The sequence below is a fragment of the Bubalus kerabau genome, chromosome 1 (assembly GCF_029407905.1).
Source record: "Bubalus kerabau isolate K-KA32 ecotype Philippines breed swamp buffalo chromosome 1, PCC_UOA_SB_1v2, whole genome shotgun sequence".
Classification (NCBI taxonomy): Eukaryota; Metazoa; Chordata; class Mammalia; order Artiodactyla; family Bovidae; genus Bubalus; species Bubalus kerabau.
The window spans coordinates 152,791,681-153,805,840 of record NC_073624.1 but is presented as its reverse complement, the minus strand read 5'-3'; the positions used below and the strand labels follow the sequence as shown (position 1 = coordinate 153,805,840).

At 39.7% G+C, this 1,014,160-nt stretch overlaps 11 protein-coding genes, 5 long non-coding RNA genes and 2 pseudogenes across 73 annotated transcripts; 7 read left to right on the top strand and 11 right to left on the bottom strand.

Annotated features, from left to right (window-relative positions):
* Positions 1-38,847: 38,847 nt before the first annotated feature.
* Positions 38,848-39,322, bottom strand: LOC129641834 (60S ribosomal protein L24-like; annotated as a pseudogene).
* Positions 39,323-51,344: 12,022 nt separating this feature from the next.
* Positions 51,345-64,311, bottom strand: LOC129641833 (uncharacterized). The gene is made up of 3 exons (XR_008709474.1): positions 64,178-64,311; positions 61,990-62,090; positions 51,345-51,859 (listed from the first exon to the last, which is right to left on the bottom strand). It is a non-coding gene; the product is annotated as an uncharacterized LOC129641833 (long non-coding RNA).
* Positions 64,312-71,382: 7,071 nt separating this feature from the next.
* ADK (adenosine kinase) lies at positions 71,383-641,009 on the bottom strand. 9 transcript variants are annotated; one of them, XM_055536393.1, is made up of 13 exons: positions 640,851-641,009; positions 596,691-596,765; positions 560,887-560,940; positions 453,921-453,999; positions 421,584-421,616; positions 363,080-363,252; positions 358,926-359,034; positions 246,683-246,853; positions 183,033-183,068; positions 170,629-170,743; positions 168,303-168,359; positions 107,883-107,969; positions 71,383-74,289 (listed from the first exon to the last, which is right to left on the bottom strand). In XM_055536393.1, the coding sequence occupies exons 1-13, from the start codon at positions 640,913-640,915 to the stop codon at positions 74,165-74,167; spliced, it is 1,179 nt and encodes a 392-aa protein (XP_055392368.1). In that variant the 5' UTR covers positions 640,916-641,009; the 3' UTR covers positions 71,383-74,164. The 9 variants fall into 9 exon arrangements, 3 of the variants coding, with proteins under 3 accessions (XP_055392368.1, XP_055392373.1, XP_055392369.1); XM_055536394.1 differs by lacking the exons at positions 168,303-168,359; positions 421,584-421,616 and having other exon boundaries at positions 71,387-74,289; positions 640,851-641,007; XM_055536398.1 differs by lacking the exons at positions 168,303-168,359; positions 421,584-421,616; positions 560,887-560,940 and having other exon boundaries at positions 71,386-74,289; positions 640,851-641,007.
* LOC129641233 (axin interactor, dorsalization-associated protein-like) lies at positions 406,370-407,319 on the top strand (annotated as a pseudogene).
* Positions 437,909-439,979, top strand: LOC129620632 (uncharacterized). 2 transcript variants are annotated; one of them, XR_008698624.1, is made up of 3 exons: positions 437,909-437,980; positions 438,067-438,192; positions 439,790-439,979. It is a non-coding gene; the product is annotated as an uncharacterized LOC129620632 (long non-coding RNA). The 2 variants fall into 2 exon arrangements; XR_008698620.1 differs by lacking the exon at positions 437,909-437,980 and having other exon boundaries at positions 438,055-438,192.
* Positions 590,197-591,469, top strand: LOC129620625 (UBX domain-containing protein 2A). Its single transcript, XM_055536412.1, has one exon. It carries the CDS (start codon positions 590,611-590,613, stop codon positions 591,385-591,387), a length of 777 nt encoding a protein of 258 aa, XP_055392387.1. The 5' UTR covers positions 590,197-590,610; the 3' UTR covers positions 591,388-591,469.
* LOC129620640 (uncharacterized) lies at positions 638,507-640,841 on the bottom strand. Its single transcript, XR_008698632.1, has 2 exons — positions 640,399-640,841; positions 638,507-639,080 (listed from the first exon to the last, which is right to left on the bottom strand). It is a non-coding gene; the product is annotated as an uncharacterized LOC129620640 (long non-coding RNA).
* Positions 641,010-641,059: 50 nt separating the features above from the next.
* AP3M1 (adaptor related protein complex 3 subunit mu 1) lies at positions 641,060-662,501 on the top strand. Of its 8 annotated transcripts, none has more exons than XR_008698569.1 (11): positions 641,060-641,419; positions 649,791-650,066; positions 650,768-650,939; positions 654,962-655,099; positions 656,551-656,636; positions 657,315-657,448; positions 658,290-658,497; positions 659,816-659,960; positions 660,431-660,570; positions 661,578-661,692; positions 662,225-662,501. XR_008698569.1 is itself a non-coding variant. In XM_055536379.1 (10 exons), exons 2-9 carry the CDS (start codon positions 649,794-649,796, stop codon positions 660,529-660,531), a joined length of 1,257 nt encoding a protein of 418 aa, XP_055392354.1. In that variant the 5' UTR covers positions 641,060-641,419; positions 649,791-649,793; the 3' UTR covers positions 660,532-660,570; positions 661,578-662,501. The 8 variants fall into 8 exon arrangements, 3 of the variants coding, with proteins under 3 accessions (XP_055392354.1, XP_055392338.1, XP_055392346.1); XR_008698564.1 differs by having other exon boundaries at positions 660,431-660,596; XR_008698568.1 differs by lacking the exon at positions 661,578-661,692 and having other exon boundaries at positions 660,431-660,596.
* A 1,916-nt stretch (positions 662,502-664,417) lies between these two features.
* On the bottom strand, positions 664,418-773,505 carry VCL (vinculin). 6 transcript variants are annotated; one of them, XM_055536325.1, is made up of 22 exons: positions 773,111-773,503; positions 734,084-734,154; positions 707,764-707,914; positions 707,475-707,583; positions 705,197-705,319; positions 703,623-703,783; positions 695,594-695,684; positions 694,487-694,634; positions 691,070-691,223; positions 690,201-690,376; positions 687,935-688,125; positions 686,505-686,704; positions 685,100-685,228; positions 681,344-681,493; positions 679,659-679,767; positions 678,242-678,544; positions 676,644-676,768; positions 674,753-674,938; positions 671,438-671,641; positions 669,214-669,417; positions 668,718-668,822; positions 664,418-666,489 (listed from the first exon to the last, which is right to left on the bottom strand). In XM_055536325.1, exons 1-22 carry the CDS (start codon positions 773,276-773,278, stop codon positions 666,343-666,345), a joined length of 3,405 nt encoding a protein of 1,134 aa, XP_055392300.1. In that variant the 5' UTR covers positions 773,279-773,503; the 3' UTR covers positions 664,418-666,342. The 6 variants fall into 6 exon arrangements, with proteins under 6 accessions (XP_055392300.1, XP_055392292.1, XP_055392313.1 ...); XM_055536317.1 differs by having other exon boundaries at positions 695,594-695,687; positions 773,111-773,502; XM_055536331.1 differs by lacking the exon at positions 664,418-666,489 and adding an exon at positions 667,590-668,437 and having other exon boundaries at positions 695,594-695,687; positions 773,111-773,505.
* Positions 773,506-853,459: 79,954 nt separating this feature from the next.
* On the bottom strand, positions 853,460-862,074 carry PLAU (plasminogen activator, urokinase). 3 transcript variants are annotated; one of them, XM_055536300.1, is made up of 12 exons: positions 861,846-862,074; positions 860,618-860,800; positions 858,993-859,080; positions 858,510-858,543; positions 858,264-858,371; positions 857,486-857,660; positions 857,205-857,296; positions 856,798-857,017; positions 856,439-856,599; positions 855,714-855,854; positions 855,220-855,368; positions 853,460-854,577 (listed from the first exon to the last, which is right to left on the bottom strand). In XM_055536300.1, the coding sequence occupies exons 3-12, from the start codon at positions 859,047-859,049 to the stop codon at positions 854,401-854,403; spliced, it is 1,314 nt and encodes a 437-aa protein (XP_055392275.1). In that variant the 5' UTR covers positions 859,050-859,080; positions 860,618-860,800; positions 861,846-862,074; the 3' UTR covers positions 853,460-854,400. The 3 variants fall into 3 exon arrangements, with proteins under 3 accessions (XP_055392275.1, XP_055392268.1, XP_055392284.1); XM_055536293.1 differs by lacking the exons at positions 860,618-860,800; positions 861,846-862,074 and adding an exon at positions 859,413-859,564; XM_055536309.1 differs by lacking the exons at positions 860,618-860,800; positions 861,846-862,074 and adding an exon at positions 859,413-859,564 and having other exon boundaries at positions 856,439-856,587.
* Positions 862,075-892,552: 30,478 nt separating this feature from the next.
* On the top strand, positions 892,553-947,950 carry CAMK2G (calcium/calmodulin dependent protein kinase II gamma). 23 transcript variants are annotated; one of them, XM_055536235.1, is made up of 23 exons: positions 892,556-892,738; positions 894,119-894,189; positions 905,219-905,278; positions 912,470-912,524; positions 913,383-913,448; positions 915,628-915,700; positions 915,870-915,972; positions 916,401-916,484; positions 916,919-917,013; positions 917,581-917,703; positions 921,451-921,534; positions 921,808-921,850; positions 924,356-924,418; positions 926,353-926,396; positions 934,655-934,687; positions 936,903-936,971; positions 938,100-938,144; positions 939,582-939,630; positions 940,830-940,943; positions 942,969-943,044; positions 943,395-943,489; positions 945,184-945,428; positions 945,918-947,950. In XM_055536235.1, the coding sequence occupies exons 1-22, from the start codon at positions 892,674-892,676 to the stop codon at positions 945,414-945,416; spliced, it is 1,743 nt and encodes a 580-aa protein (XP_055392210.1). In that variant the 5' UTR covers positions 892,556-892,673; the 3' UTR covers positions 945,417-945,428; positions 945,918-947,950. The 23 variants fall into 23 exon arrangements, with proteins under 23 accessions (XP_055392242.1, XP_055392266.1, XP_055392214.1 ...); XM_055536233.1 differs by having other exon boundaries at positions 894,095-894,189; XM_055536267.1 differs by lacking the exon at positions 945,918-947,950 and having other exon boundaries at positions 892,553-892,738; positions 894,095-894,189; positions 943,395-943,497; positions 945,184-945,361.
* Positions 934,157-936,351, bottom strand: LOC129620470 (uncharacterized). The gene is made up of 4 exons (XR_008698547.1): positions 936,230-936,351; positions 935,685-935,833; positions 935,466-935,565; positions 934,157-934,286 (listed from the first exon to the last, which is right to left on the bottom strand). It is a non-coding gene; the product is annotated as an uncharacterized LOC129620470 (long non-coding RNA).
* Positions 947,951-948,361: 411 nt separating the features above from the next.
* Positions 948,362-956,932, top strand: NDST2 (N-deacetylase and N-sulfotransferase 2). Of its 6 annotated transcripts, none has more exons than XM_055536210.1 (15): positions 948,362-948,689; positions 950,825-950,864; positions 950,945-952,277; positions 952,478-952,565; positions 952,876-953,030; positions 953,217-953,402; positions 953,663-953,791; positions 953,921-954,103; positions 954,190-954,286; positions 954,923-955,046; positions 955,177-955,351; positions 955,532-955,702; positions 955,803-955,912; positions 956,113-956,215; positions 956,323-956,932. In XM_055536210.1, the coding sequence occupies exons 3-15, from the start codon at positions 951,273-951,275 to the stop codon at positions 956,446-956,448; spliced, it is 2,652 nt and encodes an 883-aa protein (XP_055392185.1). In that variant the 5' UTR covers positions 948,362-948,689; positions 950,825-950,864; positions 950,945-951,272; the 3' UTR covers positions 956,449-956,932. The 6 variants fall into 6 exon arrangements, with proteins under 6 accessions (XP_055392185.1, XP_055392194.1, XP_055392203.1 ...); XM_055536219.1 differs by having other exon boundaries at positions 950,702-950,864; XM_055536228.1 differs by having other exon boundaries at positions 949,339-950,864; positions 953,292-953,402.
* Positions 956,933-957,046: 114 nt separating this feature from the next.
* Positions 957,047-971,070, bottom strand: ZSWIM8 (zinc finger SWIM-type containing 8). 6 transcript variants are annotated; one of them, XM_055536144.1, is made up of 26 exons: positions 970,560-971,069; positions 968,230-968,383; positions 967,890-967,984; positions 967,547-967,719; positions 967,264-967,371; positions 967,070-967,151; positions 966,831-966,951; positions 966,230-966,431; positions 965,905-966,080; positions 964,545-965,538; positions 963,678-963,809; positions 963,368-963,547; positions 963,083-963,266; positions 962,778-962,876; positions 962,140-962,264; positions 961,480-961,720; positions 961,223-961,381; positions 960,893-961,121; positions 960,425-960,714; positions 960,045-960,268; positions 959,042-959,527; positions 958,616-958,799; positions 958,341-958,517; positions 958,059-958,178; positions 957,626-957,736; positions 957,047-957,525 (listed from the first exon to the last, which is right to left on the bottom strand). In XM_055536144.1, the coding sequence occupies exons 1-26, from the start codon at positions 970,765-970,767 to the stop codon at positions 957,065-957,067; spliced, it is 5,715 nt and encodes a 1,904-aa protein (XP_055392119.1). In that variant the 5' UTR covers positions 970,768-971,069; the 3' UTR covers positions 957,047-957,064. The 6 variants fall into 6 exon arrangements, with proteins under 6 accessions (XP_055392119.1, XP_055392129.1, XP_055392138.1 ...); XM_055536154.1 differs by having other exon boundaries at positions 963,699-963,809; XM_055536163.1 differs by having other exon boundaries at positions 958,640-958,799; positions 970,560-971,068.
* Positions 971,071-972,988: 1,918 nt separating this feature from the next.
* Positions 972,989-974,334, bottom strand: CHCHD1 (coiled-coil-helix-coiled-coil-helix domain containing 1). The gene is made up of 3 exons (XM_055536127.1): positions 974,139-974,334; positions 973,895-974,013; positions 972,989-973,296 (listed from the first exon to the last, which is right to left on the bottom strand). Exons 1-3 carry the CDS (start codon positions 974,260-974,262, stop codon positions 973,183-973,185), a joined length of 357 nt encoding a protein of 118 aa, XP_055392102.1. The 5' UTR covers positions 974,263-974,334; the 3' UTR covers positions 972,989-973,182.
* Positions 974,308-983,348, top strand: LOC129620226 (uncharacterized). Its single transcript, XR_008698450.1, has 3 exons — positions 974,308-974,443; positions 974,708-975,363; positions 980,384-983,348. It is a non-coding gene; the product is annotated as an uncharacterized LOC129620226 (long non-coding RNA).
* Positions 983,349-984,740: 1,392 nt separating this feature from the next.
* Positions 984,741-991,520, bottom strand: FUT11 (fucosyltransferase 11). Its single transcript, XM_055536116.1, has 3 exons — positions 990,697-991,520; positions 989,990-990,615; positions 984,741-988,522 (listed from the first exon to the last, which is right to left on the bottom strand). Exons 1-3 carry the CDS (start codon positions 991,402-991,404, stop codon positions 988,375-988,377), a joined length of 1,482 nt encoding a protein of 493 aa, XP_055392091.1. The 5' UTR covers positions 991,405-991,520; the 3' UTR covers positions 984,741-988,374.
* Positions 991,521-991,608: 88 nt separating this feature from the next.
* Positions 991,609-1,013,789, bottom strand: SEC24C (SEC24 homolog C, COPII coat complex component). 3 transcript variants are annotated; one of them, XM_055536081.1, is made up of 24 exons: positions 1,013,474-1,013,789; positions 1,011,542-1,011,741; positions 1,008,416-1,008,551; positions 1,002,924-1,003,099; positions 1,002,347-1,002,712; positions 1,001,892-1,002,028; positions 1,000,582-1,000,650; positions 999,187-999,298; positions 998,829-998,956; positions 997,562-997,700; positions 997,246-997,361; positions 996,948-997,072; positions 996,599-996,790; positions 996,319-996,412; positions 995,990-996,106; positions 995,479-995,649; positions 994,893-994,989; positions 994,654-994,799; positions 994,291-994,429; positions 994,031-994,149; positions 993,748-993,927; positions 993,309-993,500; positions 992,985-993,074; positions 991,609-992,836 (listed from the first exon to the last, which is right to left on the bottom strand). In XM_055536081.1, the coding sequence occupies exons 2-24, from the start codon at positions 1,011,711-1,011,713 to the stop codon at positions 992,696-992,698; spliced, it is 3,354 nt and encodes a 1,117-aa protein (XP_055392056.1). In that variant the 5' UTR covers positions 1,011,714-1,011,741; positions 1,013,474-1,013,789; the 3' UTR covers positions 991,609-992,695. The 3 variants fall into 3 exon arrangements, with proteins under 3 accessions (XP_055392056.1, XP_055392066.1, XP_055392077.1); XM_055536091.1 differs by lacking the exon at positions 1,013,474-1,013,789 and adding an exon at positions 1,012,530-1,012,975; XM_055536102.1 differs by lacking the exon at positions 1,000,582-1,000,650 and having other exon boundaries at positions 1,013,474-1,013,787.
* Positions 1,013,790-1,014,160: the final 371 nt, after the last annotated feature.

Sequence of the window (1,014,160 nt, the reverse complement as noted above, 5' to 3'; positions counted from 1 at the left end):
AGGGAGAGGAATCCCCAGGCTTCCTGCCCTGGTTGACTCGAGCATCCTCATGGCAGTGACACTGCAGCAGCAGCATCTTCAACTTCGCATTAGCAACCACTGTGTAAGCTAGGTGGGTACTTTGTTAGAGCAACTTCTCGCAAACAAACAAAAGCAGCAGCACAGCGCAGTCATCGATTGCAGAGCTAAAACACACTTCACTTTTTAAGATGGTTTGCTTCTCTAGGGTGTGAGCGGCCCCTACTTACATGCTTCTTGGCAGCAAGGTGAGAAAAGAACTAAGACAAAGGGTGCAGAGTTGGATGAAAGGACAGAAGAGGGGAGAGGGGGAGCAGAAGAGTTGTAATACTACACTCAAAACTGTCACCCGTTCCATTATAAATCCCTTTTATAGGTGTTTTATTACTTGGTTGTTAGTTTTTAAAACACAAACCTCTTTAGATTAAATCTTGGCATTCACCGGCTCAGCTTGGGGAAACAAAACACAGGGAAAGCTCTGGGCTTGGCTACTTTTGAGTTACATTACTGATAAAACAAACAAACAGCAGGTTGGGTTTCCTTGTAGCCTCTCCTACCTCTTTTATTTAATATCTTCAGTAGCTGGCTCAAGGTGAATTTTTACAAGCCATTAGTTTATAATTCAGTCTAGTTCATTTAGATATTTCAAAGAGAAGGACATTTATAAGGTATGCTTTTTTTTTTTTTTAATAATGCAGGTGTTGGGATTTTTATTCTCCAAGAAATTACTAAGTAAATCTAAGAATCCTGGCACACACTTCGGCCTTTATGTTGTGTTTTGTTGGGTTTTTTTTTTTTCCCCGTGGTCTGCCCAGATGCACTTTATTTTGTAACTTAGATTTGAGCCTCCCAGCCTGCATTTTATCTCAAGCAATAAAAATAAACCATGTCTTAATTAAAAACAAGTTTTAAAACTCCATATCTGTACAAACTAAAGTATGCTAAAGAAGCAACCAAAGACAATTAAAGCCAAAAGTCCGCATTTAAGATGTCTTCAGCCAATGAATCGTGGGAGATTTATGAGCATCTAACACTTGTTATCACTAATGAGTTAGCCAGATGGATTTCCAGTGCATCAAGACCTGAACAGACACCTTAGATAGAAAAGGGTCTCATTTGCCTAAACTTGTGCTCCTGTAACCCCAGGACCTGGCAAACGCAGAAGATGGAACTATCTTTATCCAACAATTGATGTGTTTTTTTTGAGGTTCTTTTCTTAATACAGTTCTCTAACAGGGCATGGCAAGGAAAGGGACTGTGTTGCTTTCCCAATGATACTCCCCTCTAAGCTTACTGGTCCTTTTTGAGAAATCCTGGCTCTTCAGGTAAGTGGGACTGGAAAGGATAACAGAGTCACAGCCAGAGATACATACTTAATGCTTCCTCTAAACCTCTCTTTATCTATAGTATCTCAAAGCCTCAGCTGAGCTAAACAGCTCAATTAATAACTTAATCTAGAAATAACTTGAAAACCAAGCCCAGCGCAAAATTTGCAAACTGGCTGGACTGAAGGATTATGAATCCAGGGCTCCATCTGATGAGTCCTCCCCCTTCCCCAAAAGAGTTGCCAGTGGGCACCACTGACCAGAACTGCTCAATGTGGTCCACAGATCAGCAGCATCAGAATGATCTGGGAATGAGTGCTTAAAACACAGATTGTTTGGCCTAACCCCAGATTCTGATTCAGTAGGTCTACAGTGCGTCTCCCAAATCTACATTTTTAGCCCATGACTTGGCTTGAAGCTTATGATCCCTGATTTGACAACCACTGGCCTAGGCTGAATCCTTGTCTTTCCCAACTGCAAAGTAATGTATCTTTTGTGAGCTTCTTAGCCAGAAGGTTATAGTCCCTAGCATACTGAGATGATTCCATGGTCTGACCTATCTGTCCTCCAGTCCTGAGTAAGAGTGAAAAAGAATGCAGAATAGCTTCAGGAGCTGAAGGGAACTGAAGGGCTTGCTCTTTGGGGTTTGTTTACTTGCTCTGAAGCAAGTCAAACAAACACTCTGATAAGGGATCATATCCACAGATGCACCAACAAAGCCTTATGAAAGAAACCGAGGAAGGGAGGCAGCAGGCAGAGACCCTGAGCTGATCTGTCCGGGCCAAAGCTCAGGATGAAGTCTATTTACACTCAATTAGTCACTTAAAAAAACAACAGTCTCCACTGCCCTTCCACCTGCCACTGGGACTGGAAACTGTATCCCCACAAGGTCACAGTGTCTGGTTATGTCAGTCAAGGCCAAAGAGGGTGAGGGACAATCAGTTAAACCATTAGTTTTAAATAGGCTAGCAAATTCAAGCTATAGGTGTGTATGGAAAGTCTGCATTTAAATACCAATATTTTGTACTCTTACCCCATTAGTTCCAGCTTAAAAACTTTTAGTGTCATTTAAAAGCATTCTGAACCAAGTCTACACTCCTTAGTCTACCTCTAAGGCTATGCACATCTGCACCCAACCATTATCTCATCTCCAGCTTCTCCCAGCCCCACACACTCCTCCGTGCCCAGCACACACTGTTCCCTCTACAGTCATGCCTGCCCTCTCTACCTTATCTGATGAAGACCTTGAAAAAAGATACCTCCAAATCCCCGCTTGGCTGCTGCCTCTTCTGTGAAGTTTCCCTGGTCTTTGTAGGTAGCCCACAGGACTTGAAGCTAACCGGGAGCAATCCAGCTGTGGCTCTTGTTGAGTGCTTTGTTATTGTTTGTCAAATTACGGAATAAAAGCACTTACACTCTGTTGTCACATTTTGCCAGTTTGTTGTCCTAATGAGCTTTTCTACTACACGGTCCAGATTTTTCATCTGTATAACTGCCCTAGAGCCTGACCCATAGAAGCTACTTAACAACCACCACACACACCTGTGGTTCCCACCCCTGGCTGCACATTAGAATCAGCCGAAGGGACTTTTGAATCAGCCTAACACCAAGTCCCACCTGAGGACACCTAAGACTGCTTGGGGTGGGCCTGTTTATTAGTATTAGTATTTAGCACCCTGTCCAGTCAACAGTTCAGAACCATTGTTTTATATTTATCAGGAGGATGCCTCAGCATGAAGTGAGAAATTCTGAAGACAAGAGGATGGTGAAAGATTATAAAATTAGCTAAATGTTGATGAGAGAACAGAGGACTCAGGATCTTTTTGGTTTTGTTTTGAGACTTAAGAGAGTATTAATAAAGACTCAGTTTTTAGGCACCAGGCTATAAAAAAGAAAAATGAAACAATACCAAGATTTAATTTAATGGTTCCCAGTCCTTTGAATTTTAAAATTGGGGAAAATGACAAAGCTGCAAACTTACAATTTTGATAATAAGGACATTTTTTAAAAGACCTAATGGCCATACACTGTCTGCATTATTGGGGCTTCCCAGACAGAACTAGTGGTAACGAACCCGTGTGTCACTGCAGGAGACATAAGGAGACTAGGCTTTGATCCCTGGGCCGGGAAGATCCCCTGGAGAAGAAAATGGCAACCCACTCCAGTATTCTTGCCTGGACAATCCCTTGGACAGAGGAGCCTGCTGGGCTACAGACCATAAAGTCACAAAGAGTCGGACACGACTGAATTGACTTAGCACGCATGCACGCATCTGCATCACAACGAACTGTGGAAAATTCTTCAAGAGATGGGCATACCAGACCACCTGACCTGCCTCCTGAGAAATCTGTATGCAGGTCAAAACGCAACAGTTAGAACTGGACATGTAACAACAGACTGGTTCCAAATCGGGAAAGGAGTACATCAAGGTTGTATATTGTCACCCTGCTTATTTAACTTATATGCAGAGTCCATCATGAGAAATGCTGGACTGGATGAAGCACAAGCTGGAATCAAGATTGCCAGGAGAAATATCAATAACCTCAGATATGTAGGTGACACCACCCTTATGGCAGAAAGTGAAGAAGAACTAAAGAGCCTCTTGATGAAAGTTAAAGAGGAGAGTGAAAAAGTTGGCTTAAAACTCAACATTCAGAAAAATAAGATCATGGCATCTGGTCCCATCACTTCATGGCAAATAGATGGGGAAACAGTGGAAACAGTGACAGACTTTATTTTGGGGGCTCCAAAATTACTGCAGATAGTGACTGCAGCCGTGAAATTAAAAGACACTTGCTCCTTGGAAGCAAAGCTATGACCAATCTAGACAGCATATTCAAAAGCAGAGACATTACCTTGTCAACAAAGGTCCATCTAGTCAAAGCTATGGTTTTTCCAGTAGTCATGTATGGATATGAGAGTTGGACTATAAAGAAAGCTGAGTGCTGAAGAATTGATGCTTTTGAACTGTGGTGTTGGAGAAGACTCTTGAGAGTCCCTTGGACAGCAAGGATATCCAACCAGTCCATCCTAAAGGAAATCAGTCCTGAATATTCATTGGAAGGACTGATGCTGAAGCTGAAACTCCAATACTTTGGCCACCTGATGCGAAGAACTGACTCATTGGAAAAGACCCTGATGCTGGGAGAGATTGAAGGCAAGAGAAAGGGATGACAGAGGATGAGATGGTTGGATGGCATCACCAACTCAGTGGACATGAGTTTGAGTAAACTCCAGGAGTTGGTGATGGACAGGGAGGCCTGGCATGCTGCAGTCCATGGGGTCACAAAGAGTTGGACACAACTGAGCAACTGAACTGATGCATCTGCATTATTACAAAAAAGAAAGAACTTTCTGAATAAAGGATAGTCCCACCCATGAAATGAAAGTGGATGACTATATCAACATGTACATTTTCTTTCTTCCTCTTTTTTTTCCATTTCAATGCAGACTTTGAAACTTTACTTCTGAGTCTGGCTACCTGACCAGAGTGCATTCAGGAATCACTGGACTATTTTACACTTTACCAGGGGCAAAAAGTATAGATCATATTTGATCTAATCATTAACAATTTTCTTCAACATGCCCAACTCAATGTGCTCAACTAACTGAAGATAGTTTTCTCTTATTCTATATTTAATACAGAAAGAAAATATACAGCTCAGAGAGATAGTGGCAAAGGAATATGGAAGAGAGCACCAAAATAAAAGTAGGTTCCAGATTTGTATCCATCTCTGTCAGCAACTAATGTGTGTCCTTGGACAAATCCAGAGTGGCAACATCTTGAAATTCATCTCTGCTCTTACTAATTTATTATTGGCTTACCTGTGATTCCCAAAAGGTCATTGTTTTTGTAAATAAAGTTTCTAAAGAACTGATGAAAGAGTGAAACTTCTAAATATGTTTTTTCTTACAGCATCTTTTAATTATAACATATTTATACGTATTGTCATAGAAAGTGTGGATAATAAAGAAAAAGGGGAGAAAAGTAAACAGAAATTAGTTGTAAGTCCTGACACCGAAAGATAATATGTTGGCAAGTATTCTAACTTTTTACTTCAATCAATATTTCTATTGTGGCTGAAGTTTGGGATAAATTTTTCAGCTAAGGAAACTGAAGTAGTAAAAAAAGTAACTTACTAGGACTAACCAGAATATTGCAACTTCTCAGACAGTTTGTGTGTATGATAATTATTGCATATCTGTGTGATAATCACTCCAATTTTTTGATAGAATTGCAGACAGAGGGCCTGAATGAGCCTTTCCAACTATAAGGTTCTCAATGCAGTCCACATCCCATCATTCAAGTTAGCAAGTCAAAAACATCTTAAAGGCAGTAGAGAAGGTCAGCCTGGTGAGCAGTTTAATCTGCTTTATACCTTTCCCAGGATTAGTAACAAAACTGCTTGTGGGAGACCATGGTTGAGAGCTTGCTTGGTCATAACAATCTTGGCCAGAAACTTCAGGGTTGGGATTGGGTTCATTTGTATAGTTCCCAAATTGCCCTGTACATGGTATTAATAAATGATGTTGAGTAAAATAAAAAGTTAAGGATCTGTTATCTATTTGCTTATCTTATAAAATTCATTTGCTTATCTTATAAAATTCATTTAGCAGACTGTAAACTTCCTAAGCTTAAATACTTCCTGTATACGGTCATAGACATCACGTGTACACGCTCCGTTGTTTCAGTCGTGTCTGGCTCTTTGCGACCCTATGGACTGTAGCCTGCCAGGCTCCTCAGTCTATGGGATTCTCCAGGCAAGGATACTGGAGTAGGTTGCCATGCCCTCCTCCAGAGGATCTTCCCAACCCAGGACTTAAACATGCATCTCCTGCAATGCAGGCAGACTCTTTACCCACTGAGCCACCTGGGAAGTCCCATATACTTCACAGGCATTCATTCAATATATGAAGGTTGGATGAATACATTCCCTAACCACTGTAAAACTGAGCTTTCTAAAACCATTTTTTCTAAGTTATGTATGTTTGTTGGAGAGTTTTTAAACATTAACATTAATGTTTTTAAACATTTAACATTTCAGCGTTTGATCAATGGGTATGTTTTATTTATTATATACTACATTTGGTTATATATATATATATGTGTGTGTATATATATATATACACACACACACACGGGCTTCCCAGGTGGCTCAGTGGTCAAGAATCTGCCTGCCAATGCAGGAGGCTCAAGAGACGTGGGTTCAACCCCTGTGTCGGGAAGATCCCCTTGAGTAGGAAATGGCAACCCACTCCAGTATTCTTACCTAGAAAAATCCATAGACAGAGAAGCCTGGTGGGTTACATACAGTCCATAAGGTTGCAAAGAGTCAGACATGATTTACGACATATATATATATATATCAGATCAGTCACTCAGTCGTGTCTGACTCTCTGCGACCCCATGAATCACAGCACGCCAGGCCTCCCTGTCCATCACCAATTCCCGGAGTTCACTGAGACTCACGTCCATCGAGTCAGTGATGCCATCCAGCCATCTCATCCTCTGTCGTCCCCTTCTCCTCTTGCCCCCAATCTCTCCCAGCATCAGAGTCTTTTCATATGAGTCAACTCTTCGCATGAGGTGGCCAAAGTACTGGAGTTTCAGCTTTAGCATCAGTCCTTCCAAAGAAATCCCAGGGCTGATCTCCTTCAGAATGGACTGGTTGGATCTCCTTGCAGTCCAAGGGACTCTCAAGAGTCTTCTCCAACCCCACAGTTCAAAAGCATCAATTCTTCGGCGGTCAGCCTTCTTCACAGTCCAACTCTCACATCCATACATGACCACAGGAAAAACCATAGCCTTGACTAGATGAACCTTTGTTGGCAAAGTAATGTCTCTGCTTTTGAATATGCTATCTAGGTTGGTCATAACTTTCCTTCCAAGGAGTAAGCGTCTTTTAATTTCATGGCTGCAGTATATACATATATACGTACACACACACAGACATACACATACATACACACAGGTATATATATACTTATATATATATATACATACATATACACACAGACTTGAAACCACACCCATCTCAGTTTCTAAGACCAAGAACACCATACTTTGAGGAAATCCTCCTATTCCCACAACTATTTTAGCTACCCACTTCTGCAGTTTGTGACCTATTATAGTGCTCCATGTGGCTCACTTCAGTAGCCAATGTGACTTGGCCTAACTACTAGCTGGGACTGATATCTTCCTTTTTTTCCATTGCAGTGCCACACATCTAATGATAATCTTTAGTAAAGAGTCTATAATGGCTCCTGACTCTGCTTCCTAAATCTTAATTGATGATCTAAAATAACAACTCCAAGTTCAGTTTATTTGTAGTTTGTAGTATCTAATCTATGGCAAGGCGGAGAGATTACTGTTCACCAAGTATTCCCTATGTTCCCCTATATTTCATAGCCTTCCTTTCAATTTGGTTAGATCATGTGGCTAGTTTCAGCCAATGGACTCTGAGCAGAAGTGGTATGTATTACTTCTGGGTCAAGGAAGTTAAGAACCAGGGTAGTGGTTCTCCATTGCCTCTCTTTCCTTGCTGAAGCATCTCAGAAGCCATGTGTTACAGACAAGAAGCTACAAGTTGGCAGAGCCACTATCAGCCTGGACCCTTGAGTAACTAAATGGAGAAGACTCCCCAGATCCCACAATTGGGTTTAGTGTGTAACAGGAGAAATAAATTTTGTTGTGTTAAGCCAAAGAGATATGTGTTGAAGTGTGTCTATTACAGCAAGCAGTAGAGTTGCAGAACCTAAATTAATGTATTTCCTAAGTGCAGTACTTTACAAATACCTTTTTAAAAATCTTAGTGTCATTGAGGTAAAAACACTTCCCTCCTCACTAATTATCCTTTTTCTCCAAGCACCCCAGCTGACTGCCCATTGACCACGGTTGTGATGGATATATCAGATATATTATGTTGGATTTCCCCCAGAATGCTTTAGTAAAACTGTTGATGAGATGAAGGGACTTAAACAGTGGATCCAGGACTTCCCTGGTGGTCCAGCGGCTAAGACTTTGGGCTCTCAAAGTACCTCCCCTGATCAGGGAACTAGATGCCGCATGCTGCAACGAAGACCCAGTGCAGCCAAATCAATAAATGGATATATTTATTTAAATCTTAAAGATACAATGCTTTTTTTTTTTTTTTTAAGGATCTGTTTCTCCATGTAAATAAAAACTGTGAAAAGTCTGGGGCAGTCGTGTCGTTCTCAGGCTAGAATCTACCGTATTTCTGAACACAGTAGAAACACTAAGTTGGAATCCCTTTACTACTTTAGCCTGACGTTGTTGGCTTCCAAATAACTAATTTTGTCACCATTGTAAGTTGAATTTTTTGAAATATGGATGTTTCTTGGAAAAACTGCTGCTTCTTAAGAGAAAGACATTCTGCCCCAGTCCACTCCATGTCCTTTTTTGCAGTCTCTCAGCCTAGCCTTGAGCTCTAAGAAATGACAAATGATACAGGAGCTGATTTGCAAGGTGGCTAGGAGAAGTGCATTTTGTTCCTGTCATTTAAAGAAGGGGGACTCATGTTGGGCATGGTATTGTGTAATTCTGTGGCTCCACTCAAAACCTCTTAGGATAAACAGCGTGGGAACACGGGATGCTGAAGTGGACTGCGGGAACATGTTGGCTGAGCATGGCTTTTAAGTGCTTGGCCTAACAATATTATTAATAACAGCTACCACTTACAGAGTACTTACAGGGCTAAGTGATTTCCCTGAATTGGCTCATTTGATCCTCACAAAAATCCTCTTTAAATACTGCTATTATCCCCCATTTTACAGACTAGGAAACTGTGGCCTTGACGTGGTGACTGTGTGAAGGTCAGAATTCCCTTTACCTGTCCCTTGATGAAGTATGAACTCAAAGCCGGGCCTCCAGCCACTGCTCCATATGAGTGGCCCTGTGGGGCTGTGTAGGAGTCCAGGCAGCCACTGAGCAACCTGCCCTCCTAGCACTGCCAGCTCAGCGCCTGTGCAACAGAGGCAACCCCTGAGGTGCACACGACCTCACCCAGGCGCTCAGGCCCAAGGCTCTTGGCCAGAGAGGAAGCTGGCTCCACCAAGAAAGGGAAGGCACGGGAAGGCTGCAGGCCAGGAAGGCGAAGCAGCCTCTGGGGCAGAAAGAAGGATTCCTGGCACTCGATGGAGAGGAGAAAGTGACAGAGAAGAACCACCAGGTTAGGTCTCCAGGAGTCCAGAGGCCGAACCACTTCCAGGCTGTGAGAACATAGGAATAACCACTTTCTGGTATGCCAAAGCCTCTCACTTAATTTCAATAAGAATACTTTTTAGAGAGAGGAGAAATGAGTGAGGATACTAAGCTCCTAACAGGTGGGTGCTGCGGCAGGGACTCTGGGGCGCAAACCCGTGTCCGTGGCGCTGTCCCCCACCAGCTACCGGGAGACACTCTGCACCTTCATTCCACATCCCACGGTGCCATCTACGTCACTCCACTGTCACCGCCAAGCCTGGGGCGGCTGGATACAAAGTAACTCCGGAGAGACCTCCCTGAGCAGGGGCTGGGCTCAAAGGGGTGGAGCATCAGCTGCTAAACTAACTAAAGTTGCTAAACTAGCCCGGTTGTTGTTTTGTCTTTTAGTGTGAATTCACGAACAGGTTGCGGATGCCTCTGCAGCATGTGAGTGAGTCTCTTTCTGAAAGAATTCACCTTGCTGAAGGGCTGATGTCTGTCAGAGAAAACTCACAGGGCTCAGCTGGCTTTAACAGGAGCCTTCCCTTCCCTGCTAGGTTGCCTCCCAGAACCCCACACCACATGCCCCCACCTACCCCAGAAGGGCAAGCCAGGCAGGGCCTGGGGCTGGCATGGCCTCTGCAGTCCGGGATCCTGAGCCCAGACTTCCCTCCTGACCCTCCCTGGTGGACATGACCCCAGTGGTCTGTACAGATGGAAGCAGAGAAATCAGCCAGAAGGTTCTGGAAACTGGCAGGCTCCCTCCCAGACAACCTCTGCTCCATTCTGAAAATGTGCCTGCCCCTGGTGGGGTCCAGCCTGAGCTTCATCACCAGCCTGGCATCAGCCATCATGCAGAAAGGGTCATTTCAGGGAGGATAATCCCAGGTAACTGTTACTCTAGCAGAAAGCAATTAACATGTGGATGGGACATTATCCTACATCCTATGGGTTTGTTTAAGCATCACATCCAACTCCTTGCTGCCACCTTTCTCAATATGAATGTACTCCGTTTCTGCCATGGTCATCCCATCTACCTCCTGGACTTGGATCTCCAGTGTAAAGCCAAAGACAGGGGAGCAGGCATAACCCATCTGGTTGCCTGGGCGGCTGCTTTAGCCAAAATGAGCCAGTGTTCTTACTGAGACTAGATAGGAATTGATGTGATACATTTTTAAAGAAAGTTTGATATATTTTAAAGAATATATAGTCCAACATGAACACTTTAACAAATGACAAAGGGCTTCCCTGGTGGCTCAGTGGTAAAAAATTCACCTGCCAATGCAGGGGGACATAGGTTCAATCCCAGGTCCAGGAAGATCCCACATGCCAGGAGCAACTAAGCCCATGTGCTGCAACCACTGAGCCTGTGCCCTAGAGCCCATGCTGTACAACAAGAGAAACCACTGCAATGAGTAGCCCATGCACCGCAACTGGAGAGTAGCTCCTGCTCAGCACAGATAGAGAAAAGCCCGCACAACAAGGTAAACCCGGCAGAGCCAAAAATAAATAAACAAACCTGTTTTAATGAGGAAAAGTATAAGTAGCTAATAAGCATATGGAAAATGTCCAAACCTCCTAGTTATTGAGGATGTGTGAGACCCTATTTTTCCTTTTCCAAATAAGCAAAATGAAAGCATGGAGTCCCCCCACACTGGCCTGGGTGTGGTTAAGTGTGACACTCTCTCTGGGAGCATAAACTGAGGTGAAGTTTCTGGAAAATGTCTGACAGCGTTTATCAAGAGCCTTAACAATGCTCCATGCAGATGAGCGGACTCTAAAGCTGGGCCGTGGGAGCCAAGCAAGTGTGAGTTCTGATCCCACCATTCCAGCTGTGTGCCCATGGACAAGCCACTTTGCCTCCTTTACGCTTGTTTTTTCCAGTATGAGAACAACGGGCGCTTCTCCCTGCCTCACAGGGCTGTTGTGAGGCCGAAGGGAAAAAACAGAGGGCTTAATACACAGGGATGCCGCAGTGGCTGTTATTCTAAATTCTCTTTGAGCCAGTAATCCGGACTGTCCCAAAGAAATAATCTGACATGTAGGCAAAGATTCATGTACAAAACATGTCTATCCAGTATTGCTTTTTTTTTGCCCTTCCTTGCAACCCCAGCATGTGGGGTTCCCCGACCAGGATCAAATCCATGCCCCCATGCAGAGGAAGTGCACAGTCTTAACCACTGGATTGTCAGGGAAGTCCCTCCAGGATTGCTTATGATCATAAAAACAGGGACACAATGCATCCAGCGTTAGGGGAAACATTAAGAAAGTTATGGTCCAGACATGTGGCTTCAGACAGAAACTCAGCTGATAGCGTATGATATGCACTGATCTGTAGCTTGCTTTTTTCACTCAACAGTGTAACATTCCGCAAATTCTGTGTCTGTAGGGTAAGTGCCTAGCATTGGGATTATTGAATCAAAAGATGTGTATTTAAAAATTTACACTTATGGCCAACTTGCCGCACAGAGGTTCCAACGCACTCTTGGACAAAGATACCAGAAGGGCTGTTTCTGAAGCTTTCACAGTGTTGTCAACCTGTGTTCTTGGCCAAGGTGAAAGTGGCATTCTATAGAAATTTCAATTTGCATTTCTTTTATTGTGAGTGAGGTTGAGCACCTTTTCATATGTTTAACAGCCATTTGTGTTTCCTTTTCACTGAATTGTCTGCTTTTGGCCTCACTTTCTATTGAGTAGTAGGTCTCTTTTTTTCCCTTCATTTAGCTCTTCAGTTGAAACATATGCAAATTTTCTCCTCCGGTTTATCACTTATCTTTTAATTTTTTGTGTGGTTTTTGCCATTCAGCTTTAAAATAAAAAACATATTGTCAAGGTTCTAGGAAATTGCTCTTTCTGTGCTGTGACACGCTGTATTGTCCTAATCCATTGACTCTTCTTGCTCTTTTTGAGCTCCTTGAGGGCTGGGACTGCGACTATCTGCTTCATCACTTGAACCCCTGATAAGCACCCAAAAGAACCTGTTCAGTGATTGTGGTTCCACTTAGTGAGTAAGTGCCAAACAGCTGTGCCTCCTAGGTAAATCTGCATAGTACACAAGGGAAAAATATTCTCCTGCCCTATCCACTTCTGCCACAAAACAGTCATGGTCAACTTGTAACAAAACGTGTGAATTTTCAAGGTATTACCCCAGCCTCTCTGGTGGCTCAGACGGTCAAGAGCCTGCCTGCAATGCAGGAGACCAGGGTTCATCCCTGCGTCGGGAAGATCCCCCGGAGAAGGAAATTGCAAGCCACTCCAGCATTCTTATCTAGAAAATCCCATGGACAGAAGAGCCTGGAGAGCCCCAGTCCAAGGAGTCCCAAAGAGTGGGACCCAATGAGCAGTTAACACTTTACTTCACCCCAGCCTCAGATGTCGGCAGCCTCAATATTCAAGGCCACACTCTCAGTCCACCCAGCCTCCCACCTGGCCCAGCCCTAGCCCACCATCCAAGTGGGACACAGCCCCTCAGGGACTCAGTGTGCTGTGGCTCCCAGATGAGTGGGCTGCGGGTGGGGGTGGAGGCAAGTCCTCCCCTACAGGGCCTGAGGCAGCTTCAGAAGACTCTCTACTTCTCTTCTCAGGAACCTAGGAGGAAAAGCAGAGCTCCTTTCCAACAGCAAAGAACAGGACGGCCCAGATTGTGCTATGCAAATGATTGACTCCAATCCATAGAAAATTCAGAGCATTCCTGGACTGACAAGGAAGAATCAAGAAAATTCAACATAAAAAAAAAAAAAAAAAAAAAGGAAAAAGAAGAGTGTACAGAACAACTGTCCACCTTTGGCAGAGGTGGGTCAGGTTGCTGTCAGGGTCTCATTTACTGCTTGCTGTTCAGGGGCAATATTGGGCAGAGGCAGAAAGTTGCACCTTGGCCCCACTGATTTTATTTTGCAGCTCAGCCATTGGTATTGTTTTTTTCTAACAGCTGTAATCCAAGAGCAAGGGGCATTGAAGGGCTGTGTTCAGGCATCCAATTCTGCTTTACTCAAATGGTTAGCCTCTTCTTCCCAGAAAGCATGATGGAGCCACTCTAAATAATGATCTCTACCATACCAGAAATACTGGAAATATCTTTCTATCTTTACATACCCTAAAGGATTTTTTGGGCAGGTGCCGTGTTGGGTGCAAAGGTGGCAAGAAGAAGCCCCTGAAGCAGCCCAAGAAGCAAGCCAAGGAGATGGACGAGATGAGGCATGCAAGCAGCAACAGGAGGAGCAGCTATTGCTACTGCTGCTGCTGCTGCTAAGTCGCTTCAGTCGTGTCCAACTCTGTGCAACCTCACAGACGGCAGCCCACCAGGCTCCCCCGTCCCTGGGATTCTCCAGGCAAGAACGCTGGAGTGGGTTGCCATTTCCTTCTCCAATGCATGAAAGTGAAAAGTGAAAGGGAAGTCGCTCAGTCGTGTCTGACTCTTAGCGACCCCATGGACTGCAGCCTACCAGGCTCCTCCGTCCATGGAATTTTCCAGGCAAGAGTACTGGAGTGGGCTGCCATTGCCTTCTCCAAACTAAAGGAGCTGAAAGCCAAAGTCTCAGAGAAAGGGCCCCTGGCCACAGGTGGAATCAAGAAATCTGGCAAAAAGTAAGCTGTTCCTTATGCCTGAGGCAATGATGATTCTTAGTTCCATTCCTGTTTAAACATCTGGATCGCCTGCCATAACATCTGTTGCCATCTATAGCTAGAATGAAGTGTTGTCTTGGAATCTATTGTATACTTAAGAGTAAACTTGTGTTAAAAAAAAAAAAAGAAGAAGCCTTTTTTAGTTTTATTTTTTTGGCCATATGGCACAGCTTACGGGATCTTAGTTCCCCAATTGGGGATTGAACCTAGACCCTGAACAGTGAGAGCAAAGAGCACTAACTACTGGACAGCCAGGGAATTTCCAAGACTTTTTAATTTTTAACTTTTTATTTTGAAAAAAAAAAAAAAAGTAAACTTTACAGAAATGTTGCAAAAACAATTCAGTGAGCTCCCAAACCCTCCTTATCTATTTTCACCAATTGTTCTTATTTTTGCTACATTTGCTTTATCATTCTCAATGCAATATATTAGGGGGTTTTTCCCTTGTGGTTCATCTGGTAAAGAACCTGCCTGCAATGTGGGAGACCTGGGCTCAATCCCTGGGTTAGGAAGATTCCCTGGAGATGGGAAAAGCTACCCACTCTAGTATTCTGGCCTGGAAAATTCAGTCCATGGGGCTGCAAAGAGTCAGACACGACTGAGCGACTTTCACTATTCACTATACACTATATACCATTATTATCTTTTTTTTATTATCTTTTAAATGAACTATTTGAAAGCAAATTGTAGACTTTTACCCTTAAACATTTTCATCTTTGCTGTTAACAGTGAAGATGTCCTCTTATAATCACAATACAGTTATTAAATTCAGAAAACTTAACATTGTTAAATTACTGATATCTAATCTGCAGTGAAACTCCAATACTTTGGCCACTTGATGCAAAGAACTGACTCATTGGAAAAGACCCTGATGCTGGAAAAGATTGAAGGAAGGAGGAGAAGGGGATGACAGAGGATGAGATGGTTGGATGGCATCACCGACTCAATGGTCAAGAGTTTGAGTAAGCTCCGGGAGTTGGTGATGGACAGGGAGGCCTGGCATGCTGCAGTCCATGGGGTTGCAAGGAGTCGGACACGACTGAACGACTGAACTGAACTGACCGGAATCTGTAGTTCACACTCAGATTTCACTGTGTGTGTACTCAGCAATGTCTGACTCTTTGTGATCTCATGGACTGTAGCCCACCAGGCTCCTCTGTCCATGGAATTTTCCAGGCAAAAGTACTGGAGTGGGTTGCTACTGCCTCCTCCAGGGGATGTTCCCAACCCAGGGATTGAACCCATGTCTCCTGAGTCTCCTGCATTGCAGGCAAATTCTTTACCACTGAACCACCAAAGAAATCCCTCAAATTTTGCTAATTGTCCACATAAAGCCTCCAACAGCTCCTTCTTTACCAGACCAGGATCCAATCTTGGTTGCATTTAGTTTTTCTCTCTTAATTTCTTTTAATATAGATGAGTTCCTCCACCTAGATTTTATGATCTTAATGTTTTCAAAGATTTCTGGCCAGCTGCTTTGTAGAATTTCCTTTAGTTTGGGTTTTCTGATGTTTCTCTATGGTTAATTTCAGTTTAGACATTTTTTATAAAAATATTTTTAATTGCTCATGATTCTTGTATATTATAACCAAATTATCAAATGAGTCATATTTTGAAACAAGTTTTTTCATTATAGTTCATATTCACTTGTGGCTGACTTCTTAAAACATTATTTCTTATATTTTTGAACTATCTCTTTTTGGTAATTTTAAACATGGTAATTTTTTTTTTGTTTGCATTTAGTATTTGTTCTTTTGAACACAGATCAGGGAGTCTCTCTTGCTGGTTCATTCTCTATCAGTTTTGTTTTTTATATCTGTTTATAGTAGGGATATTGACATTTTATTTTGAAATAGAAGTCATTCCTCCCATACCATACCATGCACGCATGCATACGTGTGTGCTAAGTCGCTTCAGTTGTGTCTGACTCATTGTGAGCCTATGGACCATAGCCCACCAGGTTCCCTGTCCTGGGATTCTCCAGACAGGAATACTGGAGTAGGTTACCATGCCTTCCTCCAGGGTATCTCCCCAACCCAGGGATCAAACCAGCATCTCTTCTGTCTCCTGCATTGGGAGGTGAGTTCTTTACCACTAGCGCCATCTGGGAAGTCCATACCACACCATAAGTCTCTCTTATTCTCCTTTGTATCCCTTTATCTAGCAATAATACCTGGTACCACTCAGGAAACCTCTGGGAAACACTGGTTGGATGAATTTAGTGGCTACATACTGAATTTTCTGAATCCAAGTCCTATACAAAAAATAATTTTGGTTTCTATTAATTACTGTACACATTGAGAAGTACAGGAATTCAAGTATTACAGTTTAACAAAAATGTCTTCTACTAATGATTTAAGTGTCTCAATCTTAGCATGAGCCCAAAGTCCCCCATCTTTGGCTGAAGATTCTGCTAGAGTCCTGGTACATTTGAGGAGGAAGGGTGGGACGAGAGTACTCGTGGTCTGAAGGCAGGCTCTGGGGAAAAGCCTCCTTATAGAAATGAACGCAGAGGCAGGCTGGAGGCTTTCAGGCTCTCCTCAAGGGCACCAAATCTTGAATGTAGAGAATTCGACTTAGTTACTCCTTGGTCTGAACCTTATAACTTGTAGTATGGTCCAGCTACCTTAACCTGAAGTTCAACACACCTGCCATTGAGAATCTGCCCACTTCTCCAGGCTCAGGCTCTCCCTCTGCCATGTTCCTCTGTCAGTAACATGCTGTCTCCACCTCCTCCCTGGAGTTTTGATACTTGGTTAATAGAAGGAAAGAGGCTCAACTTAGAATCCTATAAATTTATATCATAATGAAATAGTTTAAATTTATCAGTTTGGCAAAGACAAGACAGATTAATTATATGTAAGAAAATGACAAAATAAGTACTTGTATATACTTTTCATATTTTACAGCATCTGTTTAAACTTAAGCAACTCAACTTCTGGGATTCTTTCCTATAAACATACTTGCACAAGTGCAGAAATAAATATGTAAAAGCATGCTCACTGTAACCTTTTCGTAACAATGAAAAGATGGAAACTGCTCTCTCAACTGTCCACCCATAGGGGCTGGTTAAATAGATTACAGCAAAGCATATAGTATAATATAATCTGATTGTTAGAAAGAATAAGGTGGATCTACATGATCTAATATGGAACCTGTCAAAAATATATTGTTGAATGGAAAAACAATTTGCAAAGCAGATTAAATATGGTTATTTATATTGTATAATATATTCACAGCAAAAAAAAAAAAATCTGAAAACATTCACCAAACTGTGAACAATGAGTATTATCTGAGGAATGTGGGATTATGAAAGGCTGTCACATTCTTTGTACATTTGTGATGTTTGAAATTTTTATAAGAAATATTATTTGAAAATCAGGAAAGAAAATAAAGAATTGAAAACCTCACAAACCAAAAAAAAAAGGTAGTGTGTGGGGAGCTGGAGGAGGTCCAGATGCAACAAAACTGATCATTTGCTGACAACTGAGGCAGGTCTATAGGGGTTCCTTGTACTCTCTACTTCTGCATGTGTTAGAATATTCCATAATAAAAAGGAAAAAAGGAAAATAAACACCCCAAATCCTAGGACAGGCAGGTGAAGAGGAAGCACAGCCTGTGTCAGTTGGAAAAGGATCGAGTTCCACAGAGTTCATTAAACACCTAAGTTTACATTTCAGTAGGTAGAGAACGAGATATTGTTAACTTTTTTAAAGTATGAAAACTGATTTTAGATAGATTACTTGGTATAATTTGGGTTGGAGGAGAGAAGAATTACATGTAAGGAGACAGACCAGTCATAGAAATCACTTTGCTACAGCAATAAGGTAGAAAGGAAGGGTCTGTTAGAGGTGCAATGGAGGCTGCATGGAAAAGTCATGGTGACTGCTGAGGAGTGGGGAGGTGAGAGAGGAGTGCCACGTAACATCTCAGTCCTTCTTCAGAGCCCCTGGGCTGCTGCTGGGGTCAACAGACCCAGACACAGATCAATTTCCTAAGCGCCAGCTTTCATCCACTTCCCCATCAGGGAAACCGCCCGACCTCTGCAGGGGCCTTTTAGCCAGCTCTTGCCTGGCTCAAGTGTGACTGGAACAACTGGCCTCAAACTTGATTCCACTATTTCCTCTCCATTTCTCCCAACGCCACCTTCCACTTCTTATAGGGCTCCCTAATGGAGAAGGCAACGGCACCCCACTCCAGTACTCTTGCCTGGAAAATCCCATGGACGGAGGAGCCTGGTGGGCTGCAGACCATGGGGTCGCTGAGGGTCGGACACGACTGAGCGACTTCACTTTCACTTTTCACTTTCATGCATTGGAGAAGGAAATGGCAACCCACTCCAGTGTTCTTGCCTGGAGAATCCCAGGGACGGGGGAGCCTGGTGGGCTGCCATCTATGGGGTCACACAGAGTCGGACACGACTGAAGCGAGCAGCAGCAGCAGCAATGGGCTACACATGCATGTGCGGGCTAAGTCGCTTCAGGTTCTTTATCACCAGTGCCATCTGAGAAGCCCCTAATGGGCTATAGGAGTTAGCTGAAGGATTTGTTTTCTAATGTTCATTTATTCATCTAATGTTCATTTATCCACTATCTTTAAGTAGGGGGCTTCCCAGGTGGCGCTAATGGTAAAGAAACTGCCTGCCAATGTAGGAGACTTAGAGATGCAGGTTCGATCCCTGGGTCAGGAAGATCCCCTGGAGGAGGAAATGGCAACCCACTCCAGTATTCTTGCCTGGAGAATTCCATGGAGAGAGGAGTCTGGCGGGCTACAGTCAATAGGGTCACACACAGTCAGACATGACTGAAGTGACTTAGCACACACACACATCTTTAAGCAGCAACGAGACCAAGCACGGAGTACACACAGTAATGAACAGAGAAGACAAGTCACTGGTCTCCTGGTGCCTACAGTTCATTCTTCCACCATCACGTAAGTAGCTTGTTTGCTCTCTCCCTTAACTACTTATTATTATTATTGTGGTAAAATATACATAACATAAATTTTACTATTCTAACCACTTTGAGCATACAGGTTCGTGGCATTAATTACATTCATATCTTTCAAGACTAATATTCTATACCTATTAAGTAGTAACTTTTTATTCTACCCCCTCCCCCAGGCCCCCAGCAATCACTATTCTACTTTCTGATTCAAAAAATTTGATTATGGGAGGTACCTCGTATAAGTGGAATTAAACAACATTTGTCTCTTTATGTCTGGCTTATTTCACTTAGCATACTGTCCTTAAGTTTCAACCACACTACAGCATGTATCAGAAACTCCCTCCTTCTAAAGGCTGAATTAACATTCCATTGTACGTATATACCACAATTTCTTGAACTGCTTCTACCTTTTGACTATAGTGAAAATGCTGCTATGAACATGGGTATACAAACATTTCTTTAAATCCCTGCTTTCAAGTTTTTGGATATATACCTAGAAGAGGAATTGCTGGATCAAATGGTAATTCTATTTTTTAATTTTTTGAGGGACTGCCATATTGTTTTCCATAGCAACTACACCATTCTCACCAACAGGGCAGCACAAGAGTTCCAGTTTCTCACATTTTTACCCACACTTGTCATGTCGTTTGCTTGTTTGTTTTTAGTAGCCATCCTAATAGGTATGAAGTGGTAGAAAGGGTTTTAAAATACAAAAATTTTTTTAAACTAATATTGCTCGAGCATATTATTTTCAATTCAAAGGTTATTTTCCTCTCCTATTAAGCCACGTTAATCAGAGATAGAAAACTCTGAGAAGGACCAGCAGTTGTAGAACCTTTTTTCCAGGGGTCTAATTCTGCTATTCCGAAAGCAAGACAGCTGGAAGGTTCAATTCACTCAGTACAGGGCTGTCCTTCAGCTTAGATCCTTCATCTATATAACAGGAACAATAAAAGTATCCACCTCATGGAATTATTATGAAGAGGCAATGAGTTAATTAATATAAAGCATTTAAAACAGGACTTGACATATTGTAAGCTCTGTACAAACACCTATTAAATAAAATAATAAAAAGTTTTCCAGTTTTGTGGTTCCTTTGGAGGTGCTGTCTATTACACTGGAAAGAAACATGAACTGACCAAGCCTTTACTGAAAGCCTGTATCTAGGATTGTTCTGGCCACTGGGAAGGGACATGGGAGATGCCCCAGGACTCCCTAGGCCTGTGGCTACTCAGTAAGAACAGTTTCTGAACTTCAAGTTTCAGCTTCTCCAGAATTAAACAAACAACAGCTCAGTTTGCCCCCCACATTCTGGGTACTGTCCTGGGCATTTTCTATGCCATTTCTAATTTTTCCAACAACTTCATAAAGTAGGGATTATTAGTACCAGTTTACATATAATGAAATTAAGGCTCTGAGAGGTTAAGTGACTTGCCACCATGATGGGGAGCATGGTGGGAGCTGAGTCTAGGAGGGAGGCAGGGCCAGTTCATCCCAGAGCTTGAGACCTTCAGGGCTAATGAAGATTCATCTTTTACTTAGCCCTTCCACATGCCAGGTCCAGGTCAAGTCTTCATACATGAGACTCACCATTCATGGAAGAATTCTTCCAGGGAGATATTTTTATAAAGAGGAATCTGAGGCAGAGAGAGGCTAAGTCATTGGTTAGCAAAAACTGGGTTCACTGCAAAGTTTTCAGATACCTGAAAGGGTGGCTAAGCACTGCCAGAGGTGTTCAAAAGGAGACTTTCTGCATCAAAATCACCTGGACTGCATATCAAAAATGCATATCCCTGGGCCCCACTCCAGGCCAATCAAATAAAACTCTGCCTAGGATTTGGAAGTTTCAGTAAAGCTTTCCCTGGAGCCTGGAAATAAGAATACAATTGCCCACAGAGAGTTAAACCATGAAATCAGCATTAAAGAATCCAGGCAAGATATGCCAAGTCACCTCTGAGGGGACATATCAATCTTCCCTTTCCCTTTTAACACCAACCAGACTGACTGTATTAACAAATATAAAGGAATAATGAACAGGAGAAAATATCATGACCTCGGCATAGAGAAGCACTTCTTAAACAAGATGCAAAAAGCATGAGCCCTGAAAGAAAAGAACTCAGATATTCAACTGTCTAAAAATTAAAAACTTCTGTACAACAAAAGATGTGATAAAAAAAAGTAAAGACAAGTCAGAGAAGGGGAGAAGATATTTGCATTACATATAATCAACAACAGATTGTGTATAATCAACAAAAGATTAGTATCTAGAACATATAAAAAAACTTTAAAAAATCAATTTAAAAAGAGGGAGAAATATCTCTGTAGAATAGTGATCAAAGGACATGAACAGGCAATTAGAAGAAAAGCCTAAACCACAAATAAACATGTGAAAAGGTGTTCAATTTTACCAGGGATAGGGAAATGCAAATTAAAACCACAAAGAGATATTTCATGGACTGGTTAGGCTGTGCAGCAACTGAAATTTCTACATACACTGGGAGCCAGTGTAAAATGGGATGTGCTCTTTGCAGAGCAGACTGGCAATAGCTAATAATTTTTAAGAAGAAAATACCCCCGCAATCCAGTAATTCCCTTCCTAGAAAAATTCTCCCACATGTGCTCTAAGGGACAGATGTTTAAATTTCCACTGTGGCATTTTGTATAAGAAAAAAGGAGGCAGAGAATTCCCTGGTGGTACAGTAGTTAGGACTCCATGCTCTCACTGCTGAGGCCCTGAGTTCAATCCCTGGTTGGGAAGCTAAAATCCCCACAAGCCATGCAGTGCAGTCCAAAAAAAAAAAAAAAGGGCAGTGGGGGCGGGCGTGGGGGTGGGGGAGAGAGAAAAACAGAGACAGTTTAAATGTTCGTTGTTAACCTAAAACAAAAAAATAGCCAATTATTTTTTACCAGCAAAATGGGTTTATTCAGGAGCAGCTAAGAACTGCGATTCAGGACATGCAACTATGGGGAACTACATGCAAGTCCAGTAAGGCAAAGGAGAGGAAACTTACAGAGGAGAAGGAAAAGTTGGGCAAGTTAATTGGAAGAAACAAGAAGTTTGAGGGAGTGTGGCTTTTAATTGGCTGAGTTATGACAGTCTCTCATTGGCTGAGCTGTTGCCAGGCAAGGAGAAAATCTTTATTCCTCCTCCTCCTGCTGCTGCTGCTAAGTCGCTTCAGTCGTGTCCGACTCTGTGCGACCCCATGGACTGCAGCCTACCAGGCTTCTCCGTCCATGGGATTCTCCTCCAGGCAAGAACATTGGAGTGGGTTGCCATTTCCTTCTCCAATGCATGAAAGTGGAAAGTGAAAGTGAAGCCGCTCAATCGTGTCCGACTCTTAGCAACCCCATGGACTGCAGCCTACCAGGCTCCTCCATCCATGGGATTTTCCAGCTGGCACTAGCAAAGTCATGCTACTTTCTGCTGGAGACACAAGGTGCATTTCTCCCTGATGGGATTTGTGTTGACTTGAGTGATACGTGTGTGAGAGGTCCTCTTCCTGACCTCCTGACCCGATAAATACCCAGGTGGGTAATATGGTAGTTCTATTTTTTTTTTTTTTTGAGGAAATTCCATACTGTTTTCTATTGTAACTGCATCAATTTACATTCACATCAACAGTGCACAAGAATTCCCTCTTCTCTACATCCTTGCCAACACTTATTCTTATCTTTTTCACAAAAGCCATTCTATGATATTGTATTGTGGCTTTGATTTGCATTTCCCTGATGATGAGGGATATTGAACACTTTTTCCTGTATCTTTTGGCCATCTGTTTATCTTCTTTGTAAAAATGCCTGTTTAGAGCCTCTGCCCACTTAAAAAATTAGATTGTTTTTCTTGCTATTGAGTTGTATGAATTCTCTATATATTTTGGATATTAGTTGCTTATGAGAGACATGATTTGCAAATATTTTCTTCCACTCAATAGGTGACCTTTTCATTTTGCTGGTGGTTTCCTTTGCTGCTCAGCAGCTTTTTATTTTGATGTGGTCTCACTTTTTGATTTCTGCATTTGTTGGTTTTTGCTTTTAGTATCAAATCAAAAAATAAATCACTAAGACAATAGCAACGAGCCTGTTTTCTTCTAGTTTTATGCTTTCAGGTTTATATTCAAGCCTTTAATCCATTTTGAGTTAATTCTTGTGGATGGTGTAAGGTAGTGGTCTAGTTTCATTCTTTTCATGTGGCTGTCTGGTTTTCAGTTCTTAAAAGAGATCATCCTTTTCCCATTGTATATTCTTGTCTCCTTTCTTGTAAATTAACCGACTATAATATGTATGGGCTTATTTCTAGGTATTATGTTACACTGATCTATGTGTTGTTGTTTTTAATGCCAATCCTATACTGTTTTGATTGTTATAGCTTTGTAAATGCAGTTTGAAATCAGGGAATATGATACCTTCAGCTTCATTCTTCTTTCTCAAGGTTGTTTTGGCTATTTGGGGTCTTATGTGTTTCCTACAATTTTAGAATTGTTCTGGCTCCATGAAAAAATGCCATTGAAATTTTGATAGGGATTGTACTGAATCTGTAGATTGCTTTGGTAATAAGGATCAGATCAGATCAATTGCTCAGTCGTGTCCGACTTTTTGCGACTCCATGAATCGCAGCATGCCAGGCCTCCCTGTCCATCACCAACTCCCAGAGTTCACTCAGACTCACGTCCATCAAGTCAGTGATGCCATCCAGCCATCTCATCCTCTGTCGTCCCCTTCTCCTCTTGCCCCCGATCCCTCCCAGCATCAGAGTCTTTTCCAATGAGTCAATTCTTCGCATGAGGTGGCCAAAGTACTGGAGTTTCAGCTTTAGCATCATTCCTTCCAAAGAAATCCCAGGGCTGATCTCCTTCAGAATGGACTGGTTGGATCTACTTGCAGTCCAAGGGACACTCAAGAGTCTTCTCCAACACCACAGTTCAAAAGCATCAATTCTTCGGCGGTCAGCCTTCTTCACAGTCCAACTCTCACTTCCATACATGACCACAGGAAAAACCATAACCTTGACTACATGGACCTTTGTTGGCAAAGTAATGTCTCTGCTTTTGAATATGCTATCTAGGTTGGTCATAACTTTCCTTCCAAGGAGTAAGCGTCTTTTAATTTCATGGCTGCATGATAATTTAACAATATTGTTTCAATCCATGACCATGGAATGTCTTTACATTTATTTGTGTCTTCAATTTCTTTTCTCAGTATCTCATAGTTTATAGTTTACAAGATGTTTACCTCCTTATATTTATTGCTAGGTATTTTATTCTTTTTTGAAGCAATTGTAAGTGGGATTATTTTCTTAATTTCTCTAATTGCTTATTATTATTGTTGTTTTTGACTGCCCCCATGCAGCATGTGGGATCTTAGTTCCCTTGCCAGGGATTGAACCTACACCCCCTGCATTGGAAGCATGGAGTCTCAACCACTGGGGCTGAGGGAAGTCCCCTGATTATTTGTTATCAGTGCACAGAAATGCAACCTGTTTCTATTTTTTGGGTTTCTTTGACCACACCACACAGCTTTTGGGATGTTAGTTCCCTAACCAGGCCCTTGACAGTGAAAGTGCAGAGTCTCAACCCCTGGACCACTAGGGAACTCCTGATTTCTGTATATTGATTTTGTATCTTACAACTTTACTGAATTCATTTTTTAGTTTTAACTTTTTTTGGTGGAGTCCTTGGGGTTTTCTATTTATAGCATTATGTCATCTGCAAATAGTGACAGTTTTACTTCTTCCTTTCCAATTTTGAAGACTTCTATTTCTTTTTCTTGCCTAATTTCTGTGGCTAGGACTTCCAATGCCATGTTGAATAAAAGTAGTGAGAATGGGCATCCTTGGCTTGTTCTTGATATTAGAGAAAAAGCATTCAGCTTTTTACCACTGAGTATAATGTAAGATATGGGTTTGTCATATATGGCTTTGCCTATGTTGAGGTATGCTCCCTCTATACCCAATGTGTTGAGAGTTTTTATCATGAATGGATGTTGAATTTTGTTAAATGCTTTCTGTTCATCTATTGATATGATCATATGATTTTTATCCTTCATTTTGTTAATGTGGTGTGCCATATTGATTGATTTATGGATGTCAAACCATCCTTGAACCCTTGGAATAAATGGCACTTATCATGGTATATGGAGAAGGCAAAGGCACACCACTCTAGTACTCTTGCTTGGAAAATCCCATGGATGGAGGAGCCTGGTGGGCTGCAGACCATGGGGTCGCTAAGAGTCGGACACGACTGAGCGACTTCACTTTCACTTTTCCCTTTCATGCATTGGAGAAGGAAATGGCAACCCACTCCAGTGTTCTTGCCTGGAGAATGCCAGGGACGGGGGAGCCTGGTGGGCTGCCGTCTATGGGGCTGCACAGAGTCAGACACGACTGAAGCGACTTAGCATCATGGTATATGATCTTCTTTAAAAGTTTTTTTTTCATTATTAAAAAAAATTTCTTTGACTGTGCTGGGTGGCATGTGGGATCTTAGTTCTTAGACAAAGGAACAAACTTGTGCCCCCTGAAGTGGAAGTATGGAGTCCTAACCACTGGACCACCAGGGAATTCTCTTTTTAAAAGGTCTTCATTTTATTTATTTTCAAATTAATTTGATCCTTTTAATTATTGTTGAATTTGGCTTGTTGATATTCTGTTGAGAATTTTTCCATTCTATATTCACCAGAGATAGTGATCTGTAGTTTTCCTTTCTTGTGTCTTTGGTTTTGGTATTTTTCTCATTTCTTAAGGTGAAAGGTTAGGTTATTAATTTGAGATCTTTCTTCTTTTTAATATAGGAACTTAAAGCCATACATTTCCTCCAAAGCACTGCTTTCATTGCATTCCATAAGTTTTGGTATATTGGGCTTTCATTTTTATTCATCTCAAAGTATTTTGTAATTTCCCCTGTGACTTCCTTGACCTACTTGTTCAAGAGAATATTTATATTTTCCACATATTTGTGAATTTCCTAAATTTCCTTCCGCTATGGATTTGTACTTTGATTTTATTGTGAAATGAAAATATGATCAGAAGCATATTTGTATGATTTCGAGCCTTTCAAATTTATTGAAAAAGATTTTATGGCCTAACATATGATCTAATACTGGAAAATATTCCATGAGCACTTGAGAAGAAAGTGTATTCTGCTATTGTTAGAGTATTTTATAGATGTGTGCAAGTTGATTTATAGTGTTGTTCAGGTCTTCATTTTACTTGATCTTCTACCTACTCTTTTCATTATAGAAAATAGGATATTAAATTCATCAACTGTAATGACTGAATTGTCAATTTTTCAATTATGACTATTTTGCTTCATGAGTTTTGGGGCTCTGATAGGTGTATGTTTATAATTATTATGTCTCCTTTATATATGGGTCATTTTTTAATTATGTAATCTGCTTTGACTTTAGTAACAATTTTTATTATAAAGTCCACTTTGTCTGACAATTATATGGACATTTCAGCTCTCTTTTGGTTACTGTTTGCATGGTATGTCTTTTTCCATCCTTTTTCTTTTAACTTATCTGCACCTTTGAATCTAAAGTGTATCTCTGGTAGACAGTATATAGTTAGTTCTTTACTCTTTTTGAAAATCTTGGCCTATTGAGTGGAGTATCTAGTCCATCTACATTCAACTACCTTATAAGGTAAGGTTTGGGCTTCCCAGGTGGCTCAGTGGTAAAGAATCCACCTGCCAATGTAGGAGACTCAGGAGATGCAGGTTCCATCCCTGGGTTGGGAAGATCCCCTGGAGGAGGAACTGGCAATCCACTCCAGTATTCTTACCTGGAAAATTCCATGGACAGAGGATCCTGGCAGTCCATGGATTTGCAAAGAGTTTGACATGACTGAACAACTGAGCACAATCCCACACAGGTAAGATTTACACCAGTCATTGCTATTTGTTGACTATATGTCTTATTATTATTATTATTTTTATTTCTCTATTTCTCCATTACGGTCTTCTTTTCTGTTCAGTAGATATTTTCTAATGTTCCATTTTAATTTCATTTCTTCTACTATTTTTTTTGAATTATTTTCTTAGTGGTTTCCTGAAGACTGTAATTCACATCTTGAAACAATCCAGTTTGGAACTGTTCCAAGTTAATTTCAAAATTATACAAAACTTTGTTTCTATATAGCTCCAATTCCTCCCCTTCCTTTGTGCTATCATTGTCAAGCAAATACATCTTTATATAATATATGACCGTCAACATATATTTTGAATCTTTCACAATTAGTTTATAATTAGTGCTTTATGTAGTTGTCTTTTAAATCAGATTGGAGAGAAAATGGTTACAAACAAACTATACATGTATACTGTCTTTCATACATACTTATTTAGTTACCTCTTCCAATGCTCTTTATTTCTTCATGTGGATTCAAATTATCCTCTGGTGTTCTTTCATTTCAGCCTGAACTCCTATTAGTATTTTCCATTACATAGGTATGCTACTGACAGATTCTCTCAGTTTTTGTTTATCTGAGAATGTCATGCTACTGCTAAGTCACGTCAGTCGTGTCCGACTCTGTGCAACCCCAGAGATGGCAGCCCACCAGCCTCCCCCGTCCCTGGGATTCTCCAGGCAAGGAGATTGGAGTGGGTTGCCATTTCCTTCTCCAATGCATGAAAGTGAAAAGTGAAAGTGAAGCCCGTCAGTTGTGTCCGACCCTCAGAGACCCCATGGACTGTGCCTTCCAGGCTCCTCTGTCCATGGGATTTCCCAGGCAAGAGCACTGGAGTGGGGTGCCATTGCCTTCTCCGAGAATGTCATAATTTCACATTAATTTTTTTTGCTATTTTAATCTAACATTGTATTTTTTCTTACTGTGGCAAAATATACAGAACATAAAATTTATTATTTTAACCATTTTAAAGTGTACATTCTGTGGCATTAAGTATCTTTACATTATTGTGGAACTATAACCACCATCCATCTCCAGAACGTTTTTATCTTCCCCAGTTGAAACTCTGTGTCCTTTAAACACTAACTCCTCAATCCCTCTTACCCAGCCCCTAGAGAGCACCACCATTCAACTCTGTCTATGAATTTGCCTGCTGTATGTACCTCATATAAGTAAAATCATACAGTGTTCTTCTGTGTCCAGTTTATCTCAGCATAATGCCTTCAAGGTTCTTCCATAGTGTGTGTCAGAATTTAATTTGTCTGTATACTACATTTTGTTGTCCATTTATCTGTTGATAGGGGCTTTCCTTGTGGTTCAGATGGTAAAGAATCCGCCTGCAATGCAGGAGACCTGGATTCGATCCCTAGGTTGGGAAGATCCCCTGGAGAAGGGATAGGCTATCCACTCCAGTATTCTGGCCTAGAGAAGTTCATGGGGTCGCAAAGAGTCGGACACAACTGAGCGACTTTCACATCTGTTGACAGACATCTGGTTTGTTTCCACCTTTTGGCTCTTATGATTAATACTGCTTGAACATTGGTATACAAATATCTTTTGAATTCTCTCTAATGTTTGAAGGATAATTTTGCTGGATATGCAATTCTTGACTGACAGTTTTTTCTTTTAGAACATTGACTGTGTGTTCCCACTACCCTTTGGCCTCCATGGTTTCTGAAGAGACGTTAACTGTTGATTTTGTTGAGGGCCTTTTGTATGTGACTGTGTTTTTTCTATCATGCTATTTTCCAGGTTTGCTCTTTATTTTTTGTTTTCAACTGTTTATTATGAGTCTAGATTTGAACCTCCTTGAATTTATCCTATTTTGATTTTGTAGAGCTCTTGGTTATGTAGATTATTGAATTTTTTCTCAAATTTTGGGACTTTTGAGCCACTATTTCTTCAAATATTCTTTCTGCCCATTTCTCTCTCTCTTCTCCTTCTTGGAATATCCTTATGCATATGTTGATATAATTGAAGGTTTCCTACAGGTCTCTGAGATTCTGTTCTTTTTCTCCATCATTTTTCTTTCTGTTCCTTAGGTTGGATTATTTCAATTGACCTATCTTCAAGTTCTCTGATTCTTTTTTTTTTTTAAATAACAACTTTATTGAGGTATAATTTACATATCACACAGTTAACCCAAAGTATACAATTCAATGGTTTTTAGTATATTCACAGAGTTCTACAACAATTACCATAATTAATTTTAGAATCTTTTTTATCACTGAAAAATAAATCCTGTATACATTAGCAGTCACCTGTCATTTACTCCAAAGCCTCCAGCCATGGGCAACCACAAATCTATTGTCTTTCTCTGTATATTTTCGTACTGTGAACATTCCATGGCTTCAATTTAAAGGATTTTGAACAATGGATTTGGCATTGTCACCATACCCAGCCCACCCCCTGCCTGAGTTGATTCAAGTTTTCCTTAATTCCCCCATCACAGAGATACAGGTTTCCTGCCCCTTCCTTTTCCTCTTCCTTTATCTGCTTTCCTATTCTTCTCATCCATTCCTTGACTTCTTTTTCCTCTTTGCTTCTCCTCCCTTATTCCTCCTCTTTGCTCCACACTTTAATTCCACTTCCCTACTCTCTCCCTTGCTCCTCCCACATCTGCTCTAGTGAGGCAACATGACTTAGTGAATATGCTCAGGTTCTGGCAGCAAGAAGATCTGAGTTTGAATCCCAGCACTGCTGTGTGAGTTTGAGGATGACTATTTGCTCACCTGTAAGATAAATTTCGGAGAAGGCAATGGCACCCCACTCCAGTACTCTTGCCTGGAAAATGCCATGGACGGAGGAGCCTGGTAGGCTGCAGTCCATGGGGTCGCTAAGACTCAGACACGACTGAGCGACTTCACTTTCACTTTTCACTTTCACGCATTAGAGAAGGAAATGGCAACTCACTCCAGTGTTCTTGTCTAGAGAATCCCAGGGACGGGGGAGCCTGATGGGCTGCCATCTATGGGGTCACACAGAGTTGGACACGACTGAAGCGACTTAGCAGCAGTAGCAGCAGCAGCAAGATAAATTTAATAACAAGGAACTAGCAGTGTTGTGGTAAGGAATAAATGAAATAATATATGCAAAGAGTATTACATGCTAAAGGCTCTACATTGAAACATTATCTTTGTTCATTAATATAGTATTATACACCATTATTTTTGCTATGAATATATTATCGTTCTTTTTTCTCACTGTTAAATATTTGTATAATTTACTATCCATTGTTTTAAAGCATCTAATTCTTCTGTTACTTAGCCTTGATCCTTTTTTCTCACTTAATGGCATATGGTCCCTGTCTCTTTATTTTTAATTTATTTTTTAAAATATTTATTTGGCTGCACAGGGTATCATTTAGGCATATGGGAATCTTTTAGTTGTGGCATGTGGGCTCTAGTTCCCTGACCAGGCATTGAACCAGAGCCCCTTATGTTGGGAGCACGGAGTCTTAGCCTTTGGACCACCAGGGAAGCTCCCCCACTGTCTCTGTTTGTATCCCCTCTAATGTGGAGCTCCTCAAGGGCAAACCATTTGTTGTTCACCATCAGATGCCAGTGAACAGTGTCCAGACATGAAAAGCACCTAAAAAACACTTGCTAAAAGCCAAATGAATGAATGAAAGAAACTCTTCCCACTCTGGGACAAAAGGACATATCCAGAAGGTCCAGGATTTCTGTTTTTGTTCTTGTTTCCCAGACCTCACAATGGGGCATCAGTGTCTCTGTTTTACCATTAGCTAAGGGCTGACCATGCTATTATTTACTAGAAGTTTAATTTAAATGAACTTGCTGCTTTACTGAAATGTAGCCAAAAGGAAAATTTTATGCCAATATCATAAGCTGAAAAGCCAGTATCACTTGTCTTTGTTCATTAACATACACATTTGAATTGTTCCAAATTAAAAAAAAAAAAAAGAAAAATTCTTAAAGAACTATTTCAAACAAATAAAACAAACCCCCTAAAAACAGATTCCTTTCTGTATCCCCTAAAGTGATCTTGGGTACCATATTTTGGGAAATATTACTTTTCATGAAGCATTTTTCCACATCCAACACACTGACAATTTACATGACATATGAGAATTTCTGATTTTTTCCTGTCCTCCTTCCCCAGGGTTGAAATGCTATATCCTATGAAAAATGACATTTTTTTCATTTCACCTAATTTGAATTGATTGGGGTAAACTCAGGATGGTACAGTGGAGCCACCAGGCTTTGCTGCCAGATATGCTTCTGCTGCCCTTGGGGGCTTGGCCCTTGATTGTTCTTATTTCACTGCACTCCTCTGTTGCCCACCCCTGGGTGAAGTTGCCATGACCTGCCTCTGAGCACATGAGATTTTTAAGATTTCTAAATCTGATTACCCAGAAAGATCAAGATAAGGACACAGATGAATACTTGGGCTCACTGGGGGGAACATTCATTATTATGTACCATGCCATTGTTTCCAATTAGCCCTGGATTTGTGTTTTATGTTATGGAACATAAAGTATCTCTAAACATGCTAAGAGAATTTTTTCTTGTAAAATATCCTTCATAATTATATCATTGCTGCTGATTTATAATTTCCATTATGCACAAGAGTGCTGAGAGGTTCATAACTCTGCTTTAGTTTCCATAAAGTGCCTTTTTGGCAGGTGGATTGTTGAATTGGATGCAAATCCTATCTCTATATTAAGTGAAAACTTGTTAAGTCACTTTATTTAGATCAAGGAGAGATTTTGATCTGTTTTTGGAGAGGGTACAGACACTTTTTGATCTCTCCACTTCTGACAGTTATAGAAGGCTGTTTTACAAAGAGAAACTCTGGAGGTTTGCGTTCATCCACAGGGATAAGTAATGCTGAACACTGGAAGGCCCTCCTCCTTCTGGGATGCAGAGGAGCAGAACTGCTGGGCCACAGGGAGCTTAGCACCTGTTCTCCTGTGCTCTGCCAGGGAAGAGACGAAGCCTGCCTGTAACTGTGTCCTCTACCTGGGGTCCTGCCCTTCATTCTGCCCCCAGTCCCTGGCCCCGGTCACCATAGTTCAGTTCTGGCACGGAATGGCCACAGCATCATTAGTTCTTGCATCTTGCATAATTTGTTTGGAAAATCTCTGAGGTCTTTGTGAGAGGGACAGGGCCTCTGGCCAATCGAAGTGTCTGGTTACTCTGCCAGTGTCCCAAACTGGCAAGTGACTATAGCAAATAAAACAGTCACTAATCGTGAAATATAAAATCTAAAAATTCCATCCAGGGAATCCCCCAGAAGTCCAGTGGTTAGGAATCCATGCTCTCACTGCCGAGGGCCCAGGTTCAATCCCTGGTTAGGGAACTAAGATCCCATAAGCCATGAGACATGATTTAAAAAAAAACAAAAACAAAAAACAAATAAATAAAAAAATAAAAATTCCTTCCAGACTTTGAAAGACTATGAGCCAGAAAGTTTTTTTTTTTTTAGGGGGCCAGTGATGTCAATGATAAAAGTGGTTTTCTGCTTTCCTCATGTAGGTCTTAAGTGGGTGAGAAGGGGAGGGTGGCTCTTGACACCTTCTATTTGCATCTGTCCTTTTGAGCACTTTTGTTCCTGGGTGACAGCAGCTCAGTGACCACACAAAAGAGCAGAGATACTGCCTGTGATCCGAGTCGTACATCTGTGCTCACATTTTGGTGTTTACACAGAGTAATTTCTATGAAGAAGAATTCGCACATTCCTCATTAACACACTAATGATTCCTTCTCCCAACTCTAGACGCCAATGACCCATGTTTCAGGAGGCCATGTTCACCTGGGCTGGTGCCTTTCGTCATTCTGTTTCATCTTCCTGGAAAATCCATTCCCTGTTTCAACTGCACATCTCAGACATCGTCTTTTTCAGGTTGGTTTTCCATCTCTCCCTACTTTAAACACCCATAGCACTCTGTGAGTCTCTTCTAGCGCTTCCCTGACTCTGATACTGGGGTTCTGTGTGGCCTGCGGTCTCTCCCCACTGGGCTGCTGTGTGCACCCTGCAAACAGGACCCGTGTCCTCTCACATCCTGTATCACAACCCCCATCTCCTCCCCCCGAGTGCTGAGTACATTATTTGTTGAATTAAGCCAAATTGCATCTATCTTTGTTTTCCTGTTTTCTATTTTTTTCCTCCATTTGAAACCTTAGCTTCAGTCGTCACTAGTTCCTGGATATACCTTCTCTTTCTCCTCTTCTACCTCTTCATTTGTTGAGCATTTATCTTGTGCCTTCTAAGTGTCAGGCACTGGGCTAGGCACTGGGGGGTGCGGAGGAGACAGTGTCACCGTGAACAAAACACTGTTTCAGGCGCCAAGGAGCCCTGGTCCAAGGAGAGGGATGGGGGCGTGCAGAGGCAGACTTCAAGAGGGCTGAAGGTGCAATGGAGGGAAGCCAAGGAGGGTTTCTCGGGGTGCCATGTCTAAGCTGAGACCCCCTGGCATGCTCATGTATTCCCTCTGCCTGGACATACCCTTTAACCCCTGGGACCAAATCCATATGGCTGCCCTCCTCTCCATGCCCTTGTCCTGGACGTGCCCTCCTGGTCCTCTGACATCTTGATCTCTCTTTTCAGTGTCTGAGGCTGTTGGCATTTGTCCTTGACATTTTCCCCTCATGACTTCTGAACCTATGTCTCTCAGCCCATCTTTCTTTCCCAAACTACATCGCTACTTGCCTGCTGGATCCAGCCCTCTGGAAATTCTGCTTTCTCAAACTTTGGCACATTTAGAACATGGTATTTTTCTTTTGAATCCCAGTTTCTGAGACATTCAGAGGTTTTGGGCTGGAGCTGGGGAGAATGCAGGCTTTTTTTTTTGTCTTTTTACATAACCTGATACAAAGTTTGCCCTCGTCATGTTCTCTCTCGAGACGTTCTTAGTGGTAGCAGAAGTACAATGGCTGGGCTCAAGCACTGAATTATGAGTATGAGACCCTTCCAAGATCTTTTTCCCTTTGTTATGTGACTGGTAATGTTTCTGACAACAGCTGTTTTCCCAGCCTGGGCCCTAGAATGAGGACATGTGGGGCAGTAGCCCCAGCCAGCTCATGATAGACATGTAGATGGAGTGGAAATAACCTTGTTGTTATAAACTACTGAGATTTGGGTTGTTGGCAACATACCTTATCCTGACTAGCACCCTGCTATGTGGAGTGAAGTCATATTTAGCACCTTTTCTATTTCAAGCATGCATTTGGGTTTTATAATAGCTCCCATATCCATGTCCACGAACTTTGTAGATGAAATTCCCTAAAGCAATAGATTTCTCTTTAAACAATGGTTGAAAATATATACACATTGATGTCATTTATTTTACACAATCCCTAGCTCAGTTGGTAAAGAATCCACCTGCATTGCAGGAGATCCCGGTTCAATTCCTGGGTCGGGAAGATCCCCTGGAGAAGGGATAGGCTACCCATTCCAATATTCTTGGGCTTCCCTTGTGGCTCAGCTGGTGAAGAATCTGCCTGCAATACAGGAGACCTGGGTTTGATCCCTGGGTTGGGAAGATCCCCTGGAGAAGGGAAAGGCTACCCACTCCAGTATTCTGACCTGGAGAATTCCACGGACAGTCCATGGAGTGGCAAAGACTCTGACATGACTGAGCAACTTGCACTAACCTGTGTGAAGGGCTCCCAGGTGGCACTAGTGGTAAAGAACCCGCCTGCCAACGCAGGAGACATAAGAGACATGGGTCCGATCCCTGGGTTGGGAAGATCCTCTGCAGGAGGGCATGGCAACCCACTCCAGTATTCTTGCCTGGAGAATCCCATGGACAGAGGAGCCTGGAGAGCTACAGTCCATAGGGTCAGAAAGAGTCAGACATGACTGAAGCAATTTAGCACAAAAGCACGCAACCTGTGTGAAATCAGAGCAGGTTCCACACTTAATGAGTAAATGCATTAGGCAGGAGCCACACTTACTGTCGAGTTTGCCTTAAACTGCAGCTGTCTCTGCTGTCACACCACACACTGCATTCCATGCGCTGTTCTGAGTCTGCATCCATAGCACACGGAACCGGGTGGCAGCCTCGGGCTTTTTCGTGTCTGCTGTCACTCACTTTGACAAGTCAGAAGTGGCGTTTCCACCGGTGTCAGCCCTCCAATCTCTCTCACTCCTGTTCCAACCTGCCACCAGGTCCAACCTGCCACCAGAGTTCCAAGTCAGAAGAGCTCCTAATGGTCACACCTCTCAAACTCCAAGACAGAGAAAGGAAAACCAGGTGGGCCCACTTCTAAGTGGCAGAGGACAGACACCTGGATTCCAGCCGAGGTCCGTCCTTGCAGATCCTACTCCCTCAGCCCTGGAGACTGCTTCCTTTGCCTGAGGCTGGGTGGCTGACCTCCCATCTTCAGGGCTAGTCTCCCTACTGCGTAACCCAGCCCCTGAGATTTAAAACTGCAACCAGCTCCTCTCACCTCTCTTAACACTGCATCTTCCTCGCCTAACATCTTGCTCCATAGCACTTAGTTCCTTACAACATCCATCAGTCAGTCCAGTCGCTCAGTCATGTCTGATTCAGTCACCATTTACTAATTATTGTGTTTATTCTTTTTGTTCCTCCACAAAAGCACTGACATTTTTGTCTTTTGCGGGGAGGGTCAGTCTTTATTCGAAGTAAACAGAACAGTGGCTGGCACACACAAAAAAGATGCTTACTGAATATTTGCTGACTGAATGAACAGGGTAGAGCCGGGTACCTGTGATTTTGACAGGATCCCTGAGTGAGTCCAAGCAGAGCAGGGTAGAGAACTACTGTCCCATAGACCCTAGTTCACTGCTGATGTGTAGTAGTTCTTGCTCTTTTCTTGACAAGGACCTAAGTGGCCAAGCACGTTCTGGCTTATTCCTGCTTGTCAAGGACAGCATTGCTCCCACGCTTTGGCAGAGCAAGGAAAGAGAGTTGGTTCTATGGGAGCCCGTGATGACTGCTTTTCCCAGTGCTTGTATTCTAAATGGACACAGATCATGGTGACACAGAATAACTCTTAGTGACTAGTAAGTTTGGAATCAAAGTAGAGAATGCATTTTTTTCTCCTAGTTAAATTTCTGGAGCAGAGGTCTCCCTGGCTTCCTGAGGCTGGCAGGAGAGCTTCTGATGCCTGTTGTAGTTTTGCTCTTGTCCCAAGCATCTGAGCAGCGACAAGGAGACACAGTGCCATGACATCATCTGTCCTTTGCAAGAGAAGACACATCATAGTTGGCAAGCACATAGACTCTATTTATAAAAACACTTAACTTAGATATGATTGACATGTAAAAAAAGCTGTACCTACTGATGTATACAACTCGGTGAGTTTGGGGATAAATATACACCCCTAAAACCATCACAACAATCTAAGCCATAGGCATATTCATCACTTCCCAAAGTTTCCTCTCACCCCCCTTATTTTTTTATTATTATTATTTTTGTGGTAAGAACACTTAATATAAGACCTATCCTCTCAGCAATTTTTGAGTAAAATAAGGTCAGCAGCAGGCACTATGTTGTGTGGATTTCCAGAACTTATCTTCATAACTGAAACTTTGTACCCTTTGACCATCGCTTCCCTATTTACCCCTCTTTCCAGCCCCTGGCAAACACCATTTGACTCTGTGCTGGCTTAGACGGTACAGAACCCACCTGCAATGCAGGAGACCGAGGTTCAATCCCTAGGTCAGGAAGATCCCCTGGAGAAGGGAATGGCTACACACTCCAGTATTCTTGCCTGGAGAAGTCCATGGACAGAGGAGCCTCGTGGGCTACAGCACAGGGGTCACAAAGAGTTGGACACGACTGAGTGACTAACACTTTCACTTCTACGAGTTTGGCCTTCTTAGATTTCACATATAAGTGATACTATATGGTATTTGTCTTCCTCTGTTGGGCTTATTGGAGAAGGCAATGGCAACCCACTCCAGTACTCTTGCCTGGAAAATCCCATAGGTGGAGGAGTCTGATGGGCTGCAGTCCCTGGGGTCGCGAAGAGTCAGACACGACTGAGCAACTTCACTTTCACGCATTGGAGAAGGAAATGGCAACCCACTCCAGTGTTCTTGCCTGGAGAATCCCAGGGACGGGGGGGCCTGGTGGGCTGCCGTCTATGGGGTTGCACAGAGTTGGACACGACTGAAGCGATTCAGCAGCAGCAGCAGTTGGGCTTATTTCACTTACCATAATGTTGTCATAAATGGCTCCCTTTCTTTTTTAAAGGGTGAATAATATTCCTTTAGATGTATATACCACATTTAATAATCTATTCATCCATTGATGGACATTTAGATTGGTTTCATATCTTGGCTCTCATGAATAATGTAATGAACGTGAAAGTGCAGGTATCTCTTTGAGATGCACATAAACTCTGAAGAAAACTTTAAATTCTTTTTAATGTTTTTAAAGAGTACCATTTGTTCATATTTTTGGGTCTGATTTGTACCAGTCTTGTGTATTTTTAATCTGTTTTCTGTTTTCCATTTTCATTCCTTGTGTGTGTGTGTCCTTAGTCACTAATTTCTGCCCGACTCTTTACAATCCTGTGGACTGTAACCCACCAGGCTCCTCTGTCCATGGGGATTCTCCAGGAAAGAACACTGGAATGGGTTTCCATGCCCTCCTCCAAGGGATCTTCCCAACCTAGGGATTGAACCCAGATATAGGCGGAATCGTCTCTACCATCTGAACCACCAGGAAAGCCCAAGAATACTGGAATGGGTAGCCTATCCCTTCTCCAGAGGATCTTCCTGACCCAGGATTCGAACTGGTGTCTCTGGCATTGCAGGTGGATTCTTTACCAGCTGAGCTACCAGGGAAGCCCATATTCATTCCTTATTTTTTATTTAATCAATAGACAATTTTTTAGAGCAGTTTTAGATTTATACTAAATTCAGCAAATAGTAGGGAAAGTTCCCATATATGCTCTTCCAGCACACACAGTTTCCCTTATAATTAGCCTCTTGCATTAATGTGGTATACTTGCTAAAACTAATAAATCAGTATTGATACATTATTATAAACTGAAGTGCATAAATTACATTAAGGTTCACGCTTTATGTTGTATATTTTCTATGGGTTTTGACAAATGCATAATATCATGCATCTACTATTATGCTATCATAGAGAATAATTTTACTGCCTTAAGAATCTCCTGTGCCCCACTCATTTCCTCTCTCCCTTCCATCCCCAAACTCCCGGCCACCACTGATCTTTTTACTGTCTCTATGTGTGGCAGTGAAGCTACTCAGTTGTGTTCGACTCTTTTGTGACCCCAGAACTGTAGCCTGCCAGGCTCCTCCGTCCATGGGCTTTTCCAGGCAAGAATACTGGAGGGGTTTGCCATTTCCTTCTCCAGGGAATCTTCCTGACCTAGAGATCGAACCTGTGTCTCCCACACTGAGGGCAGACTCTATCATCTGAGCCACCAGGGAAGTCCCTACTGTCTCTACAGTTTTGCCTTTTTCATAATGTCAAATAATTGGAATCATATAGTATGGTGCCTTCTCCAATTGGCTTCCCTTACTTAGCACTCTGTATCTCAGGTTGTTTCATGCTTTTTTTTTTGAGGCTTGATCAGTCATTTCTTTTTATCACTGAATACTATTCCATTTTACAGATTACTGTAATTTATCTGCTCACCTTTTGAAGGATACCTTGGTTGCTTTCAGCTTTTAGCAATTATGAATAGAGTTGCTATACACATTCATGTGCATAGTCTTACCATATTATCCAGCAGTCACACTCTAAGGTATTTAACCTCATGAGTTAAAAACTAATGTCTGCAGATTTCTGTGCAGACATTAGTTTTTTGGTTTTTGTTTTTTTTTTTATAGTCAGATCTTTATTTAAAAATCCAATCTGCCAACTTAGCGTTTTCCACCAACTCAAGGAACAGAAACCATCCCAGGCTTCACAATCTTTTGCTTAGGTGCTGCCTTTGTGGGGGCCTTTGCAGCAGCCATCGCTGTCTTTTTAGGCTTGCTTAGCCTTTTTTGCTTCCTTGGCAGCCCTGATAACGTGTTTTTGTTGAGGCTTCCTAACTTCAGGTTTCTGATTCCTCTTGGCCATTATATCAGCAAGAGAAGCACCAGTTATGGCCCTTTGGAATTTGACTGCACGGTGAGTTCTTTTTTTTTTTTTAATTTCTTCCGACTGTCCCTTTCTGTGTTTTCTTCTGTAGAGGACAGTCCAGTTGATCTGACGAGGATTCCTCTTAGAAAGGAATGCCGACTCACATCTTGCATTAAGAAACTGGAAAACCTTCCCATGGGTCTGGGCGAAGCGCCTCCCATGTCCTGGGTAGGTCTTGTACTCGCTGAAACTGCACAGCTCGACCTTCATGGCTGCTAGTGGCGGGCCAGACATTAGTTTTTAACTCATGAGGTTAAATACCTTGGAGTGTGACTGCTGGATAGTATGGTAAGACTATGTTTAGCTTTGTAAGAAAATGTCAAACTGTATTCCCAAGTGGCTATACCATTTTGCATTCTCACCAGCAATGAATCACAGTTCTTTTTTCCCCACCTCCTTGCTAGCATAGCATTTAACACTGTCTGTTCTTTGGATTTTGGTCATTTTTAAAGGTGTGGAGTTAATTTGCACTCTTTAGTGACATGATATTAAGCATCTTTTCACATGCTTATTTACCATTTGCATAACTTATCTGGTGAGGATCTGTTCAGATCCTTTGATCATTTTTAAACTCAGTTGTTTGTTTTCTTATTGTTGAGTTTTAAGAGCTCTTTGCATATTCTGGATATAATTCCATTCTAGGTATGTGTTTTAAAGCTGTTAAAATATAACAACTTTATTGAGATATAATTTGCAGACTTTACAATTCAACCTTTTAAAGTGTGTAATGTAATTGTTTAGTATATTTAGAATTGTGCAAACATAACCACAACCAATTTTAGAACATCATCACCTCAAGAAAAAACCCATGACTATTAGCAGTCACTCCCCATTTCCCCCCAACACCTCTACCCTTAGGCAACCACTGCTTTACTTTCTGTTTCTGTAGAGTTGCCTATTCTGCACATTGCATGTAAATAAAATCATATAATAGGTGATGTTCTGTGAATGGCCTCTCTCATTTAGCATAATTTTTAAGGTTCATCTGTGTTATAGCTTTTATCAATACTTTACTTCTTTATATGGCTGAATAATATTCAATTGTATGTGTGTATCATATTTTATTTATCATTCATCAGTTGATGGATATTTAGGTTTTTCCCACTTTTTGACTATTATGAATAAAATTGCTGTGGACATTTGTATACAACTTTTTGTGTGGACATATGTTTTCATCTCTCTTGAATATATACCTAAGAGTGTAACTTCTGGATCATATATGGTAACACTATGTTTAACTTTCTGAGGAAATGCCAAACTGTTTTCCAAAATGGCAGCACAATTTAATGTACCACTATCAACATGTGAAGATTTCCATTTTTCCATATTCTTGTCAACACTTATTACTGCCCATCTTTTTATTAAGGTCATCTTAGCGAGTGTGAAGTGGTATCTCACTGTGATTTTGATTTGCATTTCCTAATGACTAATGATGTTGAGTTATCTTTTCATGTATTTATTCACCATTTGTATGTCTTTTCTGGAGAATTATTCTCTGTCCATTTTTAAGCTGAGTTGTTTTTCTTTTTGTTATTTAGCTATAAGAGTTATTTATATATTCTGGAAACTAGACCATTATCAGATCTACAACTTGGAAACATTTTTTCTCATTTGCTGCATTGTCTTCTTACTTTCTCTTTGAAGCACAAAAGTTTTTAATTTTGAAGAAGTCTAATTTGTCAATTTTCCTTTTGTTGCTTGTGCCTAACCCAAAGTCTTTAACACCTATGTTTTATTATCAGAGATTTATAGTTTTAAACTTTACATTTAGGTCAGTGATCGATTTTGAGTTAATTTTTACATGTGGTACATGAGAAGAAGGGGTTCAGTTTCATTCTTTTAGATGTGAATATCCAGTAACCCTAGGATCATCTGTTGAAATGACAGCATGTAGACTCTTAATGAAAAAGCGAATGTTACATTTGAAAGAGGCAGAAGAAAACGTAGCCAGTTCTTCTGACTTCATGTTTTCCTTTGGGGCCACCTGATGAATAGTCACTCTGAAGTCAAGTGCTATGGTGGCCATGACCAACTGACCCCATCTTTCAAGGCTCATCTCCTCTATTTCACACCAATTTCCTTCATCTTCTAGTGCACTTAGAACAGAACAGAATCTCCATGAAAGGTCCTGATAGGTCTAGCCTGACCCAGTCTTTGAGTATTTCTCATGGAATCCTGGATCAACTGCTGCTCTCTCTCTGTTTAGATACCTCCTAGTAACAGGAAACTCACTAGTTTCTAAGTTATAAAGTGCAACTGGTGGATGGCTTGAAAATGATAATAATAGCAACACCAACACCAACAACTATTTTTTAAACCCTTTAATTTTGATGATACATCATAGTTTAATTCTTCTAACAACCACTCTCTTGTTTTCCTGTTGCAGCAACCCTGGAAGCAATGGTTGGAAATGGTGGAGCGATAAGGTGAGAGGTATCTGGATGCCTAAATTCACTGCAGGGCAAATAGCTTTGGCCTGCATTTAACCTTGCGTGAGCAAGATACAAACTTCATGTTAGGCCTCTGAGACTTCAAGGTTGGTTTGTTCTTGTAGTGTAGACTAATCCCATCCTGAGCGTTAAAGCTGAGTACTGTGACTGCTTCCATTTATTTTCCTCTTGATAAGAGTTCTGCCTTCTAGGGTTATATAGGTGTACACAAGCATATGCCACATAATCTCAGTTTCTGATACTTGCCATATTGTTTTATTTGTTATTGTCTCCTGTGTGCTGATCTCATGGCACTGATTAGTTATAATCTCCTTAGCAGGTCAGAGATTATGTTTTATATTTCTTCTTTATCCTGGCTGCTCTAGGCACAAAATTAGTGCTAAAGCAGTGCTATTTAACTGTTGAATCTATATTACCCATGAAAAACTATTTATATGTACTCTGGCTTTAAAAGGTTAATATTAACTAGACTTTTAAATTCAGTTGAAGGCTTTATTCTATTTATAAGTCTAGCACATTTTAGTGATTACTTTAAAAATAATAATTTGGCCCCATTTATAGATTCCATTAAATACTTTGAACTATTTAAAACAGCATTTATAAATGTAATATACTCTATTTCCTTTTAAAAGTACTTCAATTATTTAACTGATAAACCCTTCCAAGTACCTAAGTAATTTTTATAAATCTAATAAATTAAACAAATAGATATGGTGAACTTAATTCTTCTGAAATGTTTCACTACTATATATAAACTTGGTAATATTTCTACTTAAAAATTATAAATCTAATCAATTACCTGATTACACATTTTTAATACAAACACAAACTTATAGAAAGTTTGAAAGTACAATTTAAAGAACTTTTTTCCAAACCATTTGAGAGTAAGTTGCCAATCTGATGCCCCATCACTTCTGAATATTTAGTGTGTGTTTTTCTACAAACAAGGACATTCTCCTGTGTAACCACAACAGAGCCATTAAAATCAGGAAATGAACACTAATATATTCACCATTAACTCCTCAGACTTCAAAAGAATTTTGTCCATAGTCCTAATGATGTCCTTTATAGCACACAAATCAAACTCAGAATCATGTGTTCACTCCTAGCCCTAGAATCATTTCTTCCTCCAAGAAGCCATGGAAAAAGTAGTGTTTAGAAGCCAAGATCTGGGCCTTAGGTGAGCTCTGTGCCACTAGGGTGATGCTGCTCTGGGTCCTTGCAGTAGATACAGGGAATTCTAGCTTCCATTACGTTTAATATGTTTCTGTATTTGACTCATACTTAAGTACACAATTAATCTTTCCCACCTGGGCTACCTCTTCTGTTCTCTGCTGAGATTCTGACGCTCTACCCTGAGCTTCCCCGGCAGGGCTCCCCGCTCATCCTGCTGGGGCTCTGATGCTCTGCCTTGGGCTGCTGCAGCCCCTCACTCTTTCTAAAAGCATGACCAATTCTCATTTGAGGTAGCTGTGCCCTATAACATTGGCACAAACACTGAATTAGTGAACCACTCTTCAGGGAAATACAGAGTTAGGTTCCCGAGAGCCTCTGGTCATAATGGGTTGTCACCTGATCCATACATACCTAGTTTTATGTGTATTTCTGTTTAAAGTACTTTATTTAATAGATACTGTTGATTCACTAACATTGAACTCACAACCAATGGCACTATAATCCATTTCTGCATGAAGTTTATCTTCATGTTCTCTCTGTGAGGCACATCAGAGCCTTCTCGCTCTCAGGAAGAGTGGACAGCACTTCAGCACTACACTTGAGGAACCGACCATTTTAAAAAGAGAAAACAGCAACCAAAGGGGTAAAAATGTAAAACGTTGGCACTTAATACAGCCAGAAAGGACACTTATTTAGAGTTGAAAGCTGAAACGAGGAGGCATCACACCAGCTTGTTCAGCCTCAGCTGAGAAGGTGAGCTTGTGGTGACTCAGACTTTTCACCTTTGTAACCACTCGCCCAGGCTCACAAGAGCCAGCTGCACAAGCCCTTCCCAACCCCACATTCTGAGCCTCCACCAAGTAGTTTGAAATTGACCATGGTGAGTGTATTTACACCACAGAAATCTGCAAATGTTACAAGCCAGGGCTTTTTTTTTGAGAACTGGTTGTTAAGCTTTAACCATCACACCATGGCTGGAACCCCATTTATAGCTGCTATACCGATAACTTCAAAACCCCAAAAGGGACAACTCACGTAGCCAGAGACCCTTCCAGCCCCTACTCACAAAAGTCTCCAACCCTTCTATCACTTGTGCGGATACTGCCTTTCTTTGTCTCTAAAGAGTGGTCTCCAACCTTTTTGGCACCAGGGACCGACTTTGTGGAAGGCAATCTTTCTAGGGATTGGGGAATGGGGGGAGATGGTTTCAGGATACTTCAAGTGCATTATGCTTATAGTGCACTTTATTCTAATCTAATGCTGTTGCTGATCTGACCAGAGGTACTGGTCCACGGTCCAGAGGTTGGGGACCCTGTCTTAAAATATGTAACTTTTGGAATTCCCTGGTGGTCTAGTGGTTAGGGGCCTTCCCTGGTGGCTCAGATGGTAAAGAATCCGCCTTGTAATGTAGGAGACCCTGGTTCGATTCCTGGGTCAGGAAGATCCCTGGAGAAGGGATGGGCTACCCACTCCCGTATTCTTGGGCTTTCCTGGTGGCTCAGCTGGTAAAGAATCCCCCTGCAATGCGGGAGACCTGGGTTCAATTCCTGGGTTGGAAAGATCCCCAGTATTCTTGCTTGGAGAATTTCCATGGATTCTCCTCCCCTAGAGGGGCCTGGTGGGCTACACTCCATGGGGTTGCAAAGAGTCAGACATGATTGAGTGACTAAGCACAGCACAGCACAGCCAGTGCTTAGGACTCCACGCTTCCCGCTTCAGGGGGCACGGGTTTGATCCCTGTCCAGGAACTAAGATCCTATATACTGCATGGTTTGGGGAAAAAAAAAAAAGTAACCTCAACTCTAAAGATTTAATTTGACGGATTCCTGTCTTCTTTCACCTTCCTAGGATTGTGCAACTCTTACAACAACGGAAATAAAATCTGATTGAGTCTAGGCCATTTTTCTCAGCTTTGTCCCATTCAGTCATGACTTTCAGGTCATTCTACTTCCCCACCCCCCTTTCCCCAGCATCCAGCCTGAAATCCTCATGTTATAAACTTTCCTCATTTCTTTTTTCCTGTTTAGGATCCAGATGAAGGCTCCTTTTGCAGACAAGCCCCCTGGCTTGACAGCTTGGAGCACAGGCAGCCCCTCCCCCACCTGCAGGTCTCCTTAAGCAGAGTGAGCCAGTTCCCTTAACACCTGGCACCAGCATGTGGACAAAGAACTCATGCTGTTGTGCTGAGCCTGGTGACTTAGGCTGTAAAACTGTAGTCCAAGTTGTTAAACCCAGATTCAGGTAGACAGCCAAACAGGGCCAAGGCTGCCCTGAATCTGGGTTTTGGCAGACAGAGCAGTTTCCCCATCTGTGGAGCCTTAGTGTGGCCTTTCTCTCTAGGAGGCAATGCCAGTATAATTTATTGGGCCATAATTGTTGAAAGGAACAGTCCTTCAGGCCATTCATTCAGGCCAAAAATGTTTCTTTATTGAGCATTCTCAGTGTTCTCAGCCTTGTGCTATGTGGGGCGTGCATGTGTGCGTGTGTGTGTGTTGAGGGGAGACTCACAAAAAAAGGCCAAGATCTAGTCCCTCTTCTGTAGCTTACCAGTCAAGCAACAACAGAAAGCAGAACATGCTAAGGCCAGGTAAGTGGTAGAAACAATAAATGCTAAAGAATTTAAAAGAAGAACTTCTCACAGTAGACTTGAATTTCACAGGGTTTTAAGGATGAATGGGATTTAGTCAGTGAATGGCAAGGTGAGGGCTTCTTACCTGGGAGATGAGCTCATAGAATGAGTACAAAAGGTCCTGGGACATTTCCAGGGAGTGTCAAGTTGTAGGCAGAGAGTTCCTAAGGTGAAGGCCCCTGGGGAAGTACTCCCGATGGAAGAGCTGAAGCTGTGGGCAGATAGGAGGTGGGAGAGAACCTTAAATCAGAGGCAAAGGACTGTGAACTCCATTCTGCAAGAAAGAGGAAACGTTGACCGTTTTCAAGGAGAGGAACAGCATGATCTGGTGTGTGTCATATGGAGGCAAAATTGAGATTTCAACTCTCACCATTGGAGCTATTTTCTCTAAGAGGAGCTTTAGCAATATGCCAAGGTTTCCAGGCTGAGGGGGTCACGAGTGAAGGACAAAGGCTGGAGATATTTCCAACTTCCAACTGTGCTCACTGGGTTGTTCTTACTGTCCAGTCACGACCTATAGAATGTGTCAGATATAATACTGTGATTCATATTAATAACAAAGTACTAAGTATATAACTGTAAAAGTAATAAATGTAGGTAAAATTTATTGAAGAATTCCTATGTGCTAGACCCTGAGCTAAGCATCCTATAGGTATGCTTTTGTAAAATACTCATGTTAACTTGCTTTAGTAGACACTATCATCCTCATTTTACTTAGAGAAAACTAAAGCACAGAGAAGTGAAGGAATTTGCCCAAAGTCACACAGCCAGGAAGTAGAAGGGGAAAGATGAGGTCCCAGCAGGGCCTGGACTCTGCCTACACTGTATGTATTCGCTTCTGAAATGAAACACTTCCTCTGTGGAGCAGTCCCCAGGGTATCTGGGCAAGATGGCAAGTGAGGGCTGGATATCAATCCAGGTAGATGACTTAATAAGTGGTTGAAGGACCACGTTCAGAGGGGGCTGGGGAATGAATTCAGAATGCCTCAGAGGGTAGTTTCTAGTGATGTCACAGCCTCTAACTGTTCAATTACTTTAGTGTGGAATTAATTAATTGATTGCAAACTGATGGCCCACAGGACACCTGTTCTATAGATACTTTTATCCCATATGCTGGTAAAAAATTGGGTCTGTGTTTTGAAATCAGTAGACTTAAAAAAAAAAACAATCCAGAATTCCAGATTTTACAAGAAGCTGGTGATCAGGTCATAGTGTATTTGCATTCCTGAAGAGCAATAGTCAGCTGAAGTAAGTAGCAGCTGCTCCTCTGCCAAGGGACTCTTGTTCCCCTGTTCACAGAGCCCACATCACTCACAGAGTGTGCACTTAAAACCAGCCCCATCGATTCACTCCTGGGCCTCTACAGGTATTTGACTTTTGAAGTCCTGATGACAGATGCTTTCCCAAATTATCACAGATGAAATGAAGGTGAGAGGGATAGCAAGAAAATGGACAAAAACATCAAGATCCAGAAAGATCTAGTTAACAGATGAGCATCTTTAATAGAGATAAACGTCTTGTCATTTTCTATTACAAGATAAACCTTTAATAGAGATACATGTCTTGGAATTTTCTATTAAAGTGACTGTATTAGTGAGGACACAGAGATATGGCTTAACAGTCGTAAGCTTAAAAAAAGCCCCGCAAGTTTTAGCTGATGAAAGCCTCAATGTGAATCAATAGTATAATGTGAGTACCAAAAAAGGCTGTGATTTTAGGCTATGTTAATAAAAGTATAGGACAAATATTTGGCTTCCCTGTAACAGGGATTAGATGTACTGCATCGCCTCCCAGGAAGAGTATGAATTAATTTCACAGAGTAGAGCCTAAGTGAGGAGAGACATTGGTGCAGTGTTAGGAAGCTTCTCAAAGCCACTCAGAAACAGAAGAGCTGTTCAGCGGGTAGTGTGTTCCCTGGAAACTGGAGCGTTCAAGCATGAACAGAATGACCACCGGGTAAAAAATGGGGCAGCAAGAGAACCATCAGAGGATGGTGGGTCTTAAAAAAAATCTCAGGTCCATTTTGATGCTCAACATTCCATGGTTCCAGGTACTAGATGTCTCTTTAAAGAAAGGAAAACTAGTATTAACCTATTTGTGCCATTTCATATGTGGGTGGGTGCTGGTTTAGAAGAAAGCACTGGTTAGCTGTGAAAGCATATGGCAATATCTCTGAGAGCCAAGCAGGCCCTGCCCTAATCTCATCGCCTGAGGTCTTCAGATTAAGTTGGGCTGAAGGTGGCATTTTGTTCCATCACCTAGGTTTGTGGGATGGCTGAACTTGCAAAGGAGACATGACATACACTGAGGAGAAACAGAGGTTTTGAAGAATTGACAGCTGCCACGAACAAACAGTTTGCCAGTCATTGTGGGGCGGAGGTGGGGGAGCTGCTTAGTCTCAAACCAAATCTGGAAGTCTGCTCTCTGACAACACTTTGTAACCACTGGGCTAGCAATGAGTCTGTAGTATCCAATGCACATAATCAGCACACAGGGGGTGATGCTCTACAGTGGAAAAGAACACAGGCCCTGGAGTCAGACAGCCTGGGTTCAAAGCAGGATCCAGGTTACTCATGTGTAAAAGGATAATAACACCTATGTACCGAATGATTTATATATACATGTGTGTGTATATATATATATTATATGTGTCTGTATTTAGTAGATGATCAGCAGAAAATAACCAAAGACTTATTTTTCTTTACAGATATTTTTAAGACCAGACTTATTTTTCTTTTTTCATTCTATTGTGGGTTTTTGCCTGTGAAACAGCTTAGACTGTAGCAACTTTGGCACTCTGAAAAAACCCATGTTGAGGAGACTGGATGGAGGGATTAGAAGATGTGAGTACACATTATGGGTAGGATCAACCCACCACCCACATGCAGAGAGCACTGGCAATCTTAGTAAGAAACCCCTTATTCGCCGCCTAACTCAGTTATCTCCTGTAAGAGGCACCCCAGGAGGAATTTCTGTCACCGGCTCCTCAGAGTGTCACCTTTGGGTCCTCAAACATGCCAAGCACATCTCTAGCCAGGACTTTTTTCTTGCCGTTTCTTGTGCCTGAAACTCTTGCCTCAGATATGTGTGTGACTCAACCTTCATTCAAATATTGCCTTGTCAGAGGAAACTTGTCTAAGCAGTCTATCTAGGATAGCATCTTTCCCCTTGTCCTGATTTATCTTTCTTACCCTGAAACCCACATGATACATGATGTAATTATTTATTATTGTTCCTGTCTCACTAAGTGTGTGCTCCACGAGAGCAGGGAGCCCATCCCCAGGACCTGGAACTTGCTGGTATATATTAGGTCTCAAGGAACATTTTTTGGGTCGTGTGGTTTACAATGGCTTCCTGGATAGCTTTATTGCTTCCCAGAAAAATTCTACCCTAAACCACCCTGAGATCACTCTGAGTAATGGGTCTGTAGCCAAACAGCAATTCCTAGACAGAGAACACTACCCACTTGGCTCTGGGACCGGCCTGTTTTGTGCTTGGCTCTTCTACCTTTTGCTTCTCTGCTGCTGCTAAGGCTAAACAGTAACGGGCAGAGACTGAGAACAGGAGCAGGGGCCCCTAAAAGAGTGAGACACTGACCCACATAATGGGGGACAGGACTAAGTGCCCTGCTTTTATAGAGCCACACAGAATAATCCTTGCTAATAGGCAGAACTTACCATCCTCTCTTTCAATTGTCCAACTGTCTAGCACCACAGAGCTGGCAAAGCTGTTTATAGATAGGCTTTCATACCCGAGCGAGGAAAGAGTCTACTTTTGACTGCACCACTGAAGGCAGGACTTGAATGTGTCTCATCAATATGCAGCCACTGCAGTTCATTCACATGGAAGATCATGTTTACTCCTCTGGCCCTTTACAGGGCTGAGTCCACAGAAGCAATTCTTCATCAGCAGTTCCCATTCTATCTAAACTTGTACTTCAAGGCTGTGTTTGGCATAGAGATAAACTTAACTGGTTTGAAGGGTGGCTTTGTGTGTTGGCATTTGGCCTTGCTGGGCAGTGGGAGCTTTTGAGCTGACAATTCAAACAGCTATCTTCTGATGGAAAGTGGTCACATGGATAGGGCTGTGGGTCAAATGAAGAAACATTTTTGGATTAATATGAATGGAATTTTTTTTTTTTGCATGATGTTGATTTAAAAAATCTGATAAAAGAAAGCAGCTCACAGGGTGGGGGAGTGAGGGCTGAAAAATAACATTTGGACTTTAAGATAATTAACTCAGCACTCAGCTATCTTATGTATCCTCCATTTGTCCTTCACAACTTACAGCCTGTGCCACACATGCAAGCATTTCTCCTTGTCACTAGGACTTGCCGGCTCGGGCACAGAGAACGGAGTGAGTCCCCCCTGGAAACTCCTTTCCTTCAGGATGCGGGGTGGTGGAAATGTGGTGAAAATATGTTTGGTGATTCAGTGCATTTACTGCCCATTTACTGAACCAGAAAAATGGCTGAGGCCCAGATAGGAGACAGGCGGAGATCATAACCTTTTATTAAGGACCTTCCGGCAGGTTATAAACCAACTCTGGAGAAAGCATACACACCTGTTTCCATCTTTGTGACTCACTCAGTAAGACGGTGGGTCCAAGAGTCATTCTTCTGGCCCTAGAAAGTGCCTGGCACAGGATACTCAATAATGGTTGCTTAAAAGAATTAAATGATCACAAAACAGAATTTCAGAAATGGAGGGACTTCAGAGATCGAGTCCAAGAACCTGATTTCATAGAGAAGTGTGTAAAGAGCTGAAATAATCTGCCTAAGATCCCATAAGGCTGACAGCCACCAACAATCAGGGCTTTTGGTTCCTTGCCAGACCTTTTTCCACTAGAAAAACAAACATTTCAGAGCTGGAAGTGGTCTTGGCACTCGTGAAATTGCTTTATGTTTTGTGTGTCTGTGTGTAAATGTGAGTATGTTCTGGGTCACAACTGATTTCTTTCAGCTTGTGGTATAAAAAAAGAAAAAAAGGAAGTTGTCTTTCTAATGCTCTCATTTTACAGATGAGAAGACTGAGGTCCAGAGTCAGGACTCATTCTCTAGGAATTAAACCTGGGGTTTTCCTGAGTCACAGTGCCAGGCTCTCCAGACCTTAGCCAAAGTGCCTGTTGGGAGGTGAGACTTTGTCACCCGATCACAGTAAAACACTCCACGAGGACCTTGAGCTTGTGGCCCTGCTTAGCACAGTCAGTGCTCAGAAAGTGTTGAATGAGCATAGTACTAAGGGTATTTTGAAGTGGGCCATGTAAAGAACAGCTACAACATTACAATGTCAAAATACACTTTTAGCAGAACACTTACATCTAAATGTGTTTCCAACTATCCAGGCTGTGTACATTTATTTCAATATGCTGCTGCTGTTCAAAATCCTTCTGAAAGCTTTCCTTTGGCATTTCCTCCTGAGTTCTTGAAGTCCTATAAAACCAAGGTCTCATTACTTTAGAGCCACATCTTCTTTTTGACCTAAACACAACTTTTTTAGTAAAATTTCCTGTCATGTTCATCATATTTATTCAAAGATGTTTATTACATGTCTTTTGCAGTCCAGTATTACTGACTTCAACTCTGTATGAGCAGAGCATATTCACTGAATGCCAGGCATTGTGTTTATAAGTACATTTTATAAATGATTCATTTGATCTCCCTCAACAACTTTAAAGGGTCAGTAGAGAAACTGAGGCTTAGAGAGAGAAAACTGATTGTCCCATAACACAAAGCTGGGAAGAGATGGATTTACATCCAGGTCTGACTTTAGAGTGCAATGGCTTCAACATTCTGGTATTTACCAAGTTAGAACATACTCTTCAACATAATTTTTAAGGGCTCTGTGGTATTCCATTGTACACATGGACTGATGTACCAAAACAGCCTTCTTCTGTAGAACATTTCTATTATTTCCATTAATAACTTTTAAAAAATTCTTTGATGAATATCCCTGGATATAGATCTTTACACGTGTCCCTTGATCTTTTCTTCAGAAGAAAATCCTAGATACATGTTTTTAAGGCTTTTTAACTGCCTTCTGCAGTATATGAGGTCATTGCTTCCCAGTAGCTATATTATTTTCATTACTGTCAATTTGGGATATATAAAAAGATAACTTCATATGTTTATTAGTGAGGAAAACATTTCTTTTTTTCATTTGTATTCTACTTTTATGAATTGCCTTTTGTTGCATTTTTTAAAAATTGAGATACGTCTTTTCCCTTCTGTTTTGCAAGTTTTTTTCTTTTTTTAATGATTTTATTTATTTGTTTTTGGTTGCACCAAGTCTTTGTTGCTACACGCAGCCTTTCTGCAGCTGTGGAGTGCAGGCTTATCGTTGTGGTGACTTCTCTTGTAGAGCACAGGCGTCAGTAGCTATGGCACATGGCGTGGTGGCCTCACGGCCTGTGGGATCTTCCTGGACCAGGGATCAAACCTGTGTCTCCGGCTTTGGTAGGTGGATTCTTTACCACTGAGCCACCAGAGAAGCCCTGCAAGAGTTTTTAAAATTAAGGACATTTAGCCTTTGTCTACATTTCATAGTGCCAACATTTTATCCTTGTTTGTGGTTTAGCTTTTCATTCTTTTAAATTAAATGTTTCAAACTTTTATGCAGGCACATCTATGTACCTTTTATGATTTTTGCTTTGAAAAACATTTATGACTCAAAATTATATAAGCACTTTCTATATTTTCTGGTTATTTTCTTTAAGGTATTCTAAAAAATAACTCATATTTGAAAATTTATATTGATGATTGGTATGCAGTGGAAACTCTAGCTTAATTTTTCCAAAGAGAAACCAACTATCCCAGAACTCTTTGCTTGAATAATATTTTCCCCCTCTGATTTTTAAATTGATATATCTCATTGTATTAAAGTATACAGCATAATGATTCAGATTTGTAAATACTGCAAAATGATCACCACAGTGAGTCTAGTTAACATCCATCACCATAGGTACAGATTTTTTTTCTTCTGAAGAGAACTTTTAAGTTTTACTTTCTTAGCAACTTTCAAGTATGTAATACAGAATTATCAACTATAGTCAACATGCTGTACGTTACATCCCCATGACTTATTATTTTATAACTTGAAGTTTATAAAGGTCCATCTAGTCAAAGCTATGGTTTTTCCAGTAGTCATGTATGGATGTGAGAACTGGACAGAGTGAAGTAAGCCAGAAAGAAAAACACCAATACAGTATACTAATGCATATATATGGAATTTAGAAAGATGATAACGATAACCCTGTATACGAGACAGCAAAAGAGACACTGATGTATAGAACAGTCTTTTGGACTCTGTGGGAGAGGGAGAGGGTGGGATGATTTGGGAGAATGACACTGAAATATGTATAATATCATACATGAAACGAGTCGCCAGTCCAGATTCGAAGCACGATATTGGATGCTTGGGGCTGGTGCACTGGGACGACCCAGAGGGATGGTATGGGGAGGGAGGAGGGAGGAGGGTTCAGGATGGGGAACACGTGTATGCCTGTGGCGGATTCATTTTGATATATGGCAGAACCAATACAATATTGTAAAGTTTAAAAATAAAATAAAATTACAAAGATTAAAAAAAAAAAAAAGAACTGGACTATAAAGAAAGCTGAGTGTCAAAGAACTGATGCTTTTGAACTGTGGTGTTGGAAAAGACTCTTGAGAATCCCTTGGACTGCAAGGAGATCCAACCAGTCAATCCTAAGGGAAATCAGTCCTGAGTGTTCATTGGGAGGACTGATGCTGAAGCTGAAACGCCAATACTTTGGCTACCTGATGCAAAGAACTGACTCATTGGAAAAGACCCTGATGCTGGGAAAGATTGAAGGCAGGAGGAGAAGGGGACAATAGAGGATGAGATGGTTGGATGGCATTACCGACTCAATGGACATGAGCTTGAGTAAGCTCTGGGAGTTGGTGATGGACAGGGAAGCCTGGCATGTTGCAGTCCATGGGGCTGCAAAGAGTTGGACACGACCGAGCAACTGAACTGATGACTGATGATACCCTTTAACCTTCTTAACCAATTTTACCCACTGCCACTCTACCTCTGATTTAAATGCTATTTTTATCATATACTAAACACATGTATATACTAATACTTACGTCTGTTTCATGGCTTTAATTTTACTGATCTGTCTAGTCTATGCCAAATCTTGCTTCATAACGAATTTAAGAATTAAAAAAGTAAAATATCAGTTTAAGGTGTACAACTTGTTGATATGATATTCATATGTGGTAGAAAATTATAACAATCAAGGTAACTGACATAGTCGTCACTTCACATAGTTACTTTTTTCTTTCCTCTCTCATTTTTGTGGTAAGAAAACCTAAGATCTACCCTCTTAGCAATTTCAAGTGTAAAATACAGTACAGTTAGCTACAGCCACATTGTTATTCATGTATTTATCTTTTTTAAGGTACCTTGGTAAAGTTTTGTTCTTTCCTTCAGGTAGATTGTCATACATTAAAAATTTTTTTTTTAAGTTTATTCCCAGTGATATATATATATATACATGTACATACATGCAAATATACATGCACACATATATACAGGGATACCTTGGAGATACTATGCATCCAGTTCCAGACCACTGTCATAAAGTGGAAGTCACAGTAAGGGAGCGACATGAATTTTTTTGGTTTTCTGGTACATATAAAATTACATTTACATACTATAGCGTATTAAATATACAATAGTATCATGTATAAAAAGTACGTATCTTTATTAAAAATACTTTACTGTTAAAAAGTGCTATCATCTGATCCTTGCGTGAGTAGTAATCTTTTTGCTGGTGGAGGGTCTTGCCTTGATGCTGATGGCTGCTGACTGATCAGGGTGGTGGTTACTAAAGGCTGGTGTGGCTGTGGAAATTTCTTAAAATAAGGCAACAACAAATTTTGTCACCTCACTGGACTCTTCCCTTCACAAATAATTTTCTATAGCATATGTGCTATTTGGTAGCATTTTACCCACAGCAGAACTTCTTTCAAAACTGAAGTCAATCTTCTCAAGCCCTGCTGTTGTTTTATCAAGTTTATGTAATAGTCTAAATCCTTTGTTATCATTTCAAGTTTTACCCATTAAGGTTTTATCATGAGGTTGCAGCAATTCAGTCTCATCTTTAGGCTCTACTTCTGATTCTAGTTCTCTTGCTATTTTCATCTGCAGTTACTTCCTTTATTGAAGTCTTGACCCCCTCAAAGTCATCCATGAGCAAACCAAATTCTTTGAAACTCCTGTTAACGTTGATATTTTGACTTCTTCCCATGAATCACAATGCTTTTAATGGTGAATCCTTTCCAGAAGGCTTTCAGTTGACTGTGTCCACATCTATCAGAGGAATCATTATCCATTGCAGCTATAGCCTTACCAAATGTATTTCTTAAATAATGAGACTTGGAAGTCAATTACTCCTTGATCCAAGGACTGTAGCAAGGATGTTGTGGTAGCAGTCATGAAAGCAACACTCATCTCTGTACATCTCCATCGGAGCTCTTGGGTGACCAGGTGCATTGTCAGTGAGCAACAGTATTTTGAAAGGAATCATTTTTTCTGAGTAGTAGGTCTCAGGAGTAGACTTAAAATATTCAGTAAACCATGTTGTAAACAGATGTGCTATCATCCAGGCTTTGTCTTCCACTTATAGAGCACAGGTAGAGTAGACTTAGCATCATTCCTCAAGGGCCCTGGGACTTGGAGAATGCCAGGGGAGCACTGGCTTCAACTGAATTGGACACCAGCTTCAGTAGATGCTAACAAGAGCCTGTCCTTTGCAGATCTGAAGCCAAGCATTGACTTCCCCTCCCCAGCTATCAAAGTCCTAGGTAGCATCTTCTTCCAATAGAAGGCTGTTTCATCTATATTGAAAATCTGTGCTTTAGTTTAGCCACCTTCATGAATTATCTTAGCTACAGCTGCTGGCTAACTTGCTGCAGCTTCTATATCAGGACTTTCTGCTTCACTTTGAATTAATGCTTTTATGTTACAGAGATGGCCTCTTTTCCTCAAACCTCAAGAACCAGCCTCTCCTAGTTTCAAACTTCTCTTCTGCAGCTTCCTCATCTCTCCCAGCCTGCACAGAATTGAAGAGAGTTAGAGTCTTGCTCTGGATTAGGCTTCGGTTTAAGAGAATGTTGTGGCTGGTTTGATTTTCTATCCAGACCACTAAAACATTCTCTGTATCAGCAATAGGCTGTTTTTCTTTCTTATCATTTGTTTTCTCCGGAGTAGCACTTTTAATTTCCTTCAGGAATTTTTCCTTTGCATTCACAACTTGGCTAACGTTTGGCTAAAGAGGCTGAGCTTTCAAGCTGCCTCAGCTCGTGACATGCCATCCTTACTAAGCTTAATCCTTTGATTTAAACTGAGAGAGGTGACTCTTCCCTTCATTTGAACAGTTAAGAGGCAATTTTAGGGTTAGTAATTGGCCAAATTTCAATACTGCTGTGTCTCAGAAAAGTCCAAGAGGAGGGAGAGAGACGGGAGAATGGCCAATTGGTGGAACAGTCAGAACACACAAAACATTTATCAATGAAGTTCAGCATCTTACATGGGTGTGTTTGTAGCATCCCCCAAACAATTACAACAGTAACATTCAAGATCACTGATCACAGATCACCATAACAAACATAATAATAAGGAAAAAGTTTGAGATATTCTAAGAATTACCAAAATGTGATGGAATAAAGTAAATTGCAATAAAACAAGGAATACATTTTTATGTATTTATGTAAATTATATTTATGTATTTATGTAAGTTTTAATATTTATATGTATACATTTTATGTATTTATATAAAATTTCTGTAATTGCTACTTGAATGGGATATTTATCTTCTCATTTTATTTTCAAATGGATTATTGACAGTGAATACTAGTTTAGTCTTTCAACAAATACTGTGTGCTAGGCACTGCTAAATACCAAGATTATACTGGCACAAGACAGACATGGTCTATGTACAGTATTTATAAATTGTAAAGTATTGATCATCATCCTTGCATTTCTGGGTGATGATGGTATGTTGGAATGGAATGTTATGGAATGCTTGGTGATGGAATGTTATTTTAATATATTGTACTAACGGATTAGATTTGGCAGTATTCCATTTGGAATATATGTTTATAAATTCCATATAAGTAGCTTAAGTCAGACTAGTCTGATCTGGCATGTGTGTGAGTGTGTGTATTTTAGCTTCGTAAAATAAATTGAGAATCTTGCTTTATTTCTATAGCTTATATAGCACTGGAATTAAGTGTTTCATTCTTACTCCTTGACAATCACATTAAATCATAAAGTTCAAAGTAGAAGATTAGAACTGAGATAAGGCACTGGTTTCTTGAATCTCAGACATTTGAAAGAATTTATAAAATTGGGGGAGAACAGAGATTTATACAACAATAATCCAGATGACAAGAAATGTATTTCTTGTTTTCGTTTGGTCCCCAAATGGGATAACAGTGGTCTTGTATGTTTACTTCCTGAAAGAGCTAATTTTTTTCATCCAGGGAAGACACCAAATATGCTCTCATCCTAGAGCTGTTCATACTCTCTGCCAGTAAACACTTGACTGATGCTTTGGGACACGAGTGATCGATTTGCTATGTATGAGGTGAATAGAAAATTCCAGTGATGAACCTAGGGTCAAAAAGCAGCATGATCGTTGTTTCTTTCTCAAAGAATCTCTCAACATCATACACAAATTAGAGTCACACTTCTTGTCTTCATTCTCTGAGTCCTTCTGAATTTGTACAACTATAGTTAAATCTATCAGGCCAGTTCCATCCCTGCTGCAGAGTCCAATACACAACCAGGCACTGAGCCCCAAACCCTGATTCTGAGATACAGTATCAGTTCAGTTCAGTCGCTCAGTCATGTCCGACTCTTTGTGACCCCACGGACTGCAGCACACCAGGCTTCCCTGTCCAGCACCAACACCCAGAGTTTAGTCAAATTCATGCCCATCGAGTCAGTGATGCCATCCAACCATCTCATCCTCTGTCATCCCCTTCTCCTCCCACCTTCAATCTTTTCCAGCATCAGGGTCTTTTAAAATGAGTCAGTTCAGATCAGGTGGCCAAAGTATTGGAGTTTCAGCTTCAATATCAGTCCTTCTAATGAATATTTAGGACTGATTTCCTTTGGATGGACTGGTTGAATCTCCTTGTGGTCCAAGGGACTCTCAAGAGTCTTCTCCAACATCACACTTCAAAAGCATCAATGCTTCGGCACTCAGCTTTCTTTATAGTTCAACTCTTACATCCATACATGACTACTGGAAAAACCATACCGTTGACTAGACCTAGGACCTTTGTCGGCAATGTTTCTGCTTTTTAATATGCTGTCTATGCTGGTCATAACTTTTCTTCCAAAAAGTAAAGTGTCTTTTATTTTCACAGCTGCAGCCACCATCTGCAGTGATTTTGGAGCCAAAAAAATAAAGTCAGCCACTGTTTCCCCATCAATTTGCCATGAAGTGATGGGACCGGATGCTATGATCTTAGTTTTCTGAATGTTGAGTTTTATGCCAACTTTTTCACTCTCCTCTTTTACTTTCATCAAGAAGCTCTTTAGTTCTTCTTCACTTTCTGCCATAAGGGTGGTGTCATCTGCATATCTGAGGTTATTGGTATTTCTCCCAGCAATCTTGATTCCAGCTTGTGGTTCATCCAGCCCAGCATTTCACATGATGTACTCTGCATATAAGCTAAATAAGCAGGGTGACAATATACAGCCTTGACATACTCCTTTCCCGATTTGGAACCAGTCTGTTGTTCCATGTCCAGTGTTAACTGTTGCTTCTTGACCTACATACAGATTTCTCAGGAGGCAGGTCAGGTGGTCTGGTATTTCCATCTCTTGAAGAATTTTCCAGTTTGTTGTGATCCACACAGTCAAAGGCTTTGGCATAGTCAATAAAGCAGATGTTTTTCTGGAAGTCTCATGCTTTTTCAATGATCCAGCCGATGTTGGCAATTTGATCTCTGGTTCCTCCGCCTTTTCTAAATCCAGCTTTATACTATAATCCTGCTCATAATGTTTTTCTTTATATCCCTGAATGTGTTTTCCAGGTTTTAAATTTATGCGCCTTCTTACCTTACCCAAGAACCTTTGCAGCACGTGGGGTTCTGAAATCCCTTTCTAATAGCTATTGTATTCATTTTCTATGGTCATGTAACAAACTGCCACAAACGTAAAACGAGCTTCGTTTATTATCTTACTGTTCTGTAGTCAGAAGTCTGGTGGGCTTGGCAACGTACTTGCCTCCAGATCTCAAAATGTCAAAAATCAAGGTGTTCATAGGGCTTTGTTCCTTTCTGGAGACTCTGGGTAAGATGCCACTAACATGTTCACTTTGGTTGCTAGGGAAATACGGTTCCATGTTTGTAGGGTTGAGGTCTAGTTTACTGTCTGGCTGATAGCCTGGAGCCCCTCTCAGCCCCTTAAGTTTTCTGATATTTCTTGTCACATTGCTTCTACATCTTCAAAGCCAGCAATGATGCACTGAGTCTCCACGCTTCAAGTCTGTCTGACTACTCTTTCTGTTCTCTGCTTGTAAAGGCTCATGTGATTAGACTGGGTTCACCCAGATCAAAGAGAATAATCTCTTTATTTTAAAGTCTGTAACCTTAGTCACATCTGCAATGCCCTTTTACCATTTTATATAATATACTCATATGTTCTAGGGATTAGGGCATAGGCATCTTTGTGGGATTATTATGTTTATCAAAGTTTTTTTTTTTCATCTATTTTCTACACAGGATATTTTGGAATCATCATGTCCCTTGAAGAAGAAGTAGAAGACAATTCCACCCTTTTGGAAAAAATAAAACTACTGCCCACATCATGCCCCAAACTCACATAGACATCACACTTTCAGCTTATTATCATAAGGCTGTTTGATTCTGGCATCAGGCTCATTTGGTGGATTTAATATTTGAGATCACCAAATATTGACACACCATTAGGTGGCACTTGATTAGAAAGCTCGCTGCTGTCTACATTTTTCCAAGGCCGTGATCTGCAAGATGCAGAGGACACTCTGATGTAGATGGTGGGCAGACTTGGGGATGGCATTCTTAGTGACTACAGGAAAATCCTTAAAGGCACAAACTATCCAAGACATGAATGTAATTTGTATATGCAAGCTGATTTTAGATAATTTAATTATTATTGCTTAGCAAATGTAAATGCAGTATTTAAAATCTTTCACACATGATATTTAAAAAAAAATCCTGCAGTCAAAAAATTCCCTCTAATATATTTTTATTACCTATAGCATTTGTTCTATGTTAACAATTGAGTAAATATTCATGGAAAACTTAATATGTAGGGTAGTCATATAATGAGCACCACTATGCTCTCCTATCTACCTTTGGCCCATATTTTGCACCAAGCTGTGTTTCTCTGAAATAGCACTGTCCAACAGAAATAGAATGCTAGCATATATGTAATTTTTCACAGCTTTTTTTGAGAGGTAATTTACATACCATAAAGTTCACATGTTAAAGCAGATGATTCAATGTTTTTCAGTATATTTATAGAGTTGTGCAATCATCACATAATCTAATTTTAGAACTTTTTCATCATGCCCAACAGAAAAGTTGTACCCATAAGCAGTCACTTCCCATTCTCCCCTACACAGAGGCCTAGTCCACTGTTAATCTACTGTCAGTCTCCAGAGAATTTCCTATTCTTGACTTTCCATACAGATGGGATCATATAGTATGTGGTGTTCTGTGATGGCTCTTGCACTTAGTATAATATTTTTAAGGTTCATTAATATTGTAGCATCCATCAGTACTTGATCCCTTTTTATGGCTGAATAATATTCCAGTGTGTGGTTATAGCATAGTTGTTTATCCATTGATCAGCAGATGGACATCTGAGTTGCTTCTGATTTGGGGCTATTTTGAATATGCTTCTATGGAGCATTCTTTATGTAGAATGTGGATATGTAGAAGTGAAATTGCTGACTAGAGATAACTCCATGCTGTGTCAAAAATGGCTGTATCATTTTATATTATCAACACATATGCAATTTAGAAAAGTTTTATTGAGGTATAATTGATATACAATGAAATGTACTAATATGAAGTATATAATTTGTTAAGTTTTGACATGTATATATATGTAACGTCATAACCATAATCAAGATAATGGTCATAAGCATCACTCCAAAATTTGCCTCATGCCTCTTTGAAATTCATTTCCCCCATCCTTCCACACTCCATAACCCTGTTATTCCCAAGCAAACACTGATCTGCTTTCTGTCACTATGGTTTAGCTTGCACTTTCTAGAATTTTACATAAATGGAATCACCTTTCAACAGGCTTTTTGCAGCATAAGTATTTCAAGCTTCATGTGTTGAACAGATCAATGATTCATTCTTTTTTATTGATGAATAGCATATATATATTTATATATATTAATTTGTCCACTCACTCATTACTGATGGATATTTGGGTTCTTTCCAGTTTTTGTTGTTCAGGTGTTAAATCATGTCCAACTCTTTGTGACCCATGGACTACAGCATGCTAGGCTTCATTGTTCTTTGCTATTTCCCAGAATTTGCTCAAACTTATGTCCATGGAGTTGATGATACTATCTAACCATCTCATCCTTTGTCGCGCACTTCTCCTTAGGGCTATTACACGTAAAGCTGCTATCAACATTTGTATGGACATATGTTGTATTTTAGGGGGGAAAATACCTAAATGTAATATTTGGATTATGTGGTAGTTACATATCTAACATTTTAAGAAACTTCCAAACTTCTTTCCAAAATGGCTTGATTTTATATGATTCAATGTGACTTTCTTTGAGCTTACCTTACTTAAGATGGCTGATTTAAAATCCTTGTCGAGTTTAATGTCTGGGCTTCTTCAGGGACAGTTTTATATTGACTGCTTTTTCTTCCATGTATGGGCCATACTTCTTGTTTCTTGCATCCCTTGGGGTACAAGAAATGGGACTCAGGCAAGTTAAAATGCCACAAAGCTCACTGGTCTTATCAGGATGCTACTGTTTTTCTTAAAAAAAAAAAAAAAAAAAAAAAATGCTTCCCAAGCTGCTTCAAGCTTCTGATTACCGTCCAGAGTTCTGAAAAAGTTGATTCTGACAGTTTTTGCCAGTTTATAGTTGCACTTTAAGAGGGGAAAGCTTTAGATGTTTCTTACTCTGTTATTTTCACTGATGTCACTCCTCTAAATTTTAAAGATCTGGTTTACTTTATACTTGCAACCCTACTCTTCCAATCAGCCACATTTCAAGTACTCAGTAGCTACATATGGCTAATAGCCACCATATTGGACAGTGTAGGTTTATAAGAAAATTTCTAAGCAGAGTTACTTAAAGGAATATAAATGAAAAGTAAGCTCTTCAATTGCTTTTTTATACTTTGCCATGAAATGGTTTTCATGGCAAGGTAGGGACCCTATGAACCACAGGTTTCAAATAATAATAGCTACCACTACTTAAGCACTTTACTTAGTGCATGCAACACTTTAAGATGTACCTGTATCAACACTTTCATTCTTTATAATAACCTAACGGAGTAGATATTATTGTGCTTTAAGAATGCAGAAAGCAAAACATTAAGAAGTTAAACAACTTACCCAAAGTCTCAAGTTAAAAGGTGGTAGAGCCCAGGTGCAAACCTTGAAAGTCTGGTTTAAAGTTCATGCTGTTAGCTACCACTCCATGCTATTTAGCAGACCTTAAAGGAGAAATTCAGAGAAAAATTATTTTGGCCAAAAGAGGATAGGATGGGGAGGAAATAGTACAATATAGAATATTTAAAAATTAAGAAATTCTAATAGACACTTATAAAAAAACATATTCATTGAGGGCTATAATATACCTGTACCTAACCTATTACTTGATATTTAGTAGGCCCCACTCCAGTACTCTTGCCTGGAAAATTCCATGGACGGAGGAGCCTGGTAGGCTGCAGTCCATGGGGTCGCTAAGAGTCGGACACGACTGAGTGACTTCACTTTGACTTTTCACTTTCATGCATTGGAGAAGGAAATGGCAACCCACTCCAGTGTTCTTGCCTGGAGAATCCCAGGGACAGAGGAGCCTGGTAGGCTGCTGTCTATGGGGTTGCACAGAGTCCAACACAACTGAAGCAACTTAGCAGCAGCAGCAGCAGATACTAGATACTTTTTACATCAATTTAAAAAAGTATGAATACTTAGTGAATATCTGTTGAATAAATGAGTCATTGTTGCATATACATACATTATACTAGGTTTTCACAAATGGCTCACTCCAAGTCATTTTTAAAGGAGAGACACTGAAGCTCAGAGTTGTGGAATCATTCCCCCTCTCCCACTAGCTAGTTAGTGCAGGGATTAGACTAGAGATCAGTCCTCAAATTCCAGATCTTCTACCCTCTACCTTTTTCTGAGTTCAAAAAGGATCAGAGTTACAAAGGATAAAAGCTTATTCCATACCACATGATCAGGTTTCATTTATGTGCATGCAGATTTTGTGACTGGGAAGGGGGAGAGAAGGTATTTCAACTGTGGCAATCTGGATACTCTTTTCACTTGCCTACTTAGTAGTCTTCGAAGAATGGAGCTAAAAAGAAAGGCAGGGAGAGTTCAGTTATGGAAAATGTGAGCAGAAGTATAACTGAAGGAGGAAACAGACAGAACAGGCTCCATCTTGAAAGCTGGACTCCGTCTTGGGCTGGACTGTGGACTTTGAGCTATATGCCCAGTAACTGTGGAAATGACATACCAACTGGAAAACCAGGCCCCCTGGATGGAAGAGCCCCAGGGCTTGTACCTAGACTCTCTGTTGCCTAAAAAAATACCCTAATTATCTGTGTAACCAAATAGAATCATACATTCTATTATGTTTATTGGGGTATGACCACAGGCCTGTTGATAATTGTCTACTGTTAACTACCTAGGCTTAAGGCATATGAATCACGGGTTAACTTTGATTGTATCTTTCTTTTCCTTTGTTCACACTAGTTTCAGGGAATTTGGTTGGGGAGGTGGGTTTGGGCACGTACACTTAGGGTATATAAGGTTTTCAGAAAAACTGGTCAGGGTCCTTGGCTAAGAGGAGACTTTCCTTGGGCCCGCAGGTGTAATAAACTGCACTCCACTATCTGCGTTGTCCTTCTGAGTGAGTTCGTTTCCCAGAATGTGTGGCTATAACATAACCAGATAGTAACAATAATAGTTGTTGTAGTAGCTGATATCCTTGGTGATCCTGCCATCTCTAAGCTCTAACTCACTGCAGAAATTTGGAGAACTGAGAAAGACCTTCCTTGAGCAAACATTTATTAAGCATGTACTATGTGGCAGTGGATAGTTCTGCCTTGCTGCTAAGTCGCTTCAGTCGTGTCCGGCTCTGTGCGGCCCCATAGACGGCAGCCCACCAGGCTCTCCCGTCCCTGGGATTCTCCAGGTAAGAACACTGGAGTGGGTTCCCATTTCCTTCTCCAATGCATGAAAGTGAAAAGTGAAAGTGGAGTCACTCAGCCGTGTCTGACTCCTAGCGACCCCATGGACTGCAGCCTACCAGGCTCCTCCGTCCATGGGATTTTCCAGGCAAGAGTACTGGAGTGGGTTGCCATTGCCTTAGAAGAAGACGTATACACCAATAAAAATTGTATGATACATTGTGATTGTATAAACTACAATAAGGAAATATGCAATGTACTTTGAGAGGAAAAAAAGGATGGAGCAGGAACTAATTGCCTGGGAGGTTTACAGAGAACTTTTTAAAGGACACACCTATTCCAGGAGTGGAAAGGCTGAATCGAAGAATAGGTGTGTTTACCTTTATATGAAACTTCCATGCCTTTTGCCAAAGTGGTTGCTCCATTCTGCACTCTCACTGGCAGTCGGGCTTCACATCATCTCCAACATTTGGTGGTGTCATTTAAACTTTTGACTTCTGAGGTTGGATTCTTACACATGAGTAGTTGTAATGGGAAAACAACAATCTGCATAGAGGCAAGAGTGTAGTTATAAGGTATATTTGGGCTCAGGTGAAGGGTTATAAAGAGGGATGGCAGTGGGAAGGCTGTTAAAGTGATTAAGGGGTGGATGGTCACCACGGAGTGTGACTGTTTCTTCTTAGGAAGGCAACCCCCGTGGTGAGAGAGGACTGACTAATGGCCAATAAAGGGGAAGAACTAGAGTTGGGCAAATTTGTTAGATATGATGAACGTCTAAACCACACCTGAGAGCAGGAGGAGGTGAGGAAGAGCTTTGGGAGAGGTAGAACCGACAGAACTTGGTGATCAGTTAGATCAATGGGCAAGGAAGGGAAAAGTTGGGAATTACTTCTATTAATGGAGATAGAAAAAATAGAAATAGACTGGGCTGGGGAGTTCAAGAGAAGGGGAGTTCTGTTTTGATAATCACTTGCCTGCAGAATATCCCAAGGGGCTGACCTATATAGGTTTTGAGCCTAAAGCTCAGAAGGCGATCAGGGTTAGAAACAGAGATTTGAGAGTAATTAGATGATAGGTGAATTCGTGGCAGTCAAACTGAACACCTAGGAGGAGCTTCTAGTGACAAAAGGCTTGTGGGGGTGGAGGCACCTTGACACAAGAAAAGGACAGAGGTGTTCTGAAAGCACGCTAAGAAGAGGAGGTAAAGGAGGCAAGATAATGAGGAAAAAGTGGCTGGGTGAAAGCTGAGGGGATAAGAAGTCAAGAGAGCATGGTCCTCCAAGTCAGATGCTAAGATGAGGTAGGATGAGGACTGAAAACTGGCTGTTAGGTCTGACTATTAGGAATTTTCTGGTTATCAGGAGAAGGGATGCTACAGAGAAGGTAGGAGCAGATTGCAGTGGGTTTAGGAGTCTGGGTGGGAAGAGGTCTGGTTGGTGTTTACAGAGGTACTTTGTGAATATTCCAATTGCTAGGTGGGTTAGGGAATGAGGAGAGGGTGTTCCATACTCAGAAGAGGGGCTTGGAGGTTGTAAAAAGCCCCAAGAAACCTTGCAGCAGCCCAAGGATTGGCTAATTTTGTCAGAGACTTCATGTGAAACTTACATTTTGAAGTAAATAATATGTGGTTTTGCATCATGTGCTGTTTTACCTTCTTCATGAAATGTTGCTATCAATCATATTTAATAAGCAAGGCAGAAACAATCCAAGTGCCCATCAACAGATGATTGTCATCTGTGTATTCCATATATAATGGGATATTATTACTTGTCCATAAAAGAATGAACTATTGCCATTATATCAACATGGATGGACCTAAAGAATATTATACTTAGTGAAATAAGTGACACAGAAAAAAATGAATATTACATGATACCACTTACATGTGAATCCAAAAAGTAATGATAATACAAATGATATTCCAAACAGAAACAGACTCACAGTTATAGGAAGCTAATTTATGGTTACCAAAGATTAAAGGTAAGGGGAGAGAAAATGAAGAATATGGGATTAACAGATACAAACTACATAAAATAGATAGGCAGCAAAGATTTACTGTATAACACTGGGAATTATATTTGATGTCTTATAATAATCTATAATGGAAAATAATCTGAAAAAACATATAACTGACTCACTTTGTTGTATACATGAAACTAATATTGTAAATCAGCTATGCTTATTTAATTGATTTTCCTATTTAAGTACTTTATATTTTTTTGAACATTAGGACAAATTTTAACCATAAGGAAACATTGAAAAGTATTATACAGCAAACATCCATTTCCTTCTATATTCTACAACTAATATTTTGCTATATTTGACTTATCACTTATTTACCCATTTAACCATCCCTCTTTCCATTCATCTTATTACTTGATGCACTTCACTGTAAGTCAGATATTAATACACTTCATATCTATCAGTATGCACATCATTAACTAGAGTTCAAAATTAGCTTAGTTTGTATGTGAGAGTTTCAAAAACCACACAGCTTAAGTGGGACATTCCCTGAGTTTCGACAAATGAATATACCTGTGTAACCCCTATTATCGGAGAAGGCAATGGCACCCCACTCCAGTACTCTTGCTTGGAAAATCCCATGGATGGAGGAGCCTGTTAGGCTGCAATCCATGGGGTCGCTAAGAGTCGGACGCGACTGAGCGACTTCACTTTCACTTTTCACTTTCATGCATTGGAGAAGGAAATGGCAACCCACTTGTGTTCTTGCCTGGAGAATCCCAGGGACGGGGGAGCCTAGAGGCCTGCCGTCTATGGGGTTGCACAGAGTCGGACACGACTGAAGTGACTTAGCATAGCAACCCCTATTATGACATCACTGTCAGCTTAGAAAGTCCCCTCATTTCCCTTCCCAGTGAGTTTCCACTTCTCCCCTCTCCCACAAAGCAGCTCTTGTTCTGAACTTTCTCACTGCAGGTTGGTTTTACCTGTTGTAGAATTTCATACACAGGGAATCTTACAGTAAGCACTCTTCTTCGTATCTGATTTCTTTCACCCAGTAAAATTTTTTGAGATTGATTCATATTGTTTTATCAGCAAGTTCCTTCTTTTGCTGAGTATTATTCCACTGTTTGACTACACCACCATTTTTATCTCTTCTCTTGCTGTTGGACAACTAACCCAGTTTCCAGCTTTTGGCAACAATGAATAAAAATTATATAAATATTCTAATACAAGTCTTTATGCAGACATATGCTTTCACTTCCCTCATATAAATACCAGGAGTAGAATGGCTGCAGCAAAGAATAGGTGCATTTAACTTTTAAGTTTCTTAAAACTTACCCGTGTTTTCCCAAAGTGGTTGTTTCATTTTACACTCTCACTGGCAATGTTGCTTCACATCCTCTCCAACATTTGGTGCTGTCATTTAAATTTTAGTCATTTTAATGCAGTAGTTATCTTACTGAGGTTTTAATGTTTATTTGTCTCATGACTAATGATGTTGAATACTCTTATCATATACTTAATGACTATTCACGTATTTTCTTTCATGTTTGTCTTTTCATTATTGAATTAGTTTTTTAGTATATTCTGGATATGTTCTTTGTTAGATATATGTTGTATTTTATCCTAGCCTATAGCTTGTTTATTCATATTCTTAATGGTATCTTGATGAACGATAGGATTAAATTTTTTTGAATGTATCAGTATCTTTTCTTTCATGGTTAGTGCTTTCAAAGTCCTCAACAAGAAACTTTTGCCTATCCCCAAGCTGTGAAAATATTATTTCCTTATAGAAGTGTAATAGTTTTAGCTTTTATTATGGCTGTGATTCATTTTTAATTTTTATGTATGGTGTAAGGTAAAGGGTCAAAGGTTCATTTTTTACCCCATAAAGGTATCAAGTTGTAATAGCATTGTATATTGAAAAGATTTTTGTTTTCTCATTCAGCTGCTTTGGTGCTTTTGTAAAATATCAAACCACATATTCAAATTTATTTTACTATTGATAAAATGGTCTTATTCTCCTATTAACACTCTCTCACTCACTATTCTCCTCATTTTGAATTGAGAAAACCAAGGCTTAGGGCAGTTCAAGAACTTGATCAAGGGGACACAAAGTGAAGGACTTCTGGAACTACTCAGTTCAGTTCAGTCGCTCAGTCGTGTCCGACTCTTTGCAACCCCATGAATTGCAGCACACCAGGGCTCCCTGTCCATCATCAACTCCCGGAGTTCACTCAAACTCACGTCCATCACGTTGGTGATGCCATCCAGCCATCTCATCCTCTGTTGTCCCCTTCTCCTCCTGCCCCCAATCCCTCCCAGCATCAGTTTTTTCCAATGAGTCAACTCTTCGTATGAGGTGGCCAAAGTACTGGAGTTTCAGCTTTAGCATCAGTCCTTCCAAAGAACACCCAGGACTGATCTCCTTTACAATGGACTGGTTGGATCTCAGTCCAAGGGACTCTCAAGAGTCTTCTCCAACACCACAGTTCAAAAGCATCAATTTTTCGGCGTTCAGCGTTCTTCACAGTCCAACTCTCACATCCATACATGACTACTGGAAAAACCAAAGCCTTGACTAGAAGAACCTTTTGAATCATAAAGAAAACTGTTCACATTTTAAACCTACTATAGCCAGTGAAAATATTATTAAATGGACACTTTTTCTGAGGGTAATGGAGTAACAAAAATGAGTAAGTGCATGTTTTTATATTTCAATACAGGTGGTATTTTCAGACTGCTAGCCAAACACATGCTTCTTTTGTAGGCTTGTGTATATCTAAAACAATCTAGGACTACCCTGGTGGTCCAGTGGTTAAGACTCTGTGCTTCCACTGCAGGGGGCTCAGATGTGATACCCGGTTGTAGAAGTGCCTCGTGCTGCGTGGTGTGGGGAAAAAAAAACAAAAAATGCTGCCCCCAAGCCCCCAAATAATTATCCCCCTAAAAACCCAGACAAAATAAAACAAAATCCCCCCCAAACTCATAAAAACCCAATCTATAATATGCATCCTTTTTTTTTTTAAGAAAAGATATAGAATTATAACAGTTGCTTTACATAATTGAGTAAGAACAATAGCTTTTAGCAAACGTTGCTTGGACTTTAAGACAAAGAATGTATTTCTTTCACCCTGATCTAAAATGAAAGTTACTCTTCCGTGATTCACAGAAAGAAAACAATACTTAGAGGTATACGCCATGAGGATAAATATGAAAATGAGTTGTTGTTGAGTTGCTAAGTCTTGTTCGACTCTGAGACCCCATGGACTGCAGCACACCAGGCTCCTCTGTCCTCCACTGTCTCCTGGAGTTTGTTCAAATTCATATCCATTGAGTCAGTGATGTTATCTAACCATCTCATCCTCTGCCACCCCCTTTTGCCTTCAATAAAAACTAGAAGAAAACTCAATAGCCACTCTTGCTGCTTTTTCTTTCTCTCCTCTTCTGCTATAGTAATACTTGGGCACCCAGCCTGTTTCCAAATGTTTGGTATCGTTTTCTTTTCCACATCATGGCAGCAGTTTTCAGGCAAACTTGATCACCTGCTGAGACTAGGCCAGCCTCAATAATCTAATTCTCTTACTCAAACCAATGCATTTGAGTCAGTTCTAATGAGGTGGATGAACGTACAGCCTATTATATAGCGTGAAGTAAGTCAGAAAGAGAAAGAAAAATACCATAGATGGTACTGACGATCCTACATACATGACAGCAAAGGAGACACAGACGTAAAGAACAGACTTTAGGATTCAGTGGGAGAAGAGGATGGGATGATTTGCGAGAATAGCATTGAAACATATACATTAGCCTATGTAAAATACATAACCAGTGTGAGTTTGATGTATGAAGCAGGGCACCCAAAGCTGGTGGGTGGTCTGCAACAACCTGGAGGGATAAGGTGAGGAAGGAGGTGGGAGGGGGATTTAGAATGGAGGGGACACATGTATACCTATGGCCCATTCTTATTGATGTATAGCAAAAATCATCACACTATTGTAAAGTAATTATCCCCAATTAAAGTAAGTATATATATATTTTAATCTAATTTTCCAGATCACCTAGGTTCACCCCTGAGGCATGGGTTTCCTATGCCCACCCAATTCACCCAACTGTAACAAGCAAATGAATGGCTTGTAAAGAACATCTTTTCCCAGATTCAGGAAGGCAGCCTTGTTAAAACCATTCATACATAATATCCTTTAGGAATGTCACAACCAAAGCATTTATATTTTCAGAATTATTGGTTTGACCAAAAAGTTTGTTTGGGATTTTTCTGTAACATCGTACAAAAGTCCCAAATGAACATTCTAGCCAACCCAATACATAAAATGAGAGTCACTCAACTATTTGAAGCCAACCTGAGACCAGAACCCATGTTTTCTTGACAACTTCACTATCCCTTCCCCCATTCCCAGTCCTGTATGTCCTCCCTCAGCTATCTGTTAAATCAAGATGTTATAAAGTGGAACCAGGTTAGCTATTCATCATTCCAAGATAGAAAAATTTAGCCCAGAGAAGAGGATGCCTGACAACCAGTTAAGAGGCAGTTTTCTTGAGACCTGGTCAGCAAGGCTAGCCATTATTTTTCCCTTGTCCTTTAATAAAGCAGAGAACTAAAAAAAGTATGCCATAAATCCAAGAAAAAAATACACACATCCCAATGACTATTTTGCTAATACAAGAAAGTTATGTGATCTGTGTGCATGTTAATTACTACCAGAAAGCATGCTTCTGGAACCTCTTAAAAATAATGACTGTCATAAAAGTCTAGCCAGTGAGTGGTACTTATCAATAACCTTGGGGTAAAGGACTTTCTTATCAAAAAAAGAATAGGAAAGGTTTATCAGTGTCAGAACTACTGATCTAAGAGGAAGACATTCTGTAGTAGTTTTATGTATTTATTTTTTGTAGTAGTTTTAATATGATAAAGATACTCTAACACTCAAAAACTAATTGTCCTTGAGAGACAAAGTTAGAGGACTTTGATTTCAAAACTTACTCAAAGCTCCAGTAATCAAGACAGTCCCGATTGGCATAAGGATAATATACAGACATACAGACTAATGGAACTCAGAGTCCAGAAATAAAACCTTATATTTACGGCCAATAATTTTTGACAAGGGTGCCAAGACCATACAATTGAAGTGAAAGTAAAAGTGTTAGTTGCTCTGTTGTGTCTGACTCTTTGTGACCCCATGGACTGTAGCCCATCAGGCTCCTCTTTCCATGGAATTCTCCAGGCAAGAACGCTGGAGTGTTCCTTTCTCCGGGGGATCTTCCCGACCCAGGCATCAAACCTGGGTCCCCTGCATTGCAGGCGGATTCTTTATCATCAGGGAAACCACAAGACAATACAATAGTGGAGAAACTAGTCTCTTCTAACAAGGTATACAGACAACTGCATATCCAGAAGCAAGATAATTAGACCTCCCAACTCAAATATATGCAAAAACTATAAAACTCTTAGAGGAGAATATAGATGTTAATTGTTCATGACCTTGGATCAGGCAATGGTTTCTCAGACATGAAACCAAAAGCACAATTGACCAAAAAAAAAAAAAGAGAAATTGGCTTTCATACAAATTAAAAACATCTGGGGAATTCCCTAGTGGTCCAGTTATTAGGACTCCATGCTTTCACTGCCAAAGGTTCAATCCCTAGGCAGGGAATTAAGGTCCCTCAAGCCACACGCGTGTGCACGGTCGTGTCTGACTCTTTGCGACCCCATGGACTGTAGCCAACTAGGATCCTCTGTCCAAGGGATTTGCCAGGGAAGAATAGTGGAGTGGGTTACCATTTCCTCCTCAAGGGAATCTTCCTGACCCAGGGATCAAACCCACGTTTCTTGTGTCTCCTGCATTGGCAAGAGGATTTTTTACCACTAGTACCACCTGAGAAGCCCAATCACAAGCTACAGAGCACAGCCAAAAGGAAAAAAAAAACAACTATGCTTCACAACCCATGCGGTGGAAGACAATATTTGTAAATCACATGACTGATAATATATAGAACATACAAAGAATGCTTACAACTCAACAATAAAAGGACAAACCACTCAATTTAAAAATGGACAATACAGTCCAGGTTTGATGTACGATACTGGATGCTTGGGGCTGGTGCACTGGGACGACCCAGAGGGATGGTACGGGGAGGGAGAAGGGAGGAGGGTTCAGGATGGGGAACACGTGTATACCTGTGGCGGATTCATTTTGATATTTGGCAAAACCAATACAATACTGTAAAGTTAAAAAATAAAATAAAGAAAAAGAAAAGAAAAATGGGTAATAATTTTGAATAGACATTTCTCCAAAGAAAGAAATCCAAATGGTCAATAAATACAATATCATTAATAAATAGGAAAATACAAATTAAAAACACAATGAGATATCCCTTTATACCCTCCAAGATGGCTATAATCAAACGAGAGTATCAAGTGTTGGCAAGGGTGTGAAAAAATTGAAACTCACAAACCTTTTCAGTGAGAATGCAAGATGACGCAGTCCTTTTGGAAAGGTCTGGCAATTTCCCAAAAAGTTAACCATAGGGTTACCATGTGATCCAGCAATTCCACTTCTGGTATATACCCCCAAAGAATTGAAAACATACATCCATATAAAAAACTTGGACATGAATGTTAATGACAGCATGATTCATAATAGCCCAAAAGGGTTAATTGGGTCATTGACAACTGAAATGTCCATCAACATGAATGGATAAACAAAATATGGCATATGTATTCAAAGAAATATTATTTGGCAATAAAAAGAAGTACTGAAAATATCATAGGATAAGTAAACTTTGAAAACATGCTAAGTGAAAGAAGCCCGACACAAAAGAAAACATTATTATATGACTCCATTTTTATGAACATCAAGAATAGGCACATCTATAGAGACAGGAAATAGATTAGTGTTTATCAAGAGGATGGGGAGTGAATTGGGAAGAAAAGGGTTTCCTTCTGGGGTGGTGAAAATGTTCTTGATTTAGATATTGGTAATAGCTACACAGCTTTGTGGATATACTAAAACCTACTGAATTGTATACTTTAAAATAAAAAATTTTATGGCCTATGAATTTTATCTCAACAATAAAAAAGATTAGCGCAGGAGACCTAAAAGTCTTCTTAAACATAAAACAAAAACCTGAACACTTTTCTATGAATTCAGTTTTATAACTATGATTTTCTTCTTCTTCAGTAACAATAATCATAACAATAGTAGGTTCTTATTAGACTTGTAACAAGCATTTTGTACCTAGTATCTCCTCTTGAATCATCTCAATGACCTCATACATAGGGGTTATGATTCCATTTTATAGAAAGGAAATTGACATTCATGAGGCTAAGTAATTTGCACAAGCTCTTATCAAGGTAAGTAAGTCTGACTCCAGAGGTTCCATTTTTTTAAGATTTTTTGGGGAGTGGGGGGTGTGCTACACAGCATGTAGGATCTTAATTCCCTGACCAGGGACTGAACCTGTGCCTCCTGGAGCAGAAATATGAAGTCCTTACCACTGGTCTGCCAGGGCATTCCCCAGAAGTTATATCATACCATTCTGTCTTCCTGAAAACAGTGGCTTACTGGTCTCCAATACTAAGTTATTTTTTGATGTGTTATGTTTTTTCTATCTCCATAAACAGATCAGTTATTTCAGGACCCAGGATTAGACAGTTATCTTTATTCCTTAGTTTGCTGAGTACAGGACAAAGACAGAAAAAAAGGCCTTTATGACAAGTTTTTATTTGTATCAAATACAGAGTACCATAAGTAAATATAAGATTATGACTTGAATATTGTAATATAGCTTATAATTTGGCAAATTAATTATCCAAAATTTATTACATGTTTGAGTACACACTGATGAAATTACTTGGCATAACTTGGAAAGATATTTCTCTACCTTATTTAACCATTTGTCATGTATATATGTGGTACATGTATGAACACATGTGTGTGTATATGTGTATAAACACACTTCTGAATTAAATATATTTGTATAAAAGCTAAAGATTTATGTATTATCTTTAATTCCTTTTAAAAAATCTATTGTATTAAATTGCATCTGCATTCAAAGCAGAAATGTAAAAAAATGATCACTTTGCTTAGTACACATGAATTTACAATGTAATGGAAAATGAAACAAAAATTTCAATTGAAATACTATATTCCTGTTTAATTGACATTTACCTGGCACTATCAGACTATGGAAATAAACCTCCTACTTTAGGTTGTTGAGAGAACAAAGATTCTATTGTGCATTACTGTACCCCCTAAATTAAGAATCAACATTACTATAGTAGGAAAGGTGGCATTTAATTTTCTTCTTCATGAATGTGGGAATTCTCGGGAAGCAATCAGGGCAGTGTCTGTACTCCTGGGATGCAGCCTCATGCTTTTCCATCAGTGGAAGTTGGGCTTCTCGGGAAAGGTGCAGCCAGTCCTCCTAATTATGACACTGGCAGCATAGTGGCCGGCACGGATGCATTCAGTGAGGGGCTTGTCAGAGACCAGCTGGGACAGAAAACCTGGAACACAGACAGGAGGGAGGCATGAGTACTGTGTAATAGCATCGGAAATGTCATATACTCAGAACAAAATACGGTCTACATACCTATGCCTTTCTTTAGTCTTGATAGTGAAGTGTCAAACCTCCAGGGTTAGAGGGTTCTTCCCTAATAATTCTTTTAAAGAGCTCAAGTTGGGATGTAACAACTCATCATCAAGTCAATCTAGTCTTTCTAGGCATAAATGATCATGCTTTCCTTTAACTTTGACAATAAAAGGTTGTAAGAAAGAATTACTGGCCAATTAGTATTATCTTTGGTCTTTATAGCTGAGAAATTATGAGCTCTAAATAGGTTTAGAGCAGAGCTCTAAAACCTCTGCCTATCTCTCTAAATTCCTTCTGTATTGCTGTTATTCCTAGAGAACTGTTATTTGGGAAAAACTCTCTCATCTGGATATCTCTCCAAGAACAAATCTGAGAGTTGAAAAGTTATGAAGGACCTTTTATATACCTTTTTCACTCCCAGAAGTATCAGGGACATAATATCTAGAGTCAAGCACCATGGATCAGTTTGACATTAAAATAAATATGATTAGATAACAATGCTGAGGCCTTTTGCTTCCGATCAAGATGAAATAAAAGAATCAGATTTACCCTTTCTTTAGAAACAACTTTAAAATAAAAACAAAGTATATGAAACTAAGTTTTTCAAATATTGTACATCAGTCACAAAAGATACATGAAAGAAGGGAAACAAATGAGGAAAACTACCAGGCCATGATTCATGGAAGGAAAACCCAGGCAGAGCCTGACAGTTACCAAGTTAAGAAGATGGAAATAGGAATCAAAGTACGATAAACATTTACACAGACTGAGAAGGAAAAAAAAAGAGGAGAGACATAAATGGTCACTACTGATAATAAGAGACATCATATCACTATAGCATCTACACACGCTAAAAGGATAAGGAAACGTTATTAACAACTTAATGCCAACAAAGTGTTATAGAACTATAAGGTGTTCAGATTTGACAAGTAAGACAAACTTTTGGAGATACACAATCTATCAAAGCTCACTCAGGAAGAAATAGATAACCTGAATAGCCTTGTGTTTATTAAACATTTAATTTTAAAATTAAAAACCTTCCCATAAAGAAAATTCCAGTTCAGATGGTGTCACTGCTGAATTCTGCCAAACATTTAAAGAAGAAAAATAATGCCAATGTTATACAAACTCTAGAAAACTTGAAAAAGGATATTTTCTGACTCACTCCTTGAGGCTAGCTTTACTCTGATAGTATAATCAGAAAAGATGCAAATATTTTAGCAAATCCAATCCAACAGTATATTTAAAAAGATAATAATAATTCATGATAAGGTGAAATGCAAGGTTGGTTTAACTTTCAAAAATCAATCAATGTAATCTACCATATTAATCAGGAAAATCATAAGATCATCTTCATAGATGCTGAAAAATCATTTGATGAAACCCAAGATGGATTTCTAAAAAAAACTTTCAACAAACTAGTAACAGAAGGGAACTTCTATGAAAACCTTGCAATTAATATCATTCTTAATGGAGGATGATGAAGTGTTTTTCCCCTTGGAATTAAGAACAAGGAAAGAATGTTTGTTCTTAAATGTTGTAATGAAGACTCTAGCCCGTGCATTAAGGCAAACAAAAGAAAGAAAAGGCATCAAAATTGAAAATGAGGTAGAACTGTCTTCATTTGCAGATGGCATGACTACCTGTATCTATGGTTCTCAACAGTGGCAATTCTGCCTCCTGGAGAACATGTGGCAATGTCATATTTGTGCCATAGGGTGCTAATGGCAACTAGAGGCTAGAGCCCAGGGATGCTGATATTCTATGATGTCAAAAATACCCAAACTGAGAAATCCTGGTCTATCTAAAAATTCCTATGGAATCTAGAAAAAAGTTAACTTGAACTACTAAGTTAGTTTAGTGAAGGTGCAGGATGTAAGTAAGATTCCTATACAAAAATCAATTGAATTTTTGTTCTAGTAATGTGTGTATATATAGCAATTGTATATGCCAGCAATGAACAGTTAGAAATTGATATTAAAAATACTCTTTACCATACTACCAAACATGTGAAATACCTAAATCTGACAAAAGCTGTGTAAGACCTCAACACTGAAAATGACAAAATAATGCTGAGAAAACAACCCAAGACAAACAAAAAACAATGCTGAGAGAGAAAAAACAAGCTAAGTAAGATGAAGAGCTATAAACTATTCAGAGAGCAGAAGACTCAATATTGCTATCACTTCTACTGATTCAATGTAATATCAACCAAAATTCCAGCAAGCTTTTCTAATAGAAACTGACAAGCTGATTCTAAAATTTATGTGGAAATGCAAAGAATTTAGACTAATTAAAACAGAACTCTGAAAACAAGAGTACTTGATTTAAAAATTTACTATAGAACTAAAATAATTTAGACACTGTGGTACAGGCATTAAAATGGACAAATAAATCAGTGAAACTGAACAGACAATCCAGAAATAAACTTACTTCTATATGGTCAACTGATTTTTATAAAGGTATTAAGCAATTCAATGGAGAAAGGATAATCTTTCTTTTTTTCCATGTTACTATATTAGACTTCTTTTTAAACATTCTTAGAAGAGCTGGATGGGCCATATGTGAAAACGTAAAAAACACACACTTCTACCCTTCTTCACACCAACCACAAAATTAACTTGAAATGGATCATAGGTCTAAATGCAAGAGCTAAAACTATAAAACTGAGAAGAAAACTTATGAGAAAATCTTTGTGATTTTGAACTTGGCAAAGATCTTAGGACATAAAAAGTATAAACTTTTATGAAAGAAAAAATAATTTTGACTTTGCTAAATTAAACACTTTTACACAAACACTTTAGTGAAGAAGATAAACATGTCAAACAAGCACAGGAAAAGATGTTCAACATTATTATCTGTTAGAAAAATGCTAATTAAAGCCACCATGAAATACCACTGCCCATCCCTAGAAAGGCTAAAATGAAAGAAGACTGACAAAGCAAGTGTTGGCAAGAGCACAGATTAACTGAAACACTCCAATACTGATCGCCTGTGCGTGTGCTCAGTCCTTCAGTTGTGTCCAACTATTTGCGACCCCATGGATTGCAGCCCGCCAGGCTCCTCTGTCCATGGGATTCTCCAGGCAAGAATACTGGAGTGGGTAGCCATTTCCTCCTCCAGGGGATCTTCCCAACCCAGGGACTGAACCTGAGTTTCCTGTGTCTCCTGCACTGGCCGGCGAATTCTTTACCTCAGAGACACCGGAAAGCCCAAAATACTGATTATGAGACTATAAAATAAGACTCTTTTTGAAAACAGTTATCAGTGTCTTAAAAAGTTAAACATACACCTATCAAAAGACTCAGTCTTTCTATTTCTGGGTATTTAACCATGGTTTGTATATGAATGTTCAGACCAGCTTCATTTGGCATAGCCCCAAATTGGAAACAATCCAAATAGTACGGACGCAGTAAATGTGTCCATAGTGATGGTCCATGGGTGTATACATATGTCAACATTTGTAAAACTGTACACTTTAAACATGTGCAGTTTATTGTGTGTCAATTATACTGCAATAAAACTACATAAAAAAATTGTTGTAGTTACAAGTAAGATAGTCAAGAACAGAAAAACCTGGGGCTACTTCCCCTCTAAGGAAAACCCAAGATGCTATAGCAGCACTCTACGCAGAAGAACAGATGATAATGAGGAACTGTTCTGTAGCCAGACTTTTAGGCCTCATCAGCCCTGGGCAGCTGAGGGGTTAAGGTTAATTTAAAAGCTGTGGTATAGTGACCTGCAGAGAGCATTATAAGAGATTTATGTTCTTTCTCTTCTACCATTCTGACCACACAGGCTTCTCCCTTGTCAGATTTGGGGAATGCTGTATCCAATAAAATAAATAAGTACGCCCAACCAAAGAATAATTAATTTGGTTAATGGAGTGATGTATTTTGAAGACATTTGCTTAGAATGTGAAATCACTCTCTCAAGAGGTTTAGTAAGAGTATTTTATCATTGAGTTTTCAGGTAACAGTCAAAGGTCAATATTAACTTTCAGCCAAACTGTGAGACTAAACGGTTCAGCCCACACAGTGAATGGAGCAGATGCCAAATTCAGTCAGATCGGCTTACAATGGAAACACGTCTATTAGAAGACTTATAAGGAACATCTGTTTTCCTCATTCCTCCTGGTATGTTCTTTCTGAGAAAAAGAAAGCTTATGTTTATGAAATATTTTTGAGAAGCGTAAGTACCAGCATCCTCTTTATAATAGAAGAGCTAGTTGATGATTGAAGTAAAGTCCCCTGAAGAGACATTTGCTTTGACAAGTGGAAAACCTGGATGGAGAAAAAAAGCTTAGACCTTTGTCCTGAGTGAATATCAGTTCTTTAACAACCTATTTTTAAATTCTAACTGAGATGAACTACAGATGTTATATAATCAGTTATAAGTTGAACCTTCATAAAGTAGCTGATATGAGTCTTCACAAGTTGTACAAAATAGTTTAAAAAAATAAAGGAGCTTATATTTAAAGAATCATAGGAAATTATTTCATAGTAAGAATTAAACATTCCCAAGATACCTTTTTTAATTGCATAAAATATACATAACCTCAAAGTTCCCATTTCACCCATTTTAAAGTGTACAATTCAAGGCATTAAGTCTATTTGCAGTGTAGTGTAACCATCACCTCTATCAATTTCCAGAATATTTTCATTACTCCAACAGAAACTATACTTATTAAACTCTCCATTCCCTCCCACCCCTGGCCTTTTGTGTCTGCCTTACTTCACTTAGCATAATGTTTTTCAGTACAATTTTTTTAAGTTTAGATTTTTATTGTTAGCTGGCCTAAAATGTATTTTTTTAAAACTACATTTGGAAATAATTTTGAATTCAGAAAACTTGCCAAAAGAAAGAAAACTTGCAAACAATGCAAATAGTATCCATACATCCTTTACCTGGATGTACTTATTGTCAACATTTTGCTCCTTTTGGGCCCATCTTCTCTTTTTTATACAATTTTCTCCACTGAACTAATTGAGAAGAAGTGGTATTTGTCATGCCCTTTACCTTTAAATCTATCTATGCATCTTTCCTGAGAATAAGGCTAGTCTCATGGATAACCATAGTCATTGACTTCAGTAATACTGTTAGAATACTGTTATCTAATTGCCTATTCATATTCCAGTTTTGTCAATGACCTATTAATACCCTTCATAGCATTTTTCTTCCATCTAGGATAGAATTTAGTTTAGGATTTGTCATCTTTTTAGTTTCCTTTATCTTGAACATTTCCTTCGACTTTTGTGACAAGGACATTTTTGAAAGAATACAGTCTTCCCCTACTCCGTATTTAATAGAGTGATGCTCATTTTGGTTTGTCTGATATTTCTTCATGATTAAATTCAGATTATGCATTCCTGGCCAGAATACTAGAAAAATTATGTTGTGTCCTTCTCAAGGGTATCACATTTAGGAACACATTGTGTCTGGCTGCTATTCACTGGTGATAATTTTGATCACCTGATCAAGATGTCCTACTTCTCCACTGTATAGTTATATTTTCCCTTGCCTCTAACAAGGAGTCTGCTGGTAGACACTTTAATACCATGCAAATATTCTGCTCCCTATAGAAAATCCCAATTCCTTCTCCCAAATTTAGGATTCACTCATAATTCCTAACTGAAGCAACTTAAACCATGATGATTTTCTAACTCCAGCACTCCCTTCACATTTACCAGTCAGCTTTCAACATTCTACATGCAAGAGCTTATCTCTTATCTCATTTACTATTTTTCATCTATTTATGTATCAATAAGGAGGCACAGACTTTTATTTTTTAATCAATAGTTTATAATTCAATACAGCTCTATATGGTGCTCAAAATGTCCTAGTTTTTACCAGTGGGAGCACCTACAAGCTGGCCCAGGTGCCCTTGGATATGCCCTCATAATATCTTTGAGTACTTCCTTACTTTTTGGAATTATATTCTTGGCTCATCTTAAACCCACCCTAGCTCAGCCTTAGAACCTGCCATTTTTCCAAGGGTACCTATTTCCTATTAGGGTAAAATGGTATTAGAGACCACAGTGTGGGAGGTGGGTGCATTCTTTGCTTCTAGACCCTGACAGCAAATGAAGCTAGGAAGTATGTACTTATACACACGTACAGATACAGATACACATACATACGTACACATTTATGCACGTATTATGTGTACACACATAAATGTGTACGTATGTATATACATGTGTACACAGACCTATTTTAGAAATTGAATTGACACCAATACTTCCAGTTCCAATCCATCCTTATAGCGCTCTCTCTTTCTTACCTTTCTCCAGTCCATTATTATGATTCTGTACTTTTTTCCATAGTGAAAACCTTAGCTTTCAACAATATCAAAATATTTATTGGCTCAGTTTTATACTATCTCCAAAACAGCTTCAAAACTGCTTCACTACTAATTTTACAAAACCCCGAATCTATTAAAAACAGTTTAGAATTGGTTTGCTATTCTCCAATGTGCTCAAATACTGTGTTCAGTACGCTCTTTACATTGGTTCTCCTTTTTACTCCCCTTCAGAATCGACAGGTTGTTGCTGAACCACGAAAGACGCCGGGACTCTTGGCCTCCGGAGAAGAATTCAATCCGGGGCCAGAGACGAGGCTTGATTGCTCAGAGCTTTTGTGTAATAAAGTTTTATTAAAGTATAAAAGAGATAGAGAAAGCTTCTGACATAGGCATCAGAAGGGGGCAGAAAGAGTACCCCCTCACTAGTGTTAGCAATGGAGTTGTATACTTTTAGTTAGCTATTACAGTGAATCAAAAGAATGTCTGGAGGTTGTAAAGACCTTACTAGACCCACTCCCATAATTTACATTTTAAGATAACAGGATTAGCCCGAAGGTTTTTTCCAGAAACTGTCCTCAAGCAGGATACATTATTGTTATATAATCCTAAGGAATGTAGAGGGAAAAAATGTTTGTCCTTTCCTCCTCCTTGAGAATTCCAGACCCCTCTCTCCTTGGGAACCCCCAAACTTATCAGCCTGCCTAGGAATTGACTCTCTCAGAATGGTTCACTTACTTAAGACCGAAAAAAATGTTGGGGTCACGATTTCAATTTTCATCCCTCACTTTCATCCTTATTAACTTAATATTTCTTTAAACATATGTAGAATATTAAAAATTCTAAAAAAGGTATGCTCAGAGAAGTGTCACCTTCTTTTACCCTATGTTCTCCCCATTGGAGGTACCCAATTTCACTGTTTTTTGGTTTGTCTTCATGAGAAATGCTGGACTGGATGAAGCACAAGCTGGAATCAAGATTTCCAGGAGAAATATCAATAACCTCAGATATGCAGATGACACCACACTTACGGCAGAAAGTGAAGAAGAGCTAAAGAGCCTCTTGATGAAAGTGAAAAAGGAGAGTGAAAAAGTTGGCTTAAAGCTTAGCATTCATTAAACTAAGATCATGGCATCCAGTCCCATCACTTCATGGCAAATAGATGGGGAAACAGTGGAAACAGTGGCTGACTTTATTTTTTTGGCTCCAAAATCACTGCAGATGGTGGCTGCACCTATGAAATTAAAAGACACTTACTCTTTGGAAGAAAAGTTATGACTAACCTAGACAGCATGTTAAAAAGCAGAGACATTACTTTGCTGACAAAGGTCCGTCTAGTCAAAGCTATGGTTTTTCCAGTAGTAATGTATGGATGCAAGAGCTGGACTATAAAGAAAGCTGAGTCTCAAAGAACTGATGCTTTTGAATTGTGGTGTTGGAGAAGACTCTTAAGTCCCTTGGACAGCAAGGAGATCCAACCAGTCCATCCTAAAGGAAATCAATCCTGAATATTCATTGTGGAAGGACTGATGATGAGGCTGAAACTCCAATACTTTGGCCACCTAATGCGAAGAACTGACTCATTTGAAAAGACCCTGATGCTGGGAGAGATTGAAGGCGGGAGAAGGGGACGACAGAGGATGAGATGGTTGGATGGCATCACCAACTTAATGGACATGAGTTTGAGTAAACTCTAGGAGTTGGTGATGGACAGGGAGGCCTGTTGCGCTGCAATCCATGGGGTCGCAAAGAGTTGGACATGAATGAGCAACTGAACTGAACTCCTGTGTTTATTTTTGTAAAAGCAAGCAGATAATCTGTGCATTTTCTTATTTCCTCTTTTTTTATACAAAAGGAGTGGCACAGAATATATGCCCTTTTGCACTTTGCTTTTTTTTCACTTAAAATATCTCCTGGCATCACTGCATACTAATACATAAGAGATTTTCCTCATTCTTTTTTACAGCTGCATAGCAGCTTATTGTATGGATACACCACAGTTCATTCACTCCATCTCCTATGTGTGAATGTTCACCAGTTTTTAATGCTTCGAAATTACAAATAATTCTGTAATGAATAACATTTTGCATGTGTGCTTTTGTGCTGTTGGGTGTGTGTATGTATCTTTCGGGTAAATTTCTAGAAGTGGCATTTTTGGGGTTGAAGGATAAATACGTAAGTAGTTTTGTTAGATACTGCCAAATTCCCCTTCCTTGGGGTTAAACCTTTTGCATTTCCACTAGTAATGTTTATGAGCACATGTTTCCCCACAACCTCAATAACAGAGTACACTGTCAAGCTTTTGATTTTTTGCCAATCTGATGGGTTAGAAACATATCTCAATGTAACTTTAATTTGCATCTCTTTTACTATGGGTGAGATTGAAGACCTTGTTCTATGTTTAAAAAACTAATCCCTTTCTGTGAATTGTTTTTTCTGATCTTTTGCTTATTTTTCTGTAGAATTTTTGGCTCTCCCACCCCAGTTTTTTAAAGTTCTCTGTATTTTTAGGATATTATTCCAATAAAGTATTTTTAGGTAGGAAAAATACAATATGCTGTTAGTATATACAAATACTGTGCCAGCAAGTAAACAAAGTGCTTATTCATATTTCATTCACTGAATGTGATGAATTACAAAGACTGCGGCTAGCAGACACTATAGCAGATAAATATGGTTTGCAGATAAAAAAGAATTTTGTACTGTTTCAGTAAAGACTCTGGGCCAAAGAAGAAGAAGTAAAATTTTAAATAACTGACTTGGCATGGGTGTTCAATATGAAAAAGTACTTTAGAAGCTCTTTGTGGGGAGGCCATTAGCTTATGGTCCTTGTCAGTACATCATGTTAAAAACGAATGGTAAGGCTCTGTGTTTATGCCTCTCAAGACAGCCATGAGAACAGGACCAGGAGGCATACACTGGTGAATGAGAAACAGCAGTACAAGTTTCCAAATCAAGAACTCACATGCTGAGGCAGTGGTTGTCCCTTTTAACTTGAGTGCCTTCTCTCTGTGACTCCTAACCTCTCTTTGATCCTTTCATGGATAGGCTTACTCCAGGGCCTCTCCCACTTTTGGTCACGTCATGGACCTTAGGTCTTGGGCTGCTGAGGCACAGTGTACCTGAAGGCTTCTCACTGACACTGAATTTGGTTTCTAGGGCTCTGAATCTTGGAGCAATCACAGACCCAGAGTTCTCAGAATAAACCTCTGTCCATTAACAACCAGTATGGTTTATTATCTTCTGGTTAATTTCATTTGGACTTTTACTGCTGTTAAAGACAGTGGTCAATTTTAGCATTCAATTAGCATGAATTCAGTGTCTGAGATGAGACCTGACACATAATTTAAACTGTTGTGAAAGGAGTACTAAGTTTTTTTCTCAAAGCACAGAGAGGTGTGATGGCTAGTGTGGGCAAAAGGCAATGAGATTTCCGAGCTCAAGTTGTCCATTCCATGTAGTTACTGTAGAAAACATACAACATGTAGAATTTTCTTAGTGTCATCCATAGAAAACAGAAATACTGTCAGTAATTATGAAAGTCTTAATAAAGACATGTAGGAGCCAGGAAAATTTTAGAAGGAAATGAATGAAATCTACAAGTCAGTATTTTCCTTTTCATATATAGTTCCTTCACTAATATTTTTCATGGTGGCTGGAACTAAAAACCCAGTAGACTCCATTACTGTTCATTCAACATTCACAGTAAAAACACAAGTTAGGTTTTCTGATTATCATCACATATGACTACATGGTTTATGTAAAAAAAAAAAAAAAATCCAACAATTTGAAGAGGTGACCAGTTAAATCCATGCAACGGAATTATAGAAAGCAGTTAACTAAAATGAGTTAGATCTTCATTAAGCTGCTATGAGACAATTTCCAAGATAAAAGTAAATGAAAACTCAAGTAAGCCCTGTATACTCTCATTTGATGAAAACTAGGATATGTATACATATACAAACTTGCACAAACACAGAATATTTATGGATGGATTCAATAAATACCAGCAACCAAAGTTACCTCACAGAGGGGAATTAGAGGCCTGGGGTGGAAGCAATGCTTACCTTTCATTACATATAAATATAGTACTTCTATGATACATATATATTTCCTTTTTGTCCTGTTGTATTTTCTACTGCTTACAGGTATTATTTCTGTAATAAAAACTTTATTAGAAACATTTTCCCATATCTTTAAATATTCTTAGAGACCATGCATTTTAAATGTAGATGCAGTATAATTTACTTAATCCTATTATTGGATATTGCTGGGAGGGATTGGGGGCAGGAGGAGAAGGGGACGACAGAGGATGAGATGGCTGGATGGCATCACTGACTCGATAGACGTGAGTCTGAGTGAACTCCGGGAGTTGGTGATGGACAGGGAGGCCTGGCGTGCTGCAATTCATGGGGTCGCAGAGAGTCAGACACGACTGAATGACTGAACTGAACTGGACTGATTACTGGATATTTAGGTGTATTTCTAATTTTTTTTTTATTACTATAAGTAACATTGTAGTAAGTATCTTTATAACATTTTAGTAACACTTATTGTGCACAATTTAAAATTTTAATTTTCTTAGGATATATTTCTTGAAAGGTAATTAATTTTTAAAATTTATTTATTTATTTAGATGCATCAGATCTTGGTATATGTGGGATCCAGTTCCTTGACCAGGGATAGAACCCAGGCCCTCTGCATTGGGAGCTCAGAGTCTTAGTCACTAGACCACCAGGGGAGCCCCACAGGTAATTAATTTTACGGCTTTTTATTCATATTGCCAAACTCCTTTTCAAAATGATGTTATTAATGTATATACCCAACAGCATTCTTGCTATAAAAAACCTGTTTGATAATTTAAAAAGTGAAAGGCAGAATTTTGTTTTAACTTACAGTTATTTATTAGGGAGGTTGAAAACTTTTTTTGCTCATATGCTTACTAGCCATTTGTAGTGCTTCTTTTTATGAGCTGTCTGATGACAGCTTTTACTTGTTCTCCTACCAGAGTATTCCTCCTCTATTATTGATTTCTAAAAGACATTCTTCCAGTTTGTCTCCTACTTATGTTGAGAGTACTTCCTGTTATTTTGTCACTCACCTTTTATTTCTATTGCTACATCGATAAATTTATCTTTTAATAGTTTTTTTCACTGAATTTGGGTTGAGACAGGTCTTCCATACCATGAGTTCAGATAAATATCAGCTCATATTTTCTTTTAGTTCACTTATGGTCATTCAATTATTTACTCCATTTAGAAATTGAGTGTCATGATTGGTAGTAATCAACTTTCATTTTTCCCCGAGTTACATTTTTGTTCCACCACCATATTTTAAGTAATCCATCTTGTTCCAAACATTTTATTTTGAAATAATTTTAGATTTACATAAGAGTTTGCAAAGATAGTAGAGTACATCTGTACTCATTCTGATTTTATTAAATTCCTACATGTGTTTCCCTCCATTTTTACTCTTTGGTCAGATCTTTGCAATGTATTTTAGAAACATGTTTATTCAAAACAGTAAAAAAGCAAAATTCTTATATGTCTGAAGAATTATGATCATTTCCAGATTTCAGAGATGATTTTTACTTCCTGTTTCCTTTTATTTCCTAAATATTCTATAGTAAGTAATATTACTTTTATAATCAGAAAAAAATCAATAAACATTTTAAAGGATAACATGGAACATTTAATTATTCAGAAAATGTTTATGAACAACTCATTCAAGAATTTCAGCTAAGTGATGTTTTATTCTGATAGTTTTCCATTCATGCTTTTAGAATTTATTAATAACTGTAGCCACTTGGGAACAGCTTTCTGTAAAGTAAATCAGTATGAGTGTTAAGTACAATGAAATTGGTCATTATTCTCAGAAGGATTTCTCAAGAATTAAAGATCTTCACTACCTTCTATATTCTCAGGTTTAGGGAAGCACAGGCAGTGTTAGAGGAGGCACCTTAGAGAGTTTTTGAGGCAACCTTACTACAGTATTTCTTCCCCACATGAAGACTTCATTTGTAGATGGCATATGCCAAATACATCAGTCTGCATCTTTTGAAATGGAAATTCAGGGACCAATGCTTCCTTAGCAGGGATTCTGGGAGAATTCCTGCCAGAATTAAGCAGAAAGGTTCACTGTACTTGGATAGAGTGGTCATTATGTGATATCAATCAGTTCAGTCCAGTTCAGTCACTCAGTCTGGTCCGACTCTTTGCGACCCCATGAATCGCAGCATGCCAGGCCTCCCTGTCCAGCATCAACACCCGGAGTTCACTCAGACTCACGTCCATCGAGTCGGTGATGCCATCCAGCCATCTCATCCTCTGTCGTCCCCTTCTCCTCCTGCCCCCAACCCCTCCCAGCATCAGAGTCATTTCCAATGAGTCAACTCCTCGCATGAGGTGGCCAAAGTACTGGAGTTTCAGCTGCAGCATCAATAGAACAAGCTTTTTTAGTAAAAATGGTGAGATCACTGGCCATAGGATACTGGCCTTAGAATCTCAGAACACTGTAACTGATGAAGTTGGGAGACTTAAGGCACACACACAAACTGAAGATACTAGTAAAATGAGGTGGGTGGAGAAAGGTCTTTCCATTTTGGCCTTTTTTGTTTTTTTTTTTTAATTTAAAACTCAACAGTAAGTACAGGGCTCCTACATACACTCTCATTGCTACATCCCTTATTTCCCCTATCATTAACGTCTTGCATTAGTGTGGTATGCTGTTAACAATTAATGAACTGATAATGACTCACTGAAGTACATGGTTTATATTAGGGTTCACTTTATGTTGTTCATTCTATAGGATTCAAAGACATATAAAAAAGAAAATGTCTAATGATTTGTTACACATCATTACAATACTACATAGAATAGTTTCACTGCTCAAAAAACCCCTGTACTCTATCTGTTCGTACCTCTCACTCCCTCCTCACCCCTTGACAATCACTGATGTCTTTACTCTCTTCATAGTCTTACCCTTTCGGTAAAGGATTCATACAATCTGTAGCCCTTTCAAATTGGCTTCTTTCATTTAGCGTGGTATGTCTGAGTTTCTTTTGTGTCCTTCTCATGGCTTGACAGCTTGCTTCTTTTTATGACTGAATAATATTCCATGGAATGGATATACTACAGTTTATTTATCCAGTCATCTATTGAAGGACATCCTGACTGTTTATAAGTTTTGTCAATTATGAATAAAGTGCTATAAACATTTGTGTGCAGGTTTTTATGTAGGTATAAGTTTTCCATTCGTTTGGGCAACCAAGGATCACAATTGCTAGATCTTACAGTAAGAGTGTGTTTTTTAAGAAACTGCCAAACCGTTTTCCAAAGTGGCTGTACCATTTTGCAATCCTATCAGCAACGAATGAATGAAGAGTTTCTGGTGCTGTACATCCTCACCACATAGTCTGCACATACAAACTCAAGATGCTGCTTAATGATATGGGTGAAAGAATGTCTTTTTTCATTAAAAAATAAATCTTAATACTTACTTAAAACTAAAAACCTCTCAAAACATGAAAGTATATGCCTTATGTCCTATAATCACTTATCTATTTCACTGCTCACAGTAAACTTACTATATTTTATGTACGTTGTCTTCAAAGCCACATGATTCATTTTAGACACTGATGGTATTCTCCACAGCTTTGGTTCAGATCCTTGAGGACTAGGTCAATGATCTAATGAATCATTTGCATTCTAGATATTTATAATACTATGCTTTCTCTACTATCTTCATCCCTCATCCCACCCCAACTCATCACCAATGTTCTTTATACATGAGTAATATTGAACTACACACTGTATAGTAGTGATGAGTTAATCACATAGTTATTAAGAGATAATATGGGAATAGTAACATAAGTTATCATGTAATTACCTTTGTTCTCAGAGGCATTACCATGTAATTAAAGCAAACCTGATATAATATTTTACAGCAACTAAGAGTGCTGAATTCTATATTCTCCCTATCCTTTTCTTTGTGAAAATTTTGCTGTCATTTCTAGGTCAATTTGATTTTCAATATTTGGTTATTTTCCATTTTTCTTAGGTATCTACACTTCAGTCATGATTTTATGTGCTCTCTTAGACTGGTCTGCTATACCTTCTAAACCAATGGTTATGAGATATATGCTTCCACACGGCAAATGAGACAGTCAACTTAAAAGCTGTACTTTTATTTTTATTACCCATGCCTGCTCTGAGAGAGAGAATAAGCTATAAATTAAAACACTGACTAATCTGAATCCTCAATTTATTAGACTCATGCCACTATCACACTAACACTCATATACTTATACAAACTTGTATAAGAAGCAAATGAAAATAAAAACCTAGAATGCTATCAAAAGTATTTTGATTGATTCAATCAACCAACAGCTACTGAATACCTGCCATTACTAGGTAAGGTGCTAGACATCAAAGGATTCAAAGATGGATAAAACAGTGTTAATCCTTGAGGATTTTACAGTTTTTAGGAAAGCCATATAACTACTTTAAAAATAATCCTGGCAGAAGTGAGTAACATGAATTCACTAGGAAAGAGAGTGCTGGCAGAGAGATCACAAAGGTATCTACTTCAATATTCTGGGAGTGTTTCTCTCAGTGCAGTTCCTATACCAGCAGCTTTAGTGTAACCTAACCCCCATCCCAGACGTTATCAAATCAGAAACACTGAGGACAGGACCCAGCAACTTATCTTTTAACAAGTCTTCCAGGTGATTCTGAATTCTAATGCACGCTCAAGTTTGAGAACCACAGGTCTAATGTGACAGATAATAAGGGTAGGAAGGAGAATAAACAGTGATTTGATGTGGGTGCTGATGAAAGTTAAAAAGTTAAGAACAATTCTGTGGCTTAAAGCTTAGGTAACTGTGTAGAAAATGAAACAAGGGTTATGCCCCAGGCATACGTATGTATGCTCAGTGTACATCGAACGCTCTTTATCGGAGTCTCATTACTACTCCTGTGGAGAAGCTACATTTCACAACACTTTCAGTAAGAAATGGCAGTAAAGATCCTAGGTAGGACATGACAAAGGCACTGTTATTGGAGGCACTGGACATCCCACTAGGCATTTTAGCAAATCAAATTTAGACATCTACTGGGTAACTTCAGTACACTCTGTGAAATCTTCCTGGGAGCCTCTGACTTGTATGCTATTGCCTATTAACTTCAGGAACTGATGTTCAGGATTATGATCCTGAGAATCAGTTTTCATATTCTGGCACTAGAGGTAAAGAACCTGCCTGCCAATGCAGGAGATGTAAGAGACGGAGGGTTCAACCCCTGGGTTGGGAAGGAAGATCCCCTGGAGGAGAAATGGCAACCCACTCCAGTATTCTTGCCTGGATATTCCCATGGACAGAGGAGCCTGGCAGGCTATAGTCCCTGGGGTTGCAAAGAGTAGTATACAACTGAGCATCCACACACTTATAACAGCAAAGTTCAATCTTTTTTTTTTTTTTTTGCTTTTTCACTTTTATTTTTTAAAACCTTTTAAATTTTGTATTGTGGTATGGCCAATTAACAACATTGTGATAGTTTCCCGTGTACAGTGAAAGGACTCAGCCCCACATATACACGTATCCATCCTCTCTCAAACTTCCCTCCCATCCAGGCTGCCAACAAACACTGAGCACAGTTCCATGTGCTACACAGTAGGTCCCTGAAGGTTACCCATTTTAAATACAGCAGTGTGTACATGTCCATTCCAAATTCCCTAACTATCCCTTCCCCCTGGCAACTGTAAGTTCATTCTCTAAGTCTGTGAGTCTGTTTCTGTCTTGTAAGTTAAGTTCATTTCTATCATTTCTTTTTAGATTCCACATATTAGGGATGCCATATAATATTTCTCCTTCTCTGCTGGACTTATTTCACTCAGTACGACAATCTCTAGGTCTATCCATGTTGCTGCACATGGCTTTATTTTACTCTTTTTACTGGCTGAGTAATATTCCATTGTACATCTTCTTTATCCAACCTTCTATCAGTGGTCATTTAAGTAGCACAGTTTAATCTTAGGTGAAGGTGCCCTAATACTAAAGTATGGTCTAACCTGCTATTTCCTGACTCATTCCTTTTCTGACAAAATCCCTCAATAGCCAAGTTCTTAGATATACTAAGTTTATTTGATGTAGGAGGTAAGTTGGTTCTAACTATGTGTGTGATTAACTGACTTTATATCATACAGTGAATATTTACTGTCTATTCTCTGCCAGGTACTGTGGTGGATCCTGAGGATACACTGGAGAATAAGACACATAGAGACCCTATTCTCTTAAAGCTTGTATTTTAATGGGGGAGATTTTTTAAGAAGCAATAAGTCAGTGAGTAAGTTAATAAGTAAGATAATTCCAGAGAATGTTAAGTGCTATTAGGAAAATGACTATGTGCAGCAGTACAGAAGAGTGAATGGAGCCATGTCAGACAGAATGATTAGAGAAAACTGTTAAGCTGAGACTGAGGATGGCAAAGACACTGCCATGCAAAGTAGGGAAGAGCATTCCAGGCCAAGGGAATTCCATGTACAAAGTGTCTAAGGCCTGAAAGAAGGCTTGCATAGCTAGAGCATGCAAGCAAAGGTGAAATTTATGCAGATTTTCTTCAGAATGTTTTTTAAAAGTGCAAAACCCTTTAAAATGTTTACTAGTTGTATTAGTTTCCTTACAAACTAGGTGACCTAACATATCAGACATTTATTCTCTCATGGTTGTTGTGGCCAGATGTCCAAAATCAAGGGCCCATGATCCCTCCAAAGGCTCTAGAGGAAAATCTCCCCTTGCTTCTTCCAGCTTTGGGTGGCTATTGGCATTCCTTGGGTTATGGCCACATCTCCCTGTCTGCTCTGTCCTCACAGTAACTTCTGCTCTGTGTATTTAATCCCCCTATGCCTCTCTCTTATAAGGACATTTTTGTTGTAATTTCAAGCCCACTGAGATAATCCAGGATAATTTCATATGAAGAGCCTAAACTTAATTACATCTGTAAGACCCTTTTGCCAAATAAGGTAACATTCAAAGGTTCTGGGGATTAAGATATGGACATATCTTTATGGAGGTGACCTTTAGCCCACTACAGTCTGCCTTCTGGACCCCAAAATTTATGTCTGTCCCCTGTGCAAAATATATTCACCCTACCCTAATATTCCCCAAAGCCTCAAACCTAAAGTTTAAACTCTCGTCCAAACATCATCAGTTTAAAAGTCCCAAATCTCATCTAGATCATCTAAATCAGCAACAGGTCAAAACCCTGGGGTAAAATTCCTTTGCATCTGTGAATCAGAGAGACAAGACATCAACAGGGCTCCTGCTTTCCAAATGCAGTGGTGGGATAGGCATATGATAATAATCATAGACATTCCTATTCCAGAACGAAGAAAATGGAACAGATATAGAAAGGAGTTCCTTGTCTTGACGATTTTCAGAATTTGGCCAGGCAGAATTCCCTTCCCTGGTGGCTCAGATGGTAAATGCCAAAGACCTAGGTTTGATCCCTGGGTTGGGAAGATCTTCTAGAGGAGGGCATGGCAACCCACTCTAGTATTCTTGCCTGGAGAATCCCATAGACAGAGGAGCCTGGAGAGCTACAGTGCATGGGGTCACAAAGAGTTGGACATGACTGAGAGACTAAGCACATGGGAAGCTACTGTAGTAAGTAAAAAACAGGCCTGAGTTAAAGTGGTAGATCTGATAAAGCAGAAAAACAGATGGATTTGAGATGAGTTGATATGAGATATATCCTTAAAATTGAGTCAAAAGAACTCACTGAAGGTTTGAACAGAGGGAAAAGAAAATATTGAGTATGATCCCTAGATTTCTAGCTAAAGATATAAGGTGTTTGATGTTCCATGTGTTGTGTGATAGATGGATCATGCTGTAGGGAACATTTTCAGAACTCTAAGTACGAGAAAAAGGGTAAAGACAAGGCATATATGTACATGTAGCCCTTTAAAGGCTCCATCCATCACCCTTTTAAGAAAAACTGCTTCACCTTCAGCATTGTTGAGGGAGTCAGTTGATGTATTTTGAGCACACAAATCAACCCCTGGATCAAGGCCAGGAGGCCAGGACATCTGACCCAAGATATTCTTCCAGTGTCCTATTTATGAATGGCACAAGAACTAAATTGAGCTAACCTGGTGTTCTCTTTTAGGAGCCAGAATGGAAAAAAAAGAAAGACCAAGAAGGAAGAAGCAGAGATACAGTGAAGCTGAGTAACATTAGTGCGTAAGCACTGGAGTAAAGATCCATGAATTTCTGCTGTTGAGGTCTCTAGAACTGTTGGGTTCTAGAATCATCATCTGGCTCCATTCTCAGCAAAAACCTGTCCAGTCATGGTTCTTGCCTGAGATTCCTTTTATGACAGGTAACACTTAATGAGTCCTTACTAAGTATTATGTATTGTGCTTTGTAAACATTGTTACATTCAACCTTTACAATAACCCAAATGAGAGTTACTTTGTCCTCTGTTCATAGATGCGAAAACTGAGGCTCAGAGACGTCAAGTAACTAGTTCCACAACTAGTTAATGGCAGAACCAGGACTCAAATCCACATCTTTTGACCCACTGTCTTAACCACTATGTTATAATGTCTCCTTTAATGCTAATGTGCTTCCTTAAAAAACAATCCTTATTCTGAGCTAGATGAAATGGGTTTCTGTTCCTTTGACCAAAGGAGTCAGATGAAGCCAAAGTATGGCTGCCCTACTAGATCCTGCACCACTCCTTGCTTCCATGACAACAAGCTTTCTCACATAGCTATCATTCTCTAGAAATGAAGAGAACAAAATTAATTACTGTATTGTAGGGATTTTGAAATATAAAAAACAGAATGATATATTATAATCATAAATCTATATCCTTTCCTTTTCCTCTGCCTTTGACTACTTCAACATAGAATAAAGATGGAAATACAGCTGTGAAAAATCAATTTCTTCCTCTACCCTCTGAAAAATTAAAAGAAGAAGCTCTAGTGGTGCCCAGTTACATAACAAAATTTTACAATCTGCTACTTCAAGGTTTAAAAGTTTAACTCAGGGTAGAATTTGGCTTATAACTATATAGCATTTCAAAGGCAAAGAAAATGCTTCAATATCTTTCACTGTTTTTTTTGACAGAGTCTGTTACTCCTAGGCTTTAGAAATGGTCATTCCTCAGATATCATCATTTTAATGAGTCATTTAGGTAAGCTGGGCAGTAGTGCAAGAAAGCATGAGTTTCTTATAAGGCAGCAAATAAATGACTGTAGAAGATGAGGAAAAGACTAATTAAAAGAATCTATAATGGTAAAACTTATTTTTGATAAATTTTCAGTTTATGTTCATCATCCTAGGTTTATTTCATTTCAACTGTGACTTTTTCTAGTCATTTGCAAGGAGGCAAGTAAAGTGTTTATATGAGCACCTTTTATCAAATTCAATAGCTCATATAGTTTTTATAGAAGGTAAGTAACTTCTTAATCTGACTCTTGTCTTTTTCACAGTTGTGCAATCAACTTTTATCTTCAAGATAACGACTTATAGCAAGCTAGAATATTTTAGATTCGTCTTTAATGAAGGAAGGTATTAAGAAACAAGGGTGGCATTTACAGTTTTATGCGTCCAGGTCATGCTGCACTACAAAACCATTTAGGATTACTAAAGATGCTAACTGGGTAATTTTTTTCCTTAATAGGATGTGTTTTAATTACTTTCTAATTGCTTTACTGTTTCTTTAAAATTGATTTTTCAGAAAGACCATGTATGTCTGTTGATATAAGTACAGATCACTGTCTCCTTACATTGTGTTCTAATGTTAGCTTAAATTACAAGAATGAAAAAAAGTCTGAAAAAACCTTAGCCATTAAATTTATATATTTAACAAGTCACAACCTTGAAATCTTGCTCTATCTGAAAGCACCATTAAAAATGCTTGATTATTATTACTAGAGGAAATTTTAAATAAAAGTTAATTAAGCTACAAAACTCCCAGGCGGTTAACTGATTTTAGGGGCTAAATTTCTGGTACTTCTAATTATCCTCTGATGGCTTTACTTAGTGTCTCACAACCATGACAGATGACAATGAAAAACTGCAGTGAAATTCATCCACCCTGACCCTGTGCTAAGCACCAGCTTCTCCCTCTCCAAGTAAAATCAATACTCTGTTTGAGTAAACACATTTACAGCTTTATTAGGATGTCTTGCTTGTTCTGTAACAGCTACTTGAAGCTGTGGTAACAAATCGACTCAACTCAGTTAAACCTAGAGAGCTGGGTAAGAGGCCCATCGATAAGGTTGTTATAAAAATAAACTGCAGGAGATCAGAAAGCTGGAGCAAACAGTCTGGCAAATGTCAATATTTTCCCTTACAGAGGATGACAAAAACAGTGAGATCATGTGGAAAGCCTTTTTTTTCCCCCTTAAAAATGTCTCTTGTTTCAAATGGATAAAGCATTTCTACCTTTTGTGTGCAACTCTTTTGAATGAAATTTTTACTTCCTAATTCCCATGTGCATCTGAATAGAAAGCTGATGTAAATACTTGATATTTCTTCTGCCTTTTCAGAATCTTTATTTTCCTTTATATTAAGTGGCTTATTTTGGTCTTCACTGACTTTATAAAATAACCTTATTCAAGTTATCTGGAATACCCATGGTGATTCAGTCTTACCTTCTTTTTATTAATGAAACAAAACTATCACCAAAATTTGGGAATTCACAGTGTTCACTCTTGCCATAGTATCTGAGACCTGATGTTCTACCTTCCAAATTAGGTCTTCCAAATTAACGTATTTAACAAGAGCAAACACTGTTAGCTATAGACAGACTACACAACCTCCTGATGAGTGGCAGTACATAAAAATGTCTGCTACCTATTAGGAGCAAGCCTCCACAGTGGCTACAGCTCTACCAAACAAGAACTCATATACCCTCTTTTAGATGTTCACAGGTTGCTCAAAGAACTAACATATGGCAGGAAATTCCCACTTCAATTTGGCTGGCTTAGACTACCCAGATGTGACAAAGTAATGGTTTCCCCCTGCTGAAAAAGCCTGAGACAGAAGCTTTTTTTTTTCCTTTCATTTTCTATGTAGTTTAGTTAGTAAAATTTTGTTTTGACTTCATATTGACTACCAGCTAGTCATGAACTTAAACAACTTGTGACTCATACGTTAAAAAACACAGATTTTTCTGGAAAAAGGAAACCAACAAACATTAAGTTTTGAAATAACTTAAAAAGCTACTGTGCCTGTCAGGGTAAGGTCTGACCTAGCAGATATTTGCATAATGAAAACCAAAGCCTAAGTGGTGTCAGATGGTGTAGTGACTGACATGGACAGGAAGTCAATTCAGAGCGAAGGTTCCTTTATGATAGCTCAGCACAATATGCTCTCCCACACAAAGACAGCGACTGAGCAGTATGGTATAATACACAGGCAGCGATCAGTGCTGTAACAATGAGGATAACTTATTTCCTCTTTCTGGTATCTGAAACTGGAAACTTGTCAAACTCTATTAACATGGTGTGGGATATTACATTTGAATTATGAAAAAAAAAAAAATCCCAAACCAAGAAAACCTTTCAATGCTCCTAATTCAGAAAAGAAGCTCCTAAAGAGTACCAGAAAGCAGTATGTTTTACTTGTATGGATAAGGTGCCCTTACACCCCAACCCCTTTCAAAATACTGCTGTAATGATCATTACTCCTTATGTAACAAAAATGTACACGATGAGATTAGAATCTGAATTCTAAACCTAACCTGTGAGCTCTTGATGTGGTTCCCAAAATAAAAGTTTAGCACATGCTTCTCTTTACTGTGAAAGCTTTAACATCTTGGATACCCACACACCAAAAACAAAAAAAACTACATCAAAGGCTTCTATCCATTTGGGGTATTGACTCTTGACCTATGTATTTCCAAAAGGCGTACTTAACTGACAACTTTCATTTGGCTTATGAACATATGTAACTACTGGATCATGAATTAATGAATTAGGAGATCTAGCTTCTAGTATTGCATATTTGCAATTAACTCCCTTTCTTTGGTCTCACTTTCCTCATCCATCAAATGGGGGCTTTTTAACAGATCATGTTAGGTTTTCATAACTAACATCAACCCATTCAAGGGAACTCTTTTATGAACTGCTAAATAAAATGTGGATAAGGTCATATGGGGGATTTGTTTAACCTAATTTCATTTTGATTCAGATAAGACCTCATTTGAACATGGTTTCACTATTGAAAACAGTTTGAAAACCTGAAAACCAGGAAACATGATTTAAAAAAATACTCCCTTTCAGCACTAATATCTTAAGCAATAATAATTAAAAACAAAAAGGCACATCAGGACAAAGTCATAGCTGTGAGAATAAGGAGATGATAGTAAGATTATTTATGCTTCAATTCATATGCAAGATAAGTAATTTTGTTACTATTTAACTCAATTCAAAAACCTGTATTTGATCAACTGACAGTTCTTCACAGCAGGGTGGTTTTAAAATTCTAAGAGCACTTAATGACAGAGACTGGTTTTATTTATTTATTATTTTTATTTATTTATTTTTTTTTTATTTTTTAAATTTTATTTTATTTTTAAACTTTACATAATTGTATTAGATTTGCCAAATATCAAAATGAATCCGCCACAGGTTTACATGTGTTCCCCATCCTGAACCCTCCTCCCTCCTCCCTCCCCATTCCATCCCTCTGGGTCGTCCCAGTGCACCAGCCCCAAGCATCCAGTATCGTGCATCGAACCTGGACTGGCAACTCATTTCATACATGATATTTTACATGTTTCAATGCCATTCTCCCAAATCTTCCCACCCTCTCCCTCTCCCACAGAGTCCATAAGACTGTTCTATACATCAGTGTCTCTTTTGCTGTCTCGTACACAGGGTTATTGTTACCATCTTTCTAAATTCCATATATATGCGTTAGTATACTGTATTGGTGTTTTTCTTTCTGGCTTACTTCACTCTGTATAATAGGCTCCAGTTTCATCCACCTCATTAGAACTGATTCAAATGTATTCTTTTTAATGGCTGAATAATACTCCATTGTGTATATGTACCACAGCTTTCTTATCCATTCATCTGCTGATGGACATCTAGGTTGCTTCCATGTCCTGGCTATTATAAACAGTGCTGCGATGAACATTGGGGTACTCGTGTCTCTTTCCCTTCTAGTTTTCTCAGTGTGTATGCCCAGCAGTGGGATTGCTGGATCATAAGGCATGTCTATTTCCAGTTTTTTAAGGAATCTCCACACTGTTCTCCATAGTGGCTGTACTAGTTTGCATTCCCACCAACAGTGTAAGAGGGTTCCCTTTTCTCCACACCCTCTCCAGCATTTATTACTTGTAGACTTTTGGATTGCAGCCATTCTGACTGGTGTGAAATGGTACCTCATTCTAGCAATCAGAATCCAACAACACATTAAAAAGATCATACACCATGACCAAGTGGGCTTTATCCCAGGGATGCAAGGATTCTTCAATATCCGCAAATCAATCAATGTAATACACCACATTAACAAATTGAAAAATAAAAACCATATGATTATCTCAATAGATGCAGAGAAAGCCTTTGACAAAATTCAACATCCATTTATGATAAAAACTCTCCAGAAAGCAGGAATAGAAGGAACCTACCTCAACATAATAAAAGCTATATATGACAAACCCACAGCAAACATTATCCTCAATGGTGAAAAATTGAAAGCATTTCCTCTAAAGTCAGGAACAAGACAAGGGTGCCCACTTTCACCATTACTATTCAACATAGTTTTGGAAGTTTTGGCCACAGCAATCAGAGCAGAAAAAGAAATAAAAGGAATCCAAATTGGAAAAGAAGAAGTAAAGCTCTCACTGTTTGCAGATGACATGATCCTCTACATAGAAAACCCTAAAGACTCCACCAGAAAATTACTAGAACTAATCAATGACTATAGTAAAGTTGCAGGATATAAAATCAACACCCAGAAATCCCTTGCATTCCTATACACTAATAATGAGAAAACAGAAAGAGAAATTAAGGAAACAATTCCATTCACCATTGCAACGGAAAGAATAAAATACTTAGGAATACATCTACCTAAAGAATCTAAAGACCTATATATAGAAAACTATAAAACACTGGTGAAAGAAATCAAAGAGGACACTAACAGATGGAGAAATATACCATGTTCATGGATTGGAAGAATCAATGTAGTGAAAATGAGTATACTACCCAAAGCAATCTATAGATTCAATGCAATCCCTATCAAGCTACCAACAGCATTCTTCACAGAGCTAGAACAAATAATTTCACAATTTGTATGGAAAAACAAAAAACCTCGAATAGCCAAAGCGATCTTGAGAAAGAAGAATGGAACTGGAGGAATCAACCTACCTGACTTCAGGCTCTACTACAAAGCCACAGTTATCAAGACAGTATGGTACTGGCACAAAGACAGAAATATAGATCAATGGAACAAAATAGAAAGCCCAGAGATAAATCCACGCACATATGGACACCTTATCTTCGACAAAGGAGGCAAGAATATACAATGGATTAAAGACAATCTCTTTAACAAGTGGTGCTGGGAACTCTGGTCAACCACTTGTAAAAGAATGAAACTAGAACACTTTCTAACACCATACACAAAAATAAACTCAAAATGGATTAAAGATCTAAACATAAGACCAGAAACTATAAAACTCCTAGAGGAGAACATAGGCAAAACACTCTCTGACATACATCACAGCAGGATCCTCTATGACCCACCTCCCAGAATATTGGAAATAAAAGCAAAAATAAACAAATGGGACCTGATTAACCTTAAAAGCTTCTGCACATCAAAGGAAACTATTAGCAAGATGAAAAGACAGCCTTCAGAATGGGAGAAGATAATAGCAAATGAAGCAACTGACAAACAACTAATCTCGAGAATATACAAGCAACTTCTACAGCTCAACTCCAGAAAAATAAATGACCCAATCAAAAAATGGGCCAAAGAACTAAATAGACATTTCTCCAAAGAAGACATACAGATGGCTAACAAACACATGAAAAGATGCTCAACATCACTCATTATCAGAGACTAGTTTTAATTTGCCATTTATTTCATGGGCTAGATATAAAAGGTACATATCTTAACTTCATAAAATGTCAATGGAAACTAGATAATTAAATGAAAAATAAATTAAGATCCTGTGTTCATACCCCAGGTTTGGGAACTCATATCTGATGGGATAATAGCTGTGAATTTAGAGATCATGTCGATAAATTTTTGTTTTATTCAGACCTCTGTTGACAGTAAACAGCCATCTGACAACAGAGGTTAGACTTCATACAAGTTTTCATATAGTTTGGATGTTGTTTCTAATAATTTATTTGATTATACTAATAACAAAGCCAATAAAGGCACATGGTAACAAATTCAAACATTGCTGAGACAAGATTTCCAATTGAATTATTTAGCTTTGTGAAAACTTACTATACTGCTCCTACCTTTTTTTTCATTTTGCTATTGACTGATGAAATTTCTGTCGACTGGTCCCAGTCTACAGACTAGTGGTTAGAAAGGCACTTTGGATATTTCTCCTCATTTGGAGGGGAAGGCAAGAGGATATACTAATGGAATTGAGTATAACAAAATGATCAGAGTTAAGAACTTTGCAGTCAAACTTTAAGTTCGAATCCTGGCTTTCACTGTGACCTTGGGCAAATTACTTAATCTCTCGAACCTCTGAGACTAGAGGAACTCCCAGTTGAGCCTGGGCCCAGCTGTCAATTCACAGATTTGTGGAGCTAAATAAATGGTTGTTTTTCAGGTCACTAAGTTTTGAGGGTGGTGTGTTACACAGCAAAACCTAAATGATACTGGCTGTATGAATCAGACAGATAAGGTAGGTAACATTGACCAAATCCATATAATAGCAGCATAAACTGCTGCTGGATTCAAATTTAGTTCTATTTGACACACAAACGTTAAAAGTTGGAAAACTTACACACATAAATTTTGTCATGTCACTTCTAAGAAAATCAACTTCAGAAAGTTTTGCTGATGATATTTCTTCTGCCCTCTTCTACCAAATGAAATCTTGTAAATACCAATGTTGTTTCCTTAGAATAAGCATTTCTCAATAGCCTTCAAATACAGGAAATGTAAGGTTGATCTTTGGGCTTCCCAGGTGACTCAGTGTAAAGAATCCACCTGCAATGCAGGAGACGTGGGTTTGATTCCTGGGTCGTAAAAGATACCCTGGAAAAGGAAATGGCAATCCACTCCAGTATTCCTGCCTAGGAAATCCCACAGAGAGAGGAGCCTGCCAGACTCTTTTTGGAGTCACAAAAGAGTTGGACATGACTTAGCAACTAAACAATAACAAGGTTCATATGTAAGTTTCAGGATCTGATAGCCTACACGGCTCAGCCTGTCTCTAAATTATCCAAATCTCCAGAAGACAAAGTGCTTTGAATTCCATTATCTATTAACAATTGCTTCTAGATGGAGGCCATCCAAGATACTATATCTTTGAGGGAACATTTCTAATGGTGAGAAATTTCAGACTTTATCCTAAAATCATCCTGTATCCCATGTGAATGAAAGTTATTTCTCTTTTTTGTTAAGGCTTGAGGATCATCTTTACCTCTTTAGACAAACAAAGGCTTAAATAATCTTTTGCAAGGTTCATGAAATTTGGTCCTGGTCCAATGTCAGCTTATTGAAATCTCTAGATGTGAAACATCAGCATAGCATGTCATGAAGAATCCTAGGACTGTGCAAGGTGTGAATCTCTTTTCCCTTCCCTCTTGCATGAACTTGAGTTGATGTCTGTGTTGTATGTCAAATTCCTAATGACCAAGTCTGGTGTGCTGCCATTCATGGCATCACAAAGAGTCAGAGATGACTGAGCAACTGTACAACAAATGGCCGAGTGTATTCTATACCTCATTTAATGGTTTTAAGGGAAACTGCTTAAGAAATTGAACACTAAAGACATCCTGCTAGAGATAAAAGACAGAGAAGGGATTGTTGTTGCTGTGGGATATGGTAGGAATATGCAGCAACCTTCTCGGTTACCATGCACAAGTAAATCTTCTGCATACAGTGTGTCATAAAGAAGTGTGAGAAATGATATAGTCAACATGTACCAAGCTATTTTCTAGTCCTCTGAGTTGATAGCAAAGGAAGGGGGTTGTGCAGGAAAAAAAAAAAAATCATAAGAATTCTGCATCACTTCTTTGCGTAGCATAATAAAGCAGCAGTTTAGAAAAATGGGAGAGTAAGCTATTAATACAAATGTTTTGGAACAAAAGGCAAGGTGAGAATAGAAAATACAAACATAATTTAGATTCCCTATGATTTTTAGAAATATAGACAGGTGCTATTTGAAAAGGAAGTAGTATCTCTGCTCTAGAAACTTAAATCATTTAAAAAAAAAAAACATCTTTTCTGAACATAAGTTAGAAAGTGAAGTTAATGCTCCTGTTTATTAGATGAGAAATAGGATAATTATTTACATTGTGATTGCTAAGTAGCTTTAAAAGTTATTTGCATATTATAGGTAATATCTTTTAGGAAAATTCATTTTCCCTGCAAAAGCTATCATGAGAAATTTGAAAATAAAAATATTAAAGGCAGCACAGTTACTCTACTATCATTCAAAATAAACTGTTCTAAGCTATATATGGCTTTTAACCATTATTTAATGAAGCTTTTTAAATCCTAAGAATGCTGGCCCTTGAGTGAGGTCTCTAATCTTTTATCTGAGAGTTATATTAATATATATGTGCCTGGGAATAATCTGTCAAAGGTGTACTCAGTCTAAAAATGATTAGCAAATCTAGTCCATATTCCTACAGCTGCCATGAAACATATGACTAAATCATCTTAGATTAACACAAGCTGGTATTGACAGCCCACTGGGAACATATTGATTAGGCCCCTTTCATGGTATTTGTTATGATTTTTCTTCTCAGTTTCATTTACTGGGAAGACACAGGGGAAGGGATTTCACTGGGAACAATGACAGTGCCTGTCACAAAATGTTCTCAGTGTTTCCATTTGTTACTATGGCAGTGACAAAGAGGGTTCCAAATGAAAAGGCAGACCTGCTGTGACAAAGCACAGCAGGACAACAGGAAGAAATTTCCTACTGACCTGGGAAATTAGGAAATCATACTTAGAGATTATAGAATTGTCTCCATTTCCAAGGGTACAATCGTAGTGCTCGGGCTTTTGAGGGAGAATGTGAAAAGGGCAGTTCCATCAGGGCTGGCTAGTGACACATAAGAAAAGTGCTTAAGATCTACAAACAGAACAAGGAGGTATGCTTGTAGAGGTCAGAGGTATTCGTCACTGTCACTAAACCCTTAAGATGGAACTATGAATTTAATTTATGTACACTTGGGGTAGTCATTTTAAAATTATACATCAATGACGTAGTCATGTCCCTTTTATGTGGCTAATAAGAATACATGGCACTCTGGTATTGTGATATGCAATATCACCACATGGTAGGTGAAGTCATCATTTATCTAAGAACTTAAATTTGGGACTGGAATACAGTTATGCAAATTCACAAAAGAAAGAAATGCTTTTAAGCCAGCAAAACTTGAATGTAATAGGAGGAATATTTTAACCATCTAAAGATAAAATGTGTCAATCAGAAAGGAGGTGTATTAATCAGGCAATAAAGCACAAAAAAGAAACTACATAATACATACAAACGTTGCCACTGCCTCTCCATTCATGTTCAAGCCAAAGGAGTATGCTTTCCCAGGTATAGAGATGGAAGTAGGGGATTTTAACCAATGGATTTTTTACTTTTCAAACTAACAAGACCATCTCTATTGTAAGATAGATGCATCAGCCTGGTGCTGTTAAATAGTTGATTCATATAACTCCCTCCATTCAGATTCCATGCTGGCCAAGCAACTTTATGATCTGTTTTTCAGTATCTCTGTAGCGCCATCAATTCCACTGCTTAGCAAGAAGTTCCCAGTTCAAACTCACCGGGGATTCCAGTTCTTCGATTCTCTTCCCCTTTCCCTTCTCTTTCTTTTCTGCAACAATTTTACCCTAGAGTTCTCAGAATCCTATCAGATAACAAAAGCTCCTGTTCAATAAATGAAGTCATCTATGCAGATGACAGGAAAATTCTCTTCGAATAACCAATTATTATTAGAAAGGCTGGTGTGGTTCTGAGTCCTAATGATGAGATTTCCCTAAACATTTAGAGAAGCAGAACAGTTCATACTGCCTATCTCTGTTACTTTCTAGCTATGAGACTTTGGGCAAGTTACCCAACCCTTCTGTGTCTCAGCTTTATTATCAGTAAAATGGGGTTAAATATAACTTATCCAGGAGCTTTTATGAACATTAAATGAGTTAATATACGTAAAGTGCCTAGGATATCAACTGGCTTGGGGCACTACGTGTTACTTATTGCTATTACTGTATAGCTTGACTTAAGTAAACAGAATGTGCTGAATTAGCCAACATTAGTATTCTTTGTTAAGTGAAGTGAACCCACTTAGTCGCGTCTGACTCTTTGCAACCCCGTGGTCTGTATCCCGCCAGGCTACTCTATCCATGGGATTCTCCAGGCAAGAATACTGGAGTGGGTTGCCATTTCCTTCTCCAGGGGATCTTCCCAACCCAGGGATCAAACCTGAGTCTCCTGCATGGCAGGCCGATGCTTTATCCTCTGAGCCACCACGGAACACTTATTAAAATTCTTATTAAAGAATTCAGGGAATTTAATAACACTTATTAAAATTCAGGGAATTCTTTGTTAAAATAGTATTATTTATCTCATAGCATGACTCAGTCTTTCAGGATCTGATTATCTTGTGAAGCAATGAGAGTAGGGTTAAATGAAAAAAATGGATATCTAATTGAGATATGCAGATGACATGACCCTTATGGCAGAAAGTGAAGAACTAAAGAACCTCTTGATGAAAGTGAAAGAGGAGAGTGAAAAAGTTGGCTTAAAGCTCAACATTCAGAAAACGAAGATTATGGCATCTGTTCCCATAACTTCATGGGAAATAGATAGAAACAGTGGAAATAGTGGCTGACTTTATTTTTGGGGATCCAAAATCACTGCAGATGGTGACTGCAGCCATGAAATTAAAAGACGCTTACTCCTTGGAAGGAAAGTCATGACCAACCTAGATAGCATATTCAAAAGCACAGACATTACTTTGCCGACAAAGGTCTGTTTAGTCAAGGCTATGGTTTTTCCAGTAGTCATGTATGGATGTGAGAGTTGGACTATAAAGAAAGCTGAGTGCAGAAAAATTGATGCTTTTGAACTGTGCTATTGGAGAAGACTCTTGAGAGTCCCTTGAACTGCAAGGAGATCCAACCAGTCCATTCTAAAGGAGATCAGTCCTGGGTGTTCATTGGAAGGATTGATGTTGAAGCTGAAACTCCAATACTTTGGCCACCTGATGCGAAGAGCTGACTCATTGGAAAAGACCCTGGTGCCGGGAAAGATTGAAGGCAGGAGGAGAAGGGGACGACAGAAGATGAGATGGTTGGATGGCATCACCGACTCAATGGACATGAGTTTGGGTAAACTCCGGGAGTTGGTGATGGATAGGGAGGCCTGGCATGCTGCAGTCCATGGGGGCGCAGAGTTGGACATGACTGAGCGACTGAACTGAACTGAATTGAGGTTTTACCAGTAAACTTCTGCCTAGTTTCAGCCTGTCTTCCACTTTCTCAATACTGATTTCAACACTGTAGTGAAATCCAGGGTATGATGAAAGTGAATCAAGCAAGGAAGCTGCCAACATATTACAAAAGGGGTTGGCAAACCATAGCCTAAGGGTCTGACCCAGCCTGTGGTCTGCTTTTTTACAGTTGGAGAGCGAAGAAAGGTTTTCACATTTTTAGAGTACTGTAAAAAATGAAAAAACAAAACAAGAAACAAGCCAGAAAACAAATGAGGAGAATATGCGATATAGCCTATATATGGTTTGCAAAGCCTAACATATTTACTACCTGGCCCTTTAGGATAAAAAAGTTTGCAGGTCCCTCTTCCACACTCTTTCCTTTTTATTTACCTCACTGTACCCCAACCATAAGTATATAATGAGGTTGAGTAAGAAAAACAAGATAAACAGGCTGAAAATCCTCGAGGAGCCCAACTGCTTTGATGATATAGTTTATTTATCGCTCTAACCATAATACAAATGGGTACTGGCTGTTCCTTCTTTCGTATCCTAAGAATGACTTTTCTCTTCCTCAGAAAGTCTACATATTCCTACCTTGTACTGGAAACATTATAGGAGGTTAGGGGTCTATGGAGAAGGCAATGGCAACCCACTCCAGTACCTTGCCTGGGAAGTCCCATGGATGGAGGAGCCTGGTGGGCTGCAGTCCATGGGGTGGCCAAGAGTCGGATGCGACTGAGCAACTTCACTTTCACTTTAACTTTTCACTTTCATGCATTGGGGAAGGAAATGGCAACCCACTCCAGTGTTCTTGCCTGGAGAATCCCAGGGATGGGGGAGCCTGATGGGCTGCCGTCTATAGGGTCACACAGAGTTGGACACGATTGAAGCAACTTAGCAGCAGCAAGGGTCTATAATGGAATTGCTGTTGCAAGGCTAGGAAACCCAGGCCTGAGGATCAGAAGTAGTGGCTAATTAGGCCACCATCATCATATCATCATCATTATATTTATGGTGGCCTCAGGAGGTACCAAACTAAATAGTAAAGAAAGAGAATTCTAACTGTGGTAAGTATTTTTAAATGCTTAAATAATACACACAAAAGTTATAAGTTTATAAGTTTCTGTACTAAGATTACTGGTTTAACCAATTTTTAACCAGGAAATCAATAGTGTCTCCTTAACGTATTACAGAACTTGACCCAATTCTGGATAAGGTGTTTTTAGGTTACACGGTATTAGATTTTACATGGTATTAGACCTCTGAAGCAGCATGGAATAGAAAAAACAGCTGCAAAATACTATAATCAATGGTGAAAACTTTCAGAGCCAAGAAATAAAAGATACATGAATGACAGCAAAGTAGCACATCATTTGTTGTATGCACATGTACTCTTTCCAAAGAACAGGGCATGGTGCATGCTACCAGTCTTATGGTTAACAGTTTAAGACTAGTAATGAAAAGTTTCAAAGAAGGAAACTTGAAAAATTTATGCTAGTGAAATAGAATATTAAAATAAAAAGAATAAATATTTTAAACAATACTAAGTTAAAACCATTACATAATCTCAAATAAGTTTCCCATAATTCAAATTATACTCCAAGGAAAGAAGGACAAGGGTCAGTTCCATTTGCCTTTCTTTCTTTGATGTTATGAGAACTAAAGATCAGGAGGGACTCTTTTGGGCTATCACTCAGAATCTAAAGCTTTCTAGAGATCTTAACCTAGCTTAACTACACTTAGCTAGAAAGAGTTCAGAACTTACGAATCAGATTTTACATCAACCTAAGTCAGGAAGCCAAGTGAAAATGAAGTTACTCAGCTGTGTCTGACCCTTTGCAACCCCATGGACTGTAGTGTGCCAGGCTTTCTGTCCATGGGATTTTTCATGCAAGAATACTGGAGTGGGTTGCCATTTTCTTCTCCAGGGGAATCTTCCTGACCCAGGGATCAAACTGGAGTCTCCCGCATTGCAGGCAGACCCTTTACTGTCTGAGCCACCAGGGAATCCCTAAGTCAGGAAGCTAAGACTCTGCCAATTTTCTTGATTTTATTTTTGACTACTCACTCCAAAAAAGACTTAGTTCTTATAAACATCCAACCATTGTTTTAGAAACAGATGATACAATCAAAGGATATAATCCAAAGACATCATCCTTAGTTATTAGCATACTATTAATATTCACAACTTGTTTTAAAGAACAGCAATGTGTTAACATTTCAGCTTGAAGGGCTATGAATATACTATGTACTATACTTGATGCAGCTTGTTTATGCAATATTCTGACAGACACAATTAATCTTGTGAAAATGACTGGGCTATAGCATAACAGTAAATTACCTTTAAGCCTAAAATATGTATTTTTCTATAGTAATATACCCTTCATAAAAATGATAGAAACATATGGAAAAAATATCAGGAGTTAATTCTTTAAAAGAAGAAATTAAAAGTTATTAAATTAAAAAATCTTGCCCATGTGGCAAAGAGAGGGTTAAAGGAAATGTTTAACTTATAAGTAAGAATCATATAAATGAGTCTGTACCTCCAACAAATGCATCTCCAGCTCCATTGGTATCAACAATTTCTTTCTGGTCTTGATCCAAGACAGCAAAAGCGGTGACTTCACTTTCTGCAATTAGAGCCAAAGCAAGGCAGAATGACTTCTCTTTGTAATACTCAATATACAAACTAACCCAGGAAAGCTTAAAGCTCCTACATCATTCAAAGAGAGAGATGGAACATGAGGTCCATATTCTGTACACGAGCACTTGGAACCAAGGTGAAAAGCCAGCTGTAAGCAATGTGCTTTTGGTAATTTTCAGCACACAGATGCCATATGTTTTGTTAAGAGTTATACTGAGAGTGGTTCACATTTTTGAGGAACGATTGCAAATGGTAGCAGTACCTTTTTGGACAGTAAAAATTCTTGAACAGAAGCTATGAACTAAAGGAAGTGCTTTTAAGTACTATATCATGGATCTCTAATAAAACATCAAGCCTGGCCTACAATCCTGCCAGTGAAATCTTATTGTTCAGTCACTTGGTCATGTCCGACTCTTTGGAACACCATGGACTACAGCCTGCTAGACTTCTCTGTCCATGGGGTTTTCCAGGCAAGAACATTGGAGTGGGTTGCCATTTTCTTCTCCAGGAGATCTTCCTGGACCAGGGCTTGAACCCTCGAACCCTTATCTCTTGCACTGGTAGGCAGATTTTCTAGCACTGAGCCACCAGCAGAGCCCCAGCAGTGAAATCTTGGATATAGTTAAAGAGCTATAAATTTAAAAAATAGATATAATGAATCTTGGGTGTTTCTGTATAGAAAATCACAATGGCACAGTAAAAATATAACTACTGTTCTGAATAATACTTCATTTCAATGGCAAGGATTACTGATATTAGTTGGCTTATTACAAATAACCTAATCTGGTTACTTTTTACAAAAGAGCCACTATTTCCTCCAAACTATCAGTCAAACAACAAAAGGAAAAGCTACCTCTGCCTGGGCAGAACAAAAGGGGCAGTGCAATGAGCTCTTGTCTTACAGCAGTCTGGACTAGGGCTTGGTTGTTTTGACTACAGAGTAACCGAATACACTACTTTAATCCTGGCAGATGACAGTGGAATGACATTACAGTAGTCTCCCTTATCCACAGTTTTGCTTTTTGTGGTTTTAGTTACCAGTGGTCAGCTGAAGTCTAATGGAAAATTCCAGAAATAAACATTTCATAAATTTTAAGTTCCATATCATTTTGAGAACTGTCCCAATTTATGCTGCCCTGGATGTGAATCATCCCTTTGTATGATGTATGCCTCCCGTATGTCATTCAGTAGCCCCCTCGGTTACCAGATTGACTGTCACTGTACTGCAGAGCTTATGTTTAAGTAACTCTTATTTTACTTATTAATGGCCAAGAGTAGCGATGCTGGAGATTTGAATACGCCAAAAAGAAGCCATGAAGTGCTTTGTTTAAGTGAAAAGGTTTCTAAGATCTACAGTAAGAATGAATCTTTTATCTGTGAAATTGTGAAGAAGGAAAAAGAAAATCTGTGCTAGATTTGATGTTGCACCTCAAACTACAAAAGTTACGGACATGACTGAGTGACTGATCACACCCACACCCAAAGGAAGGTTACACAGATTCAGGAACAGATCTAGACTGAAAAATATAAAAATTACTGGAGAGGCTGAGTCTGCTGATGAAGAAGTTACTGCCACATTCCTGACAGTGTTAGAACTGATTAAGGAGAAAGGATATCATAAACTGACGTCTTCAGCGGCAATGAAACTGGGCTCTTCTGGAAGAAGATGCCCAATAGAAGCTACATTCGTAACAGTGCAAAGAAGGTACCAGGGTATAAAACATGGAAGGACAGATGAACTCTGACTATGTGGCAACACTGCAGGGCATGTGATAAAGCCCAGAGTAATATGTGTAGTGTGCAGGGCAAAGAACTCACTTGCTCTCAAAAACTGTCAGAAAGCAGGGGTGGCAGTCACCTCATTTATTGGATGGTTTTTTTAACTCATGTTTCATCCCACAAGTGAAAAAATATTTGCAAGACGAAAGGTTGGAACTTAAAGTCCTATTAATAATGGATAATGCACCTAGTCAACCTGAACTGTTATAAACATGAAAATGTTGAAGCTAGAAGTTTACAACTTCAAATACAACTTCACTGCTTCAACCCCTTGACCAGGGCATCATTCAGTTTGTCAAGGCCACATACACCTTCCTGGTATTTGATAACATTCGATCAGCAATTGATGCAGACTCCAATCTAGACACAATGCCATACTGGAAATCATTCACTATTACAGATACAATAATATTCATCAAAGCTGCAGTGGATTAATTAAATTAGAAATTGTAAAGGCCTGCAGTCATGAGTGATTTTAAAGGCTTCCTGGGAATCAACAGAAAAGTTAGGAAAATCATTTACACAGTAAGAAGGATTTGCCAACATGCTTGATGAAGCAGCAGAACACATAGAAAACTATGGAGAAAGAAGTGTTACTAGATGAGAAACTGTAAGAAGTTGTTGAGTCATCAACAGAGAAAGAGAAAGATTACAAAGAAGAGAGTGAAACAGAACCAGCAATTCAGATGATACCAAAATTTGCTGACGTCTTTGAGATTACACAGACTTTAAAGGATAAAATTAGGGAACAAGATTCTTGGATGGAATGCAGTATTAAAGTTACCCTTATTATTACTGAAGGATTCAAGCACGGCAGCAAAACTTTGATGTGCTAAAAAGAGACAACTTCCAATTACCATGTTCTTCTAAAAGATTTCAGTGAAACAAACACAAACAAAAACAAATACCCTTCAACTATCAAGGATCCCCAATGATGGACATCATCTGCTGCTGACACCCAACCATTGACATCATGGCTTGATATCTTCCTTCTGACGTTATCATCAGAAGGTCAATGTTAGCTTAATAATACATCACAGTATGTGTCATTCATCTCACTTCATTTCATCACACAGGCACTGAATCATTTCCTGTCATCATAAGAAGGGTGAAGACCGTACAATAAGATAACTTTGAGAAAGAGACCACATTCATATAATTTTTTTTTTTTGGTTGTGCTGTGAGGCTTATGGGATCTTATTTCTCCAACCAGGGATCTAATGTGGGTTTCCTGCAGTGGAAGCATGGAGTCCTAATCACTAGACCACCAGGCAATTCCCATACCATAATTTTTATTACAGATTATAACTATTATATTTTATTATTAGTCATCGTTATAAATCTCTTACTATGTCTAATTTATAAATTAAACTTTATCATAGTTACGTATGCATAGGGACAAAAAACATAGCATATACAGGGTCTGCTACTATGGAATCCAATTTGTTGGAACATACCCCCTGGGGGTACGGGAAGCTACTGTATTTGTGATGAAATCTGGCCTTGAAGACATTTGTAAAAGACTGAATAGTGCTTTTTATTGGTGTCTGGAACTTCTCAAACCACAAATTTGCATCCTTTCTGGTGACAGATGTGGCCAAAAATCTGTAACCTTCAATCTCACCTAAGATGAAGAAGGAGAGAAAAGGAGATCTTGGAAACTTTAAGGTCTTAATGAAGAACTTAAGACTTTCAAAAAGCATGTTCTGCCTGCTTTTTGCTACCTGCTACTAATGGATACTTTCAGCAAGAGATAAACAATGTTAAGATAATGAGAAAAAGATCCTCCTGGAAAGACTGATACTCCAGAAGAGGACTCATTCACTTAATGATCCCTATGACTATAGATGCTAAGAAGACTTCATGTTAAACGTATCTATCTAAAAACTCTTAAGTACTACCTTTCCACACTTTATAACACGAGACATACATGAAGTTGACAAGGTTCTGATTAATTGGAAGTAAGGCATAAATATCCAGGATTAAATTTCCTAGGGAGTATGTAGTATAGACTGCTATACAGGCCAAAAAAAGAGATATAAGTAGAGTTTATTGGAAATAATTAGGAAAGGAAAGGGCTACAGTCTGGTTTATGGAAAGGTCTGTACCATAAATATTTATAAAGAAATCTGATTTTATTACTTCCAAGTACAAGTCCTACTATAAAGGGAATTAACAATTATAAACTAGAACGAATAGGCACTAAACAAGTAAAACGAGCTAAGTTAATGACACCATTACAATTTATAATAGGGTTACATTATGTAATAATATAACATGTCTATAAAACATTTTAGGTAATATAAGAATTAATATAAGAATTAATTACTGGATTAGAGATTTGAAAATAATTATCAATAAATGGTAAGTAAGCCACAATTAGATATAATTTCTTGATTTCCTATTTAAGTAAGTTATTGATTTTTAATTGGATAAATCTTTATGAATAAAACCTAATTCACAATGGAAGAGTTTATCTGAATTATGTTCTTAAGAATCACGACTTTTGGTCTACATTAGCAAAAATTCTAAGTGAATGAAATTTTACTATACTTTTTCTGGATGTATCTGTAGATTCTTAAAATCTTTTATCCTTAGGTGTCATGTGAAGTTCAATTTCCTAAAACAAAGTAGAAATATTTTCTACCTTTTGTACTTATTAATATAAATAAATATGTAAGAATATTAAGAATGTATAGAGCGCTGTTATAAATTGGTATAGACATAGTCCAGGCTCTATTATCTGCTGCACTGTGTGTGCTCAGTTGCTCAGCTATGTCCGACTCTTTGCGACCCCACAGAGTATACAGCCCACCAGGCTCCTCTGTCCATGGGATTTTCTTGGCAAGAAAAATGGAGTGGGTTCCATTTCCTCCTCTAGGAGATCATCTCGACCCAAGCATTGAACCTGCATCTCCTGCACTGGTAGGTAGATTCTTCACCACTGAGCCACCTGGGAATCTTTTATCTGCTGCATACGGAGAGCTATATTATGAGAATTCTTTTCAAAATAATAACCCCCCAAATTCCAAGACCTTGAATGGTGTTTCAAATTATTGAAAAGGGATTAAGCAATGTTCAATAATATTCAATTATATTTTCAGTAAATTCTTATTTTGAAATACAATGACCTAAGCTGTTTTACAGAGCTATTTTTTTAAAAAAATCCACAAACTAAGTAAATGGTTTTTTGCCAGCATGATCTATTTCATAGCCATCTAGTCAATTTATTGCGTGAAAATACAAAGTACTTAACTAAATCCAAAGACCCATTTATATGCATGGGCATTATTCAGCTAATGAGGCCCAAGAAACTCACATTACTCTACCTGGGACCTAGTTTTCAAAGGTGTGAAATGGGTCTGGAGTAGCTGTGGGAAAAGTAGTAAAAACAGCTGTTTGCCTTAGTTCTAGAAAAATGACACTGTTAGTTCTGATCAAGGACGAGCTTAAGTGCTACTGTCTCTCAATTCCTCCCAATTTTTTTTTATAAAGTGAGAAGAGAAGGGGCTGGGAATTATTATTATTTTTAATTGATTTATTTTTAATTGAAGGATAATTGCTTTACAGAATTATGTTGTTTTCTGTCAAACCTCAACATGAATGAGCCATAAGTATACATAAATCCACTCTCTTTTGAACCAACCTTCCATCTCCCTCCCCATCCCATGGGAATTATTATTATTCCTATTTTTCAGACTTCTACAGTACCACAAAATCATGTGCTTCCCTAAACAGACAGGAAACAAACACTAACAATTCAGTTGATACCAGATTTGTTTAGCGTCCGTGTCATTTATTAGATAAGACCTTAGGGTATTTTCATTCAGAACAATCAAATTTAACATACTTAAAATACAAAGCAATAAAAACCAAACATTCTCTGGACAGTTTATACAAGCAGATAATTTACTCCTCACTTTACTGTGACATACGCCTTACTTCTCAAGCACTTAAGAGGCCAGTCTGGCTAGAATCAACTATAACGTTAAGTCATTTATACTAGAGATGGTAGTTCATACAAATGCCAGAATAGCTAACTCAAAAATAATAATACAAATTCAGTCACTCAATGCCATGCAACCAGACTAAATGTTCCTGTAGCTTTACCACTACAAAATAAACTATATATTTTAGCCCTATACACAAAGTCCCAAAACAGTTAATATCCTTAGGAAATTTTGTTAAAGGAATATTACAATGCCATGTGTTGTCACTGTATCACAAATGTCACCTCTAAGTTGTAGTGAAGATACAACTGAAAAAGACAGAAAGCAGGATAAGAAGTAGACAGGCAGATGGTTTTCAGCCATAAAGTAGACGGTAGTCAGTCACCACTTCTGCCACTGCCTTCTGACGAGCATTACCAGTCATGGAAAAAAAAGAAAACTGATGGCAAAAATTTCACCAGAAAGTGATAAGCACTACTGTTTAAAAATCTGAACTTCTAAGATTCTTTGCTTGCTTTTTATTAACCTTTTTTTTTTTGGTGGGTGGGGGGCTGTGGAGATAATTTGAACTGGGCTTCCCTGGTGGCTCAGTGGTAAAGAATCCATGATGTGGATTTGAATCCTGGGTTGTGAAGACTCCGTGGAGAAGGAAATGGCAACCCACTCTACTATTCTTGTTTGGAAAATTCCATGGAAAAAAGAGCCTGTCGGGTTAGTGTCCATGAGGTTGTAAAGAATCAGACATGACTTAGCAACTAAAAGACAATTTTAAACTAGCAGAAAAGTTTGAAGAGAAATACAGAGAATGTTTATTCAGATCTATCAGTTTTTCATTTTGTCAAAATTTATCAATCCTCTGATAGGTATGTATATATATTTTTATTTATTCTTTCAGGTCATTTGAGCATAACTTGCATATGTCATGCCCTTTATTCATTAGTAATTCAGTGTGTATGTCCTAAGAACAAATATATATATATCCTTTAAGGTAACCATGGTATGGTTGATAAATTTAAAAATTTAATATTGCTATTTCCTCTAATCTATATTCCACAATTGAATTTTATTAACTGTTCTAATAGGCTTTTTTTTTTTTTGGCTGCTCCAGGTCTTAGTTGCAGCACTCAGGATCTTTAGTTGTGGCATGCAGACTCTTAGCTGTGGCATGTGGGATCTAGTTCCCTGAGCAGGGATCAAATCTGGGCCCCTGGCCTTGGGAGCACAGAGTCTTAGTCACTGGACCACCAGGGAAGTCTCTTAATGTTTTTTATAGCACTTTTTTTTAAATTTTATAAGATGCAGTCCAGAACCACACATTGCTTTTAGTTATGGTTGTTTTTTTTTTTTTTTTTTAAATTAACCTTTCAATTTTTACTACAGATAATACACAACCTATAGACCCCAAATATTAATCTGTGAAAAGAAAGACATGGTATACATTCCACTCCCTAGTCTCTCCCATTTTCTGTTTCTAGTCCTACTATTTTCCAATCTGTTTATCACTGTTATTACTTCCCTGTTTATCTTTCCATAATTTCTCTACGCACACACAAGCAAAATACATAGTTATTTTTCTTCTTTTTATTTTAAACAACAACAAAAGAATAACACTATGCAGCCTGCCCTGGACTGTGTTTTTTCACTAGGCGATCTTTCTATGTTGGTAAGCAGACAATGTCCCCATTATTTTTTATGGCTGCATAATAGTCCATTAAATGGACATGCTATACTTTACTTAAAAGTCCTTTACTGATGGACTGTTAGGCTGTTTTCAATCTTCAGTTATCACAATGTTTCAAAGCACTAATGCTTTTAAGTAGACTCTAAATCTAATTATTTGACTTAATAGCCAAGTCAATAATATCATTCCTACTTTATACTGGGAACTGACACAAGGAAATTAAGTTGTTAAACAAACAGCATGAAATATGCCTGTGTCACAGAATAGGAAAAAAAGAGAGAATCTAGGAAATAATTTTTCTTTTCACTGTGATACACAAACCAGGATATGAGCAAAGACACCCTGCTCAGACTGCTCTAATAAACAGGATAATGAAACAGATGACAAATTCTGCTAATAATACAGATTTATAGAACACTCCTAATTAACAGGGACTTTTGGGGGAATGAAGAACTCTGGGCTAATTTAATTTTCTGATTAAAGAAAAAGCAGAAAGTCTCTTTAGTTGGAAATCTTTCTAAATGTACTAATATAATAACATACCATGACACCCCTGCTTTAATTAGTTTAGTTTATTGAACTCAAATGAAAATTTTCTTTGATAATAGAGAATCTTATAGCACATGTTAATGTTATTATTCTGAACATCAATCCTTATTGTAGTTCCAAACGTATAAGTGCTTTCATGAAAGGCAGAATAAATGGAATGATGGCAAGTACACTGCATTAGGACTCGAAGGGTCCACTGTTTGAGTCTGGTTTTGGCTCAGCTACTTTACTCAACAAATACTTATTAAGAGCTTATCATCTGTCAGGACCTTTGTTAGAGAGGGTGTGAATAGGACAAACAAAATCCATGCTCTCACAGGATCTACATTCTAGTCAGGATAGATAATATACAAATAACACAAAAATGAAGAAGATAATTTGAAATAACAATAAATGACATTAAGGAAACAAACAGGATGAAAAAGTATGACTGAGGAGGAGAGTTAATTTAGATGGGTGCTACTTTCTCACTGAGGAGGTGATGTTTGAATTGAGACTACAGTAGCAAGAAGTAGCCACATCAGGGGTAGAATACTCAATATAGAGGACCTGGGCTATAAAAAGCTTGGTTACCCTCCATGTGTGGTATTTTGTTATATCAGCTCAAATGGACTGAAATAAATATACACATTAAATATGATAAATATTATATTAAATATCACATACACATTGAAATATGATACATGTAGAAGTTGTCATTTTACACTGGGAGAAGAAAGTTTGTTCAACAAATTGTGATGCAACTATTTAGTAACATTCTGGAAAAAATACAAACTTGTAGAATTATTTTTCTATATCCCATAGTTCATATGTAAGTTCCCTACCTGAAGTGTGCTTTATCTACCTTTGATTGGAGAAGCCCACTTATCCTTAAAAATTTAATTCAAGACCCCCCCCCCCCACCCCTTCCCCTTCTCTCTCTTGCTGAGCAACTCATCCTTATAATTAGCTGAGATTGATCAAGACAGGCATCCACGACAAGGGGGCTTGGAGCCATAGTGGGCCAAAGTGATATTAGAGGTGAAGTAGAAATGAAGAGGCGGTGATCAAGACCATTCCCAAGAGAAAGAAATGTAAAAACAAAAACTGGTTGTTTGAGGAGGCCTTACAAATAGCTGAGAAAAGAAGAGAAGCAAAAGGAAGGCAAAGGAGAAAAGGAAAGATATCCATTTGAATGCAGAGTTGCAAAGAAGAGAAAGGAGAGATAAGAAAGACTTCCTTAGTAATCAATGCAAAGGAATAGAGGAAAACAATAGAATGGGAAAGACTAGAGATCTCTTCAAGAAAATTAGAGATACCAAGGGAATATTTCATGCAAAGATGGGCATTATAAAGGACAGAAACGGTATGGACCTAGCAGAAGCAGAAGATATTAAGAAGAGGTGGCAAGAATACACAGAAGAACTATAAAAAGATCTCAGTGACCCGGATAACCACGATGGTGTGATCACTCATCTAGAGCCAGATCCGGGAGTCTGAAGTTAAGTGAGCCTTAGGAAGCATCACTATGAACAGAGCTAGTGGAGGAGATGCAATTCCAGTTGAGGTATTTCAAATCCTAAAAGATGATGCTGTGAAAGTGCTGCATTCAATATGCCAGCACATTTGGAAAACTCAGCAGTGGCCACAAGACTGGAAAAGGTCAGTTATCATTCCAATCCCAAAGAAGGGCAATGCCAGAGAATGTTCAAACTACTGCACAATTGCACTCATCTCACACACTATCAAGTAATGCTCAAAATTCTCCAAGAGGCTTCAACAGTACATAAACTGTGAACTTCCAGATGTTCAAGCTGGATTTAGAAAAGGCAGAGGAACCAGAGATCAAATTGCCAACATCCATTAGATCACAGAAAAAGCAAGGGAGTTCCAGAAAAACATCTACTTTATTGACTATCCCAAAGCCTTTGACTGTGTGGATCACAACAAATGGTGGAAAATTCTTAAGGAGATGGAATTACCAGACCACCTGACCTGCCTCCTGAGAAACCTGTATGCAGGTCAAGAAGCAACAGTTAGAACTGGACATGGAACAACAGACTGGTTCCAAATCAGGAAAGGAGTTCGTCAAGGCTGTATATTGTCACCCTGCTTATTTAACTTACATGCAGAGTAAGCCAGGGTGGATGAAGCACATGATGGAATCAAGATTGCTGGGAGAAAATCAGTAACCTCAGAAACACAAATGACACCTCCCTTATGGCAGAAAGCTAAGAGAAACTAAAGAGCCTCTTGATGAAAGTGAAAGAGGAGGGTGAAAGAGCTGGCTTAAAACTCAACATTCTAAAAATGAAAATCATGGCATTTGGTCCCATCACTTCATAGCAAATAGATGGGGAAACAGTGGAAACTGGACTTTATTTTTTTGGGCTCCTGCAGATGGTGACTGCAGCCATGAAGTCAAATGAGCTTGCTCCTTGGAAGAAAAGCTATGACCAACCTAGACAGCATATTAAAAAGCAGAGACATTACTTTGCCAACAAAAGTCTGGATAGTCAAAGCTATGGTTTTTCCAGGAGTCATCTATCGATGTCAGAGTTGGACTATAAAGAAAGCTGAGCGCTGAAGAATTGATGCTTTTGAACTGTGGTGTTGGAGAAGACCCTTGAGAGTCCCTTGGAATGCAGGGAGATCAAACCAGTCAATCCTAAAGGAAATCAGTCCTGAATATTTATTGGAAGGACTGATGCTGAAGCTGAAGCTCCAATACTCTGGCCACCTGATGTGAAGAACTGATTCACTGGAAAAGACTTCGATGCTGGGAAAGACTGAGGCAGGAGGAGAAGGGGATGACAGAGGATGAGATGGTCGGATGGCATCACCTACTTGATGGACATGAGTTTGAGCAAGCTCCGGGAGTTGGTGATGGACACGGAAGCCTAGTGTGTTGCAGTCCGTGGGATCGCAAAGAGTCAGACATGACTGAGTAACTGAACTGAACTGAGTACTGTTATGGAAAAAATTGAGCAATCAAACATCGATGGCTTTCTCCCTCCCTCCATCCTTCCTGTCCTTCTTTTCTTGTGGTTTAGTCCTAATCACTGCAGTAGGGGGATACAGGATACTACTGGTATTCTAAATGGACCCCTTTCCAAAACCATGTATTTCTTCCTGAGTACAACAGTAAAGATTTTCAAATGGATGAGGATGTACAAAGCTATTCTCCATTATCAATGAAGATGCTACTGATACCACTACTTCTAATCATGGGCTTTCTATTGGTAAGATTTCCTTTTGAATTGCTGTTGGTGGCAAATGTAATGTTGTTAAGTTTGCAAAGGAAAAGCTGTATCAGATATTAGGGAACCAATGGCTCCCTTTTTATCCTATGGATTAAGAAATCTTAGAGCAAGAAAGCATTAATGAAATATCACTAATATTTAGTGCAATCTGGTTTACAGGGATGATAATGCTTTAAGGTAATGTCATGGGTTTAAAAGGAAACAAAAAAAATTAAAGTCTATACTATACAATAAAATTAAACTTCCTCAAAGTATGGAGTGAATTTCAGAGGGCTCCCTGACAAACACTGATAAAAGTTATGAGTTCTGTTTACTGTCCAATAAACTAAATTGGATTCACAGATCACTTGACTACTTGGAGTACAGCGATAAACACTAGTAAACAACGATTTTATCCAATTTAAACAGAACACTTTTCTTTATTGAGGCATTTACCAATCTCTCTTGCACTTAAAAGTAGATTAAAATGTATAAACGTATGGTTAATTACCTGTTTGAAGAAAACCTCTCAATTACAATATTTTATATTGCTTTTTAAGCTTGGTTGTACTCCTCACTATTCTTTATGAACAGAATTTGTAGCATCAGATTTTTGAAAAGTTGAAGGAATAGTTTAAGGATCATACTCATACCTATAAGTAGATTAAAAAGAATGGCACAACCCTATTAAAAAATGATAAAGACCCTCTTTCCAAACAGGCTTGTGTCTGTCATCTAATACTGAGCCGATTACTGCTAATGCCTCTTAGAACTGGTTCTACTAATAATCCTTAGTTGCTGCTTCCATTTTCCTGTCCAAAGTGTCATTCTAAATGTCTATTACTCTTCTGAAGTCACCAAATAATTTTCACCATGAGAGGATAGAATAGAAGCCATTGTCAAGTCTTTAGACTTTGCTAGTTATGTTGAACCACTAGACAGTTCTTCAAATGATACAAAAAACACCCCCAAACCCAGCATCTTTGTTTCTGAGACTGGAAGAAGATGAGAGATAATTCAATTTAAGAAAACCATCTTGTACAGCTGCAGTGGATACTATTGACACTCTAGTTTATGTAAATGGCACCTGCTAGACTTGGTCTGTTTACAGCCCACAATACCACTTATACTTCCTCAGATGACCCAGACACAAGATACAAATTGGTCAGGCTGTAGATGTCAGTGCTGCAAGGCTGGTGTCCTTAATTGTGTGGGGTGTGACTTCTTGACATTGGTTACATCTGGACAGAAGAAATTTAGGCCTTGCTATTAACAACAACAAAAAAAGTCTCTGTTTTAATACTGACAAATTGCACCAGTATTCCCAAAGAAATAAAGAAGCGTCAATAGGCCAGGTATGAATTTATTCACCTATTTTAATAGCACATTTTAGTTAATGTTAAGTAAATGTTCTCTTTGAGCAACATTTGCATCAGCAGTTTAGTTTTTATTTTACCATAGTGGTAGCTGATAAGGAAAGGGAAAAGTCTTCATGTTTTGCATGAAGCACATTCTGAAAGCTTAGAATTTGAGTGTCTGTGGCTACGGTTCACATTTTCTGGTAGTGATGGCAATACCCTTAATACGCTGAGAGTGAAGGGAACACATACTGGATCATACAGGTGCCTTCTACCTACATCCAGGTACCCTGGTTTGAAAGGTATGCAGACAGAAACATCTTTAACACCTTCAGGGAAAGTCATGGGCACACGTTTTCACATTCTTTACAGAATAAATGCCATTAAGAAATATGAAAATGTGAAGAGCTTCCCTACAGGTCCAGTGGTTAGGAATCTACCTGCTAATGTATGGCACACACAGGTTCAACCCCTCGTTGGAAAGATCCTGTGTGCCATGAGGCATCTAAGCCCAAGAGCTGCAACCACTGAAGCCCACGCAGCCTAGAGCCTGTGCTCCACAACAGAAGAAGCCACCGCAGTGAGAAGCCCACACACTGCAGCTAGAGAGTAGCCCCCACCTGCTACAACCTGGGAAAGCTTGTGCAAAGCAATGAAGACTCCAGCAGAGACAACAGTAATTTCTTTAAAAAGAAAGAAAATGTGAACATTTTATCTAACATATTCCAAGTCTATGAAGTCACTCTAGACATCATATAACAAGTCTTTCTTGATTATATGTTTATACATTTAGTGGGAAGAAATGGAGATAATTATTGAAATGTAGCAGAAACCCATTATTAGGTACATAATAAATATTTGGTGATTGACTAATGGTAGAATTAAAAGACTTCTAAGGTAGCAAACAAATACATTTTCTCATAAAATAATTTTTAGATACTATTTTAATAAAATAGAGGAAACTTCTGTATTTCTCAAATATTTTCTTAGTGGGTACAACAGGGATTACAATTAACATTCTAAATATATAACAATCTAATTTGAATTGAAACCAAATTAGTTTCAACAACACACAAAACCTATGCTTCCATATTGTTCCTTTTCCGTATTATGATGGTGCTACAAATTGCATCTTTATGCAGATGTGTCCATTAACATATATTTATAATTACTCTTAAATGTATTGTCTTTTAAATCATGTATGAAACAAAAGAGGAGTTAGAAACTCAAAATACAAGAACACTGGCTATTCACCTATGTAATTACCTTTACTGGAATTATTTCTTTACATGGCTTTGAGTACTGTCCAGCATCCTTTCATTTCAGCCTGAAGGATTTCTTATAGGGCAGGTCTACCATTAATGACATCCATTGGATCATCAAAAAAGCAAGACAGTTCCAGAAAAACATCTACTTACACTTTACTGACTACACTAAAGCCTTTGACTATGTGGATCACAACAAATGATAGAAAATTCTTAAGGAGATGGAATTACCAGACCACCTGACCTGCCTCTTGAGAAATCTGTATGCAGGTCAAGAAGCAACAGTTAACACTGGACATGGAACAACAGACTGGTTCCAAATCAGGAAAGGAGTACGTCAAGGCTGTATATTGTCACCCTGCTTATTTAACTTACATGCAGAGTACATCATGAGAAATGCCGGGCTGGAGGAAGCACAAGCTGGAATTAAGATTGCTGGGAGAAATATCAATAACCTCAGATATGAAGATGACACCACCCTTATGGCAGAAAGTGAAGAGGAACTAAAAAGTCTCTTGATGAAAGTGAAAGAGGAGAGTGAAAAAGTTGGCTTTAAATGCCACATTTAGAAAACTAAGATCATGCCATCTGGTCCCATCACTTCATGGCAAATAGATGGGCCACAATGGAAACAGTGACAGTCTTTATTTTTTTGGTCTCCAAAATCACTGCAGATGGTGACTGCGGCCATGAAATCAAAAGACACTTGCTCCTTGGAAGAAAGGCTATAACCAATCTAGACAGCATATTAAAAAGCAGAGACATTACTTTGCCAACAAAGGTCTGTCTAGTCAAAGCTTTGGTTTTTCCAGTAGTCATGTATGTATGTAAGAGTTGGATAATAAAGAAAGCTGAGCGCCGAAGAATTGATGCTTTTGAACTGTGATGTTGGAGAAGACTCTTGAAGAGTCCCTTGGACTGCAAAGGAGGTCCAACCAGTTAATCTTAAAGGAAATCAGTCCTGAATATTCATTGGAAGGATGGATGCTGAAATTGAAACTCCAACACTTTGGCCACCTGATGCAAAGACTCACTGGAAAAGACCCTAATGCTGGGAAAGATTGAAGGCGGGAGGAGAAGGGGATGACAAAGGTTGAGATGGTTGGCTGGCATCACCGACTTGATGGACATGAGTTTGAGTAAGCTCCAGGAGTTGGTGATGGACAGGGAAGCCTGGTGTGCTGCAGTTCGTGGGTTCACAAAGAGTCAGACACAACTGAGCAACTGAACTGACTCACTGACCAGTAATGAACTCCTCTAGCTTTTGTTAACTGGAAATATCTTAATTTCTCCCTTATTTTTGATGTACTATTTTAACAGATATAAAACTCCAGTATATGTAAGCCCTTGTTTTCAGACGGTGAATTACAAATTACCAAAAAAGCTAACCCACCAAGTAGATTTTCCATGATTCACATTGCCTTTTAATTTACTGAAGGTCCAGGAAGATAAAATTGTAGTGTGGGCAAAGATCAATGTTGAGCTCAAGCTAGGAAAAGCTTTTCAGAAATTGGTTGCTGATTGTACTTTGATAATTAAATACACAAACCTATGATCCTTTTAGGCTCACCTAATTAGTATCAAATGAGTTTACTTAATTATAGTTGTAAATTAAATGCATAGGGTTTGCCTCATCTCAAATAATTACATGTGCATTGTAATGTGAATTATGGAACATTAATTTTTAGTTTATCGATTACTCCCTACACAGAGACCAGGACTCATTATGACAGAGTTATTATCATAGCAGTTTTGATAAATAGCTCCTAGAAAAGGTTCCTGAATAATGTTTGCATATAAGTTCTTTAAAGGAAAGGTGTGCAAGTGTCAGAATTGGTACTACATATTTACGCAAAGCCCCAGCATAGACAAATGTTTTCCCTGAAGTATTTTAAGTGAGAGACATATATATATAGATATGCATGTATATCTATATATATATGCATGCATATAAAATCTCCACTCTCATTCTTCAGAGCTAGAACTTTTTCAAAGTTTATAGCAGAGGCTGTAACTACTTAAAACTTAAAAAAAAAAAAAGTTTCTAGCCATAATGTTATGTAATTACAGGTCGAAGCATTACCTCCAGCACATCCGTTCTTGGAATCCCTCAGGTGGAGGAAATGATAGGTCAACTGTCATGTTAAGAAAGCTTCAGTTATGTTCACTATACCCAGACCAACCAAAAAATGGGACAAAAACTCTAGATATTCTTCTACTCTGTGGATACTTTACTATAGCAATTTTTTTTTCTTCCTTTTGCAATCTTTAAAAAGAAGTGCTAGAAGATGAATTAAGAATATTAAAGGTATAAATACAGACTAATCAGGGGGAGAAAATATTCTAAATATTGAAATGTTTCAGACCTAATTTCATGAATAGGCTTCTGGTTTTCCTCATATACAAAATAAATCTAAGTAAAAATATGAGATTTTCTTGTTTAAAAGATATAAACTTTTCAGACCAGTCCCTTGCCTGACTTACTTCAAATGTACCTCTTATTTTTCACATTTTCCTGCTCGTGTTTTATTATGAGACAACTCCCACTGACCACACCAATAACTGTTACCGGACTTATATTATTTCCTCTCATTTTTCTTGGCTATTTTGCAGTGTGTGCCAAAAGAAACTCCCTGCTTCCGCAGAGCCTGAAGAATGCACTTGGTTGCTTGCTACAAACACTCAAATTTTGCTCATTAGGGATAGTGATGTTATATGGCTTCAAAAAGCAACAAAGGTGAAGACTGAACAGATATGTCAAGTCTTCCTCTGCATTTACAATTTCTAACTTTGGCCACCATAGTTTTTTTCTCAGTATACTTGTAGTTTTCTGCCATTTCTCCCTTTAAGTATAGAGACTGAGAGGAAGACCTCAGCATAATAATTCTGTTTTAATTCAGCCCAATTTTGGCCTAAAGCAAACATCTAATTACTCGTGATTAATTCTAAAGAACATAACCTACTTTCATGTTCAATGGATCTATGTTAGAATCTAACTAGTGGCTTCCCCTCATTTTTCACTGCCTTTCAGTCTTTTCTGTGTTAACTTAATCCCCAAAGTGACTGAAAAATCATAAACTGCCATTCTCCTACTGAACAAATTATCTATATTATACAACTCACATTTCAAAGGACTTACATTATTAGTCTTGAATTGTGTGTTCAAATTCAGATTGAATTCAGACCTCTCTGTGATAAATGACAAGATGCATGAGGGTTGCCTATGTAATCTAGGCAACCATAATTATACAATTATTGATGAAGTTCCTGTTGATAAACAATGCAAACATTAGGAAATACTATTTTGCAATTAAATGGTGAAGAAAGCTGTTTATTGCCTTCCATTCTCTCCACTGTTAATAAGATTGAAGTTGCAGATGTTCTTGTATGCTGCATTGATGTTAAATGGTGCATGATGCTCTAGGTGGTTCCCATAACCTTGCTTTGTCTACTATGAACTGACTCAATTGATATGATAATAGAGAAAAGAGCTGGGCTGAACTGGCACAATTTGCATAGCCTTGAAATTTGCGATCTTTGGACAGCCAACTGCTCCTAAAAGTTCTTATTCAGTTGTCATTGACAACAATGTGTTAGACAACTAATATTTTGGAATTAATCACTCAGGTGGGGACATCAGTTTACTGAAGCTTTTATCCCATCAAGCAAGTTACTCATCAAGGCATTTCTAGAGCTAATGACAGGGGATTTTATGATATTCCTTGGGATCATTTACTATTAGATTTAACACAAAGAAAGCAGACATCATTCAGGAGGTCACAAAACAGTGGTAGCACTTACAGCTTTTTGACACAGGAATTATATCTCATAAAGCCTGTATTTTCATCTCATTATTAAATAAATGTTATATTTTAGAGTAAGGAATAATAAAATCCTGATGCTGCTCAATACTTTCCTCATTAAAAAAAATTATATGAGAACCCATATATAGTAGCAATCGGTCTGATGCATGAAAATAAAAGGACACGTTCAGTTCAGTTCAGTGTTAGAGAACCTCAAACACTGAAGAAAATCCCAATACATCACAAAAACATTTGGAATAGTAATAGGAGAACAACTAGAGAAACACTGTAACTATAAAAGAGGACTGAGAATCTCTGAGTTTAGAATTTAAGAGCATACATGATGAATGAAAAGATAAGAGACAGTACATATATCTTTGGTGGGTGGACAACGAAACAATCAAGAGAGAAGATGTGCAAATAAATGGGGAAAATGTTATTTAAAGATTAAAAAAAAACCATAAAAATAAAAATCCTAGGAAAGCTAGGATGAAAAATTTAGTGCTAATGAAGGTATAATACAAAACAAGAGAACAACTGGGCTATGCTGTAATACCGAGAGGTCAATATGAAAGATTTAACTCCCTGAAAAACAAATTCCATTATCACTACTGGGAAAAGAGGTGGGGTGAAGGAAGTTAGAGTACACCAGATGAAAGAAACTGTGTGCACACAGAATTACGTTTTAAAGAAGGGCAATGCGAGTGGCTTTTAAAACAAACCCCATTCTCTACTTTAATTTAGGGTTTAAAGAATAGCATGTTCTGACTTTTTTGTTGTTAGTGTAATTTATGATAAATTTAGGATATAACCCCAAATTACAACAAGACCATTAGTTTTATCTCAAGAAGACTAGACTATATTTCAAGAAGACTAGAATATAAACCCGGGACGGAAAACGGGTCCACGGATACATCGTATTCACTGCTCCTCCTTACTGGGCTCATTCCGGTGGGGGGAACTATTATACATTCTGTCATAAGGACTGTACTTCCTACCTGATTATTATCAGGCCATATGACTTGCTTCCGCTAATGAAATGTGAGGGGAGACGATGCAAGAGATGTAACAACTACTGTGTAGCTCTTTCATCATGCCTTTACCCTCTAATGCAAATAACATGCCCCTGATTGGGACTGCCCTTCGGTGTTGATCCCAGACAGGAGAAAACGTGGAGTAGGGCCTCAGCTACCAAGTGAAGAAAAAGAATGCAAGAGAAAAAGAAATATCTATTATTGAATGTCATTAAGATTCTGAGGGTTATTTGTTAGTAGGCTGCTGCCTCAGCCTAACCTGGATAATAAATATATATATATAAAAAGGGTAGCACTGCATTATTAATCTTAACATTTCAAAATTATGAGATGAAGACTACAGAATAACTGCTTATTTGAATTTGATAATACCTTCACTGTGTCTGAAATGAAATGCAATATCAGATTAAACATTCAACATGTGTTCTAAAGAACATCTGGATAAATGTGGTACAGATGGTAAAATGTGTCTATGAGGATGCCCTTTCACGGTTATCTCTGCTCCCTAACAGTTTCTCTAGCAACCTAGAAGAATAGAGAAATATTAGTATGAGTTTAAGCAGGTTTTAGGGGCTTCTGATAGTAAGAGATTAAGCAATTTGGACCAACCATCCCATGAAGAAGAATTAGAATGGGCAAAAAATTTCCTTAAAATGTGCTTGAAGGTACTGATGCCCTAACAAAAGAGTGAAAAATTACCAGGGTAGGACATAAGGGATAATAGAGCCCAGAGAGGTGAGTCTGATGTTTGATATTGCTGGAGGACAAAACTTGGAATCTAGACCCTATAAAGTGAGATGGCCCTCCAAAGGACTGCAGGTTTAGGGTATATAGGAGGTAGACAGGCCTAAGCAATGGACTGTGGTTTATACTCCAATCATCTAAATACCTAAACTTAGATCAAGATGCTTCTAGTATGCCAGTGGACTCATGCTTGCCAAAAGAAAACACGAATTAGCCTATACCTCGAATTATTTCTACAAAGAATTTTCCAAATACCAAGTTTCAAACACAATAAAAAATAGTCATATAAGAAGAGCAAGAAATTAAAACCACCAGAAAGTATACAACAGAAAGTAGCCCAAAATGGTCCAGATAATGAACCCATCAAACAGAAACTCTGAAATGACTGTACTTGCTGATTACAAGTTAAAAACTGAAGATTTTAGCAGAGGACTATAAAGTATGAAAAACAGATAAGAATTTCATAGGTTTAAACAAAAACTGAAAATAAGAATTCAATTCAATTGAATTTAAAAGAAACTCAGATGCAGCTTAGAAAAGAATCAGTGAACTGGAAGATAGGTCAGAAGAAAATATCCAGGATGAGACACAGTGAAGATAGATAAGATGGATTCTACATAGCTACTGAAAGTGAAATTAGAACCAATGCAGAGATTTATAAGAAAGTAAATTTCTGTTTAACAGAAAGAAGAATTTTCTAACAATTTAGGGTTTATAAAACCAAAATGAACAATCTGCTAGGCAGTGCATGTTTTAGAAAGGATTCTTGAATTGAGTTGGGAATGAAATAAGGTGATTCCTATGCCCTTCTAAAGACCTTAGGATTTTATAAGAATTCAGAGAAAAAGTACAATATAATCCTATATATATAAAATTATGTACTGTAGGCATGCAAGCACTCAGTAGAAAGATGTCTGAAAGGATAAGCACTAAATTCTTAACATCTGTTTGCTGAATGGGGAAATTTCAGTTGACATTTTATGTATAAAAATATGCTGAGATTGTTATCAGTAACTGGGAGATATACTTTTGGGTTCTAGGACATATACAATACTTTTAAAGATTGAGGACCCCAAATGCCATTTGTTTATGTGAGTTATATTTATCAATACTTACTGTATTAGAAATTTTAAAAGAGGGTGGAAAAGTTTATTAATATACCTATTAAATTTTAACATATTTTTATAAAAATAATATATTCCAAATAAAAATATTATTGAAAACTTGCATTTGCATTTTTGCTAATCGCTTTAATGTCTGATTTAATAAAAGACAGCAGGGTTTTTATATCTACTTCAGTATTAAATCTGTTGCTGTATTACACATTATGCACTCTCTGGAAAACTCTACTGAAATTGAGTCATAAAGACAATGTCTTAGTATTATTGTGAAACAGTTCTGCCTTCATGGAAGACACTCAGAGTGTCCTGGATACCTCCAACGGGTTCACACCTTGAAAACTGCTGTATCAAAGTAATGGCTATAGATGTCCCTATGCTGGGATGGTACAACTGCTCACTCTGGACAAGCTGCAACTCAAAGAATATGTCAGTTCTGCTGTGCTCACAGCTGTGTTTAGTGGGATAGGCCAGTAAAGAGTTCATGCTCTGCAGCTTAGAAAGTAAAAGATCCCAAGTGTTTAGATGAAAGCAAGCTGGCTGAGAAGAATGTTTTAGACTTCCCTAGGAGAAGGCATGGAGAAGGCATGGAGAAGGCAATGGCACCCCACTCCAGTACTTTTGCCTGGAAAATCCCGTGGACGGAGGAGTCTGGTGGGCTGCAGTCCATGGGGTCTCTAGAGTCGGACACGACTGAGCGACTTCACTTTCACTTTTCACTTTCATGCATTGGAGAAGGAAATGGCAACTCACTCCAGTGTTCTTGCCTGGAGAATCCCAGGGAGAGGAAGCCTGGTGGGCTGCCATCTCTGGGGTTGCACAGAGTTGGACACAACTGAAGCGACTTGGCAGGAGAAGGCAATGGCAACCCACTCCAGTACTCTTGCCTGGAAAATCCCATGGACGGAGGAACCTAGTAGGCTGCAGTCCGTGGGATCGCACAGAGTCAGACACGACTGAAGCGACTTGGCAGCAGCAGCAGGCAGATAAAGTATCACTGTACTGATCCCTTTATATAATAATAGGCCTGAGTTAATTAACCCAACCTATGATTTCTTTGTTGTTATAGCAAACAAAAGTAAAGTTTGCTATAAATGCTAGACAAAGTATACTGGATGAGGTCTAACGTGGGAGAACTAACAAAGGTCTCCAAAGTGATCATACTCTGATTTCCATGTTGGAATCCTGGTAACCTAAGACCGAGATATATAAGCCCAACACAAGATAGATGGAAATCTGAAGCCTGCCTAGCATGGCAGTTGGCCTTTTCTAGAAAAGTGCACACACACACACGGTCTGAAGTGTACACTACCATGAAAGGACTGATTTAGCCTACTGTATAAGAAATGATATTAACAGGCTGTTGAACTTCTCTCCTACTAGGTTGACAGTTTTGAGGATTGTAAAGAATCTAGTCACAAGTATTATAGATACCATTTCTTCCTTAATTGGGAATCACAGGGCTCCTCTACTCCAGATAATTTACTATAATAGTTTGATGACAAGGTATTTTATCCTTTTCTTCTAAGCTGTTAAACACTGACTTTGAAATATCATTTTATTTACTTATTTTTATCTTAGTTTCCCAACCAGGGAATGAAACCAGGACATGGCAGTGAAAGCCTGGAATTCTAACCACCAGGCCACCAGGGAACTCTCTGAAATACCATTTATGTTTCACTAACCTTAAAAGTAAAAAATCTGAGAGAATGGTCCTTCTGATATAAGGTTTATGTTGTAGTCCCCTAAGAATTCTTTTAATACTTACATTACATTAATAAATAGAGCAGGGCTTCCCTGGTGGTCTAGTGTTAAGAATCTGCCTGGCAATGCAGGGGACATAGGTTGGATCCCCCGTTAGGGAAGATCCCACATGCTATGGAGTAACTAAACCCACCCACCACAACTACTGAGTCAGCGCACTAGAGCCGGACAGCTGCAACTGCTGAGCTCCTGTGCCTAGAGCCCGTGCTCTGCAACAAGAAGCCATCTCAGTGAGAAGCCTGCACACCGCAATTAGAGAATAGTTCCCACTCAGCACAAACTGGGAAAACCCGCATGTAGCAATGAGGACCCGGAGCAGCCAAAAATATATAAATCTTAAGAAAAAATCTAGACCAGAGGTTGTCCAACTATGGCTTATGGGCCAGATCTAGCTCTTTCCATATGATTATGTATTGTTATATAGGGATACTTTCAAACTAGAGGCAGAGTTAAACAGCCTCAACTGAGATCATATATCTTGACCCTGTACAGAAAGGTTGCTGACTCCTGATCTAGACATATAGACCATTAGAGCAATCTGGACACACAGACCATTAGAACTGAAAGATACAGTAGAGATTTTCTAGTCAGTCCTTTCATTTCATAGTTGAATAAAATAAAACCCAGAAAATAAAAAAAGCAGCGCACTGAGCACACAGAAGACGAGTGGAAGCTTCTTGGCACATGGAATTCCCACTTTGCTATTTTCTAGCCTACTCATTCCACACTAGGAATGCTCTGCCTAAATCAAGAGTCCTGCCGAGTCTCTTAAAAGCCACATATGGTCTTGGCACAGAAATTGTTTTTTTAACACCTGGGTAACCAGGCTGTGTAGGTCCCAGGAGTACAGCAGTGCCCTTAGCATCAGCTCTAGCTAACCCCTGAGGAGTCAGATCTGAGAGAGAGCTACTTTCAAGGCCCTGCCTCATTAGTCCCTGCTGCCACCAATCCAGCTCAGAGAAAATTGATCCTTCCCTCATGTCTGCTGAACCAAGGCCAGTCTTGGGGAAAGAGGTTTTGTTCATCGAGGATTTGTTAATTAAGTCATCACTGTACTAATGAAACCCCAGAGCTTCAGACACTAGTAGTATATATTACTTTAGGGTAACTAAATTTGTATACTTAATTAAAAGGCTTGTGTTCTTTTAAAAACAACATAATTTTAAAAATATATAGAACTAAGATATGGAAAACACACAGTACTTATCATCTTACCCCCACCTCCAACATAATCACTTTTGCTGTTTTGACTGTAGTGGCAAGTAATTTAATATTCTGATTTTTGTATACTATTGAAAAGTCCTCAAATTTTAAGTAATGATGTTTCACAAAATGAACAAACACTTTGCATTGTTCATCTAACACAATACGTAAGGATAGTCTAAAATTGCAGTATCATTTTTAATGGTAGCCTTAAGTAAATAACATACTTTATCCATTCCATCAAGGTTTTGTTTAATTTTTACTATTATGCATAAAAATGATATAAATGTTTTCACATATAGTCTTATTTTGATTAAATTTTAAGAACTGAAAATACTGTATTAAAGGATATGAATATTTTCACTTATTTGTATTTTAGTAACATTATATAGGCATCTGATTGACTACACCCCCAAGCATCAAATACCAATTCTTTTAAAAGATCTTCTTATATCACATATCCTCAGTTGATCTTTTATCAAAGTCCTTATGTACTCTAACACATCTATGTTCTACCAATAGAATTAACCTTTAAAAACTAGAGTTCAAAGAAAGAAAAAAAGAAAAACCAACCAACCAACCTAGAGTTCACATTAGTCTCAACCACAATTAGGATGATGGACTTTCCTGGTGGCTCAGATGGTAAAGAATCTTCTTGCAATCCCTGGGTTGGGAAGATCCCCTAGAGAAGAAAATAGCTACCCATTCCAGTATTCTTGCCTGGAGAATTCCAGGGACAGACGAGCCTGGTGGGTTACAGTCCATAGAGTGGCAAAGAATCAGACATGACTGAATGACTAACACTTTCACTTTTCACAGCTAGTATGACACTGGGAGAAAGCCATCAATAGTTCAGTTTTTTTTTTAAAAGCTCATTAATAAAAGCAAAAGTATATAAAGGTAAGAAAAGTATTTAAAATATTTATTATGATCTGGGGCACTTGAGACATTGATCTTTCTGCATCTCTCATAAGAAAAAACTACTCAAACTAAGGTGGTACTGATATATTATAAAACCTGCTTGAAGGCCAATTTAAATATCCAGTCCACAGAAATACATTCTCAAAAAAAAGAAATTATCCAGAATCAGCCGCTAGGCTTCTCTGTCCATGGAATTCTCCAGGCAAGAATACTGGAGTGGGTTGCCATTCCCTTCTCCAGGGGATCTTCCCGACCCAGGGATTGAATCTGGGTCTCCTGCATTGCAGGCAGATTCTTTACCACCTGAGCCACCCGGGAAGCCTCAGCACAGATTCACAAACACACAAATCTATACTTAATAAAGCATATTATTTTAAGACTCTAGTTAAAAAATCACACACTCAATTCATTAAAATTCAGGTAACCTAGATTAGTTCAAATTGTGTATATCCACTTAAAAATGACTAGATCTTTTTAAATATGAATAATGGTGCTGCTGCTGCTGCTGTGTCGCTTCAGTCGTGTCTGACTCTGTGCGACCCCATAGACGGCAGCCCACCAGGCTCCCCCATCCCTGGGACTCTCCAGGCAAGAACACTGGAGTGGGTTGCCATTTCCTTCTCCAATGCAGGAAAGTGAAAAGTGAAAGTGAAGTCGCTCAGTCGTGTCTGACTCCTAGCGACCCCATGAACTGCAGCCTACCAGGCTCCTCCGTCCATGGGATTTTCCAGGCAAGAGTACTGGAGTGGGGTGCCATTGCCTTCTCCGGAATAATGGATCCCAAATATTATATCTGACCATTCTTAGATTAATTTCTTTTAATAACAGCTGCACTAAGCTATGATTTGAGACATACTGAAACCTATGGCTCGGGACCCTCTACTGGAGTTTTTGTACAAGGACAAATGTTTCCTAGTGCAAAAAAATTCAAAGAAACACTAAGAAACTAAAAATAACTGCATGCATGCATAGCTGGGGAAAATTATGAACAATATACAAAAAAGCCCAAGTCCCAGTTGCTACTTCTGAGGTACCAGAGCAAAAGCAGGGTAGTGCGCATGATCCCTGCCCACAGCACCACCAAGGGGCTGGGTAGACCACTTAAGCCACCCCTTGAGCCCCAGCCACTGCCCTTACCCTCACTCCATTAACGGGACCAGCTCATCCCCACATTGGGCATTGGGGAGTGATAAAGAGAACTTGTTTTCATTCCCTGTGCTGCGGTATGAGTCCTAGTAAATCTTGGCCTGAATTTCTCCTCTGACCTCTTATCAATTTCTATTGATTAAAGAGTCCAAGAACCTAGGTAGGTAACAGATTGACATCCAGTAAACTGCACATATTAAAGTGTATAATTTGTTAAGCATGTAGTATGTATATATCCATGAAACTATCACCACAATCAAGACAATCAACATATCTATTACTTTCACAATTACCCCTTGTGTTTTTTAATAAGCTTCTATCTCTTTCTGCCCCCTAGTTCTCAGACAAACACTCATAATGGATCCATAGTATCAAAGTTTGATTTGGATTTTTAATCAATTATTGTGTAATTTTTCAGGTAATACTGACTGTAGTCAGTGGATTGTGTCTCCAAAAATGGATGTGTAACCTGAACAACAGAGGTTCTTTGTAGGAAAATTTCTGAGCTACAGATTCATTGGACCAACAGCAGATTCGAGCATCTGCTAAATGCCAGTCTTCTGTGGAGACTGCCAGCCTTGTCATATATTAACACATAATTATAGATCTAGCATTAGCTGATAATTGGTGGTTCTTGAAACAACAGTATTTTAAAACAAATGAAAGAGGAATTAATTTGATAATTTAGATCCAAACCTTTGGAACATTCGTAACAGTTCTGTTTCTCATTTAGTTACCCTATTTCTTTTCTTCTGAGTTAAGAAAAATTCAGGTAAATTTTCTTTTATTTTACATATTGTAATTTTGGAAAAAAAAAAAAAAAAAACTATGTCAATGGTCAATAATCAATTCTAGGTTGTTTGTTGGCTTTAAAAACCTATGATGAGTGTATGATATTCAGAATTTCACCGATGAAACACATTTAGTGTTCAAACATACATAAAAAAATACTCTCTGGGTATTCAGGTACACTCAGATGAAAAATATCTATAGGCTGCATAATTCTTAACACGGAGTTCCCATTTGTCTGTATTATCATTCTTCTAGTTACTCATACTCAGAATCTTAGGGTAATTTTTGCCTACTTACGTTGTCATGGTACCTTTTGCCTTTGGCCATGGAATCCTTCTTTTGTTTTTCTAGCTCCTTGTGCCTGTGGCTTCGCTTGGACACACAGACATACTCTGCCACGTCCTCAGTGCAAGATGCTCTACTCTTCTTTACTTAGGCTTTTGCTCGCCAAACTGCAAATACTCACCTAATGTTTACTCTTGTACAAAACATTTATTAGACTCTTCCATACAATTAGTTGATTCCTCATCCTGTGTCCTTAACCCCTTAAGCATTCATCTGTTAAAACTCTGATTACAACAAACTGTGATTATTTCTCTATACTTCTATCTCATATATTGTGAGTTCCCTACCCAGTGCCTGGAACATAGTAGGTCCTCAATCCCTGTATATGGAATAAATAAATTTTATTACCTTCTTTCTCATTAAATTTCCACCATTCTAGTTCAAATCCTTATAGGTACACATCTGAATCGCTGCTTCCAAACAAGCCTGATTATAACCTCTCTCTCCTCCATTGGATCTTACACACTAGCATGAAATTATATCCCCTAAACTACTGTTCTTATCACACGAGTCCTCTGCTCAAAACTCTTTTAACAGCTTCTTACATCCTTTGAAGTTGGAGCCATCTAACTGCAACCTAAAGTTAAATAATTTTTTTCTCTGTCATCTATTAATTTTCCTTACAAAAACTTTACACTAGACAGATAGGAAGTACTTGTTTTCTCTGAAACATTCTGTAATAACTGTGTTTGCTACATTATTCTTTAACAACTAGGTTTTCCACTGATTGTACCCCATTTGAAAGTAAACTTTTTATTGAAGTATAACACATATTTAAAAGGGGTATAAACTGTAAGCCTGAGGCCGGAAGTATTGACTCTTAAGACTAAATGGAGACAGAGAGGCTTCCAGGCAACCCTAACAAATCCAGCTTGCAGGCAACACACTAATTGAATGCAGTCATACAAGTGACTACTGTCAAGACCAGTAGAAGAATTGCTCATTTGAGCCTATTCTTGATTACAGAATCATTAATAAAACTTTTTTTTAAGCTACTAATTTGTGGGGTGGTATGTTATGTGGAAACATTCCCTTCTTGAAATTACTAATCCCCTCCAAAGATAACCTGACTTCTATCTCCAATGACTTGAAGATTTTGCATTCTCTTTTGACCCTCAACACTTCTGATGAGAAACCTGCAATTATTCATTTAATGTTTCCTCTGTATGTAATGTGCTATTTTGCTTTAGCAACTTTCTCCTCTTTATCGTTTGTTTTCAGTAGTTTTATAATACGTTTAGTTTTGATTTTCTGTGTATTTATTCTGTTTGTGGTATACATTGAGCTTTCCAAATCCTTTTTTTTAATCAGAATTATGAAACATTCAACTATTATTCAATCAAACATTTCTCCTGCCCCATTTTCTCTCTCCCTTCCTTCTGGGATTTTAAATACACATACACTAGGCCCTGTGATATTGTCCCACAGGTTATAGAAGCTCTGTTCATTCTGTTTCAGTCTTTTTTTCTCTCTGTTCCTCAGACTTGATAATTTCAATAGATCTGTATTCAAGTTTGCTAGCTCTTTTATCATCTCTAAATTGCTCAGAGCAGGTAGTGAATTTTTAATTTCAGAAGCTGTACTTTCAGTTCCAGAATTTCTATTTTTAAAAGTTTCTATATCTCTGCTGAGATTTTCTAATTGTTCATTCATATGAGCATATTTTACATCTTGGAGTATACAGTTAAAACAATTGCTTTAAAACTCCTATCTGCTAATTCCACATTCGTGTCATTTCAGAGCTTGTCTCCATTGATTGCTTTTGCTCTTCAGCGTGAATGTTTCTTTGTAATCTGAGATTATAACCTGAATACTGTGCACGGGATGTGAAACAGAGATTGGGCAATCTATAACCAGAGGGCCAGTCATTTACTTTTCTAAATAAAGTTTTAGTGGAATGCAGCCAAGTCCACTTGTTTACAGATTTTCTATGGACAGTTTTGCATTACAATGGCATAGTTGAGTAGTTTCAACTAAGACCACAAGGCAAGGCCTACAACTCTATAAAATATTTACTCCTGCGCCCTTTAAAAATAGTTGGTTGACCTCTATTGTAAAGAACGGTCATTTATGTATCTCTGAAAAGGATTAATTTTTTTTTTTTTAAAGTAAGCAGTTGGTGGTGGTGGTTTAGTCGCTAAGTCCTGTACAACTCTTGCAACCCCATAGACAAGAGCCTATCAGGCTCCTCTGTCCATGGGATTCTCTAGGCAAGAATACTGGGGTGGATTGTCATTTCCTTCTCCAGGGGATCTTCCTGACCCAGGAATGGAACCTGGGTCTCCTGCATTACAGGCAGATTCTTTACCGAGCTACGAGGGAGGCCCATAATTATTATTACCCTATTTTTTAAATGAATGTACGGAAAGGACAAGACTTTAGTCCCCAACTTGTGGCACTAAAGCAGCAGCAGAAAGCAGAAAATGGGTGTGGCTGTGTGTCCACTAAGTAAGCAGTTAAACTTAGCTAAACTCAAATTCTAAACTCCTGGTTCCAGCAACAGACAATAAGAGAAACTGTCATTCAGTTCTTTTAGCTTTGGTTGAGCTCCTGGAACTTGTCTGTATATGTGTAATTCAGGGGTCATACAAATCTCTTCCTTCTCCACGACTGCAGGACCTTTATGCAGAGTTTCAGGCTACTTCTACGGTTCTTTCCTTTCAGAAATTTCTTTGTTCACTTTCTACCTGATGTAGTCACCCCAAACTCTTTCTCTGCTCCTGAAGTCTGTACGACTGCATGTATTCTCTTTCAGTTTCCACCTGATTTTCATTGTTTTCCAGTATCCCCCAGTAATTTTTTTTAAAAGAATATTTATTTATTTATTGGTTGTATTAGTCTTTGTGGTTGAATGAAGTGTTTTCTTAGTTGTGGTGGTGAGGGGATACTCTCTAGTTTTGGTGTATGGGCTTCTCACTGTGGTGACTTCTCTTGCTGCTGAGCACTCTAGGGCACATGGGCTTCATTAGTTGTGGCTCAAGCGTTCAGTAATTGTGGCTCCCAGGCTGTACAGCACAGGCTCATAGTTATGATGAACGAGCTTAGATGCTCTGCAGCATGTGGGAATCTTCCCAGACCGGAGGTCAAACCCACATCTCCTGAAATGGAAGGTGGATTCTTCACCACTAAGCCACCAGAGAACACCCTAGTATTTTCTTTTCTAACATTTTTCCAGAGTTATATTTGCTGCCTGAGAAAGGACTGGTTTGATAGGAGCTATTCCTATCTACTCTTTTGAGTCTGACGATAATTGGTAGGACCTCTGTGAAGTAGTATGGAGCAATATTCAAGTTATATAATTCAGTGAAAAAAGCAAAGTGCAAACGAGTATCAATAGTATGCCACCTTTCACATGAAAAGAAAAGGAAATAATAACATTCATGTATCTGTTCCTTTGGGCATAAAGAAGTATAAAAATGAAATGTCCATCAACCAATGAATGAATAAATAAAATGTGGTATCTTCCCGACCCAGGGATCGAACCCAGATCTCCCGCATTGCAGGCAGACGCTTCTAACCTCTGAGCCACCAGGGAAGCCCATATTTATACATAGGTAGGTTGAATAGCACCTCCCTAAAATTCACATTAATTTGGAATCTCAGGCTATAACCTTATTTGGAAATAACATGTTTGCTGATTATTTAAAATAAGATCATACTAGACTAGAGTCGGAGAAGGCAATGGCACCCCACTTCAGTACTCTTGCCTGGAAAATCCCATGGATGGAGGAGCCTGGTGGGCTGCAGTCCACGGGGTCGCTAAGAGTCGGACACGACTGAGCGACTTCACTTTCACTTTTCACTTGCATGCATTGGAGAAGGAAATGGCAACCCACTCCAGTGTTCTTGCCTGGAGAATCCCAGGGATGGGGGAGCCTGGTGGGCTGCCGTCTATGGGGTCGCGCAGAGTCGGACACGACTGAAGTGACTTAGCAGCAGCAGTAGCAGGCTAAAGTAGGTCCAAAATTCAGTGACTGAAGTCCTTATAATAAGAGGTGAAGTGAAGTGAAGTGAAAGTTGCTCAGTCATGTCCAAATCTTTGCGCCATGGACTACACAATCCACGGAATTCTCCAAGCCAGAATACTGGAGTGGGTAGCCTTTTCCTTCTCCAGGGGATCTTCCCAACCCAGGGATCGAACGTAGGTCTCCTGCATTGCGGGTGGATTCTTTTTTTAAAATTAATTTTTTAAAACTGAAGGATAATTGCCTTATAGAATTTTGTTGTTTTCTGTCAAACCTCAACATGAATCAGCCATAGGTATACATATATCCCCTCCTTTCTGAACCTTCCTCCCATCTGCAGGCGGATTCTTTACCAGCTGAGCCACAAGGGAAGCCCAATAAGAAATGAGGATGCAGAGAAATACATACAAGAAGTACACGTGAAGACAGAGGCAAAGACTGGAGTGATTCAGCTACAAGTCAAGGAATGTTAGCAATGTTGAAGATTAATTGCCAAGAGCTACCTGAAGCTAGAAAGAGGCAAGAAAAGATTTTTCCCTATAGTCTTTGAATGTGGCCCAACTAATATCTCTACGGCTCTATATACTGATATCTGGAGACTTCTAAGTTTCAGAACTATAAGAAAATAAATTTCTGTTGTTTAAGCCATCCAGTTTATGGTAAATTGTTACGGCAGTCCTAGGAAACTAACATGTCATACAATGCAATATTATATGGCAATAAAAAGGAATGAAGTTCCTTTAGAAAATTAAGGAAATGAAGCTCTACTTTTAGAAGTTTAGAGATACCAAGGGAACATTTCATGCAAAGATGGGCACAATAAAGGACAGAAATGGTATAGACCTAGCAGAAGCTGAAGATATTAAGAAGAGGTGGAAAGAATACATGGAAGAACTCTACAAAAAAGATCTTAGCGACCCAGATAATTGCAATGGTGTGATCACTCACCTAGAGCCAGACATTCTGGAATGTGAAGTCAAGTGGGCCTTGGGACACATCATTATGAACAAAGCTAGTGGAGCTGATGGAATTCCAGCTGAGTTGTTTCAAATCCTAAAAGATGACGCTCTGGAAGCACTGCACTCAATATGCCAACAAATTTGGAAAACTCAGCAGTGGCCACAGGACTGGAAAAGGTCAGTTTTCATTCCAGTTCCAAAGAAAGGCAATGCCAAAGAATGCTCAAACTACCGCATAGTTGTACTCATCCCACACGCTAGGAAAGTAATGCTCAAAATTCTCCAAGATAGGCTTCAACAGTACATCAACTGAGAACTTCCAGATGCTCAAGCTGGTTTTAGAAAAGGCAGAGGAACCAGAGATCAAATTGTCAACATCTGCTGGATCACAGAAAAAACAAGAGAATTCCAGGAAAGTATCTATTCTGCTTCATTGACTATGCTAAAGCCTTTGACTGTGTGGATCACAATTGTGAAAAATCCTTCAAGAAATGGGAATACGAGACCACCTGACCTGCGTCCTGAGAAATCTGTATGCAGGTCAAGAAGCAACAGTTAGAACTGGACATGGAACAATGAACTGGTTCCAAACTGGGAAAGGAGGATGACAAGGCTGTATACTGTCACCCTGCTTATTTAACTTATACACATGGTACATCATGCGAAATGCTGGACTGGACAAAGCACAAGCTGGAATCAAGATTGCCAGGAGAAATATCAATAATCTCAGATATGCAGATGACACCACACTTAAGGAAGAAAGCAAAGAAGAACTAAAGAGCCTCTTGATGAAAGTGAAACAGGATTGACAAAGTTGGCCGAACACTCAACATTCAAAAAACAAAGATCATGACATCCAGTTCCATCACTTCATAGTAAACAGATGGGGAAACAATGGAAACAGTGACAGACGTTATTTTCTTAGACTCCAAAATCACTGCAGATGGTGATTGCAGCCATGAAATTAAAAGATGCTTGCTCCTTGGAAGAAAAACTATGACCAACCTAGACAGCATATTAAAAAGCAGAGACATTACTTTGCCAACAGAGGTCTGTCTAGTCAAAGCTACAATTTTTCTAGTAGTCCTGTGTGGATGTGAGAGTTGGACCATAAAGAAAGCCGAGCGCCAAAAAATTGATGCTTTTGAACTTTGGTGTCAGAGAAGAGTCTTGAGAGTCCCTTTGACTGCAAGGAGATCCAATCAGTCAATCCTAAAGGAAATCAGTCCGTAACATTAGGACTGATGCTGAAGCTAAAGCTCCAATACTTTGGCCACCTGATGTGAAGAACTGACTCATTGGAAAAGACCCTGATGCTGGGAAAGATTGAAGGCAAGAGGAGAAGGGGACGACGGAGGATGAGATGGTCAGATGGGATCACGGACTTGATAGACATGAGTTTGAGGAAGCTCCGGGAGTTGGTGATGGACACAGATGACTGGTGTGCTGCATTCCATGAGGTCACAAAGAGTTGGACCATGACTGAGTGACTGGACTGAAAAAGGAATACTGATAGACGATATTACATGGATAAACCTCTAAAATACCATACTAAATGAAAGAGGACTGATATAAAAGGGAATGTATTGTTTGAAAGTATTATATATTGAGAATATAAATTTAAAAATTTACCGAAAAATATATTGTGTATATCTTTCCATGTTAATAAAAACACCTTCATTACTAAATCAATTTCTGCCATATGGATATATTAATAAATTAAAAAATTCATAAGACAAAAGGCATAGATAGAGAGACAGGTTAGTGGTTGCCTAGGGCTGAAAGAGAGAGGAACTTAGGAAAAATGGTATGTTTTGGGGTGAAGCAAACTGATTGTAAATAATATTAAAAGTTGACTGTAGTGATGATTGCACAACTTCATGAATCTATCCGCAAGACAAAATTACACATTTTAAATGAGTAAATGGTATGGTATGTGAATTCTATCTCAATAAACTATTAGGAAAAAAAGATGAAATACAGGAAGAATAGTCAGAAACTAAAGACCTCTGCTGCCTACTGGTGGGTAGAAAAAGTATGAAAGAGAGTGAAAACTGGAATGTGGAAAAAAGGATGAGTGGGGAGAGATACTTCACTGAGTATCTATGTAGTCATGGTAACTTTCAATATATCAAAAAAAAAAAAAAAAAGTTAACATGAACCAGGATGTGCAGGGAAGTCTCAAGTGTTGGAGTGAAGTAAACAATACCAATATGAACCCATATGTTAAAAATACATATACACAGATATAGAAGTAGATCAGATCAGATCAGATCAGTCGCTCAGTCGTGTCCGACTCTTTGCGACCCCATGAATCGCAGCATGCCAGGCCTCCCTATCCATCACCAACTCCTGGAGTTCACTCAGACTCACGTCCATCGAGTCAGTGATGCCATCCAGCCATCTCATCCTCTGTCGTCCCCTTCTCCTCCTGCCCCCAATCCCTCCCGGCATCAGAGGCTTTTCCACTGAGTCAACTCTTTGCATGAGGTGGCCAAAGTACTGGAGTTTCAGCTTCAGCATCATTCCTTCCAAAGAAATCCCAGGGCTGATCTCCTTCAGAATGGACTGGTTGGATCTTCTTGCAGTCCAAGGGACTCTCAAGAGTCTTCCCCAACACCACAGTTCAAAAGCATCAATTCTTCGGCGCTCAGCCTTCTTCACAGTCCAACTCTCACATCCATACAGGACCACTGGAAAAACCATAGCCTTTACTAGATGGACCTTTGTTGGCAAAGTAATGTCTCTGCTTTTGAATATGCTATCTAGGTTGGTCATAACTTTCCTTCCAAGGAGTAAGCGTCTTTTAATTTCATGGCTGCAGTCACCATCTGTAGTGATTTTGGAGCCCAGAAAAATAAAGTCTGACACTGTTTCCACTGTTTCCCCATCTATTTCCCATGAAGTGATGGGACCGGATGCCATGATCTTCCTTTTCTGAATGTTGAGCTTTAAGCCAACTTTTTCACTCTCCACTTTCACTTTCATCAAGAGGCTTTTGAGTTCCTCTTCACTTTCTGCCATAAGGGTGGTGTCATCTGCATATCTGAGGTTATTGATATTTCTCCCGGCAATCTTGATTCCAGCTTGTGTTTCTTCCAGCCCAGCGTTTCTCATGATGTACTCTGCGTATAAGTTAAATAAACAGGGTGACAATATACAGCCTTGACGTACTCCTTTTCCTATTTGGAACCAGTCTGTTGTTCCATGTCCAGTTCTAACTGTTGCTTCCTGACCTGCATACAAATTTCTCAAGAGTCAGATCAGGTGGTCTGGTATTCCCATCTCTTTCAGAATTTTCCACAGTTTATTGTGATCCACACAGTCAAAGGCTTTGGCATAGTCAATAAAGCAGAAATAGATGTTTTTCTGGAACTCTCTTGCTTTTTCCATGATCCAGCGGATGTTGGCAATTTGATCTCTGGTTCCTCTGCCTTTTCTAAAACCAGCTTGAACATCAGGAAGTTCATGGTTCACATATTGCTGAAGCGTGTTTATATATTCACACAGTTTCTAATCTTACCACAGAAGTTTAAAAATAGAGACAATCCAGTAGAAATGAGAATGGCCAGTGCCAATAAAAAGATCAAAGGCTTCTTAGAGAAATGGCTGATCCCATGGCTAGGCTAAGTACAAGATGATGTTGGAATATCTTGTGTCAGAACATAAGGAAATAAAGAAATGATAGGAGCATGTTGAAAGGGCACAAGAGACAACCTGGAGGTGCTTCCAATGGCCAAATCTAGAACTATCTGAGCAACAAATAATGATACTAATGAATGTGCATCCATAGAATAAAATAAGTATCTGTAAGCTCATGCTGATATAAATAAGTAAATGAATAAACAAATGGGGAGAAGAGAAAGCTCCTTCTGATGACAGAATTCCAATTAATAAATATATGACGAATAATAAAAATTAAAAAATCATTATTTGGCTGACACTATAGTAATCATTATTACTAATCAATCAATGAATGTTAAAATTTGAGGGCAAAAGTATAATGGGGGGAGGGGAGATGAAAGACACAATCTCAAAGTATCATCCCACAAAATACTTTGTTGATTAAGAAGAGAAAAACATTAATTTACAATGGAGAAATGTGAGAGGCACCATCTTACGTAAGTAACCAACGTTAATGTCACCACCAGTGAGGCAAACTGGTATCATATGCCTCCTAATATGATGTACTGAGGAGAGCAAAATATTATCTGTGTGGTATTCTTGCCTAAAAATGCGTAATGTGAATTTTATCTTGAAGAAACAGTCAAACTCAAATTGGGACATTCTACAAAATAGCCGGGCAGTACTTTTAAGAGTGTCAAAGTCACAAAAGACAAAAGAAAGACTGTAAAACTATGCCAGACTGTAAGAGAATAAGAGGAACTGACTAATGACTAATGCAATGTGGGATCCTGGATTGTATCCTATGCCAGAAAAGAACATTACTGATAATTGGCAACATATGAATAAGGCCTGTAGCTTTATTAATACTATTAAATCAGTATTAGTTTCCTGGTTTTGATCATTTTACTATAATTACGTGAAATATTAAAGTTTAGGAAAGCTGGGTAATTAATATATGGAAGATATCTATTATTTTTAACAACTTTGCTGCAGAAATTGAGAAGTTAAAAACTTAAGACCAATGCTGTTACAATCATCCTTGTGTATAAATCTTTGTGCACAGGCTAAATTATTCCACAGAATTACTTCTTATAAGTAAAGATACTGAGTCAAAGGTATACATTTTTTAAAGATTTTTGATATGTATTTCCAAGCTATCTTCCAGGAAAGTTGTACAAAATTTCTCCCACCAGCTGCTGCTGCTGCTAAGTCACTTCAGTCGTGTCCGACTCTGTGGGACCCCATAGACCGCAGCCCACCAGGCTCCTCTGTCCCTGAGATTCTCCAGGCAAGAACGCTGGAGTGGGTTGCCATTTCCTTCTCCAATGCATGAAAGTGAAAAGTCAAAGTGAAGTCGCTCAGTCGTGTCTCTTAGCGATCTCATGGACTGCAACCTACCAGGTTCCTCCGTCCATGGGATTTTCCAGGCAAGAGTACTGCAGTGGGTCTCAATTACTTTTCAAATTTCTAAGATGTACCAGATGATCTCTAAGATCATCTCTAGTTCTTATTTGTATCAAAATCTTATTTACATTCCACAAGTTAGTTTACATGTTCCCTTTAGAATATATTGTTTCCATGATCACTAGTATAAAATGAATTCATGCTTGCATTATTTCTACAGTGTGTTTTTGGGTAAAATTCATATAATCCTTTCTTATTCTGTTTTCTAGTATATATCTCACCTGCCTTACTCAAGAATAAGGTCTGCCATAAAGGCCGTTCATCTTTGTGTCCAACATCACCTCAGCACAGTAGTTACACATAGCAGAGGCTCAGTTTAGCACTGTAGTGGTTCAACAGGTTCCAAGTTGCTTTCTGCCATGACATGTTCAGACAGCTATCTGCTGACATTTTAAGTCCTGATTTTGCTTGCATGAGGTCCTTCTTCATTTTGCTCTACTCATATCTTTGCTAGTTTTTTGTAGTTTAGGTTGCATTTGCAGAGCTGGGTACCAAGTTTCAGCTAATTCTAATAAGGGTAGGATACTTGTCAAGAGTGGAACATGGACTAACAGACATTCAGATGTAAGCTGTGCTTGCCCAACTGTGACCACAAATCTTTTGTTCTATCTTATTAAGTTGTCTTCTGCATCAGTCAATCCTAAGAACTAAGCTGAGATTTGGTCTAGATTCCCTATCTTTAGCCCTGAGTGTTAGCCTTCCTAACACTCTAGTCTCTATCTTCTAAATCTAGATGGCTTTCACTCCAAGGTGTTTGCTAGGAATTTTAGTATGTGCCAGCTCCTGGGAACCTTCCATTTTAGAAGACCAATGCAGCTTTTATTGGAGAAGGAACTGGCAATCCACTCCAGCATTCTTGCCTGGAGAATCCCATGGTTAGAGAAGCCTGGTGAGCTTCAGTCCATGGGGTCTGAACTGGAGTCTCCATCTCCAAAGAGTCGGAGATGACTTAGCAATTAAACTAGCAGCTTCTAGAACATAGGCAAAACACTCTCTGACATACATCACAGCAGGATCCTCTATGACCCACCTCCCAGAATATTGGAAATAAAAGCAAAAATAAACAAATGGGACCTAATTAACCTTAAAAGCTTCTGCACATCAAAGGAAACTATTAGCAAGGTGAAAAGACAGCCTTCAGAATGGGAGAAGATAATAGCAAATGAAGCAACTGACAAACAACTAATATCAAAAATATACAAGCAACTCCTACAGCTCAACTCCAGAAAAATAAATGACCCAATCAAAAAATGGGCCAAAGAACTAAATAGACATTTCTCCAAAGAAGACATACAGATGGCTAACAAACACATGAAAAGATGCTCAACATCACTCATTATCAGAGAAATGCAAATCAAAACCACTATGAGGTACCATTTCACACCAGTCAGAATGGCTGCGATCCAAAAGTCTACAAGTAATAAATGCTGGAGAGGGTGTGGAGAAAAGGGAACCCTCTTACACTGTTGGTGGGAATGCAAACTAGTACAGCCACTATGGAGAGCAGTGTGGAGATTCCTTAAAAAACTGGAAATAGAACTGCCATACGACCCAGCAATCCCACTGCTGGGCATACACACTGAGGAAACCAGAAGGGAAAGAGACACGTGTACCCCAATGTTCATCGCAGCACTGCTTATAATAGCCAGGACATGGAAGCAACCTAGATGTCCATCAGCAGATGAATGGATAAGAAAGCTGTGGTACATATACACAATGGAGTATTACTCAGCCGTTAAAAAGAATACATTTGAATCAGTGATAATGAGGTGGATGAAACTGGAGCCTATTATACAGAGTGAAGTAAGCCAGAAAGAAAAACACCAATACAGTATACTAATGCATATATATGGAATTTAGAAAGATGGTAACAATAACCCTGTGTACGAGACAGCAGAAGAGACAGTGATGTATAGAACAGTCTTATGGACTCTGTGAGAGAGGGAGAGGGTGGGAAGATTTGGGAGAATGGCATTGAAACATGTAAAATATCATGTATGAAACGAGTTGCCAGTCCAGGTTCGATGCACGATACTGGATGCTTGGGGCTGGTGCACTGGGACGACCCAGAGGGATGGTATGGGGAGGGAGGAGGGAGGAGGGTTCACATGTATACCTGTGGCGGATTCATTTTGATATTTGGCAAAACCAATACAATATTGTAAAGTTTAAAAATAAAATAATATTAAAAAAAAAAAGGAAAAAAGAAAAAAACAGAAAAGAAACCAAAAAAAAAACAAAAACAAAAAACCTCTCTGAATGACACTGATTGACTCCTGAGAAACAGTTCTTCCATTTTCCTGCTACCATTCCCAGCTCATATAATATCTGAGTGGATTCATACTAGAATTCCTCAGGCTGTTGTACTCCTGTGGAGACTATACCCAAACTGACTTGACACCAGATTTGCTATCAACTTGTGTAACCAGGACATCTTTTTTAAACAACTGCCTCATCTGGGTTAAGTATTTTTTAGTTCTTATTGACGTGGCTTTCCTGAGTTTTCTATGTAACTGATCTACTGTGCCTCCTTCTTGGATCATTAATCAACTTCCTATAATTTAACTTACCACAGTTTTGGCTTGTGAATTACAAAAACAGCACAAGGGGTCAATGCCCAGAACCGTCTGGTTGGCATAACTCATCTGGAGAAAAATAATGATCCAAACAGTCTCTACTTAATATTTCTGCTTTCCTCTGTTACATAAAATTCAGAATAACTTGACAGAAAAAGCTATGCTTTGAAGCTGAACTGAGACCACCATATACACGGGAACACATGGAAAGCTGAGTTGCAAACAGATCCCAGATTAAATGTCAGTACTGTCAGTGGTGACAAATGCCTCCATGCTTTACAGATAAGCTTACAAGTGGCATGCTGGATTGGGTTCTTGCTATCATGTGTCAAAGAAACCTATTGACTTTCCTTATGATCCACTTCTTAAGTTGATATACCAATGAATATCAAGAAGTTTACTACAGCCAACTGTTCCATTAAGGTTGAAAACACACACACACACACACCCCTCCTTCTCTCCCTCTCCTCTTTCTCTCCTTCCTCCCCCTGCCCCGCCCACCCAATAGTTTTCTGTACTTACAAAACATCCAACCAAACTTGAATATAGAGATTCTTTATAGAGTAGTATAATATAAGAATAGAGATTGATGAACCTGAGGTCATTTCAAAAGAAATCTTTTAAAATTACTCCCTGTGTCAAATTTTCAAAGTAGCTAGAATCCAGGTTCTAAAAAGTTTAAATCTCTATGGGTTTGCTATGAGGGCCTAAGTCAAAATGCGTCAACAGATTTCAGAATAGTTGACTGGAAAACTGTTTATTTGATCCTAACAAATTACACTTTTGATCTTTCAAATAATCACACTACAATTTCTAATTTATGGTAAAATCTAGTGCAAGATATGGAAAGTGAAGGCCATGGTTTACTTTCTAGAGCTCATGAGCACATTCAGTACAAACAGCAGTTTAGATTGAAATAGGAACCTTGCTAAGGGAACTATATAGTTGTCCCAGGGAACTACACTTTTTGCCTAGGCCTCCATCCACTGTTCCTCACCTAACTTCTTAAGACCTACACATCCTCCTCTAGGTATCTAAACACCATCAAGAGGGAGTAAGAATTTTAAAATAATTCCTTAATTAAAATGTGAGTCTCAGAAAGAAATGTTCTATAGAAAATTCAGTGACAAAGATTTATCTGAAAAGTTTCACAAAAAATCTTCTTTGAATCATAGAATATACATTATACATCATATAAAGGTAGATTCTTCAGTGAAGACATATTCCTACAGGTCTACATTTTAGGTGTCTCTACCATTCAGTTCTTTTCCTAAAAAAAAAATTTTAAGTGGTTATTTATGGCTGTGCTGGGTCTTTGCTGCTGTGCATGGGCTTTTTTCTAGTTGTGGCAAGTGGGGGCTACTCTGTAATGGAGGTGAATGGGATCCTCATTGCTGCGGCTTCTCTTGTTGTAGAACATGGGCTCTAGGCACGCAGGCTTCATTAGTTGTGGCACATGGGCTTACCTGCTCTGCAGCATGTGGAATCTTCCCAGGCTAAGGATCAAACCTATGTCCTCTATATATCAAGGTGGATTCTCAACTACTGGACCACCAGGGAGGTCCTACCATTCAGTTCTGAAAACCCTTAAACCAAGAATATCTCCTGGAAATGGAGACATTTCTCAAATGCTACCTGCTGCTTCTGTGTGGGTTTAAAAATGGGAAACATATAGCTTATCTTATTTTAAACACTATTTTGACCTTCTATATCCAACTTACAGTAATTATTAATATTATCAGAATTTCCATCATTTTATTAACAGAGACAGTATCGCCTAATTTAGTATAAATTGCAAATTTTATTAATGGGTTACTTATATTTTCCCTCTAATTTAAGGGAAAAATGCTTAATAAAAACCAGGCCAGCAGCAATTCTTTTTGAGAGCACTTTAGTATAAACTTTCTTCATGACTGAATTCATTAGCCTCTTGCATTAGTCTTTGTTTATCATCTTTAAACCAAGCCAATCTTTATTAATTTTCTAAGGCGTTTTCCCTAGTGCGTTCATCACAGTTTATATATAGCTCCTTTTCTCTACGATTTTTCTAACCCTATCAAATTTGTCTCACTCTAACCCCATGGGATTGTTCATCACTAATACGTTTTAGAGGGATTATTGCAGCTTTTATTCTTTGGCATTTAATTTAAAAAAAAAAAAAAAAGGATCTTCATCTTTAGTATTTGTTGATCCCTCTGAAACAGAGCTTTATAAACAAGTGTAAGTATAGTTCCTTTCTTTTACTGAATTATGATAAACTGACCACAAAATGTTTCTCAGCCCAAATCTCTTTCTTCTCAGTATGTACTTTAAGCACTTAATCATGTCCTGTGCAGTACAGCATTCAAAGGCCTATTACAACTTACCATTTCATGCTTACCCACACCCATCTCCATGATATGTAACTTTCTTTGTGATACATCATACCCTTTAAGGCCTCTTTGCCGTTTGATCTTAGTGCTCCATTAACTTAAATTCTTTTGTAATATCAACTTGCCAAAACTGTAAGTATTCTTCAAAGCCTAATTCAAACACCACTTCCTCTGTGAAACTTATAAATTTCTTCATTCTTTATCCTATAAAAATCTGCTCATAAAAGTTGTATACAACTTCTCATGTTGTATTAGTGGGCTGTGACTCTTCTAGATTCCAAGAAAAGGAGATTTTGTCTTATTTTATCTCTATAACTACAAGTTTTCACATATAGAAGGCATTCAATAAAATAACCTTGACTTGAATTCGTTTGTACTGCTACTTTACTGTTTTAATCTATCGGCATCTTGCCCCTCCAACTTATTCTTCTTGGAGTTAGATTCTCAGACTTAAATTCTATATTATCTGGCATATTCTTAGCAAATGATCAAGAATTTGTGAGTTGGAAGAAATGTCAGAAATAACATAAATCCAAAACATCAACCAATGTAGTAATTCATTTAACTAAATACTTTCGTTTAAATATCTATAATGACTTCCATGACCACATTCACTGGTTTACCCAGGATAGTCCTATTGCAATTAATAGTACTCCCTTCCATTTCCAAAAGTATGTAAGTTTTGAAGACAAGTTTTATGTTTATTCAAATAATGAAAAACTATTTCCTCACAAGTACTGGACAGCTGAACAAGCCCTAATTATTATACGTTTTGAATTCTGAACGATGTGAATGTACTGCTTCCTCACAAGGCATTTAAAACATTTTTCCCTTTGTTATAGGTGAGTATGGATGAAATTCTAGGAAATCATTAAGAGTATAGCCAAAATGCATTACAATGAGTAAATCATATAAACTAGGAGTCCCCACCTCTGGAATCTAATGCCTGATGATCTGAGGTAGAGCTGAAGTGATAACCATAAAGTATACAATGAATTTATAGTGCTTGAAACTAACACAACATTGTAAAGCAACTGTCCTCCAATTAAAAATAAATTTTAAAAAAGGGTTCATCTAAATTTTAATATATGGAAATTAAAATTAATGTAAAAAGAATACTAATAATTAAGGTTGTAGAAAATTAAAAAAAAAAAGTACTGCGCTTCAATCATCCCTAAACCACCCCCCCCGCCCCTGGCCATGGAAAAACTGTCTTCCATGAAACTAGTTCCTGGTGCCAAAAAGGTTGGGGATTGCTGATATTAAGTGCAAAATAATAAGACAAAAAAATAGGCCACTTTCTTGGGACAAAAAAAGCTCTAAATATAGGAACTTAAAAATAGTTTAATAGAAACAGGGAAAAACTAAATAAACTTTATGGACCAAGATTAAACAAAGGGGAAAGTCCTCAGGAGTACTGGCTACTATAGGGCTACTTTAAAAATCAATGATGCAAAAATGATGTGAGCTTCTTAAGACATTTAACTGGGATAAACTGTCTGATCCTAATAATAGGAACAAGGCAACAGTTAACTCTGCATTTAAATAGTTATTCATATTAAATGTAAAAACACTTTATTCCTTTTAACTGAGGAAAAATTTAGCTGTTCAATTATCTGAATTATACTTATCTGCTACCCTTCCAAAGATTTTTATCTGAGCCAAAAACTTGCATGCGGTGTTTAAGCCAAAATAAAATTTTGCCGCCAAGTTGTAATGTTCTGAAAACTGAATTTTGGTGTCTAACTGAACTGCAGAAAAATAACTTACTGGGTATAATCAATAATTACTCTGAAAAATATTTGGTAATATACTTCTTAGGTAAATATCCATTTGTATACTTTCAAGAGCTTTAAATTATAGAAATTGATTATATATAGTTTTAAAACACAACGGATACATTCTCTAAGAACTATTTAAGCTAACGTCTATCTATCTAGGGCTTCCCAAGTGACTCTAAGGTAAAGAATCCGCCTGCCAATGCAGGAGACACAAAAGACATGGGTTCAATCTCTGGGTCAGGAAATGACAACCCAATCCAGTATTACTGTCTGAAACATTCCAAGGACAGAGGAGCCTGGTAGGCTACAGTTCACAGGGTTGTAAAGAGTCATGCATGATAGAGTGACTGAGCTCACTATCTATCTATCAGTGTGCAGCTAAACATACCCATTCACATACATGCATTTATATGTACACACTCTTTTTCATCAGAATGTTTTCTAGCTCTAAGAGATTCTTTTTTTTTTTTTTTTTAAGAGATTCTAACTAAAGAGTATTGGAGGGTATTTGGGAGAAACTCTAAAAAACACAGTTAACCCAGTATGGACTAGTTCATACATAGATGCTTTCTTAGATTAAGGGGCCCCTAGGTGTATTCCTACATGAAGATTTATTGTTATTGATCTTACAGTTAAGTGTGTAATGGGGAAGGAGACAGTGATCATTTAAATAAACATTCTGAGGTACATTGTGAGCCAGGGTTTTTCCAAACCGGGTGCTATCCATATTTGGGGTCAGATAATTCTTTGTTGTAAGTTGCTATCCTGTGAATTAAAGAATGTCTAGTGGAGAAGGCAACGGCACCCCACTCCAGTACTTTTGCCTGGAAAATCCCATGGACGGAGGAGCCTGGTAGGCTGCAGTCCATGGGGCCGATACAGTCAGACACGACTGAGCGACTTCACTTTCACTTTTCACTTTCATGCACTGGAGAAGGAAATGGCAACCTACTCCAGTGTTGCTGCCTGGAGAATCCCAGGGATGGGGAAGCCTGGTGGGCTGCCGTCTATGGGGTCGCACAGAGTTGGACACGACTGAAGTGACTTAGCAGCAGCAGCAGCAGCAGTGGCATCTCTGGCCTCTATCCATTAGATACTAGTAGAATTCCCTAACCCTCCTCTACCTATTCCACTGTGACAACCAAAATGGAGAGAACAACTGCTCCAAGTTGAGAACCACTGCTGGAATAAATACATGAGGCACCACAGTACAGAATAGATTATACAAGATTAAGAATCAAAAGGTTAGGTTCTAATCCAGCTGTTTTTGCCTCTAACTTTAGGGTCATGGGGAAATTACCTAATCTAGCAGTTTTCAAAGTGGATTATGGAGTGCAGTATTACCAAATCAGCTAACAACCTTACATAACAAATAGATCAGCCCACTTAACTTTCCAGGACCATATACTTTTCGAATTTATAATAAAAGATATTTACTAAGGACATTAGGTTCTATTGCTATTGCTTGTAACAAACCAACTCATACATCATAAACAACTAGAACAGTTGAAAAAAATGTTTTTTAATTTTTAAATAAATGAAGGTATGAGAGCTGCCAAAGTAGCCAAGACTTGATGGGACAGGACTTCTGAGAAAAGAGAACCTTAAAGAGCTATCTTGATGTGCTAAAAGTTGACTTTCTCCTTCAGGGCCTGGTAATTCTTGGTTCTGGTGAATGGCTGAGATTCTGGGGAACTGGCTTATGCTAAAAGGGATTCCCCTTAGCTCAGCTTGTAAAGAATCTGCCTGCAATGCAGGAGACCCCTGTTTGATTCGTGGGTTGGGAAGATCCCCTGAAGAAGGAGTTCAGTTCAGTTCTCAGACATGTCTGATTCTTTGCAATGGACTGTAGCACACCAGGCTTCCCTGTTCATCACCAACTCCTGGAGCTTGCTCAAACTCATGTCCTTCGAGTCAGTGATGCCATATGATCATCTAATCCTCTGTCATCCCCTTCTCCTCTCGCCTTCAATCTTTCCCAGCATCAGGGTCTTTTCCCAAGGGTCAGTCCTTTGCATCAGGTGGCGAAAGTGTTGGGGCTTTGGCTTCAGCATCAGTCCTTCCAATGAATATTTAGGACTGATTTCCTCTAGGATTGACTGGCTGGATCTCCTTGCAGTCCAAGGGTCTCTCAAGAATCTTCTCCAACACCACAGTTCGAAAACATCAATTCTTCAGTGCTCAGGTTTTTTATGGTCCAACTCTCACATCCATACATGACTACTAGAAAAACCAAAGCTTTCACTAGACGGACCTTTATTGGCAAAGTAATGTCTCTGCTTTTTAATATGCTGTCTAGGTTTGTCATAGCTTTTCTTCCAAGGAGCAAGTGTCTTTTGATTTCATGGCTGCCGTCACCATCTGTGGTGATTTTGGAGCCCTAGAAAATAAAGTCCATCACTGTTTCCATTTTTTCCTCATCTATTTGCTATGAAGTGATGGAACCAGATGCCATGATCTTAGTTTCCTGAATGCTGAGCTTTAAGCCAGCTTTTTCACTCTCCTCTTTTACTTTCATCAAAATGCTCTTTAGTTCCTCTTCACTTTCTGCCATAAGGTGGTGTCATCTGCATATCTGAGGTTATTGATATTTCTCCTGGCAATCTTGATTCCAGCTTGTGCTTCATCCAGCCCAGCATTTCACAAGATGTATTCTGCATATAAGTTAAATAAACACGGTGACAATATACAGCCTTGACGTACTCCTTTCCCAATTTGGAACCAGTCCATTGTTTCATGTCTAGTTCTAACTGTTGTTTCTTGACCTGTATACAGGTTTCTCAGGAGGCAGGTCAGGCGGTGTGGTAGTCTCAGCTCTTGAAGAATTTTCCACAGTTTATGGAAATGGCTATCTAATCCAGTATTCTTGCCTAGAGAATCCCCATGGACAGAGAAGCCTGGCAGACTACAGTCCACAGGGTCGCAAAGAGTCAGACACAACTGAGCGACTAAGTGCACAAGAGGCAACAGAGCCAATGGAGTTTCTGGCCATCTGCAGGCCTGATGAGACATACCTGGAGTGAAGGCAATCTGAATTGAAGTGTCATGATCATGAAGGGGAATACAGTGGAGTAAGACTGGTACTCAGGGGTTTTCTCCTTTGAGGTATCTGCCAAATTTTTAAGGCAGCAGGACAAGAGGTCAACAGATTCAGTAGAAGATCTCTAAAAGGCAGAGTAATGTTTTTGGTAGTTATATGGTGCCAAAGAGAACCTACCAGAGAGTAGGGATCCTAGCAAATACCCCAGGATTTTGGGAGACCTGAAGAATTTCAGGAGGGGGGGGGGCGGGGACAGAAATAGATTGAGCCTTATAAAAACTGCAACAAACCCTTGTATTGGTTCACTTTCTGATCTAGCTTTACTCTAGCTGCCTTCTACAAAAAGACAGTATCACCAACAGAAATGCTATAATTTATTAAGGATAAAAGAAACAGATCTACAGATAACTGAGATAAAGCTTTTGGACATGCAGTTTACTATTACTATAATTAACATGTTTGAAAAATTAACGACAAGGTAGAGGATAACATTATAAAACTGAGATAAATAAAAAAGAAACAAATAATTTAGAAAAAGAAGAATGTGATTACTGAAATAAGGAAATCAACAGACGTGTTGAAATGCAGATAGGAGAAAGCAAAAGAGATAGGATTCGTGAACTAAATGCTAGGTCACTGCAAAACACACAAGCTGAAGCCTGAGGGAAGAAAAAGGATAAAAGATACAAAAAAGGTAAAAAAGACATATGGGACACAATGAAAAAGGTCCAAGATATATGTGATTGGTCTCTAATTGGAAAGACAAGAATGCAGTATCTAAGAGATAATTACTGAGAATTACCCCAAATTGTTAAGCAACATTAAGAAGATGATCCAGAGTCAAAGATGAAAGAAGCACTAAAAATCCCAACAGGATAAATACAAAACCATATACAAAATTAAAGTAAAAGAACTGGTGGTTCAGACGGTAAAGCGTTTGCCTGCAATGTGGGAGACCCGGGTTCGATTCCTGGGTTGGGAAGATCCCCTGGAGAAGGAAATGGCAATCCACTCCAGCACTCTTGTCTGGAAAATCCCATGGACGGAGGAGCCTGATAGGCTACAGTCCATGGGGTCACAAAGAGTCGGACACGACTGAGCGACTTCACTTTCACTATAGAGAACAAACTTATGCTTGCCAAGGGGGAAGGATCAAAGTCAGAGATAGTCAGGGAGTTTAGAACTGACATGTAAACAATGCTAGATTTAAAATGGATAACCAACAAGGTCCTACTGTATAGCACAGAGAACTCAGCTCAGTGCTGTGTGGCTACCTGGGTGGGAGTATAGTTTGGAGGAGAATGCTGCTGCTGCTGCTAAGTCACTTCAGTCGTGTCCGACTCTGTGTGACCCCAAAGACAGCAGCCACCAGGCTCCCCCATCCCTGGGATTCTCCAGGCAAGAACACTGGAGTGGGTTGCCATTTCCTCCTCCAATGCAGGAAAGTGAAAAGTGAAAGTGAAGTGGCTCAGTCACGTCCGACTCTTTGCAACCCCATGGACTGCAGCCTACCAGGCTCCTCCATCCATGGGATTTTCCAGGCAAGAGTACTGGAGTGGGGTGCCATTGCCTTCTCCTGGAGGAGAATGGATACATGTAATATGTATCACTGAGTCCCTTTGCTGTACACTTAAAACTATCACAGTATTGCTAATTACCTATACTCAATACAAGATAAAAAGTCAAAAAACAAACAAACCTAAGTTAAGGTCAAAGAGAAATCCCAAAAAGCATTAAGAGAAAATGGAAATATGTTCCAAGGACCAAGAATAAGACTAATGTGTGGCTTCTCAACAAAGACAAAAGAATCCAAAAGATAATGGAAGGTGATCATTAAAGAGCTCAAGTAATATAACCCAGTATATCGAGTTCCATAAAATAGAAACATTTCAAGCAAAAACCAAAAGAATTCACACACTAAGTGAAACACTAAAAGGGGAGCTGTTTAGGCAGAAGAAAAATTATGTAATAATTTGTAAATACTTAGATGAAAACATAGAAATGCAAAAGGGAAAGAAAAAAATGGAAGGAGTATATTCAACTGCAGAAGATAACAGTATTTTGTCACTACAAGGCATTAAGATATATGCAGAATTAAAATGAATGACAACAATAATACAAAAGATTAAAAGGTTTAGATGGATTTAAAACGTTCTAAGATCCTACTATTTTTTTTTTTTGTATGAGAAGTGGCAAAAGTTATGGTTTATATTTGACTTTAATAGGTCAAGGATAGATTCTGTAATCTTTAGGGTACACATTAAAGATATACCACTGGCAAACATATAGAGATAGAAATGAGAATTAAAAACACCTGATTAATCCAAAAGAAGCAGGAAAGGACAGAAAAAAGAAAACAAATATGAGAAAATAGAACATGAATCCAATTATATGAGTTATTTATATTTAATATAAAGATTCCAAAAGATAAAGATTGTCAGAATTGCAAAACAACAAAAACTATATGCCAACTGCAAAAAAACCTTAAATTAAGACCAAAGAAAGGTAGAAAGTAAAGGAATAGACATACACCAATGCAAATAATAATGCACAGAAAGTTGGCATATTTACACTATTAACAGATACCACAGACATTGAGGCAAGAGGCATTGTTAGAAGTAAAGAGGGACATCTCAAGATGATAAAACGTTCAACTGATCATGAAGATAAAAGAATTCTAAACTTATATACAGGACTTCCCTGGTGGTCTACTAGTTCAGAATTTACCTCCCAATGCAGGGGACATGGGTTTGATCCCCGCTCTGGGAGACCCCACAAGCCTCAGAGCAACTGAGCCCACATGCAGCAACTAGAGAAGCCTGCATGCCTAGAGCCCATGCTCTGCAAGAGAAGCCACCACAATGAGAAGTCTGTGTTCCACAGTGAAGACCAGCTCTTGTTCACCACAACTAGAGAAAGTTCATGTATAGCAAAGAAGACCCAGTGAGGTAAAAAATAAATAAATATATAGTAAACAAAATAACTTATGTGCATGTAATAGGATACCTTCAAAATACATAAATCAAAATTTGATAGCACCAAAAGGAGAAATACACAAATTCAACTCAGAGTAGGACTGTTTAATAAACCTCTCTTCATAACTGATAAAACAAGCAGACAAAAATAAACAAGAATATAAATGGTCTGATCTACAAACTTGACAAACTTGACCTAACTGTATATAGAAAGACAATATATAAGAATATCAGCATTTACATTTTTTAATGCCCAAAGAATATGTATAAAATTAACCATATGGCATGCAGTAAAAACAAAATTACAACAAATTTTGAAGAACTAAAATCATCCAACATATCTGATCACAATAAAATTAAACAAAGTCATAAACAAAAAGATAATTAGGAAATCTCCAGATATTCAGAAATTAAGCAAAACTTTCTAAATAACTTAAGGATTTAAATTTCAAAGATGAAAATTAAACTAGATAATTGAGAAAAATCAATGAAGACAGACTTGATTCTTTATAAGAATAATAATAATTGATCAACCCTGTGGAGGCCATCAAAATGTGCCTCTCAGATCTGCCATGGGCCATAACTGACTGATGGAACTAGCTATGTTCTGAATCCATCACTGCTTTCATGCTGGGTCCATGCTTCCCAACAGCATGGGACTGAGCACAGCAGGAAGGCAGTGGAGTTTTTTTTTTTTGCTGTTGCTTCATTTATTTATTTTTTGGCTGTGCTGGGTCTTTGTTGTTGTATGGGCTTTTCTCTAGTTGCAGTGAAAAGAGTCTACCCTCTAGTTGAGGCCTGCAGGCTTCTCACTGCTGTAGCTTCTCCTGTTATAGAGCACAGGATCTTAAGCACGCAGGCTTTGGGTTGTGGCATGCGGGCTCAGTAGCTGTGGCTCCCAGGCTCAGCAGTTGTGCCGCATGGGCTTAGCTGCTCCACGGCACGTGGGATCTTCCTGGACCAGGGATTGAACCCAAGTCTCCTGCACTGGCAGGCAGATTCTTTACCAATGAGTCACCAGGGAATCTCTGGAATCCTATTCTTGAGAGGTGGGACTCCGTTCGACAGCCTGGCTTGATGAGCAACTATGGACTGAGGAATCCTCACTGATGCTGTCAAAACTTTACTGTATTACAACCTAAGCCTCTTCCTACTTTCCTCCTTTCCTACCTACTTTCCTTCTCTCTAACACAGGGAACAGACCTGCATCACAATTTGATAGGTCTCTTTGCCCCCTCTGACTGCCATCTTATTATCCTTCACAGTTATCCTTATATTCCTTCAATAGATCTTTTGATGTTTAACTTCATCTTTTCAAAAATGTAAACAATTAATTATCTGTGGCTGGCTGGGTCTTTGTTGCTGCCCACCAGCTTCCTTTGGTTGAGGTGAATGGGGGCTACTCTCTAGTTGCGGTGTGCAGGCTTCTGTTTACAGCGTCTTCTCTTGTTGATGAGCACAGGCTCCAGGGCACGCAGGCATCAGCAGTTGTAGCATGCCGGCTCAGGAGCTACTGTTCGTGGTCTCTAGACCACAGGCTCAGTAGTTGTGGCACATGGGCTTAGCTGCTCTGAGGCATGTGAGATCTTCCTGGACCAGGAATCTAATCTGTGTCTTCTGCATTGGAAGGTGGACTCTTAACCACTGGATAACCAGGCAAGTCCCTCTAACTTCATCTTGGCATCTACTTCTTGGAAAATCCTAACTAAAGTAAACTTCTAGGAAGTGATCAAGGAAAAGAGCAGAAATTTAATTCCAAGGTCAGGAATTTTAAAAACAACATTATAAATCCTATAGTAAGCAGGAAGGTGAGAGAATAGTATGAATGATTTTATGCTAATAGATTTTAATATTTACATGAAGAAAATTCCTAGAAAAAGCACAATTTATCAAAACTAGCATAGAAAGAAATGGAAGCTACACATTCTGATTCAATGAAAGCTGAATCTGCAATGAAAAGTCATCCAACAAAGTATTTCCTAGGCCAGGACATTTTGAAGGGTGAATTCTTTACAATATTTACATAAAACTAACATCAGTGTAATAAAACTCCTCTAGAACAGAAAAAGGCGCTTATCTAATTCATTTTATAAGATCATCATAATGTTCCTACCCAAAGTAACAAAATGTTACAAGAAAGGAAAATGATAAGGCAAACTCTCTCTAAGCAACACTGCAAAAATCAGAAACAAAACATAATTAGATCAAATCCAATGATCTAATAGAAGAATATCACAATTATATTGGGATTATTTCAAGAATGCGAAGGTGGTTTTACCAGTCCAAAACCAAGCTATAATTCACACATTAAAAGGAAAAAAAAAGAAAGAAATCATATAGCAATCTTAATAGATCAGGACAGTTATTGGATAAAACACAACATTCCTTCATGAGTAAAAAATAGTCTTAACAACAATAACATTCTTAGTAAACTATTACTGGAAGGAAACTTCCTTAATCTGATAAAGAATATTGACAAAGAGACTATAGCAAATATCATTTTTGATGAAGTGCTGAAGGTTTTTCACCTGTTAGAAATGAGACAAAAATGCTCAAAATAACTATTTCAACTGTATTTATATTTGATATGCTGTACTGTGCTAGATAATACAGTTGATAAAAAGTCTGAAAGAAAGCAAACATCTGTGGGACTTCCCCGGTAGCTCAGTGATAAAGAATTCACTTGCCAATGCAGGAGACACTGGCTCATTCACTGACTGGGGAAGATCCCCCATGCTGCGGAACAACTAAGCCTGCATGCCACAACTACTGAACCTGTGTCCTAGAGTCTGTGCTCCGTAACAAGAGAAGCCACCGCACTGAGGAGCCCGCACACCATAACTAGAGAGTAGCTCCCGCTTGATACAACTAGAGAAAGCCCATACAGCCAAAAAAAAAAAAAGTAAATATTTGGGAAAGAAGCAAAACTGTAAATCTGTAAATATTCACAGATGATATCATTATATATATAGAAAATCCTATAGAACCAACAGATACATTACTAAAATGAAAACAAGGTCACTATAAAAAAAATCTATACATCAATAAAAAACAAATAGAAGCTGAAATCTAAAAGGATGTCATTTAAAGAGGGGAAGAGACTTAGCAGCAGCACCAGCAGCACTAAAAGACAAAAAACCTGGAATCTTACAACGATAGATATTACAAGACGATTACAATGAAAATAACAAACATTTTGAGAAAAATTAAAGACCACTTAAAATATCAGAGGGAAATACTCTATGGATTAGAAAACACAATATTATAAAGGTATCAATTCTCTCTAGCTGAAATGCAGATTCAATAAAATCTCAAAAAAAATTCTATTAAGAATTTGATACAAAAAATAAAACTTGAGAGGAGGTGATAATAAACAGATTCTGGAATTTATGTGGAAATGCAAAGGACCAAGAAGAACCAAGAGAGTCCTGAAGAACAAAGTTAGAAAGCTGATAATATTCAGATAACAAAGGTGATTATATAAACTAAGTAAATGACAATTTAAACCAGTATAAGAATAAAGAGACAATGGAATAGAATAGTCAAGAAAAAGAATCACAGATATAAGATCATCTGAAATATGACAAAGGTATCAATTTAGTGCAGTTAGGAAGAGGATGATGGGTCAACTGGTTATTCATATGGGTAAAATGAATGAATCATGCCTTCCAGATCACATCATATATAAAAACTAGCTCTAATTCTAGATGGACTGTGGATCTACATGAAAACTTTTTTTAAAATAAAACATTAGGAAAAAAGAACAGGAAAATATGAAGACATGAGCTTGGCATATGTAAAGATTTTCCTCAAAAAAACATCAAAGTTTATTTACCACAGAAGAAAACACTATAAATTGGACTATATTAAAATTAAAGGCTTTTCTAAGATACCTGCATCCTAAGGTTCACTGCAGCACTATTTACAACAGCCAGGATGTGGAAGCAAACTAAATGTTCATCCAAAGAAGAATGGATAAAGAAGATCTGGTATACCTACATATATATATATATATAATGGAATATTACTCAGAGTAGTCATAAAAAAAGTATGAAATAATGCCATTTGCAGCAACACAGATGGACCTAGAGAGTGTCATACTGAATGGAGTAAGTCAGAGAAAGAAGGACAAATATCATATGATATTGCTTACATGTAGCATCTAAAAAAAAAGCATACAAACGAACTTATCTACAAAACAGAAATACAGTTACACATGTAGGAAACAAAACTTGGTTACCGGGGGAAAGGGCAGGGAAGATAAATTAGGAAATTGTGATTGATACAACATACTACTATATATAAAATAGATAACTAATCAAGACCTAACTGTAATTGAACTCAATTCAATGCTCTTTAATGGCCTTTATGGTAAAAGAATCTTAAAAAGAGTGATATATGTATATGTATAACTGAGTCACTTTGCTGTACAGCAGAAACTAACACGACAGTGTTAATCAGCTATACTCCATTAAAAATTACATTAGTTTCAGGTGTACAACAAAATGATTTGATATTTACATACATTGTGCTACAGGAAATAAGAATACAAAATAGAATTTTACAGTAAATAAATAAAATTAAAGGCTTTTCTAACCAAACACTTGCATGTTGACTGTAAGAATTATAATCAATAAGACAATCAAATAAGCACAAAAACTCAACAAGAACTTCACAAAACTAGATATTCAAATGTTAATAAGCAGATGAAAATGTGCCCCACCTCATTACAACAGGAAAATTGCAATTAAAAGCACAATGACATACTAGTATATACTCACCAGAATGACAAAACTAAAAAGATGCATAGTATCAAATGCTGGTGAAAATGTGAGGGGGAAAAGTCATTCTATATAAATGAGTATCATCAGTTTGGAAAATTCTGATTTGTTAACTATGGTAGTGGTTACATAAACATATGCATTTGTCAAAACACAGAAAGTGACACTATAAAGAGTAAATTTTTTACTTATTTAAAAAACAATTATCCTTCAATTAAAAAAAAATTAAAAAAAACCCAGATATGAAAGGAAATCAAAGTAGAATACAAACTCTAATAAATATAACTATTACAAATGAATAATGTAACCATATTGAAGTGGATGGAATAATAAGAACTAACTTAGAGTTACTTTTGGATAACACCATCTTGACTGCAGGGAGATCAAACCAGTCAATCCTGAAGGAAATCAGTCCTGAATATTCAATGGAAGGACTGATGCTGAAACTCCTATATTTTGGTCGCCTGAAGCAAAGAGCTGACTCATTGGAAAAGACCATGATGCTGGGAAAGATTGAGGGCAGGAGAAGGGGATGACAGAGGATGAGATGGTTGGATGGTATCACTGACTCAATGGACATGGTTTGAACAAACTCCGGGAGTTGGGGATGGACAGGAAAGCCTGGCGTGCTACAGTCCATGGGGTCACAAAGAGTCGGACACGACTGAATGACTGAACTGAATTGAACTGACTAGATACCACAGGGTCAAAGACAAAAATAACTGTAAACTAACACTGTATGTCAAGGAAATATGTTTCACACAAGGGTATGGGAAAGCAATTGAAAACTACTTTGTTGTTTAGTTGCTAAGTTGTGTCCAATTGTTTTGCGACCCCATGGACTGTAGACTGCTAGGCTCCTCTCTCTATGGGATTCCCCAGGCAAGAATACTACTAGAGTGGGTGGTCATTTCCTTCCCCAGAGGCTCTTCCTGACCCAAGGACTGAATATGCATCTCCTATACTGGCAGGCAGACTCCTTACCACTGCGCCACCAGGAAAGCTCAAAAACTACTTTAGGATGAAAAAAATACTAAAGTATAGCTTATATAACAAAACCAGAAATTTCATTATCAGAGCGAGAAGTTATAAATAAGGAAAGGAAGAAGGTCAGAAAGAACTTTATTGTTCCAACAATAAACTGGAATCAAAGGTATCAGTCTGAACTCATGGAATTTAAATATATACATGGATAGAGAAATAAATATAAACAGGTATAGAGTCATGGGTCAGAGAAGGCAATGGCACCCCACTCCACTACTCTTGCCTGGAAAATCCCATGGACGGAGGAGCCTGGTAGGCTGCAGTCCATGAGGTTGCCAAGAGTCAGACACGACTGAGCGACTTCACTTTGACACGACTGAAGCGACTTAGCAGCAGCAGCAGCAGCCAATCTATTTGTAAGAGGGCCTAGAAGCAATGATTCTTAAGTAGCAATGAGCATATCTAGTACCCAGATTTGGGTTTCTAAAAACATGTGCTAGTAAAAGGAGCTGGGGTTATTGAAGAAGTAGTTGAACATCTTATGTGAAAAAGGAAGGTAGTGCTTAAAAAAGTATGGGGACAGAGCAGGATAAAAAGCCTATATATTGGGTGATTCTATTTTAAAAAGAAGCAAAACAAATTGTTAGCAGTAGAAGTGAAAATAATGGGTAAATTTGGTGGGGGTAATGATTTAGGAGGGGAGTACAAGGTGTGGGTTCTAAGGCGCTAGAAGGGTTCTTCTACTTGATTTGATGGTCACTGGCATAGGTATGAAAATCGTAGGTATGATGTGCCAACATAATGAAAATCTGAACCAGTTGTGTATCCATACTATATTTCAAAACAAACCATACAATCTATTTTATATTTTGATTACAGTGACTTTTCCATGTTAATTGGTAAAATATATGTGCATTCTACCATATGTAATCTATACCTTAATAAATCTGAATAAAGGTCCTTTAAAAATAAATTCTATGATAAGGAGAACATTTGCCTAGTGTAGGCTGTCTTCCATTTTGCTTTCTAGCTTTGATACAAAGGTGGGTGTTCAAAGAAGTCTCATTTCTTGACAAGCCTGAGATCACTAAACCATACAAACCATGCCCCAAAGATAATACTTTGTCAGGAACAAGACAGTTTCACATATGTCATTTTAAATTATTTTGAACCTCTGGATTAAAGGACTTTGTCTTTTGTGGTTACAAAAAATTTCAAATGGAACATGAATTAATAAGTTACCTTTTTACGTTAATAGTTAAGAAAAATACATATTGTGTAAAACCTTATCTGGTAAGAACTTTTTCCTAAGAATGCCATGCATAGATGTTCTGAAAGAATGCTACTTAATTTGTTCCATCTACATCATTACCAGTACCTATGCCAATAAGAACAAGATTTAAAATTGGTTTGGCTGTAGTGGAGAACATTTTCAAAGTGATTTATAATAATATTTTATAGCAGTAGCAGTTGTGATGATGTGCTGACATTATTCTTTCAGCTGCTGAGATTGTTTTTCCTTTAGAGTTCGCATTTTCTTTTGCACACCTTCTGTGCTTTATGCCTACCAGAATTGCAAATCACACTGAGCTTTTCTTAGAGAGTAATAGACAGCCCTAAGTGTTTTCAAAGAACATGAAAACTTAACTAGCAAATGGGGTGACAAGTTTAAGGACTCAAGAACATGAAAACAAAAAACTTCAATAACCCCATTTACTCATAAGAAAATGACAAAAGACACTATGATGTGTCTATCTTAAATTACAAACTTCCCAGAGGCAGGAGACTATTTAAAGTAGTATGTATATAGATTGCTTTTTATTGTGGATGAGTCCTTGTTACTTTGTGATTTATTGAGAAGGAGAAGGATTCAACAAGGCCTGACTTATTGAGGCATCAGATGCTTAGCTGCTAAAAGATTTTGTTTCCATTATCCCACAGGATCATAGAACTTGAAGCAACGTTATCAAATCACCTAATCCAGTGGCTCTCAAAGTGAGAGAAGAGGATAGTAGCATTGCTATATCACCTAAGGGGCTTCCCTGGTGGCTAAAACAGTAAAGAATCCGCCTGCAATGCTGGAGATCTGTTTAAGATTCCCTGGGTCGGGAAAATCCCCTGGAGAAGGGAATGGCTATTCTAGTATTCTTGTCTGGAGAATTTCATGATCAGAGGAGCCTGGCAGGCTACAGCCCATGGGGTTGCAGAGTCGGACTTGACTGAGTGACTAAGTGCACACACATTATCACCTAAGGGAGTTTTTTCAACAAATTCACAACCTTGCACTTCTCTTCCCCCAGACTCTATCACCTCCATTCTTATACATCTTCTTGAGGATATATATTCTAACTCCTCACAGGGATGTATCAGGTTGAGGGGAAGGTGTTTTTATGAAGGGAGGGCAATATTTACCAAAAGCCCATTAGGTGATTCTAATATAACAGCACCAGTTTTCCTATTGAGAACCTCTGACCTAGTCTGTTTTTTTCTTTTAGGGCACAATTACAATTCAAACAGATCAGAAAGCACTCCGGAAGTATTCAGAAAAGCCTACAGCTTATTCTTCAGTGTACCTATTTTATTGTCTCATAACAGCTACTGTGTAAAATGTGTTATTTTCAATTCAGAACAAAAGTCCTATTGCTTCTTCCAATTTTCTGTGATATATTTAGTACAGAAACTTGGAAAAACTTAAACTTGCTACAAAGATATAAATATGTATATATGTGCATATATGTACATATTTATACATGTGTATGTAGAAAATCTTTTTTTCCACTACAATCCTTATTTTAGTATGATTATATTTATGTTAATATTTGAAGACCTTATTAGCAGCTGCTTTGCGGTAGGTAATCTTCAGTCTTAGTTTTTCTAAAGTTTATAGACACAGAAATGATTTCCCTAACCTGACTCCCATGTTACCAACAGGTTCATTCAACATTTATTAAAAGGATCAAAATGGATAGAATCAACTTTTCTTTCCTGCCTTCATCCCTAGTCTCTTGCTCATTATTTTCCAGTCCCTCTCCAATCCCCTCACTCCCCAAAAAGCTCAGAACTCAATTAGCCTGCAAGCAATGAACCAATGATTAGTATGTGGCAAAACCTCTGGGCTGGAAGGATAGAGGATGGATTCCCAAATGAAACAGAAGTGACCAAAAAAAAAAGGAGTAAGTGGAAAAGTCTTTAGATTCACAAGCAATTTATGAAAGAGGAATTAAAAGAATTACATTTATAATATAAGAGAAAACAGTTTATTGATTCTATCTCAAAAGGTGAAAGGTCTCCAGAATTAAATACCAAGAAACTAATTTTGTTACATTATTGCTAAATGCCACAAACTTAGCAATGATCATTTAAAAGTACTCTACAGCACAAGGTTTAAGGAACAATGATTCCTAATTAGTGTTTTAATAAGTGTGTTAGCACTGCCTTGTGCCATTCTGGAATGTCACTTATAGTAAATTAAGGGATACTTTCTTTCCCCATCTTCCATTAGTATTTTAATGCTAGGAGGTGGGAAAAAGCTGATCCATATTCAAGAGGGAAGGAGGAAAAACAATAACAAATTGGCATCTCTTCTGTGAATTGCCCCACAGGCCAAGCATTTTTATGTTCTTAATCATTATTAAATGACTTAACATGACACCCAGAGCCTGGCGAATGATTGCATCCTGACATGAGAACGAATTACAAATGAAATGAAAGATCAAGCCGTATTAGAGGATTGCCTCTGGGAAATGAAAATCTTTAATTCTCTTTTATTATTGACATTTATTTGGCTGCCATGAATAACAACATAGCAAAGAGATTCAGCTATGCTTCTGCATTGAATAGCTTATCCCAGGGCTCAAAACTGCATTAACATTTATCATGTTTGCTTTTGTAGCTGACACCACTGAACAGATTCTCTATCCATCTTGTATTTATCATGCATTGCAGATATAGTGCATCCTCTAATTTAAGTTCATTTTCATAGAGTAGGAACAGCAAAGATTAGCCAGTGTCTTTCCTCAAATAAATTCCTGCTGGTAAGCATCCCTAAGCATGGTTTAATAGATTTAATAAAGAACAAAATGAGTTGACAAGGAAATTCAGTCATAGGAAGGGGAGGCTAATTTTAAAGGTTTCAATTTTGGGAAAATTGTGCAAATTCACAATGAGGAAGACACTTGTACAATATGTAGATGTGGAATATATAAAGCCTTAAAATAAATGTCTCCATAAAGAGCAACAAATTGCATGTTTTGAATCTGAAGGCAGTATACCAGTTCCTGTAAGATAAAAAAAAATCTGCATGTTTTTCACTTTTCCCAAAAGAGTTCATTGCTAAGACAGGAAGAGGCCACATGGTATAGGAAGACAGCAATCCAGGTAGTTATTATCAATGCCGGGCTATCTTTTCATGACCCTTTTCTCCCTTGTACACATTTACAACATGGCTTTTCCTGTCACAACAATTAAAGATTATATACTACCTGGTGCCTTTGCTTACATGATCCTCTATGACTGGACTGCCCTCCTTTCTTTAAGTTCCTCCTAAAATTCAAGACTTAGCAAGGATATCAATGTGTCTTAGGAAAGGTCCTTAATAACTCTGAATTTTGTCTGAAAAAAAATTTTTTTTTTACTTTTATTTCTGTTTCATTCACTTTTAATTATGGAGATTTAAAAACATATGTAGAAGTGGAAGTAATAACATAATAACCATCCCCCATATATCCATCACCCAGTTTCCACAATTATTAACTCATGACAAATCTCATCCCACTTCACTATTTACCACTCACTGAATTACTTTTGAAACATAATTTTAAGTAAACTTCTCAATCTTGATTTTGACAATTCTAAAATAAGAAAGTTGAAGTAAATTAACTATAGGGTTCCTTCTTCCCACACTTTGGACAATAGTTTCTTCTTTTACCTATTTCAGGCTTATATATTTAATTCAGTAAAAAAACCTACAATATATTCTCTATAGCATCTTTCTTCAAGGTTTACTGATCTCCTTCTTTGAGTCAATACAGCCCATATAGTCTGTACCAATAAATAAGAAACATAATTATACTCTGTTGTATTCATTGAGTTTTCCATGTGGCGCTAGTGGAAAAGAACCCACCTGCCAATGCAAGAGACATAAGAGACATGGGTTTCATCCCTGGGTCGGGAAGATCACCTGGAGAAGGAAATGGCAACCCATTCCAGTATTCTTGCCTGAAGAATGCCACGGACAGAGGAGCCTGGTGGGCTATAGTCCATGGAGTCACAAAGAGTCAGACAGGACTGAAGTGACTTTGCATGTGTGTATTCATATTTTGATGTGTACCAATTTTATTTCTCAGCTAGATCTTTAAGTCTATCTTAAACTTCAGTGTTCTGCAGAGTACTGAACAAACACAAAACTAATAACTGCTATTGTTTATAACAGTTATTAATGAGCTGATTGGTTTTAATCCTAATGATTCAGAGAATATTTAAAGGTTTTTTATTTTGGCTTTAACAGTAGGCAGCATCATACTGACAATATTACTCATTTCAATGAATAAATGTTTGTTTATTAGATAAAATTCCTATTCTATTTCTATGACAGTTATAATATAGATGGCTGAGTAAAAACAGAAATGAGGTTTTCTTCTTGAAGTTTAAAAGTAAGAAAGTAACTTACTTCTGAATTCTACTTGCCCATAATCAGATAAATTTATTTTATTCAAGCATGATACTTGGTAAGTAAAATTTATTTATTTATTTATTTTCAGGAAAGACATTTCTAGACTGACAATATCTCCAAAATTTCAAAACAAATGAACAAAATCAAAGTGGATTTACTTAACTGACTTTTAATAAATATAAACATGAAAAATGTTTATAAACATGAAAAAAATGAAACATTTTTTTACTCGAGAAGATAGCTGTATTTATTAAAATAAACAATAAAAGGTACATTTTTATAGACATAGAACAAACAGTTCTAAAATTTGCAGGGGACCACAAACTACCCTGAATAGCCAAAGCAATCTTGAGAGAAAAATGAGGCTAGAGGCATCACACTTCCTGATTTCAAATGATATTACAAAGGTAGAATAGTCAAAACAGTACAGTACTGCAGAATAAGACACACACACAGGTCAACGGAACAGAACGCGTATAAGGAGTCAAGAGGACACAAGAGGGAAAAGATAGTTTCTTCACAACAAGTGGTATTGGGAAAACCAGACAGCCATAGGCAAAAGAATGAGACTGGACCACCATCTTACAACATACATAAGCATCACCTTAAGGTGAATGAAAGACTGGAAGCCAAGACTTGAAATCAAACAACTGTTAGAGGGAAACAAAGGGAGTAAGTCCTTGACATTGGTCTTGATGATGAATTTTTGGATTTGACACCAAAAGCAAAGGCTAAAATAACAATAATAAGTGGGAGTTAAAACTAAAAAAACTCCTATATAGCAAAGGCAACTATTAACAAAGTAAAACACAACCTACAGAATGGGAGAAAATATTTGCAAGTCATATACCTCATAAGGGGTTAACATCCAAAATATATACAGAACTCATATAACTCAACAGCAAAAAAGCAAATAATCCAATTTAAAAAGGGACAGAAGATCTGAATATACATTTTTTCAAAAGAAGACAACAGATGGCCAATAAGTACATGAAAAAGGTACTAAAAATAACTACTCATCAGGAAAATACACATCAAAATTATAATGAGGTATCACCTCAGACCTGTTAGAATGGCTAAACTATCATAAAGATAGGAAATACTTGTTGGCAAGAATGTGGATAAAAAGGTACCTTTTTGTACTGTTAGTGGAAATGTAAATTGGTGCCACTGCTTTGAAAAACAGTATGGAGGCCCTTCAAAAATAAGTAGAATTACCATAAGACTCAGCAGTTCTACTTCTGAGTCATGAACAAAACAAAAACACTAACCCAAAGAGATATCTGCACCCCCATGTTCGCTGCAGTATTATTTATAATAGCCAAGACATGGAAAACACCTATGTGTCCATTGATAGACATTTAGGATGGACAGACTTCAGAATGGACAAAAATTATGTGGTACATATACATCAGCTCACGCATGTGTGCACACACATGGTGAAATATTATTTAGCCACAAAAAAGGAAATGCTAGTATTTGAAACAATATGGATGAAACTTCAAAATACTGCATGATCTCACTTATATGTAGAATTAAAAAAAATAATAATAAAAAACTCCAAGTCACAGATACAGAGAACAGATTGGTGGATGCCAGCGGCAGGAGTTGGAGGAGGCGGGGGGGGGGGGGGTGACAGTGAGTAAAGTACATGAAGGAGATTTTAAAAAGAAAAATGTACACTGCTTTGAGTAATTTATAATATAAAGTATATAACATTTTAAAATAATGATTAATCTCTATAATACTGGGTTTTCCCCACAGCTTCCCCACATACCTGTAGCCACTATGGTGTCCTCTCTCCCTTGGGTGAAAATCACAATGCGCTGCCTCTTTGAGTTGACTTTTGGCAGAGCCTGTGCCTTTCTCGCTATTTCTTTAATGTCTTCAGTCTATTAATAGAAAGGAGGAAAAACATGTTCATAACCAATACAATAAACTAAAATTTTATAGTAGATTAAGGATTTAGTTTCTCATGCTCAAAATAAGAGAGACTTGATCATAGAATTATTACATAAAAATTTTAACTACATACAGAAGTAAACAGAATAGTACAACAATCTTCAAGGAACCTATCATCAAGCTGCAATGATTTGAAATTTATGATGAATTTTATTTCTATTTATCTACCTACCTTTCATATTATTCTTAAGGAAATCTCAAATACTATATAATGCCACATGTAAAATGCTTTATTATGTATTTCTCAAAGGTAATGATTCAAATATAACCATCTATTATATTTTTAGTTAATGATAATTCTTTAATATCAACAAAAGTCAGTTTTCAAATTTCCAATTAATGAGAGATTTGTAAAAAAGAGTATTACTGAATTATTTTAGAGGTTTACAGAGAGCAAAATTATGCTGATTCTGGAAATAATGCAGTTAATATAATAAATTTTTCAAAGAACTAAAATGAGACGCTAACCATTTTCTAGAGACTTAGCTTTTTTAAAGATAAAGTTTAAAAAGTACAAATTAGTTCTAGAAACCCTCACGCTGTTTTTCATGATCACACAGGCTGCAAAGTTTTACATCATAAATGTTCTGTCTTGAAATCTAATTCTTGAGCTATGGGGTTAGATTTTTAGAATCATGTTTTCAACTTTTTTGAATTAAAAAATGTATTTCATTAGCTTTTAAAAAAGCTAATTTATTTTATTTTTTTGGTTACGCTGGGTCTTCATTGCTGCGTGCACGCTTTCTCTAGCTGCAGTAAGTAGGGGCCGTCCTCTAGCTGTGGTGTGCAGACTTCTCACCGCGGTGGCTTCTCTTGCTGTGGAGCACAGATCTAGGCACACGGCTTCAGGAGTTGTGGCTCCTGGGCCTAGAGCTTGCAGGCTCCAGTACTCGTGGCAGGTAGGCTCAGCAGTTGTGGCACATGGGCTCAGTAGTTGCAGTGAACAGGCTTAGCTGTTCCTTGGCTTGTGGCATCTTCCAGGACCAGGGACTGAACCTGTGTCTCATGCATTGGCAGGCAGATTCTTATCCACTGTACCACCAGGGAAGTCCTCAACAATTTTAGATAATTTAAAAACCCATGTTTGAATTCAGAGGGCTGCTAAAATTGTTCAAGGTCTGGAGTTTGTTGGTAGCTTCTTCTATCACTGTGCAAAGTTTAAAAATGTTATGGGGAGAGAAATATATACCAGAGTGGAAATATATCTAATAAAAGAAATTAATTAAGATATATAGGACATAAAATGGAGAAGGCAATGGCACCCCACTCCAGTACTCTTGCCTGGAAAATCCCATGGACGGAGGAGCCTGGTAGGCTGCGGTCCATGGGGTCGCAAAGAGTCGGGCACAACTGAGCGACTTCACTTTCACTTTTCACTTTCATGCATTGGAGAAGGAAATGGCAACCCACTCCAGTATTCTTGCCTAGAGAATCCCAGGGACAGAGGAGCCTGGTGGGCTGCCATCTATGGGGTCGCACAGAGTCGGACATGACTGAAGCGACTTAGCAGCAGCAGGACATATAAATTTAGGTAAGCAAAGCAGACAAGTCACAGTGGCTACAGACAACATCAGAAACCATTATGTTTTTAAAGGTATGACAATCTTTAATGAAATATTTGTATGTTGTTTAGTCACAAAACACTTAAGATTCTGGATGATATATGAATCTAAGCTTCTCCAAAACCTAACATCATGATTCCTGAGGACTGCTATTTCTGAAAAAAAAAAAAAAAAAAATAGCCATTTGTGGTTGGACAATGCTGCTGACCTTTCAAACATGCTGACTATATCACTTTTGTTTGCTTATTTTAGAAAAGAACTATGCCTGAAACTCTGATAAGATGAGAAAAGAAATTCCCTCAGTTTGAGGGGAAAGACTATTAAAAATGACCAGTAACATTTGAAAGTGAAGTCACTCAGTCATGTCTGACTCTTTGCGACCCCATGGACTGTAGTCTACCAGGCTCCTCTGTCCATGGGATTTTCCGGGCAAGAATACTGGAGTGGGTTGCCATTTCCTTCTCCAGAAGATTTTCCCAACCCAGGGATTGAATCTGGGTCTCCCTCATTGTAGGCAGACGCTTTACCGTCTGAGCCGCCAGGGAAGTCTATCCCCCCAAATGAGAATGTCTTATAATAATGATGCTTCTAATAAATATATATATATATTAAAATTACATATAGTATCCAAATCTCTTTACTACAGACATATTTTACTAATATAGGATTTTTGCTTATGATTGAGTACAGTTCATTTTTAGTAAAGATACAGGCAAACTCCAGAAAGATTCACTTTACCACCTTAGGAGTAGAATTTTATGCATCTCTTTTAAGTAGAGATCCTTCTTAAAAATGGTATAAGGAATAAATTAAGAGTGAGATTTGGTTGTCTTATACCAATCCTGTGAAAAAAAGAGAATGTTTTGTGGGAGTTTTGGTAACCTAATCAAAGCAACATTTTTTTCATGCCTCAAGTTAAACCTTATAAAAACAGCAATTCAAGATTGAAACAAACTTTTCAAATATAAAAGATAAATTTTCACAGAAAGATTAAGCTTATTCTATTTGTATCCATATCTATAGCTCCACTGTGCACCAAATCAAAGTATCCCACACTAAGCTTTGAGGAGTCATTGCTTTGCCCTCAACAGATGATTCCCATCTAGTATAAAAGCTTATCTTAAAACTTCAATTTTGTCTTCCCAACAATATATATTTTGAGTTCCGTAAAACTTGAAAACATGAACCTCTTCCTTATCTCCTGGTAGTTCTTCCTCCCATATATCTGCTCTAACGTATCTTAACAGAATGATGAAATTACAAGGAATTTTAGAGTATGACACAACTGGATTTACTAATTTTGATGTTGTTGTTCAGTTGCTCCGTTGTGTCTGACTCTTTGCAACCCCACGAGCTGCAGCACGCCAGGCCTCACTGTCCAACACTCCAGGAGCCTACCCAAACTCATGTCCAATGAGTCAGTGATGCCATCCAACCATCTTATCCTCTGTTGTCCCCTTCTCCTCCTGCCCTCAATCTTTCCCAGGATCAGAGTCTTTTCAAATGAATCAGCCCTTCGCATCCGGTAGCCAAAGTATTGGAGTTTCAGCATCAACATCAGACCTTCCAATGAACACTGACTATAGGAAAAACCATAGCTTTGATTATATGGACCTTTGTCAGCAAAGTAATGTCTCTGCTTTTTAATATGGTGTCTAGGTTGGTCATAGCTTTTCTTCCTATTTGTGTGACCTCAAATAGTAAATTTTTATACACAGAAGATCTGTATAAAAAAGATCTTAATGAACTGGATTACTACAATGGTGTGGTTAGTCACCCAGAGCCAGACATTCTGGAGTGTGAAGTCAAGTGGGCCTTAAGAAGCACTGCTGTTAATAGAGCTAGTGGATGCGATGAAATTCCAGCAGAACTATTCAAATCCCTAAAGGATGATGCCATCAAGGTTCTGCATTCATTATGTCAGCAAATCTGGAAGACCCAGCAGTGGCCCTAGGACTGGAAAAGGTCAATTCTTATCCCAATCCCCAAGAAGGGCAGTACCAAAGAAGATGCTAAACACTGGACAGTTGCACTCATCTCCCATGCTAGTAAGGTCATGCTTAAAATCTTGCATGCTAGGCTTCAGCATTATGTGAACCAAGACCTTCCAGTTGTCCAAGCTGGGTTTAGAAAAGGAAGAGAAACTAGAGATCAAATTGCTAACATTTGCTGGATTATAGAGAAAGCACGGAAATTTCAGAAAAACATCTATCTCTGTTTCACTGACTATGCTAAAGCCTTTGACTGTGTGGATCATGATAAACTGTGGAAGGCTCCTAGAGAGAGAGGAATACCAGATCATCTTACCTGTCTCCTGAGAAAATTGTATGTGGGCCAAGACGCAACAGTTAGAACCCGTTACGGAACAAGTGATTGGTTCACGATTCAGAAAGGAGTACGACAGGGCTGTCTGCTGTCACCCTGTCTGTTTAACCTATGCACTGAGCACATCACGAGATATGCCAGGCTGCATGAGTTACAAGCTGGAATCAAGATAGGCGGGGGGAAACATCAGCAACCTTAGATATGCAGATGATACCACTCTAATGGCAGAAAATGAAGAGAAACTAAAGAGTCTCTTGATGAGGGTGAAGGAGGAGAGTGAAAGAGCGAGCTTAAGACTAAATATTAAAAAACTAAGATCATGCATGGCATCCAGCCCCCTTACTATATGGCAAATAGAAGGGGAAAATGTGGAAGTAGTGACAGATTTCCTCTTCTGGGGCTCCAAAATCACTGCGGATGGTGACTGCAGCCATGAAATCAGAAGAAGACTGCTGCTTGGCAGGAAAGTGATGACAAACCTAGACAGTGTGTTGAAAAGCAGAGACATTATACCGCCGACAAAGGTTCGTATAGTCAAGGCTATGGTCTTCCCAGTGGTCATGTACAGTTGTGAGGGCTGGACCATAAAGAAAGTAGAATGCCAAAGAATTGATGCTTTTGAACAGTGCTGCTGGAGAAGACTCCTGAAAGTCCGTTGGACAGCAAGGAGATCAAACCAGTCAATCTTAAGGGAGCTCAACCCTGAATACTCACTTGAAGGACTGAAGCTGAAGCTGCAGTATTTTGGTCATCTGACGCAAGCAGATAACTTGGTGGAAAAGTCCCTGAATGCTAGGGAAGATTGAGGACAGAAGGAGGAGAGGCTATCAGAGGATGAGACAGGCTGGATGGCATCACTGACTCAATGGACATGAGTTTGAGTGAACTCTGGGAGTTGGTGATGGAGAGGGAGGCCTGGCGTGCTGCAGTCCACACAGTTGCAAAGAGTTGGACACGACAGGGCAACTGAACAGCAAAGCAGGTAAACATACCTCTTTGAAACTCCATTTTCTCATCTACAAAACTAAGACAATAGTAATTGTGTTAAAAGATGTTGAGAGTGAAGTATGCTAAAATTAGTGGGCAACAGTCTGAAGAGAAACAGGGTATTTGCTTAGTCTTATAGTATCTCCCTCTAAACTTATTCATTACAGAAGGAAAAATAGAAATGCTAATAGTGGAGAAGGTCGACAGACATCCCTTTACCCCAGTGATCAACTTTAGTGATGCTTAAATTAGTGGGTAAAATGGGATATCTGCACAGGTATCACCCCTAAGATATTTTATCAACAATGGGAAAATACTTAACTTCATAGAGGATAAATACCACCTTAACCTAGTGATGACAGTTAACATCACCAACAGTAAGACATTGGGATATCATGTATATCCCTGTTATGATGCACTGACAAGGGCACAATGCTGCTGCTGCTGCTACTAAGTCGCTTCAGTCGTGTCCGACTCTGTGTGACCCCATAGATGGCAGCACACCAGGCTCTGCCCTCCCTGGGATTCTCCAAGCAAGAACACTGGAGTGGGTTGCCATTTCCTTCTCCAACACATGAAAGTGAAATCGCTCAGTCGTGTCTGACTCTTTGCAACCCCATGAACCGCAGCACACCAGGCCTCCCTGTCCATCACCAACTCCCGGAGTCCACCCAAACCCATGTCCATCGAGTCGGTGATGCCTTCCTACCATCTCATCCTCTGTCATCCCCTTCTCCTCCTGCCCTCAATCTCTCCCAGCATCAGGGTCTTTTAAAATGTGTCAGCTCTTTGCATCAGGTGGCCAGAGTATTGGAGTTTTAGCCTCAATATCAGTCCTTCCAATGAACACCCAGGACTGATCTCCTTTAGGATGGACTGGTTGGATCTCCTTGCAGGCCAAGGGACTCTCAAGAGTCTTCTCCAACACCACAGTTCAAAAGCATCAATTCTTCTGCGCTCAGCTTTCTTTACAGTCCAACTCTCACATCCATACATGACTACTGGAAAAACCATAGCTTTGACTAGGTGGACCTTTGTTGGCAAAGTAATGTCTCTGCTTTTTAATATGCTATCTAGGTTGGTCACGAATTTCTTCCAAGGAGCAAGTGTCTTTTAATTTCATGGCTACAGTCACCATCTGCAGTGATTTTGGAGCCCCATAATAAAGTCTTCCACTGTTTCCCCATATATTTTTGCCATGAAGTGACGGGACCAGATGCCATGATCTTAGTTTTCTGAATGTTGGACAAACCTAAATTGAGGGACATTCTACAAAATGACTGACAGGCAGTCTTCAAAAGCATGAAGATCATGAACAACAAGGAATGCATGAGAAATTGTCTGATAAGAAGAGACTAAGAAGACAAATATATGCAATGTGTGACCCTGGACTAGCTTGTGGGAGAAAAAAAAATTAGAGGAAAAACTGGTGAAATGAGAATAAATTCTATAGTTCAGTTACTAACACTGTACTAATGTTGACTTCCAGGTTTTGATCATTATACCTTGGTTCGGTAAGATGTTTACATTAGGGGAAGATAAGTGAAGGTATCCAGAAATTCTCTACTATTTTTGCAAATTTTCTGAACCTAAACTTGTCTCAAAATAGAAAGTTTAGTTTTTTGTGTGTGTATGAGGAGGAAAAATAAGGTAAGTGAAAGAGCTGAATGTAGTATTTAGCACATGCCAAGTACTTAATAAATATTAATGTATTTCCTATATTTACTGTCATTTAAATATGCTCCAAAACTGTCAAATCCTAAGTTGCCTGAAAATCCCTAGAAAGGACCTCAAGAATTTTTTTTTTTGGCTGTGGTGGGTCTTCAGTGCTGCCCATAGGCTTTCTCTAGTTGTAGGGAGTGGGCTCATACTTGTAACACATTTAGTTGCTTCGTTGCTCAGCGATAGGTGGGAACTTCCTGGACCAGGGATTGAACCAGTGTTGTTGCATTCCAAGAGGTGGACTCTTAACCACTGGCCCACCAGGGAAGCCCTCTGAAGAGTTCTGAGTATTGAGAATTCAATTATGTTATCCAATAAGGGAGGAGAAAGAGAAAAAAGGAAGAAAAAGTAGAAGGACGCTCACAATTTAAATATGAGCCATGTATAAACAGCTATGAGCACTCTAAAATACTCATTACCTCTTAACCAGTCTAGACAGTATGTATTATTACTATGTCCCTATTTTATAGATGCAGAAAGCAAGAGCCATGTATATAGCTCTAAAATATTCATTAAATTTTAACTACTCTAGGAAATAGGTGCTATTACTATATCCCCATTTTATAGATGAGGAAACTGAGTCACAGAGAGGTTAAGTAATTTCCCAAGGTCATACTAAGAAGTGGAGCCAGGACTAGCATCCACAAAGTCTTGATTCCAACACTCTTCCCTGTTATCCACAGATAATACTGCGTCTATGAATTCTGCTTATGTGATTTCTGTTGTGATCACAAAACTAAAGCATTTTCACATTAAATAATTATATGCCACAGTCACAAGTCATTGCTGATCTTGCATTTAAACATGATATTTTTCTTAATTATTCTGGTTTGTATTTTACCCTAGTGAATTTCAACTTCTGAATTTCCAGATATTTCTCATTTTCCAAGGTCATTTGAAAATCTGATTTCCTCCTCCAATATGTTAGACTGTAAGAAAGAAGTGTAGTTTATAAAGATTACCAGATTCAAGACAGCTGAGCTCAGATTCTGACTCCATTATCTGTTAGCTATGTGACTCTAAACATGTTATGTAGTTTATTTTTTTTCTGTTCAACTGATACGGCAATACATGCCCTACCTACCCCTCCAAGGTTTGTATGAATATTAAATGTATTAATGATATGTTAGAAAATGTTTTATAAACTTTGAATCATTTCATAAATGTCAAATTATGCTTTTATTGTCACTGGTGGTCACACACTTTAAATTTAGCATTGTTTTCCAAATTAATATATTGTCTTCATTCCATTTTTAACAAGCTGATGTAAAAGAATACTGTCACCACCTATCTACTCCTATAGAAAAGCAAATATGGTGTTCATACATATTGCCCCATTTAATCACACATATTCTGCTTTGTTTCCCAACAGGAACTCATGTAATAATCAGGGTGGTCATACGATGTGTCAGTCTCCATCCTGTCTCATACCACTTCCTCGCCACTCATTCCATTCCAGTTGCACTGGCCTCCTGTCACTACCTGGAGTACACAGTACATTATGCTCTCTTGTGCCTAGAGTCCTGCGAACTCTTGTTCCCTCTGGTTTGTGTCCCTGTTGCTTGTTTTGCTTTTTTCTGTCACAGCTAGATATTTGTGTTTTTTAGTTTTACTTCCTCAGAGAGTCACTCCAATGATCAGAGTATCTAAAATAGGAGACTCCCACCTTTTCCTTTACCGTACACTTTCATTATTTCTATCTTGTTTTCAGGGTCTATCGAAGTGTTAGGCACAAAGTGCTCAGCAAGTATTTATTGAATGAGTAAGTGATTAAATCAAGAGAATCACAACTATTATATCTCTTTCTGTTAACTGAGTGTTTTTAAACTGTTATCACTTGGGACTCAGTCACTTAGGGAAGCAGCACTGTACTCTATCAACAAACATGATCTAATTTAGTGTCTCATTTCCAGAAACTCTTGGCGATCATTCACTGTGCATTCTTTATATTTGTGAGGAACACAGGAACATTAGAAAAATCTTGGAGAACTTTTGGTAATCAATACCTTCTGAAACTCTCTGTGGACTTACTATCCAGTGCTAATCAATGGAAGTTTCTGTGAGGATGTCATGATCTACATCTGTCCAATATGGTAGTTACTATCTACATAGGCATGCACTTGAGATGTGCCTACAGACTAAGGAACTGAACTTGTAATTTTTATTAAATTTAAATAGCCACACATGCCTTGTGGATGTCTATTGGATAGCACTTTCAATACCTTCTTCTCTCAGCAGTATAAGATGATAGAGCTGTCATTGGTCAGAGAAAGACTACAAGCCTGGAAGTCTCTGGTCAGAGTCATGGGCTGCAGGGAAGTGGGAAAATGGAAAAGGATTGCTTTATTTCCTCTATGGTTAGAAGTATTGTATTTTAGAGCTCTAAAATAAGAAAATTAAAATTTGCTGCTTGGAGTAAAACCAAGTAACTGATACAGTAGAAAAGGTATGAATTCTCTTCATCGTTTGGCATATACTCTATTGCATTGAGAATCAGAACACAAAGAATAGTTTTATTTAGGTTTTGGAGGTATGTTCTTCACTTTAATTTAAATCAATTTTCAATAGTGCTTTTAAAAGGTTTCATAATGAAACATATTGCTAAGTGCCTCATTTCTATTTAGGTTCTAAAAATACAAACCTTTAATTGGTTGAACTTAAGATAAGGTTGGTTTAAAAACACACTGCAATCTGAACCGATTTTCCAAAATAATAAAAGGCCCCGTGAAACTTTTTACACCAAGAATTGTCATTTTAAATTCTTAGCAGGTCTGTCATTTAAATCAGGCACTATGCAATTTTCCCTCAACCTACATATATATATATATATTCGTCTCTCTTTTGCTTTGTGCTCTGGCCAGTTCCAGTTTTTATCTCGTTCTCCAGTGTACTCCTAAGCTGCTGCTTCTTACTGAAAATTGCCCAATTCACTTTAAAGATTAAAGATTTTTTTCTTAAAGAAAGATTATCTGAAATTTGCAGAGAAGCTAACCAGAATACCATAAACAATGTCACTGAGGATATTTCCTGATGATAAACACTGGTTATTTTTAGAGGCATTTGGATTGGTCTCTTAGCAGGCAGATCACTAGTGGCAACACGCAGTGGCTTTGGGAACTGATTGGGATTTATAACAGAAAATGAAGGTAGGACTTGTGGGAAGAAAAAGTACCCACCTTTCCTTGCTCTTTAATTTTTTCACTTCTCTCCTCTCAGTCATGTCCCATATTAAGAGGTAAAATTAAAGTTGGGAGGAAATAGATACAGATTTTGTCTAGTTTGTCATAAGACTTGAAAGCACTGACACATTCCCACAGACATTAAACTGTTAAATGATTTATTCTTGTTTGAGTCTTTAAAAATACTGAGATTCAAATCTATGCTTTCATATTACTATCTAACCAACTAAGGAAACTTTAATGACATTTTAAAATCATTAAGTTTCTCTAGATAGCATTCAGTACAAGGATTATATTTTATTAAAAATACCGACTTCAGGGTATTCTAATCAAGGCTCTTACAGATTCTGAAATACTTATAGTATTTTAGGGAACCCATAAAGGGATACATCAAGACACTGTATGCTTTATACAATCTACCACATCATCGTCCAATTACCAACTGAGTTTTGCTATGTCAGGAGGTAATAAGGTATACTATTATAATCATCACTTTGTTCATATGTTGTAATCAGTTATGGCAGATTTATGGTAAAAAGAAACAACTTTAGAGTCAATAAGTAAGAACTAATGGAAAGGTTAATATGGTGCTGGTTAGTAGAAAATAGAAAAAGTAGCTTGTTGCTAAGACTGAATTTAAACCAGGCATATTCAAAGCATGTAGCTCAAAGGGACAATAAAACTATGAATTAGTAAGGTTTAATAAATTATTAAAATTATTATCAGGTACTACAGAATCATTTGTTATACAACATGTTACATTTCTAAAAGTGGTTATTTTTTAGAACTGAAATACATTTCTAAATGTTAGCACATAAAATAGGACACAAATTTATACTCTATATATGTTTTATTTGAAGAATTTTTATGTAACAACAGAGAATATTAATTGTTAATACTGAAATTTAGAATCAGTGAAACTTTTAAAACATGACTTAAAAATATTTACTTATAGTTTCATGATCAAAACATTTGTCTTTCTAAATTGAACGTTCCCCTCATTACATTTAGCCCTGTACAGCAATTGCCAGTTTGGGAAATTACAAAGGGAAACTTAAATTAGATTAAAATTATTTGGAAATCTTTATTCCTTCTTCATGTGACTCAACCTTATATTCATGAGAATATGTTGAAATAAAAAAAGGAAACTCCCAAGAAATGATGATAGTTTCCATTAATTGAGCACTATGAGGCAGCTTCCTGCCCTGATAGTTTTTATATAGGACCTTGAGAGCAGAATACTTATACCACATGCTCACTATCTTCCCCCAAGAAAAAGAAGCACCTTGGTTGTCAAGTCCTATGACATGGATAACATACACATGTATCACTTTGTTGCTTAATAACGAATCTGCCTTTAGTACATTTAAATAACATTTCCTTCACAATTTTATAAAACACCTTTCTCTAAAGAGTTCAAAGTGAGCTTACTAATATATCCAGTCAATGCTCACAGTTTCTGTACATGGTAGACAATACTGAGTATGCAAATAAGGAAAGAGTTTCTATATATTCCAGATCTAGTCAGGTTAAATTTAAAAAAACTTACATCCATCAAACATTCCAAGTTGCTATATAGAACACAATATTCTACAGAGTTCTGGCTAAATAAATATGATAGTCATAAAAATCACACACTCCGTTAATCTCTGTCAATTAACCTTGGTTTAGATTAGTCAGTGTTTCCCAACAATCCATCGGAAGGTAGATACTACATATGTCAAAACATGGTCTTGGCTATTAATTTTGCCAACAACAACTATATGGAGTTTGGAATCTCAACAGGATAATATTTCTATAAGGAAAACAGAATTGATTATCTGAAAATTAAAGCAATTATCAATTTTGTGTTTCAGAAAATGTATATGTTTTATGCTATCAAAGAAATGAGGAAAAAGAAAGAAAAGAAAAAAAGATTCAAACAGGAAGTTCATATGAGAAGGATTTAAACTAGTCAGTTCCTAACAACAGTTAAGTATAACCTTTGGAAATTAATTTACATAATGATAATCTACATGTGGTAAGGCTGAAATTATTTAAATGACATTATATTTCACTATTTAGTGTTGCTCCACCACTGCTTTAGCAGTGAATTCTTATGAAATGTAATGCAGCTAATGAGGTAGCTTTTTAACTGAACAAACTGACAGGCCCCATATCTGCAGAGGCAGCTTGAAACCGTGCCCAACCTCTTGGCTTCCCAAGAGGCTTTTCAAAATTCAATAAATAACATCTGTAGGCGATGTTGGGTGCAGACCTAGCAGAGTGCGTCATAACACTGTGCTGGCAGAACAAAGAAACCATGACGACTGCCAAGTTTCCATGGCAACTGCTGCGAGGCTCTGAGAGTATAATAGCACATCAATCACTGTCCAAAAGAACTTCATTATCAGCTAGAAAAAACCTTTAGGATCTGTTCAGTGTGCAATTGTGGGTTAACTCACCTCAAAGCCTTGCTCTCTGGCAAAAGTGGCAGCTTCCTGAAATAGAAAAAAGAACAGTTAATTATAAAGTGCTAGGTAATGAAGAAATAATCCATTTTGAAACTCATTCAAACAGTCTTCTTTTTACACAATTATCTCAATATACTCACATAGTTCAATTTTTATTCTTACACGGAAAAAAAAGATTTCTTTTTTCCGTGGCATAAAAAAAGGCAGCAAATGTCAACACACTTCACAAGGTGAAATAAAGAAGATGTTACATGTTTTTACTGCAGCTGTCACCATGGGTTCAGGTGTTCTGACCCCGACAAAGAAAATCATTTGAAGCCTAAGGAAGATGCTGATGGTTATGTTTTTAATTAAAACAATACCTTTCAGAAGACTCTTCTGTAAGAAGAATGTTTGCTAATAAATGTATAGATTAGATTCAGAAAACCCCCCTTTTTGTAATCTCTGATGAAATTTATTCAGGCAAAGGTTATCAATGGATGCTCAATTCATTAGGTTAAAGAATGATGGGGAACTGCTTATTTCATGGAATCAAAGTATCAAAGATCATATGCTGGTCACGAGCAGCAAAGTATAACTTTACAGCGGAAGAATCAAGCAGTCATCACTTTAACCCAGTGATCAATCTTATTACCTAATATTCTGATCACCAAATATTCTGTGGCTTCTGTCATAATGTAGTATAAGGTACAGAGCACCATCTATAAAGTTTTTAACATGAATGAATCAAAACTTTATTCAGTAACTTGTAGTCTACAGGAAATATATAGAGGATAGAAGAACAAGTTAAATGATACACTGAGAAGGCTAATAAACAAATCCATAAGGTAGGACATTAGCCAGGACAAGCACCTTGGTCTTTGTAGTAAGTCAACATCATGATAAAATGTACAGGAGTAGTGTACAGATTTTAATTGGAAACTGTTTTGAACACACCAGTTATAAAATACATTTTGGGTAAGTTTGATTATGAAATGGAAATCAAATAATATTAGGAATTATCAACTTGATATGAAAAAATCCTAGATTTTCAGGTGTATCCTGAAGTATCCTGGGATAAAATGGCATGGTATATGTAATTTATTTTAGAAAACTTAAAAAAAGAAAGTGAAGCAAAAATGGCAAAATATTAATGTATCTAGATGTATTCAGTATTACTATCTTTTGCCTGTTTGAAAATTTGTGTAATAAAATGCCTACCCCCTCATTTCTCTCTGATTTAAGATGACAGGGTAACAAATGCTGAATATTTTTTAAAATTTAGTTAAAAATTTTTAAACAATGTTTTTCTAGTTATTAAATATATCTTAAGGGCACAATCTGATGAACATTATTATATAATCTAATGCCCTTATAATAGGCTATCAAATGACAAAAACACATCTGTGTAACCAAATCCTTTCCCTTTCTTCACTCTCTGCTTTGTGCATATATTTTCATTTTAGTACTGATACAGAAAATGGAGGCAATATTACTTTTCAATTCCACTTCCCTCTTGAAGATGAAAAAAAAAAAAAAAAAAAAACTGCAGACAACTGTCAAGAGTCTCTACATCTTAACTTACATTCCTCCAAAATTATCTTTGCCAAGAGATATTAATAGAAGGATGGGATGTGAGCCTGAGTAGTGAGCAGATCCAACTTAACTAAAATGACTGCTGCACCAAACCATGTAAGGCAGAAACTACAGTTAATGTCTCCAGCACAAATCTGGGTACTATCTACATGTTAAGGAAAACACAGAGAAAAGAAGTACGTATGCACTTATAGCCCAATATACTAATACCACATAAGTTTAAAGAACCACTCTGAGGGTCTGAGAAGATCGAAAAACACTATCACAATCAAACACTGAAGTTAATAGAAAGTGATAAGCTGAAAGTACAACTCCTTAGGCTGTTCACTGTGAGAGAAGCATAAAACTGAGTTAACCTTAGTTGATACAGATAAAAAAATTAAATCATGATCTTGACAATTGGTGTAAGGATGGTTAGCCTTCTTGACAATTTACTTACACCAGAATCTTGTATACCAGACAGTCAATAATATTTACTAGCTTGGATGTCAAGGAAAAGGATAGGGTTCAAAAGATGGCAATGTAGAATTTTTCCAAGTTGTCCAACTCAAGAATTAACCAAGCTAATTCTTATATGAAAAAAACAATAAAATAGCTTTGTGAGAACTACTTATTTATACGGAGCTTTATCAGAGGCATGAAAGAAACCTAAAGGACTGTAAGACAAAGTTAATATGACAAGTCTGTACAACTAAAATTGTACTAAGACATAAAAACTCAAAAGTCACATACAGTAGATAAGTTGCCTTTTTAATGTCCAGTTTTGCTCCCCAAAGCAAGAAGCAATAGACTGTGATCTGTTATGGTACAATAGAACTGACTAATTGCAAGAAGGCACATTTACCAATGTCAGATCATTATTCTTCAACGAAACTGAGCCCTAGGACTCTTCCACATCTGTAAACTATTCCAAGCACTAACTTATTTCTGACTGAAGAAGGACATGCTGAAGAAAAGTCAATTCAATTTTCTATCTTAGCGCCCCCTCACACAGGTTTGCAGAGCTGTGCCCTATCACTGAAAAGCTAAGCACTTGTTCTATAGCTTAAAAAGATCTTATCTCCTGACTTCCTCCCACCTTCCTTTGATCTTGGGTTGGTGCCCCCAGTCTCTCCATTAGTAAAGGCAGCTGGCTCACATCACTGCAGACTTTCCACAGCTAACCTCTGATCTGAAGGTGTTTGTAGATACAACGATGGAACAACATTTATTTTTCCCTCACAGCAAAACAAATAAAACAACACAGAGGAACAGTTTGACCCAGTAAGAATTTGAAGGAGAATTTTAGTCCTAAGATTCACTGCATGGAGGGACAAAAAGAAAAGGCATTAGGTCAGAAATCAGGGAAGAAAAAAGGCATAAATGGTGGGCAGAACAGTAAGGCAGGTTCCAAATATCAGGGGTAATTCCAAGTGAACTGATCACACTAAATTGAAAAGGACTTTTTAGCGTGCCTTCGCAGTAAAAGTGAGAAAAGAAAACAAGCAAGTCCCCATCTGTGCTGCCCCAGGGCGCCACGTACTGAGTTTCACAAATCTAATGAAGCAGTCAGGTTAAAATCCAACCGCAGAGTGGATGTGACATGTGGAGAACAGCTAGGGTTAGAATAGAGAAGCATGGCGGTTCCTAATGCAGGTGATTATCCATGTGATAATCATTATATTTACAGGCTTTCCATTTTAGATCTGACATCAAAAATCACAAAGGAGGAGGGATTAAGGAAATAAACAACCGACACAGAGGCTTTCCTGCTCCCCTGAGAGTGTAGCACTTTCATTCATGCATGACAAGCAACAAAAGCAAAACGAAGCAGGCCAGGAAAGAGTATTTCTGAGAAGGCTGGATTTCACATTAACACTACTTTCCATTTTGATAACTTTCACTATTATTCAGTTTCTCATACAGGTCACATTTTCAAAATCAGTTCCCATTGTTGTCTAAGCTATAATACAGTATCATTTTTGGTTTACAATGAATGATACTCACATATGTCTTTTTACAACAACAAAGTCATTTTTTTCCTTCCTGGAATTGAGTGTTGTGAATAAAATGACATATAATTAAAGTCTTAGGCTCTCATCTACACCACGCTATTTAGGATTTGCAGTAGGCTCGCTGCTTCACCGACCAGGCTAAAAGGATGAAACAACCACCAAGTACAGGTTTTGAGCAGAGGTTTTAAAAATAAAGCTGAAATTCATGGTTAATGAAAACTATGGAATACTTACATGAAGAACTATTTAAAGGGATTAGCAAACCACTACTAAAAAGCACCGTTCTCAGGTTATATAGGAAAGGAAGGAACAACTCCAGTGTGTGTCTGTGTGTATGAAAATACAACAATTTCCTTTATATCTAAGAAGAAAACTATTTTCTTTGCATTTTGCCTGATAACACCTTGATTTTAATTTATGTAGAATTATCTGTAGTCACTATAAAACTAAAACCATAAGTAGGCCATATTGTTATTCTAATTATTTGTTACTAGTTACATTGAAATACAAATGATTTCTGTATTATTGGCCTTATATCCTGAGACTTTGCCAAATTAACTTATTGCTTGTAGGAACCATCCTTTTCCTTCAGGGAAACAAGATGTTCCTACTAACCAAACCACAAAGTTATTTTAAGAATTTAGCAACATTCCTTAAAAAATCCTCTCTCTTTCCTCCAGGGCAATCTGAAGGGTGTAACTACTAACTACCCACCACTATCTTAGCCCATAACCCTTGCTCTCCTACTTCTGGCTCTACATTTCAAGGCACTGAACACATCTCGAGCTATTATCTGCTTATGTTACCACTCTGTTTTTTGATATTGGACACGAGGGATCTTGGGTGTTGACTGAAACTAACTTAGGACCAAAGAAAGATAACTTCTGACTATCCACAGAAGGCAGCTCATCCATTCAAAACCAACTGTTTTGCTGCTCCAATGCAAACAGGAAGCAGAAAACTCACTGGAGTTTGCATGGTCTTCACTCAAGTCATAGGAGTCCAGCCAGAGCTCTGGGAAAAGCCAAGGGAGAATGGAACCACCAAACAGTTCTGCTATTTTGTTTGTTCATCTCTCCATCCAACTAGTATTTACCCTGCAAGGATAGTTTTAGGCTAACAGATACTATAATGCTAGAGATACATCAGTGTTACAGCTGTTATATACCTTATTAGACTTTGACTTGCAATATTTGAAACAATACTATAAATCCTAAATGGTATGGTGTACATGAGAGTCTAAGATGGAATGATATCTATGTCTGTCTCTCTCTCTATAAATCTATGTATAAAAATCTCTGCATATAAAGAATATTCATATATTTTTATACAATTATATGTATGAAGCCTTTTTTGAAGGCTTTAAATGCAAGATAGTACTGGTCAGGAAGCAGTTACAGCCAAATGAAAAGAGTAGTTGGCTTAGAAGACCTACACTAAGGTTGTCATTTTATAGCTCATTTGATATGTAATCTTGGGCAAGTCATTCAGTACATATTAGTAAAACTGAGGCCAACAAAACTGACTGGATTATTACCAGGAATAAAGAAAATATTTAATGTGAACTATAAAATCATATCACCTATGAAATTCAAGCTTTTGGTAAAATCTTAGGAAAATTTAAGCAAATGAATTTCAGAGCATCCAGAGTACATTCCATGATTTGTCCTATCTGTGGATCATATGTGTATGTAGCAGGAAGCCTCTAAATTGGTTGCCTACTGTGTAGGTCCCTAACTGGTGATATTCAAGTCCTTGTAAAATTTCCTCCCCTTTGTGTGTTGTCTGGACCAAGAGACTCACTTTTAACAAATACCTGACCAAAAGTGATGGGATGTCTTGTTCGTTCGTTCTCTTGCTCACACGCTCTCTCTCAGCTCTCGCTCTAGGGGAAATAAGCCACCATGATGTGAGTTCCCCAATGGAGCGGCCCATAACTAACCGTCAAAGACGACCTAGGGCTTGCTAACAGCCACGTGAATGAGCTTGGAAGTGAATTCTCCCCAAGCAGTGATAGGACTACAGCCCTGGCTGACATCCTGACTTCAGCCTTGTAAGAGACTGAATTGAGACGCACCAAACTAAGCTGTGCCCAGTTTCTCTATCCACATCTTATACATGAGGAACCTAAGCCTTTAAGAGGTTAACTAACATGGTCCAATTCAGAAAATCTCTCTATTCAGATTATGCTAATCCTTAAAAAAATCCTGGCAAAAGTCAAACCAAACAAGCGTGGCTAACAGATCAATCACAGGTGAGAAAATAAAGGAAAGATAATTTAGAAACATATTATCTAAATGGTTTTCTATACTTAATTGTGATTAACCATTTCTTAGCTGTAGCAGTGATACACCTTTGAGTCATGCTGACATTTAATGATAAAGAACTATCTGCTGTTTATTTTTTTTCCCCTATAGTCAGCTCAGTTAAGTTGCTCAGTCATGTCTGACTCTTTGTGACCCCATGGACTGTAGCACTATGAAGACTTATATTGCTTAAATCCTAAAAGATGATGCTGTTAAAGTGCTGCACTCAATATGTCAGCAAGTTTGAAAAACTCAGCAGTGACCACGGGATTGGAAAAGGTCAGTTTCCATTCCAATCCCAAAGAAGGGCAAAGCCAAAGAATGTTCAAACTACTGCACAGTTGCACTCATCTCACATGCTAGCAAAGTAATGCTCAAAATTCTCCAAGCCAGGCTTCAAAAATACATTAACTGTGAACTTCCAGATGTTCAAGCTGGATTTAGAAAAAGCAGAGGAACCACAGATCAAATTGCCAACATCTGCTGGATCATGGAAAAGCAAGAGAGTTGCAGAAAAAAAAATCTACTTCTGCTTTATTTATTACTCCCAAGCCTTTGACTGTGTGGATCACAAGAAACTGTGGAAAATTCTTCAAGAGATGGGAATACCAAACCACCTTACCTGCCTCCTGAGAAATCTGTATGCAGGTCAAGAAGCAACAGTTAAAACCGGACATGGAACGACAGACTTGTTTCAAGTTGGGAAAGGAGTACGTCAAGGCCGTATATTGTCACCCTGCTTATTTAACTTGTATGCAGAGTACATCATGTGAAATGCTGGGCTGGATGAAAAACATGATTGAGTCAAGATTGCCGGGAGAAAAGTCAATAACCTCAGATATGCAGATGATACCACATTTATGGCAGAAAGCGAAGAACTAAAGAGCCTCTTGATGAAAGTGAAAGAGGAGAGTGAAAAAGCTGGCTTAAAACTTAACATTCAAAAAATAATAGGATTATGGCATCTGGTCCCATCACTTCATGGCAAATAGATGGGGAAACAACGGAAACAGTGATAGACTTAATTTTCTTGGTCTCCAAAATCACTGCAGATGGTGATTGCAGCCATGAAATTAAAAGACACTTGCTCCTTGGAAGAAAAGCTATGACCAACCTAGACTGCATATTAAAAGGCAGAGACATTTCTTAGGCAATGAAGACCCCAGAATAGTTCTTCCAGTAGTCATGTATGGATGTGAGAGTTGGACTATAAAGAAAGTTGAGCATCGAAGAATTGATGCTTTTGAACTGTGGTGTTGGAGAAGATTCTTGAGAGTCCCTTGGACTGCAAGGAGATCAAACCAGTCAATCCTAAGGGAAATCAATCCTGAATGTTCATTGGAAGGACTGATGCTAAAGCTGAAATTCTAATACTTTGGCCACCTGATGTAAAGAACTGACTCATTTGAAAAGACCCTGATGCTGGGAAAGACTGAAGGTGAGAGGAGAAGGGGACAACAAAGGTTGAGATGGTTCGATGGCATCACCGACTCAATGGACATGAGTTTGAGCAAGCTCTGGGAGTTGGTGATGGACAGGGAAGCCTGGTGTGCTGCAGTCCATGGGGTCCCAAAGAGTCGGACACAACTGAGCGACTGAACCGAACTAACTGATACTCAAGCCTCTAATATTTCTTCATGCTATCCTTCACACTATGAGTTACTTTTACCTTGTACTATTTACAAAATGTACTTTGTACTTATTTATAAAAATATTTACATATTTTCCTATGAGACTGCATTAATGTTATACCACTTTAATATTAAATTATTTGTGAAGAGTAAAAGTTTTAACTTGTAAATAAACAAAGGCTGGAGAATATTTTTAAGTAAATATAAATCTGAGAAACCCCTTTTAAAATGTTTCATTCATGAAAATATCTGTACTGGTTTTTCAAAGAACATACAACTTCTGGGAGATTTTCAACCTGTGCTCTGGCATTTATTACCATATGCTTCCTGCCTGCAGAATGCTGAATAGAAATATTATTTAACATTTATTGAGTGTCAAAAACTCTGTGGGGCAATGTATAAGCTATAAAGACAAGCATGGCCCCTATCCAATGATAAAAATTAAACAGTGTATAAAGTATACCTTCATAAACATGACTGAAAAAAAATTACTTAGCCGAATTATAAGCCAAATAAATTAGGTTCAGTTTAGAACATACTTAATCCTTTCACAAAATGATTTACTAGGTGATGTGTCTGTTTTACCAAGGAAAGCTGTTCATCACTCCCACTGTTATGCATATTTAATGATGGTAGGTAAAGGAAAGCAAGTTTAGGAAATGTATTTCATCAAAATTTGATTGACTAGCTATTTGGGCTAACTTGTAGAATAATCCAAGTCTTTCAGCTGCTAAAAAAAAGAGGAGAGGTGATAGGATAAGAAAATGATTACGGGAGTAGGCCTCTTATTGAGTGTTTTATTTCCGTTTCTAGTGAGATACCATGTGCATGGCATAATGAAGACACTCTACAGGTGTCAATTATTTTCCTTATTTCATTTGATCCTCATAAAAATCCCATAAAATAGGTATTCTTCTCCTTTCATAAATAAAATCTGAAGGTTCAGAGACATTAAAGTATATATCCAATACCAAATAAAATGTATTCATAATAGCTGGCATCTGGATCTGATAATTTCTGAATGGTATGTGCTGGTCCGCTATTGATGAACTCTTTTAGCTGTTTTGTCTTTACCTCAATTTCATTTCTGAAAGATATTTTTGCAGGGTATAGAATTTGAGATTGACAATTTTTCTCTGAGTTTCAGCTTGCACTGTTTCAGATGCATTCTTTTTTTGGCTTCTGGGCTCTAGAACACAGGGTCAATAGTTAGTTAGTTAGGCACGTGGTTAGTTGCTCTGCAGCATGCGGGATCTTCATGAATCAGGGATCAGACCCATGTCTCCTGCATCAGCAGACAGATCATCCCTGAGCGACCAGGGAAGCCCTCAGATGCATTCTTATCTTTGTTTCTCTGTATAGAATGTATCTTTAAATATCTGTTTTAAGATTTTTTATCACTGATTTTATGCAATGTGATTATGATGTTCCTTGGTGTAGTTTTTTTCCTTGTTTCTTTTGTGGTTTGTTGAGCTTCTTTGATTTCTGGGTTTATAGTATTCTTCAAATTTGGAACATTTTCACTCTTTTTTACTTCAAATATCTTTTTGTTTCTCCTCTCCAGGACTCCAAATATGTATGTTAGGTCACTTGAACTTGAGCAATCCCTGTATTATGCTATTAGTAGAATACTTATAAGTTTTAAAACAGACATTTTTCTTTTTTACTGCATTACCAGTGAAGAACTGAAGGCCGATGGAGACCAGGCTACAGCTTGTTAACCTTAAGATAAGTAAAGTGTATCTTTAGACAGATCTTACTTCCCTCATTTATTGGAAAAAGAAAAAAATCTAAAACTTAAATCACTTATATTAATAAAAAACATTAAAAGACAAGATTAATAATTGATTCTTACAAGTTTAGATACATGTTTATGTGGGGCAATGAGAAAGGTATTACTGATCAGTGTTAAAAATTAGATCAAAAAAGGAAAGGAAGACCTTAGGATGAGGAGAGATTGGCATTTTTATTAAGTATCTTTTTAATAAATCTTTTCTCTCATATGTGCACCAATATCCTTTATTTTTTCTATATTTCATGCATTAAGCTTCTTAAAGTTCCTAAGCTTCCTATCACACCTTCCTAAGGTCAAGGTGTGATAATCACTGCTACATAGATTCCACCCTCTATGGCCACCCTAATGACCCTAACAGCAGAACCTATCGTAAAAGCTCCTCTATTCTTTGAGTCTCTTGGTCTTTTGAGGGAGAAGAGGAAACAATTAGAAATCATAATAACATTCACAGTCCAAAATATTACTGATTAACTTAAAAAGAAACTTATAGAACCACATTGTGACTTAATAACATAACAAAAAATAGTTAAAAAACAAACAGACAAAAAAAAAAACAAACTGAGAAGCATCTAATCTCCTACCTCTGGTTGGGGATGGCAGTCAGGGGTGGAAAAGGTAGTTCTTCCTCAGGTCATAATTATTTAAACTACGGATATGTATATAACACATTCCATCCAAGTATCACCAAAACCCAGTATTATTTTCATTCTTGCCAGGTGACTCACAATAATTATGCAGAAAGTATACAGAAGCACTATGCCTTTATCAACAAGTCTGATATAGACAAAATTAGAATTTTCATAACGGCCACTGGGAAGAAACAAGGTTAGGCATGGTGGTAACAATCAATACAGGTCTCTCAAGGAAAAGAAAAAAGAAAGTGAAGAACACACCACCAACAACAAAAAAAACCCACAACAAAAATGAAACTACATAGAAGTCAAAGGGAAAAAAAGTCAGGCTATTAAAAAAATAATTACAGAAAGATGATAGGAAACACCCAACATAATATGTATCTCCATAAATATTTAACTGAAAGCATAACTCGCCTACCCTTCCTCTAGGATAAATAGGTTTAAAAAGATACTTTTGAAAAGCCAGTATTGCATTTGATAATGAAATGGGAGACAATCATCTTAAGTCTACAAATTAGAATCAAGAGATATTTATCTACCTTGAAAACCTTTCTTTTTTTTCCTTTTGGGCCACCCATGTGTGATGGAACCTGTTGTCCCCTGCAGTGGAAGTGAGGAGTCCTAACCACTGAACTGCCAGGGAATTGCCTTCCCCACCTCCTCCTCTCAAACCTTTTGTCAGAATCTGAGATAACACATTTAATCCAAGTGCTTGCCTATGTGCTTAGGAGTCTCTGTAACAAAGTATGAGTTTTCATTAGATACCAACAACACACTGGGAAATGAAGGTAATTCAGCACAGAGGTAGTAACAATGTACTGGCATGTTTATTGTACTGAACATTATAAAGTGACTGGCTAACAAAGGGGATTTTTGTTAAAAGTATTTTTGACTTACTGTACATAGTATTATAAATCGGCTTCTACCTATATCCATTTCAGAAACTTTCCCCATTGGTCACCAATTCTGGCTTTCTCCTTCACCTTTCTGAATAGGACTTGATCGTTTTTCTAGAGCGATGAAGGATTTCTCCATAGTGTAAAAGTTAGGAATCATTATTATAAGAAATATTTATTTTCTCCTATTTTAAGAACAGCCATTTCCTTCTATTTCTTCAGAAGCATAATTTTAATCCCTGTCCAAATTTCTTTGCATCACCAATTAGTCTTCATTTCCTGAATAAATATTTTCCCTCTTTCTAGTCTTTGGTCAGTCTTCCCACTTACTCCTACATATTTAAGCCCTCTTGCTTGCATTTTTCCAATTTTATTGGATAATTTAACAGATGAAAAACTGAAATTCTTTTTTTTTTTTTTGATGCTTTAGAGTGTGAATTTTTCCACCCTCTCCGAGAAACATTTCTCCCTATTTTTCTGTTACATATATATCATCTTTCCCTTTCTCTCTCACCTTCCCTGTTGCTTATCTTCAAATTCATTAACTTCCCTAAACGTAGTCTTACCTAGAAATTCAGCTATCAACTTTTCAATCTTTCCTCTCTTTACATTTTTTAGGGGTAATTTCCTTTATTCCTTTCTTTTGGTATCATCCTCAGATATACTTCCTCACTTCCAGAGTCCCTTTGACATTTTCTTTCTCTTCACATTTGACAGCTTCCAAGTTCTGCCAAGTACATTTTATAAGCACAATGCCTACACAGTCTTGTCATTCTTACCCAGAGAAACCTAGGTCAGGCCTGTGTTATCTCTTGCCTAGATTACTGCTATAGTCTCTTAAATGCATATTTGAATGCATCCTTAAACCCAATCATTAGATCTACCTTCCTAAATATCAACTCTAATTAGCCTTTGTTCAAAAAGCTACCTACTGCTTCCTGATAAAGTACTGATAAAAGTTCCAAAGCCTGACTTTCAAAGGTCCTCCATAAAGTGCCCCTACTTTTTCTTTCTAGCCTGATCTTTTACTATTCCCTTGTACATGTACCAGATGCCACTCAAACTAAAATACTTGTTATTCTCTGAACATGCCTCAGGCTTTTTTGCCTTCATGCTACTTTGCACATGTAGGCACTAAATGAATTAGAATACCCTTCAACCACCCTTGTCAAAATCCTACCAATCCCTCCAGGGTTAGTTCAACCATCTTCTCCTTAATGGAAGCTTTCTTGAATTGTTCATGGTCTTTCCTTCCCATCTCCAGAAGTGGCTTTCTGCACTGCAGAAGAGTTTTGCTAAAATTGTAAAGGTTTCTTTTCTTGGCGGTTATGTACAGACTGGAAATAGTTATTTGTATAGACAGCTTATCTATCTTACTAGATTATAAATTCTTAGCACAGAAACTTTTTTATTTTATATCCTCAAAACATCTAATATGTTGCTCTGCCCAGAACAGATAATAAATCTTTGTTGGTTTACCAAATGATAAGGACAAAGCACTCACCTACATTAAGCAAAGAAGAACTACCTCTACATTAGATCAATGACTTGATTTGTTGTGCTTCATACTTGTTTTAGAGAGTGCTCTGTATATTTCTCTGTTATTTCTTACACTGCTTTACAATTTATTTACCTGGTGTATTTTCTCCCCTAGCTTATGAGTTTCTTAAGAACTAATTTTTATATCATATCTTAGAATTATGCCTCATACAGAGTATGAATTAAATAAATGAGAGCTGGAATGAGTTAAGCTGTTTTAAAAGAAACATATTTTAAAAGGTAAAAGATCTTTCTACTCATGTATATTGAGCTTATCTGGAATGAAATCTAAGATTTGGCCAGCAAATTGCTGGCCTTATGTGTTCCGTGACAGTATTCATTTAATCGGTATATCGTGCTATTTCTGCAGTTGTCCTGCTCTGGGAAGTTACCATTAAGGATTTTGGCACTTGTCTCTTTCCAAGTATCACACAAATAATCACGGAAATAGTTTTTCCTGGAAGAATGGTTAACTCTGAAATATTAAACTATGTTTTCAAAGATAGGCACAGTCCAGACGTCACTGCCAGATAGTGGATATCAAAGGGTCTAATACAGCTCAACAAAGATAAGCACCAATATTTATAATGGAAGTAGCAAGAACAGCTACAAAGAAAATCAACAAAAATAACTAAACAAAACCCATAAAACAACCTCTTCCATACAGATTAAATAACAGGGGTAAATAGCAAGTCTCAACTCAGGTCTGAGGACTTGATAAGTTATCTACTAGGTGGTTTTATGATAAGCTACTATTTTACTTTGCTGACATATGTGATAATTAGAGAATTTATAGCACGTGGGATAGAAATAGAAGTCTAAATGAGCTTACAACCAGCAAAAACCCATTATGGTAGATTCACAACTTTAAAATGACATTTTTTTCCTTTAGTAAATGAATGCTAATACATCCAATGTAATACATATCATTTTTTCACTGTCAGTGCACATATCATTATAGATACCACCCCATACACGTGCAGCTCAAGACCTAATGTTAAATTTTCTGATTTCAAAAGAAGAGAAACTGATCTTCATAAATTGATCTTATGTGTTAAGTTTTCCAAGTGTTAGCTGCTTAATCATGTCCAGTTCTTTGCGACCCTATGGACTGTATATAGCCCACCAGGCTCCTCTGTCCCTGGAATTCTCCAGAGAAGAATACTGGAGTGGGGAGCTCTTCTTTTCTCCAGAGGATCTTCCCTTCCCAGGGATCAAGCCAGATCTCCCACATTGCAGGTGGATTCTTATCCATCTGAGCCACCAGGGATGTCCAAGATTTCCAAGAACAAGATCTAATTTAGATAGTGAACCTTTGGAAACAGAAGCTAGAAGCAATGATAACATACCTAAAAACTTCATTGTGAAAGGAATAATCTGAATTACATTTCTAATTAACAGGCACTATACCTCACAAAAAAGGAAAGTCAATTCTTCACTAGACAGAGCAGATTAGACATGGTTTGCACACAACAGGGGCCTGCCTGAGATGTGCTCACCAACTCAGAAGAGTCTGGTAATTAGGCAATATTGGATTAGCCACTGCAAGATGAAGGCAAGGAGTTGGATTTAGGAGCACATTGCTATCTCTCTCACTTCCACTTCAAACAGAGTAATTCACTATATCACTGCCATGGTTAACATTCACTTGGACAACCAACACTAAACAGTGGATTTGTTATTATAGAGATTTTCAGTTATCAATAACTTCTCTTCCTACTCTGATACCTTTACATTCAATTCAGTTCAGTCGCTCAGTCGTGTCCAACTCTTTGCGACCCCATGAATCGCAGCACGCCAGGCCTCTCAGTTCATCACCAACTCCCGGAGTTCACTCAAACTCACGTCCATCAAGTTGGTGATGTCATCCAGCCATCTCATCCTCTGTCGTCTCCTTCTCCTCCTGCCCCCAATCCCTCCCAGAATCAGGGTCTTTTCAAATGAGGCAACTCTTCACATGAGGTGGCCAAAGTATTGGAGTTTCAGCTTTAGCATCAGTCCTTCCAATGAACACCCAGGACTGATCTCCTTTAGAATGGACTGGTCGGATCTCCTTGCAGTCCAAGGGACTCTCAAGAGTCTTCTCCAACACCACAGTTCAAAAGCATCAATTCTTCGGCGCTCAGCTTTCTTCACAGTCCAACTCTCACATCCATACATGACCACTGGAAAAACCACAGCCTTGACTAGACGGACCTTTGTTGGCAAAGTAATGTCTCTGCTTTTGAATATGCTATCTAGGTTGGTCATAACTTTCCTTCCAAGGAGTAAGTGTCGTTTAATTTCATGGCTGCAATCACCATCTGCAGTGATTCTGGAGCCCCCAAAAATAAAGTCTGACACTGTTTCCACTGTTTCCCCATCTATTTCCCATGAAGTGATGGGACCAGATGCCATGATCTTCGTTTTCTGAATGTTGAGTTTTAAGCCAACTTTTTCACTCTCCTCTTTTACCTTCATCAAGAGGCTTTTTAGCTCCTCTTCACTTTCTGCCATAAGGGTGGTGTCATCTGCATATCTGAGGTTATTGATATTTCTCCCGGCAGTCTTGATTCCAGCTTGTGCTTCTTCCAGCCAAGTATTTCTCATGATGTACTCTGCATAGAAGTTAAATAAGCAGGGTGACAATATTCAGCCTTGACGTACTCCTTTTCCTATTTGGAACCAGTCTGTTGTTCATGTCCAGTTCTAACTGTTGCTTCCTGGCCTGCATACAGATTTCTCAAGAGGCAGGTCAGGTGGTCTGGTATTTCCATCTCTTTCAGAATTTTCCACAGTTTATTGTGATCCACACAGTCAAAGGCTTTGGCAGAGTCAATAAAGCAGAAATAGATGTTTTTCTGGAACTCTCTTGCTTTTTCCATGATCCAGTGGATGTTGGCAATTTGATCTCTGGTTCCTCTGCCTTTTCTAAAACCAGCTTGAACATCTGGAAGTTCACAGTTCATGTATTGCTGAAGCCTGGCTTGGAGAATTCTGAGCATTACTTTACCAGTGTGTGAGATGAGTGCAATTGTGCGGTAGTTTGAGCATTCTTTGGCATTGCCTTTCTTTAGGATTGGAATGAAAATTGACATTTTCCAGTCCTGTGGCCACTGCTGAGTTTTCCAAATGTGCTGGCATATTGAGTGCAGCACTTTCACAGCATCATCTTTCAGGATTTGGAATAGCTCAACTGGAATTCCATCACCTCCACTAGCTTTGTTCGTAGTGATGTTTTCTAAGGCCCACTTGACTTCACATTCCAAGATGTCTGGCTCTAGTTGAGTGATCACACCATCGTGATTATCTTGGTCGTGAAGATCTTTTTTGTACAGTTCTTCTGTGTATTCTTGCCACCTCTTCTTAATATCTTCTGCTTCTGTTAGGTCCATACCATTTCTGTCCTTTATCGAGCCCATGTTTGCATGAAATGTTCCCTTGGTATCTCTAACTTTCTTGAAGAGATCTCTAGTCTTTCCCATTCTGTTGTTTTCCTCTATTTATTTGTATGATTGCTGAAGAAGGCTTTCTTATCTCTCCTTGCTATCTTTGGAACTCTGCATTCAGATGCTTATATCTTTCCTTTTCTCCTTTGCTTTTCACTTCTCTTCTTTTCACAGCTATTTGTAAGGCCTCCTCAGACAGCCATTTTGTTTTTTTGCATTTCTTTCCCATGGGGATGGTCTTGATCCCTGTCTCCTGTACAATGTCAGGAACCTCCATCCATAGTTCATCAGGCACTCTATCTATCAGATCTAGTCCCTTAAATCTATTTTTCACTTCCACTGTATAATCATAAGGGATCTGATTTAGATCATAGCTGAACGGTCTAGTGGTTTTCCCTACTTTCTTCAATTACCCTCTGCTAATTAATAGGTAGACAGTAATTTATTTTTCTTCTTTGAAAGGATGGCAAGAAAAGTCAAGATTCACAAAAAAGCAACAGTACATTCTTAAGAAGCAAACTACGTAAACTGCATATATGAAAAAATACTAAAGTCAAGTTCTATTTAAGGTTTTTCAGGAGCATCCTAAATTCCTCAGTGTATTATCACGCACAGCATCTGAAAACACAGCTGCCACAGAACACGGCATAATTTTATGTGTAACTGAATAAGAAAAAAAGCCCTCTTATTAGTTTCCCCAAAGCAAAATATAAACATTGTATATTTTACAGATATTGCACAAAATGTGAAATTTGGTGACTATAATAGGCTCAGAACAGGCATTTCATAACAGGCATTTTGTATCTCCAGCCTCCATGTAATCACCATGACAATGTTAGTCAGATACTATTGACTGCTGGATAGGCATGGGAGTTGTTGGACTTTTGGTTCTAACGACCTGGACAGATTTTTTGATTATCTATTGTAGGAATATAGGGAGGGTAGTAATCCCTATCTTTCATAAGAATTTTAGCAACCAATGAGCATGTTAGATACTTTTTAGGTACTTTTTATTTCCAAAGTTATAAGGCACTGTGCAAGACTCATCTGATTAATCAAAAATAAGGAAAGAATGAAGATGAAAGCAAAAATTAAACTCGGACTACAGTATGTTACAATGGAAGTGAAAAGGAAAGAAAACAAAAGAAAAGGCTTTATGGAAGAAGTAGAATTTGCTATAAATCTAAAAGACAGGCAAAATTTCAGGAAGGATAGGAGGGTACGGAAAACGACAGGTGTGCCTGTCAGCAGCAAGTGGTCCAATGTGGGTGGATCAGAAGGTATGAATACAGGACTCAAAAGCACTAAGATTTGAAAGGTAGATTTACACTGCAATGAGTTAGAAGACTGGATTTAATTCATTTAACTATGTGGTAGACAGATGGAGGAGGTGAGAGATATTATGGTTTCTGAGTGGACAGGCACCCTAATTAGGGACTACACTTTAGAAAGAGTCATTTACCTACTGGCAATATACAGACTAGATATAAAAGGGAAGACAGGAGAAGATTTTTAGATGGCAGATCAGAGAACAGGTGATGAACACAAAATAATTTAACTCAAAGAATAAAGTATAGAAATGACAAGTTATAAAATATACACAATATAATAAATTTTGGGCAAACTTTTTATTTAGGCTTTCCTTCCAAGTTACATAAAATAATGAAATAAAATCAAAGAATCCTGGACTTGGAATCAAGAAACGTGGATTCCAGTTCTTTCTTTGTCTCTTACTTTACCTCTAGTGTGACTGTGGGCAAGGCAAACTCTGTTTCCTCATCTTGAGAACGAGAGGCTTAATACTTTCTAAAGTCCGTCTAAGTCTAAAATTCAATGACTATACAAATGAGTTTTTGGAAGGTCCCTAAGAACTACAGAAAGCGTATTAGAGAAAGCTCCTTAAGCAGAAAGTCCAGAGACTCTACCAAGAAATGACTGGACTAAATCAGTCAGATTTAAATATCTGTCAGTTTTTACTGCTTATATCATTTTGCTAAAGGTAAAGCAACATTTTAGAAGACAGTGTGGGGCTTCTCTGATAGCTCAGTTGCTAAAGAATCCACCTGAAATGCAGGAGAACCTGGTTTGATTCCTGGATTGGGAAGATCCGCTGGAGAAGGGAAAAAGCTACCCACTCCAGTATTCTGGCCTGGAGAACTCCATGGACTGTATGGGGTCGCAGAGTTGGACAGGACTGAGCGACTTTCACTTCTGGAGAAGGTAATGGCAACGCACTCCAGTATTCTTGCCTGGAGAATTCCATGGTCAGAGGAACCAGGCATGCTACAGTCCATGGACTCGCAAGAGTCGGACACGACTTAGTGACCAAACCACCAGAAGACAGTAAAAGATTCATTCCTTCTTTCTGAAAGCCAAAATTCAAGAAACCTTTTGCCTTATTCATGTATATGAAAACAAACTCTTGCCAAGAGAAACAAATTGCAAAATACAGAGGTTGGAAAATGTGAATCATCACTGGTATTAAAATCAACATTTAATAATTATGTTGCAGTTTCAAATGACTGCTGAATCCCACTAGGTTTAAACATAAATTTAGTAAGAATTTATGACTGCATAAATGGCATTTAAATGTATTCAGAAGTAGAAACAAGAACCATCTGATAGAGAAATGATGGTGGTTAAAATGAAAAGAAGGTGAAAGTAAAGACATAAGGAGGCCAGGTGAAGGAGAGGAAGGATGTAGAAATAGGCCACAAGTGAATGTACACTGTAGTACACTGAGGCAAATGCTTACACATTTATCTTTCGTACTATGCATTTCCATACTGTATGGATGCTGAGTTAACACTACAATAAAAGATGGGACACCTGTCATTTAAGAAGCAGAAATTATTTTAGCAGAACTTTATGCCAAGTTCTTAAGGATTTTTAGAACATATGGAAATATGCACCACATGACTGAAAATAACAATCTGGCCTTTATTTCACATCCAATTTGGATTTTAGTTAATCATTTTCTAAAGTTTTTATTCTATCTTATTTTTAATCATATTCATTAATCTGAAAAATAGAATTACAAGTGGTGTCTTATTAAGACAAGATTTATGCTTTATTGTTGATATGATCACTTGTTTAAAAATCGCCAGTCTCATAATCAGCAATCTTGAATTGTTAAAATATTTAACTCTCTCCTTCAGTTAGCTGGAATAGTATGGAACTCAACAAGCCCATAGAAAGGATACAGTAATGTTCCTGGAGTTAGGCTATATTCTAAGACCCATCATTTGACTTTCCAGGCTCTAACCTGCCCCCTCTTCTTTTTGAACTCCTCTACTTTCACCTGACCTTGGGGCTCCCAGGGATTTAAAACCATATTTTAAAAAATTCAGGGCCTCACAAGGACCTTTTCTCTCCATGCTACCAATACTCAGCAATTTTCTAAGGATCCTCGGGCACAAAATAGGGAAGGGAAAGAGTAAAAAGTCAATCTTGAAGGGTCAACAGAAAATATCCAACAGAGAAAATTAAATATAAGCTACTAAAGCTACCAACCTTAGCTAAAACTTTCATGCAGAGGAAGCAGCAGAGCCGCTGAACTTCCAAAACTAATGGCTAGGGATCTCAGCAGAGCCAATATAGACAGAAGATAGAGGGTAGAGATTGGTGGTAATTCCCTGAGTACTATACTTTGTGTAAGAACTCTGGGGAGGTGAAGGAAAGCACCCCAATAATGATGTGCACTTAATTTCGCAGGAAAGCAATTTAAAATTGCACTAAATTTAAGGAAAATAAGATTCAAGCGACAACTTTTTGGGTGGAGACAAATGTGAAATTAAGGAGTAAGAATAAAACAAACACAGAAAAGCCTACATCCAGTACAAAATAATGTTTATATAACCAAGTACATGAAAGTATAGTACATAAAAATTGAGAAATATATATACCAAAATGGTGAGAAAATTCAAAGAGCTTTAAAAAAATTAGAAAGGTTTGTTGGAGAAAAAGGATTTCTCTGCTAGACCCTGAAAGATCATCCTGAGAAGAAAAACAAAGTAAAAGCATAAAAATATGAAGTATTATAGAATTCTAAGAAAATCACAGGATGGGGCACATGGTCCAATAAAGAGAACAGATGAAATACCATTAGCTTTCCTAGGCTTGAGAAGGTTTTCAGGTTTTGAAAATTAAAGGTAGAATGTTATCCAGTGTTTCCTTTTTTCAAGAGGCTTTCCTCCAAATTTTGATGGGCTCATTGAACTTAAATATTATTGGCATTTTCTGGGAGATTTCTGATTTTGGCTTTTGACTCTAAGCAAACAAATGTGAGAAGCTAAAGCTGTAGAAACAGAGAGATGCCTGGGGAAGTTGATAAGTGAAATAGATTGCTTTTCTGGAAATACTTTGTTAGGAAATTATTACACAACAGCATCCACTAAAGTGGTAGCTTTCAAGGTTTCTTGACAGCAACCACAGTAAAATATTCACTTTACTTTGTAACATGCCACACACAGACATAGGTATACCTGCATTTACATAAATGTACATTCTTATATCTTTATACTTACTCCATTCAGAACTGGTAATTTTGTCCCATAAAGTGAAACTAAGAATATCATTTACAAAGTAACATGGGCCTTTGGAACTCAGACTTAAAAGTTCCTTGAGGGCATTTTATATTGATTAGAACATAATAAGTGCTCAGTGTATTAATCCATCCTTTCACTTACCACTATGTACCAGGAACTAATAGCAACTCAAAATACAGAAGAAACTATTAAGCAGGATCTAACTAAGATTTGGTGGTGTGAATGAAGAAGGAATCTTTAAAGAATGAATAATTTAGTGGGTGAATAAAAGTTAATACTACAGGTCAAGGCAGAGGGAAAAGAACATGAAAGGAGTCCGAGACAAGAAGAGAAACAGATCAACAGTTTTTAAAACTGCAAATAGGCCACCATGACAGGAGATTGGTTAGTGGAAAGATGGTATGATGGATTCTGAATTTTGTTCACAAAAAAAAAAAACAAAAAAAACAAATCCTCACACAACACAACAGACCCAAACAAAGAAAAAATGGTATCTGTTGAATATAAAACCAAATACAGAAATCAAATTTAATTTTGCCTTTGACCTGGTTTGCAAGAACAGCTTTAAAGTTATAGAGCATAAAATATAATGCAAGTGTACTTGACACAAAGAAGGCTGATTTAATTTCTTGCCAAAGCAGGCATTTATTGAAAACACATGTACCACACTAAAAAGGATCCTAAAATTTTATGTGCCACATTTGATAAGAGATTTAATTTATATTCTGGAATTTAGCTAGAAGCCTGGATTAGTGATGCAGCAACATAATAAGGACTTCAATTTTTTTTAGTTATGTCGTATTCACTTGGTCACTGGCAGTTTCAATTAGTTCAAACCAATATACTGATCTCAAAACAAAGGTTAAAGGTCAGGAACAATGAGACTAAGAGCATGAAATGAAAGAATCAGCCTGCCAATGCAGGAGGCTCAGGAGATGTGGGTTCCATCCCTGGGTTGGGAAGATTCACCTGGAAAAGGAAATGGCTACCCATTACAGTATTCTTGCATGGGAAATCCCATGGACAGAGGAGCCTGGTGGGCTACAGTCCATGGAGTCCCAAAGAATCGGACATGTATGAGTGACTAGCACATACACACACACACACACGTATGAGTGACTAACACATACACACACACACACACACACACACACACACACACCAGGAAGTGGCCAAATTAAAAAACCAAAATCATGAATCACGTCTCTATACTTTCCCAGTACAGATACTTTCCATAATTAATGCTGGTGTTTCCTGTATCATTTTCCTACTAGACTATCCATCTTGCTCACCACTGCATCAAGAGAAGTGTTAGGCACATAGCAGTCATTTACATATTTTTGAATTAATATATGGTCTTTACGGACCTTTAATGGGAGGTTATGCAAGTACTCAAGAACATCATATATACACAATTAAGCACAAAAAAAACTCAAAACCAAATTTCAGTTAAACTTTAATTATACACCATAATATCAAAGGGCAAACTAGGGATCCAGTATAAAAAATTACAAGGAAAAGGTAGCAGGCAAGGCAATGGAGAAATATTAAAACTGTGTCACTAATCCTTATGAGAGCACTTAAAACATGTTTTTAATCCTCCAAAGAGGACAAATTCATTCTCATAAAAGCCATTTCTACAAAGTTCATTAAATATCCAGATTTTAAGTTGTATACTCAAAGAAACATATATATAAGTACCAAGATCTCTCATATATAATAATATTACAAACTGACAATTGAACTAAAAATGGAGTATTTTCAGTGCTCTATCTATATTCTTAGATGAATCTTGCAAGACTAACTCAACTAAAATATATCCCTAAATGAGATATTTCAAGTATTAAAACAAAATTAAATTTCACAGTCTCTCTGGGCCTTAGATTTTACACCTGCAAAATGAAGGGATAGATTGATTGCTTCTTAAGGAGATCTTTCTATTTTAAGACTAGCAACAAAGGTTAGTTTCTGAGTGTGAATGGTGCTAATGTAAATGATTTTTGAGGTTACCACTTGTAGGGAACTATTATTTTTGTGAATTACAGCCAAGATAACAATTATTGCTTAATTATGTCTAAATGATTCTGATGGCTGACACGACTGAAGCGACTTAGCAGCAGCAGCAGCAGGGGCACATCATCTTGCTTAGGCTGAACTATCTTTCCCAGTTATTCAACCAAGCACTAATCTATCTGCTGCTGGGATGGAATTTTGCAGATGAAATTAGAGTCCCTAATCAGTTAAAGTAAATCCCAAGTGGGACATAATCAGTGAGCCCTACAAAAGAGAGCTTGTTGTTTAGTCACTAACTTGTGTCTGACTCTTTTGAGACTGCATGGACTGTAGGCTATCAAGCTCCTCTGTCCATGGGACTTCCCAGGCAAAAATATTGGAGGGGTTGCTAATTCCTTCTCCAGGGGATCTTCCCGACCCAGAGATGAAACCCACATGTCTGGTATTGGTAGGCAGACTCTTTATCACTGAGCCCCCAGGAAACCCAAAAGAGAACCTAGGCTTTCCCTAAACAGAGACTCTATCCCACATACACCCGTAGGATTTTAACCTGCTCATCATCTTCTGTTCTTGAGTAGACTTTAAACTTTAGTCAGCCTTCAGAACTGTATAAGCCAATTCTTTGTAAGAAATCCATATTATCTATATGGTTCTACTGGTTCTGCTCCTCTGCTTCAACTTTGACTCATATAATGACATCACATAATGATGCTGTATAAGCTATAAAGAGTGAACACTTTAAAATATTTTAACTGTTCCCATCAATTTCAATGAAATGTGTAGATATGAGGAGTAGACACACACAATGTGCAGATAAAGGGTGTATTCAGATGTCACTCCAAGGTGTACAAAGGTAAACAAACCTAGACTCTTATGGTTCATCTTCTCCCCAGACTTTTAATTTTCTCATTGTCTCTCTCCTTCCCTATCCAAAACTAAGATGAGAAGAGGATTAAAATTTATTCACACTGAAGTATTAATATTTGACAACACTTGGTATTTAAAAGTTCCACAAGGTACTTCTACTTCAATAAAAGTGAAAGCTTCAACACAAAGGAGTATCTGGCAAATGGTGAAATAAGCAAGCAAATAAGGATATTCTCCAACACATAAATTCACAAACTCTCAAACGACCACGTATTCTGTCTATCTATAAACTGGCTACCTCCAGGTATCTTTTTTTTGATGATTTATTCATTTTGTGATTCTAGAAATGATTACAGCCAAACCTTTCACACCAGTAACATTTTCTTACCCTATATTACTTCTACAGAAGAAACTTATACTTTTTTATCATTCTGTATTATTTTGGTTTGGGTAGGGAGTCTTTGTATATTATTGGGCAATTATCATTTATTTTATTATTTAACTTTTGATGTACTTATGCCATATATTCCAAACTAGATCATGAGCTTCCTGAAGAGAGGGTTACAACCCAGACTTAAGAAAAAAAAAAAAACAAAACACAAAACACAAACCAACTAGTGTTTTTTAAGAGTGTAGCAATAAATCAATAAGTATTTATTAATTTGATAATTTGCAGAGTACTATGCAAAATAAGGATAATTGTGGTTTGTCTCTTATCTAAAGGAATTTTTTTCCTGTTTATGAGAAATGCTAGTACTCATGTTTTCATAATAAGACCATAACTTGGAAAGACATATATCTTCTAGCCACAAAACTAAGAGTAAATATAAAGACACATAAGAGACAAAATCAAATTTCAGAAAAGGACAAATCATTTGTTCCATATAGGTTTTTACTTTGGCTTCTACATGTTACATGTTACCTTAACTTTAAGGCAATATTCAGAAATGATTAGTAATAATTCTTGAGAATTTGATTATGTTACAACGTACTCTGCTTTACCACAATATTTAGAAGAAGCTGCTAGTCATTCTAGAGACTGTGGTCTATTGCTAGCCTAAAACCTCACTGCTGGAAGTATGAGGATCATACTTCCTTGATATTCCTTGATTGTACATGCAGTACTGACCAACTGCTTCCAGACACTTGGTATACGATAGGACTCGAATGATTAGATTCTGAAAATAAGTGAATAAAATGAATGCTTTAGACCCAGATGAATACGATACTAAAATTTAAAGGTTATAAGCTAAAAAGGAAAACCAACAAATGTGACTACATACAAATGAAAAATTTCCACATATAAGAAAGCACCAAAAATAAAGTGAAAAGACAAGCTGGGAGAAATATTTACAAGTCAGGAATGCATTAGATATTATTTCCCTATAAAACAAAGCAGGGGGTGGGGGCGGTGCGTGGATAAACACTGTAGTAAAAAATGCATCATTCAAAAGCAAGATGAGCAAAGAATTTGAGATGACAGATTAAAATAGAAATGGCTCTCAAACTTATGAACTTCAACAATAACTCCAGAAATGCAAATTAAAACAATGAGATGTCACTTTAAGTTGATCATTTTGGCCAATCTTAAAAACACACTTAAATTCAGAATATGATTTGGCAGAAACTCTCAGGAGGGCAACTGGAAAAATTTAATAAAACTAAAAATCATTGGCAATTCTACTTCTAGAGATTGGTCCTACAGAAAAATGCACACTTAAGTACACAGACATATATTCACTACAACACTATAACAACAAAAAAATAGAAAACACCCCACCAGCCTTCAATAGGAAAACAAACTATAGTGTATGCATACAATAACATGAGTACTATAAAAAAAATACCAAAGAGAAATCAGTACTAACAGGAAAAGAGGTCTATGTATTTTGTTAGGCAAAAAGCTTTAAAGCAGAATTACAGTGCAACCTCATTAAAATGAATATTAAAAATACTTTTCAAGCTAAAATAGTTTGGACTGGATACCTAAAAGTAACAGCAGAGATTATCTCACTATGAGATGTGGTGGGATTATGAAAGAGTTTCCTTTTGGCATTATCTAGTTTTGTAAAACCCAATTTCTAAATAATGACTAAGAAAAAAGAAAGTTCAATATAACCATGACATCCTCAGTCATTTGTTCTACCTTGTTGTATACTATTTGGGTAGGGAAGTATCTGATACTGTAAAGTTTATGTAATACTAAATCACATTTTTTAAATTACAAGGGGGATGAAAGGGCAAACGCAAATATACCCTCAACATATATCCCATCAGTAATAGGTAGTCAAATATTGATATATATATGCCTATTTAGCTTTTTTTTTTGGGGGGAGGGAGAAGGCAATGGCACCCCACTCCAGTACTCTTGCCTAGAAAATCCCATGGACGGAGGAGCCTGGTAGGCTGCAGTCCATGGGGTTGCCTAGAAAATCCCACGGACGGAGGAGCCTGGTAGGCTGCAGACCATGGGGTCGCTAAGAGTCGGACACGACCAAGCAACTTCACTTTCACTTTTCACTTTCATGCATTGGAGGAGGAAATGGCAACCCACTCCAGTGTTCTTGCCTGGAGAATGCCAGGGATGGCGGGGCCTGGTGGGCTGCCGTCTATGGGGTCGCACAGAGTCAGACACGACTGAAGCGACTTAGCAGCAGCAGCAGCAGCATTTAGCTTTTTTAATTGACTAATTTGTGTCTGAAGATCAATGATTCACCTCCTACAAACTTCAGTCAAGAATATAAGGTTAAAAAAAAGAAAAAGAATGTAAGGTAAAATAGGTGGAAAATTAAGCACTACATTCCTCTATTATTTACGTGCTGTGTTCAGTTGCTTTAGTCATGTCCTACCCTTTGTGGTCCCATCAACCGTAGCCTGCCAGGCTCCTCTGTCCATAGGATTCTCCAGGCAAAAATAATGGACTAAGGTTGCCATGCCTTCCTGTAGGGGATCGTCCCAACACAGGGATCAAACCTGCATCTCCTGTGTCTCCTGATTCTTTACCTGCTGAGCCATCAGGGGAGCCTCTACTATCTTACAGTATAGCTATTTCTAGTAGTTTCAATTAAGAACTTTAAAAATTTTTAATTCATACTTCCAGTGAAATAGGTGTAATGCAGCTGGCAGCTCATGTATAAATTCATTCTCTTATTTTGTACGTGTTGTAGGTTGTTACAGAGCAGCACCATTCTCTAATGTGTCATAGTTCTTGGGACTGTTGAAAATAAATATCTGGTAAGATCCATAGTAACAGGCATGTGCTCCTATTTTATTTCTGAGGTCTGACAGCCTTCTACATACTCTAAAGAATGCAAGAGTAGGGGAGAAGTGGGGACCTGACAGCATCAATCACAAAATCTGAAGTCCTTTTTTTACAGATACACTGCTGTGTAACCTACACTTAAATCTCACAGAGCAATTAATGGTCCTAAAAGAGAACTAACTGCATGCCTCCAGCTGTGCCTGGCATCCTTCTCTTCTCAAATTCTAAAACAGGCTCCATTTTTTTTAACTTAGTACATAAAAGAAGACAGTAGGAGAAAAGCTAAGATTGGATAAGGACTGGTCAATAAGACTGAAAAATGTTTCCATGAATGCTATATATATGCCCCTCCGGTCAAATCTTCTGAGTAGTAGTGATGCTCCATAGTAGACACTTGGTTAAATATACAATAGCGGAGTCCCTGCTGGTCAAATCTAGTGAAGCTGTTCTTTTAGCTCAGTGGCAAAGAATACAAACTATATAGTACAAGAGAGGTTGGAGACTTGAAATACTCTCCTGCCAACTGCTTTTTACTTTGAAAGATTTCTAAATCAGTGATAAGCTATCTGCACTGAGAAGGGAATGGAATATCCTCTAGTTGTATATGCAGCCCTTATGTACAAAATAAGCATGGTTCATATGGCATATTGCTGTTCTCTATTTTAGAACTAGCACAGGAACCATGTGATGTGTTCATTGCTATGGTAACTACATTTCAGTGGCGAACAGAGCAAACAGGCATGTAAAACATGTATAAGTTGTCAATATATAAGTAATTGCTGCCCTGGAGCTGCAATAACTTAAATTCCCTTGTTGCATGACTTATCAGAATAAAACACTACACCTTCTATTTTTTTTTTAAATCACATTTAATAAGTGTTCACTCTCTATAATGCCTGCTCCAGTCAAGAAAACAAATGAATATTGTCTTTCATCCTAGGGTTTTAGTTGCTTCATAAAGAACTACTGATATAACTATTACTACCACTATTACAGATATAGGCTTCTAAAAAACAAGTGCAATGTCCTATGTGATTTAAGGCTGGATGAAGTCTCAGTCTTGGTCAACAGGAAAAATGCTCTGACTATCTTCTCTAGGGTTTTGAGTCTACTGTTAGGACCAACTAGGTCAAGTTTATAGTTGATTATAGGGGAAGAAATCTCTGATTTGGCACCAGTGTTATTTAAATCTTCCAAGTGCTTTCTTACCAGAGCAATCTAGAAAAAAAGATCATCCAAAGACTTTGTTACTACTTTTAGAACAGTCTTATTGTCCTGTATTTTAATGAGATATTTATAATATTGTATACTTAATTTTAAACTTTCTGTATGTCACTTAGGAATGTAAACCTTAAGAAGTTTCTCTGACAATTCTCTCTCCCTCACCCCTTCCCTTCCTCCCTTCCTCTCTTTCAATCCATCATTCTGACTTTGTGGTATTTTCGCTCAGTCCCTAAGTCATGTCTGATTCTTTGTGACCCCATGAACTGCAGCACGCCAGGCTTTCCTGTCCTTCACTACCTCTTGGAGTTTGCGCAAATTCATGTCCATTGAGTCAGTGACGCTATCTAAGCATCTTATCCTCTGCTGCCCTCTTCTTTTGCCTTCCATCTTTCCCAGCATCAGGATCTTTTCCAATGAGCCGGCTCTTCACATCTAGTGGCCCAAGTACTGGAGTTTCAGCTTCAGTCCTATCAATAAATATTCAGGGTTGATTTCCTTTAGGATTGACTGATTTGATCTCCTTACACTCCAAGGGACTCTCAAGAGTCTTCCTCAGCACCACAGTTCAAAAGCATCAATTCTTCAGCACTCAGCCTTCTTTATGGTCCAACTCTCACATCCATACATGACTACAGGAAAAACCACAGCTTTAACTATACGGACCTTTGTCAGCAAAATGAGGTCTTTGCTTTTTAACATTTTGTCTATATTTGTCATAGCTTTTCTTTCAGGGAGCAAGTGTCCTTTACTTTCATGGCTGCAGTCACCATCCACAGTGATTCTGGAACTCAAGAAAATAAAATCTGTCACTGCTTCTACTTTTTCCCTTTCTATTTGCCATGAAGTGATGGGACCAGATGCCACAATCTTAGTTTGTTGAATGTTGAGTTTTAAGCCACCTTTTTCTTTCTTCTCTTTCACCTTAATCAAGAGTCTCTATAGTTTCTCTTCACTTTCTGTCATTGAAGTGGTATACTGTGCATATCTGAGGTTGTTGATATTTCTCCCAGCAATCTTGATTCCAACTTGTGATTCATCCAGCCCAGCATTTTGCATGATATACTTTGCATAAAAAATAAACAAGGTGACAATTATACAGCCTTGTCGTACTCCTTTTCCCATTGTGAAGCAGTTCCATTCAAGGTTCTAACTGTTGCTTCTTGACCTGCATACAGGTTTCTCAGGAGATAGGTAAGGTGGTCTGGTATTTCCAATTTATCGGCTTGCTGTGATCCACACAAAGGCTTTCACATAGTCAATGAAGCAGAAGTAGGTGTTTTTCTGGAAATCCCTTGCTTTCTCTATGATTCAATGAATGCTGGCGATTTGGTCTCTAGTTCCTCTGCCTTTACTAAACCCAGCTTGTACATCTAGAAGTTCTCAGTTAACATACTGCTGAAGCCTCGCCTGAGGGATTTTGAGCATAACCTTACTAGCACAAGAAATGAATGCAATTGTCCAGTAGTTTGAACATTCTTTGGCATTGCCCTTTTGAGGACTGGAATGAAAACTGATCTTTTCCAGTTCTATGACCATTGTTGAGTTTTCTAAATTTGCTGGCACATTAAGTGCAGCAGTTTAATAGCATCACCTTTTAAGATTTTAAGTGCTCAGCTGGAATTCCATCACCTCCCCGAGCTTTCTTTGTAGTAAGGCTTCCTAAGTCCCACTTGACTTCACACTCCAGGATGTCTGACTCCAGGTGAGTGACCATACCATCATGGTTATCTGGGTCATTAAGACCTTTTTTTGTATGGTTCTTCTGTGTATTCTTGCCTCCTCTTCTTAATCTCTTCTGCCTCTGTTAGGTCCTTACAGTTTCTGTCCTTTATCATGTCTATTCTTGCATGATATATTCCCTTAGTCTCTCAATTTTCCTGAAGAGATCTTTAGTCTTTCCCACTCTATTATTTTCCTCTACTTCTTTGCATTATTCATTGAAGAAGACCTTATCCCTCCTTCCTATTCTCGAACTCTGCATTCAGTTAAGTATATATTTCCCTTTCTCCATTGTTTTTTGCTTCTCTTCTTTCCCCAGCTATTTGTAAAGCCTCCTCAGATAACCACTTTGACTTCTTGCCTTTTTCTTTGGAATGGTTTTGGTCACTGCCTCCTGTACAATGTTATGAAGTTCCATCCAAAGTTCTTCAGATACTCTGTCTACCAGATTTAATCCCTTGAATCTATTCGTCACCTCCACTGTACAATCATAAAGGCTTTGATTTAGATCATATCTGGAGAGCCTAGCGGTTTTCCCTACTTTCTTCAACTTAAGCCGAAATTTTGCAATAAGTAGCTCATGATCTGAGCCATAGTCAGCTCCAGGTCTTATTTTTTCCTGACTGTATACAGCTTCTCCATTTTTAGCTACAAAAAATATAATCAATCTGATTTTGGTATTGGCCATTTTGTGATGTCCATGTGTACAGTCATCTGTTATGTTGTTGGAAAGGATGTTTGCTATGACCAATGTGTTCTCTTGGCAAAACCCTGTTAGCCTTTGCTCTGCTTCATTTTAGACTCAAAGGCCAAACTGGTCTATTGTTTCAGGTATCTTCCTACTTTTGCAGTCCTATCTCCTGTGATGGAAAGGGTGTCTTTCTTTGGTTTATGAGACAGCTAAAGGGATCTCACACCAATGACTTAAATTATGCTTTTATATAATACACACTTTGGGGTTCTTTTATAAAGAATCATATTCTATGGGAAATAAAACACTGCTAAATACAAGAAATACTAATACCAAGATTGACTCCTGAAAAAACCCATCAGAACTGTTTACTATTCACAGTAAATGACAATGTTATAAGCTTAACCACATCTTATAACTTGCCATTAACTTAGACCAGGAGGTTGTAATTTTTTTTAATTGTAATAAACTTAGAAACTATAGTATAATTTTATTGGAACTTGGAGAAAAAATACAGGTTAAATAAAGCAGGTTATATTTATAATCAATATACTTTATACATACAACTATCATACATAAATTAAGTTGGAAAGACAATAAACTTGTGCATAAAAGAGTAATCCACTTTCTGCTATTTCAGCAATAGGAACGTTTTCTTCAAACTCATTGGTTCAGTTGCACCATACGGAGCATACTGATCTTCAGACACCAAGAAATGTCTCGAAGATCCACTTCATTCTACTGTCTTAAAACTTTCTACTCTGCAGCTATTGGTATAAGTATATAATTCATACTCTACTATAAAAATGCAAATCATATAGCTTACTATACTTACAGAAATAGAAAGTATTTCTAATGGTATCTGTATTTCCAAGTCATAATTTCAACTTTGTTAGAAGTTTTACATATATGTGAAGTCACTCATGATTTTGCTGATTTAACTACTACTACAGATTGTAGATAAAGGATGAGAAAGAGGGTTAAGAAAAAGGGACCAATTTTTTTTTTCAACAATATTATATAGCAACATAAATTAATAAATTGTAGCTACATATAGCAACATGGATGAATATCAGAACCATTTTACTGAATGAAAAGAAAATTCAGGAGACTACATTTATATCATTTCTATGAAAATAAAACAGAACAATATATTGTATAAATATGTACATATGTATACATACACATATATATTCCAGATAATGTAGAAGTCAAAATATAGGCAGTAGCTTTGGAGGAGACTGAAGAGTTTTAAATGTATCAGATGAGGAAAGAAGCAGAGGCATTTACTTGTAAGATATATGTTCTATACATTCTTTGATAGATATTAATTATTTATAATGAGAAAAAAGGAAAAGAATAAGAGAAAAGAAAAAGAGTAAACTGACGTATAATTACTCTTTTATGGGCAGCACATCACAGTTCACGTTTTACCACAAGAAAGCATTAGAGAACAGAGTGTAGGAGGCTACCACAGGAAAGCACCCTGTTTCACTAAATAGAAGACCATACTCAATAAGACAAGTAATTCATGCTTTTTCAGAGAATATTTATCCCATTTGCTTATATAACCTGTCATATGTAAGCATATGTAAAATAGCATTAAAAAGAACTGTTTCTTTTTTCAGAAACAGTTGGGGATTTACTTTTCCTGTTAAAAAATGATAAGACGTATTATGAGAGATGCTTGCTTGGCTTGCAATTGGCTGTCATTTATAGCACTTTGTATTTTCTTGTAATTGAGTTATAGTTTGCAAACAACATGATGTACCCGTCTTAAATGTTCACTCAAAACAAGGTATAGAATATTTCCATAATCCCAAAAAGGTCTCTGTTGCCCTATACCAGTCAATATATACTTACTGATTTATATCAGATAGCTTTTGCTTATTTGGATGGATTAATACAGAGCACAAATATTATATTATGGATCTTACTTCTTTGAGATTTATCCCTGTGGTGGTGGTGGGGGGGGGGGAGTAACAGTAGTTTATTCCTTTTTATTGTTGAGTAATATATTACTGTATGATTATATCATATTTTGTTGAAAAATTATCCTTCTGATGGTCACCTATTTTCTGTTATAATATTTTTCTGCAAGTCATTTTGTGGACATATATTTTTGCTCTCCTTAGGTAAGTAACTTGCTGGGTAACAGGGTAGATGTATGGTTAAGATTATATATATATATATATAAACCTTCCAAGTAGTTTCTTAAATTTGCGATACTACATCCTTTCCAACACTTGGTAGTCCTTTTAATTTTAATCACTAAAGTTGGTGGGGAATGGTATCTCATTGTGGTGTTGATTTATATTTCCCTAACGATTAATGATGTTGAGCCTCTTTTCAGATCCTTATTGGCCATTACATTATTTCCCTTTGTGAAGTGTCCATGTCTTTTGCCCACTTTTTTTCTCTATTGTGTTTTTCTTATTTGTAGAAGTTCTTTATATATACTATATACAAACCTTGTCAGATACATGAATTGTAAATGCTTCTGGGAACTTGCAGTTGGCCTATTCATTATATTTATGGTGTCATTTAAAAAAGAAAAAGTAGCTTTATTAGGATATCAACTTACATATTGTAAAAGTCACACATTTTCAGAGAACAGTTCAATGGTTTTTGCAAACATTTGCAAACATCACAATTCAGATTTAGAACACTTTCATTAGCCCCAAGACATATTTCCACCTCCATTTACAGTCAATCTCTTTTCCACCCCTAGTTTACTATTTGAACTGCTTTAGGCATAGAAGACATTTTCAGTTAATGAGCCATTTAAAAAATGTAAGTAAAAATAAAGAAGAACAAAATGTCTTTATTTCAAATAAATTTAAAATAATAGCTCCTAGCAGTGACTTATGAAAACAATTTATATTAGGTTTGTCTAACATTACCACCTAACTAAATCTTTTCAATCAATGTAAAAAATTAGTGGAAAGGGCTAAGGTATCTCACTATTTAACGAGGATAAATGTGGCATATTTCATAGTTGGCTAGGAATTAAAGAGTAGGGGAGGAAACCAAGTTTTTTCTAACCATTAAAAAGACCCTAAAATATGTATGCAACATATACCTGAATCTGTAAGCCTAAGGTATGGATACTTACTAAGTAATAGGCAGAAGATCAGAACAAATAAGGATTCAAAATGTCTTCTAGCTTTAGTTAAATGTAGGTTTCTCTACTTTTCATATTCTTTACAGTGTGGAAAAAAATTACACATAACCATATTTCCTTCCACTAGCCTTCCCTGCCAAACTTCTCATAATTCTTAAGTCCACTTTGTACTTTATCTTTTCCCTTTCATTAATGATGTCTTTTGATAAAAAGACCTTAATTTTAATGATTCCAATTTATCTTTCTTCCTTGTTAGCACTTTAGCACTTGGTGTCTTTCATCAGACATGGCCTATTAAGACCATATTTTCCTGAGTTCTTCTGGAAGCTTTACTGTTCTATATTTATTTATAATCCATATACAACTGATTTTTGGTGTAAGGTAGGAATCAAAGTTAACTTTGTTTTACCTGAACATTCAGGAGATCGCCAGCACCATCCTTTCCTCTCAAGTTGCCAGTGGTGCCTTTTTGTAAATTAGGTGACTGTACGTGTGTGGGTCTATTTCTGAACCCTATCCTTTGTCTATTAGCTTATCCTTAAGTCAACTCCACACTGCCTTAAACATTTTATATAGGACTGTGTAGGCAAAATAAAAACTTTACCTAAAATCACTATGTAACAGGAACTAACACAGTCTTGTATGTCAATTATACTTCAAAAACAAACATACAGAGAAATACATAGAAAAAGAGACTAGATTTGCATTTACAGAGGCAGGTGGCATGATGGGTGGGGACAGAGGGAAAATGGGATGAAGGAAGTCAAAAGGTACTATAAACTTCTACTTATAATATAAATAAGAACTAGGGATGTAATGTACAGATAAATACAATGAACATTGTGGTATGTTATACACAAAAGTTGTTAAGAAAGTAATTCCTAAGAGTTCTCATCAGGAAATTTTTTTTCTATTTATTTAATTTCATATCTATATGATGATGAAAGTTCACTAAACTTACTATGATAATCATTTCATGATGTATATAGGTCAAATCATTATGCTGTACACCCTCAGTTCAGTTCCATTCAGTCTCTCAGTCATGTCTGACTCTGTGTGACCCTGTGGACTGCAGTACGCCAGGCTCCCCTGTCCATCACCAACTCCTGGAGCTTGCTCAAACTCATGGCCATAGAGTCGGTGATGCCATCCAACCATCTCATCCTCTGTCGTCCCCTTCTCCTCCTGCCCTCAATCGTTCCCAGCATCAGGGTCTTTTCAAATGAGTCAGCTCTTCGCATCAGGTGGCCAAAGTATTGGAGCTTCAACTTCAGCATCAGTCCTTCCAATGAATATTCAGGATGGATTTCCTTTAGGATGAACTGGTTTGATCTCCTTGCAGTCCAGGGGACTCTCAAGAGTCTTCTCCAACACCACAGTTCAAAAACATCAATTCTTCGGCGCTCAGCTTTCTTTATAGTCCAACTCTCACATCCATACACGACCACTGGAAAAACCATAGCTTTGACTAGATGGGTCTTTGACGGCAAAGTAATGTCTCTGCTTTTTAAAATGCTGTCTAGGTTGGTCACAGCTTTTCTTCCAAGGAGCAAGCTAATTTCTCCTTCTTCTCTTTCTTATAATTTCATGGCTGCAATCACTCTGCAGTGATTCTGGAGCCCCAAAAGATAAAGTCTGTCACTGTTTCCATTGTTTACCCATCCATCTGCCATGAAGTGATGGAACCAGATGCTAGGATCTTAGTTTTCTGAATGTTGAGTTTTAAGCCAGCTTTTTCACTCTCCTCTTTCACTTTCATCAAGAGGCTCTTTAGTTCTTCTTTACTTTCTGCCATGAGGGTGGTGTCATCTGCATATCTGAGGTTATTGATATTTCTCCCGGCAATCTTGATTTCAGCTTGTGCTTCATCCAGCCCGGCATTCCTCATGATGTACCCTGCATACAAGTTAAATAAGCAGGGTGACAATATACAGCCTTGACGTACTCCTTTCCAGATTTGGAACCAGTCTGTTGTTCCATGTCCAGTTCTAACTGTTGCTTCTTGACCTGAATACAAATTTCTCCAGAGGCAGGTCAGGTGGTCTGGAATTCCCATCTCTTTAAGAATTTTCCATAGTTTGTTGTGATCCACACAGTCTAAGACTTTGGCATAGTCAATAAGGCAGAAGTAGATGTTTTTCTGGAATGCTCTTGCATGAACCAGAGGATGCTGGCAATTTGATCTCTGGTTCCTCCGCCTTTTCTAAATTCAGTTTGAACATCTGGAAGTTCACGGTCCACGTACTGTTGAAGCTTGGCTTGGAGAATTTTGTACACCCTAAACTTATATAATAAGTTGTACACCCTAAACTTATATAATTCTGCATGTCAGTTCTATCTCAATAAAAATAGATAAGTTTACTTAAAAAGCAATTCAATTACATTTGAGTATAACTCATTATAAACTAAGGTTCAAATGAATATTAATAAGCAACAAGATGCAAATTAAAAAGACTAATATTGCTATTGAAAGTGAAAAGTGAAAGTCGCTCTGTTGTGTCTGACTCTTTGTGACCCCATGGACTGTAGCGCACCAAGGTCCTTGTTCCATGGGATTCTCCAGGCAAGCATACTGGAGTGGTAACTTTTCTCTTCCCCAGGGGATCTTCCCGACCCAAGGACTGAACTCGTGCCTCCTGCATTGCATGCAGAATCTTTACCATCTGAGCCACGAGGGAAGCCCAACATTGCTGTTAGTATTTTACAAATCAATCCACATTTACTCTATCCCTATACCAATCTATTAAACACAACATACTTCTGTCAAAGCATGATCTAATAATGTTACTATCACTGCCTTAAAAACTCTAATATTTTTCTGTTGTTGATGCAAGGTGGTAAGACCTGGGGAGTGGGGAGCAGTTACTAAGTCTATTGCAATAATCCAAGAAGTGATAAGAGCATCATGAACTAGGAAGAAGTTAGAAGAGGTGGTATCAGGTAATTAGATTTTCAATATAGACTGACTGTAGATTCAAACACAACTATTTTGATTAATGCGACAATGGATACCAAAGCTCCTTGACTGCAAACCACTGGATAGATATCTCTGACCTAAAATTGCCACTTCAGATTTATAAACTAAGAATGACAACTAGACATAAATGTCCTCAAAGAATCCAGAAATAGTCTCAATTTTAATGTACATGGCATATCTATGGCTATTAAAAGCTCCATTATAACTTCAATGAGTCAACATATAAATATACCTATTATAGGTATAAATTATACCTCCTTGTGACAGCCCAAAGAGAGTTCTATAAACTCAGGGGGAAAATTAATGAATGAAGGAAAACTTCATAGAATAAATTACATCAATCCCTCAAGATACAACATGTCCCTCGAGACACAACGTAGACACAACTCTACATTCATCATGGTCAGGTATTTAAGAATACACCCTTATTTTATATGAATTCAGAACAAAGTACTTTCTCTCCATAATATTTAAGTCTATACTTATAAATTAAGAAGTACCTTAATAATGCCTGTCACTACCACTAGACTATAAAATCCTTAAGGGTAGGGACCATGTCTGTTCTTATTCAACTAAGTATCCCTAATATTGGATATGTAGTAGACACTTAATAAATCACTATGAAATAAATGAATAAAAAAGGGAGGAAGTTAAAAATTTTTTGTGAGGTTTTCCAGGATCATGGAAATTTGATCCTCATCTACTTAGTTATAACAGGTAACTCTTGTTTAAAAAAGAAAAAAAGAGTCCCAGTTGTATTCATAGTGCAAATTCATTTATTCATTCAGAAAATACTGAGAGTCTACAGTGTGCAGATACTGTTTAACGGGTTGGAAATACAGCAATGAATGAGACACAAAGCTTTCATCCTTGTGGAGTATACTCCATTCTTGCATTCATTCAGTGGCTTTCTGAAGCCATTTTTTCTGTGTAAAACATCTTTACTCTATACCATGAAGGTTTCCTGAACATTCAATCTTCTGGTATGCTTGCCAGGTAAAATACTAGATTACCAGTTAAATTTGAATTTCATATATGCAATTAATTATTTTTTAGTTTAATTATATCTCTAACATTGTGAATTCCATCTGAAATTCAAATTTAAACGGACATCTTGCATTTTCTAAGCTGTTTCTGGCAATCTTGTTAATTGGTAATTTTCCCCCTTTCCAAATTTCCATTCTAACTATATTCAGGATCACAGAGTTGAACACTCAATCATTGTCTTCTGTAGGAATTTTGTTTTGTTGCTACATGTTTTAAGCACTTAAAAAATACTTGCTAGATGAAGAAGACAGAAACGAAAATTACACTGAAAATTCATTTACAGAGATGTTCTTCCGAATGGTACTTGCAATACTGAAACAATCAGAAACAGTAAAAACATTCAACAATACAAGACTAATGAAAATAAATGATGTTATACAGCAACCTAAAATGATAACTGAAAGAACAATTAATGACACTGGAAAATAATGAAAGTTTAATGCTAAGCGGAAAAGGAGAAATAAAGTTACAATAATGGAAGTAATTTCAATCGTTAAAACTTTGCATATGCCCAACAGTTTGCTACATTCTTTACAAATGCCAATGTCATGACAGAGAAACACCAAGGAACTGTTTCAGATGAAAGGAAACCAAAGACATAGGACAAATAAAGGTAACGCACAATCCTGAACTGGGTCTTGGAGAAGGGAAAGAAAATTACTAGAAAGAACATTCCTGGAAGACAAGAAAAATCTGAATATACGCAGAGTACGCTCAAAGCTTATGGGAAAAATTTATTTGTATTCTTCTTACAACTTTTCTTAAATTTGAAAATCATTTCAAAATAAAAACTTTAGGGACTTCCATGTGGTCCAGTAGTTAAGATTTCGTGTTCACAATGCAGTGGGTCTGGGCTAGATCCCTGGTCAGGACCCTAGATGGCACATACCTCAACTAAGAGTTGGCATACCATAACTAAAGATCCTGAATGCTGCAACTAAAAGATGCCACATGCCACAATGAAGACTGAAGATCGTGAGTGCCACAACTAAGATCCAGTGCAGGCAATAAAAAGTAAAAAAATTTTTAAGCTAAAAAATATGTATGAAAAAAACACTGTGAGGAAACACACAAAAATTTTTTAGAATAAGTAATGCTGAAATGAAAGTTAATTTATCTTTGACTGTTTCTACATTTTATTCTCTATATGAGCATGCATTATTATTATAGTTGGAAAAGAGTTAAAAATCACTTAAAAGGTGGTTTGATAAAATATATAGTCCATGACTTGTTAATTTGTCTTACTTATCGACTTTCAGGATAAAAATTTATTTTTAACATTATATTAAAAAAAGATCATTACAAAATAAATTAGAAGACTGAACACATTCTCAATTACATTTCTAAGAATGAAGGTTCCCAAAAAGTATCCGATCATCTGGAAGTTTGTCCATATTCTCTCCCACTTCTATTTCTACTCTTCTCTCTACTATCCAAGATGTTCTATTTTCTTACAACACAGCTTTTCTTAATTTTTAAAAGCTCTACTGTAAAACTAATCTAGGCATGAGTAATCTTTTTAGAAATGTCCCCTGGACTTGTTACCTATTATACAAAGAGATAAAGGGACTATGATAACTAAATCAATGACATCGTGGGAGTAATGTCCTGGTTGTTTGTAACAAAAGAAAAAGAAAATACAGAACTCAGTATAAATCTGAGAATAGCTAGACAAATAGAGATAAAAATATTTAAAAATTTTTTATTTGGAGTAATAAAGTTTGGTTAAGTTCTACAGTACAGCAAAATGGATCAGCTATGCTGCTGCTGCTGCTGCTAAGTTGCTTCAGTCGTGTCTGACCCTGTGCGACCCCATAGACGGCAGCCCACCAGGCTCCCCTGTCCCTGGGATTCTCCAGGTAAGAACACTGGAGTGGGTTGCCATTTCCTTCTTCAATGCATGAGAGTGAAAAGTAAAAGTGAAGTTGCTCAGTCGTGTCCGACTCTTCGAGACCCCATGGATTGCAGCCTATCAGGCTCCTCCGTCCATGGGATTTTCCAGGCAACTGTACTGGAGTGGGTTGCCATTGCCTATACTTATACATATATTCCCTCTTTTTTGGATTTCCTTCCCATTTGGGTCACCAAAGAGCAGCTATACAGTAGGTTCTCATTAGTTATCTACTTAATACATAGTATCAACAGTGTGTATACGTCAACCCTAATCTCCCAATTCACCCACACCCACTTTCCTCCTTGGTGTGGGGTGAATCGGGATCCTCTACAGTTCCCTAGGGCTTCCCTTGTGGCTCAGCTGGGAAAGAATCTGTCTGCAATGAGGGAGACCTGGGTTCTATTCCTGGGTTGGGAAGATCCCCTGGAGAAGGGAAAGGCTACCCACTCCAGTATTCTGGCCTGGAGAATTCTACGGACTGTACAGGCCATGGGGTTGCAAAGAGTCAGACTCGACTGAGCAATCTTCACTTTCACAGTTCCCTACTTCTGTGTCGCTATCTCTTCCTATGCTCTTGCCATATGGAAATTAATATACTAAAATCACAATTTAAAAGGCCCCTTCTAAATCTTCCCCTCTCCTAAAGTTTCCACTTCTTTCATTTGTTATTTGAAAACTAGTGCTAAGTACCATTCAGTTGTGACAACATTGCTTCGTAGGTTTGTATCTTTTCACCTATTTTATAGCTGGTCTAAACTGTCCTGAGCAACAAACAAAAGTTCTACTGATTTATTTTGTGGTATTCCTTGTAGTGCATTTTGGGGTTCAATATATCAAGAAATGTAGACTCTGACTTTACATAACAAATGTGAAATTTGATTAGGAAGGAGTAAACTGAATTTACCTCCAAGCCAGAATTGCCCCCTTGAAAGAGGTAGATACTGAAGAGGTCATTTTTAAACTAATACCATGCTGAGAGAAAGAAAACTTATGTTTCCCTGTGCTATAAAAAATTAATTTTGTACAAATTATCAACCCTCTTTGGCTTGATGTTGTAATAAAAGAACTTTACTTGTCAAATTAAATATTCTACCTTAATATGACTAATTAGTACTAATATGAATGAATTAGTACTAATATCCACTCTATTAACAAATGTCTCCTCACTTAATATTTAGTTTCATTCAGGTCAATTACTGAAAATACACACTGCTTCTTAAAAGGCATTTTTCATTATAGTTCAAAAGGAATAGTAACATTTATAACAATAGTCATGGGGGATACCATATCTATTTGGCTTAAAAATATCTAACATCAATCCTATGAGCATCATATTTTTGAAAAAACATTAGGACACTCTTCCAAAGAAAAAGAATTAAAAGTTGGAGGAGCCAATCATTTCCTGAGTGTAGAAAAAGATGATAGGTTTAAATCTTGTTTCTTAGGGAGCAAAATCTGACAAGAGGGAGCTGAAGTTTCAGTTCCCTTGTCTCCCTTCTCTACACTATGAACTGAAACCAGAGAGTAACAAGAGGGCTGACAAAATACTTCTGGTGGAAACTATGGTCCCCTGGGCTTGTGAAGTTAGTACAGGGTTACCACAAAACTGAGGCTCTTAAAACTATTCATATGAACTGGGACCCCTAAGCCAGACCTGAATTTCCTATTTTGAAAACATACTGCAGATTCTTATTTTCTTTTTCTTTTTTTTTTCAGATTCTTATTTTCAAAAAGTTGAGAGAAAAAGGATGGTGATAAGCAAGGGACTGTGTAATAGCACTGTTGACATTCTAAAAGGATTTTAGAATACAGATGTAGAACACGGTGCCTGATACAGAATATTCTCTTAATAAATAGTGGTCAAATTGAAGGACAATATTTAATTACCTAAAAATATTTCAAATGTGTCAAATATAGCCTAAAATAGCTAAAAGTTTAGTTTGGGGGATTCATATTTATGACCAATTCTTAAATTCTAAATCTTCCTAAGATCAAAAGTAATGATTAAAACAAAACAAACAAACAAAAGAAAAAACAGCGGTTACTAAGCAGGAAAATCGTATTTTAAAAGACAACCATTCTATACAATTTGCAAAGATTTAAACTCCCAGCAACGGGAGAAAAAAAACCTCACCCATTCATTTATTAAATGTTTAGTAAACACATATTATTTCTTAGGCAGTAGTACTATAATAATGAACAGAAGTCTACTGTGAATGAATATATTAGTGTAAAAGAAAATAAACATGTAATTACTAAACTATGCAAGTGTTAAGAAAAATGTGTTATAATTACACACAAAATATCACTAAATCAAATTTTTAAAATGACTAAGTGAATTGGGATGGAGAAGGAGAGGAGAAGGTAAGGGAAGTAATGCAAGTTTTAATGGATAATTAGAAGTTTGCCAGAAAGAATTAGAGACATTAAAGATAAAGACAGAAGGACTGAAAGATGAAAAAACATGAAGGCAAAAATTAAATGGTGCAATCTGGAAAATCTGAGCAGTTAGGAAGTTCAGGAGAAAGAGGGATTTGCGGGAGAAAAGAAAATAAAGATAAAACTATTTATATATAATGAGGATTCATTCATATTCATTGAATGATTTTACACAAGGAAAAATAAGATGTAAGTCTTTAAAGTTCATATCTTAATAAATGATCATTTTTTAATTTACTGGATTATTTTTATTGTGCTAAAATGATAGGCTGATAGGTGTTGAGTCAATTATAGTCTTAATTCAGTTTAATTCTTGCAGCAACCAACTTTTTGAAATAAGGCTAAACTCTGACCCTTCTAATGAATTCTATTTGATGGCAGTGCCTTAAAAATAGTCAATAACCAAACATTAAAATAACTCCATTAGAAACAACATTCATGTATACAGCTGTTGTGAGTGAAAAGTATTCCAAATGTGGACATTAAACATAACCATTTTAGAAACATCAAAGCTAGGAAATTACTGTTGATAACATACTATAGAACCTATTAAAAATTCCCCAATTATCCTCCTAATGTCAAACAAGAAAGCTACAGAAAAAATTCAAGCTGAGTCAAAAAACAGACATTTTAAAAATTCTAAAAATAGCCATAGGCTCCTTTATATGTCATATAAATTTAGCTTTTATTTAGAAGTAAGTCAGTTTCATTATAATTTTAGTAATAAGAAAATATTAAAATTCATTAAGCAAAAGCTTAAATATTAAGTCATTGCCTTCATATCATGGCATACCAGACAAATAATACTATAATATTGCCACATTTATAGAACAGTAACTAAAACATTCTTTGGCATTGCCTTACTTCCAAGCCAGGCTTCAGCAATACGTGAACCGTGAACTTCCAGATGTTCAAGCTGGTTTTAGAAAAGGCAGAGGAACCAGAGATCAAATTGCCAACATCTGCTGGATCATCAAAAAAGCAAGAGAGTTCCAGAAAAACATCTATTTCTGCTTTATTGACTATGCCAAAGCCTTTGACTTGTGTGGATCACAATAAACTGTGGAAAATTCTGAGAGAGATGGGAATACCAGACCACCTGACCTGCCTCTTGAGAAATCTGTATGCAGGCCAGGAAGCAACAGTTAGAACTGGACATGGAACAAGACTGGTTCCAAATCTGGAAAGGAGTATGTCAAGGCTGTATATTGTCACCCTGTTTATTTAACTTATATGCAGAGTACATCATGAGAAACGCTGGGCTGGAAGAAGCACAAGCTGGAATCAAGATTTCCGGGAGAAATATCAATAACTTCAGATATGCAGATGACACCACCCTTATGGCAGAAAGTGAAGAGGAACTAAAGAGCCTCTTGATGAAAGTGAAAGAGGAGAGTGAAAAAGTTGGCTTAAAGCTCAACATTCAGAAAACGAAGATCATGGCATCTGGTCCCATCACTTCATGGGAAATAGATGGGGAAACAGTGGAAACAGTGGCTGAATTTATTTATTTTTTTTGGCTCCAAAATCACTGCAGATGGTGATTGCAGCCATGAAATTAAAAGACGCTTACTCCTTGGAAGGAAAGTTATGACCAACCTAGATAGCATACTGAAAAGCAGAGATATTACTTTGCCAACAAGTCTGTCTAGTCAAGGCTATGGTTTTTCCAGTGGTCATGTATGGATGTGAAAGTTGAACTGTGAAGAAAGCTGAGCGCCTAAGAATTGATGCTTTTGAACTGTGGTGCTGGAGAAGACTCTTGAGAGTCCCTTGGACTGCAAGGAGATCCAATCAGTCCATCCTAAAGGAGACCAGTCCTGGGTGTTCATTGGAAGGACCGATGCTGAGGCTGAAATTCCAATACTTTGGCCACCTCATGCGAAGACTTGACTCATTGGAAAAGACCCTGATGCTGGGAGGGATTGGGGGCAGGAGGAGAAGGGTATGACAGAGGATGAGATGGCCAGATGGCATCACGGACTCGATGCACATGAGTTTGGGTGAACTCCGGGAGTTGGTGATGGACAGGGAGGCCTGGTGTGCTGCGATTCATGGGGTCGCAAAGAGTCAGACACGACTGAATGACTGAACGGGACTGAACTAAAAAATTCAAATAAAAAGTAACTGAAATACTGAGTAACACAGAGAAGCATTACTGCATAAAATATGATCATCTCCACAGCAATTCAAACCATTTCAAATCACAGGATTTTTTTTTTTTTTTTTTAACAAATGATGAGTTTAGGAATGATTAAAAGACCTTTCATCCTTACAGAGGCAATGTAGTTTGGTGATGAGAAGGAAATGAAGGGAGCAAGTATGTTGGTGGGAATCAGAAGAGAAAAAGAGGAAAGGAAGGAAAAGATGCACAGAGCTTACAGTTAAATAGCTTTTGGCTCTTTCCAAATCCTTCCCACAGCCCATCTTTACAACATGTCACTGACATTAGAAGACTCCCTTGTGCTATAGTAAATCTCGTTCTTTTTTCCAGGTGAGTAAAATACATCAGAAAGACCCTGAGTAGAAAGTTAAATCTAGAAACTAAGCAGCATTGCAATGCCACAGCATCATCTTAATTGAAATTTCATTATCCTTAACAGAAAATAAATCAGAATCTTATAAGAGCACCATACGTTTTAATTTTTATGAAGGGGTTATGTATCTTCTCTGAAACATCATTTCCTACTTTCCTGGACTGACCTTATAATAACCTTAGATTTTGTCTGTATTGTAGGCTCCTCTCACTTTCTTTGCTTATACTGATAGAAAAGAGACAGGAATGGAAAAACCTATACAAACAGTCAGGGGACAGTGACTTCCATCTTTCCTTGGAAGAAACTAGACACTTTTGTATACTTAAAAGGGTAGGATTCCCATTTTAGATACAGCCTTATTTCCCACATTCATGTTGGAAATACCTTAATATGAGGAAAGAAAAGACCATCTCTTACATTGTCAGAATATGGATCTGGTAACAACCTGGCTCTCTGAAAGTGTTTGGAAATCATGTTATCTTAAAGAATTAGATTTGATAAAAAGATACAAGAACTCAAAAAGGAATTCTTTGAGGATAAAATGTGCACAGACTTGAGAGAGAGAGGAAATTTTCCCCCAAATTAAAAATAATACCTTTATAAAGATAGTCTTCTAACCAAACAGAGACTACATGGATGAAGATGTATGCATGTATAGCACTTATTATATTTGGTGCACATAATTTAAAGATTTACACAGATTTTCATATTGAAATAGCAAATGACATCTTTGCATAGACACTGACAGAATACTTCAGATAAGATAGAGTTTACCAAAAATTATTTACAATTAAAACTATTCCTGTTTTCCAATTCTTAATTTTTATAATGTAATTTTAAAAAGAATAATAATAATAAAAAAAAGAACCAATGGCTATTAGAAAGATTGTTGTTGATTAGTTGCTAAGTCATGTCTGACCGTTTGTGACCTCATGGACTATGCCTGCAAAGCTCCTCTTGTCCAAAGGATTTCCCAGGCAAGATTACTGGAGTGGGTAGCCATTTCCTTCTCCAGGGGATCTTCCTGACCCAGGGATCAAATCTGTGTCTCCTACATTGGCAGGTGGATTTTTTTTTTAAACCAGTGAGCCACCAGGGAAGCCCATTACAAAAATTAAGAAGAATTTAACAGTGTAAACAATAAATGTCAATAAAGGTCCCCATCCTTTCCAGGCAAAAAGAAGAAAAAGTTAGCCTATTCCACCTAGTTTAGTAAAAAAATGATCAGGATTTACTTATACGGTGCTACAGCCATTATTCAAGCTTAGAAAACATGGATTGAAATAACGAAAGCCAATTTTACATTTCTTTCAGTGTCCTGATGCATCAAGTAGCATTCCTGTTTTTGGCTGCACATCACTGACGTAGTATGATTTAAGAGCTAGTAAGCCACAACAAAAACTACAACAAAAAAGTGCAGAGCTGTATTTATTATTTTATAATTCATTGATTGATAAAATATTTTTTTAAGTTAAATCATCACTTACAAAAGAGAGTTATTTCAATTTTCCTGGTCAGCACTAGAGATTTTTAATATACTGAATCCTCTGTAGGATCCATAGGTTTAAAATGGATTTCCCTGCAAGAAAATGTACAGTGTGGGAATATTGCCAGCAAAAGGATGGATGAAACCGAGTAACACATAATCTTTATAAATAGAAATCATCTGTAAGATTCAAAACACTAGGTCTATGAGGAGGAGATTTATTTAAAATGTAGCATTCTTAATATCTATGAAATAATTAAGCTGAATTCTTCTGCCCAATTTTCTACCTGTTTCATTATTTAAACTCTATCTTAAAGCACACTATACCAGTAATGTGACGTTTCACTGTGGAATTAAGTGGTAACTCTTGACAAAGCAGTTATTATCATGAGATAATTGACCTTATTTGAGAGTTAAGTATCCTGAAGCAGAGTTGAGGGTACTTAATCCTGGCAGGTTAATTATCCAGTGATTACAGAGACTTGAAAGGTATTATTCTTAAGAACCATTTGCAAGATGACACTATTCAAAAAAAAAAAAAAAAAAAAACCCTTAATTTAATAAAAATGAAAACAAGAAGAAAAATCAAATTCTTTAGTCATGTACTGCTAGATAATGACTACAAAGCAGACTGCAGTAGCAGGCATCAATGAATATAATTACCTGCATGCAGAATGTCCTTCATTAAGCTGATTACATGTGACTCTAGGTAACAAATGGTTCTGGCTGAAGGGAAATGCTTTAAACTTTGAAGACGTCAGAAACAAATTAAAATACAAACATTTAAATAATTTATATATTAAAACTATCTTAACAAGAACAACCAATAAATTCAGGTTTAGAAGTACAAAATGCAATTTAACAGATTATCAATATTTTTAATTGAGGTACCATAGAAATTTATCACTATGAATTTCTAAAAGTAAATCACACAAATCAAAATTACAATGAGATAATGAGATGCTACATTACACCAATAGGATGCTACTGCAAAAAAAAAAAAAGGAAAATAACAAGTGCTAGCAAGGTTGTAGAGAAACAATAACCCTTGTGCATTGCTGGTGGGTATGTAAAACAGTGTACCTGCTGGCGAAAACAATTTGGTGGTTCCTCAAAAAGTTAAAAGGAGAATTATTAGCATATGACCTAGAAATTCCACTTCCACATATCCAAAAAACCTGAAAGCAAGGACTTGAACAGATTCTTGTATACCAGTGTTCACAGCAGTATTATTAACAAAAGTCAAAAGGTAAAAACAAACTGACTATCCATCAACAGATGAATAAACAGACAAAGGGGAAACTCTGATACAACACTGATGAACTTTGAAAATATTATGTTAAATGAAATAAGCTGGAGAGACAACTATGGTATGATCCCTCTTTTTGAGGTAACTAGAGTAGTCAAATTCATAGAGAAAGACAGTAGAAATGTGATAACCCAGCACTGGCAGAAAAGAGGAATTAGCAGTTATTGTTTAATGAGTACAAAGCTACTGTACTGGAAAGATGAAAAAGTTCTGTGACTGCACAACACTGTCAGTGTACTTAAAATCAATGAATTATACACTCAAAAATAGAAAATTTGTTATGCACTTTTTACCATGATAGAAGAAAGGAAAAAAGTCACATCAGTTAATACTTTATGCTTTCTTTTTATCATATTAATGCAGCACTGGTATTCCTGTGAACACTTGTACTTTGTTTCAGATGGACCTCAACCAAATATTTTCAGATATCCCTTAGAGAAGAATATTCTTTTCCCATGACATAACAAACAGAGAAAAGAAATAGTAGAGGTAAAAGAAGGGGGAAAATCTAGCTTATAAAGCATTATAGTCAAGCCTATTAACAATGAAAAAGACTATCGAAAGTTAATGTTTGGGACTGTAATATTCTAGATTTCAGACCAAGGACCTGCTGATTTATAACAAAACTGGTCAGTGTTACTGAATATCAGAATGTTAGATTCATTAGAAAATGAATCCATGGTTTTTGAAAAAAACATTCTTAGGTTATAAGGAAAAATTTTAAAGATCATCTAGTATTTCTATATAAATCCCTCACTTTACCTATCAGGAGAGGAAAGGAACAGTGGTTGGCTAATAAATCAGCAAATTGACTAAATTTAAAATTTTTAATTGAAAAAATCTATAAACATTTTCTTACTATATAAAGATACATCATTTGTTAATATTTAAAGTAGGGTCAAGGATTTCAGTGTATATATGCTGACTGATACTCCAGAGTCTATCTTACAGAATCAGATCCACAATTCTTAGTTCATGAATTCCACTTTCAGTTTCTTTCAAGCAGAATCAAAACTTGAAGACTTCTATGAAACACCCCTGAGTGCAGATATTTATGGATTCTTCATCCTTTACTCTTTCAAACTTTGCGTGCTCACACCTAGATTCAAGAAGCTTTTTAAAATTACTAATTTAGTTTTGGCGCCACAGGCTCTGTTTTGTGTGCAGGGTTTCTCTAGATCTGGTATGGGCTTCTCTTGTTTCAGAGCAAAGGTCAGAGGTATATGAGCTTCAGTAGTTGCAGCAAGGGAGCTCAGTAGCTGTGGCACATGGGCTTAGCTGCCCCGTGGCTTAGGGAATCTTCCTGGACCAGCAATCAAACGTTGGCAGGTGGATTAACTATTGGACCACCAGGGAAGTCCTCAGAACAATTTTTTAAAGCAATTTGTCTTTATTGAGTTTTGTACCTGAACTTAATTCATTAAACTAATTCGCATTCAAAACATGAACTCCTTATTGCCAAATTCAGACTAAAATTGAAGAAAGTGGAGAAAACCACTAGGCCATTCAGGTATGACCTAAATCAAATCCCTTATGACTATACAGTGGAAGTGAGAAATAGATTTAAGGGACTAGATCTGATAGATAGAATGCCTGATGAACTATGGACGGAGGTTCGTGACACTGTATAGGAGACAGGAATCAAGACCATCCCCAAGGAAAAGAAATGCATAAAAGCAACATGGCTTTCTGAGGATGCCTTACAAATAGCTGTGAGAAGAAGAGAAGTGAAAAGCAAAGGAGAAAAGGAAAGATATACCCATTTGAATGTAGAGTTCCAAAGAATAGCAAGGAGAGATAAGAAAGCCCTCCTCAGCGATCAATGCAAAGAAATAGAGGAAAACAATAAAATAGGAAAGACTAGAGATCTCTTTAAGAAAATGAGAGATACCAAAGGAACATTCCATTCAAAGACGGGCTCAATATTTAATATTTAACTTATATGGAGAGTACATCACAAGAAATGTGGGGCTAGAGGAAGCACAGTGGCTGACTTTATTTTTTGGGCTCCAAAATCACTGCAGATGGTGATTGCAGCCAGGAAATTAAAAGACATTTATTCCTTGGAAGGAAAGTTATGACCAACCTAGATAGCATATTCAAAAGCAGAGACATTACTTTGCAAACAAAGGTCCGTCTAGTCAAGGCTATGGTTTTTCCAGTAGTCACATGTTCATGTGAGAGTTGGACTATAAAGAAAGCTGAGCACCGAAGAATTGATGCTTTTGAACTGTGGTGTTAGAGAAGACTCTTGAGAGTCCCTTGGACTGCAAGGATATCCAACCAGTCCATCCTGAGAGAGATCAGTCCTGGGTGTTCATTGGAAGGACTGATGCTGAGGCTGAAACTCCAATACTTTGGCCAGCTCATGGGAAGAGTTGACTCATTGGAAAAGACCCTGATGCTGGGAGGGATTGGGGCAGGAGGGGAAGGGGACGACAGAGGATGAGATGGCTGGATGGCATCACCGAATCAATGGACATGAGTTTGAGTAGACTCTGGGAGTTGGTAATGGACAGGGAGGCCTGGCGTGCTGCAATTCATGAGGTCGCAAAGAGTCAGACATGACTGAGTGACTGAACTGAACTGTATTTTATAACTGCATAAAAATAAAATTATTCAAATGAGTCAATTGAATAATTGCAGTAAAAAGGCTTAGGAACAAATAAATTGACTCTTGATCAGAAAAAAAAAAATTTGTAGGAAAAAAAAGCTGGTCGATCAGAAAATAGTCTAATAGCTTAACATTTTTTCCTTATTCACTTGGCACTACTTATGATGTTTTAACAATGGAACGGAGGGTGCATGTTTTTCAAGAAAGTTAAGTGAAACTTGAGAGGCAGAATAGTAGTACTCCAAAGGACACCTTCAACAGTACATAACAAAACCTCAGTACAGGTGACCCTTGAACAAGACTGTCTGAACTGTGGAGGGTTCCATACAGGGGCGGATTCTTTTCAGTAGTAAATACTGGACCACTACTCGATCTGCCTTTGCTTGGAACCTTGGGTACAGTAGAACCATTAGGGTGGGGAGCGAACCATAAATTATAAGCGGAATTTTTATTGCCTTTGCAGTTGGCACCCCTAACCTTTGTTTTTCAGAGGTCAATGGTACTTACTATGAATCAAGCCAAAACTTTATGTGCATTAGAAAACCAGCCACAGTACTGATGCGCAAATTAAATGATGATTATTGTGGATGCCCAATGTAATTTTAAAGTATTATTTAATGATAAAGTATGATAATTTAAAATAATCTGTCAAAATTAAAAGTCAGGACTATCAAAATACTCCTCCTCTGACTTGATAACTGCCCTTGAAATACAAGGGATCTTTCATAGAAATAAAAGAAATTTGGTACGTGGTGAACCAAACAAAAAATTGGCAATTCATTTTTTAGGGGAGATACCTCAATTTCCTTCACCTATTTCATGTCTTCATTTTAACACTGATTCTTTAGAGCTTTTTATTTGAATAACTCAAGGTTAATTTTCTCCATTTTTAAACTTATGTAAACAGAATCACACAGTACATATATTTTCAAAACAGCTTTTAAGATATAATTCAAATATAATTATCTGCACAAATTAAAGTATCTAATGTTTTGACACAAGCGTGAAGTCCTGAAACCACAACCACAATCAAGATAAGGAATAAATTCATCATGTCCATTTGTGATCACTGCCTCACAGCATAACTCCTTCCCAAGCAACCATGAATCTACAAATTTTGAATTTTCTAGAATTTAAATGGAATCATACAGAATGTAGTTTTTGTCTGGCAGCTCATCTTTCACTCAGCATAAATATTCAGATTGTGTTGGTGTATGTATATTCATCTGTTTTGGTGTATGTATAAATACATTTCTTTTATAGAGTAGTATTCTACTGCATAGATATATCACAATTTATCTAGTCACCAGTTAATGAACACTAAGTTGCTTCCAGACTGAATATAATAAAAATTCCTATAAGCATTTGTGTATGTGTCTGTATGCACATATATTTTCACTTCTCCTGGGTGAATACCAAGGAATAATACAGCTAGGTCAAATGGTGGGTATATATCTAACTTTGTAAGAAACCATTTTTTCAAAGGAGTTGTACCGCTTTACATTTTCATCAGCAGTATCTGACAGTTCAACTAGCTCGAGCAAATATTTGGCATGGTCAAACTTTTTAATGTTGAACACTTGAATAGCTACTGTATGCTGTATTCAGTTGTATTTTGTATGGCTTGAAGTTTACTTTTTTGGGTATGGATATTCAAGTGGTATAGTATAATTTGTTAAAAAGACTATTCTCTACAGAATGGCTTCTGAAATTTTGAAAAAAAATCAATTGCTGGTCTAATGGATATATTTGCCTATCTTTATTCTATTTTAGCATTTTTATCAAGGAGTATTTATTTTGATACAGTTTCTTTTTAAATTATTTTTAATTGAAGGATAATTACTTTACAATATTGCTTTGCTTTCTGTCATACATCAATATGAATCAGCTATAGATATACATATGTTCCCTCCCTCTTGATGAAAGTGAAAGAGGAGAGTGAAAAAGCTAAAACTCAACATTCAAAAAACTAAGATCATGGCATCCAGTTCTATCACTTCATGGCAATAGATGGGGAAACAATAGAAACAGTGATAGACTTTATTCACTTGGGTTCCAAAATCACTGCAGATGATGACTGAAATTAAAAGATGCTTGCTCCTTGGAAGAAAAGCTATGACCAACCTAGACAGCATATTAAAAAGCAGAGATATTACTTTGCCGATAAAGGTCCATCTAGTCAGAGCTATGGTTTTTCCAGTAGTCACGTATGGATGAGAGTTGGATGAAAAAGAAAGTTGAGTGCTGAGGGACTGATGCTTCTGAACTGTGGTGTTGGAGAAGATGCTTGAGAGTCCCTTGGACTGCAAGGAGATCAAACCAGTCCATCCTAAAGGAAATCAGTCCTGAATATTCATTGGAAGGACTAATGCTGAAGCTCAAACTCCAATACTTGGGCTACCTGATGGGAAGAACTGACTTACAGGAAAAGACCCTGATGCTGGGAAGACTGAAGGCAGGAGGAGAAGCGGATAACAGAGGATGAGGTGGTTGGATGGCACCACCGACTCAATGGACATGAGTTTGAGCAAGCTCCAGGAGCTGGTGATGGACAGGGAAGCCTGGTGTGCTGCAGTCCATGGGGTCACAGAGACTCGGACATGACTGAACAACTGAATTGAACTGAACCTCCCTCTAGAATCTATCTCCCACCTCCCACCCAGCCCACCTTTCTAGATTGTCACAGAGCACCAGTTTGAGCTCCCAGAGTCATACAGCAAATTCCAACTGGCTAACTATATTACTGTGATTCATGGGGTTGGAAAGAGTCGGACACAACTGAGCGACTGAACTGAACTATATTACACATGGTAGTGTGTATGTTTTCATGCTACTCTCTCCGTTTGTCATACCCTCTCCTTTCCCTTCTAGCGTCCAGAAGTCTGTTTTCTATGTCTGCAGCTCCACTGCTGCCCTGCAAATAGGTTTGTCAGTACCATCTTATGCATTCCAGATATATGCATTAATAAATGATATTTGTTTTTCTCCTCCTGACTTACTTTACTCTATATGATAGGCTCTAGGTTCATCTACCTCATTAGAACTGACTCAAATGTATATGATTACCATCTTATGCATTCCAGATATATGCATTAATAAATGATATTTGTTTTTCTCTTTCTGACTTACTTTATATGATAGGCTCTAGGTTCATCCACCTCATTAGAACTGACTCAAATGCATATCAGTCCCATCTTATGCATTCCAGATATATGCATTAATAAACGATATTTGTTTTTCTCTTTCTGACTTACTTTACTCTATATGATAGGCTCTAGGTTCATCCACCTCATTAGAAGTGACTCAAATGCATTCCTTTCTACGGCTGGGTAATATTCCTATATATATATATACACACACACATACACATATATATATATATATATAATATTCCTATATATATATATACCACAGTTTCCTTATCCATTCATTTGTTGATGGATATCTAGGTTGCTTCCATGACCTAGCTATTGTAAACAGTACTGCAATGAACAACTGAAATACATGTGCGTTTTTCCATTTATGATTTTCTCAGGGTATATGCCTATAGTGGGATTGTTAAATCATATGGTAGTTTTATTCCCAGTTTTTTAAAGAATCTCCATATTGTCCTCCATAGAGGCTGTGTCAATATACATTCCCACCAACAGTTTAAGAAGGTTCCCTTTTCTCCACATCCTCTCTAGCATTTACTGTCTGTAGATTTTTTAATAATGGAAATTCTGACTGATGTGAGGTGGTATCTAATTGTAGTTTTGATTTGCATTTCTCTTATCATAAGAAATGTTGAGCATCTTTTCATGTGTTTATTAGCCTTCTCTATGTCTCTGGAGAAATGTCTGTTTAAGTCTTCTGCCTACTTTTTGATTGAGTTGTCTGTTTTCTGGTATTGAGTTGTATGAGCTGCTTGTATATTTTGGGGATCTTTTCTCAGTTGTTTCATTTGCTATTATTTACTCCCATTCTGAGGGTTGTCTTTTCACCTTGTTTATAGCTTTCTTTGTTGTGCAAAACCTTTTAAATTTAATTAGGTCCCACTTGTTTGTTTTTATTTCCATAATTCTAGGAGGTGGGTCACAGAGGATCCTGCTGCGATTTATGTCATAGTGTTCTGCCTATGTTTTCCTCTAAGAGTTTTATAGTTTCTGGTCTAAAACTTAAGTCTTTAATCCATTTTGAGTTTATTTTCGTGTACACTGTTAGGAAGTGTTCTAATTTCATTGTTGCACATATAGCTATCCAGATAAAAACCATGTGATAATCTTAACAGATGCAGAAAAAACTTTCAGCAAAATTCAGCACCTATTTATGATTAAAAACTCTTCAAAAATGGGCAGAGGGGGACCTACTTCAACATAATAAAGGCAATGTATGATAAACCCACAGCAAACATTATTCTCAATGGTGAAACACTAAAAGCATTTCCTCTAAGATCAGGAACAAGACACTGATCCTGAACAGTGTCCACTCTTGCCACTATTATTCAACATAGTTTTGGAAGTTCTAGCCAAGGCAGTCAGAGAAGAAAAATAAATAAAAGGAACCCAGATTGGGAAAGAAGAAGTAAAACTCTGTTTGTAGATGACACAATATGACTATACATAGAAAAACCTAAAGATAATGTCAGAAAAGTCATGGGATACAAAATCAATACACAGAAATGACTTGCATTCCTATAGACTAATAATAAAAAATCAGAAGGAGAAATTAAGGAATCAATTCCATTTACCACTGCAACAAAAAAGAATAAAATACCTAGGAATAAACCTGCCTAAAGAGACAAAAGAGCTGTATGCAGATAACTGTAAGACACTGATGAAAGAAACCAAAGATGATATAAACAAATGGAGAGATATCCATGTATCCACATTCTTCCAATATTGATTGGAAGAATCAATATTATGAAAATGATAATACTACCAAAAGGAATCTACAGATTAAATGCAATCCCTATTAAATTACCAATGGCATTTTTCACAGAATTAGAACAAAAAATTTCACAATTCATAAGGAAACACAAAGACCCCAAATAGCCAAAGCAAGCTTGAGAAAGAACAGAGCTAGAGGAATCAACCTTCCTAACTTCAGACTATACTACAAAGCTACAGTCAAGACAGTATGGTACTGGAACAAAAACAGAAAAATCGACCAAAAGAACAAGACTGAGAGCCCAGAGATAAACCCACACACCTATGGGCACCTTGTCTTTGACAAAGGAGGCAAGAATATACAATGGAGAGAAGATAATCTCTTCAATAAGGGGTGCTAGGAATCTGCCTATATTTAGGCAAGTGACACATTGTATTGACAGCTCTCTAAGTCCTGACACCATGTAGCGCAGGTCCTCTGACTTTTTTTCAATCCTGTGTGACTATTCAGTCCAATGTTTTTCCACATTAATTTTAGAATAAGCTTGTTGACATCTACAAAACAAACAAAAAAACCTGTTGGGATTTTAAATTAAATTATGTTGAATCCATAGACCAATTTGAGAACTGACATCTTCACAATTGACTCTTAAAATCCACAAACAGGCCTTCTCTCTCCACTTACTTAGCTCTTTAATTTTTCTGAACAATATTTTGTAGTAACTGGTACACAAGTGTTGTACATCTTTTAATTTATCGCAGAGTATGTTATACATCTTTTTGGTAATGAAAATAGTGATTAAAAATTTCTGAGTGTTTGCTGTTACTATATAAAAATACAAGTGCTATTTGTGTGTTTATCTTATATCCCACAACCTTGCTGAACTCATTTTTATTTCTAATATCTCTTTGTAGATTTAATAGGATTTCTATAAAGACAACCCTTATGTTTAATAATAGAGATAATTTTTCTTCATTCTTTCTAATCTGGATATTTTTCATATGTTATTAACATTGGCTAAAGCATATATGACAATGCTGAATAGAACTGGAGAGAGCAAACATCCTTGCTTTGTCCCTGATATTAGAGAAAAGTACTCAGTTTTTAATAATTTAAGTATGATGTTAGCTGTATATTTTTTGTGAATGTTTCATATTGGGTTGAAGAAGGTCCCTTCTAAGTACTATGAGGGCTTTTTATCAGGGATGGATGTTGGATTTTGACATCTTCTTTCATGTATCTACTAAGATGGTAATGCTTTTTATTTTTACTAAGTTGAACTATATTGATCAGTAAATCAACTGAATATTCCTGGTCACAATGAAGTATCCTTTTTATGTATTATTAGACTGGGTTTTCTAAAATTGGGGTGGGGTGGCAATGTCAAAATCCAACATCCATTCTAGAAAAAAGCCCTCAGTATTCTGAATATGAATAGAAGGAAACTTCATACCAATACAGGGACCATATGCATTTTGGGATAATATTGTTATAAGGGACAAAAGAAGACACATTCTAGACTAATTTTGCCCCAGAGATGTTCTGAGTACTCTATCTGAAGCCCATGAATTATGATAAGGGTCTCAATTCTAGCTAGTACAATAAGGATGGTTACAGGCTCTCTGTGTGCTCTGAAGATTATGCCCGAGGATCTTCTCAAGTGTTGGTTTTTTCCCTCAGCCTTCATTAGTTTCCTCATAGCTGATCAGTACTCAGCTCAAAGACTTGGGTGGGACTCTGCAAGTCTCCTGTGTTCTTTGTCTATGTAGCTCTTTCCTTTCTGGTACTATGAATAGCAAACTAGCTGGCTAGCTGTTAGATTTCCCAAACTTGCAGCTCCATTTCCTCAACTGAAAGAGACTGTTGAATTCTACGTGGGTTCTCCTCTGCAATGAACTGGGAACCCTCTCCAAGTGGTAAGCTGGGTTAATCAAAGGGCACACATTCTATGAAAGAAAAAAATGGCACTAGGTAGAAAATAAGGGCCAAGTGTATTTAGTTTTGGCTAGGTATTGGCATTTTGAGAATTTATATTAAACACAGTAGATTTGGGGGAGAGGTTTGAGGGATAAAGAGGTGGGGGGAAGGACAGAGCAATCCTGAATGTATACACTGAGAAATATATTTCACACTTCATTGCAATTTATAAGTTAAATGTCCCCTTTTTTCCCTAGAGAACTGAAAATAGTTTATTATTACTAGAATATTTGAGGAAAACAAAGAAAGATGAGATCATAAATCTTACAATACCATATTTTTTATAATCAAATATGATATCATTTTTATTTATCCTTATTAAATTTCATCACTTAACTGGTATTTCTAATCTATTAAAATTGTCAGAAGTCTCATTTTGACATTTAATTTATTTGATAATTTATTAACATGTTCCATTATTTGCATTCTCTATATCTACATTATCCACAAACACAAGTTTATCTGAATCATTTATAGCAGGTAAACACTGAAGCATATCAGTATTAATTTGTCAGAAGAATTTTTTGAGACTGGTTCAATAATTATCAAATATATCAAATTGCCCTATATCCAATATTCATTATTCTATAATCCATATTATGACAAATCATCTCAAATATACTATATATATATCACTGCTTATTGGACTGTCATAACAAGTATTACATATCTACTGAAATGAATTCATATGAATAACAATCATATCAGAAAAGTTAAAGTCATCCTGACATGATTTGGAGTTCTGTTGTTGTGTTGTTTGGTTGTTGTGTTTGGCCCTTTGCAACCCCACGGACTATAGCCTGCCAGGCTCGGGATTTTCCAGGCAAGAATACTGGAGTGGGTTGCCATTTCCTTTTCCAGGGAATCTTCCCAACCCAGGAATCAAACCTGCATCTCCTGCATTGCAGGCAGATTCTTTACTACTGAGCAACCAGGGAAGCCCTTTTTGAGCCATGTAGTAGCTTGTAATTTGACTACTTCCTCTTCCAGGTAAGGAAAAATAATTTCCCTAATAAGCTATACTAAGTTCTAGTCAAACTTTAAAGTTTACTGATTTGTAGAATCAATTTTTAAAACTGTGATAAAATGTACATAAGGTAGTAAAATTTTACCATTTTAACAATTTTAAGTGTTAAATTAACTGACATTATATTCACAATGTTCTGCAATCATTTCCACTATCCATTTCCAGAAGTTTTTTTTTGTTTGTTTGTTTGTTTGTTTGTTTTGTTTTGTTTTGTTTTAATTTTATTTTATTTTTAAACTTTACATAACTGTATTAGTTTTGCCAAATATCAAAATGAATCCGCCACAGGTATACATGTATTCCCCATCCTGAACCCTCCTCCCTCCTCCCTCCCCATTCCATCCCTCTGGGTCGTCCCAGTGCACCAGCCCCAAGCATCCAGTATCGTGCATCGAACCTGGACTGGCAACTCGTTTCATACATGATATTTTACATGTTTCAATGCCATTCTCCCAAATCTTCCCACCCTCTCCCTCTCTCACAGAGTCCATAAGACTGTTCTATACATCAGTGTCTCTTTTGCTGTCTCGTACACAGGGTTATTGTTACCATCTTTCTAAATTCCATATATATGTGTTAGTATACTGTATTGGTGTTTTTCTTTCTGGCTTACTTCACTCTGTATAATAGGCTCCAGTTTCATCCACCTCATTAGAACTGATTCAAATGTGTTCTTTTTAATGACTGAGTAATACCCCATTGTGTATATGTACCACAGCTTTCTTATCCATTCATCTGCTGATGGACATCTAGGTTGCTTCCATGTCCTGGCTATTATAAACAGTGCTGCGATGAACATTGGGGTACTCGTGTCTCTTTCCCTTCTGGTTTCCTCAGTGTGTATGCCCAGCAGTGGGATTGCTGGATCATAAGGCAGGTCTATTTACAGTTTTTTAAGGAATCTCCACACTATTCTCCATAGTGGCTGTACTAGTTTGCATTCCCACCAACAGTGTAAGAGGGTTCCCTTTTCTCCACACCCTCTCCAGCATTTATTACTTGTAGACTTTTGGATCACAGCCATTCTGACTGGTGTGAAATGGTACCTCATAGTGGTTTTGATTTGCATTTCTCTGATAATGAGTGATGTTGAGCATCTTTTCATGTGTTTGTTAGCCATCTGTATGTCTTCTTTGGAGAACTGTCTATTTAGTTCTTTGGCCCATTTTTTGATTGGGTCATTTATTTTTCTGGAGTTGAGCTGTAGGAGTTACTTGTATATTCTCGAGATTAGTTGTTTGTTGGTTGCTTCATTTGCTATTATCTTCTCCCATTCTGAAGGCTGTCTTTTCACCTTGCTAATAGTTTCCTTTGATGTGCAGAAGCTTTTAAGGTTAATTAGGTCCCATTTGTTTATTTTTGCTTTTATTTCCAATATTCTGGGAGGTGGGTCATAGAGGATCCTGCTGTGATGTATGTCAGAGAGTGTTTTGCCTATGTTCTCCTCTAGGAGTTTTATAGTTTCTGGTCTTACGTTTAGATCTTTAATCCATTTTGAGTTTATTTTTGTGTATGGTGTTAGAAAGTGTTCTAGTTTCATTCTTTTACAACTGGTTGACCAGATTTCCCAGCACCACTTGTTAAAGAGATTGTCTTTAATCCATTGTATATTCTTGCCTCCTTTGTCAAAGATAAGAAGTTTTCTGTCATCCCAAACAGAAGCTTTGTACTCGTTAAATAATAACTCCTAATTCCCCTTTCCCCTCAGTGCCTGGTAACCACTGTTTTGCTGTCTCTCTCTGAGTTTTTCTATTTTAAATACTTAATTTCAGAGGAATTCTTATAGGAAAATCCAATACGTGTCTGCTTGTATAGGTAGGGCTAATTTCACTTAACCTAAGTGTCTTCAAGGTTCATTCAGATTTTATCATGTATCAGGTAAAAGATTTTATTTAATTTATTCTGTATTTTACCAGAATCCATTCCTTTTAAAGACTGAATAATATTCCACTATATTTAATATATCACATTTATCCATTCATCCATTGAAAAACATTTGCTTTGCTTCCAACTTGTGGCTACTGTGAACAATGCTGATAAACACTGGTGTAAAAGCATTTGAATCCCTGCTTTGAAGTTGTTGTTTTTTTTTTTTAATACCTATAAGTGGAATTGTTGGATCATATGGTAATAGTAAAAACAAAGAATATGGCATCTGGTCCCATCACTTCATGGCAAATAGATAGGGAAACAATGCAAACAGTGACAGCCTACTTTTTTGGGCTCCAAAATCACTGTGGATGGTGACTGCAGTCATGTAATGAAAAGACATTTGCTCGCCAGAAGAAAAGCAATGACAAACCTAGACAGCATATTAAAAAGCAGAGACAGTGCTTTGCCTACTTTGCCTACAAAGGTCAATCTAGTCAAAGATATGGTTTTTTCAGTAGTCATGTATGGATGTGATAGCTGGACAATAAAAAAGGCTGAGTGCCGAAGAACTGATGCCTTTGAACTATGATGCTGGAGAAGATTTTTGAGAGTCCCCTGGACAGCAAGGAGATCAAACCAGTCAATCCTAAAGGAAATCAACCCTGAATATTCATTAGAAGGACTGATGCTGAAGCTGAAGCTCCAATACTTTGGCCACTTGATGCAAAGAGCCAAGTCATTGGAAAAGACCCTGATGCCGGAAAGATTGAAGGCAGGAGGAGGGGATGACAGAGGTTGAGATGGTTGGATGGCATCACCGACTCAATGGACATGAGTCTGAGCGAACTCCAGGAGCTGGTGAAGGACAGGGAAGCCTGGCATACTGTAGTCCATGAGGTCACAAAGAGTTGGACACGACTGAGTGACTGAACAACAACAACGGTAATAATTCCCTGTTTAACTTTTTGAGGAGCATCAAATTGCTTTTCACAGCAGCTGCATCATTTACATTCCCAGCAACCATGCACAAGGGTTTCCATTTCTCAACATTCTTGGCAATACTTGTTATTTTCCATTTTTTTTTTTTACAAAAGATATATTTTATTCAAGTTAAGATGTTTTAAAATTTTAAGATACACCATTATTTTATGAACCACTAGAAAAGGAAAATTTCTGTCAAACCAAAACACAATGCTTTATATATTTTCTCTTTTTATTTTGTCAGTCTTGGTAGAAGTTTATCAATTTTCAATTTTCCAAAGAATCAGCTTTTGTTTTATCGATTTTCTCTGTTGTTTTCTGTTTCCCTGATACAGGCTCTTACCTTTGTTATTTTTCTTCCTTCTGGTTTCTTCTGGTTTATTTTGTTCTTTTTTTCTCATGTTTCTTAACTTAGGAATTTAACTTATTGACTTGAGAGCTTTCCTCATTTCTTTTTTTTCTTTTTTTTTTAATTTTATTTTTAAACTTTACATAATTGTATTAGTTTTGCCAAATATCAAAATGAATCCACAACAGGTATACATGTGTTCCCCATCCTGAACCCTCCTCCCTCCTCCCTCCCCATTCCATCCCTCTGGGTCGTCCCAGTGCACCAGCCCCGAGCATCCAGTATCGTGCATCGAACCTGGACTGGCAACTCGTTTCATACATGATATTTTACATGTTTCAATGCCATTCTCCCAAATCTTCCCACCCTCTCCCTCTCTCACAGAGTCCATAAGACTGTTCTATACATCAGTGTCTCTTTTGCTGTCTCGTACACAGGGTTATTGTTACCATCTTTCTAAATTCCATATATATGCGTTAATATACTGTATTCGTGTTTTTCTTTCTGGCTTACTTCACTCTGTATAATAGGCTCCAGTTTCATCCATCTCATTAGAACTGATTCAAATGTATTCTTTTTAATGGCTGAGTAATACTCCATTGTGTATATGTACCACAGCTTTCTTATCCATTCATCTGCTGATGGACATCTAGGTTGCTTCCATGTCCTGGCTATTATAAACAGTGCTGCGATGAACACAGGGGTACACGTGTCTCTTTCCCTTCTGGTTTCCTCAGTGTGTATGCCCAGCAGTGGGATTGCTGTATCATAAGGCAGTTCTATTTCTAGTTTTTTAAGGAATCTCCACACTGTTCTCCATAGTGGCTGTACTAGTTTGCATTCCCACCAACAGTGTAAGAGGGTTCCCTTTTCTCCACACCCTCTCCAGCATTTATTACTTGTAGACATTTGGATCGCAGCCATTCTGACTGGTGTGAAATGGTACCTCATAGTGGTTTTGATTTGCATTTCTCTGATAATGAGTGATGTTGAGCATCTTTTCATGTGTTTGTTAGCCATCTGTATGTCAATAGCCATCCAAAAGGGTGCCAAGTAGTATCTCATTTTGGTTTCATATGCATTTCTCTAATGATTAGTGATGGTGAGCATCTTTTCATGTGTGCTTATAGCCAGTCTGTATGTCTTCTATGAAGAAATGTTTAAGTCCTTTGATCATTTTTAAACTGGATTGTTTCCTGTGTCGAGATATATTTGAGTTGTTGAGATATACATGAATCCCTTATCAGATGTATTTATTTTCTTCCATCCATGGGTTGTCTTTCACTTTCTTGATAGTGTCCTTTGATGCAAAAAAGTTTTTAATTTTAATGAAGTCCAATTACTTTTTTTGTTGATTGCACTTTTGAAGTTTTTTTTAAACAATAAAGAACATTTTGATATTATCAGCATTTTCTGCAAAACTAATCATTCTTAGGCCTCTATTCTTTTCTATTCTCCTATGTCTCAGCCAAACTTTCAGCACTGCTCCTTCGTTCTATAAATGCTTTCCATCATTTTTACATATGTTTTACAAATGTGAGCTCTTATTAAACAGTTTTCTGTATGTTCTCCAAGCTTTTTATTTTTGTTAAGGCTCTTCTTCATTTTCCTTTTAATTAAGGTCATTTGAGATTTTAAAGTCATAACTGAATTTTTGCTGGTATTCAACCCTCTCAAGTTTTCTTTACTTTCCAAATCTCATTCTTTAGAATGACATTTATCTTTTTTAAAAGTTTTAAAGTTTGTCTTCTTAAAGTCTAAGTATTGCCATTCTACTGTTTCTGACTATAAAGGACTCTGGATTCAAGTATCAACTTCTCCCAAGCACTCTCAGACTACTATACTAATGACCAACTCGTTAACCTTATTTAAAGGGTCTAGAATAGCACTTTTCTTAAGAGCTTCCTGTACCTAGAAAATAACATTGACAATACGGAAAATCTGAAACACAGATTTCAGTCAAATGAGACCTCCAGCAGATACCTAGGAGATCAAGGTTTTTACCACTATTTCTTCCCATTAAGTCAGTTTGTTAGTCGTTAAGAATGTAGCATGTCCTTCAATTGGTTAAGGGCCCTTAGAAGATATTCACACCATATGATTTCCACACCAATAACCCACAAGTTACTTCCAGGTCAAATTTTATGTTATTCTAGGCAGACAATATAGTTATTTTATTCAGATATAAAATTGGTGAATATAATCAAACTAAGTTAGAATCATAGAATCTGAATCAGAATGGACTTCTGAGGTAATTCATACAACTTCACACATTCATAAAAGGAAGATATAGCAAAAGTCTCCTTTTTTTCTATTTCAAGGATTTTTATAGTCCACAAGTATTTATGGATGTTTATAGTCTACAGGTAAGACAGAAGGTATGAATATTAAATAAGAAAAAAATTTTGTTTTTCACTAAAGTTTGAATGAAAGAAATTATAATCTTGATATAAACACATTTAACTACAAATTACAATATACAACCATATAGTCATAATTTATTAAACTGACTCAAGACCTTGAAAATGTACTTAACTTCATAAAACATTTAAACTAGATATCACTTATCTTGAAATGAAAATTTCAAACAAAAACATTATTTGACAGGTCAGAAAACAGTTTATGTTAAGGGCTAAGGATTAGGGGAAGGCTTGACCGACAAAGATGATGAAAATGTTTTTTATCTTGCTTATGCTACAAGTCACATAACAGGTATACATTTGCAAAAACTCACAGAAATGTTATAGGAGCTCATAGGAGTGAATGTTACCAAGCGTAAATTATCAACCTGAATAACCAAATTTTTTAAAAGACTAATTGTTTATTATGTAAGGAATTAGTATATTCTAAAGGAAATATTGAAAATAATGAACTATAGTGGACCGAACTGAGGCCATTTTACTGTGTAATTCTCAAGTGTACTTATGCAGTTATTTAAGTTTTTATTTATGTATTTCTAAACACATACAAAAACAGAAACCAAAAGCAAGGCACTTTTATTTAAAAAAATTACTCACCATCTCGTTTCCAAAAAGTATGTCAACAAAAGGCATAACTTTCATCAATGATTCCTTGTAGAACTGACTAATAAATGGTGCAGACAGATTCAAAGTGAAAATTCTGTTGTTTTCAGAAGCATGGTGAGCCACTTTTAAAATCGACTCTGGAGAAACTGTGAGGAAAAAACCCTGGGTAAAGAAAAAAAGGAGAAATTAGAAATGCTATCTCCACAGAATCATTCTCAGTGAGAATACAAGAAGAAATCTATACAAAATACAGATGAATCACAAGCTGGAATCAAGTCTGCCAGGAGAAATACCAACAACCTCACATATGCAGATGATACCACTCTGATGGCAGAAAGTGAAGAGGAACTAAAGAGCCTCTTGATGAGGGTGAAAGAGGAGAGTGAAAAAGTTGGCTTAAAAGTCAACATTCAAAAAACTTAGATCATGGCATCCGGCCCCATCACTTCATAGCAAGTAACAGATTTTTTGTCCTGGGCTCCAAAATCACTGCGGACGGTGATTGCAGCCTTGAAATTAAAAGACGCTCCTTGGAAGGAAAGTTATGACAAACCTGGATAGCATATTAAAGACAAGAGACATCACTTTGTCAACAAAAGTCTGTATAGTTCAAGCTATGGTTTTTTCAGTAGTCATGAATAGATCTGAGAGTTGGACCATAGACAAGGCTGAGCGCCAAAGAATTGATGCTTTCAAATTGTGGTGCTGGAGAAGACTCGTGAGAGTGCCATAAAATGCAAGGAGATCAAATCAGTCAATCCTAAAGGTAATTAATCTTGAATATTCATTGGAAGGACTAATGTTGAAGCTGAAGCTTGAATACTTTGGCCACCTTACGTGAAGAGCTGATTCACTGGAAAAGACCCTGATGCTGGGAAAGATTGAAGGCAAAAGGAGAAAGGATTGGCAGAGGATGAAATAGTTACGCAGCATTATCAACTCAATGGACATTAATCTAAGCAAACTCCACAAGACAGTGAAGGACAAGGGAGCCTGGCATGCTGCAGTCCACGGGGGTCACAAAGAATTGGACATGACTGAGCAACTTAACAACACCAACAACATACATAATACAAAAGCCTCTACAAGTGAAAGTGAAAGTGAGAGTCACTCAGTCATGTCTGACTATTTGCAACCCCATGGACTATACAGTCCTGGAATTCTCCAGGCCAGACTACTGGAATGGGTAGATGTTCCCTTCAATAGCAGATCTTCGCAACCCAGGGATTGATCCCAGGTCTCCCTTACTGCAGGCGGATTTTTTTTACCAGCTGAGCCACAAGGGAAGCACAGCCTCTACAATGTAAACCTTAAAAATGCAATTATAAAATGCAAAGCAGGAAACTATAGCATTTGATCAGGAGAAAAGTTTATCACATGAGTAGTGTATGCTTAATATGTGCCATTTCATTAGAGAAGAGTTACCTTAAGTTACAAAACAGCTATTGAAATGCTCACTTATAATTGAGAGACTAACTACATCCCTCTTGCAAACTCAAAAAGTTTAAAGAGAAAATAAGATTTTGAACATTAAAAAATCAACTTTCTGGCAGAAGTCATGTGTACTGGGGTATATTTTTGAAGGGTATCTTTCCCTTAAAAATCTTGAAGTATTTAGAAAGAACTTTATAATTATCTCTTACTAAAGTATTGCTAATAAAATTATAAGAAATATGTTCTCCAATCAAAATAACATAAAATTTTCTCATCATTTAAAATTCTAATCCATTAATTCTTTACCAATATTTAACTGTTTAGAAAGGTAACATCATTTATTATTAGGTAATATCATTTAATCTTTTCATCTTCATTTTTTAACCAAATACCATGTCACTTGCGAACTATGAGCATTCAAGCTGCTTTGCTATTTTTGTCACTTGGAGAATTAAGATGAACAGTGTATATAGCATCTTGTCTCCATAGTAATATGGATGTATTTGCTCTTTAGTCTTTCATTTAATGAGGAGAGTTTAAAACTCTCCCCTCCTCTTAATTCTCCCCGAACTGTTTCAGCATGAAATAAAAACCTCCCAGAGTTAGCACTCTGCCAGCTGTGGATTAACCACAGACAGCCATAGAATGGTCTACACAAATAGTCACCTGGTCAAATAATTAGGCTTCTCACCAACTTCAGACTGAAAATTTGATCTGTGCTAAAATACATCTGATTGTAATTTAAGGTACAGAACAGTATGCCCCTGGAGTTTAAATTTGGCCTCATTCCAAATGTGTGTATGTTGTATGTGTGTTAACTTTAAAATGCAACATAAGAGCAAGTGATGTGGACAGCAGAATTTCCATTTTGTCAACTTTACAAAGAATATACAAAAAAAGGTCAGTTTTTAATTGAGGCAAATTCACGATTTAAATTAATTCCATTTTTTGAATTGTTTCTTGTTTCTCTTTAAGTAAATATTTAGTATTTGAGCAATTATGGATTTGTGCTCTGTTAGAGTGCAAAGACCTAAAACTGATGCCAACCATAACTTTTCTTTCTTGATTTATATCCATTGCTAAGCCACATGTTTCAGAGTATAGTATCACCAAAAATAAAAACAGTGCCAGTATAAATTTTTTTTCAAGTAACAGGTTTGTAATAAAAACAGACCAATAGCTTAGAGAGCTATAGTTTAGAAAAACACTCTATAGAATCAACAAAACTCTTGTAATATTCTAATTAGGAATTTCAGTCAGCACAACAGTTAGCCCTGCTACTCTTTGGCCATAAGAACAATGAAAAGCAAAGCAGATCCTAACTCTTAGAGACTGGCTAATATTAATCAGAACTGAGGGTGAAGTGAGACAATTTTATCCATTTTAATGAAAACTGAAGCAGAACAAAAAGGCAGGAGGAAAAGGAATGGGGAAAGCCCAAGGCAGAGCCAAAGAACCATTTTTTTATCAGAGGCAGACATAAAATTTGGAAATCCCAAGTATGCAGATTTGTCAGTCAGCCACTCTGAGGATTTCTCAGGGTAGCTTAAATATGGGGGAGTGTAAGGAACTAAAGTGTTTAAAATACTAAAAGAAAAGAAAAGAAACTGCTCATTTAAAATCCCATCAAAAATAATATACCTACAAATAAACTTAACCAAGGAGGTGAAAGAGCTATACTCTGAAAACTATAAATCACTGATGAAGGAAAAGGAAAGATAATACACACACAATAAAGGAAAGATATTCCATGTTCATGGAATAGAAGATAAAAAAGATTAAAATGTCCATATCACTAAAACCAATCTATAGATTCACTGTAATCTCCATCAGACAACTCAAAGCATCTTCTACAGAGCAAGAACAAATAATCATAAAATTTATATGGAATTATAAAGGACCCCAAATTGGCAAAGCAATCTTGAGAAAGAAGAGAGCTGGAAGAATCTTGTTCCCTGACTTCAGACTATACGACAAAGCTACAGTCATCAAAACTGTATAGTACTGGCATAGAAAGAGAAACATAGATCAACAGAAAGGAACAGAGGGCCCAAAAGAAACTCATGCATTACGTTTAATTAATCTATGAGAAAGGAGGCAAGGATAAGCAATGGAGAAAAGACAGTCATTTCAATGACTGGTGCTGACAAAACTGGACAGCTACGTGTAGAAGAAAGAAATTAGTACATACTCAAACATCATATACAAAAATAAACTCAGAATGTATTAAAGACCTAAAACCTAAATGTAAGACTGGATGCCATAAAACTCCTAGAGAAAAACAGAGGTGAAATACTCTTTGACAGATATTACTGCAATTTGGGGGGAATATGTCTCCTAAAGCAAAGGAAATAAAAGCAAAACTAAACAAATGGAATTTAATTAAACTTAAAAGCTTTTGTACTGTGAAGGAAATCATCAACAAAATAAAAACACAATCTACTGAATGAGAGAAGTTTGTAAATAATTGACCAATAAGGGGTTAATATCCAAAATGCTATATAAACAGCCTATATACCTCAATATCAAAAATATAAGCAATCCAATTTAAAAAATGGGCAGAAGATCTGAGTAGACATTTCTAAAGAAGATATACAGATGACCAATAGGCACATGAAAAGATTCTTAATCATTAGAGAAATGCAAATCAAAGCCACAATGAGATATCATGTCACATCTGTCAAAAGGGCAGTCATCAAAAAGTCTATAAATAATAGATATTTGCAAAAATATGGAGTAAAAGAACAATTGCACATTGTTGGTGGGAATGGAAATTAGTACTGGCACTACATAAAACAGTATAGAGGTTCCTCAAAAAATTAAAAATAGAACTACCATATGATCCTGCCATTCCAGTGCTAAATATATATTCAAAGAAACCAAAAACACTAATTCAGAACAATAAAAACACTCCAAAGTTCAAAGCAGCTGAAAGCAACTAAATGCCCATCAAAAGATGAATGGATAAAGATTACTCAGCCATAAACAGGAATGAAATTCTGCCGCTTGCAACCATGTGGACAGACCTAGAGTCTATTATACTTCATGAAATAAGTCAGACAGAGAAAGACAGATACTTTTTATTATCACATATGAATGTAATAATCATAGATATAAAAAGACAACTGTGATTACCAGAAGTGGGGCAGGGCAAGATGGCAGTATGGGATTAAGAGATATAACCTACTACATATAAAATAAATAGGCTGTAAATATATGCACTGTACATGACGGGAAAATGAGCCATCATTTTCTAATAATTTAAATGAAATATAAATCTATTAAAAAATAGAATCAGTATGTTGTACACCTGAAACTAATGTAATATTGCAAATCAACTATAGTTCAATTAACAAAATAAAATACATAGAATATAAAATCATTGTAGTAACTTAATGATGAAGAAAGGTTGCTAAAATCACTATATTAATACTGCTGATGGGAATGCAACTGACACTTTTCCAAGAAAATAAATTGAAAATATGATGAAATATAAAATTCATATTCTTTGATGCAATAATTCTAAGAGTCTACCTCAAGAAAATAATTCAAAATATGGAAAATATTCATTTAGGAACATATCAGTATACTATACATGTGACTTAAACATAAATATTCAATAATAGAGGAATAAGTAGTCAAGTAAGAATTGGCATATCCACCCATTCTAAATTTGGTTATGGATCATTTAAAATGTGGCTAGTGCAATTGAAGAATTGAATTTCAAATTTTATTTAATTTTAATTTAAATGTAAGAAGCCACATGTCGATAATGAGCATATGAAATGTGGTTAGTGTGACTGTGGAACTGAATTTTTGATTTAATTTTTTTGAAATTTCAAAATGGAAGGAATGAAAAATATTCTTCTATTAAACACATTTTTATTGTTTTGGTACGGTTACATTTCATTTTGATCATTAACAATTTAGTGACTGTGCTGTGTTACAAATGTAAAACAGATATCAATTTCAAAGAAAAAAAGGTTAAAAATATAATTAATAATTTTATATGAATGTGTTGAAATGATAATTATTATAGATATTTGAAGTTAAATATATTGTTAACATTAATTTACTTGTTCCTTTTTACATTTTCAATGTCTCTACTAGAAAATTTTAAATTATGTGGGTTTTATTGTATTTCCCCTAGATAATGCTATTCTAGAGAATACTTTGAAGATATTAAAAAGGAAAATTATGAAACAAAGCGGCAAAGTGGAAAATGTTTATGCCACACAACTGTTAAATGAAACATAAGCTATACAAGCAGTATATGCAAAATATGGTTAAAACTATATTATAGCAATAGGAAAAGAATCTACTAGGGAATACTCCAAAAGCAAATATGGTCAAATTTCAGTAGAAAAATTATGGGTGATTTTCATGTTTTTATTTTTCAAGTTTTGGTGAAGTGGTTTGATTATTCTCTTTAAAAGAGGGACCTCCCTGGTGGTCCAGTGGTTAACAATCTGCCTGCCAATGCAGGGGACAAAGGTTTGATTTCTGGTCCAGCAAGATCCACAAGCCATGGAAGAGCTAAGCCCCGGAGCCACAATGACTGAACCTGCGCAGTCAGAAGCCACAGCTACTGAAAGTACACCTGCCCAGGCCTGGCCCCGCCCCAGGCCTGTGCTCCACAGCAAGAGCAGCCACTGCACTAACAAGCCTGCGCACAGCAACTAGAATAGCCCCACTCGCCGCAATGAACGTCTTTACATACCAATGAAGACCCAGCACAGCCAAAAATAAATAAATAAATATTTAAAAAAATAAGAATATACCATAACATAAAAATATTTGGACAACTAGAAGCCCTACCAAATGCAGACTAGCAATGATGAGGGATGGCTGAGAGTACCAGATGCTGTATCTCAAGATGCACGACTGTTGTCTGTTTTAAAGAACATAATTACTCTGTTTTCCACACCATAACGAAAGTGCCATAGTAACACTAGTCAAGACTAGTTGAGAGAATGAATAAATAAGAAGCCAAAAAAAAAAAAATACAAAAATCATACAGCGTGTTTTCTTCCTTTTAATGGGTCCTATGTGTTCTGCAAATCTCTTGGAGTATAAAATGTATTTCCTTGTAGGAGTGTGAGGATCAAGTATGAATTATTACAAAGCATAGTTCCTATATGATTGTAAGAAAAATACTGACTTCGACCAACATTAGGATAATGTATAAATTGTTTACAGTTACAATGTTATGATATGCACTACTTTATAGCAACGACAGGAAAAGAATCACTAATCATTCCAATCCCAAAGAAAGGCAATGCCAAAGAATGCTCAAACTACACACAATTGCACTCATCTCACACGCTAGCAAAGTAATGCTCAAAATTCTACAAGCCAGGCTTCTACAGTATGTGAACCGTGAACTTCCAGATGTTCAAGCTGGTTTTAGAAAGGGCAGAGGAATGAGAGATCAAACTGCCAACATCCGCTGGATCATCAAAAAAGCAAGAGAGTTCCAGAAAAACATCTATTTCTGCTTTATTGACTATGCCAAAGCCTTTGACTGTGTGGATCACAATAAACTGTGGAAAATTCTGAAAGAGATGGGCATACCAGATCACCTGACCTGCTTCTTGAGAAACCTGTATGTGGGTCTGGAAGCAACAGTTAGAACTGGACATGGAACAACAGACTGGTTCCAAATAGGAGAAGGACTACGTCAAGGCTGTATATTGTCACCCTGATTATTTAACTTATATGCAAAGTACATCATGAGAAATGCTGGACTGGAAGAAGCACAAGCTAGAATCAAGATTGCCGGGAGAAATATCAATAACTTCAGATATGCAGATGACACCACCCTTATGGCAGAAAGTGAAGAAGAACTGAAGAGCCTCTTGATGAAAGTGAAAGAGGAGAGTGAAAAAGTTGGCTTAAAGCTCAACATTCAGAAAACGAAGATCATGGCATCTGGTCCCATCACTTCATGGGAAATAGATGGGGAAACAGTGGAAACAGTGTCAGACTTTATTTTTCTGGGCTCCAAAATCACTGCAGATGGTGACTGCAGCCATGAAATTAAAAGATGCTTACAACTTGGAAGGAAAGTCATGACCAATCTAGACAGCATATTCAAAAGCAGAGACATTACTTTGCCAACAAAGGTCCATCTAGTCAAGGCTATGGTTTTTCAGTGGCCATGTATGGATGTGAGAGTTGGACTGTGCAGAAAGCTGAGTGCCAAAGAATTGATGCTTTCAAACTGTGGTGTTGGAGAAGACTCGAGTGTCCCTTGGACTGCAAGGAGATCCTACCACTCCATCCTAAAGGAGATCAGTCCTGTGTGTTCATGGGAAGGACTGAGGCTGAAGCTGAAACTCCAATACTCTGGCCACCTCATGCGAAGAGTTGACTCATTGGAAAAGACTCTGATGCTGGGAGGGATTGGGGGCAGGAGGAGAAGGGTATGACAGAGGATGAGATGGCCGGATGGCATCACTGACTCGATGGACGTGAGTCTGAGTGAACTCTGGGAGTTGGTGATGGACAGGGAGGCCTGGCATGCTGTGATTCATGGGGTCACAGAGTCGGACACGACTGAGCAACTGAACTGAACTGATACTTAATTTAAACAGTTTGCCAGTCTTAGTACTTCTTATGTAACCTGAGCTATGTAACTTCCCTAGGTTTTTATCTAAAAAATGGGAATACTAATGCCTATTAAGGTTGTTGTGAAAATTAAATGAATGCTTCATATAATGCCTGGCATAAAGCATGCACTCCACACATATTAGCATTTTATTAATATTATTTATGCAGTAATATCAAGAGCGTTACAAAGTTTTGTTTTTCCTTTTTTTTTCTTAATTTTATTTTATTTTTAAACTTTACAATGTTATATTGGTTTTGCCAAATATCGAAATGAATCCGCCACAGGTATACATGTGTTCCCCATCCTGAACCCTCCTCCCTCCTCCCTCCCCATTCCATCCCTCTGGGTCGTCCCAGTGCACCAGCCCCGAGCATCCAGTATCGTGCATCGAACCTGGACTGGCGACTCGTTCCATATATGATATTATACGTATTTCAATGCCATTCACCCAAATCATCCCACCCTCTCCCTCTCCCACAGAGTCCATAAGACTGTTCTATACATCAGTGTCTCTTTTGCTGTCTCATATACAGGGTTATTGTTACCATCTTTCTAAATTCCATATATATGCGTTACTATACTGTATTGGTGTTTTTCTTTCTGGCTTACTTCACTCTGTATAATAGGCTCCAGTTTCATCCATCTCATTAGAACTGATTCAAATGTATTCTTTTTAATGGCTGAGTAATACTCCATTGTGTATATGTACCACAGCTTTCTCATCCATTCATCTGTTGATGGACAACTAGGTTGCTTCCACGTCCTGGCTATTATAAACAGTGCTGCGATGAACACTGGGGTACACGTGTCTCTTTCAATTCTGGTTTCCTCAGTATGTATGTCCAGCAGTGGGATTGCTGGATCATAAGGCAGTTCTATTTCCAGTTTTTTAAGGAATTTCCACACACTGTTTTTCTATTAATGTTGAGTTCTATTTTATAGCTCTTAGTTATAATGCTGCTCAAAAATATGCTTTTAAACTTGAATATAGAGCTCGGTATTTCCTTTGAAATACAAATACATAAAACAAAATCCATCATTCCCTTTCCAAAAGCTCCTTACCTCCTATCTCTCCTTGATTTAATCATCCTATATCCTGCTGACAGATTAATCACCCCAATCAGTCTTCTTTTACTAGTAAATTAAATCCAAATGTCTCACACCCCAGCATTCAAAGCTCTCCACAATAATATTCCAACTTGCAGAGTGTATCAGCTGTAACCTCTACTACTCTACAAGGTAAGTCCTTCCTTCACTCATATAGAATGAATTGATTCCCCCAAAATAAATCTATTCAGTCATTATGGTTTTGTTTTGTTTGTTTAAAATATCCACCCTCTCTACCTGTTGGAATTTTACCCCTCCATCAAGGTCCATTTTAAATTGAACATTCATCCCACAAAGTCATACTGCATTCCTACCAACAGATACACTCTTTCTTCTTTGAACCTCCATAATATATACTATAAAATAAATAACCAAGACTATTTATTTTACTTAACAATTTAAGCAATTTGTATTTGTCTTACCTCCCTAACTTGATTGTAAAGTTAAGGCTAAGAGTACTTTTTATTTTTATGTTTGCTATAGCACAAAGCACAGTGTACAGATAATTTAAAAATACCTGATTAAATTGTTATTGAGATTCTACATACAATCCCATGTAACTGAAATGCTATTTTTTCCTATATATTATTGTTTTAAATTTTTATCAGAGTATAGCTGATTTATACTGTTAGTTTCAGGTGTACAATAAAGCGAACCAGTTATATACATACCCACATTCTTTCATATTCTTTCCCCATATACATCATTATAGAGGATTAAGTAGAGTTTCCTGTGGTATACAGTGCATGAAAATGCATAGTCGCTCAGAGTCCAGCTCTTTGTGATCCTAGGGACTGTAGCCCGCCAAGCTACACAGTCCATAGGATTCTTCAGGCAAGAATACTGGAGTGGGTTGCCATTCTCTCCTTCAGGGGATGGTACACAGTAGGTGTTTATTAATTATTTTATAGACAGTAGTGTGTATATGCCAATCTCAATCTCCAAATTTATCCTTTCCCCCTTTCCCACCTGGTATCACAAAGTTTGTTTTCTACATCTGTGACTCAATGAAATTCAGTTTTAGAAAGAGAAATAAACGGATTGATGCATTTTCACATGCTAATGGAAGAGTATATTTATTTTAGAGTTGGACAACTGTTTAGTTCAAAGAATCTGAACTTTCTCAGTTCACAACACCCTTAGTGGAAAAACAACTTTTTCATGGTGCCCTAAGAAACACTTAACAGTTCTACTTTTGATAATAATCAGATCTACAGATCTAAACAACTTCATAACTACTGATCTTAACAGTTTATTACATGGTTTGAAAAAAGAATACATATAAACTGAAAAGTTTTTACTTCATTAAAAAACCAGCAGAACACTTATTAATGGGATACGGTGCTTACGGGTATTGCACAACTCTTCAAACCTTGGATTCTAACTGAATAGTGCAACTCTCATTTCCTATTCTGCACTAATTTTCAGGAATTTAAAAAAAAATCACAGCAACCATTCCCATAAGACATCATCCCCAAGGAATGCATCACAATCTGATGTTAGGACTATGCATTACCCTGATACAAAACACCCTACAGAACTCTTGAATATGCTGCAGCAGGACCATGGAGTGTCTCAGTACAGAGTCTGCAAACCATGGCTTTAGTTGAAGAAAATACTGTGATAAGAATTTTTATTTGAGAGAGCTAAAGCCCTTCTTGGGCATGATTCAGAGTATTTAGAAAATGTCAGTAATTTACTCTGCGTGAGACAACAGAAGTAAATCTGAGTGTAAGAGTAGAATTCTGGAGACCAAAGGAAAGAGGATTTTATAAACAGATGGACCCTAATTAGATGATGGAAATGGGATAGGCTACAATTTCATTGGTAAAATAAGGCCAATTAAAAAACTACCTTTGGCTGAGATTCCCTAATAACTTTGCTATCAATGATACCTAGTAAACAATTTTGTTTCTTACGCTATATAATGTTATAATCCTTCTCCATTAACTTAAACCTTCCATAAAAATCAGTTCATCTCCAAAATATGTATAAATAATATTCCAATTTCCTGCTCAATGAAGTTTGAGAATTATTAACTCTTTGTCCTCAGATCAAATGGCCTATCATTTTTATCTCTAGAAATTCTTACAACTATGCTCTTCCTCATTAATACATTAGTATTAATTTTCCACTAATACAATCCTCATTTGGCTTATAAACATTACTGCAACAGTATCCTGTTTTGGCAAAGTTCCTTTGCTCAAAAACCTTACATGGCTCATTTCCTAAACAATACACCTCATTTCTGACATGCCATCAAAACCAGTAAGTATGACAGGAATCTGTCTTTTCTATATTTTCTCTGATGATTCACCTTCAAGAAACTTTTTTACTGACCACACAGAGCTTCTAACTAGCTTAAGTACAAATTCTATTACACTTTCCCGTATCCTCTCATTTGCTGGTTTTATTTATTCATTCTGTAGAATCTATTCTTCACCTTCTACTTGGACAACAAAACCAAAGACTGGCAAATGTTTTAAACCTAATAGTAAATATTTTAGATTTGTGATCTCTGTTGCAACCACCCAACTCTGGTGTTTTAATACTAATGCAGGTATATACAATAACACAAAAAAGGAGAATGATTATGTTCCAATAAAACTTTATTCACAAGAACAGTCAGTGAGCCAAATCTGGCCCAGATGACGTATTTTGCTGACTCCTGGACTGAAGGAAAAGTAGGAAATACAACCTACCAAGTAAAAAATGCCACTGAGATAAAATGAACATTGGAGAGAAAAATTAATAGGAAATCCAATATAGGATGATATGAGAGGTAGCTTCCTCGTAAGAATGAACAGCATGAAGAAACTGAATGATAAAGTAAGCTTAGAGAGAAAAAAACTATATACAGTTGATCCTGAACAACAATAGTTTTAACGCTCAGATACACTTCTCTATGGATTTTTTTCCCCAAGTAATACATGTGAAAGTAGTGCACGATCCCCAGTTGGTTGAATCTGTGGATGCTTATGGACGGATGTGGAGGGTGACTTAAAAGCGACACACAGGGCTTTTCTCTTTTTAAAATTTTAATTGCGATATAGTTGATTATATGTGGTTTTAGAAAAGGCAGAGGAACCAGAGATCAAATTGCCAACATCTGCTGGATCGTGGAAAAAGCAAGAGAGTTCCAGAAAAACATCTATTTCTGCTTTATTGACTATGCCAAAGCCTTTGACTGTGTGGATCACAATAAACTGAGGAAAATTCTGAAAGAGATGGGCATACCAGACCACCTGACCTGCCTCTTGAGAAACCTGTATGCAGGTCAGGAAGCAACAGTTAGAACTGGACATGGAACAACAGACTGGTTCCAAATAGGAAAAGGAGTACGTCAAGGCTGTATATTGTCACCCTGCTTATTTAACTTATATGCAGAGTACATCATGAGAAACGCTGGGCTGGAGGAAGCACCAGCTGGAATCAAGATTGCCAGGAGAAATATCAATAACCTCAAATATGCAGATGACACCACTCTTATGGCAGAAAGTGAAGAGGAACTAAAAAGCCTCTTGATGAAAGTGAAAGAGGAGAGTGAAAAAGTTGGCTTAAAGCTCAACATTCAGAAAATGAGATCATGGCATCTGGTTCCATCACTTCATGGGATATAGATGGGGAAACAGTGGAAACAGTGTCAGACTTTATTCTTTTGGGCTCCAAAATCATTGCAGATGGTGACTGCAGCCATGAAATTAAAAGACGCTTACTCCTTGGAAGGAAAGTTATGACCGACCTAGAAAGCATATTAAAAAGCAGAGACATTACTTTGCCAACAAAGGTCCATCTAGTAAAGGCTATGGTTTTTCCAGTGGTCATGTATGGACGTGAGAGTTAGACTATAAAGAAAGCTGAGCACAGAAGAATTGATGCTTTTGAACTGTGGTGTTGGAGAAGACTCTTGCGAGTCCCTTGGACTACAAGGAGATCCAACCAGTCCATCCTAAAAGAGATCAGTCCTGGGTGTTCATTGGAAGGACTGATGTTGAAGCTGAAACTCCAATACTCTGGCCACCTGATGCAAACAGCTGACTCTTTTGAAAAGACCCTGATGCTGGGAAAGACTGAGGGCAGGAGGAGAAAGGGATGACAGAGGATGAGATGGTTGGATGGCATCACCGACTCGATGGACGTGGGTTTGGGTCCACAGCTAACTCCGGGAGTTGGTGATGGACAAGGAGGCCTGGCGTGCTGTGAATCATGGGGTTGCAAAGAGTCAGACACGACTGAGCAACTGAACTGAACTGAACTGATGTGGGTTTTTGATTACATGGGATGATGGCACCATTACATTCCCACACTGATCAAGGGTAAACTCTGTATTTTCTGGTGTCTTCCCCTGAAATGAGAACATATAACTATTTTCTGAGGCAAGCACTAAATCAAGGCTAGTTGCCTACCTACATGTGAGTATAAAACTCAGTTTCAAAGGACATAAGTTATGTTGCGTTAGCAATTGCTGCTCTGTCTATACTTTAGTCCCACTCAGTAATTCTCCCTAGGTGCCTCTGAGGATAATGGCTGAAAACAGAGCTTTTAGCCACCATAAGGTAGGCAGGAACATTTAGTTTTTATACCGTGAATATTTTTCTATGTTGGAAAAATAAAAATTGTCAGTGGTAAAAAGCTAACAAAAATTTAATAGTTTTGAATTTTTAAAAATGAATCATAATAATGGTAGAACCATAGTGTTCACAAACCAGGCAACTGTGGACTAGCATTAAAATACAGGGTGCCTTCTTTTATGTACTGCAGAAAATAACCCTCTTTTAATTCAAGCTCTGGCCTGCTTTTTGGCAAATTACTAAAACAAACACCTGCTATGAAGCTATGTTTCTTTGTTGTTATTTTAATGCATAAGTAACAAGTGGAGTAGTATTCCACCTAAAATATCTAACCTGATAAAAGATAATAAAGCAGCAAGTCACACTTTTAAAAAAGTGGCTAGACTAGAAATTCAGACATTTCAAATTCTGGTCTATGTTTTGGACAAGCTACATGTAAATATTTGAGTGAGAGTCCTAATGAATTTCAGTTTCTTCATGACAGGAGAATGGGTAGATGATCTTGAGAAGCCCGTCCACGTCAAAAATTCTGGAATTCAGTTAGGTTTCAAGTTACCCCATTTTTTTCCTAGTTGAGGTGAAATTTACATAAAATAAAACTAACCATTTTAAGGTGACCAATTTAATGTCATCTGGTATATTCATAGTGTTGTACAACCATCACCTCTATATAGTTTCAAAACATTTTCATCATTTCCAAAAAGAAATCCCATACCCGTTAAGAAGTAACCCTACATTGCCCCTCAGTTCAGTTCAGCTCAGTCGTGTCCGACTCTATGCGACCCCGTGGCCTGTAGCACACCAGGCTTCCCTGTCCATCACCAACTCCTAGAGCTTGCTGAAACTCATGTCCACTGAGCTGGTAATGCCATCCAATCATCTCATCCTCTGTCATCCCCTTCTCTTCTTGTCTTCAATCTTTCCCAGTGTTAGGATCTTTTCCAGTGAGTCAGTTCTTCACAGCCCCTAGCTCCAGGCAACTACCAATCTATTTTCTGTTTTTGTGAATTTACCTATTCTGGATATTTCAAAAAATGGAATCATACATTATGTGATCTTTTATGCCTGGCTTCTTTTACTTAGCATAACATATATGAAGTTTACTCATAGTAGAGAATGAATTTAGTACACCGATTCCTTTTATTGCCAAATAATACCATATTGCATGGATATAATACATTGTGTTTAACTATATGTTTATAGACATTTTTCTTGTTTTCATACCTGATTTTAAAATACCTTTGGAAGCATTAAATAACATAAAAAACATGTACATATGAAAAGTGTGTTTTAAAAAACATTTGAAGGGATATTCTGAAGAAGAAGTCCCTTTCATCCAGAAACTGACAGGTCTCAGTGAGCTAGAAATGTAACTTATTATAACTGCTGATTCATGTAACTAATTAATTGAGGGTTTAATGAAAAATTAAAAATTCTATCTAAGATTAAATTTTACGAAACACATAGATCAGGCTCTGAAACACAAAGACTAGAGAACACAAGTGATCTGTAAGAACCTATGGTGAGACGATCGTTCCTTTTGGTTATATTTTGTCTTGAAGTGATCCTCTGTTGTTACTTTAATGCAATGCAAACTAGTGATTTCTCCCTATTACTTCTGGACACAGTTGTTGTAAATCTGAGTTTAGAAATGATGAAGATGAAAATAAACAACTGCTTGCTTATTTCTATAAAAGTGCTTTATAAATGGAAAATGACTAAGCTGAAAGCTATTGCTTTATCATTCTAAGTGGTCGGTGTTTCTATTTTTGATAAAAGCCAAATTTCAACTCATCTTCTGTGACACAGCAAAGAGCTAAACTGTCAGTAAATGCACTTATATTGACCCTGACATTTTCTTCTTAGGTGTCTCCAGCACATCAATAGGAGAAGACTGCTTTTAGACTTGAATAATTGCTTTATAGCTGAAGCCAACCCAGATTGCCGCTGGATTGGTATCTATCCACTCATAACAGTAGTATAAGTCATCAGAAAGGTGTGGAAAGCCCATGTTGCTAGATATGACAGCTTCATGACATCAGAAGCTTTGCATATTTTTTAAAATATTATTTTACATATTATATTATACATTACTTGTCTTGGCTGTTATCAAGTTACACGATCTGACATAATTTTTAAAATAAGGAAACTGACTAAAATGCATTTTTAACAGACATAGGACAGTAATTCTCAAAGTGTAATTCCTGAATCAGCAGCTTCATTATCAGCTGGAACTTCCTAAAAAATGCAAATTCTGAGTCCTAACCTAGACCTATTGAAAGAGAAACTGTGGGATGGATACAGCAAACTGTGTTTTCACAAGGCCCCGTGGTGACTTTGGTGCATGTTAAAATACAAAAACCACTCTCTGGAATAATGAAATACCTACTCATTATTCTTAAGACTTCTACTCTATCACAGAGAAACTCAAAATCTTTATGAAGACTGGAAAAAGGGAGATTGCAGCAAAATATAAAAGTTGGCTGTAGTGAAATAAAGTTATGCTTTTTTGTTCCAAGAGGTAACTGATATTATCTAGATTAAGAAGATATCATAATTAGCTTCCCTGCAGCTATGGCACTGGGCTGAACTCAAATTACATCTGAATAATTTCCCATGGAAATACGGTTCTATAGTTAGAAAGATTTGATCTATAAACCCATTCTGCAGATGTGGAAACTACAGTCCAGAGAGGTTGCTCTACTTCCCTAAGGTCATACAAATAATCAAGTGAGGAGGTACTTGCACTCCAGTCTACTGACTCATACATCTGCTTACTTGTTTATATGCTCCACAGTCACACTCCATAATTAATGAAGCAACTTTGAGAAAAAGGATGAGGGAAAATATAACTCAAAACAGGTTAAGATTGAGGAAAAAAGAAATACATGGCACAGGAGTCTTGAATTGGCTTGAATTGGCTCTGAACTGGGTTCTAAGTTTCTTGAGAGCCAAAGCTAAAAGTAAGACACTCGCTTACCTGGCTTTCATTCTTGAAGAGATGAAAAATGCTACTTTCGTATAAGAACTGAGAGAGTCAATTCCTAGGCAGGTTGATAAGAAGTCTGGTGATCCCTGAGGAGAAAGTGGTCTGGGGCTCTTGAAGCGGAGATAGGGGTCTGGGGTTCTCAAGGAGGAGGAAAGAACAAACTAGTTTCCCCAACCCCCCCCCCCCACATTCCTTGGTCTTAAGTCACATAAAACACTTTTTTCTTTAAGCCTGGAACTGATGATTAGACAACAAACAACTCAGTTTAAATTCTGTACTAAGGATTATATAACAACAATGTATCCTGCTTGAGGACAGTTTCGCCTTTCTAAAAACCTTCTGGCTAATCCTGTTATTTTAAAATGTAAATTATGGGAGTGGGTCTAGTAAGATCTTTACAAACTTTAGACATTTTTTTGATTTAACATCTGCTGGATCATAGAAAAAGCAAGAGAGTTCCAGAAAAACATCTACTTCTGCTTCATTGACTACGCTAAAGCCTTTGACTGTGTGGATGACAACAAACTGTGGCAAACTCTTTAAAGAGATGGGAATACCAGATCACCTTACCTGCTTCCTGAGAAACCGGTATGCAGGTCAAGAAGCAACAGAACCAGACGTGGAACAACGGGCTGGTCCCAAATTGGGAAAGGTGTACGTCAAGGCTGTATATTGTCACCCTGCTTATTTAATTTATATGCAGAGTACATCATGAAAAATGCTGGGCTGGATGAAGCACAAGCTGGAATCAAGATTGCCAGGAGAAATATCAGTAACCTCAGCTATGTAGATGATACAACCCTTACGGCAGAAAGCAAAGAGGAACTAAAGAGCCTTTTGATGAAGTGAAAGAGGAGAGTGAAAAAGCTGGTTTAAAACTCAACATTCAAAAAATGAAGATCATGGCATCGGGTCCCATACTTTCATGGCAAATAGATGGGGAATCAATGGAAACAGTGACAAATTTTATTTTCTTGGGCTCCAACATCACTGCAGATGGTGACTGCAGCCATGAAATTAAAGATGCTTCCTCTTCAAAAGAAAAACTATGACAAACCTAGAAAGCATATTAAAAAGCAGAGCCATTACTTTGCCAACAAAGGTCTGTTCAGTCAAAGCTATGGTTTTTCCATTAGTCATGTATGGATGTAAGAGTTGGACCACAAAGAAAGCTGAGCGCTGAAGAACTGATTCTTTTGAACTGTGTTAGACAAGCTTCTTTAGCCCCTGGGACTACAAGGAGATCAAACCAGTCAATCGTAAAGGAGATCAACCCTGAATATTCATTGGAAAGCCTGATGCTGAAGTTGAAGCTCCAATACTTTGGCCACCTGATGCAAAGTGTCAACTCATTAGAAAAGACCCTGATGCTGGGTAAGACTGAATATAGGAGGAGAAGGGGATGACAGAGGATGAGATTGTTGGATGGCATCACTGACTCAGTGGACATGAGTTTGAGCTCCGGGACAGGGAAGCCTGGCGTGCTGCAGTCCATGGGGTCACAGAGTCAGACACGACTGAGCAACTGAACAATAGCAATCTTTAGGATTTATATGAAGTAAATGCTAATATAAGGAGATGTACATTACTGTTCTATAACATAATTTGCTCAAATAACATTTCTTCAGAGGTCTTCATCAACTATTGTACAAAGTATTACAAACTCCTCAGCCTTGTCATTTCTGCCTGGCCTAATGCATTTATTTTTAAACATACTATCCATCACTATGTAACATTATATTATATACTTCTTTACTTTCTTTCTTTCTTCTACTGGAATGATATATATATGAGAGCAATAACATCTGCTCTGTTCATTACTGCATCCCTAGAAGACTTCACATACAGAGATAAAAATATTTTAAATACTTTTTGAATGAATGAGTTTAGAACTTCAAGTGAAGACAAGCAGGGAAGAAGAGATGGTATATAAAATTAAAACAAATTAATTTGAGAAATGCCAGGTATTTGAAGCAGTAGTTTCCATGTAAGTCTTGTCTCCCTCTGAAATATTACAGTGCCAGCATAGAAAAATAAATCTACCCAAACAACATGTCCTTATAGCATAAGCTGAGAAAAACAATGCCTAAAGTAGAAAATAACTGCAAGTAAAAGAAGGATCACCATATACCACTGCAAGATTTTCTTATATTCATGCCCACTTCCATTCTACCATGAGGCCTTGTGGAGAGCAAAGGTAGTTTGACAAAAAATACTGGCTAAGAAGAAAGCTGGTAACTGGGACTAAGGTCAACATAAAACCACTGTCAGAAAGATGACCTCCATCCTAAATATGAAAATATTTAATAGGTGTCCAGGTAGATCAGAGGAGGAATTTAAAAGCACAGAAACGTGAAGGGCCATTCTATGAAATGCATAATTTCTAAGTGAGGGAAAAAGGCAAAAAAAAAAAAAAAAAAAAAGTCCCTTTGCCAACTGAGTCATTTGAAAAGAATAAGAATCAAAAGGGGTAAATTTTTAGAGTTTTGAAAGACAGCACAAAGTAGGAGAACTCATAATCCCTAATCCCATCTGAAACAAATCCACTGATAACAACTCTTGTCTCTCCCAGTGCCTCCACAAATTTACTAACAAATTTGCACTTTGACATACTGATGGAAGAGGGCACTATTATACCAAGAGTTATTTAAAGGACGATAATAACATACTCACTCACTCTCTCTCTTTCTCTGAATAAGAGACAGAGGGACAAATAGCAAACTGTTAGTAACAGATAGTAACAAACTCCAGGAGATGGTGAGGGACAGGGAGGCCTGGAGCGCTGCAGTCCATAGGGCCTCAAAGAGTCAGACACTACTAGTGACTGAACATCAACAACAACTGCTGCTGCTGCTGCTGCTAAGTCACTTCAGTCGTGTCCGACTCTGTGAGGCCCCATAGACGGCAGGCCACCAGGCTCCCCCGTCCCTGGGATTCTCCAGGCAAGAACACTGGAGTGGGTTGCCCTTTCCTTCTCCAATGCATGAAAGAGAAAAGTCAAAGTGAAGTCACTCAGTCGTGTCCGACTCCTAGTGACTCCATGGACTGCAGCCTATCAGGCTCCTCCGTCCATGGGATTTTCCAGGCAAGAGTACTGGAGTGGGGTGCCACTGCCTTCTCGGCAACAGATAGCTAGGAAACATCAAAAGTGAAAATCAACGTGTACCAACCAAGGGAAGTGAAAGTAGTAGTCACTCTGTCATGTTCAACTCTTTGCAACCCCAAGGACTGGAGACCACCAGGCTCCTCTGTCCATGGAATACTCCAGGAAAGAATACTGGAGTGGGCTGCCATGCCCTTCTCCAAGGGATCTTCCCAACCCAGGGCCAGGTCTCCTGCATTGCAGGCAGATTCTTTTGTTTGAGCTACCTGGGAAGCCCCTATCAACCAAGAAAAGCTCCACAAAGGAAAACCAACCATGAATCAAAAGAAAATAATTTAGTACCACAAAAGGAATTAATTATACTCAAGAAGGCATTTGAAGATATGAAAACCTACCATGTAACTGAAATATAAAAATTAAGAAAACAAGAAAAGAGAGTGGACTGAACTCAAGAATGAAGACAAAAGACAAAGACAGGTTGCTTAAGAAAGAATAAACTCAAATGAAAATGTAATAAGGGACACTAAAAAAGGAAAAAAGACGGAATATTAAGAGAATGATAATGAAATAAGTAGAAAAAGAAAAATAATGGAAAAGGAAGACAGAAAAAGGAGTAATAACATTCACACTGTTTGAATCCCTAAAAAAAGTACTAGTAAATGGAATTAATTTTTAAAACTATAATCCCAGGAAACTTCTGAAAAATAAGACAGACCTAAATCTAAACACGGAAAGAGTCCATCAGATATCTGGGCAAGTTAGTAACACAAGAACAACCTAGAGATATATCAGAGCAAAACCACTAAATTTCAAGAATAAAGACAAACTCCTCCAAACATCCAGTCAAATAATGTGTAAAAGGCAAAATAATTAGAGTGGTATCATACTTTTCAAAACCAACACATAAAGCAAGGCAACACTAGAACAGTAAACTTCAGAAATCTCAATGAGTCAATCAAAGATTTTTATGTCCAATTAAGGTATCCCTTAAATATATTAAGACTACAGAAAAACTGTTTCAACACAGAATTTAGGGTATTGTGTACTCATGAGTATTTCTGAAGAATTTTTTACAGTTTTAAAATGGGGCTAAACATTAAAAAAATATATACAGGTACATCTATGACTAAAATAAAAATAAAGATGAAAGACTAATGTAGAAATTTTACATTGGGAGAAAGTAGAAATAATGTAACTAACAAAGGAAAGAAAAGACAAACACAGAAGGAAATATATAAGCTCAAAATAGGTGACAGATGAGAGTTAAAGGGTATCAATAAAACCAGATAAACCAGATACTAAAAGGTTAAATAAGAAGACTTATAAAAGAACATAAGAAATTGTGGAAGTATAAAGGTAATCACTAAAATGAAAGTATAAATAAACTCAGTAAACACACACAAAGTATTTAATTTTTAATTTAAAAACCCATAATTTTGTTTTTTTCATAGGCAAAACTTACTAACTAAACTGAGTGATAACATTCAAAAGTCATTTCTTCTCTCAAAGCAGGACTACACATACTCAAGGAACAATAAACGTCACCATTTCTGATGATTAATAGTAGGTGATCAATAAATGCATATGGAAATAAGATAGATCATTATTTTTGGCAAATGTTAATAGTATGTTATTCTTTTAATCTGGAAATGCTGCCAAAAGTAATGCCATACTTTTGCCCTGATCAAATAGAATATTATCTATCTTCAACCATAAAATATTATTGATTCTTTTTTCTCCTTCACTTTCAGGATGCTGTACTAAGAAGGAGTGAATTAGGCTAAGGGATCTCATGCTATTACGGTTAAAAATCATACACAGAGGTTGTTCGATTCAGCTTGAGTTATGCATATGGATACTTTGATATTTAAATATGACCTTCTGTCTCATTTCTCTATCCTCCTAAAAAATCTGAAATCTGCTTCATTCTTTGGAGAATCACTTTCAATAAAATAACAAACAATTTACAAGTAAGATACACAAGGGAGAAAGAATGCATTTGCTTGAGTCTATGGAGATGTAGCATCTAGCAATCCAGAGGCTCTCATGACTTAAACAGAATTGGTTTGCTTGATCCCAGTGGTCAGTGGAGGCTTCTGTATTTCAACACAGAAAGCTTGATTAATATTACTGATTCTTAAATACTTATTTAAATGAAGTAGATCATTTAAAAGTCAGACACTAAGGAAATTTTCATTTATTATAACCATTTCCAATTATTCACAGACTTTAATGAGAGAAAATGGAAAGATATGGAGTTGGTTTTAAGATAGCAATTCTGATGCCAGAGTGTAGACATTTCTAATGTACATTCTTTGCCAAAAACTACCTCAAAATAATATAGAGGAGAAACTAAAACAAAACACCTTTGTAAAGAAAGGTAGAAGAACCTATCACAGGTTACAATATCTGAAGGCAGAAAGCATAAAGAAGAGTAGTACCTAGGTGAGCAGAGTACAGAAAGCTACAGTATAAATGCTGGCAGATATATTAGCAAGAAACAAGCTACGTCATCCAAAGAACCCTGTGAAGTTCAAAAAGTGGTAGAACCATGTATCTAGTGGGGCTGAAATATTGGGGAAATGACTTAAGAGTTGTACTTTCAGATTCCCATTCACATCCCACAGAACCACACATTCCCTTGCCTCTGAAGGATAATGGAGAAAGAACTATGAAAGAACTAGAAGGGCTCAGATTCAGGAACTCCAAGTAGAAAGGAAGACAGGATTCAGAACGAAGTGCTGGGCTGAAAATGGGCCAAGGTGAAGGTGATTATGTGAAAATTTACATACTACAAATGGTCAGTCCTTAAGACACTTTCCCTGACTAGCATTCAGGTTCAAGTGCACTTGAACAGAAAACTGGAAGATCCACGTCACACTGGAGAATAAACAGCCCTGTTGTTATTGTTGTTTAGTCTCTAAATCATGTCCAGCTCTTTTGTGACTCCATGCACTGTAGCCCACTAGGCTCCTCTGTCCATGGGATTTCCCAGGCAAGAACACTGGAGTGGGTTGCCGTTTCTGTCTCCAGGGGATCTTCCGGACCCAGGGATGGAACTCCTACCTCCTGCATTGGCAGGCAGGTTCTTTATCACTGAGAAACTGTGGTGGCACAAGTTACCTTTCCCATGAAAAAGCTGTCTTTTACTCAAATACTCTAAGATCAAAATGTCTCACTTGCGTAAAGTCTAATGAGATATTTAGCACATCATTCCTAAATATAAATGGACAACCAGCATTACCAGATATTTGAGAAGAGTCTCCAACAAGAAGTGAAGCTATAAAAAAGGAATTCAAACGAACAGAGAAAATGCTGGGGGTGGGGTGGGTGGAGGGGATTGAGAGAAAAAAAATGAGAATAGTAGACGGACATTCCAGGAAGCCAAATTTCTATCACATATTCCAAAAAAAAGAATAGAAAAATTGAAGGAAGGAAATTACATAAAATAGCATTTACATTTGCATTTTAAAGTGCACCAAAACTTTCTTATTGTCTAGATTTCCAGGAATCACTAAGTTAATACAAGGAACTAAAAGTGACCTCTGCCATTATAACTTGTTAGGGAATTTTTAAAAATCAAAGATAAAGATAGATTATAAATGCTTTTTGGAGAAGGAAATGGCAACCCACTCCAGTGTTCTTGCCTGGAGAATCCCAGGGACGGGGGAGCCTGGTGGGCTGCCGTTTATGGGGTCGCACAGAGTCGGACACGACTGAAGCGACTTAGCAGCTTAGCAGCAGCATAAATGCTTTTAGAGAAAAACCAGATCACAAACAATGGCTTACAAAATAAATGAACTTAAACTTCTCAAAAGCAACATCTGAGTGTAGAATATAATAGAGCAAATATTTCAACATTAGAAATGAAATAGTCTTTCTAGAATTCCATATGCAGCCAAACTATTAATCTAGCATGAGAGTAAATGGTAAAGACTGAAGTATTTAGGTTCCAAATATTTATCTCCCTTGTATTTTTCTCAGAAGGTTAACAGAGGATGTGTACCTTTCAAATAAGGATTTAACTAAAGAAGAACTCATGAGATTCTAGAAACTAAGGATTCAACATAGATCAGAGATGAAAGGAATTTCAGGATAATAGTGAAGAAAATGTAAAAAGCTTGAAGCAAACAAATGAAGGGCCTCAGAAGTGAGGTCTTCAGGAAAAGAAAAAAAGAAAAAAAAGACTACTTTCTTTAAAATACAAAGAATATAGCATAAAAAGGAGGGGGGTCATATATTTTAAGGGAAATCTTTGAATGTAAAAATGTTTTTAAAGGCAAGAAGGCAAAATCTTAGTAACTGCTGAATCTTAGTAATGGGTAGATGTGGCTACATTACATTATTTTTGCAATTTTGTGTCTTTGAAGACTTCTGTAATAAAATAAAAATTTAAGGAAATGGAATATAGCAAATTAAATCACATTTTATTTACTTAAAAAAAACTCATTATGTATCTTCTGTCTACAAGGCATTGTGGACAAAAGGCTGATCTTTGTCTCAAGTTAGAACTATGAAGACTTTCATAAATAGCTTTGTAAACAGACATCTTTTCCTCATGTTCATTTTAAGCAATTTAATATTTAATTAAAAAAAAAACTTACTACTAGAATTCTATAGGGTTATTTTGAGTGACTAAATGTGTCATATTTTTGAAATAGACATTACATTCCATAGAATTACATAATTCATATAAATAAGAAGTAAAATTTAATCACAGATCTATGGGTGCAAATATGATTGAATAGCTGATATCTCAGTGTGTACAACACTACTTCCATCCTGGGAAGCTATCTGTGAGTTAATAAAAGAAAAATCAACAGAATTTTCAACCTGGAGGGAGCACTAAAAATTACTGAGTTCAACCCTAACAGTTGAAAATTAAGACAATTAAGACAAAGATGAACTGATGCCCAAGGATAAAACAAAAACAAAAAACGTCGCTATTAGGCAGAAATGAATGTATTGACTGAAATCTTTGAACTTTTGGATCATTTCAATTAGGAGATTGACAGTAAGACACTAGATCAAAGTTTTTTCCTTGTTATTTAGTATTAATATAGCACTATGAAAATAATTTTAATTATTAGGCACTGAAGCTTTGTCCTAATTCAGCAACATATGCTGGAGATCATTTACTGCATAGGGATATAATATCTCTGCTGCTCCTGCTGCTACTAAGTCACTTTAGTTGTGTCCGACTCTTCGCGACCCCATAGGCTGCAGCCCACCAGGCTCCCCTGTCCCTGGGATTCTCCAAGAACACTGGAGTGGGTTGCCATTTCCTTCTCCAATGCATGAAAGTGAAAAGTGAAAGTCAAGTTGCTCAGTCATGTCCGACTCCTAGCGACCCCATGGACTGCAGCCTACCAGGCTTCTCCGTCCATGGGATTTTCCAAGCAAGAGTACTGGAGTGGGGTGCCATTGCCTTCTCCTATAATATCTCTGGTACCATCTAAATATAAAGAGAGAATGTAAAAAGACAAAGGACTGCATTTTCAATTGCAATTTTTTTCAGTATAATTAAGTTTGTGGCTTTTTGTAAATCTCTGAAGATATTTTATGGGTTAACATAGTTTTATACTATCATTAATTATGTAATATATATCATATGTTGAACTTTTTCAAAATTACTATAAAAGTATCTTTTCAGAAACACATTGATAAAATCAATATTGAAATGAATTCATAAAGATTTTACTTTGTCAAACATTTTTGTCTAATTTGGAAAATCTTTTCAAACACAATTAAAAACACTTATTTTCCTCCTTATTGATATATTTTCCAAGTATAGATGCTATGAATTTTAAAAGAAACAGGATGAATTTTTTTTAAAGTAGTAAGGATTATTGTCCAAAAATACAAACATAACAGAAGACACAAATAAATTAATTATTATGATCATTGTAGACTCCAGGGCATCCCTGTAGGAAGGTCAGCTCAGCTCCTTGTGTAGATACAGTACTCTCCAAAGCAAATGACAGAAGGAATGGGAGACGGTATTCAAGACAATGGTTGTAAATGTACCCAGTGAAGAGAAATGGTGGTTTCCCTAATTAATGGAAGGAATTTTTAAGTACAGAGATTATGACTGGAAAAACAATTCATTTTCAGAATAATTGGTTAAATGCTCCATCATGTTGAAAAATATGGGTTAAAATATTATTATAACAAGGCAACATTAATGTGGGCCATTGTAATCCAACAAACTTATAGAAACTCAAATCATTTTACATGATTCTTAAAGAATTTCTAAGAGCAATTCAAACCCCAGTGTATTATTCCAATTTACACAAGACTTTTTCTCCCTGACTTTTGGTGGTTTCAGTATGTTATATATATTAGCTGTGTGCTAGGCCTAAAAAAAAAAAAACAACTATGAATTCCATTTTGACAAGTAAACTGGAAATAGTTTTAATTCTGAGTCTGTATTTAGTAGCTATGCACAGAACTTAGGTTGATCCAACCAGAGGATAATCAGAAAATTATTCTCTCTTGTTCTAACTGTGGTGGGATAATAGCAGCATTTTCAGGATTATATATATATCCCTGTTTCAAAGTATGACTTAGGAAACAGAATGCTATCAAAAACAAGATGGATATAGAAAATGAAGTCTTAAAATCAGAATTTAATTCAAATCTAAACATTCTGAAGATTATCTTCCTATATAAATACACACATACACATTCAAATCCACTGGAGGTACTACATGTATCTGTGCCCTTCCCCAAGTCATTACCCCAGCTCGCAGTGTCTCCTTTCCCCATTTCTCTAATCTCTATCCAAAAATCATGAGCTTTCTTTACTGATGCCAATTTGTTGAATTTCTCTGAGTAGTATTACTGTGACGCTTAAAAACACTCTGCAAAGTATATTCTTACCTGTCTCTTGAGCTGGAAGCTATGCTTTATATCGTAGAACTCAGTACCTGATTGAAAACATGACTAAACAAATAAGCAATGCTCTATATGAACTTCTAATATAAAATGTAAAATCATCTTCTCTTTGAGTCAAACTACTGCACTGTGAACTCCTCAATGGCAGTCCAGTCTTAACAGTCTTACTCACATTTTCTTAGAAAAGGGCCGGGTTATAACAAATACAACAGCAGCAGGAGCAGCAGCAGCAGGTGCACTTTTTAAAACACTTGTATGTGCTCCAAATAGATTAACTCATTTAATCATTACTAAAACCCTAGGATATAGGTATTCTTAGTACCCTATTTGATACCTGAGAAGACTAAGGCATAGATATGTTAAATGACTCATCAAGATCGTGTAGTTGGTAAGTTGTAAAATCAGTATAAATCTGGATAATCATAGAGATTAGCTACTTTACTACAACACCTAAATGTTGAATACAATCTGATGGTCAAAGCTAAACAATGAATCCCAGTTAGATAACTTAAATGACTTTAATGTTTTAAAAGGTCAGTTTTCATTAGCATTCAGATGTGAAATAAAAGGGCTTCCCTGGTGGCTAAGAGGTTAAAGCGTCTGCCTGGAATGTGGGAGAGCCGGGTTTGATCCCTGGGTCAGGAAGATCCCCTGGAGAAGGAAATGGCAACCCACTCCAGTACTCTTGTCTGGAGAATCCCATGGAGGGAGGAGCAACATTTTTTGGATTCCTCCATTCCCAGTATATAAAATTTGGAAAATTATTTTTTAAAAGTTATCAAAATGGAAAAAACTCTGCCACAGAAACTTGATTTCTGAAAAAGTAACTCATAAAAGTTAAAAAAGCATATTTAGTGTATTAATTTATTATTATAATTGCTACCATTTTTTAAAATGTGTTTTTTTCCTCTGCAGATTATTCTTCAATTTTCCTGTCTGAAAAAATAACAAACAGGGATTTCTTCAGTAGTCCAGTCATTAGGAATCTGCACTTCCAATGTAAGGGGTGCAGGTACCATACCTGGTTGGGGAACTAAGACTCCACAAGCTGCATGTTGCAGCCTCACGCAAAAAGCTCAACAAACTTACAGAAAAAGTTGAAAGAAAAGTGCAATGAACACTCCTAGAGCATCTGTATTTACAAACGGGAACATACTCCACAAACGACTTTTTCCCCCCCTTGAACTGCTGGAAAATAATTCCAAACATCACGATCCTTAAGTCCTTCAGTATTTCTCTCCATAAAGATCAAAAACATTTTACTATATAAATATAAGATATAAGTGATATAATAATATTATCTAACACACAGTTCATATCTAATATGTTTTAATCATTTCAAAAATGTTCTTTGCAGCAAGTTCCTTTCCTCTACTGAAAAATTTTGGATTCAGGTTCAATCAAGCGCTGTATTTGCTTGTCAAGTCTCTTCACTGTCCCTAATTCTGAAAGTATTCTCCCACCCTCTCCCCTTTGTCTTTAATGACAGTGGCATTTCTGAGATGCCAGGTCACTGTCTTATAGAATGTTCCACAGTCAAGACTGGTCTGATACTTCAGTGTCTTCAGTTCAGTTCAGTTGCTCAGTCGTCTCCAACTTTTTGCGAACCCAGGGACTGCAGCACGCCAGGCTTCCCAGTCCATCTCCAACCACTGGAGCTTGCTCAAGCTCACGTCCACGGAGTCGGTGATGTCATCCAACCATCTCATCCTCTGTCCTCTTTTCCTCCCACCTTCAATCTTTCCTGGCATCAGGGTCTTTTCCAATGAGTCAGTTCTTAGCATCAGGAGGCCTAAGAATTGGAGTTTCAGCATAAGTCCCTCTAATGAAAATTCAGGATTGATTTCCTATAGGATGGACTGGTTGGATCTCCTTGCAGTCCACGGACTCTCAAGAGTCTTCTCCAACACCACAGTTCAAAAGCATCAATTCTTTGGTGCTCAGCTTTCTTTATAGTCCAACTCTCACGTCCATACATGACTACTGGAAAAAACAGCATTGACAAGATGGACCTTTGTCACCAAAGTAATGTCTCTGCCTTTTAATATGCCTTCTAGGTTGGTCATAACTTTTCTTCCAAGGAGCAAGCGTCTTTTAATTTCATGGCTGCAGTAACCATCTGCAGTGATTTTGGAGCCCAAGAAAATAAAAGTCTGTTATGGTTTTTATTGTTTCCCCATCTATTTGCCATGAAGTGATGGGACTGGATGCCATGATCTTAGTTTTTTTAATGCTGAGTTTTATGACAGCTTTTTCACTATCCTCTTTCACTTTATCATGAGGCTCTTCAGTTTTTCACTTTCTGACATAAGAGTGGTATCATTTCTGTATGTGACATTATTTGATATTTCTCCTGTCAATTTTGATTCCAGCTTATGCTTCATCCAGCCCTGCATTTCACATGATGTACTCTGCAAAAATTTAAATAAGCTGGGTGACATTGTAGAGCCTTGACATACATCGTTCCCAGTTTGGAACCAGTCTGTTGTTTCATGTCCAGTTTTAACTGCTGCTTCTTGACCTGCATACAGATTCTCAGGAGGCAGGTAAGGTGGTCTGATATTCCCATCTCTTGGAGAATTTTCCACAGTTTGTTGTGATCCACACAGTCAAAGGCTTTGGAGTAATCAGTAAACCCGAAGTACATGTTTTTCTGGAATTCCTGCAATTTTTCTATAATCCAACAGATGCTGGCAATTTAATCTCTGGTTCCTCTGCCTTTTCTAAATCCAACTTGAATACCTGGAAGTTCACAGTTCATGTACTGTTGAAGCCTGGCTTGGAGAATCTCGAGTATTACTTCGCTAGCGAGTGAGATGAATGTAATCGTGTGGTAGTTTGAACATTCTTTGGCATTGCCTTTCTTTAGTACTGGAATGAAAATTGATCTTTTCCAGTCCTGTGGCCACTGCTGAGTTTTCCAGATTTGCTGGCATATTGAGTGCAGCACTTTGACAGCATAATCTTTGAAGATTTGAAATAGCTCAACTGGAATTCCATCACCTCCACTAGCTTTGTTGTTAGTGATGCTTCAGTGTTTTAAAGGTGATGTAAATAGGTGATGCTTTGTACTTCTCACTGTATGCCTTGGGAAACACACTAAGTTATTATTAAAGATGTTATATTGAATCACTTGGTTGGGGTAACTTCCTAAGTTTAATATGAGGTTATCTTATTAAATGATTACAGTGTGAAGTCACTTCATCGTCTCTGACTCTTTGCAACCCCATGGACTGCACTCCATCAGGCTCCTCTGTCCATGGCCTCTATCACTGGAATTCTCCAGGCAACAATACTGGAGTGGACAGCTATTGCCATCTCCAGGGGATCTTTCTGACGGAGTATCCTGAATTGCATGCAGATTCTTTACCATCTGAGCCACCAGAGAAGCCCTGGCATATATATTCAGGAAGCACTGATTATATATAATGACTAAAAATTCTGCTTGGTTAAAAATATATGATTGTTAGATAAGCAAAGTAATATGTTGACTGTGAAAGACAATTTTCTGTTAGAGCTTCAATGTACTCTTTAAACTATTCTATTTCATCCAAATTTATCTTTGGAACTTCCCTTACTTTCATTATTGAAGACCCGATAAACCTGTTCACCTTGGGACACTGCTCAATACAGTGAAGTCTTTCCCAAAAGATCTGACAGGATGCTAAACACAATACTGATAAATATGTAATTTATTTATCTTATATTAGATAAAATTTCTCAAGAGCAAATACTTTCTTTAGCATGTACAAAAACTAGGTTCTACTCATTTAATTACTACAACAGGACTTATGATAAAATACAGCTATCCCTGTTAAAATATTTTTTAAAACATTAATCATTTTGAGGGTTTTTAATTTTCATGATGCTACGATAATCAGTGTTTATATATTGTTACCCTGCTCATTCAACTTATATGCAGAGTATATCGTGAGAAATGCTGGGCTGGATGAAAAAAAAAGCTGAAAGCAAGATTGCAGGAAGAAATATCAATAACCTCATACATGCAAGGTGACACCACCCTTATGGCAGAAAAAGAAGAACTAAAGAGCCTCTTGATGAAAGTAAAAGATCAGAGTGAAAAAAGTTCGCTTTTAAAACTCAACATACAGAAAACTAAGATTATAGCATCTGGTCCCATCACTTCATGGCAAACAGATGGAGAAACAATGGAAACAGTGGCAGAGTTTACTCTCTTTGGCACCAAAATCACAGCAGATGGTGACTGCAGCCATGAAATTAGAAAACACTTGCTCCTTGGAAGAAAAGCTATGACCAACCTAGACAGCATATTAAAAAGCAGAGACATTACTTTGCCAACAAAGACCCATCTAGTCAAAGCTATGGTTTTTCCAATAGTCACGTATGGATGTGAGAGTTGGACTATAAAGAAAGCTGAGTGCCGAAGAATTGATGCTTTTGAACTGTGGTGTTGGAGAACACTCTTGACAGTCCCTTGGACAGCAAGGAGATTCAACCAGTCCATCCTAAAGGAAATCAGTCCTGAATATTCATTGGAAGTACTGATGCTGAAGCTGAAACTCCAATACTTTGGCCACTTGCTGCGAAGAACTGACTCACTAGAAAAGACCTTGATTCTGGGAAAGATTGAAGGTGGGAAGAGAAGTGGATGACGACAGTTGAGATGGTTGGATGGCATCACCGACTAAATGGACATGAGTTTGAAAAAGCTCCGGGAGTTGGTGATAGACAGGGAAGCCTGGCGTGCTGCAGTCCATGGGTTCGCAGAGAGTCCCATACGACTGAGAAACTGAACTGAACTGAATCAGTGTTTACAAAACTACTTTATGAATACAAGGCAATAATAAGCTTTTCTTAAACCATGAAAACTAATCATGAATAAAAATCCAAATGGATTAGGAGTATCATATAACAACAACAACAACAACAAAAATACCCAATGGCAACCATAACAAAAGAGGCTATTTGGTAAGCTTAAATATAATAAATAGGATATCCAAATTTGTGAAACACGAATTACATGAATTCTTACCCAAAAAGAAAAATTTTCATGGTTTCTGAGAAACGTAATAAAAAGTACCCATTATCAATACCGAAATGTGCTGGGAGGATTATATTTATTACTTCTGTCACCAAAATCCTGAGAGGGAAATTTTAGTATTTTATATTACAGATAAAGGAAATCAGACTAGCAATGATTAAATAACTGCCTTCACACAAATAGCTAAGTTAATACATGACTGATCTGCGACCTAAACTCAGATCATATTTCAAAGGCCATAATTCATATCACTCAATTTCTCAAGGAAAGAGATTTTGATTAAAAGAATATGTACATATGTATGATAAAATCTTAAACATTTATTGAAAGTTTTTACCACATTTATTTAAACATTTGCCACATTAATAAAAATGAGACTCTTATCTGTTGGTGTGTTTCCAGATTTTGTACTCTCTTCCATTATCATCATGGCAATATCAAAAATACTATAACTTTATATCCAAAATTAACTTCTGCCATTTTATTAATTTTTAAGAGAGTCCGGGATACTATAAATCCTTTGAATTTCCAAAAGCATTTAAGAATCAGTTTGTCAATTTACACACAGATATATTCCGTGTGTTAGGGTTTCTACTAGAATTGCATTGAATCTACAAATGAGTTTGAGAACTGACAATACTGAATCTTTATAATACAGATTTTTAACGCATAAACAATGTTAAAAATGTACCTTAGTTTATTTAACTTTTCTTTTAGTTCAGATTAGATCGTTTGCTCAGTCGTGTCCAACTCTTTGCAACCCCATGGACTGCAGCACGCCAGGCCTCCCTGTCCATCACCAACTCCTGGAGTTTACTCAAACTCATGTTCATTGAGTGAGTAATGCCATCCAACCATCTCATCCTCTGTCGTCCCCTTCTCCTCCCACCTTCAATCTTTCCAGGGTCTTTTCAAATGAGTCAGTTCTTCCTAGCAAGTGGCCAAAGTATTGGAGTTTCAGCTTCTGCATTAGTCCTTTCAATGAAACACCCACACTGATCCAACACTGACTGGTTGGATCTCCTTGCAGTCCAAGGGACTCTCAAGAGTCTTCTCCAACACCACAGATCAAAAGCATCAATTCTTCCGTGCTCAGCTTTCTTTATAGTCCAACTCTCACAACCATACATGACTACTGGAAAAAACATAGCCTTGACTACATGGACCTTTTTTGGCAAAGTAATGACTCTGCTTTTTAATATGCTGATTAGGTTGGTCATAACTTCTCTCCCAAGAAGTAAGCATCTTTAATTTCATGGCTGCAATCACAATCTGCAGTGATTTTGGAGCCCCAAAAAATAAAGTCTGACATTGTTTTCACTGTTTCTCCATCTATTTCCCATGAAGTGATGGGACTGGATGCCATATTCTTTGTTTCCTGCATGTTGAGCTTTAAGTCAACTTTTTCACTCTCCTCTTTCACTTTCATCAAGAGGCTCTTTAGTTCTTCTTTTTCTGCCATAAAGGTGGTGTCATCTGCATATCTGAGGTTACTGATATTTCTCCCAGCAATGTTGATTTCAGCTTGTGCTTCTTAAAGCTCAGCATTTCTCATGATGTACTCTGCATATAAGTTAAATAAGCAGAGTGACAATACACAGTCTTGATGTACTCCTTTTCCTATTTGGAACCAGTCTGTTGTTCCATGTCCAGTCCTAACTGTTGCTTCCTGACCTGCATACAGATTTCTCAAGAGGCAGGTCAGGTGGTCTGGTATTCCCATGTCTCTTTCAGAATTTTCAAGTTTATTGTGATCCTCACATCAAAGGTTTTGGCATAGTCAATAAAGCAGAAATAGATGTTTTTCTGGAACTCTCTTGCTTTTTCCATGATCCAGCAGATGTTGGCAATTTGATCTCTGGTTCCTCTGCCTTTTCTAAAACCAGCTTGAACATCTGGAAGTTCACGGTTCACGTATTGCTGAAGCCTGGCTTGGAGAATTTTGAACATTACTTTACTAGCGTGTGAGATGAGTGTAATAGTTTGAGCATTCTTTGGCAATGCCTTTCTTTGGGACTGGAATGAAAACTTACCTTCATCTTATTAATTCAAACTAGTGGAGGTGATGGAATTCCAGTTGAGCTATTTCAAATCCTGAAAGATGATGCTGTGAAAGTGCTGCACTCAATATGCCAACGAATTTGGAAAACTCAGCAGTGGCCACAGGACTGGAAAAGGTCAGTTTTCATTCCAATCCCAAAGAAAGGCAGTGCCAAAGAATGCTCAAACTACTGCATAATTGCACTCATCTCACACGCTAATAAAGTAATGCTCAAAATTCTCCAAGCCAGGCTTCAGCAATACATGAACCGTGAACTTCCAGATGTTCAAGCTGGTTTTAGAAAAGGCAGAGAAACCAGAGATCAAACTGCCAACATCCGCTGGATCATGGAAAAAGCAAGAGAGCTCCAGAAAAACATCTATTTCTGCTTCATTGACTATGCCAAAGCCTTTGACTGTGTGGATCACAATAAACTGTGGAAAATTCTTCAAGAGATGGGAATACCAGATCACCTGACCTGCCTCTTGAGAAATCTGTATGCAGGTCAGGAAGCAACAGTTAGGACTGGACATGGAACCAGTCAGACTGGTTCCAAATAGGAAAAGGAGTACGTCAAGGCTGTATATTGTCACCCTGCTTATTTAACTTCTATGCAGAGTACATCATGAGAAACGCTGGACTGGAAGAAACAGGCTAGAATCAAGATTGCCAGGAGAAATATCAATAACCTCAGATATGCAGATGACACCACCATTACGCAGAAAGTAAAGAAGAACTAAAAAGCCTGTTGATGAAAGTGAAAGAGGAGAGTGAAAAAGTTGGCTTAAAACTCAACATTCAGAAAATGAAGATCATGGCATCTGGTCCCATCACTTCATGGGACATAGATGGGGAAACAGTGGAAACAGTGTCAGACTTTAGTTTTTTGAGCTCCAAAATCACTGCAGATGGTGACTGCAGCCATGAAATTAAAAGACGCTTACTTTTGGAAGAAAAGTTATGACCAACCTAGATAGCATATTCAAAAGCTGAGACATTACTTTGCCAACAAAGGTCCGTCTAGTCAAGGCTATGGTTTTTCCAGTGGTCATGTATGGATGGGAGAGCTGGACTGTGAAGAAAGCTGAGTGCCGAAGAATTGATGCTTTTGAACTGTGGTGTTGGAGAAGACTCTTGAGAGTCCCTTGGACTGCAAGGAGATCCAACCAGTCCATTCTAAAGGAGATCAGTCCTGGGATTTCTTTGGAAGGAATGATGTTAAAGCTGAAACTCCAGTACTTTGGCCACCTCATGTGAAGAACTGACTCATTGGAAAAGACTCTGATGCTGGGAGGCATTGCGGGCAGGAGGAGAAGGGGATGACGGAGGATGAGATGGTTGGATGGCATCACTGACTTAATGGACATGGGTCTGGGTGGGCTCCGGCAGTTGGTGATGGACAGTGAGTCCTGGCATGCTGCGACTCATGGGGTCGCAAAGAGTTGGACATGACTGAGTGACTGAACTGAACTGATACTGTGTAGGATCGCCCAAGACAGATGGGTCACAGTGGAGAGCTCTGACAAAACATGGTCTACTGCAAAGGGAATGGCAAACCACTTCAACATTCTTTTTTTTTTTTTTTTTTTCCTGATGTTCAAGCTGGTTTTATTTTTTTTTTTTTAATTTTATTTTATTTTTAAACTTTACATAACTGTATTAGATTTGCCAAATATCAAAATGAATCCGCCACAGGTTTACATGTGTTCCCCATCCTGAACCCTCCTCCCTCCTCCCTCCCCTCACTTCAACATTCTTGCCTTGAGAACCCCATGAACAGTATGAAAAGGCAAAAAGATATGACACTGAAAGATGAACTCCCCAGGTCAGGGGGTGCCCAATATGCTACCGGAGCAGAATGGAGAAATAGCTCCAGAAGGAATGAAGGGGCTGAGCCAAAGAGTAAATAGTACCCAGTTGTGGATGTGTCTGGTGGTGAAACTAAAGTCCAGTGGTTCAAAGAACAATACTGCATAGGAACCCGGAACGTTAGCTCCATGAATTAAGGTAAATTGGAAGTGGTCAAATAAGAGATGGCAAGAGTGAACATTGGCATTTTAGGAATCAGTGAACTAAAAGGATAGGAATGAGCAAATCTAATTCAGATGACCATTTTATCTACTACCGTGGGCAAGAATCCCTTGGAAGAAATGGAGTAGCCCTCACAGTCAACAAAAGAGTCTGAAATGCAGTACTTGGGTACAATCTCAAAAACAACGGAATGATCTCAGTTCACTTCCAAGGCAAATCATGCAAATTCACAGTAATCCAAGTCTATGCCCCAACCACTAATGCTGAAGAAGCTGAATGCTTCTATGAAGACCTACATGACCTTCTAGAACAAACACCAAAAAAAGATGTCTTTATCATCATAGAGGACTGGAATGCAAAAGCAGGAAGGCAAGAGATACCTGGAGTAAAAGGCAAGTTTGACTTTGCAGTACAAAATGAAGCAGGGCAAAGGCTAACAGAGTTTTGCCAAGAGAATGCACTGGTCACAGATAACACCCTCTTTCAATAACTCTACACATGGACAACACCAGACAGTCAATACTAAATTCAACTGGTTATATTCTTTGCAGTCAAAGATGGAGACGCTTTATACAGTCAGCAAAAGCAAGAGCAGGAGCTAACTGTGGCTCAGATCACAAACTCCTTATTGCAAAATTCAGAGTGAAACTAAAGAAAATAGGGAAAACCATTAGGCCATTCACCTATGACCTAACTCAAATCCCTTATGATTATACTCAAAATTCTCCAATCAAGGCTTCAACAGTAATGCTCAAAATTCTCCAAGTGAGGCTTCAACAGTACGTGAACCAAGAACTTCTAAATGTTCAAACTGGATTAAAAAAAGGTACAGGAAATAGAGATCAAAAGGCAACATCTGGTGGATCAAGAAAAACCAAGAGAGTTCCAGAAAAACATCTACTTCTGCTTTATTGACTCTGCCAAAGGCTTTGACTGTGTGGATCACAACAAATAGTGGATAATTCTTCAAGAGATGGGAATACCAGACCACCTGACCTACCTCCTGAGAAATCTGTATGCAGGTTAAGAAGCAACAGTTAGAACCGGACAGAGAACAACAGACTGGTTCCAAATTGGGAAAGGAGGACATCAAGGCAGTGTATTGTCACCCTGCTTATTTAACTTATACTCAGAGTATATCATGAAAAATGCCATGCTGGATGAAGCCCAAGCTGGAATCAAGATTGCTGGGAGAAATATCAACAATCTCAGATATTCAAATGACACCACCTTTACGGCAGAAAGTGAAGAGGAACTGAAGGGCCTCTTGATGAAAGTGAAAGAGGAGAGTGAAAAAGTTGCCTTAAAATTCAACATTCAGAAAACAAAGATCATGGCATCTGGTCCCATCACCTCATAGTAAATAGATGGGGAAACAATGGAAACAGTGACAGACTTTATTTTCTTTGGCTCCAAAATCACTGCAGATAGGGACTACAGCCACCTTGCTCCATGGAAGAAAAGCTATGACAAACCTAGACAGCATATTAAAAAGTAGAGACATTACCTTGCTGACAAAGGTTAGTTGTATCAAAGCTATGGTTTTTCCAATAGTTACGTATGGATGTGAGAGTTGGACTATAAAAAAGCTGAGCACCAAAGAATTGATGCTTTTGAACTGTGGTGTTGGAGAAGACTCTTGAGAGTCCCTTGGACTGCAAGGAGCTCCAACCAGTCAATCCTAAAGGAAATCAGTCCTGAATATTCATTGGAAGTACTGCTATCGAAGCTCCAATACTTTGGCCATCTGATGCAAAGAACTGAGTCATAGAAAAGACCCTGATGCTGGGAAGATTAAAGGCAGGAGCAGAAGAGGACGACAGAGGATGAGATGGTTGGATGGCATCACCGACTCGATGGCCATGAGTTTGAGCAAGCTCCAGGTGTTGGTGGTGGACAGGGAACCCTGGTGTGCTACAGTCCACAGGGTCGCAAAGAGTCAGACATGACTGAGTGACTGAAGTCAACTATGATTATACAGTGGAAGTGACAGAAAGATTCAAGGGATTAGATCTGTAGACAGAGTGCCTAAAGAACTATGAACAGAGGTTCATAACATTGTACAGGAGGCAATGATCAAAATCATCCCCAACAAAAACAAATGTAAGAAAGAAAATGGGTGTCTGGGGAGGCCTTATAAACAGCTGAGAAAAGAAAAATGAAAGGGAAAGGAGAAAAGGAAAGATATACCCATCTGAATGCAGAGTTCCAAAGAATAGCAAGGAGAGATAAGAAAGCCTTCTAAATGAAAAATGCAAAAAAAAAAGAGGAAAGCAATAAAATTGGAAAGACTACAGATCTCTTCAAGAAAATTAGAGATACCAAGGGAACATTTCATGCAAAGATGGGCAAAATAAAGGACAGAAACTATACGGACCTAACAGAAGCAGACAATATTAACAAGAGGTGGCAAGAGTACACAGAAGAAGTATACAAAAAAGATCTTAATGACCCAGATAACTACGATGGTGTGATCACTCACCTAGAGCCAGACATCCTGGAGTGTGAAGTCAAGTGGGTCTCTGGAAGCATCACTACAAAGCTAATGAAGGTGACAGAATTTCTGCTATTTCAGAATTTGAACGATTTCAAATCCTGAAAGATGATGCTGTGAAAGTGCTGCTCTCAGTATGTCAGCAAATTTGGAAATCTCAGCAGTGGGCACAGGACTGGAAAAGGTCAATGTTCATTCCAATGCCAAAAAAGGCAATGTGATAGAATGTTCAAACCACCACAAAATATTACTCATATTACATGCTAGCAAGGTAATGCTCAAAATCCTTCAAACTAGGCATTAACAGTATGTGAACTGAGAAATTCCAGATGGACAAGTTAGATTTAGAAAAGTCAGATGAACCAGAGATCAGATTGCCAACATATGCTGGATCATAGGAAAAGCAAGAAAATTCCAGAAAAACATCTACTATTACTTCAATGACTATGCTAATGCCTTTGACTGTGTGGATCACAACAAATTGTGGACAATTCTTAGAGAAAATTCCTCATTTTACCTGCCTCCTGAGAAACCTGTATGCAGGTCAAGAAGCAATAGCAGAACCAGACATGGAACAATGAACTGGTTCAAAATTGGGAAAGGACTACTCCAAGGCTGTATACTGTCACCCTGCTTATTTAATTTATATGCAGAGTACATCACACAAAATGTGAGGCTGGATGAAACACAAGCTGGAATCAAGACTGCCAGGAGGAATATCAACAGCCTCAGATACACATATAACACCACTCTAATAGCAGAAAGCAAAGAGGAATTAAAGAGCCTCTTTATGAAGGTAAAAGAGGAGAGTGAAAAACCTGGCTTAAAACTCAACATTTAAAGAACTAAGATCACGCCACCCGGTCCTATCACATCATGGCAAACAGATGGGGGAACAAGGCAAATAGTGACAGCCTTTATTTTCTTGGGCTCCAAAATCACTGCAGATGGTGACTGCAGTCATGAAATCAAAAGATGCTTGCTCCTTGGAGGAAAAGTTATGACGAATCTGGACAGCATATTAAAAAGCCGGGACAATACTTTGCCGACAAAGGTCCACATAGTCAAAGCTATGGTTTTTCTAGTAGTCATATATGGATGTGAGATTTGGACCATAAAGAAGGCTGAGAATGAAAGAATTGATGGTTTTGAATTGTAGTGCTGGAGATGACTCTTGAGAGTCCCCTGGACAGCAAGGAGATCAAACCAGTCAATTATAAAGGAAATCAACCCTGACTGATGCTGAAGCTGAAGCTCCAATACTTTCACCACATATGAGAAGAGCTGGGTCATTAGAAAAGACCCTTATATTGGGAAAGATTGAAGGCAGGAGGAGGAAGAGGGGACAACAGAGGACAAGATGGTTGGATGGCGTCACCAACTCAATGGACATGACTTTGCGCAAACTCTGGGAAATGGTGAAGGATAGGGAAGCCTGGCATACTATAGTCCCTGGGGTCGCTAAGAGTCGAACACGACTGAGCAACTGAACAAGTAATGAACACTGACAGAGACTCTTGGAATTCAGTAGCAAACAAGTCAGACCAAATCTCTTTATTATTGTTATTTTCATTCTATGGGATGGAGATAAACAACAAATGAATAAGAAATACATACACCAGACCATAGAGTAAAGAAACTGCATAATGTAAAAGAGAGTTAACCAATGAAGAAGGAAGAAATCTATGTGAGTGTGCAGACACTTCAAAGCATCATCGAAAGATATAAGATAATGAAGCAATGACCATACTCTCCTCAAGGAAAGAAAGTCTAGCTAAGAATTTTATTTGTGACTCAATTAACATGTAAGTAAAACTGAAATGACAACTTTTTTGAACATAAAAGAATTAGAGGAATATAATGTCTATGTGATTTTCTGAAGAAGTCGCTGAGAATAAACTTTTGCAAACCAGAGATGACTACTATTAATAAAAGTCTGGCAATGAATGTTGACTCTTTTTAACTATTAAGAAAAAAACAAAAATTTTGGGTGGATGAGTGGTTTTGGTTATAGAACAGAATGTAAATGTTATAAAACCTCTTTATGGATGCTTTCTCTCTCAGTAATTGAGAGTGAATGGTGAGAGAGTGTATTAACTAAGATTTCCTCTTCTTTCATAGTCAGGGGTCAAGGAGCTTCTGAAAAGCTGATAAACCATGCAACTGTAGTCTACATTTGCTTAAAAATACAAAGGGGGGGGGGACACTGTAAGAAAAAAAAATGAGGAATTTCTAAGAATCAACAGTTAGTATCTTTAAAAAATTAGTTTATGTGATGTTACAGATTACAAGGGAATCAACAGAAGAAAAATATAAGCCTAAAAATTTATGGAAAACAAACACATACAAAATAAACCAGAGTGCAGGCACGGGGTACAGGGGGAAGAAGAGACCACAGGAAAGATTTAAAACAAAAACAAAACAAATAACTTCAGAAACAGAAAGAATATAAAATGACAGAACTCATTTATAAAATAACTATTTTACATAATAAATATGACTGATTTCACACTACAAGAGTAAATCTTAAATGCATTTTGCCAATGTTGTTGTTTAGTCGTCAAGGTTGTGTCTGACTCATTGGGACACCTGCTAGGCTCCTCTGTCCATGCGATTTCCCAGGCAAGAATATTGGAGTGGGTTGCATTTCCTCCACCAGGGGATCATCCCAACCCAAAGATCGAACCTGCATCTCCAGATTGGCAGAAGGATTTTTAACCACTGTGCCACCTGGGAAGCCCAAAATGTAGTATAAAAATGTGATAAATATGTACAGTGGAATACTGTGTGTTAAGTTGCTTCAGTTGTGTCCAACTCTTTGTGACCCTATGGACTGTACCCTGTCAGGCTTCTCTATCCATGGGATTCTCCAGGCAAGAATACTGGAGTGGGTTGCCATGCTCCCTCCAGGGGACCTTCCCAACCCAGGGATCAAATCAGTGTCTCTTCTGTCCCCTGCACTGGCAGGTAGGTTTTTTACCACTAGCACCACCAGTGGAATACTATTCAGCCTTAAAAAAGAATGGAGTCTTATCATATGGTGCAGCATGGGAAACTTTGAGGATATTATTCTAAGAGAAATAAGCTAATAACAGCAACATAAAAATACAGCATGATTCCACTCATACCTGGTATCTAAAATAGTCAAACTCTTAGAAATAGGAAGTAGCATGATAGTTGCCAGGAGCTGGGAGAAGAGAAGCTGTTGCTTAATGGATAGAGTTTCAGTCTTGCAAGATGAAAAAGTTCTAGAAATCTGTTTCACAACAATGTGCTTATAGTTAATACTACAGCACCATACACATAAAAATGGTTAAGAATATAAATTTTGTTAGGTGTTTTTGAACACACACATACAAGACAAAAAAGCTAGATGATAAACACACACACCTTATTGGATTATGATTTGAATAAAACAATTATACAATGAAAATTATTTTTACTGAGATGATATAAAAATTTTAGCATAGACTAGATATTAGAATACACTAAGGATTACTGTTAATGTTAAGATATGAGTGTAGGTAATGGGAATAGAGGAGTTCATTGTGCCATTTCATATTTGTGTATGATTTTAATTTTTCCATAATAAAATATTTAAATAATTATAGTTTTTAGAGCTGAAAACAACTTTATAGATAATCCTATTCACCTTCCAATTTTATTAGTAGTACAGGTCTAGAAAGTTCATTAAATTTGCACATTATATAAACTAGTGACAAAACTATGATTAATATTTGAAACACAATTTGCCATCTAATGCTCTCTCTAGTACACAGTACTGACTCCTTCATAAAAGCTTTATCAATGAACACAGAATATATATTATACGTTTTAATGACAGCCTCTACAGCTAGCTAAAATACTGAAAATTGTCCCATTAATAATTATCACCAAAAACTCACATGACAGTATGTCATATTTGAGAGTATTGTTAAACATTCCTTTTGAAGATTTGGAGAACACAAGTTTATTAAAACTCTGAAATTAAAGGAACTTTGGTTCATTTTTTTTGAGTTCCTTACCTCAACAACATCAAAAACAGCTCAAAGCTGAACCTAATAATGGGTGGCTTCAAAAATAAGAATGGCAGTAAGTCAGTTAAGGTACAGCCTTTGACTTGAGAAGAAGGTGAGAGGAGGCTCTTTTTAATGAGGTATAACAACTATACAGCTACCCACTTTCCTAATGGTCTTTTAATCCCACTAGCTATACCAACACCCACTCCCTCTCCCCAATCAGAATAACTGACCACTTGGGACCCCTGAATAGAAACAGTACTGAATGGAAAAGGGCAGTTGGAAAGAGAAGTATAGTTCTACTTTAACAGAGTAATAAAATACAAAAAGTTAAGAGGAGGAAATTGCCCATAGAGTACAGTGCAAACTAATGAGGAAATGTGGTATAATACAGGACCTGGGTTTAAGAACCAGCTGTCATTGTCAAGAGATCTAATCTCTGTCTAGTGCCATAAAGAACAATAGTGATCAATTAAGACTTCAGACTCATATGAAAGTAACTTTTTATGTAAATTGTGATGCCAGGTTATTAATAAGATTAGTTTAATATACAGTTTTAAACAAAAATAAAATTAATACTGTCCTTACTAAGGTGTTTTGTCATGAAAACTGCTTAAAATAGAGAAAAACAAAATAGATTTCTTTTTCCTTATCTATCTTCTGATTTTTGCTTTATGTATCTTTGTTTCTTTCTTTGGTATCTAATGGTTTATGATGTCTATCTTCTCTGTGAATTGTACCTTATTAAAAATATTAATCTCTGTGTCATTAAAATGAATTTTTAAAAAAACCCATAAAATAGAAAGTGAAAAATTGTCCATAATCCCACTTCTTAGAGATAACAATAAATGGCTTTACTAGTAATTCTGAACTACTACAAAAGGAAAAAAGATTTAATATATTATTACTCTATAACTTTTATTGTAATGTAGTACTCAATGTAATATGCCCAAATTTTTTATTTTATTCTTTTGGATTCTGAGTTATCAATGACTGACAATCTGGACTGTGGAATCAAAGACAGAAGGAAAGTCCTGGAGATACAGATAATTCATAATTTTAAGTTAATATTTGTTGTGGCTTTATGTACTATCAACTCAAAAAAGAAGTGTCCAGAATGGAAGTTTATAGTTTTTCACTGTACAAAGTCTATAGTATGCTCGTAGCTCACACTTTGATTCATTAAAATAGTGATATAGGGACAGAAGGTTATTCAAAAGGTAAAGAAAGAAAAAAGAAAAGAAAGTGTTAGTCATTTAGTCTTGTCCCACTCTTTTTGACCTCATGGACTGTAGGTCTCCAGCCCTCCTCCTCCTCTGGAATTTTCCAGGCAGGAGTACTGGAGTGGGTAGCCATTCCCTTCCCCAGGGGATCTTCCTGACCCAGGGATGGAACCCAGGTCTCCTGAATTGCAGGCAGATTTTTTACTGTCTGAGCCACCAGGGAAGCCCGTTCAAAAGGTAAAGGGACCAGTAAAAACATCTATGAATTTTAATTTAATGCTAAAAGATTAATGTCCTTTCTTCAGTGAAGTTTACCTTCACTGAAATAGTATTTATAATAGATAAAATACGTTTTTAAAAGAGATGGGTAATACTATGCTGGATCAATAACTTATTCTAACAAAAAGGAAAACTTATCTTTTCCTTCTACATTTTCCAAAAATCTCTAAAATTTAAAAAATACAAACAAAATCATATACATTCACTTATCTTACCTTGGTAAGATCTCCAATTTTAAAAGTTAATTTCTTTTCTTTATCTACATTTGTTAAATTGGATTGAGGATTTCATTTGTTGCATGTAAATACTACTAAATCACTAAATGTCTCATGTAACAGATATTAAATGAAGACATGACATTTCAACTAATGAAGCAAAGCCATTTATCTTGAAATGTTCTTGCTACAGAAAGAAGAACCTTTAAACATGGCCTTAAGTTTGCAAAAATCAGCAAGTTTAATCTATCCACTTTCTTTTGACCTTTACACTCAACCTCAAAAAAATGTTCAGCAACATAAATTCGATCTCAAAAGGCTGCTGCAGATCTCATTTTCTGCTGTTTTTCCATTAGGTATTTATGGGACTTGCTAGTGTTACAAGGGACTAGTAAAACGCCAAAGTAATCCTGCAGTTCCTGTGTATGAATTCAGCTTTTCCCTTTGAGATGGTAACTTTTTTGCCTCTTGCCAAGACCTTTTCAGAATCGAATATAAAACTAAGCCTATAGGTATAATGTGCTTTTTTAAGAGGTAGGATGGATGAGTTGGGACAAGGCATGGGGAAAGAACATTAACTAGGTTTAGCAGTTCAACTATTGAAACAAAATAATTTTTAAGCTATTAAGGTAGCTTGTTACACATCTGTACTAATTGAACTTACAACATGATCACACAAGATAGAAACTGAATCCAATGAATTCTGAAGTTTGAAGATCTCAGCTGTGTGCATGCCTTCTCTTAACTGCACAGGAAGCCAGCTGCTTCCATTTATGAACTGTATTGAACACATGTGCTCTAGTATACCCATGACATAACGTGTAACACTATACTTTCAAACAAGTTTGCCAAGAAGGGGGAGGGTGTACAAATACGTTAGTAAGACAAAAGACATTATATATACTTATTTTTTAAATGTTAGTAAGAAAAGAACTTCAAGTTGTATTTCCATTAGTGTGCCTCATATTACATCATAAAATAGAAACAATAAAATCAATAAACTAAAAAAGACCAATTTCTTCATCGTAAATATACAAATTTATCAAGGTCTAAGTCTAAACTAAGTTTGAGACAAAGTGAAATATTAAATGACCTATCACTCATTTACTGTGGACAAGGGACTATATTAATCACAGGCCACTGGGCTATGAGACTAAAACTTCCCATAGTTTGTATAAAATGGAACCAAATTCTTCCCAATTCCCTATCTCAGTTAATCGAATTTACATCTTTTATCATGTAAATAATATATATAATACTTCCTTCTTTCTCTCATATCTTACTTCCAACACAATAGCATATTCTATTACATCTACCTGCAAACTATACTCAGAACCTGGCCACGTCTCACCACTTCCATTGCCAGCATCCAAGTTCATGCCACCTTATCTCTTCCCTGTATAACTGCAAAGCCCTCCAAATTGATCTCCCAACGTCTATCTTTGTCCCACTCAGTCTCTTGTCCACAAAGCAGCCAGAATAATGCTACACTAAAATAAAGTCAGGTTATGTTGCTCTTCCACACAAAAGCCTCTAAAGACATTTTATTCGTTGAAAGTAAAACAAAAATAAAGTCTTTACTATGGTGTGTAAAGTCGTTCTCAATACGCCCCTCAAATCTTTGCCTCTGTAACTACATCTTCTACTTCTTTTCCCATTGCTTACTCCACTCCAGCTATATTAGTCTCCTTGCTTCTGAAATACGCTATGCTCCTCACTCCTCACAAGTATACTATAGATATACTTGGTATCCATTTCTTGTGTCTAGATTGTTTTTATCCCTAAGATGTATGTGACTGGCTCATTGAACTTCTTCAAACTTTATTTAAATTATACCTTCTTGGGTGAGGCTTTCTCTAATGGGGCCATTAGAAAGTACAACCACTCTCTGCAGACCCAACACTCCTTTTCCATTTTATTTTCCTCTATACTTCTTATTACCATCTAATACACTATATATTTTGTTTGAAGTCTTTATACACCAAAACGTAAGCTCCTTGGGGACAACAATCTTTATTTGTTTTGGTCACAGCTGTATTTTCAGCACCAAGAAAAAGTGGCAGATACATAGTAACTCAGTATTAGGAATGAAGTAAACATATAAAACAATATTTAAATTTAACTACATTTGTCATGGTAAGGTGTCTTTTGAAATTATTTCATGTACCTCTTAAAGACAAATGATTCAAAGTTCACGAAATATTCTCTCAAGGTATGACAGAAACAATTTAAAACAAAACTATAATATAATATTATTCCATAAATTGTTTACAGATTCTTACTTACATAGAGCTAAGAAAATATTTATGTACTGCTGTTAAAAAAGTGAAACTTTCTAAAACTAGAACACAAAGGACTCAGGAGAAGGTGTCACATATAAAATATATCCTAGGTATATTCCTGGAAATTTTCTTGCTAGTCATTTTTAGTACAAACTCTCTATAACTTTGGAAGCATGCAAATAACTCTTATATACAAGAATCTTTGGGTATCTATAAGAATACATCAATTCAGAGTAATCATAACAGTAACAGTACTTTCTAATTATGTAAAGACCATGAAGTGTTGCTCATGATTTTTCCCTTATATTTAGGATCTATATGTTGGCAAGTAAGAATCTAAGAACATTCTCTTGAGTTTTTTAAGTATTTCACTTACACTTTACTGAATTCTTTGAGGATTAAGGTGGTTGAGAAGGATGTAAAAAAGATAAGACCACGATTAAAAGGTACTGGTAAAGAAAAAAACAGAATAAACACAATGTCATAAGCTGCAAAACAGAGATTTACTTTTAGTTTTCTAATAACCATAGGAAAAGGAAAAACACACTGAAAAACTGAAAATACTGAAAAGACTAGGAAATCTGTATATAGTATAGAGGTTCCTTGTTTCAAAAATAAGACAACAACATCACTTAAGGTAGAAATTTCTCAAGGATTTCTTAGAAATATACTTTTCCATGTTCATGATATTTCCAGGAGAAATATCAATAACCTCAGGTATGCAGATGACACCACCTGTATGGCAGAAGGTGAAGAACTAAAGAGCCTCTTGATGAAAGTGAAAGAGGACAGTGAAAAAGTTGGCTTAAAACTCAACATTCAGAAAACTAAGATCATGGCATTCAGTGCCATTACTTCATGGCAAATAGATGGGGTAACAATGGAAACCATGACAGACTATTTTCTTGGGCTCCAAAATCACTGGAGATGGTGACTGCAGCCATGAAATTAAAAGACACTTGCTCCTTGGAAGAAAAGCTATGACCAACCTAGACAGCATATTAAGAAGCAGAGACATTACTTTACCAACAAAGGTCCATCTAGTCAAAGCTATGGTTTTCCAGTAGTCATGTATGGATGTGAGCTGGACTATAAAGAAAGCTGAGTGCCGAAGAATTGATGCTTTTGCACTGTGGTGTTGGAGAAGACTCTTGAGAGTCCCTTGGACTGCAAGGAGATTCCAATCAGTCACTTCTAAAGGAAATCAGTCCTGAATATTCATTGGAAGGACTGATGCTGAAGCTGAAACTCCAATACTTTGGCCACCTGATGTGAAGAACTGACTCACTGGAAAAGGCCCTGATTCTGGGAAAGATTGAAGGCAGGAGAAGGGGATGACAGAGGATGAGATGGTTGGATGACATCACCAACTCGATAGACATGAGTTTGAGAAAGCTCCAGGAGATGGTGAAGGACAGGGAAACCTGGCCTGCTGCAGTCCATGGGGTCACAAAGAGTGGGACATGACTGAGTGACTGAACTAAACCGAACTCATGTTTATTTATGAAATTTGAGTCATCACTTTCTTGGAATCCAGAAGACACTTTGAGACTATCACAAATTCCTAAATCTGTGAATTATGAGGAGGTTAATTAAAAATCCTGAATTTTGTGTTTCAGTCATCCTTCTTTACTGTGTATCTCTAAACTTAATCAGTTTTTATCTTTATAGTAATCTACTCTTCTCACTTAAAGGTAAGTTTTCAGAAAGAATCCAAATTCTCATTATTTCAGAGGGGCAACTGACATTTGATAAGCTCTAGGGAAGAAAATATGTCACACGGATGCTAGATAGTTTACTAGATTCATTCACTACCTAAAATCATGGCAAATATGAGTCAAATTATGAAAGCCAAATTTGTGATGAAAGGGCAAGAACTATCTTGTTCTTTCATTTTAAAGTAGATGACGCACTCAAATATGACTGAACTGTAAGGCTCTACTTGGTAGCCAAAACACAAAACTTACTTGGATTTTTGAAACTAGATATGAACTATACATTATTTAATAAATTACTTTCCAAAACTTCAGAAGTTAGTTTTAGAAGAAATTGTGGTCTCTGCATATTTTTTAAAAATTATTTTTCTTATACTTTTTTCTCTATAGATCAATCTACAGAATTATAGAAAAGTTCTTCAAATGTACTCTTAAAGAGATTTTATTTTTCTTGGGAGTACCATGATAAAAGAGTTTTTTTTATCTTAATATGCTATATAATGTCATTTTTCAAAACTTAAAATTTTTGTCATGTCCCCATGTCAGTAATATAGGTAGATTTTATCCAATATCAATAATACCATATAATATAAAGCCATGTTTTAAATTTGGGAGTGCTTAGGACATCAAGTTCTGATATAAAAACAAAACAAATAAACCAAAAAGACATACAACAAAGAAATTAGACTCTTCTCAAAACCTGTAGAACATTTGTATAAGATTTAAAACAGACATACGCTTTTAAAGTCAAGAACTTTCAAACACAACAGTTAATCCACATAATAATTCAACAAGCAAGATAGGTTCAAAGTTCTAACAGATACCATATGCAACCTGTAATAAAACCCAAGTTAAGATATTTTCAAGCAACAGGATAATTTTATTTTCCATTTGGGCTATTTTTAGTTAATGGGCTATGATACAGCACTATAAAATGCTGTAATTATTGTATAATAAAACTCTAGTACAGATAAGATATTTTACTATTAGTTAGGAAGCCATGATTTGGGGAACAATATTGCAAAAATATTTTTCTATATTTACTATAGAAGATAGTGCATAATGAATTTACCATTAATTGTAAAATGTCATGAAGTCTAGTTAAAAATAAATCTAGCTAAGAAAGTAGATGAAACAGCAGGAGGTTATATTTAGCCAAGAAAATGTGTGAGTTCCAAACCATCTTCTATTATATTGCATACCTGCTATATGTAAAGCTTTGTGTCAGTCATAAAGGGGATATGTGTTTGGAAGATGTTATACTATTGCAATATGAATTACTGAAAAAACTAGTACTCAGGGAAAGATCAGAGATGTATCTAAAATAGTTAATATTTTAAATTGGAAGGAAACAATTAAATGATGTGCAAATAGTACTGTCAGGATATTTTTCCTTTCCAAAATAAAGAATCAAAATCTTGGTTCTGATAATCAGAACAATGGAGGACTACATAAACCATTCAGACTAGGAACGTGAGAAAAGTTTTAAAATGGAATTAATGTGCAGATAAAATTAGATGTTAGCTGACTAAAACAAGAAGTATATTTATTGGTTTTTGCTAGGAGCTTTTGAGACAAAGAAACAAGTGTCTGGCAACTGAATTCAGAAAAGTTGGGAACTTAAATGGCATTATTAAAAGGAAATATCATTTTCTATTTCTGGCTTCTCAAGTTTAGAGTCGGTTTACTCTAAGGATTTATTTTAAGTATTTCTTACCTTAATCACATAAGATATTTTGTAAATTTAAAGACAGAAAACTGGCAACCCCCTACCAGCAGTATTTCAATATTACAACAGAGTCTTTTATTAGAATCTCAGTACTCCTAATTCATTCATCTGCTAGACAGAACTTCCTGGCTAACAGTCCATTGTGATGACATAATTTCTGACCAAGGCATTCTCACTAAAATGGAGACTACCAGGAGTAATCATTACAGTTTTAGTTTAAATATTTTCTCAAGCTATTTGTAATCCATGGAATAAAAGGAACACTTCACTAGAACATTCACATCATATTATGTTACCCTGAAGTAACAACTTCACAGAGAAAAAGATACAACAAACAAAACTCTTGCAGATTTCACGTTTGTTGGGAATAATTTTGCTTATACGAGTCACTGGCATAGAGCATTTAAACTGTATATGGCAGGGATAAGGCAAATAGAATAATCTGGCACAAGAGTTGAGATGGAATAAATTACACTAAATATAAAATCATAACTGAAGTGTTAAGAAAAATAAACCATCCTTGAATAGAAATCGCTTCATTATTAGAATTATACAAAACCTATTGGGGTTCATGTACATTTAAAAAAACTACAATCTTTTTACACGCATGCATCACTTTTTTTTCAATAGCAACAATAGTATGTGTGTTAGGTAAGAAATGAGTCAAATCAACAACAAATTAGACATACTAATATCTGAAATTTCACAACTATAGAATAGCAGACTCATAAGCACAACAAATGAAATAAGCTCCACCATTCCTATTTGCAACAATCAAAATGAGTTTGTGTACATGTGAATATTAGAATTACACAGTTTATGTCAAAAGGACCTTTTGGTACACAGGTATCACAAGGCTTTGTTTTTTCCATTAAAACAAAACAAAACAAAACAACACCTGCTTTATCTGGGAGAATAATGTTCAAAGAGCACTTAATACCAGGTGTTCGTTCACAGTATTTTCCCCTTGGGGTAGGGGAACAACAGTTAGATAGCCAGAGAAACAAATCTCTTCCCACTCCAGTACTCTTGCCTGGAAAATTCCATGGACTGATGAGCCTGGTAGGCTACAGTCCATGGGGTCACAAAGAGTCGGACACGACTGAGCGACTTCACTTTCAACACATGGAAACTAAGCTAGGGGAAAAACAAATCTGCCTCATTTTAGCAGTGAAAATGTTTGACTCTTGGGTATAGAGAGCTGATTTTTTGTATTGGTGTTTTCCAGATAGTGTCCTGCTGAACCCTAGTGTCTCCTGATATGTAAAAACATGTTCTGTGAAAAAAGGATTTTGTTTCACAGTAAAGAAATCTGTTCAATTTTTGCCTATCCTTACATTTATTTTCCCAGCAATTTGGAAATGAAACTCTTCTTTCATTTAGGAAAAACTGCTTTTCACTATATGTTAAGGTAGGTTATACATGTGTATGTTTAAAGAAAAAAATCTTTTAATCAAGTTTCCTTTATCATTTCTTGATATTTCTCATGTTAAATCCTAACTAATCTAAAGAATTCTATGGTTAGGGAAGAACCACCAGGTGGTCTGTAGGCTGGTCCCAGAAGAAAGGTAGATGAGTATTCCAGAAAGAAATATGAAGGAAAAAAAAGCTATTTAGTTAATTGCTCTGGGAGCTGAGACAAGTGGGAGCTGATAGTACAGGTGTGGTAAACGGAACAGCCTGTACCAATCTGAAACTAGATGACCTCATTAGATGTACGGTACAAAAAAATTTCAATGCCAAGCTGATGATACACACCTTTCTTTTGGAATAGGTCTCAGCGTACTCACTCCTGAATGACAGAAAAGAGCACAAACTTAAAAACTGGGATGTGGTGGAAACATGAGGAATCTGAGGGATAAATCATAAACTAAAAATTATTGGTCATCATTTTTAAAAATTATGAGAATTCTGTATTGAAATGTTTACAAACAACATTTACTCCCAATTTTATAGCCAAGAAAATGTGACATACTCCTGATATTTTTCAAGCCAGTTTGAAAGGCAAGGTCTTAAGCTGATCAAAAGAAAAAGTTACTAAATAAACAATCTGTTTTTCTAGGAAAATAATGATCTGGGCCAGTGTTTCAAATATCAGTCCATAAATTCAATAGATATTTACTGGCTATGTGCTAACTACTGTTTAAAGGGCCACAAAACATTGCCACCCTTCTCATCACAAAGGCTTTTTAGTCCTCAAAAATATCAAGCATGCTGTACTGTCCATTCTATCTGCCTGGAACATTCAGATATATACACGATCTTCCCCTCAAATAACTTCTGTCTCAAGTAAACATCCTCTCCTTAAAGAGATCATCCAAGAATATCATGTTTAAAAGAGTACACTACCAATCCCTTACCAATCCCTACCTGTCAAGTGCTAATCAATTTCCCTAATTTATTCTTTTATAAATACTTATTGTCATGTGACTTCCATAAACTATTACCACCTGATATATATATATATATATATATATATATGCTATATGTGTTGTGCCCTACCCCCTTTCCCTGCCTCTCTAGAATGAAATATTACTGAAAGCAAAAATTTTTATATACATATGTATATACAAATATATACATGGTATCTAGCACATAGTATGGACTCCTTTAATATTTGTTAAAAGTGTAAATATTGTTAGGATAATAAAAGTACATTAAATGGAACTGATGAAGGAAGTGATGATTGAGACAAAATCTGATGGAACTATAGAGTTAACTAGGTAATGGAAGGTAAGAATATAAGAACTGTTTTATCAGAAAAGAATAAAACCTGAAACAAGTCCAGTGTGGCTGAAACTCAGAACACTGTCTGAAAACAGGCAAGAGAGCTAGGTAAAAATCAGCCAAGGAAAGGCCTCTTTTGGATGTCAAAAAGATTTTTAAATTAAATTCTTGGTTAAAGAGATATGCAGCTAAAATTAAAAATAAATAAATAAAAACCTTGGGGAAAAAAGAGATTTGCTTAGAGTAAGAGGGAGATAATAGCTTTGTGCGTCTTAGAGTCATGCCACTGCAATGCAAAATAACAGAAATCATTTCAGAAATATTACTTTAATTTAGATTAAGCAACATTTTTTTAAAAAGAAAGTTAAATATTTCCTATGATACACTAATGAAATTCACCTATGAATAATGAAATCAAACCTGAAGCTTCTGATCATATTGTTCAAATAAACAAATCACTTTATTTCTTATAAAAATGAGAATGTCAACTCTCTGAAGTGTTCCTGATCAGCCAAGAAATAGATTTTATCTACTCAATATAACTTGACCGTAAGTCCAAGAGTTAACTACATTTTCTAAATCATGAGCTTCCTTTGTACACAGTTCTACTTCAATGAAGTATAAAGAACAGGTTGTTGGTTTTTTTTAAATACAAAAACACTACTTGAAAAATATGTTATTTCTTTTAACAACTCTTTGATTTTCTTTTTATTGGAATTCAACTTCTCTCCTTGGTATGGCTTTAATTTTGGAATAAATGTGTATAAAATTTAACATAAAGTCTGAAAAATAATAAAAACATCTTCATAGTAATATTCAGAGAAGGCAATGGCAACCCATGCCAGTACTCTTGCCTGGAAAATCCCATGGACGGAGGAGCCTGGGAGGCTGCAGTCCATGGGGTCGCAAATAGTCGGACACGACTGAGCCACTTAACTTTCACTTTTCACTTTCATGCACTGGAGAAGGAAATGGCAACCCACTCCAGTGTTCTTGCCTGGAGAATCCCAGGGATGGCGGAGCCTGGTGGGTTGCCATCTATGGGGTTGCACAGAGTTGGACACGACTGAAGCAACTTAGCAGCAGCAGCAGCATAACAATATTTGCCAAGTGTTTCCTGTGGGCCACACAATGTTCTAACAACCTACACATAATTATTTTATCCTTATGAGATATGTATTATTTTGAAGTGAAGAATATGAGGTTTAGAAGTTAACTTGCCCAAGAGAACACAGCTAGTAATCAGTGATACTTGGATTTATATCCTGATAGTTCAACTTCAAGGCATACTTTCTCAACCAAAATAATATATTCTTACCTTAGCATGAAGTTCCTATTAAGTGTCTATTATTTTTATACATATTTTCAAGTTAAAAAATGGAAAACATAAAGAATGTCTCTATAAATGAATATGACATTTCATATACTGATTGCAATACTTTGACTTTTCCAAGTTACATGAGATACACTCTAGTGATGGTTTCTTTACATTAATCAAGTATACTAACAAAACAAATCGAATCAAGTAATGTAATTGAAACTTTGCTACTGACAGACACCACGAAAACAACTATGTTTTTTGCCACACTGCATGATAATGTGGGAACTTGGTTCCCCAACCAGGTATCCAGGGATCAAATCTGCATCTCTTACAGTGGAAGTGCAGAGTCTTAACCAATGGACCACCGTGGAACTGTCCAAAACAACAACTCAATAAATAATCTTTTAAATGGAGGCGGAATAAAGAAATGGTACCAATGATTCCTAATATTAGAAATGAAGTAAAAAGATTTTAATTTAATCAATCCATTAAGAGCATTCCTTAAGACTCAGGTGGTCTTCAACATTTCTTGCTTCTGATGTATTCAAGAAAGATCCATTCACTGCAAAGGTTAAGGAACGAACAGGGGCAACTACTAGCTATGAGAAAATTTTAAGATACTAATATAGCTCTAATTTTGAAACAAACTTGCCTCATTGAAAAACAAAAGTTTGAAATATATATATGTGTATATATACATACACACACATATATATGCTTTTGCTTTTAGCAGTTACTAAATAATTTTGACCTCCAATTCCTGTCATTGTTCTCCAGATTCATGCTTCTATTATGAATATCCATATGCTTAAAATAAACAACTATTTCAAAACAAAAAATTTCATTAGTCCTTTAAAATTGTTAATTAAAATACTGTTATTGAATTACAAGTTTATAAATTGTTGCTTTTTATGAAATCTATCAATGAAATGGTTGTTTCAAATCTTTTTTTTAGGGTTTTATATGTTGGAAAGGGGAGAGAAATGAGAAGGAAAGGAAATAACTATAAAATGATGAAGTAATTTTTAAAAGCAAAATCACTGAAAGGCCACTAATAATTTCAAGTGAAATGCTATATAAAAGCTTTTAATTGCCTTAAATTTGTGAAAAACTACCCAGGAGATCAACAAATTCACATCAATGAGCTGCATTATACTAATAAGAGACCCTTGGCCTCTAGCCAGAGAGAACAAACAAAATGAACCATTCTCACATGGCTGCAAATTATCCAAAAGGAAGAGAAAGAGACAGAGTCAAAGTAACATGTTTGTATGGTGGGAAAAAGATCAAATATTGATCAGTCCAAGCTGAGGTAATTAAAACCATAGTCAACGAGATGGGGTGCATGTTTTAAGTCCTATAGAAATGAATCTTAAATGCTGAACAAATTAGCTATTCACTATTTGGATTCTTGCTTTAAAAAAAATTCATAAAACATCTGGATGGTACCAGGTGTTCAAACTTTTAAAAATTAGTAACTTCTTGACCCTGTAAGAAATTATCTCGTTTGTGTGATTTTCAGAAAGATTTATAAAATTTGATTTTTAGTTAAACTTATCTCTGTTAGTATGAAACTAATCACCTGCTCATATGTTGAACTATGGTTTGCACAAAAAGAAAAATAACTGCAAAGTGAAGACAATTTAAAAATCAGTGTATCTATCTGATAAAGTATCTTTACATACCTATAAAGCATAAAGCTTATATAACTCTTTCTAAATTCTATTATAGTAAAAACCTCCACACCTATCACTATTATCGTTGTAAATCTGAGAGGTTATAGTAACCAAAAACAAGTTGAGAAAAATTCCTAATAAGTCTACGGCAAGAGGCAAACCAGAAATGTGTCCACTGTTTGTTCAAAATAAATTCTTTTAATTTAAGAGCTATTCTAATCATCATTAAGTGTATCTGGTAAACTCAAACGTGTATTTTAAAAACGTGTGGCCAGTCATCAGATAAACTGGAGTTAACATGAATATGGTCACCCACAATCAGCTGGCCAGGAAACAGTGTTCTTAAAAACCTCTGGAAAGAATTCTTATTATTACTATTCTGTAGCAAAATCAAGCTCTCATTTATAAATTTCCCAAAATACATCTGAAGTATTTTATTTCTATATCTATTTATAAATTCATGGTTTTATAGTGTTGAAATAAAAACAGAGGTTATATGCCTAATCTCATTTCTTCCTACCACATTCATGTGTGTTGATCAATTAACTACAGACCGACTTCAAACACTGTTTTAGAAACAGCAAATCATTAACAGCTATAAAGCAAGCAGCACCACAAAGCTTTATAACATAAATTCAGTACTTTAGAAGCTGTCAATAAGTAGAATGAATGACTAGCTCCACATTTCAGCTAATGATATAACCAAATACAGATAAAATTATAGGTTAATCTGAAAATTTTAAATTCATTTATCTAGAATATATTTTTCATATTTTGTCAACCAAGTCCATTTCCTCAGTTGCAAATTTACTAAAACAAATAGCATTAACTCAAATTAAGGTGTAGCTTTCTTTTAATTATGCATAATTATACATAGGTTAATTTTTGTGAAACATATGTCTATACTCTAAATTATAGCTGATACACCATTAATAATCAAAACAGGCGATTGAGACATTTAATCATTGTATTGGTTCTGATCAAGTACTTTCAAGTTCCTTTCCCAACAATGCCACTTACAGGAATAAGTAAGCAAATAATCTCTAAAATAATTCACTTTTTATACACTGAGTTATATTATTATTCTTTAAAGAATACAGTATTTAGTTTTCTTTTTACTTCCATTCTTCCTGGCATTTACTCCTTCATTTTAGGATGGCTTGATCAATCCTTTATTTCTTCATAAAATGAAAAATAATTACATCCATTTGTGTCAAATTCGTGATATCCAGTATAGATGGAATGAAAAACTCAAATAGTCACTTTAGTAGCTTTGCTATATATTAGGCCCCGACTCGCACCTTTTTTTTGAATTGCTAGAAAAAACAGATCAGGTCATTTGTTAAGAAAGAACTGCATATCTAGATGTTACCTCAGAAAAACAGGTTTCATTTCTAAATTTCTGGTCATATTTCAACAAATAGATATTATACTCATTTTTCATCATTAGCATTTTTGTATATATCTATGATCATGTGATAAAAGCTACCAGTATTTGCCAAGGAAGAACACAGGTAGCAAAGTATTCCACTGGATAACAGACACTGCTTTTATTGTCTCTTTGGGAAAAGGTGGAAAAGTAAATACACTGTTTTGCATTTTGTTACCTAGTTTTCAGACAAGTTTACTGAATAAAATAAACAATAAAGCAATGTTTCACATTCTAGCAATAAAACCACTAAAAAGCCATCAGAGTAAGATATTCTTTGATCCCTACTGTTTCCCACAAGAGACTCTCTATAATATCCAAATGACTAGATAGTATAAAATGAGGATAAACTCCAAAGAAAATCATTAAATAAATGGAATTAGTATTTTACTTTTTCCACAAGATCCTGGTAAAAAATAAATTTAAATAGCAGTGGAGCTGTACTTCTTAAAAATTTTAAAAGCACAAAAAAGTGAAAAGATGTTCAACTGTTTTTTTCCTTTGACATTTTTCTGATACCTGGTTAGAAGTGAGAACAAAATGGGAAATAAAACAGTTTCTAGGTACTAACAGGTAACTTTCTGCCTCTTGATGAAGGTGAAAGAGGAAAGTGAAAAAGCTGGCTTAAAACTCAACATTCAAACAACTATGATCATAGCATCCAGTATCATCACTTACGGCAAACAGATGAGGAAAAAGTGGAAAGAGTGACAGATTTCATTTTTTTGGGCTCCAAAATCACTGTGGATGGTAACTGCAGCCATGAAATTAAGAGGCCTACTCCTTGGAAGAAAAGCTATGACCAACCTAGACAACATATTAAAAAGCAAGGACATCACTTTGCTGACAAAAGTCTGTCTAGTCAAAGCTATGGTTTTTCCATTAGTCATGTATGGATGTCAGAGTTGGATCATTAAGAAGGTTGAGTGCTGAAGAATTGATGCTTTTGAACTGTGGTGCTGCAGAAGACTCTTGCAAGTACCCTGGACTGCAAGGAGATCAAATTAGTCAATCCCAAAGGAAATCTACCTGAATATATACTGGAAAGACTGACGTTCAAGCTAAAGCTCCAATACTTTGGCCACCTGATGCAAAGAGCCAACTCACTGGAAAAGACCCTGATGCCGGGAAAGATTGAGGACAGTAAAAGAAAAGGGTGACAGAGGATGAGGTGGTTGGATGTCATCACTGAGGCAGTGGACATGAGTCTGAGCAAACTCCAGGAGATAGTGAAGGACAGGGAAGCCTGGTGTTCTGCAGTCCATGGGGTTGCAAAGAGTCAGATATGACTTGGCAATTGAACAACAGATGACCGTTCTGTTACAGGAAAGTAAAAGTGAAAGTTGCTCAACTGTGTCCGACTTTTTGTGACCCCATGGACTGTAGCCCGCTAGGCTCCTCTGTACATGGAATTCTCAGGGAAGAATACCAGAGTAGGTTGCTATTCCCTTCTCCAGGTAAACTTTCTGGCCTAGGGATTGAACCCAGGTCTCCTGCACTGCAGGTAAATTTCTCACCATCTGAGGTACCAGAGAAGCTCTATAGGAAGGTAAAAAGATAGCACAGTTAATTAATCTTTAAACCATTTAGAGGAAGTTTAAAGGTGGCCTGGTGGTTATGATTATAGACTTCTACTGTTTTGGCCTGAGTACAGTCCCTGGTCAGAAGCAGAGGGATGCAGCAAAAATAGAAAACTTTGAGCCATTTATACAATAAACCTTTAATTCCCACACAAACAGTTTTCCTTTATATTCAACTGCTTTATCTCGTTACACAGAAAAGCATTGAAAGATATCAACCAGAGAAACTTTATAATACTTTAAAGACAAAACAAACCTTAAATATATAAAAGCACAAACACTGAGAATATGTTTATTACTTCTTATTCAATTACATTATATACTTTAAACATAAAAAAGTCCACATAATACACAAAAATAAAGAGGAAATACCTTGAACTTGCTATTTCTTTCACCAAAATTTATCCTCTATGATGGTTTTTTTAATGAGATCAACTTGGCTAGGCTACAGACTCCAGTTTTTCATTCAAACGTTAATCTAGGTGTTGCTGTGAAGGTATTTTTCTGATGTAATTAAAACCCCTAATCAGTTGACATCTCATAAGGATATATTCTGGATTATCTGGAAGGGCTGGACTGAATCAGTTGAAAGGCCTCAAAAACATAGCCAAATGTTTCCCTCACAGAATAAATTCCACCTATGGAAGACAGCTTCAGCCCATGCCCATGGAGTTCTAGCCTAGTGGTGATCATTCTGGTTGCCTGTCCTGTAGTTTTTTGACTGCCTAGCCAGTTTCTACAAGGATAAAGGTCAGGTCCTTGAAATTTCTCTCTCGATCTCTGTATGCATGTGTATCAAATGTATCTATTGGTTCTCTTTCTCTGGTTGAACCCAGACTGATGAAAATCTCATTCCAAATCACACAATTATTATACTCAGACATTTTCAAAGAATGTGTGTCTCTGCTTTTTAACTGGAAAAATGGGCATTTTATCAATTAAGGAAACCAATATACATTATTGAAAGTGAGTATATAAAATACACAAGTCTGAATTGCGCTGAATGGTCTAACAATTCTTGGCTTAAACATCAACTTTCAACGAAAGGGGCCTAATCATAGAGAAAAACTGAAGAGGAGTTCTAAATTGTCAATGAAAACTTTATTATTTTATGAACAGAGCACTTCACTTGGCACTGAGGTGTGTTACAAGGAAGGAGAGGACACAGTTTTAACATAAAACTTGCTTAACACCTGGGGTAAGACAAGAAGCCTAGAAAATTTATATAGAAGAGGAAGTGGCATATAATGAAACTTATCATATGCCTGATAAATGCTCCCTCACTTAATGCTTATAATCTAATGAACTAAACATTATCATTTCTATTTCCAGATAGGAAAGCTGAGGTTGAGTTGTCCAAGGTCATATAACTAACAGGTGACAGAATTAGAATTTGAATACAAGCCTATCTAACTCTAGGAGATCCAACTTTTTCTTCTGCACTACAGACTCTTAGAAGGAAATGATTATTAACAGCATTATGAATCATTCATTGGGCAGTTAACATGTGTTAGGCCGTTTTATTAAGCACTTTTATATATTTCTTTTTTCTTTGTTTCTTTCTTTCTTTTTAGGCCATGCTGTCTTGAGGGATTGTATTTCCCTGACATGACCCGGGCTTTAGTTAGTAAGTGTGAAGTCCTAACCACGGGACCGCCAGGAAATGCCCATGTATTTATTAACTTTTGACAACTTTTTGAGCGAAGTGCTAACATCATCTCCATTTTAAAGATGAGGGAACTAAGGCTGGAAATTGACAGAGTAGTAGGATATTAGCCAAATCTTAAAGTGCATCTTCATTCAGCATCCTAGTATTAATGAGTAGCCTGTAGCCAATTTCTCCTACAATCTTCTGGTGAATATGGAAACAGAAGGATGTTTAAATAAAGTTAGCAAATAGTATAGCTAATAAGTTAATATTCATTATGAACATAATAATAGATGTCTGATAGAAATTATTACTGGAAGGGTAGATTATGTGAAATGCTTTCACTAAAGCATTAAGGAAACAAAAACAAAACCCCAAAGCTTTCTCAACACAAATGAGGAACATGAGGTGTTTTGAGAGCAATCATTTATACTTTTGGCTTATAAAAATCAAGGTAAAAGTATGCTTAAAATCATTGTAGTATATAAAATAGAGAAAATAACAGTTGCTGAAACGGGTTTAAAAATATCTCAGTGTATTTCCAAGCTCTAAAAGCGACAAGAAACTGAAGAAAAGCTGAAGCTTTTTCTTCTGTATTTCATTCATTTTACATATTTGGGAACCACTAGCATAAATGGTTAAAAACAAATGGACAATTATCTAATGTCTCACAAGTATTCTTCCAAATTAGTCTTATACCACATTTCTCCTAAAAAGATTGCATGGTTCCCAAATGCTTATACTTTTAACCATGAAATATAAGGTCCTTCCAATTTTTATATTTTCTACCATACTCTATTTTTCTACCACAACCTCCTACCCATTCTTCCATATACAACCTATCTTAGCATTTCACAATCTCTTCCAGAGGAGAGGTTAACAAGCTCTCTTTGGGAAAAAGGCTTGAGTGGCAAACGAATTTTAAGAGCTGCATAGCTCCCTCTTACAAATTCAAAATGAACATTAGCATATTAAGGAGGGAGGAAGTTTGGAAGGATTTCTGAGAAATAACTTACAAAAAGGTTATACAATTAGTGGCAGGATGCCCCCCCCCAATTTCAAGTAATTAATGAGTAAGGAGATAAATTATCAATCTTAAATCAGTATAAAAGAAAAAGTTAAAGCCCTTCAAAGTATGTATCATCCATTTTATGGTTCATCTGGCATAACCTATTCCCAAATTCTTTACTGGGTTTTGCTAATCTACTATTTAAATGTAATAATAATAATAAAATATTTATGCTGTATGCTTTAATTAATTCAAAATCACTATTGAGATAACAAAGCAAATCTTTTATGTATTTTTTATTTAAACAGCTCTTTTTGAAAAGGTAGAAGTTTTAAAAATGATAGTTCAATGACTCAACTGCAATTCCTTTGAGAGAGGAGAGCAGTTATAACTCTTTCATTTATACTTGACATTTTCCATTACCCTTTCTTAGAATTCTCAGTAAACAATTACTTGCACTCACTTTATGATTTAGGTATAAAGCTCAACAGCCACTTCCTCTAAATAAGGAAACCAAGGTTAAGAGAGGTTAAATGCCTCAGAGCAGATCAGAGGTGGGACTAGCTATGTAACTGTGGGGTTCTCAGGAAATAATTTACTCTTTCCTTCAAGCAGGTGTAAACATACTAGGGCATGTGATGTTACAGACATTCCAAGTAGCTTCTTTTATATTTCAACCACTTCTGTTCACTCAAAGGCACTTAAAATATGGAATAATAGTGGACAAATACATAAAAGAATGAATATAAAAGCATGTTTAAACTTATATATGAATTATTAGTACTACCAACAGCATCTTACTCTTTATTAAATTTTAAAAATATAATTGCCACTTAGCTATAAACTGAAAAATTCTCCATCTGAGGAATGAATAATAAGAAACATGAGGTGTTAATAATGAAATTAAATGTAGATACATTAATGATATTCACACTTGTTATTAAGATATTAATCACTCTATGGGGCAGCTGATTTTAATGAAAGGTTTTTTCAACAGAGGCTGTGTATTACATCTGTAATTTTCATGTGATAATAGGGAGAGAAAAAACTTTTTTGGGGCAAGTGTATAAAAATTAAATGTGCATGCAATGAACTAATTCTTTAGAAAAATACCGAACAACATATTTACTTCACTGTTTACTTTTATTTTTTGAAATTAGTAACTATGCCACTGAAGAAACTAATTCTACCAGGATATTTATACTCAATGTCTTATTACTTCTTTTCTAATCCATATCTTTAATATTCTGTGTGTATATGCCCTTATAAGCAGAAGTTATGAAAATTATTATACTCTCATACAAAATGGATTTTGTGATTTCTGGTGGGAAATAAAGCAGTCAGACAAACGAACCAATACAGGAAAAATGTCGTATTTTTCATGAAAAGTAATGGATCATGATTAATGACCATCACCTCTTTCTCTTCTTGCTGAAGAAAAAGGATGTAAATCCCTTAACTCTGAATTTCGAAGGAATAACTTCTTTTAAAAGTTCCGAGGTGGCGCTAGTGGTAAAGGATCCACCTGCCAATGCAGAAGATGCAAGAGATGTGGGTTCGATCCCTGGGTTGGGAGGATTTCCTGGAGAAGGAAATGGCAACCCACTCCAATATTCTTGCCTGGAAAATTCCATGGACACAGGAGCCTGGAGGCAGAGGAGCTACAGTCCATGGGGTCACGAAGAGTCAGACACAACTGAGCACACAAACATCAGTTAAATGGAGATTTCCTTGTGGCTCAGACTGTAAACAATCTTCCTGCAATTCTGGAGACCTAGGTTTGATCCCTGGGTAGGAATGATCCCCAGAGAAAGCAATGGCTACCTACTCTAGTATACTTGCCTGGAGAATTCCAAAGAGGAGCCTGGCAGGCTGCAGTTCATGGGGTCACAAAGAATCAGACACGACTGAGCAATTAACACAACACAACAAAATCAGTTATATGACTGGGATGAAACAGAAGACCCATGAGTTTATTTAACTCCCAAATACGTGTTCATCACAAAACAGACAAATATTTCCCAGTAAAAGTGTAAAACCTCAGAGCCAGGATTTATCCTCAGGAAAGAGGCTTTTCTTCCTTCTCTTTCACTGCCTACATAAATAATGCTTTAAATTAGTTATATTAAGTATTTATGAAATATTGTGGGGAATTAACCAGCTTTTGCACAGGGGGATAATTCCTGTGGTGAAATGCATTTTAAGCTCTAAACAACAAAATTACAAATATACTTTGGCTATACCAATCATTTGCTCACATTGGATAATCTGGCAAATGACTGACGAAGTGCCAAAGAGATCATCATATTAACAGTCAGGTCACCTGCACATGCCTGAAATGGAGAGGCAAGTGACAGATGTTCTACGAAGTTCTGATATGAACTCTTCCTCAATGGATTACCAATATTTGACTCATTCTAAGTACTACAGTCTAGTTAACCAATGGGACTACAGAGAATAAATAAATTAACACCACCATGGTTTTGATGAATAAATATAATAACAATAATACTTTTACATTATACATTTCTTCAACGTGCCCCTCTCTAATTCTATGCCTTTAATACAACAAACAAGTAAACTTCTAAGTACTAAAGTTTTAGATACTTTGTTCTTAGGTGTGCCAACAGGTCTAAGTAGTCTAAACATTCTTAACATCATGCTTTGTTTTACGTTTTACTTTTTGAATCATAGCTTTATTGAGATCTAACTCACAGGCCAGACAATGCACACATTTAAAGTACACAATCCGGTGGTTTTAGTATAGTAGCAGAGATGCACACTCATCATCACAGTCAATTTTAGAATGCTTCTGTAACCTCCGAAAGAAAGCCTGTACCCAGGAGTCAGTCTCCATCATCCATCACCATCTCCCCATTCCCCACAGTTCCCCTCCACACCCTGCCAGGCAGCTACCAACCTAAATTCTGTCTCTTATCAAATTCTGGAATTTTCATGTAAGTGCAATTATGCATCTGTGGCATTTTGTAAATTGCTTCTTTCATTTAGAATAATATTTTTAAGGTCTCCGTCCATGGGGTCGCTAAGAGTCGGGCACGACTGACCGACTTCACTTTCACTTTTCACTTTCATGCACTGGAGTAGGAAATTGCAACTCACTCCAGTATTCTTGCCTGGAGAATCCCAGGGACAGAGGAGCCTAGTGGGCTGCAGTCTATGGGGTTGCACAGAGTCGGACACGACTGAAGCGACTTAGCAGCAGCAGCAGCAGCATGTTGTAGCATGTGCCAATATTTGATCCTCTTTATTGCTAAATAATATTCCCTGGTAGCTCAGCTGGGTAAAGAATCTGCCTGCAATGCAGGAGACCCCAGTTTGATTCTGGGTTGGGAAGATCCCCTGGAGAAGGGAAAGACTACTCACTCCAGTATTCTTGGGCTTCCCTGGTGGCTCAGCTGGTAAAGAATGCACCTGCAATGTAGAAGACCTGGGTTGGGAAGATCCCTTGTAGAAGGCAACGGCTACCCACTCCAGTATTCTAGCCTGGAGAATTCCATAAACTGTAATCCATGGGGTCACACAGAGTCAGACACAACTGAGCAACTTTCACTTTCACTCCAGTGTATAAATTCAAAGACTATAATACATTTATCAGTTTATGGACATGAGTTATTTCTAATTTTTGACTACTATGAATAATGCTGCTACAGACATTTGTGTACAAATTTTTACATAGACAAAAGTTTTGATTTCTCCAGGGTATATACCCAGAGTGGAACTGCTGAGTCATATGGTCTCTCTATGTTTAGCCTTTTAAGGAACTGGCACACTCCCAGCAGTATTTCATGAAGTTCCACTTTCTCCACATCCTTGTCAACACTTCATTATCTGCCATTTTGATTATGGAAATGCTACGGAGTGTGAAGATGAATCTCATTGTGGTTTTGATTTACATTTCTCTGATCCTTAATGAAGCTGAACACTTTTTCATGTTCTTATAAAAACCTCTGCTTTGAGTATATGTACATGTATGTGTTTTCAGAAAGTAGACATAAGGCCTTGAGTTTACAGAGCTATAGATTAGTATAAGCTGATGGAATTATACTTGTTACTTTTCACAGATTAGCTAGGGGGACCCTCACATATACTAAGCATTTGTCAATTTATACTGCCAGATCTCATTCTTCCTAAAAAACTGGTAGTCCAATAAAGACAGCACCCATGTTTTCTACATCTTTGTACCTGTCACATTACTTAATGGAATACACACCGTAGGCAGACTCAATGAATAATGTTTCAATTAAAAAATTTAACATGACATCTCATACTAACTTCTCAAAATCCTCTAAGATAGAATGGATAGTATTCAAACCCCTTTTGAAATATGATAATCACAGACAATTGTACTTTAAATTAATGAGACAACAACAAAACTCCAAATTTCCTAATCACAAGTTTAATGCTCAGTGTATCTCCGATTGGGCCAGAAATTCTTCACATTCTGATGATCTACATTTTAAACTATTCATTTCAACAACAAAGCAATGTCTTTATTTTGGTTTATGAGCATGAATAGATAGTTCACTTATTTTAAACAAAATGAACATAAAACTAGGTATCATCTTATTAGAATATGGTAAAGCTTTAGCAATTTTCTCATTAACTATGAAATAAGTGGTAAGTAGATTCTTTGTTCCTGTCAGGTATAAAAGGCAGAACCAGGAAATGACTGTCTACTTCTATAAATCTATAATGAGGGCATGAGTTCCAGTCCCAAATCTACCACTTACTAGTTGGGTGATCTTGAGCAAACTATTTAACCTCTTTTAACTTCAGGTTCTGTATTTTCCAAGTGAAGTGTGACAGATGCTCAGTCATGTCCAACTCTTTGTGGCCCCATGGACTGACTGTATAGTCCATGGAATTCTCCAGGCTAGGATACTGGAGTGGGTAGCCGTTCCCTTCTCCAGGGGATCTTCCCAACCCAGGGATCAAACCCAGTCTCCCACATTGCTTGCAGATTCTTTACCGCTGAGCCACCAGGGAAGCCGCATTTTCCAAATAGGTAACAGAATTTAAAACAGAGAAGTATCAAGGGGAGTAAATATGTAATGTATTACTGTGTAGTAAGATGTGTTAAAATAAGCTATTATTATTCAAGAAAACATTGTAAATATGTCCAACGTGGAATCAGTTTTGAAGCAAAAAACATTCTTCAACCTGTAACAAAGTACTAGGATTAATCTAAACATCTTAGCCTAGTGGGTAGGTGGCAGAAATGGGAAAAAGATGAACTTTTACTTTTTGAATTACGTATTATTTCCCTGCTTTATATACTCAACATCCATAATAACACAAGTAAACAAATAACTTTGACTATTAAACAGAATATATTGTTATGAGAAAAGTATTTATATAAGTTGATAGAAGACTTTATATGACCTAATAACATGAATTACTAATACCAAATATAAATGGTTATAGGAAATTATACATGTCTATATACTAAAATTAAGTCATATTGATTCGTTGAGAGAAGCTGTGGTTATTTCAAATTGGGACATTAATTTGAACACTAAGAAAAAATGTTCTAACGTTTAATTTTATGTGATGCCCTTAATATGTTGTCTTGATTTACTGTGTATTACACACTTTATAAACATGAAAACTGTATTTGCTGAACTAAGTAAACAATTTCAATATGAAGGAGAATTTTCTCTTTTGGAAGCCAAGACAGATTATAATCCATTAATATATCTTTCAACAAAAAGGATGAAATCTTCCACTGGTTAGGCTGATAAACTCTTTCGTGTCAAAACTAAGCCTCTTTATCATGATAACCCAGAATAATAGTCGGCTGCTCTAGGCACTTTATCTACTTTACAGATGAAAAATCAGCTCTACTTTCATGGAATTAGATTAATGCCATAACAGGAAATACTTCTAGGCCTGAACTTGCTTCATGCCTTCAAAGCTGCCTGTAAATTTAAAGTACTTCCTGAACTCAAAAGATAAGACAGGAGAAGGAAAAAGAAAAACAGTACAGTGACCCTTTTACTGAAGGAAAATATTGCTTCCTGAAAAAGCTGTTGAAAGCTGCTTGCTACGGGCTTTATGCTCTAGAAAGCCTAGGGCAAGGTGGTTTTAGTTGAACATGGGGATTCTGGGCATATATCAGACAGCTGTTATAAATCTGTTCTTTCTATAATCCTTTTTGATAAATTTTAAGTCATCTTGGGAAAAGCCAAAGTAATAACTTTCTCAGCTTTTAGTAAACTCAAAATTACTCACTATTTTACATATAACATTTTATAAAGGATTATAATTTAAAACACTTGGAAAATGCTGACCCTAAGCTCTAGAATTAAAATTTTGGTTCAGAACATGTGCCAAAGGCAGCAAATTTATCTGACACCTAATTGGGCAGTCTAACCTAACAACAAGAAAAAAACAAGAGGCGTTCTGTGGAACATATAAAAGGGTTCTTTAAAAGGTGATCACGAGAGAAAGTTGAGAGTTTTTATTCAAAAGACTCATACTTAGGGAGAAAAGAGTACTGACCATAGGCACCATAGGCATGTGAACATGCCACATGGAACCGAAGACACATCAGTAATATAGATGGTTATATGATCTAAAAAGGGAGAAAGGAGGGAGTAGACCCGCTATAAAACAACAAAGAAACTCAAAAGAGATACAGTATCTGTTGGATCTCTTTTATATATTTATATATGTATCAGTTCAGTTCAGTCGTTCAGTCATGTCCGACTCTTTGTGACCCGATGGACTACAGCACACCAGGCCTCCCTGTCCATCACCAACTCCTGGAGTTCACCCAAACTCATATTCATTGAGTTGGTGATGCCATCCAAACATCTCATCCTCTGTCGTCCCCTTCTCCTGCCACCTTCAATCTTTCCCGGCATCAGGGTCTTTTCAAATAAGTCAATTTTTTCCATCACGTGGACAAAGTTATGGAGTTTCAGCTTCAACATTAGTCCTTCCAATGAACACCCAGGACTGTTCTCCTTTAGGATGGACTGGTTGGATCTCCTTGCAATCCAAGGGACTCTCAAGAGTCTTCTCCAACACCACAGTTCAAAAGCATCAATTCTTCGGCGCTCAGCCTTCTTCACAGTCCAAGTCTCACATCCACACATGACCACAGGAAAAAACCATAGCTTTGACTAGACGGACCTTTGTTGGCAAAGTAATGTCTCTGCTTTTTAATATGCTATCTAGGTTGGTCATAACTTTCCTTCCAAGGAGTAAGCGTCTTTTAATTTCATGGCTGCAATCACCATCTGCAGTGATGTTGGAGCCCCAAAAAATAAAGTCTGACACTGTTTCCACTGTTTCCCCATCTATTTCCCATGAAGTGATGCATACTGAATATAAATTAAATACTCAACACTGTGCTAGCCGCCAGAGTTAATGTGGTTATTAAGACAGGCAAGAACTTTGTTTACCTTCTCATCTAGTTAGGATCTTAGGAGGAATAAAGATAATTACCAACTGAGATGACTCAAAAAAGATAACAAATATGATTATATAATGAATGGGGAGTATGTTAGATGTATATAATAACAAAGCCAGGAAGAAGCAGGAGAAGCAATCTTACACAGGTAACCAGAAAGTGTCTTGCTAAAAGAATGCTATCTGAGTTGAAAGCTGAAGAGTATGCATGAGTCGGCTCTTAGAAAATGTGACTCAAGAGCAGGGATCCCCAGTCTCTGGGCTGCAGACTGGTACCTTCGTCAGATCAGAGGCAGCATTAAATTAGAAATAAAGAGCACAATAAATGCAATATGCCTGAATCATCCAGAAACCATCCACCTAACCTCTGATCCAAAGAAAACTTGTCTTCCACAAAATCAGTCCCTAAAGCCAAAAACGTTAGGGAACACTGGCCAAGCGTATTCTAGGAAGAAGGAATAGGAGTGAAGGACTTGAACAAGACAAGAGTTTAGGTGTTTAAGAAACGGTCAATGAGGGAAGAATGGAATAAGATGATATGACCGTTAAGAGAAAGCAATAAAACATGTAGGATCTTATATATCATTGCATAAAGATCAGACTTTATTCTATAAGCAACTGGCAACTATGCAAGGAACTTAAGCAGTAAATGACTTGTACTGATGTACATTTTAGAAAGATAACTCCTATTATTCTGTGGAGAATGGTTTAGAAAGAGTTAAAAGGTAAAACTGGGGAGACCAGTTGTTGCAGTAGGCCTACAGTAAAAAAATAAAATACTAAAGTTTTATAATAGAAAGGTAGTTGCAGATACAAGAAAAATAGATGCATTCCTGATAAATTTTAAAGACAGATACTTCTTGAAGGAAAGGGAATAAACAAGGATGACTTTTAGGATTTGGCCAGAGAGCATTGAGCCAAACCTTATAGTGATACCATGCACAGAAATGTGTTAGATGAAAGGGAGAAACAAGATCAACGGTGTTTTAAGACTACCGTTGGCATATATGGACTAACCAGTGGGTATTGCTGCTGCTAAGTTGCCAGTCATGTCCGACTCTGTGTGACCCCACAGACGCAGCCCACCAGGCTCCCCCGTCCCTGGGATTCTCCAGGCAAGAACACTGGAGAGGGTTGCCATTTCCTTCTCCAATGCATGCAGTGAGTATTACACTTGGAAATTAGAAAAGAGGCATACACCAAAAAAATTCATTTGGAAATCACAACTCTCTATGAAAAGTATTTATAGCCATGAGTATGGCTAAGTCTAACTATGAAGATAATATATAAGATAAATGAGAAAATTTCAGAATGTATCAAACTTTTAAATATAATAGCCCCAATTTTTCGTCTCTTTACTGATTAAACATCATTTTTATTGTTAACGGGCTCTTTCCTGTTTTTCACTTTATTAGTATTTTCATATAATATTATCTATTCTGATTACTTTTTAAAACAACTAGGTTTTAGGTTTAAGTCTGTATTATTTTCTATTTCATTAACTTCTAATTTATGTTTATCATATCCTTGTCCTCTCCCCCCACCCCCCTCCCCCCTTAGTGGATGCCTTAAAATTCTCTACATGAGAAATCACATACTATCTTCAAATACAATGTCTTTAGTCCATTCAGACTGCTATAAGAAAAAACCAAAGACTGAGTGGCTTGGAAAAAACCAAATGTATTTCTTACATTTCTGGAATTTGGGAAGAAGATGAAGTGTTTGATGAGGGCATGCTTCCTGTTTCATGGATGGGCATCTTTTCATTATGTCCTTACATGGCAGAAAGGGCAAGGGATCCCTCTGGTGCCTCTTTTTTAAGTGCACTAATATCACCTATGAGGGCTCTGTCCTCATGGCCCAATCACCTCTCAAAAACCATACCTCTAAATAAATTGAGGATTAAATTATTGGCATTCAACATATGAATTCTGAAGGGACACAAATAGTCTACAGCAGATAGTTTTACTTTCTCTTCTAGCTCCCCATTATTTTTCCTGCTTAATAGATTTGGTTAGTACTTCTAGTACAACATAGAATAGAAATTTGCTTAGTCCTACATGATAAGATTTGCACCCATTTTTTTCCCTGAAAGTTTTATAATTTCCTTTTTACATTAAAGCCTGTGACCCACTTTGACTTGATTTTTATATAAGGTATGAGGATTTTTGTATAAGGCTCATTTTTGGACCTATGAATGTCCTATTTCAGCTGCAATGTTTTGAAAAGACTATCCTTCCTCAAATGAACTGATTTTATGCTTTTGTCAAAAATCAGTTGAACATACTTATATGGGTCTTTTAATGACTTTAAATTATAACTTTTGTGATTTTTCTCCTCGGTTGCCCTAAAACTTAGAATATACATCTTAATTATATCTACCTCAGATTCATATTAACTTAATTCTAGTAAGATATAGAACTTTATTTCTGTACAGCTCTATTTACTCCTCTCTCTTATGCTATTATTATTACATATTAAGCCTATATATATGTGACAAACCCAGGAATGCATTTTTATATGTATTATTTTATATAATTTTATGTCTTTCAGAAAAGAAAGGAGAGCTAGTAGGTACTGGAGTGGGTTGCCATGCCTTCCTCCAGGGGATCTATGCCGTCTATGGGGTCGCACAGAGTCGGACACGACTGAAATGACTTAGCAGTAGCAAACTGAAGTAACACTGCTGACTACTGTTCTTGTAACTAATGTCTGTCACTCCAGGTCAGGTTAATGTAGATAATGTAGAGAATCTATTCAAACAAAGATACTGTATATGAAATCTTGAGACATGGAGAAAACAATTATATTCACAGAGCTGATAAAGAAAGAAGATCATGAATTTACACAGCTACATCTTTATCTGAAAGAGTAAAAATCCATTCTGAAGGAGATTAGCCCTGGGATTTCTTTGGAAGGAATGATGCGAATACTGAAACTCCAGTACTTTGGCCACCTCATGCAAAGAGTTGACTCACTGGAAAAGATTCTGATGCTGGGAGGGATTGGGGGCAGGAGGAGAAGGGGACGACAGAGGATGAGATGGCTGGATGGCATCACTGACTCGATGGACATGAGTCTGAGTGAACTCCGGGAGTTGGTGATGGACAGGGAGGCCTGGTGTGCTGCGATTCACGGGTCGCAAAGAGTCGGACATGACTGAGTGACTGAACTGAACTGAACTCAACATTTTGTTTGTTAAATGCACTACTGTCCTTGACAATTATGGATAAATGATATTTCACTAAACAAAGTTTCAGCAATACTTAACTGCAATTGCCACAAGGGAAGCCCTCAAAGCCAACTGATGTCTCTTACTCCAGGTGAGGTTAATGTAGTCAGTAAAGTTTTCATCCTACTACATTCCTATCTACTCAGAAATATTCAGTAATATTTCATTGCTTTAGCACAGCATGATAAATCACCAATTTCAAATTTTACCACTAATTTATACTAATAATCAATTTTGAGAAGTCAACAATTACCTTAACATACTTAGCAAGTATAAAAATCAGTAAACAGTTAATGAATAACTAACAAGTGATTTTAAAAAATCACTCCCTATACTTTATAAGATTATATCCTTTTATATTACTATTCACCTTTTATTAAAACCACTCCATAACCAATGCTATTTTCACATGTCTAATAATACTGCTGCTGCTTTACTTTTGAATGAACTACATTCTAGCCTCCTGCTGTTACTGAGAAATGCATTAAAGCAGGTCACGTGGTTTTTCCCCTCATGTCAACAAATGATGGCTCAATTAGGGAGATAAGTATCTACAGCCCTCAGCAGAATCTTGAGTCCATTCTCAGCAGTTTAGAAAAGCACTCTGGTTAGCATTAGAGCTAAGAAAAGGAACACTTATAATTCTTTAAGCATTCAATTAAATTTTTAAGTTCAAGACGGGCTACTGAATGTTTCCAAACACAAACAGTATGGAAGTAGACTTTAATCATGAATGAGTACTCTAAAATCTGTGCGTATGTAAATTTTTTAATGAAATGAGACTATGACATTTCTGATACACTGTTTGCAGTATAAACAATTATGGATGATCCAAATTGCTCATTTTCTCATCAACAGAATATGTCAGGTTGCTAATAATGGGCAGTATTTGCTTCCACGGAACCAAAGGACTTCAAATTAAACGACATATAGAGATATTCCTGACTTACTTTGTAAAGCCTTTCAGGAATGCAGAGTAGAAAAGAGAATCACGGAGCTGAAAAGGTCCCAGAGTAGTCAAATACCTAAATTATTTAGTATTTATTTCCTCTTTTCTAAAAATTCTAAGTAACTAGATTTTTCATACCTACCCTAAAAAATTAGAAATATTGAAAGGAGGCTGGTTAAGGATGAATCATTACCAGCCACAGAAGTGGTAAACTTATTCAGTTCACTTCAGTTCAGTTCAGCCGCTCAGTCGTGTATGACTCTTTGCGACCCCATGGATTGCAGTGCACCAGGCCTCCCTGTCCATCATCAACTCCTGGAGTTCATTCAAACTCCGTCCATCGAGTCAGTGATGCCATCGAGCCATCTCATCCTCTGTCATCCCCTTCTCCTCCTGCCCCCAATCCCTCCCAGCATCAGAATCTTTTCCAATGAGTCAACTCTTTGCATGAGGTGGCCAAAGTACTGGAGTTTCAGTATTAGCATCATTCCTTCCAAAGAACACCCAGGGCTGATCTCCCTCAGAATGGACTGGTTGGATCTCCTTGCAGTCCAAGGGACTCTCAAGAGTCTTCTCCAACACCACAGTCAAAAGCATCAATTCTTCAGCGCTCAGCTTTCTTCACAGTCCAACTCTCACATCCATACATGACTACTGGAAAAACCATAGCCTTGACTAAGACGGACCTTTGTTGGCAAAGTAATGTCTCTGCTTTTGAATATGCCATCTAGGTTGGTCATAACTTTCCTTCAAAGGAGTACTGCTACTGCTGCTAAGTCACTTCAGTCGTGTCTGACTCTGTGTGACCCCATAGACGGAAGCCCACCAGGCTCCCCCGTCCTTGGGATTCTCCAGGCAAGAACACTGGAGTGGGTTGCCATTTCCTTCTCCAATGCATGAAAGTGAAAAGTGAAAGGAAGTCACTCAGTGTGTCCGACTCTTAGCGATCCCATGGACTGCAGCCTACCAGGCTCCTCCGTCCATGGGATTTTCCAGGCAAGAGTACTGGAGTGGGGTGCCAAAGGAGTAAGCGTCTTTTAATTTCATGGCTGCAATCACCATCTGCAGTGATTTGGGAGCCCCAAAAAATAAAGTCTGACACCCCATCTATTTCCCATGAACTGATGGGACCAGATGCCATGATCTTCGTTTTCTGAATGTTGAGCTTTAAGCCAACTTTTTCACTCTCCTCTTTCACTTTCATCAACAGGCTCTTTAGTTCCTCTTCACTTTCTGCCATAAACGTGGTGTCATCTGCACATCTGAGGTTATTGATATTTCTCCCGGCAATCTTGATTCCAGCTTGTGCTTCTTCCAGCCCAGCGTTTCTCATGATGTACTCTGCATATAAGTTAAATAAGCAGGGTGACAATATACAGCCTAGATGTACTACTTTTCCTATTTGGAACCAGTCTGTTGTTCCATGTCCAGTTCTAACTGTTGCTTCCTGACCTGCATATAGGTTTCTCAAGAGGCAGGTCAGGTGGTCTGGTATTCCCATCTCTTGAAGAATCTTCCACAGTTTATTGTGATTCACACAGTCAAAGGCTTTGGCATAGTCAATAAAGCAGAAATAGATGTTTTTCTAGAACTCTCTTGCTTTTTCCATGATCCAGCAGATGTTGGCAATTTGATCTCTGGTTCCTCTGCCTTTTCTAAAACCAGCTTGAACATCTGGAAGTTCACAGTTCACGTATTGCTGAAGCCTGGCTTGGAGAATTTTTGAGCATTACTTTACTAGCATGTGAGATGAGTGCAATTGTGCAGTAGTTTGAACATTCTTTGGCATTTCCTTTCTTTGGGATTGGAATGAAAACTGACCTTTTCCAGTCCTGTGGCCACTGCTGAGTTTTCCAAATGTGCTGGCATATTGAGTGCAGCACTTTCACAGCATCATCTTCCAGGATTTGAAATAGCTCAACTGGAATTCCATCACCTCCACTAGCTTAGTTCATAGTGACGCTTTCTAAGAAACAACAGAATAATCTCTGTTCGTTTCCAAGGCAAACCATTCAGTATCACAGTAATCTAAGTCTATGCCCCAACCAGTAACGCTGAAGAAGCTGAAGTTGAACGGTTCTATGAAGACCTACAAGACCTTTTACAACTAACACCCAAAAAAGATGTCCTTTTCATTATAGGGGACTGGAATGCAAAAGTAGGAAGTCAAGAAACACCTGAAGTAACAGGCAAATTTGGCCTTGGAATACAGAATGAAGCAGGGCAAAGGCTAATAGAGTTTTGCCAAGAGAATGCACTGGTCATAGCAAACACCTTCTTCCAACAACACAAGAAAAGACTCTACACATGGACATCATTAGATGGTCAACATCAAAATCAGACTGATTATATTCTTTGCAGCCAGAGATGGATAAGCTCTATATAGTCAGCAAAAACAAGACCAGGAGCTGACTGTGGCTCAGATCATGAACTCCTTATTGCCAAATTCAGACTGAAATTGAATAAAGTAGGGAAAAACACTAGACCATTCAGGTATGACCTAAATTAAATCCCTTATGACTATACGGTGGAAGTGAGAAATAGATTTAAGGGACTAGATCTGATAGATAGAGTGCCTGATGAACTATGGACTGAGGTTTTTGACATTGTACAGGAGACAGGGATCAAGACTATCCCTATGGAAAAGAAATGCAAAAAAGCAAAATGGCTGTCCGGGGAGGCCTTACAAATAGCTGAAAGAATAGAAGCAAAAAGCAAAGGAGAAAAGGAAAGATATAAGCATCCGAATGCAAAATTCCAAAGAATAGCAAGAAGAGATAAGAAAGCTGTCCTCGGTGATCAATGCAAAGAAATAGAGGAAAACAACAGAATGGGAAAGACTAGAGATCTCTTCAAGAAAATTAGAGATACCAAGGGAACATTTCATGCAAAGATGGGCTTGATAAAGGGCAGAAACAGTAGGGACCTAACAGAAGCAGAAGATATTAAGAAGAGGTGGCAAGAATACACAGAAGAACTGTACGAAAATGATCTTCACGACCAAGATAATCACGATGGTGTGATCACTGACCTAGAGCCAGACATCCTGGAATGTGAAGTCAAGTGGGCCTTAGAAAGCATCACTACAAAGCTAGCGGAGGTAAACTTAATACAAAGTACCTATATAGAAAAGCAGAACATATTAAGAAGAGGTGGCAAAAATACATAGAAAAACTATGCAAAAAAGATGTTCACGACCCAGATAACCACGATGGTGTGATCCTTCAACTAGAGCCAGACATCCTGGAATGCGAAGTCAAGAAGGCCTTAGGAAGTATCACTACAAACAGAGCTAGTTGAGGTGAAGGAATTCCAGTTGAGCTATTTCAAATCCTAGAAGATGATGCTGTGAAAGTGCTGCACTCAATATGCCAGCAAATTTGGAAAACTCAGCTGTGGCCATAGGACTGGAAAAGGTCAGTGTTCTTTCCAATCCCAAAGAAAGGCAATGGCAAAGAATGTTCAAACTACTAAACAATTGCACTCATCTCAACACGCTAGCAAAGTAATGCTCAAAATTCTCCAAGCCAGGCTTTAACAGTACGTGAAACGTGAACTTCCAGATGTTCAAACTGGATTTAGAAAAGGCAGAGGAACCAGAGATCAAATTGCCAATATCCGTTAGATCACAGAAAAAGCAACAATGTTTCAGAAAAACGTCTACTTCTGCTTTATTGACTGTGTTTCACAACAAACAGTGGAAAATTATTCAAGAGATGGGAATACCAGACCACCTAACCTACCTCCTGATAAATCTGTATGGAAGTCAAGAAGCAACTGTTAGAACTGGACATGGAAAAACAGATTGATTCCAAATAGGGTAAGGAGTACGTCAAGGCTGCATATTGTCACTGTACTTATTTATCTTATATACAGAGTACATCATGAGAAATGCCGGGCTGAATGAAACACAAGCTGGAATCAAGATTGCCAGGAGAATTATCAGTAATCTCAGCTATGCAGATGACACCACCCTATGGCAGAAAGTGAAGAAGAACTAAAGAGCCTCTTGATGAAAGTGAAAGAGGATAGTCAAAAAGTTGTCTTAAAGCTCAACATTCAGAAAACTAAGATCATGGCATCCGGTCCCATCATTTCATGGTAAATAGATGGGGAAACAATGGAAACAGTAACAGACTTTATCTTTTTGACTCCAAAATCACTGGAGATGGTGACTGCAGCCATGAAATTAAAAGACACCTGCTCCTTGGAATAAATTTATGACCAACCTAGACAGCATATTAAAAAGCAGAGACATTACTTTGTCAACAAAGGTCCACCTAGTCAAAGCTATGGCTTTTTCCAGTAGTCATGTATAGATGTGAGAGTTGGACTATAAAGAAAGCTGAGCACTGAAGAATTGATGCTTTTGAACTGTGGTGTTGGAGAAGACTCTTGAGAGTCCCTTGGACTGCAAGGAGATTCAATCAGTTAATCCTAAAGGAGATCAGTCCTGAATACTCATTGGAAGGACTGATGCTGAAGCTGAAACTCCCAATGCTTTGTCCACATGATGTGAAGAATTGACTCATTTGAAAAGACCCTGATGCTCAGAAAGATTGAAGGTGGGAGGAGAAGGGAACGACAGCAGATAAGATGGTTGGATGGCATCACCAACACAATGGACATGAGCTTGAGCAAGCTCTGGGAGTTGGAGATGGACAGGGAAGCCTGGCATGCTGCAGTCCATGGAGTCGCAAAGAGTCGGACACGACTGAGCGACTGAACTGAACTGAAAATACATAGCTGCTTGGAGCCACTTAAAAGCACACAACAAACCCATGTAACAATAGATACTGTATATGAAATCTTGAGACATGGAGAAAACAATTATATTCACAGAACTGATAAATAAGAAGACCGTGAATTTATACAGCTATATCTTTATCTGAAAGAGTAAAAATTTAAAGATGTTCTTACTCAGTATTTTGTTTTTTAAGATGTAATACTATCCTTGACAATTCTGGATAAACAATATATCACTAAACTAAGTTTCAGCAATACTCATTGCAATACTAAATTTATACAAAATAAAAACATGTTTATTGTTTATCAGTATTGCCATTACAAGGATACATGTAAATAAGGAATATTCATACCACCTTTTAGTAAACCATAACAAGATGAGAGAAGCAATACAGAATGTTTGAATATATTAACAAATCTATAGAAAGGTTATGTTGAAGTTAGGAGTTGTGTTAGTGCTGACAGGTCATAAAAGAGAGAGAAAGGCAAATGTTAATACTACCTATTGAACAAGAGCTCAGGAACTATGGACAATGGACTTCACATTGTCAGGTCCTAATGAAGAGATGAAGTTATCATGTTCACATGCTACTAAAGACTGAAAGTCTCTTTCTTCTGATTCTATGTCATCACAGAGAAAATATTGAGCTCTAAATGCAAATTTATCTAAGGCTAGAGATTATGCAGGTTCAGTTCAGTTCAGTCACTCAGTCATGTCCGATTCTTTGCAACCCCATGGACTGCAGCACGCCAGGCCTCCCTGTCCATCACAAACTCCTGGAGCCCCAAAAAATAAAGTCTGACACTGTCTCCACTGTTTCCCCATCTATTTCCCATGAAGTGATGGGACCAGATGCCATGATCTTTGTTTTCTGAATGTTGAGCTTTAAGCCAACTTTTTCACTCTCCTCTTTCACTTTCATCAACAGGCTTTTTAGTTCCTCTTCACTTTCTGCCATAAGGGTGGTGTTATCTGCATATCTGAGGTTATTGATATTTCTCCGAGCAATCTTGATTCCAGCTTGTGCTTCCTCCAGCCCAGCGTTTCTCATGATGTTCTCTGCATATAAGTTAAATAAGCAGGGTGACAATATACAGCCTTGACGTACTCCTTTTCCTATTTGGAACCAGTCTGTTGTTCCATGTCTGGTTCCAACTATTGCATCCTGACCTGCATACAGATTTCTCAAGAGGCAGGTCAGGTGATCTGGTATTTCCATCTCTTTCAGAATTTTTCACATTTTATTGTGATCCACACAGTGCAAGGCTTCGGCACAGTCAGTAAACTGAATCATCCTTCCCTCCTCTCTCTCTCATATCCAATAATCAATCTATCAAAAATATATCCAGAATCCGACCCATCTTAAACAGCTCCACCGCTAGTGCAAGCCACCATCATGTATTTGCCAAATATTATTGTAAAAGCCTGCTTATTGTTCTCCCTGGCTCAAGTTTCATCTATTTTCCTTAGGAGTTACAGTGAGTTTTCAAATATAACACAGAGTATGCCGCTCCTTTACTCAAACTCTTTTAATAGTTGCCTGTCTCATCTTAGGAAAATTTAAAACCTTACATATCTTATAGATTTGACTCACAGCTGCCTTTCAGAGTTCATCTGCTTTCATTCTCTTTGTGGTGTGTCTCAGTGTCCTCCTCTGTTGTGCTGTAAATACTATAGGCATATTCCTATCTCAAAGCCTCTTAACTGCTCCCCTCTGCTAGAAATGTGTGCTTTCCTCAAATAGCTACATGGCATTTTCCCTTAATTCCTTCAGGCCTCTTCTCAATGTCACCTTGCTGCTGCTGCTGAGTCGCTTCAGTCGTGTCCGACTCTGTGTGACCCCATAGACGGCAGCCCACCAGGCTCCCCCGTCCCTAGGATTCTCCAGGCAAGAACACTGGAGTGGGTTGCCATTTCCTTCTCCCAATGTCACCTTACCAGCAAGTTATTGTCTATTCAGTGTACTGAGAGATATGAAGGGATGGATAAAGCTTAGAAGTAGCTAAGAAAAATACAAATATAAACAAATGTTTATAGAAACTTTTTTATAATAGCATCAAACCTGGTGGGCTGCAGTCCATGGGGTCGCTAAGAGTCGGACACGACTGAGCGACTTCACTTTCACTTTTCACTTTCATGTACTGGAGGAGGAAATGGCAACCCACTCCAGTGTTCTTGCCTGGAGAATCCCACGGACGGGGGAGCCTGGTGGGCTGCCGTCTATGGGGTCGCACAGAGTCGGACACGACTGAAGCGACTTAGCAGCAGCAGCAGCAGCAGAAGCCACTTAGAGGTCTTCCAATGAGTAAACAAACTGTGGCACTTTCGTACCAAACTATGTATTAATAAAAGAGAATGAACTATTGATAAATGCCAACAATCTAGATAACTCTCTACAGGATTCTGCTGAGTGAAAAAAGCCAATCTGAAAAGTGAAATACTGTATGACTACATTTATACATTCTTGAAATGTCAGAATTACAGAGAAAGGTTTGTGGTTGCCAGGGTTAAGGGGGTATGTGAAGGGGTTGGGGTAGAAGCTAAGTGGGTGTGGCTATAGAGAGACAACATAAGTGCTATATAATAAATGTCTATGTCCCTACAATTCTGTATGCTGAAGCCCTGATTCTCAGTGCAATGTTTCTGAGGTAAGGCTTTTCAAGGTAAATTAGGTCATGTTCTCATGAGAAGGATCAGTGCCTGTCTAAGAATAGACAAGAGAGACAGTCCCTTCTCTACAGCAATGTAAGGCTACAGCAAGAAGGTAGCCATCTGCAAGTCAGAAAAAGACCTTCATCAGAACTCAACCATGCTATGCTGTCACTCTGATCTTAGACTTTCCAGCCTATAGAACTGTGAGAAATCAAATCCTATTGTTAAGCCACCCAGTCTGCAGCACTTTCATACAGCAGCCTCAACTAAGACCATGAGAGATTCTTGTGATGGATCTGTTTGGTACCCGGATTATGTTACCGTCGGTATGTTGGTTGTGCTATTGCAGTATAGTGTTTTGGGGGAACTGTGTAAAGGTATATCAGATCTCTTTATATTATTTGTTACAATGACATAGGAATTTTCAGTGATCTCAAAAGTTTCATTTTTTTAAAAAAAAGAGGGTTGGACACAGGAGCCTATACAATGTGTTCAAATTCAAGGTTGGTCATATGCTAGCTGTGAGACCTGGAGTAAGTTAAGTAACATCCCCATGTTTCCGTTTCTTCAACCATTAAATGGAGGTGATAACAGTGCCAATACTCACAAGGTTAATTAAGGTAAATTAACTAAGATACATAAAGATCTTAGAATGGTATGTGTCACTACACAAACGTGATCCATTATTAACAATTCTTCAGAGAACATTTTCTGCTATATTGTCTATTATAAATATAATTCTTATTCACAGTTACATTCTAAGTGCCTAAAACACCGTCCAGCACATGATAAGCACTTGAACAAATGAATGGTCCTGAGAGATATATTTGCTTCCAGTGCATGGAAAAATCACTCTTCTGAATATCCAAGTTTGAGAATATCACATGTCAAAACTTTGTTTTTATATCTGAATACTTTGTATAATTATTATGGATGACCACAAAAATTCTCCTCTGCATTAGAGAATTTCTCCTTCTTTCTTTCTCATGAAATCTGCCTTGGCTTAAAACCCATTCATATTATATCGATCTTGATTGAAAGAGTTGATGGATATATTGTTAATCTCTTCCTTCTCTATCTCTATAATATTACAGATATGAATAATGATTAATAAGGCCACTAGTCTTAAAAGTTTATAGGTTTCTTCTAATAACTCTAATGATCTCTTTTATGCATATAAAAATTGATTGGAATTAATGGGAAGAATTGAGATACTTTGCTACAAGTTGTATGTATTAACCATAGAGCCAGCCTTCTGTAAATGTAGATGCAGAAATACCTTGATATTAATACCTTGATATGACGAATACCTTGATAGGACTGACTGTTCCATACCATTTTATATAAGGGATTTTAGCATCCAAGGTTTTTGATGTCCTTGGCAGGGGATGTAGTTCCTGAACCAATTCCCCACAGATACTGATTATATATCTATAATATATAGATACTAATTATATATTAACTATAAATTATATATAATATATATTAGCTATATACAACTACAGATTAAATGATATGTTAAATCTCAAAGAGATTCTAGGTATCATAATTTAATGCTTTAGGAAGCATAACGTCAGTGTAATAAGATATTTCACAGTTTACACAAAATCAGTTTCTTAATTAAAAAGTTTGAATAATAGTCACTAAAAAGATTGGCTAATTGTCAGTTGGGACTGTATACTATCTGAGTCCAATTTAAGATGGTTTTCTCAATTTATTCTCAGTAACTAAAGAATTTTGTTGTTGTTGTTGTTGTTAAGTTCCTAAGTTTTGTCCAACTCTTTGAACTGCAGCGTGTCAGGCTCCTCTGTCCTCTACTATCTCCCAGAGTTTGCTCAAATTTATGTCCCGTTAGTTGGTGATGCTATCAAATTTACGTCTTTTTAGCTGGTGATGCTATCAAACCCATCTCATTCTTCACCTACCCTTTCTTCTTTTGCCTTCAATCTCCTTTTGTCAGCCTCAGGGTCTTTTCGAAAGAGCTGGCTCTTCGCACCAGGTAGCCAAGTACTGGAGCTTCAGCTCCAGCATCAATCCTTCCAATGAATATTCAGGGTTGTTTTCCTTTAGGACTGACTGATTTGATCTCCTTGTAGTCCAAGGGATTCTCACAAGTCTTCTTCAGCATCACAATTGGAAAGTATCAGTTTATTGGCACCCAGCTTTCTTTATGGTCCAGCTCTCACATCCATACACGACTACTAGAAAAACCACAGCTTTGACTATATGGGCCTCTCCTGGCAAAATAATACCTCTGATTTTTAATATACTATGTAGGTTTGTCATCGAGTTTATATGAATTTTCAGTTGGAAATAATTTCAAATGTAGAAAAATTCCAAAAATAAAAATTGTACAAAAACCCCATATACCTATGCTTTTTACTCAGGTTCCCCTGTTAACATTTTTATTTTATTTGCTTTATTTATTTGCACTTGTTAGTATTGTCTTTCTCTATTTGTGTGCATTTTCTAATGTTTCCTGGTTATTAAGTTGAGATAATGCACTCTAGACAGCATATTGCATAGGCGACATTGTGTCCTCTACATTGGCCATCTGACTCTCATTGGTGATAATTTTCATCACTAGGGCTGGACATCTCCAATGCATTACTGCTATTTCTTTTCAACCCTACAACTAATAAGCATTCTTTGGGGAGCTACTTTAAGACCATGCAAATATCCTCCTCCTCATCAACCTGTTGCCTCTACTGATAATTTTTTCTTGCTCTAATTTTTACCCTGGAAGCTGCAAAACAATGTCAGGTTTGTTTTCAGTTTTGCTTTTTTCCAACTCCACGACACCTTCCACATCTGCCATTCAACCTGCAGCATTCTACTGTAAGCAAGATGCCTTCTTTTTCTTGTTTTCTTTCTTTTTCTTCCTCCCTCCCACCTATGACTGGCATTACCTCACAAAACTCTTTTTTCCCAATGGTTCATAATTCATTATGGTATTTAATTATTTTAATGCTCAAATTGTCCCAAATTTGGCCAATGGGAGACCTTCAAGCTCTTTCCTATATAGTTAAGATAAACCATCCATCATTATTTTGAATGCTTCCTTAGTGACGTTATACTTGGCCTTGGAACCTGCCATTTCAACAAGGAGTCCTGATTTTTTTTTTTTTAAGTGGTGCCGTGGGTTGAACTGTGCCCCACAATAAAATATGTTTAAGGTCTAACTGCTGGTATTGCTTGTGAATGCAGGCTTACTTGGAAATAGAGTTTTTGCAGATATAACCAAGAGGAGACCTAAGCCAATGACTGGTGTCCTTATAAGAAAAAAGAAATCTGGGCATAGAGAAAATGCATGCGACAACAGAGGCAGAGACTAGAGCTATGTTGCCAGAGGGCAAGGAACTTCAAGGATCACAGGCAACCACTAGAAGCTACAAGAAAGGCATGGCAGAGATTCCCCCTCGGCCCCTCTAAGATCAAGACTTCACCAAACCCTGCCAGCACATTGATTCTGAACTTCTAGTCTCCTGACTTGTGAGAGAATACATTTCTGTTGTTTTAAGTTTCTGGTAATTTCTTACAGTAGCCCTAGGAAGCTGAAAGAATGCGATATGGTGCTAGCTGTGTCATTACTACTTGAGCAACTTTCTTCCTTTGTCCACTTGGCAAGAGCACTAGGGCATAAATGCGTATATATTCACATAAACAAATATACAAGTACACACACACACAAGTCACTTATACACAGGAATGTAGATATTTACACAGACACCTCTAATCCAATCCATCCCCACAGCATTCTTTTCTGTCTTCTCTCATTCTATACTTGTATGTCCATTTTCCACAGTGAAAATACAGGCTCCAAACAATATTAACTAAATTACTCATTCACTCAAAATAATTTCAGCATTAGCTTGCTCAAACCACCAAAATAAACAAACAGAATAAAGAAAAAAGTTCAAGATTTGTATGCAGTACTGTGTGCCTCTCCTATTCTGCCCCAAACTGAGGATGCTGCTGCTGCTGCTGCTAAGTCACTTCAGTTGTGTCTGACTCTGTGCAACCCCGTAGACGGCAGCCCACCAGGCTCCCCGGTCCTATCATCCAACATTGTGTTAATAAATTACTTGAATTATTCCTCCCTTCTTTCTTCTTTATCTTTCAGTATACAGTATTCATTTGACTTCTGATAACCAATTATGTTCATTTGTTTTAGTATGCTTAGTTTTAGATCTGCTATCTCACTGATATCATTTTTCTTTAACCTGTTGAATACACAGCAGTGGTTCAGTTGCTAAGTCATGTCCAACTCTTGTAACCTCATAGGCTGCAGACCACCAGGCTCCTCTGTCCATGGGATTTCCCAGGCAAGAATACCAGAGTGGGTTGCCATTTCCTCTTCCAGGGGATCTTCCTGACCCGGGGATAGAACTCGTGTCTCCTGCATTGCAGGCAGATGTTTTACTGCAGAGCCATCAGAGAAGCCCTTTGAATAGGCAGGATATTAACACAATTTGAAACTATACCAAAAAAATAAACTCCAAGAAGTGTCATGTGAGACCCATATCTCTTCCACCACACTTTCTGCCACATACAGATTACTGATTTTATTGTGTTCTGCTTTACCCTTCCTGCATATATGCATGTTTTATTTTCCCTTTTTCTTACACAAAAAAATAACACTACATGTGCTCTTTTGTGCTTTCCTTCTGTATCTTATTTCCTGGATATCAATTCATTTCTGTTTATAAAAAATCTGCATTGTACTCTATAGTGTGCATGTACCACGGTTTATTCAATCAATCTCCTATGATTGGTCATTTACATACATTCTAATATTTTTACAATTATAAATACTGAAATAAATAATCTTTGCAAATTATTTTAACATACCATAAAGCCTGGATCCCCAGTTTAACTAATTCATATTTGTGAAGATGTTTTTCTTTACTCTTGTGTAATGGGGTATGGGCATCTTGTGGAGGAATTTTTAATGACATGAGCAAACATTCCTTAAATATTAAGAAATAAAAATCCTATTATGAAACAGAAGATACAGTTGGATGCAAATTATATATAAAAACTCAAAGAGACACATGTATGCACAAAAAGATAAATGTGTGATGGGATTATGGGTGTTTTAATATTATTTGCTATACTTTTGTATGTCTCAATTTTAATGTAATTGTCATGCATTGTTTATAATACAAAAAAACCAATAAATTATATTTGCAAACAAGAAGTTCTATTTTTGGTAGTCAAACTGACTTTAGGTACCATAATAACAAAGCCCTTTTGCTGAAAACAACAAATGATGAGTTAAAAATCAAAAGAAAAGAATCTTTTTTGTTTTGAAATGCATTGCTAGGTTGACACAGAACACTCGGAAAGCTAAAACAAAGTAAAAATGGAAATCCAGGGAGGTAAGCAAACAGCCAAATGTCTTTCATTCTAGAAACATGTCAAATTCCATGAATCGAGCTTTACTTTTTACAGCCATGTACAGAGTTGGCAGCAGTACCCTGGAAATGACTTGCGGGAGCAAACTGTACATATCTCTTCCCAAATTCATGCTCACTGACTTCACATTGGTAGTTTGAAATTAGTTGTAACATAAAATTGAAAAATACTGCAAATCAAGACTTTTTTCCTTCTAGATATCAAGTTTTAAAATCCTTACCAGCACACTACTGAACCTAAGGTTTAGAAAAGAAATCTTAGGTAAACTGAAGATAGGGAGATTATAGATCTCAACATAAAGCTGAAACTCTAAAGAGTTGCACACTTAGTTTAAGAGTGAAACAGAAGTAAGCCTATCCCAAAGAAAGAGGCAGCAAGGAAATCTGCTTGTTTCAAACTTGCTGATGGGTGAAGGTAAAAATATCTTTCCTGAAAATTTAACCACAAGCCCACCCTCAGAGAAGTTTAAAGGTCCAAAACTCATACTACCTATGCAGCCCACAAAACTTTAAGCCTAAAATTTATCTGAATGTGTGTCCATGTTTACTGTATTCCTAGGATTTTGGCAGATTCCCATGCAAATCCTCTCTCTGGAAACTCACCTTCATCTCAGCCTCAAAAATACTACAAATAATGAATGTGAGCTCACACATAAAACATAAGGGAGTCTGAGCAAGAGCCAGAAGAAACAAAAACAACAAAATCAGAACTGCAAAAGATTTAACTATTAGGCTAGGCACAAAATAAAAAGTTTAATATATTTTAAAAAAATAAAAGAAAAAAGTATAAACAGGAGAAAGGAGTCAGAGTTTACCAAAATGATGAAACAAGAAGCAAATCTGAAAGAAATAAAAATGAAAAATAAAGTTATGGATACTAAAATTATGGAAAATTAGTATCCATACTAAAGTTATGGATACTAAAGGAGAGGCAAAACAGAATACAAGACACTACTGAAGACATAATCAGAAACATCAGAAAATACATCATAATCCACAAAGTAGCAAAGACAAGACAGGGAAATTATGCAAGTGATGAAAGGTTTTGCGATAAAGTGATCAGGGATACAAATATGCTTAAATTATCAAGAAAACCACAGGAATAATATTCATAAAACTCAAGATAATGGTTATCTTGGGGCTGGAGAGAGACAGGGGATCATAAGGATCAAATAGAGATTTAAAGATACTGGCAAATTTCTGTTTCCTAAGATGGGTGGTAGGTATACAGGTTAATTTTATATAAAGTTTTATTGGGGAATAATTTTAGATATATAGGGAAACTTCAAACATAGTAAAGAGAGTTTCCAGATGCTCTTATTCCAGTTTGCCCTAATGTTAACCCCTTACATTACCATGGTATATCTTTCCAAAGAAAGAAACCAACCTGTTGTACTACTATTAACTAAAGTCCACACCTAATTCATTTTCACCAGTTTTTATACTAATATCCTTTTCTGTTCTTGTTCCAATCCAAGAAACCACTCTGTGCTTAGTTGTTATATCTCTTTAGTTTCCTCTTATCAGTGGCACATTCTTAGTCTTTCCTAATTTCTTCAATCTTAAAGGTTCTGAGGAGTACTCGATGGTATTTCTTAAGAGTTTCCATCAGTTGAGATTAGTCTGATGTTCTCATGATTGGATGGGGGTGGAAGAATACAAGATTCTATAAGTTCATTTTCCCTGTTCCAGTCATAGAATCAGCCATTTCTCCAAGGAACCCTGGGTCCTTTCAGTGGAGAATAGTATTTTTCAACACAGGTCTGGGTGCTGAGTATGTCTGTTGCTTGGGGTATCACTGCTTCTAAGCTTTCTTAGTTGACAGATCTAGGAAATATATGTATGTACACTAACTCATGTACACACGTGTATCTGTAATTATTTTTATATATTAAGCTGAACAAGAATTCATACTATTATCTCCAACTCTTAACTCAGTACCAAGAGTTTATTCTAGTTTGCCCCCGACCCCGGGTTATCTTGTATATCTTTAACATCTCTCTCTGACAGTGAGAAACCTGAATCCCACCATCCATCATCTATTTCAATAGTTGTCCAACTCCAGTATATACACAAAGTGGGCTCAGAATTATTAACTCAAATGCCTGTAAGAAACAAATCTGCCAACTACAGTGTCTCTATAGTGTTCCTTTGTATTTAACTTAATGTTTTCAAGTCAAGACACCATTTCCCAAGTTACTTATGTCAGCTCCTTTTTTCTGCACCCTTCCAGTAAGGTAATATTATATATTTGGAACACAGATTCATCTCTCAAAGTCTGTCCTAATTCTAGGATTCCCTACATTAAAAAATATTTTCACCTTAACTCCTTGTGACGTACAGTTCTATGGGCTTTAATAAATGCATAGCATCATGTACCTACCACTACAGTACCATCCGAGAAGTTATATCACGACAAAAATTGATCTCCATGTCTTTAGTCAATGATTTTCTTTGCCCAACATTTATAATTTTAATATCTCCATAATTAAAAATCAGAGTATAAGAATTAAAACTGATGATTCTTCATAGAATAAAACATAAAATTGTGAGGAAAGGCCATGCTTAAATGTTATGGGGGAGTGTTTATATTGTATCACTTTAGAGTTCTAGACTGGAGAAAAGACATGAGATCAACTTTGACATTTTTCATGGTTGGGAGCTGGGGTCTAGTCCCAAGCACCTATTTTATACATTTAGAAAGTATTCTCCAGGGAAAGACTCTGTAAGCTTTGCTCATACAAATGTTTAGTATTGAACTGTAAATGGTTAACTAGAGAGATATTAAAACAAACCAACCAACCAACACCACAACTACAGCGTAGAGACAATAAACTAGAAAGCTATCTTGCAGACTACTCAATTTGGTATATCAATCATGTGAATATTTGATTTTATTAGATATGCTAATATCTACCCAATATCACAGATCTGAAGAATTCAGTTTCAGAAGGATAGCTCAAGTAGACTGACAGTTAAGAGAAAAATAATAATAAAAATCTTCAACTTGTTTATTTGTGTCTTCTCTTAAAAAAATCATGCAGTACAGGAGTTTCCATTTAATTTACATTTAGGTACTTAGTTGAGTTAGTATAGATTTCGTATACATTTGATTTCATATACAAATTGTATATGAATCATGACCCCAAAGGCACTGTTATCTGGAGATATGATTAACTATATAGGTCTAAGCAGCACAAGTCACTTGCTGGCAGAGTTATCATCAAAGACTTTTTAGCTTTCTCCCCCTGGTGGTAATGTATGCATTAACACTTTAAATAATATTTGGATAGACTCTTAATGCTTTATGTTTATGGCTGCTACAGTCAATTATAGGTAGCCAATTTTAGGATAAGAGTGGATTTAAATGAAATAGAAACAGATCTCAAAACTCTTCTAAAGGAAGCACTTTTCTCCTATAGTTCTTTTGCCCCCCGAAAATGCAATTACAACCATTACATCATTGTAAATTACATGCTGGAGTTATCTCAGTAGGTATCTGCCAAATGTAAAACTTACAGAAGGTATTCAATGTAATAATAATACTTTATCATTTTAATTACAAACTCTTAAAAAAAAAACTCCCTAAAGTATACCAATTGGGGTGGTCTAAATTAACAGTAACTTAGTAGCTCAAGGGTAGTAAAAATAGATTGAACTACCAAATTTTATCACACTTATAGCAGCTGTCTTCCTGCCTCTAGGAAGCTAAGTATTTAACAAAGCAGACAGCTTGGCACTGGCATCTGATTAGCAGTGTGTGTATTGTCAGATAGAATGTGCTTGGCTCTTTTGTTTCAGGGTTTGATTAGAAATCTGGAGAGCAGTGGCATCATGTAACTTTATTCTTAAGGTTGTAAAAGGTAAATAAACTGTGATGCTTCATCTGTACATGAAAGACTGATCAATGTCATTCTGGTAATATACTTTATCAAATTCTAGAAAATGTAAAGGAATTCTTTGTCTATATATAAATACATCAAACATTTATTCAAACAGGCAGATCTTAAAATCATTTTAGTTAAATATTTTATATATTAAAAATAGTTTTACAAGAGGGTCTTTGAAGCATAATGAGTCCTATAATTAAAATACTGTTGGTGGAGAGGAGGAGTAGTCATTTCAAGCACATAAATACAAGATTCTATTCCTAAAATTATCAACAGTATAAATGAAGATTCATAAAATTTTTTTAAATGCCTATGAACATCTTTATTGGGAAAATAACGCTTTCTTGAAAGAATAATATTGTTTTGATGCAGATAACCACACATTAAACTATAAAAGGGTGACTCTCATTACCTTCTCCCCACAAATTTCTTTGAAAATTTATTACAAATGATTGTGCTTATTGGCAGAGTTCAAAATCAGTAGAGTCTATGCAAACAATCTACTTCAATGAGAAGTACATTCTTTTACTCTATCAAATCCTTCAGAGGTAATCGGACTAGATGTTTTATTCAACAGGGCTGAAGAAAATTGTTCTACAATAGGTTAATTCAAAATGGCAGCATAGAAAATGCATCTGTCAGTGGGGATCAAATTACAGGGCAAGCTCCTCTCAATGCTTAGAAAAACAAGTCTGCAGTTCTACAGATTATGTGCCTGTGTGTGTTTAAAGGGGTGGGAAAGGAGCTAAATATCTGAGCTAACCTCCAATTAAAGTCAATCATAAAAACAGCCAATTTAATGAGTGCGGATTTCTTTGGGTAATTATAACACCAACCACTTTTTTCTCTTTTAAATCTGTAATTCTGCCTTCTTGTTATTGCTTGCTTTGTCATTAATCGCCTCAGGACCTTGATTTCCTAGCAACAGACTGCCACCAAACATTTGGCTCCTGTTCAACATTTTCTTTGTGAAAAATGGCACTGCTGTTGCCGCCTGGGCTGCTGCAGCTAGACTGGCTGTGTAAGTGCTCTAATAATGTATTCTACTGGAAAAAAAAAAATCACATGATACGGGGTGCAATGACTGAGCTCAGTTAATTACTGAGCTGGGAAGTTTATCTACAATCAAAAAGCTGTTGAGGAGAAGGAGGATATAAGGATTAAAAAGGTGCTCCTTCTATTATCAATAATTTGCAGGTGAAAATTTACAAAGAAATATTTTATTCTTGAGTTGACAGGTTTCTGTTTAAGTTTATTTAGGAAAGGGTACACAAAAGGCCAATGTCCCTCAAATGCTGCTTGACAAATTCTTTCTCCACAAAACAGTCCCAAACACACAAAAGAATCATAGAACAGTTTGCTGCAGTTTTAAAAAGGAAATTAATCTATGTATCTGTCGGTTGTTTCCCTTCTACTTAAGGCAAAAATCATATGTATACGTAAATATACTATGAGATGAGAGAATGAGGTTTTCATTCACAATATGAACACTAGACATGATAAAAACAGAAAAAGATGATACTGTGTTTTGATGTATTATATACCTAAATAACTATTGTATAATCCATGATAAGAGAAAAAAAGATGCTTATCATTATTTTTGAAGCAATTCAATTAGAACTGAAAGAAACCAAACCTCATAATTGGAAACCCAGGAAAAACGTAGATATTTTCTCATTTTTTACTTGGTAGATTTATCAAGATTCTCCACGCCTTAGAAATACTACTGCCTCCAGAATGATAGTTATGGAAATTAACATGGCATGTCAGATATGGTTCGCTGAAACCTTGCTTTAGTTCTTAGAAACATGGCTTTATAGGACTGGAGTGTTTCAGGATTGCTGTCAGGATACGATAATTTAATAAACCCAAGGGTACACTAAGTATTATGGAAGCATCTGTGAAACTAGTAAGTTAGTGAACATTTCGATTCTCACCCATGTCTACGTACTGTATTAAAAAAACCTTCCCACAAAGCATAGTTCCAATTTGGCTCATATGAGGAAGCAAAAATGCTGTGGTCTATCTGAAAACATTGCAATGGCCACTTTGGCAGACTGAATGAATTAAAGATATTTGAATAATTTTATAGAATTCTGTTCTTCTATCACTGTCACTAAACTACATCATTTCACCACTGGGCACGATTCTCCATTTTAACACCTTTTTACAAAATCTAATTCTTGAACGATATAAGAAAACAAGCATATAGACACGACTAGAGAAGCTTTAGAAATCCAGAATGGACATTTTTAATATGGAACTATAACTGGAATTATATATCACTTCATTCACTATTTACTAAACAGGGGTTACTGACCTGGGCTCCATTAATTAGGAAAAAGTCTTCTTATATCCATGAACTATCAAAAACTCTACAAAAATTTTATGAGTAAATGTATCTTTCTGGAATGGTTCAAAACTCAGAAAAAATGAAAATCTACTATACTAAGCAGATACATCTGCCTGAGAAATGCTGGTCTACATCTTTAAGCAAAATAATATTTTAAAGATTTAATTTAGTTTATTATCACTATCAAATTAAATAAATATTAACCTTAGAAGAAACTACATATCTGTAAAAATATTTATTTTTGTAGGATGAATAATGGAATATATGGGACTCTTTTAGTTTGTATATATATATGTCTTTCTGAAAAGACTGAGCCAAGATATTTTTGGTGGGTTACTATATATTCATATTTTGTTTTGATTGTGACTATTTCTGTCATGTTCCTTAAACTTAACAATAACAATACAAGTTGGTCCTATATTATTTATAGAATGAAGTAAGAAATAATAATTTGAAAAATAAATACATAAAAAGACTAGTCAGGACAGCAGGGTTAAACAGAGGTGAGAGATTAGACAAAATTTGTGTTTGGGCTAAAGGTATTTATAGGGGAAGATGGGAGAGAGAAAAGTGTCCAAGGGTTTATCAAAATTTAAACAAAAACTTGTGCCAGTAATCTGTACATGAGGAATGCAATTTGGAAGAGTATTAATCTATCTTTTAAAACATCTTCAATTATTTAGGATTTGCTAATGCTCCTAATTATATTAGGACAAAGTCAGTGAAAAAGTTAATATGAATATATCCAAGGAGTAGAGAGAAAACACACGATAGACATAAGAAGTTAGAGTCAAATGAGCCCTGTTATGTAGTTTAGATGGAGACGGCAACGGCACCCCACTCCAGTACTCTTGCCTGGGAAATCCCATGGACAGAGGAGCCTGGTAGGCTGCGGCCCATGGGGTTGCTAAGAGTCAGATACGACTGAGCGACTTCACTTTCACTTTTCACTTTCATGCATTGGAGAAGGAAATGGCAACCCACTCCAGTGTTCTTGCCTGGAGAATCCCAGGGACGGGGGAGCCTGGTGGGCTGCCGACTATGGGGTCACACAGAGTTGGACACAACTGAAGTGACTTAGCAGTAGCAGCAGCATGTAGTTTAGAAACCTATACTGATCTGAAATTATACTGATCTGAAATTGGATGATAGCAAATATGAATCTAATAGGTCTAAGTAAGTACTGAAAAGGAAGAAAACTTTTCTCATGTTTTCATCCCACTTTACCAAATATAGTTTTTAAAGCTTCACCTACTACATGTCATCCACTCAGATCAGAAAAAAAAAAAAATTAAGTGCTATTGTAAAGAACTGACTCCAAACATTTAATATTATATTTAGAACAAATAAATGAGCACAAAAGATTAAAAGCCACTCTTTATAGAGTATCTGCAAAGGAGAAATAGGTAAAAGGAAGAAAACAAAGAAGACTTATTATGACTTCTACTATGTGTGTTAAAGAACAAAGAAATAAATTCATTATCTAATTAGGAAAATTATATAATTTATAGCTATAATACTTGAATCATACAAACAATTATACAATATGGATATAAAATTGAATACTGAAACCATGGAGAGTAACTGCGAATGGGTACAAAGTTTCTTTTTGTGGTGATGTTCAAGTTTTAAATTATAGTGATGGCTGCAGAACTCTGAATATATCAAAACTAACAATCATCGAACTGTACACTTTAAACAGGTGAACTTTACAGGATATAAATATCTCAAAAAGCTGCTATAAAGAGATTAAGTTTTATTTATCCATTGTAGAAGAACAGACACAGCAGAACATATGGCTTAAATCATATTAAGCTAGAAAGAATGTACAATAAAATATGTTCAAAAAAAGATATACATCTACAGATACTAGACTGTTTATGTCCAATTTATATACAATATCAAAGACGTGACAACTAGCATGTGAAAACATATACTGTCGTCACAATGCTTGTAAATTTCCCCTCTTAAACATGTTTATTAAAGAGATTTAATAAACATTTTCTCAAGCAATTGCTGATTGACCTGAAATATAAACTGAAGCAGAAACACTTAAGTAGATGGTTTATTAATTCATTTGGGGTTCTGTAAAAGAAGCTACTGTCTAAACAATTAATTGTTATACATATACATATGGTAGCTCAGTGATAACATATCCACCTGCTAATGCAGGAGACCCATGAGACACAGGTTTGATCCCTAGGTCGGGAAGATCCCCTAAAAGAGGAAAGGGCAACCCATTCCAGTATTCTTCCTGAGAAAATCCCATGGAAAGAGGAGCCTGGCCAGCTACAGTTCCAGGGACCACAAACAGTTGAACATGACTGAGTGCACACACACCCACATATAAGAACCTACTGTCTTAACAATTAACTGCTATACATATGTTTATTTTCTTACCTTCTAAGGCAATTAGCACACAGTGTGGTTTCCAACATCACATAAAATTCCAAGACTTAATTATAAAGCCACAAGTTTAAAACACAAACACTTTCAATCTTTATCTTTCTATCTTTAGAGTCCAAAGCGTCTTTAATCAATACTATCTTACCTCTACTAAGCAAGTAAAAAGATTATTCTGTTTAGCTGAAGATAACTTTACTTTAATATTCCATATATTCATCCCCCTACTATAGAGTTTTACTTTTGATGCCTGCTAAAAATGAAACTCAAGAAAAATTATAGGCATATAGGAGTAAACTGGCTTTTCAGGTGGTGCTATTGAAACCATCTGTCAATACAAGAGACATAAGAGATGCAGGTTCAATCTCTGGGTTGGGAACATCCTCTGGAGGAGGGCATGGCAATCCACTCCAGTTTTCTTGCCTGGAGAATCCCATGGACAGAGGAGCCTGGCAGGCTACAGTCCATAGGGTCACACAGAGTCGGATACAACTGAAGCGACTTAGCACAGTACAGGAGTAAATTGCTCAACTTGAAGAAAATATCTCTATATATTTTTCACAAAGTATTAGTCTAAGAAGTGATACTGTTAGAGTTTAACTTGTCAGAAAAAAATTCTAGACAAACTGAAAACAAATACAAATAGAATTTCTAAAAATCACATTCTCATTTGAAAAATGTTCTAGTATGAATCAAAGATTCTCTCTAATAAGGAAGAAGCAAGGACAGTAATCATTTGTGTAACTCACTGGACAGATAGAACATGCAGAAAATTTTTTCAGCTTAAAAACTGAACTCCAATGCTAATGTTTAAGAAGCAAAAGAATTAACAGTCTTTTTCTTTCTGTATATCTTGTATCCAAGTTAAAGATGGATGTCTTTTACCACAGTTTGGGGTTTTACTTGAAGAGATGTCAAATTGGTACATGAAACTCTAAATTCCTGAATGACACAGATTCATATGTACAGCATCCCCCTTATCTGTGGAGAATACATTCCAAGAATGTCAAGGTATACTCGAAATTGCCAATAGTACTAAACACTTTATAGACTACATTTTTCTCAGCATCACTATTCTCGCACTTTGGGGCCATTATGAAATACGGGTTATTTGAACACAAGCACTGAGATACTGCAACAGTTGACCTAATAACTGAGATGGCTACTAAATTACTAACAGGCAAGTAGTGTACAGTGCCAATGTGATGGACAAAAGACAGAGCAAGATAGCGGAAGACTTCATCATCCTACGCAGAATGGTGCACAATTTAAATTTATAAATTGTTATTTCCAGAATTTTCCATTTACTATTTTCAGGCCAAAGATGATCATGGGTAACTGAAAGCACAAAAAGGAGAACCACAGATAAGGGTTGGGGGTGAGGTGGGGGGACTATTATACTAAATGTCAGAAATTATACACAAACATGTAATGCTCCAGATAGGACCGGGGAAAATGTTTCTTATTTTATATTTTTACTTTATAAATGTTAATAGTTAATGTCACCTTTAAGGACATTGTAAAAAAATTTTTTAAAGCTTAAAAATTCATAGTTACTTCCTAATGAAGTCAGTGAAGCAAAACAGAATAGTATAGTCAAAACCTTCCAATATAAAAATGCAGGAATAGGACTTTCCTGGTGGCACAATGGATAAGAGTTTCCCTGCCAATGCAGGGAACACAGGTTCAATCCCTGCTCCGGGAAGAGCACACATGCCATAAAGTAACCAAGCCCGTGCGCCACAACTACCGAGCCCACACCCTGGGGCCCAGGAGCCGCAACTACTAAAGCCTGGGCGGCTAGAGCCTGTGCTCCACAGCAAGAAAAGCTCGCAAACTGCCATTAGAGAAAGCCTGTGTAAAGCAACAAAGACTCAGCTCAACTTAAAATTGAATTCAGAAAATTTTTAAAGTTTCTAAAAAAAAATGCAGGAGTAAAACCAAATAATGGTCTTTAATTTGACCAATGCAATGGGAGTTTCAATACATAAGCACTGAAAAACTGCGTTTAGAACACTGATAAGATGAAAAGTCAGAGACAGTTCAACCATTCCAACTCCTTAACTAATGATCTCAGAAGATTATGACAAAGATTAATAAATTTCAAAAATGCTTTGACTTCATTCATAGCTAAATGTTTTATAAACAGCTTATTAAGTGACTTATTAAATCAATTCTTGCACACAAAATAGCTTAAATTCTTTTAAAAAATACATTTATTTATTCTGTCAAAGTTCATTCAGTATATTAGCACATTTTTCAGAAGATGATATTACAAAGGCTTTTTCTATAGTATCATAAGTGTATGGTAACGAGTTTAAGTGTCCATACTTGAGCAAAATTTTTCTATTTTCACCTATCCAGATATTTTGGGGGAAGGAATATAAATCTCACATATATATATATATAAAATATATTACTATATATTAAATTAATAGGTATATTTCATTCCTTTGTACATTAATTTCTATTAGGTTACAATTACAACACAAATTCATTCCTTTTCATTAGAATCTCTCTCAAATTTTTTCACAACATTACAATATTAGATGACACTAAATATTGAGTATAATCAAAATGTCTTTAAAATTCTAATCATGTTATACTAAGTGTATTTTTTTAGCAAATGTTATCTGAAGAAAACCAAATCCTGAAAAAAAAACAGCAATTATCTTATTCCATTATACATTCATTCTAATTTGCTATTCAACATGCACAAAAAAAATTTCTAATATGTAAAATCTCAAATATATTATCTCCTAGACTACATTTCTTATAATTTATCACACTTCCTTTTAATGACTTTAGTTATTGCTTTCACAATATCAACAAAGATATTTAATTGTAACTGAGTGTAAGTAACAGTTCTATTAAGATAAATTATTACTAATGGCGTTATTAAGAATTTTAGTAGAAAACGCAACCAGGCCAAACGAAGTTACGACCTAAATAACTGTCACTGAATACTAGTTGTCCATTATGTGCAAAAGATCCTATTTCTTACCATGTATTAACTCTATTCCTTTTCTCTAAGCATGTACACTTCTTCAAACCATGTTTCCTCCAATCATCCATAATCATATCTCCCATCATTCTAGAAGCAAACCTTCAGATCAGATCAGATCAGTCGCTCAGTCGTGTCCGACTCTCTGCGACCCCATGAATCGCAGCACGCCAGGCCTCCCTGTCCATCACCAACTCCCGGAGTTCACTCAGACTCACGTCCATCGAGTCAGTGATGCCATCCAGCCATCTCATCCTCTGTCGTCCCCTTCTCCTCCTGCCCCCAATCCCTCCCAGCATCAGAGTCTTTTCCAATGAGTCAACTCTTTGCATGAGGTGGCCAGAGTACTGGAGTTTCAGCTTTAGCATCATTCCTTCCAAAGAAATCCCAGGGCTGATCTCCTTCAGAATGGACTGGTTGGATCTCCTTGCAGTCCAAGGGACTCGCAAGAGTCACCTTACTAACACTTAAAACCTTACCTTCACAAAAAATATATTACCCAAAATGGTAAGACTGTAGGCTGTAAAAGATCTATGATAAGCCATTAAAACTGAAAACATCACAGAAAGAGGAAAATATGCACAGGAGTCAAAGGATAATCCAAATTACTGGCCCTGCATTCTCAAACAACTACTGACAAACTATGATTCACTGTTTTTTTTTCATTTATAGTGCTTCATTTTCAATCAGTAAAAAAGAACACACACATGGGGTGACTCAGTTTACACAAAGTAAGTAACATGGCACTGGAAGCTTTTGTTAACCTATTTCTTAAATATCACTTTGATCTCTAAAGTTAAAAATTCTCCCTGTATAAGCCTAAACTTGCAAGCTGATTAGTGTTTTACAATGTATTTGACATATAGAAACTTTTTCTCATTAAGAAGTCTTCAGAAATAATGCATAAACCTCTATGCAAAATCCCACTCTACTCACAATGCAGGCCAAAACACTACTAAGAATTGACTGAAAATGTTAGAAAAATTACCGTAACATCTTAATTACACATGGATGACAGTTATATATTAGCTAAGAACTTTTACATTTTTAAATAATAAAATACACAGCTAGAGAATTTTACAGAATCTAGAACAATAACTTACAGAGATTCTTAGGCTGAATGAACCTTAAAATTGTTCAAATTCAAAAAGAAGCTTAGGTAATCTTGCAGAAAAATAAAAGTCATCTAAAAAAAGGAAAAACAAAGCCAGGAGATTTCTAATTCTAACCAAGATGAAAACAATGAGAAATGGATTTATAGTCCCATCTTAAACAACTATAATAATGAGCAAAACATATCAAACAACAACTTTGAGAAACTGGACAACAATCCTATGACAGACAGGATCAAGTGATCTCTACAATTTTTAAACTTAATTACTAGAGATAATTTCCAGGTTGCAGTCAAGGCAGAGAGAACCTAAACAGAGTCCACTAGTCTGCAATCAGGAGAGAGCCATTTGAAGAAAGAGGTACAAAGTGAGAACTTGAGATCTGCAAGGCTTTCCCATCAAGTCTTTAGCACATGTGCATGAAGAAAAAACCCAATGTCAAGAACCAGAAAAAAAAACACAACAGAACTTGCAGACAAGGGTATTAAAACCGGTATTATAACTATATCCCATAAGTTTAGAAATGGAGATAATTTCTAAAATTTCATACCTTTACTCAGGTAAAAAGTATGAATATGTAGAGTAAACACAGCAGGAGTTAAAAAGGCCCATTATCAAACTTACAAAGGGAAAACTACAATATCTGAGATAAAAAATACATTGGGTGGAGAGAACAAGATGGTGGAGGAGTAGACGGATGTGAAGTACATCTCTCTCCACAGATACATCAGGAATACACCTTCTGATACAGAAATGCATGTGGAACACCAGCTGGGAGCAGACAGGAGTACCTCACCAGCGGAAAAGAATATATGGAACCACGTAAAACTCAGCAGGACAAAGGAACTAGAGGGGAAAACATGGGTGTTACTAGGACTGGACATGCCCTCAGTGGGTGGAGGAACTGAAGCAGGGGTCCGATCCCCACATCAGGGCAACTGTCTGAGTCAGAAGAGAAACATTTAAGGCTGAGAGTGAAAAAGATTATCTGCAGCCTAAATGGAATGAAAATCAGACAGTCCTTGCCGCAGCCACATGTATCCCAGACAGGGACACAGGTCCCCTAAAAGGTGAAGCAGCTGGGAGCCGGAGCTTAGGGATTGTGGAGCAATCCCAAGGCAAGGGCTGCTGTTGACTGTGGACAGATGGACCGAGGAGACATGACGGAGGAGATTGAGGTAGGAAATGCCTGCGGATGAAAGCCAGGCAGCCATGGAAGCAAGGCAATACTGCTAAGTGACACACAGTGGGTACAGCCACCACCAGAGCCTCTCTCTCCCCACATGCCAGCATTGGCATCTGAACAACAGAGAGGCTGGCCCATCAAGGGCCTGACACACTGAACTACAGAGCAGGAGCCTCCCTTTAAGTGCCTGATGTGCCGATCTACAGATTGGGACCCCAGCCATGGGGGCCCCTCTATCTGCCTGATGCACTGAACAACAGATAAGGACCCCAGGTAAGGGAGCCCTCTAAGTGCCTGAACAGGCGGAGCTATGGAGAAAGACTAGCCAAAGAGGTCTTCTGATTGTCAGCTACCAGAGGTTCAAAAAAAGGCTGATAGGGCCATAACTCCAGAGGCTGAGGCACTCCGTGTCCCTGCACACTTGGAGCCGCCAGGGTCCCCATGACCCAAGCAGCTGCGCCACCTTCATGTTCAACCCTCACTGGGCAGAGCTGCCACAGACAAAAATAAATGTCTTGCTTCTATGCACACAGGGTCACTGTGGTCATGTCCAACTCTTTCCTCTGCACTGTGGCCTGTCAGGCTTCTCTATCGGGGGGGTTCTCCAGGCAAGAATACTGGAGTGTATTGGCCAATACTGGTTGTCATACCCTTCTGGAGCACTGTTATTTCCTGCTACCCTAACCGCCAACTCCTCTGAGTACCTGGTGCTGCCAGAACCCCTGCAACCCAAGCAGCTGCACCACCTCCACACCTGGCCCTCCCTGGGGCAGACCCAAGTCCTCCAGGGCAGCCTCAGGAGCAAACCCCAGTGGACAACCCACATGCAGAGGTGGAAATAAAACCACAACTGAAACCCAGGGCAGTATGGCTAAGGAAGAAGACCCAAAACCTTCCCACCAGCTGTACAAGCTACAGATTAAATCCACATGATCAACTAGGCAGACTCTGTGTCTACGGAATATATAAAAGAAGACTGAGAGCTCTCACACACAAAAAAAACACATTAGCTCTGATAGATGTGGACACTGGAGGCAAGAATACACAGGAGTAGGACCAGATTAGAATCTGAGCTGCCCCCACAGCAAGGCCAGAGACCAGCACAGTGTTGGAGGGCATCCTAGGGAAGTGAGGTGGGCTGTGACTCCCAGTGAGGCAAAGGACTCTGGCAGCAGTGACTCAAGAAAAATTTGTTATTCTTATGTTTTGACTTGTTCTGTAGTGTCTTTTGGATTTTTTTTTTTCCTTCACTGCTGCCCCCTTCCACTGTAGTTGTCGATTTTAAGGGCACTATGAAATCTATTAAGCTTTGAGGTTTTTTTTTTTTTTTTTCCCAATCACACTCTTTATTGTTGTTATAAACCTCTGCCTCTGCATTGGGCTTTTGCAGTTCTGTGGAGTTTTCCTTTTTTTTCCTTTTCTTTTAATTTTTTAAAACCTATTATTATTTTTTCTACATTCAGTCCTTTGTCTGCTTTTCCTACTGTTCTTTTCCCCTTGCAGTTAATCTTTAATGTATATAAATCTTCAGGTACCTCTATTTAGCTTTGCATATCTATTCTTTTTTTCTTTCCTTTCCTCTCAACATATTTGCTAGTTTTGCTTTCATTGCTTTATTCCCCAGTCAGCACCTTGCTTTAGTTCTGTTTTCCAGTTTGTGCTTTAGCTAGTTTTTGTTATTAACTAACAGATATAATTTTTGGTTTCCTTTCTTTGCTGGGTCAATCTATTGTACTTTATTTTTATAGGACTCTTTTGATTTTGCTTATGGATGTATATGTATATGTGTATATTCCATTATTTTAATTATTATTTGCCTGATTTTGTAACTATCATTTGTCTGGGGATCATCTTTGGTTTCTCGTTTTTGGGTATGTGTTTTAATCTCATTTAATGCCATAACAAACCACTTGTAGAATCTTTGCTCCTGACCAGAGATCAAGCCCTGAGCCTTTGGAGTGGGAACACTGACTCCAAGGCCTGAGACTACCAGAGAACTAACTCTAGGGAGTATCAAATAGTGAGAACTCCCACAAAGGAAACCACCTGAATACAAGACCCAGCATCACCCAACCACCAGTACCACCCTGTGCAGGACACCTCATCCAAACAACAAACAAAACGAAAATACAAACCCAATCATCAGCAGACAGGATTACCATGTCACCTAGCCTTGCCCAACAGAGGAAAAACAAAGAAAAAAACTCAGCATAAATCTCACCCTATATGAAGCTTAAGCAAGCCACTGCAACAACCTTAGTGGGGCAGAAAGCAAAAAAAGAAAGAATTCAACCTTGAAGCCTGCAAAACAGAGACCTCAAACACAGTACATCTAAAAAAATAATAATAATAATGAAAAGGCAGAGAAATACTACACAAACGAAGGAACAAACCAGAAACACAGACGTCTAAAAAATGAAGACAAATACGCAAACTACCTGAAAAAGAATTCAGAATAGAATAATGATAGTAAAGATGATCAAAAACCTTGAAAACAGAACGGAGAAAATACAAAAATCAATTAACAAAAACCTAGAAGAAGTAAAGAATAAACAGACAGAGACAACACAATTACTGAAATTAAATTACTCTAGAAGAAATCAATAGCAGAATATCTGAAACAGAAGAACGAATCAGTGAGCTGGAAGATAAAATGGTGGAAATAACTTCTGAAGAGCAGAAAAAATTATGAAGAATGAAAAAAACTGAGGACAGTCTCAGAGACCTCTGGGACAACCTCAAACTCACCAACATTTGAACTATAGTAGTCCCAGACAAAGAAGAGAAAAAGAAAGGGTATGAGAAATTTTTTGAAGAGATTGTAGTTGAAAACATCCCAAACATAGAAAAGGAACTAGTCAGTCAAGTGTAAGAGGCACAAAGAGTCCCATACAGGATAAACGCAAGGAGAAACATGACAAGACACACACTAATCAAACTAACAAAGATTAAACACAAAGAAAGGACATTAAAAGCAGCAAGGGAAAAGCAACAAGAAACATACAAGGGAAACCCCATACATTTAACAGCTGATCTTTCAGCAGAAACTCTGCAGGCCAGAAGGAATGGCAGGATATATTTAAAGTGCTGAAAGGGGAAAATCTACAACCAAAATTACTCTACAGGCAAGGATCTCATTCAAAACTGATGGAGAAATCAGAAGCTTTTCAGACAAGCAAAAGTTAAGAGAATTCAGTACCACCAAACCACCTTTACAACAAATATTAAAGGGACTTATATAGTCAAGAAATACAAGAGGAGAAAAAGATCTACAAAATCAACCCCCAGACAATTAAGAAAATGGTAACAGGAACATATATATGTATAATTACTTTAAATGTAAATGGATTAAATGCTCCAACTAAAAGACACAGATTAGCTGAATGGATCAAAAACAAGACCCATATATATGCTGTCTACAACAAATCCATTTCGGGCTTAAAGACAGATATAGACTGAAAGTGAGAGGATGGAAAAATATATCCCATGCAAATGGAAAGCAAAAGAAAGCTGGAGTAGCAATCCTTATATCAAACAAAACAGACCTTAAAATAAATATTACAAGAGATAAGGAAGGACACCACCTAATGATCAAGAGATCAATCCAAGAGGAAGACATAACAATTGTAAATATCTATGCACCCAACACAGGAGCACCTCTATACATAACACAAACAATAACACACAAAAAAGGAGAAATTGACAGTAACACAATAATAGTAGGAGACTTTAACACCCCACTCACACAAATAGATGGATCATCAAAACAGAAAATGAATAAGGAAACACAAGTCTTAAATGATACAGATGAGATGGATCTCATGGCTATCTTCAGGACATTCCATCCACATGCAAAAGAATACACCTTTTTCTCAAGTGGACATGGAACATTCTCCAGGACAGACCACATCTTGGGTCACAAATCAAACCTCAGTAAATTTAGGAAAATTGAAATCATATGAAGCATCTTTTCTGACCACAAGGCTATGAGACTAGATATCAATTACAAGAAAAAAACTGCAAAAAACACAAACACATAGAGATTAAACAATATGTTTCTAAATAACCAACACGTCATGGAAGAAATCAAAGGGGAAATAAAAAAAATTCTAGAAACAAATGACAATGAAAACATGACAACTCAAAACCTCTGGGATGCAGCAAAAGCAGTTATAAAAGGGAAGTTTATAGCAATACAAGCCTATCTCAAGAAACTGAATAGACAGCCTAACTTTACAACTAAACCAACTGGAAAAAGAAGTCCAAAAAAAAAAAAAAGGCAGAAGGAAAGAAATCATAAAGATCAGAGCAAAAATAAGTAAAAAAGAAATGAAAGAAACGATAGCAAAGATTAATAAAACTAAAAGTAGGTACTGTGAAAGATAAACAAAATTGACAAACCTCTAGCCAGACTCATCAAGAAAGAAAGAGAGAAGAATCAAATCAACAAAATTAGAAATAAAAAAGAAGTAACAACAGACAATGCAAATATACAAAGGATTATAAGAGACTATTACAAACAACTATATGGCAATAAAATGGATAACTTGGAAGAAATGGATAGATTCTTGAGAATTCTATCAATAATTTAGAGATGAGCTAATGCCTATCCTTCTAAAACTCTTTCAAAAAATTGCAGAGGAACACTCCCAAACTCATTCTATGAGGTCACCATCACCCTGATACTGAAACCAGACAAACACTACAAAAAATAAGAAAACTACAGGCCAATATCACTGATTAACATAGAAGCAAAAATCCTCAACAAAATTTTAGCAAACAATTCAGTTCCTTTCAGTTCAGTCACTCAGTCGTGTCCGACACTTTTCGACCCCATGGACTACAGCACACCAGGCTTCCCTGTCCATCACCAGCTACCGGAGCTTGCTCAAACTCATGCCCATTGAGTCAGTGATACCATCCAATCATCTCATCCCCTGCCATTCATTTCCCCTCTGCCTTCAATCTTTCCCAACATCAGGGGATTTTCAAATGAGTCAGTTCTTCACATCAGGTGGCCAAAGTATTGGAGTTTTAGCTTCAGCATTGGTCCTTCCAATGAATATTCAGGACAGATCTCCTTTAGGATAGACTGGTTTTGGAGACTCTTGGAGAAGTCCAACACCACACTTCAAAAGCATCAATTCTTTGGCACTCACCATTCTTTAGAGTCCAACTCTCACATCTATACATGACTACTGGGAAAACCATAGCTTTGACTATATGGACCTTTGCTGGTAATGTCTCTGCTTTTTAATATGTTGTCTAGGTTGATCATAGCTCTTTTTCTTCCCAAGGTGCAAGTGTCTTTTAATTTCACAGTTGCAATCACCACCTGCAGTGATTTTGGAGCCCCCAAAACTAAAGTCTCTAACTGTTTCCATTATTTCCCCATCTATTTGCCATGAAGTGATGTGACCAGATGCCATGATCTTAGTTTTCTGAGTGTTGAGTTTTGAGTTCAGTTTAGTCGCTCAGTTGTGTCCAACTCTTTGCGAACCCATGATCTGCAGCACACCAGGCCTCCCTGTCCATCACCAACTCCCAGAGTACACCCATACCCATTTCCATCGAGTCGATGATGCCATCCACCATCTCATCCTCTGTCGTCCCCTTCTCCTCCTGCACTCAATCTTTCCCAGAATCAGGGTCTTTTCAAATGAGTCAGCTCTTCGCATCAGGTGGCCAAAGTATTGGAGTTTCAGCCTCAACATCAGTCCTTCCAATGAACACCCAGGACTGATCTCCTTTAGGATGGACTGGCTGGATCTCCTTGCAGTCCAAGGGACTCTCAAGAGTCTTCTCCAACACCACAGTTCAAAAGCATCAATTCTCCGGCGCTCAGCTTTCTTCATAGTCCAGCTCTCACATCCATACATGACCACTGGAAAAACCATAGCCTTGACTAGACGGACCTTTGTTGGCAAAGTAATGTCTCTGCTTTTTAATATGCTGTCTAGGTCAGTCATAACTTTCCTTCCAAGGAGTAAGCATCTTTTAATTTCATGGCTGCAGTCACCATGTGCAGTGATTTTGGAGCCCAGAAAAATAAAGTCAGCCACTGTTTCCCATCTATCTGCCATGAAGTGATGGGACCAGATGCCATGATCTTAGTTTTCTGAATGTTGAGCTCTAAGCCCACTTTTTCACTCTCCTCTTTCACTTTCATCAAGAGGCTCTGTAGTTCTTCTTCACTTCTGCCATAAGGGTGGTGTCATCTGCATATCTGAGGTTATTGATATTTCTCCCAGCAATCTTGATTCCAGCCTGTGCTTCATCCAGCCCAGGGTTTCTCATGATGCACTCTGCATATAAGTTAAATAAGCAGGGTGACAATATACAGCCTTGATATACTCCTTTCCTGATTTGGAACCACTCTGTTGTTCAATGTCCAGTTCTAACTGTTGCTTCCTGACCTGCATACAGATTTCTCAGGAGGCAGGTCAGGTGGTCTGGTATTCTTATCTCTTTCAGAATTTTCCACAGTTTGTGGTGATCCACACAGTCAAAGGCTTTGGCATAGTCAATAAAGCAGAAGTAGATGTTTTCCTCGAACTCTCTTGCTTTTTTGATGATCCAGTGGATGTTGACAATTTGATCTCTGGTTCCTGTGCCTTTTCTAAAACCAGCTTGAACATCTGGAAGTTCACGGTTCACGTACTATTGAAGCCTGACTTGGAGAATTTTGAGCATTACTTTACTAGTGTGTGAGATGAGTGCCATTGTGTGGTACTTCGGACATTCTTTGGCATTGCCCATCTTTGGGATTGGAATGAAGACTGACCTTTACCAGTCCTGTGGCCACTCCTGAGTTTTTCAGATTTGCTGGCATATTGAGTGCAGCACTTTCACAGCATCATCCTTTAGGATTTGAAATAACTCAACTAGAATTCTATCACCTTCACTAGCTTTACTTGTAGTGATGCTCCCTAAGGCCCACTTGACTTTGCATTCCAGGATGTCTGGCTCTAGGTGAGTGATCGATCACACCATCGTGGTTATCTGGGTCATTAACATCTTTTTTGTATGGTTCTTCTGTGTATTCTTGCCTCCTTTTCTTAATACCATCTGCTTCTGTTAGGTCCATACCATTTCTGTCCTTTATCGAGCCCATCTTTGCATGAAATGTTCCACTGGTATCTCTAATTTTCTTGAAGAGATCTCTATTCTTTCCCATTCTATTGTTTTCCTCTATTTCTTGGCGTTGATCTCTGAGGAAGGCACTCTTATCATTCCTTGCTATTGTTTTGAACTCTGCTTTCAAATGGGTATATCTTTCCCTTTCTCCTTTGCCTTTAGCTTCTCTTAAACAGAATTCAACAAAACTGAATTAGCTTACTGCCTTGAGAGAGTTCCCAGCCCACTAAGTCGAGGAGATAGAGCTGAGAATCAAGGAAGACCAGAGCAGGTAGACATCAGAGGCCAGATATCCTAGAAGAAAAAGCTTTACAGAGAATCCCAGAAATGTGCAGAGGGTTTGCTTTTGAACATTCACCAGACCACAGCCCAAGAAAGAATGATCTAAAAGTATTACAGGGAAAAAGATTATACAATAGTTAGGCACACAGACCTCTGGAAATGGTATTTATTTCCATCATCTAGAGCAAAAAAATTCATAATTAACAGGGCACTGCATCAAGTATAGATAAATCTTGCCTCAGTCACAGGGATTATTTAGCCTTAGAACAGGGTTTCTTAAACCTTGGCTGCATTGATGTTTACCACTGGATAATCCTTTGTTGCGTGGTTCTGTCCCATGTATTGCAGGATGTTTAGCAACATTATACTGTCCTGTACCTACTAGTAGCAATCCTTAGTCATCACAATAAGAAACTGCAAGTGTCCTAATACAGAAGTACTCCGAGACCCAGTAGGAGGTGATGGATGTTGAGGCAAAGAACATATTTAAAGAAATAGTGGATGAAAACATTTCAAACATAATAAAAACCATAAATACACAGCTCTAAGAAGTTAATCCCCAAGCACAATAAACGTGAAAAGAAAACTAAAACTAAAAACTGAAGATCAATAATCAATTGATCAAAATCAGCAATAAATAGGAAATCTCTAAGAGGAGACAGAATCAGGGGTGTGTGGCATGTGACATCCAGAGAATCAAAATTTAGAATATCAGATTTCTCATCGAAATAGCGCAGTGACAAGACAGTAGAGCGCCATCTTCAGAGCACTAAGACAAAACCGTCAAACCAGAACTACATACCTGGCAAGATTTCCTTTTAAAATGAAGGTGAAATAAAGACTTTTCAAGCATAAAAAAACGGAACAAATCCATCATCAACAGACCAAAACACATGGAATGCTAAAAAATGGTTTTCAGATAGAAGGAAAATCATACCAGGTGGAAATCTGATTCTAAGCAAAAGAAATGAAGAGCTCTAGAAATGGTAATTAAACGAACATATATACATTTATTATTTAAATCACTTTAAAAGATATTTGATGATTTCAACAAAAATGTTATACTGATTATCACATGTAAAAGTATAATATGGCTGTGTATGGTAAGTGAATAATGTATTAATCAAGCTGTTTTCAAAAATAAACACAAAATTAGAAAATAAAATGTGTTACAGTAACAGCATGAAGACTAGGAAGGATGAAACGGAAGTGTACTACTGCAAGTTCTTATACCGAGTGTGATGCCATACAGCATTATCTGAAGGCAGATTACAATGTTTTAAATATATACAACATCTGAATCAATGGCTAAAATAACAACAACAGAAAGTTAGAGATATTAAACCAACAATGGAGATAAAAATACTAGATTAACCCAAAAAATAGGAGAAAAGAGAAAACATACATTAAAGAACAGATGGGACAAATATCAAGATGAAAAACTCAAATCTAACCATATCAATAATTATATTAAATGGGAATGGTATAAGCATTCCAGTCAAAAAGTAGACCTTGTTAGGATGGACAAAAAATAAGACTCAGTAGCATGTTGCCTATAAGAGATCCCCTTTAAAGAGACAAATAAGTTACAAGTAAAAGAGTGGGGAAAGATATACCATAATATCAACAGTCAAAAGAAAGTTATATTGGTTATATTAATATCAGACAGAGTAGAACTGAGGACAAAGTATATTATGAGGGATAAATATTTCAAAATGATAAATGAGTCAAATAATCAACCACATCCATTTATGCCCCTAATAAAAGAGTTTCAAAATATATGAAGAGAAATCAGAATTGCAAGGAGGAATACACAAACGCATAATGGTAGTAGGAGGAAGATCCTTGGAAAATCTCTATATTTAGGAAAAAACAACACATTTCTAAATAATCCATGAGTCATATACAAAAGCCAAAGAGAAAGTAGAAAGTATTACAAACTAAATGAAAATGAAAACATATCAAAATTTGTGAGAGACAGTCAAATGAATGCTTTGAGAGAATTTTACAGCACTAAATGTCTATAGTAGAAGAGAAGTCTCCAATAAATTATTCTTCCAAAGCTGGAAGCGGGGTGGAACAGAATGAAGGAAGAGGAGTAAATGAGTGGCAAATGAAATTCAAAGTAAACAGAAAAAAAGAAAGTAATAGTAAAGAACAGAAATAAAAACCAACCTGACCTTACACTTCCCATAAGAAGTGAACAAGTGGACAATGAAGAAATGTCCACAAGGCACTTTGTTTCATGAAATATTACACCAAACAAGGTGTCATTCACATATAAAAACAACATGAAAATAAGCTCAAGAAGAGAGTTCTTAGTCTTTCACTGGTTGGGAAATGTTTAATGAATGCAGCCAATTGAGGGACAGTCAAAGTAAACAATAAAGGAATGAGGTAAATGGAGTAAAGAAATGGATGGTAATCACTTAGATCATTTAAACATAGAATAAGTCTGTAACAATTATGGTTATAGAACAAAATGTAAATTTTTAAATACTTAAAATATAAAAATAATTATAAAAAAACAAGAAGGAAGATGAAATAAAGCACTAATTTGCTGACTTTTCACAGCACATTAATATTGCTTAAAAAGAAAACACATGGTTTACAAAATTAATGGCTCCAATCTCATCTTTTTCATAAACCTTTCCTAAATATCACAGTCTTAGAGGGCGACTGTAACAATATTTCTTTCAATAAACAGACATGTCAATCTGATTCTAAGGTGAAGAGCAACTAAGGTTTATGTTTTCAAAAATCAATTAGCTACTAATATAACCAAGAATTCCTAAATATCTACTAAGAATTTGGTTTAAACATGGAAAATTTGAGTTTATATGCCATAAGTGGGACAGTTTACACTAAAAGAGAATGCTGGTGTATGCATATTCTATACTTCAATTTTTTATAAGACAAGTTTTTGCTTTCAATTATAGATTCAATGCATTATGTGACAGAGAAAATGATGAAAAGTTTTAAATTTTCTTAATGCTTCTGACCATTAATAATTCATGGAAAAGTGAGGAAAAAGTCAAGTATGTAGATTTAGATTATTTTGTATAACGCAGACAGACATTTTACTTATGGAAATATGCTGGATATACTGAACCGCTTCTTTAGATCAAGAACCTTTTGTATTTAAAAGAGCTCCCACAATTTCAACTTGTTGAACCTCCAAAGTTTACGATGATGATGTGAGATGACTACAAACCCCTTTAGAACCTGAAAGTGTTAGAAAGCCCATTTGATTTCTTGAAATAAGTACAGATATATCTATCAACTCAATCTAAATTTGCAGTTTTCTCACTAAGACTAGACTGGATGCTCTGAACACAAAGGAAATTAAATATTTAAAAGAACAGCTGAAAGTCTGTAGAAATAACATTACATTTCTGAAGAAATATCACAGATTTTAATGAATAATAATTATCTTCTTAGTTGTTAAGCAGAATAAATATTTGTTGAATGTTCACCAAGAATATATAGCATTCTAAGTATCCAGTATGAATCTACTATTTCCAGAACTATTTAAATAGCCATCTCTGAACAAACTATAGATTTACCTGGCAGTGTGAAAGAGCATTATTTTTTTTTTTTTTAAGAGCATTCTTTTATGAAATTGCTGACACAGAAACTAAGAGATAACAGCTACAAACAGATGAATCAACTGCAGTCTGTTTTGATACTTGTTTCTGGCTGAATACACCACACAAGTCTCAAAAGTAATTCAATTGTATTATTTTGACCAAAACTGATCACTCTACACTTTATAAAAAACTACTCGAATAACTAGTTAACACTACTAAAAAAATTCCATCTACCCAAAGTTGGCTAGATGTGTTACAGTGTATAATTGCTACAATTATTTGTTGGTTGCAAATGGGTCTACACTGCTACAAAAATTTCATTCATGCAAAATTGGCTAGATGTGTTATATGTGCATAATCATTAAAATTATGAGTTGTTTCCAAGTTAGCTCATAACTTGAGGTCCAATTAATATATTGACTTACCAAGAATTATAACTGTTAGGGTAAAAATATTTTTGTATCATTATATATTGCCAAATTTCAGTCAGTAAATATAGCATAATAACAACAAACTTTAAACCATGTGCTCTTTGACTTTCAAATACAAGATGGTTTAAGATAATGCATAGACCCCCTTACAGCTACACTACAAACACTTGCTACGAAGACATTAATGAAAAAATGAGACAATTTTGAGGAAAAAAAAAAAAAAGATAACACAGAAATTATTTTTTAAATTTTGAGATGTTTTTCTTACATACTAGCGGAAGACATAATGTGACTTTCCTCTATATAATCCTCTCAATGTAAGCATTTACTTGACAGCTATAAAAGGGACAGGATTTGCTATACAGAAGAATCAATACCAACCTTGTAAAGCCTACAGCAGAGCACATAAACATGCTGTAGGAGACATTAACACTAGACTGAAAGAAATAATTATATTTTCAATAAACATGTTCTTACTGGATAATCAATTTTTTACACATCTTACCAGCTGTTTCACAGCTCAGGTAGTAAATGGCAGCAGCTGTTATATCAAAACCATATATGCATATGAAGTACTTATAATTTTTCAGAGGTATCTACTTATTTTTCATCAGTCACATTTAACTCATATTAAATAAAAACAAGATTTTCACAGGGTGATTAATTCAGGAGAATTTTTATTACAGTCTTATTTTAGAATTGAATTCTTAACCAATTATTTTTATGTCAGAAGACTTAATAATTGAAATTACATGCTGCCCTTATTCTGATATTTAACAGATTTGTCATGATCAATGTCTCTGAAATATTAAATTAGAAGGTGTCATGGTAATTACTATGGAATAAATACTAATTAAGATTTTTTAGGCAAATAAACTCTGTTTGCAGTGAACAATTAAATTAATAACTAACATTTTCCCACACAACGCATGCATCATTCATATGCAGCCTATAAATACAACTGGCTAATTTCCAGAATTACTTCCTTAACATTTAATACAGAATTTGACACTTGGTTAAAAACATCTATATGTAATGTATCCAAAAGGAGGTATACTTAAAGGTAAATAATTCAGATTATGTTACCACAGAATGATCATATTTCTGTTCTTAATTTTTAATAGTGAGCCCAAAATATGCTTTGAGATGGGTATATAATTTGCAGGATGAGACAATTATTTTTAAATGTACATCAACAAACAACTATAATTTATAGTAAAAATATGTACCAGAAATTTGAATTAGTCAAATACTTACTGCTATATAATAAACTCTTGCTTTGTCTACCAATATCCAGTTTTTCTCCATATCAAGATGTTTTTCCTTTTTGTAACAGTTGGCAGCAGCAAGATTAGCTACAAGTGATCTAAAACAACAAAATGTAAGTAGGCTTTTACTTACAGTCTTATTACTTATATACTTAATTATAATAGTTAATTATACAGTTAACTATTTTTGAAACTTTTGTTTTCATTTTAATTCTTCTTTATTAATTTTTTTAACACCAAAAACATTTTGTATTAAAGTATAGCCAATTAACAACGCTGTGACAGTTAGAGGTGAACAGAGAAGGGACTCTGCCAAACATACACATGTATGCATTCTCCTCCAAAACCGCCTCCCATCCAGCCTGACACATAACATTGACCAGAGTTTCATGTGCTATACAATAGGTTTGTGTTAATTATCCATTTTAAATATAGCAGTATATACACGACCTTTCCAAAGTGCTTAACTATTCCTGGACTATCCCATGGAACCCCCCCTCCACCCCGCAACCATGAGTTCATTTTGTAAGTCTGTGAGTCTTTTTCTGTTTTGTAAGTAAGTTCACTTGTATCATTTCTTTTTAGATTGCACATGTAAGGGATGTCATGTGATATATCTCCTTCTCTGTCTGAAATACTTCACTATGACTTTCATTTTAATTCTTAATTCTTCAAACTGCTGTATATTGATTTTACTAAAGTAATGTTAATTTTGTTTTAAAATTTTGTAAGACATCTTGGTTACCTTGATAAAAACACAGACATTAATCTAAATATCTGGTATTTCGAGAAACTAGCATTTAAGCTTCCTTTTGATACTAAAATGATAAAATTATCTACCCTCTACATTTTAATAGTTCAAAACGCAGGTAAGAAATAGCTACTACACAGTTATACAGAAAAAATACATATGCAATGAAAACCTTCAGTTTTCAAGTATCAACAGAATATCCATTGATATTTAATGCTTTAAAAGCCAAGCATGAGATTAATTTTGTAAAACACACATATATATGTAGACCATATTTACTACGAGAAATTAATTTGCAATTCATTACATTTTATGCACTATAAAAGATTTAAATTACTTTTTATACTTGAAAACTCCCTGTGCTGGTCCAGTTTTGAAGCTGAAAAATCTAACCACAATACTACACTTAAAATTTTGCTGCCAAGTATCACATACAACTTTTTATTATTGTCCAACAATTAAACTTAACACAATAATTGTTTACATTACAGACAAAAATACTTTTCCTTTACCTACTGATCCAGAAATAAGAAAAAACAACTTGCCAATTTTTCCAACTTTTTTTGGTAACAGTTGTGATAAAAAAACAAAAAGAAACCCACAAATATATCATCACTTAAGATTTTGATAACATGGTTAGATTCTCTTTTGAAAAAAATCAATTATCTTCAAAAACATATTTCTACTCACCCATATGCCAACTGAGTGACTAACTGAAGGATACATTGTTTATGTTCAATTGGATTAATGAAAATAAGCATGATGTGCATCAATACATGCATATACAAAATAACTATATTATAAATTAAGAATAACCACTCAATCTATAAAATTTATTTTAGAAATCATGACTCCTGCAAAATTTTGGCATAAAATGCTTACTAAATAAAAGCAAATACTTTTAGTATGAGCTACTAAATTCTATTCTGATAATAAAACTATTCTTCAACAGAAAACTAGTCCTCCAAAAGAAAAAACATGTATTCTTACTATCCAAGTGTATCTGGTTCAGAGTGTGGAGAAAAAGAACCTGGGTAAGAAAAATACTGCCTTAATCTGAGTTTGGGATAGTAGAAGTAAGAGTTTCTAGCTCTATTTAAAAGTTTATCCAAGCACATGTAGGGCCATGTTAGTACCCAGGATTTTTACTGAGTAAATCCTGATGGTGACTTTGTATTAAAAGATCTTTAAGTGAGATTGAGGCCTGTGTAGGTAATAAAATATTACCACAGTTCTACAAAAGTAATTTAATTTTGCATGTTCTCTTTCATGGCAGAGAACAGCACTGGTTTTGTTATTTTTTAAATGAATAGATGATTTTTTGATAGGTGTTTAGTAGTTCTCCCCTCTCTGCTGATACTTGGACAGAAACCATTCTTTATATATTTGATGGACTGTTTTCAGAAGAATCTTATCAACAGCAAGTGCACAACAGTTATCCAAAATGGTATGTTTAGAACAGAGTAGTTTTAAATACTAGGTCTCAGTCTGAAAAATAGCAGAGAACACTGGATTTGGAAAGCAAGGTCTGTAATTGCTTGTCAGATTCTGAGTCTATAAAGAATAAATGTTTTGACTTTGGATTCCAAAACTCCATTTATGATTTTAAAAATACACTTGAAATAAAATGATTATAAACTAAAAAAATAAATAAATAAATAAAAGTTTATCCAAATTTATTAAGTTCTACAATTTGGAAAATGAGTTAGATAGCAAAGGTTTCCCTCAGTTTCTGACTTTCAATATTACCTAAATAATACTAATAATGCAATTCATATGAGTATATAAATTAAGCTGCTGACATCTGGAAAACCTTGTATTATCATAAAATGCGCTTTAAAATAACAACATATAAAAACAATTTAGCAATTTTACTGTAGCTTGAGTGATAAAACAGGCAAAAGCTGATCCATTTCTCACTAACAGGAAATCTCTGCACCTGCCTACTAAAGGTAATTTTAGAAAAACTGAAAAGAAGAAAGGTCTAATTAAGTATATCTCAATATCTCAACAATTGATGGTTTTATTTATTACAAATACTATTTTTTGTTGGTAGGAGAACTTTACTACTTTCCTGTAACTTTATTTTTAAAAATGGCTTTGGTACGATAACTATTTCTGAAAGTTTTATTTTAGCTGTTTCATGACTACTGTGTAGAATATCGTCGAGTTTTTAATATATGTTTGCGAAGTCAAAAGTGTGCAAAAATAAATGAGGTAAAAAGAGGGAATGGAGCAAGGGAAGGAGAGATAAGGTAGGATATAAGGAAAAGAAGACAAGAGGCAAGAAAGAAGAAAAAGGGAGACAAGAAATGGGGGAGGACATACTGCATTTCTAGCTATAAGGTATGTGAAGTATCGAGTGAATTGTTATTTTAAAAGAGATCATCTTTGTGGATTCTAACAATAACAAAAAAAATCATTTTTTTATTTTCCAATGGAGGAAAAAAGCTCGTGCTGATAAGCAACATGGTAATGTTGATGTTAGCAAACCATGAAGGTACAGAAGATACACCCCGATATAACTGCAAAAGGCTCGGAAAGAAGCAATGCCTGGCAGGCTCTGACAGGCAGCATTCAAGTTCATAGAAAGAAAAATCTTCTGATAAGCAAAGCTGTTTAGAAATGTAATGGCTTGTTTTTTGAGTAGTACACTACCCATGACTGAAGTTGTTTAGTATGGACAGATAACTATTTGCCAGAACTGCTTTACATGATGTAATCCATGAGAGACTGGATATAATGTAATATTTTATACATGATAAAATACATAAAAATATTTTTATATATATTAAAATATATATGCACAAATATTTATTTTAACATTTCAATCTCAGGATATGTTGAAAAGGACATTCTTCTTAATGTCAGTTTGGCAAGAACCTAGCTATAAAACATTGAATAAAACGTGCTTCATTCTTAACTCTAATTCTCTGGTGGCTCAGCTGGTAAAGAATCTGACTGCAATGCAGGAGACCCGGTTAAATTCCTGGGTCAGGTAGATTCCCTGGAGAAGGGAATGGCAACCCACTCTAGTATAATTGCCTGGAGAATTCCATGGACAGAGGTGCCTGGTGGGCTATAGCCCATGGGGTCTCAAAGAGTCGGACACAACTGAGCAACACACACACACACACACACATAAAAAGCACAGGCAAGAACACATGATCTCCAAATTTCCATTTCATTATACTTCATGGAGACAATAGCAGGTTCAAGAAAGGAAAAAAAAAAAAAAAACTTAAGGAAAAGTGATATAAGGAAGAAGGGTTTATTAAGTATTAAAACCATTATAAACATGAAGTCTAAATTCCAAATTCAGATTTGAACTCAGATTTTACCGGCGGTTAAACAGCCAATTGATACAGAGCTCGCCTGCAGAGAACACTGACCTGTTGTCACCGGTGATGCACGCAGCACAAGTTCCTGTTGGCTGCTCATTCTGTTCATAGTAGTGAGCATCCACATGGGCTTCAGCAGCTTTTTCCTTCAGGATCTCCCCAAATTTATCTATCCCAATGCATCCAAAAAATGTTGCTGCTTTGTGTGGCTGCTGAATCATCCACTGAAAAATGGAAACATAAATAATTTTAATGGGTCAGAAAAATGGAACACATAGTTCAGTATTCTGCCATGGGTGGTGGCATAAAACAGTTTCTTTGTGAGCAGCTGTTGCTGTTATGAACGGAATTCTATTCCTGTATCACCACTTATGATAACAAATTTGATATAACAACTAGAGAAAATCTTAATATACTTCTTTCAAGGAAAGAAAGAGAGCAGAGCAATTAAGAACTCAGAATCAAAGTCATATAGAATGTTACGTTACTAATCAGTCTTAATACAGAAAAATAATACCAAGTCTGATAGAAGTAGTGAAGCATTGTCATTAAAAGTCCAGAATCTATAATGAATACCGTGTGGGTTCAAATCTTGCCTTTGACACTAATTAGCCCACCAGGCTCTGCCGTCCTGGGATTCTGCAGGCAAGAACACTGGAGTAGGCTGCCATTTCCTTCTTCAATGCATGAAAGTGAAAAGTGAAAGTGAAGTCGCTCAGTCGTGTCTGACTCTCCGCGACCCCATGGACTGAAGCCTACAAGGCTCCTCCTTCCATGGGATTTTCCAGGCAAGAATACTGGAGTGGGGTGCCATTGCCTTCTCCAAATTAGCTGAATAAGTAATAGCATATCACTTAATATTTCTATGCCTCACTGTCCTCATCTATAAATGGCAAATAACTATATCTCATAAGGTTGCTGGAGATTAAACTAAGTAATTTAATGTACATGTATTGTTGGACAAGGTACACAGCATACAGTAAATGATGTATAGCTGTGGTTGTCTCTACTATATATGTAATTCATATATGTGTGTGTATACATATATATATACACAAATATAAATGCTAAACTATGTTCAGGTCTAGTAAGTTGCTTTAAAGACAACTTACTTATTCAGAACTAAAGAGTATTAAAAATTCTAATTCATTAGTCTCATAAACTTTAATTTATTTGCTATAAATTAATGACAATGTCTTTTAAAATGCATACTTTCTCTTGACTTGTTATCTTTTCTAACTAGGCTACAACTGAGGCTTTTAACACTTATATTAGTTACAACAGTCATTTTGCTACTGTAAACATTTATTTTGTTTCTATGACTTTTTAGCTAACTACTCAATATACAAAGTCAAGATGTCAAAATCATACCATATTCCCAAATATTTGGAGGAGAAAAGAAATGCATGTATCAATATATTTAGTGTAAAACGGATGAGGAAAGTAAAAAAAGATAAAGAAGAGAAATCTGTAAGATAAAGATACACTAACTGTCTAATGATTTAGCAGTCTACTTCTACATATAGGGATTTATCCTGAAGATCAGTTCAGTTCAGTTCAGTCACTCAGTCGTGTCCGACTCTTTGCAACCCCATGAATTGCAGCACACCAGGCCTCCCTGTCCATCACCAACTCCCGGAGTTCACTCAGACTCAGGTCCATCGAGTCGGTGATGCCATCCAGCCATCTCATCCTCTGTCGTCCCCTTCTCCTCCAGCCCCCAATCCCTCTCAGCACCAGAGTCTTTCCAATGAGTCAACTCTTTGCATGAGGTGGCCAAAGTACTGGAGTTTCAGCTTTAGCATCATTCCTTCCAAAGAAATCCCAGGGCTGATCTCCTTCAGAATGGACTGGTTGGATCTCCTTGCAGTCCATGGGACTCTCAAGAGTCTTCTCCAACACCACAGTTCAGAAGCATCAATTCTTCGGTGCTCAGCCTTCTTCACAGTCCAACTCTCACATCCATACATGACCACAGGAAAAACCATAGCCTTGACTAGACGGATCTTTGTTGGCAAAGTAATGTCTCTGCTTTTGAATGTGCTGTCTAGGTTGGTTATGACTTTCCTTCCAAGGAGTAAGCGTCTTTTAATTTCATGGCTGCAGTCACCATCTGCAGTGATTTTGGAGCCCCCCAAAATAAAGTCTGCCACTGTTTCCCCATCTATTTCCCATGAAGTGATGGGACAAGATGCCATGAGGATACACGTCCACAAATACAAAACAACATATGCCTAAGTATTCTTTGAGACATTATTTGTTATGAAAAATTATTGGGGAAAAAATGTCCCTCCACAGAAGACTGGTTTAATAAAATATAATAAATTCAATCAATGGAATATAAAAATTAAAAAAAAAAGACAAGCAAAAGTATTTGAAATACAACAAATATTTAAATGCAATGTGTAATCCTTACTGGATGTTGGATTGAGAATAAAATCAAACAGCTATAAAATTATTAGAATAATCACTGAAATTGGAATATGTATAATATATCAGAAAACAGTATTGTATAAATTCTAAATTTCTGAAGTAGAGAATAAATAATGGTTCAGAAAAAAATATATATATTTATGTAAAAAAAGAGAAGTGAAAGCTAAAATGCTAAAAGTTGTTATATCTATATAATAGGTACAAAGAAGTTCCTTTTACTTCTCTTTATACTTTTTTGTGAAAAACCAAGACAGCATATTAAAAAACAGAGACATCACTTTATTAACAAAGGTCCAAACAGTCAAAGCTATGGTTTTTTGAGGAGTCATGTGCGCGTGTGAGAGATGGACTATGAAGAAGGCTGAGTGCCAAAGATTCGGTGCTTTCAAACTGTCGTGCTGGAAAAGACTCTTGAGAGGCCCGTGGACTGCAAGATCAAACCAGTCAATCCTAAAGGAAATCAATGCTGATTATTCATTGGAAAGACTGATGCTGATGCTGAAGCTGAAAGCTGATACTTTGGCCACCTGATGTGAAGAGTTGACTTATTGGAAAAGACCCTGATGCTGGGAAAGACTGAAGGCAAAAGGAGAAGGGTGCAGCAGAGGATGAGTTGGTTACATAGCATCACTGACTCAATGGACATGAATTTGAGAAAACTCTGGGAGACAGTGAAGGACAGGGGAGCCTGGGATGTAAGAGTCCATGAGGTCGCAAAGAGCTGAATATGATTTAGTGACTGAACAACAAATATTTTTCTGTAAATTAGAAAATTTTCAAACTTAAAGGAAGGGACAAAGATATTATGACTAAATCAGTCATTAAGTTTAAAAATAATTTAAAATTAACTTATTCAAACTTTGATGATATCAATTTATTAAAATAAGTCAACCTCATGAAGCATTTTAATATCTTAAAATGCATCAATAGCCATACCTAATAGATTTTAAATCCTTTAAACCACTCTTAGGTAAATTATAAATTTAACAACAGAAAATACCTGCGAGGTTTTTTTTATAATTTACTTTTACTCATGTAGAAGCATGACTGAATGATCAACCATGTTTGCTTTAGGTAGTGAGATAAAAAAAGGGAAAGTCAATAGCAAATTTTACTATGTTCATTTAAATAACTTAAAATGTCATTAAAACATCAATGATAGTAATCACAATTATAATCAAATTTCATGTTAAAAACTGTAGTCTGAAAAAAAGGGCTATATCACCTCACTATGGAGGTTAAATCTGATTTATAATTCTTCCCTAATCAGAATTTAAATAAATTGAAATGTTTCCATTACAAATCAATATTACTTTAACCTTCAAAACAAAAAGAATGGACAAATAATAGAACTATTCAGCAGGTTATGTTATAATTCCACTATTGAATATTTCATCATAAGCAACTGGCTAATATTCTGGTAATATCTGATATCAGCATACTGACAAAGAAAAGAACTTTACTCTTGGATCAGTTATTTCCACTTAAAAGTTAGCCAATCTAAAATGAGAGTTTAGTAAGCCAAAGTAGACACATAAAAGAAACAGAAGCCATGCTCACTGCTAGAAAGTATTTAGTAAACTACCTGAATAAGTCAAGATGTTATAATCAAGGAAGTTGGAAAAGATTAAAAAATCAATTCTTAAACATTTAATACATGTATACTAGAGAATAAAATGATGAAAATAACAGTCCCTAAAACAAAGTCAAAATCATTACATTCTCAGTGTTTCTAGAAGAGATTCAACCTTCAGTCATAACTTGATTCAATCATTACTGCTTTTTTAAAGGCAAAATAAACTGCCCCAATTTTTTGTTCCTGTAAGTACAGTACATCATTAAACACATATCTTTAATTTCCAATCTAGCTCTGAGGGAGAAGCACAGTTCAGAATTACCCTTGTGCTATAATTAACTAAAAAGAAAATCAAAAGGGGAAAACTATAGAATTTCAAAACAGTGGCCAACAGGAAGAGCTGCACTGTAATCTTTGATAGAAAAGACTCAAGGTAAGCCCTGACATCATGCAGTCTCTCTGCCAGTAAGCAATTTACAGACTACGGTGCAGGGAGGAAGAAGACAAACACAACCTGGCATTCTCAATGAAATGAGCAGACAGAGGTTCAGGGAGAGTCAAGAGACTAGAAATTTTGCAAAAGAGTTTCAAAGAGGAATGAGCTGAAATCCATGTAGAGTAAGTACTGAGACTTTGGCTGGGGACCAATCTGTGCGTGTTTAAGGAATATCTGAGATCACAAAGAATCTCATATAAATGCTTAAGGATTAAAAGGTGACTTTATCAAGGTCTCAGGAGTCAGTTCAGTTCAGTCATTCAGTCGTGTACGACTCCTTGCGACACCACGGACTGCAGCACGCCAGGCTTCCCTGTCCATCACCAACTCCCAGAGCTTACTCAAACTCATGCCCATTGAATTGGTGATGGAATCCAACCATTTCATCCTCTGTTGTCCCCTTTTCCTCCCACCTTCAATCTTTCCCAGGATCAGGGTCTTTTCAAATGTCAGTTCTTCGCATCATGTGACCAAAGTATTGGAGTTTCAGCTTCAGCATCAGTCCTTCCAGTGAATATTTAGGACTGATTTCCTTTAGGATAGATTGGTTTGATCTCCTTGATGTCCAAGGGACTCTCAAGAGTCTTCTCCAACACCACAGTTCAAAAGCATCAATTTTTGGCACTCAGCTTTCTTTATAGTCCAACTCTCACATCCACACGTGACTACTGGAAAAACCATAGCTTTGACTAGATGGACCTTTGTTGGCAAAGTAACGTCTCTGCTTTTTAATATGCTGTCTAGGTTGGTCATAGCTTTTCTTCCAAGGAGCAAGTGTCTCTTAATTTCATGGCTGCAGTCACCATCTGCAGTGATTTTGGAAACCAAGAAAATAAAATTTCTCACTGTTTCCAGTTTCCCCATCTATTTGCTATGAAGTGATGGGACCTGATGACATGATCTTCATTTTTTCAATCTTGATTTTTAAGCCAACTTTTTCCCTCTCCTCTTTCACTTTCATCAAAAGGCTTTTTAGTTCTTTTTCACTTTCTGTCATAAGGGTGGTGTCATGTGCATATCTGAGGTTATTGATATTTCTCCTGGCAATCTTGATTCCAGCTTGTGTTTCATCCAGTCCAGCATTCTCATTAAGTACTCTGCCTATAAGTTAAATAAGCAGGGTGACAATATACAGCCTTGACATACTCCTTTCCCGAATTGGAACCAGTCTGTTGTTCCATGTCCAGTTCTAACTGTTGCTTCTTGGCCTGCATACAGATTTCTCAAGAGGCAGGTCAGGTGGTCTAGTATTCCCATCTCTTTAAGAATTTTCTACAGTTTGTTGTGATCCACACAGTCAAAGGCTTTGACACAGTCAATAAAGCAGAAGTAGATGTCTTTCTGGAACTCTTACTTTTTCAATCATCCAGTGGATATTGGCAATTTGATCTCTGATTTCTCTGTCATTTCTAAATCCAGGTTGAATATGTGGAAGTTCATGGTTCACATACTGTTGAAGCCTGGCTTGGAGAAGCCTGACTTGGGAGTCAAGATCATTATAAAAAAAAAAATCTAATGTGATTCTATATACTACCAAGGAACAGCTGAAATTTAAAATTAAGAAAACAATGTAACCTACAATAATATAAAAAAATGAAACATACTGGGATAAATTTAAGAAAACGTGCAAAATCTGTACAGAGAACACTATATATGTTTGCTAAAGGGGAAAAATACCTATATAAATAGAGTGCTGTATGTGTATGGACTAGGAAAAAATATGTATACACACACAAACACACACACACACACACACACACATTTTTGGCCATGCTGTGTGGTTTGTGGGGTCTTAGTTCCCTAACCAATAGACTGAATCTGGTCATTCAGCAGTGAAAGTGTCGAGTCTTACCACTGGACTGCCATGGAATTCCCCAAAACTCAATACTTGTTAAAAAAACAATTCTCCATTAATAGATTCAGAGAGCCATTGCAAATCCTAATCAAAATCTCAATATGAGGATTTCCCTGGCGGTCCAATGGTTAAGAATCTCCCTGCCAGTGCAAGGGACAGGGGTTCAATCCCTGGTCCTGAAAGATTTCACATGTAGCGGGGCAACTAAACCCGTGTGCAGCAACTAACGAGGCTGCCTGCCACAAGTACTGAAGCCTGCTTGCCCTAGAGCCATACACCCCAACAAGAGGAGACATGGCAGTGAGAAGCCCGCACACGGCAACTGAAGAGCGCCCCCACTCTCTGCAATCAGAGAAAGCACGTGGGCAATCCTGAAGACCCAGCACAGCATGAACAAATAAATAAAAACAAACAAAAAACTCAATAGAATTTTTAAGGATATATCAAAAAGCTGGTTCTATCAATAGGAAAAGGAGAAGTAACTAGAACAGTCAAAGGTTAGGAGGTAGGCAGTGTGACAGAAATTAACAGTGATTTAAATTCCAATGTCTTCACATACAAAATGTGGATAATATAACCTGTGATCTTATAAGGATGCTTTAAGAATTAGAAATAGGCTAAAAAAACACGCACTTTAGTTCTGGAAATGATATGAAATAGCTCTTACTATACTGTAAATAACTACACCTAACAGGAGAACCAGAAAGTCATCACTGGTAACTTTAAATAAACACATGAATTAGTTGAATACAATTTTGAAAGCAATAGTAAAGATACCATGTTACCAGGAAACACCCAGGAGGGAGATTAATTGCAGCTGAGAGGATCAGAAGAGCCTCCCAGGGATGAGTGGTGACATGATCAACTAGTCTGAAGGATAGGTATAATTTTCAAAAATAGCTATAAACTGGAAAGAAAGTAGAAGCATAAAGCACATGCCTCCTTTACTATGTTAGGAAAAAGAAGTTTTATTTATTAAGTAGTTAGTTCTAAACAACACAGTATTTATTTCATAACAATTCAGTCCCTGTTGAGCACTACAAAATTCTCAAACCTTGGAATCAGACTGGTCACCACCACACTCATTTCCTGTCTCACAGTGATTTTTGAGCACTGCTTTTTTTTTTTTTTTTCCAATCACAGAAACCCAATTTTACAAAGTTTATGACACCACCAAAAGAAAGATTGCAATCCAATTTTAAAATGGAAGTATCTGAAGCAAGTGGTTTGTACTATGTCTAATAGATATCACTGTTTCCCTAGAAAATTTAAAATATACTGTGGAACCAAACTGTGTCCACACAGATGAGACCTTGGCACACAGTTTGAGAAATAAGGAAACTATTAGCAAGGTGAAAAGGCAGCCTTCAGAATGGGAGAAAATAATAGCAAATGAAGCAACAGACAAACAACTAATCTCAGAAATATACAAGCAACTCCTACAGCTCAATTCCAGAAAAAAAAATGACCCAATCAAAAAATGGGCCAAAGAACTAAATAGACATTTCTCCAAAGAAGACATACAGATGGCTAACAAACACATGAAAAGATGCTCAACATCACTCATTATCAGAGAAATGCAAATCAAAACCACTATGAGGTACCATTTCACGCCACTTAGAATGACTGCAATCCAAAAGTCTACAAGCAATAAATGCTGGAGAGGGTGTGGAGAAAAGGGAACCCTCTTACACTGTTGGTGGGAATGCAAACTAGTACAGCCACTATGGAGAACAGTGTGGAGATTCCTTAAAAAACTAGAAATAGAACTGCCTTATGACCCAGCAACCCCACTGCTGGGCATACACACTGAGGAAACCAGAAGGGAAAGAGACACGTGTACCCCAATGTTCATCGCAGCACTGTTTATAATAGCCAGAACATGGAAGCAACCTAGATGCCCATCAGCAGATGAATGGATAAGAAAGCTGTGGTACATATACACAATGGAGTATTACTCAGCCGTTAAAAAGAATGCATTTGAATCAGTTCTAATGAGGTGGATGAAACTGGAACCTATTATACAGAGTGAAGTAAGCCAGAAAGAAAAACACCAATACAGTATACTAACGCATATATATGGAATTTAGAAAGACAGTAACAATAACCCTGTGTATGAGACAGCAAAAGAGACACTGATGTATAGATCAGTCTTATGGACCCTGTGGGAGAGGGAGAGGGTGGGAAGATTTGGGAGAATGGCATTGAAACATGTATAATATCATGTATGAAACGAGTCGCCAGTCCAGGTTCGATGCACGATACTGGATGCTTGGGGCTGGTGCACTGGGACGACCCAGAGGGAGGGTATGGGGAGGGAGGAGGGAAGAGGGTTCAGGATGGGGATCACAGGTATACCTGTGGTGGATTCATTTCGATATTTGGCAAAACTAATACAATATTGTAAAGTTTAAAAATAAAAAAAAAAGAATGATGTTAATAAAAATAATGAGAAAGAGAAATAAAGGAAAATAAACATTTGTCAATTAGAAATATAATTACAGAGCATTATGTGTGAGGATGGTGTTATCTGCATATCTGAGGTTATGTCATCTGCATATCAGATACGGAGATGACACCACCCTTATGGCAGAAAGAGAAGAGGAACTAAAGAACTTCTTGATGAAGGTGAAAGAGGAGAGTGAAAAAGTTGGCTTAAAGCTCAACGTTCAGATCATGGCCTCTGGTCCCATCACTTCATGGCAAATAGATGGGGAAACAACGCAAACAGTGACAGCCTTTATTTTCTTGGGCTCCCAAATCACTGCAGATGGTGACTGCAATCATGAAATTAAAAGACACTTGGCTCCTTGGAAGAAAAGCTATTAAAAAGCATATTAAAAAGTAGAGACATTATTTTGCCAACAAAGGTCCGTCTACTCAAAGCTATGGTTTTTCCAGTAGTCAGTTACGGATGTGAGAGTTGGACCATAAAGAAGGCTGAGTGCCGAAGAATTGATGATTTTGAACTGTGTTGTTGGAGAAGACTCTTGAGAGTCCCTTGGACAGCAAGATCAAACCAGTCAATCCTAAATGAAATCAGTGCTGAGTATCATTGGAAAGACTGATGCTGAAGCTTAAGCTCCAATACTTTGGCTACCTGATACGAAGAGCCGACTCATTGGAAAAGACCTTGATGCTGGAAAAGATTGAAGGCAGGAGGAGAAGGAGACAACAGAGGACGAGATGGTTGGATGGCATCACTGCTTCAATGGACATGAGTCTGAGAAAGCTCCGGGAGATGGTGAAGGACAGGGAAGCCTGGAGTGCTGCAGTTCATGGGGTTAGTCACAAAAAGCTGGACATGAGCAAGCAACTGAACAACAACAAATATGTGAGGAAAGAGACTGATGAGAGCAAAATCTAGGTGAGGTCATTAAATGCCACTTTAAGAAGTTTAGGCAACATTCTATAGGTAGAGGGTGCACAGGAGGGTTTTTTAGCAAAAATGAGAGGATAAGAGATGATATCTCATCAGGTAAGAAACCAGGAGGAGGAAATTTACAACTGGATTTAAATAGGAGCTGAATAAATGACATATTAAGCTTCACATCAAGAGACTTAAATAAGACATGGAAAGATTTCTATTAACTTCATCTATCTGATGAATTTTCTCTTTGTCACCTAAATGTAATATTTAGGACAATATAAATGACAGTGATGCTCAAGAACCAGTCACTTCTAAAATAATGCTACTTTAATTCAATCCATGAAGAATGATGAAGAACACCACCTAGATACTAAAATACTTGCAAGATAAGCCTAAAGATAAAAAATTTTGTAAGAGAAAACCCAATGAGGCATTTCAAGAAAACCATAAAGCACAACTATTAGAAATTAAACGTCAAAACTGGGAAATAACAGCAACAAAGCAGATTGCAAAGGGTGATGAGGAAATCAAAATTGAGGTAGTTGGTTAGAAAAACTGCATATATCACAAAGCTTAAAGGATTGATTCTCTGAGATGACTGCTATGCTACCAAGTGAGTCAGGGTGAAATAAAGTTTTCATAAATATTATCAAGAATCCATTCTTCTTCAATGACTAATACTATTCTCCTGTCCTGCCAAAGCTGCTTCATTTTCACCTACTGGTATACAACCCATTAGTAAAAACTGATTCCCAATAATCCTACTATTATCCCCCAAATAGGTTTTCAGTTATTTCTGTTGTTGCTAAGTCACTTCAGTCGTGTCCGACTCTGTGCGACCCCATAGACGGCAGCCCACCAGGCTCCCCCGTCCCTGGGATTCTCCAGGCAAGAATACTGGAGTGGATTGCCATTTCCTTCTCCAATGCATGAAACTGAAAAGTGAAAGTGAAGTCGCTCAGTCGTATCCAACTCTTAGCGACCCCATGGACTGCAGCCTACCAGGCTCCTCCGCCCATAGGATTTTCCAGGCAAGAGTACTGGAGTGGGGTGCCATTGCCTTCTCCAATTTCTGTTGTTAAATACGTGTTAACATCTATTTCTCTGAAGAGATTTTGGGAAACTTTGGCCTACTAGAAAAATCAAACAAACAAGCAAACTTTAGATTCAGACATATGTAAGTTCATTTAGTCACGTGATGATAAATTATATACCTTATGAAAAATTATATTTCTTGTAGAATTATTATGAGAATTTAATAAGATAATGAAAGTAAAGTGCCCAAAGCAGTACCTGTTGAAGAGTACTAGTGAGGACGATAACAGTACACTGAGATATAATAAAAATAAATTTTAGTGTAACTTCATTTAGGTCATTTGACAACTATTTCTGATCAGTGAACACCTGCTGAACATTACTGCAGTAAATAATAGATAAAGAAACAATTCTCTTTTTAGTAGACTTGTCTTCTTTTTCCGATCCCCGAGTATTAACCAGCCTGGAATCTACTCTTCCGATCCTATCCATTTTTATATATATAAAGTGTGACAACGAGTGAGTGAGTGAGCAAGAGAGAATAAGAACATGACTGCAGCACATAGGAGTAGCATGTATGTTAGACTTTGGGGAGTGACCAAAGAAGATATCCTAAGGGTAATACAAGAACCTGTATCCAAACTGAAATTTGTAGGAAATAAGGGACATGTGGGTATGGGTCGGATAGTTAATTTTCAGCGGCAGAAAAATGACAAACAGGCTCAGAAGCAAAACAGAGACTACTGAAATTAAAGAACTAAAAATAAATTCAGTATTCCTAAAAGGAATTTTGTGTAAATGCAGTAAATGAAGATAAATCAGCAAAGGTCTTAGAATCAAAATGCTTACAATCTACTCTTTAAAATTGTATTCTAAAGATACACTATTTTCTAAAGCACACAATAAATGTAAACTGGATCAGTCCACTTGGAGATATCATTAATAATAAACCATTAGTCTGGGTTAAAGGTTTAACAGAAGATGGAGTATAACTTTGGCACAGAATAAAATTTTAACTATTCTTTTAATCACTACTATTGTAAGTATTATATGGGTATCAATAAGACTATTATTTCTAAGGTGAATTGTTAAATACTGAGATTATTAGAAAGGAGTTTGAATTTTATTTTCTAATGAAATGTGTGGCCTATCTGAGGTCCATGGGCTCCAATCAGGTCAAGGTATACGTGAGAGAAAGCAGAGAATCCATGAACTCTCTGAAATATAAGGAAATTCTGATACATTTTTCAGAAGATAGGATTCACAAATTTCATTAGATTCTTAAAAGGGATTAGACCACCCACACCAGAGAGGACAGAGGGGGAAGAGGAATGGTGTAGGGAGAACACAGCTATAGCTAGGGTAGATGCCTTTTTCTTTTCAAACATAAGGGTAAGAAGGCTACAGGACAGCAACAAATTAACCAAGAAAACCACTGATCCAAAACTATTCATCTAAATTTTTAAAAACATTTTTAAACAATTTATATTATTTGAAAATTGTTACTCAATTTCTTCACTTATCAAAAATAAGTAGCCCAGATTTATTTCCAAAGACTCTAAAATCAGATGATAAAAAGATAACACAGTACCTGAATACAGTGCTGTAACAGGATTCAGGTTTTTATTCAACAAAGGTCTTTGGGAAATAAGATTTCTACCAAACAGATAATTTATACTCTATTTCTATGTTCTCCCAAGATTTTAAAAATTAGGCCTACCTTTCTTTTATTTTCTTGCTATGCACAATTAAGTCTTACTTTTAGATCAAAATAGAGATGTCTTACAAGGAGAAATTTGATTTGTTAAAAAAAAAATCTTACAGAAAAAGTCTTCAGAAAGAGAATTCAATATAACATTTCCATGACATTACCTGAACTTGTTATATTCCCTTACAAAGTGAAATGATGTTGTAAATATATGTAGCCAATACACTGAGGGGGTTTAAGACACACTACTCCAAGTTATGGCATAGTGGCTAAAGGAATTTGAAAAAAAAGGCAGAAGCAGGAAAATGATCACTCTTACCATCCCTTTCCTCTCCTGAAACAGATCATAAAACCTTCATGTGTGAAGCGCCCTCCCTGTATCTGAAGGAAAAGAGCACCTTTATCTCCAAAGACAAAGGGACACTGAGAAGAATCCTAATAAAAAGACCTTGCTACATTTCCTCAGGTTAACACTTGCTCACACTCTCTGACCTATTGTATTTCTGCAAGATTTCCCTTTCTTCATTAAAGCTAGCTACATAGGTCAAACTGTTTGCTTGGATCTTCATTGCCTTAAGAAAGCTCTCACATCACATACAATTTATATTAAATAAATTTGTATGTTTTGTCAGTGTGATTTTCAAACCTAGCCAGGGACCCTATGAGAGTCAAGGAAATTTTTTCATCTCCTACAATTGCCAAGAAACTTCAAAGTAACGGAGATAGTAGCAACAGCTGCTCTAGTTTAAAGCACATTTTATTTATCTATATTTTCTACCATAATTTAAAAATGATGTCTAAAATCAGTTTAATTTTCCCTATATAGTCTAAATACTTCCCTCTGACAACTTAAGAAAAAACTGCAATATAAAAAAAAAAAAACTTCAGCTAAAAAGCACTGTAATTAACGAACGATGTTGTTCAGTCACTCAGTCATGTCCGACTCTTTGCAACCCCATGGACTGCAGCACGCAAGGCTTCCTTTTAGAAACAAAAATATAATTGAGGGTTAAATTAGTGGGCCCTTACTTTATGTTAGACAATATGCTAATGCTTTACCTACTTATGTAATCTCAGCTAATGTGAACTACCAAGCATGATATAGATACTTACTATTCCAATTTCATAGATGAGGAAAATAGGTCAGTGGCAAGTTCAAGTCTGGATTATTTTAGAAAGTGTACTCTCAATCACTACTCTAGATATAAGAAAGAAAGTGAACTAAAGAAAATTTTACTGGGAAGAGTGTCATCAGTTCTCAGACATGCAGCCAGCTTTGAAAAGAGTAACCTTGAATAAGTAACTTAATCTCTCTAGCTTTCACTGTTCTCAATAGTAAAAGTCAGCAAATCATGATGCTTTTCTAAGATATCCATCACTTCAAACTACAAAAAAATATATATATTCAGTATATGAAACAAGAAAAAAAATCACCACAGAAGCTAACTGTGGCCAATTAAAACTGGGGCAGAGAGGTGAGGAGAATAAGAAACTTTTGGAGAAAAACCACTGAGGGTCTTTAAAGGTAAAAATGTCACTCAGATGTATTCATGCAGAAATTCTACAAAATCTACAGAGAAACAATCCAAATAATAACCAAAGAGCAAGAGAAGAATTGAGAAAAATCCTTCTCCTTTATGATTTCTAGCATACATGTTATAAAAAGAAAAATCCCTCAAGGCAGTAAACATCTGCCCATCAACGCTTATCAGAAGCAACATCAAAAACATAAGGCAAAGGTCAAGTCAAAGTTTATTGACAATGATGAACTATGACAGCCTCTATTAAATTACCCCTTCTTTCAAGGTGTATGTGATCAAAGCAGCAAAGATATTTTCACTCAGTCACATAACAAGCTATTTGTTGAGATTGAAACATCTGGTCAATATCTCCTAACACTGCAATTTCATGCACAGTTAGCATTAGGGCACATTTCTTCTCCTCTTCTTACAGGGTCCATAAGGGTGGCACATATGGCTGATCATTTCATTCGAAAAGGATTCAATTCAAGGCATTACACACAATCGTCTGTGCTTTATGGTGTTTTAAGTCTACCTGCCATCGTTTTCCATCATCACTGCTCACTGCGGTTCTCTTCGACTATAAAAGCCTGCCAATATGACAGAGCACTTAAAGCTTAACAGCCTTCCTCCACTGGAGTTAGAAAGCATTTAAGGCAAAGGAATCTATAAAGTGGCAGGTCATTTTCTATTGTCAAAAACTCCCAATATATTAAACTATTTACCATTTAAGCAAAGATACAGTACAGGTTAGAAAAGTAATTTTTAATGTCAAATTAAATGCTTAACTTTCTGTATGACAGAACTATGAAAGTATATTGTTTTGGTATAGTTTTAACTCATAATAAATTACTTTAAAACAATATTATAGGACTATTTTATTAATTTTAGTAGGGGATTTCAGAATTTTTTTTTTTACAACTTGCCAAAGAGCAATTCTATACTAAGAGAATAGGGATACTACAATTTTATCAGTTCCCTACGTTGAAAATTTTCCATTTGAAATTTATCCATTTGTTGTCATGGTAACAGGGGGCCTTCCTTATATACTTACAGTAGTAAACCTGAACTCACACCATAGAGTTCTCTCTTTTCCTTTTCTTCCTTTAAGATAAGAGCTGCAAGGGGCAAAAGGGGTGGAGGTAGGAAACATCTTTAAAGCTACTATTCACATTTCCTTTCACACATCATTGTAACAGGCAGTGTAACTAAATGACTACAGCTATCTTCTGAAACATAAGGATTTGCCTAATTTTAATAACAAAATGAATTTCAAGGAAAAACTTTCTTCTAGTGATAAAGAATCATGTATGATTACCCTACAATTAGCAATATGCAATGGCTGATTAAACAAGGAGAGCAGCAAAATAACAAGCCAATAAAAATCTAAGTTAGGTGTAATGTTCAGGGCTGCTAACTCTGGCATATAAAGTAAATATTTTGGTTGTTAATTTGTGCATTAATCAGTCAATCCAACCTGAAGTACTTACTGAATGAGTCTATGGGGCAGACACCAGACTAGCACTGAAACACAAAGTTAAACAAGTTAGAATCAGTTCTTACCTCAGGGAGATACCAAAGAAAAGAAAAGAAAACAAACAAATACAAAGCAAATAAAACCAAAACACTGAACAGAGAAATAATTGCAAGAAATGCCAAAAAGGAACAAAACAAATGGCTGAGAAGGAGAAAGGCATGGGAGAGAGAAGCAAGGAAATAATTTACCTTAAATGGGCCTGCCTAAGGAACAAGTTGAGACATAAAATATGTAAGTAAGCTAAATAGGCAAAAAGTGAGGTAGGGGGTGGGGACCCTTCCAAACAGGAAGAGAAGCAAGTGCAAAACTTCTAAGGCACAGAAGTTGGCATATATTCAAGAAACTGAAGAAAAAATTGTTTATAGTAGCTAAGTTTTGACACATATGTAGGTTCCAGATAATGCACACCTTATTGGCTATGGTAAAGAGAATAAATTTTATACAGAGTGCAACAGAATGTCACTGAAGTGTTTTAAACAACAAAGCAAAATTATTGAATTTAAATGAGAATCAATATTACTATTACATATAAAGGATTTTTATACCACAGATAAACAGGCAAGATATCAGTTGTGTGTCCATGCTCAGTCAGTAAGTCGTGCCCGACTCCTTGAGACCCCATGGATTGTAGCCAGCCAGGCTCCTCTCTCCATGGGATTTTCCAGGCAAGAATACGGGAGTCAGCTGCCATTTCCTGCATCTCCTGCATTGGCAGGTGGATTCTATACCACCGAGCCACCTGGGAAGCCTAAAAGATATTAGTTAGGATGGTATAATTCACGTCCTGCATCCAGCCCTTTGGAAAAGCTAATTGCGTCTATCCTCATTTTATTTCCAAATTTTAACTACTCTTCTTTTTTTTCAAGAACTTTTAGTTGATTTCACCGCTACCACTCATCCAAGTTACCATAATCTCTTGCCTGAACTGTTGCAAAACTTTGCTGATGTCTTTGCCTCCTTTCTTGACAGCCTCCTTTTAAAACGTACACCAGCAAATGTCATTCCTTTGCTTAAAACCCTGTAATGCTCTTCGGATCACTCAGTAAGATGCAAAACTTCTTATATTAGTCTGTGAGGCTACACAGGTTCAAGCCAATCTTCTGTACCTCCTGTTCCCTCTCTAACCTCATCTTCTGTTACTCTTCATATCCTGCTGCAACCACAATGAACTCCTTGCAGGATTCTGAAACATGCCAAGCATGCTCTCCCTTAGCAACTACTGACACTCTACTAGACTGGACTTTTCCAGTGAGCCAGATTTCCCAGTGATTCCCTCATCTAAAAATTCTTTACACAAATCTAAACAAAACTATTCCACACACACTCTATTTAATATTATAAAACATTTCTTTTGTTCCAATATTCCCAATACTCTCCCAATTCTCATTACTTTTAATTATTTTGCTTTTATAAAATTTAATAAACAGAAATCTCAGTTAAAATAAGAGTGTGGAGACCAGTAGGAGGAACTGGTCCTTTTCTTGCCTGGCAAGAGGTCAGCCAATGAGAAACTGTCATCACTCAGTCAATGAAAAGTCACTTATTTTGACCCCTCAGTTCCCCCAATGGGCTCTTCTTTTACTAAAAACTCCCAATTTATTTTCACTTCCTTAAGAGTCCTCCCTAGGGGCTGAGTGGTAACGAATCTGCCCGCCAATGAAGGAGACATGTGTTCGATCCTTGATACGGGAGGATCCCACAGGTCTCAGAGCAACTAAATGTATGTACCACAGCAACTGGGGCCGTGTTCTGCAGGCTGGGAGCAGAAACTACTGAAGACTGCTGCGCCCTAGACCCTGAGCTCTGCAGCAACAAGAGAAGCCACCTCAGTAAGAAGCCCGTGCAGAGCAACTAGGAAAAAACCTGCACGCCAATGAAGACTGAGAACAGGGAAAAACACAAATAAATAAAAGAGTCCTCTCCTCCTTCCTTTGTAGGGACCTGCATAAGGCTTGTCATGGTTGCAGATCCCCAGTTACGATGGTTTGTTGATCCTGAATCAACACATTTTTCCTAAAGAAAAATTTTTGAGGCCAACACCTAACACATTACATTATTTGTATGTCTTCCTCCCACTAAAATAAGTTACATGGAGGTTGTTGTTGCTGCTCTATTGCTAAGTACAACTGCTTGCAACTCCATAACCTGCAGCACACAAGGCTTCCCTGTCCTTCCCTCTCTCACAATGGACATGAGTTTGAGTTAGTCAGTCAGTGATGTCATCCAACCATCTCATCCTCTATCACCCGCTTCTCCTCTTGCCCGTAATCTTTCCTAGCATCTGGGTCTTTTCCAATGAGTCTGCTCTTCGCTTCATGCAAAGAGCATGGAGTTGCAAGGAGTTGTAACTCACTGAAAAGTACATGGAGGTAGAAATTTTATTTGTTCTGCTCATCAGTACATCCTTAGAAATTGACACATAGTAGATACTCAATTTTCAACGAGAAAATAAGAGAAACCAAGGGAAAATTTCATGCAAAGATAAACACAATAAAGGACAGAAATGGTATGGACATAAAAGAGCAGAAGATATTAATAAGAGGTGGCAAGAATACACAGGAGAACTGTACAAGAAAGGTCTTAATAACCCAGATAAACATGATGGTGTAGTCACTCACCTAGAGTGAGATATCCTGGATTTTGAAGTGAAGTGGGCCTTAGGAAGCATTACTACAAACAAAACCAGTGGAGGTGATGAAATTCCAGCTGAGCCACTTTATATCCTAAGAGATTATGCTGCTGAAGTACTGTACTCAATATGCCGGCAAACTTGGAAAACTTAGCACTGGGACACGACTGGAAAAGTTCAATTTTCATTCCAATCCCAAAGAAGGAAAATGCCAAAGAATGTTCAAACTACTGTACAATGGTGCACATTTCAAATGCTAGCAAGGTGATGCTCAAAATCCTTCAAGCTAGGCTTCAACAATACATGATCCGAAAACTTTCAGAAATACAAGCTGGATTAAGAAAAGGCAAGGAACTAGAGATCAAATTGCCAACATCCACTGGATCATAGAAAAAGCAAGGGAATTCCAGAAAAAAACTTTACTTCTGCTTTACTGACTATGCTAAAGCCTTTGACTATGTGGATTACAACAAACTGTGGAAAATTCTTCAAGAGACAGGAATACCAGACCATCTTACCTGCTTCCTGAGAAACCTGTATGCAGGTCAAAAAGCAAAAGTTAGAACCGGACATGGAACAACAGACGGGTTCCAAATTAGGAAAGGAGTACGTCAAGGCTGTACACTGTCACCCTGCTTATTTAACTTATATGCAGAGTATATCATGCGAAATGCCAGGCTGAATGAAGCACAAGCTGAAATCATGATTGCTGGGAGAAATACCAATAACCTCAGATACGCAGATGACACCATCCTAATAGCAGCCATGAAATTAGAAGATGCTTGCTCCTTGGAAGAAAAACTATGACAAACCTACACTGCCTTTAAAATGTATTATTTCACAACTGTAACTGGTACAAACACAGAAAGAAATCAGTGGGGGATAAAAAAGAGTTCCAATTCAGACTCATGTACCGATGGCAACACAGTATAGGCTACAGATGATATTTCACTGAGTTGGGGGAAAAGGGGATTGATTATTCAGTACACTGAACTAGGATAAGAATACAGCCTCTGGGGGTAGGGGTGATTCCTTCCTCTTATACTTAAACCAAAAACATGTAAAAAATAAATAAATAAAACCAGAAAATTAGAAAATCCAGCGACTTCCAAAATAACTTTAAGACAAAGGCAGATTTCCTTATGGCCAGAACACCAAATACTATAAAGGAAAAATCTGATAGCTGTGACTTGATTTAAAGTTAAAATCAATACAGAGAAGCAAAGAAGTGTGTGCATGCCGAAAGGGTGGAGAGAGGTCAGTATCTTTAATGGACAACGCACTCTCAAAAATCAGTACGAAAATCATATGCAAGGTTGTGATAAGGATGGTGCTTCCTAGAGTAATGCTCATACATATAAGGACTCCCCTGGTGGCTCAGTGGTAAAGAATCCACCTGCCAATGCAGGAGACACAGGAGATGCAGGTTCAATCCCTGGATCAGAAGATCCCCTGGAGAAGGAAATGGCAACCCACTCCAGTATTCTTGACTGGGAAATCTCACAGACAGAGGAGCCTAGAGGGCTACAGTTCATGTGGTCATGAAAGAGTTGGACACAACTTAGCAAACTAAACAAGAACAACAACACTACCAGTGTTCTACCAGTAGGTTCAATTTCTGTTTCTCAATTTGATACGTTGGGATTCCCAAGTGGCACTAGTAATAAAGAATCTGCCAGCCAATGCAAGACACACATGAGACGTGGGTTCAGTCTCTGCTGGGTCAGGAAGATCCTCTAGAGAAGAAAATGGCAACCCACTCCAGTATTTCTGCTTGTAAAATTCCATGGACAGAGGAGCCTGGCAGGCTACAGTCCGTGGGGCCACAAAGAGTCAGACATGATATAAGCAATAATACACATGTTCCTTTCATGTAAGTAAAGAACACTAGCAGTCTGTACAGAATAAGAATAAGCAGCACTCGGAAAAAAACAAAAGAACTCTTCACTGGCTTTCAAATCTGCATTAAGGAGGCCACTGTTGATGTTATTAAAAGTTCCTGTTCCTACTGAGGAGGCCATATGTCTTTGAAGAAGGTACTCTTGACATTCTCAACATACTGCTGAAGTACTTAGGCAGTTCTAGCCCCTTTTGACCGACTCTAATAAGAGACTTTAGCTTTGAGCCTGTCTATCCAGTAAGTGTTAGTGGTAACAACTATATCACAGTCCCAAGTGTAGATTTGTGAATCAAAGGACAGTTTATCAGGCATATACATATTTCTGATCAGATCAGATCAGATCAGTCGCTCAGTTGTGTCTGACTCTTTTCGACCCCATGAATCGCAGCACGCCAGGCCTCCCTGTCCATCACCAACTCCCGGAGTTCACTCAGACTCACTTCCATCGAGTCGGTGATGCCATCCAGCCATCTCATCCTCTGTCGTCCCCTTCTCCTGCCCCCAATCCCTCCCAGCATCAGAGTCTTTTCCAATGAGTCAACTCTTCACATGAGGTGGCCAAAGTATTGGAGTTTCAGCTTTAGCATCATTCCTTCCAAAGAAATCCCAGGGCTGATCTCCTTCAGAATGGACTGGTTGGATCTCCTTGCAGTCCAAGGGACTCTCAAGAGTCTTCTCCAACACCACAGTTCAAAAGCAGCAATTCTTCGGTGCTCAGCCTTCTTCACAGTCCAACTCTCACATCCATACATGACCACAGGAAAAACCATAGCCTTGACTAGACGGACCTTTGTTGGCAAAGTAATGTCTCTGCTTTTCAATATGCTATCTAGGTTGGTCATAACTTTCCTTCCAAGGAGTAAGCGTCTTTTAATTTCATGGCTGCAGTCACCATCCGCAGTGATTTTGGAGCCCAGAAAAATAAAGTCTGACACTGTTTCCACTGTTTCCCCATCTATTTGCCATGAAGTGATGGGACCGGATGCCATGATCTTCGTTTTCTGAATGTTGAGCCTTAAGCCAACTTTTTCACTTTCCACTTTCACCTTCATCAAGAGGCTTTTTAGTTCCTCTTCACTTTCTGCCATAAGGGTGGTGTCATCTGCATATCTGAGGTTATTGATATTTCTCCCGGCAATCTTGATTCCAGCTTGTATTTCTTCCAGTCCAGCGTTTCTCATGATGTACTCTGCATATAAGTTAAATAAACAGGGTGACAATATACAGCCTTGACATACTCCTTTTCCTATTTGGAACCAGTCTGTTGTTCCATGTCCAGTTCTAACTGTTGCTTCCTGGCCTGCATACAAATTTCTCAAGAGGCAGATCAGGTGGTCTGGTATTCCCATCTCTTGAAGAATTTTCCACAGTTTATTGTGATCCACACAGTCAAAGGCTTTGGCATAGTTAATAAAGATTAGTAGCTGAATTATATCATCATCAAAATAAAAATGTTATTGGGCACCCACCATGGAATTATACACTTATTAATTCAATAAACTTCTATCAAGCTCTTATTATATCTAAAGTACTCTGTGAGGGAACACAATCTCAAATTAAGACCTTGAAGAGTTCAAGTCCAGTGGAGGAGGCAGCATGGAAACAGAAACAATGAGCGTTATAAAAGATGTAGACACAAAATATTCTGAGAGCAGCAAGAAGTTTGGGGAGTAATGAGAAAGTCAAACAGAAAATGACAAATAAGCTGGTTCTTGAAGGCTGAAGATCTTATCAGTTTGAGAAGAAGAGAAATAAAGTAAGTTGTACACAAGAGAAACATATGGGCAAAAACAGAGGGAAACTACGTCCATGGCTTACTCAGGGGATTAGTAAACATGGGTTCTGTAACAGCATATTTTATAAAGGACCAGCAATCCACAACACAGAAAAGCAGGCTGCAATCACTGAGCTACATGACAAAAATGTATTTTAGTAACACAATTTTGGCAACAGTATCCAGAAAACGAACCAAAAACTATTGAGAGACAATTCACCATGGGTCTATCATGTCTCTGTAGGTCGTATCAGATTTTGTTCTCTCTTTTTAAGGATGTTAATATAACAAAGTCTTCAAAGATAAAGACAGTGGCTTTATGTCAGGGTAAAGGCTGGGCAAGTTTCAGGGAACATATTTAAAGATTGTGATTTCTTAAATTCAGGATTCTTCAACTGTGATGCAAGCTCTGTGAACACAGCTTCCCCTCCACATTGCCTCTCAGTGACTGAGGAATCAAACAGAACTAATGGGAATAGAAACTTAATGCTGCCTGCATTGTTGTAAGTAAAAAAAAAAAAAAATCCTTCGTCTGTGACCCAGGAGCTTCTTGCCTTCTGTAACAACTTAGAAGCTGTGGCAGACCAATTTGCTAGCCTGCAAGAGGTATAAAATCCAAGACATTTCACAGATATTGACAAAAAAGAAGAGGATGATCAGGAACAGGATACAGGAAGACCGATTAGCTGGCCATGCAGTACTGCAGAAAAGAGACAAGGATCTACTCTCAAGAATTCTAAGGAAAGCAGGACACAGATATAAAGAAGGGTTCTTTTGGAGGCAAAACGGATAAGACGAGGGACTGATTTTGAGTTCACGTGTACTAAGTCACTGAAGTCATGTCTGACTCTTTGTGACCCTATGGACTTGTAGTACTCCAGACTCCCCTGTCCATGGGATTCTCCAAGCAAGAATACTAGGGTGGGTTGACTTGCCCACCCCTCCAGGGAATTTCCTGACTTGGATCAAACCCAGATCTCTTATGTCTCCTGCATTAGCAGGCAGGTTCTTTACCACTAGCGCCACCTGGGAAGCTCCGAAGGACTGTTTATAGTTATGGCAAATGAAGGACAGTGTATGTTGAAACTGACTATAAAGCTCTAACTGGATGACTGAGGGCGGATTACATTACTAATAGAGAAAAACTATATGCAGAGTACATCTTGATAAACGCTGGGCTGGAAGACGCACAAGCTGGAATCAAGATTGCCGGGAGAAATATCAATAACCTCAGATATGCAGATGACACCACCCTTATGGCAGAAAGTGAAGAGGAACTAAAAAGCCTCTTGATGAAAGTGAAAGAGGAGAGTGAAAAAGTTGGCTTAAAGTTCAACATTCAGAAAACGAAGATCATGGCATCTGGTCCGATCACATCATGGCAAATAGATGGGAAAACAGTGGAAACAGTGTCAGACTTTATTTTCCTTCTGGGCTCCAAAATCACTGCAGATGGTGACTGCAGCCATGAAATTAAAAGACACTTACTCCTTTGGAAGGAAAGTTATAACCAACCTAGAGAGCAAATTCAAAAGCAGGGACATTACTTTGCCAACAAAGGTCCATCTAGTCAAGGCTACGGTTTTTCCAGTGGTCATATATGGTTGTGAGAGTTGGACTGTGAAGAAAGCTGAGCGCCAAAGAATTGCTGCTTTTGAACTGTGGTGTTGGAGAAGACTCTTGAGAGTCCCTTGGACTGCAAGGAGATCCAACCAGTCCATTCTAAAGGAGATCGGTCCTGGGTGTTCATTGGAAGGACTGATGCTTCCAATGGAAGGACTGAAACTCCAATACTTTGGCCACCTCATGCGAAGAGTTAACTCATTGGAAAAGACTCTGATGCTGGGAGGGATTGGGGGCAGGAGGAGAAGGGGATGACAGAGGATGAGATGGGTGGATGGCATCACGGACTCAATGCACATATGTCTGGGTGAACTCCGGGAGTTGGCGATGGACAGGGAGGCCTGGCATGCTGCAATTCATGGGGCCGCAAAGAATTGGATACCACTGAGCGACTGAACTGAACTGAACTGATTTAAGAACACAGAATGAAGTACTATGTGAAAAAACTAGAAAGAGGTGAATTTCAACATATGGAAATAGGAGAACTTTCTTGTAGAATATCTACTGGTATATTGGAAAAACCAGTTTCTAGCACCACAAAAGGTCACGAATACTGAAAAAGTATTGAAAATTAGCTATTCTTGAAAGAGTCTGCCGACCCCCGGAAGACCCTGAAAACATGAGAGGGTATTCACAAAGTCAATTCAAGTTTCAGACTATATGAAGATATTATTTGCATTCTTCACTATGCTGACATTTGCTTTTAAAGTGCAAACTGCAAATGAAGGGTAAACTGCTGGTATCTAAGATAAATAAAGGAAGTGGAGCTACAGAACAGTAGTCACTGAATTCTTCACAACCTTGTGCTCATATTAAAAAGATACCAATTTATAAATGAACAGCATGGGTAATATATTCAATAATGTAATACCTCTGTATGGTGACAGATGTTAACTAGTCTTACCGTAGTGATCCTTTTGTAATGCACAGAAACATCGAATCACTAAGCTGAGCACCAGGAACTAACATAGTGTTATGTTAGTTGTTCAAAAACAAACAAACTCATAGAAAAAAAACATCAGATCTGTGATTATTACAGGTGGGGGACTGGTGGAAGGAATTGGACGAAGGCAGTCACAGGCACAAACTTGCAGTTATAACGTAAATAAGAGTACTAAGGATTTAATGTACAACATAATTAACACTGCTGTTTTTTATATATAAAAGAAAATAAATCCTAAGAGGTCTCATCGCAAGAAAACATTATTTTTTTTCTTTATTTATCTAGATGAGATGATGTTCCCTGAACATTTTGCAGTAATCATTTCATGATGTCTGCGAACCAAATCACTATGATGCACACATTAAACTTATGCAGTGCTGGAAGTCAATTATATTTCAATAAAACTGGAAGGAATTGTTTTCTTTTTTAAATGATACCAATTTAAGAATTTTTTGAAGCAGCAAAAGTCATCATTTTTATTAAGCACTAGCCTTTAAATACACATCTTTTAAATACACTGTTTAAGAAACTGGAAAAGTATGAATGAATAAAATGGTTTCCTAAGGAAAAACTCTTATGATGTTGAGTTTCTACACAAACTAAATTGCTTTCTTTAGGAAAAACTACTTTTAATTTAAATAACGATGGACAGACAAATGACAGTTACTAAAACTTGAGTATTTGGCAGATAAATTCTTAAAAATGAAAAAAAGTCAGCCTGTCACATAAAAAAAAAAAAAAACTGTCAGGATTTATTCTTAATAATGAAATCTGAGCTTTCAACTGAAAATTATAATTGTATAAATCACATATTCACCACTGTGAGATTCCCAATACATAAAAGACTGTTTTCTTGAAACTGTGAGTGATACTGACAAATGAGAGACATTTTAAAACATTTGAAAAATCTGGATAATTTAAAGAATAAAAACTATGCAAATGAATAATGCACCATAGTAAAAGTCACACATGGGAAGAATTTCTATACAAAGAGTTAAAAGGACTGATGGATACATATATCTTTTAACACAATATCTTTGTTGATATACAGTCAACACATATATAATTTATATTTAAAATGGACAATTCAATAGAATTTGGTATATTCAGAGCGGTGCAAGGATCACCACATCAATCTCAGAACATTTTCAACACCCTAAAAAGAATCCCACATCACTTAGTCACAATACCCCTGAACCCCCATTCCCACAAATCCTAGGAAACAACCAGTGTATTTTCTGTCACTATAAATATGCATATTTAGGACATCTCACAGAAATGGAATCATAAAGTATGTGGACTTTTGTGAGCAGCTTTTTACGCTTAACACAATGTTTTCAAGATTCAGCCACATTGTAGCATGAATAAGTATTTCATTTCTTTTTATTGACAATATACTATGGTACAGATATTTCACATCTTGTTTATTTATTCCTCAATTGGAGGACATGTGGTTTTCTCCCACTTTTTTGCTATTATGAATAACACTGCTATGAATATACATGTACAACTCTTTATGTAAATATATATTTCCATCTCTCTTGGGTATATACCCGGAAATGTTGAGTCATATGATAATTCCATCTTTAGTCTTTTGAGGAACTGAGAGACTCTATGCCAAACAAGCTTCACCATTTTGTAATCCTACCAGCTCAACATTCTCACCACAATTTTCATATATGCTGTGAGACACGGTATGAGTTCATTTTACTGTATGTACCTTCCGCAGCATCATTTGTTGAAAAGGACATTCTTTCTCTGTTTGATTCTCTTGATATTCTTGTAAGAAATCAATTAATCGTAAATGGATAAATTTCTTTCTGGACTCTAAAATCTGTGTAAACTAGATCGGACAAAGGTACAAACATAATTCACTGGAGAAAGAATAGTTTTTAAGCAAATAGAGCTAGAATTACTAGATCAGTTCGGTTCAGTTCAGTTGCTCAGTCGTGTCCGACTCTTTGCGACCCCATGAATTGCAGCACACCAGGCCTCCCTGTCCATCATCAATTCCCGGAGTTCACTCAAACTCATGTCCATCAAGTCAGTGATGCCATCCAGCCATCTCATCCTCTGTCGTCCCCTTCTCCTCCTGCCCTCAATCCCTCCCAGCATCAGTCTTTTCCAATGAGTCAACTCTTCACATGAGGTGGCCAAAGTATTGGAGTTTCAGCTTTAGCATCAGTCCTTCCAATGAATACCCAGGACTGATCTCCTTTAGAATGGACTGGTTGGATCTCCTTGCAGTCCAAGGGACTTTCAAGAGTCTTCTCCAATACCACAGTTCAAAAGCATCAATTCCTTGGCGCTCAGCCTTCTTCACAGTCCAACTCTCACATCCATTCATGACTACTGGAAAAACCATAGCCTTGACTAGACGGACCTTTGTTGGCAAAGTAATGCCTCTGCTTTTGAATATGCTATCTAGGTTGGTCATAACTTTCCTTCCAAGGAGTAAGCGTCTTTTAATTTCATGGCTGCAGGCACCATCTGTAGTGATTTTGGAGCCCAAAAAATAAAGTTTGACACTGTTTCCACTGTTTCCCCATCTATTTCCCATGAAGTGAGGGGACCAGATGCCATGATCTTCGTTTTCTGAATGTTGAACTTTAAGCCAACTTTTTCACTCTCCTCTTTCACTTTCATCAAGAGGCTTTTTAGTTCCTCTTCATTTTTTGCCATAAACGTGGTGTCATCTGCATATCTGAGGTGATTGATATTTCTCCTGGCAATCTTGACTCCAGCTTGTGCTTCTTCCAGCCCAGCATTTCTTATAATGTACTCTGCATGTAGTTTAAATAAGCAGGGTGACAATATACAGCCTTGACATACTCCTTTTCCTATTTGGAATCAGTTTGTTGTTCCATGTCCAGATCTAACTGTTGCTTCCTGACCTGCATACAGGTTTCTCAAAAGGCAGGTCAGGTGGTCTGGTATTCCCATCTCTTGAAGAATTTTCCACAGTTTATTGTGATCCACACAGTCAAGCCTTTGTCATAGTCAATAAAGCAGAAATAGATGTTTTTCTGGAACTCTCTTGCTTTTTCTATGATCCAGCGGATGTTGGCAATTTGATCTCTGGTTCCTCTGCCTTTTCTAAAACCAGCTTGAACATCAGGAAGTTCATGGTTCACATATTGCTGAAGCCTGGCTTGGAAAATTTTGAGCATTACTTTACTAGCGTGTGAGATGAGTGCAATTGTGCGGTAGTTTGAGCATTCTTTGGCATTGCCTTTCTTTGGGATTGCAATGAAAACTGACCTTTTCCAGTCCTGTAGCCACTGCTGAGTTTTCCAAATTTGCTGGCATACTGAGTGCAGCACTTTCACAGCATCATCTTCCAGGATTTGAAATAGCTCAACTGGAATTCCATCACCTCCACTAGCTTTGTTCGTAGTGATGCTTTCTAAGGCCCACTTGACTTCACATTCCAGGATGTCTGGCTCTAGGTCAGTGATCACACCATCGTGATTATCTGGGTTGTGAAGATCTGTTTTATACAGTTCTGTGTATTCTTGCCACCTCTTCTTAATATCTTCTGCTTCTGTTAGGTCCATACCATTTCTGTCCTTTATCGATCACATCTTTGCATGAAATGTTCCCTTGGTATCTCTAATTTTCTTGATGAGATCTCTAGTCTTTCCCATTCTGTTGTTTTCGTCTATTTCTTTACACTGATCGCTGAGGAAGGCTTTATCTCTCCTTGTTATTCTTTGGAACTCAGCATTCAGATGCTTATATCTTTCCTTTTCTTCTTTGCTTTTCGCTTCTCTTCTTCTCACAGCTATTTGTAAGGCCTCCCAGACAGCCAATGCTTTTTTGCATTTCTTTTCCATGGGGATGGTCTTGATCCCTGTTTCCTGTACAGTGTCACGAACCTCCGTCCGTAGTTCATCAGGCACTCTGTCTATCAGATCTAGTCCCTTAAATCTATTTCTCACTTTCACTGTATAATCAGAATTACTAGATAGTTACATACAAAAATTTCCATCCATTCCTCACCTGTAAATAAAAATACTTCAGAACGGATTATAGATCTAAATGTAAAATCCCTTACCAATGGATTCTTAAATACACAGCTTTAATATAAAACTGACACTCTATAAATGCTAGTGGTATTATAATTTTTTACCATTGGAAAATTAGCATTCCATACACAGATAATAGTATATCATAATGACTATAATTTTCCCCTATTGCTGAATGTTTACCTTGTTTTCAGTCTACTTTATTATAAAAACTACCTTAATATATTTACATATTCCTTATTTAAATATCTAACTACTACTATAGGATACCAAAAATAGGAATTGCTGCATCAAAGATTATGTGCATATAAAATGTTTTAAAATGATGCCAAATTGCTCCACAATAAGGTATACCTAGTTTTCACTCCCATACAAAAATGTATAAAAGTATCCTTTGCTTTTCAATCTCCCCACACTGAATTCTAATCAAATTATTTACAACTAGTGAGTGAATGAGTGAGTGAGTGAAGTCGCTCAGTTGTTTCCGACTCTTTGGGACCGCATAGACTATAGCTTACCAGGCTCCTCTGTCCATGGGATTTTCCAGGCAAGACTACTGGAGTGGGTTGCCATTTCCTTCTCCTATTTACAACTAAGTGATACGCAAATCTGGTGACTTCTATTTAAACTTGATTTTTATTGTTAACTGGGTTGAGGTTTACTTATTAGCAATTCATATTTCTTCTTATATGAACTGAATTACTCATCATATCCTTTGTTTACTTTTTCAGTTTAGCTTTTCTTTTCTTAATGCTGCCAAAATTCTAAGAATTGTTTAAGACTTTAGGAACATTAATTCTTTGACTGATAAATGTTCCAAATATTTTCATTTCATCTTTATTATGTATTTCACCTACCACTTTTTGAATTTAATGTACTTTAAGACTTACATATTAGAAACAACAGTGAGAAACTGACAGAGAAAGATAAGACAGTAAAGGGTACAGATAGCTCAAAGTTAACATGAACGAAGAAAGAGTGCTATTTATTTGTCTTGAAACCCAATGTAAGAAAGTTTTAAAACTGAGGAAGTAATCAACAAATGAAATAACCTTGAGTGGGTCAATTAGAATTCATATTTTTAAATGGTCTCTGGTTTCAGCAATTATATTATTAGTCATTTCTGTTAAAAAATAAATAAATAATGTTTCCAAAGAGAGAGAAAGGTTAAAATCTTAAAAGTGGGAGGTAAAGCAGTGGTGATAATGAATATAAACTCTTCTACCTAGACGAGGGGTAGTAAAGGGAAGGTGGAAAGGGAACAATTTGCAGTTTCAGAGAATGAGAAAAAAAATGGAATAGAACCTAAAAAATAAAATTATATAAACAGGTTTGAAGACAATGAGGAGAGAATGTGAAAAAGTTGAAACCTGATGATTTCTGTTATATGTATTGAGAAGGATATGAAGTAACTTGCTGAGAATAGGGTAATGTGTTATAAGAGATTAAGAGAGATCTAAACAAACAGGAGGGCTTCTCTTGTGGCTCAGCTGGTAAAGAATCCGCCTGCAGTGTGGGAGACCTGGCTTTGATCCCTGGGTTGGGAAGATCCCCTGGAGAAGGGAAAGGCTACCCACTCCAGTATTCTGGCCTAGAAAATTCCATGGACTGTAAAGTCCATGGGGTTGCAAAGAGTCAGACACAGCTTAGTGACTTTCACTTTCACTTCAAACAAACATGAAGGGAATGACAGTTGGGAGTAGAAACTCAAAGTATTGTGGATACAGACATGTCTGAGTCCTTTAAAATGCCTAGAAAATGCTTGCATATGGACAGACTCAATGAATACGTATAAAATATGACCAGATTTTGGATAACTAAAAAATATACATGCTTCAAGAAATTTAGTTTTTATATGACTTTTTAATAGAAAAATTTTATATAAATCAGTATACACGAATATGATAATTATACAGTGACATGATTTCCAAAGAAGAACATATAATTCTATTTGATTTAATTTCTACAGAATCAGATTAAAACTTTCATACTAATGGGTTGGCAAACAGATGAAGTGGCACCTATTAAAATTTATATTTGTAGTATATGACCAAAAATTTGTAAATATCACTAAAAATGGAATTTTTAATTTATCAAATCATATAATATTTTAATACATATATAACCACAGAATTTAAAATCTTATGATGTAAAGTATAACAAATTTTTAATCAAATTATATTTAAACTATATTACCATGAATAATTGTCAATGAATCATTTGCATAATAAAATCAAAAGTAAAAAGTACTAAAATTGCTATTTAATGTTAAAGCTTATATTTAAACAGAGTTAGAATAAAGACTTTAAATGTATTCAGCTCCTAAACATACACTGAAAATGTTATTTTTATTTAATAAACTAACAGCGAGAAGAAATTAGCTAAGGATTACATAGGAACTCTCCCTTATTACTCTAAAATTTTTCTGTAAATCTAAAATTATTCCAAATGAGAAGTCCACTCTCCTACTACTGTTGGTGGGAATGTAACCTGGTGCAGTGACATGGAGAACAGTATAGAGGTTCTTTAAAAAAATTAAAATAGAGCTACCGTGTGATCTAGCAATCCTACTCCTGGGCATACATCTGAAGTAAACCATGGTTAAAAATGATACACAGATCCCAACGCTCATTGCACTGCCATTTACAATATCCAAGACACGAGAGCAACCTAAAAGTCTATCAACAGATGAAAGGATAAAGAAGATATGATACTTACATACAATATAATATACTCAGTCATTAAAACGAATGAAATTATGCCATTTGCAGCAAAATGGATGAACCTGGAGACCACCATACTAAGTGAAGTAAGTCAGACATCAGAAGACAAATATCATAAGATACTGTTAATATGAAGAATCCTAAAAAATGATACAAACTTATTTACAAAACAGAAACAGAATCACAGACTTAAGAGAACGAACTTATGCTTATGGTGGGGGAAAGATGGGGATAGGGATAGATTAGATTGGGAATTTGGGATTGAAATACACACACTACTACATTTCAAATAGATGACCAATAAGGATCAGTCCTGAATATTCATTGGAAGGACTGATGCTGAAGCTGAAACTCCAATACTTTGGCCACCTGATGCGAAGAGCTGACTCATTTGAAAAGACCCTAATGCTGGGAAAGATTGAAGGCGGGAGGAGAAGGGGACGACAGAGGATGAGATGGTTGGATGGCATCACCAACTCAATGCACGTGGGTGTGAGTAAACTCCAGGAGTTGGTGATGGACAGGGAGGCCTGGCATGCTGCAGTCCATGAGGTCGCAAAGAGTGGACACAACTGAGCGGCTAAACTGAACTGAAGGAACTACTATATAGCAAAGGGGACTCTGCTCAAATATTCTGTAATAGCCTAAACGAGAAAAGAACTTGAAAAACATAGATATATGTACATGTATAACTCAATCACTTTGCTGTACACCTGAAACTAACACTGTAAATCAATTAAGTCCAATAAAAATAATTTCTATAAACATTTATTTTAAAAAACTAAATATAAAATTACACTATCTTTTAACTTTTTACCTTGAAATAATTTTATACTTAAAGAAAACAGAAATTTTGCAAAGAATTCTCATATACCCTTTATGTTATATTAATATACTATAATAAAATTAATATTATATAACAATAATAAAATTATCACAATCATAATATTGCTTTCTTGTTTTGTAGTCATTATTCTGCAAATCAAAAAAATCTTCTCTGTGTCATAAACTAATTATTTTTTGGCAAAATTTTGACATGGTTTGTTGACTTTCAACTCAAGTGATAAATAAAAGGATACATTTCGATTTGAAAGCAGGATAAAAAATAAGAGTAGTGTTTTCATGTAGCAATTGCAGTTGACCCTTGAACAACATAGGTTGGAACTACATAGGTGCACCTATATACAGATTTTTTCAATAATAAATACTATAGTACTACACTATAGTTTCTAACATAGGATGATTAAAGTCATCCAAATTTAACTCAGATGACCATTATATCTACTACAGTGGGCAAGAGTCCCTTAGAAGAAATGGAGTAGCCCTCATAGTCAACAAAAGTGTCCGAAATGCAGTACTTGGATGCAGTTTCAAAAACAACAGAATGATCTCTGTTCATTTCCAAGGCAAATCATTCCACATCACAGTAATCCAAGTCTATGCCCCAACCACTAATGCCGACGAAGCAGAAGTAGAATGGTTCTATGAAGACCTACAAGACCTTCTAGAACTAACACCCAAAACATATGTCCTTTTCATCGTAAGGGACTGGAATCCCAAAGTAGAAAGTCAAGAGCCTGGAATAACAGGAAAGTTTAGCCTTGGAATACAAAATGAAGCAGGGCAAAGAATAACAGAGTTTTGCCGAGAGACCACACTGGTCATAGCAAACACCCTCTTCCAATAACACAAGAGACGACTATACACATGGACATCACCAAATGGTCAATACCAAGATCAGATTGATTATTATATACTTTGCAGCTGAAGATGGAGAAGCGCTATACAGTAACAAGACCGGGAGCTGACTGTGGCTCAGATCATGAACTCTTATTGCCAAATTCAGATTTAAATTGAAGAAAGTAGGGAAAACCACTAGACCATTCAGGTATGACCTAAATCAAATCTCTTACAAATATACAGTGGAACTGAGAAATAGATTCAAGGGATTAGATTTGATAAGTTCCTGAAGAACAATGTATGGAGTTTCATGACATTGTACAGGAGGTGGTGATCAAGACTATCCCCAAGAAAAAGAAATGCAAAAAGGCAAAATGGTTGTCTGAGGAGGCCTTACAAATAGCTAAGAAAAGAAGAGAAGTGAAAGGCAAAGGAAGAAGGAAAGTGAAAGTGAAAGTGAAGTCGCTCAGTCGTGTCCCACTCTTAGCAACCCCATGGACTGCAGCCTACCAGGCTCCCCTGTCCATGGGATTTTCCAGGCAAGAGTACTGGAGTGGGTTGCCATTGCCTTCTCCCAAGGAAGAAGGAAAGATATACCCATTTGAATGTAGAGTTTCGAAGAATAGCAAGGAGAAATAAGAAAGCCTTCCTCAGTGATCAATGCCAAGAAATAGACGAAAACAACAGATTGGGAAAGACTAGAGATCTCTTCAAGAAAATTAGAGATACCAAGGGAACATTTCATGCAAAGATGGGCTTAATAAATGACAGAAGTGGTATGGACCTAATAGAAGCAGACAATATTAAGAAGAGGTGACAAGAATACACAGAAGAACTATACCAAAAAGATCTTCAGGACCCAGATAACAACAATGGTGTGATCACTCACCTACAGTCAGACATCCTGGAGTGTGAAGTCAAGTGGGCCTTAGACAAACAAAGCTAGTGGAGGTGATGGAATTCCAGCTGAGCTATTTTCAAATCTTAAAAGATGCTGCTGTGAAAGTGCTGTACTCAATATGCCAGTAAATTTGGAAAATTCGGCAGTGGCCACAGGACTAGAAAAGGTCAGTTTTCATTCCAATCCCAAAGAAAGGCAATGCTGAAGAATGCTTAAACTACCACACAATTGTAGTCATCTCACATGCTAGCAAAGTAATGCTCAAAATTCTCCAATCGAGGCTTCAACAGTATGTGAACTGAGAACTTTCTGATGTTCAAGCTGGTTTAGAAGAGGCACAGAGACCAGAGATCAAATTGCCAACATCCACTAGATCACAGAAAATGCAAGAGAGTTCCAGAAAAACATCTACTTATGCTTCACTGACCACGCCAAAACCTTTAACTGTGTGGATCACAACAAACTGTAGAAAGTTCTTCGAGAGAGAGGAGTACCAGACCATATTACCTGCCCCCTGAGAAATCTGTACACAGGTCAAGCAGCAACAGTTAGAACTGAATATTAACAATGGACTGGATCCAAATTGGGAAAGGAGCAAACAAGGCTATATACTGTCATCCTGTTTATTTAACTTATACACAGACTGTGTATCATGTGAAATGTCAGACTGGATGATGCACAAGCTGGAATCAAGAATGCAGGGAGAAATGATTAATAACTTCAGATATGCAGAAGACACCACCCTTATGGCAGTAAGTGAAGATGAACTAAAGACACTCTTGATGAAAGGAAAAGACAAGAGTGAAAAAGCTGGCTTAAAACTCCACATGCAAAAAACCTAAGATCATGGCATCCAGTCACATTATGGCATATAGATGGGGAAACAGTGGAAACAGTGGCTGACTTTATTTCGGGGGCTCCAAAATCACTGCAGATGGTGATTGCAGCCATGAAATTAAAAGACACTTACTCCTTGGAAGGAAAGTTGTGACCAACCTAGACAGCATACTAAAAAGCAGAGACATTACTTTGCCAACAAAGGTCCATCTGGTTGAAGCTACGATTTTTCCAGTAATCGTGTATGAATGTGAGAGTTGGACTATAAAGAAAACTGAGCACCGAAGAATTGATGCTTTTGAACTGTGGTTTTGGAGAAGACTCTTGAGAGTCCCTTGAACTGCAAGGAGATCCAACCAGTCCGTCCCAAAGGAAGTCAGTTCTGAATATTCATTGGAAGGACTGATGCTGAAGCAGAAACTCCAATACTTTGGCTACCTGATGCGAAGAACTGCCTCATTGGAAAAGACCTGGATGCTGGGAAAGACTGAAGGCAGGAGGAGAAGGGGACGACACAGGATGAGATGGTCGAATGGCATCACTGACTCAATGGACATGAGTTTGAGCAAGTTCTGGGAGTTGGTGGTGGACAGGGAAGCCTGGCATGCTGCAGTCCATGGGGTTGCAAAGAGTCAGATATGACTGAGCAACTGAACTGCACTGAACTGATAGTACTACACAATCCACTGTTGGTACACATCCAGGGTAATGGAGAGTGAACTATAAAGTTATAGGTGAAGGGCTGGCAAGCCTAACCCCTAAATGTTCAGGGTCAACTATTCATCAACTTTCTAAAATGTATTTCTATGCTAGAACTCAGTATCCTCCAAGTGGATGAATAATGACGTATTTACATAAATTATATAATACTTTAACACTAATCTTCATTAGAATTTCTAAAAAGAAAAGCTACCATTTCCAAAAATACTACAGAAAGAGCCAAGTGTGGGTTTGGAGACCAGGAATTTGAAATAGGACCCATGCATATAGTAGTGCTGTGATTTGCATTCAACAATCTCAATACCAAGGAATAGACTGGCAGATACTAAGTTAGACTGACGCAGGGTTGGTGGCTAAGCATGGTGAAATAGAAGAACACAAAAAGCGAGAGAACGTGTTTACATAAGTTTGAGAGAAAATTAAGTGTACTCAAATGCACTAAGGGCAGTGAAATGCCAGATTTGGGGGCAGTGACACGTAGAGGTACAAGGGCTAGGAAAATTCTATATCATCCCAGGAAACGAGTCATAGATCTCATATACAGAACTGTAAGGGATGACAATACACCGCACTGACATAATAGAGAATTATTAAAAAGAATCAAGTTCAACAAACTCTGAAAGGGGAAGATGGGTGGTTTATACCAGTGAAATCATCCCTTACCTTCTGGTTGGGAGACTGTAGACAGATCTTTACAAGTTACAAGAAAATTCATTTAAATGCCTTTAGACTTCAAAAATACAAAAAGAAAAGATTAAAATGTGCATTTTTCCTGCTTCTGTTTGATCAATAGGAAATATGCCATTTTAAAAATGATTGCCAAAAGAGGGGAAATGTTAAAATTTTCTTGAAAAGGTATGTCAGGACAGCATCACCATTTCACAACATGCTACACTGTTTTTCAAATAATGCCTAATATTATTACCTTGAACTGAAAGTACTAAGATATTCATAAAAATTTTTATTTCTTCAAAAAAGTAAGGTATGTGATTTGAAAGTACTTTAAAAGTAAAAAAAATATATTCTAAAACAACGTTATTAAGAAATACTAATTATTTAATAGATGCCTGCTGACTCAATATAGAAGGATCTGAAGCACATGTACAAAATCATGCTGGGACTGAATATCGTCATTATTCTGAGGAAAGCAAGGAAAAAAAAACTAACAGTGTTAAGTGACGTAGAATAGTCACTTAAATATGAATGGAATTTTTACGAAAATACAGAGAATACATAGAAGAACTATATAAAAAAGATCTTTATAACCCAGATAACCAGGATGTGTGATCACTCACCTACAGCCAGACATTCTGGACTTCAAAGTCAAGTGGGCCTTAGGAAGCATCACTACAACAAAGCTAGTGGAGGTGATGGGATTCCAGTTGAGCTGGAATTCAAAACGATGATGCCGTGAAAGTGCTGCACTCAATATGCCAGTAAATTTGGAAAACTCAGCAGTGGCCACAGGACTGGAAAAGGTCAGTTTTCATTCCAATCCCAAAGAAAGGCAATGACAAAAAATGCCCAAACTACCACACAACTGCAGTCATCTCACACGCTAGCAAAGTAATGCTCAAAATTCTCCAAGCAAAGTTTCAACAGTATGTGTGTGAATCAAGAACTTCCCGATGCTCAAGCTGGATTTAGAAAAGGCACAAGAACCAGAGATCAAATTGCCAACATCCGATGGATCACAGAAAAAGCAAGAGAGTTCGAGAAAAACATCTACTTCTGCTTTAATGACTATGCCAAAGCCTTTGACTGTGTGGACCACAAGAAACTCTGGAAAATTCTTCAAGAGATGGGAATACCAGACCACCTTACACGCCTCAGGAGAAATCTATATACAGGTCAAGAAGCACCAGTTAGACCAGACATGGAACAACTGAAGCTCCAATACTTTGGCCACCTGATGTGAAGAGCTGACTCATTGGAAAAGACCCTGATGGTGGGAAAGATTGAAGGCAGGAGAAGGGGACAACTGTGGATGAGATGGTTGGATGGCATCACTGACTTGATGGACGTGAGTTTGAGCAAGCACCAGGATATGGTGATGAGCAAGGTAGCCTGGCATGCTGCAGTCCATGGATTTGCAAAGAGTTGGACACAACTGAGCGAATGAACTGATTGATTGATAATAAATGTTCCATTTATCAGATAAGTTAAGGACTTAGTTAACAAATGATCATGGGACATTTAATAAAAAATACAGTATGAAATATAGGCAACTACTACTTAAAGAATTATAATTCTTCATTAAGTTAACTTTTAACAACTAGAATCCCAGGAGTCAACTGATACCAAAAATTACCAATTAACAGATACCCAAAAAAGTCTATTATTCAGAGAAGCGGTTTCTAGGCAAAGTAGAAAAAAATGGAATATTTGTTTCCATATAATTTAATGACCATTTCTAGGAAAAAATTGGTACATGCTGAAAAGTCCCTGAGAGCTAAGAAACACACCTTAATAAAAGATGTAATTAAACAAAAACCACAAACAAACAAAAAGATGTAATTAGTCTCCAGAAACTACATGCACTGAAGAGAACAGACACTCAAATTAAGCTTGTAAAGTAAGCCCTTTAGATAAAGCAGAAAAATATTGTATGTAAAAACCTTTCATTTGGAAAGTGCATGCGAGTGCAAAGTCACATCAGTCATTGTCTCTCTTCGTGACCCTATGGACCACAGCTCACCAGGCTCCTCTGTCCATGGGATTCTCCAGACAAGAATACTGGAGTAGGGTGCCATTACCTTCTTCAGGGGATCTTCCTGACCCAGGATCTTCAAGGGATCTTCCTTCCCGAATCTGCATCCCTAAGGTCTCCTGCATTGGCAGGTGGATTTTTTACCACTAGCACCACCTATGAAGCCCTTGGAAAGTAGTAGATTTCAGGTTTGTTTCATCTTTGAAAAATTTGGAGGTAACATAAAAAACATTAACGGATATATGAATTCTCTCTTGTAAAATCGAATCTCTTTCATAAGTTTAGCATTATGGCTAAACCTTCCAGTTCTATCAGAATATAAGTTAAAATAAATATACGATCTTTGAAAATGGGGATGTTAGAAATCTAATCTGAAACATTCAGAAAGTCAAGGGAAACTATCTTTGGAGTGGTGGTGGTAGATAAAACTTCAGATTATAATTTTTCCTTGCCAAATTGAAAATTAACACTTGCTAATATATACATTTCATTATGAATTAACTTTTCATCATGATCTGTTGCTTGAAAAGCAAACACTATAATTTAAAATACTAGACAATCAGTAAAGGTACCCTCAACAGTTTAGCATATCTCCATGATAATAAATACAAGCTTATTTTCAAATTACCTCAAAATTACTCTATATGGTCTTCAAAAACATTAATCAAAGATACTTATATTCACATAAGAATGACTGCAAAAAACACATTTATACCTTATATTCACATTTATACCTGACTGTCAACAAAACATTAACCTGGTATATGTTTATTACGTACTCACAAGAAAGCAAACAATATTTTTTAAAAAGAGAAAGTAGTAAACAACAGAGAATATCAGCAATTATGTCAGCACTAACCAATGACTGCTAGTTAACAGACAAAGGAAATTACACCCTTTTTGTAACTGCTCATTAAGGTATGAAGAAGTGCTAGGTGGAAATATTCTATATTAAAATTTTCAAAAACTCAAAGAAGCTAGAATCAAGATTGTCGGGAGAAATATCAATAACCTCAGATATGCAGATGAAACCACCCTTATGGCAGAAAGTGAAGAGGAACTAAAAAGCCTCTTGATGAAAGTGAAAGAGGAGAGTGAAAAAGTTGGCTTAAAGCTCAACTTTCAGAAAACGAAGATCATGGCATCTGGTCCCCTCACTTCATGGGAAATAGATGGGGAAACAGTGGAAACAGTGTCAGACTTTATTTTTTGGGGCTCCAAAATCACTGCAGATGGTGACTGCAGCCATGAAATTAAAAGATGCTTACTCTTTGGAAGGAAAGTTATGACCAACCTAGATAACATATTGAAAAACAGAGACATTACTTTGCCAACAAAGGTCCGTCTAGTCAAGGCTATGGTTTTTCCTGTGGTCATGTATGGATGTGAGAGCTGGACTGTGAAGAAAGCTGAGCACTGAAGAATTGATCCTTTTGAACTGTGGTATTGGAGAAGACTCTTGAGAGTCCCCCGGACTGCAAGGAGATCCAACCAGTCCGTCCTAAAGGAGATCAGTCCTGGGTGTTCTTTGGAAGGAATGATGCTAAAGCTGAAACTCCAGTACTTTGGCCACCTCATGCGAAGAGTTGACTCATTGGAAAAGACTCTGATGCTGGGAGGGATTGGGGGCAGGAGGAGAAGGGGACGACAGAGGATGAGATGGCTGGATGGCATCACCGACTCGATGGATATGAATTCGAGTGAACTCTGGGAGTTGGTGATGGACAGGGAGGCCTGGCGTGCTGCAATTCATGGGGTCGCAAAGAGTCGGACATGACTGAGTGACTGAACTGAACTGAACTGGATATTTTAGTATTAAGATTAAAAAACAATTTGCTGCACTTTAAGGACAGAGAGTCCAGAAATGCTGGTAATATTCAAGCAACTATTTAAAATGATAAAGTGATAGTTTCTCAGTCATTTTTGATTCTTTGTGAGGTATAAACTATAGCCTGCCAGGCTCCTCTGTCGATGGAATTCTCCAGGCAAGAATATTGGATTGGGTGGGCCATTCTCTTCTCCAGGGGATCTTTCCCACTGAGGGATAGAACTGGGGTCTCCTGCATTGCTGGCAGATTCTTTATCATTTCAGCCACCAGGCAAGTCCCAATTAAACTGAGACCATAATAATAAAGAATTTCTAAGGTTAAAATTAATTTCTAAGGTTAAACTCTTCTTTGATGATCATTAAATCCAGAAATATCTTGGATCTGATTATTTAAAAGATATTTCTGAGTCAAAAACAAAAGACAATCAGCCTAATAATTACCCCAAAGAAAATATATAAATGGCCAACATGTGCATAAAAAGATGTTCAATACCATTAGTCATTAGGGAAATAACACAGTGATAAAATACCACTGTATGTACAAGATTGGTTATAATTTTAAAGAAAAAAAGAAAAGAAAGGGTGAGGGGATCAATTCTGGCAAGGATCTGCACAAACTGGAACCCTTAATACATTTCTGGTGAGAATGTACATTGTTGTTGCCACTGTGGAAAGAGTTTGGTAGTTCCTCCAGAAGCGCAGATTTACCATACGAACCGTCAGTTAAATCCCTGCAGGTATATACTCAAATGAATAAAAAAGAGGCATTCAAACTCTGTGGACAACCCAAATGTTCATGAACTCATGAATAGATAACAGGATACAGCCATATAATGGAATTATTATTCAGTTACAGAAAGGAATCAAGTGCTAATACATATGACAATCTACATGAATCACAAAAATATTATTACATATAAGTAAAAAAAGCCAAATAAAAAAGGTCATATAAAGCAATGATTTCATTTACATGAAACATTCAGAAACAGCAAATCCACTGTAACAGATAACCTATCTGTGGGTGTCAGGGGCTGACAGGAGGGAGTGAGGAACGACCGCTTTCATTCTGGGGTTTCCATTTGGAGTGATGAAACACAGCCTAGAACTAGACACGGAGTATGCTTCCACAGTATTGTGAATTAAGTAAATTCTACTGAATTGTACACTTTAAATGATTCATTTTATGTTATGTGGATTTTACTTCAGTGAAAAAAGAACACACAAAAAAAGGAAAGCCTATTTATCCTGCTAACATTACCCACTGAGGCATTCTAAAGAAGCAACATCACAAAATTTGTCTTTTAGTAGGGTTTTCAGCAGCTCTGTAGAAGACAAATTGGTGGAGAGACAAATAGCTGTAGTGAGAACAGAGGGAAATCATCCTATAATTGAGAAAAGAACAAATGAGAGTAAGGGAGGAAGGAGTATCAGAGAAAAATAGAGGGGAACAGTGAAACCCAGGAGAGACTTTTTAAGACTGCCAAGCAGATAAAGGAGAGGAAATCACAAACAGTGCCTGACACTTCAGCTCAGTGTCCGAATATGTCAGAAAATGAGCTGGAAGTCATCTGTTAAGGGGCTATAAGAACCCAAGAGAAAACAGTGGGTAAAGTTTTAAAGAAGGAAAGAAACACTGCAAGAATTAAAAGAAGAAGATCCAGCTATGGAAAAGGAGGGAGAGGAACCAGAAAAGGAGGAAAACCTGAGGAACAAGTATCACAGAAGCGAAGCCAGAGAGGATTAAAGCTTCAAACTGGTGGTAGGGTCAACACTGATAAATGAGTCAAATGAGATGAGAACTATAAAGTGTTCAGTGGATTGGATGACCAAATCATAATCAGTGGCTCCTACTACCTGAGTTTCAGAGAAGTGGTAAGAACAATGAAGAGATAAAGAAGTATAGACTACATTTTCAAGAATTTCAACTGAAAATGAAACTAGATAGATAAGGCAGATTTTGGAGAGAGATTTTCTTATTTTATATTGGGATGGGAGAGAAATTAAGCACATTTATAACAAAGACAGTGAAGACCAGGGAGGGGATAAGATTTGAAGGTAGACTCAAGGATGAGAAGAAAAGCACAAATGAAGGATGTTAGATATAAAATGAAAGTGGAATAACTAATTCTCAAATATTAGATAGAAACAATGAAATAAAGATATGGATGCAGTTAAGCGTGACTACACAACAAGACACTGAAAACACTTCTTGAAAGCCAAAACAGTTGCTTAGTTGAGAAGCTGGGAAGGTATCTCCTGGTACAGGGATGAGAGAGTGGGTAGATGTGAGGATAGGAAAAAATTATTAACAAAAAATCTAGAGAAAATAAGAGAGAAAGCTAAAAGCAAATTAAAGAACTGAAAAGAAGTTTCACCACCTACCCTGTTGCTGAGAATGTAAACTGGTGCAGCCACTTACACGTAATGGGGAACATTACAAAGGTTCCTTAAAAAACTAAGAATAGAGTTGCCATATAATTGTGCAGTCCTACTCCTGGGAATATATCTAGGAAAACTCTTACTTATACACCGTGATGTTCACAGCAGTGCTATTTAGAGTAACTAAGGGTGGCTCAGTCATTCAAGAACTCGCCTGCATGCAGGAGACCCACGTTCGATCCCTGAGTTGGACGATTCCCTGCAGAAGGGAATGGCTACTCACTCCAGTCTTCTTGCCTAAAGAATTTCATGGACAGAGGAGCCTGGCGAGTTACAATCCACGGGGTTGCAAAGAGTTGGACATGAGTGAGCCACTAACAAGATGTGGAAGTAACCTAAATGTCCAGGAAGTAAGTCAGATAGAGGAAAGCAAATATTACATGATGTCACTTATTTGTGGAATTTTAAAAGACGATACAAATGAACTTACTTACAAAACAGAAATAGACACACAGACAGAGAAAATAAGCTTATGGTCACCAACAGGATAAGTCAAGAGTTTGGAATTAACTTCTATACACAGCTACATAGAAAACAAGCAAACAACAAGGATCTATTGTGTAACACAGAGAACTATATCCAGTATGCTGTGATAAACTATAATGGAAAAGAATCTAAAAAAGAATAAATATATATAATAAATTTTATATATATAATCACTTTGGTGTACACTTGAAACTAACACAACATTGTAAATTAATAACTCAATTAAAAAAAGGAAAGAAAAGACGTTTCAGGGCGCAACTAAGTTACTTTGCCTATTTACAAAGAGCACGCATGATTTTATACAAATTTCTACTCATCAGTGGAATCAAGATTGCTGGGAGAAATATCAATAACCTCAGATATGAAGATGATATCTAAAGGCAAAAAGTGAGGAGAAACTCTTAATAAAGAGCCTCTTGATGAGGGTGAAAGAGGAGAGTTAAAAAGTTGGATTGAAACTCAATGTTAAACAAACTAAGACCATGGCATCTGGTCCCATCATTTCATGGCAAACAGAAGAAGAAAAAGTGCAAGTAGTGACAGTTTTTCTTTTCTTGAGCTCCAAAATCACTCAGGTGGTGACTGCAGCCATGACATTAAAAGACACTTGGTAAGGCAAATGGGCTTCGGCGGCCCCTTGGCGGGTGGCAGCAGTGGCCATAGCGCTTCCTCCTGGCCTTGTTCATGTCGGGGCCAGGCCCAGGGAACATGACGCCCTAGAGCCTGGCCTTTCCTGGGGTAGGGGTGGGAGGGGACGGGGTGGGGACCAGCCATGTCAGAGGTGACTCGAAGTCTGCTGCAGCGCTGGGACGCCAGTTTTAGTAAAGGCAGATCTGAAGAAGCTAGAACCAATCCTAAAGAATATTCTTACGTATAATAAAGAATTCCCATTTGATGTTCAGCCTGTCCCTTTAAGAAGAATTTTAGCACCTGGTGAAGAAGAAAATTTGGAATTTGAAGAAGAAGAAGAGGGTGGTGCTGGATTAGGGTTTCCTGATTTCTTTCCTGCCAGAGTTCCCAGTACTTAATTACCAAGGTTGCCATCAGAAACAGAAACGACGTTACTATCAGAATTGAGAAAACTGGCCTGAAAGATGCCAGGCAATGCACTGATCCCTATATTACAGTTAGGGTAAAAGACCTGAATGGCACAGATTTAACTCCTGTGCAAGATACTTCTGTGGCTTCAAGAAAAGAAGATACATATGTTCATTTTAATGTAGACATTGAGCTCCAGAAGCACGCTGAAAAATTAACAAAAGGGGCAGCTATTTTTTTTTTAATTCAAACACTACAAGCCTAAAGAAAGGTTTACCAGTACCGAGTGTTTTGCTTTCATGGAGATGGATGAAATTAAACCTAGGATAATTGTAATAAAACTATACAAGAAACCCATTGACTTTAAAAGAAAGAAATTGCAATTACTGTCCAAGAAACCACTTTATCTTCATCTGCATCAAACTTTCCAAAAGCAATGATCCTGACATGAGCATCCTGGAACTTCTGTGAATCTCACCACTCCACAGAATCCATCATAGCTCTGTGTAGCATACGCACCCCTCAACAGGCAGGAAGCAAGCCGGACACAGGTTGGCAGACCAGAGTGAGTTCATTACAAGCTTTAGTACAGAATTCAAAGTTCAGCATCACTGAAGAAAACAGACTCCTTTGGATACAGGCTTATTGTAGATCTTGAAACATTTTCACTTTCTTATTAATTGTGCAATTAATAGTCTCTTTTCTAATCTACCACTACTCCCGCCCTGCTTCCTGGAACAACACTGTTGTGGTTGGGATGTTCTTGTCTTCGAACATAATACAGCAATAAGAATGTGCTAGAATGTCCACTTCTGCTCCAATATGCTCTTTAGCAAACTTTGGGTGATGTGAGGAGGAAAGCATGAGACTTCGTTAGAGGAAATGGGACCAATTATGCTGCCCAAGGTAACTTTGGAAGTTTATAGCCTGCTCCTTAGGGACAGCCTCAATTCACCCCATCTCATGGCTTTCCTGCTGAGAAATCATGTGCCTTGGCCAGTCTCCCACATGGGAATATTTGCAGGTTGTAGCTGGGATTTTTCCAGATGACCAGATTGTTCTTCTGAAAGTGACCACATTTTTAGTCATGTTGGTTAGCTTTTTTCCTATATCACATTGTTACTCTTTCTGATAGTGATTCTAGGGTTAATGATGAAACCATCCCAGAATAATTACAAATTCTTAGTGGAGTTATAATGTCTTCTAAATCATGTAATCTAAAAATAATTTGAGTCAGATGCTAATGAGATATTGCAGGAACAACTGCTATTTTTCTGACAAGTGATTACAAAACCTTAAAACCTGCATACCTCTTCTACAGTGATGAGTATGCAAATCTGGAGATATTCTATTTTTTTTAATATAGGTAGATAGGATTGCAATTTATTTCCTGTTTAAATATACTGACATTCATCCATATGGAAATACGCAAGTCATTAGCTTATTATAATATGACTATTTACATTCTTTTGACTTAATAATGGAGCCTGGATAAAACTTTCATAGTACATACACAGTGGTTATTTTACACAGAACAAGAAGATTTGGGGTGGATGTTCTGTGGGTCAGACGTGGAGCCCACATATTTAATATTCACTATTTTAAATGACCAACGCCAGAAGGCACAGAACGCAGTGCCCGTGCGTGGCCTATTTTTAAACTAGTGTAACAAGCCTGACCTTGGACGAGGGGTGTCTCCTCATGGTAAGGAGCAGCGGCTGCACTTTGCTGGAGCAGCCGTGAAGAAATACCCTACGTCCAAGGTTAGAGAAACCCAAGTAAGACGGTAGGTGTTGTGAGAGGGCATCAGAGGGCAGATACACTGAAAGCATAATCACAGAAAACTAGTCAATCTAATCACACTAGGACCACAGCCTTGTCTAACTCAATGAAACTAAGCCATGCCGTGCTGGGTCACCCAAGATGGGCGGGTCATGGTGGAGAGATCTGACAGAATGTGGTGCACTGGAGAAGGGAATGGCAAACCACTTCAGTATTCTTGCCTTGAGAACCCCATGAACAGTATGAAAAGGCAAAATGATAGGATACTGAAAGAGGAACTCCCCAGGTCGGTAGGTGCCCAATATGCTACTGGAGATCAGTGGAGAAATAACTCCAGAAAGAATGAAGGGATGGAGTCAAAGCAAAAAGAATATCCAGCTGTGGATGTGACTGGTGATAGAAGCAAGGTCCGATGCTGTAAAGAGCAGTATCACATAGGAACCTAGAATGTTAGGTCCAAGAATTAAGGCAAATTGGAAGTGGTCAAACAGGAGATGATGAGTGAACGTCAACATTCTAGGAATCAGCGAACTAAAACGGACTGGAATGGGTGAATTTAACTCAGATGACCATTATATCTACTACTGTGGGCAAGAATCCCTTAGAAGAAATGGAGTAGCCATCATGGTCAACAAAAAAGTGCAAAATGAAGTACTTGGATACAATCTCAAAAATGACAGAATGATCTCTGCTCGTGTCCAAGGCAAACCATTCAATACCACAGTAATCCAAGTCTATGCCCCAACCAGTAACGCTGAAGAAGCTGAACGGCTCTATGAAGACCTACAAGACCTTTTAGAACTAGCACCCAAAAAAGATGTCCTTTTCATTATAGGGGACTGGAATGCAAAAGTAGGAAGTCAAGAAACACTTGGAGTAACAGGCAAATTTGGCCTTGGAATACGGAATGAAGCAGGGCAAAGGCTAATAGAGTTTTGCCAAGAGAATCTACTGGTCATAGCAAACACCCTCTTCCAACAACACAAAAGAACACTCTACACATGGACATCACCAGATGGTCAACACCGATATCACACTGATTATATTCTTTGCAGCCAAAGACGGAGAAGCTCTATACAGTCGGCAAAAACAAGACTGGGAGTGACTGTGCCTCAGATCATGAACTCCTTATTACCAAATTCAGACTTATATTGAAGAAGTGGGGAAACCACTAGACCATTCAGGTAGGACCTGAAAAAATCCCTTATGACTATACAGTGGAAGTAAGAAATAGATTTAAGGGACTAGATCTGATGGATAGAGTGCCTGATGAACTATGGATGGAGGTTCATGACACTGTATAGGAGATAGGAATCAAGACCAACTCCAAGAAAAAGAAATGCAAAAAAGCAAGATGGCTGTCTGAGGAGGCCTTAGAAATAGCTGTGAGAAGAAGAGAAGTGAAAAGCAAAGGAGAAAAGGAAAGATATAAGCATCTGAATGCAGAGTTCCAAAGAATAGCAAGAACAGAGATAAGAAAGCCTTCCTCAGTGATCAATGCAAAGAAATAGAGAAAAACAACAGAATGGGAAAGACTAGAGATCTCTTCAAGAAAATGAGAGACCAAGGGAACATTTCATGCAAAGATGCACTTGATAAAGGACAGAAATAGTATGGACCTAAAAGAAGCTGAAGATATTAAGAAGAGGTGGCAAGAATACACAGAAGACTGTACAAAAAAGATCTTCATGACCAAGATAATCACGATGGTGTGATCATTCACTTAGAGCCAGACATCCTGGAATGTGAAGTCAAGTGGGCCTTAGAAAGCATCACTACGAACAAAGCTAGTGGAGGTGATGAAATTCCAGTTGAGCTATTTCAAATCCTGAAAGATGATGCTGTGAAAGTGCTGCACTCAATATGCCAGCAAATTTGGAAAACTCAGCAGTGGCCACAGGACTGGAAAAGGTCAGTTTTCATTCCAATTGCAAAGAAAGGCAATGCCAAAGAATGCTCAAACTACTGCACAATTGCACTCATCTCACACGCTAGTAAAGTAATGCTCAAAATTCTCCAAGCCAGGCTTCAGTAATACGTGAACCGTGAACTTCCTGATGTTCAAGCTGGTTTTAGAAAAGGCAGAGGAACCAGAGTTCAAATTACCACATCTGCTGGATCATGGAAAAAGCAAGAGAGTTCCAAAAAAACATCTATTTCTGCTTTATTGACTATGCCAAAGCCTTTGACTGGGTGGATCACAATAAACTCTGGAAAATTCCAGACCACCTGACCTGCCTCTTGAGAAACCTATATGTAGATCAGGAAGCAACAGTTAGGACTGGACAGGGAACAACAGACTGGTTCCAAATAGGAAAAGGAGTACGTCAAGGCTGGATATTGTCACACTGCTTATTTAACTTTTATGCAGAGTACATCATAAGAAACGCCGGGCTGGAAGAAGCACAAGCTGGAATCAAGACTGCCGGGAGAAATATCAATAACCTCAAATATGCAGATGACACCACCCTTATGGCAGAAAGTGAAGAGGAACTAAAAAGCCTCTTGATGAAAGTGAAAGTGGAGAGTGAAAAAATTGGCTTAAAGCTCAACATTCAGAAAACAAAGATCATGGCATCTGGTCCCATCAGTTCATGGGCAATAGATGGGGAAACGGTGGAAACAGTGTCAGACTTTATTTTTGGGGGCTCCAAAATCACTGCAGATAGTGATTGCAACCAGGAAATTAAAAGACGCTTACTCCTTGGAAGGAAAGTTATGACCTACCTAGATAGCATATTAAAAAGCAGTGATATTACTTTGCCAACAAAGGTCCGTCTAGTCAAGGCTATGGTTTTTCCTGTGGTCATGTATGGATGTGAGAGTTGGACTGTGAAGAAAGCTGAGCACCGAAGAATTGATGCTTTTGAACTGTGGTGTTGGAGAAGACTCTTGAGAGTCCCTTGGACTGCAAGGAGATCCAACCAGTCCATTCTAAAGGAGATCAGTCCTGGGATTTCTTTGGAAGGAATGATGCTAAAGCTGAAACTCCAGTACTTTGGCCACCTCATGCAAAGAGTTGACTCATTGGAAAAGACTCTGATGCTGGGAGGGATTGGGGGCAGGAGGAGAGGGGGACGACAGAGGATGAGATGGCTGGATGGCATCACCGACTCGATGGAAATGAGTTCGAGTGAACTCTAGGAGTTGGTGATGGACAGGGAGGCCTGGTGTGCTACAATTCATGGGGTCACAGAGTTGGACACGACTGAGCTACGGGACTGAAATGAATGAACAAGCCTAGTCATACCATTCAGTATGTTTGCTTTTTAAAATAAGTAACTACAATTAAGTTCCAGCTGTTACACTTCAGGAGACCTAGTCTCCACTTTCAGTTGTCTGTTGAGTGAATTCTCTTTACTATGATAGATGTGCAAATTCCTAACGAAATTGTCTTGCCTCTCATCTTGATTAGGTTAATTCCAAAATCATTCCACCCACAATATCTTGAGGGGATGAAGAATTTGCCTTAATAAATTATCTTGTTTTTCATGCAAAAAAAAAAAAAAAAAGACTTGGTTCTTGGAAGGAAAGCTATGACAAACCCAGAAGTCATTATTTAGTTGCTAAGTTGTGTCCAACTCTTTTGTAATCCCATGGACTGTAGGCCACCAGGCTCCTATGTCCATGGGATTTCCCAAGCACAAATAGTGGAGTGGATTGCCATTTCCTTCTCCAGGGAACCTTTATGACCCAGGGGTCAAACCTCTGTCTCCTGCATTGCAAGTGGATTCTTTACCACTGACTCACCAGAGAAGCCCCCGTGACAAGCCCAGATAGTATATTAAAAAGCAAAGATACCACTTTGTCAACAAAGATCCATATAATCAAAGCTATGGTTTTTCCAGTATTCGTGTATGGATGTGAGAGTTGGACCATAAAGAAGGCTGAGCACTGAAGAATTGATGCTTTCAAATTGTGGTGCTGGAGAAGACTTTTGACAGTCCCTAGGACAGCAAGGAGATCAAACCAGTCAATCCTAAAGTAAATCAACTGTGAATACTCATTGGAAGGACTGACGCTGAAACCTCAAAACTATGGCCACCTGATGCAAAGAGGCCACTCACTGAAAAAGACCCTCATGCTAGTAAAGATTGAAGGCAACAGAAGACGCAGGTAGGAGAGGATGAGACAGTTAGATGGCATCATCAACTCCGTGGACATGAATTTGAGCAAATTCAGGGAGACAGTGGAGTACAGAAGAGCTTGGTGTGTGAAGTCCATGTGGTTGCAGAGTCAGACACGACTTAGTAACTGAACACCACCTCCAACCCATTGCTTATACAGAAATCACCCAGATTTCTCACATGCTATGCAATTTCAAATAACTATGTTTCAGAATATCACAAACTAGACAGTATTTATAAATTACATATCTTGATCAATTTTTTCATAATAGTTTCACTGTACTTAGAAAATATGGCTATATTTACATATAGATCTGTACAGATATAACAAGTATTTGTTGATGACAGCTTAGTTAAAACAAAAACACCTTTGTCTTCCTCCTGCAGCCAAACGTAAGATAGAGAATTCTTCACTCTGAGGGAGGAAGCTTTAGTCTGTTTCTTATCTCTTAATAGTAACTATAATATATATAATGTGAAACGTATATATTGTGAAAGGGTTTGAAAATAAAACCATATTCATATACAAGTAATCTGTAAGTTTTTGTAGAGATTCTCAAAATAGAAAAGGCTGCATTCTTTTGGTCACAAACAATCTTTACATATATATCTCACAATGAAATCTGAAATAAATGGCCCATAGGTTAGACACAGATAATGTTAAATCAACTGTTCAATGCATCATGCTTAGTTTTAGAAGCCTATGCTAATGCTAAATCTAGGGATTTTTCTAAAATGTTCTATAACTTACATTACAAATGATTCCTCAAAACACAGGATTAATAATACCCAAAATATCACATAAGGAGCGTCACTTAAAATCAATATTTTTGGATATTCAGTTCAGTTCAGTTCAGTTCAGTCACTCAGTCGTGTCCAACTGTCTGCGACCCCATGAATCGCAGCACGCCAGGCCTCCCTGTCCATCACCAACTCCCAGAGTTCACCCAGACTCATGTCCATCGAGTCAGTGATGCCATCCAGCCATCTCATCCTCTGTCGTCCCCTTCTCCTCCTGCCCCCAATCCCTCCCAGCATCAGAGTCTTTTCCAATGAGTCAACTCTTCACATGAGGTGGCCAAAGTACTGGAGTTTCAGCTTTAGCATCATTCCTTCCAAAGAAATCCCAGGGTAATTCTATAACAAGTATAAAGATACTCTCTAATTTTTTTTTTGGCCAGCTTCATGGCACGTAGGATCCTAGTTGTTCAAGCAGGGATCAAAACCATGTCCCCTTCATTGGAAGTATGGAGTCCTAACCACTGGCCTGCCAGGAAATTCCCACAATTTTTATTCAAGGTCATTGTACTTTTATTTTTCAATGTGTTCTAATTATACAAAACCTATATTGTTATAAAAAGAATTTCATCCTGAGACATTCCAGCCACAGCCTATCACATTTTTTAGTGTAACGTATGGGGATGAGGAGGAAAACATTCAGACTGCTCATGAGTCAAAGGTGAAAAGTGAAAGTAAAAGTCGTTCCGTTGTGTCCGACTCTTTGTGACCCCATGGACTATACAGTTGGTCCAGGCCAGAATACTAGAGTGGGCAGCCTTTCCCTTCTCCAAGGGATTGTCCCAACCCAGGGATCGAACCCAGGTCTCCCATACTGCAGGCAGATTCTTTACCAGCTGAGCCACAAGGGAAGCCCAAGAATACTGCAGTGGGTGGCCTATCCCTTCTCCAGCTGATCTTCCCAACCCAGGAGTCAAACTGGGGTCTCTTGCATTGCAGGCGGATCCTTTTTTTTTTTTTTTGTAGGCGGATTCTTTACCAACTGAGCTATCAGAGGGAGAGTCAAAGGTAAAAGTATGCAAATGTGATATAAAATATGTATTTGTCTGCTTTCATCAAATTCTAGCCACTAGCACAATATTTTCTGGTTGTATTATCTACCTATAAAAAATGCCTCAGTTCAAACTACAAGTCTGCTACTTACTAACCATGACCAAGCGAGTACCTTGTGATACACATGTGCAGTGTTATAAATGATCTCAGCTGTTACACAGCTGTGCAAAGTCATTGTTTCCAGAATATGGGGCAAGAGGGCGTGAGAGTGTGGGGCGACAGAGCCTGACTGGCACCATCTTGTTAATTTCCCCACAATAATCATATCTAACTAATTATGAAGTATTATTATATTATTAAATAGTTGAATCACTTACCCAAGATCACTCAGCTACTTGCTAGCAGAGCATGGAGTAGACTTTCTACTTTGTGAGTTCCCATCAGGCCTTTGACTGTTTCTATCATCCCAGATATTTATAAAGTTTTCCATAAGACTATACAAATAATGTCTTCAGCTCTAAATAGCCATAAAAGAGTTAAAGTTCACATTATTTTTGATAAGATATGACATTCATTTAAAAATAATAATTTTTTTCATATCTATTTTAGGACTCCATGGATAATTATCAAAGCATACTAAGGCTGAAGGAACTGTGTTATGGGGGTATCTTTACTATTTATAAAGGAATTGTATTGAGGCCCAGAGATGCAATTTATCCAGCTAAAAAAACTCACATAGGTACTAGAATATTTCTGTGAGAGTCAATGAAGCTGTGTATGTGATTCATTTCAGGGCAGGATAGGATTTGCTGTATGGATAAGAATATAGAAATTACCAGCTTGCCTCTGGCAGTAAACTTACTCCAGATGCTCAAAAGAATGATGAGTTCATTTTTTCCTATTCCCATATGAAACTTCTGCTTAACAGTGGTAATCAGTAGAAAAACTAAAAAAGCCAAAGGTTTACTTGCCTGCATTACAAGTCTTACACTAATTTGTTGAATACATATTTTGACCACTATTTTAAAGTGAGGGTTTTTTGAAAAATGAAAATCTTTATTAATGTAGAATGATTAACAGTGTTTATAAAATCTTACTTCTTCTCCATACATTTTTATGTATGTAATCCAGAAAAACTATTTTTTTTAATCCCTAAGGAACTCTATACACAAAATTAGACATTTCAAAAACAAGACTGCTTCTTTAAAACATTATGAAACACTTTTATAATTTGTATTTAAGTGATTTTAGTGTTCTCACTTTTTAAGATTTTTTTTTTTTAAGGAAAAAAAAAAATGTAAGAAATGTATCCCAGAAGTCAACTGATTAGAGACTGGAAATCAGTGAAAATTTAGACTAACTTGCATTAACTACAAGCTAATTAAACAATTGCATTGGATGAGGCCAATCCATGTTAAAATTACACACTATTATGACTTAAAAGCATTTATCAGTATGCAACAAACTGTCAATATAAAAATTTAAACTATCAGAGAAAAATCTAAATGATACATAAGTTCAACTAAAAAATATGATTATATTTAACATTATAATATTTCTCCATGCCAGAAGATCACGTTATAAGATATAACTATTATACTCATTATTCAATATAATAAAAATCCAGTGTTTAGGAAACTTCAAATCACTATTTTTTAATTCATTTCATGACATGAAAATAAGGGAAATGAATTTACAACTCAAAAAATAACAGAACTTTCAAAATGCAATGAAACTTAATCTTATTAAATATTTCATCGAAGGCCTTAGTAAAAACAAGCTGAGTTTTATAGAAAAAGTAGGAAACAATTTGTAGACTAGTATACTGATTCATGGAAATAAAATAATGAGACAAATCTCACACTTTCATATCAATAGTCCTGATACTTTTATATAAAAATATTTATGTTTGTCTAGAAGAAACACACCTTACATAAAAAGCTACAAACAGATTGAATGTAAAAGGGTGGGAAGTGATGTATCATGCAAATATCCAGAAGAGACCTGAAATGGCTATTGTAATAAAAAAATAGACATAAAAATTAATTAGGTAACTCAGATAAGATGGGTAATACAATGAATAGAATGACCACAAACTACTGAAACTGACTCATGAATAAACACGTAATCTTTAGAAACTAATACAACTAGTGAAGTAATTAGTAATCAAAAACTACCCACAAATGAAAAAGATCAGATGACTTCACCACTGAATTCTAACAAATATTTAAAGAAGAATTTAAAAATTCTCCACAGATTCTTCCAAAAAACAGAAAAAAAAAGACAAACCCCAATTCATTTTATAGAGCAGTATTACCATGATACCAAACCACAGATAGAAATAGGGTAATTACAGACCAATACGTCTTATGAATATAATGTAAAAATCCTCAGTAAAATATTAGCAAAAACAAATCCAGCAATGTATAAAAATGAATTATATAATATAACCAATGAGATTTAATCCCAGGAATGCACGATTGGCTTAACATCTCAAAACCAACTAATGTTATATAGCATATCAACAGTATAGAAAACAAAACTCATATGCTTATGACAACAAATGCAGAAAAGACACCTGGCAAATCTAACACTGTTTCAAGTTAACAGATTCAACAAACTAGTAATAGACAGGAACTTCTTGAATATGATAAAGAACATTTAAGAAAAATACACAGTAAACATCATTGTGAATAACAGGATACTTGGCCCTCAGACAAGGAACAACACAAGGATGTTTACTCTTATCACTTCTCTTCAACATTATACTAGATCCCTGCTTATTTAACTTATATGCAGAGTGCCTCATTTGAAATCCCAGGATGGATGAAGCACAAGCTGGAATCAAGATTGCTGGGAGAAATAGCAACAACCTCAGATACGCAGATGATACCACTTTAATGACAGAAAGTGAAGAGGAACTAACAAGCCTCTTGATGAAGGAGAAAGAAAAGAGTAAAAAAGCTGGCTTAAAACTCAACATTCAAAAAACAAAGATCATGGCATCTGGTCCTATCACTTCATGGCAAACAGATGGGGAAAATGTGGAAACAGTGTCAGATTTCATTTTCTTGAGCTACAAAATCAGTACGGATGGTGACTGCAGCCACAAAATTAAAAGATGCTTGCATCTTGGAAGAATAACGATGACAAACCTAGACAATGTATGAAAAAGTAGAGACATCATTTTGTCGACAAAGGTCTGTATAGTCAAAGCTATGGTTTTTCCAATAGTCATGTATGGATGTGAGAGCTGGACCATGAAGAAGGCTGAGTGCCGAAGAACTGATGCTTTCAAACTGTGGTGCTGGAGAAGACCCCTCAGAGTCCCTTGCACAGCAAGGAGATCAATCCAGTCACTCCTATAGGAAATCAATCCTGAATATTCATTGGAAAGACTGACAGAAGCTGAAGCTTCAATACTTTTAGCCACCTGATGTAAACAGCTGACTAATTGGAAAAGACCCTGATGCTGGGAAAAACTGAGGGCAAGAGGAGAAGCGGGCAACAGAGGATGAGATGGTTGGATGACATCACTGATTCAATGGACATGAGCAAACTCAGGGAGATAGTAAAGGACAGAGAAGACTGGGGTGCTGCAGTTCATGGGGTCACAGGAGTCAGACACAACTTAGCCACTAAACAACAACAACAAAGAGGCATTAGTCAAGGCAAGTAGGCAAAAGAAACAAATAAACAAATGGGTTCCAAACTGGAAAGGAAGAAGGAAAAGTATTTGTATTGTGTTGACCAAAAAGTTTGTTTGGGTTTTTCTGTACGATGTTATGGAACACTCAAATGAACTTTTTGGCCAAACTAATAGATAACATATTTAGTACATTGAAAACCGTAGGGAATTCACTGAAAAATATAAGAACTTAGTTCAGAAATATTAGAAATGAGTTCAGAAAAGCTACAGGAAATAAGATCAAAATTTAAATAATGAATTCTATCTCTATAAACTTGCAATGAACAACTGAAAAATGAAATTTAAAAACTAATTCAATTTACAATAACACCAAAATGAAAAAATATGGACGTCCTTGGTGGTCCAGTCGTTAAGAATCTGCTGGTCAATGCAGGGAATGCGGGTTTCATCTCTCTTCTGGGAAATTCCCACATGCTTGGGAGCAACTAAGCCCATGAGCCCAATTAATGAACCTGTGCTCTAGATCCCTCGGGGCACAACTACTGAGCCCACAAGCAGAAACTACTCAAGCCCACGAGCCTAGAGCCTGTGCTCCACAACAAGAGAACTACCACAATGAAAAGCCCAGGCACTGCAGTGAGAGCAGCCCCCACTTGCCGCAGCCAGAGAAAGCTTGCACACAGCAATGAAGACCCAGCACAGCCAAAAACAAATTATTTTTTTAAATAAAATATATTTGGAAATACTTTCTTTTAACGTGAAAAACTTCTGAAAACTATAAAACACTGTTGAAAGAATTTAAAGATCTAAACAAATGAAAAAAATCCCACTTTTTCAGAGTCAGAAGACTTCACACAGTTAATATGGCCAGCAATACCCACATTGATCCTAATCAGAGTCCAAGCTGTATTTTTTGTAGAAATGTGCAAGCTGACTCCAAAATTCATGTGGAAAACACATGAAGGAGAACCAGAGAGTGATAGCTGAAGAGTATGGGGTTTCTTTTTGAAGTAACAAAAAGGTACCAAAATTGACACTGGTGGTGGCCACACACATTTGTGAATACAGGGAAAACCATGGACCTGTACCCTTTCAATGGTTAAAAGTCTGGCAGACGAACTATACCTCAATAAAATTATTTTTTTTAAGTAGCATGAGAACAAAGGTTTAAAAAGTTAAAGCACGGTTTTAAAGGTACCAAAGAGTGGTAACATTTGTGCTAAGTACATATTTTACTGTTCTGAGTCTTTTAAAATTTGAAAATACCCATATAGCAACAATTAACTATAATAGCACAAACTGAGCGTGCTAGTCTTGCATTTTTCATAAGTAAACAACTGTCAAACAATTTTCAATAAAATGACAGTCAAATAAATACATATACAAAACCCCAAGAATAGTTACTTGTGTTATGTAAGGAGCTGCATGACATGGGGAACTATTAGGAGAGCTAACACATGGTGGATTTTCCAATAAGTCAGCCCAAACATATATAAAACTCTGAAGAGGCCACACAGAGCAAAACAAAACCAGAGACAGCAAGAAGCAAAAGTAATGATTTCCAAAATTATTTCAATGTACACAATATAGTATGGCAAGTGTAAGAAATCTTGGGAAAAGGATGATAAAAATTAAAATTTAAATGTTAAAAAAACAAAATTAGGACATTGCATCAAATATACTTGTGTTAGTATACTATAAAAGGAAGAAAAAAACCTGTAAGTAGAAAACTGTAACTTCGGATATCACAAAGGTCATGTGTGCGCATGCTAAGTCACTTCAATCGTGTCCAACTCTGCAACCGTTTGGACTACAGCCCACCAGGGTTCTCTCTCCATGTGATTCTCCAGGCAAGAATACTGGAGTGGGTTGCCATGACCTCCTCCAGGGGTTCTCCTCAACCCAGGGATAGAACCCACATCTCTTACGTTCCCTGCATTTTCAGGCAGGTTCTTTACCACTAGTGCCACCTGGGAACTGTACCTTTGGATATCACAAAGGCCAGAGCACAAGAAAATGAGGACAAATGTCCATCATTCAGGCCAGTCATAAAATTTTTCTTATTTTAAATTTCTGACATAAAGGATAATGGTATATGTCTAATGAATAGTTTATTAAGAAATATGTCTTATGGAAGAAGGTTGTACTGTTTTTTAAAAAAGCATTTGAAAGACAGTGTCCAATGTTCTGCATATCATACTAATCCTGGTATAATTAGCAAATGGACAATTAAATATTGATTGATAAATTTCTCTTACAAAAATCTGACAGTGCATTTTAATTTTTCAAAATTATATACAATACTTAAAATTCATAATACATGTTATAAAAGTGATTAAAACAGTAAGAAAGCACAAATTCTCCCACAAATAGTAATTTCTTAGTTTTACTCCACTGGCTGCCAGTTTTATATATTTTCTTCCAGAATTTCCAGTGTTATGTGTATTTATTTCTTGACTCTATTTTGATCCCCTGATCTTTAATCTATTGTATCTAGATATATACAATAAAATTATATATTCTAGACTTCCCAGAATAATCCATATTTCTACTCACTTTATCAAAACAAATGGTACATAGGCCCTCATTTTCATAAAAGATGAAAATGCTTAGTTTTGAATAGTAATAGAGTTCCCAAGGAGAAGGCAATGGCACCCCACTCCAGTACTCTTGCCTGGAAAATCCCATGGACGGAGGAGCCTGGTAGGCTGCAGTCCATGGGGTCAGGAAGAGTCGGACATGACTGAGCAACTTCACTTTCACTTTTCACTTTCATGCATTGGAGAAGGCAATGGCAACCCACTCCAGTGTTCTTGCCTGGAGTATCCCAGAGATGGGGGAGCCTGGTGGGCTGCCGTCTATGGGGTCACACAGAGTCAGACATGACTGAAGTGACTTAGCAGCAGCAGCAGCAGAGTTCCCAAACTAGGAACCAGAATACATCTTCTGAAACCTGGTTCAAACAATATTTTTAGAATGAAAAGTCACTAGGTGCAGAAATAAAAACTATCGTACTTGTCAAAGTGTCAAAAAGTGTATGAGAATATAGGGAAATAACCAAGTTTTTCCTCATATAATATAAGCAGTGAAAAATTCTGACACATGATGAAACACTGAAAACATTTCCTTAGATAATTAACCATTATCATATACCTTTTTCTTTTCATCATACCAAAAAAACATTATTTATTTTCTGGTCAGTAGATTTGAATCCTAAAATTATACTTAATAAATATAAATTGACAAATACTTTTTTTAATCATAGATACTTTATAGTAATAGAATATGTTAATATCAGCTCAAATAGTTTAAATTTCTTCATATGCAGGTGAAAAATGGTCCTTCAAAACAGAAGGGAATTTCATCAAGTCGTTTAGAAATAACATTGAAATAAAAAAGAGAGCAGACAAGACTTACTGTTGACCTCTGGGTTCCTTCAATATAGAAGTACTATAAAGGAAGAGGAAGTAGCATTGATATAGTAAAGAAACTTTCACTTTAATATATCATTTTTTCAGAAAAAGGGAAAGTCTGCAAAATCTGAAAAAGTGATTTATCTTCAGGTGAATAAAATGAACAACAATTGATCTTACACTCAGGGAGTGATATTTCTTCTACCAGTTACAAATAAATCTCTGTTAAGTATCACTAGAATAGGTTGGGTGCTCTCATCTTTTCAATAATTTATTAATATGTTTAAGATTTAGGATGTACTCCAAAATTTTATACCAAACGACACTGTTGGTTGATTAACTTTCCCATTATATGATTACTCTGTACATATGTAAAATGAATTCGACTTGGCATAGAAGCATATATCTGAGTAGAAACAAAGATTTTGAAAGAAGAGTGTCAGAGTAAGACTTCCACAAGAAAGTCACATTTAAGCTGAGATTCAAGAAATGGGCACAAACAGGTCAAAAAAAACCAAAAAGAATGTTACAAGTAGGAAAGATTATAGATTTATATCAATGAGATGAGTGACCATCAAAGGTTTTAATTTACAACCTAGAATTCTTAAGAAATCATGAGTGTTCTCTAATTTAGTCTATAAAGTAGATCATTTAAAAATGAAATTATTTTATTTATATTTGCAACCTTGAAATTCTGTGAAAAGGTTTACAACAGACAAGGAAACACTTGACAAAATTAAATTTTATACAATTAGTTTCATAGTCTTTTAAGCCCTAACTTAAAAAACACTTTAAATTACATATTATGGGATTACTCTGTAATGAAGAATCAGCTTACAAGATGTAAAAGAATGTCAATAAATAAAACATACTGAGTAACCAAATACTAATTTCAGATTCACAAGAAATTGCAAAAAATAGTATAGAAGGCTCCTACATTACCTTCACCCAGTTTTCCCTAAAGATGATGTATTATATAACCATAGCTCATTTTCAAATCCAGGAACTTGACATTGGTACAATCCTAAACTACAGATCTGATTAAGATTTCACTAGGTTTCACATGCATTCTTGTTTGTGTATGTGTACAGTTTATAAAATCTTAACGGTGTACAGATTTGTGCAACTACCACAATCAAGATATAGAACCGTTCCATCACCACCAAGACAGCTTTTTGTGAAAATTCTTTCTATTTACACTATCTTTCACCTTCATCCCTAAACCTCTGACAACCATTTTAATATATTTCAAAACTACATATATTTTTAATTCCAAGGATATTATATAATTAGAATCACATAGAATATAACCATTTGCAACTGGTTTTTTACCTTCAGTGTGACCCCCCTTGAAATCCATGCAAATTGTTGTCTGACTGCTACTGCTACTGCTAAGTCACTTCAGTCGTGTCCGACTCTGTGTGACCCCATAGACAGCAGCCCACCAGGCTCCCCCGTCCCTGGGATTCTCCAGGCAAGAACACTGGAGTGGGTTGCCATTTCCTTCTCCAAGGCATGAAAGTGAAAAGTGAAAAGTGAAGTCGCTCAGTCATGTCTGACTCTTAGCAACCCCATGGACTGCAGCCTACCAGGCTTCTCCATCCATGGGATTTTCCAGGCAAGAGTACTGGAGTGCGGTGCCATTGCCTTCTCCAATTGTTGTCTGAAGCAATATTTTATTATTTTTTTAAAGCTGAGTAGTATTTCATCGTACAGATGTATCACAATTTAGCCATTCATTTGATAAAAGTTATTTGGGTTGCTTCCAGTTTGGGGCAATAACAAAGTGCTCTGAATATAGCGTAGGAAGTCTTTGCAGGAATGTAAGTTTCATTTCTCTATGACAAATGCTCAGGAATGTGACTGCTGAGTCATGAAAATGTATGTTCAATTTTAAAAGAAATGTCAAACTGTTTCCAGAGTGGCTGTGTCATTCTATATTCCCACCAGCAATGTATGAGAGAGCCAGTTCTTCTGTATTCTCATCAGGATTTGTTACTGTCATCACTTAAAACTGTTAGCTAATTAAAGATGTGCAATGCTTCACATGTTTTTAACTTGCACTCTTCTGATAGCTAAAGATAATGAAAATGTATTATACACTTATTTGCCATTTTGACATGATTTTAAGATGGAATAAACAATAATATTTCCAAGTGTGTAGTTAATAAGGTCTCTCACATAAGTAAATAGTATGACAAGGATAAATAAACAAAACTTAATGAAGCTTTATGAATAAAAAGTGGAGACAGACACTTAAGTACAGAAAGTGTAATCTAATTTATTTAGGAAATATCACTATAGGGATGATCTGATTGAAGTTATTTATTATGATAACCCAGAAAAGGGACTTAGAAGTCATAGAGCATGCATAGGACACAGATGCTATCAGTGTCCCTGCGTGTTCTTTGAACCTAACAGTTTACTCTGGCTCAAGGCTTCTAAATGCCACAAGCTTCCTCTCTGCCCCAGAGGGATCTTCTCCTGAACTGGTGAAAGCTACTGTGCCCATGTGGGCACTAGGCAGGTGCACAGTCCTCTAAACCACACAACACAATCAGTAACAGGAAATATACTTGCATTTTCCATGAGTTAATTCTGAAAATGATATCAACACTGCTGCTGCTGCTAAGTCGCTTCAGTCATGTCCGACTCTGTGTGACCCCATAGATGGCAGCCCACCAGGCTCCCCCATCCCTGGGATTCTCCAGGCAAGAATACTGGAGTGGGTTGCCATTTCCTTCTCCAATGCATGAAAGTGAAAAGTGAAAGTGAAGTCGCTCCATCGTGTCCGATCCTCAGCGACCCCATGGACTGCAGCCTTCCAGGCTCCTCCATCCATGGGATTTTCCAGGGAAGAGTACCAGAGTGGGGTGCCATTGCCTTCTCCAGTATCAACACTGATTATTCCTAAAGTTTCCCAACAGGATAAAGCCCCAGTATCCTATTGTGATAGTAGACTTAATGACTTTTTATGAGCTGCTCTGTCTTCCCTGAATCACCTCCTGCCACCCTTTCAAGAGACACCTGCATGTCCCAAATTGGCATTTTAAAATTCTTGTCCTAGGTTCTGCTGCTAGGAGAACCTATAAAAATTAAACCACCTATGAAAACAAAAAAAGTCTCACTAAAAATAAAAATATTTTTTAAAAGTAGTGACAACTAGCAACATGTATAAGTTTTCCCTTTTCTATTTAATGTTTCTACTTACTACTATTAACTACAGTCACTATTACAAAATTCTCTTCAACTGTAAATTAACAGCACTTTGGATATTGAAAACAATTTCTAACATGTACATTAATCAAAATTCAATAGTGAAAATTTATAGATGTTTATGACTATAAATGGGCTTCCCCAATGGTTCAGCGGTTAAAAGAATCTGCCTGCAATGCAGGAGACGTGGGTTTGATCCCTAGGTTGGGAAGATGCCCTGGAGCCGGGCATGGAAGTCCACTCCAGTATTCTTGCCAGGAGAATCCCATGGACAAAGGAGTCTGGCGAGCTACAGTGCACAGGGTCACACAGAGCTGGACACGACCGAAGTGACTGAGCACGCCTGCACATGGATATAAATGTGAAAAAATTTCAACCTGTGAAATGTAATAATTTCAACTTTTAGATTCAACTTAATATGATTATAGAGACCACAGAAAACAAATACATCAAGGGTTACTATAAAGCTACAGAAATCACCACAGCATATTGGAAACAGAGTAAGACATATAGATCAATGGGACAGAACATACAGTACAGAAAAACAACCACAGAATTGATTTTGAAAAAAGTACAAAGGCAATTACAGTGATTTAAAAAGATTTCAGGAAAGGGTAATGGTTGGAACAAGTGGATACCTATATGCCAAAGTGAGGATTAAAAAGAAACATTGCTACCTATCTCATTCTACAAACACAAAAACTCAAAATGGAATACAGACCTAAATATAACAAGTAAAACAATGAAATTTCTAGAAGAAAATATAGAAGAATATCGTTCTGACCCTCAACTAGGGTCGAAAAATGAACATGATTTATTTTTTTTTAAAAAAGATCTGAATATTGCTCTAAAGAAGGTATACAGATAGTAAAAAAAAAAAAAAAAAAAGAATAATATGCTCAAAATCGTTAGGAAGTATAAATAAAACAATGAGAAACTACTTTACCCCTGTTACAGTGGATAAATAACAAAAGCCAACAATACCAAGTACTGGCAAGAATGTGAAGCCACTAAATCTCTTAATATACTGCTGGTGGGAATGTAAAATGATAACAGCCACTTTGACAGTTTCTTATTAAGCATGTGATCCAGCAATTCCACTTCTAGCGAAATGAAAACATTTGCTAATAAAGAATATATACAGAAATGTTTATAGCAGTTTTATCAGTTATCAACAAAACTGGAAACAATCTAAGTATTCCTCCATTATGGACAGATATACAAGCTGCAGTACATCAACATGATGGAATATTACTCAGTCACAAAAGAAACAAACTACTCATACTCAACAAAAGGTATGATAATCTCTGATGTACTTGTGCCAACTAAAGCAAAGAAAATTCAACAGTTATGGACTAAATGCAGCCATGAAATTTAAAAACTCTTGCTCCTTGGAAGAAAAGCTATGACAAAGCTATATAGCATGTTAAAAAAACAAACACATTACTTTGCCAACAAAGGTCCATCCAGTCAAAGGTATGGTTTTTCCAGTGGTCACGTATGAATGTAAGAGTTGGACCACAAAGAAGGTTGAGGGCCAAAAAATTGATGCTTTTGAACTGCGGAGTTGGAGAAGACTTTTGAAAGTCCCTTGAACAGCAAGGAGATCAAACCAGTCAATCTTAAAGGAAATCAGCTCTGAATATTAATTGGAAGGACTGAGGCTAAAGCTGAAACTCCAATACTTTGGCCACCTGATCAGAAGAACTGACTCACTGGAAAAGACCCTGATGCTGGCAAAGATTGAAGGCGGGAGGAGAAGGAGACAACAGAGGATGAGATGGTTGGACAGCATCACCAACTCGATGGACATGAGTTTGAGCAAGCTCCAGGAGTTGGTGATGGACAGGGAAGCCTGGCATGCTACAGTCCATGGGGTCACAAAGAGTCAGACATGACTGAGTGACTGAACTGAACTGATGGACTAAATGATTCCATTTATATGTGTCAGGAACTCAAGTGAATTGAAGAAAGATGGGCTGTCAGATATCAGCGTAGTTGATTAAGACAAGCCAGGAATTACCTGGTGATCCAGGTGATTAAGAGGGCTTCCCTGGTGGCTCAGCAGTAAAGAATCTGCCTGCTAAGCAGGAGATGCAAGTTTGATCCTGAGGTCAGGAACGTCCCCTGGAGACACAAATGGCAACCCACTCCAGTATTCTTGCCTAGGAAATCCCATGCAAGGCCTGGCAGTTACAGTCCATGGGGTCACAAAGATTCAGACATGACACAGCAACTGAGCATGCATGCACACCAGTGGTTTGGATTCTATCTTTCAAGGCTGAGAGCAAGGGTTTAATTCCTGGTTAGGGAACTAAGAACCCATAAGCTGTGCACCAAAAATTTAAAAAAGACAACAAATCAAACTGAAACTAATTAAGTCTTTCATCATTTACAGTGATACTATAAGAAAGAGACTAATTTGCAGCAACATGGATGGACCTAGAGATTGTCATACTGAGTGAAGTAAGTCAGATAAAGACAAAATCATGATACAGATTATATACAGAATCTATAAGAACAAAAAAAGGTACAAATTAACTTATCTACAAAACAGAAATAGAGTTACAGATGTAGAAAATAAACTTATGGTTACCAGGGGGCAAAGGGGAGGAGGGATAAATTGGAGGATTAGGATTGACATATAAACACAAGTATATATAAAATAGATAACTAATAAGGACCCACTGAGAACTCTACTCAATACTATATAATGACCTACATGGGAATGGGAATAGATTCTAAAAAAGTGTGGATAAATGTATATGTGTAACAAATTCACTTTGCTTTACACCTGAAACAATATTGTAAACAATTACACTCTGATAAAAATTAAAGAAAAAAAAAAAAAGAGGTTAAATTGTAGAAAGTGTCAGGTCCCTACTGCTCCATATGTTCCCCCCAAAGACCAGTACACTAATCAAAGATCAGGTGAATCTTAACCAATGTGGGGGTTGCTTCACTTCCAAGATCAGATCAGATCAGTCACTCAGTCGTGTCCGACTCTTTGCGACCCCGTGAATCGTAGCACGCCAAGCCTTCCTGTCCATCACCAACTCCCGGAGTTCACTCAGACTCATGTCCATCGAGTCAGTGATGCCATGCAGCCATCTCATTCTCTGTCATCCCCTTCTCCTCCTGCCCCCAATCCCTCCCAGCATCAGAGTCTTTTCCAATTAGTCAACTCTTCACATGAGGTGGCCAAAGTACTGGAGTTTCAGCTTTAGCATCATTCCTTCCAAAGAAATCCCAGGGCTGATCTCCTTCAGAATGGACTGGTTGGATCTCCTTGCAGTCCAAGGGACTCTCAAGAGTCTTCTCCGACACCACAGCTCAAAAGCATCAATTCTTCGGCGCTCAGCCTTCTTCACAGTCCAACTCTCACATCCATACATGACCACAGGAAAAACCATAGCCTTGACTAGACGAACCTTTGTTGGCAAAGTAATGTCTCTGCTTTTGAATATGCTATCTAGGTTGGTCATAACTTTCCTTCCAATGAAAGTCTGCAAAAAAAGGCTCCAGTAGTTTTAAGACCTTGGGTCTGGAGTAAGATGGAAGGAGAGCCAGGTGTAGAAAAGTATTGAGTACTAAGTCACAGAACAGAAGGGTGTCTTCAAAATTCTTTAACTTCCCTAATAAGAAGGTCTTCACATAGAAATCTAAGCCAGGTCTCAATGAAAGCCCCAGTCAAGTTTCCAAACGAAGGCACTTGGCCTAGGAATACTGACATGTGTAAGGATGAGCATGGTTGGCCATGTGGGACGAGTCCTTGACTGCAACTCCCTTCAGAGACAGTTGATTGGCTTTGTACCAAGTCAGGAGTAGGGAGGGCAGCTTTCCCATTTAAAGCCCACCATATAAAACCTTTGTCAATCTCTATGACGCCTTGAAAAATCACATGTGGGTTTTCAGCCAGGAGCAGGATCTCTCAATATGAAACACTGTAAAAGGTTAAACTATAAAAACAGAAAACTATGAGATATGGGATTTGATTTTATCATGTTTTAAAAGCTAATTACAAAAAAAAAAGTCTGGTACTAATTCATTGACAGAAGACATGAGACTCCTGAGTCAAAGGGAAAGACTTTATTTTACTCAAGGCAAGGCATTCAAATATAGGCATATTTGCACTATTTCCCCTTGCTCCAAGTCCTATGGAGGTAATAGGATATGGTTCAGAGAGATGCTATATATGCTCTGGGTTTCCACTGGCAGGTGAGGAACATAAAGCTTGGGGACTCTACCAATTTTATAGCAAACAGTAACTAAGTCTGCTCTTTGTCTGGCAAGAGACAGTTACCTCATGTCTTAAGTCCACCAGCTGTATAAATAATACTGAGAAATGTCCCAGGAAAGAGAGCAATCAGAGCCTTATGGTCTTGGCACATCAACCAAGGAGGTCTATATCTGCCAACAAAAACAGAGCACTGATTGCTAGGAGCTGAGGTGGGGAAAAGGTTGACTACAATAGAGCACAGGGGACATTTGGGGTAGGGAAACTAAAATATATCCTGTACCCTGGTACTGGCTACATGACTGTGTGCATATGTCAGAACTGACACAACCGTACATTAAAAAGTCAATTTTATTGCATGTACTTTACACCTAATTTTTACACCTAAAATTTTACTTGTTACACCTAAAATTTTCTAATGGTTAAAAATATTAAGGGAAAAGAAAAGGTAAATCTTTTTTTTTAAAAAAAGGAAAGGTATCTAGCACCTTGTGGTAACATCCCCAATGTCCTTCTCTCCATATGTCTTCTTTCCATTGCCAACTACTTAACAATGTTTCCAGCATTCATTTAATTAATTAAAACTTTTAGATATATTTAAATCACCTCTTCAGACATATTAAATCAGAACTCATAGTTTCTAAATCTCTTGTTGGCTTTTACAATAATTTGAGAAAGAAACGAGCTTAAATGTGTAAAATAAATTAAAAACAAATATAGTTCACTGCTGTCTTTCAGCTTTCTAAATTAAGATATCCAAAATACAATAACATTTAGCAAGCTTCCCTTCACCCTCCCTACCACCAATATTAACTGACAAATGGAATAAATTTTCAAAATCATTACACTGCCATTGTTCATGTTTTTCTTATTGACCAGTGATCTAAACATTCATTTTAGTTATGGAGGTTTTTAATAGAATGTAACATCTGTTTTATGTTACATGCGAGACAGCAGAGTTCTTCCTCTCTGACTGGATTATTAATGCTCATGCCTTCTATGGAGTTATTCTCTTCATCTGCATCCCCACACTAGCTCTCTAAAGTGCAACATGCCCCCTGATGTAATACATTTTCCTGCTAACTGTATAATACTGTAGATACCATATCTTTAATGCGACATGCTGGTATTTCTTTTTTAAACCACAAATGCATTTCTTATTCTCAATCACAAATTTAAATTTCCTGTATATTCCCAGCCCACCAGCCATTTTTTGTTTAAAATTGCTGAATAAAAATAGATGAATTCAATTTTTTGACTTGTCATCTCATTTTTTATAGACCTCTCTCCAACTCTGAGAATGGAAAAGTAAAAAGACATTTCTTTTTATCCTTTTACTATTAAATCAACTTAAGCTTAAAACACTGCAAACTGCTACTCTGGAGAGTAACATAAGTCCAGAACACATGTAAAATTATTTAATATAATGTTTGCATTAAATCCAAGACAAATATCTTTAATAAAGGCATTCTCATCTCTACAATTATTTTAACATGAATATATTTTTGCTTTTATTTCAAAAGCCCTCAAATTTGACATACATTCCTCATCTTATTTCTGAGGTTTACACCAAGATTTGAGACCATCCTAACATTTCACTGATTAAAATGAAAATAAAATATGCCAAATGGAGTTACTGTATTTCTATGACCTTCAGTTTTTCTTGTACAGTATTTTGTTCTTTATGAATGAAATTCTGACAAAGTTGAGACAAACCACATAACTACTAATGATTCTCAATTAGTTCTTAAGTTCATTTCCCTTGCCTAATTCTAAGAAAACTACATGTGGTTTAAACCACTGGTATTTCTTGCTTTCTGCCAATACACAAACCTTCCTTTTTTGTGTGTTGAAAACACTTCCATGAATAATTATAATAGTCTCCAAAGAGACCAGATGGTAATAAACTCTAGAGCAGATTTGGAAACTAACCATAAATTTACCTTTTCATAGTCTCACCATCATAATATAGCTCTTTGTGCTAACCACTAAAAGAAAAATACTGGTGATAGAAACAATATGAGTATATTTTAAACTTAAATAAAAAGATACACAGTAATGTTAAGATCATTCAAAACTACATATACCTCTCATTTTATATTGCTATCATAAACAATTTTTAAGAGAGCATCAGCTTAATAGAGTATGGCATTACTAATCCCATTATATAGCAATTTTTTACATTAGCAAATTATTATTAAAGTAAAATTCAAGAAATATGATCCAGCTAAAGGCAACAAATGATTTCAAAGTTAAAGAAATAGAAATATAGGCTAATGTTACATAGAATTACCACTGATTTTTATTCCATTATTCTTCTGGGAAATTAAATTATTCTGGCCTTGCTACTTTGATTGAAGTAAAATGACTTAAATAATCATTTATCAATGTATTTAGAGTATCATATTTCTGAGAAATAAAAATCAAGTATGGTTTTCAAAACTAGAAGCATGATTTAAAACTTGGAAAACACATCAATAAGATTGAAATTTAGGCATTTCCCTGCATCTGTAAAGAACAAAAATTAGCCCATGAATAGCTTATTTTTGTACTTCTTGATGTAAGCAACAATAGTAAATTATAATAATAGTAGTATTTTCTGTACGCATTGTAATATTCCTATCTGTAATGTCTCTGGTATTAAATTATTCTTATAGCTCATATAAAGTCACACAACAATGGGAGTAGAGAGAAAACAAAGAGAAATAAAAATAAGGGCAGAAAAAAAGAATGTTTAAATAAAAACAGGAAATATGAAAGAGGATTGGTGGCGAAGAGATTGCAGAAAACAAAAATAAAGACTGATGTCTGTCCAAAAGTTGTATTATCGTTTTGTTTGCTATAGTAAATGAGGTTTAGTTTCTAGCATCTATTAATATAAGCACCTCAACATTTTAATTTTAAATGCAGCTAATGTATTAGTTCTTTGTTGACAACAGTATTTACTTCATTCTATTGAGGTTTTACACAAAAGACACAATAAACGTGCGTCTGTGCTTAGTCGCTCAGTTGGGTCTGACTCTAACGCCATGGACTGTAGTCCGCCAGGCTCCTCGGTCATCATTCTCCAAGTAAGGATACTGGAATGCGTAGCCATTCCCTTCTCCAGGGGATATTCCCGACCCAGGGATGGAACCCATGACTCCTGCACTGCATGTGGATTCTTAACAGTCTGAGCCACCAGGGAATTCCCTCAACAAAAGTAGTGCTAAATTATTTTTCCATTTTATCTATAAAATAGGATACTGTCATTAGAGATAAAAGAGGCAGACTGTACTAAGGAAACATATACCTGTTTTCTTTAATGGAAGTTGTTTCAGCATCTCCAGAGAAGATCCTCTTTTTCCTTTGTTTTATTACTATGGGTCCAAATTATAGATTTTGTCACAATGAACCATCCTTGCATTCCCAGAATTAATCCTATTTCTCAGTTTGATCACTGACAATTATTAACGTGGCACTAAATTTAAACTGAAATTTACTTCCAAATATTGTACTTGAGGCTTTTCTTCACAATAGTCATAAATAGTATTAATCTACACTTTTAGTTTTATGTCTGCTTCTTCCTTTTTCTTTCTGCTTTCCTTGTTGGGTTATGGTATCAATGTGAGACAAGCTTGAAAGAAAAGAAAAGAAAAGGTTTTTTCACCTACACTGCTCAATGGTCTATCTTCAAATAATCTACTCTTCACAAGTCTGGTATATTTTCTAAGCAAAATTATCTGGGATTTTCACACTTGTGGAGAGGAAGCTTGTTGATAATCTGTATTTCTCATATGAGCATTATACCACTCAGATTTTTCTCTTTTTAGAATGAAGTTTTGGTGATTTATTTCTCTCAGAAAATAGTTTACTCCATCCAAGTAATTCATGTCATCCAGAGAAATTGAAATGTAAACTTTCAATGAGATCTTCTTTTTACATAGCATATTGATAAAGAAGATCCCAAGTATACTCTGAATGGTAAGGATGTACTAAAACAAACATGTTCATTCAGTTCTGATGGAAATAAAAATTGGTAAAATGTTTATGTGGACAAATTTGCTTATTTGCTTAAAAATTTACCATGTCTATGCTCTTTCAGTCAGCAATTTTATTTCTAAAACTAAATTATAAAGACATACAAATGGAAAACAACATGTATATTAAGGCACTCCTAAAGCATCTCTATAAACCATTTAAATGTCAAGAAGTAGTAATTAATCAAATTATAATACTATCACAGAATGGACCATTATAGCCATTAAAAAGAACTAGCCAGATTTATTTCATACTGATATGGAACGATCTCCAAGATATACTATTAAGAAAAAAATTGAAAATACAAAACTGTATATATAGTATAACACATGACAAAAACACACATTGACAGATATGCACATAGTTGTAAAAGAAGAACATATTTCTAGAAGGATACAAGAAATCTGTTATAGGAATCACATCTAATTAAATGAGCTAGGTGAGCAGAGTATAGGAACAGGAAGAAAATCTACTTTTCACTACATAGTCTTGTACATTTAAAAATTTGGACTCTGTGACTCTTAGTTATCTGTTGCTACCAAATACAGTGGCTTAAAATAAGAAACGTAACCTTATATAGTTTTTAATGGGTCAGGAATTTGGGAGTAGCTTAGCAGAGGAGTTGTGGCTCAGAGTATCTCATTAGGTTATAGTGACTGGGGCTGGCTCCTGCACATGGCTAGCATGTTGGTGCTCCTTGGAGGTGGAAAACTTTAGTTCCTTCCCATGTGGACCTCTCCACTGACTGATTAAGTATCCTCATGACATACCAGTTGACTTTATTACTATGGGCATCCAAAAGAAAATAATGTGGAAGCAACAATACCTTTAAGGGCCTAGCCACAGAAATGGCACATCATCAATGCCATACATTCTATTTGTTAGAAACTAGTTACTAAGTTTGGCCCATATTTAAGAACAGGGAAATTAGACTCCACCTTTTAAATATAAGAATGTCAAAGAACTTGAGAGCGATACTTTTAAAAAGCCGAAACATACATATTGCATTTTGGGAAATATAAATAGAAGAATATTAGAAAATTAAATAAAAAGATGGCTATAACTCTGTGTAAGACAAGCTTTATTTTTTGGCCCTGTCTCATGGCTTTGTGGGATCTTAGTTCACTGCTGCTGCTAAGTCACTTCAGTCGTGTCTGACTCTGTGTGACCCATAGACGGCAGCCCACCAGGCTCCCCCATCCCTGGGATTCTCCAGGCAAGAACACTGGAGTGGGTTGCCATTCCCTTCTCCAGTGCATGAAAGTGAAAGTGAAGTCGCTCAGTCATGTCCGACTCTTTGCGACCCCATGGACTGCAGCCTATCAGGCTCCTCCGTCCATGGGATTTTCCAGGCAAGAGTACTGGAGTGGGGTGCCATTGCCTTCTCCCTTAGTTCACTGACTAACCTGGGCCCTCAGCAGTGAAAGCACCAAGTCCGAACCACTAGACTGCCAGGGAATTTCTGACAAACTTTTATCATTTACCTAAAGAATGACAGAGAGAACTGGAATTTAATTTTTATGAGATAACAACACATATCTCAATCTCTACATTTGTATCTAAAATAAGAAACAGCAATTGAATGTATAATAAAGGACTATTTTGAAAATGGCTCTGAACAGTGCCAATATGTCAGTGTGTACCACTTATTCATACAAATATGTTATGAAAACACGGAAATATTAAATCACATAATCTTTAATGATGATACTGAAGTTTAATAACATCTGTGAAATGATTTTATGTGCCAGCACCTTACTGAGTAGTACATACTCTTCTTATATTTTACATTTCACCCTCACAAAGCCAAGTGTACAGTGTGCATTTTACAGTGGACAAATGAGCCAACAGAGGCACAGGAAAAAGTGAAATTCAGTCAGTTGCGTCTGACTCTTTGCGACCCTATGGACTGTAGCCCGCCAGGCTCCTCTGTTCACGGAATTCACCAGACAAGAACACTGGAGTGGGTTGCCATTTCCTTTTCCTGGGGATTTCCCCAACCCAGGGATTGAGCTCAGGTCTCCTGAATTGCATGCAGAATTTTTTACTGTTTGAGCCACAGGGAAACCCTAGTGGTCCATAAATATTCTTTACCATTTGAGCCTACCAGGGAAGCCTTGTTTGGATGACTTGCCCAACGTCATCCAAACAAGTTTGTCATGTCATCTAAATATATATATGGTTACCAGAACTAAGCACCATATTCAAGAAATATACTCTTCTTAGTCCATTTTCCTTCATTTTCAATATTCTTTTTACATTACTCTCCCTAACATTGTGTTTTGGTCGTTCTATAAACCTACATGACACAAACTGAATTTGCCTTAAAAACAAAGCAAACGTTTTCTCCTCCAAGTTCTCCAATTGTAAGAACTATATAAACACACACACCGACTCACATACAAGTGGAAAGAAAAAAAAATTGTCATTTTTTTTCTTTTCTTTACATTTCAATTTTCTAACATGAGTTCTAAGTTGAACAAAGCCATTTGAAAAAATGTTAAGGAGCCCTTAAGGGGGTGAGGATAAAGCATCAACCTGCTACAGCTTCCTATATGAAAGGTTTAATTATACACAGAAGAGCCCAATGGCTGAGCTTGCTACTCCACCTACAACATAGTCAATGCAAAAGTATGAGCCCTCTCAAGTCAGCTATGTACATGTCCCAAGCCATGTACATTACTTGCAGTCACTGCTGCTACAAAATTAAACCTCAACCCTTAGGTGCTTAAAGGAGATGGCTAAGAATTGATAGTTTCTGCTTTTAAAATAACTGCAACACTGACTACATTATTAGTGAGTATGATCTTTCACATTTAGTGTAATTTTCCACAGGGTAGGATTAAATCTGTAAGTTTAGGGAAGGAAAAATGAACTATTTTAAATAATTTAAAGTTGTATTCTATATACTTAGAGGTTTAAAATCTTTCACCATTTAAGATAAATGATATATTTATGTAAATGCTTCACATTTACATAGTAGCAAAGTAGTAATAAAAAGTAGTTTAGTTCCCCAGTATTTTTAGATAACTCTTAGGGGTTCAAATATTACTTTCAAATGTGAATTGCATTAGTTTACCCAATGAACATTTCATTCAATTTTTAACACAAGAGAAAGTGATAACTTCACATAAAGTGCAAATACCTAGTGGTCCGTAAGTAGGAAAACTTACTTTTCTGAACTTAACGGAAAATAACCTGATCTATACAATGAACTATTATTTAATTGCTCATATTTGCATAAACTGTATGCCATATTCATAAAGCATAATAATTGGTATTGCTTTCATAAAATCAAACCTAAGCTCATTTTGTCCGATCGCAAATTTTTTAATTATAAAAATGTTCAAATTTTTCTGTTACATATTGTTAAATCACTTCTAAATACACAAAGATTAAACAGCAAAGCTCATCAATTTAACTATACACCACCTGCAATCAACCTGCTACTCTTACCAAGAACAGAGCTTCTCAATGGTCAGCTAACTTTCAACCAACCATCCAGTCTTCTTCCCACTTATTTGAAAGCTGCTAATTTTCATGCAGAGACTTTATGAAAAGTTGGAAATTATAGTTCATGATAGAATGGACAGCAATTACTACCCAGTAAGATCTATGAAAATGAGTCAAGGATTGTATCACTGCATACTGGATTCTAAATGCTTTACATGGGAGGGATTCAGGTAGGAGAATAGAATGAAATAGGGTTCCTTAGGTCAATTTTTCATTTATCTCACCAACCCCTGTGTATATATGCATACATATTTATCTTTACGGCCAACCATACAAGTGTCTAATTTTAAAAAGAGAAAATATTCCTTATCTTATTTACCTTGCACTTATTTCAAATTCCATTAACAAAAAATTCAGGCCTTTCATTTCTTAATAATATATTGTTGCTGTTGTTTAGTTGCAAAGTCATGGCCAACTCTTTTGCGACCCCATAGTGCCGGGAGCCGGCATATTGCATATTGAGTGCATATTGCATATTGAGTGCAGCACTTTCCACAGCATCATCTTTCAGGATCTGGAATAGCTCAACTAGAATTCTATCACTGCCGGGAGCCAGCATGAGGCACTCCGCCCCAGTGTGAGGCACTCCACCCATGACAAGGTCATGAGGAAGGAGGCTCGGCATACGCAAAGGCGGGATCGAGCCTCAGGAGTCCCCCTGGAAATTCTCGAGCATCTACCCCCAAAACCAGAGTCTGCCTACTTTCTGCTTTGTGCTTTCACCTACACCTCTGACTTTACAGGGGGCTGTCCCCCACTACCTCTCTCTGAAAAAAGAGTTAGCTTACAGCTCCAGTTAATAATTCCTGGGTGTGACAGTGTTTCAACCTACAAACTCCTTTGGAAATCCTCTAGCCTGCCTGAATAGGTTTTTCCGGCCACATGTGATTGTTCAGAGCCTCCCAACTGTGAGAGGCAGGAGATGTTCTAAACTGTCTAAACACAGATTCCTTTGAGTAGTTAAAAGATTGATTAGAAATTGTATTGGTGAAGGGTCTTTCACTTATTGGGCCAATGTTTGCTGCTAAGTCTCCATACTCCTTACCTACTGTGTCCTTGGCAGTGTATTGATTGATATAATGGGTGTATAGAAATGTAAGTAGTAACCTCAATGTTTGTAACCTTGGACCCTTGAGTTAATTCTTTTCTTGATTGAGCCCACCTCACCTTTGCCCTATAGGAATGCAGCTTTGTCCAATGCTTTTTTGGAGGCTGGTGCCTGACTTTGGAATAATCACCTTTAGAGAAAAATAAGTTTCTTAAAATGTTAACAGGCCTCCTGGCCAGAAGATAATGTAAATCACCTGAACTTTTGCATATGATAAGTTTGAGAGCCTGGCTTCGATTAGAACCAGGAACTGCTGTCCTTGCGTGACTCCACCCCTTCCCTCATTATCCTCTATGTGTAACTTAAGGTATAAAAACTACTTTGGAAAATAAACAGCGGGCCTTGTTCACCGAAACTTGGTCTCCCCATGTCGCTCTCTCTCCCAAATTCTAGCTGAGTCTCCATTTGGAGAGCGGAACCCGCCATGCTTGCTAATTATGCCTGGGCTTCTAAGAGCCGACCGGGGAGGCCTCAGTGTCTCCTCTCCTTCGGGAGAACGGAAGGACGCCTGCAGCCTATGTAAGTGTTGCAAACTTCTTGTCTTGAAGTTTTATTGGTCTCCCGCGTAAACCAACTACTCAGCCTCTTTTCTCTACTGAATTTTCCTACTGAGCTATCCTCATTCTATTACTCTTTATATCCTTAATTAACGTTTAATTAAGCAATTGTTTCCTGATCCTCGCCTACACCGTCTCTCCTTCGAATACCCTGGATCAGCCGGGGCTGGACCCCGGCACCATAGACTGCACCCTTCCAGGCTTCTCTAACAATGAGATTTCCCAGGCAAGAATGGTGGAGTGGGTTGCCATTTCCTTCTCGAGGGGATCTTCCAGACCCAGGGATTGAACCCATGTCTCCTGCTTGGCAGGAAGATTCTTATCACTGAACCACCTGGGAAGCCCAATATAAATATTAAACAGATACATAATAAAATAATTTTATAAATCAATGTTAATACAATGTCCTGAAAATGTCAAAGAAGGAATGAGTATCTTGACTGGTACAGGAATAAAATTAGAAAATAGGAAGTTATTGGCTCTTAATGGATGGCAACAATGCCTCTGCGGGGGAAAACAAAAGAAACAAGTGGGGAGTAGGGAGTTCAGAGTGTGTGGTCACCTAAAAAGCAGCAATGCACAGGGTAGGTCCTAAGGAAACAAACAGTTTAGTTCACTCTTTTTTATGTTTTAGCTGTGCCACTCAGCTTGCAGAATCTTAGTTGCCCAATCAAGGACTGAACCCAGGCCCCAGAAGTGAAAGTACCAAACCTAACAACTGGACAGCCAGGGAATTCACTTAGCTCACTTTCTTACAGTAAAGATGAGTATCAAGCAAATAAACAGAACCTGGAAAGTACTATCCCAGATTCTCAATTTAACAATTCATTATTATATACTGCAAAGTTGACAGTGAACTACAATACACAGACTATATATGAAGAACAATTTCCTAAGATTTAATATGAACTCTAAAGATTTTAACAGATGATGCATTTACAAATTCAAAAATTTTATCAATAAGCTATTATATTCAAAAGCCTATTCATATAGTACTGTTACAATAAAAACTCTGTCTTAAGAATTTTCTTTTACATACCCTGAATTTCTTCTGGTGGAAATAAGAACATTTTGCAATTATACTCAAGTAAGATTTTTAAAAACTTCTTTTCCTACACTTAACTTTGGATATTAACAGCTAAACTGAGGGCTTAAAGGGGAACCCTAAATGAGCATGTCTTAGAAATGCTTTAAAATTCCTTATTTACATAGCATAAAATGTGTTAAGCAAAATTCAGACCTTTTATTTAACTCTCAGAAGTTAGCTTATTTGCCCACTAACATAAGTAAAAATCATGACATTATTTTATTAGGTATGGTGAATATCTTATGATATCATGTATTCAAAAAGACTATAAACATCCTGAATACCAACTTAGATAAGGGTATTTTAGGGTCCCACATTTTACTTTATCATATCTATTATTAATGTGATAAATCACCATCACATTACATCTGTGAGTCCTTCAAATCAAAAATAGTTATGTAAAAGCTAAAGCTTGTTTTTTGTTTTTTTTTTTTTTTTTAATTTATTTACTAGTTTTATTTGGCTTTGCCAGGTCTTAGCTGGAGCAGATGGGATCTAGTTCCCCAACCAAGGATTGAACTCGAGCCCTTTGCATAGCCATTGGACCACCAGGGAAGTCCCAAAGCTAAGCTTTTTGATCACTTACTACACGTCAGGCACCTTGCTAGGTAATTTATGCCTATTATTACATTTAATTTTCTTAATAAACTATAAAGTTATGATGTTTTGAGTTATCATATCATTTCACTTGTGAAGAAAACTAATGCTCAAAGAGTTGAAGGCCACTCAATATGAAAGTGAATAACCAGGTCTAAAATAAAGATCTTTGCCTCTGAAGATTATACTATTATAAACTTTATTTATACTGCAGTCAAAACATTTCAATGCATGACATTAAAAGAAAAAAATTAATAATTAGATTAAAATAAATATTTATGCTTGTAAAGATGCTATGTTTTCAGCCTGTCCAAAAAAAAAAAAAAAAAAAAACCTAAATAAAATTAGCACAAACCAGAGAATCGAGCACTAAAGAAAAATAAGTTTTCTCATATAGGGTTATGTCTCTTAATCACTTCCATCACTCAAAATTTGTTCACTTAAGTCTTTTAAGTCACACAGATTGCTGGAGATACTAAGGACACAGAGCAAGGAATAAAACAAAGTGCCTGCCCTCAAGAATACACAATAGTAACAGAAGAAAAATATTACAATAATAAATTGTAGTAACAGGCTAAAAAGGAAAAATAATTATGCTATCAACTCAACAATTATTCTTTTCTAATATTTATTTACTTACTTTATCTATGTCTGTGCTGGGCCTTCGTTGCTACAAATGGACTTTCTTTAGTTGTGGTGAGAAAGGGTTACTCTCTGCTTGCAGTGTGTGGGCTTCTCATTGCGGTGGCTTCTCTTGTGGCTCCAGGGTACAGGCTCAGTAGCTGTGGCACACAGGCCTAGCTGACCAGCCTCATATGGAATCTTCCTAGACCAGGGATCCAACTCATTGGATCCAACTCATTGGATTCCCTGCATTGGCAGGTGGATTCTTTACCACCAGAGAACTTGTCAACAGCTCTTCTTAATAAAAGTTGTGAAAATATAAAGATTAGAATTATTCTTCCCTAACATTAATTATAGGCTTCACAGGTGGCTCAGTGGTAAAGAATCCACCCGTCAAGCAGGAGACGTGGGTTCAATCCCTGGGTTGAGAAGATAGCCCGGAGCAGGAAGTGGCAACCCCCTCCACTGTTCTTGCCTGGGAAATCACATGGACAAAGCTAATCCCAAGGTGGGCTACAGTTCATGGATTTGCAAAGAGTAGGACACGACTAAATAGCAGCAGCAATATGAAGTACACATCATATTATCACCTTTGAGCTATTTCAGGAGTTTATAATTATGTATTATATATAGCAATAATTCTTATCTATAAAAATCAAAAATTAAAATCAGTAGAGATGAAAACTGAAATGTCACCCCATCATCGTCATATTTATAGACTGATTCCCTGGACCACATGTATCTCCAGTCCTGAATTCTCCTTAAAATAAACTGCAACATCTTACCTGTACACTAATTAACAATGAGTTAAATAAAATGGTTGGCATGTGTTTATTTTATATCTGAGAGTCATGATTTTCCCTTCTAAGAATGTTAGCATGTAAGAGTACTATGATTATTCCCATTTTACAGAAAAGGAAACCGAAACTTGAAAAGGTCAGGTAACTAGTCCAAGTTTACACTTCTCCAGCTTTATTTACTGCACAAAACATTACTAAGCCCCCCACCACTATGTGATATTAAGCTAAAAATTTACTATTTTGTTTTTCACTTTTACAAAATATCTTATCACCAAAAGTACCAAAGAAAACAGAAATACTCTAGAAAAGCTTGTCTTAAAATACACGGCAGTTGACAGTACCACTATACCATTTAATCAGCAAAGACCACCTTCACTATCCAACTAATCAAACAAAAAGTCTGGTGGTCCAGTGGTTAAGAATCCACCCGCCCATGCAGGGGACACAGGTTTAATCCCTGCTTCGCCAAGATCTCACATGTTACATGGCAACTATGCCCCTGCCCCACAGCTAATGAACCACTGCTCGGTCCTACCACCACATTTACAGCCTGTGTGCCTAGAGCCCATGCTCAGCAACAAGAGACACCACAGCGAGAAGTCTGCACACCCACTTGCTACAGCTAGACAAAGTCCGCACACAGCAACGAAGATCTAGTGCAGTCAAAAATAAATACATAAATCTTAAAAAAAAAAAAAAGCCTTCCCTATTTAAAAAAAAGTCTAGGCACTCACCTCTACACCAGAAGAGGTCCCATCTTTGTTTTTCAGTTCCAAAAAGTTAATTAATCAACAAGATACGTATTTAAATGTAATTACAAATAGAATAACAGGAAACAGAATCAAGGCAAAAAATGTTATCCCCTGGATGAAATAAGGTCCTGCTATTTCCAGGTTTCCTTACTGAAGCACTTGCTGCTTTACTATTAGGCAGGAGAAACACAACATCAAACTGTAACCATGTTTAATTTCATACCACGGGACAACGCACCACATTAAGGTCCATAAGTGTAAAAGGTACACTTTTTTTTTATTAAATAAAGTGCATGCTTTATGATATGTAGGTATAGATTTATACTATACAACCTCAGAGCACACCAAAACTACTGAGACAAAACCAAAGGCATGTTTTACTAATGGTGGCAAAAGAATCCCTGAACAGTCATAAAGTAAGTCCTAAAGGACAAAAAATACAGAAAGAAGGAAAGAGAAAAAGAGGATGGGGAGCTAAGGAAGAAAGAGAAAATATCGGGTTTCGCTTTACATTAAAGAATCTAACAACATAGAAGGATGTCACAAACTCATGAAAAATATCATTTAGGAAAACAAAACACTACTTTTTTCACCTCAGTTTACTACAACAGTCATTCACAGTCTAATTCAACAAAGAAAAAGATTACCAAAGAAGCAAGATATTAATTCATACTTAATTTTTTCAATTACAAGGAGAAATTCACAATATAAAGAGTCAACTTTATTTTGTAAGATTCAAGTTAAAAGTATTAAAATAGGCACTAAAAGAAACCTTCTTTTTAGGGACATAAAAGTTTGACAAGATTCTGTGTTGCATCACCATCTGCCACATTCTGCTCTGATATTTATAAATATAGTTGTGCTATTGATGTTTCTACAACTGCTCCAGGTGTAAGGCATTAGAAGGGAGAACTCTCTTTGATCACTCCAATGTCATTTCTTCTCTTTAGATCTAAGCAGTCTAGACTGTTCCCAGATTCCCAGAGATATATCTACTAAAATGCCTTTTAATCTCTAAATAGTTTTTTCAAGTGAAATTGGTCAGAAAATGAAATAATCAGAATACTATTTATTCATATAGGAAAGCCACATAGACTTGTTTCTTTAAAAGAAAAAAAAGTCTACAAAAATAAAGATGAGGATCTCGATTTTCATCAATTTTTATTTCTAAACGCTATTGTTACTAAAACACAAGCCCATGTGCCCAACGCACACTGAGTCCAAACAATACTAAATGTCAGAGTTTGGAACAAAGAAAGGTTTACTGAGGGCCATGCAAAGTGATGGGTGCTTCATGCCTTAAAAACCCAAACTCAGGATTTCCCTGGTGGTCCAGTGGTTAAGAGTCCGCCTGCCAGTGCAGGAGACCCTGGATCAATCCCTAGTCGAAAAGATCCCACGTGCACTGGTGCAACTCAGCCTGCACTCTAGAGCCGGTGAGCTGCAGTTACCGAAACCCGAAACCCACACCCATGCTCCACAACTATAGAAGTTACTGCAAGAAAAGTCTGCACACTGCAACAAGAGAAAGCCCACATGCAGGAATGAAGATGTAGCACAGCCAAAAATAAATATAAATAAACAATTTTAAAAAATAAAACAAAAAAAAAAACCAAACTCCCCAAAAGCTTTCAGCAAAGCCCTTTTCTATGAAAAGTGAGGAAGAGTTTAGGTTAGTCCTAAACTTCTTGGTAGTAGGTCATGGACAGGTAATGACATTCTTATAAATCTCTACCAAAGAAACATTATTCTATGTTTTTACAAGAAAGGACCAGACCCCAAGGCACAACTTTGACCCTCTGAGATCAGGTCCTGGCTAAGAGGCAGCAGCTCTCAGTTGGTGGCTCCCTCAGGGCAGGGTTGTCAAACCCTGCCCAGATGACATCGCTGGGAGAGACAGGTGCCCAGGACCCAACTGGCCCTCAGGCTCCACAGGCCACCCACACAGCAGAGGCAGGTTCTGTAAACTGTTACATAGGCAGATGGCAGCTCCCACTAGGTGGCAGAGGCAGAGACTGGGGAGAGGTTCCCTGCCGCCTCAAGGCCTGCGCCCGGCCAGTAGTGGAGCCCTGCAGGACACAGCCTTCAGCCTGTGCCCTGGGCACCCCAGCTCACTCACTGACCTGATGCTGGATGAGCTAAGAGCCCTGGGGAGAGGGCCAGGATAAACTCTTATCGTACTCTCTGACTGGGGACCACCACTCTGTTGGTCATAAGGTGAGTGGGCCCACTCATGGTCCCTCAGGGAAAGTTAATCACTTGGGGGAGGGAACCACTGCAGCACTGACCAGTGGGTGAGCAGGACACTAACAGTCCAAGGTGACCACAGCCTGGTAACAACATGCCGGGAAAACCTGCTGTGCGTTAAGGGCCGTGCATAGCTGTGCTCTATTTTGCTATGACCTAATTGGAAATGTTACAAGGTTCTTAAATTACCAAGCTTACAATTCTGGGTTGAACATGTTTCTATTCAATCCAATATTAACTGTAAACTTTATAAAAAATGTTTGTAGGTATTCAATATATAAAGAGTTTGGGAAAGCTTTAAAACAATTCTGAAACGTGAAAGATTAAGTGATATTTATATGAAAAAAAAAATGTGCCCTCCCTAATACACACCCCTCATAGTCATACTGTATAAAACATAAAAATACTGAGAGAAAAAAGATTTCTCTCAAAATTAAAAACACACACACACACCTTGGTTAAAATTTCAAAACAAAGGCTTATCTAACTGGGAGAAAGATGAGAAATACAAAGACTAAAAAGTCAGTAATCAGAAAACCATGTGAAGAATTAGAAGGATGTAAGAATTCAAGAAAAGATCAAGCGAAATGTTTAATGCTTATGTGAAGAAGAGAATCAAATCTATCACTGATGGATTTATATCTATGATTAAGGAAGAAAATTTATAATCAGGAACATATTATACTTTCTAAAGAAAAATGTAGGAGAGAGGGCTATTTGACAAGGAACATATAGAAATTTAGTAGTTTTCAATAAATGATTTAAACTACAGCAAAGAAAGAAGCACTATTTGATGCCCAAGATCTTTGCTTCAAATGAGAAAGAAAAATATATTTAGGAAAATGACAGTTATTAAAGTAATAAGAAAATGATTACCCTTTATTATTGAAGAAAGAATTATAAAAATTCATATAGCCTTAACATTTCAGGGGATGAAAGAGAGAATTAATTGATTCCAAAGACATTATATTCCAGGTAATAAAGACTGAGTAGACACCCAGAACATATCCAAAATGACAAAATTTTAACAAGTATAGAACATTAGAAAAATCAGTAAATCAATTTGTGAGGGCACTTCCCTAGTGGTACAGTGGATAAAAATCCACCTGACAATGCAGGGGACATGGGTACGATCCCTAGTCTGGGAAGATTCCATATACTGTAGAGCAGCTAAGCCCATGTGCCACAACCACCAAGCCCACACTCTAGAGAACCTCAACTTCTGAAGCTGCAAGCCACAACTAATGAAGCCCATGAACCTAGAACCTGTGCTCCAACAACAAGAGAAGTTACTGCAATGAGGAGCCCTCGCACTGCAACAAAGAGCAGCCCCTGCTTACTGCCATCGGAGAAAGCCTGCGCTCAGCAACAGACACCCAGTGTAACCAAACATAAAAAATAAACAATCTTTAAAAAATGTACAGGAAGCTTAAAAACAGTGGATTTATATAACTTAAAAACCATATAGGAATACCACATGTATCTGGTCATCAGACTTCTGAAAAATTCAGTAAGTCTGAAAAAATATGAACTATCTAGAAGCAAAAAGATGTCCAAACAAGAAAAACTGCTGTCCCTAAGAAGCATGAAAGAAAGAGCTGGTTTACTCAGAGCTGTATTTAAAATGATGGCTACTTGATTCTCTGACAACCTCCAACTCTTCCCAAATTGAAGCAGACCGTAAGAAGTAGACAACATGTGAAGTGCAACATATGAACAAGTCAAAACTAAAGTCCACTAAGGAGGAGAGAAAAATCTCCAGTAAGGAGAGCAATCAGATGTTTCCAGTTAGAACATCTGAGTTCTAGTGCTGACCTGCTTTGTTAACCATTATGACATTTTACCTATGTTATTTAATTAGAATCTTATCATTAAAACAGAAACCACATATTTTTTTTCTGTCTCATAGGCTGTCATGAGGATCTAAAGGTTGAGCAAGTATACAACATTGGTATACAATAAAGATTGCAAAGAAACAACAGTTTACAAAAACCAATAGCTCCAGCATAAGAAAAGAAATCAATAGACCATTGGCCTTAACAGTGACCAACTTTTTAGAATTCCAGCCCAGGAACAAATATATCAGACTTTTATATATGTAAATATATGTATTTTATATATATGTATATTTGCTATATACATATATATACGCATATATATGTATGTATATATATATACACATATGTATATAATGGCAAAACAATAATTAGGGAGCAATTGATGAGACAGGCAGCTCCAAACTCTAAGAAGTATTAGGGGAAAAAAAACAACCATCAAGAATACCAAGATATTATGTATTATAGGAATCACAGAAAAGAGGAAAGAGCAGAAAAAAATAACTGAAGACATAATGGTCAAAAACATCCCAAATTGATGAAATACATGCACCTATACATCAAAGAAGCTCAACAATGAAAGAGATCCGTACCAAGATCTGACTAAACTATCAAAAGACAAAGAATCTTAAAAGCAGAGAGAGGCAATTTGTCAAGAATAAAGGGTCCTCAATAATTGTAAAAGCTGATTTCTCATCAGAAACCATGGAGACTAGAAGGCAATGATATGACATATTTCAAGTAATGAACTGTCAACCAAGAATTCTACACAGAGCTAAACTATCCTTTAAGCGTAAAGGATAGTGCGCTCCCTGGGGGCCTGCTGGTTACGATTCCAGGCTTTCACTGTTGTGGCCCAGTTTCAATCCCTGATCAGGGAACTAAGGTCCCTCAAGCCACATGGTGCGACCAATAACTAAATAAATAAATAAGAATAAAGGATAAATTAAGACATTCACAGATTAAAAACAAAAGTGGAAAGAAGCTGCTGATAGTAGACCTGCCCTATAAGAAATGCTGAAAGGAGTCATTCACATTGAAGTGAAAGCACATCAGGTAGTATTGGGTGGTCCAAAAAGTTTGCTCATGTTCTTCTGTAAGATGTTATGGAAATAACATACAACAATAACTTAAAAACATATCAAGAAATAAAAAAAAATGATGAAGGTAATTACACAGGCAAATATAAAAACCAGTATTACTATACTTTTGGTCTGCAACTCCTCCTATAGGATTTAAAAGGTAAGTGAATTAAATAATGACTATAAATCTATGTTAATGAGCACACAATGTATAAAGATATAATCAGTGACGATAATGTAAAGATGGAGGATGGAGATATAAAGGGGCAAAGTGTTCATACTATTGAAACTAAGTTGATACTATTTAAACTAGGTTGTTATAAGTTTAGAAGGAAACTGTAATTCCCCAAAGTAACCACCAAGGAAAAAACTAAAACAAATATAGAAAAGGAAAGAAGATGGGAATCAAAATGGCACACTACCACAAAAGATATATAACAAATGAGGACTTGTCCTGAACTGTCTTTCCAAAATTCATATGTTGAAGCCCTAACCTCCAAGATTTAAAAATGCAACTGTACTTGGAGGTTAGGGCTTTAAAGAGGTCATTAAGTTAAAATGAGACATTTATTATAGGCCCTAATCTGCAAGGAGATCGAACCAGTCCATCCTGAAGGAGATCAGTCCCAGGTGTTCATTGGAAGGACTGATGTTGAAGCTGAAATGCCAATACTTTGGCCACCTGATGCGAAGAGCTGACTCATTGGAAAAGACCCTGATGCTGGGAAAGACTTGAGGGCAGGAGGAGAAGGGGACAACAAAGGATGAGATGGTTGGATGGCATCATCGACTCGATGGATATGGGTTTGGGTGGACTCCGGGAGTTGGTGATGGACAGGGAGGCCTGGCATGCTGCGGATCATGGGGTCACAAAGAGTTGGACACGACTGAGCAACTGAACTGAACTGAACTGAATCTAATCTGACTACTATCTTTTTATAAGAACTAATAGAAACACACAGAGACACAAGGGGTATGCACAGAGGGGCAAATATGTGAAAAGGCAGCAAGAGAAGAAAGGACCCAGAAGAAACCAAGGAGCCAACACCTTGACCTTAAACTTCTAAGCTTCCCTGATCTGTGAGAAAGTTGAATTCTTTTTTTAAGCTGCCCAATCCATGATGTTGTTATGGCAGCCAGAGCAAACCACCATAGTATTTAATTGAAATTGTATACTTTTCTTAACTCTTTATTAGATATTTAAATTTTGATAGGCCATACTGTATATTCTTAATGTACATAAATGTAAGATTTTTAAAAAGAAGAGTTAAGTACACTTGAATTGAACAGATAATAACAAAATTTAGGAAAAAATTACAATAACCTGTTCCATTTTTGTCCCATAAAACAAAAGAATATTTCAAATTTCTGTTTCCAATAATACTTCTCTCTGAACTGACTAGAAAACCATTAGGACATCTCCTTTAATGTGTGATAAAACTGGGTACAGTTAAATGTAAATTTCACTTGGACTTACAGCTCTGCTGTTATCAAGGCCACATTCGTGATGTCCATCCAACATGATGACATGAAACTAAATATTCTTTCAACAAAAGCATCTGAACATGTAATACTTTAGATTTTACTTATTAGCAATAACAGACATTGAGATGTATAAGAATCCATTTCTAGCTCTGCAAAATATTGATCTACCTTGAATCTAAATGCTTGTTTTAGTATTCCAAATGTTTATTCAATCATATCCTTTGCTTCAATAGATTCATTACATATACTATCCATGCCTAAAATGACCATTATTTCAAAACACTTCAAAACACAATGGTCATTGCAGTTTGGGCTGTCAAGCTGGAGTCCAAGTAAGTCACAGTTTTAGTAAAGTCATTGAGAAAGTCCTATTTAAGTTAGCTGCCCTTTCAAAGTGACCTTCTATCCCTCTTGAGATATAAAGCAGTCCTATCACACAACAATGAGTCATTTGTTTGTTGTATGAGTTTTTCTTAGCCTCTTTATGGCCTCTTCAAGTATCATCAAACACTTATGGAGAAATGGCATATAAATTTTTGTTTTACTGTAATCTTTCTCTGCATTCTCTTCAATGTACATTAGACAAGGACATTCTTCTTGTATCACATCTTTAAAATATTATACTGCAGGACATATTTTCTAGTTCCAGCAATAATTATAGCCATCTTTTAGGCACATGTTCAAGGAGGCAATCCTCTTCCATTTTTTTAAAGTCAAAAATCACATTAAGTGCATCCGTACACTTAAAAAAACTGAAAAGTGACCAAACGTCCTCTATGAAAGTACCAATCTCACAGGTAAGCAAATCACATCACTTTTTTGTATACAACATGTGTAGGATATTTAGAAGATAAAATCTTTTTATTTTCATTAGTAAGTTTACAATGAACAGAATCTGTTAAAATTTAAATTTGCACTGTCTGTCAAATATGCAGATAAGAAAAGTCTAAAAAGTATATTTGGGCATGATATCAACAATATTATGATATCTTAATTTGTTTTATGCTGCCTGCAGTTTGATTAAAATCTTCAAAACATGTTTTAACAAATTAAATTATCTAAGAGCTAATGGGAACATTTTCCTGTTGACATGATTTGTCACATCACTTATATCAAAGTGTGATTGCTGATAAGATCTGACAGAATGAGTTCTACATCGTCAAATGTTAACCTTTACTCTCCATATGACTTTCAGTTCTTCTTTAATAGCTGTGTTGATTATTCCAAGTAACTTTGCCTTTCAATGTTTCAGCATATCTTTAATATAGCTATCATGCAAGCTATTGTTGTTAAACTACTGAATAAGGAGAAATCGACCTAAACCTAGTGTTGTGTGGTGAAATTACCTTAAAGCCCTGGTAGACTCCAAGTACTTTATAAGCAAGCTATACCACAGGACACAGAACAGAAAGGGCCTCCTGACCAAATTAAGATGTTGAAATCAGAGATGCATCCATCTAAAATACACACCAAGAAGCAAGGGAAAGTGTTGGAGTAGGTTAATGCTCACGTGCAAACAAGTGTAAGGACCACACCACCTGAATGTTCACACATTATCTGCCTTTAACCTCATCTGACTGATGATAATGGTATAGGTAGGAGAACAGGGCCACAGTTTGAGCAACGGGGCCCAGAGACGGGAGTCCTTGGCAGATATTATAAAACAAGGAAACTAAATCTTAGGAAATAACCTGAGTAGTCATGGCTTTATTTCCCTTTCTGAAGTTATACACCTGTGAGGCCAGAAATAAGGACATAGTAAGTTTCACTAATGAGTGATCTTTCGAGGGTAGGTGTAACTGTCAGCCTAGTATTATATGATCATAATATGGTTTTTCCATCCCTTTCTAGCTGTAAGTAACACTGTTTGTTATAGCATAGCTTTTTATTACCTCTTCGGCAGTCTTACAGATTACAAACTTACTTGCTATTTATATTTAACAAATCATATCAATATTGCCTGTTTCTCAAGCTACTTGTTTACTACTTATACTTGGCAGTCCAGTGGTTAAGACATTGTGCTTCCACTGCAGGAGACAAGGGTTTGATCCCTGGTTGGAAACTAAGATCCCAAATGGTGCATGGCACGGGCAAGGGAAAAAAAAACACAACAAAAACCTGTTAGTTTTACCTCAATCTTAAAAGCTATCAGTTTACTATTTATAAATTTCATCTATCTTTATTTTTCATATCCTTACAGAAGAACTGAATTATTTTCAAAATACCCATTACAAAAGATCACACAGGAACCACATATTACACATGGTATGTACTAACAAAATCTATATAGAATTAAATGGTTTATGAGTACTTCGATGATGACTGAATTCCTATCATAGAGCTCGGCCCTATTTTAGATCTACAGTTCACAGGACCTGGAAGACATTCAGTTAGCATAGTTACACTAAACTGGTATTTGTTGCCCAGTATTTGCTTCTCAGTCACCTAGAATAATAGAGAAAATGGAAGAGCAATCCAGTTGTTCTCTGAAGTGAAGGAGAACACAAATGGATAAGAAAAGAAGACCAAAGCCCAAAACCAACGAATCAAATGCACTAACAGAAAACAAAGTCTGGAACCTGTCCTGATGGGACATCTCTAGCTAGACTTTTTAAACAGCTTACAGTTCAACCTCATTCATTCATCACATTAGATTCAAGCAAGGCTTTATCAAAACCGTTCACTTTAAGGTTCTAAATACTGTATCAAATTTTACTTAAACTTTAGAAGACACAGCTTATTATACCAGCTACTACCAAGCATAATGATTAGCACATAGCAGATGCCAATAAATATTTACTTTACGTATAAAGCAATCAATTATTTCCATTAATGACTGCCACGGAAAATCTGAAGAATTCTCCTTCTGAAGAAAAGTACTTCTATAGGGACATTTTTCAAACCTCTCTGGCTACCCCAAAGATAAATTATAATTGGGCAATTATGTAGCTGAATCATCAATCAGAAGGAAAGGAAAAGCACTCTCAAAATATTAGGGGAAATAAAAAGCCAAATAACATTTTCAACTGAAGACTAGATTGAAACAGTATTTTTAAGTGGATGAGAGCCACAAATCTGGTTGTTCTGTCCATGGTGTGTAAGTTTACAGTCTGTTAACTAAGCAAAATGGGGGGAGGGGGAGAAGCCCTGCAACTCTGGTGGTTTCCAAACTTTCCCTTAAAGAGCAGTATAACTTTTTAAAATGTTCATTATCTCATTAATCCTTATGACTTTCATTTGAGATATGCATTAAACTCCACATTTACAGATGAAAGGCTCATAAAAGTTGCTCATGGTTTCACAGCCAGTAAAGCAACAAAGTTTGAACTCAAACCCAGTTTAATGGATTCCCATAGCCACAAGAGCAAGCCCATGTTCTTGTTGCCTCAGTGATTGTTAAATAAGCAAAGGAAATATAAAACTTGAATAAAGTTGATACTACACCCTATAGAAGCATTTCTAGAATCTATTTTTCAATTTATTTTTAAAAACGGTAAAACAGACATACACAAAATTTATCATTTTTAATCATTTTTAAGCATACAGTGCAATGGCATTAGATATATTCACACTGTTGTACAACCACACTATTCACCTCTAAACTCTTCATCTTGTAAAACTGAAACTCTATGCCCAGTAAGCAATAACTCTTCATTTCCTCTTCCTATAACCCCTGGAAACCACGTTCTACTTACCATCTCTATGGATTTGACTAATTTGGGTACCTTATATAGGTGGAATCATCAATATTAATATTCCTGTGACTAAGTTATTTCACATACTGCATACACTCAAGATTCATTCATATTATAGTATGTGTCAGAATTTCCTTACTTTTTAAGACTGAAAAATATACCACTGTATGCATGCACCACATTCTGTTTAGCCATTCATTCATTCACTAAAGGACATGTGGGTTGCTTCCACTTTTTAGCTGTTGTGAATAATTCTGTCATGAACACATATGTACATATATGTCAATACCTGCTTTTAATTCTTTTGGGTATATAACCTGACTCAGTGTGCTCTGCCTGATATAACAAAATATCATAGACCAGATGGCTTGAAAAATAGAAAACTTTTTCTGGAGGCTTGGAAATCTAAGATTAAGATACAGTTGATATGGCAGCCTGAGAAGACTAATAAAAATACCTAAGTACAAAAGGTAAACTGCCTTTTTTCTGTTAACCTGAAATTACAAAATGACTACTGGAATGTTAAACAAACAAACAAACAAAATCCACTGATAAATACAAAGATCTCATCTCCTCAGGCCACTGAACACAGTATTTTACAACCTAAAATATTTTAACACTTTAAATGATCAAATGATTAAATTTGAGCTTTGATAGTACGCAGGATAATTATAGTAAATGTTTAAATTTAATAAAAGTTCAATCTTTGACAATTCTCCACTTCTTCAGCCCATAATTAAAATTGCAAGGGAAAGCATTAATCAATTAAAAAAAAAAATCAAAATGACCTGAATCCATGAGAGTTAACACTTGAGACTGCAGTTAGAGGGATTCTGAGCTAGTTTACAAATCGCAGATGTAAGAAGAGAGATTTATAAAACTCTTCCTATTGTTCATAATTGGAACTTTAAATAAAACACTAACATTACCACTTAAAATTAGGTTACACTGGTAACTTGAAAGAGTACATGTCAAAATAAGTTTGTCCAATTACCCACTGGAAGATGTATATAGATACAGACACAGATGCATAAACTTATACATAAATATACACAAATATATAGATATATATGTATTTATATATACTACAAGAAAACTTATAGTATCCATAAGAACATCCATTCTAAGAACTATAAGAAAGCCATAAAGTTTAATTATATTAAAAAAAACTAGGAACTTTGGCAGAGTAAAAGATGTGAAAAGTCATTGAAGTATAAATGACAAATAAAAAATACTTCCAATTCCAAAAAAGGAATACTATTTATAAAATATGCAGAACTTCTACAAATCAATAACATGAAATGTGATAAAATATAACCAAAGGATTCCACAAGTAATTAAGAAATATATACAAATAATAAACATTTAAAACCAACAAAAATATTCTATAGCAAAAATATAGATTAAAATACTTACGAACAATGACCAAAAGTATCAAATCATTTTAAGCCAATTTCTTTTACCACCTTTAAAATAATCAACTAACCTGGGCCACTTTAATTGAATTCTGGGTAGAGCCACCAGCATGATATTCAACTTTGAATTTTTTTACAAGTTCATCAAACCTAGAAGGAAATCACAGTAGAAATAAGTTAGCATTTGTCAGTTGTCACAATGCAAATTTTTCTGATTAGAAGCTCATTAAATTACATTTAGTGAAATTTTTGAATTACATAGTTATGTTGAATAAATGAATTAAAATGCTATATGAAAACAACTTTCCTAAATTTCCATACTTAACAAATTGTTTTCCACAAGTGTACAATTATGAGACTTTAAAATACATAGGGTGACCATAATTAGACATTAAAAACAAGGTAAAAATAAAAATGTGTAAGTTATTAAATACTTATAAGCAATGAATATTTTCCTACTTTAAATGCTGAACTCTAAAATTCTTACAAATGTATGCCCTAATAAGTTCAAAAATTTTAAATATCATAAAGGCTACTGTTTTAAAACTTAAAGAATTACAAAACTACATGGAGTTGCATGATTCTTAGGAAAGTTGCTTGGTGACAGTTTCTGTATCTGCCAAATAGAGAGGAAGAGAGACATGATCTAAAGCTTTCATACTTCATTACTTTGGCATCTGATAAAGGAAGATATATATACTAACTACACATAGTACTTTTCAAACAAAGTGACGCATGTAAATCCCTAGTATTACACTCAAAGGGCTAAGTAAACTGATTAAAATGTCTCAAATTACATGGTGTTTAATAATCTAGATGACAAGTCAATATTCCCTACTACACATTTCTAACATGTTGGATGCTGAGATGACCAAAGGGCATAGGCATAAACTTTATTTTAAAGAATTTATATGTTTTGGAGGGACAAGGATGAATATGCATGAAAAAAGAGAAAATTTAAAAATACCAAGTTATCCACAAACAAAATGCATGCAATACAGACAACAAGGGAACAGAAGATCAAAGAAGAGAGACTGGGGTGTGAATACAGTATTCAGGAAAGATACCGGTCCTAGTGCTATTTTCACAACTCTAAAATTTTAAGCTCAGAAGGAGGTTTTTTACTCAAATGAAACCTTTCACAAAACTTCAAAATGCAAAAAGGGATAAATAAAGAGATGGTTACATTAGGAATAGGGAAAACAGAGTTACTATACCCACTTCTATACTTCCAATTGCCTTCAAACCCCATCTATAAAACCCTGAGATGTCAATAAACACAACTGGCAAAGCCCAAAATGTGGACAAGGTGGCTCGGTGGTAAAGAATCCACCCGACAATGCAGGAGACAGAGGAGACACATGTTCAATCCCTGGGTGAGGAAGATCCTATAGAGTAAGATATGGCAACTCACTCCAGTATTCTAGCCTGGGAAATTCCATGGAGAGAGGAGGCTGGTGGTCACAGGAGCCAGACATGAGGAGCACACACTAGCAAGTTTTCACAACAGTATCTGTATACCTCTAAGAAGAACTTACAAAAAACAATCTTAAAGACCCAGATAAGCACGATAGCATGTTCACTGATCTACAGCCAGACATCCTGGAGTGCCAAGTCAAGTGGGCCTTAGGAAGCATGATTACAAACAAAGCTAGTGGAGGTGACAGAATTCCAGCTAAGCTATTTCAAATCCTAAAAGATGATGGTGTTAAAGTGCTGCAGTCAAAATGCCAGAAAATCTGGAAAACTCGGCAGTGGCCACAGGACTGGAAAAGGTCAGTGTTCTTTCCAATCCCAAAGAAAGGCAATGCCAAAGAATATCCAAACAACTGTACAAGTGCACTCATCTCACACCCCAGCAAAGTAATGCTAAAAATTCTCAAAGCGAGGCTTCAACAGTATGTGAACTGGGAATTTCCAGATGTTCAAGCTGGATGTAGAAAAGGCAGAGAAACCAGATATCAATTGCCAACACCCATTGGATCATAGAAAATGCAAGAGAATTCCAGAAAAATATCTACTTCTGCTTCACTGACTACACTAAAATCTTTGACTCTATGGATGACAACAAACTGTGGAAAATTCTTAGATGTGGGAATACCAGACCACTTGGCCTGTCTCCTGACTTCCCTGGTGGCTCAGATGGTAAAGTGTCTGCCTACAATGAGGGAGAGCTGTGTTCGATCCCTGGGTCGGGAAGATCCTCTGGAGAAGGAACTGGCAACCCACTCCAGTACTCTTGCCTGGAAAATCCTATGGATGGAAGAGCCTGGTAGGCTACAGTCCGTGGGATCGCAAAGAGTCAGACACAACTGAGTGACTTCACCTTACCTTATCTTTTTGACCTGCCTCCTGAGAAATCTGTATGGAGGCCAAGAAGCAACAGTTAGAACTGGACATGGAACAGAGTGGTTCCAAATAGGGAAAGGAGTACATCAAGGCTGTATAGTGTCACCTTGATTATTTAACTTATGTGCAGAGTTCATCATGCGAAATGCCAGCTGGATGAAGCACAAGCTGAAATCAAGACTGCAGAGAGAAATATCAATAACCTCAGATATGCAGATGACACCACCCTTATGGTACAAAGTAAAGAGAAACTAAAGAACCTCTTGATGAAAGTGAAACAGGAGAGTGAAAAGGCCAGCTTAAAACTCAACATTCAGGAAACAAAGATCATGGCATTGGGTCCCATCACTTGATGGCAAATAGGGAGACAATGCAAACAGTGAGAGACTTTATTTTGGGGGGGCCACAAAAGCACAGCAGATGGTGACTGCAGCCATGAAATTAAAAGATGCTTACTCCTGGGAAGAAAAGCTATGATCAACCTAGACAGCATATTAAAAAGCAGAGACATTACTTTAAAGACATAAGTCAATCTAGTCAAAGCTATGGTTTTTTCAGTAGGCATGTATGGATGTGAGAGTTGGACCATAAAGAAGGCTGAGCACCAAAGAATTAATGCTTTTGAACTGTGGTGTTGGAGAAGACTCTTGAGGGTCCCTTGGACTGCAAGGAGATCAAACCAATCAATCCTAAAGGAAATCAACCCTGAATATTCACTGGAAGAACTGATGCTAGAGGTTAAGCTCCAATATTCAGCCACTTGATGCAAAGAACCAACTCACTGGAAAAGACCCTGATGCTGGGTAAGATTGAAGGCAGGAGGAGAAGGGGAAGTCAAAGGATGAGATGGTTGGATGGCATCACCAACTCAATGGACATAAGTTTGAGCAAGCTCCAGGAGATGGTAATGGACAGGGAAGCATGGCGTGCTGTAGTCCACAGGGTTGCAAAGAGTCGGACACGACTGAGCAACTGAACTGAATGGAATAATACTAATCTATTGGAAGGGCTGATGCTAAAGCTGAAACTCCAATACTTTGGCCACCTCATGTGAAGAGTTGACTCACTGGAAAAGACCCTGATGCTGGGAGGGACTGGGGGCAGGAGGAGAAGGGGACGACAGAGGATGAGATGGTTGGATGGCATCACCGACTCGATGGACATGAGTCTGAGTTAACTCCAGGAGTTGGTGACAGACAGGGAGGTCTGGAGTGCTGCAATTCATGGGGTCGCAAAGAGTCAGACACGACTGAGCGACTGAACTGAACTGAACTGAACTGAATACTTACAGGACAGAAGAAAAAGTACATAGTCCCAGATGCAGATACGTGGGAGTTGTGGTAGTCTAGGAAATGTTCTCTTCAAATTACTTTCTAAACTATATATCAGCTAAGAATGATACTGGAGATTGGAAGAGAAAGGAAGAATGGTGGACAAAATAAACATTAAGTGATTAATTGCTCTGTTTGAGGTCATTCCACTTTCAAAAGCCAATTTCTCTAAATATCAGAACCTGTGAATGTAACCTTATTTGGAAGAAAAAAAAAAAAGTGGGGGGTCTTGCAGGAGGTAAAGATTTGGGCATCTTGAGGAGGTAAAATCCTCCCTCTCAAATTACTCAGCTAAGTCTCGGACCCCAATGCCAGTTCTTCTTACAATGGACAAAAGAGAAGACAGAAGTGAGGATGGAGACAGAGACTGGACAAATGTGGCCAAGAGCCAAGGAAGCCAAGGAATGCCAGCACCCATGAAAAGTTGGAAGAGACAAAGATTCTCCACTTCAGAAGGAGTGCAACTATGCTAACACCTTGATTTCAGACTTCTGCTTCCCAAGAACTTTAAGAGAATATATTTCTGCTGAAGGCCACCCCAGTTTGTTGTTGCTACAGCAACACCATCCTTTCTCACTCTCTCAAGAATCTTTCCTTAAAGTTGTGTCTTATCTGCTCCATCATTAATTTCTTCCTTCCAACAACAAAGAATCAAACACATATAATATTTTGGTAATAACTGGGGGTAGATTCAGTACAGATACTAAAATCACAGTAGACCAGCAACAATCTGTACTGTTTACTTTGTTTTTGTTATCAATTCTCCCAGCACCATCCAAAGGAATTTTCTGTTAATAGTGAAAAGTTCTGTATCTGTGTACCAAGTCTGGCAGCCACTAGTTAGCTACTGAATGCTTGGAAGGTAGGCAGTGTGACTGATGTTTTATTTCAAATAAAAATTTAAATTTCATTTAACTTTATTAACTTACACTTGAACATCTATAGCCTCAAGGCTAGCGGCTACCTTCTAGACTATTATGGTTTAAAAAGAACACCAGCTTTTCAAGATGCTCTAGAGACCAAATAAGCATAGGAAATTGTGTATTCTATTCTCATCTTGAAGATTCATATTGTATATCAGCATATTAAAAGCACTGAGATATCTGAAACAAAGAAACATGTTTTATTTATTGAACATACAGGATCTTAGAACCCTCTAAGGTTCTAGGGTTCCACAGCTAATATTTATGTAATATTTACTACATGCCAGAAGCAACTGTTTTAAAATTTTACCCAAATCATTTTTTTAAATGCTCAATACAAGTTTATAACATGGGTACTACTATTAGCTCCTATTTTTTTCAATTTCTTTTCAACAAATACCTACATGCTACAGTATGCAGTATTCCAAATTTTGGTCTGATAAATCCTGATGAATTCTGACAGATGACAAGGTAGGTCCATTTCAAAAATGTTTAATTTTTCATTTTGATTTTTTACTGTGTGTATGCACTGATTCTCATTTCAATTCAGTTCAGTTGCTCAGCTGTGTCCGACTCTTTGCGACCCCATGAATCCCAGCACGCCAGGCCTCCCTGTCCATCACCAACTCCTGGAATTTACCCAAACTCATGTGCATTGAGTTGGTGATGCCATCCAACCATCTCATCCTCTGTCGTCCCCTTCTCCTCCTGCCCCCAATCCCTCCCAGCATCAGGGTCTTCTCCAATGAGTCAACTCTTCACATGAGGTGGCCAAAGTATTGGAGTTTCAGCTTCACCATCAGTCCTTCCAGTGAACACCCAGGACTGATCTCCTTTAGGATGGACTGGTTGGATCTCCTTGCACTGATTCTACTAAATAGTTAAACATTCTTCAACATTCAGTCTACTTCTTCAAAGTAGACTTATACTACTGACACTTTCCATATATTTCAATTGAGAAATATTAAGTAACCAAAATATATGTACAATATAACCCAAGAAAATTACAATATGTATGTGTATACTGCAAGCAAAATTACCGAATATACATGTGTACTAAAAAGGACCTAGAAGGTTACAACCAAGGTGTTAACAGTGGTTTACTCCAAAGTAGAAGCAATTACAGATCTTATATACTTTTTTTGATTGTGTAATAAGCATAGAAACTGTTTGTAATAAAAACATTTAAAAATCTACTTCATCTTATAATAGAAGAAAACAGCAGTTTTTCCATACAACAATACAAATAGAACTATATACAAATCAAAACACAGAGCAGTGAGTGGTTCTGAATGAAAGGGGCAGGGGAAGAGTAACATCTGAAGTGGAATTTGACACACATGGGAGAAAAAATATTCAGGGCTAAGGATAAAACAAAACTCTAACATATTCAGGGAAATAAGTTATACACAGACTAAAATGTAGGTAAAAATCAAAGTAGTAAAAACTGACAAAAGCGAACTCTCTCTGCCAGACTAATAAACTTCAGTACTAGTCAGTAGGCAACTAGGAATTATTAAAATCTATTTACTCATAGTGTGAAAGGTAGATTTTATTTTTAAATGATAATAGCACTCCTCTAAGAACAAGGTAGATTAAAGGGAGGCAGACTGGGACTTTCCTGGGGATTCAGTGGCTAAGACTCCACCCTCTCAATGCAGGGGGCCTAGATTCAATCCCTGGCTCAGGGAACTAGATCCCACACGCCACAACTGCACAGCCAAATAAACAAAGTATTTTTTAAAAAGAGGGGAGGGGAGAAATCACATCTTTTGAGGGCAAAAAAAAAAAAAAAAAAGAACAGAGAGTGAGAGAGAAAGAGAGACAGGCACATCGCAAGCCTTTGGAAAAGTTCATAAGTCAGATGCTGAGACAAGTGGCTAGAGCGAAGTGATCAAGCTAAGGAATCATTTCCGAAGTTGAAGACATCACATGTGATAAATAACTGGAAGTAAAAGATGTGTCAGAGGGAAAACAATCCTGAAACTTCTACTTTGGATTACCAGTTGGATGGTGTTAAGAAAGGAAATACAAGAAAGAAGAAAAATCATATGGAAAAAAGGGAACTCCTAAGTATGTGATTATCAAACCTAGAAAGATTTCTGTTTAGGGAACTAACTGCACTGAGGAAAAATTTATTTTCTTTCATCTCTTGCATGGATTGGGCACATCTTCTCTACACAATTTTCTAGTTGATACAAAATCTCCTGATTTTATATGAATGTTCCACATTGTCTATGACAAAACTATAAATGCACTCAGTGGAAAATGCCAGGAAAAGAAGGACTGTATATCTTTAATGAAAGAACAACAAAGTTAAGCTAAAATATTAATAAGCCTCAAAACCATGATTAAAACTTTATAGGGATATAATCAATTATATAAAAACCCTAAATATTTTCTAGGTTATTTAGAAATAACAGAGTTTATGATACCTTTACTTTTGATGGAGAACTTCAATATATTTCAGAATGTGATTTTTTTTTTCTATAGGGAGCAATGTGTCTATTTCTGTACTTTATAGATACATTCTTACTTTTTCCTTTCTTTGAGCTTCTTTGTCTGAATGCAGTGAGTGTATCAAACACCTCATTAAAAAACAGAATTGAAATTAACAGCTGATCCATTTCATAATGAAACGATTTTCATTAAAGAAAATTTTAAATAAAAATTGATGTCACTGGGATATAATTCAGAATTTCTCAAAGACTAACCTTATGGAAAAAAGAAGAATGCAATATACCATATACTACTAAAGAATTTTAATACTTGTGTGCAGTATTAAGCTGATGGTGTACAGGAGAACTTAAATTTTCAGTAACACTCTCAGCTCTCATATCACATATTATTAAATACTTCATAAATATGCTATCTATCTATCTATATATATATATATATGCTTTGTTTTTGAGAAGAAAAGCAAAAAGCAATAGAGTAGAGAGAAGACTCCAAATTCTAACATGGCAGGCAGAGATGTGACTAAATACTAATCTTTTAATCCTGGTTTAATATTAAACCATACCTCAGAGTGGTAATATGCACAGAAAAGTTATCATAAGAAAATGATCAACCATGAAAATTTTAAGTCTATTAAAAGATAACAGAGACTTCTGATAAAAATAGTACTGATGATCATAAGCATGCTACTAGCAGGAGCAAAGAGCTTCTAATTTTGGAACAGCTGGGCAATGACTAAATGACCAAAGTAAACATAGTCAACCAAACATAATTCATCCTTTAGCATAAAAGCTCTTTTGGCATTGAGGTCAAGCCAAGTATTAATGGAAAAGAATGTAGGAGAGTATACTACAAAGAGATTCACCTTTTCAAAAACAGTAATTACTATATTAACTACAACATGGCTGGCAGAGCTGCCAAGATTGCCCTGAGAAATATCAATAACCTCAGACACAGATGAAACCACCCTTATGGCAGAAAATGAAGAGGAACTAAAGAGCCTTTTGATGAAGGTGAAAGAAGAGAGTGAAAAAGTTGGCTCAAAGCTCAACATTCAAAAAACGAAGATCATGGCATTCAGTCCCATCACTTCATGGCAAATAGATGGGGAAACAATAGAAACAGTGAGAGACTTTATTTTCTTGGGCTCCAAAATCACTGCAGAGGATGACTAAAGCCATGAAATTAAAAGACGCTTGCTCCTAGGAAGAAAAGCTATGACCAACCTAGACAGCATATTAAAAACCAGAGACATTACTTTGCCAATAAAAGTCTGTCTAGTCAAAGCTATGGTTTTTCCAGTAGTCACGTATGGATGTGAGAGTTGGACCATAAAGAAGGCTGAGCATCGAACAATTGATGCTTCTGAACTGTGGTGTTGGAGAAGACTCTTGAAAGTCCCTTGGACCTCAAGGCGATCCAACCAGTCAATCCTAAAAAAAATCAGTCCTGAATATTCACTGGAAGGACTGATGTTGAAGCTAAAAGTCCAATATTTTGGCCACCTGATGCGATGAGCCAACTCATTAGAAAAGACCCTGATGCTGGGAAAGATTGAAGGCAGGAGAAGGGAATGACAGAGGATGAGATGGCTAGATGGCATCACTGACTCAATGGACATAAGGTTGAGAAAGCTCTGGAAGATGAAGGACAGGGAAGCCTGGCGTGCTGTAGTCCATGGGGTCACAAAGAGTCAGAAATAACTGAGTGACTGAAAAACAACAACTACGACACGGTCAGATAAGACTATGGAGAAGTCAACAACTGAAAAGTTTAATGGAAGAGAAATATGGTGCTACCTTTAAGACAGTCTCTAGATTTTGCTGCTTATTATTATAGTAAACTGTTCATTTCATAACATTTCCAACTAGTATCCACTTTACAAAGTCGGAATGAGGAACAAACACTAAATGATTTTTCAATGAGTTTTTAAGAAATAAACACAAGCAGAGTCTAACTCAGAAAATTAAGCACTCAAGAATAAAGAATAACAACCACACAAAAGTAAAAATCAGGAGTGTAAAGATTGAGGAGAATAGTATTTGTCAGAGGATGATAATAAAACCATGTATATATACTACACCTTAGAAAAAACAATCATAAGACTCTTAATTCCACTGACAGTGATTCACATATAAGGATATGAATGATAAACTAAGTCTTATCCCTTATAATCTGGGGCTCAAATATAATCTAGTTCAAATTTTTAAGATTCAAAGAAAGTTTTAGAATGTAGGGCATTTTTAATTCCTATCTTTACTCAGTTTTTAGGTTAAGAAATTTCTTTCAAATAAACCTCTTTTTTAACCCTAAATAAATTATCCAACCAGCGATGTAAATTGGTAAGACAAATGGGAAAGACATAAATGTGAGACTTTTAAAGAAAAACTTTAGAAATATGAACTTATTTCCTGACATTCCTGAAAAAAGTGATTTACCAATCTAGATATTTTTCATATTATATAACATTAATTCCTGACAAGTCTGGAAACCTATACTCAGTCTGAATATGTCATTGTGAGGCTAGTGACTAAGGATGCTAAAGCGTTGTTTAGCATTTCTGACTTAAACATTAACTGACCTACCATTTCAAAGATATTGTTATAAAAGTACTCTTCAACATTTATTATAAATATTAACTCTGAGAAGTATATACTTTTCAGGATTGACTGCATCTGCTCTTGAACTCTGTTCTCCATATCTTTTCCTTCTTTTTAATAGGCTCTTTAAGGTCCTTCACCCTCCAACCTTTTTCTCCAGAGGTAAAGACATAGGAGTAGTTAGAGCTCTATTGGAACCTGATGTTTCTTCCAGTATTTACAAGAAATTTAAATTCTTAGTATGATCTGTCTCCTAGCAATTCTGAATTGCAGGTTATGTGATTCTATTTACGTGCCTTGTTTTAAGAAGACCAGGGAAATTCACTTTCATTATCCTACAAGTCCAGTTAAATGATTTTTGATTAATTTCTCTTAGTAAGTGGCAGACTCAGGACTAAGAGATCCATCCAAAAATTAAGAAAACATTAAAATCATATAAAGTAAAAATAAGATAATTTAGAATAAAATACCTTATTGGCTTGAACCTAAGAACAGAAAAATTACACATTAACATTTAAGGAGCTATTTCTGTAACTTAATTTCTTCTCTCCTGTTGTGTTTTTTTTCCCTTATCATTCTTTTTATTTTTATGACTCTTTAGAAGGATTTTCTGCATGCATCTTGAAATCATGAGGAAAATTTCACAGTTATACCCTATAACTTAGGACCAATCGTTCTTAAAACTCCTTAAAAAAGTTTTTGTAAGTAAAATAAAAGAAATATCAACAGGAAAATGTCCACAAAACCATCCTTTATAATTTCTAGTTCTATCTTAGGGCAATTGCTTCCCACTTTCACAGCAACTAAAGTAAAGTCTCTTTTATCCCAGTCTTGGAAGGAAAAAGAGTGAGCTCAGAAGATAAAGAAGACCTCAGATTGTGCTAACATCAGAGCATAGAAACCAAACATCAAAAATTTCGAAAACTTCGTAAAGAAGACATATGAAGGATAAGATACATGTAAAATCTTTATAGTAAAACTCAAAATATTTAACTTCCTTAAGAAAGCATTCATAACTGCCAAGTAGGGTTCTGATGAAGTTCTTTTCCTAAACTTCTCATCTAAACAAATAATAAATGAAAAAACATCACTAATTCTAAACAGGTTATACTTATTAAGACCAAATGTTAATAGAATAACACAGTGGGGAAAAATCCATAGGCCAATAGAAAGATTCAAAGCTTTGAAATCTTTTACCACAAATGTTTAGTGAGGTTCAAAAAAATTCACTTAAATGTCAGTTTGATAAAAGCCAAAAGAACATTTCCCACATGTGTTTATATTTAAGCATATTTTTAAAAGATGGAAAAAGTAACAGTCATTCAAAACCAGGGTTAAGCTATTAGCTCATGAGGATCGTAATTTAAAGGTATTTCTCTAACCTCTAATTTTATTTTCCTTGATAAGAAAGCAATTTTAAGCATGCATTGCTTAGATAAGTCTTTATTCAATTCTAAAACGTTTAAAAGTTTTAATTATTCCCATTTATAACTCTGAAGATGAATGAAGATGTCTGCACGTGAAATAACTGTTGAAAAGTACTTTGTATAGAAGATGATTAAGATAAAATGAATTATTCCTAAATACAGATGCACAGCATACACATTAGGTATCCCCTCCTTATAAAAATATACAAGGAAACTTTACTAAACCAATGTACAAGTTTCATTAAATAGTAAAACTGTTTGACATTCACTTTTAAACTATACAAGAAAAAGTCATATATAAGAAAAAGAGAAATACTGTAAGATAGTGTTTCTCAAAATGAGACAGTCTCCTGATAAACTTAAGAGTGTCACCCATATGTCCACAGAAAGTTCCAAAACACAAACTACTCTTTTTCACTCCATTACTGCTTTGTTATTTCTATCACAGAATACATGGTTTATAATGGGGCCTTAGTTTCTTTAATACAAACACTCCATAAACATATGTAACAGATATGGATATGGACAGTATTTAAGCAACAAATTAATCATTTTTCTCTATCCAACTATAAAAAGTGTCATTTATCAGAAACACTCAAACATTCAGATTTCTTATCAAAACATAACACATAGAAATTTTGATTCTGAGTCATAAATAGCATTTCTACTGACAACAACTAGTAAAGTCATACATATTATAAATCACTAAAGGTACAAGAGATCTTTGGAAGGAACAATCACCAAATGAATAAATTTCTATGGAGGTGAGAACTGTTCAGAGTTGGCCAGAACCAGCAGCTGTTTGTCTGACCTGTCCACATTTGTACTCACCAGCTCTAGGCTAGAGAGACAAAATTTGACAATTCAGGAACCACAAACATATAGCTGGTTTGTCCCATAACACATTTGCTGAATTCTGAAAATGAAATGCAAACTAAGGAGGTTAACCAAAATCACCTGAAAACCAGAAAGGCTGCCCAGTCTGGCAGTGCTTACAAAACAAAGGCCAAGAGCAAAGGAACTAAAAATATGTTAGGCAAGAAATGAACTCCACAGGAAGAGGGGAGAATAAAAACTAAAGATAGACACTCTTCTACTGGGAAGCAGGAGAGGATGTGTGGCTATCCTGGTTCTATCTTGAAGCTGAAAATTCAAACTCTGGGTTTAGCAGAACAATGGTATGGGGGTGGAAGGGAGGGGGATTAAAAAAAAAGTTGGATAATTTAATTCATTACATAGTAGTAAAGTGATAAAATTGGAAACTTAAGAGTCTAAAACAAAATATCAGTTTCCTAATGTAAACCGGTACAGCCATTATGGACAACAGCATGGAAGTTCCTGAAAAAACTCAAAATAGAGTTACCATACAATACTACAATCCCATTCCTGGGCATAATTCTGGAGAAAACTTTTATTAAAAAAGGTTATATATAATACACAATGGAATATTACACAGCCATGAAAAAGAATGAAATAAGGTTATTTACAGTAACATGGATATACCTAAAGATTATCATACTAAGTGAAGTATGCCAGATGGACAAATATCATATGCTATTCTTTTATAAGAAACCAAAAAAAAAAAAAGATACAAATGAACTTATTTACAAAACAGAAATACACTCACAGACACAGAAAACAAATTTAGGGTTACCAAAAGGGAAAGGGGAGAGGGGATAAATTAGGAGGTTGGTATTATCATATATAAACTATTACATACATAATAGATAACTAACAAAAAGCCCTACTGTATAGCACAGGGAACTATACTCAACATTTTGTAATAACCTATAAGAGAAAAGAATTTGGGAAAGAATATATGTGTATAAATCACTGCCCTGCATAGGTGAAACTAACCTAACATTGTAGATCAACTATACTCAAATTTTAGAAAATATATATATATTTTAAATGTCAGTCACCTACTTGACATATTTGTCAAATTTTGAATGTGTACTGGGCAGAAAGCTAAAGAATTAAGCTAGAAACCTCTGAGAGAAGTTCTGGTGGACTGTTTCACAGCTGAGACAAAGACCCCAGGGGTCTAAATTAAGAATCTTAGAGAGTCAAGCTCTAGAAACAGAGGCAAACAGTGTAGACCAAATCTATTAAAACCAAAAATCAACTCTGACCTAGATTTAATTCTTAACTTTGTTACAGTGATCAGCTCTCCTTTCACTTCACATCAGCCTCATAAACAAATGGGTGAACAGTCTGGTAGAATACACAATCTGAAGGATCAACAGCTCTTATATAAAGTGAACAGCAAACAATGAACAACTGATAGTTATGCAAAGAGGCAAAATAATTTGATTGAAAACTAAAAATGAAAAAAAAACAATAAAGAAGTTTCAAAATGATTTAAATACTGGAAATAAAAAAAGAGACTTTATAGTAACTATAATATTTTCAAGGAATTAAAGGAAAGAATGCATAAACTAGAAACACTGGAGAATTTAAGAGGATTAAAATTATAAAAAAGAGTAAACATTTAGAACTGAACAATTTGATATATGTGAGTTTAAGAATTTATTGTTCAAATAACTATAAGTTTGAATATAAGTTGAAGCTGAGAATATTTTCTCTGTATCTTCCTATTACTTAGCCCAAGACAAGTCTGAGTCTGAGGCAGAACTGGGAAAATAAAGCCCCAGATCTCTGGCTAGGAGACCAGAAAGGAGAACTCCAGAAAACAAAAACTACTAGAACTCTTAAAGTATCTAGAAAAAAAAGAACAACTCAGCAAAGAAATAAAAGATATAAAGAAGATCAAATAAACATTCAATAAGTGAAAATTTAAAATTCACTAGATGGACTCAACAACCCCACTCCAGTACTCTTGCCTAGAAAATCCCATGGACGGAGGAGCCTGGTAGGCTGCAGTCCATGGGGTCGCTAGAGTCGGACAGGACTGAGCGACTTCCCTTTCACTTTTCACTTTCATGCATTGGAGAAGGGATTGGCAACCCACTCCAGTGTTCTTGCCTGGAGAATCCCAGGGACGGGAAGCCTGGTGGGCTGTTGTCTATGGGGTCACACAGAGTCAGACACGACTGAAGCGACTTAGCAGCAGCAACAGCAGTAGTAGATGGACTCAACAGAAAAATTAAAACTCAGTATACTTGAAGACCAATCAATACAGTCTGAACAACAGAGAGAAAAATGATTTTTTTAAATGAGAAAATACTCAGATACCTATGAAATAATACTAGAAGATCTAGCATTTATGCTATCAGAGAATCAAAGGAAGAGAAAAATGCAGTGCAGAAAAAAATTTGAAGAAATAGCACCTTAAAACTTCCCAAATTTGATTAAAGACACATTCCTATAGGCTTAAGAAGCTAAAAAAAATCCAAAGAAACCTATGCCTACACAAATGAGAAGAACCCAGAGGGTGGAACCAGATGGAATATCAGTATTTAAAAGGAAAAGATTTAAAAGGCAGGAAGAAGGGAGGAGGGCAGATATCAACCTAGCATAGTTGAAATTCCTTACCAAGAACACAAAAGACAAGTCTGATACCAATATGGTCAAATTATGATTTTACATAGCAAGTGATCAAGATAGACAGATTCCTTAAGTAAAGGCTCTGGTATAGACAGATCTGGCTTTAATTTCATATTCATCTAAGTGTCTGAGATGGGGCAAGTAATTTATATTCTCCAAGATTAAGTTTCCTCATGTGTAATGGCAACCCACTCCAGTATTCTTGCCTGGAGAATCCCAGGGACGGTGGAGCCTGCTGGGCTGCCGTCTATGGGGTCGCACAGAGTCGGACACAACTGAAGCGACTTAGCAGCAGCAGCAGCAGCATGCGTAAAGCATGATATTAGAGACTGTTTTTGCATTCTGCAGTATTTAAACATAGTGACTGACAGATACTGGGTATACACACACGCGTGCGCGCACGCACCAAAAAAAAGAAGGGGGATAAGTGGATGGATGACCTATGGAAGGATTAAAGGAGTCTTTTTGCTGCTGCTGGTGTTGAATTTTTAAGAAGGTACAGACTGCCAATTTGTACACATTTTAACAAAATTAAGTTTTTCTTGAATATTTTTAGAAAGAACTTGACATTGATGGCAATTTTGCCTATGTCACCTCATGTCTAGGAAATACCTCCTAGACATGAGGTGGAAAATTAAATCGAAAGAACTAAAACAAATGAGAATGTAGAACATTGTTACGAGAGAAATTTAAGCGTAAGACATAAACTTTAGGTTAATATTTAGATATGATGCTACCTGGTAAGAAAAAAATTTGTTTATTTATAAACAGTAGAGATCAGATAAGGTGCTCCTACTTGCTTCCTTTACAACATGTTTAAGATGACAAAAGTGTGTGTGTTTGTATGTACTACACTACTGTACTCATTTATTAACCCCTTATTATCTTTCAATTAGTACAAATCATGGCTACTTTGTCCTGACATGAGCAATATGCCACTGCCTTGAATACAGTAAGCACTCAATAAATGTTACCAACTATTTTTATAACTGGAGAAATACTTTAGTTGCTGATTTTGTACAGAATATGCAATTTGGCTATCCTCTAAAAAGAAAAAAAAAAAGAATTAAATGATTAACATCATTAAAAAAAAATTCAAACTTCCCAACATTTTGGATAAACACTTGAAACAAAACATCCTCAACCTCTACTAAATGCTACAGCTATAAAAAACAAAAACTAACCACATAACAGTGTTGATTGAAAAGCACATACAACAGACCAATATCATTTTTTATATGATTGTTAATGCAATTCCCAGTTTGATAATTAAATTTTAAAGGAAGGATTCTAAAAAGTTATCAGTAATAGAAGTTTTATCTTATCCATGTCTTTGCAGCACAAGACGTTAAAACCAGTATGAAAAGTGTTTGGAGACTGAGAAGATGTTTTCTTTCATCTTCTGAGTACTACAAACAGAGATTCCAATAAAGAAAACCACAAGTTTGCTGAAGTTTAAAACATCTGGGGTATATCTTAAGATATTCATTTTAAGAGCTCCACGTTAAAGAACAGCCTGAAGGGGAGATGATAAATCTGCTCTAAAAGTGGAAGTGTGTTTTTAATCCCATTTAATATAAACAGACTTTAAAAAAAGAGAGAGAGAGAAAAGAAAAAAGAAACTATAATTTGGAAGCAAAGTACCAAGAGACAAAAATGCTCCATAAAAGAAAACTTTAAAAACAAACACTAGTGCTCAAATATAAAATATACAGGACTTAATTATATGAGAATATACTAATTTTAGAGGGATCAGAGACCAGAAAGTAACTATCAATAATCCTTTGTAATTGCTAACAAATATATTGGGTAAAGGGTTCAGATAACAAATATTTCCTTTGGTGAAAGATGGCAACTCTCATGAGATAACAATAAACTCTCAGAAGATTATTTTAAGGAATAAATGGGTTAATTTCTATTAAAATCCTGAAGGTGCATTTTTCTTTTGCATGAAGTTAAGCTGTTAATGTAAAAGCCTGTTTCATAAGCAATTATTTACCAAAATATATATTATAAAATGCATCAAGGCATGTTATATGGGATCCTAAAATATGTATTTCTCACAGAATTTAAAATAAAACTGTCCATGAAGCTTATTAACTTGAAAGTACTCATATTGTTCTTTAAGTCAACTGCCAAAAATAGATAAATAAAATAAAACAACAATAAAATAAAACACTGGACTCAGTACAATGTAGACATCCTCTACTGACATAATTTACAGGTGAATTTCATTTCCAACACTTCAAAGATTGAAATTATATTAATAGGCAATAAACTGTCCCAAATTTGAACATTTTTAGTATTTTCTAAAGGCAAGAACTCTAAAATGAGAATAAAGGACAATCAATGCATAACTGGTTTCTAACTAGAAATATATTTTTCCTTCAGGAGGAGAGTGGCTTCAGAAAACTTTCTCTGTAAAGAGAAAAACACATAATAACAGTATTATTGAGGCAGTTATAAAATAAGAGAGAACAAATTTCCAAAAAACTTTCGGCAATTCAAGTCTACTATTAGCAGTAGAACATAATCTTTTGGGGGAAATAACATTTCATTTAATGGTGTTCAAAATTACTGTTCACCATCATCAAAAATGATTGCAAATGTTCATCTGCTAACACTGATCTATAATGAGATTTTACATATTTCAACTTTGAAAATGTCTTTTCACACAGATATAATGCCAAATACTGATATCAATCCACAAGCATATGACTTTAATTGAGTATATTCATCACTTATAAGGCATTTATAGAATTCTATTACAAAAGTCTCTTGATATTTGCCTTTTAGCATGTCACTATAGATCAATCACTTCTAACTTAAAGTTAGGTAGAGGCTTCTCAATCACACTGTTAGAAGATTTTGAAATAAAGAAGCTTCTTTGAACCTCCATCAAGGTCTGAAAAATACTGTTGGAACTACTGTTGCAGCCTGGAAAATATGTCTGCTGTCTGTGTGAATGGAGATATCACTCCTTGCTTTACCTTCTGACAGAATGACATATATAAAGCAAATTGACATTACTTGTGTTTCAAGCTGCCGTGTGTGTGTGTGTGTGTGTGTGTGTGTGTGTGTGTGTTAGTTGCTCAGTCGTGTCTGACTCTTGTGGACTACAGCCTGCCAGGCTCCTCTGTCCATGGAATTCTCCAGGCAAGAAGACTAGAGTGGGTTGCCATTCTCTTCTCCAGGTCAAGCTGCCTTAGTTGCTGTCAAATGATTACCATGGTCTAAGTTTCACATGTAAGAGTTGGTTTGCCTCATAATTAGAAATATTATCAATTAAATCAGTAAGAAGCAATATGAAGATTGAAGCAAAAGGTAATGTTCAAGCCATTCAATATTTCAAGAGTAGTAAAAGGAGTGTGTTCCTGTCTAGAAAATTTTTAATCTTGACTGCAAGCTCAAAAAATTGCAATGATCAAACTTATGGGTGCTAGGTTATGTCAAACAGCTCAAATTTCTGACGAAAACTACAACCATTTCTTTATGAGATCAAATTATGTTCACTATATTTCTGGCTCAATAATAGATGGCAGTTACAAACGTTTTCCACAATTCTGTAATCATAAAAATAGAGAATATCCATAGGCTTTAAAAACTTTACATTTTCACAAACTTTGTAAATTAGTCTACCTTTTTTTCTGCTCCACATATATTTTTATCACCATCACTTGTAACATATCTTTCGATTCTACTTCAGACTACACTGAAATAGTGTTGTCAACTTCACTGAAAATAATCTTGCCTGAAGTTGTTCTACAAACACTTCTTAGGGAGACTAATTAATTCTTCAGTCACTTGAAACTCAGCATTGCCTCTTTGAATACACAACTGAACAGTGTCAGTAAACATCTGTTGACTCATCAAGAGTCAGGAAAACCACTCAAAATCATTATCCTTTTTTACATTTGACTACTGATGTTGCTACCAATGTCCTCAATTCTTAACACAATTATTGTCATCAAAAGGCTAATAATCTTAAACAAATTTATTTTTTCTGAACACATTTCTTTACTGCAATAAAACACAGTTTAATTAAATTAGCTCACCATTGGTAACTGGCTCTCTTTGCCTAGCTAACAAATGAGCCACTCCAAACCTTACTTTGAGAGCCAGCTCATTTTCACCTTTTTTATACTTGTGGGGAAAAAAATCTGCTATGATGAAATTTTTTAAATTTTCTAATTTTTATGCGAGTTGCTTTCCTGCATTTGGAATACTGTAATACTTAGGCTGGTAAGGGTGACATATATTAAATATTCTTTTAATAGAACATAATAAACCCAATGTTTTATCATCTAATTTAATAAAATAATTCACAATCCACACTCCCTTAAAACCGTAAGTTTCAAAGTCCCCTTTTTTCTCCTTTTCTTGTTTTGTCATAATGGGATATGCAACAGTTACAAAAAAAAAAAAATGTTATGGTACAGAAATACGTGTGACACTTGAAACACTACTGAATCACAGCTGCATCACTGAGCTGTGCAGTGTGCCAAGTAACAGTGTGAATGAAGCAGTGAGAACGCCACATCGAATCTCTTCTGCAACTATTCAAGTCAGCCATAGCGGTGGGAAGGCAGCCACAGACAGTACAGAAATAAATGTTTATGATATCTTTTAATAAACTTTAATTATGGACACTAAAATTTGAACTTTATAAAAGCTTCCTGTCATATAATACTCCCCCTAGTCATTAAAAAATATAAAAACCATTCTTAGCTTATAGATCATATGAAAACAGGTGAAGGGACAGGTGTGGTCCATAGGCTTTACCAATCCTTGTTTCAGAGAAATCATTTATTCACTTGAGCTCAGTTCACTCTTCTGTAACATGAAAATTAAATAACGACTGTCCTATCCATCTACCACATATGCAACTATGACCAGGTTCGGAAAATGTAAAAGAAGTGAATATTTGTGTGTGAACTAACTCTATTTTGCATTCACAAAATACTGTCTGTACAACATTCAGTGTATTATCACAGGCAGCGTGGAGCACATAAAGAGCATGTAACATGGTCCATATAATCTATTTTTCAATGAATTTACAATATGAGTGAAAAATTACAATGTAACTAAGAGAAATGCCGAATATCCTGTGTTAAATAAATACCAGATGAAGTCAATTCAATTCCACAGACATAAAACAAACACTTAGCATTTACCTTACACACGATACACAGCTAGGCAATACAGAAATTCACTATGCACACACAAAACCCACACTTCACCCTCAAACTCGTTATTTAACAAGATACATTTTTTAGCAAACAGTCTTTCACAGAGTTTGTTCCATAACAACCAGCACCTTCAAACTACCTCCCTTCAGTGGTTTCACAGCTTTACATTGCATAGCTACAACCTAATCTATAGAATAAACATATACTAACAGATGTTTTCCAGGATTTTTTTTTTTTTTTTTTGGTTTTACAGGTAATATGAGAACAAATATACGTATGGATACATAAAAGTCAGAGGGCATTTAAAATTTTGATAAATAATATAAATTGTTCCTTTAAAAGGTTGTGGCAATTTATATCCGACCATAGTATGCAAGTACCCATTTCCCATATCCTTGCCAATAAATTATGTATGAATTATCACAATGCTTTTACTTTGAATTCCTCTTAGGAGAGAGGATGAACATCCTTACATATGTTTAAGTGCCACTGATAATGACTTTTCTGTCCGTTATCTGCTCACAGACATTGCTCATTATTAATATGTAATTGTTGCTCTTTTCCGTTGACTTCTAGAAGCTCTTAACATATTAAAGAACTTGGACTTGAACTCTGATTTAATTGGCAATTATTTTGATCAGTTCGTGAACTGTCTTCTGACTTTAGGCAAACATTTTGTCATATATTTTAAAAAATTATTTCTTATGGTCAAGTGTCCATTTTAGAATACAAAACAAACAAAAAGCCTGCAAACTAAACCTAAAGAAAACAACAAACAGTAGAACAAGTAGATACAGAAAACAAATAGGGGAACAACAAAGACAAAGCTGGCTCTTTGAAAAGGTTTATGAAACTGATAAGCCCTTAGAAGCAACAAACAACCATTAGCAGAAATGCAGAAGAGTACATTTTGTAATCCATAGATGACATACAAATTAAGAGATCACAAGAAGACATTATGAACATGGGTTGTATAAACAACACATTTAACTATTTAGACAAAATGTATGAATACTTATAAACACAAACAAAAATAAACTCAAAATGGATTAAAGATCTAAACGTAAGACCAGAAACTATAAAACTCCTAGAGGAGAACATAGGCAAAACACTCTCTGACATACATCACAGCAGGATCCTCTATGACCCACCTCCCAGAATATTGGAAATAAAAGCAAAAATAAACAAATGGGACCTAATTAACCTTAAAAGCTTCTGCACATCAAAGGAAACTATTAGCAAGGTGAAAAGACAGCCTTCAGAATGGGAGAAGATAATAGCAAATGAAGCAACTGACAAACAACTAATCTCGAGGATATACAAGCAACTCCTGCAGCTCAACTCCAGAAAAATAAATGACCCAATCAAAAAATGGGCCAAAGAACTAAATAGACATTTCTCCAAAGAAGACATACAGATGGCTAACAAACACATGAAAAGATGCTCAACATCACTCATTATCAGAGAAATGCAAATCAAAACCACTATGAGGTACCATTTCACACCAGTCAGAATGGCTGCGATCCAAAAGTCTACAAGCAATAAATGCTGGAGAGGGTGTGGAGAAAAGGGAACCCTCTTACACTGTTGGTGGGAATGCAAACTAGTACAGCCACTATGGAGAACAGTGTGGAGATTCCTTAAAAAACTGGAAATAGACCTGCCTTATGATCCAGCAATCCCACTGCTGGGCATACACACTGAGGAAACCAGAAGGGAGACACACGAGTACCCCAATGTTCATCGCAGCACTGTTTATAATAGCCAGGACATGGAAGCAACCTAGATGTCCATCAGCAGATGAATGGATAAGAAAGCTGTGGTACATATACACAATGGAGTATTATTCAGCCATTAAAAAGAATACATTTGAATCAGTTCTAATGAGGTGGATGAAACTGGAGCCTATTATACAGAGTGAAGTAAGCCAGAAAGAAAAACACCAATACAGTATACTAACGCATATATATGGAATTTAGAAAGATGGTAATAATAACCCTGTGTACAAGACAGCAAAAGAGACACTGATGTATAGAACAGTCTTATGGACTCTGTGGGAGAGGGAGAGGGTGGGAAGATTTGGGAGAATGGCATTGAAACATGTAAAATATCATGTATGAAACGAGTCGCCAGTCCAGGTTCGATGCATGATACTGGATGCTTGGGGCTGGTGCACTGGGACGACCCAGAGGGATGGAATGGGGAGGGAGGAGGGAGGAGGGTTCAGGATGGGGAACACATGTATACCTGTGGCGGATTCATTTTGATATTTGGCAAAACTAATATACAGTTATGTAAAGTTTAAAAATAAAATAAAATAAAAAAAAAAATCTTACCAAAGGTGGCATAAGAATAAATAGAAAACTATAAAAAGTCCTTCATATATTTTTAATGGAATATTCCCACAAAGAAAACTCCAAGTTGAGAAAGCATTATCACTGAATGCTACAGAACATTTAAGAATGAAATAACACTGACAGTAACCAAAATCACAGAGCACAAAAAGAGAAGAACACCAAAAGGGAGTATGCACATTAAAATGAAGAACATTTATTCACAAAAAGATACCTTTAAAGAGTGAAAAGGCAAGTCTCACAATCACAGAAGGCATTTGCCAACCAAAAAGGGCCAATACAAAATTCCTATAAATCAATCAAATATTATAAACCACCCAATGAAAACTGGGAAAAGACCTTAAACATGCAGCAGTTCACAAACAAGTATACACACAGACAGTAAATAAACAAATAAGAAAATGCTCAACTTATTATTGATGATGGTCAAGGAAATACAATTAAAACAGTAATGAAATACCACTCCTTATACAACCCTCTGGCTAAAACAAAAGTTTTAAAGACTGAAAACAACAGCAGAAAAACTAGAATTCTCAGTCCTGCTAATGGAAATACAAAACTTTGGAAATCTTTTTGTCAGCATCTAGTAAAAATTAAGACAAGCATACTCAGTGACCCAATGCTACACATAATTCCAGAAGAAATGTGTGTACATTAACGCTAGAAGATATATACAAGAATGTTCACCACTAGCATTATTTATAACAGAGCCGCACTAGAAACAACACAAATATTTATCAACAGTAGAATACAAAAGTAAATTGAGATTGATTTATACAGTGGAATAGCACAGAGAAAAGAAAATGAATGAAGCAGTACTACCAGAATTGATGTGGATAAATCACACAAACAAAGATGAGCCAGAATGGTATGAGAAAAAAAAATACACACTGTATGATTCCATTTACTTAAAGTTCAAAAACAGCAAAGCTAATCTCTGTGTTATAAGTCAGGACACTGGATACTTTTTGGGAACAAAGAGCTGGGACAGGAGTGCTTCTAGGCTGCTAGCCAAGTTTTATTTCTAGAACTGGATGGCAGTTAAACCAAGTATGTTTACTCAGATAATTCCTTTAGCTGGACACTTGTGATTTGTACACTTTTCTATGTGTGTTATATTTCAATTCATAAAAAGTTAGTAAAAGAAGAATAAACATTGAGTTTTGCAAATGCGTTTTTAGCATCTATGAAAAAAAAATATAAAATTTCTCCAAAAATCTACTAATATGGTTCATTAGTTTGGTTCACTAAAAAGATTAAAACCACAGTAAGATTAAACAGGGGAATTTTAACATAAAGAATTAACTATGATAAAAGAGTAACTAAAAGATATAAGAAAGCCCATATGATATTCGAGGGGAAGGAAAAACATGTAAAGAATCAGACTTCATTTGACAAGGTGTGGTTCAGCCACCAGATAGCAGGGTTCATTGGTTTAGCTGGTCTGGAGCTCATGAGCAAATAATAGTAACCTCTGGGAAGCAGCTAGGGAAAAAGCATGGTAAACAGTATTCAAAGATTCCCTAATTCTGAATGATCCTTTCATTTTAGAATAAACCCCACTTGTGCTAGTCTCTTTACAATCTGAGCTACTAGGGAAGAACCTCCACTTGTGCTAGTCTCTTGGTATGTAGTTCTATTCTGTTTATGTTGCTGCTAATTTATCATTTGGAGTTTCCCAGGTGCCTCAGTGGTAAAGAACCTACCTGCCAAGCAGGAGATACAAATTCAATTGCTGGGTCAGGAAGATCCCCTGGAGGAGGAAATAGCAAACCACTCTAGTGTTCTTGAGAGGATAATCCCATGGACAGAGGAGCTTGATGGGCTACAGTCCATGGGGTCACAAAGAGAGACAGCTTAGCAACTAAAATAACAATTTATCATTTATGGTTCTTTGGAAAACTCAGCAGTGGCCACAGGACTGGAAAAGGTCAGTTTTCATTCCAATCCTAAAGAAAGGCAATGCCAAAGAATGCTCAAACTACCACACAATTGCACTCATCTCACACGCTAATAAAGTAATGCTCAAAATTCTCCAAGCCAGACTTCAGCAATATGCGAACCATGAACTTCCTGATGTTCAAGCTGGATTGACAAAAGGCAGAGGAACCAGAGATCAAATTACCAACATCCGCTGGATCATAGAAAAAGCAAGGGAGTTTCAGAAAAACATCTATTTCTGCTTTATTGACTATGCCAAAGCCTTTGACTGTGTGGATCACAATAAACTGTGGAAAATTCTTCAAGAGATGGGAATACCAGATCACCTGACCTGCCTCTTGAGAAATCTATATGCAGGTCAGGAAGCAACAGTTAGAACTGGACATGGAACAACAGACTGGTTCCAAATAGGAAAAGGAGTACGTCAAGGCTGTATATTGTCACTCTGCTTATTTAACTTATATGCAGAGTACATCATGAGAAATGCTGGGCTAGAAGAAACACAAGCTGGAATCAAGATTGCCAGGAGAAATATCAATAACCTCAGATATGCGGATGACACCACCCTTATGGCAGAAAGTGAAGAGGAACTCAAAAGCCTCTTGATGAAAGTGAAAGTGGAGAGTGAAAAAGTTGGCTTAAAGCTCAACATTCAGAAAACAAAGATCATGGCATCCGGTCCCACCACTTCATGGGAAATAGATGGGGAAACAGTGGAAACAGTGTCAGACTTTATTTTTCTGGGCTCCAAAATCACTTCAGATGGTGACTGCAGCCATGAAATTAAAAAACGCTTACTCCTTGGAAGGAAAGTTATGACCAACCTAGATAGCATATTCAAAAGCAGAGACATTACTTTGCCAGCAAAGGTTTGTCTAGTCAAGGCTATGGTTTTTCCTGTGGTCATGTATGGATGTTGAGAGTTGGACTGTGAAGAAGGCTGAGCGCCGAAGAATTGATGCTTTTGAACTGTGGTGTTGGAGAAGATTCTTGAGAGTCCCTTGGACTGCAAGGAGATCCAACCAGTCCATTCTGAAGGAGATCAGCCCTGGGATTTCTTTGGAAGGAATGATGCCAAAGCAGAAACTCCAGTACTTTGGCCACCTCATGTGAAGAGTTGACTCATTGGAAAGGACTCTGATGCTGGGAGGGATTGGGGGCAGGAGGAGAAGGGGACGACAGAGGATGAGATGGCTGGATGGCATCACTGACTCAATGGACGTGAGTCTCAGTGAACTCAGGGAGTTGGTAATGGACAGGGAGGCCTGGCATGCTGCGATTCATGGGGTCGCAAAGAGTCAGACACGACTGAGTGACTGATCTGATCTGATCTGATCTGATAGAGAAAAGTATAAAAAATGTTTTTGTGTATTAATTCTATAATCTCCTACCAAGTTCAGTTCAGTTGCTCAGTCATGTACAACTCTTTGCAATACCATGGACTGCAGCACTCCAAGCTTCCCTATCCATCATCAACTTCCAGAGTTTACTCAAACTCATGTCCATTGAGTCGGTGATGCCATCCAACCATCTCATCTTGTGTCGTCCTCTTCTCCTCCTCCCTTCAATCTTTCCCACCATCAGGGGCTTTTCAAATGAGTCACTTCTTTGCATCAGGTGGCCAAAGTATTGGAGTTTCAGCTTCAACATCAGTCCTTCCAATGAATATTCAGGACTGATTTCCTTTAGGATGGACCAGTTGGATATCCCTGCAGTCCAAGGGACTCTCAAGAGTCTTCTCCAACACCACAGTTCAAAAGCATCAATTCTTCGGCGCTCAGCTTTCTTTATAGTCCAACTTTCACATCCATAATGACTACTGGAAAACCCATAGCCTTGACTAGATGGATCTTTGTTGGCAAAGTAATGTCTCTCCTTCTTAGTATGCTGTCTAGTTTGCTCATAACTTTTCTTCCAAGGAGCAAGCATCTTTTAATTTCATGACTGCAGTCACCATCTGCAATGATTTTGGGAGCCCCAAAAAATAAAAATCTGTCACTGCTTCCACTGTTTCCCCATCTACTTGCCATGAAGTGATGAGACCAGATGCCATGATCTTAGTTTTCTGAATGCTGAGCTTTAAGCCAACATTTTCACTCTCCTCTTTCACTTTCATCAAGAGGCTCTTCAGTTCTTCTCTGCTTTCTGCCATAAGGGTGGTGTCATATGCATATCTGAAGTTACTGATATTTCTCCCAACAATCTTGATTCCAGCTTGGGCTTCCTCCAGTCCAGTGTTTCTCATGATGTACTCTGCATATAAGTTAAATAAGCAGAGTGACAATATACAGCCTTGACGTACTCCTTTCCTGATTTGGAACCAGTCTGTTGTTCCATGTCCAGTTCTAAATGTTGCTTCCTGATCTGCATACAGATTTCTCAGGAGGCAGGTCAGGTGCTCTGGTATTCCCATCTCTTTCAGAATTTCCCACAGTTTGTTGTGATCCACACAGTCAAAGGCTTTGGCATAGTCAATAAAGCAGAAGTAGATGTTTTTCTGGAACTCTTGCTTTTTCGATGATCCAGCGGATGTTGGCAATTTGATCTCTGGTTCCTCTGCCTTTTGTCAATCCAGCTTGAACATCGGGAAGTTCATGGTTCACATATTGCTGAAGCCTGGCTTGGAGAATTTTGAGCATTACTTTATTAGCATGTGAGATGAGTGCAATTGTGCGGTACTTTGAGCATTCTTTGGCATTGCCTTTCTTTGGGACTGGAATGAAAACTGACCTTTTCCAGTCCTGTGGCTACTGGTGAGTTTTCCAAATTTGCTGGCATATTGAGTGTAGCACTTTCATAGCATCATCTTTCAGGATTTGAAATAGCTCAACTGAAATTCCAACACCTCCACTAAGTAAATTCCTACCAAGTAAATGTTTCTATTTATTTGTTTGTTGGTATTTTTTGAGTTTTACAAAAACAGAGTCATTTCACCTACAAACTATAGTTTCCTTTCGTTTTGATTTCTATACCTTATTTTTTATCAGAGCATAATGATCTGACTTGATGTTTTTAAAAATTCAACACATCCTGCCCTGCTAAGAATATAATGACGGTGAGAAGGGTAGAAAAAGCAAAACTGATAGAGGCTACTGCAATAACCAAGGCAAAGAATGATGGTGGCCTAAAGCAAGGGACAATGACCATTGTGGTATCAATGGTTAAAAAGTGACTAGACTCAGGATGTATTTCAAAGTGGTCCAGTAAGATCTGCAAAGAATTGGATATGTGCCATCAGAAAAAGATAAGAATCAAGAATAATGCAGCCCAAAAAACCAGGATAAAGTTGTCATAAAGTGAAAAAAAGAAGGCTATAGGTGGCACAGGTTTTGGAGAAAGATTAAGAGTTCGATTTTGGATGAGCTGAGTTTAGGATACGAGCTATGCCACAAGACATTCTACTTCACTGCAAAGAAATGATCCATGAGATCCACAAAAAAGTATAGAGACTTTACAGCCGTTGCCATCTTTCCAGTTTCTTTTCAGATAGAAACTGTCCTATAGCTTGACTGCCATGTACAGGGTTGTACATATCAAGAACCAAAATGCAGGCTTTACTAAGGCAGAACCAAAAGACAAGCTCTTCTTTATCCCATGCTATCTCCTTTCACTCCTGCAAGAAAAGTCATGAGAAACAAAATATTCCACAGATGAGAAAATTTAAGTATGCAAATATTGTGACATGTATAACATAAAGGTAACCAAAATTAGAATCAGTATCTTCCATATCCTATGCTACTCTCTCAAGGAGTTTCTAATATTGCAAAGCTGTTATACTAAACCAAATATGAGGTAACAAAGAAAACTATAAAAATTTAGCACATTATCAAAAATCCTAATGACCTTTTTTTCAGAAATAAAGAAACATACCTTAAAAATTCATGTGGGATCTTAAGTGAACCCAAACAGCCAAAACAGTCTTGAAGAGAACAAAGATAAAGAACTCGTATTTCCTGATTTCAAATCTTCCTACAAAGCTACAATAATCAAATAGTGTGAACTCGCTTAAAGACAGAAATATAAACCAATGGAATACAATAAACAGTCCGGAAATGAATTCTTGCACATATGGTCAATGATTTTTGACAAGGATGCCTACATCATTTAATGAACAAAAGAACAGTCTTTTCAACCAATTGTGCTAGGAAAACTGGATATCTACATGCAACACAATGAAGTTGGACGTTCATCTAACTCTCCTCTGTTGCTGCTGCTGCTAAATCGCTTCAGTCGTGTCCGACTCTGTGCAACCCACAGACGGCAGCCCACTAGGCTTCTCTGTCCCTGGGATTCTCCAGGCAAGAATACTGGGGTGGGTTGCCATTTCCTTCTCTAATGCATGAAAGTGAAAAGTGAAAGTGACGTCGATCAGTCGTGCCCGACTCTTAGCGACCCCATGGACTGGAGCCTACCAGGCTCCTCCATCCATGGGATCTTCCAGGCAAGAGTCCTGGAGTGGGGTGTCATTGCCTTCTCCATCTAGCTCTCTATAATATATGCAACTAACTCAAAATTGATCAAAGACCTAAATTTAAGAACTAAAACTGTGAACTCTAAGAAGAAAACACAGGGGAAAACTTTCATGATAGTGTATTAGGCAATGACTTCTTGGATATGACACTGAAAGAGCAGGCAACAACAACAAAAAACAGACAGGCTTTCATGAAAATGAAAAACTTTTGTGCGTCAAAAGAAAATATCAACAGAAGAAAAAGACAACCCACAAAATGGGAAGAAATATTTGCAACTCATATATCTGATAAAAGATTAAGATCTAGAATTTATACAGAATTCCTAATAAGGAAAACCAAACAGCATGATTCAAAAATGGGCAAAGGACCTGAATAAATGATTCTCAAAAAAAAAAAAAAAGACCAAAAAGCACAAGAAAAGATGTTCAACATCAGTATCATTAGATAAATGCAAATCAGAATTATACTACCTCAAACTTACTATTAGAAAATATTATTAGGAATTATTATTATTATTAGGAAAGCTACTATCAAAAAAAAAGAAAATAATAACTGTTTGACCAGAACAGAGAGAAGTTGGAGTCCTTGTACACTTGTTGGTGGGAATGTAAAATGGTACAGACACTGTGGAAAACAGTATAGGATTTCACAACAAATAAAAGCAGAATTACAATATATTTCATCAATTCTACTTCTGGGTATGTATTTTTTGTTCTGTCTTTATGACCAAAACAACTGATACCAAAGAGATATTTGCACATCCATTTTCATTGCAGCATTATTTATAACAGCTAAAATGTGGAAATAATTCAAGTATCCATCAATAGATAATGCATAAGCAAAATGTGAAATATAAGCATAATGGACTATCTGATACTACAATGTAATTAAATCTTTAGAACAAGAAAGAAGCCAGTCATAAAAAAATATATACTATATAATTCCATTTCTATGAGGTACTTAGAGGTAATCAAAACCATAGAGTCAAAAAGTAGAATGGTAGTTGCCAGAGGCTAGGGAAAGGGAAAAACAGGAGTTATTGTTTAATGGGCATAGAGACTCAATTTTATAAGATGAAATGGATGGTGGTAATGACTGAACAACTATATTCAATACCACTGTACACTTAAAAATGGCTAAGATGGCAAATTTTATATTATATGCATTTTACCACAATTTTTAAATGTGGAAAAAACTAAGCAGATATAAGACTTGAAAAAAAAAATAAGTACATCAATAATCACAATAGTTTCCTCAATTACTCGTTTGACCACTGTAATATATCCTGTATATCAAAGAATTTCAGAGCTAATCTGGCTTCCCACGTGCCTATAACTGATAATAATCTATATAACACTTTGGTAAAAAGGAAAAAAAAACACCTTTCTTTCTGTTATATGGAACATCAGGATTATTTTTTATTTTTATCAGCTGAAGATAATAATGAGCAAAATGCTTCTATATTCTTTAGCTTATATCTTACATATGGACAATAAAATGTATTACAAAACATTTTCCATTTTAAGTTTGTAATTTGGCAGAAAATCTCCCACAGCGTTTAACTCATTACTGTTATTTGCTACAGACTCTTCCTAAAAGCAAGAGGCCGCCCATTTTCTCCAAATGACTCATTAACTAAAGGCAAAGTAGAATGAAGTGTTCCAACTTGAAATACCAACAGCTAAATATAACCTCTTCAACACTGGAAAATTCAGTGCCTCTCCTTAGTCTATAAGAGCAATCTTAAAGGGTCACCTTAACAAAACACATTTAGCACATTAGTTGATCAGCAAGAAGAAAAACTTGAAACAATGTGAAGTGTCTTTTTTTAAAAAAGCATTCAGCAAAAATGGAGAAAACACTGCAAATTACCAAAAAAAAAAAAAAAGGAAAAAGACATTCTTTAAGTAAAACAGTTAACTTCTTTCATAAAAGCACTTTTAACACCTCAGAATATGAATACTAATGCCACAATACTAAAATTTATCAGCAGGTCCCTAGTGTAAATTCAAAGGCTTTTTCAGCTATTAAACAAATGAGATTCCAGCCATGGTTATTTCATTTGAAATTACTCTTCTGAGGACAAATAATGAAACACACCATAAATCTTACAAAACTATGAAACCAAATTATTTTTCTGGATATTTGTTTTGCATATAAAATAAAATAAAAATGTAAAAACAGTATCTGCAATTACTAATCAAGAGTACTGATAACTTTTCAAACAAACAAGAAGGAAAGCTAGCAGAAGACCGTAACACACACAGTAAGTCAAAGTAAGAAAAGAGAAGTCTGACAAACTGAAGCAAAATCCTGAAGGTAACTCTTGGAGAAAACTGAAGAAAGAAAAATCTGACCGCTTTTGACTCCGTAAATTTAGTCATTCCTAAGGCCCAACTTGTACCCATATACTTTTGTGTGTATGCAGTTTTAACGACTTAAGTTGCTAAGTTCCTTTTCTAGACTAAGCTAGTGCTAGTTAAGTTTCCTGTCACATGTAGCCAAGAACCCTAATAGAGTGTAAAAGTATCAAGAACGAGTAAACTACTAACTGACCATGTATTTACCAAAATGCATCAATTTTCACATGTATGATGACATACATATATTCCATCTTCTCTCCTTTTTCCAGGAAGGAGAACTTTATTTCCTTTATTTTAGGCAAAGGGGAGAGTTTTTTTTTTTTTTTAAGCATCAAAATAAAATTCACTACAGCAGAAAACTTCAGAGTCATCTTTTTTGAAAAGCACCAATGTAAGAAAGTAAGTAGATAGTAACTTCCCTGAAGTACTCCTCTCTTTCAAACCTGTAGTACCATTTTTTTTCTCCCAGCTTTACTGAGATACAAATGACAAACAGCACTCTATAAATTTAAGGATAAGGAATTGACATATCCTGGATATGTCAATCAAGGATATCATGAAATGATTATCACAATAAGTTAGTAACTATCTTCTCATATAGATACAAATTAAAAAAATATTTTTCCTTGTGATGAAAACTCTTAGGATATACTCTCTTAATAACTTCCATATGTAACATATAGCAGTATTAATTATATTAATCATATTATACATTATACCCTTAGAACTTATTTATCTTATAACTAGAAGTTTATACTTTTTGGCTATTTTCATCCAATTCTCCCTCTCCAACATCCTCTTCCTATACTCACCTGCAATAAATCTGATCTCTTTTTCTGCTTGTTCATTTGTTTTTTTACAGTACAAGTGACCTACAACACTACATTAATTCCTGATACACAACACAGTGATTTAACATTTCTATACATTAAAAATTATCATTCCAGTAAGTTTAGTTACCATCTTTTATAATATTATTATATTATATATTGGCTATGTTACATATTATATTATTATTGGCTATGTTCCCCAAACTGTAAATCAGCTCCATGATTTATTTTTTTTAACTGGAAGTTCATAGTGCCATTTTCACAGAAAAATTAGTTGAAAGAAAATACAAAATGGCAACAAAAGTACTCTATTCATGTGGAATTACTGACGATCTTTATATTTTTGTTGTATTTTTATGTATTTTCCAAATTCTCAACAATCAGAAAGAATCATTACTGTTTAAGAGTATGTTTTATGTAATTTTAACTTTCATTATGGTTCAACAGACATTTTTACTTAGGCTTAATCTTCACACAGCTTTGACAAATAGTATTTAGTTCAATCCAACAAGTATATCAAATGCCTACAATGTGTAAAGCAGAGTGTCATAAAAAAGTAGCTATAAGACTTTGATGAATGTACATGTATTGAGAGACAGGGAGAATGAGTATGTGTGTATCTGTGTATGTACGTGTGTGAAGCATGTTTCAGTTGTAATAAAGTTTAATCCAGAAATTAATCCACAACGTTAGGACTCAATTCAACAATGAAGTGTAAACTGGTTCATTCTGATATTTTCATTTTCTACATATTGACATAATTTTCAAAGTACCCTCCACCTCATCACTTGTGATGCTTATAAAACATTACTTGCTTTTCATATAAATAAACTCTTAAATAGTTTAAGGCCAACTAACTTCTATGAATATTAATAAAGAAAAGTGAAGCAACACTGTTGCCCATTTTAGATCCTACTTTCTACTACACTAGTTATCAAGGTTCCATTCTAGACGTATGTAAGGAGATAGATGTTAATACAGCTCACCTTCACTGTATTTTAATAACGTATAAATTTTGGTAAAAAAAAAAACAAAAAACAAAAAAAAATGAGACCTTCAGGTAAATGTCTTTATAGTGAAATTTTAAAAGTTTGCTTCTATATATTACGGTCACTGCTTTTTTAAACCACAATATTGATTTATATGATCACGAGTAAAAAAAGTCTGTTTTCAGTACTAGAGAAAGTGAAAACTGGAAGTTCATAAGCTGTTTAAATTCAAGAAATTCAACTAGATGGACAAGTCCCAGAACTTCTATTGTAGCCCCCACACCCCACAGGAACCACAGTATCACTGGGCCCTAGATATTTAGTTAAGGCTTGATAAATGAAAGGGTCTCAATGGTCACAGTTGTTCAGATGTTTAAAGAACACACTCCAATAAAAAAAACTAGAAGGCTATTTAGGAAGCAGCTTACACAAATATTTATTCAGAGCCTATTAATGCCTTAAGCATGTCTACATTACATACTATATATTATTAACATGCTTTATCTTAGACTGACACAACCGCTCTCCCACACTGAATACAACCTGAGAAATCACTCCTCTCAGTTTTTACATCAAGTCTGTTGATTTCAGCTTCCAAACAGGCTTTAAATTCCACCTCTATTCCCTTCAATCTCATTGGGACATGTAGGGCCTCCTTATTTAGTATTTAGGATATTCCAACAGTCTGACATGTCTTTACGATTGCAGAAAGGCCTTCCTTCAATCCATTCTCACACTGTTTAATCAATTAACTCTCCTATTTAAAATTATTCCCATCACCTACTGAAAACAAATCTAAACGTTTTAGCAGGGTATTTAAACATATATAAACCAGGTTGCATTTAACATCTTTTATCTGCTCACTCACTCTCAGGTCCCTCACTCATGTCCTATGTTTCAGTCATACTGTGGTGTATCCATAAAATGCTTTCTCAAGTCTCTGCATGTTTTTTGCAAAGGCTGTTCACAATACAGCCATGCCACCCACACACCTTCCTATTTATCAGTTTCTTTATCTAACTTCATACGAACATCATCATCTCTATTGCAGTCAATCTTAATCGTTAATCTTATAATCCGTTTAACCAACATATCCCACCTCAAAGCTCTCAGAGGTAACTTTTCAAGTACTTATCATAATATTTATCACTTGTTTATTACTCAGAGTTCACTGGGACTCAGTTTGCTCATCTACAGAGTGACTAACAGTATCTACACTGAAGAACTATTATAAAGACAAATTCAAGAAGTAGCTGGCACTTAATAAAAGTTCCACTAAATGATAGATGTACTGTGACATTAATATTTCTTTCAAAGGCAAACACCTTAGCCTTATTCCAGCAACTAATATTGCATGGCCAAAAAAAAAAAAGTGACTGTACATTTGCAAAGTGAGTTAAATCCATGTTTCAGGGAGTTCCCTGGCAGTCCAGTGGTTAGGACTCAGCACTTTCACTGCTGGAGCCTGGGTTCAATCCCTGGTTGGGGAACTAAGATTCCACAAGCCATAGTGCAGCTCCAAAAAAACCAAACCAACCAACCAAATAAACAAATCCATGTTTCAAAAAGACAGTTCCTGTAGCACTACAGATTACAGAATTAAGGAATTCCTGCAATAGACACTTTAGGACCTCAGAAGAAGAGAATCATTTTTAAGGTGTTTTCAAAATCAAATAAACATGCTACCGAGACATAGAGGATTCGGCACCTCAAATGAGAATTACTACTGAAGGGACGGCCTCCTTGGTGGCTCTGCAATGAAGAATCTCCCTGCCAATGCAGGAGATCCCTGGGTCAGGAAGATCCCCTGAAGAAGCAAATGGCAACCCACTCCAGTACTCTTGCCTGGGAAATCCCATGGACAGAGGAGCCTGGTGGGCCACAGACCATGGGGTCCCAAAGAGTCGGGCATAACTTAGCAACTAAACAACAAAACAACAACTGATGGGTGACTCGTAATTTAGGGGGAAAGGGTTAGATGAATATCTAATCTCTCATATATTGTTGAGAGAGAAAAAGTGGAAAGCAAGAACCACTGCAGAAATAAAACCAGAGATGATAGGGCTACAGTACTTAATCCAAGAGACGATATGGGCAATAAACATGAAAGTAGCAAAGAAGGAGAAATTTTAGATCCATTTCAGATGGTAATAAGAACAGCTTGCTAGTGTTGAACAACAACTTGCTAACAACAACTAGTGAATAACTTGCTTATGAAGGCTTAAGCAGTAGGATCAAAGACGGCTGAAAATGTATAGTATGACAAAATAAGTTAATTGTGATAAAAAAAAAAGTCAAAAAACAAGGCATAAAATTAAATTAACAAAGGTTTAGGTATTGGCTTGGTCAAAGGGAACAGAAAGTTGAAGATAATGGTAAGAGGTAGTTGAACTAACTGTCCATGCCACTCAGGCTAGAGAAAGAGAATAAGGTGAAAATATGAAGAAGCTAAAAAGGAAAACACAGATTATTTTGTTAAAACAGTTCTGGGGATGGAGCAGGTTCAGAATGTGAAAAGAGGGTTGCTCAAGTGAAATGAACATAAAGGTAGTTATAACAGAGGAGTTTAATAAAGTGTGTGACTGCTACTCATGCACAGGAGAACTAAGAAGACAGTAAGAAAGAGAATATTTGTAAAACAGATACCAACATCTTTAAAGAATGAAAGAGTCTAAAAAGGTGACGCAGATCAGAACTCCAAAAGCTTCCCAACCATCTTTTCTAGTAAGATCCAGTGTTTGCGTTATTCACTTAAAATGTTAAATAAAGCGTCTTCCTGCTTCCTCTAACCTATAACTGCCTTCCAGAAGAAGTCCCTATTTTCTGATTTTTTTCAATAGATATTTAACAGTTTGTCACAACCAGAAAAGTTCATTCTACATCAGGTGGCTAACATACACTGTACAACAAAAACAGAGCAAAAAAAAAATTGACTTTACACTAAAAATGTTTACTTAATAATCTTATACTAGAAAATATCAATGAATAATTATTCATTCTACAGGTTTTATTAAGACTATGACTTAAATGTAAAGAAGAAAAACTTGCCATGTTTATTTGATAAAGCCGTGAACACTTTTGTAAAAATACATGTTTTCTAAGAAACTTCATCTGTTCTTACCACCATACTGTATCAAAGGCTATTCTTATCACTATGTACAGTTAAAAGGGGCTTCCCGGATGGCACTAGTGTACAGAACCCGCCTGCCAATGCACGAGACATTAGAGACCCAGGTTCGATACTTGAGTCGGGAAGATCCCCTGGAGGAGGAAACGGCAAACCACTCCAGTATTCTTGCCTAGAGAACCCTCATGGACAGAGGATCCTGGCAGGCCACAGTCCATGGGGTCACAAAGAGTCAGACATGACTGAAGTGACTTAGCACATAGCACAGCTTTAAAAACAACAAAGAAATGTATTATTAAGGTGGTAAAATCCAACAAAGGAATAAAACTAAATCTTACGACCCTTAAAAGCTTAAGGTACTTATTACAATTTATGGCTATTCATAATATTTTAGTACATTTTAAATGATCCAACTACAGTGTCTTTTCATAAGTACACTGGTATCACCATGCAATTTTAACCCATATGCTTAAACCTCTTTCACAGTTTACAGGAACAAAGGAGTTTTGATTCACAAACAATGCCCTGCAGTCAAATACACTCATGAGGTATTAATTTACAACTTCATCTGTGATCAGTTAAACTGCATGTGAAATCTTAAACATCCTTAAAAAGCTCACCACAAACAGTTCAATAAGAGATTTTTTGGTAACATTACTTTAACAAAAAACATGTAGGATTAAATTCTATTGTAAAATAAAACCAAATGCCACTTGCTTTTAAGGATAAGTCACTAACAGAACAATCCTTTAGACTGTCACCTTTTGCATTTAAGTATTAATTAAAAATGTAACACCAGTATCAAAAACATAGAATCCCAAAGCTTTGGCAAGGCAAATCACAATTTTTTTTTTTTAATTTCATGAAGAAAAATGTACATATTTCAACAAATAAGTTGTTCCTTTAATCAGTCCTAGGAGCCAGATTTATTAAAATGTCATGTCAACCTGAATCACACCAAAACAAAAGAATAAAATTACCAGTTTTACCAAACAACTAAAATGTCAGAGTTATACAAGCTATGGGCAAAAATAGTAATAATGAAAGAATACAATATAAATTCCCAATTCGGCTTGTTTTAGTTGGGGGTGGGGGGGGGAACCTACTAACTTCTCAGAAACCTGCAGTTTTAACATTTATGTAATTTGACCTTTAGAATGTTTATTTATTTAGGATTCTTTTTTCTAACTTGCTAAGAATAATGGTTAGTTTGATTATTTTTAAAGACAATTAGAAGAATTATCATCTCACATTAAAAGTACCAGAACTAGAGCAGTGCTCCTGAGTTAGTTAATTTATGACTCATCATCATCATCACTGGCATCGGTTGTTTTCATGTTTTCTCCACACCATCCTCAGCGGGATGACTTCTGTCCTTTAATGGCCCAAGATAGCTGCAATAGTTGTAAGTATCATTTTATCTAAGGTCCAAAGGAGAAGGGTTATCTCTTTCTTATGTATCATAAAAATAAGAAAAGAAAAACCGCCCAAATAAATTTCAAGTGTCATTGGCCAGTCATTACTAAATCAATCAAAATGAATGAAATAATGATGATTAGCTTAGACTAATTCAAATTCAGTCACTGAAGGTAAAGAAGAACCTAGTCTCCCATAAAGTACATGGGCCTTTGATAAGTGATAAAAACTGAAGTATCAAGTGAACTCTATAAAATATCAAGAATCAAATTACACTATTTTCATACATTACATATAATATACAATTGTCATTATTTCCTTTACATACTTCAAATGAACATTATATGTAACAATGTGGAAAATCCTTTTATATACCTCTTAAAAATCTCAATTCTGATAACTGAATATCTCACTAGAAAACTATATAATGAAATAGTTTTCCATCTAAATTAACAGACCAAAATAAGAAAAAGCAGCAATTCAAAACATGTGTCATACATTCAGAAAAAAGAAAAAGGAACTGTATACTTAGATAAACTTCTGATTCGTTCTGAATACCACTAAAACTATTCTCAAGGACAAAAATTCCAGAAAAGGAAACAATGGTGGCAAAATTTTGGACACTATAAAACAGAATGGACCCAAGGAACTCAACAGACCCAAGGAAGTTAAATCAAATAGCAGTGGAGAAAGGTAGAAGGAAACTGAGGGTTATCAAGTTTACACTGCCATACTCCCAGAAGGCATCAAACTAGATAGCACTGGCAATCTCTAGGAATGGGAGTGAAGCTAGCACATAAAAGTCTGCTTAAGATCCCTCCCTGTACTTTATGGGACTTCCCTAGTGGCTCAGACGGTAAAGCGTCTGTCTACAATGCGAGAGATCCGGGTTTGATCCCTGGGTCAGGAAGATCCCCTGGAGAAAGAAATGGCAATCCACTCCAGTACTATTGCCTGGAAAATCCCATGGACAGAGGAGCCCGGTAGGCTACGGCCCATGTGGTCGCAAAGAGTCGGACACGACTGAGCAACTTCACTTTCACTTTCTGTACTTTATACATCAGGGCAAATGTCCTTTTTTTCTCGGCCATGCAGAAGATTAGAGGTCCGTTTTTTAAAACGGGTAAGAGTGCTATAAAAGTATACTGAAAACGTAAGGAGGATTAACCAAAAGTTGATACACTAAACTTTCGGACTTCCAATTTTCTTCTCCTTCTTCACTCCAGAACCAGGAAGTTGGGGAAAAAACCTTCCTGTAACTGACCTAGTATAAGAAATGATCTCATTAACATCAAATGGAATTCTACTACAAAACAGCACAGCAGATCATTTAACAGTGATCAACTCTTATCCATGCACAGTTGTTATCTTTCAATTTTCCACTCTTAAAATAAGCAAAGAGGCTAATATTACAAGACATCTGAAACTCTCCGCTGTGAAAGACAGAAGTCAAAACAAAGTTAATCGCAAACTTGGAGGAAAGGGAGACATACATTAGAAAAAAACCTTGATATGAAACCTATCTTATTAAAATCCTTAGAAAGATAAGATACTGCATCCATGAGACATGAACAGATGCTACTTAAAAAAAAAATGTAGCAGAATAAGAACCTTTTGAAATTAAAAATATGACAGTAAAAACCAAAATTCCTCAAAAAGGGAGAATAAAATTTTAAATTAGAAGAGAAAATTTAGAGGACCTATCCAAGATGTCCAATATCCCAAAAACTGGGGTATTGAAGAGAAGAAAGACAAATAGGAAGAAATCATATAAATGATTAAAGAACATTTTTCAGAACTCCAAGAAAGGGACTTCCCTGGTGGTCTAGTGGCTAAGACTCTGTACTCCCAATGCAGGTGGCCTAGGTTCTATCCCTGGTCAGGGTACTAGATTCCACATGCAGCAACTAAAGATCCCAAATGCCACAACTAAGACCCAGCACAGACAAATATAAATGTTAAAAAAAAAAGAAAAGACTCCAGGACAAGATCCATATCAGAAGCATCCCACCACCAATGTGTCCAGCAAACGGATAAAAAGAGACTCACACAATAAGCCTAAAGGCTTTTTTGCAGGGGGGAAAAAGTGTTTTGAACAAAGGATAAAGAATCAGAATTCATCAGAGCAACACTAGAAAGCTAGAAGATAATGGAGCATTATTGCCTTGAAAATACAAAGGCGATTTTGGCAAAAAATACACTGCTGAGATTTAGAATACTTTGTACCAAAAATGTCTGCTTCAAGTAGCTGGTTATACAACAGCTAGTACTCCAAGAAAGGACTAAGAGTACTCAAATCTCAACAACACTAAATATTTCAATTCTATACAGAGAACAAGAAAAATGAAGCTGTGGTTTAATTAAGGATGCTTGCAAGTCTGTTAGAAACATCTGTCTAGAACTTTAATGTTCATGGAACAGTCTCTTCCTCCTATTGGAAATCATGCAACATCAAGGATAATGAAAACAGCACCTTATTTTTAGTAAAAGTAGGAGACAAACATAGGCAGTGCATGCCTGCATGCTTAGTTGATCAGTCATGTCTGACTCTTTGAGACCCTGTGGCCTGTAACCTACCAGGCTCCTCTATTCATGGGATTTCCCAGGCAAGAATACTGGAGTGGATTGCCATTTACTTCTCCAGGGGATCTTCCCCACCCAGGGGTCAAGCTCACATCTCCTGTGTCTCCTGCATTGCAGGCAGATTCTTTACCCTCTAAGCCACTGGAGAAGCTCTAATAGAGTCAGTAGGTACTAGAAACTAATAAGAAAAGGCTAGAGTAACCAATGATGGTATAGAACAACTATAAATACACGTGGTAAGCTGTCAAAAGCAGCTGTCATGCAGTAGGAAGAAAAGCACAAAATGTGACAAGACTGTTCACTGGTGGAAATTCACTGAATGAGTTTGTGAAAATATACTTTTTGAAGGTGGAGGAGTACCATGAAAGGCACAACATACCACTCTAATGTGCTAAGTTAGAAATAAGACAAGAAAGTCTATTATCACCATTTACCATCATATTGGAATACTAGTCAACATCACTAGCAAAATGAAGGAAATTGGAGCTATAAGTATTGGAATATGTTATTGCATAGTTTAAAAAAGGTGCATAGTTAAAAAATTGAAAAAAGCAGTAGAAAACTTATGAACAATAAGAGAATGTGGTAAGGGACATGGGTTTAAAAATTAATACATATAAAAGTCCATATAATCAAAGCTACAGTTTTTCCAGTAGTCATATATGGATGTAAGAGTTGGACCATAAAGAATGCTGGAGAATTGATGCTTTTGAACTGTGGTGTTGGAGAAGACTCTTGAGAGTCCCTTGGACTGCAAGGAGATCAAACCAGTCAATCCTAAAGGAAACCAATCCTGAATATTCATTAAAAGGACTGATGCTGAAAATGAAGCTCCAATACTTTGGTGACCTGATGCAAAGATCTGCAACATTAGAAAAGGCCCTGATGCTGGGAAAGACTGAAGGCAGGAAGAGAAAGGTATGACAGAGGAGATGGTTGGATGGCATCACTGATTCAATGGACATGAGTTTGAGCAAGCTCCAGGAGATGGTAAAGGACAGGAAAGCCTGACATGCTGCAGGCTATGGGGTCGCAAAGAGCTAGACATGAGTTAGCAACTGAACATCAACATCTTAAGTGCAGTGTTCTGTAAGTAAATGTTGATTAGATCATAAAGCATAAGGACATCTAATGCTCTGAAGAGTATGAAACAACTAAATAACCAGCTATGAAAAAAAAGGATATACTGATCAAATGTAGTGTCCACAACCCATACTACATATAAGGATAAATAACAAATCGATCAAATACTTGAGTAAAATACTGAATTAAGAAGTCTTAAAAGAAATAATAAGATCAATAATATAATAAAAATAAAATTAGCAAAACAAAAAAATCTAAATTATAATCTTGTAAAAATGTCTATAACACAAATCTACACAGCTTATAGTTCCTAACATATAAAAAGCTCCCAGAAATCAGTAAAAAGATCAACTATTCACCAAAAAAGGAAGTGTGGTATAGAATATATGAAAAATGTTACATAGTAACAGAGAAGCAAATGGTTTTGAAATAAGAGCCTCAACTTCACTCATTATAAAACACACACAAATTAGAAGTAGGCTGAAAACCCTTTTTTAGTGATTAAGTTGAGGGAAAACATCCAAAGTTTAACAGTTCTGTTAGTGAGACTCCAGGTTAAAGACACTTTTTTTTTAAAAGGCAAGAAAAGAGGAAAAAAAGACAAGCAAGACAAATTTTAAAAGTCACACTTATATGCTAAAGGAGAAAGATTTTAAGATAAAGAAAAAGTTCAACTAATGGCTGTTATAAAAGATATATCAAAAGCATAAGAACATCTAATGTTCTGAAAGAAAGAAAAGGATATACTGATCAAATGTTAATGAAAAGAAGTTTAATTGTATCTGTTATCAGATAAACATTAAAAGTAAAAGACATCAATTAGGACAGAAAGGGTCACTAATAATGATTTTTTAGAAGCTAAGTATATAAGGAAGAACAGTAATTCTAAAAGTATGTGCATCTAATAAAATGGGCAACATATATTAAACAAAAATAAAAGAATCTGAAATTTACTAATCTTACATTGCAACAGATTTCTACACACCTCTCTACATTATTGATCAGGCAAGCATATACACATGAGTGGATAATACAATGACATATGGAACACATGGATTTTTTTCATCCAACAATTAGAGAGTGTATATCAAGTACACATAAAAAATTACAAAAGTAATTGTATACTGAGTAAATGTATACATAAAATAAATTACAAAAATTTCTAAGAGCAAATATCATACGTAACTTTCTAACTACACTTCGGAATTAAAAAACAAACAGATAACTTCTTTAAAGTCCATATTTCAAATTTTTAAAAAGAATTTCCAATTAAAGAATAAAAAAGAAATTGCTAAGGGAAATTTAAAATACTTATAGATGAATGATAGTTAAAACACTATCTCAAAGTCTACATGATACCACACAAAAAATGTTCTGAGAAAAACCATATAGCTTGATTGCAAGTCTTAGAAAAAAAAATCTGTAAATTAATGAGCCAAGTGTTCACATGAACACATTCTTAGTTCATATTACGATATTAGGAAAGTAACAATAGATAACCAAAAGGAAGGAAATAGAGTACAAATTAAGGAAACAGAAAGCAAAGGTACGACAAAGATCAATTTAGAAAATACATACACACAAAAAGAAAAACCCAAAAAAGAGAAAATACACATATATATAACTATAGAAACAACAGAGATTAAGCAGATGCAAGTTTGTGGCCAAGAGCAAGCAAGCAAATGGGACCCCAGCCCTACAACTCCAAGTAACTGAACTCAGCCAACATCTTGAATGAGCATGGAAGCATTCATCCCTAGAGTCCCCAGAAAGGATGTAGTCCTGCCAATATTTTGATTTGAGTCTGGTGAAAACTGAAGCAGAGAAGTAGTTCAGGGTGACACATCGTACCTACTTCTGACTTATAGAACTATAAAATAATAAACGGGTGCTGCTTTAAGCTGCTGTATTTGTGTCAATTTGTATGGAAGCAACAGAAAACTAATATACCTTCCTTGCAGTTAAGTACTGCTCTCCAGGTTTTACTATTCCAGGATCTCATCATCTTCTTCACTACTAGAGTCCAGTTTTATAAAAGTATCTATTTTGCCCACCTGATGCAAAAAGCCAACTCACTGGAAAAGACCCTGATGCTGGGAAAGACTGAAGGCAGGAGAAGAAGGGGACGACAGAGGATGAGATGGTTGGATGGCATCACCTACTCGATGGACATGAGTTTGGGCAAGCTCCAGCAGATGGTGAAGAACAGGGAAGCTTGGTGTGCTGCAGTCCATGGGGTTTCAAAGAGCTGGGCTTGACTGAGTAACAACAACCACCATCAGCTTCCATCTACAGTAAATAGCCACTGGAAGCTTTTCTATGATGCTGGTACCCCCATCGCTATCGCACTTCCTTATTACATTATTGATGAACAGCAGCTCTAACATACCGGCTTCAATTAACATGGGCCATCACTTTTCCCGAGCTTCTAAGAGCCATTGCAGCAGCAAATGAGAACCAGCTTCAGTGGCTTCTGCCAGGGTGCTATACTGCTGTATCATTAGAGAACGTTCCCCAGCCAACAAAGCTCTGGCTCAGTTGTTAGCCAAAATTAGAAGTTCACAAAATTTAGTCTGAACCTGAATCCCAAAAAACTAAAACAAAAGCCTTTCCTTCTTAATTCTTGGATAAAAAATGACCTGTAGCTTTCAATCTGGCTTTAAAAATAGGATGAAAGCTGTAGACCCTCTCAGAATGATACACACATACACACACACACAAATTTGCATAAATTTTATGAAAAATTCAAGGACGAGACCCATAGACCTCCCTGCTACAATTAGAATTCTCTAAAACCAGACTTTTTAGAATTCTCTAAAAGAGTTTGGGATGCAAGATGTTTACTAGAGATTATTCCTGTGAAAGGAAGGAGGGGAAAGCAGAATTGCAAGGCAGAAGTCAAATTACAATACAGACCTCACAAAGCCTCAGGCAACCTGGCAGGGATCTCTGGAAGTAGTTACTTGTCAGGGTTTTCTCAGTTTGAACAAAAAGCCTGGGCTTTTACACCTCTGCCTTGCTCAGGTGCAGGATGAGAGCTGCCCTGGAAAGGGTTGAACCTTAAGCAGGAGGTTCTCTGTACCAGAAGCTGACCTTGAACAAGCTGACAGCTGAAAGATTTCTGATTACCTTCTCCTCCCCTTGAAGGGTGTGGGCTGCACAACTCTATGTCCACCACACTTCCACTTAGGAACCCATTTCATCCATTCTCCAAATCCCCTCCCCTTTTCCACTTTACTCCCTTCTTCTCTTTTCTGCTTCTTCTAATTATATTTGTGTGCTTGCTTAAGGTGAAAGCACAAGCAGAGATCTGCACTATGAAGACCTTACAGAAGGGACGCTATAAACTGTGGGCAGACTGAAATTGCATATGGGTAGAAGGAGCAACAGGAGGCCCTACTGACCTAAGTTTATTTGTAAATTGTTGGGAAAGGCTGTAAATGAACTAAGTAATTACATGGGAATAGTTGACAAAACGATCTAACAGCAAACTTCTGAAAGTGGAAAACTTTTCCACCAAATCCAACTAGAATTAAACACAGGACGGCTTATAATTTATTCATCGCAACAAGGAGCAGTAAAATATCACGACTTGGAGGTTGTAAGATTAAGCATTTATAATAATATCTTTTAAATTATGAGAATTGGGAAATAGGGCATTTTTAAATGATTTCATCTTAAATCACTTAAATATAATCTTCCTTCATACAACAATATTTAAGGTCCTACTATGTACCAGCCACTCCTAGGAGCAGGATATAGAAGTCAATTGGGCAGAGATCCTACCTTCAAGGAGCTTATATACTAGACGAATAATAAACAAGAAAACAAAGTTACATCAGATATTGGGTCGTGCAAAGAGAAGTGTCATTTAAACTGAGAACTGAAAGAAACCCAAAAGAACTATACAGAACAGTATTCCAGAAAAAGGAAACAGATGCAAGGTCCCGATATAGGAATCAGCAGCTGTTTTAAAGAAACAAGACAAAGATCAGCGTCCTTGAAGCATTGTGAGCAAGAGTGCTTTTACATGAGGTTAAGTGTTAGTCGCTCAGTCGTGTCTTTGCAACCCCATGGATTGGAGCCCACCAGGCTCCTCCTCTGTCCATGGGATTTTCTAGACAAGAATACTGGAGTGGACTACATGAGGTAAGAGTTATACTCAAAGTGTCTGTGTCAGGATCAACCATTCTTCCTGCCACTTAATCTGCTGCTAGTTGTTAAAGAATTATATAAATTCTTGAGACTGAAAGCTGATAAGCTGGCACTTTCAGATCTTCCCAGAAACCAATGCTGCTTGCCACATTTGTTCTACTCTCCTTGTATTATAAAAAGATCAAATCTACATTTTCATAGAAACTAAAGAGAAGAAACAGAAATGAAGAATGAAAAAATTTCTCTCATCTCTTAACAAGGAAAATTAATTTTATATGTAACATTAAGTAATGTAAAAGATATTAGCAACACTTCCCTTTTATGCAAAAATCTACATATATTTTGACTGAGTTACATTAAAGATAGTAAACAAATCATCTACACTTCATAACATAAGTGTATTCTGAATAATTAAGGTTTCCCTGCATGTTAATTCTTCACAAATAATTTAGTATCAATGGATTTACAGTGTAGTTGAGTTCCACTCAGGAAAAGCAAGTATTTATTTGGACATATCAAAGGGAAGCTTAAGCTAACAGGACAATGCCAAGTAGCTCTGTCATAACAAGTAATTGGTTTTGATAAACACTAACTATTAAGGAAACAAATGATATACTTAAAAGAAAACTGCCTTAAAACATACTTGATAAAAATGTAGAACAGAAATACTTTGTCTTTAAGCAAGAAAACATGAATGTTTAAATTGTTTAATACATAGTATTAGAGCTAAAATTTCCAACATTAGAAATTACAATTACTGCAAGATACTAACCAACGTGTGGTTTGTCTCCATGCCTCAGCTGAACAACTGCCAACTGGAAGCTATCAAAATCCCCCACAACTTGATATTGGGGTGAATATAAGTTATACTAAGAAAGTTCTCTATATAGAAACCTGTATATGTAAAGTAGGTTAAATCCCCTTTGTTTCTCAATCACACATGACCAGTCCCTATATAAGTCCTGTCAAATAGAAAAATACATTGTTATCCTCTATTCCTAACTTGCTCATCCATGTATTTTATTTGCTTCTTTCTCCAAAACAGTCCTGGTCTGTCCACATAAAAATTAGTCATGAAATAATTTCTCTCTTCTTGATGATTTCTGCACAAGTATCCTAAGAAACTTTTTAGCAGCTATAACATCCACAATAGCTACCTTGCCATTTAAGTGAAGTGAAGTTGCTCAGTCATGTCCGACTCTTTGCGACCCCGTGGACTGTAGCCTAAGAGGCTTCTCTGTCCATGGGATTTCCCAGGCAAGAATACTGGAGTGGGTTGCTGTTTCCTTCTCCAGGAGATCTTCCCGACCCAGGGACTGAACCCTGGTCTCCCGCATTGTAGGCAGACGCTTTACCGTCTAAGCCACCAGGGAAGTCCACCTTCCATTTAACTGAGTATCAAATAAATTTAAAGAGTTTTAACCCTAAAGGACTATTCCTGGCTGCTACAAATTTGATAAACAGCTTTTACACACTGTGTTAAGACTTAAAATTCTCAAACTCTTGGTCTTTTAACAGAAGATCAATAGACATCTGATACTAACTCTCAAACTTTACTGTAAATTAAAAAGGATTTCTACCAATGCCTCACGGCGATTGTTTTCAAGTTGTTAGGCTAGGAGTTCTCAACATATGGTCCATGGACCACAAGGGACCCTACAATTCTTTCAGAGAATCCGCATGCAAAATTATTTTCATTTTATAATCTATTCTTGCATGATTATACAGCAAAGTTTTGCATAGGCTACATAACATAATGATATCACTCTGGTTAGCTAATAAAATGAATGTATATGTTTGTGTTCCATTTTGTTTTGAGAAGTTTGTTTTTTAAGGTAATAGCTCTAGGATGTTAACATGGACATTTTCACAGATTAATTAATTTGTTCTTGCCACTTCTATTATACACTCTTAACTACCTATACATGCTATAATCTTGGTGTAAGTCCATATTTCATTCATATGCTTCAATCAAAACAGACTGAATGCAGACAGTAAGAATCCACCTGCTTCTACTAATTCAGACACTTAAAAAATTAGCAAAAATGTAAAACATACAAAGTAAAACAATATCAATCTTTTTATATTATTTTCTGTTTTGGAAAACATCATTTTTCACAAAAATATGTTACTTATATTAATATATAATGGGTTTATTACAGCTATCTTTAAATGTTTAAATAAAAATTTTAAATGTCCTCATGTTAATTTTTGATACAGTAAAATATCAAGAAATACAACCAAGAAGCAAGAACTCACTGTGACAAAGGAATAATACTTTTCACATATTTAATCACCAACTTTGTTTTCAAAATAATTTGTTATTGTACGAATCAATTTTTCACCGTTTTCAATCTAAAAAATTTTCTGTACTTTTAATTACCATCAAATTGATATCTCTCATTAGCATTTTGTTTTTTAATTGCTTTTACATATACATAATACAGTGCTTTAAAAAATAAATTGCAATTAAAACAAACAATAATGAACACAATAACCAACAATAAAAGATGGGCCACATGAGTTTTCAATATCTTTTGGTCTGATGTGGCTTTATTTTTGGTTACAAAATTTTATACAGTCAAATATTTTTATATTTGCTATCAATATTGTCAATTCTGTATAAAAGATACCAGTACTATGCTATATTACAAAGAACACAATTAATTCTATGTCAGCACTATCAAGAGTTTTATGTATATTGCTAGAAATGTAGGTTCCCAAATAGCTAATGTTTAAATAGTTTAAAAACCATTATGAAGGTTCTTTTCTTGAGACTACACACCAGTTAACCTAAATGGATTATAAAAGTTAATGTTGGTGAAAAAATATTATGATAAATGTAAGTAATATTTTCAAATAAAGATTAATGGTAGTTGAAAAATTAATGTTATATTTAAAAATACATTTCTGAATACTGTACACAGCAATGAAGCACCTTAATTAAAAAACAAGTTTAAACCATAATCATTCATCTTTCTCTCTTGTTGCCAACTTCTTTCTATTCTTCAAACACATGAAACAGTTTATATTATTTCCCCAAACAATAAAACCATTTATCACAATTTAACTATATTTATTGCTGTCTTTAAAGATAATTTATATTTCCCAGCATAGATTAATTACAAAAGTCTTCATAAGCTAAATCTATACATTCAATAGAATATAAAGGTACAGGTAAGTCATGACTAGGACACTGTCTATCAATTACCATTTTAATCACTGAAAGTGCTAATCAATAAATTACATTGAGTTTAGAAATTTATCAATAAAAGTTACTACACTTGCAATATTTACTGATTACAGACTAATATGAGACAAGTGTTGATTAAACCCAAAAGTTTCTGGCTTAGGCCATGCTTAGAGGTGAACTAACATTTCTAATATATCTACTATATGCCAGGCATTCAGCTAAGTATTTCACACTTATTGTATTTCATCATCACAATAACCACAGCAATAGGTGTCATATTCCCCCTGACAATGACGAAATGGATTCTGAGAAGTTGCACAACTAAGTTATAGCATAAAAAGAATTAGAGTCAAAACAAACTCTAGCAAAATAAAATCAAAAGAATGAAAGCAGTTTTAAGTCAAATTTCTTAAAGGAATCACTATCATTTTTATAACCATTCTTTATTCCCATAACAATCTTCAAATCTGCTTTTGAGAAACTACCCCTCCGAAACTCTTAATCTCTAAATTTCCAGGAGAGCTAATTCTACCCCCAGTTGCAGGAGTAGACAGGCAGCCCAAGATGAGCCAAACAGACCTAACATGATTTAATGCCAAAACTCTTCTTGGAGAGATTAGATGCAAATAAAAAAGAAAAAATTAGAAGGATATAAACCTGCTGCGGCCTACCCTACCTCCAGGAGATGAGAGCCTATTTGCAAAAGAAGCTAAAACCAAGAGAAACACAGTTAACAGCTGAAGAGGACCCAAAGATGTTATTTAAGCCACTGGATCAAGCTTTACCTGAAATCAGCCATGTCATATCTTTTTAATTATGTGACCCAATAAAATTCCATTTGCTTAAGCCAGTCTAAATTAGAGGTTTCTGTCACTTGTCCAATGCATATATCAATAAAAAGTGGTATGTATCATTCATAAAAGCCAAATAATGCATTTAATTATTCTCAATCTGGTATCTTATAGGAAATTAACAGGAATCTTTTAAAAAATCAACAGGAATTAAATTATTTTCAGTATTTTAGAAAGTTTAATGGAGTCATAATCCGATCTAAGGTAAGGTCACTAAAACTTAACACCAAGTTCCTTCTGACTTTATCATCTCAAATGAAAACTTGTTATCTAGTTTCACCATGAGTTCTAAATAGAAATACATTTTTATATATAATCTTTAATTTAAAATTAGAAAGAAAAATGGATTGTCCATCAAATAAACTATTTAAAAAGTAACAAACTACTTCAAAACAGAAACATTTTCACAATGATCACTTGAGAAGAAAATCAAGAACTATCACATTACTTTGAAACGTACTCTTAAAAAAACAATTCACATCTTTAGTTCAGTTCAGTTCAGTCACTCAGTCACGTCCGACTCTTTGCGACCCCATGGACTGCAGCACACCAGGCCTCCCTATCCATCACCAAGTTTACTCAAACTCATGCCCATTGAGTCGGATTCCTGACTTTCTGTCTTTTACCCTGAGGCTGTTCAGCCTCCAGTGACATCAAATAAACAGTCTAGACTAATGGCACCACCTAGTGCCCTGCACTGGTCACTATCTGAGATTCACTGTCTTTCTACTTCCTTCACAGCACAGGCACGTCTCCTACTGTTTTTCTGTATTTAATAATTATTTCAAAATCCATTCCTCTGTACATTCCTTTGTATAAAATCCATTCCTTTATTCATATGTACATACATGTTGTCTTAAGTCTCCCATCATTCCTCTCTCAACAACTGTCTTGTTACTTTTGGAACAACTGTTTAGAATGCCCTTCACCTTTGCCAGGCACTTAGTGCTTAATGCAGGTCATCATCACAAAGAGTTTAGAAAAATTACTACTCTGAGTATCCCATTCACGTACCCAAGATCACAAATTATTGAACAGTCTGTAAGACTCCAAAACCCATTTGCTTAATTACTACTCATATTGCTTTTTCTTCTTTTTCCATACTATGGCCAAACCACAAACCCAATTTATAAAATTGGGAGTGAGTGATTCAGTTGCGTACCAAAAGAAAACAAAAAAAGCTATATTGCAAAAGAAAATAAAAGTGAAAATTAATTTTAAAAAATTTAACCTATCACTTGAAAGTGTCTAGAAGTACTGGCTTTCCAAATGTTATCCATTTTTTTCAATTCTTCAAAAATGTAGGGATAAGAATGAAACGTAATTAAAACCCAGAAATGGACTCACACATATACAGAAAACTCAATATATGACATTGGACTGTTCAAAAAATTATACCAAAATAACTGGTTATCCATTTATGAAAAATTCAGTCTCAAACTCTACCTCACACCATACACAAAACTTACATTCAATTGGATGAAAGATCAAACTCTGTAGGGCACATATAGAAATTCTTTGACTTGGAGGTAGAAGAAATTTCTTAAAGCAAAAGAGCATACAGTATACAAGAAAAAGATTGATAAATTTAGTTAACATCAAATTACAAAACTTACATGAAACAAAAGACACCACAAAGATAAATCACACACAGGACACAGATATATGTACACGAATACAATCAAAGAGTTAGTATCCATAAAATATAAAAAACTATAGCCACTTAAAATATCACAGCAGAAAAAAAAAGTGAGCAAATGACACTAACAGGCAATCACAAAAAAGGCAAATAAACATGTAGGAAAACATGCTCAACTTCACCAGACACTTTTTAAATGTCAGTGAAAACCATACCGAGACACATTTCACACCTATCGGAGTAAAAACAAATTAAAATTTCTATTGACACCAATTCTTAGCATGACAGTTGAGAAAGGGAATAATCAATGCTGGTGGCAAGAACAATTCAGCAACATCTAGTAAAGTACAGGATGCCATGACTGGCAGTTGCACACACAGGCATAAATCTCAGTCGGTGCTGTCATACAAGCTTTCTGGGAAAGGGATATGCTTTGTATCTATAATACTCAGTACATTAGCTACTAGCTAAATACGGCTTCTGAGCACTTGAAATGTGGCTAGTTTAACTGAGGAACTTAACTAAATTTACTAAATTTTAATTAATTTAAACATCAACATGCTACTGCAGTAGACAGTACATCCAAAGAGAATCTTCCACATGTACATACATAAATACGAGACTTTTAATTGCAGCAAAGTTTCTAAAACTGAAAAACTTCTAAGTCCTCAACCAGAGTATAAACTGTGACACACTCATACAGCACTACATAGAAGAAAATAAATATTTATTTTATAACATTTATGTCCATGAAATTTAAATGTATTATATAACATATAGAGCTTTCCTGGTGGCTCAGCAGTGAAAAAAAAAATTCATCCTGTAATGCAGGAGACACAGGTTTGATCTCTGGGTTGGGAAGATCCCCTTGAGAAGGAAATGGCCAACCCACAACAGAAATGCCATGGACAGAGCAGCCTGAGGGGCTATAGTCCACTGGGGTTGCAAAAGAGTTGGACATGACTAAATGACTAAATGCATAATACAACATATAAATAATATTTAAATATATAAATCTCAAAAAGTAATACTGCACAAAAAACCATGAAGGATAGAGACAGTAAAACAGCATTTACATAATGTTTTACAACCTTCTAATCAATTCACTCATATTGTGCATGAATACACATAAGTTCACATTAAACACTAAGAGATGTATTATAGCTTAAAAACATGAAGAACAACTAAAAATTCCCATGACTTGGGATAACAGGGAGAATGGGACTGCAGAGTGGTACACACGAAGTCCTAACTGTACCTGTCTGTTTGGTTCCCTCTCCCCGCCACACTAAAAGCTTCAACAAATATAGCACAGTTTTAATATATTGGGTACATGGGTGTATGTTTCAGTACTGTTCAATTCTCCTATATACTTAAGATATTTTATAAGGAAAATCTAAAGAAAATCCATGATACAAACTATACAACACAACCACTTGAAAAGTGTGCAAGTTCCTGTTTAATTGCTTCCCATCTCATTTAGCTTACTAACATTCATCACTAAACACAGTGAAATCAAATTTGTGAAGGCCTCAAACAGTTGTATTTTCATGATGAAGCATAGTCTTTTACTAAAAATGTTCTCTATGTCCTAGTTAAAGCAGTAAAAAGTCAAGGCTTCTCTTTTTCTTATGACTTTTTGACTTCTTACTCAATTCCCTTGTGCAGTATTTGTAGAAATCAAGTATTTCTGCATGAAAACAAAACAAAAAGCTCTCCTATATAAGAATTACCCTTGGGATAATTCATAGATTCCTGAACCAGGCCATTTAGCTATGAGGTCAACTATAACATATGTTTTAAATAACATTTAATCTACTTTGTTGAATGTCTTATTAAATGTTTATGTTTTGCAATAGTTGAGAAATTCATAAGGATCACATATTAGGTCTTTCTTCCAAGACACTGTTCTCTCCTAGCTTTAAAAATCAAAAGCTAAGAAATGTACTTATGAAAATAGAAACAAGCAAACATGACATTCCACTTTAAAGTAAGCCTGTGTTTGAATTCTAAAGTTTTTTTGAATTATTCAATCCTTCTATTGTTAAGAAGTACAAACTACATGTTTTATGATTAGACTCCAACCAATCCCTAGGATTGTATGTTCCATGAGATCAAATATAGTGTCACTGTAAGTGACTGAATGAATAAACGAATACTCAATGAATCCAACTATCTGTTATCAGTATCAAACATGTCCCCTATCTGTTTGTTATGATTCATGACTACATAGGACAAAAAAAAAGTGAAGAACTGAAAATAAACATGCTTGAAAAAGCAATTCTAAATGTTGGAGCTTCACACCAGAATGTCAGTAGAACCACGAAACTTCTTCTCACAGCTGTCTGCCGCCCACCCTCCTTCTCTTAGAGGAAACAATGAAAAACAGGATTAAAGCCCAATCCCAATTTTAAGGTGAAAATCTCATGTCTTCTGAAGGCGTTCTGCTTTGCTTGGTACATTTACATTTGGGAACAACCCCTCTGTCTGAAAAATGACAAAGCCAGGACAAAGGCAAAATATATGCTTAAAAGTGGCCAATAAAACTGTCCTCAATGTCAAAGAAAATTTATTAGAACTGCTGTCATATTTTCATCTATTGCATTGGTTGCATGTGTAAATAAACACCATTATGCTCTATCATAAGTAAATGATACTTTTGTGAAAGACAATTTGGCATCTTTGAAGAGTTAGAATGTGCATCCCTTTAAGCTGTTGTTGTTCAGTCACCCAGTCGCATCCGACTCTTTGCAACACCATGGACTGTAGTACACCAGGCCTCCCTGTCCCTCACTGTCTCGTGAAGTTTGCCCAAGTTCATGTCTATTGCATTGGTGATGCCATCTAGTCATCTCATCTTCTGTTGCCCTCTTCTCCCGCCCTCAATCTTTCCCAGCATCAGGAAAGATGATACTTTCCCATCCAATGAATCGACTCTTCACATCAGATGACCAAAATATTGGAGCTTCAGCTTCAGCATCAGTCCTTCCAGTGAGTACTCAGGGTTGATTTCCTTTAAGATTGACTTGGTTCAATCTCTTTGCTGTCCAAGGGACTCTCAGGAGTCTTCTCCAGCACCACAATTTGAAAGCATCAATTTTTTGGCACTCTGCCTTCTTTACAGTCCAACTTTCACAGTCGTATGTGACCACTGGGAAGACCATAGTCGTGACAATACAGACCTTTGTTAACAGAGAAATGTCTCTGCTTTTCAAAATATTGTCTAGGTCTATTATAGCTTTCCTGCCAAGGAGCAACTGTCTTCGGATTTCATGGCTGTAGTCACCATCCACAGTGATTTTAGAGCCCAAGAAGGGCATATTTGTCACTATTTCCATTTTTCCCCCTTCTATTTGCCATGAAATAATGGGGTTAGATGCCATGATCCTAGTTTTTTTAATATTTAGTTTTAAGCCAGCTTTTTCTCTCTCCTCCTTGACCCTCATCAAGAGGTTCTTTGGTTCCTCTTTGCTTTCTCCCTCTAGAGTGATATCATCTGCATATCTAAGGTAGATGTTTCTCCTGCCTATTTTGATTCTGGTTTGTAACTCATCCAGCCCAGCATTTTTCATGACATGCTCAGTGTGTGGGTTAAATAAACAGGGTGACAACTGACAGCCCTGTCATATTCCTTTCTCAATTCTGAACAAGTCAGTTGTTCCCTATAGGGTTCCAACTGTTGCTTCTTGACCCGCATATGGGTTTCTCAGGAGACAAGTTAGATGGTCTGGTATTCCCATCTCTTTAAAGAGCTTTCCACAACTTGTTATGACCCACACAATCAAAGGCTTTAGCTTTGACTTTAAGTTACAACTTACTAAAACTGGCACAATTGCGTAAAGACAACGTGCAAAAAGATACTAGACATACTTTGGCAATGAAAAACTCAAAGTGTTTATTAATAGAAAGCTGGTTAATAAAGATAATTTACAGTTCATACAGAGAAAGAACAGAGAAAATGGTAATGAGAAAATTGCCAAAAACGTTTAACAAAAATGGCAAGAGGAACATTAAAGTCTCTGGATGATAAGGTTTCATCACATGCTCCTAAGAAAAACCACATAAAGACATTTCCGAATACTAGAGGGAAAGAAAAAAATTCTATCAAAATGTTTCCAAAGAGAAAAAACAGATTACATATAACGCTCATGGGTAACAATAGCTACCAATGAAGCAAGGCCTTCAAATTCTTGAAAAAATTGAAAATTTTTGAATAATTTAAAATAACTGAAAAATTATTTTCAATCTACAGTTCCATTCCTTAGGTAGCTGAAATACTATCTAAGGTGAAGAAAGAATGAAGATATTTAAGACTTCCAAGTACTCAAAAATTTCACTTTTCAACACATTTTTCTTCAGCAATCTTTGAATGATATGCTTCAGTAAAATATGAGAATAAACTTCAGTAAAATGAGGAAATAAACTAATAAAGGAGAAAACAGCCCCAAAAGAAAATAATCCAAAGAAAAGTCAGAGGATCAGGATCAGGGCTGTGAAACATTTAAAAAAGACTGAAGCAGAACATTAAGTTGAGAGAAAGCTCTAGAAAAAAAAAAAATGAGCCTTTAGACCTATACTTAAACTCTGGAAAAAAATTGAGCAGTGCCTAAGAGATTTGTTGAAACATAGGGAGAAATAAGCAAATTAACCCACAGAAAACTAAGTAAATGAATAAGCAAAGCAATAAATCATAGAGGAGGGGGAAAGGACAAATATTTGTTTAAGTAAATGGATGTAATATAGTGCATTATGTTATTCAATGCTTACATGATCATTATAATGTAAACATTAAGTATAGACTGTTCACAGATTTACCCAAAATTATTATATTTTTTTAAACTAGAGAAGAAAGAAGTAGGTGTGTTTTATGATTTGACTCTCAAATCAACATTAAAAAGTCAATAATTATAGCCAAAATTGGTCAGTCAAGAAAAGCTGAACAACCATATTATTTAGAAATAAAGTGGTATCATAAGAAAGAAACTATCAATAATAGCATTAAATAGTGGTTACTTCTAGAAAACTGAGAGGCAGAAAACTGCTGTATTTTATTGTAAACCTGGCACTAATCAGTCTTTTACCTACATGCAACAATTATTTTAATACAAAAACATTCTTAGTATTATCAACTTTGATATTGTTAAAAGAAGTTGAAAGAAAGCAGGGAACAGCCATACAATGTAACATTCCTATTGTTATCTGAAATACAAAGTAACCAATTTAAGAGCTGAAACAGCTAGGGAAACATAGAGATTGTATGAGATAAAGATTCACCCCATCACAGAAGAATATAGAGCAGAAATACCAAGAAATAATACACAATCCCTACTATAGGTAAAGATAACCACAACAAGCAGTCAAAACAGATTGAGTTAAAAGTAGTTGCCTTTAGGGGAGTGGGAAGGGGAAACGTGGGATATGATTTCTCTTGTTTTTCATTATAAGACCATCTGTTCTATCTGAATTCTAACCATGTGCATATATTAACTTGGAGTTTTTTTAAAGTGGTCCTGAGATATAATGGATCAAAGGCCCATGGGATTCTCTGAAACTTGCTACCAAAAATAACTTTCTCAAAAGGGTAAAATGCATTTAACATAGTCTTCATAACCTAGAAACCCCCATCTATATAACATTCTTACAAAGAAATAATTTATTGGAAAGAAAGGTGGGCAGGGCAAGGAGTATTCCCTAATATGAACATGCAGAGAAAGAATGAGTAATGAAATGTAATCTGAATCATTTAATTCAATGAGCAGTTAATTTAGAAAAGTTATTACACTGAGTTTATAACTCATTCCTAAGATTTCTGAAGCACACTTAAGTCACTACCTCAACAAGAATAAAACCATAACAAAAGATTACTTTACTAAAGATTTAAGTTAATTACATTAAATTATCTTATTTCTTTAATATAATTCTAGAAACAATAATTATAGCACATGTTTACACGTTTAAAACCAGCTACTAATAAATATTTTGTATGGGCCATGACATGAAAAAGCTGAAAACCAATGAATTAAGGTATACTCTCGTATTACATATACATATAATATATATATAGATAAAACCATGGTATAGAAAGTAAGTTAGTAATGTTAAAAATTTAAAGGACAGAATATAAAACAAGTATATTGTTAATATCTGACACTATTTATATAATCACCCTGACAGCACTCAACAAGGAACATAAATGGCAGCTGCATGCTTTCACTGTTAAAGTGATAAACCACTTAGTTTAGCAGATATGTGAATTATTTGACATTATGATCCTTCACTTTTTCCCAGCTAAATAAAATACTTTAAATTTTGATTACTTGTAAATCTGTTGTATTAAGTCTGAAACCAATTAATAATGTGCCATACCGTGCTAAGAGGAATTAAATTAGTGTATAATTGATTTGTGTATAATTGAAGAAGTTGTAGATTTACCAACTTTAATTAGAATGATTTACTACAGATAATTTACACTATAATAAAGAAAACAGAAGCAAGAAGTTCATCAAAACCTTAAATTATTATTACAGATACAGTATCACAGATTTGAAAGGGCTATATGCTAATATCTAGTACTTTGAAAGTAAAGCATTTTAGCCCAAATTCTTTAAAAGGAGAAAATTGATTATTAACCTTTAGCCTAGATTTTTCAAATAAATACTGTATTTATGGTAATCTACTGTAATAGGTGATGCTAATTTATGTGGGTCAATGAAAGTGTATCAATAATACTTTGTCTACCTATAACCCTAAATAACACTAAAAAGAAAACATATAAAAATATTTAAGTGTTTCCTTTAACTCCTTTAAAGGGTATTCAAATAAGAGAAAATCTCTTGTCTTTACCTAAAATAAACAAAAACAAATTTACCAGCAAAGAAGCAAATAAGGAGAAAGAGTATCTCAGCAACAAAACAGTTCTGCAGTTCTCTCAATACCCATGTGGGTGGTAACTACAGCCCCCAAAGTTCCACACATAAATTGCTAATTCCCCTGAGTTTAAAGCCATGGTAATTAGGTTCATTATCTTACATGCTAATGACACAGAGATAATAAGTTTTCAGTGAATAATTCATACACTACCAGCTCTCACTGTGATGCTCATTACTAATAGTTTATTTACAGTACAAGTTACATTGCATTTTTTTCTATAGTTTAAATGTATTGCCTAAATAAGCAGGAATAATTTAGTATGGAAATCTAATTTACTATCAGTAAATGATGACAATCCTAAGCTTATATTAATGTTATATTATCCCCTTATATTATATTAGCTTGCACATTTTAAAATAAAATTTTTACTCAGTATTCATTATTGGGATAACCAAAATACCACAAAAATGTTACATAAACATTAAGTTACATATATCTATATGATTATCCTAATTATATTTTATAATGATGATTATCTAAAATGATTACATGATGCCAATAAAGTGTGAACTGCTTTAGTAACTCTTATGCTGCGCTCTGCTTAGTTGCTTAGTCGTGTCTCACTCTTTCGCAACCCCATGGACGGTAGCCCATGAAGGCTCCTTGGTCCATGGAATTCCCAGGCAAGAAGTGGGATGGGTTGCCATTTCCTTCTCCAGGGATCTTCTTGACACACAGATTGAATCTGAGTCTCCTGTATTGGCAGGCTGATTCTTTACCATTGAAATGGTACCACTTTACCATCACAAAATGTACATGTAGATTATTTTGGCACTCCCCTAAGTTTCCAATTATGTAAATACTTACTGGAAAATAATATCTAGTGTAAAATTAACACTGTGACATAAAATTGCAGTTATCTTCAATTTTTACCTAGTTTGTAATGGATTTATATCACATTTACTATATTTATGTTAAAAATTAAAGATAACATCATTTTAATCTCTTTTAAATGACTTTTCTTATAGACACAATAACTCATAGTCTACATATATCATGAAAACGTTTACATTGCCACATATATGAATTATTGTGATTTAAATATCTAAATCAGATAGGAAAATTTTCTTTACCTATTTTTATACTTCTTTGACTCCTCAAATAATTTTATTTATAAGTTAAGACTGCTTTAATATACAGGATGTGCATCAGTGAAGAGAGGTCAGGTTAGGATCAGGTAACAACTGCAAAATCTCAGTGGCTTAAGACAATCAGGTCCTTTCCTCACTTTTACTAGACGTTCATGGGTCTTCTAAAGGCTCCACCCCATGTCTATTCATTTCACTAACCAATATGATGGAGCAATCACAATCTCAAATCCTGCCAGTCATCACAATTAATAGAAAGAGAGCTCTGAAATGACCTGCACTGGTAATTAAATGCTCCATCCAAGAAAAACACATTTCACTTCTGCTCATAACTCATTAGATCAATTATCTGAGAAAGATAAATCTTCAAAAAGTTTAAATTTCAGAAGAAAAATTTTTTTTCTTAAAGACATCTAATTCACTAAGTAGGCTATGAAGATAGGTTAGATAATGTTCATAAAGATTTCCGAAAACAAAGAGAAATCCAATTTTTTTGGTATTAATTTATTATCAAATCTAAACAATCAGCTCTGGCCAAAACAGTCAAAACTATAACCAGGATAGTAGCAACTACCCTTTCAAAACTACAAATCTGAACACATCACCAACTTAGATTACTCTAATTTTCTCAGACTCACTCCCCTACCCCATGAACTGATGCCTGCCTGCTTTTCTGTCCTGTCAGAATACCCAATACAAGTTACAAAATGCTCCAGGGAGACAAAATTAGTACAAATGTTGCACTCAGTCTTCCCTGCCTTTTCACAGGCTGTCTATGTCAGAGGGCTCTCTTCCACCTCTACTTGATGAAAGCTTACTCTTCTTTCAACTAAGCTTAAGTCCTCCATTATGAAGCTTTGCCTGACTGATAAAACAACCAAAGACTCTGTACTCCCTTAAACACTAATTTCACATCTCCACTCCGACTGTTCATTGGCTACCCAGTAGAGTGTTATTGTTGTTCAGTTGTTAAGTCATGTACAACTCTTTGAGACCCCATGGACGGAGGCATGCCAAGCTCCTCTGTCCTCCACCATCTCCCAGAGTCTGCTAAAATTCATGTCCTTTAAGTCGGTGATGCTATCAAACCATCTTATCCTCCGTTGCCCCCTCTCCTTCTGTCCTCAATCTTTCCCAGCATCAGGGTTTTTCCCAATGAGGCAGCTCTTCACATCAGGTGGCCAAAATACTGCAGCTTCAGCTTCAACATCAGTCCTTCCAATGAACAGTCAGGGTTGATTTCCTTTACGTTGGACTGGTTTGATCTCTTTGTAGGCCAAGGGACTCTCAAGAGTCCTCTTCAGCACCTCAATTGGAAAGGCTCAATTCTTCGGCATTCAGCCTTTTTTGTGGTTCAACTCTCACATCTGTGCATGACTACTGAAGAACCATAGCTTTGACTATATGGAACTTTGTTGGCAAAGTAATGTCTCTGCTTTTTAACGTGCTATCTAGGTTTGTCATATTTCTCCTTCCAAGGAGCAAGCATCTTTAATTTCTTGGCTGCAGTCACCAACCTCAGTGATTTTGGAGTCTAATAAAATAAAATCTGTAACTGTTTCCAGTTTTTCCCCTTCTACTTGCCATGAAGTAATGATCTTAGTTTTTTGAATGTCAAGTTTCAAGCCAGCTTTTTCACTCTTCTCTTTCACCCTCATCGACAGGCTCTTTAATTCTTCTTCACTTTCTGCCATTAGAGTGGTTATTATTTGCATATCTGAGGTTGTTGATATTTCTGCTGGCAATCTTGATTCCAGCTTGTGCTTCATTCAGCCCGGCATTTCACATGATGTAGACTGCATGCAAAATAAATAAGCAAAATGACGCTATACAGCCTTGATGTACTCCTTTCCCAATTTTGAACCCACAGTTGTTTCACGTAAAATTCTAACTGCTGCTTCTTGACCCACATATATGGTTCTCAGGAGATAGGTTATGTGGCCTGCTACTCCCACCTTTTTCAGAATTTTCCAGTTTGTTGTGATCCACACAGTCAAAAACTTTCCTGTAGTCAGTGAAGCAGAAGTAGATGTTATTCTAGAACTCCCTTGCTTTCTCCGTGATTCAACAAATGTTGGCAATTGATCTCTGATTCTTCTTCCTTTTCTAAACCCAGTTTGTACATCTGAAAGCCCTCGGTTCGTGTACTGCTGAAGCCTAGCTAGAAGAATTTTGAACATAACCTTACTAGCATATGAAGTGAGAATAGCTGTACAGTAGTTTGAACATTCTTTGGCACTGCCCTCGTTTGGGATTGGAACGAAAACTGAACTTTCCAGTCCTATGGCCACTGCTGAGTTTGTCAAATTTGCTGACATATTTAGCACCTACTAGAGTAGGAACCGGAGAAGGCAATGGCACCCCACTCCAGTACTCTTGCCTGGAAAATCCCATGGACGGAGGAGCCTGGTAGGCTGCAGTCCATGGGGTCGCGAAGAGTAGGACACGACTGAGCGACTTCATTTTCACTTTTCACTGTTATGCACTGGAGAAGGAAATGGCAACCCACTCCACTGTTCTTGCCTGGAGAATCCCAGGGACTGGGGAGCCTAGTGGGCTGCCGTCTATGGGGTCACACAGAGTCGGACACGACTGAAGCGACTTAGCAGCAGCAGCAGACTAGGAACACTGCAAAAAGGAGACAGTCTTATCTACCTCTGAATCCCTTGCAATTGACATCATAGGTGATTAATAAAAAAATAAATGTCCAGAAAAATAACTACCATTCTATAGTGACAAATGAATGGTCTTAAAGAAAAGCAGTATGTTTTGATAAATGAAGAATAACTGTTTTGATAGTTCATGGAGATACAATTGCAAAAACAAGTCATTATTTAGTGGCCAAACTCATCGCAAAAGCAATGACACACAGTCACTGAACATTTTTTTACTTCTAGCATTGTACACACAGGGGGGAAGAGGCATTTTTTTAAAAAGCTGATACATTAATAGCTATATCTTTTGATAATGATATACTACTAAACTACCTAAAATCTGAACTTATACAAAATATCAAGAAACCTCTCAATTTTAGTATGGCATAAATTTCATGACATAACTGGATAAGAACTCCATCAACTTATGTCAGATACACGTGGGAAGATAATTTAATCTAAGATTTTTATATTGCAGCAATTTTAAACTCTCAGGCAACGAGCTCACTGTGACAGTGCATGAGTGGCCGAGAGGAGCTACCCCAGGTCCAAGCTCGGGGTGGTGGCCGAGAGGAGCTACCCCAGGTCCAAGCTCAGGGTGGTGGCCAAGAGGAGCTACCCCACGTCCAATGTAAGGAGTGGCGGCTGCACTTTGCTGGAGCAGCCGTGAAAAGATACCCCACGTCCAAGGTAAGAGAAACCCAATTTAGACAGTTTAAACAGTTTAGACTGAGAAACCCAATTTAGACAGTTTAAACAGTTTAGACAGAGAAACCCAATTAAGCACTGAGAGAGGGCATCAGAGGGCAGACAGACTGAAACCACAGTCAAAGACACTAGACAACTGGATCACATGGACCACAGCCTCGTCTAACTAAATGAAACTAAACCATGCCTGTGGGGCCACCCAAGACGGGCAGGTCATGGTGGAGAGATCTGACAGAATGTGGTCCACCAGAGAAGGCAATGGCAAACCACTTCAGTATTCTTGCCTTGAGAACCCCATGAACAGTATGAAAAGGCAAAGAGATAGGACACTGAAAGAGGAACTCCCCAGGTCAGTAGGTGCCGAATATGCTACTGGAGATCAGTGGAGAAATAACTCTAGAAAGAATGAAGAGATGGAGCCAAAGCAAAAACAGCACCCAGTTGTGGAGGGGACTGGTGAGAGAAGCAAGGTCCGATGCTGTAAAGAGCAATATTGCATAGGAACCTGGAATGTTAGTTAGGTCCATGAATCAAGGCAAATTGGAAGTGGTCAAACAGGAGATGCCAAGAGTGAACGTTCACATTCTAGGAATCAGCGAACTAAAATGGACTGGAATGGGTGAATTTAACTCAGATGACCATTATATCTACTACTGCGGGCAGGAATCCCTTAGAAGAAATGGAGTAGCCATCATGGTCAACAAAAAAGTCCAAAATGCAGTACTTGGATGCAATCTCAAAAACGACAGAATGATTTCTGCTCGTTTCCAAGGCAAACCATTCAATATCAAGGTAATCCAAGTCTATGTCCCAACCAGTAACACTGAAGAAGCTGAAGTTGAACGGTTCTATGAAGACCTACAAGACCTTTTAGAACTAACACCCAAAAAGATGTCCTTTTCATTACAGGGGACTGGAATGCAAAAGTAGGAAGTCAAGAAACACCTGGAGTAACAGGCAAATTTTGCCTTGGAATACGGAGTGAAGCAGGGCAAAGGCTAAGAGAAACTACACATGGACATCACCAGATGGTCAACACAGAAATCAGATTGATTATATTCTTTGCAGCCAAAGATGGAGAAGCTCTATACAGTCATAAAAGCAAGACCAGGAGTGACTGTGGCTCAGATCATGAACCCCTTATTGCCAAATTCAGACTTAAATTGAAGAAAGTGGGGAAAACCACTAGACCATTCAGGTATGACCTAAATCAAATCCCTTATGAGTATACAGTGGAAGTGAGAAATAGATTTAAGGGACTAGACCTGATAGACAGAGTGCCTGATGAACTAGGGACAGAGGTTTGTGACACTGTATAGGAGACAGGAATCAAGACGATTCCCAAGAAAAAAAATGCAAAAAAGCAAAATGGCTGTCTGAGGAGGCCTTACAAATAGCTGTGAAAAGAAGAGAAGTGAAAAGCAAAGGAGAAAAGGAAAAATATAAGCATCTGAATGCAGAGTTCCAAAGAATAGCAAGGAGAGATGAGAAAGCCTTCCTCAGCAATCAATGCAAAGAAATAGAGGAAAACAATAGAATGGGAAAGACTGGAGATCTCTTCAAGAAAATTAGAGATATCAAGGGAACATTTCATGCAAAGATGTGATCGATAAAGGACAGAAATGGTATGGACCTAACAGAAGCAGAAGATAGTAAGAAAAGGTGGCAAGAATACACAGAAGAACTGTATAAAAAAGATCTTCACAACCCAGATAATCACGATGGTGTGATCATTCACACTCACCTAGAGCCAGACATCCTGGAATGTGAAGTCAAGTGGGCCTTAGAGCATCATTACAAACAAAGCTAGTGGAGGTGATGGAATTCCAGTTGAGCTATTTCAAATCCTGAAAGATGATGCTGTGAAAGTGCTGCACTCAGTATGCCAGCAAATTTGGAAAACTCAGCACTGGCCACAAGACTAGAAAAGGTCAGTTTTCATTCCAATCCCAAAGAAAGGCAATGCCAAAGAATGCTCAAACTACCGCACATTTGTACTCATCTCACATGCTAATAAAGTAATGCTCAAAATTCTCCAAGCCAGGCTTCAGCAATACGTGAACCGTGAATTTCCAGATGTTCAAGCTGGTTTTAGAAAAGGCAGAGGAACCAGAGATCAAATTGCCAATATCCGCTGGATCATCAAAAAAGCAACAGAGTTCCAGAAAAACATCTATTTCTGCTTCATTGACTATACCAAAGCCTTTGACTGTGTGGATCACAATAAACTATGGAAAATTCTGAAGGAGATGGGAATACCAAACCATCTGACCTGCCTCTTGAGAAACCTATATGCAGGTCAGGAAGCAATAGTTAGAACTGGACATGGAACAACAGACTGGTTCCAAATAGGAAAAGGAGTACGTCAAGGCTGTATATTGTCACCCTGCTTATTTAACTTATATGCAGAGTACATCATGAGAATGTTCCTGGGTGGAGGAAGCACAAGCTGGAATCAAGATTGCCGGGAGAAATATCAATAACCTCAGATATGCAGATGACACTACCCTTATGGCAGAAAGTGAACAAGAACTAAAGAGCCTCTTGATGAAAGTTAAAGAGGAGAATGAAAAAGTTGGCTTAAAACTCAACATTCAGAAAACTAAGGTCATGGCATCCGGTCCCATCATTTCATGGAAAATAGATGGGGAAACAGTGGAAACAGTGTCAGACTTTATTTTTTGTGGCTCCAAAATCACTGCAGATGGTGACTGCAGCCATGAAATTAAAAGACACTTACTCCTTGGAAGGAAAGTTATGACCAACCTAGATAGCATATTAAAAAGCAGAGACATTACTTTGTCAACAAAGGTCCATCTAGTCAAGGCTATGGTTTTCCCAGTGGTCATGTTTGGATATGAGAGTTGGAGTATAAAGAAAGCTGAGCTCCGAAGAATTGATGCTTTTGAACTGTGGTGTTGGAGAAGACTCTTGAGAGTCCCTTGGACTGCAAGGAGATCCAACCAGTCCATCCTAAAGGAGATCAGTGTGGGTGTTCAATGGAAGGACTGATGTTGAAGCTGAAACTCCAATACTTCGGCCACCGAATGAGAAGAGCTGACTTATTTGAAAAGACCCTGATGCTGGGCAAGATTGAGGGCAGGAGGAGAAGGGGACGACAGAGGATGAGATGGTTGGATGGCATCACCGACTCAATGGACATGGGTTTGGGTGGACTCCAGCAGTTGGTGATGGGACAGGGTGGCCTGGTGTGCTGCGGTTCATGGGGTCACAAAGAGTTGGACACGACTGAGCAATTGAACTGAACTGAACAACTAGCTCAAATACATTTACTGAATTATAAAATGCAGCACTGGCAAGAGGAAAACAGGAGTCTCTTGAAAGAGAAGAGGTGGGGTGGGGCCGATGGAAACAGAAAGAAGTGCGTGAACTTAGAGCATTTTGAAAGAAGAATGAGTAGGCAAAACATGCTGTTGGACCGGAGGTGGGGAATGAGAGAGAGTGTAGTGCCATGGATAGTTTCCAGTTTTCTGCCCTGGAATTATCTATCAAAGTGAGGCAGACTGTGGGAAGAACAGGTTTGGACATGTTAAATTTCAGATGACTGGGTTTATTACAAAGGCATTATTCAGAGGTGGCTCAGCCATCTGATGTGATAAAGTCCAATGCAAACAAGAGAAATAATTCACCCAATTGCTTTGGCAACACTTAACAGCTTTATAAAGGTTTAGTTACTTATTTGTAGAACAGGACCTAAAAGAGTCTTGTTCACATTTTTGAGTTGTAGTTGGTTTCATTTTATGAGTGACAATATATGCTAGAGAAGCATTTGATACTTTGGAGTTTCATAAAGATAACAGGTATAATACTTATGAATATCAAAGGTCTACTAGAGATATAATACACAAAATATTCAGGACAAATTACTAGAATAATTTCCAGTGAAACTTTATGGAAAATGTAAAAAAAAAAAACTTTTAAATAAAGTGATCAGCATAAATTAAAATTTTATAAATTTACAGGAATTATAAGTGATGGAGCAGCATATATGCTTGGAAAAGAACAGCTATTCTTACAAACTACTAGGCTACTAAAACAAAGAGTTGGTTGGAATCATCATTTTATGTAGTAAAGCCTTAACACACAAATTCCATCAAATCTCATGGGTAAAATGTAATAAAACCTGTTAATGTAATGAAAGGAGGCTCACTGAATAGCTGACTTTCTAAAATATTTTGTTCAGAGATTAGAACTAACCGTACCCACTTAGAATTATATTTGAGGAGCACTAATTAACTATTGAGAAAGAAAATACTAAGAGAAGATGGTATGAAATGAAGGAAGAAGATATCCTTTTCTAAAGTGAATAAAAATCTTTTCAGGCAAGTACTTTTGAAAACTTGGGGGACAAAACAGGTATCTTTGATTATTTTCAATACACTTAGAAAAATAAATGTCAAACTATAGGGAACAAGTAATGATATATTTTAATACAACAGAAATACCCATGGATAGCAAAAGGCATTGTTCCCTTACTGAAAAGAATATTAATGCAAACAAGTTTAAATTAAATTGATGTATTATAAATTCTTACTTCTCTGTGTAAAACATTTCATGATTAATTTTTGAGTAAGAAATTCTAAACTTAAAAGAAAAACATTTAGAGAACAGATTCATTTTTTAAACCTTGAATCAAACATTACATTAAATTTGGTGCTCAAACAGCATGAATTATTATAGAGTAGGACCAAAAAGAAATTTCTATTTCTACATAGAAAGAGCATATTACCACTGACAAAAATCTATTAGTATGAACAAAGATTTCAACTTGACAATTAAAAACACTAGAAAACAACAGGTTCAACAGTGTGCCATTTAAACACTGCTCTTCTACGAAGTGAACTGAAAGCGATTTATGAATAGGAAAGAACATCCGTAATAAAAACTTCCAAAACTGTATAAATATTTCCAAAACAAAACATTTATAAATATTCATTTTTCACTACTCATTCTGTAGATTTTAAAATCATATTGTCATTAACTTTTTATATTTATTATATTTAGTAACAATAAATAGTGAGTTTCAGTTGTAAGAGCATGTGTCTACATGCATGCACTGAAATATAAAATGTGTTTCTTGTTCCAAGCTGTAATTTACAGTATTTTGATAAGTACTACCCTAAATAAACTATTGCATATGTACAAGAGGAGTCTCATATAAGATAATTTACAAAAATACTGTTCATAATCACAAAACAAACAGAAATGACATAAACATCCATCAACAGGTGAATGGAAAAATAAAGTGATATATGTTCATGCAATCGAACACAAGTTAACAATGAAAATCAATGAACTATATGTATCAACAACAATTAATCAGAGAAACATACAAAAATGCATTAACTTTATACAGTTTCAAAACAAGTAAAACTAAAGAACATACTATTTAGGACTATACATTTAGAAGAAAACCATTCAGAAAAGAAACTGTAAAAACAAACCCCACTCTCAAAAGAAAAACTCTACATTCAGGAGAACGGCTACCTCTGTAGGGAATTTGAGAGAATAAAATCCTTAGGGAGTACATAGGGATTCTCAAAGCTATTAAAAACATTTTATTTCTAAAATTGGGATGGGTTTGTGACTGTTAGTTTCATTAGTAGGCTTCACAAGATTATATATATATATTCTTTTTGTGTGAGTGATTTGATATTTTTATGCACCATACAAAATTCTTACAGTATTATTGACTGTATTCCCTCTGCTGTACTGTTGCTGTTCAGTCGCTCAGTAGTGTCTGACACGCTGAAACCCCATGGACTACAGCATGCCAGGCTTCCCTGTCCATCACCAACTCCCAGAGTTTGCTCAAACTATGTCCATTCAGTCAGTGATGCCATCCAACCATCTCATCCTCCGTTGTCTCCTTCTCCTCTTGCCCTCATTCTTTCCCAGCATCAAGGTCTTTCCCAATGAGTCAGCTCTAAACATCAGGTGACCAAAGTATCGGAGCTTCAGCTTCAGCATGAGTTCTTCTAATGAATATTCAGGGTTGATTTCCTTCAGGATTGACTAGTTTGATCTCCTTGCAGTCCAAGGGACTCTTAAGAGTCTTCGCTGGCACCACAGTTCGAAAGCATCAATTCTTCGGTGCTGAGCCTTCATTATGGCCTAACACTCACATCCATACATGACTACTGGAAAAACCGTAACTCTGACTGTTGCTGCTGCTTAGTCGCTTCAGTCATGCCCGACTCTGTGCAACCCCAGGGACTGCAGTCCTCCAGGCTCCTCCGTCTATGGGACTCTCCAGGCAAGAACACTGGAGTGGGTTGCCATTTCCATCTTCAACCTTTGACTAGACAGACTTTTTGTCCGCAAAGTGATGTCTCTGCTTTTTAATATGCTGTGTAGGTTTGTCAAAGCTTTCCTTCCAAGGAGCAAGTGTCTTTTAATTTCATGGCTGCAATCACCATTCTGCTGGATTTAAAAGGCAGAGGAACCAGAGATCAAATTGCCAACATCTGCTGGATCATAGAAAAAGCAAGAGAGTTTCAGAAAAACGTCTATTTCTGCTTTATTGACTATGTCAAAGCCTTTAACTGTGTGGATCACAACAAACTGTGCAAAAATTCTTAGAGATGGGAATACCAGACCACCTGACCTGCCTCCTGAGAAATCTGTATGCAGGTCTAGAAGCAACAGTTAGAACTGGACATGGAACAACGGACTGGTTCAAAGCTGGGAAAGGAGGACGTCAAGGCTATATATTGTCACCCTGCTTATTTAACTTATATGCAGAGTACATCATGCAAAATGCCGGGCTGGATGGAGCAGAAGCTGATATCAAAATTGCTGGGAGAAATATCAAAAACATCCGATATCCAGATGACATCATCCTTATGGCAGAAAGTGAAGAAGAACTAAAGAGCCTCTTGGTGAAAGTGAAAGAGGAGAGTGAAAAGGTTGGCTTAAAACTCAACATTCAGAAAACTAAGATCATGGCATCCGGGTCCATCACTTCATGGAAAATAGATGAGGAGACAGGGGAAACAGTGGAAACAGTGAAAGACTTTATTTTTGGAGGCTCCGAAATCACTGCAGATGGTGACTGCAACCGTGAAATTAAAAAACACTTGCTCCTTGGAAGAAAAGCTATATCCAACCTAGACAGCATATTAAAAAACAGAGACATTACTTTGCCAGCAAAGGTCCATCTATTCAAAGCTATGGTTTTTCCAGTATTCATGTGCAGATGTGAGAGTTGGACTATAAGAAAGCTGAGCACCGAAGAACTGATGCTTTTGAACTGTGGTGTTAAAGAAGACTCTTGAGAGTCTCTAGGATTGCAAGGATATCCAACTAGTCCATCCTAAAGGAAATCAGTCCTAAATATTCATTGGAAGGACTGATGTTGAAGCTGAAATGCCAATACTCTGGCCACCTGATGCGAAGAGCTGACTCATTGGAAAAGCCCCTGATTCTGGGAAAGACTGAAGGTGGGAGGAGAAGGGGACAACAGAGGATGAGATGGGTTGGATGGCATCACCAAATCAATGGACATGAGTTTGAGAAAGCTCCAGGAGTTGGTGATGGACAGGGAAGCCTGGTCTGCTACAGTCCATAGCATCACAAAGAGTTAACACAACTGAGCGACTGAACTGAGTCCGTCTGCAGTGATTTTAATCTGTCACTGTTTCCATAGTTTCCCCATCTACTTGCCATGAAGTGATCGGACCAGATGCCATGATCTTAGTTTTCTAAATGTTGAGTTTAAGCATCCTTTTACTCTCTATTACATCCCTATGACATTTATTTTATAACCAGTAGTCTATACCTCTTAATCCTCTTCACCTATTTCACTCATACCCTCATGCTGCTGCCAGTTCTGGCAACCACCAGTTTGTTCTCTGTATCTCTGAGCCTGTTTCTCTTTGGTTATTATTAATTCATTTGTTTTGCATTTTGTATTCCACATATAAGTGAAAACACACAGTATTTGTCTCTCACTGTCTGACTTACACGTACTATTTTGTTTATATCAAATACTTTTCAGGAAAATGTTTGAAAAATATATACCAAGTTATTGGTATTGGTTATCTCATGGATAAGAAATTTTGAGGGCCTTCTGTTTTCTATATATTTAGGAATCACTCTGATCTTGCACAAGGAACATGCAATTGGCTAATATCTGAAATCAAAGAAAAATAAATTTTTATAATTTTATAACTGCAACTTAAAACAATTAAAAAATAATAAATAGAATGAGAGAGTCTCCTGCATTCTCCAGACACTTTCTGCACTCTCCAGACAGAAAGATGTTAAGTTTGGTTATACGAGTATTTTTCAAATGTATAAAAATCCTTTCACATACATGTTCAGTACAAATGCATTTAAATAGATTTTATAAAATTACATAGTTTATATAATACAAAAGTGACCTAAAAGCCCAGATATTTTAGGAAAATTATACTTAAAAATGATTATAGTAGCTCTTTATAGATTTAGACATACAGAAATAGTGAGAAAGTATGTGCAAGTGAATATATTACAGTAAAATTTTTTTCATATTAATATTTACTATTTCCAGTAGAGATGAAAGAATCAAAATAGTTTCTATCTTCAAGTAATATACAATTTTTAGGATGTGACAAATGAAAACAGCTTAAATATAATGTAAAAAAAAAGCATTATCATGCTGTGGAAATGCAGGAGAGATTACCATGATGGAAGGAGGTGGATAGGGGAAAGACTTGTAATCTTTTAAGGAATTGTGAATTTTCAAGGAAAAACAGATATGAGTCTTACAGGGACAGGAAGAACTTCCCAGATAGAAAATTATATATACGCACTAAAGTCGGGGCACAATCAAACTGCAAATAGAGTACCTGAGGCTAATCAGAATATGAATAAATAAGCCTGAATAAATAAGAGGCTAAGGAAGAAACCAGACAGAGGATTCCAAATCATCTGAAGACTATCCTGTTGATCTTGAATCATTGATCCTATCCTAACAAAGTCCATCGTTCCTTCTTGAAAGCTGGCTCTATATTTTATACAAATTCCTTTATTTCCTTACGCATACCATATAATTATCTTACTGCTGTCTCTTTAAATTAAAGTCAATCACAGTTCTCTGATTATGTCATCAGAATTATTGCCACTTTTGCTTGCTCCTAATCTACCCTATTCAGAAATCACCTTCTCCTTAGCCGCCTTCCCCAAGAGAAGCCACTATTTGATGCCTGCTATACCTTCAATTTTACAAGCTGCTTTCTTCATTCATTATAAACTCCAGGAGGTCAGGAACTGGGTCTTTTTATAGACTACGCTAAGGACAGGACCTCTAGAAGACTTAAACATATTAACAGTCACCATAAAGAACCTGAAAATTGAAGCCAGCACAGAGAAAATAGAGCTTGGGTTCCCGGTTACTATTAAGCTCTTACACCAATATGGACTAGCTAACTTCTAGATATCTTTTACATGAAAGAAAAATGAAGTTCTATCTTGTTTATGTCACTGTGATTTTGGGCTTTCCAGTACATGCAAACGCAATTCTAATTGACATAACATGTGAACTGGTTATTAACAGTCTCCTGAAAAGGAAACACTGAAACACATAATGGGCCAAAAAATAAAATGTTCCATCTCTGAGGAATGAAACTGAACATCTGCTCACACGTGAGTTGTCCGTTTATGTTTTTCGTTTTGGTGCTGCAAACCACCAAGTCCTAAATTGTGTTCAGTATTTTCGCACATGGTTTCCCTGGTGGCTCAGTAGTAAAGAATCTGCTTGCCAATGCAAGAGACTCAGGTTTGAGCCCTGGGTTAGGAAGATCCCCTGGAGAAGGAAATGGTATCCCACTCTAGTATTCTTGCCTGGAAAATCCCATTGACAGAGGAGTATGGCAGACTATATAGTCCATGGGGTCACAAAAGAGTTGGACATGACTTAGCGATTACACAACAATTTTCACACATAATTTTAGAATTTGCCTGTCTGGAGGTATTGTCTTCCAATCTCAACTGGGAACTGCAACTCAATTCTGACACCAACCACCCAGAGTTAGGGCAGATCCCACAAGTTAAAAGACACTTCACAGCAGGATTCCCTCTCATCAGATGCCACACACACTTCTGACTGACAGCCTACAAATTTGGGGGTTACCATTACCCTTTCAGGTTGAATATTTCACAACAAGACTCACACTATTCAAGGAAAGCAGCATACTCACAGTTATCCTATAATTGATAACACTCAAACAGTCAAATGAAGAGACATAATAAGGTCTGTAAGGATCTCATGGAGCTTCCATGTCCTCTGCCTCTGTGGAAGCAAAGCTGGACACATTCCTGGAACCTACTTTGTTTACTAACAAGGAAGTTCCATTGAGCGTCAATGTCCAGAGTTGGGATTTCATTTACAATGAATGATTAAATCATTGGTCACATGACTGAACACAACCTACGAGCCCCCTCCCCAGAGCTGGGCTGGCTCAAAGTCCCTACCCTGTAATCACATGATCTGCTCTTTCTGGGTGACCAGTGCACCCCCACATGAGGTTTTCTAGGAGCCCACCCTTAGTCACTAGCATAATGACAGCCACAGTACAGTGATTCAAGCAGCTCGTGAGTAACAACAATATTTCCATCACTTGGGAAATTCCAAGGGTTTCAGTTGCTCTGTACCAGGAACCCAGGACAAAAAAACAAACAAATTCTTTATTATACAACAGAGAGTGATTCTGTCTATTCTTCATTAGCTCCCACACGGTAGTGGCCTTCTTTCCACTCAGCAAATCTCTCCCATTCCAATTTCTGAAGAACATTAGCAAAGACAGTATCCTCAAGGCTGCCACTGCCATGCACCAGAAATAATCTGATAAAATGTTAAGGGAAAATATTGTCATTCAAACCCACTATAGCTATTAAAACCCCCAATTCCCTGTGTTCATTTCAAACTTTTTACCTCTATCCTACTCTGCCATAATAATGAAACATGGTACTTGCTTAACTGTCATTTGACTTTATTCTTTCAACACTTCTACAAAACAAATCTTAGCTTTTGTTTCCTATGAGAAATGGATCCATGCTTTGTGGGCCAGAATCTTATAACAAGGGGAATTCTTTTTAAGAAATAAAACACAAAATTAGGTATGAAGAAAACATTTAATTAGAATGTGAAAATAAATTACAACAAATCACACACTTTAAAAAACTAATGCCAAAAACATCAAAAATTTCAGAAAGAATGGCATATTTTTATTCATTACCTGACTAACCTCTCTAATACTCATATTTCCTACATTTCTGGCTGCATAATCTATTGTCCCTTCATACAACACTTTTGTAATATCAAGAAAATAGAAAGACAATTATTTCTGCCAGTCTATCTGATCAATGATTACAATTAATAATTTAAGAAAGTTTATATCATTTTTACAACATATTACCAGTAAGGTCATGTGCATTGTTAGAACTGTCAGATTGAGGAAAACTCCTATTAAGTTTCTTTCATATACATGCTCTCAGATTTGGATATTTTTTCCAGACAAGCTTCTGACTCCATATATTAATACTGAAATCATATTCCCCTTCCTTTGTCTAGATAATTCTGGTACCACAAAGAACATATTCATATTGCTCTAAGACCCTTGGCCCTGCATCTATGTATCAGTGGAAAGTAAGAATGTTCCTAGAAGTCATCCCTATGTCAGAATGACTAGTAATAACTAAAGTATACACAGAAAAACTTCAAACGGCGCTTCCCTGGTGGTCCAGTAGTTAACAATCCACCTTGCAGTGCATGGGACACCAGTTTGACCCCTGGCCTGGGAAGATCCCACACGCAGCAGAGCAACTAAACACACGTGCCGCAACTACCAGGCCTGCACTCTAGAGTCGGGCAGCTGCACATGTAAATGTGTCTCCTACTAAACTTCCCCTTAACTAGATCCCAACTCAGTGAGGGTACCACTGAATAGATAGCAGGAAGTTCAAAATGAAAGAGACAACGTTTCTAACTGTTTAAAATACCTAACTTTTGCAAATTTTACCCCCCTCCAAAAAAAACTATGAAACATATTGCTTGGGATCCTCTCAGGGCCTTGGAAGGGCCTGTATATACCCTGAAACAAGTTAGCTGACTACAAAGTAAAGCTAACTCCATTCCCTATCCTAATTTGAAGACCTATTTTCTATTTCTTTTAAGTACAGAAACTGTTAGGATAAACAGGCTTATTTCCTCAATGACACTTTCCTACTTTAACCTATAACATCTATTCTCCAGAATATAATCATCATGAGAAACACTGGACTGGAAGAAACACAAGCTGGAATCAAGATTGCCGGGAGAAATACCAATAAACTCAGATATGCAGATGACATGACCCTTATGGCAGAAAGTGAAGAGGAACTAAAAAGCCTTTTGATGAAAGGGAAAGAGGAGAGTGAAAAAGTTGGCTTAAAGCTCAACATTCAGAAAACGAAGATCATGGCATCCGGTCCCATCACTTCATGGCAAATAGATGGGGAAACAGTGGAAACAGTGTCAAACTCTATTTTTTTGGGCTCCAAAATCACTGCAGATGGTGACTGCAGCCATGAAATTAAAAGACGCTTACTCCTTGGAAGGAAAGTTATGACCAACCTAGATAGCATATTCAAAAGCAGAGACATTATTTTGCCAACAAAGGTCCGGCTAGTCAGGGCTATGGTTTTTCCTGTGGTCATGTATGGATGTGAGAGTTGGACTGTGAAGAAACTGAGTGCCGAAGAATTGATGCTTTTGAACTGTGGTGTTGGAGAAGACTCTTGAGAGTCCCTTGGACTGCAAGGAGATCCAACCAGTCCATTCTGAAGGAGATCAGCCCTGGGATTTCTTTGGAAGGAATGATGCTAAAACTGAAACTCCAGTACTTTGGCCACCTCATGCGAAGAGTTGACTCACTGGAAAAGACTCTGATGCTGGGAGGGATTGGGGGCAGGAGGAGAAGGGGACGACAGAGGATGAGATGGCTGGATGGCATCACTGACTCGATGGACATGAGTCTCAGTGAACTCTGGGAGCTGGTGATGGACAGGGAGGCCTGGCGTGCTGCGATTCATGGGGTCACAAAGAGTCTGACACGACTGAGCGAACTGACTGATAGCTTCTACCTCAATTAGATTAGGCACATTTGCCAATAAAACTGTCTACTAGTCCTGTTTTAATTGCACCTTAATAGTAATGCAAGTCTTACAATGCTTTCTGTTGTACTTCAGATCAAGAGTAAATAATCTGACCCCAGTTAGGTTTCTTTCAGTGGAAATTATGGAAAAAAAAAATTCCGATCCAAAATGGCCTAATAAATCTCATTTTTTTTTTTTTCCCCACACAGCCTACGAGACTTACTCTAATTTCACGTAATACTTAGTCCTGAGATAGAGTAGTTTTAGGGCTGGGCAGTCTAGCAGCTCAACAAAATCATTAAGGATCCAGGTTCTCTCCATCTTTTCACTCTGCCATACAGTGGGGTTTTTTTGTTTAATTTTATACTCAACTAGCCCTCAAATAGTTAGAAAATAAATCCCACAATTTCAAGTACCCACATAGATGGGATAACATCCAGAAATAAGTGGGGAAAAAACTTTCTCCGAAGCCCCTCATCAAGCATCCCCTCTCATTGGCCAGGTATGTAGTCATACGCCCATATATTAACTAATTACTAGCAACAGAAGAGCAAGAGAGAGACAAACATGACTGGCCTAGACTGATAGGATTTTTCTCAAGTCACAGAGTAGAGGGGTGAGCCCATCCCCCCACACACATGCAGAGATCTGCCACAAGGAGAACAGCAGTAATGAATGGCTGCTGGGTGAGCTTTTTATTAAGTAAATTGGACAGCTAATCTTGACATTAATTACAGATTTTAGCTATGACATATATTTGATTATAGGGCAGGGCTAGATAATGTCTTTAGATCTATTACAGCTCTCATGTTCTACAAAACAGGCAATTAGCATAGTGGTTAAGAGCCTGGATTTTAAAGTCAGACTAACCTGGGTTTCAATACCCAACCCTTCACTTATTTATTCTTGACCAACAAATCATCTCTTCTGAAAATCCATACAGTATAATATTTAATCATGCTGCCATGAGAATTAATAGGATGATGAACATAAAATGCTTAACGTTTCAGCTAAGCTTCACAGGAGCACTCAACTTTAACTCACTTGATAAATCTTAACTAATATTATTAGTCTGTAACATACATAATTATCATTATGATTTCTGCACCATTAATTTAGAACTTGTGATAACAAAAACATTGCTTATTTCCAAACCATAAAAATAACTGATCCCACCTGCCATATTTTATAAATCACAAACTGAGAATTTAAGAGATTCAATGACATACCTACAGCTAACGCGCTCTCTCCTACTTCTCCTATCTCTGTTACAGGCATTTCCTCAACTTACAACGTAAATGCCTCCAACACTCCTTATAGGTTTACTTCTCCAAATTTAACATTACAAAAACAAATTTATTACATCCCCCAAACCATGTTGCTTTCCCTTTCAAATTTAATAGCACCATCATTTATCTATACACATGACAAAGACAAAAATTCAAAATCTTCCTGGATGTCCTCTCTCCTCATCCACTACTAAATTCTGTCAGTTCAACCTCTGAAGTATATTTCAAATTCATCCCATGTTCTAAAGTCACTGCTGCTGCTAAGTCACTACTACTACCCTATAAGAGATCCTCATTATCTCATTCATATCTAATATGAGGAGTTTTTAAACTAGTACAACTGTTTCCAGTCTCACCTTTGCTCTACTTCATCCTATACAGTATTCTATCAATTATCTTTGTAAAATATAGTCTAATCATGCTTGCCAGCTTTAAAGCCTTCCACAGGTCCCAAACAGCTCTCAATTTTACCGAACAACTTAGCCTAGTATATAAGTCTATTATATGTATGATGCTTTTGAACTGTGGTACTGAAGAATACTCTTGAAAGTCCCTTGGACTGCCAGGAGATTAAACCAGTCAACCCTAAAGGAAATCAACCCTGATATTCAGTGGAAGGATGGTTTCTGAAGCTGAAGCTCTAACATTTTGGCTACCTGATGCAAAGAATCAACTCATTAGAAAAGACCCTGATGCTGCTGCTGCTGCTGCTAAGTAGCTTCAGTCGTGTCCGACTCTGCAACCCCATAGACGGCAGCCCACCAGGCTCCCCCGTCCCTGGGATTCTCCAGGCAAGAATACTGGAGTGGGTTGCCATTGCCTTCTCCAATGCATGAAAGTGAAAAGTGAAAGTGAAGTCGCTCAGTCGTGTCTGACTCTTAGCGACCTCATGGACTGCAGCCTACCAGGCTCCTCTGTCCTGATGTTAGGAAAGATTAAAGGCAAAAGGAGAAACAGGCGGCAGAGGATTTAATGGTTACATAGCATCACCAACTTAAAATGGATGTGAATTTGAGCAAACGCTGGTAGAGTGGAAGACAGAGAAGCCTGGCAAGCTAAAGTCCACGGAGTCAAAAAGAATTGGACATGACTTAGCAACCGGACAACATAAGACCTCTCATAATTTGGCTCCGACCTACATGTGTAGCTTTTTCTGCTACCTCTCCTTCCATAACATACCTAGAGTTATAAACAGTACAAAAGAGTTTATCATTCTCTGCATGAAACTTGCTCATTCATGTTCTGTGCATTCATGGACATCCCTCTATTGGGCTGGGTACAAGCCAAAGAATGTTACTCACCATCTGGTTCTAAAGAATCAAATCCCTAGCCAATGAAGTGACCTTTGACACACCCTGAAAGGATTTTCACGTCGATGGACGTGAGTCTGAGTGAACTCCTGGAGTTGGTGATGGACAGGGAAGCCTGGCGTGCTGCTATTCATGGGGTTGTGAAGAGCCGGACACGACTGAGCAACTGAGCTGAACTGAAAGGATTTTAGCATGGAGATCAGGAATGAGGCACTCTGTACTCTGGGAAAAACTGGCAGATCAGGTCTTCAGTTGGTTAGATATTTTAAGGAGAAAATTCTATGAGTCCAATTTCTTGCATATTTTCATACCTAGAACAGCACTAAAATCATTAACAAAGACATCTGTTCCTTGTGACTGGCAGTAACCTTCTGTTTAGATGTGTGCTTAGTTGCATATACCCCCTTGATCAAAATCACATATATTCAGTATAAGGACCTTCCCCAGGACCTCTTCGCAGCAGTTCCTCAGAGCTATCTGAGACTGTCTCCAGGGCTACAGTCTTCAGTGAGTCCCAAATGCATAGAGAATGCATAGCTCTCACATCATGGGCTGTTGTTCCTGTGTGTTTTGTTTTTCAGTCAACAAGGGTAACTCCTCCTTTGTTCACACTGGTTCCTCTGCTCCCAAATAATTTCTAACCATCCTCAAGGCCTAGCTCAAATATCAGTCTTCGAATTAGGTTCTTGATCCCTCATAGCTAGAGGAATGTACTACTCCTTAAGGATTTTATACATAATTCAGTCATAGCATTTATCACCAGCTATTAGCTGTCTATAATCCTCGAGAGACTGAGTTTTTTCAGGGCAGTTATATCTTCCTCATCTCTACGTTTCTGGTATATACAATAAACAGTTAATAACCAGCATTAACTGGATGAGAAGCTAAACAGTGTCTGAATAAGAACTCAAATCATTAGACTCCACATTCTAAGCTTTTTTACTTTATGTTTTACTAGAAATCTTTATTGAATAAGAAATGTAATGTTCAAATCTGTCTTTCCCATTAGACTATAAACTCTATGAGTGAAGAAAAATTATCATCTGATACGGTATCCAATGTCTGAAGTTGGCTTTACACACTGTAGGAGATTAATTAATGCTAATTAAATGAATAAACACATGAATTAATTAATAAATAGAAGAAAACCTCAGCATTCTTGAAGAACGGGGAGATTAATTTGTATAATGACAATTTGACCAAGAAGTCCTTGCACTCAGTTCTGCTAGAATTTCTTAACTATTTAAATATCAAATACAACAATCTTATTTACACAGTGTAACAGAGGGCAAGACTCCACAGTGCCACAAATTTTATTTTGAAGAGAGAATACAGTCTACCTATCAACCAAAAACTATTTCTCCAACTTGGCTCATTTCTCTCATTCACTTCCTACCTGAGCCCTGTAGTTGCCAGGTCTTCAATAAATGTGTGACGAATAAATCAATCACTGTGTACGTCTGCATGAGTGCATGTACAATAAGACATTATAAAATCTCAAATCATTTTTGAAAGTATTAAGAATACACGTTATACAGAGAAAGATACATACATAGACAGAAAGACAGACACCCACTCACAAATGAAAATAAAGTCAAATATTTTGCTATAATCCATTTATTAATACTTCTAATAATAGTAAGAATATGTCCTTTCCTCTAGTATAACCCCCCCCAAAAAAAGAGTTAAAAATATTAGACTTAGATCCCCCCAGGCCAACACTGTTAAATTAAGAATATGTTTTAATGCTGCCATCATTTTGATTATACTACAAAGCAGCCTATAACTTATAAAACCAGCAAATTGAAAGAATTTCACAAAAATACTGATTATAGAATAGTTTATTTTGTTGTGATACTTGGAACAGACATGGAAAAAATGGTAATAAGAGGCAGAAAATATTTGTGATCATAATAATAAAATAAAACATATCTCAAAGTATCTTCAATTCAAAGTACATCTTCAAAATTGCTTTCATCTTCCTTTCTAATGTTTATCATTCCTTTCACTTCTAAACTTCTGGTACCAATCTCTCATCTTTTCAAATGGCTTGTAATAAAAGGAACAAACAAAACACACAGTCCTTCGAGGAGAATCGATTATACTGCTCATGGCAACACCACAGATTCATGAAGTTTACTGACTAGTTAATAATATAAAAGTAAAATACATCTGCTAAGCCAATTACCTTTCTAAAATAAATTCTTATCATTTAACAAGGTACTTTCAACAAGTATATGCAAACACATAATAACAGAAAGAATCTTATGAAAGATTATCTAATTCAATTAACCTTAACTTCTCAATTCATTTGCCAACATTCCCACCAAGCAATCTGGTCTACAATTTAACACCTCCTGACACAGGGCACATAGTACCTCCAAAAGAAACTGATTATATTTCTGTACTTCTTTACTACTAAAGAGTCTTCCTTTATCCAGCTAAAATGATCCAGTCTGTGTCAACTACCCATTGGTTCTTCTATACTTGAGGTTTTACAAATAAATCAATAAACCTAATATTTCCAAATGAAGAAAGTCCTTCAAATGACGAGGGCTATCATATATATCTCCTGATCCTCTCTCTTCAAGCTAAAGCTACCCAGGTTTTCCACCCATCTTCATGGTATGAATTTAAATTTCTTCAACAATTTAAAAAAAAAAGAGAGAGAATGTTTTACAATTCACTCTTCCAAGCATGAAATTCAACATAAGAAATAATGCATATCCACCAAAAGAGAATGTGGAATTATTATCCTCTTAATTTTTCAAACCTAAAATAGAATACCTCGTTATTCTACAAGTAGACTGCCATAAATGTCAAGGGAAGCTTGTAACCTACGTTTTATTGTGGATGAATGGCGAACAAACAAGAGTAGTAAAAGACTCTCTAAAACACAAGAGGCTACCTCTTTGACCTCAATTTTATTTTTTTGACACTAAGGCTACACTTTTTCATCTATCAATTCCCTTTTCTTTCTAGAAAGTTCATACTTTATAGCAAAGTCATATTAGAAATTTAATGTAAGAAAAATTTTTATTGTAGCTAAAAATCAGGTCAATATTCCCAATTTACTCATAGACTTAATAAAATCAGTTAAAATATCAAACTACAAAACAGTTTAAGAAACTCAAGAGTTGGTATTAGGTTGGAAAATATCTAAATAGCAAAAGAGCTAATAAAATAAATCAAGGCAGTCAGAAATCAGGGACATAAGTATCAGCTAAGCCAAAAACTGGTTGAGTATACTTGATTAAACTACTTCACCTCTCTAGAACACAGAGAACTCTCATCTGTGAAATGAAGATGAAAAATTAGGATCAGAAGTGCTCATAAACTTTGATCTCAGAACCTCTTTATACTTAAAAAAAAAAAATACTGAATACTTCAAAGAGCTTTTATATCTATCCCTGGTTACCATATTAGAAAATTTTTAAGATTATTAAATTTTATTAATTTATTGCCTTTAATAATAGAAGCATTAAATACCAAAACAAATAACATTTTATGGGGGAAAAAAACTATTTCCAAACGAAAAAACTTTAAGTGACATGAGTTACACTGTTTATTATTTTTGCAAATCTCTTTAATGTCTGGCTTAATAGAAGACAGCTACATCCTCATATGCTTATGCATTCAATCAATATCATATATCATGTAACCTCTGGAAAACTACTTACATTCATGAGAGAGTATGAAAAAGCAAGCAATATCTTACTATCATTTTGAAAATAGCTCTGCCTTCATGAACCCCTGGAAAAGGTATTACGAACTCCTCCTCAACAAAGAGGCCCTGAACCACACTTGGAGCACTATCAGACTAGACCATCTCTAATTCTCAAGATCCACATGAAACTAGACTGATGACAAGATTTGATATTTATTAAAAAAAAAAACAAAAACCTGAAAATACATTATCTTCACCATGATAGAATGTATCACTAATATCATTTTAAGAGAGTTCAATGAGATGGTCCTTTTAAAACCAACTATAAAAAGTCATATAAGAAAAGATGTTGAAGATTAAAAATAATGCAACATAGTATACTATTATTATGGAAATCACTACACAGAGGAAATAAAATACAAAGGGAGTTATTATATTATGATGATTCACAATCTTCAGGTTGTAATATCAACTACATTAATATAATCATGATTAAACTATTCATTTGCAAAGTCTAAAAATACAAGAAAATCTACCATCTATATTTCCTAGCCTAAAGAGCTAAGTTTCATTCACTGACTCTGAAGTTGAAGGGGTTCAGAACAAGTCTCCCCAAAGATGTGTCTCTTGAGCATTTGGATTATTTTGAGCTGGAGACAATCAATGCCCAAAAGACTAAAGAAGAGCTTTTTACCTCTCCCTTAAGTACCTAAAAAAAATTCAGATAAGGGGCGTGGCTCAGAGACACAGCTACCAGAGATAATAGTTTATCTGAATGGACTATCTGTATGACATACAATTACCAAACATCTGCTCTTCTTATTGTCCTGTGAAATACCCTCCTCCCCTTTAAAGCCCCAGGCCCCTATCCCATTCCTTACCTCAAGAAGGCCTCAACTGCCAGGCTTGCCCTTGGGTTTCATATTTTATGGGGATCCCATACATAAGTAATTAAGTTTGGTTTTTTTTTCCTGTAATCTTTCGACAATTGAATTACCAGACCAGCCAAAATAACCTAGAAAGGTATAGGAAAAAATTTTCCTCTCCTACAAAGTAATACATGTATCTTTCCACAGAAGAAAGTAAAATATAAGAAATAAATGCAAGTTTAACCTCTAATTTCACATAGGCAAACAGAATCATTGTTGGCACAATCCTTTGGCAAATCCTTATAACAGGACCTATATACCTTTATGCTTCGATCTCAAGGCCAGACACAAATACGGAGTGATAGTAAAACCAGAAGAAGTAAAGTATATTAAAACCCTAGAAATGCTCACTGATCTTTCCTATGTCACTGAAAAGTATATTTCATTAGCTAGCCATTTTAACTACAATGGACAGTCAGTCATTCAACTGCAGCATCTAAATGACTAGTGTGCCACACGGTTGCTTTCTTGTAATATACAATTAACTTGGATCATTGTTATCCCTTGTAAAAATAACAAATTCAAGCCTAATCCTCCCTTCTCAATCTGAGAAATATTTAAGAATATACAAAATAATCAAAAGGTTTGCCTTACTTGTAAATAATTATGTAACTCAGTTGGGCAGTAATACTATTTACTTCAAAACAAAAAGAAAACTGAAATATAAATTTTGTTTTCATGCTTATGGAGTTATGACAGTTGATAGCATCACATTATGTAAAACTTAAGAATATCTACTTAATATTTTTACACTAAATAGAAAGTTCTCTGCCATATTAACTGTAGCAATGGTCTATAACTCTATTAAAACACATTACTATAACTTATATATGTAAACTTATTCTATATTCTATAAGCTTACAATACTTGAATACTTCTCTCCACTGAGCACTGAGATCTTCCACACACTTTTTAAAAATTTCTATATTCATCTTTCCTTTTCCCCCCACAAACAAAACAGGCGAAATAGCACCATCTGGTGGATATCACCTTAGTTTTAAAATAAATTTCTACATTTACCTTATTAACTTTATTTTGGGAAAATTGCACAACAATAGGGACCCATTATAAAGTACTATAAATGAATAATAAAAAGTGGCTTGATTAGCAAGCAAAAGTATACTTGAAAACTGAAACAAGATTACAGCATTGTTTTAATTACTAAGAAGTTAACCATTATTCTCAGGCCATTAAGGATAATATCTCCTCAGAACCTTGGGGTCTTTGTTTAAAAAGAAGGAAATGTCAATTTTTAATATAAAAATAATTTTATTTTCGATATAATCAATTCAGTTCAGTTGCTCGGTCGTGTCCGACTCTTTGCAGCCCCATGGACTGCAAAACACCAGGCTTCCCTGTCCATCACTAACTCCTGAAGCTTGCTCAGACTCATGTCCATCAAGCTGGTGATGCCATCCAATCATCCTCTGTCGTCCCCTTCTTCCTCCTGCCTTCAATCTTTCCCAGCATCAGGGCCTTTTCCAATGAGTCGGTTCTTCGCATCAGGTGGCCCAAACTATTGGAGTTTCAGCTTCAACATCAATGAATTTTCAGGACCAATTTCCTTGAGGATAGACTGGTTGGATCTCTTTGCAGTCCAAGGGATTCTCAAGAGTCTTCTCCAACACCACAGTTCAAAAGCATCAATTCTTCGGCGCTCAGCTTTCTTTATAGTCCAACTCTCACATCCATACATGACTACTGGAAAAACCATAGCTTTGACTAAACAGACCTTTGATATAATACATGTATACTAAATGAAGAGGGTGAGATATGAGATATGAGGATAAGATATGAGATAATCTTCAGAAAAAATAGGGAAAAAAATTTGTTGGCAGTACAGTGGTTGGAACTCCAAGCTCTTGCTACTGAGAGCCCAGGTTCAATTATTGGTCAAAGAACTAAAGTCCCACAAGTTGCGCACCACAGCCAAAAAAAAATAAGTATAAAAAAGAAAAGATAGTGTTCTGTGTTGTTGGTGTTTATACTATGGTTCCCCACCCTCCTCATCCTGAACATGCTACAAGGTTTGTGGGATCTTAGTTCCCAGAGAATGAACCCAGGCCGTAGGCAGTAAAAGCACGGAGTCCTAACCACTGGACCACCAGAGAATTCCCAGCGTTGATTTTTTTTTTTTAAATAAGTTTATCTAAATAATCAACTAAATTAGTAAGGCTGATCTCAAGGCTGATTAACAATAAAACCTTTCTGAATACTGTGCTGGATAATGGTCAAAACATAAACTACATTATAATTCTATGAGGTAATGGTAACAACTATGGAAAGGAAAATAAACTAAAGACAAAAATCAGGACATTAATTATAGGCTTTCAAGGGTGAAATGGAGAATGAGAACAGGATCAAAATATTAAAAAGTCCCAAAAAGGGTAGCATATTTCTTGATGCACTTTTTTATCTAAAAAGATAAAAATTACATGTTACATTTTTTCAGTAATTATTGGTTAACACACAAACACAGTTTAACAAGAAAAAGGAACTACTGGTTACACAAAGTTAAGCACTATATATACAATGGAAAGGAAACACAAACACACAGAAACATAAACCCATTTTCTCATGAGACTTAAAATGCAGCTATCATTTTCCCCACTGACTAAGTATCCTGCAAATGCAGCAATTTTTCTCCCTTTTAATTATGCTGTTGTTTCCTAACGTAAAGGAATTTAACATCTCAATTTATACAGCTTTTATATTAAAGATGCCCCAACCAGTATTAACTTGAACTTAAATACAAAAAACTTAAAGCAAAGCTCATCTTTGCTCCTTGCACTAAAATGATAAGAAACTTCCAAGGACATTTTTGGTACAAAATATCCATAATACACTGAAGTCTTTAAAGCAACAGAAATATTGAGCTGAACTATACCACCACACAAAGCCTGAGGAGGAAGATGGGAAAGAAGAAATTCTCTCTCTCTCTCTCTCTCACCCCCCCACACACATACTCACATATCCACACACAACTAACTCTACCCTCTTTCTTCCCCTCTCCCTACCTTTCTCTCCTAACTCTACCCTCTTCCTTCCCCTCTCCCTACCTTTCTCTCCATCTTCCCCCTTCCCCACTTCCTGACCTTTACTTGACAAAAAATAAGGTGGAAGGATGAAATCAGCATGGGAATAAAATTATGCTCTAGAAATGTTCTGATAATTAATTCTATTTTTAAAAGGATTAAACTACAGACCAATCTTTTTCATATTTTCCTACAACATTCAAAATAGAAATCCAAATAATTTTATGCTGTTTAAAAATCCTTCTATAAATAAAAATTAAGAATACTATCATTCTGGATATCATGCTTAAAAAACTAACACTGTTTGCCTAAAATTCCTAAAGCATCATTTTCTTGAAAGACAAAAACAAGCAATTGGACCTTAAGGGAGCTTAAAGCAGAAGAAAGCTCTCGGCAGGTGATAGAACTAACTGGGGAAAGCCAGTTTCAGATCAACTGCTTCCTAGTCATGCGTTGCTGCTGTTGTTCAGTCCCTCGGTCTTGTCCCACTCTTTCCGACCCTGGGTACTGCAGCATATCGGGCTTCCCTCTCCTTTCTCATCTCCCAGAGCGTGCTCAAACTCACATCCACGATGTCATCGAAACATCAGTTATGCCAACCAACCTTCTCATCCTCTGTAGTCCCCTTCTCCTCCTGCCTTAAATCTTTCCTAGAATCAGGGTATTTTCTAATGCATTGGCTCTTCGCATCAGGTGGTCAAAGTATTGTAGCTTCAGCATCAGTCCTTTCAATGAATGCTCAGTGTTGATTTCCTTTAAGATTGACTGGTTTGATCTCCTTGCAGTCCAAGGGACTCTCAAGAATCTTCTCCAACACCACAGTTCAAAGGCACTAATTCTTCGGTGCTCAGCTTTCTTTATGGCCCAACTCTCACATCCATACATGACTACTGGAAAAACCATAGCTTTGACTATATGGACCTTTGTCCGCAAAGTAATGTCTCTGCTTTTCAATATACTGTCTAGGTTTGTCATTGCTTTTCTTCCAAGGAGCAAGCGTCTTTTAATTTCCTGGCTGTAGTCACCATCCACAGCCATTTTGGAGCCCAAGAAAATAGTCTGTCACGGTTTCCATTGTTTCCCTAGTCTATTTGCCACAAAGTGATAGGGCCAGATGCCATGATCTTCATGGGCCAGATGCCATGATCTTCATTTTTTGATGTTGAGGTTTAAGCCAACTTTTCCACTCTCCTCTTTTCGCCTTCATCAAGAGGCTCTTTAATTCCTCTTTGCTTGCTGAAATTAGTGTGGTGTTATCAGCATATCTGAGGTTATTGATATTTCTCCCGGCAATCTTGATTCCAGCTTGTGCTTCCTCCAGCCTAACATTTCGCATGATGTGCTCTGCACATAAGTTAAATAAGCAGGGTGACAATATACAGCCTTGACATACTCCTTTCCCAACTTGGAACCAGTCTGTTATTCTGTGTCCAGTTCTAACTGTCCCTTCTTGGTCTGCAAACAGGTTTCTTAGGAGGCAGGTAACATGGTCTGGTATTCCCATCTCTTTAAGAATTTTCCACAGTTTGTTGTGATCTACACAGTCAAAGGCTTTAGCATAGTCAATGAAGCAGAAGTAGATGTTTTCCTGGAATTCTCTAACTTTTTCTATGATTGAACAACATTGGCAATTTGATCCCTGGTTCCTCTGCCTTATCGTAATCCAATCTGTATATCTGGAAGTTGTCCTTTCACACACTGCTGAGGCCTAGCTTGAAGGATTTTGAGCATTTCTTTGCTAGCATGTATTCCCTGGTGGCTCAGATGGTAAAGAGTTTGTCTGCAGTATGGGAGACCTGGTTCAATCCCTGGATCAGGAAGATGCCCTGGAGAAGGAAATGGCCAATCACTCCAATACCCTTGCCTGGAAAATCCCATGGACAGAGGAACCTGGCAGGCTACAGCCCATAAGGTCGCAAAGAGTCAGACACAATTGAGCGACTTCACTTTCCACTTTGCAGTAGTTTGAGCATTCTTTGGCAGTAGGCAGAGAGCAATGCATCCAATAGCCAACAGAGAACTATTAATGTGCCTTAATAATATGGTCAAACTAGATGGGACAGACTAGTCTCTTAGAAAGGTGGACAATCGATAGGACAGAAAAAAAAAAAAAAAAAAAAAAACCCAAAGTACTGCAACAAACATTAAACAAAGAATGCGAACTGAAGAGAAGGGGTGAGAATAAGGCAGGTGGTCCTAAGGTGCTACTGTAACATTCTAGGAAGTATTACGAAAAAAAAGAATATAGATGGTTGAAAGTTGCTAGGAGAGTAGCTGGCTAAGAGAGTAGATCTTAAAACGTCTCACCACAGGAAAAAAATGTGCACCTATGTTAGTGATGGATGTTAACTAGATGTGATCATTTTACAATATACACATGTATCTTCAAAATCCTGTGATAAACCATAAAGGAAAAGGATATTAAAAAAGTATATATATACATATATAACTGAATCACTATGCTGTACAACAGAAATTAACATTGTATATCAACTATATACTTAATTTTAAAAATACACATATATTGAATCATTATGTTGTACAGCTGAAACTAATACAGTGTTATATCAATTATATCTCAAGTTTTTTAAAAGATCATGAAAAGTATTGCTATATCAATAAAATAGTTCAATTATACTCTTTCAAATAATTCTGTTATCAAATTCAGTGAAGCTCAACAAATATAAAAAAATAAAAATCACCCCTGATGTTTTTTGTGCCACCATAATGTACATCTGTGTTTCTATAAACTATATTATACTTTAACAGAATAAATACACTCAAAATTAACAAAAAGTGTTCAAAGATAATTAACTTATAAAATTGTTTAAAAGCCGATTCATGCATCATCCTAATAACGTCCCTAGCTTTAAAGTTGACATCGATTTGCCCATTTTTCCAAATTCATTTTGGAAGCTAGACACATTCACTTTGCCCTCATTCTAGTGGGGAAAACTTCCCTCAAGAGATAATTATACAACTCAATATTTAAATTTAAAATAATCTGGAAGAGAAAGGAGAAAAAGTAGAGGTTAAAGAAGTATCCACATTCCAACAAAGGAAAATTGGTGGTAGGATTTGATAATAAAGGATTTTTCCACAAGAACATAAGTTTATGGAAACTATGTTATGTATTTCCTACAAGTCTTTGGATTTTTTTTTGTTGAATTCAATTTGAAAAGAAATGAATCCTTCTAGCATGCAGAAATTTTGTTTGTGCCCTTTATGCAAGACCCCTCCCCCCAAAATTCCCTTAATGACCATTTTCTTATCCAATTTAACACTGAAAAAGCTCTTTTAAAAAAGATAATTTAAAATATGATATATGGAAACCAGTTATACTTGCAGAAAACTTCCCCCCCGCCCCCCCCCAAAATCTTCCATCAGGTTTTTTCCTATCTCCTCTGGTCTTACCCAACACAGACCCTACAGACTTAGAAATCAAAAGTATCTCTGGCTTTCACAAATTAAATAAACATTAAAGTAGTAGGAGTATTTGGGAAAGATGGTTTCCCTTTGTATTTGCTACTAAAATTTAGTATATACAAAGTGAGACTTTTTATAAAGGTAACATTTTCACACATACACACACACACACCAAAAAAAAAAAAAACACTTAGAAGTGATTAGAATATAAAGCACAAGTTTTAAAGGAAAATTTTAAAATGTATTCTGGATAATGTTTCAATCATTTTGCAAAATGATTGAAATAGCCAAGTTGCAATCTGAATGAAGTTCTACAGAGGGAGCTAGCATCACAAGGAAAAAATTTATAATACACAGAACTTCAAGAAAAGACCTATTCAGTTAGAAATATTAGATTTCTATTCATCAGCATAAACTTGGATTATACTCTAAGGGTTTTACACCTTGGTCATCAGCCAACCCCCCAAAAAAACCACAATATTATCTACAAAGTATGGTATTTTTCTGGTAAATCACATTAAACTCATGAAATATAGCATCCACCATAACCAGAGTGTGTGAAGTAAATGTTTGTTTTAAATAACATCATTCTTCTAAAGAATTTCTTTAAATACTCTTTTTCTTAAGTCACTGAACTCAGGCAACTAAAAGGCAATTAAAAAAAAAAAACTGAAATCAAATTGGAGCCTATCCTTTTCTACTATAAAACAAGTAATAGAGTCTCGCCAAGATTTTGTTTCCTGTAAAATGGGAATGATTGTATCTACCTCATAAGGTTGCTGTGAAGATTAAATGAGCACATAACAGTAATTGAAATACTGCTCTCATCCCTTACTCATGTTATTCAATTTTTCAACATTTTCTAAAAAGAAATCATTATAGATACTAGAGAAAATATTAATTATAGTCAGTAGTTTTCAAGAGCTACATTAGCTGCTAACAGACATTAAAACTTTCCCGAAACTTCTAAATTCATATCATTTCCAAATAGTCTGACTCAATTCTTTAGGGAACTATAGACTGTGTCAGCATAAATCTTTCATTATTTTTCAAGTTGATATCTGTCATAGCTTCACTCTCAAAATATTCTTGTCTGCTGTAGACCAAGAAGAAAAAAGAATTCAACACAGCAGTTTCTACTAACTCAAACTCAGGTTGACCCTAGTAACTATTTACCAAATTGATATCACACAGTAAAACAATGTCAAGTAAGTTCAGTCAGTTGAGTTCAGTCGCTCAGTCCTGTCAATTCTCTGTGACCCCCATGGACTCAGCACACCAGGCCTCCCTGTCCATCACCAACTCATGTCCATTGAGTCAGTGATGCCATCCAACCATTTAATCCTCTGTCGTCCCCATCTCACACCTTCAATCTTTCCCAGCATCAGGGTCTTTTCAAATGACTCAATTCTTTGCATCTGATGGCCAAAGTATTGGAGTTTCAGTTTCAGCGTCAGTCCTTCCAATGAACACCCAGGACTGATCTCCTTTAGGATGGACTGGTTGGATCTCCTTGCAGTCCAAGGGACTCTCAAGAGTCTTCTGCAACACCACAGTTCAAAAGTATCAGTTCTTCGGTGCTCAGCTTTCTTTATAGTCCAACTCTCACATCCATACATGAATTCTGGAAAAACCACAGCTTTGACTAGATGGATCTTTGCTGGCAAAGTAATGTCTCTGCTTTTTAATATGCTGTCTAGGTTGGTTATAAATTTTTTTCCAAGGAGCAAGTGCCTTTTAATTTTATGGTTGCAGTCACTATCTGCAGTGATTTTGGAGCCCAAGAAAATAAAGCCTCTCACTGTTTCCATTGTTTCCCCATCTATTTGCCATGAAGTGATGGGACCAGATGCCATGATCTTAGTTTTCTGAATGTTGAGTTTTAAGCTAGCTTCTTCACTCTCCTCTTTCACTTTCATCAAGAGGCTCTTTAGTTCTTCTTCACTTTCTGCCATAAGGGTGGTGTCATCTGCATATCTGAGGTTATTGATATTTCTCCCAGCAATTTTGGTTCCAGCTTGTGCTTCATCCAGCCCAGCATTTTGCATGATGTACTCTGCATATAAATTAAATAAGCAGGGTGACAGTATACAGCCTTGATGTACTCCTTTTCCTATTTGGAACAGTTCCTACATGGAACTATTGTTCCATCTGCATTTCTAACTGTTGCTTCCTGACCTGTATACAGATTTCTCAGGAAGCAGGTCAGGTGGTACAGTATTCCATCTCGTTCAGAATTTTCCACAATTTATCGTGATCCACACAGTCAAAGGCTTTGGCATGGTCACTAAAGCAGAAAAATACGTTTTTCTGAAACTCTCTTGCTTTTTCCATGATCCAGCGGATGTTGGCAATTTGATCTCTGGTTCCTCTGCCTTTTCTAAATCCAGTTTGAACATCGGGAAGTTCACGGTACACACACTGTTGAAGTCTGGCTTGGAGAATTTTGAGCATTACTTTACTAGCGTGTGAGATGAGTGCAACTGTGGGGTAGTTTGAGCATTCTTTGGCATTGCCTTTCTTTGGGATTGGAATGAAGACAGACCTTTTCCAATCCTGTGGCCACTGTTGAGTCTTCCAAATTTGCTGACATACTGAGTTCAGCACTTTCACAGCATCATCATTTAGGATTTGAAATAGCTCAACTGGAATTCCATCACCTCCACTAGCTTTGTTTGTAGTGAAGCTTCCTAAGGCCCACTTGACTTCACATTCCAAGATGTCTGGCTCTAGGTGAGTGATCAGACCATCATGATTATCTGGGTTATGAAGTTTTTTTTGTATAGTTTTTCTGTGTATTCTTGCCACCTCTTCTTAATATCTTCAGCTTCTGTTAGGTCCATACCATTTGTGTCTTTTATTGTGCCCATTTGCATGAAATGTTCCCTTGGCATCTCTAATTTTCTTGAAGAGATCTCTAGTCTTTCCCATTCTATTGTTTTCCTCTATTTCTTTGCATTGATCACTAAGAAAGACTTTCTCATCTCTCCCTGCTATTCTCTGGAACTCTGCATTCAAATGGGTATATCTTTCCTTTTCTCCTTTGCCTTTCACTTCTCTTCTTTTTTCAGCTATTTGTAAGGCTTCCTCAGACAACCATTTTGCCTTTTTGTATTTCTTTTCTTGGGAATGGTCTTCATCACTGCCTCCTGTACAATGTCACGAACCTCCATCCATAGTTCTTCAGGCACTCTATCAGATCTAATCCCTTGAATCTATTTGTCACTTCCACTGTATAACTGTAAGGGATTTGACTTAGATCAAACCTGAATGGCCTAATGGTATTCCCTACTTTCTTCAATTTAAGTCTGAATTTGGCAATAAGGAGTTCACGATCTGAGCCACAGTCAGCTCCTGGTCTTGTTTTTTGCTGACTGTATAGGCTTTCTCCATCTTTGGCTGCGAAGAATATAATCAATCTGATTTTGATATTGACCATCTGGTGATGTCCATGTGTAGAGTCTTCTCTTGTGTTGTTGGAAGAGGGTGTGTGCTATGACCAGTGCGTTCTCTTAGCAAAACTCTATTAGCCTTTGCCCTGCTTCATTCTGTACTCCAAGACCAAATTTGCCTGTTACTCCAGATGTTTCTTGACTTTCTACTTTTGATTTCCAGTCCCCTATAATGAAAAGGACATCTTTTGGGGAGTGTTAGTTCTAGAAGGTCTTGTAGGTCTTCATAGAACCATTCAACTTCAGATTCTTCATCATTATTGGTAGGGACACAGACTTGGATTATTGTGATATTGAATGGTTTGCCTTAGAAACGAACAGAGATCATTCTGTCATTTTTGAGACTGCATCCAATTACTGCATTTCGGACTTTTTTGTTGACTATGATGGCTACTCCTCTTTTTCTAAGGGATTCTTGCCCACAGTAGTAAATATAATGGTCATCTGAGTTAAATGCATCCATTCCAGTTCATTTTAGTTCACTAATTCCTAAAATGTCGATGTTCACTCTTGCCATCTCCTGTTTCACCACTTTCAATTTGCCTTGATTTGTGGACCTAACATTCCAGGTTCCTATACAATATTGCTCTTTACAGCATTGTATTTTACTTCAAGTAAATTATTTGCAACAAAAGATCAATGAACTTCACTTGAACTAAAAAGCTCTGGATAAAGTTTCAGATATCTTATCCTTCCCCACTAAAAAAACAAAGAGGTAGAAAGCAAAAAAAGACTACTACCATTTTTTTCTGAACAATTTTATACTGAAACTCAGAAACTATATTCAGAGGAATTACAAAACAGACTAAAAGAGAAGTAGTTAAAGAAACTATTTGCTTAATGGATAATAATGAAATAGCAAAGTACTAATCTTAGCCCAGTCTATTCTCTTGGCAAAACTCTATTAGCCTTTGCTATTCTGTATACCAAGGCCAAATTTGCCTGTTACCCCAGGTGTTCCTTGACTTCCTACTTTTGCATACCAGTCCCCTGCTGCAATTCATGGGGTCGCAAAGAGTCGGACATGACTGAGCAAATGAACTGAACTGAACTGAACTGAATCTTAGCCTGCAATGACACGTGAAAGACAGCTAAGCTTCCCTAAGATCAGAAGCTAGTTCAAGAGTATTTTTATGAACATTATCATACTCAAAAAAACCTACTTCACAACTAAGCTTTATGGTCCCTTATAGTTCAAAAACTTTTTCACATATATGTGCAGCTGTGCTCAATCATGTCCAACTCTTTGTGACCCCATAGACTGTAGCCCACCAGGCTCCAGTATATATTTCACATATATAATTTCATCTAATCCTCATTAAACCTCATAAGATAAAGCAAAAGTATCTTTATTTTACAAATGAAAATGTTATATTCAGGAGACAAAGTGAATAACCCAAGAATGATAGCATACCAACTAAAACTACATTTCCCAGAATTCTTTTCCCTGTGTGGTTTTAAGTTGGGATTAACTACAAGAGAAATTTATGTACAATTTGGGAGGTACAAGTGAAACATCAGCCGTTTCACTCCAAAGGCAGCTACTGGTTTAGAGGTAGTAAAGACAGAAAGGTATGGGTAGAATTCCAACTTATTTTTATTTATCCCCACTCCACCTCCAGCTCACCTTCCCAACCAGGCCCAAACTCATCACCAAATCCTCTACTGAAAATACACTGAAGTAGTAGCTTCAGAGAGCCAACAATGCACCAACTCTCTTCACAGTTCACTCCAACAGCTGGGCGTGCCTAGTTGCTTCTTGAAAGCTCCAATTCCTTAACCCACACACCAGGACTGGTTTGTGATTTTTCTCTAATCCTTTTTGGTCCTTTATTTCCCTAGTTTTTCTCACAATGAATAAGGTTTACTCCCTATAATAGGTTTCTTATTACTCATAGTGGAACTGACTCTTAACTGATACACCAAGGTTACAATCTGTAGCAAAACATATATTAACCCTGTTTCTTCTAACACTAAGTCTAGAGCACCTTATATTTCATCAAAACAACAGGTGGCAATTTAGGATAAATCCTTTGAGGCTTTAAGGTTTCACCACTAATACCATACATTTTTCATTCATCTAACATATACACATGAATATATGACCAAGTCTAATACTAAAATTATCTCATAAAGGAGAAGAACTCATAAAGGAGTTCTTCTCCTTTATGACAGGGCTAATAATTTTCTTTTAAACAATAAAACATTTACACAAACAGTTCTAAAGTTTCATAATCCAAGTATAACAACAGATAAGAAGAAACTATGAAATTCTAGAATTCTAAACTGATAACACATTCAAAAATTCACCAAAAGGGTGAACTCTGGTCACAGATTAGTTTAGAACCATTTTTTCAGTTCAGTTCAGTTGCTCAGTCGTGTCCGACTCTTTGCGACCCCATGAACTGCAGCATGTCAGGCCTCCCTGTCCATCACCAACTCCCAGAGTCCACCCAAACCCATGTCCATCAAGTCAGTGATGCCATCCAACCATCTCATCCTCTGTCATCCCCTTCTCCTCCTCCCTTCAATCTTCCCCAGCATCAGGGTCTTTTCCAGTGAGTCAGCTCTTTGCATCAGGTGGCCAAAGTACTGGAGTTTCAGCTTCAGCATCAGTCCTTCCAATGAACACCCAGGACTGATCTCCTTTAGGATGGGCTGGTTGGATCTCCTTGCAGTTCAAGGGACTCTCAAGAGTCTTCTCCAACACCACAGTCCAAAAGCATCAATTCTTCAGAGCTCAGCTTTCTTTATAGTCCAACTCTCACATCCATACATGACCACTGGAAAAACCACAGCCTTGACTAGACAGACCTTTATTGACAAAGTAATGTCTCTGCTTTTTAATATGCTGTCTAGGTTGGTCATAACTTTCCTTCCAAGGAGTAAGCTGTAACTGGAGAAGGAAATGACAAACCATTTCAGTATTCTTGCCTTGAGAACCCCATGAACAGTATGAACCATTTGTAGTTGCCTGAAATAAATTCAGTCAATGCTAGTTTGGGATTCTTACAAAAGTCACCTGATTAGTTTACAAAAAAAAGGGAACAAAGAATCTGAAATTACATTTAGTACTTATTCCTGGAGGCACAGCTTCAGAACCACACATGGTAATATTATTATATGGTACCTTTTAAAGATCAACTTAAAAAGCAATACAGTGAACAGTTACTGTACAAAGATCATGACTATATATTTAAAAATCAATTAAAAAATATTTCCCCAACAACAACACAAAATGTTTCCCATATAAGAGGCATTGGTGGCTTAGAATAAAATGTCCTATGAAAGTATTATACATGAAATCAAACAACTTGGATCAAAGAAGACTGCTGTGTTCTAGAGAAAACAGTTCTAGTGGTGATTAGATTATGAAAATTCTGGATATTCAAACAAATAACAAGTAAAAAAGGAAAAATAATTTTAATATCATTTCACATAATATATGATTGTAAAACATATATAATGAAACTAAATTACAAGTACAAATTTGACATTTTGTAAACTTCTCTAAAAGTTTTTAGAATCAAGTTGGCCAAAAGGCTTTGTATTATACCCTCTCCTTGGAAGAATAAGTGCCTTGTATTTGGAATTCATATACACGCAGCATTTATTTGATTGACTGTCCTCAACTCACTTAGTGAGTCTGAGGTAATTCCTAAAACCATAATACTGTAAAATTAATTAGCCATTGAGCCTTGATACAGTTGAGTTCATTATAATCAGTGAATCTGCCAATGAGTATCAACTCCTTTTATTAAAAAAAAAAAATCATATTCTCAAGGAGCTGCTTGGTGTGATAAAAAAGCAATTAACTGGGAATCAGGAGATTTGGATTCTGGTCCAATGCTGTATTTAAAGGGCAGGGTAACCCAATTCTAGGGCTCATTTCTAGAATCTTGCATTCTTTAATGTAAAAGATATAAAACACTAACCATGTAACCTTGTTGCTGGTCCTCAATGTTCTTTATTTTAGTTTTGACTTTTCACTTCCCAGGCTTTCTTTTTTCTCTTTGATATTTGCAATGAACAAAATCTATCAGCTTTATAGGCAAATATTCTTATATTACTCTTACAAAACAATCCTGATATTTTCAAAGAATTACTAAGTCACAACATTAATAATAATGAATTTAGGAACATATCAGACAGATGCTATTGATTTGTCTCCAACGGCCCTGAACATGTTTTCAAACGTGCCACTTAAATACTTAAAAATCTTCCCTACTGGTTAATAAACTGGGCTTGTTAGCAACTCTAAGAAATTTTAATGTTTTGACACTGAATCAAAGATTAAGGTCAAACAGTGTCTTTCCCCCGTGGCTCAGACCGTAAAGAGTCTGCCTGCAATGCAGGAGACCCAGGTAACATCCCTAGGTGGGGAAGATTCCCCTGGAGGAAGGAAATGGCAACCCATTCCAATATTCTTGCCTGGAAAATCAGGGATGGAGGATATAGTCCATTGGAGGCTATAGTCCATGGGGTCACAAAGAGTCGGACATGACTGAGTGATTTCACTTTCTTTCCAATACTTCTACTTCATACCTCTTACATAATTCATTCATTTTCTCCCATTTCATCATAACCCTAAACTGATAAAAACTTAAATATATTATACTATTGCAAGACAAAATTTTAAATTCAAGGACTAATTCTAACAAATTAATATAATTTTCGACATAAAAAAATAGTCAATAAGGAGAATTCATTCAGTAACAAAAAGTAAAATATATTCCATATCTAGAAGAGCATGAACTGTTCTAGAGGTAAAGGTAAAAATTCACCCTTTATCTTGGCAACTATATTTGAAAGCCAAGTAAATAAATGTGAATCTCTTCTAAAAAGAGGCTTTCCCCATGCTTTATGGAGTATAGGAAACTGAAAAACAATTCTCAGATATCAAGTTACTTCTGTATGTGCTAAATGGCATGAATTCTTTTGAATTTACTTATATTTGCCTTTGAAATTTATCTCTTACTCAAGCCAACTTTTATCTTTCCTTATCTGAATCTTTATGATCTGATCTCAATATTCTGGTCAATGTAATATAGATTTAGATATTCATAAATTAAAACAGAAGAGTTCTATTTCCTAAAACTGTAGATGCCCAACAGTTAGAGAATGCACTATTACAAAGTCTCCAATTACAAAACTTTTAAAATGTGAACTATTAATTGGGGAGTAAGTCTGCATTGATAAATGTTTCTCTTTAAACACTGCCTAGCATAGCAACTGGTAAGTAGGTGAAAAAATACTTATTCAATGAAATACTGATATTTTTCTCATTTAAGTATCTCTACCTAGAAAACTAAAACTCTATAAGACTGAGAAAACTCTGTAGAAGACTAATGAAACCAGTTCATTATTGGATCACATACAGTGCAAAGTATAAACTCTATAGTTTTGGATTAATCAGATCCCAAATTTAATTTCTTGGCCTTCCCCACTTAAAAATCACCTCTCAGTATCTTCAGTACATAGAAAAACAGCAACTTGAGAAAAGCCATTATGCTTAAAACAAATAAGTGTCGCCTTCGTTGCTGACCAATCTTCCCTGTTTTCGTGCATGTCAGTCTTCCCCAAACAAGGAAATAACAAGTACAAGTGAGAAGCACAAGTAACTAAACGTATATGGAGTCTGAATTATGACATCTTGGGTACTAAGACTATTTTAAGTAAAAGCATACTTAATATTTACCACAAAGTAATATCAAAATGATGTTATTATACTCTCCTATTGGCATACAAAGAACTAATGTAGACTTTCAATAGGTCAGTTAATTTAATGTTGCATTTTTACAATTTAAATCAAGATTTTCAGCAGATTATAATTAAAAGGCAAATAATACTGTTTTATAGGAAAAAAGCATAGAATTATTAATTTGGATCTTTTTTTTTTAATAGCTATACCTCTTATATTTTTAAAAGCTTGGTCTTAAACATAAAGAGATCTCAGCTATTTTAAGTATAAAATACAAATGAAATTATTTACAAGCAGCTTTCATGAAGGGCTGCTGCTGAAGTTTTTTAAACTAATATTCTGCTCTGACAGTGGCATACCCAACTGAAAGTTTTCTTAGGTGTACAGGTCAAAAACTACAGAGAACCAACAGTCAAAAGAATTTATCAAAAGAATTAATCAACCAATGCCAAATCAATCAAGCATGTGCTAACAAGTTTAAGATCCTTGTTGCATAAGCACTAGTTATTAAGAAAGAGGACTTCATGTTGCACTAAAAAAAAATTAAGTTGTGTCATTTCAACCTTTAGACCCTTATTTTTATGTTTACTAACTTAGATCACTAATTATGATCATAAAGTTGAAAAAGTTCATCCTAAAACAGATAACATATTTAATAACCAATTTAAATTTAGGGAATTTATCACTTCTTTCATTCTTTTTTCTGGTTACAGAATTAACACAACCCATTAGAGAAGATTTAAAACACACATAAAAGGAAAAAAACAAAATTCACCCATAATCCTACCACCCACAGATCTACTATTCTACAACAGTTCTCTTCTATGATATCTGTAAGCCAGCTTTTTCAATTACTTAATCATTGTGATATTAAATATTTTCCTAAAAACATGTTAACAACTGCATAATATTCTATACAGTTAACTATTTAATTGCACTGGAAAAAGAAAATAAATCAATTAAGATTAATCCAAGGGTATGGCACTTGCCTTTTAAGACAGTTGAAAAATTTGTATTTTCTGTAAAATGTGTATATATTAAGTATTTAAATCCTAATAAGATTCTAAACATAATAAAAGCTATATATGACAAACCAACCTAGATAGCATGTTCAAAAGCAGAGACATTACTTTGCCAACAAAGGTTTGTCTAGTCAAGGCTATGGTTTTTCCTGTGGTCATGTATGGATGTGAGAGTTGGACTGTGAAGAAGGCTGAGCGCCGAAGAATTGATGCTTTTGGACTGTGGTGTTGGAGAAGACTCTTGAGAGTCCCTTGGACTGCAAGGAGATCCAACCAGTCCATTCTGAAGGAGATCAGCCCTGGGATTTCTTTGGAAGGAATGATGCTAAAACTGAAACTCCAGTACTTTGGCCACCTCATGCAAAGAGTTGACTCACTGGAAAAGACTCTAATGCTGGGAGGGATTGGGGGCAGGAGGAGAAGAGGATGACCGAGGATGAGATGGCTGGATGGCATCACTGACTCGATGGACGTGAGTCTGGGTGAACTCCGGGAGTTGGTGATGGACAGGGAGGCCTGGCGTGCTGCGATTCATGGGGTCACAAAGAGTCGGACACAACTCAGCGACTGATCTGATCTGATCTGATCTGATGACAAACCCACAGCAAACATTATCCTCAATGGTGAAAAATTGAAAGCATTTCCTCTAAAGTCAGGAACAAGACAAGGGTGCCTACTTTCACCACTACTATTCACATAGTTTTGGAAGTTTTGGCCACAGCAATCACAGCAGAAAAAGAAATAAAAGGAATCCAACATGGAAAAGAACAAATAAAACTCTCACTGTTTGCAGATGACATGATCCTCCACATAGAAAACCCTAAAGACGCCACAAGAAAATTACTAGAGCTAATCAATGAATATAGTAAAGTTGCAGGATATAAAATCAGCACACAGAAATCCCTTGCATTCCTATACACTAATAATGAGAAAATAGAAAGAGAAATTAAGGAAACAATTCCATTCACCACTGCAACAAAAAGAATAAAATACTTAGGAATATATCTACCTAAAGACACTAAAGACCTATATATAGAAAACTATAAAACACTGGTGAAAGAAATCAAAGAGGACACAAATAGATGGAGAAATATACCATGTTCATGGATCAGAAGAATCAATATAGTGAAAATGAGTATACTACCCAAAACAATCTATAGATTCAATGCAATCCCTATCAAGCTACCAATGGTATTTTTCACAGAGGTAGAACAAATAATTTCACAATTTGTATGGAAATACAAAAAACCTCAAATAGCCAAAGCAATCTTGAGAAAGAAGAATGGAACTGGAGGAATCAACCTGCCTGACTTCTGACTCTACTACAAAGCCACAGTCATCAAGACAGTATGGTACTGGCACAAAGACAGAAATATAGATCAATGGAACAAAATAGAAAGCCCAGAGATAAATCCACACACCTATGGACACCTTATCTTTGACAAAGGAGGCAAGAATATACAATGGATTAAAGACAATCTCTTTAACAATTGGTGCTGGGAAAACTGGTCAACCACTTGTACAAGAATGAAACTAGAACACTTTCTAACACCATACACAAAAATAAACTCAAAATGGATTAAAGATCTAAACATAAGACCAGAAACTATAAAACTCTTAGAGGAGAACATAGGCAAAATACTCTCCAACATACATCACAGCAGGATCCTTTATGACCCACCTCCCAGAATATTGGAAATAAAAGCAAAAATAAACAAATGGGACCTAATTAAACTTAAAAACTTCTGCACATCAAAGGAAACTATAGCAAGGTGAAAAGACAGCCTTCAGAATGGGAGAAAATAATAGTAAATGAAGCAACTGACAAACAACTAATCTCAAAAATATACAAGCAACTCCTGCAGCTCAATTCCAGAAAAATAAAAGACCCAATCAAAAAATGGGCCAAAGAACTAAATAGACATTTCTCCAAAGAAGACATACAGATGGCTAACAAACACATGAAAAGATGCTCAACATCACTCATCATCAGAGAAATGCAAATCGAAACCACTATGAGGTACCATTTCACGCCAGTTAGAATGGCTGCGATCCAAAAGTCTACAAGCAATAAATGCTGGAGAGGGTGTGGAGAAAAGGGAACCCTCTTACACTGTTGGTGGGAATGCAAACTAGTACAGCCACTATGGAGAACAGTGTGGAGATTCCTTAAAAAACTGCAAATAGAACTGCCTTATGACCCAGCAATCCCACTGCTGGGCATACACACTGAGGAAACCAGAATTGAAAGAGACACGTGTACCCCAATGTTCATCGCAGCACTGTTTATAATAGCCAGGACATGGAAGCAACCTAGATGTCTATCAGCAGATGAATGGATAGAAAGCTGTGGTACATATACACAATGGAGTATTACGCAGCCATTAAAAAAATACATTTGAATCAGTTCTAAGGAGGTGGATGAAACTGGAGCCTATTATACAGAGTGAAGTAAGCCAGAAAGAAAAACACCAATACAGTATACTAATGCATATATATGGAATTTAGAAAGATGGTAATGATAACCCTGTATGCAAGACAGCAAAAGAGACACAGATGTATAGAACAGTCTTTTGGACTCTGTGGGAGAAGGAGAGGGTAGGATGATTTGGGAGAATGGCATTGAAACATGTATAATATATTTGAAACGAACTGCCAGTCCAGGTTCGATGCATGATACAGGATGCTTGGTGCTGGTGCACTGGGACGACCCAGAAGGATGGTACGGGGAGGGAGGAGGGAGGGGGTTCGGGATGGGGAACACGTGTATACCTGTGGTGGATTCATGTTGATGTATGGCAAAACCAATACAATATTGTAAAGTAAAAAAAATAAATAAATAAATCCTAATAAGATTCTAGACTCCTTTCCAACATCTTTTTTAAATTTAAATAAAGAAAGTAAAGCAAAGCGTAACCTAGAAAACATGCAATTTTTTAATGCTGTTGTTGCTGCTGCTGCTAAGTCACTTCAGTCGTGTCCAACTCTGTGCGACCCCATAGACAGCAGCCCACCAGGCTCCCCCATGCCTGGGACTCTCCAGGCAAGGACACTGGGTTGCCATTTCCCCCATCCCTGGGGCTCTCCAGGCAAAGACACTGGGTTGCCATTTTCTTCTCCAATGCATGAAAGTGAAAAGTGAAAGTGAAGTTGCTCAGTTGTGTCTGACTCTTAGCGACCCCATGGACTGCAGCCCACCAGGCTCCTCGGTCCATGGGATTTTCCAGGCAAGAGTACTGGAGTGGGGTACCATTTTAATGCTAAATAGTGACAAAAGAAAAGGTCTAACCAAAAAATCTGCTTCAATCAATAATGCAACTGTATTTTCCTGTCATATCATACAATTTTTCGTAGAGTATTTGCATTAAATTAAAAATTTGAGCTATTAATCTTTCATCACACTACACACCTTTAAGAGTTTCTCTACTAATTATGACAAATTTGAGCTAAATACCTACCTCTCTTTTCCAGTCTCTGGAATGGCCTAATAATACTCGTTTTAACCACAGCTGGCAAAGATTAGGAACATACCTAATTTTCCTACACAGCTAATTATGGAGAAATGGTAGAAAAATAGTAACTCCAATATACTTTTAGTGATAAATGTTAACTTATAAAAATAATTATTATATAATATATTCAAAGAGAAATAATCTATAAGAAGAATGCAAATACAGAAGATTTTCCATTGTGAGAAGAAAAAATCATCTATCCAAATCTAACACATTCAAGGTGAAAATATAATGTGAAACCCTCAATCTTTTGTTTCTAAATTCAGTCATAAAGAGTGGTATTAAAATTCATGTGGCCTAAAGTCAAGCAAAACTTCTTCACTGAGAACTACAACGCACTGCTGAGAGTAATTAAAGAAGAATTAAACACTGTTAAGATGTCGCTTTTCTCTGAAATAGATTCAACATCCCCATGATAATCCCAAAAGGTCTCTGCGAGGAAACTGATAAGCTGATTCTAAAATAAAAGGCAATGTAAAGGATCTAGTATATTCAAAGTAAACTCATAAAAGAACAAAGTTCAAGGACTTAGAGCAACTGACTTCAATATTTACTATACTGTGTTACTGGCACAGAATGACAAGTAAATCAACAGAACAGAATAAATCCATATTTCTAAGGTTATTTGATTTTTCAGCAAGGGCATCAAAGCAATTCAGTGGACAAGTAAAGTCTATTCAGCAAATGGTGCTGAAGTAACTAGATATCCATCCAGGTAAAAAAAAATGAACCTCAACATCTACCTCACATCATAGACAAATATTAACACATAACAGATCACAGACCTAAACAAAAAAAGCTCAAATCACAGTTTTTAAAGAAAAATATAAAAGTATCTTCATAAATTGAGGGCAGGCAAAAGTTTTTTAGAGGAACATAGAAAGCAATAATCATAAAGGCAAAAACTGATAAATTAGACTTTATAAAAATTTAAAACTTCCTTACCAAAAGAAACTATTAAGGGGAAAAGGTATGCCTGGGACTGCTGACATAGTCTGGAACCCAGAATATATACAGAATGTCAACAACTCATCAATAAAAAGACAAAACAATCCAATGTTTTTCATCAGCAAAAGATTTTACAGATTCTTCACCAAAGAAAATACATATGGCCAATTAGCAAATGAAAAAATGCTCAATATCAATTGTCACCATGGAAATGAAAATTAAACCACAATGAAATGCAACTACATACCCACCAAAATACCTAAAATTAGCAAGACCATCGAACACCAAATGTTGATGAGGATGTTGAGCAACTAGAACTCTCACATATCGCTGTCAGGAATGTAAAACAGTCCTGCTTCAGAAGAAAATCTAGTCGTTCCTTATAGAACCAAATATAATGTTACCCTATATCCTAGTGACTCAGCAGCAAATCTACTCTTGAGTAATTTTCCATGAGAAATAAAAACATGTTCACCAAAAGACTTGTACAAAAATATTAACAGCAACTTTATTCATAGCAGCCAAAATGAAAGTAAATAGCCTAGATGTCCACCAATAAGAGAACAGATAAACCATGGAATGTTAATAAGCAATAAAAAGAAATTAATTCATACAACATGAAAGAAGCTAAAAACATACTGAGTGAAAGAAGCACTATATAAAACAGAACAGACATATGACTCCATTAGTAAGAAATTTCAGAACAGGAAAACCTTAATCTATAGTTGAAAAGAATCATAATATTCCTTTCGGAGGGTAGGAGCAGAGAGTGACTACAAAGAGGAAGAAGGGAAGAATTTTCAGGGGTGATGATAATGTTCTTGATAGAGAACTGGGTCACAAACATTCATGTATCTGTCAAAACTCAGCAAATGTACACTGAAGATTTGTGTGTTTCAATGTATGAAAATTTTTACATGTAAATACAAAAAACTTTAAAAGACTGAACTCTAGGTGATGGTATGCATGTTTAAATACTTATGGGGAAACATACTGATGTCTGCAATTTACTTTTGAGATACATTCAAAAAGCAGATGAAGTCATGGATGGACAAAAGAATGGACAGGTAAAAAAGTAAGTAGAGTAAAATGTCAATGATAAAATCTAGGTGGTGAGTATATGGTTAATTATATACTGTACATTTTCCATAATAAAGTCAAAGAAAAACATCAGTCTATCCTTGAGGGTCAACTATATCATAGATGGCTAGAGAAATTGTAAATGAATGACATTAATATGGGTTACATATTAAATAATATCAAAATATTTACACTATTGCAGTTTTCTGGTATTTTTAATATTGGTCATAGTACTGGAGTGGGTACCCTTGTCCCTTCTCCAGGGGATCTTCCCAACCAGAAATCAAACCAGGGTCTCCTGCATTGCAGGCGGATTCTTTACTAGTTGAGCTACCAGGAAAGCCCCAAAGAACTTCTAGGTTGACTACCTAATTCCCAAACCAAAAATGCTCTGCTATAAGACCTATAAATAACAAGCAATCAACCAATGGTACAGTTACAATCATGTACACTCATTCACAATTTCTGGTTGTAAAGAAAAAAATTATATAAAACTCCTTGACAATAAATTTGAGAACCCGCTTGGAGATCATAATTAAATGAATTATGATTATAATTAAATGAATCATAATTAAATGAATTTTATAACAAATATAAAAACACTGGTAAAAGGCTAATATTAACAATGGGATATACCAACATTAAGAACTCTTAAAGAAATCCTTTCCCTACACATTGAGCCTACCATTTTATGATTAATATGATGAAAGGCTAACATAATAATGGGATATATCAATTGTAGGAACTCTTAAAGAAATCCTTTCCCTGCACACCGAGCCTACCATTTGATGATTTACACTTTCTACAATCTCTTCAATAAGAGAAAAGGAAGAAAATAATTTGGAAAAGATCCAGGACAGAGTTTTTTTTAAGCAGTTAAAAGTACTCAGAAAAATCATTACTTAACCTTGGGAAGAAAATAAGAGTCTTGAAAAGTACTTGATCTACAGAAAGTTATTCTCCATACACATGGGTACAAATGAAGATTTCATTTAAACTAAACAGCGAGGGACTTGAATTAGATGTCAAACATCAAGGAAACAACCAAGGAAGTCTGTAAAATTCATCAATGTATTTATAAATAGGATAGAACCTTAACTATCACTGAGAGTAAGTGTGGTCTGCACAACACTGTAAGTCAACTATACTTCAATTCTAAAAACATATAATAATAATGCTAATAATGTTAAGTCCAACCTAAAGGTATAGTAAGCCTCAAACTCTTAGCTCTACATTATTACTTATATTAAATACTTGCATAATAATTAATGTTATCAGAACTTTCTTATTGCATGATGGAGAAAAAAAGGTAGACTACTAGAAAAGAGAAGCATATACTTTTTTTTAGCTTCCCTCCTGGAACAATCCTATGATATTGAAAAACAAGGGATGAATTTTTAAAACTACCAAGTCTGTAATTTTTAGCTAAAAACCTCCCAGTTCCTGTAACACAGTAATTTTTTTAGATACTACCATAGGGCAGAAAAACAACAACAGAGATATTCCAAAATCATGTATACAGTTACTTTACCTGAAAGAGGGAATCCTATGAATACTAAAAATTTTTAAAGAAACAAAGTTATATTCACATCTACTATATTAAAGTGTTTTTTTAACCTTGCGCTAAACAAGCTTAAGCATTTAATTTTTCATAAGGTGACAAAATCATGTCTCCACCTTAAGCACAGGGTGGAAGTCAACTGAGCAAGAGCCAAAATTAACAATGACATTCAATACTTTATCTGGGGAAAGAAAACAAAACAACTTATTTCCCAATATGCCCTTAGTCCAGATGATGGGATCAGTTCAGTTCAGGTCAGTCGCTCAGTCGTATCCAACTCTTTGCGGCCACATGAATCGCAGCACGCCAGGCCTCCCTGTCCATCACCAACTCCTGGAGTTCACCCAAACTCATGTGCATCGAGTCAGTGATGCCATCCAGCCATCTCATCCTCTGTCGTCCCCTTCTCCTCCTGCCCCCAATCCCTCCCAGCATCAGGGTCTTTTCCAATGAGTCAACTCTTCTCATGAGGTAAAAGTATGGGAGTTTCAGCCTCAGCATCAGTCCTTCCAATGAACACCCAGGACTGGTCTCCTTTAGGATGGACTGGTTGGATCTCCTTGTAGTCCAAGGGACTCGCAAGATGATGGGATACAATACTATTAAAACATATTTTAATGTCCATGTGGTAACAACTTTGTTAACCTTATGTAGTATAACTTATCCTAATCCTACTAGGATTAAGAACATACTACTGGTTACATCTTTAGATTTTAAAACCTCATGGAATTTTAAAAATCAGATTGTTTACACATCTAATCCACAGACAGAGTCTAAATTATGTATAGCCTAGGGTTTAATGCACTTACAGTTCCTTATGTTTCTCTTCAGCCAAAATCTGGTCATTAGGTTTAAGAGAATACCTGTAACACAGAAACAAAAATATACTGGTCAAATAAACATATGTTTGCCTCATGGACATCTGACTGTAGTCTCTACATACAGCCAGTTGACCCCAAGCAAATAAACACTACTACACTGATAACAGGTCTCTATCTTAATCGATAAAACATGAAAAACATGTGTGAGTTCTTTGATGCTCTATTAGTCACTTCCACCAACACCACCTCAGTAACAAAAGGGAGATGAACTTGACCATGCTTTAAAAATATGAGGTAGCTTCAATATTCTTCTGTAGTGACTCATCTATAATGTTACATTTATCCAGCAGTACAAAATTCAAGAAACTACTCCAAGGTTAAGATTTAATAGTTCATGGGAGAATGGCATTGAAACATGTAAAATATCATGTATGAAATGAGTTGCCAGTCCAGGTTCGATGCACAATACTGGATGCTTGGGGCTGGTGCACTGGGACGACCCAGAGCGATGGAATGGGGAGGGAGGAGGGAGGAGGGTTCAGGATGGGGAACACATGTATACCTGTGGCGGATTCATTTTGATATTTGGCAAAACTAATACAGTTATGTAAAGTTTAAAAATAAAATAAAATTTTAAAAAAAAAGATTTAATAGTTCACAAAACAATACAAAGTTATTCTTTCATTAAATATACAGTAGGGCTAAGAGTCGGACACGACTGAGCGACTTCACTTTCACTTTTCACTTTCATGCATTGGAGAAGGAAATGGCAACCCACTCCAGTGTTCTTGCCTGGAGAATCCCAGGGACAGGGGAGCCTGGTAGGCCACCATCTATGGGGTCACACAGAGTTGAACATAACTGAAGCGACTTAGCAGCAGCAGCAGCAGCAGCAGCAGCAGCAGGGACTTCCCTAGTGATCCAGTGGTTAAGACTCCACGCTTCCAAAGCAGGGAGGAGTGGGTTCCTACTCTGGTCTGGGAGCTAAATTCCCATATGCCATGTTGTACGGCCAAAAGAGGGAAAAAATCAATATATAGTAAACATTTATTATATACCAGACTATGTACTAGGTAATGTAACACAGGAGGAAAAATAAGCTTTGGAATTCTTAACTAAACCATTAACTAGCTTAGTGACCATAGGCAATTCTTTCAACTATAAGTTTCGCTGACTATAAAATAGAGGCTACCATAAATATAAGAATAGGAATATTCCAATATCAAACAGTTCATACTACTAAAGGTCACAGAAATGGACAAACAACAAAGGACAGGTCTGCAATTTCCACTTGTACTCATCCCTTTCCTAAAACTAACTGTCTGACAGCAGAGAGGTCATCTAAATCTCCTTTCTTGCCTCCCCTTCCACACGTGCCTTTATTCACTTTATAAAAAGAATGGCACACATCTTTTCCATCCTGAATGTAACCATACTGCAATGCCTAAGTATAAAAATCTCTGAAGTATTAAACAAGGAATGATTCATAATACTTGGTCTTCAAGGCCTTCTTAAAGTACTACAAACTGACTTTATGGCTTCCTGTTTTACACACTATTACAGTAAACAATGAAGACAGAAATTTAAACTGAGGAATTGGGATAGAATGTTCTATTTTCAGATATATTCAGAAGTTGATTACAATTTTCATTTTAAAAGTTCATCATTTCTAGCCCATGTTCATCATCAGAGAATACATTCCTTTTCAAGGAGAGTTCTATGAAGCAAAGCTAAGAGAGTTTCTAAAAAGGAACAAGAAAGACAAGTCAATTTATTTCTTCCAAGCAACACTCTTTAAACAAGTCTTCTTGGCTTGCATTTACCTGCCAAGGATTAAGTATCAAAGATGGTTGTTACAGGAACATGAATCAAATCAATTTATTTGAACTAAAAAAATGAAGTCAGACTTCTTACACCATGAAAGTAAATCTCATTGGTGTGACAATGAAAGAACAGTTTTGTCAAAAAGGTTTCAAGATAGACAGTGGCTTTAAAATGAATAAATGGTTTTGGTTAAAACATGTTTAAGTCACCTGATAAAAACATCTTATCAAAGAAATATCCTTTTGACATGGGTATATTGAAGTTAACAAGATTTAGCTTTTCTCAATACCGTCTGAACAATGCCTATGAATAAAACACCAACATATAATTACTACTTAATATAATTATATTAAGAAGCTTTAATAAAGCCTTTTTGGTATATTTCCCAGAATTTCAAGTCTTTAATGACTCTAATGACTCTGGCAAGTCAGGTGATTTCTATTCTTTGCTTCCAACAAAACTGAAAAAGGTCTTAATCAAATTATCAGCTGATAGATAAATAAAAATAATTCTGATGATAAATCATTTGACGTTAGAAAAGTTCAAATAATTGAGTAAAAATTTCTGAAACAAAACTGTCCCTTACCATTAAATTAATTATATAAACAGAGTACTCAGAACTTAGATCTCTCAAAAAAAAAAGGGGGGGAAAATAAAACTAATGCTGAACATTGTCTTACTGTAGCACTGGGTATTTTTTATCCACAAAAGGTTCAATTAATTGAAAAAAATTAAAGATCAGCTTTATCCATCTCATTAAAAGATGCATTTCCAAAAACTTCTCATTTTCTTGTTTAATAATGATTTAACATTTAATACATTTATATTGTTTTACTAATTGTATGCTAATTAAAATAGAAAAAAATATTTTAAACTTGACTTCATACATATAGTTGTTCAAAGACATGACAGGGTGATCAATATGCAAAGAAGCCCTGCATGCATAAAAATACATTGCCTTCATAATGCATACATAATATATTATATGCAAAACATAATCCATGCATAAAAAATACATCACAAAAGGATGAAACCTGGTGGGAAAAGCATAATAGAAATACAAATTTAAACAGAGAAAGGAATATAAATTTTTTAATGTTAAGAAAGAAGTTGTTTGTATCTTTTTATAAATGTATAATGAATGGTAGGTATCAAACCACTATGGTATTTAGACTCCAGTAAAAGAATGATTTACCAGTTTTATTTAACATTAAAATATAAAAATCATAAATACTTAAATGAGTGAGGAAGTACTTATCAAAACATTTTCATGGAAGTTAAAAAGTTTGAAACCAGTGAATTTGATGATATCTCTCTCTTAGCAAAGTGCTTGATATATACAAAATAGGAACTCAATCACTATAACTTTCCTTTTTTTTTAACATGTATTGTGTACTTAACAATACTGTGGCACAACATTAAACACCTTTAATATTAGCTCCTTTTTTGGGGGGCCATACCACGAGGCCAGTAGGATCTTAGTTTGCTGACCAGGGATTGAAGCTGTGTCCCCTGAAATGGAAGTAAGGAGTTCCAACCGTTACACCACCAGCGAATTCCCTTTCGTTCTTTCTCTAGATAGTGAAACAGAAATAACAATCATGTCTTGCCCTTATGTGTGTGCTAGTCGCTCAGTCGTGTCCAACTCTTTGTGACCCCATGGACTATAGCCCACCAGGCACCTCTGTCCGTGGGATTTTCCAGGCAAGAATACTGGAGTGGGTTGCCATTCCCTTCTCCAGGGGATCTTCCCAGCCAAGGCATCAAACCCAGGTCTCCTGCATTGCAGGCAGATTCTTTACCCTCTGAGCTACCAGGGAAGCCTGTCTTGCCCTTAGGGATCTCACAATTCAGTAGATAAATCAGAATAAAAGTAACCACTCATAGTGTCATACGTATTGATTTTACAATAAAGTTAAGTACAATATAGAAGAGGGAGTACTGTCTCTTCTGTAAGAGTCAAAAAAAAGGACAGCTTTTATCTGTTGCCCAACTTTCTCTTCCTCTCCCATTTCATCTCTTCTGTGCTCCTTCCCCATAAAAAACCTTTCCTCCTTTTAAAGAATTGTGGTGCTGGAGAAGACTCTTGAGAGTCCCTTGGACAGCAAGATCAAATCACTCAATCCTAAAGGAAATCAACCCTGAATATGCATTGGAAGGACTGATGCTGAAGCTGAAGCTCCAAAACTTCGGACACTTGATGCAAAGAACCAACTCACTGGAAAAGACCCTGATGCTGAGAAAGATTGAGGGCAGGAGGAAAAAGCAGAGACAGAGAAGGAAATGGTTAGATGGCATCATTGACACAATGGATATGAATCTGAGCAAACTCCAGGAGCTAGTGAAAGACAGAGGCCTAGCGCACTGCAATCCATGGAGTCAGACACAACTTAGCGACTGAACAACAACTTTTAAAGTCTCAGGGTAAGAATTTAAAGGGAATAGTGAAGGTAGCCCATAAATAAGATCCATATTATAGGCAAGAAGAAGACAAGGACAGCTTAACTGTGATCAAATCACTCAAAAGACATTCTACTTTGCAGATTCAAGTACATCTTCAGGTCCTCAACAATAAATTTGCAAGATCCATTATTTTTCTTTTTTTATTTTTTAAATTATGAAAGTATGATAACACATCTACAGGAGACTTGGAAAGTATAGAACAAAGTTACATGTAGTTCCACTATATATTACAATTATTTTAAGTAGATAAATTAAGATTTTTTAGTTGGAATTTTAGTATCAAACTCTCAAAAACTAAAAGAATGAATACACAGAAAAGAAGAAGGATAAGTAAATCTGAAAAGTACTATGAACCAAGCCAAAATAATTAAGATTTATATAATTTTCACACAACAGTATGATAAAAATTCTAGTTTCCACAGACTATAAATCAGGAGACACTGGAACATACCCAGGGACATAAAATAAGGTACAAAAATTTCATGGTCTAATACAGTCTATTCTGTTATCATGAGGGATTTATGTTAGAAATCAAAGATATTTGAAAAGAACCCACATATTTTTAAGTACAATGTAGCATTCACCAAGAGAGACCTTTGATTATCCACTGAAAGCCTCAATAAAGTTAAAAGACTGAAAAAACACAGAGGGTTACTACATAGAAGAAAGCATTTAAATGAAAAATTAATGTCAAAATGCAAAATCCATTTTAAACTATTCTACTGGCAGATTAGCTCTCTAATCCCAAACTTTAAAATGTTGAGTCTCTCCTTAGTATTTCTTTCTCTGATACGATTTTCCCCTGCCCCAAGCCAGGTAACTTTCCATCAGATTTCAATAACCTTTATTTTTCTTTGTCTTTGCTGGTTTAGTCAATTTTATCTTCCTTATTTCATCCTTGACTCTTGCACCCTTCTTCTTAAGAACCTGACCTACCACCAAGAGCAGGCCAAACTGCAGGGTTTGAGGACACAGTTATATACTTAAAACACTGCCTCAAATTCATTTTGGAAGGCAAGATATAAATTACAATTATAAATGTAAAAGTAAATATGCCATCAGGTCCACAATCCTTACTAATAAAATGGAGCTACTTCTCAATGAAACATTTCATGTTAATATTTGCTTTTAAAATGTCTGTTTAAATGTGGGATTAAATTAAATGCAGTTCTCTTTCTCATTTAGTGGATCTTGTTCTACCAGCCTAACTTCTGTTGGCAGAACAAAAGATATACAGATTTTTTAATCTCTTATTCCATATTCTCTGAATATTCAATGTTTTAAATTAATAAACTTGAAAGGGAAAATTCAACTTAGTAAGAAGTAGAAAGGAGAGCTATACTTCAACTTTCTACTCTGTCTTCTCCAGAATAATACAACGCATAAACTATTTTTCACTTGAGTTTTGTTTCCTAAGGACAGGATTAAACAGATGTTCTGCTTTTATATCATTTGTTAGATTCAAACATGAACATAGTTCCTAAAAAAGCCAGAGACAGCATAAGGGTACTGTGGTATTTCTCAACCTTTTTTCTACCTGAATTTACCAGAGGGAAAAGACATACACTCCAGTCATCAGGAGATGAGGAAGCAGGATAGAACACAGGCAAGGGCCCTCTCTATCTTGCCTCTAGTCTCCACAAAGTCTGAGTCTTCTGTACAAGACTGAAACAAATATTATTCATTCAAATATGTTATTTCCCTGAAGATTAGCATAACTTAGAACTTAAGGCTCAGAAAGGTCTTTGAAGAGATTGTTAAGCCCAAAAACAGCTCGGTCATAAATGAAATGCCCTACCAATGTCAGATAGTTAATGCCAAGCTAAGACTTGCTATACAGAAGGATGTTAATAAATAGTCCATAAATATTTGCAACTAAGATTGCCTTCTTGAGAATCAAACAAGTAAAATTCTAGAAATCTACAAATATTACCATATAAACCAAAGAACCTTAATGGTATCCTACAAAGTTCTATAAAGTTGACAGAATCAATCAGATAGTGTGGATAGGGCAAGATTTTAAACTTAACATGTTTAAATGGTTCTTGCAACTGAAAACTAAAGGTTGATTAAAACATATGAAGGGAATTCCCTGGCAGTCTAGTGGTTAGGACTTCATGTTCTCACTGCCTGGGGTCTGGGTTCAATCTCTGGTTGGGGCACTAAGATCTCTGCAAGGTGTGCACTTTGGCAAAAAAAATAAAAAAAAAAAAGAAATGTTAGAAAGCACAGAGAACTATATTCAATATCCTATGAGAAACCATAATGGAAAGATTATTTTAAAAAACGACCCAGCAATCCCACTGCTGGGCATACACACCGAGGAAACCAGAAGGGAAAGAGACACGTGTACCCCAGTGTTCATCGCAGCACTGTTTATAATAGCCAGGACATGGAAGCAACCTAGATGTCCATCAGCAGATGAATGGATGAGAAAGCTGTGGTACATATACACAATGGAGTATTACTCAGCCATCAAAAAGAATACATTTGAATCAGTTCTAATGAGGTGGATGAAACTGGAGCCTATTATACAGAGTGAAGTAAGCCAGAAAGAAAAACACCAATACAGTATACTAATGCATATATATGGAATTTAGAAAGATGGTAACGACAACCCTATATGCGAGACAGCAAAAGAGACACAGATGTATAGAACAGTCTTTGGGATTCTGGGGAGGGGGGATGATTTGGGAGAATGGCATTAAAACATGTGTAATATCATATAAGAAACGAATCGCCAGTCTAGGTTCGATGCAGGATACAGGAAGCTTGGGGCTGGTGCACTGGGATGACCCAGAGGGATGGTATGGGGAGGGAGGTGGGAGGGGGGTTCAGGATGGGGAACACGTGTACACCCGTGGCGGATGCATGTTGATATATGGCAAAAACCAATACAATATTGTAAAGTAAAAAAAAAAAAAAGAATATTAAAAAAAGGAAAACTTGAAAATAGGCAAGTACTTAGGTCACAGATATTGTTCTGAGCCCTGAGGATATAGTGATGTACAAAACCAGATGTATTTATTACTTATAGAGATTATAACTATTTTCATGACATTACAGTCTCTTGAGGAGGTAATTATAAATATACAAATCATTCCAATAAATGTAAAAGTTAAAAAAAAATAAAAAAATAAATTTTGTTCTAAAAAAATAAATAAATAAAAATTAAAAACCAATGTATATATATGTACTATTGAATCACTTTGTTGTACCGCAGTAATTAACATAACATTGTACATTAACTATACTTCAATTTAAAAAAATACAAAAAAGACCCATACTAGAAAGGAAGAAAAAGGGGATCAAAAGTGTTAATCTACTAACCAGTAAGGCTGAAATTTAAGAGGCTTGTAGAGAAGGAAATTAAGAGTAAACCACGGAGTTAGAATGCAAAAAATAGCAAAGTTACAACGTTTGTGAAAATAATACTTTAAATTCTCATTAGAAAACTAGATGAGGATTAAAATTCAGCTAGATGAATTCTACCAAAAATTTACAGAAGGGCTAACACCTATCCTACTCAAACTCTTCCAGAAAATTGCAGAGGAAGGTAAACTTCCAAATTCATTCTATGAGGCCACCATCACCAAAACCAAACAAAGACGCTACAAAAAAAAGAAAACTACAGGCCAGTATCACTGATGAACATAGATGCAAAAATCCTTAACAAAATTCTAGCAAACAGAATCCAACAACATATTAATAAGATCATACATCATGACCAAGGCGGGCTTTATCCCAGGGATGCAAGGATTCTTCAACATTTGCAAATCAATCAATGTGATACACCACATTAACAAATTGCAAGATAAAAACCTTATGATTATCACAATAGATGCAGAGAAAGCCTTTGACAAAATTCAACATCCATTTATGATAAAAACCCTCCAGAAAGCAGGCATAGAAGGAATACGCCTCAACATAATAAAAGCCATATATGATAAACCCACAGCAAACATTATCCTCAATGGTGAAAAATTGAAAGCATTTCCCCTAAAGTCAGGAACAAGACAAGGGTACCCACTCTCACCACTACTATTCAACATAGTTCTGGAAGTTTTAGCCACAGCAATCAGAGAAGAAAAAGGAATCCAGATTGGAAAAGAAGAAGTTAAACTCTTCACTGTCTGCAGATGACATGATCCTCTACATAGAAAACCCTAAAGACTTCACCAGAAAATCACTAGAGCCAATCAATGAATATAGTAATGAATAAATAGTAAATAATATAGTAATGAATAAATAGTAAAAAAAATATATATATATATATAGTTTCAGGATATAAAATTAACACACAGAAATCCTTTGCATTCCTTTACACTAACAATGAGAGAACAAAAAGAGAAATTAAGGAAACACCTCCATTCACCATTGCAATGAAAAGAATAAAATACTTAGGAATAAATCTACCTAAAGAAACAAAAGACCTATATATAGAAAACTATAAAACACTGGTGAAAGAAATCAAAGATGACACAAATAGATGGAGAAATATGCCATGTTCATGGATCAGAAGAATCAATATAGTGAAAATGAATATACTACCCAAAGCAATCTATAGATTCAATGCAATCCCTATCTAAAACTAGAACAAATAATTTCACAATTTGTATGGAAATACAAAAAAAACCTCAAATAGCCAAAGCAATCTTGAGAAAGAAGAATGGAACTGGAAGAATCAGCCTGCCTGACTTCAGACTATACTACAAAGCTACAGTCATCAAGACAGTATGGTACTGGCACAAAGACAGAAATATAGATCAATGGAACAAAATAGAAAGCCCAGAGATAAATCCACACACCTATGGACACCTTATCTTTGACAAAGGAGGCAAGAATATACAATGGAGAAAAGACAATCTCTTTAACATGTGGCGCTCGGAAAACTGGTCAACCACTTGTAAAAGAATGAAACTAGAACACTTTCTAACACCATACACAAAAATAAACTCAAAATAGATTAAAGATCTAAACATAAGACCAGAAACTATAAAACTCCTAGAGGAAAACATAGGCAAAACACTCTCCGACATAAATCACAGCAGGATGCTCTATGACCCACCTCCCAGAGTAATGGAAATAAAAGCAAAAATAAACATATGGGACCTAATTAAACTTAAAAGCTTTTGCACAACAAAGGAAACTATAAGCAAGGTGAAAAGGCAGCCTTCAGAATGGGAGAAAATAATAGCAAACAAAGCAACTGACAAAGAATTAATCTCAAAAATATACAAACAGCTCCTTCAGGTCAATTCCAGAAAAATAAACGACCCAATCAAAAAATGGGCCAAACAACTAAACAGACATTTCTCCAAAGAAGACATACAGATGGCTAACAAACACATGAAAAGATGCTCAACATCACTCATGATCAGAGAAACACAAATCAAAACCACAATGAGGTACCATCTCATACCAGTCAGAATGGCTGCTATCAAAAAGTCTACAAACAATAATTGCTGGAGAGGGTGCAGAGAAAAGTGACCCCTCTTACATTGTTGGTGGGAATGCAAACTAGTACAGCCACTATGGAGCACAGTGTGGAGATTCCTTAAAAAACTGGAAATAGAGCTGCCATATGGCCCAGCAATCCCACTGCTGGGCATACACACTGAGCAAACCGGAATTGAAAGAGACACGTGTACCCCAATGTTCATCGCAGCACTGTTTACAATAGCCAGGACATAGAAGCAACCTAGATGTCCATCAGCAGACAAATGGATAAGAAAGCTGTGGTACATATACACAATGAAATATTATGCAGGTATTAAAAAGAATGCATACGAATCAGTTCTAATGAGGTGGATGAAACTGGAGCCTATTATACAGAATGAAGTAAGTTAGAAAGAAAAACATCAATACGGTATATTAACTCATATATACGGAATTTAGAAAGATGGTAACGATTACCCTATATGCAAGACAGCAAAAGAGACAGAGATGTAAAGAACAGACTTTTGGACTCTGTGGGAGAAGGCAAGGGTGGGATGATTTGAGAGAATAGCATTGAAACATGTATATTATCATATGTGAAATGGATCACCAGTCCAGGTTCAATGCATGAGACAGGGTGCTTTAGGGCTGGGGCACTGGGATGACGCTGAGGGATGGGATGGGGAGGGATGTGGGAGGGGGGTTCAGGATGGGGAACACATGTACACCCATGGCTGATTCATGTCAATGTATGGCAAAAACCACTAGAATACTGTAAAGTAATTAGCCTCCAATTAAAATAAATTTATTTTTTTAATAAATAAATAAAATTCAGCTAGAGAAAACAGGAGGAAAAATAATAAAGCTACATTTAAGTCTCAACACAGAAATATACTCTTTGTATTTTAAAAACATCACTGATAATTATTCATAATGACTAGCTAGATATTTTCATTAAAGGAAATTTTTAACATTTGGTACTTGTAAGATATCACCACGTGGCTCTTGAACCACTTCAACAAAGCTAGCCAACTTTGTATCACACTTTCAATATACTTCTAAGTACATTTTAATCTGGCTTCTGTCCCTCTCTATCTTTCCATTGTGATTTACTTAGCTGAGGTCACCATTGATATTGTACTGCTAAATCCAGTGGACTCCCTGTAGGTTTTATATTACCAATCTGTTACATCTGATACTATTCACTACTCTGTCATACAAGCTCACTATTCTTTGTGAGACCTGGTCTTAGTTCTCCCAATAAAAGTTCACCATCTCCTTCTGTAACTCATCTACCCATTCCATTAAATGCTTTATCCTCCACCCCACTTCTCTTTTTATTTCATGTCTTTCCTCTAGAAGGGCTTATCTATTAGTTGCTTTAAACACTACCTATGGGAGAAGGAAATGACAATCCACTCCAGTATTCTTGCCTGGGAAATACCATGGACAGAGGAGCCTGGTGGGCTACAGTTCACAGGGTCACCAAGAGTGGGAGACAACTAAAGCGACATAGATGCAGGCTCTAGCTGTGCCTCTCTCACGGGACTTAGGCCTTCTGACCAGTATTAAACTAATTTTTGGAGGTATCAAAAAAAATTAACACTGCCTATATAATGATGGTGGTATTGGTGGTGATAATGAGGATGATAATGGTAATAACAGGTAACATTTATTGAATGGCATTAGGTCAAAGTACAATTAAATATACCCTTTATTTATTATATGTCTCTCCCACCGTGAATCCTCTACCAACCAGACACATAAATCACAGACGCTCCTAAATATGCCCATCTAGATAACATATATTTATCTCATCCATGAACAAACCTGAACCCAATCTCTTCATCACCTCTAACATGTCCTTCCTCCCGTACTCCCTAATTCAGTTACAAATAACAACATCTAGTCATTCACCAAAACTAAACATTGGAACATCACTCCTGACTCCTTTGCTCTTTTCATTAAATCAATCAAATCTTACCTTTATAACACTGTATTATTGAACTTTCTCCTGACCATTTTCTAACTATAATGATTAGGTCACCATCTCTCAACACGTCTATCACTACAGCCTCCTCTAATTTATTCCCTCAAACCCCCTGATCTACTGCAGACACAGTGATTTATAGAATTCTAAACATGAATCTGACCATGTCATCCCCTTGCTTATTAACTCCCTGAAGTCGTCTCCACTGTCTGTAACTGAGATGTGAGACACATTCCAAGCTCCTCAGCAGCCAATAATATCAGCTAGCATTTGGCAAATACATAAATTATCTTGTTCAATCTTCATATTATAATATGCCTACTATTAGGCTGGTGTAAAAATAATTATGGTTTTGCACTGCGGAACTCTGTCGTTTGATACTGGAATACACCTTAAGGTGGTTATGTTATACATCATTTTAATGCACATTTCTCATTTCATGTTTTTTGGGAAGCAACTTATTCAATTCAGTTCAGTTCAGTTGCTCAGTCGCGTCCGACTCTTTGCAACCCCATGAACTGCAGCACACCAGGCCTCCCTGTCCATCACCAACTCCTGGAGTTAGCTCAAACTCACGTCCATTGAGTCGGTGATGCCATCCAGCCATCTCATCCTCTGTCATCCCCTTCTCCTCCTGCCCACAATCCCTCCCAGCATCAGAGTCTTTTCCAATGAGTCAGCTCTTCACATGAGGTGGCCAAAGTACTGGAGTTTCAGCTTTAGCATCATTCCTTCCAAAGAACACCCAGGACCGATCTCCTTTAGAATGGACTGGTTGGATCTCTGTGCAGTCCAAGGGACTCTCAAGAGTCTTCTCCAACACCACAGTTCAAAAGCATCAATTCTTCGGCACTCAGCTTTCTTCACAGTCCAACTCTCACATCCACACATGACCACTGGAAAAACCACAGCCTTGACTAGATGGACCTTTGTTGGTAAAGTAACATCTCTGCTTTTGAATCTAGGTTGGTCATAACTTTCCTTCCAAGGAGTAAGCGTCTTTTAATTTCATGGTTGCAATCACCATCTGCAGTGATTTGAGAGCCCAGAAAAATTAAGTCTGATACTGTTTCCACTGTTTCCCCATCTATCTGCCATGAAGTGATGGGACCAGATGCCATGATCTTAGTTTTCTGAATGTTGAGCTTTAAGCCAACTCTCTCACTCTCCTCTTTCACTTTCATCAAGAGGCTCTTCAGTTCCTCTTCACTTTCTGCCTTACTGTTTAATTTACGTTTATTTTAGACTAGGGAAATGATGTTAGACAAAAAGCAAATTTGAGCAATTTTCTTATTCAAGTTCAAAATGAGTCATAAAAGCAGCAGAGACAACTCCCAACATCAACAACACTTTTTGGCCCAGGAACTGCTAACCAACATAGAGCACGTGGTGGTTCAAAAAGCCTTGAAGGTGACTAGCATAGTGGCTGGCCACTGGAAGCTGACAACGACCAGTTGAGAGGATCGTGGAAGCTGATCCTCTTACAGCTACTTGAGAAGTTGCCACAGAGCTCAATGTCAACCATTTACACTACAGCAATAAACAAGCTTATCTCTCATTAACAAAAGTGTGTTGACTGTAATGGCTCCTATTTTGATTAATAAAGCTGTGTCTGAGCCTAGTTATAATGATTTAAAATTCATGGTCCAAAACCACAATTACGTTTGCACCAGCCTAATATAACCCATGTGTTGAAAAGCAGAGACATTACTCAGCTGACAAAGGTCCATAGAGTCAGGGCTATGGTCTTCCCAGTGGTCACGCATGGTGTGAGAGTTGGACCGTAAAGAAGGCAGGATGCCAAAGAATTGATGCCTTCAAAATGTGGTGTTGGAAAAGACTTCTCAAAGTCCCTTGGATAGCAAGGAGATCAAACCAGTCAATCTTAAGGGAAATCAACCCTGAATACTCATTGGAGTACTACTTCCAATAATTCATTGGAAGGACTGATGCTGAAGCTGAAGCTCCAGTATTTTGGTCATCTGATGTGAGCAGCCAACTCACTGGAAAAGTCCGTGATGCTAGGAAAGATTGAGGGCAGAAGGAAAAGAGGATATCAGAGGATGAGATGGCTGGATGGCAGCACCGATGCAATGGACATGAACTTGGGCAAACTTCAGGAAATGGTGAGGGACAGGGAGGCCTGGCGTGCTGCAGTCCATGGGGTCGCCAAGAATTGGACACAACTGGGCAACTGAACAACAACAACAAATATAGTATTCCTATTTTATTTACAAGGAAACTGAGCTTCCACGGATTGTCACACAACTACAAGTTGTTCCAGAGCACAATTTTAACCTGTACATTAAGATTACCTTGTGCCTCTGTGCTCTGTCACTCAGTCATGTTCAACTCTGCAACCCCATGGACTACAGACCACCAAGTTCCTCTGTCCATGGAATTTTCCAGGCTAGAATGCTGGAGAAGGTTGCTATTTCCTACTCCAGGGGATCTTCCTGACCCAGGGATCGAACTTGCATCTCTATGTCTCCTGCACTGGCAGGCAGATTCTTTACCACTGTGCCATCTTACCTTACCTTATACTTAACCAAATTCTATAACGCTACAGTAATGAGTTGATTTCTTTCTACATTTGTTTCCTCAATTACACTACTAGCTGCTTAAAGAAAAGAAATTTATTTGGCAAAAGCTGACCACAAAGTTGATGCTCCAAAAAATATGTACTGAGCTCAAATGAACTGCTAAAAATGAATCTATTCTTAGGTAAGTCTTAAGAGTACCATTTTCCTCAATATTCAAAATCAGATCTAAATATCAGAGAAGCCATAAGGAATACAATCTTATAATATCTGGGGCAAAATGAGGTCTTCATAAATGAGTCTGTGTTCCTTTAGCATCCGTATTATAGGTCTTATTTGAAGAAGCTCCAGAGCAACTCAAAATCAGTTACTTAATATGAAATAATATAAAGATTCAGAATCAAATATCAGTTTATTTCAAATTCTAAGAATATAGAATTCATTTTTTTTTTAATCAAAATGGCCAAGATCATCTTTCTTTTAATGAAAAGCAAAGGTAACTGGGCTAAAGGAAATATTCAAAATTCAGCAGCATTTCCAAATACCAGCAATAATCTAAAAAAGTTAATGGATTTCCCTGGTGGTCAAGTGGTTAAGAATCTGCCTGCCAATGCAGGGGACACAGGTTCGATACCTGGTCCAGGAATATTCCACATGCCACAGAGTAACTAAGCCTCCGAGCTGCAACTACTGAGGTCACGCACCAGACGAAGCCCATGAGCTCCCATGCTCTGCAACAAGAGAGGCCCCGGCAGTGAGAAGCCTGCAGACACAACTATAGAGCAGCCCCGCCCGCTGCAGCTACAGAAAGCCCACACGCAGCAAGGAAGACCCAGCACAGCCAAAGATAAATACATAACTTTTTTTAAAAAGACTCAGTATAAAGCTTTACCAGCAAAACAACTACAGGGCTATATAAGTTCAAGGACAGAAAGAAAAAACACTGAGAAGCTAGAAACCAAACTATAGATAAATTTTAAAATCGGCATTGCAGATCAGTGCGGAAAGGTAGACTATTCACAATACAGTAATATAATAATTGATTCCCTATAAGGAAAACTTTTAAAAACCAGATCCTTACCTTACATCATATACAAAAATCAACTTAGGATCAATTAAAGACCTAAATATACAAAGCATAATGATATGACTTGCAGAAGAAAATATTGCAAAATAGCTATATATAGATTTAACTACAAAAATGTCAGAGCATCTCACCATTAGTTTTAAACAAAACAATGATAGCTTTTAACCTTATATACAGTCTTACTGGACACTCCAAATGTTTCACCTTTAAACTAATATACACTCATTTATTAAAGTAATTCATCATAAATTACACAATGATTCACCTATAAATTGCTGACGCTAAATAATCAGCACTGAAATTTATGACCAACTATTATTACTCTTAGTACTTTTAGAGCAAACATTAAGTAATACCTTTCATTTTTGTTTACATTAATCAAGATTTACCTAAGGTTCGTATCATTACTAAGGATTTATATCCATGAGAGAAACATATTTCCTGAACTACTCTAGCTTCCCTTTTTAAAACTGAGTATTTTCACTGCAAATGATGATTTTTACTTCCAATTACCATTTCATTAATTCTCTCCTTTCTCTTACTTCTGTGGGTATTTATCTGGTGTCAGGGAAAATTAAGGCAAATCTGTCTTATAAATTCCTTCCCTCTGTTTTCCATCCCTATTTATACATTCCTTTTCCTTTACTCTCCATAATTACACCAACATCCATCTGGAAGTATTTATATGTACCGTATTTCCTCCTCTCCTCACACCCACTGTGTCTCTTCAAGATGCTGGAAAAGATTATTTTCAATAGTCTACTTCCTATAACAAGTGTTCCTACTTAATTTCAGTTATAATATTTACATCAAATAATTACATCAAAACTAACTTAATTTTGCTTTTCTTTTAATTAGATAAAGATCCTAATTATTTCTTATACAAGGGAACACCAGCTTTATAATCTTCAAGTAAAGAACAGAAACTCTAGAAGAAATTTAATTTTTGAATATCAAATAATTATCTAGTTGATATTTCCAAATCATGGCAATGCTTGCTCTATTCTGGAAACAGGTCAATTGGAGGCAACATACCATCCTCCCAACACAGAACTTCATTGTTTTCAAAGCTCAGCCAAAAAGAGAATTCTGGAGTCTTTCTGTTTTTGTTGTTCTTTTTTTTTTTTTTTTTTTTGCTTTTTTAAAAATTAATTTATTTCTTTTAATTGGAGGCTAATTACAATACAAAGAAATTATTAATATACTGATAAACTAATTAAAACTGAACGTTAACAATGTTTAGAGCAAATAACTCACATCTTTCTCATCTACACTATATCTATAATTAAAGGAAAACAGAATTTCATTAACACTATGAGCCTTTACGTATATACTTATTTACACTCCAAAAATCTGGATGTATAATTGAGTTTTTCAATTTCAAATTAATACTTCCAGAGTAAGATAGCAGAAAATATAGAATACAGGTTTACAATTAAAACAAGCATGTATTTCAAATTACTGCACAATACCTGATACATTTTTTGGTCATGAACAAATGTCTTAAGCTCTGTTATTTTTTATGAGGATAACTACCTCATGAAGTTGTCATGAGGACAAAACTAATATTATATAAAAAATGTACCTAATACACACTGAATAAATGCTTCATGGCCAACTTACCCTTGAAAGTTTTTCAGATGGATTCTCTATGGCCCTTCTTTAGATCCAACCCTTTGTGTACACCAGTCCAAAGTACAAAGACCACTGGAATATGATGGTTCTTGTTCTTTAAAAAACTGCACTGAAAAACTTGACAAACATAGCACATGAAAAATGTATCTTCACAGAAATATATGTGAAGAAAATACCAATTCCCTCATTAGCTTTCAACACTGAACACAAAAGTCCACTTTAAAAAAGGCCTTTTATAAAATTTTTCTCAGTCAGATGCTATCTACCAAGTTGCCTAACATATATCCAGCACTGTGCTAAGAGTCATGTAAGAAAAAGGTATTGTGCAGTTCCTTTGCACCAAGAGCTTAGCGCATACAGAAAAAATTTACTAAGATACTTTTCTTAATTGTCTCTCTCCCCAGCAATGTTTATAAATGCTGCATGTGAGGTATATGCTATAGGTATTTAATTATAAACCTATACAACAGAAAAAATATTGAGCTTCCTCTCAAGAAATGAGAAAGCAGAAGACAGTAATGAGAGTCAAGAAAGTCAAAGGAAATCATAAATTAAAGGAAAAAAAAACCTCTCATTAAAACCACCACTTGTTTGACAAACTGTAAGTTGAGATCATCACATAAATTATACAAACTGCTAAACAGTTAAAGCAAAAGATAAGATCAGCAATCAAGAAAAGATCTGAACTAAAAGAAAATAAGAAATTCATTTTTATTAATCCAGAGATTTCTCTGACAAAGAAACCAGGCTTACCCATTTTGAATCCCCCAAATCTGGTATGTAGTTGTTAATTCTTAGTTTATACAATGGGTTTAAATTACTGATAATTTAATAATCTAGTTAAAAAATAAAGGTAGTGAGTGTGGCATGGTAGAAAAAGAAACAAACAGGGTCAGGACATACAGATTCCATCTCAGGCTTGCACTGCTAACTATAATCAACAGCAAAAGCAGTAACTTCACTGAGACTGTTCCTTTGCTGTAAAATGAATATAGAGATTTAAATTATCTCCAAAGTCCAGTTTGTCTCAAAATTCCTGTGATTGTATATGTCCTGCTACAGTACATACAGTAACAGTGAAATACACACAGTCATACCCCTGGAACTTCCACTTAAATATGGCAGAAAGAGTATCTACTCTTCCATCTAAGACTGTTAAAATGATGACAAAGGCACACACACACACAAAAGCAAACATCTATGGGATCAAAAATAATATAAAAGAAGCAACTAAGCAGTACTGGCCAAAAGGTTTCCACAAATTTTCAGAAAAAGGAAAACAGATGAGGAACGCAGCAGTGCTAAAGAAACGAAAATCTCAGTTACAACTGAAAGAAGCTGCTTATGATAAGCAAGCCTAGTCCATCTGCAGAAACCCTAATCTCAGAAGATACACATAAGACATGGAGCCACAAGTTACACATAAGACATGGAGCCACAAGTAAGGGAATGAACTACTACCATCTCACCATCAAAACCTACAATTCCTAAAATAGAGATAAATTACCAGTTTATTCCCTCAAGAAACCAAAAAGAAGCATCTCTGAATGAACGACAAAAGGCAAAGCAGAGGAAGTAAAGAGGGACAGGTGAAACTGCTGACTTAATTACGGTACCCCTCTCACTGGCCAACTCAGAATAAAGCAGCCAGGCTGAAACCTTCAGAAAGCAAAATGCAAGACTTTTCTGGAAAGAAACTGAACAGATTCTTTAGACTTCCAGATATTAACATTAAGGGTCACACACACACACACCCTCAGAAAAATAGGCTTTTAGCATAATCAAGCCTTTGATAGAGCCCAACATGAAAGGGACAGAGTAAAGGGACAAAGTAGTTAAGCAGTTAATCCTATTAGAGGATTGTAAGTAAAGAAAAAAGTATGGGAGACCCCTGTAAGTTACTGACCACTCAATAAAGCGGGTTTGCTTAAGCACAAAGCTAAGCAAGCTTGATTAGCAACAGAAGCACAAAACATGCCCCCAGACAATAAAACACTGGTGGCATGAGATCCACATTCTGCCCAGTGAGCTCATTAAATTAATGATCCCTAGGGCAAAGTCTCTGCACATATAAAACACAATAATTTATGGAAAGGTGACATTTCAAAGTGAAAGACCCTCACTGTACTGAGACCTGAAATAGTTTTTCCATAGTGCCATGACAGTCCTGGCTTGACCATGTAGGGACAAGAAAACGCCCCCACCTGACCGAAAGGAGCTGACGATGGAAGCATGATGTGTACTCAAGGATGTGGAAGGGACTTCCCTGGTGGTCCAGTGGTTAAGAATCTGCCTGCCAATTCAGGGGACACAGGTTTGACTACCGGCCCAGGACGATCTCATATGCTGTAGAGCAACTAAGCCCATGAGCCACAACTATGGGAAGCCCATATGGTCCAGGGCCCACACAGGGCCCATGTGCCACAACTACTGAGCCCTTGTATCTAGAGCCCACGCTCTGCAACAGCAAGCCTCTGCAATGAGAAGGCCTCACACCACAACAAAGGGCAGCCCCCACTCACCACAACTAGAGAAAAGACCATGGGAAGCAACGAAGACCCAGCACAGGCAAAAACAAATAAATAATTAAAAAAAAAAAAAAAAAGAATGAAGAAAAAGGTGATCTTTTCCCCCTCCTACTTTTTCTTTGATTATTAAACTGTAGCCCACTAAGTTCTTAGGACATGATACCATCTCACTTGCCCACTTGTAAACCTCACAAGCATCCTATTCCAATAAATCACTTGTATCTACCACTTTGCCTCTCACTAAAGTCGTTCTGCACTGAGACATAAAGAACTGGAGCTCCTTGGAGGCCCCCAAAACACCACCTGGCAGTTTCAAACCCACAAATATCAACATGCCAATGTGGTTTTGAATGTGGGATATGGGTGTGTGCATGTGTGTGGGTTTAGAAAAAATGTTTTCTGCTTTATTTATTGGTGCTCTTTGCCTATGTAACAAATTCACCCAAAAACTGGCAGGTTAAAACACAAGTCATTATCCCACACAGTTTCTGAGGGTCAGGAATCCAGGAGTAGTTTAGTTGAGTTTTTCTGGTTCAAGGTCTCTCACATGGTTGCAGTCAAGCTGTCAGGCAGAATGGCAATCATCTCAGGGCTTAAAAGAGAATGGAGAATCCACTTCTCAGGCTCACGCACATCACATGATTGTTGGCAAGCCTCAGTTCCTTACTAGTTACGTCGAGTTCCTCACAGACAGAGGAAGTAGCCTCTATCTCCAGCCATTTGAGCCCCTCATAAGATGTCTGAATGTATGAGACAGAGAGAGAGAGAGTACCTTGGAGCACAAACAAGAAAGCACCCACAGTGGAAGACAATTTTTACAATTGACTACTGAAGCTTGTAACATTGTACAAGAAGCAGTGACCAGAACCACCCCTAAGAAAAAGAAACGCAACAAGGCAAAATGCTTGTCTGAGGAGGCCTCAGACAACCAAAGGAGAAAAGGAAAGATATACCCATCTGAATACAGAGTTCCAAAGAACAGCAAGGAGAGATAAGAAAGCCTTAAGTGAAGAAAACAAAGAAATAGAAGAAAACAACAAAATGGGAAAGACTAAAGAGCTCTTCAAGGAAATTAGAGATACTGAGGGAATATTCCATGCAAATATGGGCACAATAAAGGACAGAAACAGTATGAACCTAACAAGAGCATAAGATATTAAGAAGAGATGGTGAGATTACACAGAAAAACTGCACAAAAAAGGTCTTAATGACTCGGATTACCACAATGGTGTGATCACTCACCTAGTGCCACACATCCTAGAGTGTGAAATCAACTGGGCCTTAGGAAGCAACACTACAAACAAAGCTAGCAGAGGTGATGGAATTCCAGCTGAGCTATTTCAAATCCTGAAAGATGATGCTGTTAAAATACTGCACTCAATATGCCAGCAAATTTGGAAAATTCAGCAGCGGCCACAGGACTGAAAAAAGTCAGGCTTCATTCCAATCCCAAAGAAAGGCAACACCAAAGAATGTTCTAACTACTGTGCAATTGCACTCATCTCACACACTAGCAAAGTAATGCTCAAAATTCTCCAAGCCAGGCTTCAACAGTATGTGAACCATGAGGTTCCAGATGTTCAAGCTGGATTTAGAAAAGTCAGAGGAATCAGAGATCAAATTGCCAACATCCACTGGATCATCGAAAAAGCAAGACAGTTCCAGAAAAACATCTACTTCAGCTTTATGAACTATGCCAAAGCCTTTGACTATATGGATCACAACAAACAGTGGAAAATTCTGAAAGAGATGGGAATACCAGACCACCTGACCTGCCTCATGAGAAATCTGTATGCAAGTCAAGAAGCAACAGTTAGAACCGGACATGGAACAACAAACGGGTTCCAAATTGGGAAAGGAGTACATCAAGACTGTACACTGTCTCCCTGCTTATTTAATTTATATGCAGAGGACATCACACGAAATGATAGGCTGGATGAAGCACAAGCTGGAATCAAGACAGCTGGGAGAAATATGAATAACTTCAGATACACCACCCTTATGGCAGAAAAGTGAAGAAGAACTAAAGAGCCTCTTGATGAAAATGAAAGAGGAGAGTGAAAAAGTTGGCTTAAAACTCAACATTCAAAAAATAAAAATCATAGCATCCAGTCCCATCACTTCCTGGCAACTAGATGGGGAAACAATGGAAACAGACTTTATTTGGGGGGGCTCCAAAATCACTGCAGATGGTGACTGCAGTAATGAAATAAAAGACGCTTAAAAGACCTAGGAATTAAAAGACCTAGGCAGCATATTAAAAAGTAGAGACATTACTTTGCTGACAAAGGTCCATCTAGTCAAAGCTATGGTTTTTCCAGTAGTCATGTATGGATGTGAGAACTGGACCATAAAGAAGGCTGAGCATCGAAGCATTGATGCTTTTGAACTGTGGTGTTGGAGAAGACTCTGGAGAGTCCCCTGGTCAGCAAGGAGATCCAACCAGTCCGTCCTCAAGGAAATCAGTCCTGAATATTCACTGGAAGGACTGATACTGAAGCTGAAACTCTAGTACTTTGGCCATCTGATGTGAAGAGTTGACTCACTGGAAAAGACCCTGAGGGTGGGAAAGATTGAAGGGAGGAGGAGAAGGGGACAACAGAGGATGAGATGGTTGGATGGACATCTGTGTGACCATGCTCCGGGAGTTGGTGATGGACAGGGAAGCCTGGCGTGCTGCAGTCCATGGGGTCGCAAAGAGTCAGACACAACTAAGTGACCGAACTGAACTATGTCAAGGCTATATATTGTCACCCTGCTTATTTAACTTATATGCCGAGTGGTGGTGGTGGCTCAGTCACCAAGTCATGTCCCACTCTTATGACCCCAAGGACTGTAGCCTGCCAGGATTCTCTGTCCATGGGATTCTCCAGGCCAGAATACTGGAGCTTGTTGCCATTTCCTTCTCCAGGGGAATGTTCCCTACCCAGGGATCAAACCCAGGTCTCCTGCATTGCAGGCAGATTCTTTACCAACTGAGCTACAAAGGAAGCCCTATATGCAGAGCACATCATGCTAAATGCCAGGCTGGATGAAACTCAAGCTAGAATCAAGATAGCCAGAAGAAATGCCAATAACATCAGATATGCAGATGACACTACCCTAATGGCAGAAAGTGAGGAGGAACTAAAGAGCCTCTTGATGAAGGTGAAGGAGATTGAGAAAGCGGACTTAAAACTCAACATTCAGAAAACTAAGGTCATGGCATTCGGTCCCATCACTTCATGGCAAACAGATGGGGAAACAATGGAAACAGTGACAGACTTTATTTTCTTGGGCTCCAAAACCACTATGGACAGTGACTGCAGCCATGAAATTAAAGGACGCCTGCACCCTGGAAGAAAAGCCATGACAAACCTAGACAGCGTATTCAAAAGCTGAGACATCATTTTGCCGACAAAGGTCTGTATAGACAAAGCTATAGTTTTTGCAGTAGTCATGTACAGATATGAGAGATGGACCATAAAGAAGGATGAGCACCGAAGAACTGCAGTGCTAGAGAAGACTCTTGGGAGTCCCTTGAACAACAAGGAAATCAACCTGGAATATTCACCAGAAGAACTGATACTGAAGCTGAAGCTCCAATACTTTGGCCACCTGATGCGAAGAACTGACTCATTGGACAAGACCCTGATGCTGGGAAAGATTGAGGGCAGGAGGAGAAGGGGACAACAGAGGATGAGATGGTTGAATGGTATCACTGACTCAATGAACATGAGTTTGAGCAAGCTCTGGGAGATGGTGAAGGACAGGGAAGCCTGGCATGCTGCAGTTCATGGGGTCACAAAGAGTTGGACATGACTGAGTGACTGAATAACTTTGAAGAAGCATATCATCACCTCTGCCATATGCCACTGGTTACATGGATCAGCCATGGTGCAATGTGGGAGAAGGGAACTACTCAAGGGAAAGCCAGGAAGGGAGGATCATCAGGAGCTATTTTGGAGGCTGGCTATCACAGTCTGCCTTCCGGCCCCCAACAATCCCCGCTTCCTAGTCTTCAAACCCATATGCAGTGCCCTCCCACATTATACCAGGTTTGGTTTGTACGACCAACACAAGCTTGTGGAAAAAATGATAAGATGTTACTTCAAAGAACAGGTTTTAAAATAGACTGAAGATTCCATCTAGGAAAAATGACTATTACTCTCTCTCAAATCACTGGCAACAGGGCAAACAGCTGCTACATTTTTAGGACACTCAGAGGTTTATGAGTGAGGAGATGAGGTCCTCGGTCCAACAGCTCTTAAGAAACTGAGGCAAGCCATACGAATGAGCTTGGAAGCCACAGTTGAGCCTTGAAATGATCACATACGCACACACACAGAAGAAACCAATAAAGAAGATGACATGAAGGCCAAGAGACTTGACTACAACTTAATCAGGGACCCTAACCAGAACCCCCCAGCAATGCCACACGCTCAAATTCACACCCTCAGATACTATGTGAAAGAATAAATCTTTGTTATTTTAAGCAGTCAAGTTCTGTGGTAATGTATTACATACCAATAGATAACTCTTATTATACAACAGTAAATAACTTCATTAAAGCTTCAAAAAAAAAATTACAGAAACAATTAAGGATTTTACAAAAATGTAAATAAAAGTATCCACCCTAGCCAACCTACCCTCCTACGGCTGCCCACGTTTAGAACATATCCTTCCAGACTTTTTCTTATTCTTTTGCAAATAAACAAAACAAACTTCTTTAATGTCTCACCCTTAAATAAGAACAGACAGCCAACAATCACCTAATATTGGAAGAAACTCTCCACTGTGAAGAAAACCACAATAAGCAATTAGAAAAGAGCAATCTATAGAAACAAAGATAAGTAGGAAAGAAAAGTGAAACATTCAAGACCAAACAAAAACAAGTCTAATAAATATGCTTAGAAAGACAAGGCAAAAACGCATCCATAACACAAGAACAAAATGTTATATAACAATAATTTGCTAACACGAAGGTCAAAAAAAAAAAAATTCTAAAAGCTTCCACAGAGAAAAAACTGGTGATATATAGAGATCCACTGGGTGCTGAAAGACAATGGCACATGCCTTCAAAATTCTCAAAGAAATCTCTATACTAACCAATCAACAAGGTGTGAGGGGAAAAATATTTAAAAGGTCAGACAAATACAAATATTAAAAAAAACTACTGTATAGGTATTCCTGCAGTTTTTCTCTGAAGGAGAGGTTATACATACACACACACACACACACAGAGGAAACCAATAAAGAAGATATGAGATAAAGGAAACAAGAGATCGAAAAGGAGAAAGTCAAAAGGAGGAAGTTCCAGGAAGACTGCTATTTGAAAGGAGAAAAAAAAAGACAAGTCTAGCAACACAACCAGTTCAGTTTGGACTACAAAGATGGAGAACTGAAGAAGGGACGTCACCAGGGGCAAAGAGGTTGACAGACTTACTGATTCTGAGAAGGAGGGATAAGGGGGAAAGTGGTTCACAGGACCATGACAGACTTAACAGAGTGTCTACTGAAACTCTGTGTTCAGAAAACAATGCAAATGAACACATGATGCAATAATGAATCACTGAAAGAAAATCAAAAAGTTATGTAAGTAATCACAGTATGCAATTTTGTTCACAATGATTACTGATTTATTTTTATTGTTTTTTTTCTTGGAGTATGGTTGATTTACAGTGTTGTTTTACTTTCTGCTATACAATAAAGTGAGTCAGTTACACATATACCTACTCTTTTTTAGATTCTATTGCCATAGAGGTCATTACAGAGTATTGAGTACAGTTTCCTGTGCTATATAGTAGGCTCTTATTAGTTATCTATTTTACATATAGCAGTGGGTATAGATCAATCCCAATCTCCCAATTCATCTCCCCCATTTTCCCCCTTGGTAATCATAAACTTGCCTTCTACTTCTGTGACTCAATTTCTGATTTGTAAATAGGCTCACTTTGTACCATTTTTCAGCTTTATTTTAATGTAATATAATAAAATGGGGAATATGAAATAGAGGAAATGATATAAGTGAAACAGAGCTAAATCCTTAGCTATCGTAACAGAGACAATACACAATATCTAAAATTGACAAACCAAGAAATAGCTAGAGATACAGACCTCAGGAAGCCCTAAGCTTAGGCTTTGCTTGAGACTTTAACCTTCAATTCACCTATTCTCCCAGGAAACATTCAGGAATGCACAGGGGTTTTGACAAGTAACTAGAACCTGGTCAGCAAGGAGGTAAGAATTAATCATCAGAGACTATCCAACAATTAAAAAAAAAAAGAAAGAGAATATAAAAACTAAGAATGGCAAAAGCAAAGTTCTCAGAAGCTCAGAAGGAATCCTCTCCACAGTCACTCAATAACAAGATTTGGACATCTACTCTCCTAGCAACTTGACCAAGGGTGCCCCTCCACACAGAGTGCTACTGTATCCTCTACTCCGGAATCCATCTCAATGGAAACATGTTCTTGTATCTTTTCCTGACTTTAAAGGAACTTTTATCCTTTGCCTCTCCAATCAACCATCCTTACGAAAAGTCACATAAAACAGTATTAGCACATTATTTAGAAACAGGCAGATACCTGGGGGGAAAAAAAGATAAAATGGTTTCTTCTGGAAAAATAGAATTTATGCAGAAGGGAAGAGGGGATATGGAAGACGCAGCAAAGAACTGACTTATTCCTTAAAAATCTTCAGTACTAGTTTACTTTTTAACTAGTACTAGTTTTACAATGATAAGCTTTTTTAAATTGAAAAGCCCAAATACTTTTTAAAAAATCAAAATCACAAATATACTTTATCAAAAGACTTTTAACAGGTACCTCATTTTAAGATACTAGTAAGTCTACATTTAATTCATTTATCATAGTACCTAGCAAATTATTCCTGGATTATTTATTTTTACACAGTACAAATATAAAACACTCATCTAAACATGGTCTAAAACATAAGTTAAACAGTCTTTTAATGATATTCTGAGATAAGGAACACATTCAAGTGTATTTTGGAAGAAGTGGTCAGGGATATAAGAAAGGAAACGCTCTATTTTTTATGATTTGGGTTCGAAAACTTGTTTTTTATCTCCAAGTACTGATTTCAAAAGTCAAGGTTAAATTAAACAACCCGCCCCCACCAAAAAAAAGACTTCAGCTGGCTATTTAGAATCAGCTGCTAGTGAAACAAAGAAGCTATTTGAGTTGCCAACAGTGTCAGCACACAGCTGCCAGATCATAATCATTCTGATCATATTTGCATGAACCTTAAAAAAGACAGTATAGAGTGAAAAAAAAGCCAATTACCTAAGACTACACATAGTATTATCCCATAAACACAAATATATATATATATATATATATATATATATCTGAGTTACATTATTACATAGATGTTCGGGCACATGTTCATCAAAACAATTTAAGACTGGTTACACATGTCATAAAATTTCACATTTTTTACTTTCACTTTGTATTTTTATTTGCTATTAGAATTATTTTTAAAATAGTGACAATTAGTTGATTTCCTGAATAAAACATCTCATGAAGCAAAGGAGCTCTAACTTCAAACTCCTGAAGTTCATGTTCAATTGACTCTATTTTGTTTTACTTATAAAGCTTTCCTGACACATAACTGACATACATCTTACATATTTAAAGCATACAATTTGGTAAGTTCTGATACATGTATATATACTCATGGAATCATTATACATTTAAGATAATAAACACACTCCTAAAAGCTCCCTCATGTCTCTTTGTAATCTCTCCTTCCTGTCCTCCAACTCATCCCAGCACATGCACATGGAAACCAACAATCTGCCTTGTGTCACTATAAACTGAATTCCCGATAATTTCAATATAAATGGAATCATACAGTATTCTTTTTTGTCTAGCTTCTTTCAATGAGAACAATTTTTCTAAGTTTCATCCAAACAATATTCCTTTTTAATTTCTGACTAATATTCTACTGTATGGGTAAACAATCTGTTTAATGATTCACCTGTTGACATTTAGGTAACTTCCAAGTTCTAGCTATTAAAAACAAAGTTACCATGAACATTAGTGAACACTTCTTTATGTGGATACATACTCTCACTTTCTCTTGGGTAAATATCTAAGAATGAAATGGCTGGACTGGGTAAATATCTAAAAATGAAATGGCTGGATCAAATAGATGTGTGTTTAACTTTTTAGACTGAAATTCAGTGCAGCATTTTAATATTTCCATGAGAAGAAAGCTGCAGTTCCTTCATTAACTAGCCAACATTTGGTATGCTCAGTTTTAAAATTTTAGCCACTCTAACAAAAGTTTGGATATAAGTATTTCACTGTATCATTAATTTACATTTCCCTAATAATGAAAGAGACTGAGTACCTTTTCATGTGGTTATTTGCCACCCATATATCTTTGCTGAATGTTCAAATTTCTTGCCCATTTTTATTAGGCTGTTTCTTTTCTGACTGAGCTTTAAGAGTTCATTACATATTCTTACTGGTAGCTCTTTATCAGACATATGCTTTGCAAACATTTTCTCCAAACCTACGGTTTGTCCTTTCATTCTTCTAACAGTATCTTTCAAAAAGTAAAAATTTTCATTTTGAAAAAGTCCAGCTCATCAGTTTTTCTTTAATAGAACATACTTCTGGTGTTCTATATTTAAGAAATTCTTGTTTAAATCACAGTCACGAAGATTTCCTGCTATATTATCCTAAAGAAGTGTTATACTTTTAGACCTGAAATTTAGCTCTATCAGTTAATTTTAAATATGGTACAAAATACAATTTCCTTTTTATGCATGTTGATATTCAATTGTTCCAGCACTATCTGTTGAAAAGACAATCCTTTCTCCACTGAACTGACTTGCGCCTTTGTCAAAAATCAGTCATCCATTTAGGTGTGAGGCTACTTCTGGACATTCTATTCTATGCAATCAAACTTTACACTGACATCACTGCTTGATTACTATAACTTTAAAATAATTCTTGAAATCAGGTAGTAGCTTTTTTGTAGATTCCATCAGTTATTCTACATAAATGATCATGCCTTTAGGAAATAAAAATAGCTTATTTCTTCCTTTGCAAGCTGGATGTCTTTTACTTCTTCTTGCCTGACTGCTCTAAATAGAATCTTCAGGACCACTGTATACATTCTGAAGTGGTAAGGGCCGAAATCCTTGAATTGTCTCTGATCTTAGGGAAAAGTATAAAGACTTTCCCATTAGAAATTATGTTATGAGGCTTTACTCTAACCAAACTTTTATGAGAAATAAATAAGATCCCTTCTATTCTAAGAATCCTATACAAAATTGTATCAGGAATAGATAGTGGTTTTGGCAAATGGTTTTTCTGTCTATTGAGATGATTACATTATTTTTCTTTTTCTATTGTTAATATAGTTAAGCACTCTAATTACAATCCAAATATTAAACCTACCCTACACTCTAAGCACACTATTTCATTCTGCAAAAAGGAATAAACACAGTGAGACTGTGTAAGTATGGATAAGTGATTTTCAATCTTCACTACCACTGTCTTCAAAGCTGGTAATGTAATTATAGATAACTAACAGAATGAAAACATATCAATCTTAATATTAAAATAAAAATATAATTAAACAGAATTTATAAAGCTAAAAGTTAGAGCAGTAGTCAGGAGTTAAAGTAGAAAGTTAACAAAACTTAGAAAGTAGAGGAGAAGTAACAGGGAAAAACGGGGCACTGGTAAATTCACTGTATATAAGAAGTCAAGGGCTTCCTTAAGTTGATACAAGAAAATTTTTTCATGTATGAATATTATGTCATTAAAAAGTACAAGAGGTACTCGGCGCCGGGCGACAGTGACCGAGGAAGGCGCGCGCGGTTCCAGCGGCCCGGCCGCCGAGCTCGATTGGGCCTGGGGGCGGCTGTGCTCCTCCTCTGAGGGGCTCCAGCCCGGCGGCGGCGGCGACTGCGGCCCCTGAGCGGACTGAGACCGAGGCCGCGAGGCGACGGCGCGGCGCGGCCCCCTCCAGCGGCCGCACCGGGAGTTTGTTGCTTGTCAGCAATAACGAACGTTAGTGTGGCTTCCAGCGTTGGTTTCTTCGTACTCAATCTGAGATCATTGAAAGTAAAGATAGGAAACTGGCAGCCTCTACTAATGTGGGATTGTAAAATAGGACCGATTGTATAAGCGACGTGAAAATCAAGCTACCTTATTTCATAGTCGTGGCTCAGTAAAACAAAAGAGAATGAAAGAAGTAGATAATCTTGAAAGTATAAAGGAAGAATGGGTTTGTGAAACAGGATCTGACCACCAACCTCTTAGTGATAGTCAACAAAAAAATTGTGAATATTTTGTTGACAGCCTTTTTGAGGAAGCTCAGAAGGTTGGTGCCAAGTGTTTGTCTCCCACTGAACAAAAGAAACAGGTAGATGTAAGTATAAAATTATGGAAAAATGGATTCACTGTCAATGATGATTTCAGAAGTTATTCTGATGGTGCAAGTCAACAGTTTCTGAACTCCATCAAAAAAGGGGAATTACCTTTAGAATTACAGGGAGTTTTTGATAAAGAGGAAGTGGATGTTAAAGTTGAAGATAAGAAAAATGAAGTATGTATGTCAACAAAGCCTGTGTTCCAGCCCTTCTCAGGACAAGGTCACAGACTGGGAAGTGCTACACCAAAAATTGTTTCTAAAGCAAAGAATATTGAAGTTGAGAATAAAAATAACTTGTCTGCTGTCCCACTAAACAATCTGGAACCCATCAGTAATATACAGATCTGGTTAGCCAACGGGAAAAGGATTGTCCAGAAATTTAACATTACTCATAGGATAAGCCACATCAAAGACTTCATCGAAAAATACCAGGGATCTCAGAGGAGTCCTCCCTTTTCCCTGGCAGCTGCTCTTCCTTTCCTCAAATTGCTAGATGAAACACTCACACTGGAAGAAACTGATTTACAGAATGCTGTAATCATTCAGAGACTCAAAAAAACTGCTGAACCTTTTAAAGAACTTTCATAGCATTGATCTTTGATACACTAAGTGGAAAGTTTCCCCAAAAATGATGGTCATAAGTGGACGTGCAAATCAAAACAAGGGAAAGTCAGATTTGCTGGGTTTTGCACTGTTTTAATTCCCTGCTGATGAGATTTTAAAATAAGTACAAGTTAGGAAAGTAAACTATTACTGGAAACTATATTCAGTGAACTTTTTCCAGAAGGCTACTCAGAAAGAAAAATATACTTATTTTCAAATACCATTTATTCAACATAAGATATATTCAATAACTTATCATTTAAAATCTTAATATGGTATAAAGTAAGAAATATGTGCACAGCATCTTCCATTCAAATATCATTCCCAAACAGCAATGATGTGTTTAAATGTTAGCTGTCTCAGATTTTTTAAATGGCAATACATTAGAAAATTGTACATGGCAGGTTAAAAGCATCAGTGTAATTTTCTTATATCTGAGATACAATCATAAGGCTGAAAGGGTCTGCTTTTACCACAGCTATACCTAAACCTCAGAAGTGTTCCCAATTTGCATACTCCAACAATCGAATATTAACAGTATCTGGGATGTACTTTCATTTAAGAATAAAATTGTGTAGTTTAGTATAATGTCAGTATCAATGTGCCAACTCATATTTCAACATTTTCAAAATGTGTAGATTTAAAAGAATTCTTTTTTCTCTAGGAACCTGTTTATTCCCTACTTTATTTTCTTTGAAAAACTAGGGCTTTGTTGTAGCTGACATCTGGAGTGAGCCGTTTGTTTCCACTCACATAGAATCTAGTGCTGTTGTCACATTACTAATTAACATTTTTTAAATGCGTCATGTGAAGTGTGGTTTTCTATTTCATACATCAGTTGGCCTGTTTATATATTAAAGGATTGTTTATTACGTTAGATGTCACTAAGGAAAACCTGCTTCACATCTTAGATTTTTAACTAAAACTGGTTCGACTTCAGTATTTCACTGTCAGATTAAATCCTCTTGCCTGAAAATAAGTTTAAGAAGCTTTTTGCAGATGATCTGTTGAATCATATTTAAAGTGAAATATGCACTGAGTGTGCCAAGGAATGAAGCAACCGGGCCTATCAGCAGTAATGTTCATAGGGTACTGGATGCCTGCTGGAAAGAAAAGTTCTCAAACTTTTTGGTCTCAAGAGCTTTTCTTTATGTGGGTTACACATATTAATGTTATATTTAAAATAAAAGGTTATCAAATATTTATTCACTAAAAACGTGTTAATGTAAAGAACATTTTCATGAAAAATGTCATTTTCCAAAATGTCAAAAGATGGAGTGGGAAACGTGGCATTGTATTTTATTTTCTGCAGACATCTTTACTGTCCGATTTAAAGAAGACAGATGGGATCTCATTTGCTTCCACATTCAGTCTGTTGCAATATCGCACATCATGTCCCCTCTGGTAAATGCTCCTGTACACTCTTGGAAAAGTGAAGAAAAAAAGCAAGAATAACATCTTAATATAATTATGAAAATAGTTTTGACCTTGCAGACCCCTTGAAAGAAGTAATCTTGTAAAGCAGTGATTTGCAGTGATCTTCAAGCCTTAATGCATAAGGATCACCTGGAAAGCTTTCAGAATGCCTATTACCTGCCACCTACCACACACATTTTAACAATTCGTTGTATTTGGGAAGGGTCCCAGATCTCTACATTTTTAATCTCCAGTAATTCTTAGGTATGTAGTAGGAGAATCTGTCTTCAGGAAATCCTGCACTAAGCTGGAAAATCCCATGGACGGAGAGCCTGGTGGGCTGTAGTCCATGGGGTCGCTAAGAGTCGGACACGACTGAGCGACCTCACTTTTCACTTTCACTTAAGCTTCCACCCTAGGAAAATAAAACCTGCATGCTTCACCATGGCAGTGTAAGACCGCACTGAAATGGGGCTGTTAGACCTTTAAGTTTTATCCTGGTCCCCCACAGTTCGTTCTTACACTGTCTTTCCCTCCCCCACCCCTTAATGCTGACCTGATCATGATATAAACTTGTGCTTTATCTTCTATAAGCACAGCTGAGACAAGGCTGTAATATTTAAATGAGGTTTTTATTAAAGGCTCAGAGATAACAAAAGGGAAATAGACATATAACTAGATGACCTGGTGTATAATATATCTTCTGTTTGAAATCCATTTTGAGAATGCTTGCTTTTCTAGCTCTCAGCCCTCCACATGGTAGAGTTCTGTTGTTTTATCAGGGAGAGAGGGAGAACAAAGGAGAGACTTTTCCTTTTGTCATTCACCCTCAGAAATAAACAGACACATAACAGAAAATATTTATTGTCGGTAACGTTTACGGCCATGATAGAGCCCTCTTGCTAGTGAAACAAAAATAATGGCATTCTTAAAAAAGTGAGGGGATGCTAAGATCATACATAAGATGACTGTTGATATATTTTCAAGAATCTGTAAGAAAATGTTTCACATAGGCCTATCATGAAGCATCTTATAATTTTCCTTTGCATAAATATGTCAATTTATGATTCTCCATATATTTATATGAAGGGGCTTCTTGTTGGAAATATTGTTCTCACACGTATAGAAAAGCCTCCCTTATGGGTTTTCCAGTTTACCATAATTATTATCCAGAAGACATATTGGAAGTTTTCTTGGGTGTACATGTAGAGTACACCACAATGAGAAGTTCTTTAGAGAAAGACCTGTCATCAGCAATAACCCTCATTTTTGTAACTGTGAAAACTTTACCACAAGTGATACTCTTAAAGGTTTTCTAAAGTGAGAACCACCTCATAAAGCTTTTTATGTGAAAGTGTAAAATTCTAAAGTTGTTAATTAAATGTCTAATATAGCCCAAACATGTTGACTTTAGAAAACAAACTGCATTTTGCAAAGGAAGGCAAACTTGAAAATAAGCCAGCATCTTAGGTGTGGAATACAATTTGACCTAAGTAGTTGTTTGAAAACTGGCCTCAATCAATTTAAAAGCATTGTTAGGCCTGTTATATGGACGTACATATTGAATTTTACAAATTTTAATTTATTGGTTAAATTACTATGCATTATCCAGGTTATAAAGGTGATCTTATTTATTTTATATACTTCTGTCATTTAGAGTAGTTTTCATTTTACTTAATTGTGTTGAAATTATGCATGCATCTATTTCAGTGCCTTAAAGTATTTTGAAAGCAATCTTAATAATGGTTAAAGAACTGTTGTCTTAAAGATGAAACACTGTTCATTAAAAGGATCTGTGAAATAATTTATATTTGTTTGTTATAAATTAGTTACATATGGATGCATTTGTCATTTTTATTTGCAAAGACATTCAGTTTGAGAATCAACAAACATTTATTAGGTGCTTTCTATTTGCCAGGTATTTTAACCAATGTTACTTTGATTTAATACTCAGAAGTGTTAAAACGTGATACTTTAAAAAAAAAAAAAAAAAGTACAAGGTAACTACAAGTAAAACTATTAATATAATTGTATGCAGGAGTGTTTCTGATTAGCAGAGTGTATTTTAAAATTTGTATCTGAATGTCTTACGATAAGACACATTTTCCAGTTTGTCCTTGGATCCCTAACCTATTTCCTATTATATTGCAATAAGCCAAATTCACACAATTATAAACCTTGCCTGACCCTGTGACACTTGAGTTTCTACAGATAAAGAGTTAATCTCCAAGACATTAAAAAACAGAATTTGCTAAAAATGGTTATTCGTCAAAATCAACTGTATTCTACATATCAGCAATGAACAAAATTGAAATTAAGAAAATGACTCCATTTACAATCCCCAATCAGGAATTGAACCTGTGCCCCCGGAAGAGAAAGCATGGAGTCTTAACCACTGGACCTCTGGGCAAGTCCTAGGATGGCTATAATTTTAAAAAGGGAAAAGACCAAGTTTTGGTGAGCATGTGGTTCTTCAAAGAACTAAACACAGAATTACCATGTGACTTAGCAATTCCACTCCAATATATAAACCCAAAAGAAATGAAAATATATATTCTTACAAAAACTTGTACACAAATATTCACAGCAGGTTTCCTCATAATCGTAAAAACACAAAACAATCTGAGTGTCCATCAACCAATGTCTACATCAACTGATGAATGCATAAACTGTGGCATATACAAACAACAGAATATTATTCTGCCTTAAGGAATAAAGCACTGATACATGCTACAACATGGAAGAACCTTGAAAAACATGTTAAGTAAAATAAGCCAGACAGAAAAGGCCACATATTGCACTCTTCCATTTATATGAAATAAAATATCCAGAATAGGCAAATCCATGGAAACAAACTAAACTGGTAGACTGGGGCAAGCTGGGGAGGGGGGTGGGAATACAGATATGACCGCTTATTGGATACAAGTTTCTTTTGACCTGATGAAATGTCCTGGGTTTAGATCGTGGTGACAGTTGTCCAACACTGCCAGTGCCCCAGTAGTCACTGAATTGTACACCTTAAAATAGTTAAAATCATGAATTTAATTTTAAGTAAATTTTGCATCAATAATATTCTCTAAAAGTGGTTGCCCCTAGGCATAGAACTTGGGGTGTTTAAGAGGAAGGGGATATTAATTTCTCATTATTAAGTCTTTTTTAGTACTTAACTTTTCCCTCCTACCAAATGACCACAGATAAATAAACATAAAATGATTTCTCAGCTAAACTAACAATATCAAAAGTTACTATTGGGGGAAATAGGGAAGATTCACAGTGTTTGAATTATGTTCTACATATTCTTGTTCTCTCTAATCCTATTCCTTCTCCCATATGGTATGGTACCATTACTGATTTAGTTCGTTGGCAGTTAACTTTAAAATGTGGAAATTAAATCATATACTTCTTCCTTGCAAAGAATAACAGAATCAACTTCAAGTGAAAGTTGCAACAGGCCAGGTTCGATGCACGATACTGGATGCTTGGGGATGGTGCACTGGGACGACCCAGAGGGATGGTATGGGGAGGGAGGAGGGAGGAGGGTTCAAGATGGGGAACACATGTATACCTGTGGCGGATTCATTTTGATATTTGGCAAAACTAATACAATTATGTAAAGTTTAAAAACAAAATTAAATTAAAAAAAAAAAAAAAAAGAAAGTTGCAACAGGAATGAACAAAAGTACCAAAGTTTTCCCAGGGAAAATTGTGGTCAATTACTCAATAATAATGATATTGCACCTGCCATTATCAGGATTAAATTTCCTGAATTTTCCTCCAACTGAAGATGTTAAACAGCAAATTCAACTCTAACATTTTCAGTTTTTACATAGATGTATGTTTTACATAGTAAATATGAAGAGCTCAATACTTACTTATCAAGGAAATCCTTATCCACTACAGCAGTGATGTCAAGAAGAGGATTTCCCATTCCAAAGAGAATATTTTCACTAAAAAAATACACAAACAAAATACAAGCACAAGTTAGAAATACCTCTGAAAGTAAGGTGATGTATAAAACACACACAAATATAAAAATATCTTCACTTTACCCTGAAAATAAACCTAACATACTAGATTATTAAACCTTTGATTTGCCTATTACATACATGTAGAACAAACTTTAGCAGTAGCACAAAGCCATTCAGAAAGGACAATGACTTTTAAATTGGTCCAAATAAAACCTAACAAAAGAAGAAACCAGATCATGTGATTTTTTTCACAATATTTAATAGCTAATGACTAAAGCTAATTAAATTCTATGTTCTTTTTTTTCAAGGTTTAATAAAGTTTTATATATTCAACAAACTTGATAAATACTTAATCAATGAAGTGAAGTGAAATGAAGTCGCTCAGTCATGTCCGACTCTTTGCGACCCCATGGACTGTAGCCTACCAGGCTCCTCAGTCCGTGGGATTTTCCAGGCAAGAGTACTGGAGTGGGTTGCCATTTCCTTCTCCAGGGGATCTTCCCGACCCAGGGATTGAACCTGGGTCTGCCGCATTGTAGGCAGACGCTTTACCGTCTGCGCTTAACTAATGAAAGTTTATTACAGAGCACAGAGCAAGTCCTGGAAAAATTCAAGCAACAGGCTTACCCCTGAAAAACTGTGAATGCCTGGAGTGGGACCTTTGTGTCATAGAGAGTGTAATTTTCAATTACATTTAACAGACTTTGAGGAAGTCTGTTTTCCATAGTACTACAGTATCACTCAAAACTAAGGGAAAGATAGAACCCTGAGAACCACAAGCAATACCAACTGACAGCAAGAAATGGACTAGAGGCATAGCTGGGTCAGTCTCGATGAGGGGCATTCTTCTAGTTACTGCAATAAAACTCGCCTCTCCATAATTTCCCACTGGCATCTAGTTTGCTCAAGCTCTTTTCCAGTTGCTTCCAAACCAGTTACCATCCTCACCACTTGAAGATTATCATTAATACCAACAGGACTGATACACCAAAGTTTCCTTAGGAGAACAAAGTACAGCCTACACTTAGTCTAAAATGATTTAGAAGACTAAAGTAAAATCACAGATTGGGCAACTATGGTTGAATATGCAGTAAGGGGAAATTTGTCCCTTTTTCTATTTAAAGAAAGCTGATGAGGGAGGGATAAAAGACAATGTATTTATTTACTCACATTGGCATTTATAATCAAAAGTCTAATAAAGAAAGTAAGTGCTTAGAAAATGAAGGATCAACAGTCAGACACAGTAAAATGTGACCATCATTTCATTAGGAACTTCTCTGCCTAATTTATGTATTATTGAGCTTCCCTGGTGGCTCAGATGGTAAAGCGTTTGCCTGCAATGAGGGAAACCAGGGTTCAATCCCTGGGTCAGGAAGATCCCCTGGAGAAGGAAATGGCAACCCACTCCAGTATTCTTGCCTGGACAATAAAAACTCTTCACTTCAGTTCAGTCACTCAGTCATATCCGATTCTTTCTGAACCCATGGACTACAGCATGCCAGGCCTCCCTGTCCATCACCAACTCCCAAACTTTACTCTAACTCATGTCCATTGAGTCGGTGATGCCATCCAACCATCTCATCCTCTATCACCCCCTTCTCCTTCTGCCTTCAATCTTTCCCAGAATCAGGGTCTTTTCCAATTAGTCAGTTCTTCGCATCAGATGGCCAAAGTACTGGAGTTTCAGCTTCAGCATCAGTCCTTCCAGTGAATATTCAGGACCGATTTCCTTGAGGATGGACTGGTTGGATCTCCTTGCTGTCCAGGGGACTCTCAAGAGTCTTCTCCAACATCACAGTTCAAAAGCATCAATTCTTGGGTGCTCAGCTTTCCTTATATTCCAACTCTCACATCCATACATGACTCCTGGAAAAAACATAGCTTTGACTAGATGGACCTATGCTGGCAAAGTAATGTCTCTGCTTTTTAATATGCTGTTTAGGTTGGTCATAGCTTTTCTTCCAAGGAGCACGCATCTTTTAATTTCCTGGCTGCAGTCACCATCTGCAGTGATTTTGGAGCCCAAAAAAATAAAGTTTGACACCGTTTCCACTGTTTCCCCATCTATTTCCCATGAAGTGATGGGACCAGATGCCATGATCTTTGTTTTCTGAATGTTGAGTTTTAAGTCCACTTTTTCACTCTCCTCTTTCACTTTCATCAAGAGACTCTTTAATTCTTCTTCACTTTCCGCCATAAGGGTGGTATCATCTGCATATCTGAGGTTATTGATATTTCTCCTGGCAATCTTGATTCCAGCTTGTTCTTCCAGCCCAGCGTTTCTCATGATGTACTCTGCATATAAGTTAAATAAGCAGGGTGACAATATACAGCCTTGACGAACTCCTTTCCCAATTTGGAACCAGTCTGTTGTTCCATGTCCAGTTCTAACTGTTGCTTCCTGACCTGCACACAGATTTCTCAGGAGGCAGGTCAGGTGCTCTGGTATTCCCATCTCTTTCAGAATTTTCCACAGTTTATTGTGATCCACACAGTCAAAGGCTTTGGCATAGTCAATGAAGCAGAAGTACATGTTCTTCTGGAACTCTCTTGCTTTTTTGCTCGGCTTTTTCTAAATCCAGCTTGAACATGTGGAAGTTCATGGTTGACGTATTGCTGAAGCCTGGCTTGGAGAATCTTGAGCATTACTTTACTAGCGTGTGAGATGAGTGCAACTGTGCAGTAGTTTGAGCATTCTTTGGCATTGCCTTTCTTTGGGATTGGAATGAAGCCTGACTTTTTCCAGTCCTGTGGCCACTGCTGAGTTTTCCAAGTTTGCTGGCATACTGAGTGCAGCACTTTCACAGCATCATGTTTTAGGATTTGAAATAGCTCAACTGGAATTCCATCACCTCCACTAGCTTTGTTTGCAGTGATGCTTCCTAAGGCCCACTTGACTTTAATTCCAGGATGTCTGGCTCTAGGTGAGTGATCACACCATCGTGACTATCTGAGTCATGAAGATCTTTTTTGTACAGTTGTTCAGTGTATTCTTGCCACCTCTTCTTAATATCTTCTGCTTCTGTTAGGCCCATAACCATTTCTGTCCTTTATTGTGCCCATCTTTGCATGAAAATTTCCCTTGGTATCTCTAATATTCTTGAAGAGATCTCTTATTTATTTAAAAAAAAAAAAAAAAGCACAGGGAAAATATTATTGAGCTGCTTGGCTGTTTCTTTTTATTCACACTTTCTAGTTCAATCTAGACAGTAATGTAACCACCATAAAAATTAAAACACGAAACATTTCCATCATCACAAAAAAATATCCTCCTGTCCCCATGTCAGTCTCTCCACCCCCAACTGGTCCCCTCCTGGTTTTAAGAAATATAACAGTGATACTTCTTTTTAAGAAGTCAGTCCTTTGCATATCTCCTGCACTCTCAAAATAGTTTATTACACCCTACTCGAAAATTTAGTAGAAATAATATTATCAAATTAATGCAACCTCTCTAGGCCCATGGCTTCTACAGTCAAAGAATTATGGTGGGAAACGAGAACAATGAATCACAATAACCATGTTTAAACTCATTTCTGAATCTATTTGTCCAACAAAACCTTTGCTTATGAACAAAAATGGATAAGAATATGTGAAATGTTGATCTAGAGCTCCCTGTGTAAAGGACAAAAGAGGAAGAACTTAAATACCAATTACTGTTCCTTACTGCAAGAATTATATAGCACAGGCCCTGATGAGAGATGCTGTCAAGCTGGCCTAGTTGGAACCCAGTGCAGCAAGCATGGCTAATATAAGAGGTAAGAGACAACAGAATTTAAAACAACACATAAAAGGTGTCTTCATACAGTAAGTTAAGTAAAAACTATACAATTATTTCCAAAAGCAAATGAGTTTAGACAACTCACATCATTTTCCTCTCCATCACTGTTTATAACTGAGAAGCTATCAAATAACTTCATTGTAATATAACAGATCAACTCTGTTAAAAACACTAATGCTTTAAAACGGCTAATTTCCTAAATACACACTAGTGTCCAGGCCAGTAAATACTGTACCACCCTTCTCAAATAATGAAAATACTATTTAAGTAAGCATTTATTTTGATCTTTTCCTATTAGATGTTAACAAGATGGGGCTGGTCTATGGCCAATAGACCAAAAACTATCTGACTCATACTAGGACTATTATTTTGTTAGCAATATAAATGTTAGAATGTCTTTTTCCTGGAATTGATGCTAGGATGAAAAATTCTGAATGACTGGTTTTGTTGGTTTTCTTTTTTTAGTCAGTAATTTTACATGTATCATAATTCAGATGCCATCCAACATAAACCTATAATTATTATTGTTAGACAACCTACAAGTTTCATGCACTAACACAGATATGAAAGTAAAAGATACTCATAAAACTTTGCCTACTCAATGATATATTATTGTTGATTAGCTCTTTGGTCAGCAAAAATATTCAGTTATACTATGCTGCCAGAATAAATACTAATGATGAGTATCCTTAACTATTACAGCCATCATCCTCTCTTTAAATTCAGAAGCCTCATCTTCATAGGTGATTCTTCTCTCTCCATCAATAAGCACTATTCTTAGTAATAACTGCATCTTCTTAGCTTTCTCCAACAGTTTACCTGCCAGGAACCCCCACAACATCCTACTGGCACTGCCTTTAACTAGGCCTTCTAGGCCCTGCCTAAATTTCTACACTGCTGCTATTTTTTTTTCCACAATAAATTCGATACAGTATCACCAGAACTATATTATTTGAACAAATCTAGATGTTCAAGCTGGTTTTAGAAAAGGCAGAGGAACCAGAGATCAAATTGCCAACATCCGCTGGATCATCAAAAAAGCAAAAGAGTTCCAGAAAAACATCTACTTCTGCTTTATTGACTGTGCCAAAGCCTTTGACTCTGTGGATCACAATAAACTGTGGAAAATTCTGAAAGAGATGGGAATACCAGACCACCTGACCTGCCTCTTGAGAAACCTATATGCAGGACAGGAAGCAACAGTTAGAACTGGACATGGAAAAACAGACTGGTTCCAAATAGGAAAAGGAGTATATCAAGACCGTATATTGTCGTCCTGCTTATTTAACTTATATGCAGAGTACATCATGAGAAACGCTGGGCTGGAAGAAACACAAGCTGGAATCAAGATTGCCAGGAGAAATATCAATAACCTCAGATATGCAGATGACACCACCCTTATGGCAGAAAGTGAAGAAGAACTAAAAAGTCTCTTAATGAAAGTGAAAGAGGAGAGTGAAAAAGTTGGCTTAAAGCTCAACATTCAGAAAACGAAGATCATGGCATCTGGTCCCATCACTTCATGGGAAACAGATGAGGAAACAGTGGAAACAGTGTCAGACTTTATTTTTTGGGGCTCCAAAATCACTGCAGATGGTGACTGCGGCCATGAAATTAAAAGACTCTGACTCTTTGGAAGGAAACTTATGACCAACCTAGATAGCATATTCAAAAGCAGAGACATTACTTTGCCAACAAAGGTCCGTCTAGTCAAGGCTATGGTTTTTCCAGTGGTCATGTATGGATGTGAGAGTTGGACTGTGAAGAAAGCTGAGCGCCGAAGAATTGATGCTTTTGAACTGTGATGTTGGAGAAGACCCTTGAGAATCCCTTGGACTGCAAGGAGGTCTAACCAGTCCATCCTAAAGGAGATCAATCCTGGGTGTTCATTGGAAGGACTGATGCTGAAGCTGAGACTCCAGTACTTTAGCCACCTCATGCAAAGAGTTGACTCATTGGAAAAGACCCTGATGCTAGGAGGGATTGGGGGCAGGAGGAGAAGGGGACGACAGAGGATGAGATGGCTGGATGGCATCACTGACTCGATGGACATGAGTTTGGGTAAACTCCGGTAGTTGGTGATGAACAGGGAGGCCTGGCATGCTGTGATTCATGGGGTCACAAAGAGTCGGACACGACTGAGCGACTGACCTGAACTGAACTGATCTTAGAGAGGCAACAGTGAGTAGTCGCAAGAAGCGAGATCTTAGTTTCCTAACCAGGAATTGAACCTGTGTACCCTGGATGAAAACCAGGAATCCTAGCCACCAGATCAGCAAGGGATAGAGGTTAGAAGCAAATTTTCCCTGGCTCTTGCCACCACTGAGAAATTCATTTCTCATGGAGGCAAAAACTGTACAAGCAGGTACAAAGTTTATTATTAGAGCACAGCACCATAACAAGTGGGCGAGCACACAGAGAAACAGTTCAGATAGGAGCAAGGCAGAAACACACACCCAAAGGGAAAAGGTGTGGGCGTCCCCCCTAAAGAGGAGGAGGGCAGTAGAGAGGTGGTTAAATCATTTATACAGGGCAGTTCTTCTGGGTATTTGTTTACCTTTGGCAAATTACATGGTTTCTTTTTCCACACTTGACTTACCCTAGGACCCTCCCCAACATGCATGTGCAAGTTTTTTTCAAAATATATTCCAGCCCAGAGGCCTATAGGGTGGCCTTGGCATCACATATTACGGAGTGACAAACTCCTCCTTTTGACCCCAAAGGAGCCTTTCTGTGCACATGCAATGTATCCCTCGCCCCAAGGATGGGAAATATATGACCTCTTGATCTTTTACACAAACAGGGTTTAGCCCCTTCCTGTTTCTGCCTGTTGTTATCTTAAAGTGTCCTCAGGAGACAAAGCCTGGCTATTTACTCTATTTCTGTTGTTATTTATATTTTGAAGTGCAAACAGGAGACTGGTTGTAAATATCTAACCTGGAGCCCACCTATCTCCTGTCTCAAGAAATGCAAACAGGAGGCTAATTGTAAATGTCTGGACTGGAGCTCATCTTTTTTTGCCCCAAGAAATGTATACAGGAGGCTAGTTTAAATGCCTAGCCTGGAGCCCATCTTATAATAATAGTTTTACTGGTAATAGTAAAAAATTGGAAGCAACCCAAATGTCCTTCAACAGGTAACTAGATAAACAAACTGTGGTACACCTGTACAATGGACTAATATTCAGCATTAAAAAGAAATGAACTATGGTACAACCTAGATGGATTTCAAACACACTGTTGTGAGTGACCATTTAGGGATAACACAAAGGAGTTTCTTTTGGTGACAGAACAGTTTAGCACCCTAATTGTGTTAATATGGAATCTGTACATGGTAAAATTTCACGGAACTATACACCACCACCATGCCAGTAAAATGCAGTGTAAGCAAAGACTGGTGATATTCTAAAAACACTCATAGTCAATTCATAGTCAACTTAATAGTACTATGCGTGCCAAGCCGCTTCAGTTGTGTTTGACTCTTTGTGACCCCATGGACTGTAGCCTGCCAAGCTCCTCTGTCTATGGGATTCTCCAGGCAAGAAAACTGGAGTGGGTTGCCATTGCCTCCTCCAGCGGATCTTCCCAACCCAGGGAAAAAACCCGCATCTCTATCTCCTAAAACTGGCAGGTGGGTTCTTTACCACTAGCGCCACCTGGGAAAGTACCATACCAATATTAATTTCCTGGTTTTGGTAATATACTATGGTTATTTAAGATTTATTACTGGCGTAAGTTGGGTGAAGGGTGCATATGAACTCTCTGTACTCTTCTTGTAACTTCCTGTGAGTCAAAAAAGAAAATTGTAAATTATTTAAAAGAAAGAGAAAAATATATTAAAATGTTTAAAAAACAATTAGGGTGACATCATCAAGAATGGTAGAATAAGGGCCTCCAAGAATCCTCTCTTCTATAAAAGCAACAAGAACAGAAAGCAAAAAAAAAAAAAAAAAGTCAAAATCAACACTTTCAGAACTCCAAAGGCTTGCAACATCTGAGGAGCATTTTTCAAAGGAAAAAAAAGGCTGAATCTGCAAAAACAGCACACTTTGTGGCACTCTAACTTGCCGAATTCCCATGCCCCTCCCCAGCTCCATGGCAGCCTTAAAAGCAACAGCCCCAAAAACACAGTGGAAAGCAAGAGCCTATCAGCCACTGGAGGAACTGGAACAGAACTGGAGCTCTTTCAAAGCCCCGTTTTCAGAGACTGTTATTATCTGACCTTTTGAGTAACCAGCAGTTACCCGAAAAACCCCTACTCCCAACACTTCTCATTATTTGACCTGACTCACAGTTTCCCCAGTGCACACATCCTTTTCCCCAGGGGCATTTGTCAAAAACAATCATCTGCAATTGTTTAACACTCCAGCCATCTGAAGCAGTTGGGAGCAAACCAAAAAGCTTAAAAGTGTGGACATGATATGTCCATAGAGGTTTTGAAAAGTTCTGAATATTCCTGAGAATCTAGGAGACCATGTACATGTGCCCTGGCCTGTGTGCAGGTACATGAAAGAGTTGAAAAGGCACTAAGCAATCATCTCTGAACATGGGGCTCTGCACAAGCAGGAAATAAAGGCTATGGCAGCACTGTAAGCCTGGCTGAGCATTGAAGTTACACCTTATCAAGCACAGACAGCCTCTCAGCAAACATTGGGAGAAAATAATAAGTATTGGAAAGAACATAGAAAAACTGGAATCCACACTGCTGGTGGAGATGTAAAATGATGCTGCCAGCTTGAAACAACGTTTGGCAGTTCCTTAAAAGAAAAAACAAACGTAAAATTCCCAGGTGGCGCTAGTGGTGAAGAACTCGCCTACCAATGCAGGAGACATAAGAGATGTGGGTTTGATCCCTGGCTTGGGAAGATTCCTTGGAGAAGGAAATGGCAACCCACCCACTGCAGTATTCTCGCCTGGGAAATCCCATGCACAGAAGAGCCTGGCAGGCTATAGTTCATGGTTTGCAAGAATCAGATATAACTTAGTGATTAAACAAAATAACCATATGACCCAGTATAAGTATATACTCAGGAGAAATGAAAACACATGACATCACAAAAACTTGGACATAAATTTTTATGGTATCATTACTCGTAACGGTCAAAAAGTAGAAATAAAAATACCCATCCACTGGCAAATGGATAAACAAAATGTGATCTATACATACAATGGAATATTATTCAGCCATAAGGAATGAAATACTGATACATGTAACAACACAGGATGAACTCTGAAAATAATATGCTCAGTGAAGGAAGCCAGGCACAAAAGCCCAAATACATGATTCCCAAAAGGAAGGAAGCCAGGCACAACAGCCCAAATACATACACTCATGAAATGACCAGAGTATGACAAATTCACAAAGTAGATTAGTAATTGCCAGGATAGGGGCAGAGGAAGTGGAGAGTGACTGCTAACAGGTACGAGGCTTCACCTGTGCCCTGTGCTTAGCCACTATGTTGTGTCCAGCTCTTTTTGACCCCAGGGAATGCTGCCTACCAGGCTCCTCTGCCCATGGGATTTTTCAGACATGAATACTAAAGTGGGTTGGCAATTTCCTCCTCCAGGGGACCTTCCCGACCCAGAGATCAAACCCACATCTCCTGTATCTCCTGAACTGCAGACAGATTCTTCACCTGCTGAGCCATCAAGGAAGCCTGAGACTTCATTTGGAGATGATGAAAATATTCTGCAATTAGATAGTGGTGATGGATGCACAACACTATGAATATCCTAAAAACCACTGAGTTGTATAGTTTAAAATGGTAGATTTTATGGCATGTGAATTATGTATCACAGTAGTCATTTATGGATGTGAGAGCTGGATCATAAAGAAAGCTGAGCACCGAAGAACTGATGCCTTTGAACTGTTGGAGAAGACTCTGGAGAGTCCCTTGGGACTTCAAGGAGATCAAACCAGTCAATCCTAAAGGAAATCAGTCCTGAATATTCACTGGAAGAACTGATGCTGAAGCTGAAGCTCCAATACTTCAGCCACCTGATGCAAAGAACTGACTCACTGGAAAAAGACCCTGATGAGGGGAAAGACTGAAGGCAAGTGGAGAAGGGGAGACAGAGGATGAGATGGTTGGATGGCATCATCGACTCGATGGACATGAGTTTGAGCAGGCTCTGGGAGTTGGTGATGGACAGGGAAGCCTGCATGCTGCAATCCACAGGGTCACAAAGAGTTGGACACAACTGAGCAACTGAACTGAAATGAATAATGCAGTAAATAAAACAAGCAAACTAATTGGCATTTATAGAACAACACACCCCAACAACTGCAATATTCATTTACTGAATAAATGATGTACAGAACAACTACACTGAAAAATCTCAAAATATTGCTGAGTGAAATTTAAGACTTTAAAAACACATGTAACATTCAGCAAAACAGGCTACAGGTAAGACCATAAAAATCTCAGTAGATATAGAAGGACTGAAACTTAACAATGTATTTTTTCTCTATACATAAAAATGGGGCTTCCCAGGTAGCTCAGTGGTAAAGAATCCACCTCCCATGCAGGAGCTACAGGAGACATGGGTTGGATCCCTGGGTTGGGAAGATCCCCTGGAGGAGGAAATGGCAACCCACTCCAGTATTCTACCTGGGATAATCCCATGGACAAAGGAGCCTGGTGAGGTCACAAAGAGTCAGACTCAACTAAGCACGCATGCCCACATATATAAAATACAGATATATGCTTATAAAGTATAAACAATATATTTTCTATATCACAGAATTAAATAAAAAATCAATTTTTAAAAATAACTGTAAAACCCCCAAATATTTAGAAATTAGACAATAAGCTTTTAAAATCTGTAGATGAGAGAAATCACAACAGAAATTAGAAAATTACTTGAACTGATCATGCATGTCAAAATTTGTATGTTGCAGTTAAAGAAGTACTGAGAGGGAAACATTTATATATATGAAACATTTTATATATGAAATGCAATATTAGAAAACAAGAAAAGTTTAAAATGAATGGTCTGAATTTCTAACTCAAAAGAAAAGGGAAAAGGAGTAAATTAAGTCCAAAAGAGTAGAAGCAAGAAAATAAAAATATGACAGCAAAAAATAAACAAAATAGAAAATGTAGTACCAAAACAGAAGTTCAACAAAACCCAAATCTGGGGTTTTGAAAAGATTAATACAATTGGTAAACCCCTAACAAGACTGAGCCCAAAAAGTTAAAAAAGAAAAAAAGAGGAGGCAGCGGAGTCCCAATATCAGGAATGAAAAAGGGGACATAAAACAGTTCCCGCAAGCAGTAATAGAATACTATGAGTAATTCTATAACAATCCAGCAATTTAGAACAGATTTCTTTAAAAATTCAAAACTGACACAGGGAAAAATGGTAAATCTGAATAACCATTTATCATATCTTTAAATATTCTAGGCCCAGATGGCTTTACTGCTGAAAGCTATCAAAAATTTAAAGAAACAACACCAACCTTACAAAGCTACAATAATTAAGTCAATGTAGTATTGGCATAACACGATATAAACAGATCAACAGATCAGAATAGAGAGTCTGAGAAAAGTCTTATACCTATCGAATCTATTGACTGAGAATCCTTTTAAGGAAACCCTTACACTGTAGCAAAAAAATTAGCTTAAAATGGATCACAGACCTAAATGTGAAGGCTGAAACTATAAGGCTTCTAGAAGAAAACATAAGGGAATAGTTTCATAACCTTGAGATAGAAAAGGAAAGATCTCTAAGAACCTAAAAGGTAATAAACATAAAATAAAAGGAATCAAATCAATGAATTCAATATCAAATTTTAGAACTTCTGCTCCCAAAAGACATTGTTACAAAAATGGAAAGACATGGCTCAGAGAGAAAATATTTGCTAAACATGAAGGTATATATGCTTACGTGTAAAATCTGACAAATAACTTCTATCTAAAATACCAAAAGAATTAACAAACCAGCAACAAAAAAGACAACCTATACTTACAAATATGGGTAAAAGACCTGAACTGACAGTTCCAAAGAAAAGATAAGCAAATGGCCTATAGTCACATTATTAGCCATCAGCGAACTATTAACTACAATGAAATATAATTATACACCCACCAGAATGGCTAAAACCCAAAATGCCAAACATTTTGGTATTTGGAAAGGACAGAAAAGGAGTAAAGGATGGAAAAGGAGTAAGTGATATCAAAAATGTCAAGAATGCGGAATAACTGGAACTCTTATAATACTGAATGCTGAATGTATTCCATTTTCTATTTTGGAAAACAGTGGTGGTTTCTGAAGTTAAACACACATCTACCCTAGAACACAGCAATTCCACACCTGGGCATTTACCCACGTCCATACAAAGGCGTATACAGGAAGGTTCATGAAGCGTCACTTAGGGTAACCAAACCCTGGAAACAAGCCAAAGTCCATCAGCAGAACTGTTATAATGTTCATATCATGGAATCTCAGCGGTGAAAAGAAGCAAACTACTAAAACACACGTCAAAATGGATGAATCTCAAAACTGTCACTGAGCAAAAGTAATCAGACACAAATAGTACTTATCGTATGATTTTATTTATATGAAGTTTAAGAATACACAAAACTAATCTCTACTAATAGAAGCCAGAAAACAATTGCCTTGGATGGGGCAGGAGAAAGAGACTGATTGAAAAGAGGCAAGAAAAAACTTTCTGGGAGATGAACATGTTTTGTTAAGTTGATCTGGGTGGTGTTTTACAAATACTTTTCTTTCCCCAAAAAAATTCAGTAAACTTAGGATCTGTGATTTTACTATATATGGATTACATTGTTGGCATTTTTTAAAAAGTAAACAAACTAGGAAAGTCTTTGTTTCCCTTAGGCTATGGAAGCCAGTCCTTCATTTAAGCCTGTCCATATTAGCATGCTGTCTTGCACACTCGAGGAAAAAAATCTCTTCCCTCTGCCCAGCATCATCTATTTTTTTCTTCCCCTTCATCCCCAAAATCCTCAACCATACATATATCTCTAAGTATTATCTCCCTACTCCCCATGACAGCTAACACTTCTAAAAGACTGCTATGAAATAGTAAGGTTCCCTAAAGTAGATAAAATTATTCATTTTAAATTCAATTTTCAGAAGCACATGTGTGAGATACTAATGACTGCTGCTGCTGCTGCTAAGTCGCTTCAGTCGTGTCCGACTCTGTGCGACCCCAGAGATGGCAGCCCACCAGGCTCCCCGGTCCCTGGCATTCTCCAGGCAAGAACACTGGAGTGGGTTCCCATTTCCTTCTCCAATGTAGGAAAGTGAAAAGTGAAAGTGAAGTCGCTTAGTCGTGTCCAACTCTTAGCAACCCCATGGACTGTAGCCTACCAGGCTCCTCCATCCATGGGATTCTCCAGGCAAGAGTACTGGAGTGGGGTGCCATTGCCTTCTCCAATACTAATGACTAACACACAGCAATTAAAGCTTACAATGCATTTTTATGTATGTTATTGCCTTTAAATCCTCACAAAAACCCTATAGTATAAGTTTTGCTATTATCTGTGTTTATGGAAGCCTGGCAGGGCTACAGTCCATGGGGTCGTCAGAGTCAGACATGACTTAGCTACTAAACCACCACCACTGTTAAAGAGAAGAAGAAGCTCAGCAAAGTTTTATAACCTGTCAAAGGTCATACAACAAATAAATGATACCTAACTTCAAATCACATGCTTTCTTGTTTAATATGCTTCTGTTAATAAAAATGTCTGACCGATGAAAAATATCCAAATCTAGCCAAAATAAGCTAATATTCCATTATCTTATGGTCCTATGTCAAGTAACATTTCAACAACCCAAATCTACTACCACAAAATTACTACAGTGTGTAAGTAAGTGACCAGATAACTTATTATCCAAGTGGGACACTTATGAGAATACAGGAAGAGCTATTAATAATTATGCCAGGATAACAGGCATGATCCAGGACTGTCTTGGGCAAACTGGGACATATGGTCATTCTATTTATAAGCTAGCTATGCTGTGTGAAATTAAGAATTCAGACTTACATTTTATTACAATATTTTTTAAAGTAACAATTTTAAAACCAAGTAGAAGAGGTAAATAGTCATGAGCATTAACCAATGTTACAAGAAAGGGTTAACATTTCAAACTGTCTAGACAATCATTCTGGTTCCATTTCATCTTTGACAGTTCTGCTTAATGTAGCAATACTGTGGCTGGAAAGATCTGGAGTTAGAAAACCTTGTATGCCTTTTCAAACAAAGATGACCTATTTATAAATATGAGTATTAACAGCTGACAACACTGCAGTTCTCCAAGGAAAGGATTCCTGCTTTAGTTCTTCAAAATATTTCATAAACGAAACAATTTTATTTTATTTTAAAAAGCTCATTAGCTTCACTAAGAAGCCTCATGGAATAAAAAAGTTTGTGTACTAATATAAAATTTATAATTCTTATAAAAGACACAAGCCCTGAAATGAGTTTGAAAAACTGTTTAAATATTCTAAAGAAACCAATTCAACAAAGTAACACACTTCAATCTCAGCCAGAATTCAGTCTCCATATGAATGTTCTCCATCTGAGTGGCTTGGCAGATCCTACTAGATGTACCTCAAAGTCTTGAGTGTTACGAGAAAAATACCCCGGTACTCCACCCACAGCCCACATAAATTTTCCAATGTAGGCTTAACCCACAGAAGTGGTTACAGAATTATCATGTAGGCCACAGTCATGTCTAGTCCCAGAATAGTCTTAAACCAAATCTGACCTGTCTGGGCAGGCCAAAGAATAGGTTCCTCAGCTCTACAGCAAACACTCTCCCTGACTCCCTACCTCATTTGCCCAGTCTTCCATGGCACAAACTCAAGCTGTAAGCAATTTTCAAAACCAGACTAGACATTCATGTTGGAAAAACAAGGCAATATTCATAGGAGTATTTTGAAATACTGTTGGCTTAGTACTTATAAAAAGTGCATAAAGTAGAAGTCAGGAGACCTAAATTCCCTCTTACGTTCTTTTGCTACCAAACTAGGACATAGCTCTTCATTTGGGCCTGAAGGTCCAGTACCAAGAAAGAAAGAGTAAAGTGCTCTCTAAGATTCTCTTATACTCCTAACATTCTACATTTTCCTGTCTGTCCTGAATTTTAACCCAAGCATCAACTTTCCTGTTAGCCCAATTAAAAATGACAAAAGCATCAGTTTGTCAAATATGTTCCATCATTTTTCAGATAAGACCAGCTGGAATCTGATATATCGGGTTGGCCAAAAACTTTGTTTGGGGTTTTCGTTAGCCATCTTACAGAAAACACCAAATGAACTTTTTGGCCAACCCAATACATACTCTGATAATTGGTTTAAGAGGCTGCAAACTTGGACTCTTCATTAGTAATGGTGTAGCAGAGTAGAACATAAACAATAAAAGTCAGAGTCAAATTCTCCAGCCAAACTTATTCAAAAATCATAAGCTTTTTTTTAGTTCTTTTTATGTAAATAGTTATTTGGGAATTCCTAACAGTGGGATGCTGCACTGGAAAGGGCACTGAATCAGGAATCTAGAGACCTGGGGTCTAGTTCAAGACAAGCAACTACTTGTTATGAGCCCAGACAAATCACAGTATCTCTTGCCTTCAGTTTCTTCGACTGTAAAATGAGGGAATTAGGTAAGTTTGCTTCCTATTTAAAAATCTAAGATTTAAACATTTATTTTCAGATGACATCATTCTCTAAGGAGACCAAATTGCATTCAACAATGTTCCATTTACAAAATGCCTTAAAATATAAAACAGTTTCATATCTCCTCAAGGACACTGTGGAATACATATCTGTATTACCATCACAACAGGCCCCATGGTGTGAAGACTCTGGTCTCTGAATCCAGCGATCTAAGTTCAAATCTCAGTGGAACCAGAGATTTGTTTGAGAGCTTCCCCAATGACTCAGCTAAAGAATTCGCCTGTAGTGTAGGAGATGTCAAGATGTGGGTTCAATCCCTGGGTGGGGAAGATCCCCTCAAGACGGAAATGGCAACCCACTCCAGTATTCTTGCCCAGAAAATCTCATGGACAGAGGAGCCTGGTGGGCTCAGAGTCACAAAGGGTCACAAAGAGTTGGACACGTCTGAGTGAGTGAGCATGAACACACATTACCATCACTATTTCATAAAACAAATGTTCAGAGAAAAAACAAAAAGATCACTAAATCAGCAAAATACTGTCAATTAGAACCCAGGTATATTGACCACTGGCCCTCACTGGTTTCCATTTCTATATTCTGTCATAGTCACTGTGAAGAGTCACATATTACTCTATTTACCAGCAATTACTTTAAGTGTGGTGTAAAAAACAGCACTGGACATAACGTCAACTCAGTGACCTTGATCATTCTCCTCATCAGTAAAAGCAAGTCAGCAGTCCCCATCCTCTGGGCTACTGTCAAACTGAGTACAAAATGGGAACGCACGTAACATCATAAATGTGAAAATTAATAAACATAAATGTGAAAGGTATCATAAAATTGCATTAAATGTTGTATTCTTTGGGAATCAGCTGGTATCTGTAGGATTACCAACCCATTTAAAACTGTCACCACATATACAAAGTTGCTTCAACTTCAGCAGTCCCCACACCTACTCTTAAATCTAAGTTATTAAGTTCTTTGGAGGACTGTGGGAAAGCAAGAAAGTTACTACAGTTGTCCCTCACAATACTTTACAATTTTTGTTCCCAGAAGCAGTTTTTTCCTTTATTTTATATATATAATTTTGTACTTTTTTAGGCTGTGCCATGTGGATCCAGTACCTTAATTCCTTAGTTCAAATCCATGCCCCCTGCACTGGGAACACAGAGTCTTAACCAATGGACTGCCAGGAAAGTTCTAGAAACAGTCTTTTCAGGAAATTTAAGTAGTATGTTGTTTTTATAAAGGTATCTTGCAGAGCACTAGATTATGGATATCTGGATTCCATTCCTAACTCTGCCACTAACTGATTTTACTCAAGGCACTCAACTTTTCTTAGCCTCAGGTATAAATGTGGCAACTGGTTTTAGGTAATATCTAAAAATCTTTGAGTAATGTCACTGTAGCTGAAGACTATACAAAATGTAGACTAATATCTGAAGATACAAGCATAAACGTAACTATTATTAGTTATCTACCCTTCCAGGAGTCAAATAAGACTAGCATTAACCTTTAAATCAATCTTTCTGGGACTTGCCTGGTGGTCCAGTGGTTAAGAATCTGCCTTCCAATGCAAGGGACATGGGTTTGATCCCTGGTTGGGGAGCTAAAATCCCACATGCCTCGGGGCAACTAAGCCTGCCATTACTAAGCCTGTGCTCTCTGAAGCCTGAGCACCACCACTAGAGAAAAGCCCATACACCCTCAATTAAGACCAGAGGCAGCCAAAAATACATGTTTAAAAAAAAAAAAAATCAAGTCTTTTTAATACAACCACCATTCAACTTCTACATTAAAAAACACATCCTATTGTCACTAGCCAAGCAGCAGAAGTTTTAGATTTGGGTGTTTCTCCACCAAGAAGTAGCAAGGATTATGATGATGGATTAAAATTAAGTCCACACAAGAAGAGACCCTTAACATAGCAAGTATTTGCCCCACACTCTTAATTAGTAGCAGACTGAAATGATGGGATTTGAAAGTGCAAATGGGGAGATGGAGCATAAACTAGGTTTAACAGCATAATCCTAATTCACCCTAAAATACTGTTAGCATTAAAAGCTAAATTTATACATCCCAATATAATTTACTGTGAAATCTTTCCATGTGGATCTCCACATTTCAGTGTGTGTGTATGCTCAGTTGTGTCAGACTCTTTGTAACCCCATGGACTATATAGCCCACCAGGCTCCTCTGTCCTTGGAATTTTCCAGGAATACTGGAGTGGCTTGCCATTTCCTCCTCCAGATGTTCCTGACCCAAGGATCAAACTTGCATCTCCTGGGTCTCCTGCATTAAGAGGCAGATTCTTTACACTGAGCCACCTGGGAAGCCCCCACATTTCAGTACTGTATTTCGGTCCTCCTTCTGCATAATGAGGTAAGTACTCTGAGTTTACATAGAATTATGCAATTTAAGAGAAACTGCATCCAAGTTCAACAGTTACATCCTAAATTACCTGAGGGCTAGGTTCTAAAGTAATTTCTAAAATACTGTGTAGTCAAAATCACCAGTGAGAAACCATTTAATCACCAGGACTTAGGCTGCTAGAAGCTCGGAGAGCAAAATTTAATTTCATTTATTCTCTTCACATTTGTGCCGGGGCCTCCCTTTCTCTGGGACAATGAAGGTCAAAAAGTGAAAAGTCACTTAGTCGTGTGGGGCTCTGCGACCCCATGGACTATAGCCATTCCCTTCACCAGGGGATCTTCCCAACCCAGGGAGAGAATCCAGGTCTCCCACATTGCAGGTGGATTCCTTCCCAGCTGAGCCACCAGCAAAGCCCATGAAGGGCCAAGGTCTACTTTAAAAGAGGCTGTTCAGAACATTGGGTAAATAAGGCAATTTATCTCTCTCTCTCTCTTTTAGATTTATCTCTTTTTATAAATAGTTGCATTAGCATAAGGTAACCATTTGGTCAGTGCTACCCACAGACACTGGACCGGGCCATTAACAATAAAGAATCTTCCAAACTCTGGAAGAGCAATTGAGGTGAAGTTTTTCGTTTATTTGCTCTCATTGTATACTACGAAACTCATTCTAATGGGACTCTCAGATAAAAGTAGGTAAACAGATGGTACCTTGGGAACCAGAGTACTAATTCCAGTCATAAGCAAACATTGTGAGGACAATTTCAAAACTTGGGGGCAATCTACCTGCATCGAAGGGCCAACAGTGCAGCTCTGCACTGGGCCACCAACCAAGTTGTCGGAAGGCAAGACACGCGGGCATGGACACGCCTGGTGCACGTCACACTTCCCCAGGCCTCAGGCCATTCGGGGGGTGGGGGGAAGACAGCTACATTTTCATGGGAAATCCACTAGACTCATCAGCAAGCTTCAAATCCTGGAATCTGGGCGAGAGTCACCTCAGCTATGCGGCTACTCAAAGGTCTCCGCCACGTGCCTCAGCCCCCAAAACTTCTGCGGAAGGCATAAATGACCAAATGAAAAGTGCAGAAAGCCTCCACATGAGGGGGACTGGTGGCACCGGGAGGCTCCAGAACACCCAAGAGAAGGGGCGGCAGTTCTCAGCAGCCGAGAGGCTAATGCCTACCCAGCGCGCAGTTCAGGCTGCCGCCCAGACTAATTACCTGATGGCCGTCATAGCTTCACCTTCCAGCCCCAAGCGACAGCGCTCGCGTCCGATGCTCTGCGTCCGCACGGGTGGCAGCAGCAGGTACCACAGTCACCGCTTCTGGGCTCAAGCACTCCGCGACCCGGGAGCGCGTCCTCACACACCCCGCGCGCGGGCGGCCCCCGCCTAGCCGGTCGCTCACGCTGATTGGCCGCGCCCGGAAGGGGCGGGCGCTCCGCCCCGGGCCGGCGGCCCAAGGACCTGCCCAGGGCGCCGCCGGCCACGGCAAGCCGCCCGTGCGTCTTGTGCTGGCATGCGGGCTAGCGGCCTGGCTAGCGGGCTCGGTGGCCATCTTGAGTCCTGGTAACTGCCTACCCCCCACTCCCGGCTTACGGTGCACGAGGTTGGGTGCCCGCCTCAAAAATGGCCGCCCCGAAAGGCAACCGGTTTATCAGTCACATGGCGCGGTCTACCTCGGCCAGCCCAGGTCACTCTAACAGGGCTTGGGACGGGGGCTATGTCAGGGGAGTCTTCGGAGAGGGGGGTTAACAGCCTGAAAACCCATCTGCAGAAAAACAGCAGCCGCCTGGCAACCTCAGTCCGGATAGAGTCGATCGCGTGGCAATAGCAGCACGATGTGTTAAATTAGAACTCGCAGCCTTCTAAGAGTCAAGTGCCGAGTATGGTGGTCCCCAAACGTTTTGGACTTTAAAAACAGTTAGGACAGCTTATAAGGAAGTGTCCAGGGTCTCAGTGTAAACTTGCGAATCAGAACCTAGAAAAGTGAGGCCCGTACAATGGTATTTTTAGCAAGTTCCCGGGTTATCCAAGTACACGTGTAACTTTTAAAACCTCCAGGCCAAACTAGCCCAGACTATCCTGCTTGACACGCTAATTGTCATACGTCCTCGCTTTCCTGAAAAGGATGCAGCGCTCTGAAGCAAGCATCTAGTCATAGAAAACTGGAAGAACCTTGACTCTTGGCGCTAACTTTGCGATTCAGCGGGGGTAAAAGAACTTAAAACTGAGTCTGAACCGCTAATAAAAGACAGTAAATCAATTCCAACTGCGGGAAGGACTGACATGGGGGCGTTAGAAAATAAACGTTTTATGATCTAAATAGCTTTTGTTTATTCCCTCTTTATTCTGTGTACAAATATTTATATAAACAGACCATAACCTCCAGTGGCATTCATTTACTAAGCATTTTGGATGGGGTTCAATTCCATAATCTGAAATCAGTTACATTAGAAACACACCCTAACACGTAACATTGAAATGTGCATTCTGTGATTGAAGGAACTAAATATTTATTTCCTTTTAATTAGTTTAAATTTTAAAACCAAAAGCAAAGTAAAACATTATTCCATTAAACACAGTATTTTTCACTGCATACATTTCAAGGTAGAAAATTTAGCATCCAAATTGAGCCACTGCACAGATAAATATATACTTTTTCAAGGCAGTACAAAAAAATACAGAATATCTCAAGTCTTTATATATATCTTGACTACATGTTAAAATAGTACTTTGCTACACTGGGTTAAATAAAACCTATTAAGATTAAACTGTTTACTTTTTAATGTGGCTCCTAGAAATTTAATTTTGTCTTACATTACATGTCTACCTGACAGTGCTGTTCTACTAAGCCAGCCTTGCTTTTCTTACCTACCATTGTCCCTGTGACAGAATAATTATGTTCACAAAATGAAATTAGTAGATCAATTTACACAAATCTGTGGTTTCTTACAATCTAAAATATAAGTATTCCAAAAGATTTCAAGTTTTCTTCAAAAATGCTTTTTTTTTTTAACATTATTTTCTTTAATTTGGAAAATGCCTATCTAGAAGGAAGCCCTGCACTATAAATCTGAAGTGTTCAGTCCATGAGTAAAGGCTATTAAAAACAAGAGTCTTGGCTGATTGAGACTTTGACCAAATGTCCACAAGCAGAACCAGCCAGTTGGTCCTCAGGAAGTGAATCAAAGCAGCAGCAGGATAGCAATTTGAAGCAGTGGAGACATTGACTAATTCAACAGTTTGCCTTCTCCACTAATGGAAAATGTTAATAGATAACCCGCATGAGTCGGACACAAGTTAGTGACTGAACAACAACCGTAACCCAGATGGACTAAAGTAAAACCAGGAATAATACTCAGAACAAACTTCAAAATCTCCATGCAACTTTTAATATGGGATGCACTATGGTGCTTTTCAGACTTTAATACACATCACTTGAGAGATCTTATTATTAAGGATTCAGCAAGCTCTGTGGTCAAGATTGTCCATTTCCTTAAGTTCCCAGATGTTGCCAGTTGCTTCTCCTGTGGGCCATGCTAAGTAGCAAGGCTGTAAAGGAAATTAGCAAGATTATAAAGGTAGCAAGACAGAAGTGACTTGGAACCCCTACATGACTTCCTGCATGAGTTTACACATTACATGCTTTTCATGCCACTGAGAAGATTAAAACTTAATTCATTCTAGTAAAGTGTCTAATAGAGTCCTTAGCACAAGACATGATTATTACTTTGTTATTACCACACTTGTTAAAATTATATCTCTGAGAAGCATGATACAAAAGCTAACATTTCTAGAAAGCTTTGTGGCAATACGTGTCACCAATTCCATGTTTTAGGCAACTATCATAAATAAAATACAGCAAATGTGAACAAGGATTTGTATACTATTCATTTCACATTAACAGTAGCAAAAATTTATTACATCCCTAACTAAGCAAAAATAGAATGCCTGCGTGCTAAATCGCTTCAGTCCTGTCCAACTCTTTGTGACCCTGTGGCCTATAGCCTGCCAGGCTTCTCTGTCTATGGGATTCTCCAGGCAAGAATACTGGAGTGGGCTGTCATGCCCTCCACGAGGGGATCTTCCAGACCCAAGAATGGAACCTGTGTTTCTTACACCTCCTGCCTTGGCAGGCAGGTTCTTTACCACTAGTACCACCTGGGAAGCACAGGAATAAGGAAGTGGGAATTCTAAGCCTAGGCCTACCAAAAAAAAAAAAAAAAAAGTATGCCTTTTGACCATTAGTTTCCTTATCTGAAATGCAAGGTCATCTGTTACAGTCAACATCTCAGGTCCCTTTCAGTTCTTACTGGAAAGTGGGGGGAGAAAAAAAAAAAAACTGTCCACTTGTGACTCAATACAAATTGAGTAGATTTTTTTTAAGAGGTGGTCAGTTTTAATGAAAATAAAACGTGCACAGTTTTACTTAGCTTTCATTATAGTCAAGGTTATTCAAAGAAACATTGCTAAATGTATTACCTCAAAAGATATAAGAGGTTCACTATTTTTATTTCCTTTAAATTATTGTCCGTAGATTCTTATGTCACATTTCACTTTACCATGACATATTCAAACAGAACCTAATCTTTAAATGGTAACTGACAATTTATTTCCCAGGAGAATTTGAAGAATATAATAACATTTGATTGATTGAACTTTATTTAGTAAGAATTCTTAGCAAAACTCCCTCCCAAGAACACCCACACAGTGCTTCTTTATTTTCAGTGAACCACAAATCTCTAAAAGTCAAAGAAAACTTCCAACCTAAAAGTATAGGACAACACAGCTTCCCAATTATTTAAGCTGCCAAGAATATATATTTAAACTACATAATTGAATACAGCACTATCATTTCATAAAAGGGCATTTTAACATAAAAATGTAAAAAGGCCATCACAGAATAAATAGCGCTACTCAAAGTATTGCTGGTAATCTTATGAAGTATAGTTTCTATGTAAAAGATTTTTTCTTATTTTTATTTTACCGTAAATCTGGTATTTCACAAACCAGCTTTTAGGACTCAATCACTCGGAAATTTCCTAGTGGTCCAGAGGTTAGGACTCCATGCTTTCACCACTGAGGTCAGGGGTTCAACCCCTAGTCAGAGAATTAAGATCCCACAATCCAAGGCATAGCCAAAAAAAAGGGGAAGGAGATCAATCACTCATTAGCTCAACAAATATTTACTGAGTTCTACTCTACTACTCAAAACACTGGAGACTGAGCAAAGACCAAGAATATGTACTGCCCTTAAAGAACTTACATTCTAATGAGGGGATATGGATGAATAATCAAATAAATAAGATCATTAAATGCTCATAAGTGCTATTCAGAGAATTAAAACCAGCAGATCAACACAGAGAAAGGCTCATTTAGAGTCAGTGAAGGCCTCCAGTAGGAAGAAACTGAATAGCAAAGAAGAACAAAGTGGGGAAGGGATTCCAGACGGATATGACTAAACTAACTGGAAGGCCAGTGTGAAAAAGGGCAAGGAAGAAAGGAAAGGCTGTAGTCAGAGAAGCAGCAGGCTGTCTTAGCTTTGATGAGCCTAAGAAGTTTAGATTTTGTTATAAGCAAGACAGGAATTAAGTTTTAAACACTTAATTAAGTTTTAAACAGAGGAATGACATGATCTGATATTGTTTTAAAAGAGAATGTGGTTACGATGCAGAGAATGGATCACAGGAGCATGAAGGCAGAAAGACTAAATTAAAAGCCTGTGACAGGGACTTCCCTCGTGGTTCAGTGGCTAAGACTCTGTGTTCACAATGCAGGGGGCTCAGGCTCAATCCCTGACTGGGGAACTAGATCCCCCATGCCGCAACTAAGACCTGATGCAACCCGATAAATAACCTATTACCGTATTAAAGATGACAAATAATTCTGATCTGAACCACAAAAATAGTGGTGGACATAGAAGTAAATGGACATTTTGGAGGTAGAATGACAGGACTTGCAAAATACAGGGTAGTAAGGAAAATAAAGGAATTAAGAGTAACTCCTAGATTTTAGACTACATTGGGTAAATTTGGGCTAAATTGAGTAAATGGTGCTGCTATTAGCAAGATAAATGGAAAAGGCAAGAATCAAGTTCAAAGGACAAGTTCTAGGAGTGGTCAGGGATAGAAAATAAAAACTTGGGAAGCAGATTTTTCTTTCTAATCATTCTTACTCTGTAGTGCCTACTGTTTTCTATTAATGACTAAATAGTTGTCCATAATTGTACATGCAGTTTCATTTGAACAACACCCTAAGAGGGGAACCATTCTACCTTAGCAGTCACCTGCTAGCAATCACTCTCTAAGTTGCTAAGTCATGTCCAATTCTTGCAACCCCATGGACTGTGGCCTGCCAGGCTACTATGTCCATGGGATTCTCCAGGCAAGAATGCTGGAGTGGGTTGCCATTCCCTTCTCCAAGGGATCTTTCCAACCCAGGGATCAAATCCAGGTCTCCTGCATTGCAGGCAGATTCTTTAACCTCTGAGCTACCAGGGAAGCCAGCAGCCACTAAATATGTATATAAGAAAAATAATAGGTACAACTTGCACGCATGTGTGCTCAGTCACGTCCAACTCTTTGAGACCCTATGGACTGTAGCCCATCAAGCTTCTCTGTCCATGGAATTCTCCAAGCAAGAATACTGGAGTGGACTGCCATGCCCTTCTCCAAGGTACAACTTAATGAGTGGTTAGTATGTGCCAGGAACCACGCTATATGTATCTTTCAAGTACTATCTCATTTGAATTCACAACAACCGTAATAGAAGACATTTTATTGTCACCATTTACACTTGAAGAAACTGAAACTCAAAGTGGTTAAAGAATTTGCTGAAAGTCACACATTACACAGCAGAAATGCAAACTCTGGTAGTATAACTCCAGAACTGGGACTAGTTACCACTATACAGTGTCTGATCAGAGTAAACCCAAGATAGACTGACATAAGTCTGAGACTTTTACAAATATCCTAGTTTCAGACCACTATACTGTGACTTCAACCCATGCAATATAATAGTCCAGAAACAGCTTTCTTATTTGCTGGAGCATCACAGGAAATACTTTCAGAAGTTGCTTCTTTTTTTTCCATGTGTACTTATTCATAGTTAAATCTAAGCAGACAATGAATCTGCCATTTTTATCTTTAATTTGGCCAAGACTCCTAATTGCCACCAAGAATCATCTCTTAGACCTCTTCATTTTTTAAATTTCAATCACAATTTCATTTCTGTCAAAATCACAAGACTGATTTTTGACAAAGAAAAATATCTTTTTTACCACTCTGCAAGAATTCAGAGGCACACAATGAGTACAAGGGTTCAATTTACTATAAAACTAAGAAAATATCCCATCTCAACCATTCATCTTGTGTAAATCAAATTTAGCCTTTAGGAAAATTCCAAATTATTTCTTAGCAAGATCTTTCAAGACTCAGAAATTAAAACCACAAATGTCCACAAAAGGCTGCTCTGTAAGAAAAAAATTTTTTTATATATTCATGCTGTCCTTGGGTATGTCCTCTAACTAACCAGTGCCTATCATTTTCCAAATAAGAGTAAAAAATATGCAGCTTTATCCAAAGAGTTTTAAGGAACAGCAGTTTCTATTGAGTTTTTTAGAAATAATTAAACTGGTCTCTTATTTAGTAGTCCCAGTGTTTTGGGGCTTTTTTTTTTTCTGAGAGGGTATTCTAACAACGGTAACCAGCAATCTCATAGTTTCCACTGATGAGGACTAATCTAGATCTGAAGGCCCTGTCTTCAATCCTACTACATGGGCAGAGGGCCATCTTCTCCCACAGTCTATAGGACAGGACACAGACTGGCATTGGTTCTCATCAGCCTAAAGACTGACCTCAAGGAAACAGTGCAACCCCTCCTTGTGGAAACAGGGTAGACTGCTTTCCTGCAATAACAAAGCATTTAAAATGGAAACACTTGGAAGTTTTATACAGCAGTGATGGCGGTGGAGGTGGTAATGATAGTGGTCTCACTGTTATTGGGAAACCAGGGAGGGAGAGATGTGCCCACTAAAACTGTTGTATTGGGGAAAATGTAATCTTTGAAGTGTCTTGCCTTAGTTGGCACAACAGACATTCTAACTCAAGTGTAATTAAAACTATATACATATAAATACAGCACACACACCATAGCACTCTCTGGAGTGCTTTCAATGGACATACTTGACCCAGTGGTTACTTGATGTGATCACGTAGTCTCAAATGAAAGGGAAGGACCACTAGCTTTTGCGGTGGGTGGCTGTACAGATTTTCTAATGCTTCACTGCATCTGAGAGAATCAGGCATAAGAAACCTTAAGAATAAATTATTTTATTGCCTCAATAGTTATAAAAGTTCATAGAGAACTGCAATGTGATAGAACTACTATCATCAGGGTTTGACATATGTTTACATACACAAAGTATGTACATAGGTATGTATGTATGTATATATAATATTATTTCAAAAGGGTAAAGCATCTGTCTGCAATGCAGGAGACCCGGGTTCAATTTCTGGGTTGGGAAGATCCTCTGGAGAAGGAAATGGCAACCCACTCCAGTACCCTTGCTTGGAAAATCCCATGGACGGAGAAGCCTGGTAGGCTACAGTCCATGGGGTCACAAAGAGTCAGACACGACTGAGCGATTTCCCTTTCTTTCTTTCAAGCATCTATAACATATCACTTTGCCAGGAGTTGAGATAAGACATTTATCTTCACAAGCCTATTTACAAGCTTAAAATATACCTAAGTACTCCCACTCTCATTTCACTTGAGGGTGGGTTTTAATATTTATTTTTAAATACTGGCATTTAAATGCACAGAATTTCATTCTAAATTATCGTTTTCCACATTCTCCTCCTTTATTACTTTGAAGGAAATCTTGATTATCTTCATGTCTTTCTTGGTAGGAAAGAATAGCCTGGGGTAGAGGAACATTTAAAATGAATGTGGTTTATCTGAAAAACAAGACATTTGTCTGCAGACAGAGGCAAAAAAACAATTACTCTCCAGTGCAACTTGTCAAATAACCAGCCCAACCCATTCCCAAAAAGCCAGGGGTTAAACTCAAACACTGCTTCAAGATCTGGGATTCTAAATAGCCAAGGGTATGGTAAGATAAATCCCTTATATTTATATCCTAAGAGACTGCTATTAATATTCCATATATAGGCAGATACGCTAACATGGACATTTCTTCAAATCCCTACAGCTCTTGGGGAGGAGGATGGAGGGAAGTGAGAGGGAGTTTGGGATGGACATGTACACACTGCTAGATTTAAAACAGATAAACAACAATGACCTATGCATAGCATATGGAACTCTGCTTAGTGTTAGGTGGCAGCCTAGATGGGCGGGGAGTTTCGAGGAGAATGGATACATGTGTACGTATGACTGAGTCCCTTTGCTGTTCACCTGAAACTCACACAACATTGTTAATTGGCTATACCCCAATACAGAATAAAAAGTATATATACAAAAATCTCTACAATTCTATCATAGGGAATAGTCCTATTCTAGAAAGTCTCTATCAGCTAAAAATACATCACAAAATCTACATTTTACAAAAATGAATATATTTTTTGCAGGTATAATGGACACCTAACATTGTATTAGCTTCAGATGATTCGGTATTTGTATATATTACAAATAATCACCACAATGTCTAGTTAACATCCATAACCATACAAAAAAAAAAGATTTTTTTTTTCTTACGATAATAACCTTTAGATTTATAACAAAAACATTTAATGGTTTTGTTTTCTTTACTGTGGGGTGGAATGGGGGTTGGTGGGAACAGATTTCACACTTTCCAGATTTCAACAAAAGCATAACAGCTCCAGATTGACTATATGTGAAGGGAAGAAGTAATTAAATCCAAATAGAATCTCCAAACATTATAAGAAGGCAGTTCTTTTTAGGTAGCATTAGGTAACAAACTTAAGACTCCACAGAAACGGTTAGACCTTAAATTATTTCTCCAAAAACCTAAAACTCACTATATACCATGGGAAAATAATATACATATTTAAACTCTGCACTTCAAAACCAAAAGTTGACAGATTTTCCAATGTTATTTGTGCAAGTGGAGGGGTAGGAGAGTAGATTATTGAAATGAATCATCATTCAAAGGACAGAAGCAGAATTAAAAGCTTAGATATACAAATTCGGTCACGCTTTAGCCATAAAGGACTGCCAGCTCCTGCCTTGGCCTCTTGGAGACCTGAGCTGCTCTCAAGGAGGTCCAACTACCAGGATGAAGAAACCACATGGAGAGGCACTCAAACTACACAAAGAGGAATCCAGCCAAGGTTTCCAGTCACCTCTACCAAAACAGACCAGACCTATTATCAGCTGCTGCTGCTGCTGCTGCTGCTAAGTCGCATCAGTCGTGTCCGACTCTGTGCAACCACATAGATGGAAGCCCACCAGATCCCCCGTCCCTGGGATTCTCCAGGCAAGAACACTGGAGTGGGTTGCCATTTCCTTCTCCAATGCATGAAAGTGAAAAGTGAAAGTGAAGTCGCTCAGTCGTGTCTGACTGTTAGCGACCCCATGGACTGCAGCCTACCAGGCTCCTCCATCCATGGGATTTTCCAGGCAAGGGTACTGGAGTGGGGTGCCATTGCCTTCTCCGTATTATCAGCTAAATACTTCCAAGTGATCCTAGACAATACCACATGGAGCAGAAGAATTAACCAACTACTCCTGACCCATAAAACCATTAACTCTAATAAAATGGCTGCTCTTTTAAGCCACTAAATTTTAGGACAGAAAAATCAAACTCATTGTGAAAATACATTTTGCACTGCAACTAATACTCCATAAATACACATAACAGAAATATTTCACAAAGCAGTTATTTATCCTTACCATATTCAGTGCACTGGCACTTTCTATTTTCCTTTTATAAAATATCACTTTTTCTACACCCAAATGGATTCATGATCTAGTTTGAAAAGCTTTTTAATCTAGACTACTCACTTCACAGGTGTATACACAAACCTAGACAGAAACCTTAATAGGACCCAAGTGTTCTGATTAATAATGCAAAGCTCTTTTTCCTTATATCATCCTAAGAGACCACAGGTACTACAGTTCATAACAAGAAGTTTCTCACAAACTCACATACACTCTTCAGAGCTGAGTGAAAAGCTGAAAAGCAGAGATGTCTGATGTTGGAAGTGATGCAGAAATCAGAAATAGCTAAGAGGGACTGAGTCCTTTTTTTAAATCACTTCCTTTTACTTCCCCTCTTCTTTTCACAGATCTGCATTTTCTTACTCCTACTTCCTTTTTCCTATGGTTATCAAGCATTATAAAATTGAGCTGTTAAGTATCAGTTGACTCTAATGAAATGTTATAGTCATATCCTTAAAAGTAGGCTAACTGAACATTTTATCATTTCTTTAAAAATGTTGCTTTTTTTCTGTATGAGGTCCAAGACTAATTGTGGCTGCAGGCCTTTTCTAATGCAAAAGAATTCTCACCTCTGCCATCTCAGATTTGGTAGAATATTTTTACAAAATTTTAAATTATTAATAATATTAAGATTAATTAATAGATTTTTAGATTACTAGTAATAGTTTCATATATAATTTAGGAGTATTTTTGAAGCAAAGGGCTTGCTTATTTTTTTTAATCCCACAAATCACTATTGATTCCTGCTGTATTGTTTATATAATACCTGAATATTTGAGCTAATTACTAAACGTTAAGACAGATTCAGGTTTAAACCCTATCTGTGCCATTTATTGTATAATCTTGAGCATATTAAATTCTGTGGACAGTAATGGTTATTCCATATTATTATAATAATTAATAATGCTAAGTCCTAACATTCAAATCATCAATATCAGAGAAAAGTACAAAATCTCCAAGGTAAATAAAAACTTACCAGAAATTGTTCTCTTATTTGGAACATTTTAACTCTCAAAACATAAGCAAAATTGGCTTATGCCAAGCAAAAAAGGCTTTTAATGGAAAACACAACCTGCCCAAAACTGAAGTTCAATGAGTTAATCCACTGCAAAGCATACAATTAAGTATATCCCACAAGTTTATTTTAGGGGGTGAGGAGGGCTGGACACTTACATATGTGAATAAGAGAACTTGAAAGACAAAAATCTAAACAAGGTTACTAAACAGAAAACAGAATTTCCTTAAATAGGGTGCTTATCTCTCACATAAAGATTTTATTTGGACAAGTTCTCAATTTCTGTCTTCAGAGTGTAATACACACATCAAGAAATGTGAATCACATGTCCTGAGTATGAAATGAGAGCTTACTACTTAGGGACGCTTAACCTCCCTGGGTCTATTTCCTCAGCAGAAGGTAGTTACCTGGTGGCCTTGTGAGGATCAGTAAGAAAAAGTAAGTGAAAGTTATTGACGTATTCATATGTTATTTTTATCTTTAAAAAAAAAAACTGATGCTTCATTTCCTGTTCTAGAAAGTAGGACAATGAGAAATTATAAGATTTGGCATCAAATTTCATTTCAGATACTTAATAGCTATGTTACATGACTCATGTTTAACCTCACTGGGCTTCAATTCTCTAAACCCAAGGTAAATATGAGACTGATTTTAAGTATCTCCCCAGGCACCAACAATCTAAAGGGTCTAGAACATGTTCAGAATTTTAAAAAAACTCATGTGAAATTGTAAATTATCATTTCAAAACCACATCTAATACTGAGATCTGCAGGAAACTTCAACTCTATGAGATCCTACCCTACCTCAGGGTTTGCACACCTAGACATCTCTTCCCACCCCTGTTCCTACTCCTACTCACACCAGCATTCCCTGGCATTCTTTGGAAATACCAAAATAGCTCCTAAAAGGGAAAGCCTAAGAAAGCCTGCTTTAACCTGTTTTATGAGTAAAAAGAAGCAACATCTTGTTCAACAAGAGAGCATTTAAAGAGCTTTGAGTCTGACATGATAGTCAGGATACTAACAAGTCTTCTCAGGAATGTAGCTTATTCAGGCTTCAACATAGAAGTGAAGTCGAAGGTCTAGTGAGCTCTGCATAAGAAAAACAATTTCTGAAAAACTCTATTTTAGGAGGAACCCAAGACTTCCTCAGCCATGACTATAAAATAAGAAAATGTTCAAATCTCTAATGCGGTTAACTTCAAAGACAGCACATTTGAACGGTTTATTTGTTTAAAAAGATAAACAAATTGTTTAACTTGCTTAACTCAGAAACTTAACATGGGTTTCCAAACTTTAGCTCAAGGGCTCAAAGGGTAAAACTATTTACTTTGCTACATCAAGCTTAAAGGAATTTGAGAACCCTAAGACATCTGAATTTGATCATTTTGCTCTATTTCAATAGTTTTCAAGCGACCCCTCTTGGATGAGTCAATAGAGACAAGTTTCTTAAAAAGACCATTTTGCGATATCACTTATTGGTTACATAATACATTGTTAACAGTATGTTATGAAATCAAGAACAATACTGCCAACCTTCAGTGCTTTTGGAGTTCATTACAATGCAAATAATCTCACTAAATATGGACTTGCAAACCCATAGGGAAAAGACTGACCATTCTGATAGGTCACTGAGTTCTTTGTAAATTCACTCTTTCAGATAATTCATTTCTCCACCAAATAAGCAGTTGTACTATATTTATTTTAAGAAAGAAAACACCGACAACATGGCCTTAATAATACGTTTCTATTAATATAGGGTTGTTGGTTGGTTGGTTGTGTGTGCTTAGTTGTATCCAACTCTTTGCAATCCTATGGACTGTAGCCTACCAGGCTCCTCTGTCCATGGAATTTTCCAAGCAAAAATACTGGAATGGGTTGCCATTTCCTCCTCCAGAGTATCTTCCAGACCCAGGGATCGAACCTGAGTCCCTTGATCTTCTGCACTGGCAGGCAGATTCTTTACCAACTGTGCCACCTGGGAAGCCATTAATACAGGAGAAATATATTTCTTTTGAGGTAATTTTCCCTATGGACAAATGCATGAGATGATTACTATAGTCAAAGCTCACTACAGTCATCAGAAAGAACAGAAATGCAGTCTAGAGTGCATCTCTTGGCCTCTGTCCTCCAGCACTGGATTTATTTCACACACAAGCTCACTCCCCATGACAATAAAAAACAAAGGTCCAAGAACCATGAAACATTTTCAGGTAAGAGTTCTGTCAACTCTTCTGAACAGATAACAATTTACAGTCAATATATGATTCCATTTTGCACCACTGAATACGACAAAGATTCAAACCTCTTTAAAGAGTTAATTAATTCGTTGAACAAAAATTTAGGGCCTATGTTGCAATGAAGTAATCAGTTATAAAGCGTTGAGAGTTGTTCAACTAGTTTCCTGACTTCAAGTAGCAGTAGACAAGAGAAAACATGCACACTGTGCACAGCAATAATACGAAGCATAAAGTGCCAAGCAGCAGACAGAGAGCCATTCCCAGGCCTGCTGATTAGGAAAATTTTATAAGGGAGATAGACTTTGTCTGGACCTTGAGGAATGAGGTTTCCAGTGGCAGCAGGAGACAGGAGAGGATTGTTTGTTCATTTTCGTAAATATTTTCTGTAAGTGCCATAATGAATTTTTCTCTTGCTGAGAGAATGACACCACCTCCTGCACCCTTCAAGTTCCTGGTAGAGCTGTTGATTATAGTGTCTTCCTCAACATCCATACACTCCCCAACATATATAAACACAGGCACACAGAAAAAAGAGTAAGAGTACCTCGAAGGCTGGCCAAAATCCCCACCTCTGAGACGCTAATTGGTTCAATGGTGGGTATGTAACCCAGGCAGGGCCAATCAGAATATTCTCAAAACCGTTAAACAGATGTGGAAAGTCTTGCCTTTGGGCTCATGAGATTGTGGGCTTAGGGATGAAAAATGCTGTCTTTCTTACTACATTTAAGATGGCCTGTGTGAGAAATAAATTCAATACCAGAGGATAATAGAAGCTAGGGATGCATTCCTAGAATGAGTCTTATTTGGCTAGACTTCCCACTCTTTGAGTCAACTGAGCCTCTTAGAGAATTAGAAATGGTTCTACTAGGGATACACCAAAGTCCAGCCTGAGCCTCTAGACGGCAAAAAAGCCAAGTAACTACTTCAATATCATTTCCAATAATCGCTAAGTTTGTGAGTGATCAGTGATCACATAGGCTACTTCCAGACCTATAATCTTGTGTTTGCAGCTAACACAGAAAAATAGCTGGGTTTACTAATGACTAAGTGTGGCTTGCTGACAAAATTGTGAAAGCCTGTTAATAAGTAAGCAAACTGGGTTTCTTACATAATTGCTGTACACAATTTCTTATTCTACAGAAGGTGCTGAAATCGGCATGCATGCGATGAAAGCCAAATTCCAAGTGGAAATTTAGATGTTCTTATGTTGAAAGCTAATTATTGTTTTCTAAATGGAAACATTTTTAAAGAAATCATGTGAGGGCACAAGTACAAACAAAAACACCAAAAGTAAAATATAGAAGAGAGGGCAACAACTTTAAATCTGCTTTGGAAAATATTCGAAAGGTATCATCTTCAAGTAGTATGCGAAACTTGAGTTCATGAGACCACTTCCAGTAAAATACGCCTTCTAAATCTTGAAATTCAAAAACCTGAAGTCTTTACCTTAGTCAGTTACTATCAGAAACGGGAAAAAAGCCTAATAACTCAATGACATAACCAGCACAAGTACTATGGAAGAACTAGCCAAATAAGACCTTTGAAACAAGCATTGACTTAGAATTATCAACATGTAGAATGGGGACTGCAGGAATATTTTAGCAAGTGATTCTGATGAGAAACTGTTGTTTCCTCACCATCAGTTCAGTTCAGTTCAGTCGCTCAGTCGTGTCCGACTCTTTGCGACCCCATGAATCTCAGCACGCCAGGCCTCCCTGTCCATCACCAACTCCCAGAGTTCACACAAACTCATGTCCATCGAGTTGGTGATGCCATCCAGCCATCTCATCCTCTGTCGTCCCCTTCTCCTCTTGCCCCCAATCCCTCCTAGCATCAGAGTCTTTTCCAATGAGTCAACTCTTCGCATGAGGTGGCCAAAGTACTGGAGTTTCAGCTTTAGCATCATTCCTTCCAAAGAAATCCCAAGGCTGATCTCCTTCAGAATGGACTGGTTGGATCTCCTTGCAGTCCAAGGGACTCTCAAGAGTCTTCTCCAACACCACAGTTCAAAAGCATCAATTCTTCGGCACTCAGCTTTCTTCACAGTCCAACTCTCACATCCATACATGACCACTGGAAAAACCACAGCCTTGACTAGATGGACCTTTGTTGGTAAAGTAACGTCTCTGCTTTTGAATCTAGGTTGGTCATAACTTTCCTTCCAAGGAGTAAGCGTCTTTTAATTTCATGGCTGCAATCACCATCTGCAGTGATTTGGGAGCCCCCCAAAATAAAGTCTGACACTGTTTCCACTGTTTCCCCATCTATTTCCCATGAAGTGATGGGACCAGATGCCATGATCTTCGTTTTCTGAATGTTGAGCTTTAAGCCAACCTTTTCACTCTCCTCTTTCACTTTCATCAAGAGGCTTTTTAGTTCCTCTTCACTTTCTGCCATAAGGGTAGTGTCATCTGCATATCTAAGGTTATTGATATTTCTCCTGGCAATCTTGATTCCAGCTTGTGCTTCTTCCAGCCCAGCGTTTCTCATGATGTACTCTGCATAGTAAACTTTAAAAAACTGAATTTTTAAAACAGAGTTTGATGAGATGGTTGGATGGTATCACTGACTTAATGGACATGAGTGAGCAAACTCCAGGAAATAGTGAAGGACAAGGAAGCCTGGTGTTCTGCAGTCTATGAGGTCGCAAAATCAGACACAATTTTGTGACTGAACAACAACAAAAAATTGAGTATTTAAATTTTTCAAAAGGCCCTCAATCCTTTTATTGAATCCTTGGGGCAAGGTATGTTTTAGGGCCAGAATTTTATGAGATTCAGAAGTTTATGAATTTTAGGAAGGTAACACACTCTATGTACTATATTTTGTAAACTGCCCAGGAAGGTTTCATGCAGCATGCCATTAACAAGCAGATATATCTATAGCAAAACACACACATCTGTGTCAACAAATAAATACTATAAATACAAATAAATATAAACACACCCGTTCAAGTTTTGCTGGCAAATTAATTCTATCTCAAACCTTTTTTTTTAATTTCCAGTTTTCAGAGCTTTGGGGATTTCAGAAATAAAGATGAAAAGACTATAACCTATACGAAAATCTTAACTTATTAGCTTATTTTACAAAGTTTCAGATTTACTTAGTATCCCAGAGGTCCATTCTATAATGATGATACTCAGCCACTCAGCACTTGACCAAAATATGTGTTCAGTATACATCAAGTTCCTCCAGCTTAAAATCAAGTCCTAATATATATGTTCAATGTAGAACAGTTGGAAAATACAAAAAAAGAAAAAATAATAAACAAAAATAACCCACTATTTGAATGTAAACTGGTATAGCCAGTAGGCAGAACAGTATGGAGGTTCCTCAAAAAATTAAAAATAGAGTTACCACATGATCCAGCAATTCCACTCCTGGGCACATATCCAGACAAAACTGTAATTCAAAAAGATACATGCACCCCTATGTTCATAGCAGCACTATTTAAAATAGTGAAGACATGGAAACCAAAATGTCCATTGAGAGAAGAATGGATAAATTAGATGTGGTGTGTGTAATATTACTCAGCCATTAAGAAGAACGAAATAATGCCATTTTCAGCTACATGGATGCCTAGAGATTATCATACTAAGTGAAGTAAGTCAGAAAGAGAAAGACAAATACCATATGATGTCACTTAAATGCATCTGGAATACCCTTTCAACCTGAGGGCTTTGATCTTTCTTAAATTCTGGAAAATTGTCAGTCATCATTTCTTCTAATATGTTTTAGGGAAATTAAAATGGAGGCAGTCTTGTTCAGGCTTCAGAAGTAAGGGAGCAGACCTCTGACCAACTTCTGATCTTGCCTGGACCCTGCCTGCACTACATGCCTGCCTGTAATCGCACAGTTGCTATCACCAAGTCAAGTGGCCTGTGATTATAAGCAGGAGCCTCCAAAACTGCAATCTGAAGTCTCACCTATGGGGTCGACACACCGCCCAGGACCCTATTCCCCACTAGGACTCCAGACTGCTGTTACTCAGGACTTCCCAGTGCTGTTCAAGTCTGGATGTAGAATTTGGCCAATGTGGTGATGCATGTGCTACTGCCTCTATTGTTCCTATTTCTTTTCTTTTAATGACTATATGGACTTCCTAGGTGGCTCTAGTGGTAAAGAAATGACTATATGTTGAGATTAAGTCAAATAATCCTGTGTTAAATATTGAAATTATTTAATGTGTAACTAGTGGTTTATTAATGAATCCTTCAATCCTAAATTGAAAGAAAACTTTCAGCAAAACAACATTGCCTCTCCACTATTCACACTCTTTCTTCTTTTTGGAACTCCTAATTAGACATTAGTTGATGCCTCAATTTTTACACATATGTATGTATTGCCAGGGAGTACTTCCAAATGTACAAGCTGGGTTTAGAAAAGGTAGACGAATCAGAGATCAAATTGCCAATTTGTTGGATTATAGAGAAAACAAGGGAATTCCAGAAAAACATCTTCTGCTTCATCAACTACACTAAAGTCTTTGACTGTGTGGATCTCAACTAACTGTGGAAAATTCTTAAAGAGATGGGAATACCAGACCACTTTACCTGTCTCCTGAGAAACTTGCATGCAGGTCAAGAAGCAACAGTTAGAACCTGACATGGAACAATGGACTGGTTCAAAATTGGGAAAGGAGTATGACAAGGCTGTATATTGTCACCCTGTTTATTTAACTTACATGTGGAGCACATCAAATGAAATGTCGGGCTGAATAAATCACAAGTTGGAATCAAGATTTCCAGCAGAAATATAAAAAGCCTCAGATATGTAGATGATACCACTCTAATGGCAGAAAGTGAAATGGAACTAAAGAGTCTCTGGATGAGTGTGAAAGAGGAGAGTGAAACAGCTGGTTTGAAACTAAACATTCAAAAAACTAAGATCATGGCATCTGGTCCCATCAATTCCTGGCAAATACATAGGGAAACAACGCAAACAGTGACAGACTTTATTTTCTTGGGCTCCAAAATCACTGCGGATGGTGCCTGCAGCCATGAAATTAAAAGACCTTTGCTCCTTGGAAGAAAAGCCATTACAAACCTATATAGCATATTAAAAAGCCGAGACATCACTTTGCCAACAAAGGTCAGAATAGTCAAAGCTATGTTTTTTCCAGTAGTCATTTACAGATGTGAACTCTCATAAAGTGGACCATAAAGAAGGCTGAAAACCGAAAAATTGATGCTTCTGAATTGTGGTGCTGGAGAAAACTCTTGAGAGTCCCTTGGACTGCAAGAAGATCAAACCAGTCAATCCAAAAGGAAATCAACCCTGAATATTCACTGGAAGGACTGATGCTGAAGCTGAAGCTCCAATATTTTGACTGCCTGATGCAAAGAGCTGACTCAGTGGAAAAGACCCTGATGTTGGGAAAGACTGAAGGCAAAAGGAGAAGGGGGTGGTAGAGGATGAGATGGTTAGATAGCATTACCAACTCAATGGACATAAATTTGAGCAAACTCCAGGAGATAGTGAAAGACAGGGATGCTGGCATGCTGCAGTCCATGGGATTGCAAAGGGTCAGATACAACTTAATGACCGAACATAACACACACATGTATATATACATGTAATATATATATTCTCTTGATTTTTCTTGATTTCTCTGTACTACAACTGGGAGAATTACTCAGGACTATCTTCCAACTCATTAATTTTCATTTTAAAGGTGTTTGAACTGGAGTTTAACCAACTTTTGTTAATTTCAGTAACTATTTTTTATTTTATATAGCCATTTACTTCATATTTACTATTTTTATTTATAACATGTTTTAAATAACTATTATTTCTTTTATCTTTTTAAGGATCTTTAAAAATACTTAAAATCAGTTTGAAATTGCTCTAACAATCCATTAGATTTTAAGTGAGTTTATCTCCTGGTAGTTGTGTTTATTTTCTAAGTAATAGTCTTCCTTATCTGTTTGCAGGCTCAGACTTTCCCTTCCTTTTTCCAATGGTTTTGAGGTAAGCTACCCCTCTTCTTTGCCAACAAAGGTCCATCTAGTCAAGGCTATGGTTTTTCCCGTGGTCATGTATGGATGTGAAAGTTCGACTGTGAAGAAAGCTGAGCGCCGAAGAATTGATGCTTTTGAACTGTGGTGTTGGAGAAGACTCTTGAGAGTCCCTTGGACTGCAAGGAGATCCAACCAGTCCATTCTTCTTCATTCTGATGAAGATCCATCAGTCCTGGACTTTGGAAGTTCCAGTTCTTTGGAAGGACTGATGCTAAAGCTGAAACTCCAAAACTTTGGCCACCTCATGCAAAGAGTTGACTCATTGGAAAAGACTCTGATGCTGGGAGGGATTGGGGGCAGGAGGCGAAGGGGACGACAGAGGATGAGATGGCTGGATGGCATCACGGACTCGATTGACATGAGTTTGAGTGAACTCCGAGAGTTGGTGATGGACAGGGAGGCCTGGCGTGCTGCAATTCATGGGATCGCAAAGAGTTGGACACGACTGAGTGACTGAACTGAACTGAACCCCTCTTCTAGATTTATGACCTCCAAGTTTGGTGCTCTTGTACCAGTTGATAATGGAGAAATTAGTTTCCAACTTTGAGCCATCTGGCAGCTCAGCCACTTCTGTATCACCACTTCAGATTCACAGCTTTTTAAAGCAACAGCCAGGAACAAAGGCTTTCAGCCTTCTTTTCAGTCAGCCCCAATCCAGCTACAAGATTCATTCAGGGTATCTGACTCCAGCTCCCCTGCACAAAGTTATTTCCACTTGCTCCTGAACCCAGAATCTCCTGAACCCAGAAGCATGTTTCCTTTTCATTTCAGTCCCTGGAGATGTTTATCTTGTTCTTGAGTATACCTGGATCTTTTCTTTTTCTGCCTAAATGTGTAACTGCAGAGTTTGGAACAGGGTAGGGAGCCAAAAGCAGGATAAACAGTACCACAACAGCAAGAGCTAACATTTACTGCAGACATACTATGAGCCAACTTTATATTTATTTTTTCATGAAATCCTCTCAACTATCTTTTATGGTAAGTACTTTTATTATATCCATTTAAAAGGTGAGAAAACAGAGGCATGGGGCCATTAAACAATCTTACCAAGATTACCAGCTAATAAAGACCAAGGACCAAAGGTCTGATTCCAGAGACCATGCTCTTAACTACGCCTCTGCTGGCTTCCATCCTGACCAGAATGCTCGAGAATTTTGATTTAACTCTGAATATTTTGCATACAGACAGGATTTTATTGGCTGGAAGGGAAGTCAAGCCATATTCCAGGTAGGAAGTAGCATACTGGCCTCATGTTTTATTTAGTGTTATTCAGTCTAGGCCTATACCTAACACCAGAAACTTAGTTTTCAATGCCTTTTTACCAGAAGTCCTTCCGACTTTGCCTGGGCTCCACACATTTCATGTTTATCTCTAGATACCTAGGACCATCCATGGAGGCTTTCCTCTGACTCTGCCTTTTCACCACCCTCACTCTGCCCTAATTTATAATGCCTAGGAATGGACTTTATTAAGGCATTCATACAAAGTACCTCCAAGAGTTCCATTTTTCATTTTTCTTCATAGTCAAAAGCTTTAATATTAAAGGATTAAATTTGTAATGTAAACAACATGCAATGTCACCTAAAAAGAGCCAAACTCAATTTTAGGCTGCACTGTTAAAAGCATAAGATCTAAAAAAGTAAAACTCAGTAGTCTCCCTCTACGCTGTGCTGGTAATTCACTCAAACATTAACTGAATAGCTCCCAAGGACCAGGCACTGAGCGCCACACTACGGACACATGATCAATCACCCTTTCTCTTTTCTACTATGCGTACACTTTCCACATTTAATCCTCACAACAGGCTACCCCGGGAACAGTATGCTCCATTTATAAAAATCATATTCCAGAGAATTTTCTGAAATAAAAAAAAAAGTGTTTATTGTTGCTTTGTCATCCAAAATACTTACAGACATTTCTGAGGTTTAATACACAATTTTAAAACAGAGAGATTAGTGAAGTAAAAGACAGAAGGAAAGACTAAAAGGAGCCCATAGAAGGCAAATGGTTAGGCAACAATAACTTGAGAAAAATTCAGCATTTTCTGACTGGAGAAGTGCTGTTTGTTTCCTTTTTAATAAAGATTAAAATTATATATAATTTATATGCATAAGTTATATAAAAGTCATGACCTAGAACAATGTGTAATTGTTAAACCACGACCCAGAACAATATATAATTACTAACATTAGAAAAAGTTACAATGGCTCTTCAGATTCAGCCTTTCCTAACATCAACTTCAGAGCTTACAAGTATTTTCTATGATGAATAAATCGAGCTATTCTTAATGAAGCTTAGGTAGAACTTGAGACTGGTGAGAAAGTCAATACAAAGACACAATTGAAGAAGACCAACTTTGATAACCATATACAGAGGGAAAATGAACCAAGTATCTAGGCTCCAAACTTTGGAATAAGAGAAGTTAGTGGCGCCATTGACATACGTACAGACCATGGAAAAAGGTGCAGATTTAGGACAATAGGTGAATTTAGCTTGATATGTATGACTTTCAAGTGTCAGCAAGACACTCCGAAGGAGATATTCAGCAGTTAAAATTAGGTCTGGGGGCTGAAGGACATAGAGATAAAAAGATCACACAGGTGAAAGTGTTCAGTACAAAACCTGGACCCCTTTATACCTTCCAGCTTCAGTCACACCAAACAGATGTAGTTCCCCAACAGAGGCAGCTCTCTCCCATTTCTACCTCCAAACAAACTTTTCTTTAAAGCCAGACACCCTATTTTCCACCTGGTTAGCTCTCTGTCACCTTTTGGAATGCGCAGGTGTCATTTTCCCACCAAGAAGATGCTACCAGTTCTTCGCTCTCTCACTTCGTGTACCTACTTTTCAGCATCATGCCTAAAATAGCAGGCACTTGAAAGACTAAAAGAATACACTTGGCATGTGCTCAAAAAGCCTGGGAAGAAACTCTATCCTCTCAGAGATGACTGCTCAAGAAATGAACTTGGATGACATTCCCAAAAGAGAGAAAAGAAAGTGGTCCTAAATACAGGGAATCATCATGGAACATTTTTATCTAGGGAACAGTTCCCCAAAATGCTTCTGGACTTCTTTCAGGCCTACATACACCACTGTAACACAAGGCTCATTCACAGGTTGCTGGGAAGATTAAATGAGATAGCATATATAAAGCACCTAGTGTGCCTGGCACTCAATTAATGTTCCCTTCTGTTCCTTGACCCAGTGTGAAAACATGATAGAGTTAGCTTCTTTCCAACTTCAGTAACCCTAAAAAGCCGAGAAAAATATTTTTTGATAAAGGGAAACTAGACTTGTCAGATGCTCTCTCTAGAGCAGGGTTTTTACAACCTCCACATTATTGTCACTTTTCCCTGGATAATTTTTTGTTTTGGGGGCTTCCTGTGTAGGAGGAGAAGGGGGTGACAGAGGATAAGATAGTTGGATAATATCACCAACTCAATGGACATGAGTTTGAAAAAACTCCGGGAGATAGTGAGGGACAGGGAAGCCCGGTGTGCTGCAGTCCATGGCGTCATGAAGAGTTAGACACAACTTGGTGACTGAACAACAGACTTTATAAGCCATCCTCTTAAAAGTTAACCAAAACTGGTAGCTAGCCTCTTAAATGTCAAGCAAGTCATCATAAATAATGCACACAATCTAACCACTCAGTACATTATCACACTGAGATCCTTAAAGACAAATGAATATAACGAAAGTACGAATAGCCAATCACAAAAGGTCTTCACACAAAATGAAGAGATTTATTCCAGTACTCAAGTGTCTAATCCTACCTTCATATCTACACATAGTAAAGACTTACAAGTTTTAGGTAGACAGACACTGATGACTTGTAAAATAACATTATACACGTTTAAGAATTATTAAGTAGCATATGCTCATGTATTGCAACAACAAAAAACTATACACACTAACCAAAAGACAAAACAAGAAAAAACAAAAGGTGAGTTAACAGTTCACTAGGGCTTTTGATCAAAATGTGAAGTCTATAAAGTTCACCTCGATAAAGTTACTTCTCTATACCTGTTTCCTCCTTGGTAAAATGGACATATACCGTCTACCTTGAAGGGTTGTTGTGGGACTGAATTGAGCTAAAATAGGTAAAATGCTGAAACAATACATATTAAACATTATTTTTTATGATTATTTTTAAGGCTGCATGTCAGAGAGAAGCATATCTTGGGTGAGTGTATAAAAGTAGGCACAGTAAAGTCAGATAACAATGAACTTGCACCCAGATTCTTTGTGTTCAAACTTCAGTTCCTTTACTGTTTCATCTGGGCTTCCATTTTCTCATCTGTAGAACAGGAAAGCACTTTGAAAATGGAGGTGCATAAGAGAAAAATCTAAAGGCTGCATCTTTAGTAGGATAGGAGAGGAAAAAGTTGGAGCTGTCTTCCAATTTGGTAGAGGAAACTTTGTTAAGAAGGTGCGTTTCAAGGAAAGCATATGCCTTTGTTGAAGGACGGGGGACCCCTTCCAGGGCCCAAAAGTGGGCTCTTGTCTAACACTCAGAAATGAATTATCTGAGGAGACACACATGCTGACAAAGCAAGGGACTTAATTGGAAAGGGACGCCTGCCGGAGAGCAGTAGGTTAACAGAACCCAGGAGAACTGCTCTGCCCTGTTTCTTGAAGTCTGAAGTTTTATGGTGATGGGATCAGTTTCCGGGTTGTCTTTGGCCAATCTTTCTGATTCAGGGTCCTTCCTCCCTGGTGGAACAGGCATTGCTTAGCCAAGATGGATGCCAGTGAGAAAGATTCTGGGAGATGGTTGGACACGTGGTGTCTCCTTTTGACCCTTCCCAAATTCATCTGGTTAACGGTGGCTTGTTAATTCCGTGTTCCTTACCACAATCTCCTATGGTAAAATAACTCACGGCAAATGGTTACTACATTGCCTGGCCAGGGTAGGCGGTTTCAGTTTGCTTCTCCTAACAACTCAAATCCAGGTAGGTCTGGCTCAAAAGCCTTTGCTTTAGTCTGTAGTGTGAAAGCTTAAAACGAAAACAGAACATCCTGAGCCGTGGGGGCGGGGGCGGGGGGGGGGAGTTTATTTTCTTTATATAAGGTAGGCACACTAACACTTTGGCCCTTTGAAGGTAATATGAATATATTAAAGGTACTGGCAGGGATTTCGTCACCATCCATTGAAAACAGCGTGAACAGACCACCGGACTCCTAAGTGATATTTTCAAATATGAAAGATTAGTTCTTTCAAAAGTGAAGAAGGATCATGTTGGAAGAAACGAAATTTGTATAATCAGGAGTGTCGCAATAGTTTTAAATCAGTTTTAAATATCTAGCTTTACATAGAAAACCCACTGCCTTCCAAGGAGCATTTCAAAATCATCAAGAAACGTGCATATTGTAAGTAAAAGTTGCAACATCAAATCATATGTTAGGTGTAGAACTATCTCCACTGCTGCCAAAAGTGCAAAGAAGAAAAATTAACCTTTCCTAACGATTTTGGCAAATGCCATCCCCACGCCCCCGACCCCACTCCCGCAAAGCCCCGGAGGCGGGGTCTTGGTTCCTAGTAGAGGATTTGCAAAGGTACCAGCATTCAGAGCCACCTAAGTACTAAAAGGAAGGTCAAAGCGCCCTTCCGCGACCTTTACGAAAAATACCCAAAAATTCTGTCTTTGCCTCAGGGTAGGCTAGTCGCTGGGCATTCTCCTCATCATCCCCCAGGGAAGATGAAGTGACCGCGATTGACTCGGCTCAGATCGGGTCCGGTCCGGTCCTCCCGGGTCGCACAGCCAAGCCGGGGCGGGCTCCCACGTGGCGCCCGCAGCCTGCCCAAAGCCGGCTCCGCACGCCGGCCGGCGCTCTGATTGGTCAAGGGCGGCGGAGCGTCTCCGGAGCCTGCGGTGACTGGGCCAAACTGGGCGGAAAGCGGGCAAAGGGTCGCAGCCAGGCGGGCAACTACCAGGGCTATCCGTCCCGTGCGTTGGTCCCATGCCGGGGGTTGAGGTTACCACCCAGCGCCTCGGTCGCGCAACCCTACGTGGCCCCTGGCTAGCGGCAGCTCGTCGCCCTCCACCCTGTGTCAGGTAGGGCTCACCTCAGCGCTGGAGGCGCTTCCACCTTCAGCTTTTTGGGCTTTGGCTCCTCCTCTGCCGCTGCCATCTTCGCGCTCCTACCTCACTTACGCTCCAGGGCTCGCCCCACCCCTTCGGCTCCCTCTCCCCGCCCCCTCGCCTCATCACCGCCTCCTTGTCACTAAACCCCGCCCCCTTTGGCTCCTCCCAGTTTGTGCCTCTCCCAGCCCTAGTCTTTTGGCCTTACCCATTGGCTAGTACACAGCTCTTACCGACCCCGCGCGCTCGACTGCAGGGACACCCCAGACTGGTTTAGGCTGCAGATGAGCGCCTGAGTCCAAAAGAGGTGAAAGCTCCCATTCTTCTAGACCTGGATGATTCAGAAGATGATATCCTAAAATTCAAAAGACGTCTTCTCATTCAGCGTCTTCCCGCTCGTTTACTCTTCCTAAAACTATTGGTTATATTGACGCTGGTAGTCAGGCAATCTACTGGGCATCCCAACTGCAGGGTCCTCACGGCTCTCTCAGCTGTCTCAGCCTAGGTCCGGAGAGGACCCCGCGTCTAATCACTGACGGGCCCAGGAGCCGGGGTAAGTGTGAGGGGCGGGGGGAGGGGGGGTGGTCTACGGACAGGGGACATCACGAAAGCTGGGAAGTAGACTGACTAGCTAGACCTCCGGCTTCCAGCCAGGGGTGTGGAAGCGCCTCCGGTGCTGTGGACCGGAGCCGCGCCTTCCTCCGGGCCTTCCGGTCTTTCTTGCCAGCTAGGCCGGAAGGGAACGGTGCACCTACAGCCCAGTGTTCTCAGGCCTCAAGCTCAAGAGGTTCAGGCTCACTGGGGTCGCTTGTCGTACTTCGGCGCGGGAAAAAGGTCTTGTCACGCACGGAGAGCTGGAGTACCGACAGCTTGGACCTCAACCCCAGGCTTCTACTTTGGAGGACAAAATCCCTAACTGACGTGAGCGGGCGTCCTGTTAGAGGGTGGCACCTGGATGAGCCTCGGGGAATACGGTGAGGAGGGTGTTGCAGTTCTTCAAAAATGAGTTAATAGGAATCTAAACTGAGGAGGTGACAGTTGGATTTGGATTGAAGTTGGAGCTCGATTAAGAAGTTGATAGTGTAGTCGTAGTTGCTCAGTCGTATCCGACTCTTTGCGACCCCACGGACCCCGCCAGTCTCCTCTGTCCATGGGATTTTCCAGGCAAGAATACTGGAGTGGATTGCCATTCCCTTCTCCAGAGGATCTTCCTGATCCAGAAATCGAACTGTGGTCTCCTGCATTGCAGGAAAGCTCTTAACCCTTTGAGCTACAGGGAAGACCTGTTGAAAGACCTGTTGATACTTGTTTCAAACTAGTAGTCTTCACATGAGAAGGGTTTCCCAAGTTGCTCAGTGGTAAAGAATCTGCCTGTCAATGAAGGAGACCAGGGTTCGATCCCTGGGTTAGGAAGAAATGGCAACCTACCATTATTCTTGCCTGAGAAATCCCATGGACAGAGGAGGCTAGTGGGCTACAGTTCCATGAGGTCGCGAAAGAGTCGGACACGACTTAGCGACTAAACAACACGTGAGAAAGGAGGAATTTTGTAGGACTTGAGCTATATCCATTTTGAGACAGTAGTTTAGATGGAGATGAAAGGTTGAAAAAAAAAAACAGTCTGATAAGCAAACCAGAAAGAAACTTTCCAGGTGAAAACCAAAACAGGTGAAGTTTCATATAATTTTGGTAAGAAGTGTTTGTTTTGTTTGGCAGACACTTAATAGTGACATGAAATGCTGCAAGGACCAAAGGAGGAAGTTGAAGTCTGAGAATAGGTTGTTGGAGTTGATGATTAAGAAGTCATTGGGTCATTTGCAAGAACTGCTTTAATAAGAGTCAGTTATTGAGAGGTGAGACTGCAAGTGTAGACTAATGCTTCTTCATGTGGCGCATGAAGAGAAAAATTGTTTGCAAGCTCCCTAAAAGGTTTGGGGTTTGCTTTAAAGGATACAAGGCACTTTATGAGCAAGTAACTAATGTATAAGATTAAAGATTGAAGAAAGAAGACGACCTTGGAAGAGAGGAGAGGGGATGGGATCAGAATTAGAGGTGAAAAGATTACTGTTGGAAAGGACAGAGGACACTTTCAGTTGAACCATAGGAAAAGTAGAGGATTGAGATGAGAGAAAAATTACTGGAATCCTAATATACCTTTAGTTGGGAAGCTGTCTTGGCAACAAGGTTAGCTTTTCTTACTGAATCTTAGGATTTTACAAGGTTTCTAAACAGTCAACATAATAGACTATTGGAGTTCCCTGCAGACGGCAATGGCAACCCACTCCAGTACTCTTGCCTGGAAAATCCCATGGACAGAGGAGCCTGGTAGGCTGCAGTCCATGGGGTCGCTAAGAGTCGGACACGACTGAGCGACTTCACTTTCACTTTTCACTTTCATGCATTGGAGAAGGAAATGGCAACCCACTCCAGTATTCTTGCCTGGAGAATCCCAGGGACGGGGGAGCCTGGTGGGCTGCCGTCTATGGGGTCGCACAGAGTCGGACACGACTGAAGCGACTTAGCAGCAGCAGCAGCAGACTAGATATATTTAAGTAGCCCAATAATATTTTAATTCACACATAACAAATGGTATTTGTAGAGAGGAGAAATTCACTTTCTCAACAAATGACTTCTCTCCTTTTGCACAGAGAAAATAAAAGCCATCATCTTGCAACCAGGTAAACAAATCTGCTTTCCTTCTGTTTAAAGAGGGAAAAGTGCCCCTTCTCCTTAGGAAAGACACATGCTTTCACCGAGTTTCCCAGTGCCATCCTCCCCTAGCTTCTCAGAGTCCTCTTTTTCTTTTTTTTTTTTTAACTTATTCTCGCTCTCCCATCATCAGCCTCCCTTCTACTTACATTTTTCCTTTAGCATTTAAAAATACCCTTCCATAACATTATGAACTATTCCCCTTTATTTTCTTGCCTTTTTATCTCCTTCACAGCTATAGTTCTTGACTGTATCATCTAGTCTCCTTATCTCTCTTTTTCCCACTTCTTGCTATGTCCTTCTCAGCCCACTGTAGTATATCTTTTTGCCAGCATTCCACTGAGCTACAGTGAAACTTCTTTCACTGAGATCACCAATAGCCTCTAAATTGTACATTCTCATCAGGGACAAAATTTGCTTCTTATGAGGAAAAAAAAATCATACTTTCTATGTATAAAGCACAGATAATTATGGTACATAAAGAGGTGTACAGAAATATTCTGTGATTTTAATAATTTTATGGAGGAGGGGTATGAATGAATGGGGCTCTGAAAAGGCCTCTTCAGATGCAATAATGAAAAGAAAGTTGAGGAACACTGTAAAATAACAGATATTTTAAGTTTTTCTTATAGCTTGACCTCTTTGTGCCATTTAAAATGTTTACCACTCCATTGTTCTGGAAACACACTGACTGACATACTCTAGTTATTAAAAACTCTGCTCCCTTTTTTTTTTCTTACCCATCTTCAGCCACATTTTCTCACTCTTTGTAGGCTGACTTGATCCATATGCTTCTCAAATGCTGAAGTTCCTTCTATAGGTTCTCTTCTACTATACACGTTCTCTCTTTGCAGTTTTACTCTCCTTTTGTTATAATTTCCATTAATAAAAAATCATAGTTACAGTACTCACAAATCTATCTCCAGTTTGGCTTCCCTCTGAAGCACCAGACCTCTGTATACAGTGGTGTTTTGAATATATCCGTTTGGGTCAAATATATCCGGAGTTGGGTCAGATTATATAGGACCAGAACTAAATTCCTCCTTTTCCCTCTCATGTCCACTGCCCCGTCTCTACCCCCAAAACTTTGCTCAACCCTAAATGTTTCTCTTACCTTTTCATTTTGCTTCATCTGTATTGTCAGCACTCTAGCATAGGCCACCACATAAGTCATCTCTCAGCTAATGTCACAATATTCAATTGCCCAATTATCCAGTTTCCATAGTGCGATCTTTCTTAAAACTATAAATTGGATTGCATGAATCCCCTGCATAAAACCATTTAAAAAATGACTTTTTGCATTGCACTGGGAACAAAGTGAACCAATATCTGCTTTTCTCCATTTTTATCTCACCACCGCCATCCACCTTTTGAAGTTGCTAAATTTGTACTGGATTTCTTTATCTTATGTTCTTTCTCACCTTGAAGCCTTGTGGATTTTTATAGCACAGTATTTCCCCTGTTATCTTACTGTATTAAATTGTTTGCCTTCTTTGCTGAACTCTAAATGCTTTGAGTTCAGAGACTCTGTTTTGTTCAACTTGTATCCCTATTGCTTAATATAGAAAACATACAAAACTTTGTTGAATGAACAATGGTCAGAATATTGGTTAAAAATCAGAATGACTAAAATATTTTCTGGTTTCATTCTCTCACCTTAGATACACACCCTTCTGTGCCTCCATTCTGTTATATACAGAAGGAATACATTTTCTTTTTTAGTCACTCTCTTCCAAGGGTATTTTGACTATTGTGATTGCCGTGTTTGTGAATCATCAGGCTGCATGTGGGGGTTTATGAAATATTTAAGCTGCAACTGAAGCTCTGATGGAACTGCCTCTAAACAGTTTCTTAAGTGGCTTTAATATAAGCTGGGAGAATTCTGTTTTCTGACTCTGAAGTCACTAGGAACAAAATGATAGTTGTGGTAGCTTTCCCAGAAAGTTTAGTAAAATAATGGAAGAAGTAACTGCGGCTACTCAAAGGATAAGTAGTTGAAGAAACACCTTAATTTACACAGCTGCATGTAGTATTTGTTTTTTGCACTAGGCCCTTGGTCTTAATATGGATAGAAGAAATAAGCTCTCTTTCCCTATAATAGAAGGTTAAGATCAGTTTTAAAGCTGCGCACTGTTGAAAGCTGCAGGTACTATGCTTCCATCTCAGCGCTCAGGACAACAGCAGTAAATCCAGATGGTGGTTTGACTTACTCTATTCTTCTGAGACCTGGATGGTGCCAATAAAAACAGCTTTGGTGGAAACTTTTCCTGGAAAGAATTTTTCACCAGCTTAAGACGACAAGTAGGAATCTGGCCCTTCAAATAAAGAAACTACGAAGTCAGTTATTCAACAAGCAGCTTTTTTAGGGTATATTGTGACAGTAAAGTAGCAAAGATCCATGCGAACTATACTTTCTTTAGGATAAATAGGTGAAGATAACTGTCAGCTCTCTCAAACATAATGTCTGATGTACGTAATTTATTAGAATACATTTGGCTTCTAACTAAACAAGAAACATATCCTTCAACTCATTCTCTTAAATTTTAAGTTCAAACAGCACATTTGCTGCCCAGTCCAATATGATAACCATTAGCTCCGTGTAGTTATTTAAATTTGATTAAAATTAAAACTTCAGTACATCAGTTGCATTAGCCACATTTCAAGTGTTCACATGTGACTAGTGGCTGCTATATTAGACAGCAGAAGTAGAGAACATGGCCATCAGTACAGGAAATATTACTGGACACTACTGCAGTAGAGTGTGTTCAATGTAATTAGCTTTTAGGAGGCAAGTAAGAACAGGAGCTCAAGATTCAACTGGATGTGGGTTTGAATCCTAGCTCTGATACTTACTGTATGACCTTAGATAATTGACTTATCATTTCCAGACATTCTTGTCTAATCTGCAAAATGGGGATAAGTATTTATTGCGTTGATTATGAGGATTAAAGAAGATAATGTATGTAAAGTGCCTAGGATAGTGCCTGGCCCACAGTAAGTATTCAGTTTTAGATATTATTAATTCATTCCTCTTTAATGAATAAAACACTTTGAAGCTGAAAATTAGTTATTGTGAAAGATGCTATATTCCATAGATGGCTCACCTGAAGTGCTCAAATCTGGGTCTCATTGCATTGATTACAAAAGTTCCACTTTAATCCATACTTTATATTTCAGATGAAAATTTTATTCCACAAAAGGTATCATAATGCAACTTTAGTCGCAGATCTTATTTCTGGATACCCCTGTTCCTTTTTTTTTTTTTTTTTTTTAACATATCAGAGAGCAGAGGTAATAGTTAAAAGTCAGTAGGTTCTGAATAGCAAGTCTCTGTATTCCACTGGTGCTATTTTAACACTCAAATGGAAACTGACACAAAGCAAACTTATTAAACAAGACATCTGACTAGATAAAGTGGAAAAATTTAGCAGGTTCCAGATATTTATCTGGAAATGCCTACCCACTCCAGTATTCTTGCCTGGGAAACCCCATGGATTGAGGAGACTGACAGGCTATAGTCCATTGGGTCGCAAAGAGTCAGGCATGACTGGGTTGACTGAGTATGGGTATTAATCTGGAAAAATTTAGTAGGTCCTTAGCTGTCAGGGTTTATTGCTGCTAACTCAATCAAGGTTGACTACTTGGCTAAGTAGAGATGCGTTTGAACAAAGAAACATTTTCTAATAAATAGGAAGCCTAAACCATTAACAGCACCCATATTTATTAATACAATAATTACTAAAGCACATCTTGTTAATTAGCATTATTTAAATTAGTAACTGTTGAGCATGCACCACATGGGAAGAGGAAATCATCAGATAAGTCTTTAAATGTCAACTGCTTTCATTAAGTAAATGACTTCCTCTGAAAAGAACTGGTCAGGTTGTTATCGTTTTCCCTGTCGATAGAATTGAATTCATTCTGAAAACTCTTCCTTTCCTCTTTGCAGTTTGTCTTCATGCTTAGAAACTATATTAATAGATTTTACATTCTTTCTCCTTAGGCTACATTTATCATTCAGCACTGTAATTTTGAATGAATGGACCTCTAAGACTAAGTTATTGATACTGATATTATTCATATAAAAGAAAGGAGCGAGTTAACGTAGTTAACGTATTTAGATATTTGTCCACTGTCTCCCACATTACAAGGACAATAAACTCTTTATTTGAAGTATAACTAACACTCAGAAAAGTATTCAAGCTTTTAACATAAAACCCAAAAAATTAACACAGAATGAACACGACTTGTAACCATCATCTAGATCAAGAAATAAACATTACCAGTATCTTAGAAGGCCAACCCTATGCCTCACTTAAGTCACCACCCGCATTCTCCTTCATAATAGAAACCATTTGATTTCTCTTAACTATAGAGTAGTTTTGTCTGTTCTAGAACTTAATATAAATAGAATCATACTGCATGTATCCTTTTGTGTCTGGCTTTGTTCAGTATTTGTAAGATTTGTCCATATTTGTTTCATGTAGCAATAATTCATTCATTTTCATTGCTGTTTCATTTTAATATATTAGTTTATTTTCCCATTTACTATTAATAACTAGTAATAGTCTTCACTACTACAGTATATTGTTACGCATGTTTTTTGTGTACATTTGTACATATTTCTGTCAGTCCACCTGGGGGTAGACTTCTGTGTTGCAGAGTATTAAAGAATACTTTGTGTTAATTGAAATAATTTAAATTAAAACTTAACCTTTTTTAAGGTAAGTTTTTAAGGGCTTCCCTGGTGGCTCAGAGGGTGAAGCACCTGCCTACAATGCTGGAGACCTGGGTTCGATCCCTGGGTCGGGAAGATCCCCTGGAGAAGGAAATGGCAACCCACTCCAGTACTCTTGCCTGGAGAATCCCATGGACTGAGAAGCCTGGTAGGCTACAGTCCATGGGGTCGCGAAGAGTCGGATATGACTGAGCAACTTCACTTCACTTCACCCTTTTTAATACTAAAAACTAAACTGCAGAGTATTCTAAAAATGTGAAGTTTAGTAGTTTTTAGTATAGTCACAAAGTTGTGCAACCATCATTTCTAATTCCAGAAGATTTTTATCACCTCAAAAAGAGATGCAAAACCAGTAATTCCCCATTCTCCCTCTACCCAACCCCTGGCAACGGCTAATCTACTTTGTCTCTATAGATCTGCCTGTTCTAGACATTTCATACAAATGGAATCATACAATCTATGGTCTTTTGTATCTGGTTAGCATAATGTTTAAAGATCCATTCTGTTGTAGCATGCACTGGTACATCACTCTTTTTTATGGCTAAATAATATTTTATTTCAGATATTCATCAGTATTATTTATCCATTAATTGGTTAATGAATCCATTCATCAATTGATATACATCTGAATTATTTCCACTCTTTGGCTGTTATAAATAATGTTGCTACAACCATTTGTGTAAAAGTTTTTGTATGGACATATGTTTCCAGTTTTCTTGAGTATGCTGCTGCTAAGTTGCTTCAGTCGTGTCCAACTCTGTGACCCCATAGACAGCAGCCCACCAGGCTCCCACATCCCTGGGATTCTCCAGGCAAGAACACTGGAGTGGGTTGCCATTTCCTTCTCCATTCTTGAGTATAAAGGAGTACAATTGTAGGGTCATTTGGTAACTCTGTCTTTAACTTTTTGAAGAACTCAACACTGTTTTTGCACATAGCTGCAGTGTTTCATTTTCTTGCTTAGTTGTCATGGCTAGAACCTCCAGTACCATGTTGAAAAGAAGTAGTGAAAATGGAGTATTGTTTGTTCTTTATATTAAGGGAAAGCTTTTGGTCTTTAAGCATTAAATGATAGCGATAGGATTTTCACAGATGCTCATTATCAGGCTGAGGAAGTTTCTTTCTGTTGCTAGTTTAACTGCTTTTATCACAAAGGTGGTTGGATTTTGTCAAATGATACTCTGCACCTTTTGAAATAATTGTATTTTTGTCTTTTATTTTATGAGAATTGTATATTGATTGATTTTCATATGTTTAACCAACCTTGCATTCTTGAATAAATCCCACTTGGTCAGGATTATAACCTTTTTAAATGTTGCTAGATTCAGTTTGCTAGTATTTTATTGAAAATTTTTACATCTGTCTACAGATGTTGGTCTGTAGTTTCTTGTATTGCCTTGGTCTGGTTTTGGTGTCCAGATAATATGAAGATACTTTTCTTTGATATATACTAAATTTAAACATTTTCCTCCCACAGAAAATGATCCACAGTCTGTTTCTCATAAACTGTTCCGGTGACATATTTCTAGAGAAGCACTGGAAGAGCGTCGTGAGCCAGTCTGTCTGTGATTATTTCTTTGAAGCTCAAGAGAAAGCTGCTGATGTTGAAAATGTACCACCTGTTATTTCAACACCTCACCACTACCTCATCAGTATCTACCGGGATAAGCTCTTCTTTGTCTCTGTCATACAGACTGAAGTACCACCTCTCTTTGTAATTGAGTTCCTACATCGAGTTGCTGACACTTTTCAGGTTGGTTATTCATCAAGTCTTTTGAATTTGGATTATTCAAGTTAGTTCGAGGTGGGACATAATTATATTCTTTAATTTTGATGTACAGTCTGTTTCCCTGTCTCTCTGTCCCTCTTCTTTCCAACTAAGCATATGTTCATAAAATGTAAACCTTTTTAATAGGGCATACAAGTAGCACACATGGCTGCCCCTGTTTTAAGAGAACAGAACAATCTCATGGTCACAGAAACTGTATTTTTTTTAATGTATTATAAATTATGTCATCAGGAAATAATAGTGCCCTCGACATGCAATTCTTTGAATGGCACCAAAGTTTTTATAGGTTATGAAATCTTGTGTTACTTACATTTTATTTTTTTTCTTGTCTTGCTTAATGTACCAGTAGTTTAAAACTAATCTGTGTGTTTTGGAGTACCTAATCAGGGAAAATGAAGTTTATAGTTCTTATTCTGTTTTAACATTTCAGTGTACTTTCTGGCATAATTTGCAGTAGGAATTCAGTTCAATCTAAAAATATTAAGAAAATATTGAGATATAGTATATAGAATTATAGAGGGCTTTTTTCCCTCTGGTTTACATATTTTCAACATCTTAAACAGTGAATTATGCTACTGTAAATATACCCTTTATAATAGAATAAAAAATATTTAGCAAACCTTTTTCATGCCTTCCATCGTGCAATACTATGTATATTTTATTAGGACTACTTTGGTGAGTGTTCGGAGGCTGCAATTAAGGATAATGTGGTCATAGTATATGAGCTCCTGGAAGAAATGTTGGACAATGGATTTCCACTGGCTACTGAATCTAACATCTTGAAAGAATTGATTAAACCACCAACAATTCTGCGTTCTGTCGTCAACTCTATTACAGGTAAGGTAAAACAGTCTATTAGGAACTGAGCCATTAAAACTTCATAAACAATTCATTTTTGCTTGTGATCTGGCAGATTATTAAGGTAGTCCATTTTGGCCAGAATTATAGTTAGTGGTAATGTTAAAATGGATATATCAGTATATTTCTTTTCATGAAAAGAGCCTATATCTTAAATGATAAGAGTTTTTGGTTATTACTCTTTTGTTATAAGTTTTGCAACTACAGCAATATTCCTGCTATTGTTTAACACTGAATAGTAACACTGAATAAATTATCCCAGTTAACCATAAGCCAGTGTACTGGCTGCTGCTAACTATTGTAGTAATCACTTTGTAATATATATATACCAAATAATTACGTTGTATACCTTAAACTAATACAGTGTTATATGTCAATTATATCTCAGTAAAGCTGGGGAAAAAACAAAAAATAAAATTTAAAAAGCAGCATTTTAAAACTGGCATTACCCTGTGTCAGTCGCTAAGTTGCGTCCAACTCTGCAGCCTTATGGACTGTAGCCCTCTAGTCTCCTCAGTCCATGGGATTTACCAAGCAAGAATAGTGGAGTGGGTTGCCATTTCCTTCTCCAGGGGATCTTCCCGACCCAGGAATTGAACCCATGCTGCCTGCATCTCCTGCATTGGCAGGCGGATTCTTTACCGCTGCATACCACACAATTACTAGAGTATAGAAAGTTTAAGACTCTGCATCATAGAGTATATCTTACCTCCTTCAAGTCTTTATTTTACATATATAAAAGATGTATTAAAGAGAGAAAATTAGTGTATTTGTGAGATTTCATGCATTATGGGCCTTGTACTTGTGTTGCAAACTTCTAATTTTGCTTTAATTCATAAGTATAGCTAGAAATTAGAGCTATTCAGATGACAATACTCTTTTGAAAGTATCAAAGTCTTCTAGAGAAAAATTTCTATGAACTGTTATATGCCACTCCATGTATATACTCCATATACACTCCATGTATACTGTCCACCATTGCAAACTCCTTTCCAAGTGCACTGACCTAAAAAATGGGTAAACAAGGTCTATAAGAATGTGGTCTTTCCATTGTTCATCCTAATCCTCAAGAATAAGTGTCAGGAGAAATTTAAGGAAAGATAAGACAAGATTTCTTTGCTCCTAAAATGTAAACTCGGGATGAGAAACTGAGGGAAAAAAATTTAAACATATAAATAACAGTGTAAGATTCTGAAATACAATTCCGTAACTTTGTAGACAGTGTCGTGACATTAGAGGGTACACATCATGTGCTGTTAAATGAAAAAAAGCGGGGGTGTGGAATACCTTGGTGGGCCAGTGGTGAGGGCTTGGTGCTTTCACTGCTGGGACCTGGGTTCATTCCCTGGTTGGAGAACTAAGATCCCACAAGCTATGCAGCACTGCCAAGAAAGAAAAAACACACACACACAACCATAACAAGTTGCCCATAATTATAAATAAGTTCAGTTCAGTTCAGTCGCTCAGTCGTGTCCGACTCTTTGCGACCCCATGAATCACATCACGCCAGGCCTCTCTGTCCATCACCAACTCCCGGAGTTCACTTAGACTCACGTCCATCGAGTCAGTGATGCCAGCCAGCCATCTCATCCTCTGTCATCCCCTTCTTCTCCTGCCCCCAATCCCTCCCAGCATCAGAGTCTTTTCCAATGAGTCAACTCTTCGCATGAGGTGGCCAAAGTACCGGAGTTTCAGCTTCAGCATCATTCCCTCCAAAGAAATCCCAGGGCTGATCTCCTTTAGAATGGACTGGTTGGATCTCCTTGCAGTCCAAGGGACTCTCAAGAGTCTTCTCCAACACCACAGTTCAAAAGCATCAATTCTTCGGCGCTCAGCTTTCTTCCCAGTCCAACTCTCACATCCATACATAACCACTGGAAAAATCATAGCCTTGACAGACGGACCTTTGTTGGCAAAGCAATGTCTCTGCTTTTGAATATGCTATCTAGGTTGGTCATAACTTTCCTTCCAAGGAGTAAGCGTCTTTTAATTTCATGGCTGCAGTCAGCATCTGCAGTGATTTTGGAGCCCAAAAAAATAAAGTCTGACACTGTTTCCACTGTTTCCCCATCTATTTCCCATGAAGTGATGGGACCAGATGCCATGATCTTCGTTTTCTGAATGTTGAGCTTTAAGCCAACTTTTTCACTCTCCATTTTCACTTTCATCAAGAGGCTTTTTAGTTCCTGTTCACTTTCTGCCATAAGGGTGGTGTCATCTGCATATCTGAGGTTATTGATATTTCTCCTGGCAATCTTAATTCCAGCTTGTATAAATAAATATCCCCACCAAAAAAATTTTAAAGTTTATAATACACAATAAAGATCAAGAGAGTGGTTCAGTGGGTGAAGTAATCTCTCTTGAACTGTAGTGGGTGGTCCTAGGGCAGGGACCTGGAGAATCAAAAGAATTTAGGAAGGGAGGGGAGGAATAAGAACATTCTTCATAGATAGAACCATATGAGAAAAAACACAGTGGAAAAATCTTGAATTGTGTTAACCTGTTTAATAGAAGCAGAGCTGTTTTTCAGTTGAGTCATGAAATAAAAAGTTAAGTTGAGGAAGTCCTTGAATTCTAGGCTAAATATTTAGCTTTTATCATAAAACCAGTGGGATAGCATTTCAAGGTTTTGAGAAGAAAGATTAAAGCAGTATTTTTTAGAAAATCCTGGAAAGCAGCAGGGTTGGAGACAGGCTCATCGGCATAATCACACTACAAAGTTGTATGTGTGATTGGACTGCAGCTACAACCAAACATGGGTTTGAACGGCAAGAGTCCACTTAAGTCCAGATTTTTTTCAATAAATACATGTTATAGTACTACACAGTCCACGCAGTTGGTTGAATCTGTTAATGCAGAACCACATTTTGAGAAGGCCAACTGTAAAATCATATATGGATTTTCATCTGCACAGGAATCAGCACCCCTACACCCTGTGTTGTTCAAGGGTCAATTATATATTTTAAAGTGAAATCAGAAATAAAGCAAAATTATCAAAATAAAAGAAAAATAATAGATGCAACCTGCTCTGAGGGAGATTGTGTGTATGTGTATGTGTATGTGTGTCGCTAAGTCATGTCTGACTCTCTGAGACCCATGGACTGTAATCCGCCAGGCCCCAGGCTCCTCGTCCATGCAATTTTCCAGGCAAGAACAGTGGAGTGGGTTGCCATTACCTTCTCCAGAGGGAAATGTTTGAAGAAATATATATACCAAAATGTTAATAGTAGCTATATTTCTATAATAGGAAGATAGCTTTTAGCTACTTTTCTTAATTTTTCACATGTCATTGTTGTTGTTAAACATGTACTACTTTTGAATTGGAAATGTAAATTAACCAGAATGTTAAAGTGTCTCAGCTCAAGGGTATATGTTTTGGACAACCAGACTTATTTTAAGATATATGTCAGTTTACCAGGAAATTAGCCAGATTTTGAATATTTTCCATATCACATATGGGTATGCCATATGAATGTGCTGACCTTAAAATGTTAAAAGGCCAGAGTATGTTCTTCATCCAGTTACTGCACATCTAGTTACTCTCCACATGAGAGAACTGTTTGGCAGCATCTCATGTATAATTTAAGCTGGATACCAAATGGCCTACTTATCACTCTGCATTCTCAGTACAAACATTTAATCAGCAAAGGGTTTTGAAACATCTAGCCTGTTTTCATTACTGGCAGCAGGAGGAGATTCTGTTGTTAAGCCACTGGAATTAGGTTAGGTTACTGTAACACACAGGAAGCAAAAGATAAGTAAATGAATTTAACCTGGTTTGGCAGACACACACACAGGACCATGTGGCCTATTTCTGTCTTCTAGAAATTTGATCATGTTGGTATGGATATGTCTCTGACAATTCTGTAAACCATTTAGACTCAGTGGAGAAAAATCCAAACACTGAACAAGCAGCTAAACTATTTGAGGTTTTTTTCTGCTAATAGCTTTTCTGGTGACCATTTTATGTTAGCTTTGCTTTCTGTTTTTCTGATTTCTAGGCAGTAGTAATGTTGGGGACACACTCCCCACTGGGCAGCTGTCCAACATTCCATGGCGCCGCGCAGGGGTAAAGTACACAAACAATGAAGCCTATTTTGATGTGGTTGAAGAAATAGATGCAATTATAGATAAATCAGGTAATTGTGTGCGTATTTTCTTATCGGGGGGGAAAAACCATTCAGGTGACAAAAGCTGAATAGAAAACTAATATCCCTTGGCAGTATCATTTACCGGAAAGGCATTCGTTTTCAAATCTGTTTATTTTGCCCAGAGGTTACATACAATTTTCATAACCACTAGTTGAGAAATGCCAAACGTTTGTAAATCAGAGAGTAAATCACCTTACTTTAAGCCAATTATCGTATATTTATTTACCTTGCCATTTATCCAGCCTAATAAGTAATGTGTATCTACTATGCCCCATACCTTTTACAACCACTTCGTGTGCAGTCCTTCTAGTAAAGACCCCAGCCTGAAGAACAGTACTGTATTAGAATCGTAATATTTTACTAAAAATATCTAGTCCAGCTCTCACATATTATGTGGGGGAGACTGAGACTTAGAAGAGTTAAATAATCTGTTAAAGGTCACATAGCTAGTTGGTATGTGAAAATGACTTACTGTGAATTACAGACACTATCTCTACAGGGAGTTTCATCTTTATTATAAAAATTCCATTGTATGGAACAGTTGCTCTACTGTTAAAGAATAATGGTCCCTACTTCTTAACATTTCATTAGAAACTTGGCTAATTTTATTTAAAATATTTGAACTTCAAAAAAAAAATGTTCAAACCAACATTATTTACAGTTGCCAAGATGTGGAAGCAGCTTAAGTGTTCATCAACAGATAAATGGATAAAGAAGATGTGTATATATACACAATGGAAAATTACTCAGCATAAAAAAGAATGAAATTTTGCCATTTGCACAACATGGATGAACTTGAAGAACATTATGCTAAATGAAATAAGCCAGATAAAGAAAGATAAATACTATATATCACTTATATGTGGAATCTAAAAAATACAACAAACGAATGAATTTAACAAAAAAAAAAGCAGACTGACAGATACGGAGGACAAATTAGTGTTTACCAGCGTGGAGTGGGGCAATAAAGGGGTGGGAGAATGGGAGGTACAATCAGCTGGGGTAAGATAGGCTCACAAGTATCTGTAAAGCACAGGGAATATAGCCAATGTTTATAATAACTAAATGGAAAGTAACCTTTAAAAATTGAATAATTTTTTTTTTAATTTTAAAAATCAGTGGGAAAAAAGTATTTTAACTTCACATCCAGCAGTCTTACGAGGCTGACTCTATAAAGATAAGGATGGGTTTGATTTTCCTTAGAATCATCATATTCCAACCAGAGATAGGAACAGGCCATGGCACTCAGTAAAGAAGTTGTCTGAACTGGTGTAATGGATCCTCTGCCCACTAACCTTTTAATAGATGTGCAAAGCTTCAGTGTGTCTGACACCTGGGAGATAGCTCCATTACTTCAGAGATAGTGATAGCTCTAGTAAAGCAGAGCTGTTTTACTAGAGCACATGCATATGCCAGTGATACCTTTATTATTCCTTTAGGATCTACGGTCTTTGCAGAAATTCAGGGGGTCATTGATGCTTGCATTAAGCTCTCTGGAATGCCTGACCTTTCCCTTTCTTTCATGGTAAGTTTTGTTCTGTTTTGTAACTCCTTCATGTCTAATATATATGAAGTACTAAATGAAATGATAAATACTGATCGCAGTGGATTATGTAAGAAATATTCCTAGCACAGCTTCCAAAGACAGTAGCTTACATGATGAGCACTGCCTTTATGGATAGGCTGCGGAGAGGGCTTTGCCTCTGAGTATATTAGAAGTAGCTTAAATGTCTGGCTGGCTTCTTCAGATCTGTGGTGCTGCTTTTACTGAATTGTTATATGCTTTGTTGATGTGAAAAGGCATTGATCTTTCATCATTTTAGATTCAGCATGCTATACTACTGAGAACTACAAAGAGAACTGAGCTCTGAGGCTCTCTCTGCCTCTAACTTGCCCTGACCTTGAGCTTTCTTTGAACCTCAGTTTTTTCATCTCTGAAGTGGAAATGAAACCACTCACATTTTGTACCTCATGGGAATTACTGGAATTGAATTACTGAAATTCAAATAATAATGTATATAAAATATTTGTACACTTGAAAGCATTGTGAAACGATAAGACTGTTGATATGGTCATGATAATAAACTTACATGACTGTTTTATCTTAAAGAAGCATATTTCTCAGATCTCATAATATATCTGACTGGAGTTGCCCGATTCATTACACTTTATGAATATGGTTGTCTTCTCTTTTCCGTGGCAGAATCCAAGGCTTCTGGATGATGTCAGCTTCCACCCCTGCATTCGGTTCAAGCGTTGGGAATCTGAAAGAGTTTTGTCATTTATTCCTCCAGATGGAAACTTCCGACTCATATCATACCGTGTCAGCTCACAAAAGTATGTTGTTGCATCAACCATAATCTGCTGTCATCTATCAGTGTGCTGTGTAGAACTCACTTTTTCCGTGTTTCATTCTAACAGTTGGTTACTTCAATTCACCATTGCTCCCTTTAGCCATTGCTCACCAGGAGACCCAGAACCAACTGGTGAAAATACATGTGGAAAATATAATTAGTATACTTTGAATCTTAAGAGTATAGAGTAATAGTAAATATATACCTGAGAGCAAGCATTTGGGACCATGCATAACCTGGACGAAATCATGAACCCATGCCATAATCTTACTATGATCTGTGGACATTATGGCTGATAGAAGGAGACAGACGTACCTGTAGCTCTCCAGGACATTCCTCAACTAACTGGCTTGAAGTCACTCTTCTCTGCACTGAGGTTTAAATGAATGATTTAGCATCATGGGTTGTAGCTGGTGTGTCCCTTGAAAACATCAGAAAGTATTTGGACAACATCAAAATAGAACTTAAAAGCAGAGGAATTTTTTCTTGGCTCTTAGCACAGAGAAACTGATATATTTAGTTTGTGTAATTCTAAATTATCTTTCTCTGGGATCTTAATTCATTTATTGAAACCAGGACTGTTTGTGCCAATTGTTGATGCTATAATTTTATATCTTGATTTGTATACTTACTGCTCAGAAATTGTATAATTTCTAGCACAGTGGTTCCACAACACTGTGCTATATTCAACTGCCCTGGCTCAGACACTGAACGTGCAGTTCTGCGGGTATTGGATATTCTATGCTAGGGTTTTCATGCTACCTCCAGAGCTCACATTGTTAATTGTATGTTTTTTGTGGTTGTGTCTTTCTTTCTCTTTTTAGTCTAGTGGCAATACCAGTGTATGTGAAACATAGCATCAGTTTTAAGGAGAACAGTTCTTGTGGTAGATTTGATATTACAATTGGACCAAAGCAGAACATGGGGAAAACTATTGAAGGAATCACAGTGACAGTTCACATGCCAAAAGTTGTGTTGAATATGAACCTGACACCAACACAAGGCAGCTATACATTTGATCCAGTTACCAAGGTACAGTCACCTAAAATCAAGAGTGAGCAAGTGTTTCTGCAATGCTTATTTTATGATATGGGGACATGGGAGGACAGAGGGAAGGGTCTAATATCTTGGTTGAAATTAAAGCTCTAACAACCTAGAATGCAGACTGTGCTGTGCTCTGCCACGGGAGAGAATCCTGCATCTGCTGCTAAGTCGATGAACAGAAAAGTGAGACTCATTCCTTCTTCCTTCAGAGTCTGCCTTTTCTTATCCATTGATAATCCAGAGGTTCACTCACTCTTCAATGAGGAAGATGTAAAAACTTTTTAAAAAGAGAAAAGCATTATGTGCATATAATAATCTATTAATGGTTAATAGATATTACAACATATTGACTGTTAAGAAGTTAAGACCTTTCTCTTCCTTTTTAATTTAGAAGCATTATTTCATACTCTTCCACAGAGGATGCTGGCTAGGAAAGTTGCCTTCTCACCCTCCATATATTTGCCTCTAGCAGAGGGAGTTCAGAGAAACTGTAAGAGATGATTTTTCTCTCTGCTTCCTGCTTGGGTAAAAAAATATGATTCTTTTCCTCAGTAGAGTCATTGAGCTGCATAGTAAATGAAAAGTCTTTTTTTATTTAACTATAAAATCATTGAATGTTAAAGATCATCTAATCTAGTCCTAAGGAGTCAAAGAATCTCCCCAGAGACCACACAGGGCTGAGAAATTAAGCAGGAGCTCCAGATCCCTAGTCTTCACCCCAGCTTCAACCATAACAGCTTTACTTTCTCATCTGTTACTGAGCTTCCTCACTCAGTAACTTCAAATAAGTATTTCATTTGAACAAAGGGTTCCATCACTAAAAGTTTAAAAGCACGGATTTAGGCCCATTTTCTCATTTTACAGAAAACTAAACTTAAGCCCAGAGAGAAACAGTAAAGATGGCATAGTGGAAAGGGTGTTTGATACCAGATAGCCTTAGGTTCAAATCCCAACCTTTCCTCTATGTGACCTTCAGCAACGCATCTGACTCCAGCTTTAGTTTCTTTGTTTGTTAAAATTAGACAGAGTTTTACATCACAGACTTCTGAGACAGCGTGTGAATAGTGCTGAGCACAGTATTATATCCAAAAGTAGATGCTCAGCAAATGCATCTACTTCTTTTTTCATTCTCCATTCAGAGTCACAGAACTAACGTGGTAAAACTCAGTGGAAATCCCAGGTCTCTTATTCCAAGACACTGTACTTTATTTTGTACAGAAGTTTATTGTCTTTGAACATTTGTCTTTAATAAATAGTTCCAAAAAATAAATAGTTCAGAATGTTTTTTGTTTTTTTCCTTTTTAAGGTACTAACATGGGATGTGGGGAAAATCACTCCACAAAAGCTCCCCAGTCTTAAAGGACTGGTAAATTTACAGTCTGGGGCACCCAAGCCAGAAGAGAATCCAAGCCTCAACATACAGTTCAAGATCCAACAGCTTGCTATTTCAGGTAAGGAGAAATCTGATGTGTGTAAGGGTAACTGAGTTTTGCTGAGGTCAGCTGCTAGGAGCTTAGAAGAGTAACTGACATTCCGTCTCTACAAAGAGCAACAACTCCAGTATGCCTCTCACTCTCCTTGATTTTTGAGAGTGATTTTGGAGAGTACCTTATTTCACATAGCTTCCCTTCACCCCTACCCTCATTCAGGCACAAAGAAAGAAATCATTTATACTCAAAGAAAGTAGAATTATCCTTAAAAGACATTGCTTGTCCATATGGGAATCTGAACTAAAATCATACCCTCCTAGTACTTGAATCTGTGAATGCTAGAAGGAACATTGCTTCCAGATCTTGAAACGGATGCTGGCTAATGTCAGATTTACTGTATCGTAAACTCTGTTTCTTAAGCAAATATTGTATTGGTTGGTGTGACCAGGATTGTAATTTGTTCCTTTCCTTCCATGTTCTTTTTGACACAGGCTTAAAAGTAAACCGCTTGGACATGTACGGGGAGAAATATAAGCCATTTAAAGGAGTCAAATACGTCACAAAAGCTGGAAAGTTCCAAGTGAGGACATGAGAAGAGGCCAGAATTCCTGAAGATTTATTTGTTTTCCAGGTGTCATCACAATGTATTACTATTAGGTACCAATTGGGTGGGAATACATATTCTAGTTAAAGCATTTGTGTCAAGCCACACACCGCTAACAAAGTTGCTTAGTTATCGATGTAGGGTTCTTAAGGAACTTTAAGCTAAGGAAACTTCTGAATGACTTAGCTTATTTGTACCTTGCCACTTAGGAAAATTTTAGAGGTGATTTCCTCCATAGGAAGGCACCAGCTAGAGGCTGCACATTTTAACAGTCAAGGCAGAAGTCTACAGTGATAACCTCTCCCCTAAAACAAGTGAACCGGTCTCAGCCAGCAGATGCTGTCTTAGTCTGAAATGTGATGTATCAAGTGGAGCGGAATGTCACACTCGATCGTAGCCATCCCCAGTCATCTGTCCCAACAGAGGAATAATTCCTCCCACCCAAGAAGTTTACAAAAAACTGCCTCTTCAAGTGTTTGCCTTATTCAGCTTTTCACTTGTGCCATTAAGCAAGCACTGTAGCAAAAGCCACTCCACATGGCCCTGGCAGGGAGCATTGCTGCTCCGTGCTCCATTCTCACTGTACTTGGTATTGTATTTTTTATAAATGAGATTTTTATGTAAAGCTGATTTTGGTTTATAGGGACCTTGCTGAGTAAGTACAATCTCAGTTTTGTGCCACTTAGTTCATCTGTTAGCACAGTAAAAGTCATTTGTATCAAAGGCGCAAATGCTTTAAGGTAATAAAAGGGAACACTACTTCTACTTCTGCTTTTAGGAAGTTATTGCAAGCACAAGCATTTGAGATTTTGAACAAACTAACGTAGTAAAAGAGAAACTTCTGTCTTCATGTTTTGTAAAGCTTGTCTAATACGACTTACAACCAGTTAGCCTAAAGCCCTCATGCCCTAGTTCAGCTAAAGGAAGAAAATGTGCCTGCCTCAATACTGTCAAATTATTGTTTTTTTTAATCTTTTATCTTTTTTTCTTCCTGTTCTTAATGGTTTCAATTTGCCTACATTCTTTGCTTTCAGGGGGACTCCCTTTGCATAGTGTGTGCTACCCGAGGCTATGGTCAAAAGATTCCTCTCTGAAACTGTTGTTGAAACTGTCACTGGAGTACTTAAATATCTCTACTCTACTGGCCAAGTAGGTGAAAGTACATATATAATGAGGCAGAAACAAAATCCTCGGTAACACTGATAAACCTGTATTGATCTTTATGGTTGGCAAGTCAGCCCACAGTTATCATTTAACTTGGCTGACTTAGAAGTCCTTGCCCACTTATTTTGGTTCATTAGACATGAAGAATAGAGAAAGTTAAGATCTAAGTGCTTGTTCTTGCTATTAGTTTTCTCCCTGTAACTCCATTCGTTTTGTTCTTCTCAACTTATAATTCCCTTTCCCATATGCTAACAATAGCCCTTACACTCACCCCATTCTTGTCAAGGGCTGGTGGTTGGTGCTGATGCAGGGAGCCCACTGCACAGCAGCGTTCTCTGCCTGCCTATGGCACCAAGCCTGCCTTTCATCTAATATGAAACATCACGTTTTGCAATTTCTAGGACAACCAGTATCAGCTTGGCAGCTAAAATTAAGATCTTGCCAAATGTTTATTCCCTTTGCATAAGGTTGGTTACCCAGTTCAGTTGCTTTTCATTTTTAATGTCTTCCTTTTCAGACTTCATACCTCAAAAGAGCGATCAGTACATTTGCTTTTCTGCAGAATCCCTCATCTCAGCATCCATATATGGACTAATTTTCTTTCTCTGCTACCCTCCCATATCCCAGCAGATTGTATGCCAAGAGTCCCTTGCCTCTAGTAACTTCTGCTAAAACTTCCAAGGACACTGTTTCCTTTTGCAATTAAATTATTGTATTTATTAATTTGATGGAATCCAGTAAGTCCTTTCTCCAGCTCTGGCTACACTGTCAATAAAAAGATGAAAGCAACAAGTTGATTTTTTTAGCTTGACTGTTAATTGAGCATTCTCAGATGGGCATGCCTCAGTGTTCAAGCTGGCTGAAAATGAAAGTCGCTCCGTCGTGTCTGACTCTTTGCAACCCCATGGCTTTGCAACCCCATGGTATACAGTCCATGGAATTCTCCAGGCCAGAGTACTGGAGTGGGTAGCCTTTCCCTTCTCCAGGGGGTCTTCCCTACCCAGGGATCAAACCCAGGTCTTCCACATTGCAGGCGGATTCTTTAGCAGCTGAGCCGTGATCCCGTTTTACTCGGCATCATCACACAAGGTGTGAAGGTTGCAGCAGAACACTTCCAAATGCTCCTCTCTTGACTGATGATGTTAATAGCCCTGTGTCTAAGATTCACCCTTCTAGCCACAGACTGAACAAGAAGTGATCGGAGCTCCTCTCCCTACCACCACCTGCTGATGACTAAGATCCATGAATACTTATCGTAATGAAGTATTTTTCAAGCATAGAATTCCAGACAGACTCTTGTTCTAACTTCTTAAGGGAGTATAGCCCAAAAGCTTATTTTCTGCATAAAGGAGTCACCATCATTTTATTCAAAGGGAGTTCATGTGATGGGTTTTCCTTAAGTGCCACTGTAGAAGAATCTATGGAAGATAGTGATCCTGTAGTCCTTTGAGTCATCTGACTTGAGAATAATGATGATGCAGGAAGAAGGCCGCACCAGTGAACATTTGGTGAGTAGCAAAAATGAGGCCATGACTACTGTTTCCAGATACTGCTGAGCTAATTCAGTAGCCTTGGACATTTCCCTGTAAGTTGAATACCCAGAATCTGCCTCCCTAGTCGGCAGCTTTTCTAAGTTAAAGCAGTGATAAATGTAGTCAGCAGTACTCTCCCTCTTTAGTGATATTTAGATCTAGAAAATCAATCAAAAATACTGATGTCCCAGCTCCACCTCAAGAACCTGTTCCTACTCTTTGAGCTTCCTCAAGAAGAGGAAAGCTAGCTCTGCCTCACAGCCCTGTTTGGATCCCTGGACTTTGGACTATGACATGTAGACGCGCAATATTCCTGCACATGTAACAGCTTTAGCTTCTTAGGGGATAGTGATGGCCTCCTCAGAGAGCTGGACTCTTCTAAGACAGACTCCGTCAACCAGGGGATGGTCTGTAGCGTCTGCCTGCTTTCCTCTTACTGTTGCTGCTGCTGCTAAGTCGCTTCAGTCGTGTCCGACTCTGTGCGACCCCATAGACGGCATCTCACCAGGCTCCCCCGTCCCTGGGATTCTCCAGGCAAGAACACTGGAGTGGGTTGCCATTTCCTTCTCCAACACAGGAAAGTGAAAAGTGAAAGTGAAGTTGCTCAGTCGTGTCCGACTCCTAGCGACCCCATGGACCGCAGCCTACCAGGCTCCTCCGTCCATGGGATTTTCCAGGCAAGAGTACTGGAGTGGGGTGCCATTGCCTTCTCTGCCTCTTACTGTTAGCCTTTGTCATTTCTGTTCCTTCTAGTGTATAATCCCCAGAGTTGTCCTTTATTACACAGAACTTGTGAAGTCAATGTATTACCACTGGTTTCTACTTCTTCCAGTACAATACTGGGTTAAATAAAAATCTTTAGTTTCTTCATTTTTGAGGATTAGCTTCACTTGCTGTTCTTCAGAATAAAATTGAAGCCTGATCTAAAAGTTCTTGCTGAAACTAAGCCTATGTGCCACAACTGTGAGAGCCCATGCCCTAGTCCACTAGCCACAACCACTGAAGCCTGCACACTCTAGAGCCTGTGCTCCACAGCAAGAGAAGGACCGCAGTGGCCTGCTCACTGCAACCAGAGAAAAACACTTGTGCAGCAATGAAGACCCAGTGCAGCCAAAAGATAAATCGATTGTTTTTTTTTTTTTAAGTTCTTGCTGAAGTAACATACCGCATCATTTAAAGCTTTATACAAATGTACTTTATTGTTTTAAACAGAAGAGGCAGAAAATATTTGCATATAACAAATCCTAGCTTATAAATGTAGTTTTTCAGTGGTGATATCTCTAATCAGCATTCAGGGATTTTTTTTTTTTAATTTGTTTCACTGTGTCTTGAGCACTGATATTAGAGAAAAGCACATTGGCGTAAAGTATAAACCAGCGTCTCAACACTGGAAGAACTTGGAGAGCAAACATGATTTTTCTTACTTCCTCTAAGTAGTCTTAGTAAAACAAAAGGTGATCTTTGGCATAGATTCATACTTTAAAGGCATTAATATTGCATTTATATCAGTTAAGCAACTATACAAAGATGCTGAGGGCCTTGAAAATCATCATCAGTTAAAAGGTAATAGAGGAAGCCTGAGTGTACAGTACCAACTTAAGACAAGTCTTACACATTCGATGTTAGGGTCTAACACACATTTGAGGTGGGGAGACATTCAGGCAAGGGTCTTACTCCTTTACTCATCCAGTTCTGGCTTTGGGAAGAAATACAGTTTCATGTGCTGGGGAATGCTTAGACAGCAGTGAAAAGTACAGGAAAGGAAAAGCTCCCTTCTCTCACTTTGCTAATAGGAAACTTACGGTGATAATTAAATATTATACCTATTACTCCCTTGAACAGCTGTACTTGGAAGGGAGGGGAGGTTGCAAGGGACTTGGTTGTTGTTGGCTGAGGGAGGTAGGAATTTCTGAGGACTGTTTCCCATTGACTCATCCCCCAGAGTGCCAGAATTCCAGTCTGCAAGTACCACCTCCCTTAGGTAGGAATCGTCCTTCAGACAGGATTGCCTTTCCATTAAACACTCCTGGGGGCAAGCACCAATTCTCAGGACTGAATTTCAAAAGGATAAAAAGGATCTTCCAAAGTTACAAAACAAACATTTATCTTTAAAATCTTGTCTAGGAAGGGTTTGAGGGAAGAATACAAAAGCCAGGACAGGAGACATGATTCGGTTAAAAATAAAATGCAGCATTTCAGCTCAGAAAGAACAGTAAGAGCTAAGAATGAATGAATAAGGCCTCAGCGTAGACCTCTGCAGGCAGTGACAAAGCGTGGAGTGGCCCCGCCAGGAGGGTGGGCAGAGCCACGCCCCGGCTACTCCGCCTCTCCAGTGGCAGAGAGCACCAGGGCACACAGTGTGTTCTGGGGATGCTGCCTTGGCGGGCCAAGGCAGGGTGTGGGACGGAAAGGTTCCCTAGCACAGACACTGCTCTGGGGTGAGGTAAAGACAGAACCACATGATACAGTGATTTCCTCCTGACAAAGTGAAATTTGGCTGTGTACTGTGGGAAACTAGAAGGATTGAACTAGGGAAAGGAAGGAAGTGAGTTCAAGCCCCACAAGCTGGGGCTCCCCAGAGGCCACCTTCCCCGGCCGCAGTGAAGCTCACATCTGAAAAAGACCCAGGAAGCACAGCCAGGAGAGGCAGGCAGGGTCAGCAGCAACATGGAAAGCCCAAAATGTTGGAGGCACAGTGATTTCCTTAACTGACTTGCCTGGCCCTGGGTCTTGGGAGCCTAGTGGAAAAAATGAGGGGGTGGAGGCGGAAAGGGAGCTGTCCTCTAGGGAACAAGGGCAGAGCAGGGTGTCAGGCTAGTGTTCACTCTTGGATTTTGAGCTTATGTGAAGTCCATGGGCTAGAAACCCAGTCTGCCTATTGGGATAGAGTGTGCATAAGTAAAGCCGTGTTTGAGAATACAGGCCTTATACAGAGACATGTTTCAGTGTCCATAACAAGAGTATAAATGTTTTCTAATTTGTATGTCAGGCCAGGATGGTGGCTTTCAACCCCCCAGCAATCTTGGGTGGCTCCTGGGACCACATCATTTTCGTTCTGTGCAGCAGGGGCTTGCTTCTGTGTTAGCCAGGTTCAACCAGGTGTCTACTGGTACCAGGGAGTCTTTCTAACCCAGCGCAGAGTAAACCCAGCATCTGTTCGAATTTTGATTGAAGCTGCTTCTGCTTCTCGAACAGTCTCCTTCACAGACTGCATGAGGTTCTGGGCATTGTGAACCAGCATCTCTGTGGCCTGCAAGGAAAGAGGAGCTCTCCATTACTCAGAGTCCCTGATGGAGCCCTGCCTCTGAAACAGGCTTAAGCCAGGAATGGAATGCAGTTTACCCTACCTGCACCTGGCGTCACTGGTGGTTTATAGCTGGATCACCAAAAAGAACCCCAAACTGGACCATCGCTGATTGTGGACTGCACTCTCAGGTGGCATCTAGTGTACACTCCTTTGCCGATGTTTGAACAAGCCCCTGCCTTGGGCTCCCCCTCTGCTTAGAATGCTCTTCCCTCAGGTATCCCAATGGCTCACCTCTCACCTCCTTCAGATCTCTCTGCCCAGTTATCACCTTGCTGAGGCTTTTCCTGCTCACCTTATTTTAAGTCACAAACCACCTTCCCAACTCCCAGTGCGCCTCACCCTCCAGTTCTCTCTTCATTTTTCTCTACAGAACTCGTCATCACTAGCTGATAAACTATATGTTTTATCTAGGTTGTTCATCTGATGTTTTATCTAATTTTATCTAAAATTTAAGTAACATGAGGGAAGCAATTTCGTCAGTTTGGTTCTCTACTGTATTTTAGTGTTATGTCAGTGCCTGTCACATGAGGCATTTCATAAATATTTAATTAATGAATGAAAAAGTAATCAAGTAAACCAACCACCTTATAAATCCATGAAAATCTAAGTAAGTCTTCTAAACATAAAAAATACAGGACTGAGATCACACTAGTAACTTATCAATCTACTAACCCAGTAGTTTTTTTAATTCTTGTATATTTTTGAGCTACAGATCCTTTGCGAGATTAATGAAGGCTGTGGATTCTCCCCAGGAAAAAAAGCTCAGATGCACAAAATTTGTGAATGTGATACCAGAGGGTTTATGGGCTCTGAGAGGCATAACTATGGACTAGAAGTCCCAATCAGTTAATCTTTTCACTTGGTCAACAAAGAGGCTGAGGCCCAGAAAGATTCAGAGACTTGCCAGCCAAACTCACACAGCAGTCAGGATGAGGCCTCCAATTTCTACCTTGCAGTCCTGTGTCTCTTCCGTTCTACCACACTGTCAGTTTTTTCTTTTTTTTACTAGAATAATGGAACATAGTAGACACTCCCAAGGTACATTTTTGTTGGTTAACTGATTAAATGATAAGGTTGGAAATTCTTGAGTCTTCCCCTTCCTTCCTTGTCTTTTCTATTTCCTTTCCTTGGGGCAGAAGAGATCACCTGACAGGAAATAGCCGAGTGCCCAAACCCTGCCTAGAATACACGGAAGTTACAGGTGAAGATCCAGTTTGCGTGGTTTAGGGGACGAGAGGGTTAAGGTGAGAGCTAGTGAACTAAAACATGGTAGTTAAGGCAGCACTGTTGACCCCAAGAGAAGTAGCCTCCTTGCCTCCTCTCAAGTGCTCCTACCCTGTCTCCTGGCCCAGACTTCTCCAAGGACAGGGACTGTGTCTTTTGTTAACTCCTCTACATAGCACGTTATACAGTGCCGCATACATATTCCAATGTATGATAAGCCTTGTCTGGGCAGTTCAACAAAAGATGTGCTATCTTCCATAAGAAGAAATTGGAAGTCTGGCTCACAGCACAGCCTATTGGAGGGAGTTTAGGAGAGGAAGAGGTGTTCAAATGATGGCTTTCTGAAAGACCTGAGCCACATTTCCAGGAGGCAGGGAAGAGAACAAACTGGGATTGCCAAAATACATACAAGAAACACTTTAAGCAAACATTCCCACCATCTTTATTTCAATATCTGTCAAAAAAAAACAAAAGAGAAGCACCTCCTTTGAGATGTCATTTCCGCCTCACCACAGGCCTAACCACCTCATGCCCCTGAAAAGATAGCGCTGTTCATCCTCCCTGAGGTACTTATCTTCCAGAGGGCAAGGAAGCAGGAGTTCTCCAGCCGAAAAGGTCTCCAGTGGGCAGGACTGAACACACCCTAGAGGCCTCTAAAGAGCCAAGCCTATTCCAGGGAGAAAAAGAACTGAGTGGAGTCCTAACTGCTGCTGATTCACTCAACCTCCCTAACCCTCAATTTCTCATTTGTAAAATGACAGAAGTTGCACAAGAGCTTTTCACTTTCCTTTCCAAATTTCTGATGCATCTCTCCAACACAGATGCCCTTTTGAGAGAGCTGAAGACTCCATCCCATGTACTGAATACTCATTCCTCAAGGCTGAATTAAATCACCCTAAAGGGGCACAGAAGCTGCTGGTGAGAAATCAGAAGCAGCAGGTACGTACCTGCTCAGACTCCTCGTCACTTATGTTGGTCCGGCCCAGCATGGTGGCCTTCACCGTGGACAGGATTTTGAGCTGGGTGCTTATGGTTGGGATTCGCTCGCATACCTAAAAAAGAAAACTTAATTGAGTATGTTTCTAGGTTTTTCTTGCCTGCAAGCTCCTTGAGGGCAAGACTTATCCACCTCTTACTCTCAGTGGCTGGCATGCAGAAGGCATTCAATATATCAGCAGCAGAATTCCATTTGTTTTCCCCCTAGAATCAGTCTAGTCTCTTTGTCCAGAAATGGAAGCATTAAATTCTTTCATTTGATTCAGAAATAAACTTTTCCAACTCTGTCTTTCCCAAACTCACATGGCATATTTCCCCTTTCTGCTATTTCTTTCATGAGGTGCCTCCTCCTCCTTGCTCACCCGGATTTCTCTCTCCTGCTTTTCTCCCTACCCCTGCCACTACCCCCCCGCCACACACACACATACACACACTTTTCCTGAGTACCTGTAACAGGTTGGTTCTAATCCGCTTATCTGTGCACTGCTTGGCAACCTCCTTGGCCAACCGAGTCACCTCATCTGAGGCCTTGGCGATGTCCTTGGCACACTGAATCAGTGCCCGCTTGGTGCCGCTGCCCCCTCTGACCAGTCGAGACATCTCAGCCATCAACAGAGCCATGCGCTTGGCTGCTGCAATGATGTCATTGCCCTGGAGAGAAGCGAGACACAGAGTGAGCTCAGCCCATACTCTGGCCAAGTTAGGGAGCGAAGTAGAAGCAGAGAAGAGAGGAGGGAGCCTGCTGCTCTAGCAGCCCTCTGGGAGGTGAGAAGAGAATACACAGGCTATTCTTGAGTGATACGGACAGCAGAGGAGAAGTAAAGAGAAGAGTGAGCCAGGGCACTCACCCTAGCATTCAGTGAGAGTGAGAGAGAGAGAGAGAGAGAGAGACCACTGGATGGAAAAAAGGAGGACTTGGATATTAATCTGAAAGGGCAACATGTGAGCCCCAGGCATAGCACTAAACAAGCACTTCAGCATCTCCAGGTTAATCATGTCAATAAAATGGGAGTGGGCCCAAGGAATGGGTTAAACAGGCATTTTCCTTTCTGTGGGGGGAAAGCAGTACAGTTGGCCTGAAGGGAAAAATACAGATGAGCCTTTCCAGATGCTGAAATCATCCTCTTCATCCTTACCCTTCTTACAAAAGCAGCCAAGGATTGCCACTGCTGAACTAGAATTTAAACCAAGTAACTATTATTAGCCTTGGTGAAAAAAATTTTTTCTGACCTAGACAGCTCCTTCCCTCTGTCTACTGCCTCTTGGTTGTACTGTCAGCCTAAAGGAACATGTTACTTTCATTCTTCATGTTTAAAAAGACCAAAAATCAATTCTTCAGTCCCCTCAGCTAAGTGGCTTCAATTAAAGAAACTTCTTTCAGCTAAGAGGATGATGGGGGAGGCTTTGGGAAAATAAAAATCATGTGTCAAGCTGTAACTGGAACCCCGGCAACTAATAGCAGCTTATCTTAGATTTGGCATTTTGGTTCATTATAACCCTCATGGGTCATAATGTACAAGTAATTTACTTTATGCCTTCAAAAGGTTCATCTTTTGGCTGATAGCAAGCAAAAATAATAAATGCAGTGTTCAAAACTACCTAAAAGGCCAGGCCCTATGCATTTTTCCCCTCATGCTTTCCAGTTTCTAGACAGTGCAGTGAGGCATACACAAACCATGCCACAGCAGGGTGCTCTGTGAGAGGCATCCACAGGCACCAGGAAGTGGCTGATCATTTACACAAGGGGGTGCGTAACCTCCCAGGCAGTCATCGAGGCCAGAGAAAACACAGTTACGGGAAGAACTCGTGAGAACAGGAGTATGTTAGACAAGGTTGGCTAGGCCCACCTCTTCCATTGCAGACCTGGGATCATTCCAGGATTTCATGACCTTGGTTAGAGGATAGTGTTGTGCCAGGGTTAATTATTTATCACCCATCACTCCTCAAAACCTTTCTTCTTGCAACATGCCACCTTCAAAGGGGAAAATGTAATGATCCCCATCCTCTACTCCCTAAGGCCAGAGCTCTGTTGGTTCCTGTCCTGCAGCCTTGAGCCCTCTCTCTTCCCCACTCCCACACCCTGGCCCACTGAAACCCCTGATCAAGCAGTCAGTGAAGCTCCCTTCCCTGTGGGTACCCCTTAAGGCCAGCATCTGCCACGCAGCCAAGTGCAGGACAGCAAGCAGTCCTCCCCAGAAACCCTGCCATGTAAAGCTGCTTCTCACCCTGATCAACTCTGCCGGAGCCATCAGTGAGAGGTCAGCGGAGAGGAGCTGGGGGTGGGGGGCAGGCAAAGCCCAATGATCAGGCCGGATGACCTCTTAATGGTCTACAGTGGTTCCTGACCTGAAAGTCATTGAGAGACGCATCCACAGCTTCCCAAGGGGTTTAAGGTTCCATTGTCGGCCACAAGGTCAGTAAGAAAAGGAATCCTTTCAAAAAGTGACCCTATCTCTCTCTAACCCCTAAACATGAATGCAATCCTATTAATCTGGCATTAGCAGACCTATGAAACTTGTGAAGCCAGTCCTAACAACAAGGTGCAAACAGACAGACGCCCGCCCGGCCCAGACTCACAGGACCCGCACAGATCATGAGTGATGCAATGTGTCAAGGCTGCACATGGCCGGATGCATAGGGAGCAGCCCCACTGGGGGGCGCTCATCAGTACCTTACTAGACCACTTGGTAGCTTCCCGATGCAATGACTGAGCCGCGGCCAGAATGGGCTGGTTGACCGGCTGATTGGATGGCATTAACAGCAGCTCAGGTTCGTAATCGTCTTCCATGTCAGGGGGGACAGGGAACCCAACAGCATCAGCCGCCTCTGCCTCAGCTACAACACTTATACCCACCTTAGCGGCTGGGTTACCCGGCTTGGTCGATGGCAGGAAGGATGAGAAACAGGGACAGTGTTAGTAAGAGCAGTAGGGCTTGGGAAACTGAGCTTCAGCTGATTTAGTAACCCAAGCTCGCCTAGGATGGGAAAGAAAATGGATTCCCTCCAGGAGTCCGATGAGCCAAGCTCTGCAGAAAGGGAATTCTCAGCCTCCAGCACCAATCTGCTCATAGCAAGGGAAAGAGGCTTGCTTACTCCAGTAGCAAAGGTTTCCAGAGACATATTTATACAAAGAAAGAAAGTGGCATTCCTTTTTAATACACTTACTACCAAAGAGTAATTCTTGGGTCAGAACATTTTTGAGAAGCCAAACAATCAATAGTAGCTTATTAACTTTAAAAGGAATTCACAGGGGAAAAGTAAATGTGGCCACACAAGCTGCTTTGAACAGAACAAAGTGAAAAACCTGCTGACTCATATGGACACTGTTCTACAGTTTCCTGGACACAGGCAGTATCTTGGGTCAGCTCTGCCAGACACAAAATTTTTTTTTCTTGCTGGGGTCAAGAGTCCCAGAATCTAAAATGATAAACTGGAATCAACAGATATCAAATCAGGAAAGAGGAAAGGAAAACACAACGCTGAGTGAAGAGGGCTTATCAAATACCCCACAGTCACCCAGCTAGAAGGAGCCTCGAGAGGCTCCTTCATCCTCATCCAGCATCCACCTTAGGGAAAACATACTTCAGAGCAGTTGTCCCTATCTGAAGTCCTCAGAGACAACGCTTCACAATCTCACTCTGCATCTATTACTGCCTCCGCAAGCTACTCTTTGGGTCCAACCTAAATCTCTCCAATTGCACTCAGCCCAAACTCAGTTTACACAGTCCACAGATAATTAACGCATGGCCTTGCCAACTGACCAAGGCTGAGTTCAGAGGAGCTCTAAGTTGATGCCCATGAGAGAATGGGACCTGTGTGTGTTGGGGAAGACAACTTAATACCAGGGATGGGATTCTGAAAGCCCAGGGAGGAAGCAGGGAGATCAGACGCTAAAAACAGGTTGAGGGGGAAAGAAAATGAAAGGAACTACCCCCAGTGAAGCCAAACCACTGATATAAAGAATGGCAAAAAAAAAAAATAAAGAATGGCAAACACGGGTTCTTTATATCAAACATCTCAGGGTATGTAATCTCAGATTACAAACATCTCTAACCAAGAGAAAGTAAGAGCTTGTGTCAAATTTAATTTGAGGTTGCTACAACTCCTAAAAATCTTAATCCGTACAGGAAGCCTGCCTCCAAAAAAATGACTATTAACTTGGAGGACTCAGCGCCAACACGCAGTGTAGGTACCTTCTAAATCCTTTCACCTAAACTGTCTCAACCAGGACTCATCCCCATTCCTTAGAGGTAAGGCCAGCCCACTCCTTCTGGGTGGGGTTCAGAGTCCCAGAGTGTACAAAGACAGACTGATAGAAACAAACACACCCCACTCCCCACCTCCCTAAACACACATGGTTCAAGTAACTACTGACTTCACACAGCTTGAAGTCAGCAACCCCCAGAGGCAAACCACCAGACACAGTCAGATTTAAGGACTTCTGGTCACAAATGGCAGAGGAGGATAAACATCTAGGCCAGTGCTGTCCACCCCTCAAGGTTTATGTTTATCTTTACAATTCATGTATATTTTGTGTTCCTCTGAACAATGTATTTGGGTTTATTGTAATGAAATTTAAATTTTCTTTAGGAAATTCCCTGGCGGTCCAGTGGTTAAGACCCAGCGCTCTCACTGCTGGGGACTGGGTTCGATTCCTGGTCAGGGAACTAAGAGCTCACAGGCCATGAGGTATGACCAAATAAATAAATAAATTTTCTTTAAAATCTTTACGTAAAACCAACCTTCACTGTCACCCCCACTCAACTCCCCCACATGCACTGGGATTCTGCTAACGGTCCCAGGGGTATGCATGCCCCAGTTGGAGAGATATGACTGTAAGTAAGTCCACAGGTCAAGTCTAACACCAGCAAGGTCACCATTCCTTCTGTGAAGCTGGACTCACAGCTAACAGTTCAGAAAAATACAGAGTTAAAAAACCCAAGGGCACATTCCCAGCCTGAAAAAAACCCAAGATCAGATGCATGTGCGGGAGGTCCCTTGGGAACTACATTCAATACAAGAGCTTGAGATGACAGAGAGTGTAAAAAGAGGAAAATAGATGTTGGGAATAAAGATGTAGGGTCATAGTAGAAACACAACTGACTTAAAACTAACAAATAAATTTAACTCTTATCTAGAAAGGTTACCACTCACTTTTCATCATTTAGAGCCAAATAGGGGCTTCCCAAGTGACTCAGTGGTAAAGAATCCACCTGCTAATGCAGGAGACACAAGAGACACAGACTTGATCCCTGGGTGGAGAAGATCCCCTGGAAGAGAAAATAGCAACCCACTCCAGTATTCTCGCCTGGAAAATTGAAAGGGCAGAGGAGCCTGGCAAGCTACAGTCCACGGGACTGCAAAGAGTCAGACACAACCGATATGCACGCAGGCAAAAGTTATTCACGGGGCATGACGCTGTAGCATCCAATGTTCACCAACCACCTTAACACTTGCACTTCCAGATCTGCTGGAGTTAGCCTGAAGCTGTCTTGAATTGAAGGGTAAGATGATTCTGATAAAAGGACAAAGGACAAAGCTTTTAAGATACCAAATATCTGCTTCTATGAGAAAAGAGAAGGAAAATGAAAATATTTCATATAGCTATAGCAGAGCCCACAGAAGACTGTGCCATGTTTGGAGTGTGGATAATTACCAAGAGAGCATTTAAAAACATTCAGTGACCCCAAGAAAGAAGAGAAAGTTCTTAGAGACTAAATGTCCACCATCAGGGGAGCTGATACTCCAGAGGAAAGAGGAAAGGAACCTTCGTCTCAAACCACAGGTGTCCTAGCTCTCACTTGAGCTGCTAGAAGGAGAAACCATCAAGTACCAGAAACATCTCACTAAATCACAAGAAAGAAGAGGGTCCTGCTCCTGGCAGCAACACAAACCAAAGCAGAGAGAGGGCGATTTTCCAAAAAGACTTCCTGGGCTGTGTGTCGGCTCTTCATCCTTTCTCAACAAGAAGAGCTTCACTACTTACCTTGCTGGACCACTTGCGCGCTTCATCGTGGAGCTGCCTGGCAGCCATCATCATTGGCTGGTTAATCACCTCCCCGGCTTTCTGCTCAGGGAATTCTTCATCCTTCTCCTCCGGTGGTGGGGGCCTGGGTGGAGGGACCTCACCCTCAGGCAGAGGTGGTTTGGGAGGAGCAAGCTCATCTGTCAGCTAAGAAAGAATTGCTAGGTTATAAGTAAAGTCCTAGGAACTACCCCACTAGAATCCTTTCCTTTCCTCTAAAAAGCATCCCCAGCATACACCCTGAGAAAACCATAATTGAAAAAGACACATGTTCCCCAATGTTCACTGCAGCACTATTTACAAATAGTTGGGACATAGAAGCAACTTAGGTGTCCATCGACAGATGAATGGATAAAGAAGCTGTGGTACATACACAATGGAATATTACTCAGCCATAAAAAAGAACACATTTGAGTCAGTTCTAACGAGGTGGATGAACCTAGAGCATTATCATACAGAGTGAAGTAAATCAGAAAGAGAAAAACAAATATCATATATTAACACATATATATGGAATCTAGGAAAACAGTAATGATGAACCTCTTTGCAAGGCAGCAGTGGAGATGCAGACACAGAGAACAGACTGTGGACACGGGGAGGTTGGGCTGTGTGGACACGGGATGAATGGAGAGAGTTGCATGGAAATACACACGCTACCATATGTAAAGTGGATAGCCCTGGAAATTTGCTGTATGACTCAGGGAACTGAAACTGGGGCTCTGTGACAACCTAGAGGGGTGGGATGGGGTGGGAGATAGGAAGGAAGTTCAAGATGGAGGGGATATATGTATACCTATGGGTTATTCATGTTGATGTATGGCAGAAACCAAAACAATATTGTAAAGCAATTATTCTTCAATTAAAAATAAACAAGTTTTTTTTTTCTTAAATAAAAAAAAAGTATCCCCAGAAAAGTCACCCACATTCACAATCATCCACACTGAGCACGAGGGCCACCTGCTTCAGTCTCAACAGAAGCATATTTTCCTCCTTTTTTCTTCACAAAAAACTAGCAGCTACTGTCTTGGACATATCCCAGGGAGGCATGCATGGCAATACCGAGCCAAAGAGCCTCAAAGAAGATCTAAATTCTGGTCTTAACTTCGGACCAGAGTTAAGGGGCAGCTGCATAAGCATGGAACTTCTCCCCAGGGCCTTGGGTTCCTCATTTACCAATGAGGAGTGCCTAGACCAAATGACTTCTAAGTTCTTGATTCCAAATGTCAGGACTCTGTTGATCCCGTAAGAATCCATTCCCCAGAAGAGCCATCTCCTGACTCTAACCACCCACCCACAGTCCATTAAATGGAAAGAATCAAATCATATCAAAAAAGAAGTGTTGGTGGCTAGGGAAGCACTGGTCATTAGCTATGGGCACAACCACTCAAATTTGTCCTCAACAAACTTAGAAACTTAAATATGGGAAAGCAAATTTGGGACATTAAATATGGGAAAGTAAATCAGGACATTAAATCAAATGATTGCCTTGATAAGCTATTCCTAAGGACAAGCTATTTCCAATATGGCTATTTTCCCACTCCTCACCAACCTACCCCACTAACTCATCACTCATCGCATTCACACTGACCATAGCCAGCTCCTCTGCTCCAGTCACTCCCCATCAAAGCAGACCAACACCACAGACTCTCCACTTACCCAGCACACCCAATGCATAAGCACAGGGTTAGGACTCCTCTAGATTCAAGAATGAAAGCTGAGTTGTGCCTTTGAGATTCAAGTAAAATAAAACAAAGCTACCTAGTGACAGAGGCTCCAGAGCAGACTACCTCTCTGCCACTACAGTCCCAATACCCTGCTGCTCAGATCTCCCCATGTATCTGGATTTACTTACTCGGAGCTGTTCAAGGTCTGGTGGAGGAGGCGGGAAGTCAGGCTCCTGTGGTTGGAAGGCTTCTCTGACCTTGGCCACAGCTCCTAGGATCCGGTATCCTGAGTCCAGGAAGCTCTTTTGCAGTCCTAAACACAGACACCCTCACTTTCAGTTGGGTAGGTCAGTACCCTGGAGCACTGTCTGTCCAGCAGAAGAACTGGTTTCCAGTAACAAAAGCTGGGTGTGAAGCTGCCAGTAAGTGGCACAGGCAGTGACTGAAAGGGAAGGGAGGTAAGAGCGAGGCAGATGCCCTGAGTCCTGCAAAGAGTCAGAAGCAGCACAAACCAGCCCTTCCCTGCAGTGCTCAGGGGACCTTCTTGCCTAGACAGCTGACAAGCACTTGGGACACTCCTGGGCAGGAACACTTTGGGATCAGGTGGTGCTCATCACCTCTCATGATAAAGCAGTCAAGAGATAAACACGCCCCACTCAGAACAGGGGAGATGTCACTTTTAGATGGGGCAGACTTTCCCTGGAGTACTTCTCACCTTTCTCCCTACCTACTCCTTTGCTCCACTTGGCATTCAGCATATTAGCCCCTATACTGAGCTGCTGCTACTGTATCCAGTCACCTAGGATTAAAGAATTTACTCAAACTATTTCTGTTGTTTAGTCACTAAGTTGTGTCCAATTCTTTCGCAACCCAATGGACGGTAGCGCGCCAGGCTCCTCTGTCCATGGGATTTTACAAGCAAGAATACTGGGGCAGTTTGCCATTCCCTTCTCCAGAGGATCTTCCCAATCCAGGGATTGAACCCATGTCTCCTGTATTGGCAGGCAGATTCTTTACCACTGAGTGTCACCTGGGAAGCCACTCAAACTATTAGAAACTCCAATTAGGAAACTGAGCACGTCTTTAGAGATGGTGGGTTGGGAAAACGAGGTAGACTTTGCCTGGGCTAGGGATGAAGAGGGCAGCCCCTTCTTCCCACTCTCTCACACTGAGTGGGTCCTACTCAGAGAAGAGGCTAGAATCACTGGAGGTTCACAGAAGGAAGGAATTCAGATGTTTCCTACCAGAAAGGAGTGACACATCTTCAGCAGCAAAGAAAACATGACCAAAATTCAGCTAAAGAAAACCCAAATTCTTTGGTGTAGGATCAAGATAATCACCTAGGAGACCCACAGGTCAACTCAGGTCCTCCAAATTTGACAGAAATAAAGAATGTTGTCTAGAGAAAAAGCATTTTAAGAAAAGCAGAAGTTATGCAAGTGATATAAGTTAAGTGGTTGATAAATTGGTTATTATGCATCTTTTGAGAAATTTCCAAAATAATGATTCAACAGGAGGAGCTATTTAGTCAGACTACATGAAGAAAGTGCAGAGAAGCTGCTCCAGAGAAACTAAGTTATGATAACCCTGCCAACACTTCAGGAAATATTCTGTCCAACATATTTTGAACAGAAAAAGATTAATCTAGCATTCTCAAACTAGCAGGCTGTAGTTTTTCCTCCAAGACTTTGCATGTGGGCATTTTGGGGTTCATCTTCTTTTCCCTCCCTGTCAGCTGCCTGAATTAACCTCTCAGGTGAGGTGAACCACACCATGCATTGCTTACCAGGGTCAGAAATGTTTCCTGCCACGGCCTTTGCATCCACCACCATTGGGGAGATGGTTTTGCTCAATTCATCAGAGGCAGCTTTCACAGCCTCACGGAATTTGGGATCCTCAGAGTTCTCCACCTCCCTCTTAGCCACCAGCAGGATCCGGTTGGCCCGACGAGCAATGCTGGTTGCCCCGGCGACCAGCATCTGAGGCTGAATGTTGGCCATGGCAACTTTACACTTGTCCAGGTCTTTTTTAATTGCTTCTTCGGAAGCATCCAACAGAGATTTAGTGTCAATGGCTTCGTCCACCAGCCCTGTCCGGAGAATAGAAATGGAATTTAGTTTCTATTTTACAAGAATAGAGACTCCAAAACCCTGATGCCCACTCACGTGAAAGGACAACACTCATAATTCTCACCTTCAGCTCAAAGTCCTTCTTATACAATCAAAAGCACCACTGGAGGGTGGGGGGTGGGGAGTGAGAATGTAGCCCAGGAAGCCAAACAGATTCAGAGCATTTTTACCAACCGTGGTCCCAGCCTTCTTATATCTACCACAGACACCCAGAAATGCTTTCACATCAGGAGGAAACCAGGATTGTGTCTGAAACCTTCGCTGCATCAGCACCACATTATCTGTTAAGAATGTTTTCTCCTCCCGTCTCACTCCCCAGCCATCTGTTGCTTGTTGGCAGCTCGTAGTGCCCAAGATGAGCCATGCGGTGGATTCCAGTAACCTTAACAGCCTGTTTCTTGTTTCTGTTACCTGTCTTCATATGCCCAAGGAGCTCCTCTTTCATCACTGGCTGCTGTGGACCCCTGTCCCAGCAGGTCATGCAGGGAAGCTGAAGCGTCTACCTCCCTCATCTTTTCCTCTCCCATCCCTCCCTCCACAGAGAATGAAGAAGATTCAGAGATGCCACTTCAACTGCACAGACACAGATCTATTGGTTGTTGGTGTCTCCTTTTTTAAAAAAAACAAACTACGTAGTCGATAAGTTGGAGGAAATTCTGAGACAAGTTGTATTAAATGGTAGCTATTGTGGTTCCTTGAAATGTGAACCCGTTGAAAATGACAGGGACACTTACTGTATCCACAAACACTGCCTCTCAGCCTCTGAAACCAAACCCCAGCTCAGACAGAGACAAGGCACTATTCAGAGAAGATAGGAGCTGTAACAATAAACATCACACTGGGAGGGCAGCATTAAAATCAAAGGGGCTCAAAGAGTTTCTCTTTGGACAAAGTTGCAAGGCTTGAATGAGAAGCCGCCGCTGCTCAGAGGCCTTAATCAGGGCCAAGTACACTGTCAGGCACATGACAGTCCCTTTATCCAATTACAGCTTAGTAACATAACCGGTCCTGCCTGAGTTTCTCAGAACTTGTTTCTCATGGATTAGCCAGCAAGATTTTTACACACAACGCTACCTGTCATTTTTTCAACATTATCGATCCACTGGTTCTTCATGGTCTCAAAATGTTCATAAGCAGCTTGATTTCCAGGATTCCTAAGTAAGATGCGAGCAGCTGAGACCACCTGGGAATGACAAAGCAACCTTGAAACACCAAGAGCACCTTCCCTCTCAAACACAAGCCTTGAGTGAAGCTTCCCCCTCTTCACCTGCAGGTGGCACTCTAAGGCCAAAAGTCTGCGAGTCTCCTTTAAGGCCAAACACTTTAGTTTTGGTTTGATAAGCAGCTCAGCTAATAAAGTAACAAAGTAAAGGAGTGTTTGCTTGATACTTCCAAACATTCACAAAACAGACAAATACTTAAGCCCTCCATGTCCTTCCATCTTAAAAAGCACCGTTTAAAAAGATACTGATTAACAGATTTATGAATATTTACTAAAAACAACTGTCTATAGTTAACAAAGTACTTTCACATCCATTATCAGGCTGAATCCTCACAACAAGCCTGTGAGAGAGACAGGATAATAATTTCTCTGCTTCAAAGCTGCAAAAACCAAGACACAGAAAATTGAAGTCACTTGCTCAAGAGTGCTTAGCTAGTCAGTTACAGCTCTAGGAGAAGGAACTAACATTTACTGAGTATTTGATAAGTTATAACATTTGATAACTTATCAAATGTTATATAAACGTATAAACAGATGTTTATATGTTATAAACATATTTTCAAAGCAATCCACTAGGAAAAAGTTACCTCCGTTTACATGTGAGGAAAGGATTCGAGCCCAGATCTATCTCCAAAGTCCTGGTTCTTTCTACAGTTGGTATGTTAAGCCTGCTGCTGCGTTTCTGTTTAGGAATCTCGGTTTTATACAGAAATTCTATATTTTATTCTTCATGTTTTATGGAACTTTTTCACGAAAGTTAGATACACTCATGTTTTACGGACATGTTTGATTTTTCAAGAGAATCTAACTTTTAACATGCCACATGGATAAAAGCTGAACAATGAAGGGACATGCTAAATGTCCCCTGTCTCTGCTTACAAGCTCCCACCAAATCTAGTATCACAAATCTGTAAAGCCAAGACAGTTTCTAATGTATCACAGGCATTTAAGAAATATATACTGAGTAAATAAGTGAAAAAATAATAAATTTTCTATAATTCAATTGAAAGAAAAAAAATGCACAAACATCACACTAAATGACATTGAACTGATTTTTTTTAAAGAACGTCTATTATGTACTAGAACTTTAATTCCTGTCCGATTTGTTTTCTTTTGTTCCCACTCTTCCAATATTCTGTTCACAGTCTGGTATATCTTGGTTATATAATTAAAGAGAAAAGAAAACTAAGTATAAACACAACTAAAAATGTTTAAATAGCCTCAAAGAGATGTGCAGAAAGGCATAAACTCTAAAATCAAAACCAACTAACCTCTCAAGATTATCAAATTTTTCTCTAATTCTGCATGGGAGGGGGGTACTTTACTAGTTTCTTCTACTTTCAAAACTAATCATATCATTGTAAAAAAATTCAGACAATATAAAAATGATTTTATAGACACTAAGGGTAAATGTGGGGTTTTTTTCATGATATTTTATAATAATAAGAGTTCAAAAATCTATAGAAACTGTTCTGTAGTTAACCTCCTTTACTCACTACAGTGTGAACTTATATGATAAAAAGGGAGTGAAACTCACCTGGGGTGTGAGCTCTCGAGCTGTCTTCACTGAGGCCTGAATGCCTTCCACTGTTGATTTATTAGCAGTTCCAACAGCAGCCGCCTTCTCTGCTGTGGCCCCAAGCCTTCCTGAATGGTTTTCAAAGTTAGCTGCCCTCTCATCAAACACCTTGAGGAAAAAAACAAAGATATTAAGTAATTTTATTTCAATAAAACAGGTCAGACAGCCTAAGGGAAAAGTCTCTCTTTTTAAGTAGAGGCAGCAACTGCTTGAGCAAAGACTTCAGCAGATGACATCAAACCCCAGCTAATAAGACAACAGTCACACACTGAGTCCTGGCCTTGCCATATCTCCTTAGAGATTTGGTCATTAGCTCCACATGTATGCAGACACACACACATCCTTGAATTTCAGTTCAACTAATGCCTACCAAGTGCAAACAAGACATACAGAGCCATGTGGTCTACAAGAAGAAGTTCACAGCATCCAAAGACTTAATCCCCCTTTCCCAAGGCTTATCCTCTAGTTTGAAGAGATCAGAAAAACCTACTCCAGGTTGGTGGCTGAATGCGTTAAAAATCAAGACTATCCACGGAGTCCTAACCAGAGGCCCCGCCTCCTCAGGGCAGCTCCCCTCACATATCCCATTACCATTAATGTTGTAAAAGTTCTGCCCCTGACCTCCGTAGGAAAAACGATAGCTGGTGCTCGCACCCAGGCCTGACACAAGGGAAATTTGCCTGACTTCCATCACCCAAAGCCAAACTATCCACTGAATTGTTCATTCAGTTCACACATCTGCTTCAGCATGGATATTATTCAAAGTCGCATACCTCGAAGGGGACAACTGAACTTAGAGGACAGCAGTTCCTCTGTCATTTGTCTGAATAACATTACGAGCACTGACGCTCAGCAGCAGTCCTGGGTGACACTTATACGCAGAGCACGTCAGGACTGCCGAGCAGAGTCCACCCTCCTCTTTACCTCCAGAAGGTCTACCTGCCTGTACTTGGAGTCAAGCTCTGGCTTGTAGCACACACTCTCGAAAGGTCTCTTGGCCCAAAAACAGGCTCCTCATTGCCAGGGTTCTATGTTTACCCGACTGAAGTCTCTTCTCCATCCCGGCCTCTTCTTTGATTCAGCCATTAACAGGTTCTTGCCATTTAACGCTCAGAATCTCTTCCTAAATCACTGATCTCCTGGTCCTCTTCTCCTGGCCTCCATCCTTGTTTCTTTCCTTGTCTGGTCTCCCTACTCTGAATACACAAGGCTTTTGCTGACTTTGTTGGCCATCTCAATCCCAGACCATGTCTGCTGCTCCCTCTGACTTAATCTACTGCTTCGCTTGCTTTTCGTGTCACACAACCAAAATTTACTGAGCACTTACTATGTGCCAGGCTCTGGAACGTCTGCTGAAGTACAAAGATGAGTAAGACATTATTTCTGCATCTCAAGGAGCTCACATCCTAGCAGGGTTTAAAAGGCCCATAAACAGGTGCCTACAATAGTTGTGTGCTATCTGCAATAATACATTTCAGCATTGATACTTGGGAGGAAAAAGGCACATAACCTATCCAGAAGGAAAAGGATACTAGAATAAAGGATAAATAGAAATTAGCCAAAAGAGATAATGGGGAAGATAATTAGGTAGAGAGACAGAGAGAACAAAGACATGGAGAAAAGAAAGGACAGAGTAGGCAGGAAACTATAAGCAAAGAGGTATTTATTGCTGGGACATGAACTGAGAAGCAGGGCTTTGTGTGAAACAGGGGTAAGGAGAGTATTAGAAGCCAGATCACAGAGCCCTGGCTTTCTCCTATGCGAAAAGGAAGGACCACTGAAAGGTTTAAGCAGGAAAATATCAGGCTCAGACCTTTAATTTTATTTGTGCCCTAGTGACCTATTCAAAGACCAGTCACAGCTGTATAGTCACACAGGCAGCAAGGGGCAAGGATCAGAATTACAGCTGTGGCAACATGAATAGAAATTAGAATTCAAGACATATTTGTGAGATCAAAGTAGCTTGTCTTACTTTATTGATGACGAGAAGAGTCAGTGGCAACTCACAAATTTCCAATAGGAAGAAGACAGGACAATATATGCTATGGTACCCAGCAGTATCTACGTAGAGATTACCAACAGAGTTTGCCTACTCATCCGACACCAAGAGATGTCTGGAATGAAAAAATAGCAAATTACCCCAGCCTAAGTGGACCATGAGCTGAACTGCCCAGGAATCAAGGCCACAGAACGAAAATGGGGGTCATTAGCAAATAAAAATAACACAAACCTCTGCCCACCTGTTCTACACTGTCTTGGGTGCCTGACCAACTCCTTCTCCTTCACTGCCAGTACTACAGAGTCTAGAAAACCAAATACTTGCTTTCCTAGATTCCTTTGCAGTCAGATAGCCTTGTGACAGAGTTCCAGTCAATGAGACATACACAGAAGTCTCCTGGAGGATTTCTGGGAGTGTTTACTTTCATTTACTCAGCGCCAATGATGTGCCAAGAATTGTGCCAAGAAATGGAAATAAAGTAATAACAAAACAAAATCCCTGCCCACATGGAGCTTTCATGCTAACATGAGGGAAACATACAAAGAAAAATGAGGTAAATATGCAAGTGTTGATAAACACAAAGGAGAAACAGGATGTGGAGATAAGGAAATTCCTTGGGCTGGGGTTGCCTTCCTGGGTGGTGACCCCAAAGTGATGTTTCAGCAGAGAGCTGAAGAAAGTGAGTGAACAGTGTTTGCAGTTATCTGTGGGAGGACCAGCGAAGACAAGAGCAAGGGCTTCAAGATTAGAACATATAAACATAAACAAGGAATACTGGGAATACAACACAAGAAGGTCAACGCAGAGAGAGGAGCATGAGAGGGATTAGAGGTACCAGATGAGGTCAGAGAAGTAGATGGGGGACCATCTCAGATGCAGTGGTGTGACAAAGATGCTGGTATCAACTCACACAAACTCATAAGAGCCAGAAGTGACCATCTCTTCCCAATTCTGCTTACAGTGACTTCACACTGAACCAGTTATCATGGGAGTATTTACATCATGAAAGTCAACAAACTTTACAAATCAGAGTCTTTTGTTTTTTGTTTTGTTTTCTCCTCGAGAGCTGGTCTACCAGCACATCACTGGCCTTACTGTTCATGGTAAGGGCTCTGGCTTCACTCTAGGACAGAGAGGAGTAATCTGAAGGGTTTGAGTAAAAGAATGACATCAAATGACTTAAAAGAAGTGTCCTGACTTTGGTGTAAAGAATAAAGTGCCCTAAGGACACACTGAAGAGACAGTTATGACTAGAGGCACTGTTATGGCAGTTACGACTGGGGTGTCCCCCTTCCTCATTTCTTACTGCCTTGAACATAATGCCCAGGGCTGCATCAGCCATCTCTATCAGGAAAGATCATGAAAATCACAGAGATGCCAGCTTTCAAGGTGTCAAGCTGCTGAATCAATGCCAAGGCTACCTAGCTCCCTGTTTCTTGTTATATGATAAAAATAAAACCCATTGTTTTCATCTCTTATGGTCAGGTCTTCCACTACTTGCAAGTGAAGACATGTCCTAAAGAGATTCCTAGCTGAAATACGTGGTGACTGAAATAAGAAGTGGCAAGGCCTTCCTTCCCTCTTCTACTCTTCATCCACAATTTCCCAACCACCCCGATGTACACTGTAGTCACATTTTACCTTCACACACGCACACACACACATACATACACACGGATGGCCAACAGAAGAAATGGAAGCCCTCGGACACCCACCTCTTCCCTATTGGGTGCATCAGGAGGAGCAGTGGCTGCCACTGCCAACAGCTTGATGGGAGTCGTGGTATCACTGAAAACATCTGACACCTCCTGAGTCATGGCCTCCTGCATCCGGGCTTTCAGATCCTTAAAAACATTGTTTACAAATGAAATTTTCCATAAATATCCAAAAAGCACATCGGCCACTGTCCTCTCTTCCCACTCGATGTGCCACTGTCCTCTCTTCCCACTCATTCCTTCAGTGTTTCTTTCAATGTTATCAACTGTGAGTATCAACTGTGTACAAAGCACTGAGCTAGCATAAACCAGGTATAAGAAGTGAATCTTGCCCTCTAAGCAATTAAGGACATAACCCACATTGCCCTAGAGACTGTTCCACCCAAGCAAGAAATCTTATTTCATTTCTTGATGGCCTCTAAGAAATAATACTAAGAACCACAGGGTTGAGCCCAAAGAAGACCATGAGATAATCCCTCACCAGTCCCAATGCTGGAGCGGCCTGACATGATCTCAGTAACTGTAAGATACTGTGGATACAGTGCCAAATTTCTAAGTAATTTCTTATATTTAGAGGAAAGAAATCAATAATGGATTTTTTTGGATACATGATATTTCAAATAAATTTCAAGAAAAACTCAATAACCAATATATGTATCCATTTTCCAACATGGATCTAAAGAAGAGAATTCTCAGAAGTCATGAAAAAAACTCCTTTTTTAATTCACATTTAGTCCAACCTAAGGTTTTTGTTTGTTTGTTTTTTAGTTGCACCATAAGGCATATGGAACTTCTCTGACCAGGGGGATGAGGGATTAAACACATGACCCTTGCAGTGGAAGTGTGGAGTCTTAACCACTGGACCACCAGGGAAGTTCCAATCCAAGTCTTAGAATAGATTTATACTCAAAAAAGTTTCAGTCACCTCCACTGTTTCTCAAAGTGGGAGGCATGCAATGGCTGGTGATATCTAAGAAGATTTTAGGTGTTATACAGAAAAATGTTTTTATTTTAATAATTGTTTCTTTTACAGAATATTAGAAAAAATATAACTAGCTCATCAAGCTCCTGACTTCAAAATTATTATAAACTTTTCTTTTAAATAAGTTTAAAAAAGGAGTCCATTTTAAGAAAAAAAGCTGGCTGACTAAACAAGTGTAAGTGATATGTGGTGGAGCAGATATGAAAGAGCTCTTGTATTTCTTGGGAAACAACAATTTTAATTGCTATCACACACTGATAAGCTTTTTCCTAATAAACTCTGGATTTTCTTATATTCTTGATCACATCTTTTTCACTTTCCCTAGACTCAGGAAATTATGTATTTTTAAAACTCTCTCCCTCCCTAGTTTTTCAATTATAGTTAAGCATAAGAAATGCAATGATACATGCTCCCGAGCTCTACCTTTAAGGAGTCTTGGAGCTGAGATGCAAGAGCTCTCGCCTGAGGGCTCTCCCCTTCCCCTCTGGCAGCCAGGTCAGCCAGCTGGGCTGTCAGCTGGTCCACTCGGTCACACTTTGCAAGAAGATCCTGGCGATAAGGCCCCATCATGACATTAGCCAGACGATGCCCTTCAGCCACAAGCCCTCGGATGGCAGCCTGACCTGTACCAGGAGGGAAAACACTGACACTCACATGGATATGGAAAGGCCAATCACTGTGCCATTCTGGTAAGGATTTCTTTTTAATAGTAACATTTAGTGGTGTGTTTTTTTTTTCCCCCCAGTAAAAAGACAAAACATTTGAGAAATATAAAAAATGTAAAAAAATATAAACCACCCATAATCCCATCTCTCGGAGACTAATATATTTGAACATTTCCTTCCAGTTTTTTTTTTAATGCATTGCATGCTCCTCTATATACATACATATATTTCTCTTTTGTAAATCTGGGATAAACTATACATTAACTTTTATCCTGTGCTTCTTTTTATTTAACATGAGCATTTTTCTACATCATTAAATATTATTCAAAAATCATGATCTAAAATTTATGTAATATTTTATCATATGAATCTAATTGTTGGCAATTTACTTATTAAAATTTATGTTGTTTATATACATTCTTGTAACTCCTTAGAAATATCTCTAATTATTACTTAAAATAAATTCCTATAAGTCAAATTGCTGAGTCAATGGATATGAACTTTTTTTTAAAGCTCTTGACATATAATTCCAAATTGCCAGTCAGAAAATTTGTACTAATTTATTCCTCCACCAGTAAATTATACATCTGCCTGATTAGCCAACACTGGATTAATTAAAATAATTAAATTTTTTCCAATGAATGCAACAAATGAAATAAATATATCTTTCAGCTTCAACAGGCTTGCTATCATAATTTGACCTAAATTCTTATAGTTCCATTCCTAAAATCTCTCAAAAATCAAAATTTTAGGTTATCAATTCTACAGGTGATTGTGTGATGCAGGAGACTTCACAACTGAAAATAACCTTGGAAGTCAAGTACCTTTTCTTTCATTTTAAAAATTATATTTAACTGTCAACTTTCTAACGACCATAATAACAGAAAGAAGTATAATAGAATGAAAGTATACATAAACTGGAAATAATTAGCTCAAAGTTTCAATTGCAACCTGAGGACTTTTGTATTTGCCTGCAACAAAATCATTTATTTGCTAATACTTTTGATTAAATCAAAGAAATACTACTGGCCACATTTAGAGATGGAGTCATACTGTAGAATGACTTACTCACCAGTGACTCAAGAGCCCCTCTGTACCTAATCACAGATGACACAGGATCTCTAGCAACAACTTGCTTATCTTCACTGAAATAAGTTTAATGAGGGCTAAGTGCACTAATAGCCTTACCAACTCCCCGGTCATCCACAGTAGGATTATCAATCCACCGCTGCGCTTGCTCAATCTTGCCTTCAAGGTGGACCGCTGCTTTGGCAGGTCTGCTGTTGGCCACGGCCCTGTTTGTTTTAGTCTGTAAGTTCTGTAGGGCTGTGGCCACCTGTTTGGCTAATGCTCGGGCCTCTGGGGAATCTCCTTTTCCTCTGCAGAGAAAAAAATAGTCACCCTGTCACACTAAAATATTCTTTACATTGAGATGACTTAATTGATAATAGGAATGCTAATGAAATGACAAATTGCTAATGACTATTATTAACTTGACTTGAAAGGAAAGGGATTTATCTATTTGGCCCTTAAATAAGAAATTAATACTATAAATTCTGATTGTTTTTCCTAGTTAAGATAGTTAAATATGAGTTTGGTCATTCTGGTTCAACCAAGCTCAACCATTTGGTAAGCTGAGCCCAGTCAGTCATCAATAGATTAGCTAATCCTTCCCTCCAGCCTACCACCTCAAGAGTATGACTCATTTTATAGCTCAAGTCCAGTAGGTCATAGAAAAGTAAACCAGGAGAAGTGTACCTGTCTCACTGATAAAACTGCAAATATTATCCTACCTGACAGAATGACTAATTGAGATACCATTTTAAGAGCTCCTTTATGATTCTAAATTTTTATACTTTTTCCATTTTTGTAAAGCTGGACAAAAAAGGCAACTGCCCTGTCAGGAAGTTTTATATAAATACATATATTGGATTATATTATAAGTAATGATGGCATGTGACCAAACACGAAGGTCTGCTGTTATCAGTGTCATCATTAATTCTCTCTTCATTAAGAAACATTAATGAGTGCTTGCTATGTGTATATGGACTTGTGTTTAGATCCTGAGAACAGTTTCCTACACTGTGTATTTTCATATCTAGTAAAAATGTAAGCAGACTGTATTAACAAGCTAATATTATTAAACAGATACCTAAATTTGTAGATATTGTATTTTGCATGTGTGGGGGCTCAGTCGCTTCAGTCGTGTCTGGCTCTTTGAGACCCTATGGACTGTAGCCCACCAGGCTCCTCTCTCCTTGGGATTCTCCAGGCAAGAATACTAGAGTGGGTTGCCTGGCCATACTCCAGGGCATCTTCCTGACCCAGGGGTTGAACCCGCGTCTCTTATGTCTCATGCACTGATAGGAGGATTCTTTACCACTAGCACTACCTGGGAAACCCATTGTATTTTACAATTATCTAGTTATACATTTTCCCACCTACATAATTTAAGATTTGGCGTATAAAGCAGTGACCCCCAATTGATTGAGCTTGATACCAAATCAAATCTCAGCTATTACATAAGCTGCTCTCTATCACCACAACCTCCTGCCTAAAAAGTATGTCCACCCTGCTCTCACTCATTTCTATTTCATGGTCTGAGGCCAGAGTTTGCTTTCTTAGCCAATATTGCTCTCTTAGCCAATGTAAGATTTGAAAGAACTCTAAAGTACCTCTTTGGGAAAAAGGTAGCACTCTCCCATGGAAGAACAGAAACTGAAACATACAAGTTAAATGAAACACAGAAAAACAGGACTGAAGCATTCAAGTATCTTAAATCTCTCAAGATACTGGACTATTGTTATCCCTGGAGAAGCGGCTAGAGGACTGAGGCGGGAGAGAGAATCACCTCTTAACTTCTGCCACTGTACGCTTTCTTAATGTTCTGTTAGCATGTGATGCAGCTGCTTTCTTTAAGACAGGAAAATATCTTTCAAAAGGAGAAAGCAACACCTTTTTTCAATATAATCAAAGTAAGTGCTAAGAAGGCCTTATCTGTTTCAATGATTAAAAAAAAAAAATCTTCAAAAGAAGCTGTGGTGAGAATATCATATTTAAGGGTCTTTTATAATTGCTACATAAAAAATATACTGCTTAGGAAGGAAGAAAATATTTTCTTATGTCTCCTCAATCCCACCCCACACACACCCCTATCTTTTCACAGCTAGCCACAAGTTATTTTCCTCATATGCCTGGGAAACAGAAAAGTCACAAATATGGTGTAGCAGGATGTCCTAAGAAATTTAATAAACAGATCCCAAAAAAGGTGTTCTTAGTATCCTAAATTAATTAATTAATTTAAAACTATCTGCCCTTACCATGTCACAGAGAATCAATGAGAATACAGGAGAAGAGCATCATATGTGCATTTAACGTATAAAATTCAACTACATATGTGCTAACGGGGGAAAAGGGAGGAGTTAAAGCATAATTTAATTGATTAAATACATACTGTCTTCGTAGATCTCCTAATTTAGAAGTCAGAGCAGATATTTCTCCAAGAGAACGCAGAATGTCATCTCTCTCTTTAGGATCATCACATAATTCTGCTATTTTCCGAGCTTCAGCCAAAGCCCCTCGAATCTGTTCTTCTCCTTCTGGTCCACCATTTGGATCTGCAAGCCAATTCTACACACAGAAATGAAAAAGAAGCACACTGCGATTTACTCATGAACCAATTTTATTCAACTTAACAAGGGCGTCAGAAATATTTCAAAAGTAATCACAAGGCATATCAGCAATAATGCTAGTTAGTCATTATTATTTTACATTGGTTCTTGCTAAGGTAAAATCAAATCAATCCATCTTGTTAAAACTGACTTTTTTTGTTCTCATCAGGATAAAATATCTTCATGAGTTTTATCTTATCTTGAATTAATCATACCTTATTAATTCTTCAGGTTCTTAAACATTTTTCTTCATTAAATACTTGAAAATCATTTTACAGTAGAGTAGTATCAGAAACTTTTAACCCTTTAACATTGCTATGACCAAATACAGTTGTGAATTCTGAGATGAAGAACAGGTTTAACATACTGTAATCTCCATCAGGAACTAGGAGAATGGTACTCAGAATACTTATTTTTAACTAACCAAAGTATTCAAAATTAAGATCTCCATTTCAAAATATAGATCAACATTAGTCTTAAGCCTGTGGTAGTAGGAAACATGTTAACAATGACAACTGCTGGGAATCAGTCACCACTTAGAAACACCCGTTATCCACCCACAGAAAATTGGGGGGAGGGAGATATAGGATATTTATGGAACACTTCTCTTTGTCTTTTATTTCCCACCCTTCCTGAAAATCACCATCGCTACCTGAGCAGCATCGATCTTCTTTGCAATGCTCTGCTTTGAGTTGGTCATGGCTTCCAGCTTGCGGGCTGCATTTTCCACTTTTGCTGTGAGCACGTCCAGACCCTGAGACACTTGCTGGGCTTTCTGCATGGCCACCGGTGAGGCTCCTTGTCCTCTACTCAAACAGACAGATGTGTTGCTGTTGTACTCTCTCAAAATCTTAATGGCAAAATAATACTAAAAGCATAGTACATATCATTTTGCTAACGTATTTGTCCTTTTTCCTTTTCTCCACTAAATCTGGGATAACACAAGGAAACAGAGAAACAAAGCAAAACATCCAAACTATCTTAAAACCAGTAGCAGCGACTTTTCTGGCAGTTCAGTGGTTAAGACTCTGAGTTTCCACTGCAACAAGCATGAGTTCGATCCCTGGTTGAATATTAAGACCCTACATGTCATGCAGCACGGTCAAAACAAAACAAAAAAGAAAACAATATCATACAGAAGTTTTAAGGAACTGAAAAACTGCTTTAAGACTAGACCTGCAAATTTTGATAATTATAATTTTCCTCTTGGTGGTGATTACATAACCAAACCTAATCTTTAGAGGGGCAAATGCACTTGTGATCTTATTGCTATGGAGGGTTTGTTACCATAGTAGGTATGCTTTAGAAATAAACAGCCCATTAGATTGTCTTATTTATGGGCAAATATACATTGAAAATGTTTCGGGAGGCAGCGTGCATAGTGTTACTGAAAGCACACCATACCGGGACCAAGGAGATCTGCGTTCAAATCCTGGCTCCTGTACCTGTGGGACCTTATGATGTTTAACTTCTTTGGGCTTCAGTTTTCTAACTTAGAAAATGAAGAGTGGGTAGGTAACAATACTTGCCCTGCTTATCAAACAGAGTGGTGCCAAACAAAAAGAAATAGTTGAAAACAGTTTGGCAATAAACCAATACACATATATAACTATTATTACTATAGAATTGTCATTATCGTAATCTAATGGTAATCTTAAATATCTACCTTCCATCCCTATGCATCCTGTACGTATCAAAAGCAGTTAGTACTGAGGGAAAAGGGCACAGAGTGACAAGTTCTCACCAAGTTCCCAAAGAACTAGTTTCTTTATTTTCCTTTCTCAGAAGTGGTATGCTACTACTACAAAAAATGATGCGAGTTAGTGGAAACTTGTTTTCCCTTTGTAAGAGACTTCCCAAGTCATAAGAAAGTAAGATATGGCATCTTTTTATATTCATAATTTTTAGTCCACCCAGCCTGGTAAATTCAATGATAGCGAGCAACAACTCCATCATTTGGTCCAATAGCTCGGCTGATCATAACCTGAGCTTCTGATTTTAGGATAATCTCCAAAAATCTTTGCTTCCTTTAATGAGAGTATGGATTATGGACTTATCATTCATCTATCTAACCTCTTTTTCAAACTTATGTTTCTCATGTATACCAATATTTGAGGTAGTGAACTCAATAATATTTATTGCCAATAATATTTGTATATAAATATATACACAAGTTTTACTTATGCTTGACACCTCCATTTTATGGCAAAGGAGTTTGAGACTTTTGGAAAGATACTTTTTATGTTTTAACTTGCTTTTTTCTTTCAAATCTAATAATTCATGATGAGGAACCTTGTTTGTGTAAGAGTCCCACTGTGAAAAAGTAAAAATATTTACGGGCTACATAATTTTTCATTCAAAAGAAAAAGCTTATTGAGTCCAATGGAGAGGAAAATATACATTTACAATCCTAGGTGACTGAATAAAAGAATACCAAAGAGGAAACTGTTACTGAGTTTCAGCCGCTAAACTGTTAGAAAGTTAAGCATATCCAAGAAAGGATAACAGGGAGACAGCTTTGCAATCTTTCATTGTGAAAGGAGATTGCAGGCGCCAGTGTGAAGCAGACTCACTGGGGCTCCTCACTGCTTCAACCTTTTCTCTTTATAGATTTATGGTTGATCCTGTACAGCAACTACCTTGTTCTCTTGTTCAGATTCATCTTTCTCTAAATACATACAACTGTGTACTTGAGAATTCCAACTGAAAGCTGTCTACCACACTGTGAAAAGGCTGCAGACAAAAGAGGCAGCAGAGAGAAATTAGAAGAGCCAAGAGAAATTAGAAGAGCCAAGAATCTTGTCAAAAAGGCATTGGCATTTCTCCGAATGGGAACAGAACTTCTTTTTGTCCTTTCTGTAAAGTTTCTGTCAGGCTCATGACAGAGGAGACTGCTTCACAGCAGGAGAAAAGGCCCACTGCACTCAATGAGATCACATTTATTTATGCACTTTCTTCGTTCCTTCAAGGTAAAGACTCTTACCCTGAAGCCCACGGAGCTTCCAGGGCTACAGTGAATCCATGAACTTCTGGAAATTACACATACTATTGTATATGCATGTTTATATGCATCTTTTTTAGGTAGAGATTGATAGTCTTCATCAAATTATAAAAATGACCTGGGTCCAAAACAGGTTAGGAACCAATTCTTAAGAACTGTGTTTAGGACTTCGCTGGTCGTCCAGTGGTTAAGACTCTGTAATGCAGGGGACACAGGTTCAATCCCTGATTGGGAAACGAAGATCCCACATGCCACATGGCATGGCCAAAGAAAAAAAAGAACTATATTCTGAATTCCATTATGTTAATACATTTGAGGCCATGTGTAATGGTGTGCAACACATCAAGGAGTGTTCCTGAGGTCTTAGTTTGTAGGTAATTCCAATTACCTTGAGATGTATCATGACAATCTTGAAGCAAAATTAAACTCTATCTATACCTCAATTTTCTCAATATCCATAGCATAACATTTCATAAAAATTGAAGACCTTTTAAAACTTCATTAACTATATGTATGGGTTCCAAACAAACCTATTATACTGAGTTTTCTTATAAGCAAACTAAACACAGTTTGGGGAAACGGAGTTGCGATTCTAAAAGCCAAAACTTGAAGTGGCTAAGAGATAGATAAAAGAATTATAAAACTAAATGAATAATGATTAAATAGAAACTCAATAGAGCCTAGATATGACCAACACAGAAGATAATCTATTTAACTGATTTTTCAAATGAAATGTGAAATAATTCCAATTTGTGTTTCTTTTTCTCTCCATCATCCTTCATAAAAGACATCTATCCACTATACCTTGTTTTTCATAAGCCTATGACTAGAAACTAAAAAAACAGATTTCTATTTCAACTTCAACTTTACTACAAGGCATCTACATATTTTAAAAGTTCATCAGAAGGAAAATTCACTCCAATTCCAGCATAGAATGTAATACCTTCCTTATCTATCAGCCAAAGAGAACTCAGTAAAATTCACAGAAACTTGCTTCTGAATCACTCCATCAGAAGCAAGATCCCAATTGTTGCCACCAGTGCTCTGGTAAGAGCAAAGGAACTTTACCTGGCTCGGAGGTCAGCCACTTGGTCAGTCATCTGCCCCAGCATTTTGCAGGTTCCCAGGATCTCCCTGCGTTCTTTGCCTGCACAGAGTTCACCAACTTTTCCAGCTTCATCTAAGATCTGCCTGATGGCCTGTTCACCAGCATCACCTAAAATAAAGAGATATTCAAGGGAGTGCCCTGGTGGCCTAGTGGTTAAGATGTTGGGCTTTCACTGCCATGGCCTGAGTTCAGTCCCTGGCTGGGCTGGGGCAGCCAGAAAAAAAAAGAGAGAGAGAGAGATTCAATGTCTACATTACAGATCTATTAATTATTTAGAGAGGATGCTTTACAAGTCATTTCATTCATGAAGGAATGGATGATTTTAAATGACTAGTGAATAGAAGGCAATACATCTGATAGTTAACAGCCAAGCTGTGCCCTTAAACTGTAGGTTGAGGTTTCAACCACAGAGACTGCAGAAAAAGATCCTTGGAACCATAAACAGCTGGAGATAATAAGCAGCTTGTGGTAAGCATATGGATGAGATGAAAGTAGGCTCTAACAATTTAATAGTACTTAACCCCTCCAAACTCTATTAGGCTTTATACATTCATTCAAATATTAATCTAAAACTGAATAAATATTAGATTAGAAAATCCATAAAGCCTAGCTCAATAACCTATTTGGGTCTTATCTTTATACAAGTCAACTTTGCTTCCCAATTCTTATTAGCATCATCATTTCATCTGCTTAATTAAGTATTCTGTTGGCATAAATGGAAATCTGCCCAATGGGAACTAGAAGAAAAGAGCTTTTTTGCAAAATAATTACCTTTCTGATTCAGGGAAAGGGTGAACCAATAATCTGGCAAAGAATGCCCAGTTCACTTTGGTTTATTCCTCTGTGATGAGAGGTAATTAATTCATGCCCTTCATCCTTTAGAGGACCAGAAATGCTTCAATTAGTCAAAACTATCAGAGAATGGCATATGCCCCTAAATGTTGCAGTAGTTATCTCAGAATTATGAGATTATGGAATAAATTCTTTTTTTTTTTTTTTTTCATTTTCTTTCTGCCTAGTTTAAGTTTTTTTATGTATCTATCAGAAAAGTAAAACCAGAGGGTTACCTGGGGAGGCATTGGGATCACGGAGCCAACCTTTAGCCTGGTTCAGTTTGGAGTCTATGGAGGCCAATGCTCTCTTCATGGCTTCAGTGTCCTTTTGAAGAAAAGTATCAATTATTTTCTTTGCAAAAACTGAGATACCATGAAACAAAGTAAGACAGAGAAGAAGTTACACCATTAACATACAATAGCTACAGTAGTCCTATAACAGCCTTAAAAATATTCTCATCACACCATAACACTTATTTCTGTCAAAATGCAATATCTTGCATGCAAATCTTCAGTTAATTCTATTTTCTGGTCTCCCTATTACTAAACTATGAAAACTGGTAAAACTGCTCAAGTCAAAGCAGTTTAATATCATCAGCAGGAAAAAGCCCTTTTTGTCACATGCCTCATTATCAGCCTTTCTACTAGTCAACATTCATACACTGCAGCCCTGCCAAAGCCTTCCTGGCTTCAGAGAAGCCTCATTAGGATGTGGTGCCACAAATCACAGTTTCTCTTACATCTTGTTTTGAAATATACACACTGGATGATATTTCACTATGTTTAATTAACCCGAGGAACCTGAAATTACTGGTTAGAAGAAAACTGAAAATTTTAATCTAGCAATTTAGTTTTAATTCCACAAATAAACCACTGAATGTATCACAGGAAAGAAATACATTCAGCCTTCTCTGCCACTCCTCATCCGTAGTTCCCTCACCATCCCTAACCTGGAAGAAGAGGCAGGACAGAATAAGGGGGTCTCAATCTATTGTTTACAATCAGGATTCATAGTGACTAGCATAAAACCTCCCAGGATATAGCATGAGAAGTCTAAACAGACTAATCACTTTTAAAATATACACATATTTTAATAGGGTTTTTTAAGCAAACAAAAATACAGAAAACAATATAACAAATATGTATGAACCCATTCTCACAACTGAATGGCCATCTCTTAAGTCTCTAACACCTTAAAAGTCAGTCTCTCTCTCTTTTATTAACACTCAGGGAACCGGCTATTACAGAGTCCATCCATCAAAGTACAGAGTTACCCTCTGAAACTCTGTTAAGTCGCTTCAGTCGTGTCCGACTCTGTGCGACCCCATAGACGGCATCTCACCAGGCTCCCCTGTCCCTGGGATTCTCCAGGCAAGAACACTGGAGTGGGTTGCCATTTCCTTCTCTAATGCAGGAAAGTGAAAAGAGAAAGTGAAGTCGCTCAGTCGTGCCCAACCCTCAGCGACCCCATGGACTGCAGCCTACCAGGCTCCTCCGCCCATGGGATTTTCCAGGCAAGAGTACTGGAGTGGGGTGCCATTGCCTTCTCCAACTCTAGGGAATGTCTTAAATCCCCACCTTTTTTCGATTTCCACTGTCGTAAATCGGGGTTCTTAAAGGTGTGGTGCCACCAGTTTTCCACTGGGGGGCACTAGGAGCATCCCCACTTTACATGCAAGCAAAACCCAGCACTGGCACCAGTCAGTATAGGGAGCATTCATAATTAGGCTTCGAGTTTCAGCAGAACTAACCCTAGCTTTTCAGAAGTACTCAGTCAAATTATAGAACTTGCAGCTTTGGATTCCCTCTTTCCCCATCTAAACAGATACAGACTGTTCTCCTGTTATAAATTTGTCTACCTCAGGCTCTAAATAACAAATTCTCCTCCACAGCAACTAAGAAGAAGTGAACTAAATCACTGAAAAAATGGAAATAAAATACTTTTATTACTGAGGTGTATGAAATTATGATAGCTATCTATCAATAAAAGACTGAGTCGTAGGAGGATCTATTTTAAAATCCATTTGTATTTAGTGCAAGTAGACAAGTGGCGTTTAAGTGCTTTGCTTCTCACGTATTTGTTCCTCCTCCATCTTGTTCTAATCACTCTGTACAGCAAACCTTGCCTTCAAAAGTCAACTTTAGTTCAATTCCAAATTAGCAAGGCCCAAATTAATATCGTTTTAAAGAAAGTCTCAGGCAATACTCAACCTCAGAGCTGGATAGCCTTCAGGGTCTAATACAAGTTACAGGACTTTGTCTAGATACAGAGTTCTTAAAAATTCACAATCTCTCACCTAGGAAATACTGTGCACACGCTGAAGCAGAGAAACTGAAGTCATGTAAAAATACTTAATTTAAAATCTCTTAATAATAATTTCTCTAATACACATATATATTCAGTGAAAAATTCAATAGATATTTATATTTCAAAATCTAAATTTAAGAGGAAACAAAGATCAGAAATTTTCTAGTGTCTACTCTAGCATTAATAGCTATTAGTTAGGAAACTAACCTTAATTGAGCATTTCTTGCATGTTAGGTTCTACTTTAGCCATTTTTTCCCTCATTGCTTCATTTAACTTCAATTTTAAATTAAGGGGCTCAGTCCTAGAAGCCCCATTTGATCTCAAATCTCATTATTTTCTGTTGGATGAAATTCAAGAATTTTTTTTCTTTTACCAAAGAGAGTTGTCAAAGATTCCACTAACCTTTTACAGTAGTCAGCAAATCTTTTGCTTTGCCAATTTTGGATTGATTAATACTGCCACTGCCCAGAAAATTAGCTCTATAAATCAAATTCATAATTCTTACTAACCTAAATGACTGCTTTTACTCACCACTGCCCAAAAATGATTTGAAACACAATAGAAAAACCGGTTTTGCTCAGCATTCAGTATCCTCAAAAGTCACTGTTTTTCCTCTCCCTAATAAAGCATGGCTACTACACTTCAAGGAAAGAATCTGACTCTAAGGATGTGACTAATTTGGTCCTGAGGAGACGTGACAATATGAAGAAGTCAACATTATTTCTTATAATTACTATCATATTCTCCTGAAAAGAATCAATGGCAAATATGCAATGAAGATGCATTTTTAAACTGGGAAATTCAATTAGTTAGCAAAAACTTTAACAGAATAAATTTTAGACAATTTTTGAGATTTAAAACAGTCACTGGGAGGGCCACATTAAATTCTTTCTGGAATAAGTTGTAAATAATCATTTAAACACAATACATTTAAATGTCATATCTATTGGGTTGACCAAAAAGTTTGTTCGAGTCCCCAACAACCTTTTTGACCAACCACATTAAAAGCAAAAATGTCTATAGGAACATACATTTTGGTGTCCTAAGAATGTCATAAGAATTTCTTTTGAAGGGGATTGTTTATTATGGAAGTAACAGAATTCTGACATAAGCAACAATAGAAGTATACTAACACTAGATATAATATAAACAAATTCAACTAGGACTAAGAAGCAATTTTGAGACATTTATAAAGGATGAAAATAACCATAACTCTGTGGCCAACTACATTATGTACCACAGAGCTTTTAGTTAAACCTTGCCATGTAGGTCTAAGTACCCAGAGTACACTCTGGGTATGAAATAGAAGAGAAAAAAACTGCACCTTCACTAAGTACTTTTCTCTATAATATCTCAAATTTGGGAAAGAGAAAAGTCTTCACCAACCTCTTCTCTGTTTGTTGTTGTTGTTGGGTTTTGTTTTGTTTTGTTTAGTGAATATAAAAAAGATCAGATATAGTTGTGCAGCTCTGGGGACAGCTGGCAGGGTTCTGGCCCTTCCTGCTCTGGTTCCTTTTATTGTAAAACTTTCAGGAGTTCAGGTTTTAAATGAAAAGAAACACAGTTCCTTGAAACTCTGCCACACATACTAAAAGTCAGAAGGTCAACCTAAAAGACTCCTTTTTCCATGCTTTTCCAGGAACTGAAACACTTCTGAAATTGAATACAGAGTTAGACCTAAAGAACACTGAATAATATTAATACCAAGAACCACTGAGTTCCTCCCACAAACAGTCAAGAGGACGTGTGGTAGGAAAAGTGAGCTCCTGCAATCCCATGCTCTTGAAAATTTTAAATATGGGACTAAGGACCCCTCTCATTCACTGCCCAACCTACTCTCGTTTTTCCACTAACACCTCCTGTCCCCACCCTTCCCACTCCATTCCATTTCTGACCACATTTCTAACTCCAAATCCATATTTTAAACAAAGATGTTTTTGGAAAGTTAAATTGGACAGTAACACAAAATCTTGTAAACTACATTTAACCATGGAGAGAAAGTTGTCTAGCCCTGAATCTCCAGGCAAGCCTCCCAGGCACCAGTTCCTCATCTCTAAGAATACCTTCTCAGTGCTACAAGTCTGCACCAACTATGTGCACACAATCAGTTGTATCAACTAAAAAATCACTTAGATCAGAAGGGAAATGTCAATTTAACGTGGTGGGCTTTTCTCCTTTGGTTGGGGGAGAGGGTAAGATATATAAATGATTAAATTAACTATTTGTCTCTGACTCTAAGAGATAAATCCTTTGTTGTGTTAGCTGCATACTAGAATACTAATATTGTATCACATTAAAAGACTCATAAAAAGCTCATATGTAACCTTATTTTTTCAAAATTGAAATAAAAATCAACACTTAAACCCCAATGGTCTGCAGTAAGGGAAAGTATTATAGGATCACATGTTCTAAGCAGTATTTCCTTCTTTGGTACTCTAATCTGCACAAAGATATCTGAGTCACTCACTACATTTACCCACCACCAACCTAGGCCCACAGTGGGAGGAGATGCACCACAGGGACAAATTCTGAATAACTGACTCAGGGTGCAGTTACAGGAACACCTCATAGGGTTCAAAAATTCTCAGTTTTTAAAATTTTTCTCATTTCCTCTTTATTCTCAACATGCGTCAAAATACAAGTAATATAAACACCAAAAAAAGATTAATATATATTGCTAAATTTACAAAGGGTAAAATGTGAATCCTGTTCAATCCCTAAACTTTTTTGTCTCATAATGTATACTCAGGAAAAATGCTAAACTAGTTTTTAATAATCATTATAAGATGATTATTGACTTCGAGGGGGGGATTTTTATTTTCAAAATAAAAGGAAGGGTTTAAAGTCAAAGTACTTTTAAATTTGTAAATCTGCCATCTGAATGTAGGTATAAAACATAAAATAGTCAGCTATTGCACTGCCTCTTTAAAATCTTAATTTATTCGGCAAAACTCACTTTTACCAAGAATTTTTCCACTTACTTTCTTCCCCCACTTTTCTAGAGGAATCATCACTTTCCAGGAGAAAACTGCACCAATGGGGAGGCATGAAACAAGTATGGTAAGACAAAGTTAATTCTTTATTGGTAGGGCGTGAGAGGAGGTAAAAATATTTCATGTATTAAACAGAATGGGAACCCAGGGGTCACAGACAGACACACGGTCTGATTAATTCACTGCTTACAGGTGAGCAATGAAAGATGCATAACGCTACTGAACTGAAAAATAACTAAAATCCTAGTTACTGACTTCCATTTTCAGGGTAAAATTTTTTTCTAAATATTCTTGCAACGAATAAAAACAATTACTCTTAGGGGGTAAGGGAGATAGAGTGGAAACGGATTGGGATGAGAGTTAGCTATGTCATATATATCTTTTTATAGCATTTTGATTTTTGAATCAGGTAAATGCATAACAAAAGCAAAAAGAAGTTAAAAAATAAATATTCATTGCTCATTCTGATGTCATTTTGTACTTAAGTTTCTTTTGGCTGGGCTAATTTTATTTATTTCCTTTAATTCTGATAGTTTTATAGTATCCTAACAGTCTGATTCCTTCCAGATCAGCATAAAACTGAGATGACTATTAGACTGTGACACAGTGGGGACCAGGTCTATTTCCCTTGTATATGCCCCCAGGTGCCTAATCTTCCTCCTGAAAACCTCAACTGACCACAGTTTTGGTTTTGGTCTTTAAAGAAGCAGCTCTCAAATTTTCACAAAGTAAAGCTCAGTGACTTATTCTAATTGATGGATGACTTTTCCCCTCTGAAAATAGAAACATGATGGTTGCAGTGCCTGCTCCTCATTTTTTACTATTTCTCATCTGCTAGAAGCAAAGGGAAGAGAATAGGGAAAGAGATTAGGTTAGGGGAACATGAAGTCATAGAGAACGACGGCTGATTCACAGCTCCGACAGCAGAACATGCAGTGAGCCAGGGACTGAAGTTAGGAAAAACTTTAGGTACACCCGACTTTTTCCTTTTGATTCTGCAGGCTTGGATTACTGTGAAGGACAGGTGCCTCACTGAGACTCTCTAACCTACTTATTTTCATTATGGCTTAAAACCTCAATGATGCATCTCCAAAAGCCAAGTTCCAGAGCCTGCAAAGGAAACTGGCACGAGAGGCAAATACAGAGATGGCATCAGCTGGAAGTTTCCTTTGCTAAGAGCAGGATCCACAGATAACTTAGGGGTCACCCACATGGGGAAATCTGCCCCTCAAAAGAAGTCAGTGGGAATGACCAGGTCAAAGCAGTTCCCAGGAGCCTGCTCAAAGAGAGGAATTGTTTAGTTGCTCAGTCGTGTCCAACTCTTTGGGGCCATGGACTATGGCCCATCAGGCTTCTCTGTCCATGAGATTTCCCAGGCAAGAATATTGGAGTGGACTGCCATTTCTTCAGGAGATCCTCCATCTCCAGGAGATCCTCCCGACCCAGGGACTGAACCCACATCTCCTGCACTGGCAGGGGGATCCTTTACCACTGAGCCACCAGGGAAGTCTCCAAAGAGAGGAAAGCACCCACCAAATATAGAAAGCCTTACGTCCTATATTAATGTCTTTCCTCTTGCTTCCCCCCAAAAAACAGCTTCTTTTGAGCTAAACAGTCTGCTCAGCACAGCCCCAAGTCCCATATTAAGTCACATTCTGACGCATAATCGAGCACAGTGTTACACACCGGCACACGGGATAAGGCATGGCACACAGCACAAGAAAACCTCACAGACATGCTTTTTCTCTTTTTAAGCAAGAAAGAACTAAAGGGCAAGAGAAAGCTTACCTTCTAAACGTGAGAAAAAGAATAAAACAAACAAGAGAACAAAAAAAAGATGCATAAAGAAGTCATAACAGGGAAGTGAAAGTTGTCAAACATGCAAAAGCAAAATTAAGTAAAATATCAAAGACTTTATATGATTTTACCATATGGATTTAAAATATAGTCTCAGGACTTGTTCAATAATTTCATGCCTCTGAAAACAAATCCATGGTTAAGATAATCTAACTAATTTCTCCTACACATTTAGTTTAACTTCCTGGGCAACAAAAGAGACAGAATTGGTCATTCTAGGCCCAGCTTCGACCTTAAGTTTTAGGTGTCCTAGAGGACAAACAGAGCCCTATTGGACACCCAGGGGAAATCATACAAAATCCCTTCTGCAGTCTGCTACCAGCCTGCTGGATGGCGGCCCTGGAGATAACATTTGGGCCCACACGGTAGGGGAAGCTGGGTCCTAGAGACAGTGGGTTCCCCCCACTGCCTGATCTTGGGCTCCTATAAGAGAAGTGTTTCTGTTTCCAATCACTAAACAGGGAGAAGCAGGCCAGAGCAGCACCTCAAACCCCTGCTGCTGGGGTCTAGGAGGAATCCACCAGCCCTTGTGGAGTCCAACAGGAAATTATAGACCAAGGGGAAAGGGACCCCTCAAACTAACAGACAATGTGAAAACTAATATTTCAGTGAAGCTTTTTTAGGGAGAATGGAATGATAAAGGGACACACCTAGAAATGCCTACATTTTCCTTTGTAGATTTCTCTGGGTCAAAAGCTGATTAAGAAAAGTTTCCCATAAAATTCAGCGGTAGGCATATTCTGTATCTTACTTAGTAACCTAGCAACAACCACCCACGTGAAAGGCAGGGCTCCTACCCAGGGGAGTATACACCACAGCAGAACTCCTCCACCAACTCAATAAATGAGACTCCAGTTTGAAAGAAAAGCTACACATCTGAGCTTTTAACCAACATTCACCCCACATACCTATTTATTTGCTCTACCTGAAAACAAAGGAAAAGTGCAGAACCAGCAAGTAATTCATGAAATAAAGAAGAAATCACTTTCATAATATCTAAGTAGTCTTATGCTGCACAAAATTACAAGATAAAATGTGAGACAATCACACGCCCAAGAGGGAAGAATTGGGGATGTTGCTTATTTCTTCCCCAATAACACTTACCTTGCTGGCCCAGGCATCTTCGTCCCAGGAAGTGAGTTGTAATACACGAATAATCTCATTAATTTCAGCGCTCATCTTTTCTACAGTAAAATTGCGATTTTTCAAAGCTTCTTCAATTCCTTGGTTTTTGGAGTTTTTAGTTGTTACAAAAATCTTCATAGCTGTAAAAATAAACAAAATATCAGAAACTAAGTTTGGAATGTAATCTTGCTGTATTACAATAGTCACACAAGATGCTTCACACTTTGAACATGTTTTGGGCTTCTAAGGTCTTAAAAAGAATATGAAAATAAACACTATAAGTCTGCTATTAAAATTCCAATATCAGCAACCTTCACTGTAAAGAAAACTGAAGTTACAAAACATCACCACATCATGATCAGGGAACTAATTTAACATGCATGTACTGAAGATCCAGAGTCAAAATATCCACTATTTCTAAATCAGTTACCATCCCAGGCCTAACACTGGTCCCATCTAACACAAACCTAATGGGACAAGATAAAAACAGTCAGTTAAACTGTAACCAAAGTATGCTGCTGCCTCAATCCTAGTGGAAGATCCCAGTGTTGAGTTTATTTTCCATAATTTCTCTTAACATATAGGAATGACTATCTAACCCCTACAAGTAAAGAAGAAAATAATAACAAAACATTGGAAAAGAAAATATCTTCTCATAAACTAATAAAATTATAAAAACAAAGATTAATCAACATTTTATTGAGTTACCCAAATTAGAAAGAAATATTTCTCCCAAAAGCCTTCCTGCCACATAGAACAGTTGGCCTCAAAAAACATATTTTTGGGAAGACTATAAGACTCTATTTACAATTTTTTATTTTCTAGTTTATATAAGGGCTTTCTGAACTCTTATACTCACATCTCCTACTTTAATCACTACCTGAAAAATGACAAAGCAGGAAGGCAGTAGCTGGGGGATTACAGTGACATGCCTTAAAAGATTCTGAAAATAAAGAAACCCTCTTAGAGTTAAACCAACTAACACATAACCTGACTAAGAAAATTTACATAAACCACGAGATATGTGATACATACTAGAGATATCTGATACATACGAGACTCTTAATAAGCACAATTCTCTTTTGCTAGTTGAGAGGGCAGCCATCATGTTTGCATTTCTGGGCTCTGCCCAATGGGAAGGTGATCCTAGTTGGTTTTGACCATCAGCTCTTCAACATAGAGAAGAGCTAGGAAAGGGTTGTGGACTCACTTCTCTACTATATAGTGTTCTAGATCTATTCCAGCTCCTAATTTTTTTTCCCAAGTACAAATAAAGGGGTCAAGATCCATACATCCAAAACTAGAGTTCCTAGAGAAGAAAAGGAGCCTGTTAGAACTTCAAGAGGACAGTAGCAGGCAATAGGAGGGCAGTTTCACACAAAGAGCAGGAGGAGAGCATTAAAGAAAATGAATCCTGGCTCTTAGCTAACCAGCTGCATTTTCACCCAGGCTGAAGGACATGCAACTAAACAGAAAAGAAAATGAACACCAGAGTTTAGAACATATAAACACTTTTTTTTTCTTCTGTAAGATAAAGTACAGACAGAAAATACCTGAAATGAGAACTGGCAGCAACTCTTTCACAGTGTTCATTGAGTTCACCAACATCACTCGATGCTCCTGATGAGTCAGTTCCTGCTGCCTCTCGTCAATCATTTTGGCCATCTTAGTCATTCCTGGGGCAGAGGAAATAAATTGTACAGGGTGAGTAGTGAAATAATTCAGAGTCAGGCTTTCTGAGCCTATATCCACTAAAAGTCCAAACTGCCCACTTATTTAAACATACATACTATCACTGAACTCTATCATTTATGACATTGAATTTTGCAGAACAGTTCTAACTTAAGGCAAATGTATTCTTCTCATTAAAATTAATTTAATAAATATAAATCCTAAATGTGACATAATTTTCACACATTTGACATACATTCACAGATATGTTTAAACTGTTGAAATTAATAAATATATATTTGAAAAAAAACAATTCGCAAGTGGTGAGCGGGGGAATACCTTGCCTGGCTTCCATATCAGTTTTCATGCCATGTACCTGGCCACTGAGCCTATATGTATAAGAACCTCATGTGAGCCTACTACAGGCACGCCTCAAAGACACTGTAGGTTCAGTTTCAAACCACTGCAACAAAGTGAATATCACAATAAAGTGAGACATAGGAATGTTCGGGTTTCCCAGGGAATATAAAAATTATATCTCCACTATACTGTAGTCTATTAAGTGTGCAGTAACACTGTCTAAAAACACAAAGTACATACTCTAATTTAAAAATTATTGCTAAAAAATGCCAACTATCATCTAAGCTTTCAATGAATCATGATCTTTTCAACAGTAACATCAAAGATCAGTGATCACAGGTCACCATAACTAATAATAATGAAAAAATTTGAAATATTGTGAGAATTACCAAAATATGACACAGAGACATGAAGCAGAAAAATGGCACCAAATACATTGCTTGAGATAGGGTTGCCATAAACCTTCAATTTGTAAGAACGCAGTATGTGTGAAACACAAGAAAGTGAAGCACAATAAAATGACGCATGTCTGTACTGAGAATCTAGCAGCTGAAAAACATCTTAAGAATTACAATAACATGTTTTGTTTTCATCTTTAAATTTTTCTCTGCTTTCCAATTTGCCCAAAATAAGGAGGGGGGTCTCAATTTCATAATTAAAAACAAACAAAAATGCTATAAATGTAATTATGGTGATGACAGCATTTGAAACAATCTGGTATTTCAGAGTTAGCCTTCTAGAAACTTTTGTTTACTTTGGTTATTATTCAAGGGTGCTATGTGAGTCTCTAATACTTTGATTTTCAAACTGCTCTTAGAATTTCTTAAGTAGTTTCACAGATTCTCAAGGGGTACCCAAAGGGAGATGGAAACGTGAGGATACCCCTACTTGATCCACACAGGCTCCATTTTTGTCTTTCATATGTTGAGATTTTGCATTAGATTTCATCTGAAGAAATAAGATTTCTTCATAGTTACGAACAAGTTTAAAGGGTACTTCTCTAAAGGCATTTCTCAGTGATCTTCAATGATAGCTCAGAGAAATTCTTAACTGCCATTAAGTTTACAGAATGACTGCACTGGAACCTCCAGAAAATGCTATTAATTAAATATCATTTTATGTCAGAAAAAAGAATTTTATAAAATGATATGTGATCCTTAATACTAACAAATTAAACATCTAATATGTCTTATCATTAGTCTCATTTATACTTCAAGGAGCCTCAAGTTCATGTTATATGTCTATAACACCAAAAGCTGGTATCTGTTCATGTATTTTGAATATTTAATTCTCAGATGACTACACAATCAGAGATTTAGCTACAGAAGCTCTTCTCTCCTTCTAGGTCTGATTATATTATGCAGTCTTGGGCAAGGGCATGAATCCATAATAGCAGGCGGGCTAATTAGCAAGCTAAGAGGTCACAGAGAGCTCAGGCCAGCTGGCAGACAGTGAAGGAATGCTGTATAATGTGGGATGAAGAGGTCAGGATTCAGGGTGGCCTTAAGCATTGCAGTAATAGAAAAGTATTTCCTACATTCTCCAGCAACATTTGCAATGTCTAGTTCAGTTCATTAGACAGGGCCAGGATTTGCAGAAAGCAGATTCAGCTTTCAGAGACAATGATTTCTCTTCAGTAGAAGCACAGAGTCAGCTCCATCAAGAGAGCAGAGACAACTAAAAACCCAAAGCATCATTACCTACCTTCCACAAAAAAAGCAGGGAGGAGTGCCCCTTTCCTCTTGATCAACCAAGAACAATTCATAGAACATTTTATTATAAAAGTAGCATATGACTAACCTGGTCCAAGATTCTTCGTGTAAGTGACCAAATCTTCCATAGTTTCTACCACCTCTGCCACTGTAAGATATTCCAAAATTCCTTTGCAAACTCTAATAATTTTACGAACCTGAAAATATATTTCAGAGTATTCAATCAATTGTGTTAACAATAAGTAGAAAACACAGTGATTCAGATGTGTAGCTAGTCAACGTTTTCTCATCCTAAACAATCCTCAATCCTCCATTATTATCTTTACGACTGGGCTTTTTGTCAGGAAGAGGTCTGCTTGGGCCGCAGGGTGCCTTACCTCAGCCTCGTCGAAGGTGAGGAGCAGGTCTGATGTGCCGGAGAGGATACCCCTTGACCCATCAATTAGATAATCTCGAGCAGGCACTGAGTAAGGGTCTGACTGCAGCATCTGGGCTGCTTGGACAAGCTTGGTGCAAGCGTTCTCCACCCTGTGGGGAGGGACACGGAGTTAACTCACTGGAAGAACCAAGCAGGAGAATATCACATGCAAATTCAATGGATGTCAATGGAGATAAATTCACATTTTTTTCCTATATGGAAAATAGACAAGAGTTTCCAGCTTTTAAAATTGGCAATTAAGGGCAGCCCATTCATTCACTCACTGCATTAAGCCTTTGTTCTTCATTATTTCCTGACTACAAAACATAACGAAAAGAAATTCTGAACCTTTTACTTTAGGGGGCTGTATCTCTGTAACTCCTTTGTTTCCTTACTATTCACCCTATACACACTGCCCTTAAAAAACACTGACAACAGTTTCAGATTCGACATCTGGAAACAAAATACCAAAACACTGTGCTAAATGAAAAAAATAATAATCAGACGAACCAAAGGAATAGGAGGCAACACAAAGAAAAACCATGAGGTAATGTACAAATTTTTCATTCATCTAGTCAAATGGATTTGTTTGACAAACTAGACTGTTTGAAAACAGCCTTATAAAACAGTGGTGTTAATTAAAATGTCACTGGCATTCAGTTGAGTTCAGTTGCTCAGTCGTGTCCGATTCTTTGCGACCCCATGAATCCCAGCATGCCAGGCCTCCCTGTCCATCACCAACTCCCAGAGTTCACTCAAACTCACATCCATCGAGTCAGTGATGCCATCCAGCCATCTCATCCTCTGTCATCCCCTTCTCCTCCTGCCCCCAATCCCTCCCAGCATCAGAGTCTTTTCCAATGAGTCAACTCTTCGCATGAGGTGGCCAAAGTACTGGAGTTTTAGCTTCACCATCATTCCCTCCAGAGAAATCCCAGGGCTGATCTCCTTCAGAATGGACTGGTTGGATCTCCTTGCAGTCCAAGGGACTCTCAAGAGTCTTCTCCAACACCACAGTTCAAAAGCATCAATTCTTCGGCACTCAGCTTTCTTCACAGTCCAACTCTCACATCCATACATGACCACTGGAAAAACCATAGCCTTGACTAGATGGACCTTTGTTGGCAAAGTAATGCCTCTGCTTTTGAATATGCTATCTAGGTTGATCATAACCGTCAATGGCATTAATAACCAGTAATTAATAGTTTAATATAATTTAGTTTAATAGCATGGATGACCTGATCAGTGAAGTCAGGTGTCTTTTGGAGGTGGGAGATCATTTTAAAAAGGAACCCAAAATGCATAAAGCAAATATTCACCTTGATCCTCTTGTACTACTAATATGTATTCATTCACTCAACTATTCTTCTACATAGAGGTGAACAGGACCTACCGGATCACTTCCTCTAATTTCATACTCAATAAACGCATTATGTTATCACAGAGTAACTTATAAACACATGCAATAAATTACTTAAAAATATTTAGCCAAAATTACACATTTTTAGTTGAAAACACACAAAAAAAGTCCCACGCAAATAAAAGCCCACTGGCAGTTCTGAGGATCAAATGAAATAATATAAAAGTCCACAAGTACAAGGCAGTCTTGCACTGTTAATAAATAGAATTAAAACAACATATCAATTTCAACTACGTAAAAAGCATTGGGCTATGGACACTATAAGTATGTATATAAAGATGCAAAAAACACTAACTCTCAAGAAGCATACTCTGGTAAGTCATAAACATCAGAGCCATAAGGCAGCACATTATAAATATCAGCAAAGAGCAAGACCTCACTGACGTGGCTTTTGATCAACAATATTAGATGACTGGTTATATTTAGTTAAAATTTTTAAATTAAAATTTAATTTTAAATTATATAATATATATACCTATACATATGACAAAACATATACACATATATAAAACCCTAAGGCATACAGTGAAAATTTTTCTTCCCTCCACTATCTCCTAGGCATTCAAATGCCATCTCCTTGCAACCAATGTTACCCATTTCCTCTGTATTCTTCAATAAAAAAGATACTTTATGCACAAAGAAACAAAAACACAGACTTCCATTTTTTTAATATAAATAGGATCATATTATGCATACTCTCTGCATTCTGATTTTTTCACTTAATTTAACTTGGAGATATTCTAATAGAAATATCCAAAGAACCTCCCTATTCTTTTACACAGTTTCATAAGTCCATAATTTACTAGACTGCTGCAATGAACCACCTTGAATAAATATCTTTTCTGTTGTTCGTGCTGTGCAGCTTCCAAGATATTAGTCTCCTGACTAGGGATTGAATTTGGGCTCAGAAAAAGAAATGCAAAAAGCAAAATGGCTGTCTGAGGAGGCGTTACAAATAGCTGTGAAAAGAAGAGAAGTGAAAAGCAAAGGAGAAAAGGAAAGATATACCCATTTGAATACAGAGTTCCAAAGAATAGCAAGGAGAGATAAGAAAGCCGTCCTCAGGGATCAATGCAAAAAAATAGAGGAAAACAACAGAATGGAAAAGACTAGAGATGTCTTCAAGAAAATTAGAGATAGCAAGGGAATATTTTATACAAAGATGGGCTCAATAAAGGACAGAAATGGTATGGACCTAACAGAAGCAGAAGATTAAGAAGAGGTGGCACAAATACACAGAAGAACTGTACAAAAAAATATTTTCATAACCCAGATAATCATGATGGTGTGATCACTCACCTAGAGCCACATATCCTGGAATGTGAAGCCAAGTGGGCCTTAGGAAGCATCACTACGAACAAACCTAGTGGAGGTGATGGCATTCCAGTTGAGCTATTTCAAATCCTGAAAAATGATGCTGTGAAAGTGCTGCACTCAATATGCCAGCAAATTTGGAAAACTAAGCAGTGGCCTGGAAAAGGTCAGTTTTCATTCCAATCCCAAAGAAAGGCAATGCCAAACAATGCTCACACTACCACACAATTGCACTCATCTGACACACTAGTAAAGTAATGCTCAAAATTCTCCAAGCCAGGCTTCAGCAATACGTGAACCGTGAACTTCCAGATGTTCAAGCTGGTTTTAGAAAAGGCAGAGGAACCAGATATCAAATTGTCAATATCTGCTGGATCATCGAAAAAGCAAGAGAGTTTCAGAAAAAAACATCTATTTCTGCTTTATTGATTATGCCAAAGCCTTTGACTGTCTGGATCACAAAAAACTGTGGAAAATTCTGAAGGAGATGGGAATACCAGACCATCTGACCTGCCTCTTGAGAAACCTGTATTTAGGTCAGGAAGCAACAGTTAGAACTGGACATGGAACAACAGACTGGTTCCAAATAGGAAAAGGAGTACCGTCAAGGCTGTATATTGTCACCCTGCTTCTTTAACTTATATGCAGAGTACATCATGAGAAATGCTGGGCTGGAGGAAGCACAAGTGGGAATCAAGATTGCCGGGAGAAGTATCAATAACCTCAGATATGCAGATGACTCCACCCTTATGGTGGAGAGTGAAGAACTAAAGAGCCTCTTGATGAAAGTGAAAGAGGAGAGTGAAAAAGTGGGCTTAAAGCTCAACATTCAGAAAACTAAGATCATGGCATCCGGCCCCATCACTTCATGGCAAATAGATGGGGAAACAGTATCTGACTTTATTTTTCTGGGCTCCAAAATCACTGCAGATGGTGACTGCAGCCGTGAAATTAAGACGCTTACTCCTTGGAAGGAAAGTTATGACCAATCTAGATAGCATATTAAAAAGCAGAGACATTACTTTGTCAACAAAGGTCCGTCTAGTCAAGGCTATGGTTTTTCCAGTGGTCATGTATGGATGTTAAGAGTTGGACTATAAAGAAAGCTGAGCACTGAAGAATTGATGCTTTTGAACTGTGGCATTAGAGAAGACTCTTGAGAGTCCCTTGGACTGCAAGGAGATCCAACCAGTCCATCCTAAAGGAGATCAGTCCTGGGTGTTCATTGGAAGGACTGATGTTGAAGCTGAAACTCCAATACTTTGGCCACCTCATGAGAAGAGTTGACTCATTTGAAAAGACCCTGATGCTGGGAAAGATTGAGGGCAGGGGGAAAAGGGGATGACAGAGGATGAGATGGTTGGATGGCATCACTGACTCAATGGACATGGGTTTGGGTGGACTCCGGGAGTTGGTGATAGACAGGGAGGCCTGGCATGCTATGGTTCATGGGGTCACAAAGAGTCGGACACAACTGAGCGACTGAACTGAACTGAATGAAAACCAAGTACTAACTCACTGAATCACTAGGGATTTCATCATTTTTAAATGTATATATCTGTAGGACACTATCTAGAAATGGAACTGCTGAGTCATATGTGTGGACATTAATAGTTTTGACAAATATTGCTATATTGCAATCCACAGAAATTATCAATTTACATTTCCACCACAATGGATAAGAGTACCTGCTTCCTCACAGTCTCAAAAACTCAATGTATAATCAAACTTAGGTATCTTTACCAATATGACAAATCAAAATTGATAAATCTCAATAGTTTCAGATGATACTTATGTAACATACAATTAGTAATTTTAAAGGGTATAATTTTCTATGTGCTTGAAAAGAATAAGTTTGCTCTTAATTTTTAGGTGAATTATTTTATATATTCATTAACTTAAGCTTGTTAACTATGCTGTTCACATCTTCTATATGTTTGCTGATTATTTTTTGGCCTGTTTTATCTACCAATTACTGAGTGATAAAAAAAATCCCACGAGAACAACAGATTTGTCCATATCCCCTTGCAGCTCTGTTTTTGTTTTACTGAAGCTAACTTACTAGGTACATATAAATTTGCAATTATTATATCTTTCTTATAATTTGAACCTATAAATCATTAGGTGACACCTCTCTATATCTCCAATAATGTTTTTTGCTGATATTAACATTGTAAACCAGCTTGCTTTGACTATTATATTCAATTGGATATAACTTTAACTCTCTGTATCCTTATATTTTCAGATCAAAGGTGGCTCAGTGGTAAAAAAAAATCCACCTGCCAATGCAGGAAACAGAGGAGACTTGGGTTTGATTCCCAGGTCAGGAAGATTTTCCCTGGAGGAGGAAATGGCAACCCACTCCAGTATTCTAGCCTGGAAAATTCCATTGTCAGAGGAGCCTCGTGGGGTACAGTCCAAGGGTTGCAAGGGGTCAGACACAACTGAGCACATACACACACATCCTTATATTTTAGATGTGTCTTTATGAGTGGGCTAGTGACAAAATGTATTCATTTTGGTTTGTTTGAAAATGCCTAAAAAAAAAAGAAAGAAAGAAAGAAAATGCCTACTTTGTCTTCGTTCTTCAAAGACTATTTCAGTAGTACAGAATTCTGATTGATTACTATTTTATCAACACACTGAAGGTATTATCTCACTATGATCTGAAAACAGAACCAAAAAGAGATGTAATAGAAGTAGAGGTTGGAGTGACATGGGGCTATAAGTCAAGGAATTCGGACAGTGTCTAGCAGCTGGAAAAGGCAAGGAAATGAATCCTTTCCTTAAATCTCCAGAAGGAACCAACTCTGCTAACCTATTTTGGACTTTAGACCTCCAGAACTGGAAAATAAAGCATTTGTATTGTGCCTGTTGTGAGAGTAACAGGACACTGGCATCCAGCTGAAATTCACTAGACACACAGAAACACATGAAAATACTACCTATTATGAACAGAAAAAAATAATCATTCAAAACCAACCCAGAAATCACACAGATGATAGAATTAGTAGATAAGAAGGCTAAAATAGTTACTATGTGTTTCATATGCTCAAAAGCTAAAGGAAAGACTGAGTAGATAAATGAAAATTATATATTAAAAAAACTACTCAAATAGATCAACTAGAGATGTGTCTGAGATACAAAACTACACTGGATAGGTTACTACTAGATAAGATATAGCAAGAAGATTTTTTTTTCTTTTTTCTTTTTTGCATGAAGATTATTGAAACTGAAGTCATAGCAATGAAAATTATTTAAAATAGGAGAAAACAAAACTTAAAAGAAAATGAGCAGAGCATCTATGAGTTGTGGCACAATTCCAAGCAGCCTATATGTGTGTGACTGAAGTCCCCGTAAGAGAGAAAAAGGGACAGGAAAAAAATTTGAAGAAAAAATAGCTACAAATTTTTCAAATTTAATGAAAAGAATAAAGCACAAGGTTCAAAAAGCTTCATAAACCCCAAGCACAAAAAACATCAAAGGACTCACAACAAGCTACATCATAAGAAATTGCTTAAAACCAATAATGAAGAGAAAACATTAAAAGCAGCCAGAGAAAAATGAGACACTTTATATTACAGAGAAACAAAGATAAGAATAACAACAGACTTCTCATTGGAAACAATACAAGCCAGAGAAGAGTGGAGCAAAGCACTGAAAGAACTTTGGGTGGATACAAAGAAAGTATTCCAAAAATTAAGGCAAAATAAGGACTTTTCCAGCTATGCAAAAGTTAAAAGAATTCATCACCCAGCAGACATGAACTATAAACAAAGTTAAAGGAAGTCCCTCAGGAAGAAAATTATACCAGATAGAAGTTTGGATTTACAGAAATAAATGAAGAGCACAAAATGGCAACTATGTGCATAAATATAAAAGCACGTTTTTTTCTTATTTTTAAATCTTTAAAAGATAATTGACTGGCTAAAGCAAGAACTTTTTAAGACACAAAGTTCAAAAAAAAGTAAATCTGATTTGGCTGACTAGTTAGACAATGAGGACTGGTTTCGCCAATATTGTGGCAAGTGTTTTCCACAAATTAGAGTTAAATTAACATGGAAACATTTGAGATGTGTACAAAATACATAATATGGCAGAAAATATATGCTTTGCAACTAAACTTGTGATTTTAAAATATTTAAATTTAAAATAATTAAATATCTAATTAAATAAATATTTAAATTTATTTCTAATTTAAATTTGGAATATTCAAGGTATTCAAAAGTATTCAAAGTATCTCAAAAGTCCTTTAGGAATAGTCAGGCTTCCTCTATGGCTCAGCTGGTAAAGAATCCGCCTGCAGTGCAGGAGACCTGGGTTTGATCCCTGGGTTGGGAAGATCCTTTGGAGAAGGGAAAGGCTACCCACTCCAGTATTCTGGCCTGGAGAATTCCATGGACTGTATAGTCCATGGGGTCGCAGAACTGGACACGACTGAGCGACTTTCACTTTAGGAATAGTCAGATGCTTACTAAAAGACCACTAGTTGAAGAGCACTGGCCATATGCTTCAAGGTTTGTTTTTTTAACAGCCATTCCTTCTAGCTGAAACGCCTCTTTCTCTCTCCCCTCTTTTGCTTGACTGCTGCTGCTGCTAAGTCACTTCAGTTGTGTCCGACTCTGTGCGACCCCACAGACGGCAGCCCACCAGGCTCCCCCGTCCCTGGGATTCTCCAGGCAAGAACACTGGAGTGGGTTGCCATTTCCTTCTCCAATGCATGAAGGTGAAAAGTGAAAGTAAAGTCACTCAGTCGCATCTGACTCTTAGCGATTCCATGGACTGCAGCCTACCAGGCTCCTCCATCCATGGGATTTTCCAGGCAAGAGTACTGGAGTGGGGTGCCATTGCCTTCTCCGATTTCTTCCATCCATCTGTTTAGACGTGACTGGCAAACTGGTAGGGAACTCGCAGTGGTTGCCTCCGCCTTAAAGGAATAAACCATAGGATCTTCCAACGAGTGCCAAAAACTTCTGAGAAGGTCTGCTGCCATGGCTTTCGGGGCCTCGATATTTCTTCACAACAGTTTGACATCTTTTCAATAGATGTTGTATCTGTGATGATGCCAATTAGTTGAGTATAAAACAGTCCAGTTATTCCAACTAACATTGTAATGCCCATAAAGGCAGCTAGTCTCATTATGGCCAATTCATGTCTAACAACAAAGAGGTCCAAATTATGCTTTTTTAGCGGAAGAAAGTAATAATAGTGGCAGAAAGAAAACATCAGTGCATAGCAAGTAAGAAGTTCAGTGTAGAAACACAACTGCAGAAAAACTAACCCCTATTTATTCTCTTAGGTGCTGCTTTTTTTTTTTTAAGTTTTCAAACTTTTATTTTATATAAAAAGAGCTAGTATTGTTTCTGCATATGGTGCATGTGCTGGATGATCCATTACAGGGAGTTCATTTAGGCCAAGTTAATGAAGCTCATGTCCTTCAAGTACTGGCTGCACATCTTAAGTTCGTATTTCCAGATCAGACCCCGCTGGTTTGAGTAGGCCAGCAAGAGAAGAGTTCAGTTCAGTTCAGTTCAGTCCAGTAGCTCAGTCAAGTCCAACTCTTTGTGACCCCATGAATCGCAGCATGCCAGGCCTCCCTGTCCATCACCAACTCCCAGAGTTCACCCAGACTCACGTCCATCAAGTCAGTGATGCCATCCAGCCATCTCATCCTCTGTCGTCCCCTTCTCCTCCTGCCCCCAATCCCTCCCAGCATCAGAGTCTTTTCCAATGAGTCAACTCTTCGCATGAGGTGGCCAAGTACTGGAGTTTCAGCTTTAGCATCATTCCTTCCAAAGAAATCCCAGGGCTGATCTCCTTCAGAATGGACTGGTTGGACCAAATTTTCTCGAATGGCTCCAGTAGAGCTGCTGGTGACCCACATTGCTTTCTCGGTGGCAACAAAGCAAAAGGAACAAGAGAGCACACACATGTGCTCTTAATAATTTGAGGACACAGTTTACCCAGAAGGCAGTGTTGACAAATGACTAGATGCTGCTTTTAAATGACTCTTCCTTCAGAAAACCTACGCAAATCTGTAAGTGTCTCTCTTATGTGTTCACGAGACAAATCCTCCTGGCTTTGTTTTTTCCTATCTACCACAAGAGTGTAAGTTCAGCAAGATCAAGGACCTTATCTTTCCTGTATTCACTGGGTACAATCCCTGACACGTAAGAAATATTCAGTAAATACTGAGTAAACACTTGTTGAATGAAAGAATGAATTTTTTTCAAGTACAGGATATCATGAAAGCATCTGGCCATCAAAATCATTAACTTTAAAAGGTCACAAACTTATTTCTAGGTTAACATGAACCTTGATGAAATTATAGCAAACATAAACACCACAGAATGCAACTACTGCACTACATCTATTTGAAAAGATAGTTTCTGCACAAGTGTTTCAAATTTGGAGAAAGCAAAAAATAAATGAAAGGAATAACCATCATGGAGAAAGGAAACAGGAAAAATAAAAGATGAAATGGAAAAGCTTTACAGGAATCAATTTGATTCTCCGCTAATGGTTCCCTTGTGTGGTAAAATGATAGGGCCAAAACAAACACTGCATCCTTTCCTTCTACCTACAATAAGACATCTGATCTGTACATTAAAATTTAATGAGATTCATAAAGCCAAACAAATCCCACCATCTGACTAACCAGTAGGCAGAAACAGGAAGGAGTCTGTCTTGTCTGTGGAAAGTGAGATTTTACTTAAACATTCAACCTGCCTGGCTTCTTAAAGTGATCTGCTTTTTAATACGAATCTTTTTTTAAAAGCATGTTAGAGAATGACAGTAGGGATAAAGTCTATTTCTTAAATAATTATAAAATTAAAAAAAATAAATCTTGACTATGTATTAATCATAATGAGTTAGCTACTTTAAACCAGTTAGCTAACACATTTTAAGGTTTCTCTCTGCCTTTGAGCCTTCGATCTAAATTAGTAGAAAGCTCTTCTGCTTTAGATCAATGAACCAATGACAGCCTCACAGGACCCACTCATAACCCTCAAGTCCATTCTTCATAAAATTACTACATGATATAACACCATATCATTTAGAGATGGAAAGGTTCCAAACTATTCAGTTCCATGTGATTTCAATTATCACTAATCAAGATGTTTTAACTTATGCTGAATTTTTTTTAAGAAAAATAAGAGAAAAACAGATTTAGAGACTATAAAGATTCATTGCCACAAGACATTTTTAAAGATTCTTCTAGACTACATCCAGAAGTGAGTTCAGTTCAGTTCACTGGCTCAGTCATGTCCAACTCTTTGCGACCCCATGGACTGCAGCATGCCAAACCTCTCTGTCCATCACCAACTCCCAGAGTTTACTCAAACTCATGTCCATTGAGTTGCTGATGCCATCCAACCATCTCATCCTTGGTCATCCCCTTCTCCTCAAGCCTTCAATCCTTCCCACAATCAGGATCTTTTCAAATGAGTCAGTTTTTTTGCATCAGGTGGCCAAATTATTGGAGTTTCAGCTTCAGCATCAGTCCTTCCAATGAATATTCAGGACTGATCTCCTTCAGAATGGACTGGTTGGATCTCCTTGCAGTCCAAGGGACTCGCAAGAGTCTTCTCCAACACCACAGTTCAAAAGCATCAGTTCTTCGGCGCTCAGCCTTCTTCACAGTCCAACTCTCACATCCATACAGGACCACTGGAAAAACCATAGCCCTGACTAGATGGACCTTTGTTGGCAAAGTAATGTCTCTGCTTTTGAATATGCTGTCTAGGTTGGTCATAACTTTTCTTCCAAGGAGCAAGTGTCTTTTAATTTCAAGGCTGCAGTCATCATCTGCAGTGATTTTGGAGCCGCCAAAAATAAAGTCTGTCACTGTTTCCACTGTTTCCCTATCTATTTGACATGAAGTGATGGGACTGGATGCCATGATCTTCGCTTTTCTGAATGTTGAGTTTTAAGCCAACTTTTTCAGTCTCCTCTTTCACTTTCATCAAGAGGCTCTTTAGTTCTTCTTTGCTTTCTGCCATAAGGGTGGTGTCATCTGCATATCTGAGGTTATTGATATTTCTCCCAGCAATCTTGATTCCAGCTTGTGCTTCATCCAGCCTGGCATTTCACATGATGTATTCTGCATATAAGATAAATAAGCAGCATGACAATATACAGTCTTGACATACTCCTTTTCCTATTTGGAACCAGTCTGTTGTTCCATGTCCAGTTCTAACTGTTGCTTCTTGACCTGCATACAGGTTTCTCAGGAGGCAGGTCAGGTGGTCTGGTATTCCCATCTCTTGAAGAATTTTTGACAGTTTGTTGTGATCCACACAGTCAAAGGCTTTGACATAGTCAATAAAGCAGAAATAAATGTTTTTCTGAAACTCTCTTGCTTTTTTCAATGATCCAATGGATGTTGGCAATTTGATTTCTGGTTCCTCTTCCTTTTCCAAATCCAACTTGAACATCTGAAAGGTCACAGTTTATGTACTGTTGAAGCTTGCCTTGGAGAATTTTGAGCATTACTTTGCTAGCATGTGAGGTCAGTGCAACTGTGTGGTAGTTTGAGCATTCTTTGACATTGCCTTTCTTAGGGATTGGAATGAAGACTGACCTTTTCCAGTTCTGTGGCTACTGCTGAGTTTTCCAAATTTGCTGGCATATTGAGTGCAGCACTTTCACAGCATCATCAAAGAAGTAACTTACTAATCTTAAATTCCTTTAGTTTAATTCTTTCATATATTTGTTCATCTAACATATTGAGGACCTACTACATGCTACATGAGTCCTAGAACTAAATTGGAAGGAAGGTGCGCTACACAGCTTGCAGAATCTTAGTTTCCCAACCAGGGACTGAACCCGGGCCACAGCATTGAAAGCATCAAGTCCTAACCACTAGACTGCTAGGGATCTCCCTAGACCTTTTTTTTTTAAGTCCCTATTTTTAAGGGGTTACCACCTTGGTAAGACGAGGCATATAAATAAACAAATAATTAGTATTTAGAAGTATGCCCAACACATGCTGAGGGGATACAAAAGTAGAAGTAGTCTTCTTTCTTAACTGAGAGATTACAAGAGTTGTGATAGAAAAGGTGCTTCTGCCCTCAGAAGCTCAGCACTACTTATAATGACAGTTCTCCTAGTAGCATCTCTTTGAGTTGTTTTTTCCATGGAATCATATTCTCCCCATCTCCTTCTCTCCCTCCCTGTCTTTCTTTCTCTGTGTGTGTGTGTCTCTCTCACTCTCTCACAGGGACGCAGTCAAGTGTCCTTTCTGTGAACAATAATAAACATTCGCAATAGACCCGCTTTGACTAGAGAAGGGCCGTTAACTACTACAAAGGACGGGTAAATCCCTCACCCTGAAACCAGATAATCTCAATCTACTCTGTCAAAATCAATTATCATATCCCAGCTCACTGATTTAAATAAGGAAGGGAGAGAAAGAGAGCTGGAAAAAATAATACAAGCATGCCTTGGAGATATTGAGGGTTTGGTTCCAGACCACTGAAATAAAGCAAATATCACAATAAAGTGAGACACACAAATGTTTTGCTTTTCCAGCACATATAAAAGTTATGTTTATATTCTATTGTAGTCTATTAAGTATGCAATAGCATGAAACCCAGAAGAAAAACTACATACTTTAATTTTAAAATACTTTATCACTTAATAAAAAAATGCTAACCACCATCTGACAATGCAAGGTTCCCATAAACCTTTTTGAAAAACACAGTATCTGCAAAGCACAATGAAGTTAAATGCAATAAAACAAGGTATGCCTCCCTAAAGGAGAGAGTCTTATGGGCCTATTTAGACATATATTGCTCCATAACTTTAAACCAGAAAGCTCTCTAAAACACTCAGCAAGTTAAACTTTCACCCCACCCCTAAAACACATGTCGAGGGGTGGTGGAAACTATCCCATATCAAATTCACTATTTGAATAAAACCTAACCTTAGACAGTACAGTCACTTAGGTTATAAACACTATTACAAAAAATGTGTTCTGTTTGCTAAAGACTGCAGTGCTGTGGAGCAGAACACCTGAAAATATGATTTCATGGAAGTCGGATTAGCCTGGAGCACATCCAAGGAAGCAGGTGTTTACATCTTGGGACCTGTCCTCTCAAGAGAGAGAGAGCTGGTCAGATCACAAGCACATCCGATCACTTGAAGCATAGACAACACTTGGTAGATGGGGAGGAAACAGGCGGGAGGAAGAAAGAACACAATCAGCTAGTGGACGAGGTTTCCGCCACTGTAGCCATGGCACCCAACATGACCATTTCCAACCAGGCGGACCCTGGCGTAATAACCTCACAGGCAAAATCGACTGGCCAGGCTCTTCCTGCTGTCTTCTTAATGCATGTTCAGACCTCCCCTCCCTTCTTATCTGGGCAGGGTCTCTCGGAGATCATGAAAGGGCCAGGTTACTCCCATTTGAGAAACCCATCAAAGAAATGCCAAAACAAGGTTATAAACATAGTAGAATATTTAAGTCTTTACATTGAGAAATTTTAATTGCATGATAAAGATTTTCTTTTAAGACTGCCTTTTTTCCTCTGGGACTATATACATGGTATCATTTGAAGAAAATATTGAAGCCCAGGCCCTTCACAAATATAAGGCCTGAGTGAGAGGCCAGGGGTTGAGGGTAAGGGGTAAGCACTCAAATACCCTCTGCTTTCCTAAATTTAGAACCTAACCCAAGATCAGTAAAAACGACTGCTGATGCCTCAAAGATTCTCCCTTTCCTAGGTATTCAAGCATTTAAACTGTTAACCTGACAAATGAGCTCTAATGAAATTCCAGGCATAAGCAACTGAGAGTACAGTCCTTCTAGTTCCCCTCAAACAGGAAGGATGGCCTCTAGTCAACCCAGTCTATCCTCATCTCTTTTGTGCATATACATAAAATGTTTAAGAAATGATAATAATATATATACAGATTTCAAAAGACTCAGGGAAATATGAGAAAATATTCTTTTATATACTCGCCATTTGGCACAAATTTTACTTTAAAATAGCAAAAGCTAGACTCATTCTGTGGCAACCCAGGACAAACCGATATGCTTTGCTCCTGGCATTGCCATTTTGAGAAAGGTCAGGGAGCCTTAGCCATTAGTCATCCAGAAACCTGAGTGAAGGCCACAAGCAGTTACAGTGTTTAGGAGGGAGTCAGGAACACAGAGTTCAATGATAAACTCTAATCTAGCTCAAGTAGCAAATGCCCAGCATCAACTGACCCACGTGTACGCTGCATGGTAACACACTGTTCCAACCCTGGGCTCCTAGATTTGAAGATCCTACAGGGCTTATCCACAAATCATTCCTTTCCTGACCTAACTCAGTGACAGTAATTTTGACTAAAGTTAAAAACCACAATGAGTCATGAGTCATACTGAAAAAATTCAAAACCCTTTAAGGGCAACACCAAACTGTTTTTGCTAGAACATGTACATTGAGATAACAGAGCTAAAACACACATAAACATCAAAGGCTCACTAAATTCTTTTATTTCATATGATATTAGACGCTATGCAGCCAGTTTCAACTTCCCCTTCAAACAAAACCAAAGCCCAGAAATAACTGAAAGAGAAGCAGCATGGTGGGGATGAAAAGGTTTGAAGTGTCACTGCTGCCCAAGTTACATCCTCCTCAAGTTTTGGTAGCAGGTTATTTGAAAGACAGTATGAGTCACAACCTTTTGTATCCTTTAAAGCCTGAATGACTAGTCCTAGTCTTTCTCCCCACCTTCTTTCACCTCCTGTTCAAATCTAGCATCTGTGAAGGAAGAGGGGATTCAGAGCCTACAAGGTTCAATCAAGAACACTGCTATTTACAGGCCCATCAGCTCCTCTGGTCTTTCTTCCATCTCATGCTAGGGTTACGGCAGAAACAGATAAACATAGAAATAAGTGTGTCTTACAGATACTGCTGCTGCTGCTGCTGCTAAGTCACTTCAGTCATGTCCGACTCTGTGCGACCCCAGAGATGGCAGCCCACCAGGCTCCCCGGTCCCTGGCATTCTCCAGGCAAGAACACTGGAGTGAGTTGCCATTTCCTTCTCCAGTGCATGAAAGTGAAAATTGAAAGTGAAGTCGCTCAGTCCTGTTCGACTCTTAGCGACCCCATGGACTGCAGCCCACCAGGCTCCTCCGTCCATGGGATTTGCCAGGCAAGAGTACTGGAGTGGGGTGCCATCGCCTTCTCCATTACAGATACTAGTAGTTTTCAAAAAGTAGTTTTCAAATGTATGTTGATGTTGTCACGATAAGTAAAATCAAAATCTACTTTAAAACATTATAAATTCATTGTAACCTTTATTCTTATATATTCTTAATTAACTAGTAATAGTTTACCATTATTACTTGAAGGTCTTATGCTGAAAAAAAGTTAACAATCACTATTCTACACCAGAATGTAATGACTGCTGATGTAATGACACAGCAGAGGTGTAAATACCTAAACACAAATGAAGTGGAATAGACACAATAAGAGATTCCTAGGTGGTTCAGTGGTAAAGAACCAGCCTGATAATGCAGGAGAATCCAGTGGGTTCAATCCCTGGATTGAGAAGATCCCTTTGAGGAGGAAATGGCAATCCACTCCAGTATTCTTGCTGGGATAATCCTGTGGACAGAGGAGCTTGGCAGTTTACAGTCCACGGGGTTGAAGAGCCAGACACAACTGAGCACAGACACAATAAGAAAATATTTTTACTTATGAAAAAAACTGACAAAATCTAAGATGTGGTTTAAAAAAGAAAAAAAGAAAAAATCTGGAAATAAAAGTCAACAGTAGGCTTAACATCAAGCAACAGTCATTCTTAAGAAAGGCTACTAACAAAATAATGAACATAATTTAGGACCCAGAGAATCATAAGCTTGTAACGACTAAATAATACTGCTTTGAAACATATAAAGTTAAAATTGACAATTATGAAGAAAACTGACAAATCTACAATTATTGTACATTTCAACAGACCTTAATCATAAACAATTTATGACCTATAGTAAGACTATATAACAAGTCAGATCAATAATATTTATATGTTGGTCTAATTGATAAAAAGAGAACTCTACACCCAAGCAGAAGAGAATACACTTTCTCTTTAAACACACACAGTATACTTACCAACAGTGACCACTTATTATGTCACAGAATTTCCAAGAATCAATAATACATCTTGACTGCTGGTCATAAAGCAATTAAATCAGAAATAAAACAATCAAAAGATACAGACATATCTCATTTTACTGTGCTTCAATTCACTGCATTTAGCAGATACTGTGTTTTTTACAAATTGGAAGGTTTGTGGCAGCTCTGTGTTGAACAAAACTATAGGCACCATTTTTTCAACATCATTTGCTTACTTCATGTCTCTGTGTCACATTTTGATAATTCTAACAATATTTCAAGATTTTTCATCATTATTATATTTGTTACGGTGAACTTTGATGTTATTACTGTAATTGCTTTGGCATTTTTTAGTAATAAGATTTTTTAAATTGAGGTATGTACATTGCTTTTTTTAAGACATAATGTTATTGCACAATTAACAGACTATAGTGTAAATGACTTTTATATACACTGGAAAAAAAAATTCATGTGACTTGCTTTATTGCAAATACTGCAATAATCTGGAATTGAACCTACAATATCTCTGAAGTATGCCTGTGGCAAAAAGAATTTTTAAATGTACTACTAAATAATACACATAGGTAAGAGGAATTCACATCAAAATTACAAAATATTTAGGGGCTGAACTACTGTATGTAAGTGGGCTTCCCTTGTGGCTCAGCTGGTCAAGAATCCGCCTGCAATGCAGGAGACGTGGGTTCAATCCCTGGGTTGGGAACACCCCCTGGAGAAGGGAAAGGCTACCCACTCCAGTGTTCTTGCCTGGAGAATCCCAGGGACAGGGGAGCCTGGTGGGCTGCCATCTATGGCATCGCAGAGTCAGACACGACTGAAGCAACTTAGCAGCAGCAGCAGCAGCGTAAGTACCTATAAGCTGTTTACAAGCTTGTAATCAGACTTAGAGCAAAACTGAGAGCTCAAAATGTATTTATTAAAAACAAGAAATACTGAACATAAAAGAAATATTGAAAATAAGATATTCATATAATAAACTTAACTAAACAATGAATATAAGAGCAGAATTTAATGAAACAGACTTTGGGAAAAAATAATAAAATATAAATCCCCCCATAAGAGTGATAAGAAAAAAAGCAGAAGTCAACAATACTGAACAAAAAAGGAGAGATGAAATGGATAATTTCTTAGAAAAGAATCAGATTGCTAAAGCTAACTCAAAATGAATTTAAAACCTGAATTAGATAATAAAAGGAATCTGAAAGAGTAATCGAATTTCTTCCTCTAAAGGACACCAGACCCAGAGAAAGTTTTAGAAGCAAGTTTTGCCAAACTTTCAAGGATAGACAATCCTTTTGTTATATAAAATATTTCAAAGACTAGAAATCTTATTTTATGAGACCAAAATAACCTTGATAAGAAAACAGGGTAAGAAACAGAATAACAAAAGAAAATTATAGATCAAGATCCCTCAGGAACTAAGAAGCAAAGCCTTTTAAAAATATTAAAGTTGAATTTAGCACTGCATTTTCTTTTCTAAATCACAATCACATAGTGTTCGTCTCAGAAATGCACAGGTGGGATAATTCCCTGGGGGCCCAGTGATTAGGCCTTCATACTTTGCCTGCTGGGGCCTAGGTTTGATTCCTGGCCGGGGAACTAAGATCCAGCAAGCCATGCAGAGTGGCCAAAAAAGAAAAAGAAATGCATAAACAGGTCACCATAAGAAAAGCTGATATTTATGGAGTAGACCAAGGACCATCTTACAGAGTAAAGGATAAAAACTGCATGATTATCTGAGCAGATACAGAAAAAGTATTAAATAAAAATAAGCAATCATGACTTTTATTTTTTAAAAAGGTCTTACTACAGGAGAATAAATTAGAGGAGACTCTTCTATGAAAAAAGCTTAAAAAGTAACTGAGTTTATTTGGAGAAAATGAGATCGAGAAGTTCAAGAAGGAAGCTAATAATCATGAAAAAAAATTTTCAGGTATTTTTACATATATTATCTCACTCATTTAAGCCTCACAATAACTAATATGTTATGAGAAGAGATTCTTACAAGGAAGGGCAAAAAACATTCCTAGCATGCTAGACTGAGTACAAGCCTGGGAGTCAGATAGTCTAGGATTTGAATCTTAACTCTGCCATTTATGTACTGGGTAACTTTCAACAAATTACTGTGAACTACTCTGAGTCTCAGCTTCCTCATCTACAAGATGAGGTGGATTAAATAACAAAACAAAGTACCAGCTCATAAAAGGTATTCAAGAAATAGAGCTATTTTTTTTTCAATTTGTTAATGTTGGAATTTTATTTATTTTCCATAGCTAAAATGTATTTACATTATTTATATATGCATTTCAAAGGCATTTTACTTTGTAGCACAGAAAATACACAAAACAATTATCCTCCAGGTATAGTTTTTGAATATTATTTCATAAATAAATCTTGTCTCATTTATATGCATATTGTCCATAACAGAAATAGAGCTATTTTTATAAGGTTCTCTTGCATCTACTAAGAAAAGAACAATAAAGATTTTAAGTAGATGGGGAAAAAAGCGCTAATTTTGCAAACGTCTTAATTTGAGAATGGACCTTTATAGCAATAGTGAAGGTAATAATTAAGGGAATTTTAGTCGCTAATTACTTTTAGTGTTTCTGTTTATATTTGCAGGGTACCGTTGGGGTAGCCAATGGCCTCAATTCATCTATATAATAAAGCAGTTGGATTATATAATCTCTATGATTTTTTTTTTAATTTTAAAATATTATGACTTTAACTTCTATATAGGTTAAGAACTGTGTGTGCGGTACATCACAAATTACATCCGTAAAATTCCTCCTTTGGAAATACTTAGGAAAACTGTAAATAGTTATCCTCAGAGTTGTATAAAGTTAGTTAAAAAACAAAAGGAAAATGTGAAAGTCACTCAGTCGTGTCTGACTCTCTGTGACCCCATGGACTATAGCCTGCCAGGCTCCTCTGTCCATGATTCATGATTCTGCAGGCAAGAATACTAGAGTGTGTAGTCATCCCCTTTTCCAGGGGATCTTCCTGACCCAGGGATCCAATCAGGGTCTCCTGCATTGCAGGCAGATTCTTTACCATCTCAGCCACCAGGAGAGCCCATAAAGTTATTACTGCCTAAAAAAGAGTCGGGTGGACTACATGACTTCTTGGAAGTCAGATTATGGAAAGAACACACACTTGGACACCACAAGACCATCAACAGGAAAGATGCTCTTCCATTTACATGAGCAAACTTAGGTGAGTTAATGTTTGTCAAACCTTAGTTTTCTTATCTATAAAATGAATGTATTAATACTTTGAAGTTGGTATTCTCAGAATTACATGAGAAAATAAAAATACGTAAGTACCTCACCCAATAATACATAATAAATGTGAGTCCCCTTGGCCCCTTGAGTTTTTCTCAATCATGTTACTATGACTAGTCTGTTGGCAATGGAAACCAAAGTATTACATGTTTCAAGGAATACTTGTTTACTTCTTAATTATTAAGGTATACAAAGTAAAATAAGGGTTAAATCCCTGCCAACATGTTTAGAACTCTCCCACGAGTTAATAAAATACTCAGAGTTCATTACTGAGAAGACTCAAAATTTCAATCATTTTTGTTTGAGAAAGTCTATGAAAAACAAGTAGTACTCAACTATGTTTAATATGGCAAGTTCAAAGGTGAACTATTTAAAGTCTAAATGCTTGCTCTAGGTCAAAGGTGCAACAAATCAGCTGGCAGATGTGAATGATTATCTCACGGCTACTTGGTCAGCTATGTTAAGTGACAAAAATCTCTTAAAGCAGCAATGGAAAGGATCACAAAAAAACTTGGAAAAAAAAAATTAGAATCACACCTTAGCCCCAGAGAAGCAAAGTGCATTGAGTATTAATCAAAGAATTAATACTTTAAAAAGATGTGCTGGCCACTTTCACCAAGAAGAGTGTTTGAAAATTCAGATTTCGTCACAAATTATTCAGAGCGTTCAAGATCAAAGCAATGAAAAAAGCTAATTATGAGGGCTTGTGATCTAAAAATACAGCACTATTACTTTTGGTCAGAAGAGACCTAAATTAAGTGTAAGCATGTTTAAATCCTTTAGAAATTTCTTTGTACATGAATATCAGTCAAGATAAAATTATATCAAATACAGACTATAACTGTGCTTAACTAATAAAGTTTAAGGGTCAAAACAAGACAATTTCCTAGGAAATATGATTAATGGCCATTCTGTACATTTCCAATACCACATACACCCTTTTACAAAGTATTTTAGGAACATTCTTTTATTTGATAGGCATAAACATTACAATATGTTTCAAAAATAGTCCAAACTAGTGACTCAATCCAAGTTTTGATGATTTCAAGCAGACTGTGCAGAGCAGCCCTGAGACAGAGTGGCGACACCTCCCAGCTCTAAATGAAACTGTCATCTGCCTGCCAACAGACAAAATGCACTATGCCCTTTTAAATAAGTTCATACTGCAAGACCACCTCACAGGTAACACTTTTGGACATGCTCAGACACTTTTGGACATGCTCAGACACTGAACACCCCTGGATAAGAGTCAAGAACTGCCTTCCTTATCCATTTCTGCTCCACTGCAGAAATAAGAATGAAATTCCACTGTATACCACAACAGCAATTTTTCTGAGGCAAATAAAATAGTTTGCCATAAACATTTTTTTACCTATAAGAAATCAACCTGAAGCAAATCCATGCTGACAGAAAATGAATCTGGTCGTTTTGACATACAGCTTACTCTCCTTCACTAACACCTACCTATTATTCACCTTGTATCCGCTATGAATCTTCCTGAAAAACCGCCTTCATCTTGTCATTCTACTTACTGTTCAAGAAGTGCAAAGTTTCCCTGCACCCAACTCCAAATTCCCCTACCTGGCCTCCAAGGGCTGCATCATGTGGCCCAGCTACCCAAAGCTCAGTTCCCATCACTCCCACTGTGACTTCCTTTCCTCACAGCCCCCATGACTGACTCATGCTATTCATTCCCCCTGGAGTATTTTCCTTTCTCACCACACCTGTCCCCATTTACAGTATGCTCCTTTTTCCCTCCCGCTATCCTCCCAAGTCCCACTTCCTACATGAAACGTCTTCCTACTATTTCTACCTAAAATGAGAGCACTCCTCAGAACTTCTATTACAGTTGAATCAGTCTGTTTTACACCTCTTCAATTTGAAACTTCTTAAAGCATTTTCTCAAAAACCTCTTTGCAGGGACTTTCCTAGTGGTTCAGTGATTAGGAATCCACCTTCTAATGCAGAAGATACAGGTTTGATCCCTGGTCAGGGAACTAAGATCCTGCATGTCTCAGGGCAACAAAGCCCATGGTCAGCAACTGGAGAGCCCTCACACCACCAACTAGAGAAAGTCCATGTGCTGCAACAAAGACCCAGTACAGCCAAGATAAATAAATATTAAAAAAGGAAATAAAAAATCTCTCTGTAATAGCAGGCTACCTTATTCACTCCTTGATACACAGAAGAATAAAACTCTCATATATGACTTACCCTCTTGGGTATACCTGGAATTATGCACAGTTTTCAGCCACAATATCTATATTTCCACTAATTTCTCCCCCACTAAAGAAAGCATAATAAAAAGCTGGTGAACATATTATACTTCAATAAAAGGTAAAAGGAAAAAACTGAAACCTAGGGAGTTGGAATGAGAGGGATGTTATTATATATGTGATCTTGAATATGATCAATTTACACTGAAAAAAAAAAAAACCAAGCACTTGCAAACTTTGGCACTTTATCACTATTACTAAATAATTTGTAATACATCTTACAAGTGATCATTCATAATAAGAATGATACAAACTGCTATTCTATGTAGCACTTAGCACACGACACACATAAAAAGTCATCAGTAAATACTCAATTAACCAATTAGTGTGTCTAGCCCATTAATCAATCAATTGCACATAAATATTATCACTGCTGCCACTGCCTGATAACAGTGATTGATGATGATGACACAAAATATAACATGGAGTACAGCAGCTGACTCTCCTGCTGCCAGACTCTAAGGGAACAGATGACTTCTTATAGGGTGAGTCTAAGCAATATTTTAACAGTATAGCATGACCATGGCACTGCTGAAGTCCATGAAGATCACAGTGTCTATGGCAACCATCATGCAACCCTACACCTCTTGTGCAACAGCGTGGCTATTAATGCAATCTTCGGTAAAATTAGTAAATTGTAAACTCTATCTGCCAGTGCAGTCAGGGATCAGATAACTTTTGCTCCACCCAAGAACAAGTCTTCCTGTGACAAAGCAAATCTTGTTATATATTAAAATGGCCCTCAGTTTTATAATAACAAATTGCCAATCATTAGAAGTCTCTTATCCATAGTTACAACCCAAATGTATAATCTTTAGCTGATACTAAAACATTCTGTAACATTCCAGCATGCCCCCTTAATTGCCAGTCACACAATTAGACTATGATTTTAAGATCCCCTCAAAACCTGATAAAATCAAAGAATCTGAAAATGACATCTTTCCCTTTAAAAATCTCTACATCTACATCAGATTGCTTAGGTATAAATCCATCTATAGATCACCAGTCTTCTGTTTTCTTTAGCCCTGACATTTTAACAATCTAGAAGAGACTGATCTAAGAATAAATTTTTTAACTTATTTTTTAGTGTTCCCAAAGCAGACACTATTTAGAAATCCTTGTGAAAGTGGAGGCAGAGGAAGCACCAGTCTATCATGCCCTGGAAACTTCCAAACATCAACCAAACAGCCCAAAAGAATGTCCTACTCAACAGTTCCAAGGATGTCATTAATTGCTTCCATCTGTTTCCCTCTCTGTCCCCTCCCCATCCTAGTCAAGGCATCTACTAAAGCTATTTTTTGCTTCATTTTGCATTCTAAAGAAAAGTATAAAGAGGCCTGATGTTTTAAACTACAGAATATTTATTTTTCTCCATATCTGGTTGATAACCACAGTCATATTATTTCTGTACTCCAGGTTATTTTCAGGTAACATTTCAGAGAGTGGCATATTAAGATATGTACTTTTAAAAAACTGCTCAGTAATTCAGTTGGTCATAACACAATGTTTTCTCCTGACTCCTCAAGGAAACCAGGGATTTCCCCCCATAGTATGATAAAGGTTAAAACCTCTAAATGGTTTCATCCATTGATGATCCTTTCCTAAATCAATGGTTTCATTAAATGTTACACAAAGACAACTTCTGATTTGTCATTTATTCCACATTTATTGGTTAGAATTCCCCTCATCAGTTAGGGCTATTAGGTTACTGTGAAATAAAGTACACATAGGAGAGAAAGGATAGTTATAATTTTTTTTCTCTTTTGATGAGAACTTTTAAGATCTACTCTCAGGAACTTTCAAATATACAATACAGTATTGTTAACTATATTCACCATGCTCTACATTGTATCTCCATGACTTATTTATTTTATAACTAGAAGTCAGTGCTTTTTGACACATCCCTCCACCTCCCCACCTCTGACAACCACCCATCTGTTCTCTATACCTACGAATTCATTTTTCAAAATATTCCACATATAAATCATACAATATTTGTCTTTCTTTGACTTATTTCACTTAGCATAAGCCCTCAGGGTCCATCCATGTTGTTACAAACAGCAGACTTTTCTTCTTTTCTATGGCTGAATAATATATATCTCACATCTTCTATATCAATTCACCCAGTGATGAATACTTAGATTGTTTCCATATCTTGACTATGTAAAAAATGCTGCAATGAACATGGGGTGCAGATAGATTTTCAAGATGAGTAATTTTGTTTCCTTAACATAAATACCCAGAAGTTGAATTGCTGGATAATGTGATAGTTCTATTTTCAATTTTTTGAGGAAGCTCTTAACTCTTTTCTTTAAATTTTCCATTACCAGAGTAAGGGGCTGGGGACCTAGCTACCACCAAGGGTGATCAATGAAGTTTTGCTTTGTTTTAAAGTTACCTACTCTTTTGAGAATGTCATCACAACTAGGGTACTCCTTAATTTTTCTAAGTCCCCAAGGAAGCCTGTGAGACAGCACACAGCGTATTTCAAAAGTTTATCTCCGGAAGTGAAGTGTGAACTGTTAGTTGCTCAGTCATGCCCGACTCTTTGCAACCCCATGGACTGCAGCCCGCCAAGCTCCTCTGTCCATGGGATTTTCCAGGCAAAGATACTGGAGTGAGTTGCCATTTCCTTCTCCAGGGGATCTTTCCGACCCAGGGATTGAACCTGGGTCTCCTACACTGCAGGCAGATTCTTTACAGACTGAGTTCTGGGAACAAGCAGAAATCAGTTTCCTAAAGAAATTCATTTACCAATCAAATGATATTCAGAGACTTGAATGTGAAGGGTTGAAAGTAACTTTTTATAGGTTCATCAAGTTTAACTTACCAGATATTGAATCTCTCTATACACTATCTCACCAAGCTCTGTACCTTCCAGGGGTTGAGGGATAAATAGGTATAAGCTAGAGTTGTGTTTTTATTATAAAGTAAATGCAAGTTTAATTATAATACATTTAACTGCCAGCATTGGACTCTTAATTATTACCATGATGATGAAATGGCACATAAAGTAGGCTCATACTGGTTAGACCCAGAAGAAACCTAGGAGGCCACCAAGTCCAAGGAAGGCAAGTTTGAAAAGATACTCCCACAAAACAGACTGCAAAAAACAGATGCTTCTGGTACCTTACTTCCTAACACATGAACATTCTGCAGAATTAACAAAAACATAGTTCTGTAGAAGCACCCACTCAAGTAAGTTAGAAATAAGGTACCAATATGGGTGAAATTTTGCATCTGTTCAATGAAAATAATAAAACATAAGGAAGATAAAAATAAAGGAACACTTTTTGCTTTATTTTGAATTGTGATATATCATATAGATACAGAAAATTGCAAAAGCCTATGTATAATTACAAAATAACCACTCATGTAACTGAACAGTTAAATCAAATAGAACATTATTAACACTTTAGAAGCCCCTGCATTTCTCTCCCTCATATAGCCCTCCTTTTTCATCCTCAAAACACTACTACTCAGACTTCTGTGTTCATTATTTCCTTGTTCACCTTTATCTTTTAACCTTACAGGCATCCTTAAACAACACAATTTATTTCTACATGGTTTTGAACTTTAAATAAATGGAATCTACCTACATATTATGAGATGGTTAGATGGCATCACCAACTCAACGGACATGAATTTGAGCAAACTCTGGAAGACATGAAAGACAGAGAAGCCTGGCATGCTGCAGTTCATGAGGTCGTCAAAAGTCAGACAGGACTTAGCGACTGAACAACAGCCTATATATCTCTATCTCTATCATTCACTTCCCTAATTATTTTTGAGATTCATTCATTCTTTTTTTTAATTCATAAAGTTGACCATTTTAAAATGAGATATTCTCATTCCTTTTTACTACTAATATTCAACGGATGACTATACCATGATTGTTTTTATCCATTCCAATGTAGATAGACAAATGATATCATGAACAATGTTGATATCAGTATTCTTGTATATAGATCCTAGTGTACAAGGGTATAAGTTTCTTTAGGGAACATACTGGGAGGCAGTGAAACTGCCTATCTTCTGCTTTACTAATGACACATTGTTTCTCAAAGTGGTTGTACCAATTTACATTCCCAACAGCAGCATATGGGTGTTCCAGTTACTCCACATCCACACCAACAACTGACAACATCAGACTTCTTAATTTAGGAGCTTATAATAGAACAATTTGTACTTTTCTGGTGACTAATGACATAGAGCACTTTCGCATCAGTTTACTGGCTATTTGGATTTCCTTTTGTTTGAATTGCCTATTCAAATTCTTTGCCTCTTTTGTTTTTTAACCACATAGTCATCTTATTCTTAATGACTTGTAGAGGTTCTTTTTTTTTTTTTTTTTTTTTTTTTTTTTTGTCTTATGCATCAGCCTTTACTTTTACTTAGGACTTGACTGTCATAAAGAAGCTTTAACTAATCAAAAGTTAGTAACTCTGCTTACTTTAGATAGGATAGGTCAAAATGCTTAGAAATTTAAATTTAAAATGCTACCGAAATATGTTACAATATTTTTTTAAGTTTATATCTACAGTTATTGCTGAGCAAAAGTATTCAGTACATAATCCAGACTCATGCATGCTAAAATCAGAATGTTTCTAAATCATTTCCACTCTGAAAAACAAAATTCAGAAGTCATAGTTTGATTAAAAATTATGTCAAAAATGTTTAACACCAATGAATAAAATCAACAGTAGAAAACTTGAGTGTTGAAAAATGAAAAACTGAAACTTCAACTGTTACCAGAGCTTTATATATTTTAAAATTTCCTTCTACAATCACTATTTTTCCTTTCCTAACAAAAAGACTATTCTGCTTAGCAATAGAAGAATGTTTAATTACTTACTTAATAAATGCTGGTGGCATATCTCTCTTCAAAATCTGATCCTCAGTGGTTTGAACAGTCTCTTTTCCAACCTACAGGGAAAAAAAGATTCACATTTCAATTATAAATTCTCAGACTTTTAAAACTATTACTTAAACATATGGGAAAAATCACAAATAATCTATAATTTAAGCTTCTGGATTCGAAGATAATTTCTAGTTTTATTTTTAAATTATCAGGACTGATCCTATATTTCCTTCCATAATATACGTGGATAACAATATGGAGTACAAACATAAAATATAATCCTTTTTCTAGAGTGATTAATTTGAAAGCATCATTGAGCACACTGAGTGAAAAAAAGAAATTCATCATTGAGAATATGTATGTGTGTATTTATTTATGTTTAATCATAAACTGCCACATCTCTCAAAGACTACACGAAGTACATGAATCCAGTTAGGTAGGTTAAAATGTCTATTCAGAAAATAATTGACATTACTGGAACTGGGAAAATATATGAAGCAATTATAACTCTGAAACTAGAACCAAATATATGAAAATACACAGCTTAACTAGTAATCAACATGATGTTTTCCCTAATCATCAGTTCAGTGGCTCAGTAGTGTCCAACTCTTTGCAAGCCCATGGACTGCAGCACGCCAGGCTTCCCTGTCCATCACCAACTCCCTGAGCTTACTCAAACTCATGTCCATCAAGCCAATGATGCCATCCAACCATCTCATCCTCTGTCATTCCCTTCTCCTCCCACTTCCCCAGCATCAGGGTCTTTTTCAAGGAGTCAGTTCTTTCCATCAGGAAGCCAAAGTATTGGAGTTTCAGCTTCATCATCAGTCCTTCCAATGAACATTTGGGATTGATTGGTTTGATCTTCTTGCAATCCAAGGGACTCTCAAGAGTCTTCTCCAACACTACAGTTCAAAAGCATCAATTCTTTGGTGCTCAGCTTTCTTTATACTCCAACTCTCACGCCCATACATGACTACTGGAAAAACCATAGCTTTGACTATTGGAAGATTTCTTGGTAAACTAATGCCTCTGCATTTTAATATGCTGTCTATTAAATTGCATAGCTTTTAATAGACAATAGGTTGGTCATAGCTTTTCTTTCAAGGAGCAAGCATCTTTTGATTTCATGGCTGCAGTCATCATCTGCAGTGATTTTAGAACCCAAGAAAATAGTCTGTCACTGTTTCCATTGTTTCCCCATCTATTTGCCATGAAACAATGGGACTGGATGCAATGATCTTAGTTTTCTGAATGTTGAGCTTTAAGCCCACTTTTTCACTCTCCTCTTTCACTTTCATTAAAAAGCTCTTTAGTTCTTCTTTGCTTTCTGCCATAAGTGTGGTGTCATCTGCATATCAGATGTTATTGATATTTCTCCTGGCAATCTTGATTCCAGCTGGTGCTTCTTCCAGCCTGGCATTTCACATGAGGTACTCTGCATATAAGTTAAATAAGGAGGGTGACAAAATACAGCTTTGACATACTCCTTGCCAGATTTGGAACCAGTCTGTTGTTCCATGTCCAATTCTAATCATTGCTTCTTGACCTGCATACAGATTTCTCAAGAGGCAGGTCAGGTGGTCTGGTATTCCCAACTCTTGAAGAATTTTCCACAGTTTGTTGTGATCCACACAGTCATAGAGCAACTTGAAATCATATATAATGCTACATGCTGTAATGGAATAGATAGTTTTATCCCCTGCTGGTGGCAATGTAAACTGGTACATTCTCTTTGGAAAAGCATTTGCTAATATGTGTTAAGAGAAAAGCAAAGGAGACAAGGAAAGATATTCCCATTTGAATGCAGAGTTCCAAAGAATAGCAAGGAGAGATAAGAAAGCCTTCCTCAGCGATCAATGCAAAGAAAGAGAGGAAAACAACAGAATGGGAAAGACTAGAGATCTCTTCAAGAAAATGAGAGATATCAAGAGAACATTTCATTCAAAGATGGGCTCGATAAAGGACAGAAATGGTATGGACCTAACAGAAGCAGAAGATATTAAGAAGAGGTGGCAGGAATACACAGAAGAACTGTACAAAAAAGATCTTCACGACCCAGATAATCACGATGGTGTGATCACTGACCTAGAGCCAGACATCCTGGAATGTGAAGTCAAGTGGGCCTTAGAAAGCATCACTACAAACAAAACTAGTAGGGGTGATGGAATTCCAGTTGAGCTATTTCAAATCCTGAAAGATGATGCCATGAAAGTGCTGCACTCAATATGCCAACAAATTTGGAAAACTCAGCAGTGGCCACAGGACTGGAAAAGGTCAGTTTTCATTCCAATCCCAAAGAAAGGCAATGCCACAGAATGCTCAAACTACTGCATGATTGCACTCATCTCATACAGTAGTAAGTAATGCTCAAAATTCTCCAAGCCAGACTTCAGCAATACGTGAACCATGAACTTCCAGATGTTCAAGCTGGTTTTAGAAAAGGCAGAGGAATCAGAGATCATGCCAATATCCACTGGATCATTGAAAAAGCAAGAGAGTTCCAGAAAAACATCTATTTCTGCTTTATTGATTATGCCAAAGCCTTTGACTGTGTGGATCACAATAAACTGTGGAAAATTCTGAAGGACATGGGAATACCAGACCACCTGACCTGCCTCTTGAGAAACCTATATGCAGGTCAGGAAGCAACACTTAGAACTGGACATGGAACACAGACTGGTTCCAAATAGGAAAAGGAGTACATCAAGATTGTATATTGTCACCCTGCTTATTTAACTTATATGCAGAGTACATCATGAGAAACGCTGGACTGGAAGAAACACAAGCTGGAATCAAGATTGCTGGGAGAAATATCAGTAACCTCAAATATGCAGATGACACCACCCTTATGACAGAAAGTGAAGAGGAACTAAAAACCTTTTGATGAAAGTGAAAGAGGAGAGTGAAAAAGTTGGCTTAAAGCTCAACATTCAGAAAACGAAGATCGTGGCATCTGGTCCCATCACTTCATGGGAAATAGATGGGGAAACAGTGGAAACAGTGTCAGACTTTATTTTTTTGGGCTCCAAAATCAATGCAGATGGTGATTGCAGCCATGAAATTAAAAGATGCTTACTCCTTGGAAGTAAAGTTATGACCAACGTAGATAGCATATTCAAAAGCAGAGACATTACTTTGCCAACAAAGGTCCGTCTAGTCAAGGCTATGGTTTTTCCAGTAGTCACGTACTGATGTGAGAGTTGGACTATAAAGAAAGCTGAGCGCCGAAGAATTGATGCTTTTGAACTGTGGTGTTGGAGAAGACTCTTGAGAGTCCCTTGGAATGCAAGGAGATCCAACCAGTCCATCCTAAGGGAAGTCAGTCCTGGGTGTTCAATGGAAGGACTGATGCTGAAGCTGAAACTCTAATATTTTGGGCACCTGATGCAAAGAGTTGATTCATTGGAAAAGACCCTGATGCTGGGAGGAACTGGGAGCAGGAGAAGAAGGGGACGACAGAGAATGAGATGGCATCACCAACTCAATGGACAGGAGTTTGGCTAAACTCCAGGAGTTGATGATGGACAGGGAGGCCTGGCGTGCTGCGATTCATGGGGTCGCAAAGAAGTCAACACGGCTGAGCAACTGAACTGAACTGAATATGTGTTAAGAAATGAAACTGTCCTATCTAAGAATTCCAGTTATGAGAATATATCCTATAAGCAATAATACCAAGTGTGGTAATCACAATATTTCTAAAAATATTCACTATCATGCTAGTTAAAAAAGCAAAAACATTTTTAAAAAACTTATCCAACAATGAGGAACAGTTAATTAAATTAAGATATATCTTTAGACTTAGTACTATGCAGCCATTAAAACAATGCTTATAAAGACTCAGCACTATGGGAAAATGTTTATGATGTTATAATTCATTCAAAAGGATAAATAAAAAATAATAAGTACACTATGATTAAAACAAACCCCTAAATCATTATTATAAGGCCAAAACCCTGAAAGAATATAAAACAAAATGTGTTTATTAATGCTTGCAAAATTTTGAGTGAATCTGTATCTGTATGCTCTATCTTCTAATTTTCTGAAATGTGAATATAAAATTTTTATCTTTTAAAAAGTAATATTAACATATTACTCTGGGTTACTTAGGTGCAGTTATTTCCTATCAAATGATTTTAGTAATTATCTGTCATTTTATACCAAAATCTTTCCAAAAAGTAATGGTTAAAAAATTTTTTTTAATTTAAAATACTGTCACATTAATCAGATTGTGTGTATCTTTACATGTATTTGCTATACTACAAATGGTATGTATACTTACCCTTTCTTCAAAATCATTCCTATATAGGGCTTGGATGTCAATTTTTCTTTAACTATATCATATTACAAAGTAATATAGAAGAAGCAAACTTTCATATAAGGGGTAGTGAAATTTACCCTTTTATCAATATAAAACTATTTAGGAATGTTAAATCACAAATATGAACCAGATTTCAATGCAGAAATTTATGAAATTTTTAAAACCCAGAATGGAAATTTTCTCAATCCTATTATTTAACTTTTTATTGAGTTTTAAGAAGAAAAACTAGTTTTAAAAATCCCAAATGCACAGTAAAGCAGCTACAATAAATAATACAATAAATAATTCTCAAGAATTACCAGTCAGGCATGAGTTAATGAATACAAGTTTTTTTCTCTCAAGTTAATAGCTCAGAAAAAAGCAAGACACATATACCACTGTGTAATAGCCAGTGCTTTTGTAGACAATAGACAGTCTGTATCATAATAAAAGCCTTTCAGATCAGCAGCTAGTTCTCAAGAGTTTCTCAGATCAAAACATGACAGAATATTTCCAGATGTATTGTTCACCAGAGTTTCCAACAAAACTTAGCCATTCAAAAAGCTGTAGGCCATGACTTCATGAAGGAAAAGATGAAGTTCAGCAAAAAAGTCACTAGTTCATTCTAAGCATAAAGGGCTTAGAAAGATACTCACACTTAGAGAAATGGCAATCCCTTTTATCTTACACATCATGTGTACACATACAGAGCAAGAGCTAGAGAGAGACAAGAGCAGAGAAAGAGTGAGCAAACTGGGGACGTGGGGGGAGTTCCTCTTATATCTCCTTTAGAAAGTATTCAGTTATTCAACATTATTAACATATACTGAATGCAACTGCATGTGCAATCATTGTCTAGGTACTTTACACAAAGCAGAAGTAAAAATAAAGTTTCCTGCCCTCATGGAAGTTATATCCTAGTGGGAGGAGACAGAGATAGCACAAAAGTAAACACATAAATAAACAACAACAAAAAATCATGGCAGGTATTAGTAAAGATGATGCTATAGAGTATGTGGTTGGAGCGAAAAGAGAAACAAAGTGTAAAGTGAAAGTGTTAGTAGCCCAGTTGTGTCCAACTTTTTGCGACCCCATAGACTACAGTCCACCAGGTTCTTCTGTCCATGGAATTCTCCAGGCAAGAATACTGGAGTGGGTAGCTGGGAACCACAGAGAGGACAAAGAAGTAACACTGGAGCTGAGACTCTGAAGCTGAAGAAGAACTACATATGCAGGAGCTGGGAAAGAATAATCCAGAGGGAGAAGCAAGAAAATGACCCAACGCAGGGAAGTTTGGGTATACCCAAAGAGCCCTAAACAGGCCAGAGTGGCTAAAGCTCAGTGAGGAGGGGTGATAAGGCTGGGTTTTCAGAAGAAGGCAGGGGGGTTAGATCACAAACAGCTTTTTAAGGTCAGGTTAAGATATTTGGAATCTTTTCTAAGTACAACAAGAAGCAGGAGAGCTAAACAAGAGACTGACTTGATTTGATTTCTTTTTTAAGTTTTGGCTACACTGGGTGGAATCTTCCCAATCCAGGGATCAAACCCGTGTCTCTTGCACTGGCAGGTAGATTCTTATCCACTGGGCAACCAGGGAAGTCCTGATTTTTTTTTAAGGTCATTTTGCCTGTTATAAGGAAAAGTGATCTTTGCAGGCAAGAGGAAACGGAAGGACCAGTTAGGAGGCTACTGTAGTCATCCAGAGGAATGATAGTAGTGACTTAAAACAAGACATGAAAGTAGAAATGGAGAATTCATTTTCTTGGAGGAAGAGTTAATGGGACTTGCTCTTGGAATGGGTGAAGTAGGGATTAGGGAGTGGACTGAGAGAAAAAAAATTTGAAATGACACGTAGGTCAATTAAGTAAAATGTCTTCAAAGGCAGCAATGCCAGAAGGCTGATATATAGCAAAGATTTAAGATAAAAAGATAAAACAATCATGAATATACCAGGCAAAACAATGAAATAGTTTTTCAAATAGCAAGTATTCTGACCCCCAGTAGAGGTAATTACTAACAAATGAATCCTATTGGGACTTCTCTGGTGGTCCAGTGGCTAAGACTCTGAGCTCCCAATGCAGGTGGCCTGAGTTCAATCCCTGGTCAGGGAACTAGATCCCACATGCCACAGCTAAAGAACCCACATGCTTCAGTGAAGACAGAAATCACACATGCTGCAACTAAGACCTGGCAAAGCCAAATAAATAATTTTTTTTAATGAATTCTATTAAAATATTTTGTCTCTTTTGTCAAGATAAAGGTAAATGAAGAAGAGAAATAGACAATAAAAACATACTCAAGGGCTACTTATTTAAAAGCTATTTTTAAGTACTTAAGTGATGGGTACTAAATCTGATTATTTTAAGCTGCATTCATAACCACAGTGATAGTATCCATAATTGCTCTGATCTTCAATACACTCAGCCTATAATTAGGTTACATACAGTGAATGGCTATTTTTAAGGTACACATAAAACATGTTTATGTAGAATGAATGCCACTTCACTTGGGGAATTGATTTTTGGCAATGCTGTCCAATAGAACTTTCCGTTATGATGGAAATGCTCTATTTATGTTCTATTTAATTTGTGCCACCCAATACAGCAGCCATTAACCAAGTGTGGCTACTGAGCATTTGAAATATGGCTAGTGTAAATGAGGAACTGAATTATTACTTTTATTTCACTTTCATTAAATTTAAACTTTTTTATTAAGGCTTTTTCATTGGAATATAATTGCTTCACGATGTTTTGTTCCAAATTGGGAAAGGAGTACATCAAGGCTGTATATTATCACCCTGCTTACTTAACTTATATGCAGAGTACCTCATGTGAAATGCCAGGCTGGATGAAGTACAAGCTGGAATCAAGATGGCCAGGAGAAATATCAATAACCTCAGATACGCAGATGACATCACACTTATGGCAGAAAGTGAAGAACTAAACAGCCTCTTGATGAAAATGAAAGAGGAAGAGTGAAAAAGTTGGCTTAAAACTCAACATTCAAAAACTAAGATCATGGCATCTGGTCCCATCACTTCATGGCAAATAGACAGGGAAATAATGGAAACAGTGATAGACTTTTATTTTCTTGGGCTCCAAAATCACTGCAGATGGTGACTACAGCCATGAAATTAAAAGACTCTTGCTCCTTGGAAGAAAAGTTATGACCAACCTAGATAGCATATTAAAAAGCAGAGACGTTCTTTTGCCAACAAAGGTCCATCTAGTCAAAACTATGGTTTTTCCAGTAATAATGTATGGATGTGAGAGTTTGACTATAAAGAAAGCTGAGCACCAAAGAATTGATGGTTTGAACTGTGGTGTTGGAGAAGACTCTTGAGAGTTCCTTGGACTGCAAAGAGATCAAACAAGTCAATCCTAAAGGCATCCGTCCTGAATATTCATTGGATAAAGGACTGATCCTGAAGCTGAAACTCCAATACTTTGGCCACCTGATGCGAAGAACTGACTCATTTGAAAAGACCCTGATGCTGGGAAAGATTGAAGGCAGGAGGAGAAGGCAACGACAGAGGATGAGATGGTTGGATGGCATCACCCACTCAATGGACATAAGTTTGAGCAAGCTCTGGGAGTTGGTGATGGACAGGGAAGCCTGGCGTGCTGCAGTCCATGGGGTCTCAAAGAGTCGGACATGACTGAAGGACTGAACTGAAACTGTTGTGTTAGATTCTGTTGGACAATGAAGTGAATCAGCTCTGTGTACACATACATATAAGTCCTACTTGGACCTCCCTCCCACTCCACCCCATCCATCTAGGTCATCGCAGAGCACCAAGCTGAGCTCCCTAGGCTATATAGGGAGCTATCTATTTCACACATGGTAGTGCTTTACGTCTGGGATGAATTGGGAGATATGACTATTTTTTAAACAATCATTTTAGGTTTACAACAAAATTAAGGAAAAGATACCGAGATTTCCCATACACTCCCTGCCCCCATACCAATTCAGTTCAGTTCAGTCGCTCAGTCATGTCTGACTCTTTGTGACCCCATGGACTGCAGCACATCAGGCCTCCCTGTCTATCACCAATTCCCGGAGTCCACCCAAACCCATGTCCATTGAGTCGGTGATGCCATCCAACTATCTCATCCTCTGTCACCCCCATACCAATAGCCTCCCCTATTATCAACACCCCCCACCAGAATGGTACATTTGTTAAAACTGATGAGTCTACCATTGACACATCATAATCACCCCAAATTCATAGTTTACATTACACTCTTCTCTTGGTGTTACACATTCTATGGATTTAGACACATGTATATTGACAGGTATCCATCATCATGGTATTAAGCAGGATATTGCCCTAAAAATCCTGTGTTCTGCATTTTCATCCCTCTTTCCACCCAAAACCCCTGGAAAATACTGACCTTTTTACTGTTTCTACAGTTTTGCCTTTTCCTGAACATCACATAGTTAGACTCACATGGCATGTAATCTTTTCAAACTGTCTTCTTTCATTTAATGTGAATTTATGGTAGCTGTGGCTAGCAGCTACCATACTGGACAACTTCAGTCTATGGAACTTGCACTGTTTCCTAAACTGGTCTTCCTGCCTCCAGACTTCCTTAATTCACTCTTCATACATCTGGCAGGTAAATGTTGCTTTTTGCCTTTGCTACTTGGTGTCTTCACAGAAGAAGCGAGCTGGGCCTGTAGAGACAGCAGTTGCCAGGTGGAGGAGACACCAAGCACAAAGAAGAGCACAGGCCAAGGCTCAGAAGTGTTTGAGCACACGGTTAACTAGACAAGAAAAACAGGCTGGTGTGGCTTCAGCAAAGGAAATGAAAGGCAAACTGGAGTCAGCCTGGGAAGGGCTTTGTATGCCAAAGTGAAGGCAGAGAGGATTATGTAACTTAACCTGCCCATTTATTCAAAGGCTGTCATCCTTTGTACTAGATCTGGATCTTTTCAATTCAGTGTTCCATCACTTTATCAAGTATCAAGTCAAGAACTTCAAAGAAGCCAGTTTCTAAAGATATGCAGGACCATAAAGGCATCTCCTATGTGTAAACAGCTGACAAAGCCTACGGAGGAGAGCCAGAGACAAAAGTTCCTGTTTTTAAGCCATCAACCAGGAGATAATACTTATCCTTCTCTCTCCCCACACTATCAAAACAGAAACAGTTTCTACAGGAGCAATTTTTTCCAAATAAAAAGAATAGAACAATTCAGAAAGGGATTCACAAAATGCCCTTTGTTAACTAGCAAGAATCTTCACGGCTCGTAGGAAAACATTATTCCTGGAGATCAACGTTAATATGGGGAAGCATATGATTTCCTAATACAGACTACAACTGAGCAAACAGGAGGGTCAGTGGTAATCTTGACAAATGCTTCTTGAACCTGTGCAGTACCAGGTCATCAAAATTCCTGACAAGTTATGTCAAATGTTTGCTACATACATGTTAAGAGCACATGTGTGGGAATTTGGTGATTTGATTTCTAGTTACAGCTTTTCCCAGGCAAGAATACTGGAGTAGATTACCATTCCCTGCTGCAAATAAATGACTATGTGACCTCAAATAAATCATTAAATTACTCAATTATTTCTTCCATACTACATGATCTCTTTAAGGGTCTCCCTACTTGTCTACTGTGTGTTGACCAAACTCTCTTTTAGCTCTCTGAGGTAGAAAATTTATTTTCTCTACCTTACGATCTCATTTTCTACCTCAAATTCTTTTGGTGAGCAAGAGAAAGTATAAAACGATTAATAAATACAAAATGTAATAGCTCTCATTTCCTACACATATTATGCATATGTTTTATGACTGTGAGATGCCTAAAGTAGATGCCTGGTTTTTTTAACCTTAAAATAAGCCTTATTCCCTCTGGAAAAAAAAGACCTGTATGGTAAGGGTTTTGTTTTTCTTTTTTAATGAATAAAAAAGAATGACATATAAGGTCTTAGTTTTATATTATAGTCTTAAATCCTGAGCAGGTTTTTCAGGTCAGCATTCAACAACAACCCTTTCAAAGTAATCCAGCTTTACAGTAAATACTTTTTATGGCTTCCAAACTGCATTCCTTTGCTTAAACTCAGATTTTTTGGTTCTATTCAATGCTAAAATAATTTCTTTTATTTTCTTCTTCAGAGAACCGCTTCTAACTCTTGAGGCCCAATTCCACTTCATTCAATGAATAGGCAGTAAGTGCCAACTATGTGTCTGCTAGGTGGTGAAAGAGAATGAGATAAGAAATAAAGCATCCTTAGACATATAAACTGAAATAATGGTAGTGAATGAGTAAAAGACCTGGGGGCATTTTTAGGGGCTTGGCAGGAAGCCTTGTTTCTTTTGAAGAGCTCTTACTTTGTTCCATAGTTAATTTAAATATCTTTTGTTCATTCTGTGACTCTAGTTCCAAGTTACTTGCAAGAAGCCTTTTGTCTTCAGCTGTTGTTATACTCTTTTATCACTATCTATCTCAATTTGGTTCAATAATAGAGATATGGTTTCTTTTTAGCAAAAAAAAAAAAAAAAAAAAACTTGGCTGATTCAAGTCACTTCCCAGACTAAAAAGTATGTTAATGCAGATGTCTCCCTTAGCGAGACTAAGTGTAAGAAAACTGGAAGACAAAACACAGCAAGTTGGACTTGTGTTAGTGATTTGTACTGTACAAGCGGTAACTATAGAGCATTATATTAAAATGGTGGCAGGGAGATGGTAATCAACAGAAGTTGCTAATGTATTTAGACAAGAAGATACAAATGATGAAAACGTAACCCTGACTTACAGTTAAGGTGACAGTGGGCCGAGCCAAGGTATGAGGTCAACTGACGGACCTATTGATTGTGACCAGACAAGGGAATATGCATTCATCTGCCTATTAGCTCGGCTTAGTATGAGGCTGATCAATCTATTATTTGGAACAGCCATTCTGATAGGTTGTTGTTGTTGCTGAGTCACTAACAAAATGAAAAAGCTGATATGACACCAGAACAATGACATGTCTGATTCTTTGTGACCCCATGGACTGTAGCCCACCAGGCTCCTCTGCCCATGGGATTTCCCAGGCAAGAATACTGAGGCGGGTTGCCATTTTCTTTTCCAGGGGATCTTCCCAACCCAGGGATCGAACCTGCATCTCCTGCTTGGCAGGTGGATTCTCAACCACTAAGCCTCCTGGGAAGCCCATTCTGATATGTAGCCATGTCCAGTGCTATCTGTGGGTCATACAAGGGTAGTGAAAATGTATGTGTCTCAATATCAGCAACACTTTTGATTATTTTCCTACAATGGTTGGTGACGGACTTGTGATCCATCCACTCACTCACTGGTTCCTTTTGTATCATTCAAAGATGACACACCAGGGACTTCCCTGGTGGTCCAGTGGTCAAAACTCCATGCTTGCAATACAGGGACTGGGAATTCAATCCCTAGTCGGGGAACTAAAATCCCACATGCTGCCCAGAGTGGCTAAAAAATAAAAAAATAAAAACAGAAGCAGGGTTTAAAAAAAAAAAAATGACACACCAGAGCCAAATGTCTATGTATTTAGTTTTAAAATTTATTTTTGGCTACACTGGGTTTTACGTGCTGTGTACAGGCTTCCTCTAGTTGCACTGAGTGGGGGCTACTCTCTAGTTGCGCAGGCTTGTCATTGCGGTGGCATCTCCTGTTGTGGAAAGCATGGGCTTTGGTAGTTGTGGCACAGGGACTTAGTTGCCACGCGGCATATGGAATCTTCCCAGACCATGGATCTGGATTCCTAACCACTGAACCAACAGGCAAGTCTCAGAACCAAGTTTTTAAAAAGCCACATATACCAGAAAAATTAGGACTCTTTAACCTACTGTGATTTCTAACTCATTCATTTAATCAAGTACTTACTGAGAACTTCATACATAATAGCCATGCACAACACTGTGTGTGATGAGAACAAAAAAAAATAAGTGAGACGCAGGCCTTGCCCTTCACAGACAAGACAAATGCTTAAATAAATCATTGTAAGATAAGACAATGCTCTAACAGAGTTACATCCAAGCTTCACAGAGGAAAAGAAACTCTAAGAAGGCCAATAAGAGTTCTCCAGGAATGATGGGACATGGGGAAGAAAGAAGAGGTTTCGGAGAAACGAAATGACGGAGAAGCATATGTGAAATTATGGCCAGTTCAGGGGACATAGACCCACCCAGCTGGAACAAAAGGTATTGGGTGGAGAAAAGGTATAGAGAGTAGGAAGCTGGAGAAAAAAAAATGCCACATCAGGGAGGGCCCTATGTGCAATGTACTTAGACTTCACTCTCTAAAGCAGTGGGAAATTATTTTATGGTTCTAAGGAAAAGACATATTAGGTTTATATTTCAACAAGAAAAACTCAGGAGAAACAATGGACCAGAGGGAGAAAAACTAGAAATACAAGTTCATTTGTTAATTCATTTATTCAATCAAATATTTATATAACATACCATGTGCCAAGTATTAAGACAGTGATGAAGAAAATACACATGGCCCCTGACCTCAGGGAGCTTAGAGTCTCAGTAAAAGATAAACTAAAAGTGAACTAAAGCAGCAGCAGTACAGATGGATATGAGGGCAGATGTAAGAAATCCATCTAAATCCATCTACATGACACTCAGTCCAAATAGAGGGCAATGGACATGCCCAGACTTCTGAATCAAGTGACTTGGTAATGTCACGGGAAGCACACTGACAAACTGCCCATCCTGGCCAGGCACCAAAGTCAGCATTTACGTGAGTTATTTTATGACAGGAGGTCTCGGAACACGGACCTAATAAGCCACCACCAAACAGAAGAATTCGGGAAAGGTCAAAAGGAGAACCACATGTCTGACCACCTCCCAAAATCCTTCTTGCTGGCATCCATCTTGGCTAAGCAATGTGTGCGCCACCAGGAAGGCCTCTAAGTCAGAATGATTGGCCAAAGACGACTAGGAAACTAATCCTATCACCATAAAAACCGAGACTGCGAGCCACTCAGCAGAGCAGTTCTCCTGGGTTCCCTTACCCTACTGCTCTCCACCCGGGTGCCCCTTCCCAATAAAATCTCTTGCTTTGTCAGCTCGTGTGTCTCCTTGGACAATTCACTTCCAAGTGTTAGACAAGAGCCCATTTTTGGGCCCTGGAGGGGTCCCCCTTCCTGCAACAGTCAGACCTGTAACGGAGGATGACAGCCAGCTCCAAGAGAGCAACTAATTCTTATCTATGGGATGTTCAGATGCAGATAAGCAAATGTTCAAGGAGAAATCATAGAGATGATTCCTCAGTTTAGTTGACTGCGTTGAAGAAATAGGTTGTGGCTGGTAGAATCAGCTGATAAAAAGAGCTGAGAAGGAAATGTGCGAGTGCAGGGTCAGGGAATGGTAGAACTGTGTCATGAAAGTCAAAAGGATAGAGTTTCCAGAAAGTGAAAAATAGTGTCAACTCTAGAGAAAGGCTAATGGTTTCCAGTACATTTACAGAGTTGTACAACCATCACCTGTATATTGTCACCATGCTTATTCAACTTACATGCAGAATACATCATGTGAAATGCCAGGCTGGATGAAGCACAAGCTGGAATCAAGATTGCCAGGAGAAATACCAATAATGTCAGATATGCAGATGACACCACCCTAATGGCAGAAAGTGAAGAGGAACTAAACAGCCTCTTGATGAAGGTGAAAGAGGAGACTGAAAAAGTTGGCTTAAAACTTAACATTCAGAAAACTAAGATACGAAAAAAAAAAAAAAGAAAGAAAGAAAACTAAGATACGCATCTGGTTCCACCACTTCATGGCAAATAAACGGGAAAAAATAGAAACAGTGACAGACCTTATTTTCTTGGGTTCCAAAATCACTATGAACAGTGACAGCAGCCATTAAATTAAAAGACACTTGCTCCTTGGAAGAAAAGCTATGACAAATCTAAACAGCATATTAAAAAGCAGAGATACCACTTTGCCAACAAAGGTCCAGATAGTCAAAGCTGTCGTCTTTCCAGTAGTCATGTATGAATGTGAGAGTTGAACCATAAAGAAGGCTGAATGCCAAAGAATTGATGCTTTCAAACTGTGGTACTAGAGAAGACTCCTGAGAGCCCCTTGGACAGCAAGGAGATCAAACCAGTCAATCCTAAAGGAAATCAGTCCTGAATATTCACTGGATGCTAAAGCTGAAGCTCCAATTCTTTGGCCACCTAATGCGAAGAGCTGACTCACTGGAAAAGACCCTGATGCTGGTAAAGATTGACGGCAGGAGCAGAAGGGGGTGACAGAGGATGAGATGCTTGGATGGCATCATCAACTCAATGGACATGAGTTTGAGCAAACTCAGAAGACAGTAAAAGACAGCAAAGCCTGACATGCTGCAGTCCATGGGGTCACAAAGAGTTTGACAAGACTGAACAACACCACCACAACCATCACCACAATCAATTTTTGAACATTTCCATCACCCCAGAAAGAAACTGATTAGCAGCCCCCCCTTCATTTATCCCCAACCCTTTCCCACCTCCATCCAGCCTTGCTGCTAAGTCACTTCAGTCGTGTCCAACTCTGTGCGACCCCATAGACGGCAGCCCACCAGGCTCCCCCATCCCTGGGATTCTCCAGGCAAGAACACCGGAGTGGGTTGCCATTTCCTTCTCCAGTGCATGAAAGTGAAAAGTGAAAGTGAAGTCGCTCAGTCGTGTCCAACTCTTAGCGACCCCATGGACTGCAGCCCACCAGGCTCCTCCATCCATGGGATTTTCCAGGCAAGAGTACTGGAGTGGGGTGCCATTGCCTTCTCCACATCCAGCCTTGCTGCTGCTGCTAAGTCGCTTCAGTCATGTCCGACTCTGTGCGACCCCATAGACGGCAGCCCACCAGGCTCCCCCATCCCTGGGATTCTCTAGGCAAGAACACTGGAGTGGGTCGCCATTTCCTCCTCCAATGCATGAAAGTGAAAAGTGAAAGTGAAGTTGCTCAGTCTTGTCCGACTCTTAGCGACCCCATGGACTGCAGCCTACCAGGCTCCTCCGTCCATGGGATTTTCCAGGCAAGAGTACTGGAGTGGCTTGTCATTGCCTTCTCTGCTGTTCTAAGCTAGAAGTTGCAAACTAGTGGCCTTTGTGCAGAATTTGAGTCAAGGGTGATTTTTGTTTGGTCCTTAAAAAAAAAACTTCACAAAGATTCAAATTTTTGACATCTCTTAAAATATCAAAAGCTTTGGCCATATGAGACCTGAATCTCAGTAAGAAAACAATGTGTAGGAACCCCAAATGTCCCATATCAGGAGTATACTTTCTGCATCACTCCCTAAAATGTTAACAGCCAGACCATTTCACTCATTTCTGTCACTGTCTGGTCCCTGTGGGTATCAGAGTTTTTCACTCCTATACTAGGCAACCCTCTCAGTGTCTACACAGAGTTAAAAGTTCCTAAAGCCACTCTTAGAAATTCCTTATCCAACTCTTCTCTAAATATTTTCTAAAAGTGCTCTTATGAGAGCTATGAGAAAGACTGGAAGTATTTATATCAGGAATGACAAAATGGGAGTGCATGGGACAAGTGCAACCCACAGACCTATTTTATTGATTATCAGGAAAATCTGGAGACATTAGGCCCTGTTTCCAGGTGGCAACAATAAGCTGAAGATAATAACAGTATTCTTCAATCAGGGCCTGTACTTTTCAGTCGGCCACAGTCTCTACCACTCCCTGGTGCCCTATAATCCCCCTGATTCACTCGTTTTCTACTTGACTCTGCAGGTATTTGAGTTTGCGGCACCTGACATAACAAAAAGACTCCATTCTTAATTAGCACAGTACACAAGGCAAGCTCCCCAATATCAAGAGAGTCATGTAAAATTTTACCATGCCTCAGATATTTCACTAATAATGAAACACCTCAGTCACTCCCCAATATATATCCACTTCAAAAAACAAAAGAAAATGACTGGAAGGAATTACATCATGGAGAGTAGAACTTCAGATGATTTTATTTTCTTCTCAATCCTTTTCCATACTTTTCAGATTTTTTTTAAAATGAGTATGCAATGCTTTCATAATCAGAAAAATATAGATTAAATTTTTTAAACATGTCAACAATACTGTTGGTATGAAACAATCCATAAAGTAATGAGACAACACCAGCACCTAAAAGGTTCAAATTTTGACCAATTGCCCAAAACTTAAATGTGCATCAATAAGAATACAACCGAACAGGTTAAACAGCAGGTGAACTACATCAGTGACAAATTCTAATGTCAAACAAGCTCACGTGATGCAACATACTTTCCTTAGAACTCGGGTTAAGCTGTCTTGGCAGCAGTTGCTTGTTTTAACACAACATGAGACTGTGTGTATCAATTAGGCTAGATAAATGTTAGCAGAGCAGCCTTGCTCACCAGATCTCTTATTTATGAAGATACTGTGGACAGTCTTCCAATTTGCAAATACTGCATTCTCTCCCTCAACTCCAGATTCTTCTGTGGACACAACCATGGACACCTGTGCACTGGGCGGCCACCAATTTCTTAATAACAAGAAAGCAGGTCATCAGCACAGATAACTGTCCACCACCCACTTTATCCCACAATTAATTCAAAAAGATCTTTCATTCTTTTCATTATTTATTCGACATATCTATAAACTAGTCCTCTGTGGCTCTATTAAGGTGACTAGCTCCATGGATTAAAAACATGAAAAAAAAAAAAAAAGGAAAGCTAAACATTGCTAAAAGAAATCAGGTCAACTCTACCGCCTATCCTATGTATCTCAAACAAGATTATAAGGAAACAATACGTACGAACGTGCTTTGTACACTATGGAAGTGTTATCAAATGTAGGCTGTCTCTGTGCCATACATGTTTAATCCCTTAAAGTATCCTAGAGGGCCCATCAGCATCAAAACAGTCTTTAGGACTTCCCTGGTGGTCCAACGGTTAAGAATCCGCCTGCCAATGCCGGGGACATGGGTTCAATCCCTGGTCTGGGACGATCCCACATGCCATGTGACAACGAAGCCCAGGCGCCACAACTACTGAGCCTGAGTACCCAGAGTCCCTGCTCTGCAAACAAGAGAGGCCGCCACAATGAGAAGCCCTCGCACCTCAATGAAGAGTAGCCCCTGCTCACCGCAACGAGAGAAAAGCCCACACAGCAACGAAGACCCAACACAGCCAAAAAAAATAAATTACTCTTCAGGGAAAAAAAAAAACCAGTACAGCCTGTATTTTCCTCACTGCCCTCTAACTAAATCTGCTTTTCCCAAGCATTCCACAGAATACACTCTTATTTTTCCTGTTTTTCTACTTTAATAGCTAGAACTGCAAATGTGTTTTTTTCTTAACAGATTTACTTCATTTGTAATACTGTCCCTATGGAAAAACACTGTCTCCAAACCAATTTGTAAACGAATTTTGAAACATCACCCGTTTTTATGTTGGAAAACTGGGACCAAGGGCCCATCCTAGACAGTAACATGGAGAAGTAGGAAAAGAACTGGGGCTTTGGAATGAATCTTCAAAGTTTTAGCTGCTTAGTCATGTCCGACTCTTTGTGACCCTGTGAACTGTAGCCCACCAGGCTTCTCTGTCCATGGAATTCTCCAGGCAAGAATACTGGACTGGGTAGCCATTCCCTTTTCCAGGGGATCTTCCTGACCCAGGGATAAAACCCAGGTCTCCTGCATTGCAGGCAGATTCTCTACCACTGAGCCACCAGGGAAACTGTTAAAACTAGTTCTGTATCCTGGGGCAAGGAATAATCTCTTTGAGCCTGAATCTCTTTATCAGTAAAAGGGAAAAAGTAAAATGTCTCTCATGGCTGAAGGATGTAGCAATACACATTTAATCACCTAATACATACGCATCTGTCATGGCCTGGAAAGATAACAGATACTAAATATATATTAGTCCCTTTTTCTTTCCCTCTGCCATTGCAGTACTCATTTGGGACTTCCATTTTATCCTTAAAAAAATTATTTTTAAATTAAGAACATGCTACAAGTCAGGAGCCCTTTACTACTTCATTAAATCCTTTTAAACAACCCTATGAGGGAGGTACCACTACTATCTCATTCACAGATGAAGAACAGAGGCACGGAGAGATTAACTGACTTGCCTAAAATCACTCAGTTGCGCAGTTCAGTTCAGTTCAGTTGCTCAGTTGTGTCCGACTCTTTTGAGACCCCATGAACTACAGCACACCAGGCCCCTCTGTCCGTCACCAACTCCCTGAGTTTACTCAAACTCATGTCCATTGAGTCGGTGATGCCATCCAATCATCTCATCCTCTGTCATCCCCTTCTCCTCCTGCCTTCAATCATTCCCAGCATCAAGGTCTTTTCAAATGAATCCGTTCTTCACATCAGGTGGCCAAAGTATTGGAGTTTCAGCTTCAGCATCAGTCCTTCCAATGAATATTCAGGACTGATTTCCTTTAGGATGGACTGGTTGGATATCCTTGCTGTCCAAGACTCTCAAGAGTCTTCTCCAACATCGCAGTTCAAAAGCATCAATTCTTCGGCCCTCAGCTTTCTTTAGAGTCCAACTCTCACATCCATACATGACTACTGGAAAAACCATAGCTTTGACTAGATAGACCTTTGCTGGCAAGTTATGTCTCTGCTTTTTAATATGCTGTCTAGGTTGGTCATAACTTTTCTTCCAAGGAGCAAGCATCTTTTAATTTCATGCCAGCACTCACCATCTGCAGTGATTCTGGAGCCCAAAAAAATAGTCTGCCACTGAGTTTCCACTGTTTCCCCATCTATTTGCCATGAAGTGATGGGACTAGATGCTATGATTTTAGTTTTCTGAATGTTGAGTTTTAAGCCAACTTTTTCACTCTCCTGTTTCACTTTCATCAAGAGGCTCTTTAGTTCTTCTTTGCTTTCTGCCATTAGGGTGGTGTCATCTGCATATCTGAGGTTATTGATATTTCTCTCAGCAATCTTGATTCCAGCTTGTGCTTCATCCAGTCCAGCATTTCTCATGATGTACTCTGCATATAAGTTAAATAAACAGTTGTGTCCTACTCTTTGAGACCCCATGGACTACAGCCCACCAGGCTCCTCTGTCCATGGAATTCTCCAGGCAAGACTACTAGAGTGGGTAGCCATTCCCTTCTCCAGGGGATCTTCCCAACCCAGGGATCAAACCTGGGTCTCCTGCATTACAGGCAGATTCTTTACCATCTGAGCCACCGGGGAAGCTGGCTTAAAACTCAACATTCAAAAAACAAAGATCATGGCATCTCGTCCCATCACTTAATGGCAAATAGATGGGGAAACAGTGGAAGCAGTGACAGACTTTATTTTTTGGGGATCATCATTGCAGAGGGTGACTGCAGCCATGAAATTAAAAGATGCTTGCTCCTTGGAAGAAAAGCTACGACCAACCTGAACAGCATATTAAAAAGCAAAAACATCACTTTGCCAACAAAGGTCCATATAGTCAAAGTCATGGTTTTTCTAGTAGTCATGTACAGATATCAGAGTTGGACCATATGGAAGGCTGAGCACCAAAGAATTGATGCTTTTGAATTGTGGAGAAGACTCTTGAGAATCCCTTGGACAGCAAGATCAAACCAGTCAATCTTAAAGGAAATCAACCTTGAATATTCATTGGAAGGACTGATGTTGAAGCTGAAGCTCCAATACTTTGACCACCTGATGTGAAGACTACGCACTGGGAAAGACCCTGATGCTGGGAAAGATTGAGGGCAGGAGAAGAAGGGGGCAATAGAGGATGAGATGGTTGGATGGCATCACTGACTCAATGGACACAAGTTTGAGCAAACTCTGGGAGATAGTGAAAGACAGGGAAGCCTGGCACGCTGCAGTCCACAGAGTCGCAAATACCATTATTCAGTGTTTTTCAAAAATGTGGAAGACACATTCAATGATGTCTCAAGTTTTCTGCTGTAATTCTGCATGATTTTACAATTCTTTGGAACTTTCAGATGGCAAGAAGGACAAGAAAAACTTAAAGTTCACAACAGGCAAATATAAACCATCAAGATGAAGTTTAAACAACTGATGTTGTTTGATTTTCCTTCCCAGAAGTTGGAAGATTTACACAGCAAACAGGGGTCAAGCTCATTAGGGCTTCAGTTGCTTAAGCTTCTTAACTGTTACTTGCTTAGAGATGATCAACTGAGTCAACCTGGCTACAACTAGCTTTCAAAATTGAACCAGGAATGATTAACAATATAGCCCTTTTAAAAAAACACAGTACAGTCAAACTTGAAGTAGTAACCCAAAGACAAAAATAAGTATTGTTACTACTGTTGGGAACCATCCTGCTTGGTAACTGGAAATTATTCAGAGTCACTTTCAGTATAGTAATTTAATTTGGCTCTAGGCTGTAAAAGACACTCTGATCCATTCAATTAGGGCCATAAGTAAAACTATTCTATTTCTTACTTCAAGCTACAAACACACTTCTTACAAGCAACCAGAACTGGAAATTCAATGTTTTGTGATATTAATGTGTCAAATGGTTAAGGCTCCCAATATAATGCTTATAGGAAAAACTCCTGTGTTATAGTACCTATAAAACCCCCAAAGTTTTACCTTTAGGCTTTTCTTAATGTTTTTATTTTTCTTCTCAACTACTATAAATATAATTTAGTGAGATTATATATGGGCTGAGCACACTTAGTTTTAAACTTGTTGAAAAGTGAAATAAACTGGCCTGAGATGTATAGATAGAAAAAAGTTATCAACCATCTACAGCAACACTAGTCATGTTTATGCCTTTTGCAGACTGCATTTCATCACTGTTCTTCATATAACAGTAACAAATTAGACAAAGCCTTGGTCTAATCAGTCTAATCAAAAAGACTTTGACAAGAATATTAAAGTCAATTTCCTTTTGCTTCATTTGCTTCCTAATACAAACTATCTATACTGCAGCCTAGATATCTATCTGTTCAGCAGTTGCCACAGATAACTAAACCCATTAGGAAGTTCTGGCGCTACCATCTTAGGAAACTTATTCTCAGTTGGGCAAAAGGAAGAAATAGAATTGAGAGAATTACACTACGATGAGTCCATTCATCCATCTAGTTTTTTATTTTTTGTTTGTTTTTTTTTAAAAACTAAAAACAATGCTGGCAATGCACCTAAACATTAAATTACAATCTTCTTCTCTTCAGTCCTTACTAAACATCAAGTATTCTCCTAATGGTTCATTACAGGGCAATAAATGTCTATATTTAGTTCATAAATGGAAGTCATCCCAAATTGAGAGTTCGTATGGAAAGTATGACAGAAGAAAATCCCTGGAGATTTTGATCCTAGAATCTTTACTTGCCAGTAATAGATGAGAGTGAGAAATTAGTAGACAACTCTCAAGAACAGGTAATATTAAAGCCTAATCTAGGCAGGTAGCTTTAAGAAAAGGGGGGCGGGGAGATGATATGGAAGGATCAACAAAACACTACTTTAAAAAATGATGAGGAAAAGGTTTATTTCACAAACATAATAAAAGAGGTCAATTTCCAGGGAAGGGGGAAAAAGGTGATTTTTGCATTCCCATTCCTCAGTGCCTGCAGTCGAGTTCATGACTGAGGAATTTGCCTTTCTGTGGAAGCTTTCAAACAAACAACCCAAGTTAGAATTTCCAGTTCCAAGATAAAAGTTCTCGGGTAAAATGTAGCTTTTATGTTTTGGTTTTAGAGATGCAATAGATATGGCAGTTATAGAGGTGATGTTTATTTATTTATGGCTCCTTTCACTCCAGAGAATTTTCAGCAGCCTTCTCAAATTAGGAAAGAGTATTCATCCGTGTACATAGATATATCATTGCCCTCAGAATTTAAAAATCACCCTGCTGATTGTGACTCAGAATTTATATCTATCTTTGCTTGCTCTGACAGAGGAAAATATTGCACTGCTACAAATACAACCAATTCAACATTCTAGGTTCTATCAAGTGTGAGCATCAGAGTCAGTGGGAACACTACATGTTTCTAGACCTCAAATTTGGAAGCTGGGTGGAGTTGGAAGAAGAGGGGTGCAAACAGACAGGCACACAGTACAGCTGCTCCGATTCATGGTAGTATTTGATAGGAAACATGGCCACGCCTCGTGGAAACACAGCAAAATTAGAGACTAATTTCAACTAAGCAACCTAAATAGAGCTTCATGGAGAAAGTGACATCAACTCTGGACCCCTTTTAAACAGGAGAGGAAGAATAATTCCAGGCAGTGAGAATAATGCAAACAATAATGATAAAAAGATGTGGGAAAATACTTGCTTATCTCTTTTTTTTTACTTCAAAAGTTGTACATGTTCACTGTTAGAAGACAAACATGAATTAGGGTAAGAAAAACAAAAAATTTTAACCTCAAATCCCACGACTCAATCCCACCACATTTTAGTATATGCTCTTCCACATATAAAATAATACAAAATGGGATCATTCTAAACATATCTGTCTGCTGTTTTGTGCATAACATCTTAGCATACAAATCTTTCCATGCCATCTTGGAATACACATTGGAGTAATTAAAAACCATTGGCATACCTGAGTTCAAAGGTAAGTATAGTCAGTCCTTCCTTTACAGACCTTTCTTTGAGCTTCCAATTTCAATTAGATCTTTTCTTTCTGTCTTCTCTAGAGTTTTCCTGCTTCCACATGAGATCAAAAAAGTGTGGATACAACTTGCTGTGTCAATAAAATTGTTGACTTCTTTGAAATTTGATAAGGATTCTAGTTATTCTGTCATGCAGTTCAAAGTGATTTTATTTGCATAATTAAAACTGGCCCTGCCACTTACTAGCTCAAGGTTCTATGCGCCTTAGTTATCCCACCTATAAAATGGGAATGATAAGCACACAGTATAAATAAAATAATTGAGGATACGTAAAATAGTTTTTAAAACATTTGTTTTACTGACATAGTGTTGAGAATACTATGAATCCAAATGTAAATTACGTAATAAAGACGCTCTCTCTAGAATGTCCCCTCTTTATCTGCATCCCTCCCGCTGCTTGAAGGCAACCTTAACCATTTTTAATGGTGGCTCTCCAACTCCTGTGTCTCACTTGCTGATCTATCTCCTCACCACTACCAGGGATGTCTTACTAAAGCTCAAAACTATCCATGTTAAACGTCAGCTTAAAATCCCTGCATTGCCTAAACATCCAGGGCTTAGAATGTTCATGAAACAGAGTTCATGAACATAATATAACACGAAAATAATTCCCTTTCTAAAAATTATCCTATAAATGTACCTGCACACATATAAAATGGCATATCTATGTCATTCACTGCCACACTGCCTGAATTAGTAAAAGATCATAAGTAACTTAAGGTACTTCCACAAGGGTCTAGTTAAATAAACTGTGTTACAACCATCAGTGAATCATTATGTAACTATCAAAAGAAGAGAAAGCTTGTATGGAGCAAGTTAAAAGGATATACTATTCAATACAGAAAATATTCCCAATATCTTATAATAAGTGTAAATGGACTATAACCATTAAAAATTGTGAATTACTCTACTGTATCTATAACACTATACCTATAATATATAACATTGTACATCAACTATACTTCAATTTAAAAAAAAAAGGAAGATAGGACTTCTTTGGTGGTCCAGTGGTTAGAACTCTGTACTTCCACTGCAGGGGCCTGGGGTTCGATCCCTGGTCAGGGAAATAAGATTGCTCATGCCACGTGGTATGGCCCAGAAAGAAAAAAAATGTAATTTAAAAAAAAGAGAAAGTTCTACATAAACTGATAAGAAATGTTCTAAACAGGTTGCTGCTGCTAAGTCGCTTCAGTCGTGTCCGACTCTGTGTGACCCCATAGACGGCAGCCCACCAGGCTCCCCCGTCCCTGGGATTCTCCAGGCAAGAACACTGGAGTGGGTTGCCATTTCTTTCTCCAATGCATGAAAGTGAAAAGTGAAAGTGAAGTCGCTCTGTTGTGCCCGACTCTTAGCAACCCCATGGACTGCAGCCTTCCAGGCTCCTCCATCCATGGGATTTTCCAGGCAAGAGCACTGGAGTGGGGTGCCATTGCCTTCTCCATCTAAACAGGTTAAGGGGGGAAAAATCAAGGAACAAAAACACAGTAATAGGTCACCATTTGTATAAGAGGAATACAACTGCCTGAATATGCATAACTATCTCTAGAAGCACACTCAAGACATTTGGTCTCCTTTATCCATTAGTTTCCTCTGAGGAGGGAACCAAGGTGGCTGGAATTCAAGGGTGGGATGGAGACAATTCACTATTTTAAATTCTGAACCAGGGTAAAATTTTCACTTATTCAAAAATTGGAGGTTTGTTCAGTGATTATGGCATGTAAGTCCCTTCACAAACTAGCACAATCTACCTTAACAGTATCATCACTAAAGCTTCCCCACTCCCTACGGCACACTCACACTCTTCTATCTTTTCATTCTCTCTGCTCAGAAGGCATTCCAGGTTTTCTCTGGCTAGCGCACTCTCTCATGCTTCAAACACTGCTTCTCTGTAACACAGAAGGAACTTTCCCTCTTGTCTTCTTTCCACCTTACTCTTTAAAAGGTCCTTCAGACTTTGATTACAAGTTTGCTCCCTTATATTAGAAGTTGGGTTTGCAGTCCCCCATGAGTTCGTCAGTTTATACCCCTCGGGGACAGAATCCAGACCTCAGAAAGCATTAAAAGTGTGATAAAATAGCAGCATTACTTGCCTTAGCCAAATGCTGGAAGCCAAATGTGATGAAATGGAATATTATTCAGCCTTAAAAAGGAAGGACATTTTGATACTTACTACAACATGGATGAAATCCAAAGATACATTGCAAAGTGAAATATGCCACTCACAAAAGAACAAATACTGTTCTTACAGTATGATTATACTTACATAAGGTACCTAGAGAAGTCAAATTAAGTGGGATGGAGAGTGGAATTGCACTTACCAAAGAAAGAAATGGGGAGTTAGGGTTTAACGGGTACAAAGTTCCAACTGAGAAAAATAAAAGATTCTGGAGATCATGGTGATGGCTAAACAAAAATGTGAATGTACTTAATGCCACAAAATGATATACTTAAAAATAGTTAATACAGTAAATTTTATGTATATTTTACTACAATAAAAATTTTTTAAAAGAGGAAAAAAAAAAAACAAATCAGTGACTTCAACAGTAATGATTTCCTGGCATTTCAACAGATTTTATAAGTGCCTTTCTACTCTCATAGTTCCTTACACTCCAAGATGTTTTTCATCAAACAAAATGAAAATAAAAGCAATCTTTTTAAAAAAGTATGATGAAAGAACAAGAGACTACCAATACTGACAAGATTTGAAAAAGATACGATTCTAAAAATGAAAAATACTGCCATTTAAATAAAAAACTCAATGGCTGAATTAAATGGCATATTAGACCCAATTGAATGAGAACGAACAAACTGGAAGAGCTGAAGAAATAACGAAATGGAAAATATAAGCAGTTCAGATATACAGAGGATAGAGTGAGAAAATCTCTACGCTTCCAAAGGGTGAGAACAAAATGAAGAAAGGCAAAAATTCAAAGAGATGATAGTTAAGAATTTTCTAGCATTGATAAAAGAAACTGACCCTCAAAATCAGGGAGCCCAAAAAATCCCAAGAAAGATAAATAAGGACTTTAAAACTCACTAAGGAAAAAAATCATCATCTGGAGCAAAATAACAATTAGACTGATGGCAGATGTGAACGCAGAAAACACTGGAATAATATTTTCAAGGTGCTGGAGAAAAATTACTACTGGCCTATTTTTGTATATCCAATGAAATTATCTTTCAAAAAACAGATGGCAAAATAAAAGATATTTTCAGATAGAAGAACTAGAGTGTGTACTGCCCAAAGACCCACCTAAAGATATTAGTAAAGGAGAGACTTCAGGAAGAAGGGAGATTTGTTCACTGTTTCTCTTATATCACAAAGAAAACGGTGAACACATAGGTGAATGAGGGGGAAAGCAACAGTATAAGAGAACAACAGTGTCTAATTTACGGGGTGAAAAAAACAAGAGAGAAACAAAATCTCAGACAACCATATATAAGGGGACAGTGGGATTACAAATACTTTGCCATTTTATTCAAGTAAACAGTAAAGGTGCCAATTAATTTAAGATTTTGAAGCTAAATATGCATGTTAAAAAATTTCCAGAAAACCAGTGAAACACTAGAAATAATATAGTTTTTTCTAACTCACTATTTCTTCTGGCGGGGGACAGGGGCAGCGGGGGAGAGAAGGGCTGTGCTGGGCTTTGGTGTGGCACAGGGGCTCGGCAGTTGCAGCACACCGGCTTAACTGTCCCAGGGCATGTAGGATCCTAGTTTTCCAACCAGGGATCAAACCCACATCCTCTGCATTGGAAGGTGGATTCTTACTCACCAGGGAAGTCCATCTATTACTCTTATATTGATGGCACATTTGAAGAGATTCTATCCTTCCTTTCAAGCTAGAGATACTAACCTTTTCCAGTATCCAGCATAATATGTAGTCATTAAATATTTGTTAAATCAATTTGGCTGTTCCAGAACAAGATGAATTCTATCTCACAAATGCATGATAGTTTTCAGCTCCACCTATAAGAGCCAATTCCATTTATTTTAATGACTACCCCTTCAGTGTTTTTATTTTTTAGAAAATAGGATAATGAATGCTTGGAATACAGCTCAAATCCTAAGTCTCAATTTTTGCTTTTAAATTGGGGTGGGTACCCTCACTATTGCTCCAAATAAAGGAGATATCAATCATAAATTTAGATGTCTGATTTAAATCGCGAGAAACTGGCAATCAAAGGCTCAGGCACCTAAACTGTGAGATATATTTTCCCCACAGTTGATAAAACTGTATATTCCACAACATATGGAATTCTATGGAAAGCTTTCACTGGCACATTGCCTTGTTGAGTAAAAGTTAGGAGTTATACTTAGACATTAAAAAAAAAAATCAACATTGCCTTTTCATTAGACTAACATTTAAAATATAACTTAAAAATCATGTGAAAATATATTAATATATCTAACACTCACTGAGCTCTTACCTGTCAGGCATAGTTCTAAATATTTTTTTTAACTCATTAATCTTCACAATACTATACTCTAAGTCAGATACTAATATTAGCTTTGTTTTACAGAAGAGGACTATGAGAAACAGAAATTAAATACTTTCTCCAATGTTATATATGTTGTAGGTGTCAATCAATGGCAGGATTTAAACCTTAAGAGTTTACTCTTAACCATTATATTCTAGGCTGAATTACCTTGTGTGCGTGCATGCATGCTAAGTCACTTCAGTCATGTCTGATTCTTTGTGATCCTATGGACTGTAGCCCACCAGGCTCCTCTGTCCATAGGATTCTCAAGTCAAGAATACTGGAGTGGGTTGCTATATCCTTCTCCAGGGGAGTACCTTATATCTATATCTGATTTTGGTATTTGCTAACTCATACTAGATGCACGTTGCCAAAGCTGTTCATTTACAAAGCATCAAAACTAATAGAGAATCCCAGACCCACGCTATATTTTTATTTACATTTACATACCCTGCATGATTCTATGCTGAAAAGGATTATCCCCATCTGCACTCCAGGACTCTATGCCTAGAATTTATTCATTCAGGAAACATGAATTGGATGATCCTACTGCATGCAATACCCCATGCTAAGCAATGATTTACAGCTGCTTTCCTAATTGGCAGCTAAATTTTGCCAAGATTCACCCACTCATGATATACATTTTTCCAAAGAAGCATTGAACAGTCTGGGGGTAGGGAAGCAGCAAGTGGTCTTCCCTCTTGTTCATTCAACAATCATTCCTTACGACTCTTCTATGTGTCAAGCACTTCAATGGGTGCTGGAAATTCAGGGGCAAACACAGCAGAGCCAGTATATGCCCATGGGACTCTAGAGGGAAAAAGATGTTAAAGAAGTAATCATCACACAAATAATGACCTATAATTTTAAATAGCACAATAAAGAAAAAAATAATCATATGATAGAGGGACCTAACATAGTTTTGAAGGCAGAGTCAAGGAGGTCAACCTTTGACTTTTTAGAGTCAACCCTAAAAAGCTGATATTTAATATGGATTAACAGAAATGATCCAAGTAAAGAACAGCTTTACTTCGAAATCCAAGTAAAGAGTAGCTCAGGCAGAGGGAACAGCCCATGTGATGGCCCACAAGCAGCACCCAGCTTTGAGGAAATGAATACCCACTGTGCCTAGAGAATCACAGGAAGAGGGAAGCTGAAGCCAATGATCAGAATTCTTTTCCTAACTGGGGGCACACCACCTGAGCGTTCTGCTGCTAGACCACTCATACTTTCTCCATGGCTCCAAGGAATAAAAACTATTGTTACCAACACACAACCCTTTAAAGTAAATAATTTAAATTCCACAATAATTTGATGCATGGAGAGAATGTAGATAAGCTAAATCTTTTATAAGATCATAAATTTCACCTGTGTTTTAACAACTTGAGGCCACAGACCATATCTGAGAGTTGGACCATAAAGAAGGCTGAATGCCAAAGAATGGATGCTTTTGAATTGTGGCACTGGAGACAACTCTTGAGAGTCCCTTGGACAGCAAGATGAAACTAGTCAATCCTAAAGGAAATCAACCCTGAATATTCACTGGAAGGACTGATGCTGAAGCTCCAATACTTTGGCCATCTGATGTGAAGAGCCGACTCATTAGAAAAGACCCTGATGCTGGGAAAGATTGAGGGCAGAAGGAGAAAGGGGACAACTGAGAATAAGATGGTTGGATGGCATTACTGACTCAATGGACATGAATTTGAGCAAACTCTGGGAAACTGTGAAGGACAGGGAAGCCTGGCATACTGTGGTCCATGAGGTGACAATGAGTTGGACACAACTTAGTGACTGAATGACAACAAATCATTCAGAACACCAGGCAATGTGCACAGCTAGAGTCTGATAACTAATTTTGCTGTTGAGTGACAGCCATAGAATAAGAAAATTGAGTGTTACTAGAAATTTACCGGCACATTCGGATATCCTTATCTATTTGAATTAAATGAATAAAAACTTGTTGTCCACCTTACAGATAAAAGATGATCCAGTTCTCCAGGGATGGGGTGGGGACACAGAGAAGGCTGGAAATACAGGGAAGCTAGATAAGTTGCTAGTTGGTCCCTCAACTTTCAAATCTAAGAACAAATATACCATTTTTCTTTCTTCACAGAAAGCCTACCTATGGGAATAAATTAAGCTTATTTCAAAAGAAGGAATGACTTTGGCTTGGACTGTGGCCAACTGCAATGAAATTCAGCCACTTTCCCCTTAAAAATCATTCAAGTGGAAATCTTATCAGTGGGAAATTCTCTAAGGGCCAAGACTCTATTTTCTGCAACTTAACAATACTTGTAAAACATTTTTAGTTCTAAGATTCACTACCTCTCATCCTCTATACATACACACATCCCACATTCATACCAATCCAAAAAGCTGACTTCTGATAGAAGTAACAGTTTTTGGAATCTAAAGTTCCAATTATGTAACCAACACAATATAATACTTATGAATCTGTTTTTCCAGTGGTCATGTATGGATGTGAGAGTCGGACTGTGAAGAAAGCTGAGTGCCGAAGAATTGATGCTTTTGAACTGTGGTGTTGGAGAAGACTCTTGAGAGTCCCTTGGACTGCAAGGAGAGCCAACCAGTCCATTCTGAAGGAGATCAGCCCTGAGATTTCTTTGGAAGGAATGATGCTAAAACTGAAACTCCAGTACTTTGGCCACCTCATGCGAAGAGTTGACTCATTGGAAAAGACTCTGATGCTGGGAGGGATTGGGGGCAGGAGGAGAAGGGGACGACAGAGGATGAGATGGCTGGATGGCATCACCGACTCAATGGACGTGAGTCTGAGTGAACTCCAGGAGTTGGTGATGGACAGGGAGGCCTGGCGTGCTATGATTCATGGGGTTGCAAAGAGTCGGACATGACTGAGCGACTGAATTGAACTGAACTGAACTGAAGGGCAGAAGAGAATACCAAGTCATCCAATGGAGGCAAGAGATAGTGAGCTATCTTTATCATCATGAATAAACCTAGGATGACTAGTGGCTACAGTGAACATCAAAGCACAACACATTTATCACAGGAATACTATGAGCACGAGATGGGATAAGTGTGCATGTGCGCTCAGTCATGTCTGACTCTGTGCTACCCTATGGACTGTATGGGCAGAGGACCCACCAGGCTCCTCTGTCCATGGATTTTCCAGGCAAGAATATTGGGACCGGTTGCCATTTTCTCTTCCAGGAGAACTTCCAGACCCAGAGATCAAACTCCAGTCTCCTGCATCGGCAGGCAGATCCTTTACCACTGCACCACCTGGGATACCACGATAAGGACAACACTGGGAATATCAAGAAGAATATAACCAGTCTTTGCCCTCCAGAAACCAGCAGTCTTAGAGGGAGACAGCCTAGGGGAGTAGGGAGAGAGAGAGTAACAAGCACACAATCAATCAAATCAATTATCTAAAGATTGATGACCCAGCATATAAGAACAGAAGATCTACAAAGTTTTACCAAGGGACTGGAAAGAAAGCAAGCACTCCCTAACTGCCTATATCTAATTATACAAGTCCTCTTTTATTCATTACTCTATCATACCTTATCCCTTTGTGTACATATAATGCACAAACTTATTCAATGTAAAGACCCCATATCTTTAAAGAGGATGTTGAGATTAGAGGTTCTTTCCGGACCCAGCCCATTATTTTGAACTTATTTCATTCGCCACTCACTTAAAGAGCTGTTGCTGCTGCTGCTGCTGCTGCTAAGTCGCTTCAGTCGTGTCCGACTCTGTGCGACCCCACAGACGGTAGCCCACCAGGCTCCCCCGTCCCTGGGATTCTCCAGGCAAGAACACTGGAGTGGGTTGCCATTTCCTTCTCCAATGCATGAAGTGAAAAGTGAAAGTCAAGTCGCTCAGTTGTGTCTGACTCTTAGTGACCCCATGGACTACAGCCTACCAGGCTCCTCCATCCATGGGATTTTCCAGACAAGAGTACTGGAGTGGGGTGCCATTGTCTTCACCGAAAGAGCTGTTAGCTAAGCATTATGGCTCCCCAAACAGCACATGGCAGTGAAAATCCTGGGTAGTTATAACAGACTGGGTTTCCTTGCTTTTGTTTGCAAATTTTTGAGCAGTAAAGTGAATTAAATGGTTTGGGAGGAGGGGTGTTAGTGGTGGGAAAGGGATAAGAACTGGTGCATCTATATATAGTTAAGTTTGTATTTATATCTGTGGAAACAAATGGGTTTGGAGTAGAGGTAAAAGACTGGAAAAGGCTGAGAAACACTGTAAGAAGACTGTGACTATAGATTTTTATAAATTTCAACAATAAAAAGTATAATACTGTTGTAACAAGAAAAACCGTTCTTTTTGAAAGACTATATGAAGGCTCAGCATGACAAAAATAATTATTGATAGTATACTATTCACTAGTATTATTTTAAATGAAAGATAAAACAGTTTAACTATGATAAAAATACAAATGAACAAAAATCCTCTACTTATATATTTATTTCAACTTCCTTCCCTAATTAACTTTTTTTGTAAATTATTAAGGAGAAACAAGTAAGATAGCCTTCCTCTCATAACCATTCCCAACAGAAAATGAATAAGAAAATTACAGAAAAAAAATCAGAGGAGTAGTCACCTAGATAACTCGAAACTTATGTTATCTGAACTTAACTGTCTGTGTGGCCCAATATACCCAAATGTATACTGTAAGGATTCTACAGGTCCAGACAAGTAACAGAAAGACAGATGAAAGCCTCCAGTGGGAGGTCCTTTCTCACATATATAAACTTTCATCTCTGGGTGTTTCAGAGTCTTATTACAGATTTGAACTTTACCCCTTAAAGCTCACTCTGAAATATTTATACTACATAGCACTGAAGGCTGTTGGAGCTTAAAAAAGCCAAGGCTAAAGTTTGTTTTCTTCTTTTAGTCCTTTTTATATGGGAAGATTTAAAAGCAGACTGGCCTGAAAGCAACATGAACTGACAGAATAACCCTTTCTCAGCAAGAGTCCTGAGCACGGAGCATTATCCTAGAGAGAAAACTTGCTGGGATACCAACTGATCTCTGACATTTGCTCTTTCCATACGGCTACTTCTTTTGATACTGCTCTAATGCTGGTTTATTATGTAAAAATATACCCCACCGTCGTGACCATGACACAAGGTTCACTGAAAAAGTTGGGCCGCAGATCAGCCAAAACACAAAAAAGAATCAGATCAACTTTCCGAAATCTTTGTCTTCTGCCATATGGTTCAAGGAAATAAAAATCTTTTAATGAGGCATTGATGACTCATAGTATGATACTGCACTATAACTAGCAGAGCTCCAAACACTATATCAACCCCTGGACTAAACTGTTAAATTTTAAAAAGACAAAAAAATTCAAAAAGAATGCAAAATCTCAATGCCACTTTCAGACAGCAGGCAACATATTCGCACATTATGAATTTAGTAAGTGGCCTGCATAGTTGAAATGACTCTGAAACAGAGAACCACAACCCAAAATAGCCTAACACTTTTGTTATCTCAAACAATGGGCAGTTAGCCATTCATTCCTCCCTCTCAGTATACATTCTACTTGTTTCAGATGAGGCCTATTATAAATTTGAAGAGACTGTTCAAATTCAGTACACCAGATGTTTAAAAGCTGGGGATGGAAGATATTTGCCACACAAAAATTTCTATTATAATATTTTGTGCATAAAAAAATGAATGCTATGTATTTAGTATTTTTTAAGTTATATTTCATACCTATTACCAACTTGACACTGGAAATAAAGATGCAAACACACAGACATGGTCCCTGCCATTGAGAAACCTTCAACCCAGTGAAGACAAATACTGACCAAGTATGATGGCTGTCAAAAGAGAAAAACAATACCCGATATGCTGGCTGTATACTGTATTAAGATGTTCCCATCCTACCCTCTTTCAAGGTGTGCCAGCAAGACCAGGAAGTTGTCAGAAAGCTTTTAAAATAATGACCCTCTCAGTTGTGATACGTATAAAACATAAGTATTATAGATATATATGTGTGTGTGTGTAAAAATAACCAGTAATTAAGTATATAAAATTACCAGACTACTCTTTTAACAAATATACAAGAAATATTAAAATCCAAATTAGTCCCATATCTATAAAAGCAGTTGCCTTAAAGCCATCCTTACTCCTGACAAGGGCAAAAAGAATCAGCTTAGGATACTGTGATTAACAGCACAGGACTTTAACTTTTATTTTGTCCATAAAATATAAAATAACTTTTATTTTGTCCATGAAATATAAAATAACTTTTATTGTGTCCACTGTTATACCAGTGCTATTTATAAAACAGCTTTAGAAAAGCCCAACTTTCTATAGTGTCAGTATATATATATAAACCAATACTTAAACTGGGGCTCCACTAAAATTATAAACATAGTTGTAGAAACACAGTCTCCAAAACTCTTCCATTCTCTCAGTCATAAGCAGATTTAAGTCCCATTTGTATATCTCTTTTGATCTGTTCCAAATGAAACTTCATAATTCCCCAAAGAACCCACAAGCCTACTTTAAATACTATTTAAATATAAAGAAATCCTACAAACCTACTTTAAATACTATTTAGTTCTAATAGACTTCAAGCTAAGCAGCTAAATACACTAGAAAAAGTCTTTATCTTTCACAGACATAAATACTTTTGTACTATCTGTATCTATTTTTTTTTAAGCTGCAGAATTAAATGTCACTGTGAAACAGAACACTACCTTCACATCATTTTTTTAATATAGGCCCTTCACACAGGCCATGCCAAAGCCAGGCTTTAAACAGATAATCTTGCCAGATCCAGGACAAGTGGACACAGCATGGTAAAGTGAAAAAAGCAGAGGGTCCAGAGTGAGAGAAACAGAGTTCGAGTCCAAGCTCCACTACTAAGCAGCTGTGCCACTGCAGGCAGGTTACATAACTGATTTACAGTATCTTCATCTGTAAAATTGGGACCATAGCAATATCTACCTTAAAGGATTGCTATGAGATTATATATATGTTTATATGAAAGCATTTTATAAACTATAAAGAATTATACATTCTTATTATTTACCTTAATTTTTCCTTAATATAGGAATGAATATTTCCATTTTAAAAATTAGAAAATACAGAATATTAAGAAGAGAAAGATCACCCATAGCCCTGTCACCCAAACACTGCTATCTATTTTAAATGAAGTAAGTCCAACATCAACCAAAAGAAATTAAAGTAGGAATAATTTCAGATGTTAATACAGATAACGTATTAACAACAAAATAAACTGCTGATTTCTTTTTAAGAACAGAACAGTCTTTCCCATCTATCAGTTTAAAGACAATGCTGCTATTTGTCCCAGAGCTGGTAACAACAGGGTATGATATATAGGTGAGGCTCATAAAAGTCAAAGCCACAAAACTCCCAAAATAAATATTTCATGAGCCCCAGGAGTAATTACAACACATGCCCTCAGATGCAATGGAGAAGGCAAAGTGTATGAACCCCATTAACAAAACTGGCATGACTTTACGGTCACAAAGACTCAGATTTCTATGGGCCACTTCAATGGGAAAAAAGAAAAATTTATATACCATGCTACAACACAGACAGCCGAAGACTTCGGAATTTTTCACATTGCTTTTAGAACTTGTACCCCTCCTCTATTTTTCCTTTCCCACCCTTCTTTCTCCTAGGTCCCGTCTTTGTTTTATTACTGCATTAGAATCACTCTCTGTGTTTAAAATGGCCTTATTTTATACAATGGAATATTATTCAGCAACAAAAAGGAATGAATTTCTGACACATACTACACCACAGATGAAAACATTATGCTAAGTGAAAAGTCAGACACAAGAGGCCACATATTTTACGATTCCATTTACATGAAATGTCCAAAATGTGCAAATCCATAAAGACCGAAAGCAAATTGATGGTTGCCTAAGGCTGGGGTATTAGGGGATGGGAGAAAATCAGTGAATGTAATGGGTATGAAGTTTCTTTCTGAGGGAACAAAAATGTCCTAAAATTAGACTCTGGAGATGTTGTACAATTCTATAAATACACTGAGAAACACGGAATTGTACACTTTAAATGAGTGAATTGTATGATATGTAAATTATATATCAACAAAGCTGTTTTTTTAAAAATGATCTTATTCACTAGAAAAAAGGACATGTAAATAATCTCATCCTACCCTCTCTCTAAGGGTGGAGTAAAAGTGATGACTCAATTGTGATGATACATACATAAAGTGACCAGACTACTTTTACTTAACAAATTATATGAAAAATTACAAATCCAAATGTTTTGCTTAATGATTCCCTAAATCAAAACTTGGTCCTCCCTCAGATTCTCAGTAATTCTATGCCTCTGTTTAGGTAGTCCTTTCTACCTATAATGCCTTTCTTAAGCTAAGCTAAGCTAAGTCACTTCAGTCGTGTCCGACTCTGTGCGACCCCAGAGATGGCAGCCCACCAGGCTCCCCCATCCCCAGGATTACATCTTTAAATGTTCAAATACCATATTCTTTAAGGCCAGTTCAGAGGTTACCTTCTCCATAAAGTCTTCCCCATGTTCTCAAGAAAAGTGACCTCATCTTCCTCTGAACTTCCATACATCACTTTCTCTGGGCCACTTATGACTTTCAATCCAATATTATACTTACTCTGGCCAACATAATACTTACTGCTTTGATGTTAAAAGGGGGTTCTCAATAAATACCGATCTGATAAGTGGATGACCACTGCTTAACAATGTAGAATTTCATCATCATTGGGTATATTTTCATTTTGGAAATATTCAAAAGTCACTTTAGACTCAAAAATAGTAGTAAGGTTAAGCAATACCCACTTCAGACAAAATTTTCTTGACCAAAATAAAACAAATTTATTTGTATATATATAATCTGTAAAAAAAAAAAAAAAAAATCCCAAAGAGAAACATTGGAATAGGGATACAGCCTCCCAAGGTAATTGAAAGAAATGTGAATTGCATACATTTTGGAATACTTGTTCAAAAATCAGATTCATTAGAGGAACATCACATTTCTTCCCTGAGAGTTCTATAATCAGGCTCTACTAATACTTCTTCTACTGTATTTCTAAAATAGTCCTATTTCCTGCTCCATTTTGCCTGCCAAACCCAAAGTCCTCTCATTTTCTTCATGACCAACCAATTTTAGTCTCCTAATTTATCTGCCTTCCCATAGTTCCTTCTTTCCTTCAACAATATCAAGCCATCCCATGTGCCAATGTTAAGGGTAGGAACTGGGGAGCACATACATATCATATGAGACACAATCTAGTTAGGAATTTGACACATGTACACAATTCATCACAATATTCAGTAGCAAATACACAAGGGCCACAACAGTCACCCAGAATTCCAAGCAATGGGTAAATCCTCTGGGCTCCCCAGAACACAATCTATACAGTTTCCCTCACACACTCTTATCCTCACCCTTTCATTCTTTTTCATTTTATTGGACTTCTGTTAAACTGCCCATACAGCATGCACCAACTTCAGCTCCAGTTTCTCTCCAGCTTGACTCCCTGAGCGAGTCAAGACAATCTACTTGCTGTAACCTGGCAGTGACTTAATCACAAGTACTTTTGTTCACCACTGACTATCAACACAATCCTCCTCACTTTCTCTCTGCTAACTCCTATCAAATTTCTTCTTTTGTAATGTATTGGAAAGTATGTAATAATTTTGTTTTTAGCTTATCACTGCCCTTGTTTCTTCTGTGTTTGTCTCACAGAATCTATTACAATGTTTACTAAGGGACTGTATCACAGCCATCTATGGAGCTTCTTAAAAACACAAAGACCTTGACCCAACCTCCTCAGTAAGTCTGGGATGGGAGCTGGACATCTTTATTTCTAAAAAGCCCCACTGGTGATTCTAATGCACATTTCAACCTGAAAACCTGATTTATTAAAATGTTCCCTATACAACAGACATTCAATTCTTATTAATTCATGCACTGAAGCTCATAAATAACTTTTCTCTAAATAGCCTAGCCAGATATCAGCCCCTAGACTACACCAGCTCTGTTCCAAGTGCAACATGTGGTTTTAAGATTTCATTTCCTGAAGTACTCCTTGGAGGGACACTATTACCTTGTCTCTTTACATTGTTTCCTATTTGTTGAAAAATGGAGGCCTGGAATGCAGCCATGTTAGACAACACTACATAAGAATGTACTCTGGAGCCTTAGATTAAAATTAGTTATAAAAAAAATAAGAACAATGTAGAACTAGACATTTTGAGTGAACACAGTATTCTTCCTGAGTACAGTCTAACTAAATCTACAGGGAAAACAGATGGGGAATTTGGTCAGTAGTGTCTTCTAGTTACCAGTCTCCTGAACTGGGCCCCTGAAGACTGAGGAAGACTTTCAGCAGCTGAAGTGCATTGAAGTGCTCTAATCAGATAAGGAGCCCAAGCCGCACCCAGACTCACAGTGGCCTCCCAGCCTCCTAACTACCCTGACACACTCTATTTACACAGCTCGGTGGGGAAGCCTTAGGAACTTTTTCCAAAGTTGCTTCTCACAGGCAGCAGCCTTCTGAGTCACCCACCCAGGGTGGGAAAGAAAAGTGTGATATTAGCCAGCGGGGTGTTAGGAGACTGGGCACCTCTTTTCCCATTTCAGAAGCGGGCTCCGCCTCCTCCAGGAACCACCTCAGTTACGAGTCACCGCTGTGGGCGACAGGGGTCTGCGGAGCCACTTAGCCATCCAGGAAAGTTGTGGCTTGGGGAGGAGACGCCCCGTTCTTTCCTCCGGCAGGGGCCGCAGATCCCAGATTCCACAGGCCTCTCCCGGCAGCTCCATCTTGCTTCCTGTCAGGAGGAGGGGCCAAGGAGGGCCCCTGGGTCTGGAAAGGCCCCAGGGGGAGGAAGCCGTGTGACAGCAGGTAAAGCCAGGTGGAAATCTCCACAGGAGTTGGGGGAGGGGGCGGGAATGAAAAGCAGCGGGGTTAAGCGAAAGGGGGAAAGGGATTGGTGCTCACGAATTATTGCATAAAGAAGTCACCCGGCGTTTGTGAGTGCCAGAGGTGTGAGCAGAAGTAGACTCCTCAGGAAGGGAGGAGACAGACATGAGGGATCAGTAAGACAAGTGGACAAAAGGGCCGGACCCGCGGAGCTCTGGGAAGGGGTGGTGGGTGAAGCAGGTTTCAAGGCGAGGGTCAGAAGTATCAGAAGGGAGAACAACGTGGCTCCTATTTAAGAATCCCTGGAAGGAGAGGCAGGGAGTCAGTAGAGGAGCCCGCCAGCCCAGAGGCCAGGCTGGGGAGGCCTAAAAAGGAGCTGAGAGCAAGGCTGTCAACGGGAGGGGCGACAGCCAGCTGAAGGAAAGGGGCTATCAGACAACCTAACACCTAGCATTTACTGAGCGCTTACTACAAGTCATAAGCTGGGCTAGGCACTTTATAAATACCACCTCACTGAATGTTCACAAGAAACCCGCAGGGCAGGCATTATTAGGATTGTCCCCATTTTATAGATGAGGAGACTGAAGCTCAGAGAGGCCCGAGGGCTCGCTCAAGGTCAGAGAGCGGGGGAGTCAATATTCAAACCTGAGGCGATCTGGCTCCCGAGTCCACGCGCAAACTCACAGGCAGTGACCGGGAACCGTGAGGCGAGCCAGGACCCCAGGAACGTTTCCTGCCCCCGATCCCCATCCCAGGCCCAGCGCACTCACCCGAACGAGGTTGCTGACCGCCGCCTGCACGGCGGCCACAGGCGCGGTGAGGTCAGGGATGGCTTTGCCGTCCACCTCGCCTTCCTCGTGCATAATCACCAGGTGCGAGATCTGCTGCGCCACCGGCTCCAGAATGCTCTCAATCGTGCGCGTATGGAACACCGGCATCGCGGCGGCGAGCGGGGCGGCGAACCGCGGGCTACAGAGAACTGAGAACCAGGGGCCGGGGACCCGCACGGAGACGGACTCGGAGCAGCGACTACAGAGTCGGGGCTTCCCTCAGTATAACCAGCCTCACGGGCGCTCCGCCCGCTCGCGTCGCCGCGCCCAATGGAAGCTCCGCTCAGACCCAGGCCTCCACTCCTATTGGTCCCTCTTTGATATGCTCCGCCCCCGCAACCGCGCCGCCAAGACCCCGCCCCGCCCCCATTCCCAAGGGAGGGGCCTGGGATTGGGGCTGCGCCGCAGGGATTGCGACCGGATTCCCGAGCCCTAACGCCGGGCGCTCCTTATAAGGGCATGGTGGGAGCGGAGCGAGAGGCTGGAGCCGGGGGCCCCGCCCCCGAGGCCGCCTCCCGCGTCGGCTCTGCAGAACTCCGCCCCTCTGCAGAATCACCTCAGTGGGGCGGGGTCTCCTCACCTCTGGCGGCGCTGGAGTCTGAGGAGACCCGAGAGCCATTAGTCTGTTTCCTGCTCCCCAAGTTTTCCTTCACACGACGCCCTAAAAATACTCTTTCCACTTCCTCTCCGTAATGCTTTCAAACAGCAGAGGTGCCCAGAGGAACATGTGTCCCATTCATTCACACATAGCGCAAGCACACACACACACACACACACACACACTTCACCCACTGCCATCCTCAGAGATAGTCACTGTTAACAGTTTGGTGTGCAGGATTTACACCTTTGCTTTAGCCCTGTCTACTCACTATCTTGTACATATATATTTTCTGAGTAAGTGGGATTAAACATTTTCCAGGAATTTGATTTTTTTTCCCCTTAAATAAAATCCCCTTGGTTATCTCTTTCTTGGTAAATATAAGTCTAGGTGGACTTCATTCTTTTGATGGCTGCATGATATTCCATTGCATGAAATCAGTTTCCTAGTAATGGACATTTTGATTTTTCCCTATTCAACAGTTCTGCATGAATATAATGGTACTTGCTTCTGTATTGTTATATTTTAGTCACTAAGTCATGTTTGACTCTTTTGCCACCCCATGGACTTCCAGGCTCCTCTGTCCATGGGATTTCCCAGGCAATAATACTGGAGTGAGTTGCCATTTCCTTCTCCAGGGCATTTCCCAACCCAGGGATCAAACCCACATCTCCTGCATTGGCAGGCAGATTCTTTACCACTGAGCCACCAGGGAAACCCCTCGATGTATTTAAGGAGAACCTAGAAATGAAGTGAAAAATGCAAAAATCCATACATTTTGATAGATAAGACCAAATTGCCTAATCTTCTCACAGCATGCTGTGTAGAAGACATCTTCTAAATGTCTTCCTCACCTCAAAATCTCTTGCCTAAGCTTCCCCATTCCAAGATGAAACACTTTCATTGATACCTCCAAGCAGAAGATGCTCAAGTCAAAGGCAAGTGTTTTTCAAGGACCCGCATTTTGCAAGAGGCTAAACTAGTGTGTGTTTCACTGTGCAATTCTTGAAGTTGTTTTTGCCTAGTAGTATACATCTTGTTTCTACCTTGTGTTACTAAGTCCTCTACTTTTCCTTCTCATAGTAGCTCTACTTTTTTGTTACTGCTTTCATGTCCTTATAGGCAATGGATTTCTCTATTTTAAGCTAACATTTATTTGTTATTTTCTAAGTTCTACAAGGAGATCCAACCAGTCCATCCTAAAGGAGATCAGTCCTGGGTGTTCATTGGAAGGTCTGATGTTGAAGCTGAAACTCCAATACTTTGGCCACCTGATGCAAAGAGCTGACTCATTTGAAAAGACCCTGATGCTGGGAAAGATTGAGGGCAGGAGCAGAAGGGGATGACAGAGGATGAGATGGCTGGATGGCATCACCGACTCACTGGACATGAGTTTGGGTAGGCTCCGGGAGTTGGTGATGGACAGGGAGTCCTGGCGTGCTGCAGTTCACGGGGTCACAAAGAGTTGGACAGACTGAGTGACTGAACTGAACTGAACTGAACTGAAGTTCTAAGAAACTTAGAATTTGATACTTTGTAATTTCTAAGATCACACACAGGACCAGCTACTAAATTTGTGGGGCTCAGTGCAAAATAAAAATGTGGATCAAAAAGCAGGAAAAAGTGCAGTTAAAGATGCTAAAATGTAAAGCTTACTCCTTTCTTTGGTGGTCTCTCAACCTGTCATAGTATTTTTATCTGCTATTTAATGTCACACTCCCTGGGCAGGGGTATACCTTTGGCATAAATGCAGATCCCCCCACAGGAAATTGGGGGCCCATGCAACCTACTGGCTGCCTGAAGCCCCCACCTGCTAGCTGCTGGACTAACATGCTATTCCCAGCGAAGGACAAGGAGGCCAAGTCAAGCATCTCCCCTTCCCATAGGCCTGCCTCCTTAACTCACAGTAAATGGGTGACCTCCAAAGGTATTACAGCCTCCACACTGAGACCCTCTCTGTAATGATAAAGAAAGGCAAGAAGCTCACCCCCACTGAGTTAAGTGCAAAGAAATGCTGCGGCATTGATATTAAATAGCTTAGGTTGAGAATAGCCACCCACTTGCCTAACCCTAGATACTATTGGTGGAACACACAGAGCCCTGCCCAAGGCAGAGTAAGGCAGAATAGCAGGTAATAGTCACTAAATGGGGCAGGAGAGCCTGACTGGGGTCTAGGGGCCAGCGTCTAGACCACCAAGGGATGTGGTGGAAGGGAGGACCACGCAGTAGCTGAGGCTCCTAGCCCCTGGTGTCTGTTCCAATTGTCCCATTGGACTTCTCTGCTAAAGTACAAACTCAAAGATAAAATTATTAAGAATCAAGACAGTGACTGCAAAGCATGTGGCCCCAAATATGAAGTTCTGAATATAGGGCCCTGTGTAACTACACTGATTGTGTACACATGAACCTGGCCCTAGTTACATAGCTGGTAACCTACATCTGACCATGACTGACTTAATTATTAAACAGCTCCCTAGGAACTCCCATTCCTTATGGAGCCTCTTATCAAATCTATTAAAACTGTTATCTAGTCCTACCACAGTTGGGCTTCCCTGGTGGCTCAGACAGTAAAGAATCTGCCTACAATGTGGGAGACCTAGGTTCTATCCCTGGGTCAGAAAGAACCCCTGGAGAAGGGAATGGCAACCCACTCCACTATTCTTGCCTGGAGAATTCCATGGACAGAAGTCTGGTGGGCACAGTCCATGGGGTCCCAAAGAGTCAGACACGACTGAGCAACTAACACATACCACAGCTACCAAAGCTGTTTTCCCTGTTCATTATTTCACATTAGTAATAGTAATATTTGGGTGATGAAACTGTATATGATTTGTTATCTGTAATCCTCCTTTTGCCTCCATTCTGCTGATTTTATACTTATGTGCAATTTAACATGTTCTTCTGTTCTGTAAATTTCCTGCAAGTTAGCAGTGAGATTCAGAGGCTTGGTCACGCAGTAGTCAACTGGAACATATCATCCCTGCCTACAATCTTGTAATCCAGGATCCTCCTGACTGATCATACTAACCTCCCTAAAATACCATACTGCACATCCAGTCCATGTGTTCCCCTCCATCCACATCCATATCTACTTTTGTCCCCTTCCTCTCCCACAATTCACATGTTCCTTCTAAAATCTTCCATGACACCTGTTAATACATTTTAACATCCATGCCTCCACAGACTGAGCTCAAACCAACATGACTGACTTCTGCTTTCCCATCCAGACCCACAGTCAGGGGGGTTAAGCAATGGAAAGAGCACAAACTTGGAAGTCATCCAGAGCTCAAGCCATAGTGCCAGCTTTACTACTTGATTGAAATAGAACTGTGGTGGGTGGCTTTTCCTCTCTCTGCCTGAATTTCTTTCTTTATAAAAGTGAAATAATACCACCCTCATAAAGCTGATATAAGGATTAGTGAATGAATTTGTGGAAGCTGTTATTATTGGAGCAGTCACACACATTCTAATATCCAAGAATCTGTTGTGCAGTTTCACTTTTGAGTTTTGCCTGCTTTTCTTCCCCACATAGAAAGTTCTCTCTGCTTGTCTATGTCTTATGGAGCTTCCCTATAACTAAGAAGGTTAGCCTGCAATGCAGGAGACCCAAGTTCAATCCCTGGGTTGGGAAGATCCTCTAGAGAAGGAAATGGCAACCCACTCCAGTATTCTTGCCTGGAGAATTCCATGGACAGAGGGGCCTGGCAGGCTGCAGTCCATGGTGTCACAAGAGTTGGACACGACTTAGCGTCTAAACCACCACCAAGTAAAATTCCAAGATGTTCCCCTAGATTTATGGCCCCTGGTATAATCCCCAGTACAATGACTATAATAGGTTTTATTTACATGATTGACATTATATAATACAGTTGAATTTAAGATAGGAAGGTTTTCCAGGCAGGCCTTGCCTAATTACATTAACCCCCTTAAAGCAGAGGGCTTTCTCCAGCTGATCACGGAGAGGAAGTTAAAAATTAGAAGCACAAGAAGGATTTGACAAGCTATTGCTGCATTAAAGATACAAGAGGCCACATATCAAGGAATGTAGGCAGCTTCTAGATGCTAAGCCTGGCCCTGGCTGACAGACAGCAGGGAAATACAGACCCATTCGCACAGCCACAAGGAACTGAATTCTGCCAACAAGAAGAATGATCTCAGTAACAGATTTACCCCAGAGCTTCCAGATGAGAACTCAGTCCAGTTGGCACCTTGATTATAGCCTTGTGATGCTGAGCAGAGAACTCAGCCACACCACACAGGACTTCTAACCTATACAATTTTGAGATAATAAGTGGGTGTTGTGGGATAATTTGTTACATAGCAATAGAATAACTAATATACGTATCTTCAAGGCCCACGTCTAGTTTTCTCTCCTTGACTTCTTTCAAAGCCTGAACTGTTTATACAATCCTTCCTCCTTCATAGCACTTATCACAATTGTCCTTCTATTAGATGACCATTTTACATTTATCTCCCATCTCTCTATGACAGAGGTTGCTAGATGTCTCCCAATGTCTGTTTTCCTCTTCCTGTACAATAACAGAACCCCAGATTTATAGCTAGGCACTTAGCCACATGGTTTCAAATTGACACTTGGCAAGTTACAAAGTTACAAAGCTTCAGTTTTCTCATCTCTAAAAGAGGATAAAATGTTTTCAATCTTATTGAATACAAAGGATTAGCACATAATAGCCAATAAAATGGAGAAGGCAATGGCACCCCACTCCAGTACTCTTGCCTGGAAAATCCCATGGATGGAGGAGCCTGGTACGCTGCAGTCCATGGGGTCGCTAAGAGTCGGACACGACTGAGCGCCTTCACTTTCACTTTTCACTTTCATGCATTGGAGAAGGAAATGGCAACCCACTCCAGTGTTCTTGCCTGGAGAATCCCAGGGATGGGAGAGCCTGCTAGGCTGCGGTCTATGGAGTCGCACAGAGCCAGACACGACTGAAGTGACTTAGCAGCAGCAGCAGCCAATCAAAAAATGTTACCAGAGAGAAAGGTCAATTCATAGCCTGCACTAGACTAAGAACTGAGAAACGCTGGGCTGGAGGAAGCACAAGCTAGAATCAAGATTGCTGAGGGAAATATCAATAACCTCAGAAATGCAGATGACACCACCCTTATGGTAGAAAGTGAAGAAGAACTAAAAAGCCTCTTGATGAAAGTGAAAGAGGAGAGCGAAAAGTTGGCTTAAAGCTCAACATTTAGAAAACTAAGATCATGGCATCCGGTCCCATCACTTCATGGCAAATAGATGGGGAAACAATGGAGACAGTGGCTGACTTTATTTTTGGGGGCTCCAGAATCACTGCAGGTGGTGATTGCAGCCATGAAATTAAAAGATGCTTACTCCTTGGAAGGAAAGTTATGACCAACCTAGACAGCATATGAAAAAGCAGAGACAATGACCCACCTCCCAGAATATTGGAAATAAAAGCACAAATAAACAAATATGACCTAATTAAACTTAAAAGCTTCTGCACAACAAAGGAAACTATAAGCAAGGTGAAAAGACAGGCTTCAGAATGGGAGAAGATAATAGCAAATGAAGCAACTGACAAACAACTAATCTCAAATATATACAAGCAACTCCTACAGCTCAATTCCAGAAAAATAAATGACCCAATCAAAAAATGGGCCAAAGAACTAAATAGACATTTCTCCAAAGAAGACATACAGATGGCTAAAAAACACATGAAAAGATGCTCAACATCACTCATTATTAGAGAAATGCAAATCAAAACCACTATGAGGTACCATTTCATGCCAGTCAGAATGGCTGCGATCCAAAAGTCTACAAGCAATAAATGCTGGAGAGGGTGTGGAGAAAAGGGAACCTTCTTACACTGTTGGTGGGAATGCAAACTAGTACAGCCACTATGGAGAACAGTGTGGAGATTCCTTAAAAAACTGGAAATAGACCTGCCTTATGACCCAGCAATCCCACTGCTGGGCATACACACTGAGGAAACCAGAAGGGAAAGAGACACATGTACCCCAGTGTTCATCGCAGCACTGTTTATAATAGCCAGGACATGGAAGCAACCTAGATGTCCATCAGCAGGTGAATGGATAAGAAAGCTGTGGTACATATACACAATGGAGTATTACTCAGACATTAAAAAGAATACATTTGAATCAGTTCTAATGAGGTAGATGAAACTGGAGCCTATTATACAGAGTGAAGTAAGCCAGAAAGAAAAACACCAATACAGTACATCGGAGGAGCCTGGTAGGCTGCAGCCCATGGGGTCCCTAAGAGTCAGACACGACTGAGTGACTTCACTTTCACTTTCCACTTTCATGCATTTGAGAAGGAAATGGCAACCCACTCCAGTGTTCTTGCCTGGAGAATCCCATGGACGGAGAAGCCTGGTAGGCTGCAGTCCATAGGGTCGCACAGAGTCGGACACGACTGAAGCGACTTGGCAGCAGCAACGCATATATATGGAATTTAGAAAGATGGTAACAATAACCCTGTATACGAGATAGCAAAAGAGACACTGATGTATCGAACAGTCTTTTGGACTCTATGGGAGAGGGAGGGGGGGAATGATTTGGGAGAATGGCATTGAAACATGTATAATATCATATATGAAACAAGTTGCCAGTCCAGGTTCGATGCATGATACTGGATGCTTGGGGCTGGTGCACTGGGACGACCCAGAGGGATGGTACGGGGACGGAGGAGGGAGGGGGGTTCAGGATGGGGAACACGTGTATACCTGTGTCGGATTGATGTTGATATATGGCAAAACCAATACAATATTGTAAAGTTAAAAAATAAAATAAAATAATAATAAAAAATAAAAAGCAGAGACATTACTTTGTCAACAAAGGTCCGTCTAGTCAAGGCTATAGTTTTTCCTGTGGTCATGTATGGATGTGAGAGTTGAACTGTGAAGAAAGCTGAGCGCTGAAGAATTGATGCTTTCGAACTGTGGTGTTGGAGAAGACTCTTGAGAGTCCCTTGCCCCGCAAGGGGATCCAACCAGTCCATCCTAAAGGAGATCAGTTCTGGGTGTTCATTGGAAGGACTGAAGTTGAAGCTGAAACTCCAATACTTTGGCCACGTGATGCGAAGAGCTGATTCATTTGAAAAGACCCTGATGCTGGGAAAGATTAAGGGCAGGAGAAGAAGGGGATGACAGAGGATGAAATGTTTGGATGGCATCACCAACTCGATGGACATGGGTTTGGGTGGACTCTGGGAGTTGGTGATGGACAGGGAGGCCTGGCGTACTGTGATTCATAGGGTTGCAAAGAATCAGACATGACTGAGTGACTGAACTGAACTGAACTGAACTGAGACTAAGAACCATCATGAGAGTAAGTCAAAAATAATGTGGAAAAGAGCATATGATCAAGTTCCAAGCAAGAGGATATCAAATCTGGCCTCAAAGGAAGAATAATGTTTGGTTAGGCAGGCAAGACACAGACATTCCAGAATGAGCAAGACCTGGAATGGAGCATGCTCCAGGACAGTGATTATATTAGTCAGAAGGAAGTAAATGTTCATACAACTCAAAGATAAAGATAAAAAGGTAAATTTCCACAAGATTATAACATACAGAGGTTAAGGACTCTGTGGCATTTGCTCGTAGTTGTGGCTAGCTCAACATCACTGTTTGCCATGTAATTAGTCTGAAGACCACTAATGATAGGGAACATTGTAAGATATGTAAAAATTTAGCATCGACACTGGCTGTTATTTTACACAGTGTCCATGACATGGGAAACTTTAGATTCTTTTAAGTCCATAAGAGTTCTCTGAGGTAAGTGGAAAACAAGAAGTACCAGTTCTCTTTTATTACACAGACTGGAAAATTGACACATAATAGCAACTGTCAGTATGAGCACAATTTATAGAAACTTTAATCAGGGATAGAGAGACTTCTATATTCAGTTGGGGTCCTCAGTTTTGCTCCATGTTTTTGTGTTCTCCTTCTGATGAGGTTTTGGACTGCTGTATGTTGGTCATATGTCTAAGGATTTGCTTACACCTTCTCAGTACACTCCAGTGCACTTCATGCCCACATGGGTGAATCTACAACTCACACATAGACACACACACGGCGTTCCCCCAGCTCACCACAGATGTACCTTCTCTCTCTAGAACACATTACCAAGCCCTTCCCCAGGCCATCCCCACATACGAAAAACACAGTGGCTCAGTCAGTAGTCCTTCCTTCCCTTCCCCAAATGCTGCATGTACACCCCACCCCACCCGCCATCCCCACCCAAAACCACAACCACTTCCACCATCATTTTGAAAAAAATGTGGTTCTTTTTCTTTTTTTTATTCCGAGCTTTGAGGTATAATTAGCAAATAAAAACTATTTATTTATTTATTTATTTACTTACATAAAGCATATGGTATCATATATGTATATTTACATTTATAGTATAAACTGTGATGTTTTGATATACAGATATATTGTGAAATGATTACCACAATCAAGCTAATTAACATATGCATCATCTCATTTATTGATCATTAGCATTTTCCATGAGTGTTGAGAATACTTAAAGATCTACTCTTAGAAAATTTCAAGTATACAATACATTATTATTAACTATAGTTAATAGGCTGTACATTAGGTCTCCAGAACTTATTCATCTTATAATTGAAAGTTTGTATACTTTTACCAGTATCTCCCCATTTCTCCCATTCCTTCCAGCCCTTCCCATAGTAAGTACCCTATACCCTCTGTTTCTATGAGTTTGACTTTTTTAGATTCCACATGTAAATGAGATCATGCAATATTTATCTTTCTGTGTCTGGCTTATTTCACTTAGCATAATGTCTTCCAGTTTCATCCATGTTGTTGCACATGGCAAATTTTCCTTCTTTTTAAATGCTGAATAATATTCCACTGTGTACATATACCACATTTTCTTTACTGTTGGGTGGACACTTAGATTCTTTACATGTCTTGGCTATTGTGAATAATTCTGCAATGAACATGGGAGTGAAGATACCTCTTCAAGAACTAGATTTTGTTTCCTTTGGATATATTCCCAGAATTAGGATTGCATTTTCCAAAGAAGACATCCAAAAAGGTGCTCAGTATCACTATTCATAAAGGAAATGAAAATCAAAACAGCATTAAGATATCACCTCATATGTGTTAGAATGGCTCCTATAAAAAAGTAAAAAAATAGAGTGACATTGAAACATATACATTACCATATGTAAAATAGATAGCCAGTGGGAATTTGCTGTATGACACAGGGAGCTCAACCCAATGCTCTATGACAACCTAGAGGAGTGGGAGGAGGTGGGAGGTAGGAGGAAGGTTCAAGAGGGAGAGTAGATATGTATACCAATGGCTGATTCGTGCTGATGTATGGCAGAAACCAACACAACAGGGTAAAGTAATTATCCTCCAATTAAAAATAAATACATTATTTTTTTTAAGGTGGGGTGAAAAATAAAAAAATATCAAGTGTTGGTAAGGATATGGAGCAAAGTCAATCCTTATACACTTTTGGGAGTGTAAATTGGTACAGCCACTATGGAAATCAGTATGGACGTCCTCAAAAATTAAAAATAGAGTGACTTCCCTGGTGGTCCAGTGGTTAAGACTTCATCTTCCAATGCAGGAGGTACAGGTTCGATCCCTGGTCTGGAAGCTGAGATTCCCACATGCCTCACAGCCAAAAACCCAAAAAAAAAGCATAAAACAAAAGTAATACTGAAACAAATTCAATAAAGATTTTTTAAAAATTAAAAATAGAACTACCATATGATCCTGTTCTTTCTTGACCAATCTTTTAAATATTCAGTGTGAATTGAAATCATTTTCCAGTTTTACACATTTTTTAAGTTTTCTCACTTTTTTATCACATTTCAACCTTTTTCATTGTGTGACAAAGCTACAAAGAAGGTTTTTAAATATTATGTAGAATTATAGCTCCCAGAGATAACTACTAATAACATTTAAAAGATACCCTTTTAGCCTTTGTTTCCTGTTCTCACATATTTTGTGTGTGTTCAATTTTTTTCTCATACAAAATTTTTTCTGAGATAATTTACATACTATAAAATTCACTCTTTTAAAATATAGTGTTCCAGGAAGCCCAGCCTGGCTGCGCTCTGCAATGACCTAGAGGGGGTGGGATGGGGAAAGGGAGAGAGGCTCAAGAGGGAGGTGATGTATGTATAATTATGACTGATTTGTATTGTTGTATGGCAGACATCAACAGAATGTTGTAAAGCAATTTCTCCCAATTAAAAACAAATTTTAAAAAAGTAAAAATAAATTATGGTGTTCAATTTTTATTCTTGATATTTTCACCTGAACATTATTATGCCAAGAACTATGCCTATGACATGGAGTACTCATCAAACCTTGATTTTTTTGTAGTTGTTTTATAGACATATTACATTTAAAGTGTACAAGAACCATAAATTATTTAATCAACTTCTTATTTTTGGAGAGTTAAGTTGTCTCTTGTCTCCAACTCTTTATTATTGTAAATAGTGCTTTAAAAAATAGCCTTGAATTTTTATTTTTATAGGCATCGAATTGTTGCTTTAACATCTTTGCTACTTATGAGATGAACAAATATCTATGCCTATTGGTTGCCTACTCAATAGGCATTTTCTCTTTCATCCTTAACTTGTAGAATCTTTTAATTTGAAGCAATATATCAGTTATCTATTACTACATATAAATTACTCCAAAACAATAATGTTTTATTCTTCCTCTTGTTTTCTGTGGCTCAGGAATTTGGAAGTAGCTTGGCTGGGAAGTTGTAGCTCAGAGTCTCTCATAAGATTGCAGTCAGATAGTAGCTATAGCTGGGGTCATCTCAAAAGCTTCTTCATGCATAGGTCTGATAACTGGACTAGGAAGACTCAAAGAGCTTGGGGGCTTAAATGATGGACCCATCAGGCATCTCTTTCTATTTCTGTGTGATCCCTCCCATGGTCTCTCAAGCATGATGACTTCAGGATAGCCAGATTTCAGAACTCCAAAGGCACATCTCCCAAGAAATCAAGAGCTATGCAGAAGCTGTATTGCCTTTTCTAACCTAGCCTTGCAGGTACCTAATATCACTTTCCACGTGAATCATACATGAGTCTGCCCAGATTCCATGAAGGGAACATAGACTCACTTCTTGATGGAGAAGTATTCCATTTAAAGAGAACATTTGAAAACTATTATCTGCCAAAGAAGGCAAATATGCTCAGAGAAGGTGGGCCCCTCCCCAAACCTAAGGGATGAACCATGCTTTGTCTGAACCAACTATGGTAACCCCAGTATTTGTTGTTAATATAAAAGACAGTGCTAGAGACTTCCCTGGCAGTCCAGTGGTTAGGACTCAATGCAGGGAGCTCAGGTTCAATCCCTGGTCAGGTAACTAAGATCCCATATGCTTTGCAGCATGCTCCCACCAAGAAAAAGACACTACCTGTTGCTTATCCCAAATTAATTTTCCTCTTCCACCTATCAGAACTCAGCTAAGGATACAAAAATACTCAGACTTTCTTGCAACTGGAATAGCCAAGTGATCGATTCTGCTCAATGAAATAAAACTCAGAGATCTAAAAAAATCTTTTGCTTTTCTGAGGTAGATACAAGCCTCTTTCTGATGCACGGGAACACCACTCCCTTAATGGGCACAAGCCAATCACTATAGTCTCTCCACCTGTTCATAGAGATTGGTTCAAGAATAAGCAATTGATCCAATTTGGTCCATTTTGAGAAAGAGGTATGACTCCCAGGTATAGGAGCTACCAAAGACATGCTTTCTTTTCCCTAAGGTATGGTGTAAAAATGGAAGCATATGCAGCCATTTCACTTCCATGACGGGAGAATCTGGAACTCTGAGGAACACCATAAAGAGCTTGAATTTGAAGGCAACAATGTGGAGAAAAGAGAGAACTATGTCTTCAGTGAAACTTTTTATTTTGGACTCAATTCTCACCTGAAGCCAGACTGCCCTGAGGATTTTTCAGTTACTGAATATATTGATCAAGATTCTCCTAAGAAACAGAGCTAATAGGGACCAAAGAGATTTATTAAAAGGAATTGATTCATCGTGGAGGAAGAAAAGTCCCAAGATCTACCAGTTGAATTGGCAATCTGGAGACCCAGGAAAATGATTAAGTTCTAGTCCAAGTCCAAAAGCTTGAGAACCAGAAGAGCCAATGATATAATTCCTGTCAAGGGCTGACTGGCTCAAACTCAGAAAAAGCCCATGTTTCAGGCAGGGAAAAAATTCCTATCCCAGTTGGAAGGCAAGCAGGAAGAATTTCCTGTTTCCAAGGTGGTTACCCTTTTTGTTCTATTCAGGCTTTTAATTGATCAGATGACGCCCACTCACATTTGGGAAGGCAGTCTGTTTGACTTAGTCTACCAATTTAAATGTTAATCTCATCCAGAAACACTCTCACAGAAACACCCAGAATAATGTTCAACCAAATATCTGGGCACCTCATGGTCCAGTCTAGATGGCACAAAATTAACCAGCACACTGAGGAAACCAATCTTGTGGTTTAAGTCAGTTTGATGTAGTTTCCTTTTCTTTCTTTCTTTCATTTTAGTTTTTTGGCTGTAGATCCCCATAAGGGATTGAATCTGTGCCCACTGCAATGGAAGCATGGAGTCTTAACCACTGGACCGCCAGGAAAGTCCTTGATTTGGGTCTTCTATCACTTGCAATCAAAAGAGGCTAACTCGATATAGGCACCTATTGTGTGCCAGACTGTGTCTGGTGCACAGAAGTAGTGACTAAGACAGAGTTTATAGTCTAGCAATGTGTGTAGGAAGGTCGTGCGTGTGTGCTAAGTTGCTTCAGTCATGTCTGACTCTTCGTGACCCTATGGACTGTAGCCTAACAGGCTCCTCTGTTCATGGAGATTCTCTAGGCAAGAACACTGGAGTAGGTTTCCATGACCAGCGATTGAACTTGTGTCTCCTGCAGCTCCTTCATTTCAGGTGGATTCTTTACTGCTGAGCCCCTGGGGAAGTCCAGGAAGGCTATTGCTTTAAAACAAATTGTTATTAAAGCATAACATCCAAGTAATTGAAGCCTGGTTGATATTTTGAATGCAGTCTCACAGAAGACCCCAAACCAGAACCACCTAGATAAGCTGTTCCTAAATCCCAGATCCAGAAAAATTTATGTGAGATAATCATTTTTTTGTTGTTGCTTTATGCCATTAAGATTTTAGGTAATTTGATACATAGAAATAGATATCAAGTACACCCCTCCCCCAGAAGTCTTCACTAATCTGATTTCTATCATCATCGTAGATTAGTGTTGCCTGTTCTTAATGTTTATACAAATGGACTCACACAATATGTATTCTTTTTGGGCCTGGCTTCTTCAACCCATTGTTATACCTGTGAGATTCATCCAAACACATCCAGCAGTAGTCCGTTCTTTATTACATGGTATTTCATTTCATGAATATACCAAAATCTATCCTTTCTGCTATTGGTGGACATTTGATTTTTTAACCAAAATTTGGTCATATATGAATAAAACTTCTGTGAACACTCATATGTCTTTTGATTAGACAGATACACTGATTTTTCATGGAAGCCATTTTTTCATGTAGTATTTCTTGCTTCTTCTAACTTTCCCAAGCAACTGCCTGATCTGGTACTTTACTTGTTAATTTGTCCTGCTGTTATTTTGAAAATGACTATAAACTCAATCATATCTTTTAAACAGCTCCAAATAACCCTTAATTTGTACATTTTAAGTACTTATAATGGTAAAGGAATAATCAGAGGACAATGTTTTTTTAGCTGTGCAGATGAGTTCTTCATATCTTATTCATTCCCATGGGTTTTCTTAACCCATCAAGTGGAACTTTCAGTCCTAGATTTTTATGCAGAGAACTTCTTTCAGCAATGTTTTTTTTTGCAGAGCCCAGATTAACCCTAGTGAGTTAAGCCACTGCATAGCAGGAGTGTTGGTTAGCTAATTTCTGCATGTGCCAGTAGCTCTCAAACTTTTGGGTCTCAGGACCTCTATACACTGCTAAAAATTGTTGAGGACTGCAAAGATTTTTTTGTTTATGTGACTACATTTATCAATATTTACTGCTTTAAAGAAATTATCAAACTTTCATATATTTATTTAGTCATTTTAAAATAAACCCACCATATGTTAACATAAAAAACATATTTTTACTGTTAAATTAATGTGAAAAGTAATGTGGACACCCTGGAACTGTTTCAGAGACTCAAAGGGATCCCTACACTACACCTTGAGCCACTGGTCCATGCTGATGAGTTCCTTGTCCATACTGTAGCAATCATCTCTTATTTTTTACTTCCCAGCATCACAGTCATCTTTATTTGGTGACAAAACCCTTTTTTCCTAAAGAGATCCTATTTAAGATGGTCCAAATGAGGCTGAACACACCACTTTTCCAACTCAGTGATACACATGTGACTTTTGATTGGCCAAAGACTCTTGGAAACTATCGTGTGGAACTATTAGATAATTTCTCTCTCTCTCCCCCACAACCTGCCCACATTGTGAATCATGGCTTGATAACAGCTTTCTTTCCCATTACTTCGAGAGCTGGAAAGACCCAATCCTTGATGACATCATTTGAATCACTAAAGCAAGCCATGATTGAAAAACCTCTCCTTCCTCCTCTCAGTTGGGTCAGCCAGTTCACTTAAATTAGGTTTCTATCATTGACAACTGAAAGATCCATAATTAAAACACACTGATAACGTTTGCACGTCAATTGTAATCTTCAGTATTTAAGTGTTACATGAGAATTTCAAGCATTGTGGTAGCACAACAGGCAAAATTTTCAGGGGCATGGAGTCTTCCAGACATCTAGGTCAGTAGTTCTAAAATATGACTACACCTTGAAATCAACAAAGGGAGCTTCTTCAAAATACAAATTTCTAGGCTCTGCCCAGAATACTCTGACTCAGTAGTTCTGTAGTAGGGGCCAAAGAATCTGTATTGTTAATAAGATCCCTCAGTGATCCCAACACAATGAGTCCCAGATCTGGCATTTGCTAAAAACTAACCTAGGAAGCTATCCACTCCATCTGTAAGAACAATACTTGCTACAGTGTGGAGTTCTATGTGCCTATAAATAAAATCTCTTTGGCTGGTACAGGAATGCCATGATTTTCAGAAATTCATTTAAGAGAAAGCCTGAAATTTATAAATTTGGTAAAATGTTCACACACAGCATAGCACCCCCATGCTTCCCATTATTGCCTTTTCTTGCTTCTTTTCTAAGTAGCATTTGGTCAAAGCAGAAGGAAAGTTCAAGAAACTTGACTAGGGCTCTAAAATTAAAATCCAATTCATTTCTCACAGATTTTGTATCTTAACTTTAGATGCCACTGTCTCTTCAAGTCCAAAGGTAATAAGTTATATGGTTATTGCTAAGCTGAGGAATCAGGAAAGAGCAGTAAGTTCAAAAGCTATAGGAACAAAAAGCAAAAGAGTATTTTATCATGTTGTTTGGAACTGAATCTCATCAGCTTAAGCAAATGATACTGATTAGCCTAAGAAATTGAGACATAGGGAAGACCAAAGGTAGAAAAATCTAGATTGGGCTCTGCATCTTACCCTCTGTGAGCTGTAATATTTAACACTCAATATGTTTCTTATCCTTCTAATGTACAAAACCTTTTGCTTTGGCATATTCCTCTCCTTCTTCATATGACTGGCATGCATGCTCAGTTGTTCAATTGTGTCTGACTCTTTTCGGCCCTTTGGATTGTAGACTGCCAAGCCCCTCTGTCCATGGGATTCTCCAGGCAAGAATACTGGAATGGGTTGCCATGCCCTCCTCCGGGGGATCTTCCTGACCCAGGGATCAAACCTGCGTCTCCTGCATCTTCTGCAATGCAGGCGAATTCTTTACCACTGAGCCATTGGGGAAGCCTTCTTCATGTGATCGGGTGAGGCTCCTAATTACAGTTATCCCTTTTCTCTAACATTTTTCCTTCACCATTACCAAAGTAGAGTGACTATGACCCAGGATTGGCCAATCATAATATCCCACCTCTTTGGTAACAGTCAACCATTCAAGAATAGACACACTATCCTAACAGAGTCAATCAAAATCCTTCCCTGAAATTGACATATGAGAGAAATGGACAAATAGAGAGAGAGAGAGAAATTCTCCATTGGACTTACTGAACTTGAAAGATGTGAAATTGGAGTTGAAGACAGTTTCCCCAGAGGTCTATGTAAAGTAGAAAAAAATAAATAAAAAATAAGGCCAAACCATGGAGAGAAGCAGGGCACAAAGACAAGGAAAGAAGAAAAACTTGTCCCATTGTTCGAGCCCCTGAATCCAGTTATGGATTATGCTTAAAGCCAGAGGCTGCTGTAAACCGCTCCAATGTAAGGACCAATAAATTCCCTTTGGCTTTAGTTAAGTTAGGATTCTCTCATCAGCAGTCAGAAGAGCCCTGGTTAACATATACTGCTATTCCCCAGTCTTGTCTGTGTCCCTAGCCTGAGAAAAAGAAAGAAACAGTATACCAAATGATTTGCACCAGTTTGAGAAGATAAAGGTATTCAATTCACTCAAAGAGAAGAGGTCTTTTTTCCCTTTTCTTACCAGTCCCAATACACACCCTTCAGCATCAAGCACATATTTAATATTTTTATTTGGGGGCTCGTTTTGAGGACAGCACAGTATTATAGTTTGGAGTACTGTGAATAACTATATTACTATCTTTTCTAAGCAAACTCTTTTTTTTCTTTCCAGTAATCTATACAAATGTTGCTTTTTTATAAAGAAATTTTATTTTTATTTTGCCATGTTTTGTAAATACTGTTATAATCAGCACATTTTAGAGACCCCTGATTTGGCAATTTTTAAATGGAAATCAGTGAGAGAATGTAAGCCACCTAGCAAAATTCCTAAAATGTTATTTATTCTCCTAAGCTACGGGGACTTGCGCTATCCTTTATGTGCTCAAAAATGATTTCTCCAGAAATTAAAGTAGATTTGTAAATAAAGCAACCCTGGAGCATGGCATTTTATAAAATGACAGAGAATCTTGGATAGTAGGTGGAAAATAAGTAGCATTAATTGTAGGCCTGTTATGAAACCCTCACTTTATCTATCTAAGTAACCCAAATGCTTGAGTTTCATCAGCCTAAGGTTACAAATTTCAGCCTGTGTCCATTAATACTAAAACAAATACTCAATACTCATTCATTGCCAAGAAGTCACCTTTTCAATGTGACCTGGTGAGAAGGACTATCTATTGAGGAGTCAGGATTAGATCTGTAGGACTCTGTGACTTTGGCCTCCTTACCTCATGGTCTCTCTCAGGGACCTTGACCAGATCATCAAGGCAGGGGACACCTGTGTGCTCCCTGCCCTACTGCCACAGTTCTCTCCATGGGTATCCACAGTCTGGCATCAGGAAACGGGCGTTGCTCTGCTCTTAGCTACCTCTCTCACAGGTGGTGGTTCTTAGGAGTCAAATGCATTTAAATAAACAAACCCAGAAAAGGCATATGTTGCATAGATAGAAGATTATCTCACAGAATCAAAGTTAGGAGGTACAACCTACCCTTGTCAGCCACAGAACAAAAGGAGTATGGAGTAGCCGAGTACAGTGGCAGAAATCTATCTCTATATCTTCTTGGGCTCCTGCTTCATTCCCCACTCTGTGTACTGACTCTCTTTCCTTTCTCATCCACAGTACGAAAAATGACTGTCCCAGCTCTCAGGGTTCCCTCCCCATTTTCTCTCAGACATTTTCCTTAATACATTTCTTACACATCTAATAACGTCTTAGAGGGCCTGGAATAACACATCCAGCATCAATACATTCTAGATTATTCTGTCTTAAAAACTACTGTGTGAAAGTCTGTCACTGTACAATTCCTCCTCTGACCTGAGCTGAAGTTATGCCCGCAGTTCCTCCTACAGTTCTCAGGGTTCCCTCATAAAAAACAACTGGGAAAAAATTACACTGTTCTCCAAGAATGAGGACTAATTTGTAAACAAAGGGCAGCCTAAATTCATAGAAGAAAGGAGAGGTTCCCCATCAAGGTTGCTAAAATAATACTCTATTTACATTATCAAACACATAATTTCTTTATGGAAAACCACTATATTTGCATTCTGTTAGTGTTTTCAGTTTTTTCCCCAAGACCAGTGGATGGCTAGTTTGTGTACATTTGCATAGTTTCAAGACAAAGTGGCAACTTTTCCAGAAAAAAAAGGGCAGTGGATTCTCAATGTGTATCCAAATCTTCACTTCTTACCAGGAAGGAATTGCTTGTAAATTTTAAGTTACAGTGTCCATTCTGCTTTACAAATTTCAAAATCCAGTCTCTATCAAGACAATCCATTGCATATGTATTGTCTCAGTTAATCCTGAAACAATTATGTCTTCATCTCCATTTTACAGAAGAGGAAATCATTTCAGAGAAATTAGGGGATTTACCTAAGATTTCTCCACTAAGTCTTAGAGACAGAAATTAAACCCAGCTCCTTCTAGCTCACAATCTCATGTCTTTCCACTGCTTTCAGAGATGCCATTAAAAATCTTGTTTGCTGGGACTTCAGTGGTGGTCTAGTGGCTAAGACTCTTGTGCTTCCAAAGCAGGGGGCCCAGGTTAGATCCTTGATACCTCAACTAAAAGTGTTGAATGCTGCAACTAAGACAGGGTTCACCAAAATAAATACTTTTTAAAAAATTGTTTGCTAAAGCCTTTATTAATTATAATATATGAAGACTTAAGCAAATTTAATTGTATTTTTTTGTTGTTTAACAAAATGAGTGATCTGTGAACTGCATAGTCAAAATGGTTGAATATACTTAAATATTTGCTTAAACTTCTGGCACATAGTGGGGGAACGCCTTTTTTTCTTCCTCTTACCCTTCATTGATGGAGGAGCCTGGCAGGCTACAGTCCATGGGGTGGCAGAGTCAAACACGACTGAGCAACTTCACTTTCACTCCCCTTCATTGGGGCCAACCTTTGCACTGGTATCCAGTAAGGGGCGGAGGTTGGCATGTCTGGGGTTAAGCAAATAAATACATATAGATTTTTCACTGGGAAAGGAATTACAACTGTGAAAACTGAGAAATCTAGACTATACCCTAGAACGGTGCATAGAAATTGGAGATGCTGATATCATGGCCTGATTAGACAGACAAATATAGTTGTATGTGAGCAGGTGTATATGTGTGTGTGTGTGTTGTTTGTTTGCTGGCAAGTTCTAGAAGCAATGGCATTCCAATAACAGTGAGCATATTTAGATCTTGGTTTCTAGATACCGTTATCCACTAAAAAGAAACAGGGCTCTTAATTAAATGGCTGACTCCAGAACTGGAGCAGGGAAAACACAAGGTATGTTAGTAACATATCAGGACACTAGAAAGTAAAGATATCCCCAAAGAATAATGGGAACATGTCTACAAGTAATCAGTTTGAAGGAGCTCTCACTGGCAAAGTCTGGAACAATTGGAGTATTAAAGCAAAGTAATAATAACAGATTGCAGCCCTATGAGTGAAAGAGAAATCATGAGTCTCTACTGATATCAATTAATTAATTAAGGAGAAAGGAAAACTCTACTCCATCTGATAAATCTAGAAGGAAATGATAGGATTAGAAAACCCTCATTTTGTGATCATCTGAGTAATAATTTATTCAAGTTGGGAGTCATTAATGGATGCTAAAACTGGTGAAATTTTTATAAGAAACAATATAGTCACATGATCCCAAAGTTTTTGCTACAAAATAATTGTTCATTACTTTATAATGGGAAATCTGGTAGATACCATCTTAACTAAGTGATAAAAGTTAACATACCCAATAATGGAACAAACTGACACCATGTGCCTCCTCATATGACGCCCAGAGACTAGCACAGCCTCACTTCTGTGACGTTCCTGCTAAATAGAATAAATTATAAAGAAACATTAGACAAACCCCCATATTTGTATAACATTCTCAAAACAATTATCTTGGACTCTTCGAAACTCTCAAGATCATGAAAGAAAACTGAGAAGCTATTCCAGATTGAAGAAAACTAAACAAACATGGCAACTAAAGCCAACATGTGACCCTATATTAGATCTTAGATTGGATCCTGGACCTGTAAGAGACATTATTGAGACATTCAGTTCAATTCAGTTCAGTCACTCAGTCATGTCTGACTCTTGGTGACCCCATGGACTGCAGCACGCCAGGCTTCCCTGTCCATTACCAACTCCTGGAGCTTACTCAAGCTCATGTCATTGAGTCAGTGATGCCATCCAACCATCCCATCCTCTGTCATCCCCTTCTCCTCCTGCCTTCAATCTTTCCCAGCATCAGGGTCTTTTCCAATGAGTCAGTTCTTCACATCAGGTGGCCAAAGTATTGGAGTTTCAGCTTCAGCATCAGTCCTTCCAATGAATATTAAGGACTGATTTCCTTTAGGATGGACTGGTTTGATCTCCTTGCAGTCCAAGGGACTCTCAAGAGTCTTCTTCAACACCACAATTCAAAAGCATCAATTCTTCGGAGCTCAGCTTTCTTTATAGTCCAGCTGTCACATCCATACATGACTACTGGAAAAACCATAGCTTTGACTAGACGGACTTTTATCGGCAAAACAATGTCTCTGCTTTTTACACTTGATCTTAGCCAAAAGGCTGAGAAGCAATGTCTCTGTTTTTTAATATGCTGTTTATGCTGATCGTAGCTTTTCTTCCAAGGAGCAAGCGTCTTACTTTCATGGCTGCGGTTACCATCTGCAGTGATTTTGGAGCCCAAAGAAATAAATTCTCTCACTGTTTTCGTTTCTCCATCTATTTGCCATTGAAACAATAGGGGATGTTTAAATTGGGTCCATAGATTACATGATATTGTTGGATCAATGTTAATTTCATGATTTTGATTGTTGCACTGTATCCTTACACTCAAGATATACAAAATGAGATGTTAAAGCATAATGTAGCACATTGTGTCTACAACTCCTCAAATGATTCAGAAATAATAAGCAGAGAACCAGGGTGAAAGGTATATGGAAGCTCTGTGTACTATTTTGCAACTTTCCTTTTTTGGTAAATTTGAAATTATTTCCAAATTAAAAGTTTTTAAAGTGAAAAACTGTGGTAGTTTATTCCCTGACTAGCTCTAAGAACAACAAAGCCCACAAACACTTGTGGGATTAGGAGGCTTAGGGAAAACAAAACAGAAATATTCATTTCAGTTATTTATGGCTGCATAATAATGCACACCAAAATTCAATGGCTTCACTGTATGATTGTCATTATTCTGTGGATTGATTGGTGCCAGCTGGGCAGTTCTGCTCCATGAGGTGTCAGATGGGACTGCCATTATTTGGGGGATGCTTGAGGCTGGAACATCCAAGACAGCACAGTCACATGTCTGGTTCCTTGGTGATTATGGTTGGAAGGCTGGACATGGACTGCTGGGATGGTTGGGCCTCTTTCTCCATTCAGTCTCAGGGTCTCTCCCTTTCTACATGGCCTTTCTAAGTCACTTCTCTAAGTGACCTCTCCAGTGGGGAGCCAGATTTCTTGCATGGCAGTTCAAGACTCTTCAAAAGTGTGAAAGCAAGAATTGCAAAGTATTCTGAAGGCTTATGTCTAGAACTAGTCATCGCTTTCACTGTACTGGTTAAAACAAAAACAAAACAAAGTGGGGAAATATTCAAATATACTATATAAAGATACGAGCTTTCATGTACTCATCACCTGGCTTCAAATTTTTGTATAACATCAAAATCAAATTTAAATTATTAGTATTTAGGACTTCCCTGGTAGTCTAGTGGTTAAGAATCCACCTGCCAATGCAGGGGACACAGGTCCATCCTTGGTCTGGGAAGATCCCACATGTTGTGGGGCAACCAAGCTGATGTGCCACAACTACTGAAGCCTGATTGCCCTAGAACCGGTGCTCTGCAGCAAAAGAAGCCACCACAATGAGAAGCCAGTGCACCACAAAAAAGAGTAGCCCCCACTTGACTCAGCTAGAGAAAGCCCGAGGGTAGCAGCAAAGACCCAGAACAGCCAAAAGTAAATTTTTTAAAAAATTATTAGCAGTTAAAAAAAATGAATTACAGGGTCAATCCAGATTCTATGTGGGAAAGGACTACACAAAAGCATGAATGCTGCTGCTAAGTCGCTTCAGTCGTGTCCAACTCTGTACGACCCCATAGACGGCAGCCTACCAGGCTCCCCCGTCCCTGGGATTCCCCAGGTAAGAACACTGGAGTGGGTTGCCATTTCCTTCTCCAGTGAAGTGAAAGTGAAAAGTGAAAGTGAAGTCGCTCAGTCGTGTCCGACCCTCAGTGACCCCATGGACTGCAGCCCTCGAGGCTCCTCTGTCCACGGGATTTTCCAGGCAAGAGTACTGGAGTGGGGTGCCACTGCCTTCTCCCAAAAGCAAGAATAGCAGGAGGTTTATCAGGGTCTGTCTTTGGGGCTTAGCTGCCACACCATCACGGTTCATATACCAGCCATTTTGCCAAAAATGTGTTACATTTTAAAAATCATGTTAAATAAGTATGTAGTCTGTTGAAAGCCAAAAATGAACCAAAGTGGTATAGATTAAAGCTGAGACATACTCTAGATTCTTGTACAAGTAGCCTCTTCTTCCTTCTATGTGACCAGTATGTAAGTTGTGGTTGCTTCTTGTGGCTTTTAAAATTTTGCTTTCTCTTCTCATTATAACCTTGACATATCTGAACAGCAAACTAATTACCTTGATTTATGAAGGTGTTCTTGATTAAAATTTTATTAATTATTTAAATTTCAAGGACAGGCTAAAATAATCAAATGGATTTTGATTATAATTCACTATCATGAATGAAGTTTTAGCAGCTTTAATGAAATATAATTTAGGGCTTCCCTGGTGGCTCAGATAAACAATCCACCAGCCAATGCAGGAGACACAGGTTCAACCCCTGATCCAGGAAGATCCCACATGCTGCAGAGTAACTAAGCCCTTGCACCTCAGCTACTTAGACTGTGCTCCAGAGCCTGAGAGCCCAACTACCGAAACTTGAGCATCCTAGAACCTGTGCTCCACAGCAAGAGAGGCCACCACAATGAGAAACTCATGCACCACAACGAGAGAGAAGCCCCGACTCAATGCACCTAGAGAAAAGCCCACACAGCAACAAAGACCCAGCACAGCAAGAAAAAAAAATAATAAATAAACATTTTTTAAAAGCTACTTTCATTATTTAAAAAAAGAAATATAATTTAAATATTATAAAATTTATATATAAATTATACAATTCAACGGTTTCTAGTATGTTTGCAGAGTTGTGTAACCATTGCCACAATCAATTTTGGAATATTTTCATGACCCCCAAAAGAAACTTACTACCTGTTTTTGGTCACTCCCCATTCAACCCTTCCCACCCACAGTTGTAGGCACCACTAACCTACTTTCCATTCTACTGAGTTACCTGTTCTAGACAGTTTCTATAAATCAAATTATACAATATGTAGTCCTTTGTGACTTAGTCCTTTCAATTAGCATAATGTTTTCAAGTTTTACCCTTGTAGCAAGTTATCAGTATTTCGTTCCTTTTTATTGCTGAATAATATTCCATTGTTTGAGTACATCACATTTTCTTTATCAATCAGCAGTTCATGGGCATTTGAATTGTTTCCACCTTGGGGCTGTTATAAATAATGCTGCTATGAACATTCACATTTTTGTGCTATGAACATTTTTGTGTGAATCTGGTTTTTCATTTTGGGGGTGTTGATATCTGGGCCTGTGAATATTGTGATGTATTTTATAATACATTTAATTAATTTTACACAATTATATATAGTTAATTATATTTAATTACTTTTATATGTTTAATTGGTTTTATATATTATATGATATACCTGGATCTATATACCTGGATTTGAATGAGAAAGCTAAAGGTTATTTTCCAGTTATTAAATTTCATCTTTCTAATATATGGTAAACTGAAAATAACAGTTAATTTGGAGGAAGAAGATTGGAGAAGTTAATAAGAACTTCACTCAATGTATAAAGGAACTTAGCTTAGATATTGAGGTATATAATTGCCTGGTTTAAAATCATGATTCTACCACTTGGAAGATGTGTGACCTTCAACAAGCTACTGAACCTCTCTTTAGTTTCTTTGTCTGAAAATGGAGGAAAATATGCCTCATAAGATGGTTGTGAGGATTAAAGCAGACAACTCTAAACCTAGTGTTTTACACTTTTAATATGACCATGCATTGCATTTGAAGTTTTAAAAGCAATTTTAAAATGTGTGAAGTCAATCTTAATTTTGTGTGTTTATTAATTTAAATACACTGATATTACCAGATCATGTTTCAAGCTGGAAAATAGAGATTCGATACTACTTACTTGGTATCTGCATTTTAGCTAGATTCACTGAGGAAATGGAAACTAATGACATAAGGTCTGAACTGTGCTTTACTCTTTTCCATTTTACAAATCAAAGAGGGAGAATTTCTTGAGCAAAACAATAAAAATTCATGGAGATGGGGTGCCATTTTTACCAAAATTGATCCTGAAACACATACTATTAAATTTCCTAGGCTACGAAGAATTACCTCTATTATTTCATCAATCACTTGAATCTTTGAAACAAAGCAATTATAACTACTTTTGCTGACCCCTAAGGCTTTTTGTTTTAATGCAAAAGAACTCTGTTAATAATCTAGCATCTTGCCAAAGATCCTTTCTCATCTCCCTGTAGCTGATTTGAGCGTTCCATTTTAATTCGTTGCCTGTGGAATTAGTAATCATATGATTTCTCTAGTGACTTCAATCTTAAATAATAATATCCCTCTAATAAGGCTTATTCTATTTATAGGGCTTACAGAGAAATTAGATTTTTAAGAAAAAACAGTAGCAATACTAGAAGCCATTTTCTGGCCTATTTTCTACTGTTTATACATGTTTCCAGCCAGAAGACTAGAAATACAGAATGCAGAACTTGTGAAATCCTCATCCTGTTCCTCCCATCAATGCTTGGACTCATAAGAGATCACTCACTAGGATCTCCAAACAGGACACCAGGTTCATTTTCTAGAGCTTAGGAGACCTGTAGCCTCTTAACCAACCAATCTGGAAGTATCTACAAGATAACAAGTACTGTGCTATCTTTGTGTGTGGGGATGTGTGTGTGTGTGTGTGTGTGTGTGTGTGTGTGTGTGTGTATAACAGCTTTATTGAGTTTATGCTTTGGAGAAGGAAATGGCAACCCACTCCAGTATTCTTACCTGGAAAATCTCAGGGACAGAGGAGCCTGGTGGGCTACAGTCCATGGGGTCACAAAGAATTGGATACAACTTAGCGACTGAGCACTTATATGCTATACAATTCACTCATTTAAAGAGGACAAGTCAGTGGTTTTTACTTTATTCACAGAGTTGTGCAACTACCACACCAATTTTAGAACATTCTCATCACCCCCACATAGAAACCCCATACCAATTAACAGTACTCCTGTTTTTGCCCCAGCTCTAGGGCAACCACTAATCTATTTTCTGTCTCTATGGATTTACCTTTTCTAGAAATTTCTTACAAACGGCATCATATGGTATGTGGTCTTTTGTGTCAGACTTCTTCCACTTAGCATAATGCTTTGGAGGCCCATCCATCATATTGTAGTATATATCAGTACTTCATTCCCTTTTAAGTAGGAATAATACTCCATTGTATAGATGTGCCACGTTTTGTTTATTCATCAGTTGATGAGAGTTTGGATTGTTTCTACTTAGCTATTGTGAATAATGCTGCTGTGAACATTCACATGCGAGTTTTTGTGTGAACATATATATTTTTTTTTATTGGGTATATACCTAGGAATGGAATTACTGGATCATATGGTATCTCTATGTTTAACCTTTTGAGAAACTGCCAGACTGTTTTACAAAGTATACCATTTTAAATCAAGACTGTCTTAAGAGCTACTTGGTCTGGGGCTAAATATTTTTTCCATTTGGGTGTGGAATTGGGAACAGGTCTTTGCTGTTCAGGTAAGAAACTTCTGTCAAAGACACTCACCATAGAATGGTCTGGATTTACCAATCTAAAAGATTATGTGTTTTTAAAAGTTCTTAAAATAAGATTTTTTGGGGCTCCAAAATCACTGCAGATGGTGACTGCAGCCATGAAATTAAAAGACGCTTACTCCTTGGAAGGAAAGTTATGACCAACCTAGATAGCATATTCAAAAGCAGAGACATTACTTTCCAACAAAGGCCCATCTAGTCAAGGCTATGGTTTTTCCTGTGGTCATGTATGGATGTGAGAGTTGGACTGTGAAGAAGGCTGAGCACCGAAGAACTGATGGTTTTGAACTGTGGTGTTGGAGAAGACTCTTGAGAGTCCCTTGGACTGCAAGGAGATCCAACCAGTCCATTCTGAAGGAGATCAGCCCTGGGATTTCTTTGGAGGGAATGATGCTAAAGCTGAAACTCCAATACTTTGGCCACCTCATGCGAAGAGTTGACTCATTGGAAAAGACTCTGATGTTGGGAGGGATTGGGGGCAGGAGGAGAAGGGGACGACAGAGGATGAGATGGCTGGATGGCATCACTGACTTGATGGACGTGAGTCTGAGTGAACTCCGGGAGTTGGTGATGGACAAGGAGGCCTGGCGTGCTGCGATTCATGGGGTCGCAAAGAGTCAGACATGACTGAGCAACTGAACTGAACTGAAAATAAGATGATTAGCATTCCTCTCTCTAGAAAAAAAAAAAAAAAGAAAGAATGATCTTATTTATGAGATTTCCAGAATACTATAGACTCTCATGGAGCACTTGCTTCTTCTCACCTTAAGAGGTTGACAAGGCTTCATAGCAGGTGGACAAGGCATAATGGTATAAATTAAGGGCATTGCAAAATTAAATGTCCCCAGTGTCTCAAGGGAATTCTTCATTGCATTTACAATAACATCCCTGGTTATGGAAGTTCATATGGGCTAATAATATATTTTCACTGTAGTCACTCACACCTTATCACGAATTATTTTAATAATCACATTTTCCTCCTAATCCCTAGTTAAGTACTAAATCAAACTAAGGTGTTTCTGATAGTAGAGGAGGTACTAGAGAAAGGATGGAAAAGGAGGACAGTTGATCCCTGAACAACATGGTTTGAGATGCACAGGTCCTCTTATTCACAGATTTTTTTCAATAGTCATAACTACAGTACTATAGGATCCGTGATTGGTTGAATACAAGAATGGGACCCTGAGGAGACAGAGGAACCGAATACACAGAGAGCTAACTATACCCAGATTTTTGACTGCGTGGAGGGTCAGTGACCCTAACCTCTGAGTTGCTCAAGGGTCAACTGTAATTTTAAAACCTAAAAAGGGGAATTGGGAACATACTATGCACATTCTGTTTATTTATTTACTCCTCATAACAACTCTGTAAGATAAGCACCATTATTTTTGCTTTTAAAGAAAAGTTGAGCAAATTTATAAGGTCACAAAGATTCTGTGTGAGGAGCTAGGGTTTTAAACTCGGATCTATCTGATTCCAAAGAATCGGAGCATCCTCTTTCTATTCTGAATAAAAGGTAGACACAAGCAGGACTTGTGGGCTGGGAAAGAGGGAGTGAGGAGAGCAGGGCTGTGCCCAAACCAAACTTTGCCTTCTCTACAAATCTATTTTGTGTCCCTGCCACAGCCACTTGCTGGCAACACCCCCGGCCCCATTGGCTCAGCTGTGCAGTAGTGCCAGTGAGTCCCTAAGTGCTTTCCGGCTTAGTGGAGCTACTGTATTTGACTAAGTTAAGACTCCAGCCACTGCGGCTGCCTGGGCCACACACTCTCCAGCAAAACTTCCTTATTTGGAAAAGTCTTCGATCCTCTTTGGGCAGAAAGAATACAATCTCACGTTTAAGAAAAACAAAATGCTTTGACCTGAATCAGAAGGAGTACATGAAAACACTAAAACACAGAGAAATGCAAAAAAAAAAAAAAAAAAAAAAAGTATATTTCTAAATGCTTTTTTCAGGTGGAAGGTGGGAGTGGTGTGAGGGTGAGAATACTTCATCAGAGAGTTAAAAGAACATTACAAATTCCTTTTTATTTCCAGAAGTTATTCTAGTTAGTCATGTTTTAAATCTCAGTTATATGAAATTTGGGCTTCCCTCACGGCTCAGACTGTACAGAATCTGCCTGCAATGCAGGAGACCAAGTTTCAATCCCTGGGTCAGGAAGATTCCCTGGAGAAGGGAATGGCTGCCAACTCCAGTATTCTTGCCTGGAGAATCCCAAGGACAGAGAAGCCTGGTAGACTACAAGTCCATGGGGTCGCAAAGAGCTGGATGTGACTGAGCAACTAACATATGAAATTTAGCATACTTTTTAGTGGAGTTAAGAAAAAAATGCATTTTGAAATTGTTAATTTATGTCAGGAGGGACCTGAGTGGCAGGAGACTACTTTTTCAGAAGCAATGGTTTAGCATTGCTTTTTACACCCTGGGTAGAGGTTATATTTGAAAAGGCAGGACAGATATTTGTAGATATGGGCCAGAGAGATCAACCTGAGTATTGGCTCTTGTCATCCCTGGAAAGACAAAAAGAGGAGACTTAAGTCTCAACTCTGCCACTAACCTGCTAGGTGAAAGCGAAAGTGAAAGTTACTCAGTCATGTCTGACTCTTTGCAACCCCATGGACTGTAATTCTCCAGGCCAGAATACTGGAGTGGGTAGCCTTTCCCTTCTCCAGGGGATCTTCCCAACCCAGGGATTGAAACTTGGGCAACTTAATCAACCTCTCAGATTAGACCTCAGTTTGCTCTTCTCCAAAGAGGAGTTGGACTAAGTGACTTCCAACAGCCTTTCTAGAATTGTCTTTCTATTTATGGCTTCCATGATTGAGAAAAAGGCTTGTCTAGGCTAAAATATGCTATGAAAATCATGGTTTCCAATGCTGTCTAGACCCACCTCTCATTTCCTAACTTCCTTCTTGGTACTCTTACCCCCTCAGCCCTTCTGAAGCTCAGGGCCTTAGTTGCTTCCTGGCTTCTGGGAGGAACCTCCCAAAGGGCCCATTGGTATGCAAAGCACAATAAACTGGATGTTATCCTCAATGCTTATGAAATCTTATCTATCCCATGTTCCATTCCCCCAAAGTCTGCTTTCAACCACCTGGCCCTCAGCGATGATGGATTAAATCAGATAAAATAACCCTCATGGATATTTGCTAACATGTAACCCCACTCACAAATATACCTTAAAAGTAATCAGAATATAATCTCTCCCCATAGAGGTCCTCATTTCTGCATTATTTATTTGTGTGGAAGGGGAGTATTGATGGAAGGGTCTTCCTGTACCCCTCAAATTTCATGAAGTTTGGATTGTGCCTTCTCTGATCAGTGACACTTGGGAAAGTTGTTTTATCTTGGCAGGAATATGGTAAACTCGAGATGGAGATTTTGTTTTTCTCTGCGTTAATCTGCAGCTAATGCCAGTGAACATTATCCTTGTTTAATTACATTCACTAACCAACTGACACAACTTCCCCTGGGAAGAAGCTTATCCGACTCTGACTCATGCTTTACAGCATGTTGGATCTGAGGAAATGGATAATATACGCCCCGCTGGCTTTGGAATTTTAAACAGAAACCCACATGCCGCCAAGTCTCCGGCTTACTCCCAAATATGGGAGAATGTGTGCCCCAGCGTGGTTGCAGAAGGCATGCTCAGTGTGACAAAAGGCAAACTTCACGATGTATGCTCAGCACCAGGCCAGATGTGAAGGGCCAGAGCCAGCATCCACTTAGCAGAAAATGAAAAGCCTTAGGAAAGGGGAGAGAGGCTACCACGGCTAAGGACTATCTCCCGTCTAGAGTTATCTTGATGATATCATGGCAGTGGCTATCTTATTAAAAGGAAGATGAATCCTGAGCTTCAGGGACTAATGAGGAGCATCTTCAAGGAGCTAACCTTTTAGGGCAATTTTCACAGACACAGCCTGTCAAACCAGGAGATAAAATCATACCAACCTTGAGCTGAGCTAGCGAGGTTACCCTGGACCCAGATATGGCAAGAAACCCTCTGCTGGCCAGTGTGTCTCAGGGTTCTATGAGAATCAGAGAAGTTGCCAAAGTAGAGCTAACTGGAGCAGTTTGTCTCCAGTTATGTCTTTATGTCTGACCTGAGAGAGCAGGGGGCAGTGTCCCAGAACAGAAAGAGATGGCTCCTCATCTAGAGACCAAAGAAGAGGCTCACACTCCCTCCTCCACATCCGAGCCCCACCCTCCTGCCCAGATCCCTACTGTGTCTGCACATGCCCTCTTACTAACTCTCTTCCTCTAATAGCTATACAGCTATCCAGCTATCCTTTACTTCTCTTAAAAAAAAAAAAATTTTTTTTTCACGGTTTTTATTTTAAAAATATGTTTGTTGAAAAAATTTTCAAATAGTATAGAAATGTAACACCCAATGGCTCAGTGGGTAAAGAATCGCCTGCAATGCAGGAGACACAGCCCACATGGGTTTGATTCCCGGGAGGGGAAGATTCCCCTGGAGGAGGAAATGGCAACCCCCTCCAGTATGCTTGCCTGGAGAATCCCATGGACAGAGGAGCCTGGCGGGCTAAGGTCTATGAGGTCACAAAGAGTCAGAGTAAGCATGCACTCATGCTGCCTTAAAAAGTATAAAGAAGAGATATATCATCCTCACACCAGGACTCAAAAGACAACCTCTGCTGTTGTACTTCCAGATTTCTCTTCATATACATGTTCATAGTATTTAATCTGATTTTAAGAAAATAAAGTCTGATGCTGGTTAGGCTTCTAGGAAGAGGGAGAATGAGTCACCCACTGTAATTGATCCAGATTTCTCTTGCCCTTAAAAAGCTCTAGCTCAGGGAATGTTGGCTGAGTCCCAAGCCTTCTGCTGGTGTCTGAGAGGCTCAGATGTCTTCCTGGGAGTGTCATGCCAAGCATACAGTAGGCACTCAATTAATTTTCTCCAGGTACTGTTAGGGACAAATTCTTCTGGGATCCTTGGCCTCTGCTCCAGTGTAGGTATTTAGGAGCTGTGGGTTGCTTCCCTCTCCAGATGGTTCTAGGGTGGGAGCTGAACAAAGAAAGAGCTGTCCCAGTGAGTCTAGAAGTGCAGACATGTCACAAATCTGTACAGCAATGTGACAGCTACCACGATGGACGACTAAAGCCCTTGCTGAACTTGTCATCCTGATCTGTCTCATGACCTCTAATGAAGAAAGAAGCTTTGGGAACAGACATAGTCACAGGTGAAGCTGAATGCGTGTTGTTGGACTAGAGGGAGCAGAGTGGGGCCTGGATTCAGTGGCATTTCTGAAATTTGTAGTCACTTTTATCATTTGGTCCAGCCTGGCTTCGGGGGATGAAGAGTCACCTCCTAGTCAATGAAGGGACTGACTTCAGGGGGAGCAGTGACTTTCCCTGTTTGGTCACAAGACCTTAGGCTAGCAAGCAGAGCAGATGCTTGTCACATCAGGGCAGGCCATGGCCAAAGCTAGTCAAGAATTTAGGAAACCTGTCTTTCCTTCCCACTTTCCCCTAACAAGTATCATCCCTGCCACATACACAATCACACACATTCTCTTTAAAAAAAAATTATAAAGAAATAGATTTTATGTTGTGGAAATTTTACCTCATTTTTTAAAAAGATACCAACCCAGATTAAATATTCTATTTTCTCTCTTCATTCCTGTGTCTACGTATTCATCAGGGTTTCTTTTTCTTTTTCTATCTGAGCACATTGTGGAATTTGATCTATTCAACTTGTGATATAACAAGAGTAGTTATCTTTAGTTCTCTAAGCCAGGGACTACTAATTCTTAAAAATTTTTGTAGAAGTATAACCTGTATACAGAAATGTGCACAAATCATTAACATACAGCTCTATAAATTCTCAAAAGGCAAATACTGCTATGTATCCAAAACCTAAATGAAGAAACAGAACATCTCAGAAGTCTCAGAACACCTCAGAAGCCCCCTTTTAACCCATTCCAGTCACTAATGGCTCAAGGCCAATCCCTATTCATAGATTAAAGGTATCTGTTAATTTTTCTTATTTTCTAACTCGACATAAATGGAATTAGAAGTATGAATTCTTTTATGTCTGGTTTCTTCCACTTAATGTTATATTTATGATATTCATCCTTATTGTCGTATGCAGGTTATTATTCTCATTGTTGGATAGCGGATTACGTAAGTCCATTATGAACTATTTATCTATTCTATTATTGGTGGACATTTGAATTGTTCCTGATCTTTAGCTATTACAAATAGTGCCGCTCTGAATATTTTTGTATGTGTCTTTTGGTGAACGTATGTATTTCTAGAAATGTAATTGCTAATCATAGGGTACACATATGTTCAACTTTGGCAGATATTGCCAAACAATTTTCCAAAGTATTGATAGTTGTACTGATTTACACCCCCATGAGCAATGAATGCAAGCTCCAGTTGCTCATAGTTTCACTAGTACTTATTGTTGTCTATCTTCTTCATTTTAGCCATTCTGGTGGATGTGTATGGATATCATATCACTTTTCATTTGCGTTTTCCTACTGGTTAGTGAATTGAGTATCTTTTCATAGATTTATTAGCCATTTGAATATTTTAGGGACTCAAAGATTTTTCCTGGTTATTAAAGTAATATGGGTTAATTGAAGAAGGTCTGGCAAACACAGAAAGGAATCATGGTAAATTTGTACTATGTCAATCTAGCTAAATGTTTAAACTATGTTTTTCAGAATTGCTTTCCTTGTCTGGTTCTGGGCTAGGATTAGCCACAAAAACATTTGTATAAGCTCAGAAGATCTGTGTAGAATCAGGTGCTGTTGTAATTCGCACACATTCTCACATCTGCTGGCTCAACTTGTTAGCCCCAGGTAGCAATTAGGCCCACAGTTCCTTCAGTTCCCACTAAATCTCATGTGAAGCTTTTTCAACTCCTGGGCCCAGTGTGTGTTTAGCTCCATGACAAAGGACCCAGTAAGAGATTGACAGAGCTTCCAATTCACCCTTGTGAGCACCATATATATTTTTTTTTCCAAGTTTGCTTTGCCTTTGCTCTCCCACAGTTCACATCTAGCTATACTTCCTGACCACCTGCCCTCCTAACTTCAGGCCCAGCACCAGAAGCATACTCTACAGTCACACACAAGCTGTTTAACCAGCTCCCACAATTGCAAAATGTCAAGTCATTATAATAAACTCATTCTATGACATTCCTAGTAGTGTCTCTGATTAAACACTGGCTGATACAGATATTAAGAAAAAAACTAAATCCACCTATAATCCCACACCCAGGGAGGACCTCTGTCAGTATCTCAGTGTGTGTTCTTCTTGCCTGGAATATTTTTTTTTTTTAAACTTTACATAACTGTATTAGTTTTGCCAAATATCAAAATGAATCCGCCACAGGTATACATGTGTTCCCCATCCCGAACCCCCCTCCCTCCTCCCTCCCCATTCCATCCTTCTGGGTTGTCCCAGTGCACCAGCCCCAAGCATCCAGTATCGTGCATCGAACCTGGACTGGCAACTCATTTCATACATGATATTTTACATGTTTCAATGCCATTCTCCCAAATCTTCCCACCCTCTCCCTCTCTCACAAAGTCCATAAGACTGTTCTATACATCAGTGTCTCTTTTGCTGTCTCGTACACAGGGTTATTGTTACCATCTTTCTAAATTCCATATATATGCGTTAGTATACTGTATTGGTGTTTTTCTTTCTGACTTACTTCACTCTGTATAATAGGCTCCAGTTTCATCCACCTCATTAGAACTGATTCAAATGTATTCTTTTTAATGGCTGAGTAATACTCCATTGTGTATATGTACCACAGCTTTCTTATCCATTCATCTGCTGATGGACATCTAGGTTGCTTCCATGTCCTGGCTATTATAAAGAGTGCTGCGATGAACATTGGGGTACATGTGTCTCTTTCCCTTCTGGTTTCCTCAGTGTGTATGCCCAGCAGTGGGATTGCTGGATCATAAGGCAGGTCTATTTCCAGTTTTTTAAGGAATCTCCACACTGTTCTCCATAGTGGCTGTACTAGTTTGCATTCCCACCAACAGTGTAAGAGGGTTCCCTTTTCTCCACACCCTCTCCAGCATTTATTACTTGTAGACTTTTGGATCGCAGCCATTCTGACTGGTGTGAAATGGTACCTCATAGTGGTTTTGATTTGCATTTCTCTGATAATGAGTGATGTTGAGCATCTTTTCATGTGTTTGTTAGCCATCTGTATGTCTTCTTTGGATAAATGTCTATTTAGTTCTTTGGCCCATTTTTTGATTGGGTCATTTATTTTTCTGGAATTGAGCTGTAGGAGTTGCTTGTATATTTTTGAGATTAGTTGTTTGTCAGTTGCTTCATTTGCTATTATCTTCTCCCATTCTGAAGGCTGTCTTTTCACCTTGCTAATAGTTTCCTTTGAAGTGCAGAAGCTTTTAAGGTTAATTAGGTCCCATTTGTTTAATTTTGCTTTTATTTCCAATATTCTGGGAGGTGGGTCATAGAGGATCCTGCTGTGATGTATGTCAGAGAGTGTTTTGCCTATGTTCTCCTCTAGGAGTTTTATAGTTTCTGGTCTTACATTTAGATCTTTAATCCATTTTGAGTTTATTTTTGTGTATGGTGTTAGAAAGTGTTCTAGTTTCATTCTTTTACAAGTGGTTGACCAGATTTCCCAGCACCACTTGTTAAAGAGATTGTCTTTAATCCATTGTATATTCTTGCCTCCTTTGCCAAAGATAAGGTGTCCATATGTGCGTGGATTTATCTCTGGGCTTTCTATTTTGTTCCATTGATCTATATTTCTGTCTTTGTGCCAGTACCATACTGTCTTGATAACTGTGGCTTTCTAGTAGAGCCTGAAGTCAGGTAGGTTGATTCCTCCAGTTCCATTCTTCTTTCTCAAGATTGCTTTGGCTATTCGAGGTTTTTTGTATTTCCATACAAATTGTGAAATTATTTGTTCTAGCTCTGTGAAGAATGCTGTTGGTAGCTTGATAGGGATTGCATTGAATCTATAGATTGCTTTGGGTAGTATACTCATTTTCACTATATTGATTCTTCCAATCCATGAACATGGTATATTTCTCCATCTGTTAGTGTCCTCTTTGATTTCTTTCACCAGTGTTTTATAGTTTTCTATATATAGGTCTTTAGTTTCTTTAGGTAGATATATTCCTAAGTATTTTATTCTTTCCGTTGCAATGGTGAATGGAATTGTTTCCTTAATTTCTCTTTCTGTTTTCTCATTATTAGTGTATAGGAATGCAAGGGATTTCTGGGTGTTGATTTTATATCCTGCAACTTTACTATAGTCATTGATTAGTTCTAGTAATTTTCTGGTGGAGTCTTTAGGGTTTTCTATGTAGAGGATCATGTCATCTGCAAACAGTGAGAGCTTTACTTCTTATTTTCCAATTTGGATTCCTTTTATTTCTTTTTCTGTTCTGATTGCTGTGGCCAAAACTTCCAAAACTATGTTGAATAGTAATGGTGACAGTGGGCACCCTTGTCTTATTCCTGACTTTAGAGGAAATGCTTTCAATTTTTCACCATTGAGGATAATGTTTGCTGTGGGTTTGTCATATATAGCTTTTATTATGTTGAGGTATGTTCCTTCTATTCCTGCTTTCTGGAGAGTTTTTATCATAAATGGATGTTGAATTTTGTCAAAGGCTTTCTCTGCATCTATTGAGATAATCATATGGTTTTTATTTTTCAATTTGTTAATGTGGTGTATTACATTGATTGATTTGCGGATATTGAAGAATCCTTGCATCCCTGGGATAAAGCCCACTTGGTCATGGTGTATGATCTTTTTAATGTGTTGTTGGATTCTGATTGCTAGAATTTTGTTAAGGATTTTTGCATCTATGTTCATCAGTGATATTGGCCTGTAGTTTTCTTTTTTTGTGGGATCTTTGTCAGGTTTTGGTATTAGGGTGATGGTGGCCTCATAGAATGAGTTTGGAAGTTTACCATCCTCTGCAATTTTCTGGAAGAGTTTGAGCAGGACAGGTGTTAGCTCTTCTCTAAATTTTTTGTAGAATTCAGCTGTGAAGCCGTCTGGACCTGGGCTTTTGTTTGCTGGAAGATTTTTGATTACAGTTTCAATTTCCGTGCTTGTGATGGGTCTGTTAAGATTTTCTATTTCTTCCTGGTCGAGTTTTGGAAAGTTGTACTTTTCTAAGAATTTGTCCATTTCTTCCTCGTTGTCCATTTTATTGGCATATAATTGTTGATAGTAGTCTCTTATGATCCTTTGTATTTCTGTGTTGTCTGTTGTGATCTCTCCATTTTCATTTCTAATTTTATTGATTTGATTTTTCTCCCTTTGTTTCTTGATGAGTCTGGCTAATGGTTTGCCAATTTTATTTATCCTTTCAAAGAACCAGCTTTTGGCTTTGTTGATTTTTGCTATGGTCTGCCTGGAATATTTTAACTGAAGAGAACAAACCCCAGAGAGGTTAAGGATTGCTCAGGGTTTGGCTAGCTGATGGCTTAGCCTGGCCTTGAGAAGGCTGTTTTTGTCCCTGCTAATTTGGTGTTGCTTTGCTTCCACTGCGTCTCAGAACCCCTTGAAAGCATTAGTCGCCCAGTCATGTCCGACTCTTTGCGACCATGGACTGTAACCCACTAGGCTCCTCTGTCCATGGAATTCTCCAGGCAAGAATACTGGAGTGGGTTGCCATGTCCTTCTCCAGGGGATCTTCCTGACCCAGGGATCAAACCTGGGTCCCCTGCATTACAGGCAGATTCTTTATCAGAACCCATTAATAACCACTTACTCTTCCAGCTTTCCTAGGGGCCTCCTAGCTCTGAGCACAAACTCTGGACCTGTGAGAGGAGCTTTTGAACACATTTTCCTGTGCTTTGAAGCCACCTGCTTTTATAGTTTCCCCATTTTGTTCCGATTGCAGGAGAGTTCTACCTTCCTGTTCCTCTTAAGAAAAAAAAAAAAAAACAGTCTTCTAAGACTAGTCATTCTGTGTCATCTCCATCTGGAGAACTGACCGAGAAGTGATGGCCACCAGGGGGCCAGAGAGAGCCCAAAGGCCTTCCGCATCTGCCAAACACAGCTCCCCAGACGTCAGTTAGAGATGTAGTTCTTTGATTTAAGCATTACTATCTTGAGTTCTCTTTTAAAACGTAAGCACTCCTGAGAGAGGGTGAACCTGAAATCCTTAATTCTTCAGAATGAATTATTTCCCAGATGGTGTATATTGGTGTCATAAAAGCTCTGGTGAAGAACAGGCTGGTCAGAGGAGAGCCAAGGGAATGAGAAGTCAAAGACAAACCTTGCCTCCTTTGCAGTTTGTCCAAGAGCCTCCTGGGCTCTAAGTTCTACAAGAACAAGAGTCAACAGGACTTTCCTGCTCAAGCCTGAAGCTTGGGCCTGCACTTTACTCCTTACCCAGAGGGTGGACTCACCAAGAGGACAGATTTGCTTCCCTGAGGAGAACAGAACCACAGAGAAGCAACTAGAGGCAAAGAGCAACTCAGAAACTAATGATGATGAGAAGAAACTGGCAACACCCTCTCTCCCATCGTGGCGGTTTTGCCTGGCTGGTTTCTTAAACAGGAACAAAAAGGGGATGTTGTGGTAAAGGTTTCTTGCTTTGTTTTGTTTTCTCTTCCAACGGCTATAGATACTGTTGGCCTCTTTCCCTGTTTGCGCATGTCACCACCCTCCCAAGTAGAGGGGACAGTTATCCCATAGGTTGACTGCTGAGCTGAGACCCCCAGGCTGGTAGGGAGGCCCCGGCCCAAAGTGCAGGAGTGCCCAGGGGTACTTTATCCTGCCAGAGCTAAACAAGGACCTGAGTGTTTAGAATAACTTCAAGAAAGTCATAGGCGTTTCCTCTGTCAGGGAAACAAGAAACCACAGTGAGATAATGGATAGCTATATTCAGGTCACAGATTATCAGCTGCCACTGCTGCTTCCTGTTCAGAACTCGATGAAGCTTCTTTCTAGTCACTAGAGCCTCATGGGTTCTGCGAGCATGACAACATTGAGAGTTGTTAGGGCCTGGGAGCCTGGGGATCTGACACAATCCAGTGGTGAAACTGTTTTTTGAGGGGTGAGGCTTCAGAGGCCGGTTCCTGGGTGGGTAAGTGATGGATGAGGAAGCAACAGTGAGAATAACTTTTGCCAAACTCTTAGTTTTTTTCCAGGCTCTTGGACTCAGAGAGTTTTGGGCATCATCTCATTCCACTCTTAAAACCACCTTAAGCAAAGAAGAGTTAGCAAGGATGTGAAATTAGACGTTTGTACACTGTTGGTGGTAAGGCAAAATGGTACAGCCACTAATGGGAAGCAGTGTCAAAATTTCTCAACATTTAAAAAGAGAACTGCTGTATGATCTAGCAATCCCAGTCCTGGGTAGCTATCTAAAAGAATTAAAATCAGTATCTTGAAGAGATATTAGCACTCCCATGCTCACCGTAACATTGTTCATAGTAGTCAAGTTGTGAAAACAATCTAAATGTCTATTAAAGGATAAATGGATTAGGAATATGTGGTATATATATACAATGAAATATTATTAAGCCTTAAAAAAAGGAAATCCTAAAAATATGTTACAACATGGTGGAGCCTTGAGGACATTGTACCAGTGGTACCCAACCTTTTTGGTACCAGGGACTGGCCTCGTGGAAGACAACTTTTCCATGGACCAAGGGTGGGGAGAGGTTTGGTCTTGAGATGACTCAAATGCATTACATTTATTGTGTTCCTAAGAGAATCTAATGCCACCACTGGTCTGACAGGAGGCAGAGCTCAGCCAGTAATGGGGAGTGGGCGTGACAAGCAATGCAGAGTGACTGTAAATATAGATGAAACTTCACTTTCTCATCCACCACTCACCTCACCTCCTGCTGTGTGGCCCAGGTCCTAACTGGCCACAGGCCAGGGTCCTTGGGGGTTGGAGACCCCTGTATTATACTAAATGAAATAAGTCAGTTACAGAAGGACAAATACTATATGATTTTACTTATGCTGCTGCTGCTTAGTCACTTCAGTTGTGTCCGACTCTGCGACCCCATAGACGGCAGCCCACCAGGCTATGCCATCCCTGGGATTCTCCAGGCAAGAACACTGGAGTGGGTTGCCATTTCTTTCTCCAGTGCATGAAAGTGAAAAGTAAAAGTGAAGTCGCTCAGTCGTGTCTGAGTCTTCGGGACCCCATGGACTGAAGCCTACTTATGTAAGGAATTTAAATAGTCAAATTCATAGAAGCCAAAAGCAGAACATTGGTTGCCAAGGGAGAGAGAGGAATGAAGAGTTGCTAATCAATAGGTTTAAAGCTTCAGTAATACAAAATGAATAAGTTCTAGATCTGTTGTATAGTGTTGTGACTGTAACTATATTGTACTTTACACTTAAAAATCTCTTAAGAGAGTAGATCTCATATTAAGTGCTCTAATCACAGTAAAATGAAAATGTAAGAACCACCTTGTGAGAGAAGTACTATTATTATCCCCATTTTGTGGTTGAGACAAGGGAGTCATAAATGTTAACTAACTTGCCCAGAAGCCACAGTGGTAGAACTGGGAACTAGAATCAAGACTTAAATTTTCTGTCTCTGTCATCTGTCTCTTTCTCACATACACACATGCACAGAATACTTTATTACACTGTCACTTATATATACTTAACATGCATACACCTATGTGGCCGCCACCCAGATCAAGATTAAAACACTTCCATCCCTCTCAAACTTTCCCTCATGTCGCTTTCCAGCAAATACCCATGCCCCATAAATTTCAAGTAACCAGTAATCTGACTTCTATTCTCATAGATTTGATTTATCTATTCTTGAACTCATATGACTGAAATCATGCTCTTGTATCTGGCTTCTTTTGCTCAACATAGTATGTCTAGGGCTTGTCCACATTGCCATTTGTATCAGCAGTTTCTTCCTTTTTATTGCTGAATAGCATATGATTTTATGAATATACCATTCAATTTATTTATCCACCCACTTGTTGATGAACATTTACATTGTTTCTAGTTTTAGGTCATTTTGAATAATACTGTCATGAACATTTTTCTTAGGTAGGAATGTATTTAATTTTATTAAATAACTGCCAAATCATTAATTGCTCTACATTCTTGTCAACACATGGAATTGTCAATCTTTTCATTTTGCCATTAGAGTAAATGTGAGAATTAGCTCTTTCTGATTCCAGAGCCAATACAACATCATCAAGCTCTGGATCTGAGCTACTGCTACATCCATGACTCTCTGGCTTCTGTGGGAACAAGAGGCCTAAGTACCACTTTCTTACATGCTGGCAGCAAGAATGGAAAGTGGCTCCCCAGGACAGCTAGGTTCCAGGAAGCTGCCTCCTCCATCGTTTCTAAGGGGTACCCAGCAACTTCAAAACTGAGTGTACATGTGTCCTTTTCCAGGAAAATCCCTCTAGAAAGCTCTCCTATGGCTTCTGGTACAAGGGTGTGCCGAGTGTGGCCACTGTGGTCAGAGCCTACTGTGAGGTCGGCCCTGTTCTTCTTTGCTAACAAACTGGAGTGGTTCAAGCCAGAACATCAGAAGGCTCTCAAGGATAAGACCTGGCCCAGGAAGCCCTGTAGCCTGAAGCATGAAAGCCCTAGAATTATGTTGCAGCTTGGCCTCCTACCCTAATGTGGCCTTGGGCATGTCATTTCTGTGACACAGTTTACTCAACTATTAAATTGGACAATGCCAGCTCTATAGCTCACACAATTTCTTCAAAGGCTTCTTATTTTTCCGAGGGTGTCTTTCTCTGGCCCGTCTTCTCCCCATGTCCCCTGTGTTTCCACCATGCTGATCCATTTAATATTCATGAGCAGGATAGCCTCTTAGACTTGTCTAGATTTTTATAAAAGGTGTTTTCATGCAAGGTATTCTCTTTCTCTGAAATAGCCTTCCTCACCTTGTCCAACTGGCAAACACCTCCTCATTCTTTAAGATTCAGCATAAGCAGCATATCCTCTCTGAAGCCCTCCCTGGTCATTCTATGGCTCTCCTGGCAGATGGGGGCCTGCCTAATACTTGGCATTATATAGCCTCTCACATCACATTGCTTTTTAAAAAATTAATTAATTAATTTCACTGCTCCAGGTCTTAGTTATGGCGTGTGGGATCTAGTTCCCTAACCAAGCATCAAACCCTAGCTCTCTATATTTGGAGCACAGTCTTAGCCACTGAACCACCATGGAAGTCCCCACATTGCTTTCTTATGAGTCTTCTCCACTAAACCATGAGCTCCGTAAAAAGAAAATGTTTTAGGGAATTTCCGGGTGGTTCAGTGGTTGGGGCTTCATGCTCTCACTATGGAGGACCTGGGTTTGATTCCTGGTCAGAGAACTAAAATCCCACAACTCGGATAAGAATCTGCCTGCCAATTCAGGGGACACAAGTCCAATCCCTGGTCTGGAAAGATTCCACGTGCCAAGGAACAACTAAGCCCAAGTGCCACAGCTACTGAAGCCTGCACACACAGAGCCACACAAAAGAAGCACCACAGTGAGAAACCTGCGCACCCAACTAGAGAGTAGCCCCCATTCTCTACAACTAGAGAAAGCCCATGTACAGCAACAAAGACCCAGCACAGCCATAAATAAATAAATAAATATAGCAGTGTGCATATGTCCAAAAAATCCCACAGCCCAGTTTAAAAATGGGTAAAGGATTTGAATAGACATTTCCCTGAAGGAGACATACAAATGATCAATAAGAACATGAAAAGCTACTCAACATTATTAATTATTAGGGAAGTGCAAATCAAAGCTAAAAAATGACATACTACTTCCCCCTACTAGAATGGCCAAATGAAAAAAAGAAGAAAAATTTCTAGCACTGGGTCAAGCTGATAGTGCTTGCTCAGTAAATATTTTCTGAATGAATGAATAAATCTTGAATGAAAAGGAAGTATGGAATAGTAAAAAAAAAAAAGAACTTAACCCTTCATTATATATGTATACATATAGATTAGAGAGAAATAGATACAAATTGCAAAATATTCAACCAATAGAAGTAGAACTCAGGGATAGCTCTGTAAGCAGTTTTGCTCTGAGACCCTTTTCTATACACACACAGAATTTTCCCAGGTTTTCTGCCTCTGTGTTTTACTTATTATATCATGAGCACCCTTTGGTAATTTTTTAAAAATATTATTCAAATAGAGATTGAAAGAACAAGTCAGATTTGGTAAATAGATCAGGGAGAGGAACTTAAAGACTGAGTTTTATTTTCCATTCAGCCCTCTGAAAATCCTAAAAATTCCCTTATTCATTCATTCCTTCATTCATTTTAATTATAAAACTCACATCTGTGCACTGTAACATTCAGACAATGCAGAAATGTGTAAATAAAAACACAAATGTCTTCCATATATGTGTGTACACAATTTTTAAAAAGAAAAGACTGTACTATATCTGTTCCATAGCTAGAATTTTCCACCTAATAGCTCATGGGCATCTTTCTACATCAGTAAATATGTATCTACCCATCATTTTTCATGCCTGCATAGTATTCCATTAAATGATGTACCATAATTTAGATATTTTCTACCTTCTGCTAATACAATATATCTGTTCAGTATATACTCATTGAGCACCAGTGGGAAAGATTAAGTAACACTGTGGACCTTATGATGACAGGTTTATCCCAGGATACTGAGGGACATACAGACTAAAAGCCCTGTATTTGACAGCACCACTCACAGCATCAAGGGTGTATCTAGGAAGCGTGACTTGAAGAGGCCAGCTGCCCAGCTGCCTCTTCCTCCCACACAGGCCTTGCATTTCATTGGCTAGAACAAGGCGGATCCAGGAGCCCCAGAGGGAGCTTCTGGAACATGAGCTGAATGGAACAAGCACTGTTTGCTTTAGATGAAGAAATTGGTTTTACAGAAAAAAACAGGAAATTTCTTTCATACTTTAAGTCCTAAAATAGAATAAATATGCTGGGATGTGCAGGGATTTGGGGAATTTGGTTAACTTTGTGAAGTAAATTTGATGTGCATATTGAATCTGACAATCTCTACGTGAGCTGTTACACACTTCTCAAAAAGGCTCATGTTGAATGTTCATGTAATTATAGAATGGAGGGATGAAAGCACCTCTAAGCATTGCTGGTCTCAAGCATACAGGAAATGGAAGCTTCCTGCTCTGTTAGGGAGACTGATCAGGCAGCCTAGAAGACCAAGCATGACCTGATCCAGCCTTATTCTCAGCCTCACTTCCAGATTTTCTCCCCAACACTGGCCATGGTGTTCCTCAAACTTAGCCCGCTATCCACCTCAAGGCCTCCGCATAGGCCTTCACCTTGTCTGGAAGGCTCCTTCTCCCTCAATTGTCTCCCAGACCCTCACTCTTCCTCAGTTCAGTTCAGTTCAGTCACTCAGTCATGTCCGACTCTTTGCGACCCCATGAATCGCAGCACACCAGGCCTCCCTGTCCATCACCAACTCCCGGAGTTCACTCAGACTCACGTCCATCGAGTCAGTGATGCCATCCAGCCATTTCATCCTCTGTCATCCCCTTCTCCTCCTGCCCCCAATCCCTCCCAGCATCAGAGTCTTTTCCAATGAGTCAACTCTTCGCATGAGGTGGCCAAAGTACTGGAGTTTCAGCTTTAGCATCATTCCTTCCAAAGAAATCCCAGGGCTGATCTCCTTCAGAATGGACTGATTGGATCTTCTTGCAGTCCAGGGACTCTCAAGAGTCTTCTCCAACACCACAGTTCAAAAGCATCAATTCTTCGGCACTCAGCTTTCTTCACAGTCCAACTCTCACATCCATACATGACCACAGGAAAAACCCTAGCCTTGCCTAGACGGACCTTTGTTGGCAAAGTAATGTCTCTGCTTTTCTCACTCTTCCTAGTGTATTCCTATTTATCTTTTAATTCTCAGCTTGATGACGCCTGTCTCTGAACCCTCAGTATAAAGTAGATTCCTCCATCTATATCCTCCAACAGCTTTTTCTTTTCCTTCGGAGAAGTTACAATTGCAGTAATATATTGGTTTGTGTGGTGGTTTGTTTAGTGACAACAGTCCTCTACTAGAAACTGTATCTGTTTTAACTCATAGCTGAATTCCTAGGGTCTGATACAAAATAATACCCAATAAATACTTGTTGAATGAACAAATGCTTTTAGAAGGAAATCTCTTCCAACATTGTAAATGTGTGATTCACATTTACATGGAAAATATTTCTCCCACAGAAATACCAAGACTGCGCAAGATATATGTGCAAGTGTTGGTGTGGATGTATTGGTATTAGCAGAGGCTTAGAAAATGCTTACAGCATGGTTGTTCTTGCTGTTGCTGTTTGGTTGCTACACTATGGCACAACATTCAGTGGAATACTATGTAACCATTCAAAGGAATGACCAATATGTACATTTACTGATATGAAAAATGTCAAGGAAGAGATGAATAGGTGGAGCACAAAGGATTTCTAGGGCAGTGAAATTACTCTGTATGATATGAAAAACATGAAGACATGTGTACATAATGACTTGTGTACACATCATTGTACATTTGTCAAAACCCACAGGCTCATTGATTGTAACAAATGTGCCACTCTGGTGAGGGGTGTTAATACTGGGGGAGGCTGTGTGTGGATGGAGCTAGGGAGTACATGGGAAATCTCTGTACCTTCCCCTCAATTTCATTGTGAATTTAAAACTTTTGTTTAAACAGTCTATTTTTGAAAAAGTTCCTGAGCCATATATGGGGAGATTTCTTTTTTATTTACACATTTATGCTTTCTGAATTTATTACAGTGCACATATATTGATTACTTTTGTAATTAAAAAAATACTAAAGATCAGAAAAGAAAGAAAGAAACACTATCAGTCTATACATACAGCCCACACTCTGCATCTCCATGTCCAGCAACAGGCAGAATGTGAACATGCTCAGAGCTCTCTGACCACCAATAAAAGCATCAGTGCTCCTCCCTAAACACTGGCAGGACCGCACATTTTCACTGACAGCCTCACAGAAGGAGAAGGCTGCTCATCTGCTGGAGATTTGCTCAAACCAGGCCCTGGGAGAGGAGGGCCCTGGGACCTAGTAGGGGTTGGAATCTATGCAAGACATGCAAGGCAGTTTCTGAGTGTGGCACTCTGTTCTTTTGGCAGACCCAGGTGAGGTTTTTTTCTCATAATTATGGCATTTATGTAAAATATATAGACAATACAAAAAAGTATAAAGAAAAAATCAATAAGCTATACCATCCACATCCTAGTTATAATATGATCTAGAGGTAGTAATAATTGGAGAAGGAAATGGCAACCCACTCCAGTGTTCTTGCCTGGAGAATCCCAGGGACGGGGGAGCTGGTAGGCTGCAGTCCATGGGGTCGCACAGAGTCGGATACGACTGAAGTGACTTAGCAGCAGCAGAGGTAATACTATTTTGGTGTAAATTCTTCCAAATTTTAAAATTCATACATATATAAACACGTATGCGTGTTGTTATAGTGTTGTGCTCAGTTGCTCAGTCGTGTCCAACTCTTCGCGACCCCCTGGACTGTAGCCCACCAGGCTCCTCTGTCTATGGAATTTTCCAGGCATGAAAACTGGGGTAGGTTGCTGTCTCCTACTCCAAGGAATCTTCCCAACCCAGGAACTGAACCTGCATCTCCTGCATTGGCAGGCAGATTCTTTAGCACTGCACGACCTGGGAAGCCCCAGGTGATATGATGTATGCACACATCTTAGATGTAATATATACCTGATTGATATATTTACTTATTTCCATTTCCTTTTAAGTGTCTTTGGACTGGAGCTTTAACTTTGAAAAAAAACCTTTTTATTTCGGAATAATTTTAGATTTACAGAAAATTTACAAAGACAGAATTCCTATCTAAACTTCACTCAGCTTGCCCTAATACCTTATAGACACCTAACAATGGTCCATTTGTCAAAACTAAGAAATTAACACTAGTACTATACTATTAACCTAAATTCAGACAGTCAGATTTTATAAGTTTTTGCACTTCCGTCCTTTTTATGTCCAAGGATAGTACATTGCATTGGGACAAAAAAGTTTTCACAAATTTCACCTGCTTCTTAAGTCTGCTCCTTTTCTTTCCCCACATGTATCACTAACCCGGGGTCACAGTGCCTGCCTTTGTTTTTCTATCATCTTGCTTTCAGGCCAGACATTTGCTGTCCTTTTGTTCTTCTCCGTTGATTGCCTTCAAGGAACTCAGATATGAGATCTCTGGAAGGACTCCTTTAGTAAAACAAATCCTGCTCACTCTGAGCAGGTTGATTCCAGGAATCAGGAGACATGTCACCCAAGATAAGATTAGATCCATTGTGTCTCGATTCCCTTGATGTACCTCTTCCCTTTCCACTGTAATTTCATCCCATGACTTCCTTGGGCATGTCACTTGGGGGCCTAAGCCTTTACCTGCCTTCTTATTCATATAATTCCTGGGTCACCTTAAAGTGCCTCTAAGATGCCTGAAGAATTTTGTAACAATCTTTGTGGTCTTTCATTTGAAATGTCTATCCAAACTGTATATAACCAGCAACTATCGTTAGAGAAAGCTCCAGATGTGCCTTATTTTTGACAGTCTGTATGAAAAGTTTTGACAGTAATTTTTTTTTTTTTTTTTTGTCTCTGGAACAGAAAGTTGGACAAATCTCTTCAGCTGATAGTACATCATTTCATCATTAGTAAGTAAGTGCCTCTCTGTTGGAGAAGGCAATGGCAGCCCACTCCAGTACTCTTGCCTGGAAAATCCCATAGATGGAGGAGCCTGGTACGCTGCAGTCCATGAGTTGCTAAGAGTTGGACTCAACTGAGCGACTTCACTTTCACTTTTCACTTTCATGCATTGGAGAAGGAAATGGCAACCCACTCCAGTGTTCTTGCCTGGAGAATCCCAGGGATGGGGGAGCCTGGTGGGCTGCCGTCTATGGGGTCGCACAGGGTCGGACACAACTGAAATGACTTAGCAGTAGCAGCAGCAGCCTCTCTTTTATTTTTTTTTTTCCCTATTCATTCCCCTAACTATTTATTTTTCTCCCCACCCCATAAGGGCACTTACTATAATATGTGTAATGTGTATCCTCTGGTATATAGGTATTCCTAAAAGATACATAGTGCTCTTTTGTGGAGAGATATGACCTCAGTCTATGTGAATGATACTGTACCATAGATTTTATTGTATTTCTTCTTTACATGACTCATGTTTTTAAGATTGCTGTGTGACTCTAGGTACCTCTGGTTCACTGTGTCTGGTGTCTACACAGGGCATCCACACATTTCACTGCTCCGTCTTTCCAGTGATGACACCCAGGTTTGCCTCCATAAACAATTCACTGACAAATACACTTGTTTATGTTCCATTATGGGCTTGTTTGAGAGTTTTGGGGGAGCAATATACCCAAGAGTGGGATCTCTGGCTCTTAGGTCATTGCGTATTTAAACTGATGGAAAAGAGTCAGATGGCTTCTAGAATGGTCTACAAGTTTATACTCCACCAACATTTCCCTTTTTCCCACATTCTTGCCAGCACTTGGTAAGTGATACATGACTTGCCTAATTTTTGCTAATCTAATGACAAAGTGATATTATGTTTTAATTTGCTTCATTCCGAATGCTTCTAATGTTGAACATCTCTTTACACACTTGCTAGCTTTTCTAATTTCCCTTCTATGATTTTCTAGTCTGTCCAATGCTTACTTTTCCACTGGATGTCTGGTCTCTTTTCTTGTTAATCTTTGGGAGTTTTTTGTACATTGGAGTTAGTAATCCTGAGTCTGAACAGATCTGACTCCTAGATACAGACTACTCTAGAAATGGGCTTGTTTTCAGTTATTCCAGATATGCTCTTCCTCTTTACTGTCCATAGATAAAAAACCAACCACCCTGTTGTGGTTGAACCATCATCTACGTCCTGTGAAATCCACAACCCTGATAAGGCCCTGTGCCATCGAGCAGCCCAGGCTGACCTCGGCACATTGTGAGTTGAGGAGGGGTGTCATTTCAGGAACCTCTTAACTTCCCCATGGCCTTGAGGGGTTAGCTCTGCAGCAGCTCTCCCCAGACCTGTGCATGTGTGGGCCAAGTCACCTGAGCTGTATCCAACTCTTTGTGACCCTATGGACTGCAACCTGCCAGGCTTCTCTGTCCATGGAATTCTCTAGGCAGGAATACTGGAGTGGGTTGCCATCCCCTCCTCCAGGGGATCTTTTCCTCCCAGGGATCAAACCTGAGTCTCTTACGTCTACCTGCATTGGAGGGTGGGTTCTTTACTGCTAGCATCACCTGGCAAGCTCCCTCAGCGGCCCTGGATAATAAACAAAGCAAGAGAAAGAGGAAAGAGGGGGAGGCTGCTACCACTAGCAACTTAAGGGCCCAAAGTTCACTCATAAGTGTTCTCAGGCCAGATGAAACTAAGCAGCTTTGTCTGCAGTATAAAGTTTCCATATACACTGTTAAATGGGAAACAGAGCAAAGGGAGAAGCAAGCTATCGAGATAGAAACTGATTTCCTCATGATGACAACAACCTCTGTCTGTTTGAAGTGAGCCTTTGCCAGACCTAAAAGACTCTGTTTTCTCAATAACCCAATACCGGCTTCTGACACTAGCCACGGCAGCTGCAATAAGCTGTGGGCTCCCGTGTACTATTTTTATTCCCAGTACTCACTGGGACTCACTTGGTCACCAGTAGGTTCAAAGAAGCGATCGGAGGCCTGAATGTTACCATCTACCTCACAGAAATAAATGCCATGTGCCTAAGATGAAGGATTTTCATTAACTGCCAGGGTAAGGCTACTGCTGCTGCTGCGGCTGCTGCTGCTAAGTTGCTTCAGTCAGGTCCGACTCTGTGCGACCGCATAGACGGCAGCCAACCAGGCTCCCCCGTCCCTGGGATTCTCCAGGCAAGAACACTGGAGTGGGTTGCCATTTCCTTCTCCAATGCATGAAAGTGAAAAGTGAAAGTGAAGTCGTTCAGTCGTGTCCGACTCTAGTGACCCCATGAACTGCAGCCTACCAGACTCCTCCGTCCATGGGATTTTCTAGGCAAAAGTACTGGAGTGGTGTGCCATTGCCTTCTCCGGGGTAAGGCTACTGCTTGCCCTCAAAACAAGGTCCTTTAGTAAAAGCTTCATCAGAGAACTCAGCTGTGGCCAGAGGCCTCTGGAGGACTTCCTGTTCTCTCTCTTTGAATCAGAGAGGTCATGACCCAACCCTGCTGCAGAGAGGAGAATGGCTGCCCTTTTCAGAGAGGCCAGGCCCTTTTCAGAGAGGCCAAGCCCTTTGTGGTCACCATATGGAGGCAGGGCTCAGAAGAGGAGAAACTGAGTCATGAACCCCCACTCAGCAATAGAGCATTTCTCTCCCTGGGCTCAGCCATCTTGCCTTCATACCTAAACTTGCCTCCCGTCCTCAGCACCGCTAACAGAACAGCCTGTTCCAACAAAGCATGGTATAAACAACCTCGAAGTCTTCAGATCTTATCTTTTTTGAGTTCCTTCTGACACCAATGTCCTCACACTGCCCACCAAAGCATCCCACCCAACTTCCCAACCAGGGTTCTGAGTGCCACCCGGTCCTCGGTCGCCTTTCACCCCCAGCCCAGCAGAGGCCGCTAGAGTGATGCAGATGAAGCCAGAGTTGGCAGGAGCCGTGAAAGGAGGGCCCAGGAGCTGGCAGAATATCCTGTCCTCTAGAAGCTGAATCCCAGCACACAGCTGGGAAGGCACCCTGAGCCTCCTGCCTGGGGCTCCCCTTATCCTGCTCAAAGGTGAAGATAGCACCAGACTATTTCCATTTTGTTATTTTAAAATGTTTACTACTTCCATTTTTATGGCTCCTGATATGTTTTTTAATTGCCAAAAAATAGTTACTAAATTGTAACCTATTTCAAATGTTTATACTTAGCAAATTAAAGCTTATGACCACCCCCCACCCCAGACACACACACACACACACACACACACACGAATATATAATGTAGCATGTGCTTAGTTTCTCAGTCATGTCCAACTCTTTGCGACCAGGCTCCTCTGTCGTGGAGATTCTCCAGGCAAGAATACTGGGGTGGGTTGCCATGACCTCCTGCAGGGGATCTTCCCAACCCAGGGATCGAACCCAGGTCTCCCTCATTGCAAGCAGATTCTTTACCATCTGAGCTACCAGGGAAGCCAGTGGTGCAGTTGACAAACCATATGAAAATAATAATAGTTTATAGCACTCCTGGAGATAGTGAAGGACAGGGAAACCTGGAGTGGTGTAGTTCATGGGGTCACAAAGAGCTGGACACGACTTAGCAACTGAACAACAATAAGAAGAAAGGTCCATTCATCAAGACTAAGAAATTAACATTAGTACTATACTTGTAACCTAAATTCAGACATTATTCAGATTTTAAGAGCTTTTGTACTTTTTCTGGCCCAGTGGTTGGTCTGGTAATGGGACAAGTTTGGGATGCATGTTTTCTGCTAATCTCGGTGAATGAGGCTCCTCATTGGATATGCAACCCCACACATTTAAGGTCTGTATTTGAGACCCTTCATAAATGTGAGGCCCTAGCTAAATGGCCCTCTGATTCACTGCCCCCTCTCCACCTCCAACCACCATGGACCAAGCCATAGCAAAATATTACACTAAGTGCAGAGTAGATAAAAGAGGAAGGTGAGGAGGGTTCAAGAGTCACTGGTCCCCCTCCTCCAGCTCCCAACCTTCACCCTCAGTGGAGAAATGCTCTCAGTTGGCTGGAGGAACATAGCTGGCTAAGGAGGGGAAGGCTTCTCTGTATCTGGCTGTCCCATTCCAAAGTCTCTACTCTGGTCCACTATTCCCTCCTCTTAGGCCCCAGAGCATTTTCCTGTGTTTGTGTTGTTTTTGTCAGAGCAGGAAGTCTTCCTGGAAATCTTCCAGAAATCCAACATCCTCCTCCTTACCCAGGGGACACTGGCCTTAGGCGTGCACCCTACTCCACCCACCCCACCTCAGCTCTGGGCTGGGAAGATGATGCCAGAGCAACGGGAAGCCTTCTTCCCAAAGACCCAACATCAGCCCTGGGCCTGCCTTTCTCCCTCAGCAACACTCAGAACAATAACTCCTTGCAGTAGAAACAAACAAACAGGGAGAGAAAAAAAGTGACGTTTTTTAAGGAAATGAGGAAAATATGGAAGAGTGCTAAGAGGCAAACTCGAGCCTGTGTTTCCACAGTGCTGTTCTTCCTCATGCTCTTTTTTTCCACCCGGGGCCTGAAGGTTGAGCACCATGACTATCTGACCAGATCTGCTATGTCTGGTCGGAGCTTCGTCTTTTCATCTCTTCCTCATTCAGTTATTAGAATCCCCATCTCATCCAGTTGTACCCAGAGAAGATGACTAACGTGAGTGCCAGTGAGACCGCGATGCGTCCCCTCCCCTGGGAAGGTTGCGATGTAGACCGATAGCTTGAGTGTCCTCCAGAGTCTGTGGATCCTGTTCCTGCAGGATGCCCCCGGAAAACAGGGATTCTGTGGTCAAATATGTTTGGAGTGGGAGAGCTTCATATACAGGTTCACAATCTTTTATCCATAATGTTGAAGTCTAAAAAGTCCTGAAAAATAAATGTTTTTTCATACTCAGGGACAGAACATGACCTAAATTGATATGTAACTTTTCAGATTCTTTATTTAACCTACTTAGTGTGAATATCCATATGTTTTGTTGCAGAAATATGTGATTACAGGGCCTCTCCCACTCTGCTGGGGATGCTATGGGATAAATCATATATTCACCGCATTACCCTATTGAAATCTGAAAAATTTGGAATTCCAAATACATCTCATCCCAAGGGTTTGGGGTACAGGATTGTGAACTGTATAAATGCCCTTATTGGATCTTTATCCTGAACATAATATATCAAGGGGTCTGAGAAACCTTGTTTTAGACAAGAAACTAAGACTATACAGCATTCCCTAAACTTATTTGGCTACAAACTCTTTTTTCCACTTAATATAAATTAATACAGAATTTTTTGTGTGGATGCTTTGATATACACAGGATGTTTAGAAGAACTTAACTCTCTAAGAATGGACTTTCAGATGTAGGAAAAGGTAGATCTTCCTGAGCGCCCTAGAACCTAGACCCTGGGGATGATTTTACCTCACTCAGTACTACAACTATGGGCAAGATGAAAAATTATAATGGGAAGACAGAGGCAAGGCTTTGATGATTCACATAGGCCTGGAACAGAGATAAGGCCTGCTGGAAAGTCCAGTAGTTAACAGGACAGATACCTCTGTCAAGAGTCAAACCACAGAGTCAGACAAGAACCAGGAGGGAAACAGTCAAGAGTTCAGCTAAAGGTCAGAAGGGGCTTCCCAAGTGGCGCTAGTGGTAAAGAACTCGCCTGCCAATGCAGGAGACGCAAGAGACATGGGTTCAATCCCTGGAATATTCCCTGGAGGAATATTCCCTGGAGTAGGAAATGGCAACCCACTCCAATATTCTTGCTTGGACAATCCCACGAACAGGGGAGCCTGGTGGGCTACAGTCCGTGGGGTTGCACAGAGTCGGACACAACTGAAGCAATTTAGCTCACAAAGATCAGAAACCAAGAGATATGCAGGATCAGGAGACCAAGTACCCATCATGAAATATCTTGGAAACGAAGGCAATATTTTGCCTCATCCTCTGAGATTTTACAAGCCTCCTATAAAGATCCACTTTATAAGAGTGTGAAGTTTACAGGTAGAAAGACGAGTGGGCTCCCAGCCAGTGTGTTAAGTCAGTGAGCAGGCAGCTAACCCACTTAATGTCCTCTCTTGACCGAGGTGGAAGGAATACTTGTAAGAGTATCAGATTCAGGCAATAAGGTGTGTCTCTGTTCTCTTGGCTGCTGCTTGTTATCATTCACTAAAATTATGCATTGACCAAAAATGCTGGGCTCCAGTACCATGTGTCAGCAGGACCAAAGCTGGGAGCCCTGGCCTGTCACAATAGGTGACATGGGGTCCATGGGGTCCATGGGGTCGCAAAGAGTCAGACATGACTAAGCGACTAACACACACAGCTGTGTGCTTAAACATCTATATTTCCTATGTGACTCTGTAATATTTCCCACTGCATTTAATCTTTCTGAGCCTCAGTTTCCTCACTCATAAAATAGAGGAAAAAATGATAGTAAATATCTTAGGCTTGTTGCAAGGATTAAATGAAGAAACTTACGTAAAAAGATTATAGTACCCTGGCACAAGAGAGCATTATTCCAACTCTTCTATAGGTTATTATTAACCCCTGTCCCTCGGTGCTCCACCCCTGCCTACTAAGTGACCACTAACTCGTCTTAAAACTCACTTATAAAACACATCATGATCTGACTTTACCTCTCCAACTTTATTTCTCCAACACCTCCTCCAAACTCAACATTCCAGACCTATCGAATGCTTGCAATTCCATAGATGTAATCAAGTTTCTTTTTGTGGCCCCTACAGTCTTTGTACTTGTGTTGTTCCCTATGCCTCTCTTTCTCTCTTCTCCCCGGGCTAACTCCTAGGTGCTCTGAGTTTCAGCTTGGACAGCACCAGGTCCAAGAAGGCTTCCTCTCCCCAAGTCTGGGCAAAGAAACCTTCTTTGCACCTTCCCCATCGCTTCTGACACTGCATGGTCAATGCCTGGTTCTCTGTCTCAATTGCTCTCCCAGCTGGAATCTCTGTGAAACAAGGGATGCTATGTTGCTCTCTGCAGCAGCTCCAGAACCTAGTACAGTGCCTGACATCCAACAGGGATGCCATAATGTTTATCCAGTCAATGACTAACATTGTGAATTATTTTAGCACTAATATGGAAAAGGATTCTCTTTTTTCTCTTCTTTCTTGGGTTATCAAGTATTCTTTCTGTTTGAACAGGGAGTACTTGCAAATGGAACAAAATTTAAAAGTTATCAAAGGAGAGTAAGAGAGAAGAGTAAGGCTCCCTTTCCTGTTGCCCAATCACCCACTTTCCCTTCCTAGAGACAACTACAATAGCAGCTACAGAGATGTCCAACGATGCATTTTAAACAGAGCCTTTGTAATTTAACGCTGTCAGGACTCCAACTTGGGCAATCGGCCAGAGTCCTCCTGATTTCCTAAATCCCACTTTACATACTCAAGACAACTGACTCACTGAAAGCAGGAAACAAACTATAGAAGGTGAGAAAATCTGGTAGGTCCCAGCATGACCACCACCCTCAAATCTCCTGAACTGCACTGATGTGTGTGCGCACACACACACACACACAGCCATGCGCGTGGGCAGGGTAAATGCAGACGTATGGGCTGCTCTAGGGGACTGCCCTGGCGTGGTCACCTACGAAACTCAACCCTCTCCCTCGCTATCTTGAGACATCTGAGTGAGGGGGAGGGCCAGGCCCAGCTTCAGGCTTCCTCCTCTCTCCCCAGTAAGAGGAAGCAAAGTTCAATGCTTAGTCACTTCCCATTGGGTTGGGCTTTACCTGGGGGTCTGAGTCACACACAGGTGCCAGGGAGGGAAAGGTGCTGCCCCACACGACACATCCGCCTGCTCAGGAAGGAGAGTAGCCGATGGGGGTTTCAAGGACCACCGCAAGCCTGATCATGGATGTTAAGAGCCCCTGATGCTCTGTGAAGGACTTCACAGTCCCAGGCCAGGGGCAAGGCCTTAGGGTAGAGAATTAACAATCCAGGGCTCCTTTGCTTATCTGAGTAACAGGCACTTAGTGGGCCCTCAACAAATGTCATTTCCCTTCTCCTCTCTCTGAATTGAGGGGAAAGTCTAGGGCCTGAGGAACACCAATGAGTATGTTCGACTGGCCAAACATCTCAGTCAGCCAGATATGACCAACCCAACCCTGGGAGAGGCTGGACTCCAAGCTGGGCACCTTCACCTCTGCTTGACTTTCACTGTCCCTGAAGCAACTGTTTGCACTCCCATTAAGCTGTGCTAACTATAAAAGGTTAATTGTGACCTCCCAAAGAGGTCAACGTTCTAATCTCTGGGACTTATGAATATGTTACCTTACATGGCAAATGAGACTTTGCAGGTATGATTAAACTGAGATGAGGAGATGTTCCTGAATTATCCATGTAGACCCAGTCACAAAGGTCCTTAGAGGGAAACAATGACCAGAGTGAGAGGAAGGGATGTAATGAAGGAAGCAGAGGTCAGAGTGATATGGGACCATGAGCCAAAGAACGTTGGCAGCCTTTAGAAACTGGAAAAGACAAGGAGATATATTCTGTCTAGACCCTTCGGTCCTGCTGGTTCATTTTGGACTTTTGACCTCTAGAACTATAATACATTTGTATTATTCTAAGGTACTAAGTTTGCGGTCTTTGTTATAGCAAAAATTGGCAACTAACGTAGATTTTGGTACCAGAAGTAGGGTACTGATGTAACAAATACTAAGAGGCTTTGGAGTTGGGCAGTAGGCAATGAAAGGAAGCATTTTTAGAGGTAGGATAGGAAAAGCCGAGGTTGGGACTTCCCTGGTGGTCCAATGGTTAAGAATCTACCTTATAACTTAGGGATATGGGTTCAAACCCTGGTTGGGGAACTAAGATCCCACATGCCTCAAGGGAAATAACCCTGCATGCCACAACTACTGAACCTCCCATGATGCAATGAAGATCTGATGCAGTCAAGTAAATAAATTTTTTTTTAAAGAGTCTAGTTGTCTTGAATAGCCTGTTACTAGAGCTATGGATGTTAAAAACTCTACTGGTGATGGATAAGAAGGAAGTGAAGAGCAGATTTTAAAAAATTATATTGTTTTCGATAATATTTAAATCATAAACACAATATTGGTGAAAATATAGACATTGAAGGTATAGTGAGGGCCTGGAAGTGAGGAATATTTAATTGGAAACTGGGGAGGAGGGGCTTTTGTTATATAATGACAGAAAACTTAGCTGAATTGTATCCTAAACTTTTATGGAAAACAGAATTTGTGAGAAATGAACTTGAGTATTTAGCTTAGAAGACTTCAAGCAAAGTGTTGAAGGTACATCCTGGTTTATGTTTGATCTTTGTAATAAAATATGAGAGGAAAGAGGGAAATTGAGGGAAGAACTCTAAATAAAAAGGAACCAGGACTTAGTGTTTGGGTAGTTCTCTTATCTAGATTGGAAAAGATGTTAAAAAAATTAGCATATTCACTGTCAGGAAAGAATACTCTAGATCAGATCAGATCAGTCGCTCAGTCGTGTCTGACTCCTTGCAACCCCATGAATCGCAGCACGCCAGGCCTCCCTGTCCATCACCAACTCCCGGAGTTCACTCAGACTCACGTCCATCGAGTCAGTGATGCCATCCAGCCATCTCATCCTCTGTCGTCCCCTTCTCCTCCTGCCCCCAATCCCTCCCAGCATCAGAGTCTTTTCCAATGAGTCAACTCTTCGCATGAGGTGGCCAAAGTACTGGAGTTTCAGCCTTAGCATCATTCCTTCCAAAGAAATCCCAGGGCTGATCTCCTTCAGAATGGACTGGTTGGATCTCCTTGCAGTCCAAGGGACTCTCAAGAGTCTTCTCCAACACCACAGTTCAAAAGCATCAACTCTTCGGCGCTCAGCCTTCTTCACAGTCCAACTCTCACATCCATACATGACCACAGGAAAAACCATGGCCTTGACTAGACGAACCTTTGTTGGCAAAGTAATGTCTCTGCTTTTGAATATGCTATCTAGGTTGGTCATAACTTTTCTTCCAAGGAGTAAGCATCTTTTAATTTCATGGCTGCAATCACCATCTGCAGTGATTTTGGAGCCCAGAAAAATAAAGTCTGACACTGTTTCCACTGTTTCCCTATCTATTTCCCATGAAGTGATGGGACCAGATGCCATGATCTTAGTTTTCTGAATGTTGAGCTTTAAGCCAACTTTTTCACTCTCCACTTTCACTTTCATCAAGAGGCTTTTTAGTTCCTCTTCACTTTTTGCCATAAGGGTGGTGTCATCTGCGTATCTGAGGTTATTGATATTTCTCCCAGCAATCTTGATTCCAGCTTGTGTTTCTTCCAGTCCAGCGTTTCTCATGATGTACTCTGCATATAAGTTAAATAAACAGGGTGACAATATACAGCTTTGATGAACTCCTTTTCCTATTTGGTCTGTTGTTCCATGTCCAGTTCTAACTGTTGCTTCCTGACCTGCATGCAAATTTCTCAAGAGACAGATCAGGTGGAGATACCCCACGCACCAAGCCCGAGGCCAGGGGTGGTGGCCGGGAGGACCAACCCCACGTCCAAGGAGCTGTGGCTACGCAGGCGCAGGAGGGCCTAGAGGAGTTATCCCACGTTGAAAGTCAGGAAGGGCGGCGGTGAGGAGATACCCCTCGTCCAAGGTAAGGAGCAATGGCTGCGCTTTGCTGGAGCAGCTGTGAAGAGATACCCCAGGCCCAAGGTAAGAGAAACCCAAGTATAAGACGGTAGGTGTTGCAAGAGGGCATCAGAGGGCAAACACACTGAAACCATACTCACAGAAAACTAGTCAATCTAATCACACTAGGACCACAGCCTTGTCTAACTCAATGAAACTAAGCCATGCCCATGGGGCAACCCAAGATGGGTGGGTCATGGTGGAGAGATCTGACAGAATGTGGTCCACTGGAGAAGGGAATGGCAAACCACTTCAGTATTCTTGCCTTGAGAACCCCATGAACAGCATGAAAAGGCAAAATGATAGGATACTGAAAGAGAAACTCCCCAGGTCAGTAGGTGCCCAATATGCTACTGGAGATCAGTGGAGAAATAACTCCAGAAAGAATGAAGGGATGGAGCCAAAGCAAAAACAATACCCAGCTGTGGATGTGACTGGTGATAGAAGCAAGGTCCGATGCTGTAAAGAGCAATATTGCATAGGAACCTGGAATGTCAGGTCCATGAATCAAGGCAAATTGGAAGTGGTCAAACAAGAGATGGCAAGAGTGAATGTTGACAGCGAACTGGAATGGACTGGAAGGGTGAATTTAACTCAGATGACCATTATATCTACTACTGCGGGCAGGAATCCCTCAGAAGAAATGGAGTGGCCATCATGGTCAACAAAAGAGTCCGAAATGCAGTACTTGGATGCAATCTCAAAAACGACAGATGATCTCTGTTCGTTTCCAAGGCAAACCATTCAATATCACAGTAATCCAAGTCTATGCCCCAACCAGTAACACTGAAGAAGCTGAAGTTGAATGGTTCTATGAAGACCTATAAGACCTTTTAGAACTAACACCCAAAAAAGATGTCCTTTTCATTATAGGGGACTGGAATGCAAAAGTAGGAAGTCAAGAAACACCTGGAGTAACAGGCAAATTTGGCCTTGGAATATGGAATGAAGCAGGGCAAAGACTAAGAGAGTTTTGCCAAGAAAATGCACTGGTCATAGCAAACACCCTCTTCCAACAACACAAGACAAGACTCTATACATGGACATCACCAGATGGTCAACACCGAAATCAGATTGATTATATTCTTTGCAGCCAAAGATGGAGAAGCTCTATACAGTCAGCAAAAACAAGACCAGGAGCTGACTGTGGCTCAGACCATGAACTCCTTATTGCCAAATTCAGACTGAAATTGAAGAAAGTAGGGAAAACCACTAGACCATTCAGGTATGACCTAAATCAAATCCCTTATGATTATACAATGGAAGTGAGAAATAGATTTAAGGGCCTAGATCTGATAGATAGAATGCCTGATGAACTGTGGAATGAGGTTCATGACATTGTACAGGAGACAGGGATCAAGACCATCCCCATGGAAAAGAAATGCAAAAAAGCAAAATGGCTGTCTGGGGAGGCCTTACAAATAGCTGTGAAAAGAAGAGAAGTGAAAAGCAAAGGAGAAAAGGAAAGATATAAACATCTGAATGCAGAGTTCCAAAGAATAGCAAGAAGAGATAAGAAAGCCTTCTTCAGCGATCAATGCAAAGAAATAGAGGAAAACAACAGAATGGGAAAGACTAGGTATCTCTTCAAGAAAATCAGAGATACCAAAGGAACATCTCATGCAAAGATGGGCTCGATAAAGGACAGAAATGGTATGGACCTAACAGAAGCAGAACATATTAAGAAGAGGTGGCAAGAATAAACAGAAGAACTGTACAAAAAAGATCTTCATGACCCAGATAATCACGATGGTGTGGTCACTGACCTAGAGCCAGACATCCTGGAATGTGAAGTCAAGTGGGCCTTAGAAAGCATCACTACGAACAAAGCTAGTGGAGGTGATGGAATTCCAGTTGAGCTATTCCAAATCCTGAAAGATGATGCTGTGAAAGTGCTGCACTCAATATGCCAGCAAATTCGGAAAACTCAGCAGTGGCCACAGGACTGGAAAAGGTCAGTTTTCATTCCAATCCCAAAGAAAGGCAATGCCAAAGAATGCTCACACTACCGCACAATTGCACTCTCTCACACGCTAATAAAGTAATGCTCAAAATTCTCCAAGCCAGGCTTCAGCAATATGTGAACCGTGAACTTCCTGATGTTGAAGCTGGTTTTAGAAAAGGCAGAGGAACCAGAGATCAAATTGCCAACATCTGCTGGATCATGGAAAAAGCAAGAGAGTTCCAGAAAAGCATCTATTTCTGCTTTATTGACTATGCCAAAGCCTTTGTGTGGATCACAATAAACTGTGCAAAATTCTTCAAGAGATGGGAATAGCAGACCACCTGATCTGCCTCTTGAGAATACTCTAGAAAGAAAGTCAAAGTTGTGGCTGGGAAACCTTTCGGTAATGCAAAAAGTCAGCGTATTTATTAATACAAAGTGCTCTTACAATGGATTGGGCATGTTACTCATTGGATCCCCACAACCATCTCAGCAGAATCCAGAAACATAGAAGGGATCATCTAGAAAAATCTGTGGAGGAACTTCTTATCTAATGGAGAGAATGTTTATGATATATGTGGAAGATCCACAAGACTCTTGAGAATTTTATACTAGCAGAAACACTGCTAGTTTGGACTGAAAGTGACAGAGTGAAAACAAAATTAAAGATTGTCAGACTCCCAACATTCTACAGGTAGGAAATAGGGTGATAAAATTTCTTGCTGGGAATATGTTATCCTCCAAGTAAAAGGAAGAATGACTTTGAAAGAGGAGGAGCAAGCCCAGAGGACAGAGCTTTTAGCCACAGACGCTTATTCCCAGGCCTTGAAACTTAAAGGGAGTTTGTCTAGCAATATTTTGAAATTTCTTGGAACCAGTGACTTCTTTTTTCCTTCCATTTTCTCCCCTTTTGAAAGAGAATATCTATAACTATTATCCTATACCTATTCCTAGCAGCAGATAACTTGTTTCTTGAGTTTCAGTGGCTCACAGATAGAGAGAAAATGGGCCTTAGAATTGATTATATTCAGTGCCTCACTCATACTGTTGCAGAAACCAGTATTCCAGAAACCAAGCACCACACTCGGAGAGTTGGAGAACTCAGGTTTATTACGCCAGCGGGCCCAGAGGAGTTAACACTCCAAGCTCTGAGCCCCAAACAAAGGGATTACAGAGTTTTTATAGACAGACTGTAATGGGCAACACCAGCTGTTAATAGGCTGATTTAAACTAAGGGGTTTTGAGCACGTGGGAATAGCAGTCAAGATGGGGAGGGGCATGCCTGGCTTGGACAGGCATGATTAAGCAGGTTTGCAGGGGCCGAGCAATTGCAAAGAGCAGGACAAGGGTGAGTGAGATAAACTCCATTTCCTAGTATTGCAAGTCCCCACTTTCTGAGACTACATGATTTAGACTTTGCAAGGGGCAAGCTGAGTTACAGAGGCAGAAGGAGAAGGAGTTTATGTAAAATTTTAACTTTTCCTCTTCATTCCTCCCTTTTGATGCTTCTATCACTCATTGTAGAAAGCATCATCTCATGTTTCTAGTAGTACATTCAGAGCTCCCCATCGTTTAGGGGGCTGTTTTGAACTATTACCATTTGTAACTTTATGGATTCAATCCTAGAGGTTATGAACTGAGTAATTGCATTGAGAATACAAGGGCCAAACAAGAGCATCACAAAGAGCATGAAGAGAGGACCTGTTAAATGGAAAAATCACGATTCCCAGCTCCAGATATTGTTCCAATTACCCCAGGAATTAGCTTCTCTCTCCTTTTTGGAGAAGGAAATGGCAACCCACTCTAGTATTCTTGCCTGGAGAATCCCAGGGAGAGAGGAGCCTGGTGGGCTACTGTCTATGGGGTAGCACAGAGTCGGACACAACTAAAGCGACTTAGCAGCAGCAGCAGCTCTCTTTATTATTTGTTCCCATAGCTGTTGGGCCATGTCCTTGACTATTTTTTATTGTTTTACATAAAAGCAGCATTCTTCATTCAAGAAGAGGCTGAGTCCTCCCTTTTCAGCTGTCAGTAGGTCTAGCCCTCTCCTATTTTGTAAAACAACTTCATCCAGGGAGTCTAGTTGGTCCTATAAGGCCACTAAACATTTGGCCAATCTCTCAATGTCGTCTGTGAAGTGTTTGGATAGTGTATGGTAAAAGGTGGTTGATGAAGCAATTCCTCCTATTCCCATATCTATCCCAGCCATGATTCCCAGACCAACTAGTAGGGGTATAAGCTGGATGGCTCTTTTTTGACCATGTATGTGCTGCCAAAGGTACTGTGAGAGTCTCGTTGTTAGGGACAATATTCATCTGGGGAGTGAGGAAAGCTAAGGTGCAGATACTCATCTAATTGACAGGTAGACATAAGTAAGCATCTGTCCCACAAACAAAGAAAAAACCTTGATGGTGGCGGCACCATCTGTCACAGCAAGGGACACCAAAAGGCTGCAAAGCAGCCTGCACATAACAGATAACTGAACACTAGCAAAAGGTTTTCTCCCCATCTTTGAGTTGTCACGGCTATAGCAACTGAGGCTCTCAGGAAGGGGGTTCAGCTATACTGTGGAGCAGTTTAGTTAGTAGGGAGGATCGATCATAAGAGACATCTAATAAGAATGAGCCTTCCCACTACAGTGAGATAACAGACAGTTAACCACAGCTTCTGACCCAAATCCCAGTCCTGGCGTGCGACTGAAGTTAGTCCTGTAGCGAAGAGCACAAAAATAATAGCAATCAGGGATAGAGTCCAGGGTTGACAGTGAAAATCCATTGATATTTTGATAGCTGGATCCTCCAGCCTCCACCACGCGTTGACCAGCCAGCTGCCAGAGTGTGGCTGGAGCAAGGCTGAAGAATCCTCAAGCTTCTGCAGGGCATGGACTAGTCAGCTTCCAGAGTGACTAGAGCAGGGCTCAGCGTCCTTCACGGGTGAGGGCCATTGTTTTTGGAAGTAGACCTTGAGGGGGTTTTGGGGATCCAAAACTGCTTTCCAGGTGTCCTCATTATAGGAAGCTGCTGCCTTCTTGACTGTGGTGTGGTGGATCCAAGGGGTGATACCTATAATTTTAACAGCAGTAGGGATTGCCAGGAAGATTGCATGATGACCTGTCCAAACTGGCTGAAGTGGTTCCGTTTTCCAGTCTTTAACCCATACCTCATCTCCTGGCTGATAGGGATGAACCCAATTGCCCAGTGGAATGGGTGTCCTTTCTCAGGTTTCTCGGGTGATATGGCGGAAGACTTCCCCAGGGCCTGGAGGTGTTGGGATATCTACAGGTCAGCTAGTTGTTCATGGTCTCCCTTGAGTTTTTTATCACTGGGGGTGGTCTCCCGTATAAGATCTCAAAGGGAGAACAGCATGAGGACCTCTGGGTATGAGGGCAATGAGAATTCACAGAATAAGGCAGCTTGTTCTAGCATTGCTGGGCGTTGGCCGGGGGATATTCTTGTCGTACTACTACTTAGAAAAACAAACTTAACAAGAAAGTTAAAGATATTTGGCCCAAAGATTAATAGAAGTAGGAAAGCTGCTGAGGGGCTAGCCAGGAGAACCAGGTCCAGACGTATAGCTAGCAGTTATTAGTAAGGTCACAAGCAAAAATTTAAGTCAAGAAGTTTCACTGGGTGTATCCCAGTATACCCCAGGTCACCTGCCTCAGTTAAATGATTATAACCAAGTGTTAATCTCCTGGTTGTACATCATGGAACATCTGACCTTTATCCAAAGACTGGTTACTGAGATAAGCTTTGGAAACAATCTTAGAGTGGTTTTTTTTAATAACTTAATTAAACCTTTTAGCAACATAACATAACAAGGATTTATCTCAGAAGTGAGCCTTAATAAGCACAGTCTAGTTCAGTTCAGTTCAATTCAGCTCAGTCATGTCCGACTCTTTGTGACCCCATGAACCGCAGGACTCCACGCTTCCCTGTCCGTCACCAACTCCTGGAATTTACTGAAACTCATGTCCATTGCATCGGTGCTGCCATCTAACCATCTCATCCTCTTGATCCCCTTCTCCTCCTGCCCTCAATCTTTCCCAACATCAGGGTTTTTTTTCAAATGAGTCAGCTCTTTGCATCAAGTGGCCAAAATATTGGAGTTTCAGCTTCAACATCAGTCCTTCCAATGAACACCCAGGACTGATCTCCTTTAGGATGGACTGGTTGGATCTCCTTGCAGTCCAAGAGACTCTCAAGAGTCTTCTCCAATACCACAGTTCAAAAGCATCAATTCTTCGGCGCTCAGCTTTCTTTATAGTCCAACTCTTAACATCCATACATGACTACTGGAAAAGCCATAGCCTTGACTAGATGGACCTTTGTTGACAAAGTAATGTCTCTGCTTTTTAATATGCTATCTAGGTTGGTCATAACTTTCCTTCCAAGGAGCAAGCGTCTTTTAATTTCATGGCTGAAATTACCATCTGCAGTGATTTTGGAGCCGCCAAAAATAAAGTCAGCTATTGTTTCCACTGTTTCCCCATCTATTTCCCACGAAGTGATGGGACCAGATGCTATGATCTTAGTTTTCTGAATGTTGAGCTTTAATCCAACTGTTTCACTCTCCTCTTTCACTTTCATCAAGAGGCTCTTTAGTTCTTCTTTACCTACTGCCATAAGGGTGGTGTCATCTGCATATCTGAGGTTATTGATATTTCTCCCAGCAATCTTGATTCCAGCTTGTGCTTCCTCCAGCCCAGCGTTTCTCATGATGTACTCTGCATATAAGTTAAATAAGCAGGGGGACAATATACATCCTTGACGTACTCCTTTTCCTATTTGGAACCAATCTGTTGTTCCATACCCAGTTCTAACTGTTGCTTCCTGACCTGCATACAGATTTCTCAAGAGGCAGGTCAGGTGGTCTGGTATTCCCATTTCTTTCAGAATTTTCCAATTTGTTGTGATCCATACAGTCAGAGGCTTTGGCATAGTCAATAAAGCAGAAATAGATGTTTTTCTGGAACTCTCTTGCTTTTTAGTAAGCACAGACCTTAATTAACAAAACTAGAACTTAATATTTAGTGAAACATAATTTTTTCTTTTTTTGGAGAACTCATTGTGAGGGCATTAACACTGTAGCCAGGTAAGGCTTTAACCCATCAAATAAAAATGAGGTCTGTCAGGGAGCCCGGAAAAGCCAAGCAGTCATCTTGGATTTCCCATAGCCCTGGCTCTTTGATTTTTAGCTGTTGTTTATTTTTAATTTCTTGATTTAAGAGCAGACTATTGCCATGTTTTAAGGACATCAAGATAGCCAAAGTCTAACCATGAGGGGTTATTTTTTGTAGAAGCAGAATGAGCTTTGTCTACATGTACCATAATCTTAAATAATGTTTATTTACTTTACCAAAGTAACAAAAAGATTTTACAAACAAATATAAATCATTTAAAGGCAAAGAAATTTATAATCTGTTATTGAAAGCTGGATTTTAAGAAAACTTTGTCCTCTAAACAGAGAGAAGACCAAATTCCAGACTGGTTCCAGCTGACTGTTAATAACAAAATTTGTTTATCTGTTTAGTCTTAGAAAGTCTTTTCCATGAATCTTGAAGAACTGGCAGTATTCTTCTAAAGGCATGAGCGTAAAACCATAAAAGGCATGTTTAAAATCTGATTCTATTGCAATTGACAAAGAAACCTGGTCATAACACTTTAATATGATAACTAGAACTATTATTGACCATATTTTATCAGGGCATATCAGATCCATATGAATTTCACATAATTTTATAGTATCTTTATTAGTAATATCAACCATACAGTGTACCTGAGAAGATTTTTCACCCCTTTAACAGTACTTCCCATGTGATTTAACATGTCCAATGAACCCAGGTAGCTTATTAGCTCTTTGGGATGTCTCAGGGGCCCTCTGAAGCACCCCAAAGTTAGTTAGAAGTCAAGTTATTTAGGAGGTTTTGTCAATAAATATCAAAAGGGTTTATACCACTCAGTCAAGAAGGATGATATAAGTTACTATGAAATAATAACTATTTACTTAGCCAAAGTTAAAAAGATTTCAAAGGTAAATATAGAACAGATCAATTAAGAGGTAAAGAAACTTAAATCTATTATTTAAAAGCAGTTCAACATTTGAAGAAAGTATGTCCTCTTAACAGAGAGAAAGGCCGAATTCAAGTTTTTGCACTAGCTTGCTTTAAACTCATTTAGGTAAACTTAATTAAATTGATTTTAAATTAGTTAGTCCTAACCATGCTGCCGTCTATGGGGTCGCACAGAGTCGGACATGACTGAAGCGACTTAGCAGCAGCAGCAGTAACAACCATGCACAAAACTTTTTTTCAGGGTCCACCTTCCACAAACCTTTTAATCACTTTCTGTAACAGCCACCTGGAAGTCAGACGTACTTTCTTTTCCCTTTATAAAATGTAATTTTATTTTTTTATATTTTTTATTAAAATATACATCCTACTTTCTTATTAGATTAGCAAGCAAACATGAATACTAGATATTTAATATTGAATATTTCCCATTTCCTGGATTCAAATGAATCTGAAATTTATTTAGTTAATTTTTCTTGTATTTAGAATTATTTGATTTGTAAGCGCTTACTTTTCTTTAGGCCCATTAGAACTCATTTACAACTTCAACAATATTATCGGAAAAAAAGACATACACTGAGACATACATAAATCCAGACAGACAGACTGACAGAGATCTTATAGTTTTCTGTTTGAAATTTAAAATATCTCTTTGATATTTTTTTTCTCTTTGCTTGAAGTCTTAATTTGCCCAAGGCTGAGGTCTCTGGCAAAGCTGGCTGTGTATTTCAAGGACATGGAAAGGGTTAACTTCAAGCTTTTCCCTGGGAAGGCCTTATAACAAGCTAAGTGAGTAAGTGTTAGTCACTCAGTCGTGCCCGACTCTTTGCAACCCCATGGACTGCAGCCAACCAGGCTCCTCTGTCCATGAGATTTTCCAGGCAACCCCTGGAGTGGGTTGCCATTTCCTTCTCCAGGGGATCTTCCCAACCCAGGGATTGAACCCAGGTCTCCTGCACTGCAGGCAGATTCTTTACTGAGTGAGCTACAAGGAAAGCCCCTTATAACAAGCTAGTTGTTTTTAGTTGCATGTGCAAAAATAATTGATTTTGCAGTTTCCAAAAAGAAAAATTTCTCTCACTTCGTTCAATCAGCAATCACGCACTCACAATCATTCAGAGGCTATCTCAATGCCTCCCTTCTCCTGAGTCCCCAGGTTTCCTTAACTGTTGCTCCCTTCCTGGGAGCTCCAAGGAGGTTATCATTCACGATGCCTCCCTTCCTCCCAAGTCCCTAGGTCTCTATCTGATGCTCCCTTCCTGGGAGCCCAAGGAGGTAACCAGTCTCCTCTTCTACCAGTTGGGGTAGGTTCCTGCCTGGGGACCATCCCCTGGGCCTCACCTTATCCTGTGGCCATTCCTGGTGAGTTGGTCTGTTCCTCCAGTGAGTTCAGTTGGTGCTCAGTCATCCGGAGAGTAGGAACACCGGTTGGAAAGAGAACCCAGAATACCATCAGGTGGCGTGCCTCCTTGTTCGTCTCGTGGTTCCTTCACTCCAGCCCTACCAAGCCACCAGTCCAGCAGCTCAAGGGGCTGGCGTGGTTGGAATCTTGCTGGGGCCTCCAGAAATGTTGCAGAAACCAGTACTTGAGATACCAAGCACCACACTCGGAGAGTTGGAGAACTCAGGTTTATTACACCAGTGGGCCCAAGGGAGTTAACACTCCAAGCTCTGAGCCCCGAACAAAGGGATTACAGAGTTTTTATAGACAGGCTATAGTGGGCAACACTAGCTGTTAATAGGCTGGTTTAAACTAAGGGGCTTCACACGAGTGGGAACAGCAGTCAAGATGGGGAGGGGGATGCCTGGCCTGGACAGGCTTGATTAAGCAGGTTTGCAGGGGCTGGGCAATTGCAAAGAGCAGGACAAGGGTGCGTGAGATGAACTCCAGTTCCTAGTATTGCAAGTCCCCATTTTCTGAGACTACGTGACCTACATGATCTAGACTTTGCAAGGGGCAAGCTGAGTTACAGAGGCAGAAGGAGGAGATTATGTAAAATTTTAACTTTCCTCTTCGATACCATATTTAAGAATATTTAGATGATGAAATTTGGGGCTTTGGGGGTGATAAGATTTTAGACTTTGAGTTGGTGCTCTAGTGCATTGAGATTTGGGAGGATACTGGAATGAGGGTGAGTGTATTTTGTATATGTGATGATTGTGAGTCATTGGGGGCAAGAGGGCAGACTGTAGCAGGCCAAACAATGATCACATCTTAACCCCTGTAATCTATCACTACATTAGTTTACATGACAAAAGGGACTTGGTAGATGTGATTAAGTTAAAGACCTTGACATGGGGAGATTATTCTAGATTATCTGGGTAGGACCCATGTAATCACAATGCATAAGGGGCTCTCCTTATAAGAGGGAAATGGAAGAGTCAGAGTGAGAGAAGGAGATATGATGCCAGAGCAAAGGTCAGAGTGATATCAAGGAATGTGGGGGGCCTCTAGAAGCTAGAAAAGGCATGGAAATGGATTATGCTCCCCTAGAGCAGAATAAATGCAGCAGGAATGCAGCCCTACTAACCTATTTGGATTTCTGATCTCTAGAATTTTAAAATAACACCTTTATGTTATTGTAAGCCACTAAATGTGTGGTAGTTTGTTACAGCAACAGTAGAAAATTAATACACTAACCTTTTTCCTACACTGAGTTCCACACCATTTGAGCCAACCTGCTCGCCCTCCCTGGAGAAGGCAATGGCACCCCACTCCAGTACTTTGCCTAGAAAATCCCATGGATGGAGCAGCCTGGTAGGCTGCAGTCCATGGGGTCGCTAAGAGTCGGACACGATTGAGTGACTTCACTTTCACTTTTCACTTTCATGCACTGGAGAAGGAAATGGCAACCCACTCCAGTGTTCTTGCCTGGAGAATCCCAGGGACGGGGGAGCCTGGTGGCTGCCGTCTATGGGGTCGCACAGAGTTGGACACGACTGAAGTGACTTAGCAGCAGCAGCAGCTCGCCCTCCCACCTGAGGCCCCTTCCACCTTTCCATTTCTAACTAACCTCCCCCACAGGCTTCCACCAATTGTTTCGTTGGCACTCCTTCATTTTCTCTTGTTTCCTGATTCTTTCCAGATCTGAATCATCCTTTCAAAAAAATATTCATTTGTTTATTTGGCCGCACTGAGTCTTAGTTGTGGCATACAAACTCTTAGTTACAGCATGTGGATCTAGTTCCCAGACCAGGGATAGAACCCAGGCCCCCCCTGCACTGGGAGTGTGGAGGCTTAGCCACTGGACCCCTAGGGAAGTCTGGCACCATCCTTGAACCTGATGGTTCTTAACCCTAACTATACGTTAAAATCACTTGGGTGGGGGTGGGAGGAACAACTTGTATAAAGTACTGAAGCCCCGTATCTGACAAATTGTATCATATTCTCTGGAGGTGGGGTTCAGATACCAGGTCATTGTTAAAGCTCCCCGGGTGATTCTAAAGTGCATCCATCGTTGAGAATGCCTGCCGACCTACCGTTCTAGAATTGTCAAACATTCACATGCATAGCAATAACCTAGAGAACTCTGAATGTGGCTGCTAAGGCTTCAGGGCCAGAGAGTTTGGGTCACTACATCTGATACTCAGATCCTGCTTCTCTAACAAGCTCCCTAGAGGTTCTGATGCAGGTAGCATTTGGAACTTTGAGACATTTCTACAGCCTTCTGTCTCCTCCCTCCCCAGAAGATTCAGCTAACTGACAAAATGAATTCCTTAGATCAGTGATTCTCAATCTTTGAAGAATATCAGGAAGCTTGCTAAAAATACAGTTGCCCAGGTACCAATCCAGTTTTGTTTAGGCTATTGTTAACAAGTTCGGTGGTTCAGATGTGTACTGAAGTCTGAGAATAAATGGCTTAGATGGGTAGTTCTCAAACTTGAGTATGTGACAGAATCATTTGGAGGTCTTGTTAAAAGATAGATTGCTGGAGTTGCTGATTCAGTAGGTCTGAGTGGGTCCAATAATTTTACACTTCTAACAAGAGCTAAGTCATCTGAAGTTGCTATTTGAAGGACCATACTTGGAGAAGCACTGCTTTAGACGGATGTTATAAGAAAAGTGTTTATCCCACCCCTTGCCTGTATCCATCCTCCATCCTCATTCTCTCAGCCATGAAGGGGTCCAGCCAGGGGGAGAGAAAGAGTTGAGGTAAGTGCATGAGGGAGTCTTGACTTGACGGGGCTGCTAGAGAGGGCTGTCAGAGCAGGACTTCCGGTAAACTCACCACTGGGGCCTCCTGGCAGAATTCTAATAACTCTCCAAGGCCAAGGATGGTAGCCAAATTACAGTGGAGAATAAAAGTGATCATATCAATAGCTGTTAACTCCACATACACATCCAGCTCCCCTGAGGCTCAGAAGCTTAGAGTTTCCCTGGCAGAGCCTCTCAGCTCATCATAGTAAGAGATATACAGGTGTGTGTGTGTGCTTAGTCGTGGCTGACCCTTTGCGACCCTATGGACATAGCCTGCCAGGCTCCTCTGTCCGTGGAATTCTCTAGGCAAGAATACTAGAGCGGGCAGTCGGGATCTTCCTGACCTGAGGATGGACCCCGGGTCTCCCACATTGCAGGCAGATTCTTTACCATCTGAGCCACCAGGGAAGCCCACAGGAGTAGTGAGAAGTAAGAGAAAATCTGATGTAGGGGTTGACACTTATACTCAAGCTGCTGCTGCTGCCAAGTCGCTTCAGTTGTGTCCGACTCTGTGCGACCCCACAGACGGCAGCCCACCAGGCTCCCCCCGTCCCTGGAATTCTCCAGGCAAGAACACTGGAGTGGGTTGCCATTTCCTTCTTCAATGCTTGAAAGTGAAAAGTGAAATTGAAGTCTCCTAGTCGTGTCCGACTCTTAGTGACTCCATGGACTGCAGCCCACCAGGCTCCTCCGTCCATGGGATTTTCCAGGCAAGAGTACTGGAGTGGGTAACACTCAAGCTAGTTAGGGGGAGAGTCAAGTTGGAGCTAGAGTCCTGTTCACCCATGGTGTTGACATCAGCTCTGGAGAGAGAGCTAAAGAGACTACAGAGCAAAGATGCAAAGAGCCAAGGGACAGAAGAAAGTCACTTCCTTTCCTTTATATTAACAGGGAGTGAGAAAGTAAAGGCAATTGGCAGGTCACAGAAAAGGGGGATGGAGGGATTGGGCTGAAAACGCTATCAATCCGAGTTCTTACAAAATCCACTTCATTTTCACACCCTGAGCACAGAACTTGGTTATGTGCCAAGTGCGTATGGTCCTCTCAAACACCAGAAGTCATGCCTCAGCTTTGGGAAGCCGGAAGGCAAACAGCTAGATCCAGCATCTGCTAATCCCCTTATAAATACCACAACCCATCCACCAGTTCACTGACAATGCATCACAGGACTGTGAGGTTTTAGAGAAGTTCCGTTTCAGAACCACAGTCACAGGGTTGGACAGACCTGGGAAGTTTAGGGAACAAGTGTCAACCCCCACACGTTTGGGTGCCGCTTGCGGTTATGATGATGAGAATTTTTCTGATTGTGTGGACAGTCACAGAGCTCATCAGCAGGTCTAGCTTGCCCTGTAGATGCTGAGCCCCAAAATTGCACCGGTAGTAACTCAAGTCTGGTCAACTACCTATTAGATGTGAAAGTGAAGTAGTGAAAATGTTAGTCACTCAGTTGTGCCCAACTCTTTGCAACCCCGTTGGCTATAGCCCACCAGGTTCCTCAGTCCATGAAATCCTCCAGGCAAGAATACTGGAGTGGATAGCCATTCCCTTCTTAGGGGATCTTCCCAACCCAGGGATCGAACCCAGGTCTCCTGCATTGCAGGCAGATTCTTTACCATCTGAACCACCAGGGAAGCCCTACTTACTAGATATGGCTTTAGGGAAATCACTTACAGTGAAACCTCAGTTTCTCACCTGTAAAATTATGCGATATCTTACTTATCCAAGGGCAGGAGGCTAAATTAAATGATACATCCTTCTCCTCCTTTCACCTTAGCCAGATTCCAAGTCTACCCTGTCCCCCCCACCCCCAAATCTCCCATATCTATACCCTCCACTCCCACACCACTGCCATTGCCCTGGTTCAAACACTCTTCAGCTTCTACCTAGCTGATTGTACTAGTCTCTAAGCTGGTTTTCTCTTTCCATAGTCTCATCTAGGCCAAAGAATCTTTTACTCAGTCTTTCACACTGCTACCATATGCAGCAAACTTTCTAATGACTCTTCATTACAATGAAGTCCAAAGTCCTTCACGAGGCTGGCAGAGTCCTTTAGGCCCTCAGATTTCAGCTCTCGCCAATCCCTCCACCCAAATTGTCTCTCCAGCATTGGCCCTATAGCCCATCCAGTTGAATCCAGTTCCTTGAGTGCCCCATGTGTTCTCCTTCCTCTTTACCTTCCATGTACTGGTTCCTCTACTCAGATTGTCTTTTGTCCCTTCCATATTTGCCCTTCAAGATTCGGCTTCAGCCCTCCATGCCCATCTCTTACATTGTCGTATAGCTGTGCTCTCACTGTGCTCTGTTATTTGCATGTCTGCTCCTTACTTGACTTCTAGCCCACTGAGGCCACAACTAGGGCTTTCATCTCTACACTCAGGACATAGCATAGTGCCAGGCCCATGACCAGCCCTTGACAGACATTTGTTAAATGAATGAGTGAAGAATAAATCAGCAAGTATCTTGAGTCCTCTCCTAGCCCCCAACCCTCATCAACTTGGCCAGAATGCCCTTCTTTTAGAAAACCTTCTAAACTCTTTGGGCTGGTAGCATGTTAAAGTTAATGAGTTATTTTAAACCTTAACTATGTGGTCAGGCAGAACAAGGGCACCGAAAAACAAAAAAATGCCCAAGGTAAAGAGGTATAAGGGTAAGGGTGGGGAGGGCACCAGAGAGAAATTTTATCTCCATTTCCTTTTAAATGAAAATAGTACTGTCTCATATGTACATATAGATTACAGATAACTTTCACATACCTTATTTGTGATGCCTCAATCCAGAAAGGTAGGTTGGATTAGTGTTATTATTAACTACATTGTACATAATAGACTTGGAGAAATTTGTTATACCACAGTAAGTGTCTTATGATAAAATATGAAAAAGGCAAAGGACAAGATACAAAATTATGTATAGAATGTGAACATAACTCTGTAAAAAAGAAGCAGAGGAAAAAAAATGGAAAGAAACGCATCAGAATGCATTCGTTCAGTAAACATTTGTTAAATGTCTGCCATATTCTAGACATCATGCTTAGTGCTGGGGATATAGTGGTGATCAAAACATACTGTCCCTCATGGAGGTTCCAACTTGGTAGGGAAAAGCAAACGTTGATCAGATACGATACAGCAAAAGTAAAATTGCAACAGTGACAAGTGCATCAGAGAGGTGATGCATAGTGTAATGAGATTGTAGACAAAATAATGGGATCACCTGTGTGTGTGTGTTAGCCACTTAGTCATGTCCGAATCTTTGTGACCCCCTTGGACTGTAGCTTGCCAGGCTCCTCTGTCCATGGAGTTCTTCAGGCAAAAATACTGGAGTGGGTTGCCATTTACTCCTCCAGAGGAGCTTCCTGACCCAAGGATCAAATTCATGTCTCCTGCTTTGCAGGAGAATTCTTTACAGTCTGAGCCACCAGGAAAGCCCTGGGATCATCTATAGATAGAAGCAACCCAGGAAAAACTTCCTTGGCAAAGTGATCTCTGAAGCATAGAAAGAACTTAACCAGTCGAAAAAAGTCCCAGCCAGAAGGATCATGATGAACAAGGGCCCTGTGGTGAGAGAGGAACTGATGAGTAAGAGAATGGCTGAGTAAGGCAAGCCTGGAAGAGGTTGGTGTCAGGCAGAGCTGGAGAAGAGGTAGAGGCTGGACCGTGCCCAAGCTAGACAGCAGCAGTTATGGGAGCTATTAAGCACATTTGCATTTTCAAAAGATTTCTTACTTCCAATGAGCAGAATGGATTGGTGAGGGTGTTCAGTTCGGCTCAGTCGTGTCTGACTCTTTGCGATCCCGTGGACTGCAACATGTCAGGCTTCCCTGTCCATCACCAACTCCCAGGGCTTGCTCGAACTCATGTCCATCGAGTAGGTGATGCCATCCAACCATCTCATCCTCTGTCGTCCCCTTCTCCTCCTGCCTTCAATCTTTCCCAGCATCAGGGTCTTTTCAAATAAGTCAGCTGTTCACATCAGGTGGCCAAAGTACTGGAGCCTGAGCTTCAGCATCAATCCTTCCAATGAATATTCAGGACTGATTTCCTTTAGGATTTACTGGTTTGATCTCCTTGCAGTCCAAGGGACTTTCAAAAATCTTTCCCACCAACACAATTCAAAAGCATCGATTCTTCGTCACTCAGCTTTCTTTATGGTACAACTCTCACATCCATAAATGACTAATGGAAAAACCATAGCTTTGACTAGATGGACCTTTGTTGGTAAAGTAATGTTTCTGCTTTTTAATATGTTATCTAGGTTGGTCATTGGAGAAGGAAATGGCAACCCACTCCAGTGTTCTTGCCTGGAGAATCCCAGGGATGGGGGAGCCTGGTGGGCTGCCATCTATGGGGTCGCACAGAGTCGGACACGACTGAAACGACTTAGCAGCAGCAGGTTGGTCATAGCTTTTCTTGCAGGGAACAAGCATCTTTTAATTCCATGGCTACAGTCACCATCTACAGTGATTTTGTAGCCCAAGAAAATAAAGTCTGCCACAGTTTCCATTGTTTCCCCATCTATTTACCATGAAGTGATGGGACCAGATGCCATGATCTTCATTTTTTGAATGCTGAGTTTTAAGTCAGCTTTTTCACTCTCCTCTTTCATGTTCATTAAAAAGCTCTTTAGTTCTTCTTCGCTTTCTGCCATAAGGGCGGTGTCCTCTGCATATTGGATGTTATTGATATTTTTCCTGGCAGTCTTGATTCCAGCTTGTGCTTCATCCAGCCAGGCATTTCACATCATGTACTCTGCACATAAGTTAAATAAGAAAGGTGACAATATACAGCCTTGACGTACTCCTTTTCCAATTTGGACCCAGTCCATTGTTCCATGTCAGGTTCTAACTGTTGCTTCTTGACCTGCATACAGATTTCTCAGGAGGCAGGTAAGGTGGTCTGGTATTCCCATCTCTTTAAGAATTTTCCACAGTTTATTGTGATCTACACAGTCAAAGCTTTTAGCATAGTCAATGATGCAGAAGTAGATGTTTTTCTGGAATTCTCTTGCTTTTTCAATGATCCAATGGATGTTGGCACTTTGATCTCTGGTTCCTCTGCCTTTTCTAAATTCAGCTTGAACATCTGTAAGTTCATGGTTCGTGTACTGTTGAAGCCTCGCTTAGAGAATTTTGAGCATTACTTTGCTAGCGTGTGAGATGAGTGCAGTTGTGCAATAGTGTGGTAGTGGTGGGAGTGTGGAGTGAGTGAAAGAAGTGATAGAGTCAATGAGTCAAATTGACTCTAGAAAAAAAAAAAAAAATTGACTCTAGAGTCAAAGCTAGAAGTCAATAGCTTCCCAACCTGGGGAGGCCATGTGGGAAGTTATTGTGGTGGTCTAAGCAAGAGTGGACGGTGGCAGGGGCCCAAGTAATGGTGGTAGTGAAAGTGGAGAGACATGGATGACCTCAAGCGCTGTGAGACAAAATGCCAGAATTTGGAGATGGATGGGATGAAGAGGGTGAAAGGAGAGATGCATTGAGGTGACTCTTAGCTTTCTGGATGTGAATAGAGGTGGTGCCATCACCTGAGACAGAGAGTAATAGAAGTCGATCAGGTTGGGGCCTGAAGACAGGGCTGATTTGGGACAGGCTGAGTTTGAAGTGCGCTGTATGTGAAAACCAAAAGGAGTGTCAAGTAGACAATGAAAACTAAGGGTTTGTAGCTCAGAGGAGATGTCTGGCTGGAGATAAGCATCTGTAAGTCAACTGTTGATTGATGGTAATTTACACATGAGTGTGAATAAGACTGTGTGGGAGAAAGTTCAGGGTGGGAAGAGGAACTGGTCTTGGGTCTGGTCTTAGGGAGCCCAATATTCAGGGCCAACTGGAGGAGGTTGAGATGGCAAACCATTATTATGAAATGTCCAGAGTAGGCAAACTCATAGAAACAGAAAGTAGATTAGCAGCTGAGGGAATTGGGAAGAAAAAGGGAATGATTGCTAACGGGTATGGGATTTCTTTTTTTTTTATTATAGTTGATTTGTGATGTTGTGTTAGTTTCAGTTGTACATATATTCATTCTTTTTCAGGATCTTTTCTCATATAGGTTATCACAGAACACCGAGTAGAACTCCCTGTGCTATACAGTAGGTCCCTGTTGGTTATTTTTCATATATAGTAGAGTGTGTATGTTAATCCCAGGTTCTTAATTTATCCCTCTTCCCTGGTATGGGGTTTCTTTTTGAGGTAATGAACATGTTCTAAAATTGATGATGATGATATTTGTACAACTCTGTGAATATACTAAAAAGCATTGAGTTGTACACTTTAAATGGGTGAATTGTATGGCATATGAATTAGTATATCCCAATAATACTATTATTTAAAGTACAGCTCAGCAAACTCCTCTCACTGTGATTCAAAGGGCAGGCTCAAGTGTCTGCAGCTGGGGAAGAAGGTGGGCAAGTTGGGGTGAGGGTGGAAGCAGGGGTGTGGTTGTTGTGGGAGGTTGGCTTGGGAAAGGCAGAGCATGAGTGGAAATCAAGTCAGGCCCTGATAATGCAATGGACCACAGACTATTTCAGAAGGTGGGGTTCTGGTGAAAGCAAAAACCACTTCAGTGAAATCAGGTTTCAACCAAAAAGGCTGAGGTTCACTTGAGAAGGGTGAAGTGTTATTTTGCAACTGGTGGTTGAATGTGATCTGGTCACTTGGCCTGGGAGTCTTTTAAGAGAGAAGAATTATAATCTAGGCCAGGGTTGAAATTCTGATGCACCTAGCCTCCCCAAAGGCAGCATCCCTGAAGTAGGGAACTTGAAAAGAGGGCTGCTAACCTTCCCTCAGGTGGGGCCCTGCTGAGAAGTCATATGTCACAGTGCTGGGCCTGTGTGCTCTGGAGCCAGCTGCCTGGGTCAGAAGCCTGGCTCCACAACTTACCAGCCACACTGCCTTGGGCAAGTCACCCAATCTCTCTGTGCCTTCGTTTTCTCTACTGTTATATGGGGCTAAGGATGACACCTTCCCCCATCAACAGGATAGTTACAAGGATTAAACCAGATCCTTGGGGAAGGATCTTTAGCACAAGGTCCAGAACATGGGGACACTAGAAGAAGGTATTCCCTAAAGTGAGTGTCAGGGTCATATCTGGAGCCACAAAACTGGTTGCTGGAGAAGTGGCTGATCCTTGCTAACCCCGAGTAAAGTCTGTGACAGGGAAGAGACAGCAGCTGGCTGGGGGTCAGTCAGGTGGCTGGGAAATGGTCTGAAGATTGTTAGCAGTGCATTGCTCAACTTGCCAGTGGGGTTTATACTTCCTGTTTTCAGTGTGTGGAGCCCTGATGCTGGTGCTGCTCGTGTTGGAACACGATCTTTCTTAGCCCCTGGGGGTGAATGCAGAGGCTGAGAAGCAACTCAGTGTGGGCTGGGCTCCTTAGCTTCCCACTGTGCCTTTCTCTCCTAGCAGATTTCAGCCTCCACAAAACACACATATTCAGTCCTGGTGTGGAAGAGTGGAGGGGGTTCCTAATTCAATTCTACAAGAATGTACTAAGTTTTATGATAGTAGGCACTGTTTTATGAGCCTTTACCAGGTGCCAGGATTATGGCTAAGAGATTTCTGAGTTCATGAATCCTTATAACAATCCTGGGAGGTACATACCTCTTTTATACCAATGAAGAAGTTCAGCTCAGTTCAGTCACTCAGTTGTGTTCGACTCTTTGCAACCCCATGGACTGCAGCATGCCAGGCTTTCCTGTCTATAACCAAGTCTCAGAGCTTGCTCAAACTCATATCCATTGAGTTGGTGATGCCATCCAACCATCTCATCCTCTGTTGTCCCCTTCTCCTGCTTTCAATCTTTCCCAGCATCAGGGTCTTTTCAAATGAGTCAGCTCTTTGCATCAAGTGGCCTAAGTATTGGAGTGTCAGCTTTAGCATCAGTCCTTCCAATTAATATTCAGGACTGATTTCCTTTAGGATGGACTGGTTTGATCTCCTTGCAGTCCAAGGAACTCTCAAGAGTCTTCTCCAACACCACAATTCAAAAGCATCAATTCTTCGGTGCTCAACTTTCTTTATAGTCCAACTCTCACATCCATACATGACTATTGGAAAAACCATAGTTTTGACTAGATAGACCTTTGTTGGCAAAGTAACGTCTGTTTTTAAATATGCTTTATAGGTTTGTCATAGCTTTTCTTTCAAGGAGTAAGCATCTTTTAATTTCATGGTTACAGTCACCATCTGCAGTGATTTTGTAGCCCCAAATAATATAGTCTCTCACTGTTTCCATTGTTTCCCCATCTATTTGCCATTAAGTGATGGGACCAGATGTCATGATCTTCGTTTTTTGAATGTTGAGTTTTAAGTCAACTTTTTCACTCTCCTCTTTGACATTCATCAAAAGGCTCTTTAATTCTTCTTCACTTTCTGCCATAAGGGTGGTGTCATCTGCATATCAGATGTTATTGATATTTCTCCTGGCAATCTTGATTCCAGCTTGTGCTTCATTCAGCCTGGCATTTCACATGATATACTCTGCATATAAGTTAAATAAGTAGGGTGACAATATACAGCCTTGATGTACTCCTTTCCCCATTTGGACCCAGTCCATTGTTCCATGTTGGGTTCTAACTGTTGCTTCTTGACCTGCATACAGATTTCTCAGGAGGCAGGTAAGGTAGTCTGGTATTTCCATGTCTTTAAGAACTTTTCACAGTTTGTTGTGAACCAATCAAGAAACTGAGGCACAAAAGGTTAAGAGTTGTTCCCAAGTCATACAGGAATTTAGTCTGGGCCACTTGACTCCAAAATCCATGCTCTGAACCACTGCATCATACTGAATAAAACAAGCTAGATTACGGGGATTAAAAACTGAATGCTCTGGGTCCTTGCCTTCCAGGGGTCCATGGTCTGGAGATTCTCTGAACAGGAAGGCTAGGAGACCTTATACCTTCAAACCCTACTCATAAATCTAACTGTTCATGCAGAGAATGTATCCTGACCACATCTTGAATTTACTGAGTCCTTTACATGATCAGGCCAATTGTCTCCAACAGATCTGAATCAGGGATGCATATCAGAAACACCTGGGGAATTTTTCTAAAATCACGAGCCCTGGCACCAGTCCTGACCTAAATCACAGCCTCTGTGGGTGGAGCATAGACTATCTACCTATTTTTAAAGTTCTCAGGTGACTTAGTAAAGAAACACTGCCAAAATTCACTAATATAGCTTGGAAATTTCAGTATTTTGGCATCCAGCTATAAATCCTGGCTTGCCTTCTACATCCAATCTGTAAGAAGTTGATGTTTGGTTCAAAATACATGTACACATACATCAGGAAATCACTCAGCTTTAGATTCTGAACTTCCTGATATTAGGGATAGGAAAGGCTGGTCATGAACCTCATTAACACACAGGGGAAACTCAGCACCATCCTCATACACAAATTATGGGAAATTACGTTTTCTGTTTCCTGATTGCCACCAACTCAAGCTGGGCTGGGTTTTGGATCAGCAGCTTGTGCATGTCTCCCGCTTTGGTGAATTCAGCCCAAGGATCGTTGGGGATAGAATGAAGAGAATATGGTGAGACTAATCCTAAAGACCCTGGAGCAGGGCATGGCAACCCACTCTGGTATTCTTGCCTGGAGAATTCCATGGACATAGGAGCCTGGCTGGCTACAGTCCATGGGGTCTCAAAGAGTTGGACACAACTGAGGCGACGTAGCACACACGCAGTCCTAAAGAGGATCACCATGTAAAGTTGAATACGATGTGCACTGCCCAAAGGCATCAGGCCTGGGAGGGGAACTGAGAGTTGACAAAGCCTGCACACCATTTATCACGTTGTGGACTTCTGGCTTGGGGCACCTTTTTTTTTTTTTGGGCCACACCACCAGATGTGGGACCTTTGTTCCCCAGGGATCAAACCTGCGCTTCCTACATTGGAAGGTAGAGTCTTAACCACTGGACCGCCAGAGAAGTCCCTGGGGCACCTTTTTGTACCTTATGTGCTATGGAGGATCTGCTCTACAACTGTCCTAGATTCTCCTTCCCGAAGGCCCATTAGGTCCAAGATATAGCCCCTGGAAAACCCTGGGATGCATTCCACCATCATCATCTTCTACTTTTTATGCTCCCAACTCCCTCCCATACAAGCACCAGGAAAGAGCCAAAATCTTCAGAAAAATCACATTTGATTGATCATATTTATTCAAAATTACAAAAATAGATATAAATAAAAATACCAGAATATAATCATTAAATATTCAGTGTACAGGAGTGGTCCTTGCCTCACTCAGTGAGGATTGGATGAACTCAGCTAGAAGGTCGGAAGGGATAACTGGCCAAGAAAACATCTATGTGAAACTGAAACTGCAAATTTAGTGCTTCTCACAGTCTGCCCCAAAATGATACATTTATACACATCATCACCTGGGAGGCCCAAGAGGCCCCAGGAGTGACCCACGACTTCTCCAAACAGGCTATTCTGTATGACGTCACATCCAGACAATTTGGGGAAGTATCGAGACTTGCAGTCAGACACAGAACACCAGCTCTTACGCTGACACAGCTTGCGCACAAGTGTGCAAACATATACACGCATATATTACGTTTCCTGATACATTCATGGACTGTCAGAGCCCTTCCCTCAAGTTATTAGTGTCTCTACTCTCCAAACCATTGTTCTTTCATTGGTTGAGCTCTCTCAAGAGACCTCAGTTGTGTTATACTTCCTAATTGGGAAATTATTCATTTCCCAACAGTGGGCCTCATGAATGGCCCACTGCCAGGGAGCTGGGTCTCCTTCCACCTATGCACAGGAGATGCCATTTTTAACTCCAGGAAGCTTTAGTCCAGAAATGGACAATACCATCCCGGTTCAGGACCATCCTTCCATCCTGATCAGGAAGGATCTGGGCGTCCAGCACCCAGACTATATCTACTCACTAAGTAGACTTAGTGAGGCCAAGTCTACTGTCGTTCACCCTGGGGGTACCACAAGCAAAACCACCTCTGCAGAGTCCATCTTCCTCAGTCTCTTCCTTACATATAGCTGTGCAGCTGGCCCTACTGCAAAAATGACGGTCAGCATGGGAGTGGGTGGTGCTTTCCTTGGTTCTCTGGGGTCCTTCAGAGGGCAAGGTCAATCTCTCCCCTGGTGTGAGTGTAGATCCAGGGCAGGAATTTTGAGACCCTTGTGTAGACTCCTGGCTTGTCCTTCATGGCACAGTCACGGCCCCAGCTCACAATCCCAGTCAGGGTCAGGCGGCCTTGGATGGTACAGACCAGCGGGCCCCCTGAGTCTCCCTGTTAAGCCAAAGACACAAAAGGTGAGTCCTAGGAGAAGTGAGAAGGGGGCCAGTCATGCCAAAGAGAGAAAAGAGAGTTTCCTAGAGTCAAAGTCCTTAGTGACTCCCCATTTCCTACCACATCAAGTTTAAAAATCCTCTGCTTGCCTTTCAAAGTCCTGTTATCTACAATTCCATCTACATTTTCAGACCCTATACTTCTCCTTCCCATCCCAAGATATGCAGTGGTCATTCTCATTTTTATATCTTGCAAACTGAAATGCTCTCTAGTCTTCCCTCTGCCTCCCTATGGATAAGAGTCACATTCTTTCTCGCTAAAGCGCCCCCTGCCATGGCAATGGCCATCTAGCTGGTGCTCACCTCCTTCTTCTAAACAGCTGATCAATAATTCACACAACACTCTGAGCACTGCATTGTACGATTTTCTAATGTTTTCTCTTTCTTATGGTCTTAGTCCCTGTCCCTTTCTGAGTCTGAAGTGCCTAGCACAGAGCCAGGCTCTTGACAAATGTTTGGAGCTCAGGTCCTGGTCCTGGCTTCTTGGGACTTTGACTGGAGAGAGACTCCCCAAAGTAGATAGGAAAAAGCCCAGGAGCCCTGGGAGAGCAGGGTGATGGAGAGAGATGCTTGGAACTCTCACCTGGCAGGAATCTGTTTCCCACTGTGGGTCAGCCGCACACAGCATTTTGTCAGTGACTTCAGTGCCATAGTAGTGGGGCTGCTGACACACCTCATGGGAAACCAGATTCACAAAAGTCATTTTCAGCTGATCTGAGTAGCGATAGTCAGCTAGATGGAGGAAACAGGGAGGAATTTATGTTAAAATGTGTCTGTCCAGTCTGCACACTGGGGCTCTGTCAGGGAGGGGACCAAAAAGTGTCCTTACCAGGGAAAGCCCTTATTTTTTTCCCACCCAAAATCTAGGTCTTTACCCCACCTGTAGTCCCTCACCCATTTAAATTTATGGCTCATCAGTTCCTAAATAACGCTCCCCACTCCATCCCTAGACCCATCTGCTGCTTCCACCGTGCTCCCATCTCTTTCTCCACAGTCCTCCCTTGATCAAGCTGAGCTCACTTCCAGGCTACAACACTTTCCCCAGGACCCTCTCAGCCAGACCCAAATGTCACTTACAGGGATTCTCTTTTCCGAAGCCAGTGATCTCACACCTTGTGCCAGAATGAGCATCTCCATACAGTGGGGGCAGGCAGATGGTCTGTATGGACCGGGAGGGCTGTGCACACTGGCCTCTGCTGGTACGGATCTTCAGCAAAGCTAGGGGAGCAGGAAGGAGGCAGAGGAGAAAGATCACCACCTGGTCAGGTGGTTACCATCACTCCCCTCCAAACCCTGAGGCTGTCTGTTCCTGCATCAGTTAAGGCCAGAGGGCATCCTGGGAGGTCTGGTGGTAGCCTGTCACCTAAAAACAAGCCTATTCTGTTCCATGCTTCAAGGGTTTTGTTCCAGTTGCTGACAGAGGCTTAGACAGCCAGGGCTAGTGCATACAGGTGTATGGATTTTTTCCTGCAGAAAGCCCTGGCAGAGGTAGTTGGGCTGAAACCAGCCCCAATACCCTCTCCAAGTTCTATATCCTGGGACAGACAGAGGCTCCATCCCACAATGGAAAGGGCGTCCCAGTCCAAGCTACTGCCACCCAGCGGAGGCTCCCTGTTTGGAAATTCAGAGACTCTACAGAGGAGCACCAGGCCTCTCGTGTTTTTCACTCTGAACCCTTCCCTACCACTCCCTTTAAAGCAGGGTCTTCAAGTTCCCCTACAACCCCAACTTCCCACTCAGGTCTCTCCAGATCCCCTTCCCGCCAGCTATCATCATTGAGCAGATGAGGGTTTTCCACTCACCAATATCATTGTGGTGAGCAAGGCTCTCCGCACTATAGTCCTCATGCAAGATGAGCTTTTCCACCTCAAACTGCATCTCCTCACGTGTGTCGGAGTTAAGCCTTGACTGACCCAAGTAGACAATGTAGTTCTCCTTCTTTGGGTGATCACTGTGGAGAGATCTGTCAGACAGTCTGATCCTGTGAGAGCCTGTCACTCTCCCCTCCCCACCACAATGACCTGAGAGCATCACCTCTCCCCAAGGCCATGGGCCATGTAGAGAGGGGCTGAGGGATCAGAAATAAGGGGAATCTTTTGCTGGGAAGGAGGAAGGGATTCGTTTGGGCAGAAGGGTCAGGGCCAAGAAAGAAGGAACATACATGAAGCAGTGTGTGGCGCTGACCACCCAGCAGGGACTGATGAGACTGCCACCACACAAGTAGGTGACAGAGCCTCCTCGATGCCTCCTGTAGATGGCTGCAAACCAAGGCTGGTTGTCGATGCTGGTGGACTTTCCCCCAACAATCTTAAAGCGAGGCCTCAGAGCCTTCTGGCCACATTGGAACTCTGCTTTCTCCCTAGGAGAGGAGGGACTTTTTCCTGGAGGAGAAAGAAAGGGATGTCTTGGGCAGGGAGGTAGGATAAAATGTTTTGCTCCTGGTCCTCTGACCACCCAGTTTTCAGGGCCAGGCAGGCCTCCCTCCTCATTCCTCCTGTGATGCAATAAGGGAACGTAGGAGTTTGTCACCTTCCACCCCACCATCATAAACAGGCCACTGACACTTACCAACAGAGCAGTCCTGCACCATGCAGTCCTGGACAAACTGCTTTAGGCCAACCTGCACGTAGCACCAGGGCCTTCTCTGATTGTCTGGGTTCCTGGCAACATAGAGGGGAGGAGGGTGTCATTCCAAGCCAAATTGCCTTTTCTGTATCTTCCCCTTCAGAAAAGACTCAACCAATGGCCTTGATTTTCTCATACTATGGCCAGCACTTGGCAAACAGGATAGTAAAAGGGTTTCTGTGAGGCCATGAGGAAGGTCTTTGTTACCCCCACTTACCACTTACCTGCAATAATTGTGTTTCCCCAGGCCCAGCTGAATGGCATCAGATCTGTGGGCATGGTACATTTTCAGAAGGACGGTGGGAGAGTCCCAGGCCAGGCAGGGCCGGCCTCTGAGGTCTGTGTTGGCCTTCCCTCGGTAAGAGTGACCATTCCCCTGATAGCAGGTTTTCGATGTATCTGTGGAAGAATGTGGGGATGAGAATATTAGAGAAGGAAGTTCAGACAGGCATTTTAGAGAACTTGCCAGGCCTCAGATGATTTCAGTGAGGTAGAAGGTCCTATAAAGAGTCTCTTTCCACCCCCATCTTACATTTGTGCAGCCCCAGCCTCATAAGCTGAGAAGGCAATGGCATCCCACTCCAGTACTCTTGCCTGGAAACTCCCATGGACGGAGGAGCCTGCTGGGCTGCAGTCCATGGGATGGCTAAGAGTCGGACATGAATGAACGACTTCACTTTCACTTTTCACTTTCATGCATTTGAGGAGGAAATGGCAACCCACTCCAGTGTTCTTGCCTGGAGAATCCCAGGGATGGGGGAGCCTGGTGCACTGCCATCTATGGGGTCGCACAGAGTCGGACACGACTGAAGCGACTTAGCAACAGCAGCAGCAGCAGCAGCTTCATGAGGCAGTGTGTGTTCACCGTACATCACATGGGGGTGAAGATGCCCTCCACTCCACCTCCTAACTCCTGCCTGCTCTTGCGTCCTACCCATGTCTCCCTGTCCCCAAATCACTGGTACCCCTGTCCCCTCCCAGTTAGAGTCAGGACCCCCATACCTATCTCACAGTGTTCCCCTTGGAATTTCTTTGGGCAACTGCATCGCTGAATGTTGGAGAAGTACTTGTAGGTTACACATTTTCCTCCGTTCAGACAGCCACAGTTCACTGGAAAACACAAAGGTTGGAGGGTAAGCAAGGAGCGTGGGAGTAGGCCAGGGGAGAACCAGCCTTGAAGCAAGAACAGGGAGGGGCTGCCCCCTGAGGCTTTTCCAAGATATCTGCGCTCAAGCGGTAGATACTCACATTCACCAGACTCTTTATGAACTTCATTGCTGCCCTGGAAGAGAAGGGGAGTTGGAGAGAGAAAGTTCATCAAAGGTTCCATATTCCTGAGACCCCGGAGTGAAGATGAACTGGCTCCAATCCCAAAACTCACCCTCCCTCCAGTTGCCTCTCTCCTCACCCTGTTCATGTCTAACTAGATCTCATATGGAAGATCATAGGTTTCCAGCAGGGAGAAATGAACTGACTCAAATAAGCTTCACAAATCAGGTGCCAGCAGGTTGGGGCAGTCCCTGCGGCTTCTTCTTCCCTTGCCAGCAAGTGCAAGCTCCCCAATTCTCAAGGCCCCAATGCCACACCTGTCCTTTTTCCCTGTTTGGCTCTACTGTTGATTAATTTTGGAGGACTCGGGCTCCCTATGCAGCCCCTTCCTTCCCCTGCGCTGTTCGGGGGTCTTGCAAGCCGCCTCCCGCCACCTAGAGTCAAAGCAGGGAAGCCACTCACATCAGAGTCGCTCACGACCAGGGCACAGACGAGCAGGCATGCCAACAGGATCCTCATGGTGGCAAGGCTGGGGCTCTAGACTGAAGCTCTGCATGGGAAGGAGAAGTCAGGGGAAGAAGCGGAGGAGCGCTAAGGCGGACGGGGTGGATTACTGCAGTTCAGGGCTGGAGCCCCTAGGTTCCCTGCGGGACGAGCCCGCGGTGACCTGGCTCCCCGGGCCTGGCCCGTCTCCCCTCTCTGGAAGTTTAGGGGCTCGTGGCACAGCCTGGACCCGCCGCTGCAGGGGTATACATAGGCACAGGGCGCGGTGACTCAGCGCGCAGACGCAGCCGAGCAGGGGCAGACTGTAAGGGGAAGTAAAGCCGGCAGGATCGGGGTCCCCCGCCTCCACTCTGCGCTCTCAGGGAGGCTCACACTCACCCGCGGCTACGGCCAGAGGGGCGCAGGACCGGGGCTGTGGGGACTTGTAGGCAGCTCCGCCGGGGTCTAGGGCTCCAATCTCTGCGCTGTGCTGCCAGCCGGCACTGCAGGCTCTATATTAGTACTCGCCCCAGTTCTAGCCCCGCCCCAGCCCGGGATCGCCCCGTCCGCTCCCTTCCCTCCCCTCCCCTAAGGGCGCGCCGCCACTTGGACCCCGCAGGCTTCCACAACCGAAACCGTGAGGGGCAGCGCGGTCCCCAGTGGAGGGGACGAACCAGGTCTGAACCTAGACATGGAGAGGTAACTAAATTCACCGCCCTCTCCTTCCATTCACCTGGCCTGGGCCCGCCGGGTGCAGCACCCTCCACCTCCCGAATTGCCAAAAGGAGAGGCGCTAGGGAGACTCTCTCCTCCAGTAAACCAGCTCTTCTCCACCCTCGGCCTCCAACTGCCTAGGACAGCGATTCGGACCCCTGGGCTTAGGGGCATAGCCCGCAGCTCATACAGCTGTGAAGTCTTTCTCAATGTGAAAATGCACGCTCGCTGAAAACACCAAAAAAAGCCAAAAACCCTGCTTACTGGGGCTGCCCCTGTAGTATGCCGGCTTCTCCAAAATCAACACAACCAGTGGATAAGACAAGCTGAGTTTATTGCTTACTGCAGTAAGGCAGTTTGGTCGTGACAGGGGGTGGGGGAGGGCGTCGGATTTTATTGAGAATTTGTAGATTGGTTGGGCTTCCCTTGAGGCTCAGCTGGTAAAGAATCCGCCTGCAATGCGGGAGACCCGGGTTCGATCCCTGAGTTGGGAAGATCCCTGGAGAAGGGAAAGGTTATCCACTCCAGTATTCTGGCCTGGAGAATTCCGTGGACTAGTCCACGGGTCGCAGAGAGTCGGACACGACTGAGCGACTTTCACTTTTGCAGTTTGATTTAAGGGAGGTCTTTGAAAGTGAGGGCTTGATAAGGACTGGATAAGAATCCTGCTATGATTCTGTAGGATTGTGAGAACAGGGCTTCCCAGGTGGCATGAGTGGCATAGAACCTATCTGCCAATGCAGGAGACATAAGAGACTTGGATTGGATCCCCCGAGGGCATGGCAACCCTCTCCAGTATTCTTGCCTGGAGAATCTCCCTAGAGAGGACACAGGAAGGCTAGAGTCCATGAAGTTCCAAAGAGACACGATTGAGGCGATTTTACACTTACCCACGTGAGAATAAAGTCTCAGGGCACAAACTGTCGATGCTTTCTATTGAAGTTTTGATGTGTCTTCCAGGAAGTTCCTCTAATGAACCATCCATAGTATTGTCACTTAATTAAGACAGTGGAAGAATAAAGCCTTCTTAATGTAGAAACTTGTTTTCACCTCTGAGGAAAGGAATTGGGAAACTGGAGGACACGAATAGGAAGATTTATTTTTCACTATATGGCCTTTTACACTGTTAAATTTTTGAAAATATCCTTGTATATCACCCATTCCAAAAAGATAATTACAGTTTTAAATGCATGTTTATTTAGTATTCTATATCATAAAGCCTGGTTTCTAGTAAGATAAAATAATAGCTCATCAAGTAAGATTGGTCTTCAGAAAGACCATGTGTAAAGAACTCTACTTATACTTCCTGTCTGAGGGCAAGTGCCCAGTTGTGTACACACACACACAAGTCCATGCATGTACACCTATCTCTCAGGCAGAGCTGAAAACCACAGTAGGGACTCTGAAGTTCAGTCACCCCCATCCCTTTCCCCCTAGTGTTGGGAACCAGGGCTTGGAGTCACCTGAATCCACCCTGTCACCTCAGTGGAAGGGGAGAAGGCTGAATCCTCCCAAGGCTTAGGAGAAGGGACCCACGGGGAGGCCCAAAGAGGCATAAGGCTTGGTCCCTTTCCCTGCCTAGTGTTAAAGGCTCAGTCATGTCTGACTCTTTGCCACCCCATGGACTGTAGTCTCTGTCCATGGGATTTCCCAGGCAAAAATCAACCCAGGGATTGAACCTGGGTCTCCCACATTGTGGGCAGATTCTTTCTGTCTGAGCCACCAGAGGCCTACAGCATTTTGCTGCCTGGCAAACCTGGACCTTAGGTCTGGGTTCACCTGAGATGGGTAGGAGAGAGTACCAGGAGAGCAGGAAGAAGGGAAGCCTCTTTGCTCTACTCCAGCCAGAGGTCTCAGGATTCTGGCCTCTGCCTGTGTAAAGTACAAGCTCACTATCCAGCTTGTGAGGCCGGTGACCCATCCTCCTCTGGAGGGATTCTCTGTGCCCAGCTCTGAGCTGCCAGCCTCACGTACTGAGTCAGAATGCTAGAGGCCTCCGAACCAGTTTTGCTACTTCCTCTAGAAGATCGTGGTATGCTTTGTTTGGAGTTAGAACCCACTAATTGTAAATAAACGTGATCAAAATGTAAACAGATATGTTGCAGCCTGAGGACTTACCCCGAAACTTGTAGGTTAGTTATCAGGAAATTCCCAGCTGACTCTTGTGATTCACAGCACTCTCCCGGCAGCTCTCATGACTTCAGATTACTTGGCTGGAGGCTGTCATGCTGATTCTGAGAGCAGGATGACCTCATTTCCTCCCGGACAAAGAGACTTGGAGACCGTTATGTACCATGACACTCCTCTTCCCCCTCCTTCCTGTTGTGGCCTCTTCACCTGGTTGAACAATCCTAGAGCTTCTGTGAAGATAGAATTTCTTTTCCACTCTGTGACCTTTGGGTGCTCTCTGAAATCTGTGCTCATCTTTTGGTGCACAGTCATCTTTTAATTCTTTTAGGGCAGACACTACATCTGAAGTATCTTTCTCTCCCTCAGCACCTGATGCACCTTGGTGCTTTATTATGAAGGAATCCAAGAACAAGTGAGAACAAAGCATTCTGGGGTGCCCTAGAAGTTTCCCTCCTCCTCTTTGTCTTTTCTTTTTTTGCCTTGCCATAAAAAAATAGTACTGACATAATTTCTGTCTTTTGCTAAAAAGCACCTTGATACAAACCATTCCTCTTTAAACTCAGAGCTGCCTTACATAGCTGGGAATTGTTTTTCCCATTCTATAAATGAGGAAAATGAGGTGGAGAGAAGAGATATAACTGATAAGTGGGAAAGCAAGCACTAGAACCCAGATTTTCTCATCCTTGGTCCTGTGCTCTATACCTCACTGCCTCCAAAGAGAAGGATTCAGAACAGAAGACTCTGAAGAGAAGGATCAGATGATGTAAGATGTTCCTGCTCAGGGGAGCCCTCTTGCTGGCTTTGGAGACCTCCTTCTGGAAACACACCTTGGACCATGGACTTTGAGCTCCCGGGAGGCCCCGGCTATATTATGAGTTAGTCTCTTGCCTGAATTCCTGAAACTAACTTAGTGGTCTAGGGTATCTGAGGTTTCTATCAAGTGTGAGAAAATAAGGAACTGAATATATGTGGTTTCATTCTGTTCCTGACTCTCAGAGTAAACCCACCAACCTCCTGCTTCCACATCTCAGCAGTCCAGACCCCTCAAGTTAGATGTGGCAAAAGAGACTAATGGAGAGGCGCTGTTTCCTGGAGAGACTCATAAAAAAGCAGGCGGATGCCAAGTGTGCAAGGAGGACCTGGATGCTGAACTTGGCCCTGAGACTGTGTCTAGGAAGCTGGCCCACTGAAGGGCTATTTTCTGACTAGCAGGACCCAAAGGGAAGTTCATGTTGAGTCACAGGATGTTTTCCTGGGATGCTATACCAAGAATATTCAACTTGGTACTGTGTATAAAGTACAGTGTCTAGCCACAGGTCAGCCACGTCCAAGTCGAATGACCTCAGGCAAGACAGTTAATTCTTTGGGTCTCAGTTGCCCACATACAAAAAGAGGCAACGCCTGCCCTGCCTGTGCCTCACTTTGCAGATTGAATGAGGTCATAGTCGTTTGTGAAATCATTTGTTCATTCCTTTATTAAATCACTCAGTATTTATCATGGGCCTTGTGTGCGTCAGGTACGGTTCTAGATGCTAGAGACTCACGGATGAAATTTGTAAACTATAATTCCTACCTCAAATGCTTGTCTTGCCTTCCTGTCTATGACTGTCCTGGCTCAGAAGTCCAGGCTATTCCTGGGACTTCATCCCAGGATTCCAGTCAAGTGGCAATGCTATGTCCTTAGCCAACAGTTCCCAGCAACTGGCCAGCTGTGTGTGCTGCTCATCCCCACAGCGCTGATTCCCACTCTCTCCTTCTCCTCTTTAGTTGTCCGTGGCCTGAAACTCTTCTTTCTCTCACACTCGTGGGACAGACAGATTCCTCTGCAGTTCTGGGAAGGTGGTACTAAATGCTGGTCGCATAATTTCCTTGGGTCTGAAGACATGTTGGGTCTCTCTGCATGTTTAATGCTAAGGGGGAAGATACTGTTTCACAGTAGGCACTGGAAGCCACGTCTGGGGCCTGTAACATGATAGGGGAGGTGCTGGAGCTGCTAGGCCCCCAGTGGCCTGTGGAAAGAGTAGGGCGGGGGAAACCACATACTTGCTTCCTTACTCATGGAAAGCAAAAAGCCCAGGGGCTATACCCTGAGGTTATACTCTTTCGTCAGTGAACAAAGGGGCCAAGTTGGACCCTCCAGCTTCATCTTACCATCCCTACCCTTTCTCATCATTTCTGCCTCATCATGTCTGGTCCAATTCCTAGCCCCACCCAAGCCAGTAAGCTCAGACCTCTAAGTTAATTATTTTGAGCCTTGGCCAGATTTTCCTTTGTCCCTAATCTAAATCTGGTTACTTCCGAAATCAGGAACTTATTACTTCAAAGAGTGGTGGTCATGGCTTTCCAGACCTTCTGGATTCTGAGGCCATCTACCAGAAACAAAGCTAGGCCCTGGTCCTAGGACTTCTGCTTGGAGCCCAGAACACCTTGTTGGATGGCAATAGCTTCTTAGCTGGAAGCTAAAAGGGATTCCAGGAACAAAGGACTAGAATGGGAAACCAAAAACTGATGGGTTTGCTAAAAACTGCCAAGAAGTCAATGCCATTAAAGGAAGTACGTTCAACTAGGAGCTAGCATAGCATACTCAAAAATATTGTTCAGAAGAAAACCAACATAACATCCACAGCCTATATGAGGTATAATTTCATGGGTTTAGGACTCTCACACGCTGCATCCTATAACTCTGCCTTTAACACAAATGCAGCACTTCCCTTTCCATTACACAGAGAGGAAAGTAGAGGGCTGAAGAAGGGAAGTGAATCATCTGAGTTCATTCACTGAAAATGATGAGATTCAGAATTCACCAATTTTGAGGAACCTCATGACACATTTCCTCCCCCTCCCCTCCTATTCTGAATCTGCTCTCCTCCCTTCCTGACCACCCTCAATCCCTACCCTCAGTCTCTTTGTCTTCCTACCCACCTGTGGAAGGTGTTTCTTTTCTCCAAACGGTGATTGATAACAGTGTGATGAGGCAGCCAAGTCCTGGGGAGAGGTCAGTTCCCTTTTAGAAGATACTAGAGGATGGAATGTATGGAAGTCTGTGAGAAGAGGGGGCAGGCGGCATGGCAGGGAGCCCCTGGAAGAGATCTGTATGCAGAGTGAAGAGAAGGAATAGTATGTAGACAATCTAACCAGGAGGCTCCTGTTTACTCTGAGAACAGTGATGGTAGTAATATGACAGAAAATAAAGAGGAAGTCAGTTCTCTCCAAGGGGATATTATAATCTATCCCTTGTTGAAGATAGATTATAAGAGCCAACTTCTATTGCTTACATTCATTTTCTTTTTCTGGCTTTTCCAGTGGCTCAGCGGTAAAGAATCTCTCTGCAATACAGGAGACATGTGTTTGATCCCTGGATTGGGAAGATCCCCTGGAGGAGGGTATAGCAACCTGCTCCAGTATTCTTGCCTGGAGAATCCCATGGACAGAGGAATCTGGCAGGCTACAGTCCATGGGGTCACAAAGAGTTGAACACAACTAAAGCGACTGAGCAGCATCAGCATTTTTTCAGTGTTAACAACAACCTTTAAGGAAGGTACTATTAATATCACCCTTTTATGGATGAGAAAACTGAGGGTCCCAGAGTTTAAGCAGTTTACCCATGGCAAATGGTAGAGCTGAGACTCACACCCAGGGTTGGTTGATTCCCGGGTTTGGAGAACTACCTCTGAGGCAATATCATATTCAGTCAGGAGGGTGGAGATGCTAGTCCTTATACCTAATGTCCCTATTCTAAACCCATGGTGCCATCCCAGAGTGCCCCAGTAGTCCAAGTCATGTCTGGGTTGAGTCCTATCTGTGTAGCTTGAGCCAGACTGAAAAAATGTTCCTCCTTTTGCCTAATAAACCCAGCCATGGCTGTATCTGCAGGGTCCAGTCAGAGAAGTTCACTGGGTCTTCTGCATGTGCTTATTTTTCTGTGTGGCTCTCTGGAAGCATCAAAGATGAGTTTTTTCTTTTTCAAAACTGTTATTCACGCATATTTATATGATGGCGATACCTAGGGTTTTTCTGTGGGGAAATAACAATAGCATCTCTACACTGAGCATGGATTTTATTTAGCAGGCATTGAGTAATCATCCTGTGTGCATTCTCTCATTTAATCCTCAGTTAAATGAAGGATTAAATGAAGGAGATGCAGTACCCACCCCTCAGATGAGGAAACTGAGGCCCTGAGAGGTTGAGGACACACAACCAAGTCAATATCAATAGTGTTGTCCCTTTTCCTCTTTCTGAGGGGAAAAAAATATACCCTGTTAAGTAGGTTCCCCGAAAATCTGTAAGAATAAATATTTACTAATGTTATGTTTTCCAACCTTGTCTTAAAATGTTTTAAAAATTACAAAATCTCAGGTAACTTCCTAGGAAATTCTGATTCATTAAGTCCAGAAGTGGGTTCAGGAATCTTATTCTTTATATACATCCCAGAAGATTCTTACCATCAAACAAGTTTGGAGAGAATGTCAGTCAGTGCATACCTAGGGAGTGTTACTTTATTTTTCCCCCTAGGAATGCCCAACTAAATCACACGTTTTCTATCAACTGGGGCTTCAACTCTAACCTCATCCTTTGAGATGGGGCCCGAAGAGAGCAGAGGTGGGAAAATCCAGGGCTGGAAGGCTGACTTTGGGACGGAGTTTCACAGACAGAGATGAATCAAGAAGGGGATGTACACCTGAGAGCCTTGTGCCAACCCAGTCACCCTGAGGCGATTTTTCTAAAGAATCTGTTGTCTGAAAGCTAATTGCTTCAGCACCTCTGTACTTGTTCCTTTTTTAGATAATAATGATAGTTTCATTTTAAAAATGCCAAACGTATGGCTAATGGAGGGACTTTTCCATGTAGAAACTAAAAGAATTTGGGGAATCAGAGTAACCCTCAAAGTCATGGGAATGGATAAGAAATTGACAACTCAAGGCTTCAGAAAAATTGGGAGAAGCTGAGTGACCCTGAGAACAAAGAAGAATTGAGAATACTTGTACTGACTGGTGCTTTACTTTTTAAAAATTTGTATTTGTCTTTGCTGCTGTGCCGGTTTTCTCTAGTTGCAGTGTGCTGGCATCCCATTGCAATGGCTTCTCTTGGTGCAGAGCATGGGCTCAAGGCACATGGGCTGCAATAGCTCTGGACCATTGGCGTAGTGGCCTCGCGGCATGTGGGATCTTCCTAGACCAGGGATCAAACCTGCGTCCCCTGCATTGGCAGGCATATTCTTGACCACTGGACCACCAGGGAAGTCTCTTACTGGTATTTGTCTGTCTGTGATATTTCCTCACAGATCTTATGCTGGCCCAACTTCTGAGCTTCCCAAGGTCAGTTTATTTGCTTATTTTCTTCTGGTTCCACATGAATAGAACTGGGTTTCCAGAGCATTATCCCTTTGCAGGGAGTGTGGGAACTATGCCTTTCAGCAATGGACCCAGCAACGTATGGGATGACCGCAATGCTTGCATTTGTAGTCAAGAAGGAAGCAGCGGTGTCGTTCTCCCCATGCACACCCTCTGCTCCTTTGCAAAGTGTCCTAAAGGCTTACTCAGTCTGCACTGTGACAGTCAGCTTAGTCTAATCATAAAGAAAATTCAACGCCAAGTTCTAAAACTAAAAGAACGGAACTCAACTCAAACTGCTCATTTCATTCAATGAACTAAAAATTACTTTCAAATACCTAAGGTATGCCAAGCACTACTCTAGGCCCTGAGACATGATCCCTGCCCTGAAGAAGTTTAAAATCTAGTAAAGAAGAAAAAATGAATATACATGAAATAATGCATGATGACTTATTAAAAAAAAAAGTAACAAATGTTGGCAAAAGATATAAATTAGAACTCTTCTGCACTATTGGTGGGATTGTAAGATGTTGCAAACCACAGTGGAAAACAGTGTGGCAGTTCCTCAAAAAATTAAATCTAGAACTAGCAAATGTCCAGCAATTCCACTTCTGGGTATATATCAAAAAGAAAACTTAAAACAGAGTTCAAAGAAATTTATATACCCATGTCATAGCAGCACTACTCACAATAGCCACATGGTGAAGCAATCTGTGTCCACTGACAGATGAAGAGATAAGCAAAATGGTATAAACATACAGTGGAATATTATTCAGTCTTTAAAAGGAAGAAAAGCTTGTCACTTGCTATATACCATGGATGAATCTTGAGGACATTGTCGGGCTCACGCTTAGTCACTCAATGTGTGCAACTCTGCAACCCTGGTAGCCCACCAGGCTCCCCTGTCTATGGAATTTTCCAGGCAAGAACACTGGAGTGGGTTGCCATTTCCCACTCCAGGGAATCTTCCCAACCCATGGATTGAACCTGAATCTCTTGTGTCTCCTGCATTGGCAGAAGAGTTCTCTACCACTGCATCACCTGGGAAGCCTTGAGAACATTATACTAAGTGAAATAAGCCAGTCACAAAAATCACACATAGATATGTAAGATTCCACACATATCTATAGATACAGAGGTATCCAAAGTAATGGAATTTGTAGAGACAGAGATTGGTGGTTACCAGAGATTGGTGGGAGGGAGAACTAGGGAGTTCTTGCGAAATAGCTATAAAGTTTCAGGGTTTTTTTGTTTTTAACTGAAACATAGTGGTATACAATGTTATGTTAGTTTCATCTGTGCAACATAGTATTTAACATTTAAATACACTATGAAATGTACACCATAATAAATCCAGTAACCATTTGTTCTCATACAAAGTTATTTTAATATTATTGATTATATTCTTCAATCTGTATATTACATCCCTGTCCTGTGACTTATTTATTTTATAACAGGAAATTCAAAACCTTAATTCTCTTTACCTAGTTCCCTCAAACTTTCCCTCTCTGGAAACCACCCATTTGATCTCTGTTTCTAAGAGTCTGTTTTCTTAATTAATTAATTAATTTTGGCTGCACTGGATCTTTGTTGTTGCCTGTGGAATTTGTCTAGTTGCAGCGAGCAAGGACTACTCTTTATTGCTGTCCACGGGCTTCTCATCGTGGTGGCTTCTCTCGTTGTGGAGCATGGGTTCCAGGCACGCGTTTTCAGCAGTTGTGGTGAGTGGGCTCAGTAGTTGTGGCACATAGACTTGGTTGCTCTTGGCATGTGGGATCTTCCCAGACCAGGAATCGAACCTGTGTCCCCTGCATTAGCAGGCAGATTCTTAAACCCCTGAAGGAAGTTCCAAGCCTGTTTTCATTTTGTTTTTATTTATTTGTTTGTTTTGTTTTTTAGATCCCACATATAAGTTCAATCATTTGGTGTTTGTCTTTCTCTGACTTATTTCACTTAACATGATACTCTCGAGATCCATCCATGTTATTGCAAATGGCAAGGGTTTTTTTATGGCTAAGCACTCATCTCACATGCTAGTAAAGTAATGCTCAAAATTCTCCAAGCCAGGCTTCAGCAATATGTGAACCGTGAACTTCCTGATGTTCAAGCTTGTTTTAGAAAAGGCAGAAGAACCAGAGATCAAATTGTCAACATCCACTGGATCATCGAAAAAGCAAGAGAGTTCCAGAAAAACATCTATTTCTGCTTGATTGACTATGCCAAAGCCTTTGACTGTGTGGATCACAATAAACTGTGGAAAATTCTGAAAGAGATGGGCATACCAGACCACCTGACCTGCCTCTTGAGAAATCTGTATGCGGGTCAGGAAGCAACAGTTAGAACTGGACATGGAACAACAGACTGGTTCCAAATAGGAAAAGGAGTATGTCAAGGCTGTATATTGTCACCCTGCTTATTTAACTTAAATGCAGAGTACATCATGAGAAATGCTGGACTGGAAGAAGTACAAGCTGGAATCAAGATTGCTGGGAGAAATATCAATAACCTCAGATATGCAGATGACACCACCCTTATGGCAGAAAGTGAAGAGGAACTAAAGGGCCTCTTGATGATGAAAGAGGAGAGTGAAAAAGTGGGCGTAAAGCTCAACATTCAGAAAACGAAGATCATGGCATCTGGTCCCATCACTTCATGGGAAATAGATGGGGAAACAGTGGAAACAGTGTCAGACTTTATTTTCCTGGGCTCCAAAATCACTACAGATGGTGACTGCAGCCATGAAATTAAAAGACCCTTACTCCTTGGAAGGAAAGTTATGACCAACCTAGATAGCGTATTCAAAAGCAGAGACATTACTTTGCCAACAAAGGTCCGTCTAGTCAAGGCTATGGTTTCTCCTGTGGTCATGTATGGATGTGAGAGTTGGACTGTGAAGAAGGTGGAGCGCCGAAGAATTGATGCTTTTGAGCTGTGGTGCTGGAGAAGACTCTTGAGAGTCCCTTGGACTGCAAGGAGATCCAACCAGTCCATTCTGAAGGAGATCAGCCCTGGGATTTCTTTGGAAGGAATGATGCTGAAGCTGAAACTCCAGTACTTTGGCCACCTCATGCAAAGAGTTGACTCATTGGAAAGGACTCTGATGCTGGGAGGGATTGGGGGCAGGAGGAGAAGGGGACGACAGAGGATGAGATGGCTGGATGGCATCACTGACTCGATGGACGTGAGTCTGAGTGAACTCCGGGAGTTGGTGATGGACAGGGAGGCCTGGCGTGCTGCTATTCATGGAGTTGCGACGAGTCGGACACGACTGAGCGACTGAACTAAACTGAACTGAATATCTCATTGTATAAATACTCCACATCTTCTTTATCCATTCATCTACTGATGTAGACTTACATTCCTTCCATATCTTGGCTATTGTAAATAATGCCGCAATGAACAATAGTGTGCAAGTATCTTTTTGAATTTGTGCTTTTGTTTTTTCACGTAAATATTTGGAAGTAAAATTGTATAATAGCTTTCTTTCTTTCTTTCTTTTTTCGAAGAGCATCCATACCATTTTCCATAATGGCTAACCAATTTACAGTCCCACTAACAATACCTGAGAATTCCCTTTTCTCTGCATCCTTGCCAATACTTGTTATTTGTTGTTTTCTTGTTAATGGTCATAGTCATTCTGACTGGTATCAGGTAGTATCTCGTGGTTTTGATTTTCACTTCCTTGATAATTAGTGCTGTTGTGCATCTTTTTATGTGTCTGTTGACCATCTGTATGTCATCTTGAAAAAATGTCTATTTAGGTCAATAGACATTTTGCCAATTTTTTAATTGAATTATTTGGCTTTTTAAAAGAAATACTGAGTTGTGTGAGTTCTTTATATATTTTGGATATTAACTCCTGATCAAATATATTATTTGCAAATATCTCTTCACATTCAGTCGGAGAAGGCAATGGCAACCCACTCCAGTACTCTTGCCTGGAAAATCTCAAGGATGGAGGAGCCTGGGAGGCTGCAGTCCATGGGGTCGTGAAGAGTCGGACACGAATGAAGCGACTTAGCAGCAGCAGCAGCTTCCCATTCAGTAGGCAGTCTTTTCATTTTTTTGGTGGTTTCTTTCACTGTACAAAGCTTTTTGTTTGAAGTAGTCCCATTTGCTTTTTTTTACTTTTGTATTTCTTGCTCGAGGAGACAGATCCAAAAAAATATTGCTAAGACTGTTCTTGAAGAGTATACTGCTTATGTTTTCTTCTAGAAGTTTTATAGTTTTAGGTCTTAAATTTAAATCTTTAATCCATTTTGAGTTTATTTTTGTATATGGCTTGAGAAAGTGGTTCAGTTTTATTCTTTTGCAAGTAGCTGTCCAATTTTCCCAACACCATTTATTGAAGAGGCTGTATATTCTTGCCTCCTTTACATGCTAAGTCGATTCAGTTGTGTCTGACTCTTTTCGACCCTATGGACTGTAGCCTGCCAGGCTCCTCTGTCCATGAGATTCTCCAGGCAAGAATACTGGAGTGGGTTGCCATTTCCCTCTCCAGGGGATCTTCCTGGGCTTGAACCTGGGTCTCCTGCATTGCAGGCGGGTTCTTTACTACTAGTGCCATCTGGGAAGCCCATGCCTTTGTTGTATATTAACTGACCATATATGAATAAGCTTATTTCTGGGATCTCTATCCCATTGATCTACGTGTTTTGTTTTGTGCCAGTGCCGTCCTGTTTTGATTACTGTATTAGTAGTGTAGTTTGAAATCAGGGACTGATATGATCAGCCTTGTTCTTCTCTTTTAAGATTGCTTTGGCTAATTGGGGTCTTCTGTGTTTCCATAAAAATGTTAGGATTATTTATTCTAGTTTGGTGAAAAATATTTTTGATATTTTGGTAGGGATTGCTTTGAATCTGTAGATTTCCTTGGGTAGTATGGACATTTTAATAGTATTAATTCTTCCAGTCTATGAGCATGGCATATCATTCCAATGGTCTGTGTCAGTTTTAACTTCTTTCACCCATGTGTTATGGTTTTTAGAGTACAGATCTTTCACACCCTTGGTTAGATTTATTCCCAGATATTTTATTCTTTTGATGCAATTATAAGTGGTATTATTTCCTTAATTTATCTTTCTGATAGTTTGTTATTAGTGTCTCAAAATGCAAGAGGTTTCTATATATTAATTTTGTATCCTGCAAGTGTACTAAATTCATTTTTTAATAGCTTTTGGAAGAGCCTTTAGGATTTTTCTATATGTTGTGTCATGTTATCTGCAAATAGTGGCAGTTTTACTTCTTCTTTTCCAATTTGTATGCCTTTTATTTCTATTTCTTGTCTGTTTACTGTGGCTAGGACTTACAATATCATGTTGTCTTGTTCCCAAACTTAGAAGAAATGCTTTCTGCTTTTTATCATTGAATATGATATTCGCTATGGTTCTGTTATATACAGCCTTTATTGTGTTGAGGTATGTTCCTTCTGTACCATCTTTTTAAATAGTTTTATCACAAATGTATGTTGAATTTTGTCAAAAGGTTTTTCTGCATTTACTGTGATCCTTATATGATCTTGATTCTTCATTTCGTTAACGTGGTATATCACATCATTTCATCTGTGCATATTGAACCATGCTTGTGTACCTGGCATAGGGGAGTATGATCCTTTTAAGGTATTGTTGAATTCAGTTTTTTAATATATTGTTGAAAAATTTTGCATATATGTTCATCAGTGATATTAGCCTGAAATTTTCTTTTTTATTTGGTGTCTCTGCCTGGTTTTGATATCAAGATGATGTTAGCATCATAGAATGAGTTCAGAAGTATGGCTTTCCTACCAACTTCTTGAAATAGTTTGAGAAGGGTAAGTGTTAACTCCTCTATAAATGTTTTGTGAAATTTACCTGAGAAGCCATCTGGCCCTGGACTTTTTGTTTGTTTGTTGATTACTGATTCAATGTTATTATTGGTAATCAGTCTGCTCATATTTTCTATTTTTTTCTGATTCAGTCTTAGGAAATTGTATGTTTCTAGGAGTTTATCCATTTCTTCTAGGTTGTCCAATTTTGTGGCATGTAATTTTTCACAGTAATCTCTTATGATCCTTTATATTTCTGGGTCAACTGTAACTTCTCTTTCACTTCTGATTTTATTTACTGGGGCCCTCTCTGTCTTAGAGCTTAAAACATAGAGCTTAATATTGCAACATGAAGAGGTTCAAGAGAGCTGTTGCACAGAAAAGTGAATATACTTAACACTACTGAACTGTACACTCAAAAAGAATTAAGATGGTAAATTCTATGTTATGTGGTTTTTTAAATTATTTATTTATTTATTTGGTTGTGCCAAATAAAGTTAGTTGTGGCACATGGGATCTTTAGTTGTGGCATGCAGGGTCTTTAATTGCAACATGTGAGCTCTCAGTTACAGCATGTAAAATCTAATTCCTTGACCAGGGATCAAATCCCAGCCCCTTGCATTGGGAGCACGGAGTCTTAGCCACTGGACCACCAGCAAAGTCCCTGTGTTGTGTTTTGTTTTGTTTTGTTTTAACCACAATTTAAAAAAAAAAAAACAAAAAACTGTTAACATTAAACATTAAGTACACTGACCATAAATGAAGTAAAAACTTAGAGAACAAAGACACTGAAATTAGAGATTTCCTGGACCTGAACAAGTCTTAAAGGATGAGTCATGTTACGATTGGTAGAAGACAGGAAAAAAGAAGTTCTAAGCAAGACAGGAGCTTAAATAAACATTGTATATATTATGGAGAGTACACTGTGTGTGTTTAACTCTGTGTGTGTGTGTATGTGTATGCACGTAAGCAGTGATAAATCTTGCCCAATTAGGGAGCATTTACATCGAAGAGCAGTGAGAACCACGTACAGATAGGTAGGGTGAAGTCAGATTATAAAAAGTCTTAAAAGCCAAATAGAAGCCTATACTTGATAACATAGACTCCAGGAAAAGCACTGTAAGTTCTTGAACAAGGATGTGTATAAGATTTTTAGTAAAGCTGAAAATTCCCACCGGTCTCAATGAAAATAAATGAAGTTAAGAAAGTAACATGCGTTTTGTCTGGGCTTGGGCTGGAGGGAATGGGGAAATGATAAACCCCCAGTGCTGGGTGAAGAGGGGGTGTAAGAACTGAAATAAGAGGACACCAGGGGGAAGTGAGAATCCAAGGAGGAAACGGGACCCAGACTCATGTGTAGCTGTCTTTGTTCCTAATCATTAGGGACTTTTGTTCTTCCAAACTTGCAGGGTCATATGTTTTACTTTATAAAGATCTTTAGAAAGTTCTTTTAAAGGGCTGAACCATGAAATCCATATTTGAAGGCCAGAACAATAGTTTCAACAATAGTCTCAACTGAGGGCAGAGAGTCCCACTGTCCAGTCCCAGAGGCTCCTGTCAAGTACAAAGGCCGTGTCTCCAAGCATGAGCCGAGAGCTTCCTCTTAAGGAAGCAGGTGACTGCCATGCTGAGAGCTGTGGTTTTGGAGTCAGAGAATGGAGTTCCATTCCCATCTCAGTTGCTGAATCCACCTTTGAACCTGGGTAACTCACTTCCCTCCATGGGCCTCTGTTTCCTATTTTGTGAAAGCAGAAGGATGTCTTTTCCACCTGCTTCCATGGAAGAAAGAAGTGGCTGAAAGAAAAAGAATTTAAGTGAGGGGGTGAGGGCTGGGCTGAAGCAAAGCCTGAGGACAGGGGGCCAGGTTTGGCACACCCTCGCCCTTGACATCAGAGGTCTATGGAGAGGATGTAAGCATTAAACAATATAAACAAATGTTGCCCCAGAGAGTTTGGGTTCTGGGAATACGAACAGGGTATCATAACCAAAATTCCAGGTCTGCAAGTTCCCCTGAAGGAGTCACGAGGCTGATGAGGAGGTGAATCACCACACCCAGGATCTATCTTGAAGCCCTAAACCACCAAATATGAGCCTCAGCAAAGGAAGGGGCTCAGGGAAGTCCTGATTTATCTAGCCCCCGGGGTGTAGCTAGAATGTAAGTTGTTCCCTTAGGTCCTGGTAAGACCAATAAACAGTTTTGCTCGAGGCAGCTGGGTGGTGTTCTAGTGCTGAGGTCAGTGGCAGGTCAAAGTCATAAAGTCGGTCGCGTGGAGGCAGTACAGTTGTCTCTGGTCTGGAAGCTAACATGGAAAAAGCAGCTCAGAAGATTGTAGGGCCTAAAGAAATCTAATTTGCATTCTTCCCAAAGTCTGTGCTACTTCTGGGTCCAACTCTCCGTAAGCAAAAGGCAGAGACAAGGGCAGCATCTTGTCAGAGCCCGGAAGAGAGGCCAGAGGGCATGGAAAGAAAGAAGTGTGTTGGCTGGAAAGACCATTCTCAGAGCCAGGGAGCCTCGTGGGAGCCCCAGGGAGCAAAGCAGACCTTGGGAATCTGGAACACTTGGACTTGTGGAGTGCTGTGGTCCAAAGGGATCTCACATAGCACTTCACATCCATTAGGATGGCTTTTATCAAAATAGTGGAAAACGACAAGTGTTGGTGAGGATGTGGAAAAAATTAGAACCCTTGTGCATTGCTGGTAGGAAAGTAAAATGATGCAGACACTGTGGAAAACAGTTTGGCAGGTCCTCAAAAAATTAAACATAGAATTACCATATGGTAGAGCAATTCCACTCCTAGGTATATACCCAAAAGAATTGAAAGCAGGGAGTGAAACAGAATACTTGCTCAGCCATGTTCATAGACTTCCCTGGTGGCTCAGATGGTAAAGAATCCACCTGCCGTGCAGGAGACCCAGGCTGGATCCCTGGGTGGGGAAGATCCCCTGGAGAAGGAAATGGCAACCCATTCCAGTATTCTTACCTGGAAAATCCCATAGACACAGGAGCCTGGTGGGCTACAATCCATGGACTCACATAGAGTCAGACATGACTAGGCAACTGAGCATAGTTCATAGTTCATGTTCATAGTGGCATTATTCATGGTAGCCAAAAGCTGAAGCAACCCAACTGTCCATTGACAGATGAAGGAATAAACTGAAGGTGGTATAGGCATAGAATGGAATATTTTTTAGCCTTAAAGATGAATGACATTCTGACACATGGGATGATATGCATGAACCTTGACAACATTCTTTAGTGAGATAAGCAAGACACAAAAGGCTATATATTGTATGACTCCACTTCTATGAAGTACATAGAATAGGCAAATTCATACAGACAGAAAAAGTAGAGGTTACCAGGTGTTTAGAGGAAATATTGTTTAATGGATACAGAGTTTCTGTTTCAAATGATGAAGAAGTTCTGGAAATGAACGTTGGTTGCGCAACAAACTGAACGTATTTAATACCACTGAAATGTAAAAAGTGGTTAAAAATGGAAAACTTGACATTAGGTGTATTTTACAAAAAAAAAATTGCAAAAAAGGGGGACCTTAGGATTCAGGGATCGACAAGGCACTGAGAATAAGACACAGAGAAACAGAATATGAAAAAGCGGCAGCACAGATGTTCAGAGTCTTGAGCTGAGATGCGCATGGGAACTGGGACAGAGACAAAGCAATCTGTCCATGAGGAAAATGGATATAGTGTGGGAGTCAGAGCTGAAATACAGAGAAGCTGGCCAAAATGGAGCCCTATTATGGGGTAGAGCTGAGTATGGAGAAAGAAATGGGGATTGGCGGGCCTGGGTTTTAAAATGAGTCTTAAGTCTGGGCGATTCTTTGGGATGTGAGTTTCCGCGTATAACTGCCACGGGGCTTGTGGTGGATGCTTCTGGGACCTTCATCCACTAGGCAGTGGTCAGCTGGCTGTGGCCCACTGAGGCTTCCTGTCTCCTTGTAGAGCCGACAGACACCACAGTGAGTCAGTCCTCCCAAGGCTTGATTCATTTTTGACACAGTTTTGGTAATCAAACACAACACTCTGGAATCAGCAGCGCAGCCCAAAAGGTATGGTAGGAACATGGTTGCAAGACCCAGGCTCCTTGCTGCTCCTTGCTGCCATCTCAGTTCTTTGTAAAGTTTCATGTGAACTGCATTTAAGGTCAGAAAGACTTGGGTTCAAATTCTGTCTTGCCCCCCATTAGCTGTGTGACCTTGAGCAAATTACTTAACCTCCAAAAGCCATGATTTTGTCACTTGTAAAATGGGGTTACAGAACTCCATAGCCTTGTGGCGTGTACTAAGTAAGATAACCACATGGAGAGAGTTTTTCACTTTTCACAGAGAAACTGCCCAGTAAGTTAAGGTTATTATAATTATCAGCATTACTATTAGTACCCTGAAGTCTTTGATTATCTAGGATTGCTTTGCCACAATGGAGACCATATATGGAACTTCAGTAACCCACACTCCTGTAGCCCTGAATTTAGATCAGGAAGACCTGAATTTCATCTGGGTTCCCTGATTTACTAGCTGTGTGACCTTGGGCATTTTTCAGAGTCTCAGTTTTCTCGTTTGTAAAATAGAGATGATTACATAGAGTTATAAACATCAAATTAAATAATCTGTATAAAAGTTCTATAAATAAAGCCAAAAGAGCATAGATGTATAATATTATAATATATCCAAGGTCAGAAGCAAGGATGTGTCTGGGCCAAGCTTAGGGTCAAGATGAGAGTCAAGGTCAGGACTGGCATTAGGGCTGTAAAAACCACTGTGATCAAGATCAGGGCTGGAATTGGGTCAAAGCAAAGTTCTGGGTTAGGGTAGGAAGGGAGTCATGAGCAGGGTCACAGTAGGGGGTTATGTGGAAATGGTGATCTGGCCTAGGAATCCATGCCTCCGGATGGTGTGCACAGTCTGAGCCCTAAGGGCTACAGCAGTGTTGTGCAGTGACTCACAGGTGGCTGAGCTGTCTGGGATAAGGCTCTAATCCAGAAATCTTGATCTGGGGGAAAGTAGAGTGTGAGATGTACTGTAGAAATGCAGGCCTTCCTCCATCATCCATCCATCCATCACCCATCATTCCACCATCCATCCAACAAATGTTTATTGAATACTTACTGCATGTTCAGCATTTTGCTAGACTCGAGGATCCAGCAATGATGGAGGCAAGCATCTTGTCTGTCCTCATGGAAATTCAATCTAGAAGGAGAGACAGATAGTACGATGGATTTTCATCTTCTGTGTGTTTGTGGGGTGGTAGTAGATTCTAAAATAAGTTCATGAGTCAAAGATTGCAAAATTATTCTTCAAGACCCCTTAATTCACCAGAACCTTGACATTTAGAAGCACAAAAGTCAAGCAATAACATCTATTTCTCTTTGCACTTTGTTCATGACCCTAGGGCAGTAGGTGTCAAGATCTGGTTTTAATGATGGAAAGTGACTTTAAATAAAGTAATTTCTTTGTTTCTGGCTCTTTTAGCTGAGTGTTTATAGTTGGGTTTACATAAGTTAACTGCCTGAACGATGGGACTCCAGTGTAAATACAAATTTTACAAATAAGTATGTAACCAGGCTTCCTTGATGGCTCAGACAGTAAAGAATCCCCTTGCAATGTGGGAGACCTGGGTTTGATCCCTGGGTTGGGAGCATCTCCTAGAGAAGGGAATGGCTACCCACTCCAGTATTCTGGTCTGGAGAATTCCATGGACAGAGGAGCCTGGCAGGCTATATATAGTCCATGGGGTTGCAAAGAGTCAGACACAACTGAGCCAGTTTCACTTTCATGTAATTATTGTAAATATGTGACAGAGCAACACAATGCACTGTAAGAATGTATGGTGGAGGACACAACCTAGTGAGGGGTGGAGGGATGAATGATATGGAAGGCGTCACTGAGGAAGTGACTTTTAAGGTAAGTCGTAAAAGGGTGAATATGACTTAGCCTATCTTAAAGAGTAAAAAGAACTTTCCAGGCAGAGGAATTGACCTGAAGCAGATGAAAGCCAATCAGGTTGGAGTTGTTGAAGAGATAACCAAAGCCCTTCCCCCAAGTTAGTCCCCAAAGTAAGGGTCTATTTCACATGCTCTGAATCAGCACATGTAACAGCATGGAGGCAAGGTGGTCTAAGACTCAGCACAGAGAAGTTAACAATTCAGAGTACAGGGCTACAGAAACAGAAGTAATCAGTCAGCGTCTGTTGGAATCACTGGGCTAGCTTCCCTGTGGGGTACAAAGAAGAATAAGAAACACCCTACTGGAAACAGAGACAGTGGGATTCACAGCCCACACATAGACATAAACCAGAGGTCATAAACACAAAAACTAAAGCTAAGCAGGTAACATAAAGAGTAAAGCAGGCTGAGGGTAGGACGCTGGGGGTGGGCGGGGAGTAGAGACTACGGCAGACTGGAGACTTCTTGTCTCCTTTTAAGGAAGCAACTGCTATTCAACTACCAGGAATTGTTGCCAAGTAGGAACTGAGGACCAATTTTGCTAGATCTTCCCTTTTGCAGCAGTTGTTGTCAGTTTCAGCTTCCTCTGGCCTTTGGAGCCCACTCCTGGACTATGGCTCAGAGGGTAAAAGCATCTGCTTGCAATGAAGGAGACCCGAGTTCTGTCCCTGGGTCGGGAAGATTCCCTGGAGAAGGAAATGGCAACCCACTCCAGGACTCTTGCCTGGAATTCCATGGATGGAAGAACCTTGTAGGTTACAGTCCATGGGGTTGCAAAGAGTCAGACACGACTGAGCGACTTTACTTTTACTTCCACCTCCCTACCGTACAGCAGGCTGGATGTTCCCCAGGAATTAACACCACCAACCTCCCCACCTCCCCACCTCCCCACCTCCCCAACACAGTAGCAGCTCCCAACCAATGAATGACTGATGGGTGCAGTGGATAAATATACTAACGCCCTTGCCCCTCAGTTGAGATAACTTTGAGACATGTGTTCTACACTGTTTCCCTGAGTTCCCAGAGAAGAATTAAGCTCCAGATGCCCATATGGTAATTTCTTTGATAACTTGCCCTGGATCCCTTCCTTCCTCTATCCCACTTCTCCACTCCATGACGGGACTTTCCCAGGATTACTTTCCAAAATTAACTACTTGCAACTGAAGCCTTGTCTCAGGGTCTGCCTCTGGGAGAAACAAAGGACACAAAATGTTAAGAAAGATTTGAAATGCAGATTTTTCTTTATGTTAAAACTTCCCAGTTAGAATTGTGCATGTCAACGAAAACAGGTTTAAGGGTTGGATTTAGGCAACAAAGCATCAGTTTGGGATTCCTGATGTAAGCTAAGACTTCATCAGTCACCCAGGAAAGGGAACATGTTTGCTAAAGGATGTTTAAGAAAAGAGATGAATGAGAAAATTCCTAAGGGTGGAAACCCATAGTGGGTGGAAGGGAATTGGAGAGGGGTTGGGCATCTGGTCCCATCACTTCATGGGAAATAGATGGGGAAACAGTGTCAGACTTTATTTTTTGAGGCTCCAAAATCACTGCAGATGGTGATTGCAGCCATGAAATTAAAAGACGCTAACTCCTTGGAAGAAAAGTTATGACCAACCTAGATAGCATATTGAAAAGCACAGACATTATTTTGCCAACAAAGGTCTGTCTAGTCAAGGCTATGGTTTCTCCAGTAGTCATGTATGGATGTGAGAGTTGGACTGTGAAGAAAGCTGAGAGCCGAAGAATTGATACTTTTGAACTGTGGTGTTGGAGAAGACTCTTGAAAGTCCCCTGGACTGCAAGGAGATCCAACCAGTCCATTCTGAAGGAGATCAGCCCTGGGATTTCTTTGGAAGGAATGATGCTAAGGCTGCAACTCCAGTACTTTGGCCACCTCATGCAGAGTTGACTCATTGGAAAAGACTCTGATGCTGGGAGGGATTGGGGGCAGGAGGAGAAGGGGACGACAGAGGATGAGATGGCTGGATGGCATCACCGACTCGATGGATGTGAGTCTGGGTGAACTCCGGGAGTTGGTGATGGACAGGAGGCCTGGTGTGCTGCGATTCATGGGGTTGCAAAGAGTCGGACACTGAACTGAACTGAAGTGAATTGGGCAGTGCTGCGGCAGCTGGAATGGCAGCTCCTCCCCGCAGCTCCCTGAAGTGTGCTTCCTCATTTGAATGTGCCCGGCAGCCACCACTCCCACCAGGGTAAATCACATGAAGGCCCCATGGGAAGTCTCAGAGCCGCACGGCAGGCCCAGCAGCCGCCTACACCAAACTGGTTCTGCAGCAAGAGTGACAAGCCAGAGCCTGCCAGCTCCAGGATCCTCAGAATCAGACTCTCCTGGTTCCCAGTCAGCAATCCACCCCAGAGCCAAGAGATAGCTGCTGCTCTGCACCATCTTGGTCCAGCTCACCTGGCCTCCTGGTGCAAGGAGAGGTCCTGCGACTGTGTGTGAGGAGCTGATGCAGGAAGCTGAGAGCCCCTTCTTTTGGGACCTCTCGCCAAGCCAGCTTTCTGGTAGTCATCCACTTCAAGCATCCAAAGTGCTGACTGGAGGCACTGTCATCCTGGTGCTGCACAGAGGAAGACACACCAGGCCCCAGAGGGCAGAGGGCTGTGCCTGGCTGAGATGCCCAGACAGGTCCACGGGTGACAGGCACCACCTTACGCCAAGCCGTCTCCAGCAGTATTTGCAGAACCTGTGCTATTTTAAGTTCCTTTGTCATCACTGCAAGCAAACTGGACTGAGGGAGTCTGAGTAGAAGGGAAAGAACCGGTTTAACAGAGCTGGGGTAGTGGGAGCTGCATCCCTGAGCTGGGAACACAGCACCAGGCAGAAGAGCTCAATGCTTCTTGGGCTCAGGACTCGGTTAGGTGTCAGCACTGGCTTCTGAGCAACTTGTCCAACAAAAGAGCAAAGAGGAAGACTCTGAGATTCAGGGCCCAGTGGCTATAATGGCCATCACAGGAATAACCGTAACAATACGCTATAAATGTGCTTCATAGTTTATGTTACCTTCACGGATGTGATCTCATTTAATCTTTATTGCAGTCCCATGAGGCAGGCAGGTATGATTTGTCCCACCTTAAATATAAGGAATCCAGGATTCACCAAAGCAAGTGACTTGCCCAAGGTCATAGTCAAAAAAGTGACAATGAGTTGCCTGAATCAGTTGCAGAAGGGAGTTTGGGAACGTAGCCCTGTACATCTAGAGGTCTTTATAGAGAGGGGAGTATAGAGAGAGAAGGGGAACCTTGGCCTTCTGTTGGTGGGCCCAGCAAATGTGGGGCTTAGTGCATCAGTGGCTGAGGAATGGACCTGCCCCACATCCTGTGGGTGGTCTGGCACTACAGGGTGGTCACAACAGGCATCAGGGCAGCTCCATCGTCTCTTGTAGCTGGCGGGGGCAAAGGGTTTTTCACTCCCCTCATGCCGCCCCCCTGAGTCAGCTCTCTGGCATCGCCCTGGCATGTCTTGGGCCCCACGCCCAGGCAGTGAGGAGGCACTGGCAGATTGCCCCAGGGAACGCTGCTGTCTTAAGCCAGTTCCCAGTTAAGACCCCCTTTCTGGAGGGCAGTCCAACAATGGCCACATTGGGAGCTGCAACTTATAGGCAAGGGATGAGTCTCCCTCACCCCTGGATTTCCTGGCACAGGTGGCACTGGGAACATGCCTTAACCTGAGGGCTGCCGCCCAGGAGGGGATGTGGGGACCAAATGCATTTTACAGACTGGCTGAGCCAGGCTCCTAACCAGATCCCTGCTTGGGTTTCTGGTCACATCCAAATAGCTAGGGAGGGAGTTGCTTTTGGACAGAAAAGGGGAAAAGAGAGCCAAGACTCCAGCCTGAAGCTGCCTCAGCTGTTTCTGGGACTCTGACTCAGAAGCTGCTTCTCAGGAATGTTGAGCACATGGGCCTCTGAGCCCTTGTCCAGGCACAGTGGAATGAACAGCTGGGGTGTGGGGAATGTTTCACCCTTCTTCCTCTTCTCTAAGGATGCCTTTTCCAGAGAAACCCCACCACCGGGCAAAGTGAGGGCTTATCCTTAGCCTGGTCACTTTGTTCATGAAGGAAAACTCCCCCAACACCTGAGCCCCCAGGGATCAACCCTGACAATGACTGCCTGCAGCTACCAATTTGCCCTTATCAAAATGCTGCATTGCCTGGGTATCTATCTCTACCCCTCTCTCTAGTTATCTTATCTACTCAACTCTGTTGCAATTTCCTTAATCTCATGTTTCCTGGTTTAAAAAAAACATGCCCTGAACATACTATTCATCTGGTAAATATACTGATTTGCTGATAACCTGAGGACCAGGAACAAAGAAAAGAAAGAGGTAAAGAGAAAGCAATGAGAAAGCCAGAAGTCTGGGTCACCCTCCAAAATCTGGGGAATCTACTTCCCTTCCCAAGCAAAGCTCCTAGTCTGCTTGGAGAAAGGAGACCAGAAAGGCTGTGGTGATGTGCCCTGGAACTTCCTTGCCCCCAGACGCCCTCAGATGTGCTAGGAACCACTGGGAATCCTTCCACCTCAAGAGAGGAGGGGGCCCTACAGCGATTCTCCAAATACAGGCAAAGGTTCTTTTCTTGCCTTTATTTCCTTTCTCTGGATTAGGTAGATATCACATGGGTTGATCCACAGTGAACTGAAGACGCAAGGAAAACTAATCCTGGAATTTAAACCATGTCCACAGCTTATTTTAGATTTTATGTTTAATTGTCTCCTCAGATCATAAGAGCAGGGAGGGTGGGAACAGAGTCTGTCCCATTCACCGAGGTAGATCTGGAGTCTGGGACACTGCATGGTACCGGGCAGGACCTCAGTAGGTCGCTCCACATACATTCCTTGATTTGGCTAATTCAGGGGCATCTGGAACTACTTGGTGCTTCTCCTGCTATCTAGCTGCCATCAGCAACTTTTTCTGGAGCTAACTTGTCCCACATCTGGGAATCTGATGACTTATCAGAAGAAACTGAAGCCAGAGACACTGATAGGCCCTCTCTGTGGCCTTGGGTTCTAGAACAGACTTGCTGTTGGAAATGATTCCTGGGGGTGGGGTCGACTGAGCAAGCCACAGCCCTGCTGGCTCTCTAAAACCAGGCCTACCGCGGCCTCTAGTGGACATGCAGAATCACTGCCCTTTTGGGGTAGAGGTCCAACTTCCACAACTCTCTGCCCCCAGGATCTCCAAGTTCTCCATCCTTAGACTCATGGTCAAAAATACACAAAATGGCACCACTACCAAGAAAATGGACCGTATCAGAACCATAGACCAACCATCCATGTTGTATTTGGGGGTCCAGCAGGACTTTCAAGTGGGGCTATCTGATGTGTGATCATCTGTAACTCAGGACTGGAATCTAAGAGCCTTGGGACCTGCTCTGGAGTCCAGAAAGTTGGACATTGGTCCTTCCTGAGGCCATCCCTGCCTGACCTGTAAGCATATCCCCAGCCAGACACTATTTTCATCTGGCTGGTTCCTGTTCCTCTCCTTTTCATGCCCTCCCCTGACCACACAGTCGCCCAAACATCTGCCAGGCCCTCCGTATCTCAAGGCCTGATTTGAATTCTCTTCTTTTTCTCTCCTCAGTTCTCTGACCAGAGATTAAACCCTTGAAGCCAGGCTGTGGCAGTGAAAGCCAGAAAACTAACGTTTAGGCCACCAGGGCACTCCCTGCATTCTCTTCCCTGCCAGCAATGCCCTCCCATCTCCACCCCCATCTGCCAACATCCTTTCCCTTCTTCTGTCTCTTCCATTAAGTCTTTTCTGATTGTTCCAACTGATCTGATTATTCCCCCTTTAAAAATCCCATGCATGGATGCGAGCCCTCCAGGCTCCACTGTCAATGGGATTCTCCAGGCAAGAATACTGGAGTGGGTTGCCATGACCTCCTCCAGGGGATCTTACCCACCCAGGGATTGAACCCATGCCCCTTGCATCACCTGCATCAGCAGGTGGGTTCTTTACCACTAGCACCACCTGGGAAACCTCAAAGTCCCATAGTACTTTGCTTTTATCTTCTTTGCATTTACTGAGTACCTACTATATCCCAGGTGCTTTAGACATGGAGGATACCAGGATGAACATAAACACCCTACACGAAAGAGGCATAATCATACCGACAAATGTGAGCTCACACTTGGGACCAGTGCTTTGAAGGAGTGGTGTGTGGACTTTTGGGGGCTGTCATGATAGGTATTTGATCTGGTCAAGAGGCCAGGGAAAACCACTCTGAGAAAGTGACAACTCAGCAGAGAAATGGAGGGTAGGCAGAGGAGGGAAAATGTGATTCAGGCAGCCCTTTGTACTGTGGTACTAATCTTTCATATTGTTCTTCTATTACCATGCTTATCTTCTTGTCCCCAGTGAATAAAGCTCCTTTAAGGCAGGAACTATTTCTGGCCCATCTTTCTGTCTCTTAGACGAGTTAGGACTGAAGCTTCCCCATTCTGGGGAGATGGTTATCTAAATGGACAGGGGATGTTGAAACTGAACAAGACTCTAGAGCCTTCCTGGGTACAAGAGACCCTCTGTGTCTACCCATTTCTTGTTTATAGAAAAAGCTTTAGTCTCCTAGGCCTTCCTGGAATTTCAAAGAGCAGATTCGAGTGGTTACGATGCACAATACTGGATGCTTGGGGCTGGTGCACTGGGACGACCCAGAGGGATGGAATGGGGAGGGAGGAGGGTTCAGGATGGGGAACACATGTATACCTGTGGCGGATTCATTTTGATATTTGGCAAAACTAATACAGTTATGTAAAGTTTAAAAATAAAATTAAATTAAAAAAAAAAAATTCGAGTGGTTAATGATTAGAATAATCACAGGACTCCTGGTTCCTCCAGAAGAGATACAGATAACAATTCGATGCATATCTTTGACTTGTTCTGCAGAAACTATCCCCCACCCTGACCCAGGTGGGGGATGGTGACTATACTCTGACCACAAGCTCTAGACCCCAGACTGGTTGGAACCAGGAAGTTAATGACGGAGATTCCCAAAACATCACCCTGTTACCTTACCACCAACCAAATAGAACAAAGTTGTTGAGCTGATCACACACCCTGCAACCCTCACCCTTAATGTTGCCTTTAAAAACCATTCCTGAAAGCCATCAAGAAGTTCGGATATTCTGAGCATGAGTTGCCTGTTCTCCTTGCTTGGCATCCTGAAATATTCGCTGTACTACCCTTCACCAGAACTCAGGGTCAGTAGATGGCTTTGTAAGAAGCAGAGTAACAACAGTGGTTATTTCTGCAAGAACCCCTCTGCACACCACTCCCAGAGGCCCTAGAGTGCTGAGAGATCATCCTGTGCTCGTCTCACCACCCTCCTTTATGGTATCCAAGGAATGTCATTTCCAGCTTCAGGCCCAGATTTATGTCCATCTCTGATCAAGGGATCTTCTCACACTGAGTTGGGGTTTGGGGTCTTGTGCCTCTGTGAGCACAGAGGCAGCCCATCCTTGTAGAAGGAGCACTAGGGCAGTGGTACCAGACGGCGGGCTTTGACAAGGCTCTGAGCCCTGGTTTCCTCCTACTTCTCCACTTGCCCACTCCGCTCCCACCATACCAGCCTTCTTCCCGCCCCTTGAATATTTTTCCTCAGGCTATCACTGGTCTTTCTTCCCCCAGGAATGGTCTTGTCCCAGATCTTGAAGTGACCAGCTCCTTATCATCATTTAGGTCTCCCTTACAAGTCACTTTCTGAGGGCAGCCAGAGCTAAGAACTTCAGCTAAAGGAGTATTCTTTTCTTTTTTTTTTAAAGAAGTTTTCTAGTCCCTCCCCATTCCTGGCTCTCTGACCCATTGCTTTACTTTCTCTGTAGAATTCCAATCTAAAATGACCTCTTTCTAGTTTCACCACCTGCCCACAAGAATGTAAGTTCTCTGAGGGCAGGAGTTTTGTCATATTATTGTATTGTTCTCTTCTGCTTCCCCAGTGACTAGAAGAGAAAAAGTGAAAGTGTTAATCGCTCAGTTGTGTTGGACTTTTTGCAACCACATGGACTGTAGCCCTCGGGGCTCCTCTGTCCATGAAATTCGCCAGGCAAGAATACTAGAGTGAGTTAGCATTCCCTGTGCAGCGGATCTTCCCAACCCAGGGACCGAACCTGGATCTCTCACATTGCAGGCAGATTCTTTACCATCTAAGCCACCAGGAAACCCAGGGAAGAGAAAAGGTGCTTAATAAAGTGAAGAAATGAATGGATGAATCAGTGTCCCCTCTGAGTAAGTGCCTGGATTCAGGACCAGGTCTACATTGGGATAAATGTGGGTTAGGTTTAAGAATCCAATCTAGATCCTATAGGTTGGATATGAAAGTTGCTCAGTCATGTCTGACTCTGAACAGTCCATGGAATTCTCCAGGCCAGAATACTGAAGTAGGTAGCTGTTCCTTTCTCCGGGGGATCTTCCCAACCCAGGGATTGAACCTAGGTCTCCTGCATTGCAGGCGGATTCTTTACCAGCTGAGCCACCAAGGAAGCCCCCATAGGTTGGATGAGCATATTCAAACTGAACCCCCATGCCACCCCACATCTCTTTCTATTCACTTCCCTTCAATCACATTATCCCAGCTCTACCACAGAGTAGCTATTTGCCCTCAGGCAAGCCGCTTTCCCTTTCTAAACTTAGTTTCCTCTTCTGTAAAATGGGGCTGCTGGCTCCTACACTCACAGGGCGGTGATGGGGGTTAAATGAAATAGCTCCTGCTGAGTGCTTTGTGCCTGTGTCTTCTGTGTAGCAAGCTCTCCCTAGATGTTATGGAGAACTGTCATTTTTATCGTCTTCTCTGGCTTTTCTGTCTTTCCCTCCAAGCACCCTGTGCACCTTGGGTCTGCCCACCAGGGGGCCCCGCATGCCCAAGCCATACCCGCTAATGCAGGCAGCCAGCCCCTCACCTCAGTTCCTTTTTTCTGTGATGACAATCTGTCACCTTTCTACCAGTGCTACCTCTTCACCCCAACTATCTCAGCCCCTTGCCCCAATACTTCATTCATTCCACAATACCTGCTGAGCACCTAGTATATGCCAGGCTTTGTGCTAGGAGTTGAGGATACTGGGAGAAAGATCTGATACCCTCTGTCCTCAAGGAGCCCAGAGTCTATAGGGGATAGTGGAGGGGAGAGTGGCTGAGAGGCCAAGGGAGCCCTGATTTGGACTTGCAGGATCCGAAGGCAGAATCTGACTGCCTTTCAGAACCAGCCCTCTAGCTGGAAAATAGAAGGCATTTCCTCCCTGCTGACCCCTCAGCCCCTCACTCCAATTATTTTGACTCCTCATAACTCGCCTGAAACCCACTCCTACAACTCACCTGAAATTCTGAGCTCCAAGCTCGGTATCTCAGACCATAGGTATTACAAATACCTCAGTTCTTCACACCAAATGCTTTAGCCCTCACCCCAAACATTCTCAGACTTTCACCCCAAAATCTCATCCCCTATGCCCAATAGGAATTGAGTCCCTCACTTAACCTCAGCTTCTCCATTAAGAAATATTGCAGTCATTGATTTCATCTGTGGTTCTTAACCCTTTTTTTTCAGCTCTCAGTCATAGCAGGGATGGAAAAACACTCTCATCAAGGTCAATGGCTTTGTTGGGAGTAGTTCTCATTGAGGATGGGTCATATCACCTTTTCTGTTCATGGTTGTGATTTGAAGTGTCTTCCAGGGGAGAGGGGCATCCCACATCCCCTACTAGTTTGGGAATTACTTACTTAAATGTTTTTTTTTTTGTCTTTCTCATTTTTACTTATGCTTATTATCACATCTTCTCACTAGTTTCAAAAGCCTCAAAATGATAAATTTTTTCAGAGTCTGTGGAGAAAGGCCATGACCTCATCACTCCTAATTCTCCAAAGTTAATTATAGAATCTTAGAGTTGGAGGGGACTTCAGAAGGTCCAGTGGGTTTCAAACTTCTTTCAGGGACTTCTTTTAGCCAGGGACTCTTTTCTTAACAAAATCTTACATGGAACCCCAGTATATTGAGCAGCTGCTGGAGCATGACCATGTAACCCATAGGGTTCTGTGGATTTAAAAACCCCTTATAGTACAAGAGTGAATTCTCTTCAAATTTATTTTACAACAACCCCTAACAAGCAGGTAGTTATTCTTTGTTTTCAAGAGTGTCATCCCTCTTGCTTTGGTCTCCTACATTGGCAGTCAGGTTCTTTACCACTAGTGCCGCCTGGGAAGCCCCCTCTTGCTTTTAAATACCTCATTTTCATGCCCATCAACAGAGGATTGGTTTAAGAAGATGCGGTATATATAGACAATGCAATATTACTCAACCTTAAAAAAGAGAATGAAACATTGCCATTTGCAGCAACATAGATGGACCTAGAGATTATCATACTAAGTGAAGTCAAAGCCAAATATTGTATGATATTACTTACATGTGGAATCTAAAAAATAATACAAATGAATTTATTGACAAAACAGAAACAGATTCACAGACATAGAAAACAAATTTATGGTTACCAAAAGAGAAAGGAAGAGCAGAAGGGATAAATTAGGAGTATGGGATTAACAGAAACAAACTACTATACATAAAATAAATAAGCAGCAAGGATTTACTGCATAGCACAGGGAATAATATTTGGTATCTTGTAATAATCTATAATGGAAAATAACCAGAAAAAAATATAAAACTGAATCACTTTGCTGTTTAATTGACACTCACATATCATTGTAAATCAACCATACTTCAATAAACAGAAACCATCACTTTGAACTGCTCCATTTCCCTCAGCTCAAGAGTAAGTACCTTTATGGGGCAATGGTAAAGAATCCACTTGCCAAGGCAGGAGACACAAGAGATGCGGGTTCAATCCCTGGGTCAGGAAGATCCCCTGGAGTACGAAATGGCAACCAACTCCAGTATTCTTGCCTGGACAATTCCATGGACAGAGGACTGGTGGGCTACAATCCACGGGGTCACAGAGAGTCAGACACGACTGAACATGTATGTACAAACCTACTCTAAACTTGCCTTCCAAAACTAGGATGGGAAGTGTCTCTCAGTCAGGGGGCAGTCCTTGGTGTAATTTTCAGAGCCTTCAAAAGAAAGATCACCAGAATGACAGAGGGTTCACCTAAGTGGGGCCCCTCTGGTGATTATCAGGAAATCCATTTCCTGTGTAATCCCCCATTCCCTGTGCTGTGGGGGACTGAGGGCTGGAGCTGCCCGGGGGACCAACTGCAACGGAACATCACAACTCTTGGACCCCATGGGGTTGCCGTAGATACTGTTGCAGAGGGAGCTGGCAAGCTTGTTATTATTTATATGTATCTGCCCTCTAATTGGCATGTGGTGGCTGGAAGTTGTGTGGGTGCGACAGCAATGGGGATCAAGGAAGGTGTGTGCCAGGGTGTGTTTGTGTGTGCACATGAAGGCATTTGTAGTCTCCGAATCGCCTCTGAGGCCACGTCAGAGAGGCTGTTGAGAGCAGCGAGGGCGGGAGAAGTGAAGTAGTAGAGCCCCCACCCTCTGTCGAGAACAGGTCAGGTTTGTGATCCTGCTTTTCTGTTTTCCCCTGGGATACCCTAGGGGCCTCCTTAGAAGCCTTGATCTGTTCTTGCTCTGTGAGAAGAAGTGAGATGTCCCTCCATCTTCTCACTCTGCCTTACAGTAATGAATAAAAGTTTCAGCATCTGGAGGTCAACAACCAAGTTGCCTTGAGGGCTCAGGAAGGACACAATGATGATTAACCACGATGCAGGCCTTGTTTCTGGAGTGCAGGCCAGCCTGCACTTCTGCCTTTAAAGTGGATGATTTACTGTCATCCCTGTGTGTACAATCTCACTGCCCTGCCCCACACTGGCACTTGGAACCTGGCTCTTACCCCTGTGCTTCAAGATAGGAAGTGGCCTTACTCCCCAGCGCCTTACTTCCTGTTGCCCTGGGGAGGGGTGGGGCACGATATTCAGTCACCTCACCCCTTTCCTTTGGCCCTCTGCCCTTCTCCCAGGCAATCTATTAATTCTTTTCCTCTCCTATTCCCTTAATCACCCCTACTGGGCAGTCTGGTTCTCAAACCAGCTCCAAGGGCTGTTGGGTAAGGAGAGGAGAGGAGCCCTCCCAGAGGGCTTTGCTCCACCCACCCCCTGGGGGAGGAGGCCTGGGAGGCTGGGACACCTCTCAGCCTCTCAGCTGCCTTCTCCAGGCTGGCGAGTTAGCCTGCTGACAATGGAAGCCCAACTCCCAGTGGGCGTCCTGCTGTAATCAAGACTGAACAGCAGCAGTTGGCTGAGCTCCGCCCTGCCCAGTGAGGGCTGGCCTCTAGACTTGGGGGGTACAGCTGCCCAGGCAGGTCAGGAACCTGCCCAGCCTGTTTCTCTTCCTCCAAGACAGTTATGTGTCCTGTTCCTACCATCCTCTGACAGTGGAGACAGAGAAAGAGATGGTAACTCCCTCTGCCAGCATCCCAAGGAGTCCCTTCATCCCACAAATATTTACTAAGGGTCTGAGGCTGAGTAGAGAGGTGAACAAAGGCAGCCCTGCCCTATTACAATTTACTGGGAAGCCAAATATTAAATAACGAGCACAGTTCTACTTAGGTACCAGGTACTATTCTGAATGCTTTATGTGCTTTTTTAGTCCATTAATACTCAAAACTCTGTGAGGTAGTTAGTTACTATTCTTCCCTATTTTCAGATAAGGTAACTGAAGCACAGATAGACTAATTGACTTACCCAGTGTCACATAGCTGGTCAGTGAGTCGTCCGGAAACCCAAGTCAAGCAGTCTAACCCGAGTTCACACTTAGGACAGCATGCTCTTGTGTGCTGCCTCTCATACCAGTAAACACATCATTATACAATGTGATGAGCCATAAATAAAAACAAAGGGTGCCTGAAGGAAAACGGGATTATTTTCTTCTTGCTTCCACTTGCTCTTCCAGCCCACACTGCACTAAGCCTTTTCTAAGTGGTTCTCACTTCATCCCTTTCTTTGCTGGCCAGAGAGAGAACATTCTCTCATCTCTAAGGCTGGAGTGCAGGAAGGCAGAGTTCCACCTGCATCCTTCGCCCTGGCCTGGTCTCCCTGAACAAACCGTGCCTGAAGGATTTTATCTAATAATGGCCCTGACGCTTACACAAGTCTAGACTGTCAGCTTCCCGAGGGAAGGCTGCTGAGAGCTGGCTCTGCACAGATTGGGGGCGTCTCCCAAGTGTTCAGTGTGACACGGGCGTTTTTGACCTTGGCCCTCGTCGTGTGAGCCGGACTCGGGGCTTAGGACTCTGCCAGAGAACTCGGTGGTCCAGACCCCTAACACGTTCCCAACACATGCATACTTGCACTCACATCCTGAGCACTTGTAGGGTCTGTTCTGGGACAAGCCCACAGGTCAGGAACCTTCTAAACCCCTCCGGGTGGCTGGGGTCTGAGACCCCCACCCCCAACCCCGCTTTTGCTCCCCGGTGCCTCCGCCCAGCCCCAGTGGCTCCCCGGGCGGGGCGGGGCCGGTGGCGGGAGGCCCCTCCCCCGGGGCGGTCCGGGGGCCGGGCAGGGGGCCGGCGGGGCTGGGGGCGGGGCGGGGCGGGCGGGCGGCGCGGGGGTGTCCCTCCCTCCCTCGCTCTCCCCGGTAAAGTCTCGCGGTGCTGCCGGGCTCAGCCCCGTCTCCTCCTCTTGCTCCCTCGGCCGGGCGGCGGTGACTGTGCACCGACGTCGGCGCGGGCTGCACCGCCGCGTCCGCCCGCCCGCCAGCATGGCCACCACCGCCACCTGCACCCGCTTCACCGACGACTACCAGCTCTTCGAGGAGCTCGGCAAGTACGGCTCGTCCGCCGCCAGCCGGGGCCCCCCACACCCTGCCCCTGCCGCCCGGGCGCTATGCGGCTCCTCGCCCCGCCCCCCGGCCCTGCACCGGCCGCTGCAGCGCCCCCTCGGCCCGCCCCACCCCCAGCCTTTCCCGCCAGCCGCCTCCCGGGGCCCCCTCGCCCCCAGCTCCCTGCCCCGAAGCCCCCTCCGCGCCCTGCAGCAGCTGCCCGGGCTGCTGCACCCCGCGCTGCCGCGGGGACTGCAGCCCCCGGAGCGCTCCTGGGCGCCCTCCAGCCCCGCCCCTTCCGCACCCTTCAGGCGCCCCCCCTAATCCCAACCCCGCCTGTTTGCTGCCCCCTCCCCACTCTGTTCTAGAGCTCACTCAGCACCCTGTCCCATGTCCCACACGCCTGAGACTCAGGACCCTCCCCGGCCCTGCAGCTCCAACCCTGCTGCGGTGCCGGGGTGTGGGGGATGCTTGGTACCCGGCCCCGCCCCCGGCTAGTGCCGCTTCCAGGATCCCAGCCCCGCTGCTGGGCACTGCTGCAGCACCCCCGTCCCCTCCCCCCATCCCTGCAGTGGTCCCGGGAGCCGCGCGCCGCAGCCGCAGCATCCCCCTCCCCTCCGCACTGAGCTGGCCGCTGCACCAGCCCCGGCCCCCCACCCCCACCCGCGGCGCCGAGCCTGGCCACTGCAGCCCCCGCCCAGCCCGCCCCCCTGGATGTTTCCAGAGCTGGAGAGTGCTAGCCCTCATTGAGGGGTGGGGGGCGTGTAGAGGGAAGTATCATGGGGAAGGGGAGTTGTTGATGTCTGAGACCCACAACTGGATCCTCTCTTTCCCTGCTGTCAGTTGAGCAAGGATGCAGTGGGATGAAGCCGGCTGGGGGGATTTGAGCCTCACTTTCCTCCCCATGGTTGAGGGAGACATGTATTAGAAAGACATACCCTCTTTCTAATCTCTCCTTCCCCTACCCCAACTATTCCTGCTGAGAAAAGGGCAGGGTCTTCCTTTCTCCCGTCTTCTTGGCTGGGACTGCAGGGCTGTCCGTGAGATGCAGCAGGTGTGTGTTTTAAGCATCTCCCACCAGCTCTTGACGCACAGCCTGAGGTTAGGGCTGTTGCTTTACCCAGAACAGATGTGAGTGGGCGTGGGAGTAGCGTGGTCCTCCACCCACATCTGTTGAGCGGCCTGCAGAGGCCACATCCTTCTGCCCCAGGTTGGATGGTAATAGTCACTACACTGGTGTGTGTGTGTGTGATTTTGACTAAAGGTCTGGTGATGGGAGCATCACTGTCTTCAGACCTGAAGTGTGTTTGTGTTGCTCTGCTCTGCTCCGTGTCCCAGTTCTTTCCCCCTTCTCCCTCCAGGGGTGCTTTCTCTGTGGTCCGCAGGTGTGTGAAGAAAACGTCCACGCAAGAGTATGCAGCAAAAATCATCAATACCAAGAAGTTATCTGCTCGGGGTGAGTTTTCCCCATCTCAGTCTCTCCCTGGGGTGCCTCCAAGGGCTAGTGTTCTTCTGAAGAAGAACCAGCAGTTGGGGGTTGTGGCTTTAGCTCTTGGAGAAGAGTTGGAATTTCACGGTGGCTGACCTTTGAAGCTAGGCAGAGAATTATACAGGGAACAGATAGAAAAGAAAGAAGATGTAAGAGATGTTGATTGCTGCTAGGAGGAGTGGTCCCTGAAGGCTCAAGGGAGTTTGGTTTTTATGGAGGGGGAGGATATTGGGAGTGGTGGGTGGCTAGCTCTTCGTTTGGGGCATTTGGAATCTCTGTGTTTGGGGCAATGGTAGCCACTCCAGGCTTGCACTGGTCTCAGTGCCCCAGTGGTGACTTAAGATGGAAATGCAGTAAGTGAACAGCTCTGACAAACCCAGCCTCCCCCTACCCACCAGGCGGCAGAACAGACTCCCAAGGGAAGGGAATCTGTAAACATCAAGGGAGGCTGCTACTGGCGAGGGCTTCTCGGGAACAAATCCTGCCAGATGAACTTGATTGCTTTTTTGATCAAATTACAAAGTTGGTGGTGCAGCAGCAGATGCAGTCTGTCCTGGGTGGAGGGTGGTGCCTCATGGTCTGGAAATCTCAATGGCCTGGTCTGAATACGAGCAGCTGGGCCTCAGGATCTGAAGACTGTGAAGGCCCAGGCCTGAGAGCCTAACTTGTGAGATGCTCCCAAGTGCCTGGGGCTGGGGAGGGTCAGGCCCTGTGCTTCACACCTTGAACCTTCTCTCCCTGCACCCTGTGCTGGGTGCTTGCCAAAGTCAACCCATCTGATAGGTATAGACCCAGCAACGTGAAGTCCTCTTCATAGCTGTGGCAAGTAGGGAGGTATGTGGATGGGTCAGGTCATCGAGGGCTGCAAAGTGTAGCCCTGGGACAAAGGTTATAAGACTCAGGAAAGAGTTAAGACCGGGCAATAGAATGCCCTGGAGAAGATGTGGGCCATGACTAGTAATGACCTGGGCGTCTCTGGAGTAAGAGATGTAATACATGTCTCTAAGCATTGGAGAAGCTATAAACTGAAGTGGGCTTCTTTTCAGTTATTCTGGGACCTGTTTAGCAGATCTGTGTCTGCCTCCTGGCTGGGAGGACCAGTCTCCATCCCCACAAGCAGGGGTTGACTCGCTGTCTTCCTCCCAGCCCCTGTCTCCTGCTGTTCCTCTACATTGGCTATTAAGTTGACTTATTTGTTTGTTTTCTTTCTCGCTGGGTACCTTGAGTTGGAGGCGATGGTTGCCATAGAGATATGTGGGCAGTCAGATGCCCTCCTCCTTTGGGGAGGGGGGACAGTGCAGTGGGTTGGGCTCTTTGGCAGACATCCTCTGGCCAAGGATGCAGGGTGCAGGCAGGGATGACGGTTTGAGAATGGATACCTCCCCGTGCCCATACAGCATAGCCCGTGCGCATCAGTAACGGGGTTGGTGTCTGATGTCTCCAGTTAATGATGCAATGCTTTGCTTTCCCAGTCTCACCGCTGTCTTCTGACCCAGGGTTGAGGGTGGGAGAGACAGCTGCGAGCTGAACTCTAGGGTGAGGAGAGCTGGTGTGGTGACTTTATGGAATTGCCTGCCTTAGGCTATCTTTTTCTATTCCTTCCCTACCCACCTGAACTTCCCTAACCTGTGCAGTCACGTCCCTTTCCAGGCTTCACCTTCTTTCAACCTTGTCCCATCTTTCCCAGCTGATATCTTTTTTCCCTGCCCAAACTGGATGAGGTTTTATTTCCCTTTGATTTTTTTTCTTCAAGAAGATTCTTGTGTAAGATCATATGCTGCAGGCAGCAACTCCCCCTCTCAAGATGGTTATGCCAAAACTGGGGCTCTGTTGTGTGGCCTGTGTGCCAGGTTAACTTTGGGACAGAGGCCTGGTCCTGGCTGGTAGGTACAGTGCCAGTACTGTTTGGAGATTGAGAGTGGGAGGCTGTTGTCTTGGAGATGGAGGGAGTCGTCCGGGGGTTGCACTGTAGGTGTGGGTGTAGGGGATTTGAGCTCCCGGGGAGGGTTGGGCCAGGGTGCCCACTAGGCTAGTGCCCGTGGGGTTAGTGAGTGAAGGCCGTGGCTTTCCTGCAGCCTCTCAGTTTACGCTGTATATTTTATAAAGGTGCAGCGGCTGGGGCTGGGTTTCACTCATCGCTGTCTGTCTGTCTAGGGCTCCACAGGTGTTGGATTTCTGTGTCTGGGAATGTTGTGGGCCCACCAGGGTCATCCATGAAGGTCTGAAGGGCGTTTGCTGAGTCTCTCTGCCCGTTCCTTTCTTGTTTGTGATTCTCTGTGCTGCAGAGTGAAAGAGAGAGTGTCAGGCTGCTTCTCCTTGCCCTCCGTGGTGAGGTGGCCCAGGAGGCATGGGGAGAGATCCCCTGGTCTTCTGGGGGGTCAGCTCTGGATAAGAACCCTGTTGCTCTGCTGTTTCTTGTCATGGTGGCCTCAGGGGCGCATGACGGTGGCTGTGGGACGTGGTGGCTGTAGAGAGCTGAGGCGGCTGAGTGTCGAGCACTGTCTTCGTCTGCGGGTCTGTCTGCGTAAAGTCACTGAAAGTCACATAATGTCACTCCATTTGCTTTGGAACAGCAATAGGTGTGGAGTTGGGGCTCTTAAGGGAGCCCGTGATTCCAAGCTTAGCTCTCAGCTAGGCTGAAGGAGGCATTTAAAATAGGCTTGGATGCAGAGCTAGTGGGCCAGGTGATGGCAATGATAAGTCGTTATTTTAAGATTTAAGAGCACCCCCTCCCCCAGGAGCCTGAGCCCTTATGTCTTCTTTTATTTTTAAATCTTCAGATTCCCTTCTTATCTTTATTCATATGCATATAGATTTTCACCTCGTGGAACATAACATTTCATATCCCACTCTCTTGCTTATATCCAAACCATTTCTCATATTGCTACAGTTGAAGGGCAAATGGTCCTTTCTTTTTTCTACGTAGTTTAGGATTTATCCTTGGAGCAGTTTACATCATAAGAAATTTCTCTATTTGGACCATTTATCTGAATTCCAGTTGCTTTCACTGGGAAGGGATGCTTAGCCTTACTAAGAGGTGCTATGGGAAGCAATAGTATGAAATCTGTTAACAGCACTTGCCTTGTTTGTTTATTTATTTAATCTGTATACCCCACGTGAAGAAATTTCTATTGAAGTTAAATGTAAGCAAAAGCCTTCCCCTTCCCCAGGACCTGGGAGGTAAGGATGGGAATCATATCTGTTTCTTTACATATATGATTGATACATATTGATACAGGGGCCTGATACATATTGATAGAACAAAGTGCCTGACACATACTGTGCCTCCTATACAGGTTGAATGAATGGACTGTGTAACCAGCCAGACTGCCTTTTGGCTTTGGCTCTCAGGAAACTCATAGCCAAGTTGCTGGAACCCTTGTATCCTGATACTGGCTTGGGTTCTCTCTGATCCGTGGACCAGGCTGTAGTCCTGACACAACTGTAGGAGAGAACAGATGAAGTTAAAGACTTGTGCTTGGGGAATAAGACAAGTGGGAGATATAGGAAGATATTGCAGCATATCATCTTCCTTCCCTGTCATAAACGGCCTTTTAGGGCAATGTCAGGACTTCCTCTAAACAGCAGTTTTCAATTTTAGTGTGCAAGAGGATCACCTTGAAGACCGGTTAAGAATGCAGATTCCTGAGCTCTATTCAGAGATTCTACTTTGGGAGGTCTGGGGTGGAGCCTCAGAATCTACACTTTTAACAAGTGCCTTAGTGGATTTCATGCAGGTGGGCCCTGAGCCACACGTTTAAGAAATGCTGTCTAAAAAGCGACAGCCGTGACAGTTGCTGTTGCCATGCTCTTTGATATTTACCAGACACACCTTGGCCCAGCCTTCTCCAGGTGGTGTCTCTGCTGCTCTGTGACCATCTGTGCACATGGGCTGTTCTGTGATTAGGGGCCTCTTCTGAGCCCCCAGATTGGGGTGTCAGTTCGCGTCCAAGGTTGTGGCAAGCTGAGTGGCTGTAATTGTGGCATGTTGGCCACCAGAAGGGCAAAGGCTGTGCCTTTCTTGGTCCAGCTGGCCCTGGGGACTGAAATAGGATTCCCCCCCGGGTGGTGCCAGCTGAAAGTCTCCACCCCCTTACTTTTGGCCTGAGTAGCCCCCATGACATTTGTGTCCCCTGTGGTATCTCCAAGTGAGACTTTCCTGTTAAGGATGAAGAGAGGGGAGGGTGATGCAGCAGTGAGTGGGGGCAGGAGGAGGAGAGATCTATACGGCACTGGAACACTGGGACTCTGGGACTCGAAGCATTTAAGGAGGTTAGATCCAAAACGGTGCTTTCCTCTTGAGGATAAAACAGACCAATTTCTGTGGACAGAGAAGTGAGCGTCCTGTGTAGAGGTGACTGAGCTCCTCTGACTCTCCCCACTGGATGAGGAAACAGCTTGGAGGCCCCTTCTTCATGCTAAGGGTCGGTTTCATCATCCAGCCATGCTGTGAGCTGTGTGATTTAGCTCCTACAACACTGGCCTGCCGTCCTGCCCACCTGCCCCTTCCCAGAGTGATTTTGGGTGCCAGCATCATAGAGTGGTGATGCAGGTTGAAAGGGGCCCCATCCTGTAGGAGAAGCCCCTGCTTGCTTCCTGCTGCTTGCTCTGGGCCTTGTCAGGAGCTGTGCTTCAAGCTTCGAGGCTGTGCTGAAACCCTAGAGGTGAGTGGCTGACCCCATTCTCTGCGGAGGCTGGAGGCAGAGAAGGGGTGGAGTGGGTGTGACCAGCTCCTGCCCCATCTCTGAGCGTGCTGCTCTCTGGACAGCCTTGGCAGGCTGACAAGGGCCTGATCCCATGGGTGCCAAAAGGGTGGTGACAGGAAGAGATGGGCACTTTGCACCTTTCGAGTACCTCTCGGCAGAAGCCCTTTGTCTTCTGTCCATGGGCCAGACAGATCTCCCTTACAGCCGGTGGGGAAACCGGAACGCAAAAGACTGGTTTGTTTGTTTTGAGCTGTAGGCATCCCAGTGATATTGCCAGTGCTCAGATCCCAGCATCTTTAAGCAGTGTGGTCATCATTTACCCTTTGACTCTTCCCTTTAAAATACAGATTCTGGATATTTTGTTTCTGTGCTAAATCCTGATAGATCACCTCCACACCTCTCCATCTAGACCCAGAGCTCTCAGCCCAGTGAAGCAGATCCCCTCCCTTCCACTGACTAGGTCTCGCTCTCGTCTGAACGTACCTCTGTGGGTAGAGACCGCTCTATGGTAGGGATGTTTCCAGCCACTTCCCCCCCAAACACCACCTCTACTTCCTGGGCCCTATCAGCGGCAGCTTCCCATCTGCTCCCCTCTTCTCTCCTCCCTCTCTTTCCCCTCCCCCAGCTTGCTGCTGCCCTGGGAGGAGCTATTTTTAGGGGCTGCTTCCTGGGATGTTTTACTTGGGGCTGGTTACCATGAAGGAAATGTCACCAAAACAGTGGGCATAGGCTGCAGGCACCCAGAGCCCTGCTGGGGGCACGGAGAGCTCAGTGGCTGACCCTGTTCTGGCCTTCAGAGTGTCCAGAGGCAGAGCCTTGCCTTCTTGGGGCTTGCTAGTGACCCCATGGGGATTTTCTCTGTCCAAGCTGGTTTGGGAAGACTTTCACTATGGGCCTCTTCTTGGAGCCTGTCTCCTTATCCTCCTTAGTTAAAGCTTCTCTTGTCTTAAGATCCAAAGACCAGAGTAAGGCTCAGGTCTTCGTGTCACCCAGTTAAAACTGCTTGATTTAGGGCTGACGAGAAGGAAAGGACACCAGTTCAAAGGACAGAGCCTTGGGGGTTCACATGGGGACTTTTCAGGCCCCACTGGGCTGTTTGCACAGCCCTCAGCTTGTCCCTAGGTATATGGATATGAAGGAATTAGAAGCTGTGGCCCCTGCTCTTATGTGATACACAGACTTTTGCTCTTAATTGGGGACTTTGCACCTTTAGAATGAGATTCAAAGAGGAAGGGCTGTGGCATCACAATGTCAGGGTGAGGTCAATGGGATTGTAGCTTGGGATTCCCAAGGCTAGGGGCTGTTTATAAGCAGCTGGGGAATGTGGATTATGACACCAAATCCCTGTGCTGCCCTTGTTTCTACTCCTCCGAGCGATGCCTCAGAGGGCCAGAAGTGGGAAGCAAGAGGAGATGCCCACACAGAGCATCTGAACTGGGTGGGCTGTGGGAAGCTTTTCCTGATCCACGCTGGGACCACAGGCACAGACCTTCGAAATAACTCCGAAAAGTCGAGGATGTCATTGAGATCAGAACTTGGGGAGGGTCCCCCTAGCCAGAGCAGGGCTCTGTGTCTTTTCCCGCTTATAGTGGGCTGTATGTTTAGATATCAGCAGGATCTTAGTTGAAGTCCATGCTAGCGTTCATGGTTTTAGAGACGTCACTGAATCAGCCGGTGTGTTTCTGCAGGGCTGTGGAGAACCTGGCTGGCTCTCTCTGTGCTCCATCCTGCTGGGGCAGGAGTGTGAGTTTGGAGTAGGCATCATCCCTCGGGGTGCTAGGGGAGAGGTGTTTCGAGGTCTCCTCACTGTCTGCTTCCTCTGCTCTGTATCTGGTCACGCCTTTGCTTCCCTTCTCGTCAAGGGTATTCAGCCTTTGTGGTGTCCTGACCCCAGTCTTAAGCTCTTGTGCAGAAGGCGGGGGAGGCAAGGGATCCTGGTGTCCAGGGCCTGGCCCTCACCTGAGGGTGCTATCAGGAAGGCCTGAAGGGGGATCTTGATAACGGCCGCTTCTGCTTTCTGCTCCTGTTACCACCTAGCTCTTGAGGGGGAAATCCTTGCAGAGGGCTGTGGTTGGAGCTGGGCTGAAGGCCGGCAGGGGTGGGTCTCTCCATGGCAGTAGCACACAGGCAGGCAGGAAGTGGCCCTGTGCAAAAGCGGGAAGTGGCTGTTGTCAAACAGGAAGGGGGGGCTGGGCCGTGTGAAGGGGTGGGGACGAGCCCAGTCGAAAGGTGGGTGGGAAGAGGGTCAGCCTTGAAGAAGGTCTGGGCTGTTCTCTAGGAACAGAGCTCAGCGGTCACTGGAAGGAGGGGTGTCTCAAGGGAGAAGGCCGCCTTTGTGACGGGAGCACTAGCTGATGTGTTAGCACCTTGGGATGTCAAGCCAGGGCCTGGACCTACCACTGTGGACCAGGCCAGGTCAGTGGCCTTAGCCCTTCGGGACTTGGGGATTCTGAGTTTCGGACTTCCCTGGTAGCTCAGTTGATTAAGAATCCGCCTACAATGTGGGAGACCTCGGTTTGATCCCTGGGTTGGGAAGATCCCCTGGAGGAGGGCATGGCAGCCCACTCCAGTATTCTTGCCTGGAGAATCCCTGTGGACAGAGAAGCCTGGTGTCCATGGGGTCACAAAGAGTCAGACATGACTGAGTGACTAAGCACAGCACAGCATGCTGAGTTTATAGGACAAACCCTGCAGCTGGAGAAGATGCTCTGCAAACCTGACTTGTTCCTGAAACACTGCTGCTGCTTGTACGGAGCCCTGTGCTTCTTCCCAGACACACAGTGGAGAACAGGACAGGAAGTGAGGGGGAAAGGGACGGGAGACAGCAGCTGCAGAGGTTGGGGTGCTGGCCGCCTGAGCGAGGATCCTCCTGAGGAGCAGGGAGAGCGTGGTAGGCAGAAACCACATGGCTCATTGAGCAGAGTTTCAGGATGGCAGGGCGCCACAGCCCATAAGGCTGGGGCCGAGGACGACCAGGGCTCCCACAGACAGTGGCTTTAACCGGGCTGTCCTCTCTCGGAGGTTACCCTGCTGGTAGCCTTCCCCTGCAGGCTGCAGGCACTAGTGGGCCCCACCCAAATGGGAGGCCTGTGATGGGGCCAGGTCGAGGGCTTGGTTAGTGTTCCAAGACCCCGTGACTGCCCAGGCTGGTGGAGAGTGGGTCCAACTCTCTCGTGTCTCTGGTGATGGCCGTGGGCACAAGCCCAGCGTGGGAGACCTCGTCTGTCTTACTGCTGGAGCCTTGCAAAGGAGGCTCTCCCTGAGTGCCAGGCACTCTGCGGAGCATTTACCCAAAAACATCATTTAAGCCACAGATACCCCTGCCTTCAATTTAGAAGTGAGGAAATTTTTTCCCAAGCTATGTACCTGGCTCGCTCTGTCACCTCCGTTCCATCACATGTCACTCTGTGCCGAGGCTGTCCTTGACCATGCAGTTTAAGTGTGCACTCTCCCACTGCCCTGCTTTATTTTTCTTTATTGCACTTGCCGTGACATCTAACATGCCATCCAATTCTTACGATCTGTCCCCTGACCAAGCTCCACTAGCATATCAGCTTGCTGAGGGTGGGGACTGTTGTCTGTTCTGTTCACTGCTGCATCTCCAGCATCTGAAACAGCACCTGTCGCATAGTAGGCCTCAGTAAGTATTTTCTGAATGAATAAATGAGTCTCAGATGGGTTTAGGACTCACAGCTCTAGGACTCCATCTGGGGCTGTCTGACTCAAAACCAGTGGGTTAATAGCCAGACTCCATGACTGAGGGTCAGACCAAGGACCACGGCACAGCCTGGGGTTCAAAGAAGACTTGTGCAGAATGTGGTACTCAGCTCCGTGGAGTTAGGGTCAAACTGCGTGACTGTCTAGGACCCTCTGGACCCTGGGCAGCTCCTTCGAGGAGCTGGGCGTGTGACTGTCTCTTCTCTTCCCACTCTGAGTCACTGATAAAGCCAGAGCTCCCTTATTTTTAGTGCCGTTGCTGCTGTGGAACTGTAACCATTAGCCAGTAAGAGACTTAAGGGAGGAGATAAACATTAATCTTCTGGGCCTTCCCCTCAGCTGCCACCTCCGCATCGCAAGATACTGCTCTCCTGCACCTGCCCGGGCAGCCCAGCCCGAGTTGCGGGTTGGAGGGTGTGAGGTGAGTGGTGAGAGAGAGGGCTGGGGGGTCTTCAGCTTTAGTGGCTTGCTTGGTACCACCATCCCACGACCAGGGCTGGGGAGGAAGGTGGGGTCACCCTGACGTCCCCCAATCAGGGCTGGAAGAAGCAAGCCCCCTGTCACCAGGCAAGGCTAGTGCCGCTTCCTCAACTGCACTGCCTTCTGGAGGTCCCGGCCCCGAGGGGTCACAGGCAGTGTGGGATTACCTGGGGCTTTCTTGGCTGCATCCTGGTCAGTCACCATACCGAACTCAAGGGTGGGACAGAAGGCCTGACCCCGATCTATGGGCAGCTGGGATAGATTAGCTGGGCAGCAGGAACTAATCTCTGCCTGCCCCTACCTCCTTCTTCCACAGAGCAGAGCCATCCCTAGAGGGAACATTTAGGATAGAGCTGAGGGTGCTTGGTGAGACAGTAAATATGAGTTCCTTCTCGTCTGTAATCCGTACGTTGTCTCAGGCAGGCCTGGGTTTGAATTCACACTTCTCTCCCATTCCTGCTGTAGGACCTTGGGTGAATTATTTAACTTCTCTGGGCCTGTTTTATCATCTGTGAAATGCGGACAGTCAGTGTACCTGCCTGGTAGGATGGTTGTGAGGGTCATGGGAGGCTTTACAGAGGCTCTTTGCTGTTTAGGTAGAGGTGGGGTGGGCACAAGCCGCTACCAAGGGATGCAGGACTCACTTGGCAGGTATGGAAGGGACGGTACTTGCCTAGACCTGTAGGAGTTGGGGTGAATTGGACTGTGCCCCTAAAGCCTGGAGTCTTGACTTGATGCTCTCATTTTTCCTGATCCTGTCATCATAGCACAGCGATGGAGAAAGAGGGCTCTAGGCTCAGACCACCTTCCTCTGGTGCCTGTTTGTGTGACCTTGGGCAGGTTACTTGAAACTTTTAAGTCTCAGTTTCCTCCTTTGCAACGTAACTGAGCTAATCAGATCCTCTGTTTCACTGGGTTTCTGCAAGGATGAAATAAGATTGTCTGTGCCTCTGCCCAGCGTGTAGTAAATACTTAATAAAGAATAGTTTTTACTAGTACTGTCAATGTTATTGATAAACCATTATTAAGCCTCTGATGTGGTAGGAACTCTAGGAAGCATCACACAGGGAGGTGCCACTCTGAAGAGCTTGTGACCGAAAGATACGTGATTTAAATGTGTGATGTGAGAATTATAAGAGGTGCTGTGGGAGACAGAGCTGGGTCATGAGGAGAGAAGTCACAGTCTACTGGGAGGAACAGGGAAGACTTTGTAAAGGAGGCGGTTTTGGTGGAGTTCAGCAAGTAGAGATGGGGGGTAGAGTGGCTGGGGCTTCTAGGCTACCTTGTTTTAAGCAGTAGCAGCCTCTCTTTCTGTGCCTGGAGCTCTGCCTTCCTCTGGAAGGAATCAACTACCACATCTTGCTTAGATTTGTGGGCTCTTGGATTCTGGTCATTTCACCAAAGCAGCGTGACCCCAGAACATGCATGGCAATAGGCCAGAGCTCCCAGCAGTGGGCAGCCAAGCGGGTCCTGGGAAGAAGCAGGATTTCTGCAAAATGGGCATCGTAATACTACCAACCTCCAAGAGTTGTTTTGAGACTAAATTAAAAGATGTATCTACCTGGTGTAGAAGTAAGCACTCAATAAACATTAGCTTTTTTTTTTTTTTTTTTTTTTCAAATTATCGGTCTCCGTTGTCAGCATGGTTATGTTTCAGGATTGCCATAAAGACTGCATTAGAGAATATATGCAAAACTCCTAGCACAATATATGTTCATGTAGTAGGTGTTCAATAAAACTTAGCCATTATTATTAGTATTTTCAACAAGGAAGAAATTCTGGACACCCTGGCCCGGTAAAATCCCTGCTGTGGTGGAAAGAGCACCAGAGTTTTAAGACTTGGATTCAAATCCTGGCTCTGCCACTCACTAGCTTGGGAAGCTTTCCTAAGACACTGCTTCATGACAAAAGGTTGTCATTAATACCTGTCTCCAGAATTGCTGTGACCTGCTATGTTAATTCAGCAAATTGTTTAAAAAAAAAAAAGAAGAGGGCCATAGTAGGTGCCTAAGAATTGAAGGCATATGAATAGCCAAGTGGCCGCAAATAGAATGGCTGTCTGATAGCTTTCGTTTTCTCTCTTCCACTTTTAGATCACCAGAAACTAGAACGTGAGGCCCGGATATGCCGACTTTTGAAACATCCAAACATCGGTAAGTGCCCTTATATAGAGCATGTCTTGGGCATTTTGTAGAAGGTGGCGAGAACACAGATCCACTGTTTTTTGTGTGGGGAACCACTTCTGTCCCTGGGCGTCTGCCTGGTGCCTTTTTTTACCCAGGCAGGATCGCAGCTTGGAATTCTGGGGTGTTCTAGTTTAGAGACCTGAGCATCTCCCTTCCTGTGGTGCCATCTCAGCGCTGGGAGTGAGGCATCGGAATGTGTTTCAGGCTCCCTTTCTTCCCCTCTCCTTCCGTCTCTGGGCTGAGGGCCGGGTCTTCGGCGTGTGAGGCTCGGGGCGAGTGGCCTGCCAGCGCCCCTCACCGGGGGCCTTCCGCGGCCGTCAGCAAAGGGTCTGCACTTTGTTTCTGGACTTGAAAGAGTTTTGTTCCTTGCTGCGGTGTCCTGTGCACTCTGGGGGTTTCCATGGCGCTCCCATTCGTATTCCCCGGAGCCAGGAAAGTAAGCTGCCCACCCGCCTGGCTTCCCTGAAGCAGGGGTGGCAGGAGCCACTCAGCTGGAGAAGGAGAAAAAATTAAGAGGATTTCTCCCTGCTCCCACCCTGACTCGGGGGACAAGAGCACATTGTTGTTTGTTCTAAAGCCTGAGGAGGTTTGCCTGCCACAACCCACTCTGGCTCAGTTTTACATTGTTCAGCTGAAGTAGTCTTTGCCAAAAGCGTTGGCCCCGATTTGGTGCTTCTCTCGGAGGGGACAGAAACTGGGCTGGCTTCAGCATCTGAGCAGAAACCCCAGGCTTGACTTGAGGTGGAAAAGCAGGGAACATCTCCTAGGTTTTCCCTGAAAGCTCCAATTATCACAAAGGACAGTGAGTTTCTATGCTCGTCAATTCAGTTCAGTTACTCAGTCGTGTCCGACTCTTTGCGACCCCATGAATCACAGCACGCCAGGCCTCCCTGTCTGTCACCATCTCCCGCAGGCATGGCCTAAATATTAGGGGTGCTCCAGAGGCTGCCCACTCTGCTGGGTTGGTAGCCAGCACTGTGAGGTGACTTGCTGAAGTTCAGTGCTCCCTCCTGAGCTACTCAGCCTCCAGCTTCAAAGGCCTAGGACTGGGATTTTCACCATGAGCTCTGACACGGGAGAGTGGGGTCATACTCCAGCCCAAGGGGAAGGGAGCGTTGAGGTAACCAGAACTGAAGCCATGCACAGCTTTATAGATGGCAATCAGCAGCTTGGCTTACACGCGACACAGATTGGCGTAGCTGGTACTCAGTTCTGCCTGGTGCCGTCTTGCACGAAGCCAGCCCCTCTCAGCCCACGAGTCCTGGGCTGGAAACCTCTGAGATCTCTGAAGTTCAACCCTCACCTGAAAACACCACGGTGGGGACCAAATTGTCGCCTTGGGTAGGAGAGAAACGACGAGAGGAACAGCTAAAACAGCAGTCACCAACTCAGGCATGTTTTGTTTGGCTGGCTTAGTGGTTTAAAAATATTTTTATTATTTGCCAGTATTTTAAAAGGAGATTTCACATTAAAAAAAAAAAAATTCTATTTCCCAATCTTTCAAATCAGAAGATTTGGCTCTGCTGAGCCCACATCCATGCATGGCCAGAATCAGCTGGACCTGGGCAGTGACTGCCCACTTAGCCTGCTGGACACTGTCTATGCTGTTAACTTTCTACCGCTTACCTGGTCCCTCTGGGCTTTACGAGCTTGTCATTCTGAGCTAGCAGTGGCAGAACAGGAGAAAAAAAGCTGGTGGGTGACTAAAGCCATCCGCAAGCACAGAAGCGTTTTGGTGTTCCAGTCCCAGGTCTCAGGGTCTGAGGACAACTTCCTTTCCTTACACCCCAAGTGACCAACTCATAGAGCAACGATGAATTGCCCGCCTGGAGGGAGGGGAGAACAAAGGGTGGGGTCCACGGTGCAGGAGGTGGAACCATGTCCTTATTACCTGCAACATGGGTGTGGTTGACCACAGAAGGGTCAGGGTGGGACAAAGACAATTGAGAACCAACCAGGAAGTACAGAACTGGAATTCTAGCTGGAAAATACTCCAGCCTTCTTTTACTGTGCTTTTGAAAATTAGATATATACTTTTGAACCTTTTAGACTTGGTTTGGTAGCCCCTTCTTCTTTAACCACCAGTCCCCAGCGCAGAATCAAGGCAGATGGAGGGACTGTCTCCCCCAGCCATCTGCTCTGCTAGGGAGACAGCAAAACCCAGGGAAGGCCAGGCAAGGCTGTCTCCCTTTGTCAGTGTCTCATTGCCTAGAACTGTGCTTTCATTTCATGATTGTTCCCAGACCCTGGGGGCCCTGGTCTGAGGCCCTATTTGGGGTCAAGGGAAGGGAGAAGGAAGGGTGAGTAGTCAGGACTATGTCCTGGGAGAATGATCTGGCCAGGCTGTCCGTCCTCCAGTGGGAACTGGGACTCCTAGAGATGAGGGGGAGCTGTGGGTCCAGGAGATGGGGGTTGCCATGGATCTTGACCTGGCTTGTGGCAGAAGAGGAGCCTGTTTTGTCCGCTTAATTCGCTATCCCTCTTCTCTCTCCACTGCTCCATCCTTCAGAGCGGTGGCCCTTTTGGCTTTAGCTTCTAATTCCATCCCACAGGGATGCTAGTGGACCAGCTCAAGAGTGGTGCAGAGGTGAGGAAGCAGAGAGCACGTGGTCCACCCCTGATCGTTGTCAGACTCACCAGCACTTGCATTCAGAAGGGTATTTGGTACAAGGAGCCAGGCACCCCCAGTTTTTTCTCTTAATAGATATTCTACCTCGGGAGTTGACAGTCTGTTGGAAGAGTGGCCCCTGATGTAAAGCATGGTCTCTGGGTGATAATGCTGTGTCAGTGTAGGTTCGTCAGTTGTGATGAGCTTGCTTCTTTTGTGGAGATGGTGATAGTGGGAGAGGCTGTGCGTGCGTGGGGACAGCGGGTAGGTGGGAGCTCTCTGTGCTTCCCGCTCAGTTTTGCTATGAACCCAAAATTGTTTTAAAAGATAAAGTCTTTTTTTAAAAAAAAGCCTGTTGGTTTTGAGGCATACTGCAGAACCTAAAAGAGCCCTGGGAGAGTGGCCAGAGGTGCAGAGTTGAGAGGAAGAAACGGCAGTAGCTGACCGTCTGGAGTCTGAATGAAGTGTCTTCTACCTGTGATCTGCTTGCTCCCTGCTCTGAATTCCTCTAATGAATAGACTCTGTCTTCCTTCGTGCTGAGCTGCCCCAGCAGTTTCGATCACAGCCTAGCATTGTGGTTTAGAGCAGTACTTCTCAAACTTTCATGTGCTTGTGAATCACCTAGGGATCGTGTTAAAATTCAGATTCTGATTCAGTAGGTCTGGGGTGGACTTGAGCTGCCCCACGTCTCCAGGTGAAGCTCCTGCTGCTGGTTCAGCATGTGGAGAAGCAAAGGTCTGTGGCCTTGGTATCCAGTCCTCTGGGTCTGAATCTGGGATTTGCTGGGCAGCTGTGACCCCTGGCACATGATTTTACTTACCCGTGCCTCCGTTTTGTCATCTGTGCCTCCTAATGGAGTTGTTCTGAGAAGGCTGAGCAAGTGAACGAGTCCTAGGAAATAAATGGAGGTGATGAAACTGGAGATTCCAGCTCCCAGAAGTAGTCCCTCCAGCCCCAACTCAGTTCACACATGTTATTCAAGCCTGGCTGCCTTTTACGTTGGGCCCAGGCCACACACAGCTAATAAATAGTAAGTGTAGCAATAACAGTTGCAAAGAAAGAGATGGAAACGTTGGAGCATAGGCGAGCAGCTCCCAGATCCTGCCCACCTGCTCCTTCCTGGAGGGCAGCCTTCACTCCCGCCAGCCCCTTGGATGACACGACCTCCTCCCCAGCCCTGTATTTCCATGGGCATGAACAGTGATACTTTGTCAGTGCTTTTTTGACCAAAGTTTGTTAGTTAAAATGTGGCATACTGTCGGGTGGTTTTTAAAGAATTGGAAATAGCCACAAGGTTTGGGTTGTGGCTTTGTCAGTACTTGAAGGTAAAGACAGTGAGTGTGTTGTTTTTGGCCTGTTCTTCCTTCCACAGTTTGTAAAGAACAATAACTAGGTTTATGACTGTAATGCAGCAAATGCTTCATGCTTCTTTTCCCAGATCTTCCTGTCTAGGGTTGGTCTGGTTCTCCTTGGCCTCCATACCCTCTCATGACTATGCAATGGCCTGGGTATTGGATTTTTTTCCCCCCACACATCCCTTACTTCTCCCCAACAGCCGCTAATGCTTGGTTATGTATTTGTATAAGTGCTTCTTTAAAACCCGTCCCCCCTGAGGCTGCTGGGTCTCTCTTGTTCATAGCTGCGTCCTTGGCATGTCCAGCCACGCCTGCTTCAGGGAGGGTGCCACGGGGACATCATTGAGCAAGTCAGAATGGCCAGGGCTAAGAGGGACAGGTTAGAGCTCCTTTGCCCAAGAGGATGGAGAAGGTGACTCCCTCCGGGCAGTTCTAAAAAATTAGGGATCTTAATATTGGCCTGCTTTGGCCTCAAGTCTCAGCTCTGCCACTCAGTGTAACTTTGGGTGAGTTTCTTTTGGAGCCTCTGTTTCCTGTCCTGTTACACAGACGTTAATAGAAGTACCTATCCCACAGAGCTAATGCAAGGGTTCAATCCAAAAATATGTGTAAAGCTCTTGGCATAATGCCTGGCACATTGAAACAGCTCAACTAAGTGTTAGGTATTATCATTTGGATCTTTATTATTGCGAATCTGCTAGGTTGGCACTTAGAGTGGTGCAATCAAGTTTCTCCTCTTGTTCTCAGCCCCCTGTTCATTTTCTCTACAAATGGAAAGAGAAAGATAGCAGTCTTGCTCAGTGGTGGAGCCTTCCACACCTGTCCCTCCTTGCCTTGGCGGTGCCTGGCCCTGGGACACACATCAAAGCAGAGCTCTGGGCTGGGCGGCCTGAGAGGACTAGTCTTCCCTCGCCGCTCTGCTCAGCTGACTCCCCTCCCAGTCTCCTTACACCTGGACTCTGTGTGTGGTCTTCCTGGGGAAGGGCAAGTGCTGATGACTCCCTGTCTGGACAGAGGCATGGGTGCCTGTCCTTTTTGCCCTTCTGGGCTTGGGGCAGGGGGTGGGGTGTGTGGGTCTGGGATCAGGGGTCCTGGGGAAGATAGCCAGTGCCAGGACTCCCCTGGGAATCCCTGTTAGCATCGTGCCTGCTGCCCTGTTAGTGCCTCCTGCCGCTGCTGTTAGTCACCTCCCTAATGAAGCTGGTCTTTAGCTTCTGGGACAGCTGATTTCCAGGGGATTATTTGTATTACACACTTTAATGCGTTTTAATAGCAAATTTTTAATTAAATGGAAAGTCCTTTTGGAAGCAAGGGAGCAGCATCTGCAGCAGGGCTCAGCATGAGCCACCCATTCCGGCCAGAGAAGTGCAAGTCAGGATCGGGGGTGGCAGGGCTTTGGGGGAGCTCGCCTGAGCGCGCCTGGGTTAGTGAGGGGAGGGGGGAGGCAGGGGTCTGGCTGTAGCTTCTTCATTCTGTCACCCACAGGCCTAGAAAAGTATGAACTTGTTCGCCTAAGTACAGGAGAGAATCATTTGAGGAGGAGGGATCTTAGGAGTACCACCCGCCTTTGATTCTGTTGGGAAATCGCAGAAGTACTGAGTTCTGGTGGAATTTTGAGGTTGAGTAACCAGATCAGATCTAATAAGGTCGGCAGTATGAAGCATAAACAATTGCTGGGCCCTGGTTCTCGCCCTGGCAGGCCCGAGTCCTCATTTGTCAAGTGAGGAAAAGCACAGGGCTCCAGTGATGGCTGAGGGCCTGGATTTTACATTCAGCTCATCTTGCTGTGGGGCAAGGGGGAGGTAGGGAAGTGCCTCAGTCCTGAGGGGACGCCCTCACACTGGAAATGGAAGGTATCATTCGAGCTGGTGGGGCCTGACACACAAGAGACTTCTTTGTATGTAAGAGCTTCACTGGTCGGTTTGGTGTCAGGCCATTCCTAAAGTGAGGAACTCCTGGAACTGCGTGAAGGTCAAACAGAGGGAGCCCTTTGGGACACAGGCTCTCCATCAGGCGAGTGCAGGTGAGGGAAGGGACCAAGCAGGAGGGTTGATCAGAGCAGACTTGCGTTTGCATTAGAATGATGCTGAGGGGGGCGGTTGGCATTTAACCCCCTGAGGTGGCTTTGTGGGCAGAAGCTTGAGGAGGAGACCTCAGCAGCATCAGGTTGGGCTCTTGCCCAGGAGCTCTGGAGGCTGTGAGTGGGAAGAGATTCTGCTCACCAGCCTTTTCTTTCGCTTTTACTGCAGCTCCATGCAGTAGCCTCCTGTACCCATCTTGTGGGCACATTCGTGAGCGGTTTCTCTCCAGGCTCCACTGCTTTGTCGCCTGGGTGTGTGGGCTCCTCCACATTTCTTGTAGGCAACAGTGGTATAAACCAGTCTTTGGAGTCAGAAGGAGCTGGGTTTACATCTGGGCCCACCAGATCTTTGGCCTTTGGCAAGAAACTCTATGCCTTTGAGCCTCCATTGTCCTCATCTGTGGAATGGGAGTAATACTTATCTCGGAGTGGTCATCAGAAATAATAAACTCCTTGAAGTAGACACTATGTCCTTCCTAAATCCTACCATCTACGACACACAGTCAGCACTCAATACATACTTGCAGCTTAAGTAATGTACGCAAAGACCCTAACTCAAGGCCTGGCATGAAGTCAGCACTTAATAAATGGTTATTGTCGTTGCCTGAATCTGTGTGTTGCCTGCTGGGCTGTGCCTTTCCCACTTCTTCCCCTCCCCCAACTTCTTCTGCTCCCATTTACTCCAGGGTCTCCCATCTTGTCTTTCTCTGTCCCTCTGCGGTCTGCATCCCTAGGTGCTTCTCGCTCTGCACTGCACCATTACGCATCACCCTCACGCGTCACGTCCCAGGACCACCTTCGCTGGGACCAGCCCCTCTCGGAAGAAGGTTCCTGCTTTTCTCTGTCTTGCCTTAACTTCTTAGCCACAAAGCTTCTGTCTCTCGCCTACATCTGAGGCAGTCTGAGATGGTGACCCGAGCCCTGGACCTGGGGTCTGGTCATCTCTGCTCTGTGGCTGCATCTTGGACCCAGGGATGCTGGGCATCTGCCCCTTCTTGGGAAAGAGCCTGTGGGGCTGACAGGATGGGGCAGGGCTGGGGTGGCCAAGGAGGAGAGGAGTAGGCTTTCCAGGTTTTCTCTCTGTTAATCTCTGTCCCCATCTCCTCTCTTGCAGTACGCCTCCATGACAGTATTTCTGAAGAAGGGTTTCACTACCTCGTGTTTGACCTGTAAGTGCCACTTTCTGAGGGTGTGGGGGCCTTTCCCTCCAGCTGGCTCAAGAGGAAGGCTTGGGAAAAAAGCCCTAAACTGGGTCTTCAGCCTCTGCCAAGGGTCCCTCTCCTTTGCCCATGGAGAGGGGTTTGATTTTGAACATCCTCTGGTCATGAGCAGATTGCCGAGGGCCTCCTTCCTCACTCAGTGGTGCTCCAGGGCTCTGACCCTGGGGTGGCATTGCTCTTGCATTTTCTGTTCAGCAGCACACCTTGTGCAGATGCTTTTTTTCCCCTTGTTTCTCAGTGTGTTGTCCTTAGCGGAGATACACAACGTAGCTCTTTGCCTGACCTTAAGAATTCTGGGAAATTGAAGGCACCTTTTATTAGTTGTAAACTGGGCTCCCATTGGTCTCTCCTCCACTCTGGTTGTGGTTTAATGTCTTAAAAGTGGTTCTTCACCTAATGGAAATGCCTCTTTGGTATTTTCAGGGTTGGGTCTCTGTGTCCTTGGTCTCATTATTCTTCAGCTTCAGAAGTAGGTCAGTCCTTCTTGGGCAGCTGGATCTTAGTATTCATATTGGTCTCAAAGAAAGCTAAGACTGTTTGAATAAGTCAGTTATTTTCTCTTAACTGCCTGTACATTCATCTTTATCAGAGTATTAGGTAATCTACAAATTATAGACAGAAATGTGCAGGAGGTGGGGAGGGCTCACATTCTCCCAGGAAGAAGCTCCGTTTCATTGAAGGATCGGTGTGTTCTGAGCTTGCAGACGAAGCTCATGTAGAGTTGCCACGTCTCTAAAACCGTTGTACAGTGTGGCTGTTGGTTACCTGTTGGGTGCTGCCTCCTCTGACCCTCTTTGTTGGTTGCAGTGTTACCGGCGGAGAGCTGTTTGAAGACATTGTGGCCAGGGAGTACTACAGTGAAGCCGATGCCAGGTGAGACGAGGGCCCTGAGGTATAAGTGTGCCTCTTAACCATCTTAGGGGGCAGAGCATTGTGCCTGTTGGAACCGTCTTTGGGAGCGGTCAGAAGAGCTCTTACCTGGACAAAGATTCTGTAGGGTTGGACTCAGGCTACATTCCATGGGCATGCTTAGAAGTTAATAATTCAGCACTCCCAGATCAGTTTTCTGCAAAGCTCTTACAAATCTCTTTCACCCTGTCACACCAGAAATACCTTTCCTTTGCACCACTGTATACTCATGAGGGCCCAAGGGCCCTCCCTATCTCCACTTTCTTCTTCTGACAAACTCTACTGCATACAAGGCATCCTGGGAATGATCCAGAGATGGGGAAAACATGGTTTGTGTCCCAAAGGAGTGTAAACGTCTGGGTTAATAATCCAACCAGGGAACTTCCTGGGAGATTTCAGCCACCATCACCTTATGTCTTGACCACCAGGACTTTTCAGGTTGGAGGACCATTCCTCGGCCACACCGCTCAGCCCCCAGCCCTCTAAGAAACTCTGGCAGCTTCTCCACATGACGCAGCAGAATTCCTCCCACACCACAGCTCCTGGGCACTTGTTTGGCCTGCCTTTCCTGCCCGGCTCCTCCCCCACCCCAGATTTTTTCTGAGGGTGATGTCCTGACAACCTGATCTTGAGTGTCCTGCCTGCAGCCTCCTCAGGCATGTGTGGCAGCTCGGGCTGCCTCTGGGGGCATGGAGGGGGAAACACAGCTTCCTCACAGATTTCCCAACCCTTAGAGGCCAACGTTTGCTGATCAGCTTCAGATGCTTCAGCCTCAGGAAAAATTCTCAAGTGGGAGATGAATTCCAGTGCCAGCAGGGGAGGACCAGGCTCTGGGGCGGGAGGAGGAGGCGGCGATAGCTCAGGGAGCCTGGCGGGGAGGAGGGGGAGCTGGGGCGATGACTGTACCAGTGTGCTTGGCCTGGCTCTGCTGGGACACTTCGCACTTTTGCCATTTTTGGCCAGAAGGCTCTCCCTGCTAGCTTGGCTCTGTTCTAATTATATATTTCTGTGGAGACTCGCCTCTTCAGCTCAGTCTTAAAGTCTCTTCGGCCTACTCTTGGACCATGTCCTTATGGGGAGGCCTGAGCCTCAGCCTCCAGGAACCCAGCGAGACACTTTGGCTCTTGTGGAAGCCCCAGCCTCAGATTTCAGAGGAAGGAATACTGTCAGTCCAGGTTACTGATGTTCAGGCCGGATCATTTTTGGTCGTGAGGGCCCCTCTTGTGCATTGTAGGTTTAGAAGCATCCCTGGCCTCGATCTGCTCGATGCCAATAGCACCCTCCCTCTCAGTGGTGACTACCAGCAGTGTCTCCAGGCGTTGCCAGATGTCCCCTAGGGGGGCCGAAATCAGCCTCTGGTTTTCTCCAGTGCTCTGGACTGCTGGTGCACTCCACCGGGAGTTGACCACAGGCGTGGAGGATGGTTTGGAAAGTGGACGGCCTTCGAGAATTTGAGAATCAGCTGCCGAATGTGACTCTAGGCTGGTTTGTCTTTTTCTGTGCAAAAGCATGATGAGAAGTGCTCTTTGGGGTGCCTCTGAAACTCTCTTAAGTGTCTTGTTTCTCGATGATGCCTGTGTACTCATTTCTCTCCCCTACTAGATGATAAACTTCAGGGCAGGCACTGGGTCCCCTATACAGCTGGTGCAATACCCAGCCCAGTGCTTATAGGTGCTTGATAAATGTTTACCTACCCCCAAAACAACTTAGGCTTGGCTGGACTGTCCTTCCTGAGTTGCCACCACAAGCCTCTTCCAAGAACACAGTTACTATAGGGGTTAAGAGGAAGGAGGAAGGGGTTGGATGGTGGGTGTCTCTTTCTCAGGAGTCTGAGGTATTCTTCCTTGGAAACAAATTGGATATGTTGAGCCTTCACAATCTAAGGAGGTTTGGTGGACCCTGTTCTAGTCTATCCTCTGCTGTTATCTAGTAGAAGACCCTGGACAAACCACTTAGTCTGCTTGGGCCTCAGTTTTCTCTTTTGTAAAGTAGGTTGAACAGATGATGTCCAAAGTCCAAGGTTTTAGCTCCTCTTTCAGTGATTCTGTGTGAATCCGTTACCCAGAGTTAAGTGCTTTAGTCTACAGCATGTGGTTGTGGATGGTTTTACCCTGCACTGACCTTTCTTTTTGTGCTTTTGCAGCCACTGTATACATCAGATTCTGGAGAGTGTTAACCACATCCACCAGCACGACATCGTCCACCGGGACCTGAAGGTACTTACTGCCTGGGTCCCCTTTGCCTCTTGTTTGTGAATCACTGGCGCCACCTGGTGCCAGGTGATAGCACTGCATGGTAACAAGCTAAGCTCCTTCTGGGCTGAGGGATTGGTGCCTCACGAGGTGAGGTGCCTCACATGGTGCCTACAATGTCTTCCTTATACAGCCTGAGAACCTGCTGCTGGCGAGTAAATGCAAGGGTGCTGCTGTCAAGCTGGCTGATTTTGGCCTAGCCATCGAAGTACAGGGAGAGCAACAGGCTTGGTTTGGTAAGAGTGACCCTGTCTTCCTGGAATGCAGCTCCCGCCCTTCCTCCTCTTCCTGATCTGCCTTCCTCTTTCAGAACTACAGGCCAGACCCTTAATGGTCCTGGCCTCCTCAGAGACTGGAGGAAGGGCGGGCACAGAGCTCCCCCTGGCCCTCCGTGACTCAGTACAGTGAGACTAGCTGCTGTCAGCGCTGCGTTCTTGCTGCCTCTGGGGACAATGGGAGTTCCTTTAAGGCACACGTATTTGCCCTCTGGTTTAGATTCCGGGCACTGCAAGAAGCCCAGCCCGTCGTCTCTTGCTGCCCAAGTGCTGAGAGCTTATGTAGCCAAATCAACAGGAGTAAGAAGGGACTTGGGGAAAACTGCTGATGTGGATTTAATGAGAGAGAAAGTGGGTTCAGTGTGCCTCCGCTCTCTCTTCCGCTACAGGTTTTGCTGGCACCCCAGGTTACTTGTCCCCTGAGGTCTTGAGGAAAGATCCCTATGGAAAACCTGTGGATATCTGGGCCTGCGGTAAGCCCATTCCACACACTCAGCTTTTTGGTGTTAAGGGCGCTCAACTTCCAGTGATGACAAGAAAGAGGCATTGCTATTCCCTGCGGGTCCCACAGGCATCTGGTATATGCGAAGTCACAGCATTTGCTCTGGTGTCCCCCGGGATGGCTGTTCCTTTCACAATCTCCTCCCCAGCTTCTTAGATGATGATGTCCCCTTCTCAAAGAGGGATTTACCCATGCCTTAGTGGGTGGGTTGTGCCTGAAGAAGTCCCAGATATGGCATGGTGATGTGGGGCGTAAAGCACAGTGGCACAGCATTGTCGGCTGCCATCCACCTCTCTCTCTGGGATGGTCCTTGACTTTCTGGGTGGCTCAGAACCCCATGTGGCTTTTCTTGGTTCTTTAGCAAAGCAGGTGACTGACCCCAGTGACCTGTATTCTGTCTTGTAGGGGTCATCCTGTATATCCTCCTGGTGGGCTACCCTCCTTTCTGGGATGAGGATCAGCACAAGCTATATCAGCAGATCAAGGCTGGAGCCTATGATGTAAGGACCAGTTTGTTCTTGCCCCTCTGTCCAGGGGAAGGGAGTGTGCTGAGTGTGTTGCAGGGTGTGGGGAGTGTCAGGGATTTTGAGGACCATATAGGCCTCAATTCTTGTCACCACCTGTCCCAGGGAGCAACTTTTTTGCACAGCCATTGTTGGTGGCTGTAAAATCACGGAGTCCACTAAAGTCCTTCATTCTGTTATTTGCAAAGAATGGCGTGGCTGTGTAGTGTGCCGTGCGACACAGAGATGAGAAGTGTGGTGGCTCCTCCCACTGCGGTGGGGCCTTGGGCACAGTGTTGAACAGTGGGTTCCTCCTCGTAGGGAGATGGAGTTGAACCAGAAGATGTCAGGGTCCCCTGGTATGATATTCTGTCATTCTAACCGTGATTGTTCTGTTTTTCTTCAATCTTTAAGTTGACTCAGGTCCTGGGATACCCAGTGCTTAGCCCACTTCATGCTAGGCAGCTTTCGATAGTTAACCAGGGTTAACCTTGTAACCCTGGTTACAAGGGGTATAAGGTGCACAGATTTCATATCCCTCCTTCTCCTGTTCCCACTTCTTAGTTCCCATCACCAGAGTGGGACACAGTGACTCCAGAAGCCAAGAACTTGATCAACCAGATGCTGACCATAAACCCCGCAAAGCGTATCACAGCTGACCAGGCTCTTAAGCACCCATGGGTCTGCGTAAGTGTCTTCTCCTGAGGTCAAGGTGATCCAGGATATCTGCTCGCAATGTGCTCGTAGCACTGTCTTTACCCTCCTTCTTGGGACTAGAGAATAATCATTTGCGGCCTTGAGCTAAGACGCTGCAGAGGGGACAGCGGACTGGGTGGGGCCCAGGGGCAGCATATGTTACCAAGAGAAGCCAGGGAAGCGACTGGGACTAACTGGCCTCTCCCTGACCTTCCCTCACTCATTTGGGAGGTATGACTTAGTTTTGCTGTTGAATAAGGGCTTAGGTTGACCCTTGCAGACTCTAGTTGATGACAGAAAGCAGCCAGCAGAACTCAAAAGTAAATTGCCATGCCTAGAATGCATATCCAGATTCCAAATCAGACAACTCTAATGAGAAGGTGATGAGACCCAACAAATAAACAAAAGGGGCCTGTGAGCAATGAAAAAGAGCTCCTGAAGTTCAGTCACAAAGCTCATTCTAGGAGAGCCCCCAGGCTATCGATGTGGGTTGTCATCATGCTCTATTTGTGTGTAAACTTCTATCTGGCTGCAATATCTTTTTTCAAACAGGGTCTGCTATAGTCAGGCCTCCTGACAACCGTGATGCATGTATTTATTTGTTCTTTTCCATGTTTACTGAATGCCTCTTTGGTGCTGGTCCCTGTGTGCTGGAGATACAAAGATGAATAAGGCCTGGTGCCTTCCCCCACAGATCTCAGAGATGATCTGGGGAGACAGGCACTCAAGCAGGCAACCAGTCTGCAATGTGACAAGTACGTAAAAAAAATCTAACGAGTGTATAGGAGTCCCTGCCATCTCTGGTGGGCAGTGGGATTGCTGAAGGCATGGAGGAGGTGAGCTCTGTCCTGGTTTTTGGCAGATTACTGGAAGTTCCCCAGGATGATAACCTGCAGACTGAGGTTAGCACGGGCTAAGGTGAGGCCATGGGGAATTATGGCGAGATTAAGGAATGTTAAGTAGTTTGGTGGTAGATGAAGGTAGGGCTACAGGAATATAAAAGAACGAAGCCAAAAACGATTCCAGTGACATACAAGTTTCTGCCTAAGGAGTTTGGGTGTTATTCTGAAAGCATAGGGAACCATTTAAGAGTTTCAAAGAGGGAATGAAATACGCAATTAAGAAAGATCACTTTGGAAGCTGTGTAGAAAATGGAATTGAGGCAGGGGCAGAGAGAGCTAAAGAAGCTGTTGTGGTTGTCTAAGCAAGGCCAGACAAGGTTTCAGCTAAGGGTAATGATAGGATAGGTGGTGTGGCAAGGACTGGACACATTTGAGAGATATTTGAGAGAGGAAATAAAAAGGACTCTGTGACCTTTTGGATTTGGAAATCCAAATCCACTTTCCAAATCCACTTTCTGGATTTGGAAAGTGAAGGTCTTTTGAGAGAGGGATCTATGCGAATTGCCAGGTTTTGAGTTGGTAACTGAGTTGGAGGGTTGTACCATTCACTCACCCAGAGGAAACCTAGAAGAGGAACACTTTTATGAGAAAAGACGATGATTTTAGTTTCATACATGTTAAGTATGAGGGCGTCCAGCTGGAGACATCTCGTGGGGAGTTAGGAGTATAGAGAAGAAGTTAAAAATCAGAAATACAGGTTGTGGTCATTTGTGTATGGATGGTGTTGGGGCTATAGAAATAGATGGGATTGGTTCTCTGCTAATTGAATCCTTACTGTGCGTTGTTGTAAGAGAAGATATGGCCACCAGCATTTAGTGGCCCAGAGAGGAGCCAGCAAAGGGGGCTGCGAATGAGAATGTCCATGGGAGAAGGAAGATCAGGAGATCCTAAGAAACAGGAGGTCTCAGGAAGGGAGGGTCTGTAATCAGATGCTTCAGAAAGTCCATGATAAAGATGGAAGAGAGCCTGTTGGCTGTGACCAGTTAAAAGCATTGTTTCATTATTTCACTGAAAGAGGCAGTGGAGGCAGAGAGACTGATGATACTGCTTAGAGAAGATGGATGAGTCAGGGGAATTTTTAAAATCTTGCAATTGATTATATTGTGTTGACTACAGAGAAGAATATTATCCAGAATAAAGGGTTAAAAATATTGGCTAAATTTTGGCTCAATGAGACCTGTAGAAGGTGTCCTATCTACTAATCTGGAAGATAATTTGACATGTTTTAGAAAGTGAAGTTGCTCAGTCATGTCTGAGTCTTTGCGACCCCATGGGCTGTGGCCTACCAGGCTTCTCCATCCATGGGATTTTCCAGGCAAGAGTACTGGAGTGGGTTGCCATTTCCTTCTCCAGTGTAAAAAACAATGAGGGGTGATGCTTCTGAGACCTGAGATTAGGTTGCAGGGGGGTGAAAATCAGCTTGTGGGGGGAAGGCTGGAACTGAAGAAGTTCTTGCTCGACCATCTATCATTTCTCTTGGTTTAGAAGTTTACACTTTGGAGGAGGAAATGAAATATGATACACACACATACACACCCCCACTCCAGAAGGTAGACAGAAGGGAGAGTTGCTTCGGGATCCAGGAAAGGGAGAAGCCAGGAATGAGGGCAGGGATGGCAGGGTGGTCCCATGGGGGTGTGGGCACCAGGCTACATTTTGTGGGTTTTATTTTTCTAGCAGACTAGCCAAGATATCTGCCATCTATGGGGTCGCACAGAGTCGGACACGACTGAAGTAACTTAGCAGCAGCAGCAGCCAAGATATAACAAGAGCAGAGTAAAGGGATAAGCCACTTAAAACGGGTACTCAAGAATTGTGGGAATAGTATGTTCTGGGGGCATGTTTGTGGGCCCTACTCCCTATCATCCTGTATATCTCAGTAGCCCCGGAGGACATCTCTGTATTAGGGTATTATGTAATAACTGATGCTTGTATTGCTGACCCTGAGTCATCAGGGAAATGTAAATCATGTCCGAGGGACTCTGTTTAAAAGTTAGCAGTAATACACTGAAGAAAAATTCCCATCCAAAATGATGAAGAGAATTGATGCTTCATGGTAAAGAGCCTCAGTGTCTCAGATCACAACTTCATTTAGGACATTGTAGGGGGCTGCTGGAGAAGGCGATGGCACCCCGCTCCAGTACTCTTACCTGGAGAATCCCATGGACGGAGGAGCCTGGTGGGCTGCAGTCCATGAGGTCGCTAAGAGTCGGACACGACTGAACGACTTCACTTTCACTTTTCACTTTCATGCACTGGAGAAGGAAACTGGCACTGGCAACCCACTCCAGTGTTCTTGCCTGGAGAATCCCAGGGACGGGGGAGCCTAGTGGGCTGCCGTCTCTGGGATTGCACCGAGTCGGACATGACTGAAGCGACTTAGCAGCAGCAGCAGGGGCCTGCTGAGAGGAGCTTTTGGAAAGAATGAATGCTCTCTGTAGAGAGCAAGACCCCTTCCTGTTTTCTCACTGCCCAGAATCTGGAGTGCTTTAGGTGCTCACTAAATAGTAGGTGAAGGAATAACCGCGTGCGGATCACAACGCAGAGAATACTCGCACTTTCCATCGCCTCCATCCCCTAAGGAAGATCGGAAGGCTCTCTCGGGCACCCTCATCCAGCATCAATTACCAGCGGTGTTTTCATGTTCAAATTATTGTCCTTACATAACCTTGAGTTTGGGGTAGAGCTTTTATTGTAAAAGCATTTTCACATCTATGACTTCATCTTATCTTTGGAGCAACTGGGGTGGCTGAGCACAAGGCCACCGGTGCTGGGACTATGGTGAGGGGCAGAGGATATGCCTGGGGGCTCACAGGCCTGTCTGTTTGGCTTCCAGCAACGGTCCACGGTGGCATCTATGATGCATCGTCAAGAGACAGTGGAGTGCCTACGCAAGTTCAATGCCCGGAGAAAACTGAAGGTGAGTTGTGCCTCCTGGGCCAGGCTGCCAGTGTCCTGAAATCGTATCTTTTGGCAGTACGCCCCCTGTCCCATCACAACAGGAGAGAGAGAGTGAATCTTCCCAGTCATCACCCCCATTAATCGGCCGACTGGGACAATCTCTCATGGCTGGAGCTGAGCTATGAACGTGGTACCTAAGGAGGGCCCCTCGCCAGCTGTTGCGCTCTGCCTGAGAACAGAGCACGCTTCTGGAGAGCCTGATGGAATTCACAGGACCCTCTTCTTTTTCCAGGGTGCCATCCTCACAACCATGCTTGTCTCCAGGAACTTTTCAGGTATGTGTTCAGCTGTGCACTTTCATTCTCTGAGGTGAGTGGGTCAGGATGGGCTGTTGCCAGGTATCATGCCATCCCGATGCTGGGTATCTCAGGCAGCACCTTGACCAGGATGGTGAGGATGCTGTTTGGAGGCCCTGCTACGGCTGAGTCTTGTAACCTGAAATTCTGGGGAGCTTTACTTGACTTCAGGTTTATGATCGGCATTTCCTAGAACCTCACAAAGAGTAGCCTGCCCAGTCTTCCATTTATGTTGTCCTTGGGGATTCTTAATTCTCTGAAGACTCTCAGCACTTTAAGATTTTAGACAGTCTCAAGGGCACTGGAAGATGTGCTTGGGAAAAGAGATGAGATACAGTGAATCTTCCCAGTTACCCCCATTAATTGGCCGACTAGGACGATCTCTTCGTCGTTGTGTCCAAGTAGCAATGACTAATAGAAATCATTCCAGATGTTTAAACCATTTACAGCGACTATGCTTAAAATATTCTCTGTGATACCAACCGTAAAAATGAAGAAACAGGCCAGCAGGATGGAGGGAAAGGAACTTGCTTAAATTTGTATGCAGAATTGGGAGTCTTGGGACCAATAATTTGTAAATCACACTTGACGTTTCTTTTTAAGATGCAAGACACTCCACCTTCCCGAACTGCCCTCCCACCCCTGCCCTCATCATTGTTGGCCTTCCGTTGGGAAGCATCGTGGCTTTTCTGTGAGGAAAAGAGTAATGACAGGACTTAAAAGACAGAAAGGTCTCTTCCCAACTTGCCTTTTCCCCGGTCCTCCCTTCCCCTCCCTCCCAGCCCCACTGGCTTGGTTCAAGACTTCCCCTGCTTTCTCCTAACCAGACTCCCACCCTTGCTTTCCCTCTGCACAGCCATGGTGCGGGGGGAGGGGGTGTGCAGGAGGTTCAGGTGGATGCTCCCTGGGCAGAGATTGCTCCCTTGAACTTGAGTCCATAGGCCTGGCTCTAGTAGTTCCTGGTAACCTCCAGCCTTGCCTCTGGGGTTTCATGAACTCTAGACTGTGAGCCACAGGGCCCCGGAAGGTCAGGACTAGACAGTGAGGTGGGAGACTGTCCTCCTCAGAGGGACCTGTGACCCTGGCTGGGGCTCAGTCTTGCGTTGTGGGCACCCGTGAAAGAAAGGCTGTGTTTTGGCTTCACCTTGCAGATGGGGATAGGAGGGCGCAGTGAGCTACTTCCAGCAGAGGTGGCGCTGTTGTCCCGCGTCGGGCCTCTGGTCAGCTACTTCTGCTTACAGCTTCTATGTTCTGGGTTTAAGAAAGCCCTTCGAGAGGATGCTCAAGGGCAGTTCTGTGCCCACCCTAGAATGGGGTGATCTGTTCTCTCTCTGAGTAGAAGAGACGTGAAACAGGCTGCTAGGAAATCGATAGCATGTGCCCGGCCATGAGACAGCCTCCGCGTCAGCTTCTTCTGTCCATTTCAGGAAATTGGTGCCCTAGTTTCAGGAACTCGGTCTCTGTTAGGACACAGCACCTTCCCTGGTCCCTAAAGAGCCTCCTGTCCTTGCTGCTCAGACTCTGTCTGGCCTTCACACTCACTTTGCCCTGGCTCAAGAGACAAAAAAAAAAAAAAAATGTTGCAAGCATTCCAGGATAACCTCTTCTGCCCTCACTCTGGGACAGGTGAAGACAGAGCCTGTCTCCAGAAGCTTCTCTAGAAAGAGGTGTGTACAGGTATAATCAAGAAGAAAGGGCACTTGGTGTGCTACTCCAGGAACAAGTGAGGCTGTTTTCTGAGTTGATCCCAAGTAGAAAAGTTCAGCTTATCCCTGGATTCGAGCAGGTTGGCTAATGGTGAATTCAGGGCTTCTAGAATGTATTGCTTTAGCAGCCTTGATTTTCTTTCTGGGGGCTCATTTTTTGGGCATCTCCACCTTTGGAACACTGTGAAATACAGCCTTTCCTGGCCACCTGCCTTGAAGAGGGAAAGTGACCTGTGTCTCCGAGAAGCTGGGGGCTGTGGAGCATGGTGAACTAGGTCCACAGACCCTCCCTGGGCCCTAGGTGCCTGTCTCTCTACCATTTGGAATGTGGGCGAAGGAAAGGGCTGCCATCTGAAAATGTCCTCCTTTAGGTCCCCTCGGGAGGCAGGTCTGCAGATGAGATTCCGACGCCTCACAGCCTTAAGCTAGGGCTAGGCTGCCTCGGAAAGGACGGCCACCCCTCTCCAAGTCAGGTTTGGGCCTGCAGACCTTCTACCTGAGGTGGTCGTGGGACAGGCGGAGCCCCGGGATTTCCCCACGACCTGTCCAAGCCTGGCCCTCTCAGGTCCCCAGACTGCTGCAGGGCTGGCTGCACCTGCTCACCAGCCTGCCCCCGGCGCCTCCGCTCCCCCAGCTCGGCCGGCTTGGCCACGCCGCCCGGATCCTGCTGTGCGCGGCGGCAGCGGGTTCCTGCGCCTCGCGCTGGGGCATGCTCGCTGCTGACTGGCCCCCGTGGCTTTGCGGCAGCTCTGTGCACTGAGAGACTGTATCCCCTCAGTTGGCAGGCAGAGCTCCGCCCCCGCCTCGCCTGCCGCGAGCGCCGCCGGCCTGGCCGGGCAAGGTACGTGGCATGAGTCCTCCCCGACCGCCTGCCTCGGCTCCCTGCCACCCCACCAGGAGGGCCAGCATGCCAGGCCCGCTCACCAGGGAGGCGAGTCCCATGCTTGCGGGCTGAGATGGGCATGCCGGATGGACCACCTAACTTGGCATCTGCGAGCGCCTCGGTGTTACGGAGCCCCCTAACCAGCCGTGCATGCTGGGCGCTTGCCAACTCTCAGGAGGCAATAGCCTGGGGACGTGGAGCTGGGCAGCAGGAGGCTTTCCTCCCAACGCGCCGCCCGCCTGACAGCCTGGCCTACCTGTGAGGGCTGCGGCCAAGGCGACCCGAGACAACCCTGGCCTGGCCGGGACCTGCGCTGGGGGCCAGGACTAGGCTTCAGCCACACTGGTAGGCCCCGCCCCGCCGCGGGGGAAGCCACGCCCCTCAAAATTGTGAGGTCTGGCCTTGCAAGCCTCTGGGTCTGGAAGGCAATAGAGTGCAGAAGCTGTGCAGACAGCCGTCCCTGGGTTTGGATCCTAGCCCTGCCTCACCCTGAGCAAGTCACAGCAGCTCTCCCAGTCTTAGTTTCCTCATCTCTCCAATGGAGCTAATAACATAACAATTAAAATCATTTTTGACTAAGGCTCTCAACGCTGCCTGTAGGAGAAGACTTGTCCAAAAAATATTCCTGTGGCTGAGACCCCACCCCAGATAAATAAAATCAGAATCCCTAGGGCATGGGATAGGCATAAGCTTTTTTTTTTTCCCCCCCCTAAATTCCCAAGTGATTCTAATGGACTATCAGAGTTGAGAACTTTGATGTATGTAAAGCACTTAACACACTGGCTGGTCAGGCATAGTAGTAAGAGCATAAAAAAAATTTTTTTTCAGATCACCCCAGCATTAACTGGAGATAGGACCGAAGTCTGTTTTTGGAGGTCAGAGTTGTTGTGATTCTCACGGGAGACCCAGCTTGGGTAGGAATGGCCACCTGAAGGGAAGAATGGCAGCAGTAGTGACCGTTGTTAACACTTGCTGAATGCTTGCTATGTGCCAGGCACTCTGCTAAGTGCTTTTCATGCCACGATCCCATTTTATAGATAAAGAAACTGAGGTTCAGAGAGATTAAGTAACTCACACAGCTAGTAAGCAGTAGATCCAAGATGCAAGCCCATCAGAGTCAAGGTGGATCAGACAGTTGGACTGATTCTGTCTCCCTGGAATCTCCCATCTGCTGCCTGCCACCTTCCTGAGGCCTTTGTGGCCAACAGACATCACCATCCTTCCTAGTGGAGCTCATCAGCATCAGCCTGTCCCTGGCTACAGTCTGTCTGCCCAGTCCTTTCTGCTCAGTGGGTCCAGAGACTAGACTCTGAGGAAAGGGTGGCATTGAGGACCTGCCCAGTCAAGGCTTCAGCCCCCCGGCAAAACCCTCCTGTAGGTGGTCCTGGTCTCTGTGTCTGTGTCTGTCTGTCCTCACGTCTGGTCTCCTTTGTGAACTGTGACACTCTTGTTTCTTGAGAACACTCAGGAGATGTCTTGCATCCTTGCAGCTTGGCCGTCCTGAGAATTTCCATGGCATCTAGGGGTGGAGCCCTCACCTTTCACCCTGGCATTCTGCTTCCAGGCCTAGGTGGAAGCTGTTGAAGGCAGAGTTCCCAATCGCCCAGGCAGCCCCAGTGTTGATTGTGGTTTTCTCCTAAGCCCGGACTGTCCTTGTTTCTGCTGAGTCCTCTTCCATGGCAGAGGAGATCCTGGGGTGCCACCCTGTGGGTCTGACGCTGCCTGAGATGCCCTTCTTGCTTTGGGGCCTCAGGAAGGGCCTCATTTAGGGGTTTCAGGAGACTCCTGGCCCCTGTGTCAAACATGTCAGTCTCTTGCGGATCCAGCTGCCAGACTTCAGGTTGAGGAGCGGTACAATGCAGGAGACTTGATTTTTCTCTTTGTTTTCACAGCTGCCAAAAGTCTGTTGAACAAGAAGTCGGACGGCGGTGTCAAGGTAGGTGTCTCCACTCCTGCAGCCCAAGTGTGGCCCTTCTCCCTGAAAAGTCACTCTTGGGACTCCTTGGCACTTTGTCTCCCCTTTCCCCAAGAACCTCCCTATCCTTGCTTTTTGCTTTGAGCCAGAAACCTCTGTGCTCAGAACAGCAGGTTCCACTGGCCTGGGAGGGCAGAGGGATACGTGCTTCACCTGACCCTAGCTTGATTGGAAAGACTCAGGGGAGGTGATTCAAACTATAGTTCGCTAGAACTGAATCCTGAACTTGACTTCCAGACACAGGTTTTATCTCCAGGGCTTGACTCTCTGGGTTTTTTAGGTTATTGGTTAATCTTACTTTCTTTTTAAAGCACAAACCCATTTAATCAAAGGAAAGCAAAGTTTGCCTGGTTGACTCAGGGCACAAGGCTTGGCACCTGAAGCTACTATCCTTTTTCTCTTTTTTCTGATCTCCAAAGCACTTCCAGAACCCAGCTCAGATACTGTTGAGGGAAAGCGTCTTAGAACTGTCTTGAGGCATAGGTGCCTTACAAACAGGCAAGGGACTTGGTTATCACAGCTCATCTTCATTTGGTGAGGAAACTTTTCTGGGGGATCAAGGCAAGAGGAGGGACCAGGCCCCATAAACAGGAAGTCTCAGTGGGGGTGGCTGCTTGGCCAAGGTAGAGGGGTCCACACAAAGCTCAAGGTGTTCTTAGATGCTTTGGGGGCAGAAAGCGCCCTGGGCTGGGGAGATAGGAGTTCATGCTATCTTGAAACCTACCAACTTATATTACAGAGAATTTCAAACCATTATCATGCAAACCTTTAAATTAAGACAAAAGTTTAAATTAGACTTTTCCCTGGGATCTTATGTTCCCCGCCGAGATAGACCTGTGCCCCTTTCCCTGCCCCCATCCCTTCCTTTCTCTCTCATCTGCATGCCTGCTTCCGTGTACTTCTGCCCTAAGGAGGGGAGCTTGGGCTCCACACACACCTGCTGACATAGAGCTGGGGTTGATGGCAGCCTCGGTTTCAGGGTTGTGCACTAGATGGTGGAGCCAAGTTAGGAAAAGCTGTATGTATGTGTACTTGGTTGCTCAGTCGTGCCCAACTCTCTGTGACCCCATGGACTATAGCTGCCAGGCTCCTCTGTCCATAGGTTATCCTGGCAAGCAAACTAGAGCGAGTTGCCATTTCCTACTGCAGATCTGCCTGACCCAGAGATTGAACCTGTGTCCCCTGCATTGGCAGGTAGATTCTTTACCACTGAGCCACCTGGAAATCCCTAGGAAAAGGTGGTCAGTTTATTTAGAGATTTTGCATGTGTCTTTCTGGAGAAGAAGCTAGAATCTGTCTTCACAAAGTGTTTATTAAACACCTATCAGAGGCTCAGTGCTAGGGGCACATAAGAGATATAAGAGGAGATGGAGATCAGCTAAGCACTGAATGGTATATGGACCCTACAAGGGATGGTTCAGTCTAAGAAGCTTCTGGGGAAGAAACTTACTGGAGAAAGCTACAGGATGTAGGAAGATTGGACCCAAGTCAGTGATTGCCTTTAGAAAATGGAACTGGAGGCAAGGGCAGGATGGGGAGACACACCATTATTTTTTTTTAACTTGTACACGTTTCTTTAAAATGGGAGTGTATTACTTCTGTAACTTAAAAACAACAAAAATATTTTTTATAGGTTCTGTTATACATATTGATGTTCTCTGCTCAACTGAAACATGGAATATATGGTAAAGGGATACAGAAAACACAGTTGGACTGGTCTTGTTGGGCAGAGAAATTGGAGGTTTGTGTGCTAGACCACAGGAAACACCATAGGCCACTGAGCAGGGAAGGTTAAGAGTGATGTTTTTGAAAGACTTGGCTGAGTGTGTAAGGGTAAATAGAGGATGGTAGTGTCAACCACAAATTGGCACTTGCCATTGGTACTTACCATCTGCCTCTACAAGGATTAAATCATATGTTGCTGCAGCTACTAATTTTCAACACCCCCTGAAAGGAGTTCAGGGTGGAGAGCTGAAATGAGGCACTCTATGCTCTGGTGAAAACTGGCAGAACAGGTCTTCAGATAGTTAGATATAATCAGGAGCCAATTTTATGAGCCCAATTCATTCTTATACCTTCCCATATCTAGAAAACTACTAAAATCCTTCATGGTGACAGGTGTTCCTCGTGACTAGCAGAAATCTTCTGCAAAAAAAAAAAAAAAAATATGTGTTTGATTGCACGTACTTCCCCTTTACCAAAATCACACATATACTGATCTTCCCCTCTACTTCTTTGGAGCAGTTTCTCAGAGTTATCTGAGGTGCTGTCTCCTGGGCTATAGTCCTCATTTTTGCCCCAAATAAAACTTAATTCACAACTCTCACATTGTGCATTTTTTAAGTTAACAGTAGGAGCTAGACACAGAAGCATCAACTAGGGCTTATTATAGTCTGGGTATAGGGTTGAAGTGAAGATGATGAGAAATGTAAAGAGTTAACATTCAAACTAACCAGAGGAGCACAGGCCAACCGGCTGGAATAGGTGCTGCCTATGGACCATTGGTCCAGCTCTATCCATGAGTGCCAGGCTCGGATTAGACATTAGCCCTGATAAGAGGTACGACAAAGGATGTTCCCATTGGATTCAGGGATTAAAAGAGAGTCCATCAAAGGTAATGTCAAAGTTTCAGGACTGTTAAAAGAAATGGTGGTATTTCTGCTGGAATGGGGAGTAGTGAAGGAATGTTTTCAAGGGAAGAGACATTTTCTTTTGAACCACATTGAGACTGAGAGACAGGTAGAGATCTGGGTAGAGAGGTCTTTTTTTTTTAAGATTTATTTATTTATTTTTGGTTCTGCTGGGTCTTCATTGCTGTGCACAGGCGTTCTCTCGTTGTGGCTCCCAGGAGCTACTGTTCATTGTGGTGCACGAGCTTATTGCAGTGTTTCTCTTGTTGCAGAACACAGGCTGTGGGGCATTGGCTTCAGTAGTCGCAGCACAGGGACTCAGTAATTGGGGCCCGTGGGCTCTAGAACACTGGCTCAGTAGTGTGGCACATGGGGCTTAGTTGCTCCCCGGCATGTGGGAACTTCCCGGACCAGGGATTGAACCTGTGACCCTTGCATTGGCAGGCAGATTCTCAATAACTAGACCAACAGGGAATGGGTGGAGAGGTCGTTAAAGCTGCTGGTATAGCCCAGGGAGGTCAACACTGGATGTGCAAAGAGGGACTCACATGAGTGAATCTCATGAGTCCACTTACTCAGCCAGTTCTGGGTCTGAGGAGCTGGGAAGGCAGCAACATGATCCATCCTTTAAAATGTCCACCGTGGGAGAGAGACAGGGGAACCACGAGTTCTGGTGTGGTCTGTTAAGGTCAAGGAGGGAGGTGCATGCAGGATAGCCACCGGGGAGCAGAGAGACCAGCATCTGAGCCAGAACAGGAAACTGAGTTTGAAGGACTAGTTGGATTTTGCCAAGTTAAGGGGAGGGAAGAGAAAGACATTCCAGGCAGAGGGAATAGCACATGTGAAGATACATGAGTTTGAAACAGCATGATGATTCTGGGAACTCTTGTTAGCTCTTGTATGGCAGAAGCAAAGAGTGGTTGCACAAAATAGGACCTGAAATAAAGCAGTGACAGCTGAGATGGTGAGAGGAAGGTTAAAGGTGTCATCATTAAGGAATAGGTTTCTAGCAGAACTTTGTAGTTCCTGGCCTCAGGCACAGCTATGTAAGACTAGCCTAAGGAGCTAGGTAAAATACACAGATGCCAGGGTTCAGCCTGGATTTCAGATTCAGATAGCCTTGGATGAAAGGAAGAATCTGACTAATTCCATTCCTCCATATGAATCCAAAGCACACAAAGGTTTAAGAGTCCAGGAAAGGCAAAAACTTCATGGTTATCTGTTTTTAAGAGGCTGGAAGAAGAATCAGCAAAGGAAATGAAGAAAGAGGTAGTCAAAGAACAGAAGCGTACAACAAAGCCAGTCCTTACAGGAACACAGAAACGCAGGCTAAGGCAAACAGAATCAGCAGTTAAATTGCTTTGGGGAACCTAGCCCAGGGTCTGAGCCTGATCGAGTGCTCCATAAATGAGTTTTATGTTTGGAAAAAGACTTTAAATATAGAAGTGGGACCAGAAACTAAGAAGCAAATTTTTAAGAAGGGCATGACCAACCAAAATTCAAAGGCCAATAAGAGATTGGGGAAAATATTCTCAGCAGGTGTGATGGGATGGGCTATGCTTCACTGCTTCGGTCATGTCCTACTCTTTGTGACCCCATGGACTGTAGCCCTCCAGGCCCCTCTTCCCATGGGGATTCTCCAGGCAAGAATACTGGAATGAGTTGCCATGCCCTCTTCCAGGGGATCTTCCCAACCCAGGGATTGAACCCAGGTCTCCCACATTGCAGGCGGATTCTTTACCATCTAAGCCACCAGGGAAGCCCATTGATGGGATGAGTTGATATTCTTTTTACGCAAAAGAGCTTTCTGTAATAAATAAGAATACCCCCTAAAACCTGGCAGATAAATGGTCAGTGAAGATGAACTAACAATATGAAAGAGGAAGTTGCATGGGCCAACGAATGTGGATGTTTGGTCTCACTGGTGTCAGAGGCAGGTTGAAATGCTTTACCATTTTCACTTTTTTTTTTTTTGGCCACACCACATGACATGGGAGATCTTAATTCCCTGACCAGGGATTGAACCTGTGCACCCTGCACTGGGAGGGCAGAGTCTTAACCAGTGGGCTAGCAGGGAAGTCCCCATTTTTTGACTCTTAAGTTTGTGGTAGTGGTGTAAATCAGAATGACTCCCTCCTAAAACAGCCTGTGTGTCAAAAGCCATAATAGTGTTCCTATTTTACCCTTTAGTTCTAATTCTGGGAATTTTTCCTAAAGGAATCATTCAAAATATGGAAAAACTGAAAGCAGAAAGATGTTCAACATGCCATTATTTATAACCATGAGAAGATGAGAAACATCAAAAGCTAACAAGATTATGACATGGGGAACATCAAAAGCCAATAAGATAATGACTAAATAATTATGGGAATCTAATTGGCCATTACAAAGTTATTAATTTTTATGACTATATAATGACAGAAATGTTTTAAGTGGAAAAATGAGGTCCAAAGCAGCACATACACTACTATCTCAATTTTGTTTAAAAAAAGTTTTTTAGATTATATTCAGTGTATAATAGGTGAATAGGAAAAGAACCAGGAGAAAACCCACTGAAGTGTTAATAGTAGCTTCACTGGGTGATGGGAATTTGGAAACTTATTTCATATATGTCTCTGTATTTTCTACATTTTTCACCTAGACTGTGTATTACTTTGATAATCAGAAGAAAAATTAAGATGCTATTTATTTTTAAAGTAAGGTATTAAAAGAAAGGAAGGATAAACTCATATACCGCTTACAGTGATGCTTTTTAATTGGATACACAAAAGACTGGCAAGAGTGATAGGACTCTGGGTGTTTTTTCCTCTTTTCCAAGCTGCTTATAATGTGGTTGCGGTCCTTTTATAATCAGGAGTGAGTATATAATAATGAACAGCGTGGTTGGATAAAAGTGCCGCAAAAGCGGAAGGAAAGGACAAGGCAAGGTGTGGGGTTTTTTCTTTTCTGGGCCTTCTTGAGCGTCCAGGTAATAATCTGTGTTATGAGAGAGACCTGTGAAGCTGCTCAGAAGATCCTGAGCTGTCAGCATCCCAGACCGTTCTTTTAAATCCCATCCTCCTTTCCCAGCCCCACCCCACTCCCCAGTTCCTGCTGGGAGTCCATAGGGAGATTTCTTTCTTGTTGTCCAGAAGTTTTCACAGACGCTCTCGGATATTAGCATTGGTTTGAGCAGCGAGTCTTCCTTGCACACTTGAATCTGGGGACTTCAAGTTCTGCTTGTTGCTGCTGCTGCTGCTAAGTCGCTTCAGTCGTGTCCAACTCTGTGCGACCCCATAGACAGCAGCCCACTAGGCTCCCCCGTCCCTGGGATTCTCCAGGCAAAAACACTGGAGTGGGTTGCCATTTCCTTCTCCAGTGCATGAAAGTGAAAAGTGAAAGTGAAGTCGCTCAGTTGTGTCCAACTCTTAGCGACCCCATGGACTGCAGCCCACCAGGCTCCTCCATCCATGGGATTTTCCAGGCAAGAGTACTGGAGTGGGGTGCCATTGCCTTCTCCGCAGGTTCTGCTTAGGTTTCTTCAAAAGTAGATGCCAGTGACCCAGGGTCTGCGGAGGAGCAGAGCCACTTATGAGGACAGACTTCTCACTGAGAATAACTCGTGCATTCCACTAGTCCCAGGCCAGCATGGCCATCCAGTCTTTAAGGAGAGAGGAGGGAGAAATAAGGAAAGAAGGAAGAGAGTGAGGAAAGAAGGGAGAGAGGAAGGGAGGAGAAAGAAAAGGGAGAGAGGTCCTGTTATTTTCCTTAAGTACTGTTTGAATGTTTCAGTGTGGGAAGGACGCTTGAAACTTCTTTTGGTTTAAAGTTTTAAACGTTTAATTGTTAAACATAAGTGAGGTGCGGTTCTTTAAAAAACAATCTGGAAATTAAATAGTGCTGCTGGCTGCAGGGGAGGAGGCCAGTTATGCACAGCCGCGGGCAAAGCCCTAAAGGAATGGAGAAAGAAATGGAAAGAAGTCTGCTCACCTGGTAGAAACTAACCCATGAGTAGAAAGGATTATCTTGGGTTTTCCTACAGGGCAGTTTAGGAAAAAGAGAGCCAGTTGGGAGCACATTGGGAACTTATTTCTCATTAGTTGAAGCAGACGGCAGAAAGTGAAGGCAAGATGTGAGTGAAAGCAACCTGCATGGCCTTTGACAAGACCAGCCCTGGGCTGTGCCCCCACAGTTTTCGGTGCTGGGATTCCAGGCGAGTTAGAAGCCTGTGCTCTGCTTTAACCCATGGGAAAGCCACAGTCAGCAATCAACAAACCCAGTTTAACTCTGCAAACATTTGTTGATCGAATGTTAATTCTAAGACATTTTGCTCAATTGCCAAGACAAATAAGATACAGACCTTCCTTCAAGGTGTTAGCCCTCTGGTTGGATAAAGTGATAAATATATATGAATGTAAAGCAAATCCCTCTTTTTTGGATAACTTGGAAGTAAAATCTCCTATGTGAGTATATATGAAAGGGTAAAAGCAAGAGGCCTCATTATATTTAGATTTTCTTTTTCCTTAGATCTATTTCTAAATTGTGAGCCATTCTTTTAAATACTTGTAGTCTCCTTCTTTTGAAAAAAAAAACAAAGAAACAAAAAACGCATTCTCAAAAATGTCTTCTCAAGTAGAATATCAACTTCTCGAGGGCAGAAACATCTATCTGTGTTCACCATGCCTAGAACAGTCCTCAACAAGCATTTGTTGGGTATTGTTAATGAATATGCAAGTCAAAAGACAGACAAACACGTTTAAAGAGGACTCCTGTCTCCTGGCAAGCTAATGATAAAATTCTTAATTACCTTTCAACTTTTAGACATAGTCTTCTGAGATGTATTTTCAGTGTTCCACATAGTCTTTATTTTTCTTTGCATGTTTCATATCTGAACATAAAGTTTTTGAGCACCTAGTTGAGACTAAGGCATCCGTGCTTTCAGTGTTCCCTGTGGTTGGCGTCTGTGTGGCCGTTTGATCATGTTTCACCACCTGCACTCCTGATGTTCCATTGCCCCCTAGTTGCAAAACGCAATAAAACACTGAAATCTTATAAATGAGCATGGCCATACCAACAGAGAAATGGGTGCCAAAATATGATGTTTGTCAAATGATTTTCAAAAGCCCAATATCTTTGAAAAGTTATCGACGTGCAGTGAAAAAGTCTAGGTTCCGAAGTGAAGCGCTGTTAAAGCAGCTTTGACTCTTTACCTGGTAACTGTTCGCTCAACTCTCAGGCAGACCTAGTAGTGAGAGAAATAATCCTATAGGTGAGCTCAATAAGCTGAAACCCATAAATTTGCAGCAAAACGTTACTTACTCTCATAGACCTGTGGCTTAATCTCCATTAAAGAAGTTTCTCTGAGCAAAGCTGAGACACCTCAGAATATACTCAGTGTTTGTGAACCTCCCTTTCTCCGGGTCTGGAGGGATGTGTGTGCCTGTCCGTCTAGACGCTGTTTTAACCCTTCTGGTGCTGGACTCCAGGTCTCCTCCTTCTCTCTTCTCCTGAGGCAGAGCCCACGCTGGCGCACTAACCTGCAGCGTCTCTGTGCTTCTCTTCTTACCTCCTCTTTCCCCTTCTCTTTCCCTTTTGCTGTGGTGTGTCCAGAAAAGGAAGTCGAGTTCCAGCGTGCACCTAATGGTGAGCCTTGCCTGCCCACCCATCCGCCCGCTCCATGCTGCCTGCGCCCGCCTGCCAGCCACGCAAACCCATTCTGCCATGTGCGTGTGCTTCCCTCATCCTCACTGCATGTCTGTGCCGTGCGGGCAGGTGTGGCCTGTCCTGCCAGGCGGGGTCCAGTGCCCGAGGTCACCCGGTGGCCTCAGAACTAGGCATTGGAAGGTGTGGTGTGGCACTCCCTGCTGCAGCGCGTGGACGGCCCCCAGCAGCCCCGGGGCAGGATGTAAATCTGGTAGGGATTCGGGGCCAGGTGGCAAGCACAGGGGGAGACCCTCACTCATGGTTACTCGGGAGGAGAGGCCCCACTCACTGGGCATGAGCGCTATTTCCTACGGATCGGCAGCCAGGGGGCCTCCATGTGGAGTGTGGAGGAGCTGGGTGGAGGCTCTGAGCCTCACTGTCACTCAGCGGCTTTCCCCTGTGCTGGTGCCCATTAGCCGGCTGTGCCCGTGTTTTGTCCTTCCCACCCCACCCACAGGGGCACCAGCTGAAAGGCTGCAGAGCTCGTCTTCTTTCTCAAGGGACACACAGCACCCAGGGGAATGCAGCAGCCTGAATCCTTACGAAACATCTATTGGGTTGGCCAAAAAGTTCATTTGGATTTTTCCATAAGGTGTCATGAAAAACCCAAATGAACTTTTGGGACAACTTGATACTAAAGCCAGAGGTGGGGCTACCCGGATGACATTCCAGCCCTCCACAGATATGGCAGGTTTTACAGACATGATACAGTCCTTACCCTGTGCCAGGGTCTTTGTCTCAGCTTTGCAAACACAATGGCTTTGTTCAATCAGCCCCGAATAGGTCCATGTCAGCAGCTGAGTGAGGAGGGCTCTGCACTTTTGGCGGGATATGGAAGAGAGCAGAGCTTTTGTGAAATTAGGCCCACATTCTGTCTATTCCTGGGGCCCCCTTCTCCAGCCTGCAGAGTTCAGCAGAGTCTTAAAGCACCTGGTACCTGGCTTGAGGTTCCATGCCGAGCCCCAGATTCGGGAACGTCTCAACCACTGATAGCAAGTTACAGCTTCGGGTGTGGTCCGAGGGGCCACAAAAGAGGCTTCCGGGCAGGAAGAAGTAGGGCAGTCTGGAGAGCTTCCTGGATGTGTTCTGGGGGAGAAAAAGCACGTCCCAGCTGCCAGTGTGCCCTCCTTGGCACCCCGCACATTGATGGTCGCTGGACATTTGTGTGTCTGCATGTTGAAGAGCTCACAGGCATCAGGCTGCTCCTTAGTGGCCCCCGGTTCCACAGGGACTCCCAGTGAGACTCAGTGTATTTATTGGTTAGGGGATTGTAAGAGGCAGGGAGCATCAATACGGCTCCTTGCCCTGGAGATCGGCCTCCTTCCTTCCTCGCCATCCTCTCCCGCCTCCCTTGCTGTGCCACTCAGTGTAATATTCTGAAAGGCAAGGAGATAGCCTAGTGGCCTGCTGCTGTTGGCCTGCTAGGCAGCCTGCTGTTTCCTGAGGACTGGGACTGCTGACACAGCTCCCACCTGGACTCACCTGCTGCTCTTTGGAGTTCTGCCCTTATTCCCAGCTGATCACGTCTAAGATCAGTCAGGCAAAAAGGCCAACAGCACAGCCCTGTGTCTGCTCCCCCGGGTCAGTGGTTGCCTTTTGTATCCAGAGTCAAATTCCACCCCTTTCCTCTGTGGATACTGTCTCCTCAACCAGGTTTTCTTTCTCTTCTTCCTCTTCAGATCAGGCTTCAATCTAGTGTTGTAAGGGGAAGGAAATGCAGGTGGCAGATTGAAAGGGCAGCAGGGGACTGCCCACAGGGACCCAGAGTTTCTGAATTTTGTTCTGCTTTCTCATAAACTACATTTCTTTCCCCCTATAAAGTGAGAAGATCTGAATTTCTCTGCGTGAAGTATGATTGTACAATGACAGGGCACCTAGCATCAGCAAAGATTTCTGGAGAGATGCTTTTAAAACGAGTCTTTGAGCTCCTTTCACCTTGAGGATGCCTCCAGGGCTAGGTCTCTGGGTGCCTCCAAATAATCTTCTCTGATCATCTATCCAGCCACTGCTCCCACCCCAGAGTGTCACGGGAGTGTTAGCCCACCTCAGGTCTAGCGCCTCCGGACCAAGCTGGGGGACAAGGGAGGTCTGGGAGTCAAATCCAAGCAACTTTGGTGACTCTAGAGGAACTAAACCATCTGTTTTCTTGTCTCAGCCACAGAGCAACAACAAAAACAGTCTCGTAAGCCCAGCCCAAGAGCCCGCGCCCTTGCAGACGGCCATGGTACCTCCTGACTACGGCTTCTCCGCCCCTGCCCCTGGCTGCCTCCCGCTTCTGCCCGCTTCCTTCTCTCGCCCCCCTGCCAGGCCTCCTTGGCCACATCCCTTCTCATCCCCGTAGAGCAGGTGGCTCTGTGTACTGCCCCCTCATGGTCCCGCTTGGCCATGCTCCCTCCTGCATGGCATAACTGCTCCTGCTCCCTGTGCTCTTGGAGGGGAAAAGTGATCAGGGCTCTCAGCTAAGCCTCCCAGCCCCAAATGGGTCTGCTGGGGGGCCGGGCAGGTGAGCTGCTTCTAAAGGGAGAGGGTAGGAGCTTCCCTGGGCTCTGTACCTCAGTTCTTGAAGGCCTCCTTGTAAAATCTGCCTCAGCCCCTCCTTTACAAAGCAATGAATAGGAAGGGGGCCTGGAGTCCCCTACCTCTGGATGGTGCTGAGGTCTCTGGGAAGCCCCCATGCTGTCTGAGTTCTGTCCTGGCTCAGTCAAGGGCACTAAGTGCTCTCAGGGCCCCCTCTGCTGCTGGCTAAGTGAAGATGGCCGGGGGGTGACTGGGAGAGAGGGAGGGGAACCGGTGCTGCTCCCCACCTCCTCCTCCCTGCACCCTGTCCCCCAGAGCTGCCTGCTGAGGACAGGAACTTGGGGAGAGGTACAGGTGGGTGGAACAGGCAGCGGTCTGGGCTCAACTCGCTGAGGGCCACCTGTGAATCTTTCTGGGAGACCTCAGTCCACTCTCCCAGTATCCCTGTCTCCCACACACGCCCTGGTGAGCACTGTTGGCCAGGCCCAGCCTGTACCCTCAGCCCCACAGCTGCTCCAGGGTACTTGTCCCATGGGAGAAAGGACACTCAGGTCTGGCTGCATTTGAGAGCAGGGGCCCTTGTCCTCAGCTTCCCCAGTACCTGTTCCCATTAAGTACCAGGCCTCTCCTCCTAACCAGCCAGTGCTGTCCCCTAAATCTGGGCCTTCCAGCTGCCTGGGACCCAGTTGAACCAGGATATTTTGTCTTGTAAGAATGACTGGCGAGCAGGCCTCAGTGGTCATCATAGGGTCAATATTCGAGGGCTGGGGTCCCTCAGGGGAGAGCCGTAGGTCCATTCCCAGGTCAAGAGGGTAACTTTCATCTTCTCTCACAGGAGCCACAAACCACCGTGGTACACAACGCTACCGACGGGATCAAGGTGAGTGGCTCCTGAGCTGGCCTCCTGCTTTCCAGGTCAGCAGGAAACAGGTGGGCTGGGTCACAGGGTCTCAGGGTCCTGGAGACGGCAGCCTTCAGGCTGCACCTGGGGCCACGGTGTTTGCAGGGTCTAGGCTGGGGGCAGCATATGGCCTGTCATCACGGTGTTCCTGGGAAGGACATCATACCTCAGTGATTCTGAGCTCAGGCTCTAGAGGCAGACAGGTGTGCATTTGCATCCTGGCCCTGGGCCACTGGACAAGTCACCCTCCCACTCTGCATCTCAGTTCCCTTATCTGAAAACTGGGGATGCTAATAATAGTAGAATCTTCCTCCATGACTGGTGAAGCTTAAATCAGAGTAAACATGAGCTAGTAAAACAGAGGCAAAAACATACAAATCCTAGAGCATTAATTCTCCATCGCCTCGCTCCTTGATGCCCTCAATATCCTTGTCTCCTTATTTTTACTACCATTAGTAAATATTTATTGAACCATCCACAGCTCTGGTTTACAGAGGTGACAAGAGGAAATCTCTCTCCACAGGTGTAAGGGAAGCAGATGATAAACAAAAACTGTACAAATAAGATAAAATCCAGTAGCGATAAATGCTGTGAAGAAAATGTCACAAAGTAAATAGAGAACGAACAGGGCCTCTAATTAAGTGGTCGGGAAGGGCCTCCTTCAGGAGGTGATATTTGCGCTAAAACACTAAACAACTGGAAGGTGGCAGCCAGGTAGACCCTGAGGCAGAGTGCCCTAGACAGTGAGGATGTGGGGTTCGGGGCCTGGCGCAGAGGAAATCAGAGCTCAGAGCATGGTGAGCAAGGAGAGGGAGGCAGGAGGGTGGTGAAGCTGGAGGGGCAGGTGGGACCTGCTTGGTCAGGTTGATATGAGTTTGTATTTTTTACCAGCAGCAACAAAAAGCTGTTAGAGGCTCTTAGCGGGGGAGTAATGGAGTCCAATTTACACATTGAAAAACTGGCCGTGTTATGGGCAAGAACTTTAGGGAAGAGGCAGATGTAAAAACAGGGAGGCCAGTCAGCTATGGTAGGAGTTCAGGTGCCAGATATTAGTATCTGGGGCTCAGCTGTGCATTGGAAGAGAGGAGGTAAGACGCGATTTATTTTGGAGGTAGAACTGACCGATTTGGTTTTAGATTGGATAATTGGGACATGAGGGGAAGAAGGAAAGGCATCAGCATCTTATAAAATCAGACTTCCAGATTTTAGCCTGAACAACTGGATAAGTGGTACATTTACTGAGTTAGGGAAGACTCGGGAGGGTGTTTGGGAATCAGAGTTTTATAAGAGTCACATGGCAAGGGTCTGATTCCTCCTTGCAGCTCCCATAGAACACGTACTCTGCTTTTGTTCGGCTTGGTTCCTCTGGTTTCCAAGGGCCTGCGTTTATAGAAACTTGTTCTTTTTGGCCCGCAGGGCTCCACAGAGAGCTGCAACACCACCACAGAAGATGAGGACCTCAAAGGTAGGTGTTGGCCCATAGTGGGGAAGGGACCCCAGCAGTGTCCCGAGGGGGCACCTGCCTCATCTGCCCCCAGAACTGAGATGGGTGGCTCCTTGTACCCTAGGAGAGGGTTTGGCCTAAAAGCTACTTTCCATGGGCCCAGGGATGAGGCCCCTGTCTCGTGTTGCTGGGCTGGGCAGGTGGCTTCTCTTCTTTGACTCCACGTCTAGGATAGTTAAACGAGGGCTTTTCCTGAGCCTATCCAGGCCCAGGGCTCAGAGAGCTGCTCCTGTCGCTGCTACAGTGTGATATCCCAGATCAGGGACATCTTGAGTCCCTGCAGAGGTGGCCTGCAGACGTCATGAGCCATTAATAAGGTCACCAGTGATCCCAGTTTCCCGGGCACTAAGGTAACTCCCCAGGATGTAGAACTTTGGGCTCTAAAACGAGAACAGTCCTGGACGCATTGGGGTTGGTGGGTCACTCGCGTCACAAAGCCTTGGCATGAGTGACGGAGTCAGAGCCACATTTGGCCCTGCCCCAGTGGTCCCGTGAGAACACCAGCTTAAGTTTGGGCCTGGCCAGAGTGCCAGGGGACATGGGAAGGTATGGCAGGCCAGACCACTGTGAATCTCTGTCCGGCTCTTTGGTTTGGCCTCCTGGGATTGCTCCCTTTGCCTTCAGTAAGTGACTTTAGGCCAGGTTCTCAGAAAAGTCGGAGGAATGTTGCAGCTCACAGCTGAGCGAGCACACCCGAGGCAATAAGGGAGCAAGCAAACCTTTGGTAATCAAGAAAAGAAGAGAAAGCAGAAACATATAAGGCAGCAAAGAACAGTGCCTTCAGGGCTGCCGGGATTGAGATCAGGTCATTTCAGTTCTGGTGATACTGGCAGAGTAAGCGGCTCCTTCACTGCTGGGCTCTCGACCCTGTAGCCCTGGTCCCTAGAACATCTTCCCTGGGAGCAGGGCTCCTTGTACAGGCTGTTGGAAGGCTCCTCTGGAAGCCGCAAACCCAGGTCTGTGCCCCTTCCTGGGGCTTTCTGCTGGGAAGCCTCTCTGCCAGCGTGGACGTGGTCCCAGGTCCACAGCAACCCGAGGCATCACCTTGCCTCAGTTCTTCAGTGCCACGGGCTCGGGTCCTGTCCGGCTTGCTCGCTCACCTGCCTTGTTCTGTTTGTTTTGGCTGCTCTGCCTTGCCCTGCCCTGCCCTGGCTGGCTAGCTGCCCCGCTCCGCACTGGGAATGGCAGCTCGATGCCTGAAGGACGGAGCTCCCGGGACAGGACAGCCCCCTCTGCAGGCATGCAGCCCCAGCCTTCTCTCTGCTCCTCAGCCAGTAAGTGTGAGGGAGGCACATTCTGGCTTCCGTCTCCCTGGCTCGTGCTGAAGCCCCTCAGGGATCCCCTCACCCACCGCCCAGAGCTGTCAGCCCAGCCGTCATCTAGTGACTTCGGGAGCTCAGCCTCTGCTGGGTGGGGGAGCTGATTGGAGGTGCTGTTAAGACCAGACAGGGGTCCTTGAGACTGGGGCCCAAAGACATGAAGAAAAGCGGGTGGAAGAATGTGGCAGGAGGGAAGGAGTAGAAAGCCAGTGGGATACGCAGAGGGCCTTGTCTCAGCGCTGAGCGGGAAGAAAGGTGGAGTCAGAAGTCAGGCCCACGGTAGTGGGTGTGAGGTGGTGGAGAAATTCAAAGTCAAGAAAACGTGTTCCCCTCGGTGCTTCTTGAGGGTCAGCATAATATCACACTAAGAGCTTGGGGTGAGACTGACCTGAGTTTAAATCTAGCTCCACTACCTTCAAAAATGCGTGAAGTAGCTTAACCTCCTGGAGCTACAGTTTCTTTATCTGTAAAGTGGTAATAAAATGACACCTCAGAAATATAAACGGGATAGTGGAATGTCTTGATACGATGCTTAGCTGGTTAGTGGTAGCTTGTATTGACATCTTCAGTTGTGTTTTTGTAGAGGATGCCTTCGTCTGCTTCTTTCCCTCCTACCATTGATACTTCTAGAGTTTCTAAACACGAGCCTCTTCACCCGTAGGGCCCCAGTCAGGTCTTGCAGATGGGCTTGGTGGGGTTGGAGAGGGGGGGGGTGTGTGTGTGTGTGTGTGCGCGCGCGCGTGCGTGCAGATGGGTTTGGTGGGGTTGGAGAGGGGGGGGTGTGTGTGTGTGTGCGCGTGCGTGCGTGCGCACATACCTGCTTGCCTTTAGAAAGTGGATGAAGCTCTGTGGTTCCCCTAACCTCCTGCTTATTCGCCCGAGCGGCCCTCCTGATGGTGCTAATGCCCGCGGGGCCCTGTGCTGGCTGTACGTGTGGCTCCACTGTCCTCTCCCAGCTGTGCCCCTTGGCTGTGCTGTTCTAATGCTCACATTTGTCTTGCAGCCTCTCGCTCATGGCCTGGGCCAGCCTGGGGCTCCGGTCAGGGTTAGGCTGGGCCTCCCTTACCCTGGCAGCGCCCTCTGCTAATTGTGGCGCTCCCTGTGAGACGGAGCGTGCTCTCCTGCCCACAAGAGCGGGTGTCATCAGCAGTCCCTTGGCTTGGAATTGGGGTGGGGGCACTCTGAGGGCACCAACTCTGCCTGCCTGTCAGTCTGAGCCTTGTCCTTGGTTTTCCTGAGGGACACATCCTGGCTTGAGAGCTGGTGTGAGATTTAGAGTTTTTCCAAGGGTAAACGGAGCTGGTAAGAGGCTCCATTTAAAAAGAGTGTTTATAGTTCCAAGACCCTTTACCCCAAAAAGCCCTGCGGAGGAGACGAATAAGGGGAAGAGAATTAAGCATCCATCCCAGGGGTCTATTCATTCTTTGGAGCCCTCCTCAACCCTGGCTAGAGTCTGCTTTCAGGCTGGCTGGTGCCCAGAGCTAAGTTTTGGACCACTCTGTGAGGGCTGGGGGGATGGGGCGGGGAGGGGGAGCTGGTAATTGAGACCTGACTGAGCCCCTTCAGGTGAGAGAAATGAGTGGTGGAAACAGCCATATCCAGGAGATGCTTCTTTGAGAGCCTGAACCTGTGGGGATGGGATACAAAGACTGAGGGCAGAGTATTCACAGGGTGTCAGCCTCCTTGGCTTTAAAGACAAGAGTGTTTTCTGCATCCTGGTTATTGATGGAGAGGGAGGCAAAGGCCGGAGGATCATAAGGCAGGCTTTAGGACAAAAGGGTCATTAGCTCTGTGGACAACAGAGGGCGAAGGGAGAGAACCGTGGGCTCGCTTTTCCAGAGAAGGGCCTTAAAGAGAGAAGAGGGATGTCTTTGTCAAAGAGATCACAGGGGATTCTCTGATGGATTGGGGAGGGCTTTGCGTCACTTGGGAGAATCCCAGTCTCACATGGGTAAATTGCTGGATTTTTCCCCCCTACAGTGCGGAAACAGGAGATCATTAAGATCACAGAACAACTGATTGAGGCCATCAACAATGGGGACTTTGAGGCCTACACGTGAGTAGAGACCCATTTCCTTGAGATCCAAGTCATCTCTCAAGCCTTTCCTGCCTTTCAAAAAGCAGCTGGGATCCAGGGAAAAGAGAAGGCTGGGCCTTGGGCACAGCATCTGAGTTAAACACCAGGCCCCTGGGAGCCCTTCCAGGTAGACGTTGGTGATTGAGCCCACCCATGGAGCCCAGGCTGGTGGGTTGAAAAGGTGGAGCTAAGCTGCTCAGCTGGCAGGGCCCTGAGATCTCAGCCATCTTGTCAGGCCCAGCCTACAGCTCACCTGCTGCCGCTGGAGGAAGATAGTAATTCTCATAAAAGACTGACGGGCTGCTTTTTTTTTTTTCCCTCCCCTGTAGGAAGATTTGTGATCCAGGCCTCACTTCCTTTGAGCCTGAGGCCCTGGGTAACCTCGTGGAAGGGATGGATTTCCATAAGTTTTACTTTGAGAATCGTGAGTGGGTTCGTGCTGCCGAGATACTCCTGCCTGCCCCTCACCCCCCTTGCCTCTGTCCCCGCTCACCTTCTCCTCTTCCCAGCCGCCCGCTTCTCCCTTACTGGGCCTGCCTGCCGCACCCTGGTCTGTGTGCTTGCCTCCGGGGGCCTGAGGATGGTCTTCAGCTGGCATCTCCAAAGGCCCTCCTCCCCGAGCCCCGTGTGCCCCTCTTTTCTGCAGCAGTGCCGCTGTATAATAATCAAGGCCACTGTATTTCTTTAAGCCTTACCTCTTTCCAAGGCACTTGGAAACCATGAGAGGTTAGGTTGAGATGATATCAACGAGTAATAATGAAGCTCTGTGTCTGCAGGTTTCACAATAGAGGAAATTAAAACCAGGATAAGAATGTGCAAGCAAGTAACAGGGCACCGTTGGCGACTGTGAGGTCGGAAGTTGTGGCTAGGGTCCTCCTTCCAGCCACTGAGGGAGACAGGAGTCCTGGCTAGGGGTGGGTGGCTGGGGTGTTGTGCTCCAGACAGTTCCTGGAAGTCCCAGAGCATAAGAAGCTAATTCATCACCTCCTCCCATCTTTCTTTCCACTAAGACCATCCCTCTCCTTATTTTTTTTCCTCATCTTTCCCACTTTATCCTTGGCCTTCCCTATCCTGCCCTGAATTTTATTTTCTCACTGTTTTCTCTGCTAACTACCATCCTCTTCATGTCTCAGCTGCAGATATAAAGCCTAGGTTATCTAAGTAAGTCTATTAGCCAGAAGCAATTCCAGAGCTCACAGAAACTCTCTGAAAGGTCTTGTGTAGCCCCTAACATTCGAATTGAACTAAAATGTGAATCTCAGTAGAAGCAACACAGTTCATGGTGTTTGCTGATAATGGCAACACATCTTTTGGTTTCCCCCCAGCGGATCCTGGGGGCTCTGGGAGTACCCTCAGCTTGGTGCTTTGCTGACTTTATTTTTTTTTAACTTTGGACCTTTATAAAAGTCAAAAATCAATTTTGAATATTTTAAGTTCCTGGTTTTACTCTACAGCCCTAGTTATGGACAAGCCAACCCTTATGAGGGCTTCCCAGATGACTCAGACTGGTAAAGAATCCACCTGCCCAGACAGGAGACAAGGATTTGATCCCTGGGTCGGGAAGATCCCCTGGAGAAGGAAATGGTAACCCACTCCAGTATTCTTACCTGAGAAATCCCATGGACAGAGGAGCCTGGCCTGCTACAGTCCATAGGGTTGCAAAAGAGTCAGACGTGACTGAGCACACACAACGCTTATGAAATCTAAACCCACCTGTCGGGGTAGAAAGATCGTCACAGGCTTTCGTTAAGATAATCTTGAGTTCAGATGTTGTGTGGGCAAATTACTTCACCTCCTTGAGCCTATTTCCTTATCTTATAACGAAGAAAATAATATCGACCAAGGAATATGGCTCATGCATGTAAAACCCGCAGTACATTGTCTGATTAAAATACTAGCTGCTGCTAACACTGCAACCCACCTTTCTCTTCCTTTTAAATAATTGAAACTAATCTAATGGGGTTTCCCAGCCTCTGGAGAGTGTATGGGGGAACTTGGCGACTCCCAGAATGGTTACTGGAAAGAGGGTGAGACTTGGGAAGTGCAGGCTGGGAGGAAAATGCCCGTCCCCAGGCCTGACGCCCTCCTACCTACCTCACCCCGCCCTGCCCACTACAGTCCTGTCCAAGAACAGCAAGCCCATCCACACCACCATCCTGAACCCACACGTCCACGTGATCGGAGAGGACGCGGCTTGCATTGCCTACATCCGCCTCACCCAGTACATCGATGGGCAGGGTCGGCCTCGCACCAGCCAGTCGGAGGAGACCCGGGTCTGGCATCGCCGGGATGGCAAGTGGCTCAATGTCCACTATCACTGCTCAGGGGCCCCTGCCGCACCGCTGCAGTGAGCTCAGCCACAGGTGCACCTGGTGGGGAGCGGGGGGCTGGGACACGTGGGGTCAGAGGAGGAAGAAGGGGCTGAGAGGTGGCCTTGGGGGAGGACATTCGGGCCGTCCCAGGAGCGCAGTGAAGGCCGGCAGTGTGGTGGTTGCAATAAGTTATGCTCTCAAGTCAGACAGACTTGGGTCTGGCTCCGTGACACTACATTGGGTGACCTTGAACAGGTTACTTCCCCTCCCTAAGCCTCGTTTGCCTCAGCTGTTAAAAAGAGGGAAGGAGCGAGCTGTGCCTGCCTCCTTTGTTGTGAGATTTAAATAAGGTCCTTGTAGGTAAAGCAGTCAGTAAGTGCTCAGCAAATAGGAGGCGATGTTCTGTTTAAATACTAGCTTCCTCCCCCATCCTCCACCTTCTCAGGCAGAGTTGACCACGTGTATAATGTGTTTAAGTCTCTGGAACTCCTGTGTGCGTACTGTCCTCTGTCCTGTTACCACGTCTGTCCTGTTTGACAGGGGCATGAGGAGATCCCAGCCGGAGGTCAAACCTTCGCAGCCAGTGGCTCTGGAGGGCCTGAGTGACAGCGGCAGTCCTGTTCGTTTGAGGTTTAAAACAATTAAATTACAAAGCGGCAGCAGCCAATGCACGCCCCTGCATGCAGCCCTCCCGCCCGCCCTTCGTGTCTGTCTCTGCTGTACCGAGGTGTTTTTTACATTTAAGGGGAAAAAAAAGAAAAAAAAAAAAGATTGTTAAAAAAAAGTGGGATCCATACCATGATGTGTTTTAAAACCATCGACAGCCCTTGGGCTGGCAAGAAGGCAGGAGTCTATGTGATGCCCATCCTGGCACAAGCAGTGGGCTCACCCACCAGCCCTGAAGAGGTGAGCTCGGCCTCTGGCCTCCATGGACTCGGGACCAGGCAAGAACTCTGACAGAGCTCTGGGGGCTGTGTGATGTGACTGCAGCCTCTGAGATGGCCTGCCTGCCCCAGGTCTCAGAATGGACTTCTTCAGAATTTGTATACGCGCCTAGAACGAGGCTTATGAGAACACCGTGGCCAACAGACCTTCTTGGGAGAGAATGCGGAGCTCCCAGCCTGCCGTGGAGGCAGCTGAGAAGCAGTGGCCTCAGGACTGAGAAGCAGGGCCCGGACGTTGCTGTACTCTACCATTTAGCGTAGAAGGGAAGAGAATTGGTGCTGCAGAAGCGTGTCTGCTCCGAAGCTGATGAGAAACCTCGTGTTAGTCTGACATGCACTCACTTACTCATCCATTTCTATAGGATGCACAATGCACGTGGGCTCTGATCTTGAGGCCCAATCCTAGCAGCTGGGAAGTGGGAGGGGTTGCTGCTTTGCTTTGTGTTTGTTTTCTTATAACTTAGCAAGGAGAGAGCCAGGCCTTGGTCTGGGCTCCCCCTGCCACCTTTGGCAGTTCTGTTTCCGTGCTGACTTGGACCATCTTTGTCTTGCCTTCTCTTGGTGGTGGTCCCTGTGTTGACCCTCATCTGGGCCTGGGCCCTCTGCCAAGTGCCCCAGTGGGATGGGAGGAGTGAGGCAGCGGGATTGAGTTGATGGTTGTTTCTATGCATTCAGGCTGCCCTCAGGGCTGCCTCCCTTCTTACTCTTCCCTTGCTGCACGCCAATCTCTTTTCCTGTCTTTGAGACTGACTTGACTACTCTGGCAAGAAGAGGTATCCTCTATAAAGAGACTTCTTTACTGACCAACTGAAGTATAGACTTACTGCTGGACAATCTGCATGGGCATCACCCCCGTCTCACCTGCATGTACCCAAAAGAGATGTCCAGAGCCAAGGCTCCTACCTTCGTTGTCCCTCTCTGTGCTCAAGGAGTTCCATTCCAGGAGGGAAGAATGTATACTCTAAGCAGATAGCAGAGATGATAATGGAGGAGCAATTGGTCATGGCTTTGGTTTCCCCCCAAACAACTGTGCAGGTCTGTCTGCACAAATGTCTGCACTATTGGGGGAGAGATGGGTAGACCCCAGCTCCCTGGACTGCCTTAAGGAGGCACAGGAGCTGGGAGAAGAGGCAAAGCTACAGGTTTACCTTGGAGCCAGCTGAGAAGAGAGCATACTCACGGGTGCTGGTGCTTGGATTTAGCCAGGCTCCTCTGAGCACCTCCTGCATGCCCCAGCCCCCGGGTCCCAGCCGTCTCCCGCCCTGCAGCCTGCAGTACCAGCACGCAGACACCTTCACCACAGGGTTTGGTTTTGCTGGCTTGAAGACAAATGGTCTTAGAGTTCATTAAGACCCATAGCTTCATATGGCTGCTCCAGCCCCACTTCTTAGCATTCTTACTCCTCTTCTGGGGCTAATGTCAGCATCTATAGACAATAGACTATTAAAAAACACCACCACCACCACCTTTTAAACAGGAAATGGAAGGCATTTGATGCAGAATTTTTGCATGATGACATAGAAATAATTTAAAAATAGTGTTTGTTCTGAATGTTGGTAGACCCTTCATAGCTTTGTTACAATGAAACCTTGAACTGAAGATATTTAATAAAATAACCTTTAAACAGTCCATTGTGTTACTGCTGTGGGAGGCTTATGCCCAGAGGTTTAGATTTAACAGCCTGGGTTACAAGGCTTCTGGTGGAGAACTGGACCTTCTCCCACTCCTTTTGGACCCATTTTAGAATAAAACTTCCTCCTAAACTAATCAGCTTCCAATCACCCCACTGGATTGATGAGGCGAGTTTAGGATTGGGGTTGGGGAGAATTTGCGCTCTTCGGAGGTGAGCTCCGAGTCTCGCCCCGCCCCCGGGCCCCGCCCCCGTCTAGGGCCGCCCCGCCCCCTCCCCCGCAGCCCCTCAGTGTGCCGGCCCGGCTCCCCCTCCGCCGGGCCGAGTGGAAGATCCCGCACCCTCGTCCCGCCCCGGCCTCGGGAGCCGCGCCGCCGACGCTCGCCAGGCTGTGCCACCGCGCGGGAAGGAGGGGGGCGCCTCTCCCGGGGGCGCGCGGAGCCGGCTGTCTCTGAGGTCGCGGCTCAGCCGAGCGCTGGGAAGCACCGTTCAGCAGCCCGGCGCCTCGGCCGCGCGGCTGGCAGGCCCAGAGGCGGCGGGGACCCGAGCGGGGCCGCGAGCGGCAGCGCGCCGCCTCCCCCCGGTGGGAGCGGTGGTTGGGCCCGGCTGCGGCAGAACGTTCGCTCGGAGATGGCGGAGCCGCCGCGACGCGGCCCGAGGCCCCGAGAGCAGGGAAGCCGGGCAGCCCCGGGACGTGGCGGAGCCCGGGGACAGCGGGGACGCCGCCCAGTCCGCCGGGTGAGCCGCCCTTGAGGAGACCCCCGCTCAGAGTGTGGCCCCCGCCCACGGTCCCCGCAAGCTCTCCCCTCACAGATTTCCCTCGGTGTGGCCACCGAAACCGCCCGCAGGGGCGTCCCCGGCGGCCCCTCGGGGCGGCCCGCGCTCCCCTCCCCCTGTCCCTTCCGCAGGCCGTCCTGGTCGTGGCCTCATTCCTCTTGGCTGGTCCCCTTTGCTCCGGGTGCCTCCTCCCCTCGGGGCTCTTCCAGCCCGACGCCCGCCCCGATGTCACCGCAGACCCTCCTCCGCGCGCCCCTAGCCCCTTCTTTCCCCTTGAATGCTTCACGCCCTCCTCTCTCCATACCCACCTGTGAACCCACGTCCCCCCTAGCTGGGCCTTCCGTCCGTGACCCCAGGTGCCAGCGCCCCACGCTCCTGTCACTGCTCGGTCCCCCTCCTCCCGCGGCATCTGCACTGCTGGTCTCCCAGCGCGGGGCCCACACCCCCGCCTTCCTCAGCCCCCACCTCAGTTGCTCTTCTCCCGCTGTTGCGCACACATTCAACAACCCCTCCCCGGCCGTGGTCCAGCTTCGGTATTTATCGTCCCACCCCGCGCCCTCCCCCAGGACTTTCTCATTACCCCTTCTCTGAATACTGGTGCTTCTTCTAGGTCCGAAGCTAAAATGCAGTGGTTAAGAGCAGGGCTGGAGCTTGACAGGCCTGACTTTGAATCCCAATTCCTCCATTGACTGAGCTGTGTGATCCTGGGCAAGTTACTAAGCTTCTCTGGACCTCAAATTACTCATATGTAAAACGGGGATATTACTTACCTCTTAGGACTGGTGTGAGCTTTAAATATAGAGAAAGCTCTTGGAAGAATGTCTGGCAAAGATAAGCCCCCAGTAAATGTTAACTATTATCCTTAACATGAGTGATCACCCCCCAGTATCCACTTCCCCCGTTGTACAGTGATTTCTTCTCATTACTGTGTTTACTGCAAAAAGTTTCCTCTAGGTCTTAGGATTCACCCCTTCCCATCACCATTTTGATCCTTTCCCAGCTCTCTCTTCATGCCAGTTAGTTTTACTCAAGCCAAAGCTGAACTGTTCTTAAACTGTCTTTCTCAATTCTGAAGGACCCCTATCTCTGCGTAATCACCCCAAAATGTGTATGTGTGGGGAGTGAGTGGTAGAGATTGCCAGCCACTGGCCTTACTGGAAATGATTAACATGGGGAGAGTGACAGTAAAGCTTCTAGTTGGTCTTCTTAAGAAAGTCTCTGAAATGTAGAGCTCTTTACAACTATTCTCCGATGGTACTTTCTCCTTTCTCTGTTATTGATTGGATACTACTTAAGCTCCTGTTGCTCTCTGCCACCCAGCCCTACTCAAGCTTGCTCTGTTTCTGTAATAGGACTCAATCCTTCATGTCTGTCTAGGCTGGCTCAGGACCCTTCTGAGCCGTTTAGGGATGAGGATGTAGTACCATCCAGGCTAGGTTAGGAAGAAGAAGCAGAGTGGATAGGGAGACAGACTCTGGTCTCACCTCTCTAGCTTGTCTTAGGTGCCAGTGATATGGCCTACTCTGGGGCTGCATTTTTATCACCCCTCCTGACATTGGCACAGGTGAGGTAAAGAGCAGGGGTGAGTAATTTTTCACAAGGAGTGGGGAAGAGAATCCTCAGGTTCTGGGCTTGGAAGGTAATAGAATGATTAGCTAGCACTATTTGTCTTTGCTCTTGAATTCCCCTATCATAGTGTCCACCGGACTGCAAGTTCGTTAGTGCTGTTAGCCTGAGATGTTGGGTTTGATAGATGAGGGAGATTAACAGGCACATGAGTTTCCTCTTATCTGATATTTCGTTGGAACATGGGACTTCTGGGGCTTTCCTTCCCTTCTTCACAGGAAGACCAGACCCCCCTACTGGCTGACCAACTGCTCAGTCACAGGCTGGGAACTCCTTTCAGAGCAGGTTCATTTTCAGCCTCCTGGGCTATTTGGCCTCTTACTGATGGGAGATTTGTTCTCTTCCAGACCTTGGATATACTGCTTCAGTTCTGAACTTAGTTCAGGGAGGAGAATTTAGACAGCATTCTAAGAAAGGGAACAGGCTGTGAAGCTAAGGTATGAGACTCAGATTGTGGTGTTCTTCTACAGGAGCTTGTTCTTGGAGAACAAACCATCCTGTGAGCAGGAGGTAAGAGAGATGGGGTGAATGGGGGGCATGGATTAATGACAGTTTCAAGGAGAGAAGTAATGCACCAGTTTCTCTTACAGGTTGTGAGGAACTCTGTCTGACATCTGATGTGACGAGCTCAGACAGGACCAAAGGTGGAGCCTGACTAGATTTGCATCCTGAAGGCATGGGCCAGTGGGCCATGGTGACCTGAGACCAATGAACTCTGTCCAATTGCCCCCTGTTGCCCTTTCTACCTCCTCTACCCTATACTAAGGGGACTTGTTTCCGCCTTCACAGGGAGCTGACCCTGCGGGAATCCCTTTCCCCTCTTTTCATATCCTTCTACCCTCCCGGAGAGCCTCAGCCTATAGAACTCCTACCTCCCATCCCCTGAGGTGGTTCCCATCCCTGCCTCACCTCCCCGCCATGCTCAAGCTGTGGAAGGTGGTACGCCCAGCTCGGCAGCTGGAACTGCACCGCCTCATACTGCTGCTGATTGCTTTCAGTCTGGGCTCCATGGGCTTCTTGGCTTACTACGTATCCACCAGCCCCAAGGCCAAGGAACCACTGCCCCTCCCCTTGGGAGACTGCAGCAGTGGCGCGGCGGGTGGTCCTGGCCCGGTTAGGCCTCCAGTCCCACCCCGGCCCCCCAGGCCTCCAGAGACAGCGCGAACTGAACCCGTGGTCCTTGTGTTTGTGGAGAGTGCATACTCGCAGCTGGGGCAGGAGATCGTGGCCATCTTGGAGTCTAGCCGTTTTCGTTATAGCACTGAGCTGGCACCTGGCCGAGGGGACATGCCCACACTGACTGATCATACCCGTGGCCGGTATGTCTTGGTCATTTATGAGAACCTGCTCAAGTACGTCAACCTGGATGCCTGGAGTCGGGAACTGCTAGACCGGTACTGTGTGGAGTATGGTGTGGGCATCATTGGCTTTTTCCGAGCCCATGAGCATAGCCTACTGAGTGCCCAGCTCAAGGGCTTTCCCCTTTTTCTCCATTCAAACTTGGGGCTTCGGGACTACCAAGTGAATCCTACAGCTCCACTCCTACATCTCACACGTCCCAGCCGCCTGGAGCCTGGGCCACTACCCGGTGATGACTGGACCATCTTCCAATCCAACCACAGCACCTATGAACCAGTGCTTCTCGCCAGCCTTCGGCTGGCTGAGCCCCCTGTGCCAGGACCAGTGCCTCGCCGGGCCCGGCTTCCCACTGTGGTGCAGGACCTGGGGCTTCACGACGGCATCCAGCGGGTGCTGTTTGGTCACGGCCTCTCCTTCTGGCTCCACAAACTAGTTTTCGTCGATGCCGTTGCATACCTCACTGGCAAGCGCCTCTGCTTGGACCTTGACCGTTACATCTTGGTAGACATCGATGACATCTTTGTGGGCAAGGAAGGTACCCGCATGAAGGTGGCTGATGTTGAGGTCAGTCTTTCTTTTTCCTGACTCCAGTTTCTTTCCTTAGAAGCTGTTTCAGGCTCTGTCCCTTCAGACTCCCTCCCTTGATTCTAAGCTTGTCATAGGTAATGCTCCCTGCCCTTTTATAGGCAAGAGGAATGCGACTTCTCAATTTTCTCCTTAGATTGCTCTCTCCTGATTTCTCATGTTCCTGCTACTCTTCCCAGGCCCTGTTGACCACGCAGAACAAACTCAGGACCTTAGTCCCCAACTTCACCTTCAACTTGGGCTTCTCGGGCAAGTTCTATCATACTGGTGAGCTCGTTCGCCTGTTCCTTCAGCATATCAGTCTTAGTTTGATCTGTCCCTTCACTGTCCATCCTAGGCAGACAGGTTGGAGAAAGGGGGCAAGGTTTGGGGTCAGAATGCTGTGAGGAGCTAGCGGTGGCTGGGAATTTCAGTTAGCATGGGTGGCTGGAGGGCAGGTTGGCAATGGGGAAAATAGTCCTAGGTGGGCAGAGGTCAGCCATGTTGTCCCAAGGATGGAAAGCAGTTCATGTTGGTACAGAACGAAGGAGGACCAGGGCCTAACTGGCTGTGGTCAGTGGTCAGTGTGTGGTCATAGGGACAGAGGAGGAGGATGCTGGGGACGACATGCTGCTGAAGCACCGCCGAGAGTTCTGGTGGTTCCCCCACATGTGGAGCCACATGCAGCCACATCTGTTCCATAATCGCTCCGTGCTGGCTGACCAGATGAGGCTCAACAAACAGTTTGCTCTGGTGAGACCTTGGATCTCTTCCCCATACTTTTCCCCAAAGCTAATGCTTCCTTTTCGACCTTTCCCTAGCAGAGTACCCTTTCCTTGTCCTTTCCTATTTTCTTTCTGTAGAGGCATCCCCACCCCCTTTACCCTCTACTCCCCAAACCTCACCAGGTCCTGGTGAGAGTCTATGCCCCATTCCCAGGAACATGGGATTCCCACGGATCTGGGGTATGCTGTGGCCCCCCACCACTCCGGCGTGTACCCCATCCACACACAGCTCTATGAAGCCTGGAAATCTGTGTGGGGCATCCAGGTGACCAGCACTGAGGAGTACCCCCACCTCCGCCCTGCCCGCTACCGCCGTGGCTTCATTCACAATGGCATTATGGTGAGGGACTCCCAGTACAAACCTCAATCAAACTCCCACAATCGGCCAGCCTCCAACCTGCATTATCCAGGCTCGTCCGTAATAATAGGGGGTAGAGGGGTGAAAAGTCATAATGCATAGAGCAAGAGCTTTATTGCTGTAACTTCAAGCTGTCCTCTATAAACCCAGGGAATCCTAAAGTGCCTCAAGTCTTCTGTCCTTCATCTAGTTCTCATTCTACCTTCCAATCTCATCTCTCCCTGTTTTTTCTTTTCTTTCAGGTGCTGCCGCGGCAGACATGTGGTCTCTTCACTCACACAATCTTCTATAATGAGTATCCAGGAGGCTCTCGTGAACTCGACCGGAGCATCCGAGGTGGAGAACTCTTTCTGACAGTGCTGCTTAATCCGGTAAGGTGCCGAGAGGAAGGGCTAGAAGATGAGACAGCCGGTGTTTGCAGGCTGAGACTTTTGCTCACCAAGCCCGCTTTTGAAGTGCGGTAGGCTCTCCAAATTTGACATGCAGGCACCCCCTTTCAGATCAGCATCTTTATGACTCATCTGTCTAATTATGGAAATGATCGGCTGGGCCTGTACACCTTTGAGAGCCTGGTGCGCTTTCTCCAGTGCTGGACGAGGCTGCGCCTACAGACCCTTCCTCCTGTCCCTCTTGCACGAAAGTACTTTGACCTCTTCCCTCAAGAGCGAAGCCCCCTTTGGCAGGTAGAGGTGGAGCTCAGGCTGACCTAGAGACATGATGGGGGTGGCTGTTGAGGAAAAGATTATCTGATTATTGGCCTCACCTTCAGAATCCCTGTGACGACAAGAGGCACAAAGATATCTGGTCCAAGGAGAAAACCTGTGATCGGCTCCCCAAGTTCCTCATTGTGGGACCCCAGAAGACAGGTGAATCATCCTTAGCCAATTTCTGTTGCCTTGCCTTAAATCCAGAGAACTCTCTGGCCAAGGAATTCCCTTCTCATAGCACCCCTCATTAATCAGTCCCTTGAGTGACTTTCGTTTTCGGCCGTGCTGGGTCTTCGTGGCTGTGCGGGCTTTCTCTAGTTGCGGCATGTGAGCAGGGGACTGCTGTCCAGTGTGGTGTGTGGTCTTCTCATTGTGGCTTGTTGTGGAGCTCAGTCTCTAGAACGCGTGGCCAGCAGGTTTAGCTGCTCCACAACATACGGGATCTTCCCCAGCCAAGAATCAAACCGGTGTTCCCTGCATTGTCAGGCAGATTCTTAACCACTGGACCACCAGGGAAGTCCCCTTGAGTGATTCTTAACCTGGTTGTATATCAGAATTATGTCTTTTTTTGTCGTCATTGTCTTTTTTAAAGATCCACAAGTGATTCCGATGCATAGTCAAGGCTGAGAACCATTTTAACCCTTCCCTGGACCTCTCTCTAGCTTTTCTTTTCTCGCTCTAGTTTGGCCAAAGGGTGTTTTACTACCCAGAGTGATTGTTTTCTGACCTCTTTCAAGCTGATGTTGTTGAGCTGGATTCTCTCCCACCATGGCCTGGACTTTCTCTCCCATTTAGGGACCACAGCTATTCACTTCTTCCTGAGCCTGCACCCAGCTGTGACTAGCAGTTTTCCTAGCCCCAGCACCTTTGAGGAGATTCAGTTCTTCAACGGCCCTAATTACCACAAGGGCATTGACTGGTGAGACCTGGGATGCTTCTCAGAACATTCCTTTTCCTCTTAAACCTCCCCCATTCCTGCTTCTACCAGCACGGGCATCTGGCCCCTTCTCTCTGCAAATTGTCTTCCTCTCCTCTCTACTACTTCCTAGGTACATGGATTTCTTCCCTGTCCCTTCCAATGCCAGCACTGATTTCCTATTTGAAAAAAGTGCCACGTACTTTGACTCAGAGGTTGTACCACGGCGGGGAGCTGCCCTCCTGCCACGAGCCAAGATCATCACTGTGCTCACCAACCCTGCTGACAGGGCATACTCCTGGTACCAGGTGAGTCTGAAGCTAGGGACACATTAGAAAAGAGGTGGTGACCACTGGAGAGACAGGAAGGAGTGAGGGTCGGGAAAGGAAGCTAGCGCCTTGGGGAGGGGTCTGTCCACCAGACCAAGAGGAAAGGCAGAGTAATTGTCAGGTCACCGATTCCTTCCCTTCCTACCCCTTGTCCTTCAGCATCAGCGAGCACATGGAGACCCAGTTGCTCTGAACTATACCTTCTACCAGGTGATTTCAGCCTCCTCCCAGGCCCCTCCAGCACTTCGCTCCCTACAAAACCGTTGTCTTGTCCCCGGCTACTATTCCACTCACTTACAACGCTGGCTGACTTACTACCCCTCTGGACAGGTACAGTTCCCCAGTAGCCCTCATGGGGGTCCCCTTCCTTTTCCTGTCAGCCCAGTGGCTTTTAAGGAATATAGAGGGAACCACATCCCTGTCCCTTTAGTTGCTGATTGTGGATGGGCAAGAGCTGCGTACCAACCCAGCTGCCTCAATGGAGAGCATCCAGAAGTTCCTGGGTATCACACCCTTTCTGAACTACACACGGACCCTCAGGTGGGAGAGCATGACCCAGGGGAGGATGACTCTGGGGGAAATGGGGACGCAGATTGACCATGTCTGTTTGGAAGAGAAATGAATTTACCCTGTCTTGCGAGGAGAGGCATGTGTCCCTGTGGGCTGGGAGAGGTAGTAGTGTTCATTTGTGGGGCCTGGATTTCTTTTCTGTTACTTCATGGCCTTTTCCTGTTGAGCAGGTTCGATGAAGATAAGGGATTCTGGTGCCAGGGACTTGAAGGTGGCAAGACTCGTTGTCTAGGAAAGAGCAAAGGCCGGAAGTACCCAGATATGGACGCTGAGGTAAGGAAAACCAGGGACAGGGTTTCCCTCTCCACGTCTAAGAGCTATCTGATCCTATCCACTCCTTAGTATTCTTACTCCTCTGACTTCATTTTTTCTCCTGTTAGTCCCGCCTTTTCCTTACGGATTTTTTCCGGAACCACAATTTGGAGCTGTCAAAGCTGCTGAGCCGGCTTGGACAGCCAGTGCCCTCATGGCTTCGAGAAGAACTGCGGCATTCCAGTTCGGGCTGATGTATCAGCCTCTTGTACCAGCAAAAGCCCCCTGCTTCCTTAAGGGGGCAAGCCCAGAGCAGGGCAGTCCCTCCCCCTTCTACCTCAGTGGCCTTCAGGCCTGGGATGGCTGAGAAGGGTAGGGCATCCCTTTCCCATAGTTTTGGGGTATAATAAAGGGGATTCCCTTGATACCCTGCAAGATGGTACTAGGCACCTTTGGCCCATGGTCTTGGAAGGTGGAGGGAATGAGAGGGTCCAGACAGAGGGTAGAGGAATGTATTAATCCAGTGCTTTCCCTCTTCATCCCCAGCAGTGTATCTACCTATACTGGCTATGGGAGGGACCCCTTACCATGGGATCAATGGGATCTACCTGTGGCCCGGCCTCCCTAATGTCATTCACATTGAATGGGGATGAGGTCGGACGATGGCTCATAGAGCTGAGTATGAGCCCCAGCTGTGGGCTAGAAATGACTTTAATAAACGTTCTTATTTTTCTGTTTTGTGTGCCTCGCTGGAGTGGGAGAAACCTAGAATAAAGGAAGTATCCAACTTTTCCTCTGCCCTAGTTCAGGGTTCATCCACACATGGAGGAAAAGAAGGGAAAGGCCCAGGCAGACGAGAGTAAAAAAAGTTTATATATTTATAAATGCCAAATAAATACCAGAGGCCACCCAATGCCCGCTCCCAGACAGGGCTGTCTCCCCCAACCCTAGGCTCCTAGGGTCTGAGGCATCTTGGCCCCAACCTACAGCCCAAGAGCAGCTGCCAGTCTGGGCTACTGGGGAACTGAGTGGGGATGATCTGTCCAGCCAAGACTCATTCCCCCTTGGTGAGGGGCCCCCATAGCCACAGGCCTGTGTCCCTGTATAGGGCCCTATGGGGGTCAGACTCAGGGGGAGAAGGTGGTCATCTCGAGTGAGACCCGCTGCCACAGCTCCTTGGTCTGTTTGCTGCGCTTGAGATTCTGCAGGATGTCGTTGAACTGCATCATACCCATGGGTGTCAGGCAGAAGGCGCTGCGAGCGCTGCGGATGGCATTCACAAAGTCGTCGTAGTCGGCGGGGGTCAGGTGAATCAGGCGGTGGTGGATGTACTGGATGGGGTGAGGAGGATCAGCCACTGAGCACAGGATCAGGCCCCTCCCCCTGCCTGCCCAAGTGTTTCACCCTGCTCCGTACTGCCCAGGTGGTCACCTGCATGTATGCCTGCTGGCAGCGCTGCACCAGCTGGTGGAAGGCCGGGGCACGCAGGTGGTTGTGGGCGTGAGCAGGGCTCAGCCGCTGCAGCGTCTCCATGACGATCTCCTGCAGCACAAACGGGCTCAGCACCCCCTTGGCTGCCCCCACACAGAACTGGTGCACGTAGTTCACTCCTGGGGGGCAGGGGAGGGGCATGAGACGGGGGTGGCCACCTCTGCCCTAGGGACCCAGCTTTACTCTCTCAGCTCTGGCCTGGCAGAGAGCCTCCCTCCACCCCAGGAGCTGAGGTCACCCCCCGCCCCCCGCGCACGCACACATACCCGACCAAGGCCTCAACTCTGAGCAAGAGCTAGGAAGGAGGTCTGGGATAGGAAGGTTGGGGAAGCAGGTGAGGGCGGACAATGGTCCTGGGGAGGGGAGGTGTTACCCAGCTTTGCCGCCAGCCCCAGCAACCATTTGACATCATCAGTGTAGGGAGGGGAGCGAGAGAAGTTGTTGGGGTGATCGTTGTGTGCCCGGCGACCCAGCATCTCCAGTGCCAGCATTCCTGGGAGCAAAGGGTGGGACCATGGTAAGGGTCCATCCCCTGCCCCTTACCTCAGCCTATCACCCAGCCCCCCAGTAAACAAACTAAGAGATCAGGTGGGGAAGGGCCATTAAAGAGCCTCTGGCACTGCTGGTCGGGGTGCAGAAAGGGACCTCCTCTCACCGACGCGGTAGGCAGCATGCAGGTGGTGTAGGCTGTGCGGGTTGACAGGCTGGCTGTGGGTCTCCTCCTCGGGTGGTGGAAAACCCCCGCTCACCAGAGGGCTGGGCTGTGTGGTCAGGGCAGGCAGTGAGGCACCCTGGATGGCTGGAAACGTGGAAGCTGGATGGACACTGCTCACTGAGGGTAGGATGAAGGCCATGTGAGGAACTCAGAGCCCAAAGGGGGACCGATTCCCTCCCCACCTCCCCTGCCCAGCGTGCCACCCCTCCATTCACCTGTTCCCTGTCCCCACAACTCACAGGCCACACTGGTGGGCAGTGGGAGCCCTGGCTCTGTGTGGTAGGGATGTACTGTGATGGGTGCCATGGAAGGGACGGGGAAAGACACAGCAGTGGCAGCAAGTGAGGGGGGAGTCACCGAGTAAGGGTACTGAGCCCCTAGGAATGCAGGATGCACACCCTAGAGGTGGGGAGAAGAAAAGGAAGATAACCAAATTGTGTTAGGATGGAGCTCTTTCCTGTTCATCCCAGACCTGGGCATCCCTGCATTTCTTAGCGTAGTGGGGCTGGTCCCCTGACTCCTGCCCCCTCACCAGGACTCTGGGACAGCCCCATCATCCTCCCGGAGTGCCCTCCTCCAATCCGTGAACCCCCAGTGAGCTCCCCGACATGCCCAGCCTCCCAGAAGAACACTGGTCTCACCTGCGGGTATGCAGAGCTGGCCACAGGGAAGACGGCAGGCCGGGGCATATGAGGCATGGGGTGGGCGGGGTGAGCTGGGTGGGTGAGGTATTGAGGGCTGCAGGGCAGGTGGGGCTGTAGAGCAGTGTAGGGGTGCAGGCCAGGGGAATGACCGTGCCCCAGTCCTGGACCTGGATATAAACTGGACCCCACCGAGATGACTGGCACCACCGTGGCTGCTGTCACTGCTGCCGCCGCCACTGTAACCGGCTCAGTCCCTGGGCCCCCCCTGCCCTCAGGCAGCCCCCGCCCAGCCTCCCCAGCTGCCCTGATCCCACTGGCACTACAGCTTGTAGCCCCTTCACGGGCTGTGGATGAGCCACCTGCTGTTTGCTCATATAGCCAGAACCACTGGTGAGCAACCTCAAACAACACTTCGGGGTATACGCCCCCACCCTTAGCCGCCTCTTCCACTGCCATGCAGGCCTTCTCCAACATCAGGTTATCCTGAAAGGGAGGGGCAAAGAGGGTTAAGGATGAAGGGCTTTACTCAGGGACAGTTTTAGGTGACAAATGCTGATGTCTTCTTCAGAGTTGGCTGGTTCTGGGGAGGCAGCCAAGGTCAGAGCCAACGTTCAGAGTCAGTGTCAGCGCAGTGACTGCTTCACATAGACAATGAACAAATCTCTGTTGACCAGCAGAAGTCAAGACCCAAGTTGCAGTCCCAGTTCCAACCTAATTTAGCTACTCCCAGCCAAGTTCATCATCTCCCTCAGGCCTTCCCCAAGCACTCCACCCCCAGTGATAATCTCTCTGGTATAGGAACAGTCCCATCCTTAGAGTTGTAAAGGATGTAATGGATGTTAAAGCACGTTAGTATGTCAACTGTCACCATGAGAGGACCAATCGGATAGTTCATGAATGCCAGGATTGTGAAATCAAGACCTGGGCCATCAGTTTTTCCCATGCCCAACCTTCCTGCCCAGATGTCCCAAAGCAGGTCCCCAATGGCCTCTAGAAATACCTGCTCCTTGCACTGCACCAGGGCCCGCTGGATCTCATTGGGGTTCAACGCATGGGCATGAGGCAGGCAGCTTAGGGCGAGTTCCGCCGCTGCCCTCACCATGTTGGAGTCTCGTGCCCGTGATGCCCTGTCAGCCAGGGACGCAACCTCAGGGGGCGTCAGGTGCCCATCCCAGCATTCTACCAGTATAGTCAGGGCTGCACTGCCAATCTCCATTGCCTGGCCTTCAGGAAAAGGAGAGAAGAACAGAATGTGGTTAACACAGGCAGTGGGAATGGGAATGGTATCTCTCCTATCGGGTCAGTAACTACAAGGATAAGGGTCTTACCACCATGCATTAATTCCCTTCCCATACCCAAATCAAAAGATACTAGACTTACCTGTAATCCAGGAAACGTGGGAAGAGTAAGTACGTGAGAGCCAGTTGGGAGAAACAAAGTTGTGCAGGCCAAGGGCATAAAGCCCGATCTCAAAGGCGCAAAGGTGCAGGTTGCGGTGAGGACCCTGGTGGCCCCCTGAGGAAGATGGGTGTGTGAAAATGGAAGTGCTGCTGTTGCCCCCTGCCTTGATCAGCACTGTCTTCGCCAGCTCGAAGTAGAAGTGTGCAGCTGCCTCTGACGGCTGATTGGGTACATGGGGGGCATGACTCTCGGGACGGCGGCCCTTGTACCTGAAGGGGCAATGGGGTAGGGACCGGGATTGGGGTTTCTCTGAAATGGGTGTCCAGGGAGGCTGGAAAAAACCAGGGTAAGTGAGGACACTGAGGGGGACTGGTTGCATTACCCTAGGGATGTGGCTCTCGGGGTGGCCAGGGCAGAAGAGAAGGGTATTTATTTCTTCCCACTGACCTGCCAACTTCAACAGTCTTCGCCCGGGCCCCTCCACTGGCACTGGCCCGGCGACTTCCACTGGAGGACGAGGAGCCAAGGGAGTCTGAGGAAGAGCTGCTGATGCTGTCACTGTCCTGTCCTCGACCCCAGGAGGTAGGGGCCCAGCCCCCTCTCAGCGGCCTCCTGCTTAAGGTTGGGGAGCTATCCGACGTCGTTTCAGGGGCACTGCTGTCAATGCTGGCCATGCCTAACCCACAAGACAAGTCAGTCTCAGAAATGTGCTCCAGAAGTCAGACTCCAACCTTTAGGAATATCCTTCCCTCCACGTCATCCCATGGGCTGTCGTACCTGTGTGCTTCTTCTTAGGCCGCCCTGGTGAGCCCCAGCCCCGTCCGTTGTAGCCTCCACGGCTGCCAAGTGCCAGGCGGCTGGGAACCTTCCCCTCTGGCCTTGGGGTCAGAGCTGCTTCAGATGGAAGACCCTCACAGGGGGAATGTGGGGAACTCTCTACATTGGGAAAATAGGACACCAGGATGAGCCTGGGAAAGGGGAACCCAACATGGCTCCAGACCATTCATCCCCCCTGCCCAGTGCCCCCACCTCACCAGGCACATTCTTCTCTGTGAAGCCCTCAGTGGGGCCTGGCCCAGCCCCTGCCACACTCCCTGGCTGAGCAGGCCCTGCAGAGCCTGAGGTCAGAGGCTGCAGGGCCCCTGGGGCAGATGGGCCCCCATGCTTTGAAGGAGACCTCTGGCTGGCTGTGGCCGGGCGGCTGGATGAATAGAACGAACTCAGTGTCTGTGGTTTATGCGTCTGGCTCTCTCGGTCCAAGAGTTTGTCTAAGATCTGAAAGAGAAGCGGTGACAGGAGGACCTTTATCTCCTGTCTTCTATTACTTTTCTTTCTCCTTGTAGCAGCTTAAAACTTCCTCCTCGGGAAGGCTTTCCTCCACAGGAGAACCTTCTAGACGAGAGGGGCTGGCTTACATGTCTTGGTATGCCCTGTAACACTGACCACAGGACTGAGTATATTCATATTCAATAAATATTGAAATGAATGAATGACTTTATGCCCTCTTCTCTTCTTCCACCTCAAGCCCAAGCATTCCTATAAGAAGCAATGGTCTCTCATGTTCCTGACGAGGTGTTCCAAGATTCCCCCGTTATCTCCTTAAAGAATAGCCCTTTCTCATCATACTGGAAACCCCCTGAGAAAGGTAAAATGTGCTCTCTTTGCCTGTTAACCCCAGTGCCGCAGCCCCTCACCTTCTTGAGTCTGGCCTGGTCGTCTTTGTAAGTGATCATCAGGGCCAGGGCAAGGTCGCCCTTCTCCCGGCGTGTGCCTTCACACAGCAGCGGGTGCTCTGCCTCACTTACTGTTGTCTTCATGCCTGTGAGAAAAGAGGCACCCAGGGGGTTGTGAGTGGCCAGAACTCCCAGGACAGGGCTCCCAGCCACCAGCGTGTGAAGTAAGGGGTTCCAGTTCAACCGTATTCCCTGTGGAAGGTGCCCACTGCCTAAACTGGTCTGCTCTCTGAGGCTTTCATAGTTTGGCCCTTCTACTGTCCTGATACATCCATCACTTCAGGGAAGCTGGGCTCCTCACTCTCACGAAGACTTAATTGCCCCTGTGTCTTTATTCAGTGTTTTGTCCACCTACCTGGAACTTAACGGATCCTTTAACACATCCCACACTCTATCCCCTTCCTAGAGCTTTACCCTAGGGTTCGATTTTGCTGTCCTTGTAACACCCAATGTTCACAGCACACGTTTTTGCCCTAAATTCTTGACAGTCTTGTAGGCCCTGCTAGCTTTCCCCTTTCCACAGAGGGCCCATGTCTCAACGCCCTTCAAGACCTGGGCCAGGCTTAGCTCACACATGGGCTCAAGACAGACAGACTCACCCAAGGCAGCAACTGCTGCTTCAAATCCCAGCTCCTCGTCCCCGGGCATCTCGTTGTTCCAGTTGCGACTTGGGGGTCGGGAACCCGTGGGAGAAACCACTAGATAAAAGTTGCCGTACATTACATAGAAGTAACATGGGACAGAATAAAAGGGAAGAAACCCAAGATGTTCATCATTCTAGATCCTTCTAAGAAGCTGCCCGATGTGTCTTAAAGGGAGCTCAAAGCCTTGGGGCTCTTGGTTTCTCCTTAGAGAAAGCTACCCTGCCCCAGTTCCCCACTTTCTTTCGAGTCAGGCATCATACCTGGAGCACAGAGCACATCAAAGATGAAACTGGCCAACATGAGAGGCAAAACTGGCCGATAATCACAGAGCGTCCCCTCACGAAGCTCCTCTGCCCGGCAACGCACCGTACTCATCTCACTTGGACCCAGAGGGATCTTCTTGAGCAGAGTGGCCACCTCAGACTCCTGATAGGCCAGCTTCACCTGCGGGCACAGGGAGGCGCTCAGACCGCTAATACCTGATGGACATCAAGGTGCAAGGCTCTAAGGAGATGGCAGCACACAGTCCAGACGGAACCTCTGACCTCCAAGGCCTTGGTAGAAGCTGGGGGCCGCTGGAGCTCCAAGGCAAACATGCCCACTCGGAAGGCCAGGTTGTGGTGCTCTGGACGCTCACTTAGCACTGTCAATAGGAAAGCTGCCTTGGTCAGTGTGTTCGTAGCCACCCAGGTCTGGCGGCTTGTAGATACCTTATTCTTCTTGCCCTGATGAGGGAAGCACAAGGAGGCAGGCGGATGAGTCTGACTCACCTTGGTGGAAGAAGGAGACTCTCGCCTGGGGGTGTGGGAGAGGGTTGGGGGTGACGTGGAGGGAAGGGTGAGGGGTCTCTCTCACCTTGGCAGGGGGCGGCTCTACCTTGAGGTCAGGCGGGTTGGCTAGCAGGTCCTGGGCAAGTTCCACGGTGAGGCGGGAGGCCTCACTGCTGTAGCCATGCGCATGCAAGGCCTCAGCACAGGCAAACAGTATCTGGAAAAAGGACATGGGCACCAGACGTGTTGAAGCCCTAATGCTCCCGAAGGGCAGGACACCACACTCACTCAGGCAGCACATCTCCCGTGAGCACCGACTATCCACTGGGCCCTGTGCCAGTCCCACCAGAAACTCACAGCCAGTTAGAGACACAGACACACACACAGGTGTGCAGCCAGCTACTACTGGGAAAGGTCCAGAGGGCAGCAGATGGGGGGGATGCCTCGCTGGGACCTGGGGTAGTCTCAGAGAAGACCTTCCAAAGGATGGGATCTCTAAGATCTCTGAGGCATGAAGAAGGAACAGGGACTAACCAGACGAGGGGAAAACAGTCCAGACAGACTGATCCGTGCACAAGTACGGATATAGGAGAGCATGGCAAGCTATGGGAATGGCTCAACTGAGTATAGTACAACAGTAGCTAGATGAAGCTGGAGAGGCAGGCAAAGATCACAACAAGTGGAGCCTTGCAGGCCATGCCAAGGACCTTCATTTCCACCCTAAGGGCGGTGGGAAACCACTGAAGAGTTAAAGCAGCAGAGTGACACAACCAAACATTCCAGGAAAATCAGCAGACAGAAAAGAGAATGGACTGTAGGCAGCGAGGCCAGTGAGGAGTCTGCTACAGGATTCTAACCATCGCACAACAGTCCTCTAACTCCCAGAGGCTGATGGTCCCTCTCCCAGCTATGGGCATGGGGTGCCCTCAGAGTCCTGTCCAAGTCCCCTCACCTCCATGCGGCTCTCCTGCTCCAGCGGCTTCAGTCCAGCAAACAGGTCGTGCTCCTCCCCAGCCCCACCCTCGGCCTTCTCTTCCTCGCCCCCAGCCCCGTCCTGGGCATTCAGATAGTATGCCTGGTAGTCGTCATCCTCCTCGCCAACCACAGGGGCTGCCTCTTTGGTTTTAGGGAGTCCATTGCCACTCTCGTCTGTGGAAGGGAGGTCGTCCCGGGTACAGAGCTCCCTGGGCAACAGGCCAGGGGGGCCAACAGAGGCTGTGGGAGGCTCAGGCCCTTCTGAGAAGTACACACCACCATCTTCTTCGTAAGTATCTGGAGGTTCAGGAAGGAAGGTAGAAGGGCCTCGCGAGCCACCAGGGTGGGGGCAGGGTGGCGGGCTCTCAGGGAATCCACCGAAGGTGCTGGCCTCTGCACCCAGGGCCAGGCTGCTGTCGTCCAGGCTCATCTCAGCCAGATCCGGCTCCAGGGAGCTGTCCTCACTGCTTAGCCGGCGCTTGCTCCCGCTGCCCACTGAGCCCTTGCCCCCACAGCCAGCCCCACCCAGTGTTTTGGCTTTGCCCCCACCTGGACCCATCTTATGCAGTGCCTTATCTCCCCCCTCAGCCGAGAGGCGGCGGGGACCCCGCTGTGATGCGGGGACCCCCTCACCCAATCCCTTGCGTTTGGCCCCCGGCTCCTTGGGCCGCACAGCTGGCTCGGCAGGAAGAGGCCGGGGCCGCTCCCGGGATTCTTCCAGGCCCCCACTGCGTGAGGCGCCCGGCCGAGGGGGCAGGGCTCGGGCCCAGCACAGGGCCAGCTTCCGGTCAGTGGCGCTGTAGGTGACGCCGGGCAGTGGGTAGGCCTCTTCCCAGTTGAAGTAGCAGGCCTCCACTGCCGGCCGGAAGCCAGGGAAGAGCCGCTCCAGGGTCTTCTTGTGCTGTCCCCGCTTCACGTTCTCAATCACCTTCAGCTGCCACTGGCGCAGCTGCACACACAGTTCCCGGCGGCTGGGGGAACAAAGAGGGGGCACGCTGCTGGGAGGTGGGGGCGGCTACACTCTGTACCAAGGAGGGAGGGGTGCAGAGGGGGCGATGACGAACCCCAAAAGCGGGTTACAGGGAAGGACCCTGGGAAGCACTTCTTGAGCCAGCCCCACAGACATCACTTGAACACTCAAGGATTTGGGAGAGTGGACTACTTACGAAAGGGCCTTCCAGGAAAAGGACTCATAAATCACTGGAAACCTAATGCTCAGCACCTCCCGTCTCCCCAGGACTAGAAGAGTGGTAAGTGTGTGTGCATGAGGAGATGAAGGCTGGGTCATCCAGGGCTGGGCTGCCTCCAGACCGTGGTGAGCCTTGGGGGAGACTCACCGCTGGGGGCTGAGTGCAGGGTCCAGCACGGCCAGTCTCCACAAGGTGACCATCTCGTCACACATGCTGGCGCAGGCATGGGCCGCCACCTCGGACTGCCCATTGCTCCGGCCTGTGTGCCCACTGGCGCTGCTGTGAGAGGCTGAGGTGCGCACGCTGTACCACCAGCCTGTTATCTGGAAACAAAGAGGGCTCTGAGATGAACTTACTAAGTTGGAGAAAGACAGAGTAGCCCGCTCCAGTGTCCCTGTCAGCAAGAAGGGGTTGCGGCTGAGAAAGGGAGAGGATGAACCAGCATGGGGTTACCTGGCTCTGGGAGAACTACCTGCTCATAGGTGAGGCACTGGTCAGTGAGGATTTCCAACAAGGGGGCAGCATTACTGTCCCTTCGCTTGAACATCTCCCGCACGATGCTAAGCAAGTTCCAGACGCCCTCTGGCTCACGGCCCCTCAGAGGGCGCAGCAGACATGCCCATTCGGCGGCGGCCGGAGGCTCCGTGGAAGACAGATACATGGAGTTCACATCACTGTGAAAGTCGCAGAGTGGAAAATGATGACCCTAAGATGGGGCTGAATAAAGCAGGTGAAAGAGCAACACGACTTTGACACAAAAGGGTTCAAAACACAAAGTACAGGGGAAAAGTATGACCCTGACAAAAATTCTTAATCGCTCTCTGCCTCAGTTTCCCAGTTGCTGAAAGGAAGAAAAGTAACGCATGCTCTACCTGAGGACAGACCACTCTGTGACTACTTAAAATTCTCACCACCCACTGATTGCACAAGTAACGTCTCCTCTGCCCCAGGCAGGGAACCGATACAGGGAATGGAAGTGGGGGAGGCGGGCCCTGACGAAACAAAGGACCTGTCCACAGCCTGGAGGAAGAGCCCCTTCCACCACAGACACAGCACGAAGAGACCCAGTTTACCTGAACACCACAGGGGAGGGGCCGCAGAACTTGTGCAGTGTCTTCTTGATGTTGTCGGTGAGCGTTGACTCGTCCAAATACCACGTACTCTGATCGGAGGCGGAGGGCCCTGCTGTGGGGTCTGGGGGTAACAAGCAGTCAGTCACCTGGAGGCAGGGGCTTGGATCTGTCTTAGTAACTGGCGCTCTGCACCCCCAGCTTGCTTTCTTCCTGCTACCCTTCTTCCTCACCACACTCACCCGGGGCTCCACACACTGTATTGATGGCTGTTGACTGGGAGGAGAGGAGTTCATCCAGGAGACGTTGGGCTGTGGGGAGGATCTGACCAGAGAAAGGGACACAAAGGCAGAAGTGACCTAAGGAGGCCAGGGCCTCACAGGAAGGCTGATACGCAGCCCTAGAGCTGGTTGGAGGGCGTGCCAGCCTCCCTCACCTGCTGTGGGAGCTCACTGATGAGGTACTGAGCAAATTTCTGCAGTTGGTCCCTCTGCAGCCGAGACAGGGACTCTGACACGGGGGCCCGCAGGCAGACCGCAGAAGCCTGAAGGGAGCACCGAGAGAAGTGAAACAATCTGAGGAAAGACTTGCCAACACCGGAGCTGGGGACAGAGAGGCCGAGTCCGGGAGGCAAAGGGGTTCACACTGTGGCCAGGGACGCAGCAGAGAAGAAGGGGATGGAGTGGAGGACAGGGCCAGGATAAATGGGGAGGGCTCACGTTGTGGATGCGGAAGAGGCAGAGGGCCACGACGTGGGTGCACCACTTGGCCCCAGCACCACACGTGCAGCTGCAGGAAGTGACTCGGCAGCGGTCAAACATCACAGCCACGTTGTAGGCTCCTTTGGGGGGCACCATCTGAGGCGGCACCACTGTAGCACTCAGGTGGAACCCTGGGAAGAAACGCGGGCATGGCCAGGGAGAGCCGCCAAGACGCAGGCCTCTGCGTTTGAACCTGTGGTTATTTAGACAACCTGCTCCAGCTTCTTGCAGTAGTTCCTGAATTCTTAACACAGGGAAAGGGAAGAGCCGGAAGTACCACAAGGCAGGACAGGACCCATACCTATCTGCAGAGGGTCCTTCACAGCCCTCATGCGGAACAGCTGATCCCCTCGCTGGAACTCATCTGCACTGCCGTTGGCCAGGCAGGAATAGAGTCTGCGAGTGAAGAAGAGGACATGGCCATGTGTATCAAATACCCTACAGACCCTGTCAGAGACTGCCCTGCCCTGGGCACTCTCCCCAGTGTTACACCCTCTTGGGGAAAATCCCAGGTTCTCCCTGCCCCTGCTGTCTTTTTACCACAGCCCCAAGCACAGCATCTCCTTTGTTCCTTGGGAAGCCTGGCACACAGTGCGCAACTTCAGGGCCCCACCCCTCCACCGTCAGTCCTTTAGACTCACCGAATATCCTCTTCATTCTCAGGGAAGCTCCAAAAAGCAATGCGCAGTTGTAGCTGCTCAGGCACTGGGGGGTAAACTTTCTCCACCACTTCAAATGGGATATGAAATGCCACCTGCTTTGCTGACAGCTCCACCAGTGGGATCACCAGTCCATCTACGGAAACAAAGGTCAAGGTGAGGAGAAAGAGGAAGGGAAATGAAAAGGGCCATGATTATTCAGCACCAATGCCAGTGCCACATCTTGGGGTCCCCCACTTTCACTATGAAAGGAGGACATCTGGATGAAAAACCAAGGGACCCCCTCTGTCAGGATACATTAATCCTTAAGACTCTATCTGAGGAAAGGGAGCTAAACAAACCCCGGGCAACAGCCTACTGGAAGATGCCTGGGATGTCCCAGAAACTCCTGGCCAAACAGGTGTGTTCCAGGGTCCCAGAAAGTAATGAGTCTCACTTGGCTTGGCATCTAGTTTGCCATATACCTAGCACTTTAGATTCATATTACACTGTTAATATATCTCACCAGTCATTCTCTTCTCTAATTGCTTTTTTTTTTTAACTATCCTTTTTCTCTAAATGACTCTGTGCCTCCACCTAAGGAGGAAAGGCAGTCTAGAACCCAGAAGAGTTTAAGAGAGGAGCCTCCAGAAGCAAGAGAGTCTGCCCTTTCTCTGGCACTTGAACCCTGGCTTTCCACAACAAATGCCCTGGAGTAGGGGATTGGGAAGGGGGTTAGGTTATCCTAAGGTAATCTGCTGCTCCTGGAATCACTTGGAGTTGAATGTAGTTACCATTCAAAGTGTAACACATTGTTTTAATCAAAAAGATACAAAAAACTGCATATCTCACCAAACTGATGGATTAAAACACATATTAGAAAATGATGGAGCTGAAAGGAACTTTTCTAAATAAGATAGTTTCCCTTGGTTCTTCCAGTCAGCGACCAAAAAAGGGTCGGGTTGGGAAGGGGTGGAAATGACGTGTTTTCCTAGATTTTAACCTGTTCAAGAAGATACCAACATGTTGAAAACTTTTTTTTTAAACTGGAGTATAGTTGATTTATGTTAAAAATCTTCACCATCTTCAGTTATTTCCCTGAATGAGGGAGCTCTAAGCCCCAAGACTACCCACACATGCAAATATGAAAGAAGCAGAGCGGCCACAGAAGACCCACAGCGAAACTGCCGCCGTGCACGTGCGTGTGTGGGTGTCTGTGTGTGTGTGTAGAGGGCATATGGTATCTAAGTGAAGATAAATATTATCACTTCTAAGTAGTGACACATGTAAGTTACTCTCTTTCCCTAAGGAGTGCTGGAAATCTCTGCAGGACAGTTTGAAAAACAGGACCTTAGAATGTCCACAGTAGAATCACAAATTAAACCGCTCAACTGGTGAAAAAAGTCCACTTCCAATGAAGCCCAGGAAAAAACTGTGCCTTGAGGAAGGCAAAGAAAGAATGTCCTGAGTCCTAAGCCTGCAGGACTTCTGCAATCACGACTCTCCTCTTCCATCCTCTTTAATAAAAACAAATCCTTCACAGCATTAATCAGTTAACTCACTGAAAGACCCAAGGATGGAAGAAACTCAAGTGAAAACAAGAATGTTTCATGAGACTCTGGAGACAAGTATCTACACTCCTCCCCAGGCTCCAGGTGACGGAAATCTAAGGTTTTAATACATTGGTCCCAGCCATAGTTTCTGACCGGTATTCAATTCGGCCAGGAACCGAGCCTCTGATCTAAACCTATGTGACATCTGCTCTCACCAGCCAGTTCACCTCCACTTTCCTCTGGATGAAATCCCTTCTTGGTGCAGCTGGGATGAGAGATCATCACCTTGAAAAAGCAGCTCCAAGTGCACTTTGCAATGGGGTGACACCTCAAGTGGTCACTTCTTCACAATCGGCCCCCTACTCATATTCATTTCTATTTTCTGCCCTGCCTCAGGCTGAACTGGATAAGTACTCCCAGGTCAAAGTGGGAATTCCCTTTTACCCTGTCTCTAAGGCCAATGAACGACAAAAGATCTACTTTCTGTTGTTACTCCTATCTAACTCAGGATTCCCCAGTCATCACTCCAACACACACACACATACACACACACGCAGGTGTGGAGAAGACAGCCCCAGGAAGACCGGAAAAGCGCGCGCGCGCACACACACACACACACACACACACACACACGCAGGTGTGGAGAAAGCAGCCCCAGGAAGACAGGAAAAGCGAGTCCTGAAGTCCGTTCTAAGCTTGGGACAGCTCCCGGTCCGGGACAGCTCCCGGTTAGGGACAGCTCTAAAGAAAGGCCGGAGCACGGCCAGCCCACTCTCTCACCTCGCATTCTGGTACCGCCACTGCCACCTCCGCCACCGCCGCCAGTGGGGGAATTGGGCCCCGCTGACTGTTTGCGCCATCCCCGCCAGTTCTGGCAGAGGCTCTCAGCCTCAGAGATGAAGGAACAGAGCGAATCCTCCTCAAAGCGGTCCGAATCCTCGAAAGAGAAGCGCTCTCCGTCCTCCCACTCGGCGAACATCAGCTCCATGGGGCCCGCACCCCCCGGAGCCGGGTCCCCCCCCGCGGATCCGGGGCCTGGGCCGCCGGCCGGGGACTGTGGGGAGGCCCGGGGCCTGAGGGGCGAGCCGGGGCTGGGGGTGGCCGGGGCGCTCAGGGCGGCCGTGCCGGACGAGGATCTCAGGCCTGGGAGAGGTATGGGACGGGGCCTTGCCCAACTGCTAGGTGTGAACAGGGATCGCAGCCAGACTCGGAGACTCAGGGCCCGGACGAAGCGCTCGGCAGCCGGGGCCTCTTAGAGGCTGCGGCGCCGCCTCCCCCATCAGCTGATCTGAACTTCCGGCCGCGCCGGCCACCACCACTTCCGCCCTCACGCGCCCAGGAACACGACCCGGTGCGCGCGGACAAAAGGGAGCCGTTTTAAATGCTACTTTTATTTTCTTTCTGGAGCTCGCCCCCAGTACCGTTAACTGAAAGCCAACCACCCAAAGTATACGAAATGACTGTAGATCCCAGCAATAAGTCGGCGCCCGTAACACTCCCAAGGAATAAACAGCCGCCACGCATGTCGGGAATTGTAGGCTGTCAAGAGACAAACACAGGAACCATTGGGTGGGGTTATTGTCCTAACTCTGGATAGGCCCAGGGCCCCACCACCTTCTGGGAATTGTAGTTCAGAAGCCTGCATTCCAGAAGACTTTTTATGGGGCCTAATTGGCGAAGCACCAGGAAAAGAAGGCATTTGATTTCGGGAGGTGGTAGTACTGTTGTCAGTGGGGACTTTGAGTCTAGATGTTCCTAACCTTTTCTATGTGTGTGCCATAGCAACCTGGTGAAGACCCGGGACCCCCCCTCCTCCCTCACCGGCCCCCGCAATAGTATTTTTTTAAGTATTTATTTATATATTTTTGGCCACATGTGGAATCTTAGTTTCCTGAACAGGGATTGAACCTGCGCCCTCTGCACTGGATGCAGAGTATTAATCACTGGACCACCTGGGAGGTCCCTCAGATTGTTTATAAATAGACTAAATCAAAGAATTATAAAGAAAATATTTTATGTTGATATACAATTATCAAAATATTAATAAATTTAGTTCAGTTCAGTCGCTCAGTCGTGTCTGACTCTTTGCCACCCCATGGACAGCAGCACGCCAGGCTTCCCTGTGATGAGTATAAATATTGAGACATCTGTAACAAACTCTAAGGTATAAAATATTGTGGTTTCATATAGGTATTGCTAATAATAGTGTTGTTTCCCAGTGCTAACTGAAATACTCAATTTCAGTTGTGGTTAAAGATAACTTTTTCTGTTCTCATCCATATTCACAGACCTCTTACTGGGAGTCTATTGACCAAAGGTTAAGAACTTCAAGGCTAGTCCACAGTACCTAAGCACTGAACTTCTTCCTAACAGCCTCAGCCGGCAGAATAGGCAGTTGTCCAGTACTCCATCAATGGGGTATATGGTGGTATGGGGTATGTGCTTCAAGGAGGCATGGCCCCTTCATTTATCTTAATAATTATCCCACTGGAGCTTTAAAACCCCCACTGATCCCTTTGTACATTTAATGGGGATATATGTGCTGTAAAGTACATAGAAAAGGTTAACTCAGTTATGTCTGAAAGGGCAGGCTATAGAATATCAAGAGGTCACAAAAGCAGATAATGACACTACTGAACAGGTAATACATAAAGATGGTAATTGCCAATTAAGTCTTAGTCTCACCACTTGGGGGAGTCCCATGACCAGATCTCTGGAGAATGGAGATAATCAACTCTATTTGATTAATCTTTATTTCCATGTGGGGATAAGAAACTAGGATTGTCAGATCTTTTTTTTTTTTTTAAGGGAAGCGAAAAAGTGGACTTTTTATGACAGTTTTTCTATTGTGGTCAGCTAATTTAAATTTTAACTGTGTGGGCCAAATAAAATTCATCTGCAGTAACTGTGGGTTATTAATTTGTGAACCTCTGATTATTCCAGCAGCACCTTACAGAGGCTATGCACAACAATAGGTCGTCTCTAAATATACTTACAGATGATGGCAAAAAACTGTACATACGGATAACAACCTTAATGCATTCAAAGGCAAGGGCACTAAATGGTATAAAGGACCTCAATTGCAGGACAACACAAAGGTTTTTGTCCTGCTCCTGGTGCAAATCAGGGAGCAAACACCTTTCAGAATGTAGGGGAGGACACAAGGTTCAACTATGGTGGGAGTACCTAATCCACGACAAAAGGCCAAGTTCTCTTCAGAAGATTTTATTTCAAAATAAAGCAAAATTTCCACCCACAGAATGTTTCCAAAGGGTAAAAAAAAAAAGACAGTGTTTTGCCTCTTTCTACTCTTCAAAGAGAGCAAGGCAGTGCAAATATCTCTAAAATGCCTCTGTTTAATTCTCAGAAGCTAAGTCCAGTCATTGAAAATGCTCCTCCATTTTCAGCTGAGGTGAGGCTTGTTAGGAAACCTCTGTAACAGCTTATTCAACTTCCTGGGGGGTAAACTCCCCAACTCTCCCAGATCCTCCTGGACTGATCTCATTTTTCGGGCTGCCTGAAAACACAGAACAAAAATTAAAATGATAGCTCTTAAGTTGGCCCTGACCTAAGCTAATAGTTCTCACACAACCCAAATTACGCTAAGGTGTTAACCAGCCTGGAGATCTGTGTCCTCTTCCCAGTTCCCTTTCATTCATAGGACTTCGGATCCACGAATGATTGTAAAATCTGAATTATACAATTTAGTATACAATTCCCAGTCGGCAATTTAGTCTGGAAACTAAACAACCTGTCCTTTACTGTCTCTAGTTTACTTTAAACAATAATGTCTATTTGAAAAGCAATTTAAACTTTAAAAAGTGGCGTTCCCATGCATGTCTTCACTTGATAAAAAAAATTCTATAAAACGAATATTAATTATTAACCTCATTTTGCACCCGGTAAAGCTGAAAGCAATGAAACAAATCTCTCAGCATCACAGCGATTTCAAAACAGTAACCTTTCCCACTCTGGCGTGATCAAGTAGCTTCCAAAAATCTCCTCTCCCTTTCAGAATGAGAGGGACTTTCTTATCACCAAGCAAGAGCAGAAGAACCACTACTGTATGCCCCCTATTTTCCTCTCAAAAGGGCAACCCAGAAGCCTCCTGTCACCTCAGCCCTCGAAGCACAATCGAAGAAGTCGCGGATCTCTTTTTTGCACGCTTCGTCGCGGAATTCATTCTGCTTCCAGCAAGCCATCATTATCGACATCTCCGTGATACAGGTCGCCTCTGGAGGAGCAGAACGGAAGGATCCTCAGTCACAAAGAAACCCTTACTTTCCGACCCTCCCACCCAGTAGCCTTCAGCACTATTCCGGCTTCCGCTCTGGGGCCTCCAAGGCTCAGAGGACTCACCGCCCTTCTCCCGGCGCCGTTCCCCGACATGGTTAGCTAGGATGAGAGGCTTATTGGGCTTCAGTATAGGCTTCCGCGGATTCCCAAGCCGTGCTAACCGACCCCGGAGGCTTGGCGTCGCCATTGCGCACGGAGCTCCCGGCAGGCTCTGCGGCGCCGTGCGTGACCCTGCGTGACCCCTACAAGCCGGATAAGGTTCGGCTGCAACCCACCCACCTCCCGCCCCGGGATGCCCTTCTTACTTTTCTTGGCGGGGTCGCCTTGATTCCGGTTTCGGACCCTGGCTAGTGTAGACACTTGTGCAGGTTAGGAGGAGAATCTCTGGGGCTGTTTTGTGGGTCCACGCTGACTTTTGTGAGCTCTGGGCCCTGAAGTCTTGGGCAGTACTGGGCCAGGAACACCCAGGAAAGAGCCCAAGTTTCGGGTTGTAAAGTAGGCGTTAGAGAGTGATTGACATAGGCAAGGACAGAGGATGGGAGCGGATCAAAATGTGAGACTTAAAGGTGCTAACTTGGGAATGATTTAATTTTAATAAACCTTAAAGAACTGTTGGTTTTGATTACCTTTAGAGCCACTTCGAAGCCGTGAAGAAAAATAGGTTCATTTATTTGAACAGCTGCTGCGGCTTAAAGAATCGTTTTTGTAGGAGACAGGCCTACTAAAAGGCCTGACAGAAGAATTAAACAATCTTGCTGAGAGGACATGACTCAGTATGTGATTCCTGAAGGAATCCAAGAAGGAACAGAAAACATCTTGAAAGCAGGATGGACACCTGGGATGGAAAGCCATCAACAGACTGTTCCTATCCTTGGTGCCTGGGAGGCACATAAAGATTACCTGGGTCTCTGTCCTTGAGGCAGAAAAACAGGGATACAAAAATATTAAATGTTAACTGCACAGGATTATCATTGAAGGCCACCTGACCTGCTATGCTCATGTAAACACGTACAAGCAAGTCTCAAAAAGTATAATAAAGCAGACTTGAGATCAGTTTGGGCGCCTTCACCTCGTGGGGGTGTTGGTTCCCTGATCCCCGCTGTAACTTTCTTGAGTGTTTCTCACTCTTTTGCCATGGCGGCGCTTTGGGGAACCTGTGCTGTCGAGCTGGACTCGACAAGTGGCGCCCCAACGGGGACCTGAAAGGGAAACCAGCTTTCGAAGCTTCTCCTTAGGAGGCAAGGAACGAGGGAATTCCAACCGAAGAGGTGGACGTGGAAAGTACCTGGTGAGTACACCCCATGAATAATTCAATCAGGGTAACAATGGAGCATGGGTTGCCATTTCCTGTTCCAGAAAATCTTCCCGACCTAGGGATCGAACCCTGATCTCCTGCATTGTGGGCAGACGCTTTACCGTCTGAGCCATAAGGGAAGCCCTAAGCATATATGCAAGTCTTAAAAGACTTTGTTGAAAACCTTGGGAGTGCAAGTTTCTCATTCTGCTTTAAAAGACTTACTTTCTGCTATTGAAAAACATTGCTATTGACTTGATCCAGATAGAGGGACTTTAAGGTATAAAGAATAGCAAGAAGTTATGCGTTGCCTACGCAGAGCTTATCATAGTGGGGAACGTAGTCCTTTGTCTGGTCACTGGGGAATCTTATTAGCACTGCGCTAGGACCATTACATTCAGAAGCCTCCGATTCTGAAAATTCTGTAGAGACAATACATGAATCTTGTTTATATGAGAATAGTGATTCTGAAGGGGGAAAAGCACCTCTGCGCCCCAAACGAAAAGAGCAAAAGAAAATAAAATCGTGGGAATAATGATCATTTTCCCATGGTTAATGTGGCTCATCCTTCAGCACCCTTAACAGAGCCACCCCCTTTAGATCCGGAGACTCCATGGGATGACGGCATTTTGAACCTCATCTGACAGTGCCCAACCATATTTCTCCCTTTCAAAGGGGAATTAGACAGGCACAACTACAAGGGGATGAAGATGCCCTAGCCCTCCCCGTGGTGGTCACTCAGGTTTCCCCTGGTCCACAATATCCACAAGGTGCTATTACTTATGGTTATCACCCTCTGCCTTTTAAGACAGTCAAAGAGATAAAACAAGCATGTACACAATACGGTACTAACTCTCCATATACTATGGGTTTAATTCAAGGACTTTCACAAGCTGAAAGGCTGATCCCTTTTGACTGAGATACGGTTGCAAGAACTTGTTTTTCATCCTCTGAATTTTTACAATTTAAAACCTGGTGGCAAGATGAAACAAATCAACAAGCTCATAAAAATGCTGCTTCAAATCCCCCTATTAACATTTCCTTGGATCAGCTGATGGGGTCAGGAGGATATTTTGGAATACAGGCTCAATTACAATTTGATGATCAGGTCCTCTCCCAAGTACGATTTGTATGTTTAAGAGCTTGGGAAAACCTTAATCCTCCTGGACATACTACTCCATCATTTACACAAGTTAGACAGTCTAATGGAGACATTTATGTTGACTTTATAGCCAGACTTTGAAAAAATTTAATGAGCATGGTATCTCAACCTAATCTAAGGGACATGCTTTTACAGCTGTTGGCTTATGACAATGCTAACTCTGAATGCCAAAAGGCTCTCCAACCTTTAAAAGCTCAGGGAAGAAAAATAAAATAAAAATAAAAAAATAAAAGCTCAGGGAAGCAACTTGGAAGATTATATAAAGGCGTGTCATGATACTGGATCAGAACCCTATAAGATGCAGTTATTGGCACAGGCCCTTTCAAAAGGAAAAAAGGACAATAAAATTAAATGTCATGGATGTGGAAAACTGGGACAAATGAAAAAAGATTGTAAAATAAATAATAATGATCGAAAAGGGGAAGCTAAAGCCCCTGGATTATGTTCTAAATTTCAAAAAGGAAATCACTGGGCTAATCAATGCCATTCCAAATTTCATAAAGACAGGACTCCTCTGTTGGGAAACACCTTTCTGAGCCGAGCTAGGGGCTCCCAAAACAATCCGCGCTCATGGAATGCAGTCCCATTCACATATCCCACTCAAATATTAGAAAACAATCAATCTATGATTTACTCCCAGCAACCTCAGGCAATGGCAACCCACTCCAGTGCTCTTGCCTGGAGAATCCCACGGACGGAGGAGCCTGGTAGGCTACAGTCCATGGGGTCGCTAAGAGTCGGACACGACTGAGCGACTTCACTTTCACTTTTCACTTTCATGCATTGGAGAAGGAAATGGCAACCCACTCCAGTATTCTTGCCTGGAGAATCCCAGGGACAGAGGAGCCTATTGGACAGCTGTCTATGGGGTCGCACAGAGTCAGACACGATTGACATGACTTAGCAGTAGCAGTAGCAGTAACCTCGGGCAGCGCAGCAATAGATATTCCTGCCCTAGATAATCAATTATTGATGCCATCTATGAGAGTATGTAAAATTCCTACAGGAATATGGGGTCCTCTTCCAAAAAATACTGTTGGACTTATGATTGGTAGAAGTAGTCTAACTATAAAGGGCATTCAAGTACAAATTGGAATCATTGAAGACTTTGAAAGGGAAATTCATGTTATGATGAGTGCTAATATTCCATATCAAATAAATAAGGGAGACTGAATTACACAACTCCCTTCTGTTGCCTTACATAAAGATTAATCCCCTAGAAAAAGAGGAGGAGGATTTGGAAGTACGGGAAACCAAGTATATTGGCAGACCTATGTTACTGATGAGAGACCAAAACTAGATACAGAAATAATGGGAAAGAGATTTCCTGGGCTCATGGATACAGGAGCTGATGTTTCAATAATAGCTATAAAACATTGACCTCATTCCTGGCCATTAAATCAGTTCCTACTGTTATAACAGGAATAGGGACTATGAATAATATCTGTCAGAGCTCTCAAACAATGCTCTGTAAAGGCCCAAAACAACAAACTGCCACTTTGCAACCTCTGGTTGCAGATATTCCAATCAATTTTGGGGGACGAGATTTATTAATGCAATGGGGAGCATATGTAACCATACCCACTATATCCCCACAAGCTAAACAAATTATGGCCAATATGGGGTATAACCCTTTCCAAAATCCAAATTTATCCTAGGGGCCACTGCTTCAAAAAAGACTGCATTAAAACTGACTTGGCTTTCAGAAAAACCCATATAGATGGAGCAGTGGCCCTTAACCAGAGAAAAATTGGAAGCATTATATGAACTAATACTAGAACATAAAGAACAAGGACATATAATTGAATCTACTAGCCCCTGGAACTCCCCAGTTTTTGTTGTAAAAAAGAAATCAGGTAAATGGAGAATATTAACAGACCTAAGAAAAATTAATGCTGTAATGGAACCCATGGGAGCCTTACAGCCAGGTATTTTCTTACCATCTATGATTCCTAAAAAATGACATCTTACAATAATAGACTTAAAAGATTGTTTTTTTACTGTTTCTTTAGATCCTTCTGATGCTCCTAAGTTTGCTTTTACTGTCCTAGCATTAATACCAGTCAGAGATATCAATGGACTGTCTTACCTCAAGGATGATGAATAGTCCTGCTGCTGCTGCTGCTAAGTCGCTTCAGTTGTGTTCGACTCTGTGCGATCCCATAGACGGCAGCCCACCAGGCTCCCCTATCCCTGGGATTCTCCAGGCAAAAACACTGGAGTGGGTTGCCATTTCCTTCTCCAATGCATGAAAGTGAAAAGTGAAAGTGAAGTCGCTTAGTTGTGTCCAACTCTTAGCGACCCCATGGACTGCAGCTCACCAGGCTCCTCCGTCCGTGGGATTTTCCAGGCAAGAGTACTGGAGTGGGGGTGCCATTGCCTTCTCCGTGAAAGTCCTACTTTATGTCACATTTTTATTAATCAGCCCTTGTCTATCATTAGACAGAAATATCCCCAGGCTTATGTTATACATTATATGGATGATATTTTATTGGCTTATCCAGATAATCAGTTATTGCACCATATATTTTTAGACACTCAAAATATATTGAAAGAATTTGGCTTAATAATTGCCCCGGATAAAATACAGAAAATAATTATTTGGGATACATTCTTAATCGTCATACAGTATCCTCTTAAAAGATACAAATTAGAACTGATCACCTTAATACTCTGAACAACTTGCAAAAATTATTAGGAGATATTAATTGGTTATGACCTACACTGCTGCTGCTGCTGCTAAGTCACTTCAGTCGTGTCTGACTCTATGTGACCCCATAGACGGCAGCCCACCAGGCTCCACCGTCCCTGGGATTCTCCAGGCAAGAACACTGGAGTGGGTTGCCATTTCCTTCTCCAATGCATGAAAGTGAAAAGTGCAAGTGAAGTCGCTCAGTCCTGTCCTACTCTTCGTGACCCCATGGACTGCAGCCTACCAGGCTTCTCTGTCCATGGGATTTTCTAGGCAAGAGTACTGGAGTGGGGTGCTATCGCCTTCTCTGATGACCTACACTGGGTATCCTTAATTATGCTTTGACAAATTTATTTGATACTCTAAAAGGAGATACAGATCTCAGCAGTCCATGAACACTTACAGCTGAAGCCAATCGAGAATTACAAGAAATGAATCAAGGCATGCAACAAAAATAGTTATCTCGAATTGATATTCAACAACCTTTAACTGCTTTAATTATTCCTACACCTCATTCTCCTACAGGAATAATATGGCAAAATGAATTTATAATTACAATGGGTATTTTTACCCCATAAACAAACAAAATTATTGACTACCTATGTAGACCTTATTAGTAAATTGATTTTTAAATCGAGGACTCGTATTCGACAAATTTCAGGATATGATCCCAAATATATAATAGTTCCTTTAGCTAAAGGTCAGATAGAATGACTTTTTGCACAAAACATGGAATGGCAGATAGCATTATCTGATTTTATTGGTACAATTGATTGTCACCCTGGGATTTCTTCAGAAGGAATGATACTAAAGCTGAAACTCCAGTACTTTGGCCACCTGATGCAAAGAGTTGACTCATTGGAAAAGACTCTGATGCTGGGAGGGATTGGGGGCAGGAGGAGAAGGGGACGACAGAGGATGAGATGGCTGGATGGCATCACTGACTTGATGGACGTGACTCTGAGTGAATTCCGGGAGTTGGTGATGGACAGGGAGGCCTGGCGTGCTGCGATTCATGGGGTCGCAAAGAGTCGGACACGACTGAGCGACTGATCTGATCTGATCCATCTTCTAAATTAATTTTCTTAAAAAACATGTTTTTAAATTGCCTAGAATAACTAAAACAAAACCTATCGAGTGTGCTCCTATCTTTTTTACAGATGCAAATAAAGAATGTAAGGATGGATATTATGGTCCAACCACCAAAATTTGGCAATCATCATATTCATCAATACAACAAGCTGAACTAGATGCCATAATTACTGTCCTGTCAGACATTGTAATACCCATTAATATTATCTCAGATTCTCAATATGCTATTAAGGTAAGTTTCCAGATAGAAATTATTCATATTCCTGTCTCGGGAATTTTTTCATCAGTTATTTTTGAAATTACAAGATATAGTTAGGAATCAACAATTTCCATTTCATATTACTCATATCCGCTCTCATTCTCAATTACCAGAACCTTTATCAGAAGGTAATGACCAGATTGATGTTAAATTAACTACATTCCTTACTCCCACTTAGTTTCATGATTTAACTTACATTAACGTCAGAGGATTACAATATTGTTTTCAGTTATCCCGACAACAAGCTAAAAATATTGTTTCTCAATGCCCTACCTGTCAGACTTCCACAATAGTGCCCATAAATCAGGAAGGCGTAAATCCTTGTGGATTATATCCTAATGACTTATGGCAAACTGATGTTACTCATATGCCCTGTTTTGGTAATTTAGGTTTAATACATGTTTCCATTGACACATATTCTGGAATGATTTTTGCTTCAGTTCATAATGGAGAGTCAACTGTTCAATGTATCCCTCACTTACGACAAGCTCTTGCCTATATGGGCCTACCGAAAACTATAAAAACTGACAATGGGCCTTCTTATAAAAGTCATATCTTTCAAAAAATTTTAGCTGACTGGTCTATTAAACATATTACAGGCATTCCTTATAATCCTCAAGGACAAGCCATCATCAAACGTGCCCACTGAACTTTAAAACTTATACTACAGAAACAAAAAGGGGGAGGACAGTATGGCTTTTGGGACCTGTTTCCCCTAAGGATAAAATAGCTCTAGCTCTTTTTACTCTAAATTTTTTGGACACAAGAGGGCCATATGAGAAACCAGCAGCTGAGGTTCACTGGAACTTTTCACAACAGACTAAAGATACTTCCCTTAAAGTTTCTCCCTTATAGGAGGTTTGGCAAAAAATATTGTGGAAGGAGGACAGGGAATGGAAGCTGGGTATCATGCTTAAACAAGGAAGAGGGTATGCTCTTATCTTAATAGAGGAAATGAACACCGATGGATCCCGAGGAGGAGAATCTGGTATTGGAAAGAAAAAAACATGATTTGATATAGACCCACCCTCCAGACTTCTGACGCATGCCATGCCACACCTTACGTTAGAACTTGGGCCTGCCAAGACCAAGTGAGCGTGAACTGCCACAATACCCACTTGGGGGCAGATAAGTTATCACAGGGCACTGAGAGCCTAGTTCATCATCATGGCCTTCCAAAAACATCTGCCAATCTACTACTGGCTATGGTAACCCTTATCACAACGTCAGTAAGTGTTCAAGCTGATTCCAGTCATCATTATTGGGCATATATTCTCAATCCTCCTTTATTAAGACCCATTACATAGCAAGATTCAGTATTCCCATATTTGTCAATGATTCAGCCTGCCTTCCTGGTCCTTATGATCCAAGCCTTCCTTTAAAAGAAGAAGAAGGACGATCTCTAAAAAATTATACAGTAAGAACAGATAGCACATCCATTTGTATAGGATTTGGAGAATTCTGTTTAAAGATGGGATTCCGGGGATGGCTTTCTATTGTAGAAAAGCCTGGAGAGAATAAGAACACTTTTTTCTTATTAACAGCACTTACTTTTAAAGAAAGAGAAAATTCCACCATACATTATAGTCCTCCTAATCTCCCAGGCTATGCTTTTAAGAATAGGACATGGTATGGATGGAGGACTGGATCCAGTGGAAAAATGGTAGAGGGTCTGAAGGTCATCTGTTACTAAATACTCCTGAGGGACAGATTATAGATTAGGGCCCTAGAGGAACCCCTAAGATTAAAGGAACAAGTATTTCTAGTCCATGGATATATCATAATAACACACTTAATACATATGGAAATGCATCTTTGATATGGCATGGAGAGGGATTTGCTCCCCCCATTCCTCACCTTATCCATCACCCAGTACATAATGAGATTTGGAAGATACCTATGGCTTTAAAAACCCTTAAGGCTTGGAATGGCCAGTATACTGAATATATCTTAAACGATCCTAAGGCAACTTTTAATTTTACTAAAAATTCTACTCATACTATTCAGGCCTGTGTAAGATTACCTTTTGTGCTTATGTTAGGGCCAGTGATGTGTAACATCTCTACTGGTCTCATAAATTGTATAAATTGTTCTTTTTATACTTGTTTAAACAATACCATTCCTTTGAATGAATCCTGGCAAAGTATTTATGTTTTAAAAACTTGGACAGGTATTTGGATACCAGTGGATTTACAAAGAGGCTGGCAAGAAAGCCCTACTCTTTATGCCATAGAAGAAATTATAAAAGCAACTTTTAAAAGAACAAAAAGATTTATTGGTATGTTAAATAGCAGCTATTCTGGGAATTATAGCAATAACCACCACTACAGCAGTGTCGCATTGCATCAACCTGTTCAAACTTCATTTTGTACAAGAATGGCATAAGGATGCAGACGTTCTTTGGTCCACTCAACAAAAAATAGATGAAAAATTGGCTTCACAAGTGGCTGGCTTACAATATTCTGTTATTTTATTAGGAGATCAATTGGTAAGTCTACAAAAACAAGACTAAAGTGTGACTGGAATTACACATCATTCTGTGTGACTGCACATAAATATGTATAATCAATCGACTTTTAACTGGGATAAAGTTAAACGATATTTACTAAATCAAGGAAATATTACATTAGATATACAAGAGTTACAACGTGACATTCTAAGCATGTTTAATAAAAAACTTGATGTGATTACTGGCTCTTCTTTGCTTAATGCTATAGCTGATGGACTGTCTTCCTTAAATCCTCTCAAACAAATCAAATCCTATGGTTATGGACTTATAATTAGTTGCAATGTTTTATTAATCATTAAGTTTTATCTCTGTATAGTCTGGAGAAGAACACGAAAGAAGCAGCAGCAACAGTTAGCCTTCTTGACTATATTCAGTTATCTACAGAAACAAAAAGGGGGAGATGTAGGAGACAGGCCTACTAAAAGGCCTGACAAAAGAATTAAACAATCTTGCTGAGAGGACATGACTCAGTATGTGACTCGTGAAGGAATCCAGGAAGGAACAGCAAACATTTTGAAAGCAGGATGGACACCTGGGATGGAAAGCCATCAGCAGACTGTTCCTGTCCTTGGTGCCTGGGAGGCACATAGAGACTACCTAGGTCTCTGTCCTTGAGACAGAAAAACAGGGATACAAAATATTAAATGTTAACTGCACAGGATTATTATTGAAGGCCACCTGGCCTGCTATGCTCACGTAAACACGTACAAGCAAGTCTCAAAAAGTATAATAAAGCAGACTTGAGATCAGTTTGGACGCCTTCACTTCGTGGGGGTGTTCATCCCGATCCCCGCTGTAACTTCGAGTGTTTCTCACTCTTTTGCCACGGCGGTGGTTTGGGGAACCTGTGCTGTCGAGCTGGACACGACAGTTTTCTCATTTGTAGTGATCTCATTGGATAGGGTGAGGTTTAAGCACTTTCTCACATTCATCGTTTTATTTAATCTTCTCGCCAATCCTGCAAAGATACTTTGCAGTATCATCTCTATTTATACACTTGGCCCTTGGATTGTAATGCCTAGCTTTAACTAGACTTGGTTCTAAGTGACCTTTTCTACCCCCTGCCCCTCTGAAGTGACTTAGCTGTTTACAAAACTCAGTCCAAAGATGTACCACTGATGCTCAAGGCATTTACGCATGATCTCCAAGAAATGTTTCTGGTAATGAAAGGATAATTTGGACAGTCTTATAATTCATCAGATGATGATTACTTTGGAGGAGCAGTTTTTATTTGGTTATGTAAATTGAGTGTGCGCTAATCACTTGTCAGATATTTAGAATCGTCCCATTTATCTCCGCATGACTGGCTCTTTTTGTTCTGTTGAGTCTCACTTGATGTCAAAGAGGAGTTCCCTGACGTCCATCCTAAACCACCATCAACATGTTTTATTTTCTTCATAGTATCTATCATACTCTGGATTATCTTATTCAATTATTGTTTGTTTACGGCTTTAACCCCAACACCCACTTAAAATGTACACATAATGAGAGCAGGGACCTTGTCAGTCTTGCTCAGTGCTATATCCCAGGGCCTAGAGTAATGCCAATACATATTTGTTAAATGAACAAATGTTTGAAATATTTTTGCAAGTCTCCAACTTTACCATGTTCACCCCAGAAATAAAATCAAGCAGAAGACACTGTTTAAAAAGAAGCCATTTATTAATACAAAATTAAACCTGAGATAATAGAAAATAGCAACTCTTGGGAATTATAAAGGCATCAGCCCCATGCTCCACCCCCACTCCAGCAACACAAATAAAGTTGATTCCTATTGGACACTTCTACCACTAATAACCTCAAGCCTGCTGCGGTATACAGAGCAGGCTGGGCTCCAAACCACAGAAAATTCACATTGCTTGCTTTCTCCACAGAGAAAGTGAAGCCTTTAGTTGGAGAGCCATGTGGCTACTTCTGGTTCTGCTTTCCCTTGTGGAAAGGTAGCACCTGGCTTACCCTGCTCTTTTGTGAATACTTTTGTGGTAAGAGGAATAAAGAAAGTCTCGGAAGCACCGACCACAAACCAGGGATGAGTCTCCATCCACAATCAGTAATAAACAACTGGCCTACTTTGTACATAAAAGTGCTAAGGTAATGCCAGTTGAACTGGTGTAATTAAACAGGAGAAGTAAGAATGATTCTACACCTTGCATAACCATTGCCTACCCATTTTATTGCACATAATGAAATTTGAGTCCTAACCTTAGTTTGCACTTGGTAATACTGTATTTTGTATACAATATAAACCGGTGTCTGCATTCAAATAGCTTGCACGCTTAGAAGTCTGAGTCCTGAATTTGGCTTTTGTAAGAGTCCGTACTATATCAAATTTTAACATAAGTATTTCAAAGGTCTGTCTTGTTCTTTTCTGCAAAAGTCTAAACAGAAAACTTTCTATACTGTTATGAAGGGCCCTTTTTTTTCTTGGCTGCTCCTTGGGGCATGTGGGATCTTAGTTCGGGACCAGGGAATTAAGGATCAAACTTACCCCACTGCATTGGAAGGCAGAGTCTTAAACACTGGACTGCTAAGGAAGTCCTGAAGGGCATTTTTTATTAAATAAAATGAAAACAGGGAGTTCCCTGGTGGTCCAGTGGTTGGGACTCTGCTCTTTCACTGCCACGGGCCCAGATTCAGTCCCAGGTCAGGGAACTGAGGTCCCACAAGCTGTGTGGCACAGTCAAAAAAAGAAAAAAAAGAATCACCCTGGCAGTGAAATCCAGCCTAAATTATAACTTTGGTTGGCTACATCTTCAAAGGTCACAATAAGTGTGGGGCCCTAGTGGAAGCATCATATATGTATATATGAAAGTGGAAATCCAACTGCGACCCCATGAACTATACACAGTCCATGGAATTCTCTAGGCCAGAATACTGGAGTGGGTAGCCTTTCCCTTCTCCAGGGGATTTTCCCAACCCACGGATCAAACCCAGGTCTCCCACATTGCAGGCGGATCCTTTACCAGCTGAGCCTCAAGGGAAGCCCAATATATATATGAACACCCCACATATATAAATGTTTATTGTGAGGTCTGTTGCAGCATTTCCATTTTGTGGGATATTATATAGTTTCATGTCAGCCAAAAATTGTAAAGTCTCTGATCTTTACCCGATTCAAAGCAAGTGCCATTATGTTTTAAAATAAACACTTGATGTTAGCTTTGATGTAAATAGCTAGATTTTTTAAATTTAAAAACAAACTGGTATATCACACATAGAACAGCTTAGCAGGCTGTTCAAAATATTAAAAACAAAACCTTATAGAAACCCAAGGTCCTATTATACATAGTCTATACTGAAGTCATAAGCATCATCTTCCTCTTCAGTCTTTACAACCACATATATGTCTGTAAATAATGTGTGTGTATATACACATGCATACACACTAAACCAGATATATTGATAAGCTATAGGAATTCTCTAGTGATAATTCATTAATACATTACAACCAGTGTAGTTCTAAGATCCAAGGTGTTCTTGTTCCACTGCCCCAGAAAAAGCAGATGATCTCCCTCTCCATTAAGCTGTATGTTTAAACCACAGTAATAGAAGTGTTTGGCTACCTCCCCAAATCTTTTTATTTAGCCAGCCACTCATGATGGCTTAAATGGTCTTGCTTCATCTCTCATCCCCTTGGGTTTAGGGCCTTAGATGGACTTCATCAAAATGTGGCCTCAGTAAGTACTATAAAATTATGTACTGTAACAGTAATAGAATGGATGAAGTTGGAATGTTTATCCCACTTAAAAGTGCCACAGAATATGAGATAATATGAGATAATTACTAGAGCTATATTGCTGGGCTGATTCTTCCACCATAATTTTCATGAGTTTTGGGGGGAAATGGACTTTTGTAGCATATAAAGATAATAAAATAGAAGAGTTCATTAGGCAGACAGAAAAAGACCAAAGACCTATAAAAATTTGCGCTTTGATTCACATTGACCTATTTTAACCTTTTGAAATGATGATAACTTCTTCTGCTATCATTTGCAGCCTGAGTCTCCATCTCTAAAATAGAGCAGGATGATTCCTTAAGTTGACGTGATATTTATTAGCCTCTGAATTTTGATATTCATGAGGTGAGAAGGAATTTCAGATATGCCCTAGATATGAAGGAAATCAGCACTAAGAAAAGGTGTCCAATCTCTAGCCAGTTTAATGCAGGTGGGAATAAGTGTGGGAATAGTGGTAAGGCTACTCCATCTCCAACAGAAATTGTGGAAAACCAGGCAAGAAAAGCCACTCAAAAAAGCTGACATGAAAGGCAAAGTAAGTGATATAAAAAAATTACAACTCCAGAGAGCCAGAATACAACCCACCAGGAGTTTTGCTTCACCACCAACATAAATAGTTTATAAAGCAAGAGATAGGAATAGAAATTAGGAAAAGGTATTGAATAATGAGTGGTTTATGAGGTGGATGAAACTGGCGCCGATTATACAGAGTGAAGTAAGCCAGAAAGAAAAACACCAGTACAGTATACTAACGCATATATATGGAATTTAGAAAGATGGTAACAATAACCCTGTATGCGAGACAGCAAGAGACACAGACGTATAGAACAGTCTCTTGGACTCTGTGGGAGAGGGAGAGGGTGGGATGATTTGGGAGAATGGCATTGAAACATGTATAATATATAAGAAACGAATCGCCAGTCCAGGTTCGATGCAGGATACAGGATGCCCCGGGGCTGGTGCACTGGGATGACCCAGAGGGATGGTACGGGGAGGGAGGTGGGAGGGGGGTTCAGGATTGGGAACACATGTACACCCGTGGCGGATTCATGTTGATGTATGGCAAAGCCAATATAATATTCTAAAGTAATTAGCCTCCAATTAAATAAATTTAAATTAAAAAAAAATAATGAGCAGTTTAAAGAATACAGGAGAGGTTTTCATACTCGAAACCTGGCCCGTCTTACCTCATTCACAGCCAAGTACTAACATGTCCCAAATCATGACTGAGAGGCTGAAAGAGCTAGAAAAATAAGGAGTTCTTTAAAAATTCTGTTGATCAGCACCTTGAATCAAATGGGGTGTTTCAGGCTTCTGGTTCCCATTGAATCAAAAACTAGATCCTCCATCTCTCCTTGAGAAGAGGCTCTATTACCATAGGCTGAGACCCTGGCTACACATGATTAGAATAAAATATCAGTGGATATAACTTACTCCTTGGATTCATGGTAAGACAGTGTTCATTAAGGACTTGTGCATTGGATATCTTTCATGTCCCATGGTTGTATAAGGACTTCCATCTTAGCTCTATCAAGTTAAATACTTGTATGAGCAATTAGAGATTTTGGTTCCTTTTCATGAAGATCTCTGTTAGGTAATCCCAAAATTTCCCCTGAAGTGTCTCATTGTTGTGGATCATGGCAGTGAGAGCTTCCCCCTGGTCCAGACCTTGCCAATAATCTTGCAGCCACATCTCCTTCCAGCTGAAATATCAAAATGAGAGTTGGATTATGGAGCCTCAGTACAACTAGGAATCCTACCTTTCTCCCAATGGCCAAAGAAATCTTCAGCAGATACAGTGGTTTCTGGTTAGGACCAAGGATCTGCTTTGAGGGAAGGAAATGTGAAGTAAATCCAGTACTAATCTAAGTGACAGGCAGTGAGCCAAAACCACAAATTCATTATCCAAGCCCCCCACACACATACACATATCCCAGTGAGTTAAATTTCCTGACTTGCCTGCTCTTGGTCTCCAAATGTGGAGGGAATTAAGAGGTAGGCAGAGCAGGGGCCAAACTATGGAAACAGTAATCTTCCTAAGAAAAGCAAGTAAGTGTATTTAGATGGTTACTTTTTATGTTACACCTGTTTCAGTAATCAAGAAGTGCAAAAGTATCCAGTGTCTAGTATCCAGTATTTAGATGGTTACTTTTTATGTTACACCTGTTTCAGTAATCAAGAAGTGCAACCATATCCAGTGTCTAGATGAGCCATAACCTGAATGTTTCTCTTTTTTTAATGTTACACTTTTCTTCTGATAAATCATAATATGTTCTGCACAAACTAGATACAAATTACCTGATGTAAATTACTAGATACAAATCCACTCCACTCCCAGGACCAAACTGTGCCAGCCCTCTGCTGCCATCCACTGTCCACGGTGATCTCTGCAGGTCATTCTAGCAGTCTCTCTCAAACATAATCTCACCGCTCCCCTAACAGCTGTGGTTTGCTGCAAATGGCTTCAACGTTTTTCTACCCCATCTCCTATGCTGACCTTGTTTCCAATGCCAACACCTTCTGCTGCCTACTTCAGTAGCCTCCTCACTTCCCTTCCAATCCACATTGGCCACAATCATTAATCATCTTTTGAAAGCATCCCTTCTATTCTGTCTAGGACAAACATAATTTATCATCCAAATCAGGGTAATTTTAAGATTCAAAGGAGATGCTGTTAATAGTTACACCAAGTTAACAGGTATAAACCCTGATTACTGCAGGCAAACCTCCCTGGAAACACTAATGTATTTCTCATCCACAGCCCCACCATGTTGAAGATGCTCAATAAACAGCTGAGTTGATTTTCAGGATAGTCCAGCTCCAGGGCCTGGTATTCAGAATATGTATAACCTGGCCCAGCTTTGTCCCTCATCACTTCCCTAAACAAGCCCTCTGCTCTAGTTGAAGCTTTTTTTGAATCACTACTACAAACACCGTTTATAAAAGCTGATTTTCGTATGTTGTTGCCCTCAATTACCTCTCACATTTTCTACTGCTCTTTCGCAATTTGTCTTCTCTTAGAGTCTTGATACCTTAAAGGCACAGTGACCTCGTGTCATAATTTCCTTATACAACATCCCCTCAGCACCCAGGGCTAGTTTATTGCCTGCAGGAAGCAAGTCTGTAAATCATTTGATTTAATAGCCCCAGGGGACCCCAGCTATCCTTACCTGTCATTCTCAGGAATCTCTTCCACACTGCCAAAGCCAGGTGTGGGCACTGGGCAGTCCATGTGTGAGGGCTGGGCAATATGAGGCTCAGGGACCGGGATATTCCCAGGAGAGGCTGCGTGGGCCTTCTCGGCATCCAGCCGCGCCAGTTCGTGGTCACAGACAAAACACTCGAAGCCGTTAAGGTAGTTAGGTAGTAAGGGGTCATTCACTCCCCATTCGCGCTGCTTCAAACTATCCAGAAGGAACTGGTTAGTGACGCCCCCAGGTTGCTTGTATGCCAAGTATTTCATATATTCTTCATCATTTTTGTCCAGGAAGTCAATAAACTCTGCCAGCTTCTGCGGCGACTCAAAGTCGTCAATGAGGATAATGGAGTGATTGTTCGGCATCCAGTCCCTCACAGAGGGAGAGCCGCGGTACACGGGCACAGCACCGAGGTGCATGGGGCGCCACAATTTTTCTGTCATGTAGTCGTCGCAGATGGCATTTTCGAGAGCCAAATGGAATTTATAGCGGGACAAGAAGGCCAAGAGCTCTGGATCCTCGGTGGTGGCTGTGGCTGTGTCCCGTAACCGCGGCGCGGGCAGCTCCCGATTCTGCAGGCACTTCCCATAGGAGTCCACCTGAGAGAGGTAGAGCACGGCCGTCAAGAGGGTACACCACGCGCCACCCTCCCCTTCCCGCTCCGCCAGGCCCTCACCCACCGGAATGTAGCGCATGAGCTCGCGCACGTAGCGGTCTCGGTCCGCAGGCACGTCGCAGTGGGACTGCAGATAGAGCAGCGGCGCATAGCCGCGGCGGCGCCACTCTGCGCGCTCCTCGAGCGGAGGTGCCGCGCGGCGCAGGTAAGCGATCCCTGGCAGCCACTGCAGCGGCAGCGGGTAGTCCGAGTAGCGACTGAAGGTGGAGGTAAGATTGAAGAGGCGGATGCCCGGACCATGGCTCAGCAAGAAGTTGTTGAGGGGCGACTCCTCGTGCAGAAGCGCCCAGGTCTGGTGCGCCAGGCGCGGAAGCGGCGCCTCGGACGCGCGGAAGTCGGTGCCGTAGAAGAGCAAAGCGCGCGTCCGCGAGTCTCCCCGCACCCGTCGGTCCCGGGACGCCACGCACGCGCCGCGCGCGCACTCGATGCGCTCCGAGTCGCCCGGGAAGTGAGGAAACAGCCCCGGGCTCCACCACAGCAGCACCGGCAGGTCCACCGCCTCCTCCCTCCTGGGCCGCGGGGCCCCCGGACTGCGAGCCACCCCCACTGCGCCCAGCGCCGAGGGAGGCCGGAAAACCGCGCCATCCCACGGCTCCGCCCACTCCGCCTCCCCGCCGGTCTTCCCCTCCGCTGCGAGTCCTGGGCCTCTGGTCGCACAGACACCAAGCACTCCCAGTACAGCAAGCACAGACCCCGGGCGGCCGGCCCCCATGTCTACTCTGGCGGCCGACGCCCGCAGCACCGGTCCCCGCCTGGCTCTGAGTAGCGATGGGACGAGGTCCTACGCCACAGGGGCATGTGGCGCATGCGCGGCTTAGCGGCCAGCTCAGGCCGGCCACTTCCCCAGAGCCGCTAGTCCTGGCAGGAAGGACTAAAGGGAAAGTGATACGTGGCAGATAAAAATGACGCTACTGGATACATCTTAATTTATTTTTATTTCTTTACAAATTAAAGATGCATTGAAAAATAAACCAATGAAGAGAAATGAAAGGTCCAGAGCAGGGGCATCCCAGGCTGGGAGCAGGCAAGCCTGGCCACCATCAAGCCTAGCCCTTGTCCTGCCCCAGCCAGCTCGGGTTGGAAGATAACTGCCAGCCACTCTGTCAATTCCAAAGCCTGAGAGGTGTCCTAGCAGGAGAGACTAGCCACTTCTGCCTCTCTCCCCAACAGCTTGGAGAGCAGTGTTTCCAGCGGAAGCTCAGAGTGGTATATAGGCTGGCTCTGTGAGGTATTGCAAGTTGATGACCAGGCTCCCTACAGAACCATCCAGTGTTGGGGCCGCTCTGGCTGGAAAGGAGGCTAATACCTCTCCTAGGTCTCAATATACTTTGCAACTATTCCCAGGCTCCTTCATTTCTGATAATGTGTCTCTGTCCACCAAGGGATCATCAGTCATTGCAGGACAAAGAGCAGTGGAAGCAGAGCAAGAAAGCTAATCAACCACCCTCAGTCACTTTGAGTTGGCTGTTGACTTCCAGGCCCAAGAAGACTGACCACTTTTCTACCATCTACGGCCTACAGCCCAGCTCTTGTGCACCTGTATGTATGTTTTCCCTAATATAGGAAGTCATTGATGACAATGAGCTGAATTAGCAGCCCCTCCCACCGTAGTAACCCCCTGGGATCTCCGTGCCGTCCCACCTGCCCTTCTCTTCTTGGAGGCTGGTCCAAAGGGACACATAATATTGCCAGGGTCTGGGTGGCTTCAAGTCCCCCAACACCAAATCATATACAGTGAACTGAGAAACTACATTCATTACGACAGGATTAGCAGGAAAAGGAGGATAAAGTGAGGGGATAGGGGCACCTTCCAACAGCAGGACATGACAGAGTGGTAGGATACTTGAGCCCAGAAAGAAGGTGTCTCCTTATACCTACCCCTCCCCCCAAAGAGACTGAGGTCAGCTTACATGACATATAAGATATGGAACTGTCCCAGTTTCTCTGCTGTCCTGGGTACTTTCTGGAAGCTGGCCTGGACCCTGTGCTGTTACCCATGTGCTCTAGCTCAGAAGCTGTCGAATCTCCTTGTGCATGTGACAGAGAAAGTCCACATAGGATGCTCCCCCGCTCAGGCTCTTGTCTTCCACCAGGAAGTGTTTGAACAGCATCTCCAGCTTGTCCTCTTGTTTCACCACAATGAGCTATAGTCAGAATACAGGGTCATGAGGCAGGGCTGAAGAGAATTAACCACACGCCCCGAAATCCCATTATCTAGGCGCTCACTCTCCCACCCCGCCTTCAGAGTGAGGACTTGACAAGGTAGGAAATGCAGGTTCGGATCACTGTTACCTTCATGTACCGCGATCTCTGTGCCCTCAAATTATCAATGAGGCCTCGCACCTTCTTAGACAGCAGATTATCCAGAACTGGCAGAACACTCTGAAACACAAAATTCATTTATCCTTATGGTAAGGTACGCTGAATCCAGAAGACAAGATGGGGCAGCACAGATTTACGCATTATCTGAAATATGGAAGCCTGTGAAGAATGACAGCACCCTCCCTCTCGGTGTCCCCTGCTGCTAAGAGAATGAGCGCACTAACTTTACTGGCTTCTGCTCTCATCACGAAGCCTACTTCCACACCCACATTCTCCTTGACGCCCTGCCCTCACCAGGCCACTGGTGATCTGACTGAAGGACGAGACGCCGAAGAGGCTCTGGACAACGCCCTGCTGGACACTCGCTCCCACCCAGAGGAAGAGGTTGAGCCCGTTCTCCAGCAAATATATATCCCCATTGCTTAGACGCTCTTCAGATGCTCGGACTGCTGGTGGTTCAGTGGTATTCTCAATGGGAGACTTTGTCTGGACAAAAGGAAGAGGGCAAAAGGTTACCAATGACTGTAAGACTCTTTTGCCCACCTGAACCCCCATACACACAAAATTTCTGAAAACTAAGCACCTGAGTAACTCTCAGTATGAAAATATTACATCAGATAATATAGATAAAAATGTATTAGTGTCAGATACAGACAATATTAATCCTTCCCTTCCTCCTCCTATGATGCCCCTTTCTCAGTACAGTGTCTCACACGCCAGCATTCAGTCGCACCAACGGTAGGAGCCGAGGATAGAAGAAGACATTGGTCTCAGCCACGTCCATGGAGGTAACCAGCTGCCGGACGTAGGCACGGTCATCAGTAGTGACTTCAGCTCCAGGCTGCAGGACCTCACTCTTCAATACACAGTTCAGATAAACAGGGAGGAGCTTCATGCACTCAGGAAGGATCAACTAAGGGAGTTATCAAAACAAAGTCAGTGATCATGATCATGAGAAATCCCTCCCAATGCAAAGGTGTATCCCAACACCTTCTCCACCAACAAGCTTGCCCCACCTGTCCCGCAGAGGAGGGGCTGGCACAGTTCTTTCTGTAACAGGCCAAGATCTGGGCACACTGAGTGATGAGAGTGTCACGAACAGTCTTCACAGGGCTGCTTAGGACCCCCCGGTATGCTGGATGGGAAAGGAGACAGCATGGTCACTGGTCAGCCACTCCATCACGGGTGCCTTCCCACCATCACACCCACCCAGGAATGCTGGATTGCTGTCCATCCTCTTAGCCCCGATCCCCCTCTGCCTGGCCTCTGCCCTCACCAAACTTGGCCATGTAGTTGATGAGCGTGTCAGTCTCACAGTTTCGGTACAGATCAGCCAGCTGAGTGCAGCAGTTGAGAGCCAGGTTGTGGATGCGGAGCCGTCGCTGCCCTGCACAGCTGGTGTAGAGCAGGGCACACTGGGGGAGAGTGAGAGGGGCAATTCACACCCCTCCCTCACCAAGACCCTCGAGACACCTCCTCTTTGCTATTTTATGAAGCTAGAAGAAAGATGGGAGCTATCCCTTCTCCAGCCTCTTCTAGTTCTCTCTGCGCACCCCTCACCCCCTTCCCTATGGCCTACTTAAATCCAGTGAAGTGACTGCTGACACTTCTTCCCCAACCCCTGCCTCTGGTCCAGCACCTGCAGGAGGGCTCCATTCTCTTCGTTGAGCCGATCGTCATGCTTGAACTCCACAGTCACCGTCTTGTCCCCATCCAACCCAGCCAGCTCCACATCTGTGGTGTTGCTCATGTAGAAAGCCCCAAAGAAATCTACAGCACGGATACCTGAGGCCACATGGACAGGGACATGGTTAATAGTATGACAGGTGCCCAGACTGAGGGCCCCCGCTCAGCTGCTCATCTCCAACCAGAACTGACCAGTGCTTGTCCGGACCCGCATCACAGCATCAAAGCCAACGACCTTCTGGACGTCCCGACGCAAGTCACTCAGGAACCGTTCCTGGTCGTTCTCCACCTGCATCCCCAGGCCCAGAGTCACATCATCTACTACATACAATCCACCAACAATCCCTGTACCCTCTCTACTCTACAAGCCTGCAGAATCCTAATGACAATAAGGTAAAGGTAATAATAACGATGTTATTATTTAAGCTTTTAAGCACTTATTACATGCCCAGTACTACATTAAGTGCTTTACATGTGCTCACTTAATCCTGATGACAAACCCTACTTAAAAACTACTGAAAAATCCCATTTTATAGATGAAGAAACAAAGGAGAAAATAAGTAATTTATCCTAGGTCATATAGCGTCCAAGTGGTAGAGCCAGACTATCAACCCGGTGCTAATTTCAAGCCCTGTGCTCCTGTTCACTACTCTTCTTTATATTGTGTGGTCTTCTCAATGATATTCCTATCAATGAGTCAGCAGCTAAGGAGCCACTCCACTTGTAGGCAGGCATCCCAGTCCTGCCTCCACCTGCCACCCAGAGTCCCATGCCGTACCTGAAAGCAAGCGTATTTATAGACAGAGCCACCAGTGAGCTGGGGTACAACAGAGAGGGTGGCCACATCCACATACTGGTTAGGGAAGAGGAAGAGGTCTACGCAGCAGCCTTGGGCCACACACTCTTTGGCCAGGGTCTGATAGGCACCTGACTGAGGCTGGAACAGAGTCTAGGGAGGAACAGAAGAAGATGTTCAGAGACCTGGGTTCCACCCTGTTTGAGAACTATGTATGTAATATGGGCTATTATTCAAGGACACGTAAGACTTCAGAGCTACCTTACAGTTTGCAACAGTAGTAGAATATTCTCTTTAAAAAGTCTACCAAGGGCTTTGGGATGAGATGAGGTAGAGAGGTGTGGGAGCGGTGGAGAAGGCTGGCAGCCACAGATATGAAAGGACAGAGGATCTAGTCCCAGCACCCCTTGAGAAAGTGAAGAGTACTGCACTTTAAAGAGACAGCACGTTCCTCTGTGATGGGAAGTCCTCCCCCCAGCTCCCAGTCCCACACCTTCTCCTTGTCTGTGTTGATCAACTTCCTGTCGTCTCTGTTCTTCAGTTTCCCTGGGGCCTCTGCAATGGGCAGGGAGGTGTGGAATAGAAAGAGCTTCCCTGCACACTCAGCAGCCTGGAAGAGGAGACAGATCTACTGGTCCATTCTTTCCTTTATTCATCCATTATTCATTCATCCCGTCCCTCGTCATTTATTCAGTGCCAACTATGTCAGACAAGTTGACTCACTGGACAGTCACCAGTCACTAAAGCAGCAGGGGTTGTATCCCAGAGGTAAGATACTCAGAAGAAGCGTCACATGGCAGCTGCCCAGGACTCGCGCCTTACCTTCAGAGCCTCCATCCCAGCCTGAATCACCGGGGCAAATACTGTCTCCGTCTCCCTTGTGTCTGCAAACATTTCTGGAATCTGATCCAATAAGCTGAAGAGAGAGGTGATGGGAGGCAATCAAAACTGCTATCCAAACTTCAGATCCCTCAACTCCCCTAAAAAGTCATCTGGCCCTCAGACTCTGAGAACTCCTGAGGCATAGCCTGTGTCCATCGCTGGCTTTCTTTGGTTGTACCCTGCCCTCCACCTCACTTTACCCCCACAATCTGACTCTTACCTGGTGATGACTGCCCGAGACTCGCTGACATTGACCAGGAAGCCATCCAGCAGTGGCACAAACATGTCACCCACATCAGATACAACCATCATCTGTGGCTGGGCCAATGAGCTCTTCACATTGTAGAAGTGGAGCACCTTATTATAGGTGACAAAGCCAACGCGGATTGCTGACTCTTCTGCCCCGCCCTCCCTGCAGAAAGGGACGTTGTTACCCAGACTTGCTACCTTCTCCACCAGCCAACTTCATGACGTCAGGATTCACGTGCTGAGTTATCCCAACCACCCACCCTTGCGCCCCCTCCCTAGCCATCATCATCCATAGGAGTACCTTGGCTCATAACTCTCACCTAGGCAAAAAGTCTAACAGTGACTTGAGCTCCTCACAGAGGAGCCTGACAAGACCACTCCTGACGGCATTGTAGGAGACATCAATCATAAAGATGAAGGCAGGAGGGATGGGGAACTTATTGTTCTGCAAAAGAAAGAAATGTTGGCGGGGAGAGGGCTTTCGGTGAGCAGGTCAGTTGACTAGAGATAAGTCATCATCCAAGGGGACAGTGACAGGGTGAGGGAAATGACCACAGCAAGTCTCAGCTGCCTCATTGTCCTTCACCCACAGCTCCTCCCCATGCTACCCTCCCTCACCTTGCAGTAATCTACAGTGGCCAAGAATTCGTAAGAGCCCAGGGACAGCTCAGGACGGTCATAAGCATCCACACGCTTGCCGGTATGATCCAGGTGTTGAAAATACTGGGGAGGAACTGTGGGGAGTAGGGCAGTGTTACTCATGGGTCCGCTTTTGGTCCTCATCTGGTCCTGGCTGAGCTCACTCTAATGCCCCACAGCCCCAGAGGCACTTCACGTCCCCATCTCCTAAACAACAGAGCCTCATCTATCTAACTAGAAAGAAAATAATGAAGATTCAGTCCAGATCCCCCAGCCCCAGGCTCTGTGAACGTACCATCGTTGATACAGCTGCAGAAGCAGCACTGGAAGCGTCTCCCTCCCTCAACGAACTGCATAAAGGGGCACATGTATGCTTTGCAACGATTGCAGCGCAAAGGGCCAGATTCCCCATGGTCGACAACATACGGTGAAGCCTAAGGAGCAAAGGGGAGGGGCTCAGACACAGAAGGAAGCTAGAGTGATATGTGGGAACAGATGAGGAGGAACAACCTGGAGGGAGAAGGACATGGCTCAGACAGTCTGCCTGCGGAGGGAGCAGAGAGAAGGGGTATGAGGACAAATGTCCCTAAGGGTCTAAGGACTATAGTCCCTCTCCTTACTCCTCATCTCTAGAATTTCACTTCTTGAAAGAGAAGAGCAACAGTGGAACTGGCCCAAACAATCCAGGGGCTGACATGGGCGCATGAGGAAAAAGTCGAAGATGACCCAGGATTCTCATTTCTGGCCCAATCTTCAATCCCCTTCGTTCCTGCCCTAGGATCTTGACCCCTGCTTCCTTTCCCACCCAACTATCTGTGACACTTGTCCTCCCCAATCCCTGGATTTCTGTGATACCTACTGACACCCCAGGCAGATGTTACCCTACAGATAAGAGACCAGCAGGCAAGTGTCCAGTCATCCTCACTGAGACCCAGGAAAGAGAAAGAGAAAAAGACAGAACAAGACAAAGAAGCAGGATGTAAGGTGAGCCCTGAATGTCCAGTTAGAGAGAAATCCCCCCCAAGTTCATTAAGGCATGAACACAAGGGTAGCTACACCATGGCATGGCACAGCAGCTGCAGACACTCTCTCTTTTCATCCTGATTCCAGGTACTGGGTGACAGATTATAGCCCAAACCAGGTAAAAGAAGGACCCCTGGATTCTGTTTATTAATATGCTGTCCTAATATTTCTAACCTACCTGGGCTGACAGGACAGAGGACAAGAAAAACCAGAGTGGCGCGCCTCTCATCACGGGTGATGACCGTGCAGGCTCCGCCTCCAGCTGTCTTCTCCCCTACAAGTTGGCCTTGACTCTTTTAAAAGCGTGTTTCACGTGTGAACTCTGCTCCATCCAGCAATTTCTTGGGCTTTTGCTTTCCTCCCTATCACCCTCTTCAGGCATGGGCCCTGGGATAGAAAGCTATTGACGATATGCTCCCCTCCCGACCAACCAAGCCTTCATCTACTGTGACTGCCAGAATCACATCTAGGAAGAAGTCTTATCCTCGCTCCCCCTCACTTCCTCCCTCTTATTATACTCTAGTCTGTCCCTGACTCACCTCCTCTGGGGGCAGCCTTGCCAGCGGCTTGATGACAGCTGCCAGGGGCACCTGAGCCTGCTTAGCCATGTCAGAGGTGCAAGGGATGTTATACGATGTGCATCGAATGTACCGGGGACTTGCATTTCCTGAAGGAGAAGATGGAAAAGCTGAGTCAGATCACAGAGTCACTCCAGACACCAGGTCGCCGTTGTTGACCCACCCCATCACCCCAACAGATGCTCGAGGTGATGGTGGCTCTTTCCCCCTAGAGACCAATGAGGGACTGGTCTCTGACCAAAGACTGACAAAAGCCCCATCCCTAAGCTGATAATGCTGGAGAAAAAGTCCCGCAGGGAGGAGTTACTGCCCTTCTCACCTTGGTCTTTCACCAGGAAGTTGGTGGTGACTAAGGGTGGCACCTGGCCCCGTACTCCAGTAACAAATGGCTCTGAACCCCGGTTGTTCCTGTCATCTTCAATAACCTGAATCTGTAGGGAAGAAGTGAAATGAATGAAGTGACAGATGAAAAGGGAGAAGGGAGTACCACGTCCCCGAGGCAGGAGAAAGAAAGGCTGGAGCCGCAGCACAGAAACTAAGAATTTGCCAAGGAACACACCTCATGCACCAAACCTGCTCTCCTTTTGGAGATCATATAAAATGCTGTAATGCCAATCTTCCACTCTATAGTCAGCAGCAACCTGCTGCATGGGCAACACTGAGAAAGGGCTTCTTTATGAATCGCCCTGACCCCAATAAACAGTGATCACCCTGTTCCAATACCTACTCCAGGAAAGCTCCAGCTCTAATCACAAGCCTTCAGACATGGTCAGATTCCACTTCCCTCCCCCATCGAGGCTTCCCCTCCCCTTCTCTCCCCAAGAGCAGGAAAACAGACAACAGTAACCATGTAAAAATGAAATCTACCTGGAATGACTCTACACTCAATGAGAGTAGAAGGGACAGGGTGAGGAGTGGATTACACAGCCAGAAATGATCAGGTAAGGTGAGGAAGCAGATGCTGCCTTATTTTCAGGTAAGCATCAGTGTAAATATGGGAGAAGAGGATCGTATAGCCCAATCCTCAGTCCCCCACATTTGGACAGACCCAGCGAAGGAAAAAAAAGATATTGCAAAGCCAGTGATCAGATCTTCGTGCAGACTGATAACCTTTGTCAGTTACTTCAAGATGGGTTTGGTAAAACCAGAAAAAGTAAAGGGAGAATAAGACTCTGTGTCCCATAGAATAAAGAGCTGAAGCTTAGACATATATCAGAGTCAAACAGACTCTCCAGATGAGAAAGTGACCCACACTTTCCCAAACCAGCAGTCCCTTTCCCTGTAAGAAATGCCAGTTTCCCAGACTTGTACATTAGTAGCCACCTACCCATGTTTCTCCGCAACAAGCTGTAGACACACCAAACCCAAAAGGGAAGGACCTACTGTTTTGTCCTGTTCCATCACATGTCACAGGCAGGCTCCTGGAGAAGCCAGCAGGGCTAAAACCAAAGCTTAACAAGCTACTTGATCCCGCCCTTCGAGCCTGACCTTCTACCATCCCATACTTAAAGGCACTGCTAACAGCTTGCTACTTCATTATATGGTAACTTGAGGCATGCATATCCTTCTAGCTTGTAAAAGCAAGGGTCTAGAAGGACTAAGGGAAGAGGATGGAGAGGGATGGACATGGTGGATGAGGTGAAGACAAGGTCATAGGCATGCACGGGTGATTTAACACAGGGATCACACACACACACCCACCCCCTGCACTTACTGGACTAGGAATGGCATCAGGGTCTATTCTGTGCCTGGTTTTCTGCTGAGGAGGCAGCTCATTGAGTTGCTTTTAGTGTTTTAATAATAAAGGCAGCAGGGGAATACAGGGAGGGAGACAAAAGAACAAGAAGCAGATGTTACTTCTCTCAGCCCTGATGAGTTAGACATGAACAGCTGGAGCCCAGCTCCTACTGCTGAAATCAGGCCCCCTCTCGATCAGAAACTCCAAATTTTTCTGGGCCAAAAAAGAGCCTTTAATGGCTTAGACTATGATGTAGAAAGATAAGGAAGGGGGCAAACAGGAAGCAAGAGGGTTTATATGGAGGGGCTGAATAGGAGAAATTTTAAGAAGGAAGAAGAGGGATGTTCCCTCCAAAAGGCCAAGCCTCCCATGTAAGAACTACTCTTACACTGAAAGAAGCCTCCCCTCACATCCAACCAGACTCTTCTTCTCACTAGAGAAGGAAAAAGGAAAGAGGCACTGCTTCATCCTCTAGGGTCCCCCTTAGCCAGCTGGGTCCCTCACCATGATGGTTCCCCAAAGGAAGAGGGAAGAGAACAGGATGGAATATGACAATGGCTAAGCATGGTGAGGCAACTGACATGGCAAATGTTGCAGACAGAACTATAAAGTGGCCTCCACTTGGGAATACAGTATCAGCCTCTACTCTCGAGTGTGATGAGGAAGGTCTGAGCATTCTGATGGCTCTAAGGGTAAGATTCACCCTCTTCCTGGGAGAAGGAACTTCCCCACATTGCCCTTAAAATTGTAGATCACTTTTCTCCATCCACACAGCAGAAGACTAGCAAACAAAAGTATCGAAGGCTTTCTCCTAAAACACTATCCAGGTAGAGGCAGAAAGAGTCCAGAGAGGCTTTCCTTTTCTCACCAGTAACACCAGAGATTCCCCACCAGCTCTAACCATTAAGAAGACTGCTATCCTATCCTACTAGATCTTAGAGGACAAGACCTGGACACAGCCAGTACTCCACAGAAGAGCAGAGGCTGCCAGGCTCTGTCCAGTGGTGACAACACTGCACTCAACCCAGAGCTCTATGGCACTGCTGATCACTCCCGGCTCCCCTTCCTTTCCTGCCCAGCTATGAAGTAAGAATACCCCTAAAATACTTCTGGGGCGTCAAGTTCTATTTAGAGAGTCAAAAATTACATGTCGGCTCTACACCTGCAACATGACAAACAAAAGGGAAAAATAATCAGAAAAGGCTAGGCAAACATCTCATCTAGGTTGACTCACTTATCTGGTAGCCGCAAGCTCCTTCCCCAGGACCACATAAGTATCTACTTACAGGGCTCGGGATGGCATCAGGGTCCAGGCGCTTAGGAGGCAATGGCTGAGGAGGCCCAGGCTGACTGCCAAAAGTGGCTGCTCCTGGGTAGGGACTTCCATAATTGGACTGAGGGCCCCGGGCTGGTCCAAAGGAACCTGGGAGACAAGGGCAAGGTTGATGAACAAAATATTCCTTCCCTATCTCTTCTTAAGGCCTCACGGAAATGACTAAACTATTATAAACATAGAATTTAGAGGTACAGTAATAACCTTTCAGAGAAAGCCTATGTTATCTGAACTATGAGAAAAAAAAATCTTATAAATCCCACATCTTAGTACCACATCTTAATACCCTGAAGCTGTCTATCTAGTTCACCACTTAGCAAGTAATACTAGAAGCAAATAACAACAACAACGAAAACACCTGAAGAGCTGAAGCTTTTGGCTCCTAGGTAGTCCTTGGGAAAAACTCACCATTTTGCTGCAGCTGATAGCCTGGCTGCTGGGAGGAGTGCATAGGTGGTGGCGGTCCTGGGGGCCCGGTCATTTGGGCACCAGGGGACAGAGCTTGAGGAGGAGGTGAGGACACATGGTTGGGCTGGCTCACGGGGGGGCCCCCAAAACTCTGTCCAGGCAAGAGTGGACCAGTCATCGAAGGCATCCGAGGACCCCCTGAGGCAGGGGGTGTGAAGCTGGAGGCCTGTGGTGGGACAGATCGCTGGGGAGGCTGGGCCCCTGGATGACCCTGGCCAAGGGGAGGAGCTTGGCCCTGAGGATAGGAGCCATACAGACCAGAATTAGGGAAACTTCCTGAGGCTGAGGCCAGTGATGTTGGTGAGCCTGAGAAGTAGAAGAAGCAGAGTCAGAACCCCAGGCATTCTGCCTCCTTGTTCAGTAAACCACCTTCCTTTCCACCCGAGGGGCAGGAATGACTTGTCCCATCTGCTGGGGCTCAGAGGAATAAATAAAAGAAATAAGAGGGATCCAGGTATACCCCAGAGACAGATGCCTCTAAAAAGGAAACAGTATTCCCGTGGTCATAGGTACTCACCATAGCCCAGCCCCGAAGCGGGAGGAGCTGGGGCCACGGCACCACTGATCTGCATTCCGGCCAGCTGAGCAGTCACCTGTGCACTTGTCGGGGGAGGCCCATAGGGCTGAAGCACAGCTGGCTGACTGACCACAGGGGCCAATGGGGCAGACGCAAATGGCTGAGACCCAGGGAGCCTGTGGAGAGATGGAAGGCAGAAGCTTCTAGTGGGCCAGGAATCCCTTCAAAGTTGACAGGAGCCCCACATCATATGGGAAACAATACTGTTTTACAGCATCTTACTCTCATCTGGGCTCTTATATGGCTTCATATTTCTATATATTTGTGAAAAAATCACATTCCTCATAATCTACACTGTGATTATTCAGGGCAAACCTTGTTTTCCATTAGGTTCACTCCCAAAACACATGCCAAGCACCCTCAGATCAAACAGTATTTACTCTGGTAGTTAGATTATCACCTCATCTGCCTTAATCCTTTGTTGACAAGCCACTTCGGTTCCGTATTCAAAAGCACTGAAGAAGGCGAAATGAAAGGTGCACAGAAGCATTAACACAACAGAAGCTTAATAAATGTGGGCTTTAACAAATGTAGTTTGATTGTTTAACTTTTAAACCAAAGGATCACTTAATCCTGGGAAAGGTATTAGAAAACTCTTAAGATCAGAAGAGCTGGTGAGCTACGTTTGGCATTCTGTACTATGGAGAAAGATGATGCTATCTCACCAGAGTTAAGGGCTAGACACAGAGGATATAAGCCAGGCAGCCTGCTAGCTGAGTCTATCCAGCAAAGTCTCGTCACTTGAATAGCTGCGCTGGACACTCCCATGGTACCAGCTGCCACATTAAAATACAAATACAGCATCAATGCAATATCACTGCAGACCAACCAGCCATTGCACCAGTGGTTTACTATAATATTACTGCAGAAATCTACAGCGTAGATTATTGTACATAACAAGCTCCTACTGGAATTTCAAGAATGAATCAAATTCTTCACCATAGTAGCCTGTTACACTGAAATCCTGATTTATCCTTCCTGTTTGTCTTTACTAAATAACTGGAACTTTATTATGTTTGGTCAGCTTCTACTGGTCCTGCAGTTTCACACTTTTCATTTGTTCATTCAACTAGTATTTTCAGGGCATTATGCTAGTGAAACTTACCTCCCTAAGCTCTTTGCTAGGTTTTGCAGTTTTTGCCTTCCATAGTAACAAACATACTGTTAGCCCATGGCAGATGCTTATAAATCCCTGTCAGAACAATTGTATTCCATGGTACTACTCTATTAACATGGATAATACTCTCAACTGCCTACTGGTATTCTATCATATAAACCAACACCTTATCTGCACATAGCTTTATAGTTTACAAAGGATCTCTAAATGCTTTAATTCTTACAGCAAATTAATGAAGGGAAGCGAGCAGATGGAAAACTAAAACACTAAGGGTAAAAGTAGCAGGCTAACCTGGAACTAGAACCCAGGTCCAGGCCCAATTCTTAGTCCAATGTACTTTAAAATTGTGAAATGTAACATAAATAGAAAAAAATACATAAAACATATGTGTACTGCTGAATAACACAAACACCCACGTAACCAAAAGGCAAGTCAAGAAATGGAGTACACCAAAGGCCCTGTGTGCCTCTCCTCACAACCCTTTCCTTTCTCCCAAAAGTGAAAGTGAAAGTCACTCAGTCATGTCCTCGACTCTTTGCGACACCATAGGCTGTACAGTCCACAGAATTCTCCCGGCCAGAGTACTGGAGTGGGTAGCCGTTCCCTTCTCCAGGGGGTCTTCTCAACCCAGGGATCAAACCCAGGTCTCCAGCATTGCAGGTGGATTTTTTACCAGCTGAGCTACTAGGGAAGCCCCCTTTCTCCCAAAGATAACTACTTTCCCAACTTTCTAAAAATTGTTCCCTTGTCTTTAAAACAATTCAGTTATGTCAGGTTTTCAAGCTTTTGTAAACGGTATCACATCATACATACTTTGAGTTTTGCTTCTTTTGTTCAACCATATGTTTATGAATTAATCTATGCTTCTGCATTTAGCATTCTCTTTCATCACTTAATGTTATTCCATTAAATAAGTGTTATTCCATTAAATAAATATGCCACAATTTACCTAAGCATTTTACTACAGATGGATATTGAAGGTTTTCTAAGTTTTGGATATTATCAATAATAATGTTACTATGTTCAATCATATATTTAACTTATACCTACCTGAGCTCTTTCTAAGGCATACAGCTATGAGTTTAATTACTGGTTTATAGGATATGATATCTTTAATTTTAACAGATAATGCCAAGTTATTTTCCCATGGTAGTTGTACTCATTTGCATCTGACCACCAGTGGATGAGAAGAGTTCCTGATAATCCATATGCTCAGCAATATTCAGTACTATTAGCTTTTTAATTTTGCCAATCTGATCAATACATGGGATAATTCTGTTGTGGTTTTTAACGTTTACTTTATTCTTCATTTACGAGGTTGAACCGCTTTTTAATTTGTTCTTTGGCCATTAGTATCCCTTCTTTCATAAAATACTATTCCGGATTTTATTATTTTTTCAACTGAACTGACTTTTTCTTATTGACTAGTAGGAGTTCTTTACATATTCTGGACACTATTTTATGTTTTTATCTACTTTATGTGTAAATATTTTTTATTCTGGAACTTTTCTTTCCAAAGTACTTCCCATTCAATGTCTTTCTCCTTGATCATTCCCATCAGCACAAAAAGATACAAATATCTCAAAAAATAACCAACTATTAGTGAAAACAACCCAAATGTCCATCAACAGATAAATGGATAAAGAACATGTAGTGGTATAATCATACAATGAAATACTGTAATAAAAAGAATGAAGTACTGATACATGCTACAACATAAACGAACACTGGAAACATTATGCTAAGTGAAACAAATCAGTTACAAAATATATATGATTCTATTAATATGAAATATCCGGAATAGGGAAGTCTATAGGGACAGAAAGTAGATTAGTGGTTGTTTACAGTTGGGGGAGTGACAGACTTAAGGAAAAGCTGAATAGGGATAGCTCCTCAGATAAAGGATACTATGTGTCTGTCTGAGGTGATGAAAATGTAGTAAATCGGACGACAGTGATGGTTGCACATATCTGTGAATATACTTTTAAAATCGTTAAACTTGTGCACTTTAAAGGGTGAACTGCATAGTATATGAATTACATCTCAATGAACTGAGATGTAATTGGATTGGATTTAAAAAATCCAATCAAATAAAATGGCCCTAAAACTTTGCATCCCCCTCAAGCTTTTATCTTTTAGCCAAACATTAGGAAAAAATTGGTCTATACTTTTTTTCCTTTGGCCACACCATGCAGCTTGTGGAATCTTAGTTCCCCCTTCAGGGATCAAACCCGAGTCCCCTGCAGTGGAAATAAGGAGTCCTAACCACTGGACCTCGAGGGAAGTCTCTATCTCTACTTCTTTAATTACTATTCCTATCTCTTTTAAAAGATCTTTCTTTCTAGGTTCTTCTTCCTTTTTTTCCCCTAGTCTATTCCCTGGTACTTTTCTCGGCCAGGGCCCATACAGGGTAAACTATCAATCTCTGAAAACGCCTTTATTTGCCCTCTCTTAGGTAGGTACATAAAAATCCCATAGACCGAGAAGCCTGGTAGGCTACAGTCCTGCAAAGAGTTGGACACGACTGAGCGACTTCACTTTCACTTTCAGGTAGGTACATAATCCTATGTTGACAGTTACAGTCCCTTAATCAATGTACTAGCCTACTCTCTACTCTCCTTTCATAGTCTAATCTTTTTTTTTCCTTTGAGAAATCCCTGAATTGAAGGAGAGTGGTTGTTAAGCATTTGATTTGCTTCTGGAGGGTACTCCAATGATACTGCTGCCCAGTATCAAAGTTTTTTTTTAAGTTTAAGTTGTCATTTCCACATCATTAAATTCACTCCTTTTAAGTGTACAATTCAATGATTTTTAGTAAATTTAAAGAGTTGTGCAACCATCACCAGATTCCAATTTTAGAACATTTTCGCCACCCCAAATGACCCCTGGTGTTCACATGCAGTCCAAAAACACCCCGCCCCCCACTCCCCTGCAACTTATCCTCAGCCAGCCTGGGAGAATCAAGACTCCTTATTAACTCCCTCTGCCAGTATACAGATTTTTTTTTTCTAGTTTACCTATTTATTGAAGTGTAGCCTAAGTCCAGATTTCATAAACAAGATTTCAGTTCTAAACCTCAGCTCAGAAATGCCCAAGTTACCTGCTTAAACTTAAGCCCCTAGGTTCTCAAGATAATTTCCACCCTTTGCACAGGCAGCCACAGTATCAATTTACCACTCTGATTTTCAGTTCCCACTTGTTATCTGGCACTTGAGGATTTCACTTTCCTTGAAGCTTGATTATGCATTTGAAAAAAAAATTTTGTTTCTAATTTCTCTCCCTTTCTAGATGTTTGTAGCAAAAGGGTTTTAGGTTACATTAATCCACTTCCCAGCTGAAATTCTTTCACCTGCTCCAACTAGACAGCTGCCTTCATATCTCCACTGAAACTACATTTGTCAATGATGTCAAACCTTGCCAAACCCAACGGTCAATTCTTAGTCTACATCTCACCTTTCAGCAGCAAGTGACACACCTGATTACTCTCTTGACTTCCTAAAATACTTTCTTTGCCTAATTTCAGGATGCTATGACACCCTGGCTAACCTACCTCACTACTGGTCTTTCTCATTGCGTTTTGATGGCCCCTACTCTGAATGCCTTTTATAAGTTGGTAAGCTCCAAGGCTCAGTCCTCTGGGCTTACATTCGATGCTAAAAATGTATATTCTGGACACCTAATAAAAATGTCAGAAAGCAACTCTTCCACTACTACACATCCTACTGCAGTTATACTTTATTCTTTGTTTACCAGAAAATAAATAGCACTCCAATAGAGATGACTGCCCTCCTTTAATGGACTTCTACACAGAGACAGGGGTTTATTGGATCACACACCACCAAGTTTTCATCATTAATGTAGTTTTCCTTTGAGGATCTTTCCTTTCATGACTGGTCACACCCAAACTTAACCAATAAGTCCCACTAAGTGCCTGTTCTAGAGGGAAAGGGGAAGTCAAAAGAGACATAAATAATCCTAAGTTTCCTTCTTCCTGTTTCTTCCTTAGGGTAGGTTCTGAAGGACCATAACAATTATTTAAGATATATGTCTAGTCAAGGAAAAAACTCAAGTTCACAGAAGTGGAAAGAATATGCCAAAGAACACAGGCACTTAAATGAGTCAATAACCCACAGAGGCACAGCAGCAGCACCTCTAATCCGGAAAAATGAAAACTAATTACAAAAAGATGAAGGGAAGAGGAAGAGGAATCTAAGAGAAAAACAAAGGGAAAAAAAAGAAAAGTAAAATAGGCCCTCATACATTCCTAATCCTTCCAGTCTCATCTGACCAATTTTAGGTTGACGCAAGTACATACCTCTGCATCTGAACACCGGAGCTTGGTCCATTCTGCACATCTCCTTGGCCAAACTGGCCATATGCAGTCTGGCCACAAGGGCCCTGTGCTGTCGAGGCTGGAGGTGCCCCTGAAGAAGCTGGGGCTCTTGAAACACCTGAGGGTGGTGAAGAGAAGCTAAGAAATTAGGAAATGTCTCCTCCGCCTTGAGCAAGGAATGCAAAGCAAGGATCAATAAGCTCAAACCTTCACTGCAATATCACAAGTGTAATATCATAGCTTGGCAATGAAAAGGACACCATCAGGATGCAACTCCAGTTACAAGAGATTCTGAACATGGATGCCCAGCCAGAGAGTTTTCACTCTCTTAAACAGGTATAACAGGTATACTACTAGTGAAGCTGCAGCCAGAGCCACAAAAATGTAGGGCCTTCCTGTGATCACTATACACTCTCACTCAATCCAGGACAGTCTAATATTCCTACCCTAGACAAAACATCAACTCTTTTAAGGAAATGATCCCACCCTAGAACTCAAAAACTTAGAACATATGTGAGGAATGTGGCTTAGAAGATGACCAAGTAACGTGCTGAACTAGGTTGTAAAGAGATACTCATTGGGACTTCCCTGGTGGTCCAGTGGTTAAGAATCTACCTTGCAATGCAGGGGATGGAGGTTCAATCCCTGGTGGAGGAACTAATATCCCATATGCCACAGAGCAACTAAGCCCCTGCATCACCACTAGAGAAATCCATGTGCTGCAATGAAAGATCCCGCATGACGCAATGAAAAACCAATGTAGCCAAGTAAATAAATAACTTTTTAATTATTATTATTTTTTTTTTTAAAAGAAAGGCACCCCTTAGAGAGACTATTCTGCCAACCTCTTCTTCATATATTCTACAGATCCTAACCATCTTCTTCTCATCCACTTCTAAATGTTGACACTCCCAATAGTACATGGCTCAGGGAAGTGTTACCATGGGTTGGAGACTTTGTTTCCGCCCAATTATTAAGTCAGGACAGGTTGTACATGCGTGCTAAGTCAATTCAGTTGTCTCCGACTCTGTGCGACCCTATGGACTGTAATCCGTCAGGCTCCTCTGTCCATGAGGATTCTCCAGGCACGAATACTGGAGTGGGTTGCCATGCCCTTCTCCAGGGGATCTTCCTGACCCAGGGATCGAACCCAGGTCTCTTATGTTTCCTGCATTGGCAGGCAGGTTCTTTACCACTAGCACACCTGGGAAGCCCCCAGGACAGGTCTCCTGGCCTCCAGTTACTGCTGCTGCTTATGTCTTCACAAAAGCTGCACTACGCGTGTTCTGCTCACCAGAGCTGCCATCAAAGCTACTTCTATGACTGCTAATCATCCTTCCCACATGAAATGCAGGAAGAAAGCAATTAGTTACTTGGCATATCACTTTGGAGATGCTGCTGACCCCTGTTCAAACTACTGTTTTTCTTTTGTTCTGCCCTCAGTAGAGATTCCAGTACTCTTGCCTGGAAAATCCCATGGACGGAGAAGCCTGGTAGGCTGCAGTCCATGGTGTCACTGAGGGTCGGACACGACTGAGCGACTTCACTTTCACTTTTCACTTTCATGCATTGGAGAAGGAAATGGCAATCCACTCCAGTGTTCTTGCCTGTAGAATCCCAGGGACGGGGGAGCCTGGTGGGCTGCCGTCCATGGGGTCACACAGAGTTGGACACGACTGAAGTGACTTAGCAGCAGCAGCAGCAGTAGAGATGAGACACTACAGAACCTGCCTGTAGGAATATGATTAATCTGAATTCACTAGCTATTCACTAGCCTGCTCACTAGCCATCACAGAGCCAGATATGTTTTCCTCTCAGTTCAACAGAGCTTCTTCTTGGGGCAATGCCAGCTCCATCTTGATAAGCCACAACTTGGCAAATCAGACGTGGACTCTGTCCTGCCAAAGTCCCAACCCAGAGTAAGGCTCTTCCAAAGCCCTGAGACCTAATCTTATCACTCCAAATTTTTTTTTTCCCCAAAGTCATAACAAAAATGGTAATAACTTTGGGACTTCCCTGGTGGTCCAGTGGTTAAGACTCTGTCTGAGCTTCCACTGCAGGGAGCATGGGTTTGATTCCTGGTTGGGGTACCAAGATCTCACATGCCACATGGCAAAATTAAAAAAGGTAATAACTTCATTCATTTCTCAAATTTTACCAATGCCTCTTTAGTGCCTTCTTTTTCACATATCTCTTTATGGAATTAACTCTCTTAAAAAGCATAAAGCATCTGGCATACCCTAGGGCCCTAACCCTAACCCTGGCTTCTCTGGTAGCTCAGATGGTAAAGAGTCTGCCTGCAATGTGGGAGGCCTGGATTCGATCCCTGGGTCGGGAACATCTCCTGGAAAAGGAAATGGCAACCTACTCCAGTATTCTTGCTTGGAAAATCGTATGGACGGAGGAGCCTGACAGGCTTGGCGGGCTATAGTCCATGGGGTCGCAAAGAGCACTAACACTTTCCCTTTCGCCTAACCAAAAATCTATTGTCAACCATCTTCTTTTGCCCCCTATGAATAATCCACAGGTTATGAGCTCCTCTTCATGAAAAATGTAATATAAAAGTCAAACACTGGAAAAACAGTCCCCTTTAATTTCCCTGATATTAGACAACATCTAAGAAGCCAAAGAAACTTGAAAAGGAATGTTATCACCAAAAAGATATGGGAAGCACCAAAACCCAGGCATACAAACATCATACATTTTATCCATGAACCAATTCCCTATGCCCCACAATCATGTATAGATAGAACCACGAGTCTGATGAGAGAAATTATCACCGGCTCTGGAGGAGCTATGACCACAGTCCTTCCCTCCAGCTGTGAACAATTCAACCAGGTGAGGCTGCACAGGGTGACACCCACATGAAGTGAACTGCCATTGAACCTGGAAGATGAGGCGCCCTACTAGATGTTTTAAAGACACAGTCACCTTGTATAAAAACAGGAAAGGGCAGACTGCCCACAGGACTCTCAGTGACCAAGAGCCAGATTCATGTTCCTCAATCCCAGTCACCACAACCCTTTAGGCAGCTTAAGTAGGGCAATACCACCCAACCTGAAGATTACAAATTCCCTTCCTTAGCTCAAAGGAAGCTTGGAAACATACCTGGGGGAGGGGTTTGCTGATAGCCTGGTACTGGGCCATTGTAAGCTCCATAGGGAGTGGGGGCGGCTGTGGACCCTGGTTGCCCACCATAGCTGGATTGATGATACCCTGGGTAGACGGGCTGGGGCTGCCCAAATGGCGGCACAGGTGGAGCTGACTGGTTAACGTTCATTATGAGAGCATCCCCGACTTGGTCTCACCTATTAGATGGGAGAGAAGACAGAAATTAGTCAAAATCGACTTTCTAAAGTGAAAGCACTATTCATGGTAGGAAGCAGAGCTAGAAAAGGACTGACCTTATCAGGCAGTGATTAGCCTAATCATTCTCACACTATTACAGGATCTTTGTAATTTTCTTCCCCAGACAGTAGACAGACTGCCTCCTCAAAGCAAGGATTTTGTTACTCTGAACCCTATGCTTTGTCACTGCCAAGAGGGTATAAATTTCAACTTCAGATAGGCCCAGTGGAATGGAGCAGCAGCCTCCATTCCCCAGTGGTATGATTTCTAGTGTCTAGTCATACAAGGAGTCCTGCCACTGATGAACTATTGTGATATTACAGGTAAATGAAACAATGTTCCCACTTTCTGTTCATTCACTCTAGCATCCATTCATTCCACAAAACTGAATACCCTGCAGTGTGCTAGTCATTTTTAATCATTCAAACTGCATGTCTAAAACAGATCAACTAAATCCCCTCCCCCTCAAAAGATAAATTTTAGAGTGACCATTTAGAAAAATGACATTTTTAGGATAAACTGCAGTAAATCAGGTGCTTACTCCATCCTCAGTCTTCCCACCAAAAGAGTGTATGGACCTTAGTACTGAAGCATTAAAATCACTAAATGTAAAGGACAGCTGAAAACTCTAGCAAGATATCAGATTAGAACTGAGTGCAAGTTTGGCACAAAAACCTCACACAATAACCCAGAGAAACAGTTCAAAGATCAATAGCAAAGTTGGATTTCATGGGAAAAGATCATTCACCTTATCCTTCAAGCAGAGGGACTGTAATTATTCCAAATCTCAAGGCACTTCTGCAACTCTGTTTCTGCTCTCCTTATAGGCTTGTCATGAATCTAGGCCACATCCAAAATTATTACAATCTTGCCCAACAACAGAGGAATGAATTGGAGGGTCTTTCCAGGATCCTTCCAAGAACAGGACTATCTGATCACATCTACTCTACACAACCTGATCATTCCAACTATCCTACAGAAGAAGGAACCTAGGAAGCAAAAGAGCTCATAGCTGCTGCAGTGTAACAACGGGCCTCTCGCCTGTGCTAGGAAGGGCCATCTTAACTACAGAAAAGTTGAGCTGCACTTGCACTAGAACTTTTTAAATTCAAAGCCATCTCAGGAGCTATTCTTCCAAATCCTGAACCTTGCACAGGTCACAACATTAAGCTTGAAGGATGTCCCCCTCCCTTTTATTTTCCTGAAGTCGGTGTGGGGGTGGGGATGGGAGGAAATAGTTTCATCAAACACACACAAGAGTTTGGAGTCAGGCTCAAGTTTCGACTTCACTCTGCGTGGACAGTCAAGGGTGACAACCCAGGGGGCGGGGCAAGCTTCCCTAGAACTCTGAAAGTAGTCGAGCTGTGGAGGCTGGGAGTGCCGGGGATCAAGACCAAGAAACCAAACAAGCTTCTCGGGCCACGATAAGAGGACTGTTGCTCTAAGTAGAAGATCGAGCGTCTTGCGCCCTTCAACAGGCTCCGGACAGGAAGCGGGAGACGGAATCTGGGCCAGGAGAAAAGGAGGGTCTAGGACTGATTCTGGATTGTGAATGCATGAGGTGAGGGTCTCTCCCCGGGCTCCGCCCCCGATCCTCTCTCTTCCTTCGCAAACAGGACGCCGACCTGGCCAGTGATACCCCGGGATCTCCTCTGCTTTCCTACCCACCAACCTCCCGAAGCCACTCCTCACCCGGCTCCAGATCCAGGTTCGACTTCGTTCCTAACGTCAAGGCTCCCAGGCTCCACTTCCGGTTCCGAGGGGGCCGGCGCGTCGCCCCCGGAAGTTCCACCCCCACGCTCCAAGGCCACGCCTTCTGCCACGTCTACAGTAGGCACGCGCCGAGGAACCCGGATTCCGCGCACGCGCTAGTTTCTGTTGTATGATGGCCGTCTGCGGGGGCTTCTGAGGATTCTTATGTATTTCTTTTTTTTTTTTTTTTTTCCCACTCTGAGATGTCGTGGTAACTTTATGGTCCCACCCCAAACCGAAATGCGACTGAACTATCTTTAGTAACTCTCCTTGCAATGGCATATTAGACAAAGTCTTGTAGCGACTTCCTGCTGACCCCTGGCCCCTTTGATTTCCGTCTTGGAGGTTCTCTCACCCATGACCTTTGCCGGTCATAAGACTTGCGGAATGGAAAATAGAATGTTTTTTGGTTTGGGGATTTAAAAAATTATGATTATTCTGACATAGTATACTTTTTGTACATTTACTTCCTCTGGCCGGGCCATGTGGCTGGCGGGATGTTAGTTCCCTGACCAGGCACCCAACCCCGTGCCCTTGGCTCTGAAAATTCAAGAGTTCTAATCACTGAACCACCAGGGAATTGCTGCAGCACTTAGAATGTAAAGGGCAATAGTTTTGCTTTTAGGC

Coding starts and splice junctions, on each gene's coding strand:
- LOC129620625 (XM_055536412.1), top strand. CDS start 590,611: ATGAAAGAAGTAGATAATCTTGAAAGTATAAAGGAAGAATGGGTTTGT.
- ADK (XM_055536393.1), bottom strand. CDS start 640,915: ATGGCAGCGGCAGAGGAGGAGCCAAAGCCCAAAAAGCTGAAGGTGGAA. Junction 560,941..596,690: donor GATAAGGATTTCCTTGATAA/GTAAGTATTGAG, acceptor TCTGTGTTACAG/GTATTCTCTTAAACCTAATG. Junction 363,253..421,583: donor AAGGAACCCAGAGGTCAACA/GTAAGTCTTGTC, acceptor TCCATTTTTCAG/TGGATGATTCAGCAGCCACA.
- AP3M1 (XM_055536379.1), top strand. CDS start 649,794: ATGATCCACAGTCTGTTTCTCATAAACTGTTCCGGTGACATATTTCTA. Junction 655,100..656,550: donor TGCAATTATAGATAAATCAG/GTAATTGTGTGC, acceptor TTATTCCTTTAG/GATCTACGGTCTTTGCAGAA. Junction 656,637..657,314: donor ACCTTTCCCTTTCTTTCATG/GTAAGTTTTGTT, acceptor TTTCCGTGGCAG/AATCCAAGGCTTCTGGATGA.
- VCL (XM_055536317.1), bottom strand. CDS start 773,278: ATGCCGGTGTTCCATACGCGCACGATTGAGAGCATTCTGGAGCCGGTG. Junction 690,377..691,069: donor AGAAGATCGATGCTGCTCAG/GTAGCGATGGTG, acceptor TTCTGTGTGTAG/AATTGGCTTGCAGATCCAAA. Junction 679,768..681,343: donor CTCGAGAGCTCACACCCCAG/GTGAGTTTCACT, acceptor TGTCATTCCCAG/GTGGTCTCAGCTGCTCGCAT.
- PLAU (XM_055536300.1), bottom strand. CDS start 859,049: ATGAGGATCCTGTTGGCATGCCTGCTCGTCTGTGCCCTGGTCGTGAGC. Junction 857,297..857,485: donor GGGAAACACAATTATTGCAG/GTAAGTGGTAAG, acceptor CTATGTTGCCAG/GAACCCAGACAATCAGAGAA. Junction 854,578..855,219: donor GGGAAACAGATTCCTGCCAG/GTGAGAGTTCCA, acceptor TTGGCTTAACAG/GGAGACTCAGGGGGCCCGCT.
- CAMK2G (XM_055536233.1), top strand. CDS start 892,674: ATGGCCACCACCGCCACCTGCACCCGCTTCACCGACGACTACCAGCTC. Junction 916,485..916,918: donor TGTGGATATCTGGGCCTGCG/GTAAGCCCATTC, acceptor TCTGTCTTGTAG/GGGTCATCCTGTATATCCTC. Junction 924,419..926,352: donor CGCCGGCCTGGCCGGGCAAG/GTACGTGGCATG, acceptor TTGTTTTCACAG/CTGCCAAAAGTCTGTTGAAC.
- NDST2 (XM_055536210.1), top strand. CDS start 951,273: ATGCTCAAGCTGTGGAAGGTGGTACGCCCAGCTCGGCAGCTGGAACTG. Junction 955,352..955,531: donor GGGCATACTCCTGGTACCAG/GTGAGTCTGAAG, acceptor CTTGTCCTTCAG/CATCAGCGAGCACATGGAGA. Junction 956,216..956,322: donor ACCCAGATATGGACGCTGAG/GTAAGGAAAACC, acceptor TTCTCCTGTTAG/TCCCGCCTTTTCCTTACGGA.
- ZSWIM8 (XM_055536144.1), bottom strand. CDS start 970,767: ATGGAGCTGATGTTCGCCGAGTGGGAGGACGGAGAGCGCTTCTCTTTC. Junction 963,267..963,367: donor CTTCTACCAAGGCCTTGGAG/GTCAGAGGTTCC, acceptor CTGTGCCCGCAG/GTGAAGCTGGCCTATCAGGA. Junction 958,179..958,340: donor GCATGCTGCCTACCGCGTCG/GTGAGAGGAGGT, acceptor CTTTGCTCCCAG/GAATGCTGGCACTGGAGATG.
- CHCHD1 (XM_055536127.1), bottom strand. CDS start 974,262: ATGGCGACGCCAAGCCTCCGGGGTCGGTTAGCACGGCTTGGGAATCCG. Junction 974,014..974,138: donor ACGGCGCCGGGAGAAGGGCG/GTGAGTCCTCTG, acceptor CTGCTCCTCCAG/AGGCGACCTGTATCACGGAG. Junction 973,297..973,894: donor ATTGTGCTTCGAGGGCTGAG/GTGACAGGAGGC, acceptor CTGTGTTTTCAG/GCAGCCCGAAAAATGAGATC.
- FUT11 (XM_055536116.1), bottom strand. CDS start 991,404: ATGGGGGCCGGCCGCCCGGGGTCTGTGCTTGCTGTACTGGGAGTGCTT. Junction 990,616..990,696: donor AGCTCATGCGCTACATTCCG/GTGGGTGAGGGC, acceptor TACCTCTCTCAG/GTGGACTCCTATGGGAAGTG. Junction 988,523..989,989: donor GAGATTCCTGAGAATGACAG/GTAAGGATAGCT, acceptor TTGATATTTCAG/CTGGAAGGAGATGTGGCTGC.
- SEC24C (XM_055536081.1), bottom strand. CDS start 1,011,713: ATGAACGTTAACCAGTCAGCTCCACCTGTGCCGCCATTTGGGCAGCCC. Junction 1,002,713..1,002,923: donor CGCTTCGGGGCTGGGCTATG/GTGAGTACCTAT, acceptor TCTACTTCTCAG/GCTCACCAACATCACTGGCC. Junction 994,150..994,290: donor CAACTACATGGCCAAGTTTG/GTGAGGGCAGAG, acceptor TTTCCCATCCAG/CATACCGGGGGGTCCTAAGC.